Raw genomic sequence first — 902,202 nt, 5'->3', positions numbered from 1 at the left:
TGCCCCCAATTCTTCAGGCTCCTATGCCCGTGTGAGCAGCCGAGCTTCGCAAACCGGGCAGACTCACTTGTAGGCCTTGCTATCCGAGTCCGCCTGCGCCTTTGGTTCCTCTTGCGCCAAGTGGCGCTTGCAGTAAGCTACGACTTTACGCATGTGGGCGAGGTCTTCCTCGTCGTACTGGTCGACATCCTTCTCGGGACTCTTCTCCAAAATCGCGACTATTTTCCGCCCGCTCTCGTGCCCCACTGATTCCCCAGAACTACGAAAGGCGAGGTTAGCGAAGAGGGTTGCGATGGAAGAGATCGTAGTGGGGTAGCCATCGCCCTTGATCTGGCCGCATTGCGTTGACTCGTCGGTCTCAAGCCATTCCTTCAACTCATTCGGCGTCATGTTAACTAAAGAGTGGAACTCTCTGGGCATGGTCTTGTCACAATACATAGATTATGGGAGAGGATGCGCGCACTCGACGACTGAGGCATCGGACTTGCCCATGATGAAGGCGTGAAAGGTATTGAAGATGAGGGGCGGAATGAAAAACGTATAGCGCGACACCGCCACCCAGTCGTCCTTCTTTATAGGAGGGCATCGGGGAGTGACAGCATACCTGCCAAACAATGTGGCGTATCCGCTCTGAACTCGGTCATCAAGCAACTTTAGGGAAGCGATCGGATAGGCTCATTGTGGGATGAAATCCAACTGAAGGTGACTTCCGCGCTTGCTGCAGGGTCACAACAATGTTACTGCAATGAACACGTCGGTGAGGTATCTTCAAGCCAATCGACCGAGCCATAGTCGGTAAGATAGTGCATCCTGAAGTTCAACCGTGAATACACGTGATCGTGTCAAAAGCCTGCCCTCAAGTGACCCATCAAGCGAATAAAACGAGCTACCCGTTCAAAAATTTCCTTCATGGTTCGTAGCTCGACGCGTCTGCCACGATGTTACCTTGCTGATCTTCGCCCAGGCTTCACGAATCTCGATACGCAAGGAGGAGTGGGATAGGCGCTTACACGAAGTGCAGGTCACGAAAGAGTGAGTACTTCCTTCCAGCCACAATACCTCCCCCTCGACAAGATGAGAAAAATAAATGGGAATCTCGCTGAACAACGATGCTGAGACCAAAAATTGCATGTATTATCTGATCCATCTACCCATCAATCATGGCCATCTCGCGCTTGATACTGACATGTCATCCCCAGTGACCTGAACCGCCTCATCATGGACTACCTCGTCATTGAGGGTTACAAGTCCGCGGCGGTGGAGTTCAGCCAGGAGGCCAGCCTCGCTGCGCCAGTGGACTTCGACAGCATCGAGAACAGGATGAACATACGCGAGGCGCTGCAGCGCGGCGACGTGGAGGACGCGATCACGCGCGTCAATGACCTCAATCCTGATGTACGTACCATATCTGACTACGTTCAAAGGATTACAACCTTCATGCACCACGCTCAGACCCTTCGGGTCGGTGATGATACTCTTTACACCAAAACTTCAGTCTTCAATATGATCTTCTCATCCCCCTATGCTGTCTATGCTCTTCGATCACTAACCTCACCCCCAGATCTTAGATACGAATCCCGCCCTTTACTTCCACCTTCAACAGCAACGCCTGATTGAGCTCATCCGCGACAACCGCATTGACGAGGCGCTGCAGTTTGCGCAGAATGAGCTGGCGCCTCGCGGCGAGGAGAACCCTGAGTTCCTCGCCGACCTCGAGAAGACTATGACGTTACTGGCCTTCGAGTCGTCGCCGGCGGCACCTCCTGCCGTCTCGGAGTTGCTTTCCTCTGGCCAGCGTCAGAAGACTGCTGGTGAGGTGAATGCTGCCATCCTTGAGAGCTTGAGCCAAGGCAAGGAGGTTAAGCTTGTCGGCCTGCTCAAGCTGCTCAGCTGGGGCGAGTCGATGCTGGAGGAGAGGGCTGAGTTCCCGAAGGTACGTCCCTTCGTCTCTGGGGGATAGTTCGTGTGGCTGACCTAGCATACAGTTGAATCTTCAGGAGGGAACTGTCACGTCCGACGAGGACGATGGCAATGGCATGAAGATTTGAGTTTCGCATTTACTCTGTATCATAGCACCGCATCGCATTCATTGTAATGAACCATACCATCGTCGGAATATTATTGTTGGATATCCTATATGAAGAGAGATCTACTGTACAGCGATAGCTTGATGATACAAGGGCGAAGAGGAAAAGTAAGAGGTCAAGGGCGCGCCCTAATTGGGCGATACTGTGCCGTCGATCATGTATAGGATACCATTGGAACCCTGCATGCGCGTTGGTGAGATGCAAAAACAAGATAGCAGAAGACGCACCTGCTTCTTCTCGATGACCTTGACGTCGTCCTCCAGGGACACTCGCTGCCAGTCCTCATTCCCTGGCTGCTCGAGCTTCTCGAAGGTGATGGACTTGCCGGAGAGCATGGTCTCAACGGTCTTGCCAGGAGTGAGAGCAAGGTCGGCTGTCTGCAGGATGTCAGTCGCGTCAGGCAGGGATTCGTGCGACACTGACGGGTATGATATGGGCCTCAACCCAGCGCTCGATGTTGTGCTTTGAGCGGGTGTCGTACTCCTGCTCTGTGATCACTCCCTCTTTGATCTTGGGATCTTCGTGTCTATGAGGGCTCATTAGCATCCTAACCATCCAGCTGAGACGGAAGACGCACGGCTTCCGAGGCAGGCTCACGACAGCCTTGTTGGTAGGCGCAAAGAGGGTGAGTTGGCGAGACGGGTCCGCAAACATGGCGCTGAGCTGGAGCTCGCGCGCATAGGAGTAGAATATGGAGACGGATGGGGTGATGGTGAGAAGGTCGGCGAGAGAGGGACCGCCCTGGGCGAGCTGGGGAGTGTAGTCGTCGGTGGCCATGACTGCTGGGTCGTTCAGGGGGACTTGTTCGGTCTGAAAGGCGCTGATGAGGGGGAGCGCAGCAAGGAAGGCGAGCAGCTTCATCGTGGGGTGAGCGTGACGGGTGGGCGCCTGACGAGAGTGATGATGAGGGGTCCGGCCAGGCGCCGGTGTCGGTCCGGGTGTGATGTCGGCTTCCTCCAGCAAGCACTCAACACATACCAACACAGTCACGAACAGACTTGTCTTTTGACTGGATTCTGGGCGTCTTCCTCGGAATCCCTTGCTGGGCTTGCTCTTCTGATCACTTTCTGTACTCTCGACGCGTAGCTGGAGTCGCCAAACTGCGCCCCTTCTTGATTGCTTTCCATGTCACGGGAGTCTCGATCCTGGGAGAAGTATTGTCTACCATCAAGTCCCTAGAGCCCACCACCGGCCAAACAACTCATCTGCACCCACTGGACGCGTCAAACGTGCTCCTACTGCCCCTCCAGCACCGGACGCCACCAACGAACCACCCATCCCCTCTCGACGCGCTCCCACCAGCGGCTGTCACGCCGCGTTATGCCGTCATTCCCCCTGCCACAAGGCTCTAGTCGCGAGGCCGATCACATCTCCATCTACAGTGCAGATGCAGACGGGAGCGATGATAGTGAGGCGGACGCTGCCGGGGAGGATGACATCGACGAATGCGAGGAGGTGCGTGTCGGGGCGCGTCGATCATGCCGTGTCGCACTCTGATGGATCGGCGCCTATAGTTTCTCTTGTACCAATCCGCCCACAATAGCCCCGAAATACCTTTCCCAAGTGTACGTCGATGGAGATCGTCTCATGGTACCTGTAGCAGGCGACTCACAACCGCTTGCAGGCCTCAACATCCCGTGACATCTCCAATGACTCTACCCTTGTCAGTATGGGGCTTAACCATGTTTCCAAGAAGGTAGATAGCTATATGACCTCCTCTGATATTGCTTTACTGAGCGCTTCATAGCTGGCGCAGCATCCACCGTTCTCGTCGACACCCACGACGGACGACTGCGGCCCAGATGGCACAATAAACCCACCGTCAGTGCCGAAGGAGCGAGGACCACGCTCCGTCCACGATCTCTTTTCTATCTCATCTTCTGGGGAAACTACACCTCTGACAGTGGCTAGTAGCTCAAGATCGACCCCTGCGCCGCGTGAAGCCCCTTTAGTCCTCAACGGCAATATTTCGCCTGGAACTGTCGTAATCCACCGTGCGCCGCGAATACCTCTACCGTCCAAGCGCAAGCCTGCTGGCGGACTCGCAGAGGGACGCACTCGCAAGCGCGCTCGCATGACATTGGACTATGTCGCTGTTCCTTCCTTCCCAGCTGGCGTGTCGCGAGATGACTACGAGCCCTCCACCTCTTCAGGCTTGCGCCAGCGACCAGCACCATCACCAGAGGTAATCGATATCACGTCCTCGAGTAGCTCCTCGCGAGTAACGACGCCAACTCGCTCGCGCGCTGCTTCCGTATCTACTGCGAGGGAGAGCCATGACTCAATCTTCGACCTGATCATAGACACAGTCATGTCGCCGCCACCCGAGCGTATGCGCCTCTCTTCACCCGCTCCGCTTCGCGCGCCTCGTGCAGCGTCAACGCGCCGAACGTTCGACAGCCTCGCGGATGCACTCAACAACCTCAACGAAGATGTCAGCAGCTCTGACGATGAGGAGGAGGAGGAGGAAGGCATCGCCACCTTAGATCGACGCCGCCGTCCGTCGGGTTCCCGACCGACCAGGGCCGCTCGAAGTCCAGCCAAGCGGCCTCGCAAAAGACCTTCTGACGCCGACGCGTACAATCCACGCACAAGTGGTGTGAGGCGGAAGAAGACGGCAGATAAACGTGAACTCTCTTGCTCAACCCGACACCCGACACCCAAGCATACCCTTTCAAGTTTGAGCGCGACACCAAAGGATACCCCATCACCGCATCATTCCCTTTCCCCGGAGCGTCGGCCATCCGAGTGGTCAGAGCAGGTAGAAAGCCTTCTACCCTCGTCAAGCCCACCAGAAGATGTCGGACCTCCACCTCCCATCATCTTGCCTATCGCAACATCATCGCTTAGGTCGCGGGCAGCGGTACTATTGAACTCTCGTCATATTTCTTGGGATGACAGCGCCAGGCAAAGTCGGCACGCGCAAGCCTTACGGCAAGCATGGGAAGAGGAACCTATCGTATTCGATCTCACCGTCAGGCCACCTACATCCGACAAGCAATGGGTTAAGGTCGCGAAGGAGGAGCCGAATGGCGAGGAGATCCCACCCATACTTGAGCGTCAGAACCCTCAACATGTGAGGGAAACCTCAGACAGGGTCGAGGCAGAGTCGAGCGCCACGTCCTATACCGGTTTTCAGGGCATCATGCCTCCCCTCCAACCACCTGAGGATGACGGTGCACACTCTGAGCCGTTGGACGACCAGATGAATCCAGCGCTCACCTTGCTATATCCGGACGACTTCTCCATATCGCCAACGACGCAATCCAACGACCATTTCACGCCGCCGCCACTTCACTACTCCCAAATGCCCACATGCGCGACGCCAGCCGAGCTTCAAGATTTGAGCTTTCGGTTCACCGTGACTGCGCCTAGCATACACTCCTATGAAATCGCTGCAATAGCGCCATCCGACCCTCCACAGACTATCGCACCGCCTTCCCCACATGTCAGTGCTGCCGGGACGAGTACGACCGAATTACCGGTGGTCGACCCCCATGATGTCTTCAACACCGACTTCCTGTCCGTCACCGATGATCATCTCTCCGCCACGGGTACGCACGGCCGTCCGACGCGTGCTGCGTCTCCTGTCCCCTTCTCGACGGAACCATCTACCTACAATATCCTGCACATACCATTTGGCGGCACGGAAGAGGCTCCACTGTATGGTCTCGAAGATGATTTGCAGGGTCGGGTGGACAATTGGATGCATGGCGCTGGGCTCGCTGCGGAGCCGCCATCTCAGGACCTGCACGGGCTTGCCCCGTCCGCGCCTGCATCTACCAGCGCGGAGCCACAAAATGTTGCCGGCGCCCTGCTAGAAGTTCCCGCTGCCCCGTTCGCGCCGTCATGTTCCGCGCGGGGACGGTCTCGCTCTCCTGGATATTCCGTCGTGTCATCCCGTCCCAGCTCCCCTGCGTCCTCGCGTGCCGGCTCCTCGCGCGACCGCTCACCGTCGGTCCCTCTCGCTACCCAGTCTCGGAAGCGGAAGCGACGCGCGGGCGTGCACCCGCCTCCGGACATGGCTGGACCGGACGCGAAGGTCAACTACAAGACCTTCAAGTGGCCAATGAAGGCAGGGATCCCATACACAAAGTTGTGCCATCAGTGTCGACAGGCCGGGTCCACTTCAAGGCTGGCGATGGTGTGTGCATGCGGTAAGCATTATTGTAGCCGCTGCATCATCCTCCGGTGGGTGTCCTGGATATCAGCGTTTGTTGCTCTGTGCTCATTGTCATTTGTCAGGTATCATGGAGTCATTGACTTCGACCCGAAGGCCGATTTCACCTGTCCTCACTGCGAGAAATATTGCTCGTGCGACCTTTGCTGCAGGGACCGGGGTGAGGCCTTCATCTCCTTGAAGGACTTCATGGATAGCCGGGCGGTAGATGGCGCGTCCACGTCCGTGCTCCATGCTTCTCCACCGCCGGAAATGGACGCCACTATCGAGATGAATCATATGGACGGGCCCAGCCGTTCGTATTCCCCTGCACGCCGACGGGCCACCCGTCGCCCTTTTGTGGTTCAACGTCGTGGTGGACCTGTGACTTTCTGGGGAACAATGTACGACCTGGAGGGCGTACTCGTGGGCAAGGCTTACGGGCGGGAAGTGGCCGACGAGGACCCTGGAAATGCGGTCGTCTCGAGGCCGGATGCCCCGCAGGCTGCGCATGCGAGGCGCGCCACGGGGAGGCGCATGTTCATCGGCGCCGTGCAGAAGTCATGGGGGCGTATCGACAAGCGAAAGATCACATTTGCGGACGGACAGGGCGGCAGGGGCGACAGGGAGATCTCGACGGGGGCGCACCTGTATGTTGGGAATCGGACGAACCTGATGCGTCCGATTGTCCCTGCGGACGAGGAGGAAGCAGAGGACGATGCGCCGATTACGTCGATCCAATGGACGCGCGACTCGAGTGTGCCGCCGCCTGCGTGGGATAGCGAGGACATCGGGATCCGGGATGAACATGTAGTGGCTGCAAACGCCCTCCAGAACCTGCTCGATTTCGAATTGGGGGGTGGCGACTGGGAACCTTATTCTAGCATACCAGCCTAGCTATATTTCTAGCGTACGCGTAGCTATTGTCTTGGGCCCGTTTGTGGCGAGTTTGCTGCGTGGTTTGCGCAGAAAGGATGAGGAGCGAGCGGACCGAGCTTAGACCGCATTAGGTAATCTGGTTGGGCGTCGACTTTGAATCTGGGAAGTCAGAAGGCTCGTCTCCGGGCGAGCGTGGCGGGTGGGCCGTTGTCTCCAGTCGGCGCCGAGATCCTCGCAAAATCCGCGTGTTCTTCCTCGTCCCTTCTCCTCAACCCCCATCATCGTCGCCAACGGCGTCGCGCACGCCCTCTCCGCCATGGCAGACGACGTTCGTGCCTCGAAGGCTCGCAACAGGATTCTATACGTCGCCAACCGCGGCTCAGACTCAGAGAGCGATGACGACCAGCCCTATGGCCGACGCCTCCCCAGCACCAGCCATTATCAAGCTCAGTATTCGTACCAGCCACCGCCGCTTCCGCCGCAACCAAGCCCGCCGAACCCAAAGCCCCTCCCGCAGATCACGACCGCGATGATGCCGCCCAGCTCTGCGGCCTATCAAACCTCCCATCTATCCCTCTCCTCGCCCTCGAGCACTAGCTCGCACGCAGCGGACGAGTCCACTCCGCCACCAACCACCCCCAATGTCCTCCAGCCTCCATTTGATCTCAAGGGAGAGGGACAGTCCAATCTGGACCCTGTCGTGGTAGCGCATGCTGATCGAGTCGAACGTAACGATGGGCATCCGCAGAACTACTACAGGCCACATTATCCTGCGTACAATAGCACTCCCAGGTTGCCGTCGCAAGGCTCGTCGCAAAGGGATAGCATGGTGCGTGCTCAGTTTTCCGGCTTGCGCTCTCGTGCTCATGCGTTGCAGTCGCCTACAACGCCTGATTCATATGGTTCAAATTCGAGCTACGCGTCATCCAGCACCACGGTCGCTAGCAAGGTCTCCATCCTGGTTACCCTGGACTCCGAACGCTACGTGACGGTGGACATTAGCGGGGCGAAGGATGCGGCATTCATTAAGGAGTGCATCTTCACGAAGGTGCGTGTGCACGCCATTGAACGCGTGCTAAAAACTGATGATTGGCAGTTGAACATCTATGATGATAGCGAACAGCAACACTATGCCATCTATCGCACCGAGATTGGCGCGTACGCCCTTGGCGATGCTCTTCCGGATGATCAATTGTTCGACCTTTGTCGGAGAGAGGGCGACTCCAAGGGTGGCCTGAAGTTCTTCGTGAGCCACGCAAGTGCGCCAGTGCACGAACCTCCGACGCCACAGTCAGCAGTCTCACCTCCCGCAACTATCCCACCTCCCGTGCTACCTCAAGCGACTGTTCCCAGCTACGCGCCACTGCAGCCATTGCGTCGCTCGCGGTCTCGGCACGGCAGTGTCTCCTCCGCTAGCGAACATCCTCCAGAGGTTGCTGCAGGGTACGAGGCGGACGTTGATAACAACGAGTCTAACCACGACCGCCGCCCCGTACGCCCCTTGCCAACTTTATCCTCGTCTCTACCGGTGTCGAGTATTCTGTCCCCTCCGGCTGTAAACGGGCAGCGCTACGGTAACCCCTCAACATCCCCTCTGCCCTCGCGGCCTTCATCTCCGCCGCACGCGCGTCCCGAGGCACTCACTTCTCCGTCCACGACGATCGATCGATACGGCAAAGAGGTACCCATACCACCTCCGCCGCCACCGTTATCACCTCGAAAAACGTCTTTCGAAGTCTTGGACGAGGATAGCAATATCACACCCCCGGCGACGCGCATGCCTCACGTACGCTCTGCATCCGACGCGACCGCCCAGCTCGAGCAACTCATGTCGATGAACCCCACTCCACCCTCGCCCTCGCCGCATAATGGCGATGACGAAGGTCGCCATTCACGTAACAAGGCATCACAAGGGGGTCGGGCCCGGCACGATTGGAAAGAGAACAGTCCCATTCGCCGGATTAAACGGCACTTGCACGACAAGGAAGAGTCGAACAGGTCGGAATCGTGGGTACTCGTAGAGGCTTCGCAGTTTTCGGATCCAGCATCTCCGAAGCAGTCACCTTCATCCAGTCGCACAAGCCGCAATTACCTGCATCCGCAACGGTACAAGCCAACCTCGTATGCTAGCAGAGGATTGGGACTGAACCTTCCGCCGGCGCCGCGCGTCGCCGCACCCGTCCCCCCTTCCTCGGGTGATGTACGCACGTCGGCCTCGAGGCAGCACGTACCGGCGCAATGGCCAGTTACGTGGAAAGGCGAGGAGAAGGGTGGCCAGAAGCCGCTGCCTCCCTCGCAGCCGCAATGGAGCAGACTGACGAAGACTGCGAAGAGCATGGACAACTTGCGAAGCAGCTTTAACCACCCTGCAACGTTGCAGCCTGGCGCTAGACGGACCAATGGCCAGCTCCCCGTGAGCCGGCCGTCGAATCCGTCCACGCGCGACCTCGCTTTTGCGTCTTCTTCGCCGGGGCAGAACCCGACGGCGCATGCCTCGAGGCCGCCTATTCGGGCGCTGCCCAGTCAGGGGCGGCCCTTCCAGCACTCGACCAGCTACGAGCCGTCCCCGACGCGCTTGCCTGTCCAGTCCGGTGGTTTATCGTCCCCGCCGGAGCCTTTCCCCAGACCGTCATCCGCTACCGGCGACCATGTCATCTCGCCCACCTCTCGCCTCACGAACTCTTCCGCCTATGGTCGCTCCGAGTCTTCGGACTCAACACGCTCGCCGCGCGCAATGTCGCCCATCCGCCAGTTGCCTCTACCCGGAGGCACCAACGGCCGGCTATTCCAGCCAATGGAGGCCGTCGTCGCACCGCCGCGGACGCCGCTCCCGCAAAGCCCGCCCATGAGCCCGACGAGCCCGCGTAATTCTCATGGCGCAGACTTTGCGGAGGACTCTTCGACGTCCACTCTCATGCCGTCCTGCTTGCTGGACATGGTTAATCATGCCAGCGAGAGCACTGTGATGCCGCCGATGGCGCATAGCGCGTCGCACAACTCCAACGCATCGCAGCAGTCGAGTGCATCGCATAATTCAAATGCATCTCTCGCGTCGACGACGTCCTATAACTCGACGACATCCTTCAATTCGACGACGTCGTATAATTCGTCGGCGACGGTGCAGTCTTCGTCAGCTACGCTCATCTCCAGCGACGGGTACTCTGATGACGGTGCTTCGGAGTCGGGCACCTGCATGTCGATGTGGCAGAAGCCACCGTCCGGGAACCGGCCCAAGTCAGTCTCTCGCGGGCCCCCGCTGAAGGTGCAGATTGACGGGGGCGGCGAGGTCAGGCCGCTGCAGATACCCAGCGCAAGGTCGTCCACGCCGCCCTCGTCGCGCAGCGACCAGCCTCCGCCATCGCCACTATACCACGACTCGCATCGGCGACAGGCGCGGGGTAGCACCTTTACGGACATGCGGAAGGAGACATGGGCGCCGCGCCCGCCGCCCGAGATGATCAACGAGCGGCTCGAGGAGTTCTTCCCCGAGCACGACTTGGACAAGCCCGTCATCGAAGCGGTGTCGGGCGGGTCTTCGCCGACGGCCGAGATTACGGCGGCGCCGATTCCGCAAGCGCCGGCACCCCCGATGGTCTCTGACCATAGGCGTAAGAACAAGAAGTCGATTAGGAAGGTGGTTGAGGAGGGGAACAGGCGTGTGTCGGATGCGATTCAGAGGAAGAGGAGCACGAAATTGTGGGGGAGCAGGCTGGAGGAAGTGACTTCGAGCCAGGCGAGGATTAGCTTGCAACCTCCCTTGCCGGAGTCCCCGTCTGGAGCGGGTAAGTTGGTTTGCACGATTGTCCCGACCGTCGCTGACTGTATCTTTAGCGACCTTCAAGTGGGTGCGCGGCGAACTCATCGGTCGCGGGACGTATGGCCGTGTATATCTTGCCCTCAATGCCACGACGGGCGAGATGATTGCAGTCAAGCAGGTCGAGATTCCTCAGACTGCGAGCGACAAGAACGATTCGCGCCAGGTCACAGTCGTACAGGCGTTGAAGTCAGAGAGCGAGACGCTGAAGGACTTGGACCATCCGCATATCGTGCAGTACCTTGGCTTCGAGGAGACGCCTACGAATCTGAGCATGTACGTCGCCCGCGGCTGTCTGTGGATGCACCATCTGACATTGACTTCGCAGCTTCCTCGAATACGTCCCTGGTGGATCGATCGGGAGCTGCTTGCTCAAGCACGGCAAGTTCGACGAGGACGTTACCAAGTCCTTCACAGGCCAGATCCTCAGTGGCCTGGAATATCTTCACTCCAAGGGTATCCTCCATCGTGATCTGAAGGCGGACAATATCCTCGTGGAGACGACCGGCATCTGTAAGATATCCGACTTCGGCATCTCGAAGCGGACGGACAACGACCAGGCCGCGATGACCGCCATGCAGGGCACCGTCTTTTGGATGGCGCCGGAGGTTATCAACACGCAGAAGAAGGGGTACAACTTCAAGGTTGATATTTGGAGTGTCGGCTGCGTGGTGTTGGAGATGTGGGCCGGTTCGCGACCGTGGTTGGGTGATGAGGCGGTGGCGGTTATGTTCAAGGTACGCCCGTCTGCCCTGCGTACTGTACGGCCAACTGACTGTTTTGTAGCTTTACCAGAGCAAACAGCCGCCTCCTGTACCTGACGATGTACACCTTTCCGAACTTGCTGACGACTTTAGGCGGAAATGTTTCGCCATGTAAGCACCTTTCTCTGCTCTTTCATGATCGTCGACTCAAGCCCCGCGACAGAAATCCTGATGACAGACCTCCTGCGTCAGAGCTACGCAGGCATCCCTATTTGACCCTTCCTCCTGGTTGGGTTTTCAACGGCTTCAAGTAGACGGACGAAGCTAGATATCCAAACCCTACCATCGACTCATGGTTTCCCAATTTTCACTTCATCATCATTTAGTTACCCCCTTGCGTGCTGGTATGAACACCGCAGACTTTACCCTCATTAGTATCCTTGCATCTGCTGCTCCTCTTTGTCCCCTTGCATTTGTGCAGTAGCCACATTTCCATCTGTAGCCATCTAATGCATCTCTCAAGACCTGGTTCCCGTAGCCTACCGCAATGAACACTGTGACGTCATGACCTTTTTCTCCAAACTTAGCCGCCATAAGCGGACGGTTACAGCCTCTTCGGTCCTTGTCCTCACCCGTCGCTATGCGTGCCCAAGTCGAGGAGAAGCTGCCAGACGTACTGCATTCTGATGAAGACAAGCACCGGAATGAAGCCGCAGTGAAGATCCAGCGGCGGTGGCGCGCCAGCCAGCGCAATAGATTCGCGGCCGACGCGCTCAGCCCTGACGCGCGCTGGCAACAAGCTGCTGTGCACGCGAAGCTGAAGGTACGAAAGGAGTGTGAACGTGGTGATGCTGAAGGCTAACACGGTGGTAGCTGGGAAGAATGTCAGCTGACAAGGGCCATAACAGTCCAAAGGTAACGCTCTTTGGTACGTATCAGTAACGCGGTTGGACCTACACCTCTGCAGGAACGATGGCAGAGGACGGCCTTCTTTGCCTCGCGGTTGGCTGGAGATAGGGATGAGATCACGGGCGATGCAAACAAGCAGCCTGCGGATCCACAGCTGAAGAATCTGGAGGTTCGGCAGTGCGCTCGTACATAGCGCTATCTTCTGGTCTAAATACCGCTTTACAGACGCAACACTGGCTTGAACTGGTCGATGGAAAGCATCGTTACGGGTCCAACCGTAGGTCTTAGCTTGCTGCGTCCTACGTATGGCCACTCACTCCATGCTCAGTGAAGGTTAGTGGCGCGAGAACTCGCCCGCTGCGGAACTAATCTCGATGCTATCCAGTACTACTTCGCGAAATGGAAGCAATCGGTATGAAAGCCCTTCGCTTCGCAGACGCCTATCTAATACGAGATTGCAGGACACAAAGGACAACTTCTTCAAATGGTGGGTATCAATCCATCTGTAAACGCAGGAGTGCTCACGTCGCGTAGGTTGGACAAGGGAGAGGGCAAGGACCTCTCGTTACCTGAATGCTCCCGCGAGCAGCTCGAGAAAGAGGTGTGTGCGCTTTCTTCGCCTATCGCTATTGAACAGGGCTGACCAGTCGCAGAGGATCATGTGCGTAGAATCTGGACTCGACCGTCGAACACGAACTCACGAGCACTTCTAAAGATACCTGTCCGCCGAACAGCGTATGTTACTTTTCTCTTTCATCGCATGATGCCTCATCTGACTTTGTAGGCATGAACTACCTCGTCAAAATCGATGAGCAGGGGAAACTGAGATGGGCTCGAAACAACACCCTGGTCGACACCACCGCAGGTCGATGGAAGGACGCTGGCGGTGGCGCGGGCATCGTCCCTCTCGACGTCCCCGAGCGGCCCCCACTCAACGGCGGCAGAGGGAGCTTCTCTTCATCTCTATCGTCCTCGTCGGTGTCGTCTGATGAGGCCATTACGCACTATGTCGGGGAGGTGAAAGGTAGCAATCGATTTACGCGGTCGATTCGGAGGAAGTTTACGCCCAGGTGAGGAGTGACGTGTGATGTCTGTGGGTTTGACTGACGCTGCGGCGTAGCGGTTGGGTGCAGAAGCTACTTAGGAAGACAGGTATGTTTACGTCGTCGCGTCTCTACACTTGCCGCTGACCACCGTCTAGTTGCCCGAAACACGTGGGTTTACGTCGCGGATGCCCAATGTGCGTCGCCTCACTCTCCCTTTTGCGTCAGTAGCCTGACTATCCACAGGTAACATATTCATCGGGATCAAGAGTACGCCTTTCAGTCTCGGGCATGTTTCGCTTGCTCAAATTGTTGTAGCGACCGGAGAGTTCCAGCATAGCTCTCTCGTAGGCGGCGGACCTGTGATGTCTGCAGGTTTGATTAGCGTGGATCAAGGTCTTATCAAGACGCTCTCGCCTCTGAGTGGACATTATAGGTACGGCTCACGCTCGCGATGCTCGAGTATAAGCTGACATCGCGTATAGGACAAGAATCGGGGTACGACAGTGACATGTCTTGCCAATCCTTCAACTGACCGCACGATAGAGTTTCCACCATTTCCTTCACGAGCTAGAGAAGCGAGGCGTCAACATGAAGAAGGTCAAGGTCACTAAGGCAGAGGCTGCGCTCTGGGGGTACGATGCATCGCTCTCTTCCCCACCGCACGCGCACTGACCTCCGCTCTAGGATCGAACACCTCGGTAAATGGCAGAAGAAACAGAAGGGCCTGCAGAAGAAGGGCAAGGAGGAAGTGAAGGACGCCGCGACGAAGGTCAAGATGGCGGTCACTACGGATGACTCGTGGAAGAAGGAAGTTCTGGAGGGCAGGAAGAAGGAGGAGGAAGTGGCGGCGGCTCAGCAGAATGGGCATCCGCCGGGTTTTTGAGGAGAAGAACAAGACATCAGGCTCTGACGAGAAGGGCAAGCAGGCAGAAGCTGCGCCAGCGACGAAGAAAGGAAACTCCATTTCGGAGGAGCAGCCAGCGCAGCAGGAGAAATCGACGCCTCCGGCTGATTCGCCCACCGAGAACGCCAGTGGCGCGGAGTCTGCGAAGGAGCAGGAGCACACGAAGTCAGATGCGCCAGCCGCGGATTCGACCGGCGCTGCGTCCGAGGGCGAGGCGACAGACAATCGTACTCCTCGACCACAGCAGGGGTCCAAAGCGGATGCTGAACTTACTGAACAGCCGGAGAGTGGATAGGACGGACACGGACGTGCTAGATATATACCCAAATATCTGACTGCATATCTTTTTGTATTGACGGACTCGTTAACATCGTTGTATTGCTTGCGTACATGATGAAGTGCGAAAACTCAAGCGCGGCTCCATTTGCTGCCCAGCTCGGATATGCCTACAGGTTGGGAGGCCTGGGCAGACGTGAGCGAGGCTTTGACGAGCGTTGAAAAGGCTTACCTTCTCGTCGTAGTCCGTCCACTCTCCGTCGCTCAGGTCAACCTCGGAGAAGACGGTGCCGGAATCCACACCCTTGCATTTCCACGCGCCCTGAGCAAAGGGCAAATCAGTCACAAAATTCGCTACAGAAAGGGGTATGGCAAACCCTAGTCATGTCGAAGCCAACAAACTCCAGGCCACGGCACTCGATGGTCAGCAGAGGCCCAAACTGGCCATTCTCAGCGCTATATGGCTTCACACCATACGCCGTATCGAACTTGGCCGAGCTTTCTCGTTTGCCTGCGCGAAGTTTTTGTCAGGAACGCAGTGTGGTCAACAACACCAAGTATCCTCACACATCCCGCATCGCCAAACAAAGTTCGCAGTCGCGTTTTTGCCTCCGGAGACTTCGCGCTCGTCCTGAGAAGGTCATAAACAACAACTGATGCGGTGCAGATCACGGCCGCCGTACCTTCATGTTCATGCCGACAAACTTTGGATGCGTCTCGTGGCAGCTGTTGCATTGGACCTTTTTGTTGTGCTTGTGTTGGCAACACATTCGAGGCGCGTGTAGTGGCTGATCTCACCTGGAAGAAATACTCAAAGTCGTCCGAGGCAGGGGCGAGATCGGTGACATTCTCGAGCTCGGCCTTGATAGAAAGGAGGAGTTTCTGAGCGGCTCGAGTAAGCAGAAGCTTCGAGGGTATAGCATTTGCTGAGTACGTACAACCATGGTGGCGAGAACAAAGGTTGATGTTGTTTGTCGTTGTGTACGTCGAAGCAATTTGGGTAATTTAGGGACTTTTGTGGCACTCGTGGGCTGACTGAAGAGAAGAGCTACTACACATGGATTCTATGTCTGATCCTCTCCTACTCAATAGGATTTTGAGGCGAAGAATCATGAGCAGGATGGTCGTTAAGCATAGCCTGTTCGATATTGCTCAATATCCCATCCAGTGTCAACTTGTCAATCCTCCTTCGCCGCAAGAGATGATACAAGCCCACTTGCTTCGCCGGTATATCTTGGATGCTTCTTTCGTCTTCAAGTAGATCGAAGGCGTCTTCGGCGTGCATTTACTCCTCCCCGCCGCGGCGACGTAGTTGCGACGCACAAGCAAATACCTGGAAAGCTCTGTCATGGGGAACGGATGGGATAGCCCTATGCAAGGCTTGCAGAGGCGAGACGATTGGAATGCCCTTCAAGACTCCCTCGGCCTGGCGCAACATGGTGGTCGATTGCTGGGTTTCGCCACCGCGGTCCGATTGGCCCGAAGCGTGCCGGTCACGGTTGAACTTAGGAATTCAAACACGGCCAAGCCCCTGCGCTTCTTCTGACTCGTCTCCTTTCCTCATCATGTCCGTCGATAGCAAGCTCCTCCGCGCCTCGGTTGTTCAGACATGCTGCCAGGAGTACTCCCTTGACAAGACGCTTGACAAGCTCGAGGAGCTCGTACGCCTAGCCAAGGATAGAGACGGCTCGCAGTTGGCTGTCTTTCCAGAGGCATTGTAGGTTTCCCACAGAGATTGTGCTGCATCCGTACTGATCAGTGCTCCCAGTATCGGTGGTAGGCAGTTATTCGTTCGCTAAAGATCTTAACCTTCCTCCTGGTCGTTTAGGCTATCCCAAGCACTCCACCTTCGGTGCTGTAGTAGGCGAGCGCTCTCCCGAAGGCCGAGACGAATACGTGCGATACCACGCTGCAGCCATCGAAGTACCTGGGTTAGCTGTCACTCGCATCGAGAGTATCAGTCGAGAGACGGGTGTCTTTCTCGTCGTTGGGGTCATCGAACGCGACGGAGGGACGCTGTACTGCACTGCGATCTTCGTCGATCCTCAACAAGGATACTTGTCGAAGCACCGGAAGCTGGTTCCCACAGCTTGTGAGAGACTCATCTGGGGCCAAGGTGATGGCACGACCTTGCCCGTGGTCGAGAAGGCCTTCCCCAGCGGCGAGAAGGGCGAAGTTACCGCAAAGATATCGGCCACCATTTGCTGGTATGTTCTGTAGTCGTCGTACCCTGGCTTGCGCTGATCCAGAGAAGGGAGAACTACGTTCCCTTGCGTAAGTCGACCCTCCCTCGCCCTCACTAGGCCCTCGCTGAAAACCCCCTCAAGTCAGGCAGTATTACTACAATCAAGGCGTGTCTATCTACACCGCGCCCACCGTTGATGCAAGGCCCGTGTGGCAGAACACGATGGTCCACATTGCTCTAGAAGGGCGGTGCTTCGTCCTCTCCGCCAACCAGTTTGCTCAAGGTATGTCAAGGTTTGCAACGAGGCAAACGTGCTTGTAATGTGATATACGTTCCTTGTACCCCAGAGAGGCATTACCCGTCCGACCACGCTGTCCGCAATGCGGACCAGCGGCATGAGGACAATGTCATGATTGCGGGCGGTAGCATGATCGTCAACCCTCTGGGTGAAATTCTGGCTGGACCGCTGCGCGGCGAGGAGGGTGTATTGACCGCCACCCTTGACTTGAATGATTGTGTTCGGGGCAAATTCGACCTAGATGTGGCTGGTCACTATGCTAGGCCTGACGGTATGTTGTCCGTCCACGCCCTGGCACGTTTCTGATGAGTACCCTAGTCTTCAAGTTCACCGCCAACACGTCGGGATGAGGCGGCGGGGGAAGGCAACGGAGGCTCGGGCCTATCGCACACATGGCCAGGCATGTGTTGACACATGTCATGGAGCTGTGTTCGAATAGGCAGGCCATGTCCTCTTTACGGTTATGCCTTTGTACCCTTCGGAATTAACAAACATCTGTTCGCTTCAAAGAGACACAAAGCGGTTGCAAAGTTGGTTATATAGAAGCATGCGGTGCGGCGTGCCTCTAATCATCACTTTTCTCCCTCCCACTCACATACCCGCCACCGCCGCCGCAACCACCATGACTGAGTCCTCTGATGCCAATGCCGCATTCTTGGCTGTCCTCATGCGCGACCGTGGGCATCTTACGACTTACGACGATTTGCCGACGCCCACTGCTGGTCAGCCTGGGCCCTCGCGGCGCATAAAGCCCTCTTGTCACCGTCGATCGACGAGGGAGGTGACGGGGAAACAGGCTTTCGTCAAGGACCCATCCCCCCGCTCCGCAACTGGCGCTCGCGTGCGGCGGTCACCAGTGGTGAACCACGACACGGTATCAAGCTCCTCGAAAAAAGCATCCCGAGACGACATGGTACGTGTCGAACCCTCCGACTGTGGGGTGGTATCCTTATCTTTTCCGCAGACTCGCGGACGTAGAAGGGGGTCAGAAACGGCTTGCCACCACACCCATGACGAGTATCCACCTTCCTGGCTTTCTACCGCCACTCTTGCGCCGTGGGTGTCGGCAGAGTCATTGCGCAGCAGGCCAACGACCCCGTCGACTGCATCATCCCCTCAAATGCCTTTGCTGTCGCCTTCAGGATGGTCCACGGACACTGATACAGACAGTGATATTTTCTCGTTGGACGATTGGGGGTCCGACGATGTGGACGTCGTCGAAGTGCCCGCCGACGAAATAGAAAAGATGTTCAGCATGTACATCAACGCGGAGCTTTGCTTGAACGAGTAGACGATTCCTTGGTGGATCACATACATTATATGCCCCGCGGACCTTGCCTAATTTTACTGGATGATGTAGCCCTAGTTCTTGTCGTGTATTCTCTGCTCTATCGATGATAGATGAACGACCCGTGCCTCGCTGAGGCCTCATGTACGGCGCATATATATGGGTGGGGGAAGAATGGATGGCGCTTGAGAACAACCACAATGGAGAGACCAGAGAGCCCGAGATGGAAGCTTTTCCCTCTTGTAGGTCCGTCAGAGATGCGACCGGGTATCAACTCATGGGCGTCGCTTGCAAGACGTTGTTGACGCCACATCCGCGCCTAAGCATCTTCTCGACCGGAAGCCGGCCGGCAAGCCCGCCTGGAAGGCCGGCGACCACCGAATACTCTCACGCTACCGTGGAATTGCAAACAGACCACAGCGGTCGCTCTTCCACAACCTCGTCCTCTTTTCGGCCCACAGTAAGCGTTGTCGTCGCGTCCCACAGCGCATTTCACTCAGAATATACACCAGATGACGGACTCGTATGCTTCCTCGCGCAATGGCGACGTCCCCACGAACGGCACGCCCGATGGCGTCGCCAGCCCGGCCCCTGCTGTTATCCGCAAAAAGCTGACGGGCTACGTTGGATTCGCCAACCTGCCGAACCAGGTCCACAGGAAGAGCGTGCGGAAGGGCTTCCAGTTCACCGCCATGGTCGTCGGTGCGTACTTTGATGGTTACTGAATATCCACAAATTTACGCGTACATAGGCGAGTCGGGCTTGGGCAAGTCGACGTTGATCAACACCCTCTTCAACACGACCCTTTACCCTCCCAAGGAGCCTCTGCCGCCCGCGGCGGAGCGTCCCAAGACGGTTGCCATTGAGAGCATTGGTGCTGGTACGAGATACTTCCCAGTTGCCATCTGCGACGCGCTAATTTTCCCGCGCGTAGACATTGAAGAGAACGGTGTTCGCCTGCACCTCACGGTGGTTGACACGCCCGGGTTTGGCGACTTCGTGAACAACGACGAGAGGTGCGCGCCCCTGAAAACCGCGCGATCCCTCTGACTGTCGGTCTAGCTGGAGGCCTATCGTCGAAAACATCGAATCCCGGTTCGACTCGTACCTCGAGCAGGAGAACCGCGTCAACCGCCAGAAGATTGTTGATAACCGCGTACACGCGTGTCTTTACTTCATTCAGCCCACTGGACACTCGTAAGACGCGTCGCTTTGTCCCATAGGGCGCTTCTGAACCTCCTATAGGCTCAAACAACTCGACATCGAGTTCATGCGCCGGCTGCACACGAAGGTCAACCTAATTCCCGTCATTGCCAAGGCGGACACTATGACCGAGGAGGAAACCGCGGACTTCAAAGCTCGCGTACGTCTTTCGGCCTCGTGCTCGGTTGACGGTGTTTTCTGACTTGCTGCGCAGATTCTTTCGGACATTGCCTACCATAACATCCACATTTTCCAGGCGCCGACGTATGAGAACGAAGACGAGGAGACTATCATGGAGGCCGAGGAGATCGCCAGCAAGATCCCCTTCGCTGTCGTGGGCTCCGACCAGCTCGTCAAGACGCCTGATGGCCGCGAGGTCCGCGGTCGCGCCTACCCCTGGGGTGTCGTTGAGGTCGACAACGAGGAGCACTGCGACTTCGTGAAGCTGCGCCAAATGCTTGTGCGCACCTACATGGGAGGAGCTCCGCGAGTACACCAACGACGTGCTCTACGAGAACTGGCGCACGGAGAAGCTCTTGAGCATGGGTGTTGCTCAGGACTCTTCTGTGTTCAAGGAGGTCAAGTAAGTACACATGAGCTTTGCCGACACGATACAGATTGCTGACCCTTTCTCCAGCCCTGCTGCACGTCTCCAGGAGGAGCGTGTTCTTCACGAGGCCAAACTCGCCAAGATGGAGGCCGAGATGAAGATGGTGTTCCAGCAGAAGGTGCAGGAGAAGGAGGCGAAATTGAAGCAGTCCGAGGAGGAGCTCTACGCGCGCCACAAGGAGATGAAGGACGCCCTCGAGAGGCAGCGTGCCGATCTGGAGGAGAAGAAGCGCCGCATCGAGAGCGGTCGTCCTCTTACTCCCGAAAAGGGCTCCGTAAGCCATTCCGCTTTCCAGTCGCGAATTTTGCTGACCCTTATTCGCAGAGCAAGGTCCGCAAGGGCTTCTTGCGCGCATAAACATCCGGCTGCAGTGCAGCTTCGCCCCGCTTCTCTCTTGTTCGTCTGGATATCATATGTTGTTGACCCCCCACCGTATAGTGCTACCCTAGTCTTTCGTACTTTCTTCTGTACATCGTGTTCACCATGCCTGTCTCTTGCCTCGGGGTGCCTACCCCATCACACTCCCTTGAACTATCTTTCTTAGTTGCTCCTTTACCCTGATGATTATGTTTGGTCTCTACGGAGTGTCACGGCAATATACCAAGGCTATTCTGCTGGATAGTGTACAAAGAGATGTGCAGACGCATGCGCGATGTGAATGAGTCTATTGTTCTTCGTGTGGCTAGGCAAAGCGCCTTCCGTTTCGGGCAACGGAATTCTTTGCGCAACTTGAACCATACCCTCATGGCCGACCCTAACATCACGGCTCTCCTGGCTGCGCTCGACGTGTTCAGCCGCGCTCCAGACAAGGAACAGCTAGAACGCGCCAACGCATGGCTGCAAGACTTCCAACACTCAGTAATTGTCCTTTCGCCTGGCCAGTACGCGACCGACCTGACAGTGATCCCATCGACTGCCGTAGCCTGAAGCGTGGACCACTGCAAACACCCTCCTTCTCTCCCCAGACGCGCCAATTGCGGCGAAGCTGTTCGCGGCGCAGACATTTCGTACCAAGGTACGCGCCCATCTGTTACCATGCAAGTGATCGAGACTCATCGGAGATGGGCAGGTCACATACGATCTCAATCAGGTTGGAGCAGACCTCTCTCCCTTGAGAGATAGGCTGCTCGAGGCTATCACTCGATACAATGCTGGGCCACGGAACATCCTCACGCAGCTTTGCCTGGCGGTCTCCGGGCTCGCTCTGCAGATGCCGTCCTGGGAGAATCCCATCCAGTCAATGGCAGACATGTTCGGCGCCAACCCAGCCACCGTGCCCGCTCTCCTCCAGTTCTTGACCGTTCTGCCAGAGGAGTTGATGACCAATACACGCATCCCAGTGACGGTGCGTGTGCCCCTGCATGGCGCGCCTATTTACTGACACGAAGCCTAGGACGACGAGTATCGCGAACGATCGCGCAAGATCCTCACGGACAATTCGACGCGTGTGCTAGAGCTACTGTCGATGTACATCTCGGCCACTGGTGTGTCGCCTTACTCTCCTGAAGTCCTTTTACTGACTCATTGTCAGGGATCACTGCCGAGATCCAAAATGCAGTCTTCACCTGCCTTCGCAGTTGGCTGATGGCAGGCGAGATCTCCATCGAGGACTTCATCCTAACGCCTTTATTCCCCGCCGTGTTCGAGGCGCTGAACTCGGACCAGCTCTTCGACACGGCCGCCGACGCCATTTGCGAGATCATCCACGAGACGCAAGAAATCAACGACAACATGACTGCGATAGAGCAGATCGTGCCTCTCGTTATATCACTCAAGCCCATGCTCGCGAAGCACAGCGAGGACACGGACAGGATCCGTGGATACGCGCGCATATTCGCAGAGGCTGGCGAATGTTACCGCGCCCTCATACTTCAGCACCCCGAGACGTTCTTCCCCATCGTCGAGGCTCTCGGCGAGTGCTCTGCGTTCCCCGACCTCGACATCGTGCCTATTACCTTCCCATTCTGGATGCGTCTTGCCCAGGCCATTGGCAAGCGCTCGTCTGTCCCTCCTCCCTTCCTCGACGCCTACCGCTCGCTTATGACTGTCATCATCCGCCACCTCCACTTCCCTCCTGATTCAGCTCCCCTCAAAGGCCAGGAGGCTGATGACTTCCGGTCATTCCGCCATGTCATGGGCGACACGCTCAAGGATTGCTGCTACGTCTTGAAGGCGGAGACCTGTCTCATGGCCGCATACAACATGATCACCACCGCTCTTGCGCAGGGCTCCAATGTGGCATGGCAGGAGATCGAGGCGCCGCTGTTTGCTATGCGGTCTATGGGCGCCGAGATCGACCCCAACGACGACAACGCCGTCCCGAAGATCCTCGAGCTCATACCCTCTCTCCCCACTCACCCTCGAATTCGCTATGCCGCCTTGCTCATAATTGGTCGCTACTCCCAATGGACAAGCGAACACCCCACGTACCTGCCACCTCAGTTGCAGTACATTTCGGCGGGCTTCGAGGATCCTGACCTGGAGGTCTGCAGCGCCGCTGGTCATGCACTAAAGTATATTTGCTGCGACTGCAAGCAGGTATGTCACCAGTATTGCCGTTGATGTACGTGTCTAACCTACTGTACAGCACTTGGTCGACTTCCTTCCCACTCTTCATACTTTCGTCACTACCACTGGAAGCAGGCTTATGCAGGAAGATCGTTCGGAGGTGTACCGCGCCATCGCCTTCGTCATATCTGCGATGCCCATGGCAAGCGCGGGCGAGTCACTCCGGACGTTCTCCTTCGACATTCTGGCGAAGGTGCATGCGGTCACAGCTAAGCAGGCCGTCACGAAGGACGAGATGCAGGAAGTTTGCGGTTCGTGACATCTCCATCCTTCACCTTGACGCAAAACTGAAGATACTTTTCAGACGGTCTGGAAAACCTGGAGACTATGTTGTCCGTTGTCGGGAGCTTCGGTGAGGAGCTCCCGCCCGCTTGTCAGAAGGTGCCCGAAGAAGGCTGGTCTGTCCTCGACCCCTTCCTCGCCAAGTACGGCACGACGTACGACATCGCCGAGCGCGCAAACCGGGTCCTTCGGCACTGCATCACGTTTTTCGACCGTTCGGCGCTCCCTGTTATAGCGTCGGTCGTTGCACGTCTAACTCAGAGCTTCGATGCCGCTGGCTTTGCTAGCAATCTCTGGATCATTGGCAAGGTTGTGCACTCATATGGCGACAATGCGGATGCAACGATACTGGCGACTTTCCGGGACGCGTACGAACGCTCGACGACCAAGATTGGCGCTATGTTACAGGCTTCGTCTCCTGGGGCTCATCCGGATGGTGCGTCCTTCTGACCTCACAAACCTTCACATGGTTTAATCGGCCTTGGTAGTCCTCGAAGATTACTTGCACTTGGTGCTACCTCTACTCGACCGCACACCCGACGTCTTCTTCCGATCCAGTGCATTCCCGCTAGCTTTCCAGATATGCATGGCGAGTCTGACCGTCGTGCACACGGAGGTCCTGGTGGCAGCCCTAGAGGTTGTCAAGGACATTCTGTCCCACGACTGTTTGTCCACACGGCCCACAGCAGTCCCGACATCCGACTTCCCGGTATACGCTGCAGCGATCCAGGACGTCTTGGAGAAGAACGGGCAGGCTTTCGTGGCCTGCGTGCTCAGCGGCATGATCGGCGACTTCCCCGAGGACTGCTTGTCGAGTATCATTGTCATCTTCCGCATGCTAGCGTCCGTATCCCCTACGCAGATGTCCGCCTGGGTGCAGAACGTGGCACCAACGCTGCCACTGTCGGCAGGTCTTGTACCGGCAAGGCAGCAGTTCGTCACGGAAATCACGACGTGCGTGCTGTCCTGTGCCTCCTGACCATCTTTGCTGACTTGCGTTCGTCCAGTGCCATCAACAGCGGGCAGTACGACAAAGCGAAGTACGCGATCATCTCGTTCCACCGCGCGTCGCGCAAGGTACGGGATCGCCGCAGGGATTTCGAGTTGAAGTGAGGAGTCTTATAGTCTGATCTTCCCGAGTAGAGCATGTAGCCGCCAGCTTGTAGTAGTCATAGTCTATATCATAGGTACGTACCGCCGTATACTGTTTGTGATTGAACGGAAGACCTTGTAATGACGGGGCTTGGTCTTGTGAGCGGTCGTGGTTGAGAGTGCGAGCGGACCCCACTCAGATTTTCGTTCGGCAGGGCTGGTAGATGTCTGTGCCGTTGAGCGGACCTTCTGAGCGCGCCTCTTACATCTAGACCCGAGAACAGCGAGGCTGACGGCTACCCGCTGCTGGGGGCGGGTCGCCGCTGGCGGACGGCCAGCCGCGGTGAAGTTCGCTCGGAGGACCGGAACGACATCCGGACCGATCTCGCCCGCGACGTAAACACGCTCAAAGCCAGAGGTCGTGTCTCGAAGAGGCGCTCAGAACATTTTCGCCTTTACACTCCATCCATGTTCCCCCGCTCGCGTACGCTGCTCGGCCTCGGTAACGAAAATATTCTACGGTCCCCATGCATTTTCTGACGTGCACCAGCCGGACGCCGGGCGTTCTCCCAGTCCGCCTCTCGCCAGGGCTATGCGGACACGATCCACAACCTGAGGATCCACAAGGACACGAAGGTCCTCGTTCAGGGCGTCACTGGAAAGACGGTACGAGGAATGTATCTACCCGTAGGCTGTGATACTGAGCGACCACTATCCAGGCGACTTTCCATGCTGCTGAGGCCTTGAAGTATGGCACGAACATGGTTGGCGGTGTCTCCCCGAAGAAGGCTGGCCAGACCCATCTGGGTCTCCCTGTATTCGGCTCTGTCAAGGAGGTGCGATAGGGCACTCTGGCTACTGAGCGCTTCCTGACGCGCTCTCCATAGGCTGTTCGCGAGACGCACCCCGACGCGACTGTCCTCTATGTTCCCCCTCCCAGCGCTGCCGACGCGATCATTGACGCTATCGAGAACGAGATTGGCCTGATTGTCTGCATCACGGAGGGCATCCCCCAGCAGGACGAGATCCGCGTACGTGCTGCGCAACGCGCGATTGGTACTTCTCTGACCGCCGCTTCAGGTCGCGAACGCGCTCAAGAACCAGTCGAAGAGCCGTCTTGTCGGCCCCAACTGCCCTGGTATCATCAACCCTCTTGGCTGCAAGATGGGCATCCAGCCGGGCCACATCCACACACCCGGCAAAATCGGTGCGTGCACGTCAGCGCAGTGGCGCGAATGCCTATCTGACGAACGTGCCAGGTATCGTCTCGCGTTCGGGTACCCTCACGTACGAGGCTGTCGCGCAGACGACCGACGTCGGCCTTGGCCAGACGTTGTGTGTCGGCATTGGTGGTGACCCCTTCCCCGGCACTACCCACCTTGACGTCGTCAAGGTATTCCTCGAGGACCCGAACACTGAGGGTAAGTGAATTCGCGCGCTTCAGTGCGGCCATCGCTGAATCTCTGTACAGGTATCGTCATCATTGGCGAGATCGGTGGCTCCATGGAGGAGGACGCGGCTGAGTACCTCGAGAAATACAACAAGACGCGCGCAGTCCCTAAGCCGGTTGTTGGCTTCATTGCTGGCCGTACGGCTCCTCCGGGCCGTCGTATGGGCCACGCGGGTGCTATCATTGCTGGTGGCAAGGGTGCGTACTTCCCACTGAGCACTCCGACTCCGACTGTTTGCTAACGAATCTCAGGTGCTGCTTCTGACAAGGTCAAGGCCCTGGAGGCCGCTGGTGCCATCGTCACCGACAGCCCGGCCAAGATTGGTTCCGAGATGTTGAAGGTAGGCCAACCTTTTCGCTCTTGCGCGACGTACGCTGATTGTCTACTTAGGCCATGAAGGCGGCGGGCTTGGTCTGAGTACATATACCTGCTTTGATAGATGTGTGGATTTATCTGTCGAGGGAGCATATGGTCTCTCCGTACACTACTGCTCCTTAACGCCTCTGTAATCATACCACATCGAATCAATCGAGCGTACTAGAGCATATGATAAATCCTATACCTCTTGGCGAACAATGCTCCCTGGATATGTGCGCAAGGAATTCTTGCGATTAGACCGACGAGGACCTTGAAGTTGACACGTGCCCGCCTAAGCGGAGGACGTCAGGTAACAACTCAAAACCATTGTTCTCCATTTGTTCTCCATCCCTTTGCCTGCCATCATCTGGGGTCGCCGGGATGGCGACGACTCTGCAGGCCTCACAGATAGAGGTTTTGAATCACATATTCCAGGGACTGGTTAACAAGAATCCCGATGTGCGGCTACAATCTGCGCAGGAGCTACGGAACTATGTGCGTTCTGCTAAGCGCGCTAGGTCAGCGTGTACTCATCCGTATGAAGGTCGCAAGTACGGTAGCGGAGATGTCTTCGGATGCTGCAGCGAAGCTCTGGGACGAGAATCTGACGAAACGGCTCTTCGATCTCATCCACAGCACGAACATCGTCGACCAGACGGGGGGTTTGCTGGCTATAGGTGCGTGCACGCGTCCCCCCTCACATACTACGCCCTGACATGCGCAGATCACCTCCTCGACGTCGACAGAGAGGAAACCATTGAGTCCAAGAGGAATCTCTTCCGCTTCTACAACTACGTCAAGCACCTCCTTCCGCACCATGACTTCCACCTCATGCTCCAGGCGTCGAAAACCCTCGGCAAGATTGCTGAGATCGGCGGGTCCGCCTTCGGGGAGGGCTTCATGGAGAAGGAGGTGCCAGCGGCGGTGGACCTGATGCAGCCAGAGAAGCCAGAGGCCCCGCGGTACGCTGGCGTGCTTATCCTGAAGGAACTGGCGCGCAACTCCTCGAACTACTTTTATTCCCACATCGGCATGGTCTTTGACAACATCCTGGTGCCGCTAAGGGATCAGCGCCTCATCGTGCGCGAGGGGGCGGCGGAGCTTCTGGCTGCATGCCTCGAAATCATTACACAGCGCGAGCGGAACACGCGCAATAGCCCTTTCCTCCTCAAGATCCTCCAGGACGCGCAGATGGGGCTGAAGCAAGCCCAGCCTGAAGTGATCCACGGGTCTCTGCTCACCTATCGCGAGCTTTTGCTGCACGGTGGCATGGTGAATACTTTCCATCTTGAATATGTGCTGTATGTACTGATATGCGTGAACCACAGTTCATGCGAGAAACGTTCCTCGATTCGGCGGAGCAGATCCTTCGCTTCAAGTCGCATCGCGACGGGCTTATCCGCAAGACCGTCATCACCCTCGTCCCGTCTTTGGCGGCGTACGACACGACCACATTCACGGAACACTTCCTGCACAAGTCCATGGCACAGCTCCTCACGCAGCTCGAGAAGCCCGCGGATAGACCCTTCGGTACGTCTCTGTCTCGCTGACTTGCATATCCGCTCACGATCGACAGCTTTTGTTGCCATCGGGCATACCGCGGCGGCAGTGGGCAGCGACATGAAGCCGTTCTTGGAGCCCATAATGGGGCAGATCAAGGCGGGGCTGCAGGCGCGAGGAAGAAGGAATGCGCCACCCGAGGAACCGATGTTCCAATGCTTGGGCATGCTGGCGTCTGCCGTTGGGCCGAATCTGACGAAGTTGTTGCACGATCAGCTTGACCTGATCTTTGCGTGTGGGCTTAGTGAGCCGCTGCGTAACGCGCTGGTCGCTATTGCGAAGCATATCCCTCCCCTTCTCAAGACGATCCAAGGTAAGGCGTCTACCGACGATCAACCCGTTCTGTTCTCGGACTAACAAACCAATGTAGACCGTTTGCTTGATCTTCTGTCAATGATCCTGAGCGGTCAGCCATACAAGCCATTGGGCGCGCCTCCGGCATTGGAACGGGCGGACGCAAGCGCAATGTCGCGAGATATCAACACCTCTCAGGCGTCGATAGTTGGGGAGAAGACACCGGAGGTCATCACGCTTGCCTTGACAACCTTGGGTTCCTTTGACTTCAGCGGTACGTGCTCATGATTATAAAGTGGCAAAGATATTCAGCTTGGGCAGGGCATATTCTGAACGAATTCGTGCGGCAATGCGCCTTGCCATATCTCGAAGACGACCACCCGGAAGTGCGGCGTGCGGCGGCTACGACGTGTTGCAGGCTCTTCGTCCGCGACCCCATCTGCTATCAAGCTAGCAGCCACGCCATCGAGGTCATCAGCGACGTTCTGGATAAGCTGTTGACTGTCGGCATCGCAGATCCTGGTTAGTGACCCTCCCGTAGTACGAGAAGACGCATATTGATGAGCGGTAGATGCATCCATACGCCAAACGGTCTTATCGTCCCTGCACGAGCGCTTCGACAAGCATTTGGCTCAAGCGGAGAACGTGCGCTCCATCTTCATCGCGCTCAACGACGAGGTGTTCGACAATCGCGTCACCGCTGTGACTCTCATTGGACGTCTAGCCAAGCACAACCCCGCCTACGTAATGCCGTCTCTGCGCAAAGCTCTCATCCAGCTATTGACCGAGTTGGAATATTCGACCGTCGTCCGAAGCAGGGAAGAATGCACTCGGCTCCTGACTCTCCTCGTCGGGGCGACGCAGCGGCTCATCAAGCCGTACGCCTTGCCAATGCTTCGCGTGCTCATGGTCAAGGCTGACGATGTAAACCCGACCGTGTCGGCCAACGTCCTCATGTGCCTAGGAGAGCTTGCTTGTGTTGGCGGTGAAGACGCGATGGCGCATGTACCCGACCTTATGCAAGTGATCCTCAGGAAACTATCGGACCCCTCCTTCCTCCGGCGCGATGCTGCGTTGCATACTCTCGGCCAGATCTGCACGAGCACCGGCTACGTTATCAGCCCTCTGATCGACCACCCGCAATTGCTTCAGATTCTGGCGCGGATCCTCAAGACGGAAACCTCGCAGACCGTACGTCGTGAAGTCGTGAAGGTTCTTGGTATCATGGGCGCCATGAACCCGTACCGCCGAAAGGTATGGTTCTCCTCTTTCCTGAATACATTATGGCTCACTTTCCATCTTCAGAGTCGCCCAGATGACGACGCTACGGGCGAGAAGGCGATCACCGCCGTCAACCAGATGCCTCTTGCGACGCAGTCCATCGTGGCTGTGTCTGACGACTACTACCAGACAGTGGTCGTCAACGCGCTCCTTGCTATCTTGCGTGACCAATCGCTGAGCCCTCAGCATCACGCGGTCATAGAGGCAATTATGTCGATCTTCAAGACGCAGGGCCTCAAATGCGTGGCGTTTCTCCCTCAGGTCTGGCCTAGCGATGTCCCTTCCGCGTTGACGAAGACTAATCAAATGTTTAGATCATCCCTGCCTTCGCTGCTGTGACCAGGACGTCGATAGCGCGTTTGCAAGAATTTCACCTGCAACAACTCGCCATCTTGGTCGGGATCATCAAGCAGCATATCCGGAACTACATGCCGGACGTCTTTGCCCTCATCACGGATCTTTGGGAAAATACATCGCTGCAACTACCGATCGTCTCCCTCGTCGAGGCTTTGGGTCGTGCATTGGACGCCGAGTTCAAGCCTTTCCTCCCGAATATCATACCCTTGCTTCTCAAGGTCGTCGAGGGCGAGCTCACGGACAAGCGCATGAGCACGCAGATGAAGGTCTTCGACGCCTTGCAGACATTCGGTGCCAACATCGAGGAGTATCTCCACCTTGTCGTGCCCGTGATCGTCAAGACCTTCGAGAGACCAGATGCGAGCACGGCGTTGCGCAAGAAGGCCATGCAGACGATCGACGGACTGTCGAAGCGCATCAATTTCTCCGATAGGGCGTCTCGAATCATTCATCCCCTGGTTCGGGTGTTGGAGGGGTCGAACAACGAGCTGAGGATGGCGGTCATGGACACGCTATGCGCGCTGGTCATTCAACTATGGTCGGACTTCGCCATATTCGTGCCAACCATCAACAAGGTGTGCATAGTTTTGGCTCTCTGCGGTAATGCTTGACCATGTTGTAGGCCATGTTGCGCAACCGTGTAACGCATCCGAACTATGAGAGTCTCATCAGCAAGCTTCTCAACGGTCAACCCATCCCTCGAGGGTCTGGGCATCTCGAACCCTTGTACGTCCCCGTGTGTCGCACCATGCCTTCGACTGACTGTTCATCAGCCTCAGTGACACCAGTAAACCTCCCGAATTCTCGGCGCCAGCAGAGCCGCCCAACTTCACTGTCAACCAACAGCATTTGAAGTCGGCTTGGGATGTATCGCTCGTGTCAACCCGAGAGGACTGGGGTGAATGGATGCATCGCATGAGCGTCGAGTTCATGAAGGAGTCACCGTCGCACGCTCTGCGCGCTTGCATGACGCTGGTCGATACCCACCCTCCGCTTGCCAGGGAGCTTTTCAACGCCGCTTTCATGTCGTGTTGGGGCGAATTGTACGACCAGTACCAGGTTAGTCTGCGGCAATCGTGTCTTTATGCTCATGTCTGACATCGCTCTGCAGGAGGATTTGGTTCGTTCAATAGAGTTCGCTATCACCTCGACATCGGCACCGTCCGACTTGATCAACCGCCTTCTCAATCTGGCTGAATTCATGGAGCACGAAGAGAAGCCTCTGCCCATCGACAATCATACGTTGGGCGAGTACTCCATGAAGTACCTCGCGTACGCAAAGGCCCTCCATTACAAGGAGCTCGAGTTCTTCTCTCGGTCGTCGCCGTCAATCATCGAGGCCCTTATCTCTATCAACACTCGCTTGCAACAGCACGACGCCGCATGGGGTACCCTCCTTCGAGCGCGCGAACAATACGATGTCACCAAGCACGAAGAGTGGTACGAGAGGCTGGGCAGATGGCAGGAAGCCTTGACGGTGTACGACAACAAGGCTCTAACTCAGCCAAACGATCCTGAAGTGCAGCTTGGTCGGATGAAGTGTCTACATGCCCTTGGCGACTGGGACCAGCTGGCTATGCAAGTGCAAAAGTCCTGGATGAAGGCGGACATCGACCTGCGTCGTGCGATTGCGCCAATGGCAGCTGCGGCGGCCTGGTCCTTGAATGATTGGGATTCCATGGACGACTACATCACCACGATGCGTAACGATTCTCCAGATCGCTCCTTCTACAGAGCAATCCTCTGTGTGCATCGCAATCAGTTCCCCAAGGCCCTTGTCAACATTTCGCGCGCGCGAGATCTTTTGGATCCCGAGCTGCAGTCGTTCGTCGGCGAAGGCTATGGTCGGTCATACGGGTATGCTCACTCAAACTCTGACCCTGGTCTATCGCTGACACCCGTCAGGATCATGGTTCGGGCACAGATGCTCTCCGAGCTCGAAGAGATTATCATGTACAAGCAATACGCTGATCAGCCCGACCGTCAAACCACCATGAGGAAGACTTGGATGAAGAGGTGAGTGTCTTGCCAATTGACCCTCGTCCCTCGCTCACGGTCTTCTTAGGTTGCAGGGTTGTCAACCCGACGTCGAAGTGTGGCAGAGGATACTGCAAGTCCGTACACTCGTCTTGAATCCCGAGGACGACCCGGATATGTGGATCAAGTTCGCCAACCTATGCCGCAAGAGCGATCGCATGGCGCTTGCTGAGAAGACCATACGTTCGCTTCTCTCCCCTAGGGTGCGTCTTGTCCTCGATTGCCTCCTACCTCTTTCTGACCTTCAAGAATAGCATGGACATGGCTACGACATGCACCACATCAAGGCACCTCCGAATGTCGTTTACGCTCAGCTCAAGTATATGTGGGCGTGTGGAAACTACGACGAAAGCTTGCAGTTCCTTCGCGAGTTCTCTGCCAAGTTGGAGGCCGACGTCAAGGACCCACGTTCGACTGCGTCTGCAGACAAGCACGCCACCTCAGCCAAGCTGCTCGCGCGTTGCTACTTCAAGCAGGCATCATGGCAAGCGCAGCGCAATGAGGAATGGCATAACGACGAGGTAGGTCTCTTCGTGGCTGTGTTGCTCAATTTGCTGACACGTACCAGACTTTAAGGCAACAAATCATGTACGCCTACCTATTCGCGACGCAATGCGATCCGCAGTGGTACAAGGCGTGGCACACATGGGCTCTGGCGAACTTTGAAGTGGTGGGCCACATTGAGAGCCAAGCGGACACGCGATTGTCGGATATCCCAGGGGAAATTCTCGCCGGTCATGTCATGCAGGCCATCCGAGGTACGCGATCCAGCCTTACATCGTACGGACCCAACGATTAATAATCTTTCAGGCTTCTTCTGTTCGATCTCCTTGCGAAACGAGGAGTCCTTGCAGGACACTCTGCGGCTGCTTACCCTATGGTTCAAGTTTGGTGCTCACCAGAAGGTCAGCGAGCAGATGGCGGAGGGTTTCAGGACAGTCCCCATCGACACATGGCTGGACGTCATCCCGCAGGTCAGTTCGATGCCACTTGTTGTCCTCCCTTTGCTGACCGCCATGTCAGATCATTGCGCGCATCCAGACACCGCACATCAACATCCGGAGGGACATCACTCATCTTCTGACTGACATTGGAAAGGAGCACCCGCAGGCGTTGATCTACCCGCTCACTGTCGCTTCGTCGTCCTCAAGCGCTTCTCGTTCAAAGATCGCTAAGGACATCATGAAGAAGATGGAGTCGCACAGCATGGAGATCGTTCAACAGGCGAAGCTTGTCAGCAAGGAGCTCATCCGCGTCGCCATCCTTTGGCATGAGAGGTGGCACGAAGGTCTTGAGGAGGCTTCGCGACTATACTTCACGGAGAAGAACAACGAGGGCATGATCGCCTGCTTGGAGCCCTTGCACGAGATGGTTGAGAATGGCCCCGAGACCGCGAGGGAAACGTCGTTTGCCCAGACTTTCGGCCGCGATCTGCACGAAGCTCGGGAGGCATGCAACAGGTACAGGAGGACGGGCGACCCTACGGAGCTGGAGAAGGCATGGGATATCTACTACGCGGTCTTCAAGAAGATCGAGAAGCACTTGCCGACGTTGATCAAGCTCGACCTGCAATACGTCTCTCCGGCGTTGCTAGAAGCCCGCAATCTACAATTGTCCGTGCCAGGTCCGTCAATTTTTTCATAATCATGGCCAGCATTACTGACGTTCGTATAGGCGCATACCAAGCAGGCCGGCCGGTCATTACTATCGCCAAGTTCGCGCCGAAGCTGCAGGTCATCGCATCGAAGCAACGCCCGAGACGATTGTCCTTGACTGGCAGCGATGGACGAGACTACCAATACATCTTGAAGGGTAAGCATTCTCACCTTAGGTGCAAGCGCTAGGCTAATGCAACGTGCCCAGGCCACGAGGATCTCCGCCAAGACGAGCGCGTCATGCAACTGTTCACCCTCGTCAACACCCTCCTCTCCGTCGACACCAGCAGCTTCAAGCGCCGATTGCACATCCAACGCTACGCCGTCATCCCCCTTGCCCCCAACGCCGGTCTTATCGGCCATCTCCAAGAGAGCGACACGCTTCACGTCCTCGTCAAGGACTACCGCGACTCGCGCAAAGTCCTGCTCAACATCGAGTACCGCCTCATGCTGCAGATGGCGCCCGACTACGAGAACTTGACGCTCATCCAGAAGGTCGAGGTCTTCGAGTACGCGCTCGAGAACACGACCGGGCAGGATCTGTACCGCGTCCTCTGGCTGAAGAGCACGAACTCGGAGCACTGGCTGGAGCGAAGGGCATGCTACACGCGCTCGCTCGCGGTGAACAGCATGGTGGGGCATATACTGGGTCTGGGCGACCGGCATCCGTCGAATATCCTCCTCGAGCGGAGCACGGGCAAGATCGTGCACATCGATTTCGGTGACTGTTTCGAGGTTGCGATGCATCGCGAGAAGTTCCCGGAGAAAATTCCGTTCCGGTTGACGAGGATGTTGACGCAGGCGATGGAGGTGGGTTTATCTGTCCTTGGGCGAGGGAATAAAATACTGACGGCATTGTAGGTCAGCGGCATCGAGGGCAGCTTCCGCAATACGTGCGAGATCACGATGCAAGTGCTGCGCGACAACAAGGAGTCGCTCATGGCCGTCCTGGAGGCGTTCGTGTACGACCCGCTCATCAACTGGAGGTTGATGCAGACCGACGTCGAGGCACGGCGGACCGAAGGTAAGGTCGAATGCATCTCCCTCTTCATTCAACTAATCGAAAACCTCTCAGACCCCGACCGCGCCGTTGAGCTCGCGCGCGTCGCCGCGCACCCGCAGGGCCCGACGAGGAAGATGATGGCCGACGAGCGCGACATCTTCTCCGACGGTGTGCAGGAGACGCGCAACGAAAAGGCGCTCGTGGTGTACAACCGCGTCCAGCACAAGCTTACGGGCAGGGACTTCAACCCCTCGGTGACGCTGAACGTCCCGCAGCAGGTGGAGAAGCTGATCCAGCAGGCGACGTCGCTGGAGAACCTCTGCCAGTGCTTCTCGGGCTGGTGTGCGTTCTGGTGAAGGATGAGCGTTCGATGATTTTCCTATGGCGATGGTCATTACGATCTAGACATTGTTTTTGCTATGCATTTCCCTATAGCTACTGTTGGACTATCAGTCATGTATGTTATGACTCGTGTACTGTATCTTTTGCTTTGGAATATCGCTTTCACGTCTCACTTCCTTTGGATTTGCGCTCGACGATGTTCAACCGGCTCCTCACATGACCGTCTGCAACTCTGGACAATCACAAAGCCTGCCATATCCGGCAGCGCCTGCGTCCGATCGTCATCATGCCCTCCGCGAACTTCGAGGCCGCGGCCGCCTACCTCTCCAATGCACCCTCTTTAGCAAAAGTATCGACGGCTGTGAAGCTTGAGGTACCGTCAAGCCATCTCCTCTCAGGACGCGGCGCGCCTGACAACTTACGCACAGCTCTATGGCTTGTTCAAGTGCGCGACCGTCGGCGCGACACCGACCACGTCGCGCCCGTCCCTCTTCGACATGACAGGGCGCGCGAAGTGGGACGCGTGGGCGGAATGGGGGAAGAAGTACCCGACTACTGGAGTAGCAGAAGCAAGATACATAGAGCGCGCCAAGGAACTTGGGTGGGATGGGGCTGCGCCTCAGCCGACGCAGAAGAGCGAGAAGGCTAAGGGGAAGGAGGCGAGGAAGGACGAGGACAATATATGGGACGACAGCGACGATGAGGCGAGTGCTAAGAAGGGGGGAGGGCTGGGCGTGAACGTCAGTCGGATGGCAGCGCCGGAGGGGGAGGTGGAGGAGAATCTGCATGGCTATGCGGTGGCGAACGATGCGGGGAGGATAGCAGCGTATCTTGACGCGCATCCGGGGAAGGGGGTGGATGCGAAGGATGAGTATGTGAGTGAAGGGGTGTGAGGTGTGGAAGATGGGTCCGCTAACATGCGTGTAGGGGTTCACGCCACTACATCTGGCGACTGACCGGGGCAATGTGGAGGCGGTCAAGATGCTGTTAGCAAGAGGGGCGGATGCGCAGTGCAAGGTGTGTGCGACCCTGGATATACGTGGACTCGAGAGTGAACATCGACAGGACCCTGACGGCTTAACGGCGGTGGAGCTCGCTGAGGAGGCGGGACACGGAAACATCAGGGCACTCTTCACATCGACCTGAGGGAGTGGTGACATTACGGCGCAGCATTAGTGTATATAGGCGTCCAAACAGACTACTGTGCCTGCGGTAAATGTGTCGGATCGGAGGACGAGAGCTGCTCGAGGTTCTTCTCCCCTGCCTTGGGGATCTCCCGCACCTCTGGAATATCCTCCGGCGCACGCTGCGTCGCCTTCTCCGCGAGTTGTTGGCGCACGGCGTCGAGCGTGGGCGTCTTGCTCGTGAGCTCTGCTGCCTGCGCGGCGGCGTAGCGGTCGGCCGCTGTCCGCGCGAATTCCTCCTTCTGCGACTCGACGACCTTTCGCCGCTCCCTCTTCTCCGCGTGCGAGGCTGGGTGCCAGCGCGAGTTGGGCGGGATGATGTTGCCCTGCAGCACAAACACCGTCAGCGACCCCTTCCCGCACACTCCAGCACACCACGCACCGTCTCCAGCAGCTTCACCGCCGACTTGGTCGGCTGCGCTCCCACAGACAGCCAGTACCGAATGCGGTCCACCGCCCACTCGACCGTCTTGCGGCCCTGGTCGTTCAGGTGGGGGTCGTAGATGCCCAGGAGCTCCGTGGGGCGCGCGTTCCGCCGCTTGTCGGAGTTGATGGCGACGAGGTGGAAGATGCGGTGGTTGCGGTGGCCGTGCATCGCCAGCCGGATTTTCATCGTCATTTTGGTCGGTGGGGCGCCCGGCGGCGGAGGTGGATGCTCGCGGGTCGGGAGGGCGGGACGGAAGTCGAGGAAAAGGCGCACGTGGCGGGCGCGACGCGATCGAGGCGCCCAGCGCGCCAATTTCCGAGAACATCATGTTCACCGACATTCAGCCTTTACTCTGACAGGCCTACATGGCTCATGACATTCTATTGTGCATACTCAGAGACCTTTGGGAGTGACCTTGAGGCTCGTCTGGCAGGGATGCTCCGGTTGCGCTTCGTTCTGCACATGCTTTAACCCTTCTCTGGCTCTGAACTTTCCATGAAGCGCATAAGGACCTCAGTCACAAGAAGAAAGCATCAAGATAGATGTCCGAGAGGAGGTACAAGTACAGGGGGATGCCAGATCAATCCTCTGGACCAGCGCTTCCCGGAATCAACTGAAGATCCTTGCATGAGCACGCGCAAACACAATGAAGGGAAGGCGGGCTCACAATACAGATGTTATTCCCATTCAATAAGGTCTGTGCCAGCTGCGTCTTTTTCCTTCCAGCAGCAGTGGTCTCGCTGGGGGTGGCGTCAGTCATTCAGCATCGAAGGGACAAGGGGGGTGCGCACTATTCGGTCACATCCTCAAGGACCATGTCTACGAGTTATCCGTGTCAGAATACGTGCTCGTTTGTGTGTGGAATTTCCGTGTACGCACTGACGAAGTCGTCGAAGCCCAGGAGCGTCCCCGTAAACTCATGGTCGTTCTTCATGACGACCCATATCCGCGAGCCAATGCACCGATCGATCAGCTCTGGGAAGCAAGTGTCAAAAAGGTATCCCAGTCGAGGGGGGAGGTCATACCAAGGGGGAGGATTTGCGAAGCCATGGATCATGAAGGGGTTCAAGAGACGCGCTTGCCAAAGCGCGTCGTGATCATCTCATCAACATTTGTGGCGTCGGAGCGCATCTACTCATCCCCAACCTCCATGTCAATGTCACCAAATATATGGGAAACTTGAACGCCCATGATACAGCCAGGGGAGCTCATAACAGTTTTAGGTGGGAATGGGTCCTTCGAAAGTTGACATGTCGGCATTTGCAACGACCTTCACCTCCGAGTTCACTATCGCGATAAATCACCTCACCCTTCCGTTCCTGACCTCACCTCGTCTACTCCCACCATCATAAACACCCTACGGGCCGGCTGAGCAGAGACCAAGTGCTCGACCAGGCCATAGAGCGCGGTAGCGACAGCATCGCATGGTCCCCCACCTTCTATCATTCTATCACGAGGTATAGCCTACTAACAACCCTCCGACGACGGCCCGAGGGATGTCTGCATATATAGCGGCGGGCATCCTCCCCGCCTGGCTTCACGGGCTGCTTGAGGTCCGACTGTCGTACTTTTGGGACGTAGCGTCGACGATGCGGCACCCTATCAAGTCGCTCGCGCTCCTGCTTGGTGCGGCTGGTCTTGCTCGTAGTCAACTCGGTCTCGAGGATGGCACGCTCGACTTCAGCACGTCTGGATTCACTCTGTCCCTCGTGAAGGACTCCCAGACGCTCTATTCCCTCGTCAGCCCGGCTGGCTTCGACTTTATACCCGGCAACATCATGGGGAACCGCTCCGCTAACGGGCAGTACCACGTCGGAGACCTCACCTATCGTGCACGTCTGGAAGGAAGCAACGACTGGGTGGAGGGCGATACGGCTGCTTCGCGTGCGCCCGTCTCCGCGCTGGAGGCGGAGGGGGATACCCTCGCAGCAGCGAACTTAAGCCCGACACTGGGAAGGAACCCATTGTTGAATATTACGAGGCGTTGGGCGCAAGACGGGGACAGCGTGCAGCTGTTGTTTGACATCGTGAACAGCCAAGGCTCTGCGGTGGAGATCGGTGCATTAGTGAGAGACGACTTACTCCCGTATTGCTCATCCTGACCTTGTTGCAGGGCGCTCCTATGGAGTTCAACAGCGTACGTCCAGAACGTCGAGTACCTTTGCGCTCTTAAGATTGACGTATACACAGATCCTGACAGACAAAACCGCCGACGAAGTCAACACGAAGTGTGCATTCTTTGATCCTTACATTGGTCGGTAATGAGTTATACGATCGCACAAGGAGTTACTAACATTGCAATTCCTCTCAGGCGCGGACGCAGGATATGTCCAGGTCACGCCGCTTTCCGGAACCGATGCGCCACTGGTCGTCATCCCAGTAGACAGCTCTCCGCTCGAGGGCTGGCGTTTCTTGCAAGAGGACACTTCACCTTGGCCGTATTATCAGTCGCAGACCTTTGAAGGTACAACTGAATTTACTCTGCATGTCCGCCGGCAATCCTGACCTCTTCAACAGGCCTCTATGAATGGCAATTCCACACCCTCGCCTACGCCCAGAACGAATGGTCCTCCGTCGACCCCTGGAACGCACCCACCTCCATCACCCTGCAACCCGGCGAATCCCGCACCTACGGCCTCCGCTTCCTCGTCGCCGACAGCATCCGCACCATCAACGACGCCCTCGCCGCCGCCTCGCACCCCGTCCTCGAGGGCATCCCCGGGTACATCATCTCCGCCGACGCGACGGCGAAGCTGTTCGTGCGCTATGCGTCGCCGGTGGCGCAGATCAGCGTGGAGCCGGCGGGCGCGCTGAGCTGGAAGGAGAATGAGGACGCGACGGAGGAGGGCGTGGTGGGGTATGACTTGACGGTGGAGGGGTGGGGAAGGGCGAGGTTGGAGGTGACGTTTGAGGATGGGACGTTGGCGACGGTGTCGTATTGGTTGACGAAGAGCGCGGTGCAGACGATTGCGGATATGGGCGAGTTTGTGAGTGACGCTTTCTCTGCTCAATGCCTTGCCTTTCACTGACCTCGCAAATATGGCATAGTTGACGACGGATGCGTGGTTTACCGATACCTCGGATCCCTTCGGTCGTGCACCATCTATTATCACCTACGACTATGAGGCGAAAGACATCGTGTTGAACGACCCGCGGGTGTGGATTTCCGGTAAGCGAACTTCGCTCAGAGAAGCGAACCGAATGCTGACGCCGTGCAGGCCTCTCCGACGAGGGTGGTACTGTCTACCTCGCCGCTGCAATGAAACAATTCATGCAACCCAACGCCGATGAGGTGGCCAAGCTGGAGCAGGTATGTACCTCCTTCTCAACATCCTGTCGACCATCATAGCTGATGTTGGCTTCAGTTCATCGCCGAAACCGTCGTTGGCAACATTCAGAATGAGGATTTCTCTGTCAAGAAGGTAAGTGACTCTTTTAGTCCAGGTCAATCGCCTGCTGAACGTTCGTAGTCTGTGTTTTTCTACGAACCCGGTGCTGTCGACTACGACTACCCGAGCAATGTTGATTGGGGTGTATGGTGGTCTTGGAACAAAGGTACTTAGCGGCATTCATTAGGGATCTCGCAAGGGTTGACACCCCCCTCAGCCGACTCATACAATGTCCAGCGCGCGTACGACTATGTGCATGTAGCTGCGCTGCACTGGGCACTGTACCGGGTTGCAAGGAACTACCCCGACTTGGTCAGCGTACACACAGCAGACTGGTATGATAAGTCTCAATCAGTAGAATGTGCGGCACTAATATAGCTCATGAAGGTACCTCTCGCAAGCAGCGTCAACAGTCATCCGGATGTCAGCTGGCGATGTTGGCTACGTTGGTGAGTACGGATTCCTTGAGCAAGACTGCCGTACTCACCTCACGGTAGACGTTGGCCTTATGGGCGAGACCGTGTATCTCTACATCCTTGGAGACTTGAAGCGCGAAGGTCATGCAAATGCGACAGCGGTCGAGAATGGCATGCGGAGCCGTCAGGCGACCTGGGCGCGTCAGCGGTATCCGTACGTGCCAGTGTCCCGTCCTTATTACCAAGTTCAACTCACTGACATCGTCCAAAGGTTCGGCTCGGAGCAAGCCTGGGACTCTACCGGACAAGAGGGCGTCTACGTCTGGAGCAAATACTTCAACGACAGCACCACCGCCAGCAACACCATCGACTCCATCCTTGGCTACCAGCCCTCCGTCCCGCATTGGGGCTACAACGGGAATGCGCGGCGCTACTGGTGAGTACTCATCCCCGTCGCCCATGAGGAGCTCGCTGACGAGGCGCAGGGACAACATCTACGGCGGAAAGCTGCAGCGCTTCGAGCGACAGATCCACCACTACGGCAGCTCGCTGAACGCTCTGCCGTTGCTGTTCGCATACGAGTCTGACCCGAGCGACTACTGGTTGCTACGTACTGCCTTCGGAGGCCTGGTCAGTTCTACTCTCTTGCCATGCTTCCTCCCTTTCTCACACTATTCTCAGTCCGGCGCCCTTTCTAGCATCAACAACGCAGGCTTCCCCGCCGCATCTTTCCACTCTTTCCCAGACACGCTCAAATGGGACGGTTACACCGGCGACTACGGCCAGTCCTTCTCCGGACATGCAATGGGTATGGGCACCTACATCATGGAGCACCCTACGTACGGCTGGCAGGCATACGGCGGCGTCGTGACCTCGCGTGATGGTACCATTGAGGTCGACGTTCTCGATAGCTCGCGTCGCCGGGTGTTCGTTGCACCGCTGGGTGCACTGTTCACCGCCGACGCGGGCTCCTTCGCATCCGTCAGCTTCGACCCGCAGGCACTCTCGGTCACGCTGACGCTTGTTGACGCGGTCGGGAATGGCGCGTCTGCGCCCAATGCAAGAGTTGCGGTCACGCAGACTGCGTCCGTCAGTGGCGTTGGCACGCTTTCACCGACGACGAACGCGACGGAGGACGCAGGGGCATACATTGTTCAATTCTCCGGATCCACAGCATCCATAACCTTTGCCTAGTCGATTGTACGAACAAGGACCGGTATATCATACGATACCATACGCAAACACTTCACACTGCGAGGCCTGCCAGGGCTTCCACCGACTGAGCTATCAAGAGACACCGAGCATCAAAAGCTGAACTTCGGGTGTAGACATACAATGGTTGTACTATATGAGAATGAGAAGGAAGAGACGGGATATGAGTGTACGTTACAAAGACATCAGAGAGGGAAAACAATAAGAGATGGTAAGCAGTACAGCCAATTAGCGATAATTGAGCTACACCCCATAACCGACAGTCGTATGGATCCACATCTAACTCCCGAAGTTGAAGCCGCCCTGGGGGGCACTGACATCCGAATGGAACTGCAGAAAGGTGAGTATAGATTAGAGGGAAGGTCGGCCAAGACACGTACCGCGAACGCGCCCGTCGCATCAACGTTCGGCGCAGCAATGCCAGTGTCGACATCCTCCTCATCAGGGAAGTACTTGTCCATGATGTTGAACGCCTTCTTGTAGATGTCGAGGTTGTCGTGCTGCTGGAGGTTGTGGATGGTGACCATGCCGCCCGCCTCCTCGACGTAGAGCGCATATTGATTGACGGCACCCGGGCCAGCAGCCTGCTTGTCCATCTCGCCGACCTTCAGAATGTTATCCAAGCCGTCCAGCGCAACCTGGATGATCTTGTTGTCCATCATCGTGAGCAGGTCGCACAATGGCTTGATGCAGCCCTGCTGGACAAGGTAGCGGATCTGCGACGGCTCCTGAAGACCACCGGACGTGGCGTTGGAAATCGCCCAGCATGCCTCCTTGCGCGTCTTGAAGTCGGCGTTGGAGAGGATGTTGATGAGTGGTGGGATGATGTTGGCGTCAATGACAGCCTGGATTTGCGGGGGCGAGCCAGCGGTGATGTTGGAGATAGTCCAGCACGCCTCCTTCCGGATTCCGTCCTTGGTCGATGACAAGAGGGCAAGGAGTGCGGGGAGTGCGCCAGATGCGATGACAACCTGGGTCTGGAGGTCATCTCCGGTGACGATGTTGCCGACAGAGCGGAGAGCAGGGGTCTGCACGGAGGTTGAACTGTGCATGAGGAGGTCGACGAGCCGTCGGCAGACGCCGGACTCGATGACAGCCTGAATCTTGTCGTTCGACCCATCGGAGAGGTATGAAATCGCCCAGCAGGCGTCGATGAGGATCTCATCGTCGAGGGAGTAGATAAGCTTTGTAAGCACAGTCAAAGCCGGCGAGATCTATAAACAATGAAAGTCAATTTACTATTTAGATAGTAATGAGACACAACGCACCAGGTCCCAGTTCGGCTGCGGCGACTTGCCACGGCAGAAGTTGCTGAGGGTCCAGGTGGCATTGCGCAACATGCTGAGCTTGTGGTTCTCGCTCAAAAGCGTGAGCAGAGGGCGCAGAGCACCCTGTTCGAGGACGTAGTCGCGGCACTGCGGGCTGTCGCCGGCAATGTTGCCCAGAGCCCAAACAGCCTGCTCCCGGACATCAAGTACGGGCGATGAGAGCAGCTTGATGAACTCAGGGACTGCCTGAGCATTGATAACAACCTGGGTGTGCTCCGCGGTGCCAGATGCGATGTTAGTGAGGGCCCAGGCAGCTTCGAACTTTCCAGAGAAACGCGGTTAGTGAGTGTGTACACGACTGAGTCGCCCGATCAAACACACCTGAAGCATAGGCTGGCCAGTCTTGAGGAATTCAACAAAGCGCGCGACGACGCCGCACTCGATGACACGCTCGATGGGTGGGTTCTTCTCCTTGGAGAGCAGCTTCCGGAACTTGGTCGTTGCCTCAAGCTGGCGGTCGGGATCGTCGGAGAACACGCCCTGAATCATATCCTCCGCGAGCTAGGTGAACTATCAGCATAAATCGGGGCGCCATCGCGACTGTGCACGCACGGGAGTGTCCCAGTTGAGACCCGCGCCTCCCTCATCGTCGGAATCAGCGCCGGAGGAAGGCAGGAAGTTGCGACGCTTGGAGATGTTCTCTTCGCGCTTTTGTCTACGAATCTCAACCTGCTGCTCCTCGCGGCGACGCCTGAGATCATCGGCCTTGAGGGCGCCTTTGGGCTTGTAGGCTGAAAAAGACGCGTCAGACACGCGTTGTGGACAGATCGCGGCGGATTAGAGGCTTACCGTCCCTCCTGGCCTTCATCGTGCGAGATTCTGAGGGATCCATTGGTGAAGTTATGTGGCTCGGCTTTTGTTACTCGCACAAAGTGGAGGCAGAAAGACAAGATGGGCACTCACTTTTAACGCGGCTTTTCTTGTCACGTACCACACGTGATCGTTGTCACGGTGTGACTCACATCAACAACGGACCCGCAGCCTTTGCTTTAGCCCTTTGGACGAACAACCAGGTCCTATATTACATTGCATCCATACATTACAAAGCATCCAACACGTCTATCAAAAGCTCCATTGTCTGATCACTTCAGGACATTCCGAAGCTTGCCGTTCAGGAATGCCACAATATTCTCAACGGTTTCCCCAAAGAAGCCCTGCATGCCGTTAGTCAGCTATCGACAAACATTATTCCCTACTCACCTCATAGCTCGTATCGTTGACATAGCCATTGTGTGGGCTGAGGACAACGTTATCCAGCTTTCGCAGTGGGTGGTCCAACGGCAGAGGCTCGACATCGTACACATCCAACGCAGCGCTTCGGATTCCTCTTTTCGAAAGCACATCCACAAGCGCAGGTTCATCAACCAGCGGCCCTCTCGACGTGTTGACAAAGATCGCGGTAGCCTTCATCGACCAGAGATCCTCCGCCGTGATCAGTCCGCGCGTATCGTCCGAAAGGACCATATGCACGGACACGATGTCGCTCGAGCTGAACAGGTCGTGCTTTGTGTTTGCGAAGTCAACGCCGAGTTCGTGAGCGCGATCTTCCGTCAGATGTGGCGACCATGCCTGCACGCGCATGCCGAATACCCTGGCAATCTATTTAGGCTTTGTGTGAGCATGCAACGACACAAAAGTGCGAGAGGTTCTCACCTCTGCTACTCGTGATCCAAGCCGTCCCAGGCCCACCAGACCCAGCGTCTTCCCATACAGTCCAAAAGGGACCGTGGTCTGCCATTGAGGATTCGCCGAGCGTATGCTGTTGTGTTCCCTCGGGATCTCCCTGGCGGCCGAGAGAATGAGAGCCCAAATATGCTCGACCGTCGAAGCGCCCTTGTTGTTCGTGCCGGACACCACGATACCCTTCTCCGCAGCATACACAGTGTCGATGCCACGGTTCCTTGACCCCGTCGTGGCGATGAGTCTGCAAAGAATAGGTCAGTCAAAGCCCTAATCAGTCGCGATAAGATCTCGAAACGTCGAGTGTATCAACCATGAATAAGGACGTACTTCAGCTTCGGCAACCGGTCAATCAGAGACCTATTGAACTTCGTCCGCTCGCGCATGGCGCAGATAATCTCGTACTTGGCCAGCCGCTCAACCAGCGCGTCCTCGTCGTGGAGGGTATCATTGTATACGGTGATGTCTACCTTGCCATCGAGGAGTGACCAGTCTGCGAGGCTCAAAGCAACGTTCTGATAGTCGTCGAGGATGGCAACGGGTACGCGCTGCTGAGGTGCCGCCATCTTGGTCACAGTTTAGGTCAAGGTGAATCCCGAGATGGGTAAATCACTGATGACGCGATTCAGCACGATTGCTCGCGATATTTGAGTCAGGCTTACAGCCTGGAGAATGGGCGAATTCGTGGATGGCTGTTCCTCACGACTTGACTTTACCGGCATGCTCAGCAGGCCCGCTGCCCGAACACATAACTTGCGAAGAAAAAGTGAGATGTCTGGTCACGCATCACGGTTCGCTGACTTGAAGGTCTCTCCAGCAAGTCTGCAGGTGGCATAGCACTTCGAACTCACGCCAAAAAAGGAGTCGCTAGAGAACATTTGATTAAGTAAAGTTGCAATACAAGGTCCATCATCTACGTGTCGTTGTCGAAGGGATACTAGAGGCGATTGTCAGCCTACACCTTGCGTTGCAGTCGGGGAATCTCATACCTCAAATGGCGCAGGCGGCTCAGCCTCCGGCCCATCGTCCAACGCAATATGCCGACCCGCACCGTGCGTAGCTCCTGCTGCTGGCGCTTCCGGTGCTGCCTCCGTCGGCGGCCCCGCCAAGTTCACCGCCTCGAACTCGACGAATTCAGCAGGCTCCCCAGGTCGCCGGTCGTCCATGATAAGTATACCAGCGCCGCCGATGTAGGCCTCCGTCGTCAGCCCCATCGCCGCTGCCTGCGCCTTGCTCCGCGCATTTTTCGACGCGGGCGGTGGCGGGGGCTTGATCGACACTGGGCGGACGGGCTGGTAACGACCATCGGGCGGGAACTTGATGTAGGCGAGCTGCGCGGGGGTGACGCGAGAGAAGTTAGGCAACGATTCGGACGACGGTTCCTTGCGTTTTGGTGTCGAGGAAGTGGAGGGCTTGGCCTCTTCTTCTGGCTTCATCTCGACGTCGCCATCGCCCTCCTTCTTTTCGTCCTGAGTGTACTTGTTAGTGATTATTCTATTAGGAAGTGTCAACCACTAACCAAGTCCATGCCCTCGCCCTCAGCAGCCTTCTTCTTTTCCCTGGCCTTCGCCTTCGCCGTCGTCGACAAGACCGCGGTCGCAACTTTCGTGACAGTCTCCTTCTTGGGCGGCTTCGTTGCTGGCGGGTATGCGAAGAGGCTCGGGCGTGCGTCTGAGATGAACTCAAATTTAGGCACCTTCAATCGTTGAGCTTGCAGTATTCTCCGCAGAAAAATGATGAACATACCTTCAAGTCGCCATCCAGACCAATGATGCCGGTAGGCTCGAAAGCCAAGCAAGCGCAGTGTGCCAAAGGGTACCAGTACCAGAACTGGCAGAACAACACCATGCCAACGATGGCGCTGGTATTCCGCCCGCCCGCACGGCTTTGCAAGCTGATCGTGACGTTGCGGCCACCGGCGTCGACGAAGCCCTGCCCGATGGCGGCACCGAAGCGAGCCATCGGGTCCTCGTGCTTGTCGGAGACGACCTTGGTGTACAGAACGCGTGTCGAGGCCATTGATGGCGACGAGGCTTCCGACTGCTGCACGAGGATCATACCGAGAGCGATGAAAGCACCCTGGCGAACGAAGTCAACGCCATCCTTCGTCATGGGCTCGAGAATCTCGACAGCGTCCTAAGACAAAGGTCAAGGCAAAGTCAGAAACCTTTGTCAAGGAACGCGTACCTGAAGACCAGTACCAGCGCAAGCAAGGCCGAGGGCAAGAGTGGCACCACAACGGACGTGCGGGTTGTAGCTCTCGCTCAATAACTGCACGATGCGCGGCACCTGACCCGGGTTCTTGAACAGCAAGAACGCGAGCGCAGTGACCGCTGCTCTCCGGACGTCATCAGACGTGTCGGAGACGGCGATGTGCAGCAGTTGGCGAACGGCGCTGTTATTAGAGGTACCGGCGTAAGCAAGGGCAAGAGTGTAGACACCACCGTAACGGAGAAGGGGATCCTACGGATGTTCAGACAGATGTACAGAACGTCATAGGCGAGAGCCTTACCTTGTCCTTCAGCAGCGTCTTGACGGTCTCGTCCGCCTTCTCCTGCTGGCCGTAGTAGATGAAGGCAACACCGATAGCTAGTGAGCGGATGATCTTCTCATGCTGAGTCTCGCGAGCGTAGACCAACATCTCGTTGACCGGGTCTTCCGCGGCCGTACCAAGCATGACCAAGCCCATAGCAAAGCCGGCAGCCTCACCGGCGACAGCGGAGTCCATGAACAAAACGTTCTTCAGGTCCTCGAAAGCGTCCATGCTGTTAGATCCCATAGCCGCAACGCCAAGACCGAGTGCGGCACCGTGCTGGACGACCTCGCCTTGCGCAGCCTTGAGAGCGTCCCGTAGGTAGCCCACAACGCCGGAACCACACCCCGCGCTGATCAGGCCAAGAGCGTATAGGGAACCGCCCTCAGAGTAAGCGGCGCCCTGTATTGTGCTTTCGCCACCTTCTTGGGGAAGGTAAGGTCCGAGGATGGTCATGCCCTGCTCGAAGTAGCCCTTATGGATGACACCGAGGGCAGCGGTCGCAGTGAACTTGGCCCAGTTCGTCGCCACACCAAGCCACTCCAGGTTTTCGCGCAAGAAGATGTCGGATGTCGTGCCAGAGTGCATGAATGCGTTCTGGAAGGTGAGGGCGGTGTGGTAGACGGACGAGCGAGCTTCCAAGACTTCCTGAGGCAGTGTCAGCGATTGTTTTCGGCAGGGAAGTCATATACGTTACCTTGGTGTTCTTCAGGATGAGAAGGTCGACCTTGTTGTTCTTCTTCAGGAACTCGAGGTAGAGCTTCACGGACTCCTCCCCAGTCAGGATCATACGAAGCTTATCGTAGATGTCCTTCGTGGTCTAACGCGAGTCAGTACATGATCCACGGCAAGTAGTATGACATACCTCATCGCCTTCAGGAAGCTCTCGCCGGATAGCAGCCAAGAAGTCCTGCGCACCGCTCTCCACAAGGTCGAATGCGAACTGGTATGCAAGGAGCTTCTCGTTGGGAATAAGGGAGGTAAGGAAGTAGACCGTCAATGACGAGTTGCTGAGCGTGATGAGGAGACGCGTCAACGCGTGCGCGTAGGGAGAAGCCTCGCCAGACTTTGGTCGCGGGAATAGAGGGAAGAGGAAGTTGAGAACCTCGTCACGGTACGAGAGGGAGAAGGCCGTGTCAACAACGGCCTCCATGGCGTAGGAGAGGAGGGATGGGTCGTTGGTCTGATCATATATCTGGGAGACGATGTCCAGACGGTGCGCCTCAAGTGCGATTCCAATAGCCTGGGAAGTAGGTGAGATGATGCGTGAACGCGCGTATGCTGAGATCGGCGCACCTGCTTGTATTCCCCATCACGGATGCAGCGAGAGAAGATACCCTCAATGATGTTCTGTAGACGCGGGTCGATCTTGCTGCCAGTGTCCTCTGACCTCATCGAGATGTACTGGTCAATCGCCTTTGCTGTCGGCCTGTCAGACGCGATTTGTGGCACCTAAAGAATGTGCACTCACAGACGACGGTTTCCACGTATTCCTCCGAGCCGGGGACAGCAGTCTCCTGCTCGAACGCGTTGCCCGCGCCGAGTGCAAAGAAGAGCGCCTCCTCGTATTCCCCGAGGAAGTAGTAGACCTTGCTCGCGACTAATGCCGCCACATTCTTTGCACTTGCAGAGATCTCATCGCCTTCATAGAGGGACTCTCTAAAGGGGGTGTAAGTGTTCGTAAACGCGACACGACGCGTCAGCACGCACATTGTAGTGATCTGCTCTGATATTTCCGCCCAGAATTGCGGGACAAGCGTGTTGAGCACCTTGAGCGCATGCTCTTTGAAGACTGGGTCAGGCTCATTGAGCAGCGCGAGCGTGCCGGCCGCAGAGGACTGGGGGCGGGCGACCATAGCGGGAGTACAATACAAGGCAGACGCGGCCTGATGCGCACTCGAAGGACGCGTAACGCTGTGGCTGTGCCCCACGCGCGGGTCTCGGCCAACGCCGAACCCATTTCTGGTTTTCCGCACGTCCCCGAACTTGTAAACTGCACCCATGTCGCTCCTCGCGCGCAACGTCGCCCGCTCCTCCCTCCGCGCGGCGCGCCCGATGGGCCGCCGTGGCTACCTTACTCCCAACCCCGAAGCTGCCGAGCAGTTCGTTGCCCGCCAGAAGGCCGTCGAGCAGCACGCCGCCGGTACGAGATAATAGGATCGTTATATGCCCGCTTCCTTACACGCTCTACAGAGACGACCGACCTGTGGCGCAAGGTCAGGTGTGTGAACTCAACCATTCTTGTGGAACTACAGTGCTGATCATAAGCTAGCTTCTACGTCTGCATTCCTGCCAGTGAGTGAAGGCAAAGACGCCCCGCAATCCATCATAACCCCCTCGCCAGTGCTCGTCTGCGGCGCCTACGTCTACAAGAAGGAGACGGACCACCTAGCTCATCTTGAGCACCTCCGCCACGAGAACGACGGCGTCCTTCCCCAGCCTCCCGAGTACGAGTACCTTAACATGCGCCGCAAGCCCTACCCTTGGGGCAAGAACTCTCTTTTCTTCAACCCGGAGGCAAGCATACATATTTCAACCATCCATCCACTTCCTGACCCCGCCCCCAGGTGCAGAAGAACCTTGAGGAGGAGTAGACATTTTCATCTTGCAATCAACAAGTTTTGGTCGAGACATAGTCTGGACCGCGTCTGATGACCTTGCGGGGAGCCTACCCTTCCGACGTCTGCCGAGCATCAAAACATTAGAACGACCTGCCTGCAAGCTGCAAGGTATGTCTGCGTCCTAACACGCGTTGCAGCGTCATCTCTGGTGGCTGCCAATGAGCTCTTGCCCTTCGGTCGCTATCTATCGCCTCCGTGATTGGATCATCGGTCAGACTGGAGCAGTATGTCCTTCGCTTGCCCTCAGGTCATCTTCCCGGTTGCTCTTTATACAAGACGCGATGCCTTCCCCGTTCAAGTTCACAGGAGCTTCGCTTTTGCCCCCGTCGCTGATCTCTCGGCGTTGTATTTCTACTGAAGATTGAAGCTTTGAAGGCAGAGTCGTCCTGTGCATTGTCTGCGAGGATGTGGACGGGCTTGCGTGATATGGTTGCGCATTGTTCTTTCGATTGATACATACATGATTATACTTCCAGATCTCTGCATCGTCCCCAAACTCGTGGATCTACTTGGCGAACTGGGTCGCCTGGAAAGAGCAATGAGCGCGTGAATGTCCTTAGGAGGATGAGCTACGCACCAAGCTCAGGAGCTGGCCCAGGCCGCCCGAGTTGCTCCCACCAACGGTGGTCGAGCTTCCACCTCCACTGAGCTTGCTCTGCACGAGCAGCTTTACGACCGTCATGGCAGCGCCGTTGACGGCGTCCTGCTTGTCACCCGACGCCGACGCGCCCTTCTTGTCGAAGAGCTTGGCGGCCTCGCTCATGGCGGCGGCGATGAGCTCGGACTGGGAGCTCTTGCCGCCAGAGCTGGTGGTGCTCGCGCTCGAGCTCTTGCCTCCACCCACGAACTGCTTGAAGACCTGCGATGGAGTGAGCGCGCTGTCCGCTGCACGACAGAGAGGTACGATGTGCCATACCTGGAGGGCGGCAGCACTGCCCAGCGACTTCGCGTTGACACCGCTGGCATCGTCGTCGTCGTAGACCTTCTTGTGGGTCCTGGTGACATCCTCCTCATCGATGGGTTCTTCGTGCTTGCTCTTGATGACCAGTGAGGGCATATAGGCGCGGTTAGTGCGAGATACTCACCTTGTTGTTGTTGATGAAGCTCAGCGCGGTGCTGAAGAGGGAGCTCTCACCAGAGCTTTGGGTGCTAGCCTTGCGAACGACATCGTCATCATCAACTACGATGACGATCAGTGATAATCTCAGAGCGCACTGAACACACACGCACAGTCGTAGCCGCTGCTGCTATGGGTCCTGTTCTCGGACGTGGGTCGGTTCAGCTCCTGGCCGCCCGTCTTGCTCACATCGGCTGCACACGCCGCAGATCAGCACCGATCTCGCAAGACGGAAGGAAGACCCGCGCCACCCACACTGCGAGCGCTGGTACGCGTCAATGCCCTGCTTGGCGAGGTTCACAAAGTTGTCCTGAGGGGGGCGAGGGTGAGCACCTGAGCACGTCCGAGAATTCCAGAACGCTGACCATCGTCGAGTGCGTTGGTGTTCGGTGACAGGAGGGCGCCCGTGCCGGCGGCAGACGCGCGCCTGACGACGCGGCACGTGGGGGATAAGATACGGGAGTCCGGACCGTGCCTGCTGCGTGACTATTGTTTGCGTCCGAGTGCCTTGTCGTTTCCCTCCATGCCTCTCCTCGTTTGGCGACATGCGGCCAATGGGAGGCGTGCGCCGGGTGCCTTGCAATCCTCGAAGACCCTGGAGTGCATATCGTCAATGACTTATTCAGTATTCGCTCGCTACTACCGTGGTAAGATTTGTACCAGTCCAGTTCAGGCGGTCAGCAGAACTCGCTCTGCCGTCGGTGGTAAACTTTTCATTCTAATCCCCAGTATACCCTCGCATGTGTTCTGCGTGAGATCCCAGTGTGCCGCCTTGCCAGACGCTCGCGCCAAGTCGTACTCCTCGCAAGCAGCCGTCGATTGTTCCAAATACGGAGGATTTACCGTACTGTCATCTCGAAACGGCCTCACCATATGCCGTAAAGGTGCGGTCTCCATGCTATCAGCCTCGGCCGACTCTGCCAAGTTCGGCTGGATCTCTTGCCTATAGGGGTCTGCGAGCTCCCGCCGACATCAACTCTTATCAACGTTCATATACCATGGGGTCGAGTCCCACAGCGTGTGGCGGGTCCACTCCACCCGATAACCCCTGGGCGCCTATTCAACCCAGGCTCTTACAAGTACCGTCACCGTCGGGATGGCGCTCCCCCCTGCGACCTCTTCCCTCCCCGACTCCATGCCGGCGTTTTCCACCGACCAGGTGGTTGGCTTGGTCTTCATAACGGCTGGTGGATTCCTGTCTATAACCGCTGTGTCTTCGCTTCTCCTGTACGTTCTTGTGAGTACGACCTCCCATCTTGCGCGTCTACCACTCATACACGACACGTAGTACCTGGGTTTACGCCACCAATGGTCCATCTCCACCCTCATCCATTACTACTTCGTGAACTTGATGTTTGCGGAGCTCATTCAGGCGTTGGGTATGTTCAATGAGCCCTCTCATCTCGACGGCAACTCAAACGCTGTTGTAGGAGGCGTCATGACTGTCGAATGGATTGTTAGACGGGTGCGTGGCGATTTCTTCCTATTGAACCTGCGCTGACTCCCTTCCAGAGCGTAGAAGAAGGCGCCCTTTGTACGATGCAAGGGGCTTTCAAGCAGCTCGGGGATGTCTGTACGTCGCCCTCTTACCTGCGTTTCCATCTCATCCTGACGTATACCTCCTAGCTGTTGCGCTCACGTAAGCGACGTCTACGGCGCTCTGCTACGGGTTAACTGAAAGTCGTTCTTGACAGATCCATCGTACGTTGACAAGCAAGGAGCCGCGTCCAGAAGACTGACGCCCCATAGGCCATAGCCATCCATACATTCGCCGCCATCGTCTTCAAGATCATTACACCCCGCAGCCTTGCTGTCGCCACCATGGGCTTCATCTGGGTCTTCTCCATTCTCGTGGTGGCCGTACCCGCAGGACTGAATGCCGGGCGGTATTACGGGAACACGGGATACTGTAAGCGCCATGTCGCGCGTGCATGGTATTCATCTCCTAACGGCGCTTTCACAGGGTGCTGGATCCAACAAGACTTCGACCACCTGCGCATCCCGCTAGAATACATGTGGATGTGGGCGGCAGCGTTTATCAGTATTATCTGCTACGCGTGCGTGGCGTTCGTCCTACGAGGTTAGTGATCTTCCATATCGTTCGTTTGTTCTGTCTCATATGGTCCGAAGGCCACGATCTGGGTATGGCGAAGTTTGCGCAAGGGAGGCGATTCAGCATGTCCACGATGGACCGCGGCAGCCAGCGGAAAGCCAAGAACTTGGCCATGCAGATGCTCTTGTACGTCGGGCTTCTGCCGCTCCTCGTGTCGTCCTAAACTGACGATACTCCCAGTTATCCTGTAATATATTTCATCACTGTATTCCCTATCGCTGTTGTACGCTGGATGGCATTCTCGGGCTACGACATCCCGTTCGAGGCCACGGTGCGTGGGCGCGTCTCGCCAACAATTGAATAGTCCTAATCTAACTTCGTGACAGGCTTTTGCAGATACGCTATTCGCGCTATCGGGGCTATTCAATGTCCTCCTCTACGCCTGGACGCGACGATCCATCATCACCGGGAACAAGCCGACTACGGTCAGCGGCTCGCGGTCGGGCTCGACCTCTTACCACATGCATCATACGTCGATGGCTGCTGATTTGCGCTCGCCGACGACTGTGCATTTCAAGGATATGGCTTATCCCCCGAATTTGGTCACGCCTGCCGTGCCGAATGATATCCTTGACTCGCGCGATGCCCCCCAAGTCAAGGTCGTCTCGTACCCAGGGCATTTCTGGGAGGATAGTGCGTACCCAATTCTCGACACGGAAGTTAATGCGGTATACTAATACACCCCTCGTAGCCCCACCAAGCATGAAGCAAGCGGAGCTGGACTCGCAATGGCGTCGAGAATAGGCGGCGCATACCTTATGGCGCGCCGCCTGAAGGAGTAACTTATCATTAATGGGATGGAAGGAAAGCGACGTGCGTATCTACGTGTACTCTGTAATCTCTGTCGATTGTAGGTCCTAGGTCTTTGGGTGCTCGCGATTTCTTTGGGTGCTTGCGGTCTCGCCAACAGGAGAATGACGGGAGGACGGGATTAACCCTTGGCTTGACTTCGAGAGCTCGCACGCTTGTGGCACCCACACTGCTATCGCCGGCGGCTCGGGCTTCTCGAAGACCGTCTCGGGCTTCTTCAAGTAAAGATCGGCGCCGACATCAAGCCTCTATCAATCCCCCTTGCCTATACCCGCCCGTCAAACAGTTTCCAGGAGGCGCAGCCACCAACAATCATGCTGCATTCACCTTCGCGTGCTGCACTCGCCTTCGTTCCTTGATGACTATTTCTGTCGCCGATACGCTCTCGCGCGCCGTCACTAATACGCCCTTGAGCGCCGCAATTGTCGCCGATACGGCGACTCGGCGTTGCCTCTATAGCCCCGGTGGCGGTCCCTTTGGACGCGCGCGCCACGCCCTGCAACAACTGCGACGATGACAAGGGTTACAATCAGCTCGTTGCTACTGTTCCGTCTGCAAGGCGGATGTACGCAATCGCACGCGTAAACTTCCTCGCGTCGCCCCCCACTGCTCTTCACCGTACCGATGATCATCGTCTCGCGAAGCCCGAGGAGATGTAGCTGTCAGTTCGCACCGCATGCGCGCGCCGCCCTCCACTCCTTTGACTGGGCGCCGAATCCAGCAACATTTGTTTGTTCCCCAGTCGCTGCGTTTCAGCGCGTGTTCCGGCCCTGGCGGACTGCGCTGCGAGCTCGAGCGTGTATGAGCATGATGCGGCGCGCTCCAGCATAAAGAGGCACGCCCTCGCTTTGGAGCGTCGTGCATGCCAGTCCGTCCCTCCGCGCGACCTTCATTCCAATGGAATCGTCCGCTGCGAGTCCCGATTTCTCGTCCGGGGAGATTGCGGGTCTGGTGTTCGTAGTGATTGCGGGGACGCTTTCTGCTGTGTCTGTAGCGGCTGTTTTGGTTTACCTTCTCGTGGGTGGTCTTGCGAATCAGGCGGGGGAGAATCAGAATCACTGACGGGTCTATTCCAGTATTCGATGTCTCGGCAGGCATATTCACTCTCTGGTCACACTCATTATTATTTCCTCAACTTGATGGCGGCGGAATTCGTCCAAGCTCTAGGTGCGTCGTGATGGTCTCTGGGCCGCGAGGGCCGAGGAGGTTGACCATACATTCTCAAGGTGGCATGATGACAGCAGAATGGGTACGGGAACATGTGAGGGAAAGCACGTCGCACTAATAGGCTAACCCGCTGACGCACCCTTCAGAGGGTGCTTGAAGGAATGTCCTGCAATGTGCAGGGCGTGCTCAAGCAACTTGGCGACGTCGGTAGGTGGTACACCCTTATCGACTTTGATGGAAAGCTCATTTTTCATAGTCGTAGCCTTCACGTAAGTATTCTTTCCGCCATCTCTGCGCCTTAGCTCAGTACCAGCTTCGCCCGTCCACAGTTCTATGGTAAGCCGCGCTTCGGGATTCTAGCGATTCTTGTCCCTTACGCTCTTTTCAACAGGCCATCGCCATTCACACGTTCCTAAATATCGTCTGGAAATTCTCCTTCCCTCCGATAGTCGCACCCTTCGTCATCATATTCATGTGGACGCTTGCCATCCTGTTCATCGCAGTCCCCGCCAGCATCCATTCGGGACACTACTACGGCAATACGGGATACTGTGCGTGCCTCGCCCCCTTCTTGGACGGACAGACTGACACAGACTGATGACAGGGTGCTGGATCCGAGATGAGTACGACGCCCAGCGCGTAGGGCTCGAATACGTTTGGCTGTATATGGCCATGTTCGTCAGCCTGATGTGCTATGCATGCATTGCGGCGACGGTCAAGGGTACGCGCGCCCGTGACTCACGACGATACATATGCCTAACAGGATGACAGGCTACAACGTGAGATCGCTGTTCGGCGCCAGCAGAGATCCACCGGTGCAGAGGCTCTACCAGCAAGACCGCACAAACAGGCGGCGCATGAACCAGATGGCTCTGCAAATGATGTTGTGAGTCCCAAGAATCCATCGTCAGCACTGCTCGCTAACACTGCGAAGCTACCCTGCAGTGTATACGATCACGGTATTTCCTATAGCTATCGTGCGTTGGATATCTTTCGGGAAAATTGCAGTCCCCGCGGGCGCTACGATGTGAGTTTATGCTCTCAAGATTCTCGGGAGACCAATCGCTGACCCCCTCGTAGCTTCGCTTCCTTCCTCTTCTCGTTGTCCGGCTTCCTGAACGTCATTCTCTTCGGCTTCACAAGACGCGGAATCATCCCATATCCCTCGCATGTCATCAAGTCAAGATTAAGGACAAAGAGCTCTTTCGCCTCCCCTGGAATGACAAACAATCCCATGACCGACACCGTTGCCTCCGTATACTCGCAGACCGGCACCTACGGCGGTCGCTTCTCCCAGTTCCCGACGTCGGACTATCCGTTCCAGATGAAAGATGCTCCGCCATTACCTCCACTTCCAGAGCCTATTGCCATGCACGGGCAACAACGAAACCTGGATGACTTCTATGAAGTAACATTCGCGAAGCCTGATTGTGCGTTGATTCTTCTTGGGCGATGTGTACATGAAGCTGACAAGCCGCAGATCCGCCCAGTAGGGCAGATTCAAAGCGGTCGTCCTATTGGATATGATGCCACCATACGCCATGACCGCACTCACTCCGTTCCTTTGTATTTTGCGTAACTATCGGGCTCTAGAAGCGACACTGGCTGTAGCATAACGATGCCACCTCTGTTCCCTGTGCGATCTCTACCGTCCAGGCACTCCCTTGCTAATTACTGTACCACCTACTATATTTATCAGTTACTTAAGGCAGAAAACTGCTACACTTGCGAACCGAACGCAACGAAAACGACTGTATGAATCAATGGAATGGAGGGCCTATCGGGAATTAGCAAAACGTTGTGGGTTGCCTCCATTTAGAAGGTCATGAATGCCGTCGTCATGCCGGCACTCCGGACCGCAACACCCCTCTCTACACGCCACCATCGCACTTGAGCAGTTCATGCTCGAGGACAGGCGAGGATGGGCGGAAACCAATCTGTACCGAAGATAACAGCCCAGGATAAGGCTATACTTGAGTAAGCATGTCGCTGTGATGGCTCTGTTGCGCTCGCTTACACGAGACAAGTCTGAAGTTGCAGCGTGACAAGCTCAGGCAGTATCAGAAGAAGGCATGTTTTTGCCCATCCCCATAGATGGATGTATTGCTGAAGAGACTGTCAGGACAGATCCAAACCATTCTAGACCGCGAACATGCCATCGCGAAGACCCACCTGGCAAACGGCCAGAAGGACCGTGCCATCATTGCTCTCCGAAGACGGAAGTATCAGGAAAGCCTCCTCGTCAAGACGGACGGTCAGCTAGAGAATCTCGAGCAGCTGGTATGTACTCGCTTTGCGTTCAATTGACCCTCGGTGCAGTTAAGGTGCTGTACGTGCTAACTTACACGCTTGCGCGCCACAGGTATCGACCATCGAGTTCTCACTCGTCGAGGTTTCGGTGCTGCACGGGTTGAAGCAAGGAAATGAGGTCCTGAAGGAGATACACAAGGAGATGAACATTGAGAGCGTGGAGAAACTGCTCGACGAAACGGCGGAGGCGCGCGCGTATCAGCAGGTTCGTTTATCATTCCCTCAGGACGAATATGTATCTTTCGGGACGCCTCAACTCCTTCGCAACGAGCTCCCATCGCATCAGAGGCTGACACCCTTTCAGGAAATCAGCGACATGCTCGCTAATAATCTTACTGCCGAGGACGAGGACGCTGTACAGAACGAGCTCCGGGAGCTGCAGGAACAGGCAATTCGGGAAACGCAGCCTCAGAAGGAAGTCAGTCTTCCGTCTGCGCCTACAGAGGAGCCCGTGCACGCGCCCGAAGAGGTCGAAGGTGAGGTGTTTTGCCAGAGGTCAACGAGATTCGAGCTTATGCGAGTGTCGTAGCCGCCGAAGAGGAGCAGCAGCAGCAGCGGGCAAGGGTTGCTGTGCCTGGCTAGAGATGTTTCTCGCCCATTTTCTGTATTCATGACCGGACTCGGTATCGGTATACACGTCTGGACCATATCATCATCGTTCTCGTAGTGTCCAGTCTGAGGGTACGGACATCGTCTCCCCACACATCTACCACGCCTCGAAGTTCCCAAACCCAACCTTCCGCTTCTTCTTCGCGTCCTCATCTGCCGCTGCTGGCGCGGACCTCTTCGGCGCTCCACCGCCAGCCCCTGCTAGATTCAGATACTTCCCCACCCCACCCCCGCCACCACCGCTCCCTATCCCACCCTGCCCTGCGCCGACCTTCACGCCGAACCAGTTGATATCGTCGCCGGCCTCTTTGCGCTTCTGCGCGTCGGCACCGGCACCGGTGTTCTGTTGCTGCTCGCGCTTGGCGAGTTTGCGCGCGAGGCGGGTGCGGTATTCTTCGAAGGGGTCTTGGTAGCTAGAGAGGTGTCAGTAAGAAGAGTCGACGACGACGCAGAGGGCGAACGCACATGATAACCTCCTTAATATGAATACTTCGCGCTGGCCTATCCGTACCAGGCTTTACGGGCACCTTCTCGAGAGCGTCGAGCACATCCTCGCCACCGACGAGCTTGCCGAACACGGTGTGCTTGTGGTCGAGGTGTTGTGTGGCGCGGAAGGTGATATACCATTGGGAGCTGGAAGACGGGTCAGTGCGAGGAATATACGAGTCTACGAGAGGGGCTCACCCATTCGTGTCCTTCCCGCGGTTGGCCATAGCTAGGGTACCTCGGCTGTCATGCCGCGCGGCGCCCTTGAGGTCGTACTCGTCACGAAAGGGCGTTCCCCAATAGGACTCGCCACCACTGCCGGTTCCAGTTGGGTCACCAGTTTGGATCTGTCGGTATTGAGTCAGCCATTTACGACGCGTGTCGAGGCAAGACTTGCCATGAATCCGGGCACCAATCTGTGGAACAAGACATCATTGTATTTGCCAGCCTTCGCAAGTTGCAAGAAGTTGTAGCAAGTCTTCGGCGCCTGATGATCCTGGATCAACCTCATTACATAGCAGGAAAGCGCTGGATGTACCTTCTCACAATAAAGCTCCAAGTTCAGACTGCCACCACCCAAGCTCGTCACCACGCGCACATACGCGCGCCGCTTGCCAACGTCCTTCTCCTTACCCTTGCCCTTCGCCGAATTGTGGAAGTCCTCGAACATCAGCTCTTCCTCATCCCACAGCAATTTTGAAGATTGCGTTTGCGGGTCGACGGAGGTAGAGGTAAGGGACGCGCCAGGCGCGCCGCTGGAGTAAGGCGAAACGTTCCAAGGATCCTTCTCTTTTTTGAGCGCAGCTACGGGCCCAGAGGTCGCTGGCTTCGTGACAGCCTTCTCATCCTTGGTTTTGTCATCGGTCTTCGACGTCGACGCAGCTGTAGTGGGGACCGAAGCAGGAGGCAATCCATGAGGGTTCTGCAATGTGATAACGTCCTGCCTGGCAAGCTGTCAGCACGGAAGGTAGACAATAGATGGATGGGCCTACTTCTTGAACGGTACGTCGTTCACCAGATCCCTATTCCCCTTGATGCTGTCTGCCAGAAAGACATTGCCAGTGGTGGCAATTGCGACAATGTGCGAGTGCTCGCTGAAGGGCTTGTAGGATATGGGGTCGATAGTTTCGCCAGATGACTCCTTGTGCGCATAGTGCAAGGGAATGAGATCAGCGGGTGTGAGGGGTTCTTTAGTGATGGGGTGGGTGTTATTGTGCTGCCTACAGTGATGTCAACAAGTCGGCCTTGAACAGACGAATTGCGACGTACTTGAGCCATGGGATGATGTTGGTCAAATCAAAGACAGTCCCCGTCCCATCTGCATTCCTCGCGCATACGGGATGCGAGAAAGGTTGGAAGGAAAGCGCGCAACAGTCGAAGGGAGTGCGCGTCCCAGGGTGTGGTGCTTCGGACTTTCTGCATTTCGGTCAGCTTTGTCCACCATCTTCAGCAAGTCACGCACTTCTTGTATCCTGTCGAGGACGAGTGGTTGCCGAAGAAGCCCGCGTGCTCCTGGTGGGTGATGTAGAGCTTGTTCGAGTTTCCGTGACCCATGAGTGCGGAGGACAAGGCGCGGCTTCCGGCCCGGTCCCGATCGCCGACTTCATTCCATCCCGCTTGACCGAGCAGCTCATCTCATCCGCGCCCATGCTCCCGTGCTCGCGCGCCAGGGCCGCCGTCTCTCCCGCACACCTCGCGCGCCAGAAAAGCACCGTCGCAGCGTTTATTGCCCCGAGGACGCGCACGGGGCCGCCCCCCGCCCCGCCCGCCGAGCTCGCGTCTCCCTCGAGCAAGAACCTCTTCTCGCGCGTCCGCCAGAACATCGCAAGGTCACACGAAGTCACCCGCGATGCGACCCCCGCGAAGGCAAATGTCTTCAACGATGCACTCGCCAATATGCGCTCCGCGCTGAAGCAGTACGACTATGAGCGCGCCGAGCAGCACTGGCGGCAGCTGCAGGAGCATGACCTCGTTCATTACCTTGGTCCTTCACAGCTGCACCAACTGTCGAAGTACCTGGTCATGCACCAGACGAACATGACTGCCAAGCGCTTGCAACCACAACGACGGCACGACCTCTTCAAGGAGGTCGCTGTGATCGCCGCGGCGGGTGGCGCGCCGGACGCGCTCAGGGCCTACATGCAGTACGCCGTGCGCGACAACCAGCCGCAACTCATCCTAGAGGTTTACGAGCAGTATCTAGCGGCAACTGCAGCAAACAAACCTGTCGAGCAGCTGGAGGACGAAGGAGAGGAGTTGAAGGACCACAATGGAGTCGACCTTGCCGGTGTCTCCTTGGATCCCGCTACCTTCGATCGCGTTCAGTTCCTCCTCTTCGCCGTGACGGCGCACATCATGCTCGGCGACTTCCATGCTGCTCTCCGCCTCTACGTCAACTACCCCTCCTCCATCCCCCGCCAAAGTGTAAACACCTTCCTTCAAACTACTGTCGACAACTCCAGATCTGTCCAAATGCGCGAAGTCCTGCTCAATCTCGACGCTGCTCGCTTGATCAAGCATCCCCAAAACATGGCTGGACGGTTAATGAGCTTCACTAGGACGAAGGGCTACAAGCAGGTTCAGGCCCTATACGACAAGATCGTCGAGGGCATGTCGGGTCCGGACGCCTTCATCGCCAGCGACGAGAGCTTGATAAGCGAGCTCAGGCCAGTCGCTATGACAGAATATCTCTGGACCTCCTTCGTCACCACATTCCTTCGATGTGGCAGGAAGGATCTGGCGCAGGGTGTCTGGCAGAACATGCTTTCCCTCGGCATGCGCCCCGGGTTGTTCGTGTACACTGCGATGCTCGACACGTATGCGGACACAGGCGCGGTCGACGATCTCACGCAGCTCTGGAATACCATCGTCCAGGCCAAACTGCAGCCCGACGCGCTGGGGTATCGCGCACTCGTCGATGGGTTGATGAAGGCGGGGCGATTGCAGGAGGCCCTGGAGCGGTATGAGGAGTTCAAGCGCACCCAGCTGCCGAAAGCTCCCCCAGAACACGCCATTACCGTCTTCAACACGATGCTGCACGAGCTGCTGTTGTCGCGTTCGCCTAACGTAGCCAGCGACGTGTTCAAGGACATGGTTCAACTGGGTATCAAACCTGACCAGGTCACCTTCAACACATTCCTCGCGTACTATGCCCGGCGGGAAGACATGACGGGAGTGTCCAACACCATCCAGGCTATGAGGGGAGCGGGGCTCTACGGGGACGAGTTCACGTATACTTCGATCCTCACTGCCTTGACTCGCGTCGGGCGCAAAGACGCGGCGGACCTGGTGCATGGCATCATGACTTCGCTGAACCTGAAGCCGTCGGCACACATGTACACCAGCCTCATCACCCGACAGCTGAGGGAGGGCTCGGAGGCGAACTTGGAAGCCGCTTACAGGTTGCTGCACCTGATGGAGACGACGCCCGGCCTCGCGCCGAGCGTCGTCACGTATACGGCCATTTTGGCAGGGCTACATCGTGGCGACTGGTTGAACGAGGAGGAGCGGCAAAGACGACGGGACGACATCATGCACCGCATGGCCGCCCGCGGCCTGCAACTCACTCGCGTCACATACCACATCCTGATCAAAGCCTGCCTGGAGCAAGAGGAGAGCCTTTTGGATGCTGTCATGTATTTCCGCGAGATGCTCGCGCGCAAACTCGTTACGTCCGACGCATGGTATCTCATACTCTCCGGGGTCGCGCACTGGGAGCGGTGGGACGTTGGGGACGAGTTGATACGATATATGCAGGTGCAGCGCGTAGAGGTGCTGCCGTCTGTTCGGCAGGTGGTCAAAAGTATCCAGAGACGACAGCGCGTAGGTTTACCTGATGGTGTGGGGACACGGAAGGGGGACCGTTACGACATATAATATAATCTCTACTCCTCATGACGCGCCGAGAAGGAATGCCTTGCCCAAACCGAGCCGCTTGTAGCGGTCGAATGCTGGGGTTGTGTGAGTTGGGGGCGCGACGCGTAGGGAAACACGAGGCACGCACCCCAGAAACTCCATTTACGACCGAGATAGCGGCCGAGTAAGGGGAGGAAGACCATGCCGAAGATGTCACGGAGCTGGTCGAGGTTTTCCTCCCACTCGATGAGCGCCTGGAGGTAGCTGTCGTCCGAGCGCACAGACGACGTGTCCGAGAGATCGTCGAGGGAGTCCAGCTCTGAGGCCATTCTAGCGTTCGAAATTACACCCAAAAACCCAAGCAGAGGGTACAAGAGAAGCTGCACGCCGTGGACGTAAGCTGGCGCGGTGGCGGGGGAGAGCAAGAACCGGGTCAGCGGGCCGGGATTTGTTATGTGCCAAGGAGTTGCCGACGAGAGCTCCAAGGTCCCTGCTTTTGCCTCCCACCTCCATCACGGCCCCGCGAGTGAGATCCTCGCCGAGTAATGCATCATGGCGGACGACGTCCCGCAAGCCGCGCCGCCCAGCAAGTACCTCAAGCTCACAGGCCAACCGCTGCTCTATGCCATCTCCATCTTCGCCTCCCTCGGCGTCTTCCTGGTGCGTGCAACAATGACCGACTCCACGCGCCCCTACTCACTATCGCGCTTCCCATCGTCTGTGTCTGTAGTTTGGATATGACCAAGGGTACGTGTGCACCTACCCCGCCTTCACCCCGCGTCGCGCTCACAACCTCCCCCTGCAGCGTGATGAGCGGGATCATCACCCAGCCGCACTTCCGCAACTACTTCCAGACACCGACCGCCTTCCAGACGGGCACCATGGTCGCCGTCTTGGAGATTGGCGCGTTCAGTACGTCGCGCGCGTACCTCGTGCACTTACATCATCGCTCACCCCGTATCTAGTCACCTCACTTGCCGCCGGGCGCGTCGGCGACCTCATAGGACGCAAGGGCACGCTCTTCATCGGCGCCGTCGTCTTCACGGCTGGAGGCGCTGTTCAGACCTTTACGAATGGGTTCTCAGTCATGATCGTTGGTCGTGTAATCTCCGGCTTCGGTGTCGGGTTGCTCTCGTGCGTTGTTCTCTTGCATAGCCCCCTCGTCTGCTGCTCATCTCCTCTCCCCGCATCAGAACTATTGTGCCCATATACCAAAGTGAAATATCGCCGCCCGATCATGTATGTTACGCGGTGGCGTCTAAGACTGTCAGCTGACGTCCTTCAAGCGCGGCGCCCTCGCGTGTATGGAGTTCACCGGCAACATCATAGGATACTCGGTATCTGTGGTACGCACCCGTGATTACCTCTTATGAACAGGCTGGTGCTCACGGCTCGCCTTAGTGGGTGGGCTACTTCTGCTCCTTCATCAACTCCGACTTGTCCTGGCGCGTACCCCTCTTGTTGCAATGCGTCATAGGCACAATTCTTGCTTTGGGCTCACTCATCATGCCCGAGAGCCCTAGGTGCGTGCTTCGTAGCTTCGCACCCCGCACTTCCATCTGATCAGTTGCAGATGGCTGGTAGATACGGATAATGACGCCCAGGGCATGCGTGTGCTTGCGGACCTGCATGGTGGCGATCCGGAGGATGTCATTGCGATCGCTGAGTACAAGGAAATTAGAGAGAAGGTCGATGAGGAGGTGCGTATCTTCAACGGTAACGAAGGTGATGATTTTTACTTGTCTGCAGCGCAACTCTGGCGAGGGTCGCGGCTACGGGGTCATGTGGAAGAAGTACCGCCGGCGTGTCATTCTCGCCTGCTCCTCTCAGGCGTTTGCCCAGCTGAACGGAATTAATGGTCAGCCGCCTCCGTTTTGTGTACTCCCCTGATGCTGACCCCCTTCAGTCATCTCGTACTACGCCCGTAGGTCTCCTGCTCCTCACCTGTTGTCCAGATACCTAATCCTTGGCAGCTCGTGTCTTCGAGGAAGCTGGTTGGATTGGCCGTGAGGCCATCCTCATGACGGGTATCAACTCCTGCATCTACGTCTTGAGTACGCTTCCTCCGTGGGTTCTCGTCGACCGCTGGGGACGCCGTGCGATCCTGCTTTCTGGTGCCGTTATCGTACGTGGTGGTATTCATTATGTGCTGGCACAACTTACTCACTCGATCTTTAGATGGCCCTCGCTCTGGGTGCGACAGGCTGGTGGATGTACATAGACGTTCCCATGACCCCCAATGCCGTCGTTGCCTGCGTTATCATCTTCAACGCTGCTTTCGGCTACAGCTGGGGCCCCATTCCTTGGCTGTACCCGCCCGAGGTACGTCCAGCGGTTGTCGATCGCGAAGTGCACACACTGACATGCCAATGCAGATCATGCCTCTCACCTTCCGCGCCAAGGGTGTCTCGCTCTCGACGGCCTCGAACTGGTTCTTCAACTTTGTCGTTGGTGAAGCCACCCCTGTCCTGCAAGAGCTCATCGAATGGCGACTGTACCCGATGCACGGCTTCTTCTGTGTCTGCAGTTTCGTGCTGGTGTACTTCAGTACGTTTTTCTCTCATTTTCTCTTTTCCTCACATCTTTGACCTCCTTTCCAGTGTACCCCGAAACCAAGGGCGTCCCCCTCGAAGAGATGGACGCCGTGTTCGGCGAGGAAGAGTACGAGGAGATAATGGACAATGCGTCCGACTCCGACACGGACTCCCTGCTTACGCACGTCCCCGCGGGCTACGGCACCATCTACGGCCCCGGCTCGTCGCGCGGGCTCCTGACGCGCACGCTCAGCGCCAAGTCTGGCGTCCATCAAGTGCAGGACAATCACCCGCAAGGGCAGTCGCACGAGGCATAGCGGTGCCACTCGTAGGTACAGCGGCGGCCTCTTTTGCCCATGCCGCCTTAGCGCACTCGCGCAAACAACACAATGCGCACCGCGTAACGGTTGGACTCACCGAACCCTGGTGGGCCAGGACGCCGTGTCGCGGTACTCACTCTTTCGCTAGTGCCCCCAAGGTGCTGGTGGAGGAGCAGCTGTAACATATTTTGCATCTACGCTTTCTCATGACACACTACGAAGTCACAATACAATTCTACCTTTTGTTTGTACCCTTTCAGCTGTTTGAGTCTCGTAGACTGAACTTGAAAAAATGAGTCGCATTTTGACTTTGCCTCCGTGAAGCGCGCCGGCTGATCGGGCCGTAACACCAATTCGATCGCGTTGTTTCGCGACTTGTCTTCGACTTGGCACCGACGATGAGCCTGTCCACCCTCTCCCCGCGCGCACGCCCCACATCTCTCTCTTCTCGCTCGCCATGTCTCCTGCACATATGCGCGCGTCAGATGAGCCGCGCTGCGGAGGCCTACTACGAGCACAAGGCTCGCGAGACTGAGGAGTCTGACGAACGGGCGAAACGCCCAGGACGTAGACAGACCTTCACTAAGCCCAGCTCCAACCTTCTGCAACGTTACTCGGGCCTCTTAGACGACCGAACTGCGTCCATACGCGACTTGGAGTATGGGGCTCCTCTGGTTCACTTCGAAGTGCTGGGTCTGCACAAGCCCATAGTCGACGCGATGCATGCTGCCTTCCCTCATGTTACGCATCCCACGGAGATGCAGACGCGTCTGATACCTGCTATACTCAGTGGGAAGGATGTCATACTGAAGGATGACACAGGGACTGGGAAGTGAGTGCTGTATGAATCCTAGTAATACTTTCGAGCTGACCTGTTTGCACAGAACCTTCGGCGCTATGCTAGCCCTGCTGAGCAAACCTCGCACCAAGTACCGCGTTAGGAACGCTCAAGGAAGGACCATCGAGAAGGACACCGTCACCTCCCTCATGATTGTTCCCTACCGCGACCTCGCATACCAGATCCTCAACTGGATCGAGAGTATCGTCAAGAACTTTGGCGGCGCCTCTCCTCCAGAGCTATCTTCCATCGCTCAAGTTCTCGTACGCGACGGACAGATGCATCTCGGAGAGGGCCTTGAAACCTTGCGCGACGAGCCGCCCCATATTCTCATTGGCACACCACAAGCCCTCCTCGACGTCTATCGCGAGGACCCCAACGCCTTCTGCCGCAGTGCGCTTTCCACTGTCTTCGTCGATGAAGTCGACTACCTCGTCGAGACTGTACGCGACCTTGGCCCGGAGCAATCGAACAAGCGGCGCGCGTTGGAGCGTCGGATTCGCAAGCACCCAGGCCCGACGCGCGAACTTCTCGACATCATATACGAAGACCGCCTACGCAGAAATGCGGAGCTCCTCGAGAGCGAGTACGAACACGACGACGAGGCTGGCGTTGCATCGAAAAGGGAAACTATCGGGGGACCCCAGTTGGTGCTGGCGAGCGCGACACTGCCGGGCCACCTAAGCTCGTACGTCTTCGGGCAGAGTGGATGGTTTGCGAGGCATGATTATGTGCGTATAACGAAGAGCAAGGACGACAGTTCATCTGTGAGCAAGACTATGGGGCTTGGCGGCACTGGTGTCGAGCATTCCGTCATTCTTGTTGGGCCGAACAGTGCGACCAATATTCCTGGAGCAGAGCCGTCGACACAGGCAACCGAGCTTCCATCAGTCTTGTCAGAGGACGAGCAAGCGCTCGACGAGGATGCCTTGAGCAAAGAAGAGAAGCGAGGCGAGTAGCTTTCATTTCTGAAGACCCCAAAGTATACTGACCATTGCATGCAGGGTTTGCCGGCAAGCGGTCGCCCTACAATCCAGATGTCATGGAGGCCATTGCTACGGCATTCGCGTTAGACGTCCCTTCTGTGGCGCTCCTTGTGCTGCCTACATCGGCCAACGTGAAGCGCGCAGTGTACGATCTTCGCGAGCTCGGTGTCAATGCGCGACCGCTGGACCTTGCCCAGCAACGAGGTCTTTTGACAGGAACGCAAGAAGCGAGGAGCAATCCGATGATGCTGGTATCGACTTTCTCTGCTATCCGGGGGCTCGATTTACCCGACCTCACGCATGTTTTCATCCTTGGCGTCCTGGAGAGGGAGATTGTGCCCCGCGCCACTGACGCGTATGTTCACATTGCAGGACGCGTGGGTCGTTCAGGACGAGGGGGGAAGGTGGTCTCGTTTATCGAGACGACGGAGGCGGATGGTGCTGCGTACGACCCGGACGCTGCGCCTGAGGAAAAGGCGGCTGCGCGCCAGGGAGACCTGTGGCGACTGCAGCGGGTGTTGAAGCGGCTGTCGCTGAGACCGAGGGCGTTCCCGCACTTTGATGACGTAGAGTACGAGGAGGAAGTGTAGTTGTTCCTGTTGATGCCAGCACTGCGTTCAGCACGAGCATCTGCACACGGTCGCTCTGGGCCGCGTCCGCGCACCATCAACGCCCGTTGCGCATTGCATCAGCGCGCCGCACGCCCCTCTGCTCCTCCTTACACACACCCGGTTTCTAGCGCAGCGCAGACCGCGTACCGAGCAGGGCCCGCGCTTGCAGTCCCGTTCGCAGTCAGACTCCACGACCGGCAGAGCTAGAAGACTATTTGAAATCGTCACGACCGCATCTGCCTCCGACTTTAGCTGCCCGCGTGTCCGCTTTCTATCTTTCCTTCTTTCCTCTTCCTTCCACGAGCCCACCCCCGACGCTCTTCTGGCTCATGCCAGCGTGCGCAACGACGAATCAGCTGTAATCACCACGTCCGGCCTCATCACGCGACGGTTCCCCCGGTCCCCCGCTTGTTGACTTCACCCAACTTGATTTCGACCGCTCTCTCCCACCCGTCATGAGGTTCGCAGCGGTCGCCATCGCGGCCCTCGCCCTGCTCGCCGGCGTCGCCGCGCAGGACAATGACAATAACAGCGATTCTCAGTCTGGCACCCGCACGCGGTCCGCGGATGCGTCCAACACTTCCGGTGTCTCGCTGTCGCGGACTACCAGCGTAACTACGATCACCACCCGCACCCGCTCAGGCGACAATACCATTCAGACCACCTTCGTCTCCAGCTCTGTCTTCAGCGTCAGCGTTACTGCTACCTCTTCCTCTTCGTCGGCTAGCGCATCCGCGACCGAGGCGCCGTCCGCGGACAACACGTTCTTGGAAACAAAGATCGATCCCGCCTTTGGTGCACTCGGTGCTATTCTCATCATCACTGGCTTGCCGAGCACGTTCTGGGGACACAAGAACAGATGGTGCGTGCCCTATTCAGTGCCAGCGCAGCTCCACTGACGCGTCGATCGCAGGACGTCCTTCTTTATCACTGGTTTCTATACCCTCGCACTCGTCTGCTTCGTGCTCATCACGAAGTTCGGCATTCTCCCTGCCATTAACCCGCCTTCCAAGACCGTCCGCGGGATGTTCGTCCTAGCATGCGGCGTTGCTGGTATCGCCGGAGGCGGCGTTGCCATATTCTTCTGGAAGGCTTCCCGCTACGCCATTGGCGGCTGGGGCGGGTTCGCGCTCGGGCTATGGATCCAGTGTTTCCGTGATGGCGGCCTCATCTCAAACGTTGGCCTGCGGTGGATTCTCTACATCGGTGTGTTATCACCGTATCAGCGTGCGTGGCACATCACTAACAGGCTCTTAGGCGCTGGAGTGGTCGGTTTCGTCTTGTGCACGATTCCCAAGGTCCGCTTACTCCTCGCAATCGCTTATCCCCGCGCCCTAACGCTCTGTTCCTCAGATCCACTACCACGTTCTACTGGTTTCTACCGCATTCATTGGCGCATCCGCTACCATACTGGGCATCGACTGCTTCACGACCGCAAACTTGAAGGAGGTCAGTGCCTTGCCAACGTCGAGAAATCTGCGCTAACTCCTTGGTAGTTCTACGTGTGGAACCTCGGATTCGAAAGTCTGTTCCCGAAGTTCAAGAACAATGGCATCAAGTTCCCTGTCGGCCAAGTCATGCAAATCGAACTCGGTCTGATTGGTGCCATCGCACTGATGGGAATAGCTGTTCAGCTACGCATCCTCAGCACGCTACAAGTGAAGCTCAAGGAGATCCAAGAGGAGCAGCGCAAGCGCGAACGCCAAGCGGACCTGGATGGCGCGGATCGTTTTGCCATGATCGAACGCGAGCGTGAACAATGGGAGAGGGAGCACCCGACCTTCTCGAAGCACGACCGCGCCGAGAGTGGCCTTTCGACGGTGCCCCTCATGAAGTACCAAGATGGATCCTCGTCGCCGATGACAGAGCACTCGTTTGCGAACGAAGACCGCAAACGCCGACCATCCGGTCTGTCCGACCTTATGGCGTCTCCAGCTCCGGAAGAAGAGAAGGAACGAGCTGCTCGGAGCAAGCCCACCGTCGCGCTTCCCGCTCTCGACCTCGGGTTTGGTATCGAAGACGACGTACCCAAGGACTTCATTACCAAGGACCAGGGTCGGCCTCAGCCACCTCCGCAGGAAATGCAGAAGCGCGACGACTTGCTTGCCGAAATAGATAACCTCCGCCGCTCCATTGATGCTCTTCGCACGGAAACGCCTGACCTCTCTACCTCTCACCGTCCCTCCCTGACCTCTCGCCGTACGCTCAGTACAGATGCCGCCGCGGCTCTCCTTCCTGCTGCTCACTTGCGCCCACCACGAACCGGCGACCCTCGTGCGCGCACCCACTCCATGGAACTGTCAACGCTAGCTGGTCAGAATAGCTCAGCCGGCGAGTCTATTGGACGTCCGACGAGTGCACCACTCCGTGACGTGGACTGGGACCAGTACGTGGCCGAGCGCAAGCTATTGCAGCCGCCTGCAGGTATCACGCCGCCTATTCCGACGACCAGCCCGGGTCCCTTGAGTCCTACGCAACGCATCAGCATGGCGCCCGCTGTTGCCGAGGCGTTGCGCGAACGCAAGCTACGCGAAAGCGCACTGTACACCGGTCCGCGCAACATCTCCGAGGACGACGTCCCTCTCGCTCAGCAGCACGGGCGTAGTCGCTCTGCTGGTGGTAACATCCCCACCACGATCCTTCCGCCGAAGGCTGCCATCCATGCGCCGCAGCCGCAGCGACTGAGTTCAACACCGCGCACCGCGACCTTTGAGGAGCTGAACGAAAGACATCGCGAGCACTTGCATCAGTTGCAAGCTCCGATCACCCAAGCCCAGAAGGAACAGGCTGAGCTCGACGCTGCGAAGGCGCGGTGGGAGAAATCGAAGGCCGCCGAGCGCGATGCTGTCGCGAAGAGGCAGGCGGAGAAGGCCGCCCGTTTGAGGGAAGGTGGTCGCAGCGAGAGTCGCGATAACGGCGATCGCAGGCGACAACGCTCGCTCAGCGCCGATAAACTGAACGCGCTGGGCAACGGCTCCGGTCACTCCAAGCGCTTATCGACGATGAAGGTGGAGGATTGGCAGCAGCGCCAACAGGTGGGGGAGACCGGCTACAAGCACGAGCGCGGACCGAGCGGTAGCGGTGGTCGCACGCGCGACTCCCGTGCTGGTGTCCCCTTCCCGGACACGAAGCGTCCCCCGCGCGACGACCGCCGCGCACGCTAGGCGCCCCGCCGCCTCCTTCGTGTATACAAAAGCCATTGTAGTCTTGTGAGTGCATGGACTTCTTCGGTTGTGTGACGTTACGGCTGTACTGTATCTGCCGTCTTGACGGTCCCTTGTCATGTCCTGCCTGTCGCATGCTTCTTGTTGCATCTTTGTCTGTCAGACCGCCTTCTGGACGATCCGCCACATCCATGGACAGTCTCTGGATTGCATGTCAATGCCCTTCTCCCATCATCGTACATTACCCATCACTCCTTTTTTATCATGCCTTGGGACAATCTCGCATACACCTTGTGGTATATTAGAGCGCTATTAGTTATGTTCGCAGTTTCTTCACGAGTACATATGTCTTGCACAATCTTCATGCTGCGTCTGCCCTTCCTTCCGAGCGGGTGCGCGCGTCGTCTTCCGGAAGTGCTATTGCACACGCTGGGTGGCGCTGTAGGCGTATGTAGGTGTCTAGGCCGTGCTCGAACCGCGGTCACAAGACCTTCTGAATCTTGGGGGCTGCTCTGGCCTGGAAATCTTGGGGCGTTCTGGGGCTCCCGAGGCAGGAGCAACGGCGGGCACCGGGGGAGCATTACGCGGATGCGGGGCCCCTAGGACAGCTTGGTGCGCTTTATAGACGCGGACAGGAGGCCCTGCACACCTTCCCCACACCCATAACCGACCATCACATCGAAAATCATGTCGCTGAACATCCAGCGCTCCCAGTCCGCGCCGCATCCCCTTCAGGCGCTCAAAGCAAAAGCCCAAACACGCCCGGCGATTCATCTGCAGCGAACGGTGTCGAACATAGAGTTTGGCGCTGCTGATCGCCCGCAGAGGTCGCATCAGCACGTCTATCGACACTATACACCAAAGGTCGAGCGCGAGAATCCGTTCAATTGCGTCGATTTCTTTCCCCACCGGGCGGACGAGCACGAGGAGTGGAGTTGGCTTCAAGAGGAGGAGGAACTTCGGGAGGACAGGGAGGACGAGTCGTCCGCGGACGGCCGGGAAATGGACGAGAAGTCCATAAAGGACACGATAGCGATGGAGGATAAGCTGGGCATTCTCGCGCTGGGTGAGTGAGAACGCGGGACCACCGAACATTCTCTGATGATTTGGCTATAGGCGATATGCTGTTCAGCAGCAAAGCAAGACCCGAGCAGACCACTGCGCCGGAAGAATCGCGCCTGGTATCGCCATACAACGATGACGAGCCTGTGGACCACGAGGCGCTCTATCTGTCCCTGTGCGCGCGCCGCGAGGCACGAACGAAGATGTTCGCCGAGGATTCGGAAGATGGACCTACGTTCGGCACACTGTTCTTTGGAAAGGATTGAGCTGGGACTGCAGGGCATTCATGGGGTTCTACTTGGAGGATACTGGATTGTCAGATACCCTTGTTTCTATACGGGCATTTTAGGTTCGTGTAACGGAGACCGTGAGGACCATCGCACAACGGAAACGCTAGATGCAGAGGGTGGTACGGCAAGAAGCGAAGGTCTGCATTTGAAGAAGCGAACCGTGGGAAGAGGGCATGCGGGTTCGGTGATGGGAGTCTACCCCTGTCCCACGTGACGCTGAGCGCATTTTTCCTTTTTGTTCTTTCACTCCCACGACCACCTGTGCACCATGTCCGCTTCGCCATCTGCCGGGTTGCTTCTCGACCCCCAGCTGCAGGCAGAGATGTCGAGCCCACCCGCGCAGCAGGATCCCAAGCCTCCTCCTCCGGCTCCCCAGTACATCTTTGCGGGCACAACATACGAAACCAACGTCGACAAGGACGCTCCCGCGCCGCCTCCTGCGTCGGCGTTGGAATTCAGTGGTGTCGTGCCTACTTCCCTGCCGGTGCAGGCAGAGCAAGCGACCTCAGATGCGAACCATGGTGAGGCTCAGCCATCTGAGCCGCAGCAGGGGAGTGTCCCTCCACCACCCGTCGTGCGTTGTCCATCCGTGGGAACCACCAATATAGCTCACGTCCAGGTAGCTCGCAACTCGTAAGCGCAAGCTTGATGCCGCGGACATCGATGGAGAGGATGTGCACACCAAGATTCGACGCGTCGTACGCGACCACGTCTCGCACGATCCCGCGAGGGTCGTGCCGATGACTACCGTGATATGTTTACATGCCGCGGTCGCCCAGAAGTCGTACGGGACGGAGAAGCGCTTCCTATGCCCCCCTCCGATTGTGCACATCGAGGGACCTGTCTGGCACATGCGCTCGCAACAGCTGTCTATGGCCATCATCTCGGAGACGGGGGAACGTACCTTCGAACAGAGGGCCGCGCTCGATACCAACATGACTAGCAGCTTCAAGTTTCTGCACGTCACTAGTACTGCGAAGGCCAAGAGCTTCCAGCTTTCGCTCGACATCGCGGAGCCGCCCCCCTCCGCTGCTGGTAGTGACGCGACGGACGCGCCTCTGGGCCGCGTCTGGGCTTCATTTGACTCCGCGCCGGTCACGATCATCTCGAAGCCGTCGAAGAAGACCGCGAAGACGCGTAACATCGCGTCCTGCATCCTTGCTGGCGGTCCTGTGTCGCTCTTTAACCGCATTAACTCCCAAACCGTACGCACGAAATACATGACCATCGAACATGCACAGCTGTGCGCGAGCAACATCGCTTGGTCTGCCTTCAACGTGAACGTCGTCCGTCGCAGCACCGACACGCCCCCCGTGGGTAAGTAGTCATGTGATGTGAATATGGGTAGGACTTTGCTCACGCTCAAGGTGCAGCGGGACCTCAGGCCGTATCGTACGGAAGCGAAATTATCCTCTCCGATACTACTTCCGGTATCTCGACATCACCACTTGTCATTCGCAAGGTCGAGAAAGGCAAGGTTATCGCCGATGATGGTGGACCGGTCAGCCAGATGCAGAAGGTCGTTCTACAGCGCGTGAACCCCGATGGGTCGCGTCACTACCTGTCTGCAGCTGGCCCCGGCTCGGGCAGCCCGAGCGGCTCAGGATCTGCTTCACAGGCCGGCACGCATCCCCTCATTTTCCAGTCGCCGCGTGTTAGCGATGACAGCAACAAGGACAATCACAACGATGAGGTTGACGACTACCTTTGCTGGACAATTGTTGGGATATGTAAGCATTTCCCGTTACCTCGCAAACAATCTCTTTCTGACTTTTTCGTAGCCAAATTCCAGTATACGTTCTTCGATGCGTTTGGTGGCAACAACAAGATTCCCGAGCTACCCATCACCCCCTTCCCGACATTGTTCACCGCGCCGGTCTATCGTCAACAACACCATACTCTCGACTTGACTATCTCCAATCTCTTCTACGAGGATCCCAATACCGGCCGCCACAAGGCCTTGGAGGTTTACCTAGGCAATCTCGGGCCGCTCGCACATCGCATCTATCAGATGGGGCCTACTGGACCTCTCACCAATGTCGCACCGTTCGTCACCACTGTTGGCGATGCTAGCGGCATGCAAGAGCTGATTCCCAACATTTCTGGCAGCCCGTTCATGACGAATTCCGTGCACACCATCGTCACCGTTACCTTGCCCCCGATTAGCGATATCGTCAAGGCCCTCGAAGATGACGCGGCGAGCTCGAACGATCCCAGTCGAACTCACACACCAGTCGCCAGTCAGTCCAACACCACGCCGCCTCCTAGGGCACCTCCACCAGCGTCGATCGCCGGGCGTAGTTTGCCTCTGCTCTTCGTTCGGGCGTACGACGGCATAGGGTACCATTCCGGCAGGACGATTGCTGTCGACAACATGTTTCAGGGCATTGACTTGCATGCGCTGCCTCAGCATCCCACGGAGGGTATCGACACGAATTGGTTGGCGGCAGCGCACGCTGCTGCGATTACTGACGGTGGGTGGCAGTTGCGAGTGCTTTAGGGCTCTGCTACCAGTGGACGTTGCGTTGGAAGTTTGCGTTCAAGGACGCTATCTAATTACTATGTTCGTCTTCTCTCTCACCTTTTCGCAAATCTGGCTACGTCTAAATATCCCTTTCCCTGTTGTCGAAATTGCTGTCCGTCGAGAGCTGTATACCTTCCTGGTCTCCTCTACCTATCACCCTGGTTTATGTGCACACGTTCGCGATCGGGAACGTTCGCGGCGTCGGCCTTTATGTGTATCTACTTCTGGTCTCTTGTGTTATCCATGCTGTTCTCTCTGTTCTGTATGGGGCCTGGCCTTCTAAGGTCCCTAAAATGCGGCCAGCAGGGCGAAAGACTGGGTCCGGGTGGGCTTAGAGCGGGCGACGGGGTTGGAATGTGCGCGGATCGCCACCGACGCAAGACCGACGTATGGTGGCCCTGGGTCCCGCCCGCCGCCGCAGTCTGGGCGCGGCGGGTGACTGCAGCGCGCCACTGGCTGCTGATTGGGTGCCGCCGCGATCGTCTTGCCAGCGAGCGCGTTGACGGCGTTCTGAAGTGATTTTCGAGTTCTGCGTCGACAGGCAACAGGATGCGATAAGGGCCAGTAGCGAGCGGGCTTGCGCCAAGTCTGACAACGGGAAATTGGCCAAGTGGACCGTCGGCATGCGCTCTACGGCCGAGCAGTGCACCTTTTTTGGGGATTACATACTGGGCCCGAATCCGATCGTGGGCGCGGCCTATAAAACGGAAGACCCGAACGCGCTGATCTCTCGACAAACCCCTTCCCCTCCCTCCTCCATCTACATCCAACAAACATGTTCCTCGGCGGCGACAACGTGCGCACTCAGCTCGAGTGGAATGCGCTCTTGAGCACGGAGAACGCGCCGTCCCCGTCCGCGGAGACCAAGTTTTGGCGCAAGGTGTGTTGCGCGTCCCCTCCACCGCGATGTCGGGCTGATGAGCGTGCAGACGTCGATAATCGCGACCATTGGTGAGGCGAGAGGCAAGAGAAGGCTGAGCGATGGACTGATCGTTCGTTTTCAGGTCCGAAGACGAACAGCGTGCAGAAGCTCGGTGAGCTGCGCGCTGCTGGTGTCAACGTCGGTGCGTAGATCGATTTTCCATCGCGAGCATTGCCTGACAAGCGCGTCGCAGTCCGCATGAACTTCTCCCATGGGGCGTACGAGTATCACCAGAGCGTCATCGACAACACGCGCAAGATGGTGGCAGGTGAGCTTTGCGGCAGAGAGCGTGCGTGGTACACTCCTCACACCCAATGCGTAGAAAACCCCGAGGGTCGCCCCGTCGCCATTGCCCTTGACACGAAGGGGCCCGAAATTCGTACTGGTGTCATGAAGAACGGCGAGGACATTCCTATCAAGGCTGGCCATGAGTTCATCGTCAGCACCGACGACAAGTACTACGACCAGTGCGACGACAAGGTTCTTTACATGGACTACGTGTGTTACTTCCCCTGCATGTCGCCTAAACCGTTCTGATCTCGTCTTCAGAAAAACCTGCCCAAGGTCACCGCTCCGGGCAAGCTTATCTACGTCGACGACGGTATCCTCTCCCTTCTCGTCCTTGGCATCGAAGGCTCCGACGTTCGCGTCCGCGCCATCAACAACGGTGTGCTTTCCTCCCACAAGGGTGTCAACCTCCCGAAGACCGCTGTCGACCTCCCCGCTCTGTCCGAGAAGGATAAGAAGGACCTCCAGTTCGGTGTCAAGAACGGCGTCGACATGATCTTCGCCTCCTTCATCCGCCGCGCCGAGGATGTCCGCGACATTCGTGAGGTCCTCGGGCCTGACGGTGCCAACATCAAGATCATCTCGAAGATCGAGAACGAGCAGGGTGTCGCCAACTTCGACGCCATCCTGAAGGAGACAGATGGTGTCATGGTCGCCCGTGGTGATTTGGGTATTGAGATCCCTGCCAGCCAGGTGTTCCTCGCTCAGAAGATGATGATTGCCAAGTGCAACATCGCTGGCAAGCCCGTTATCGTCGCGACTCAGATGCTGGAGTCCATGACGGTACGATGTTTTCCAATGTGGTGCCACGCCTCCGCTCACACGCATTGCAGAACAACCCGCGCCCGACCCGTGCCGAGGTCAGCGATGTCGCGAACGCGGTCCTTGACGGCGCCGACTGTGTCATGTTGTCCGGTGAGACGGCGAAGGGCTCATACCCCATTGAGGCTGGTCAGTGTTACTTGCTTCACCCTGCGCCACATAAACTCACCGGATCGTAGTCCTCATGATGGCGGAGACCTGTCTCCTCGCTGAGCACGCTATCTGCTACCCGCCGGTCTTCGACGACCTCCGCTCATTGCAGCCTCGCCCGGTTCCCACTGCCGAGACTGTTGCCATTGCCACCGTCGCTGCTGCCTCGGAGAACGACGCTGGCGCCATCATCGTCCTCACCACGAGCGGCGAGACTGCCCGCCTCATCTCCAAGTACCGCCCGCGCGTGCCCATCATTACCGTCACCCGCAGCGAGCAGACCGCACGCCAGCTTCACCTGCACCGCGGCTGCTACCCTGTCTTCTACCCCGAGCCTCGTGGCATCCAGAGCCACCAGTGGCAGACGGATGTCGACAACCGTATCCGCCACGGCCTCCGCACCGCGCTCGACATCAACATCATCAAGCCGGGTGTCAAGGTCATCGCTGTGCAGGGCTGGAAGGGCGGCCTTGGCCACACCAATACCATGCGTATCCTGACCGTGCCCACCGACGCGGCGGACCTCACCCTCCAGGACCTCGACGGTTAAACGAACTTTCACGCTTTCATGACATAGACTGGGACGATCTTGGTGCTGTTGTATATTAACTTAGAAGTCTGGCGAATCCCAATGTACTGAATAATACTCGTCATCTGTGATGTTGGATTTACTACTTGTGTGGGTGCTGGAATTGTTGCCTGATTGGGAAACCTTGGCGCGATCAGCGAGGATAACAATGCCTTCCATAAGCGGGAAAATGAGGCGCGCCGCCACGCGGTTCGCAGGCGCGTCGAGAATTCGCCAAATTTGTCTCCCAAGACGCGACTTGCGTCCTCCCTTCTTGTTCCTTTTCTTCCTGCATTCTTTCACGAAAGTGAGTCGATCTCTTCAGACCTATAAGCGTTCTTCGCTCACGTACTTCTCGCAGTGCCTGTCGAGACGGAACTCTATGAATTGTTAGGCGTGTCGGTGGAGGCGGGGGAAGGTATGTAAAGTATAGTGGCGCAGCCGGCAGCCTATTTAGCATTGCACGCTAGCGGAGATCAAGAAGGCGTATCGCAAGAAGGTGTGTGTACAGTGTATCGTAGGCATACGGAACGCTGACAGATGGTATGCACAGGCCATGCAGCATCATCCGGTTAGTCGTCCCCACAGTCCCCTTCCCGCGATACTCATGCGGGCGACCTATCACTAGGACAAGGTGTGTGATTACACTCTTACTCTCCTGCTAGCCATACTGACCATCCCAACAGAACATAGACGACCCTGATGCTGCCCAAAAGTTCCAAGAGATCGCCGCTGCGTCCGTGCCCTCCCTCTAATCCCCACTCTGCCCACTCACCTCCCCCACCCTGCAGCTACGAAATCCTGATCGACCCCCAATCGCGCGCCGCCTATGATCGCAGCGGGATGGCCGGGCTGAACGGTGGGCCCGGCGGCCCTGCAGGCTTCGACGCGGCGGACCTCTTCGCCCAGTTCTTCGAAGGCTCGGGCATGTTCTTCGACTTCAACGGCGGCCCAGGGATGGGACGGCGGAAGGGCAAGGGCGAAGACTCGGTCATCCCGTACGACGTGACGCTAGAGGATCTGTACAATGGCAAGACCGTGCAGATGAATATCCAGAAAGAGGTACTGTGCGGGGTGTGCAAGGGGTGAGTGGTGGTGGGCTATTGGCCTGGTTGTACGGTTTGCTGATATTGCTTTAGGTCTGGCGCGCGAGGGAGTGCGAAGCCGAAGCCTTGCACCAAGTGTGAAGGAAAGGGCTGGTCCTTCGTGCATACCGCGGTCCGTTGCGATCTCTATCGAATTCTGAATACCAAACTAACCATCTCGATAGATATCACCGAACCAGTACGGCACCTCGCGTGCGCCGTGTTCTGACTGCAAGGGCTCCGGCGAGAAGTTACGTGAGAAGGATCGGTGAGTAGTCTGTGCTATTCCGCATTATCGCGCGATTCTTACAATTCGTAGCTGCAAAAAGTGCAAGGGCGAGAAAACGGTGAAGGAGAAGTCCCGGCAGGAGATCCACATCGAGAAGGGAATGACGGACCGGCAACGCATCGTCCTCGCAGGCGCCGGAGACCAAGAACCCGGCGTTCCCCCAGGCGACGTGATCTTCATCCTAAAAGCCGCGCCACACGACTCATTCGAGCGCTCCGGCAACGACCTCCTCACGCATGTCACCATCACACTCTCTGAGGCGCTCATGGGCTTCTCGCGCATACTTGTAACGCATCTAGATGGCCGGGGGATCCAGGTGTCGTCCCCTCCGGGCAAAATCATCAAGCCGGACGACACGATCGTGCTTCGTGGGGAGGGTATGCCTGTGCACAAACGGCCAGACACGAAGGGCGATCTGTACATCCTCTTCGACGTCGAGATGCCTGACGCGCAATGGCTCAAGACAGTCGACACCAACGTGCGTATCATTCATGATACCACTTCCACTGCGGATCGAACTGACCGTCCCCTGTCAGGCCCTCTCCGCCCTCCTCCCCCCCAAACGCTCGAACCCCGAGCCCGCGCCGGAGATCGTAGATGAGGCTCCCTACGAGGAGATCGACATCGACGACGTGCGTGGGCGCTCATTCCCTGCCGGGTCTGATTTCTTTGACGGCGCGCAGTTCGGCGAGGGCGAGGAGGACTGGGAGGACGACGAAGACGACGAACATGAGCCCGAGTGCAGGCCGCAATAGACGGATGCCATTCAACCCATGACGCGCTTCAGAGTCGTCCGCGGGACGGCAGTTCTTGCCCGTGGTGTGACAGCCCGGTGCAACAGCCCTCGCTCGCGTTGCAGTCGTCGCCCACGACGAACGAAGGCGCCCTTGATGATCTACTACTACCTACCTACTTTTACGACGTTGCTTTCGACCTACCGTATCGTATACCTGACCGCTCGTTTCATACCCGCCACACAAATCACATCTCATTCTGTACTCACCTATCGCACACTCTGATAATATCCTGTAGCACGCAGTCGACGTCGTAATAAACCCCTTCCCTGCTTTCCTCCAAATGTGACCGAGAGCCGGCAGTACTTTCGGATTCGATACTGGCACAACTGTGTATGACAAGCCAAGAAGGCATAACATTATTTGCTCTTCTGTACTTAAATACCACTTCCTACATAAGTACTTATCCACCGGGTATACAGGTCGCGGTCAAGCAAGTGTCAATGACTATAGGACGATGAAAGCGCCAAGGAGCGTGCTGCCGACCACCGTGATGGCACCGAGCGCGAGGCTGTTGGATGCAGCCATCGTGGATAGGGCGCCGTTGTTGTCGTCGTCGTTCGCCGCTGAGGAAGCGGCGGCAGAAGCCTCGCTAGCTGCAGAACCAGCGGCGCCGGTGGCAAGGGTGAAAACGGAGCCACCAATCGACGTCGCATCGCCGGCGCCCGAGGTCGCGAGCGTCCATGCCTCGCCGCCGACAGACGAGAGGATGGTGTACACGCCGTCAGCCTTGGCTAAGGGCGAGTCAGCCGGGAGGCAAACGGTAGTTAGGATGGGGACGTACAGGTGACAGTTTCAATCAGGCCGGAGCCAACGCTGATCGCGTCAGAGTAGCCCTCGCTCCACGCAGAGCCAGCGGCAGCAGTGGCCTCACTGATGTAGGAGCCAGCTGAGTGAATGGGTCAGTCTCCACGGGGAATGCGACGTGATTGGAGGAGACTGACCATCGCTAGCGCCTGCGGTTATGGCGGAGCCAGCAGCGCTGGTGATTGAGTCGATGGCGCTACCGACTGCAGAAAGTCAGCAACAGCAAGGATATGGGGGGACGACGCGACTTACTCTGGCGCTTCTCCTGCCCTGGGGCAGCGAGAGCAGTAGCGGCGAGGGCAGAGACAAGGACGGCCTTGGAGAACATGGCGACGATGATATAGATCCGGTATAAAACTGGGGAAACGAAGAACGAAGGTGGGGGAAGGAGACAAGTCGCGATGGCGTTTATATGCAAACCTGCCAAAAGCTGCGCAGGCCGGAGCGCCGGAGGCGGTGATGGCAGATCCGTGACGTGACGGCGCGCGGCAGGCTCGGCACGCCGGCACACCGGACCTCGCTGCCGAGGCGCGACCGACGTCACTGCCTCTGAGCGTTTTGTGACCTTGTCATTGACTGCCAGTACCGCCTCGATGCCGCGCGCGATTATCTCCCCCTCCGTCCTCGCCTCCGACTTTGGCCAGCTCACCGCTGAGTGCCAGCGGATGATCAAGGGCGGCGCAGAATGGCTGCATATGGGTGCGTCGGCTTATCGATCCAGAGACGAGCTCGAGCTCACCGGGTCGTTCCCCTCTGCGTACAGATGTGATGGACGGGTATGTGCTCCGCTTTTGTATTCGCCCCTCTTTAAATTGACACCGCCCCCCAGTCATTTCGTGCCCAACATCACCATGGGTCAGCGTTTCGCGATCTCGCGTCTGTAGTGCTTAACTCACACCGCGGTCCGCAGGCGCGCCAATTCTTGCTTGCGTCAAGAAGGGCATTCCTGACATCTTCATGGACTGCCACATGATGGTCTCAAACCCCGAGAAGGTGACCCTGTCCCGCCCTTTGCTTTAGTCAATTCCCTGACGCGTTCAAGTAAGTGGGTTGACGATATCGCCGACGCAGGAGGCGCGCTTTACTGCTTCCACCTTGAGGCTGCGCGTAAGCACCTTCTCTCTCACTGCCTCCCCTCCCTTTGAAACGCCTCGCAGCTGAGCCACTACCAATCATCGAGCACATCCACAAGCGTGGCATGAAGGCTGGCCTTGCCATCTCTCCCGATACCCCCGCCTCAGCGATCACAGACGAGATGGCGAACGCGGCAGATATGCTGCTCGTCATGACCGTATACCCAGGTCGCGGTGGCCAGAGCTTCATCGAGCGCTGCGTGCCCAAGGTCGAAGAGCTCCGAAAGCGGTATCCCAACAAAGATATCGAGGTCGATGGCGGTGTCGGGCCCAAGACGATCGATAAGTGCGCTCATGCAGGTTCGTGGAACTCAGTGGATCGTTCTCTCCGAGTTGTGCCCTTACATCCCACGCAGGAAGCAACGTCATCGTTGCTGGTACCGCCATTTTTGGCGCGCCTGACCCGGAGGGCGTTATTACCGTGCTCAAGGCCACCGTCAACGCTGCACAGGCCAAGATTGAGGCCGCTCGTGCTGCCCAATAAGTGGGACATGCCACCGAGTTGCGCATAAATTAATCGTAGGGTGCAAGAAATGTAGCGTAGAAGATGTAGCAATACCAATGTCACAGCGAGCTCCAAATAGGAGCGAAGTATCAGCGAGTATGCCCCTCCATTCAGCCCTCAGCCCGCGAATACTCTTTCGTACGTATCCGCGGCGGTTCTCCTAGGGCTGTACCCGAAGTCGAACATCTCGGTCCCGTGCGAACCCCGTGCCATCACGAGCTTCCCCGTCGTCAGCTGGGCACGCACGTGGACGACGCCAGGTTTCAACTCTGCTCTTCCCATCAGCTCCTCCTGGGTTAGCAGCACATCCCTCGCCCTTTAGGAGCGCTAAGGCGGTCACCGGTTGACCCGCTTAGTGACAAGACTGCATTACAAGGCGCACATAGCCCTTAACCTTCAGCTCTTGAAGTCGCTGACGCAGCATAACGCTGTTTCCGCCTCTGCCCTCCCCTGGCCTGACTGAGCTTTCTTGTTCCGCTCTCCTTGATAAAGTTCTTGGTTGTCCCCAAGCCCTGCACATCATTGTCTTCAACATGTTCTCCTCTACCCTTTTCACCCTCTCTTCTCTCTCCGGCCTCGCCCTTGTGTGACGCCTCGGCCTTAGCCGACGCCACGTGCTCTGCCTTCACCCCTCGCGGGGGTATTTCCTTTGGAGTTCCTTGAGGTTCTCCTGGTTTCTTATGACTCGTATATATACTCCGTGACTAGTTATGACTACTTACAGCTGTAGGTATAAAAGGGCCCTCCTCCAAGGGAGGAGGGCAAGGTTTTCAATCGAGACTTCGTTACAGAGTAACCTCGTGGGAATCTTCTTCATCATCTCCGTGAGCCGAGCCCGGCCCGCTCTCCGCGTCACCGTACTCGCCTCATATTTTTACTCTCTCGCTCGACGTCCTCGATAGAAACATCGACTTCGACTTCGACAACCAGCAACCAGCAAAGTTTTCACTACCTACCCCTATTCCCCCCGCTAAGGCAACGGACTTGATCAACCCGGCACCCTTCGCGGCTTAATTACCCTTTCTTCCTTGTCGACAATCTCAATGGCGCCAAAAGCTCAACCTCTGCGCGACTCCAGCGGACGTTTCCGCCCTCGCGCAGCGTCGGTTGACACCGGTGAGTCTCAGACCGCGTGGCGTGGTACTGACGACTCCTTCACTAGTGCACTCTCGGACAACGAGTCCGACTCGGGTACGGCGGGCGCTCAAGATGCGCCGCCTGCCACCGCCGATGACCAGGTCATCGAGCATGCGACGGTGCAACACGACGTTGTGCCGTCGTCGGGTGCTTCCGCCACGACGGTGGGGGTATCCCGCCAGGTGTCTGCTCTCGACGGAGCAGACCCTGGAGAGGGCGAGTGGTCGGCCGATGCCGCTGCTCAGTCCCCGACCCACGCGCATGCCGCCGACGGCCTCGTGCCTGAAGCTGGTGCTCAGCCGCGTGCACCGGGTGCTGTGGGCAGTCGCGCTATCGCGCCAGAGTCCACGGAAGTAGATAATACTACGAATAAAATTTTCCCTCAGTATGATGAGAACAGCGAGCACGGGGCTCGCGAGTCCGAAAGCGTGAACGTACCTGAGAGCTCTATCCCCGGAAACAGTAGGGACCGGATGGATAAGGGTAAAGGCCCGGATCTACGCAATTTCGGTAATCTCGACTTCGACGAGGTCGAACACGATCCCGAGATTCAGCGGGACATCCTGGATGCCGCAAATCGAGCTCGGGGATCGCGGGCTCAAGTGCCCAATCAGGGGCCAAGGGTGTCTTTGGCAAATCTGGAACCCCGCGCCGCCGAAAACAAGCAGATCGCCGATCTGTTCGATGCACTCCACCTCAAGACTGTTGAGGCCGCGGACTACGCCGCCCTCAATGCCAAACTGGCGAGGCAGGTCAGCCAGCTCAGTGAGAGGTACGACAATCTCGTCGAACTCCTCACGGATGGGTCTGGCGCCGCACGCTCGCGCGCTGCGAGCGTCGCACGTGAGCGATCGGTGCCGAACGAAGTTCAACCGACACGTGACCTGAGCGCAATCAAGCGCGAGACCGCGGAGGCCTCTGTGCCCCCCGCGGTGCATCGTGAACGTCCTTCGAAGGCTTCTAGTCCCGAAGACAAGCTTCGTCCGAGCTATGTAGCTGGGGGCGAGTCCTACTGGGACAAGTACATGGCTATGATCAGAAGCCGTGTAGTCGGCCTTCCGAGCTCAGACTCGGATGACGACGGACAGTTTGACAGCGCGGGTAAGGCCAGCCGCCTTAAGCCGCAGCCTCCCGAGTCCTACGACGGCCGGGAGGACGATGAGGCCTTCTGGACCTTCGTCATTGATTCTCTTCAGTATGTCACTGATGGTCGAGTGGCAGCCACTCGGCAGGCCGACGTTGTCTCGCGTTGGCTCACTGGCAAGGCCAGAAGGTTCTACAAGCAGAACTACATGCTTAGTGCTTCTCGAAGCGCAAATCTAGACGACTTTTTCAGAGATTTATTCGATCACTGTTTCAGTCTAAACTACAAAGACAAATGTCGTACTCGGTACAAGTCCTGTATCCAAGACAATCGCGATCTCCGCGACTACATGCACGATCTAGAGCGCTTCTGGGTGGTGCTGACTGAGGAGACCAGCCGAAACCGGGTCTTGAAGTTTTGGGAAGGCCTTGACTCCTGGCTCGTGAAGCGCCTGATGGAGGACGGCTTCAGCAAAGAAGTTGATGAGTTAGAGCCTACGTACCGACGTGCTCTGCAGCTCTGGCAGGCTAGCTACGCTGCCCGAGCCCAAGCGAAGGGCAGGCGCCCTGACGACCATGGTGGATCGCCCCCCAACCGCGGAAGCGGCACGGGTGGCGCATCTGCATCGTCCCGACGTTCTGGAGGCGGGAGCTCTTCTGCTCCCTCCTCTAGGCCGCCAGCGAACGCGTCTGCTGCCGCTGGAACGCGCACCTCGAGCTCTAATGAACGCTCGAGGACCACTGGAGGTAAATTCAGCGGACAGGCAAGGGGGTCACAACGTACCTCCGCGCCGAATGGAAGGAGCGCGAACGGTCGCGCCCCTCCTAACCGCAAGCCAGGAAAATCTCCTGAGCTCCTGAAGCGCCTCCGTGAAGAGGGGCGCTGCTTCCGCTGTGAGTCTAAGGACCATATAAGCCGAAACTGTCCCGAAGCGAACCACGTACCTTCGACGTCTTCTGGACCTCCTGGTCTCGCGATTCACTCGGTGGCAATCGAACAGGCACGTCTGCTCGACCAGAGACGTGCTGGCATCACTAACACGACTACATTGTCAGTCAATATGGTTCAGTTCGAACCCTCGCACGACTCACCTGGGTCTAACCCGGACAGTACACGCTGCACGACGTGCTCACCGCCGTGGGCAACACACGTCCTCGCGGACTGTCCGCTTGTCTGTGGCGACGTTCCCGGACGCCCCCACCTCTACGTGCAGCCGCTCTTCGACTACTACACGCGAATTGCGCTGCGCACGAGGCGCGAGCCTCCCAAGTTTTGCTCGGGCGACGACTTGCTCGCCCTCTGCGAGACACCCGAGTATGCCGATTTTATCGGTCGCGCCTGCGACCCTTCATACGTTGGCGACTTGGGGCAGTGGCGGGTGCGTGGTGCGTTCGCGCTGAACGCCGTGCGCGCTTGGCCTGGCGACGGCGAGAAGCTGCGCGATGCGATGTTCCACAACCTCGCGCCGCTCTCGTATCTTTGCGATGGCGCGCCCGTCCGTTTCCTGCCAGTCCAGACCCAGGACGATTGTGTCTCCCTCTTCGAGACTGTTGAGGCCGAAGCTGGGCGTCGCGAACTGGCTCCGCTTCGCATCCCGAATGCGTTCTTCATCCGCGAAGGCTTCTCGATGGAGGACTACGTTGCGCGTCAGATATGCGTCGACTTCGGGATGGACACCTCACAGGCTCGTCGCATGGCGTACCTCTACTCCACGGGCACTACCCTCGGGGATCTCGTGCCCGAGAGCGTCGCTTACGCCCTCAACTGGGCAGTCAGACGCGTAGTCGGCGAGGAGCAGCGTCGCGCTGACCTCTCCCGCTTCTACGCCTTCCGGCCGTACTCTGGGTCGCCGGTCATCCTCGTGTGCGACACGCTCCTGGGCGTGTCGTGGGGTCTTCGTCTCAAGGACATTGACGCCGGTATCAACGTCTGGTACTGGTACATGTATCAGCGCATGCGCTACTTCGTGGGTGGGCATCAGAACACGGCTCACCCGAAGCGCTATATGTCGCGCTGGTTCGAGTCGCCTGCTGATGCCGCAGCGCGTCGAAGCTTCGACGTCTTCACGCAGCCCGACGGCGCGTTCCCCGCGCGTTGGTTTCGCGAGCCCGCGGAGGACCTGATTGAGTCCGGCGTGTTCGCACAGGCGTGGGCAACGATGGTGCGCATGGCGTCCAACGTGCCGGTACGTTTCCCAGCTTCGCGTCTTCCATGGCGTCAGCTGACGGTCTTCGCAGTATCGAAGGGGCGCTCCGCGCCGTTGGCGTCCTCGTCCGCACGCGTTGCGCAACGGACAGCCGTCTTCCCGCGGGGGAGCGGCCGCCGCATCCCGAGGCCCATCGTCCTCGTCGTTCGTGTAAGCGGGCATCCCTGCAAGGCGTTAGTAGACTCTGGTTCGTCAGTAGATCTCGTGAGCTCGGCTCTCGCTACTCAACTGCGCCTTCCGCTCATTGAGCACGATGGCCAGGTGTCCATGACGATGGCAGTGAGCGGGTCGCGCTCGAAATGTAATTTTCATACGTCTGTAGATTTTGAATGGTCAGCTATACACGAGCAGCGCGTCTTTGACGTCTTGAACCTCGCGACTTACGACGTCGTCCTCGGGACTCCGTTCCTGTACCAGCATTCCATCTCGTTCTCCATCAACCCGCCGAAGATCCTCATTGGGAGCGTTGAGGCGCTGCCGCTTGAGGGGCCACACGTCGACGACTTGTTCATGGCGAACGTAGAGCCCGAGCCTGGCTCGGACGAGTTAGAAGCTATTCGGAAGCATCTAGTCGAAATGGCCTTACCTTTGTGCAAGACCATCGCGGAGACTGAGCTCCCGCCCTTGCGTGCGATTAATCACACGATTCCCATCATAGACCCCGACCGTCGGTACCCGTTCCGTCGCTCGAATTGCCCTGCAATCTTTCGTGAGCAATGGAATGAGAAACGCGACGCATATATGCGCTCGGGGCGGTGGGAATTCACCACCGCCACGAACACGGTGCCCATGCTTCTCATCGCGAAGAATCAGCGCGAGAAGACGAAGCTACGTACTGTTGTAGACCTGCGCGAGCGCAACGACAACACGCGCAAGTTGTCGTCCCCGCTCCCCGACCAGAACGCGATCTTGCGTCGCGTCGCCGCTGCGAAATATTGGTCAATTCTCGACGGGAAAGACCACTATGAGCAAATACGTGTCTTACCTGAGTACGAAGACGTTAACATCATGGCGACGCCTGATGGTAACGTGAAGAGCAAGGTTATGCTCCAGGGCGACTGCAATGCTGTCGCGACGTGTCAGGCAATAATGACGCATATTTTTCGCCCTTACCTAGGTGTCTTCATGGACGTGTACCTTGACGATATTGTCATATACACGGACACGCTCGAAGAGCATGTTCGCGCTGTCAAAACCGTGCTTGAGGTGCTGGCGCGCGAGAAGTTCTATCTGGGTGTTAATAAGCTGCACTTCCTCGAGCCTGAAGTGCGCGTACTTGGGCGAATCGTTGATGCGAACGGCATTCGTGTCGATCCTGCCCGCGTTGACGAGGTCGCGAAGTGGCCGGTGCCTACGAACAAGAAGTTAGTTCGCGCATTTTGTGGCGCGGTGGGCTGGCTCGCCGACAATGTCGCCGAGATCGCCGCGCCCCTGGGCATTTTGCACGATTTGTGCGGCGAAACTCACCGATGGGAGTGGGGATTCACGCAGCAGCGCGCGTTTGAGGATTGCAAGCGGCTGGTGAGCGCGAGCAAGCGCGTCTCACGCCGAGGCATCACCCTCGGGCCGGATGGCAAGCCCACTTCGCGCGTTTGGCTTCTGACCGACGGCTCTAAGTCGTCTTTGTCAGGAGTAGTCGTTGAAGGGGAGGATTGGCGTACCGGAACGGTAATCGCGCTCTTCTCCGCGAAGCTGAGCACGACTCAGCAGAATTATCCTGTACATGAGATTGAGATGTTAGCTGGCGTGGAATCAATGCAGCGACATCGCGACTTACTTCAGGGATTCCACTTTACGTGGGTGACTGACCATCGTGGTCTCGTCCATCTTCTGCGGCAGCCAAACCTTTCGGGGCGGCAAGCGCGCTGGCTTGAGAAGTTGGGCGAGTTTGACTTCGAAGTCGTGTACCTGCCGGGCGTGGATAACGTGTTAGCTGATGCACTATCACGCATATACGAGGGCGACGCACCTGGAACACTGCGCTCTCCCTCTGAATATACATCCTTTGATGAGGATGGCTCTGTCGATTACGACGGTATGGACATTACTCGGCCGCTTGTGACCGAGCTTGGCGCCCTGGCAATTGCGCCAGAAGGCGGGGACGACGCAGCTCCACGCCGTGGTCGCGGTCGTCCGAAAGGCTCGACGAAGGCCTTCAACGACTGGGTTCGCCGACTCGCTGCGAAGAAAGGATCCGTCCGCTTGATTGTGGGCGATCACGCGGCGGATGGCGATTCTGATAGACGCGCGACGCGTCTGGAGGGGGGAGACGACCCGGTCGAACCTTTTGCAAGTGACCCGAACGCGTTTGAAGACGAGATGAGTGAGAAGGAAGCAGCGCAGAACGCGCTGCCAGCTCATCACGCGTTTGCTTCCGATCAAGCCACGCGAGGTGATGTCAGCGGAACATCACATTCGGCATCTTCCGAGTACCCCTCGGGTACCCGAGAGAACGCGCACTCGCGCGCTGTCGAAGACAGCCCGTCGTCGCCCGACGTCGGCAGCCCAATCACAGAGGATGCGAATATAGACATACCTAGTGCTGTCCAGATGTCGGAATCCGAACCAGAACACCCGACAGGCGAGACACCAGCCTCAGCAGAGGAAACACGTGTCTCGACCTCGGTCGGCGCGGAAGGTGACGAAGATAATGATATCGCACCTCCTAGCCTCACGGAACCTATCTTGACGGCTATACCCAATCACACACGGGGTGTACGCATTGAAGATTTGATCCGGGATAAGTATCAGGACGATCCGTTCTTTGCCAAGATATTGGAAGAACCCAGTCACTTCCGAAACTTTGAGGTGGTTGACGGACTCATCTTCCTGAAGCAGGACTCTCGTCGTCTGCTGTGCATTCCGAACATCAAGGAAAGTGGTCGCTCCGTGCGAGGACTCATTATTCAGGAAGCACACACCTTACTCGCGCATCTCGGTGCCGCTAAGGTTATCCCCGTGCTCCGTGATCAGGTGTGGTGGAAGACGCTGGTGCCTGATGTGCAGAAGTTCATCGCATCATGCACCACGTGCGCTTGGAATAAGCCCAGCAATCACAAGCCGTACGGGCTATTGAATCCCCTGCCGGTGCCTGGCACGCCTTGGGAAGCTATCGGGATAGACTTCACGGGTCCCTTTCCCGAGAGCGAGAATCACAATGGGACCTTCAATTACCTTCTCGTCGTGATCTGCCTGCTGACCGGCATGGTACATCTTATTCCGACGCGTACTAATGTGACTGCCAAGACTCTGGCATACATTATCTTTGCGGAAGTCTATAAGCTACATGGGCTCCCCAAGTACATAGTCAGTGACCGGGATTCGCTCTTCACGAGCATATTCTGGACTCACCTGCACAAGTTGATCGGAACGGAGCTGCGCATGTCAACTGCATACCATCCGCAGACCGACGGATCAACTGAACGGGCCAATCGGACAGTTGTCCAGATGATACGCGAATGCGTCGAGCCCGCTCAATCGGACTGGGTCCTGAAATTGCCGGCGGTTGAGTTTGCGATCAACTCCGTGCGCTCGGAGAGCACGGGGTATGCACCGTTCTTCCTGAATACTGGTCGCATGCCCCGCGCCATGATCTGGGAGGACGCACCCACGACGGAATATCCCGGGGTGCGGACTTATGCGCGCCGCGTCAAGCAGGCCATCATGCAGGCTCATGACGCAGTGCTCGCCGCGCGTGTCAAGCAGACACGTGATGCCAATCGACGCCGCATCCGCGCGCCTTTTGCCGAGAACGATCTAGTATATGTCTCAACTGCCAACATGAACTTCCCGAAGGGCCGCGTTCGTAAGCTACTTCCCAAGTTCATTGGACCATACCGCATCCTGAAGGATCTAGGCAATGAGGCCTTCCTTCTTGATCTCCCGAAGGAGTTGAAGCAGCGGGGAATACACCCGCGCTTCCACGCGTCTCTATTGAGAATTCATATTCCCAATGATGATCGGCTATTTCCGGGCCGCCTTGAGACTCAGGTGGCCGACTTCGGTGCCTGGGAGAAAGAATGGGCAATTGAGGAGATTGTGGGACATCACGGCAAGGGTGCTGATGCAGTACTCAAGGTGAAGTGGAAGCCAGGCGACATGTCCTGGATCCCGATCAAGAATGTTGCCACCCTCGAGAAGGTCAAGCAGTACCTTGAGGCGCTTGGCGTTGACAAAGCGGGTGATCTCCCGGCTGGATCTGAACCAGACCCCGGGGATATCCAATTGTATGTAGGGAATCTCGAACTCACGATCGAGCCTCGTGTTCCCGATGGCGAGATTCACGACGAATCGGGTAATGGGCTTAGCTGGGATCCCCTTAAAAGGGATGGACAGTCAGTATGCCAAACCAACTCCATTTCCTCTTCCTCTCTCTACATACATACTATGGATACTTCTACCTTACCTCCGCTTCCCAACTCTCCTTCCCCTTCGCCCAACGTCAACCGTGTCGGTACCCGTTCCCACACCAAGGCCAAAACGGCGCCGGCGATCAAAAATGGCAACAAGGCGGACTCGGTCCAACCGATGGATGTCGACCCACCCAGTTCCGAGGCCGCCCCGCCGGCACCCGCGCCCAAGACGATGTCGTCCGTCCTCGACGCCGCCGGCTCTGCCGCCTCCACTCTCATCGACAGCGAGCCGCCTGTCGACACCGCCGCCGCGCTCCGCGCAAAGGAGGCCGCCCGCGCCAAGTACAATGCCGGTATCATCGCCGACCGCATCCGCCAGCAGGAAGCCGCGCGCTCCGACGTCATGAAGCAACCCATCCCGCGCGTCAACGCCGCCGCCGACGCTGGTGCGGATAAGACCGCGCCTCCGTCCGCCGCCGCTGAGACGACGCCCGCCAAGCGCGCCTCCGAGGACGACGGCTTCCTCCTCGGCCGCGCCAAGCCACGTGGCCCGGCCCAATTCGCCCACCGCCGCATCGTTCCCATGACGTGGGAGATCCGCGGACGCCGCCTCGTCATCCCTATCTACGCGCGCAACGACCCTGAAGAATACCTCTTCAGTTACCGCATCCCACTCACCATCCTCGTCGAGTACATGCGCTTCAGCGACGGCATCACTGCTACTGGAATCCGCCACGACGTTGTTGAGGTCCCGTCCGGCTATGCCGAGTTCGTGGAAATCCTCCAGCGCGCCGACTTCGGCAAGCACATGTGCCCGATCGACCTCGCGACCGGCAAAGTCCGACCCATCCCCGACGAGCAGCGCATTGATCGGACCTTCTGGGTGCGTCAGATCCTCGACATCAGCAGCGGAGCGGCCGCGCATCGCTACATGGACGAGGTGGAGGGCAAGGTGCCCGAGCCCACCAACGAGGAGCTCCTCCTTCGTGAGGTGACGGCCATCGAGGCGATGCAGGGGCGCTTGTCGAACGCCCGCCGCCAGCAGGCCTTCGAGGCGAACCGTGCCAAGCGGCGCGAGGGCAAGGGGAACCAGTAGTTACTTACTACTTACTAGAGATCATCAGAACAACGGCTCGAAAGTTACTTACAGAAAAGGTTCGAAATATATACAAAAACAAAGACTCGTTTCTATTCTATACATACGTGCTACTTACTGGTTGCTACTGTACTTACAGAGCGCCTTAGAAGGCGCTGGAGGGGGGTATGTGACGCCTCGGCCTTAGCCGACGCCACGTGCTCTGCCTTCACCCCTCGCGGGGGTATTTCCTTTGGAGTTCCTTGAGGTTCTCCTGGTTTCTTATGACTCGTATATATACTCCGTGACTAGTTATGACTACTTACAGCTGTAGGTATAAAAGGGCCCTCCTCCAAGGGAGGAGGGCAAGGTTTTCAATCGAGACTTCGTTACAGAGTAACCTCGTGGGAATCTTCTTCATCATCTCCGTGAGCCGAGCCCGGCCCGCTCTCCGCGTCACCGTACTCGCCTCACCTTGCCGCCAGCACCCCTCGCGTCCTCATCTACTCCGCAACGGAACAATTTCGCCACGACTCTATACCGACCGCCGTCCAAGCGCTTAAGGACGCTGGAAATTCTGCCTCTATTACCTTCGATGCTACGGAAGACAAGTCTCTGTTCACGGATGATAATCTTAAGCAGTACGATGCGCTGGTGTTTCTGTCGAATACGGGGGAAGGTGTGTGGACCTTTCTTTTGTTTTGACTGGGGGAGGGCGGTTAGGCGAGGAAGAGAAGCTGAAGAGCTGATGTGTTTACAGTCTTGGGTGACGATGGCATAGCCGCGTTCCAGAAGTACCTGAACCTCGGCGGCAACTTTATTGGCATCCACTCGGCCACGGATTGCTTGAACACCACGGAGTTTTATGGGCGGGAAATAGGTAAGCGGGCGGGCTGAGAAGTATGTATCCTTGTAGTCTAAGTTCATGCTCTTTTTCCAGGAGCATACTTCGACTACCACCCTGAGCTCACGAACGCAGTGAGTGATTCTGGCATACTCCAGACAGGAGTGTACCCATTGAACCCCTGGTAGACGGTCGATGTATTGGACCGCTCGCACCCAAGCACGTCGATGCTCTCTGAGCAGTGGCAGGTTCGGGACGAGATGTCAGTACGAAATACATGAATATGCAGGATTATGCTCACCCATCCCGTGCAGGTATAACTTTAAGTCCGACCCTAGGGATGTGGGTGCTGTGGTCCTTCTGTCTGCGGACGAGAGCACGTACGATGGTGAGAGCCAGCCTCAGGTGTATCTGTATGCGCTAATCGTGCGCTCGTAGATCCTGGTGAACGCAAATATAACCAGGGAACCCCGCATCCAACGGGTCAGTACTGCAGTCCCTGATCTGACTACTGGGGCTCATCAGACTTCTTACAGCCTGGTATCAGGAAAAGGGCGCCGGGGTCCAGGACGGCAATACCGCAGGACGTAGCTTTTACACGAGCTTGGGCCACCTTAGTGAGACATGGCACGACGACACCTTCATGGCTCACGTAATGGGAGGCATCAAGTGGGCGCTCGATGCTAATACGACGCTCGCGTTTAATTCGAGCGCGTCCGTTGGGAACGGGGAGGCTGGGAATGCTTCGTCGACTGCGTCAGATGGGGCTGCGCAGGCGACTCAATCGTGAGTGGGGTCGGTACAAGGAATTCGGACGTACGCTGAGTTGTTGCTCGCAGGTCGTCGGACGAAAATGGGAGTGCGACCATTGCTAACCACTTTTCGATTTCCGGAGGCTTGTTTCTGGCTGGGTTGCTCGCCTTGAGCGCATAAATAAGATTGACACTATGTCACCATTATCTTAAGCAATTTACCACCACGGCCATGTCGGCTCGGAGGACGGAACGATCAGGCAGAAGCGCTGCTTGAAACCTGGCGCCTCTGGTTCTTGAGCCCATGCCCGAAATTGAACTCTACGGATCTTGCCGAGGCGCGGGTGGCGCGAACAGCGCCCGCGATCGAAATGATGCAGCGCGCCTACTTGAACCTGCCCCCCACTGCTCGCCCTGACAATCTCCCCTCACACTCTGTGGCCTCTGGCATGTTTGCGCATAGCCGGCAGGACTCACGGCAGTGGAAGTCTTCCTCGTCCTGGGCGCAGCGCTTGTTCAGACGAGAGCCAGTTGTGCTGCAGTTGCCGGCCGTTCATCCGAGGCGCAATGCGCCGCGTCTGAGCAAGGCGCGTATGCTGTTGCTGGCGACTCTGGCGCTCTTGTGCATTGCAGTTATTGCGATACTCAAGACGGGGTATGAGTGGACGCGTGCGATCCCCTTCGTCTCGACAGGACCTTTGGTCGACTATACTCCCGAACAGCTGCGGGAACTATGGCAGTGGGAGGTCAATGCTGGTCACTATCCGAGCAGGAGACCAGGTGCGTGTGGGGGGCGAGCTTTTGTCTCCAAGCGACTACTGACGCCATGCCAGTACCGAAGGAGGTTGGGCTGAGCGCGCGCCCTCATAATCCCAGTATACCCTCGCGCAGCCGGATACCCAGCAAATACAAGGCCCTCACCGAGGAGTCACTTGGAACGCCAACAGAAGGCATCGGCAGCGAGCGCGTCTACCTCGATGCCTTCGCGCACAACGCGTCATGGCCCCCGCGGCCTCCAATGGGCGCGATCGCCGACCTCGACGCAGTGCTCGCCCACTGCGACTACAACGCAGGCAAAGTGCGCCCCATGCCTTCCCCCCTCCCGTTCCGCGCGCGTGCTTAGGACCTAGCCACACAGTACGTGCGCGACTGCCTCAAGGTGCTCCGGCGCGGCGCGGGCCTCGACGTCGGGCGGCGCGTGCGGCAGGGCGCGCTGGAAGAGTGGAAGTACGTGTATGTGGAGACGGGGAAGGCGGTGCTGAACCTGACGGGCGCGACGTATGCGGAGGCGCAGCGGAGTGCGGAGCTGGAGCATGAAGAGCTTAGGCGGCTGTCTGCGAAGCCGATCGTGCCTCCCATTGACCACCCGTCGCCCGTTCCGAGCTGCGACTCCGACCACCCGCGACTCTTTCACGTCTTCTGGGCACTTCCCTTCACGGACAAGCCCTACGTGCTGTTGTTGTCCTTTCTCTACACGCAGAACACGTCCCGCGAGGCTTGCCGACCACGACTGTGGGTTTGGGTCAACGCACCCAACATCTCCAATGAGGCGCAGCTGGAGGCCCATATACGCAACAGCCCGTGGGCAGCACCATTCCTGGACCCTCGCTTCCGAGACGTGATCCAATTCAAGCTATGGCAAACGGCTGAACAGCTGGACTCGTTGGACGAACTGAAGGACCGCTGGAGAGACGTTAGCGTCATCCGTTCGGAGGGCAAAGTAGTGGCGTCAGGCGACCACGCTACCCTCGAAGGCATGTCCGTGATTCTTTCGGACCTGGTGCGCTTCGTCGTCTGCCACCGCTTTGGTGGCGTGTACCTGGACGCGGACTCGGTGCTGCTGCGAGACTGGGAGGAACTGTGGGGATGGAAGGGCGCGTTTGCGTACCAATGGTCGCGGTTCCCGCGATATAACACGGCGGTAACGAAGCTTGGGCGGCAGACTCAGCTTGGTTCGTTCATCCTTCGGACAGCGCTGCGAAATGGGCTCGACTTCCACCCCATTACGATCAGCAAGTACATGAAGGAGGCCAACTTGGAGCCTCTGTACACGCGGCTGCCAGATGCCCTATTCGACTCTGCATGGCTGAACACGGATGGCTTCCAGAGGGATCGACCGCCACAACCGTACTTCGAGAGGTGGGTGTTCTCGAGGATGTTTTGCGCACTTCGCTCATGGTCTTATAGCTATAGCGAGTTCTTCGACACTACGATCGGCGAGTCAGAAGCACTTGGCTTCGAGGGATTCTTCCAGGGCGCTTTCTCCCACCACTATCATAATCAATGGTGACTATTAGGCCGGTGTGTCCGCGGCTCTGCTGACCCGCACATAGGCATAAGCCCTTCGACAAGGTCCGCAATTGGCCCGAGCTCGGGGCGCGGTTCTTCAAGGGAGAGAGGCAGTTGCGGCAGGCGGCTAGAATCTCGCCAGGACGTGAGCTGGATGGGGACGCGGCAGCAGATTTGAGTTGGTCAGCGGTCTTGAAGCGTACGTTCGAGTCGTATGTACGCGGCGAGAGACCCAATATGTATGGCGAATGGATTGTTTGGTGAACATGTAAACTACTAAACTGCGGACGTGTCCGCGCTAGTGCTGCGCAGTAAGAAACTCAAGTTGTGGGTCCAACGCTGATCGGATCGTCGTGCCGCGGCGTGTCGAAGTGCTAGAACTTGAACCTCACCACGACGGCGGACGGCGACGACGGCAGACTCGGTGACGGCGACGGCGCGATGCCCTCGTCCATCTACTACCCCGGCAATGGCCACGCAAAGCCCCGCGCACAGCTCCCGCTCTTCTCCTCCGCCCTCCCGGAAAAGCTCACCAAGCGCCGCACTCAGACCCCTCCGCCGTACATTCGCATACCGCTGCCCTTTCCCCGCAGAGTCCTCGTCATACCGAACCCCTTCCGGGCCCACCACTTCTTCGTTGTGCGCTTTGGACTCGTTCCGGGCACTATCCTCCTCTTCTTCGCCCTCGTATCGCTGCTCCTCACCGCATTCGCCTTCGGCAAGCGTTATGGCAGTAAGGAGAAGCAATGGCCGACGACGCGCATTCCTTTCATGGGTGACCCGCCCACGCTCGTCTACACGCGCAGCGACCTGCAGAAGATTTGGGAGTGGGAGGTAGCAAGCGGACACTATCCCAGCCGTCGTCCGAGTACGTGGCCTTCCGACGCCGATAGTCGCGTGTAGCTGACTTCCCCCTAGTACCAGAGCAGATCGGCTTCGCCAAACCTATCCGCAATCCTGGTGTCCCCCCGTACAAAACCAACAGGTTCAAGGCCCCTCCCGGTATCCGTCCCACCACCGACTCCGAGGGCGTTGGCGCGCAGCGCGTCTACCTTGACATCCAGAGCCGTCCGCCCAATGTCGCCTATCCCCCACGACCTGTCCCTGGCAGTGCCGCTGACCTTGACATCGTCATGGACAACTGCGATTTCTCAGAGAACAAGGTGCGCATCGCCCCAACCCCGTGACCGCGCCCTCTCATCCTTTATTTAGTACGTACGCGACTGTCTTGAAGTCCTTCGCGTAGGCGCAGGTCTAGACAATGGCCAGCGCTTGCGACGCGGTGAGATGGATGACTGGAAGTACATCTACATGGAGCAGCCCGACACCTACAACGTCTCCCGCTCAGATGCTGGCGGCTCGATAAGCCCAATCACCGCTCTCGCGAGCGAAGGCGATCCCAACAGTGGCCTGAACCGCCGCTGGGGTGTGGACTGGGAGCCATCACTCAAGCTTCGTCCACCAGTCGAGCAGCACCCGTACTCCGCCCTTCCGGAACCGTGCGACCCGGAGAACCCTCGTATATTCCACATGTTCTGGACCGGCCCCTTCACGGATAAACCGTACATGGCCCTCCTCTCCTTCCTCTTCACGCAAAACACCGGCCTGCACCTCGACAACTTCCCCTCTCGTTCGGCATGTCGCCCTCAGTTTTGGTTGTGGATCAACCCAGGACCAGCGGCGTCCGTACCTAACCCGAATGTCGTGCGCGAGATGTTCGACGGGTTGAAGGACAACCCCTGGGCGGCGCCTTTCTTGCACCCGCGCTTCAAGGACGTGATCCACTTCAAGATGTGGAACACGACGGAGCAGCTGGACGGCGTACCCGAGCTCAAGGATGAATGGCGCCATCTAGATTCGCTCTTCAACTCCGGCGGGCACGTCATGCAAGTGCCGAAGAAGCAGGAGGAGCAGAGCAGCTCATCTGCAGCGAAGAAAGACGACGACGACATGATGAACCGCCTGGGCTCCAAGTCTGCCTCGTCGTACGACCGTCTCAGTGTCATCTTGTCGGATATGGCCCGCTTCGTCCTCTGCCATCGCTTCGGCGGTATCTACCTCGACGCAGACACGATCTTCCTTCGCGATTGGGAGGAGCTGTGGGGCTGGAAGGGCGCGTTCGCTTACCGCTGGTCGCGTCTGCCGAAGTATAACACAGCGGTGCTGAAGCTGAACAAGCAAAGCGCCCTGGGCACGTTCCTCTTCCGCACCGCGCTGAAAAACAACATGGACTTCCACCCGATGACGGTCGCGCGATATACCAAGGATGCGTACCTTGAGCCGTTGTTGCTGCGCTTACCGGACGCGCTCTTCGACTCCGCGTGGTTGAACACGGAAGACTTCCAGCGCGATCGGCCGCCACAGCCCTATCTTACCGAGTGAGTGCGCTAGCGAAGATGAACGGACGTCGACTGACATATCGTGCAGCTTCTCCGAGTTCTTCGAGACGCCAGCCCAGTCGGGTGGTGCACCATTAGCACTGGGCTTCGATGGCTTCTACAAGGGCGCATACTCATACCACTTCCACAATTATTGGTGAGCGAGATACTTTGCGTACTGATAGACGGTGTTGACCTTTATAAGGTGGAAGCCATTTGACCCTGCACGGAACTGGCCGGACCTTGGCGAACGGTTCATCGCTGGCGAGCGGCAGGCGCGAGAGGCCCTGCGGGCGACTGGGGTGCCTGCACCGGTAGACGGCGCAGAACATACCGCAGACGACAAGCGCGACCTTGATTGGTCAACCGTGCTCAAGCGCACCTTCGAGTCGTACATCCGTGGCGAGCGGCCAAACATGTACGGCGAGTGGCTCAAGTGGTGATCGGGGCATCTGCAGGAGGGTATCAGGCATTCGGATGGTGGACGGTTCAGATTGTGGAGGGAAGTTCACAGGGGGATTACTGTAGAGCACGAGGTAGAGCAGGCGAGGCGAGGCGTGGTCGCCGCTGCATGGTAGCGATGCAGCCACCGCTACGATGTACATAGACAGACGACGCCGGGCGCTCGTACAGGTGGACGGAGTACCGCACCTGTTCATACCACCTTGTAATGCAGACGCTCATTGACTAGGTATCGATATTGTCGACTAATATCAGGTGCGCTGCTGTCGCAAATAGAGGTTCGAGGGACGAAGATGGTCGCAGTGCAAGAGTGGGGAAGAGCAGAAATGGACGGAGATTCTTGCAGAACTCCCTCGATTTGAACATCCGGCAAGTTCCGAATCCCCTCGGCGCTCGGACCTCTCCTGGTTTTTCCTCGTCTCTCGTCATCATGATGCCTGCGCACTCTGCATCTTAATCCCCGTTCTACCCTATCGTCTCTGTTGTCCTTAGCGATGTCCTGACCTCTTCCAGCAACGATGGCCCCTCAGCATGAATGGCGTGCTAATCCAGGATCTGGCGGCAACAGCAAAATATTATCTACGTTCTTTGCAGCGTATACAAGCTCTCGATAGCCTCCTCTGCCCTTCGAATGGAACCTCACCTCGCTGCTCTTGTCACAGGTATAGACAGTGCCTAATGGCCGAGCGCTGGACTCTTGGCTCTTCGCGCTTGCCGAACAGAATGAACCTTGGGCTTATAATAATGGCCCTCCTCGTGGTCATTGCTTGTGTTGCTTCCAGGCCTGTATCGGTAGACCTTGATGATGCGTGTTGGAATTACAACAGGTCCGCTGTCTTCAATATATATTGAGCCGAAAGTCCAGTAACCTCTACGACTTCATTGAGCGCCCACAGCGGCTCAGTTCTCAACAACCCTACAACGGCGTGTTGCATTTGGACGACATGCACGACCCCGCCGCGGTCTTTGATACACTCCAAATCCAGCGACGCTGTTTCTGGCGCCGCCTTGTATACCCGCCACGATGGACCGTATAGAGAGGGCGTGAGAGCCACCTCGAATAATGGTCTTGCGAAGAGTACGCTCTCTGTATACACAGGGTTTTTGATTGGCATGTCGGCTGTGGCACTTGAAGCTTCCCTCGGCGCCTTGCTCGTCACCTTATGAGCAGAACCACATCCTGCTCGTTCGCTCTTGCTTCATCACTCGAATGGAAAGCTTCTTTATGTCGGAATTCATCTGTCCCTTAGGCGAGAGTGACTTCATTCTTTCCCCTCAGTCTGCTAAACACTGTTCATACAGTATCTTCGTCGTCCGGAAGTACATGCCCCGGAAACGAGACTGCCTGCGCTTCATGCAGGCCTCTCGCGCCCATACGCGCGCAAATATGGGACCTATCTGTAGGATAATCGACGTGCTTGTATGGATCTTCGCCTCGTTTCTAAGGTGGTACTGGCCTGGAAATCCTCCGTTCACCCTCCGTTTCTGAGGGATGATTCTACTCAACGGACTTAGGGCACGCTCCGCCCGCTAACCTCATGCTGTTGGACACCTCGTGCTGCCGAACCTTTTCTGCGGTAATAGACCGACATTACCTTCTGCGTCCTCGCGGACGTCGGTCTGAATGTGCCACTTTGTGGGGCCAATGCGGGCTTTGACGCATCATCTGCAGCATTCGAGCCTAATGAAACTCACGGCACGTCAAGCTACAGCAGCTAACGTGGGGCGAGGCTCGCCTGATGACCAGCATCGTACTCGCAGCGCACGTCAAGTCTTCTTCGCTCGCCCTGACGGCGCCTACGCCATCGAGGGCGTCATCTGCCCCTCGCCCTGTATAAAAGCGCAGGTCCTCTGGCTGGCGTTATTTCTTCACCGAATACTCGACGACGTATCCCCCTCCTAACACCATGTACTTCAACACCAAGACCATCCTCGTCGCCGCCCTTGCCGCGACCGCTGTCGCTGCTGAAGAGGAGAAGCGCCAAGGTGTGTTGTCTGGCCCCCGCACACACCGCCTAGAACTCACGCTTCCGCAGTCAGCAGTGTCTTCAACTCGCTCACCAGCGCCGCGGCCTCTGGCGTAACAGGCGACCGTGAGCACCAATGAGTCTCCACCGCGGCCAACTCTGACCATCCTCCCAGTCTCTTCCTACTACAACTCGGCGACATCAAGAGCAGGAAGCGTCGTCAGCGGCGCGTCATCGACTGCCACCAGCGCTGCCTCCGATGCTGCTAGCTCGGCCAGCGACGCCGCGTCCTCTGCGGCGAGCGACGCGAGCAGCGTCGCTTCCAGCGCGAGTCAGTCGGCCTCCAGTATTAGCGCTTCCGCTAGCGCAGCCGCCTCGGCCGCTGGCAGCAACGGCGCCGTCTCTGCGCTTTCGGCCCCCGGGTCCCTGGTCTTTGGTCTCGCGACCGCCGCAGCGAGCGTCCTCCTCGGCGCTTACGTCGTGCTCTGATTTACCTACCATGAAAAACTCGCTGACGATGGGATGGAAAGAGTACAGACATTCACGGCGTGTTACCTACTGGTCGTGTTGTGCGACACAAATCGCTGTTGGCAGCCGTTAATTATGAGTGGGATATCTACGGCTGGATTGTGATTCCCATTCAGGTAATTATGTATAGGAAAAGAGAGGGTAAGTCGCTGTCGTAGGAGTAACGATGCATGGGTCGTTTGGGATCAGCGTCAGCTTGAAGAAGGGCCGGTGTACTTCAACCTGAAGCGCACGTGATTCAGACATTGCTGATTTGAGGAGATATTCCCAAAAAGGCAACTTCTACTCCCTTGCGCGAGCCTCGTGCCAGGTGGCCCCGCTTCCACCTCCAACCGCATAACCGCGTCTTGGTACTCGGATTCCTCGGAATAAAGTACTCGTCGAATGCAATATGCTCATCTGTCCCACCAGTTCCATCTCGGGAGCGTTGTGCGGTATTTCTCAGACGCCTTGCTGACCAGAAGGCTTACCTGGCTTACAAAATCACAAATCCTGACATAGGTCTTACTGAAGCTCGAGGCGCTTGATCCTTCTCACGCGCGGATGCGTCAAGGCTACATATAGGCTCTCCGCTCCATGCAGCGATGTCCGACATACTTCGCATCCTCCCTTGGCTTTATTGCAGAAAGGCGTTGCCCCTTGCAGAGCCTTGCACCTATACCTCATCCATCCGCAACCCTCCAAGTAACACACGTCGCCTTCCCCGTGTGTTTCTCGCACCTTCCACGCTTCGTCGAACGCACGTATTTAGTAGCGAGTAGGTGCCTGCTCCTGCTCTCACGATCCCATCTTATCGAATCCACCCACTCCCCATCAGCTAGCACCCATCGCTGAGCCCGCCATGTCCACCAAGACCTACGAGAACAAGGCCGCGCCCGGCGTGCCCTTCTTCACGCCCGCGCAGGAGCCCCCCGCGGGCACGGCGCTCAACCCGCAGCCCGATGGCAAGCCAATTCCGAAGTGCGTACGAGCGCTTAGGCGGGAGGGCGGAGCAGCGCGTACTGACGGAGTCCGCGCAGGCTATTCACTCCGATCAAGATTCGGGATCTGGAATTACAGAACCGCGTTTGGGTGAGTGACGTACCGCGTCTGCTCTCGACGCGTCGATGGCTGATCGTCCTTGCGCGTATAGCTCTCCCCGCTGTGCCAGTATTCGTCGATCAACGGGCACGCGCAGCCGGATGGCTGGCACTTGGCACATTGTAAGTCGTCTTTTACGTCTGCTATCGCGCTTGCCAGGGCGTGTTCCTGCTATCCGCCGCGCCACACTCGCGTACTTCTCTTGCTCACATATTCCCTAGTGGGTGGAATCATCAGCCGCGGACCAGGCCTCTCCATCATCGGTGAGTGACCATTGTAGACCTTTCCCAACAGTCCACTGATTAGCTCCTGCAGAGGCTGCTGCTATCTCTCCTGAAGGGCGTATCACCCCGCACGATGTTGGCATATGGGAGGACTCCCAGATCGAGCCCTTGAAGCGCCTCACTGCCTTTGCGCACGGCCAGAACCAGAAGATCGCCATCCAGGTGCGTAACGCAACTTGGATGACAGCTTCGCGACTTACACCCTCTAGATCGCTCATGCTGGTCGCAAGGCCTCCGCTGTGGCTCCCTGGCTTCACGCGAACGCTATCGCTACCAAGGAACAGGGCGGCTGGCCGGACGCCGTCATCGCCCCCTCCCCCATCCCCTTCGAGCCGGGCGTCAACCCCGTCCCGAACGAGCTCACCCTCGACGGCATCAAGACCATCGTCGCCCAGTCCGCCGCCGCCGCGCGCCGCGCGGTCAAGGCCGGCTTCGATGTGATCGAGATCCACAACGCGCACGGGTACCTCCTCATGTCCTTCCTCTCGCCCATCTCGAACAAGCGCACGGACGCGTACGGCGGCTCGTTCGAGAACCGCGTGCGCCTGACGCTCGAGGTCGTCGATGCCGTGCGCGCGGCGATCCCGGAGGGCATGCCGTTGTTCCTGCGCATATCCGCGAGCGACCGCGTCGAGGCGAAGAAGGACGAGTACCCGGAGAGCTGGACGAATGAGGATACGATCCGGCTTGCGGGCTTGCTGGCGGAGCGCGGGGTGGACCTGCTCGACGTTAGCAGCGGCGGCGTTGCGTTGAAGCAGGACCTGAGCGAGCAGGGCGCGCAGCAGCGGTTCGCGAAGGAGGTGAAGGCGGCGTTGGGCGACAAGATTCTTGTTGGCACCGTCGGCGGGATCGTCAATGGCAAGCAGGCCGAGGACATCCTCCACGACACGGGCGCGGACGTTGCGCTTGTGGGCAAGCACTTCCAGAAGGTGAGTAGAAGAATTTGGACGATCTGGCTGAAGGGGGTGCTCACGTTCAAATCACAGAACCCGGGTGCGGTATGGCAGTTCGCCGAGGATCTGGGGACGCAGATCTACGTCGCGCATCAGATTGAGTGGTGAGTGGAAGAGTCGTGCAGGGGGGCTCACAAGCAGCATCTGACAATCACCATCAGGGGCTTCTTTGGTCGTGGCACGTCGCGCAGGGACCTTTCCTCCAAGTAAAGGGTCGGACAGCCGCGCGGAGGTCCTTGTCGATGCAGGGGCTCCGCAGTGCCGTGGATCTGTAAAAATAACGAGAAATGGCAGAAGGACCATAGACACATGCTATGCTATAGAGCTCCCGTATCTGTGGTTGTAAAGTATGAATAAACCAGACTATTAACTCTTTCAGGTGGTGGTGGACGAGTTCATTTTAGGAAGTCATGATGATAGTCCGGATGGCGAGCTGGACAGTTCAGCTACAGGATCAGCGCACTTAGATTGAGCCTTAGTGCCGTGCACGGCAGACCTGAACCAGCGCGCTCACTGATGAGTAGCTCAAGGTTCGACCGATTCGGGTCAAGTGGCATAGAGATTGTGGTCCCGGTGCGGCATGATACCGAAGGGAAGGGCCCGTCTCGAATCCACAAAGGATAGATTGCCGTCGACAGGAGCAGATGGGAGGACCGGGGAAAATGCTCCCGAAGATGGAAGCTTAAGGCAGTTTATGGCCTGGGCTGACGCGGTGGGGGGTTTGTCAGTGTTATGGATCGGGGGTTGCCGAAATGAGATCAGTGGCGCGCACAACCGCGGACGAATTTCAGTGCGTTGCGGTCAGTGACGCGTCTTTTCCTCTGCTTTACGCGTCGCTGTTTTTCGTTGTTCATCCTTGCTGAACATCAGGTATATGCGCTGGGTTTCTATGCACCGGTATGCAGCAGACCAATGCATGTTTTGAGTATGCTAAATTCCAGTGCGATTCAGGCCGCGGCGCGCTGCATTACGACCTTCTCAATGGCCTGACCGTGTCAAGTGCACATAATCGATTCGACATCATTTCTCCACCAGGATTGTCTTGTAGTCGCGCATAGGGTGCCGCCGCCAATGCTGGGGTTTTGAAGCAACGTTGTCCCCGCGCGATGCAAACCAGCGGCGATCGCAGGGTATAGCAAGAAGGTCATGGTATGTGGGATATGCCTACGACGCAGGTGCTTGCGCTTGCTGCTGCTGAATTGCTGTCTGAATCTCGATAATCTATGCAGGTATTCAGCAATATTTTTGGCGGAGCGCAAGCCAGCCACGAACCTCAGCCTTCTTCTTTTCTTGTCTCTGTTGGATATCCTTCAGCTGCCCCTCTACGCGCTTTCTGTTCAGGATCGTCAGGGAACGGAACATGTATCAGCAAAACGTCGACGTACATCTCGGCTTGGATGAAGGACAGTCGCGTATCGACGTTGCTCTTTGCCTCCGCCTGGTCCTGCTTGATGAGAGCAGGGCCTATCTGTTTAAAGACGACATTGTCTGGTGTCAACTGCGCAAACTCCTGAACCATCGGCGGTCAGTTCGAGTCGCGATCGGCAGTGGGGAACGCGACGCACCTTCTTGACGAGCTCGTTCTCATTGAGCTGGGCGTCTAGCCGCTGGCGGGCCTCGACGGCATTTTGGAGCTCAAGCTGGATCTTCTGAAACTCGGTGGACGCGCTCTCGAGACGGACGGCGAGAGACATGGGAGCTCGGAAAGGCAAGCGGTGGCGTGCGGAGGGAGGGGCGGGTGGATCAGTGATCGAGCGCGGCGGGTGATTGTGATCGGAACCGGATTCGCTTCGAGCCAGTGCAATGTGGCGACGGTGAGTGCGCGCCCCCGTGAATGCCGCCGTCCGTAGGCATTGAACGGTATCTCAGACACCCCCGTGCCCCCTCCCCGCAATCATATACAACATGGCCGCGCCGGCTCATTTCTCAACTTGCCTCCTCCTTCTCCTCGTCCACCACGACTCCTATGGCCTCCCCCCGCATCGATTGGTCCAAGGTCGACTCCCCCAGCGAGCAGCTCTACGCCTTTTCGGGTAGACGCTCGGTCGTGTACGGCACCAAGGGTGTCGTCGCGTCCTCGCAGCCCCTTGCCACCGAAGTCGGCCTCGAGATCCTCAGGAAGGGCGGGAATGCAGGTATGCACTCGTGACAGGCGCCATCGAGGGGGCAAAAATGCTCAGACTTTTCCAGCGGATGCGGCAGTCGCGACGTCTGCTGCGCTGAACGTGACCGAGCCCAGCTGCTGTGGCATCGGTGGGGACGCGTTCTGCCTCTTCTACGACGCCAAGACCAAGAAAGTCAAGGCACTGAACGGGTCTGGACGCTCGCCTGAGAAGCTGTCCATCGACTATCTGCGCCAGCGTGGTGTCACTAGCAAGAAGATACACGTCACCGATATCAACGCGGTCACCGTCCCAGGTGAGTTCAGGCCGTCTACAAATTGTAAGATATTTACTGACTTTCGTAGGCGCCGCCGCCGCATGGGTTGACACAGTAGAACAACTGGGCAGCGGGAAGCTGTCAGTCGCTGACGTGCTCGCCCCGGCCATCCGTCTGGCAGAGGAAGGGTATGTGTCTGTCCACTCTGAGAACGGTACTGCGGACTTACGGGCGGAAGTGTTCCCGTGTCCGAGGTCCACGCCCATTCGGTAAGAAAGATCTACAAACTGTCCATGGCTTCTCTGATTTTCCTGTTTAGTGGAGGCGATCCGAGGTAGATATCTCGCACGAATGCCTATCTGGGTAATTTTCTGACTGCTCATTCTCGCGCAGGACTTGATCAAGAATGCATCGCCAAATTCTGCGGAAATGCTGCTCAATGGCCGTGCGCCGCGCTTCGGAGAGATCATGACGTTCCCTACGCTGGCGGCGACCTTCCGGGAGGTCGCGGAGAAGGGCAAGGATGGCTTTTACAAGGGCCGTGTGGCACAGGCAATCGTCGACTTGATCCAGAGTCAGGGAGGCGTCATGGAGCTCTCTGACTTGGCGAAGCACGAGTCCAACTTCGTTGAACCCATCAAGTACACGTACTTGAACGACGTGACCGTTCACGAGGTGCGCTCTATGTCTATTCCGCGGCTTCCGATCCGAGGCTCAATTTCCTTTGTAGTGCCCTCCAAATGGACAAGGTCAGTATGCCACCCGCAGCCGGCGGTATCTGCCGCCTACCATTTGGCTCACCCACGCTCGCGTACAGGAATAACTGCGCTCCTGGCCCTGGGAATAATTGAGCAGATGCAGAAGCAAGGGATCGTTCCCGACCTCCTTCAGATGGAGCATAATTCGCCTCTGTATCTACACACGCTCGTCGAGGCGCTACGGTACGTTCGCAGAATTGACTCGTCGTATGCATGCGGCCAATAATTGCTCTCCCTTACAGTCTAGCCTTCGCCGGTACGTACAACGCCGCCCATGTAGCGTCCCTCGGCGCCTGACGCACCCTTGCAGACAGCCAGTGGTATGTTACCGACCCCGACGTCGTACACGTCCCAGTGGCAGAGCTCCTTAGCGGAGTGCGTACATAATTCTGATCACTGCGCGCGCACTTCCTTTCCATGACCGTCGGTATCTCGCGGACTCTCATGCCTTCTTTTCACAGGAATATCTCGCCAAGCGCGCGAAGTTGTTCAACCCGAAGAATACCAATCCGGAGGTCGTTCATGTACGTGCCGCGCGAGCTCGCCCGCGGTCGCCTCAGTTGACCCACTTCGCCCGTAGGGTAACCCCGTCGCGTCCAGCGATACTGTCTACTTCTCGGTCACAGACCAGTGGGGGAATGCATGCAGGTGAGTGAATCCGGCGCTTACGGTCTCCTCATATTTACACGCATCGTCATCAGCTTCATTCAGTCCAATTACGCAGGTACGTCTAAACCAGGACGATGACCACCTTTGCCCTTAACCTTATCCCATCCTTAGGCTTCGGCACCGGCGCCATTCCCAAGGGCTGCGGCTTTACACTTCAGAACAGAGGCAGCGGCTTCATCCTCGATGAGAACCACCCGAATGCGCTGAAGGTAGGCTTTATGCCTTTCATCGATTTTGCCAGCGCTTAACGACTTAACATTATGACAGGGAGGCAAGCGCCCGTACCACACCATTATACCCGCGCTCGCCACTCGCGGCGATGAGCTTTTCATAAATTACGGTGTTATGGGCGGCTACATGCAGGTGCATATCCTCTTGGCAAATTTATCCCTTCACTTCCTCATCTAACGCATCATACAGCCGCAAGGCCACGTCCAAGTACTCCTTAACATGCTCCGCGGCTTCACGCCCCAATCCGCCCTCGACGCGCCCCGCTTCTGCATCTCCGCAGGCTCGCCCGACGCAGAGGCGGTCAAGAACTCGGAGACCGCCGCGGGCGACATAAACTCGACCGTCTTCTTCGAGGAGGGCATCTCGCCCGAGACGGTGCAGACGCTGCGTGGTATGTGCATATTCAGTACATGTGGTATCCTGCGTACATGCGAGTATGTGTACAAGTGCGGAAGTGTCTGTCTGTGTACAGAGTTGGAAGCGGATGTGCCCCTTCCCCTGTCCCTTCTCCCCCTCGATATCACCTTCCCCTCCCCTTACCCCTTTGACGGTCAATAATATGCTGACTCCCCTCCCCTCCCAGACATGGGCCACGATGCCAACCTCGTCACTGGCGTCGCACGCAACATGTTCGGCCGCGGGCAAGTCATCCAGAAGATCGTCGACGCCACCACCGGGAGGACCGTCTTCGCTGCCGGCTGCGACCCTCGCTCGGACGGGCACGCAGCGGCGCAGATATAAGCGCGATATAATAATGTTGCGCGCGTGTTGGTTGGGTTTGTTGGTTCGTGCGCGCCCCGAGGACCCGACGTGCGTGCTTCGAGGACACGACAATTATGAAGAACTGTAACGAAGGGTGGGCGGGGTCGACGTGTTGGCCGGCAAGCTTTGCATATTGGTCAACCAGCCTACATGCGGCGCATCCGCTCGCTCGAACCTGTACAATGTAAATGTTGGATTAGGACAGAGGAATACTAACGGGATGTATGCTGATCAATCACGTACCTGCCATCTGGTTGTATCGGTACTCGCGGAGCTCTTTGGTGTGGTCGGGCCCTTGGACCTTGTTCCAGCCGGCGAGTGGGAGGACGAGCGCGGTTGCGTTGTCGTCGCCGCCGAGGTCTTGGGCGAAGTCAAGCTGTGGATGATGAGTTAGGCAGTGAAAGGAGGTGGAGAAGAACAACACTTACAATCCGCTTGGCAGCGGTCTCGCTATTGCGCGCGTTCCGGGCAAGGTCGACAATCTCAGCATCGGACAGCATTGAAGTTATACCGTCGGAGACGCAGATCATGTACCCCCAGTCGCGACCTACGATGCATAGTTGTCAGCTGCAGGACATCATCAAGGATTAGAGGGTAGCACACCTCGAAGTAGCTTAGCCCGGATATCAGGCTCGACAGTAATGCCGAACTTCGCAAAGTTCAAGTCGCCAAAGCTGGGAAGGGTAAGCTTGCGCACGAGGACGCGTGTAGACCCAACTTACGCTCTCGTGCTTTGGAGTGCACCCATCCAGCTGACGATAATCCAGTTCAGTAGATCCAGGCAGACAGACGGTGTGAGCCTTACCGAGCTTCGCCATATGAGTCGGTGATGACGGCTGCCATTCGCTTGCGTAGGCGGGACGACTCGGCTGGCGAGTCTGGCCTGTGGTTCTCGGTCAAGGCGAGAGGCGTGCCGTCCTTGGCAGAGCATAAAAGTACGCGGGTGTCGCTAAGGGAGTTTTCAGTATAGTGGTACGAGCGAGGCAAAGGGAGAAACGCACCCGACATGTGCTACAGTAACCGCAAGCTTGTCGGCGGCGAAGAAGGGGGTCGCGGGCGCGTCGAGGGACTGCATGAGGACCACTGAAGCCGCTGCACCGCAATCGAATGCGACCTTGTCCATGGCCAGTTGCCGGTTCGCTTCAAAGAAGGCAGCGGTGGCGCGCGCTTCGAGGTCAAAAGGACCGTGCGCGAGTTCATCATCGTGCGTCCATGGCTCGAGGGGGCCGCCATTGTAGCGCTTGAAGTAGCCACCGATCTCGCGGATCCAGCGAAAGAGCTCGGGGACGATCGAGGGGTTGACATTCTCGAAGAGGGAGTGGAGCTCCTGGCGGAGGTACTGAGAGACAGCAGAGCCTCCGTGGCTGCAAGAGGGGGCAAGTTAGCGCCTGGGCGACGAGCAGTATGCATCACGCACCCATCGTAAATACCAACGAAAGCGACCTGGCGATTGAAATTGTCCCCTACTGCAGCAGGGTCCCAATCGTAGCCAAACTGCTTCTTGACGCTCAGCCTGAGCTCCTCAGGATCGAGGGAAAGCGCCGTAAACGCGTAGTAGTCCGCCTGATGACTGCACGGTGGGTCAGTGAGCGCGTCGCGTCGCGTCAAGCGGCATGCGGACCTTCTATTACCCCGGGACGTGGCGACCCCGAGGATGTTCTTCGAAGTCGTGAGCGGAATTCGGAGTGTGCCGCCTGGGGGGCGGGGGGATGAGAGTCAGCGCGAGGGTGCACACGGGGCGGGCGGCGCACCTGGGGTGGCGTAGCGAATATAATCATGGTAGAGGCGGTTGCGGGCGGCGTTGACGACGCGGGGCGCGCGCACGAGTCGGGCATACTGCAGCATAGGCGGGTCACATCCAGCGCGGCGATGAGCGCAGCGTCCAACAAGCACCCGCGCCCGGGAACGCTCGGGTCCGATCCACGCGCGGGCGCGCCACATCCGTTCATCCCCTCATCATCGTCTCGAACGACGCATTCGTCGTGAGAGGGCCCGTCGTCGACAAATCCCCGCATACGCAGGTCACCAGCTGCCCGCGACGCCCCGCCGAGCCCCGCGGCACCCCCGCATAGAACGCCCGAGACTGCCCCAGCGTGGAAGCCATCTAGCCCATCGACACAAGCGCCGGCCGTACGTCGAGCTAACCGTCTGCGATTGCACTTTATTCCATACATCCTACACTACTGTACACCACCAGCAATTTACTTTACGCCGTGTGCTCCTTCCACAGCACGTACATTGGAATCGGCTGGTCCTCGACGCCCTCTGCGCCGTCAAGAGGCACGGGCTTCTCAGCCTTAAGAACAAAGCCGGTGTCCTTGTAGAACTTCAACTGGTGGGCTGTTAGCAAGTCACAAGCCTCCCCGTAACATTCAACGTACTGCGCCCTCGGTTTCCGTCTCGACAGTGAGCGATTTGCCCTTCTCCTCTGCCTGCGGAATTCCATGAGCACCTGAAGAGATGAAGACAGCGCCACCATATGCATACCACCTGATCCACTGCCTTGATCAACGCTGTTGCCAGCCCCTTGCGCTGCGCACGAGGCTCCGTAGCGAGCAGCTGCAGGTGCCAGTTCGCCTTCTTGAAGCCCTCGCCAAAGGCCTCCGTGGTGGTGGCGCCGTAGAAGGGGAAGAACTGCAAGAATGCGTGTGAGCCCTGTTCAGATTCAACAGAAGGCAAACTAGACATACCTTCGACGTCCACCAGTTCCGAGTGCCTTCGGTGATGGAGCCCATGAACTCATTGAAGCCAGCCGCTCCCTGCTCAGGGCTGCACAGTACTTTCAGTATCCAGTCAGGGCCCTAGAGCCGAATGCTCACCTGTCTAGCAGCTCCTGGTCGGGCCCAAACCATACCGCCGCCGCCGAGATATCGTCAGGACCAAAGCCGGCGACGTAGACCTGCAGCGCGCACCGAAGGTGAGGCATCGATAAGCTCGCACGAGCAGAGATCGTACCTCGCCACCGATGAGGCCTGCCTTAATCTGCGCGCGCATGAGGAGGGGGAGGAGGGAGGTATTTCCGCCGACGAGGACGTGGTTGAAGGTGTCTGCAGCACATCCTAAGCCTACGAGAGCGCAGCAGGCTCTGGGAAGGACTCGTACCATCGGCGAACGCAGCGACGTTGACCGCAACGATGCACTCAATTTCCTCGTCTAATCACGTCCGTCAGCGCTATCCAACTCACCCTCCAGACTACTCACCAGTCGCGGTCTTCAGATGGCGGACGACGATCTCGGACATGGTGTTCACGGTGGTGAAAGTGGTTCGGAGAGTGGTCGAAGAGATATAGAAGGTGGAAGGAAAGGCGAATGTGGACGAAACTAGCGCTCATCCACCTCCAGGGCCATCTTATTCCCCTTACAGCCCCCCTTGTACCGGCGGCGTCTCGTGCCGGCGCGCAAATTGGGCAGCTCAGACAGAACACATCAGCCCCATCCTTCAGCATCATCTCGAGAAGTTGTCGGAGGGTCCTCAAAAGAGGCCCAAACGCGGGAGAAGAGGGCCTCAGCCGGGATGGTGGGAGGAGAGAACCTCGATGTTCAATTTGGGATCACGCGTGACGCGTCACGGTTGATGGCGGGGGCAAATCGACAATTGGAAGACGCCATCAACTTTTCATCGAACTCGAATGTTGAGCGACTTCAATGGCCTGACGCGTGTGCGCGAGCACTCCTGCGGATCTTTGGGGGATGTGAGCTCCATCATGGCCAACACAGCTCATTATATGGCTATACAGTGATGGGGCCTGCTCTGAGTCTCCCTCGATTTCCGCCCTTCGCGAGCGCCGGTAGAGCGCGCTTGACGCTCTCTCCTTACTCTATCTGCGCCCTCACATTCGACGGTCGAGATGGCAGGAAACGAATCTAAGAAGAGACCGCTGCCAGTCGACAAGCTTGCCCTCGCTTTGCTCGTCTCGCTCGCATTCTCTCTCGCGGTGCTTCTGCGCTATCATGAGCGAACGAAGGACCAGGACGATCCAGTATATAGTGAGTCTACCATTAATTATGAACTTCCAACACCTATTCTGATGACGATAAGCTTTCCGTGGGTGGGACTACCCCGAAACCTGGGACATCGGCCCGCTCGAAGAAGTACACATGCCGTACGAGAACACGGTCCACTACGCGCTCGACACGCCGGCTGGAATCGAACAATGGCAGACGCTGCTTCCTCCCGGTGGCGGGATGCTGTACCTCGGCCCAGACAAGCGGCCCTTCAGCATCAGCGTCTTCCACCAGCTGCGCTGCCTCGACATTCTGCGCGCTGAGCTTGTTGTGCAGTTTCAGCATGCTGACGAGCCACCGCCGGAGAGGCAGTCGCCGTTAGTGAACCACTGCATGAATTACATCAGGCAGACGGTTCTGTGCCGCGCGGACTTGACGATGGAGAGCATTCGCGGGCTTAATTACTCGACGTCGACGGTGTCGGACGTTACGCATGTTTGCCAGGATCATGCAGCTGTCTTCCGTGCGGCGGAGGATAATTGGCGAGAGTACCAGAGGTCCACCTGGTTGAAGGCATCGTGAGTTCGTATCTTGTATCTGCGGGAGGGGCACTTTTATCTGACATGGACATCGCAGTCGTGACTAGACATCTTGTGTATGTACGCCCCACAAGCAAAGAGTTCTCACTCAGTTATGCCTCCGACTCCGATGAGTTCTGCTCGACTGTCAGTCTGTATCGTTGTCAATATCAGCGCCGGACGCAAGAATCACCTTCGTGCGCGCCTCCCAATCGTCAAAGTTCTTGTCCAGGAAGTCGTATACTACCGAATGATCTCGACAGGTATGCGTCTCCCCTACCCAGTCCACGTCGAAGTCGCGCTGAGTGAAGTCGCCAGGCTCGAGCGTCAGGTCTGGGCGGCAGAGGATTGAGGTCCTGAGATAGCCAAGACAGTGACGGACGTGGTGGATGTGCGCCCAGGCGGGATTCGCGTGCCCAAAGGCCGAGCTGAGCATCCTCAGGCAGTGTAGCTGTGTTTCTGATGATCAGACGGCGGACGCCGGAACGCACCGTACGGACGTACGTCGTGGAACATCGAGGGCAGTAGCAACCGGTCATCTGGCCCAAAGCGAGCGTACCCGAAGCTCTTGCACGCGATGGTGGTCCATATCTCGTCTGAATCGTAGCCTAGGAGCGGGTAGACCGCGGACTCCTGCATTGTCATTTTGGCCTTCTGGCCGCGGTAAGCGGGCAGCTCTTGTGGGTAGTCGCTCCCGTGCCATGCTTGAATGCGTCAGATTCAGTCATTCACCATGGTATGGATACGTCTCACAGTAATATGCTCTCCCATGCTGATGATACAGCCGTAGCATGAACGTGACATTCACCAGAGAAACGAGGAGCAGCAGCACGCCCAAGATGGCGGAGGTCCTGCAAGAGGCCATGCGGCAAGGCGAAAACGCCCGTTCGTAGTCACTGTATAGCTCAAGATGCACGAGCGTATAAAGCCCGCCACCATCGAGAGCATCTGATCAGGTCGACCTGCTTTTAGCGCTCAAACGCCGTCGCTATATTGGGGTCTTGATGCTTTCTCAAGAAGCACGTCCTGCCGAGTCTTCTTCCGGTCCTGGTGCCCTCTGAATTTGTTGGGAACTTTCATGCATTCACAGGACTGCCCTCATCGCAGCTTCCATCGCTATTCATGCCCTTATCTCATTCTCGACATGTACAAGCTGTGCTCGTGAGTATTACGGCGTCCCTTGATCCTGATATGTCCTCCGTCCAGAAGATGGACGCCTCGCCAGGAGCAGCACTCAAAAGCGCAGGCTGACCGACAACCATCCCGGTGCCCCCTCATCCTGACCGTCCTCCGCCGCCATGTCGAACAACACGAACCCTTATGCGCCCTCGGATGAGCCGCCCGAGTTGATGTTGGCTGACCGTACCAACTTCATCGGCGCTATACTCTGCGGAAGCGCTTGGGGTAAGCATTGGTCGCTCTCACGGATCCTCGCCGATGAAGACTGATCCATGGCGCGTCATAGGTATTCTGCTCACCGTCGCTTTCATGACGGTGCAGGCGCTTTTGGCCTCCTTGCGCTCGAACCCGCATTGGAGCCGGACGGCGATGCCCCTGCTCGCCTTTGTAGTTATCATCGTGGCCTGCGGGACGCTCAACTTTGGTATGCTAATGCTTGTCCTGTGCATGACTAGCTCGTTGACGCATACTCAGCCGGGAACACCGACATTAGCCGCCGCATGTTCGTCGAGAACCGAATGTACCCGGGCGGGCCATCCATGTTCTTGAACGACCATTACGACGATCCCATGGATGTGCTCGGGAACGCGGGCTATATCATCGCGAACTTCTTCGCCGACGCACTTCTGGTACGTGTGCATCGCAATGTGTTTTCTTTCGTCACCTAAATGACTATTCGGAATAGCTCTACCGCTGCTACGTCGTATGGGCCAAGAAATGGTGGATCATCGTCATCCCCGGCTGTGTCTTCATAGCTTCTACGAGTGCGTCCTTTGGCGACGTTCTGGATGAGACAGGACTGATAATACACCTCCAGCGATGTCCATCTTCTTGTTGTACCAGGTTAGCCAGCCGACGGAGAGTCTGTGGTTGCACGTCGATGTCGGGCTTACATATTTCTCCCTCTCGCTGGCGGGTGCGTTGTGTGTTACCAACCTGAATCAAGAGTTGACCTCCAACGCAGTTAATTTATTACTGACCCTCCTCATCGTCGGTCGGCTTTTGTCCCTGAGCAACCAAGTGACGCGCATGCTCGGCTCTCAACATGCACGCACGTATACCAGCGTTGCCGCGCTGCTTGTGGAGAGCGCCGCGCCGTACGCAGTGGTGAATCTCATCTTCATCGTCACCTACGGCATCGGCAGTCCCGGGTCGAACGTGGTCTTGCCTGTTCTGTCGCAGATCATGTGCACGAGCTCGGTGCTCATCATCTTGCGCGTAGCAAACGGCCGCGCCTGGAGTCAGCAGACGACGGAGATCGCGCGCAATAGGGCGGGCATCTCGGGGGGCCGCTTCACAAACGGGAACGAGTCGGGCACCATGGTCTTGTCGGACGTGCATTTCAAGAGTGGGGTCTCGCGGGCTAGCGAGTCCGAGTCTAAGGCTTGAGCTTCTGATGTATAGTCTCTTGAGGATAGTTGTAGGTGCTGCGCTGGATTATTTATTCTAGTCCACTCCACGAAGGACCCTCACGCTCGGTGAAACGTCTGAGCAACAGATGCAGCTCTATTCAGCCACTATAGATCTCTCTGTGGGAGACTTCATTGGTGGGACACATACACGGATCATCTTCGCTTAATTTAAGTTTATCTCACCACTTACAAGTACAACCCGATACCCCATCAAGTCGCATTGACATCGATGGCAGTGACCTTTGCAAAGCAGCATCCGTTGCAGATAGAGGCATGCGTTTCAGAAACATAATGCCCCAAATCTGATATTCGCTTGATAGGACCTCAAAATGGCGCCGAACAGCACCTTGAAGCTTTGCACGTGCATGTTCAATTTGCGGCTCCGAGGTCACGTGCTCGTACGCTCGACTTTGCTTACAGCCAGCCCAAGCCTCATCTGCACACCAAAGGGCTTGTATCATACATGATATTCGAAAACATATTTGCTACACTGCTACTATACTCTCCGAGCAAGGGTATGCTCTACATACAGCACGGGAATCAAGGAAATAATAATCGTTGCGGAAGAATCCTTAGTGCGTCGCATCAGCGGCGGGAGAAAAAAATAATTCGGGCCCAATACTCACCTCAGAAGCAGCCGTAGATGTTGTGGTCGCGAGTGCCTTTGGTAGCTCCTTCGTAATATGCGGCAGGACACGATGTAATAGTAACTGTGCGGGTACTGGTGATAGTGATAATCACATCGTCTGCAGGGTAGCATCAGGGTCACGCATGGTATGAATAACAAGCGTCACCTACCTTGCAAGGTTGGGGTAGGTGGCTCCGTAATAGGAGCGGCGGTCGTAAGAGACAGGAGGTATAGGCTCGAGAGGGCGAAAGCGTAGAAGCGTTGCATGTCTGCGATGGTCACGATGCACTAGAGGACCAGGGTAAGGGCGGGATGGCTGTTTGCCCACCCTGAGATGCGCCTTTATAGGAAGCATGGGCACGAAAATGAGCTAGGGCAGGTCGCTGATTCCCATGAATTGCAGTGGGTCCATGGGGTTTCGCATTGCACGGTCCCTGTCTTATGTCCTCGCTAGTGATCGCTGTATGACAAGCTAGCTATGATGAGCCCTATTACAACTTTCAATTGATGCATCCATGAGACGCAGCTTGCGCAGATGACCGAACCTCATTCATCTGTGTACATACATTTCACGCCGTTGATCGGGCTGTAGGTCCGGTCCCGAATCCTTCATTCATTCTGCTGAACCATCTGATGGAAGACGAACACGGTGCACCCTTGGAGCTTCCATGTTCTTATCCACTGATTATGAGTCCGTCGTACGCGGCGCTCCCGTATATGCCTCATGCGCCTGACGATGTCTTGGTGGCTCTAGGCACGCTGAGGCGCCAGTCGGTCTTCTGGGCTCAGAAGCCAGTACCCGAGGAAAATACGAAGCAAGCTGCGAGGTGCACATGGCCAATTTTGGTCGATGGCTCCTTGCATATGACTGTCGGAATTTGCCGATGAAAGCTTGGGCGCAAACATGTTCGACTTCGCGAGCTCGACTTCCTTGAAACAGCTCGACGTTCACAAGTTAAGCAGAAGATGTAGGACACAAGATATTCGTAGACATAACATCACACAGTAAGGACTCAGGAGAGAACGATATGCACCTACTGCCAGTTCAGCAACCTCTTCATCTGGTAACGGATCGCACTTACCCTGTTGAAGTCGACCTCCTCAGAAGCAGGTAGGGATCCCGCGCCCTTCAATATTAACGTCTACTCCCCGCTTACTCGTGCAGCCTGGTATAATTGTGAGCTGACAATCAAAAGGCGCAATGAATGGCTGACCATCGACCTGGCCGGTCTCGGGAGGAGTCGCCAGAGGAGCGGCGTTCGCAGCAAGCGCGCCGAAGAGGAAGAACATGATGATAGAAGCATGCATGAGCGAAAGATGCAACGTATGGCAGTGGGAGGTCGCAAGATCTAGAGAATACGGCTCGAAGTTGAGCTTTTAAAGCAACTTGAGCCCGCTGTGGAGTGAATTGGGGTCGCATTTGCACATGGCGACGTTCAAAGGGTGACGATGGGATGTATGGCATGGAGAAGCCATACTAGAATGACCTATGCAGTGGGATGCAGGTACGACCTGTACCTCGCGCAGGCGGATCTTTGGGGCTGCATAGTTCCTTGGAAGGAATTGTTTCTTCATCCAGCTTCGTTGACTGCGTCCCGAGAACGCTTGTATGAGCCAAGACCAGGTTGACTTGCGTACCAAGTTATACTATCGAGCATCTGAGAGCGTCTCTGCGATGCACGCCATCCAAAGCTCCTCCGCCTCAGTGACGCCGCTTCGCCATCATTAGTCGGACGGGATGACCGCCATCGCCGTGTTCTCGCAGCGCGAGGCATTCATAGGGATCGAGGTCATGCCGCCCTTGACCATCAGCCCATCACCGTCCACATCGAAGATACCATCCAGATACGCACTAAGGCCGGTGTCCGTGTAGTCGATGAGGACTAGCCACCGCTCCTCGTGGAGCTTGCCGTAGACTCATCAGCTTCTCGTGCTCTAGCATCAAGCCCCTTGCCTCAACCTCGGAGTCTGGACGAGATGGAAGGGTTGCTTCTCAGATGTTGGGCGTCTGACCTGAAGTGCTGTCGCTTTTAGCATCGCATCGCACCATTGCGTATCCATTACGCTCCCATTACACACACCAAGCAGCTGTCGTTCCCGGTTTTCCTTTGCGCCCTCGCACATTGCCCCTCCCCCTTCGTCATGCCCGCCATCATCCCCACCACGGGCCTCGCGCCATACACCATCGGCGCGAGCACGTACGAGACGTACTACAAGATCTTCGGGGACCTCTCCTCCGACAAGCGCCCGCTTGTCGTCGCGCACGGCGGCCCATCGCTGTCGCACGACTACCTCCTGCCCATCAGCGACATAGCCGCCACCCACGACGTACCCATCGTCTTCTACGACCAGGTCGGCACCGGCCTGAGCACCCATATCCCCGAGAAGAAGGGCGACACCACATTCTGGACCATCGACCTCTTCATCGACGAGCTGTTCAATCTCCTGACGTACCTTCACATTGAGGAGTATGACTACCTCGGGCACTCGTGGGGCGGTATGCTTGGGCTGGAGGTCGTCCTCAGGAAACATCCGAGAGGGATGAAGAAGTTCGTCCTGGCGAACAGCCTGGCGGACGGCGCGTCGTGGGATAAATCCTTCGCGCAGCTGCTACAGGCGCCCGACGTCCCTGAGGACGCGAGGAAGACTATCATGGACGAGAATGCTGACCGAGCGGAGCGATACGCTGCGCTGAAGGTGTTCTATAAGGTGTACGGGTGCATGGTGGACCCCCTTCCGGAGGATTTCTTGCGGAGCATGGACTACACCAACGGTGAGAACGCAGATAGGACGACCGTCGATGCACTGTGAGTACCCACCTTCAGAAACGTCCATTCAGCTGAACTGACCGCACTATGTAGGAACGCCGGCGATCTGAGCGACTGGAATGTCCGCGACAAGCTGGGAGAGATCGACGTTCCTACGCTAGTCATCAACGGTGCGAGGGATTTTGCGCAGGATTGGGTGGTCGCGCCGTTCGTCGAGAAGATACTGGACGTGAAGTGGGTGAAGTTCGAGAACTCGAGCCACACGCCTTTCTGGGAGGAGCGCGACGAGTTCAATCGAGTTGTCGCCGAGTATCTAGGCTACTAAGCACGACGTAGTAGCTGCATACAGAACACAAACATACTCCTGTTATGGGATCAGCAAGATGTGCGACTGTCAGAGGACATGGAGAGCTTACGCCTCTTACTCGTCTTGTGAATGATTATTGGGCAGGTCGAATATCAAGGGACTCCAATGAATACTCCTTACAACCAAGATAATACAACAAGCGTCCCTATCTCGTCTTCTTGGTCTCCTCCTTCTCGCCTTCGCCCGCCTTCTCCCCCTCCTTCAATGCATCTACATCCTCCACCATCACCTGTCCGTACTCATTCACCCGCTTCGGGTCGATGCGGTAAATCCAGCGCTGGTAGAGGAAGATGAGGAAGACGACGTCGTCGCGGAAGCACGCGAGCCGGTGCAGGATGGGCATCTTGATGCAGAAGGCGAAGAAGTCGTCGACGACGGTGGAGAGGGTCTTGTAGACCATGGCCTTGATGGGCATGTGCGCGACGCTCTTGAGCTTGTAGTTGATGATGAGCTGCATTCGTGGGTCAGAAAGGGGGATCGACGATGAAGGAGAAGGAGAAAAGTACCTGCGGCACGAGCTGCGCGAAGCCGAACATGTACACGTAGGACGTGAGCGTGCTGATGATGAAGCTGTACCATCCCCGGTGGGTCTCGTAGATGAGGGAGTAGCTACATGCTCGTCAGTGATGGATCCTAGCACTGCTACCGATTGTACTCACATCGTGTACCCAATGAGCGTCGGAATCGCCACATACGAGACGTAGCGGAACGCCAGCTTATCGTACTCCTGCGTCTTCTTCTCATCCTCGCTAAGCACGTGCTTGTCCTTGAACTCGACCTTGTAAGGGATGGCCTTGCCAGGCGCAGGGCTGACGACAACGTCGACGGCTTTGGTGATCTTCCATGCCTCAATGACGATACCAATGCCAGAGGTAAACAGAATCATCCAACTCGTCTCCTCGTTGTTGTCGATGAGGTATAGTAGGATGATGATCTGGGTGACAACGTTGACGATGATTGTGCTGCGGCGTCATGAGTATTGTTCACCCCCGCTGAAGGCAGATACCACTCACCGGACGGAGACACCAACCATCTCCTGCTTGTTGCGCCAATGCGACACATCCGACGAAAATGCCAACATCTCAAACCTGTGGCTCAGTCAGTCTTGTTCTTATCAGTATTCTGTCTCACTCACAGCATATGCAGCACCGTGACGAAGGCTGTCAACGCGAGGAAGTACGGGTTCGTCTCCAACAACATCCGCTTAATCTCGTCAAACTCTGCGCCTCCGCCACCCTGCTTCTGTGCCGCCTCATTGAAGCTCGCCGTCATAGTCGTGAACATTTGGAACTTCATGTACGACATCGGCTGGAAGACGAGGTGGAGGGGGACAACGGGCGTGGTCGCGTTAAGCTCGTGATAGTGCGATTTGAGGTGCCAGAATTCGTTGAAGAAGGTGATGGGCTTGTACTTGACGGAGATGTGGCCTTCGGCGTCCTTGTACGGTGCCCAGGCGATGTCTGCAGCAGTGTAAGCCGTGTGATTGCAATATATGCATGCGTACGTACGCTGGGCAGCCGGAGGAGGAAGCTGAGCCGTGTTTATTGCAGGTGCGTCCGAAACGATTGCCAAAGTGTGATTTGCGTGCCAATGGGGGACGATGACCTCCGGCTCCTCCTCTTCCTCTTCTTCCTCCTTCAACGCGAGCAGGTTCTTCTCTTTCCGTACCCGATGCTTCGGCAGATATGGGGTCAGCGCTGCAGATCCTCATCAGCATCATTCCCCGCCTATCACTCCACAATACACTCACACTTCCGGACGTGATAGATATCCCCCAAATTGAATCCCTCCGCATCCGGATCGAGCCCCGCGCCGTTCCTCAAGAGGTACACGTCGGCGTACAGCGAGCCATTGCGGTGCGTTACGACCTCTGGCAGCCGAATATCAAGCTGAGCTTCCCTCGAGTCGCTCCAGTTTCCGTAGGTGATATTCTCCCAAACGATGCGCTGCAGCTGGTCCTCGTCCCCCTCCCCGCGATAGCTCTGCACGTACTTCTTCGAGAAGACCTCCGGCCGAGGCGCAGAAGTGAAGTACACATGTATATCGAGCGGCGTGCCGAGCTCCCAATCTGGGGTCGCGGAGGTGGGGGCGGACGTGGTCACTTTAGCGCCTGGGGGAGCGTTCACATTTGCGACAGGAGGGGCCGTGGTGGCAGGCTTCGGCATAAGGTATTTGGAGGCTGTAAGGCGTGCTGTAAGCGTGTACCGTTCTGCACGATACAAGGCGGCACGCACCAAGCTGGGAGAACGCGTAGACCATGACCATTTGCTGTGTCGTGTCAGTCAGCATGCTGCGTACGAGACTTTGGAAGTTTAAGCGCACCTTTACCATCCCCCATACTTTGTTCCCTCCCTCGTCCGCCTGGCCTGCAGCAGCAGGCGCGGCAGCTTCGCGTCCTGACATGATGGCGTGAAGAAAGCGAGTTGCGTCGATCGCCGGGGTATGGCGCGTACGCGATACCGCCGGCCCGCTTACCCGACGTGCCTCAATGGAGCCCAGCGCAGTACTCTCTTCATTCAGTCTTGCCTCTTCCATATCTCAGCCTCATCTCATTACACTCCTGCACTACGATCTAAAGAGTGGAGGTTCATCGTTGTAGGATACACAGCAAGGATAGCAACAAGGACAGTGTGTAGATAAATTATGGCTTGGGGTCCGACTCCTTGTACGCCGGCGACGGCGTTGGGATGTCGTTCTCCGGGAAGTTTGGCGGTGCGCTCGACTCCCCGCGGTTCTTCTCCAGCCACTTGTCCATGTCGTCTGCCCGGCCGACGAAGGGGCGCTTGCCGAGGAGCTCGATCATGTCCTCGCTGAAGGGGTGTAAGCAGATGTAGAGGATGGGGACGAAGCAATAAGCTTACCGGGTCAGGACCTCCTTCTCCAACAAGCGCTTGGCGACCTTCTCAACATCCTCGCGATGCTCGGTCAGAAGATTCTTGGTACGCTCGTAGCAGTCACTATTGATATAGTCAGTATTATACTTCCGCAGACTGTTAGAGGGCACATACACAATCATCTTCCGAACCTCCTCGTCCAAACGCTCCGCCGTCTTCTCACTAAACGGCTTGTTCCAGTGCTCCGTCGACCCACGCTCGCCACCGTAGCTGACCGGCCCGATGACATTGTTCATGCCGTAGTTCGCGCACGCCTCGAACGCCATCCGGGTGATCTTCTGCAAGTCGTCCTGCGCGCCGGTGGTGATGTTGTCCGCGCCGAAGAAGATCTCCTCGGACACGCGACCACCGAGCGTCATGCATATCCGGTCGCGCATTTGCGGTGTCGAGAAGAGGTAGCGGTCGGCGGGGAGGTACTGGGGGTTGTCAGACTTGATGTGATGTAAGGAGTGGACGAAGCCTTACCTGAGCGTAACCCAAAGCACCAGTGCCGCGAGGGATGATGGAGACCTTGAGCAGAGGGTCGGCGTGCTCGAGGAACCAGCCACAGATAGCATGTCCCGCTTCGTGGTAAGCGACCGTCTTCTTCTCATCCGGGCTCAAAACGCGGCTCTTCCGCTCGAGGCCGACGATCACACGCTCAATGGCGGTGTCAAAGTCGACGCTCTCGACGTACTCGGCACTGCGACGCGCCGCATGCAACGCAGCCTCATTGCACACGTTCGCGATGTCCGCGCCAGAGAAGCCGGGCGTCAGCACCGCGAGCTTGTGCGCAAAGTCCTCCTCGACCTTCTTGATGTCCTCGGCGAGGCGGAGCGGCTTCAAGTGCACCTGGAAGATGCCCTTGCGGCCAGACACGTCAGGGCGGTCGATGGCGATGTGGCGATCGAAACGGCCGGGACGCATGAGCGCAGGGTCGAGCACGTCGGGCCTGTTGGTACCAGCGAGGACGACAATGTGCTCGTCCGTGCCGAAGCCGTCCATCTCGACGAGGAGCTGGTTCAGCGTCGACTCGCGCTCGTCGTTGCCGCCCATGTTGCCCTTGCCACGCGCCTTGCCGATGGCGTCGATCTCATCGACGAAGATGATGCACGGCGCGTGCTTCTTCGCCGACGCGAAGAGGTCGCGGACACGTGCAGAACCGACACCGACGAACATCTCCACAAACTCGGAGCCGGAGACGGACAGGAACGGCACGGAGGCCTCGCCTGCGGTCGCCTTCGCGAGCAACGTCTTACCCGTACCAGGAGGGCCGGACAAGATGGCACCGCGTGGAATCTTCGCGCCGAGCTTCGTGAACCGTTGCGGCTCCTTGAGGAACTTGACGAACTCCATAATCTCCACCTTGGCCTCGTCCATGCCGGCGACATCCTTGAACTTGACCTTCACCTGATTGTCCTGGTTGAAGAGCTTTGCGCGACTCTTGCCCATGTTGAAGATGCCGCCGCCGCCTCCACCACCGCTTGCGCGGCGCGACATCCACCAGATACCGGCGATGAGGAGGAGGGTGGGAGCGAAGTTGAGGAGGGCGCCAGCAGTCGAGATCTCCTGGTGGTACTGCACAGGGATGCGTTCGTTGGAGGGGATGCCAAGCTCATTCTGTGCCTCGTCAAGCTTGCGCTCGAAGGCCTCGACAGATCCGATCGAGAAGGAGTACTGGCCGCCAGGAGATGCTTGCGGGTACATCCCAACCGCCGCATTGTTGTGTAGCTGCACCCGCACCTCGTGTCCATTCACGACAGTGAGTTTCTCGACGAGACCCTTGTCGAGGAAGGCGGAGCGGAACTCCTGCCAAGTGATCTCGCGGTTGGAGGTCGCGCCAGACGAGGACCAGAGGAGGTATGCGGCAGCGGCAGCGGTGATCAGACCCCACTGGGAATTGTTGTTGTTGTTATTCGGAGGGGGTGGGGGGCGTTGCTTGCGGTCGCCGTCACCTCCCGATGAGCCCTCCTCGCGCGGCTTATTGCGCGCCTGCTGCTCGAGCTGCTTGAAAAAGCCCTCAAGGGTCTTCGGAAAGTCGCTGAATCGCTCATCGTCCTTGCTCTTCGGCTCGTCCTTCTTCTCCTCGTCCGCCTTGACCTCCTTCTTGTCGCCTGCGGCGGGCTGCTCCTTGCCCTGCGGCGCCTTGTCGTCTACCTTCTCATTCTCGTTTTGTGGTGGGCGATTTGTTGGTGTCGAGTACGCCCGGAGTGCGGGATAGGCGATGCGGCGAGGAGCGTAGAGCCGCGCTGCTCGTAGCGAGCGGGGCAACATTGGTGAAGAAGAGAACCCGCAAGCGGCTCGCAGGGGTCTCTCATAGCACCCTCACGTGCGGCTCCCGCGCGCTTACGCACCGCCGGCCCGTGCCGATCGGCACAGATGACGCGTTGACCAAACACGGAAGTCGTGACTCATCGCCCATGTTCAACTTGTCCTCGACGTCCGTTCCAACATCGCATAGTAGAGCATAGCATTCTAAACGCATACATCTGTTTCTTCTGTTTCACTGGCTTCCTTCAATACCCGAGATACTCAGCTACGACCTGGTTGAACTTGTCCCGCTCCTCCCAGAATGGACAGTGACTCGAGTGCTCCAGCTTCACCCACTTCACGTTAGGTATCTTCTCGACAAAGGGCGCGACGACCCAGTCCTGGCAAAAGTCTCTCGCACCGTTGATAGCAAGCGAAGGCACGCCGATTTCTCCCAGCTTGTCTCGTACGTCCCATTCATTGAGGTCGCCAGCGTTCCTGTGTAGTGGTTCAGCAGACGATACAAGTCTGCCGCAGGACTACTCACATCGCATCGAGGGTTGTCGTGTCTGCGTCCTCGCCGAAGCGAGCATCCATGCTCCGCAGAAAGTCCTCCGGGAACGGCTGCACCATGCACCCATACTGCGCGTAAAACACCTGGAACGCCTCCCACTTCTCCTCCCGACCCGCGTCCTTGCTCATGATCGTCTTCTTCACATCCTCCGGAATGTCTGCCTTCTCCAGCAGCTGCTTGAACGACTGGCCCCACCACTCGCTCTTCGGCAGGCTGTTCGCCAGGATGAAGTGCTTCACCCCTTGCGGGTGCCGCCGCAGGACGACCTCCTGCCCGAGCATGCCGCCCCACGAGTGGCCGAGGTAGTCGTACTCCTCGACCTTGAGGTGGGAGAGGAGGTTGAGCAGCTCGTCGATAAAGAAGTCGATAGTCCAGAAGGTGGTGTCGCCCTTCTTCTCGCGGACGTGCGTGCTCAGCCCGGTGCCAACCTGGTCGTAGAAGACGACTGGTATGGCATGAGTGCTCGCGAGGTCCCCGATGGGCAGAAGGTAGTCGTGGGTGAAGGATGGGCCACCGTGGACAACGATGAGTGGGCGCTTGCCGGAGGAGAGGTCGCCGAAAACCTTGTAATAGGTCTCGTACGTGCGATCGCCGACCGTGTACGGGGCTTTGCCGTCGATGTACGGGGGATGGGAGGATGCCATGGTCAAGCTGGTACGTGCTGGGAAGTGGTGAAAGGTCAGTGCCCTCCACCCCCCGTTGACCGCGGCAGTGCTAACCGATCACAGGTGATGCAAGATGCTTCTGGGCGGCGTGTGTGGGTGGCAAGATAATCTCGGATGTGACGCCCTTCCCCTATGAATGCGTTCGCCGCTTTATAGACGAGCTGTGTTGATGCATCAACACGACGGTCTTCTCGGCGTTCTGTTCGAATGCTCGGGACGGCTCTACAACCGATTCGCTCCCGCTCGTCTGCATACCGCGCATCATCGAGGGCGCCCCCTCTGCGAAGCGACCATGCAGTCGTGCGACCCCACGTTCAAAGACGGGACGTGGCCACACCTCAAGTACATGCGAATCGGTGCCCGTACCCCACCAGTCGCGAACGGATAGCTGTACCTTACCTCAACTGAGAGCGCCAAGCGCCCTCGATAGGGAGAGTCGTTGACGGTTCGTGACCGGCCAGGGATCTCATGCGCAAAAGAACCGAGGCAAAGATGGGAGCCATTGAAGTGGGGCCCGAGTGCACTCACCTAGGCTTACCTTTTTGTTTATCGCCACAGATTCAGCACCTTCGCGCGCGCTTAGCGGTAACCACCATTTTCGGAGGGGCGAGTGTATAAAAGCGCTCATGCGAATTGAGCCAGTACCACCGCAGAGTTCCTACTTCACCGAACGTAGCTCTTCCAGGTCAGACAAATATGCGCTACACTGCTGTTCTGCTTCTCGCATTCGGTGCTCTCGCCGCATATGCCGCCCCCACTGGCCTGGAGACTGACAATATTAGTGAGTTACTGCCTTGCACATGCATACCTGCGGCTCACATTCCTCGTCCTTACAGACTGTGACGTGATCAAGCGTGACGCCAATGGTGTTGTGGCACGCGATATCACAAGCTGCTTCTAAGCGGCCCCAATGAATCGTCGGTCAGTGAGGTTTGTCTGACTGTACTCGTTCTTCCGAGTTATTGACAATATTTTCAGGAGGAGGTCGTAGTCTTCTGGGCTTGTAGCGTGCGCGTGAATCTTTGTAACGCTATACGTATAAGTTGAAGGCGTTACTTGTTCAATGGTATGCATATGGGATCGGTCTCGAGGTGGATTCGCCCAAGAAGCACGCGGCAACCACCGGGCTCTCTAGGACGAGTCCGCTACTACACTTGCGATCAAAATGATTGCAAGATTTCTAGAATGAACATTGATTTCTATTCGACCTCCTTGGGCTCTGGGCTCAGTCATACTGCATGCATGGTATGCTGGTGCAGCAGGCGTTACAGCGGTGGGGCGCCGTCTGGCATCCACGAAGCGCTGAGGGAATATCCTGATTTGGATGTCCGTCGATCTTGCAATCATTTTGATCGCAAGTGTACTATCCATCTGCTGTGCAATACCTTTATTTGCACGCTGCGTGTCAATGGCGTAATCTTGGCCCGTCCCGTCCTTGCATCGCTACTCAACAGAGCCTGGAAGCGGCACGCCCCCGTTCGCCGTTCGCTATTGGAGCAATCCCACGATTGAGCTGAGCGCGGCGACGTTTCTGCGATCAGGCGCTTACCAGCGATAGTCGACCGTTCAAGCGCCTACGAACGGCTGCACCCTTACGCTTAAGTATGGGGGTGGTCAATCGATAAGGGTGTGCATCCCGCGCTTGGGGGCCGTAGTGCGTATCTTACGCCTTCGTTCCAATACGCGCGGCAGGGCCAGTATCGCCAGAAAAGCAGAAGCTCGGGAGGTCGGGCCTGTACGTTCGTCCTAACTGGGAGCCTGCGTACCTGGCGCGCGGTCGGCGGAAGCTCCAAATTTGCGCAGACGAGGTATAAAGGCGAGCTAACCAAGGAATTATTGCCCTCCGGCCTGCCGTAAGACCGTAGGCGCCAACCGGAAACGAGATGCACTGGACCACACTCTTGTTGCTCGCATGGGGAGGCTCTCTCATACATGCCCTCCCTACTCAACAAGGTGTGTAGCTCGCATATGAGTGTAAGCTTGGGATAAAATCTCTGGTAGATGGCGTTTTAGAGCCGCGTAGCGCAGAAGAGTTTTGGGCGTGTAGTTCCAACATCGAGATGTGCTTCCGATGATCATCGTCAGTAGTTGAGTGCATTAATCCCTGCCACGGCTTGACTAAGGTCTGAAGGGTTTCAGCTTGACTTGACTTCGACGTGTGCCTTTCACAGCTGTAACGATTTATTTGCTTCGGGATATGTAGAGCACCTCGGATTGTGCCGAAAGTTCAACATACCCTCACGTGATGCTGGAAGTTCAATCACGGCGAATGCCGATTTGCCCCCGTCGAGCTGCTGGCGAACGTCTGGACCCCAACCTTGCCTCAAGCTCATCACGGCTCGTCGCCCCCTTATTGACGCTGCCGTTACGTGCAAGCTCGTCAGCGGCGCATCTACCACTGCGAGCACAAAGCAGCGCAAAGCCATCATGATCATGCTGCCTTCGATGTCAATGGGCATACGAGGGGCATCACTGAGGATCAATGACCTGTGTCCTGCATCGCAGATACGGACCCGTCTGGCCTCAACTGGTATCATGCGCTCCTCCTTGCCTGCACCTTCGCTCCGTCCGTGATGGCGGCTGACAACGAGGAAGAGCTTGCGCTGCTGAGCTCGACGAGCGGAAGTGACGAGCGCTCATTGACGTCGTTGAAGGCGAAGAGGAAGCCCCGTGAGCACAAAGCCTTCTACATGCTAGGCATCATTGACTTACAGGCTCCTCGAGCTTAGCGCGATCCTACGCCGACCATCTGCTCATTGGGGCCTGCATCTGCGCTACCGTCTCATCAGTGCTCACCCTCGCACTCTTCGTGCTCCAAACCCGCTCGTCTTCGTACACCGTTTCAAAGCCGAAGGTCCTCCGCCGAATCAGCCCCTATGTGAACCAGGAGCGACTGTCAGAGGTCATTCGCAAGCACAATATGACCTTCGACCCGATTGTCAACGTCTACGCCACGTCCTTCCAGATGCGAGCAGGCGACCCCACTCGCGCGCTCACTGAAGACACGAGCAGAGAGTGGGCGTCCTACGAGGGCCTTGTCTGGCCGTATCATAGGCGCTTCTGGGTCGACGGCCAGGTAAGTGTTTCTGCAAGTTACTCCTCGCCCTCTTCTCGTTCTTACTGGTCCCGCAGACTTCGACCGTGATGCAGTTTCGCAACCGCGACTTCGGCATGGAGCGCTGCGTACTGGTACTCTCCGTCCCGCAACAAACGCCAGACCTCATCCCCAACGTCCGCCTCGCGGAAGGCAGCCCTATATCCGTCTGGCTCCTCGACCCCGACGCCCCGGAGCTACACCCCTCGATATCGTGGGGCACCGCCCCGCGTCGCTACTGGAAGCTGGCTACGTTCGCTGTGTCGGCAGAGGGGAACCAGACCTCTGAGGAGTCCCTCTGCGCGGGGGACAAGTTCTCGACCTTCGAGTTCGAGTGCGCGGAGGTGGACGGTTGTGAAGTGGACTTTTGGCAGAATAAGGAGAAGCCATTCCAAGGTATGTGTAGGGGCAGGCGTGTCCGCTCAGAGATCTGATATTTCTGCAGGCGTGCGTATGATCCAGCACCAATCCATCTTGTAATGGTCGCACTCCATGTGCCAGGTTAACCGAGTCTCGGGCATTTGTCAGAGTTATCGCGGCTTTCATTGTAATTGCAGATATTTTATGGGTACATATAGGTTTACATCGGAGATATATCGACCACCAAGCAGAAGCAAAATTTCCAGTCATTACACCCCCAAACCCAGGTCCACATACAGAAAACAGCCAAGGCCTACGCCTCTCCGATGTCGATCTCTGAGCTCACACCCCTTTCGTGCGAGTCCGAGCTCTTGTAATGGATGCTCGACACCACCATCGTGCCCGACCTACCCTTGCTCGACGAAAGGTTGCTCATCAGATTTCCCCTCTCGTTGTACGCCAGGTCCGTCGTCTGCGCGCTCCACGCGCGGCCACTGGCGACGCGCAGGATAATGAGCACCGAGCTCGTGCACATGATCTGCGAGAGGATGGGGAGGATGACGTTGGAGCCGGGGCTGCCGATGCCGTAGGTGATGATGAAGACGAGGTTTGTGAGGGCGTAGGGCGTGGCGCTCTCAACGACGAGGGCGGCGATACTGGTGTAGGTGTGCGCGTGTTGCGCGCCGAGCATGTTCTTCACGCGATTGCTCATGGCGAGCAGGCGGCCGACGATGAGGAGCGTCAAGAGGAGGTTCACTGGAGGGCAAGTCAGAATTTGTGGCATAGGACGTTGAGACGACTCACCTGCTAGCGAGAGGGAAAAGTAGGCGAGTCCGACGTTAACCTGAAGCCACAGACTCTCCGTCGGCTGACTGGTCTGATACAATAGCAAGATTGACATCGCTGCGACAGCGTCAGTCTTTGCGAGACAGCTTATACACTGAAAACTCACTTGTGGATGCAATGTAGACGCAGGCGGGGATGATGACAATCCACCATCTTTTGGCCCAGACGACATAGCAGCGATAGAGCTTGGGGAATATCAGTCAATGTAAACAAGTAAACAAAAGCAAGGGCAAGAACGCGTACCAGGAGTGCATCGGCCAAGAAGTTTGCTACCACGTAACTAGCGTTGCCCAGTACGTTGATCTTATCGTCGTAATGTTCCATTAGGTATGCGGATGGGCCATCGGGGTACAGTCGGTTCTCGACGAACATGCGCCGACTGATGTCCGTGTTTGCGGCTGGGTGAAGGATAAGCAAGGACATCGACTTGAGCGCTACAGTTTACGCACCATAATTGATTGTTCCACAGGTGAAGATGAGGAAGACGAATGCGAGCAAGGGTAGAGCGAAGGAGCGGCTCGCTTGCGACTTTGACGACATGCAGGCGACGAGCGCCTGCACGGTTAGGAAGGACACGGTGAGGAGGACACCTGTGAGATGGATCAGATGAACTAAGGGCATAGATCGTGAGTGTAAACGATATACTCACCCCACGCTCCTCCACCGAGGACTGCCCCGATGAAGTTCGTTCGGTCCATCATCATCAACGTGGGGTCCTCGTCGATGGGCGTGTACGACTTCGCATTGTCGGCCATGGTGAGGGATGTGAAGGGTCGTCTGGACGCCCATTGCGCAAAGGCCGTCTTATGGGGCGGCCGTGGGGGTTAGGCGGACAGGCGGGAGATGTGCAGTCGATATGGAGGTGCCAAGATAGACGGGTGCGATCACGCTCCATGCGTTTGAGGTTGAGGTCCTCCTCGCACCTTCGAGGGCCGGCGTCTACAGAACAGGAAACAGGTAGTGCTCGCATTGTCCTGAGTGAATGATGTGGACGGTAAAACTTTAGAAGATGTTCGACGTAGCGATATGGATGAGCATTCGGGAGGGAATCAGGGACATACGTAAAATAGGGCAGACAGCACCGCACGAAATGACCCAGAAGCCGGTTATACACGTGAAAGACGGCAGAGGGTGGAGAGGCCTCAGGGTGGCACTGGCACCTATAATCGTCATCAGCGTACCAATCCAAGCTCCTGCGGATATCAGAACTCTGTCGCACAAGGCTTGCGGTCGAGCCTGGTGACCTCGCAAGCGTGACGTTCACGTCGCTCATAGAAGAGCCAAGCAAGAGGCATGCCTTGCGCCTGTCAAGCCGTAGTTGCAGCTCAGTATGACGAGCGATCCTCAAACTGATGTATTAGAGCTGTGGACGCAGGAGAAGGCGTGTGCGGAGCAGATTCGCAGAGGTGAAGATGGGTAAGGTCGGGGTCGCAGGACGACGGGTTTGGGTTTGATGAGACGAGTACGAAGAGGCTACTGACCGTGCTATGAGAACATACAAAGCGATGATGGTGGTTCGTGACAAGTAAATTGGTCAAACTTGGGCAAGCAAATCCAAACAGAGCGCAGACTTTGTTCCCAATTAGGAAACCTCATGTCGGATCACTAGTCCTCAAGTTGACTTTCCAGTCCGCGCTGAAAGTCAACAATCGAGTGACTCTACCCCCAAAGGAAAACCTTCAACGACCAACGTCTGTATTTTGGTTGACTAGTATGCCCCGGGGAGTAGTAAAATCTATCGGATCTATGGTACAGTAGTACTAGCTAGGGTGCGCGCGATTATAGGACATATATGCAGAGGGGACCATCCCACTCCAAAGTAGGGAGAATCCCCATCCAACAAAGGGAAATCCTAAACTAGAGAAGGAGGATCCCAAAACATCGTCGAAGATCGTAATGAAGAGTAAAAATCGTGAAGGGATGCGGGACTAATAAATCAAGATGCGTGCGTAGTAGGTGCAAGTCTGTATGTGTGCGGGAGCTAGTGTGCTGTAGAAACCCTAGTGTGTTGAGGGGACCCTAGTGCGGTGGTACCGGGACCCCGTCATGTGTTGGAGACATCCAAACCCAACCCAAGTCCAATGCGAGAGGCGAGAAATCCAAGATATCCTGCCGTTATACTGGCGAATCCTCCTTCTTCTCAGGCTCAACCGAATCCTGGGAGGGCTTCGGCGCGGGCGGCTTCGACGGCGCATACTTGGACTTCAGCCGCAGCGTCGGGCCGTACTTCATGAGGGCCAATGGGATGGGGATCATGGCCATGGCGATGAAGCCGATGAGCGAGGACGCCCACCGCGGGTTGAGAGCTTCGTACATCTGCGTGGCGAAGAGCTAAGGGAAGCGAGTCAGAAACGCTATGCCAGCACATGGGCAGAAAAGCAAACGTACCGGGAACACCGCACCAAACAACGACCGCACGACCGTGTTCGCCGCGAGCGCGGAGGCCGCAACAAACAGATACGCGTCGATGATGTAGTTGAACAAGCTCATGAACAACCAGCAGATGGAGAAACCCATCAGCCCGCCGGCCATCATCGGCGCCCAGAAGGAGATGGACGAGTACGACGTCCAGCCGAACCAGAAGAACGCGATCGTGAAGGTCGGCGCGGCGAGGACGGCCATCTCCAGACGGAACTCAGGGGGTACGGGATGCGGCGCGCACTTGGCCATTTGGCGCTCGTACCGGGGGTTAAAGATGAATAGGTTCTGGGAGCGATGTTAGTCGAGTGGGAGATAAAGGAGGCGAGGGGACGTACGCAGCACACAGCGACGACACCGCCGACGAGGATGGGCAAGAACATCAGACCAGAGATACCAGTGTTGAAGTGGTGCCCTTCCGAGAAAACGATGGGATACGCCTCGAAAAGCAGGTACACGCAGCCGTAAATAAACTGAAATGAACGTCAGTATCAATGATAGCGAATAATGTCAGGAGTACTCACGCTCATGTAGATCGTAACCGCTAACAGCATCGGCTCAGTGAACATGATGCGGAAGGGACGGGCGACAATGTGCTCGAGGCGCTTGGTGAAGGAGATCTTGTTCGTCTCAATCAAGGCGTAGTACCGGTCGTCGCCGGTCTCCTTCCGCAAACGCTCAGCCTTCCTCTTCAGAATGACCGGGGCGTAAGTCTCGGGGACCGTGAAGACGATCAGAATCAGGCAAACGCCAGCGAAGATTGTCAGGACCCAGAAGAGCCAGCGCCACGAAACGCCGGCGACGTTCATGAAGCCTGCGACCGTCGGGCCCAGTGAAGGACCGGCAAAAGGCGCGAGCGTGAACATGGCGAGAGCCTTGCCACGGGTGCGCGCATCCCAGATATCGGAGATGAGCGCGCCAGAGTTGGTGAGCGGCGCTGCTGCGAAGGTTCCGCCAAGGAAGCGGAATATGATGATGGACGCGGTGTTGGGCGACAGCGCGCAGCCTACTTGGAAGCAGGTGTACACGAAGAAGGCGACGATGAAGGGAATGCGACGGCCATAGGACTCGGAGAGCGGTCCCCAGAAGAGCGGGCCAACGCAGTATCCGGCGACGAAGAGGGCGATCGCTAATAGCGAGTTAGCGGTTATGAATGAATGATTGGCGGTAGGACGTACTCAATGTGGCAACCTCCCTGCTGAATGTGAACTCCTCCATCATCTGCACGATCACGCCTGATGCTGCAGAGCGGTGTCAGTAGGCGAATCTAGCCTCCTATCGCGTTGTACTCACGAGCAGAGCTGGCGAAAGTCGCGTTCAGGACGAGGACACCCCCGAACATTGTCAAGTACCACTTCTTGAGCCGTGACCAGTTCTGTCGATATGTCAGGAACCGCTAAGCGCTAAAGAAGGCTGATGACATACCTGCGGATTCTCGGGGTCATTGTCGTCGAAAAGGACGAGGAAGGAATCCGTCTTCTCAGTCTGGGAGCTGCGCTCGACATGGGACTGAATAGAGGGGTCGCGCTCCTCGATAATTGTGGGAGTGCGCGACTCCGTGCTGGTTCGGTGGGAGGACTGCTCCATGAGTGCTATGAACAGGGAAAGCGGGGAGAGTGGGGGCCATTGCCGCCGCACCGGTCTATATAATGTAGGGTTCGCAAAAGGTCTGATCAGTCATCCGCGGACGCTCCAAAAATTTATCCACCGGAACTCGTCCGTCCGCTCCGTCGCGGAAAGCCTCTCAACAGTCAACATGAACCATGCGTCATCATCACATTTGCCCCTTTTGGGCCTCCGCGGTTACTATCCGATTCAATCGCCCACCGCTGGCTCGCTCTCAAGCCTTCTGACTACGTTTGGTGGCGACTTCTCGACCTCCTTGGCTCGGGCGATGAAGGGCGACTCGTCCAATGGAAGGAACGCGCAAGCAGTGAGGTGCTGACCCAGGCCCCGTAACGTCACGAGGGCGGGTGACGGCTAGAGTGTTTGCACAGCCACGTGGGACGGGTCCCTGTCAACCGCTGGTTGCCGAGGTACGACTTGTGCTCGGCGTAGACCGGTAACACGGTCCCTCTTACCTCGCTTTCCTCGTCAGAGGGACCGGTAAAATCCTCGGAAAAGTTGGCGTGGATGAACGATGTCGTCATAATGGTCACGCTTTTCTTCCCGAAATGGCGAAGTTGCCTTTTCGAGCGGTTGAGCTTTTGCCCCTTCGTCGACGACTTGGCCTGTGTATTGCATCCATCTACATCGGAAAGCACTTCTCAGAGGGAATATATGACCCCTAGAACAGATTCCAGGTATTCCACGGCTGACAACACTTACACCTTCGCCTCCTAGGCGTGAGTTACCGCATGTCAGACTGCTGGTCACTGCTTTGGCACGCCGAAGGCGCTCTACAAGCCCGTACACTTGAGTTGGAGCACCATCAATACAAAGCGATGTGTACTCCATCATTCGGTTATGTCCCCGAGCTCTGCATACAAGAGATGCCCCAACTTTGGTGTCTTCGCTCAGAACTGAGGCAGTCGGTCGGGTGGTCGGAACTGGCGGACCGCCTTCCGAGAGCGCTGGAAAAGGAAACTCGCCTTTTGGGAACGGCAATGACGACATCGTTCATCCACGCCAACTTTTCCGAGGATTTTACCAGGCCCTCTGACGAGGAAAACGAGGCAAAGAGGGGCTGGTCACCAGGCTATGCTCGGCGCGTCTATCATGGACTTCACAGAGCTCTACAAGCACACGTCCTCGCTCGTTGCGTTCAGCCCCGGCGCGCACTTCATCATCACGGGCGTGCAGGACAGACTCGTCGTCCGACGCGCAGACTCGTTTCAGATCACCCGCAACTGGCAGATAGACGCGTCGCCCTCACCAACCGAGGTTGCCCTCGCGCCGAAAGCGGGCGCGTCGTCGGCGAAAGCCAAAACCAATACTCCTGGCAAGGACCCTTCACACTGGATCACGCACGTTGCCTGGTCCTGCGATTCTGAATTCGTACTTGCTGCCTGTGCAAAGGCGGGCGTCGTGCACGTCTTCAAGCTGCGTGATGAGGATTGGTCCGCCAGGATAGACGCGGGCGCCGAAGGTAGATGCGAACCGTGCCGACTTGCTACTCGTTGTCATCGCGTCTCGACAGGTCTCGTCAAGGCCGAGTGGGCGCCAGATGGCCGCAATATTCTTTGTTTCTCGGACTGGAATGTGGGTGGCACGACGCGCTTCGCGGTGGCGCGCTCACTAGAGCCTTCTGGAATAGCTCAGAGTAACCATTTGGTCTTTGGTGACGGGATCGTCAATTTACATCCAGTACCCCCTTCATCCTGAAAAAGGTTAGCCATTCGAGGCTTTCCCTTTGTGACGACATGTGATCGCGTTCTTAGGTTACGCCTTCCGCCGAGACGGCAGATATCTCGCCCTTGTCGAGCGACTGAAGTCTAAGGATACGCTAGGCCTCTACGATGCCTCTAACGCCTTCAAGTTGGTCCGTGTGAGTGAAGCGTATGTCCACTCTCGGTCCATATTCATGAGCAAACGAAGCACTTCCCCTTGCCCACCTCCTCCTTGTCGCTTATGGCCCTATCCCCACGGGGAACGCATGTAGCCATCTGTGAAGGGCCGCTCGAGGTGCGTCCACATATGCTGGCTCGTTTGCGACGCTCACTCATCCACGTATAGTACAAGCTCTACATCGTCTCGGTTGCCACAGGCGCGACACTTGCAACGTTCACGCCGGATACGGATCCGGGCTTAGGAATCCGTCACATAAAATGGCACCCAGACGGCTCTTTTCTTCTGGTTGGGGGCTGGGACGACCGAGTGAGTCATATCCCTACTCGCGTGCTTCGGTCTTACTCATCGTCCCGCCCGACAGATACACATCCTCGACGGTCTCAGCTTTTCGCCCATTGCGGCCCTCGACCTCTCCACCAGGATCCCATCTTCCGTCGTGAGTCGGGAATTATTAGCTTTGTAAGACTTACGAAGCGTGTTCTAATCTAAATAGGCAATATGGCGCGAGCCCTCGAGGTGGCTAGAGGCGACGGAGGGACGTGGGTTCCTGGCGTGTAATGTTTCCTCGTCTGTTTCACGACTCAATCTGACAGCCAGATCCGTAGATGAGCGCGTCCATAGCGCGCAATCTCTATCTGTGGCGCGGCCTGATCATGCGAAGCCTCCGCCCAAGAGCGGGCCTGTGCAGATCGAGTTCAACCAGAATGGATCGCTGTTGCTGCTACGATTCGGTCCGTACACTTCATTCCTTCTCAGTCAACACGCCACTGAACAGCCCTCGTCAGAAAACGTGCCGAACGTGATTTTCATCTACGACTTTCCCTCGGACGGCGCGCCGCTCCTGCAGCCGAAGCTGCAGACCGTTATCATGAACAGCAAGCCCATCCTACACGCGCGGTGGAATCCCATCCGTGCGGGCCGGCTCGCTTTCTGCACGGGCGAGCGCAGCATCTATCACTGGAGCGACGAATGGGTGGGCGACGATGCGCAGGCCGACTCGGAGGGAATGACCGAATGTGTCGGGGTGCCAGCGCGTAAGCGGCGCGAGCCTTGCCGTCGTCCGTCGTTACTGATGCGCGTTTTCTACAGAGAAATTTGAGACGCGCAACTTGTATTGGGCGCCTGATGGGAAAGGGCTTGTGTTACTTGATAAGGACACGTTCTGCTGTGCGTTTGAGGTTGAGGAAGAGAATGCTTGATGACGCTGTGGTCCCTGTGCATTGTATACTTTTTGTCATCTCGCTGGTATATGCTCTTTGTGTCGTCGTTGTTTTTGATAGACGTGTCAAGCCGTGGCCGTGAGGGCTCGCGACCCATCGTCCTTTGCTTGTAAATCACCTCCGTATCAGAGCTCGTTAAACTTGCGACTTAGAAGCCTCGGTAGCCTTCCGTAGGCGGAGTAGATGTGTCCTCTGCAGGTATAGTACACACACGGTGCATAATCTCTGCTTTCTGAAGGAGCGGATAACAGAGCGTCGGCAGAATTCCCTTAGTATTTGCCCTGGGAGACGAAGGCCGGCGGCACAACCTTACTGTCTACGTGTGACAAAGAGCTCTACAGGCTACTCGCTTTCTCAAAAAGAGTCCATTAGACGCCGCGCGTCGGTAGGTGAAGGCCGTAGATGAACTTATCATGTGATCGTGGCATCAGCCCGTGGCTGATCCGGCCATTGCCGGAGAGGCTATATAAGCACGGCCGCTCCGCTTTGATCAGTCACTTTTCGTTGTTCCGCACGCCCACCATCGCCGCGAATATCGCGTCGTTGTCCCTCTCGAATACGAGTGTCCCATACGCACTTCAGTTCCCTTAAGCGATTGAACGATGGCTTCCTACATATACGGTCAGCCCGCAGGTAGTGCACCCTTCCAGCACGTCGCGCAACGTGGCCCAGGCCACGTCAGCAAGCATCAGCGCCCTCCTGGCTTCGTCAATGGACCCGTTCGGAAACAGCAGAAGTTCCAGAAGCAGCAGCATCAGCAGAAGCATCCGAAGTCCAAGCACGGTGGCCGAGCCACTGGTTTGAACCCGTGGATGGTGCTGAACGAAATTGAGCATGCTATCCAGCAGACGCAAATTCACGCACAGTATAACCCATTCGATATTAAGGCTCAGAACGATTATCATGTCCTCTGTCAAGTATGTGTTCCCCGTTCCTCTCTACGTGATAGTGACTGACATTCTTGACAGCTACGCGCAGTCGTCCAAGCTGGCGTCGCTCCCGGTGATCTTCAGGCCATACACACTCAGCTTCGTACCCTTGTCGCCCCTCGCGTGCCCGCCCCACCCGTTTGGTCATCTCAGCCACCCCCATCCGCTCCTGTCCCTGTGCAGTATCCTCCTGTAGTTAACCAGCCTGTACCTGCCCCTCAATCATTGAGCCTTCAGAATGCCCTGCTCGGTCTTGTGAGATCCGGCGTGATCGGCACGTCCAATCAGCAGGGTAGTTCGAGTTCAGTGAAGCCTGAGTCGACGGGTACGCGCATGGACGTCGACGACGGTCCGGAGGTCAGCGAGTCAGGAAAGTATAGGCGCAAGATCATGCGTCAGAAGGTGTCGCTGCGAGATATAGGCCATTCAAGGTGTGTTTCGTCGTTGGCACTTGCGGGCTCAGCCTTACCCATGTTACGCAGCGGCTCACCGCGGAATGTGCTCGAAAGCCTCTTCTATGACAACCTACCAGTCCAGTGCCGACAGTGCGCTCAGCGGTTCCCGGACTCGACGGAAGGCAAGCAGGCGCATCAGAAGCATCTTGACATGCATTTCCGCCAGAATCGTCAGCATATGTCGAACGAGGGTCGCGGGTTCAGTCGGAGCCTGTATGTTGATCGTGAGGTATGTTTGCCTAATATTCCATGTTCTTTACCGTGACTGACCTTCACTCCTAGGATTGGGTAACGTCGGTTGACCCCAAAGGCAAACAACGCGCACTCGAGCAAGAGCGTGAATCAAAAGCGGAGGCAGCTCGTCGCAAGGAAGAGTTGCTGTCGCGCCATGTAATCATACCTATCGGAGATGAGACGAAGCCACTATCTTGCCCTGTATGCTTCGACCCCTTCAGGACGGAGTTCCTTGAAGATGAGGAGGAGTGGGTGTGGACGAATGCCGTGAAGGATGGAGAGACAGTGAGGATATCAGATACGTCCAACTACGCCGTGGTGCTAATCAATTCTTCTAGTTATACCATGCGACTTGCCACGCTGAATTGCATACGAAGACACGCGCTAGCTCGCGAAGCCGGTCTCGCACACCAGAGGCGTCGTCACGGAAGAGGAAGGCGGAGGACGGAGGGCATGATATTGCCCGGCCGTCGAAGAGGATATCCCTATAGACTTTTTTCCATTTCATCCTGTATCCGGGCATTGTACACGGTGTATACCCCCGCATCAAGTGTATCTTATTCAATATGTATACTTGAACCCGCTCCATCTGTCCCCCTTGTCCATCCTGGCTGCCTCGACTGACGCGTAGGTCCCGTTTCCTTCGTGAGCGTGCTTGTTCTCGACGCCATGGATGACCTCGTCGTGGTCGCCTCGCTCTTTGGAAGCGTTCGCGCGCTTGAGGCCGACGAGGAAGACGGCGGAAGATATGAATCCGATGGCGATGTAGGCGAGGACGATGCCGTGGCCGAGGGGGTACCATGGCGCGTCCGTTGCGCGCTGGATGTGGTAAGCAGCAGATCAGCGAGGACATGCCCGTAGTAGTACGCACGTAGACATTGGAAGTGACGGCGCCGTTGAGGTTGCCGAAGCCAATGGCCATTGCGAGCGTGACGCCGCGCTTGTAGACGCCTTCGACATTGCCTGCTACCCATGCTCTGTCAATCGGTCAGCAAGTGCCTTGGACTGCACAGGCTAGATGTTGCGCTTACACTGAGTTTGCTTGACGCGAGAAGGTAGGTTAGTAGGATGCTGAAAGCCCGCGACCACGAGCTTACGGATGGTAGGATAGATTGCTCTGCGATGAACGAGTTAGCTGATCTTTTTGAGGGTCGTCTGGCGGGTTCACTTACGCTGCAGCAAGATAGACGGCAAAGTAGCTAAGCGCCGCATTTCTTGAAGCGATGAGGATGACATATCCCACCAAACCTGCTTTCGATGTAAGAGGAGGCCCATGGCTTGTTTGAGGTGAAGCGTACCTGTACCAAACAAGCCACTACGATACTTATGTCAGACTTGCCATCGCTGGGCGAGTTCGTGACTCACAAATTGATGTACGCGCGGTGGCCGATGCGGTCTCCCAGAAACCCGATGGCCAAAGTGACCAGACACGCCCACACGTAGACGGGGACGGACAAGAGGTTGGCTATTGTCGCCGTGTAGCCAAGCTGGTAGGGAGAGGGAGCGTAAGCTGGAGTTCCTTAGTTTCGATGATATGACGAACCTGATTGATTATAGTCGGGGTGAAAAGAGAAAACGCGAAGAGAGGGCCGTCGCTGTTCGGAGGCGGATCAGGCTCAGTCGGGCCACACTCGAGGGGGAGCGCTCACAATCCAGCGTACATGCACACTATATCCAGGTAAAGAAATTGATCATCCGCGGTGAAGGAAGTACTCACTAGCCACCCATGTCTTCCAGTCCTTGAGGCTTTGCCAAATATATTTCGCGTCGAACTTCTCGCCTGACGCAGAAATCTTCTGGTCGCTCTGCAGCCTGCGTATGATGAAGGCGCCTGTAGTGAGGTCTTTAAGTTTCTGCATCACTGAGATGGAGCGAAGTTGAACGCACGCTCGTCCTCGTTCAGAAACTTCGCTGTCTCCGGGAAATCCTGGATCACCCATAGCGAAAGCACACCGACGATGACAGTGAAGAGACCCTCGAGGATGAAGATCCATGCCCAGCCTGGCTTGCCACCGATGCCGTGCATGTTCTGAATTCCGGACGCTAGCAAACCACCTGCCAACGCCGTTGAGCGGGTGCCCGGTGACTAAGTAGGGCAGCAACTGACTGAAAGCGCCTGCAACAGTCGCCGACGTGAAGAAGACGGCTACGCGAGATCCCAATTCGGTGCGTTTGTACCAGCTGGGGTGTACATCAGCACTCATACATTGCCTCTAATCAAACGTCGTCAATTGCTCACCTAGATATGTAGAAGACAATGCCTGGATACATGCCAGACTCGAAGAGTCCAAGTAGGACACGACATGCTGACATTCATTGAGTATTTATTCGCAGTCGAAGTAAAAGAACTCACTGACTAGACCTCCGTAGTCGTGTATGATTCCATGGAGCGTCTGGACGCCATGAATATGTGCCATGGAGAGACAGGCGATGTCATACCATGACGATGCCCCATGAGACGATCATGAACGACAGAAAGTAAGAAGGCTTGAGCCTACGTAAGAGCACATTTGTGGCGGGCTGAAAGGACTCAGTATCAGTGCGCAAATGAACGATACGATGCCCACCTCCAAGAGCGCATAAGGGAAAAAGAAGACCGTCAGGGCTATAAGGTATTGCCTATCAGTGATGCCCAGGTCCTTCTCCAGGCCGTACAGCTGCCCATTTTGTGAGTCTCAGCTAACAACCTAGGTGCAGTAAATTGGACCTACCTTCGCGTTGCCAACGTTCCCTCTGTCCAAGAAGTTGAGGAGGTAGAGAAGCGCTAGCCATGGGATAACATGCCAGTCTACCTTCCTCATGAGCTTCTTCTCGTCGATGCCAGACGCCTCCAGGCTCGCGTCCGCTCGATACGCATCCTTCTCGCTGAGAGGCTCGGCGGTCACAACGACGTCCTTCTCAGCCGACGTAGACTCGTGGTCGCTATCGCTCTTCATGTTGGTGCGCGGCCGATGCTAGTTGAGCTACACGCGACCTTCGGGAGCGTCGATAGCTCCGCAGGCGACATCACCTCTTTATACGCCTTTGGGCGCTTGATAAAGGACGTCAGATCCGCGTGATGATGATAGCACTCGACATGGCCGCGGGGCGTGAGAGCGCCGTCGGCCGCCAATGAGGAAGCTCTGGAGTAGCCTTCCATCGCTGTAAAATAGGGCCGCAGGCGTGCTGTAGATAACTACATCGCAGGTAGTGTACATATTGAAGCCCTGACCAGCTGGTGAGGACGGCTTCGTGCAGTCCAGCGGGTGGGCGACAGCAGGCAGATCACGACCATTGGGGCTGGTCATGGGGCCGACGAGGGTAACGTACGATTCGTCGACTGCACAGATAGGTTTCCGAGGATTCTGGATTTCGCATTGAGAGTAGCCTTCGCCACCGGGACAAAACTAGTCCTAGCATAGATCAGAATGCCCGAGTTGCGATTCGAATGACCTATTGCACGCACCAACTCAGTAACAGCCATTCCTGAGGGGTTCTTGCCGCTGCAGTCATGTAGAAACGTGCGATATGGTCATCATCAGACGAACGTCCTCTGGTAAACGTCTGGGCCCACAGCATTCTCCAACTTCCGGAGCGCGTCTTTCAGCCAATGCTTGACCCCCTCCGTTTCCTTCCCAGCCACTCGCACGACTGCTCCACGACCGGAGTCAACGAGGCTCAGCGACCAGAGCAGATCGTCTGGTGCCCCTCGCTTGAAGACAGTGATCTTCGCGTACTGCTCCTCTAGGTCCTTCACGACTTCCTGCGTTGCAGGGCCGAAGAGTAGGAGCATTGCGTAGCAGGAGTACGGTGCTAGGCGCTGTGCGAGCGTTCGCCTGGGCACGCGAGGGTCCTTGGGTTCCTCCTCGAGTAGCATCGCGTCCCGCGCTACCCGCCGGCCCTCCACGAAGATCTCGTTGATGCTGTAGTACCGCGCGAAGAGCCAGTCCTCGCCCAGCGACTTGCGTCCCGATGTAACCCAGTCGAGCACGATAAGCGACGCATCGCGGGCGAGGTGGAAAGTCTGAATCTGGTTGTAGGACGCGGCTCGAAAGCAAGTCACCGGGTCGGGCAGGAGGAACAGGCAACTGCGGTCGGCGACAGTGAAGGTGAAGTTCTGCACCGTTACTGGCGCCGTCGTGTCCGCGTGCACCTTCGCCAGACGTACTCCTGGCCGAACCTTGAACACTTTCGTCGATCCCTGTTCATCATAAGTCAACTATTGGAAAAGTCAAAGCACAGGGGGGTAGCTTACCTGTGACAATAGCACCAGAACTGCATCTCGTTCGACAGCGACGGTCAACGAGACGCGATCGCCGCCAACCAGACCGCCACCATAGCTCAGAATATAGACGACCGCAACATCAGGAGGCGTTGTTCGAGGCGACAAAAGCTTCAGAGGGTACGTCGCCGAGAGCTCAGAGAAGACAGCATTAGAGTCAAGAAGGGAGAGGCATATCCGGCCGGTGCCAGCCTCTAGTTTGGCCATAAGATGGCGGCGGGAAGCAAGTCCGCTGTCGATGCTCTGCGCCGATAAGCGCCGCCGCCATGATCGTCGTCGGAGTCAACTCATGCAGTCACTCATCACACCAAGTTCGAGAGTGAAAGAAGGGCGTGTCATATTTCTCCATAATGCTGGCTAGATGAGGGGGTACATAGTGAATGCGAAGACAGGTGGACATAGACCGAAAAATAAGAAACAAAGGAATGACCGAATAGCAAGAGGCCTATTGACAAGAAAGCAAACAGTACAGTAGCATCACACAAGAAGGGGGGTCGTCGGGCACAGCGCGATATGAACAACAGGATCCCAAATCCACCAAATAAAAGGCGCGTAGTGTAGTAGCCAGGGAGAGAAAGCCATCACGGTCGTCAATGAGTCCGTGTCGTGATCAATACTGTCGCGTAGCCAGTGCGCGGATTTCGTACAAGTAGCTGCGATCGGGGGCATCGAACACGTCCTGGCGTGCTAGCGCGCTCCTCCAGCTGCGCATCTCCTGCCGGTGCCGCTCCTCCGCTCGTCTTGTGTTCTCGACGAAGTTCTCGTCGACGTCGTAGACGAGCGATGCACGAGAGCCAAGCTCGTGCTCACTGCCAGACTCGGAGACCGTGCGCATGTGACTGCGCGAGGCGCTCCGTGGTGGCGAGTTGGTGGTCGCGGTGGACGCCGCCGATGCCTCGGACGTCGTGCTGCCCAACGACGCCCGGATCGTGCCGCCCTTCGTCTCCCATGCATCTTCGCTCTCGTCATCTGCGAGGTTGGCGAAGACGTCCGGCTCGTCGTCTTCTGGCGGTAATGTCGATATCCAGCACATGCGCTGGGGATCGAAAATCATGTTTCCCACTATCCTTGCGCCAGATGCGAACGAGCCAACGGGAGAGCCGACAGAGGAGCCAGTGAGGTGTGTGATGAGGGCGGGTCGTGTCGACGTGCCCATGGCGGCATCGAAGTCACGAAGGACCTGGTCGTTCCCCTCCCATCGAAGAGTGTGGGGGTTCCATTTCATGTCACCAACGACTGCATGACGTGAGTGCCGGGCGATACGACCACAGCACGACAACATACCCTTTGGCCCGCCGACACCGCCCAAATTGCGGATGAGGGTAGGTTTCCTCCGCGGTATACCACTCTTCGACGGAGAATTGCCATGGGACTTCTTCGACTTCTTCAGAGGGTTGTCGCTCGTCTTCGAACGCTTCGGCTGATTCGCGGACGCCTGATACGCAGCATTGAGGTTCTCTGCGAGAACATGAGTACAGATGCCAGAGCCTGATACGCGTAACAACGTACCGCTGCTGCTCGTCGTCGATCGGCCTTTTCTGCGAATCGTGCCCGTCTTGGACTGGTACGTGCCTCCTGGTACGCGATTGCCGAAGCCCTTCGGCTGGACGCGGAAGCGCCCTTCCTTGTCACGATCGGTAGGGAGATCTTCGAATGCGTCCAGCTCCGTGCCATCGCCAAACGTCCGTGGGCGCTTCGGTTTCCGCAATAACCGCGGCGCGGCGGGAGGTGCAGCGATCGGACGGGGTTGTTGTTTCGAGAGGCTGGAAGGAGGACGGGGAGCGGGGGAGTTGGTGCGGAACATGGGGGATTGGGGACCGGAGGTGGTGGGGCTGAACACCGAGGATATGGAAGGGCGCAGCTTGCCCGTTCTGCTCCCCTGTGTAGGCATGGTGAGCCGTAGCGCGGACGGGTTGGATGACGGCGTGGACGGTCGCGTGGGAGGTACTTTGAACTCAGCCCCACTTACTCGGGTGGTCGTCGAGTGCTTGTGTGTTTTCGCCCGCGAGGCTGCTGTGGGCTCTTCGTATCGTGCCTTCGCTGAGTTGTTGCTGGAAACCGAGCCAGAGCCTGACGCTTGACTGTTGGTATCCATGAGTGAGGATAGCGAGGCCTTCCGAGTGAGCCGCGATGTTGTTGCGGGCGGTGGCGACTTGAGCCCAGACGCAGACTTCTGACCACGAAGACTGCCGGGTTTGGGGGCGAGGAAGGGTGAGGGTGGAGGGTTGGCATTGCCCAAAGTCCCGAAGGTCTGTGAGCGGGTGGTATGTCGCAATGGAGGGGATGGTGAGAGCCGAATCTTCGAGAGCTGGCGCGTGGATGACGGAGGCGGATTTGCCGGGCTCTTTGCACGGTTCTCGGACCTTGTGCGCGAAGGAGGGCGGAGGGAGGATGGCTTCTGGAGGGGGAAGCTATTACTGCGACCGTAGGCGGTGCGGGTTTGTTGTTGCTGGACGAGCAGGCGGCTGGGGCTGAGCTCGACGTCGTCGTCAATGACAAGGCCGTTCTCGAAGTCTTCTTCGGGCGGACTCGCCACCTTGACACGTTCGACCCCGAACATCTCCTCTTTCTTGCGCTCGAGCAGCTTGGTCAGCCTCTTCGCGCCCGAGTCGAAGAGCTCTGTGGGGATGACGAGGCCGTCGAGGTCGTTCTCGCTGTCGTCCTCGTCGGTCTCCGTGTCAGGTAATGACAAGGAGCTGGCCGAGTTGGACGACGGCGAGGCGCCCGCCAAGCCGAGAGTCGAGTATGCATCGGAGGATTGCGAGGAAGATGTGTGATCTTTGTCGCCCCATTCCAAAGAGGACTTCGACGACCGGTGATTCAACGACAAAGGCACCAACGACAGCTGCGTCAGATCCGACGGCAGGGCAAAGGCGTCCTCAAAGTCCTCGTCGATCACCGTCGGCCTCTCCTGCGGCTTCGACGGTTGGCGCTGGATGGGCTTCGGGAGTGCGGTGACTTTGATAGTGGATACGCCTTCGTCGTCTTCGTCTTCGTCGAAGTCGGGCATGGAGGATATGGGCGGACGTATTGTCGTCATGCCCCGGATGGAGGAGGATGCGACGGGGCGGTGGACGATCCCGGCCGCGGCGGGGTTCGCCTTCGCGCCTCCGGTCTTGCCGAGGTCCATCTCGGCGTCCCAGTCCATATCGTCGTCATCCTCCTTGTCGGACATGGCGTGGAGGTGGTCGCCCTCCGGGAGATCAAAGTCGGCGTCCGGCCACTCCTCCTTGACGAGGGAGGGGGCGGGGATGGCGGACATAGTTATGCGAGTGTAGGGTACTGAGCAGTGCTGCTTGTCCGCGGCGGGGGCGGGTGGGGGAAGGAAGGGCGGGGGCTTGCGGAGTGCAGCGGAATAATTAAAGCGACGGTAGCGGTAATCGAGGGATAAGGGGATAAAAGCGGGATATTGGAGAACGAAATCAGTGGGGGGACCAGCTAAGCCGTGCGCTGGTTGTCGTCGTCGTCGTCGGCAATTTTCGCGCCCAGAGGCTGGAAAAACGTGGACGATGGTGCGGAGCGAAGTGTTGACGTGACGTCCAGTCACATAGTCACATCCTTCTATTTACGTATGTTTACACGCCGAGACAATAAATGAAGGGGTAAACACGAGGCACGGCACGGAACAATGAGTGGTCAGTAGGGCATCAGCCGTCGGTACTCGCGAGCCTGTTGTTCTAGCTCGCGATCTCCCCCGTCAGACTCGGACTCGCTGCTGCTGCTCTCCTCCGCGCCCACCACCTCAATCTCGTCCAGCCCTCGTCGCATCCTGATGTCCCGCTCCGCCATGAGATCCCCCAGCTCGGCTAGCTCCCTCGCACTAAACGCCGACCGGAGCGCGTCAAAGGCCATCATGTATAGCTCTAGATCGAAAAGCCAGAACATTAGCGGCGATGTTGGAATGTGGCGGCGCCTAGCCTCACCTTTAGCAAACGGGCATTCCCGTACGGCGCGATAAAGTAGGCGTTTCGCACTCTGGAAATCGCCAGAACGCAGCTCAAGCTCAATAAACAGGCGCCATAACATGGCACAGCCCTTCGTCCTGCAAGTAGTGAGCTGACATGTCAAGCGTATGACGAACAGAACCACGCACCGACTTCTCTCTACCGCCATCGTCAGTCCAGTGCGTGTCCGCTCGGCTTCGAGCTGCCACCTCCCATTCCAACCACCCACCCACACATCCATGACACGTCGAGTGACGTCCTTTGCTTGGTGGCCCTCGCCACGAAGGTCCCGCAAGTACCCTGCAATCGCCTGCCCCTTCTCCGCCTCGAGCACCATCGCGAGCACCACGCTGTTGCTCGGGAACTCGTCTAGCGCGGCACGCGCACGCTCCCGAAGAATCGCTGGCGGCGTGGGCGTCCGTAACACGATACTGTGTCGGTAGATCACCATGAGGGCGGCTACGGCCATGCTCTCTCGCGCGAGGCCGGAAGCGGGGGCGTGGGCGTCGAACACGGCGAGCGCGGCTGGGAGCGCCTTCGCAGACAGCAGTTCGAAGAGCGCCAGCATCTTGACCCACGCCTCGCGGTCTTTCCATCTGTCCGAAGAGGGTGCGGTCTTGATGGCTTCATCGAGATTGCGCCTCGCGCGAAGGATAGCGATGCCTCCCTGGCCTTCGACGTTGGCGGCCTTCATGATGATGTTGATTGCCTCCTCTGGCTTGCCGTCCAGCCATTCCATCTCTGCCCAGTCGGACCACAGCTGGGCCGCGCCTGGCTCGTTGTTGGCGGGTCGCGAGGCGATGAGGACGGTGTTGTACACCTTGCGCGCGTCGTCCAGCCGGCCTCGCAAGCGTTCCAGCTGGGCGTGCATACACCAGTGCGGCAGTGAATCTCGTGCCGATGAAAGGAAGGTGCGCGAGAGTCTCGTAGCACTGTAAATAGAGTCAATATATGTCTCTCGACAGTATTCATGAACAATATACCTCTTCCATTGCCCCAGCGCTACCTCAAAGCTTAGCGCCAATGCATCCCATTCCTCGTCCCCCTGCCCCTTCCTCATCTGCGCAAACACCGTCCTCACCACCTCTTCTCGTGCATCCTCCACATCTTCACTTCGCCAAAGCATCGCGCGCTCCTTCCCCTTCTCCCTCCTCACATTCACCTCCAATGCGCGTACGACATCTCGCCCGCCCCAACCTTTCACCGGACCAAACACGTCGCCGTACGCCAGCTCCCGTCCGATGAGCACGCCCGCCACAGCATCCGCGCTCACGCTCGTCTGCGTCGTGTACTGCTGGAAGATGCGCTTGACGTAGCTTGTGCGTCCGAGATGCGCACACGCCCATCGGTCGTCCCACTCTCCTCTTGCCTGGTTGCCCGGCACCCACAGGCCTAGTACTGAGAGCCACGCCTTCCTGAATGCATCCACTGCGACTTCATCCCGGATAGGACTCAACAGGGGCCGGATATCCGAGAACATGATCACCGCATACGGGTCTGCGTCCTCCGACTCGTCGAAGGAACGAGTGGGGAGACAAGCGTAGGTATCGGCGAGCTGTTCTGACTGCGCCCAGCGGGTGTAGGGGTCGCCAGTTGGTGGGCGAGGGAGGCGGGAGGAGGTCGATGCGGTAGGGGTATGATTGGGCGCGGGCTTTCCAGATGCGACCCATGAGGCCCAGCCGGAGGCGTTGGGTTCGCCGATGCGGGGGACTTCAGATTCCCAGAATTCTTCGAGTTCGTCGAGCTGTTGGGTGAAGGGGAGGTCTTTCAGAGTATGAGGTAGGTGCGTGATCCTACGCAATACGTCAGAAGATGGGGTGAATGCATACATCTGCACCCACCATTCTGCTTGAGCTTGGAACAGAGCATTAGCACGTTCGATGTAGCCTGACAAAACTGTCAGCAGTGAACGGAATCGATTATATGCGCACTCACCTGCGCTTTTGAGCAGTTCTGCCATCCTCCACAGAACCCTCACTCTTGTCATGTCGTCTTCCGTGTTCGCCAGCACGCGCCCAGCGTCTTCGACAATGCCAGCCAAAGCATCCTTCGCCTGCCCTATGCGCCATTCCAACCACTCCATCCACATATCAGGCCCACCGACCTTCAGCGCGGCTTCCCACTCAGCGCGCACCCGGCTCTCATGCCAGATCTCCTCGCCCGCCTTCACGTATTCCCTCCGCAGAATCAACGCTCGGGGGTTCAGTGTGAGAGCGCGCCCGAGTATAGCTGTGGTAATCTCTGCTCGAGCTTTTGAAGCATTCTTGGTGTCGGGTGGAACGTCAATGAGGGACTCTCGCAAGAGCTCGAGCCAGGCGTGCTCGTTTGCGGGTTCAGCGGTGACCTGGCGGTTGAGCTGCGCGAGTTTCTCTTGGTGGTATGACAGAGTGGGTCGGCCATCGTCCTCTTCCTCCTCGCTGGCGCCTTCATCTTCCTCCGACGAGGAGTCAGAGTCATCGCGGGCGCGGTCTGCGGCAGTGATGGCGCGGTAGGAGTCTTCTGGTTCGGCGGCAGCGCGTTGACGCCGGGGCACGACGATGACACCGTCAACCTCGGGATACTTGTTCGGGTTTGCAGTGATATGCTGAGTAGGGGGTTGTGCAAGCAGTGCGCGTGTACGAGCATCCGTCAACGCAGGCGCTTTGCGCGGCCCACGGAGGAACACCTCGACGCCGTGCCCCGTGCGATGTGCGACCCACGCAGAGTCGAGACCGAGTATCTTCCTACCGCCTACGCTTGGTTAGATGTCAAGAGACGAGGAAGTACCAAGACGCACGGTGGTAGATGTTGTACTTTGGAATGTCGCCAGAGTGAATGCGGCCATAGGTGATGTTCAGGGGATCTCCGCGGCGGTCGCTGTAGAAATAGCGCAAACCCGCATCGCGCTCATCTTTGCGGACGTCGTAGGCTTCCTCGTAGACTTTGTCGCGTTTGTCGTCCCGATGCCGATCCTTGTCTTTCTTCTTCTTTCCATCCTTATCCTTCTTCCTCTCCCTGTCCCTGTCCTTGTCCCGTTCACGGTCCCTACTCCTGCTCCTGCTCCTGTGCCGCTTCTTAGCCTTCTCCTTTGGCTTGTTCTTTGCTTTGGACTGACTGGGTTGCGGGTCAAGGTCGGGGAAGGAGGAGAAGGTGGGGGCCGTCGACATGCCTGATGACGAGGTGATCAAGACGCGTCGCCGCGTTCCCCGACGCGCAGGCCGGCGTTATTCGGGCCGGGCGCCGTCCGATCGGGGTGATCTCAAATCAATAGTCTATCATCGGAGGCCAGCTCGTCTCCCCACTCCTCCTCCGTCCACCATGCGCCCACTCACAGAGGACGAGTCCAAGGCAGTGTTCACAAAGCTCTCCAACTTCATCGTGGGTAGCAATCTCTGTCTCCTCGTCCTTGTACTGATCCTCACCTTTCCCCCTCCATCCACCGCGTTCCCCGCACTCTAGGGCAAAAATCTTATATCGCTCATTGACCGCAAAGATGAACCATACTGCTTCCGCCTGCACAAAGACCGCGTCTTCTACGTCCCAGAGTCCTCCATGAAGCTTGCTGTCTCCGTCGCCCGCCCAAATCTCGTCTCCCTTGGTACATGCTTCGGCAAGTTCAGCAAGGGCGGCACCTTCAAGCTCCACGTAACCGCCCTCGACCACCTTGCACAGTACGCCAAGTACAAGGTGCGTGCATCGTCCTTCCTTTCTTACTGTATCCTTGACGTGCTGACGATCCCCTTCGCCTTAGGTCTGGATAAAACCGAACGGCGAGATGCCTTTCCTCTATGGCAACCATGTGTTGAAAGCGCACCTTGGGCGGATAACGGAAGACACCCCAGAACACCAAGGGGTCGTCGTGTACAGCATGAGCGACGTGCCATTGGTACGTACTACCTCCCCGCGCGGACCACTCTTTCCCTTTGTGTACTGATCCTTGCTGCGCGTCCAGGGATTCGGCGTCACAGCGCGCTCAACGGTCGACACCCGCAAACTCGATCCCACCGCCATCATCGTCTTCCATCAATCGTATGTATCCTCCCCGCCACCGCCCGCTCACCTCCGCACGCTGCCACACTATGCTCACCACCCAATTATAGGGACGTCGGAGAGTACCTGCGGGACGAGGAGACCCTGTTCTAGCTACACCCTCAACAGCATGCTACTCTTTCCTTGTCACCAGGCGCTCCTCGCACTGTCTGGGACCGTTCGTTCGTCATCGCTTTCCTTCTGTGTCAAATGCTGTTCAGGTCTATCGTCGGTCGGTCGTGCTCTATCTTACAATCGTGGTATTTTCTCTGTACATGAAGAGTTTTTGCTAGGTGAAATGGACTGGCTGTCTTGCCTTCTTCAGTGGGCAATTATCATCCTCGTACGACTCCGGCCACCTCACTCAGCAACAGCATCCTCGCCGTCAACGCCGGACACTTCCAATTTTTCCTTGGGATCGCGCCGTACCAGCGGAAGCGAGCGACTGTCAGACCGCAGCACAATGAATTCATACAGGCATCAAGCCACGAGAACGGCGCGCTGTGTGGCACACAGCGACGCATGGTATACAACAGAAGATGGCTAACACAACGAAGCTACAGAGAAGATTTACGGAACACATGTGCCACTAATTCACAAGGGAAAGAAAGGAAGACGACCTCTGAACCCAATCAGTCGACCGTGTATGTGTTTTTCGGAACTGAGCGCTGGCCTGTTCCGGAGACCCTAGTGAGGCGAAGGCGATGAATTCCGACGGCGCCAAGGGGACCATCCAGCGCTGTGGTGATACGAGGCGCTCAGAACTGGCAGTACTCGTTCGACTCGTTGGAGGTGAGCTTCTCAGGCTCGTCTCCGTTGTCGTTGCCCTCGTACGTGTCGCAGATCGAGTCCACGTCGTCGATCTGGGAGGACGCGCTGCGGAAAGGGTTGTCAGTCATGGTGAGTTGAGTGGGTCGATGTGAAGGTTTAGTGCGCTGCGCCGAAGGAAGACAGTGATTTATGAACGGCGGGCGCAACCTCCGTGAACAGGGAAGCGGGGAAGGCAAGAGACAGTGAATGGAAGAGTCAAGGGAACGAGCGAGCGGCCGAGTGGATGAATTGGGAAGACAACGTTCACGGCGAAGTCCGAACATGAACATGCGGGCAAGAGCGACTTACACGTCAATCTTCGCAGTGTCGCCGTAGTTGCTGTTGATGCCGGCGAGCGAGGACCCGTCTGAGGCGATGATGTTGCTTATCTCGACGTGACGCTCGTACATGCTGAAAGAGATGTTAGTGTCATTTGAGGCGCGAGACTCTTCAAAGAGACGTACTCGTCGCAGTTCTGTCAACAAAAGTATAGCAAGTCAGTTTATTGGCTCGATGGACGAAGTAAACAATACGTACCCCGCACGACCGGTAGAGCTTGCCAAAGTCCTGGACGCAGAAGCTGTCGATGACGACCGTACCACCGCCGTTGTGCTGCACGACCTTGTCGTCCGCGCCCTTAGCACCACCGCCAGTGATGGTCGAGGTGCCGCTGTCCTGCTTGATGGTGATGGCCTAGTACTCCCTCATCAGTCACAATATCACTCGTCAAACTCGCCGCCCTACTCACGTCCTCACAAACCGCCTCAAACCACACATTCGTGAGGGTGCAGGAGCCCAAACAGTGCACGCCCTCCGCCTGGTCTGCGCCAATAACCACGTTCGATAGGCTCGCGCCCTCCTCGAGGAGGAACACCGCGTCACTGTCGCCGCCCTCGGCCTGCCCCGTGCACGACGTCCCGCGATCGAAGCGGACGTTGCCACCGTCAAAGTCACCCGTGACCGTCATGGGCTCGGAGAGCGAGCTCGTGGAGGGCGGGTCGGGGAAGGTGCAGGAGGCAGCGCGAGTGGTGGGCTTCGCAGCCGCGTTGAGCGCGGTGAGGGCGATGAAGACGGTGGAGGCGAGGATCATTATGAGAGGAGTGCGTGTGGGAGACTTGTTGGAGTGCAGAAGTGTTGGAGAACGAGCTGAGGATTGAGTAGGCGATGGAGAGCAGTCTTTATACGCGGTCTACCATCCGAGCCTGAAGCGTCGCAGCGCGAGTGGGTGGAGCCGCGGAGAAATAACATGCAGGATTGACTACCGCAGGCGACCATAGCTTGAGCAGGATACGGATACGGAAGAAGCACGTCTAGTAAATTCCATATCTCGAGTGCAGGTCACGGCGGCCCGCATCGTTGCCAAGCATGACTGCACAGCAGAAGAGGTATCGAAGATCCGGAATAGAGCTCGTGAGAAGAGTAATTGTCGACGGACATGGTCTTCATATACTCGCCCATGGTCCAGAAGTTGAGAGCGCATGTACGTGCAGAAATACCAGGAGCTTTGAGCTGCACAAAGCACCACTGCTATTCTCGTTGATCAGAGCGGATGTAAGCGCTAGACATTCATCCTTCATGCTGTACAAAAAGAGAAGAGCGAGGACTCGGATCGACGGTCGCAAGACTAAACCAGCGTGAGCGTTCAGATAACATGACCAGAACAGATGCACTCCGGTCCCCCAATGCGCATGGCTTGCGAGTCTGTTCCCCACGGGCCGACTAGGAACACGAGAGAGTCTCCCGTATAATGAAGTTCATGAAGAATACAGTTAGTGGTTGCTACCGGGCCGCCTGCGCATGGCAGTCTGATAGTTGCAGGCAACTTGCTGCGCGGCTTGACAGGTGGGCATCCGAGCAATATCCTGATTGACAGATCCTTTCTGGCTCGAGTAGAAGGAAGGATCACAAGTCCGCGATCCATTGAAGGCGCCCCCAAGGTTGAGATGAAGAGTGCACTTCCGCGTTCAGATTTATGCTGGTATGGGCTCCAAACCATACTATGGAGCCCAAGAAAGGGTTGAAGCAGCAGTCCGAGACCACAGACAGTTTTCCGAGAAATTGTGAAGGAGGATTTGCCTGGTCGACGACGTGAGCGACATGAAGGCGGGAAGCAAGTCGAACTTTGGTGTGAGTCACACCCACGTGCGAAATATCACCTCGGACACGACTGCCATGACGGAGCTCGACGCGGAGACACCAGCGAAGCGCTGGACCGCTCTCGCAGACGCGGACCTCACTGAAGACCTCATCCACGAGCTCCTTGATGTCATCCCCGACGACCTATGGGTCGCAACTGCTTGCGCGGACCGCGTCGTCGATGATATCGACGTGCAGCGCGTTCTTCTGGAGACCGGCCTCGCGCGCACTGAAGGCGCCGCTGAGCGTGTCAAGGGCCTTATGAGCAGGGGGGACGATGAAGGAAACCCAGCTGGAGAAGAGAATGCAGAGGCACTTGCAGCGTACTTCCGCGAGGAGCCGAATGACGTTCGCCTATGTGCTATACGCCGGTCCCTTCTCGAACGACAGGACAGACTACAGGACTACCTCGACATGTGTGCCGAAGAACCACAAGAGGAGTCCGAATCTGACGAGGAAGCTCTAGACGACTGGGAGGACGACCCTTGGGCGGCGGAGCAGGAAGCAGAGTCGTCCACCTCCGGCGCCAAGAACACCGATCTCACATCCTCCATCCCATTCCTTCCCCTCTCGACATTCCTCCTCAACGACCTCGAGCAATCAGCACTCCTCCTGGCGCTTCATTGTCGCTTTGGTGCATTGCGAATATTGAATGAATGGCACGCACAATACCTGTGGCCATACCGCTTCCTCATTCTTAATGCCATACCTGAACATATTCAACCTTCCGAATATCGACATCTTCTACCTGCGTTCAGCCTCTCGGACGAAGCAGAAACCCAGCCAGACGCGAAGACACGTCGATCAACCGTGGACGTCAGCGAACAACCCATTGTTCACAGTGCCGTCGACTTCATCGACTCCGCACCGTCTTCGTCCACTTCTATCACGAGTACACCCCTCGACTTATATCCACATTCCTCCGCCGAGCTTGCACAATGGTTCAGAGCACGCGTCGACAAGATCATGGTATCTACTGGCATGGTCGACATGGCTTTGTACCTCGTACAGCATGGCGCGTCGCAGGGTATAGCAGGCCTTGACGAGCTCGGCGAAGACCTCAGCCTCTTCTCCCGTCTTGTCTACGATGCACCACGTCCGGAGGACTGGACAGAGGAAGATGATTGGACGTTCGAGCAATGGCAGAAGATGCAACCTCCCGAGGTCATCTCTGCCTTCCTCAAGCACTCTATCCAGGAGACGGTCGCGCACGACATCTCCCATTTCGTCATGCCCTATCTCTACGTGCTTGAATCTCGCGCAGAGCGTGCAGGCCAGCCAGATCCCACCATACGGACGCGCCTGCTCTACGACCATGTGCTCGCCGCGCCGCTCGACGTCGCTGCTGCCATCTTCGAGGCATCGAAGCCGACATTGCCTACCCACCAGCGACTTGTCTCCAACGACGAGGACATCGTGCGACTCGCGCTGGCATGCCTGTACGGAAACAGCAGCATCGACCAGTGGTCCACGATGAGCAGGATATTCGAGTGCATGCCGGCATGGGACATCACGCGCGATACCGGTGGCGAGGACGAGGCTGACACGACGATCGCGTCCTTGGGGGCCTACGTGAAGCCCACGACGTCACACACCACTAGCACGCCTGCTGAGCTCTTCGTCTTCTTCAAGCCGCTGCCCGTCATCGCTTTATCACGAGCCCTCGACGTGCTTGACGTGCACTTGGAGGGCGGCGAGATCCTGTCCCGATGGAGTGTCGCAGCGCCATTGCAGTGGTTTTTGCTCAGCAACAGCGATGCCAATGAACAGCGCGCTTGGGCGAACCGGATGGCCCGACGGGCCGGCGGTGTCAACCCCATCTCTGGCGTCGACGATTGGGAGTGGCTGCTTACGGACATGCTGAAGCTGGCTGGGAAGGGTGAGAATGGCATTCGCGGTGCTTTCGGGCTCCTTCCTCGGGATGAAGTCAAGCGAATATTTTTGAGTGGGCTTCTTAGCTCGGGAGGTATGGGCAGCGCCGTTTAGTTGTGGGTTGTCTTTCTGACACTTCACAGAATTCGAGGTGGCAAAGACGCTCTTGTACAAGATGCACAGGCTGCGCTTGGATTCGAACACCGTCGAGGACGTTTGCTTGGCATGCTCCCAAGAGTTCTACGACAACGCCAACTCCGGAAACTACACCTACGGCGAGATGAAGATGGCATACGACTGGTACGTATCTGTCCATCCCCATTCGTCTCAATAGCATCTCACAGTCGACACAGCCTCTCCGTACCACCCATCTCCGACCGCATCCAAAAGGAGAAGGACTTTATCGAGGCGACTTCCCGGCTATCATCTTACAACATCATGTCCCGCCCCGGTATCCCCATCACGCCCATTGAGATTCGCCTGACAAAGGATCGCCTTTCGCTTGTCGCGCGCGTGCTTGCTACCAACGAGGATGCTTACAGGCATCCGGAGGTTATCACGGAGCTCGTGCGCAAGCTTGGCCTCGGTAATGATCCCGTCTCGGAGGTGAAGACCCTTGCGATGCTTGCGGATAGCGCGATGCAGACCGAGGACTTCACCCGCGCGACGGAGAATGCGGAGCGGATGGTGCGGTTGGTCCTCGACCTCCCGATCCCTGCAGCTGCGCCGGAAGCGCGCGAGGCCCGGGATGTCGCTTGGGCAGCGTGTTTCACACTCGGTCGGCAGCCCGAGTTCAATGACATCGGGAAGAAGGCGATGCTTCTCGGTCGTGCGCTGGAGCTTTGTCCACCCGACCGGCTGTACGACGTGCTCACAGCATGGCGAAAACTGGAGGCAGAGGACATCGCCGCGCGCGAGGAGCGCCTAGCGACTCGACGCTCCGGTACCGTGGCTAACATCCAGGAAGCCCGCAAGGCCCCCCTCGTCCTTGACCCCGTCGCCTCCCTCCGCTCTCGCCTCCACGACTTCCACATGCCCTCACCGCCACTCCTCAACACGCCCGACGCAGCAGCTCTCGCCAGTCGCACATTCAAGTCTGTCACCGCTAACTTCCCCTTCTCCGTCAGCAGCCGCGGGCGGTCGAACTCCTCCGTCGGCGGCGACCGCGAGGACAGCCGCAGCCGCGCAGGGACGGACGTGGGCGAGGTCAGAGAGCAGGCATCCCGTGCATTCCAGCGAGGCATCGGATGGTTGATTGGTGCGGACGAGGAGTAGTAGTTATAGCCTACATACCGGCCCCATGGACGTCCTACGTAGTGATGATTCCCGTATCAGCGTATGCATGCAGCAGTCCGCTCAGTTCCTCGAAATCACATCTGCACGAAGCGAGAAATCCATTTCAACGAAATGGCAGATGCGAGTGACAGATTGAGACAAAACGAATAAAATCGGCACATGAGTGCGCACACTAAAGTACATGTCGAAGGAGAGAAAGGGCGAGAAAAGAGAGGGTAAACAGCCGACATGCCACAATACAGAGAATGGAGCGAAACGGCGAGTGGTGGTAGAGAGAAGGCAGGGAAGGATGAACAAACAGACAAACAGGAAGGCGGTGGATGGAAGTAACGAGCAAACTACAACAATAGCGGTCCTATGGACCGAGTACTATGGACTATAACACATTAACGAAGTAAAGACGGACGAATCTAGCTAATAAGAAGGTGCAAACAGATTCGGGATAGACAGACTGAGCGTGGGTGGAAACGCGGAAGGCACGAAGGAATGAAACGAATGAGATGTGTGCGAGTGACTCGTTGGATGGGTAGGTAGGTATAGACGGGGTAACGATTTGGACAGAGCTAGTGTACATCCGTGCAGGTTGCTGGTGAGATGGGAAAGAGAGAGCGAGAGAGATGGAGAAGGAGAGTGGGTTGTGATGGCGAGTAGTCCGAGTCCGAGTCCGTGGGGCGGGTGAAGTGAGATTGGAGTATGAAGCAACACCTCAATCATAATCCGAGTGGCTGCCAAAGCGCGAGGCTGCGATGCCCGTGCGGGCCCGAGGGCGGTTGACCACGCCAGTCTTCACGTGGCTGGTGTCCTCCTTGGGCTTCCCGCGACCACAGGCTTCGCAATACTGCGCATCCGCCTCCGCGGCGCGCAGCTCCTCGACCTCTGCCTTGAGATCGCGAACCTGCCCTTCGAGCTCCCATACGTGCCGCTGCCACGCCTTCTTCGCGCCGATGATCTGCTCCTGCAGAGCCCGGATGACCGCCGACTGGTCGTCGCCCGCTACGGATGGTAGAGGGTCTTTGCCGCAAGAAAGGGGTGTGATGGGCGAGAGAATCGTATTCGGGCTGAGGCTGCCCGAGTCCGGCTCCTCGCCATCATGGCTGATGTGGTCGCCCAAGGCACTGAAGAGCGTCGACACCGGACGCAGCTTTAGCGGCGAAGGGAACTCATTCACATGCGCTGGTGCTGAAAGCGGCGACTCGTTCCGCATGGCGGGCGCAATGAAGCGGGGCTGGTCATGCACAGAGGGCGAGCGATGCGTATTGATCGACAGAAGTGGAGGCGACCGCTTCGTCGAGCCACGCCTCGGCGTCGTGGGCGCATTGCTCGACGCTGAATCGTTCGATAGCGTCGGCGACAGCTGCGGCACAGGCACTCGCGGAATCCGTTGCGCTGGCTTCGGCTGTTGCTGTTGCTGCATCGACTGCTGGGAATTGAAGGACGCGTAGCCTTCAGCGAGAGAAGGCACCGGAGGCGGCTTCTCGTCCTTCTCCCTTCCGCCATTGAAAATACGCATGAAGCCGCTCCTCTTGTGCTTCAGCTGCTTGCCTCCCGGCGGGGCATTTGACGGGTCCAATTCCCGCCCATCAGCCCTCGGCGGGGTCCCGACCACCATCGTGTGTAGCGCATGACGCGCACGGCCGCCTGCGCTCGTTGAACGCATCCGATTACGAGCGTTCGCAAAGTCGCCATTGAGCGAGCGAGTATCGTCGCTGTCTGGGAATGGCACTGGCGGGAAGGACGTGGTATCCAGGGCCGGTCCACCTGCAGAGCTCTGCACAGTATTGCTTCGAGTGCGCTGATTGGCCTGAGCCTCCTCGAGCGAAATCAAGCTAAACGCTGGGGCAGGAGTAGGCTCGGGCCAGGCAGAGGTGCTACCCTCAGTAGAGGTCGAGGGGTGCGAAGTCATAGGCATCAGCTTCGTGTCGAAGGTGTGATTGGGAAGCGGGGGTACTTCGCCGCGGGCTACAAGAACAGGCGAGGATATTTCCTTGCCCTGAAAGGTAGACGAGCGTGCGCGTCCAATAGCGGGTGACCGTGGCGTTGCTGGTGAGGCAGTCAGTGTTCGACTGCGCTCCGGCGGCATGACTTTGGTTTCAGTGACCACAGAGACTGCAGGGCGCTGCACGCTTGCTGGAGTAGTTGGAACGCCACGGGGAGGAGAGGGCTGTCGCTGAGCCGCCTCGTACTTCGGGACCACCGACGGGTGCGCGTATGGATGCGCATACGGGTGCTGGTCCTCCGAGAACGACTCGTACGAAGAGGCGCTGTCATTGGAGATAAAGGTATCCGGCCGAAGTTGCTGTGACGCCTGGGGTCGTGCACCATGGCGTTCGTAACTTCCTGCCTGATGATGCGCAGGCGTCGCAGGAGGAGAATTCGGGCGAGAGTCGATGGACGAAGGACTATTGGTACGCGAGATGGCAAACATGTTCCGTAAGCCACTAGGCCCCGACGTATTGTGCGTGGCAACTAGTGAGGTCGAGGACATGCTAGCTTGAGCCAAGGCGCTGTAAATTTATTAGCACTACGCCTGGCAAATTTTTGGTGACACGCACTGTAGTGCGCCTCGCTGATTCGAGGACGAACCAGACGAGGTCGAGTCGAACGACTTCTTGACTTTGCCCACTGAGCGCACAGAGTCAAGACTCGGTCGACGCTGTTCCTGGCGTCCCCCGCCAAAGAGCACCTTGCGATTAGGCGGCTCCTCCGGTTCCTCTTCTTGCTCCTCCAGTGTCTCACTCTCCATTTCCCATGGTGCGCGGGTATGGATGCGCATCTTGGGGCCAAGATAGCTCATGCGCGGGATAGGCTCGTCGCTATCATGCTCGGATACGGTCTTGTCGTCATCGTCATAAGTTACAGAGGAGTCGAGGGAAGAGCGGGGGTCGTCGTCGAGGTCGAGCATGCTCGCAGACGGGTCGTCGAAGCGTTCGCGGTGGGTGCGGGGAGTCTGAAGAGCGGGACTCGACACGCCTTGGTCGTTCGCGTTCGGTGAGAAGACTGCGCGGCTGTAGATTGATGGGGAATCTGAGAACTCGGAGACGGAATCCCAGCGGCCGTCGCGGTGCAGATCGGACCGCATGAAGCGCTGGTCGAGCAGATGGCGAACGTGCTCGTCGTTGAAGTCCCGGGGGGAAGTCATGGTCCTGCTCGTCGCGTGCGCCATTGAGCGAGGCGCGGTCAGACCGTCTCCTGGTGATCGCCGTGGACGGCGGGGACGACGAGGATGGGGGGAAGGGAAGGGAGCCGGGACAGGCCAAATACCAGTCAACCGCTATCACATCAATTTGCAAATCCCCGTCTACCGCCCACGCGAGGCCCACATTCCCACAAACGCTTGCCCTTTTCAGGCAGCCCCGAAAACACGTGTGTCAGCTGGCAGCACCAGGTGGTACTTCCCTCGCTTTGGCAGAGATTCCGAGGCCCCCACAGCCAGCCAGCGACTCACCCAAGCTACCCGAAAGGAACGGCGCAGACTTTCTCTTTGCTCGGACTTTTACGTCGTCAGCTGAGATCCCCGTCAGATGTCTGTTTCCCTCGCCCGCTAGAAGCCTGATGATGGGCACCGAATGCACCGGGGAAGGAAAGTGAAGTCCTCGAGACGCGTGAAAGTGCCTGCTTGTGTCGAAATGAGTGCCATTGTGTCACGAAGGGAGACATATGGCGCCCGTCATGAACGCGTCGCCTCGAAGGACGAGGAAGGACCCCGGAATATACGCACAAAGGCCGTCCTGGAAAATCCGGCTCTGGCGCCCATTTATCCACTTTTTTTTTGGGTCCCCGACCCCCAGATTTATCCGTTTTCTGGGACGGCCTCTCGGGACCCCCAGAATTTATCCGTTTTCTCGGGACGGCCTCAAAAATGGCAATAAAATCGGGAAAAATCTGATTTTTTTCTTCCAGGGTCCCTACGCGCTCTGCGCGTAGCGTCTGCAACAAAAGAAGGCTGAGAAGTACAAAAGAGAGAGCTTATTGCCTCCCATACCCATTCGAGGTGCTACCACACACCGCTGTCCTTCGAAATATCGAGCCTGCCAATGGTCTACTAGAAGGTGCCAATGGGCACAGGGAGGCTATCTAGGGTGCTACTGCCCGCTGTAAGAGAACGGCCACTTAGCTTACCGGTATCGCGTGCGTCTGGTCTGAGGGTAGGTCGGCGGTTCGAATCGACCGTCCGATATCCACTTTTTCGGCACGGCCTCCCTGTCTCCCCTGTGTATACCCGCGTTTTTGGACCGGCCTCCAAGCCCTCAGGCCCCCGATTTGACCGTTTTTTGGACCGGCCTACCGGCCGGAAGCCCCACGATTTATCCGCACCGCTGGACGGCCTATGTGCGTATATTCCGGGGTCCTGACGAGGACAACAAGTCGAACATGGGTGATGCCATCACGCTTTTGGTTGCCGGACCGAGCCCCGAACAGTATTTTGCAAGTCCATTGTTCGTTCGATCGCGCCTCCATCTCGCCTGTACACTGCGGACGACGCATCTCGCTATGGAACCTGCGCCATCCACAGAAGCGACACCAGTCGTCGAGCTGGCGTCTTCGTCTGGTGGCAGGGTCTCAGGGAAGGCCTGGAAGCCACAGAAGAAAGCGACGGTGTACGTGTTCTGCGCTTCCCCCTCGCTATGTTCTCAGGCTGATGGTGGCACCCCTAGTCGATCGCACATCCAGGAGGGCGTTCGCACCAAGAACTGGGAAGATCGCATGGAGAAGGAAAAGAAAGCGCAGGCTATCAAGAAGCTGCAGGCCGAGCTGAAGGAGGAGCAAGAGGCAGAGCGCAAAGCGTGCGCCCCATGCCGTCCCCTTGTTGATCCATCACTCACCTCCCCCATAGCCGGATAGACCGCATTAAGGAGCGAAGAGCCAAAGCAGAGGAGAGGGAACGGATAGAAATGGAAAAGGCGAAAGTGCGTGCCGCCTGACAATCATCCTTGGCAACCTTAGCTTACTTCCCCATCCTAGATGGGCGCCAGGAAAGCAGCGCGTCTACGCCGCCGACAGGGGCGCACCAAAAAGATCAATCACTGATTTTGGCCCGCGCCCCCTCCCCTTTCTCGTTATCTCCTGTCATCATCGGTGTCTGTATATTACGCACTAGCATCCTCTGCTGTCTGTTAACATGGTAAACATATGGGTTGGGTATCTATCCTACAACGCCCACGACGTGTCCAGCTCGCCCTCCTTGATGAAGCCCTTGTCGAGGCCGACGATGACGCTCTCGCAGAGGGGGCAGTTGCTTGCGAGGAGTTCCTCAAGCTCGGCGCGCGCCTTCTTCGCGTTCTCGTCAACCTTGTCTGCCCCGCTGCGCTTCTTCCCCGGTCCTCCCATCCCTGGTATCCAGCCTACCGGTGCGGTCACAGCCGCTGCGAGCGCGTCTGGTACGATCATGTCGCGCAGCTTGTCGCCGGCGTTGAGAATATTGCGCCCCAAGAGATTGGCTGCCCGAGCAGGGTTCGGTACGGCATTGGCGAAATTGGCTGACAGCAAAGTCCGTGGCGCGGTGTTCTGTCGCTCGCGCACTGCCCCGTTTGCTGTCGGATTCCCCTTCACGAGCTCGTTCTGCAGCGCCAGCATTCTCCTCAGCGCATGAGCCGGCAAGTACTCTTTCGCCTGCAAATCCTCTTAGCATCCCCCCTTACCCACTCATTCAACTCTCCCACTCACCAGCCCAATCAAACAATCCGCATGGAACGAATGGTGGCACGGGAACACATAGAATTGCCGCGTCAGCAGCAGCTGCCCGCACTGCGCGCACGCCTCCCCAGCCCCAATCGTCACGAACCGGTTCTTCAGGTTCGCGATGTCCTGCTTGATCGCGTCCGCCGTCTCCGTCGCGTCGTCCATCTCCTGCTTGAGCTGGTCGATGTGTGCGGAGTAGCCCTCGAGCGCGTGCGTGATCTCCTCCTTGAAGTCGTCGATGACGACGAAGTCGGGGAAGAAGGGGAGGATGTCCTCGATTTTGAGGATGTTCGTGGATTCGAGGAATTGGACGGCGCTGGGAGGGTGAGGTCGTGAAGGTATTCTTTGTAGGGGGAGGTCAAGCACTTACGTCTTGATATCCTTCTTATCCTGCACCACATACTGCGCGATCTTCAGCCACAGCTTCTTCCTCAACGGCTCGTCATCCTCCGGCATATCCGCATTGATCTTCGCCAGCTCGACGTCGCCCTTCTCTAGCGCTAGATCCACCGAGTTCTCCCACAACCCCATCTGGCTGTAGATATGCACGCACGGCTGCGTCCGCCCGCTCTGCTTGCACAACCGCAGCGCGTAGTCCAGGTCGTAATAGGGCTTTCCAGTCATGGGGTCCGTGGGCGCAGTGGAGAGGTAGCGCAACAAGGGACCGTCGTCCTCGGCGGACGGTGCGCTGGTGGAGGTAGACGCGGAGGAGGTGGGCGAGACGTAGAACGTGATGAGGAGGTTGTGGATGGTCGGGTTAGTGTTCTGCTCCTCGTATATGAGGTTAGTAAGGTAGCGGACGGCCTGGTTGGGGGTAAGGGGGTCTCTCGGGGCGTGTTGGACCTGGAGGAGGGCGGGAACGAGGCGGAGGGGGTCAAGGGCTGGTTGTTTGAGCCAGGAATCGACGGTCTCTTTGGGTGCGTTGCGCATGAGGACGGTGCTGAAGCGATAGTAGAGCTCCAGATTTGATTGTCGGCTGATAACATCGATTGCCCTTGACCACTCTTCCTCGAGCGTCCAGTGCTGGACGACGCGCTCGAAGTCGCCGATAGTCGTCGCGTAAAACAGGTACATATCTGTCCGACCATGGCCTTGAATGAGCTCGTATACGGTATGGGTATCGAGGTCGGTCTGAAGCGGGGTTGTCAGTTTTGCCACAATTAATTCTGGAATATGTCCCACCTTATACGTCTCGAAGAAATGCTTTAGATCGTCCTCCAATATTGTCCGCTCCGTCTTCAGGTTCTCGACATCTTGTGAGACCGACTCCGACGCGATGAGGTCATCCATCTCGTTCAGCTTGCTCAAATAGAACTCAACGAGCCAAGTTGAGAGCATCAATCTTTGAGTAAGATCCTACCAGTAGTCATTAGCAAACCCATACTCTATGGAAGATTTCGGGAGCCACTCACGCCTTTCCTCGTCCGCTCCAACCTTGAGATGAGGTAACTCCTCAGCGCATCGCGCTCATTAACGTCCAAGAATTTCAGTGCGACCTCTTCGAAGGACACCGAGCATTGTGCATAGCACTGAGCTGATTGGAAATACTTTCCCTCGGCGAAGTAGGCGGCTGCTTGGGCGGAGAGGACGTGGTCGCGTTGGCTGGCGGTCTGAGGTTGCCATCTTAGATAGACGGCATCTTGTTCGATCTTTCCAAAGACGCACCTTCACATACCGCAAAGCCACATCGAAGTGACCTTGCTTCATGAAGACCTTCCAGACGTCCCTGTCGTCGTTGCCGACGCCGAGCTCGAATAATGATTGATCGGTGTAGACCCAGTAGGTGCCGCGTACGGGGTCGGCGGCAAGGCCTTTGACCTCCTCTGTGGGTTTCTACCGTAGCGTCAGATCATCGCCTACCATTGCGGACTTTCCCGCTACTTACCACCGGCATCACTTCCTCATACGCCAACCTCTCATCCAAGCTACATATCGCCGCTATCCTATCCTTATAAAGCAGCACGAAGTGGAACTCTGTTACTGCCATAGAAAGCGGCACGTCGGTTTGGCCTGGAGGTGTGTCGGAGAAGATAGGGTAGGCGGGGAGCTTGACGCCGTCGACGAGGTCGTCGGTGTTGGAGTCGAAGTTGACGGAGCCGTGGAAGATGCCAGAACCTGGTTTATTGCTGAGGATGTGGATGGGAAAGAAAGTGGAAGTAAATTGTTACCGGTTAGCCATGCTATAGTCTTGGGTAGCGATTGCGCCTGTCCGGAATTGGGTGTGAAGAGGTGGAGTTCGGAGTGCTGGATGTTGCCAGGAAGTTCGCGTATATCTGTAACGACGAGGTGAGTTGGTAGATAACTACCTGAACGAGAGTTCTTACTCGGCGCGTTGTCCCGATAGGTGTTGAAGAGGGCGGCGAATGCGCGGCTGCCATCGTCTGAACGCCTATCCGGGGAGCCAATGAACTGGTACATTCGTGAGGGAGTCGTCACCACAATCCATGTTTTCCTGGGATCCTGCGGGGGAAACACATTGAAGTGTATCCCCGTAATGGGTCCAGGGACGGAGTACACCGACGCCAAATGACGTTCCAGCGAAGCGAACAGATTCTCCTCCGCGTCCAGTACTGCTTCATAGATAGTCCCGTTTCGCGCGCCGATGAGCATCTCCCGCGTCGTGGTAGCGTTCACCGAGGCCAGCAACGCCGCACGATTCCATGCAATGCTCTCGATGACCATCTTCCACTTGAGGGACTTGGGCTGCTTGGTCTTCTTCCATGCGCGGAAGTAGTACCAATTCTCGCCCTGGGTGGAGGAGACGATGATGTGCCTGCCGGAGGGGTCCATGAAGACCTTGTGTATTGTCATGTCCTGAGGCTTGCGCGGTATGGGGATTTGCACGACCTAGTGAGTGGGGGTGAGGGGTGCGGACCCTAGGGGGACGTGTGGTTACCTGTTCAGAGTGGGAGAGTTCAATGAGAACTAGGGTGTTGTTTGCCAGCGCCATGACGAGCATGTCGGAGGATACGGCGAAGGATACGAGGGGTGCAGGGAACGTGTACTGGACGCGACCGAGCTCGAAGATGGGTTCATTGACGGAGGCAGCATCCTGGGGATGGCTTGAGGTCTAGTTTGAGAGTAGAATTGGGTACGCACTTGAGCAGTCTCCTCGATCTCCGCGCGGTCATCATCTTCGGCATATGGGGAAGGCTCGAAGCCCTCATACTGCAGCGACGGTAGAGCACTCGCAGCCTGTGCCACCCCCGGCGGAGATGCCGCGTGCTCGACGACTAGAAGGAGATGAGCGCGGGAAGTAAGGAGCGCACCAGCACTCACAGTCGTCGAACATGGCCTGCAGGTCGAACGCGAGACGCGCAGAGTGCGAAGTCACACGCCTGCGTTCGCTTCGCCGGGCCGGCGACGCGGTGGTCCGATGACGACAGGGCGCGTTGCTCCTTCAGCTGAGCCCGAGCTGAGCCCGATCGGCGCGTTCCTTCTCCCGTTCCCTCCCATCCTCACACCGTCACCACGCTCTGCCAGTACACCATGATTTCCTCCGACGACCGCCCCATGCCCAGGCTCTTTCTAATTCGCCATGGTGAGCATCGCCTTGGCCAGTCTTCTTCAGCGCTTGCTGACTCGATCTATCTCGCCAGGCGAGACGGAATGGAGTCTGAATGGGTGCGTAGTTATCGTACACATCGACATAACAACCTGCTAACGTACCACCTCAGCCGCCATGTACGATAACATACCAGACGCTCATCGACCCATCCATTGACTGCGTTCAGACCGGACGTACCGATATCCCACTGACCGCCCGCGGTATTGAGCAGATAAAAGAGAAAGCGCAGATGCTTGTGGGCGAAGGAAGTGCGTCGTCACGCTGGTTTGTCTGCTATTCGAGACTTACTCGCACTTACAGAGGTCCTCGATGTCAAGAACCTCTGCACCGTGCTCGTATCTCCGCGCCAGCGCGCGCACAAGACCTTCCACCTGCTCTTCGAGCACGTCACCCCACCACCCCACATGGTCACTGAGACCGTGAGGGAATGGGATTATGGTAAACCTCTTCTATCTTCACTCACCCTCTTTACTGACCCCTGCGCCACAGGCGACTACGAGGGCCTCAAGCCCGCCGAGATCAAGCAGCGGAAACCCGACTTCAACATCTGGACCGACGGCTGCCCCGGCGGCGAGAGCGTCGAGCAGATGTGCGCGCGCGTCGACGACGTGATCAAGACCGTCCGTACCTACCACACCGAGTACTTCCACGAGGGCATGAACACCCGCGACGTCATGATCGTCGCGCACGGCCACTTCTCGCGCTGCTTGATCGCGCGCTGGCTGGGTATGCCGCTTGCGTTCGGTACGAAGCTGAACGTCGAGCCCGGAGGGATCGCTGTGCTGTCGTACAACCACCACCGTCTTGAGGAGGTATGTTGTCTCGATTTTGTGGACGAAAGATCATGGTGCTGACCGTTTCGTAGCCTTCAATCAACGCCCTCAATCTGTACGCCACTGTAATTTGAGACGACAGAAGTATAGAACCGTAGACAGTGAAGAGACGACCTTTACGAGAATTTTGCCTTGCCAGTCCGACTCGCCTATGTGCGCACCCCAGGTCCACAGCGCCACGCCAGTGGTTTCAAACACCAATAGATATGGTCATAAATAATGCTCATCGTATCCTCTTCCTCCTTATGACTTGTTGACAAGGCAGTTGATCTCCTTGACATCCCAGTCGAACTCCTCCGTAGCGACTGCGCGGAAATATGAGTCCTCTACCTTCACCTCTCCAAACAACATGGACACTGCACTCACCCTCCGCATCCTTCCCAATGTATCGCCTGGGGCCCGAGTTCAGGTAAACCTTCTCGCCCGCGACGTGAACGGTGGCGAGCGCGACGGTGCTGCCTTCGGAGTCGTTCGTGCTCCAATCGGTGCTCGGGATGCCAGTGCCGACGAAGTGGTCGTTGTGGGCCTGGATGGAGGGAGTTAGAGGGTAGGTTGGGAGTGAGAGGGGTGGTGATCGAATGGAGCGAGGAAGACGCAGGGGAAAGAGGGCAGTGACAAAAAGGAAGGCGGCGAGCACCAAATCACGCACCTCACATACCACCCATCCGTTTTCGAGGGTAGGGAAGTGGAAGCGGACGCCCTTATCGTCGCCGGTGGAAAGGTCCCTGGGTGATGTGAGTTCTACGTTCATAGCGCCCGATCGCATGAGGGTCGCAACTCACTCGTCGTGCTGTTGGATCTTCAGGACGCTGTCCGTAGAGTCGAGGTACTGGTTGCCGTCGCGGGAGAGGGTGTAGCACTGGGGACGAGATTGCCGGGTGAGATGAGATGCAGTCAAGGTGGTCAGGTGCGTCAACGCACCTTGCTCGCGTCCAGGGTAAGCGCAGAGGCCACGGAAGGAAGCGCAAGAGCAGCGAGTGCGGCCATGAATGCAACCATTGTTGTAGCGAGCGTTGCTGTTCAACGAGGGATGGGTGAAGGAAATGACGCGCTAGCAGGCGCCGAAAGATGAAGGAAGCAGAGAACAAGCAACCTCAGAATTCAGGATGATGACTGTCAACCGCAACCCGCAACGTGCTATTCAAGGGCACTGAACGTGCGGCCCACCCAGGTGGCAGATCAGGACGTGGGCACTCGGGCCCATCATGTCATGCAATCAAGCAATTGATGAAACGGGGCGGAGCGATTCGCACCAGCGACCATCTGGTGTCCGCTGTTCGCGAGAGGTTACAAGTAGCCTGCAACGAGCGGAGGCTCCACTAGAGGGTGCTGGGGGAGACTTGAAGGGTGTCGGGGAGACGGAGAGCGGGTATACAAGTTGTCATTCTTGGTTTGTCGAAGGCAGAACGAAGAATTTGGCGAAGTCCGCAAACTGAACAATAGCACCGGGATTGCGGTCCGGAAGCCGGGGCCCCCTTCGCGTCCTGCTCGTCATCGACCTTCGAGCGAACGTTCATCGTGAAGACATACTTTTGCAACCTGCCCACCGGGATATGTCCCCTGTGCTTTCTCAGCCCCCTTCTGCACAACGATCATGCAGAGCACGTTCGTTTGCGGGCGCACATGCGCCACTTTCGGATCGTTTCAACAGCCCTGAATGCACGAATTCATAACGCAGCCGTCATCTATCGACGCGGTTCTTCTATTGCGCTCATCTGACTGACGGGGTCGAGTAGCTCTCTTGCTTTCCTCCTTCATCTACGACCTCCCTCCCTTCACCACACCTTCCTCTCCTTCGCCAATCGTTGCTACCGATCATGTCGTCCAAGGCCGCTGTTGTGCTCGCGTCCCTCGCTGCTGGTGCCATCGCGGTGAAGCCTATTCACTCGCACAATGATTGTGAGCCCCTCAGATTGGAGCCTGCGAGCTGAGGTGGCCGACGCTGGACCCAGACACCCGCGACAAGCCGCTGTTCACTGCACTCGACAATGGGATCCAGAGTGTTGAAGCGGACATCTGGTGGAGGGACAACAAGCTACTTGTGAGCGTGGCCTTCTGTTGTGCGGGTATAGATAATGCTGACGCGACGGAGGTGGCCCACACTGTATTCGACATTGACAGCTCGAAGACTCTGGATTCGCTCTACATCCAGCCGATCTTAGCTATTGTCAATGGCTCGATGGAGTCCACGACGCCGTGAGTGATACGCAACATGACGGCTAGCCCTTACTTCACAGATATCTAGGCTCTCGAAGGACTCCCCGTTACAGCTGCTTATCGACTTCAAGACGGACGGTGACGAGTGAGTGATCCAGCTAGCGCCTGGAGATTCCGCTAAACTAGTTGACAGTACCTATCAGCCTCTTCTGGACGCGCTTGAGCCCTTGCGCTCAGGCGGTTACCTTACGACCTTCAAGGACGGTAGCCTGACCCAGGGCGCGGTCACTGTCGTTGGCACCGGCAACACGCCTCTGGAGTCTGTCGTGGCCGCAGAGCCGCGCGATTTCTTCTACGATGCCAACATCTTGACACTGTACAGCACCAAGCCTGCTGACGGTAAGGAGTGGGGTCCTGAAATTGCCCCCCTTGCAAGCTGCCAGTGGAGCAAGGTCGACGGGGTGCGCAAAAGCCCTCTTACTGCCTGTCTACGCGCCTGACCTTCATCTAGGACGACCAGATGCAGGAGCTCGTCAAGGGCGCTCACGATCTGAAGATCAAGACGCGCTTCTGGGACACGGACAGCAACGAGGAGACGTGGAACAAGTTCTGGGATGCTGGTTCGGACTGGGTGAACGCGGACGATTTGGAGGCGATCAGCAAGGCGTGGGAGGCGCGTAACGCCTGAGCCTTCTCTTCCTGTTGTTCCTTAGCGATAGCCGTATGTCACGAAGAAGATTAATTTATTCACGTCGACCTGGCGAGTATGCCTGAGTGGTGTGACGTGCGACGCCTATCGGGGCGTGAGATTCTGAGAAACGTGATCATCCACAATTTGGGTCGTGTTCGTGCTTCGCTTTCTCCCTTGTTGGCTGGACCAGTGCTATCTGGCCAAACCATCTGTCCTTCCTTTATACCACCACCATCACCACCTCCGTGATGTCAGACGCCGAGGCTGTCGCCGCCCCCGCAACGCACGAGAACGAGCACATCGACACGGACGTGGACGCCTCGACGCGCGCCGATAGCCCTCACGATACCGACCATGAGGCCGCCTCGGATGCACCGAAGTCCGAGACGTCAGAGCCAGCTGACCACGCCGAAGACGCGCACGAAGCAGCAGCAGCGGACGTAGATGGGACGCCCACGCAATCCGAAGCGGAGCCTGCCGCTTCAGAGGCGGACAAGGAATCGGTCGCGTCCGTCCCCGAATCTGCCCACGAACCCGAAGCAGAGACCACCAAGGAGAAGGCTGAGCCCAAGCCCGTTCCTGCCGTCAAGAAGCCCATGGCGTCCCCTACCAAGGCCCCCGCGAGGAAGCCTGGCGCGCCAGTGAGGAAGGTGCGTGACCACGAACTGGCGATACGTCCTGTATTTCTGACTCTGGACGCGTCAGGTGCTCGCATCTGGCAAGTTTGGCGCGGAGAAACCTGCTACGGCCAAACCGACGACAGCGGCAAAGCCAACTGCAACGTCTGCTGCGAAGGAGCCCGTGAAGCGCCCTACCCATGCAGCACGGCCATCTCTGTCCGGCAAGCCACCTGCCACTGCTCATCCTACCCCTGCTGCCCGTCGCGCGTCTGTAGCGCCTTCTGGGGCAAAGCCCGCCGTCACTGGACGCGTTGCTTCTGCCTCGAAAGCTACTACCGCCACATCACCCACCTCAGCCACGTCGCGTACTTCTCCCACCGCCACCAAGCCTGCAACTGCGACCGCGAGGCCTCGCCCCTCGGCCGCAGCCGCAGACCCGGCGAAGCGCACGTCGCTTGCCGGTCGTCCTAGCGTAGGATCCGCCACTCGTGCCACTACCGCCAAACCCTCCGTTTCCTCGACAACCGCCACAAGACATGCGCGTACCCCTACGTCAGTTTCCTCCGCTCCCAGTGGAGGTGACGCTAAGGCATTGGATGATGCCCGACATAAGGTGCGAACATCTCTCATGGTTGCGTCCCCAATATCCTGACACTGTGATTTCAGCTGAAAGAGAAGACCGATGCTGTTGCCGCTCTCGAGACTGAAGTTGAGACTCTGAAGTCAACGCTTGAAACGACGAAGACAGAGCTCGAAGAGAAGGAGAAGGCCCTGCAAGAACTTGAGGCAACCAAGACGTCCACTCTCGAGGCGGTCAAGGCTGAGGTATATGGCCCTTCCTTGATTGGCGTACAATCATTCACCTTTTGACCCTAGCTCGAAGCTGCGAGGGAAGCCTCAACTGCTCAGCAAGCGCTGGTTGCGACTTTACAGGACAACCTTGCCAAGCTGGAGGAGGAAGTTAACGCCGCTCGCACGAACCTCCAGGAGCTCCGCTCGACCAACGATGCCGCCTCTGGCGACGTCGCCGCTGCAGCTGCCGTAGATCGCGAAGCCCTCCTCGCCGCTCAGAAGAACCTTGCTGCTATTCAGGAGGAGGCCGAAGCTCTCAAAGCCGCCCAGGCCGAGCGCGAAGAGGTCCACGCCGCCAAGGTCAAGGAGCTGGAGGAGAAGGCCGCATCGGCCACCGAGCTCGAGCAGCAGCTGAAGGCGCTCAAAGAAGAGAAGCAGGAGACTGCGGACAAGATCTCCGAGCTTGAGATCGAGATTCTCGAGCTGAAGGAGGCGCAGGATGGCTTCGAGGATGAGCGCACGACGGCTGCGAACAAGCTGAAGGCGCTCGAGGCACAGCTAGAGGAGGCCAAGTCTGCACTGGAGAAGGCTGTCGAGGATGCGAAGGCGAAGGAGGAGGCGCTCAATGCTGCTGCTGAGGCTGCGAAGACCGAGCACTCGGGTGCGCTGGAAAGTAAGGCCGCTGAGTACGCGGCTCTCGTCGAGCAGCTCGAGAGTATCAAGGCCGAGCTTGAGGCTGCCACCAAGGCGAGCGAGGAGGCGAAGGCGGAGGCTGCTGCGGCTGCCGAAGCACACGCTCAGAAGCTTGCTGAGGCGGAGAAGACGCATCTCGAGAAGCAGCAGGAGATCGAGGCTGAGATGCAGCGTATCAAGACCGAGCTCGAGGTGAGTGCAATGAATGAGTACGGCGCAATGATGTTTACGCAGCGCAGAACCAAGAGGCGCACTACAACGCGAAGGTGGACGCCGTGAAGGAGGAGCATAAGAAGCTTTTGGAGGAGGCCTTTGAGCAGGCCAAGGTATGATAACCGGTAATAAGCGCTTCGGAGCTGTATTGACCCCGCTTACAGAAAGAAGCTGCTGCCGCGCACGGTGTTGACCTCCAGTCTCTGCGTTCCACCTCCGACGCCACCATTCAGCAGATCCAGGCTGCTAACGCGACTGCTCTTGAGTCCCTCAAGGCCGAGCACGCCGCTCAGATTGAGGAGCAGGTCGCTTCTCTCGAGAAGCAGGTCAACAAGCTCAATCTCGAGCTGAAGGCCACTCAAGATGACCTTGCGAAGGCCAAGGGCGCACTCGAGGCTGCGAAGGGTGAGGTATCATCCCTGACCACTCAGCTCGCGGCCGCCAAGGCCGCGAGTGATGCGCCGAACGAGCCGAACCCTGTCCTCATCGAGGAGCTCGAGCGTCTCACCAAGGAGGTCGCGATGTACAAGGACGACCTGGCCGCTGCCAACGAGATGCTCACTCTCACGAAGGCGTCCTTGCAGGAGATGTCCAGCAAGCACGCTATCGAGCTCGAGGAGAGCGCGAAGGCGCGTACCGAGGAGGTGGCACGTCTGCGCGCGACTCACGACGCAGAGATTGGCGGCCTCGCGACCAATAAGTCCGACTTGCTTCTGCAGATCTCTGACCTCGAGGGCGAGGTAGCGCAGCTCAGGGCCGCCGCCTCTGCAACCCCTTCGGCGCCCAAGACCAACGGCACCGCTCAGCCCGCATCCCCGGGCGTCACCCGCGAGGAGCTCGCGCGCTTGCACGAGGCGCACAACCTCAAGATGGGCGACCTCCAGGCGACGCACGAGAAGGCCATGAGGGCGATGCAGGAGGAGCTCGAGAAGGCACGGCAGAGCATCGCTACCCTCCAGGCCGACATCGACCGCAAGGACATGGAGATCAACGTGCTCGAGCAAGATCAGGAGGAGAGCACGGATATGATCACCCGGTACGTGCGATTCTTTGGGTTTCGGGCTTTCGTCGTCGGCGCGGGCGCGCTCCTCATTGTTTATGGCTTTTTCTGATATCCATCCCACTCTCCTTTGATTACCATCCATCACCTCATTCATTCACTTCTTCATCTGCTGGACTTCCCTTCTCGTTCGTGTTTATGCGTGCTTCACTGCTATCTTATTACCGTCTATCTCATTACTGCTACCTATCTTATTCGCCTGTATCGTATTATTATCATCGCTGTTGCCACACCTACTCTATATCGACTACTATCTATATGAACTGTCCCTCTAATGTATCCTACACTCATACTATCTTGCCCCCCGCGCCTGTTCCTGCCCGCTATACACGATTCTGACGCGTTTACAGATACAAATCCGACCTCGATAACCTCACGCAGGAGCTCCAGCAGCTCAAGGGCCAGGCGTGATGACCCTCATGTCGGCCTGCCAACCGACGCGCACTTCTCGCGCGCCGCAACGCTCCAGGATCGCCTCGGTGATCCCTCGAGCCTCGGCCTCAACCAGAACCTACAAGTACCGCCTCTTCGTTCCCAACTATACCATCGCCTGTTACCTACGGGCACAGCTCACTTTACCCTCCGCCATGTTTGCAGTTGCAGCTCGATGATGACGACTTACTCTACTACTATCGCAATAACTTGTGGATTACTACAATAACGGTCCTATATGCTACTCCATTTCGACTCATGTTGTGTCCGGGACGCATACCTCTCGCGTGTGATTGTGAAGGAGAGTGCCTCGCGCCGACGCGGTGAGCGACCCCGCACAGCTGACCGCGCCTCCGTCAGGCCCGGTGAGCTGATCGCGCGCAACCCCAAAAAGTTGGCATTACTTCCGGAAATGCAGGCTCGTGCGATAAATTATTTAGTCGAGCCCGCTTATTCGCTCCTTGCTTCCCTCCACCACCTCCCCTCGTCCTCCCCCTCCCTTCCTACACAACCCCCCGCGTCGTCACAATGGCCATCACAAAGGAGCCGGGCCAGAAGGGCGTCAACTTCTCCAACATTGCAGTCGGTGAGTATGCGTGCGTCGCAGCACTTCACGCGTGTCTGACGTAGCGCAGGTGCAATTATGAACATGGTGCGCGACCTGGACGCGTCTGCTGGACGTTACTGACCTTCGCGGTGTCCTCTGAATGTGTAGTTTGTGCGTGCTCGTTGCATTCGGCTACGTGGCAGGTATTGACTTTGGTTGTAGGAAGTAACGACGCTCGGCCAGCCCCTTGAGGTCCTCAAGACCCAGATGGCCGCCAACCGGTCGCAAACAATGTGGCAGGCGTGCAAGTCTGTCTGGTCGCGCGGTGGTGTCGTTGGCTTCTACCAGGGTCTCATTCCTTGGGTGTGTCCCCTGTCTGTTCCCGCCCCAGCACGCGTACTCACGCATCCCCAAGGCATGGATAGAAGCCTCAACGAAAGGCGCTGTCCTCATCTTCACCGCCTCTGAGGTGGAGAGCAAAACCCTCGACTTGGGAATCAACCCCGCCGCAGCGGGCCTCATCGGTGGTATGAGCGGCGGTATCATGCAGGCATACGCAACCATGGGTGCGCACTATCACGCGCAAATTCCCCCACACTTCCCCGTGTTTATTCCCTCCCCCTCCCCCAGGCTTCACGACATGCATGAAGACGGCTGAGATCACTCGCGCGAAGACTGCGGCCTCGGGCGTCAAGCCCCCCTCAACTTGGGCTGTCTTCGCCGACATCTACCGGCGTGAGGGTCTGGCCGGCGTGAACAAGGGTGTGAACGCCGTCGCGGTCCGCCAGTGCACGAACTGGGGTTCTCGGTACGCCGTGCCGCTTCATGTGATACTTATCGTTCTGGACTGACGCGCGATGGCAATCAGGATGGGCTTTGCGCGTCTCGCGGAGACGGCTATCCGGCGGTTACGGGGAGTGGGTGATAATGAGAAGCTCGGCGCCCTGGACAAGATTGCGGCGTCCACAGTCGGTGGTGCGCTCGCGACATGGAACCAGCCGATTGAGGTTATCCGTGTGGAGGTAGGTGTACTGCACATCTAAGTGGTCCTCGTACTCAACGCGTTCTCAGATGCAATCCTTGGCCAAGAAGCCCGACGCACCGGCGAAGCCAACGATCATGAACACTTTGGCATACATTTACAAGGAGAACGGCGTCAAGGGTCTCTACCGCGGTGTCACGCCACGCATCGGCTTGGGCATCTGGCAGACAGTCTGCATGGTGTCGTTCGCCGACTACGTCAAGGCTTGGTACGTTCTCTACTGTTACTGTTTCGGAGCACTGCTAACGAGTATCGCAGGGTCAAGGGCCCGTAGAGCCTGCACACGTTATAGACGATGCTCATTATTTACGTTTGCCACATACCATAGTACCTATACCTTCCGCATATTGATTTGGACGTCTTGGAATCCAGCCACGAGTCACGATAATATCTGCCCGACGTGTCTGAGCCAAGTCTGAGCCTTGGCCGAGTCCCGAGGTCGCGTGTTGCGCGAGCGAATGAATGACATGAACATCTGAGCATCCACCGGTTATAGGCCGGCTAATGGACCCGTCGCGCCTACCTCCAGCTTGACCCTGGTACATCATGTCGACGACGGCTGCACCGGTCGGAAAGCCCATAAACCCGCTGCTGGCGCGGTACTTGACGGCGCTGACGAAGAACCCGTTGCGCACGAAGGCGCTCACGACCGGTTCGTAGCCTGACCCGGTACTTTACCCCGCATTCCTCACAATGCATCCATAGCCACCCTTTGCTTCCTCCAGGAAGTTCTCGGCAGCGTACTCGCTGGTGTCCCACCCAAGAAGCAGTCCCCAGATACATCCCCCCTCGTGAAGACGCTTGCGCAGGCACATGTTGACGCCAAGGCGGTCAAGATGGCGCTCTACGGCTTCCTAGTGTCTGCCCCCCTCGGTCACTTCCTTGTCGGGCTCCTGCAGCGAGCTTTCCGAGGACGTACAGGGCTGGGCGCACGGGTTGGACAGATCCTAGCGAGCAACTTGCTAGTCGCGCCAATCCAGACGGCTGGTGCGTGATCATTCCAGCAGTCGAGAGTGCGGGGTCGCTGACGCGCATATAGCCTTCCTCGCCAGCATGGCTGTGATCAACGGCGCGAAGACGGTCGATGATGTCTTGAAGACGGTGAAGACGGGCTTCTTCTCAGTCATTCGGGTGCGCAGCGCACACCTTGCGTCTCGACTACGTACTGAAGTATACACCCCTCCAGATTACTTGGGTAGTCTCCCCCCTCAGCCTCTCCATCGCCCAGGGATTCATTCCCGTCGAGCTTTGGGTTCTCTTCTTCAATGCCGTCCAGTTCGTGCTAGGAGTACGTTCCCCTTCTGTCCTACCCCGCATCCCCTGACATCACCTTCAGACCTTCTTCAACATGCACATGAAGAAGCTTCGCGCCGCCGCCATCGCGAAGGAGAAGGAGCGCATCAAGCGCGAAATTGAAGAGGCCGAAGCGCGCAACCGCCGTCCGTCTTCCCCACCGAGTCCTCTCTCATGATGCGTGATGTCTCACTACAAACTCACGACAAGCATCCGGAAATGGCTCTTTAACGATGGTATATGCCCAGCACGCGGTATATATGGTACCCGTTGTAGTACACGCGACTATCTATCTACGCACAATATCACTGACGCTGATATACACGTCGTCTCCCGAGGCGGGAGTCTGCAGATATCGGTGGCGCACGGCGGGGGTACCGCCCGCGGTCTCTTGCTCGTACACCTCTGTTTCTGCTTTCCAGTTGCCCAAGCTGTAGGTGCCCGGTCGCGTGATCCATAAGCTGGGTGTTATGGTCGTGCTTTGACATGGTGCAAGGCGACCGCGAAATGTTAGACGACCAGAGTATGGTGGCGGTTGTATTTGCCTGCTAAAGGTGAGCGGGTGTAGGTATAACAGACAATATACTCACGCTGAAGGCGGATACACGCCCGTAGTGCTCGAGAACTTGAGAGCGAAGCCACAGATATGCGATTGCGAGAAGTTCCGCACCGCGAAGGGTACAGGTATTCGGAGAGGCCTGCGTTCAGACCATCAGCTCAGCCTGCGTCACGGATACACTCGCTTACCCTCTCGAGAAATCATGCTCTACCCTCGACCCGGCCAACGCACGCACCACCAGCGGATCCATCTCCATATTCCACTCACTCGCCCGGACAGCCGTGAGCACCTCCGCCCGCTCCCGCTGCGTCTCCGCATACATGCTCCGCTTCACCTTCGCGCTCTCCGCCGCCTCGACGATATCGCGAAGCGGCGCATGTGATGCGCCCATGCGCAGGCCCGAGACCAGGATATGACCTGACCGTTGCTGTGAGGGCATGGTCCAGAAGAGGACTGCATCGACGGAAGCGGGGTTGTAGAGGGGAAAGATGTATGGGTGCATCTGGGGCGGGATGTAGGGGAAGGTAAAGGCGTTGGTGCGTGTGATAAGGTTGCGCCGGCCAGCAAGGACAAAGTGGCGCAAGGCAGGAGATAGATGCGTTCGCTGGTGGTCGGACTGCGACTTGTTAGTATTCAGCACCTGTCGGTGTATAAACGAGCACTCACTAGCGGCGTGTGGCAGCAGAGGAGGTCGATTGGTGGTGGGGATGATTCATTGAGCTCCGTGCCATTGACAATCCCCTTCAGCTTTTGCTTCACGAACTCGCGGGTTTCCCGTGAACCAGATTGCGCATCCCATGGATCGGCAGCGAACATGAACCGCGTATTTTGCCGAGGCGCCATGAGAATGCTGTGGATTGTCAGCTCATGCCTCTACTACGCTCAAGGGCTGAATGGCTCACTTCATGTCCTGCACAACAGGCTGCAGCCGCCAGGTTGGGCTCAAGGTTGTCACTTGTGTGATTTGTACGGAACTGAGGGACTTGTTCTGTACGGCGACATCGACGACGAAGAGGTGATCCGAGGATAATGAAGGTCGTGCGCGCATGCTGGCCGCGAACGCTTGCCGAACATCGTAGAAGCGCGTCAGTCGGGTAGGGTAGAATGACTCAGAACCGTCCTGCAGAAAATATATTAGCGCTTGACAGAGTATCCTTGTGAATACACATACCTGACGGTAGACGAACAGCAGCGACAGCTCCCTCTCACCCACATTCGTGGCATGCAGAGTGATCGGCAGTTCTGTCGACTCCCCAGGCTGCAGCACTGATTCCCCTGCCGAATTTCGAAGCGGTATACGCATCGGCGGTGGCGGCAACAAGCTATTCTCTGAGCGGACGACCTCTTGCTCGCCTTCGACCTTCTCCGCCTCGTCAACCTCAACCTCGGCCCACCAGACGTCGTCCTCATCTCGCTCGCTAGGCACGATCCACAGCTCGCCCACTGGCCGCAAGCCGTCGTTCGATATACGCAGGGTGAGGTTCCGCGTCTCGCCCTCATTGAGCAGCAGCGTGTGGCCGTCGGTGTCGTCCACGAAGCGAGCTTGTAAGCGATGCGCGCGATCGCGCACGGCGGCCTTCAGCGGTACATCAGGCGCGTATGTCGCATTCTGTCGCTGGGCGGGCGTCGCGTGTAGTCGCGTGCCTCGATAAGTAAGCGGCTCCTTCGCAGGGAGAAGGGACAGGAAGGTGTAGGTCACGTATGCAAAGGTGAGAGAGGCTGGTCGATGCGCTGTGACGGCAATTGGTATCTAAAGTGCCATCAGAAATGGCGAGTGCGATGAACAGCGTAAGACATACCGTACGAGTCTCGCGAGGCCCAAGCTGGATATCGTCAAGAACTTCGATATCCACTCCGCCAACGTCTTCATCCGCGAGCTTGAGCGTCAAGTTATTCAGAAAGACATCAGCCTCCAGAGGATTTCGCAATGCCACGTCGACCCAGAAAGTTTCTGTTGACCCCGTCAGCTTCGCCTCGCTAAGCCGGGAACATACTTACCGGCCACAATCGGTGCGCTATCATCGCAGTCTACCAAGTAGCCTTTCGGTGTCGACAAACCCTGCTTCTTCGCAAAAGACTTCCAGACATCTTCCCTCGCCGCCCACGCATTGCTGACCGCCTTTCCGCCCAGCGTGTTCCCCGGTACGCGGACCTTCGTCTCTCGCGCTTGCGAGAACCGAAATGGTAGTTCAACCTTGACTTCGCTGTCATTCGGCGAGGAGAGGGTCGAAAGGTAGTGCTGTCAGAGTGTAAGCTGCAATTTGACAACGGCCAACACTGTAAGCACGTACCGAGTACGCGGTTCTGAAGTCGTCCAGGAATGGCTTGTCCTTGCCCTCAGGAGGAACAGATGCCTTCTCGCCATCGACAGCGCCGTTGGTCAATGCCGCATCGGCTGTCCTCCACGTTGGGGTGTTCAGGTTGACCTTGACGGTAAGCCGGAGCAAGGACAGGAATAGCTCAATGGCTGCGACAACGTCGCCGTTCGTATACAAGAGCCGTCCTATTCCAAATTTATCAGCATAATCATAGTCCAACACACATCGTTTCACATACCCAAGGGTTGCTCTATCCCCGTCATCATCTCTTCCCAGCCAGTCCTCTGATCGTCGCCCGTCTTCCCAGAGAGCGAAGGAGCAGGCACGTTCTCCGAGTCCCAAAAGGACGGTGACAGCGTGAGCGTATTCGCGTATGGCGGCGGCGCAGAAAATAGCTCGTGCGCCACGCGGAGGAAGTGGATGGTCAGAGGACGCTACAAGTTTGGCTCAGCGCGGCGAAGCATCACATACGACAACGCGAACTCACGATGCCGCACTTCTCCAGCCTCTTTGCGGCGGACACGTACCACAACCCTGCTCTCCGAAGCTTGGGTGCCCGCTTCCTGAATGCACTGAGGTGGGCCGCATGTGCCAGTAGCAATGACGACGGCGCTTCTTCTGCCTAGTCGATGGGACGTGAGCACCGATAGTCATATGCAGTGAACACACGTACATCGCCAGATGCCCATGCCAACCACCTCTCGCCTTCCAGCTCGTCGCTCAGGAAGTCTGCCTGGTCGATTCCTGCTGCCCACCGTACAGCATACACCAGCGACTTCACCTGGACGTGCGCTGGGATTTCTGATGGTGGATGCGGCACGTTCATCAGCGATGCGAGACTCGCAGACGCATACGCCGACAAAGTCGGTGATGGAGATAGCAGTAGCGGCAGAATATCCTGAGAGAACATAAGCCAACCACCAAGTCGTGCAGACACAAGCTCACCCAACCACCCTTCCCATCCTTCCTTATTGCCTCCCATACAGACACAGCGAGCTTGAAGTCTCCAAGGATTGTAGAGAACTCAGCCAGTCGACGTGGTTGTGGTGGCGGACCGACTGCGCCTGCTGCGTTCGACGAAGGCGCGGCGTAAGTGGATGAGCGGTGGGGTGTATAAGAGACGGATGAGGAGCCAGCGTGATGTTGTGGGGTCGCAGGAGCCGGTGACGCGGATGCGGATCCGAAAAGGCGCCGCGTAGAGGAGAACAGGCGGGATGGTAGCCGTCTGGCAGAGACGAACTTAGTGCAGGTTATTAGTAGGCAATACACACATCAAGCTCAGTCCCCTCACGTTCTCATTCCACTCCATCACGCGTTGCTCCATCCAGGGGATGAGGGACATAACCACAAATTCACGAGTGAACCGCGCAGTCGTCTGAATGTCGGCCTCACATAACCGCAGTGAGCTGAGCGGCGGTGTTTCTGGCGTGGATCCTTCGGCAGTCGGACGTGGTAATCTAGGCATGAGCGCAGGGACCGGCACGGGATCTGGTGGCGGAGAGGGGAATGTGAGGGAAAGCAGATAGCTGTGAAGTCCATATTGCTTCTTGACGGCGTTGTAGAGCGCTTGAGCCCTGATACAAGGTTATTCGAGGAGGCGAACAATAGCAGGATGTGCTTACTCGTCGTCAGATAGAGATGAGTTGGGAGTATGGAGGATAAGCGTGTACTTCAGGCATGCGGGGTCTACCCACTGCGGAAGGTCGATCGCGCGCGAGTGCAGCATTGAAATGGCCTGCAGAGGGTTCGCTGTGTTCGTAGACACGGCCAACATGACTGTAGGCTCGTCAGCAAGTGTCAAAGCATAGACGATCAAGCGTACGCACTCGCAGACGGGTGATTCCAACACTCGTTCTTGTCTGGCACATTGTCGCCCTCCGCACATCGCCTGAGCTCATCCCACCAGGGCTCCTTGGATCCAGGCGCGCTCTTCGTCGCTTCGTCCACCCATGCCTTGCACTTGGCATTTATACGGCCTCCGATCCAGTCTAATGTCCGCATGGCGCGGCGCTCCTCATCTTCCTTGCAGGCCTCTTCAATCTCCCGCAAGTCGGAGAATCGCAGAGCGAAGGACGCGTGGGGGACAGAAGTCAGAGTAGAAGTACGCGTCGTCACTGTTCTCCGTCAGCTTGCACGCTAACGCGCAGGGGAATATATGGACGCACCTTGGGGAAGCGGGGAGAAGGACTGGAGGATAGATGGCAGGTCCGGGAGACCGGAGGCCTCGAGGAGCTCTTCTAGGTCCTGCGATGGGAGGACGCATATATGTGGACTGAGCGACGAGAGTATCACCGGCGCCATCGTGCGCGATGGCAAGCGCCAAGTACGGTAAACCCACTGACGCGAACTTCGGCACGTGGACGCCCTTGCCTCTTCTCCTCACCCGAACCTCGCACTCGCTCGTAATCGGGCCGCAGCGCGTCCCCAGCGAGTTAGAACATCGTTGAGATGAGGGGATATATTTCATGACATGACACGACCCATTCTAGCAATAAGGTATTGCTTCAAAGCGTATCTTTCTTTCGCAACGCGATATCAGAGCTATTGATACAGTTGCGGCCTCGGTCCCAGTCCATAAATGTCAGTAGGTAAGTGTCTGCTTAGAACCCTCCTCCACCCCCACCACCAAAGTCACCACCACCAAACCCTCCGCCTCCGCCACCAAAGTCGCCACCTCCACCTCCTCCCCAATCGCCTCCCCCACCGCCGTAATCGCCCCCTCCGAAGTCGCCACCGTAATGATCAGGCCCATCGAGCATCTCACCCAACAGCAATCCGCCCGCCATACCGCCCATGAGAGGCATACCCATGCCTCCCATGCCACCTCCCATGCGACGTTGTGGGCGGCCCTGCTGCACAAACATAGGACCTCCTCCTCCCATTCCACCTCCTCCGAAGCCCTGGTGTCCATGATGACCCGGACCGTGGCCCATCCCCATCCCCATCCCCATCCCGGGGCCCCCACCGCCGAAGGGGGGACCTCCCATTCCGCCGTGCAGTGGTCGTCCGTAATGCGAGGACATGCCCTGGCTGGGTGGGTAGTACTGCTGTTGGTGGTGCCCCGACTTCGAGTGCATCACTTTCTTGATCAACTTCTCCACAAGGGCTGCCTTGCCATGCTTCGAGGGCTGGCCCATCGGTGGCTGGTAATTGTGGCTGCTGCCGAAGAGACCGCGGTCGCCCCCCGAGCTAGGCTCTGGCGATGCTGATGGCCTCCGTGCGCCTCCAGGCCGTACTCCAGGGTTCTCGCGCAGAAACTGCTCGTCCTCGTAGGGGTGTACCCATATCGAGCGCGGAGGGTTCGCTCTCGTATCAACCTGTTCATGTTCGTCAGCATGTGAGGAACAGGGGCGAACGGAAGATACGCACATAGAATGGGGTCCCCTCATGCATCTGCATCGTCCATCCTTCAGGTAAATCGTGTTCGTCGTAGCTCATGATGATTGTGAGTGTGAGAGCGGGAAAGTGACTTTTGCGGAAAGCCTTCCCGTCTTTTTGTACCGACTGCGCGCCACGGATGAGCAGTGCCCCCACGTCATGGCTTCATCGTCCGCGCACGTGAGATCGGCCCAACTCTTGACAGGCAGTGACGGCCTTTGGTCCCGCCACCGCCTCAAATCAACCGACCGTGCCTTTAACAGCAAGGCAACAATCGTATCTCACTGCCTGGTGTGCGTAGAACTGCGAAGGACTAGTACCAAGCCGTCGCTGGTCCCATCAAGTGCCCCACAAAGGCAAGTCCTAAAGGGGAAAGCGCTGGCCATAAAGCATTTGATTTATTTTTGAAGTGGCATCAGCAAGCAGCTCTTGTACAGTATAGATATCCGTTGGTGTTTAGTATGCTAAGTTATGTATGGTATGAAGGTCGTATCCAAAATCCTGAAGAGAGCCAGAGTGTGTGTGAAGACCAGATGAATAGAAGAATATGATACGTCCGAGTCAACGGACCCGTGAGCGCGGACAGCAAGCACAGCAAACTATGGTGCACAGCGCTCAGGCCTCGACCTCCTCAGTGAACCACCGCGGCTTGGGAGGAACCTTCTTCGACCCCTTCTCCCCTGGCACCGCCTTATCAGGTCGCGTGCGCTTGTTTCCCTGAGGTGCGCCCTTCTGAGGCTGTTGCTTGTTCTGGCGTTGTCCCTTCCCTTTCTTCTCCGCGCGAGCTCTTGCCTTCTCCTGGTCCTTCCCCCACTTGCCACTAAATCCGCCGCGCTTCTCTCTCCGCGCCCTGTCAGCTGCTTCCGGGTCGTAATCCGCCCAAAGATTATCTACGACTTCGTTCTCCTCCAGTTCCTTCCGCCGTTCCTCTGCCCAATCTGCCTTCCTGCGTTCATCCCAAGCATTGTCGCCCGCGCCTTCCCATTCCGGGGTGACGCCCCAGCCCTGAGCCTCGTCGTCGCCCCAATTATTCTCGGCTGGCTGGGCCGGCTGTGCCCACTCCGCCTCGCTGCCCGACGAGCCCCACTCTACAAGGTGACGCTTGACCTTCCGTACCTCCGCGCCAGGAAGTGTAGGGCCAACGACGACACCATAGTCGTCGACGTCCTCGTACTCAGGCGGGTCCTCCCAGCTCATTGCCTTCTCCCGGCGCGCGTCGAGGCTGCTGAAGAAATCCTCCCAGCGCAGGATTTCTCCGCGCTGCGCACCAGCCGAGCTGCGATTCCAGAACGCCACTTGGTAGTTGACATCGTCGGCGTAGCAGAAGGCGCTCGGCGAGCAATACGAGCCCAGACGCTTCAGGTGATCGGCAGTGAGGGCGTTGGGTGAGACGATGGGAGGGGGCGGTGGGGTGACAGGGCGCCCTTCGAGGCGCTTGCGGTGATTGACATCGGTACGTTCGTGCTCGAGGGCTTCAGCCGCGGTCATGTGGCGCGCCTTTCCCTGTCCGGGCGGGAAGCAGAGGGTGCAGTAGAATTTGTGGGAGACTCTGGACAGCCTGAAGACTGTAGTAGGTTAGCTACACATCGTGTTGCATACATCGAGACGCACGGTATGAATCCTGGAAGGCTGGCCAGCTGCCCGACGCTGCCATGATGACACGATCTAATTGCGGCTATTGTGCTGGCGTGCGCCTTTGTCTCTGACTACCTTCACAGCAACGTGAACTCAAGTATAAGAGATTGTGCGGGAGGAGCAACGAGTCAGAGTCAGAGTCAGAGCAGTGAATGAACAGGCCCAACAGCAGCTTTATAGCAGTGGGAAAGGATGGGAGTTCGCGTCAAGCTGCCTGATCGAGTCCCATGTTATTGATTGCCTCCGTTCATCAAACCACGTGATCGACACCAGCTCATAACCCATGCCAGTGCAATTAGGAAGGCAAGCCTCCCGAAGCGCTTCTTCCCCACCATATAAGTCGCGAAGGGCCGTTGCACGGCATGGCCCGCTACCATGCTGCAAAATCTGAGCATTAAGCAGTTGTATCCCTCCCAACTTGTCATCCGAAGTGGCAGCTAAACGTTGTTCGAACCGCGCCGTGGTCGGTCATACCCGTCTGAGATATATTTTTCTGTGTAATGAGAAAGCGCAGCGAGCTAGTTCTAGAGATGCTCTTTCCAATGATCTTTGGTTCTTAGATTGAGAGATCTGAAGATTGTAATATAGGCGCAAACACCCGGCAAAGAGGGAGCGTCGGTGGCGCATGTCACGATAAATCACAGAAACAACGACCGTCGACAAGATCTGTGTCGATGCGAGCGCGGACGATCTGCCCCAGCCGCAGAGGGCGAAGCAGCCTGGACAACATCTTCCGCTACAGTTGCCATGGATCGAGAGGTGTCGAGTGACGCAGGAATGAGAAGCCCAGAGAAGGCGACGAACATGGCTGACGATGCAAGCGAACGGGAGTTCGGAGAAGAGGAGAGAGCACGCCAGAGCTGCAACGTGTCCGCAACACGTGATGACATGTGACTCTTGCCAAAGATCGTCAGACGAGGCTGAGGCCTGTTTTTCGTTCCGTCCCTATAACCCACTACCATAAATGGTAGCGGGAATCTGCTATCGATGGGCAAGGGCCTCAACAGCGGCTCAGCATGACCACAACGGTATATAGTGCAACAATATAGGTTGTATACAGGCAGGAATAACCAACCATCCGAAGTCCATTGGGGAACAATCTCAGGCCCATTGGCCAACAGCACGCGCAGATAAATTAGTAAGAAGCCCCAGGCTCCGGGTCTACGAACGTTCCATTGGGGTAGAGCGTGGCCGCGTTCGTAAAGTCGCCCGTGGTCCCGCTCGAGGACAGCTGAGGGGAGGTGGGTGAGTGTCGCTTCAACTGGCGAATCGCGCGTAACACGTACCGCAAGGCGGAAGAAATGCGGCAGGCTTTGATTAAGCGCCGCGAGTGTGTAGTTGAGCGCGTCGCCCGCGTATCGTTCTACGTCGTCTACTAGCAATACGAAGCCATCCCAGTCGCTGTTGGGTAACGGGGCCCATTCTATGGTCTGATTGTCCCATGGGATGGAGGCATTATAGGTGCTCGAATTGGTAAGGAATGTCGGAAGATCAGAGCCGATGGTTGCGTCGTCACGAAGCTAGAAAGAGATGAGAAATGACCACAAGACGAATGTGCACGTTACTGACCTCTGCCGCGGTCTGCAATATCGAGTCAAACCCATACGCAGCTGCGCCATTCAGGAACAATCCCAGCAGGAATCCCTGGTAGACAGCAGATGGTCTCGTAGGCCATGCCGTTCCGGGCAACAACACCAGCGCCAGGAAGTAGTGGTGTATCCGCAGGTTCAATGTCGGTAGCAGCGCCAGAACCATCACGACCAGCCCGCCAATGATATACCATTTGACGTAGTGCGCCAGCCATCCCGTCTTTCTGATCACCCTCACCTGGTTTAGGGCGGCGAGGACAACGATGATGATGATAACGACGAGCGTCGCCACCGCACCGGAGCGCTTCGCCAAGTCTGGCGCGTATAGGCGCTGCAACGGCAGGCGGTCGGTCGTGTAGCCCGTCAGGATGCCCACCCAGAAGGGTCCCAAGTACCACACGGCACCCTCCAGTGGTGCACGCTCGAATGCAGGCATCACCCAGCGAAACGCGAGGCGCCAAAGCACGTAGCACATGAATAGGCAGGGTAAGAATGTCGCGAAGAGGTCCGAAAGCTCGGGTGGCTCCTTGTTGGGTTGCGAGAATAGCCCAACATGCCAAAACCCGATGCAGACGAGCGTCCAGAACCGTGCGATGGGGTGAGGTCGGAAGAGGGTGAAGACAAGGAAGGATATGACAACGTCGAAGGCGAGTACAGGCCAACGGATGTCGGTGCAGTGTGTAAGGGGTGTCGAGTCGGAGAAGCGGAAGGAGAGGGGAAAGACGGTGGGGAAGCCGATGGACTCAAGGGAGTGCGCAGTGGTACCGATGAAGTCTGTGAAGTTGCCAATGAGGGATAAACTTGCGCAACCACCTTTCGAGTCGTCGATTAGGCCGCTAACGAGGGATAAGCATGCGAATGGCCTATAAGCGAGTGCGATACGTACGCTTGTATAGCGGATGCGCATATGAAGGAATCACCTCGGTAGGTTTGGTTATCGTCGCCACCACCAACGATGAGAGGCTTGTACGCCATCTGCTCTGCGCCTATGGTTCGGGGGTTCTGCAAGATGGTACCCGCGCACGAAGCTGGACATCGGAAGTCATACGTCTGGTTGTCAAACGGCGCGCAGTCGGCCCCGTCCAGTCCGCAGCCGCTATTTGCGAGCCAGAACGTCGACGTGCACCCGACGAATGAGTCCTCAGGTGTGAGGTACCATTGTTCTCGAGTGAGGAAGGACAATCCGATGATGTAGGCGGCAACGAGAATGGCGAAGATGAAGGGGGAGGTGAAGGGACGAGTGAACCTGATCCATGTTGACTCGATGGGTACGTAGAGCCGGCGATTTCGATAGGTGATATCGATGTCAAGCCATGGCTTGGGATCTGTGTATTCATTCGAATCATTACTCTTGGGTATGCTCGAGGGATGCAGCGACATACCTGGCAAGATAGTAGGTGGTCGAGGGCCACGCAGATACAGCAACGCTATGCGCAATCGAGCGTAGGCGCGCGGATGACTTGACTCTATTGAGTTGAGTCTGCGCTCCAGATACAATTGTACGCGAGAGGGGGGACCCTCAGGAGGGACAGAAGGGTGACGGCCAGCATCGGAATTCAGGGCAGGCTCGAAGGCGCGCGAGCTTCCCTCGAGGGTCGCCTTGGATGAGCGCGGAGGGTAAAAGGTATCGCCATTCCGCTGAGTGAGGGAGGAGCCAGAGCTGCTGCTCTGTCGCAGGTGGGCGGCGTCCATAAGCGCCAGGTGGCGGCGGATAGAGTGATGAGAACGTCGAAGGCAACAGCATGGCTAAGCTCGGCGATCGGCCCGGCTGTGGCGAGTTCCGTTTTTGGCAGGCTTTCAACGCCTTTCTTTTGTTTTCCAAGGAATTTATAGGTCGGGCGACAGGTGAGTGAATTAGTCCCAGGAAAATGATTTCCCCTGATATGAGCATTGCGCAGGTGCATAGAGCTGGGCTTACAAGGAAGTACAGCCTGCCGACGCCTTTAGGCGCCATTGTTGCCTCCAAGTTCGCTCATTACGCCCTCCCGCGGACCCCTCGGCAGTCACGTGTGCCCGAGAAATCTCATCGCGATGATCTTGACTCGATTGCTGCCGCGATTGGTGTCCTCGTCCGCCCATTCGTACTCGAGCATCTCCGCGCCGCCCCTCAGCTACTTCTACCCGAGCTTCCTCCAGCTCTTCACTCCCAACTTCACCTCCACACCCGCCCCCGCACGCAAGATGCCCTTCCACGCAGTCGCCGACGCGCTGCAGTCCCCCCTCAAGGATCTCGTGCTCAAGGTCGACGCGCCGGACTATGCCGGACGTACCGAGAAGGACAAGGCCGAGGTTGCGCAGTGGGTCGAGAAAGTCGCCAAGGGTGAGGTCGGCAAAGAGGCTGACTTGAAGGTGCGCATCCTCGTCGATCGTGCAAACGCGTCTCTTACCCTTCTATAGGACCTCAACGCTACCCTCACCCCGCGCACATTCGCTGTCGCAAACACTCTTACTGCTGCAGACGTTGCTCTCTACGGCGCTCTCCACCCCGTCCTCTCCCAGCTCCAACCCGCCCAGTACTACGCTGTGCCCGCTGTTACGCGCCACTTCGATCACATCCAGCACCTCCCCCCTGTGCGCGCTGTCGCTGACCCCCTTGCACCTGCCTTTGCTGTTGTCCCCTTCGATATCGAGAACGCACCAAAACAGGAGCGCGTACAGGAGGCACCAAAGAAGAAAGAGAAGAAGCCCGCCGCTTCAGCTGCCTCAGCGTCCGAGGCTGCGCCAGCAGCAGCAGATAAGCCTGCAGCAGGCGAGAAGCAGGCGGCGAAGAAAGAGAAGAAGGAGAAGAAGCCCAAGGAGGGTAAGTGTTCTGCTCACTGTTCGTGTCTCTGCGAGAAAGCTGATGAGATTGACCAGGCCAGCCCACTGAGAAGAAGGTTAAGGAGAAGAAGGCTGCACCGGCACCTGAGGAGCCTGCCGAGCCTGCGCCTAGCATGATTGACCTCCGAGTAGGAAGGATCGTCGAGGGTATGTAAAGCATCCTATCTGGATCGACGCGACCTTACTGACGCATGCAACCTAGTTGAGAAGCACCCAGACGCGGATGGCTTGTATGTCGAGGTATAACACCCTTCCTTGCGTTTCTGTGCACGACTGACACGTTCGCAGAAAATTGACATTGGCGAGGAAACTGGACCGCGCACCGTCGTCTCTGGCCTCGTAAAATACATCCCAATCGAGCAGATGCGCGATAAGTGGCTTGTTGCTGTCGTGCGTTTCTCTTTCCCACTCCATCCTCCTTCCGTGTCCTTACCCACCACCCCCAGTGCAACCTCAAGCCCGCCACCATGCGCGGCGTCAAGAGCTTCGCCATGGTCCTCTGCGCCACGCACCCCGACGGCAAGGAAGCTGGCATCGAGATCGTCAACCCGCCCGAGGGCAGCAAGCCCGGCGACCGCATCTACTTCGAGGGCTTCGAGGACAAGCAGCCGCTCTCGCAGCTCAACCCGAAGAAGAAGATCTTCGAGACGATACAGCCCGACTTCACCACCCTCGAGTCCCGCGAGGCAGCGTGGGTGGACCCGAAGACGAAGTCGGTGCATAGGATCCGGACGGAGAAGGGTGTTTGTGCTGCGCCGACGTTTGTGGGGGCGAGCTTGTCGTAGACGAGGGTATGGTTGTGGGCGAAGATTGCAGTTGTGTACCATTAGCTGATCTTAGACTACTGTACGGTTTCGACCGTAGGTTCAGCGGATGTGACCTGTGACCGCGTGAACTTACCTTAGTTCAAGTTCACGGGTGAAAATCGGGTGTGACACTAGATAATTAAGTTCACACGCCTGAGTTCGCGGGTGGCGCGGCCCTCTGGGCCGAGTAAAATATTCATCGTCTGGTGGCGTACCCATGTCCATCGTATCCAACACCATGTCCGTTCAGCATCGACGTGCCGACTAACACCATCGTTGATTCTGTGATGTCGGAGGGCTCACAGATCCCACCAGGATAATGTCAGGAGGAGGGGAATCTCATGCGTGTAGAGGTCGCTGAAGACCTTGACGTCGATGTTGTCAGCCTTCATGAGACGCCGCAGCCCAAGGAAGGAGGGAGACACAGGCGGGGCCAGCGCACGTCGCGAGGGAGGATGTGGACATCGAAATGGGATGACATGGGATGGGTAGGTGACTAGAAAATATGTAGGAGTGTACGCAGTGGGCGAAAAAACCGCAAATTTAGGCTCAAAACGCGCTATTTCGGACTTACATGGTACGGAGTTCACCGACTGGTATGACCTGTGACACTTGCGCCGTAGGTTCAGTTCATGGGTCCCAGTGACATGTGACGTGAACCTATGGTCGAAACCGTACAGTACTCACATTGAAATCAGGCTGCCGAGAGGCTTTAGCTCATCGAATGCATTCGCGGCGTCTAGGAAGAGCAAGGCAAGCAACAGCAGTTCGATCCATCACAATAAAGATACGACTCGTCGATTCAGTTTCGTCCAGTTCAAAGGTTAGTAGAGGCGCCAGGACCTCAGACCGGGCCAGCTATATTTCCATCAGCTTCATTTCTTCCATAAGACACCCCCCACTCACTGTAATCATACACCAGCTTGATCTGCTCATCGTCCCCCTTCGGCGTCGTCAGCCTTACGTGCCGCACGTAGCGCCGCTCGCCATTGATCTCCTCCACGCCCCACGTCTGCACCGCCGTCCACTGCGTGCCGTTCTCCGGCGCGGTGTCGACGTAGGATTCGATGAGGCCCTGCTCGAGCGTGTCGGCGGTCCAGCCCTCGATGAGGTGGGGGCAGTCGATGCCGAGGTCTTCGGCTTTGACGCGGCGGGATTTGCCTACGACATGCCCGAAGAGGTTGTCCTCTTTCTTGCGCTCATTCCAGTCGAGGGCGCGTTCTTCCTGTGGGTAAGGTCAATAATTGAGGTGAGAGGGGGAGAAGGGTAAGTGATTGTGGCAGATATGAGAGAAGAATAGTAATGAGGCAGGGTGCAGAGTGCCGAAGAATATACCGTCTGTTCGTTCAGACCGCTAAGAGTCTGAGTCGCGTCGATGCGCTCGACACCGTTCTCGTCTCTCCAGTGGTTGATGGTCACATAGATGGTACCAGCACCGATGATCTTCCTGTTCATCGGGAGCGTTAGTGATGCATATTCATGCGAGAGACGCAGCGAGGAAGGGGAGTTGCTGGTTGTATAGCGAAAGCGACAACGTCCGGAACGGCACATTGACGAGTACAGATGGAGGGGGGCCGACGAACCTCTTCACCCAACTGATCCCCTGCAGCGTGAGGATCTTATCCGTGTTGCCAGAGAGGCCCTTGTTCTACATCGACCCACCGATCGTCAGATCAGCGCGTACGATGCTCGGCAAGTCACCTCACCATCACAAACTTGCCCGAGATATCCTGGACAGAGAAGCTCGCTGGGACTGCCATCGTTGTTCGCGACTGCTGTAGGTGGATGACAGTAGCTAAAGAGATGGGTGGGCGAAGAGCGCGATGAAGGTGTCGTCACGACTCGACGATATATATGCGGGGCAAATCACATGCGCGTGTCCCCTTACCCCCACCTGGACGTCGTATCGCTCGTGAATTCGGTAGCAAAAATGCCCACCTCGCTTCCTTCTGACTATCGGAAAGCACAAAAGCTATCTTATCCAGGCCAAAGCTATCCTCAACCTCGCTCGATGCACCGGAAGCGGGATAGGATTATTGCCAGGCGAGCGACTTACCTACGTCCCGAAAAACAAGTTCAACCTCGAAGGCAGGCGCCGGACGGATGCAAAACCGGACCCCGCACGGCCGTAGCTGCCCCGTGGGGCGGTCATTCGTGCTTGTCTCCGAAAAAGGCGCGGGATAACCACGCAGAGCCTCAAGTGCATTAATCCAACATTGCGGCATGTAAAGCTTGATCCAATTGCTCAAGGCTGGACAACCGTACTCTAGGAAGACCCTTCTGACTGCGACCCCAAGTCTGCAATCTTCGACCTGCGCCTGCGCAATGGTGTGGACGAGGACTCTGGCTCGTCCTTGATAGTGGTTATTGGAGCTTCATGCTTGACTTCTCTCTGCCGAACCGTCAGTAAGATGTCCCAAACGTCCGGGAAGAAATTTCGTACCGAAGTCCGGCGACTTAGTCTCCGTCTGGGAGAGGGGAAGTCGTCGTCGGAGCTTGAGTCTGTCTCTGAGTCCGGGAGCGCTTTTTGCGAAGGCGGCCTCGCAGGTGGCGAAGGCTTCGTTGGTGGCGACGGTGGCGCGATGTCGAGCGGACCCGAAAGTGCGACGGGTAGCAAGCATGCTGCAACTACGGCCATACAAGTCAAGAAAAACGCGCCTGCGGCTGCACAGGATAGAGCGAAGGGGAAGCGCGTCAGCAATCCACTGTGAACGCACATCAATAACCGAACAAGACAAGAGAAGGCAGCGACAAACCGAACTCCCTGGTGCACCACAGTGCCCTTCAGGGTCGCAGAGAGCACGCTGAGCTCACGTCCTTCCCCAGCACCGATGGATCGCCAGTTATCCTTTCGACCGATAGTGACGGACGCTATGAGGTCTGTCAAGCCTGGCGTGAAGGCAGCTAACAAGGGCACAGAGATCTCGGTCGTGAGTGAAGTTGGGAATAGAAAGAACGATCGAGGAGGTGTTGCTATAGCCTGGGCCATTTAATGAGCTGTGTAGTAGAGTAGATGAGCACGAAGCTTACCGGCCTCCGCACCGATAGCACGGTACCATTGCTTGGCGTAGTCAGAGCCAACTCCGTCATGAAGTTGCCTAGCGCAAGGTTCGATGGGGATGCAGGCACGACAAGTTGCAGAGATATATCGTAGGGTTGCGATGAGACGAGGGAGGGTATTTGGGCTTGAGCATACGGCTGAACACCATCACTGAACCGATTCTGATCATAAGAGGTTGTGCCGTTGCTACAACCCGTCACTCACCCGTACTGTAGATACAGAGGCACCTCCCAGCCGACGGCAAGGCTCTTCCATACCAAGAGACCCGAAGCCAGCGAAAAGAAGACAACGATGGGTATAAGGAGCGTGCAGATGAGGAGGGGAATTAGCTGAGGGGAGAACGGCCGGAGGGTCTCGAGCCCGGTCGAGACGAGGGATGAAGCGAGGGTCATTGGGAGCTGCACTACAGAGAGAGCACCATCGAGCAGGATATCTATCAGCCCCCTCCGACGTGGAGGTTGCTGAGGGCTGAAGGAGCTGTACCCGCTCTCCGTCTTCATGGTGGCGAGCGGCAAGACGCGTATGCACGTGTTTATCGCGGCGCGACGTTAGCGATCAAACGCGTCCTTGTTCTCGACCACCATCATCATGTCCTCCGAGCTCGACCTCAGAATGCTCATCGGCCACCATCCAGACTCTGACGCGCTCAAGGTCTTCTTGGGTGACCTACAGGCCAAAACGGGCGCATCGGTTTCCCCCGATGTCAAGGCTTACTCAGACGCGGTTTACTACAACCACTATGCTCTCGGGATCAGCCTAATGTTCGCACCCGAGAAGGGATACAATCCTGCTAAATCCTCCCCTATATCCCCTGAAAAGCTGTCCCTCGACTCAATCGACCTCTACAACGTGCCGAGCTCGTCGCAGCAAACCAACAAAGCGACCTCGTCGCGAACAGCTGAAGTCAAGTTCAGCACGTATCCCGTCAACCCCTTCACGCTCCATTTGACGCCGGCCTTGAAGGACAAGGAAGGAACAGAGCTCCAGAGGCCCGCGACTTTCCAAGTGTCGCCAGCCACTACGGGGAAAGGATTTGTTGCCGCATTCGGCGAGCCGGACAGGAAGGGCGGTGGGGCGGGACCTACGAATGGATCGATCGGCATCTGGTGCGAGTGGTCAAGGGACGGCGTGATGGTCGAGTTTGCTGGTAGTGAGGCCCGCGGTCCTCAGGCTTGGGAACGAGGAAAGGACGCACTCTGGCGCGTCATCACGATATTCGCACCCAAAACATGACTCAATGGCACTACAATTACGATGCTACCCTCGCATATTCAGTAGTCATAACCATCTATACGGTACCAACCACCGTAGTCACTGTCGTACTCGACATCATCGAAACAATTATGGTACGATGCTCTGTACCGGAACTGATCTCCATGGTCCCTCGAGAACCTGTACGTCTCAGGCTTCGCTGCATCAGCCTTGGTGATCAGACCATGATACTCCCCGCATGGTACGCGACCGAAGGGCAGGTCCTTGGAAAGCGGGCCAAGGTCGGAAATTGTGATCTGTACCTCTGGCCTATGGCGTAGATTTTGATGATAAAATTACCGCGGACGCGCTTTCACGCCGCGCAATCGCGCTTTGTCTGGGGGAGGTTCCGGGCGTCCCGTGGTGTATATTGAGCCTCTCCCTCACCCTTTGCACCCTTAGATGGCCATGGAAGTGATGGTGGAGGAAGAGAAAGCGTCGTCGACGCTGTTCGGCCATTGCCGACCAGGGCGGCAAGTCGGTCCGCGATCTCCGCCTCGACTGCCACCCATCCCTTCCTCTTCCTCTCATGGTCGTACACGACCCAGCAGTCGAACAGAGGTAGTACTTTATCAGTACAGCCCGTTTAGCGAATCCGTGAGTCTTTTTCAAATTGCCGCATGACCAATCAATCATGGTGCTTGTGCGACTCGACAAGGGTAGCTCTAGCTTCAGAAATTCGGTTCCTTCAGGAGTACGCAAGAGTAAATCAGTTACTAGAGCGCCAATTGATGGCTGAACATTGAGAATACAGTCGCCCGTGCCATGAATAGCCAGTCAAGGTAGTGCCTTGCATAGCGTGCATGAGTTGAAGTGAGTAAAGACATGACAGATCATGAACATCCAGTAATAATTCATCACATGGTTGATAAGTGGTTATGGTTGATTCACTGTCTTGCTGCACGATACGACGCAAGGAAGAAGGGGAAGATCAAGGGAAAGATGGCAGTTGAGGTGGAGATCGCGGACCGACTTGCCGCCCTGGTCGGCAATGGCCGAACAGCGTCGACGACGCTTTCTCTTCCTCCACCATCACTTCCATGGCCATCTAAGGGTGCAAAGGGTGAGGGAGAGGCTCAATATACACCACGGGACGCCCGGAACCTCCCCCAGACAAAGCGCGATTGCGCGGCGTGAAAGCGCGTCCGCGGTAATTTTATCATCAAAATCTACGCCATACTGGCCTCCTGGTCGCGAACTTGCAAAGGAACTGCAAAAAAAGTGGAAAACAACGCGTGCATGAGTTCAAGGACTTCTATGGAAGGACAAAACATACATCTTTAAGTTCGCTCTCAACGAGCTCCTGGTCTTCTTCATCTGAATCGTCTGTATCAGCGTTTGAGGTTGTGTCGATCCTGACGTGCAGAGTTTCCAGAATTGGCCACCAATGTTCTGTAATCAGCGGCAGCGGCATTGGGATGACCAAAATGAGGTGGCGAATGGCCGTGAGTGACGATAGAAAAGAGGAGTCCCGATAGCTGGAGGTTATTTGTAGGCGGAGTGTGTGAAGCGAGGGGAAGGGGCTCGAGGAGCCATCTTGGGCTGGGAAGAGGAGGCTCAAGCGGATCTCGTCGCCTTCTTCCTCGTAAAGCTCGAAGTATTCCAGGTTGGGCATGGAGAGACGGATAGTTGGCTCAGAACGGCGCCTGGGTTGGTATGGTACACTGGTGAATTGCGCTGCGAACCGCTTGATAGACGGCGCTACGATGATGGGCACCGGCTGCACCCTTGTGGCATTATATGGATTCTCCTTCCAACGCAGTTGGAACTTGGGAAGGACAAGCGTGTGCAAAGCCGGACAATCATGTATGATGCCTGCGAGCACAGTGGGATTGTCGCTAGAGAGGTTGGTGACATGGAGAGAGACAAGATTGACGAGTGGCGGGAGGCAGATAAGGCATACATGATTGGCTTTGAGATGTCGCAGAGATGGGAAATGGGGGGCGCCAGGATCAGAGGCAGGTTCATCGGCGGGACTATGCCGGTCGTGATTGACCAGGTCACCGCGCACAGGGGTTTGAGCGTACTCCAGACGCTGCAAGTTGGGGGCTTCGTCGAAGCATTCCAGAACTCTGCCAATGTACTCGCCCTGAGGGTCCGTCAAGATGAGCTCCCTGAGCCGTGGTGCGAGAAGCTTGAGTAAATCCACACCAGGAGGACCGAAGAAGATGGTACCGAACTCCTGGAAGTAGACATGGACCGTGACCGGTTGATCTCGCGACCTGTGAGCGTACTCATGGGCGCGCCGTCGCGAGGTCGCATTAGTGGGTCGGACGCAGATGACGGTCCAAAGCTCTGCAGCGTCAATGGTGATCGAGCGCCACAGCTTGCACACTTGGCTGACGGCGACCTCCAGAGGTTTGGACGCATAGAGGTACCATGTTGGATCAAATGATATGGGTATGCCAGTTTTGAAGATCGCGAGCAGAAGCTCGACCGGTAGATTCGATATAGGACTCGGCGATCTGTTCGATGAAAGACGGACGGGCTGGCCAGCCTTTTGTTTGTTTCGGCCGCCCTTCCCTTTGCGACGTGTCCTGCAAGGTGATTAGATGTGAGAGGATGCACACTTCGCGAGATCTTACATGACAGTGCTACGCTCGATTGGTGATCAATTCGCGATCGCCAGACACTTGCGTCAATCCGATGTTGGCTTTGGAATGACTCGTTAGATCTGGTTACAGTACTGTAGACGCATGAGCGTTAGGAGAGCTTCACACAGTAAAATATTCTCCTCGCCTGGATTGCGCCCGTGAAGGGAAGATGCAAGGAAGACGGCTGTGGGAAGGGACGCGGGCAAGGCGTGGCGAGAGAACAACCGCGCACGTGACTGGTTTCCACCACTCTTATCCCAGCGCGTCCTACAATTTGTGCAGTGCGCAAGCTTGTATCGTCCAATCCAAAATCCAGTCTCCATTATACACTTGCCCGCGTCCAAGGCAGAGTACAATTTGTAGATCTATGCCAGAAAGAAAGACGATGGTGAGGGCTGGCGGACGACAGGTATGTTATGGAGGCCAACGCGACCAGGTATACAGGCTATGAATGCGAAACTGGCCGCACGTACGCTGATAGTAGATTAAGTAGATCGCTTGATAAGTCCGATGCTTTCCACGGGCGGGTACGCCCCTGCTAAAGTGGTACTCCCCCCTATGCTGGGGAACTCGCCCTCCGATGCTCAACACCCCGGACACTCTCGACCGTGCGAGGCCCGGTGGTCGTACATAAATGACATAACGACTCGTGAGCAGCGCGTCCATTAGCACTCGTCCAAGAAGCTGTTCTTGGGGACGGTCTGCTTGTAGTCGTCGACCCATGTTGTCAAGTTGGGGTTCTGTCGAGACAGCTCAGTATTCGGCAATGGGGGCTGGCGCGACAAGACTTACGCTGTACGCCTCCGGGAACTGCGCAATGTACGCGGCAGTCGGGAACTCGGGCGGATCGCAGCCGATGCTGAAAGGCACGGTTAGAATGAGTGAAGGTGAGTACAGTAATTGAGGCTCACTTGACCGAGTCGGCCTTCTGGTACACGCGAATCCAGTCGATGGACATGACGGCCTAAGCACTGTGTCAGCTGTCATCGCGATCTCGAGACAAGGTACACATACTGGGAACGTCAAATGGTCCAAGTCGACATCACCGAAATTCCTACTCATACCCAAGTTGATAATGAGGTAGAGCGGTTCCTCGGGGATGGGACGCGGTCCGATCTCGACACGCGTGTCGGCGGCCATACCAGCAGCCTTCATGGTCCACGCCTTCTGGTTACTGGATAGTAATTGAGTAAAACAAAACACAGGTACGAAGGAGGGGCGTACTCGTTGAGCCAGGTGATGTACTGAAATCCTTGATCAATACGAGCATAGCAAAACAGGCAACGAGACTCACAGCATCATCAAAGCCAGGAACATACTCGAAACCGTAGACCGCGTAGCAGCCGGTCTCAAGCTGGTAGCACTCCTGGTCTGAAGAACGTTCAGACAGGGCGTAGTGATAAGATGCACGGCCCACTCACTGGTCAACGACACGGCGGAGGTGGCCTGCTGGTAGACACCACCCATGTACGAGTTCAGCTGGGTCATCTCGTCGTCGTAGATGATGAGGTTGTCGGACGTGTTGAACCACTGGTAGGCGTAGTTGTACGGCGCCCACTGGCAGGACTGCGAGACGTGACCACCCTCAGTCGGGGAGACCTGGGCTTCGAAGATATCGATCTCGGGAGCTGCACGGCCGACGTAGGTACCGTCCGAGTGCATGGGTCCGGGATGAATCTCGCCAGGGCAAGTGCAACGGGAAAGACGCTGTCCACCCTGGTACGCTGGAGGGGAGGTCGGTGATAGTACAATAGAAGAGGAAGGTAGTACGTACACAGGACATCGTCATACGACTTGTCTCCATCAATAGTAGCCGCCCTAGGAAGACCGTTCTTGGTCTGATTGGCCACAGTACCGACGTCGCAAGAGTCTGCATACAGATGTCAGGATCCGCATGGTTATTCTTATGAAAGAAATGGACGCACCGTAAGTGTACGGCCATGTTCCGTCTAAACTCGCACCGTAACCCGCGCGACCAAGGTTACCCATCGTCCACACGGCGGGCCACAAGCCGACGATGTTGTTCGCACCCGGGAGTTCAACCGCGACCTCGACTAGACCACCGGTGAAGCAGAACTTGTTCCAGGTCGACATCATACCGCCAGTGTAGTCGAGGTCGTGGTTCGGCTTAGCATCGAGCGTCACGCGGAGAGCGCCACCGGTGGTGTTGATGGCGCTTGGGTCGTACCACTCCATGTTGTTCGTCTGCGCGTTGTTGACCGTCAGTAAATACCAGAGAAAATGTTACGAGGCACGTACACCCCAGTAGTGCAGGTCAACGGCCTCCCAGTACGGGTCATCGCCAGGGTAGAAGGTACGACCGTCGACATTGAACTCGTCCGAGAAAACGAGAACCATGTCATCGCCGTTGGTCGGGCCCTTCTTCGTCTTGACTTCCTCCGGCGTGTCCAAGTCAATGGCACCCCAGTTTCCGTTCATTTCTGGGACCTGACCGGAGCCGTTGATACCACCAAGGTTGAAACCTGTAGTATATGTTAAATAGAGTCCAATGGGCCGGGTGCTGGACACCTTACCACCGTTGTTGGACTGAGTCTGCTTGGTGAAGAAACTCGCCAAAGGGTAGCCGGCACTAAGAAGAAAGTCAGTGGGTGAGGAAGATCTGAAAATTAGAACACATACAAGAGCCCAACCATGGCAAGTACGAGAAGCAGCAAAAAGCCAAGGTTGTAGAAACCACGGGCAGTGAAGATCGTGCCACCGCGGTCTCGCCTTCTGTCGCGCTTGGGATCGGGATTGTGAAGGTAATCGTCGGGTTCTTGTACATCGCGCGACAAGTTGGAAGCCCCCCACATCATGGGATCCGGTGGGAGGGAAAACTGGGCGATGCTTCTCAGAACGTGCGGTGGGTGAATGAGCTGGACGACGCACCTTATCTGAGATGGAGCCAGCAAGCGTGGACTTGCTATCAAAGCCGCTCGCAACCGAATATGGCGAGCCAGTCTGCGCGACGTTATGCGTGAGTTGGTGGGCGTGCGACGCGAAGTAATACGTACCGCATTCGGGCCTGATCTGGGAGCGCTGGTGGAATGAGGGAAAGAGTTTCCGCTGGGGAGGAGGCTGGTGCTGGACGCGGGGGAGTCGAACGGCTGGCGCCGCTGTGCGTTGGGCCCAAAGGGAGAAGGAGCGGACATGGTGGTCGTAGCCAAGAGCAGAAAAGGAAAGACGTGACGGCATCAGATGCGCAGCCCCCAAGCCCTTCAGCCTCCCCGGATCACCCGGCCGGCGGCGTGCGACGGTGGGTCCTTGGTGGCAACGACGACGAAGGGGCCAGAGGCCGTCGACGTCCTCGTCGTCGATGGGGGAGAGCTTCGAGGACCTGATAACAAGTGGACATTCGCGCTTAGCGTCCTGGTTCCTGCAGCGCTAGTCGCCGGTCACTGTTCTCCGTTCACGAGGCATCACGAGGCAGCAGGCCTAGCCAGCTTCACTTGATCGCCGATGTCCTTCAGAAGCCGTCTCCCATTCATTTCGAGCTTGCCTTGTCCTTCCATGGCGCCTTGTTCTGTCTACCTCTTGTTGGCCACAAAAGCGGATTGCGGGGCAGGCGGGGCACTCTGGCACAACCCTGCGGAGGGGTCTATTTCCCCGACGTTTTTGGCGGGATCCGCGCGGACCCACAACGCGTCCTCCCACGTGAAATCGAATTGGCGCCGGCGGTCGGACCGCTGCTTTCATGACCGGACAAGGCGGACGCATCTAACCATGCTCGGTCGTCGGCAAAGTTCGTCCCTTGACAGCAACTTCCATCTAATCACTGGCCTACCATGAGCTCCTTTGAATTGACGAATCTCTTCTCCGTGAAGGGGAAGGTCGTGTTAGTGACCGGTGGTAGCAGGGGCATTGGCAAGATGGTGTGGAAGCTCCCTCACCTACTCACTGCCGAAGCTCAAGCTTTTGAGTTCAGATAGCCACTGGGTTCGTGAGGAACGGAGCTAAGGCGCGTCTCTCAATATCTCTGCAGCGCGCCTGCTTACCCTCTGCTCACAGGTCTACGTTTCCTCGCGATCGGCGAAGGATTGCAACAAGACTGCGTCTGAGCTCACTGCTCTCGGCCCTGGCACCTGTATCTCCCTTCCCGCGAACCTTCAGAGCGTGCAGGAGATCCAGAGGCTTGTTTCCGAGCTTAAGTCTCGGGAACAGGTTCTGGACGTCTTGATCAACAATGCCGGTGCGGCGTGGGGGGAGAGCGTCGACACGCATTCTGTGAGCACTTTCCTTCGTCCGTGTTACGTTTCTGAACGCATGTACAGGATGATGGATTCACCAAAGTCATTACGCTGAACCTTCAGCGCGTCTTCACGCTCACCCAGGCCCTCCTTCCCTTGCTTCGTGCCTCCGCCGCGAAGTCCAAGGATGGCCGTACGCATAAGGACCCGGCACGTATCATCAACGTGAGTACATCCTTTGGTACGCTCCTTCATCCCTTACTCATGCTCACCCCTCAAGATTGGCTCCATTGAGGGACTCGGTGTGTACAGCGTGCGCTCACCTGCAAGCACGGACTTACCCCTTTCAGGCGTCCCCGACCACGAAACCTACGCCTACGCCGCTGCCAAAGCCGGTCTGCACCAATTGAGCCGTCACCTCGCCGGCCGCCTCGGGCGCGAGGGCATAACGTCCAACACCATCGCCTGCGGCCTCTTCATCACTAAGAGTGCGCTGAAAATCATCCAAAATTTTGTGGCACGCTGACCGATTTATTCAGTGACGGCTTACACCGCTCAGACGGAAGAAGGGAAGGGTTGGCTGGATAACATCCCCCTTCGCCGCTCTGGAACGCCCGAGGATGTCGCTGGTACGGCTATCTACCTCGCGAGCCCCGCGAGCGCGTACGTTAATGGGGCGACGCTTACCCTCGACGGCGGCAACCTCGTCAACATGCCTTCGCAGTCGAAGCTGTAGAGGATTCTTTTGTGGCGCATTTATACACAAATCCTTTTTCCCTCGCTGCGAAAATCCAAGACCATTCCGTTCCATTATCTACATATCCTCGTACTGGTATCATCCTCCTGTACCCACCCTGCTACTCTCTAGCTGGACCAATACCATCGTGAACTGGATTTTATCCAATTACTCCCGGTGCCCCAAATCCAACCCCGCCCTCGGCCTCTGCTCGACCGCGGGCTTCGGCGGCTCCGCAGATTTCTTCTTCTTTATTGTGAGCGCGGAAGGCTTCTTCACCGACAAGCCCGGAATACTCCTCATGGGCGACTTCGGTGAGCGAGGGTTCTCCTTCGGTGGGGGTGTGGTGGGGTTCGACGCGGCTGCGCGGGATGACGGAGAGGGCGTCCTTGGTGGCCGAGGGCTCCCCTTGACACTGAGGTTCTCGGAGGAGGCTTTCGTGGGGAGGGGCGGCAGGTCGAGCGAGTCGGTGGCGTCGGGAGAGGGGAGCGGGACGGCTTTCTTCTTCGGCGTAGCTAGCCTAGGGATACCCGACTTTCTCGACGAGGCGTCCGTGGATTTGGTAGACGGGGAGATGGGGGCAGACTTCTTCGTATCGGTGGAGGGCTTCGAAGTTGAAGCCTCCGGTGCTGCTTCAACCTTCGCGCTCGCCTCTTCCGCTGCGGCAGGCTTCTCCGATTTCTCGTCGTTGCCAACGTCGAGGATTTTCTGAGACGGCAAAGTCGCCTCCGCCAATGTCCCCTTCACTGTCGTGGCTGCTTCCCCAGCCACTGGCTTCTCGGCGGGCATGGCATCCTTCTTCGACGCTGCGTCTTCCGCTGGTGCTTCCGCTTTCGCAGGAGCCGCCTCTGCGGGTGTCGAGTCGCTCGGCAACGCAGCTTCCTTCGTAGAGGATGTCTCCGTTTTCGAAGGAGCAGCAGGCGCATCGCCCTCCCCTGGTGATGCTGCCTTCTCTGCATACTCGGTCGAAGATTTAGACGCTTCAGCGGGCTTCTCAGCCTCGGCAGCCTTGAGCTTTTCAACCTCAGCCGTCTTCGGCTTGTCCACCTCATCAGCTTTGGGCTTTGCCGCCTCTGCTTGCGAAGGCTTTCCACCCTCGTCCTCCTGCTCCTTCTCCTCCATGACCGCCTTCTCTTGCTCCTTCTCCGCTCCGACCACTTCGGCCTTCTCTACAGGCTTCGACGTCGTATCCTCCGCTTTCGACAACGCCGGTTTCTCTAACGATGCCGGAGCGGAGTCCTCCTTCGCCTTCGCCTTCTCCCCTTCCTTCGTATCTGTCGCTTTGGTGGTTGTCGGAGGCTTCGCCGCCGCTTTCGAGGTCGCTCCAGGCTTCGCTACTGACGCGGGCTTGTCGACTTTCGTAGTAGGCTTATCGAACGTCGCGGTGGGAAGCTCCTTCGCCGCACTGCTCGGAGGCTTCTTCTCTTCCTCGAGCTCGGCAGTCGTCGGTTTCTCCAACTTGAGTGCGGGGATTTTCCCTTTACTCGATACATCGTCGTCGCCTGAGAGGCCTTTGATGAGATCCCCAGCTTCGTCACCGTCCAAGCCCAGTTCGGCCACCAGGTCTGCGAGTTCGTTCTCGGATACCTACGAAATGGTCAAGACGAGCTCATTAGCATGGAAGTGGGATCCTGACCTTCTCTCCTTGCAAGCCGAACCCTGAGAACACCTCCCCGGCATCCAGCAACACCGTCTTGCGCTTGTTGACCGGTACAGGTTTCGGAGCGTCTGGGCCCAGTGGTGAGGGAGCGCGCTGTTGAATGATAGGTTTGAGGCGCTCGGGTGTCATCTCCAGCGGCGTCATGGCGCCCGGTACACCGATCGGCTGCTGGGGGAGCGTTGGTCTCTCTTCATCTTCGTGCCAGGTTTCGTCGAGGCGGAGGAAGGAGGATAGTTCGTCAAATTCGACGGCTTCTTCGCTGAGGATGTGTAAGGAGGTGCCGTAGGGAACGGGGAATGAGCTCACAATTCGGCAAAGCTCTGGATGGTATGTGATAGTTAGATAGGATCGAGACGAAGAGTAGACAACGCACCCCAGGGCAGGTCTCGCCGACTAGTATTCCAGGGAGTTGCTGCTTGTCTGCAGGGCCGTGTCAGCTCCTTCGAGTGATGTGTAGGTTGGTGGACCTCTGGCGGGACCCAAGGCTCGAGGGATGTAGGATTGATGCTCGCACCTGGTGGCGCCTTTCGCTTCCACAAGCGCTTTGCGTTCTCGTCGGAGGCAAGATCATATGAAGTGAACGGTATCTTCTTGACCTGCAAGATGCGGAGGATGTACTCTGTTCGGATTCAAGGTGGATGGAAGCAGACGCGATGAGGAACATGTTCAGGTTCAATAAGTGCGCAAGGGCAGTAGGCGCGCACCTTGGCGCTGCCGGAGCGCGGGCTGACTCGCTATGGTCGTAAGAAAGACTTGTATTGGCGGCGAAGGCATACTAGCGCGAAGTACGAGACAGAGAAGCGATGCGCCATCAATGTTCGCGCAGTTGACGCGGACGCAAAAGGAAACCCGCTTTCAACCATCTTGTCCTCGACCGCGTGCATCCCACCTCTTTCCTCCCTTCACGCCGCTGTGCGGTATAGAGACCCATGTCATCCTCATCTCAGCCTGAAGTTCGCGTTCTCGTCGTATGTTTAGGCAAGGGGGCCGTTCCCCGCGTCATCGTACGATCAACTGACCGATCGGGCGCTTACAGGCAACATCTGCAGGTCTCCGATGGGGGAGGCCGTCTTGAGGCATGTCGCAAAGCAGCGTGGCAATGAGGTCTACGTGGACAGCTGCGGAACTGGTGGCTACCATGTTGGAGACGAGCCAGATGACAGGTACATTGCATGCCCCTGCTGGCGTTCCGTGGCTGACATTGTGGCGCAGGACGCTCGCGACTCTGAAGAAAGTACGCGTCCAGTGTTCATTCTTGCAAGCGGTTCATACTGACGAACTTCCCAACAGCACGGTATTTCCCTCGATCGCGTTGCCCGACAGGTTTCCGAGGACGACTTCCGCACCTTCACGCACATCCTTGCCGCCGACAACTCGAATCTGGCTGCCCTTCAGCGTATGAGACCGCGCGATGCAAAGGCTAGTGTAGAGCTCTGGGGATCGTACCTCGATGGCAGGCCGATTGCAGACCCGTACTACGGTGGCGTCGTAAGCATCCTACCCATTCCATGTTCACAACTAGCATTAACCACTTGATGCGTCGCTTCTCCCCCATCTTAACCTCCACGCTTTCTTCGATGAGCAGAAAGGGTTTGAGCAAGTCTACAACCAGTGCACTGCCCTCTCGCACGCTTTCCTTGACAAGACGTTCGGCCCTCAGAAGAAGTAGCCGTTTTTACTAGACCTCAATCATGATCTGTAGAGTAACATCGTTGCATTTGTATAGACAGAAAGTTCACCATGTCCTGTAGAATGGTTAACACAATGAAAAAGCTTGCCGCCGCTTGCCTATTTCTACCGTTGAAGTCCATAAAGCCCGGCATCTTGTCGGCATCGGGAAGTAAACCCGGCTGTTCGGACCGATCCGTCCAATGACCGAAATGCGGGGAAGCGCGCAAGCGTCTCTTGCCTTCAACCATGTCTGCCGTAGCTCGTACGCATGCTTCCCGCGCGCTCTTGCGGCAGACGTCTCTGTCCGCACGCCTCTTTGCGACCTCGGCATCTCGCAGCGCATTGAGCGCTACCGCTCTGCCTCATGCCGAGAAGCTTTCCGCGGAGTGGAAGGGCACCAGCATGACGGGAGGGAAAACGAAGAACTTCATCGGGGGCGAGTTTGCAGAGAGCCAGGCCTCAGAATGGGTAGATGTGGTGGATCCGGTACGTGATTTGCCGCGGCATGTTGTATCGGCAACTGACTTGCCACGCCTCTCCCCAGTCTACCCAGACGCTGCTTTCGCGCGTCCCGCAAACTACCCAATCCGAGTTCGAGCAGGCTGTCGATGCTGCGTCAGAGGCTTTCAAGACCTGGAGCCGGACCAGCGTTCTCAAGCGGCAGAACTTTGTCCTCAGGTGTGTGAGGATTACATACGACATGATCATGCGACCGACACACCCTTCCCGACTTCCCCCAGGCTGCAGCAGCTTTTGAGGGAGAATGCGGATGCTATCGCGAATAGCATCGTACTCGAGCAAGGAAAGACCCTCCCTGATGCGCACGGAGACCTCCTTCGTGGGCTTCAAGTCGTCGAGACCGCGGCAGCAGCGACTACGACGCTGATGGGGAACATCTTGGAAGGTAGGCTTGCATCTTTATCCTGCTCTATATAGCATAACGACGACCATTCCAGTGAGCAAGGACATGGACACCTACGCTCGCAAGGTACCTCTCGGCGTCTGTGCCAGCATCGCACCCTTCAACTTCCCGGCCATGATTCCCCTTTGGACCATTCCTATGGCCGCAGTCACCGGCAACACCCTCGTTCTCAAGCCTTCAGAACGCGATCCGGGCGCTGCTATGATTATTGCAGAGCTCTGCCAGCGCGCAGGTGTGTATCACTTGAGGTCATGATTGTGGCAACTACTCACCTTCGAACGCAAGGCCTCCCACCCGGTGTTCTGAACATCGTTCACGGTGGTGTGCCGACCGTGAACGGCCTGTGCGATCACCCTGCTATTAAGGCCATCAGCTTTGTTGGCGGTGACAAAGCTGGTAAGCACATATACGACAGGTAAGCGACTTCGCATCTTCAATGCTAGCCCCTCTTTTATGCTTCGTCAGGGGAACTCAGAATGGCAAGCGCGTGCAGGTACACGAGGCCGTCATGATTGGAAGGACATTGCTCATGAGTATCTAGGCCAATCTCGGCGCGAAGAACCACGCTATCATCATGCCCGACGGTGAGCTACCGCGAATGTCGTGTGGATGTATGAACTGACATTGGGTTCAGCGAACCAGAACCTGGCGCTTGTGCGTTCCAGAGCCCTTGCTTCCCACCATACGTTCTCACACTTTACAGAACTCTGTCATCGGTGCTGCCTTCGGAGGTGCGAGTCGCTGCTTTCTGTCTTTCTGCCTTTGCTCATAATGGTCCAGCTGCTGGTCAGCGCTGCATGGCTGTCAGCGTCGGTATGCGCACTGCCATAGTAAAAGGTAAAAACCGGCCTGACCGCTTTCTTGGCAGCCATTTTGGTGGGCAAAGCAGCCGACTTCCTGCCGGAGCTTGTCGAACGCTCCAAGAAACTGAACGTCAGCGGTGGCTTCGAAAAGGGCGCTGACCTGTGAGTCCGTTCTTTGCGGCTGCACATATATTCGCTAAGCCATCCACCAGCGGTCCTCTCATCTCTACTGCTGCCAAAGAGCGCGTGACGGGTCTGATCACGTCTGCGGAGACGGAGGGTGGCGAGCTCCTTCTCGATGGCCGAACCATCTCCGTCAATGGGTATCCGGATGGCAACTTTGTCGGTCCGACAATCATTGAAGCGGGAACAGATATGACTTGCTATAAGTGGGTTGCCCTTTGCACTGCTCTCACGGAGTTAGATGTCGTTAACCGATTGATCACAGGCAGGAGATCTTCGGTCCTGTGCTCGTTGTGCTGCGTGCGGAGACTCTGGACGATGCCATCGACATCATCAACGCGAACCCGTACGGGAATGGCGGTACGTTCGGTTTGCCGTGCCGCTAGTAGGCCTCCAACGACCATGTTTTGCAGCCGCCATCTTCACTCAATCCGGCCCGACAGGGCGCAAGTTCGAGGCGGAGGTCAACGTGGGGCAGATCGGGATCAATGTGCCCATTCCCGTTCCACTGCCGATGTTCTCGTGGAGCGGAAACAAGGGCTCGTTCCTTGGAGATGTTGGCTTCTACGGGCCGAGGTGTGTCCACACAATCCTGCATCCGCTTCCCGAGCCTCTGTGTGCTAACTCGGTGTTTCGCAGTGGAATTAACTTCTATACGCAGAACAAGGTACGTGCTATTGTGGCCATATCAGGCAAGTCTTATACGAGCCTGTCCAGACCACGACTAGCCTGTGGCGGGCGGATGACGCTATCGGAAATCGCGCCTCTGTGGTTATGCCGACGCACGATTGAGTGGATAGCACATGCTAGTGCGCACACGCACTGCATCTCTTTACACTGTACAAATACTACTGCAAAAAATTGGCTGGGAGTGACTGTGGGTTCCTGTGGCGCTTCAAACGTCGTACTTTGCACAATGGCCATCGACCCGGTCAAGGCACCTTTCAGGTTGGGTTCCCCGCATGACGGCGCGACGCGAGAACGTGGGCGTGACGAATGGTAACGTTGGGTCACGGCGGTCGCGGTGTTCCTCTCTTGGAAAGTTTTTCGACGGTGCATTGGCCCTGCTCCTCACATCTTGTTCTTCAGCGCAGGGCGCGCCTTCAGCATGGACTTTCCTGGTCAGAAATTTGCCCTCAACGGCAGCCCTGTCAATGGCTTCGATCTTGATCCGTTCGGGAACGAGTTTGCGTCCTCCAGCTCGACTCCTTTCCCCGCCGCCGCCACTCCCGACCGGAATGTGCCACAGATGGGCAATGGTATGGGCAACCAGATGCAGATGCTCCGCATGCAGAACATGCAAGGGAACATGGGGCTGCCCAATCAACAGTGGGGGACTGGTCAGCCTATGCTCCCTCCGGGTAACCCAATGCATCCCCCATTTCGCCCTCAGCAGCACTCGCCACAGCAGCCACACATGCAAGGCTTTGGCATGCAGAACCAGTGGAACGATATGCGCGCTCGTCAACAGCCACCGCCAGCCATGCCCGGAATGAACAACTTCGGCGGTATGAACGGCTTCGGTATCTCGCAGCAAATCCTCAACAATGCCTACGCCATGTCCACACCTATCGATCGGAGTGAAGAAGGCATCATTATAGAGACTCTGATCCATGGTATACAGGCCGGTGTGTCGCACAAAGAGGCATTGAACAGCTTGCACGGGGTGCGTCTGCAGCAATTTCTCCATATTCATCATATTGATGGCTACAGAAACGCAACCACTCGGCGAGCCTGTGGAAGGACTACTACTTGGACCACAAGCAACGTATCGACCGAGAAATATCTGCCCGGGTCACCCCACGTCCATCGATGAGCGTCGAACCCAAGCCCGAACCTACTCCAGCGAAAAAGACCGTGAAAGCAGAACCTTCTCCCGGCCCTTCGTCTGTCTCTTCGAAACGAAGTCATGCGCGCGCGCGGGAATCCTCGAGACCCAGTCCTCGTCAATCCGTTCAGCCACCTGCGAAGAAGTCGCGTCGCACGTTCAATAGCATCACTGGACCTGAGGCTGTCTTCGACGATCGTCTTCCACCTCCGCATGCTGATCTGAAGACACCGGAGCCTCCCTCCCGCTCTCCTACGCCGCCTACCCTTGTAGTCTCAGCTGGCCGCGGGAACAAATTCACTCCGCAGGATCGCGACTTCTTCCTGAAGTTCATCTCCTGGCGATTGAAAGAGAATCCCACGCTTTCCAGAGGCGAACTCTGTGACGCGTTGGCAGCGAAGGTGCGTTCTCGACTTCAGGTCACCATACCGCGTCATCTCATGCTAGGAACGCCAATCAGGCGCCGCATCATAGCAGCCAGTCGTGGGCCTCATATTGGTCGAACCATCATGATCTTCCCGACAAGATCCTCGCCGCAGCCAAAGAAGGATTGTCCTCTGACGAAGACGAGGATGAGGATGCGTCGGGTGAAGAGGACGATGGCGCGACAGAGACGTCTGAGGAGGTGATCCCAAGGCCCACAGCTCGGCGGCAAAGAGCCGCAGCGCGTGCCGCGCGACGCGGTTCTTCAGATGAAGAGCCGGTCCCACGACGCCGCAGGGCAACCCGCCGTGCGCCAAGTTCAGAGTCACCCTTGTCGGAAGCGGAAGACTCCGAGCAGGACGGCGAAGGTGAGCCCGATGAGGATGTCGACGATGATGAGTCCATTGCAACGGACGACGTCGAGATCCGCGAGTGGAAGGAGAGTGACATGGGTGCGAGCGGTGGACCATTCACCGATGCGGACTACGGCATTGTCGCGACACACATAGCAACCTTTGCCAATTTTAAAGAGGTCTCACATGCCGAGAAGTGGGGCAGCTTCCATGAACGCGTAAGAAACATTGGCCTGCGCGCGTTTGCTTTCTAACCCGTGACCGCGACAGCATCCCATGCGTTCGGCGAAAGCCTGGGCTGAGTACTATCGGCGCAATGAGAAGGGTGAGCGTTCAGTTGCGTCAAAGCGCGGCGGAGAGCTGATAACGCCGTCACCCTGTGCAGGTCTTGATCGGCTGGCAAAAGCGATTCGTAGAAGGCAATCGAGTGCGAAGAATCCGGCGTCTCGGGAGGATAGTGCGAAGCGGCAGCATCCGTTGGACATGGACGACGAAGAGAAAGGTGCCCGTAAGCGTGGGAGGACAGACGAAGATTAGTGTGGTTGATATGTGAGTACTGTCACTGCTGCTGTGGCGTTGCGCTGATTTGGATTGTTGCAGTGCATGCTATGGATTGACATACGATTTTCGGATGTCTGATTGCTGTTACCCGTTTCCCTGATTGGTCTGGGACGTTGCTTTGCTACCTGTACTGCTCTGTGTAATGTCTTCTGGTTATTGTTATCGCACATTGCTGCTGCTTCTTGGTTCTGTTCAATGCAACATACAATTCTTCACTGGCTCCATTCAAAGCAGACAAGTGCGCCCTATCAAGGTTTCCCATGACTTGAAGTCGGGCAATTCGGAAAGTATTGTGTATTCCAAGATATATACCGCATAGCGAGCGGTTGTGGATATACCACCAAGATTACACCTACAGACACGAGAAGTACAGGACGAGCGTAGGCCCGATGCTGTAGCAGGTGCCACATACGGCACTATCGAGAAAACCCCTCTATCCACGCCTTCATATCCACTGGCGTTGTTCTTCGTTGCTCCATCCACGGTTGTGCCTAGCCGAGACCGTCAGTGCAAAATTCACGAGGGCTGAGTTCGAACTCACGAGCAGCTGTGCTGGCAGCTTCCGCCTCTCGATGTCCTTCTCGAGGCATCCATCAACAAACTCGCAGACGTCTGGTGAGAACTTGCCCTCCGGCAGTCTTGGACTATCACGGTGATTCAGTAGATATCCCACACAAAGAAAGAATGGTACTCACGGCGGCTCCTGCACAATCAAGTGCATCAGCTCCAGGATGGACAGCAACATCGTGCCACCATGCAACGAGACACCCTTGCTCTTCCGGCGGCTGTGGCGCGCGGAGTTGGGCGTCGAGGGCTGCAAGAGCTCCTTGTTCTGCCGATTAATCGACTTCGCCATGTCCTCCGGATGCTCGTCGTCCTCCGAGGACCATGGGAAGTGGCCGACGGCTAGCTCAATGAGCGTGATGCCCAATGACCATACATCAGATTTGACGGAATATTCGGCTCCCTGGATGCGCTCAGGCGACATGTAGGTCGAAGTCCCTGCGGGAACGGTCAGTGCGTGTGTGGTAATTTACGTGAAGGGCATTACCGACGAACGTATTCGCGATGGAGTTCTCCAGCTCGCCTGACACGCCGAAGTCGCACAGTTTGATGTCCCCGGCGGCGCTGAGAAGGATGTTGGAGGGCTTGATATCTGGGACCAAGCTTCAGTACATGAAAGGTACTATGAAGGTAAGCAGCGTACCTCGATGAATGATCTTGTGCGTGGTATAGAGGTATTTGAGACCTTCAAGCACAGCAAGCGCGACCATGCCGACAATGTCGATGGGTATGGGGCCGAGCTTCTTGTAGATGTTGTCAAAGGAGCCGTGTTCGCAGAATTCCATGCAGATGCAAAGATTGGGTGTCTTGATGTATGAGCCGTATACGGAGATGATGTATGGAGAGCGACATGCGTGCAGGATCTGGAGTTCGCGCAGTATTTGCTTGCGAACCGACGGCTTTGCATCGATCAAGACGATCTGTGAGCATACTTGAGCGCCAACACGCACGAGGAAAGAGGGCACGCACCTTCTTTGCCATGATAGTCCCGCTGACGTGCTGCACCTTCATAACGCTTCCCCCGTTCCCCGAGCCCAGCTCGTGCAGCTCCGTCAGGTCCTCGTCCTTGAGATCGAGCCGCTTCGAGTTCATGTCGAGGCTGGCGAGGGTGCTGGTGATCGTCGCGTGCATCGCGCTCTTTGACTCTGCGCTCTCGTCCTCGTACACTGGGGGCGGGCGCCTCCGGGGCGCGGGGCGTGCTGCAACCGGCCCACCGTTGTCGTTGGCCTCCTCCTTTCCCGGAAGCTGAAGGGCCTTGAAGTTCCGCTTCTTGCGAAGAGACATGGTAAGCGGTCAAGTCGAAGGAGGTATGGGACGAGGAGAGTTCAGGGAGCGACACGATCGCCAGGATAAGTGTCTGCCTTCGCGCTCCGACAACGCTGCGCGCGAAAGGGCTTGCTGAAACAGGAGCGGGACAGGAGCCTCGGATGAGATGGTAATCCGCGAGAACTTGCAGCTACTCAAGGAGGCCACGGCCAGGCTCCCCACACGAGCTGTAGTCCTATAGAAGTGGGATATGAAATCAGTTTATCTCCATCTACGGATTGCCCTCAAAGGAGGTCGTGCGAAAGGAAGACATCAGTGCGCACGAGCTCGAACACTGGGGCCTGTCGAAGTCTGCCATGAGCCTGCTCTCAATCTGAGTGGAAGTATGCACAGAACATGCGGCAATTCACAGGCCTTGAAATTGAATTCCGGGGTTCATGCGCACCAACCGTGCGGAAGCGGCAGTATCCGAATCTGGCTCCCTGCGAAGGCACAAGGTGCTTGGCAACCACAGAGACCTTCCGAAATTCGTCGAAGGCTTAGGCATATTCACAGCAATGAGGGGATGGCGTTCAGGAATTTGAAGACAACTGAGGAAAGCTGACCGCTAACCTTCGCAGCGACAGCCTCTGTATCGTCATTATTCAGATAACATGCGGCATGAAGAACATACAGCAGGTGTCGTAGAAATATTCCAAAGGGCATGGTATCCGGTCTCATGGCTCGTGAGGACATTCAGCGCTCGGAGGGTTGCCATTTGGACGCTGAAGGCTGTTGGTCCACCTTCGGCAACTTCCGAAGACACCTTGCTCCCAGCCGCCATCTCGTCTTCAAGGTCGACCGGTACCCTGAGCTGGATCTCGCTCTCGTTGCTACGCTCTCTGTCTGATATAGACGCTCAGTACTCCTCACGACAGGATGACATCCTCAGATAACGGAAAGCCCATCCACCTCAATCCCTTCAATCTTCCAAGGTTGGACTCTCGTGCAAGCGCCTACTCGCAAGCATCTGTATCTCAGGCTGAGGATCAAGAAGACGAAAAGAAGCTGAGCTACTTCGACGATGGAATCAACAATCCCGACGCTGGTCCACCCACCTCCCAGCAGCCTTCTCAACACGGGAACCCTGCCGCCGATCTTGCTCCGTACTCGCAAGCCGCTCAGCCAAAAGATTCGATCTCTAGCTACGCGTCCGAGAAGACTCTTATCGGCGAACGCAAAAAATCCGGCAGCAAAAGTGCTCTGAAGAACCTCCGGAGGGCGTCCTTCAGTGCCGTTAAGGCTACGACGAACACGCTCGGCACTGCTGCCGTCACGGTTGTCAAACCACTCTCTATGGTGCATGGTCCCCGGCGGGGGCGCTCATTTATCGTAGACAATGCCGAAGGTGCGTTGAGCACTCTGCTGCTTACTAGAAGCTCATTTGCCTGCAGAGGTCAACAACCGGCGGAAGTTCATCCTGATCCTGGCGAAGGCTCTGCTCACTTTCGGCGCTCCATCTCATCGAATTGAATCTCAGCTCTCTGCCGCGTCTGGTATCCTCGAAGCCGATGCTGGTGCGCTCGTCCCGCAAACACTCGAAATCGCTCTGACGTGCATCAGAATTCGTGCATATACCCAATATTATCATCGTCTCTATCAAGAACGCCGACGCGAAGAACACTAGAACTCACTTCGTCCGTGCCACTGGCCGCGTAGCTCTTACGTCTCTACATAAGGTCCACCTGATCTATCGCGACGTTCTCCACGACAAGGTCGGCGTTTCCGAAGGCGCCCAGGCGATCAAGGCTCTTCTTCGTCGCGGACCGATTTATCCTCTGGCTGTGCGCTGTATCTTCGCTTTCTGCTGCGCGACCATCATCTGTGGTCTTTCCTTCGGTGGCTCAATCCTCGACATGGTGGTCAGCGGCGCCTGCGCTTGCGCTCTACAGTATCTTGGACTTAATGCTGCAAACAAGAGCTCCTTGTATGCTAACGTCTACGAGTGAGTTTGGTCCTCAAGATAGTTCGTGAGGTTAAAGCGTCGATGCCAGAATATCTGTGTCAATCATCGTCGCTTTCGTTGCCCGCGGGTTGGGCAGCATTCCCGGCAATCCCTTCTGCTATAACGCCATATCGTCTGCCGGAGTCGTGCTCATTCTGCCCGGGTTTACAGTTCGTGAGTCATTTCTTATCACGGTCAGCGCGCCTCGCTGACGAGGCCCAAAGTCATCAGCTCGCTTGAGCTCATGTCTAGGAATCTCTTCTGCGGTTCTGTCAGAATTGTGTACGCGGTCATCTACACGCTCTTCCTGGTAAGTTTGCTATCGTCTTGTCACGTCGCATTGCTGATGATAACAGGGGTTCGGCTTGACCATCGGCTCTGACTTCTACCTCGTAGTCGACCGTCGCGCTCGCCGAAATTACTACGCCGGCTTCAGCAACAACCTCAACTACACGCACGGTCATTTCACAATGCTCAACGGCACGAATCCGTTCTCGGCTATCGGTGGAGTCCTCGCCACCGGCAGTACAGCCAGTTACCAACTTGAACATATAGTCAAGGGTAAGCGGTCGTTCGTACGAAGTACACTCCCCAGTCTGAGAATATTCCCCCGCCTTAGGTTGTTTCCGAGAGCCGAGCTGGCCGTGGTGGAAGCAGCCGCTCCCTTGGTGGGCGGCGTTCTTCCTCGTGCCGCTATACTCGACCCTCTCGTCATTGTCGAACCTCCAATCGTTCAGGAGCCTCCAACTGCCGGTCATGGTCATCTTCTCGTGTTCATCGTACACGGCGAATCGGCTGGCCGGTCTCGTATTACCTGGACGACCTGATCTTGTATCAGCCGCTGGTGCATTTACGATTGGGATTCTGGGTAACCTGTACTCTCGTGTCGCGCACGGGACAGCTTTCACGTCCATGGTGACTGGCGTGCTCTTCCTTGTCCCGGTACGCCAGTAACCTCCCTCTCTGGTTTATACTGACTGGCCTATCTTCGCTAGTCCGGTATCGCACAATCTGGTGGTGTCACGCCGAACTATCATAGCTCTGCGGAGCAGTATTCGAGCGGGTTTTCGCTGGCCTTGCGCATGATCTCTGTCGCGAGCGGTGTCACCATCGGGCTGTTGGTCAGTCAGGTTATTGGTACGTGTATTCGGCAAGCTTACTCTGGATCTACTGACCGACCGCATACAGTGTATTTGTTTGGGCACAGGAAGAACGCAGCACACTTTGCCTTCTAAGTACAATGTCCCCGGACTGCATCATCGTGTCGTATGCCAGCCCTTCTGTACCTACTAGTCTGTCACCTTGTAGAGCTGGTATACAAACTTGTCTTCCTAGATCTGGCTACGCAGGCATCCCTGTTGTTGGACGGCATTTTGCGACTGTTTTGCTACTGCAACTGCCTGTAGTCACGCGTCGACAGTTCAACTTCGAGACGGTCAGGTGATTAGGCGGTGATCGCGCCGGCGGCGGCGCGGGAATTGTGATTTGTCTCCTGCTCAACGCGTGCGTCGGCTACCTTCGTCGTTATCGTCGTTTTCGACTAGTCGCTGTAGGCCTTGCTCCTGCCTCTTTCCCAGCTACCTGACGTCCTCAACGAACCTCTAGCCTTTTCTTCAACTCTATTCACGCAATTCTCCTTCCCCTCCGGACCGTCACTTCATCACCGGCCGTTGATCGTGAGGCTCTTTGAACGTCGCTGTGAGTGTTGGAGTGCCCGCAGCAGTGCGCTCTTCCTGCGACATCGGGTTCATCTTGTGCGACGACGTTTCACGACTGCTAACGCGTCGCTTAGAGCGCTCTAACCCGTAAACCTATCGCTACTCGACCCACGAAGACCCTCTTTTCGCCCGACTCGACCTTTCCCTCTCAACCGTCCATTCGCTTGTAGCTCGTGTACGATCGGCTCTGTTTGTCGATTTGTGCCGAGTTGAACTGTGCGTACCTGAACCACTCTACCAAGCCTGTAACCTGACGAAGTGTAATAGAAACCCCATCTGCTTCCCCCTAACGACCTCCGCCCTTCACCGAGTCTCTTCCTCGCAAGGGCTCTATTCACCCACGGACATATCCCCTCACTCACGAATACATCCACGTACCATGTCTCTCGACGCAACGCCCGCCTCCGACGGTCGCCCGGTGATAATCGGCGTCGTCCTCGGCTGCTTCGCTGCCCTCTCGGTCGGCGCCATCCTGTTGTACACTCGCTTCCGTGCACGGAAGGAGCGCAAGGATATGGAGATCGCAGTGCGCGCGCACGGCCGGTCAGGCTCGGTGGTTTTGGACAAGTCGCATCCCGCGGCGAGGATTACGCCGTTCGGCGCGTCGAAGGGCGATGCGAGCACGGAGTTGCCACCGTTCCGTGCGTGGGATGTGGGCTGTTGAGATGGTACGGGGGCTGATGTTGTGGTATTTGCAGACCGTGAACCTGGCGCGAATATGCGCACAGCTGTCCGTATGGACAACGGCACTTGGGAGTTCTTCAACGTCGACCCGGATCCTTTCGCCCGTGGAGAGGGTGCAGCGACGCCGACACGCTCAGTCGCCGACCTGCGGATGTCACGCTCGCCATTCGCGTCTTCGTTCGACGAGCCACGACCTTCACCTTATGCTTCTTCCTTCGATACGCGACGCTCACCATCGCCGGCGCCGCTGCTGTCTCCTCTACCCTCTGCGCACGTATCCAGTAAGGATAAGGAGGCGCGGAAGTACTACCTGGCGTCGGACGATGGTCACGGCGAGTGGGAGGTGCCACCACCGGCGTATGGGCTGGAGACACCCACGTATACGGAGCAATTCTCGGCGACGGGACGGTAGCCGAGGAACCATGCCCAAGCCTGCCCACGCCGCGCAGCCGGTGTTCCCCCTTTGCGCGAGGGCATCTGTCAGCAGGGCCGACCAATGGCTCATGACGCGACGGCGCTCGGGGTGGGTAAGAACGGGCGTGTGTGGCTGCACCTCTTCACGACTTCTGGGCTTTTCTCGGGACGATTGGTACTGATATTCTGGACAGTCCGGGGACCACACTATGGACTCTTTGACAGTCCACACAATGTACATACTGACCCGTCTCTCCTGTCTTTCTTCTCGTGTTAGTATGTTATTGGCTTGACCCACGTTCTACTACGGCGCCTCCCTACGCATACTCACACCGACTGTACTCTGATAGGTAATAATTATTGACGTATCATACTCTGCTCGAGGCGGGGGACTGCGAGCCTGGGGCTGCAGGGCGGGGTAGGGCGGGCCCTCCGCTTGTTATGACAGTTACGGCGCTGGTACAGCTGGACGGCAATAGACAGCGCATAGACTGCCGAGGTCTTATTCTGGAGCTAGCGACCTTCGGGCTGACTGTAAGTGGCGGAAACTGTGAGGAGCCCGAGGCAGTGATTGCTGAATCAGACTTGTGCGTGCTGACGGTTTGTCGCGTTGGCTGACTTAGTCAGCAGGGCCATACTCGATCGGGAGCGTTGAACAATGTCCGCCATCTGCTCCTCCCATATCTCGTCCCGCTTGCGCCACAGCAGCCCCTTGCCCTCTTCCTCGACGTCCACCTCGACGCCCACATGGCCGCCTTCGCCACCGGTCGCGTCCAGGAGCCCTTCGCCGGCCCGTCGTTCCGCACATCGCGCTCCGATGCCAACACGATAGATCTCACCGGCGACGACGACGACAGCGACACCGAGCTGCGCCCCGCACCCAGCCCGACGAGGCGACAGGCGACAGATGGCGCGCCGCCCCCGGGCGCGTTCTCCCGCGGCCCCATGGCGGCCGGCGTGCAGCGGCAGAACAATGGACCGCAATCTTCGCAGTTCGCCATGTCGCCTTTCGCGTCTTCCTCTCATTTTGCCACTCCTCATGCGCCTGCGCCCATCATGCAGCAGTCCGCATTCGTCCCCAACGAACAACCCGCATACCACTCCCCGTATGCGCCTCAGTCATACCAGTCCCAGGCATCCTCGTCCTCCCTTCGCCCGATCGCCCCAGCATCACGCCCCAACGGCAACTCCATCATCGACCTCACCAGCTCGCCCTCTCCCCCGCCCCTTGCGCGTGCTGTCAACAACAAGCTGCCGGATTCTTTGCCACCAAAGACACCGGTTTGCATCGGCCAGCTAGCTGTGAAGGCGCTCATCCTGTACCCCACGCCATATACACAGCCGCAAGAAGGCGAACCGGAATGGGTTCCAGTGCGACTGCAGTACGAGCGAGCTCCCCACGCGGAACACAAGGAAACTATACACATCAAGGAGCCAGGTCATCGAACAGCTTCTGGGCAGACGACCGGAGGCACGGACTTTGGCTTGGTCGAGCAGAAGGTCGCGACGACGCTCGGTCCGATGCTTGGTAAAGGTCTCATTCGCCTTGACGCGCTCGTCAAAAGAATGAATACCCTCGTGAGCCCGCTCTCTTAGCCCGATTGCGACGCCATCTCACTGTCTCCAGGCCCCCATTCTTGATCTCCAGCTTCTGGTGCATACACCCAAGGGAAACATACCCGCGGTGGGAAACTACTTCAGCCAATGCAGCCTCTGGCTCAGTCACATGTCCGCCCCCTTCGACCTCTCGCGCCTCTCCGTCATGCACTATTACAACCCGCACGATAATCCCATGAACCCGAACTTCTATGCGCAACACGCGCAGCGTCCGTATAACGGTGGCGGCGGCGGTCGATGGAGTACTCCGGCTGTATCGGGAAAAAGCGTCGAGGTCCAGCGAAGCCAAGTGGATGAGCTCTTCAAAAGCTTACAGGGCGGAGATAATCTTCCCGAAACGGAGCCCGGTAAGTACCCGATCACTTACTCATCTGCAGTTATCGCTTATACAATGGTGCTCCTCCAGCCCAGGAGGTCGCGACTACCCTCTACCCTCACCAGAAGCAGGCACTTACTTTCCTTCTCCAACGCGAGCGCGAGATCAAATGCGAGGATGGGGGCTATTCGTCTTTGTGGCAAGTTCGCACCAACGTGCACACACTGCAGAAGAGCTGGTTCCATGCTGTCACGAACAAGGTCGTCAACGAGGAACCGATCGAGGCCAAGAGCGCCATTCTCGCCGATGATGTTCGTACTCAACTATCTATCCCGTACAATCGTCTGACAGAATTATCAGATGGGTCTTGGCAAGACGATTACCTGCGTCTCCCTCATCGCGAATACTCTGAAGTCTGCGCACGCTTTCGCGAATACTCCCCTCGAACGCGCACCTCCACCGCCAGGTAGCAATGGTGCAGACGACCACGACGGCTCGCAGTTTGCTGGCTCCGTTTGGGGCATGCCAACGCAGTACGGCGGCATATCCGCGAAGGAGAAGGCGAAACAACAGCGCCTGACCGAGCGACAGCAAGCCGACTACGCGAGGTGCTGTCGCATCAAGGCGAAGAGCCGCGCAACGTTGATTATCTGCCCTCTGTCGACCGTGTCTAACTGGGAGGACCAGTTCAAGGAGCATTGGCGGGGTGAGGTCCGCGTGACCGGAGGCGCGAGCGGGACTTGTGTGCCCATCGCCTTCTCGTCCATGTCCCTCCAGTCCGCGCCGGGTACACCGTCAGATCACTCCGTCTCTCCGTATCAGCCTGGCGGCCCGTTCAAGGTGTACGTGTACCATGGCAATGCGCGCCGTCCGGACCCCGCCTTCTTGGCCGACTTCGACGCAGTCATCACGACGTACGCGACCCTCGCTACGGAGTTCTCGAAGCAGTCGAAGAGCATCGCGAATCAGGAGGCCGAGTGCGACGAGGATAGCGACAATGACAGCGGCGGAGTTGAATACGACGAGCGCGGCAATCCTACCCTCAGACTGCCCAAGCAGAGGGCGGGCATGAAGCGTAAGAAGCCCTGCGGTACGGCGGAGCAGCCCAGCCCATTGCAGAGCATACACTGGTTCCGTGTCGTGCTTGATGAGGCGCAGTGAGTAAATTTAGTTGTATGCTTCTATTTCGCTTGCTCATAATTTTAGCTGCATCAAGGAGACCAGCACCGTCGCCAGCCGCGCCTGCTGCGACCTTATGGCGGACCGTCGGCTGTGCTTGACGGGGACGCCTGTGCAGAACAAGTTGGACGACGTGTATGCGCTCATCAAGTTCCTGCGACTCGAGCCTCTGGACGATAAGAATGTCTGGACGGACATGGTCGGCAGCCCCGTCAAGTTTGCGCAGCCCATCGGCATCGCTCGCCTGCAGACGATCATGAAGTGCATCACCCTGCGTCGTACTAAGGAGACAAAAGCCGACGACGGTCGCAAGATTCTCAACCTGCCGCCTCGCCGCGACGAACTGCGCTACCTCAAGTTCGACGAGCAGGAGCAGACCATCTACGACGAGTTCTTCCAGTCCTCGAAGGCCGAGTTTAACGAGATGTCGGACAACAACGAGGTCATGAAGAACTATGTCGGCATCCTGCAGAAGATCCTGCGTCTGCGCCAGATCTGCGACCATTTCGAGCTCGTGCAGGACAAGGAGGCCGCCGCGCAGATTTGCCCCGCGTCGTACGAGAACCTCGTCGCCGAGATCATGAAGGACGGTCTCACCTTCGACCGCGCGATGGCCGTCTTCACGCTCTTCCGCGAGGCGTCGACGACGCAGTGCGTCGAGTGCGGCTACGAACTCTGCAAGGCCGGTGAGAATACGGAGGGCTTCGACTGCGACAACCCGCCGCCTGCCAAGCGAGGTCGCAAGCCAAAGAATCCAGCCGGCAGCTCACGCGGCCCGACGCGCGCCAGCAGCCCCACGTCCGCGAGACCCATCGTCACCCGCTGTCAGCACCTTTTCTGCATCGAATGCTACAAGCACTCCGTGTGCCCCGGCTGGCCAAGCGTCCCGCCTGACACGCGGCGCGTGTGCTCGGTGTGCCAGACGAGTCTCTGTCCTGCAGACGCCGTCGAGGTGAAGGTGGAGTACGAGAATGCGGCCCTCGCGGCGGCGAAGAAGAAGACGGGCAGGCGCGAGCGAAGGCAGAAGGGCTCGAACCTGGCGAACTTCAGACCGTCGACGAAGGTGCGCGCGTTGATGGGCGACCTGATCATGTTCTCGCGGGCGAACCCGCACTCGGCGAACTATGACCCGGAGTCGATTGAGGTGCGGATGACGGACGGGCAGGGGAATGAGATCGATGAGGGTGTGACAAAGACGGTGGTCTTGTGAGTATCTTTACTGTCGCATTCGTGTAATGCTGACGGTCTCCGCAGCTCGCAGTGGACGACGATGCTTGACAAGATTGAAGAGGCGTTGGATGTCGCTGGTATCCGCTATGACCGCTTGGACGGTACGATGAAGCGCGACGACCGTACGCGCGCCATGGATGCGCTGAAGTACGACCCTGGCTGCGAGGTCCTGCTCGTCAGTCTCAAGGCTGGTGGTGTGGGTCTTAACCTTACCGCCGCTTCGCGCGTCTACCTCATGGACCCTTACTGGTGCGTATCGACCATCTATGTCCCCTCCGTTGCTGACGTCCGCGCAGGAATCCCGCCGTTGAGAACCAAGCCGTCGATCGTATTCATCGCCTTGGTCAGACCCGCCCCGTCACCACCGTCAAGCTCATCATCGAGAATACAATCGAGGCGCGCCTGCTGGAGGTGCAGAAGAAGAAGACTGCCCTCGCCAACATGACGCTCGACAGGCAGAGTTTCAGCAAGGCCGAGCTCATGCAGCGCCGCATGGAAGAGCTCCAGGACCTCTTCTCCTGAGACTCAAAGGACGCTTTCTTATCTATTCACCTTCGCTTTTTGTTCGTCGTTGTCGTATATCCTTTTTCTTGCCACTGTACTTTATCGACATTATCTTGTACGACCACTGCATATTCTTACTACTCTATGCTCGCTTACGTATACACCTGTGCCGGCACTGTAATAGGCAGACATTATAGAAACACGCGGACGAGCTCTCGACGCCAAAAGAATGTGGAGTTTGCCCTAGCTAGAGACCACCGTGTACATGTCTCTAATTGTCTATGAATTGTCCTCTGCCGAACATAGTGTATGTGCTCAGAAAGCGAAGTGCGCCGCATTCTTCCTACGCCCGAAGAGGTATACTGAGTAGCGAGGAGATCAGCAGCTCAATCTCACGCGTTCAGAAAAGGACGCGTACCAATAACCTGACTGACCAGCAGACCGATGGTGACCCCGCTAGAAACGCAACTCATGCGAACAGCGAGCGTGAAGCCGCTGTTGTACTGCTCGGCAGAACTATGATATGTCTGCGCGACCCCGCCAGACTGCGCAATGCCAGACTAACAAGGGCATATGAGCTCTCGTGGGCGAGGCGGTCATAGTAGCCCGCTACGTACCGGTACTAGAAAAAGGACCCCAGTCACCATCGACGTAAAGGCCGTCCCATGCGCGATGCGCGAGTAGAGGTTTCCCAGTATGCCTATCACGAAGGATCCGGTAGCAGCGACTAAGTCTGGTCGGCCCGGAAGGACGGTGGAAACTAGGCGGTTTGCCGTGTACGAACAGCAGGAGAAGATGACCATGATCGGTAGTTGTTTACTTCGATATGACTGCAGGTTGTTGAGGGACGAGCATGTGGAGTATAGCGGGACAAGGAAGAATGCCGTCCACCAAGGGAGCGGCTGCTTCCACCACGGCCAGTCTGGTTCTCGAAAGCAGCCTACAGAAGTTCAGCATGGAGTATAGAGAGAGGATATTCGCCTACCATGCGTAAGATGCTCAAGCTGATAGCTGGCCATACTGCCTGTAGATAGTACGCCACCGATGGGTATGAATGGCGCGGTCCCGTTCACCATGGTGAAGTGGCCGTGCGTATGGTTGAGCTTGTACATGAAGGTGGCGTAGTATTCCTTGCGAGCATGGCGATCAATGACCAAGAACATGTCAGACCCTATAGACAACCCAAAGCCCTTCCGGCCTCAGCCACACGACGAATGCGAGGGGTAAACCTACGTACCAGAAAGAGTGTGTATATGCCACCGTAAACGCTCCTGACTGACCCGCAAAATATATTTCTTGACATTAGTTCGAGGGAGCTCATCACTGGAATCTTTCATATCAGCGCTTCAAATGAAGATGATGCTTCCTTACAAACTGTAAATCCCGGAAGAACGAGGACGATCCCAGAGGAAGATATAGCATTGTAGCAAAATGGATGACCGGGAATGCTCCCCAGAGCCCGAGCGACGAAAGCGACGAGAATTGTCACCGAAATCCTACGTGCGTGATTAGTTGAGATACGTAACATCACCAAGACCTCTTACTCGTAGACGTTCGCGTACACGGAACTCTTATTGACCGCGCTGAGCCCAAGGTACTGGAGAGCGCACGCGCAGAGACCACTGATGATCATGTCGAGAATAGAACCACCGAAGGAAAGCCCACAGAGAATGGTCCCCATGCAGAAAGCCAAGACGCAGCGCACAAACAGTGGATAGATAGGCCCGGTTCGTAGAAGATCGTTGAGAGCATGAGTTGCCTCCGTGACGCCGACCTTGTCGCGTAAGACGCTACGGTAGATGAGGTGCACCTTGTGCAGAGCAGAGAGAGCTATGCGGCCAGAGACGCGGACGAAGCGAGTAGTCGTGTTCCTCTCGCCATCGTTCTTCATCGAGACGATAATAATGTTTGGTATATATATGAACTCTGTCGAGAAGTATTGTTGAGTGGCATAGCAAGCATGGAATGGGTGACTTACCCGCGTTGGCCTCTAAGATCCCTGAGGCGGCAGCCAGCTGAGAGTTGATTCGATGAGAAGGAGCGCCGAACGTGAGCAGAGCCTTCGCAAGTACGAGTATGAACTTCCGACGGTGGGCCATATCTACCGGAGGTAAGGTTCAGGTTGCCACAAATGCGTTCTCGCACGCACCTTCGACATGGTCGACGATATACGGCCTATAGCGAGCCGGCTTCTGCACCTTCGCAAGTGGCTTCGCGACCTGGATAGCAGCCGAGCCAATCGTGCTCGTCGTGGCCTTGACCAAGCTAAAGGAGGGCCGCCGAGGAAGCTTGAGGATCCCCCGCTTAAATGGAGATCTGCCGTCGCCAACGAGTGTCTTGTCGGAAGAGAAGCTAGACGTCGACTCGTGGCCAGTAGTGCCCTCCTGGACCCGCCTTGGATCGCCGCATTCGCTAGACCTCGCAGAGCCGCCGCATGCCGTCGAAGCCTGGCTGCTCGAAGCCCTAGAATGCCCAGTTCTGGTCGCGCCTCCAGCCAGACAGTCCTCAGAGGTCCCAGTCGAGTTTCTGTCATCGGAGCCATGTTCCTCGGCCAGCAACAGCGATTCGACCGAGCCCGCGCGCGAAGGAGTCCTGTTGCGAAGTCCGCCTGATTCTAAGTCGACAGTGCTCAGGAAGTTCGACGACGAGGCCATGTCCAGTGTCCAAGGATGCGAGCGCGCAGAGCAAGCCCCACTCCCGACGCGGGGGTCGATCCCGAGCTAGATGAGCGTTGGGGACAAGTTGACCCTGGGCTCGGGAGGGGCCGATCGCGGTGGCCATGAACGGCGGAGGTGAGATCGTCTGTGCGGAACCTTTCAGCATCAGATCACTCGGCTTGCTCGGGCTGCAACAAAGTGCGAACAACGCAAGCCAGAAAATAGATTATATGTTTATATACAAAGCGAAGGCGAAGGCAAGGCAAGGAGGCTGGCAATACGGACAAGGTTCTGGAGCCAATACACAGTTTCACAAGAAAAAGGAACAGGGCGTTATGAGAACCAAAGTTCGACCGCATCAAGCACGCGACGGCCTATATGCGATGTCAATCTTCTTACGACCAGCTTTTTCCCCTTCACCAGATCTGCGGCGCCGGCGGCATATACTCGTTCGGCAGCAGATACGCGTTCATGCCCTCCTGCGAGAACCTCTGCCCCCCAAGGGTCTGGTCCGAGATCCACACCGGCAACTGCTCGTTTGCAGTCCTCTGGTACCTGTCCAAAATGTGGTCCGCGTCCATCGGGTAGCGATAGTATCCCTGCTGCATCGCGGCTTGCATCTGCGCATCGGTCTGCTGCGGGCGGTTCTGGAAAGTTGGCGAGGAGCCCTCGGATGGCTGGCTGCTGGGCGGCATGAGGGCTGGGTCGATGAGAGGACGGGCCTCGCGCATGGAGGAGGGCGAGAGCGACTTGCGCTTGTCGCGCGACCTCTTGAGCATGAGCTGGAGGGTGAGCGCATAGCGCTTGGCGGGAACTGAGGGCTTCATCAGTATGACGAACCTGCGCCGGAAACAGTCACACTCACTCTGAGCCATGAGCTCAGCAAGACGCTCGACCTGGTGGAGGATAGACTCCGGGTCGCACTCGCTAGGGCTGCGTCGTAATCAGCAAGAGCCACAGCACACTTATTCGTGCGACTCACAAGAGACGCGCCAAGCGGAGGAGGAACGACCCAGCAAAGGTCGCTGTGACGTGCGTGTAGTGCACCGCATACCTCATCCCCTCCCTATACGACGGCGAATTGATCGTGATATCCAAAATCTGAATCGCGATGTTGATCGACCGCACAGCCAGCTCCCTCTGCAGCGGGTGCATATTCCGCACGTCCTCCGGCCCATCGATGCCACGCAGCGCCGTGGCGTTGTGGAACAGCTCCGCGTGGAGCTGCTGGATCTGCAGGCTTTGCCTGTAGAATGCTACTGGAAGATGAGCCTTCCCGTATTAGGGATGAGAGCGGCAACTCACCTGCATCTTCATACTTCTGGGAGAAGGCCTGGTCCCAGGTGGCGTACCAGGCGCGGAAGTCGAGGTCGGCCTTCCGGAGGGTCTCGAAGTCGTCCTCGCGGATGGGCGACTCGCTAGGGGAGAGCGCGTTGTGCACGCGCTCGCGGATGACCATGAGCTCGAGGGTCGAGACGAGGCGCATGTCATCCTCGATGGCGGACGGGTGCTGGAGCAATGCGCGTCCGTGGCGGATGCTGTCGTCCTCCTTCAGGACAGCAGGACGGCCTGTGCCGTACGACAACTGATGCTCGAACAGGTAGAGCGTAAACCAGGTACGCGTAGCCGTGACGAGGTCCTTGTCCTGAACGGGATCAACCTTGTTGGCGGTGATGCGCTTCAGAAGCTTCGGCCAGGCCTTGTGCATGGCTACGAGAGTGTTAGCATCGACAGATTTAGGCCGGGTGAATGGACTTACAGCATTCCATGGCCATCCTGACAGCGTGACCCCCGCTAAGCCATCCGTTCTCCGCCCAACCAGAGACCAAGACTAGGATGGGTCAGCAAAACGGTAGCTCAGGAGAGTCTGGTGCATACTCATGGACTGGACGGCCTCGAACCGAGTGACCGGCGAAAAGAGGGTCGCACACGAGATCGACTGAACCTCCTCCAAGCACCTGAGGTAAACCTCGCTGGGCTTGCCTCCGCCGTCCCTAACTCCTGCAGCGACCATACAGATCGCATCCACCGCAAAGGGGGAGCGACGGTGCAGTTCATCGAAGGTGTCAACGTGAGGGTCGAACACCGGCCTAAGGACGATGAGTACTTCATGATCACCGGAATAGAGTCGACTAAACGCACAGGAAAGTGGAGCAGCCGTGATAGAAACTGCATGGAGTGTGAGTACATTTCGTACACGGCTCGGACCTCGCGCTCACATCTGGAACAGCTCGCGCGCCTCTTCCTCGGTAATGATCTTCTTCGTAACCACTGACGCGAAGGTGAGGAAACATGTCGCGTAGAAGGACAACCAGAGCCTACCATCGGGGAACATGGGACCTTGCTTATGCCTCAGCTTGCGCTTCTTTGCGGGGCGACTCCCCTCTCCCGGCTTGCCTCCATTCTGCGGATCAGAGGCATCGCCATTCTCCTGAAGCTTCCGGGTCAGCCCCCGCCAATATGCGCACTAGTCGGGTCTCACGATGGCAGCGCGCTCAATGGCAACATCCGCTAGCCCGCGCAGGACCTCCCACGGGGCCACGAGCCCGGACGCGGGCAGCTCGTCACCCGCGTCGTCTTCCTGGTCGCTCGAGTCGGCGCTGACGGGCCTCTTTGTGCCCGCCTGGACAGGCCGATTGTCTGTCGTGGATTGTGCGGTCAGCACTTCGGCCGGCGAATTAAGAGCCAAAGTCAAACTCTAACCTTGAACACCCGCAGGCGGCGGGCCGTGCGCCGGACCTTGGGGCGGCGGCTGGGGACCGCTGAAGGCGTAGCCGACGGGCGTCTGAGGCGAGTACTCCGCCGGCGCCTGGGGCACCATAGGGTACTGCCCTGGACGGATGCCGGCAGGGGGCGGCCCCATCGTCGGAGGGACAGGCGGCATGTAACCAGGCGGCTGCGGATGACCTGCCGTCGGCGTCGAGAGCGTAGGGGACGGCTGGGGGTACGGCGCTTGCGGGTAAGGGGAACGCGCAATCTGCCCCCCGCCGCGCAGAAGCGCGACGAGCTCGTACATAGTGTCGCGCATGGCCATCTGGGTGCGGCTGAGGTCCGCGACATGAGCTTCGAGGCTGCGAATGCGTCTGCGACACCGCGTCAGTCAATGTACGGCTCGACGGTCCGGGTGGCTCGGTGGACTCACTCAAGTCCTGCCTCGCCCGTCAGGCTGGCCTCCTTGGACGGCTTCTCGAACAGGCATTCGAGGCCGGTGTTGCGGCAGCGACGACAAGGGGGATTATCGGCGCCTTCGCAGCGCATTTTCTGCTTCCTGCAAGCATTCTCGAGGGGAATAAGCGACTGGGGGTATATTCAAAGTATATAACAGCTCACGCAGGCACCTGGACAGTCAAACGGTAAGAAAAGGCTCCGAAGAGGGAAGAGGGGCACGTACGGGGAACTCGGTTCAACGTCTTCACAGCGGGCTTCGCCTCCTTGGCCCGTTCATCGACAAGCATTTCCTCCTGCTTCCTCAGGCGCGGGTCGAACGGATCGCCGTTGTTCATCATGAGGTCCAGGATGAGAAGTTACGGGGTGCAAACCGAGGGAACGAAGAAAGCGCGAATCGACCGTGGTGGAAGAGGACAAGATCGTTCGCAGGTCTGGCATGTGGCACATCAACGCTTTAATTCTTCCGGCCCCCAGAAGCGTCGTGTCTTAGTCAGCTCGCGTCCTCGTCGCCGTCGACAGCGAGCAGGTCCCTCGCTGCACGGTGGGCGCCCTCACGAGAGACCAGAGCAGCTGCTGAGGGTTTCGAAGTTACGACATTGCATGAAGTACGGTCCGTACACCGAACTCGATCGCCTCCACCGGGCCTCACTGCCGACCTCAAGGCTCGCAACGCCGGTGGAGGTCATCGTCCTGCTCTCCTCCACCATCGCTGGTCGTCGCCCTCAACGACGAAGCCCGACTTCTTCCGACGTATAGCCCCCTGCCAACCACACCACCCGCCTGACCCTATCGCGAAAATACAGCATTTCTAGGCCCTGATTCCCTCCATTCTGCCCCTCAAAACTGTCCCCGAGCCGCCGTGGCGCAAGACATTCTTCTCGAATCTCTCCTCTTCGTCTGACTTGTCCGAAGCGGCCCCTCGACACCGTCCTCGACGCCGCCCTACCACGCATTTCGCGCTTCCCCACGGCCCGATCGCTCCCGCGGCCCGAAATTTTCCATTCGTCGATGAAACGTGACCTTGTTGACAGACGTCAACAAGTCAAACAAATCCCAACAGATACATCCATTGTGTTTCCCTCTTAAGTCTTCTCAGCATTGATTGTCAAACTGCCTAGGCTATGTAGTAGAGTACAATGAATTCATGACCAGACATAGCTGTTGAAGCTGTCCATCATCATCAACCCTCAACTGCGTTTCTCCCTAAATCTTCTTGCAGACAATCTCCCCAAAGCAGCACCCGGGCGTCTGATGAATCCGCACAATCTGCCACCCCGCCGCCTCCGTCATCTCCTTCAACTCCCCAATCGTCCGCTCCTGCCCATTCGCCAGCACCGCCATCGTCAAGTCCATCAGATACACCTCCGAGAACGCCTGGCCCAGGTTCGGTAGGAGCGGCGCAGGCGGGTTCAGGCTGTTCATGCCCTCGAAGACGAGCGAAGAGGGTGCGGGGCACGCGTACGGCACGACCTGCTCCGCGAGGACGAGAAGCGTGTCGGGGGCGGCCGCGGCGTGCAGCTTCTTGAGGATCTTCAGATTTTCCTCGAGCGGCCAGTCGTGTGTGATGTAGCGCAGGTAGAAGACGGCGGCGTGTTGGGCGACGTGCGCGGGCTGGTCGTCGAAGAAGCTGTGCGCTGTTGAAGTGATGAGATGAGGAGAATGTTTATGCGGGTGAGGACAACCCTACCTTCCAGGCGAACTTGACCAGACTCGTACATCGGCTTCAGCGAGGGGTCCGCTTTCCATCTCTGAGAAGATGTCAGCGTGTGCAGTGACGCGAGTACGGAAGCAGGCATACTGGAATAGCAACCTCGTCAATGGTTTGTGCGCGATCCTGACCGATGACCTTGAGTTGAGGTCCCTTCCGCGCTATCCTCTCGGCCTCAGTGCCAACACCAGTGCCCACATCGACGACCAATGCGTCTTTCGGGAGGGCTGCCCAGTCAAAGCCTGTAGAACTCGTCAGATAGGACCGAAGTTTAAAGGGGGGGAGATCGCACCATGCATGTTCTTCTTGTGCGGGTACAAGCTGGTCCATCCCATCATGACCATCTGGATGCGCTGCAAGAAGCCCGGGTAGCGCTCCATCCACTTCCATATCTCATCGTCGGTCTGGAAGGCCGTCGACACGGGCGCCTTCTTGTAGTTGTCCGCGAGCACATTGTCGGCCATGTACGCCGCGCCCTTGTACATCTCGTCCGTGCTGCGACAACATCAGTCTCCGTCGCCTTCACTCCGTTCGAAAGGGACCAGATTCAAGGTAGCAATGATCAAAGGAGAAACACGCACTTGTGATCCAGCACCGCGAGGATCCCATTGGTATCCTCGTACCTCTCCCCATGCACGGCGGATACTCCGTGCGGGTAGGCATCAATCGTCTTCTTCTTCTCACTGTACGGCCAGTCAGTATCGCGAATTACTCGGCACCGATAGATGGACGAGATAACCTACATGGCGTGCTTCACGACGAGGTCGACGGGCTTCTGCGTGTCCACGACGGCCGACGGGCGATTGTGGGCGAATACATCCGGGGAAAGCTGGGAGGTTTGGTAGCCGGTCAACAGGGTGACGTCGAATGGATAGAACAAGACGAAGCGCACCTCCTTGAAGACATAGTTCGTGCAGAGGCAGCGAAGAGCGCGGCCTGAGATCGCGATGAGATGAAGAAGCGATGAGTAGGGATGGAGATATCGGACGTACTCAGGACCTTCACGTTCGTCCCCGTATACGCAGCGATGTCCTTTACGTGCAACCCCTGCGGGCCCGCCTCCCTCAGAATCTCCGGCACGCACGCCTCGGAGACAATACGCATCGCAGTAGACTGATAGTACTACAGAGGATGTCGCCATTCAGTACCCAGCGCCGCTGTCTCTGATGCATGGATGGATGCGTACCGCAGCAGCGCGCTCGTACGCCTGCAGCCCGCTTGGCTTCAAGGTTGCGGCGAGTTGCGAGGCGGCGGAGGTAGCGAGATAAGCGGCCTGCACGACCTCTGGGTCGGTGGTGAATTCGTCCTGCTTGGCGTCGGGGAGGTCGTCGAGGGAGGGGTACCCCTGGAGACCCTTCTTCTCTGCAAGGCCTTCGATCTTGTCGACCTGCTCGGTGAGGACTGCCAGCAGCTGGCGTAGGTAGGTGGGCGCCATCGTCGCGTCCGAGCGTCGGAGTAGAGGAGGTCAAGTGAGAAGAAGTAAGATGTCAGAGGTCTAGGGGAGTGAATATGTGGCTGCGCGAAAGACGGGAGAAGCGGAGATATCAGGGATGGAGGTCAAGCAACCGTTGAGCAAAGCAGTAGAGTCCAGAGTCTGCTTCTTATATAGTAGACGCCCGAGGAGGGGGCGTGGCGTCCTGGTGTTTGATGGGCATGTAAACGATAGATCCACGCAGATAATTGCGGCGTCTTCATTTGTGCGGTCCATGACGGAACGCAGCAGCATTGAAGAGGGTCTGGATTGGCGGGCCCATGTGAGCGTTCAGAAGTTCACGAACATCGGAGCGCACAAAGGAGATTGGCAATCAGGTGTGCTTCGCGCGCCTGGGGCGTGTCGTGGTATGACGCTGGTAGTCAGCTACATCGATAGAGCATGCCAAACGCAGGATATACAGGACCCTCGTATGGACGAATTTTCCCGCGTGGAAGCGATGAGGAGGAGCGACGAAGCGCGACCGCTCGTGCGCCGTAACGGCTAAGTTCAACATCAGTCGGCTGTCCAAGCGGCCCCGGCGTGATGATCGCGCCGGACGCCGGGGAGGCGCGTCAGGACAGCGTCAAGCCTCTAAACCTGTCCACGTCCGCTGCAGTGCAGCCTCTCTTCTCCCCTTCCCCTCTCTTCCTACAACTGCCACCATGTTGATGTCCCTGCTCTCCCATCTTCTCTGGTACGCATTTTGCTACTTATGCCACCCACAAAGCCTGACACGTCGCCCCCAGCGCCTGGTTCGCATTCCTCCTCCCCTGCTTCCGGACGTGGCGGGCGCTTAATCATCGCCCCCTCTCCGAGCAAGATGTCGCCCAGTACGCGCAGTACTGGGTAGTCATGGGGGCCTTCATGACGTTCGAGTACACCCTCGAGTCCTTCATCAGCTGGTAAGTCTCGCACACTAAGATGTCACGCGTCCCCCTCACTCAGCACGCAGGAGTCCATTCTACTGGGAGCTCAAAACCCTGTTCCTGCTCTTCCTTTCCCTCCCCCAACTCTCGGTGAGTACCTATCACCCGATACGCGGCAGAACAATCTCACTCGTGTGACCAGGGTTCGACTTGGGTGTACAACACCTACATCTCGCCCTACTTCACCAAGAATGAGGCCGACATCGACAAGAGCATCGCTGCCGTTCAGAGCAACACGGTAGCGTTCGTGACCGACAAGATTGGCGCCCTCTGGGGCTTGGTCCAGGGAGGCGTCACAAAAGCGAACCAGCAGGCCGCCGCCCAGCAGGGACAAACTCAGCCGGCAACTGCCACCTCCCCCGTGCAGACCGCGATGAACCTATGGAACTCATATGGCCCGGCTGTCATGGGGTACATGAACAAGAACAAGGCGGCCGAGCCGGTGGCCACAAACCCTGCTGCCGCGGCTTCCACGACGTCGTTCCAATCGCAGGCCAGCGTGGCGCAGCCCCGCACCCCTTACGCTGAGAACTTGCCCAACCCCCACGACTCGGGCGCCGCGCCGTCCTTCCCCCAGCCAGCCATTTAAACGCGTCAATTATCTAGCCATACGAGCCATGCATAGACGGTGCCTCGTACGGACATCCAACGGACTCCAGAACTCACATGTACATTGATACAGTTTGGTACTGCTTACACTTGGCTTGCGTACGTTCCCTTAGTCAATGCATCGCGTAGCGCAGAATAGAATCCAATCAAGACATAAAAATATCGACAGTCCAGTGAACGTGCGCCTTACAACCGGTGGCGGCGGAAGGCCGCCTCGACGTCTGCCGGGGTATAGTCGAGGGACACGCCGCTCTCCGCGTAGCATTGCGCGAGCCGCTTGTTGAAGAGCTCAGTGATGCGCAGCAGCTCCTCCTCGCACGCCTTCCATACACCGACCATGACAGTCCCTGGGGGAATGCCACCCGTCTCGGCCGCCATCGCCTTCTCGGACGCCTCGTCGAAGTGCTTCTCCACGCGCTTGAACAGGGCGTCGACGTGCTTGCGAATATCCTTGGCGTCGTACTCCTTCACGACCTTCTTGAGAGCCGATTTGCCGTAGCCAGGCATGTTAGATATCTGTGCCGGGGCGGTCGTCTTGAGATTGCGTTCCACGCCCTCGAAGAAGTCCTGGGAGAATTTAGTAAGGTAGCGTTATGTGCATTAGGCAAGACACCCACGATGATCTTCGCGAAAGGCCGCCGAAGGACAATCTTGACGTAGGCGTTCAGGTTCTCTTCGTACATGCCCTTCGCACGCTTGAGGAAGCTCGAAGCGGAACCAACAGAGATCTGCGATGTTTCCGCCACGAAGTGGTGCATATTCTCTGCAAAGAGATCAGAAAAATTCGTTTGTTCGTATGCACGAAATATTCACCGATGAGAACGACGTGGTAATTCAATTGCCCCTTATCTTCGTCCTCGCCGTCCATCTTCGCCATCGCCTTCAGAGCGTCGAACATGCCCTGCACGATGCGTTCGTACGCCGTGTCCACATTGACGCGAACTTCCGTCGACTCGGCCCCGACGAGCTGGCTCTCGATACGGCTGATGTATACAGGGAAGTACTTGACGAAGGGCGCGACGCCCTGCCGCTTCTTGGTCGTCATCTTCGTCTGGCTGATGTTCTTGATCTGCTCGTTCTGCGGGGAGGGCTTATCAGCTGCATGCGAAGCAGCTCTAGGTATTGTTCTACTTACGACGTGGCGGTCGAACAGGCCCTTCAATCTCTGCTGCTGCTTGCTCAAGATGCTGACCATGAATTGTTGTCCGCGCTCCTCGGCGTCGGCCACGAAGCGTTCGACGACAACCTGCATGCCGACGATTTGCCTACGACGATAGTTCAGCCGCGAACGTCACGACTCGAACAACGAGCACGTACGTGTTATCCTTCGCCAACGCCGCATCCAGCCACCCCTTCAACTCCATCGGCAAGAACCCAAAGATCAGATCCAACGCCCCCCTTACAAGCTTCATCGTCGTCTGGCTCAACCCTGCCTGCCTCGCCGCCTGCCTCCGGAAGTAGTTATCCATGCCCATATAGTCGGCGAAGGTCAGCCCCGCCTCGTTGATCTGCAGGAAGTCCGCGATGAACTCGCTCTCGCGTGTGACGATGGGCATAGTCTCTTCAAGGATGCGGGACAGGGCGTCGGCGGCAGCGGTGTCGCCGGATGAGGGCTTCTCCTTGTCTTTGCGGCCTTCGCGGAGGACGGTGCCTGCGCGTCGTAGGTTGGACTTGTTGATGCCGCTGGAGGGGTTAGGAGCGCCGAAGCCTTCGACGATCGGTCAGTTAGGAAAGGGTTGTCTGAAAGACGATACTTACCTTGATCCTGCTCATCCTCCGACGCCTTCTTGATGGTCGCAAGATAGCCATTCAGAAGTGCTCGGACCTGCGTCGAGTGCAGCTCGCTCGCAGCTGAGAAATAGGCCTGTAATATGCATAAGTCGGCGTCCCGACACCATACACCGCGGACGTACAGCGCAGAGCTTCGCATATATCGCCTCATCCATCTCCTTGAGGTAGAGCATTAGTCCAGCATATCTGCCAAGGTACTGCTCCATCTCAATATGCGGCACGATACTGAGGCGGCCATTATTCCTGAGCACGCCGTTGAAGTCGCCCAAGAGCATTTTGGACTACAAGCCTTGTCAACAGTCTACTCGTCTACACATGCATGAGAACGTACCTGAGCGGTGAACATGATTGTCAGATAGTCCAATATACGCTTGCAGAACTGCGAGTTGTGCGTATGATAGCTCTCGAGGCGCTCCATCGTCGCGGCCATGTCTGCGGACGGGTCAGTAAATCGATTGTGGCACGAGCCCAATCAAGCGCACCTCGGTCCTTCGCAGCTTGCAGTGCCTTGTACAGCTCCGCGGCAGCCTCTTCCAGGTTTTGTATCCCTGAGGGCTTCTCCAGCGACTCTTGTGTCAGCGCGACCAGGGTCTGCTGGCTGACTTGCACGGTTTGCTACGAGGACATGTGTGAACGAGAGTACATCGCGGCTATGACGAGACGCACCAAAAGGTTCTGCAGCTCGCCAAGGAGCGCATGTTGGTTCTGCGTCTGCACTTGCAAGCCACGATTCTGGCCTTGGATAAAGGATATGTCCTCGCTGACGGCCTGCGCAGTATTTGAGCGACGCTCAATGAAGATGTGATAGAGGAAGACGAACGTTGAGATGGATTTTGTACGATGTCACCATACTGTCCATGTTGTCGAGCTCGGCGAGAGCTTTGTCGACATAGTTCAGCACGGTGCCTATACGATCGTCCGACTCCAAGAACGAATGTATATTCGCCTGCTACGAGTGAGCGACAGCCCGAGATCGACGAAGCGAGCACGCACCTTATCCAATGCAGCCAGCTCTTCTAGCAATCGTGCTTGAATGAGATCTGCGGCCCCTCTTGAGGTTTTCCTGCCGATAACATCGTCCGTGGCGTACTCGTAACCCTCGATCATCTCCTCAACGTTCGCCAACGTGGCCTGAGCGCTCTCATCCTCGCCCTCGCCTTCCAGATCCTCGGCTCCTTCCGCCAGTAACCTGTCGACCGTCGCTTGGTTCGCGTGGTCAAAGAAGGAGATGCGGACTTTCTGGTCTCGTCGTTGGGGCGCAGCTTGCTGGATCTCCTTTTGTGGCGGAGGTAACCTGGGCTCAGCAGCTGGTGGAGGAGGAGGCTGTGTGTCGACCGCTGAGCGGCTAGACTGCTTTCGCGAACGAGTTTCTGGCGCGGGTGATGTCGCTCCTCCGCCCGGGCGTAAGGAAGAGGGGTAGCCGTTCGGAACGCTGTGCATCGACTGATCGTCGAACGAAGAAGCCTGGCTCACAGAGCGCTGCTGTGTGACGTCCGAGGTTCTCAAATTCGAAGAAGATGCGGGGTGAGTTGCGAAGGTGCTTCTGGTAGTTGAAGGTGGTGGCGGCATCATCGCTGCATTAGCAGACGAAGACGATACGGGCGGGGGACGCGCACGCGAGGGGCGCGAAGCTGTACTTGTCGTGGAGTGGGTGGGAGAGGGAGGTCGCATGCGTGAGACAGACTCGTCCCGTCTTCGCGAAGAAGCGGGAGGTCGACCATAACTTCGGCTCGATTGGGCAGGAGAAGCAGGTCGAGAGGTGGATGGACCGGCACGCGATTGGGAGCGAGGTGCGGGAGAGGGGATGCGTTGGCCCTGATCGTAATCGCGTTCCGATGTCTGTGGTCTTTGCTGACGTTCTGTGGGCGCACGCATTCTTCGAGATGGTGTTGGGGCCGGGACAGCATTGGGGGAGGGTGAGCGTGCCATGTAGTAGTCATTCTGGATCGGTTGTCGTCCGGCGACTGTGAAGGGTGAATATCAACGTGAAGAATGAGGAAGATAGAGGCGCACCTGGTTGTTCCGGCACAGCAATCCCCTCCACACGCAAAGGCGCCTGTCCATTGGTGACCGTGTGGAAGAGCCGTACAAGCGCCTCGACAAAGTTCCGCTGTTCGAGAGCATCTTCCGTCTCCCAGCGATACGTTCTGGACAGCGTGATGCTGAAGTTGGATGGCTACGGCCGTTCAGCATGTCTGTGGGGGATGATGAGGTTGCATACACACGTTAATGACATTGACGCCGCGCAGCTCGGGTAGTCTCCATGTCTTGCCCACAGAAAACGTCCCATTGTTGTTCATCTTCGACTTGTGGATGAACCCGCTCCCATTGTTCGATTCTGCATTCTGAGCTTCAGGCTGCGCGTCTCTCGCTCCATTTCACGTACGGGAAAGCAAGATGTATCGCGGTTTCCGTCCGCCACCCTCCGGTCCGGCGTCTTCCCAGACCTTGACATGGGCGATGTAGGTCTCTTCTAGGTTGCCTGCTGCGTTCCTTCGGTTGAAGACGGACTGGATGATGACGGATCGCACGTCCGACATGGCGAGGACGCGTCGAATCCAGGTTCAAGACAACCTCCGCGCCATTGACGTTCTCTCGTCACCCACGTGTTTCCCATCAGATCAATCAACTTCAACTTGCTCCCAACCTCCATCCACTTGCCAAATCAAGTAGAAGTGCCCGTCCATTCACTGCCTTTTCTGCGCTTCTATTCTTCTCTTCTAATGGCTTCTAGCAATCCTGATGCACTGCCCACTATTTGTGAAGGCCTTTACACTTGCGCCCACAGCAACCTCCTCGCATATATATAGGAAGGGCAAAGAGGCAGAGAAACCTAAGATTCCGTCGACTAGCTCCTCACTCCTCGCCACTCTACACCGTCTTCGTTGTCTCTCGGCGTTTTCAAGGACGCCTCTGTTGTGTCAACCCCCATTCTATCTTCCATGTCGACTGAGCCCGCTGTACGACACACACCTCTGGGTGCCTCCGTGTCGCTGTCCGGCACCACCAAGGAACATAACTCTTCCAGGGGCACATTGATCCGCTTTTCGCACCGCTCGACCATCACCGCTGCCAAAATGCGGCGCCAGCAGTTGGCTTATCGACGGCCCTGTACACGGCAGCAGCAGATGGAACTGCTAAACAGCTTGGGCCGCGCGGTGAATATGATTCCAGAAACTAAGGACAAAGGGCTTCGCCAATGCCCGGTGAATCTCAAGGTCATCGAGAGCATATTCTCCGGTTACACCCCATTCTTTGACCACGCTCACGTCGTGATCTTGGGCTTGGCCACCAACCAGTACGTGAGCTATACGATATACCTCGCCCATTTTGACTGAAACCTTTCAAAGGCCTTACCGAAAACTCTGGACATGGAAAGATAATAATCGAGAGTTTCGCACAATCAAGGGCAAGCAGCGCGTTACCGGGCTTGCACGGCCTTGGTTTCTGGAGCCTGGAAAGGCTATCCGTGTATATCCCGAGAAAGTTCGCGCTGTTGAGGAGATGACCCTCGAGCGGCTTATACAGCTTGTGGAAGCCGAGCGGGACCGTCAAACGATCCTCTTGGGTGTGGAAGGCTTTGTGCCGAATCACAAAGCCTCAAAGGAGGCCGCCGGCACCCTTGCACTCTGACGATATGCAAGCGGTCAACAGCTGTCTGCACTGCATGGAGCGCCTTGCGTATCGTCCTTAGGGCCTCCTTCACTTTCATATTACTGCTCAACATCTACTCTCGACTGGTCGTGGACATTTGATTGTGTCATTTCCTCATTTATCCTGCTCTCCTATTTACATATAGTTACACTATATCACTTACAATTTATAAGTCATTCGCTGATTCGAGCCATCTGACTGCTGTCGACACGCTTGTTCACGTCGCAATTTCGTCAACAAGTCGTCGAGTCGGAACGGCTCATGGCAGGCGACGATGGTCGCGGGACCGCGCTCGACATCTCAACCGTGCTGAACAGTAAGCGTATAGCGGCGCTGATCAGTGCGCGAATGATTGTTAAACCAAGGCCGTCTATTGTTAAGTGGCAAAGAGGCGAACTAGTGCAACTTACAATATATATGTCGCCGCCTTGGGTATATCGTTACTCCTCCGCGAAGCCTTGCGGGACTAAGATTGGTTCCAGGACGAAGGCGGCGATGATGCGGAGGGTGAATTCGTGCCAATACCCAGGGGGAAGAGGTTAGCCACAGGAGAATTTCCGTGCGCCACCCTCTGGTACGACGTCTTCCCAAACCTTGACATGAGCGGTGTAAGTCTTTTTGGGATGCTTCGTTTCTTCTACTGAATAAGAACTGGGTAATGATGGCTCACACGCCCGACGTGGCGAAGATGCGTCGAGTCCGGGTTCAAGTCGCTTTCGCGCCACTGGCGTTCACTCGTCGCCCACGTGTCTCCCATCACATCAGTCAATCAACTTCAAATTGTTCACGAACTTCATTCTCTTGCCAAATCAGGTAGAATTGTTCGTTCATGCACTGCCTTTTCTACGCTTCTATTCTTCTCTTCTAAAAGCGCCCACCATTGCTTCTATGCACTGCCCACAATTCAATGCGATGCGTGCAAAGGCCCTCATTACTGACGCCCACAGAAATTCTCTCGCGTATATATAGCCAGGTAAAGCGATCCTCAGAACTCAACACCCAGTTTCCTCCATACACGCCCCGCCACTACTTTAATCAAGGGTCTACCCCTTACCCCGCTCTCGACTGTACCTGCAGCGCTCGTCGTTAATCCTGCCCTACTCGCGGTCATCTCCCCACCTCTCACGATGTCGGACCAGGCAGTGCAGTATACGCCACTGGGCGCGAGTGTATCTCATGCAAAAGCTACCAAGGAAACTCCTCGTCACAGAGGCACCCTCTTCCCTTTCACACACCGAACACGATACACCCAGCCTTCCGCACAACAGCTGGCCCGTATACGCTCAGCGCGATTACGCAGGCGACCGGACGGCATCAGGGAGCAGCAGCAACGCCTCGGCGCTGCCTTAATCGCGGCAGCCACGAAGATCCCCAAAGAGAATCCCGTGGCCACCCAATTGCAAGTCAACGTCTGCGAGTGGGTGTTCTCCGGACTCACCCCCAAAACATGCTGGACTTACATGGCGGTCATTGCCGCCGCCACCGGCAGGTATGATGACTGGTCTTGCTACCCCTTGCTCGGAAGATGAAACATGTATACAGGAATCTCAAGCAGGTTGAAGTCTGGTTCAGCAACAATCGCGAGAATCGCACCAAGTATGGGAGGCAGCGTGTGACTCAGGACATCCAAACTCTCTTTCAGGAACGCACCCTTGGAGTATACCCTGACAAAGTCAAGAATGTCCAGGATATGTCGCTTGAGCGGTTTGTCCAAATGGTCGAGGCTGAGCGAGACCGGCAGACAATCCTCTTGGGATTGAAAGGTTTTGAATATGGGAATGCGGCTATAAAGGAGCAAGCCGGTACCCAGCCAACCAAAGACCATACCTAACTCGCGAACAATTATTGAGACTTCTTCCCTCCATTCCTATATACCCTTGTCGTTACAATATACCATGTACACTATATACTTCCTCCCGAGCGAAATTAGTGCATCTAACTGCCGTCGACACACTTGTGCACATCGTCGCATTTTTCGTCAACAATCGTCGAGTCGCACCGACTCACGGCAGGCGACGGTGGTCGCGGGATCGCGCTCGGCGTCCATATCGCGCTGAAGATCAGGTATAAGGCGGCGCCGACCAGCACGCCGACGGGCCAGACGCAAGAACTGACGGTCATGGTAAGCGACGGTAACAGGTGCGGCGAAGTGGCGAAGAGGTGAACAGGTGAACAGGCGAAGCGGCGCGACTCACAATATATACGTCGCCGCCTTGGGTATATTGTTGTGATGGTTCACTTTTTCGACGAAGCCTGGTAGGTTGGGTATCAAGGCCAGGGCGAAGGCAGCGATGGCGCGGAAGTTGAATCCGTGCCAGTACCTGAAGGGGTATTAGCGCCTGAGAAGCGAACATCATTAGATCTCTCTTACCAGTACGGCGCTGGCCCCTGGCGATAGAGAGCTGTCAGATTCATATATCGTCGTCTAAGGATGAACTGCATCGAGTGTGAGTACGATGAACGTAAGGAGAAGCGTAGTACGCACGTAGTCTGCGAGCATGATGCCACAAATTGGGCCCAAGAAAATTGAATAGCCACCGCTGCATGGATTATCAGCTTGAGTGATGCCCTGGATAGCGAGTCACTCACAGAAATGCCGTAAACGAAGTCGCCGAGTTCTGTATAGTCCACGGGCACGTCGCAACCGCCAGCACCGCGCAGATATACTGCCCGCGCCGTATGTTCACGTACTTCGGGAATAGGATCGCCAGATCGTTCCCCACCGCCGTCGAGTTCGCCGAGATGTTGGTGACGAGGACGGAGAGGGCCCAGCAGAAGCCGGCGAAGAATTGGGCGGGTCGGTTGTTCCACAGTTCGCAGACTTGGAGGGGGTTCCAGGTGCTGACGCCGTAAATTACTTGCGCGGCGGAGGTGACTACAACGCCGAGGATACTAGGAGGGCGTAAGCACGACGTAACGCGGTGAACTTCTTGTTGAACACATACACACAAAGTGTAACAGGCACGGTGAGCGCGAACACGTTCGTCAGCGCCGCCGTTCGTGACGACTTCGCGTAGCGAGTAAAGTCCTGAAGATCATCAAGTTAACGAATCGAAGGCGCCAGGGGGAAAGGCCTAGACTCACGCAGATATTGAGCGCCAAAGTCGCCTTCCCGGCTATGGCAGAGGTCATTGCGGAGAAGAACATCACTGCGGGAGGTATGCTTCCCGAAGCAGTTCCCTCGCTGAAGATGGGGCCAAAGCCGTGCGCGCGACCTACAGCCCAGCCAACTGACAAAAAAATCAGACGCGGGCGAGGAATTCGGACGGTGAGGACAACTCACATAGCGTGAGGCCAAATATTGGCTATAAACAGCTTTATCCCAACTCTTGAGCTATAGCAAAACCCTCATACGCACCATGATCATGACCTTGAAAAGGAAGAGGTATCGCAGTTTCGAGATGTGGATATAGAGGCACGGCAGCTGCATCAGATAGAATAGACTGCCGTTCCGGGGTCAGCAAAGCCTCGTCATGGGACGCTTATGATTCGTGCACACGTACAAGAAGCACAGCAGCTGCGATGAGGTGACATGTGCGCTCTCCGGCAGATGGTTAGGAAAGCGCTTGAATGAGGGCCATATGGCAGAGATCATGACCGCGACGCATTGTCCTCCTGCGAGCGGGGTAAGAGAGATGATTCGATGGGTGCGTCGAAGGAACCTCGTGTTTTCGCCCGTACCTTGATAGCTCTGGGTGCCAAACCAGACGATAGCGGAGACGGCTCTGCAGAGGACGGCGAGGGTGGTGCCGCGGATGCCAAAGGAGGCGCGCGCGAAGACGGGAAAATTGATGCCATATGTGGCGCCCACCCAGGCGTTGAGTGCGCATGCGATGGCTACGACGGATGAGTTCTGGCAGCAGATTCGATTGCGACGACTTACAGACGAGACCATGTCCAAGGAAGACTGCACCAATAGTAGCACCGGGGGAGAGGCCGCTTGCTACTGCGGTGGACGCGGTCTGATATTGACTGGAAATTGTTCAGAACAAAGGGAAACCCACGATGAGTCCGATGTCTCCTTACCTGATGCCTGTCAAGTTCCAGAGAGAAGGGGAACGTCAGCTTGACATGCACGAGACTTGATAAAAGCCATCGCACCAAAGCCTTCAGCAATCCAGTACCCAAGCAGGTGAAATGTGCCCCACTTGCGGGGTCCATCGGGAAGGGGGGCAACGGGAAGGAGATCCCGCTGGCATCGAATAACCTCCCCATCGCAGCCCGTCTCGAGCTGGGCATCCTCCGCCTCGATGCGCAACCGGGAGAGCTTCATGATCACAGGGGGATCGGCGGGCAGCAGCGCCACACGTTCTCGCAGGAGGGAGTCAGGGCCAACCTTTGATTCTGCAACGCAAAGGGCATTTGTCGAACTCCGAACCCCTCAGCTGGTTGCCCCCTGGATATGATGATCCTGCCGCCCGAGGCCGCGCTTGGATCAGCGGTGTGGCCGTCATCGTAGCGCGTCGCGGCGACGGAGAGCGTCCAAACTGTGGATCCCCGCGTCGTTTGTTGTGTCCTGTAAGCGCCTGCATCGACGTTGTGGGTGCTGCAGCGAGCGGCGGGCGCGCCGGGGCCGCGGCGAGTGTGCGGCGAGCCGACTCGACGATCGAGGCGCTTGCCCGAAAGGGGAAAGCGAGTGGGTCGGAATCCAGCGGCCCGCCTCTTGTCCTCGATAAGCGCCTCCTCGACGACTTTGAGAATGCCGACACCGCTGACCAGTGTCGCTGATAAGGCCAGAGGATGGAGAGCTCGAGACCAGCAGCACCTTGGTCCTCACCGTCATGGTTAGCGACAGCAAGTTTCACCAGAGCCTGAACGGTCTCGACGAGAATCCCCTGCGCAGGGCGTGGCGCGGAAACAAGGAGGGCACCATCGAGCTTGCGTCCGTGCCGAAATTCGACAGTCCCTACGATGAGCGCGAGTGGATCAAGGTATGTCACCACCCTCGAGCTTCAACGCAGGCAACTCACTTTACATGCTCAGGCTCATATGGCCGCTGCTTTCCGCTACTGGGGCAAGCTTGGATTCGGCGAAGGTGTCTCTGGTCATATCACGGTTCGCGACCCGGTTCTCCCTGATCATTATTGGATGAACCCCTTCGCGGTTCACTTTTCTGTTATCACCGTAAGTCCGCGGCATAAAGGTGCTCGGTAGCGTACCCTTACCTCTGTGCAGAAATCCCACCTCGTCCTCGTAGGACCCGACGGCTACGTCTCCCCTCATGGCGCTCAGCTTCCCATAAACACCTCTGGCTTCCACATCCGTACGTGCTAACTCACCTGTGTTCAAAGCAATGTTGACGGTCGCGTAGACAGCGCCATACACAAGGCGCGTCCAGACGTCAAGGCTGCTGCCCACTGCCACTCGGTCAATGGCAAGGCGTGGTCCGTCTTCGGGAAGCCCATCGATATCTTGACGCAGGACGCTTGCTTCTTCCACGACAACTTGGCCGTGTACAACAACTTTGGCGGCGTCGTCCTAGCGCAGGAAGAGGGAGAGAACATCGCGCAAGCGCTCGGGCCTAAGCGCAACACCTGCATCCTCCAGAACCACGGTCTCATGACGCGTAAGTACGCGAGATAACGAACGTTGTTGGCCGGCGCTGAACCGGGTTATCTAGTTGGCAAGACGGTGGATGAGTCTGTCTACCTGTTCGCCGCACTGGACCGGATGTGCAAGGTTCAGTTGATGGTCGAGGCGGCCGCGGCCAGCGGGCTCAAGAAGACGGTGATCGACCCTCAGGACGCGGAATTTTCTGCGAAGACGCTGCAGCATTGGGAGAACATGTATGTAAACGTAAGTGGTAATTTTACCGTCTTCATCGACGCAGAGGACTTATGCTTCGCTGTAGTTCCAGACAGAGTACGAGCTGTTGCTGCAGGAAACAAATGGCGCGTTCCTCAAGTAGACGTGCTGTCAGCGATGGCCCACGGTTCGTCGGATGTAATTCTGTAGCGGTATATTCTCTCTATCGTTGTATTTTCGTATGATGTTTCGGTTACTATATGGGTGGATGATCGGCTTTTTGTCTATACTCCTAGTTGAGCTGCCCTCGGAACGCTTGTGTAACCGCCAGTGCAGGATTCCTGGAAGTATGAGCACAAAAAGCCTGCCATTTGAGGCGTTCGCCGACCTTGGCCGGCGGCGAGCACGCCAGCCGCGCCGTGCCGCGGCCCCAATTTGGACTTCTCCGCCACCGCGCCGACGCGTGAACTCACGGCCTGCTTACTGGGCTTACAGGCCATCTTTCTCGTACCCAACTCTTCTCCCCCATGTCTTCCTAAATGTCCGACCTGCCAGTTGAAGGGTCTAAATGGGAGCTTGCGGTCTCCGTACTCTCCGTGGTAGGACTGGTTTGGTATGGCGCGCTATGGTTTTTGAGTGTCTTGGGATGCATGTCAGCGTGAGTGTCAGTTCTACAAGCCTTTTCACTATTCGCTGAGCTATACCAGTCGGAAGCGCTTCCGGATACGACCGCGTTCGCCTCTAGCATCCGCTCCCACCTCGTCCGTCCCCGGAGTCTCCATCCTTCGTCCCCTCAAGGGACTGGACACAAACCTCTACGAAAACCTCGAGTCTACCTTCACGCAAGACTACCCGAAGTTTGAGCTGCTGCTCTGCGTCGACAATGAGCACGATCAAGCGCTGACAGTCGTGCGCGACTTGCTCTCTAAGTATCCTCATGTAAATGCCAGAATCCTTGTCGGTGCGCCTGTCGTTTCCCTCTCTTTCTCTCGCTCATGATTTGCCAGGCTCTAGCGATGATGAAGTAGGCATCAACCCGAAGGTCAACAACCTCATGCAGGGCTACCGCGAGGCCGCGTACGATATCCTGTGGGTCATAGACTCAGGTGTTATGGCCGATCCTGGCACCCTTGCGCGAGCTGTCGATATCCTGGAACCTCCCCCTTCCAAGGTCCCAAAACGTCGCATAGGCGTAGTCCATCACGTCCCCTACGCCGTCTCCTCCGAATCATGCGTTGGCTCGCGCATCGAGGAAGCATTCCTCAACACCAACCATGCCAAAATGTACATCGCAATCAACACAGTCGCAGTAGACTCCTGCGTCGTTGGAAAGTCCTGCTTGTACCGTCGGTCCGACCTGGAACGCGTCAACGGCTCGCTGCGTCCGATCCCGAACGCAGACACGGATTCCAGTGCGCGTCAGCAAGGCCTATGCGGACTAGCAGCCTTCGGCAGGTTCCTCGCCGAGGACAACATGATCGCGAGCGCGCTTTGGCACGAGCTGGGGCTGCGCCACGACATGTCGTGCGACGTGGCGAAGAACGTGGTCGGCAACATGTCCCTCGCGGACTACATCTGGCGGCGCGTACGCTGGATACGTGTTCGAAAGCACATGGTCTTCGCCGCGACGCTCATCGAACCAATAACGGAGTCGCTCATGCTCTGTCTTATTGGATGCCTCACCCTGCGTCGCTTATTGGGCATACATCCCTTCTTCACGTTCTTCTTCCATTATGTGCCATGGCTATACATCGATCTCGATGTCTACGCATCACTAGCGGGGCACCCGCTGCCGCCTTCGTTGCGGTGGGAATTCCTCGCTGGATGGGTAGCGAGGGAGGCGCTCGCCTTCCCCATATACCTCCTCGCGATCTTCGGCAGCGAGGTGGAATGGAGAGGACGCAGGTACCAAATCATCAAGAACGGCGAGGCCCGGAAGGTCACCAGCGAGCGCCGCCACAAATCGTGGTGGCGGCCATGGCAGGACACCCGTCATTACGAACGACTGGAGATGGATCCTAACTAGCACGGTATGTTTGCTGTACACCACTTGCATATGTTGTACAATAGCAAGGAAGTAGAATTCGCAGGCCTACAGGCCTTGCAAGTCGAAGACCTTGATGGTGTTTTGCCAGACCTGCTCGCTGAGCTCCTGCATGGTCACATTGTGCAGCTGGCATAGCACCCAAGCGACCGCGCCGATGGCGGTTGGTTCGTTCCTCCCTTTCACTGGCTTGCCAGCTTGGAATTTCTCCGGCTTGGTAGCAGCGGGTAGGTATAGGTCGCGTAGGTCAGTCGGAAGAGTGTCCAGAAGCCCTTTCGAGGCGTGACTGGATGTGCAACTGCACCAAGGGGCATCTAGTGGTGACAATTTTGTCTTAGCAAGGTATCCATATTTGATGCTCCAGACTTACCTGTCTCCAGCATGAGCTTATCGAGTGGTACAGATTTTGCGACCTTCAGGTTTGCCTCGGTCTTCAGCGAGCAGCCATTGATACTACCGCACTGTCAGTCAGAACGCACAGGCAGTCGCCACAAATGTGCCGCACCCGATGTGAAATCCCATATCCATCTGCAGAACTCCCGTATAAGGTCGCTACTCTGACTTAATCTCAGGGGCACTCACCAACTCTTTCGCCTCTTGCTCGGTGCCGGTAAAGCTGTGGACCACGCCTCCTCTGGCGCCCGCTGCAATTCCGCCATCCTCGCCAAACCCTTCATCGCGAAGAATCCGAACGAAATCGGCGTGCGCAGCCCTCGAGTGCAAGAACAGCGGCAGCTCGTGCTTCTTGGCGAGGGACAGCTGGGATCCTGCACGGTGACGAACTAGTTAGGAAAAAGCATCGAACGATGCCAAGATATCATTCACGGAAATGCTTCTGCTGAACTTCCTGGGACGCGAAGTGCAGGCGGTCGTAGTCTACGTCAGGTGACGTTCAGCGGACGGGAATCTTGACATGGGGGTGGGCACCACCCGCCACCGGATCCGGCATATTTGTACATGTTGTGGTCACGCTTTGGCGCCCGTTCCGCAGTGTTTCCGTATCTCCTCCGTCAGTTCTCTGACTCTCGCTTCCGGATAAGGTGCGTCGGCAAGCGGCGAATCACAGCTACAATCCCACGTCGAATTTTAGTATTTCATTGGGAGGAAGCCTAGATTCTCAATTTTGTGGCTTCTGGAAGTGCTATTGTTGGAATCCGACGACAGAATGTAGATATTTTATGTAGCTTCCGAACGCGCTATTTTGCGAGCCAGGGGACGAAGAAATGACGGAGGAGATAGAGAAATGCGATCAGTCACGCATGGGCCAAAAAGCACTGTGACATGTGTGACACGACCGCCTATTCCTCGACCTCGACGGTCCAGCGGCGCGTGCATCAGATATAAAGGTCTTCTCACCCGGTGCGCGTAAACAGGCATCACAAGGACCCCACGAAGGTGTTTGCTGCTCATAACCTCTCATCCTCGGCTGCTGTTGTCGTGTTCTATATTGCTATAGACTCTCCCTTCTCTGGGTTCCCCGTGAGTGAGTCTGCTTCGCGTCAGTGGGTAAAGTATCAGAACTGCTTCAAAATATCACAATCTTGGAACATGGACTTTTTTAAGGCGGTCCGACGCGCACTTTGACTATGAACTGCTGAGAGAAGACAAGAACGAGTCTGACCTATTTTGTCGAGTAATTGCATGCTGTCTCTAATGAACTGAGCGTAGTTCAAGTAAATTACAGCGTAGATCATACAATTCTGAACAACTTTGCCATACAAAGGTAAGCGATATGACCCCTCCATTGTGCACCTGCCGGACGACGATTCGGGGACACCCGAAGTCCACTTGTTGGCGCGGCATAAACATGTACAAATATGCCGGATCCGGTGGCGGGTGGTGCCCACCCCCACAAGTTGACAACAAAGAATGCACTTGCCCAAACCACATTCTCCTACGGCGACAGCAGGACCTTTACCCTTAGTATTCTGTGACAGAACCTCGTCGAGCGCCTTCAGGTAGCCCTCGGGACCGGCCTTATATTTATCGAACTCTGCCGACCGTGTCGGGTGACAGCCCACGGTGGCATGCAAGCCTGTATTGATCAGGGGGAATCATTTGTAAGGATAATTGGACAATAAACAATACTGACCATGCGCTCGCGCGAGATCCAAGGCTTCCTGCGATTCGTGCAAACTGCCGCCGGTGATGATCAAACCTCGAACACCAGCTGCTCGAGCTCGCTCGAGCATGGACGAGAAGTCATCTACATAGTTGATAGTCTGCGTTGGAGCTTCGTCTTCGTCGAATTGGCTCACCGTCATGCTTGCGCTTGCCATGGTATCGTCCACGAAAGACCGGGTCGGTCAAGTTTACTGTAGCACGAAAACAATGAGGGCCGAAGACGGTATATTTGAGCGATCTGAAGTGTACCTCCAATGTCTAGTGCAATATCAGGATAAGCATTGGGTGCGCTCATCACAGAGGCGCCGGGATTGGCTGACCTATGAAGTTGAATTGCGAGCTCATGGTCCTGACTGCAGAAAAGCCTTGCTTTGTGGGGATACGGCTTCGAGCACTAAGGAGACTGCGAGCGACCTGTCGGATGGGTTTCAATGATGTAAGTACGCGCAGACTCATACCACAATGAGAGTTGAAGAGAAGAGCGGTACCGTGCGTCACGCTCGTCACACGGTTCGTCTAAGTTGGAATCTCGTCCATCGCCACGAATGATCAAGGGCTAATAGGCATAATTCCAAGATTGCAATGGAGATACGATGTACTATAGTGACTAGCTTGTGCAGGAAAGCATCGACAAGAGATACAGATATGCGTAGGATATGTGACCTCAGGATGCGAGGATACGATACGGGTAACTCGAAACGGGAACGTCCTTCATCTACACTCAGGTCCAAGAACACGGATGCCAACTTGTACACCCCCTCGTACTTCTCTGATGATTCGACGCATGGCTGCCATCCCCTTACAGAGTGACGAGCACATACACGTTGGCGATGACCACGACGAGCCAGACCAGCGTGCCGAAGACCTTCGCGATGATGCCGTTGCTGAAGTCCACCACGCGGAATCCACCCTCCGCGTCTGTCACCGTAGCAGGCTCGGAAGGTAAAACGGGCTCGCGAATGGACATGATAGCCTTCGACGAGGTGAGGTAGAGGAGCGGTAGGGAGATGAACGGGAGGCAGACGGAGAGGACGACTTGGCTGGCGACCAGCAGATCGTCAACACCATCCCGGCCAAGCGAGACGGCGACAATCATAGAGGGGATAACGGCGATGAGCCGTGTCAAGAGCCGACGTACGACGGCCTATGGACGTGATCGTCAGTCTTACTCTCGATCACCGAGGATGGAAGAACTTACTGAGACCCGCCAACGAAGGAAACCTTCTGAGACGGCTTGACCTGCGACGGTGGCGATGATTGAGGAGCTCTGCACAGCTTTTGTGAATATGAGGGAGCTTGATAAGGATGCGATCCACTGACCTGACCAGCCGCAAGAAGGGCTATCGCGAACAAAGTGGCGGCAGGCTTGCCCACAAGATCGCGAATCAGGTCGTACGCGTCGAAGAGACCAGCAGGGTCCTTGTTGCCCGTCGCGTCTCTCCCTGAACCGTAGAAGAAAACAGCGCTTGCGAGAACGAGAATACTATCCAAACGTTAGCATCGTCATTCAGTCAGGTAAACCGTCAAGACTTACAGAGAATTTATCAATACAGCGAAGCCCAAAAGGCTACCAATGATGTCGGCGGTACCATGATACAGGTGTGCTTTGATGAAAGGGAGAGAATGATTTTCGTGATCAGCATGACATTTGGCGTTGGACGATGATGCGTTCGGAGGTGGCGCGCGGAAAGACGCTACAATCCATTGTTGCGATTTCTTGTATAGGCTTCGTAATGTAGATGGGCGTTGAGAAGGAGGCGTGACGGAGTCAATGTCATCGAGCGATTCCGTACTGAGTGTTGGCTTCGGCGGCGATACACGGTCTTGGGTTGCGAGTGCAGACCCCAGGAAAAGGCTATGAGGCATGACTGTTGCGCCGAGAATACCGACAGCTAGGACGGGCATAAGATTGCGCACCTAGGAAGCGAGGAAACTAACTCACAAGTGTATAAAGCGCCATTCTGAATGACATACTTGGACGGGATGAAGCCTTTGAAGGCGGTCCCCCAGTTTATCTCGACCGATGCGATGACGATCAGAAGGCATATAAGAACAGCAAGCACCTGAGTCGAGTCAGTAGATTGAAGGGGATCAGTGATTGCGCCATACCAAGGCTGCTATGAGAAGCTCGAAGGGCCGAACAGGTTTGGCACCCAGGGGGTCCTTCAAGGCGAGAAGGATGATTACGTCGAAGGCAGTTATGAGTACGCCATGCCAAAGCTCGAGCTTTGGGAACAGAAGGCAGAGGGCTATAGCTGATCCGAGCAGCTCTGCAAGGTCGGTAGCGATGATGGCGACCTCTGAGATGACGTAGAGAGGGTAGAGCGTCAACCATCGCACAAGGCGCGGTCGCTTCGTGCGTTTGTACAGCAGGAGGCGGCAGTGCGCGGCCAGGTCTAGGGGTTGGGTGAGCGAGTGCGCCGAGGGTGATGAAACAATACGCATACCGAGGCCAGTGACGCATCCTAACCTACTTCCGAGAACCTGGAAACTGCTCAGTATGATGGAGATACGCAATTGGAGGACTACACACCTGCAGGAACACCGCGAATATCCCGGCGAGAAGGATGACGAATAGCAGCCTGTAGCCATACTTGCTGCCTGCTTCAAGATCAACGCCCCAATTGCCCCTGAATTCAGTTAGCTACATCCCTCGAGCTGTACGACGGTCAGACCACGCACGGATCGAAGTAGGCTACCGCGCAGACTGTCCCAACGCCGACGTGCTTCTTGACGTGGACGCGCACAAAACCCGCGGCAGTTTTCAGTCTCCGGGTCAACGCTGACTGCTGTGGGCGCGATTCCTGGTCGGGAGAGGAAGCACGGGCTTCTGGGTCGACAGAGGCCATGGCGGTCGGGAGCAAGGGGTGCTATGCGCTGGCGGTACCAAGCATCTGGTGAGGGACGATGTGAGCGAGAGGAACCCAGAAGAGCGGGCGTGTTTATTCGCAGCAAGGTTTCCCTCATGAATTGTGGCGCTCCGGGGTCCGACCTCCGTTCCGCTGCCTCGGATCGGCCCACTTCCGCCTCCGAGCCATAATGAATCCCGCCTAGATGTCTCTCGTCGTCCGGAGTGCTGCTCGTCGTCGGAAAACGCGACGCCAGCCCCCTCCGCTTGCTGCATGATGGTCGGCGTATGAGCGGGCACGAATGCGCAGTCTGACCCAAGCACCAGGTAGTTGGGTCGCCCTTCATCGATATGACCGGTCAGTCGGCCTCCCCCGTATGTCACTCGGCCCCGTCGGGCGTCCGCGGGCCACAGCGGTGACGTCTGCAGGGACAGTCCAATGTTCAGCGCCGTCCAGAAATGTTTGAGGACAATGGCGACGATTCCGAGCAGCCGCTTCAACGACGACGACGGACCTGCAGAGAAACGCATCGGCTTGGCCGTTTGGCGTGCCTTCCACGTCCCATTCCTTCGTCCCTCGCATCATACCGGGAGCGTCTACCATCGTGACCATTGCGCACAGCGGTGCACTGGTTCTCCCACTCTCCAGCCGGACGCGTCCGGGGCAACCCACGTGACGGAGCTCATGTTCTCCTTCAAAGCCAGAAGTAGGGCGGTTGACAAGGGCAGAGGAGGAATTGATGACGTAGTTACCGTGCTGAGATGTAGCAGATTGAGCTTGGCTTGCCGCGAAGACCATGAAAAACATTGTTTTCAAGTTGAAGTTGAAGTTGTGATCAGCACGTGCATGGCATTGAACGCGTCCCGAGCTGCAACTTGGACTTGAACTTCGGTCTGCAGATGGGTCCGCAAGCTCACCGATACTTCCCCCCTACAACAATGAACGTGGACAACAACGCGCGCGCAGGTGGCCGTCGATAACATGGTCACCTGAACACTGAATGATCGCCCATTCCCAAACACCGGCTTCCTTCACAAGCGGACCGGAGCTACTTAGCTTCGCGCGCGATTACCTACGCCTCTCACAACCTCTCTGAGACCGCCATGGAACGCGTCAAGCAATTTGCAGCTCAGCTTGGGGTGGGCTCTGGTGTGACGGCACTCGAGCGCAAGAGCGCCGACGATATCTGCATCACGATGGCCATTCGGTCACCATTATGCAAGGCCAGGAAGGGGGGCTTCAAGGACGCGCGGTATGTGCCCAGGATATGGCTCGCATTCCTTGTGCTAACCGTGCAACAGGACAGACGAGCTTATGCTTGAGATCTTCAAGGTGCGCGGGCCCATTCCCCGTGGGGAGGGCTGCACTCACTTTACTCCCCAAGGCATCCATTGCTCAATCTGGCATCGACCCTGCTCTCATAGGCGACATCTCTGTCGGCACTGTCCTCACTCAAGATGCTCTGTACCAGGCGCGTTCCGCCGCACTGGCTGCAGGCATTCCCAACACTGTCCCCATCTCGCACGTCAACCGCTTCTGCTCCAGCGGTCTCATGTCAGTCACGGCCATTGCGAACCAAATTCGTGCAGGCCAGATTGACATAGGGCTTGCTGTGGGCGTTGAGTCCATGACCGACAACCCCGACAAGGGCGGTCCGCCGCAGAGCGAGCTCATTTCGCAGAACACAGAGGCCGCGGACTGCCCGAAGCCCATGGGCTGGACGAGCGAGAACGTCGCCGCGGAGTTCAACATAACTCGAGATGAGCAAGATGAGTTCGCCGCGCTGTCCTTTCAGCGTGCGGAGCATGCCCAGAAGGCTGGGTACTTTGCCAAGGAGATCGTGCCCTTCACGGTGTTCAGCAAGGACTCGGCGACAGGGGCACGCGTGCAGAAGGTCGTCTCGCAGGATGACGGGATTCGGTATGGCACAACGAAGGAGAACCTTGCCAAGATCAGGTCTGCGTTCCCTCAGTGGGGGAACGGCGCTACGACGGGTGGCAATGGTATGCGTTGTGTCACGAATGGTTTTTCCCACTTGTCCTCATACCTACTTCTTCTAGCAAGCCAAATTACTGATGGCGCCGCCGCTGTGCTCCTCATGACAAGGCGCAAGGCCGAGGAGTTGGGGCTGAAGATCATCGCGAAGCACATTTCGACCAGCGTGGCCGGCGTTCCCCCGCGCATCATGGGCATTGGCCCCGTGTTTGCCATTCCGATGGTTCTCGAGAAGGCGGGCATCACCCTGAACGATGTCGACTTGTTCGAGGTGAATCGTTTCGCATGAGGTTTGGCCTTGAGCTGACGTGTCGCAGGTGAACGAGGCGTTCGCTTCGCAGTGCGTATACGTTCAGAAGAAGTTGGGTATCCCGCTTGACAAACTGAACGTCAATGGGGGCGCTATCGCCCTCGGGCATCCGCTCGGCTGCACAGGCGCGCGGCAAATCGCGACCGGGCTGAACGAGCTTGACCGCAGGGGACAGCGGGTGTTGGTGACATCGATGTGCATTGGGACGGGGATGGGTGCGGCGGCGGTCTTTGTGAGGGAGGCGTAGCCAGTCTAGCTGTACGGGGGACAATAGCTGAAGTGAATGAGACTCATCGTTGCTCGTTGCGCTTGATGTCGAGGCGTCGCAATCAATAATCGGACACCGCTGGCCGCGCCTGGAGGCTGGAGCAGGCGGCTGCTAAACATAGGGTGTGAATATAATTGGCGCGCGTGACGACGGGTTGTCACGACAGCGCGGGCGAAAACAATCCCTTCCCCAACGCCCATCTTCGTCCGCCGCCGCTGCTTGTGCAGCGCCCGCCTTGTACACTTTTTCTCTCTCGCTCCGATCCGTCACCGCCCTTCGTTTAGTTCTTCTTCGTCTCTTCGCCCGCCATGCCGGCGAATTACGACTCCATCCACAGCGGTGGTCAAGGCGCTTCGCCCTATGGCTCCGGAGACCCCTACTACAACGAATCGACCGGCTATATCACCCCCCACAACGCCCCCAGCAAGAAGGGCACCAGCAAATGGGTCAAGATTGGCATACCCGTCGCCGTCATCATCATTGTCGCCGCCGTCCTCGGTGGTGTTCTCGGCAGTCGTGCGTCCAACAAGGACAGCGAAGCCGCCAGCAGCGATAGCTCCGCCGCTGCGAGCGCCGCCGTCTCTGCGAAGAACGATGTCGGCATCTTCGCTACTGCGACGAACAGCGAGTACATGATGCCGGTGTACCCATCGACGGTACGACATGCCCACTGCGCATGCCAAGTGGCTATGCTGATGTCTCATCGTTTTGCAGACCAATGACGCCGCCTTCACCACTCCCACCTTCCAGGCGTCCAGCAAGTTGAAATGGCCGGAGGACTCCTGGAAGCCTTCCAGCCCCTCTGTCACTACCGTCCGCGATGATCGCCCGCGCCTCATCGCCCCCAAGTACATGATCGATGCGCTCCCGGATCTCATTCAGCAGGATGTATATCTGAAGTCTTGGAACGATACCATCTTCGGGAATGCCTCGGACTACTATGACGCCCCACCCGTCAAGTACTACCTCGACGGTGACAGCGGTGCGCTCGATGTTAACCGTGAGGTGAAGATGAGGGTTAAGGCCTTTGCCTACGCCTACCACATGTCTGGCGACAGCAAGTGGGTTGACCGCACCTATTCTGAGCTGGAGGTATGCACATCACAGGACCTTGTTAGATAAGAGCTGACTTGCGCCCCAGAACGCCGCATCCGACACCTGGGGTGAGGGCAACAACTCCAGCAAGTGGAATCCCTCCCATTTCCTCGACACGGCCGAGATGTCCGCCGCCTTCGGTATCGCTTACGACTGGATGTACGACATGTGGACGGACGACCAGAAGTCTCAGATCCGGGACTGGTTGATCACGTACGGGCTGCAGCCTGGTCTGGACACGTACACGGACTCAAGCAACTACTACGGCTGGTGGCAGAAGAACACGGAGGGCAACTGGAACTGTGTCTGTAACGGTGGTCTTACGCTTGGTTCCCTCGCCATCCTTGGTGATGACACTACTGGTACCGCCGAGGCCCTGCTCGGTCACACGGTCGACAACGCCAAACAGAACTGCGTGAACGCCCCCTCCAGCGATGGCACATGGGCGGAGACCGCCAACTATTGGTACTTCGGTAACACCGGCCACGCCGAGATGACCGCTGCCCTCATCTCCGCCACGGGTGATGACTACGGTATGCTCGACACGAACCCCGACTACTACAAGACCGGTCTCTTCCACATGTACGTGACCGGTGCCACGTCGCTGTTCAACTACGGCGATCACGGTCCGAACAAGTTCACGGCGACCGCGAATGCCCTGCACTTCTACGCTCAGAAGTACCAGCAACCCGTCTACTCCCTCTTCCAGCGCGACCAGCACGATACGGCCGAGCCGTGGAGCATGTTCTGGTATGACCCGAGCATCTCGGGTGCGTTCTGGAACGACCTTGCGCTCGACATGTTCTTCGACAACGAGCTGGATCAGTGGGCGTCGATGCGCAGCAGCTGGACGGATTCCAATGCGCTGTATGTCGCCATGAAGGCCGGCAAGAACCAGGGTCACCAGACGCACAACGACCTTGACGTCGGTGACTTCGTCGTCGATGCATTGGGCACGCGCTGGTTCGGCGAGCTCGGGTCCGGCGACTACCTGTCTCCGAACTACTTCTCCAACGACGAGCAGGATAGCGACCGCTGGAAGTACTACCGCAAGATGACGGAGGGTCAGAACACCATGCTCATTGGTGCCGCGAACCAGCTTGTCACCGCTTCGCCGACCATCAAGTACGACACGTCCGGCACGAAGCAGGGTTCCAGCACCGTCCTCGAGCTCGACGACGACTCAACGGCGTACTTCACCATGGACATGACCTCGGCTTACAACGACGTGTGAGTGTTCTTCCTGGAATTTCCTGTATATCTGCTCACTCGGTCGCAGGACGACGATGAAGCGCGGTATCCGCCTCTTGAACAAGCGTCGCCAGGTGCTTATCCGTGATGAGATTGATGCCTCTGGCTCCGTCATGTGGAGGGCGCACACGAACGCCACCGTCAATATCGACAGCGATGGCACGTCCGCGACCTTGGAGCTCGACGGAAAGACGATGAAGATCTCTATGCTCAACCCGCCATCCGGTGCGAAGTTCACGACGATGGAGGCCAAGCGTCTCGACTCGGACCCGACCCCTCCTGCTCCCGACCAGGAGAACCCGGGTGTCACTGTGCTTTGCGTCGAGCTTGACGCCGGTCAGTACACGCTGGAGATGCTCATGAACCCGCAGTGGGACGGGATGTCGGATAGTGACTTTGTGACGCCGAGTAGCGTGAACTTGGACGACTGGTCTCTAGACAGTCACAAGTAACCCCCACATACCTACTATAGTACTACTGGCGCAGGGCTGACACTTTGACTGTGACCCCACGGACTATTCTTGTTTCTTACGACTAGTAGTACTCTATTCACGTTTACAACCTGGATTTGCGCGCCTGTAGTGTCTGTACAACTATACGAGCCGCTCGACACCGGCAGAATGGGTCTTGGCCCGAACTTGGCTGCTGCGCGCCCGCCCTGCTCCAGGGGATGTTGATTGATGGCAGCGAGAATGAATTTGGAAAAGAGGGTGGCAGCTCGGCGTGGGAATCAATCTTGTTGTCAAGTTGCACTCTGACCAGCGCCCAGATCATCATCCGCAGGTTTTCCTCGTCGCCGTCTCCTCTGCCGCTTAGATTTCCCCGTCGGCGCCTCTTCTGGACGCATAAAGCCAGTGAGTGCGACAGCGAGAGGGAGGGGACATCCCACTGACCGTCTACCCCAGACCTGCTCATTTGAGGCCGGCATCCAAGCCAACTGCGCGTTCTCTGGACCCGACACCCAAATCCATAATGTTGATCACAAAGCCCAACAAAGTCTCCCTCACGCTCCTTCTTATCCTCACTCTCTTCCTCGCCTTCAACCCGGCCGAAGCCAACTCGGGCGTCGCGCACCGCAGGGACCATGAGAACCTAAACCGGGTCCTCAGGAAGCGCTCCCCTCAGCTCCTCGGGGCTGGGGAGGACCCCACTAAGGCGGCTGTCTCGACCGCAGCAGCGACGACTTCGGAGGCGGACGAGGAGGCGACCACGAAAGCTGCCACGACCACCAGCGCGACATCTACGTCGAAGACCTCGACTAGTACGTCTACCTCTACCAGCGCTACTTCCACGGTACGTTCAAATCTGCGCATATTCGTGACTTCTGAACTAACTTGAGCTGTAGTCCACGAGCAGCTCATCCACGTCCGCTTCCACGACCAGCACTTCGGCTTCGACTTCTTCATCCGCGACCTCCTCCTCTTCCTCATCCTCCTCGTCGTCATCTTCGTCTTCCTCCTCTTCGCCTTCTACGACTTCTTCCTCTACCACGTCTTCGTCTTCGACTACGGAAGCCCCTCAAACGACCGATGCGACGAGCGATGAGGTCGTCATCATCACGGACACGGCCAACTCGAGCAAGAAGACTGTCACGCAGACTGCTACCTCCTCTGCCTCGGAAGAGACCGCCTCCGTCCCGCTCGAGCAGTCCGGTAACACGGCTAAGAAGAGCACCGCAGTCACGGTCATGATCATTATCGCTGCGTCCGTCGGTGGTGTCTTCATCATCTGGACCGTCTTCCGCAAGTGGAAGTTCGGCCGCTCCAAGCAGTTCGACCAGCGCATGCAGCCCATCGACTGGCAGCCGATGAACGACGATAGCTCGAGCGCCGGTCTCCAGCGCGCCGCCTCCTCTGCGTCGTCCTTCCACTCTGGCATGGACCACGGCGACATGGCCGACCACGGCCGCGCGGGCCTGCAGCCCGTACCGAATCACGACTTCACGGCAGGTGCGGCGCACCTCGCGCCCGTAGGCGGCTACGCAGATCTCGCTCGCGGCCCGAGCCCGTCACCGAGCATGCAGGAGGCGTTGCACCGTGGCCCGAGCTTCAACCGCGGCTACGACGCGAACGTGCCGCTGCACCACCAGACCGCCTACGACTACAATGCCGGGAGCAGGTTTTAGAGATGTTGAGATGTGTAATTAAGGGCGATACGGACGGCTTTACTTGTTGGTTACTTTACTGATCGGGTCCATTCGCGCACCCAGTCGCGGGGGTCCTCATTCCTTGGTCTCACATTCGTTTGGAAGTCGACTTACCTACGTCGCTGGACGCTCAGCTGTCGATCTCAGTTACCATACTTACTCTTTCGTCTACGCGAGGCACCTTTCGTGCTTGCTTGCCATACGGGTTCTACTACTCGCAAATAGCGGCCTTGCCCACGTCGTAAATACCCTTTCGCATACTTCCTAGTGTTGATTGAACCGAGGTCGTGTCGTCCATGTTCATGAGCTGGCTTTGTGAACATGACACCATGTTATTTGTGCTCTTGGTGAGGTGGCATATGAGAAGGAAAGCCTCATCGGCTGCATGATTAGGTGGGTATACAAGAGAGTATGGCGGCATGGTAGCTGTACAACTGATAGCGATAAGAGGGGCATAGTGCTGCAAGCGATGCACTGGTGCTCATAATTCTGGTGGGTGAGCTTGTGGGTCGCAGCGCGGACAGCGCGTCCGGAATGTATTCTGTATCCTGTTGCGCACAGTGTACGCCTTGGGCGGGGAAAATTGAGATAATCTGGTATTTCTAGGCGCTGGAGGTCCTCACCTCCGTACACCCACAATCCAGTACGTTCTTGTGCTTGTGGTTGGCGCTCCGCAAGCACGTCTCTGAGCCGCAATCGGTTACATTACCTGTCGGATGGCGCGGGTGAAAGTGCTAAACAGATGGTGTCCATGAGCACCATTCCCTAGCGCAATATGAGCGGCGACCTACATGACAATGCTGTGCCGTGTAATAGTCTCCCATCCTGCATTAGCGAGATACGTGAGGTCGGAACCATGTATTCCAAGCGCGGACGCCCTTACCATTCGTGTTCGCACATCGCTTGCGGTTTGCCAGAAGGGTCTGCGAGTGGGAGAAGGAAGAAGAACCTGAAAGTGTGGCGGGACCGAGGCATACAGATTATATATACTTCGCCATTGGTGGAGTCATCCATCGATGGTATGATTCAGCGCGCGTTCTGCAGATGTTGAAGTTCGGCTGGGTAAACGGCAAAGGCAAGAGGGTTCTGGACTAGGGGGTATCAGAGCTTGAAGCATTGTTCCGACGCGTCAGCTGCCCAGGAAGACGCGAGCAAGGTAGGGCAATGTATACGATATGACGGGGCCGTGCGAATGAGGCGTAAGACGGGGGCGAGTAAGCCTTCAGAGAGGTACACACGGTCATGTCGATCTGTCGTCGGTCGGTGCAGCTGCCAAGAACGCTGCTGAGCGAGGCGGACGGGAGGTTGTACGGCGTCGGAAGAGTCTCTTCCGTCTAGACGAGGGGCAGATTGCATGGGAGAAGCGCGGCGGCCGATTCCCCCGCGAGAAGTAGGCACGCAGAGCCACCTTGGACAACAGGCGAGAGCGTCTTGCATCCACGCAAAAGCCACGAGTCTAGTCAAGAGGATAGGTTAGGCGGAGGGGCATGGTTGCCATTCCATGACTTTCCCCGATCTTCTTTGCTTCTTCGACAGTCTGAAACCTGGCGAACAGCAGACTCTGGACGATAAGCATTCTCCCAGAGGAGCAGTGTCGTCCTCATGTACGCTCTTGAAAATCGTCGCGAGTCCAGTACAATATCAAAAATGGCAAGATCAAGAGCAAGTAGACCATGGATACTCGGCACAAGGGTTTTTTTGGCAGGGTAGATGCGTAGACGGGGTTCCTCTGAGCGGCACGAAATCAGTCGCGAGGGCTCACCTGACGAGGGCTCGGGCCTTCGATGAACCAACGGCAGGCGCTGACCTTCCGGGCAGGCAGAAAGGTATAACTCAGGAGCATCATCATGTAGAGTGCAGCGGAAGAAGCGCCGCAAGGATTAGCCAGCGCGATGGGGGAGGCGATGAATGGGATGTTGTGATAGAGGGGAAAAGGAAGTTGAACATCGGCGTGACTTCGGCATGACTGCAGCCTCGGCAAATCCCGATGGCGCTTCATTCATTGATCGCTGTGTTTTGGCCGGCTTGCTTCTGCCCACGTTGCCCCACCTACCTACCGTGCCCATCTGTGCTGCCTTTCGCCTCATCTACACTTGACTCTCTATGCATGCATGCGTGAAGGCACGCCACGAGCTCTTCCCCAAGCTTCTACTATGCATTCCCTTACCAAGGCGCTCTTCACTGAAGTGCATCTTCCAAGTCTCGGCCCCGCCGTGTCCTCAGCTTGAGGATCGCAATTCCTCCGACAACACTCCATCAGCTGCTGGCTACACTTAGACGATCTATACTCGTCTCTGCTTTCGAAGTTCTATCTCTGTCCGTCCTTGCTTCTATTGAGCACTATCTATATCGAGAACAACGTCGCCGTGCGTCGAAGCACCTCTTCATGCAGGTCCGTAGCCTTGCAGTGATCCGTTTGCACGCGGTCACCCTACGTCCGCCCTTCTACCGCTTCTCTACCACAAGTGACCTGTTGGCGAGGCTTGATTTGAGGCTGAAGTTTCCTGACAAGCATGGTAGGCAGGAGCTTGAGCGATACGGGAAAGCTTACAGGCTGCCATCAAGCCCCAGATACCCCTCGGTCAACTCGGTATGAATCCGCATCGTCTTAGTCAAGACACCACGTAGAGGCGCGGGGTCGGATACTCTCCGCTAGTTCACAACGCCCTGCCCGCTATCGGTTTCGACCGACTGCTCTCCGATTCAAGTGGTCGGCTCCAAAACTTGCTGCGCTCATCGTAACGAAGGTGTTCTTTCTCTGACGGTCGCGCGATGCACGCGCCGGACGACTGCGACCCCGAAGATGACTAGGGTCACTAACAACACGCCTTCACCCTCAACAGCCAGTTTATCATCGATCGAGATATTTCTGGTGTTCGTTCCGTGCGGCTAAGCTGGCGCTCAGCATGGTCGGTCCAGACAAGCGATAACCGCGCTGGCGAAGGCGCTATGTTTTACAGGCTATATGGATCCCACCCTATTCCAGTTTGCGGCTCTTTCAAGGTGCGAACGCAAACACAAATACGCGACTTGACCATGATGTGCGCCCTGTCGCGGTCCCCACGTAAGGTGAGTGCGAGCTTCGCCGCCTCGCTCAAGGGGATAGCGCATGCGACGTTCCTTACGGAAGCCCGACACGGACATTGGTATCTAGCGCCGCTCAGCGCGCAAGAACATACGCGAAATTGTGGTAGCAGGTGTGAAGTATCCGTTGTTCATTTGGGTCGCGGGAAAGGTATGGATTGACGCCGGAATGGAGGTCGTTGGCGAGATGTGCTACACAGAGGGTCTGTATGTAGCATATCCAGATAAACCAGTCACGAAATACAGACCCTTTTTTGCGGATTTACGACGCCAGCTCCTTTGTCAACGGATCATCTGCTCGACCGGCTCTCCGACGCAACGCCATCTCCTCAGCTCTTCCAAGCAGCAAGGGTCAGCCTGGAGACGCAGTTCGCCGACGTCCTGACCTAGAAGACCTGAACATTGGTAGAATGGGGAGCTTGGCAGACCTCAAGAGCATGCCATATGATGTAGGGTGGTTGCGAGTCAAGAAAGGCCGCCCACATTAGAGTGTGCGAGCACACGGGGAGCTGGAGCGGGGGTCAGCGTTCCTGGCCAGTGGCAAGTCACTTGATCGTTTTCGGAGCAGGTATTGTGGCCTATATTTAGAACACGGGTTAAAAACCGCGCTAAGCCAATTAAGAAACCGCTATTTTGCAGGTTAGCTTCCCAGATGCCTTTCAATGTGGGTGGCGTCGTCCGCTATATAAGCACGGCCTGAGAGGCTGCCAGCCGTCTCTCTGCAATAAGTCCTTCCATAAGTGGACTCTACGTGCGGGGTGGGTACGCTATACTCGAAGCCCATCCCTTCTGGCTTGGCGTCGCACATCCCAAGATGAGTCCTTCGCAGTAGGATTTTCTGAGCGGAAAGAAATCATCATGGCGATGGGAAGAAGAGCTCAACAGCGCCTTGGCATGGCCTACAGTTGCCCATGGCCACCAGACACCGATGAATGCGAGGAGTGCACGGATCTGGCAGGCATACAACCGCGTTGAAAGGACGCGGCGCGTTGCGGGGTATGGTTGATGCCAAGGACAGATATTTGGTTTCCCCACGGGCAACCACTCGCTCACGGGACCTATGTTGAATTTCCCCAACTTTTCCCCTGGGCGCTTGCTCGCGGTTTGTCTCCAGATGCCGCCCGAGCCGGCAGACGGGAGCAGTTTTCTCTATCGTTTAGGCCGATAACATCTCCTTGTTTCGCCGCTTAACCATGTCCCTATGTCCGCCTCGGGACGTCGTATTTTTGGCGCGCAGTTCCATTGCGGGAGCGGGGCGCCCCCGATGAGGTATTGGTATATCTTCGCCCGCCGCACACGGTTGCGATTACTGAATTGCCAGATTGATCGTGATGTGGGGTAGGAAGCACAGTTCTGCTCAAATGTCATCGCGAGCTCACCCACGAAAATACGACCAATCCATTTCGAGACTCCGAAGGTATAAATATCCTCGTTCATCTGGAGGTGCCGTGATAGCGCCCGTCCTGCTGTCTGCCTCCCCACCATGGCACCGTACTTCCTGAGGAACCTCGTCCCCCGTCGGGAAAAGCGCGAATCGCAGCGCCCGCTCCTTCAGGTGCTCTCGGAGCTCACTGCCATCCAATGGGCCATGTTCTTCTCGGGGTGCGTCTGCTCGTCGTCGAGATCGTCCGAGTCATTGACTCTTGCCCATCAGTTGGTTAGCATGGACATGCGACGCTATTGGTTAGTCGCTCCCCCCCTCGCGCGATTGCCATCGGACTCACTGTGTTCTCTAGATTTCTTCTCCGTATCACTCTCGGTCAAGCCGCTGTCCGAGCTTTTCGAACGCGACACGGAGGATATCGTGCGTACCTTCCCCCTCCCCTCCGCCCAGAATTTTCCTGACCGCCATCGATTTTCCAGACACAAGCGATAACCCTGACGTTGCTCCTGCGAAGCGTCGGCGCCGTCTTGTTCGGTATCATCTCTGACCGTTTCGGTCGCAAGTGGCCGCTCGTCATCAACCTCATCGTCGTCGCCGTGCTCGAGCTGGGCGCCGGGTTCGTCAACTCCTACGAGGCCTTCCTCGGTGTCCGGTCCCTCTTCGGTATCGGCATGGGTGGCATCTGGGGTTTGGCAGCATCCACCGCCCTCGAGAACCTTCCTGTCGAGGCGCGTGGTCTTGGGTCGGGTATCCTGCAGCAGGGCTACGCTGTCGGTTATCTGCTCGCCGCTTGTATCAACCTCGGCCTCGTCCCTGACGTTCCCGCGGGCTGGCGCGCCCTCTTCTGGACGGCGTCCGGCATCTCGTTCTTCGCCGCCGCCGTCCGTGCCCTTCTCCCGGAGAGTGCCGTCTTTCTGCGCGCGAAGGAGGTCGAGCGGGCGAAGGGCAAGACGACGACGAACAAGACGAAGGTCTTCCTGCACGAGACATGGGAGATGCTGAAGACTCACTGGCTCCTCTGCATCTACGCCGTCTTGCTCATGACTGGTGAGTTCACTACGACAATATAACCGGACATTCGCTGACGACTGCCTCAGGCTTCAACTTCCTCTCGCACGGCTCTCAGGACTTGTACCCGACGTACCTCGAGGACTCTAAGGGCTTCACCACCCACCAAGCTACCGTCGCCACCATTATCGGCAACTGCGGTGCCATCGCAGGTGCGTATTGTGCGGTAGACAAAGCATGAGACCATACTGACTTGACCATTGCAGGTGGCGCTCTAGCTGGATATGTCTCTCAGTACATTGGACGCCGGCTGACCATTGTCATCTTCGTCCTCATGATCGGAGGTACGCCACTCTCGCCTGCGGCGTGAACGCAGCTGACTCGGACCCTCTAGCCTTCATTCCCGTCTGGATTCTGCCTGACAACTTCTCCGGGCTTGCCGCTGGCGCGTTCTGCATGCAGTGTAAGTCCATCCGTAGCGGTCTACATCGGTTCAAGGGCTTACATATTGTTCACAGTCGGTGTGCAGGGTGCATGGGGTGTCATCCCGATCCAGCTCTCGGAGATGTCGCCGCCTGCGTTCCGTGCTACCTTCCCCGGTGTTGCCTACCAGCTCGGTAACGTGCGTACCTTTATATATCTCGTTCAACAAGCATGCTGACTGTTGTTACAGATGGTTTCATCTGCGAGCTCGCAGATCGAGGCGACTGGTGGCAAGAACATGAGGACAACGCTCTTGGTGGATGGCGAATGGAAGGACATCCCCGACTACGCGACCGTGCAGGGCATCTTCATCGGCTGCGTCGCCGCGTTCGTGCTCTTCATCACCATCATTGGCCCCGAAAACCACGGATCGCACTTCGAGCAGCACAAGCCTGCCTTTGAGGAGGGTGCCGGTCGCGACGACGCGATGCTCGCCGACGATGTGCCGCCGCGGCCGCAGGACCCGGCGACGAGGAGCAACGAGAAGGGCAGCGTGCAGGAAGAGGAGGTGGTCATCGGCGAGAAGGCCTGATGACGCTAGACGAGAGACGACGACTGCATTACTGGATACGAGCTGTGTACGACGCTTTGTACGTTAACGACGCCATTGTACTTGTACCTATACGCTTGCTTTGCACTGACCTACGCTTCCTACACAACATTTTGCATGCTTCATGGATAGTGTGACGCGCAGTCTTGAACCCATATCGCCCGAGGTCCGAGGTCCGTCGTCGCGCGCGACCGCGTTGTTTGGTATTGATCAGAGTCGAACATCGATGGCGGCTCCATGCAGACTCCATCGGTGCGGACTCTGCGGAGGCGGGGAAGTACGAGCTGAGCCGGCGGCCAACCAGCGGCTGCAATCAGTCGCAATCTGAGTTGGTCACGACAAGATGATCCAGATGCGATCATCTCTGAGGTTGCAGCGGTCGCGCAAGCGTAAGCTCGACGTCATGTCCATGCGCTGCCCGTCGCCCGAGGCAGTCGAAGAGCTACCAGTTGGCTACCAGAATCCTCGTCAATGGCGCCGCCTGCGTCGTCTGCCCGTCGGAAGGGAAAATGGGTGCGAAAGGGGTAAGGAAGCGCAGCTCAGAACACGTGTTGCGTCGTGCGGCCAATGCCCGCCATCATGTCCGCGGTCCAGCTGACACTGGTGTGATCGAGGCGTCCTGCTAGCCGACTTCACTCGATGGCTTCGTGCACAGAGTCCATATACGACTGCCCTACATCTGTTATGCTAGTACAGCAACAGCCCCCTCGGCTGCGCCTGGCCGTCGATGGGCAGTGGATGAAGAAGATAGGCAAAAGTAGAGCACATTGACGGGCGCGGCCGTATGGAGTTGACGCCAGAGGTTCCCCGTTCACCACGTTGCCGAGGAACCTCTTCATGAAGGGCTTCGTAAGCACCCTGTCAGGGCGGAGGGGGGAGGGATCGTCCCTGTCAATCCGACGTTCGCCGCCAGAGTCAATCGCCAGAGGGCCGCTGACGAGGGGACTACTGTGTGTGAGGGCGACGTCGACGCGTAGATAGTGAGCTGAGAAGTGGTGCCCGCAGGGCTGTCTTCAAGTTGTGGTGATTGCAGTATAGGGCTATAGAGGTTGTGAGGGAGAACATGAGTGTCGATCCGAGATGACGCCGCCATGACCTCTGTATGGCTGCGCAAGTGAAGGAGAGCCGGCCGAGAGAGAGATGCGAGCGCCGGGCGCTGATGGAGGAAGCAGTTGGAGGTGGAGAAGACCGGGCTGGCGGGGGGAAGCCCGTGGAGGGCACGTTGAGGCATGGGTACTTCTTGCTATCGGTGCGGGAGGCTCATCCGATCTTGCATAGAGGACACATACGCACGACTGTGGGTCCGCGTGTAAGGCACGGAAGCGGGCTGGAAGAACGCGGGCCTCTGCTGGCTGGGGGCGGGACCGAGGAGGCGTCGGGAACGTGGCGAACGTCGGCGGGGAAGATGCTGGTGGACTTCTGTGGATTTTCTCGCGGATGGGGCGCCGGGCCGTAGATAGCTTCTGGGCGGGCAGTATGGAAGAGCTGACAGCAGGAGATGATCGCCCTGGGGCGGAGAGGCGAGGATAGCGGTGGGAACGCGGACGAGAGACATGTGAAGATGGACGGCGAGCGGATTTCATCTCTCGCCACACCTCCGCCGAACCTTCCGCTGATCGTCCTCCGTTGTCAACCCGGCACGCGTCCCTCGCCCCCGGCTGTTTCACTCCTTGTCTCCTCCACCGACGCCGCCGCCGACGTCGAACATCTCTGCGGCTGCCCCCGCCGCTCCCGCCCCCCATCCACAATGTCTAACAAACGCATATCCATCAACGACCTTCTATGCAGCGATCCCCCCGCCGAGGACATACCCAAGCCACCGAAGGAGCCCGTCGTCCCAGAACCAGTCATCCTCGCGCCCCACCTGCGCAAGACCCACAACTTCCCCTCCGATGCCGCCGCCATCCGTCCCTCCTCGTCGAGCTCGACGTCCAGCACCCATCCGTACGCCACGCGCTCTCCCGAGATAGCCACCCGCCCGCCGTTGTCGCGTCCAATGTCCTCTAGCTCTTCGTCCCAACATTCCCAGCGACAGAGCCCCGTCTTCATGCGCCCGCCGCAGAGTGGCCCAACATCGCCCTCCGTCATGATGGCTCAGGGCCAGGCATTCGGTCTGGACGCCCTTGTTGCCGCGTCCGAGGAGCGGAGAAGGATGGATACGTCGGATTTTGGCCCGCACGGGCAACGAAGGCGTACTTCTGGGGAGGGGGCCTCACGCTCGCATCATTTGCACGCCCTTGCCGATCACGTCTCGAGCGAGGAGCGACGCCAAGAGCAGGCCATCTTCCGGCATCATCAGCAGCGCGAACTCAACAGCCGCGCACGCTCGTCCAGCTCATCGACATCGTATGCGCAATCGCCGCCCTCGCGTTCCCCGACCGACGTCTTCCCACGCGACGCCTACGCGAACAGCATGAACGCCTCTATATCGCCGCGGACGATGACCGTCCCCCTTGGCCCACCGCCCTACCCCATGACCACCAACGGCTCAGACCCAATACATGCCGGTCAGCCTTATCGCGTAGGCGACCCCGAGATGCAGCTATCCCCCCTAAGCGTGCCCCAGAAGCGTCGCCATTCGCAATCCGTGTCTTCGCATGGCTCCCATGGCTCACCCCCTCTCCCACCGCCTATCACGGTTGGCCCCGGCCGTGGGCTTGATCTGCTCATGCACGATCGGGAACATGAACAAGAGCGGATTCAGCGGGAAGCGGAACGCAGGGGAATGGAGAGACGCCGCATGGATGAGGAAAGGAGACGAGAGAAGGAGCTAGCTGCCTACGCTATGCAGCAGGCCCATCATCGTCTTCCACAGGAGTTGGCGGCCAGTAAGCATGGCGATAAGGTGTGTGCCTGATGTATTCTAGGTGGTATATGTCACTGATCGAAGAGCAGGTCATTACCCTCGACGCGCTCGCCAGCCGCGAATCGTCCTCCAGACAGCATCGACGAGATCAGCCCTTCGAGTTCGACATGCGTCAGCAGCCCCCTCCAATGCAAATTCAACGCCAGATCATGAACCCTTCTCTCGGTCATCCCCATGCCAATTCCGAGGCGCCACCGACGATCCAGCGCATGCCTGAGCTGCATCATCAAAGCCGCCTCTCCCTGTCCCCCACAAACTCGCGCCAGCTTCCGGCGTCCAGAGGCTTGGCATACGATCAAGGCGAGCTTGAACGAGGACGTCTGGAAAGGCAAATGATGGAACGAGAGCGAGTCCGAGCAATGGAACGAGATAGGGAGAGGATCGTGCAGGAGCAAGTACTGATGAAGGAGCGCGAATTGGCCGCACGCGAGGCGCGAGTCAAGGAACAAGAGATGAGGTTGCGTGCAATGGAGGAGCAAAGAGTTCGGGAAGCGCGCATGTCCACCAGCGAGGTACCGCCACAATCCGGCAACGCAGAGGCGAACCTAAAGGCGGAGGGTGTGCGGCCGACATCTCACGGTCGACACACGCATGATCGACATATTGACTCCCTGTCTCCCGCCGCCCCTCGTGTCGTCCCTCAAACTTCTTCATCAACGCCGCGTCCCCTCGAAGAGCACGGACACCGTCGTCTTTCCTCCGGGCAAGAGCCACACGCTGTCCAAAATCATTCATCTTCCAGCGTGCAGGGTCCCAATCAACCACATGCGCGCCATCATTCGCGTCAGCACCCGCCCCAGTCTGAACCGTCGTCGACTTCCGACAGTCATCAGCACAACCACCACCACGCTCACGACCACCCTCGTCCGGTCCAGCTCACGACCGCGTCGCGCCCGCCCCCCGGAAGCAAAGCAGGTCGCGCGATTGCCAACGCCCGACGCGACAGCGGTGGGAGCGAGGGCACCGACGCCGCTGACATGCCGCCCCGACGCGGCGCTGTGAAACACGAAGATGTATCAATGGACGTGGACCTCCCTCCCCCGACCCTTTCACGAGTCACCGCATCCGCAACACCCAACCCGTCACCCATCCCCGTCGACACGCGCCGCGCGCCGCCGAGCTCGAAGCCACCCGTTGCGCAAGCGAGGATGATCTCTCCGCCGTCGGCGACGCATTCCCACGGTCATGATGCTATGCGCCGCTCCATCTCGCAAGGCACACCACCGACGATGTCTGCTCCGCGTCTCATCTCGTCTGGACGCTCGCGCTCGTCGCACACGCAAATGAGCACCGAGCACCGATCGGTCTCGCGCGACGTCGGTTCGACCGGCCCGTCCCCCGACGACGCCGACGAGTGGTTGCTGGAGCAGGCGGAGGAGACGACAGGCCACCAGCGCTCCCTCAGCCCACCAGCCAAGAGGATGAAGTTTTCCCCGCCGGAAGACGATAAGCCCTCGCGGTCAGCGAAGCGAGCATCGTCAACTGCCGGCAAGCGCAGCAAGAGCAAGCGCGCAGAGTCCGTCCGATCGCGTACCGCTGACGACGAAGAGGATGCGCTTCTTGATCTCGAGAGGGAGCTCGATAGCGTACCAACTCCGGTTCATATTGCAGACGCCATGGACGTGGACAAGGAGTTGGAGGACCTTGTCGCGCCCGACCCTACGCCCGAGAACGACGTTGACGACGAGCTGATGAGCTTGGTCGAGGACAAGGACGTCGCCAAGCCTTCTCACCATGCGCGAGCACCGTCGACGCAACCATCTCACGGAAAGCGGTCTCACTCCCCTGCACCACGCCCGCCGGCCTTGCCGCGAGTCGTGTCCCTGCCTTCGACGGCGAAGGAGGAAGAGGATCGGGCATCGATGCCGCCCCCGCCGGTCAAGAAGGCGACGGGTGGGAAGAAGCCTGCAGAGTCGACGGCGTCAAAGTCACGCAGTAAGAAGGTGCGTATCCTGCTACCTGCCGTGCGATACCAGTGCTCATCTCTTCTAGGGCTCTTCGTCGAGGTCCAAGGCTGCGGGAGAAGCCTCGCAATCCCATAAAGCCAAAGCAAAGTCTGGCTCCAAGTCCAAAGCTCGCAAGGTCGATGATGGGCCTCGGTCTTCCGAGCCCCCCGCGGGCACGCCTCCTCCTCCCCCTCCTAAGAAAAGTCACAAGAAGGGTGCAGGTGCTGCAGCTGCCGCTGCTGCTGCAGCGGTGGCCGCGCATTCACGATCGGCCTCTGCGACGCCTGCGGAAAAGGAGAAGAAGGCCGACGACGCCAAGGATCGTCGCAAGGAAGAAGAGCACAAGGAGGAGGACGATGACCGCCTGTACTGTATCTGTCGGACGACGTACGACGAGACCTTGAATATGATAGCGTGTGACAGGTGCGTGAAGCGTGTCTACAGCAAGTGTCAAACTGAATCTAATTCCCCAGATGTGACGACTGGTACCATACCATGTGTGTGGACCTGTCAGACCAGGAAGTCGAGTTGATCGACCAATTCATCTGCCCGCTCTGTATCAAAAGTGAGTGCTTGACGCATTCAGCGAGGCGAGGCGACTAATCTATTTCAAGAGCACCCTAAACTCAACCTGCGTACCACGTACAAGCAACGATGCCTCAACGGTCTTCGACATCCCCATCCGAACTCACCATCCGCATGCCACAAGCCTGCTCGCGGCGCCTTTTCGAAATACTGTTCCGATGAATGCGGTGTCCAGTGCATGAGGGCGCGCATCGAGAACTGGGAGCGTAGCGGCGGGAATGCTGGCAAGCTCTGGGACAGTCTGAAGCACGCCGATCGCAGCGAGGGAGTTGTCATGCGGGTGGAGCAGGTGCAGGAGAAGCCTACCGAGCCGCCTCTATGCAAGACGGAGGTCATCAAGCCCGTCGTTCCGAAGGCCGAGCGCGACATTCAACACCTCACCAAAGCTCTCGACGAGATTGCCAACCTTCGCGAGAATCTAGAGCGCGGCATGGAGGTGGTCCGGTACCGGGAGAAGCTCCTGGACTTGGCCATCGGGCGGCAAAGTCGACTGCAGAGTGAGCACAAGCATATCTGCGGCTGGGACATGCGGATGTGCTTCGGAGATGATGACTGGATGGCCATGGCCGACGATGTCTGGGACAGTTATGAGGACGACGAGGAAGGGGACCAGCAACAGCAGGATTGGTGGTGCGACATCCAGAAGTGCACCCGCCATGCTGGGTACGTATATTTTTGTGGACACCATGCGTCGTTTGCTGAGCAGTTGTAGCTGGGCCGACACGCGCGAGACGGAGCTGCTCATCGAGAAGAACAGCAAGCGCGCCGCATTGTCGAACCTTGCAACGCGCGAGCGAGCTCTGCGTCAGCGCCTGGAAGACCTACTCGAGGCCCAGCACTCACCGAACGGCACGGACGGACGCGACGTGTCGAGGCTATCTAGCGAATGCCCCTCTAGCGGTGCGGCGCGCAGCCGCTCCACCAAGAAGAAAGCATCGGTTGCCTAGTTTGTGGACACTCCATACTTTTATCCGTTACTTTTAGACGTCTTGTTGATACCGTACACGACTGCCTGTCGATACATAATTTCCTCTGCGCTTTCTTGCCTCTTGTAACTGTACATCAGCTTGCACAGCACTAGTGAATAGTAATGCTCTCCGTCGTCTCAACAATCTCTTGTGGACTTTTCGGAAGGGACCCAGACAATCACCCATTCATGTTAGCGTGGGAACGTCCAGTCATTGTTCTCTTGTCCTACCGTCATCATGGTCGACAAGATCTACATAGTCCGACATGGTCAGTATCATGTTTTTACGACCATATTCTGTGGCTGAAGTGTGCACAAGGGTTCAGATTGAGTTGGATCACTAACAACTGGTCAGTATGCTATTTCGTCTTATTGAATGGGCCGTATACGACTGACTGAACAGGAAGAGTGAGACTGGCCTCCCGAGAGATACCCCTCTGGCAGCGTACGGTGTGGTATGCTTGCCTTGTACGTCATTAACCGAAACGTTTGTCTGACCGACGTATTTTAGACCCAGGCAGAAGAGACCGCAAGGTACTTCGCCAGCCTCCCCGAGGACGAGCGACCAACTCTCATTTTCTCGTCCCCGTATTGTAAGTCTCAAGGGCATTCAATAGTGAACATCGTCTGAATACTTGCTGTCGCCAGATCGCTGCCTGCAGACCGTACAGCCCATCGCGAAAGCACTCGGTCTGCCTATTTATGTAGAACACGGTACGTCTCTTTGTGACGACGCTTGGATTACGAAGACGGATACTGAGAAAGCAGATCAACAGGCTTGGCTGAATGGTATTCCCCCGCTAGGCCGGGCTCGGGATTGCACCCTCGCCCCGGCTCCGCAGAGTCGTTGAAGGCGCATTTCCCTGAGATCGACCCAGAAGGCTGGGAGACAATATGGTACCCCTCGCGCAAGGGCGAAAGCCTTTCCGAAGTGCACGACCGTTGTGGTGGCTTCTTGAATGCGCTCCTACCAGAGGTAGACCGTCGCTGGAAAAACAAGCACCAGAGGATTCTCCTCGTCAGCCACGCCGCGACTATAATCGCGCTCATTCACGAGCTGGAGGGCGACCGCACCAAGGAGTTCCGCGTTGGCTGCTGCACGCTGTCCGAGCTGGAGAGGAAGCCTGGAGAAGACACTAGCCAGGGTGCGGTCGGAAAATTCAAGGCGACGAAGCGGGCGGATGGCGCTCACATGGAGAAGGGTGCCGACCGTGAGTGGGGTTTCCAGGATGTGGAAGTGCGCGATGGCATGGTGAGATTCGGTCTCTCACTACAGACACGCCCGACCATTGCTGACCCTTTTTAAGACGATCGACCAAGGGATACCCGGCACCGAAAACGATGCCGATTTCCCTGTCGGTTGTCAGCTAGACAAGGCATCTCAGTCGAGTAATCTGTAAACAGCCTAGATCTAGAAATACACGTATAGATGTACATTTGTGGATAACAGCATTCTATCTCTTTCCCTCAAAATGTAGCCCATGCGCTAGCATAGCTAACGCTCGAGTCCCGTATGGTTTCGCACTCGCTGCTATGCTCGTATCGGACCCATTTGACCGTGGCTTCCGTCCCTTGGGTCTCCTCAAGTTTAGCAATGGCGCCAAAGAGCACACCGATGGGATGGCGGCCACAAATGGTGTTCTTGGTTCGCGAGAGGTACCGTGCAAATTCTGGGTGCGCTGTGGATGCTTTCCCAGGAGGGATGGTGAGAATGTCCATCGCCTCGCGATCGAGACGAGTGATTGACTCGTGAATCGGATGGTCCTGAGAGGGTGGTTCGCTGCGCGAGAGCCTCAAGCCCGACTCAGCGGTAGGAGAAGGGTAGTAGAACGTGTACTGGAAGCGAGTGCCCCTAGGTGTTTCTGAGCGACGGCGGGAGATACGGTAGTATCATACCTACCAGTGGCAGAAATCACTGGATACGACACAGAATGTGTCTGGCTGCGCGAGGTACGGCGCGAGAAGGGCGCCGAACTCCTTCTCTGTGCGCTCATTGATGGCGCCGACCATAATAGGTACGATGCGGATGTCCCTAAACCTCCTCAGTACCTATAACGACAAGGGAAATCAATCTCACCCTTGGAAAATCTTGCGAACGTAGGGGAGGTGCATCTCAAGACTATGTTCCGCCTCGTCATCGTTGATATCTAGATACTCGAATTTTCCTGTATTCCCCAATTCTTTGATAGCTTCGCCAGCCTGTCAGACAATGTGTGCGACGAGCGGCGCCTACTTACCATCCAAATCAAGCGGAAGATTCCCGATGGGTGTCGCATACTCCTTGCACCTGGATAATGCGCATCCATCCAGGTAGATATGGTGCGATGGCCCAAGTACGAAGACCCTCTTGCTGTCATGTAAAGCGTCAGACCACTCGACGAACGCCACGAATACGGACACAGACATTCCAGTCGTGTCAATGCTCTTGTACGCCCAAGCTGCTGCTGGGCCTGAGTAGGAGTATCCAGCATGACTTCGATACCATTAATCATGCATAGTATACGCAGAGAAGCAGGGTAAGGCGTACGGTGCGATGACGGCCTTGGAACCCTTGATAGGATACGCGTCCTCCGTTGGTTCTACTGCGGCTAGCCATGCATCGAGCCGCTCATTCAGCTCATCGCCTTGTACACGTCAGTAGTCGAACGTGACTCGGGCGCTTGCACGAGATTCTACCATCGTTCGTATACCATGATCCAGCATGGCTTGCCGCCCGAATATCCTTCTGTCTGTCACGGATAAGTTCATGCCAGCATTGTCAGTGTGACTGAACGCACCGAGATCTGGACCAAGACATATTGAGGCACTGGATGCAAGCGCTGAAGACGATGGTGACTGGTAGAAATAGACGACCACAAGCTCAGTGACGCTGGGGCAGTCACATTTCTGAGTCACTGATTGTCTGCCGTAATCATCGAGCTGCCAGCGCGTCTGCGAGAGTTGGCCCATCGATAGGGCCACAATGATGCTCAGAGATGGTACTATACGCGACACCCTGATGTCTATTCTATCTCTCATGGGCTACCCCACGAAGGACCACCTCATAATTAAACACGCTTGAAACTCGCGGTCAATGGGGGGTTTGTGAACATGAAGATCCAGTGGGCCACACAGCGTTCATGCTAAAAGATGCGGATGGTGGCATAGTCGCATGGGTGGATTGCTCCGGCATATGCAATACATGATGATATATGAGAGGAAAGCGCGGCAGAAATACGAGCATGCGACGATTTTACTCCTCTGACCGGAGGCGGGCAGCCGAGTTGGTGACCTTGACGCCGAGCACCTTCGCGCTATCGATCAATTGAGCAGTGATACATACATGGAAGTGAAGGCAACATACCGCTCGAGGATCGCAGTCCGGTTGCGGGAAGAGACGTTGTGGGCGATCTCGGCCGCGTAGCTCTGGTTGTGCATCAAGAGCAGGTCCACCTCCCGGGTGTTGCTGACCAGGAACTTCTTCAGGCCGTTCGGGAGCACATGCCGGGTCTACAGAAAGAGGGTGAGGGTGTGCGAGGAAGGGACAAAGCAGCTGTGAAGTACCTTCTTGTTGCTGCCGTAACCGATCTGAGGGTAAGGTCAGGATTGATCAGACGCGAACGCAGCATGCAACGCACCTTGGGCATGGCCGTCTGGCCCTTGAAGCGGCGCCGGACCCTGTTGTCGATACCCTTAGGCTTCCTCCATGCCTCCTTCACCGAGTGGTAGCGATCCGACTGGTGGCGCCTATTTGAGTATGGTCAGCGAAAGCGCTTCTCAAGGCATTATCCATACGCACTTGAACTTGTTCGTGCGCTTCTTGACGATGGGGATCTTGACGGCCATGGCGGAGGCTGGAGAGAAGAGACGATCAGAAAATGATTCCTGGGTAACTTTTGGGGGCAATCGTCATCCTGGCTCCGTCAAGTCCATCCAACGCATTCCTGGGCCAAATACGCCGAAAAGACATGGATTCGGACAGTAGGACGACGCGGGAGCAGCGCTACGGCGTACATACAGCGGAGGGGCGTGCGTACTCACCGTTTTCTTGAGGGCGGACGACTGTCGCGTACTTGCGGTGCGGTCCTCCATAGATGTCACTAGTCACAGGTCACGGGATGTGACAAAAGTTGAACTTCGACCGACACCCGAATATCTTGTCCTGAAGCTCAGAAAACATACATACTCGAGAGGTCTGCGCAGGGGAGTGCATGGGACCTCACACCCTCTTCACTAGAAGCACACTGCAATCGGCTCGCAAATGTACAACCCCTTATGCCGATAAAGTATAGCGGGTCGATGAGGCGATTATGGACATACGCCTGCTTCTGAATCTGCGTCGCGCCGTCGTGAACATGTCTTCAGCGACACGACACAGCACGAGGCTTGATTCATGATACAAGGGCGAACAGCATAACGAAGGCACAACGGAGGTATGCGGCAGTGGCCGGGTTGGCTATAACGTCTACAACCTACAGTTGCTCTTGCGACGGCGCTATCGCATGCCGATATGCTCATCGAGGACTGACCGCAGAGCGACCCTACATCCTCACGGGGCCAAGCATATTCCCTCGATGCCGCTAGAGTACGTGAATTTACTGCCTGCGTCCGGCCAGCTCGCGATATAAATGCACGCTTGGCGCGCGTTGTTGAGCGGCCCGTCGGCCGGACTATGTGCACAGCCTCGACTTGACGTACTTGACGAGGCGGGTTTTGCGGGTGCCTTGAATTGCAGGCGGCGGGTCAAATGAGCGGGCGTAGAAATTGGAATGTGCTAGAGCCACGTGGACCAGGACCAGAACAAAGCGAGCCTATATGATGGTATCTTGCGCTGTCGATTACAGCACCTCGCGCCAGCAAAAATCCATGACGGTGCTAAACAAACGGCAAGAATGCAGGTCGGAACCAGGAAACCCCAAGGAGCGCGGACGCGAGCGGAAGAGAGAAACAGAGTCCATCACACGTGCTTGTGATGTCGGCTTAGATTACCAAAAGACGGTCTTTGCTCCACTCAGCTCTTCTGAGTCTCAACCACCATCTACTCGACGCCGGCACTCTGTTTGGACATCCTGTGCCACCTGCCTTGTCAGAGATCTTCGCCTCAATTTTCGTATGCTCTCGACGTCGTCCGCCTTCGACCTCACTTTCGACGATTCGGATGATTGGAAGTCGCCCACCTACGGCAGGCTCTATCGCGCTTCGAGCGTTGGCAGCTACAAGGTCACCTCTATAGGCCGAGGCTTCGACTGGGACGAAAACGAGGATGGCGACGAAAGGGCGGCGGCCCCGGCACGAGCTCCCGAGGCCAAGCTCAAAATCGCTGAGCCCTCGCCACAGAAGCTGACTGGTGCGTAGCGTACTCCAATGCATGCCATAGCTGTCGCCCATGTTTCCCCCAGATCCTTCAAAGGTCATGCGCTCTGTAACCAACACGTCCTCTTCACCTACCACCATATCTTTGTCGCCGATGGCGCTTTCGTCGGAGCCACAAAGCTATTTCTCCTCGCCAGCTCACTCCCGCTCTGCATCGCCATTGGCCATCGCCATGCCCCAACCTTCTCGACCGCCCTTATCTCGCACCCCGACTACGCCACGTCCCAACAGTCGACGGAATTCTCAGCAGCGGGTCTCCTTGATCGCCGGGCGCGTGTCGATCGCACCCATCGAACCGCCGCCATCTCCGCCGCCAAGTCTTCCCCCGAGTCTACGCCGTACAGACAGTCAGTCCAGTCGGCTCAGTGCAGCGTCCACTCGCGCACCATCTCCAACGGACGAGCAGGTCTCGCCCGGCAACCGCACTATCGATGAGTTCCACATCGAAGGCGAGATAGGGCGTGGAGCGTACGGTCTGGTAAAGCGAGCAAGGGAGATTTTGCCTGATGGTTCACTTGGTGTACGTACAACGCACTCCGTTTCTTATCCGCGCTGACCCCAGGTGCAGCCCCCCATTGTCATCAAGCAGGTGATCAAGTCGCGCATCCTTGCCGACTGCTGGAAGAGGCACCCGAAGTACGGCACCATCCCCATCGAAATCTATGTCATGTCCGCCATCTCCCACACATCTTACACTCTTCCCCCTCGTCGTCCATGGCATCCCGGGAGATTGGACCCAGAAGCCCTCGATGACGACTGGATTGCTGGGAAAGTTGTGAAGGGGCATCCGAACATATGTCCTCTCCTCGACTACTTCGAGGACAGCCACTACTACTACCTTTTGCTACCTTCGTCGACCCCGGCGGTCAAACCAGGAGAGCCACACCCACCGTCTGATCTTTTCGACCTCGTGGAGAGCTACCCGCAGGGTCTCCCTCCAAGTTCTGTAAGGACTTACTTGGGTCAAATTGCGGACGCCCTCTCATTTCTTCACTCGCACGGGATAGGTACGAGCACGGCCAAACCATTTGCACGGATTTCTGACCAAGCTTACGCGTAGTTCACCGTGATGTGAAGGACGAGAACGTCGTTCTTGGTCCTCATGGACGGTGCATCCTCATCGACTTTGGAAGCTCTGGCTTGGTGAAGAAGAGCGGATGGGACACTTTCAGTGGAACGTGAGTCCCGCACGCTCTGTCAGATGCATGCGAATTGACTCAACTTTAGTCTGGATTATGCTGGCCCCGAGATTCTTCGCGGCGAGCGATATTTCGGAAAAGAACAAGACGTGTGGGCGTTCGGCGTCGTCGCGTACGTTCTGCTTGTTGGAGAATGCCCGTTCGAAAATGCGGCTGAGGCGCAGGAGGGGCTCCGGTCGCCGTTCGCAAAGGCGTCTATCGCGCTTGAGGATAGATGCGGCGACGACAACGCCAAGGAGGGGCTGGAGCCGGATGGTGGAGGCGCACTTGGAGATGCAGCTGCTCTCGTCCGCGAGTGCCTACAGGTGGAAGTAGGCGCACGACCAACTTTTGAGCGAATCCTGCAAAGCCGCTTTCTAAGCGGCGGCTCCGGCTGGGGCGCCTAACGCATCACGGTTTCTTCCTTACCTCCGTTTCTTCCTTCGATCTCATCTCCGCATCGCCACTGTAAGCCGCAGACGGGCACGCTTCCAACCCCCATCGATGGGCGCTCGATGTCCATCTCATCGGCGACTCATCATTGTATCTCGCGCAGTCCCATCCCTCGCTGCTCGCCTGTAGTTTATGCTATTTATCTTTGCACCAGTCGTTGTATCATTCCCTCGTCGTGTAGAAAGTACCAGATAAAATGCATGTAATCCTAATGAAATTTGCGCGACACGAAGATCCGGCAGGGTTGTGGGCAAGGGGCAGCGGGAACGAATGGATGGCGGGGTACAGCGAGTACCCGGCAGTGCCACAGTCAGTGTCACGGACGTGACTGATTGTCCATTAGCGTGACCGATAACATCGATCAAAAATTTTATTTCAGAGGACGATAAATAAGGGCCGACGGTGCGCGTCCGTCTTTCTCTCAACCCTCATCTTCCTCTCGTCTCTCACTCTTCCCCCTCCACCACTACCAAGTAAGTTCAAACTTCCTCTCATCGCCTTTGCACACATCGCCTACGCCCCATCTCTCATCATCTGCCTCGCGAACGGCGCCCTCATCGTCGCTTCCCCGCGCGAGATCTTGTGCGATCTAGTTTACTGACAATCTCACTTAGAAAACACTCAAAATGGGAAAGGAGAAGCTCCACGTTAACGTCGTCGGTGCGTACCATCGTCTCCATCTCCTCACCACTCGCGCTCACGATCATCGCAGTCATCGGTCACGTCGACTCCGGCAAGTCGACCACCACCGGCCATCTCATCTACAAGTGCGGTGGTATCGACAAGCGTACGATCGAGAAGTTCGAGAAGGAGGCCGCTGAGCTCGGCAAGGGTTCCTTCAAGTATGGTACGTCCCGATTTACCCCATCATCGATGCCCATCGCTGACTTTTTCCTCAGCGTGGGTGCTTGACAAGCTCAAGGCTGAGCGTGAGCGTGGTATCACCATTGATATCGCCCTCTGGAAGTTCGAGACCCCGAAGTACATGGTCACCGTACGTCGCCTTTTCCTCATCGATCGCTCACAGAAAACTAACCGATCGCTAGGTTATCGACGCCCCGGGTCACCGTGACTTCATCAAGAACATGATCACCGGTACCTCCCAGGCTGACTGCGCTATCCTCATCATCGCCGGTGGCACTGGTGAATTCGAGGCCGGTATCTCCAAGGATGGCCAGACCCGCGAGCACGCTCTCCTTGCCTTCACCCTCGGTGTCCGTCAGCTCATCGTCGCCGTCAACAAGATGGACACGACCAAGGTAAGCATACGACAGCAAATACCCCGTCATCGACTCAGGCTTATATGCTCTACAGTGGAGCGAGGACCGTTTCAACGAAATCGTCAAGGAGACCTCGACCTTCATCAAGAAGGTCGGCTACAACCCGAAGACCGTCGCTTTCGTCCCGATCTCTGGCTGGCACGGCGACAACATGCTGGAGGAGTCCACCAAGTACGTCCCGATGCCACTTTTCCCCCGCATGTCGCTTACCTTTCCTTCAGCATGCCGTGGTACAAGGGCTGGACCAAGGAGACCAAGGCTGGTGTCGTCAAGGGCAAGACCCTCCTCGATGCCATCGACGCCATCGAGCCCCCCGTTCGTCCCTCCGACAAGCCCCTCCGTCTCCCCCTCCAGGATGTCTACAAGATCGGTGGTATTGGGACGGTGCCCGTCGGCCGTGTCGAGACCGGTATTATCAAGGCCGGCATGGTCGTCACCTTCGCCCCCTCCAACGTCACCACTGAGGTCAAGTCCGTCGAGATGCACCACGAGCAGCTCGCTGAGGGCAAGCCGGGTGACAACGTCGGGTTCAACGTCAAGTGCGTTTTCCTCTACTCTGGACCATCGTTGTGTCTGACCATCATCTCAGGAACGTCTCCGTCAAGGACATCCGCCGTGGCAACGTCGCGTCTGACTCCAAGAACGACCCCGCGAAGGAGGCGGCGTCCTTCAACGCCCAGGTCATCGTTCTCAACCACCCCGGTCAGATCGGCGCTGGCTACGCACCCGTTCTCGATTGCCACACCGCGCACATTGCCTGCAAGTTCGCCGAGCTGCTCGAGAAGATCGATCGCCGGACGGGTAAGTCGCTCGAGGCGAGCCCCAAGTTCGTCAAGTCCGGCGACGCCTGCATCGTCAAGCTCGTCCCGAGCAAGCCGATGGTATGTGATTTCGCTATCTGACTGTCCGTCATGCCTCTGACCTTGGTCCTCAGTGTGTTGAGTCCTACAACGAGTACCCGCCCCTTGGTCGTTTCGCTGTCCGCGACATGAGGCAGACGGTTGCCGTCGGCATCATCAAGTCGGTCGACAAGACTGACAAGTCCGGTGGCAAGGTCACCAAGTCCGCCGAGAAGGCCGCCAAGAAGAAGTAAATGTAGATGTACATATGTATTTTCTCATTCCGTTTCCTTCCTCTTGTTGTTGTTTCACTGGTCCTCTCGTGCTCGCTCGCATCGCATACAGCCATTGTTGTCACCACTATAACTTCACGCATTCTGTATTTCATGCCAGGCGACGGGGTCTTGTCCTGCCAGGCCTGCTGTCGTCTGTTGTAACGCTAATGAAAAGTCACGAGTAGTGGACGAACGACGATGTATTTCTATGTGCTGTAGCGATTATCCTTTTCGAGTTCGCCATCGAGCTCTCCTCAAACATAGGTGGGACGTTGTGCATGCAGTCGCAAGTGCAAAGTAGCGCAGACTCGTCAATTGGAAGACATCTTCAAGCTACGTCACAGAGGCAGATGCTACTGCAGCCTTGCTTGCCAGAGCTCATATTGACTTCCTTTCCGGTGTCCCTGAAGTTCGAACGCAAACTTCGCGGTGGCAATGCGGTACATATCCATAAAATGCGAACAAAGCGATAAAACACGAGAAGAACCTGACCGGTGATAACTACGAGGGTGTACAGTAATACATACGAGGTCGATGCAACGCAGGAGATATGGCCGCAAGACCTATGTGTCAATAACGCGACAGGGCGGCCAGAAGTAAGCGAAGCTGAGCAAGTGGCGCGGCAGCTGTCGACGTCGAGGCGGTGTCTGGTGCGTAGAGACAGGCGACGACACAGCGCATCAGAACGCCAACCTACTTCGTCGCGGCCGCTATCTGCGAGTACGCGCGGTTTTTCGGCATGAAGAGGCAGGCCATCTTGTTCGCCTTCTTGAAGCGCTTCGCGGGCGGGGGCATCGCGTCTGGCGAGGACGGGCGAGGGGCCGATGTCGCAGCGTTGGCGGGTCTCTGCAACGGGTCGACGGCCGCGTACGGCGGTGGAGGGTCTAATGGTGTGGGCTTCGGCGTAGGCGCCGCCGGTGCTGTAGCAGTTCGAATCATGGGTAGCGCTTTGGGTGTGCACGCATTCGAAGGCACTGCATTATAGCATGATGTGGTGGCCGGTAGGGATGGGCGGGAGGTGGCGTGCGTTGCAAGTGGACACCTGCGCTCGGCTGCTCGGGAAGGCGTCGACTGAGGTAGCCGCGCAATGGGCCGTGACGGGGATGATACAGGGTGATACTTGATGGGCGAACCTGCGTACCGGGCTTTGGGGCCAACGGAAGACGAGCTGGATGCGCGAGACGAAGATGAGGATGCTGTAGAGGAAGACGCCGTTTGCCGTTGATGCAGGACGGTGGAGACGGAAACGTGATTGGTGGTACTCGAAGATGGACTGGGAAGAATATCATGCTTCTTGCTGACACGAGGGGCAAGATCCAACGCACTTAGGTCCAAGTGCGTTGAACGCAATAGGCGAGGAACTTGGTGACGCAAGCCAGGTTTTGGCCAGTAGCAATGCTAGTAGCAATCTAACCGAACCTCGCCCAAAGCGCAAGGGCCGGCGCTTCGCCGGCGCTCATCCACGTGAACGGAAATGTCCGAAAGTGTGACATGACATGAACCTGAAGTGTGACTGGTGTTGATCGCGATAATTCGTTCCTCCTCTGATAATCGTGATGAGGTCCAACAAAGTGATCTGTGTGTGCGCTGCGTGCAGTACTCGGACTATCGACGTTTATGGAGAAGTCATGAATGGCTCCCTTGTTGATCGCAATACTCGGAGCAACCATCAGAAGCGTGCCGCTAAAGTCGCTGCTCGAGCCGCCGCACACCAGGATGATCTAGACGACGAAAGCGACGAAGAAGAGGACGAGAATATCTCAGTGGACACTGAATATGCTCATCAAGCTGTCCCCGGACCCAGTTCAGCAGGTGGACAAGGCACCTCAGGCGGTGCCCGAAGTCGTCCGAAACCCATCAGTGTGTAGCTCTCAATCATTACAGCGACTCGGTTTCTGATGTGGACCATTGTTTGACCAGGAATTTCACTCCCTAATAATGCTCCTATCGAACGCCTGGTCTGCATTCTCGCTGTCTGGCTGCATACAAAAGCCGGAGTCAGCCGAAAAAACACTAATACGACACTTCGCGCGATCCAGTCTATTGTGACGACCCTCCTCGATCTGCTTTCTACCGCTCTACGCACCTCTGGAATCTCTGTCGAGCTTCCGTCTGTCAGGATCCCTCGCGATGTTCGGACGGCAGCTCGAGCCGTCCATGGGGTCGAGCCCGAAATCGACCAGACTGTCTGCTGTCCAAAGTGCTTCTACCTTCACCCACGGCCTGTGCCTTGGACGTGTTCGTGGAGGGAGTCTGCGCGATCCCGCCCCTGCGGGGAGCACTTGTGGACCGAGCGGAAAACTCGGCATGGCCCCAAATGGGTTCCTCGCCGCCTCTACCATACGCAGAACTTTGACACCTGGGTCCCTATGTTCCTCTCGCGGAAGGTGATTACAGACAGCTTGGTTGAAACTCAGCAATATTGTGCCAAGCGATGGGCACCTGGATCGAACCATGACGACTGGATGCGTGATGTGCACGATAGTCCCGCGTGGCGAGAATTGTACGGCTCGAGCTATCCTTCGCCGTACAATCTTGTTTTTGGAATATACGTTGACTGGTTCAATCCATTCACAAACAAGATAGCTGGTGAGTATGTTTTCCTTAAATTCGGGCATATATCTGATCGAGATCTGTAGGCAAAGTCGCATCTTGCGGCGTCATTATCCTCTTCTGCTTAAATCTCGCACCTCATCTCCGCTATCGTCCCGAGAACACTTTCATTGTCGGGATCACGCCCCCTCCAAATGCCCCTAGCGCTGTTACCATCTCACATATCCTCCACCCATTTGTCGCCTGCATCCGCAAGTACGACAGTGCTGTGGGTTCTGCTGTCCTCACCTCCAAACACCCAGAAGGTGTATACATCCGTGTCAAGCTCGCCCCTCTCATGGCCGACCTTCTGGCAAGCAAAAAGTTTGGCGGCTTTGGCTCACCAGCGCATAGATACTTATGCTCTCACTGTCTCTGCCCTGCCGATGAGATCGAGATCACCAACATTGCTGCTTGGCCAAAACGTGACGGCGCTGTAGTGCGTGGTCAGGCGGAAGCGTGGTTGAAGGAGGCCACGAAGTCTGGCCGTGACGCTCTGTTCAAGAGTACTGGTGTACGCTGGACGCCTCTTCACATGCTCAAGTCGTATGACCCTGTCAAGCATGTGATGCTCGGCTTCATGCATAACACGCTTGAGGGTCTTCTCCAGACTCATCTTCGCTCTCGTTGGAAACTCGGCGAGCAGAGCTCAGACAAGGCCCGCACAAGCGACTTGGTGGACGAGGACGAGCGTTGGACAGAGGATGCCAGCCAGGAGTCAGCCGCAGAGCTTGAAGATCTCTTCGATGGTTCAGAACCACCAGGCTCTCTATCCCCTACGTCGACACATCACTCACTTGCGAGTGACTCAGACTCTGTAATGGATACACGATCAACAACCCCAACCCCGTGTAAGATCTCGCTCCTGTTATTCCATTGTTCGCTTGCTTATCTCCTCTACTAGCCGTAAACCCTACCGCTCGTGCTGCCCTTCCAGAGATGCAAATCCCCCGGACAGAAGAAGCTGTTACGCACAAATTTGCCCATCCCTACCTCTTCGACTACGATGATGATGACGATGATGACGACGATACAGATTACATTCCTCCTGCAGCATCTGCTTTTCGCTTCACGGATCCCCAGATACAACAGATCCGGGATGCCATACGCGATATCTCACTTCCATCCTGCGTAGAGCGCCCACCTCTGAACTTGGGGGAGCCGAGCCATGGCAAACTCAAAGCCGAGTACGAGCTCACACTCTTCACATTAATCTTCCCCCTTTTCCTACCAGAATTTTGGCTTCGTGCGGGCAGCACTGACCATGACCAATTGCTCCTGTCGAACTTCTACCATCTTGTCGCTGCAACAAATATCGTCTCCAGCTTCTCTACGACTGCATCGGCTGCCGACGAGTACACGTACCATTATACTCAGTACCGCATCTCATCGACGACACTATTCCCGGACAGCACCTCAAAGCCGAATCACCACTACGCCATGCACAACGCTGATCTTCTCAGATACTGGGGCCCACTCCCAGTATTGAGTGAATTTGCGGGCGAAAGGATGAATGGTATGCTTCAGAAGGTGAAGACGAATCATCACATGGGTAAGAGAGCACCAATTTAATCATTCTTGTGATACTTATATAAGTTCCAGCGGACCTAAGCTTGACCATGATGAAGCAATCTAGCCGCAGTTCTCGTCTGGAGGCCCTCTTGCAGGATAATTCAGCAGATAGCGCAGTGATTCGTGAATTCGGATCTATCCTCCAGTCTACCGACATCACGAACGCACCAATCGAACCAGCAAAGCTATCGCGGTTTACGGAAGAAGAATATGCCGCCCTGCTCAGCTACCTACGCGGGACTGGGCGACCTTACCGAGCCTTTGAGCAGTTCCCCCACCCCAAAGATGCCCTGGTTCTTGCGCCTTGGAAACAAGATATACAGACGCACGGACAAGACAAATATTTGTATAGCTGTCAACGATCAAACCTATCCAATAGCGCGGTCTACTTCTATAACCCTTCAACAGGAACATGCGAGACTGGCCTCATACAGGATATATGGCAAGTTGAGCTTGGGGACAGCGCCAAGTCGGATGCCATCTTCTTGTCCATTGGCCTCCACAGCTCCCTCTCTGCAGCGGACGACGCCCGCGGTGGATACATTCACCGTCCTGGCTTCCTCACACGGCTCGTCAGCACCACGCTCTCTGCGAAGGTCATAGTCGAGCCACAGCACCTGCGTACACAACTCACCATGTTGAAGCGTCCTCGTGGCGCATATGGGATCGACAAGGAGTTCTACACGGTCTGTTGGGCACTGAACCGAGGTCGACGATGAGGTAAGCACCATGTCTGTACTGACAATAATATGGACTTACAGCATGCAACACAGGGATAAGCAGAATGCGCGCAGCACGCGCGGGCATTGCCAGCGTGTCCGCAAGGTGCATGCGGATGGGGCACCCACCGAGCGCAAGGGTGCAGTGGTGCGGGAGCGTGATGAGCAGGTAGGAGCCAAGGAGGAGGACGGGGGGATGGAGGGCGGGGAAGTAGAGCACGAGGGATGACCACTCCGGCGAGCATGCGGAGCGTGATGCTTGTAAGCAAGCTTAGCGCCCCCGGTGTGTCTGGCGTCTGGCGCAGGCGGCTTCACCAGCAGCGACCCCACCAATCCGAACAAGATATGATGCAGCGTCACCGCGCGCACCCTCGCCAGGTTCACCACGCGCTGGCTGCACAGCAGAAAGGAGCGCCACTCGGGAGAATACATCGTGTCCACGGTGCAGATCTTGAACTCCTCGAGCAGCGGGGCATCCCCTGCGCAGCGCAAACCGCTGAGCACGTGTAGAGGCGGCAGCAAGGGGACACTCACCAGAAATGCTCTGGGGAGCATCCATGGAGGGGAAGTGGCGGTCGAAGCGGAGGACGAAGCGCTGCCATGCTCTGGATGAGGTAGTGCGCGACGATGTGTGCACAGTGGATTATTGCCGGTTGGCTTGAAGGGGTAGGTGTGGGTTGCGCGGCTATCCAGCCCCCGTGCGAGGGGACCAGATGTTGGGAGTGGGAAGGGGGACGTTGGTAGTAGATAACACAATGTATATCTCGATGTTGAGGAGGTTGGCGCGCTCGAGCCACGGTCGCACAATGTCCGGGGAGGCAAGCTAGGTGGTAGAGAAGTGAATCTGCACGGGATTGAGCATCCTCCTTCACTTAGAAGCCTTGGGCACGCACCTTGGACCACAACCTCGGCATTCCGCGCGCTATGGCGCACCACAACTGGCAAACTGTGCTCAGATCCCACGCCATCCTTGAGTCCTCCTCGTCAATCCAGAAGAATATCTCGTGCACCATCTCGGCAGGTAGTATGTTGTTCGCAGTGTTCAACCCAGGTGATGGTAGGAGACAAGGACGTATGGGCTGATCAACGATCATTCAGTCCATTGTCGTTTAAGGTGTAATCCCCCATGAGATTCAAAACAAAACTAATTTTTGAGGTATCGTACAGAATAGAGGAGCGTACTTCACCTTGAACATCAGTGCTACTAACCTTAGGTGAAGAGCCCCAGCGTTGACCACGACCATTGTTCTTCCATATATGGAAAGTTCCATTGACAGCACCCTCGACCAAGGCACCGGCGTATTCTTGTGAGCCAACACAGTCAAGAAGACCAGCCAACAAAATAATATACTTTGATACATAGCCACGCCTGCGTAGTATACTTTAGGAGAAGGAAACAGAGGGAAAAGTACAATATAAACGATGCAATTGAGTCCATATACCACCGGTCAGCCACTGTCGCCTAGGGTTTACAAAGCATTGAGTAGCAGCAAGGGGCCTGTGGTGGAGAGCTTACCTAGTCCGATACTTCGCCTTCCTCATCCTCTCCTTCGCTGGATGTATCCCAAGGATCGGCAGCAAACTTGTTCTTAAGGTTCTCGCGGTCCTGCGCAGTTGGTATCCTGTAATCCTGCAGTACAGCTGCGCTGTACTGCTTCTGGAACTTCCTGTTCGGCATCTTCATCCAGTCAGTGTCACGCAGCTGGCTCCAGGTCTTGTTCTGAATGTGAGCGATGCTAGGCAGCGCAACGCGCACCCCTTGCGCAGTGTATTCCGCCCGCTCACGCAAAGTCAGCGTGTTGTTGAAGTACCCGGGATCGAAGTAGTCGATAGGTATGTCCTTCCGTGGCAGCACCTCGATGTCAGCCTGCGCGAGAGGAGCAGGGGGATGCTCGCGGGTACGGAATGTCGCTCCCTTCCTAGAACAATATCAGAACGAGCAGATAGACGAGAAGATTACAGAACTCACGGCGACCTCCCTGTTGTGCGGCGTGGCTTAGCAACGTGTCCCTCGTCCAGTGCACGCAAGAAGTGCCTGAGCTTCTCGGAGCGCGCCTCCTTGGGCAGGATATAGTACTTCTTCGTGTTGTTGTCGTACTCGTCGTCCGACTGAAGATCAGCACGCTCGAGGAACTTCACAATGCGAGGATGAGCGCCCTCATCAGCCACCAGCCCAGCGCGTACCATGGCCAGCTAGAAAGCAGTTAAGGAGATGTTATAGATCAAATCAAAGCGTACTTACAGACTTGCGCCGCCGGTACCGATTGTTGTTCTCGATTGACTTCTTGATGCTCCCCGCCTCCTTAAGCTCGATCTTCAGAAGATTGCCTAGGCGCGAATATACGAAGCTGCGGTACAAGGCGCGGAGAACGCGGGCACCATTCTCGAGATCCTTAAGGATCACGTCCTTCCGGATGCCCATGTAGTTATAGGCCTTTCCTCTGACGACCTGCTCGAACGTCTCGATGGCGACGTCCTCGTGGATCTGATTATACCTGCTCCCAGCACTGCCAAGGAAGTCCGGCCTCCACGACGGCAGACCAAGCGCAAGGCAGGCGCCCGCAATCATAGACAGCACCTGCGATGGGACTTGACGGATGACGGGGGCAAGATCGCCATCAACGCAGGACTGACTGCTGTCATACAGCCTTCTGTAGAACGTGTTGTCTTCGTCTACAGTCAGGTTGTGATGCTTGAGCAGCTCATCCTTCACCGAGGACCGCTCCGGCACCTTGAGACTAGCAAGGACCTTATCGGCGTCCACCTTCTTGACGACTTCCGGAACGGAGACTTGGTTCGGTAGGCAAGCAGCGACACGGATATGAATCTGCAATGCGAACTGCGAAGGGAGTACATGAGCATGTACACAGATACAAGGAACAAAACACGCACCTTCGCCGTCTTGAACTCATCCGGAACCTCATCCTTCGTCAAGTGGTGACTGCTTGGCCCGACCGGCTTCGACGCCGTCCTAGTGTTCGCCTTCACACGCATGACCTTGACCTTGACGGCCTGTTGTTGGCCGCCTGTCTGCTCCGGTCCTTCGATTCTCTGTCGCTTCTGGCCACGGGCGCCACCGGCACTGCCACCACCTCCACGGCTCGTACTGGGGCCATAGGATCCCATCTCATAATCAGCCATGTCACGGTGTTGCGAGCGCGTCAGCGGAGGGCGAAGGGGACGGTGGATGTTGATGAAGGGAAGACAAAGGCGGCGTACCTCGTGTTCATATATGTGTTTGCATGCATGGCTGCTGACTGGTTCGCGCACGCATTCCGCAAGATATGATTACTTGATAGTAAGTGGGCCACTGTCGGTGGCAAGAGAGAACTGGACACTGAAAGGCTACGTCTGAGTTAATCAATAGAGGTGCTGTATACTTTAGGAGAATCATGAGCAAGAAGCTCGTGATATACACACACTTCTAGAATACATCCGATGGATGTATCTCATGGGGATGGTCAGCTCAAGCCACCGTAGCGGGATGTACAATGGGCGAGTCGGCGCGACCTGTCACTCCCGTCACAGTTCCTTGAGGGACGACGCGGTGCGATGACCGGGCCGAGCTTGAGGCAACGCTGATGTCATCTGAATCGTCCGTCGCTTTTCGGGCATTCGGATCACGAGCCGAGATCCGGTCACTGAGTCTGGCTTATCACGACGTCGTCAACGGTGCGATAAGCCGGACTCGACGAAGAGAGCTGGATTTTGGGTGCTCTGTCACGTGGAGCACCCAAGATTCATCCCTCTACACTATTCGATGGGGTATTGGACACCCTGAGCGATGAGTAACCTTCACCTTGCTGAGAAACACCAACATAAGGATTATGACGTAGGAAGAACGTAGAATTCATTGGGAATGTACGATGTAGGTTGCAGACAAGGTGGCAGGCTGGGTGTGCCGCAAACTATAGCCCACGACGGACGCTCGCTTGCGTAAGAAAAAGCAATGTGCGTACCAGGCTCCCGAGATCTGTGCGTTGTTGCGGAATATGTGGTGGGCCCGTCAGGCGGCATGGAAGTAGCAGGTACTGGAATCATAGTGGTCGAGAGTAAGATGATAAAAAACGATCGGCGATACACGCGTTGCACGGCCTTGGAGCACGTGCAGAACTGATGAGTTACGTCACGATCTTTCGCGCCATTTGCGTTCAACGCACTTGAACCTCAAGTGCGTTGAATCTTGCCCCTCGTGTGAGGGATGCGTAGGATTTGGGGGTAAAGGCGGGAGGTGCGGTACGAGCAAAGGTAGCTTGTTGTTGCCTAGACGCTTTTGTGTAGGTCTTCTGCAGAGCGGTCTTGGGTGCCCAAGATTGGCCATCTGCGCAAATTAGCACCGGTGAAGGTACTATATATTGGCGAGGCTTACATTTGCGTTGCTTCGGCGGTGGTAGCTTAGCGTCCACCTTCGTCATGCGTAGCTGCTTGCGCTGGTCTTCGTCCGCACGCGCGTTGCGTAGTTTGTTCACTGCCTCTTCGAATCTGCGGGTCTCTTGTTCCTTGAACATCTAGGAAGCATAGTCAGTACCACCGATCATAGACAGCGTCGAGGCTGCGTACCGTGAAGCATTCACTCCATGATTCTGGGTCCTTATTCTCTGCCTCCAGCTGCTGCCACTCCTTGGGGAACCTCTTCCGAAGGACATTCTTCCAGACGGCTGTGAACCGAGCATCAGCACATGTCTCCGGATCGGAGAGCAAAGCACGTACGTCTCGTAAGCTCTGCGATTTCCTGGACCAAGGCGAGGAGGCATAAGCGCCTGCTGGTGGTTGACACTAATAGATTGTACGCACCGGCCAGTCTTCCTCCCACCGTACCAAGTCTTCGGCCTGCGCTTGCGCTAAGATCGGGGGCAAGAACTCTACGGGCAAGCTACCGCGTAGGGACAATATACCTAGAGCGAGGATCAGTAAGCGCGCGGTCGTGTCCTCCCCCTCGCAAACACGTACAGTCCGCATTATACGCCGCCACTACAATAGCCATCAGTGCCCGTTTCGGTATACAGCTTCGGGCCCGTGCGCACCTCGCTGGCACATGCTGACCAGGCTCGGAATTTCTTTGGCATAATTGCCAGCCTCTACTGGATCATACAACATGTTGTGGGGTCGGCGAGGGAGGAAGGGAAGGAGGTCAGAGAGGTCGGCGGGCAAGCGATGATGATTGTGGCGGAAGGACCGATACTTAAGCACCGCTGTCACAGTCACGCGTCACGATCAGCGGCCCGGAAGATTGCCTCCTCCGCTCAGCGACATTGGGTGCGCGCCGCAAGTCAGCGACCCGGCGGCACCGTTCGACAGCACGGGCGGGTCTGGCCCGACAGTGGGGACACAGTAGTACAAGGCAAATTTCCGTAGCGGAGAGTAATCAATACGCAGACAGTGACACTGGCTAGGCGGACGTATATCGGCAACCCGCCGGACCCTATACCTTCTTCCCCTTCTTCCCCCTTTGCTCCAATATCTCTTTGTTCTTCTTCCCGACTACCGTCACCCCCTTCCCGCTCTTCACCACGCTCCTCAACGCCTCCTCCTTCTGCTTGCGCGTGCCCTTCGCACCCTTCATGCGCGCGAACTTGTCGACGCTCTTCTCGAGCGTGTCGCGCATCTTGCGCTTCGCCTTGCGTTCCTTGTTGTGCAGGGCGCGCTTCTCGGCAGGCGTGAGCTCGGTGCGGGCGCGGAGGTCGGACGGTTTGGGGGCGTGGATTTCTTGCGGGGCGAGCATGGAGGTGGTCGAGACGGCAGTGGGGAGGGCGGATTCGAGGGAGGCGGTGGGCATGTTGGAGATGGTGGATATTGAGGCCTTGGGCTGAAGGGTAGATCAGTATATAGTCAGCTTGTACGAGCAGATGCCGATACGAACCTGCTTCGGCGTGAAGTGCGCGTTCGAGAGGGCGTCGAGCTTGTAGCAGATACCCTCCCACATCTTGTCGAGCTCGTCGTGCTCCTTCTTGAGCTTGCCGTCGCGATCGTCCGTGCCGACACCGCTCTGCGCTGCCAAATACTCGTCCTCGTAGATCTCTGCGAGACCCTGCTCCGACTTCTTGTCCCTGAGCTCGAAGAACCTTGAGGGCAAGAACGGCTTGTCGTCAACCGGCCGTATCCGCACGACGTCGTCGAAGTCGTTCGCGAGGATGCGCGCCTTGATGCGCTCCTCGAGCGACTTGATGACTTCCTCGGTCTCCACAGGGATGGCCTTCGAGAGGCGCTCGAACTCGAGGTCCTCCTCGAGAAGGGAGTTCTGGGGGCGTTTGCGCGAGTCGACTTCGCCCATGAGGACCCAGTCCTTTTCGCCGACGTTCTCCTGTTCGAGCTCGGCGATCTGCTCGCGGAGGGCGGCCATGCGTCGTTCGTGGGCGGTCATGTCGGCGGCTGGGGGTCCGTCAGCTAGGTCTCCAGATGTTTTGGGTATACACATACCTTCCTCCTGATCCTCCTCATCAGCGAATAGGTCGTCCTTCAAGCGGTCGATGGTCTCTTTGCCACGAAGGCCGTCGAGTGATGATTCGGCGTCTGACTCATTCTCTTCCATGTCCTCATCGTCGTCGGAGGCATCATCATCATCCTCGTCCTCCTCCTCTTCATCATCCTCGCTGTCATCAGGTACATCTCCCTCCTCGTCGTACTCGTCATCCTCGTCCTCATCCTCGTCGCCTACGGGATCGTAGTTGACGGGCAGGCCTTTGCCCCGCTTCTTGATGTTCTTCACCCGCACTTCGTCGTGGAAGCGCACGCCGCCGGCTTTCTTTGGTGAAGCGCCCTTTCCCTTCCCCTTCGTCGGTGATTTCTTCGGTGGCTCGAAGAAGTCCTTGTAGTAAGGCTCTGCAGAGCAACTTGAGCGCCATTGTAGACAAAGGGGGACATGACCACTTACCGGTCTGCTCATCGTCGGATTCCTCCAGCGCTTGCTCATCGTCCACCGGTGCGAAAAGGTCGACAGAGATGTTATCATCGTCGTCCGAGTCGTCTTCGTTAAGGTGACCCCGCGAGACCTGGCGTGACTCCGCCTCCTCCGTCTCAGCGTTGAAAGCAGCGAGATCGAAGAAGCCGTCGTCCAGCTCCGAGTGCCCGCGTTTCCGGCGGGTTGGTATACGCGATGGTCGCTTGTCCATGCGCTCGAGTAGGGATAGGGCGTCGGGCTCATCCTCCTCGCCATCGGAGGCGTCGCGGAGGTCTTGTATCCGCTCGGTCTGTGACGCCACAGAGGATGAGTCTTCGACATCTTCATCTTCGTCTGCGTCCTCATCTTCTTGGCCGTCAAAGCTCTCGTCCTCTTCGTCGAATCCCTCGAGCCCGTCAAGTTCCTCGTCCCCATCCACTTCCATGCCGTCCTCCTCGTCAGGTTCATCACCCTCAAGCTCGGAGTCCGGCAGTTCGCCCTCAAGCACAAAGTCCAGCATGTCGCAGAGCTGCTTGCTCCTCAGATCGAGTTGACTCCACACTTGATCATCGTCCATGCCATCCGTGTAGAGCGCCGCGAGGGGGGTGGTCTGGAAAGTGGGAATAGGCGCCGGGCTGGGGCTACGCTTGCGCTTGCGCGCCTGCGAGCGGGTCTCTGGTGCATTCGCCGGTCCTAGTGTCGCCAGCAGCTTGTCAATATGCGGCTTTGCCTGTGGCTCGCTCTTCATGGCTACGGACGCGTCAGTGAGCACAGTACACGGTACTTCACGGGACCACATACCGAGATCAAAGACGCATTTCGCCGCTTTGAGAGCGGCGTCACGAATGGCATTGTTCCCCGTCGCGAGGGTGTGCAAGTTTCCATCAAGGCTGGCAGTGAGCGCGGAGAGCTCTGGTGGGATGGGGGGTCCGGTGTGGGCTTCGGGTGTGTCCATGGCGGAAGGTGACTGAGCGCGCGCCTCACAAAAAGTTCGATCAGTCGTCCTGATCTCCGCGTCCTCCGCGCCACGTGCGGCACCGCCGCCCTTTCGCGCCTCTCTTCCTGCACGGTCACTTCCACGCAAATCAATGGGTTTGTCCCCTGCTACAGGTCATTGCCACTCTGTATCCGGTCCCAAAGACTCAAACCCTCGTACGACCCGGTCTCAATTCCCTTTTTGTCTGCATTTTCCTTTTGTGTGACAATGGTCCTGCCAGCATGCCCGCATGCCCGGGGTCTTGTACGTGTGCGACAGCGTCCATTTCCCCGAAGCAGGCCCAGCAACGTACACCCTGCAACCGCATTTCTCGATCGAACCCCGGAAGAGGCGAACAATGAGTCCACCGCCACCGGTCCGCCCGTGCATCAAGCTCATTGTTCCCCTCCGAGCTGCCATCACCGATCAGCCACGCCCGTCGCGGTATATAATGCACGCAGACCCAGCCTACACTCCTCAGTTTCATTCTCGCCCTCTTCCTGCCCAGTGCAGCTTACGACCCAGTCTCTTACCCTTCAGCACACGACACTCGACAGCCCGCTAGCCGCGCTGCTCCTACTACTCTTTACTTCACGCACATTCACTCAACTCTAGACGAGACCATTCATTCACGATGATCGCCGGACTCTCGAAGGCCATCACCCTCTACCTTGCCCCCGTGCTCATGCTCACGTCTATTCTGCTCTCCCTCTTCGCCTACCTGGCGCCCGTTCTCATGCTGCAGACCCGCGTCTCGCTCATGTCGGTTGTCCCGTCTACCAAGCTCACCGACGGTGACGGGTCGGACGTGGACGGTCCCAGTGTCTTCATGGGTGCACTGGGCTCATGCTCACGCACGAACAATGACGCCGCGGTCAACTGCACCATCCCTGTCTTCGAGCCGCGCTACGGTACGTCCCGTTATGCATACCTCTTTTGCATAGCTCACACATCACTCAGATGTCTCGGTCCTACCGAATAACGCGCCCACCGTGCTGCTCTCCGCCCCCGCAGCGACGACACCCGTCTTCATCGGCCTCTCCATTGCCTTCTCCATCGTATTCTTCTTCACCTTCACCCTCATCTCCTTCCAACACAAGATGGGCAAGGCCGGGGGCATGTTCGCGAAGCCCTTAATTCAGCGCTTGTCCGCCTGGATTGGTTTCTTCGGCTTCATGATGGGTACGCACCTTGTCTCGCTAGGTCGACCTTGTTCTAACTGTTCCTCGCAGGTATCACTGCTTTCGTCGTCGTTCGCATGTGGTTCGGCAAGACCATTAGCGACTTCAACACCATCATCCGCAACATGGACGGCAACGACGCACCCGAGCTGAAGGCCGTCGAGGGCAACGGCTTCACCAGTACGTTTACCTCGTCCTTCTCTGTCCCCTTTGTCCTAACAGATATTTCAGTGGTGTGGGTCGCATACGCCTTCTACGCCGTCCCCCTCATCCTCTCCTTGTCGAAGCTGAATGTCGCGAAGGAGTAAATCATGACCTTCACGCGCGGAATGCGGACTCTGTCTTGTTGTACGGCTGTACACGGACTTCACGCCTCTTCGTCTCCTACTGTAGCATAGCACGGGCTTACATGCCACCACTAGAACGCTGACTGGGTCAACGGATGTATCGTATACCTCTGCAACTAATATCACTGGGCTGAGTGGTTATCTGGCTTGGACTTGCGTGACGGCTCTTGATGTGAACTTGAACTGCGTTCAGCTTGCGCTGAAAGGGATGAAGAAACCGGCGTCCAGATTGCAGAAGTATTTGTTACATTCATGCGAGTAATAATGCAGGCAATAAGGGTAGGAAGGGTACAATCACGCGTGCCAGACCTTGGCGATGAGCTCCGTAAGGCCTGCGAAGGATGATAAGCACGTTATCTAGCGAAGGGAAACGGCATACTCACCAATGTCATTCGTGTTGAACTGGTATACGCCCACAAGCACACCGGCCGTCGCGGCGCGCAGACCCCACGTCACGATCGGTCCCAGAGTAGGGAACTTGCGCGGGTGGAGGTAGTCCACGCGGCAAGAATCGAACTGGGCAAGACACGTTCAGCATATACGAACTTCGCCAAAATTCTACGTGAGACTCACCCCGATGTGCGAGTGAATGACGAGCGTCAGGCCGAGGAGGCCGTCGATAACGCTGCCGTTGACGACGAAGGCCCCAGCGGTGAGCGGGATGAGGGCCGCGGAGAGCAGGCGCTCGAATGCCCAGTGGTAGGAGCCGTGTACGCGCGATGGCGGCGGGAATTCGACCGGGTCGTTCACCGTGCCGATGTAGATCGCTGTGAGGGTGATCAGGGTCCATATACACTTCAGTATATGCGCGAACAGCGCACCATTGTCCGGCGTGTAGAGCTCCTTGCTGCTCTTCTCGCGCACAGAGGTAGACGCCGTCGCCGCGGTCCGGCGCGCGAGACGGGTCACTGCTGCATGTCACATCAGCTATCACCTCACTACCCACCCCCACACATACACGCACCCTGCTGAGAGCGCACAGCACGCAGGGAACGCTGAACGAGCTGGGAGGAGGCCATCGCGGAGCGCAGCGGGGAGAGGTGGAGGAAGGAGAGTGACGATGGGGGCGCGGCCAATCACATGTGCCGGGTTCGCTCGGTCGGGGGCGCACGGCCCGGGGTCAGATGGCTGCCGGCGCGCGCCGTTTCGCACGGTTCGTCTTTTTACTTCCACTGCGGCGATGGTGATGTTGCCGTTCCGGCCGCTTGTTCGTCCGGCTTTTGCGGAGGCGTTGGGCTTGAGGGCGAGCAGGACAAGGTCCTTGGGTTCTCGCAATGCTTCAAAATGGGCGTCCATGAAGCCTCCGCCGCCGTTGAACTCGAAGACGAAGCCACGGGAAAGTAGCCCTGCTCTGTCTGAGCAACGCTTTCGGGAGAAGCCAAGACCTCGGCCGCTTCGCTTCAACATCAAGGATACTATCCTGTATCATGACAATGGCGTCGCCGTTGTCAACAAGCCCGCTGGGCTCGTCACGCAGTCGTACACCAAGAGAAACGAGGTATGAAAGTTCACCAGTTCATGGCGTGTCTGATTTTGAGGCGCATGTGTAGGCTGACAAGCAATTAGTCAAGAACGACGTCTTCACGCAGTACTTAAAGAGTATGCATCTGCTACTATTCGATAGCTTACTCTCTGACAAGTACGTTGCAGAGGTTGGACGACGTCTCAACCACAATGGCAACCTATACCCTGTTCACCGACTTGACATGGTAAGCTAGTAGGCTACGTATCGTGAACATTCGTCAGTCTGACCTTCTTGCCCAGGATACCACTGGTGCCCTGCTTCTTGGTCTGACCGAAGCGCGTACGCGCGACCTCAGTGCCCAGTTCCGCAATCGGACCGTTAAGAAGACGTACCTCGCCCTCGTTCACGGCGGCATCGACGCTTTCTCCTCAATCTCTGGGCAGATACGCGAGCCAATATTCCTGCGTGATGGCCAGCCAGTGCATCACTCACGGGCGAACGCTCGGTGCGAGATGAAGGAGGCGGCGACCGACTGGGAACTGCTAGGTTCATCTGTAAGTGCGGTTTTGTGAGGTAGGAAGGACGACTGAGCAGACCACTCAGAGTATAGCACCGCTGTCTGTCCTGAAGCTCAAGCTCCTGACGGGCTATAAGCATCAACTGCGCGTGCATCTTGCGCATAGGCTGAAGAGTACGTTCAGGCAATTTTGTCGTTGCCAGGACTGGCGTGCTCATCTTCCTAACAGCGCCCATCTTCGGCGATGCCTTGTACTCGCCCAAGACCGGGTCTGTAGAGCTCGCACGGGTCGTCACCCACAGCCCAGAGCGCATGTTTTTGCATTCCGCAGAGTTGGGCATCCACGTACGTACATCATCTGCTTGACCCTCAGCGTGTGCTTACTCGTCTTCTTCCAGCGCTACCGCAGTGAAGGGCCCACCAAGGGCAAACGCTACGAGCTGAATGTCTGCGCGCCTCTGCCTTCCGACTTCCTGCAGGTATGCCGGCAGGCGCAGATAGTTGTTCCCGAACACTTCCTGGTCGGTGGGACGTTCGAAGACGGAAAGAGGGTAGAGCCGGAGCCTAACCCTTTCACGACTGAAGAGACTCCAAGAGAGAGTGTAGTCGGTCGGTCGCAGTAGGCTGTAGTGCCTACATCGCTTATGATGATTCCACTGTCTGCCTTGGAAGTCAACGCCTGCATCACCAAGTAGGGGTAGTTTTAGTGAGCTACTTTGGTTGCAAATGACAGAGGTCTCGTGCCGTTGTAGAAATGAGGAAGAACACGCATGAACACCTCGCGTTGGCGGATCTTTCGAATCCCATACATTGACATGCGATGCATTGACAGCAATACATGAACTACATGCTACATATGGGTAAGCTGAACACAGGTAAACCATCCAATGTTGGACGTTATACAACATTTGAGGCTGGAGATCTGGAGGAAAGTCAGTATATGTTAAGATGAGGAGGTATCTCGAAAGGGGTCAGAAAGTCATTCATGTCAGTTGGACCAACGAGGACGCGCAAGCGCGCCCAACGAAGGGACAAGGTCGACTAAGAGGTGCCAATGGTTGAACAACAACGCTCATCTTCTAAAAAAATCACGGGAGGAAGTCTCACCTGAAGATATAGACAGACGAAGCGAATGAGGAGAGTGGGAGACGCAGTCGAGACGCGGCCGAGGGGAAATGGGAAAACCACACGTGGGCGCTTTTTGCAGCCACATGATCGATTCCGTTTCGGCGATCGCCGATCGACTGTACAGTTGACGGACGTGTGGTGACTGACAGCGTACGCGATCGCCCACAGCGACGGACAAGCCAGGCAAGAGGTAAAGCGCTCTCGCCGTCGTCGCTCAGGACATCGCTCAGACCCATCCCCTAGCTCTCTAAAACCAAAATGGCCGCCCAGATTTCCAAGAAGAGAAAGTTCGTGGCTGACGGTGTCTTCCGCGCCGAGCTCAACGACTTCTTCACCCGCGAGCTGGCCGAGGAGGGCTACTCTGGCTGCGATGTCCGCGTTACCCACGCGCGCACTGAGGTGTGTGGATTGCGCTCAGAACGAGTATGAGATGCTCATATGTACATCTCAGATCATCATCCGCGCCACCCACACCCAGGAAGTTCTGGGCGAGAAGGGCCGCCGCATCCGCGAGCTCACTTCGCTCGTTCAGAAGCGTTTCAAGTTCCCTGAAAACTCCCTTGAGCTCTACGCCGAGAAGGTCCAGTACCGTGGTCTCTCTGCTATCGCCCAGTGCGAGAGCTTGAGATACAAGCTCCTCGGTGGTCTCGCTGTCCGCCGGTGCGTATCGCTACTCATCGGAATCATGTATCGCATATTGATATCTTACTCACCCAGTGCTTGCTACGGTGTCCTCCGTTTCGTCATGGAGTCCGGCGCGAAGGGTTGCGAGGTTGTCGTCTCTGGCAAGCTTCGCGCCGCGCGTGCGAAGTCCATGAAGTTCACCGACGGCTTCATGATCCACTCCGGTCAGCCCGTCCGTGACTTCGTTGACTTTGCCGTCCGCCACGTCCTGCTCAGGCAGGGTGTCCTCGGTATCAAGGTCAAGATGTAAGTTCGGTCCTTGTCGTGAGATAACCAAGTACTCACCTATCCTTAGCATGAAGGGCTGGGACCCGGAGGGCCTCGTCGGCCCGAAGAAGCCTCTTCCCGACAATGTCACCATCCTCGAGCCGCCCGTCGACAAGGTCGTTGGCGAGCCCTCGTCCGAGCAGCGGGAGCCGGTCTCCGTCCCTGCCGCGGCACCTCCCGCCGACGAGGCGACCTACGCGCCGCCCCAGGATGCCGCGTACCAGCCGGAGCAGACCTTCCAGGAGGCTGCGCCCCCCGTGTTCTGATCTCGTTATGCTCATATGTAGTATGTCCTTGTATGATCATCTGGTGGAAGCACCGTTTATGGCATTTACTCGCAAGCCTCTGTTCCGTGAAATACCGCGAACCGCCGTGCACGGATGGGTACGGTGAAGGCAAAAATACAACGGGCCCTCCGAGGGTAGGCAGGGTAGGCGGTTACACCTTTTGTGGCGTCTTTGACCGTTGTGCTCCTACCGATCAGCACCGACTCTCAAGTCTCTCCTACGTTCCGCCACGAAGACGGAAAGCCGTCGCTATTCTTTCACGCTCTTCTACCCGTCGCCATCCGGTTTACTCAGCGAGCGCCTCCTGCCTACCTCCGATGGGATGGAGCTCAACTACGTGACCCGACCATGAGATCATTTCTCCGTTGACGCGCCTGGTATAAAAACCTTGACTCGAGCTCCTAACCACATCCCAACCACCTACAACATGTCTGATCCTCGCAACCCGAATATCAACAACAGGACCACGCCCCAGTACGCGCTGTACCAGCGGGACAACCTGCTGAAGGGTCGTGAAGGCGATGTTCCCATTTTCAACACCGGTGGGTGCCCCTGTCTCGCGGTCACGAGATGATGCTGAGTTGGACCCACAGACCCCGCCAAGTTGGAGGAACTCGCCAAGGAGAAGCTCACTCAAGCGGGATGGTAAACCTATCGCCCTTGACGAACGCACCATCGCTAATTACCTGCAGGTACTACGCGTCCTCCAACGCGGGCATGTCGTATACCCACCTGGCGAACCGGCAGGCCTTCTACCGCCACCGCATAATCCCTCGGATGCTGGTCGACACGAACACGCGCGATACGGCTACGACTATCTTTGGCCACAAAGTCGCCGCGCCCATCGGCTTTGCTCCCATTGGCATAAACGTCATCTACCACCCTCTCGGAGAGCTCCCTGTCGCCAAGGTCGCCGAGGAGCTGAACCTGCCTTACTGTCTCTCGACCGCAGGAAGCAACTCCATCGAGAGCGTCGGTGCTGCTAACGGCAACGGGCCGCGCTTCTACCAGCTCTATATGCCGCACGACGACGAGCTGACACTCAGTCTCCTCAAGCGCGCGTACGACAGCGGCTTCACTGCGTGCATGATCACTGTCGACACCTGGCAGCTGGGCTGGCGCCACGACGACGTCGCGACCTCCAACTATGCCTTCTACCGCGGTGTCGGCGCGGATCTGGGTCTCACTGATCCTGTCTTCCAGCGCCGCCTCAAGGAGGCGGGTGTCGATCCCAAGACCCAGCCACAGATCGCTGGCCAGATGTGGATCGACTCCGTCTGGCATGGGCGCGCCTGGACGTGGGACAAGGTCGAGTGGGTGATGAAGGAGTGGAAGAAGATATCGGGAGGCAAGCCCTTCGCGGTGAAGGGTATTCAGAGCGTCGCTGATGCGCAGAAGTGCGTCGAGCTGGGTATCGACGGCATTGTGGTGAGCAACCACGCCGGCCGTCAGGTCGACGGTGCAATCGCGAGCTTGGATGCACTGGAGAAGATCGTCCCGGGTAAGCGACCCGTTCCAAATATTTTATGGCAACGTCGCTCATTCAGTCTATGCAGCTGTGGGCGACAAGATCTACATCATGTACGACTCCGGCATCCGTGGCGCAGCCGACGTCTTCAAGGCGCTCGCCTTGGGTGCGAAGTTCGTCTTTGTCGGTCGCCTCTGGGTGTTCGGTCTGTCGATCATGGGCGAGCACGGTGTGCGCCACGTCATGAAGAGCCTGCTAGCTGACTTCGATATCCTCATGAATGTCGGAGGCTTCCAGAGTATCGACCAGATTACGCGCGATGCCCTGGACACTTTGCCGAACACGAGCACCTTAATCTCAACGACGAGCAAGCTGTAGTCTACCAGCACACCGGCGAAGGGAATGAAGAATGTATCAAGAAGGGTGTGTAATATAGTTTGTATGAGCGTGGCCAAGAAATGCATGTCGTTTGTGTCTTGTGCTACCTTCCAGTCTCAGATACCAGGCCGAGCGTGGGTCCACCTTCCGCTTGATCCCAATCAAGTAATTTATGTGCCCGGCATTGGCCGAAGTCGTCCATGGCGCGATCGCTCTTCAAGTACCTCATGAACAAACTCGACCAAACCTTTCTCTATCCTCTGCACCCATCCGACAATGACAAAGAATTATGCGCTCTCGATGACTGCCAAGGCTAGAGGCTGTACCATACTAATCTCGCCGCAACGGCGCGGCACCGTCGCAGAATTGTAAATTCAGCGGCCTCCGAATGGGCGAGCTGCGCCGCCTGCGCGGCGGGCGAGGGGTCCAATGCTGACGCTGCTGTGTTCCGGGACCTCGCACAGGCTGACGGCTAAATCTTGGTTTGTCCGCAATCGCCATCTCTCGTCTGACTGTTAGTCTGCACTCGTAGAAGCGGCGAGTTAGCACGAAGATGCAGCCCCGGAGTTGTCTCTTGCTATCCCTCGCGCCATTGCACTTACATCTTCTCGCTCGAGCAGCCATAACTGGCGCGTACACCGCGAGCAAAGAATACGACGATGGCGCATATGGCCTTGCCCCAGCGCAGAGCTACGATGCGTCGAGCTACACTCCGTACGTCCACCAAATTGATAACTCGCACCTCGCAGTAGGTATCGATCTCATGCAGCGCTATGTGGAACTTCGAGGTCGGCTTCAACGACACCTCCGCTGCCCTCGCATCCAACGGCCTGATTTTCTTTGCGCCCCGAGGTATGTCTTTGAGAGAATGGAGATCATTAGACTGACCGGTCCGGCAGGTACGGATGCCAAGCAGGCTGGTCCCCTCATCTTCAACCAGCAGGGTCAGCTCGTCTGGTCTGGGGTCGAGTATGGCACGACGATGCAGTTTACCGTCGTCAGCTACGAGGGTCAGGATCATATCATGCTCTACACGGGACCAATCGAGTCTGGTGGCTACGGAAACGGCTTTTATCTCCTTCTGAACAATCGCTATGAGGTCGTGGCCAACATGTAAGTGTGGCAGCTCGCCTTTATTTCACAATGCTCACAGCTTTGCACAGCTCCACGAGCGGTCTGGGTGATGCGTATGCGGATATCCATGAGGTATGATGTATTCCAGAGGGGCAAAGTTTGGAGATTGACTTTCCCGCAGGGCCAGATAACATCGAACAATACGGCGTTGATGACATCCTATGTCACGCAACCCTATAATCTCACGGACTGGGGATACCCAGACGGATACGTGCTAGACGGAGTGTTCCAGGTGGGCAGACTCATACGATACAACGGGGCGCTTTCTGATGATCTCAGGAAATAAATGTCACGACAGGTATGCCACCTTCGAAAGTCACTGCTAGCTGATCATGATTGGCTGCAGGCGAAGAGATATTTACATGGCGCTCGCATGAGCACGTCGATGCGCACGACTGCTACTGGGATTCCCAAGGTGCCGGCGGTACCTTTGACGAGCCCTGGGACTACTTCCATATCAATAGCATCATGAAGGACGACTATGGGCACTACCTCATCTCCTCTCGCCATTGCCATACACTATACTACATTGACGGCGGCGGGGATATTCTATGGTCAATTGGCGGCAACAAATCAAGCTTCGAGATGGGCGAAGGCACCAATTTCTATTGGCAACACGACGCGAGGTGGCTGGATAATCACCACATATCGTGAGTGCATCCTACGATGAGACGCTTGACATCGCTGACCTGGTCATCACAGCGTTTTCGACAATGGTGGCACCAACCGAGGCGACAACGAAACGTCGGCCCGGGGCATCGTCCTCGAGCTTGATTATCAGAATATGAAGGTCACGCTCGACAAAGAGTTTTTGCCTTACAACAGCACTGTATCGCAGTCGCAGGGTAACGTGCAGATGCTGGCGAACGGGAACGCTCTCGTCGGGTATGTACCGGTACTTGTGTGACCGTCAAAAGCTGACGCAGAGCAGATGGGGGCAAGTCCCGTATATATCAGAATACACCTCCGAAGGGGACATGATATGGGCCGCCCGATTTGGGCTGTTAGACGATGGGTCAATCTCTAGCTGTGCGTCTTTTCACTTATTTTATGAACTTGAGATACTGAACTGCTTCACTCAGATCGAGCATTTCGCTTCAACTGGACCGGTCGACCTACGGAACTTCCTTCCATCAATGTCACCACGTCCCCTTCGACGACCGTATACGCCAGCTGGAACGGCGCAACGGAGGTGAACTACTGGCAGCTTTTCGGGTCGACAAGTGAAGCGCCGCAGGACGTCATCTCGTTGCAGAATACCACCCGCTCCGATTTCGAAACGGCTATTACTTGGGAGAAAGGCGGCGATTGGGCATGGTTTCAGTTGGCAGCGATGAACTCGGCTAACGAGTATCTGTCGTATTCAAACTTTACTGCGGCGGACGGGTCTGGCGAGCGGATGCCTCTGGCGGACAAACAGACGGTCACGGCGTCTGACCCGGTAACAAGTGGCAACACCTTCACGTCCTCAGTTAGTATCGGCTGGACTGAGGGCATGGACGAAGCGGGCGATGAAGAGTCAGAAAACTCCAATGGCGCTTTCGCACCAGTGGGATGGCCTTCACCCTGCTTGATTGCACTAGTTACTATCCGTCACTTGCTCATGTAATCTCGTAGATGAACGAGCTTAAGCGACGAGCAATGTTCAACCGTGAGGTCCATAAGGACACATATTTGCACGTGTTTCGTAACGTCATCCGCGTGTTCCTGTTGTTGTCCGCGACCGTCAAGGCCATGGACGGCGCGACGCAGAAGCTTGTTGAATCGACTGTTCACCGCGTTCTGCACGCGAACTCGTTCTCTAGAGCCTCCTCCAATGCGACCCATATCCTCGCAGATATCTTTGCGCGCTACTATCTCGTCCTCGCGCAGACTTGCGCCCAGTACGCCCAGCATGCCGGTCGCTCGTCCATCAACGTACACGATGCCCTACACGCCATAGAAGACCTGGGATTCAGCTTGGAGGAACTCCAGGACTACGTGCAAGGAGAAGCGGTTGATATGGCGCGTGCGGGATACACCCCGAGAATGTCGACCTCGACTCGGCGCATGGAAGAACTGGCGGAAATGCATGGTGCGTGGCCCCCCTTCGCCCACGACAACGTTTTTGACCCATCCACCCAGCTCATCTTGCAGATGGCCTGAAGCAGGACCACGATGACACGATCCCGCTGGTTTACGCGCCACTAGATCCGGACGCGGAATATCCAACTTCCGACTCAGAGAGCGAAGAGGAAGAGATCCCCGCTCAGAGATCTGAAGTTGAGCCAATGGATGCGACCCAGGGCTCTGAGCGCGAAGAGGGCCAACCGCCCGCCCTCGACCCGCAGCACAGAGTACCGTCGCCACGTTTGCAGCTCCCCACACCACCATCCCCCCATCCACACAAACGACATAAAAAGAACGGTTGGAACGCGCCCGACTATGTTCCCTCTTTTCTACCGCCCTTCCCCAAACCCGCGAACGACGAGGACGTCGACCCGCTGGAACTAGAAAGCGCTCTGCCTTCCCGCGCGCAATCCACGCAACCGGAACTTGCCCCGACGGTGAAAGTCGAGAACTTGCCTCTCCCTTTACCCCCTCCGACTGCTGCCATGTCCAGCAGCACGGATTATACCGAGCTCAACCCGATACCCTACTCGCAATCATCCCTTGGTTCCCTTCAAGAGTGGCATCTGCCTTCTGCGGTTCGTATATCAGTAGTATCTCACGCCATTAATTCATCTACCTTTTGCAGCCCCCCGATCCCGACGCCGACTTGTCGTCTGCAGTGGATGGTCGCCCCTCAAACAGGTCGAAGCTGCTTGGTCACCCGCATTTCTTGACGATGAAGGCATCTGCCTACGTCATCAACAACAAGCGCGACGTACAACTGCCAGACACCACCGTGCAAACGTCGTCCTCAGGCGTGCATACGATACCCATGTCTACCCAGGGTCGTCATGCAGTTCTGCTAACATTGCAATCCGCTCTGAACAATGCGCCCTCGACCAGCATGCGGCATTTCGACGTTCCCGACACACTCTACGGCGCGGTGCAGCCAGATACGCGGGGCTCAGCCGTCGGTCGTGTGGGTGGCGGGTACCCTATTCCGGTTGGTACTCTGAAGGCTGGTGGCATGAGCGCTCCCGCGAAGCGTGAAGGGCACCATAGTAAGGGGCATAACGACAAGAACAAACCGCAACCTCCGAAGTGGCCAATCATCATGAATCGTTCCACTTTACCTCCAGACCGAGGCGTCGCGGAGATGTCGACTAGCCTGGAGGGGAAGTTGGACAACATCGCCAGCGATGTCTTGAGCGTACGTCTGCTCATATGCTCTCCTTTGCTGATTCGCTCACTTTCTTGCGCAGTCGAATGTGCACAAACGTATCACGCATTTGGCACACCCAAATGTGTTGACGAGGGCGAACGGCAACCCCGCGATCTTCGGGCCCGGCTTTCTAGCACCGTGGTCGTCTGCGCCTTCGAAGGACGACGACAAGTCTGAAAAACAGGAGGATAAGGAACGCATTGCGCCCGACGCCCGGTTGTACACGACATGGGAGTACGAGATCAAGAAGCCATCGAGCTCACTGCCACCTAGCATCACCCGTTCGGGCGCGCACGTCAACGGTCGGACACCCCGGATAGGACCACCTGGCGGGAACAGCTCCAAGCTCGGCGCCCCGCTCGGTCGCAAGACTAAGCCTGGAGTGCCGACGCTCAAGCTGAACTTGGCTGGCCCTCGCACTGGCGCGCCCAGTAAAGCGGCGCGGTAGCGATGCTTGCTTCAGTGGCGTGAAGGCCCTCTCACGGACAGATGATTTGCACTGCTTGTTGTTCTGCTGCTCCATCACTTGTATCATAGTACATTACCATTTACCACTACTTCACCGTACTGCATGCATTGACGACGAGCTCAGAATGCGCATTCTGCAGGCCCGCCTTCTGAGCGGCATGCGGATCGTAGGACAGTGATCTTCGTGGGACTTGCAAATAGATGGTTCGTGCTCTATTGTCGAGAAATGTGAACAAAATACTCATAGGTGCAGCTTTGCTGGCATGGAAGTCCGGGCGCACTAGACATTTACGCCGACGTCGAAGTCATTTGAGCAAAGACCATGCGAGGGATGAGGGGGTTCAATCTCCTCCTGTGCATTTATCCAGCAGCGCCTGAACGCATCGGTTCAAGAGTGATGTGGTCGTGAACTAACGAGGGAGGAGATGCAAGTATGGGCAGGGGAATCTACGCTCGTGATGTCAACATGCTATGCGGCCGACGTTTCCCTCCCCAGCCTTCGGAAAGGTCCAATGACTACGTCGCGCAGGGCACCGGGGCGGCGGCAGCTGGGTGTGGGACTAAGTTAAGTATCCCGAGGTGTATGCTTGGACATACCAGTTACTAGGAACTATGCCGCCTTCACGGGCGTCAAATCATGACAGGTCGGGCATGTCCCCATGTCTGTGGAACTTGCCCTTCCAGAGCTTGGACAAGAAGCCATAGCACTTTCCGCACAGATGGTGCGCAAGCTTTGGTGACCCGCATCCAGGGCAAGATACGATGTCTAGAGGTGTAGTATGAGGAAAGCCATCCATAGGACACACGTCTGGATACGCACTCTGCTTGTCCTTTAGACCCTTCCCAGCCGCGCGCATACGCTTCTTCGAGTGCGAAGTCTTCTTCTTTGGCACCGCGAGCACAATTCCCGGAAGCAGCTCAAGCAGTGATTGGAGGCGGGCGCGAATGTCCCAAGTCGGAGAAGGAGCGGATTGTGTGCGCCACGGGGCCAGCGCCGCCGCAGGGGCCAGTCCCCAGGACGCAAAGAGTGGTCTCCAGAGCGGCGCGCGGAAGACGGGAAGCTGGAGCGCGGGCCGCGCGAGTGAGAGGGCGGCCATGGTGGACGACGAGCGGAGCAAAGACGCGGGCAATTTTGATCGCGCCGTCGTTGTTTACGGAACAAACACCCGCGTCTCCGCAAACCGCCATGGCCTTCCGCCTCACGCGCCCCCTCGCCCAGGCGCTCCGGCCCACCGCGCGCGTATTCCAGGCAACACCGACAGCGACGCCGCTGAAGGCGACCACTGGCCAGACAGGGCTTGAAGTCCACCGCAATGCCATCCCCGCGCTCAAGTACTACTATAACGAGACGCTCTCGGTAGTCAACAACATGCCGGAGAGCTCGGTCTACCGTCAGGCCGTCGAGGCGCTCACTCAGAAGAAGCTCGGCATCCTGAACGCCGCGAACGGGGACATCGCGACGGCGGAGAGCCAGCTCGAGGAGGGCGTGATCGAGGAGAGCATCAAGGTTGCGCAGGACGAGCTCAGCCTAGCGAAGAAGATCTTGGAGTGGAAGGCGTGAGTGACATGCACAGAGCCTCGGATCTATTCTGACGTCGTTCTAGATGGGAGCCTCTGGAGGAGAAGCCCGAACCCGGTCAATGGGAGTACTTCGGCCAGCAATAGACTTTGTACTGCCTTTAATGCCAGTGTGCGCTTGAGAGCGGTTCGGTCATCGCACCATCGTCGTGAACTTCGAATCTACTGCGAACGCATCTTCCTTGACCGTACCGACACTGTCAAAGCTAAATGAATCAAGACTGTATCGAATTTGCACGAGGGCAAGCCTCAAGACACCGTGGTCGTTGAGGCGATTTCCTACTCCCGGCTTCAGGGCATATCGAGCACATCCCTCAGTACGTCTCAATGGATAACGACTCGGTGTCTCTCCCCTTTTGATCAAGGCAGAACGGTACGCATACCTTCCGCTTTGCGGACGAGGTCTCTGCCTTTTGAGGGTATTGTGCCGACGTCAACGCGCTCATGCCAGCGTCTGAGGTATCGCAGATGCCCATCTGGGTGGCGTTGAGGCACAGGGAGGCTTGCGTGGCAAGTCCTTTTGTGCGTAAGGAAGTAACCTTCACTTACAAGTTCAACGAAGTTGATATCAAACTCGCTGCTGTTTGATCTGCTTCACTTTGAGTACCGCGAGGAGTATAGCGAAATGCAGGCATCTAACTGGCGTCGCTCCCGAGAAAAGCTAACTAGGGAGGCCATAAGGATTGTGGGTGCTCTGGCCTAGCGTCACGTGTAGAGAAGGCACTGCACGGGCAGTGGCACGCAGTGCGCCTGACCCGCCTGACCGGGCCAGACCAATCACCAGAAGTTGTCCCGGGCCTGCATCATGTCCTTCCTCCGAAAGAAAAACCCCAACAAGCCTCTCATTCCTCCCGTGGAGGAGCCCGCGCGCAGGACGTCTCCGGCCCCAGGTGGCAAGTCTGGCGGCGCCTCGCCCCAGCCCGCTTATCGACCATCCAACGCACGCACCTACGTCGCCAGCCGCGATGGTGATCCCTACGGGAGCAGCTACGGCGACAGGAGCAACAGCGCAGGGAGCGGTCGTCCGGGGTACGGCGACCCCAACTACAACAACATGAGCGGCACCACGCTTAACGACCAGGCGTCGTCTGCCATGTCGTACCGGGACAAGTATGCACGCAATGCCAGCGTGGGCGATGCGTACAGCCGTGGCGGCGGTGTCGCTGGGGATGCTGACCGCGATCGTGCGGAGCTATTCTCCGGCCTCAATCCCGCGAAGACGGGGTCTGGGCGTTTCTTCGACGGTCCTCAGATTCGTGAGCCCAACCCCGGCGAGGAGAACGACGAGGATGTGGAGGGAATCAAGCAGCAGACCCGCTTCGTCAAGCAGGAATCTGTGAACTCTACCCGCAACGCCTTGCGCATGGCCCGCGAGGCGGAGGAGACCGCACGCAACACCCTCGGTCGCTTGGGCGATCAGTCAGGTGCGTCCTAACAACGCTTGCCTTATCACAGTTTTCTGATCTTGTCTTCCTCCGCAGAGAAACTCGCCAACACCGAGCGCCACCTCGATGTTTCCAAGGGTCACTCCCAGACAGCCGCTGACCGCACGGACGAGCTCAAGCAGCTGAACCGCTCCATCTTCCGCCCGGTCATCACCTTCAACAAGGATGCTAAGCGTGCTGCGAAGCAGGCTGAGATCCAGCGTCGCTACGAAGACGAACGCTCCGAGCGCGAGCGCGGCATGATGGACATCCGTGAGACGCAGAACCGCCTCGGGCGCGCGGCGACCTATGGCCGCGGGTACGAGGACGAGGACGACATCACGAGCGGTGGCGTCGGCGGCGGCAGCGGCCGCTACAAGACGGAGGCGCAGCTCGCCGCGCGCAAGGAGCAGCGCAAGCGCTACCAGTTTGAGGCCACCGCGTCCGACGATGAGATGGAGGACGAGCTCGACGACAACCTGGATGAGATTAGCGAGATGACGAAGAGGCTGAAGGCGCTTGGCTCGGCCATGGGACAGGAGCTTGACACGCAGAACTCGCGCATTGACCGCATCGAGGGCAAGACGGTCAACCTCGACCAGAAGATATTCACCAACACCGAGCGTGTAAGTTATTCTGACCTTGCCCATTGTGTGATAATCGATACTTACAATCCCTCAGCTCAAGCGCATCAAGTAAGCTCGGGAATAGTAAGCTCGGGGCCTCTGGCCAACAGACCCATGCATGGTACCGCCCGAACCCTCACCGACATCGACATTACCCTCACTCTCGGCTCGCTCTTTACTCAGACGGATTGGACTCATCTTCCCTGTGTATTTATTCCCTGAATATCACGAAAACGCATATCGGAAAACGCACTTGTCGATCTCTTCTCTCGCTCCTTCCTTACTCAGACATGACCACACGTAGTAGAGGTTCCGCAGGGTAATGGTACAGATTATTGCACAATGGCTATTACAAGGCGAGCCAAGTGTCCGCATAAATAAGGCTACGTCTCGTGCAAGACCCCTACTCGTCGATGTAGTGGCGAGCAAAGAGGTCGTTCTGTATCCAGAGGATCTTGTTGATCGCACCGACGGCGTCAATCTTCTCCTTCATAGACAGCTTGTCTTCTGGAAGCTGCAACGTCGCTGTCTGGAGGACAGTGCCGACCCAGCCAAGCGTAAGCGCGCAATCGCGATCTGTGAGGTCATAAGCAAGTTACTTCGATTAGAACAAGCGCCCAAGACGCACAGGGGACGTGAAGCGGCGAAACATGGGTCCGGTGCTTGAAGGACTTGACGCCAGTGTGCATGACGCCGACCTTGTCCATCCAGGTGAAGGTCTTGGGCGAGGAGAAGTCGGAGGAGAGCAAGCGGCGGCACCAGTTTTTCATGAATACCTGCGGCGGACGGTGAGCGATGAGAACGGGCGCGGAAGGCGGTAATGAAGGGCGGACGGGCATGAACGGGAGGAGGGAGGGTCGGAGTGTCGAGGATTCGCGCCCAGGAGGTCCTTGAACGCACCTTACGGTAAACAAGCTGTGCGCTGTCCAGCGTGAGGTCATCAAGCTTCGTCGGGATCGGTCCGTCGAAGCCGTCATTCCGCTGCATAAAGACCTGCGAAGTGATTAGCCTCGGGGCCTACGGGAGGAGGCGCCGAACATACCTGCTTCGTGATGTCGAACTCGAAGAGTTTCGAGTAGAGCGCGTCGACGACCTCGGGGATAAGGTCATTGATGAGCGGGCCTACGTGCCGGATGGCGTCCTCGTCGTGGCGTGTAAAGTTCACGAAGTCCTTGAGATAGACCATCCGTGCATTGATGTCCTTCCGTAGCGCCTCCTCGTCTACTTCCTGTAGGTTTTCCGGCGATCCGACGGAAGCGAAGGGGCATGTCTTCCCGCTAGAGGTAAGACCGGTGACTGGGCATGTGACGCCCTCCGCCTGAGGGGTGCGCTGGCCATCCTCGAGGTGCTTGTCGTTGAGGTCGACCGCGGCGAGTTTGGCGTCGATGGACATGGTTGTAAGGGTGATCTGTGCAGCTCCAGAGCGCCCCCTCTCCGCTCTTAAAGGCGGGGTACGTGTGTTACCGGATCGCAGGCATTGCAGTCAGCAAATCGCTCGAGAGCCATTCGAGGCCTGGTCGACGTTCTCGACCGAGGTCAGGGGCCGTCACGCGTCGCGATCGTCTGCTGGTGTCACGCGTGACTGGACGCGTCGTTGCCGCGACGCGACCTGTTTGGTTCCGCCATCACAGCAGCGCGTGCACGTTCGAGATGCCGTCCGCATATGAGAAGCAGAAGGCTGCGAACATTGAGAGGGTAGGCCAACGAAGTTCTCCCCTCTGGCTCAAATCCCTAACCCAAGCTCAGAACAAAGCCCTCCTCGCCTCTCTCGGAGTAGACGCTGCGACAACCCAAGTCTTCAAGGACAAACCTAAACCTGCTCCCAAGCCTAAACCCAAGAAGGCTGCGCCGAAGAAGCGCAAGGAGCCCCCTGCCCGCGAGGAGAACGAAGAGCCTGACACCAAGACCCAGCGCGTCGAGGCAGCTGACGCACCTAGCGGCGTGCGTCGCAGTGCACGCAATGCCGGCAAGTCGGTCGATTACAATGCCGAGCACAACAAGGCCTTGAAGACGATTGTCTCCTTCGACACCGGTCGTACGTCAAAGAACACTGGCAAGCTGGGTAGTGAGGACGGCAAGCCCAAGTACCCGTGCGTGCTACAGTCTACATTTCCATGCCTGAAGCTAAACCTGCTCCAGAAAGCGGTATGGAGCGATTCCTGGTATAGAAGTGGGAACCTGGTGGCAGGGCCGCATAGGTTGCCATGCGGACTCGGTTCACGCGCCCCTCGTTGCTGGTATATCTGGCAATGCCGAGACAGGTGCCTACAGCATCGCACTCAGTGGCGGCTACGAGGACGACGTGGACGTGGGAGAGGCTTTCACATACACCGGTTCAGGCGAGTTTCTTTTATGTCGCGATGTCTGGATACCTGACGTCGGATTAGGTGGCAGGGACTTGAAGGGCACGAAAGACAAGCCAAAGAACGTGCGTCGCCCTCGTGTCATCACTGCTTGCATAATTCTTACATATCAGTTCAGCTGCGTACTGCTCCGCAATCCTCTGACCAGGACTTCGACAACTATGTACGTCTCTTTTCATTTGGCTGCGCTTCGCGTACTGACGCCTTTCCAGTACAATGCCTCGCTGAAGGTCAGGTTTGACTGCAGGGGCCTTGCGACTGGCGCTGATGCCAGAACCTGCTCCCAGAAATCTTGCGAGACCAAGAGACCTGTGCGCGTCATCCGCGGCTTCAAGTTGCGCTCAGAGTACGCTCCGGCCGAGGGCTATCGCTACGATGGCCTGTACATCGTCGAAAAGGTGCGCCCTCGTCCTCCCTAGGTCCACGAACACGGGGTGACTCATCTTGACCCCCGCAGGCCTGGAGGGAAAGGGGACTGCAGGGCTTCCTCGTCTGCAAGTTCGCTTTGAAGCGGCTGCCTGGTCAACCGCCTCTACCTCGCTCAGACGTGGACGGCAAGTCGGGCAAGGATGAGGACGAGATCAAGGACGACGAAGAGACTAAAGACGAGGAGGACGACACGCCAGAGCCGGGGGATGACGAAGAGAAGGAGAACGACGAGGACGAGGCTTGAGCTCATCTCGACTTCGCGAGGACGCATCTATACCCATCTATTTCTTGGATCTATGCTGTCATACTGGTGACTGAGGATACTAACCCGCATCAATCCATAGTATCTTCACTAATGTACATATTGCTTGCATATATCGATGTCATTTGTTTATCTGCAGCGCGCCAAATCCGGGCTCGACGTCAACTCGCCAGCAGTCACGCCCGCCGTGACGGTTCGCGTTTCTGGCAACTGTAACGCCATCATTGGCCTGGGCTCTGGACTCAAATGGCTGTCTCCTGAGTGGACGACGCCCATGTTACAGGATGTGGGCCCCGAGCGCGGCGGTCCTGTCGCGATGAGCGTGGTCGGTGCCACGCACAGGTCAGATGAGTGCTTATCTGATCCGATTGCTCAGCCTTACGCTCTTCCGCTTGTGCCAGCGGAAGAAACAAGGACGAGGCACTAACAGGCTTGGCTAAGGAACGTAGAGCGGAATCGATGTCGGCGCAGCTGAGTTGCGCGATGCTCTTCTAGGTTTGAGGCAAGTGGAGCTTCTGAGCTTCTCCGGTCGTCTGCTCATCATTATATCGGTCTCAAAATCTTCTCTGTTCGTAGTATAGCGGACATAACCGCCGACCAGATGTATAGGTCGCTCGTGAAAGGAAGAGAGGCTTCTATGGCTCTACTCAATTGCAGATGTCCTTCGATTTCTGCGGCGCTCGCGCCTTGCTCTTGCCTGCAGGGTCGTTTCATTTCTGTACTGGAGACTAGCCCGGCAGGATCAATATCAAGTACTGACATGTACTATGAGGGGATGGAGTCTGTCGGTGCACAGGCCATCAGCCTTCGCAAAAGTCAACTTGGTGCCTCGGCAAAGACCGAACTCCTGAGATTAGGTTCCGCATTCGACGGAGATATTGAGTTGCTCCATTTGGAACAAAGTCGAATTTCCCTCGGGACTAGATCCTCCCAAGCTTCGCGCAGAGCTCTGTCGCGCGAAAGGGACTCGGTCATAGTCCTAAAGTCCAACGTAGTACACAAGATAATTGAAGATACTTCTTGTATAACTGGGCAGGCATCCAACACATCCCTTGTATATTTACCGTCTTTCCGAACGCATGATCTCTTTTTGCTATTCACGGACATCCTTTACCTCAATCTGCACTAGCTGCAGGCAGTGCTATCCTTCACTCTCGGAAGCTACGTAAGAAGCCTATATGCTCGGTCGCGGAGGGGAAATTGTGAAAACCCGACTGCTCTGTGCGCGCAGCGCTTGTTCTAGGCAAAATCCAGTCGAACCATTTAACTTTACACGTAAATCACGAATGTGATACAAACGTCAATGTATTGTGATGACCGTAGAGCCGCGAAGTCCGCGATGGTCTGAATCTCCGCTGAGATGAACCTGCCGTATGACCAACCACGACGCAATTACGCAGACGCATCAGCCGCCCTTGAGGCGCCTCAAGCCATCGTACATTGAGCTTGGAGGAAGCCTCGCCTTTATGCTGTGGAATAGTAACAATAGCCTGGACGCGTCGTAGCGATCCCGAATCTGGGGTAGGGCAGTGTGCCAGGGCCTGAGACCCATTCTGTACGCGTCTCGCGCTGGCGCCATCCGACAAGGTTGGAGATGAAGCAGATAGAGCATGTCGCTCCGTGACGGAGGCGCGGCGGCGGGTGGTGGCGCCGTCTCTTTGTCGAAGCCTCTCAGCGGTGCCGAGACGGCGCGGCTGTAGAATGAGATAGAAACACAACCAGTGCGTGGCGGAGAGTTCGTTGCCCCTAGAGTGGGGTGTCGAGGACCATTCGGACCATTCAACAATGGCAACAGCGTCGGGAGAGAAAAACAAGAGGGCGGCTCGTGCATTCCACGTGTGATCTTCCTTCGGCCCGTTGTTCCCGTTGATCATTCGCGCTCTCACACGGACACGCGGTTGCATCTTCTTTCCAACGCTCTTGTTCTACAGCGCTCGACTTGCTCAAGACACTCTCCGCTTTCCCCAGAATCTACAGCAGTGAAGCCGGCATTCGTCGGTGTGCCAAATAGGACCTTGTGGCACGCCGCATCATCGCCTTTGTTGTCTAGAATTGGAAAGCGCAATGCGGCCCACCTCAACTGCCTGTGTTGCCCTGCGTCATATTTTTTCCTCGGATGTGTTCTCCGATATGCGATGCTTGAACGCCGGGAGAGAATGAATACGACAGCGGCGGATGAGCGCAATCGATCCTCGAGGCCGAGCATAGTGCTGCAGACGTGGTATTTTGGATGCACGCGCGCGACCTTGTTCAGCCTTCGCTGTGTGTGGGCTCGGCCCATATCGTCTGTTTCATGGGTCCGCGCCGTTGGAGTCGCCCCCGCTATGAACCCCTCTGGCGACTTGTATGTTGCGCCACAATGGACCTCTGGACCGTGACATTTGGTAAGGGTGTTAAGCGCGCAGGACTGAGCCGCTTCAGAGTCATCATCCTTTCTTCTCGCTATACCAAGCGCCCCGCACTGCAAGCGTCATGGCGGACAAGAGATATATAAGCTACACCACGCTCTATCCACTGTACTGGCCAATTCCCTTGCGCACAGATGAGTTCCACGACCGCCTCCAAAGCCAAGTCTTGCTATAGCTGCCGGTCAGTCAACTCTACCAGATCTGACCTCGCGCGTCTGAGCTAATTGAGAACCTCCAGCCGCCGCAAAGTCGTAAGTCAAGGTCCTAACCTCACAAATCGGCCACTCATCATTCCACGCAGAAATGCGACGGTGGTCGGCCAATTTGTGGCCACTGCCTCAAGACGCCGTCGGGACACGATGATTGTCAGTACCCCGATGACGGTCCGTCCCAGGCGGATATGCTCGAGGCACAAGTTGCTGTGCTTGAAGACCGCCTCGCCAAGCTGCAAGGCCCCGGAGAGCCGGTAACTCTGCACAATCCCCACCACCGTAGCGCGCAACACGCTACCTCAACCCGTGAAGCGAGAGCTGCGACTATTATAAGCGTGCGTATAGTGGACAATTCACGTCTTTTCCATACTGACCACAGACGACGCTCAGGAGCCCCCGCCTCAGACAGCGCGCGTACTGTAGGTCCCTGAGAATTACCATTCGAGGCAACGGTTTTGACACTCTTCTCCATATAGGCTAAACGCATTCGTGCCTTACTCAAACCAGCTTGGGTTCTTCATGGACAGACAACGCTTCTTAGCGCGGATCTCGAACCCCATGGGGCACCCTGATAGACCGACGGCGTCCCTGCTTCACGCGATCCATCTATGGGGCGCAAGGTTCAGCCGCGGTGGTGTGGACGGGTACGAGGAGCGACATTTCCTTGCGGCGGCTCTCCACCACCTTCCGAAGGACCTAGCAAACAAGCGCGCCCTGCTCGACATCATTCAGGCGGAGGTTCTCATCTCCTTCTATTTTCTCGACATCGGAAAGTCTGTGGATGGGCCTTATCACAGCAACAGTGCCGTCTCGCTCTGTCTTGGGGCGCGCCTCAATCTCGTGCACTCCCCGGACGTCAATGCGGCTTCGGCTGTCGATCCCGGAACGGACGCGGAGCGCATTCGCGCATTCTGGACCTGCCTCGTCCTTGACAACTATTGGTCAATTGCCCATGGCTCCCCGTCGGCTCTTGAGAGCATCAAGGTCGACACGCCCTGGCCGGAGGAGGCTTTCATGGTGTTGTCGAGCAAATCTCCTTGGTAAACCACATTGCTGACATCGCTATAGCAAGCCCGGCATAGCCGAGATACCGTCACTTCTTGGCTGAGAGGCTCGAGCCCCGGCGGGACGTCCGTTCTGTCTTTGAACGCCAAGGCGACCATCCTAATGCAGAGGAGCTCCGCGGTGATTACCCGTAACCGCATTGGTTCGTATCTGCTTCACATGCTGAGGGCACTTCTGACAATTGAGCACAGAACCGAATTCGCGCCCCTCTAATCCTACGGTCGCCGCAGAGCTACAGACCCTGGATCATGCTCTGCAAGCAACGAAGGCTCAGCTCCTGCAGATCGACCGAAGCCGCCGCGATGCGCTATTCATCGTGACCGATGGTCAGCGCGTACGCCTTCTCTTCGCTATAATTACTGACTTTCCTGTCAGCGCTAATCTGTGCTGGTCACGCGCGCCTTCACGCGCCCTGGATCAAGTCGGCGAAGGTGTCGAGCATGAAGTGCGCCGCTGCTGTCGACAGTGTTGCGAAGGCAGCTCACAATTTCCGGCCGCACGATGGCGCCTGGATCTCTCCTATCATGGCGGTGAGTGTAATTTTTCCATGCAAAAAACTCGGTTTTCTCATGCCGGCCCTAAGACACTTTGGCCCCTGATAGCCGAACTATCTCTCAAGTTCCCTGAGGCTACTCCGGATGGGCCGTTCACTGATCGAAGCGGCGCGAAGGCCATACTGAACGCCATGGCAGCCCATGCTTCCAAGGAGGGCGCAATGCGTGAGTGCTCGGTTCGAACCTGGATGCCAAGACCCTAATCAAACACCTTGTTTGCAGTGGTCAACTACAAGCGCCTGAAGGCCTCACTCCCCGCGTAGATGGACGACAGATGGCTGCATCTGAAAGCGACTCGTCGCCATTGTCAGGACTAAGACGACAGCTCTTCCTTTCATGCACAACATACCTTACGCTAGACGTACTACAATGATCATGAGCGCCCCAATATATCTATTTGCGATAGTTTGTTCGGATTCGTAAGCCTGATGCGCCTCTTCTCACGGTGACCTTGCCCCCAACCATCACTGTGACTGTGTTCAAATCTGAGCCAAATCATGACACTATACTATTTCTCCCACACTCTGCGGTGCACCTCTCTTTGGTAACAGTGAGCAGGCACATTTGTGGCGACACAAACTGCTGGGACGGCGTTTCGTCCGGTGCTGTTATACCTCGATGTGGCGACTCCTACTGGCTTCTCATGCTTACGCGCTACATATCTGATTCGGACCTTAGGGAGTTTCATGACCTTACCCACTCTCGGCTCCAGTTCAAGATAGATGTACGGCGCCGACGGCTGCATCTCTTGATCGCCGGAAGAGATGAAGGACAAGCGAGCAGTATCACTGCAGTCACTACCTTTACAGGTCACAGCAAGCTCGATATACCTGCATAGACTATTATGCGAAAGGCGCAACTGCATAACCCAAGGTCAGGACAGCTCTACAGCCCTCGTGGGTATTGCCTTGCTTTTAAGTCGTCGAGCAGAGCACAACTCGATACATATCGAACCTTCTGTCTTCGTCCCTGAGCGTCGAAGAAATCGAGAAAAGGCCCAGCAGCGCACCGCGCCGACATCATGAGCCTTGTGAGTGAACACTTTTGATTAGAGTCGGACGCGGCGTTGATTTCCCGTGTCCAGACCGACCCTCCTATGCAGGAGGTCCAAACCCTGCTGCAGGCTTTGCAGCCGCACGCCGAGGAATTTGGTTTCTTCTTACACTGGGGCCGCTTCTGCCAGCACATTGCAGGAGTTTCACCTCCAGCACCGGTCCTCCGCATGAGCGTCTACGTATGGGGTGCCCACCTTCGGGGTCCCAGCTCTTCCACTCTTCACGAAGCGGACTTTCTGCAAAGAGCGCTTTCATACACGACATTGCCTCCGGAAGAGCATCTCAACGAAGTCGTCGAGGTCGCGCAAGCGCACGTCCTCCTCAGCACATACTTCTTCCGCCAAGACCGGGTCACAGAGGGTCATTACCATCTGGGAATCGCCGTCTCCCTCGTCATGGCCGTCCGCATGCATAAGGTCGGTCCTGTCAGTGTCGGTGGCGTCTCAACGGGCTCTACGCAGCCCGTGGGCCAAGTAGACGAAGGAGAGCGCATCCGTGCGTTTTGGACGGTCTTCTTCCTCAGCACTTGCTGGTCGGCGTCTTCGAACCTGGGCTCTGCAATTACCTCGGATAATGGCGCTCAGGTCGACGCACCGTGGCCTCTGGAGATGTCCCAATACGGACGCGTGAGTCCTTTCCTTGTGTCGCTTTTAGCAGTCGCTCACAATCATTCAGGGTATCGTCCCGCCAGCCATGCACAGCGGAAGGACCCTCCAAGCATTCTGCAGCTCGCTTGCCCAGAGAGGCCTACAGCAGTGCTCTTCTCTTGCGCTTCTCTGTCAGGCCTCCTTCCTGTACGAGCGCGTCGTAGTTCTCGCCGCGCAATATCGGCCTAGTCCGTCTCTGCATAAGCCCATTTCGTCGATGACTAACCTTCACCTAGACGCCGGCCAAGCGGAGCTGAACCGCTTTCACCACGACTTTGCCTCATATGATAATCTTCTCGAGCGATTCCGTACGGGTCTGCCAAGGATCGAGAATATACAGGCTCGCACACCGTCGTTGCTACGCACGCACATCATGGTGCGCTGTCTTAATTATATCGGTCAGTCAGCTCGACGGGCCCGCAGTATATGTATCGACTGAATGCGCTCACCAGCGATTGTTTGCCTCCATTCGACATTTGTGACAACGTCGGTGGACTCCTGGCACAAGACCACCTTGGCCGCTCGGTCCTTCGTCAAGCTCTTCGACCTGGTTGACATAGATGATATTGGGCCTATCAATACCATCATTGGCGTGCGTATCCGCCGGCTCGCCATCGTTCAGGCTCACAGATACATCGCAGACGCTGTGGCCCATTATCTGCCAGGCCCTATTCTCTAGTACCAGTCAATTGCGCGCTATGCAGGGCGTACCCAACGCACTTGGAATCAGTATAGCAGACACCGAAGCCCTGATCGAACAAGCATTTGCGTTCATGTGAGTGTAATTGATGCTTCTAAGCTCGACCAACTTTGACCTTCTCGACGGCAAATACAGGGCGTTGCTATCCTTCGATGACTTGTATATGAGTACGTGCACACTTCCAGTCGTACCGCGGAGTCTGACTGCGTGGAATTAGACCATCGTCTGCGCGAGGTGCAGAATGTGTACAATAGTCATCAATAAGCGGTTCGGGTCACTGGACGCGGTAAGGAAAGAATACTTATACGTATTGGTGGTCACAAATGCTGAGAGCGAGTATCGTATAGCACGGTTAGCCACAAACAGAAAGCAGGTACAGCGATTAACTCAATTCCGACAAATATTCATCGAGGTTAAGCCACTCCTTCTCTCGGAGCTCTCTCCAGGCCGATCTCCTGTCATCTGCGCACTTCTGGCAGAATCCATGTTTCTCCCAGTCGATATCAATCAAAGCCTTGAACCCGCAGATGGCGTCGTTCATATATTGCTCGATGATCTTCGCCTCTCGGATGACCTCGCAGTACTTGCTATCGCCCAGCCTGGTGCTTTCCACACAGTTGAGATATCCATGCCGACCGTCGCTGGGTCTCGGCACCTTCGGCGCCATGATTCCCGAGTTCATGACCCAGGCGAAGGTGAGCTTCTCGCGTGCCCGCACCAGCGCGCGGTGCTCTGTGTCGGTGAGCTTCTCCTCGCCGGCCTCGCTCTGCCCGAAGCCCTCGGTGCGCACGAGCTCGTACATCGCACGCTTCCGAACGGCTGGCAGCTGTCCGTCGCGCGTGATGACGATGGTGCCGATGGCGTTGTGGATGCGGGTGGGCGTGACGTCGTCGAGGCCGGCGGGCCAGAGCTTCTCGAGCTGGTCGCGCGCGAATGCTTCGTAGTCGAGGAAGTGGAGAGCCATGGAGGCGCGCAGGACGCTCACGATGGTGGCGAAAGGCGCGGGTTCTTTGGCGAATTGGCTGTATATGCGTCAATGAGGGAGGGACTTCCGCAGTTGCACTATGACTCACATCGCGTTCTCCCATGTCCGGAGGAGTACTTCGAAGTCGCTGGCTCGTAGACCGGTCTTGTCGAGGCAGTAGATGGGCATGCCACCGACGTCCTCCCCGTCAGGAGCCTCCTCAAACAAGACGCTCATCCACGCAGATTGCTTAGCGAGGGAGCTACGGTGCAGCTTGAACTGATAGTCCTCGACTTGCAGGATGACGCTGCCATCGAGTGCCCAGAAATCCTCGTGTTTCTTGAACTTCCGGGGGCGCTTCGGAGAGGCGGACGCGTTCCCAGAGACAGATGCGGACGAGAGCCTGCGCTTCAAACTGGAGTGGCTAGTGACGCGAGCAGATGCGGGCTTAGGTCTGATCTGAGGGGATTGGGATGCTGATGGCTGCGTGGCGCTGGAGAACCTCGGTTTCTGACGCTTCGAGGATGGGGGAGGCTGGGTTGCTGGGTACCGAGACATGGGACTGGGTTCGCGGGAAGAGACGTAGATGATATTATCATCTGGGGCTTCCTCCTTCACGGCAGCTCTACTTGTTGGTGGCGATGATTCGTCCTTTACGGTGTGGCTCTGGCTGCTTCGTTCCGGATGCATCTGATCGACGAGCTCGTCGAGGGCGGGGAATTCGTCGGAGTCGTCTGATAGGTCGTCTTCGACGGTCTCAGGTTCCGGCAGAAGTTCAATCTTTGGCGTAGGTGGGGAGAGGGGGAATGGCTGAGGCTGCGTAGAGCGAGGGGGTGATGCGCGAACAGCGGTATGCGACGCGTCGCTTTCGTCCTCGGAATCTTTGTCTGATGAGCGTGAGTACGTGTAAAGTATATCATACAGCCGATACCACTCACCCGCGTTCTGCGCGGCCTCTGCTGACTGTCCCTCGGACGGTGCGATCTGGTTGCTCGAGCTGGCTCCCGAATTGTCAAGTTGTTGCGACGGCAGCGACGCGTGCACTGGTTGCTCTCCGTCTGAGTGCGCAGCCTGTTTCTCAGAGTTCTCTTCAGCTGGCATCGACTGAGCGGGATGAAGGGCGCGGTAAGGATAGGAAATGCAGCGGGCAAGAGCGCTGATCATGACGCGTACACGTGATCGCGCAACAAGCCACCCACAGCTCGGACTCGATGGACATAGCTCAGCGTAACGCATTGAGAACAAGGGGACCAGGCAGACATGCAAACGAATCAATTGAATCATGATGAGTGTATGTGTCAAGTAGACTAGCGTATACGGACAATCCCACGCCGACGTGCGCGCATGAGAACCATCTCACGCCGTCGCGATTGCATCGCTGACCACAGCAGTGAACGCGAGACGTGCGAGATCGTCGCTACCCTTCACCGTCATACCCCGCTTCAGCTTCCAGAGCTTATACAGACCCTTGATGCTGTCCTTCAAAGCCTCCGTCTCTTCGTCGAACACGGCGATGCTTGCGACGACGCTTTCATCCTTGTCTCCACCTGCCTTCGGAGAGGGTGCGGCGGATAGGTCCCCAAGCGTGCCAGTAGACGCTGAGTCGCCCTCCTCCTCGGCATCCTCCCCAAAGCGACGCGCCTCGAGCTCATGATCGTCCGCCATCATGATGGGGGAGTTTGAGCGAGGCGAGATATTCTCCAGCCTGTTGTTGAGATCGACAGGGCATGGTGGGTCGGATGGGAGGCGAGGGCGCATGGAGGCGAACCCGGCAGCGAGGACGCTCTCGTCGTCGGCATGCTCGAAGTAGTGTGTACGGCGCTTCTGAGCAGGCAGAGGGGAGGGGATCGTCGAATCGGCCGTGCCTGTCGAAAATAGTAGAGATTAGCGTATGATGGAGCACCATCTGAGTCTATCACGCACCATGAATGGCAGAATACTGAGCCCAGTAGGCGTCTTCGGATCCGTCCTGGTGCTGGTGCGCGGTATGGTGCGACGGCTCCTCGTCACCGTCATCATCCTGCCCGTACGCATTCCAGTAGTCGTCATCGTCGTGATACACAGGCTCCGGAGCCTGCGCATGCCCCGACGATGGGCCCGGCGTCCCCTCCTTCAGCGCATCCTCCAGCGACGTGTGGCTATTCGCCGGAAACGGCATCAGGCCAACGTTGTGGTACTTCCACTGCGCGTCCTCCGCGTCCCAGTTGAAGACGACGCGCACTTCATCGGCGGCGTTAGAACGGACGTGTACGTGCGCGAAAACAGACTCGGGATCAGCGGTGTACTGGATGGGATAGAAGTCGTAGTCGGAGACCTGGAGAACGCGCAGTGCGCCCATGATCCGAGCGTTGTCATCGGACGGCCAGAGCAGGTAGGCCTCCGCGTCCTGCTCGGGAGAGAGATCGAGTAATGCGTGCCGCTTCGCGAGCAGAGGGGACACGAAGTGCTCTGGGATCGAAGGGCTCGGCGCGCAGAGGCTGCTGAGAACGAGCTTGACAGTGTGCTGCTCGAGAGGGATGTCGGACATGGCAGCGAGAGATGGGAGTACAAGGTCAAGGAGGATGGGTATTGGCTTGGGGATTCTTCGCTCCTCTCTCAAATACCCCGCTACACAGTTCAGCTGACCCCGGGGTAGTGGCGGCGGGATGGACGGTTCGAGGCGGAGCTCCGGGCGGCATGCGGGGCAGCGGTGATGGCGTGGCGCCTCACATGCCCTATCCCCTTTGAGCCAGTGAACTTCAACGACGGGTGGTGTCGAATCGGCAGCCAGCGATTATACGTCTAGCTGCTCGATGCTCAGATCCGCAGCGGCTTCAAGACAGGACGGGGTAGATGGGTTTACCGTTCGGCGGATGGTTGAATGTGCTTAGATAGAAGGCGCAGACGGTGTATGACGAAGACTCGCGCTCGGAAGAAAGGAAGGCTGGCTCGGCGCACACACGTTCGATTGGGGATCACTGTAATCTACTATAGATGGTCTATGCCTGACGCAAGACACAAGCTCGAGGTTGCTGGTCATCAAACCAGCGTTGTTGTTCTGTTTTCTTGAGCGTTGTTTACGCCCTGACAGTGATACGACCCTCACGCATACCGATGAGTAACTGCGAAAACACTTAGAAAAGTTCAGCGGACGAGCTTGATATCTCTCACCTGTATTGTGCGTTTCATCCATGCTTTCTGTTCGTCATAAAGTCGAGGGAGACCCAGTGAATTCCTATACAGCATGATCGCCTCATGGAGCTTCCGCGAGTACTCGTTGAAAAGGATTTGCGGGTCGGAACGTGGATCATACGAGCCCACTGAATTTCGCCTGCTGCCGGAACGCGCCTGTTCCCGGTCCAGTGCTTCGCGCCATATACGACCGGCAACCCAAGCGTCATCGAGAGCCTCCCTGACGTCGTTTGCGAGTGCATGTAGAAACATAGCGCGAGCGACTTCTTCGGGAGTGTCGGTGCAGTCGAGGCAGCCAATGCGATCAGAGTCGCATTGCATCAGGTAGTCTGAGTCGGTGTGGCAAAGTTGATAGTCGGAGGGGTCGTACTCTTCGCGCAGGCCAAATTGAGCGAAGTATTCGTTGAGATCGTCGATCAAGTCCGAAGTGTCGTGTGGTTGCGAGCCGGCAGGAGAGCATCCAGACGATGGGCCTGCAAGATCGTCGGGGAAGCGAGATAGCACTTGACCTCCGTTGTAGCTGGAAATCATCTTGCTAGGTGTAGGACGCTTTGGAATCTTTGCGGCAGGGAGGGTGATCGCAAGGGCCGCAACATACATGCAGTTTATATACCCGCAGCCGCAGGTCATAAACCCGATATAAGCATGGTGGCTATGGCCGCTGCTGTGACCTTCGTCTGAGAACAATAGAAAACGATAGGCGGATCTCAAGATAGACATGCATGCTTTGTGTTCTTGGCAATCTTGCTCATCCAGAGTCATCCTAGGCCTCGCGAAGGCGGCATGGGGGCCTTGAGCTTGTGTGAGTGTGGCAAGCAGTGGCAATGAGCTCGTCGAGGTCCTGACGCCCTCGATAGTAGCAAATCCGTGGCTCGAAGAGATGAAGCCGGCTTACACAGGAGGTCGCAGTATAAGACGAGCGGAGAAAGTGACCTTGCATAGCATGGTGGTGGCGGTAGGAGGACAACGACAGTTGCGCCAAATTTGGAAAGGATCCGGCTCGTTCCACGTGGGAAGCTTCTTGTCATCGCGTACTCGTCAGACCGCTTGCGGAACGCGCTCTTGCCCACAGACCGTCAGCCCATCTCCGTCGAGCACCCTCTCAAGCTCTCTAAGAAATGCGTCTCTCACTCGTCCTCCTGTCTCTTCTCCCTGCCCTCGCGATCGCACAGGTGCGAAGCCCGTTGCTCCCTGCTTGCGCCTCTTTCTGACGGAAGCAGAGTTCGGGAAACAACGACGACAATGCGCAGGTCACTACCATATCCAGTGAGATTGAGTCGAATGGACAGTGCGTATCCGTTTTGTCTTCTCCTGGCGTGTACTGAGATCGCCGTAGGAAGTCTACCCAGGTGATCACTTCAACCATCACCTCTGCCCCGAGCCAGTCGTCCGGCAACAACGATGACAACAACTCGAACTCCGGGGACAACAACAGCGGCTCGGGCTCAAACTCGCAGAGCGGAAAGTCAGGCTCTGGTTCCGGGTCCGGCGGCGGTCACTCGTCGACCGTGAAGTCGTCCTCAACTCCCAGCAATTTGCCCACAGCCGACGCCTCCGATCTGAATGGTGGCGGTTCGGACAGTGCGCCCGCACCCACGGCCGGTGGTCTCAGCCCGGACGATAGCTACCACACGGACGCCGCCATGTCGCTCACCGTCAACGGCTTGACCGTAGCGGGAGGTGCCATGGCATTCGGCATGGCATGGCTAGCGCTGTAGGTGGGGGAGGAGTATCGCTGGATTTTTGGGACTTTACGGACTCTGTATGAGCTTTCATGATTTATGTTCTCCTGGACTTTGCATCGACATACTACTCAGCATAATACGTTCTGGTGTATAATGGACCATTCTTTCACGCTTGTAGTCGGATGGACTTTGAGCGGCAGACTTCGAGTGTGTGATCGATCGCACGAGTTCCCCATGCTCAGGTTTCTCTTCAGACGCCACCACTGTCCCTCTCCTCGCACACTTCGCCCCTTTCTCTTCCCAAGCGGACTCAGAACTATGTCGTCCGAAATTCCCGCCTTGAAAAAGCAGAAGCTGGACACGAAGGCAAGCCCTCGCTCCGATCGCCTCTGCACTCGATGTTGAGTTTCTCGTCCAGGTCATTGGCACCCATAATGGCACCTTCCACTGCGATGAGGCCCTCGCTGTCTACATGCTCCGCCAGACTGCGACATACAAGGACGCCAGTACGCACACAATTTCTCGCAAATCCGCATGTCCTGATTGGATCCACACAGACCTTAAGCGCTCGCGCGATCCTGCTGTTCTTGACACATGCGACATTGTTGTCGATGTCGGAGGCATCTACGATGAGGCGAAGCAGCGCTTCGACCATCACCAGCGCGGGTTCACCGAGGTCTTTGGCCACGGCTTCAGCACGAAGCTGTCTTCGGCCGGTCTCGTCTATAAGTGCGTTCAAGGCGTGTGTATGAGCATCACAAGTACGAAATAACCCTGCAGGCATTTCGGCAAGGAGATTATCGCGTCGCGCACACAACTCTCCATCGACGACCCCAAGGTCCATACCTTGTGGCTGAAGCTCTACGAGGTGAGCTATGCCCGGGTCGTCGTTTCCCCCGCTTGTGTTGAAGATACTCTAGGGCTTCATCGAGAGCATTGATGCTATTGACAACGGCATCTCCCAGTACGACACCGACGTCAAGCCTCGGTACAAGATTCGCACCGACCTCAGCAGCCGTGTTGGCAGCGTCAACCCGTCGTGGAACGAGTCGGTCGACCCTGTGCACGTCGATGTCAGTGAATTGTCAATCATTATACTTGTTTCTAGGAACTAAAGACTTGCAGGCTCTCTTCGAGAAGGCGTCAGCCATGACTGGTGTCGACTTCTCCGACAAGCTTAGGGGATATGCCAACTCGTGGCTTCCTGCGCGCGACATCGTCGTCGAGTCGGTGAAGAAGAGCAAGGCTGAGGTTGATCCTACCGGGCGCATCATCGTTCTGTCCCAGTTCGCTCCTTGGAAGGTACTGTCTGCACAAATGCACTACGTCTTTCTTGCTCACGGCCGTTCAGGAGCACCTCTTCGAGCTCGAGGCTGAGCAGGGGACGACTGGTATCTCGCTTTACGTGCTCTACGAGGATGACACGTCCCACGATTGGCGCATCTCTGCCGTTCCTGTCTCGCTCGACCGCTTCGGTGATCGCAAGTCCCTCCCTGAGGCGTGGCGTGGCGTACGCGACCAAGAGCTCAGCAAGATCTCCGGCATTGGCGGCTGCATCTTCGTTCATGCGTCCGGCTTTACTGGCGGCAACAAGACGTACGACGGTGCCCTTGCGATGGCCAAGGCGGCCCTGGAGATTTAGACGGGCATGCGGGTCCATGAGAAAGTACAATGATCAGCGTTCGTAGGCTTCCTACACATCAGGATTGATGTGTATGCTTCACGTCGAAGCATATACCACCAAAGGTGGTATTGCAGGGCATGACCCCTGCCCGAAGTTGCTCAAAGCAACCTGACAGTCCGTCGGACTGTACAGCCCGATGAACTAGCTGTGGCTTCGGTGTGTTGTATTCTGGTAGTAGTGCTGTACATCGCCATCTTGAATATGAAAAATTACTGAAGGAAATAAATGATTGTTGTCGGTTGAAGAGCCTCAAGTGACAATTGGCTCCGCTGTGACGCCGTCGCCTTCACGGATCCCCGGCCCGGCGTACTAACGCGCCTCTCCTGAACCATCATGAGCTTCCTTCATAGCGCCCTCACTTTGCCAACTTATGGCGAAGCTTTCAAGGCATCGAAGACGGCATCCGTGGTGGACAATGCCAATGATGGGTCGGCATCTCCTCCTCACAAGAGAATTCGACTGGACCCCGACTCTGATGATGCTCCTTCTAGGACACGCACAACGACGAGCGGTCCTGTCAAATTGCAGCTCGTAGGGGCGCCTCCAGGTAGGGACACAATCAAAACCATCTTGATATAGGTGACGAAGCTATTAGTTGCGGACAAGGGACTCCAGCATGGTCAGCTGCAATCTAAGGAGGTCGCTGCATGGGTTCGGGGCCTCTTGCTCCCAGAGCCCGACATTCGCGCTACCAACGAGCAGATATACTCGCAATGCCGCTACGTCGTCCAGGTCTGCGGGCTCGGCGAGGATCTGTACGGGCGCATCAAGGATGAGATACAGCGATCCGTCACCGATTCAGCGAAGCAATTGCGGGTCCAGGGCGATGTGGACCTCGATTGGGTAGCAAAGCTCGTGGAACACTGCGCAAGGTTCGAGAAGAACATGGTATGAATGAAACTGTTCTCCGCGCCCGAAGAACTGCCTGACCGCCGTTCAGAGGCTCGTTCAGTCGTTGCTCACTTACCTGAATCAATCGTATGCCAGAACACATGGCAAAGAGTCCACTCAGTATGTGATCATCAATATGACAAGTCCTACAGGACTCTGACAGCGTTGACACTCTCAGGGATTTCGGCCTCCGATACTTCAGGCAGTATCTTATGCTTGATTCGTCCATACAGCGCGCTCTCTCTGCCTCGATAAAGCGCTGGATAGCCGAAGAGAGGGGCACCAAGGACAAGTACGTCTCACGCGGTCCGGCACCATTGCCGTTGCTCATTTTCCAACAGTGTCCCCCATGCTCAACGTCCTGTATTTGTTGCGCTCTTCAAGCATCTCCAAGCGCACGGACTATACCCTGACTATGAAGAGGAGTACTGCGCACTCACTCGCGAATACTACACTGCGGAGTCGGAGCGGCTCGCTAAGGAACTAGACGCGCGTGCTTTCCTTGAGCATGTCTTGCACCGTATTGAGGTCGAGGTGGACCGTGCTCGAGCCGTGTTGTCTGTTGGAAGTTGGGCCATTGTTAGAAGAGCCACTGAGGAATCACTCTGCAAGGGTCGACTGCAATGGATTGCCGCGTATGGTGAGTTCGTGGTTTCCGTATGACATTCACAGTGACTGACGGGCTGTCGTAGCTTTGGGAGTGCTGGTGGACCGCGACGAGAAGGACAAGCTCAAAGAGGTTTACGAGCTGTTTTCGCGGGTCGACGGATTGCCGAAGCTTAATGAAGTTTGGAAAGACTACGTCAAGGTGTATTGAACTGCCGTAGTATCAGGTTACTCCTTGCTTATGCCCTTCTAGGACAAGGTCACCGCCATCGTTACTGACGTAGCAAACGACGACAAGATGGTCGACCGCCTCCTGCAATTCAAGAACCACGCGAATCGCATCGTAGAGGAATGCTTCCTCACGCCGTATCCCGAAGACAAGCTCGTGCCAGAAGCGAATCCAGAAGACGAACACGAGGCATCTGACAAGGAGGACGAGGCCTCATCATCTGTTATACCGGCTCGCGCACCGAACCAGAGCTTCGTATACGCTCTGACGGATGCTTTTGGCAAAGGCTTCCAAGCCAGAAAGATCAAGGTGCGTGGCCGCTCTGGGCATTGGCGCGATCCTTCTCACATCATCATCAATAGCCGGCCGAGATGATAGCACGGTATCTGGACTCTACACTACGGAAGGGTCAGAAGGGGAAAAGTGACAAGGAATTCGAAGCCGGCCTTGACGCTGCTTTGAGCCTATACAAGTAAGCCAAGTTTGTCGGCTGGATCAAGGTGCCATTCTGAACCCTTTCTCAGGTATACGGATGACAAGGATGTTTTCCGTACCTTCTATCACCGCGCATTGGCGAAGCGCTTGCTGCTGCAGAAGAGCGCCAGCGATGACTTCGAAATCGCCATGCTGAAGAAGCTGAAGGAGCGTAAGTGCGCCGATGCATCGTTGTGTCGCAGGGTTTGACGCTATCTAGACTATGATCCCGAGTTCGGCATGGGCGAGGAAATGTTCAAGGACCTTGCCTTGTCGCGCGACATGATGCTCGACTTTCACGACAAGTTGCCCGCGAACGATCTCGCTCGCCGTCTTACCGTGATGGTGTTGCAGCGTAGCGCCTGGCCGTTCACGGTGTCGAAGAGTACCATTGACCTGCCGCCGAAGGTATGCCTGGCAGTAGGCAGCTAGTGTCCTCGCGCTGACGAGAGCTTCTAGATGCAAGACGCGCTGTCCGAGTTCACGAAGTACTACAAGGGCAAGCATCAAGGTCGTGTACTTGACTGGGATCACGCGCTGGGGACTGCGACCTTGACTGCGAGATTTGACGCTGGGGAAAAGGAGCTGAGCGTCAGCCTGTATCAGGCGGTCGTTCTCCTAATGTTCGTTGACGTACCCAAGCGAACCTTCGCGGAGGTCAAGGAGCTGGCGGGCAAGCTAGGTATGTGTTCGTCGCCCTATGCGGACCAATCGGTTAGACACCATTACAGACGATGGGGACCTTCGACGAACGCTTCAGAGCCTTGCCTGCGGGAAGAAGCGTGTTCTACTCAAGGTCCCTCCAGGCAAGGACGTCCACAACGGCGACGTCTTCCAATTCAACGCAGAATTCACGGACAGCCAGCGTAGAGTGCATATCAACTCCATTCAGGCGAAGGTTTCTGTGCGTAGAACCATGCTACTCAGCGACAGACTTACTGACTCATGTTTGTAGGCGGAGGAATCACAGAAGACGCAGTACACCATTGAAGGAGAGCGCAAGCACATCCTGGACGCGGCAATCGTGCGCATCATGAAGGGCAAGAAGGAGGTCGGTGTACGGCGTTGCCTCAATAGTCCTCCCTTTATTGACTTCTGCCCTTCTTCAGTTGACTCTGCAGGAGCTGCAAAGTTCGGTTATCGCCGCGGTCGCCAAGCACTTCATACCGGATGTCAAGAAGGTGAAAGGGCGCATTGAGGCCATGGTCGAACAGGAGTACATCGAGCGCGTTCCGGAAAAGCAGAACACCTTCAGGTATGTTGCCTGAGAGCAAGTGTATGTCGACGAGTACCACGATACAGACGAATGGATACACGAGTTTGTGTTCAAACTTAGCGCGTAAGGGCGAAAGGGATTCGTGCAATGAATTGAGGGACTTCTCGTGAAGACCTCCGGCGAATAAGCTATGCATTGAGAGACGGTATCCCCTGATATGAATACTACTGTACTGTCACTGCTGCTGGGGAAGACAGCCCAGTGATTCATAATAGATCAGTCCCACTGTATGAATGGTTAAAGGTGAGGGTAAGTAGGAAGTACGATGACGCACCACTAAACGCTCCTCCTGACGCGGCTCGGGAGTAACCTTGGCGGGCTTATTGGCTTGGGCAGCTAACTTGCCAGCGTTCGGATTACTGTGACTTGTGTTCAACCGGTGCGTACGGCAGCTGGAAGAGGATGACTTACTTCCGGTTTACCCCACGTTGCTCTGCCTGTGTGATGAGTTGTGGGAGGGAATCAATGTACGGGGTACACGAGGTACTTACTGCCTTCGCCCGGGCTTCGGCAGCGGCCAGAGCAGCTGCACGGGGATCTGAGGGCTTCGCAGCGCCTCCACCCGTCGTGGAACCCAACACTTGGTGCTCGCCAGTCGTATGGCTAGATTTGGAACATATTGAGCCCATCGACGATGATGGTTCAGGTCAAGGAGCAGATGCCAAGCCTCTGCAGCTCAGTCCTTGCCGAACGCGCACCCCCCCGTTGCAGACGCATGATTGAGTACTGTCACATGCACTTTAACTTCACAAGTTTCCCCGATGATGCATTCCAAGGTCTACGTATGTACACATTTCGATAAATTATGGCGCCTCGTAAGTATGCGGCGTAGACTAATCTCTGTCGTGCACGGGAAGGTAGTTTCCATCCCCTCTCCGAGATGGACTGGGAGACAAGGAGAAGCGGTTGAGATGGATGTCATCCCGCTGCGCCTGGGGCAGGGGGTTCCAAGCCTGGCATAGATAATGATGAGTGTCGAACGGTCATCTTGTGGCGCGCACTCACTTCCCACCACCGCCTGCCAGAATTCCAGGGCATGGTGACATCAATCCCCGCCTTCTGCATGCGGCCCTTGATCCCTGCACCAAGCAACAGTCCGAACACGGTCAGGAGGAAGAGAGTGACGACGAGCTGGTCTCGAGGAGAGTCACGTTCTGAAGCATCATCAGCTTCCAACGCTCGAACATAACAAAGTTCAGAACACGCACGAAAACATCTTGCTTCGACGTCTCCCTCCTTCCCAGTTGCCGTGTCGGGGTCGGTATCGCCTAGTGACGCGCCGGCGCATATTGGGAGGTTCTGGTTCAAACACCATTGCTTCGTACATGACAAGCACGGTTGGGCTGGATTATCCGGTATGTCGAGATGCAATATCGTGTAATTGGATCCAAAGCAGATACCTGAGCGTGTCAGACGCGTGCACTTGGTTAAGCGCTTGGCAGTCGCGTACATTTGCAGAAGTTAGTCGCCTCCCACTTGTTCAGGATGGCGAATGCGGGAGACTGGAGGGGGCATAAGATAGAGTTAACCAGCAGTGTTTACGGGCGCACAGAGAGCCAACCAAGGAAAAGGAAGAGAGCCAGCAAGCGCGCCATGATGATGGGAAGAGCTGAGAGCGCCGAGTCCGCATTTGGCATCACGCCCTCTTTGTCCTTACTTCCATGTCCGCCGAGTTCGACGACGTCCTTACGAACCAACCTGTTGTCATTGACAATGTAACATCATTGACCGTGCGCGCGAACCTGGGCTTAACCTCCTTCAGGGCTCCGGGACGATAAAGGCAGGTTTCGCGGGTCAGGATCATCCGAAATGCTTCTTCCCATCTTTGTGCGTACGTCGGCGCGCTCCCCGAACACGCGTGAAATACTGAGCGAACGTGCAGTGTAGGACGGCCAAAGCATGTTCGCGTCATGGCGGGCGCGCTCGAAGGGGATGTGTTCATCGGAAAGCGCGCACAAGAGTTCCGAGGCCTGCTGAAGATCAAGTACCCCATGGAACACGGTATCGTCACGGACTGGGACGACATGGAACGGATATGGAGTTGGGTCTATGCGGAGGAACTGGGGACGCTATCGGAGGAGGTATGTGCTAGCGCGTAACTCGTGCAACGGCCTCTAACGACGCGTCAGCATCCGGTCTTGTTGACGGAAGCACCCTTGAACCCGCGAAGTAATCGAGATATTGCCGCTCAGATATTCTTCGACACTTTCAACGTGCCCGCAATGTTCACCTCCGTGCAAGCCGTGCTATCATTGTACGCCCAATATCTCTTCGCTACGTTACTCAACTTATGCGCTTGACAGATACTCTTCTGGTCGTACAACAGGCATTGTGCTCGACTCTGGCGATGGCGTAACACATGCAGTCCCGGTGTTCGAGGGTTTCTCTATGCCACATGCTATTCGTCGAGTAGACGTTGCAGGACGCGACGTAACCGACCACCTCCAACTTCTGCTGCGTAAGGCTGGCCATCACCTACATACCTCAGCGGAGCGCGAGGTAGTCAGGACGATCAAGGAGAAGTGTTGCTATATTCCTATCAGTCCAGCGAAGGAGGAGAAGGATACCAACGGACGGACAGAGGACTTCAGATTACCGGATGGCAACGTCGTACAGGCAAGCATTCGTCATTGACTATTCATGCATTGCAACTAATCTGGCAAACAGCTGGGCCCTGAACGCTTCCGCGCGCCTGAGATCTTGTTCAACCCAGAAATCATTGGCCAAGAATATGCGGGCGTCCATCAGGTTATCGTCGATGCGATTACACGCGTCGACCTTGACCTACGGAAGAGCCTGTACTCGAACATCGTTCTGAGCGGAGGGAGTACCTTGACAAAAGGTAGGTTATCCGAGCTATCTGCGTCGCGGTTGACTTACTGGCTCCTTAGGCTTCGGTGATCGTCTACTTAACGAGGTCAAGAAGTTGGCATTGAAGGACATCAAGATCAAGATCTACGCGCCACCCGAGCGGAAGTACTCAACATGGATAGGTGGATCTATTCTTGCCGGTTTGAGTACTTTCAAAAAGGTCAGTGGTCGCGGTGTCTCTCCGCTCACACTCCCTAACGAACTTCGACAGATGTGGGTATCAGCAGAAGAATACCAAGAGGACCCGGATATCATCCACAAGAAGACGGGCTTCTGATGCACGTCTCTGGTGCTGGGGACTTGAACTATGGGGGCACGTGTTATACCGCACTTTCATTGCTTTGTACGCTGTTCATTCGCTCATCCTCTATGATATACCCTCTGTACTTATTCTCCTAGGTCCTTAGAGTCATGCCATAATGAAACATCTTATTCTAAGGTCTTCGAGGACGTCGACGGCCTCGGAGCCATGACAACTGCGAAACATATGAACTACCAGATGCAGGAACCGTACGTTCTGCGTTGCGCGATTGGTACGATGCGTTGCGACGCAGTACTACACCAGCGGTCGACCTTGATTATACCCACCCACATCGGGCAAGCGGTTTCACGAAAATCTTACGGGGAAGCTTGTGCGCTGCCAAGTTCCGGTGGTTCGGAGTCGTGGCATGAAGAAACTGGAACATTTGCAGTGGCATTTGTGTTGCGTCAAGTCTACATGAGCGCCTTTGAGCAGGGCGTTCGGCGTCGAAGGTGGTCAGGACAATGTACCATCGTTCATCGGCATTTGCCGAAACCTATGCAGTTCGACTTGCAGCCACCTTTCTCTCTTTTTCACGTGACTGTGACTGGCCCATCCGATCAGGAAATAGCGGGAGCTAGGCCTACATCCTCAAGCTCGTCGCCAACGTCGCCGACGACCTCAAGACAAAATGGGCGCCTACAATACGTCTTTTCCCTCCCCCTGACCGACCGCCAAAGTTAACTTCATGATCACAGTACATCGGCGAGCTGTACAAAAAGAAGCAGTCGGATGTCCTCCGTTTCCTGCTCCGCGTGCGGTGCGTTCGCTGCGTTTTGTGCAAGGGATGTTTTACTGATAGAATGCTTGTGCGATTCAGGTGCTGGGAGTACCGTCAGCTTAACGTGATCCACCGCGCGTCGCGCCCCTCCCGTCCGGACAAGGCGCGCCGTCTTGGCTACAAGGCCAAGCAGGGCTACGTTATCTACCGTGTTCGCGTCCGCCGTGGTAACCGCAAGAAGCCCGTCCCCAAGGGTGTGTGCCATTCCAGCAGTCGCAAAACCCCTCATATCTCTACTTCGCATCTACTTGCAAATCACTCGTATCTCTTCTCGATCGTGGTGCTCACGAAGCATCCCAGGTGCCACCTACGGCAAGCCCGTTCGCCAGGGTGTCAACCACCTCAAGCCCCAGCGCGGTCTCCGTAGCGTTGCTGAGGAGCGTGTTGGTCGTCGCTGCGGCAACCTCCGTGTCCTCAACTCGTACTGGATTAACCAGGATGGTGTGTACAAGTACTACGAGGTCATCCTCGTCGACCCGAACCACAAGGCGGTGCGTAAAGTATCATCTTGTCTCTTTCTACCGAAGCTGACTTTATTCGCAGATCCGCCGCGACCCCCGCATCAACTGGATTGTCAACCCGGTTCACACTCGTCGCGAGGCGCGCGGCTTGACCAGCATTGGCAAGCAGAACCGTGGTCTCGGCAAGGGCTCCCGCCACAATCACACCCCGAGCCGCTCTACCTGGAAGAGGCACAACACCCTCAGCCTGCCCCGCTACCGCTGAGCGTATCGCCCCTGTATTTCCCTTACGCTGTTTTGTACTCCCACTATGTTCCGCTGCTGTATGCGCCCATGCTATGCATTGTATGCAATCGAGAAACTTTCACGAGACCTTGAGCGAGAAGACAATGAGCAGATGCATCGGGAAGTAGCACAGTCGAGGCACGGCTTTGGTACTTGAACACGAGGCTACCATGCGATTATCGTATCGTGCACGGTCGTTTATAGCGTGGGGGACACAAGGCCTCGAGGATCGCTGCGAGATGAGAGGCTGTACGAGCCAGCTTTATAAGAGGCCTGCTGCGCCAAGATTTGAGGGCGCTCCACAGTTGAACTTGACCCGAACCCGCCTCGTGTACGCATCCCCCTTGACTCTTGACGCTCACGAATGCTTCACGACCTCTCCCCCCGCCTCCTCGCCCTCCTCGCGCTCTGTTCGCGGCTCGCAGATGCGTTCCAAATCATGGACATGCCGCACGATCTGCGGTCCATAAGAAACTATTCGGGCGGCTCAGGTCCGATACCTCCGCGGCAGCAGAACGCGATCGAGCGGAGGTTTGACGCGCAGCAACTCGACGTGAACGCGAACGGCTCGACGTTCCTCTGGCTGCTGGAGGACGACTTCAGCGGGGACGACTTCTTCAAGTACGCGACTGGGCTGCTGGACGAGCGGACGTAGGCTGACTGCTTCTAGCAACTTCGGCTTCTTTACCGGTGAAGACCCTACACAGTGCGCCACCCACCTCTCTCCCCCTACTGCTTGACTGACTGCTTTACAGTGGTCACGTCGAGTGAGCGCACCAGTGTACTTGCTATGTACTAGCGCTAATCCTTGCAGCTATGTCGACGCGAACACCGCGTTCGGCAGCGGGCTGTCGTACGTCCAGGATGATGGCATTGTCGTCATGAAGGGCGACAATACATCCTGGCTTGGGGATGGGGAATACCGGAAGAGGTACGTCCGCATTTGCAGTACTTTTAGCACACTCACTCACGCACCCCTTAGTGTCCGCATATCCTCGTACAAGCAGTACAATACCGGTCTCTTCATCCTTGATCTGAACAAGGCACCCTGGGGATGTGGTACGCCTGCTGAGCCAGCTATACTACCCCCTACATCGTGTTTACGCATGCGCAGCTGTTTGGCCCGCCTTCTGGACTCTTGGCAGCGGTACTTGGCCTCAGGTAAGTCAAGAAGGAGCATGCCTTTGGACTGTACTGACGTCCCCCAGACCGGTGAAATCGATATCATCGAGGGCGTCCACGACAATGAGCACAACCAAGTCGCCTGGCACACCGCGTCTGGCTGCTACCTCGATCCTACTGCCAGCTTCACTGGCACTGTCGTCGTACGTCACGTCCTGTACCCTGAATACGGCTCAGCCATTGACTTTTAATCAGCAAACCAATGGAGAGAACAACACCAACTGCGATGGCTCGGTCAACTCCAACGCAGGGTGTGCCATCGCAGAGTGGAGTCGCGCGTCCTACGGACCCTACTTCGACGCGCAGGGCGGCGGCGTCTTCGCGATGAAGTGGGACGAGAACGGAATCGCTGTCTGTAAGTCATCATCGCCTCCAACTCTGCGCACATCGACCTCACTCATGGAATCTTTTGCCAGACTCCTTCTACCGTGCCGCCATCCCCGACGACATCAACGCTGGCTCGCCGAACCCCTCCGGTTGGGGCAAGCCCGTCGCATTCCTTTCGCCAGACTCCTGCGACCCCATCAAGTACTTCACGAACCACTCTATCATCTTCGGTACGTTCAGCCTCTGGCCATATACTGACGACGGCGTCGCTGACATACATCACCATCGCCAGACATCACCTTCTGCGGCGACTGGGCCGGTAACTCGTACGCGACGTCCGGCTGCCCGGGCGAGTGCTCCGACCGGCTGAAGGACCCGGCGAACTTCGTTGTAAGTTTTCGCTATGTCGGTGAGGTAGCAAAGCAGCCCGCTGACTTGCCACACAGAACGCGTCCTGGAGCATCAACTCCCTCAAGGTGTACAGCAAGCAGCCATTGAACGGCCACCTGAACGGCGCGCCGCCGCGGTACTCTGAGCACGTCGCTCCGACACTCCTCGCCTTCGGGCTTGCTGTGCTATCGTGGCACCTCTGGTAGAGATGATGTGTGAATGTGCGCTGGCGCTTGGTTCGCCGCGCGACGGACGATGCTCGCTCAGGAGGGATGGTGTATCGGACACGACTAGAGACGACGCCTGTATCATATTTGCCTAGATAGTTACGCCCTACTAACGTATGTACCCTCAAGCGAAAATGAACGAATGTATCGTGCGTGCACGTACATATTTGATTGCGAACTGTATATTTGCTAGCGCTTGCTGAATCTACAAGACTGTACATATTTGTTGGGCGCGAGAAGACCGCCTTCGCCTTTCCCACTTTCACTGGTCCCGACGCTTTGCCGTCTACAACTTCCACTTGCGATCCTCCAGAGCCAATCTGCCATTCCCCACAGGCTCTGCAAACGCAGCATGCAGAGGAGTGACGCTCGCGTAGCCCTTGTGGATTGCCCAGGCGTCCGTGCCCTCGGGGACCGTTGCGAGGTCAGGGCGAACGATGCCCTCCATAACTGGGCTCCACTTGAAGGCTAGAGGGGACGCAATTGAAGTAACGAGATCCTTCGCCTCGCCCTTGGGATCCGCCTCAGGCGCGTCGGGACCTGCAGCGGGTACGTCGCGCGCCGTAGGCTGCGCATTTGCAGTGGGTTCGGGAGGCGGGATGGCTTTGAACAGCGCGCTGTACGAGTTGCGCCAGAGGGTAGTCCAGTACACGGGCAGGCCGTTCCCAGCGAGCAGCTCAGAGATGAGCGGGATGTTGATATTGTAGAGGCTGTTTCCATGCGTCGCTTTATTGGGGAGACGCGTGTCCCACCCGTCGATGAGCTCCTTGATGATTTGCATGGCGAGCTGGTGCGCCGGCTCAAGCCATTCCTCTGGCGTCGGGTGCACGACGGTGCCGTAGGAGAGCGCGAGGGCGCGCGCACCCGTCAAAGCACCTGATAACGCTGCTCCGATGGTGCCAGAGGACATGGCGAAGGCCGCAGATGAATTGCGTCCGAGGTTTGGACCACTGATCTAGACATGCAAAAAGACGATAGAAGAGAGGAAGGAGGGAGAGGAGTAGGTTGGAGGGTGAGCACGAGGAGCGACGAGATGCTACGAGAAGGGCCAGGGTACGTACCACATAATCAATCTCGCCACGGTAGAGGTTGTAGAGGCCAACGTTTGCGCAGGTCTACAAGTATGTAAGAAGACGCAGTGAAGACCAAAATTATTCTGCCTACCGCCGGTGTCTGTAAACTATTAGAGATAACTCCCTGAGGAACAGCAGACAAGACTGACACCGTTCAACAATATCCATTCAGCCTGTTGCACAATTAGCTCTTGTCTTCTTGCACGAGGACAAGAAGACGTCGACCGTACCACTTCACCTTCCTTCAGCGGACGCGAGACTTCGGAGGTTTCTCCGTAGCCATCTGTACGAGAGATTAGCGTGATACTAGTGTGTGGTCCAGAAGGTTGAATACATGGTTCTGTGGGGTAATAGTATTGGCCCGTCACGATCTCCTTGATGTGGAAGGCTTTCCCTGTGAGAGAGGATGAGATGCGGGTGCTTCGAGAGGAGAGAGATGTATACCTATCCAGGATTTCTGGGAGCTGGGGAGTACTACTTTGACATTGAAGCCTGGGGAGGGTGAGGGGGATAGACAGAGATTGCATGGGTTGCATACCCAAGTCATTCGTAAGATGTTTGTAGAGGCCAAAGACGTATGGCGATTCGTGCGAGCTGGGGGGCCCGTCGTCGTTCTGGGTAGCTATGAGAGGGTGCGTAGTGGGGTGAGAGGCTGCTTGCCGTAAGGAGGATGGTGGGAGGCATTGTTGTTGCCGAAAGCGTGTTGGTTGCTTGTTGTCGACCAGATCCAGCCGGCCCCCCGTCTTTTCTCACTGATGCGATCCGCCGCCTGCGTGTAATTTTCTGCTCCTCAGCCTCGCGCCGCCGTCGTCGCTCCCGTCGTCGACCGTCGTCTGTCTGCCGTTCTTTACTGCCCGCGTTGCTGCCGGTAGCGACGGCGGGAATCCCCATATCGCGTCGTCGACCCCGACGAGCTCCCATCATCAGCCTCCGCCATGGCCCAGCAGTCGCCCCGCAAGCTTTCGGCTGCGGTCCCGCTCATGACGTCCCGCACGGCGGACACCGGCGCTCCCTCGCCCGCGCTCTCCGTCACGTCCCGCGACTCGTACACGACCGCCCAGTCCACCTTTGACGGCGCACCAGTCGCTTCCTCCTCCTCCTCAACCGCGGGACTCCGCAAGTCCGTCTCCGTTGACTCCTTCGTTGGACGCACCTCGCCCACCAGCCGACGTTCCCCGCGCCCCGACTACGATCTCGTTCACCACTTGCCACCAGTCGATGATAGGCAACCGCTGTCTGCCGGCCGCATCCGCGGTCAAAGCATCAGCTCCACGCGCAACCTTCAGCTGGCGAACGACTCTGATGTCGAGTTCTCCGACAGTGTCCCGCCATCCGCCGCTGAGCGCTATCGCAGCACGTCCCTCAAAGGCCATGGTCGCCCCGTCCGGCCCGGCGATCTCCCCCTTCCATCGCGTACACCCACACTCAGCACCGCGTCCAGCATGACCACGAATTCGTCACTATCATCGTCCACACAAGGGGAAGCGCCCTCGCGCGAGAAGTTCGCACGCGAACCGGGCGCACCGCGTTTGCAGTCGTCAACCTCCCTGCAATCCATCCCCCAAAAGATCGCCCCGCCAATATCGCTCAGCGGACGGACGCGTAGCGGCAGCGTCGGAGTACCCCCCACGACACGCAAGCTTTTGGTGACGCCACAAGTACGCTTGTATGCCGTTCCAATGAATTATGCTCACTCCCTGTACAGCAGCGAGAGCAGATGAAGCAGAACTCCCCTGTCAATGTCGTTGTCCTTGGCACTTCGGGATGCGGCAAGTCATCGGTCATCCGAAGAGGCCTGAAAGGCTTCAGTCTTTCGGATCCGTCGTCATATGTTCCCTCATCACCACTCCCCGGGGTTTCGCGAAGCGCACGATGTATGCAAGGCTCGGAAGCGTTCCATACTCGTCTCTGACCTTGCGCAGGTACACGACGAACTGGCCGCATAACGGACAGCGATCTCGGTCCAGAATGCCCGCTCTATGTCGTCGAGGCCGACGTATCCCCCTCCGACTCCTTTGCTCCCATTGCACCTTCTCAATCTCGGCTGGACGGCATCTGTATATGTTACGATGCTTCTGACGAGGAAACCTTCGAAGTTGTTGAAGACCTCTTACGTGCGTTCGGACGCCATCCTTCTGCATGCGGGTGCTAACCTTGCGCACACAGGATGTTACCAAAACTTGAAGATACCTACCATCGTCATGGCCTGCAAGTCCGATCTCACCAAGAAGGTTCATCCTGGTGTCGCCACGAAAATACTCGAGCGGTATCATAGCGGGCTCATCGAGTTGACATGCGTCGATGATGTCGGCAAGGAGAAAGTACGACGGACGTTCGAGTTCCTCATCAAGACCATCATCAAGCAACGACGTGAGTTGCGATGCCATTTATGTCAGCCGTAGAATGACACTTCATAGGTCTCGGCTTCGATCCTGATACTCGGAATCCCGCGTCGCCGGATGTGTTCAGCTCGGGCTTCAACTGGGATACTTCAAGAACGTCGACTCCAACGGGCATGGGTGACGGTTCCAACCCGCCAAGTCGCCGACCGTCCGAGCCATCGTTGTCATCGCTGACGACGACGAGTCAGCTGCGACCGAAGCTCACGATCCCGACCACGAAACAGTCCTCTTCGTCTTCCTCTTCCATGCCACGTTCAGCAGAGCCACCATCTGATACGGAGAAGGCGCCGGCACACCTGCCATCGTCGACGGGCCTCACGAGCCAGCAGAACGACAGCGGCAACTCGCTGCAGGTTGCATCCGGCACGGAGGATGCGGTCCAGGCGACCCCTTCATCTGAGGGCCCACAGCAACCTAAGAAGGAGAAGAAGGAAAAAGATCAGTGCGTATCAGCGCTCCATCGATATGCATGAAGTTCACCATGCTCTGTAGACGACCTGCCCAGTGGGCAACCATCGACGAGCTCTTGGACAAACTCCTCTTCCTCTCCGTCAGCGGCGACGACCCTGTTTTCGTGACCCACTTCCTTCTCACGTATCGGCGCTTCAGTACTCCGCGGAAGCTCTTGCTTGCAATGCAGAAGCGTATGCGCGACCTCGACAAACCCAGCGGCGATCCAATGTTTGCGTGCTTCGCGCAGATGCGGATATGTCATCTACTCGAGACCTGGATTCACGACTACCCCCACGACTTCGCGGTGAAGGGTTCGTATGGTGCGCTTAACGCGCTCGTGCGCTCGATCGTCTCCAAGACGTACCTGCTGCACTACGGATCCGACTTCCTCCCCTTCGTCGAGCAAGCCTTGACCTACCAGGACACGGACTCGCAATGGGCTAAGCCAGTGGACGACTTTGACGACACGGAGGACGAGATGAGCATCCTGGAGGACGAGGAGGAGATCGCGACGAAGAGTGTGACGCCGTCGGTGGATGAGCCAAGCGAACCTGCCCGTAGCACGGGTAGCGTCGAGCTAACGAGAGGGGCAGCGGCATCTACCTCGCGAACATCACCTGCGTCGCGAGAGCGGAAACAAAGCCTACCTCTCACTCGATCTCTGATGATGAACTCCTCGTCCGCGGGCGGTCAGCCGGATGAAGAGGTCCCAAAGCACCAAATCAAGGAGCTCTTAAAGATCTCGCAACAGCTGGCTCTTATCGACTCGACTGAGATCGCGCAGGAGATCACTCGTATAGAAGCAAAGGCGTTTCTGGAGATCGAGGTCAGTCCTATGCATGGCCGCGGCGAATGCGTACTAACACGCGCCCGCCAGCCACGCCACTGGCTGCGATACACCTTCGTCTCGGGGCGCAAAGACCCCAAGGTGGATAGCATCGCTCGCTTTAACGCCATCTCCGAACGGCTAGCAGACTGGTATGCCCTATCGCGCCACTGAGGAACCCGCGCGGGCGCTGACCGATGCCGTAGGGTGGTGTCCCTCATCCTCTGCCACGACCGTGCCAAGGCGCGGGCAAAGCAGATCGAGAAGTTTGTGGACATCGCGCAGAAGCTACGTGCCCTTAATAACTACTCCGCGCTGCGCGCCTTCGTGGCGGGGATCAACAATTCGACCTTCCCCGGTGACCAGACGATGGAACAGTTCAAGTCGAAGTCGCCGGAGCAGGCGAAGAACCTGCAGTCATGGGACGTGTTGCTGCAACACATCCGGTCGCATCGCGCGTATCGGCTGGCGCTGAGGAACACGAAGGGGCCTTGCATACCGGCGCTGTAAGTGCATCTTATAGGCCCGTGGAACGCGCGCTAACAAGCTGTGGTAGGGAAGTGCACATCTCGGATCTCATTCGCGCAAACGAGGGCAACCCAGATTACTTCCAGTCGGATCCTAGTAAGATTCACTGGGGCAAGTTCAACATGATGGGTCGCTTCGTCAGCCAGACTACCCAGTACCGGACGCAGTGCCAAAGCTCCGCCGACTATAACTTCCCGAGACGAGAACACATTGAGCAGCTTCTGAATACGCCCTTCTTGATGAATGTGGATGTACGTGCATTCTCTCGCTCCCAAAATCAATTTCTAATAACAATCACAGATGCAAAAGTCGCGTATCGCCCCGCCGGACGCTGACTTTGACGACGCACCGATGATGTCCCGGACACAGTCTGGGCAGCCCAAGGACGTTGCCGTGCTTCGCAAGCTCTTTTTCTGGTAAATATCCTTGACCTCTACGCAACTTACTTATTAGATCATGGTTTATTATACGGTCTTGCGTACCTCCTGACACGATAGTACTACCTACTGCTCCGCTCTGCTCACGTCCTACATCGCTGCATTTCCCCTTTCCCTCTCAACTTCAATTGTGACATACCCTTGCCCTTCCTGCATTACTAGTACGCCCCTCGTCTGCGTCCCTCCAGTGCTGGATATCGCTCTATATGTGTTTTTGCATAATCGCAGCTTCGCTGGCTCTGTAGCTACCTAATCAACTTCCCCGGTCATCTCATGTTCTATGAAAGCCGCTCACTATATGAATCGGTCGGCGGGCGAGGGTGTTCGACGCATGTGCCCACATGCGTTCATCTGCACAAGGTTTAGGTTCAAAGCTTTTCTGGATAGGCATTCTACCGACGAGCATGGTAGAGACTCGGGACAGGGTTATCTGCGAGCGGTCCTTCGACTTCCCTGCGATAATTACGCCTGGGAGTGATCCCCGGATGAGCCAAGTTGAGCTTCCTTTTGCGGATAACGATGCATTTGTCCCGGAATCCGGTCCCGACTTGATGTGATCGACATTTTCCAAGCCTTGTCTCGATCACCGTTGCGCGCGCCGCCCCGCGCATTGTCTTCTCGAGGGCCAACTGGTCCCCCTGCTTTCGCCGCCATGTCGGACTACTTGATGACGATTGACTCGGACACCGAGGATGCGGTGGTCCCGCAGAAGTCCTCGAAGCCCGAGGCGGAGGGACCGCAGCTGGACGCGGGGTTCACATTCGACCTGACGGGGGATTCCTATGCGGATATGCTCAGTCAGGCCGCGGAATTCCAGGATGTGGTGAAGGAGGGCTCGAAACCGGTGCGTGCGCTAGCTGATGTATCGCGCATAGAGACATGCTCACTCCAACGCAGGCGCCTATATCAGTTGACGACATCATTGCTCGCCGCAAGCTGAAGCGCAAACGCGAGGCGGCTGCAGATAGCGACATTGAAGACGACTCGGAGGAGGACGAGGATGATGATGAAGAGGCCGACCTCGAGGACGGAGAAGAATCTGAGGAAGATCCCCTCGCGACATCAGACGAAGAGGATGGCTCAGGGGATGAAGAGACAGACGGGGAAGACGAGGAAGATGAGGAAGAGGAGGGGGACGCATCCGACGACTCATCCGACGACTCTGACGAGGAGACGCAAGCAGAGAAGGACCGCAAAGCAGCCTACTTTGACTCGGAGTCTGGTGCACCAGCAGAACACTCGTCCTTCCTTACTATGAACCTCTCGCGCCCCATTCTGAAGGCACTTACTACCCTTGGCTTCACCAAACCTACCCCTATTCAAGCTGCCACCATCCCTGTTGCGCTGCTCGGCAAGGACGTCGTCGGTAACGCCGTCACTGGTTCCGGAAAGACCGCCGCGTTCACGATACCCATGCTCGAACGTCTATTGTACCGCGAAAAGGGCAAGAAGGCTGCTGCGACGCGGTGTCTGGTCCTCGTACCTACTCGTGAGCTGGCTGTGCAGTGCTACGAAGTCGGCAAGAAGCTGGCTGCCCACACGGATATCGAGGTCGCGCTCATCGTCGGTATGTTACTTCTCCCGCGATACGTCGTCTTTTTGCTAAAGTTGAACAGGTGGTCTATCCTTGAAGTCACAAGAAGCCACGCTACGTGCGCGTCCGGATATTGTAATCGCTACGCCGGGTCGTCTCATCGACCATATCCACAATTCCCCGTCCTTCACCCTCGATAATCTCGACGTTCTGGTGCTCGATGAAGCCGACCGCATGCTCTCGGATGGTTTTGCGGACGAGCTAACGGAGATCATCAAGGCGTGCCCCAAGTCTCGGCAAACGATGCTGTTCTCCGCGACGATGACAGACTCCGTCGACGAGCTGGTCAGGATGTCACTCGACAAGCCCGTCCGTCTCTTCGTGGACCCCAAACGAAGCACCGCGAAAGGCCTGATCCAGGAGTTCGTCCGCGTGCGTGCCGGTCGCGAGAAGGAGCGGTCGCCGCTGCTTGTCGCCCTTTGTACGCGGACGTTCAAGACCCGCGTCATCATCTTCGTGAGGAGCAAGAAGCTGGCGCATCAGCTCCGCATCGTCTTCGGCCTGGTTGGCCTGAAGTGCGGCGAGCTTCACGGTGACCTTTCGCAGGAGCAGGTGCGCTTTTCATTTAGGTGGATGTATACACGTTGATTAACCACCTATCAGCGCTTGAATGCCCTGCAGCAGTTCCGCGACGGAACCGTCGATTACTTGATGGCCACCGACCTCGCTTCTCGCGGTCTGGATATCAAGGGCGTCGAGACCGTTATTAACTACGACATGCCGGGCCAGCTGGCGCAATACCTCCATCGCGTTGGTCGTACGGCGCGTGCCGGGAAGAAGGGTCGCTCTGTGACCCTCGTCGGCGAGGGCGATCGCAAGATGCTGAAAGCTGCCATTAAGCATAGCACCGGCCAAGATCAGATCCGCCACCGAACTGTGCCTCCGGAGGTAGTCGCGAAGTGGACGGAAAAATTGGAGGGCCTCAAGGACGAAATCTCGGAGATCCTGAAGGAGGAGAAGGAGGAGAAGCAGGTAATTGCCGCCGGCTACGGTATCCTCCGCGTCGGACGGTTCTCACCAGTGACCACAGATTCAGCAAGCGGAGATGGAGCTCCGCAAAGGACAGAACATGATCGAGCACGAGAAGGAGATATTCTCGCGCCCAGCGCGAACTTGGTTCCAGACCGGAAAGGAGAAGGCGTCAGCGGAAGGTGCGTCGTCGGCGACACGGAGGTGGATGCGGCTTTTGACGGTACATCTCTAGCCGTTAGCAAGGAGCAGTACGAGAATGGGCTTGACATGGCCAAGGCGCCGAAGTCCAAGAAGGGCGCGGACGAACCAAAGGTCCGTTCTCTGATTCTCACCGCCGATAGCCGACTGATGACGGGCGCCACAGCCCAAGAGAGATAAGTTTTCAGGTCTCTCCCGTAAAGCCAAGCGGAGAAAGCTTGCGAACGAGGAGGATGAGGCAGACACAAAGGCGGTGGCTGCCGCTATCCGCTCCGCAAAGAAGGCCAGTCGACCTACGAAGATCGGTCTTCCGGAGGCTCGCACGGCAAAGTCCGGGAAGAGCAAGAAGATGGGGAAACCTGTCAAGGTCACGGGCAAGCGCGCAGGTGGAACTTTCGACCGCGATCTGGGGCAGAAGGGGGCGAAGAGCTCAAGTAGTGAGGGCATACGCGCGAAGAAGAGCGACGCCGTCGGCCGCGTCGGCAAGAAGCCTGGCAAGAGAAAGGGGAAGGGGAAGTAAACGATCTTCTGTTGTATCTTTTCATCTCCGTGTATGACGCGCGTGAACGCGCATTCGTCTGATTGAGCTGTGATTGCGATGTTCGTGAAGAGGCTCGTCGTGAGAGTGTTGAACAATCAAAGCCAGTCAACCGTGGGATGTTCCTAGAGGGGCTGCGGCAGAAGCCGGTGTCATGTGACTGATTTACGCACGGCGCGTCCCACGCGATCACTCAGGTTCACTCCCGCCGCGTCGCGTCGACCGCCACCGAGCTGACAATGAACGGCGACGCGTTCTCATCGCTGGCGCTGATCCAGCTGCCGTCTCCGTCACGAATACTAGACGCATCATGCTGTCCGGACAAGGATCTCGTCATACTCATATCCCGAATCGGTGGCCAGGATCGCATGAGCCTCTGGAAAGTCCAGGGACAAAAGAAATGGGATGTAAATGTAGGGGCGGAGGCCTCCGACAGCGAGCATATCGTCGGTATAGCCTGGAGTCCGGACGGTATGTTGACTTCCATCATCTATCCAGTGCGTTGAATTGTGAAGGTCTTTGAACAGGCCAGAGTATCGCGGTTGCGCATGATCCACCGCGTATCACGTTACACTCCATCCAGGACGGACGTGAACAGTCTTCCTTTCCCGTGGAATGCGATACTCGCCTCACGTCACTATGGTGGTTCAAGGACGAGCGACCGCAGAAGAAGGCCATCATTCCGGATATCTTCAAGCGTAACGGGGTCATCGTGCGTACTCCGAGAGCGACACTGCGTTGCGGCTAACAGACGCGCGAAGACAGGATCCTCTTTGTATACGTTGCGAACCCTTCCTTTGCTAGACCACCTCGCGGAAGAGTCGCAGAGCTTGACGTGAGCACATTGGTGGCGCAAGCAAACTTGCGATTTTGACGCTCGTCCCATAGCGCGACCGATCTCTTCGCCTTCCAGGGCAGCGCAACCAAGGCAAAACCAAAGAAGACTGTCCACGACGCGCTCGTGAACTGGCCGACCTTGGCGCATGATCCTGCCTTGACCTCAATCGCGGCCAGTCCACAGGCTAAAACTCCGGGGGCGGAAATCGATGATGTCGACACTGACAATCTCGACAGCATCCTTGCCGCCGCGGACGAGGCGGGGCACATCTACACTCTACTCGATGGCTGCTTTCCGATGGGTGCTGCCTCATACGCTTCTCCCGCGCCGTTTACCACCCTTTTCATGCACAAGGATCCACTCGAGCCGCTATTGTTCCTCCATCCGATGATAGTGCTGGACTCACGGCCATGCACGGACGTGCTACCTACCACGCTAGACATCCGACTACTCCGAGAGCGGCACGTGCGGGACTTTGCAAGGCTATCCTCCGCGGCGCGAGAGCTCGTGCATTATATGACGCGGTTGACGAAGGACATGCGCGACGTATGGTATGGAGGGGAATCCCACACAGGCGCGCGATTACTGGGCCCCAAGTTCCTCTCTGAGTTTGAGAAGAAGCAACAGGAGTTCCGCCGTGAGCTGTGGCGTGCGTTCTCTCACGAGCTCATACTGATGGTTTCTAGAATACCAAGCTGCCGGCATGCTGGACTTGACGCACCTGCTGGTGACGGGCAAGTGTACCGAGTCGCTATTGGACTTCTTGGCGAGCAGTGAGCACACGAGCGACCGTGTAGGTACATGACCTGTTTCGTGGCGTATATTGCTGACAGGACGAACGTTGCAGGCACTACAGCGCTGGGATTCTGCTGTGACGGAAGCACTCACGAAATTGCGAGACACTAGCGAGAGGCGTATCGCCCCGGCATGCCAAAGGCTTCATCTCATAATGGAGGAAGTGCTAGGATGGTCTCACCTGTAAGCTATCACCGCGGATTCTGGTACGCAGCTGACGGTAATTGCAGGCCTCAATATGCGCTCTTCAACCTCGATCGCATCGAGGTTCAGAGGTGTTTGGATATGATCGGCCGAGGCCTAATCGTCTTCAACTGGCTCGCGACTGCAGCGCGGGAGGAGCTTATGAGGTTTAGGGAGTTCATCTCCTGGGTACGACATGGTAAGGGTCCCGGGTTCTTTTGTATTATCGGCTTACAGTACTGCAGAAACTGCGCGCGCACGGAACCCAGCAGCTACCGAACTTCCTCCCCCAACACACGACCTCCTCGAGGTCAACAACTTCATGGAACATAGCCTGGCAGGAAGCGTCATTGACGGATGGTTTATCGGCGGTGCACCGAGTTTTCCGCCTTTCGAGATCGGGATGCCAGCACAGTCGTCACTAACCTCGGTGCTGGCGCGCGCTCGCAAGGCGGCAAGCGACCCCAACTTCGTCGCGATCGGTTTGGTGAGTGGTGCCGGCGGCGCGATGGTAGTGGCCACCCTAATCTTGTCGCAGCACATCGAGCGCCTGGACCATCGCAAGATGGAGCGCAACGTGAGCGTGCTCGTGGACGACATCGCGGCGAGCTGCTCCAAAATTTTCGCCACTGGGGCAGGGGCCGCCTCGCGCTCAAGCGTGGCCGTGCGCGGACAGCAGGACGCCGGAGAGGCGCAGCCGACTCCGGCGCTGTCCGGGCATATGAGACACGCGTTCACGAAGGAGCGGGTGATCAGGCGGGAAGAAGATCAGGTTAGAGGGTCGCCATATCTCTTGCCTCGCGTGCGCGTGCCTGATGGTATTCCTTCTTGTCGCAGGGCGGGGGGCAGGTGCAGTATCTGGCCATGGGTCTCTGTGCTGAGGACCGGTCCGCGCGTATGTGGCGTGCCCATCGGACGTGTTCTGGCCTGACGGGCTGACTTTGATCACAGTATGCGTGGTGCGGCAGCCGTACGCGGCGGGGAGCGCTGCGCCCCCATACAACTTCGATGTCGCGGTGCTGTCATGCACCACGGCAGACGGTCCTGCATACGAGTTACTCGAGGGGGACTTTTTCGACGACCAGGACATGTTGATCGTTGTGCGCACACCAGGTGCGTTCGCGTTTTGAATCGCGCCATGACGCAGGCTCATGTATGATCTTGATCGGGGGAAGCAGAAGCTGTCTATTTAGCGAGTGTCGGCTACCATGACTTAGGTTATCAAACGCTAGCGATACACGGGGCTACGAGCCGCGAAAATCTGGCGCTGGAGGTGATGGGACGCTGCGAGGCAGGAGAGGTGCGTGGGCGCGTGAGCTAGGGCGAGGGATGACGCGGGCTGAGGTTGTGCTTGCGCAGATGGCCGCGGTGGAGATGCCGATCAAGAAGAGTCGGCGGCTGGTAGGATGTCGATCTGGCGCGGTATCGCTTGCGGTGAACGGAAGACCAAACCGGAGAGTTGCGTGTGTTCTAGACGGGGCAGGGACGAAGATGGAGTGCATTGATGTGGAGGGTGACGAGGATGAAGAAGATGAAGAAGGCGAAGAGGAGGCAGAGGGGCAGGGGGAGGAGGAGGGGTCCAGCTCGATGATGGAGGGGGATGAGACATGATCTTTCGTTCATCTCGGGGTCGGGCCGATCGGTGTAGTCGGTAGATATCGCGGACCTCACGGCGTCGAGTACGATAAAATGTGGGGTCATGCAATTTGGGTCCGCGGACCTTTTGGCTGGTTTGGGACGTCCGAAAGTGGCAGGACGGTTGTGGACTTGCGGGGAGGTTTGTGCGGGTTGGAAATTGGGGGCAAACCTTGTCTGTGTGGAGGGGCGCACGCGGGCGGCTGGCGTGCTATGATAGAGCGGAGATGTGAGCCATCCGGGGCAGGAGGCGTGGCGGCGGGAGGCGGCTTGCGGCGAGGCAGGGCTGGTCGTGGGCAGCTTCCAAAATGGGTGCCCGGCCCCTTCTCCATTCAGCCCAATCTATAAATCAAACTTCCCGCAGAACGCCCTTGCTCTCCGCCATCGCCCGCCCCCGCCACCTACCATGCCCCCGAACGCCCAGGCTCAGGCGAAGCCCGCCCAGAACGACGACGACGCGCGCAAGGCTGACATCGCCCTCCGAAAGAAGAAAAATGCGGACGCTCAGGCCGCATTCAGACAGCGGCGCGCTAATTACATCGCTACTCTCGAGGAAACAGGTAACGTCGCCTCCGGCCCGCGCCCTCTTCGCCTCTCATTATGTACTCAATTACCTCGCCAGTCACTTCCCTCGAGCAGGTCGTCCTTCAACTACAGGATTCGTGTCGCGAGGCCCAGCAGCAGGCCCACGAGTACAAACAGCAGAACTCCCGCCTCCGCCACGAGCTCAAGGACCGCGATCGCATCTGGCGCTCGCTCCTTGACGCCCGCAAGGGCCCCCACGACCCCCACGATGACCTCCCATTGCCACCGAACCTCTCGCCCATCCAGATGTCTGCCTCCACACCATACGCCCAGGATCCAGCCGTCTGCGCACCCTACCAGAGCTCCGATCCCTCCTACCCCAATTCGTACGCGCCCTCCGACTCCAGCACCGCGTCAGTGGCGGCATCCATGCCCCGCGTACCCAAGTACTCGTACGACTATCAAGGTCTGCTCCCCAAAGAAATCGTGTCCTTCTCCGGCTGACCTTTCGCCCCAGACATTCAATCCACCGCATCCCCCACGTTCACCGAGTCCCCCTCACTCACGTCGCCTACAATCACCTCCCAAGATCTCTCCTACGCACCTCGCTACCCAGGCGACGACTCAAAAGCAGCCCTCGCAGCCCTCGACTCCGCCGCGCCATACGTCTTCTCCAACAGCCGCTCCATCTCCCCTTCCTCCACCCCACCTTCTTCCTCCGCATCCCTCGCTGCCTCATACCAATTCTACCCCGACGCGAATGGCGTCGCCGACCACGATTACTACCGCCGCTACCCCCATCCCACCAGCGCTGCCGATCTCGCCCTCCATGGTGGTGATGCCTCCCTCGGTGGTCCCGCCAGCGATGCGCTCCGCATGCGCTTTGGCAACAACGGTACCGCGCCGGCGCCCGCTCGCCGTGACTCGGCACCGAACGGCCTCCCAGCGCCGTTCGGCGGCAGCGATCACAGCTCGGGATCACCGCGTAGCGACGGCGACCCCGCACCGAATCCGCGCAAGCGTCCTGCCCCCGACAACCCCGACTCGGCGCGTCAGTCGCTTTCGCCGTCGCCTGGTCCGGGCCCCATGTCCGGGACGCTGGCCGTGATCAAGGCGCAGGCATTCGGTGCGCTCCGCCGGACGCGCACGCGCAAAAAGACGTCCGAAAGCGCGGCGCGCGTCGCGATGGACGTCCTCGAGGCGAGGGGAATCGGTATGGGCGTGCCCAAGGGTGCGAAGCGACAACGGGTGGACGATGATGACGGGGAGGCGTAGCCTGAGCGGGCGGGGACTACTCCCCAAGCCCGGATTTGCTACGCTTCCTCTCCTCTTCCATCGCCCACAAGGATAATTAACGGACGCGCCTGCGAACTCATGCACGACAAAGCTCTCCCTGCAATTGCAACGCTCCCTTCGTCTCGGACCACCTGCTAGACCGATATCCGCGGATCGTATCGTCTCCCAGCTTGCTTGCGTCCGTGCTTTCTTGTGTATCCTGTATGTATGTATCATATGCTGTAACATAACCTGCCAAGTCTCTTCAAGCTTGCTTCCCTTCCATGATTATCAGGTGAGCATGCCTTCTACACTGGGTAAAGGCCGCGAATGCTTACGACGTTCCTATCACAGACTGGCTATCAAATTTCTTCTTCACTTATCCATGGTCGTCGTCCAAGAACACCTCATGCTACTGCTATCCGACGTATGAACTATTGAACTCCTTTTCCACTCTCCTTCCGTGCAACAGTTATAACCTTATCCTTCCATGTTATATCTCTCCTTTCTCCCTATGTGCATAGATAGCTACCTATGTGACGATTCCCTTCATGTTCCTTCTTGATTTATCGTTGTCCAGTCATTTTTCTCACTCACGTACGCTAGCCTGGCACAGAATACAATATTTTTGAATCCTCTCTCGGTTGCGTGAGACAGCGAGCGTTCCCGGCCCTCTGCTGCTTTGACCCAGGGCGGCAGAAGGCCCATTGACCTTACCGGGGTAACAGCTTCTAACGAACTTTGCGCCGGGATTTTTCAGGCTACAAGTGCACTCTATTGCGATGCCTGTCTACGCTCGTGACAGCCTTCTATACAGCAAGTCTCCGCTGTGCCGGCTTGCAGGCTTCGCGCTCCCTTCCCGGGTCTATGTACGGACCTACGGATGGGTCACCTGGCCTGCAACTCAGGCGCCTTGGAGTTGCAGGCGGGCGTGCAGTGGCAGATAACCCACCCTCCGGCTCCGTCGGCGCGCTCGTCAGACAGGTGTATCGCCTACAGCTGCGCGTCTGGCTTGGACATACGCCGAAGGCAAGCGCACATATGCACGCCCCTCTGGGAAGACTGCATGCGCCCCTAGAGACGCACGCAGGCCTCCCGGACAGACGCTGCCACCTCGGGAAGGCGTGCGCCCACCTCGCACATGAGCCACCCATCCACCCTTAATTTGAGCACACGCTCGCAGAGGAATTCGTCGGTCCCGCAGGCGAATTCGTCGTCGGGCCATCCTGGATACGAGACCTACCTTACCGCACGGCAGACTTTTGACCGGATGCGGAAGGCGCGAGGCAACCGTGGAAGATCGAGCGCCAGGCTATTGGTGGCAACGAGGCTCCCCAAGGTACCTCGAGGCGCGGCTGCAGGGCGCACTTCCGAGACCTGGCCTGGCTGATACCTGTGACGAAGATTGTGATGCTCGTGGTGGTGTGCATGAGCTGATTATTGATCCTGGGCGTGCCGCTGAATTTCTGCTGTCTTCGCCGCCTGTCGCGTCGCTCCTCATCCGTTCTTCCGCGTGTCAGCGCCCGCGATATTGAGCAGTAGAGTCGCCTAGCGAGGGATACAAGCATCTCATCTCCGTCCAGGCGGCGTCCTCGCGCGCTTCTGGCAGTCGACGCTCCCTACTTCCGGCACATCTGTCACAGTCCTGACGGCCCCGGCAGCCTTCTCCTCTTCTCGGCGTCCGACACGGTCTTCTGCAACCCAAATCGCCCTTCTGGCATGCTCGTGGCCTGCCCATCTCAGGGCGGATCTCGCTGACGCAGGATAGGAAGGCCGGCTGGCAAGCGGGATCAGGCGACGGGGTTTGTCGGCAGTATCTTATCGCCAAGTGGCCCCAAATGGCGCGCCTGCGAGTGGCGCACCCATCGGAGGGAGCGGGAATCCGAGCCCCCCGTGGAGGACACGACGATCAGCACGACTGAGGCCACGGTCATAGTTTCAGGTCGATTGGCAGGCAGCCGGACCCTGAACGGTGCGAGAATTGGTGGCGCACCGAAGAGAACGAGTGGGCAGGTTGTAGGGCTTGGGCGGAGGGCAGAAGGAGTGGGAACGGTCTGTGTGGGACCCAGACCCAGACGGCACGATGCTGGTGTTGTAGATAATTCTTCGGGATGATCGGGACGGCCTCGAGGTTTGGGGCCATATACTACTTGACTTTGGGCACCGCGACGTCCCATTGTCCGCGGATTTCGCTGTACAAAGGTCTTCATTAACGCGGGGCCGTGGTCGAGATGTACGAGTACTACGGATGGGGTAAAGAACGTACTTCTTGTACTGCTGAGCCCAGACAAGCATAGCTGGTGCCGCAAATGTGACAAAAGTGAAGATCGCGGCATAGAGCCACGGTGCTGTTGCGGAGACACGGGCACTGAGGGAAAGCGCGAGAAGCACAAGCGCCACCGTGAGGCCAGCCTGCACGGGAGCAGGAGTCGTCTGAAACAAAATAAACAAACGTGAGCAAAGTGGCAGAATGAACGTGAGCAGCGAACCCCACCTGAAGCCGGCGGCGCAGCATCGGAAACAGGGCGAAGACCTCCACCGCGAAGAGCGTGAGCGCGAACACGGCCAGATCGTGCGCCAGGCGTGAGGCGAGGACAACGGAGGACGAGATGGCGGCATTAGTTGACAGAACCGACGTCAGGCTGGAGGCGTGGGCGTGTCAGCGCAGGGGTAGGGACAAGCGGCGGGACAGACATTAACCGCTGGAGAAAGGGGGACGCACCGTTCGCGAGCGTGGCCGGGCATGGGGGTGTAGTCCGCGAGGAGCGCGTTCAGAATGAAGAGCGCAGCCGCCATGGCCCAGAGGGAGTCGGAAGACGTAGCAGCGGTGAGCGTGCGGAGCACTGGCGCGAGGCACATGAGCGCGAGGAAGAGCAGAATGGAGGCCTTGACCGCACGCATGCCTGGGTCCGCACTTTCCGTTAGCAGCGACCCTCGTAGCGACGGCATTTCCTGGGCGACTCACGGTCCTCCCGCCGCCTTTCGCGGTCGGATATTGCGCGCACCAACACCTCCCAAACGAAATGTCCCAAGAAAAAGCCAGCTATGGACAGCCAAAGCAGCACACGCGGGTCGAGGACATGATCCTTGAGCATCGTGAACGCGGAGACAAAGATGGCGATGCTTGCTAGGTGCTGGGTTATCGCGAACGACAGGAAGACGAGCTGCCAGTAGGTATACGGCCGGAAGTTCGCTATGCCATGGTCAGCCTCCGTTGCCACACGCGATATATTCCACTCACGATTTCTTCGCAGAGACGACAGGAATAGGCCCTCCGGAATGTAGTTATCCGGGTATGGCTGCTTCTTCCACAGCACCTTCTCCCATGGTTCGTCCGCCATCGACGCTAGCAACGTGCAGGCCGTCCACCGCTACTTCGCGCGACGAGCTCGACGTGGCGGAACGTGGGAGGCCTCCGGGCCCGATCATGTGATCGAGAACCCGCCGCTGATTGCCGCTTACGGACTGGACCCACACCCGCAACGTGTGAGCCGCGACACTCCTTCGCATCTGGATTATCACTCGTCGAGTAATCGGAGGCTATATCTTACTATCACCAGGTTTTATCCCACTATCACCGTGTCCCTTGCGAAGGCATATCCCAAAAGGATATGCGCGGACCCTAAACTCTATCCGCTTCGCCCACCATCGTTTATAACCCGTATCTCGACCATCACCCGTATCGATCAGCCAAGCGAGATGGTATAGACGCAGCCTATCAGGTATACTATGCACAGAGACGTAAACTTCACCTGCGATACAACGCACGATCTGGGTAGGTGACTAATAGATAGATACAGTTCATTTCACCTTCGGCCTTCATTCATCTCTGGATCCCCTTTCCTGGTACGTCCTTCAAGCCCATCCGAAAGTACGCCGTCCCCATAAACAGCACCCAGCAAGAAACGACGAGGCAGCCACAGATCGAGGCGAAGATTCGACCTCGGGCCGTCTCCGCTCGCAGGCGCGCCTCCCCGCGTAGTTTGGCTCGGGTGATGGACGCATAGCCAGCGCCCGAGTCGCCTTCTGAAGGTGGAAGCAGAAGCTGCGAGGCGCGCGCGTCCTCTGATGAGGGCGACCTGCGTCCATCCGGAGACGCGCTCGAGTGGCTATCGACCACCGTGCATGAAGATCGGCTATCATGGGTGTGCACGTGAGCAGTCGTCCGCCGTTTCTGCAGCCATGCCAGGGTGACGATGGCTGCCAGCTGGAAGATGTTGAGTACGAGGAAGATGTTTAGCAGCCGTTGCAGCGATGTCGGATTGGTCGAAGGGCCCGCCTTGCTCTTGTGAATATCGAGAGCGAGGCCGGCAATGGTCTGGAAAATCGTCGAGCCGCAATTCTCAAGCTGGAAAACGAGTTAAATTTCCCGTCATTCTAGAATGCAGGCAAGTAGCTTACGCTCTTATGTACACCGAGCGCGGTGGAAACAAATTTGAGAGGCACGATCTTGGGCACCAACACGACGAGTAGTACTAGTATATCGTGAGTGGAGAATTCGCTGCAAAAAATGAGTACTTACAAGGTGAAAAGCCATGACCAATGGCGAAGGCCAAAATCCCGGGTATTGGTGTATTCGTCGAAAGCGCCAGCCACGCGTAGCAGAAGAGCGTCAAGGTGGACGAGCACACAAGTAGCTGGATAACGATGGGTCGATGCTTGAACCTATCGACCAGGAAGCCACACTGGGGAGGTAAGCGTGCGGCCATAGCAGCGCACAACAAAGGCTCACCAAGGGGTACATTATAAGACTGCCTGCAAGGAGGTACGAAGCCTGACTCGCCGCGGAAGCCTCTGGCAGAGAGTATCGTGTCTCGATTATATTTCTATGACCTCGTCAGACTGGGTTTGTGCAATGCTTCAGCCCGAGACTTACGCAGCAAGATGGACGAAGGGCGACCAGATGGAACCACATAGCACATTCAAGAAAACATATCTGAATCCAGAGACCATTGAGCATGAAAGTCGAACAGCATGGCAAGAGTACTCACGCCCAGAATACATCCCCCAGCTTTACCACGGAGCGCAGACGTACGCGCTTCTTCGCCGCGACCTTCTCCAACGCCTGAGCTTCCGTGATATCTATCGACCACCTCCGCTTCGCCTCCTCCTCCACATCCGCCGCCTCCAAATCCGCGCACGCCCCGTCCACCAGCCACCTCGAAGCAGCGACATACAGCAGGTTCACCACGAAGGAGAACGTCGCCAGCCCCGCGGCGACGAAGAACGGTGCGTTGGGGCCAAAGTGCGCGCTCAGAGGGTATGCCGTACGCGCCGATAAGAAGGAAGCGCCTTTGCCAGCGAGAAGGCCGAGCGCCAGGGAAACGCCGAGACCGTGCGAGCGGAAGAAGCGGACGATTATGGTCTCTTGTACGACGGCGAGGGGGCTGACTGCGATACCAAAGATAAACATGCCGAGGGCCATGAGTCGTATGCTGCCAATTGTATGGCCGAGCAAGAGGATAAGTTGGCCTGGAGAGCATTCAATGATTAGAGCTTCTAGAGGCAGAGGGGAGAGAATAGAGGATGGTGTAAACGTACCGACGAGGATGATTCCCGTAGCAATGATGCTGGTCGCGGTCGTCCCTATCTTGCTAGCAAGAGCGCCTCCGACAAGGCTGGTCCAGGTGCTATTCAAGCTATACGCAGAGAAGAGAAGGCTGAACTCGGTGTGGCTGGCTCCGAGCTCGCGTGCCAAGCGACTCTTCAGTGGTCCTAGGACGTACGATGCACTGTCAGTTATTTGTTTAGGTGTCGCTGTTATCTGATACGGATAGTATCGACGTACTAATGAGAGCCAACACTAAGGCTGCATGCGCAGAGGAGAGCAAGCCCCCGAATGAAGGTGGCACGTCGCTTCTGGGCAGCGAGGATCTCTTCGCGCGAGCGAGCAGAGAGCTCATGGCTTGGGCTTCTACATCTGCCGAGTATGTCGTCTGAGTCTGCAGGGGACCCAGGCTCTACTTCCGACTCGTCGGTAGTGTCTTCGTGGGCAGTATAGGACTCGAGCATCGAGTTGCACGACTGGCGACGGTGGTCGTGCGCGGAGGACGGGTCTTCAGAAGAGTGAGAGGACATGGTGGCCTCTGATAAGGAGACGCGTTAGTGCAGCAGCTCAGGTCCCAGGTTCGGCTCAGGTGCATGGCTAGAGAGAAGACGTGCGGGTTATCAGATAGCCCATCCATCACTGACGTCAGTCATCAGCGGAAGCAAATCGTGCGTGCCCGATCCCAGCTCACACCGCCATGCACGCAACTTGGACTTGGACTTCATTAAGTTACACAGCGCTGCGAGCGAATAGATATCGTGCTCTTATCTCGTCAGACCGGCATCTCAAGCACCTCGTCCAGTCTTCTCTTCCACCGCGACTCCTGCATCCAAGCGATCGTCGACAGCATCGTGAGTGCGGATAACGAGAATTGCGCCCAGCCCAGTCCTTCTATCGTCAGCGTCTCCCGGCATCTGTGAGTGTCATAATCAGCCTTTGCGAAGACGGCGACGAGGTTCACTAACTCAGAAATTGCCGGTTGTCCCGTACAATCCCCTCCCGTTCGTGTATTGTGCCACAGGCCCGCTGCAGCACCCTGTACCACGCCGATCAGCCTATTCACCCTCACTTTGCCACAAGCACGTACCCAAAGCGTCGTTGTCATTATGAGCCATATCACGGAGCTTGCAATGTCCGCCAGGAGACGCCGGCCGCCCTCCAGGCAATATAACAAGTAGGCGCTCGAGAAAAATATCGTCCACGCCGCGTCGAAGAGGAAGAGGATTAGCCTGCGTAGAGGTAGTTAGCCTTCCATCCCCAATAGCCAGATAGTGATTGACTCACAGCGCCCTGTATCGCGAGCTCGGCCAGTACTCGTGCTCGTATCCCGTCACGATCAGAAATACCCCCAGCCCCAATTCCGCCATCGCGCACAGCATGAGCAAGAGAAAGAGGAAGGGATGGTACTGCGTCGAGAGCTTGGTGGACATCCTTCGCCTAGGTCGTCGTCCGAATGTGGTGGTGGCTTGCTTCGCCGGTCTCACAGATGCCCTCGATTGCGATCTCCTCGAGCGCAGGTCGCCGCTGGTGCTTCGCCACCCGCCTAGATAGGTGCGTAGCTTCTCGAGCTGGATAAGCGCACCGTGGGGTCTGTGGTCGAAGGTGTCGGTGTACCCTGATACACCGGACATCGCGAGGGCGCCGCCTCGCGATTTGGGGCGCATATGTAAGACGAAGTCCTCGAGGCCGGTGCGTGCTCGTCGCTACCGCGGCGCGTGTATCTCATTCGCCTATCTCATCTCTTCCATTATGTCCCAGCGAGGCCGCGTACCCTTCTCATCTCACCGCCTGGCCTACCTCCGGCTATTGTTCTCGGCCACGCGGGGGGACACGATGTGTTACGCCACAATAGAACAATAGATATGGCCATGAGGGCAATATACATGCAGAGGGTACACATTATTCCAGGCTCCTACAGTCGGGGACAGCCAAAGTCGACAATCCGTGTCGGAGCACAAAATAATTTATCCGACGGGAATCTGAGCTCAGAAATGAACTCAGAAGGGCTCAAAAGCCCCAAAAACGATTTTTCCGCGATTTTAGGACCACTTTTCGGGGGTGGCCAATTTTTGGGCCAGTTTCAACGGTGTTCGGCAAGTGCCGACAGCGCTAAAAGTAAGAAAAGCTCGTAGATATGGAGCGTGGACTATACCCATGCCGCGCCAGCTTGCTGAAGTTAGCTCGCGAGCAAGGTGCGGACCATCGCCAGCCACCATCACTGTAACGATGGTGTGACAGACATGCATAACGTCACGCATTTTTATTATTTTGAGCGCTTTTCGGCATTGCTCCAGTGACTTTACGACCGAATAAACGGGCGGACATGGGCGAAAGGCGTTCAAAAACCATTTTTCCTTGAATTTAGGGGCAGAAATGAGGGGTGGCCAATATTTTGGGCCCCCTCGACCAATAAATCGCGATTTGTGGGCCAACGGCAGAGCCGTTCGGTCTGAGATTTATTTAGGTTACTCCTCTCATCGAAAGGCATCGTTTGCCGCAAAGTCCGAAGTTTTCCGGCAGAGTACCCGAAATTGTCGACTTTGGCTGTCCCCGACTGTACGATAAATGAGCGACATGTACAACAGATGGTGGAATCAGTGTCTGCTTATGCCAGTGTATGATCCGTTCCCCGCCTACTCTATGAGTCCCATTAACGCCATACCCGCAACACCCGCTAATAAGGACACGACGGCGATTACTTGTTTGCGCACGCCGCCGTCCAATACGTCGGGATCGTCTGTGCCGTCTAGGTGCTCATGCGCATGGGGGTGCCCGCCATGCCCCGGTCCATGCGTGCCACTCATATTCCCGAACACGAAATCGCCTGCCAGCATCTCCACCGTCGCCGCGTAGATGAGCATTCCCGCGGAAATGGCGGACATGACGCCTTGAATGAGGTCCATGCGTGCTGCAGAGAAGGTGTTCGTCAACTATCTTCTAAACCGAGTCCCAAGAATTCAGAAGCTCACCAGTCTCGGAATGGCTCCCACCGCGGAAGGCGGCAATGCCGACCGCCATACCGGCCGGTGTCGTGATCGCGAATAGGACATACAAGACGAGCTTAAGCCAATTCTGCGCAAGGCGCTGGAGCACTGTCCGGTGTTCGTGCTTGTCGTGGTTGCGCTGTGGCGAACCGTGATCATGGTCATGGTGAGGCGACGTAGGTAGCGCTGATATCCGGATACCCAACGATAGGCCCTCGAACATCTGGTGGAATATAATAGCGGTCACAAGAGATGCTGCACGCATAGTCAGCAGACGTCTGGAAGCACAGCAAAGGACGTACTGAAATCGGAGCCCGACGTGATAGACAACGTCAGGCCGATGACAGTCGAGTGGATCATGATGCCTGCTTGGAGGACCTGTATTGTCCGTGAGTTGAGGTATATTTTGGACCGCAGAGCGCACGCACAAGAATCCCGATGACTTGCCGCCTCCTCCCCAGCGGTACTACTGGTTCGTCCTCAGCGTCCGTCACAGTCTCCGTCTCCGCTTCCGCCTCAACACATATGCATTCGGCTGGTCTCGAATCTCCGCCCTCGCTGATACTGCGTTGGGAGCCGTCGACATTCACGCGACATATGCAGTCTAGCGGCGTGCGCTGACCATAGTACACGTTATGTGACGATCGGCGGACCCATGCGCTCAGGCGAGGGGAGTTCAGCGTCGCGCTGATGAAGCCGGGGCGCACAGGCATTGAGGAGTGATGAGAATGCGAGTCGGAATGCGATAGCAGGGGGGAGTGTTCATCTGGATGCAGCGGCGCTGGCTCCGATGTAAGTTTTCCACCATGCCCGTGAGGTAGTGTGGTGACGAGGATGGGGCCGTTTGTGTGTGGCGGCGATGGCTCTTCTGAGGGAGTTGGAGAGGGCGGAGTGTTCTGCAAATAGTCGACGTATGCCGTCGATATATCTGCGACGCGCTATCAACACACTGCAACGATTCAGAAGAGCACACGCACATTCGACGAGGAATATGAGTATGAGCGAGCCAAGACTATTGCCCACACGGTGAGCGATCGGTTAGTATGCGAGATACGAGGGACGCACATTATAAGGCCCGTCCACCGTCCTACATTATTGTATCGCTTCTGCACATCAGGCTTCGTCAAGCTCTCGAACGCGTCCTGCAGGAGATGACAGAAGGCGGTGGATAGTATGACGCCTAAGATAGAATAAGAAGTATGACAAGAGAACACAATATGAAGACTCGCCCGTTCCGAAGTGCTTTCCTATAAAGAATGCTAGCCCAGGTATCCTCAAGAAGGGGAGCTGTTTTGAGACCCCTGGGAAGGTCACCGCTGAGGACATGACGTCGTCAGCGGCGCGATCGCAAGCTCTGAGTTTGCAGGCGTACCAACAAGAGAAAGTGAGAGTATTAGGAAGATGACAAAGATGCGCTCCTGCAAAGGTGTCTCGGGGATGTGTACGAACATCGACCTGAGGTCGTCGGTGGTGATGGGGAGAGAGGGCGCCATGATGTGATGCGCAGACGCTGTTCTCGTCGGTAACGTTGAGCCCGAGCCTTATAGTCGTAAGCGCGCGCGCTTTCGCTGGCCGGAGAAAGCCAGGGGGCGATGGAAGAGAGAAGCAAGCCCACGGAGGCTGGGCGGCGATGAGGGCAGTATTCAAGTGGTGCTCGGAGCTTCGGTCCGCATAGGCATCACCGGAGCGGTCCTCAATTCGCGGCCGGCCAATCAATACGAACACATATTGCCCGCTTTCGTACCCTTCAGACAACGCAAAGCGCGCACTTTCTCGTATAGCTCACAGTCCGAGGAAGCTAAACAGTCGCATCACGTATCGTACACCCTTCCATAGCTTCTGCTCCATACCTCGAAAGTCGATATCAGCACCTCCCCAGTTACACTAGGCTTACAGCTCACTCTCGTCCCGCCCGGTCGCGTTCTCCCCGCGCCCCTGTGGCTGCTCTGACATCTCGAAGACAATGGTAGCACCGCCAGCGACCCAAGGGTGCTTGATGGTGAATTCACCACCGGTGAGGTCAAGCGCCCTCCGAGGAACTGCTTCGCCATCCACGAGGATGGATTTGACATAGGGCTTGTCCGCAGCGCCCTCGGCCACAACCACGAGCGTCCTGTTTGAGGCGGGCTCGGACGCTGAGGGCAGACGAATCGTAACCTTGTCGAAAAAGGGTCTGCCGGGTATCAGGTCAAGAATGCCCCTCTGTCGAGAACAGGTGCCACACTCACGAGCCGACGACGTATTCGGCCGAAACGGGGTCGACAGGGTAGAAGCCCAGGGCGCTAAAGATGTACCACGCGCTCATCTGCCCGCAATCTTCGTTCTGAGGTGAGCAGTCAGCATGGGGTGCACAGCAAAGTCGATTCAGAACTTCGCTCACCCCGCTGAGACCGCGGTCCGTGTTGTTGTAGTTCTCCCGCGCGACCAGGCGTACTCGCTCCTGCGATTTGTACGCGTATTCCGGTCCCGCGAGCGCGTATAGGTAAGGTACGTGATGGGCGGGCTGGGGAATTTCGTCAGCGAGAGTCTTCAATCATCCGAGCGGTCCGCGGACCTCGTTACCAAAATCAGCATGCCCACTGTCCCAGAACTCATCCAGGCTTTTCACGAAGGCAGCCTTGCCTCCTCGCTTCTCGATGAGGCCAGGTATGTTATGTGCGACGTCGAAACTAAGTCCGCATCAGTCCTCGACCGGTTTGCGAAGGGGTCAATCCCCGCGGCTCACCTGTACACCCATTTATCGCCCTCGGTCCACCCATTCTCTTCGCCGGCCCAGGTGCCATCCGCATTCTTGGCTTCCATATAGCTTGTTTCGTCATTGAAGAGCACGAGCGATGAGCTGATCGCCCGGTTATAGAAGAAGTCAGTCGTGTTCTCCGGTTTGCCCAACGCTTTTGCGAGGATGTAGATGGCGTAATCGTCGTCTACGGGGTAGGTTAGAGGGCGGCCACAGGCAGTCTTGGGAAACCCACAAGCATAGCCTAGCGTGCGTGATGCGCTCTCCGAGTGTATGTCATCGGCGACCCATCCTTTGTCTGCGTAGACAGTCGACAGTCCGGCACGCACTTCATAGTCAACATTCTGAAGGGGAATAGTCAGGCCGCAGACGAGGACACCTGCATGAGTCTACGTACTTCCTGACGATCATCATATCTGCAAGGGCATCAGTGTCGCGCATTGTTACTCCACAAAGTATGCTCACTTTGTATTGTAGTCGTTCACTGGTGGGACTGTCCCGTCCTTCAGCACCGCTTCCCATGCCAGATCCAGATCAAAGTCCTTCACGCCTTTCGCAACTGCTTCCGCAACCATAGAGTCCGCGTGAGTGGCGATCTGCACACTATTAGCCGGGCTTGCCAGACGCGAAGGGCCAGTGCCACAAATTCACCATGATGTTCGTTTCTGCAAAGATCAGCATCTCGCAGCGCGAAAAGACTCAGACAGCCTACCAACTATGTTCTTCCACATTGGGAGCCAGCCACCCTGCGTGCATGATAAGCGAGATGTGCGGACTCCAATTGTCCCTGCTTACTTCGCGGTAGTCCTGGAGCATGCTGGTGATCATGCCCGGTACACGCTCCGGAGCCATAAGGATGAGCCATGCCCATTGAGCGCGATACATGTCCTAACTGCAAGTCAGTGATTGACCGGAGCAAACATGCAAGACCTACCCAAATAGAGTAGCCATCGTACGAGACGCCCTCATGCACGCTATTGTCGTAACCAGAGTAGTACTTGCCGTCCTCGTCTTGCTCGTATGGATACTATTGACCACAATGTTGGTGACCGCGCACAAAAGTCACGTGCGACGGACCTGCAGAGCATGGAATGCCGCCGTGTAGAAGACGGCCAGATCATCATCGCTCTTCGCCCCCTCCACGTCGATCCTTCCCAGCTTCTCAGCCCAAGCAGACCGCGTCTTGCGCGCAGTATCTTCCAGAGTCGTACCGTCTGGGATCTCGTTGTCGACATTCTTGCATGCCTGCTCCGTCGAGATGAATGACACGCCGACGCGGACATTCACTGTCAGGCTGCCATTGTCGCTATCCTCCGGCGCAAAGCGCGCGTATGCGGAGACGAGAGGTCCTTGGACCTGCACGGTGTCCGCCGGTAGCGTAGTACCGTTCTGCAACAGACCGTAGGAGGCGAAGTCGCGATCGAAGCGCGCGCAGAAGTAGCCCTTGAATCCGCTAGCGGCCTCGTGAATAGAAACCGGGTCGATAATCCAGTCCTGGCGCTCAGCATTGTAGCCTGTAATCTGGCGACGCGAAGCATCGACTTGCGCCTGACCCTCTGGGTAGGTCACATTCGTGGGTGTGGAGGTGATGATGGACGGACGCGACGCCTCGATGAGGACGTATGGATCTCGCGCAGTCTTGCTGTCGAGAGTGAATCGTAGATGACCGACACGCGAGGCTGGGAAAGACGATTGATGTTAGCTTGCGAGAACGCGGTCTCTGGCAATGGTACTTACTTGCGCTTTGTTCCGCCTTCAATGTCCCCCCATTCAAGTCCAGATCAGCGGCGTAATAGCTCGGACTGAGCACTTCTCGTGCTTCCCGCTCGATGAACTCCATTCCACGATCCTTGAATTGAGACTTCACATCCCCCGAGCCCGGCACAACGACCACATTCCCGCTCTCGCCCATCCAGATGGCAGGCTGATGCGTACCCTGGAACCCATGAATCGAGCTGTCCGTTGAGTTGTACGGGGTCATAGACACGTAGTTCTCGCGCGTCTGAGCGACCCAGCGCGTCATGGCGAAGGGTGGCGCGGTAGAAGGAATCATGCCGCCTGAGCCATTCGGCGTGTCGCCACCATTCCCTATGAGAGGGTTGACATGATCAACTTGGAGAGACGGAGGGTCTGCGAATTCAGGAGGGAGTGTGGCCGCATGGATGAAGGGTAAAAGTAACAAGAAAACCCGCAACCTGAACGACATGAACCAATGCGGGGAAGGACTGGAGAACCTGTCTTCGGCCCGGACCGACCGAAGCTTGTGCGACGGCAAGCGCCGGAGGGCTCGCACGGTTCAACTTCTTGACTACGACCACCGTTCACGCCCTTCCGCAAGCCCGATGTACATACTCTTACTAAACCTCCGCCCTCTGCTTGTGGACGCTACGACTATGGATTTGCATCTGGCTACCCTGTGCTATGCGGGACTTCCATCGCCGTGCTCCCAGCCTGCGCCGCATCTAACGGAGGCGCACGATTGTTTCCGGCCTCTGAGGTGTATAGGCCCGCGATCTACCACAGCTCGTGCTCTGGTATATCCTGGGAACGACAGGAGAGGATGGTCCACCGGCTCAGCGCATCTAATCTGATATGACAGATGAACTAAGCCTCTCCTACGTGATTCCCTCTGCCGAACCACGGCCGAACTTGCTTCACTTTGGTCGGTGGCAAGACCGCGGAAAAGCCCCAATAATTCTCGCTCGACGTCCCACTATATAAACCTCTACCTATGCTGCCTATCATCCTCATCCCCTCTTCGAGTCTTACAACTCAGCAGTCTCAGCTCAACCATGTCTTCAACCGACGTTCTTGTTGTGCGCGTTCCTCATTTGTGGCAAAGACACGATTTCTGACCTCCGCCGCACCTAGGTTGGCGGAGGTCCCTCTGGCCTCGTCACCGCCCTCTGCTTGGCGCAGAACGGTCTTCGTGTCCGCGTCATTGACAAGCTCACCACCCCACGCCGCGGGCAGAAGGGTTCTGGCATCCAGGTAGGCCGCACGGATTTACTGCCTTGAGACATCGCTGAACGCGCTGTAGCCTCGTACACTCGAGCTCTACAAGGAGCTCGGGCTGCTGGATGACCTCGAGAAGCGGTCGGGCTTTCCGCAGCCCATAGTTCACTACAAGTTGCCGGGTGGCACCGAAGTCCTTCGAGAGTTCATCATGATACCTTATGTCGAGCCTACGCCTGACACTCCATACGTATGTCTTCATCCTCTCGTCCTTGACCGCTCTGACATATTGTTCCACTGCAGTCCAACATCCTCATGCTCGGTCAGGACCGTCACGAAGAGTTGCTGCGCGAGCACCTCGAGCGCTACGGCATCAAAGTCGAGATGAGCACCGAACTCCTCGACTTCAAGCAGGACAAGGACGCGGTTCACGCTCGTATCGCCAATGATGGTGCCGTTGAAGAACTCAATGTTGCCTTTGTCGTCGGAGCGGACGGCGGTCGCAGCAGCGTGCGAAAGCTTCTCGGTCTCAACTTCGAGGGCGAGACGCGCGAACTGGATAGGATTGTGACCGGTGACATGGTCGTGAAGCCCGGTCTCGCACTTGACGTGAGCATCATTTCCCCGTCCTTCGCCATTGCCATCTTCCGACATACACTTCTATAGAAATGGCATAGCTGGGGTGACGCGAAGAGCAAAATGTAAGTCTATACCTCTACCTCAATGCGGCATTGAAGCCTGGATGCTAACGGAGTACAGGATCCTGTTGCGCCCGTGCGAAGGCGTCGATTCGGACAAGGTGGCAGTCATAGCGAGCGGGCCTGATCTCGATTACGACAAGGTCGCCTCCAGTGGGGAGGAACTCGCTAAGACTTTCTACAATATTTCCGGGCGTACCGATGTTCTGTTCGGGGAAGTCATATCGTTGTCTGTCTTCAGGTGAGCTTGCGTAAATTTTGCAACGCTCGTCCCAAGCTCATCACCACTATCCGAGGCCAAACATCCGTATGGTGAGCAAGTTCGGTGAGGGACGCGTCTTCCTGGTGGGAGGTCAGTCATGACAGTGGGGCGCCTCCAAAAACGCATGGTGATGTCGTTGCAGATGCGGCGCACACCCACAGCCCCACTGGCGGTCAAGGCATGAACTCGTCCGTACTGGACGCGGTCAGTCGATTGTCTATGCTACTTTCCTTGCATATACTCATACGTACACAGGCCAACCTCTCCTGGAAGATGGCTCTCGTCTTCAAAGGCATCGCTCCCCTCTCTCTCCTGGCAACCTACAGCGATGAGCGTGTGCCCGTCATCCGCGAGATGCTCGGGCGAACGACGCGCCTCCTCGACCGCACGATGCGCCCTGGCGAGAACCCCGACGAGGGCTGGTTCCGCGGCGGCCCGCTCTTCATGCTCGGTATACACTACCGCTGGAGCTCCCTCGCCATCGACGAGCGCCGCGAGCCTCCCGTCATAGACGAGCGGGAGAGCGCGTACGTTGGGGCTCATGGCGTGTGCGCCGGTGATCGCACTCCTGACGCGCCCGTGGATGGGGATGTCGTCCAGCTGTTCGACGTCTTCAAGATCACGCACCACACCGTGCTCGTCTTCTCCAAGGACTCGCCGTTCGTCGATGCAGTCACAGCTGTGGTCGAGCATTATCCGAAGGGCCTCGTTGACGTTGTAGCGATAACGCCTCGCGGTTCCGCGAAGGGGACCACGATGAAAGCGACCCACACGGTAACGGACAAGGATGGCGTAGCCTACAAGGCATACGAGGTCGCCGATGATCCAACCATCGTCGTCGTGAGACCTGATGAATTCATTGGGGCCATCGTGAAGAACGTCGACGGCATGAAGAAGTATTTCAAGCGTGTCTTCGTCTAAGGCCTAGTGGGGTTGCTTGCTATGATACCAACCTGATGTACCCTGATAGTGGCCGTAGTATTGCTTGTGCATTCTCGCATGGATGATGTTCGCCATAAGATTGAAACGCACGTGCAATTCGAGATGGCGTAACATTCGATGGGCGCACTCCCGAGAGGCGCCGTTCGCAGGCTGTGGGTTTGGGCGTTGTCAATGACATCTCAGTGGCAGCGATAGCAGTATGTCGCCCTGTGATGCTTCCCGAAGCGCATTCTTCTCGAGTGGGAACGTACTTGAAGACGGCTGCGATGGTCAAAGGATAGATGCATTGATGATAAGACAATACATGAAGCAGAATGCAAACGGTAAAGTTGGCTCATTCTTCCGCTAGCCATTGCTCGGCGAGCACCCCTATATAGGGTAACTGGAATCGAACAAGCCCATTCTGTGATGCGTCGGTGAAAGCTCTGTATCTGTCGAAGGATGAGCGAAACTGAAGAACGAAGTCAGGTCGCTGGACGTACGCCATGAAAAGTTCCGAGCCGAAAATACATAGGGTCAATAATGTCCGCAAGAATCCCCAGAAATGCAAGAGGGAGAATAATATGCGCAGTAGTATGAGGGGGGCTGTCAGAAGTGCTGACTGGTATGCTGAAGGTTGGTGTCAGAAGAAGGGCGAGAGTATAGTGATGTAGACGCACCATGAAACCGAACGAAATCGTTCTCCGTCTCAATGATCAGTAGTACTAGGGCTACGGTCACGATTAGCGGCTGGATATACGACAAATAGGAAGAGGACGCACCCGAGACCGGCCCCAGTATATATGCAAATGCTGCCAAGATATCGACGCGCATTCCATATCGCGTCTTCCATTGGTTCTGCTGGCTCTCTGCATCCTCTACAGCACCCATGCCGCCTGACGCGCTGTCACCAAAGGTAGGAATGCCGCCGGATTGATATGATGTGGTTCCATATACAGGAGAGACGACATTGGTGTCGGTGTTGGAGGAAGTGTGACTGGGAAACCATGGTCGAGAAGCTCGGGACGTTGATGCGCGTGCAGCAGGGTCATCGGGTGGCGGGGTCTGGGTAAGTAGCTCAGCATTGTACTGGCAGAGCATGTAGCTAGTCACTCACATATGCCGCGAACGACGCGAATTCAGATGACATGACCACCGATAACAAGCGCCTAACCGCTGGACCTGACAAGGAGGAGAACAAGGACACTTGCTGACTCAGCAGTATATTGCAATGACGTTTAGACACCTCGGGCCGACTGGCCGACAAGGCACAAATAGCTGAGGCTCACTCGGGTTTCGCTCTGACCTCTGAATACGATTCTGATTCGGCTTGCTTTCGTTCACTCTCCCTTCAAGGGGTACTTGTCATAGGTCAACATCGGCAACGAGTTGTTCGTGCGAGGGAAACCACATGCATAGTGATGTGGCGCTCGATGAACAGGGAGATCATTGCACGGCCATATGCCTACCCGTCGGAAGGGCCGACGTAGAAGACAACCATAGTCAGTAGCCACAGATGTTCGGGACATTCAGCATCCAGTATGTTTTCTCAAAGCATCGATGGAGACCATGAATTTGGAGTCCAAGAGATTGATGGAAGGCACAGCGTTTAGACAGCAAGGTACTATAGGTATGGCATAGCTGACCGTTCCGACAGAGAGCTGGTGCATTTGCGAGGCTTCAAACGCAGATGAAGGCGCAGGGAGGAGGGCGCATCGGCAGATGCCGAGTACTGTGCAGTTCGAGTGGCAGCCACCGATCACGTCAAGAAGAGTCACGTGGTATGCCCGGATTTGCCGTCGATTAGCTGTCCCGCCGCCCGAGCCTCAAGACCCACTGGACGACAGGTAAGCGCTGCCGGTTGGTCGTCTGAATCTGTTCTGATCGCTGTGTACAGCAGCGCGGAACACTCAGCTGCCCAAAATGGTGAGTTATAGCCGGAGATATGCCCTTTGGACTGCCTTGTCGAGATGATAGAGGGATCAGTGGCGGGCGACTCACGCAGCCAAGCACACGATACGTACTGGCAGAAATAACTGACGACGTTCTATAGGCCGACAACAACGCCCCCGTCACCCTGCGCACGCGCAAATTCATCACCAACCGTCTTCTCGCTCGCCGTCAATTCGTCGTTGACGTTCTCCACCCTTCCCGCGCCAACGTCTCCAAGGAGGAGCTCTCCGAGCGCCTTGCTGCCGTCTACAAGACAGACAAGAAGCGCGTCGTGACGTTCGGCTTGAGGACACACTTCGGTGGCGGTCGCAGCACGGGCTTTGCTCTCATCTACGACGATGAGGCATCGCAGAAAAAGTTTGAGCCCCGCTACCGGTTAGTGCGGGTGCGTACATTCCCCCTTCGCTCGCTTGCACATCCTGATCTATCATCACAGTCTGGTTTGGCTGAGAAGATCGAGAAGCCGTCGCGTAAGCTGCGCAAGGAGCGTAAGAACCGTGCGAAGAAGGTGCGTACCACGACATTGCTTACAGCCATGCTTTTCTCACCTTCTCTCAGTTGCGCGGCACGAAGAAGAGCAAGGCCGCGGAGCCGCCCAAGAAGGGCAAGTAATGGTTGCGCGAGTGTACCATCTTGTACGGGCGTGCTGTGTTGTACATTACCCCCCGGCATACTTCTCGTATCCGCGCCGCTATGCATATGCTGTCGTTCACAACCGCTGTTGCAGCACTCTCGTCCCCATGTCCCGTATGTCCTACCATACATGATCTTATGCATATGTTCAGCGAAAGGATTTGCTCAGTCGTCAGTCGATCGAACGACAGAATGCGTCGGTATGTTTGTCAGAATTTACAGATTCATTGATCCAGCAACCTCCATCGGGCTCAGCACGGTACTGCGCATGCACATGGCAATCGGAGCCAAGCCATGTACCCGACATCGAAGTGCGCTAGCCGTGGTGAACAGAAGGGCCGCTGGCAGCTTGCCAGATCCTTCTTCGCCAACCTCTGCGCGGCTATAGGCGAATGCGATTGACGACTTGATTCGGTTTCCCATCGATCGAAGTTCGCCCGCCTTCGCTCACGTTATAGGCGAACCGTCGACCAATCGCCTTGTCGCTCCCATTACAAACAGCGGGCGACACGGCTTGTCGTCCGTCGCATCCCTAGGGCCTGGACTCCGTGCAATGGACCCATGTCAATATTCAGTGGTATATAGTAGCGCGGGGAGCGCAGGTCATCCGCTACCTGCCCATTCACTTCCATCTGAAGCTGCGCAATACTCGCAATGGTACGTCCCCCTTCTAGATATGCAAGTGCTTGAAAAAGAGGATACTAATCTTTTCGTAGAATAACAACACAGACCTGAAGGGCAAGACTGTTATGGTCACGAATGTCGCGAGCAGCTCAGGCAGGAGAGTGGCAATGCTGTTCTCACAAGCCGGCGCGAAAGTCGTAGCAGTTGACCCAGACGATATATCGGGTCAGAAGGTCGCCAACAGCATTCGCGCTGCCGGTGGTGAAGTAATGTTCGCAAGTAAGTCCTACCACTTTCGAAGAATTCCGAGGCGTCAGACTGACCGTTCCTTGGTTAGAGTGTAATATGACGGAAGAGAATGAAGGGGAGGCTACTGTGAGTTCCATTTCGTGATAGCTTGTCTCACAAGAGATTGACGTCGTGTAAGGCTGAGGCGGTCGCGAGCTTTGGGTCTCTTGATTCAGCCGTAAACATCGTTTCCTGGGGCTCACATTGGCACGGCGAACTGCTGGACCAGCGTGTGGATAGCGATGCTTTCCTGGAGACCTGTCTACGAGGTCTAAGAAATTGCCTGGATACGCAGACGGCGTACATGAGGAAGCATACGAAGGGCGGCTCTATCACTTTTGTGTAAGCTCGTTGTTTGACCGGGCGCGTCTAGCACTGACATATCATCGATACGTATAGCCGTCAATCCAACACTATGGCGGACTTGCCGCAGTTTGACCAGTAAGCAAGACGTACGTGTATTCTCTGAGTGTACTCAATGTGTTGGCTAGGGCCCTCATCGATCTCGTACGAAAGGCATCGAGAGTTCATAAGCAAGCCAATATTCGGTAAGATCTCTGCATTGTTCTGAAGTGAACCCTTACCTGGCTCTTCGCAGCATAAATGTGGTTCTGGAGCCCTGGAGAGCGCCGATACTGACCAGCCACACGTCTACGGACTCATCCCTCGCGCTTCACTTGGACGCTCTCCACGATCCAGCGAAGAGTTGTCTTTGGCTGGCGTCCGAGGCAGCTTCCTTTGTAAATGGCTCCGTAATCAGTTCAGAGTCTGGCTATGCGTACGCTTCCTGAACGCCTATCTGATTTATACCCCTAAACAATCTCCCTACTATCAACAATGGAAGTCGTCAGCGGAGCTCTGCCGTAGGTCGGACGATAACGAGGCGTTGCACTGACGATGCACAGAAAGATGTGTGCTACTGCGCACGCGACGGAAAGTCCGTCGCCTCAAGCCAACTCCTCGTCCGCAAATATGGCCACCTTCGGTACTCCGTCTTCCCCGATGACGCCACGATACATCCCCTCACAGTTCATCGGCATGGCCCCTGAAAAGAGTGTCATTGGAAGGGACATCAGGTCGCCAGATGTCGAAGACTCACAATTTCCCTCTGAATCCAGGGCTATCACACCACCGTCACCGCCGTCCCTTCGCAAGCTCTGCATAGCCTTGACGCATGCGTCCTTGAGAGAGAGGCCGGCATAACGAACGAGGTGCGAAATGGTCGCGCCGGTACTTTGACGAATGAAGTACTGCGAGGCATGTCAGCTTTTGTGCACCGGTTGAGGAACACGCACTCACATCGCCGTCACCAGTACCGGAGAGTCCCATAGCGTACGTTCTTGCTAATTTTCCGGTGATCTTGCGCACGAACGACGTCCAGAACCCCCCGCCCGCTTGCCACTGCTCCGCCCAGAACCCAGCACCCATGATTGGGGTATCTCCAATGCGACCAGGAAGCTTGTTCGTTCGGCCACCTGTCGAGGTGCAGGACGCGATGCAGCCATTGATATCGAGCGCGACGGCACCGACCGTCCCTTTCGGGAGTTCTTCGAGTGGCGCAAGGTCGCCTTCAGCCTCCGACCTCTTCTTCTGAGCAGGCGGAACTTCTTCAGGGAGCCCGAGCCCCCGCCGGTGTTCCTTCCAACGTTTCTCTGTCCAGAAATAATCTTCGTCCACGGTTTCGATCCCTAGTACCTCGCCCAGAGTCTCTGCCGCCGGTGCAGACAAGAACGTATGTGGCGCGAGCGAAGGGTTCAGGTACAGTGCTCGTACAAGCTGACACGGATTCTTGATGTGGGTAAGGAGAGTGGCACCTATGCCGCGACGCCCAATCGGGATGTCTGGATGTGCAGCTGGTGGTTTTGATAGGGTGATGGACGCTTCAAGTTCGTTCTTCAGCGATTGTCAGCATCGCCCTTTCAGAGGTTCGGATCCGTCCCTCGAGCCACACTCACCCTGCCATCCGTATTGAAAACAGCTCCCTTTCCTGCGTTGAAAAGGGGGCAATCTAAAGGAACTTAGCATGCAGTCTCGACTCGGTCAAGCAATGGTGAAGCTGACCCTCGAGAACCGTTACAGAGGCCACGACCGCGTCCATTGCCTCTCCTCCCGCGCTCAATACCTAGTCATCGTCAATGCATGCCATTCACGATCGCGTCCTCGCGGACAAACCTCGTGACCGGCTTGCAATGCACGACGTAAAGTGCTTTTGTATGCTGCACGCTGCTCGGGCGTAGAACCAGCCTTGGTCATTGTTCCGGCGCCGCCATGGACGACGAGGAGGTAGCGGGGAGACATGGTGGACGAAGTCAGGGAGCAAGCTGCCTTATCGTTGCGTCGTGCGCATGGCCATGCTTCAGTGGGCCGCGGCGCGCGAATCCCGACATACATCCCGCGCCATGTTTCTTATCACGAAGGGCCGCCATTTCCAGCACAACATCGATGCATAGAATTCGAAAACAATGCATGCCTACAGTCCGATAGAGTGTGAGTGGTATAGTACAATGCAGCCAAGTAAGTCTAGTATGTAGTGCAGACGTGAAATTAGTTCGTGTTGCCAGTCTGGGTGACCAGCGTGGCGGAAGCCTCTGGTTCTCGTCTCTACATGCACACGCCCAATACCGAAATGCCGTTGGGGCAGTCCGGTGCGCCGACGAACATCGGCAGCAGCGACCGCATAAGGGGGTCAAGGGCGTTGATGAGGGCGTCAGTGAGGTTCTCGATCGCGTCCAGCGTGAGCTCGAGAAGGCACTTGATCTGGTAGACAACTGGGACATATTTCAGAGACCGGTAGCAACAATTTGGAATATATACTCACTAGGGCCAAGGATGGGACCAAGGATAGGGAGATTGTCGACCAGAATGGTCGTCGCCTTGAGGACATCCTTGTGAAGGTTGACCACATTCTTCATCAGCGTCTCAATGTCGTTGGTACGATCGTAGAAGGCGAGGCCCCTGTCAGCGCCTGCGGTCTGCAGTATCTCCTTGATGCCGAGCACATCGAGCTGGAAGTCGTTGAGGGCAGTCGCGCACTTCTGCTGGAAGTCTGCGTCCTGGGCAGCGCTAGGCGAGTACGATTGCGCGGAGAGACGCTCTGTAGATCCCGTCAGATGGAAGATCCTGGAGAGCAAACGATGTATGCGCACTGTACGTAGCCGCGTTCTTGCGAGCGCTTTGGTAGCGCTGGGCCAACAGCGTGTACTGATCAGCGCGAGGCTGGAGAGAGGATCCCGAAGCAGCGCTAGTAGCCTGAGCCGCGGCAGAGCGAGATGAGGCGTAGCGAGAGAGCTCAGACGATTCGTGGTGCTTGACGCGCATGCTCTTGCCTGGGGTAGATGCCGGGCCGACGTTGTGCGAGTAGTCAGCGACAGGAAAGCTGGGCTGAGCGATAGGAGCTGCCATGACCATGGATGTCGTTCCAGACGAATCGTAGCGGCCGGCAAGGCCGAGAACGGCGAGCGCGAAGAGAATTGAGCGAGCGGCAGACGGCATTGCGAGGCGATGTGGTGGGCGAGGACGAGTTTGGCGGGGAAATAGGACCAGAGGCGACACGGAAACCGACCTTGATGCAGATGGCGGAGGGACGGAACCCACGGAATAGCCTATTAGGCATCTTATACTTCGCCCTCTGTTGCCCAATGTTTGTCTCGTCCTGATTGGCCAATCGTAAGGTCACGGGACCGCGTCACAGACAAACATGGCACGCGCGGCCTCTTGCCCAAGGCGTACTACCGCCTGCTGGGCACCATGAAAGGACGCGTTACTACTAGGCCGACAAATCAGCAGGCGAAGAGATGCTGGAGAGGATGCCGCTGACCTTGTAAGCATTACCGGTATTCGCGACCGGCTTCGTTCGGCAACGCCAAGGTGAAATGTGATTGCCAAAGGCCGTCCTGCATATTGTACAACAGCAAGGAATGCGCTTAAACCATGCGAGAACCGGCATAGATTCTAGCGGAGCCCGTAACACCGTGGCTACAGATGCTATCAACAGGGGGTGCAACGTAGAGCACAACGGCACGAATAGACATACAGCCCACGACACAAAAGGTACCAATAAACTAGCCTAACATACGTACAGGCGTCAGAAGTCCAGTCAAGCCAACCAATTTGGCGATTGTCGGGAGAGAAAGATAGACAGAAGGATAGTAATCGGCCTTCATAGATGGTCCATGGGATTGGGTATCATCCCGCTTAAAGGGCAACACAGCTCGTGCCGTCCAGCGAACGGGTGTAGCCAGCCGTGCAAGTGAGGACTGCATTGTTATCAGAAACTGATGCGAAAGGATATACATGTGGACCGCACCTTCGCACGCGCCGGCAGAGCATTGAACGTTCCAGGCACCCTCGATAGCCGTGCAGTCCTGACCCTCTCCCTGGGAGGGGCAACCACCACAAGCGGTGAGGTCCGTCGTGATGTCCGTGCAGTCGAAGTCGTCGCTAGTCAGGCCAGCGATGCGGCACGCAGTGAGACCCTTGGGGCAGCTGGAGACCTCACGGTTGGCGAGAGAGCGCCTGCCGCGGTGGTGACCGTTGCCGTGGCCGTGGTTGAATCCACCCGACGGGGTAAGGGTAGTGGTAGTGGGCGGCGTCGTGGACGTAGTAGTCGTAGGGGGGACACAGTAGCCGTGGTCGTTGCTCCACTTGCAGCCGCTGCCGTGGCTGGTGTGCGTGCAATCAGGCTCCTGGTCGTGGTCCTGCGTGGGGACGCAGGATCCGATGCTGTTGTGCCAGTACCACTGGCGCGGGCACTCGTTACCGCGGGGCGGGATGCCATGGTTGTGGCTGTCGCCGCCGCGAGTCACGCAGCAGCTCTTGCGCGAGAACCTAGTGAGGAGATCAGCACCGTAGGACATCCACAATACAAGCGAGCGCACCAGAACTCGTGCGAGGCACAGTTGCTGGCGTTGCCGTTTCCGGAGTGGGCAAGCACAGCCGGGAGGGCAGCGGCAACGAACAGGATAGATGTGGCGATGCGAGCGAGGACGGCCATTGTTCTATATGTACGATCTAGTGTTCAAGGAGTGACAGTCGCGGGCGAGCGCGGTGGTGGGTTGGGGGCAAGAAAGCACGGGAAAAACTGACCAGACGGCCTCGGCCACGTATTTATATAGGGCGGCAGCCCTGGGAATGGTCGAATATCGAGATGGAACATGTGTAGATTGATCTCCTGATGGGCACCTCGATGCAACTTAACAAATGCCGAGGGAGGACAAAGGGATGGCGATGCTGCGTGACTGTCTTCCTCGAGATGGCATTCCGTTGTAGTGAGAGAGCGCCAGAGATGCAACGCTTGCAAAGCCGCATAGTTTCTATCCTGTACACCTTCCGGGACGCAGGATAGTGTGCTATACGCCTGCAGGATCAGATGCGTCCTGAACTCAACCATGCACATGACCGGGTAACCACGCACCGACGGGGATAGAACGAGGCACCATCAAGTCCAACGATTCAATGGCCCTCGAGGTCCTCGGCGGCCGGCTTATAATTTCGTCGTCGAGGGTATACCAGCCTCGTCTCCTCAGCGCAGTCCCAGCTGTACGTATCGTCAGAGTACTTCTCAGAATGCGAAAGGAAGGTGCATTACTGAAGTCCCAGGGGTTTGTGATTCTTCACTGCTCGAAGTCAGTCGCCAGGGGCATCTCGTGGCGCTGGCAACAACCGGTGTTCTCTGTCCCTTTCAGTAGAGAGCTGTAGGAGATCTCAACCCCCCTAATCCACTTAGAGGTCTAGAGGGCCAACCTCAGCAAGAGCAAGCGATGATTGACGATGCTTCCCTGCTGTATCTCCGGTTCGATGTGCGGCCAGCGATGATGTCGAGCCACATCGGACGCAGGTATTCGGCATGACACGACGAAAGGTGATCGCATATACGTGACGAGAAAAGGCCGCCTCCCTCCGTGAACATCGTCGCATGGACCGGCGCCCAACGGTTTGCAGGCGGGCGCATCCAGCGCAACGTCAGGAGAGCCGCGGCCGTCCCCCGCGCGCTTAAGTACGCTACCGCTTCACTGATGGAAATGTAGAAGGACCCACTTCGCCAGCGGGCGTCGACCCCTGGGCATGACCTTCAGTCAGTCAACCAATGATAAGGCGATCAAGACAATACCTGAGGTCACCAACGCGGCTGAGACGGATCCCGTCGTGCATTGGGCCGCATTGTATGGTTGCCTCTGAGCGCTTGATGCTCCAATTTTGATAAAAGAGACTGCAGCAAGCGCGTCGAACTCGCGAGGTAGAAAGATCCGATACAAAGAAATTACTTCGACATGATACAGCAGAGCCATTATCTTGTATTCGACTATAAAACATGGGAAGGCGACCTTGTCAGCGTCCGTGGTAAAGACAATATAACCTGTGTGGAATTTAGGCAAGCATTATTGAAGGCAACGAGGTCGACGAACCTCTCAAATGCTAGACAACGCCTTCTGCAAAGCCCGCGACGCAAAGTATCTCACATCCGCATCCTGATCATTCCGCATCTGCTCCAACACCGGGATAATGCGCTGTTGGATGAGCGTCTTGCCTTCCGGATCGCTACCGTACGTCGCGGCCAGGACCTCTAAGCTTTTGGCGACATTGAAACGGATGTTCGGGATGTCGTCTGTGGCGCGCTGCAGCAGTGGATCAATGATATCGGAACGGATGATGTCGATGCTGAGGGACGGTGCAATGGTCTATTGAATTGTTAAATAGGCGAAGGAATTGCTGGAGAGATCCCTCACGGTTATCGCCTGCACAGTGGTCATACGGAAGAGATAATTGGGGTGTTGGCCCATGGACATGATCTTGGGAACGATTGACGTGCGGGCCCATTCGACGCCGAAAACGTCCGTCAATTTCTTCAGGTTAAGCGTGGCGGACTCGCGAATGCTGTACACCGTGTCGCCGAGCCAGGACATACAGAGGTTGCCGAGTTGCTCGTCGAAGAACGCTTTGCCTAGCTGCTTTGCTAGAAGAGGGATGTATTCGATGATCGCCTGCCGGACGCGCCACGACTTGTCTTCGGCAAGTTCGATGATGGCGGGCAGGAGGTTTTCGGAGAGTAACTCGATGCCGATGACTGGCGAAGGGGAAGGTCAATACAGAAGATTTCAAAGAGATTGGTAAGAACGTACCGGAATCGACTACCTCGAGCTTGCTGATGATGTTCAAGCGCACCTCCGGGAAGTCATCCTTGAGCAGAGTGAGGAATAGAGGAAGCAGGAACTCTATGGTCGACTCTCTGCCCAGCAGAGGAGCCAACCCGGTGATCTCTTTCGCCAGAGCTGAGCGGACGTGCTGAGATGTATCCTGGGCAAGTGCTTGTACGCAGGGTATGATGCGCGAGACGATACTGTCCTTGTCAAGCAGCTTCGAGAAGCCTGGACTCGAGTCAGCTTGATGTATGGCACTGATTCTCCCTCATACCTGGAATCTGGCTGGAGGCGGCGCTGCGCACTTCGGCCTCGTTGTCTTTCAGCAGCGCGACATATTGGTTGAGGAGCTCGGAGCGGACGAGGTCGGTGCCAACCGCTTCTGCTAGCTGTTGGGTACGTCAAGAGTCAGTGACAGCGCATACATACAAGCTGATATGTGGCATGACGCACCTCGTTGAAATGACTGGCCGCCATGTACCTCACGCGCCAGCTCTTGTCGGTGATGCTGCTCGAGATCTGCTTCAGCAGCTGGTCCTTCACGTCTGCCGGAGACATGCGTCCAGCGAGAACGATAAGATCTTCGACGGTCAGCAGGCGCACGGAGTCCTGATCGTCAGACTGAAGTCGCCGGTAGATAGGCAGAGCATCAGAGACAACGTGCTGCGCAGAAAAGCGCTTGACAAGTGGCTGTGGACTGCGTCAGTGTCGATAGTGGCGGTCGGGAGGTTAACGCGCTTACACCAAGCCATTTTGCGGCGGCGCGGCGAACCATCGGCGTGTCGTCCGAGCCCAGGGCCGCGTACGATTTCCTGAGCTCATCCTGCAATGGAGCCGAGACTTTGTCGTATACAGGAGGATAAAGAGCAGCCGAAGTCGTCCGCGACGTAAACCACTCTCCAGAGGACAGGCGCTTCAGCAAGGGGATGTAGTGTTCCTCTATCTGTGCCGGGGACATAACGTCTGCGATGTGGGTTATGGACTCAGCGGCCTAAGAGACAGTTCAGAGATATTCCAAGGACAGGAGCAGACTACGCACCTTGTCCCGGACGAGCGTTTCTTCGGTTGAGGACAGCGTCTCGAGCGGCACGAGGAGGAGATGCGCATAATCCTTCCCGCCAATGTATTCCTCAAACCCACGCCCCAGCTCCTCCGCCAGAGCAAGGAGTACTTCGTCCTCGTCGTCCATCGACTCTTGCAGGAATGGAATGAGCTCATCGCGAGCGCGATCGGGGCCAAGGGCAAGCGCTATCGTGGGGATGCTGTGGATGGCGTTGAGGCGCAGCTGCACGTCGTCCGAGCGCAGCTCATCCATGAGAATCGCAATCGGCGCGATCTGAGGACGTGGGCGAGGTGCTCGTCAGCATGCAGCGTGAAGCCGCGGTAGCGTCGCGCACCTCTTCGGCGCTCATGCCTTGATCCATGACTCAATCGTGGTTCTTGGTCACTGGTTAATGGGATGCAAGCCACAGAAAGTCTCTGCGGGCAGGATACGATGGGGCACGAGAGCACTTGAGACTAGAAAGGGCGTTTTGACAGAACGGGATGAACGTCGGTCACAAAATACGGGTTGTTTACTCGACACGTGCACGAGCTTGCCTTCTACGGACAGTTGCGCACTTGGTCATACATGTCCCCTAGCAGCTCACAAACGCGCCTTCATACCGGATGCATCATGCAGCAGTAAAAGAGAGTGTCACTGAACACAAGCAACTGGATATGCGCTACAAGAACACAGAGAGCAGCCGCGTATAATACATTTGGCCTAACTTCGATTTGATGATTGCATGGCCATCTACAGCTTCGGTTCGAGGACTTGCTGACCCACCCAAGTCTTCTCACCGTCGAGCTGAACGAAGCCACGGACATGGCCCGGCTCGACGCAGACGTATCGCTTCCTGCATGGATAGTGTTAGACCGAAGCCTTCAGGAACGACTTCGAAGGCATACCATCCTCCATCCTCCATATCGGACATGCTGCTGCCCGTCTCCTGTGGGTTCCAGACAACCACATCCTTGAGGTTCGTTGTACGGATCTAAGCGCAATGCACATGCTTGGTGAATAGACGACACCAACAATTGATGAGTACTCACGTCCAATCCACCGCCAGGCCATGCCAGCTTGTACTTTCCAGGAGCAGCCTCGTACACCGAGTCGGTTGTCTGAAATGAAGTTCAGAGACCTGTTCGCGACCAATCCCTCCGGAGACCAACCTTTTTCACGTCGACCTCGTAACGCTGCTCCACTTTCGGCGTTTTCCTGGCCTCCTCCGAGGACTCTGTCTTGTCGTAGTATGACAAGGCACTGAGAGGAGAGATCGTGACTTCATCTGCAGGAGCGCGTATATAGTTGTGGAAAAGTGCTTGGAATTCCCAAGGCTCTGGAATTGCGGTTAGCTTCTTCCGAGAACGCCAGTCAGAAGACTCACGGGTCGACGTGTTTGTAACGTGCAAGTCGGTGCTGAGTTGGTGTTCTGCCAAAGTAACGACATAAGCCAGGGAGAAGGGCTTGTCAAACACCCGCTTTATCTCTGGAGTCGGGTCAAGGCCTGATAGGTCAATTAGCGCGCCTGCTTAATGTTGCGACCGTCCGGGCTTACGAAGTCTCACGGAGACCCCGGCATCGTTGTCCATGACAATGTGGTCGAAGGTCCACTTCGAGGACCGCGCGAATCCATGCTGGGGGAGGCGCAGGTGGTCGGGGTGACTTGGTGGCCCGAAGCAGGGGAAGACGACAGGTATCCCACCACGAACAGCCTGTGTGGAGTAAGCACTGGAGGAAGCGGCAAGACCCATAGTAGCACGCACTTTGGACCCATCGAGAGCAGCCTTGGCTGAAAGGAACAAACGCTCCTCGCCGCCGACCTTGTATGAGATAACGGATGCACCGTACAGCAGAATCTCGACGCTAGCACCCTGAACAACGAAGTCGTCAATATCCGGACCCTCGCAGAGTGGACGAAGAGCCCACCTTAGGGTGCTTCAGAACTACTCTATCGTTCGTTTGTTCGACCGGCATTTATGATGTTCTGTTCGAGCAGAAAGAGTAAGCGAGCGCGAGCGCATATCGATATGGCGCGCATATAAGGGAGATGCACATGACGTCATCAATTCTCGGGCCGGTTCTCGTGCTTGACCATTATTCGACTTCGCCGCACTGCTACCAACATTGAGCCATCCTGGAGCTTACCCTGTGCCGAAAATCTCTGTCCATCGTCACGGGCGGTGTCATTACTGACCGATTGAAAGACAGAGCCACCTACCCGGTTCTCTATGGACCTCGAATGCGTCATAAAACGCATCAACACCCTGCAGTCATACGCCGACGAGCTGTCCGGACGTATCCTTGGTCTGAATGCTCGGCAGGCAACAAAAGAGTGAATACAGTTGGTGAAGGGACACGCGTACAGAAACGGTATGGGCTGACTGCCGTTCGTACAAGACGCAGTAGCTCAGGCCGACTTCGAGCCACCCGGACTCGAAGAAGTACCGGCTAGATTGAGGCCTTCAGAATAGCTCCAAAATTCGGTCTGATCCATAATGCTCTCCAAATTCATAGACAGTCTCGGCAAGATGCCTACCATTGCGAGAAGGTCGAGGAAGCGAGCTTTTGTGTCCGGATATACGAAAAGTTGCAGAACGTCGAGGATCTGAATGTGCGCGTATCAGTATGAGGTAGGCGGAGGCAACGCAAAACTCACATGTTCGTCCAACACAGCTCTCACATACTCTAAGGGTACATCGCCGGGCTCGACGACATCCGAATTCACTTGGCCTGATCTCGCAGGACCCGGCCTGGAAATGCCAGACGAAGACCGAGTCGGTTGCCTTGCAACAGCATTGCCTCGTAGAGGCTTCGCCGGTTGCGACTGTCCTAGCCATTTCCTCCACACCTCAAGTATGCGCCCATCCCGCTTGAGACGATGCATAGCAGCACGGCAGCGCACCCAGTCGCTCTCCGGATCGCCGACGAATACAGGATTGCCATCCATGATGCGAATCGAACCGGATACGGTACCCATGGCAGACGGTGGCTCAAGGGATGGCGCAACCGAGCGTTGATAATTCCTGCCTGTGCGGTCGTCCCATGTCCCCGCCCATGAGCGATGGTCTGACGATCCGTTTCTGACGGACTCGGAGGATCCCTCTTCGCTCTCGTCGTCGTACATGCTGGTATCGCCGACGACTGCTGCCAAGTTGGCGCTCAGTAGATCCGGTATCAACGGGGATTCATCTGGAGTAGCTTGACCCTCGTCGACGCCTAATCCCTCAGCACGAAGGCGAGCCTTTGCCGGCCGGTACATCAGCCTGATCCAGCGTCGGCGTCGTACGAAGCCACCAGCGGACAGTCTGCCTGCCTGAGTGCGCCAGTGGTGGCTGCGAAACACCCAGTTGTATTCGAAACCGTCATACTGGACCTGTGGAGTTCGTGAACAAGGCGTCTAAACGGCGACGAAGCGAAAGCTTATTACCTGCCTATCCGTATCACTGCTCATGTCAACCATCCATTTCTTCGACAGCCAGCGCCACGTTCCATCCGGCAGAGGGAATTCATTGAAGGACAATGCTCCTTGTGACCTGACACGGCCTCGCTTTGGTGCGGTGTTGACAGGAGCGCTGCTCGACGGTACAGTCGCCGGGAATTGAGGTGCAGTGAAGGGTGCAGGGTCGAAGGGCAGCAGGCCCATGGAGGAGTAATAGGGTATCGAGAAAAATGTAAAGCTGCAACGAGCGCTCGTCAATACACCCTTCCATGCACGTACGCCGCACTCACCCTCGTTGATTCTCATACAGCACTGCCCACTGGAATTTGTCCCGGTACTCATCCTCTCCGCCATCTAGATGCCGATCGTCGAGCGAAATCCCTTCTCGAACATCCTGCTTTGCCTTCGTACGTCCAGGCGGCTTTAGCAGTCTGCGGGTGCTAGCCGAGAGATCGCGACGCAGTCCCCTCGTGCGGGGTGCATCGCCAGCGAGCTCCGGTGTTTCTGACAGGAAAGAGACGCTCGCGTCGCTTTCTGCACCACTCCGCGCGCGCGTGGCCTCATGTTCTCGCGAGCGTTGTCGTAGGAAGTTCGGCAAGCTGGGGAAGTGCGATCGCTTCGCAAACCGCTGGCGAGCTGCGTCAGCCGCGTGAGGGTCGTCCTGCGTAAGGGTAGCCGGGAGAGGTGTAGATTCAGAAGAGAGGGCTGCATTGGAAGTGGAGGCCATGGAAGTAAGCGGCGGGGCAGAGGCGAGGGGCGGATGGTCACCACGCGATTCACCGCTTGGTGTCATCGAAAAGCATGTTCAATTGTGAGATCTGACGCTGGCAAAGGGATGCGTGTTCAAGGACTAGGCGGTGATTAGACTGTGGCGAAAGTAAAGGGAAAGAGTGGAAGGCCACCAAGGCTCGGAAGGACAAGGCGCGAAGTAAGCACGGAGACGCCCAAGCGAGACCGCGTGGTAGTGATCATCAAACAACGTGGTTTCTCTTCTAACTGGATCAAGAAGGAGCTCCATTTAGACAACCCTTTGTTTACGCCACTCTCAGTTCGGAAGCACTTTATGCATTTGGCCAGTTGCAGTGCTCAGGTTCTGACATAGGCAGGACAACAATCCAACGAGGTAGTACATTGTTGTTTGTTATGTGGAAGGTGATTCTGCTCCTCCATCCATCGCTCTGGATAGAGGCGTTCTCGGCAATGGCGTAGTAGATGGTGAAGTATTCACCTCCCGTCTGCGCTTCCAGAAACCAGCGTAGGGTCCGTTCAGCATGAAGGCGAGTGCCCATCTCGATAACCCGCGGAGGGAGTCAGGATGATGTACACCCGCCGTAAGGAGGCCCGCCATGGACAGAATCAAGGCGGCTCTGCAGAAGCTGAGCACGTATGTACCAGACAGCATGAACGAGAAAGACTTACCCCTCGGTGAGAGTCACACTCCGGCCACCCCTGCGAAGCCATCGATGTGGTAGCGATGCTCGAAGGGCTCTGGGAAGCACGTATAGCGCCATTTCACCCCGTCGCTTCCCTTGCTCGATCCAAATGCTGCTGCCGCACATCAAGCAGCCCATAAGGATGTCACCGTAGGGGCCATCCCAGTAATCAAAGCTGATAAAAGGTAATGCGCGGGCAAGAACAAGCGTGCGGGTAAAGCATACAGAGTAGAAGAACAGAGAAACGAAGGATGAGAGAAAGAGCGAGCTGCGCATAGCACCCAAGATGGCCCGTAGTACGAGCTGGGGGCGCAAAAGCGTCTTGGGTCGCGTAAGCAGTATGGGAGCAAAGTGGACGGGGATGTACATGGCCACAGCGGCAGCAAAGGCATGCATCAGGCGGACTGCTGCGTTGCCGTGACAGCTGCCGCCGACACCGACATCGCCGTGCACCAGCTCGCACGGCAGGCCACCGATCCCAGAGCGACCTTCAACCCCAATCTTGCTCCAAACGCGATCTGCAGTCGGTCCACCGAACGCTGGAAGTATGTGTGGGTCGCCCCACGATGCGGGAAGGCCCAGGTCGCTCGCATACGAGGTTAGGATGTTTTGGTCTGTACCACGCAGGTACGACCACTCCCCGGTCCCCAGAAGTTTGAGGGCATCGAGAAGGCGCTGGTCGACGTTCGCCAACTTGCTGATCCAGTGCACGTACGCGCCAGGAAGTCTGAGGAGATATGTCAGAAACACAGACCGCCAGGTGTGAAAGAATGGACGAGCCTATGAGGCGCGTAGAAGAAGCACCACATAATCCTGCAAATCGTCAGCTCATTCTGCCAGGTGCAAGGTGACATACTCACCTTGCGCTACACGCCCAGAATACCAGAGCGTCTATCCTTGTAGTCAGGCGTCTCCTTTTGACTGCAGTCGCTCTCTCTTTTTCCTTGATCAGACGTTCCGTCAGATCATCACCCACCCAGTCTCTCGACCCCTTCCGCTCGAGTTCTGCCTTGACATGGGCGCTGCCGGATCGGTGAAACACCACATTCTGGACCAGAGCATCCATTGCGCGCACGAGCAGCAGCAAGGTGAGATCCAGAGTGGGCGAAGGATCGCGTTCCTGCGTGCATCTTCGATCAGTACTTAGCCAACTGGCATGGGCTAGCACGCACCTGAGCCTGGGGCACCGTCATCGGAAGAAGGCTGTCCTTCGCCGTCCTCTTCTTCAGATGGATGTTCCTATTCCTGCCTGACCTTAGGAGCGCGTATCCTACAGCAGATGCCAGCGCATTGGATATGAAGGCCCGTTGGATAAGCGTGCAGCGCGTGAGCAACGTTCTGAGGGCGCCAGTCGCGTCCCATTTTGCGTCGGACTCCGCTTTTAATGCGTATGTTCCCCATAGTTGGTTCAGGGCTGCGCCCCCCGCGACGGCGAGGGTCATGGAGAACGCGAACCCGTCGTGGCGGAATTCGCGTACCAGAACGCGTCGAAGGCTCGCAAACGCTCTTGACCGTTGGACTGCATCCTTGGCACGGACTACGGCAATGATTGTCGGCACCAGGGAAGGTGTGAGAGACAGGAACTGGGCGAGTGCGTATGTTCTGAGCGCGATGTGCGAAGGTCGCGTGGGATCATCGGAGAGAGAAGGCAAGTACCGGATGACGCGCTGCAGCCAGGTCGAGAGCTGTCCGGATGAATAGGACGCGTCGACGTCGTCCTCCTCTTCTCTGGCCGGCTCTACGATAGCTGGCAAGCTCATCGTGGAAAGCAGGCTTGTACGGATTTCATGTTGCACTCGACATGCTCAAGGTATCAGATGACACGTGAAAATCGGGCGACTGCAGGACACCCGACCGCAGATCAAGATCTCTGTCACGACTACCGACTGTTGTCATCCACGACTTGATTGTATGTCTATCTGCTGAAGAATTTCTGGACGAAGTAGCATTGCTCATGCGCGCCACAGGTGTAGAGTGTGGTCGTAGAACGAGCAGCTAGCAACGATGGTTTCGTCCACTGCCGTGCTGTACGACCAATCCACACCATACGCCAGAGACTGATGCTCGTCGAAGCGCTTGATAATCAGGCTCTCAGAGAAGCCGGCTTCGTACCTCAAGACCTGGGATACAAACTTGAGCAAGCCGCCCTTGGAGAAACAGTACGCCCTACCTTGAAACCATCGTGCATGCACGCTACGGCCAGGTCCATTGATCTCGAAGGAGAGGGATTCCATTTGGTTCGCCAAGCGCCACCACCGACGTCTGACTGTGAGAGGGCGGTTCGCATATTTCTTGCGTCGAAGATACGGACGGAGTTGTCGTAGCTGAGGTGTCAATTGAGAACAAAAGCAGTTTGAGTATGAGCAGAACCAATAGATCCTGACCTGCCTACTGCAACGATATGTTCGATGTGCGGGTTCGTCTGTATCGTCGTAATGCCGGAGTCAAACCTAGGTTGCGCTTATTGAAGCGTAGTGCCAGATGAAGCAAAAAGGGTCGGCTCACCTTCTATTGACGAGGGTGGGCTGTGTGAAGCCTTGCCTGCAGTCCCATACTTTGAGTGTCAAATCGTCGCCGCCTACATGCGTAGTTCAGTCAAGCTCGCGGCGCATTCCATGAGAACAGACCTGAGAAGATCGTATCCGAATTCCAATAATTCCAGGCGGCAATCCAGGGCTCATAGTCGTGGCCGTGCCAAGTTTCGGTGATGGTCAGCTCAGACTCTCCCGGACGCAGCAGGACCAGAGAGCCATTGGAAAGGGAGACAACCAATGATCCCAGGCTTCAAATGTCAGCCACAGTACATATTCTATATAAGGATGGATGTACCTTCCAGGGAAGCGACGATTCGACCAATCAAGGGAGAGACAGAGCGTGTCCTTGGACGCGCAAGGTATCGACTGCTCTTGGTGTAGCCTTCCCTAAGAGAACAGTCAGTCGACGATCAGTGCACAAAATCCAAAGAAGGCCCTACGTCTGTGGCATCATAGCGGTGGATAGTGACATGCCCCTCAGAGTCGGCAATTGCAAGCATGCAAGAAGGAGACGAGTTACACCTTCCTAAGTTAAATTATAGCCCGGAAGGCATGGGCAATCAAGGGCACATACCACTTCATGTCGAGCACCGCTGGGAGATCAATCTCTTGGACAGGCTGCCTGGAAAAAAGGTTCGAGAAAAATGACTGTATGAATTGATGAGTACATACAGTTGAGATGCATCGGTAGATCCAACTTCAAAGAGAAGGCATTTCCCTCGCCTGACTTGGGGCTTGTTGAGGGCCGTTTCTTCCTCGGTCTGCTTCTCGAGGTTATAGGTGCCGCAAACAAAGACATCGTTGGAGTTTCCGCCTGGGCAAAACTCGACACTATCCGCTGGCCATACGGTGTCGTAGCCAGGGCGAGGATCAGTAGGCATGATGGTGGAAAAGAACAAAGATCTCCAAATGGAGCCAGCCGGCCCATGCACGTGGACCATTGGCGCGAGAGCTGACGCAACGTGTCGAACTGGACCTCCTTCGTTCCCCAGTTTATTGAAGAGTACTATCGCGCCCAACATGGACTTCGTGCAAGGACTGGACCCCTCGAAACTCGTTCTGGCAGAGACCGTATGCACATATCGCGTATAGACCCGGTCGGAACCGCCTGACGGTTGCTGCAGGCGCTGTCGTTCCTGCTCAGCCCCTTCGCCGCGCCGCCGTACAATCTCCCGATCTTCCTGTTCGGAGCATACGCGCAAGAGAATGCCGAGGCAGCGCAGTCTCTGCAGACTGTACGTACGCACCCTTACGCTTCATCGCGGTGTACTTGACGCGTTCGCAGTTCACTGGCATGCTGGGCGTGTCCGCCATCTTCGATATCGTCTGGATGGGTGCGCACTCCTCCAATGTATCGAGAAATCCACATTGAAACGCGATTTAGCCCGTCATGAGCAGAATGGCTTCATCAAGTTCCTTACTGTGATCCTGCTCCTTCTCAAGGTGCGTTGGTCTTCCATGTTCCCCAAACCCACTCAAATTCGTGAAGATCCCTACGTTCGCTGCCTTTGGCTTGGCCATGCGCCAGCGCGGCTCAGGCCTTAACCTGCGTGGAAGCGATATCACTGGCCCGACCGGTGCGTTCTGAAAGTATGTAGCAGTGTGCACGCGCTCATCGTCCCAAAGTATGGTCGATGCCCGGTGGTTTCACGAGCAGTGCCAGGGAGGGATACCAGACAGTAGACGATGATCAGCCCCCTCCGCCCCCCGCTCGCTCAGCGCCCCAGCAACCTCCCGCACCCGTTCAGCCGCTGGGAGCGAATCCTCCTCAAGCGCCTGGGGGCTATCAGAACGTGTGAAGGGGTGGAATGGAATGAGGCGGCCTCAAAGGTCGCACTGTAGAAAAAGAAAGTGGTATTACAGCCGATAAATTATGTTATCCGAATTATACAGTGATTGTAGGTGACTACCAGTCGATCCTGGAATCAAAGTCGTCTAGGTCATCCTTGTCCTCTTGAACAGCGTTCAGGGCATGCCTCAATGCAGCCAAAAATTCGGCTTTCCCATCGGCTCGCTTCCTCGCGTACATCCAGGGGCAGTCCAGCGATTCACAAGCAATGGATTCGGCTTGAGGGGTCTTGCTACACGACGCACAAATGGTTTGTATCTGCATCGACCGTAGTTCGTGGGTGCGGATGGTCGTCAACAAGTCCGCGGCTGTTGTCTGCGGAACGGTGCGGCAGTCGTCGCAAACTCCTGACCGCTCCAGTCAATGGGTGCAACACAAGTCAGTGCGCGGACTAAACTGACCGTCGTATGCGAGTTCACCGCAGCGTAGGCAGCTGTAGTCTTGGAAATGCTCCTCGATGTTCACGAGGGTGTCGAGCAGCCCCATAGTCGGCTGCTCCCCCTTTCTAGGGGACCATTTCCTCGGCGACCCTTGCGTCGGGTCCTTGACCTTAGGCATCTGATCATACCATTGTTGGATATCCGCGCCGACCAAGTTGAATATTCTCTCTAATGGCGGCATAAGCACACGCGTGATATAATAGACCGCGTCCAGTCGCAATTGGCTTGCATATTTGTGTCAGTGCCGCATGTTATATGGGAGAGAAAACGCACCTATTGTTTAGGAATTCCAGAGGGTCAAAAGCGCGTTCTACGAGTCTACTCCCTGGAAGCCCACGGGCGATGACATAGCGCACTCGTTCGGCGTACTGGGGTTCGGCGTTGGGATCTGCTGCTTGCTTCCGCGCAGCGACTGTGACACCCGGGGGTGGAGGGCCCTTGTCGCTGAAGAGTCGTCAGCCTATAGCGCACCTAGGCTCATACACGCAGACGTACCTGTAAGTGCCCATCCTCACCTCCTTCGCGAAGACGAAATCCTGGACCGAAGCACGATTCTCCATAAGCTTGGTCCAGGAGCGTAGACAGTAGTCCTTGACTTGGCTGAGATCTTGCGTTCGGAATAGGATCCTGACGTAATGATTAGACTCATATATCGACGACGCACTATGCGCACTTCAAGCAGTTCTCAGTCATTTTCTGCTGGGCTGGGACTCCATCTCGACGAACAGTCTCGATGCCCTTGGCGTCAAAGCCTGGTTCCGCATCATCCACGCATTCGTACTTGAAGCCAACGTAGCGCTTCTTCGCAAGGAGGACGCAGGGCAAGTAGACCTACCTTTTGATCAGCATGGTACGCAGTACAGTCAGCCGATTTATACCTTCTCAAACTTCAGCTTGATGGGCTTCGGGTTCAGCGCCGTGATGGTGTCTGCCATATCGTAGCCTATTCGGAAGGCCTGTTCTTTGGTCTTGCCGATGAGATAGACGAAGACGCTGTCAGTATCTCCGTATACGACCTGTGCGAGTTAACGGTGTCTCGAGAGCCGCAAAGAGCAGCCTGCTTACCTGAGCGCCCCACTTCGGGTGGGAGTTGATGAGGTCGATGGCCTGATCCCATCGTCAGTCCAGGTGAGAAGACAAGCATTGCCGTGCTGTGATGACCTTCTCCAGCGTTTCACGTCCAGTCTGCACGATGCTGTCCGCGATCTCAACCGCTGGCATGCGTCCAGAATACGTCGCGCTGGTATAACCATACGTTACGTTGCTGATGTACTTCAAGCCGAGTTGGCGGGCTGACAATGGCGTCAGAGATCGAAGCGCCTCTTCCGAAGGTGACACCCACCATTCAAAATTCTTTGCAGCGCCTACTCCATCCTGCGACTTCAATTTACGTGCATTTACCAAGTGATATTGGCCGACCTTGTCTGGCACGCCCTTCATGGCTTGCTTGACCATCACGCGCGTATCCAGAAGCTCCGTGAGCATCCGTCCGAGGAGGCCGCGCCGGATGCGTTGTTTGACGTAGGCAATCCCATTTGGTGATACTGCACTCGATTATCATCCATCTGGAAACGAGCAGGCGGTGTGACGAGCTCACTGTTGATATCGTCTTGCAGTAGTTCGTATGTACCCTTGGGAATATTGAGATCCGTGACGCCAAACTTGTATCGTCCTTGAAAGGGTGTAATCCTCCCAAGACATGTGTCGTAAGAATAGTTGTAGGCAATCATAACGCTCGGATACAGACTCTGAACAGACGTATGAGTGACCGCAGGCATTGTATTCAGGACGGACTGACCTGAAAGTCCAGAACGAGCAGCGGGCTTGAGTAGAACGCGGAAGTGGGCTCCATGATGAGTGGCATGCATTCCGCCGCGTTTTGTTTCCCCACCTGAGATCGCCCGTATTAGAGGAGCAAGGAAGGGTTCCATCCGCGAGTACCCACATCAATCTTGCTTGGCGACAGCAGGACATAGCTCTCCGGCTTCGCAAGACGGAACATGAAAGACTCGACTTTGAACTGCGATCCTCGCGTGAGGACAGAGTAGAAGTCGACGCCAAAGACTCTGGCGAATTCTCTGGATATAGTCTCAGCGTCGAACCCGTGCAAACCAGAGAACATTGACTGACGCGTTCTTCGTCACGACCTCCGACCCCTCAAGGATCTCCAGGTCCATGAGCGTACGGTTCGCCAGGTAGTGCAGAGCCTGGGTGGTATGGTGGGGTACATCGCTGTTGAACCACCTTGTGAGGGTCGCATGGTTATATGCGGGCACTCTACGACAGGGTCAGAGAGCGCTCAGAGGTTTACTGAGGGCAAACGAACCGGCGACGCAAGACGTGGAACGCCACATTCTCGAAGCTGTAGACGCTCAGAGTGAGCTCCGTGCGCATAAGCCGCCAGATATTCAAGACATGTCGCCCGGGAACTTTGATGGTCGTTCCCTTCCGCAGACCCCACCGATCCAAGCCTTGCGCACTTGCAGCACGCCGAGGAGGGGCTCGTCCCATCAAGTCGGCGATATCGAGCCCTATGGCGAATGCTCGTGAACGAGTTGAGTGACTCTCTTTATTCATGACGCACCGTAGTCGTTGCCTCGAGCGACAAGGTAGCCCCAGGATTGCGTCTGCGCCTCCCAGCCAGCGATGATGTCGGGGTCCAGGTCAACAACAGTGTCGACGACCATGTTGAGCAGGTCGAGCTCAGTGTCTACGCATTGTATCTTGAGATCACGCAGGCGCTCAGGCCGCAGCTGAGGCCCATCCACAGCAATGATCTGGACCGGTAGGAGCTGACCGTCTGCTTGTTGATGGCAGTAGAACACCGCCGCTATGATATCCTCGGAAGGATCGGGCAGGAGGTGCCCTCTTGTAGGTACGAGCAGTTCGAGAGAGAACTTTGTCATCGTCTGCCGCTCGCGGTAAGCGCCTGCGTCGCCCGGGGACGCCTTCAGTCCATAGATATCGGCCTGGGTTGGCCCTTCGATCTGTGAGCGGGATTTCTTGGCCTTCGCAGCGTCCGCGTCTGACTTGCTGGGTTGCGACCGGAGCCAGTGCTTACAGGTCCGAGGAGACGGCGGTGAGCCTGCATACTCCCATCCCCAGATATCGTCTCTAATGAGCCGGCTCGGTTTGGTCGAGGAAGCGCGCATACTGTGCTTGCCCGGAGGCCCGGTATCCCACTCATCTAGCGTTCCAAGCCCGTCACCGCCCTTGAGGTAGTACATCAGACCTGCGAATTCGCGAGGACGTTCAGGCGCGTCTGACGGATTGGAGTAGTATGGCGATCGGTAGACCTTCGTGGGTATATGAAAGTCGTCAACTGTCTCGAGGAGGTCCTTGGTCGTGGGCGGAGGGATGGCATAGACGAATCGGCGGGTTCGCTGTGGTGTCGCTCTGAAAGACAGCGAGCGCGAGATGGTCCGTGGTAAAGTGCGAGGGAGGCTGGTGCTTGATGGGATGTCGAAACTTTGGTCGCTGGCAGGTTCCGGGATTATTTGGGTGACGTCGTTCATCCTTACGCGTCGACGTTTGTTGGGTCTGGGATTGTCGTCGTCGGAAGCCCTATCAGAAGATGAGTCAGAGCAGCCTTGACACATGGACAAAGTCTCACTCTGGCGACTCCTCCTCGGGCGGAGGAGATAGTTTTGGTAGGGCGAACTCTTCGGTGTGTTCTTCATCGTCTTTTCCATCCGCAAAGAAAGCATTCATGTCCCTGCGCGCATTGTCAGTTTTACGAAGAAGACCAGCTGTTGGACGTACTCTTCGGTAGGTTGAGCCCCAGATTCGTCCTGGATGTCGTCGGCATCAAAATCTTCGAGGATATTGTCGTCCTTCTCGTCTTCCTCTGCTTGTGGCTCCTGGGCTCCAGTCCAACCGTCCGCGTCTTTGTCAGCCTCGTCGTCATCGAAGCGCAGCATCCCTTGGGTCAAGAACACGGACATGTCCACGTCAATCTCGTCGTCGTTTGAGACAGGTGGTCTCCCCGCCGCATCATCTTGTTCGTACGCGCGAGATGGCCTCCCTTGAACTGTTCTGTCGGGCTTCCACACCCGCCATTCCTCGTCCCAGAGTGCTTCTATACTCTCGAATGTTGTCATAGCGTACTTCTCCCAAGCTTTGGCCTTCGGGTCTGCTGGTGGCGGTGGATCTGCGCGGTCTTGTTCGATCCTCCTCCTCATCACCTCCCAGAATTGCGCTTCGGAAACCCAATCGCCACCAGGGCCTCGCGACGAGTCACTGGGGTCCACGGGCATTTCAGGTGATGGGTCAAGCCCACGCGCCTGCCGCCGTTGTCGCTCGTCTTCCCACAGCTCACGAACACTGGGTACCTGAGGTTCGGGAGGGAAGGGTGGTTCCGGTATTTGGTGGTGGATATTGCGCGCCGTCAGACGATGTCGGTTCAGGATCTGGTGGGCGACGACGTCCACCTCTAGAGCCATCCGACTTTGGCGGAAGTAGCTCGAGGGCTTGAATGTCGGCGCGGTGAGCGCAAGTTCGTCGCCTTCTTTGCCGCGCTCGAAGACTTCAGCCATGTCCATCCAGCCGCAGCCGTAGAGACCGAAGTCGGATAAGAACTGGAGGTAGTAGCTGAGGTGGCTCTCATATACGCGGAACTGGGTGCTCATGATAGAGGGGGACTGCAGGATGGTGACGGCGCGACGGACGATGTTGGGGTCGATCATCAGAACCTTGAGGAAGGGCGAATAGGTCGAGTGATATCCGTAGAAGTGGATGCCCTTGACGAGTACGATGGCACGAACATATTGGGCCTTGTTAGAGGCAGGATCGCGTTTCAAGGAGACTGCAATCGCATGGTCGAGGGAATGCTAGGCCTTGGGTCAGATTTGGGGAGGGGAAAGGGGGTGTGGCGCGCACCGTAAGCTTGGCGATATATTGCTTGACTGGTACGATCAGCAGAGGACTGCATGATATAGTATGTACTCACCGCATTTGGGGTCCAAGTCACCCTTGTACTCGATGAAGAAGTAGGGGTACACTTGATGGACATGGACACAGGCCTTGCGTCCGGTAATGGAAGACGCGCCATAGATGCGGATTATAGGCGCCCAAGGCTTGGTGGACTTGTCGAGCGGTCCGGGAGGGATCATGATGTGGTCAATTTGGTTGATGCGCACCCGCAGCGTTGTCCGCGGGTCCTGCGAGCCCGAGGCGGATGGGGCGGACGGGGCGGACATGGTGGACGCGTCGGTCAAGCTCCGAAGGACAAGAGTCGATCAGACTGATTCGTCGCGTGACGTCACTTCCCTCCGACCGCCATGTCCAGACTTGTGCGCATCTGCAGACTGCCCCTTGCTTCTAACACCGTGGTTCGCAGCTCTACACCACGGCTTCTTCCTACGCTTGTCACTGCGCCTGCCTACGCCGGAAGATGCCTACCGTCTAGCTTCCGTGCTGTCCACAATCCTCCATCGCGGCTGCCATGCCCATCATGCGGGGAACCTTTACCGACCTCCCTGCAAGCTTGCACAAAGTGCTGGACGATATTCCCCGTCTCGCATGACATTCCATATCACGATCTGTTTGGGCTCCCGTACGAACCGAACCCCTTCGTGGTCGATACGAAGACTCTACGCCAGCGCTTCCGCGAGGCTCAAACGAACTGTCACCCAGATACGTGGGCGTCTAAAGCAGCGGTGCGTGTGGATAACACACAGGCTTACTAGTACTGACATGTATCTACGCTTCTAGGACAAGAAGGACATGGCGCAGACGGTGTCGGCCCAGATTAACAAGGCTTACCAAACACTGCTGAATCCGCTCTCTCGCGCTGAGTACATCCTCGAAAGGAACGGCATGCAAGTCGATGAGCACGACCATGTCGATGACATGGAGTTCATTGGGCAGATTATGATGGCTCGCGAGAGCATTGAGGACGCTCAAGGCGTGGAGGAGGTGAACACGGCTGCTGAGGAAGCAGCAGGTGAGTGAGGTGGCTCTGCCGAGCGGCAGGCATGCTGACGATTGCCAGAACAAATCAGCGAGTGCTTGAAGAATATCGAAATCCAAAGTGCAGCGCAGGATTGGGCGGGTATGAAGGATAGTACTGTTCGACTGAAGTACTGGGAGGGGATCCAGAGAGCAGCAGAGCAGTGGAAGGAGAATCATACGTAGAATAGACTTGTCAAGTTGAAGTCGAATTGACTTGTGAGCGTCGGGCCGTAGCGGCAAATGCCGAGAGACGCAGGGGCAATTTTTGGCTCGCATCAGACGCAGACGACTGTTGTGCGGTCATCTCAAGGTCAGGTCAGAAGGACGCTGAGAGCGACGACGGGGAAAGTGCGTCGGCACTGGTGCGTGCGGCGGACGGACGGCTGAGCGCAGACCGGGCAACTGACCGATCCCGATCCAGATTTGTCGGCATTCCCCTCCTTATGAGCTTAGCTCGACTCTGTCACGCTCATCTCAGGCGCCGCCTCCTCATGCAATCATCCCTCGCGCAGAAGGCCACTGTAAACGCTGCTGCCGGTTCCTCTGCTTCTTCCTCCCTCAAACGCCCCTACGCGCACGCAGCCCAGGCAGACGAGTCTGCTCCAAAGCACCGTCGCACCTCCGCCCCCAAAGACTCCGCCAGCAAAAAGCACATGCCTCCCTCCAACTCCCACTACGACAGGTCCTTTGGCGGCTACAACGCACGCCATCGCCGAGGAGGAGGAGGTGGTGGAGGCGGCGGTGGGGGCCGTCGGGGGCAGCGGGGACCGCAGCAGAACATCCAGAGCTGGCCCGTGTACAACCGCGAGTACATCGAGAAGCATCACAAGACGAGGGACCTCCCTCCCAAGTACTACGACAACCCCAAAAGTCATCTTGGCAATCGCTTCAAGAACTTGCGCTACGAGACGATCGAATGGGTGCCCGCGGACAGCCCGAACACCAAGCTTTTCAGGTCAGTGGCGCCACCGGTATGTATGCGCATACTGCTTACACATTACCAGATCTCGCGTAGCACTGCCCACCGAGCATGAAATTGTTGGTGTCGGCGACGCCCCGACAAAGCTTGAGTCTCACAATAATGCGGCGCTGTGTGCCGCATATCAGGCTGACGGTCTTGGGGAGGTGTGTAACTCGACTGCGCTTTGCCCAGTCCATCTGTAACCATGAGTTGCAGCTTTTCGTGGAGGATATCACTCAGATCACACTTTCCGACGGAAGCGTTGTCGATGTCGAGAAGGCGCGCAGCTTCATCGACTACTACTGCCGCCGCTACAACTTCGACAAGCCCGAGATCGTCGAGGAGCAAGGCACGAAGGGCGGCATGGTGTGCTGGGATGCCATGATGCTCATCAACGGTAGCAAAGTCGGCATAGGCCATGGCACCAACCGGAAGGCAGCCACCATCGCTTGCTACCTCGACGTCACCGCATATCTCGAGAAGTGCGATCCCGAGCTCTGGAAAACCTACGTGCAGGCGGCGAAGACGGGCGCTGACCTCGGCTTAGCACCCAAGGTCTACTTCACCATGAGCAACGCACTCGACAACGACCTGCGCGATTTGTGTCATGACATCAAGAAGAGCAATTTGTACCGTAATCGACCTTCCGTCGCTGCCGTCACCGCGCCCGCTGCACCCCCCGCTTGGTCCGCGTCGCGCACAGCATCAGATGCGACCATACAGTCCAAGAGCAAGCTCTTGTCGGAGAGACGACAAGCCTATCTCGAGAACCCCAAGCTCGACAAGATGCGCAAGACCCGCGCAGCGCTGCCCGTCTACACGAAGGCGGAGGACCTCATCAAGCACATCGAAGAGAACGACGTAACTATCTGTATGGCTGCCACTGGTTCCGGAAAGACGACGCAAATCCCTCAACTCATCCTCGACCATCACATCGACAAGGGCGAGGGCGCACGCTGCAACATCATCTGTACGCAGCCACGTCGTCTTGCCGCTATCAGCGTCGCCGACCGTGTCGCGAAGGAGCGCGGCGAGACTGTCGGTCAATCTGTCGGATACACCGTCCGCTTCGAGTCTCGTGCACCTGAACCCAACGGCTCCATCACTTTCTGCACCATCGGTGTATTTCTGAAGAAGTTGCAGTCGGGGCTGGTGGGGAACTCGGCGGGCTCGGAGTGGTTGGACACCGTGCAGTACATCATCGTTGATGAAGTGCACGAGCGCGACGTCGACACGGATCTCATGCTCGTCGTGCTCAAGCGCATCCTCGCTGACCGTCGCGCTCGCGGCAAGCCCATGAAGGTCATCCTCATGAGCGCAACCATCGACCCGACGCTCTTCCAGACGTACCTCCCCGATCAGACAGGACAGCCAGCGAAGGTCATTGAGATCCCCGGACGCTCCTTCCCCGTGCAGCAGACTTTCATCGACGAGTTCGGACCCAAGCTCGCGAGTGATCCGCGCCTACGCTGGGTATTCCAGGATGACCAGGTGCAGAAGTTCCTTGTGCACGAATTTGGTCCGGATCGCGCTCGCGCAATGTTCAGCGTGTCGTTGAACAAGCCGTCTAACATCAAGGAGGACGACTTGGACGTGCCAATACCAGTTGTATGCGCGACCATACAACACGTACTGGAGAAGTCGGATGACGGTCACGTCCTTGTCTTCCTCCCTGGTTGGGACGAGATCCAGAGCGTCACCCGGATGCTGACCAACCCTCGCAACGGCTCCTGGCGCTTACCTTTTGGCAACTCGAGCAAGTACACCATCCACGCACTACACTCCAGTGTTCCCTTGGCCGAGCAACAGGTCATCTTCGAGCCGCCCCCAGAGGGCGTGCGTCGCATCATCCTCTCTACCAACATTGCCGAAACTTCCGTCACCATCCCCGATGTCGTCTACGTCGTCGACAGTGGCCGGCATAGGGAAAACCGTTATGATCCTGATCGCCACATGAGCCGCCTGGTCAATGCCTGGGTCGGTCTCTCCAACCTGAACCAACGAGCTGGTCGTGCAGGTCGCCACCGTCCCGGAGAATACTACGGTATTCTCAGCGAGGCGCACAAGAGCAGACTCGCGACCCACCAGACCGTCGAGATGAAGCGTGTTGACCTGTCGAACGTCGTCATGCACATCAAGGCTCTCCACTTCCCTGATATGACGACGGAAGAGGTGCTGGAGCGCACTATCGAGCCGCCTCCTGCGGATCGGGTTGCTGCCGCTATGGACGACCTTCGTCTAGTTGGCGCACTCGATGAGAAGAAGGACCTAACGGCGCTCGGTCGTGTACTTCTGCAGATCCCTTGCGACGTCCAAATAGGTCGGCTCCTGCTGTACGGCAGCTTCTTCCGTTGCCTAGACCAGGCCCTCACCCTCGCTGCCATCATGTCCAATCGCGATCCGTTCGTCGCCCCCATGCATCTGAAGGAGGAAGCACGGCAGGCCAAGGACAGCTGGGCTGATCGCGAGTTCCGCTCGGATGTGCTCGCCGCTCTCAAGGCTTACAACGCCTGGTGGGACATCCAGAAGAACGGCGAGTACGTGCGCGCCAACAGGTTCTGCGTCGACAACTTCCTATCGAAACCCACCTTGGTGCAGATGCAGAAAGAGAAGACGCATCTGTACGACTCCATGAGGCGCGCAGGTGTCCTCGATGTTTCCGCGGGTGGTTCGGCCTCGTTCACTCGCCACGGCGATGTTCCCTCGGAGCTGAATGTGAACGGTGGCTCAATGCCGCTATTGACGGCTCTGATCACACTAGCCTGTCAGCCAAAGTACGCGCTCCGCATCAAGGACAAGATCTACCGCACAGCTATGGAGAAGGTGCGTCGTCTTCTACGCATCCCTTGCTCTCATAAACCTTGCATCCCAGAACGTCCTGATGCACCCGTCCAGCGTCAACGATCGTAAGAGGTTGACGGACCATGAGACCCACGAGCGCATGCTCTACGCTTTCATCGAGAAGCGTATGGGTACCGGAGGGAACCAGATGTCCATCGTCAACACCACTCGCATCGACCTCCTGACATACATCCTCTTCGGCGCCAGCAAGACGGAGCTTACGCCTCGCGGCCTCGAGTGTGATGGATGGCTTCCCATCGTTGGCAATCTTGATGCACTCGAAGACACCCAACGACTGAAGGAGCTCTTCATGGGTTGTATGTTGAGGGTGTATCAGGGCATCCTCATGCGTCGCCGGGTGAACCGCAAGCTCATTGCTAAGCAAGAGGCTGCGCGGCACTACGATGACATCGACCGCGAGTCTGACGATGATGACGAGGACGAGGACGCGGACAAGAACTACGCGTTGACGCCGCTGGAGGTGCAGGAGTTGGATCTTCTCACCCGCGATGTCGTGCGTCTCCTCAACGACTTCGCGGGCGAGCGTATCGGGGTGCAGTCCGTACCGAACTCCGTACCTGGTACTCCGGCAATGTCCCCTCGCAGCTTTGGTGGTCGTAGACCTCTGCCAGGAGAGACACGATCAGGGTACGCAACCCCCAACTCCTTCTCGCGGCCCAGCACGCCGAGTCGCTTGTCACGCAGACTGTTCTAGGATGGGTAGACTCACTAGTAGAATAGCCTTTTGTTACTTTAGTACTTACCGCATAGCACTAGCACCCCACTTCGTCTTCTCCTTGCAACCACTCGCGGACTGCATACGTCCGTTTACTCTACTCCATAGTCACTAATTCGGGTAAAATCAAAATAGCACGGGTTTCTGTTCCCCGAACGCATCTCGTAACGCGCTTTGACATCATCAAGGCCTCGCTCTGCCCTCGACGTCCACCGTGCTGCGAAGTTGTCAGTAGGCGGAGCCTCAGCTGCCCACCATGGCGACGAATATGAGGGGTCTCACTCAGGTCGCGTAGGCTGTCTGCTGCTACTGAACAAGTCTCTGAACGCCGTGCAGTTCATTGCGGACATTCGCGGCGCGCGTGTCCGCGAACTGGAGGAGAAACGCATCAACAAGGAGATGGCCAACATCCGGAAGAAGTTCAAAGGTTTGTAGACTATTGATAGTCAAGTAGCCGCTCACCCATTGTGCTTCAGACGGCAACTTGGATGGGTACCAGAAGAAGAAGTGCGTTTCCTCTAGGATCAGCCCTCATTCCCCCCACGATTGAGACGCATTCCCCAGATATGTTGCCAAGATCATCTTCACGTACATCCTGGGTTACAAGGTCGACGTGGGACATATGGAGGCGGTCAACCTCATCTCGAGCTCCAAGTACAGCGAGAAGCAGATCGTGCGTTGCCTGTACCCTGCGCCGTAGCTGTATCTCACATCCCCGACCACAGGGCTACCTGGCTGTCACCTTGCTCATGCACGAGAATTCGGACTTCCTCCGCCTTGTTGTTAACTCCATCCGAAAAGACCTCGATTCCAACAACGAAGTCGACAATTGCTTAGCACTTCACGCGATCGCCAACGTCGGAGGAAGCGAGATGGCGGAAGCGCTGGTTGAGGATGTGCACCGCCTACTGATATCCCCGTATGCACCTCGTCATTCATGCCAAACACGGTACTGACGATGCAACAGAACCTCGCCACCCTTTGTAAAGAAGAAGGCCGCTCTGACGCTACTACGATTATATCGCAAACACCCAGACGTCGTACCCGTGGCAGAATGGGCCCTGCGAATAGTGTCCATCATGGATGACCCAAACTTGGTGCGGACATTGCTGAACGGCGTTGGACTTGACTAAGATGTGCGTAGGGTGTCGTTGTGTCTGTGACCAGTCTTGTCATGGCCCTTGCGCAAGATCACCCTGATGCACTCGCCGTTTGCTACACCAAAGCGGTGGATCGATTACATCGGGTGAGTGGTCATGAAAGACTTGTCCTAAGGTATACTAAGCCATTCCAGCTCGTGATAGAGCACGAGTACTCAGCTGCCTATTCGTACTATAAAGTACCCTCCCCTTGGCTGCAGGTGAAGCTTCTTCGTCTGCTACAGTATTATCCACCTTCAGGTCCGTCGCTACGCATCGTCGCCTGCTCTCCTTACTCATTCCCCTCTAGAGGACCCAGCTATCCAAAGTGTGCTGCACAAAGTCCTGGAAACGATCATGAACAACAGCGGCGAACCAACAAGAAACGTGCAACACAACAATGCTCAGCATGCTGTCCTCTTCGAGGCCATCTCTCTTGCTATCCACCTCGATACGCGTTCTCCCCTCGTCAGCATCTCCGCTCACCTACTTGCTCGCTTCATCTCATCCAAGGAGACCAATGTTCGATACCTTGGACTCGACTCCATGGCTCATCTGGCCGCGCGCGCCGAATCTCTCGATCCAATAAAGAAGCACCAGCGAACGATCATTATGTCGTTGCGTGACAAGGATATTTCAGTTCGGCGACGCGCCCTCGATTTGCTGTACAGCATGTGCGACGTCGACAACTCGGATGTCATCGTCGGCGAACTACTGCGATATCTCCGGGTTGCAGACTACGCGCTTCGTGAAGAGATGGTGCTCAAGATCGCTATTCTTACGGAGAAGTACGCCAACTCGTATAAGTGGTATGTCGACACCATCCTGCAGTTGATCAGCACTGCCGGCGACCACGTCGGAGACGAGGTCTGGTATCGTGTCGTGCAAATTGTCACCAACACCGAGGACCTGCAATCTTACGCCGCCAAAGTTGTCTTCGAGCATCTCAAGGCGCCCTCAACCCACGAGAGTTTGGTCAAGGTCGGAGGTGAGGAGGACGTTGGCTTTCGCGGTGACGTATATTTACATCCTGTTGTAGGCTACATACTTGGCGAATATGGACATCTCATTGCCAACGAGGAGGGATACAGCCCGGTCGATCAGTTCCAGCTACTGCACATGAAGTCACAATTCTGCATGGCGCCAACCCGGTCGCTGCTGCTGTCGACATACATCAAGTGGGTAAATGTCTTCCCGGAGATCAAGCCCCAGCTCGTCACTATATTCGAGCGCTATCGGCACGTACTGGACTCTGAGTTGCAGCAGCGGGCGTGCGAATACTTCGCGCTCGCGCAGCGGCCAGAGGAGGACGAGATACTGCAGAATGTGTGCGAGGAGATGCCCCCCTTCCCACCTCGTGTCAGCGCGTTGTTCGGCCGCTTGAACAAGAAGCTCAACGCGACCGAGGACAAGCGGACATGGGTACACGGTGGACGGGAGCTCAACCTCGATCGCGAGGCGGCGGAGAAGAAGGAGAAGGAGACCAACGGCCAGCTACAGCAGGACGTGCAGGACGTGCTGGGCTCGCTCGCTGGCCTCGACCTCACCTCACCGCATGCGAAGCGGGAGGGTCCGCAAGAAGGCAAGCCAGTGCTCACCGTCGGCCCCGCCATCGAGCGCTGGTTCGAGAAGCTCACGTACTCTGGCGAGGGCGTCCTCTACGAGGACATCCAAATCCAGATCGGCATCAAGAGCCGCTTCCAGGGCCACGTCGGCCAGCTCGCGGTGTACATGGGCAACAAGGTCACTGCGCCGCTCACCTCCTTCACGACGACTGTGCACGTCGCCGACCCGAGCGCGCTCTCCGTCACATTCGCGAAGATCCCGCCGAGCACGATCGCGCCGAAGACGCAGGTGCAGCAGCTCCTGCACATCGAGTGCAAGAAGATGTTCGCGGAGCCGCCGATCCTGCAGGTGTCGTTCCTCGCCGGGTCGATGCAGTCCATCGCGATCCGCTTGCCCATCGTCATTAGCAAGTTCCTTGAGCCGGTCACGCTCGGTCAGGCCGACTTCTTTGAGCGGTGGAAGCTCATCGGCGGTCCGCCGCGGGAGGCGCAGCAGGTGTTCCCCATCGACCTGACAGCTGGAGGGCAGTTGGACTTGGCGAAGAACCGGATGGTGGTCGGAGGGAACCACTTCCAGCTGCTAGACGAGATCGACCCCAACAAGAACAACCTCGTCGGCGCTGCAGTCCTTCACACCGCAGAGGAGGGCAAGGTCGGCTGTCTCCTTCGCTTGGAACCGAATCGCGATGCCAAGGTGAGGCCGCCTGACTGCCTGGCGCGCGCCATCACTGACTTTCCCCATTCGCCAGTTGTGTCGCTTGACGATCCGCAGTACATCGGAGGAGGCAGCGAAGGAGCTGCAAGCGCTGGTCTCGAAACCGCTCAAGGCTGGCGCTCCCGCGGCTTGATCAATGGACACTGCTCTTGTATACCACACCTATATTACAAGGCCTGTACACTTATAATCATACTATGCGCGACAATGGTTGTGAAGGACATTACGGTGGGGGCGATCCCCCACTCGGCTTCGACGACCGAGACTCGGTAATAAACAAACGGCGAATGCGGCGAAGGACAGACGCATCTGATTGTGCAGAGGTCCTCTGCGTCTTCTTGAAGTCCATCGACGCCGAACGCCCGACGTCACCCGGCCCGCTGACACTGAGATTGCCACCCTGCGTAGCGCCATGGTCGACCCTACCCGACGCCGCCGGTGCTGACTGCCCAGCGCTTCCCCAAGGACGACGCATGACGCCAAACTCGTTGACCGAGCGGCTCTTCTTCATGCTGTCCGAGAACCACTGGCTCTTATGCTCAACGCTCGCCTGGTCCACCGCAGGCTTCCCCTTCTTTCCCTCCCACCTCCACCTGGACTTCTTCTCCATGGTTCGGGTTTTCGCGTTCTGGCTTGCCGGGTCTCGCAGGCGCCGACCGCGCACCGCGTACCAGTCCTTGCAAGCTGACCACTGCGGAGCACACAGGTCGCAGGGTTCCGTTTTGAGGGGCACGACAGAGCTCGCGGCGCTATTGAAGGAGGCGATGGACGATGAAGACGCGTAGAGACGATTGCCGGGACCGGCGAGGTTGCTGCGAGAGGACGAGCGTTTGACGTCGAGAGAGGTGCGAGAGCGATTGACTGAGGCTGAGGACATGTCGGCGAGAGCGAGAGAGTATCCGAAGCCGAAGCCGCAGTATGTACAGCGAGGAGGAGACGGAGGGGCAGAGGATGGAGACAGGAGATGGCGAGAGCCTGGAGAATCGTTCGGTGCATGTCGATGGATCAAGTCGCTGACGATTTCCTCCAGCAGGGAATCTTGAGGGCTGATCCGCCCTGAAACATTAAGAGGCGAGGGCGGCGAGATATTCTGGGAAATGCTTTGTTGCGGAGAAAGGTTTGCTGTTTCGTCTCGACATTCAGAGTGGACGGAGTTGCCGTGAGCGAGGGAATGCTTGTCATCGAGAGCAAGTGCCTGTGAGTCGGGACGGATGTCATCTTCGTAAGGGAGCCTGAAGGGAAGCTGAGGTGCCAGAATAGGTGAGTGCGGTAATTCTGGCGTCGGAAAGGTCAAGAGAAGGGCTGGGATGCTAGGGTCTTCGTGCAAGAGGTCTTCGTCCTGTGATTCCGGGCTATCATTGGCACCTATAGTTCGGGTCGTCGTTGAAGATATTGACACAGAAAAAGAGATGCCTACGAGGTGTGACGCGGCGCAGGCCAGACTTGGGCGGAACTGCGGGCTGAGGCTAGGGTCAGAGAGCAGTCAGCCAAGGTCAATCTAGAATCGACCACTGCAGAACTTGCCACTCACAATTGCCATTAACGGCGGAAACAATGCAATATCTTCGATAATCGGGGAAAGATCTACTGAGAAGGGGCTATCCTGGCCAGCCTACAATGTGGTGTTGAGCACATAGAGAACGTTCGTTTGAGAAGATACGTACCTGTGAAGGCGAATGGGCTATGGTCTTGCGTTTTCTGCCGAAGGAGTCCACGGACCGGAGGTCGGGCATTTCTTCCACGATCTGGACATTATCTAGTGCCGCGAGCGGTTCACTGACCTGACTCGCATACCTCTGTGTGCAGATTTCTGGAGGCTTTGCCGGCAGACTTGCTGGTCTATCGGAGATGAGATGGTTGACAATTGAGATAGAGCCTTCGTTTACGGGGATAGCTGTAGACTTTCGGGACGACGGAAAGCTGCGACGCCGACGAGTCTGTAATGAAACATTCATGCGCAGCTGAAGCAGAAGTTCGTCCGAAGCTCACAGACGGAAGACTGCTACTGCTGCGTATAGCGTTCGGCTTTGTCTGCTCGCTGTTGGCGTCGTAACATCGTTGGACTCGCTGCACAGTGTGATTGGCGATGCGTGGTAAGAATCGGGTGCTAGTACTAGAGCACTCACACTTGAGCTCGAGCTGCTCATCCCAAAAGCGTGGTTCTGCGCCAGGATCATGTATACGGGGCACTCGATAATCGACGTCTCCGGTGCCACTCACCTCCGAACGCGACTCGCCTAACGGGCGCGTATAGCTTTTGGGTCGGAGCGTTGCAGGTCGAGATCCTACGAGTGTTCGCGAGCCGACGGTGCTGACAACTGCCCCACCTCGTCTATGATCGGGCAATGATTTTGAGGACGCCAGTATGTCGTTCTCTGCAGCGAAGGATGAGCCGTGCATATATGCGCATTTGATTCCGTACTTGCCTTTGGTCGATCGAGAGCTCCGATAACGCGGACGGGAATGCTCTGGAAGTGAGAGGGGAACATCGAAAGACTACACAATCTATGAGCCAGCGAAAACCACGGTTCAAGAAATGCCCACTGACAGGCTTGGGATAAACAACGGTTTTGAGTGCGGATGTGAAGCTGAGACCCAGCGGCCGGATCGGCCTTTTCTGGCCCTGCACCATCCCCAGCTCGTACAAGGACAGGGTACGAAGGCACAGTGATGATGGGAAGAGACAAAGGGAAGCTCAAAGAGGGAACCGAGGAGGAGCCGCCACCGCGTGCACGTGAACTAGAGCGGGAAGACCAGCATAGAGAGCCGCGCCGTTGAGGTCTGTTGTAGGTAACGCGTACTGACGAAGAAAACATGCGAGAGACAACGAGAATTGCCAAGTCGCATTCTGAATTACTAGGGTCCGTCGCAGGGAGACCAAAGGGAGAGAGTCCAAGGTACGGACTTTGTGGCACACGTGGGAATAATTTCTGACGGATCAGAGTCGCGCGCCTACCGAGCAGGAAGCCGCGGGGCGCGGTGCTAGAGCGACCTCCAACAAGCAGGCTGCCGGCTGGCTGCACATCTGCTCTCCTCCGCGTGTTCTCCGCATCCCTCGCGCCCTTATCCGTCCTACCCTCTCCCGTCATACTCCCGTCGCCGTCCCGCTCGATGTTCTAGAATACGCGACAGATCGCCTGCCTATCGCGACAGTCGCGCGCTGTGCCTTTACAAGTCAGAACCAAGTGCGTATCGCGCTCTCGCTCTTTGCCTTCTCTGATAATCTTGCGCCTTGCAGCTACTGTTGAGATCCTCCATCATCTCCGGCCCCACACCCAACCCACACCCCGCGTCAGCCAGAATCACGCTGCTCTCCCATCACATTCGCCCTACGACGCTGTATGTCATACACGCCCATCTCGGATTCGTCGACCATGTCCTCGTCGACACTCTATACTACACCAGACCCCAAGGACGTGTCGCCACCAGCTATGGCCAACCTACAACCGCATGCCTTCGCTCTCCCGCGGCGGCGTCGGCAGGTTTTCAACCTATCGAGCTCGGGTTCCGAATCGTCCAGGGCATCTGGTCCCTCCTCCCACTCTTCGCGTCCCTTGACGAAGGATGTCACCGACGCAGGACACACGCCTATCCTCGTTCACCGCGTCCCTCAGCCTACGCAGCGCGTCCCGCAGCAATCTACGCGCGGCTATCTTCAGCCGCACGTTAGTCATCTCCCTAGACGTCCTCGACGCGTCGCTAGGGCCGCTAGTGCCGTGTCGTCTTCGTCGTCGTCCTGCGCTCCGCCTCCCGAACAGTTGCAGCCACCGGCGAACCTCACTACGCCACAGAAGCCCAAGGATAAGGCCGCATTGCAATGCATCCACACGCCGCAGCTACACGCGCATCAGAGAGACCAGGTCTACGTCGCGTTTTGTGGTGATGGTGCAGAGGAGGTCATATTGGCCGATTGGGATCGCATCCTGCACATCCATGTCGCCGACGGCGCGAACGTCACCGAGAGTCATGAGCAGCCTCCCAAGTCCAAGGTCCTGAGCATCTCTCCGTCATCGTGCAACGATGACGGCGTCCCCAATCTCTCCTGCGAGCAGATTATAGAAGCTTGCGCATTCCTGACTGGTTCGTCATCAATCTTATCTGTGTACTCGCTGTATTGACCTTCACCTAGGTTCAGATGATAGAGACAATGACGCACGACGGCGCAAACTGCTCGTCACAGCGCCGGACGCAGCTCATGCGGTCGATGCGATGGCGGTAGCTGTCGCTGTGCGATTTCTGGACTTTGTCGGCGCGCGGACTCCTCCCAGAGACGCGGAAGGCGAGGCAGACACACCTCGAGAGCACCGACGCGAGCCCGCTACGCATACGTCATCAGACCGGTCTCCATCCCCAAACCCCCCGACGCAGCGCCCAACGCCCTCCTTTCCTTTGTCTACTGCCCTCTCGCCCTTCCAGCGCTACGAGAAGTCGCCTCAAGCAGAGCTAGACCTCAACATAGAAGACCACCATTCTCCGATCCATGCCATCGTCCTCGCCATGCAAGACCTCCCTCCCTTCGCTCTTCCTGAGGATGATGACGCGGACGACAACTACTTTGCGTCCCCCTCACCCGCCCCTGGCATGGCTTCAATGCGCGCGCATGCGGCCTCGAACGCCCAGCGAGGACGGCCGAAAGGGCCCGTCTCCCTCAACCGGAGCATCAGCCAGGTCGCGGGCGTACCTGGCGTCGAGGTGCCAGACACGCAACAGCGAGTAGAATTCGTGCACCAAGACGCGGGCAAAGGCGTCGAGCCTGCGAAGAACCTAGGTCTTGGGCTCGGAGTGGAGATCAACATGAACAGGAGTAGGATCGTTTCCGCTGGCGAGTCGGAGCGGATGGCGCACCTGAAGGCTGTTGCGGAGGAGAGCGCGCTGAACGATGCTGGATCCGAGAGCGAGGGTAGCTCCGCGCGAGCCGTGGTCGTGGATGGCGGTCAGAGCTCGGGTGCGTCTTCGAGGTCCTCCGCGCCAGCCGCCGCGCCGCCTGCGCTCTCCGTGCAGGAAGTCGGCACGCCTTCGCGCGACAGCGCCTCGTTCGCGAGCATGACGCTCAAGGACCAGTGGCGTGGCGTGCTGTCGAAGGAGGGCGTGGACTATGTATGGGCGTGCGTGTCCTCTGCGCACGTCGTATAGATGTGCACGTTGTGTAGATGCCTCCGGTTGTTGTATCGCTACTATAGATCGCGCACCATCTTGTACACACATTTGAACTAGATGTATAACATATAGACAGCAGAAGTACATAAATAAACACCCAAGCATCGTCCACAATCCACAACCCGTCCTCCGGCGTCAAGGAGACACAAGTAACTATCCGAAGCGTTCAATTCGATGGACCAGACGAGTATGCGAGCACCCGCCGAATGTACAGGGTGGTGATACAACATGGGAACAGCCGCAACCAAGCAGGCCAGAGGTCATTCAAAATAAAGGTCGACGAAGAGGAAAGGGTATCGAAATCAGAGGCGTAGAATACCCCGCCAGAGACCCCTCCTTGGCTTCAGCTCATCTGCATAGTCCATTCTGGACGGCGAGCCAGCTCCGTCGTGAGATGCTTTGGACGGGATGGAGTCTGTCGAGGTGGCCCTGATGTGCGGCGGGCGGCGATGTGTGCTCTCCGTCGTAGGGCGTGCGTGCACCTCGCTAGACGGAGAATACCTACGCACTGGGGAGGGTGGCAAGGGATCGCAAAACATGCGTCGTCTGGGGGAGTCCTCAGTGTCCGGAGATGACGGCGCGGTTGATGGACGCTGCATCTTTCGCTGCTTGCTCTTGCTCCTGAGGCTTGCCGGCGGGCTGTCGTTGGAGGACGAGGTGCTCATGACAGTCGATGCGCTGGGCATCGCGACGTGCGTCCGCGCTTGGCTGTGTTGCTCGACGGATACGCGGCTGACCAGCTGGCTGACACGCTGGAGGGCGGTCTCCTCCACCTGCAAACAGCATGCACAGAGTTCGTCCAGCGGAGCACGTTCTCCGTCTTTGCCATGGGCAGCAGCTTCGCGGAACTCGCGTGAGTGGCGAACAACCGAAGAGGCGATGATGGCGAGATGGCGAGGGATGTCGAGGAGGTGCGGTAGGATAGGGATGGCCTCACGCTGGAGGACCGACATATGGGCACCACGGGTTCGCAGACAATGCATGATGTTGAGTCTGGCGTGTCGCTCCGGTGAGGACGTTGAGGGACCGTAGGATTCGTCCGGTGCGGCGGAAACAACGAGGAGGTAGTCGATCATGGCAGGTCGACTGTCTGACAGGAAGTCCTTCACGCCGCGCATAAACTCTTCCTTCTGCACCGTCTGCCGAAAGCATGATTAGTTATTTGCCCCACCTCGTCCACTGAACTCATACCGCGTTGAGGTTTGCCAAACTCTGAATGACCTTTGCTATCAAGGTGAGGCTTCTCTGTACAGGAGGGGGAGGAAGCCCTTCGAAGCATGAGCACTGTGTAAGCCTGAAAAGCAACTGATCATACCGGCGTAAAGGCCGAACAGATGTGGGTGAAGTATAGCGGGGACGATGAACCGCAAGAAGCAGAAGGCCGAGACGCTTTGCCAAGGTAGTTCTCGGTTCTGCTCGCTTTGGCTGGCGTTGACGCGATATCGCTGGTCCACAAGCTTCCGAATTGTCTCAAAAAGTCTGCGCATCTCTCTATTCAAGTGAGCGATGGATGGAAGACGCGGGGGTAAAAGGTTCACGGACCTGGGACACTCGTCTCGTACGGAGTATATCTGGTTCCAGAACTCTTGACACCAGTAGATGAGCGTCTCCACGTTCCGCTCGATGTCCTTGGGTCCCTTCCCGCTGCGGACGGGGTCGACTTCAATAGCAACTTTCTCAGTGCAAAGCCGGCGCAACGGTGCACCGATACTGGAGTCCAAGAACGCCTTCCCGTACCACGCCATGCAGAGTTCCATGACCTTCGTGAGTGTAGTGTTGCCACGGAAGAGCGTCGAATGAGCTAGCGAACTCAGCGCAGATTCGTACGCAGTAAAAGAAGTAACACACAGTGTGGTGTTCCGTCGACTGTTCTGGATGCGAGTTCTTGCACCTGCTCCAGAAAGACATCCTTGGCGATGGCGACCGACATGAGCTGGGAAGCGACCGCCTTGAGTTTGAGCTTCGCCTCACAATCGGCCATCCAGTCGAGAAAGTTGCGAGAGTTTAATGTCTTGTCTGATATGAGCCTCGCAGAGATACACAGGCATGTTATGTGTACTCACCGTTAGAAGGCCCGAGTAGCAGGAATAAGGCAGTATGATCTCCCTAGTTATCCTCAGTCGAAGGAAAATTAGAAGCAACACCGAACATACTCATCCACACGTAGCTTCAACCTGAGGTCGCCAACCTGAGTATCCCCACCGACAGGACCGGTAGCCAAGACAGGGAACCAACCTTCCACCATCTCTCCTCGCTTAAAGTTGCTGAGGGTGACGTGTACGCTGCCCAGAATGGTCGGCTTGAAAAGCTTCTTCTCGCGCCAGACGACGATACGTAACGTTTCGAAGGGAGGTAGGTCCGATAACAAGAAGGTCTCGTGCCAGTCAGGAGAAACAGCGCCCTTCTTGACGGTGGTACGCCCACAGAGCATGTCATTGATATGGATGTCGCAGGTTACGTCGATCTCTTGGGTGTCAGCCTCAGGTGGACAATCGACACTGTTTCGGGCGTCGGATCCAGCCCCATTATAAAGCTTGGAGCACCCGAGATTGCGGCCTTGCATGACGGTCATGTCGACCTGTCGCCACATACGGTATGCACCACCATCTTGAGGGAACAGATGCCTGCCATAGACTTCCGCAACAGCGTAAGAGCGCAGTAGTACGAGCCAAGCATTGCACAGTTCGGTGGCGAAGAACTTGAGGTAAAGCGGCTCCGGCTGCGCAGTGCCCGGCCTTCCTCTGATTGTAGGTGAGTGACATAGCTGCGAGAGGGCAGTGCAACGCACGGAGGGAGGGATATCACAATGACATCCTTGCGAAAGAACAGCGAGCTATCAGCCAAGCGTATGTCGGTATGATGGAGCTGGTTGACGGCGGTGGAATGGTAGAGTATAGATTCCTGGAAGGCGGGGGAACTGTTGAGCACACGATCATGACAACCGGAGTGAAGCACGCACATCGACGTATACCTTCAGCTGACATAGAGCACCGTCTTCTGTGAGTCTACACTTCGCCTGCCGCCAATGTCCAGAGGTCGCGACCCCTCGCGGTGCGCCCAACCAGCTTGACTTCTCTAAGCCGGCGTCAATGTTGAGACTCATCCAGGCTCAAGAGCGTATACGCACCTTTCAGTTTCCTAGGATCATCGTTCCCGGAAGCAGTCCAATCGCGACTCTCTGATTTCTTTCGCGGGGGCTGATACCGTCGTTGTGAGCGCAAAGCGCGATTAGCAGGACAACCCAGCGATCACCTTAGCGCGTAACGTGGCCCCGGGCGGAATGTACGTCTCGACAGAAACGGTGAACTCCCGTCCTGGCGAAGCTGACCTCCGACGATGAGGCGACCTGGCGGGCGCGGCCATGGGTGAGGAGAAGGGATTGAGTCCCAAGTGGACGATCAGCGGTGCTGGCTAACAGTGCTCTATCGGCGCACCCGCCGCGCCTCGGCGATCACTTCACACGATTTCTTATTTCTGAACAATAGCCAGCCGGTCGAGAATCGACATCTCAACTCATAAGGGCATCCTGGATTGGTATACTGATCATCACAAGCTACGAGCATCTCCGGACCCTCGCCAGGTGGTATTGTATTATGAAAGGTGATGAGCCTGTAATATGCGGGTACCAAAAGGAGTGTGAGTGCATGACTTTTCGCCGCAGTTGCCGACCCCGCCGCATCTCCATAGTCGTCAGCCGCTTCGTATTACTGCGCCTTACTGGAACACTCGATGTAAGTTTAGGCGCAAAGGTGGCGAAGGAAGAACTCACCCGTTGGCAGTACCGTTCGCCTTGCCGTTGGCAGCAGCCTTGCCCTTCTGCTGTTGGGACTTCTTGTACGTCCGGAAGTAGAAGTCGATGAAGAGGAAGAGGTAGCTTGTAAGCAACCCACAACCGAAAAGTGCCGCAGACTCCGCCCCAGCACAGTTACCCATATTAGGCAAGTTCGGCCAGTAAGAGTAGGTGAAATGCGAATACGCTGTACGCGCCCGTAAGTTCAAAGCGGACACATTCAAGACCCACACTCACTCCCGAAGTACACAAAGTGCAAGTCGATGATAAATTGAACGATTTGCATGGTGGTGAGATGCTTCTTCCACTGAGAAACGTGTCAGCCTCAAGGACGTACGGTGGAATATTCGCATGCACTCACCCAGATCTTGGCGCCGCCCGCCGAAGCCCAGTAGTAGTAGTCTGAAGCTACGTGAGTGGAATCGCGTGACAAAGGAAGATTAAGCATACACATAAGGACATGAACCGCGAGGTTAAGTGAGATGACAACCCATGACTGACGGGATGTTAGATATGTACAAGAAAATGCTCGCGGAACAACATACGATACTGGTCTTCCCTTCCAGCTGCGAGTAGGTGAGGAGAGCGGTGGCGGAGTGATGGAAGACGTGCAGGAATTCTAAGTGAAGGCCTGCGTGAGTAAATGTGATACCAGTGCGAAGGGAACAACGTACGCAGAGGCTTCTTCTTGAGCGCCAGGAATACCGTGTCGAGCAACTCGATGTATTTAAAGTAGTAGTTGATCATATAGTAGAATTCAAGACGCTGCAAAGACGTTAGCACATATACATCTACGCAGCTTAGGCACTCACCGGCGTCCAAGCACCCTCGTTACAAATACTGTAGAAGAGTCCGTGCTTCCACACGATGGGCGCAACTTCCTCAACCATGAGCACCAACAGCAACAAGCTCCCCGAGCTGAGGAAGACATTGTGGATGCGGAAGAGCGTATTGAGCTTGAGAGGCTGCTGATTTTTCATAACGGCCTGAATTCCGAAGATAATGGCGAGATACGAGGTCAGCGCCGCGACGACCGCGGGCGTCGTCGACATGGGGGTCTTTGCATGGACATAAGACGTGAGATGCTCGGGGATGCCGGCGGGGACATAGGCAAGAAGGATGTCGGCGAGCGCCATAGTGGACGAGAGTGAGGGGACCGGATGGAGGAGGAGGGTACGAGTCGGCGCAAAAAATCACCCTCACGACGTGTCACGTCGCGTGACCGGATGGGTTCCAAGACATGTGATTGTATCAGCTCATGCCGGCGGCTAAGCGCGCGTCGCGCGTTGCGCGACACGTCCTCAGCGCCTGTCGACCTGCGCGACATCCCCTAAGCACCTCTCATTGTAGACTCCCGGCATACAATGGGAGCTTCGCGCTCATCAACTCATGTGAGACTCACCCTATTCACTGCTGATAGATCGCACGAAAGAATGACCGTATTCGCATGACATTGACAAGGGCTACGCTCACTGGAAAATGTCTGCGAAGGAGGATGGGTGGAAGTGCGTAAGTGAACCGTGGTGCGAGCCTATCTATATGGGAAGGTGCTCTTGAGCTTGCGCCGACGGGTATTAATTGGTTCGAATCGAAATAGCGATTAAGCAGGAGGCAGAAGATGAAAATTCCATAGTAAGTCTCGGATGCATGCACGAAGTCCCAAAAGTTATAACGATACAGTGAATGGTATATACGACGATAGATTTGGGGCGATGACGGCGGAAAGCGGCTAGTGGATGATGAGGCAGGGACCCTTCTCAAGGTCGGCCAGGATAACGTGGGTGCTGTCATCGACGTTAGTGCATCCACGAGTAGCAGCGCAAACCAGCGAACCTCTTGTTGGATAATTCAAGCTTTTCAATGGCAGCGGGAGTCGACTCGGCGTAGGGGGAGCCGCAGTCGCCATAGGGCAACGCAGATATCATGCAGTACGAGGAAGCATTGAACGGGACGAGGGAATACACAGCATATACCTGCAATCGAGTCAGTGATCGGTCGATAGATGAGACCTTGGCAGGACGTACACCAGACGAGCGAAGAGATTGCAGAAGGTCATGAATGAAGACCAGGAAGCGAGTGCGAAGCTTATGAAGGTCGTGAAGGTCGAAGCCTGAGCACCGATGTCAGCCGTAGCGTTGAGCATTAAGGACGTGGTACATACAGCTCTCAGTAGATCCGCACCACGAGGGCAGCATGCATTGCAGGCGAACCGACGAATACCCAGAGCGAAGGATACGCCTGGGGCGTCTCATCAGCATCTTCGTACATCCTTGGAAAAGATACGACATACTGAGTGAACGGTACCAAGGCCTCTTCCAAACGGTCCATCTGACAAGGGCGGGAATGAGCAACTGCGTCTCCATGAGTGCGACGGGCGTACCTCGTTGACAGTCGTCGAGGGCGACGACGCGGACAACGACGTCTCCGGTAGAGTCTGGGGCAAGCCGGGCGCGAGAACAGACATCATCGTATGTGGTAGTCGAAAGTCGTGTAGGGTGGGTGCGCCAGCTTGCTTGAAGCTCGATGGATGCGGAAGAGAGCAGGTCGCGCAGCAATCCTTTATATGGCAGCGTGGTTACATATATCGCAACGCGGTCGGATGAGGTCGGAGAAGCAGCGCGGCACCAATGCGGCACGGCGTGATCGGGGGCGTTTATACATCAAGCGGAGGGGCAGACGATTGGGGTCCGTCTGGGGGAGGGTGCTTTCAACTTGGCCTCGAGTTGGTCTATACGAGGAGAAGACCGTCTGGACCCCCTACGTTTACGACGTGGGATGACCTAGGTCTCCCCCCGCAAAGCCAAGCCGGTCAATCTCCCCCGCCCCCGCCCTCACGCCGGGAAATGGGGCGTGGGGAAGACCAATTGCCCCGATAATAGCAATCTATTGGAGGTTTGTCCCGTCGCGGACGGTCACCGTGTAGGCATGAGTCTTGTATAGCTTCTATCTCTGTGGCGAGACCAATCTATATCAGTCTGCCTGCCAAAGGGCACTACTCCAGCATGTCGCATAGTTCCAAATAGCCGATTGATGAAAATGTGCACGACTAGCGCCCTCAAGCTCGTTATCCCCGTCAACTTCAGATGGATGTTTGCTTCACAGCCGATGTCCCAGCAGGACGCCTTCGTTCACGTTCTGGGCTTCGGCGGCCACAGCTGACTGCGCGAGAACCTAGCCGGTCCGCACCAGCATAGAAAGTCGCACATGACGCTACACCTCCAAATTAGCGAATACATGGCACCTGCTTTGCGTTCGGCTCCCCTTGTCATTCCGAGATTTCTCGAGGCCCTTTCTAGCCATGAGCGATGGACCCAGAGGTAGCATCAGCCGACTACATTCCGGAATGAAGGTGAGGTCGTGCTTACTATGCGGCGTAAGACGCGCAGCGAAGCTCGCGAAGCGCGTGCCAGCGGCAAAGGAAGAGCTGCGAACGACGCGGGTCAGCAAAGTGAATCGTCGATAGCAAGGGTGACAAGTAGCGTGCAAATACGCAAGCCGACGTCGGTTAGGCGGGGCATGACAGCCGCAAGTATGGGCGAGGAGGATCGTATCGACCGGTGGCGTCAAGATCGTCTATGAAGTCGACGGATGTTCGCCTTATAGGGGGGTGAGCTAAAGGGAAGGACGTGGAGGCGCTGGAAAGTTAGACTAGCCTTCCAGGTCATGAAAAATATTCCAGACTTTAGGGCGCTCGCTTGGTACTTCGGAAGGAAGATCGTACTGGACAGGAGCTGTGACTGCGTGGCACTTTTGAGTGTAGAACAAGACATGATTGTGCGCGTCCTTCTTCACGCCGTTCATTCATCGGTAGCACTTCATTCGGGCGCAAGAGGTGCATGAGGCGGTCAGAATATCTATGTTTGTCTGCGAGGTGGTGGATCTGTATGGCCGAAGGGAAGAGAAGGGCTAGAAGAGAGTGATTCGGAGAGGGCTCTGCGTAATAGAGGACGATGGGGGGCGCGCGTGAGTCAAGGTGAACCCGTCGCGCTGTGACGGTAGTAGCAGCGTTCAAGTGGTTCGGCCTCCAAGGCTCGGAGAATCCCGAAGCCCAAGGAAGGTCATCAGTGATGTCATCAGCATGTGACGCAGCACATCCGCCGTCGCGATATCCCATCTTGTACTTCCCATTGTTCTCAAGTTGGCCTTGTACTTCTATCCCTTGTACTTCGTCGTCCGCCGACAACCGTAACGGATAACGCGCCATGTGGTGGCTAGATCCGGGGAAGGAGGTCCTGAACGTCGTACGTCGCCTGCATAAAGATCCGTAGGCGCTCGCTAATATGACATGCGCGCAGCTGTTCAACAGGATCCTTGCGCCCTATGTCGAAAACCTTGATATGAACCAAGTGGGATATGGTATCGGACAAGGTGCGTGCGTGAGCAGGCTGTCCTCGAACGCGTGCTGAACAGCGGATCCAGGCCAGTTGACGTTAAGAAACTTGCACCTCAGGAAGGGAGCACTGGACAAGTTCAGACTGCCCGTGGATGTCCAGGAAGGTGCGTGTGCACGCCAGAACGCAATTTTCTCTCTGACGTACCCTCATTAAGGTCATCTTGGCAAGTTCACGCTCTCCCTCCATTGGATGAACCTCGGCAACCAACCTGTCGAAATACTGGTCGAGGACGTGTATCTTTTGGTCGTTCCAACGAACGCCGACATCGATCCTAAAGAAGAAGAAGCTCGCGCACAGGCGGCGAAAGCTGAGCGGCTCGAGAATGCGGAGCTATTGCACATGAGGGGGCAGAGCGATGGATCCTCTGGTATACGGCACCGTATCCAAATCATAGCATGTATTCAATACATTTCAGCAGACTCGCCCCAGCAACAGGGGCTTATAGCGTCCCTCATTGCGAAGATCATTAACAACGTCCAGGTGACCGTGAAGAACATTCACATACGGTACGAGGACAAGATCAGCATGCCAGGGGTACGCGTTCATCCTGCCAGCGTAAATTCGTACTCACTAGCCTCGTAGCGCCCTTTCGCTGCGGGCCTGACTCTTGCCGGTTTCACTGCCGTGTCTGTGAACGGAAACTGGGAACCTGCGTTCATCGAGAGCACCGCAGGTGCGATTCACAAGGTAAGTGCCACATAGGGACCATCCCCTATCCATCGTTGACGAAGCACCAATAGCTCGCTCAACTTCAGTCTCTGGCTGTTTATTTCGATACAAACTCCGAGAGCATCGCGGGCCTGCCCCTGGAAGAGTCTACGCGCACTTTCAGCAAGATGGTTGATATCGGTTGCCCGTCCGTCCTTTGTCATAAGCTGACGATCCCGAAGATTGCTACTGGCACGCACATTCCTGAGCATCAGTTCGTGCTGAAGCCCGTCTCCGGTGAAGGGCATATCACCATGAACCACCAAATCACCAAGGAAACCCCGCACTTCGACGTTCAGCTGCTTTTCGACGAACTGGGCATCGTCCTCGACGATGACCAGTATCGGGATGCTATCTCGCTCGTGGATATGTACCACGTCTATTTGAGGCAGCGCCAGGTTCGTCCCATAATCGTACTTGTCGATCACTACTGACATGCCTTACAGTATCGGAAGTTCCGACCCTCTGCTGAGGATTTCGCTCGAAACCCCACACGCGCTCGCCTACGTTTTGCGGCTGCTGCTATACTCGAAGAAGTTCGCGAACGCAAGCGCAAATGGTCGTGGGCGTACTTCGCCGAGCGCCGAGATGACCGAAACAGGTACATCGAGCTCTTCCAGCGCAAGCTACTCAACGCACTGACCGCGGATAAGGTGAAGATCACTCCCAAGCTTACGTATCGGTCGCTGATACTTGTGCGCTCGTATAGGGACTCGAGGAATTCCAGGCCTTGGAACGGAAGCTTTCGTACGAAGACCTGCGCTTCTACCGGTCTGTAGCGCGCTCTCGGATGAAGAAGGACGAAAACTTGCGCAAGAGGCTAGAGGCCGAGAAGGCGAAAGAGCAGCCGCAGAAACAGTCCTGGAGCTCATGGATCTGGGGCTCTTCTGAGCAATCGACGAGTCAATCGGACGAAGATGCTGCCTTCGGTGGCACCATGACAGAGCAGCAGAAGAAAGAGCTCTACGACGTGCTCGACTACGACGAGAAGGCCGCTCTCACGGAGTCCCTGCAGATGCCGCGCGACTCGCTCAAGCTCCGTGTCGCCGCCATGCTGAAGAAGGGCTCCTTGGGTTTGAGGTCAGATCCTCACGGCAAGAACAAGGAGATCATCTCCGTGGTCTTTAACGTACTTCAAGCGACTGTGCTGCAACGCCCGGACAACTTCGAGGCATCCATTGCGCTTGGGAATATGGCCGTCTTCGACGGCACGACGGAAGGCACTCTTTATCCCCAGATAGTCCAGGTCAAACACGCGGCGCTAGAGAGCTCCGAGATGCTGAGCACTCAGGTCGAGGGCAAACCGTTGGACAATTTGTTCGAGCAAGATCCCTTCTTTTTCGTCAAGTTCGAGGCCAGCCCGCTGGACGAGCGTGCAGACAGTGCCGTGACCATGCGTATGCGCCATATGGAGATCATCTACCACAGAGGCTACGTCGAGGCGATCTACAAGTTCTTCAAGCCGCCTGCTAGTCAGCTTGAGTCCGTCGAAGCCCTCTTGGTAAGTCGTGCATTCTCGTACATCGTAGATGGCGTACTGACGTCATCAAGAGCGTTGCCTCACAAACTCTGGAGGGTCTTCGCAAAGATACGAGAGCGGGTCTCGAATATGCCCTACAGAACCACAAGACGGTCGACATCCAGATGGACATGAATGCCCCGATTATCATCATACCTGAGAGGTGCGCCTACGATCGCGATGTTCTTGGTCTTTACTCACCCCTGCTCAGCGTTGCGACGCATGAGTGTACACATCTCCTGATCGATGCAGGCCACATTGCCATCCATAGCGAGCTGGCAGACAAGGACGCCAAAAGGGAGATACACGCGAAGCGCAAGCAGCAATACACGGACGAGGACTACAAGCGATTGGAGTCGCTTATGTACGACAAGATCATGCTTCGTCTCGAGGCTGCACAGGTCCGTTTGGCGCAGTTCTGATCGCATGCACACACTCAGAATGTCCTCCGCTAGTTCATCATCGGCAACGACTTGGAGTCCTGCAAGAAGGCGCTTACCGCGGAGCACGACACGCTACATTTCCTAGAACGCATCAACGTCAATCTCCAGGCGCAAAACTCCATCGCACCGACCGCCCTCAACCTGGCGCGCTTCAAGCTTGGCGGAACCCTCCCGCACTTGAAGTTGAACTTCTCCGATAGCAAGTACAAGGCACTGATGCGTCTCATCGACGTCTGCATACCGCATCTCGACGACGACAACGACAACGAAGGAGCTCCAGCTCCACCGACGCTTCCCTCGATGAATCGCAGCGCGTCAGGGGGTCTAGCCCTGTTTGGATCTCATCCGGAGTACGACTTCGACGACAACGAATCCGAAGACGAGCAAAACGATGATCAGGACGAATTCTTTGAGGCGCACGAGCCCGACATACCACAACCCGAGTTGCATCAGAAGGTCTTCCAGCTCGAATTCAGCGTCGACAACCTGCAGGCGGTCGTATCGAAGGTTTCTCCTGACGGTTCCGAACGGCGCATCGGAGAGGTCACATTCGACCGTTTTGCCCTGCAGTTCGGTATGGCCAAGTACGACATGAAAGTGCACGTTCGCCTACGGTAAGTACCATTCGTGTGTGTCAACTACCGAAACTCATCATTGCGCAGCTCCGTCGCAATGGACGTCTTCCAAGCTGGTGCGAACCCAATCCGATTTATGTCGTCTGTCGACAGCAAGAGCATTATGGCCGACGATCTGCTCACGGTGGATTACACCCGAGCGCAGAAGGCATCACCTGAATTCCTCACCGTCTATGAGGGTATCGACCAGAATATCGACGTCAAGATCTCCACCTTCGTCTTCAAAGCCGCGCCTGAAGCGGTTCTGATGCTCTACGACTTCATCATGACGACCTTCGTGCCGGACACGGGCAACAATGACGAGCAGCAGGATTCGACCGTCAAGATCGGCCAGGAATCAGAGCAGCCCGTGCAGGCTCCGGCGGAAGATCAGAAGATTCGTGTTCTGGTCAAGCTTGCCAGTATCCAAGGTAATTCATCCTGCGATGCTGGTTACGGTGCGTTGACGAACAACACGCAGTTGCCTTCAGCAATGGCGGCATTAGCCTTGCGACGTTGTCCCTCTCCACTGCCGATGTCTTTGTTTTGGTCCGGCCGCAGACTTTGCATGTCGGTGGACGATTGGGCAGCCTCTCACTCAGCAATGACTCGTCGTTTGTCGTTCGGCCAGAGTACAGCCAGATCCTGTCCATTGAGGGCGAAGACTTCGCCGACTTTCAATACCAGACGTTCGATCCGACCGATGCGTCGTACCAAGGCATCAAGTCCCTGGTGACTCTGAATACGGCGTCCGTCAAGTTCCAATTCCTGGAGGGACCTCTGCACGGCATCTACATGTTCTTCGTCAAGCTCGCCAAATTGAAAGGTCTCTACGACGCAGCGACACAAGCTGCAGTACAATCTGCACCGGACGTCGAGCGCATGCAGTTCAAGATATCGATCAAGTCTCCCATTGTCGTTTTCCCGACAGATCCCGAGCATTCCCGAGACAATCTGGTGATGCGCCTCGGTGAGATATCTGCGAGCAACAAGTCCGAGCAGGCCAAGACGACCGTGTCTGCTAGTCTCCGCGGGCTTCAGCTGGTTTCCAACATGTACCGCGACGACGACACGTCGACTCTCAAGATCATCGACGATATCGCAGTAACGGCAACTGTGGTTCAGTCTGAGGGTATCGACCGCTCTCGGGACAGTGCGCATCCCGACACTCAGGTGAGGCATAACGGTGCCGGTGCCCCTCTCAAACTGACATGCACACCAGGTTGCGGTGGACATATCCGACGTGCGACTGCATCTTACTCAAACGCAATATGCCGTTCTACTTTCTCTTGCTCAAGCCATTCCTAAGGTCTTTGAGACCTCTTCCGATCTAGTTGACGTTGGATCCCTGCCAGCAACTCCTGTCCGCGCATCGCCCCTCAGCCTGCCGTCCCCTGCTGAGCCTTCGGCTTCGCTTGAACCCGAACTCAAAGCAGATGCGCCAACCAGTCATACGACAATAGAGCTGACCGTCGACGTCGAGACAGTCAAACTGCATCTGTATGACAGTGGCGCTTTCGCCGAGCAAGACCTGAAGGGCCACGGCATCGCTCGCTTCGCGCTGAATGGTAGCAATCTGCGTATGAAGCAACTGTCGAACGGCGCCGGCGAAGCCCAGGTCGTATTGAAGTCTTTCACCGTGAGCAATACGCGGCCGGGGAGCACAAAATTCCGAGACTTCATTCCAGCCGCTCAGCACGAAAGGAATCAGTTCATGCTTCTGTACACGACTTCCGGTGGTTCCAACAACAACGCCCTCGCCGTCCTGACGATCGACGCGCCTCAAATCATCTTCGCTATTGACCCTGTCTTCGCCTTGGCTGAGTTCTTCACGTCAGGACTACCGAAGTCCGATGAAGCCGCGGTCGTAACACAGCCCGAAGCGTCAACACGGGATTCACATACGGTGACCCAGCAAGGCTCGTCCACTGATTTCCGCCTCGATCTCCATGAAGTCTCCATTGTGGTACTTGAAGACGACACGGACTCCGAGTCACAGGCGATCAAGTTAGGCATCGACCAGATACAGGTGTCGCAGCAGGTCGGCGAAGTCCCCCCTTGATTAAATCTAGTTGCTCAGTAGTTTCAGGGCATCCTCGCTTTGTCGGTCAGCAAGCTTGGCATGTCGCTTCTTAGGATGGGCAAACCGTCTGAAAGCGTGCGATTCTTGGACGAGTTCGACGCGACATTGACGATGGATACTCGACCAACGACAGCGCAGCAGATGACCAACTTGGAGATTGCCTGCAAACCCATCGTCTTCCGAGCTTCTCATCGCGACATCAACCTCATCTCCTCGATAGTCAACAAAGCTATTTCACTATACAATGCCTCTCAGCCCCCACCATCTCTCGGAGACAAAGATGTCATGCAGACGAGAGAAAGCCATGGCACCTCTGGCAGGAACAGCAAAGTCACGAGAAGCAGGAACTCGGGACAGCCGCTCGGGAAGGCCCATCTGCTCACTTCGAAAGAGCAGGTATGCTTGGTCGTCCTCACGCGCGCTATAATAATTCGAACATCATTCAGTTCACAGGGTCATTCGACGGCTTCCGATTGGTGCTCATTGGTGACATGCACGAGCAACCTATGCTTCATTTGAGGGTGAAGCCGTTCAACGTGAACGTTCGTGATTGGACGGGCGAGGTCGGTATTGTTCTCGACGCTCTCGAACCACACTCACGTTGAACAGCTAAAGGCGCAAACAACGATCGCCCTGCAGATAGGCTACTGGAATCTTACAAACTCGCATTGGGAGCCTCGTACGCAGCATCTATCAACCTTGGGATGCATCTAACACAAGTTGCAGTGATCGACCCCTGGACATTCACAGCATCCGTGCGTGGCTCGCTCTTATCTTTGTTCACGCGACTGATGTTTCGAAGGTCTCGCGAGAGGATCCACTACAGAATGGTGGTCTGCATGCCAGCTTGGCCTCGCGCGAACGATTGGACATCAACTTAAGTGCTACCTTTGCTGAGCTTGCTCTCTCGTCCTTGAACACCTGGAATGCGGAGGGGGAGAACATGATGCGTCGTGGTCGCGGAAGCTACGCGCCATATCGTATCCGCAATCGCAGCGGATCGCCGATCTTCATCTGGGCCGACAACGACTCCAACGCTGACACCAAGGACGTTGCCGCCGTACGGATACAGAACGATGAGACTGTCGACTGGAGGTTTGACGATTGGAAAACTATGCGTGAAGTAATTATTGGACTTCTTTCGCCTTGATTGCGAGCTAACCCACGCCAAAAGCACGTTTCAAACTCGTCGCAACATAGCATTGGTGTGCAATTTATCGGCAAAGGTTGGGAGCAGGTCAGAACCGTGCCCGTCGATCGCGAAGGGGAATTCGTCTTCTCTCTTCGTCCGCGAACAGACAGGTTCCCCAATCGCGTCCTATGCGAGGTCAAAGTAGTCGACAACGTCAAGGTCGTCACCATTCGGTCCACCTACAAGATCGAGAATCGCACTCTATATCCGTTGGAGATCACGCTGGTCAACGCGTCTGGGCATCCTGCTTATCCATTAGAGAAAATCGCTCCCGGAGAGGACTACGCCCTTCCCATTGAAGCGGTGATGCAGACGCGAGTTCGCATTCAGCCGGATCGTGAGTTCGAGGGTGTTCCCACTGCATACATCGCTAACGTCTGTGCAGAGGGCTTTGGCTACAAGTGGTGTTCTGCCATCCGCTGGGAAGACCTTGTGGCCCGGCAAAGCTTTTCGATCAAATGCGCACACTCTGACCCACATGAAGCCGCATTCCGCTTCCAAGCATCGGTGCAGACCGACGCTCGAGATACTGCGGCTCGACGGTACCCCAAGATTACGCTGCGACTCTGCGCACCCATCGAACTCGAGAATTTGCTGCCGTACAACATTCAGTATCGCGTCTACGACAAGAATGCAGATCAGAACTGGCGCAGTTACCTGCGAAAGGGTGGTGTCATGCCCGTGCATTCGGTAGACCTTGGACACCTGGTACTGCTCAATATCGACGTGCAGGACACGGGTAAGTATAGGCCTCACACACCGCAGGATAGTTCTGATGCTTCAGGCAGACTTCAAGCCATCCGAATTCTCCATCGTGAATACCGACGCGCACTCAGATTTCGAGATCGAAGACCACTTGACTCTACGAGACTTGCAAGATCGCAAACTGCAGTTGAGACTGAACTACATGTGTGTGCAATCGGTTATGCTGTCATACGGCGTCTCATATCACCCAAGTCGCTATCCCGAGTCGGGTGGTGCTTTCAAGGTACAGATATACGCACCGTATCTACTGGTCAACAAGACCTCCATGCCTTTCGTGGTCAAGTCCGTTCGCGCCAACAGAGCCTTGGGTGCGCAAGAAATGGCGGGCGACTACTCTCCTGGTAAATCACTAACCTCAGGCGCCCGAGTAAACTCTCATTTGCCTCTGCAGCGAAATCCTCTCAACGCACTGCATTCCGTAAGTTATCGGGCCGTTGTCGGTTTTTCGACTAATCACATTCACGTTGCAGTGCTGTCACACGGTGGCGAGAGCGATCATGAATTCGCCTTCAAGTTTGGGGAGTCTGAGTGGTCAAAGGTGCGCAAGTAGACACCCAGAGGATCACGCTCACAGTCCTGTGCAGCCGCTCAGCTTCAAAGCACCCGCGGCCGAGAGTGTGCTCGTTATACCGTCCCAGAAGCGGAAAGGAGAAGAGGTTCAGACGGGCATCACATGGACGGAAGGCTCAGGCAAATACAAGCTCACCAAGGTCATCACTGTGGCGCCCCGTTTCATCGTGAAGAACAACCTTTCGCATCCTCTGGCGGTACGGGAGCATGGGGTCGGGCTGAGCGACAAGTCTATCCTTGAGCCGGGCAAGCGCTTGCCTCTGCTTAGCGTGCGTAAGGGACCGTCTAAGCTTCTGACGGTCGCTTATCCAGGAGTTAACGCGAAATGGTAAGCCGTCTGTCTCTTTCATTTTGGCAGACCAATAATGTTCGACACAGGTCCCCGCCGCTGAACATTGGCGATATCGGGTCGGTGTATCTACGACTGACTGAGCCTGAACAATCATCAGGAGGCATCCTGATTCGCGCCAACGTCGATGTCAGTGGGTCGACTATCTTCGTCACCTTCAATTCGGCAGAGGAAGGGTATCCCATCGTCATCGACAACAGGAGCGACTATGCGTTCACTTTCCGTCAGATCGTAAGTTGGAGCCTCAAGATCTTCACTGCCAATTATGCTGAACGTCATGTCCAGGCGTCGCATCCAGAGGACCGCATACCGCAGGCCGAAGTGTACGAGCTAGCGCCGCACTCTCAGAAGCCCTATGTCTGGGACTATCCTGCAGCCAAGGACAAGAAGATCGTACTAGTTCATCAAGGTCGTGAGCGAGTTGTAGATGTAATGGAGATAGGCGATCTAGTGCCCTGGAATCTAGTGAGCGTTACCTGGTTTCTGAGCATAGTGTTCGTTCATTCACGAGCTTCAGAACCTTCCGAGTCGCCGCAACGATCGTGTCGTGTCTCTCGACGTGCGCGCGGATGGGCCGCGACAGATACTCGAGATCAGCAACTACGTCGAAGAGCTCAGTGTGTACAAGCCACGGCCCCGCAGTAATTCGACCGCTACCAGGCAAGACAGTCTATCTAGCACCGAGGCGTTCGAGGCGGTCAGCGACGAGGTCAAGCCAAACCTGACTTTCGATATCGACTTCGAGGGCATCGGTATATCGCTCATCAACAAGAAGCTGACCGAGGTTGTTTACATGACGCTCACGCAACTCAAATTCGAGTACAGCGACAGCCCTGTTGCGCAGGCTGTCAACCTGACCTGCGGAAGTGTACAACTGGATAACCAGCTTCACGACGCAATATACCCTGTCATCTTGCAACCTACACCGATACCAAAGGAGGCCAACGGTGTGGCCGGGTTGCCGACGATCCAGAGTTCGCTCATGTGGCTCAAAGACCAAGGTATGTCTTGCGGCATATCAGACTGTCTGTCATCCTCACATGGTGTACCAGAGCATGGCGTTGTCTTCATCAAGTACTGCTCCGTGCTGCTGCAGGCGCTTACTATCGAAGCCGACGAGGACCTACTGTTCTCCATATACGATTTGACACAGATCAATGGCGCTTGGTGGGAAGAGAATGCACAGGAGTAAGTTGCAGGCAATTATTTGCCACCATCACTTAACGGCCTCCTAGTGTCCTTATCGACAACTTGGACGACGTCGCAGAGCCAACAAAGGTCGCCGAAGGGACAAACTTGTATTTCGAGGTGCTGGAGCTGCAGCCCATCAAGTTGTACCTCTCGTTCATGCGAACAGAGCGAGTTAGCAGCGATCAAAAGTGAGGAAAATGTTGTCGCTTCCGCGAACTGTGATCAATGATCCTCCTTATAGGCTCAGTCTTCGTAATCCTTTGGCCGTCGTTATCAATGCAATCACAATGGCGGTCGGCAATATCAACGACGCCCCACTCGAGATGAACGCTCTAGCCATCAAGGATATGCGCCTGACGCCACCCGAGTTGACTTCGCGCATCTTGTATCATTATCGTCAGGACGTACTCCGCCAGCTCTATCGTATCCTGGGCTCCGCTGATTTCATCGGCAATCCTGTTGGATTGTTCACGAATGTGAGCTCTGGCGTCGCGGACATATTCTATGAGCCTTTCAACGGGGTGGTCATGCACGGCAACTCCGAATTGGGCATTGGAATCGCCAAGGTAAGGTTGGGCAAAACTTTTGGACACTCGCTAATTTTGATAGGGAGCTGCAAGTTTCGTCAAGAAGACGGTCTTTGGAGTCAGCGATAGCTTCACGAAGTTCACCAGCAGTGTGGGGAAAGGTTCGCATACATTGTTCGCAAGAGAAGCATGACTGATTTGTGGGTAGGTTTATCCGTCGCGACATTCGATTCGGAGTATCAGGCTCGGCGGAGGTTGAACCAGAGGCGCAACAAGCCGCGACATGCCATGTAGGCGTCGTCACTGCCCCTTGCTTCCTCATACTGACATCGATCAGCTATGGTGTTACCGCAGGTGGAGAAGCACTGGCCAATAGTGTCGCTAGCGCGATGGAGGGTGTTGTGGTACGTTCAACCCAGTCGTCATATCTCTCGTTGACCGTATTTTGCAGATGAAACCGATAGAAGGTGCTGAAAGCGAGGGCGCATTGGGCTTTTTCAAAGGTGTGGGGAAGGGCATAGTCGGGTAAGTATAGCGTAACTTCGATGTTCGCCTTGACTCTGATTCCAGTAGCGCCGTCACCAAGCCTGTCGTAGGTGTCTTCGATCTGGCTTCGAACGTTTCCGAAGGTGAATACATCCTTCCGCAGAGATATGACGACTGAGTTATGCCAGGAATACGCAACACAACCACGGTCTTCGACAATCCCGAGAGGGATAGAGCACGCCTAGTACGTCTCGGCCACTGTCCTTCACAATATCATATACTCAGTGCTACTCAGCCTCGCCATATCCCACCCGATGGTGTACTACGTGTGAGTACTCAGATACGTATATTGAGTAGCGCTGATCAAGCGACCAGCCATACTCCGCGCGCGAAGCCATGGGTCAGTATTGGCTGAGGGATCTTGAGAATGGCATGTTCCGGAACGAATCCTATGTCGCGCATATCGGTGAGTTGACCTCATAGTCGTGAGACATATCCTCATGCTTTACAGTGTCTCCCGGAGGCGAGACCATCATCCTACTCACCACGAACAAAGTGCTATCCGTCGCCGCCAAGAGATTACGCCTCGACTGGGAATTGCCATTCGCCCAAGTCGCCGGTGTCACGGTCGAGGACAACGGGATCCGCTTTCAGCACAAAGCTGGCAAAGAGCAAGACAAGTTCGTGTACATCCCAGACAAGTCCTCGCAGTCTTGGTTCTTCGGCGAGATAGCTTCCGTGGTGAAAGCGCACAACGCTCGACGTCGTATGGACGGTTAGTGGTATCGGACCTTCGTGTATGATTTGTACTTGACCTGTTGGATATCTTTGCTCGCCGTACCGTTGTTGCTTTCATGGGTTCGAGTGTAGCCGTCGATGCAGCCAATGGCAAATACGCATATCCAAGATTATAGATGTACTTTCACTACCGAGGATGGCTGGTGAGGATGAAGGTGAATGAGTGGGTGTCGGCAGCGCCTTAGAAGTATCTACGACGAAACGTAGAGAATATACACACGAACAGCATCAAGCAAGATGGTACCTAGCAAGGAGCGGGCGACGAAGACGACGAAACTAAAAAGCGACCGCGTACGGCTAACGGCTTCGGGCATTCTACGCGGAACGAAAACAAGAAGTACCTAGCAGCGGCGGTGGATGGATGCGTACACAGACCCTCGAATTGCGGAAGAAGTAACCTTCTTAAACTTCCGTGAGCCCATTGGCGTGATTTACCATCGTCTCGTCCGCCGCGCCGCCATCATCATCGAGACTGGCGTAGCTGCCGCGGGGACTACCGGAATATGCACTCTGGAAGTCGTCAGACTCATCCGTAGTCCGGGTTCCAGACAATGGGCGGGGAGCTTGACGCGAAGCCGCGCGACGAGGGATCGGCGGGGGAGGCGAAGGGGGTCGCATAGCGCTGATGGACGCTCCGGAGGCGATTTTCCGGATGGTGGGCATGGTCGCAGAGGTGGGCGTCGGGGTGTCGACGTCTTCGCGCGCCTTGTCTTCCTGGGAGCCCTCCATGAAGGTGTCCGCAGAAGCCCTGCTGTCCAAAGTCGCGGTCGTGTTGGCCGTGGAGGTGGTCATGTTTGACGAAGCCGTGCCGCTGCGCGGTGGTATGGTGACGGAGGACACCGTGCCGCTTCTGCTGCGCCTTGTTTTCGTCGTACGCCGAGCCTCATGGGTTGACCCTTCATCTTCCTCGCTAGTGCTCGATCGAGTTCTGTCGGTGACAGTAGTCCTGCGCTTGCGACGTTGAGGCTCGTTCGTAAGCGCAGTCTCCAACTGCACGAATGGTCAACGACAAGTCACGCGTGCGAAAGTAAGCTGTACGGACCTTCTGCTGAATCTCGAGCACCTTCTTCGCAATGCCTTCGCTCTTGAGGGCAATGCCTTCATCGACAGCCTGCATGCCGAGCTCGTCCTTCGTCAACGAGAAGCGTTTGGCCTTCTCGCGCGCTGCTTGTGCGTTGGCCTCTTCCTCGTCCTCGCCGTCCTCCCGGATGGGCGACACGCTGTTACGCATGTCGGACGCGCTCTCGCCGTAGTGTTCTGCGAGGGTCGACTCCGTCGGGAACGAGCGCAGGTGCCGGCCACTGCTGCGAGGGCTGAGGGGACTCTGCGCCCGGCTACTGAGCCGGCTTCCGGGGCGGCTGGATAGGCGGCTGAGAGGGCGCTCTGAACCGTAGTCTGAATCGTCGATATCCACAGCCATGCTCGCCAACGCACGCTCGATCTGTGCCTCAACTTCGGCGACCATCTCCGCGCGCTCGAGCTCCATGCGCTCCATGGTTTCCCGCATTTCCTCCAGCTCGGCCATCGCCTTCTTGTGCTCGGCCTCCGTGTCGCGTAGCTCTGCGTGACATTCTCGTGAGCTGCAGCCTCTAGCCAGAGATGAGATAACATACGAGACTGCAGACGACCCTTTTCTTGGGCCGTAAGGCTGACCAACCCACTGAGCCGCTTCGTTTCGCGCTGCTCCTTGTTGATTTTCGCCCGAAGCTGATTGGCCTCCGCACTGAGCTTCTCCGCGTATTGCTCGAACGTCACGAACTTGTCGCGCCAAAGGTCGCTCTCCGTCATGAGGAAGTTCAGCCGACGTGACAGACGGCCGATCTTCGTCTCGAGGTCGTCGCGAGCATCGACAAAGGCGGTCGCGCGCTTGCGGATGGACAGCTGGATATGCTGCTCGGCAGCGGTGAGTTGGGGCGGACGCTTGACGGAGTTGAACATCGAAAGACGCTTGAGCAGCGACGGCTTCTTGTACTACGATGGTTTGTCAGCGTGTATCGTAGCGCAATTCTATACGACTCACTCGATCTTGAAGCACGGCGTCAAAGGCCTGTATGATCCTGGTCGAGTGCCACCAGTCGGGGGGTTTGATTTGCTCCGCCACCGCAGATGAAGACGCGCCTCGCTTGGCCTGTATCTTGCATACCGGGCGGAAACGGCCTGCGGGGAACGCCTCCTTGAACTCGCTCGGGACGCAGTGGTCGGGGTGGTAGCTGTACTGCCCCGAGCCATCCTGGAATGCGGCGAGGAGCCTCTGTCTGTACTTCTCCCGCTGTTGCTTGCTCGACACGGAGTTGGGTGGCGGCGAGGCGCAGTTCAGATAGTTGATGTCCAGGTCACACACACAAACCTCCGGGGATGGACGGACGCTGTAGCGGGCTTCCGTGGCGAGACCCATAATCCATGGGCCGGGGTCGTCGATGTAGATCTTGGCGTCGCGGGCGTGGACAGCGGGCAACGCGATGCCGTTCCATCCTCTCAGCTCAACGAGATACTTAATCGTGTTCACGGCAATGCCGAGCATAGCAGGATGCCGAGAGAAGAACAGGATGCGACCAGTCGGGGAAAGAGCAATCTACGGAGGGATCAGCACCGCGTTTGCTGGCCGCATGCAAACAAGCTTACCTCGCAGATAGTGAGGATGTTGTCTATGTTGAGACACTTGAACAGAGGCCACATCGTGAAGTTGATGTCCACCAGTCCTTTGCCGAAGTCCAGGCCTCCTGGGAAGCGCGCGATGACTTCAAGGGAGCCATCGCCGTCGGTGCCGCCTCGAGGGCTTGCGTCTAGCTTGATCAGCTCGCCAGCGCGAGGAGCAGGGTGCGCCAAAATCTTGCTGATCTGGAGCGTGTGCGACTGGACATCCTTACTGAAGCGCGCCCACGACAACGTCAGGTAATCCCGCATCAAGTCGTAGACTGGGTGGCGGGACACCAGTGTCAAAGCATACGGCAGCCAGAAAACGGTGTCACCGGGGAGGAATAATGTGCTCTCGCCCGGCCCATGGCCATTGACCGTCGACGCAACCTCGAAGTCGGACTCGCTCACAGCGCCATCCGCGTCGGTTTCGGCGTCGGTCTCCGCGTCTCCCCACGGACCGCGAGAGCCCTTTCGCTGAGTCCGCCTCGCCTGAAGGCGGGGGTCCGCCCCGTCTTGCGTGATGTCGGCACGTAAGTTCTTGAGACGCGAGGAGAGGGCAGACTCTTTGCGAGAGCGCCCCGCCTCGAGCGTGCGACGGATAGCATTCGACCGCTCAGCGTCGGCGTGGGACCACACAGTCAGGCATACACCGTGGTATGTGACTGTGGGCGAAGCCGTTGCCTCCGTGGGAAGAGGGCCGTGGGCCGAGGTGGACGCGGCGCGGCCTAGCAGGGACGGTGGGCCGAGATAAGCTGACGAGGGGCGCGCGAATGGGTCGTCAGAGTATGGATACGCATGCGTGAGCATGGAGGACCGGTTGTCGCCGGACGAGAGAACTGAGGCGCGCAGGAGGTCTCCTGAGGGTGTGGGTGCGAGAGGGGTAGACGGTGCAGGGAGAGTGAACGTGAACGTGTGGACCGTAGAAGCTGGCTGCAGCGTTGACGCTATGACCTCAACCTCGCGGGTGAATGAAAGCTGCGGTGCTATGAGCAAGGCGTGCAGGCGGACGAAGCGGTAACCATACCTTCAGGGCTTTCGACAACATCTTCGCGACTTCCTGCTTGGAAAGCACACCGGCACCCTTCAATAGTTCCTCATTCTTGACGCGCTTCTTCTTCTTCCCAGTGCTGCCCCCCGCACCGGGGCTGACGGTGCTTCCGAGCACTTCAGGGCGCCACCAGCGGTTGACCGCCCCCTCGCTGTGGTGCAGGCCTAGTACGGAGTCGGGGTCGGCGAGCGTCCATGTGTGAGGGCTCTTCGGCAGTCCGGACACGACATAGAGCGATGTCAAAGGAGAGGAGGCCTGGAAGGAAGGAATGGATGGCTGGTCGCGCACACTACGCGTGGAGACCAGCGACGTGCGCGTCGACGCGGGTATGGGCTCCATGGACTTTCTATGTCTAATTCCGAGCACTCTCGATGCCTTGTCCGCGCGCGAATCTAGGCTCGCATAGTCCACGTCGTCGTCGAGCTCGAGGTCGGCGCCTTCGCGGACGGTGTCGGGGGCGAAGCAATGGGAGACGTGGATGTTCGGAGAAGAGGGGGTGTTAGCGCTGTCTGAAAGCGGTCCCTGGTTGATGGAGTCCTTTCGCGCGCCACGAAGGCTGCCCATCGTTCCTCTCGAACGCTTTGGCTTGACTTTGTCTCGGAGCGACTGGTCGCTGAAGCGCGAGCGCAACGGCGACGGCGGTCCGCTCGACTGGGACGGGGTGCGCTGGGTACTCATCGAGTGTAGTGCAAAGGAGTGGCTGCGACCCGCCCTTGAACGATTCGATGGCGCACGACAAGGCCCGCCGAGCTGCTGTGGGAGAGCAATTGGAAAGGGCGGGTTCCACGAGCGCGGTCGCCCTGCGCCGACCTCAGGGTCATCAATTTCAGCCGAGCACACCACAGGATCTGCCATCATCAAATTCTTATCACCAAGGAACTACAGAGTGAATAGACGATGCCAAGCTTCCAGCACTAGAAGCTCGTCATGTTCTCCAGTCGTGGGGAAGGCGTACGCGCTTGTCGCCGTACAATGCCCTCTCGCCGTCGTGTCCTGGTCGCGTCGTTGAACTCGCTCGTCCTCTCGCGGGTGCAGAGCGGAAGTACAACTCCGGCCGCCCGACGCCAGTGGCAGCGATCGGTGATCGCCATAGACGTCGGCGATCATCCTGCCAGCGGAACCAACTCACCGTCGGTACCGAGGTTCAACTTGACCTGCTACTTTGCGAACAAGGTTTCTTTGCCCGAGACCGCATTCACATGAGTATCTTACAGCGCTCGAGACAGCCTCCATCATACTCTGGTGCCCAACTCACAGCGATCCTACCAGTACACTTGAAGCAAGAACGCTCGAACTGGAATTGGTGGTGGGCATCCGAAGGATGCCGGCCGGTCAGTGATCGGACCGGTAACTTGATAGTAACCGGTGCAAAGGCGGTCTGTCTGCTATGAGTGGGCGAGGGTCCTGAATTCTCCAAGTATAGCGGTGAATCGATGTATTCAACCATTTTGAGCATGTCTGTGACTTTTGGCCAGATTCTGAGGCGAGGAAATGAATGCAGAGCCCAATCATTGTGCAGGCCAAGTAGGGCAGCTCCTTATATGGGAGCGGACATCTTGCCAATACTTGAGATGACTTATCTACGGTCTATAGACACTTTATGTGAGTAAAGCAGCTCATTGGAGCTTCTACTCGGCGAGAAATGCGCACGACCAAAGCCGAGTCACGGTTCAACACGTGATACATTCGTGTGACACCTGCCTGATCAGGCAGGTAGCGAGCCAACCTTCTCGAGTTAGCCCCGTTCTTCGGGGTGCCTCCGACGGCTTGCAGCTTTCAGGCATCTAGTTTTAGCCCACTTTGAACCCTTTGACGAGAGCGATAGTGGATATCTCATCTACATCTTGTGTTATTGACTCTAAGTCGAGCCAGAGAACGTATTTTCACAAACCCTCTCGTCGAGAGTGAGATCTCATGATCAGACCTACATCCCGTCGCATCCGAGAAGCCAAAATGACCGACATCCGACGCCGCTAAGCTGACCATGGAATTCGAGCTTTGATGGAAAACAAATAAAGCCAAACTGACCGGCTCGGAAGCCGCGGATGCCCACCACCACTGGAATAGGAGGTCCCGGCGCGCATGAAATGCGAACATGCCTGCCTTCTAATCCGACGTTCCGCCCCACCACAGCGCGGTGCCACCATCAGCCCAATGGTCGTCGTGACCTGAGTCGACTGAGCCAGTATGAGGGCGGACTCCTATGAACCAGCGCGAATAATGTACAACAATGGAATCGCACCGCGTCAAAGGGTCAATAGGACCTCGCCCTTCGCGACTCCATCTTCTATTGTAGTGGCTTCAGCCACCTCGTCCTATCAGGCCCTATCAAGCGCGCAAACAGCTCCTCTCGACCACCGACCCAAGGGAATTTCTCTTCCTTGACTTGTGACCCATCGCTGTACCGTAATGTCAGCCCTTTGAGGAGCCCAGTCTTCTTGACACCGCGCAGGTCTTTCATTGCAATTGAAAGCTTCGGCGTGGTCGACAGGAACGGTGTAAACTGCAGCACAACGGGCGAGATGGTCAATAAACCAGGCCCCGTCGAGTGATGTGCCGGGTACGCTGGAGGACTGTGAGTTAAGATACGCGTATATCGATGGACACTTACCATGCGACTCCAGCTCCGCCTCAGGTTGAGCAACTGCTAACGGCGGTCCTGGAACGACAGCCGGTGAAGGCGGCCAGCCCAGACCTCCCGCCTTCTTAGCGAAAAGACGCTTAGGATCCTCTGCCCATGCCTTGCCAATAGCGGCACGCTGTCCCCACTTCTGCCAGTCCACCCCCGACGCCTTTTGCTCCTTGTCATGGCTCGGATCCGGCGAGCCGCGCGAGCGCGGGGACGTAGACGCGAGGGAAACCTCTGACCGTGAGTAAGCTGGGTGTTTCGCTTTCTTCGCCTTATGATGGCTTCTCCTCAGGTCTTGACCGGCAGCCACGCGCTTCGAGATGAGCTCCATGGCAAAGTCAGCGTCTGTGGGAATGTCGGCGAGGATAGGTGGCATCCTAGTAGGTTGATCAGATGTTATGACTTAGTGACATAGGTCGCGAGCTTACCGCTGTCTATCCCGGATTGACATGGCGTCGATGACAGGGATGACATGCCAAAACAGGAATCCCAGGCAGGCGTAGACACCTTTGACGATGTACTTCGTAGGCACGACCAAGGTGAACACGAAGAGGAGCACTAACAGCTGGAGACGTTCAAGTTAACATGGCGCAAAATTGCAGAAAACCTCCGTACTCACCACGCCGTATCTGTATGAGGCTTCGGGCCTGCGCCAAATAAAGAGGCTGTGCGGACGTTCAGTTGACCAGGAACGCAGACGGTATCATGCTGCACGTACTTCTTAACCCGTTCGTGCAAGTCCGCAATGTCGCTGAGAATGTGCAAGCCCAAACGCTTCAGATCCTGTTCCTCCGGCGTCTCGTCAGCCACCATCTCATTCTCATCGGCCATATCCGCTTGCTCGACCTCTTCAGGAGCAGCGCCACCAGATGTCCGGCCGCTGACTTCGCCCAGTAAATCGGTAACACTTCGACTCTTCCCATGCTCTCGCTCCTTTCCCTCCCCGCTGTGTCCCGAAGATGATCTCGACTTCAAGAGCTCCTTCCGCGTTTTGTTGTATACGCGGAATAGCCTCCAGACCTCCTTCACGCCAGATCTGGACGACGCGGTCAAAGACTTCGATACCTCGGCGCTGAAGATGTCGGCGCGCTGGACTTCTTGCCGGCGCTCGCGTAGCTCGTCGAGGGTCGGGTACGGGAAGATACGACGCCGCACAAGCGCGTATAGGATACGCAGGATAAGAGCGGGCAAGAGCAAATCCTGTAACCACAGAAACCAGAAGAGCTAGTCGCGAAGATCAGTCCTCCGAGACGTACGTTCAAGGGCTTCACGTACCAGACAAAAGGCAAGACTTCGACCAGGATCTTTCCACGTAGCTAGGCGGTACAATTTTGTCAAGAATGGCAGATATATAGGGCGAACCGCAAGGAACAGGCGCTGCACAGTCAATCGGAACCGGCCGAGAGTAAAGGCAGGCGGTACGACGGGTTCCTCAGGCAAGAGAGGCACAATATATCGCTTGAGAGTATTTGAGTGATGCGTTGTCTTTGAGATGTAGATTCACTTACGTTCGCAATGAATTCTGATAGAGAAACACTTTGGTAGTATACTTCCGCCAATGAGTCAGCTCGCTTGGGGCGGCGGGGAGGCAGTGGCGGCGGTACATCATTGCGAATGTCCACCCACTCTCCGCCCTCAGTAGTACTAGCAGACCCCAAGGAGGATGAAGTAGCTTGTCGGTTGGCCTCACTCAGGGCTTCCGTTGGCGGCGCAGTCAAGCGTACTTCGGTCACGTACTGCAAGCAACAGTTACTATTGAGGCGCCTGCACACGGAGAATGCTGACACTTACGGTTGAGAACAGATGCAGGAATCTTTCCACTTCCTCGTCATCGTATATACGACGGAGCTCCTCCTCGGGGAGATTCTCCTCGGTGTCCTCATCGCCGGCGGGATCGTCCGGGTATAGCAGGTCCTCCTCTGAGTACGCAGCTGGTATGCCCAGACTGACGGTAGAGGGATTGCTGGCCGAGTAGACATGTAGATCTGGTGCTGTCGTGGTCATCGTCGCGCGTGCAAAGGTGGGAGATGCGCGCCAGGCTGCAACTCGATGTCATCACACCAACATCGCACTGACGGCGCCTGCCCCGGCGCCTCGCACCGAACGCCGGTCCATAATGGGTAAGCCGACGTGCCTGTTCGAACCCCGGATTTGCCCCACATCGAGTGCACACTGCAAGTTCGCTCTGCACCAGATTATACACTAGATTATACTGTATCTTAGGGACCAAGGCCACGACATCGCTCGAGCTCGACTTGAAGCCCAGTTAAGAGCGCAAGTGTACCTCTGAAGACATATTTTACCGGACGCAGACTTGTCTTCGTGCGCGCAACTGCGCGCCAGTAAATAGTGAAGCACTGTCACTGTGTCAGGGACATCGACGACGTTCCTATATTCTTATCCGCATGCTATTCAAGTACAACCGATGGGGTGCGCCTACGAGCTGAAGGCAAACGGGATGGAGGCTTTGAGCGCGGAAAGGAAGTGTGGCGAGTGGTGGCCAGGTTTAGCCAAACACCGGTAGCCTAAAGAGGTCAAAGTAAGATGGTGGGCGAGGTCGAGAAAGTTGTTCATCATGCGCAGAGGAACAGAAGGGATGACAGACTGCGTGGATACAATCAGGAGTAGAGGGAGGTATATGCATAGGTCGGAGCGCACGTAGAGCAACAGTCGATAAATGAGCGCGAGCGGGGTAAAGTGGGGAAGTTATAGAGAAGACAAGGTAGCGACCATGGCACTGCACATGTGAGAACCCTTATCAGGGCTACCCATGCCTAGCGCTGCAGATATTCGTGTCGATTTCGTACTTGACGCTGAAAGTGCCAGACGCGGCGCCGGGCGCGCGGTAGCCGACGTGAGGCAAAACCGTTGCATGTTCAGTAGCGTCGATGCGAAGGTGGTGAATTTGACTGAGCAGAGAGAGCCGATGATGGTCCTGACCATGGGAACAGTGTGCAAGGACCGTCTTTGTTTGTATGTGTTTACTGCGGCCCGAAATGGACAGAGCGGAGGCCGGACCTATTTTATCAACTTGACCAGCGCCTTCACTCTCTCACTGTGGCTTTCGGCTATCACGCTCCCTCGCCATACCTATGAGCTCAGGCTCATCGACATCGTCTTCCCCTGTAGTCATGGCCGCACAGGCGTCATCCTTACCCCCCAACGCACCCCACATCCCGAATCGTTATGCTACGCACGAAGATGTTATAGAAGATCTATCGAGGTAGGGCGTCGTCTGCCACCGCCTTTCCGGATCGCTGATATCCCTGTAGTCGCTTTATTCTCAACTTGCCGCCAGATGAGCTGGAGTCCTTGGAACGGGTATCCTTTCAAGTGGAGCAAGCGTGCGTCCTGGCCATTGCAGCTATCGCCACCTTTCTGACCATTGACAGTCATTGGTACTATGAGGACTTCATCCGCGAACAGAACCCCTCTCTTCCCTCGCTTCATCTGAAGAAGTTCTCTCATATGCTCTTCCACGAATGCGAGGCTCTGCAACAATGGAGTGGCCAACATGAGGAGGCGTACAAGAAGTTTCTGGCGTACAAGACACAAGTCCCCGTCTGTGGCGCTATCATGCTCAACAGCAGCATGGACAAAGTACGTCGTTTGGCTAACGTGCGTTACCAAGCCTCACATTCATCCCCCCAGTGCGTATTGGTGAAAGGGTGGAAGCAGAACTCGGCTTGGAGTTATCCCAAAGGCAAGATCAACGAAACGGAGCCCACCCTGGACTGTGCAATACGCGAGGTGAGCCACGCTGCTGTCCGACTCCTGCAGCGACTAAAGGACGATCAAGGTTCTCGAAGAGACGGGCTACGACATAACGTCAGAGGTGGATAAACATTCTTGTTGCGAGATCAACGTCCGCGGTCAGCAAGTCGCATTGTTCGTGGTGCCTGGTGTGCCAGAGGACTTTCCGTTCGAGACAAGAACAAGGAAGGAGATTGGGGTATGATCCAGGTTATCGCATAACCTCCGATCATGCTAATGACGCGTATAGGATATCAAGTGGTTTAGACTTACAGACCTCCCTGGGTGGAGAAAGAACTCGCCTGCGAATCCGAAGAAGTTCTACTTGACGCAGCAGTTCAACTCGTGCGTGTATCCGCTCTTTGTGCCTCTCATGTGCTGATAATCCGCCAGTCACTTAAAGAGGTACATCAATGCTCAACCTCGGTCAAGGAAAGCTGCACGACCCATCGTTCAACCCAGTCCACATTATCCCTATGCCACTGCTGCTGGCCTTCAGAAAGAGGTATCTCCCGAATCAAGCTCGCAAGACTCGGGAGGTGAATACGTCGATCCACAAACCCCTCCTCAACAGCCACCGCCCGCTGAACCGCGGATTGCCAACACCGACCAGTCGAATGACCTTAACCGTCTTCTACAAGGTCTCATGCTCGGGAATGGCAGCCCCAAGGCAGCTCCCGCGTTGCCCGCAAATGGCCAGACTACGGCAGACGATAGGAAAGCCGGAATCATCGCGGCCGTGCTTGGGTCTGCGGAGAACAAGACGCAAGCCTTGTCGACGTCTTCCGCCACACCTTCGCCTCGCATCGCAGAGTCACACACTGCACGGACTTCGCCCGAGCCGTCTTCTGGACGCTCAGAGACATTGCCAGTGTCCGCACCCACCCCAGTACCTCAGCGCCCTGCGCAGCCTGCGTCTCCTGCCGTCAGCACATCCGCGACAACAGTGTCTGCGAACCCTCGTCGGACGAACAATCTCGCGGACATATCTCCGTATCTCAGTCGGGCTTCAGCGACTGAAGTCGTGACTGCCAAACGGCTCAAGCAATTGGCATTGCTGGAAAGCGTGGCCGACGAATCCGCTCGCATGGTCGCCGCTCGCATGACGCCAGCACCGCCACCTCTCTCGACTTCAGTTCCGGCGCAGGCCCCACTGCATGGTCCTTCGATGCAATCGTCCATGACTGGGATGGGCGCCGCGAGCTCACTGCTCTACTCGTCAGCCGCCGGCCCGACAGCTACCCCAGCGCCACATCACTCGCCTTATATGGCCCACGCCCAGGCGCATCCTTATGCTTTATCTCAAGCCCAGCGATCGGCTTCGCCCTACGTTTCCACCGTTCAGCCTCAGCCGCGTCACCCAATCGATATGAGCATGGATCTCGCGCAAGTACGCGCGCAGACGAGCCAGTCGTTCCGTCATGGAGCGCCCAATGCTGCTCTCCACCCTGCTGGCACGCAGAGCATGAGCCAGAGCCAGCTCCTGTCGATCATGAACGGCACAAGCGGGGGGCTTCCTCCCTCTCGTGCAGAATCATTGGCGACACCGTACTTGTCGCGACAGCCGCCGTATCTCGGACATCGTCCTTCGTACCCGCCCACGGCATCGATGCAGCAAGGAGGCCATCCCCTCGCGCAGCCTTATGTGTTCCCGCCTCCCCCTGCGTCCCATGCTTCGTCGACCTCCACGCTTCCTTCGCCCATGGCAATGAGCTACGCGGCAGGTAGCGTGGTCTCACCCGCTCCGAGCACGGCGAACCCTCTGCTGTCGATCCTGAACGGTGGTCCTGCACCTTCGGTCAGCAGGATGCTCTGAGGCTCAGCGGTATTCAGCATAGCGATCTAGCAAAGATCGATGAACTTGCCGCTTGTGTTCATCCCGTCGGTGAGGTCGAGCCGAGCATGTCGACATGGACGTTGTTCAGGCGGTGCGGACTGTGAACGCACTCGTCACCATTCACCTATCCCCTTCACGATCGTCTCAGCCGGCATCAGGCCACCGTCGTCGCTCGCTCGTTGGCATATCATCTGCATAGTCGCATTCTCTTCCCCGTCAGTTATCATTATCGCACCTCTACCATCTCTGTGTTATAAGCCATCGCTGTCGAAGTCGGTATATATTACGCATCCTCCTGTTGGCCATGCCAAGACCTCTGCGGCAGCATGCGTCTACGTGCTTGTTCAGTCCGCTATCTACGTCGGGTGCTATATCTTTCTACTCTTGGCCTCACTACGTACAATATCTCAGCATCGCTCTTTCCGTTGATTGTGTCGTTCTGTACATAGTGTCTCCTATGGACGCTGCATATCCTTGACATACGGTATCTTTCCATGAAGACTCGAACATTGACTGTATGAGTTGCGAATACTCAATAAATACATGCGGCCGGCTCAAGAGGCGCGACCATGTCCTAGCCTCATATGAAGACGTGCTATGTTGTTCCCCCGTTGCCAGAGGTGACCGTCCCTTTTGGCCGCGATGCACCACACCTGGGATTCGATATTCCCCTGCGCTTACTGCACGTTCATCGAGGGAATATTCTGAATCAGCTTTCGATAGAGACCGCGGGTCGATTGAAAGGGCATATCGAGGCCCAGCCAATCGGAGGCCGTACCGATCAATATGCCACCCGTAAGACCACGATCCACGCGTCGCCTTTATGCTTCGCTTATACAAAATTGGCTTACGATATTCCTGCAGTATGCGCCAGGGAATATTGAGACCCAGGTGTGGTGATGGTGCACCCTGTGGCGCGAATGAGCAGGATCGTACCAGCCGCACGGGAGTTCGGCTTCGCCCAGTGGCGTAGTCGATCGTGTCGAGCGAGCAACGTATCCTTCCTTGTGGCCTGCCTCATGTCCACCGGAAGACGTGGCTAACCACGGACACGCAAATCATCGCCTTGCGTCTTGCAAAATAGCGTCACAGTCTATACAGAAGTACATGATCGGGTCTTGTATATTTAGCGTGGTAGGCTTGGTCGTATCATGGTGGCACTAAGCGAAGCAAAAGTGCACAATTACACACGGTCATACATCTCTACAACTGCATACCTGCATGGCAATGAGCATCATGAAGCAAAACAATTTCAACAGAGAGAGAAGAAAATTGCATATGGGGTTTGCTCACCTCCCGTCTGTACGCCATTTGATACCTTCAGCCTTGTCGAGCCGGGCGGCTACGTCCTCAGGAAGACCGACTATTACATCCGCCTTGTTGGTGCGCAAAGCGGCCACAGGAATAGTACCGGCCAAGGGTCCTAACGCTCGTTTAGCATTCTGAAGCCTCTTTAACGCAGAGGGCTGCACGTGCCAAGGGCGGTCTCGAACGGCGTGGAAGCTGGCCATTTCACGTCTCCAGTAAGCTTGCGGTAGCTGAGAGGTGAAGGTAAGGATAGTCACGCAGGCCAAGTGCCAGGTGGAAACGTACTTGAGGTCACCCTGAAGTCACGTAAGAAGATCATAAATATGCGCAGGAATCAAGCTACGGACCTTGAAGAAGACCATTCCACTCTCCTCGTGCAGCTCCCGCCAAAGTGCAGGCGCCTCTGACACCATATTCCAGTATGGGTGAGGCGAAGTCCAAAATTCGGCCTTGCTCCCCTTCTCGCCGCCTCCCCCTAGGGGTGTGTCCAAAGGGACGCTTAGCGAGAATGTACCGTCCGCCAGATACTTCTTCCAGCGTGAAACGACCTGCTGTACAGCTCCGACCTCGCTAGCTTGCGACGAGGGGAAGAAGTCCGCTCGGGTCAGCGCCTCGATAGCCGCATTGAAGTCAGGGGGCGTCACGTCAGAGACGAACCAAGGGATCAGTTTAGGGCTGCAACGCTCGAGTAAGAAGAAAGTCGGTGACGAATGGATGTAGACTGTATGCACTGGAAGACCACCTTGTTCACGTAAGGGGTGTATGTGACGAGGAAGTCCGCGAAAACCAGGTCAGTGAAGACCTGACGACGCGCAAACAGTTATTAGGACCGGTGCTGCCAGACCTGACCTCACTCACCTCGAAACCAGCTGTCATCACGACGAGGTCAGCAGCACGGTGATCAGGAAGTACTACAGCACATACCATTATCCAAGACAAAGTCAATGCGTTTTTTGTCACCCATGTTCTGGAGTCGACGCCAGATCGCGCGCTGATCGTCGCGCAAGATGAACTGGGAGCGCTTCTCTTGCTCCTCACGCCCCACAGACTGAAGACGCGAGATGTCCTCGACCGTGAGGTGGGTCAGAAGGGAAAGGTCGGTCGCGTTGCCCCAAAGACACATTTGTATCATTTCTTTGAAGAGAACCTCAAGACCGGCTGAATCCGTCGTAGGAGAAGACTCGAGAGTGTGAAGCGTTGAGGTGAGCTCTGAGAGAGATGTGAGGGTCCACGGCCAAGTCCGACCTTCCAATAGACTTACGCAGGATGGCAACTGAGCTCTTAGCGAATGTATCTATCTTCTGCTTGAAGAACGGGTCATAGTCACGCAATCCCGAAGTGACGAAGTAGTTGCGAAGAAAACGATATCTGCAAGAGCGTCGATCAGCTGTATGATCATAGGCCAATCATTGGACGAACAGGTAGCACTCTGCAAAGAGCCACGGTGCCGTGTACCAGGTGTGCTTTCCCTCCTGCCTGAGCGCTTCTAGTTGCGCATTGTATAGCCCAACATGAGGTTCTCCATCCTCGGAAAGGAGTCTGTTATTATATGAGCGAAGATATATTGAGCATATGTGACCAGTACTGAACGTACTCAAGCTCCTTGTCGCGGGCCATCTCGTACTTCAACTTGCTGATCTTCTCGATGACGGACTTTCCCTGACTGATCCTTTCTTTTGCCTGCTTCGCGACATCCTCGCTCGTGTTCGCAGCAGAGGCTTGTACGTGCAGCTCGTGGTTGACATTACACAGCGTGTCGATGATGCCCGTCAGGATAACCGGCCATCGGGTATTCACAGTCTTGTAAGAGAAGCTGATCAACTCAGCAAGAGAACGGACAAGAGCGATGTTTATTCCCACCCGTTCTTGTCCGTGGGGTCGTAAGGAGGCGGAGGAGTGAAAGCCATTGTATGCTCAGAGAACAATGGCAGTGGGATCACATCACCGACTATCGGCATTGGCCACCGCTATCGTGGGAGGAAGTCGCCACAAATTTTTGATTATCGCCGCCTGTGGCTCTGTCGCTGTCTACCTCAGGCTCTTCATTCCATCCGCTTTCCATGGACCTACCCTAGTACTCTTCTATACACCTCACACCATCCCATCCTACTCTTCTTGCTGTATACCTCACCAACATGCTGAACGGCGGCGGAATCAAGATATTCTCTGGTTAGCCCACCTCATACTGCCGCATACTCGGTCCTCTGAGCGCCTCTCGCAGGTACCAGTCATCCAGAGCTAGCGGGAATCATTGCACGACGGTGCGTCTATGTTCGTCGTGTCTACACAGTGCACTGACGAAGATCCATTAGCCTCGGTTTGCCCCTCTCTACAGCAGAGATCACACGCAGCGGCATCGGCGAAACCGAAGTGCACATTGGCGAGTCCGTGCGTGAAGACGATGTCTATATCATCAACACCGGCTGCGGCGCCGTCAATACTGCGCTCATGGAAATGTGTATCATGATCCATGCATGCAAGATTGCCAGCGCGAAGCGCATCACCGCCGTCCTCCCCCTCTTCCCTTACGCTCGACAAGACAAGAAGGACAAGAGTCGCGCCCCGATCACAGCGAAACTGGTGGCTAATATGCTCCAGAGAGCGGGCTGCGATCACGTCGTCGTGCGTATCCATATTCTCAGTAGGCTTGCTGATCTTACATTCCCTCCAGACCATGGATTTGCATGCGTCCCAAATACAGGGTTTCTTCGATGTCCCGGTAGACAAGTGAGTGCTGCGTGCACGGCTTCAGCCGCTCTCTGACATACTCCGTCGCAGTGTAAGTTGCCAGCATCTTCACGTATTGAGATAACACCAACATGCTTCGAGCTCTACGCGGAGCCGTCCGCTATCCTCTACATCCGCTCCAACTTCAACCTCGATGACATTGTAATTGTCTCCCCGGATGCGGGAGGTGCCAAGCGGTACATCCAGTCGGATAAGTCTGAAGGTCTCCTACTCAATCAACTTGCAGAGCTACGTCAATCGCGGATCGACTTGGAGTCGAATTTGCGCTCTTCCATAAAGAACGCAAGAAGGCGAATGAAGTTTCGCGCATGGTGCTCGTAGGTCATGTGCGCGACAAGACAGCCATCCTGGTGGACGACATGGCGGACACTTGTGGAACCTTGTGTCTGGCGGCGCAGCATCTTGCCGAAGCGGGAGCAGCGAAGTGCTATGCGATTGTTACGCACGGAATCCTCAGCGGCAACGCTTTGCAGACGATCCAAGACAGTACGCTCGAGAAGTTAATCGTCACGAACACGCTTCCACAGGCGGAGAACAAGGCAAAATGCTCCAAAATCGAAGTCATCGACATCGGTATCGTGCTGGGGGAGGTGATCAGGAGGAGTCACTACGGCGAGAGTGTCTCGAAGTTGTTCCACGAAGTACCGTATTAGACTCGGACGTGAATGTAGTATGTACGTGTACTTGTTCGCTGTTGTACCTCTGCACAACCGCTTCCGTCGTACCAGCCATACCGGTCGTTCAATGGTCTCTGTCGGGCATGTAGCCTGAACCCAGGCTGGAGACTTCTTTGTCCGACGCGCGGTTCTAGCGTGGATCGGTTCGACGGCCGGCTCGCAGCGGATTCATCCATCTGAGGTCGGTGGCCGAAAAGAAGGGCGATGAATGAAGGATTTGATGCTGGGTCTCGTTTGAGCCACCCGCATCAAGCTTCGAAGCTATCGTTCATCAGTCCAGGCAGGCGAGAGGCTTGCGAGCCCGGCAATGGTTGTGATGGGAGGCAGAGCGCCCGCTGGACCGGAGCGTGCGGGCGGCCTACTGGGAGTCGACGTCTCCCGTGAAATGCTGCTTGGGCGCTAGAGTATTCCTCAGTCGGCGCGGTGTGGACACGGGGGCGGTTTCAGAACGAGCATGCCGCCGCGGGCTAAATTGATAGGGTAGCCGATTACGATGCGTGCGTTCTGGATGGCACCGGCGTAAGAGAAGCGCTTTTGTTCTTGCGAACAAGTTGCGTTGCGCGAGCTGGTTTACAGCCGGAAGAAGAAGCCGGTCTGCCACGTGCTCCTCGAATTCGCCGCGATCTGTCCCCTCTGCATCCGACGCTTTCGCTCGTCGACCAAGTCGTTGTCGCTGCTGCTCTGCTCACCGCGTCGCCCGACGCCCCCGCCCCGGCCGTCGAGCTCATTTGCTGCCTCGCTCCCGCTCCTTGCCCCCTGCTGCCGCCCTTATTATCTTATGTTCACCCTCTAGCCTCCGGTCCACCCAGTCGAGTTGTAAAATTCCGCTAACCCAGTATTCCTGGTCCTGGGCAATGCCAGGCGTATCATGTACGCTACCTCAACTCATGTCCAACAAGGCCATAATCACTATGACCCTCGCGTCGTCCCCAATGGCACCTACGCACTGCCCAATGGCCATCACGCCCAGCAGCAGCAGCAGCAGCCGAGTCACCAGCATCCCCATCCCCAGCATCAGCAGCAGCACCCGCCGCAAACACACCAGCAACGTCCGTCGCAGGCGAATGCGGCTCCCAAGCAACCCGTCAAAGTCGTCGGCGTCCCCTCGGTCCACATTGAGAACGACCGCCTTGTCGTCGGCTCCTCCCAATCAAGTATGGCATTGGCCTGGTTGTTGACTAAACCATTGCTGAAGCAGATTTCAGGCTCTATACGGACGTACACACCGCTCAAAGTTCTGGGAGACGGATCCTTTGGTACGGTCTGGTTGTGTGATTGGCATGGGACGCTACCCCCGAATACGCCGTTATCCCCCATGCAGGCTGGAGGAGCCAGACCGGAGTGGAATGGCAAGCGCTTGGTAGCTGTGAAGAGAATGAAGAAGCGCTGGGAGGGAGGCTGGGACGAATGCCAGAGACTGAAGGAGTTGCAGGTGCGTTCCGTCTACAAGGCGATTATGGCGCGCCTAACCTTACCCTTAGTCCTTGCGCGCTATACCTTTTCACCCGAACATCATACCCCTCTACGACTTCTTCCTCATGCCCGACACAAAGGAGCTCTACTTCGTGTTCGAGTCCATGGAGGGCAATCTCTATCATCTCATCAAGGCCAGGAAGGGGCGGGCACTTGCTGGCGGGCTCGTATCCTCCATCTTCAGGCAAATATGCGCCGGACTGCACCACATCCATGCAGCGGGATACTTCCACCGCGACATGAAGCCGGAGAATGTCCTCGTGACGACGACAGGACTCTTCGACTACAACACGCTCTCACCCGTAGCGCCGCCGAATGCACCCCCGGAGAAGGACGTTGTTGCCATCATCAAGTTGGCTGATTTCGGTTTGGCGAGAGAAACCAACAGCAAACCCCCGTACACGGAATACGTATCCACTAGATGGTACCGTGCGCCGGAGGTGCTGTTGATGAGCAGGGATTACTCCAATCCGGTCGACATGTGGGCCCTGGGGACCATCATGACAGAACTAGTCAACCTACGTCCGCTCTTCCCTGGCGCGGACCAGGTCGATCAGGTGGCTAGGATATGCGAGATACTCGGCGATCCCAGCGACTCGTACGGCGTCGATAACGCGGGGAACCTCATCGGAGGCGGCGCGTGGCCGCGCGGCATCAAGATGGCGAAGGCCGTGGGCTTCATGTTTCCTAAGGTGCGTCCATACCTCACGCAGCCATGGCTCGCTCTGACGCAAGTTTGCAGATACAACCTAGAGACATCCGCCAGTTGTTCGACAAGTCCGTGCCCACGTCGCTCGTTGATTGCATCCGGGACCTCTTGAGATACGACCCAGATCGTCGCCTGACCAGCTACCAGTGCCTTACACACCCATACCTCCTCGAGACAACGCCACGAAACAACATCCCCTTCCCGCCAGGCTTGCAAGTACTGACGCCGCTTCCTGTTACCAACGGCGCTTACTCTCACCCCGCTACCCGCATACACCCCTCCCGCATTCCCGACGCAACGACTTCCCATCGTTCTGCGTTCTACCCATCTTCGACATCGCTATCATCATCGAGCAAAGCCTCCGACTATACACAGGATGGACGGATGTATCAACAGCCCTCGAACTCCTCCGATATCATTCGAGAGGAAGTCCGCGGCAGGCCTGCCGCTGCTTCTTCCGTCTGGAGTGGCGAGCGCATACACCCTCCAGGAATCTCCGACTACAACATGGACGTTACACCGCAGGCGGAGTACGCTCAGCCTATGGAGATTCTCAGCTCTCCTGTCGCGCCAGAGTTCCCTGCCCGAGGCTCTGCGGAACAGGAGATACCGGTTCAGGACGTCTCTCAGCCCGCGAACAAGCTCGGCAAGTTCGGCTCATTGGGATTCGGTGGCAAGCGCTCGAAGTGGGGTCTCGGCATGTTTGGCAGCGACAAGCACCATCAGCATGCGCTACCACCAGTCGATGAAGGCATCGCGTCGATGTCCACACCATCGCTCAAGCGCACGCAGTCGTCTAGCTCGGACAGCCGCTCTCTGCGCGAGCCGTCGCCCGTACGCGAGGCCTCCCTTCATCCCGCTGATGTCAAGAAGATCAACAAGAAGGAGGCGGAGCGCTTGCAGAAGGAAGCTGATCGTCAACGTCGGCTCCTGGCTGAGAAGATGCAGAGGGAGCAGGCTCGCGCGGTCATGCAGAAGCGAAACCAGGCGCTCCAGCAGAAGCCCGGTGCCGATATTGATTGGCAGCCTGGCGCGTACGGGAATATAGCGGACAAGAACCGTCAGGGCGCAGGGCCGGTACGCAAGAAGACCCCCGGCGAGTCGAAGGCACCTAGCACAGTGAACGCTGCGGCAGGTCGCTTCGAGAAGGTCCAAATTCCCGAGTGGCGGCGGGAGACGGAGAGACATTTCAAGGCTCGCCGCCGCGAATTCGACATCGACGATCAGCATTCGATGTCTTCATCCGACGTCCACAGCATCGGTTGCGTATCTGCGATATCGTTTGCCTCGGTGGGCAGCGACCCGGGACCCTCGCAGCTGCGCAATCGACCTAGCCTGTTCGAAATCCGGCAGATGACCCAGTCTACTGCCTCTTCTGTCCGGACGTCGGACGACTTCCCTCAATCGGCAAGGTCATCCCATTCACTATCGTTGGAAGGTCAACTTGCGAACGATTTTCGCACGCAAGCGTCCATGGCGACACTTCCTGGAACGGTATCCCCTCCCCCCATGCAGATGCTCTCATTGTCGCCTTCGCTATCGCCTTCGCCGTCTCGCGCGTCTTGGGTCCAGCAACCACAGGACGGCCTGTCGCTGCGGCGAGATCATGCACCATCTTTCATATCCCTCCCTGCAGATTTTACACACCTCCACCCGAACGGACAATACAGCCCTTACGAGTACCACGGGCATATGAACGAGGCACCCAAATCCGCGATCAATCCCATCTTCAAAGTTGTGAGTACGCCTGCCAATCGTGAGTGCATGTTAGCTGACGAAAGTGACAACGCAGTCGCCTTTGCCTGACCAACGCATGTCCGCATCACCACAACCCCTGCCGCCATTCTCGCATCTAGAAGCTGTCGCCGGTGGAGATGCGCCGCCCTCTCCAATGTCGCTCTCATCGCCACACGGCAACTCTTGATTGCTGTTGACCTATGTCAATGCGTGGACTAGTCGCTTATACACACATTCGTTTGGCTTTCTCGTTCTGTCTTCTCAAGCATCGCACATTCATTCCCTTATTTCCCATATTACCCATCGCATGCATATTACGGTCATCCTTTGCCTCGGACCCAGGTGGTAGCATCGAGTCAATGCCCAAGTTACTCGTAATGATGTTCTTGTGCGCTCGCATTCCAAGTCGCATATTTTGTCCTTTCCTCTTTCTTTGTTCTTACTTTACTTCGCTTTAGTTGTCGATAGTTCACTGTCCTGTCGGGAGCGGACGTAGGTGTAGACAGACTAAATGTATTTTTACGCTTACCGACTTGTACAGGAGCTGGATCTTAGGATACATAAGGCATTCAAAGGACTTTGGACGGACTACCGAGCGCTTCAGCTCGAGGATGACCTCGTCCGGGAGGATACCGTGAGAAAAACGTCCCGATTGTGGAACACGACGGCGGACGCCTGCGTGACAAGCGACCTTCAAGTTCCAACCACATTCGCGATGCTGGCCCGCCGCGCCCTGTCGCGCATTCCCAAGCCCTTTGGCGCACGCCTGAACTCCACGACGGCGCCCCCGGCCAAGGCGAATGTCCAGGAAGCTCGTCTTGCTTCATCGCACCCTCCTCAGGCCCCGAACTATGTCGCTACCTGGTCGACCAGTCAGGCCCCTCGTCCCAAGCCAGCCTCGAGCCCTCGCTTTGAGCAGATCGTTATGGAAACACAGCCAGCACCTCTGAGCGCTATGCAGTTGATCGCGGAGGAGCCCATTCGACTGGTACAGGGCAGGAAGGCCGTTTGCGACGGTGGTGCGTAATTAGGACATCTGAAGACGCTCCCCATACTGATCAATGTACAGGCTCTGGCCCACTTGGTCATCCCAAGATTTTCATCAACTTGGTATGTCGCTCACCTTTGGCGCTATGCTACCTTCTAACACGTTAACTCAGGATCAACCTGGTCCAAGAGCATGCGGGTATGTTTGTTGCTTCGAGTCTCGACGTTTGGAATATTGCTCATCGTCGTCAATTTTCCATTCTCTTCACAGATACTGGTACGTCTATCATTGTCTATGTCTATTCGCTTTGCTAATGGACTACGCAGCGGCATCCGTTTCCAGCAGGACCCGGACCACCACCACCATCACTGAGGCAGCCGGCCGTGGACGTGGAGGACCTCGCTCCGTGTAGAGCTATTATCATCTCGAGAACCTCAATGACCAAGCGACAGTCCACTGTGCATGCAACCCTTGCTATGGTCTGCCTCTCATCGTGTATGGTCATGTCCTGCTGCGCCGGCAGGAAGCCTACATGTTCATAAGATGTGCGAATTCAGCGCTTCCAAGCCTACTTCCGCCGTATTTTGCAGAATAGCAGCGAGGCATGTTCCAATAATTGGTTGTTCGCCTGAGTCTGTCCACCCCTTCATTGCAGTCGTTGCAGTTAGCGTGCATCTAGGTCCCACTCGTCTATCCTACGCTCGTCGCGATTGTTCGTGAATGCTTTCCAGCTGACCCTCAGGGGGCTGCCCTGTCCTGTTTCCGGTTCTTTCCCGACCACTCTCGTCGGCGCTTGGAAATACCAGAACGTTCGGAGAACCGACCCGGTTGTTCCGGTAGGCAATTACCTTTGTGACGTCACGGCCAAAGGGCTCGAGCTTCATGCCATCCTAAGAAATGTCGCGAAAGTTCGAGGGAGGCTGCTCGTATAAAACCCCGCGGGAAACGAGACAGCCTCTCATAGACTTTCTCCCTTACGAACCGTCATGACTTCCAACTTCGAATTCACCGACAAGACCCAGGAGACCCTGGCAGCTGCTATCCAGCTTGCCAAGGACTATGCTAACGCTCAAGGTACGAAGGAAGCCCCTCACTTGTCGTACGTCGCTAACACCGATTACAGTCCACCCAGCGCATATCGCGTTCGCGTTGCTGAACGAAGGCGCTGGTGAAGGCAACACTGGCAATCATTCTCTGTTCACGTCAATCATCGAGAAGGCCGGAGGCGATCCGGTGAGTAGGATGCATGTCTCATCGATGTCTTCTTGTTCTGACGCATTCCTTTCAGACGACCTTCAAGCGCTCCGTTCAGAAGCTCATCGTGCGGTTACCCACGCAAAGCCCACCGCCCGATGAGACGACGTTGAGCTCCGCTGCTCTCAAGGTCCTTCGCGAAGCACAGTCGTTGCAGAAGACCATGCACGACTCGTACATCGCCCAGGACCATCTCATTCTCGCCCTCGTCAAGGACCCGTCATTCGCACAGCTGCTCAAGGATAACGGTATCACCGAAGCCACCATCAAGACCGCTGTCGAGCAGACGCGCGGTAACAGGCGCGTTGACTCGAAGACGGCCGAGCAGGGCTTCGACGCTCTCCAGAAGTACGCTGTTGACCTCACCGCGCTCGCGGAGGAGGGCAAGATTGACCCGGTCATCGGTCGTGACAACGAGATTCGTCGCGTCATTCGCATCCTTTGCCGAAGGTATGTCTCCTGTACTGGGTCTGGTAGCCGTATTCTAATTGCATTATAGGACGAAGAACAACCCAGTCTTAATCGGCGAACCCGGTGTCGGCAAGACGTCCATTGCTGAAGGTCTTGCTCAGCGTATCGTCAAGCGCGACGTACCTGCTAGCCTGTTCGCTCGGTTATGGTCACTGGACATGGGTGCTCTGATGGCCGGCGCCAAGTACAAGGGCGAGTACGAGGAGCGCATCAAGTCCGTCCTCGACGAGGTCGAGAAGGCTGCGGAGAACGGTGGCCAGGGCGTCATCCTCTTCATCGACGAGTTGCACCTCATCATGGCTGGCCGTGGCAGCGAGGGTGGTGGAATGGATGCTGGCAACCTCTTCAAGCCTCTTCTCGCCCGTGGCAAGCTGCGCTGCATCGGGGCGACCACTCTCGCGGAGTACCGCAAGTACATCGAGACGGACGCTGCCCTGGAACGTCGCTTCGCTCAGGTCATCGTCAACGAACCTAGCGTCTCCGAGACCATCAACATCCTTCGAGGCATCCGCGAGAAGTATGAGGTCCACCACGGTGTCCGCATCATGGATGGCGCTCTCATCTCCGCGGCTACTTTGGCGCACCGATACTTAACATCACGACGTCTACCGGATGCTGCTATCGACCTAGTCGATGAGGCTTGCGCGAGGTAAGCCCTCAACTGCTTATGTGTCACTGAGTTTGCTTGCTGACCAACGCCATCAGCGTGCGTGTAACGCGCGAGACGGAACCCGAAGCTATCGACCTACTCCAGCGTCGGAAGCTCGAGCTCGAGGTTGAGATCCACGCTCTCGAGCGTGAGAAGGATGCCGAGAGCAAAGAGCGCCTCCTGGCTGCGCGCAAGGCTATCGCCGACGTCGACGAACAACTCCAGCCTCTGAAGGCCCAGTTCGAGAACGAGAAGAAGCGTGGCGAGGAGATCAACAACGTTCGCCGGCGCATCGACGAGCTTAAGGCCAAGGTCGAGGATGCTGAGCGAAGGTGAGTATCTGTATCCGTTCTCAATATCGTCAATACTGACCATGTTTATCAGATATGATCTTGCGACTGCGTCCGACATCAAGTACTACGCTCTTCCTGATCTGCAGAAGAGGCTCGAGGCTCTTGAGGCCAAGAAGGCTGAGGAAGACGCCGCCGCCGGCGTCGGTCACGACGTCGTCACCCCCGAGCAGATTGCGGAGATTGTCGCGCGTTGGACCAGCATCCCCGTCACCCGGCTCATGTCGAGCGAGAAGGAGAAGCTCCTTCGTATGGAGAGAATACTCGCGAAGGAAGTTGTCGGACAGGCTGACGCCGTTAAGGCGGTTGCGAACGCCATTCGCCTGTCGAGGAGCGGTTTGGCCAACCAGAACCGTCCCATTGCCAGCTTCTTGTTCGCAGGTCCCAGCGGGACGGGCAAGACCCTGATGGCGAAGACGGTAAGTTCGCTCTCTGCACAAGTCTAGAACGATGCCTGACTCGTCTTGACAGCTCGCTCAAATCCTGTTTGACTCGTCGGATGCTATGATTCGAGTCGATGGGTCGGAGTACTCTGAGAAGCATTCGATCTCTCGTCTCATCGGTGCTCCGCCAGGCTACGTCGGTCACGACTCTGGAGGGCAGCTCACTGAATACATCCGTCGTAAGCCTTACTCAATCATCCTCATCGACGAGATCGAGAAGGCCTGCCGGGAGTTCGTGACGCTGTTCCTTCAAGTACTCGACGACGGTCGTCTCACCGACGGCCAAGGCCGCGTCGTTGACTTTAAGAATACCGTCATCATCATGACATCCAACCTCGGTGCCGCCTACCTCAACGACGTTGGTGAGGGTCCAGTGAACCCGGCCGTCCGTGAGCTCGTCATGGGCGCCATATCCGGTCACTTCCCGCCCGAGTTCATCAACCGTATCGACGAAATAGTCATCTTCGTGAGTACAATTCTCTCATTTCCGTTCGAGCTTAGCACTGACCTTTACGCAGCGTGCTCTCGCTCGCAAGCACATCCTCAAGATTGTCGACTTGCGCATTGCGGAAGTCGAGCAACGCCTCGCGGATCGCAAGATCAAGCTCGACATCGCCGACGACGCCAAGCAGTACCTCATGTCTGTCGGGTACTCGCCACAATACGGCGCTCGGCCGCTCAACCGCGCCATACAGAGCGAGTTGCTCAACCCGCTGTCGGTCATGCTCCTGTCGGAGCAGGTTCGGGACGGCGAGACGGTGCAGGTCCGCTTCGACGGGCCTCACAACAGGCTCGTCATCGTGCCGAACCATGCAGCGAGCAACGTCGACGCAGATGGTATGGATGTGGACGACTGGGAGGATGACCTTGAGATTGAGGAAATGGATTAGGCGGATGCAACTTGCAAATGGACTCGCACGAAGTAATGTAATTTATTGGGCAATATCATCAAGCATTCGGTGTAATTGTACTGTACTGTAAAATAGGAATGCATTATTCGAGCATAAGTCAAGGGTGAGAGGAACTCGAGGAGCGTGTAAAGTGCGAGCAACCATATCCTTGGTCCTGTGATTCAGACAGCCGGCGCCGCAATGTGCTGGCCACGTGTGACCCGATCGCGTACACCCTGTCGAGAACAAGCTTGGTCTTGAACTCAGACCAACCCGAGTGGAACGACCGATGTCAACATGAGGCCAGGCGTCTTTCATGCTGCACAATTATCCTTAGCCAACTCAATGCTCACTCTCTCCGTGGGTGCAACCGCCTTTTCCGACCAACACGACTGGGACAGCATGAACCTTCCCTCTGGCAACGATGATCTTTATTCCGCCACCGATGCGCACGTATCTATCCCCCTCGGCATCTTCATCGGTCTTCTGGCGTCATTCGTGCAGTCGCTGGGCCTCACCATACAACGGAAGAGCCATGTCATCAATGAAGGGCTACCTGAAGGCGAGCGCAAGGTGGAACATCGGAGGCCGTACGTTGCGCCGTCTCAAAATCATCCGTCGTCGGCGCTGACAGACATGATAGGATGTGGATTGTAGGCTTCCTAATCTTCATATCCTCCAACATTCTCGGCTCCCTAGTGCAAATCGCGTCGCTCCCTGTCGTCATCCTCGCCCCTCTCGGTGCAGTCTCACTCCTTTGGAATGCATTCTTCGCAAGGCTCATCCTTGGCGATGTCTTCTCGCCCTGGATGGTGCTGGGTACAGTTCTCATAGCAGGAGGTGCCGTCCTCATAGCTATATTCGGCATAGTGCCAGAGCAGACACGATCGCTCGAAGACCTACTGGAGCTATTCAGACGACCAGGTTTCGTCGCTTACTTTAGCGTCCTGGGCGTTGTAGTGGCTATCGCTCTGATTTTGGTGCGTCAATCAGCTACCTCTCCCAAGCCCAGCCCTCATACCTTTCGTAGACACACGCCCTTGAGTTTACTGTCTCGCGACGACTCAAACGTGAAGCCGCGAACGCGCCAGAATCCCTCAGCGACCCTGAGAATCCCCCACCTACTGTGCTCACCACCGGACTCTCGGTCAATGTTGCGCACGAGGCTGTAGACGAACGAACCCCGCTTATAGACCCAAAGGCGTCGTCTGCATCCTCTTACGCCGAATCTATCTCCTCTCATCAATCTGTCGAGGTGGACCAGAAGACTCGCCGCATGCGCGTACTTCTCGCCATATCCTACGCATCCATCTCGGGAATATTATCTGGGATGTGCCTGCTGTTCGCGAAGAGCGGCGTCGAATTGCTTATGCTCACCATACAAGGCGACAACCAATTCTGGCGTTGGCAGGCATGGATCCTGGTTTTGGCGCTTGGCGTGTTCGCTCTCTTGCAGCTTTGGTACCTTCATAAGGGCTTGATTCTCGCCGACCCAACACTTGTGTGCCCATGTAAGAGCTTTCATCACACGATTCACTGGACGTCGCTTACTGCCCCTTTCAGCGGCTTTTTGCTTCTATAACCTATCTTCCATCGTGAACGGCCTTGTTTATTACGACCAGTTCGCGCTCATCGCTCCGTGGCACCTCGCCCTTGTCGCAGTGGGGATGGTCATACTCTTGGGCGGCGTCTGGGTTGTCAGCATCCAGACCGACGACAAAGGCGAGGTCGACGAGATATGGAGCGGCTCCGAGAGCGACGAGGACGAAGAGCCGCTGATTGACCTCAACGATGAGGATGAACAAGGAGTCGATGGCGGTACCAGCATTCGCCTGGAACATACAGGAAGTCCACACACGCTCGTCGATACTTCCATCCCCGGCGAAGCGAACGAAAGCTCCACACACGCAGCGGACACGTCGCCCAGCTCATCCGCTCCGTTCTCTTCCCGCCGCTCGGTTGGCCTCAAATTGTCCATTCCTGGGCGCAAGCAAAGGTCCAGCTTGTCTTCGGCGCCGCCTCCTTCTGCCCCACCCCATGTCTCTACGCACGATCCCTCTCCCTTATCTCCACCTCTCGAACGCCCCTCGCGCTCAAGACATCGAACCTCTCTGGATTATGGTGGTCTCGGAAGCCCGCCATTCCGACCTTCTCGCGAAGGTCGCGTGTCCTCGCATAGTCGGGCCCTATCTCCTCCGCCCATAGTGCCCGGGTTCCAGATTGGTCTCTCTGCCATGAGCCCGGGCTTCTCCGTTGTTCCCAAACAGAGCGCGCACGAACGCACCCATACGCATACAGGGAAGCGGCGGCGACAAACAGAGTTGGGTGGGGGAACTGCGGGCATGATGAGCCAGAGCGTCAGCATGGGCCTACCTGGTGATACTGCAGACCCTAGCAAGCAACCCCGGCGGCGGACTGTTAGCGAAGGCGATGTGCAGGGCCAGCTGAATCAGCTTGCACGAGGGGGAGGCGCTGTGGATGCTGCGCATGATGCGGCACCTCCTGCTGACGACGCTCCAGAGGACCGGATGAAGGACAAGGGAAAGCAGCGAGGCGGACAAGGCAGTCCCAGTAACGTTAGCGGGTCATGGCTCAACAAGTTGCTTAGGCGATAGATTTGGTGTGTAGACCAATGGCTTTCGGCTTTCCTTGTATATCTCAGGAGGACATGGCATACCCAATAGCACGTATAGCATGTATCTATTCTATCACTCGTCCGGCGGACTCTAATGACATGGACTGTCTTGTCATCAAAGCTCGCGAAGCCTCCTCCGCACTTCTTCGATGTCATCCACGTTCCACTGGCCGCGCCAGCTCTGCTTCTTCCTACTGATGTCGGCGTTGTCCGCGGTGGCAGGGCGAACAGCAAGATGCCTTCGCTTGGAGCGCGGCTTGGTGGGCGCGTCCACTCTCGACGAAGTGCGAGGACGAGGTTGGAGGCCCTCACGATGAGGCATGGGAAGAGTGCGATGTTGTGGGGGAGGAAGAGGGGGAAGGTCATCGTCTTCGACCACTTCGCGCTCGTGGACGGTCGAGTGGGACTTCTTGTGACGTATCTCTGGCCTAAGCCGCGCCTGTGGGGGCGGACCGACAGGGAGACTTGGCCGCGGACCATCCCTCCCGGCTGAGCTCGGTCTGTCGCCATTGGGGCCCGACTGAAGCCTACCATTGCTGGAGCCAGGGCGAGCAGTGGTTGCTGGTCTCACGAAGAGGAGTGGAGATGGCTCGCTCGCAGCAGGTGCATGTGCGTTGGAGGAGGGTGGCAGATATGGCGGTGGGGCTTTGCGTGGGATATTACGAGGCGCAGTAGTCGGCGCCTGCACCGCCCCGAGGTTGGGTGTAGACTTCGCAAGCTGGATCGGCTTTGCCGAGAGTGAAGGTGGAGCGCGGTTGGGAGGGTACACGCCTGGATCAAGGTGCCTGGCATCCTTGGTTCCGGGACGGGAATCGAACGAATGACGTGGTACATCGTAGGGAACGTGGGGCGACGAGGACAAGCCTGGAGGTACAGGACGTCGGTGGCTGCTGGATGGCCGCCCGTACGTTGGAATGGAAGAATCTGGACTGTAAAATCCTGCGTTGAGCGGTACTAGAGTACATTAAGCTGATGTTCGCATGCTGACAATCGCACAACGTACCTTGCTCTGCGCGGCCAGCGCGAGACGCAATCGTCGCGGGTGCCTTGTGCAGCTGTTGGGGCACGCGGGCGGATGGCTCGGCGCCTGACCCTGCTCGAACTCTCCCCCCATAGTCGGCTGTGGACCCGCTTGACTCTGAGGATGAGGTGGGAGAGCGCCCATGCTTGGGGGAGCTTGACTTCCTCGATGGGGACGAGCTTTTCGACGGAAGTACCCATGAAGAGAATAAAGCCATCATGAGACGCGGGCCCCGCCCGCGGGAGCGCTCATCCGTCTTGTGAGAAGGTGAAACGGAGGGCATGGTGAGGGCAATGTACAGGTGGGCGGGGGTTATGAGGAAGAGAGGAAGAGCTGGCTTTTGATTAAATATGATGGTCAGGCAACCAGCATGATGAGCCTGCGGGCATATGAAATGGCCCGTTTGAGCTGAATGGGCATAAACCAAAGGTCCCGACTGCCGTCATCGCAGCGAAGCGGGCGGGGGACCCCGACGCGCTGATCGGGAGTCGCAAGCATGCGCTGGATAAGCTGCTGGACGCTTCTCCATGTCCGCGTTGGTGTGGAGGCGTCTGCCTGGTAACGGAGGTCGAGGTGAGCACGCCCACAAAATCATTCGCGACACGGACTAGCAGAAGGTCCGGGGCGGTCCAGCAATCAGAGTTACGGGCGCCCATCGCATCAGCCGCAGCCTCCGCGTCGTAAACGCGTCGCAGCCTTCCCTCGGTAGGAAGCAGCGAGTGAAGATCGCATGGGAACAATGGCCACGGTGCCGAGCCAGACGGGCAAACGGAACAACCTGTCGGAATACCCCGAATTGTCAACCGTGACATCCACCGGCAACTGCCGACGAGCATCTTCGACGTTGGACAGCGCTGTCCAGCCCCGCTTCTTTCCTCGCTTCCCCCTTCTCTTTTTACCCCCATGTTCCATCGTATTTACTGACTGCTTCTCACCTTGACCCTCCTCCTCGCTCTCTGTATCCCTCTGCTGTCATGTTTTTCACTCAGGAACTTCTTTCCAAGCGCGATAGCGGCTTTGGTCTGCTATGGTGAGCTGCACACATCTTGATCGTCCGAAGGTGCTGACAGCGTTATAGGCTCGCTGCTACTCTAGGCTCGAGATCTGCTTTCAAGAAATTACCCAAGCGCTCTGTTCTTAATGCTGATATTGCTCAACTCTGTGACTTGATTGCTGAACCTATGGAACCCCTTGCTCTGCGTCTCTCAAGTAATTTAATGGTGGGCGTAGCCCGGTAAGCCTGCATAAACATGGGTAGCTCGTTCATCCTAAAGTTGTGGCAGCGTCTACAAAGGTTGAGTGCCAAGTCTTCTACTTTGCCATATCTGACGTCGTACTCCCTTAGTGAAGCAAGAAATGCTATACACCGATATTACGAACTGCGTCACATCGCTGAAGAAAGTCGTCGTCGAGCTGAGATCCCTAAACGACGATCAGCTGCAGATGGCTCAGCCGACAGTCAGGTGAATGTCGCGAAGCATATACTCTCTGTCCGCCACTCACATACTGGTCAGAGCTGGCGCCGTCACCTTGACCCTCGACCCCGCCAACACGTATGCGGTAGACTTCGACACGCTCGTAGCCGTGCGTTCTGAATTCGAAGTGTGTTATGCCACTGGCTAATTTTTGAACAGGATTGGGACGATTTCTTGAACATTAGTGAGTGCATACATCGCGCCTGACGGTACGTATACTGACCAAGAACCATAGATCGCGGCAGCGATGACCGCATGGAACTGGACGATGATTACGATCCGAAGGCGGGAAGGAAGGGGAGGGCCAAGGGAGGACCGGCTGTACTGGAAGACGAGGTCGTCCGCGGAGACAAGTACACCCTGCGAGAGCACCACGACCACCTACTGTCGGCCTCATACGACTTGACATTCAGCGGGGCGGACCCTTCCTCATCCCAGGTCGACCACAGCTTCATCCTCCAGGACGACATTTTTGACGTACCGGATGCCTTCGATCTTGGCGGGCTGGGTGATGAGCTCGCGCGCGAGCTGGGCGAAGGATGGGGGGCTAGCCCTACTCGAGCGCGTGCGACGTACGTATCGACGCGCATGTATCCCACCTAATGGTACACTGACTGGTGTTTCAGTGAGCCTGGCGAGTTCGACGATGAGTTCCGCATGGATGTGGACATGTCGCAGCCCTTCAGCATGCCAGATCTTGTTGGCGAGTTCGGACCCATCACAGTGCCGGAGACGCCGCGTAAAAAGCGGGTATGTACATCGTAAGGTCTTTTTCGCGTCGCTATAGCAGCTAACATTTCGTCAGAGCGCTTCAGCTCGAGCCAAGGGTGAGCAGGAAGACGAATTGCCCGCCGTAGTGTTACTCACCATCACCAGAAAATCAGCCACCATCGTCCGCACGCCGCAGTCGTCCGCCTTCCCGGGCGCTGACGCCGCGCGGCGTGAGCCCTGCGACCTCCTTCTCGCGTCAGTTTCTGTCGCAGGAGGAAGGAGCGGACCCTTTGCTAGAGACGACTCGCAAGAATGACGAGCAGGTCATTGGGCAGGCGCCGAAGAAGCTAAAGAGGGGCCGGCTTCTCCTTGATGCGAGAACAGAATTGTCCGACGAGGAACTGCGGGTAAGTGGGTGTGCTCAGGGTCCAAATACGTTGCTCAGAGACGTCACAGATGGCTCGTGAGCAGTACGTCGCGGGCCAAGCCAAGTTGAAGAAGGAGCAGGCCCAGAAGCAGGCGGAGAAGGCGAGCGAGAAGATGATTGAAGAACTCGTGTGGGGCGCTCCCAATATCGGTCGGAGAACATTCTTTCGCTCGGGGTCCCGGTCTGACCGAACACAGTGCAAGCCCCGGCTCTCGCAGACTTCTGGCAGGAGGCCTTCCGAGTACAGGTTGAAGCGAAGTCCGGGGAGAGTGAGGATGCAGGCGGTGAGTAGAACGAACCCCTGCTTATGTTGGGATACCTGATGGTTGTGCAGGTCGTTCTAGGAAGCGGCGGCGTACAGGTCTATCGCCCGTACACGAGGAGGACGAGGACCGTCGGTCTCCGGGCGCCTTCGCGGACATGGATGCTATGCAAGGTGAGTCGATAGACGATGTGAAGGTCGCCGTTGCTGACCTTCTCGAAGGTGCATACGAGGAAGACCAGCCATTCTTCGGCAGGGGTGTCTCTGAACGGCATTCGTCTGAGGTCAGCGAGCCGCTACTCTGAGATAGCGAAGTACTGACTGGCATGATTTCAGGACCCAGGCCAAGCGCGTCGGATGTCGTCCAGGCCGGGCTCGCAGCTCGACTTCCTCGGGGCGCAAGCCGAGTTCAACATCTCTTCGCAACGCAGCTCGCTCTTTCCATGGGACCATGCCGGCTTCATGAGCTCTTCGGGAGCTCCTATGCTCCCCGGAGAAGGCAGCGACAGGATTAGCGTCGACCAGGTTTCCATCCGACTTCCCGGCGGAAGGAACAGCTCTATCGGGCCTCGCGATGGCTCACTTGGCGGCAGCCTTCCTCCCAGCGTTGCCGGTGGACCTGGCGGCAGTGCAATAGCTTTTAGTCCCGGCCCCGTCGGCGAGGATTTTCGTTTTGAGGGTAAGAACTGCGACTTTGTCGGGGAGGATGTGACTGATACGAATCGTCCCACAGTCGACGCAGTGCAGAAAGAGGCCTTCGAGTCGCAGTTGACGGACGCCAACTTGATAACGCTGGAGAGGAACTCCTTTAACTTCCTGGAGTGCGTTGCGTCGGCCTGCTCGACGATGCCACCATACTGACGGGCCATTCAGATACGCGAGGATGCAAAGCTTGACGCTTGGAGGGGGGAAGAGCCTCACCTTCGATACTGTGGTTCCGAAGGATACGAGTACGAGGCACGTCGCTGCTGCTGGATTTTATCATTGCTTGGGTGCGTCAGACTTGCCCATGGTGGAACGATAGTGATACTGATTGATCTACAGTGCTGGGTACGAAGAACTTGCTGCGCATAGATCAACAAGAGGCGTACGGATCGATACGACTTGAAGTCATTTAGCTTGTACTTGCTATAGATGTTAGGAATGCGTCACTTGAAGACACTTGTAGGCATAGAAGCCATATTATAGAAACCTTGTAATGGTATATCACTGTGATCCTAGTGCAATAGTGAGCTTTTTGTCGTCATAACATCGGTAACTCATAAAAGGCTGACGTTGAGTGGAAGAAGGACGGTGGGTGCGTCGGACCGAGCGACCTCTGAATCCGACGCCACAAAAATCGTTCGACTTCGTCCCCCGCCGCCTTGCGGTGAGTTCGGCTTGCTCTGTAGCCCGATCACAATCTGTATCGCTTTCTCTCACAGTTAAAGGCGCCGTGTGCTCGCGCCCGGCCCTCCTCCCTCTTCCTCCGTACCTCTACCTTTTCCCGGACCCATAGACTGCCGATCCGCACGATGAGCTCCCCCGCCGTTCTCGCCGCCAAGGCAGCTCTTGCGAGCATAGATCTCTCCAGCTACGATGCGGAGCAGAGCCGACTGATGGACGAGCGCTGCATCCTCGTCGACGAGGAGGATAACGCGATCGGTGCCATGGACAAGAAGACATGTGCGTGCGCCGATCCATCGACCACCGCATGATTGACCAATGCACTACAGGCCATCTCATGGAGAACATCAACAAGGGCCTTCTGCACCGCGCGTTCTCCGCGTTCGTCTTCCGGCCGAGCGATGGCAAGCTTCTCCTGCAGCAGCGCGCGACGGAGAAGATCACGTTCCCGGACATGTGGACAAACACCTGCTGCTCGCACCCACTGGACGACTTCGCGGAAGAGAAGGACGAGAAGGAGCACCGTGGCGTGCGCGTTGCTGCGAGCAGGAAGCTCGAGCACGAGTTGGGGATCCCCCAGAGTCAGACGCCAGTGGACGAGTTCCAGTACTTGACGCGGATCCACTACCTCGCACCGTCCGATGGGACGTGGGGGGAACACGAAGGTGCGCCTGGTGCCATTAGCCGTTACGGTCGGAGCTGACTACGAACAGTGGACTACATTCTATTCTTGACGGCGGACGTTGACGTGACCCCGAACGCCAATGAGATCCGCGACCACAAATATGTTAGCAAGGCCGAGCTGCAGGCCATGTTCGAGGACCCAGGTGCGTGTTCCCTGACGAGGCTAGTAGAATACGCTAACATCCCTTGAAGCGAACTCCTTCACACCCTGGTTCAAGCTCATCGCCCGCGACTTCCTCTTTGGATGGTGGGATGAGTTGCTTGCTCGAAAAGACGCTTCGGGCAAGGTTGTCGCGAAGAGCCTCGCAGGCCTTGTCGATGGCAGCAAAGTCGTCAAGATGGTTTAGGTCTGAGACGCTCGTCATTTACGCGGGATCGAAGCAAGCACACATCTCGAGAGGACCGTTAATGTCATCGCACGATCTTTTGTCTACGAATATAGTACAGTATGGTACGGAGGTATCGAAGGAGGAGCCCTTTAATGGTACATGTATGATACAAGAAGCGAACATCGTCCAGTGAACAGGTATGTACCGGAGCACTCAAGCCACTGTCCAAGCACACGCAAGCTAAGCGAAAGCGGGATCGACAACATTTGGAAGTACTGTACGTGTCCGTGCCCGTGGCAGAAGTAACCAGAAGGAACCCATAGCTATGAACGCACACCAGAAAACCAGCCTCAACGACAGTTGGACGGCCTAGAAGGCTCGACAACTCGCAAACCCAGAAACCTACTAGTTGGTAGTAGTCAGCGCGACCGCCGGTGGTGCTTTTCCTTCGGTGGCGGCGCGACGAAAGCTGCAGCGTCCTGCATCTGCGCTTGTTGGTGAATGCCAGCCATATTGGCGGCGGTTTCGTGATCGTAACGGAAGACCAATATCTCCTTTTTGTGGTTCGGATGGTGGAGGCGATCGTCTCGTAGTGGAATTGTCGCGTCCAGATTATAGAAGATCTCGTTAAGCGCCGAAAGGACGTGCATCATGAAGAGGCAAGGCTCGACTGGCCTGCTCGCTGTTCACATAGTCAGTAATGCGAGAAGTACGCGCGTATGGAGAAAGGATACTGACAGTTTCTATTCAGCTCGATTATTCGGAGCGTCTCATTTTGTTCTTGGTCACTGGCGATGGCACCCTTCTCCAGTCGCTCTTTCAATCGCCGACCAAGAAACTTGTCAACAGCCTGTGGCGGTCGTACTAGCGTGAATTGGGTCTGCTTCTTGGAAAAGAAACCGATGAAGAATATCGGGTTCTCGATGACGGGGGCGATTTGGAAGACTAGACGAGGAGCCTGTGGAAGGCGTAAGCATCATGACACTGACGAGCCAGCGAACATGCGTACAGCACTTGAGAGGTCTAGCGTCTGTAGGCATAGGTAGCCCTGGTGAAGCGTGAGTACGGATACATACGAGATTGCAAGAGCGCCCACCCTTCGGGCAAACAGACTGAATAGATCGACGATAAGCTTTGCACAGCTACAGTGGCGTGTCAGTAACGTCCCGGTACACATGTCAATGTCACCGACTTCACGATGGCGTTTTTGCGGACGCGGAACGGCTGATTGCGAAGCTTGGCTCGCCAGGTATAGTCCGATGGCATGTCCGAGTACTCGATGCCATCCAACCACATCCTAGGCAGGACGCTTGAGATCTCCTTGAGTGCGGGGTCCGGCACGTTTTCGAGGCGTAAGATGTCGTAATCGCTGAAGGAGACGAACATGTAGTCTGCGCCAGAAATTAGGTACATGTGTGCGACGATGACGGTGCACGTACAAGCTGGCGTGTCGCCCGATGATCCCTGCGCGTACGGCTGACCCAAATCCACGGGCTTGTTCGGATTGGAGTGCGTGCGCTGCCGGTGCAAGGTGTTGGTCGTCCCCTCCGGCGTGCTATGATGACGATGCAGGTTCCCGTTCGCCCCCTCCTGCGGTGTGTGACCGCCGGCGTGCGCAAATGAGGGAAATGGCTCCTTCCCTGCATCGGGAACAGGGATCGCGGCAGTAGCTGTCGCTGAACGCTTCATCGCAGACTTGGGCGCAGACGAGTTCTTGCGATGCCGCGGTTCGAACTTCTTGGGACGCGAGTCTAGGTCAGGCGGGTTCAAGCTGTCCTGTATAGGCACATGATGTCCATAGTTCGGTGTCGCCTGGCCTTGTCCGTAGGAGTAGTACCCGTTCGTGGCACCCCCAGCGCCCGCCGTACGCTGAGGGTAAGCTCGGGGGATGAAGGGCGGGGGATTGTTCTGAGGCTGGGCGTAGGGAGGGACCTGGTAGCTGTTCCCCTGGTAGGGAGTGTACTGCTGCCAGGGGGCGGGGCCGATGTTCGTAGGATAGCTCATGAGCGGCGAAGATTATGAGCGTCTAAGGGAAAGGAAGCAGATCAGGCGAAAACGAACATGAGGCGTAAGACCTCGTGGCTGATAGAGCGCGCTTTGAGCGGCGGGCGCCTAGGGCAGGGGGTGCGCGGGCTGAGCCGGGGTCGTCGTGCGTGGGCCGTGAGGGCGCGAAGGAGGCGCTGGTGGCCGCGCGGGGCAGCCCTCTCGATCAGTCTACGCGCCCGACGCGCCACGCGCGAGGGGCCGACGCGCACGTGGCCTGATCGCCCGAATTTACCGAGGATGACAGCCGTAAGCCGTTACGCTCCTTGCTCCTGCCCCCACCTTCCCCTCACTCTCCACAATGGCCAGCACGTTTGTCAACTGGTTGAAGTCCCCTGCCGCGCGGGAATACTTCTTTAGTGAGTGCTGCTTGAGCTCGTGCATTAATCTGGACTGACTCTGGGGAAAGGCACGCACTTCTGGGGCCCTGTCGGTGCTTGTCTGGCCAATGACTGTGCGGGGGATTGACCATATCGCGTCGGTTCATAGGTTGCCAACTGGGGGCTGCCTCTCGCCGCGCTCGCGGACCTTCGCAAGGATGAGGAAGTCATTTCGGGCACTATGACCACTGCGCTCATGACCTACTCGTGCGTGATCCATCGCGCTTCATGATATCCTGCTGACAGCTGCTGCCTCAGCATGGTCTTCATGCGCTTTGGTGCGTATCAGTGCACATTCCATCCTTCGCCCAGCTGACAACCTTCTCCAGCATGGCGCGTGCAGCCACGGAATTATCTGCTCTTCGCCTGCCATGCTACCAACGCTACTGCCCAGTCCATCCAGGAAGCGCGCTTCGTGAAGTACTGGTATGGGGGCGGTCGCGAGGAGAAGCTCGGAACATCTGGCAAGATAGCAGATGCCGCGGAGGAGGCGAAGGGCAAGGTTACTCAGGCCGTTGAGGAAGTGAAGAACGCTGCGCAAAAGTGATCGCTCACAACCCTCTTCCTAGATATTCCATTATACTATATATCCCATGCTGCACCAGTTACCACGACGCGAGATGCTCTACCAGAAGTCATCAACCACCTTGCCCTTCTTGCCACCCCCTTGCGCAAGCGCTTGTCGCTCGTACATCTCCGCGACCTGCGGACGAAGTCAATATCGCGCCACTGGGATGTCGCGCAACACCCTTACCTGCTCACAGCCCGTCGCATTGTCGGCGTTCTTGTCATCGCGTATCCGAATGAACCGCGGAAAGCGCAACGATATGCCGCGCTCGTCAACCTGCGTGTGTCAGCGGCTGCACACTGCAAAGGACGTAGCACTTACCAATCCCATCGCTGCCGTGTACACTGGACTCAGACTCAAGTCCGCCGTCAGGACCTCCCAGACGACCTTGGGCTCGAACCAGATATCTGGCTTCGCGCCTCCGACCTTGATGTCCCCGCGCGGCTTCTCCATCTCGAGGGGCTTCAGTACATTGTAGTGCGATTGTAGCGCCTCTTCGCTGAATCCGGTACCGATTTTGCATATCGTTTGGTACTCCTCGGAGTCGGCGTCGTAGCAGGCGAGCAAGAAGGCGCCATAGACATTCGTGCGCTTGCCCTTGCCGTAGTAGCCGCCGACGACAACAAGGTCGAGTGAATCGCCGACACCGGCGAGGTAGTCCTTCTTGAGCTACTCAGAGTCAGGTTTATGTTTTAGGGCATCGAGCAGTACGCGCACCTTCAGCCAGTTGATACTGCGTCGACTTGGCTCGTAGTAGCTGGCGTCTGACTCAAGCATCTTGACCATCAAGCCCTCGCAGCCATCCTTCACACTTTCTTCGAGGAACGTCTGAATCTCCTCGACCGTTTCGCTATCCGTCGACTTGGCGAACTGAAATTCGCTCTCGACAATCTGGAAGGACTCGCGCAAGAGCACGCGGCGCTCTGCCAACGATTTTTGCAGCAAAGGCTGCGAAAAGGTGTCAGGAGTGAAAACATGCAATGAAGGGTGAGATTACCTCGCCGTTGAGGTACAACAAGTCGAACGCGAACAAGCAGACTTTGACCTGGATGTCCTCGACCTTGACATCCTTCCGCTTGCGCTTGCTGAGCTCTTGGAAGGGCATGAGCTTGCCAGTCGTGCGGTCGATGGCGACAGCTTCGGCATCCAAGACGAAGGACTTGGTGCTGTCTTTGATACACTACGCGAGCGTCAGGATCCTAAGTATCGTCCACGTTCAACGTTCGCACTCACCCGCGGAATCTGCTCCATTAAATCAGGATACTTCTTGCTCATGTCCTCCGAGTTGCGACTGAACACCGCGATCTTACCGTCTTCCATGAGGTGCACCTATTTGTGCAATCAGTGAAGTTTGTTCGGCATAGACTTAACATGTGACAAACCTGCGCACGCTCCCCGTCGTACTTGTACTCGCAAGTGAAGCGCTTGTTCTCGAACCGATCGAGCACCTCGCCTATAGCCTTCGTCGGCTTGGCCAACATAGGCTTGAGGGGTACGCCCGGGGAAAGCTTGCAGTGCTCTCGCAAGCCGTCGATGCCGTGGTCGAGCAGTGCAGGTATGACCTTGTCGTATGAGGGCAGCTCACTGACAGCGCGGTCAGTCGCGCGAGCAGCAGAAGAGGAAATCACAGCGTACCTGTATACAGCCTTGACTATATTCGTGCTCTCTTCCAAGCGAGCAGCGAGCTTTTCGCCATGTAGTTTGCGATCTCCTGTGGGAGGAACATTCAAAATGTGAGACCATCACTTGCTCGCGCGACTTACGCTTTGCATTCTCGGCCAAAACTGCAGCATGCGCTAGGGCGACAAGTACAGATCTCTCCGCATTCCCAATGCGCAGCTTGCCCTCTAGACTACGCACGATGTACTTTGCCTCAAAGTCCTGACATGCAGCAAGCAGCTTCGTAATGATGGATACTTTCTTGGTTTGCGACTGACGAGGAGTAAGCCATCAGAGCGCCTTAATCTAGGACAAGCACGTACGGAATGACCAGAAGAGAGCGCGATCTCCTTGAGGTTCGAGAAGACGAAAGGTAGCGTCAGAGGCTTCGGCTTGAACAGCGTCCGCTGACTGTTCTTCGAGTTCATGGCGACGAGCCCGAGGTCACCCTCCTTCTTTAGGTCAGCCTTGATGAGGCCCGCGTTTCGTCCAGTCGACTCGCTGATCGCCTTGATGAGCAGACTCTCGCCGATACCCAGCTCGATGCCGATGTAATCTGGACTGAGCTGTGTAGGGTATGAGGATACGCGTGGAACGTTGCACAACACATACCCTGTTGATGCACAAGTAGACGGCTTGAAGCAACGAGTTGTGGTCGTTTGGCGCGCTGCGTTGTATGACGAGGGTCAGGAATGCTGTGAGGAAGGCATTCTTCTCCAGTCGCTTCGTTGTGGACTCGATGTGAGAGAAAGTCTTCGTGAGCGCGGCATACGGTACTCTGAGGGAAATGGCGGTCAGCTCGGCGGTGAATAGATGGCTACTTCACTCACGGGTCTCCGACTTTCCAGCCACCTTTGATGTCAACATCTGAAGTGCGTGCTAATGCGGCTTCAGCGCTACAGAAGGTCAGTGCTTGATTGATGGTCATAATAGTCAATGCTTACGCTTTCGCTGCAACCGCGCGAGTAGCAGCCCCCTCGCCTTCCTCATCTTCAAGCAGAGCCTCATCGTCTTCATCCTCCTCTTCCTCTGCCGCTTCAACATCACTGCTCGGGGGTACACTGGCTTCGGCGTCTGGTTCAGCGTCCGACGTCGCTGGTGCAGCCTTCTCCGACGCTTTCTTGGGTCGGCGACGACCTTCAGATTTGGAGTCTGCTGCAGTAGCCTTATCTTTCTTGGTCTTGGTCTGCTTTAAAGAGGTCTTCTTCGAAGTTGCCTTCTGCGAGGAAGTGGGCGCTTCTTCATCGTCGGACTCGATCCTGGGCTTGCGCGACTTGCGTACGGCCTTGGGAGCAGCCTCTTCGTCGCTTTCTGGATCGACATCCATGGCATCAGGTTTAGGTGTTGCATTAGATGAAGGGGTGGGAGGTGCTGGGGTCGACGGAGATGAACGACTGGCAGTGCGAGCGGACTTTGAGGGACCAGGAGCGTCGCTTGATTCATCGTCAGAGTCGGCGTCTCTTCTGCGCTTGCTTCCGATAGTTCCGTCTGTGGTATGTCAGCACTGCTACAGTGCTAGATCGTGGATCGCCATACCGGACGCTTTGGCCGTCTTCTCGCCTGTGCTGGTTTCAGGGCGAAGTTCATCTTCTGTATAGGCACACGCACCGCTGGCTGGCTTGGAAGGCTTCACTTCGGAATTGGCGGAATCTGACGCGTCTTTGGCGGACTTGGCGCTCGTAGATGCCTTCTTCTTGCCCCACATTTCCTTGAGGCTGGCCTGCTGAGGGGGAGTCGCCTTGGCAGATTTAGGCATCGCGAAGAATGTTCCTGAGCCTTGGATGAGAGCGAGCTCCCCTCAGACGCTGAGCACGCACCGAGAGTTTGTTGTCTGCCCATGAACAGGAAGCGCGCTCTCGTGTAAAGTGAGACGCGCGACGCAAACATGCCACAACGCGTCCATGATGTGACGTTACGCGTTCTGGCGGAACCGGGCCGGATTTCCGACGCGTCTCATGACAGTCACGCCAGGGCGGTCAGGAACGCCTGACGCCAATCAAGCGTGTCTCTTACGCCCAAAGCCAGCTCTGTCGCGATGAATGCAGTCAGCTCACCTCTAAGCGCCCGTCGTTGCATTGCGATTGCATGATAGCAAGCATGGGCGCTCTCTGAACATAGTTGCCGCAGCACATCGATTCTCACAACAGGCCAACGGGCGAGGTGTGAGAGTGATCAATCGTGATACTCCAGGTTGCAATTGTCAGAAACAGAAATGCCGCCCTGGCCCTACTCTTGTTTCTTGCGCTCACGCGCCCAGGGCTCGTTGACGAGCCTCACATATCACGTCCGATTGCCTGTTTTTCCCGTTCTTTCTACTCACGACCTTACCCTCGCTTCATCTCGAACGACGCGCCGAGGACAAGATGCCTGCCCCGTATATAGAATTCGTGCGCGCTGCTTCCTCTTCTTGATTCTACTGAGAGTTGACAAGGCAGCGCGCAGGCGTACCCCATCACCAAGCCGTTCAGGACCAAGTGGAGATACATCGACTGGATATTGATAGCGTTTGGTGCCACCGCGCTCGGCCTGCTCATCCTCTTCAATGTTTACTATGTCGGTGCGTGGCGGTACGAGCATACGCGGCCCAGGTCTCTGACCACCTCTGCAGGATACGACGTGGTCTCTGTCACGATGACGGACTTCAACGCCACCCAGAACATGCCGTGGTACTTGAGGTGGAAGCAGTCGGGCCAGACATGCCAAGAACACACGTTTTATCTCGGCGACAACTTCCGCACCAACATCTCCACCTTCTCCTACGAGATCTTCGGATTGTCTATCGTCCAAGGGAACTCGCATGACTCGCAATCCGGCATAGTATACGCGAACAATGTGCTGGATGGGTGCAATGTCGCGTACTTCCAGTTCGTGACGCAGGTCGCGGACCGCACGATCAACCTCGACGTGAGCCAAAGCTACATGACGCAGTAGTACCGATTTGATACCCTTCCTAGGTTGAAGTCGATTGTCCTCCACCCATGAACTTCCAGGCAAGGACGAGCTGGAGCTACACGAACCACAAGGTCATCGGAGCTCTGCAATCCAATTTCTTTGCCCCCAACAGCACGCCGCGCGCTATCGTCGAGGCGTTGAACTACTTTGGAGGTACGGGTGCTCCTTGTGTGGTCGCACACGACAATCTGACCCTTCTGTAGACGCAAACTACTTCGCGATCTGGAATAACAACTACACGTACAACGACGACAGGCTAGGGAAGTTCATCATGACCGGCCAGCCGAGGTGCGACGGTAACGACGGATGCCGCCAAGTACGGCCCAACGTTGGCGTTACTTTCTTCAACGGTATCCGCTACAGCGACATGGGCATCGTCTTCGATTCGAACGGGAACCCTGCCGACCTTGGGTGGAACATCGACCTCGTTTACGACATGGTCCAGGTCTTCATCGCCGCCATACAGCTCGACGTGGGTCACTACATGTCTAACAACGTGAGTATTCACCACGATGCTCTCCGCCTCACTCACGCAACCTCACCCAGCTCTTCGTCAACGGCACCGCCTTCAAAACCTCGCTCAACCCCTCCTATCTCAACACGGACTTCAACAATCCAGCCATGAACGCCTTCGTGGAAGCTGCAGGCGAGAACGGCGCCGCGTACGTCAATGGCACGCTGTCTGGCGACGGGACTGCCTCGCATTCTGCCATCATCCGGATCCCGTATACGTGCATCACCAGTCAGAGGAAGAAGGCGGGAACCTTCTTCTTCAGCGTCGCGTCGTCGACGTTGTCTCTGTTCTTGAGTGTGTGGGGCATTACGGTCTTAGGCCTCGGAACGTGGGCGCGGTCGTCGAGCGCAGAAGGTGGGTTCTATGTTATCACATACGGCGAAGTAGCTCACCGCTCTGTAGCGAATGCGTGCTGCATGGGACAGCCAATTCCTCTGAAGCGCAGCAAAGGTTCCAGTGACACGTCTGAAGGGCTGCTTGAAACTCGTAAGTAGCTTCGAGGCGCCGGCTTGTTTATGCCCAGCATTCATTGATTTGCAGCCTACCTCAACCGTTCTGCATCCTACACCGGCATACCGGTCTCGCCACCACATCACCAGCACCACCAACTAGAGGCATGAAGAGGGGAGAGGGGGCTTGGGTACACGTCGTCGAGATACACGGACATGGTCAATAATAAATTATATGTGTACAACATCCGTAAATTAACGTGCTATCGGACTTCTTTGGGGCCATACCTGGTAGCGAATCTACTGCTGAGCGCTGAGGCCCGAGGACGCAGATTTCTTCACGCAAGGTATCAATGTGACGATGATTCCCTTGAACATAGTGCATAAGTATATAGGTACATATTTTTTGCTCGCCGGCATATTGGACGCCTATTCCTCAGTCCAGCTTCAGACCTTCCTTGGCCGGGATAGGACGCTCGGCCTGCGGTGTGATGCGGCAGCCGTGACGGCGCTGCTTGCCGTCCTTGAAGTCCACGATGGCGGACTGGGAAGAACGGTTAGTAAAGCGTTGGTTGGAATTGCTGCTGGAAGACTTACGTGCGCGGTGACGCGGTTGTCCCAGAGTGCGACCGTGTACGGTGACCATTTGAGGCGCGCCTGGTTGTCGCCGCTCTTGTCGATATGGTCGTAGAGCAAGCGAAGGATGGCCTCTGTTTGAAATTAGAACGTGAAGGTCACCGCATGCGGACTAGAAACGTACCGCTTTCTTCGCGCTTGAGGTTGACGATGCGACGAGTGAATTGGCGGTTGACGTAGAGCGCCTCCTCGCCGGTGACGGGGTGTCTATACACGATCGCGTCCATGAGAAATTAGAAAAGATAATCAGACGTTCGACTTACCTGCGGATGAGGGGGTGAACGTGCTCGACCGGGTCACGACGTACGATCCCACCGCGGTTACCCGCACGAGAGTAGTCGGCTTGCTCGAAGCCAGAGTGGACTGCTTTCAGTCCGCGAAGGAACTCGACGAACTCCGGGGACAACCGCTTGAGTGCGGCGACCTGGCTGGTGAAGAGCGTGTCACCGCCAGAGAATGACTCCTCGAGGCCCTCGCCACGAGCATGCGGCTGCGCGATGAGGAAGAAAGTCGTCAGGCCAGGAGGCTGGAGCTCATAAGAGACGTCGCTGTGCCAGGATAGCGTGGATATGCTGCCGGGCATATTGTCAGTACTGGTAGCTCAGAGTTGAAAAATCATGACGAACCTGTCCTCACGCTCAAAGTTGAAGGTAGAGTTCTCGTCGCGGTAGACAAGATGAATCTCGGGATGACCCTCGGGGTGACCGGATGTGGGGTGGATATGCAACCGTCCGAAGTACCGTCCCCATTCCTTGTACGCCTCGGGCGAGGAGTCAATGAACTCCTGCTGGTTCCGGAAGATGACCAGACCCCGGCGAGCAACAAGTAAAGCAAGGTCGTCCCGTGCCGCATCATCGATTTGCGAGAGGCTGACACCTGATACTTCCACTCCAAGGTTGGGAGTGATCTCAGAAAGCGTAACGTTGGGAGAGCGAAGGAAGGCCGGAAGAGGTGTAGATCCCTCCGCTATAGTCCCATTGGCGATGGCCTCGCGCTCCCTCGCCAGTGCACGGTGTCCAGGGTCAACATGCTCGAAGGGCTCAAGGGGCGGGTAATGGTCTTGCGAGAAGTGAGGAAGGAGGTGACTGTAGCGGTACGGCTGGGCTGCTGGCGAAGAAGAGGTCTGCTCATTGGCAGCGGTAGAGTTGAGCTTGAGCACTGGGCTCGGCGCCGGGGCGGCTTCAGTGACAGTAGCGGTGGTGGACATTGAGGGGGATCTGGATGCGATAACGGCGCCTATGTAGTACCACAGTCTCTTATAAGCCGGGAACGGAATAGGTCTGTGCATCTTGCCAGCTCTCAATGTCGCCATCCCACATAGATTTGGCGTCAAGGTGGCAGATGACTTCGGCAGTTTCCTGGACGGTGACGCGATCTGCGAATGGAAGTCATTGTCATCTGCAAAGGGTGCTATCTGCTTGTCGTTGGCGCAATCGCGCCTTCAAATGGGCACAACGTTCGCACAGTACCTGATCACCATTTAAGAGCCAATTGCACGCGACTTGTAGCGGATCATTATGCCGACCCCGCTATCTTTGCCGCGGGTACACTGAGTTGAGTGTATAGGCTTTGCATAGGCCTGAGTGAACCCTCAGTAAGTCCTCGACGGCGTTGTGGGCGGACGAAGCAACCGCACATCCGTCAGCATATGGTGGTACGCCAAGATATATACTGTGATAAAGTGGTAACCCGACGAAGAGCGCTATGCTTGAATGAGCTCACATTGACCATGACCTTGGCTATACGCGCTCACCGTCGTCTAGACAAAGGAGGCCAAGTCTAGATTACACTGTTTGCTTGATAATATCAACCGCGTCCTCCGCACAGCCCCAGCAACTCTGCCAGCCTGCTCCCGAATGTCCATAATTGTGCACAACAGGGATCCTCCTCCCCTGCGGCCCGTACGTGATGTCCTCTCCGCGCTCCAGCCTTGTACCTCCTGTCCTCGCAGGGCGGAAACCTACGACGACTCGTAGGACGATGTCATCAAGATCAGCTGGGACGGCATCTTTCCCGAGGATACGACGATTCTCGGGTACCAGCTCAGGGTAGAGAATCAGCGCACGGCGCTTGATGTCTTCCGTTGTTTCCGGACGAGGTTCTACGAGCCTGAAGCGTGTTGTCAATACCCAAGTAGATAACGTGTATGGTGGTGTACTCGCCAATCATTCGCTTCCCGTGTACCACCGATGACAACCTGCCCACTCCGACGCGGTATTATATACGTACGCTCGCCTCCCTCGCCTCCATCCGCTGAGAGCGCTCCGACCTGCAGAGTGCGTCCCTCTGCCCGACACCAGGGGGCGTTGAGCACGACTACCTGCCCACGAAGTGGATGCACGCCAGGATCTTTCACATCTGCAAGCAAGGCAGAGCCAAGTGCAGTGCAATTGATGACGGCAGACACCTGGTCACAGATAATTGTAGCGTCGGCAAGCGATGCTAATGTCGCGCGTCGTAGAGAGCCACCAAGGCTCTCCAAACGGCGAACGAGTTTGGCAAGGTATGGACCGGTGTCCATGGTGAGCGACGTGAACGATACGGCATGCACCGCAAAGGGCGGCAGCTCATTCTTGTCGTGTATGCGGAACTGACGTGCGTGAATATCAGTGCTTTGGAAGGGGTCGCACAAAAATCGACGTACGTCTGGTAGCTGCTCGAAGAACTTGATGTGTGTCTGTCCTTCCGTCGCATAGTATTCCACTTGGCGAAGCCTCAGTATCGCACTGGCATCTCCCTCCGCAATCTCTTCTGCCATCATGACATCGAATGTGCGCTGGTCCCAGGCCTGTTGCCTGAGATCTTCATCGTCAGCGAAAGAGAGATGGTGAGCGCCGGCGGCAGACGAGGCGTAGGTAGGATGGAGTGGATCTCCAGGCAAGTCTTTTGCGATGACAGTGACTTGATAACCGGCCTCCAGTAGACGAATAGCTGTGGTCAACCCTATTATGCCGCTACCGCAAACGACAACATGAGGAGGGGAGACAGACATTCTGGAAAAGAGAGAAACAGGAAGAGAAAACCTTTGCGTGTTATCAGTAGTGAAGAGCCCGAACGAATACCGCCTCTGGCCATGGCGTACGTTCAATCAGGTCTGGTTCAGACCATGTAGGTCAAGTTCGATCTTGTAAGGCGCGGACAGTAATCTCGCAATCGGCTGGAAGGAGAAGGACACTGTATTTTGCATATTCAGGCTGTAAGTTGCGGCTCCAAGGTATAGTGGAGGATTTACGGTGTGGGAAGCCGCAAAGGCAATCGCGGGCTGGCGACCAATCAGCAGCGCTCGGAAATAGCCGAGTCACTGTACAGCTGATCTTAAGTCAGATCACGTGCCATACCGGGACAGCAAACAGTGTGCAATAGTGGCCAAAGTTTCCGATTCATCGCCGTCGCCGCCGTCCTCAAGTCCAACATGGCCGAGCAAGTACGTGCAGGAGGGCCAACGCAGATGGAGTAACTCACAACCCTTTCCCTCGCCAGATCGAAAAGGCTTTCCAGAAGCAGCCTCTGTTCCAGAACGCTAAGGCCAAGGGTGCGTGCCTATGATCACTCTGCGAACTTATCCTGACGCGTTATATCACACAGGCAACAAGAAGGTCAGCGGGAAGAACAAGCGGTGGTACAAGGATGTTGGGCTTGGCTTCAAGACGCCTACCGAGGCGATTAACGGGTCATACATTGGTGCGTCGCGTACTTTGCATTGCCGATGGACACTGATCAACGTCTGTAATAGACAAGAAGTGCCCCTTCACTGGTCTCGTCTCGATCCGTGGTCGTATCTTGACCGGCAAGGTCGTTTCCACCAAAATGACGCGGACTATCATCATCCGTCGCGACTACCTCCACTATATCCCCAAATACAGTGCGTCCCTACGTTCTCAAGATGCACTTCCCTGCTCATCGCGTAAACCCAGACCGTTACGAGAAGAGGCACAAGAACCTCGCCGCCCACTTGTCCCCGGCCTTCCGTGTCGAGGTTGGCGATGTGGTGACCGTCGGTACGTATCTTACTTCCAGCGAGATTGACGTGCTCATATAGCGTCAGGTCAATGCCGGCCACTGTCCAAGACGGTCCGTTTCAACGTCTTGCGGGTAACGAAGAACAAGGCAGCAGCCAAGGCTTTCCAGAAGTTCTAGGTTCTTCGTACTTGTACTGCTATGTCCCCATATGCCACCGCCCACCATGACATGCACATATGCTTGATCTGCATACTTTGTCCCGTCTGACTCTGATATATGGACCCACGCGAAGGGATGAATTACCGAGTGAACTCGACACTGCATGAGGAATAAACGTGAATATCTCGTCCGGCTTAGGCTTGCGTCTTAAATGCAAACACGACCAAAGCCAAGCGTGTGGAGGAGTCGCTTGCTGGCTTCTCCACTTTGACTTGCTCATACACCCTCGCCTGACTTCTCCCGTCCTGCACCTCCTGGGTTCGTCTTGCCATCCTCATCCCCGCTAACCCGGTGTCTCCGCTCGTCTTTCCAAGCTGGCGCCAACACTTCTATCCGTCTTCTCGAAGCGGTCCAAGTCAAGAGCCCAGTCGCCGCAACCGCCAGGCTCGCAGGGCTCACAAATGGGTCAGCAGCCGTCCAAGAAGTCGAAGAAGAGTGGAAAGGAGCGGGCAACCGAGGGCCACGGCGACAGTGCCTCTCCTGAATCTGACGACATCGCGAGCGAAGCCACGCCGCAGAGTTCGCTCTCGCGCGCTACAGGGACGTCCTCGCAGTCCAATGGGCATTCAGCAGTCGGTACCAACCAAGGTGGAGACCAACAGTCGCAGACAGATCGAGCAGCAGGCGGAGGGGATCTCAAAGCCGCCTCGGATACGCGCACCCCAGGATCACCGTATCCCAAAGGCATCCCAACGGACCAGCCGCCTTCACCCGCTGCTGCGACATCTACCTCCCCACAACCCTCACCTAAATCACCAGCACCCGTTGACATTCCCTCCAACGCGAATGCGAGCGCCAACACCATCCTCGCTAGCTCCGGCCCATTCAGCCCTGGGTCCACGAACAGCGGTAGTCAAGGCCCAGAGTCGCTCAAGGCGAACGGACATCTGGCGGCGAACGGGCTGAAGCAGCTCGATGTTGATGACATGATATCACGGCTGCTCGATGTTGGCTATACGGGCAAGGTGTCGAAGTCGCTGTGTCTCAAGAACAACGAGATTAGCGCGATCTGCTTCGCTGCACGCGACGTGCTGCTCGCGCAGCCTACGCTTGTGGAACTCTCACCACCAGTCAAGATCGTTGGCGACGTGCACGGACAGTATTCGGACCTCATCCGACTGTTCGAAATGTGCGGCTTTCCCCCAGCATCCAACTACTTGTTCCTGGGCGACTATGTCGACCGTGGCAAGCAGAGCCTCGAGACCATCCTCCTGCTACTATGTTACAAGATCAAGTATCCGGAGAACTTCTTCCTACTGCGGGGCAATCACGAATGCGCCAACGTCACACGAGGTGAGTCGGCAACCGACGCGTGACAACAGGCGTACTCATAACGTATCAGTCTACGGCTTCTACGACGAATGCAAAAGGCGCTGTAATATCAAGACGTGGAAGACCTTCATCGACGTTTTCAACGCGTTGCCAATAGCCGCCATCGTCGCGTCCAAGATATTCTGTGTACATGGCGGTCTCTCACCTTCGTTGCATTCCATGGACGACATCAAGCGCATTCAGCGCCCTACGGACGTGCCGGACTTCGGGCTCTTGAACGATCTGCTGTGGTCCGACCCTTCCGACACTGCGTTGGACTGGGAAGACAACGAGCGCGGGGTCAGCTACTGCTTCGGCAAGGCGATCATCAATGAGTTCCTGGTCAGACACGATATGGACCTCATTTGTCGCGCGCATATGGTGGTTGAGGACGGGTACGAGTTCTGGAATGACAGGACATTGGTGACGGTGTTCAGTGCACCGAACTATTGCGGAGGTACGTCGTCAAGTATAGGACCCTTCATCTGCTCACGATAACCATAGAGTTCGATAACTATGGGGCGTGCATGAGGTAAGCAGTTGCATATCCGTAGCTTGTTACTCCGCTCATCTGTCTTGCTAGCGTGTCCGAGGACTTGCTGTGCGCTTTCGAACTGCTCAAGCCGCTGGACGGGGCTGCGCTTCGCAAGGAGATGACGAAGGCGAAGAGGAAAAGGTAGGTGGCGTGTACAAAATAGCCGATTCATCACTGACGCATGTCATTACAGCGTCATGGCCACTGCGACATAGTGACTATGGACGAAGTGCCTCCTTCGGGGTGCTCTGTATGATGGAGGCAATGCCTCTCGCGGATGGACGCATACGATACCGGCGCTGTGCTTCGTCATACATATCATCGTGCTCTGCTGCGTAGTACGACGATACTGGTCCGACTCACGCCTTTCCTTTCTTATCTTCTTGTGGATAGCCTCATACGCTAAGTGGTCTTTTAAACGGTTTTTTAGTCGCCGCGCCTCCCTCACATACCTTGCGCCTCTCATTACATCTTTACGCACGCTGTTTAACTGTAGTATATTGTCTGGCGTCCACCTCGATCTGGTCAACTGCCTCCCTCTCGCTATCTATATTGGCGCCCATTGATATTGTCGACAGTGTTTGTGCTCTAGTCATGACAGGCGTATGCGGCTCTTTACAAACAATCTGAACTCAATGCGCACGCGCTTTTAACCCTCTTGATTGCTTGACTGTGGGCGAAGACGGACGATTGGAACGTTCAAGGGACGCAGAGGACATGGTAGCCATTAAATTAATCGTGAACATGAGAAGTCGTGCTTGGTGCATATGACTTCTGGTATACGTCGTATGCGAGCATCCCGAAGGCGGCAACGATGATTGTTGACCCGCAGATGCTCCAGAAAGTCAACGCTTCCAGACCTGCTCCCCAGAGAGCATCCGAAATAACGACCAGTACTATGGTCAGCAAGCTTCCGACGCTTGCGATGACGGGACCCCATACTCCAAGCAAAATCTGTCAGGCTCACACATGAGCTGTCTGACCCTTCACATGGAGTATATATGAGAAACTCACCATGAAGCCGGAGTTGAACACGACGCCACTCAAAGCGATACCAGCAATCCCGAAAGCAACGCGCGAGTTGGGAGGTAGCTTGAAGGGCTCCATGTCTAGGTAGTCGAGGATTGGGAATGCGATCCATAGGACAGTGCCTGTTGCGAGACCAACGAGGGATGTCAAGAAGGTTGGGTGCAAACCGAAGGGCGGAGGATGCACGATATCGTCATCGGGCACAGGTATAATTCTGCTCGTCTCGGACCGTGTGTCAGGGTCCTCTTCGGAGAGGCGCTCGTAGTCTTCGTCCTCCTGCAGTTCCGGGTCATTGGGAAGAGCGGCATAGCGCTTGTACATGACCTGATATAGCCCCTGTACTAAGGCGGCCAGCAGCGTTAGGACGTCACCAACGAGGGCACGCGATGGACGCGGCGAGCGCGCTGTTACTCCGCTGCCGTCCTCCGTCTTCATGCCGCCATAGACGACTACCATAACGCCTGCTGTCGCAAGGACGACGCCGACGAGTCTGCGAGATTCCCAGCGTAGTCCATAGAGCTTAACGGTGAGGATGTAGGCGAAGAAAGGGTTCGTGTTCCAGATAGCTGAAATGAAAGGCTTCGACTTGAGAACTCCGTAGCGTTCAGAAGACGTGTCACTCACCGGTCACGTCGCTGAGTCTATGTAGAACCGTCACCAAGCTGAAGTGAAGAATACAGCGATATATACTCACGGAGCTAGAGATACTGCAGCGAACCATAGGAGTCCAGGGAGGGTCATCCCCAGAGTCAAGGTTAACACAAGCGTGATGAACTTGCGGTACGGGAACGAAGTGCCAGTATAGGGTTGTACCCCTTTAGGTGCTAGATGGTCGGTGATCGCCAACTTGAGACCGCTGAGCAGGCCGCTCAGGGTGTACTTTGTTGTCGTCCGGAGGTAGAGTACATGTAAGGGGAAGCTGATGGCGAATGACGAATGGACGACATAGCTGACGCGAAGGTGAGTTCCTGAGCACTTCTCAATAGAGTTGAGGGCTCACAAGATGAAGAAGGGCTGCCTAAACTCCAGCGTCGTTTGCACATACTGCGGGGAAGTCAGGAGAAGCCATCTTGTATGGGTAGAAGACACTGACTTGCGCGAGCTCGCTCTCAACGACGAAGGCAGCGAGAACGATGGCGAAGAGGATAACCGCGGTGACGCCTCCAAGATGGGGCAGGGAGGGCGGCCGATGAGGCATGAGTGTCCGGGAAGTAATTGGACACGAATTAGCCCCACCAGCGGGCTCAGCCCCGCGACGGACGGTGGATCCGCCACAGGCTCGGATGTCGGGCCGCTGAGAGCCGGCGTCCACCGATCACGCGTTGAAGCCGAGGCTGCTTCATTCCAACCTTCGCAGTCTCTGCTGTTGCACTTCGTCGCGGGCTCATACTCGCCATGCTGCGCTCACTTATGACGGCCGCCAGGCCAATGCTGTCTCAGCTGCGCTTCATGAAGCTGGCACCGTCTTCGGTCCCGGCACACCGCGCGACAGCAGTTCTAACCCGCACACCCGACCTCACTCGCGGCATGAAAGTGCGCTCTTCAGTCAAGCCCATGTGCGACGGCTGCAACGTCGTGAGGCGGAAGGGCAGAGTCTATGTAATTTGCAAGAAGAACCCGCGGCACAAGCAGGTGCGTCACTCGCCATCCCCCTCCGTTTTTGTCTTCTCATAATTCATTCACAGAGGCAAGGTTGAACGGCTCTTCAGAGATGCAGCTTCCCAGCTGTATGTCCTCTTGGAGATGGCGGGATGGTGGCATATGAGTCGAACACGGGCAGGACATGGGGCTCGCATTCACGGCTACCGCACCCACATCTGGAATTCATACATGACACCCTTTTCCTCCTGTACGCCTCGCGGCACGTCGAATCCCAACCACCCTTCAAGCTCATCGTGGGTCGCCTGCCTCCACGCACTGTCTGCTGTGAAGTCGGGAAAGAACGCGTCGCACGCATCGAATGCCGGGTCCAGAACGCGCGTTATGATAATGCGATCGACGAAGGGTTCGGTCTCCGACGGTGTGAGTGCCAAGGATTCCTTGTATAGGGTCGCTCCGCCTATGACATACGTGCGGTGGGCTTGTCCTGAGGCCGCTGTATCGATGGCTGCACTCAGGCTTGGGAAGACATCGGCTCCAGCCCTGTCGGTCTGCGTGAGACGCCAATAAATCACTTGAATTGTGTGGACGCACTGTTTGAACTCTGCCCGACGGCTGAGTACAACGTTCAGTCGGTCGCGCAAGGGTCTGAACTTCGCCGGAATGCTCTCCCAGGTTTTCCTGCCCATGATGACTCGATTCTGCTTGCCTTCTGGCGCATTGGAGGTTACTTTAGCGAAGTACGACATCTCCTTGGGCAATCGCCAGGGTAGGCTGCCATTCTGGCCGATGCCGTTTGCCTTCGTGGCGGCGACTATGAGAGTTAAACGAGACATGGTCGTGCGGCTCCAGAACGGATTCCGCTTTGGCACTCGGAACGACATACGGTTGGCGAACGATTTCCTTTGTTTGATACAGACAGGCAGAGCAAGCACGACTATGAGAACAATAGAGCAAACGATAGATCGACATGATATACAGCCCGCATGAGGCGATCAGCCCCAGCGCTTCCACTCCGAGCCCTGAGGCGGCTTCACTTCCACCTTGCCCTTTCCGACCTCCTCCCAATTCGTGCTGAGCGTCGTACCCCCGGACTCCTGGTAGCTCTTGAGCATAGCGCGCTGGGTATCCGGATCGGCGTCTTTGAAGATCTTCTGGAAGAACGAGTTCAAGGTGGCATCGCCGCCGACGTTAGGATCCTCCTCCGTCGACTTCTCCTTCTCCGCAGCGAGCGCCTCCGCACTGAGCTTCTCCCAGTTCTTGCGCTCCTTCTTACGTGCGACTTCGGCGGTAGGCTGGGGTGCGGAAGGGAAAGCGGCAAGGGCTGCGCGATGGCGATCAGTAAGTCATTCGTGCAGCAAGCGCCGAGGACGCACGATCAGGACTGTCGCCAGTGAGGGCTCCCCACCGGCCGATGGCGACCTTGTGAAGCCGAATCTCGACCTTAACCTTCCCGACGGTGTAGCTGCTTTGCGCAGGATCTATCTGGCCCTTTAAGGGTTGCAGCTCCAGCACCTTGTCGCCGTGCTTGTACGTGAGCTACGAGGATTGTGCAGTTGAGCATGGGCCGAGTGCGTAAGGCATGAATGCGCACCTTTCGTGGCTCAAACTCCACAGAAACCTCATCCGGGTTGGCGCCCTTGTCAAAGACGGAGAGTGTCAACCTCTCGTCGGACTCGTAGAACTCGTGTCTGCAATGCTGATGAGTGATCGATGAGGACTTGGACGACGGTGGCGACGCGCCTCGGCGTGGTCATGATGAAGAGATACTGGATGTGTTGTGTAAGAAAGAGAGAGTGGTTGATGCTTTGTGGCGAAGCGACGCGCTATTGTACTCTTTCGGATCAAGCTCTAGCACTTTCCATATTTCTAGCGCGATCACGTGACTCACCGCTACGCGTACGCCGGTCGAACCACGAACAAGGGTCGTCTGAGTAGACAAAGAAGATCGCAACGTGTTTCGATGAGTTCACAATTCGGTGTTATGTTATACAGAGGTAATAAGAAAATTGAGTTCTTCTGAATGATCAGGAAGGCCTGCCTGTCCCTGACTCAGGCTGACACGCGTTCACTGGTCGACTCTCGTGCCGTTCTGGTCAATGCACCACTCTAGAATGGAGCACGGGGGCTGAAGACCCGCTGGTTCATCACCGGCGTCTTTCAAAAGTAGAGCAACAACGCCATGCGCGGGTACGTTCGTGACGGTTAGGTTGCGCACGGCCGTGCCGTTGTCCGTGTGCGACCAGAGGTCCTAGCAAGACAAGTCAGATCCAGGATTCACTTGTCAGTAATCAGAAAACGCACCCGAACCGAGTACTGGCGACCAGCCTGAGAAGTACGGCGTCAGCGACAAGTCCACTGTGAGCACCCTCCCACTTACCCTGATCCAAGGCGACTCCGCGAGGGTGAAGAACATGTCGGCCGGTTCGTTCTCAACATTGAGCTGCATGTTCGATCAGTTGCGCCCTCTCTTCGTCTTGTGCTTGACATACCAGCATGACGACCGTGCCATTCTCACTCTCGCCACTCCAGTATTGCGCCGGATACGTGTAGTCATTCGTCCAGTCAGGCTGGGGCAATCACATCAGCATCGACAAGCAAGTGGCTAAGCGTATAATGCGTACGTTCTTACCCCAGCGGAAGGGTGTGATGGCCGTGCCGACCTTGGAATCCTGGTTAATGCCGATGATCTCCGTATTCGTCAAGATAGTGAGCGACTCCTTGGTGATCTTGGATAGCTAGACGCGGAGATGAGTGATAATCAAACAGGCGAGCAGCGCAGTCGTACATCCGTCCCCTGAAGTCGAAGGTCAATGAAGAGTTCGAGAAGATAGCTATGACACGCACGATGAGCAGAGGACTCTTCATCAGAGCCCAAGCGGTGAAGTGAGACTTGGCCTCCTCGAATGTGAGGTCTCCGTTCCCACTGAGGAGCCCTTGTCAGTACATGATCGAGGTTGCAGCAACAACGAGCATACACTTCGAGCTGGAAAGCGGGTTAGCTCGTAGTCAGCTACCAGCGACAAGAACTCTTACGATGTCCATATCGCCGTGCCCATAGAAGTCAGAGCTCCAAGTGTAGAAGCTGTTCTGGTTGATAATACTCGAGATGGCGTCCCAGTGCGGGCCTGTACGGCGTTCCACGATCAGATAGTAGGCTCGAACACGAGACCGAAGCCTTACCGATGTCGTCTGTCGTCTTAGGATCGTTGGTGAGACTAAATCCGCCGGTTTGGAGAGAATCAGCTTACCCGCCACGATTGACCAAGGCGCTTCGCCCAAAGCCATGGCTGCTCCTGCATAACGATGAGCCTGGAAGGCGGACACGCTGATGGACGGTGACTTACCCTTCCCCACTGACATAGGGAGAAGAGGATAGGATCCTTGCCTGATGACTTCGCCTGGGCGGCAATAGCATCCGCCATGCGGGTGAATTTACCAACCATGCCTTCACGAATGATTTCGTCGAAGGGAACTGCATAAATCAGTGTCGTTCAGTCACTGAGGCGTCGACAACTGACCGGCGCAATTGTCGTATCTGCAATGTCGTCAGACAGGTTCGAGAGAAGCAGCAGAACGCATGCTTACTTTAGCAAATCGAAGTTCCACGTCTCACGGAAGAGCTTGATATCACTGGAATGTAATCAACACATATAGTTGAGTGCATCGCGAGTGCGACTGACCGCTCTTCATTCTGGAAGGAACCGGGGTATAACTGACAGGTGAACCAACCAGAATCGCTGTATATCCCAGTCTTTCTTCACCAAGAGTCAGGTTTGCGTACAGATAGAATTGCTGCGCCACTTACAGCCCGAGGTCGTGGATGTAATCCGTCAAGTTACGCATCCCAGAAGGGAAGCGCTCGGCACCTGCATGAATATAAGCAACGCATGCGGCGGGTTCAGAAGCCTCTAGTCACTCACTCTCGACGATGTCGCCGTCCTCCGTGCGGTTCTTTTCAGCATAACAGTCATCGATGTTCATGTAGTTGTAGCCGAGGTCCTGTGATACAATACGTCTGGCGTGGCTACTTCCAAAGAGGCACTGGGACGGACCTTCAATCCCAGTGAGACGAGGAGGTCCGCAGACTCGCGAATGACGGTCTCGTTGATGTCGCACTAGCATGCGACAAGTCAGGTCAGTCATCACAGGGAGATATAGTCATGCCTACCACATAGGCGTTCCAAGCTACGGTCGAAGTCAGATCTAGTTAGGTGGTGATGGACGAGCGCATATACTCACTATTATACCCCATAACTGTGAAGAAGCTCAGCCAGGGGTCGTACACTGTATAGTAAACACTCACAGGGGAGCCGTCCGACACCATTATCCAGGGCGCTGGTAGGCTCAGGTCTCGCCAGCAGGTTGATGTAGGCGAACAAAGCGGCCAAAGTGAACGACAGCATCGCCATCCCAACGTGCGCCGGGGTAAGGGTGACTTGGAAGACCGGTCGCTGAACTGCAAGATGTTCAGCTTATGTAGGAAGCGAAGGCACAGAGGTTATTCTCGTAATAGCAGGATTCTGGGCATCCTTGGTCGTGAGGGTATTCGTGAGGCGTGTACGTACGCCATGATCCAGGAGACGAGACACGAGGAGTGCTCGAACCTGAGCAAGCCACGAGTACGTGAGTGGACGGATTCGAAGACTTCAGAGAGGATACTACGCACCATAAGCTACCTCCTTCTCCCGGTCTCCGTGATCCATCGAGAACGGTTCTAGGGGATAAATGCCCTCAGTCATTGTGGATCGATGAATCGCGCTGCCCATTACGGTAGGCCGAACGCGTACTGACCCTTGCTGTCGCGCATGGCACCGTCGCAGAACAGTGTGCTCGGAAGACGGGAGTCTCAATGCTGGACGCGCGTGACGAGATAGGCGTGAATGACTAGAAGGTGCTGCAGAACCTCGGAGGGAGGACAAGAGATGTGCAGGACCGGGAGGGCGTCGCCTGGGGGTCAGATGACGCAGTACTCGGCGTGGGGCTCCGCGGTTGCCGCAGGGTACTCGGTCTCCATGGTCAGTGTCAACACCTGCTTCTCGAATGTCATGGCGCCGGCAGTGAGCAAAGCAGAGGCTTCTATTCGTTCGACAAGCACAGAACATCAGAATCGGTGAGGGTGCTGAACCCTTCAACGTACATGCTCGGGAGCGTTGCACGTCTTACATCCTGGACGTGCTACATACACGATCACCTTTGGCGCCGTAATCCAAGTTGGGGCGTGAGAAGAATAAGATCATCGGATACCGGGCCGGTCTTTTGTTCTCTTCCATCACTCTCATTCGCCGGCGCTGGGTTCGCCAGCACCCAAAATGCCTCCTAAGCGAGGTATAGTAAAATCAGGAAATGCCGGGAACTCTTCCAAGTCAAGCTCCATTGGAAGGGTCGGCCCCGGAGGGAAGGCGGATGCCACCCCCATAGGAACTCCTGTGGCGGGGAAGTCTGCAGCCGAGGCCAAGTCTCTCTTTCCTCCGGGGTCGAAATTTCCACTTAGCTTATTGAACGAAAGGTACTCCCATAGATTAAAAGTGCTATCATACAATCTAACGCTATGCGTAGATGCCAAAAGAACGGTCAGCTCTTATTTAAAAAGCCTTCCTCGAAACACTCACTTTCGCAGGTTGGGACAAGCCTATCGTCGATACGTTCCAGCGTGAGGGCGGTTGGGCCTTCTCTGTCAAGCTCTCGCGCTACAACAAGAAGACATCGCAGAAGGATGTTGTCAAACTGGAACCTCATCCGCCTTACATCTGCCCGAGTGCACTTGAAGCCCGCCATTGGGGCGCGACGTACGCTTTATACCGGGTCTGTCACTACTCAACAATTTGCCTCGAATGTACGTATGTTTATGCTCTCTGCAGTTTTGCAATGGAATACAGCTTAACCGCGTGTTGCCTCCTGGTCCGCGGGATTACTGGAACGCTCTTGTTGCTGAACACAAGGCCGCACCTGAGCATCAGCAATGGATGTACTCAGATGATCCTTTCAAAGCCAAGAAAGAGGTCGAGGAACGGCAAGCCAAGGCTACCGAGAAGCGAGCCGCCGCCGCCGCCGCCGCCAACCCGGCCGACGATGCTGGGAACTCTCGGCACGGTGGTTCGTCCGCCATCGACGATAACCGTATACCAGAAGTGGTCATGGTCGCCTCTCTTCGTGAACTTGTTGAAGATGCAATCAAGAAGGGGTTCGCTCTGCACCCGGAACTACAGACCGTCGCAGAAGAGGGCCTTTCTGACGATAGTCAAGCGATTGTACGCAAACAACTCTCTGATATTGGCTTCAAGAAGCATCAAATAGAGCGAGCACTCGCATACATCGAGAAGCCAGATCTTGCCATGTCTTCTCCGGACAATCCTCTACATTCCGCGATCGAATACTTGCTTCTCGTAAGCCCCGAATGCGATCTACCGAAGCGCTTCCAACACGGCAACGCATCGTCTGCGCCCTTCGTTACGTCGACTCACTCTGCATCCTCCGACCTACGTTCGAGATGGATACAGGACAAAGCTGTCAAGGAGGCCGGATTTCCGGACTATCTGGTCAGCGCATGTCTCTCTGCTGATCCCTCGTTGGGCAACGACTGGACGCGACTCTTAGTAACTCTAGGCAATCGCCTCGTTGGTACGACGGTTGACCCGCTGGATGACCTAGACGCTCTTGTGGTAGACGAAGAAGAAGCAATAGCTCTGGGCGCCGAAGTCGTGGACGCAACGGACGAGCCCCATAAAGAAATCGTCTTGCCTCTCTTCAGTGACCCGGGCACAAAGGTTCATATTGTCGCTCAAGAAACCTCCGATTGCCCGCGCACGAACTTCGTCCCCGCATACATCGCATCTCCCAATCTAGCGCCCTACGTGCGACTACAGTTCCTCTCCGTCCTCTTACGCTTTTTACGCTCCGCCGAATCTCGAGAGAGCGGGCTTTATATGGGTGCCATCCAGGCCGTCGATGCGGAATGGGTTCGCGTGCAACAGGAAGGCCCACCTCCAATCGGCGACGTGCTGAAGCACATACAACCCGGGCCCGCGCCGAGTCTCTTGAAGGACATGGATTTCCAAGAGTTTAGTGCCAGGAAGCAACGCAAGTCAGGGCCGCGGCGCAAGCGAACGAACGAACAAGTACTCGCTGACTTCGAGCGGATGCGACAAAGCGACAAGGTGTGTGGCTAGCCTGGGATTCAGCGTGTGTCTGATGTATTCCCCAGTTTAAGAAGTTGCTGAGCACCCGCGAGCGGCTGCCTGCTTTCAAAGCGAAGGACGCATTCTTAGACCTTGTTGACAAGAATCGCGTCGTTGTTGTCGTCGGAGAGACTGGCAGTGGCAAGACGACCCAGCGTTCGTAATTTCAGCCCCTGTGCGTCTTCATTGCTAACTTCAATCAGTACCCCAATTCATCCTCGACTCCCTGATCATGACCAATCAAGGGCAAGACGCCTCTATCGTCATCACGCAGCCTCGAAGGCTATCCGCTATATCAGTCGCTCAGCGCGTTTCTGCAGAGCGAGTCAACGATGGGAGTGTCGGCTATTCAATCCGCGGAGAGTCGACCAGCACACCAGAAACCAAACTGCTCTTCTGCACCACCGGTGTCATCCTGCGACGCATGGCCTCACAAGAGGGTCTACGCGGCGTCACGCATGTCGTAGTGGACGAGGTAGATTTGTCTGCTGCACGGGCGTTTCTGACTTTCCTTGATTAATCTCATTTCAGGTCCACGAACGATCAATTGACAGCGACTTCCTCCTACGAGAGCTCAAGGACATCCTCGCGCAACAAGGGAATATCAAAGTCATCCTTATGTCCGCTACGGTCGACCATGAACGCTTTGTTCAATACTTTAATGGCGCACCGTTGCTCTCTATATCGGGTCTAGCTCATCCCGTTAAAGACCTGTGAGTCTGTTGCAACGCTCTAGACAATGTCTGACAATCAACGTCACGCCACCATAGCTACCTAGAAGATATCATTCCTCAAGTACATTACCGTCCGCCTGCGCCGCCACCGTCGAAGTCAAATGTGGAGAATGCACGGCAGCAAGAGCGAGACAAGTGGAAGCAACGCGGTCTTGCTGACGTGGACGCTCTCGCTATACAAGTGATATCTGAAAACGAGCGGATCGACTACATGGTAAGACCGCATATTTATTCATCTGTGCTACGGCTGATTTGATAATTTTCCAGCTCGTAGCGTCTGTCGTCAAACATATTGTTCGCCAACGCGACGAACAGCCGAGCGGGATACTCATATTCTTGCCCGGCGTGCAAGAGATCAAGCAATGCATCGAAGCCGTACAGCGTGAGGTATCCTCTCAGGAAGCCGACGTCCTTCCACTACACGCAAACCTCACCAACGACGAGCAATCGCGCGTTTTCGCTCAGACCAATAAGTGGAAAGTCATCGCGGCTACCAACGTCGCTGAGGTAGGTTCATACGTCTTCCACCTCCACTTCACCTGACGATTCTCAGACTTCTATCACCATTGACGATGTTGTCTACGTCGTTGACAGCGGCCGAGTGAAGGAGACAGGCTACGACCCAGCGACGGACATGACACGGCTTCAGGAGACATGGGTCACTCGCGCGGCTGCGCGGCAGAGGAGGGGACGAGCCGGTCGTACGCGTCCAGGATTCTGCTACAAGCTCTTCACGCGCGATCGCGAGGCGCGCATGGCTCCTTTCCCAACACCGGAGATTCAACGGGTACCGCTCGAGAGTGTCTGTCTGGCTGTGAAGGCGGCCCGAGAGCATCAGGATCCCAGGGTAGCTATCTCTATCCTTATAGATGTCCAAACATTCACCAGTTTCAGGATTTCCTGGCGGGTATGATCAGTCCTCCTGACGTGGCCACGATGGACAGAGCATTGGCAACACTGGAGGAATTGGGAGCCTTGAGCAGGGACGGCGCTCTCACTGCCTTAGGACGAAATATGGTATGCGTTGTGTCATATCACTATGCTTCGAAGACTGACTTTTCCAGGCTATTCTTCCCGTCGATGTGCGCCTTGCAAAGGTGAGAAGACGTACTCCTTCCCCTCAATTCTTTCTGACTCGTCGTAGATGCTCATTCTCGCTGCGCTCTTCCGGTGCTTGGGGCCTGTCTTGACAATCGCGGCGGTCTTGTCATCGAAGCCGATCTTTCTCAGTCCTCCGGATCAGAGAAACGAAGCCGACGAGTGAGGATTGGCCACATCGCAGGGACATGGCTAACATAGGCGTTTAGAGCACGTCAACGCTTCGCTCTGTACGGCAGCGACCTTCTGGCGTCGGTTCTGGCGTACGACGAGTGCATGCGCCTCCGCGCCGAAGGCAGGTCTCAGCGAGAGATCGTCGATTTCTGCAAACAGGTGTGTTCGACGAGCATCGCGAGCCCTGCCTTACGCTAACGTCTCGTTCAGAACTTCATCTCGCCCACAACAGTGCGCGACATTACGACCCTTCGCCTCGAATTCCATTCTGCACTGGGCAGCATGGGATTTATTTCGCCGTCCCTTCCGCCGTCCGCCCCAGCGCTCAACGCCTACAGCACGCATACGAACTTGCTGAAAGCCATCATCCTTTCTGGACTCTATCCTCGCGTCGCCCGTGTTCGTGCCCCGCGCGCGAAGTTCGATGCCGTGGCGGCGGGCACGGTCCAGCGCGAAGCCGCAGCCCGCGAGTTCGCCTTCTTCGACATGCACGACTCCCGCGTCTGGATCCACCCATCAAGCATCCTCTTCGGCGAGGCAAGATGGGGCGCGCCGTTCGCGGCGTACTTCGGGCGGCAGCAGACCAGTAAGGTTTACGTGCGGGATGTGACGGAGGTGAGTGCGGTTAGATGATTAGGAGATGACGAAGGCAAGGCGGCTTACCTCGACCCGTGGACAGGCGCCGACATACGCGCTATTGTTGTTTGGCGGGAGCGTGTCCGTGGATGCCGTTCGCGGAACACTTACTGTGGGCGAGAGGGACCGAGAAGGCTTCATCCGCCTCAAGGCTTGGGCACGGATCGGCGCGCTAGTGAACCAGCTTCGGTACGTCCCGAGTGCATTTGCAACCATCGAACATGGGTATTTACTGGCATTTTCAGGCGCCTACTGGACGCTCGTCTGCTGCTATGCGTAGAGGATACGTCACAGATGCAGGCCGGACCCGACGACGCCGTACCGAACGCCATACTCTCGCTGCTGGCGAACGATGGGAGAGATCCAAAAGACGCAAGACCCTTTGGAGTGCAGCATTTGCCCCCTGCCGCAAGTAATAATGGAGGCGCAGGCGCGCGTAGAGGTTAGAGTTATCAGAACATTCACGTAGGCCTCTGAAAGAAGACCATCAGTTGGCCATAAAATCACGTCGGGGGAAACAAACGTGGCTCTGCGAGGTGGAAACCTGACTGACCCTACATCGCCTTGCGAGTGCTTTGTGAGCCTACAGCGTGTAAGGACTGCTCAAGCTACAACAACCAGGCAACAGCGAGTGGATGCGATCTGTCATCGCCCATGTTATCAATCGGACCACGGTGGCAACTCGTGACCGTTTGACAGTTCATTCCGTGTTGCTCAGCCTGACGCAAGGCTCGCGAACAAAAGTCCAGCAGCGGTATCAACGCGCCGCGCCTCTTGGCTGTGGTGCTCGAAAACGTAGAAACACGCCACGACCTGGACACGGGTACAGCGCTAGCCCTGCACCAAGATCCGGAAAAGCCTGCACTTTTGGTCACGGCACGAAAGATAAACGGCTCTTAGATGGTTCCATTCAATAGGAAAGGATCACAGAGCAGCAATGTTAGCAATGACAACGACAGAGCGTGTAGACTAGGTACAATAAGGAAGCGCTGAGCGCGACGATTACAAATAAGTATAATACAGAACGTAGGGTAATGGCAATGGTGCAGGCGATTACAATATTAAGCAAGGGATACGCGCCGCCACAACGGGCTCATATCATCGAAAGGGTCCTCTGTCACGGTATCAGCTTTGTCGCCGATGGACTGGACAAGAAGCGGCTCACCAAAGTCCTCAGTGACTCGTAACCGGACCCCACGCGGGAGTAGCGCAGCAAACTTGTCGTTGACGTGGTGTGTGACTTGTGCGAGGGCGCCCTCATCCGCGTCGTCGTCAGCGCTTGAGAGCTGGAAATCCACCTTCCGAAGGGCTGGGAAGCGCTCGCGGGCGAGCAGACCGCATATGCGTGCCCATATGTCGTGCATGATGACATCCGTGTAGTCGAGCTCCTGGTCTTCGAGACGCAGGATGACGGTAAGCGTCTCAAGCGCAGCCACTGGGGCAAGTGCGAATGTTTGCAGCAATGTGTCCATCCAAGCAAGGGGTGCAAGGGGGCCCAGCGGGTGGAACTTGCCATCATCGGGCTCTTCCTCTTCTGTGATGGGAAGGGAGAGAACGAGATGGCGAAGATGGGGCAAGCGGGAGAGATTAAGAATATTCTGGGTGTAGCCGAACGAACCTGAGGCTATTTGTCAGTCAAGGGCCCGGGTAGGAGCCATCAGGACGTACGGAGATCGCTGGTGTCAAGAGCAAGGTATTCCAGCGAAGGCGAAACGGCGTCAAGCAGCCGCTGCGCAAGCACGAAATCCACTGTGCCCCACATCTGAAGGGAGAAGCGCTTGACAGTAGACAGGTCGAAGGGGGCTTGCGGATGCGTAAGCCATGAGACGAGGACGTCGAAGCAGGAATATGTGGTCCATGAACAGGTGCCAACGCATAGCGCCAAGCTCTCGAGGCGTGCTGGGCGTCCTCGGGGTCGCGGGGAGAGGCCAGAGGTGCGATCAAACGCTATACTGCCCATGCCAGACAGTCGCAGATCGCGGAGGGCCTCGCAGCGATCGAACAGCTCCACAGGGATATCTCGTACGCCTGCCAAGTGGATGACAGTCAGGGAGGTGGAGGAGAATAGGGAGGCAAGGGGTGTGACGAGATGGGCGGGGAATGGAAGGGAGCGGGATGTGAGGACGAATGCGCGTGCGGCGGGGACGCAATGAAGGACATATGCGAGGGCGGGCTCGTCGACGACCCAGCGCCGACCGATGATTGCATCCCCCTCGGGGACGTCGTCAATGTGTATTGAGCGCACGTATGCGTTGACGCGGGGGCACGGCCAGAGGAGGCTGGCGAGACGGCGGCACGCAGCGGCGGCGTCTTTACCGAGTCGAACGTCTGCAAAGAGGTGCTTGCGCGCTAGGGGAAGCATGCCGCGACAGACGAGGGCGCAGGCGCGCAATGCAGGGATGTCATCGGCGAGCTCGGCGACGATCGCGTCGTAGAGCTCGAGGGGCATGTAGAGCGCCATGAGTTGCGGTGGCGCTCCCGATGGTGGGGGAGGGAGAGATGAATAGGGCCCGTTCCGGCGTGGCTGGTATTATAACGCGAGTGCGACATGGCATTGCGCAGGCTATTCCGGGGATAGACTCAGGTCCCATCCCCGACCCTGAATAACCTACAAATCCCGCCATCCCGATCACCGCGGTGTTTGCCGGCCTCCCCTCTTGTCCCCGCTCCCCGCTCCTCGTCCGCCCATCGCCAGCTCGGGTGGCGATCGCATCCCTGCCGTCCGTCTCCATGACATGCTGCCCGCTGCGATGATTTATTGCACCCAGCCTAGCACAGCACCGCGTACGCCCCCCTTACATATCCTTCCAGCCGCCTGCTGATGTGTAGTACTCGAGGTAGCCCCGTACTCCTGCGCTCCCCATCTGGCCGCGCCCTATCCCCGGCGTCCTACTCTGTCTGCCGGTGACACGGCTACTAGGCACCCATCACGTCTCCCGGCGTCTCAGCCCGCGCGTCTGTCCTGTTCGCTTCACGGTGCACATCGCAGGCGCACGCCGGTCTGCATGCAGGTCGGCCTACCCGTCTCTGACGTATCTCCGCCTCGTGCGCCCTACCTCCCGCCGCGGGTCCGCGCCTCATGCTCGCCAACTTTGTCAACTTCTCGCCCACTCCAAGACCAACTTTGGCGCTACCCCCGGCCTCCTTCTCGCGCATCACCCTCGCCCCACGCCAGTCAGCTGCATGATCTCTCTCTTCATCGCTTCAACCGAACATGTTTCCCCCGTACAGTCCCAATAGGCCGCTCCCGCCCACGCCAACCCACTTAGCGGCCATGCACGTCAAACTCAAACTTACGCCCTTTGAATGCAACAAGCGCCCAAGATGCCGCTGCTCCCAACAAAGAAATCACGAATTGGCTGCCTCATCCATCACGTTCTCTGTCTATATCAAGGCCTCCCTGCTGAAGCACACACACTGAATCGCCACCGAGTATAATTCGTAGATCGATACAGATCCCCTGCAGCGCGAACAGGAAAATCCCGCTGCGTACCCGGGGTCGACCCGCGCCATCCGGGCAGCTTACGCATCGAGGCGTTTTGTGCAACGGCATCGCGTCTCGACCTCGGGCCCGGGGGCCTCCTTGTACTCGTGCCCGGAGTTTGGTCGCAACAAGGCGTCCGGTGCAGCTGCTTCGAGCGAGGGCGCGTCGACGCTCTATGAACCGAGGCATAAACAACAAGTCGCGCTCCGTCGGGTTTCAACGCTTCTGTCTTTTTATGGTAGACCATTGACGCGCGCGTCACGGGTCCTATTCACCCTCTCGCGCAACTATCGCGTCGTTCGGTGCTTTCCGACAAGCGGTTCGACATGATAGTGGCACGCCACTCTGCCCACGCCGACCTCCGGCCTGACATGCCACGCTGGCCTTCGACGGACGCGCCATGAGGTCTTCGGTGCAGCCGCGCTGCTCTTCTCTGCCCCCGCGCCCTCTTCGATGCCATACTCCTGCCCTTCGCTGCCCCACCGCGGCCCTTCCATGCCATTCTGCCGTGGTTGACGCCACACTGGACAGCCGCCCTCTCAGCGCCTTGCCTTGTGTCGCCCCTCCTTATCGACGGCGCTTGCCGAGGAGCTGAATGTTGGCCCCCACCGAGACGAGGAAGATTCCCGGGTCCTCTGCGTGGGTCAGAAATTCGGATATCGGAGGAAACGCGGTGGCGGGATGCGCGTCCCATCCGTCTGAGAGCAGGGATCTCATCTCTGCTGTGCTTCAGTCATCACCAAGTACAGCCTCACAAACCACAAGACACAAATACACTCGCCCGAAAGCAGCACTATGATGGTGGCACCTCCCTCGCTCGCAGCCTCTTCAACACCTCGGAGGATCACAGCCGGCGACGTGTGCGATTATCCGCTACCCGGGAACCACCTACATAACCCGGCCCCGGGTCTTATGGGCGCGTACGCCACCACGAATGATCCTGCGTCGACGACGAATGCGCTTGCTTCCACCACGAATTCTGAACGTGCTTCTACGACCCCGGGTGCGACGCCGAGGTCTGCAACAATTTGTGGCCACGCCGCCGCGGCTATTTCGCGACTGACGCGCGCTCGTTGAGATGGTGCGTAACCCTCGCCTTGCGAAGCTGCGTGACCCTCTCTATGCGAAGCTATGGTCGGCTGATGGGTGCTGTTGGATACCTGAGTACAAGCGGGTCGCTTACCGGGTGTTGGCAAGGTCCGAAGATAAGAGTGCTGACGCTGTAGGACACCGCGTAACTCAAGGGACGAGGGCGCCTACGCAAGGGAGCAGAGCGTCTACGCATCCAGTTGGCGTCTACGCATCCGGTAGCCTCAAGAGTGATTCATTTAGAGACGTACGCCCCTAAATGTGGTAGCCAGATCCTCAATAAAATCATTCGGCTATGACACAGCGTGCTATACGACGGCTTCTGCAACTTTACCATTAATTTGGAACTTTACCATAAACTTGCAAGCTACCGACTCCCTCTAATTGTCTACAGTATTCAGGCCGCCGCCGCGACCAAAGGTGCGGCCTTCTCTGTCGTCTGGGTTTCCTCCGATGTCTTCTCCGAGTCCTCAGTCTGCACCTTGTCCTCCGCATTCTGCCCCTGCGTAGCCTTGTAGTACTTGCGCATCGCGCTGAGGATGTACTCCTGCGCGGTCATGGGCGCGTACTTGCGCGTCGGGCCCTGGATGATGACCTGCGGGCGGGGCTGGGTGAAGTATCTGTGAAGACGACGGTGAGTGTGAAGAGAGAGAAGAGGAGCATGATGGAAAAAGATGAGCAGGACGAGAAGAAAGGGAATCGTCGGGTTGTGTACGCAGAGGAAGGGTGGCGGTGGAGGGGGAGAGGAGATGCCAGACAACGCCCACTCACGCCATGCTATTCCTCGCCTTGCCACTCTCCTCAGGCGTCGGCATGCGCACGCGATGAATGAGGCTCTTGAACCGGTCGTCGCTCCACGACATGAGCATGTCGCCGATGTTGACTGTGATCTCGCCCGTTTGCGCGGGGACGGGCGTCCATTCGGCGTCCTTGCCTGCAATTTTGCGCGTCAGAAACAACAACGCTGAGGGACGTGCAACGAAGTGCTTCAGGACGAGCAGCCAGGTGCCTCAGGACGAGCACACAAGTGCCTCAGGACGAGCAAACAAGTGCCTCAGCACCCGCACGTACTCCCACTCCCGCACGTACCTTCACTCCCACTCCCACCCCCGCCCATCGCACTGTGCAGCGTGTCGAACGTGCCGTGCGCCTCGCGCCCGGGGAGGACCTCGAGGCCGTCGCCGCCGGTCTGCTGGAACAGCAGCGTGAGGACGTCGAAGTCGGCATGCGCCCCCGCGCGCATCGGCGGTGGGCCCGTCGTCGGTGTTGTCTTGGATGCACCTACGCCGTCCTTCGAGGATGCACCCGCACCGTCCTTCGCCTCCCCCTGCGCATGATACCTCAACAACCTCAACGTCGACAGCGCGTCCCCGTAATCCAAATCGTGCGCCTCCCGGAAGTACCCCTCCGGCCAGCCCAGCGCGCCGGCGAAGAAGCCCAGGATCTGCATGCTCAGCTCGTGCACCTGGGCGTGGAACCGCGCGACGCGCGCCTCGAAGTCGGGGAGGGTGGGCAGGGCGTGCGGCCAGTAGGTGGTCCGGCGGAACCATTGGAGCTGGAGGGATTCTTTGGGGTCTGGGGAGGGGGTTAGGAGGGGTTATGGGGGTAAGAGGTGAGGGAGGGGGGTGAGGGTAGGGGGTAAGAGGGGTGAGGGTAGGTGGAAAGGGGGTGAGGGAGGTGTGAGTGTGAGTGTAGGAGTGTGGGACTTCAAATAGGTAGATGAGGTTCAATGAAGCTTACCTGCCACACCCGTCGATGGCCGGACCTGCGCGTCGCGCTCCCAGCCGGTGTTATTCTCCCGGATGAAGGGCCATTGACCTTTGATCTCGTCCGGTAGAGCGAAGAATTTGGTTCTGCTCGATGTGTTAGTTGTTGACTTTTCTCTGCCAACGACTCTCTCGACTGCCAACGACTCTCTCGACTGTCAGCGGCTCTCAACTGCCGACCACGGTCCACCGCCAGCCATCACAAACAACCCCAACACTCACGACAACTCAAACATCTCCTCAATATCCCCCCTACTCGGGCTCTCCTGCTCGACGAGGATGAAGAAGCCGACGTTTTCGGCCGCGTCGAGGATTTGCGCGCCGATCTCGGCGCGCCGGGCGGCGAAGTCGCGCAGGGAGATCTTGGGGATGGGGCGGGGCATGGGGGTGGTGAGGGGAGGGGGAGGTGGGTGGGGGGTGAGGGTGGTGGGTGAGGGTGGTGGGTGAGGGGGGGGGGGGGGGGGGGAGGAGAAGGCGTGAATGGTGGGGTGGGGTGGGGGAGAGTGGTGAAGGGTGGTGTAGTCGACCAGTTCACCGATCGCGAGGTCGCGCAATGGGGTAGTTATATGTGCGCCACACCACGGTATCTTTCATCCCGAAGCAGGTCTTGGGTCCTGGTATCTTATCCCGACCCTCCCTCCTCGCCGTCGCGATAAGCGGCATCGGCACCGTCACGGGGCTCTGGACCGTTGTGCAAGCAATGCATTGCATTCTGAGGGATAGGATGGGTAGGCGGTGAGCCTGCTGGGACGAAAGCGAGACTGAGGGGAGGGAGAAGGACGACATGAAGGTCACGGTGAAGAAGAGCGTCGCTGGCGTCAGTCCCCAAACCCGGGCCGGAACACCGTCACTCTCGCGGTCAACAAATCGAGCCCCGCTCGAGTGCATTGTGTAGTGGGTGAGGCCGCCGTCGTAGGAGACGTGAAAGTTCTCCTGGCAAGCTCTTCTCCATGTCGCCCATTGTGTGACGCAGCAGGAAGAGTCGTGAAATCATGGTTGCAACCAAGAAAATGAGTACCGATGTGCGCCCCTCTCCCCTCCCCTCCCCCTCCCCCCTTTCCACCCCCTCCCCCTTTCCCCTCCCGCCCCTCCCCTTACACCCTCACTTCGCACACCCCACCTCCCGCGGCAGCCTAAAGCTCAAACAGTACATATCCTTGTTCGGCGCGACCGAGCGCACGAGGTGCAGCGCCGCGTCCGCGGGCGGGCGCGCGCCGAGGCGGGCGGTGGCGCGCTGTTGGGGCGAGGTGGGTTAGTTGGTTTGGAATATTAGGGGGGTATTAGTTGGGGTGGGGGAAGGTGGGGGAGAAGGGTAGTGGTGGGGAGGTGTGGGGGTTGAAGAAAAATGGGGAGGAGGGGGAAGGGTAGTGGTGGGGGGAGAGGGGGGAGGGGGGGTTGGTTTTTATTGGGGAGGTGGGGGAGGGAGGGAGGGGGGTGGGAAGGAAGGAAGGGGAAGAGCGAAAGGGCGGAAGGGGTGGACGAGAGGGGGAAGGGGGAGAAGAGGTCGAGGGATGAGGGGTGAATGAGAGGGCGACGTACCTCCATAATATCCTCCCTCGCGCCCTCCTCTGGCTCGCGCGTGAAGCAGTGGACGTGGATCATGGGCATGGGCAGTGCCTCTGTCTTTCTTCCTGCCGAATCGGCGTCGGGCTTGTCCGTCTGGGACGAGTCCCCTGTCCCGTCTTCACGCAGCGCATACCGTGAATCGTCGGCGTATAATCCACGGAAGGCGTCGAGGAACTCGATCGCGCTCTCCGGCAGGTTCATCACGAAGTGGTCGATGTGGGAGCGGGGGGGAGGTGCTGGCGCTGTCTCCTCTACCGTCCTCGCTGGTGCTGTCGTTGCTGGTGCACAATCCGTCGACAGCGGTGCGTTCTCCGCCACCGCCGCCTCCGCCACATTCGCCCTCCCCTTCCCTTCCTCCTTATCTTGACCAAGCGGTGTCGCGCTACCCTCCCCCCTCCGCCTCCGCTCCGCCTTCGCCCTCGTCCTCGACACCGGCGGCGCGTACCCCGGAAACGGCTCCTCCCGCGCGCGGCGCACCGCATTCCTGATAAACTCCCGCCCATCCTCGCAGGAGGGGCGGACGAGGGGGGTGACCTGGGGGTGGGGGATTAGTTTGTGTTTTCTTTAGTTTATGTTTATTAGGGGGGTTTGGTGTGGGGGAAGTGAAAGGGGTGTGAGTGGTGAAAGAGGGGTTAAGGGGGAAGGGAGGGAGGGAGGGAGAGTGAGTGAGTGAGGGGGAATGGGGGAGGGGAGGAAGGGGATAGGGCAGGAAGGGGGAGGGAGAGGGGGTCAGAACAGACGTAGAACGAAAGCGGCGCGCGTAACGTGCCCGCGCGCGGCTTGTACAAGCGCAACGCCCGCGCGTGCTCCCCACGAACCAAAATCCATGCGCGGCTTTTATCAGAGATGCGAAGCACCCCTCCCCCCCCTACCACAAAACCCACCACCCAAAAAACTCACCCCATTCGCCCCCACATTCCCCCCCAACCAACTATATGAATCCGGATTCAGATCATTCGCGAGCACCGCGCAGCCCTTCCTGGCGGCCGGGATCGCGAAGGGGCCGACGCCGGCGAAGACGTCGGCAATGAGGGATGTGGGGTGGAAGAGGGATACGAGGCGTTCGTGTTCTGTTGTAGGCGTAAGTTTTGCGTACAATGGGGGGAGGGGGTTAGTTGTTGGGGTAGGGGGAGTTGGACGGAAGGGATAGGGAGGGGGAGGGGGGAGGAGGAGAGGAGAGGGGAAAGGGGGGAGGGAGTGGTGGAGGGAGAAAGGGGTGGAGGTGGAGCGATGGGGGGAGGGTTAGGCGGCGAGTCATAGTCGCTTGACCAAAATACAATCCCCTCTCGTCAGACATTCATACCCACTCACCCGTATGCAACCGCGAATTCCAATACACCTTCCTAAAGTCGAATCGAAACACACACCCCGCCTCGTGGTGCGCGACCTCGAAGTCGGGGGCGCCGGCGAGGAGCTCCATGTCGAAGAAGCGGAACTGGGCGTTGATGGTGGAGAGCTTGTTGACGACGGTGCGGATGGAGCGGTTTTTCTGGGGGGAATTGGTCAGGGGTGGTGAAGGGGGAAAAGGGAGGGGCGGAGGTGATTGGAGGGGAGAGGGTGGAGGTGGTGAGGGATGTTGTGATGAAGGGGGCGAGGGGTGAGGGGGTTGAGAAAAGGGCAAGATAGAGGGGTGGAGGGACGCACGTCAAGTATGACCTCGCCAATGAGGTACTTGTATGGTAGGTACTCGTCGATGAGGTTGAGGTGGGCGATGTGTCCGGTGATGGCGAATGAGCTAGGCACTTCGTCGAAGCCGGCGTCGGGAGGGAAAATGGCGTAGAGGATTTCGGCTGGACACGTATTAGTCGAGTGCGCATAGCGAAGGCAGACGGCACGCACGAGCATTCCAGTACTCATACCCAAGCTCGAGGTTGTACGTCTCGAGCGTCGCATTCTCGCGCTTGAGCAGGTCGCGTGCGATATCAGGAAGGTCGTATTCGCTGTTGCCACGCAGGAGTACGAGCCGGTCACCGCCCTCGTCAGTCGCCGACGCGTCTGCATCCTTCCTCGGCGCGTGCACGACTGAACGTTTGCGAGGGATGTCTGCGACCACGCCGCGGAGTTCGGGCGCGCGCAGGACGGCGCCGGTGCGTGAAGCGGGCACGCGCGCGGCTAGTAGTGGTATTGTGCGCTTGAAGAGGGAGCGGTCAAGCTTGTCGCGCGGGCCCGTGTACCGCGGTGGAGACGCATCGATAGCAGGCAGCCGGGTGGCGTTCGAGTGGGAGGTAGTGGGCACCGGACCGGGTGCAGCAGTCGTGGCCGCCTTGAACGGTGGTGGCACTGCAGCCGACGAGGAAGACGTAGCTGGTGCAGCCATAGTCAGCAACCTGCGCGGGACGTACACACGGGAGAGGCGAGTGAGGCGAAGGCGTCTAGCTTGACGGAGCATGGCCGCAAATAGACGCCCTGCTTCCCGATCCAGCCGTGATCGATGTCAGTCGGCCCGTGCTCCCGGCGCCTATTGTTCGTCCCAATGCGGTGCCGTCATACACCATGCGGGTCACAAAGGTCCATGCACACAACACTGCCGCGCCATAAATCCCCACGCCTCCTTGTCCTTATAAGCCGACTCTGCTCTCACCACCACCACCACCACCACCACAACATCCTACCCAAGCACATCCACACCATGTCGCTCGCGCCCATGCCCCCATTCCCCACCGACGTAGAGATCGCGACCCACATCGTCGACGTCCACGCCCACCCCACCGACTCCCTAATCCCCCACGCCCTCCTCGACGACCCCGGCCACACCATCTGCGCCATGGCCACGCGCCGCAACGACCAGGCCCGCGTCGCCGCCCTCGCCCGCGCCCACCCCAAGCGCGTCGTCCCCGGCTTCGGCTACCACCCCTGGTTCACCCATCTCATCTACGTGCCAGAGGGCGTCGACCCTGCGCACCTTGGCGAGCGCGCGGGCCTGGTCCAGGACCCGACGCCGAAGAAGGAGGAGAAGCCGCCGAAGTGGGTCAAGCTCGCGGGGAAGAAGGTGCTCATGGGCGCTGAGGCGTCTGACGCTGGCGGTCCGGATGCCACAAGCGCTGACCCTGATGCCACAAACGCGAACACCTCCAACCTTGACCCCTCCACCGACCCCGCTCCCGACCCCGCTCCCGACCCCACCTTCCTCCCCACCACCTCCCCCAACCCCGCTCCCCCCACCTACCCCCCACCCGACAAATCCACCCACTACCGCGCCCTCTTCAACCCCAAGCCGCACCAGGAGGCCATCTTCCAGGACCTGCTCGCGCGCTTGCCCGACCCCGTCTGCCTCACGGACGTGCTGGATGAGCTGAGGAGGAATATCAAGGCGTTTCCGGGTGCGATACTGGGGGAGGTGGGCTTGGACCGGGCGTTTAGGGTGCCGATGGCGGGGAAGTATGCGGGGGAGGGGGAGGGGGAGCGTGATGCCACGAACGATTTGACTACCTCCTCCGCCGACCCTTCCACCGACAAGCCTGATGCCACAAACAAGACCGATGCCACAACCAAGTCCGACTCCGAAGGTGATGGTGCTACGAAAGCAGACGCCAATGCCAACCCCACCAACCCCACTGCCTCTATTTCTCCCACCACCCCCACCCTCTCCCCCTTCACCGTCCCCATCGCCCACCAGCTCGCCATCCTCGAAGCGCAGGTCGCCCTCGCCATAACGCTGCGCGCCATGGGCGAGAGCGTGCACGCGAGGAGGGATATTGTGAGGACGATCTGGATGGGGATGTGTAAGAGGGGGGAGGTGGGGGAGGAGGAGATGAAGGAGGGGGAGGCGGAGGGGGAGGCGAGCGAGGATGGGGAGGAGGGGGAGGAGCAGGAGGAGGGGGAGGGGGAGGATGAACAAGCTGAGACCAGCAAGAAGGGTACTACCGACGACGTGGATATGCAGGGCGGGGAAGAGGGCAACTCGAAGGGTAAGGAGGCTGCTACTAGCGGCGAGAAGGACGGCTCCACCTCCACCTCCCCCACCCCCTCCACCGCCGCCCTCCCCTTCACCCTCCCGCGCGCCCTCCGGCGCCTGATCCCCCCCGCCCTCCTCCTCGGCGACGAGGACGACCCCTTCCGGCGGCGCACCGTCCTGAACGGCACCCCGCCCCTGCCCGCGGTCATGGGTATTTCTCTGCATTCTGTGAAGGCGCCGAAACATACGGTAGATTTCATGGCGCGGATGAAGGAAAGGTACGGCGATCGATGGAGGGCGATCAGCGTGGATTTGCATAGCTGTGGGCTGAGTGCGGAGGTGTGGAGGAGTGTGGAGGTGGGTGTGATGATTCTTTGTCTTCAGTCTCCTCCCTTTCTCGTTGATTCATTCTATCATCATACTACGATCCGAGCGCTGACTACCTATCCTAGGCCGCCCACCCGAACGCCTTCCTCTCCTTGTCTACCGGCATTAACATGCGTCAACCGCACGGTAGTGCACCCGCCGATCCTAACGCACCACCCCCCATCCCCAAATCCCTCTCCACCCTCATCCTCTCCGCGCACCCGTCGCGGCTTCTGGCCGAGAGCGACTGGCACAGCGCGGACGAGTCGGGCCAGCGCACGTGGGAGATGCTGAACATCATCGCAAGGGTGAAGGGGTGGGACGTGGAGGGCGTGAGTGGGCGGGGGGCGCGGAACGTCCAGAAAGCTTCTCTCAAGGACGCGAAGGTGCAGAAAGGCAAGGACGCGAAGGAAGAGAAGGAGACAAAGGAGGGCAAGGAGGAGAAGAACACCGACTCTACGGAGGGAACGACCGGGGAGAAGGACGCCACCACCACCACCCACGACCGCTCCACCTCCCGCGGCCGGAAGCGCTCCGCCGAGGAGGCGGCGGAGGGAGGGGATGATTCACCAGCTGCGTCGAGCCCGGCGCCGTCAAAGCGCTCGCGGGGCAGCCCCTCGGCGTCGGAGGGCTCGCGGGGCAGTTCCTCGGCGTCGGGGAGCCCGACGCCGCCGCCGGGAACAGAGGCCGAGCCATCTAGCGGGGAGGAGGGCGCATCTGCTTCGGAGGGGGCTTCTGCTTCGGATGACGACCACGCATCGTCCTCCGGTTCTGCGTCGGACGGCCCGAGCGTCTCCCGCGGCAGGAAGCGCAGCGCAGAGGACGACGAGCCCAGCGCGTCCCGCCCGTCCCCGCCCAAGCGCTCGCGCAGCTCTCCGACGCCGGAGGCCGATGCCCCGTCTGCCGCTGCTGCCGCCTCCGCCCCCACTTCGTCCTCCGCCTCCACCTCCACCACCGCTGCCGCCGCCTCGGGGTCCACCTCAGTGAGCCACGGCACCAGCACCCCGGCCTCCTCTCTCTCCACTGCCGGCCCCTTCCCCACTGCCAGCCCCCTCCCCAAGAAGACCAAAAAGACCCGACCCCCGGGGAACCCCTACGCCGCCGGCGCGCACCGCATCGCGGACCCGCACCGGCAGGGCCGCGTCCCGCAGGACACGCACGAGGTGCCACGGGCGGTGCGCGGGCCCGGGGGTGCGATGGTGAATGTTGGGAGTGGTGAGTGTTTTTCTTTTTGGATGGGATGCGTCGTCTCTCAAGGATCATTTAACATCGACGTTGGTGACTGACACAGCCTCCACAGGTGCCCTCCACGCGCCCTCCCTCTCCTCGTCCTCTTCCACCTCCAACCCCCACACCCACGGCACCACCCCCCTCACCGGCCTCGCCACCGTCCCGCACGTACCCTCCGCGTCCACCCCCGGCTACGCCGCGCCCAACATCCACGTCGTCCGCCGGCTGCACGAGAACTGGGTACGGTTCAAGAAGGGCAACCACGGCGTGCCGCCGCCGGTGTCGAGGAAGCAGCGGCGGATGGCGCGGCATGCGCGGTATGATGAGTGGGAGGAGGAGGAGAGGGCGAGGGGGGCGGAGGATTAGGGCGAAAGGGCGAAGGGGGAGGAGGACTTGAAGCAAGTAGAACAGAAGAACAGAGAGAATCAAAGGACGGAAAGGATACTCGAGACTCATCAAAAGATTGGATACATAGAGAAGTTCGGATTGAAAGGATTCCTCATTAACTTGTACACTATCATACACTGCTTCATCTACAATTTACTCGACCGCCTGCGGGTCGTTGGTCTTCCTCTCTTCTAACAGCGTGCATACAAGCTCACTTCTTGCCGACAACAGCGTCGGTGAGCGACGCGGTGATGCGCTTGCGCTGCTCGTTGAGCATGCCTGAGGTTGTGTCAACATATGAGAACGAGAAGGAGGGGGGAATATGTAAGTAGGAACGTAAGAGGGCGCAGCTGAGATGAGCAAGGTAGTGGATATAGTACCCACCAAGGAAACCATCCTCGCTCGTAGACGTGCCCTCGTGGTTCCAGTTCTCGTAGTGACGGGTGACGCGGTGGGAGTTGTCAGTCTCGATGGTAAGAAGCGAATTCATGGTCTGAAGGTCTGTTGTGAGCATGGATGCGGTGACGACGATGCCCGACACCCAGCCGGGGATGTGGCGCGCGCACCTAAAGGGCGCTGTAGTACACTTACCTTGGTCGGGCTGTCAGCCTTGTCATCACGATAGTACGCCACATCCTGATCGATGAGGATGGTGCTCTTGGGCACCGACTCCGGGTTCTCGAGCACACGGAACTTGGGGATGTCCGCGCGGGCGAAGATCTGCGCAAAAAGATGAGTGGGCTTGCTACGAGAATACGACCGGGCAGCATACCTTCGCAAGTCCAACAAACTGGGCACGAATGCTCTGCACACCCTCCGCAATGCCAACAGGGTCGTGGAAGATAGCTTCGGATGCATAGATATCAAAGGTCGTCTGCAGGGGTTAGCTCAGCAAGACGCATACACCCACCCATCCATCCCACTCACCTCCTTCGGATTGCACGAGTACATCTCCTTAATCGCCTGCAGAATCTTCTCCTCATGCGGCTGCGGCGCGCGCTCGGGCAGCTTGCGCGAGTCCTCGGGAGCGAGGCCGGCGGAGTTCAGCGCCTTAGACATGCTGTTGGCGGTCGTGGTGTGTATATACTTGAACGGCGACTGGATCTGGAGGGCTTGCGCGCGCGGGGCACCGACGCTGGCAGACGCGGCGAGGAGGGAGAAGCAAAGGGTGCGGGTGAGCAACATGGGCGGCTGGCTGAGCCTGTCAAGCCTTTATAGAGTATGGGGCTGAGAGAGACCAACTGACGGCGGGTCATCGTCATCGAGGCTGCTAGACAATCGCGGCGGGTGCTGGGATCGAGCGCGAGGATCGAAGACAAGCGCTAGCGGGCTCGGGAGGTCGGCCCGATGTGCCGCTGGCTGCGCGGGGCGACGCGTGCGACAACAGTGCCTGGCGCTTACGACCACGACAGCGACCACAGCCATAGCTATACCCACCACCGGAGCCTACTAGTCACGCTGCTCTGCCCACGATGTCCTCTTACGACGCCCTCCATCGCCAGTGCCGAACGCTGGAGAACCTCTTCGATGCGAAGCTCACGTCCTACGCGCAACTCGCGTCTGCTATCGGGCGCCCGGGGCACGATGTAGAGGCGGACGGTGCGCCGTCGCGCTGTGCAGATCTTGAAATGGAGCTGGAAGAACTCCTGGAGAAGGTGAGCCCCCATGGTACCTACATACTTCCATATTACCCCATTGTACTTCCGTCTACCCACTCGCATACTGTCCACCCTCACCACCCTCAAATCCATCCTTCGCTGACTCTACTCGTCTCAGCTTGAAGATAACAATGCCCAACTCGCCACCCTCGCCGCCACCCCCGACGCCCTCTCTCCCTCTATGCAGCGCGCCGTCCAGCGCCACCAGGAACTCTGCCGCGACTACGCCCGTGACCTCCGACGGACTCGCGCCAATGTACAGGCTGCGCGAGATCAGGCGAACTTGCTATCTGGGGTGAGGAATGATATACAGTGAGCGTGAATTGGGGTTTGGGGACGTTGAGGAAGCTAACGGGATGTGCAGAGCATACAAATCCTCCGCGGCAGACTCTTTGTTGGAGGAGCGAGGGCGCATTGATAGCTCGCATCGAATGACGGACGACTTGATTGCGTGCGTGTACTTCGACTTGTTCTGCAAAGCACGTCACTAACGATCTATCTTCCCCTACGTTGGTTTCCCAACCCCGGTCATACTGCTGCACCCTTACGCCCTCACATCCGACAGTCAAGCCTACGAAACCCGTGCCGACTTCTCTCGCCAGCGCGCATCACTGGTGGGCATCAGCTCGCGTATGCAAGGCGTCATATGTGAGTACTCGTCTTCATCCTGCATTTCCTCCTCATCCATCCATCCTTTCCTTCAATCCTAATTCCCGTACCTGCTATCCTCCTTCCCCAAACCTTGTGCTGACTATTTCCCCCAGCCCAAATGCCGGGCATCAACCAGGTCATTGGCATGATCAAGTCCCGCCGACGACGCGACGCCATCATCCTCGGGGTCGTGATTGGGTTGTGCTTCATCGGGCTGGTTAGCTATGTGTGGAGTTGGTGAGCTATGACCGGTCGGTGAGGTGTGCTTGAGGTTGATGAGCAAAGCAGAGGTGGATGGGATCTACTTGTCATGGTGGATGGGATCTGCTCGTCATGGAGGATGGAATCTGCCCGTCATGGTTGATGAGGCACCCGAAGGAGACGGGGGCAAGGGAGGCTCAGGACGTTGTCGATACCCCGCACGGGCTTCCCTTGTAGTGTATATTATTCACTTATGTCGTATGCGAATATTTGGACATCCTGGGGGCGAATGAGAATCTGAGCAACGTACGAAGTTCGTAACTGGTACGCGAAGTCCAAGCGCGGGATTGCTTGGCGGCGGCGCGCTCACCGTGGCCAACGATGACGAGGCCCCAATTTCATGTCGGCGGCCCGCCGGTCATCCAAGGACTCACCGGTCATACAAGGACTCTCAACCTGCACTCATGGCATCCGACGCGAAGCAAGCTGTGCCCTCTGGATCCGCACCCTCAGGCTCCGGCGAGCAATCCACCCCTTCAGGCGACCAATCCACCCCCTCCCGCGCCGAGTACCTAAAGGCCGAGGGCAACACGTTCTTCCTGCGCAAGGACTACGCGCTCGCGGCGCTCAAGTACACCGAGGCGCTCGAGGTGGACGAGGGGAATGCGGTGCTGTGGGCGAATCGGGCGGCGTGTCGGTTGCAGTTGAAGGAGTGAGTGGTTTTTTCTGATTGGGGTACTTTCTGTGGGGGTTTTGGGTGGGGGTTTTGAGACGACTTCGGAAGGTGGTTCAAGAGACTATTCTGGAGGTCGGGTGGAAAGGACTCGAGCTGACTTTTGCGGTTTAGGTACATGGACGCGGTCGCGGACGCGCAAAAGGTCTGCCTAATTTCTCTGACTAAAAGTAGACAGTAAGAGCGCGCCACTAACGCTCGTACAGGCAATCGACCTCGACCCCAACTACGGCAAGGCATGGTCGCGGCTTGCCACCGCGGAAGATGTGAGTACAGTTCCATTTCATTTGGTCACACATGCCATCCATTTCCTCCATCTCAGTCGCATCCTTCATTCGCTCGTCCTATCCTCCTCGTACCCCAAACTAACCCAACACTTCTTCTCCACAATCCCTTCACCCACTAACATAATCAATTCCACACCGACTGACCCCACCCCCAGCTCCTCCACCACCCCCTCGCCAGCGTCCCCGCCTGGCGGCGCGCCCTCGAGTGCCTGCCGACCACCAACCTCACGCCCACGCAGGAGAAACAGAAAGTAGAATGGAGCAAAGGGCTGCACGCGGCAGAAGCAGCGCTGGCGAAACCGGTGGATGTTACGGCCAACGGGGCGCGCGACATCACGAACGAGCGCGATGAGATGCCGTGGGTCGTCGCGGAGAAGATCTTGGGAGAGATGCAGCGCGCGGGGAGCGGGACGTGGAGGTCGAGTGTGAGTTCGAATGGGGAATGGTACTGGCGGTGCGGGAAGCTGACGATTGGGCAGGCCTGGCTGGTCAACCTAGCGCATGTGGTGCGTATGGGGAATGGGTGAGCAGTTGCCCCGAACTGACAGGACCATCTGTTGTTAGCAATTCAAGATGGGCTCCGATGAGCTGAAGCAGCAGACGCAGACTCGCGATCCGAAGTCCGGGCAGATGCTCCTCGGCACGAAAGGCGGGGTACGCTTGCATCGTCGATCTAATGTGCCCGTCTGACGAAATATGCACAGATCCTAGAGCTGCTCACGAACGCGATTACCACCGATCCGCGTGTCGTCGCATTGGATCAGGAATGGCTGCAGCGGAGTCAGATGCAGTGTCGGTGAAGTTCACACAATCTATCTGTTCGTGCTGACGATGAATGACAGTACAATGGGAGGTACAGATGTCGGAGGCGTGGCCGAATGCGGGCCCTGATGAGCTCATGCGCGAGTTCCCTGCGCGCCTCTCTCAGGTGGGCTGGCAGCGTGCGCGGCTCGCGTTCTCCACCACCGTCAGGTGCGCACCGCGCGTTGCTCGTGCTCACGAATGAACGAAAATACTCACTGGTTTCAACAGGAGGTGGATCCTCAACGCATGCCTTGACTCGGGTTTGCGAGGCAAATACGACAACGCGCGCTTGTGGCTTTCGAATGCCGTCCAGGTCCTGGTCTGGGGCAGCGAAACATACAAGAGCGTCCCCGCTAGCGACAAAGGACCTGTCTTCGACCCCACGTTCATTCTGGGCGTTAGGAGATACCTGCTCGACGTGCTGAAAGCGGTGAGCGTCGTGCTCTGATCTTCGATGTGCCGGCCGCGAGACTGAAGCGGACACCTACAGGCGTATTCGCAGAGCCAGGATCAGAAGGTTCTTGAAGAGATATACGATGCGGCGCAAGAGACAATGAAAGAGGTCGAGAAGCTTCCTCCAGTCGCTAACTCAGTCCCCGACCCAGCATTCCACCTGGCCTTCAATGTGTATCCGAAAGCTGAGGCAACAGCGTGCGTTGTCTTTTTTACTCCTTAGAGCAGGCGTCGTTGATGGCATGGGCTACAGAGCACTTGGTTTCTACCACTCCGCTCTCGCCAATCTGCAAGACACATCGCCCCAAGACGCCGCAGACCACCTCACCAAAGCCGCCTCGTCCTACATCGACGCGGCCGAGACCCTGCCCGACGACGATGAGCTGCACCCGCGTATGTCCACTCTCTCTTCCGGTCCCGTACCCTGAGAGCTCACAGACACCCAGTATACACCGCCACCGCCTTCGACCAGATGCGCCCATTCCCGGTCCCAGTGCGCACAGCCCTCACGTTGCTCACGAGCATCAAGCAGAGCGTGCCGCGTGCGGAGCGTATCTGGAAGGCATCGAGTACGTGGAAGGGAGGTGTGGGGCAGCGCTTTGCGAAGCTGCTGGAGGCGGAGCGGGAATTGCGACAAGGGCTCGACGCGGGGAAGTGGACGATGGACACGTCCGTCGAGGAGACGGGGGTGAAAATTTCGTGAGCCTCTGTTCAGTCAAGCGGTGTTATGGGAGGACAGATAGATTGATCGAAGCTTGCATACGAGTCATGTATTGTACAAAGTAACATAGCGAGATCTTGAATAGTGCTACAGACGGATCCAGTTTGTGAACGTCTTCCCCTCGGCGTGTTATGCCCTTTACGACGACGATGAGAAATTGAACCATCCCTTCGCTGTTTGCTGAGTGGCGAGGCGCTTCGCCTAGTAAATCATATATCAGCGTCGTCCTCTCACAAACCTCTCTTGACTGACCTGGGCCACCATACTACGACTTCCCTCCTCGAGGGCGTTGAAGTGTTGTTCAAGCTCGCTCAAGGCTTGTCCGCGCTCGTTGAGGGCGGCGCCCAGCCTGTCCGCCAGCCCAGCGCGTGCTCCTTCTGCTGCGTCGGCTACGCCTGCCGCGCTCACGCCGGTACCGAAGGCACCTGCGAGACCCGGACTGCGTGGCGGTTGTGCGCGCGGCCGAGGAGGAGGACGATCTGGACCAGCCACTGTGGATTCAATGTCAGTCAGTACACGTAGAAGTAGAAGTATTCAACGCTTACGCATTGCATCGATCTGCTCGCCTGTCATCGTCCCGCGCCCCGTCAAGCCTCCTAGCCAGGCGGACCATGTCTCGGGACCTGCGCTGACAGGCTGAGGCTGCGGAACCTGTGGTCCCTAGAATACATTGTGAGTGAACTGGCAGATCGAGCAGGAATTTGAGCAACTTACTCTTACATACTCGACGTCCGGTAAGCCTGCGTGGGGCCGTCTTCCAGCAAACAAAGTGGCGTATGAAGCATGTCGCATTACCCCTGCTGTAGCGTGCCGAGCCCAGGCCACGTAGTCGCCGGTAGTATCAGGAGAAGGAGGGCTGCAGGCCACGGGTGATATTGCCTGGTTAGCGATCATCAGACCAAAGGGGCTGCATCACTCACATCGTCGAAGGCGCGGTCAGTTGGTGCGTATGCATAAGCTCTAGACGCGGCAGGGAATATGCTGCCGACTCTCCGGTAGCGTTGAACACGAGAAGTGCGTGCGAACCCAATTTTTCTACCACCGCAGCGCTAGTTGCCGGTCCAATACTCCAGTCGATCTTGCCGATGCGCTCGCCCGTGATGTCGACGTTGCATCGTGCGCCTCGCGCGCCGACGCTAACGAGCAGAGGCTTCGACCCTGGACGCTCGCCGCCGCGCCACGTACCTCCCGTCTTGCTGTCGACAACGAATATCCCGTTGTTGAGTACTTCAGATGCGCCCTCAAATGCGAGAGGTGCTGCTTTTGCTGATCCAGCTCCACCATCGCGATCTATGGTGTATATGCGACCAGTGCCCGAGCTCCGAAGAGCAAGGAGCCGCAGGCTTGTGGTGGGCTCTATGGGAGTCGATCATTCAATGTGTATTGTCAGCGTGGATCTAGATATACACACCCTCCGCGAGCGGGCTTACCACCCAGAGCAGGGCGCTGATTGCGTCCGCGCTTGAGTCTTCCCGTCGATGCAGTCCAAGAGCACTTTGTCTGCGACTGTCCGGACGCATACGCTGGACAACAGCGTTGCGACGTATGTTCGCAATGACCAATGAGCCATCAGCGTAAGCCACGGCAGCAAAACCTGAAGGTGATGTGAGTTGCGGCTGCAAAAGAACATGTTAAGCTTCACCTTCTCTGGTCAAAGCGCATGCGGTAGAAGGGGCTCTGCCCACGATCACCAAATAAGGCGCAAACAGATTATCTTCCAAAACTCTGGGCTGTACGGTCACGAGTTCTTGATCTGTTTGGGGAGGAAGAATGCGAGATGCTTGTTGTGCATGGCGCGTTCGGAAGAGCACAACTTCGCCACTTGACATCGTAATGGCCGCCTCTGTATCCTCCCCAACAGAAACGAAGTTGACATTTGCCACTGCTGCCTCCCCACGCAAAAAAGCGTCAGACGCTCTGCCAGCAAGTGCAGGGTCAGTGGTGACGTGAGAGGTGCTCAGCGTGAGGTGCGACAGCGCGGCGGGATAATCTGACTCCAGAGCATTCGGTCGCTGTGCAATGAGTAACTGTGCACTGACGTCGAAGAAGCGCACAGTCGCATCGCGCTGATTATAGGTAACAAGCAAGCGATGAGGCTCGTACTGTACGATCATCAACAAAGAATGTATCTGAAAGTAGATAAATGTACTACTCACCTTTGCAAGTCGTAGCTCGCTGACATCGAGTTCGTCACACCAAGCGCGACCTCCTTTCAGGGTGAGGGTGGGCGTTCGTAATCCTTTCCAGTCGACTAGTCGCTGATACACATGGGTATCAAGCCGCAGAAGTTGTCCGCCGCTCACGCCCGCGCTCCCGCATTCGAGAGCAGGTGGCAACAGCAGGCGAACCGGCTCATCGCTGACCTTCATATCCGCTAGCGTCTTGGCAAGGTCCTCTTCCACATCGAGATCAGCTCCTGCGTCGGCCTTCTCTTCCTTGCCACGAGAGAGGAAGGCTTGAGGAGGATATTCATACGCTTCAGTCACCCGAGAACCCCCAGGTCCTTCCAATATGAAAACGATGGAATCAGGGTCGAAGGCGCCGGACAGGTGGGGGGTACGCGTCGGTGTCAGATAGAAATCTTGTACGACCCCACGCGTTTCGTAGAAGTATGCATCGACCGGATTAGTGCTGGAGCGCATCGCCTCGCGCAGGGCAGGTGGTATACCCACGGCGCCTGGTCCTGCAGCTGGAGCGTCTGGATTGAAAGCAGGAAGCCATTCGACAGTGAGGCCGGGAGCGTCGCCTACGGGAGTACCGCCTAAGATAGCCAGTGCCGTTTCTCCACCGCGAGGATCTGTCGAGTTACTGAACCCACACCACGCGAGCTTGAAGATAGACTCGCGAAGTACAGAGGGTGGCGGAGAGTCCAGATGCTGCTCCAGGACAGCGGCATCGACAATATTGACGTCGCTTGAGTCCAAGGTCCTTACGGCTAATGGCTGATCCTCGTCTTCGACGGCCCAAAAAGCAATACTGCCGTCCAAGTGACCCACGGCGAAGAAATGGCCGGCAGGATGGATGGCAATGGCAGTTACAGGAACACGTCTATGCAGTAGCAGATCCTGATAGGCGTCAGCCTTCCCAGTAAAGGAACATAATTGGACCCTGACCTTGCTGCCATATCCCTCCCCTCCTGGAGCACCCGGACGTAGAACAAGCTCGTACGTACGTATCGTTGCTTGCTCTTTCTGTCGTTTCACGGGGACCGTAAGGTCATGCTCATGTCTATGACGCTCACTTACCAGATCACATAGGATAATCCCACCTAGACGACAGCCATCGTTAGGATAAGTCGATACCATTGAGGTCATGAACCTACCTTCATACGCAATGAATAGTAAATTGAGGTCCCTCGGGTGTACAGCGATATCGATGGGAAGCCGCCTATGCATCGGTACAATGTGAGTTGATGTTTTCGCTCATGCAGATGGCAACTCACGATTCTGGTGAGGCCTGATGGGCTATCCCTGTTTGCCGCAGTTTTTCCTCGTATAGATCCCATAGGTTCGGTATCTTGTATGGCGACACCCTGCAGCATTCGACATCGTACGCACGGACTTCCCCAGATGCAAGTGTTACGAAAGCCTGTGAGTAGAAGAATGAGCCCGTCCGAATTAATAGAAATTCCGCGAGCACAAACTGACATGACTATGTGATGGCGACAGCGCAAGGCAGCTGTTGAGATATGAGCGTCGGAGGTTGAATATGGGGTGGTCCCCCATACCTAACGGCATCGTGGAAACGTTGACTGGTCAGTAACTTTGGGCGACCATAGACAGCGAGATCCCAGGCATGCAGGCAGTTGTTACCGTCTGTGATTATTTCAGTCGTCGTAGAATTTGACCAGAATATACATGTGCCAACCAATGCATAATATCGTGAATGTAAGTTGTGAGAAGCTCAGGAACTTCACGGAGACCGGCTCTGGCAGGGTGAGTTTCGATTCAACTCCCGCGCCGCCGAAAATATGGATGGTGCCGCTGGATGTGCCTATGCATGTTTATAGAGCCACAGCTGGATGTGAGGTTCTGCGAATGACCAACCTGCGGCTAGAATTCGGCTGGTCGGGTCAAAGGCAAGCGCTGTTATGTTGAGGAGATACTCGAAGGTGCGCAAAGTCCCGGGCACCCAGCTGATCTCATCGCGAAGCTCGATGGACAAATCTGGAAAGTCATCATTGTTATGACGCTTCAAGAACATGTCTTAAGGAGCGCAGCGATGAAAACAAAGGTGCAGCTTGTCACCCTATTGCTGGATGAAGCCAAGATGTTAGCTGTCACGTGAAGCCATTGCTTGTGACATGTTCGTTGTCCCAATTTAGTAAAAACTCGAGACTGGAGCAAAACCGAACTTGAACTAAATCCCATGTGTGTTGTGCCACGGCTTTACATATCATTGCGACGAAGGAAGGAAAGCGATCACTAGTGAGATACACAGATAGCAGTACGAGCGTGGTAAGCATGTCAATAAAAAGATATGAAGTTCATCACGTTCATAACGCATCGTAGGGACGCCGAGTCGCTGGTGTCGTGCCTCGCATCTTGCCTAACCATCCCCTCTTCACCGGCCTCTCTGTAGTCTCGAAGGTCGGTTGGGCGGGCGCCGTCACATTCCGCGCACGACGATTCGGACTGGTATTCGTGACATCCGCAATATAGGCGCCGAGTTTCTCTGCGGTCTTCTTGGGGGACAGCGTTATCATCGGCCGCGAGCTTTGGTGCCGCACGGGGGTGAAGCTATTCTGGCTCGGTATACGACGAATTGGACGTTCTTCCGAGACGTTCGTCATGGCTGCCCCCTCAGCGACGACTGCCCTCGGAACGTGCGACTCGTGGCTCTCGAAGTCATCGGGCACACCACGTTTCTTTGCATGCGATGTCGATACTGGAACTGAGTCCGGAAGCGGTCGTGGCTCTGGCGTTCGAGCTTGTGTGCGGAAGACAGTCGCGCGGTGCTCGGGGGTCTTGGGTCGGGAGTAGACTGGCGGCTGAGATGTAGCCCTCGACGTCTGGGCTCGGACCGTAGGTAATGTATCCGGAGACGTGCTCGTGGAAGTGCGGGAACGGGAGACAGCTGGGGGTGGAGGATGCGTTGTGCCAGCGATCGTTCCTGAGAGCGGTCGATGCGTCAGGCTCGAAGAAGATGACGAGTTTAGGGAGCGTGGTAGTGGCGCTGTTGGATGAGGCGAGATGGACGATGAGCGTGACGATGCGGGCGGCGCAGCTGGAGCAGAGGGAGCATCTGATGCTACTTCTGTGGCTTGCTTGACGGCCTTCGCAGCCGCCAGCTTAGCCTGTAGATTCTGAACCTTGCGCGACAGGGATTCGACCTTTGCTGTCAACTTCTTGTTCTCTTTCATCATCCTAGTAAGGAAGATGAGCATGTTTGGAACAGACTGAAATGCAGACACGTACTCAAGAACACGATCGTCGTTATTCTCGATCTCTGCGCACTTCTGTCGCAACATCTCCTCCATCTCGGTATTGCGCTCCTCCAATTCGGCGAGGGCAGTCTCCATATCCGGCTTGGACCGCAAGACATCCACCTCCGCTTTCAAGCTGGCAACCTCGCGCTGGTAACCGGCGCGCTCCAGGTTCAAATCGATGTTGACTTTGCTGAGCTCACTCGTCTTCTCGGCAAGAGCAGCTCGCACTGAGTCAAGCTCACGTCGGTGGCTATCAAGCTTGCGGTCACTACAGCGGGTAAGCTTCAATTCATTGAACAGTGGCGAATTCACTTACTGGTCCGTCATTTGTCCCTCGAGATACCTGTTCAGAGATATCGATCGCTGCACCTCGGCCTCCAAGTCGGACATGGAGAACTCGAGCTCCTCCTTCGACTGCTGCAAAGCCAAAATTTCCTGGCGCGAAGTCGCAAGCTCAGTCCTAACTTGCGTAAGCTCGTCCGCGAGTTCCTTTTGCTCGCGTGCTGACTGCTCCTGTTCGACCTTCCACTGCTCCGTGTCATCGGCTAGTTGCCGTCGAAGGCTCTCAACGGTCTCCTCCGCCTGCGTTCGCCTGTCGCATTCCTCGGACAGCAATTGCCGTGCGTCATCCGTGTCTCGGAGGGCAGCCTGCAAGCTCTGTTCAAGCTGCATGCGCACCTGCGCAACGGCACGTTCTTGCTGCTCTACCGTCTCTCGGTGATCGTTACGAGTCCGGACGAGTTCGTTCTCCAGGTTCTCGACGATTTGCTGGGCAGCCTGCGCAGCTTCGTCTGCTGCACGGAACTTGCGCTCCAGGTCGACGAGACCTTCCTTCGCTGCGTCGTATTGAGCCCGGAGTTCTCTTTCGTGGCCAGAGAGGTCTCGCCAACGTTCCTCTGCCTCCCGCTGGGCCTGCTCGGCCTCGGTAGCACGCCGTTCCGCCGAGTCGACACGAGCAAGGGCTTCCTCGCGGGCGCTCGACTCTTCCACGACCTTGGCGTTAAGTTGTCCCACCTCCTCGATATGCTTCATCTTGAGTTGGACAAGCTGGCCCTGCAGATCATCGCTAGCAGACGCCGAAGCTCGGAGCTCATCCACTTGACGGCGTAGAGTAGCCTCAGACTGTTGCAGGGTCGCTATCGTAGCAGCATGTGAGGTTGTCAAATGCGCTACCGTTTGTTCCAGCGTAGCCACCTGCGCCTGCAGTTCTAAAGTCTGCGCGGAGCTTGACGCATCAGCGGTATCAGAGGTTTCCTGGAGGTGCTGCAGCTCGGCCGACTTCCCCTCCAGCGCCTGTTCGAGGTCATCGACCTTGAGGTGCAGGAGCTCGATATCGGAGTAGAGCCGGCGAAGAACGCTGGACTGTTGACGGAAGGAGGTCTGAGAGATGGCGAGAGCGACGGTCGTTCCACGGGCGGCCTCCAGTGCGTCATACGTGACCGTCAGAGTGCCTCGGGAGGGGGGTGCAGATTGCATACGGCGGAGATGGCTGATGCCTTGCACGATGAGACCAACGAGAACTACGGCCTCGGCCTCGCGGGAAACGAGTTGCTCCTCCAGAGACTCCATATCGCATTCGAGCTGCTCCGCACGCGCGATAGCTTCGTCGCGCTGTTCACGCGCGTCAGCGCAATCCTCCACCATAGCATTCTTCTGCGCCTCCATAGTTTCCAGCTCTGCCAGGACGTCTGCCATCCGCTCCTCCTGAAGGGTCAAGTTGGTCTCCAGCTTGCGAATGTCGTGCTGCTGGATACCGATTTGCTCCGTGCGACGCATAACCCGACCTTCGAGCTCCTGGATCTGGTTGCGTAGAGCGAGGGTAGCTTCATTCTGCGTCATGTCGGACAGCTGGTGAAACTGGAGCTCGCTATAGCGGTTCTCTGCGGCAGAAAGCTCTTGTTGCGCCTCCTCCACTTCGGCCGTGAGGTTGGTGACCTGGACGCTGAGGGATGACCGCTCTGACTCCACGGATTCTAACGCCTTGGATAGCTCGTGCACCTCTTGCTCCAGACGCGAAATCTCCTCGCGCGCCTCCCGAACCTCCTCTGACGGCGAAGAACCGTGGCGGTCGGCGTGCTCGACGACCGCCAGCTCGGTCATGAGCTCGGACACCCGGGATGAGAGCGTCGCGCATTCGTCCTCAGTCGATTGGAGAATCCGCTCGAGGTCCGCTTTTTCGCCAGTGACCTGAGATATACGCTCCTGCGCATCCTTCAGCTGTCCAGAGACATCGGACAGGTTCTCCAACTCCACGATCAAGTTGTCCCTATAACCTGCCGTTTCTTCGAGTGACTGCTGCGTGAGCTCGTACTGCATCTCCAGGCGGGCATAGGCATCCTCGCGGTCCTGCAGTCGGGTATGCAGAGCTTCGAGCTCGGATGTCGAGGCGCTGGCATCGGCGGACAGGTTGGCTATGACGACGGCGAAGGCCGCGGCCGCGGTGCGAAGGCGCCTAACGTCCTCGTGGAGCGGTCCATGATCAGGAGTATCTTCTTGACTCTGCAATCGAGCCTCCAGAGCCTCGATAGTGAACCGTGTCTCCGTCTCGAGAAAGTTGAGGTCCCGCCGCAAATTGTCTCGCTCGTTACGCAGCCGTTCTATCGCGTGAAGCATTCGCTCGACAGTCGCGGCAGTCTCGTCAGAGAGCCGAGATGCGGCACTGGAGGAGAGACTCTGTCGAGTCTTACGTGCTTGTCTAATGGAGCGCGTGAGATTGAAAACGAAGCGTAGTGAGGAAGAACATACTGCAACATCGCTAGTTGTGAGTCTTTGTCCTTGATGGTCGCCTCCAGCGAAGCAATACGGTCTTTAACGTCATCGAGCTCGTCCAGGGCCTCCTCTTTCTCCCGGACGAGCTCGATATTACGACCCTCGCAGTCCATGTTGCGTTCCTCCTCGGCGCGGAGTTTGCGCTCCAAAATCTTGAGCTGGTCTCTCAGCCTCGGAATCTCGTGAGCATCGCCGGCGAGCAGTTGGAGGGTAGCTATCTTCGCGTCGTCCTCGTCAATGCGCTTCAGCAGCTCTTCTTCCCGACCGCCGTCGCCCTGCTGCGATCGAAGGAAGTCAAGCTCGTCTTGTTGATCGTCCAACTTGCTTTGAAGCTCTGCGACTTCCTGTTGAAGCCGCTGCGAAATAGCGATGCGCTCGTTGCCCGACCTTATGAGGTCGGCTTCCGCCTTGGCGAGTTTGTTGGTTAAGACACGCAGGTCCGCGTCTTGCGTTTCGAGCGTGCTCTTGGCTTCTTGGAGCTCTTGCTCCAGAGTTGTGATACGAAAGTTGGTGAGGGAGGAGGAGCGGGGACGAGCAGCCTTGCGTCCGGGCGTGACGGGAGGTGGCGGCGCCGAGCTCAGGTGCCGAAGATCCGCTTCCAACGCCTTAATACGGGCCTGAGCAGCCTTCAGTTCGCTCTCGAGGTTGGAGCTTCGGGCGCTATGAACGTCGGATCGGCAGGAGAGTGTGTCGAGAGCAGACTGCAATTCGCGTGCTTCGTTCGACTTGGACTTGATGTCCTCGTGCGCATGAGCGAGCGCCACCTGAGCATTCTCGCGCGCTAAGCGTTCCCTGGCGAGTTCCCCCGTTCGTTGATCCAGTGCAGATTCGAGGTTCACTGTCCTGGCGGACTGCCTCCCAAGCTGCGTCGAACGATTAGATCAATAGTGTGGCAGGATCTAGTAGACGCACGTTCTGCAATGCCTCGTCCAGCCTGCGTTGTAAATCGCTCATTCGTTCATTTTGCTTCAGTAGTTGTGTGTCTTGTGCAGCTATGCGGCTCTCTAGAAGCATTATTAGTTGCCCGAAGACATTCCTAAAACCGACTTTACACACCTTTGCTAGCCAGCTGGTCTTTCAAGGACTGCATGGCGGGAGACACATCGTGCATCCCCAGTGTGTGTATAGACATGGCAGAGGCCAAGCTTCGGCAACAGCCGCCGAGCGATTGAGAAGCGCGTCGCGAATCGAAGAGGTTGTGTCGAAGTGACGATGAGGTCAATGGGAAACGGCATCAACGCGCGCACGTGATCGCGTGTTGAATTCTCGCCCCTGTCACGCGCCGACAGTGCTCGGCACTGATTCACACAATCTTGCAGAGTGCCGCTGATGATCTGCTCGCGACAACGCGCTGGCGCACTTTCAAGTCTGTAAATTTTGACTATGATCTATCCGAGTCAAAGGTACAAGTACAAGGAGTGGTTCAAAAGAGGCTTCAGGCCATGGCATAGTCGATTACCCCGCGCCCATTGTCCATTACTGAGCGGTTATCCGCGCACGGGCCATCCCGTTGACCAAGTTATCCATGACACCCTCGATAGCGGTGAACCTTCTGGCGCCACAGCTCCCGCTCTCGACATGCTGAAAGAGAGCACTGACGGTCGCAGAGCGATGGCTACAACCCTTCATAGGGCACTTGTACACCTTATCGGAATGGTAGGAACTCGATAGATGCTGGTTGAGTCCACGCAGGGTCGAGTACATCCTGTTGCACAGGTAGCACTCGTAAGCATAGCCATTCCACGACCGTTCCGTCGCGATATTCCGAACGATCCTTTCCTGTTCTCCTCCGGTGATCATCCGCGAGGGATCCGTGATGTAGTTGTTGCGATCGATGGTGCGTACGAGGCGGTCGACAGTGCGGCGATCAACACCAGATGGGCAGCGACCAGACTCGCAGTGGAGCGCCAGGGCAGAGAGGGAGACGAAGCCTTGGCCACAGCCTCGAAACGGGCATATGACGTTCCTTGGACGGTGTATGGACGAGTTTAGATGCTGCAAGTCGCGAGAATCAGTGGCGAGCTACGAAGCATGTGCGAATTGACGATAGCTCACCGATTCCAAGTTACTTTCGGACTGGAAGTCTCGCTGGCAGGAGACGCAGTAATGATGAGCGTCGGACTGGCGATAATGCTCCTGCAAGCCGCGGTCGTTGATGAAGACGCGACGGCACTTTTGGCAGTAGAAGTGGTCTTCGATATAGTGATCCTCGAGGTCATAGCGATCCTGGAAGTGCTCGTCGCAGTACTGGCAGTAGGCGTGCTTCCGGCTCTGCACGTAGTGCTCTTTCAGACCTAACCAAGTCGGAAAGTCCACGTTGCAATCATCGCAGATGTTATGGTGAGGTGAGTCCTCCTCATGTTGGTCTAAAGCACGATTGCTGGCGAAGAATCGGTCGCATCGTTCACAGTAGGCCATGGCGCAATGAATTGTGAGTACTTGAGGACAGTGATGAGCTGCCGATGAGATAATAGAGACGGACTATGGACGGGATGGGTCGGCACTCTGTAAGACTGCACCAATCGAGGGTCGACACACGCACCGATGCTGACCACGGCCCACCAAGTGCGCTGGGAAGATGGATGGCGAAGCCAGCAATCGACGTCGTCAGCACTGCGACTGGACTGCGGTGGCCGGCGTTGATGAGGAACCGAGTCAAGAAGTAGATGCCGTGCTTCGGCGAGTACGCGACGCGACGCGTACCGGAACATCGGACCGAGGGTAGCCATCACTATGGCTCCTGAACCCCGCTGTCCACGACAGGAAGACAAGGCGAAGTAGCGTCATACGCCACCGGCCAAGTCCGATATAAGCGTCGTGTCGTCCTCTTGTCCTTCTTGACTCGAACCACCACCACCACCTACCATTCAGACTTGTCTCGACTCGATAGCGCCATGTTCGCCGCTGTGTCCCGCGCTGCTACCCTCTCGACCGTCGCCCTGCAGAAGAGCAACGAGACCGAGACCTACTCTTCCTCTACGCTTCCCGAGGTCGAGGCGCTGCGCGACATGCGCGCGTATGAGCATGCCCGACAGAGGGTCAAGCGCGCGGAGGAGATTGCCCGCCGGAAAGCACTCAAGGAGCGGTCCGTCAGCGGTGGCAACGCGTACCATTCGTCCGTGACAGGTCCAGGCGCGAAGGCGAAGGCGGCGTCTGGCTCCAGCACAGACGACACCAGTTCCGGCGCTGAGCCTTGGGCTCACTCGCGCTTGGACGATTGGGAGCGCACGCCTATGCCCTCTGTCGGCCAGAGTCCCCCGATGCTGAGGCTCGAGGACATCGTCGCCAAGCCTGCGAAGTCGAGGAAGAGCAAACGTGCGTTCTTGCTTTCGTCCTAACAGAATGTCTCTTCTGACGATACGAACAGGTAAGGACGCCGAGTACGAGATGGTATCCCCGCTTCCTCCGGTCATCGCCCTCGACGACGCCAACTTTCGTGACATCACCATAGATGAACCTTGGGAGTACATACCCCGTCCAGACGAAGTTCCCAAGGCCTCCTACGCGGCCGTTCTGCGAGCGTAATCTGGTGCATTCCTCCACTGTCCAATATCCATACCCATCCTTTCTAATCCCCTTACACTACCCGCATCCTACTATCGACCGCGACCTTTACAACTCATAAACGCCTACACGTTCACTTGACGTGCTCATTAATGACGCGACGCTATCATGTCTAGCATAAGCTTCTGCCTAATACCATGACACTGGACCACGACGAGAAAATGGTGAGATAAGTATTCGTCAGACCGGGAGAGCAAGCAATACGAAAGTGAAGGTAAACTGGAGTTTAGTAGTTCCTGTTTACGACAGCTGCTCCCTCCGCACATCAGTGCTGAGCGACCACTTTCCTGAATCCAGACCCTCGCGCAATTTCTTCTCGTAGCCAAGCACTTGCTGATAATGTTGCGGTACACCGCCTCTCGAGAAAGAGGACATGCGCCAGATCGCCTCTGTCTTGGGAATACTGGACCTGAGGCGTTCGTACATCTTGAGTTTTGTGGCTAAGGGGGTCGTGACTTTGTCCATGTACTCGAGTGCAACATTGAGGAACCCTGAGGGTATTGTCAGTCACCCTATCCAGCGCACGTAAGTTCCTCGTACGTACAAGCATGCTGCTCGTCGTCCTCAGGCAGGATGTCGGCCGCTTCGGTATAGGCGGCGATGGATTTTCTCCAGTACTCCTCCGCCTCCGCCTGGTTCGTTCGGGAACGAAGCGCAAGCTTTGCGTGGTAGAAACCGAGAGCACTATGCATGGTGTAAGCGATGGACGAGGACAAAGAATGAGTAAGACGTACGCTTGAGCATCAGCCTTGGGATATCGGTGAAAGCCCAAGAAGAATCCCGGGCTTATACCGTCCGCAGGGGTGGGGGGCTTGAGCGCGGCAGCCTCTTTCAGTACCTGCGTGGCTTCTTCGTACAGATCTTCGAGAATTTGCGGATCGGACTTTTCGCTATAGGCCTTTGCATCGCGTCAGTAAAGCTGCCGTTGCATCGGCAAGGGGACCGCTTACGCCTATCAGCGCCTCAAGGAGATGCCTACGGACGCCTATAATGAACGTGTCCGAAAAGATGGCACCTCGCTCGCTCTTGGGGACGTTCTTGTAGGTCTCACGCCCCCACGCCAGAAGCTGTACCGCTCGAGTAGTGAATTCAACAGCGACATCATGGCGACGCTGCATGCCGGAGTCGAAGTGAGCGCGCAGAATCCAGGCCCTGGTCCGTGTCAGAACCTTTGTATCTGACAGTGACGTGCATGCAGACCTGATGGTAACGGATAGTGCGGGTCGAACACCTTTCCAGCCTTCGCTAGCCAGCCGACTCGGTACTTCTCGCATGATTTCTTCGGGGCCGGTCTTCGTCCAGGCGTTCACAGTTCGGCACTCCGATTCGACTGCAACACGATCAATCAGCGCGCTAATGGCGGGAAGAACAACGGTACATACCTTGCTTCTTGTAAAGTTCGAAGAAATTGCCTTCGGCGTGGAACACACGCTTATCCAGAATAATGGCGTTGACGAGAACTTCAAGAGCCTGCAGGCATTCAGATGGCATACACTTGGTGCGCGTTGGGCTGGGGACTTACACCGAACCTAGCTTGAATCAGCGTCTGACCCGAGCGAGGATCTTTCCACTGCTTCATGGCCTTCATAAGGTCCACGCCCTCCTTGAAATCCTATTCCGCGCGACGTCAGTCCTGCGCATGAAGCGCGAAGCGCCGCAGTGACCACTCACATTGTAGGCCTCGTTGATGAGCCACGCCTGTCTCAGAGATCAAAAATACGCCCACAAAGTGCGCAATGAAGTCTTACGCTCGAGTTGAAGAATCCTGTATGTTGATACTGTTCGACAAGACGACGGCCTGCAACCCATGGATGGTCGTCTGTGTTGCTCATGTAGAGTACGGGAGCAGGTTGCAAAGGCTTGTTGGCAATGGCCTCGGCAGCCTTGAGACCAGCTGCGTACTGCTCCTTCTGCTTCTGTTCACTCGCGTTGAGATAATCTTTTGGCAGACTGTCCAACGCAGCTCGCCAAGCTTTGGCGCTGTACTTGTAGTCGTGCAAGGCCTGATAGCAAAGGGCAGGAGCGTGTATAAGAAAAGACAGATTAGGACCCACATCGTGTGCTGTAGCGAGACGTGCCCATGCTTTGGCATAACCGGGATCGAGCTTGGTCGCCTGTGCTCCAGTCAGAATCGGAGAACGAGACTGACGGTGAATAACACCTTTTCAGAGTCCGAAGCAGCATCCATAAATCTCACCATTGGTGAGCTAGAGTGACAAAGACGAGCTGCTCGACACTCACTGCCGCGTGTTGAGTCGACAGGCCGCCCGATTTGCCCACAAAACGGCATTTTCTTCGTCAATCTCGATAGCTTCCGTGTATTTCAGTGCTGCAAGCCCATACTGCTTCTTGGCGAAAAGCGCGTTCCCTTCCTCCTTGAGTTTGTCTGCGGACATGGCACGATGGTGAGGGGCAAAACCAGTCAGGATGAGCTCACGGCATAGATAACCTCAAGGCAACGGGGGAAGCCGCCCACGCTGAGGCGGCGCGCCGTCTCGGCCGATGCGGAATACGCCGGCTTGCTTGTCCACACTCGGGCGTCGACGGACGATGCAAAGGATTATAGGATACTATTTGGCATACAGTGTGCGCAACAGTGGTGATGTCGACAAGGACATCATATACAGTACTCAGTTCGACCTCTGCTGACGACACCTGTATCAGTTTGAAGCTGCGTCAGCCGAAGAGCAAAGTCCGCTAACGCCATGGCCTTCGCCAGAGCAGCTCGAAGCCGTTAGAATGTAGTACAGGAGCCTCACTGCGGCGTTTGCGCTGTGTCCGCGTCGGCCTCAACTGCGGCGTTGCGATTGTTGAGCCCGCTCCTGTCGTCCACGAGCGGTATTCAAAGGACAATTGAAGGTATGTCAAAGGTATGGAGACATCCCGCGAGTCATAGAGGGTAGCAAGCGTCTCGCTCGTGGCCTGGCAGAACCGTCGCGGGAGGATGTGAGGGTAGAGTCAGTGGGGAAGGCAAGCCATGGAGCTCCTGATTGTAAAGTCGAGCTGATCGGTTGTCGGCCGCGCGGTCCGACGGAAATCCACATGGGACGCTTTCCCCGCGGAGGCAAGCGACGACCCCGCGATTTAACCATCCGTCCCTGTTCCCCCTCGACTCTTCCTCTCCCCCGCTCGCGTCCGCTGAAGCGAAAACACGACCGCAGTCTGCACTGTTGGCGTTGTTTGCAACTGTCTCTGATCGGCCTCTCGTCCTGAGAACCAGCACTTGCTCCATCAAGCATGTCCCGAGATCTTCCGACCGCCGCTGCCGACATGGGTGTGTCCGCGCACCTGCTGGCCGTACCAGAGACAGAGTTGAAGCGTTGGAGGCGCATATTCGACGCTCACGCAAAGACGGTCGATGGCGTCAAGTGCGTGTCCCCGCAGACTGTTCGAGTGTGTCTTCTGACCAGGTTCAATACAGGTATTTGGACACGGAAAGCTTCGTGAAGGCCATTGCACCTCAGGGAGATCTTGCGGGGACGAAGCTCGGGAGTGCACAGTATGCACTTCTATTTCGCGTAGCGGATTCGAACCGGCGCGGCCTTGTATCATGGGAGGACTTCACGGTGTTCGAGACCTTGCTGAAGCGACCTGATGCGGACTACTGGATTGCCTTCCAATACTTTGACGTGTACGTTCTCGCGCACCTTCCCCCCTTCACATTAGTAATGCCTTAGCAGCGACCAGTCCGGTACCATCTCCTTCGACGAGTTCAAGAACGTCTTCAGCGCGAACATTGGACGTGACGCGATACCCTTCGATTTCAATTCGTACGCGATCCTGCTTGCACGTGGGCGGCCACTCTGACACCTTTCCAGGGACTGGGTCAGGCTTTACCTTGGCAAGCGCAACAACCAGCACGTCCTTGGATGTGAGATTAGCGTGCTTGGGTCTTGCCCGATACTCACCGCCTTTAGACGATGAATTCTCGCAGTTGATGAAGGGTCTCCAGAAAGAGCGTGTGCGGCAAGCGTTCCGCTACCTCGACTCGGACCAGGATGGGTTCATCAGCCCAGAAGAGTTCAAGAAAATCATCCTGGTGAGGCGCGACGCTCATGATTCCTTGGCCATGATCCTAACGATGATTCTAGGAAGTATCAGGTCATAAATTATCGGATTCGGTCATAGAACGTTTGCCTACTCTCTGCACGTTGACTCCCGGTCAGCGAGTATCATACGCTCAGGTCGTCGCATTCCACAACGTCATTCGGGAGATGGACATGGTAGAAAGGTATGCCGTCTCCGTCGTCCTCACATAATCGCGATTGACCTTGTTCAGGATCATTCGGGAATCGACACAGGAGAGTAAGGATGGCCGGATATCCCAGTCCGACTTCCTCGACTACGCGGCAAGACACTCGCGCTATTCACTCTTTACGCCCATGGAAGCATCTATCATCTTCCACTTTGCGAGCCGGGGCAACCAGGACTCGCGGCTCGCGCTTTTGGATTTCGCACAGCTTCTTGATCCAAGGTGGACTCCGCCACATGAGCCGCAGCATGACGAGAAACGGAGCAAAGTCCAGACGATCTTGCACGATACTCTCCACTCCGCCTATAACTTCGTCCTCGGGGGTATTGCGGGAGGCTTCGGTGCAACTATTGTGTATCCTATAGATTTGGGTAAGTTCCCCAGTCCTGCGGTGGGTATACATGCTGACGACGTTGATAGTCAAGGTACGTTGAGAAACATGCACATCTTTGTATGGTTACCGATGACGGTCGGTCTTCGTCTAGACTAGGTAAGGCTGGCGACTCATTCGACTATGGTCCCGATCTGAACATAGTATAGAATGCAGAACCAACGGACGACTGTTGTCGGCCAGATACTCTACAACAACAGTATAGATTGCGTCAAGAAAATTCTGAAGAACGAGGGTTTCCTTGGCTTTTACCGTGGTCTTGCACCTCAGCTTGTTGTACGTGCGGTGGTGACAAGTACTCGAACATACACTTCACGCTCACATCTCACGTCTAGGGAGTTGCGCCGGAGAAAGCGATCAAGCTCACCGTGAACGATCTCGTTCGCGGCAAGGCTATGGATCCTGAGACTGGCCGTATCAAGCTTGGTTGGGAGCTTGTCGCCGGTGGTATGGCCGGTGGATGCCAGGTCGTCTTCACGAACCCCTTGGAAATTGTGTAAGTTACGAGTCTTGTCGCCACTGCACTACGACTGAGATCCTCCTCAAGCAAGATTCGCCTACAGATACAGGGCGAGCATGCCAAGGTCCACGGCGCTACACCGAAGGGTGCTGGGCTGATCATCCGCGAACTTGGTCTGCTCGGCTTGTACAAAGGCGCGAGCGCATGCCTACTGCGCGACATTCCGTTCTCGGCTATCTACTTCCCTGCGTACGCCCATTTGAAGAAGGACGTCTTCCACGAGGGCTACAACGGCAAGCAGCTATCCTTCCTGGAAACCTTGTCAGCGGCGGCTATCGCGTCAGTGATTCCCGCCATCCGTGACGTTCGCACTTCATTGACGTGAAATCTAGCGGTATGCCTGCGGCCTACTTCACGACACCGGCCGGTAAGTACATAGCGCGTTCTATGCACGACTCGCGGGCTGATCGTCATGAATAGACGTCGTTAAGACCCGTCTGCAGGCTGAGGCTAAGAAGGGTGACACTCATTACAAGGGCATGAAGGACGCCTTCTCCAAGATCTGTAAGTTCTCGCAAATCTGTCCTAGTCTCCGCACTGACAATGAATATAGATAAGGAGGAGGGATTCCGAGCCTTCTTCAAGGGTGGTCCCGCTCGTGTCCTCCGCAGTAGCCCTCAATTCGGCTTCACGTTGCTGGGTGCGTCACACCTACGTCAGTACCTATAACACTTGCTGACTGCAACCCCTCCAGCCTACGAGACCCTTGGCAAACACTTCCCGGTACGCTTCGCTGAACTTATGCTATCGTCTTCATACTCACGCTATGAACAGTACCCTTGGGCAAACAAGCCGGCGACGGTGGAGACGGCGCTCACGTCGCATGGCCTCGACGACATGTCCCAGATTCGCGCCAGGTGTGCTTGGTGCTTGTATGGTAGACAGCTATTGACCCTTCGTGCAGGTCCGCTCTTAGGATTCTCTTGGATGTACATGGAGATTTCGGGCGCAAAGCGTCGGGCTCTGGTTCGGCATAGGTGCTACATACCACCCTTGATGCGGCGCCGCGGGAGAGGATCGTACTTGTATACGCAACATGTATGGCTCTGTTCTCATAGGCAGAGTATTCCCGTTGCGCGTGTTGTTTTATATACCAATGCTCATAGGCGTTTCGCGGACTACGACGGCCCATTCGTTACAAAAATACAGATGTTCGGCAAGCATGTTTTTGACGTCGTCTGTTCGACCCGCCGCTCATGGCCAGAAGATCGCCGAGAGCCAGCGGGCCCACCAACTCAGGTCTGAAGCAACGTGAAATATTTGACGGCTTGGTTCGAGCCAATGCACATTCATGCATGGCACGACAGGTGTAAGCGAGTACATACGTCCTTTTCAGTTCACATTGATTAGCTTACTAAGACTTCTTCGTGGTAGGGTATAATCTCAACGCCTCTCTTCAGTTTGCGGTCGATGCTCTCCTTCCAGTCGCCCTTGTTCTCGCGGGCCTCGCCTCCAAAATCGCATCAATCACGTACCCTCGACCTCAGAACCAACTCACCCAAATGTTGCTGGCCGTGGTCGCCCGTCGCGGAGCCGACGACTGGGTCTTTCTTGCCAATGACACAGTCAACGGCTCCCTGCATGTAGCCCTGTGCACGTGAAGCGTTGTACTCTCCCTGGCCCTCGTAGCGCTAGGCCTGGTCGCTGCTGTGTGTGCCACCGAGCCCGGACGCGTCACTTGCCGACCTTTAGCGAGGGTCTATCAGTCTCTCTGAGATAAATGGTATGCCACTGGGAGTACTCACAGATCCCTTGATGCCGCCCTTCTGCTCGTGGTACTGACCGGAAGCCTTCGAGATGATAGTGGTATTGGGTGGCTGGTGCTACGGTAGTTGGATGAGTCGTTGAGGGGCATATATCTGACAAGACGGATTTTGGATGTCCTTCTTCGACCTCCTATAGATGGGCCATGCTCATTGACAACGTTCGCAACATGACGGACCTATGAGCAGGCTGCTCCAGCACTGCGCTAAGCTCATCGTCAAATCCAGTCGTTGATTGCCATGCACCAAGACGGTAGGGAGTGGAAACATGGAATCAATGGGCTGCACGCCCATCTAGCCGGATTCCACACCGCTCGAACCACTAGCACTGTTGGCGACGCCTGAAAGAAGTAGAAAGGGGTCTAGCTGAAGTGGAACGTCATGATCTAGCTGCATTGGGTGAATGCGAAATGCACGCGCAAATCTGAAAGCGAAAACAATGAACCCTTGGCGCAGTGGTAGCGCGTATGATTCCAGTTCACTGGAACTTCCATAAGGTCGTCCGTTCGATCCGGGCAGGGTTCATGTTTTGTCGCATCCTCGTAAGTGCGAGGCCAACAATGTTTTTCTTCAGGACCATGGTGACTGCACGGGTAAATGACAACTCTAGACAACTCCCTAAGATGTTACACAAGTTTGGTATATGCTAGTACATGGGGGTATATCCCTTCACATCGAGAAACCTTCAGATACGTATCGCCACCAAGTTCGCCCCAGATTAAGCCCAGCCGACGAGGTCTGGTTCTGTACTACAACATCTCCTGCGGGTCATGTCCTTCAAGGGTGTAGAACGCGGAAGTTGTCGCGCCGGCGTCGGTCCCAAGCGCTTAGAGTGCCGCGCGAACTCTTCCGCCTCTTCCTTGGCCATCGGTACTATCGTCGTTGGCCGCTGTTGCCCCGCGACAGAGGCATGCAGAGCGACAGGGAGGGACGACCTTCTGTCCTGATGAGTTCGAGGTCCGCCACTCGGGGTAGCGTGACGTCGGGGTTCCTCAGCCTCGCCAGGAACGTCTTCATCGTCGTTGAGCGTATCATCGTCATCATCGAACGTCCCTGGCATGCGTCTCGAAGGCGACTCGTTGGCCAGAGCGAACGCTGACCTGAGCGCTCCGTCGGCTCTGCCGCCTAGCAAGATGCGTCTCATTGTTCGCCTCTCGTCCTCGTTCATGTTGCCCTCGGCGATGATTTCTAGGACGCGGTCAACGAACTCTGCGCGCGTGTCATCGGAGAGTTCGTCTAGGGAGCCCCCGCGCTGTAGTATTGCGCATGCATCGGGATGCAACGCTCGCAAAGGGCGTAATTTAGCTCGAAATAGGTCGTTGGCTACAGGTTATGCATGAGTACCTCAAAGTGAAGACGTATCATGTGCACGTACCCAGGAGGTTGTTTTCGATGGTAAGGCGCTGAGATTCTTCCATGAAGCTTTCACTTTCGGGATGCATCGTATGCCAGGCGCGCCCAGCGATCACGGCGGCCCCAAGGACGATGACGAAGACATTATGTAGAAGACTGACGCATTGGAAGATGAGGATGTTGGGGAAGAGCCGGCGTAGGTAAACGAGGACGCGAAAGGGCCGAGGTAGCTCAGACTCGGCATACGTGTTGGAGATGCCCGCAGGCGCCGGCGTGCACAGCAGCAAGACACCTTCAATAGCGATTGTGCCGAAGAATATCAGCCATTGGGTCTGTAAGTAACATGAGTAACGGATATCAACGTGAGGAGATCGACTCACAAAGAGGAATTGTGGAGAGAAGCCAACAAGCGAGGTTACGAGGAGGGCCACAAAAGTGATGATGTACAGTGGGCCTGACGTGAACAGGGTGAGCTCGTAAATGTAGTCCGTAACAGTGTTGCAGTGATGGCAATGGTTCATGAAAGGTCCGAAGCTGATGTACGTTCAGTGGGATGCCCATAATAGCAAGCAGAACGACGCACCGATCGTAAACGAACCGCATTTGTGGCTGAGATATAGCCTCATACGTATTTCGTATCGCCATAAAGACCGCGTGCGAGTCGTACCCAGCCTTGTCAGGGTGGTGCTGCCTAGCGTAGCCTTTGAAGGCCTTTCTGATCTCGTCGAGCGGCGCAGAAGGCGCGACGCCGAGGTCTTCGTAGATCGTACGCTGCGCCATAGCGCTGTACAGATAGTACAGACCAAGGCCAACGACATAGATTATTAGGGTGAGCTTGTATACATTCGCGAGAAGGCGCCTGTACGCCGGAGTGTCTTTGTGGGGAGGGCGCTTCCCAATCGCAGGGTAAACATGGAAGAGGATGAGGTCAGAGACGGGTATGAGAAGCGTGTCCATGAATAGGAGCAGCGCCAGATGTCGCGCGTAGTATCTTGTGAGTTTGTCGTCAGACACCAGGGAGACATAGCCTATAGGAAGTGTGAGCACATTGCAAACGCTTGGTGTATTTGTGACGCACCGAGAAAGAGCAACACTCCCGATGCAATCCAATGCCTGAGCTCGGCCATGTCGTCTCAATCCAGTCCCAGTGCTTCAGCGAGTCGACTACCGTCTTTCGAGAGAACAAAGGCACTTGTCAAGTTTAGTGGCGGGGTTCAGGAAGGAGGCGCTTGTTCCGCATTTAGGACACAAGCCGTACCATCACGTGCCAAGACGCGATCGAAATGCGGAGGTCCGGTCCGAACGCGCGCTTCGCGTCCTGCATCTGCCTACCATGTCACCACAGTCTAACGTTGAAACGCTCGCCCGCATCATAACAGCTCTGGGGGATGACACGAGCAGACCAGAAGATATAGAGTGGGCTAATGAGATGCCTTCTGGGCGTGACATGCTAGCTTGGATTGCCAGTCAACTGAGCGCGCCCGAAGACGCGGTCCATGATGATGATATATTGGCCTCCCTGACTGCGATCGCACTCGACGATGCTGAGCTCAAGTTGTCAGGATAAAAATGCTATGTACATGCATAACGGCTCTAACACTTCTTCAGGGCAAACGATCTCTCGGACGGCGACGAATCACTTAGCCAAGAACACCTCGACCGATATATATCACTAATAAGACTCGAGTAAGTCTACAATAAAATTACCACCGCTTACAGACTCTGACAAACTCAGGGCACAAAGTCGCTATAAGAACACCGAGGCGGAGCTCCTGGAGGCGGAAATGGACGTCCTGAAATGCCGAATACAGCAAACGAGGTAGGCGGGACATGAGACCGCATAAACAACAGCTTATGTCCTGGAAGGGTAGCCAACAAAAAGGCTACTGCTCTCATTGGACAGCGCAAGGAGAATATCATTACAACAGACAAGAGTCTTGCTACCATTCACGAACGTTTGACCGATATCTCCAGTCAAGTAAGTGCCATCTCAGTGCTCGACTGAGTTCGTCTAATAATCGCCCTCGTAGACCGACGGCAGACTGCTCGCGGCCAAGGAGTCCGCCGCAATCCTCATCGATGCTCTTGCGGACAGCTGCCGCGTGGACTACACATCCGACTTGGCGAGGCTTACTCGCCGGCGTACAGCCATCGTCAAGCGGTTTCAGCAGATCGTGACCACTGGGAACAGGCAGTCCGTACATACAGCGGACGACCTACATGAAGAGGCTGCCAGGTTGGACGACGTGCTACAGACCCTCAGCAAGCAGATCACGCACACGTATGAGATCAAGGTCGACAAAGTACATGTACGGCGTGAGCTCTCTCAGGCTTGGAATCTGGATCAGCTTGAGACGTTGCGAGCTCACGAGGGAGCACTTGACTCGGTACGCGGCAATCTCTTACGCTTCGAATGGGGTCATCTTACATCTGTCAGGCAGTGAACGCTCTCGAAGCTGAGGTTCTCAATCCGCTATCTGACATTCAGGATGAGCTAGTCGCCAAAAGCACCCTCATAGCGGATGCAGAGGCCGTCATTGGCGCTCTTGCCGAAGAGCTGGAAGAGGCCGTGGAGGACTGCGAGGAGGCAAAACAGGCGGTCGCATGTATGACTCGCGCCTCGGACCTACGACATGCAAACGATCTTGAGTCGCGACTGAAAGCGACTCTCAAGAGCTCTGAAGGTGCGTTGAAGAGTCTACGCTCCTGGATCTCAATCATCATGCAGATTGCAGGCAATCGCCCCGCTGGAAGTCCACCCATGATCTTGCTCAATCAGCAAGATATTTTCGAAGAAATCCAACGTCGGTTTAAGGCCTCCACCGACTCGGCACAGCAAGAACTAGCAAAGGCGAATACCCTTGCAGCAGAGCTTCGGAGCTTGTGGGTCGTTCGTCAATGTCAGCCGAAGTTGTACTTACCAAAACTTCAGCCGCTCGTCGCACAATACATTGCTGAAAGCTGTGTACGCCAACTCACCGGTCAACACTTCTCCGCCTTTCCCTGCTTCCGCGGCAAGTTCTGCGGCCGAGCAGTCTGGTCGCGGCAAGAAAGAGAGATTAGCAGAAGGGGCCAAACATCTATCCACGGTACGTGGTGTTCCAGCAACCCGCACCTCCAGCTCACGCTGCGAAGGAACTGGCCGGAATCGATTCGGACAGAACTCAACGACATTTGGATGCTTTCATCAAGAAAACCATGCAATGACATTGGTTCTGTGAAGAGATCTAAACACGTGTAACATTCTCAACATGGTCTGCCCGTGTATACAATAGGGCAACAGGTACAAGACTCCTAATCGTCATCGTGCATCATCTGCGCGCGCCTCGCGAGCTAGGATGGTGGTCAGATGTGGTACAAGACAGAAAACAGCAAGATAACTCACCGCTGCGGCCAGGTCCATCTGCCCACCAGGAGCTGCAGGCTTCGCAACAGGCGCTGGCTTCGCGGCGCCTCCGCCTGGCTTCGGACGCGGCGCTGAGGGCACTGGAGGCTTACCCCCGCCAGGCTTCGCGCCAACGGGAGGAGGCGCAGGCTTCGGCTTAGCAGCCACAGGAGGCGGCGCTTTGTTGAGGGAGCTAGACGGACGCGACGACGCGGGAGACGTCTCGCTCGACGTCGCCGGTGTCTTCTTCCATGGCGCAGCGCTGCCATTCGCGGGTGCCATCCCAGGGAACACCGACACCGGCTTCGCCTGCGCATTGGCGCTAACCGCCTTGATCGCTGCCGCCGCTGGCGTGATCTTCGACGCTGTAGGCGATGGAGCAGCGGTCGACGTTGGTCGTGGCCTTGACGGAGGTGGCGGGGGCGCAGCAGGGGCGGACGGTTGCACGAGCTCCAAGTAGTTGTGCGGCGCCCAGCCTTCGGCACCATCCTTTTTGACAAGCCACCAACCGTTGTCGTCCTTCTCCACAAGCTCAACCACATCATCTTTCTTCAGGGACATCTCGCCCTCCTGCCCGTCGAAGTTGTATTTGGCGCGGTACGTCGGCACCTCGGGCTCTGCAGGAGGCGGCGGAGGCGGAGGCGGCGCAGCTTGCCGCGGGGGAGCAGGGGGAAGGCGTGATCCACCTCCCGAAGGGGGTGCAACTTTGGGTGTAACGGCAGGTGCTTGCTTCGCGACCGGCGCCGGCGGAGCTGGGGGAGGGGCCACCGCAGATTTGCCGGGCAACGGCTGAGCTTGGGGCTTGGGACGAGAGGATGATGTAGGTTTCTGGTTCAGTTCGTCAACACGAGTCAAGAGTAGATTCATGAAAACGTACCGACGGCCCACCCGCTTTGAGCAACTTGCCTTGTGTAATCGGTCGCACGACACCGGCCTTCCGCTTGGCGGCAGGGAATGACTGGCTGTTAGGCGGCTCGCCGGATTTGACATGGATGGCATGGCTCTTGTAAACGTCGTCTCGTGGGATAGTCTCGTCCTTGACTGCCTTGATCTCGGCCATCTTTTCCTTCTTCTTCGCATAGGAAATGCTACGGAAATTGAGCACTACAGCTGACCTGTAACGTATGGTGCGCACCTTGGACCGATGTTGATAGAGACGCTGCCAGATGTGAGTTGCGTTAGATGGGTGATGAACTCCGTCTTGAACCAGCAGCTGATCACTGGGTCGCCCTCTTCGCAAGCATTCACGTTCAGAGCCTGTGAACCATTGTTGAGCAGGCGTTCCAGATAGGGAACGCACTACTCACCATCCAATCGTCACGTAGATTGGTCATAGAAACGGACTTGATGGTCACGAGAGGCACCTTGCGATCCAGTGTCATGCCCTCCTTGGCGCTGTTGACCACGATGTATACCGCCTTCGCAGTCTAAACCGAGTGAGCCATGGAATGTTAGGCGTCACATAGGCGACCCACCAAGAGCAGGAAACGAGGACTAGGTTTGCTGGACCTTCCGAGCTTCGAAACGAGAACCTCGACCCGCATACTGAAGACAACGTTCTCCGCTGAAAAAGCTGCATAAGCAAGCAGATCACGCGACGAGAAAGAAAAGGCTGACATCCTATTCCAGCCGCATTTGCGAGGTCTTCCCCCAAGGGGCTCTTGCCGTTGACGTCCAGATAGTCCCCCATGAACCGACGATAACTGAGAAGGCTCATACGCCGACGCTCCTTCCGCCCACCCAGAAGCTGGTGACCCTGATCGCGAATCTGAGCGTAGGCCAGCGCCTCTTTGTTATTCTTCCAGAATCGTTGAATGCGACGAGCGCATTCATGCTTGTACCGCATGTAGTTCCGGAATGCCCGCTGGATCCGACCCGCCATGTTGTGCCAGTAGCGATCGCGCATCGTCTCGAGCGCAAAGAGCTGAAGGGGCATCAGCATAGCCGCCCATTGGATGCCCTAGTAAATGTACCGTTTCGGGATTCTTGATGAAGGCCTTCGTTACACCCATCTGCCACTCGTCCCTTGCAATGCCCGTGTCCTTGAGAATCTGCTCGCAGCCAGACTTCGAGTCTCCCGTCCAAGTGTACTCGCCAGCGTACGACGTGTTGGGGGACAGCAAGTAGAAACGCTCTACCATCTTCTCGAAGGTATTACGATATGCGAAGCCTGCACGACGAACGCGGATATTCTCCTGCAGACCCAGATACTTGATCTGATGTAGAATGGCTTTCTCGTCGTACTCCGTAGCACTTCTATTCTGGTTGGGCTTGATAGTGCGGATATACGAGGGCTGAGCCTTCATGAGATTGTCTACAAGCGCGTTGGCGGAAGCCTTGATCCTGTCGCCAGCCGTGGGCGGACGCTTCTTGCTATTAGGATCCGGCCGGTCAGGGAAGAGACCTTGCAAGAACTGGTCACTGCTGCTCGTGACGAGCTCAAGCAGATCCTTGATGAGCGAGTCCTTGTTCTTGTCGGTCATGCCTTGGATGTTGTACATCACGTCTCCGGCGTAGTGACGAACGAGGAACTGTGCTCCACGCGCTTCGAAGTGAGGGTTGTTGGATAAAGCTGACGTGCGCTGCATGAAACTATTGTCTGCGGCGGCGGGGTCAGCATGCGCAGTGGCGCAAGCGTCATTGAGAGCAGCGAAGATGCCTGGCGGGCGCCTCTCCTCGATGAGATCGCAGACAATCTTATTGTTGAAGTACTTGATAGGCGTCCACTTGATCTGCTCGCGGACGTACTCCTCCTGCTCCGTCTTGAGAGTGAGCTCGATGAAGATCTGCTGTAGTTTCTCGTTGACGTAGTTGATGCACAGTTGCTCGAAAGAATTATCTTCGAAGATTTCGAACCCAAAGATGTCCTGCACGATTGGTTGGTGACGGGGTGAGGGGTCTGAAATGCTTGACAAACATACCAGAATACCGATGACCTGCGCACTCGCATAGCGAGGCTTCATAGACATGTTGATGCGCGAGACGATCCATTCGAAGAGGTTGTTGTATATAGCTTTCGCCAAGGCATCGCGTCCAGCGGTTGCCTGAGCAGGGTTCAACGGGACGTCGTATACGGATCCTCTCCGACCCCCTCGCTGTGTCTCCATGACTCTTTGTGTCAGGGCTTTCTGCGTGAGTGCCGGGTCGACCTCTAGTAGATAAGCCACGAAATCCGACACGCTGGTATCAGCGATCGCTGAGTTCCCGCTGTCGTCCTCGACGAACTGCACGTTGCCGATCCACAGGATCGCCGCGAGCATCTTAAAGATCTCGCCTTGCTCTTCATCCGTAAGACCGATGACTTGCATGGCGTTCTACGGGAAGCATGAATAACTGAGTGAATGTATAAAGTGCGATCGTACCAATGTGCCATTGAAATCGTCTCGATCGTCGATACTGTCAACGTCGAGACAATTGCTCAGGCTGGTATACGCATATGCATCCGGCCCTTGCAGACCATACGCCTCTGCGAAGGGCTCAGACCCTGTGTAGTACCGCTTCGTGCAACGTACCTCGTTGAGCGTCGGAGGCAGCTTTGGTAAATTGATAGAAGATGTGGAAATTGCGCTCGTTGTCCACTTGTCCGACCACTCGACCTTTCTCCAGCAAGTAGTTCGTGATCTGCGCGCCAATTGGCTCGCCGCGGTCGTTGAACATGATCTCCAAGTACTTTCCCTATAGCACGCGTCAGTAAGCACTTCGCGTTGTAGTTGTAGTGCGCACATGGCGACTTGAATTGTTATTCCTGAGTGTCTTCGCACACCCGAAACTCTCCAGGAGCGGGTTCGTCGCGAGCACCATATCCTTGATCTCTTGAATACTGCTGTCCTGGCCGCCTGAGACTGCCGCGATGTATTGCATGATGCGCTTCGCAGCCTCCGTCTTTCCTGCTCCGGACTCGCCAGAGATGATGACGCATTGGTTCTCGTGGTAGGCATTCATGTTGTAGTACGCGCTCTCTGCGATTCCAAAGACGTGCGGGGGAACCTCGAGCCTGTTCTTGCCACGGTATTTGTCCAGCACCTCATCCGTGTAGATGCCCAGATCTTCGTACGTGTGATGTCAGGGACGAACTCTGGTCGCTTGGGGAGCACGCACCTCGGAAGGGGTTCACGGAGATGAGCACGGCACCGATGTAGGTGTAGATCTCGCCATTGGTCCATCTCTTCTTCAGGTTGTCGTTGATAGCCTCGTTGCTGATCGTCGTGAGCAGGGTCATGTCCGACACGCCGACCTGCTTCTTCTTGAAGCCTTCCTTCCAATCCGCCTGGCAGACCGTCAGACGCGACGAGAACTATGCGCATTGCATACGCACCTTTGCAACCTTTCCAGCACCCTGCGCCTTCTTGGGCGCAGCGGACACCTTCTTGCCCGCCTTTTTGGAGGGCGCCTGTGCGTAAATCGTCATGAAGCAGACCATCCACTGCGTAGTAGTTAAGGCTCACCATTATGGTATCGTGTACGAGTATCTATAGAAGGGATGCGGTATGAGGGTCCAAGAAGGTGTGAAGATCTGGGTCAAGCTGCCGCGGCGGTGTTGTGCACCCTCAACCTGCGCGTTGTACGTCGTTGTCGGAGGAACCATCGGATGCGGTAAGAGAGGCGAATCCTTATCCGGCTTTCCCGGTCCGGCGGGGGTCCGCTGGGACCGACAACCGCGTAGAAGTAACCATGGTTCGAGCATCTCATGTGTATTCTATTTCGCAGTCATGAGAGTTCAGGCGGTATGTCTAGTACTTAAACAGTCATACTAGGTACTGTTATCGTTTATACATTTAATCGCCTCTGCCAAAGGCCGGACAAGCGCCGGGTTGGGATTCCGGCTCTGTGCTTTCAACAGCTGGACGAGCGCCAAGTGCAGGTTAACCGCCTTCACCTGCTGAACCATGGCCTTCCGAAGCTCGGCGCTGCCCGCATGCACTAGCAAGTTTCGGACTATTACTACTCCCCTGTGTACCAAGCCAGGGTCCGTCTCCTCTGGTGCAGGACTTTCCATATCATCGACAACGGAGGGTTCCAAAGACGATGGGTCGATAAGTCGTGCCAATATTCTCGCAACGTTATGCTTCTCCTGCTGCAGCTGTGCAAGAGCGATACATGCACCCTGCGAGGCAGTCAGCGTCGCGAGCGCGCCCGCAGACGCAAGTCGCGTAGCGAGATCCTCCACATCCGACAACGCCAACAGGACATGCAGTCTCGATTTTGTCTGATAGCGCTCGTACACCGCATCTGAGCCGGCGATGAGGTTGCATAGCAGCTCTACAGCGGCGCGCCTGACGAGAACATGATCCTGCAAGAGCAACATCTCCAGCTTGTTCAGCAGGCCGTCCGCATTCGCCACGCGGGACGCGATGTCAGGGCTCTGCGATGCAAGATTTGTGAGAGCCATGAGCGCCTCGAAGCATTGGAGAAGATTTGCGCTATCGTGCTGGAGGAGTGCAGACAGAGGGCGAATCGCGTCGGCCATTGTACCCTCGTTGGGACCGAAGACCTGTACCGGCGACGCGGTTATTGCAAGCTTCGCGAGCGCTTGTATCGCATCCAGATCGACCGGGTCGACTTCCGTGACTTTGCGTGCCTTTCCGTCCTCCGTGCTTAGCGCGTGCTTGATGATGGTCATAAGCACCTTCCCGCCCCCGCTCTGCAGCACCTTTCCCCGATTCTCCGCGTCCTCGATAATGCAAAGGAGCGCGCGTGAGATGTTCACTTGCATACCCCGAGTACTCGAAAGTGCAAGGGCCGCTGGAAACACGTCCAGCACACCCGCGGCGACGAGTCGGCGCACGCGCGCCTTGACTTCGGGGTCCTCCTCTAGCGAGGCATTGTCGTCCCGCTTCTTGCCCTGTTTCTCCTGTGCCATCTTCCGCAACTTTTCCATCTGCGCCTGCTCCTCTGTAAGTCGCGGCTTGTATGCGCACAGCTGTCCGACGATGGCCACGACACCGAATATGATCGTCGTGTCGGCCTCGGGTGTGCGTAGCTTCTTGCGCTGGGGCACAAGAGCGAACAGCTTCTTCAAGAACTTCTCGTCGCGCGAGAGCATGTCCTTGACGGCTGGGTTGGAGCTGAGATAGGCTAAGACCTCGACCTCGTCCGCGAGCGCCGTCGATTTGTCCCCATCCTTCAGCATCATGCCACTCATCGCCGCTGCAAGCGCTTCCTCGTCGACGAGCTCGGGTTCCGCACCCGCGTTGAGCCCAGCCCCAGGAGCGTCCGCGGCATCCGCCGCGCCGCCCTTCGCGAGCTTGATCAGCGCAACGGCCGTCGCAGCCTTCAGACCCGAGTCTTGGCTGAGTCGGAACTGGCTCTCCAGCCATTCGAGGCACGAGCCCGCCATCTGCGCGCGGCATTGCTTGTCCCCAGCTGCTTGCGCCAGCAGATGCGCGACCGCGATGGCGGTCTCCGAAGAGGAATTCACATCCACGGCGTCCATAGTCAGCTCCATGATGCCATCTTCCAAGAAGATAGTGGCAGCTGCAGCGGCATCGACGGCGAAGAAAGCGGTGAGGAAGTTGAGCGCGGTGAGCACAGGAGATGGATCCGTCTCCTGCAGCCGAGATCTAACTTCGGGGGTGAAGGTATCGGCGAGGGTGTTTGTTGCCGGATCTGGCTGTTTGCCAGTGACTTTTTGTTGTTTTCGGATTGCCTGGCAGTACGCGGAGAGTGCAAGGTAGCCACGAGATCGCGTCTCGGGAGGTTGAGTCGACGCGAAGGAGAGGACGATTGAGTGAATCTCGTCCGGAAGGAGAGACGTATCCGAGGCCAGCTTCTTGAGAACTGCGTCCAACGCCTTTTCCATAGTATCTTCCGGAGGGCTACTGATGAAGCTGGGGGTGCTAGTACAGTGAGTGCAGTTGATCAGAACAAGTTGGGATGAAGCCGTTGATTGCACATGACATCATGACATCCATTCGATCACATAGTTTGTGGCAAGCGTCAGTTCAAAGTTTTGGCTGTAGATATGAGAGCATTCGACCACAGCAATCTGATAGAATGAAGTGGATGGTCGTAGATGATTCTAGTATCATATATTACAACCAGTCGAATGGCAGCACTCCGATCCCACGGATTCGTCATCCAAGGGGCCTGTCATGGTCGTCTGGTCGTCGGCCTCAGGAAGGATTGGTACTCGGGCGAGGTCTCTAAACAGGAACATCCCTTTCCGCCCTACGTATCCAAGGGGCAGCGGAGCTGTGCGGCGGAGCACTGTGTAGCTGATCGCTGTGTACGAACTGCGCTTGCAGTCAACTCACGAGTTTGGCGACACAGAACGACGAAAACCGAGATAACTTGAATGCAAGGTGCGCAATGATCCTCCCTTGGGCGCGACTGCTACTCCCGCAGACCCCAGCAGCGCTCAGCTAGCCCTTCCACCACCTCTTTCGTCAGATGGTATCTCCATCCAGGTTCTTGAAGTCCGAGAAGGCTAACGTCTCTTCACGACTATCCAGCGCGACTACCTGGAAGTAGTCGTATTGCCCACGCGTGTAGGTGATGGACGTCTCGAAATTGGTGGCGCGTCGAACGTCGAGACTAGTAGCCTCCACTGCTTCGCCTCGGTAGTCCCATTCCATGATGCGTACACTGTGTCATTGACACTGTCCGGCGACCGCGATGGGATTGGGGGGGGGGGTCCGAGGACGCCCAATCCATTCGAATCCGTATGCGCGGTAGTATTGCACATCTCCGACACCGAACCGAGCGGCCCAAAGAGGTCGACATTGGAGTCGTACTCCTGAAAACACGACTGATGGCCCCATCTGCGCGCATGCATGAGTGATCAACCCAGAAACGGACGTGAGGCCCTACGTACCCGATGATAGGGTTGCCATTCTCCAGGATTTGATGGTTTCCTTGCAATGTAGAGACCGTCTTGTTCCAAGGTAGCCATTCTTCCTCGAGGTCCACTGTCATTGCCTCCGTATCGACCTCGAGCATTATGCCTCGTACGTATTCCGCGTCACGCTGCCAGTCGTTGGCAGCATTGCCGAATAGGCTGAGGCTACGCTTCAGCGTCTCCAGCCTTCAGAAGGCCTGGCGACATGACTTACGAGATCTTGTTGTCGCCTCTCCATCTATTATCGTGTTGTCACGAGAAGCTCGTGTTCGCTCCCATCGTAAAGCTTGAGTTCTTCCCGCCAAGCCGCCAGATGACGTCGCCAGATGTGTGGCCGTTATCAAAGAGGGCGTGACAGTGTCGAGAAGAGACCAGGTAATTTTCCAGGCCGTCCTTGTCGATGGCGAAAATATGCTCCTTGCGATCATGGTCAGCCCAAGGATCAACTCGGCACCCTTCTCTACGCACGAAGTAGTCCCAAGGGCTGACAGAGCTGGCGCCAGGTCCGGTACAGCAGTCGTGCGGGTCGACGTGGTCAATGGAAATCCAAGACGACTTCGTCTGGATTGAAGATGCGATGAGAACTGCCTTTCGGAAGAGAACGCACTGGTGTTCAAGTCGATCTCTTGTATGACTCCGGAAGGAACATATCCATCGCTGAAGCCGCTGTAGTCGCTAAGATCTCGCTGTCGCTGTCATGGTTGCTGCATCTCCTTCCCATCTTTGTGCCTGTCGATGTATGAGCTCATGATGATCTATACAGTCACTTGCAGAAAAAGTTGGCAGGCCCGCGCATCGCGTTTTCGCTGCCACGAGGCGCCCGCGGCCAATCGCAGGCGTCGTCGCAGAAGACTGCGCTGGCGACGGCATTGGTCGACGCGCCCCACGTGCAGCAAAATGTGCGGGCGCGGGCCTGCCAACTTTTCTGCAAGTGACTGTAGCTTCGGCGAGACCTTCAGGCGCACATCGTGGAAATCGGCAAGGGTGACATTCGACTGGCAGCTGGCTTCACATCCGAACCTGTTCACCATGTTCAGGGAAAACAAGCAACCAGTTGCAATAAAGATCGACCTCGAAGAGCTATGAAGAGGTCGCCATCAGATAGCCTGTCGTGACTAGGTTCGATGGCAACGAGCTGAAAGTCGAGCTGTACACTGTAGCATAATCAGCATGACGTCCCAAGAGGAGAACGCAAACCGGTACGCACGCCTCAAAGTCCAACCCATGAGAGCCCTACGTTGAACTGGGACCGAGGGCACCGGCATACTCATATCAGTCATGGCAGGCCTTCCCGCAGACGTATGATTCGTCAGCAATGGCGAGACCAGTGCGAGCCAACGAACAGAAGCAAGCAACACGACGGGAGAAGCAGCGGACCTGACATACTATCCTGCAGGGTTTTGACGCCTATTCTTTTCAGAATTGCAGGCTATGCTCGAGCTGCAAATTGATCGCCGCAGTCATGACAGGCGAATTCGTGTGACAGGCGGATTCAGGCAGCGATGAGGCGGATTCTAGCTTGTGGCGCTTCGAGGTTTTAGCAGTTCTCCTCTTAAGCAGAAGTATATCAAGGACGCGGATTCTTTGCATTGGGAGAGGTCGCGAAGTGAAGGGACAAGGGACAATGGTGTTCGCAGCGTAATCAAGAAGGTCATCACGTTCAAGAACAACCGTGACTTCCACCTTGCAGCAGAGAAACAATGTCAAACAACACGTGACGAGGAGGGGCGATGGGCCAGGCTTACACAGACGTCCATCGACACCCATAGCGAACTCAACCTATCCTCCGTACGCTGTGCTCACGCGCCATTCCGCCCTGCTTATCTCGCTGTAGACGACCATTTGACATCAAGAAAGGCCTCCTGCGAGTAAAAAGCCAGCACGTCCTGTTGGCATTCCATAGTCAGCAATCCCTGCTACCCCCATGCGCCACTTGGATACTTAACGAGTATATACCCAGATTCGTCGGCGCTGAAAGCTCACAATGGAGTCCGAACCCCTCGATCTCTCCGCCAGCGAGAGAGCACAGACTACCCCTCAGCCATCCCCTCCATCGGAACAACCTGCTACGGCAACCTCTGCTCCTGCTCCCGAGCCAGTCCAGGATCCCTCGCAGCCTCAGCAAACGGGATCACAGGTCCAGGAGTCCGCGGATGCATCCATGGCGCAGCTGCCTTCAGCCCCTTCGCAACCCCTGCAATCATTGTCCCCCGTACCCGCGATGTCGGCGCCCCCTCCATCTGGGCCTTCGGGCCCGCCCCCTCATCTTGGACCTCCTTCGGGGGTCCCTCAACAAATGCCACCCCCACCGCTGCCGCAGCTGTTTGGACCCCCCGGCGCACCAGGGCCTACCCATTTCACTCAGATGCCGTATCCCATGCCACAGGCTCTGCCACAGACGGCAAATCCTAGCCCGCCTGTCGCGCCTATAACCACAACTCGCTACCGGGAAGGAGCGGGTCCCGTCGATCATCAACCTCACCCTGACTGTCCTGACACGCTCGCTTGCCTGCCCGACACGGATGGACGGCCTCAGCATACTCTACCAGTGATCCTGCGCTGCGCAATCTTGGGCAGTCCTCAAAAGCGTCTAACGATTCGTGGTATCTACGCGGCAATGGAGGAAAAGTATGTATACTTCCAGACCGCTGGTCAAACGTGGAAGGTTAGTACGCCTCACCACATCTGGAGGGTTCAGGCAATTAATCGAACGCAGCAATCGGTCCGGCACCATCTCTCCCTCAACCGACTATTCGAGCGTGTTCCCCGTGCTCCAAACGACCCAGGCTTTGGCTCGTACTGGACAGTGAATCTGGCTGCGCCTCCCGGAACCAAGCGGCCACGCAAGCGCGGGAAGCCAGGCGCTGCTAAGGCGAAGGGCAAGTCCACCGAGACCGACATGGACACTGAGATGGGTGGCAGCGCAGACGGCACGGCAAAAAACGGGGACAGTGCAGATGCCGACGGCGACGGTGATGGCGACGCAATTGGTGAGAAGGACGAAGAACACCCTGGTGATCCCGACTTCGAGAGCGAAGAAGACACGCGCAAGGACGCGAAAGAAGACGCTGCGGACGACAAAAAGACCAACGGTGGCCCGGCGCGCCGTACGCGAACGCGAACGCGCCAGAGTGCACGACAGCCATATCCGAATGGGACCAAAGCCGCTGCTGCGGTCTCGGCCCCACCGGCTCCCTCCACGACAGAAGGCGGAGAACCGGTCGATGGCACCGTCGTCGATAGGCTCCAGATTGAACTCGCTGCTCTGCGACGTCAGTCGGCGGAGACGATTACCCGCCTTTCCGAACAGCTCACGCAGGCGCAGGCCGATGCCACTCGCACTCGGGATGCTTTGAATTCGACACAAGCGGCGCTAGAGGAGGAGTCGCGCAAAAGGAAGGATGCCGAGCGTGTGGTCGAAGGGCTGCGTCGCGCAGGACTGTTGCAGGGCTTTCAACCAGTAAACGCACCACTGAACTTGGGCCCTGTGCCGCCACCGCACTCCCTCCCACACATGCCAGGCGGTCCGATGCCCATGCCTCCCATGTCAGGTCCTCCCATGTCCGGACCGCCTCCTCAAGGACCTCCGCGATTCCAATGATCTCTGTACTTATCTTAGTTCTTGATGTATGTAAACCGATACCTAGCACCCACTACTGTCGCCTATAGCCAGCATATAATGCGCTTGTAATTGCGAGCTCTATCAGTACCCGCAGCTTAACACACAAATGGACCGGACGCTCGTGCGAGATCCTCATGTCGTCTCGAAAGGCAAAACCGTCTATATTGCTCGTGCAGAAAGTCTTTAGGGCCCGTTATGTATGGCTTTCTTGTACAGTCCCAGTATGATGTCGTTTGCGGTGAGCGTAACGATTCTGTACGACGTGTCAGAACCAAACGAGCGAATCCAGCTTGAGAACGTACGTGTGAGGTGCTATACGGAAGAAGTGCGCAGTGGAACCTGGCAAAGCGATGTGTAAGTGCGGATCATCGGTAACCAGGAACTTGAACTTACCCTTATACCAGCCCTTCAGGCCCTCAGCCTTGAAAGTCTTCCACAAGCAGTCTATGGGATTTTTGTACAGTGCGCCGACTGATCTGCCGTTGGGTAGCTTCACGGTCGGTTGGTTGTAGACTCGTGTGAGAGCCTGAGGGGGGCATGAACTGACGACTGACTGACAGAGTCAACGGTGCACTTACAGTGTCGGCAGGTTGCATGACGATGCACTGAAGTCGATGTGAGACGGCGTTTTCAGCAGCGTTGCGAGGGACGTACGACACAGATCCCAGAGACCGTACTACTCGCCAAAAAGGTCCAGGTGCTATCTGCTGGCAACAATCCATGCTTCACCAACTGCGTCTTCGTGAAGTTGTAACTTGGTAGCTGGACGGACGAGCCCATGGATGTCCGTAGAATGGCAGCGTCGATGCCGCGCGCAAGTCCGCGAACACCGTCCTTGCGTACTATGGTAGATAGCGCGTCGAAAGAATTCTTGTAGTGATGTTGCGTGCCGACTGGAAGCGAGGGAGAATAGGCCTGCCAGCATGTCAGCGTCCAGCGTCAGCGTACTACGTTTGCACCCACACACCTGCATGCGGGCCTTGACAAGATATAATGAGTTGCCCAATGTTGCTGTACAGAGTCTTTAGCCAGACGCCAGCTAATATATGAATGTGACGCACCGCCGACAGCACCGCTAGAAGCGCCAGCGATGACTGATGTTATGGGGATTTGTTCAGAGGCGTCACGGCCGATGAGCTTGTTCAGGTTATGCCTAAACGGCTCGTAGAAGCCTACGCATGATTAATGGCTGAGGGGGGACAGTGAACCAGGATTTGACGCACCAAGTCGCGAGCCATTGAGCAGTATCTTGGTGAAGGATGAATAAGCACAGGTGTTATCAGTTGCGAGTATGCACTCACTTGATAGACATACTAGGAGGTCGCATTAATAACAGACGAGAAGGAAGAGCATTCGTTACTCACTGCAGGACCAAGCCCTCGCTGTAATCCGCGGATACCCTCGTTCCGCCATGTCTTGGTGAACACATCGAAGACGTTATTGTACACGCGCTGTGAGGCACCGAGCTCGCCTTGCAACTGCAGGCCTGGTTTTCGATGAGCGACAGAAGAGGGAGTGAATGCGAAGGAACATACGAGTCTTGGCGACTTCGGCTGGGTTGGAAATAGTGACCTATGTAGACGTGCTTCTGATCAGGCATGTACAAGCGCTGGCATGTGTATTCTTACCGCCACGCAGGCAGCTATTCCGCCACAGATGAAGCTCTCCGCCGTCGTCAGCTTGCGGGGGGCCGTTGGGGAAGACATGGTGGACGGCGGGGAGGAGGGCGGCAAGGGCCTGACAATTGTGGACTGGCGGATTCGGCGCAGTGGCCCGAAGCGCGCGTTACGTCGGGCGTCGGGCGTTGGGCATCGGCCCGAGGCCCGCACCTTGTTCTCGTCGCCCATGCGCGGCGTCGGGCGGTCATGAACATCGGCGTCCCCAACGTGCTCGCGCTCGGCTTCGTACTGCTCGCGGGCACCTATCTCTTCCGCTTTGTTTGGAACCCCGTCACTTTACTCGCAATTCTCCCTCTCATCCTTCTCTCTGGCACACTCTCCTCCATCGGCGGAGCTTTATACTTCGCTCACGTCCTCGATGCGAAGCGACGAAATACCCGCAATGCCTTACGGGCTGCGGCACGACCCTTCACGTTCTCTACACCTGCCGCATGGCAGGCTGTCCTTACCCGATCGCAATGGTCGCAATCCACATCGCAGGCGCTTCCACCTCTCATACCCGACTCGCCTGAGGTGTCCGCAGCCATAAACGAACTCATCGACTTCATACTGAGGGACTTCGTCGAGTCATGGTACCAAAGCATATCGTCCTCAACCTCCTTCCCCGCGGCCGTCGCCAACATCATCCACGACTCGTTAGACAAGCTGCTGGCTAGAGCTAGTCAGATCGACCTGGCCGCGCTCATCATCAAGCGCATATTACCCAAGATCACCACCCATATCGAACAGTTCCGTCAATCCGAGGTCGCACTTCGGGGGGCTGGATTAGAGCGCAAGCTTACCCAGTCCGAGGAGCTCGATCTCATGTTGGCCGGTCGCTATGGGTCCGATGGAAAGGAGGCCCTGCATCCAGCTATCAGTAACTTGTCGACTGGATACACCAAGCAGACGGAGGAGCAGCACCTCAGGGTACTTGTCGAGCGTGCACTACCCTTCATACTTCCGGAGACGGAAGCGGAAAGCCATGCCCTCGTTATTGTTGTTCGCGAAATCGCATCTTGTGCCGTATTATGTCCCGTCATGGAAATGCTTGCCGATCCTGATTTTTGGAACCGAATCATTGACCAAGTCGTGCGTAGCCCGTGATAATCGTGGTCCAACGAGTATTCACAATTCATCAGGCTGGAGCTGTAATTCAGCAACAGTACGTTGCCGTACCCCACGTTGTCACCGGTGAACTGAGAAATGGGTAGGCGTCTTGTTAACAAAGTACGAAACGTTTTGGAGGCCCAATCCCCGCAACGTCCTGTCCATCCTTCTGAAGAGTCGGTAGTCGCGCCTACGGAGGTCATCACGATCCATACCGACCCGCGTCATTTCGAGTCTTTCCTTCGCAGCATAAATCGATGCTCGTCACTCTTGGACGCGCGTCGATTGAAAAATGATATTTTGGGTGAAATACGTCGCACCAGAATGCTACTAGGTGAGAATGTGCCGCACTCTCGCAGGTCTTCACTTATGTCGGTCTAGCCAATCACGAGAAGGAAGACTGGATCGATGGTCAGAAGACTGAAGATGTCGTCGCTTTCCTGGACCGGTTATATACTGCTAAACGGAAGGTGGAACACCGCATCGTCGTGCTCGGTGGCAAGGATGATTCCGTGAGTACATCTCTACAGCATCCCACTTAGCCTGACTTTGTCGCAGAAGATTCCCTCCTATCAAGAAGCTGGACCAAAGTCGGGCATCACTCTTCGTGACGTTCTACGCAACCCCAACTCGCTCTCATACTTCATGGAGTTCATGGATCGGCGCCAGCGTTCTCTCCTAGTCCAATTCTGGCTCACTGTTGAGAGCTTCAAGAACCCCCTTGAGGATGTCGATTCGGGCTCGGATGACGATGAGGAGCGCGTCGAGGACGTGGGCATTTCTCAGACTGTCAAGGAGGATATCTCGATGATACACGACCTCTACTTCTCCGGACCCTCCCCTCATCCAGCCTTGATCTCGATATCTCGCAAGTATGTAGACGATATCCGGGAGTTTGCCCGTGACGAGGGTCTCCCATCTGCCAAAAGCCAGCGTCGCGTTCGGCGCAGCGTGATGCTCGCGCAGCGACAGGTGGAGATGGACATGGAGCAAGACTTCGAGGATTTCGAGCGCTCCGAGCTGTGGTTCAGAGCCACCACCGACATGGACCAAGGCTCGAAGAAGATCGACGCGAGTCCAAACATCAAGGATCGGCATCCTGAGCGCGTCCTCACCTCTCCGATGCCCACCAAGGCGAAGCACCACCACACTACGGCGCCCATTCCTCGATCCGAATCGACGCCCATTCCGCCCGTTGTAGCACCTCCTATGGTCCGCTCAAACTCCAGTCAGTCGACCAAGTCGGTCCCGTCGTTGCGGAAGGGCATAAACCCTGCAATGGATGACCTTCTGGGAACCCCCGAATCTGGCTCGTCGAGAGCACCACTCTTTGACGACCCGGAGGATGAGGAGCAGCGTAATGAGGAAGAACGGATGGATGCTATACAGGCCGCCCTTACGGACATACTGGCCTTCGAGCAGGAGCCTATCGAGAAGGTCTCCAGCGAGGAGGACGTGGCTGTCGAGCGCGAGGTCCTGTACCCTGTCGTCTCTCGCTCGTCCGGCACCCGCAAGCATCGCGTGCTTTTCGAGGACGAAGTCATGATGGACGAACCCGAAGATCCCGACCCAAAGATTGAGGATGGCGAAGCGGAGGGTGAGAACGAGGGCGAACCACCCCACGTCGTACACGTCGGGCCCGGTGATCTCCAGCTATCCTACGAGATCTCTCGATTGACTAGCCACATGGAGAAGCTGGAAGCACAGGACAAGATGCTCGATGCGTTCATCAAGAAAGCGGAGCTCACGGGCGACATGCGTGAGCTACGCATCCTCACGCAGTCCAAGACGACGGTCAACCGTGAACTGGCGGAGCTACGGTTCAAGAAGCACCAATATGAGCAACAAGAGAGCGCGAACCGGTTGTTCGCAGGGCGGACAAAGGTGTCCATCGTCAACCAGACCGTGGGGGAGGAGGACGGGAAGTCAGTCGTGCGCTACTTGATCGAGGTGCAGCAGTTGGCGCTCGATGGCAGCTTTGCGTCGGGGTGGGTCGTTGCGCGGAGGTACAACGAATTCCTGAGCATGCACAACAAGGTCAGGGAGAAGTATCCACAGACGAAATCGCTGGACTTCCCCGGGAAGCGACTGGTCACGGCACTATCGGCAAACTTCCTGGAGTCAAGACGACTCGCGCTGGAGAAGTACCTTCAGGTGAGGTTTCGCCCTCCTCTTCCCCTGGGCGATCCCTGTACTCATCATTACACTCAGGGTTTGATTGCGATCCCTGCTGTCTGCGAAGGCGAGGAGCTGCGTATTTTCCTATCTCGCGACTCGCCCTTCGTCGCGTCTGCACCGCCCGTTGTTGGCAAAGACAAGTTCTCAGGCTCGGACCTGGTGCGAAACGTCTATCGCTCCGTCGCTACCAGCATCGACGACATGATCTTCGGACCTTCGATGCTCGATGTACTCATACAACGCCTGACGCGTCAGGCGGCTGAGTTCGCCGGCCTCGCGGGTATGGGAATGACTGATGAGGAGGCCGTCGCACGAGCGTTGCGCGCGTCCGGCAGGAGCGACGCTGCGTTACTGCAGCTCACAGGCGCGGAGGGCGAGGCTGGTTCTGCGGCATTTGCAGCGCCCATCTGTGATCTCATACTGGCGGTGTTTGAGCTGAAGCGGGAGAACAATGTGAACTGGCTTAGGCGGCAGGCCATAGTGATCATTCTGCAGCAGGTGCTAGGAGGGACCGTTGAGCGGTATGTGCGGTGCTTGCACTATAGTCCGTGTCGTTCTGATCAACTGGACATCCTGCAGGAAAACGCGGGACATCGTCAAGGGGTTGCTAGAGGAGAGTCGCGTCATGTCCTACATCAACATCTTTCGCGATAGTTTGTGGCCCGGCGGCAAGCTCAAGTCCCCGTCCATACCTCGCACGACCGAAGAGAAGATGCGTACGCGCGATGAGGCTAACAAGAAGCTATCGTCTGTCGTTCCTGGTATGCCCTCCCCAGCGGTTATAGATTGCAAGCTCATCATCGCCCACAGACTTCGCTGCTAATATGATTGGTCGCTCAAATGCGCGGCGAGGTGCACGTCGCATCTTCGCAGTGCTACAGAATCGTCGATTGAATCAGCACATCGTTTATACCATCGTCGACGAAGTGTTCGCTGCGCTCTTCCCGGAGGCTCAGCATGAGCCGCGACAGACTTAGCCTGTAACCAGACCTCAAGAGACCCGGGCGTGTACGGATTCGAGTACTAGAATATAAAGGAAATGATTACATGGTACCGTATCTGTAGGGACGGAATGCGTGTGGTAGGTATCATAAAAACATACTGAAGTTGGTCCGTGCAGTTGTAGAGAGCTAGGATGCTCAACTTCTCCAAGGCCAAAACCAAAAGACGTTGGGCTGCAAAAGCTGGATCATCAAGGGTCATCGTACAGTGTCCATATATACGAGTCAAGTCTGTCCGTAAAGTCTTTAGTTGCCACCGTAGCCTTGCTGGGGCGCAGCGGCACCAGGCGGCAAGTACGCTACGGAGCCGCGCGAATAGCGGTTCTGCGGCGCCTGCGAAGACGGTCGGCGGCCCTGTGGGCGAGAGACACGACGTACACCTTCCGGACCCGGCACCGGTCCACCATCCGTCAACCGTACACCCCGTCCTCCAGGCCGCTGACTTGCATTCATCTCCTCTGGCTCCGTTGTGTAGTTCGACTCCTCGTAGCTAGTCGGCGATGTTGTGACGGAGCGGAAAGGGTCCGCCGAGTTCGTACGCTGCCGTGACGCAGAGCGCGGAGGCGTGTCGTAACGCCCAGGCGACTGGTGCCTTTGGCCTGGGGAAGGCGAATCGTACTCGCTGTATTGCTCGGCCGACGGGGAACTGGGGATGAGCCGTAAGTTGGAGGAGGTGGCGTCAGAATAGTAGTGGTCGTCGCTTGACCTTGACATTCCCACTGTCGAAGACGACGACATGGGTTGCCGGTTCGCGGCTAGGGGTGCTGGGAGGACAAGCAAGTTATTGCTGTCGAGGCGTGGCCGAGGAGACGTGCTATACGGGCCGGACTCCATCGTGCTGGAATCGAAACCACCGGACGGGGGATGGAATGTATCCGAATTGGACGCCATCGAATAGCGGTTCGAGTCCGTCCTGAGGGTACCATAGTTAGCGACAGCCTGTTAACAAAAGGAAATGACATACTTCCGGTCGTACAACATAGAATCTCTGGACTGAGTACCGCTCTTCCACCGCCTATCGCGCTCGAATTCTGCCCAACGCTTCATGACGATATGACTCGAATCAAACTCGCCCTCCTTGTCGCCATGATTTCCACCCTTGTCTCCGGCGATTTGACGAGTTTGGCCCCAGGAGAAGTCATCGAAGTGCCAGAACGCGTACGCAGGAAGAACACCGTTCCAGATGGGTAAGGAGATGAGGTATACCAACATCCAACCGACGTATGCGATCTTCCGGGACGTGATGACGATGAGCACACCCGGAAGACCGAGGACGATGGCGAGCAGGATGAGCGGGATGGTGGTATTGGTGCCTCCTGGGATGATGGACACGATGATGAGGTAAAGGGTGAAAGCAATGGCAGCCGGAAGGACGAGCGTTCCCGCGAGTTCCATGGCGACCACGAACTGCATAGAGAAACAGAACGTTCCACACAGGTCGCGGACGAAGACGAGCTCAAAGAGATTGTGAATGGTCGAGTTGATCCACCGGCGACGCTGGGAAAGCAGAACGGAGAACGTGTCTGGCACAACCGTCTTGCAAATGGCTTGCGGGCAGAACACGTTCTTGCGCTTCGGGAACGTCTTCAAGAGTAGCGTGGTGAGGTACCGATCCTCGCCGAGGAGCAAGAGGTTCTTCTTGTGCAATGTATCGACGACGTTCTCCGAGTAGTGCTCAACGATGTCGGGGTTTGCCAAGATAGGTACCCAGTAGCCGGTGTCGCCTTTCGGTGCCTTGATGCGATACATACTGAAGCAGCCGGGCAAACAAGTTACACCACCGAACATGGACTCAAAGGCCTTCGTCATGTGGTGGGAGATGTAGTACTCGAACACTAAGCAATCAACTGTCAGTACGAAGTCTACAAACGTCGGCAATACTCACCTTGCATCATGGTCACAAATGAGTCCGCCTTGTTCGCGATCTTCGTTTCGCCGCAGAGCCCCATGATCTCCTCGTCGTGCACCATGCAGGAAGTCATGCGCGTCAAGGAATCGGGGAAGACCTTGGTGTCGGCGTCGACACAAAGCACCAGTTCGTAGCGGTCGGGGCTGACACCCGACACCCTCCAAATAGAGTTGAAGAACTCGTACTCAAAGGTGGTCATCCGCTCATCAAACATGACCTTCTGCAAGAAACCCATGAGGACGATTTGACTGTCGCGCTTGCCACGGTTGCCGGGCTTCGCGTCGTTGGCCTCCAGCGGATTCCCGCACTTCGCGACGAGGACGACGGGAACTCTCTGCTGCTTAGAGCGCTCGACCGTGGCATCGTCGTAGTCGTAGAAGCCAGCGTAGACCTTCGCCATATTGTGACGCTTATGACCATCTGCGATGGCAACGTAGGAATGTGGCTCGACCTCGTTGGCCGGGATGATCAGTTCCTTCATCATGGACAAGCAGATCTCCGGCGTCGTCATGTCGTTCCCGGACCCCTTCACCATGCCGTCGGCGATGATGAGGATGAGCTTGTGGCTGTTCGGATAGTCCGTCGTCGCGAGCGAGTCCAAGGTTGTCCGTAGACCTTCGACAGACTCCGAGTAGGCCGTAACGAGGGAGATCGTGTGCACGAGCGGGAAGTTGAACGGCTCGTAATCGGGTGGTGGTTGCGGAACGACGTTGTGCAGCGGGAACGGGCATGGGCTGTCCGAGAACGCCCCTCGGTGAGACATGGCATCGTTGAAGACCTTCGACTGCCGAAGGGGGGAGTCGGGAGGCGTTCCCTTCCCATACTTCGTACTGGGTGCGTAGACGGACTTGGTGTAGTTCGAGGAACTATCCAGCATGCCATACGCGGTCGTAGGTCGTCCCCCGAGGGCATTCTCGGCTGGCGTAAAGCGCGAGGTGCTCGGGAGGAAAGTCCTGGTTCCAACCTTCGCCTTCAATCCGTTCTTCGACATCGTTGGGCGATACTCGCTGGGAGCGGGACGATAGATGTCGTTACTCCAGTTCTCGATCTGGCGGGAACGTTGCATCCGCTCCTCGTACGTCTCCTTCGGGAAGTTGCCGAGTTTCCAAGAGAAGAACCACTGGAACATGACGGCCATAGCAAAACGAATGGCGACGACGCCGATGATGAAGATGAGGGACACGTAGAGGACGATCTGGGAAGCGACACAACCGATGGTATTGGTGTCGATGAAGCCAATGGAGATGATGTCCTGCAAGCAATGACCCATTTGCTCCATGTGGTTGCGCTTGAAGTACATCGTAAGGTCCTTCTTGTTGTACGTGCCGTCCGCGTACTTCATCTCGTCCCAGATCGACGGATACTGGACTTGCGCGCCGCTGAGCCATTGAAGGAGGTTCAGGTCAAGGACGTTGCTGCGTACGAATGTTAGGGGTGTGTTCATAAAGAATATAAGGGGTGCTTACGACTCGTATACAGCTAGGTTGCGACTGTCACTCTCAACGTCCTCCCAGGTGAAGTAGACCTGTCCCTGCGGTTGGAGCTGGCTGAATTGATCTTTCGCGGTGGAAGAAGTATGGCAGTTGGTATCGTCCTCATAACCAGTCATGTTGACGCCAGAAGTCCCATCCTGGTTGAAGACGTTGCAAGGGAAGTACCAGTCGAGGAAGTCGCCATCGCCAGTGATGCTCGACGACGCAGCCTTGGTGATCATGCCATAGCAGTGCTCGTTGACCTTCTGGAACAGGAATGTGGCGTCGTTTCCGCCCAGGTTCCAGCCACCCGTCAGAACAGGGTTTGTGGTGCCATCGAACATGTCGCCGGCCTGAGGGTGTTTGAAGTCATTCATGTCGTAGTCGTAGCCATGGATGGTGATGGAGCTGGTGCCGATGTAGCTCTCGCCAACAGCGCCGCCGTGGAAGCGGTCAGCAGGCGTCCCACACACCGCTTCTGTGAACCCGAAGGTGATGAAGCCGACGCCCGCCATGAGGATCATGATGATGCTGACGAGGCCCATCTTTTCTCTCCAGGCGCGACGCTGCTCGGGAGTCTTCAGACCTACGCAGAATTGTTAGCTTCGGTGTATTCCTGTGAGCGACTGATGTGCGCACCGAAAAGACTGAACAAAAAAGGAGGGATACAGCAAGTCAATATGTAGCAATAATACATCCAGCAGTCCCGCGGGCCTGGGGTGTCGCCTAGCAAGCCACCAGGTTTCTTCTCGAGGGGTGGGAGGGGGACTGCAGCGGCAGGCCGTTTTCGTCGGAGGGTAGCGCCACGCTTGAACAACGCGAGGCCGGATTCGTGAACGTCTTCTTCGCGACCGAGCAGCGATTTCCCCCGACGCAGGCCCTGGGGTATATTTCCAGTAGCTGAAAGCATCTCAGCGATCATCCTTCAATGTTAGGGTTGGAATTGACGCACTAGAGGGCATGACGCCAACACGGGCATTCCCTTCCTCCTCTGCCTGCTGGACGTGGTTCCGGTAGTGCCACTGCCTATGGCCAGGCGCGATCTTCTCTCGATCGGGGCGCACCAAACTCTTCTTGCGCCCGACCCTGCCCTGGTCGAACGGCATGCCAGTTTCTGGGTCAACATCAGGGGGAAGTTGGTGCTGGTATGCAGATGGCATGTTGCGTTGTCGAGGCTGGTCAAGCTGGCCGTGGCGGTCGCCACGCTCAGTGTTCTGGAAGGAGACGTTGCCTTTTGAGCCATCCGTGTGCGGAAACGCAGGGCGGCTGCTGAAGAACGGCTGGTCTGTCTCCTGCTGTTGCGTTTGTTGTTGGGGCGGACGGGCGGCCCTAGGCGGGCGCAGGTCGCCACGGTAATCCATCCTCGACGGTGAGGAGGGCTGACGGCTATGAAATGAGGAGACAACGACCGGCGCAGCGAGCGAGCGAGCGGAAGGCGGCGCGCCTGCAAAGCCTCGGGCTCTGCTCAGCAGCTGATGGGGTTGAGAGGAAGACTGCAAGCGGGCTCGCTTCCGGCCGGCGTGCCGCAGGCCCAACACGCCGAATCCCGACCGTCCGGTTCGATCTCGGCTTTCGCCGGTGGAATTCGAACCAGAGCCGTCCAAAATAGGCGCTGTGCTTCTCGCTGCAAACACACACCCGAGCTTCGAGAATATACCCAAGGGCACCTCGCTGTCGAAAGCTCGGTCAACCGCCCTCAAGCTCCCCGACGATTCCTTGTCCGCGTCGGCCTTTGTCAAATCACCCTTGTGTCGCGTCCTGCTATGACGCAACGCGTACAGTTCGTTGCAACGCCCTCGGGACGGACTCCAGTGGTGCGTGGCATGCACACGCCGCAGTACCGCTCAACGATGACGTTCCGCATCCCGGCCCAGGGCTCTGGTCGGCTTCAGGGACTGTAGATACAGCCGTATATGTGACTGGAATCAGAGCAGAAACTACTGCAGCTCGACGTCTATCATAAGAGCCCCGCGTATTTCGAGGCTTCATCCATCTCCATCCTCTTTTTCACATACCGGAAAGCATTTCGGATATCTGAATATGCGAACACTGGCAGAAGGACGACCATGACTGGTATGGCCACTATCCAGAATCTGTGCGAGTGGCGTTCTAGCTGAGGTCGGCGGTTATGAGATAGAGACACTCACAGGGACATAGACTGCAAGTCGGCGATGTCGGCGAAGTTCATTCCCTGAGAAAACGGTCAGAATGGCCTCCGTAAAACACAAGCGATGAGCGCGCACAAAGTAGCCGGTGAGCAAGGTGAGAGGCAGGAAAATAGTTGCGGCAACGTTCAATCGGCGCCTGGTGGATCTGTTCAGCAAGTAGTTTATTGTAGGATGAGCACCACCTACATAGAGTTGTTCATGTCGTAGGATGCGCTCTGGATGGTTCATATGAACACCATTGTAGGGAGGAAAGAGGCATATCTTACGTTGAAAGCGAAGTTGATCAAGTTTTCGGTCGTCCCGTCGAACATCTCGACGCTGGTGAGGGCAAAATTGATCTGCTGATGCTCAGTAAGCTCCTCTGACTCGCAAATGGGCGACTCACATGGTCGTATACGTCTGCCTGTTGAAAGGGTCAGCATGCAATATACTGACGTACAGTACGACACTTACAAGATAGATTTTCGACTTGTAGCTCATGTAGCCCTTCACCTTGGGTTGTCTCTCGCCCGTGTGCGCTGGCGAGAGCGGCCGAATGATGGGTCCCGGTGAGGTGACCTCTGTATGACCATTGGGCACGCTTAGGGAAGGATACGCCGAATGGCCGTCGCCTGCTTCGGCATCGTGCGCGGCGTCCATGTTGGCGATAGCCAGGCAGCGCTCGAGATCGTATCTTCGCAACCCATATATGAGATTCTTGATGGGCTCTAGCGTGCGCTTATGCATCGCCAGATCCCCAGACAGTATATGAACTGGACGAGTATCAGCGCACGATCCTGTACAACAGTCATTCGCTGGATACTTACGGCTTCGCACCGTCGACATGCCATTGGCGCGGAGCAAGACATCTTGCTCAAGGCGGTGAATTTTGTCCTGATAGCTGTCCATCAACTCGAGGATTCTGTCGACGACTGCCGCCAGCAAGATTGTAAGAAAATGGGACGGCGAGGACCCTGAAGATCAGCTTACCGAGATCGATAATGCTCTCCACGAGCATGGAAGGGTCCTCAGAAGTGCGCAAAACAGAATCCGGCTGTCGCATTCGTTCCATCAGAGGCCGGGTAAAGTGTAACTTTCGGGTCGGGTTGATAGAGATTACGGTACCTATGTGAAGTGCGTTAGAGCAAACGGAATAATGGGAACCGCAGCAAGGATGAGAACGTACCATCGCGCGTCAGGAAGACAAACAGCGGTTCGCGTCTTACGTTTACGCGCTCTCCCTTCGTTAGGGCCTGCAAGCGCAAAACCTGCTTCTCCCTTTCCTGGGCATCGTAAGTACCACAGGAGTGCATCTGACGACTTTTCCTTACATGATTTCTGTAACCGCTGAGGAGGCCCAGGCGCCTCTTAATACCGCGGCGTGCTCTTCCCGCGAGACTGTGTGCATAGGGCGAGGTCGTTGGATCTCTCTCGACGTCTGCAGAAGAAGACTGCCTGTGTAAATTAGCCTTGCCTAGTGGTCGTCACCCTATATCTTACCTGGTTCATCCACCACCTTGAGTGCTCGAGCTCGTCATCCGGAGCCAACGTATGAGCGAGGACCCGCAGGTGCAGATGATGATTGTAGTAGTCTGCCTTCGAGTGCGTGAATCCTTGCTCTTGGAGAACGTCTTCGAGGGCAAGGGCGTGCAGATCTGCTGGTGTCAATACAGCGCAACTATTCACTGCAAGCCATCGTACCGTATCTCAGCGCGAGGGAGCTCAGTACGTTCCAGTCGATACCTGTGATGCTGATCCAACGGAATGGTGCCGAGCCCTTCTTGTCTGTCCAATGTGACGGCGGACTGTCGCGCTTCTGAGTCGCCGTGTCGTACATCAGCTCTACGAACTCAGAGTTGTGCATGCGTTGGAATGTCGCATCTTTCGCCGAATAGTCGATGATGTCTATAGCGCAGTCCTCCTCGAAATGACTGTACTTTTCGTTGGCCGAGGATAGACGAGGGTCGATGCCCGGTTCGGCGCCTGCGTCCGAACTGCCGCCCTGGATGGTCGATGTTGGCGAAAGGGAAGGTTCCATAGCGTTCTTTCTGGTCAGGCCGGTTGGGAGTGACCAGAAGGCACTTGTCGGTTTCAAGGTCAGGCCCGCTGGTAGCAAGATGCGTAGGCACCCAGGACGCCGAGCGCTTGTTTTCAGGGAGTGGGTTGAAATGGCCGTAAGACAATGCTTTGGACGTCACTGACTTCGTCATCGCGCAGTGTTTGGTCCCGATCTGACGGCGAGCAGGTGACGATTACACGTGGTAGCGATGGATACTGTTGGCGTACATGCGGACGACGTCCATGAGGGTTCATGACGATCAGCGCGCAGGAGAGAAACGGGTCAGCGTGTAGGGCTCATAGCAAGAGCAGACATCGTCCTGAACCAGGCTCTACACAGGTAGCATCCAGCTTGAAATTGCCGGGCGGTACATGGGCACGCCCCGAAGCATTCATGAAGATGGTGGACTATGGAGATCCGACAGGGGGATTGAAGCGATGCTTCACTTGAATGCAAGCACCGTCGGCGATGGGACGTTGAGAGAGCGTGGCAGTCGTGCTGCTTCCTGCTACCCCGCGCATCCATGTAGCAAGGAAACGCGAGAGATGACGATTTGTACATCACAAGGCTTGCGAACTCAACGGCTTGGCTATGGGGACAGGTACGATTAGAAGCGTGTGGCGGCGAAGGTCGGCGAACAAGTTGAAGTAGGAGGCGCACGTGGGGGTCATTGGCATTGTTTGGTCTAGGCCCAAGAGTGCATTCTGTACGCACGGCCGTGGTTGAATTCACCCGCCGTCATCTGTCTCGAAACTGGCGAGCCTGGTCTGCTCTGCGGCGGCCTGCACGACCTTCTCTTGCGCACTCCCTCCCTCGCTCATCTCGCCAACCGTCGTCCATGCCTTTCGGCTTATTCTCCAAGAAGTCCAAGGCGCCCTCCAACAGCGGACATGAGGTCGCGCGTGTTGCGACCCGCAGCAGCATAGAAGCCGATCTCGTCTCCGTGTCGACTACCTTGGAATACGTGCACGCGGAGAAGGGTCTACCCTCTAGCCCGAATGGCAGGACCGGCCTCAGGCAAAGCCCTGCCCAGTCGAGCGTGTACCCGAACGCTGTCGCGTCCTCGAGCAAGCTCAAGCTGCCGTTCTCGCGAAAAAAAGCGTCCAGCACCGCTGCTTCCACCTCTACCACATCGCTCGCGACGACGAATGGCGGGCTAAGCCCACCGACACGCCCACCCGCCGGCCGCAAGAGTTTCAGCGCAGGTACCGACGTAAGCCAGCTTGACTCTCAGCGGCTGGGGCCCCCGCCCTCCCGTTCTGCCATATTCGCTGCCTACGCAGACCCGAACAGCGCGAACTCCACACGCTCCTTACCCAACGACACCTCCCCACCGCACTCTGACGGACAGTCGCAATCCGCCGCGCCGAAGAAGCATGGCCTGTTCCACTGGTCCAAGTCGACGCCCAATACGCGGCAGAAACGCCCACCAGAGCATCAGGCGGAAACGTCCAACGCTCCCGAAGATGGCGCGTTCAACCTCAAGGCGTTCCGGCACGTCGGTCCATCCCCCTCGCCATCACAAGCACAACCCTCTCCTTCGCCTACTCAATCCACCTCGTCTCTGGTGCCTCCCGTGCGTCCGCGCATCAGGAATAACAGCGGGGCATCCGATTCATCGCAGAGGATCTCGGTCGCCGCCTTCCGCGAAGCTCAGGCTCGCCGTAGTTTAGCCGGGTCACCCATACCTTCTATGCGCTCCCCAAGCCCGGGACCCATGCTTCCTACCCATAGACCAATGAACACTCCCAGCCCGGTGCATACACGAAGCCCTCCCCTTCCGTTACCGCAGACAGGGCGCGGGGGATTCGTTAACCGATCAGCGATCTCGCCCTCAAATCCTGCATTTGGTCGCAAGTCTACCGCGTACTCGACTACGACGGACTCTGATGAGTCATCGTCTGAGGAATCCTCTGGAGAAGATGTTGGACTCCGTCGCGGGGGTACAGTCACTCAGCGTGGCCCTGCGGACAGCAAGCAGAGCAGTTCAGCATCTCCTAGTCCAGTTGCGCCCGTTATATCCTCGAAGGCATCATCTCCTCCTACGCGAGGTACGTAACTCTATACTGCCCGACGGCGTCAACTCACATGTTGTGTGTAGCTTCTCATCGTCCGACTCCGTCGCCCGTGACCCGTAGAACTCTGAGAACGAACGACTCAGAGACGGACTCCTCCGATGATGAGCCTCTTGCTGCCCTGGTACCCCCGCGCAGGCCGGCAAGCTCAGCATCGGGCGCTAGCTCTAGAAGCGGCGGAGGACGTCCCCGCCCTCTCTTGGAAATCAACGAAATCACGTCACGTCCCCCGATGGTCGGGCGGAAGACGTCTGACACCGACGATGCCTTCACCCAAGGAAGGACACTTCTGTCTACAAAGCCTGCCGTCTCCCGATCACCACCAGTGCGCTCGCCACTGACGCCGGTGACATCCAGCGAGCCTCCTGCTCCGTTCGTTTCCCCACCACCGTCCCCTGTGAAGCCTTCGCACACACCGCTCAAGGACGCCCCTCTTCCGCCACCTCCGAACGAGTCTTTTCAGCGCATGTCGCCTATGCGACGCTCGACCGCCGAGACAGCGCCATCGTCGTCGCCTGTCAGTGAAAAGCCCAGAGATGCACTTGCAGAGAGGTTGCACCGTATGGTCATCCAGGATGCCGTTCGTTCATCATCTCCAGAAAGTCTATCGTCCGCCTCGTCCTCGCCTCGCGCTGGAGACGTGGCGGCGGGAAACCCTGGGCAGCATGGCACCGGGCGAGCGGAGATCAAACGAGAGAGCACTGGAACCATCACGCCGGCCAACCATCTTCGTCGTGGATCATCTGGTGCTGTGCCTACTACGTCGCCAGCTGCAGCACAAGGTGGCGACCTCGACGCAGATCTAATCAACCTCCTGGGCGGGGGTATACGGCTTATATCGAAGGAGGGTGAAGACGTAGACGTCCCAGCACCCACTCTTGATACGATTGCCGCACCCATTGCGCAGCCCGCTCCAGCGCGAGCGACGCGAGCCTTTGGGGTCGCGGCAGGTAAAAGGCGCGTAATACCGGATGAAGACTCGGACGAGGAGACCTCATCGTCGGAGAGCGACGATGACGACGACAAGGATTCTGATTCCGACGCGCGAAGGCCAGCCCCCATCCCCATCGCTCGTCGTACGCCTCCTCCCGCGTTCAGGGTCACCTCGCGACCACATGCTCAGGAGCAATCGCAGATCGCGCAACGTCCACGGAGCAGCACTTTGCACGAGACGCCCTCTCCGATCGTCCTGGACTCGCCGGGGAAACCGAATATGCCGCTGCCTCGCAAACAACAGACTGCCAACGGCGGTCCTGTTCGTGTGCGCCCGCGTAGCACCAGTCTAAACCCGTCGACGGCGATGCTGTCCAGTGCTCCGCCCGTTGCGTTCCCTCCACGCAAGCCGTTCGCTAGTTCCAGTCGCACAGAGAGTCCCGCGAGTTCCACTGGGGACTCCAGCAGCGGTATCGCTCCCTTGACACCTCAGGACGGCAGCGATGTTAGCAGCGGAATTGCTCCAGCCGCCGGTCGGCCCAGTCAGGGTTGGGGCAGTGGGGTCAGCGGTCTGGGCATGGGTGCCGCGAAGGGCAAACACAAAAAATCGCGCAGCGTCAGCTTCGAGAGCGACATCCAGGATCGTAACGAGCTTCAGCAAAGCACTCAGACCGACGATTTCCGTCGTAACGAGAGGAGGAGGAATGAGGCGAAGGCGGCCATTGAGGTACGTCTTCGACGTATATGCTGATCCTGCAATGTCTGACTTCAATACGCGTAGCTGGGCAATGTCATGAACGGTCGCGGACCTGTTCTGCCGGACGAGGAGACACCTCAGGCGGCGAACTTCGATCCGCGGATGAGTATGATGAACCCGATGATGATGAACATGCCGATGCAGTTCCCGACACCCGCTGGCGGCTCATGGAACATGTGGCAGAACGGTCAGATGCTCAACCCTCAGCAGTTTATGGTCCCCCTCCCTTCGGATCCCGCCATGTACGCCGCTCACCAGCGAGCCATGATGTATGCGAAGCAGGCCTACCAGATGGCGGCGGCGCAGCAGGCCATGGCGGCAGCGGCGGAGGAGTGGGAGCGCAGCTCAAACGCGTCGGCCTTCGGGTCGGGCGGAAGCGTGATCGGGGGGGTGGGTGGCATGAATTCCATGCGCTCGAGTATGATGATGCAGAACTGGAATGCCGGTGGGATGATGTTTCCTGGCGCGCCACGCTCGATGTACTTCGGCAGTGCGCAGAGCGAGTTCGGCGGGGGGAGCATGGGAGTTGGCGGATTCAGCTCCGCCCAGAGTGTGTATGGGGAGTCGTTTGGACCAGCGAAGGGCAGGAACAGCGGTGTAGGTCGCTCCGGCGGTGCTGCTCGCGACTCGCAGCAGTTCCCGGCCCCTCCTCCGATACCGCAGAGTGGCAGCAGCCGCTCGTTGCAGCAGCAACAGCAACAACGACAACGGACTTCGAGCCAACCCGCAAACCCTAGGCCGGGCGCTGGCGTACGCAGGGCTCCACCTCCTTCGAGTTGGAAGCCCAGTCATTGAACGTTGACACTCCCTTGTGCAGAACACTCGTATTTACTATTTTATCTCGGGCTTGGACCTCAGTAATCTCTTCCATTGTACCAGTAGCCATATGGATACCTTTACCCACATTGTTCGCTCTTTTTTTTCTTCATGCTTGTAACGGAGGGTAATGACACTATTTACCGCATATTGGCGCTGCAACGGACCAACAGCTGGCTCGCGCTGCGCTGAATCAGAGTAGTGACCAGGCAAACCTGCGACGAAATGCGAAGCCGCTTGGCGCGTGCACAGGACCGGCGTCTGGTCTCGCGATGCGTGCGCGATGGACGAGAAGAGACTTAGATAGTGCAAGACAACAATACGACGGCGATACAACAGGGCATACTGAAGTCAGATACATAGACACCTTAATCGCTTGCCAACGCAGGGTGGGGCAATAGCACGCGCTACGCAGAGACAGCGACCTGAGCAGGTTGAGTCATTGTTGCATCCTCGACAAGATCTGCCGTAGACGTAGCCTCTGACGGCGCTCTGCGGAAGGTGGGCGTAAGGACAATCGATGCAGTAGATGAAGGCATGTTACTGACGGCACGGCAGTGGTCTCAACTCGGGCATCCTTGACCGTATCAGAGGGTAACGTAGAGGGTTGCAAATCATCTGGTAAGCGCGATCCTGCGTGAACGTGAGCTATCGAAGGGATGGTCATCAGGTAGGCGTACCATCAGGCGCTATACGACAAGCCCTGAAACCCATGAGTTCGTATCAAGATTCGCAAAGCATAAAGCGACGTACTCGACGATTTGCGCCCAAAAGCTTTCAAAATCGAACTCATAGTGATGCTCGCCACCGAATTGGGCGTCTAGTTGGTCTGGAGCTATAAAGTCGAGGAGATTGGGGTTAAATCGCATCTGAACAACGTTAAGTAGGGCTAAGGTTAAGACTACGAGGGACACTTACCTTGTCGCGCGTGACGGGATCCAGGAATGGCGAGATACCCTTGTAAAAGAAGTTGAGCAGCATGGGTAGGTTGACCACCATGGCGCGACCTAGTCATTGATGAGTATGGATCAAGAACCAGTGAGGAGGGTAGACACGCCTAACGTCTCGACATAGTGCTGTTGTAGGATGTGCAGGACCTGATGTCTTTCAGTACATTTTCGGACGACGCGACGGGATGATTACCTTGATGGCTATTGACACCGAGGGGTTATTCCGGATAGTGGTGCTCTTGTAGTCGACGATGATTACAAGAGACTCTTGGCCTGGCGGCATAAGGTCTTTGCCACGTTCCCTACCACCTCGTCAGTCGAGAACTCGAGGAGCGAGGCGGTTGGATTTACAGCCACCACACAAGATTCCTGAGCTGACGATTACTGCGCTCGGTGTTCTCATAACCAGGGCGCATGTATATGATGGGTCGTCCATCCCTGTCGAACCCGTTGATCGTGCTTTAGTTCATCAGCGACTCGTGCATTCGCTGCAAGTAAAGGTACACACATCTTCCCCGTCTCGTTCTCAACCTTGACTTCATCGGGGGGTATAAGATCAGGCTTGAAGTCACGTCGCCATTCTAGGGTGCTCTTGAGCCGCTTCTGTGCGTCTTGGTAGTTCCACTTCGCAGCACGGCAGTAACGAGGAATGGTGTCGGGCTTGTTCAGCCAGCGCAGCTCCCATGGCGCATATGAATCAGTGTCCGGCAGACGAAGAGTCTCGGCGTACTAGCAGTGGGTCAATACGAGCACCGCGAGGAACAACGAGGGGCTCACCTCCCGGAGATCCTTCATCATCTTCCTCTGGTCTTCATCGTACTCATGTATGGGCGCGATGACTGTCCCCGGAGGCAGAGTCGTGAGGACCTTATGCGTTTTCTGGGGAAAAGCGGGTGCGGCCATGGTGATATACGGGAGGAAAAGCGCTCTGACACGGGAAGGGGTTTTCAATCGGGAGGCATTGCCATTTGAACGCCTGAATCAAGCGCGCTGACTCCCGCGGACTTACGTTGGACGCGGTCACGTGAACTAATGCCTGCTTCTTGGCGGCGGTTCGGCCCGAGCTTGACTCCGATGAAGGGCATAATGAAAAACGTGGTATTTATGCCTGTTGGAGTCAGCGTGAACAATAGTCGACGTCCACTTATCATCCCAGTCCCGGTCAGACGACGACCAGAGACATAACGTATTGGTATGGGTACGGGGGGACTCAATTATCGACCTCATCTATACACCCCTCAACTCGAAGTCAACCAATCTACCAGAAAGGCCTATAGAACGGTGGGGGTATTGAGTCGACTTCTTGAGCGAAGCCTCACGAAAGGTGTACAGGTGTCTGGTAGCGCAGGAACCGCTGCGCGTCTATTCTGGAGCCGTCCTACAATAGCTGGTACATGATACAGAGCGCAGAAGGCATCCGATCGCGCCTATTGTACATGCTGCGCACATCGGCGAAGCGTGAGCGACGCGGTAGGTTCCTCGTACGGCGAATCGTCGCAGCAATGGTGTCCCCAAAAAATCAAGACCATGTCGAATGGTGTTTGTTGAAGCTACGAGCTTGAAGGCGGTCTGATCATCTACAAGGGCTTGGCTGGGAGCTGGGTGGGCAGTACACCGAAGCGTTTCTTGATAGTGACACGGTGGCGCGAGAACTTGTCGTCAGGAGAGAAGCGCGCTGACAGAAAAAAACGAATGAGCACGACGAGATCACACCTGCAGTACGAGACAAGTACCAGGGTGTGCGGACTTAGTAATCCTTCCCGCATCCGTGACCTTCTACAAAGTTTGTCAGTCAAATGTCTGAGAGCGAAAGTCCCCTACGCACTTTGAGAGTATACACTCGGTTTCCAGCCTCGTCCAGCGTGTACATGAGATGCATGATGATCGTTCGGCGCAAATGTGTCGCCCAAGAAGGAAAAATGAAAATTAAATTCCGAGCTCGAGGCACGTGAGCGATCGCGGATGACCAAGCGGGCGGGGACATCATCAATCGCGCAATCATCGCGGGCATATAAAGGTCTCCGCTTCAATCGATTGTGCCAGCAGATCCATTCCACTTTACCTGTACTTCCGCAACACATACATCATGGTCAAGAGCATCGAGTCCTACGACGAGTTCAAGCAGATCGTATGCACATCGCTCGCGACGTAGTGACTAGACTACTGATGCCGAGATGGCAGATTAACAACGGCAAGGTCGTTGTCATTGACTTCTGGGCGACATGGTGTGGCCCGTGCAAGGTCATCTCGCCAATCTTCGAGAAGCTCGGCCAGAAGGAGGAGTTCTCTTCCATTGAGTACTACAAGGTCGACGTCGACGCGCAGGAGCAGATCGCGCAGGAAGTCGCCGTTCGCGCGGTACGTGACAACGCATGCCAACGTATATACACCCTCATATTTCATGTAGATGCCCACCTTCATCGCGTTCAAGAATGGCGAGAAGATCGGCTCCACCGTGGGTGCTAACCCGGGCGGTCTGGAGGTGCGTCGCATCATGCAGTCCTGACTCTTTCATTGACCTTGCCCTAGAAATTCCTCAAGGAGGTTGTTACTGCGTGAGCTACCCGTCAGTACACAGCTAGAAGAAAATGTATGAATAGCCATTACTTTATTGTTGTATTTTGCCGCATTTCGGATGTTGACCAGCCTCGAATACTCTCCGACGTTCTACCAGCTGTCAATGTCTCCCCTTCACGAAGAATGACATCGGTGTGTGTTTTATTTTGGTCTGTAGTTCAATTCGCATGCCTGTATTACATCGTTGCTTCAGGTTTGCTTGTGAACTAACACAACTTAGAGATGTCAGCCACTTTAAGTATACATCTCGCACTGGCAGTAGGTGTCAATGCACGATGTAACGGATGCTGAAGTTGACTGCGATGACATTGAAACCTGTGAGCTGGGCACGATCTCGGTGACGTGTTGTGCTGACAGGTATACAGCGCGGTAAGAAGCAGCCCTGGAGACTGAGGGAGCTCTGTATTAGAGTGCATTGTCAGCCCATCCTATCCTATACAGTCTGTACCCAACCTCGTCCGCGCGCCCGACACCATCCCGCCGCATGACGTGCTCCTCCTCGAGGACGACCAGCCCAGGACCACCCTGCGCGAACACCTCCTCCACCGTACGGTACATGCCCTCATGCCGACCGGTAGCGCGGACGGGTATCATGAGCCAGAAGACTCCACCTGGACGCATAGTCTTCTCGACGCAGCCCTTGAGCCAGCGAGCATGTTCGGGATGATAGATGACATCCGCCGCCAGCACGATGTCGAACGGCATGGTTAGTTCATCATCGTATTCCGGGTATTGCCAGTCCAGCCGCTTCACGGCAACGGGTGCGGAGCCAGATGCATTCGTCCGGATATTCGCCTGGCAATTGGCGAGGACATCGGGGTGGTAATCCGTGGCAACAACGGTCGACGTCCGCGACAGCTTCGCCGCAACGATGCTGAGGAGGCCCGTGCCCGCGCCAAGCTCGAGTATACGCGACGATGTTCCCAAACCAAAGCGCGATGGACTGGTACACATACGCTCGGCTAGGACGATGGAGCTCGCCCAGCTCTGGAGGCCGACAGAGGTGTGGTCGTTGGTAGATAGCGGCGCGTCGTTGAGCTGGACGCTGACCGAAGCACCACTCTTGGATCGGAACGCCAGCTCGCGTGTCACGGCAACCTCGGCCTCCTCTTCCGTCCCAGTGAATGCCGACAATATCGAAGAAGCTTCGTCTATTGCCTCGAGTCGACCTTCTTCGTCTATTGTGTCCGTCCAGGCATCTCCACGTGCGATTAGGCCCGTCAGCCACCTGAGCACGAACGAGCGCTCGAAAGTATCGGCCCGCAGTGCCTCGAGAGCATCGTCGTCCTCGTCGAGCAGCACTTCGTCCTCCAATCGACCTTCATCCTCATTGCCGGATGCGTAACCGGAATCGGGCACGGTCGTGTCGTGTATCAACGTGGAGATATGGCGAACGGGGATCGTGAAGTGAGGCGGAAGAGGAGCTTTGCAGCATGTCTCTGGCCAGTAGAGCTGCCGGATGTGCTCGAGAGCCGAGGCTATGTCTTCCGTCGAGGTTGCACGCAGACGCGCGAGCGGCGGAAGGAAAGTCGAAGGCGGGGTAGAGTCGAGGACGTGCGTCGAAGACATCGGGTTGGTCTACGAGTATTCTCTATAGTCTAGTTTTTCTAAGCAGGATGAGACGACGGGTATACGCCCGTCGTCACTGCACAAGAACCGGCATGGCGCTGCAGAAGATGGGAGAGCGGAAAGAGCGAAACCCGCCTCCCCGCTTCCTGCCCAAAACCCGATCGCGGGCCGGATCATCCGGGGACCGATCAGAACAAGTGCGATCCCTGAGGGTGTCGGGCCATGCGGGGAGGGAAGGTAAAGCTCACTGCACCCACTGGACAAATACTTACAATCATAAGGAGTAGATCTTGAGACATGGTCAATTACCTTGAAGCATACCGTACCGTAGTCAGACTCGGATGGAGCGAAAGGAACATGAGCAGGAGTATATGCATTGACAGTCGTCTAGTTCGTCGAACGAAGGTCGACACCCCGGGGCCTCTCACGAACGACCAGCTTGTTGCTGTTCTTCGGACCCTTGGGACCAGGCTTCCTGGTTCGGGTACCCTTCGTGCCCCAGCCCCAGATAGACCGCGGATGCTTGTTAGACTTCGACTTTCCACGTCCACCACCGTGAGGATGGTCGCAACTGCGTGAAGTATAAGTGAATTTTGAAGCGTTTGGGGCAATAATGTCACGTACGCATTCATAGCTACGCCACGCACTTCCGGGCGCAGACCGAGCCAGCGGGCACGACCAGCTTTGCCGATCTGCCTGTTCTTCCATACGGCATTGCTGACCTTGCCGATGGTTGCGGAGCACTCGCGCAGGATTTTGCGCACTTCACCGCTCTGCAGCTTGACTTGGACGTACTTACTGCCCTCCTCGTGCGCCACGAGCTGACCCCAGGAGCCAGCAGACCGTACGAGACGTGCGGGTCCGTTGGGGTCGAGGGAGATGTTGTTGATGACGGTGCCGGGAGGGATGAGGCGGAGAGGGAGGACGTTGCCTGGTCGGAGAGTCATTGTACGCAGGATACCCATAGCGAGGGTCTCGGCGCTTGACTCCGCAGCGGCAGAAGCGTCAGGGGACGACGCGTTAGCGGCAGCTTTTTCCAACTCCTTCGCGCGCAGCTCGTCGAAGCCTGGAATGAATCCCTCGGGGATGCCCTTCCGGAAGCTCTGCACTTCATCTCCAGCGCGCATGCCCTCCGTCGCGATGACATAGCTCCATTTCTGCGTGCCCACCGCGTTCGGGTCACGGTTCATGAGCAGAGCGATGTGGGCTGAGCGGCCGGGGTCGTATTCGATACGGACGACGTCGTGAGGACCCGGGGTCGTGCGCATGAAGTCGATGGTGCGTATGCGCTGCTTGTGACCACCACCACGGTGACGGACGGTTATGCGGCCTGTGATGTTGCGACCACCGGTTTTCCGCTTCGGTATGGTCAGGGCGCGAACGGGACGGCCCTCCCAAAGATGTGGATGGAGGGGTCGTCTGAGATGACGCAGACCCGGCGAGACTGGCTTGTAGCGCTTGAAGATCTCTTCGGAGCGCGTGAACGCCTGCTGGACCTGGTTCTCCACCTTGCGGACGCTCGCGTACGTCCGCTGCGAGTTCGAGGGAAGGGCTGAGGCACGGCTAGCCGAGGCTACAGAGAGCAGAGAGCGCCTCCAAGCGCGTACGCATCCCTGGGCGGGGGTGCGTAGCATGACGCGCGTGCTGAAGGTCGGCGGGTCGAAGTGAACGGGCGGAAAAAGCAGGTGCGCGCGGGCCACCGTCCCGATCTCTTGTTTGCCCACGCGTCTTGAACCCCAACCTCGATCAACCATGGTCAGCTCCCTCGTCGTCCCTTTGTGCGCGCATGACTGACGTGTACGTAGGCCATGCAGATCAACACAGGGGCCTCAGAGCTCAGGGACATTACCAAAATGGAGCGCATAGGTGTGTACATACGCGTAGTTCGCGCGAGGGTACTCAGTAGATCATCCACTCCTCCTAGGCGCCCACTCTCATATCCGTGGTCTCGGTCTTGATGACCGGTTGGAACCTCGGGGGAATGCCCAAGGCATGGTTGGACAGGCCAAAGCCCGCAAGGCAGCCGGCATGATACTCAAGATGGTTCAAGAGGGGCGCATTGCCGGTCGCGCCATGCTCTTTGCTGGCCCCCCTTCCACAGGCAAGACAGCCATCGCATTAGGTGATTATACATGCTTTAGCCTTATACAGCTTCTTAACCTTGACCAGGCATGGCTCAGACGCTTGGCTCGGATGTTCCGTTCACAATGATCGCTGCGAGCGAGGTCTTCTCCCTATCCATGTCCAAGACGGAGGCCCTTACTCAAGCCTTTCGTCGGAGCATTGGCATCAGAATCAAGGAAGAGACAGAGATTATCGAAGGAGAGGTCGTCGACATCCAAATTGACCGAAGTCTTACTGGAGTACGTCTTCTGGTCAACGACGTCGTATATGCACACTGACAATGACTGACAGGCTACCAAAACCGGCAAACTTACGATGAAAACGACGGACATGGAGACCATATACGACCTCGGCACGAAAATGATTGACGCACTTTCCAAGGAGAAGGTTCTTGCTGGCGACGTCGTGTGCATAGACAAAAGCTCCGGCAAAATCTCCAAAATTGGTCGCTCCTACGCACGCTCTCGGGATTACGACGCAATGGGCGCAGATGTCAGTGATCTTCGACTTGATAATGTCCTTGACTTTGACCTTTATATGCAGACCAAATTCGTCCAATGCCCGGAGGGCGAGATACAAAAGCGCCGCGAGGTCGTACACACAGTGTCGCTTCATGAGATCGATGTCATCAACAGTAGGACACAAGGCTTCCTGGCTCTCTTTGCCGGCGACACGGGCGAGATCAAGCCAGAGTTGCGCAAGCAGATCGACACGAAGGTAGCCGAATGGAGGGAAGAAGGCAAGGCTGAGATCGTCCCAGGGGTTCGCCGCTTTCACCATCCGCAAGCCGACGAGCTGATCTAATTCTAGGTCCTCTTCATTGACGAAGTACATATGCTGGATATCGAATGCTTCTCCTTCCTGAACCGCGCGCTCGAGCAAGAGTTGTCGCCTCTCGTCATCATGGCCTCTAATCGTGGAATGGCTCGCATCCGCGGTACTAAGTTTCAAAGTCCTCATGGACTCCCGGTCGATCTCTTGGACCGAGTGCTCATCGTCAGCACGAAACCTTACTCTGACGAAGACATTGAACAAATCATCCAGATTCGGTACGTTCCGTCGCTCGTGCGCCTGCTTCCATGAATAACGCAGCATGCGCCAGGTGTCAAGAAGAGGACGTCAAGCTCTCGAAAGACGCCCTGCAGGTCCTCATCCAGACAGCAATCGAAACGACGCTACGTTACGCACTCAATCTGATCTCATGTGCGCAAGTAGTGGCGCGCAAGCGCAAAGCAGAGATTGTTGATACACAGGACGTGCGAAGGGCTTATGACTACTTCATGGACGAGAAACGAAGCGTGCAGTGGCTGAAGGATCAGCAGGGCGCGCTGATGTTTGAGGAGACTAGGGACAACACGACTGAAATCATGTAGACGATGCTTGCCGGTCATGTGTCGTAGTAGTGGTGTACTCGACGAGGGAGATCATCATTATGTTGTGTATTTTACTGTCCTCTTGTATACTAAGAGCTTTCTTCGTCTGTAAACGCGTTCGTTGGTGCGATGCATGAGCCAATGCATTCTGAGTGCTTCCAGCCACAACATTGCCTGCTGTTACATAATGTATCTCGTCTTGTGCGCCGCTGCCCTTCCTAAGTTCCTTTAGCGCCTCCGAACGTGAGTACAAGCAATCCGATGTTGGTCCTCACCGGCAATTTTCTCTGCGATTGACATTAGAGCGTATTAGTTAGCATAATTATCAAGTTCTTTACTTAAAATATGCAGCTCCACTTCATGCAGTGGGTAATGCAGAACTTGAAAAGGCTAATGAATATCTTCGTGGTGCAGGCCGAAAACCGAGGAGCATCAATGGTATTCGAACTCTGGCGTGCCCATGTGATGACCTCGTGCGCGCTCAGGAGAAGGGCGGTCTCTTCGATATCCTTGCCGTTCTAACCTACATCAAGGCATGTGTATAGGACGTTCGAAGGAGATTGTGCAGGAGTGCACGCATGAGGGATATAATCAGCAGGATCCTGGAATGCGCGTTGGCGTAGAATGCCGCGGGAGGCTCATCGATTTGAGAACCCTCTGCCTCTTTACATTTTGTCGTCTCGATCTTTCACTTGAAGTACGCTTTTTGATGATTTTTCATTTGTGCTTTCGTTGAGGAATTCTCTGATAATTATCGAAACTAATACGCTCTATTGCGCCCTTATGCGGTCCATCCGGTATGTGACAGGACGAGTTGCCACCACCGAAAAGTAGCCGCAGTGCGTTGGTGACAAGCGTCGACAGACGTAGCGATCACGATGTGGATTGCATTGCGGCAGGGCTTAGGCACGCGCGAGTCAACGAAATCAGAAGCGTAAATGGGTTGCCAACAGTGTTCGAGCACTAGGCCAGGACAAGTAGGTATAGCAAACGTGGATAGTGTAGCGAGTGCAGTCGCAGGAAGTGACCAGGCCTTAGCATCTGAGCAGCGTCCTCCACGACTAGGTCAAGAGGCGACGTACAGTGTGCTCTGGCAAGAACGGCGAAATCGGCAGTGCGGCACATGACAACGGTCACGGCGCCAGGAAACTGAACAGCGGGCGTATGCATCACAACGAGATCGCTGCGAAGACCCAGGGATCTTCCTCTCCTCGTTCTGGACTTCCGTCAGCTCGTACATTTCGCCTGGCGAGCCTGACGGTCAAGTCATATGCGAACGATGCGATCGATTGTTCGAAGAAGGGTAGTAGTTTACATGGGAGTCCCTTGTGAGTTGTTGAAGGCCGATAGGCTTGGGAGGATACAATCGCTAGCGCAACCTCAGGTGATTGATGCCGAGGGGTCTTGCGAGGCGGAAGGGAAGAAAGAACTAGTCCTGGCGCGAGTGCTCAACGAGCAGATAACGAGGAATGGAAAGGCATGAGTCTCTGGCCCCGTAAGTCGTCCCCTGCTTCGCTCGCGCGTAGGTCGATCGCCATGCCAACATCGGTACGTATGAACTCGCGGGCTTGTCGTCGTTTGTCCTCAGAAGATCGCATAGATTGAAAGGTGTCCCATCGGGGTCGAGATAGTATGGAGATGTCTGAGATTGAGGGGAACATGTCAACAGATCGAATATGTGAGAAGAATTGGAGCACGTGCGCTCGTGCGCTCGTCGCGGAAGTTGCCCCAGTCGTCATCGAGAGCTATTCACTCTTTCTGTCCGTCCACCATCACCCCAAAATTTTCGACATGAACTACCACGACACAGACGACGGTTCTGAAGAAGACACCGGTCAGGATCAACTGACCGGCAACCGTAAGCGATCAAGTAGAGGTACGGGGAGTGCAATGGGTCCGTGTGCGTCTCTGAAACCCACTGGCAGCCTGCGACCAGTGCAGAAAGACGAAAGTGAGTTGGTTGTGCTCCCTGCCCCCACGCTGTCGCTCATTGTCGCTTGCGTAGTCGAAGTGCGAACGGGGCCCTACGGATGCTCAGTGCAAAAGTTGTGCGCTCGCGGGTACAGGTGCGAGATCTTTGAAGCAGCGTTTGATCCGTCGCCTGACCTCGAGTCCCTTGACCCATCAGCATGCACCTTTCTAGGTAGGACACTTATCTTGCTCTCTCAGGCGAAGGTTGCTCATCGGGCTCAATAGGACCAAGTTACAAACGGGGCCCCCCGAAGGGCTACATACATGCCATCGAACAGCGATGGCACCAAGTCGAGTCACTCCTTGGCGCGCTCATTCAATGTCGGGATCCCAAGGTCCAGGACCTGGTACAGACAATGCGGCAAGACGAACTTGCGCGCGAGATCATCGACAGAGTGGACATGGGCCCTTACGTGCGTCCCTACACACTCCCTAATGCCGCTTACTCACCGATCTGCAGGGCCCTTCTGGTAGACAGACGGACGGTGCAACGAAGGAGGACATCTTTTCCTCTATCCTTAGAAGCAATGAATCCACGCTGGGCAGCCGTGACTCTTCGCGATCTCGACGGCAGTCCCGCGTGTCCCGCGAAATCGTTTCTTCCAGCAAAGGTGCTGAAGTTTTCCTCTGTCCCTCGTGTACCTACTAAGGTTTTGCAGATCGCGGCCTCTCTGTCGTTCCTACTAAGGAATGGCAGGACCGGCTCGCAGATCGACTTGCAGCAATCTCAGCGCGCACCTCAATGACAGGCTACGGGGCATCGTCCAGCGGTGGTCCGGGGTATCACTCGAGTTCGCCGTTCGAAAGCTCCGGCGTTAGGCTGGCACAAAGGCGACGATTGGGCGACTCTCCTGTATCTCCCGGCGTTCCTCAGCCTCCGAACTGGAGTGAGATGTATACTTTCGACTCAGGTGTGTAGATCTTTCCCCGCACCCCCTTTACAGAGAGTTCTGACGTCTTGCAGACGTCAGGGATCGAGACAACATCGAACCGAGCACGGAAGCGATGGGGGAATTGTCGCTGGACGAGCATCAGGAGGTACGCGGCCTGTAACGGATAAGGTTCTGGAGCTGATGATGCGTCGCAGGTGCGATTTCATGGCAAAACTAGCGGTCTTCACCTTCTTCGGCGGAACGATCGCACGGATGATCGGATAGAGGGGGGCATATGGTACGTCTCAGAAGTGCTGAACGTGTAGGCGACGAGACTGATAAAGGTACAGGAAGCTGCCCATGGCTCGCGTGTGGCCGCAGGCGAAGAATCAAGTCGTCGCCTCACCTAGTGCACAAGAAGATGATGTTGAAGTCACTATGCCCCCGCAAGACGTACAAGATGAGTTGTTGGAGCTGTTCTTCAGCTATATCCACCCTATCTTTCCTACTATCCACAAAGACCGCTTTCTTTCCGAGTATAACTTGCGGTACGTCGTCATCCCGCTCCTTGTGACGTGTATGCTCATCTGATACCAGGAAGAGCGGCGCCTCAAGCAAAGGTAGCCCTTCGGAGAATTCGACTGGTACGCCCAAGCCGGAGTCGTCGCAAAAGGTCAACAACCTTCTCTTGCTGTCGATCTTCGCCATCACTGCGCGGTTCCGCGACGACGCTCCAGCTCCGTCGAGTCTGAATGGCAAAATGTGGGAAGCAGGATGCGAGTATTGCGACGATGCCCTGAAGATACTCAGTGAGTCTTCCAACCGTACCGAGTTTCAGATTTTAACGAAGGTAGCAGCACGTACCTTCCACCGTTCTCAACCATCAACGGTCCAGTCGCTTCTTCTCCTCGGTTATCGCGAATTCGGGATCGGTAGTATGGAGCACGGTTGGCTGTACATTGGTGCGTTGCTCATCATGTGTGATAGTGTGCCGCCTATACTAAAGCTTCGTATAGGGATGGCGATACGCATGGTATGCACCCTGTTCTTGGTTGGTTTACGGAGGTTTACTGACGCGAACAGGCCATCGACCTGGGACTCAACTGCGACCCGGGTTCTTGGAAGATACACGGACATATGCTCTTCGCCCCGGAAGAGATACAAACGCGTCGACAGATCTGGTGGACTTGTATGCTCGCAGACAGGTGGGAACCGACCTGAATCGCTATGCCTCTGCTTACACCATCACAGATATGCATCGATGTACATGGGTTAGTCTCGCAATAGGTCTAATGTCGTGGTGAATGTTAACGTCAGTACAGGCCGTCCCATCATGATCAGGGACTCGGACCACGACACACACCTGCCTGAGCTCGACTCAGTGAGTTAAACTCGAAAATATGCAATCGCATCCTCACAGATGTCACAGGATGAAGAACAACCCTGGCAACCAAGCCCGCCGTTGAACGTGTCTTATCCGCCTATGCCCTCGCGAAGCATGGCCGCTTTCCGTGCGCAGTGTCGCCTTTGTATGCTTCAGCATCTGTCTTGTTCTTGCACCTGCTCATCTACACCAGGTCTGATCGTTGGCAGTATCGTCACCGATATATACCCCGTCCGCGAACCCCCGAGTGCGACTAAGCGCGCGTGTTTAGAGGAATTGGAGAACGCTCTCCATCGGTGGTATCTCGACATGCCGGACAATCTTCAGTTCGACCTCGCGAGCTCGACCCGGCCAATTCCTCCTCCGCATGTCCTGATATTGCATGTGCGCTATTGGGGTGCTGTCCTGTTATTGCATCGCGCATTGTAAGTGTGATCTCCGGTTGTATGGTTCCGCCTTTACTGATAATACCTCACAGCATTCCGAACTGGAAAGAGTAGGCAAACCCAATCCCTTTGGCGCTTTACACATTAACCGTCGAGTAGAGTGACGGAGCATGGTCAGTCCACGATCGGTGGCAAGGCCTTCGATCTCGCGCAAGGAGCTGCGAGTCATGTCAGCGCTATCAGTAAGCTGTCTTCCTGCTCATCAAATGCGCCTTCGTTTACCCTTTTTCCAGTTAACCTCATCCGCGAACGTTACTCGTTACGGAGAACGTCGCCCTTCCTAACGGCTTACTTGCTAGCGTCTGGGTAAGTAACCTCTGTGGTCGAGTCTTGTCGAGTTGCTCACCCTGGCAACAGCATCATGCACATCTTGACGCGTCAGTACCTTCCATTGCGATGTGATCTAAATGCTCACATTTACCAGTGACTGTAAGACCTTCAAACCTTCAAGCATCTCTCGGTCTACGACAGTGTTTGACGGCTTTGAACGAGATGCAGGTCTGTCGTAGCTTTACACTCACGGTGTCATTCTCTCACGTCAGCTGCAGGTCGTTTGGCCGAGTGCGTCTCGTGCGTGGGATCTGCTCGACGGTGTCAAGCTTGGATACGAGAAGGCCGTGTCCATCCCGCACACCCGAGGCGAGGGTACGGAACGCAAGCGTGACCTCGAGAACGCGTTTGGCCCCGAGGATCAGAAGAACTCCGACTACCTGCAGCGGGAAGCGTTCGGCACCTACGGAAACACTCGTCAAGAACCCTCCCCTCAGAATGGGATGCGCGACCTTAGTCAAAGGATCATGGCGCACATGTTGGGCCTCGACATACCCGGGATCGAGCCATCGACGTCCTTCTATCCGGGTTACGAGTGGTGGCCGCGTGGGATGCAAGAACCCACGGGCGACGTCTTCGGTCAGCCAGCTCAGCTGCAGCAGATGCCTGCGTCGGCGCGGCCTAACGGGGTGGCCGCTGGACCTGCAGGGGGAGAGCAGTTCAGCAACTCTCAGTTGGGATGGATCCAGCAGGGCGGTACGAATCCGGAGGTGTTCTCGGGCTATGGTTACGACTTTCCCAACGCAAACCAGTACGGTATATGATCGATGACTAGGGTCTTTGTGCAGGCATCTCAGCTTCTCTTGTCTTCCGTCCGACTCCCCTATCCTTAAACCATATATGTTGTACACTATCGCCTTCTACAGTATAAACCCAGAGTAATGTAGCCATTGTTGGCCATTCTAGTAGACAGCTGTTCTTGTTTCCCATGTAGCTTGGTACCTACGATGCCTCTCCAATGATAGACGCTTTTAGGCATGTGCTTGAGGCAACTGAACTTAGGCTCTAGAGCCTGCGGCGCGTGCACGTGGCATAAGTCCATTGTGTTCTCGATCAGCAGCATCACAGTCCATTGTACTCTTGATCGGCGATGCTTGAGACCCGCGAGTCCACGATCCAGTCCGGCAACACTGTCCTACTCAGGGTTCCCAACGGTGACATTCGCGGCATTAAGATTGAGCAGAACACGTACGAGCGTGTCGTCTTCTAGTGGCCTAACTTCACACCGTTTCCCCAGGACCATATCCCTCGGTCGCTTCGGGTCTTTCCATGCCAATGAGCTGCTGGGCGAGCCGTATGGCCTCACCTACGAGATTAAGGAGAAGAAATTGACCGTCATACCTCCGAAGAGCTTCGAAGAGATCGGTGCGTGTACTGTGCTCCTTACAACACGTCCCTGATCGTATTACCCCAGAGGACACCGAGGCCACGAATGAACTCATCAACGACGGACAATTTGTACAGCCTCTGACTGCACAAGAGATACATGCTCTTAGGCAGTCTGGCGTGCATGCGTCTGTGCGTTCTCTGTCCAGTGCATTCGCGATCATCGCGCTGAGCGTCAGTAGGAGATCATCAAGAAGCAGATTGAGCAGCACGCCAACTATGCTCTCAAGACGGAGTACTCGAAGGAGAAGTACAAGAAACGCAAGGAGGCCAAGTAAGCAGTCCTTTATCACCCCTCGCGCTGCCGGATGAACAACATAGGTTCTCCAAGGCGTTCACCACTGTTGAGCCGACTTTATTCAACGTATGCAATTACTGGTTCAACAAGGACCAAAATCGCATCCGCGACCTACGCCCAGACTCTTTGGCGCAGATCCTTACGCATGCGAATGTGCGACCTGGAGGTCGCTATATCGCAGTCGACGACGCGTCGGGGATGCTCGTTGCAGGCATTCTCGAGCGAATGGGAGGTGCGCCTGCTATATTACCGATGATGAAGCCGAATTCACGGTACTTCAGGGGAGGGTCGATTGATCACTATATGCGATGTGGACTCGCCACCCGCCTACCCCGTCATTGTGAATATGAACTTCAAACCTGGCGTCACATCTGTGCTATCTTCCCTCAATTGGGCCACTGCGGACGAGGATTACTCGCCTTGTGAGCTCTCTCCCTGCCAACACGCCGCGCTATTTCTTATATCGAAGTGATTGCATCTGCGGATGCGGATGAGGACGCCGAAGCACGGTCGGAACGGCAGAAGGCCCGCCTCAACAAACGCAAAGCTACAGGAGAAGGATTGTTGAACCTCCGGGAAGAGCTCTTCACGGGCGAGTTTGATGCGTGAGTCATTCAGCTGCTGGAGTTTGGTTTCTTGCTAAAGGAGCCATACAGTCTCATCGTTGCAAGTGCCTACGAACCGTGGTCCATATTGGAGAAATTGTATCCCTACTTGGCGGGTTCGGCACCTATCGTATTCCACAGCCCGTACCACCAGGTGCGGCGCCCCCTTTTCCCTTTGTTGCCGCTTGTGCTGAATGTCGACAACCTTCAGGTCATCGTCGACCTAGCCGCTCGCGTGCGTGGCAGGTCTGGCTACCTTGCGCCCACCGTCGTCGAGCCATGGTTGCGGCAATACCAGGTGTTGCCCGGGCGAACTCATCCAACTATGAACACCTCCGGTACTGGAGGCTACTTCTTTCATGCTCTCAAGGTGTACGACGACCCAAATGCATCCGCCGCTGTTGTACTGCGACAGCGCAAGGTCAAGAAGGCGCGGACGGATGAACCCGCACGCCCTCGAGTAGGCGTGATAAGGGAGGATCCCTCGGTATCGGCGTCTACAACGCCAGGGCCTTCAGTAGAAGAAGGCAGGGGTACATATCCCTCGACCTCGACACCAGCACCTACATCGCAAACTACGCTGCCTGAACGAAATACAAAGGAGGCGGAGGTGAAGGCAGAAGACGCGGATTCAACCATGGCAGACTCCAGTCATACATTATAGCATTCGTATCATACGCTCGCATTGGAAATCTCGCCATATCTGTGCAATACTAGAGTACAGGCAAACCACAAGGCTGTCGATAACTATGCATACAATCAGGGGTGGAAAGAGCGGCTCGTTGCGCCACACTTGAGAAGAACCAAAAAGGATAATTGTTCCCACGGAGACCTGGCGAGGAATGAGGCGCAGACTCATCACGCCTATTGTCTCTCTGTACCTTCAGGCCTGTGAGGCGATGGCGACCAGCTCATCCCCAATCACGCAGGTCTCGCAGAATGCGCCCTCTCCTACTGCCGGACTGCAACAGCCGTCGCTCCTGACGCGTCTGTTCCTCGACCTGCGCGGTCGTCGCTTCGAGGTCGAGCGAGAGACGATTATGAGCTTGCCCGAGTCGGTGCTGCTCGGCCTCTTCCCTAATGGGCTGGTTCTCAGTCGACAAAGTGTTGCTCTCGCCGACGGGCAAGAGGGCGAGGACGAGGAGGATGTATACCCCGTCGACGTGCGTTATATATTTCAACCTCCTCGCTCATCGCTCTGAAGATTGTCAGTTCGACCCAGATTGCTTCCAGTATGTCCTCAACTTCTTCAGGAATGCTGCAGAGCAGTTCTATGGTGTGGGCGATCAGCCAGGCCTTCTCGCTGCGCAACAACATCTTTTGGAAGGATCCCCCACCTCCGACTTCAGTGGCCAGAACCCTCTGCTATCCAAGCAAGCCATCATCGTACTGCGAGAAGAGCTTGAGTACTTCTCCATTCCCCCGAAGGACGTTGGCGCTGCGACTGACGCGAACGGTCTGGCCAACGAGGCGCTCCTCAACATCAAGCGCAAATGCGGCGAACACCTAATCGACAAGCGTAAGATTTTCACTGCATTACAGCGCAACGTCAACAAGGAGAACAATGTTGCGGAGCAGCATCTCATCGACATGCTTTGCATGAGGTCAGTCATGTTCTTTCATGATTGAGGCGATTAACCAATATTCGCGCGTGCAGTGGTTTTGACAGAAACGACGAGTGGGGCTTCCGCGCCCTCGAGCCCTCTCGCTGCTGCATATCATCCGTTGCCCTCGTCTTGCTCCAGACGGGTATCAAACATCACGAGGACAAGCCCGCCGATATCGACTACCAGCAGATGATAACAGCGCAGAAGCTGTTGCTTTTCTGGCGCAAGCCCGCTGTGAGGCCTTTTCACTCTCATTAATGTTCGTGATCTGACCTTCGATATAGCGTAAATGTTGGTGGGACGGCCTAGAGGTGGACTTGAGAGACTCCTCAAACGAGAAGGCGCCTCCGAACATCGTCAAGTTATGGGCCCGACGCGTCTGGACGTTGGAACTGAGCTTGGTCAGTGGTCTTCCCGACACTGTTCGCCCGGTCATTGATGATCTCCCTTCTAGATATGAGCATGAACGGGCCTTTCGCGCGCTCTGTTTGGCCCTCTTACGGACGACTGCGCTTCATGTATACCCCTCTAATGCTTCACGGATCTGGAGAATACCTCATGAGGCCCCTCTATCTTCCTTTAGTCGTAGTCTACGCCCCTACCGGGTAGTGTCTTCCTGTGCTCACCGCCATCGTACATTCGCTGCATCGAACTTCATTATCAAGTGTCATTGCTGTCTTCAAGCCCTGAAGCAGTCACCTCGTGGAGGCAGGGTGTCTTGCTGCTGAACAGAGTCTATTCGTCTGTTGCCTCCTCCGTCGAAATCAGCTTTAGGGATGAACAAGACCGGGCATAAAATGGTACAAGCCTCATCGACATACGCTTGACGCCGGCAAATGCCGTGCCATCGAGGGGCGTATCTCCGACTAGGCTCTTCGGAGTTAACGACTTCGCTTTGCTCATCTGGAATGTGCCCAGGATGCACCAGCGCTCTTCAACACCTTCCTTCCCCCACCCAGTCGCTCAATAACGCCCGCCGAAACGGAAGCGACCCATGTCGGTCCGAGGGGTGGAGCAGAGAGCCCACGTCTCTGCGACCAGGTATAAAGGGCAACAACTTCAGGGGGCGCTACATCATTAGGCTCTCTGACCGCGAACAAACATGGACAGCAAGAAGACAGTTGCAATTGCAGGAGCAGGAGATGTCGCCAAGTAGGGCATCCCTTGCATACACATTGGGTCGTTTGCTGATCTTCGTAAACAGGTTTCTAGTCGAAGAACTCGAGCGCGCCAAAGACTACAACATCGTTGTCCTAACGCGCGGACATCGTCCTTGGTTCGCCGAACGTGCGGGCATCACTGTCCGCCTGACAGACTACAGCGCGGATTCGGTGCGCACCATCCTCGACGACGTCGGCGCAGTGGTCCTCTTCTCCTTCATCCACGACAACTCGCCCTTTTACAACACGACTCACGAGGCCTTCCTCGCCGCCTGCCGTACCTCGCGCACCTGCAAGCGCTTTGTTCCCTCTGAATGCGGCGGGGACCTCGACGCTCACCCGGACAAGCCGCGTTTCTATATCCCCACGCACGGCGCATTCCGCGAGGTGCTGAAGGCGCAGAGCGAGGTTGAATGGACGCTGCTCAATAACGGGTGGTTCATGGACTACGTCCTGCCGCCCGAGATGTCGTACATGAAGTCCATCGTGCCGGTCTGGCCGTTGGACCTCAAGACAGGGCGGGTCTTGGTGCCCGGCACGGGGGAAGAACCCATAGGGCTGACTGCCGCGCGGGATGTTGCGCGGGCGGCAGTCAAGCTTGTAGATGCGTCTGCCTGGGTACCAATTTCCCCTGTCGCACAGCGATCATACATGCTCACAAGACACCTATAGGATCCTATCACCTACGTTTGCGGAGAGAATACGACATGGAACAAACTCATTCGCGATGTGGAGGAATTCTACAGTAAGTGACTTCGGTTGATGACCATTCGTCAGGCTTACCCGGCGCCGCAGAGCGCAAATTTGACGTTTCCTACCTTTCCATCGACGAGATCAAGACCGCACTCGAAGTACACAAGAATGACGAAGACCCAAGCGCGCTCTGGAAGGCATACATGGACGAATGGAACTACACAGGGGCCTCTGCTTTACCTTGGGATAAGGTGGAGTCTCAGCGCCGTAGGTTTTTCCGCGATATCAAGTTCAGGACTGTGCGCGAGCTGCTGGAGGATGCGCATGCAGATGGCTTCGCATAAGGCTTGAGTAGTAGTTCACGATTCGGAAATGAAGCAAAACAATACAAGTGTATTCAAAGAAGAACATACAAAGATACGTAGCGCACGCGCTGGAAAGATCAGCTGTCTAGCAGCTTGGTCACCCGTTTCCTGCTACGGATGACAGGGATAGTAAGAGACTGGTTATGGCGAAAACATGCAACCGTCGTGAGTATATGGAACGTATCATGAGCAGCTTCCGTTACAGGCCATAAGATCCTTGGGATAGCTCGCGGCGTAGGGCGTGACGTTTGTGGCTGCGCTGGCGTTTGCGGATGCTGGAGCAAGTCTTGGTAGACGATGCAGCCGAGGACGTCGAAGCCGCCAGGTCCACATTGCCGGCCGACGTATCTGCATCGGTGGCACTGGAGGCGGCGCCGGTAGCAGCGGGCACTATCACTGCGCCGGTAGCGGTAGCGGCACCGCTGGTGACGACGGATGCAGCTAAGATAGCTGGGGTAGCACTCGCGTTTGACATGTCGACTTTGCCAGCGAAGCCGACGATGGCGTTGTTTCCCGGAAGAGCGGTCAAGGTTCCCAGAGCTGAATTTCTTTGTCAGGCTTGGGTGCAATAATGGATCGCAGTAACTTACCGTCTTCGTCGACCTGCTTGGTGAGCTTGCAGGTCTTGTCCTTCGTTAACGTGAAAAGCCCTTGGTTTGCGCAGCAATCAGTGCCACCCGAGGGGTCGCAGTGGCAGTTGTCGACGACATTCTGCAAGACGCCGCTGTCCCAGCCATAGATGTAATCTGAATGCGCAGTTGAGTAAGATGCGAGTCTAGATCCCCAGTCACTCGTACCAGCGTGGTAGCTGTAGCCCGTCGAGTCGCCGTTGGAAAGACTGAATGCAAGTCAGCAGTCGTTCGGAAAATATGAAGACTGTTGGCACTGACACGAAGGGCTGGGACGTGTTGGCCGCTTGGTCCCAGTAATCGTCGAAAGGGGTGGTATCCCAGTAGACCTGAGGAGCGTGTTCGTGACCAAGGACACGTAGACGTATTGGTCGGAAACAAACCTCCATGAATATGCGAGGCAGCGTGACGGGGTATTCGGAGTCTGTGCACGAGCCACCGTCTGGTCCATCTGGAGCGAATGCTACGTGCGATTGATGATCCTCTGAGTCCGCGTCCTATAGTGCCGAACTCAGTACTGATCAGTGTACCGACATTCTTGTGCACCGACCACGCCATTCCAGCACATGGGGAAATTCTGAGGATTTAGTAAGTACTGCCCAGTCCGCCGTCCATAGGATGACGCTTACGATCTGCGATCGGAAACCCGACTTGCACTTGGTGGTTGGGAAGTCGTAGGTCTTGGTAGTTTCTCCGGTATCGAAATCAAGGCAAAGGTAGCTGTAGAAGGGGCTGAGTACGCGACCTTTGCAGATGATGAGCATGTGCGTACGTGATAGCCTTCTGAGCGACGCTGTTTTCGTCGAAGGTACGCAAAGAAGGATTGCCTGCGAGCGCAACACTGTTAGTAGGATAAGATTTTTTGGTGATTTGAACCGCACCAGAGATCATCTGGAACTATGTCGATGTGTCAGCTCATGTGCGGGAGGACGTAGCCTATCGTCACAACTTACACCGTCCGGGAACGCCGTCGTTTTTCCTGATTCGTCCGAGAACAGATAATCTACAGCATCGCGATGAGAGCGCGTTGGCGGACGAATTACTTGACTCACAGCTGTGTGAAGATCAAGAAAAGCTCAGAACAAGCGAAAGAAAGCAGATATCGAGTTGACACGCACATGACATTACCGCCGGACACACTGGACATGGATCCGTTGGCCCAACTGAGACGGATCAGCGCGTCTTCACGAATGAACTCAAGGCGCAAACTCACTGGAACCAAAGGTTCTATGAGCCAATCAGCAGAGAGTCAAGAGAAGAAGACGAATGTACATACAGCCGTCCAATACGCAGATTTGTCCTCGTCGATAGGCACCGAAGTGCACTCGCTCTCTCGCAGATAGCTCGTGTTCGTGTTCATTCCGAAATTGCTGCCACCGAGGACTGAATTCCGTTCAGAAAAAAAGGGAATGGAAATTCCGCTGGGCTACCCACCGCGGTGCGCATGCGGAGACACTTCATCTTTGTTGACGATCTGAGCAGTTTAACATGAATACCAGTGGAGAACAATATTCGATGCAATTTACGGGGTCGATGCGTTCCGACTCCAGAAGGAAATCTGCAGTCTGTCAGTGGCGACTTCATGAATCATGAATGAAAGCACTCGCCGGAACCCATGAGGAAGTATGCCTTTGTCACACTGGCCAGCGCGGCGGCCACAAAAATTGAACGTGCCCTGAGCGTCATGATACCAAGTAGAGGGAAGTAAGGACAGTATCGGGAGAAAGAGAGACGGGGCCTTCTGAGCGCGAAGGATTCGGCGGAGACCCTGCGGTTCGAGGGAGGTCGCTAAGAAGGAGGGAAGATGACAGAAGGAAACAAGCCGTTCTGTCGGCTACCGTGAGCATGTTATCGTCAATTGGCGCAGCGTGCGAAGCGCCGGAGCGGTGCTATATATAGTAAGTTCAATCTCCGCCAGTGATGTCGCTCAGTTGCCAGCTCACCGACACTCAGTTGACAATGCAAGCGGAGCTCGAAGTCAAAGACTGTGCCTGTATACTGCTACCTACATGGGACTACGGAAGGCGCACTGATGCGGTCATGCATGTTACGAACGTGCAGCGCGGCCTTGGCGCCACCAACGCAGTCGAGGTCCACAGCAAGGGCATCTGAACAGAATTCATACGGGAAGCATACTCCAGAGATGCGAGAGAGCGCGTAGATTACCCGAACTTGGCCGCCATCTGCTTGAACATGTCCATCGTGGCCTTCTCCTTCTCCTTCATTTGTCCGGCCTTTTCCCTAAGCTCCTGGTCTCTCATCTCCCTTGCTCGAGAGTATCGCTCCGTGGCCGCCTTTCGTTTGGCGAGCCTAGCCAGCGATTGAGGTTCAAGGCCAGACGAACGAGGTGACGAAACTTACACAGATTGAAAATCGTCCCCTCCGCCCATCAGGGTGCTCTCGTCAGCTTCCAATCCTTCGTCTCCGCGTTCGCGATAGGCCCGGTCTTCCTCGCGTCGGGCACGCTTCTTCTCAAGCATCCCTTCTCGCCCAACTTCCTTGGGGCCGACCATGTTCTCAATGCGGTCGCGCGTCTCCAACTTGTCACGTTTCCGCTTGTATCTGCGTTCAGTCTCGCGCATGTCTTCTTCAGTCTCACGCGCGAGCTGAAGGTCGGTACTCGAAGGCAGAGTGGGTCCCACTTGCTTCCCTCGGGTCGATGTCGATGGCTCAGAGCTGGACCCATTTTTGGCATACGTCGCGGCAGCAATCTCTTCGCACACAGATCGTAGAGCTTCATGGTCGGTCCGAGACCCCTTCGAGGCGAATGTCCATTTATAGGAAGTTTGGGAAGAGGCAGAGGTCGCAGAAGGATCAACCCCCGCGTATATCTCTCCTGCAAAATGTCAATCCTACGCGACAGGGGCTACGGGTCCTTGACGCACGCGAGAGCTTGCCACGATTCCAGGCCTTCAAGAGCAAAGCTTCAGATGTGTAGTTCATCATATTGAGAAAGGGAGGACGATGCAGACCTTCACAAACTTGCGAAAGTAACTGAGGGGCGGGATCGCATTAGCGCATTCGCGCAGGTAATCATAACCTGGGCGCACCTTCGGGCCTTGTCCCCGGACAGTTCATCAAAGTACTAGATAACATGGCGAATGAGAGGCTTGGAGCATGGGCAGACGCACCAGGCTCACCTTGCGCTTCTCATCCTTGAGCCATAACCTGAACTCATCACTCTTCAGGAAGTAGTCACGATCAGAGATGGGCTGTGCGTTGTAAGGCAACGTTATCCTCCTTCCAGGAGAGCGAGAGCGAGAACGAGAGTATGAACGCGAGCGAGATCGGCGTGACATTGGCAAGGCAAGCAGGAAGGTGGTCGGAGACAAGGTTGGAAAGCAAGACGGTCCGACAGGCCGGTCGCGCAAGGGCTCATTTGACCGCAATTGTTCAAGCGCTCACCACTTGCTCGCCAGTGACTTGGTCTCCCGAGGCATACGTTCGCCAACACAGCAAGAGGGCACATTTCCAGATAAATATATGTAAAGGCTACCAACGAACGGAGGACACGATCAACAAGATGTCAAAACTGAGATATAAAGAGCGTGATAGGGAGGGGGATCCCGCAAGATGATACTTTCCGTCATGTAACTAATCGTCCTCGGATGACACTTCGTCGTAGAGCACAACGTATTCCGTACCCTCCGCAGGTGCTTGCGCGCGACTGTCTTCCCACAGCTCATCATCCGAGTCGCCGCTAATGATGGACATAGACGAGCTATCGAACCCGCTTTCGCTCGAGGGCTTCGACGGTGCGGTCACTGGCGAGCTGATGCTGTCCGCGCTCGCCGTGCGCTCGTGAGCAGGCGCAGCTTGCGGCATTACGACGATGGAGGACGAGGTCAGTCCTTCGTTGTCTTCACGCATACCGCTTGCCTCTTGTACGACGACCCTTCGCAGACGTGAGGACAGACACGCAACTTAGAAGATGTTCACTCACTCGATCCAAAATGTCGCTCCGAATACATGTTCCTTGTCATCCTTCAACCTCCAGTAACCAAGGTAGCGACCAGGAGCATCAGGAGCCTGCGTAGCAATTAGACAAGGGCCTCCCATGAACGACCTGAACTGACCTTGAGCTCGTCCGTCGCAAGTTCCACCTCCGAACCTGCGGCTACAGAACCAACAGGTATGGCCTTCTTCGCTCCTCCCAGCGGTGACCCCGCAACGAAAGCGAGAGAGGTGGACGATGGCCAGTCAGCGTCTCCACTGTTACGCACACGCCACACCTTCACGAATTCGGCGCCTGGCGGAAAGACTTGACCATCGGGAACAGTAACGTCGGCCACGAAGTCGGCCTGAAGCATTGCCTCCGTCATGGAGGGCCTCTTCACGTCCACTACAGACGATTCCGCGGAAGTGTATCCATGCAGCAAAGCAGCCAGCGACTCGTTAGGGGTCCGTTTGTCTGGCGCTCCACCGCTGCGGTCAGTCGAGGAATGCGCGCCGCTCAATGGTAGCTGTGGCGAGACATTGACGGGGGTCGTACTCGCAGGCCGCGAGGGCAGATCCACTTGAATTGTTGCATTAGTTTCTTCGCCAACGCGGAGGTTCGCCATGAGATGCTCCGCCGTAGCGAGGGCGGAAACAGATTGCTCCAGGCTTATGAGAGGTGGGGCGAGTTCCGGGGCTGCAAATGCGGGGAAATAGTCGGTGTCGTAACCTCCAGGGACCTGCATGGGTGGGGACGTCTGAGCGTCAGCCAACGCTTGCCATGGCGCCGCCGGCGACGGCGGAGCAGGCTCAGCATGACTGTCGTCGAGGGAAGGCGAAGGGACACGAGAATCGAAGGGGTTGAAGATGTAGCCAGCGTTGAAAGCTTCAATCTCCCGGTCGACGGTGGCCTGAGATGTCGCGTCTGTGGCCGACGCTTGCTGTTCCAACCTGTGCACTCGAGGGATGGAGACGCTCGGGGACTTGATCTTAAGCATCGGGTGATTATCTGGGTGTACCGCGATTGGCAGCGCTTCACAGTTCGCGCACAAGTCGAAGTCGGCGCAGTCCGCATGCATGCACTTGTAGCGTACGCCACGGATAGGCTTGTTGCAACAATCGCAGGTCGCCATATGGTTCGCGAACGAGCCGATACTCTTGCGATTCTGCGAGAAGGATGTCAGAGACCGAAGTATGACTATATAGCCACAGCGTACGATGTGATCCTCCGGCCTGGCGACCTTGACGAAGGCATGACCAGGATGCTGCTCGGAAGTGATCTCAAAGCATGCCGCGCAGGTATCGAAATCGGGGCAATTGACGCATTTCTGAAGGAATGAGTCAGTGAGTCTGCCAGTCGACGGGCTGAGTGACTTACGAAGCGGTCTCCGCGAATCTTGGAGTCGCAGAGATCGCAAGTCGCCTGGTGTACGGCCTAGCAAGGTGTTATAGCAAATGCCGTAGGCTATTTGAAAACGAACTTACTATGGCATCCCCGGGACCTACAAGTTTGGCGAAGGCGTGGCCTGGATGCTCCGCCTTGGTCTTGCTATAGCAAGATGAACAAGTGTCGAAATCCGGGCAAGTGATACATTTCTGCGGAGCATGAGCCAGCTGTACTTTGCGCGCGAACGTACTCACGTAGCGATCGCCGTGGATCCTGGAAGAGCAGATATCGCAGAACGCGTTATGAACATGCATCATGGGCGAGCCTGACACTACGCTCTGGGCGCCTGTGGTCGAGCGAGAGGGCGCGTCCGGCCCGCTGAAGACCTGATGTACAATGACACGCCCAGGGACCTCGATGTCGAAGAACTCGTGGAAAGGATTGTGTTCCTCGGCAGCTCCACTGGTCATGCAAGCAGTGCACAGGTCATAATCTGAGAGATTGTTTAGCCTGATATGTAAGAGGAAAGAAGGTTGGTGAATACCTGGGCAGTCCAGACACTTGCGACGGACTCCTTCGATAGTCTTATTGCACTTGTCGCAGATAACACCATCGTGCACCACGGGCGGATGGACATCGACTCGGGGAGTATCCAGAGGCGGAGGGACAGGAAGGCTGGTGGCATCGAGGAAGCCGTGATGGCTCATCTCATGACCTTCGACGCTGAGCATGCAGAACGTGTGGTCAGGTTTCGCGCTGCAGGCCGAGCACTGCGAAGGATCAGTGGGTGGACCGCCATAACAATTGCGTGGCGTACTTTGATGATCTGACAACGCTTGCAAACAGCGTAAGGCCCCTGACATATGGAGGTACAGGCCGAGCAGTATACGGGATGCTGCGGATTATTACCACTCGGCTTCACCGTATCACGTTCTACTGGCCCTTCTCCACCGAAGGAGGTGGCTACTATGCGGTCGAGATCGAGACGGAATCTTTGAAGCATTTCCTTGACCTCGGCTTTGCCCTGCGAAACCGAGCAGCAGGCCGATGGTGGGACCGTGCCATGCGGCGAAGCAGAATGGGCAAACGGCGAGGGGTGACTCCATAGCTGGTCGAAGGACGCAAATCCTGCTTGCGGTGTCGAGTAGATGATGGGAGGGGGTGGAATAGCCGCGCATGATATAGGATTGTGGGGCATGTCCATGGCAGGGACACCCGAGTATAGTCGTGGACTCTGCGTCGTCGACGGCCGATCAACAGACATGTCGTACTCGCTAGAGCTCACAGCACTGAAGGCCGGCGCAGCTGGGAGCTTGCGCAGCCGGTCCTCCGTGACGTTGAACGTCAGCATAGAGCTCGACCCTACGTGCGCCCTGTGCGGCGCGATGGCGTTCATGTACTCGCTCTCCGTCGAAACCTCCTTCGCAAGCATGATACGAGAGGGCTGAGCGGAGTCTGGAACGAAGAGTAACCTATCGAGGTGGAAAGTACTGGAGAGCGGGAAGAGACGGTAAAGCTGCAATCCAGATAAGCGCCAGCGCCAAACTGAAGACAAGGCAGCCACGCACCTCATGACAGACCTGCTCGTAGGCAGGAAAGGCCGTTTCCGGGAACGAGACCCTGCGCGTCTCGCCTTTGAAAGTGGCCTTCACAGTGAAAGGCATGGTGGTGGTATGGATGTAAGCAGGCACCAGCGGCGCCACAGCCAACAGTAGATACGCGTCACGTGCCAAACGTCACGTCTGATGAAGTTCGAATTTGGACCAACGCAAGCACCTGTTAGCCCCGCTCAACAGCGTATTCCATGGCAGAGGCCGCCCATCCACGAAAGAGCTTTCCGGCAATATCTGTGCTTAATAGGAAAGGGTAGGCACTTGACTCGAGGGGGAAAAGTTCAAGAATAAGTCACTGAGAACAAAGGTTTCGGAGGAACAGTCCTCGAAGGGCCGGCCATCCGGAATAATTGGGCTGGTGCCCAGACGTGCACAGTCTAGCAAGCACCGAGCAAGCTAATTCTACATGTAGTGAACATTTACTTTGCAGCCAGGGGTGAGCAGAGTAAGCCTTACGACGAGCACCCGCAATCCATACGGACGATGCAGTCTGGAAACTCCTACGCTCCAACTACCTTTCCAAAGCGACACCCATGGACCCCGTTTGTGAGCATTACCCACTCCCCTTCCCGGACATCGTCCTTCTTGATACGAGAGGTAGCCTCGCGAATCCTCCCTTGCTCTAGAAGCCATGCGCGCAGTACACCCGGTAGGCATCCTGTGGATGATGGCGGCGTGACCCAATAGGACTCGCGGAAGAAAGCGACGTTCGATATAGACGCCTCTGTCATTTCCCCGTTTTCGTTGTAGAGCAGTACCTCCTTCAAGTCTCCGGGCAAGATGCCTGCCCTCTGGCGAGCGGCATCATAGACAGAGCGCTGAGTTGTTTTCGTTTTTGTGAATATAGAAGACGGCGTCGGTTGCGAGTCAATCTCTAGTTTGTAAGAGGGCTCGAGGAGAGCAGGATCATCGGTCGGCTGGAAGTACGCCCCCCAATGTTGGGTCCCGATGGAATGGTGCCACGGGAGAAGTAGTCACCGAGAGCACGCCGCTCGAGGAAAGGGTTATTCGAAGCTAGCCCATGGAAGACTTTAGTAACACGATGCGGGGCGAATGCACGTCTACACACCTTCATGGCAGCTGAAGGGTCCGCAAGGCCCTCTGCTGCTTCCGCTACGACAGCCTTGCATCTCGACTTGAGTTCATCATATGTGAAGCTGGGTATATACCAGCCGTGGCGTCCGATCGCGTCCTGCAAACGACCAAAGTGCTGTGGAAGGAGGAAGAGGGCAGAAGGGCCGTCCCGATCATAGTTCCATCGCAAGGATCGGAGGAAGGGATCGTATCGAGTCGACGTCAACAACTCGTATGGCTCGAGTTGCTCCTCGCCAATGACGTCCCCCACACTCGACATGGCAGGACAGTGAAAAGTTATCAGCAGAGCAAGACATGATCATCTCACGAGAATCACGACCAGCGAGATGATGACATACTCATCTAAGCCTTTCAATTATAGTGATACATCCCGCCAAATTGGCGGTGAGAACAAACACAGAGAGGCGGGATCACATGAACCCTTGGCGCAGTGGTAGCGCGTATGATTCCAGTTTACTGGAACGTCCATAAGGTCGTCCGTTCGATCCGGGCAGGGTTCATTTTTTGGTGATATTTGAGCAGGCAGGTAGGTGGGGAATGGTGACTTGCTCTCTTTCCAACAGGTTTGTTAGTCCGACACAGCTGTCTTCATGTACTTCACAGGCGGACATTACATGTTAGTGCCTACGAGAGACCTGGCGTGTCTGCCCGCTGAACTTAAAACCTGTATCCTGTCAGGCGTACCAAGCCATACGCAAGCGCTCTGGTCTCTGGTAAACGGGGGATGCAGCAATCTCCACTGTCGAGGGCCGCTAAGCCAAGTCAGCGGCAGAGGAGGAAAGTAACCGCAGACAGACGCACCATCCGCCTTCCTCCGGGAAAGCGTCTCGAAGGGCCGGACGCGTCCTGGCGGCTGATGTGAACGATATCCTAATCGCCCAGCGTCGGGGCTTTTAAAGACTGATTTCCACGCCAGCAGACGACTTGTCAATGCTGTTGACGCTCCAAATGGGGCCTTGAGGTACTTTCGCAGGTGCACTCTCCATGTCCTCTGAAGGACTATCCGCGCCATCAGGAGTGCCCTCGGTAGACGCGGCACGCAAACTGGGTCGGACGCCCAGGGTGGCGCAAAGTGCTTTGTACCGGGAGCGTATCTGTCGGAACAGTTTTGGGATGTCCACCTGAGACGGGCTGTCTGAAATCGATGGGTTGACACGAGGGAAATGCGAGATGAGATTGAGCAGATGTTTGATGTGGTTCATCGCGCGGCTGGTGAAGACATCGGTCAGGAAAGGATTGTCTATTTCTCTTCGAGAGGAACGTACTCATCGGTGCGACCCTGATGTGTATATACGGCCTGCCACATCAAAGCAAAGCCCTCGTAGAAACCTAGCTCCTCCCACATCTCAAAGCCCTTTTCACGGCCCAGCGCGCGTCCCTCGATGAGGCCATGTATCCGACCATGATCGAAACCATCCTTGAAGCCGGAGTCGTAGAAGCTGAGCTGAGTTCAGTGATTACGCCTGCTGTAGAGCATTTGATGAGGACTGACTCCTGTTCGACGTGCACGAGGGCCTCAAGATCGAATGCGTCGGCCATGATGACTGTTTTGGACAAGAACAAAGGGAATTCCGAGATCACAGTGCGGCCCGAGGAGCCGATATTGCCGCTGCTCAGCGAACCACGTTCTGTATCATATCGGGGAAGAAGTCTGGCATAACGTACAGTAGCGTACAACAGTTGGATGTGTGTTGATACAAGTGTTCGAAGTATATCTAGCAATGGCAGGCGGCGTTACCATTCGAAAAAGCAGAGACGCTGTGAGTGTCCTTCGCGGCGGGGACGTCCATGCTGGGGTTCTTCGCAAAGAACGACTGCGGCTTGAAGGTGACGTTGAGATGGTCCACAGGCATACTGTGGCATAGTCAGAGTATCTGCATCGCGCGACTCTTCGTGGACTTACACAGGCCAATCCTCAGGGCGCGGGATGTGGGTAGTCCCTAATTAGAAGTCAGCGACGCGCGGGTGAAGGGTGTACAGTGGACTGCCGCTTACCGATTGTCACGTAGACCACAATGTCTTCGTCTTCGACGCTCTGTCCTCCTTTGGACCACTTCTCCAGAGAGTCTTCCGGTGTCGTCCTAGTCTGCGGCACATACTTGCCAGACGGCCACATCCTGGATCCCTTCGGTCCCTCCACATCCCGCACAACCCAGAGCGGGGCTTTGACGAAGCCGGCGCGAGACGCGCACCATCCGTCATCACGTACAAAGGATGGGACGACGCCGCCCTTCATGCCGATACTGTACCCAACGTTCGCGTTGCTGCTGTAATGTTTCCGGCCGGAGTTGACGATCCTCCAACGACGGTCCGCGGCGAGATCGTACTGGCGGGAGCCCTCCTGCTTGATAAGAGACTCTTTCGTCGTGAATGAGTTGCCAGCGAAGTTCTGCGCGGACCCAGTCGGTGCGTCGGACATAACGACGTCCGTCTCCACTACGGAGTTCTGCAGGCCGTCCACCATGGGATCGACGCGGACAGAAAACATGTGTTGGTGATAGTGCGCGTTGACATTCGGGGCGACCCAGGTGCCGTGAGGACTCGGCTCGCCGTCTGCGCCGACATAGACTTGCAGAATACCGGTGAGTCGAACCTCGAGTTCGATGCTACCATCCTGGTAGAAATGGTAATTCCAGATGTACTCTGCCCAAGCGTTAGTGAGGGACAAGCGCGTCCCGCGGTACGCGTACCGTAATTTGCCTGAGCAACGTTCGTTGAGTGTGTATTTGACTAAAGGTGAATGATCACATACCAATGTGCAGACCATGCTGACGACAAGGCGCCGGCGTCGGGCAGTATGCGACCGGCCGTTGGGTCTGTAATCGCTGTGCTTCCAGAGCACGCCATTGTCCTCTTCGTGGATGCATATCACGTTCTTGATGATGATTGCGCTGCCGTCGTTCGCCACGAACGAACCGGGCTAGTAACAGGTCAGACGGAGATTAAAATCGAACCAGAAGAGACGTACAAGGTAATGAATCTGTCCGAGGCAATCGCAGCCAAGAGAAAGTTCGTTGGCCATGGTACCCATCCCATATTCGCCCCTATTATCACGTTTTATGTAAGGTTGTACGGACGCTTGCGAGGTTCACGTACGAGTCAAAAGCGAACTTGCGCGAATGAGGGAACTCCGGCGCGCCATAGGGCACAACCATCTCGGCGAGAGAAAGGCGATAGAAAATGGGACGGATCTCTCCATTGTCATTGTATGTGATGGTCGATAGAGCAATGCCTTCGCGGTGGGTGAACGCTAAGCGACAACCAAGGTGAGCGATGGACATGCTGCACTCGGCGGGAACTTACATATGTGCATCTTCCAATTCTGCCACTCTAGTTCGTGTCCGTTCACTTTGAAGCTGACGCCCTCAGGCTGGAGGACGTGTAGCTGGAGATGAACGATACACCGATGAGTGTAAGCCGGTAATGAAGAGTTACTGCGTACTTACCGGCTTCAAACCCTCGCGTGGCTTGAAGTCGGGCTCTGACTTCTCCATTAGGTCTGGCAGGAAGTCGAAGGCCTTCTTGGGAGGAGGGATGCGTTCCCGCTTGGCGGCCGCAAGGCCTGCGCTCGCGTCGCCCAGTTCGCCCGGCGCAGTCGTGGGTACCGAAAGTGTAGGACCATTGGCGGAAGCTGTATAACGCGGTGGGAAATCGATATGAAGGACCTTCTCCGCGTTGGAATCTAGAACAGGTATGAAGTCCTTATCGGCATTGTCAGTCATGAGATAAACTTCGGGACTCCGCGAGCTCACCATCGGATGCGCGTAAAGATTCTCGTGCTCCCCAAATCTGGCGAATACGAGAGCTTGCTGCACGCGCTCCTGCTGAGGGAAACGAGGATCGTAACCAATGGACCAGCCATCGCAGACTATCTGGTCAGGTTCGATGCCTGAGGCGTCGTTGAGCCGTCAAACACGTCTGAGAAGGGAATCTGGACCGACCAACTTCCTTCGCCAACTGCTGGACCCTCTTGTCTGCCTTAACCGTCTTCTCAGCTGCTACAAGTTCCTGAACGGAAATCTGTGGCTGTGTCCCCTCAGGCAGGCGATCAAGCGCATCGACGCTCCATTGACCCTCGCCGAGCGACAATACCACGTTGTAAGCGGTTCCCGCAGCGAGTTCCAGGAAGTCGACTTCAGCCCGGCGGATGATAGGGGTGGCCGGTTCAGGTTTACCGCCAGGGGTCAGCGGAATGCCCAGGTGAGCAAGGACCTGGCGCTTCGGCGGAGGAAGAAGAGAGCAAGTAATGAACTTCAAGGCATTGATGTCCGGGATATTGGCCGTATGATGGCGAACGACCAGGCAGACAGCCGCGATCTATCTTCTTCATCAGTGCCAGCTTCGGACAATAGAGCAGCGAAAGTACCTCCTCTGGCGTCAGCGGATCCAGCGGGTGCTTAGGTGCGTGAGTGGAGTCCTTCGTCGAGTTCTCGATTCCAGAGGCAGTACCGGGGACGACTGTGGCAGACATGGCAGACAGAGATGCGAAAGCAATGGACTGAACGTCTGTCCGCTACGGTACTCTGCTCCCTTATATATGCATCTCCTATACCTCTATCAGGTGAGATAGCACATGACGGCGGGCATTACGGCTCGCCCGTGGCCAGTGCGCCTTCGGATAAGAGGGAGGGAGGAACTATAAACGTAGCCGGCGCCTACATGGCGATCGTTATCTCTCTAACAGCGGTGCGCAGTCGAGACAGAATGCCAGACCAGAGTACAATCACTATTGAGGTCGAAGCTCTGAGGGAACAACATTAGGTCGATATAGCATTACACCTTGCATAGTTTACAATACATACACCCCCCGATGATCATGACGAATAAACAGTTGGCGAGAATGGGCTAGTGCGTCTGTCCGTTATTAGCAGATGTATGTGACAAGGGCAAAGCCTCTAGAGAGGAATGCCACCGTATGGATGTGCATAAGGATACGTGGATGAAAGCGGCCGTAGGGGAGTTTGAGGAGTGTTGTAAGTCGAAATGAAGGGCGACCCGGCCGACAGCGAGCTCCCTGTGCTGTAAGGGCTATAGTTCGGGATGACTGGGGCAGGCGTCGAGCCGCGCGAATGGGAGACATTGAGAGGTACAACCGGCGGTGACGCATATGACGCCGGATATGACGGCGGTATCCGACCTGTGAGCTCGAGGAGTTGGGGCATAGGAACGACCGGTGGATAGTCGTCGTCGGAAGACTCTCCTTCATCGGTACTGTCGTCGCCCGGCTGCTCGAGCGGGACTTCGTATCGCCGACGACTAGATCCGTAAGGCAGCGTTGAGCTACGAGCTAATGGCCCATTCCACGGGGACTCTCGGACCGCATTCCTGGTCTGAGGGCTCCGCGTGGACGCACGCCGGTCCAGACTACATCAAGGTCTCAGTGAGAAGTCCTTTGTAGTGCACTGAACTCACCCATGCCATGTCGCAGTATTTTCGTCGACCAACACGATGAGTAACTCTTCGCTGCCATTCTCGGGTTTATCGCTTGAGGTGCGCCGCAAAGTCGCGCCCTCGTTGCGCGCCGCGCTGTGCGATCTGTCTTGCTTTCAGTGACATTGACAAGCCAAGGGACTGAGACATACAATGGTGCGGGGCTCTCACTGTTATACCGTCGACGATGGCCATCCTTACCGCGCCCAGATGAGTGAGAGTGCGCTGAGGATGAGCGTCAGGAACGTGAGGCAGGCTGCAACTTGATCAAGCCGTACCAGACCCGGAGTGCCTGCGATGGCAATGTAGAGATTAATGCATGTGCCTGTAGAGGTACGGATACACGCACTTAGACGAGCTGTCGGGATTCACAATCCTCAATTTGGCTAAGAGATCGATTGTTAATGGATGAACTCAGTTTCACTGGATGTACATACGTTGATGGCTCAGAGGTACGTTGGGCATCATATTAAGGAGGGGCAGGGAGGCGACAGATGAGTTGGTCTTTCCGAAACTGAAAAGGCCTCAGTAACGTGGACGATTGGCGTGGCGAAGGGTTCATACGAGGAGAGTGGCTTGGAAGGGGGCTGCGCTGGAGAAGTGTCGCCTTTATCTGAATCTGGATGAGAAACGCTTTATCTATGAACGAGAATTGACACATGCCTGACGATTCCTGGCCCCGATGCGAACGAGAGGACGGTACATCGGAGCGACCGGATCGAGATGTCCTGTCCGAGCGGTTGGACTTGCGCGAGTTCGTACGTGCCAGCGCTTCCTCAGTGACAGGCACTTCCAGCGTGATCCTATGCAAAGTTACAGCGACGATCGACAGCGGAGACAAGGCCAACTCACGACTGTCGTTTGTACTCCCTTTCCAGCGTCTTTATGGCCTTGTCGAAAGCCTTGTCCAGTTTATCCGACTTGTCGAACTCATCGCCTATCAGGTCACCAGTGCCTAGAAAGATCTAAGAAGATATGATGATGTGTCGGAGGCGTGGCGAACCTTGCTTGCGATGAGTCTGTGGGGGTAAATGGTTAACAAAGAAAGTACGAGCGACGCGATAGACACACCTTAACGTCGCCCTTCCACGACCTCCACATATCCACCACCTTTCTTCCTGCTTCTACGGGACGAGGCAAGGCAAGAACAACCGGCTGTTGATGAGGCTTTCTGAGGCCAGAACCTTTGCGGCTGCGAGGTGCTTGTTAGCAATGGGCACATCGTCGCCGGCGTAAGACGCACTTTAAAAAGTTCTGGGCCAACTCAGTCGCCTCTGGTCCTGTAACAATCCTGAACTTTCCGTCGCGCGCATTATCGTACGTCGGAGGCATTCCCTGCTTAGCAAGGTCTTGCAAGAAGGAGGGGCCAAAGTGTGAGGCTCGAATATGTTGGGTGGCTGCGGCAGCCAGGCGCTTTGAGGTGGACAGTTTGCGCTCTCTGGGCCTTGCAGGCGGCTGGGCTGGAGGACTGTCGACGAGGGTCATGCTTTGGGTGCTGGAGGATGAACGTGAGGAGGTGGAGGGGGTAGACATGATGGACATGGAGGGGGTCAAGGTCAACTGGTGAAAGATCGCCTGGGTGGAGAGCGGTATAATAAGGGTGACTAGATCAAACTGCTGATCGTTGCCCTCGAGGCGTCCTCGAGGCTGACGGAGCAGCGTGTATGTTGGTTCCGGTTTGAAGAGAAAGGAGAACGATGAGCAGAAGTCGTCGCTGGGGCCTGCCCGTGCAGTACGGTCTGGTCTGGGCGTGAAGTTGCGGGAAAGAAGGGAAGAAGAGGCGTCTGTAAAAGAACGCATTCAGGCCCGACGTTACATCACACGGACTCGCCGAACTTGCGTTCCCGAATCTCCATTAGGTTCATTCTAGGCACCCTTCGCTCTCCCAGCCCACGCATTGATTACGATGCTGCCGCGTCCATGCCACCTGCAGTGGAGCACCGGCGCAGACCATGCGAGACTGCGGGGGACGAGCTATAGAGTCCTCATCCATCGCTTTCACGGTCTTCCGACGCAGCAACAGCAAATTGTAGTCGACTACGTGATCACAAACGAGCATGCGATAGTAACAGTGGGCACACTTGTAGCACGGTGTATCCTCCTCAGACGTTCCTTGATCCTTGCTTTCCCGCCCCGGCTGCCTTCCTTTCGTGTCTTTCTGCCTTGAGAATGGCGAACGCGCACGAATGGCTCTTGATACAGGATCACTTCAGCGGACTGAAGGGCAGAGGGGTCAGAATGTACGAATCCATCGACTTGGCCAGCTCGGCGGTCTGCGGAAAGGCTCAGTGATCGCTTCGACGTCCTTATATCCTTGTAAACAAACCTTGGACACCGTCTCCGCCCATCCGTCGACTTTCCACGCGTTCTCGCGCATCTCCTTCCTCTGCTCCATGCTCCTGCGCGACTAGGTCAGTCTCTCCTCCAGTTCGTACCCTCGGCACTCACTGATATTGCCATAGATGATGCACCTCGTGAAGATGTCCAACCTATCGATTGTCAGCGCAATTCAATATGAGAGGTTCACGCCTGACCTGCGAATACCAAGCCCCGACCGGCGCCACGAACTTGCGTCGCGCCTCGATACCTCGCCGCCTGACATGTCGTGAGTCTTCATATCGCAACGCATTTTGAGCCCACGCACCATGTGTTCTCCCACTCGAGAAGTCTCCCGGGCTTCAGCTGGTACGAGCGCAATTCGAAGATACCACCGTGAATGTGCGGAGGTGCAGTCGGCACCATTGCAAACTCGGAAGCCAGTTGAAGGGTACGAGAGGTCAAGTAGGGTCGCATCGCGTTGTTGGCCGAGACATGCTACTCGGGACATCAGTAACGACATCGCACGAAGACGGAGGACCAACGAACGTGGGGCTCGCGCCTGACGAGGTCCATGGTCTTGTCGTATCCTCCGTAGTGCTCATACTCAAGGATGTGGATGAACGTGTCTTGCTCGCCGACGATGACTTCCCAGCTAGCTTGGAGATCAGGCTCTCGCCGTAGGACGACACAGTTGAACTCACTTTCCCGAGAGCTTCACATGCAGCTTGGAATCATCTTTCACGCCCGAGTAGTACGTCTCGCTGCAAGCCGTCAGTACGATCAAGCAAGTGAGAGCAAGTCCACGCACGCGGCCTTCTTGTACTCCTCTACCTTATCCGGTTTGACCTTGTGAACCTCGAAGCCATGAATATATTTGCCGCGTCCGACGAGCTTTCCGTGTTGTTGGACAAGCTCCTCTCCCTCCTTCTTAGCCTCGGGAGATCCATGGAGGATGTTCTTTGACGATAATGAGCTTCATTGATGTGCTGCTACGTGACGCGTACTGACCTGGACAGATATGGCGCGTCTCCCGGACGCGCAGGCCGCTCCCTGGCGGACAAAGCGTTGCAATAGTCTGGGAATCATTCGTAGAGGTATGTGGAAGAGCAAGCCAGGTGAGAGTGAGAACAGAAGGGAGGAGAACGAGGAAGACCGCGGTGATGCGGCGTGCGCCCAGTCGAACGCGTGATCACCTGACGTCAGCGGGGATAATGCGGGGTAATTCGCATTTTGTTTCCGCTGATTTACTCATGGCCAAGCGCAAATGGCGGCCGACTTCAATAAAAGATCAGTTCACTGAAGACGAAGACGCGCGATGGACAGATACTAGAGCACGGTTGCTATTTGCGAGATATACTCTGGTTGCCAGCCAGCATCTGAGGCGAAGCGGTGGCGAAGTAAGGGTGGCAACGTAGTGGCAAGACGAGGATGTGTGAGAGGACGAGGTGATGGCGGCGCATATGAGAGTATGTTATCTCAAGTAGGGAGCGACCTACGCAAGATTCAAGGTGTTGATATCCAGGATTTACAGGTGTCCAATCTATCCGCCTCTCGTGAAATCCCCGCTGCGTCCGCCCGACTTCTTCGTCACCTTGATGTCCGTGATCTCCATCTCCTTCCCAGCGACCGCTTTAAGCATATCCCACACCGTCAGCAGTCCGACCGACACCGCAGTCAGCGCTTCCATCTCCACCCCCGTCTTGCCCTCGCACTTCACCGTAGCTTCGCATCGTATGCTGTAACGAGGTCCGGCGGACGCGGATGCCGTATGCCCCTGTGGGGTCAGCCTGACATCGACTTTAGTCAATGGAAGGGGGTGACAGAGGGGGATGAGGTCGGAGGTCTTCTTGCTGGCCATGATCGCGGCCAGCTGAGCGACGGTGAGAGCATCGCCCTTGCGCCGGGCCTTCGCCTGAGAGGCCACAACATCGTCTGTCAGTGCAGAACCGGATGGATAATCGCCAGTGACCAGTTCGTAGGCCGAGGATGGAATGATGATGCGACCAGTGGCGGTCGCGGACCGCGATGAAGGGGCTTTGTCTCCGACGTCGACCATCGATGCACGCCCATGCTGATCTAAATGGGTCAAGGAGATGGGTATCGATGCACCGGATCTTGACGAGCTGTAGGACGACGCATAGCGAGCATGCTGCACGTTGAGTAAAGAATTCAATGTCGGGCGATAGAGCGTCGATACTGGCTTGAACGGTTTCAAGGGCGCATGCTGAGCTCTGCGCGGTCCTGGAAGCTATATGAGATATGCACAAGTATACGGGCCTAATGAACTACGAGAGGAAGTCGTACTCAACCACCTATCAATATCATCGGGCGATTCGTCTTCACGTCAATATCTTGCATGTCAGAATGTTTCTCCTGCTTCCCTAGGACCGCAATTCGAATGAGGTCGAGGAGTTCAGCATCGGACGCGCCTGCGCGCATGCGATCTCGCAAGGAGATTTCTTTGGCGTCGAATAGGCAGACCTGACAAGTGCTTTAGTAATGTTTACTTGCAACTGGCCGAAGGCGAATGATCAACCTTGATGTTCCCATCGGCTGTAATTCGCAGGCGATTACACGAAGCGCAGAAATGGTCTGACATGCTGCTGATGAAGCCAAAGGATCCTTTGTATCCTGGTAGCGCCCATGACCGCGCCGTGTCATTGGCCTCGTCCGTAACGCGGACAATGTCCGGATGCCTTCGCGATATTCGCTCAAGTAGCTCGGACGACGAGAGCATTTTCTGTTGGTCCCACTTGTTACCTGCATGTTTTCAATTTGGCAATGCTGTACGATGGGATAACTTACCGGTAAAGGGCATGAACTCAATGAAGCGCACAGATAGAGGACGATCCTTCGTCAATTCGATGAAGTCGAAGACTTCAGCGTCGTTGAGCCCCTTGATGACGACGATGTTCAACTTGACTTGTCGCAGGCCGGGATTATTCAGGGCCTCATCGAGCGTTCGTAGTACTGCTTCGTGCCCTCGGCGCCTCGTCATTATCATGAACTTGTCAGGGTCCAGCGTATCGAGACTAGCCGACATGTATAAGCAATCCAGGTATGCATGCATGATGAAGCAGCGAACCTTAAATTCAGATGCGTAAGTCCATTGTCGACCATGCATGGGAGCTTGCGATGCAGCGCGATGCCGTTGCTTGTCATCGCAAGGGACTTCAACCCAAGCTTACGCAAAGTGTGGAGGCGAGCTGAGGTACTTTAATCACTCCACGTTACCTGATGGCTTCGGTCACAGACCTATTATATCGGTTATCCCTTTGCGGACGGTTGGTTCTCCGCCCGTCAGCCGAATCTTCGTCACGCCCGTCCGGACGAATAGCTCTGCTAGCCGCACGACCTCGTCGTCCGTGAGCAGTTTCCCGGTCGGTGATAACTCGACACCTTCTTCTGGCATGCAGTAGAAGCCTGGATATGCATCAGCAAAGCAGCAGAACTGGCGACAGAAGAGATGAATTACAGCGTAGGTTACATCTCTCGGTGAGTGATATCCGCAGATAATCGTGTCGTCGATTGAACGAGTCAACGAGAGTAGGGACATGTCGTGTTGATGCATCTAAGTCGGCGATACGAGCCTGCTTATGTGTGAGATTAAATTGAGAAGTAGCTCCATCCACGACGTACCTTTGCCTTCGCCCGCACCCCCGCTGCTGTGGAAGTACGACGCGCGAGGAAGACACTCCCCTCAAGCTGCGCATGCAAGCGTAGATGGCTCACACTAGATGTTGCTGGGCGTATCATGTCTGGACTTACGAGGAAGCCCGTGAGTCAAGGGGATGGGCGCAAGATGCAGCCTCATTTGTGGCGTCGCGCCGACCGGTGACGCTCATTTGTCACGCACCGCACGCGTCGCCCATCTGACACGTCCGACCTCAAGCCTCAGGCTTCACTCTCATTTGCTGCTGCGTGAATCTCTGCCCAGAACGGTGTGAACATGTCCCTCATGCACAAATACGGACACCGTCTAGTCTGTCGTAGATTTAAATGGTGGCCAGTATGTCGTAGGCATGGTGAGGAAGTATTGTGTAGCCTCCGATCTACGACTGAGAACCAGGCTCAGGGAGTGACCTCTTACTTTTCTTGTCGTGATGCATATTCCATCCAAGTCACTGCCAATCTTGAGCGGAAATACCTCTTTGTGACCACATCCCAAATCATCATGAAGGCCGTCGATTGCGATGCGTACTACGGCTGGGAATGCATAGTCCCATGTCATGTACGTTTTCTACGCTCATGCTCAGTGACTAAACCTCTCTTCAGAACGCAAGCTCAGGTTGTAACTCGCGGATTGAAGGTCACGATGGATTAGATACCTGTACACTATCGTCTGCAAGTAGTTTGCAACACTCGTCGACATGGTGGGAATAAGCCTTGGCCATGCGCGTCGCGCGTCGCGCATGGTGATGCCGATGGCTGCACGCAAACGGGGTTTCTTCGTGCTATCATGGCGCGCCTACGCGTCGCAGCTGCCTTGACATCCATTCTCGTCGCCGTACTTGCAGCAGTCCTGTGGAAGTCAGGAGAGCAGCATCAGATCTTCGATGTCCCGTCGGGATTGGGATTCGCGAAATTCAGCTGGACGTCTTTTCGGCAAAGTAAACCGGACACGACTGCTGTGGTACTAAACTGGTCTCGACTTCCTAATGTCGTCCGCATCGCGTCGCTATTGTGCGAACACTCCCTCGACGATGCCATTGCATCCGTAGTCGTCTGGAACAATAACCCTAAGGCGCTGACTTACGAAGTTCGAACGCTCTACGCACTCTTGACATCTTGCTGAGCGCATTGAACAGGACTTTGCCTTCACGGGATGCCCTACTACGAAATTGAAGATTCATAATTCGCCTGAGAATCTCTATTTCCAGGCGCGGTTCCTGGCTTGTGCTCAGGTCGGTCTGCGAGGAGATGCTGTCCCAAATACTTACTTCTCTCGTGGTGCGCACAGTCAACGACCGAGTTCTGTTTCATACAGGTATGTAGCCTTCCTGATGCCGTTCGTCCCTTATGCGTGTTGCAGGACGACGACTACATCGTATGGCCATCGGTTATCCAGTCGCTACACGCTCGCATAGCCAACTCAGATGTTCGTGGCGTTCACTTGCTCCCTCCTCACGAACATCTGTCGTCCACGCTACAAACCGTTGTCGCGCCGCCAAACATTCACACCGACTTCGCTTGGCTGGGACACGGGGCCATAATCAGGAGGTCTGTGTGTACGGAGTTCCTGTCGCTTCTCGAGCACCTGAAAATGGACGACGAGCAACGGAAGATGGCCGATAACTACTATACGATCCTCAGCAATACATTCACAGAGAAGGTGAGCTCGATCTGCAATTGCTCTGGTCGTGCGCTGATGGACGTGCGGCCAGTGGTTTGATCAAGGGTACGAACTCGGTGGTGGGCAACCCTTCACGGTTGGTACGGAAGGCGATCTGCGCAATCAGAGACACATCGTAAGCGAACCCAGGTCTCCAATCATTCCCAATGCTTACCGTATGCGATCTCCTAGGCTAGTGCTACCCAGATGCTCGATCAACTCTTCGCGGGAGAGACGAGCCCGTGTGCGCGAGGTGTCCCCTACGTCGATTGTTCGAACGATGTTCAAGCCCCAAAGCTGAGCCACGCACCGTGTAAGGACACGGCTTGCCTATTCCAGACCAATATTCAGCTCCTTCCGGCGATCTCTGCGCAAGCTTCTCGTGCGGCGGAGCTGGCCAAGGTTGCACAAGACAGCGACGCTGCTCTAGGTACCCCAATCTCCTCCGAGCCCACTCCATGATGCTCATGTCCGCTTATCAGGCGCCGAAGTAAAAGAGCATTACCTCGGTTTCGCGCCCTCGTTCGCTGTGGACGGTGACCCCAGAAGCGCTTTCCAGAGTCTTTGCGGTACGCTCCCCCATTCTCTTGGACTCTCGAACGGCCTTTAAGGTCAAACCAGATGCCAGAGCTGGGGACTTTGTCGCCTTAGGGTGGCACAATATCTCTAGCTCTACAGAAGTGATCTTCGTGGTCGATCAGACCACAGAGGCCTTGCTCACACAAGCTCACTTCACGACGAAAGTCGGGTCTACATCTGTGGTATGCCCGATGCTGTCTCTTCGTCAGACTTGGCTAACTTGGGAGAAGGACAAGCATAACGCACTTGAACGACGAATTGACCCAGCGTTGCGCTGCCGAGACTATGCGTCTACCTCTTCTACTCCGCTCAGAGAGTGTTCGGCGAAGGCGAGCGGCCCTGCGCAGCTGCTCAAGGTCGAGTTGCCAGAATTTTTCGTGGGAAGCGCAGGGAAGTGGACCATATATGAAGTTCAATTGCGAGCGGTGTAGGCGCTTATAGCCTGATTACGACCGGTCAATGTACGGACCGTCGGAGTACCTTTGCAAACTCCTACAAGGCCACAAACCATTGGCACGAGCTGGAAGATTAGGCAGATTCATGAATTTCGATTGTCTATCTTCCTCAGCGGTACTATACATCCTCCTGACCTTATGTATCCTATTAGGCTTGTATGTGCAGATAGACGCAGATAACAAGGCATGCAGTGTAGAGACGAGATGTGGGAACATGTGATGAAGCAGACCATAGTAGTAGGAAAGCGGGTAGTGGGTGATGGTATATACTGCATAAAAAAGCTTGGTATCATTCATGATAGGAGGAAAGGTGCAATGGGGAGTAGGCAAATAATAGGAAAGCAAAAGGAGGGTGGCGAGCGCCAGGCTCGAAACGAATGAATGAAGGTGAGTATGATGTTGGGTCGTGACGGGCAGAGAGGTCGTAAGGTGCCGCAGGGGCACACAGCACTTATGCTGGCGGGGCGCGAGGCTCTAGGGGACCGAAGTCATGTATGACAGACATCTGGCATACTCGTTATAGTGGCGGGGTCGTCACGAGTATCGGTGGACGGGTGTCAGGCGTCACGCTTCTGGACGGCGCGGTCATGGCCTCGACTTCGTCCTCCGACATCGTTGTGATGCTGTCGTTCGCCAGGCTCTCGTTGGCCACCGAGAAGGAGTCGTCTGCGAACGAGTCGTCGGGCCCCGGTCCATCTTCATCGCCATGGGCGACTCGCCAGCTCTGCACCTCCTCTGCGCTGAGCACTTTCGTCGTCTTGTGCTCCACCTCCGGCTTGGACTCCAGGGCACGTTTGCCCGAGTCTATGAGCCCGTCTATCGCGGCTCGTAAGCGCATGAACGCCTCGTCCTTGTTCGCTTCTTCCTCCAGTTCCTCCTCTTCTTCGTCGTCTTCTTCCTCCTCGTCCTCCTTCTCGTCGGCGGCTTCATCCTTCGAGACAGCACGGTACGCGCGTGGCGGGAGGATAAGACGCGACTCGCGGAGCTTGCGCCTCAGGTCACGTATCTCCTTCGCCTGACGATTCTTCGTCTTCTCCAACGAGGCGTTGATTGCGAGCAGGGACTTGTTCGTAATCTCAAGGTCTGCAATCTGCGAGACGTAAGTGACTGAACATGGGAGGACGTGATGAACTGTATCGACGCACCTTCCGATTGGACTTCGCCTCTCTGCGCTCCTGGCGTTCCGATTCATCAGACTCATGCCCATGGCCGCTATCACCCGAACTTCGCGACTTAGTCCCGTCGTGGCGCGTAGATGCACTGCTTGCACTGTCATCCGAGTCCGTTCGCATTGAAAGCGAGGAGCGCGAGATAGATGACCTGGACGAGAATGACACGGCCGACGTCGGTGGTGAGTGGGGTGGGAGAGGGATAGTCGTAGGGTCAACCTTTGCATTGAGGTTCGCAATCTGCGATGGGTCAACCCTTGCGCTGATCCTGCGGTTATGATTCACTGTCGACGAGGACTCATCATGAGGTCGCGAGAATGATTGGTAGCTGTGACGGTAGTCGGATGCCGATGCCCTGCTCCACGACCCATACCTGTGCGGATTGGCCGCGGGGGCTGAGGTAGTGATGGGGTATAATGATGGGGCATCGGGCCGAGACGAGGACGCGACGGCGGACGCGGCTGACTGGGAGGCCACGGTCGACTGCGACGTGTTCGACGATATCGAGTGCACGCGCCGACGACCGATCGCAGATGCTGATGACGGCGAGACGGAGAGGCCTTCTGGCTGCACCTTGGCACTGTTCGTGAGCTTCGCCTTGATGCGCATGACGCCGCTCGCGGGTGCAGGTGCGGGCTGATAGTCCACGTCCGAGCCCGCCCTCTCCTCCGGCAGTTCACCGGTTCGGAAGGAGATACTCTGGTGATGTGCTCTATGGTGGTTGTTGTTGGGATCGGGAGACAGCGTCGGCCTGAGAGTTGGCGTTGACGGCACGGATTGCGGCTGGGAGCGCGTGAATCCGGGAGCGCGCGACGCCGGGCCCAGCCTGGGAGAGAGGGCGCTCCGTGCAGGTGAAGAGGAGCGGCTGATAGGAGGCCTGTCATGGGCAGGGGTTGCTGAACGGACAATTGGGGATGCGAGGCTGCTCGTTCCGCTGACGGTCTTGCGCATGGGCGTGGCGCTGGTGTTCACCTTCGCTCGGGGTCGTATCGGTTGTGTCGTGGCTGGAGATGAGTTGTAGCTCTTGAGTGGCGACGGTGCGCGAGGGATATTGGGCGACGACGCGAGGGTCGAACGCGCCCGGTTCATGTCGTTGTATGATACCTTCGCGGTAACCTAGACGGGCGCGTTCATCAGCCCTGGTCGCCGGCAGTGACGAGAAGGAGCAGGCAGACCTTCCGCTTCACCGGCGCCTCCATAGCTGACGACGTCTGAGATGGTTGAGGTCAAGTAGTAGTTCGCGGATCCGGCGAATGCCGCGGCGTAGCTCACCATGTTCCCGCACGGCACGATCCTCCTCGTCAACATCCCGTTATGCGATGCTTGCAGGAGCTCAAATGTCCGACAGTGGTAGAGACAGAGAGAGCTATCCGTACCACTCCGAACGACGGTCCCCGTCCATCGACCTCAAGCATCAGGCCCAGATGCCAATCTAGGACTGTCGAGCCAACGTTTTTCATTGTCCCCCGCAAACAAGCAGATGACTATGGGGCCCCGAACGTCTATGATACAATTGTATACTGCATGCGGTACCTGCTACGCTATCCCCTTCTTCGCCAGCACGTCCGATACAACCTTCTCGATCAGGGATCTGAAGCCCTCAGTGCCGCCTCCACCTAGTGCCGCCACAACGCTCTTCTCCACGTACTTGCCAACCATATCGACCTCGATGTTGACCTTCGCACCTATAGGCTTCTTGCTAAGGGTGATCTTCTCCTGAGTATGCTGGATAAGCATGATGCTGAACCGGCGCGTCGCGTCGTCTACGCCAGTGATGGTGAGGGAAGCGCCATCAATAGTGACATAGCCTTTCGGGATGAGATATGGTAGAAGCGATGGGCGTGTGGCAGTCGGTTCTGGCAATTCAAAGGTGAGGCGTTGCGAGTCCCCGTCTGAAGTACGCTCAACAAGCGTAGCCGTTGTATCGACATGAGCCTGAACAGCATTTGGTCAGACATCCCAGAAGTTCGCGACTGGGTACACACCTGGACGAAGTGTCCACCAAAGCGTACATGAGCACCCATGGCTCGCTCGAGGTTAACCTGATCGCCGACTATCCGCTCACCTGCCCAGATGATGAGCAAGCAGCCGCGAGCCGACTAAGCACGTTCTCACCAAGATCGGTCCTCTGCAGAGTTTCGTTTGCAAGCCATACCTTGAACCATCCCCCTACCTTCTCAGTGTCGAATTCGGTGACGGTGAGGCAGGCGCCGTTCACGGCGATCGAGTCGCCGACATGGCAGTCGCCCAGTATCGGTGCGGAGTCACTGATAACGAGGGTGCAGCCCGTGTCATCCTGGTCGATGGAGGAGACGGTCCCCAGATGTTCGATCTGAGCGCATGGTAAATTCCAGAGCTTCAGGCGTCTGCGGTCTCATACTAAGCCTGTGAACATGACTGGAAGAGGGAAGGATGGCAGGATCACGGATATCGGACCGAGGGCGCCGCGTCTCATCATCACTGTCTGGACACCCCTTACGCAGCTCTTACGCCCACTCTACGCCCTCACCAGCTTGCAGGCAGGCCGCTTGTCCTGCCCTTGTCCACACATACGGACCTCTGCAGCAAGCAGACAGAATGGCACCTGTTCAATCAGATCGCCAGAAGCTCAAGACGTACGGCGAGCGTCTAGCAGAGAGGACGACTGTCTCCGAACGCTCCCTTCTCCAGTCTTGGCTTGGTGCGCACTGGTATCTATCATGCTGGGACAGGCTCTGAACATACTGCAGTCCTCTCTCCGACAACTCGTCTCAAATTCTCTCTTGCTGTCTGCGGTTTCGCCGCCGCAGGCCTTGTCCTTGCCGACTACGTTGACCGGAGGTTCCCCGTTGACAAACAAAAAGAACAATCGTCCACCGGCCAGAAGCCTACATAGGATGACAGATAGCGAAGGATACAGTGTGTGCGTGTGGTAATGTACAGTGTGCCTTGGTCAATAGTTATGCTGAGTATCGATGTTGTGCTAGTGCAGTGTGAGCAGGGATAACAATGTGAATGCAATCGTGTTGTGCTGGCCAATCGTTCATAGGAGAGCTGTGTTCGGGTTCATCATCACGGCGCGCGGCGTCGACGGCGCCTGCCCTTGCCCTCGCAGGCTCGGTCGGCGGAAGAAAGGCGACAGTGGGTGCTCCGAGTCCTCGAATCCGTGGTGCAGTGGCACAGGCAGCCCGCCCGCGGGCGCCGGCTGTCCCTTCTCCCCCGCCGCCTCGCCATACCCCGCCTTCTCCCTCGCCTTCTCGATCTCCTCCAGGCTGCCCAACGTTGGGTAGCGGTGCCCATCCTCGCCCGCGATGCGCGCTTCCCAAGCCTTGTTGCCCTCCGGCTCGAGCTGCTCCGCCCAGTCGTTGCCGCGCTTGCGCCCGCAGCAGAAGATCTGGCGGATCACGACGCGGTACTTGTCCCAGTAGTACACGCCGAGGACGATGACCGCGACGACCGCGAGCGAGAGCACGGCGACGCCAATCGCCTTCCACTGCTGGGCTTCCGCGCGCGTCTCGGACGCCGTGGCCATCGAGCCGGCGTCCTTCGTGGGCGTCGGGGTGTACGACGGAGCACTGAAGGTGAATGTGAGCGAGGGCGCCCGAAGTGAGTGGGATCGGTACGATGTGTGGTAATCGGTGTATGTGTGCGTCGTGCCGCCGCGATCGACAGTAATAGCGGTCGTAACTGGAGCTGTCTCCGACTTCGTCGTCGACTGGTCTTTGTCTGTCGTGCCTTTCGCCGAGGCGGATGCGCTGTGCAAGCTGCCCGACGCGCTGATAGTAGCAGATGCAGATGCAGACCCCGAACGCGCTGATGCTATAACTGCAGACACTGCTGTCGTCGGTAGGTGCCCTCCGACTGCAGATGCGCTCGCCTGTTCTCCGTCTAGTATCCCGTCGAATGGGTCATATATGGGTGAAGCATAGGCGGTCCAGCTGGTGAAGAGCAACAAGAAAACCCAGGAAGAGCGGAACAACATGGCCGGAATCCAAAAGAGTGTACGCGTATGCGGAGAGAGAGAGATGTGTCAGGAGTCCAATTTACCTCGTCCATCGTTCTGCAGCTGTCAATTAGTCTGGTCAGATAGCCCGCGCTGGTCAACGGAAGCAAACGCGATCACCTGATCAGACCCGTTCGCAAAAGCCCATCCATTACGCGCATCATGCTCTCGTGGGTAGGGTTTTATAGGGTGCCGTATGCGGCTACTATACACGTACTTATATTACAAACACAAACACCAATGCTACAGACGGCTGGTTTTACAGGATGTACTTCGACGGATGCTGCCCAAGCCACGACGGCTATAGGGATCTCGCATATAGTACAAACGATCTACCTACGCGAAGCGAACCTTCTCCCCTGGACGTCCTTCCGAAAGCAAGACAACGGCCTGAAAATAGTTAGATACACATGCTGCGTGTAGAAGTCGTCTTCAGAACTCACATATTTGCCGCTGATCTTCCAACCTGGCTCCTCCTTATCCAACTTCTCCGCGAGCTCGTCACCTTGCTCACCGAGACCGACGACAACATCGCTCTTGATGGTGCGTAAGCTAGCGATCTTGGGTGCGCCCGCAGAGTTCGCCATTGGGCCGATAGCAACGTCGAAGGGAGTGCTTGCAGGAGCAGCGCAATCGTAGGTGAGCTTGCGGTGGTTGAGATCACCCTAATTCGACGTTAGTATTCTCGCAAGTACGAGCGATCGAAGGTCAAGCAAACCTTGAAGATCACCAGGTCACTCTTGCTGAGGTGCAGGAACAGATCGGGCGCCTCCGAGTGCAGGTCCCAGTACGTGTACCCAGTGCACCAGAAGGGGTGCTGCTCGTACACCCACTTGCCACTCTTCTCGTACTCCCTCCAGCGGTGCCCGAGCTTGCGAAGACTGCCAAGCTCCGCTTCGGTAGCCTTAGGGAAGAGTTGACCGTAGACCATGATGTTGAGCAGCCACTCCCAGTCCTTGCGCGTAACGTCCGAGACGAACCACGGGTAGCGCTTGCCATGGAAGCGTACTTGCGAAGCAAGGCCGCTCTGGATGAGGAAATCGGCGTACACACAGTCGCAGTAGAGCTCGAAGCCGGCGTTGTCGAGCACGAAGTCGACGCGGCCACCCGTCTTGCCGCGCAGCTCCTTCACGGTCTCCCACAGCTCGCCTAGATGGTTTCCGAGGATGTTCTTCTCGGTAGCAGCAAGATGCTCGCCGCCAGTTGCCTGCAAAGACTTGATTTGCTCCTCGGTCATGTTGACGAGAAGAGATAGATCCGTAGAGTTGCCCCACAAGCACACTAAGCGAGATGTGAGCGGACGAAGACAAGCTGTGAACGGACAGTACCTTGAGTGAGCTCGAGGAACATCAAGCGCTCCGCTTCCAGCTTTTCGGCGTCAGACAAGTTATCGGAAATCTTGAAGGGCTCGGCGAAACGCGTGGATAGTTCGAAGACGGCCTCATTCGAGCGAGAGAACGTATCGCACTGGGTAGCATGAGATGAAGATGTACGCAGAGTCAATGAAGTTTCCTCACCTTCTGACGGAAGAACACGTCGTAATCTTTCCAGTACTTGCTGACGCTGAAGCACTCCCGCAAGCGGCGGTACTTGTACGCCTCGGCGAAGAGCCATGGCGCATTCATGAAGTCCTTTCCTATGGTGCGATGAATATGGCGTGGTCGACGGTATCATGCGAAGGCGCACCTTGGAAGTACTTCGCAATCTCCTTATTCCACAGAGGGACATCACCCTCGTTGTCGTCGACAATGGGTCGCAGCTTTGCGTTCCCGCTCAGGTCGTGCATGAGCTCGTCCATGCGCTCTATGCAGTGAACGAGGTCGACGATGATCTCCTCGGAGCTCTGCTGGTTGAGCGTAACCGTGACATCGTCGATCGCCTTGCCGAGAATGGTCGGAAGACGAGACTGCATTGTGGCATGAGCGAAACTGTATTCATGGTAGCCACGGTACGCTCTAGTGGGATTGTGAGGTACGTCCTTGGTATGGGAGCTGGGAAGGCTTACGGCCAAGGCGGGTTGTTGGGGTCAATCTGAGATGCGTCAGTACCTCTTTGCACCAGGAACAAAGCAGCCGTACCCTCGTAGGCGTCCTGGGCCATGGTGCTTTGATGTTGGTGTTCTTGGAAGGCAAATGGCCGAGGTGAAGGGCGACTATATGCGTACATGAGATACGGCACAGGTTTTGCAACTCCATTACGCACCTTTCGTGGGCTGTTCAGTCATGGCGATATCTGAGGACGAATTAGAGCAATGCGGCAGGGACAAGGGCTCGGCGTACGCGTCGCGAGTCTAAGATAGCGGTCCTGGTGAATGCAGGGAACAAGAAGGAGGCGGGCGACAGCTTGTCATGAGACTCCGTTCTGCTGTCTTTTATACGCGCGGGTTCCGATGTCGGCTGATACATGGGCTATGACGGAAACGCGAGGAGAAGCGACTGGGGGCGCCCAATCAGGAAGTCATTCTCCCCGCTTCCCTGTGACGTCACGCGTCTGGACGCGTCCTGCTCGCGCCCCTCGTCTTCATTTCTCCCGTCTTCGTCCCGAAGGCGGCCCGAGACCAGGCGGGCCGCATGATCCAGTGCGATTCGTGCGCATGCTATCAAGCCGTCAATCTTGCTGCTCCTGCTCGACCCGCACACCTACTATCTTGCGCTGTGCGCGTTCATGCTCTCCCTCCCAGAAAGGATGAATGCACTACGGTATCTGTGGGTCCACATACTATTCAGTACCGCTCCATCGTCCAAGGGACTAGCCTGATATGGAGATCGGACCCATCAGCTATGTTATGCAGCCTAGATTTGACCGGACTGCCTAGTGGCGATACTTTCTGTGGCAGTATTCTGACGGTTCGCTGCACTTCGTGCTGAAGCTCCACCCACGGATATTGCACTTCCTTAGTCTATTGAATTGCTCTATTTTGCTGTGGGACTTGTGTATAGCGCACAATTCGATCGCATCTACGACCGGACCTAATCACTCGCTCGTACCGGTCTTCCCGCGCTCCTTCTCTATGACGCCGGCGAAGAGTGGCCAATCGTGGCTCTTCTTGCACATCTCCCTGAAAAGGCCCCCGCTCTTCTTCAGGAGCTCCCGCGGCGTGTCAAACTCCACGATTTTGCCGTCATCTAGAACGAGGATGCGGTCGTAGTCGATTATAGTCTTCAGCCGGTGGGCGATGGTGATCACCACGGAGCTTGCCAACTCCGTCCGGATGGTCTCCTGTATCTAGGGGAGTTCATGTGTGAGCTACTTGAGGTCCATGTCTACGAATTCAGACTTACTTGGTCGTCTAGGTTTTGATCGATTTGGGACGTTGCTTCGTCCATAATGATGATGTTGGTCCTGCGAAGGACCGCGCGTGCGAGGGCCAGGAGTTGTCGCTCTCCTCCGCTTAAGGATCCTTGAGACACTGGCATAGCCAGCGGGTCCTTCACCCCCGCCTGGTTTGTATGCTGTAGAAGAGAGGCCAGGTGGCAGCGTTGGAGCACGTCCATACACCCCTCGTCGGAATGCTCATTCATCGGATCGAGGTTGCTTCTAATGGTTCCAGAAAACAGCGAGACGTCTTGACTGACTATCGTCTGGAGGAGCCCGGGATGGTAAGCTTCGGTAGCAAACGGTGATACGCGGCGACATACAATTCGTGTACGTAGGTCTTCAAGCCCAATCTGCGAGATGTCGATGCCGTCGATTCTGGGAGCTCGTCAGTGATCGAGTAGGTCTTGATGCGACGGTCGACGTACATGATGCAGCCCTCACTGGCCTCCACCATGCGCAGCAATGAAAGAGCCAGGGTGGACTTCCCTGATCCGGTGCGTCCTACCTGAGAAGTGCAGCGCGGGTGAGACCGAAGCTCCCTCGAAGTGAATTGTACGACGTACCACTCCGATCTTCTCTGAAGGATGCACTTCGAACGAAATGTTTTTGAGCACAGGCGGTAGATGAGGTGCGTATCTGAGAACCAGGTTGTCCACAACCACGCTCCCATTTGACGAGGGCCAATACGCAGGAGGTCGCTTGTCGTCGATGATCGCAGGCGCCTCTTGGGGCACATCCAAGTACTCCACAACACGCTCAACGCTATTGAAGTCGAGCTCGAGTTGCGCAGCAACGCTACAAAGCCCATGAACTTCGGACCTTCAGAGGAGAAATGACGGCCTACCGAACGAGCTGCCGATTCGCTTCCGCGAAGACAGTCGCTTGCACGATTATGATCGCAGTCGACCCATCGTTCACGCCCGCCCAAAGTGCGAATAGCGTAGTCGCGAAGACTACAACGGAGCCCAGGCAGTCGTAGCGCCAGCTCAGCCAGATACTGACCAGCCACTACACGACACGTCAATACGATGCTCGAACCAATGAACGAATTGCAACGCACATAGACGTGATCAAACGCCTGGAACTTGTCCACCTTCTTGTAGAACGCCTCTTGGTAGCGCCTCTCCATACCGAACGCCCGCACATGCGTGATCCCGCGCATAAGCTCGTCAAAGCCCGCAAACGCAGGGGACAGACTCACGCTCTCCAACCTCCGCAAATCGCGCGACGCGCGTATATACCTCGGCGCCAGCCGCACGTACAGCCACGCGATGAACAGCGCGAACGGCGCGAAGCTCGGCACGATGATGAGGATGGTGAGGAAGGAGGCGAGGAAGTTGAGCACGCCGGTGAGGCAGAAGCGTGCGGAGTTGTAGACGGCGCCGTCGATGGTGTTGATGTCCGTGGTGAAGCGGTTGAGGATGCGGCCGACGGGGGTGGTGTCGAAGAAGCGGCCGGGCGCACGGGTGAGGCGGAGGAGGAGGGCGCGGAAGAGGGCGCGGGAGGCTTGGAGGCCGGCGTAGTAGCCGAGGGCGATGTAGATGAGGACGGAGAAGGCGCCGATGAGGGAGATGTAGAGGTAGATCATGAGCCAGGGTTTGACATCTTCCGCTGGTGGGGGAAGGCCTTCCCATGGATATCGCAGTTTGGCGAAGGCGCGTAATGCAGGGTGATTGGTTTCGTACGCTTCACCCCAAGCGGCCAAGAAGAACTATGAAATGATCAGAGACGACATTAACGAAGACGTGGACTCAAGGCACATACCTGGTTCAAAATCGTAACGAATCGGATGAAGAGCATCAAGAATATGACGGCGAACCACGCCCCGTACCCCGCCGCCTTCACATAGGTAAGGTAGGTTTTGAGCGTGACACGACCCTCTGCCCGTCTCTCTTCCTCAACGAGCTTGCCGTCCGTCCTGGCGGGTTCTTCCGGAGTGACCTTTCCGTTGACGATGTCGTCGGCTTCATTGATTTCTGGCTTCTGCTCAACCTCTTCCTCGACGAAAGCCTCTTCCTCCGTCTCGATGACCTCGTCTAAGATGCCCCTCTGACGCAGCTCGTCCACGGTACCGTGATGCAGGACCTGACCCCGGGATAGCTCAACCAAACACGCAGTGATTGGCAGGCAAACGCCGATGTGGTGCGTGACAAGGATGATCGTGCGGCCTTGTGCGAGTTCGCCAGACAGGCAGTTCTTGACTATATGCTGCGCGGTGTGCATGTCGACGGCAGCAAGACTGATTCTCGATCAGGAGAGCACAGGCGGGAAGGCATGATACAACGTACGGGTCGTCAAGTAAGATGTACTGCGCTTGCGAGTACATCGCCCGAGCCAAGGCAATGCGCGCTCGTTGACCGCCGCTGGCTGTTACGCCCTTCTCGCCAATTTCTGCATATGATGTGAGCAATTCATTCTCGGGCGCACTCAGGGGGCGACAAACCTGTCATATCTCCAGCAGGGAAGACTTCAAGATCACGGACAAGCGCGCATGCCTCGATGACCTTTTGGTATCGGGCCTCGTCGAATCCGAATGCAGAGCCAAAGATGATGTTGTCGCGGATGGTGGCATGCTCCAGCCCTGAAAGGAGCTGAGCATTCGGGCTCATGGGTTATATCGGAAACGGCACTTACAAGGATGCTGCGCGCAATACGCTACCTTGTGATTGCTTTTGTCCATTAGCACTTCCCCCGAGATGCAGTGCATCTCTGCAATGTTATGTTAGATTTGGAGCTGTAGTGACGCAGGCGAACCTACCGCCAAGAAGTGCAGCGAGCAATGCACTTTTGCCAGATCCTTGCAGCTGGTCAGTACGACGCCCGAGTCGATGCTTAGATACACACCAGTGGCGCCAGCTATCAGAGTTAGCTGCCCCTTGGGGAAGCGCAAGTCCAGCGGACCCAGTCGGAAGGGGACGTTCCCAGACGTCTGGGTCGAAGGGGTATACCACTCGAATGTGGCATTCATAAACCCTATATCGTCCACTGCCTTCGGTTCGGCAGATGTAGCGAAGCTTGACGCCCAGTCCGGCACTTCGTCTTCCCGGAGGAAGCTCTCGATACGTTGCATAGACACGTATGCGTGCAGAAGTGCGAAGACTTGGCCGGGTAGCGCGGTCATGGGTTCCTGCACTGCGGGGAAGGGATAAGCACCGGGAGAAGAACGACGATCGTGAGGCTTACGTTGTGAAAACAGCATGATTGCTGTGAAGGCTTTTGAGACGGTGAGAGGTTGTCCGGCGATGAGAGTGTAGGACATGAACGCGGCGAGGGCAGTCGCGGAAGGGATCCATGTCCTGTTGCATGCATGAACACGACGCTTTGATAGGACGCGTGCGCTGAACGCACCATATGAAGGTAATCAGAACGTCGACAGTATTCTCCTCGACACGCCATGATAGTTCCTTCTCTCGCGCGTCGAGCGATAACTTGGCCCAGAAGCTCTCTGGAAATGATAGAAGTCAGCGATAGCGAGAGCTTTAAATGGATCACGTACCCCAACCATAGAACTTCAAGAACCTGATATTTTGCAGCATCTCATTGACTGTCTTCATGCGCTTATCCTTTGCCTTCCACGAATTCCTCGTCACCTGCCAAGCGTGAGTAAATGATGGAGGTAGCGAGGCGAGGTGGCTTACATAGATGTTGTACTTGGCGAGTGGGTAGTTCAGGACATAAGCCAGTAACACGACACCGACGCCAAAGAATGCCGACCAGCCTAGAATACTGATAGGCTTTCATCAGCAGGCAATCCCGTTGCTAGAAAAGGTTGCTCACTTGTGCAAGAACACCAGAGCGATGATGAGTCGGATGGGCGATGCAAAGATCCCGTTGAACTCCCAGAAGCGTTGCGCAACCGCGTACGAGTCTCCTTGCATCAAATTCACGATCTTCCCCAGGTCAGCGCTATCCTGCTCGTCTCCGGGTTCTCCAGCCTTGCCAACGACGTCCTGACGCTTGAGCGACTTGTAGTGCAGGGCGCAGAAGAGCTGACCCCGGGTGCGCTCGTAGCAGCGTCGCTGATGCCAACGCTGTATGAGGTCCTTCTGGGCAAAAGACAGGTGCGCGAGGAAAACCACGAGGGCCCAGTTGTATGCCGTTGTACGTGCTCCGGGTGCACCACTCTCTAGGGCTTTCAGAATCTCCTGAAGGGCATACGGCGGCACAAAGCCTGGACGAAGGGTTAGCAAGATTTGGCATATTTCAGTGGCAATATCACCCACCGACGAAAACGGTCCAAGAGGATAGCAAGAGGTCAAGAATGAGGTCTAGAGAGTTGGAAACAAGGAGAAAGCGCAGAAGCGTATGGTTCGGATGGCTAATGAATCTTCAGTACTCGTCAGGGAAGTGTTCTCAACACTTACGCCGTTCTGTACTCCAGGTATTTGTTGAAGAGATTTCTGTGCTGAAAGTACGGTGATAGGTTCCAAACATCTGTGGCTTGAAGCGTGCGCTTATCGGAGATGCCGAAGATGGGCTCGACGAAGGAGAATGTGAACCATTGCCAGAGGGTGACATCGTCTTCTGGTACGGTCTGAGATGATGTTGGCGTGTCATGGGGCTTTGCGACATATCTGTTGGGGCGAACAGTCGTTACGGGCAGTGTACCGCCCACCCAGATGAATAACACAGGGACGATCATCCCCAAGACGTCCTTGACCGCGCGGGAGGGAAGTCGGACATCGTAGCCCAAGTTCACTACCGCAGACAGGACGTGAACGAACGCGAAGGTAAGGAAAATGTAGGGAGGCCTGGTTGGTGGCTTCACAGCTGATCTGAGGGACACATACGCCTGAATTTTATGATTGAATGATATTGCATTACAGACCATGACATTTTCCGTACCCAACATATACACATCACCAAAGAAGCGATAAAGGGCCGAGCGTCGCCGACGAGGTATGCGTGCATGAAGACAGCGGCGGCCGCCGCGGTTTGTACGGCAGCAAGGGCAATTAGAGCTCGCCCTTTCCAAGCAGCTGGGACTGTTGGGATAGGATCGGCATCATGAAGGTCCTCGACATGTAAGAAATTGTCGAAAGGACTGCAAAGGGTACGCCAGGCCGACCGAACGCCTTGTGGGAATGGGAGCAGCCGCAAGATGTCGAGGACAAGACCAACGGCAACAATTGCGGCAGGAGCAATAGTCGTCAGGATAAGAGGGCCGTCCAAGTCCACCTCAGGCGATACACGGGACACGACCATCGCTCTGAGCGACGCTGAAAAGTTGTGTCAGTAAAAGGCGATCAAGGGAGCGCGGCGATAGATGCATGCAACTCAGTATAACCCGACTTTGATCTCACGCAGAGCACTCGTATAATAGGGAACACAGGCATTCATCATAACAAGCCGAGGAAGGGCACTCACCGTCGCTGAAAATGCGTCGACGCGGTCGTGGTCGGGGACAAGGGCAGTCGACAGCGGAGCCCGGATCATAAGGCCCGGATCACCGAGCGCCACGTGATATCTCCGCGCCGCTTCCTGCGCCGACGCCGTCACCGGCCTGGTCACTCACCCTCTCCCGTCTTACCTCCATCTACAGCTTCCCACAAACCATCATGTCGAGCAGGGAACCTATGTGGTACTGTCATGAGGCTCGTCTCATCTTGTCTACCAGCGAGGTTGGCGCTAATACGTGCTGGACAGTGCCATGCCGAGATGCGCCCCCAGATGGTACGCACGCCTCAATCGTCAACGAAGGCGCACCATTGATGAACGGAATCCAAGGTGCCACATCCTGTTTGCGCATCCTGCAACAGCAGTTTCGTAGAAAAGGTGCGCTCCTTCATTAGCACCATCGCTCGGCGCTTAGCAAGCATCACAGATGGACAATCCGACCGACGATCCTCGGGAGTTCACGAATGATGAGGACGAAGTCCCAGGTATCACTCAACTTTACTACCGTGTTGTGCTCAGTCTGATTAACTTACGCAGTCACATTGCTGGATCTACTCGCCGGCTTGGCCCCTCCGCGCTCGCCCCAAGATGGTCCGACCACTAGGTCTAATGACCGCACAAGAGTAAACCTCCATGCCCCTTCAACATCTGCGTCAACTCATCTCGAGAATAGAGCTTCAACTTCAGATCAGGAAACGGCAACATATCCCTATCTTTTGGCGGTGGCATAGGATCGCGAGACGCTCCGCCAGTCCCCACTTTAGCGGAGTGCGTCGATTGATCAATTAAACTTCAGTCATCCTCACCTCAACAGCTTCCTCGCCGCTGCACCGGCTCCTGAACAAAGACGCGATCGTGGCGATGCGCCCGGTATTGCTGGACCACTATTCGCCCAGTATCTTATGGCTTTACTTGGAGGGAGAGCGGGTCCCGGACTCGGTGATCTTGGTGGCATGCCGGGCCAGATGGGGGACTACGTGTACAACCAAGAAGGTGCGTCGTTTTGTATATCCCATGAACACGACTGTTACTGATTTCCTCTCAGCGCTCGACAACATCATCACACAACTTATGGAGAACTCTAATGCCCATCGCCCCGTCCCGGCCTCGGAGGAAATCATGGACAAGCTTCCACGCGAGGTCTTGGAGGATGGTTGTGAGTTGGCGGTCATTCGAGCCGCATCAATTGCTAATGACCTTCAGCGCCGTTGCTGGATAAGGATTGCGCTGTGTGCAAGGATCAGTTCACCACAAATGTTGAAGAATGCGAAGACCAGATTGTGGTCACCTTGCCGTGCAAACATGCCTTCCATGAGCAATGCATAATCCCCTGGCTCAAGTCCAGCGGTACCTGTCCTGTATGCAGGTGTGTCCTTCGTGTACTTGACGGGCATCGGTGCAGGGTATTGATGGGTTTACAGATACCAATTAGTGCCGCAACCCGAACAGCACGGTCCAGGATCGCCCCCGCCTAGTGGCAGTGGAAGTCCGCCGCAGGGGCAAGGGGGCGGCTGGCGCAATTTGGTCTCCTCGCTCATCGGTGGTCAACAGACACCTCAGGCCTCAGGGTCTGGTTCGTCCAGTGGTCAGTCGCAAGCTCGCGATAACGCACAAGATTGCGAACCTCGACCTCCCGGCGCTTGGGACTGATCGACTCCTTCTCGTTGGCATCCTTCATACGTGTTCGCTGGACTTGGATTCACGTGTAACGGCATGTAACCATAGACATCGTCTCCTCGCTATCGTTGTTGGAATCGGTAAGAATACGATCCATATAATCGCTGCCATGGACATTACACCTGTCCTGAGTCGGTGGTGACCATGACAGGTGCATTGATCCTTTGTTCGATTCTGGTTATCCGAAGATATCCGGTGCGATGAGGAGACTATTGCTGACAATCGGCGCATTTCTGCTTCGAACGGCAGATGGCAGGAGACGCGGGCCCACCTTGGAAGCTTTCGCCGGTTGCCGCAATTGAGGCCTTCGCGCAGGCGCCAAGGTTTGGGTGCTTGCACGTAAATGTGGAGGCATAATACGCTGCCAAGCCGTATAGTTCATGTACCAGAGTTGCGCTCAGGCCCAGGGCCCTTGGCTATAATGACAGGACACGCGCGAAAACCGTGCTGAACCTGAGTTGCGCCGGAAGTGCCGAATGTTCGGATCGTCACAGTAACCGCGTCACGGCAGCGCCGGCAGCGGTCGCCATTCGTCGTGAATTCTCTCGCGAGGCGGAGGTGCAGAGGTTGTGCTTGCGAGTTGACCTCGTCCAGTTCGTGTTGGCGCCACTCGTTGAGTTGCAGTGATGTCTCTGTCTCCGAAGCCGCTTCCGTCGCCGGGCAGTGACAAGCTTCCGGCCCTGCCGCCGAGCGACTTGGACTCTTCTCCTCCTCCTCCACCCAAGCCTCGCAGTGACTATGGGACTCCCCCGATCTCGCCCGTCCCTCCGCAAATAGGGAAGCTGCAGTCCTTTGGTTCACCATCGCTTGGCCCGATAGATTCTCGTGCGTCGCGTTGATCTCGCGAACCGGTCCGCGCTAAGTCCGAATACGCAGGGCTCGACATGACATCCCAGCCCGCATCTCCCATCTCTCCCAACGCCAGCATGGATGCAGGCGACCAGCCGAAGCCAAAGAAGGTCAATCCTCTCACGGACCTCATTGACACGGAAAAGGCCTATGTAGAGCAGCTCACGGGGATAATACGGGTCCGTCCTTGCCGCCTAGCCGCTCAGCACTTCCTCACATACCCACCAGAAAGTCGCAGCTGCATGGTCGCGCTCGAACCTCCCGCCGCCAGAGCTGGACTCGATGTTCCGGTGCATCGAGTCTATCTACAAGACGAACCGCTCACTGCACACGGTGCGAACGTATGTTACCCTACCCACATGCATCGCTGATTACCTTCGCAGCGCTTGAAGGAAATTGGTTCCAATCCCTCCTCCCCAAAAGCCCTTGGTGACCTTTTGATGCGCTGGGTGCGTCGTCATTCATCCCTTCGCGCCTATCTAACCTGGATTTCTCAGATCGACGACCTGGACGCGCCGTATACCAATTACACCAACAAGTACACCTGCGGCTTTGACGACTGGGATCCTGTCCGAAACAACACGCGCCTACCTACTGTCCTCGCCACGTTCTCCAACTCACATCCCCCTCCGTCAGGCGACCTTTGGACGCTTGATGCTCTATTCCTGCTGCCGAAGGGTCGCTTGAAGTACTACCGGCGGCTCTATGGTCGCCTACTGAAAAGCACAGCGCCTGGCCGGAGCGATCACAAGCTTCTGGTAGCAGCATTGGACAAGCTGGATGGACTCCTGCAAACGTTGGACGAACGCGATGTCTACAAAGTAGGGCAGCCTGCTCCGCCGCCTCCGCCACCCCCTCCCGCAGAACATGAAGACGACGTGGTGATCGACTTGCGCACACAAAGCGTCATTGCTGCCACGCACAAGCCTGAAGGCGGATGGAACGAAGAGGGTCAGCCGGGTAGCGAGAGCAGCTCCGCTCGGGGCAGCAACACGTTCTCGAGGTACGTTATCCTGTCACTTGTTACGCAACCATATTTTGAGTGTCATAGTGAGCGTTCCTCCAGGGAAACTGGCGAGACTTCGGTCAGCCGCGCATCGGGCAACTCCATGACCATGCCTATCGCGGACCTGGAAAGACGACTGTCCGCCGGGCGCTGCTTGGACTTGTTCACGATGCAGCCGAAAGTATGTGCCATTTCACAATCAATCTTCCAGCCCTAACAGTGCTCTATAGGGTGTCAGGTTGCAGATGAATCCCCCGCACCTCACCTTCACGCGTGAATTGCGATTGTCTATGGATGTTGTAGTCCGTTTCACACCTCGAAGCACGGGCGAAGAGGTTGTTCATCACCGAGGGCACATATTCTTGTTGTCCGACCTATTCCTCTGCTGCGAGAGGATGACGCGAGAAGAGCAAAGCGAATTTGACGGGGCAGACATGTGGTTATGTTACCCTCCTCTAGCAGGCAAGGTCCTGCGCGTCTCAGATGTGCCCGAGCAAGGTGAGTAAAGTCTGCCGCGACTTCAGGGTCCGACTGAGTCGTCGAAAAGAGAATGCGCTGCAGGTTGCGATCATGCGGAAGGAGCACTTCATCATCGAATGCGAGTCGCCGTCCGCTCGCGATGCCCTTATGGCAGAGCTCAAGGATTGCATAGAGTTTGCGGCCTCCCGTAAGCACTCGGTGACCTGCCGCGAAGCCTCAGAAATAACATCTTTGCAGTGCCTCCGCCATCGAAGGTCCCTCCACCACCAGTGCCTCCCATCAACCCCGCCGTGATGGGTCAAGGATTACCATCCAATCCCGCAGGACCGGCACCTCAGCGCTATCCTTCTGTCGCGTCAAACCACAGTAACTTCACCTCACCCTCGAGCGACAGTCACGGTTTACCACCGATTCCGCCACCACCGCAGCCTGCGCAATACCAGAACGGAGCCGATGACCTTTCGCGTGGCATGGGGAACATGAGGATGTCAGAAGAACGGCAGTTTGGTGGTCCACCGCCCCAAGCGCGCCAGTTCACGAGCCCGCCTCCCGTATCTTTCAAGCCAGGCGAGATCATACCCATGAACCGCAACCCAAGCTTGACCGGCCCTCATGGCGGACCTGGTCCGTACCAGCAGCCACCCTTCCCTCCTCAGCGGCAGATGAGCCAAGGTGGCTATGGTCCTCAACGACCACCGTCAGAGCCGGGCTATGGTCCTGGTCCCGGTGCAGACCTCCACAAAGCCCCGTCATCTCGCTCGCTCCGTGCCGGCTTCGATCAGTACCAAGCCATGCCACAGTCTGCCCCGCCAATGCCCGGTCCTCAGTCTGGCTTCCCTCAGGGCGTGTCACCACAGCACACTGGACAGAGCTGGTCATCGAATGGACATGCGCCGCCACCGCCGCTTCACAATGGGTATCCTGGTGGTCCCCCGATGCACATGCAGGGCGGCCCAATGGGAGGTCCTATGGGAGGCCCCATGGGTCCAGGACCGCGTAACTTCGCTGCGCCCCAGCCGCGCATGGCTCCGCCTGCATTGGACCCGCGCGCGTTGTCGATGGTCGAGGCGTCTTTCGCGGAGCCAAGCCCGCCAAACTCGCCCGTCGAAGAGACACCCGCGTATACAGGACCGACCACGACGACCGTCTCGGCGCAGATGAAGTGCAAAGTGTTCCTCAAGCAGCAGCACCAGCAGTGGAAGGCACTCGGTGCGGCGAAGCTGAAGCTCTACCACGAGGACCCGACGAACAAGAAGCAGCTCGTCGTCGAGGCGGAGGACAAGCACCACTCGGTCATGATTTCGACCATCGTGCTGACGGACGGCGTTGAGCGGGTGGGCAAGACGGGCGTCGCCATCGAGCTGAGCGACAACGGACGGCGGACGGGGATCGTGTACATGATCCAGCTGAGGAACGAGAACTCGGCGCGTGGCCTATACGATAGCCTATTGGCGGGCTCCGACCGGAGGGGGATGTGATCAGAACTTTTGACGATGGTGGGAGGCTGAACTTTATGCTACATAGTACAGTATCAATCTTTTGGGTTTAGAGGTGGTAATCGGGGACATGTATCCCTTTTTTCTCCAACGACAGACAAGGACTGTTCGACAAGCGCTTTCCGAGTACACGTTCCTTACTTTCTAGGTGTTCATTCTTCTTCTACCTCTTTGTCTAGGTGTTCATTCTTCTTCTACCTCTTCCAAGACCAACGGGGCCTTTCTTTCACCTAACGCTCTGGACTACTACTGTCATCGTCTACCATGAACATACCCAACCTCAACGATATCTCTACATTACCATCTCTTCAATACGTGTTTGTGCTGTCTATGGGGAGACTGGTGCATGTATGCTAAGGGTGTGCTAATCACTAGGTAGCGGGCGCTGCTACCGGCCAAGCAATTTCGGCGCAGAGGGAGACGTGGTCGCTGGAGCACTTCCCTAGGCGAGGGATGCTGGGCTCGAGGTCGGCCGTGGTGGGCGTTGACAATAGACCAGTGATCTGCGATGTACGGTTGGAAGGATCTACGATGAAGATGTAGTCTGTTTGCAGTGAACGTTGTCAGAGATGTGGGGCAAAACAGCCTCGAAAAAGGGAGCGTACCGAGGACGAGATGCCAAAAGTGCGCGTAGCTGGTCCACTCGGGCTCATGCGCACCTCGACGGCCTTCGAGGGCGACACGATCTCCATAAGTGCGAATAGACGCGCCGTCAGGCCTGGCCTTATAGCTTGCGAGTCCAATGTCGTAGGCACTCTTGAGCGGAGTGCCGCTCTTGCTATAGAACACGCGAAGAGCCTCTGGGGACAAGAGCCCGTCTGAGCCGTCTGGTTTGGCTGGCCTGGCGCTCTTGATAGGGATGCGGTCCGGGGCAGTGGCGGCCGCGCCTTCCCCCTCTTCGTCGTCCTCCCCTTCGGCGGCCTCTTCTTCCTCGGTCTTCGCCCCCTCGACGACCTTCGGCGGGTCTGCAGGGACTGATGGGTCTATGGTGCGATGCACTACCATAGAATCCACGAGGGCTTCCTCTTGCGTGGGGAGCACGGCGTCGCCTACCAGAAGGGAGTATGCGGGGTCGTCAGGTTGGAAGTTGAAATCTACGATGGCGACAACGTCAATAAGATTGACGCTTGTCAGCAAACAACAATCTTTACCTCCACTAATGATACAAGGCCAGTCTTTTCCGAGGTCAGATCTTAGGCGAAGGACTTCGCGGACAAGGATAGCAGATTGTCTGTCCTGCTTTCAATGACTGCTACCCTTGAGACGAAAGCGAATCACTCACCTGGTTCGCTCATAGGTATACCGAGGATGCCAGAATAGATGCGTTGTGGCTACGATAACACCATCGTCGCCAATTTTGTCCTTTAGAGCGACGATGGGTGCGGTATTATTTGTACGGAAACTCTTGCCTATGCGCGCGTTCTCGGAAAGGTCTTCGTTCTCATTGACGACCTGATTGTCGTAGAGAACTTGCCGTTCATCCACGAGAGAAAAGCGGTCCTTCTTGTACGCGATCATGCAGCCGTGGAGTTTGCGCACGCCCGCTCTATAGTGAGTTTCGTATCCAGCCTTCTCAAGCAGAGGTACGAGCTTGTCTAGTCGATCTGTTTCCTGAGAGAATGCTTATTAGGTGATTATTCCAGGGAGGACAGTCTTACCTGTAAACACATTATGTCGGCATTTTGGCAAAGCAGTTCATTGTACCACATCTGTTCTCGCTGCGCCGCCTTCAGACAGTCGCTAGTCGGGAATAGCTTGCGGCCTTCGCACGGCCTCCATCAAATGGTGAAGCACCGAAAGACAGAATCTGCTCACGAACGAGACATTGAGCGAGTAGCTAGATACACGACGCGTGAGTTTCGTTGAGTATCACGATTAACGAGGCACCGACGTTCCACGAGAGGATCTTGATCGTTTGTGAACCAGCAGCTGGCTCGCTCAAGTTCAGCCAGTGACGATTAAGGATCTTGGACCGCACAGGATCCAGAGCAGCATCAGTGGGTAGCTTGGGATTCGCCTTTGCTTCCTCTTCAGCCTTTTGCTTCTTTGCTCTCCTAGCTTCGCGCAGCTCCTCGATTTGCTCGGGAGTCAGCTGATTTTTAGATGGTCTTTTCGTAGACATGGTGCAGATTCTGATAAGGGGAGGAGATAGGCGAGAGTACGCCGTGCGACGGAGAGCGCAAGATAGAATCGTCGTGGGTGCTGAGGTGATGGCGGTGGCCCGGCGGATGCCGGACGGTGGTTTTGTTCGAAACAAGCGCCCGAGCTTCTCACGTGCTTCGCCGCGTCACTCCCCCTAGGCAGATTCGGGCTGGAATTTTATTCGTGAATGCTGCGATTTGGACTTCTGCGCCGACAGTGTGGACCGCTCACAGGTCTTTCTCGTCGAGCTCAGCCTTTGTTCCGTCCAGATCGAACGACTCCCAGCCCGATTCTCGCTCGATCGGCCTACGCGACCAGTGCACCCACTATGGCCACCAGCGAGAGCTTTGGCAACTTTGACCTCGTCAAGCGCGTCAAGCTCGACTATACCGCGGTCGAGGTCTCGAAATGGAGGAGTAGGGACTCGGGGCTTAGCATCGTGCACATTGACTACGAGGGTGTGTGTCATTTCAGTCCATCCAGCACAACAAGCTTACCCATCAACAGCACCTATTGTCAAGGGCTACTTTGTGGTAGCGACAGAGAGTATGGCCTATCTGGAGGGCTATCAGGATAAAAGCTCACCAGTAACTCAGTTTTTGACGACTCTGGATGTCCGCACACCTTGGAACAGTGCGTCGCATTCCCCCACCCAACAGCGCCCGCTGTAATGCCATTACAGCTTGGTTTTCATGGGCTCCGAGAAGTACCCTTACAAGGGCATCATCGACCACTTTGCCAACCGCGGATTCTCCAATGGCACAAACGCCTGGACGGACGACGATCACACCGCCTACACCGCGTCCACTGCTGGCGCACAGGGCTTCCTTCAATTACTCCCTATCTACGTCGACCACATTCTGTACCCCACTCTCACCAAATCAGGGTGCGTCCCCTTCCCATGTGCCTACTAACGCCGACTAACCTCTCGTCAAGGTTTGTTACGGAAGTACGCAAACTCAAGGCCCATACATATGGGCGCTCCATTGACGTGTGTTCATCAGGTGCACCACATTGATCCACAGGGCAAGGATAGCGGTGTAGGTCGAGCTTCCCCGTAAGAAATCTGAGTACTCACCAGCTACAGGTCGTTTACAGCGAAATGCAAGGCCGCGAAAACACTTCTGGCGACTTGATGGCTCTACGGTACACCTTACATTACCTTCTGGACATTCGCATGCTCAATCATGTTGGTTATAGACTGAATCAACTCTCCGAACCAGAGGGTAGCGCGTATCGCAGCGAAACGGGTGGTCTTATGGCAGCTCTGCGCAAACTGACGGTCGAGAAGAGTGCGTACTGGCCCTGTCTGATCGACGAGCGTACTTATAATCCACCAGTCCGGGATTACCACCACAAGTACTACGTCCCGCATAACTTGTCGCTCATTGTGGCGGGCAAGCTCACCGGCGGTACTGAGTCTCTGCTTCGCGTCGCTCAGGAGCAGATCGAACCTAGTATCGTCGCACATGGTCAGAACAAGGGTATCAAGCCCACCGGTTGGAAGCGTCCCTTCTTGGAGACGCCCAGTGCACCTCGGCCTCCTTTCGAGAAGACGATTAAGGACACTATTGAATTCCCGGAGAAAGATGAAAGTCAGTAGAATGGACTCGGCCGTAGCCCGTATACTGAGCTTCCCATAGGCGTTGGTGAACTCGTTATCAACTTTCTAGGGCCTCCTCCCAATGAGTTTGTGGAAAGGAAGGTTAGTGGTTGCTCAAGTCGTACGCAGCCTCTTGCTAAACGGTATACAGGCGCTGGACATCTTGGGAACCTACCTCACGTCGTCGACCGTGGCCCCTTTGAATAAGGAGTACATCGAGATCGAGTCCCCCATGTGGTACGTCGACCTGCTTTTCTCCTTGCGAGTCAATCTCACCCGGACCCAGCACGTACATTTACATGGGCCAGGACACCCGCGCTACCAAGATCTTCTTGCCCGTCTACATCGGCTCTGTCCCCACCGAACTTCTCGATACCTTTGACGAGAAGCTCAAAGCGAGCTTCCAGAACATCGTCAAGACCGGTATCGACATGGACAGGATGCGCATGGTCATCGATCGCGACGAACGGCAGTTCCGGAGCAAGCTGGAGAGCTCCAAGGGCGATGCGTTCTCGGACTCCCTCATCACGGACTTCCTCTACGGCGCTGAGGACGGCTCGGACATCAAGCGGACGCTCGAGGAAGACACTTGGTACGCGCAGCTCAGGGCCTGGGACAGCAAGCAATGGACGGATCTGTTGTCGAAGTACTACATCGATCAGCACTCGATCGTCCTCCGTGGCAAGCCTTCTGCGTCCCTCGTTGACAAGCTCGAGAAGGACGAAAAGGAGCGCATTGCGAAGCAGGTCGAAGCTCTCGGACCTGAAGGCCTGAAGAAGGCCGAGCAGGAATTGAACGAGGCGAAGGCCGAGCATGACAAGCCCATCCCAACGGAGGTCCTCAACACCTTCCCGGTGCCCGACGTCAAGAGCATTGCATGGATTCCGGTACAAAGTGTTGTTCAAAAAGGCAAGGGCCGACAAAGCCCTGCTCCTGCACAGAACGCCGCAGCGTTGTCGACACATATCAATGCGGATGGCTCGGAATTGCCGTTCTTCGTCGAATACGACCACGTCGAGTCCGACTTCGTCACGATCCATGCGTTCTTCGACCTCAAGAAGCTTCCTGACCACCTTCGCCCGTAAGTTTTGCCTGCAATCGTTGGAATTCGCATCTGACATATTTTAATCAGATATGCCACCTTGTATGCTTCCGCCTTCTTCTCCCTGCCCATCAAGCGCGCTTCTGGAGAAACCCTCACCCACGAAGAGGTCGTTAACCGCCTCGATGACGAGACAGTTTCCTACGAGGTCTCTCAAGGCGTTTCCAGCGGCTTTGCCGAGTCCTTCCGCCTCTCCATCAAAGCCGAGACAGCGCAGTACGAGACTGCAATTGCATGGATGCATGACCTTCTCTACGGTCCAATCTACGACCGCGAGCGGCTACAGGTCACTATCGCAAAGGTACAAAGCGCGCTCCCCGAACTCAAGCGCGACGGAAGCACAGTGTTGAGCGCAGTTTGGAGCGACGCGATGTACAGCGAGCGGTCGACTGCGCGCGCAGGTACCGTCTTGCAGCAGACCGAGTTCATTCCCAAGGTCGCGGAGCAGTTGCAGCAGCAGCCGGACGAAGTCGCGAAGATCATGGCGGAAGTGCGCGACACCGTGGCTCAACCGAGCGGTGTCAGGTTCTCGGTCACTGGCAACATCCTTGCCCTGAGCAAGCCGAGGAGTACGTTCGAGAAGCACTTCGGGACGAAGCTCCCCTCGGTTGAGTTGGAACCTGTCACTTTCACCAGCGACGTCCTCAGCGACCTCGGCAGGAATCCCGCCAAGAAGGTGAGGGTCTCAGTTTCACGCAAACTGATGACTGGACTGACCTATCATCCAGGCCATCGTCATGAGCTTGCCGACCATTGAGAGCTCCTTTGTGACTCATACGTCCAGGGGCATTCAGGGCTTCGGTGACGCAGAGTACCCGGCCATGCGCGTGGCACTTGAGGTCATGAACGCGACAGAGAGCTACTTGTGGCGCTACATTCGTGGTTCCGGCCTCGCCTACGGCGCGTACATGTCCATCGACCTGGAAGCCGGCCTTACAAGCTTCTCCTTGTATCGGGTATGTGTATTCCGCATTTCTCTGATTGCATCTTTGTACTGACGAAATGACATGCAGAGCTCGAACAGCGTTGGGGCTTTTGAACAGGCAAAGAAGGTCGTCGAAGGCCTTTGCGACGGCACGGTATGTTGGCAGCGATCTAAGGACCTCCGCATATCTGATTGTACACTCAGATACCGCTTGACACTACGACCATGGACGCCGCGAAGAGCAGCATCGTTTACGGCGTGACAAAGACCGTTTCTACCGCATCCCGCGCTGTACGTCTCTTGTTGATTTTGAGAAACCTATTCGCTCATACGATGTTCGACACAGGCTTTGACGTCCTTCGTTAACCAGTCCTTGAAGGGTGTTTCGCAGAATTACCAGTCTGAGATCCTCGCGAAGACCCAGACAGTTACCATCGACGACGTCCTCCAATCCATCCGCAAATACTTCCTACCCCTCTTCGACGCCAAGCAGTCGATGGTTGTTGCCGTTACCGCACCGGGCAAGGCCGATGAAGTTGCTGCGGGCCTCGCGAAGGAGGGCTTCGAGGTCGAGCGCCGCTCCATGCACATCGACGAGAGCGAGATGGAGGGCTCAGAATCAGAATCGGGCAGCGACGATAGCGACGAGAGCCAGTAGAGCTGGACTGGCTGATTACCCCTACTTACATTCGACGAGCATGTACACTACGAGAACCACATAATGCGGATGAACGCGACTAGGGCTATGCACCTGTCTGCGTGTCCTCGACCACCTTGATCTTCCGATTTTCCTCCTCACCGGGAGATAACTCAACGCCGTCGAAGAAGTCGTTGTCCACAATGAAGCGGATGGCTTGAGAAAGGTTCGATGTTGTAACTGCGACCTCCTTGTCCAATAGCTAGCGGCATGGTGGGATTAGGCGGAAGTCTTTGGGCGGTCTGCATAAAACACACCTTGCGCAACAGTGAACCGCGTTTGCTGACATCGAATGGATTTGGAGGCGGTTTTCTAGGCTGGGGGGCCGGTTTCCGACGCACTGGTGCAGGATTGAATTTGGGCGGAAGTTGTTTCTCTTGTGGCGGGTCAGGGAGGGGTGCCTCCACTGCTGGCACCTTTGACGATGCCTCCTCTGGCGCGTCATCGTCATCCGAGTCCTCTGCTGATGAAGACGCATCTGAGTCCTTCGCCGGTGATGCAGCCTTCGCAGTTGCAGGAGGGGGAAGGGTGCTAGGTTTCGCAGGTAGGGCGTGGAATACGGTAGGAGCAGGCGCAGAGAACCCTCCTCTGCCCCTGCCTCTTCCTCTTCCGCGCCCTCTGCCGCGGTCAGTGCCCCTCATGTTCCCGCCGTCTGTGCGCTGTTTCTTCACGTTGACCTCGAAGCCAATCTCGCCACGCGCTGCAGCCTCTTCACGCTGCCGCTTCTTCTCCGCAACACGGTCTGCCGTAGGATACCGCCGCTTGCGCTCAGCAATCCATTCGGCAAGCACCTTTGGGTCATCGAGATTGACTGACGTGCCCATGATTGTAATTTTCTTCCTGAGGGGTGAAAGCACGATGAGCGGTCTGTCTGAAGTCGTAAGTCGTGAACGCACCCTTTGAGACTAGGATCAGCATCCCAGCCGCCCTTCTCTTTCTTGTGTCCAGGGGGATATATCAAGTGACGATCCATCATGTGTATCTCGACACTCTTCGCGGAGCCAGTGAACGAGCAGCCTGGCTGCCTGCAGCGGTCGGAGCCTGGACGGTACCAGGAGCCATGAGAGGCGGGCGTGCTTTGCCTTGGTAGAGCATGCTGGGGAGAGGTATGCGAAGAAGATGAAGACAAGTTGGTGTATCCAAGTCCTTGAGCGTTCATGGTGTTGTATGCATTCGCATAGTGGGAAGAAAAGTATACGCCTTGCTGAAAGTTTCCGGTTGAAGGGCCGCCGTTCTGCTGGGTCGCATACGGGTTCGAGAGGGTCCCTGCGAGAGCATTCTGGAGACCATAGCCGTAGTTGTAGTTGTAAGCCCCGCCATTGAAGTTGTTCATGGCGGGACGGAGGAAAGTGAGATCACCGATCGGCTTTCCTTTTCAAGAAAACAATAGACGCGTCAACTAGCTGCCCTCAACACTCATCTCGAGTTCCAGCATGCCAGCAACTTTAGGTCGACACAGCAATGACATGTTAGAATACAGTGGCTGCTTACAAGAGAGGACACCAAGTATGTGTGTTTAGCAATATAGGCATACTTTTACTTATATCGTGAGTACGGTTGGTGGTGGGCAGTCCAAACATGAAAGCAGTACGATAAGCGATAAGAGGGCTTCAGGCAAGCTGAAGGACAGACCATCATATGTACTAACCCGAGGAATCGGTCAATAAAAGGCTATAAGATTCTTCAAAACGGAGGAGAGGGGAGGATGAGGGGTCCCGAAGCCAAGGCGACTGATGACTGACTGTACGATCGGGTACGGAAGGGAGGGATGGTAGCAAGACAAGAGGTCGTGGACAAGAGGGCCTCTACTGATCGTCATCCGTCTGCATAGCCACGTTCTGGCTCTGTTCGCGTCCAACGCGACGCTCCTTCTCACTCTCTAGCTGGTTGTAGAGCAAGTACAGCGCCTTCTCGTTCGCCTCCGGAGAGCCCACGATGGTGAACATGCGCTCGCCGGTCTCATCGTGCGGGGCCTTCGCAATAGAGATCTTGGATCCAGAAAGGCGCCTGATCTCGGTGATCTTCGTGCCGCCGCGCCCGATTATGCAGCCGACCATGTCCGACGGGATAGATATGTTCTGCGTGCGGATGAGCGCATTCGGTGTCGACTGCGATCCTGCAGATGGCGTTGGGGAGATCGCACGACGGCGGGCACCAGGGGAGAAGCCATTGGTGCTGGGACGACGTGCAGCCGCTCCAGATGCCTCTGCAGCCTGGGGATGGTACAACACGGTCCCAGTGTTGCGCTCCCAATCCTCCAGCAAGCTTTTCGAGATCTCGTATATAGCGCGCCCGATTTCGTCGGGCACGCCGTGCACCTCAACGACGCGCTCCGTTGACTGCGGTAGCATGTCTTTTTGTGCTACGAGACGTGCACCCGAGGCATCCTGGATGGCCTTGATCTTGAGGCCTCCGCGACCGATGATGGTGCCCATGAGGTTGTGCGACACCAGCAGGCGGATCATGGTGTGCGGGTTGGTCGCGACGACGCTGGCGTCGAGCTCCGGGCTGCCGGCGCTGGCCGAAACGAGCTGGGCGATGATGTGCTGGTACGCCTGCGCTCGAGTGTCAGTACGTAACGCATACGGCATATGCGCTGTCGTAGCTTGCGCACCTTTGCAATGCCCTCGGGAGACCCATTGATAGTGAGGACACGCTCGTGAACGCCGGGGACGACCTTGCTGACGCCGGCTTTGACGCCGGTGACCTCGCGCAGTTCAGCCACGTTCTTCCCGCCCTTGCCGATGATGACGCCAGCGTCCTTGGTGCTGACGAGGGCACGGAGCTGCAGCGCGCCGTCGAGAGGGGGAGACTGCGGCTCGGGGGAGTGGGACGCAGAGCGTGGCGGGGAAGCTGTGCAGGCGCGCGTATGCGGTGAGCTGAGAAAGACGCGTCAAAAGGATGGGACATACGGGAACCGTGTTGTGTGTCGGCCATGGCAAGGGACGGAGGGGAGGGGCGGGGAGGGAAAAAGGAAAGAAGAGGCGGGGCGGGAGGCGGAGGGCGGGGGACGGAGGGGCTGGGGTGATGATGGTGGGAGGTAAAAGGTGAGGCTAATTCGGCAAGTAATTTTTTGGACCGTGACGCGCACGCGACGCGCTGACAGCCATCGCTGACACGGACGCCCGACGCGTCCCATTTTATTACGTTGCTCAACGAGCTCCGCGGCGGGGACGGACTTCAAACAGATGCACGCAAGCACAGGACGCAGCACGGAGGGGGCAGCGTACGCCGGACCGCGCGCCACCCTACTCACCGAATGTCGCTATGTCACATTCTCACCATTTCCTTCAACATCTCGACTGACTCGGGCCGGCACACACAAGCTTAGAAATACAGAATCGGTAAACTCTCTCATGCATGGCATAGACGTCGACTCGATAGTCAAGGTTACATATAGGCAGTATAGCATATCGGACCTGGCGGCGGCGGTTTCATATGGCGTGGGGGTGGTGGGCGAAACGGAGCGGCGACTGCGACTGCGACTAGTAACCGAGCGAGGTGAGCTGCTCGAACGACCCTGAGGTCGATGCGACCGCCTTCTGGCGCAGCTTGAGGGCGGCGACCTGGTAGATGACCGTCAATATAGATCCCAATGGCAGTAAACGGTTTCCCGCACCTTCCGCTCGTGGAAGGCCTGCGCCTTGATCTTGCGCTTCTCCTCCAACCGGTCAACGACATCCTTGTAGCCCCAGCCAACCTCGTGCGACAGGCGCTTCACGGTGCAGTACTTGCGACCGGGCTTGAGCCTGAGCACCCGGAGAGCGTCCGGAACAACCATCTTCTTCTTGCGGTCGTAGGGCGGGGGCACACCCTCGAACAGCTTCAGGCGCTCGAGAGCGGCGGCGCCTCGTGCCGTCTTGTGGGGGATCATGCCGCGGATGGAGCGGTAGAGGATCTTGGACGGGGCGCGGAAGTGGAAGGGACCGTTCTTTTTCGGGTTCACGAGGTGCTTTTTGTGAAGGAAGTTGTGGTAGCGCAGCTATAGAGAGGGTGAAGTCAGTTGCTTGCTTTATGCGGGAGATATTCACGACGCACCTTGTTTCTAAAGAAGCTGCCAGAGATGTTGATCTCCTCGCAACGGACCACCACAATCTTCTGGCCGGAGAGAATCTGCTTGGCGATGATGGACGCCAGCCGACCCAGAAGGTGCCCCTTGCCATCGATGACAATGGGGGTGGCGGAGAAGGTCGACATCTTGAGGGTCTGAGAAGCATGTCTTTCAGTCTGGAGTTCCGCAATTCGCGCTATACACGGTGCAAAAGCAACACAAACCTGGGGGTAAAGAGGGTGATCAGTGACGAGAGCAGCGACGGGCGGCTATGTTCTCACCTTGAGGATTGAGCGACTTGGGATTGTTCACGGCGCCGCCGCGGTAGGTCCTACGGATCACATGGAACACATGGCCGAATCAGGTAACTGTGGCTGGCTGTATAGTGACTCGGCATCTGCCGCAAACCTCAGCTCTTGGAAGCACGTGCGTCTTCTGTCAGTGCCAGCCAAGCTCGTCGCGTAGCAGAAGGCAGTCTTCAGGCCGCCTCTGATGTCGCGCGAGTCTCTCATACGCGCTCTACTGACTACGGTGCTTAGTAGCTCCTGAAAATATACTCGTCGCCCAATCTTGAGCAGGACTTGCTGATAGTCCCATTCCAGTGTGCAATTCCCAAGCTTGAGGAGAATATGCTCAGCTTTTTCGGAGTCGGCTATCTATTGGCTTCAACATCTCTTATCGTGAGCTTCGTCGTCAACGGAGCTTTGATAGCCTGGCGCTGTCGTTTCCTTCCCATGACACGAGGATCTCTCGCATGTTTATCCAGTATGCCAACCTCATGACGCTCTTCCGGGCCCTTTCTCGACTTACCAAAAGAACGCCCGAGGCCGATGTGCCTCGTCAAATGAAGGATAATCCTCGCTGGCTCCCATGAACCTGCATGTCAACCACTTCGAGTCCCTGGCAACGTGCTCCGTACCCGATGGTCCCCTCGGGACCCGCCTACCATCCATTGCCCTGGCTCGAAGGACGACGGTGCTTTGCAGAGGTGCTGCGCATTTTGCGAGGTCGCAACTTTCGCTGCATTCGCGAAGATGGAATTAAGAGGCGCTTGCGTGCACGTGCCAGTCCAAACAAAGTGGGTGACGCATCCCAGTCTTCCACTCGAGTCCACACCCCGAAGATAGGTTCACCCCTCGCCGCATGGATTTCTCGGCCCCTTGCATGTCTGGCTCTTGGCACGGGCTTGGCACCACCTGCTCATTCTCCGTCGAGGCTCAATGCCGGTATAAAAGCTCGTCTCCAAAGGCGGGAAAAAACCACTCGTCTTTGACGCTCCCCTAATCGCTCTCCCACTCCTTCCTCCCCTCTTTTTTTCCCACACAATGTTCTTCCTCACCGCAGCTCTCATCTCCTCCCTTGCTGGGTATGCAGTCGCATGCGATGCCTACAACAAGGTAAACAATAATGATTGACTCGCTGGACTACTGTATGCTGAACATGTATGGTAGGGCCTCCCTACGCCGACAGACCATGTCACTAGCAGCAAGGTCATCGAAGTCAAGGCCGGCGAGGTCTACGATGGTAAAGTTGGAATGGTGGTTATGCCTCACCTTGCGATTCACACGTCCTAGGTGGCTGGAAAAAGTTCGACCGTGGCTCCGGCGCGTGCAATGGTCAGAAGGAGGGTGACTGGGAAGATGCAGGTCAGTGAAAAATACTCCTGTTGAAGGCACACATTCACTGGATATGTTGCAGTCTTCTACCTCCACGAGGGCGCTACCTTGAAGAACGTTATCATTGGCGCTAATCAGGCCGAGGGTGTCCACTGCACAGGACGTAAGTCTCTGACGCTATCGTTCCGAACGTCCATTAATCCTCTGTTCTCAGACTGCACCCTTGAGTTCGTTTGGTTCGAGGACGTCTGCGAGGACGCTATCACGATCAAGAACGACAGTCAGTACCCTGCTCAGTAACTTCGCACCTTCCGCACTCATCAATTTCACAGAGGCCGGCTCGGATACTTGGATCGTCGGTGGTGGCGCATACCACGCCGAGGACAAGATCGTCCAGCACAATGGCTGCGGCACCGTCAACATCATCAACTTCTACGCCAAGTACGTCTTTCCCCCCGTTCTGTCCCTTCCCTCTCTGCAGTTCCGCCCCTGACTGGCCCTCTCATCGATCCTCAGGGACTACGGCAAGCTCTACCGCTCGTGCGGCAACTGCAGCAAGCAATGCAAGCGCACCGTCAACATCCAGGGCGTCGAGGCGCGCGACGGCGGCGAGCTCGCGGGCATCAACAAGAAGTACGGCGACAAGGCCACGATCACGGATGTCTGCACGGACGCGAAGCATGCGTGTGTGCTGTACAATGGCTGCGCGGGCGAGTGAGTACATTCAATCTTCTTGACCTGGACGATGTGCTGATGCATCTTCTGCAGCTGCGAGCCATCGAAGGTCGGCTACTGCTGAACGACCAGCTTTCATCCGTACTTCGAATGGTAATCGGGCGCACCCACGAAGGTGCATGGGAATAGTTTGGACTGATCATTGGGCGATATACCATAGTAATGTGAGATATCCCGAGAATTACAGCGCATTTCTGGTCATAAAAGCGTCTTTCCTCCTCTCCGCTCGACAGCAGCTTCACTCAGCTACACAATGGCGCCAAGAACGCGACAGCCTTGTCGACGGACCCGTCGGTGGGGTAGGCTCGATGCGCGTCTACATCGAGGCCGCCGTCGCAGAAGATATCGTTCTTGTTGCAGAACCTGCGCGACCGAAGGTCGAGATGAGGGAAAACACAGCAGTTTCAGAGGTACGCACTCTATGACATTGCCCCCGACGACAGGATCCTGAATTGGCCAATCTTTGGATATCTTAGCCTCTGTATAGACATTGCAGACGTACAGCATCTCACCATCGTCTAGGCCAAGAAGACCGAGTATGCCGTCCTCATCGTATGGATCCTATATGATCGTGAGTGTGTCTTAATTTCGCAAGAACATCTGCCTGGCGCACCCCAAAGACTGATACGCCGCAGACCTTGCCTTTCTCTTCGTCGGACAGGTCGAGGCTGGTCACTGAAGACATCGTTGAATGTTCAGTGTGTAATGCGGAACCTTCGCGGCTGAGGACGCCACTCACGATGCACTACCATCGCCCCCCTACAAAGTTCGTTAACCTCTTGCGTAATGATTAAGGGAAGAAAAGGTACGCACTTTGAGTACCCGCTCAGTATGAAGCGCTGATCAGGACATGCGACAGCTTGAGTCTCCTGCGATGCCTTGTGAGTAATCCAAGGAAATGTCGATTTGAGATGCACATGCCAGGGTGTCCGCGAGGAGGCTTGCCCCTTGAGCTGGCGTGACCAGATATTCGGCAGATGCTGGGCGCGTCGTCACGTTGAGCGGCGAAGACGGAGCGGTGCCTCCCAGATTCACTCACTATTATCTGGCGGTGGATCGACGAGGGTCAGAAAGTAATCCCGGGGTTCGCAGGTATCAGCACGTACAAGGCAAACCCAGCGAGGTCAGCCTTCGAAGGTAACGTCAGGATCATCGGTAGAAAAGGTCAGGCAAAAGTCACTCACCCAGGGATCTCTCTAGCGAGCCCCGCTGCCAACGGCTCCCCAACAGAATCGAGCCCTTGCTGACTCGTCCCCGGAGCATGGATCAGCATCACAGGAGCGCATGCCGCCCTAGGATCGACAGGGATCGCGAGCGCCGCAGCACCAGCGCAGAGCTGGGCTACTGTTAGTGGGATATGCAGACTAGCGCGTCGAGTGGGCGTACAACGAGGAGGGCAGCGAGGAGAAGCATGAGGGGAGGACCGGTCAGCGGGTTGGGGAACTCAGGACGGAGATGGACGTTTATAGGGCCGATTGGCCGTGCATGCCCGGCGCCAAGACGGGGGTAACGGGGTGCGCAATGCGGTGCGTGAATGCAAGGATGAAAGTTCGAGGGTAAGTCGAACACGTGAAGCGCACTTGACCGCGTATTCAGCTGCTTTTCATGTCCGATGACCGCGACTGCCAGGGTCAAGGCGGCGATGCAGACGATAAACTCTTGCTATTGTGTAGCTTACGAGTGCCGTCGTGAATGGAGAAGTCCGTCGAGGTCTACCTCGAGCGCGCATCGATACGATGTGAGAGGATCCGAACCGGATACCCGGCCATAAGATGGACATTGTGGACGAAAAAGGTAAGTGACTTACCCATCTGGGATACAATGTGCCTTGTCGGACCTCGGTCCTATCGGCCCGCCGAAACAACTCGACTCAACCAGGCGGCGATCAAGCGGCATTCCTCGTCCTCCCCACCCCCACCGACCTTCTCTAGGATCCGTCTCTGCAATAATGTCCGCTCCGGCCTCTGAGCTGGCTGCCGCTCACTCTTCTCCAGCGGACCGCTCGCAGAGCCAGACTCCCACTTTGGAGAAGCTGCACCTAATCTCGCATGAGGCTGCCCAAGCGCCCGTTATCGCCGTCGATCTCGACGACGTGCTGGCACAGACGAATCGCTCGGTAGCTGAATGGCACAACGAGGTTTACGGCACGGACATGACCGTAGATGACTTTCTCTGTGCGTGAATACCTCGTATTCAATCCTAGACGCAGCTAAAGGTGACGATAAGACTATTACTACTGGAAGGTACGTCAGCTACGCGCTTTGTTGGCAGATATGCGTATCTTGAAAGGGAGTAGAACAAGTACTGGGGTTCCCCCAAAGAGACAGCGGAGAAGGTGGCAGACTACTACAAGTCGAAGAGAATATTCCGCACAGAGGTTGTACCTGGCGCGGTCGAGGGCACTCGGGCGCTAAAGGACATGGGCTTCCGGTGAGGTTGTCACCGCACGCACCATGTTCTCAACTGAATGGAACGTAGGCTGCTCATCGTGACAGCTCGTAATCCTGACCAGGCCGACGAGAGCTGGCAATGGGTGGAAGAGCATTTCCCGGGTGGGCTGACTCGGTCATACTGCCACCCGCGAGGTAGCTAACTCGATAGGTAGGGATTTTTGAGAGCATCATCTGCACCGGTATGCCCGAAGTCCGTGGTCGTCGAGGCACTACTCGCTTACAGCGGACCTGCCTCCTACTAGGCCAGTTCAAGAACGCCACGAAGAACGAACATGAAGTTGTCACAAAGCTAAGCAAGGCGGAGGTAAGTGTAGTTGGTCCGCCCGTTGCGCGTGAATCTCGTGTTGAAGCAAAGCCACAGGTTTGCGCCGGTCTGAAGGCCAAGGTGCTCATCGATGACTCGTCGGAGAACGCGCTCCAGGTCGCCACCGCGACCCACCTGTCGCACAAGATACACGTCCTGCTATTTGGGGAGTACGAGTGGAACAAGCGCACATCGAGTTCAGACGACGCCAAACCGGAGATGGTCTACGAGGAGCGCTTGAAGCGGGAAAACGGTCGCGAGTTTTGGAAGGACGAGCATCTGGAGGATCGTCTCCCTCCCGACGCGCCATTGACGCGCGTGAAGAGCTGGGAGGAGGTGGTCGCGTGGGTACGCGCGCACCCGGAATTATTGACGCGTACGTAGGCGTGACCGCGACGTCGCAGTCGCGTGGTGGCGGCGCGCTGAGCGCGTCCTGCACTGCACCGATAGACGACATCTATGACCGCCTTTTCCTCCGAGAGGGCGGTTGCCGCATGATGCCCTGAGCACGACGAGGTGGAGCATTAACGGCGACCGTACGCACCCTCGAATACAGTGAATCGCCTGATATGCCGCTGCAGTGTTCATGAAGGCCGTGCATCGTGGCCACGTTCACGCGGGATTCCCTCACTCTAGCCTGCCGCGGCTTCAGCCTGAAGCGCAGAGGACACGGTCCCCCCGTGGGCGACTCGGTATATTGGACAGGCCGCTTGGCGGGTGAGAAGATCAGCAGGAGGCTCGGCGGAAGCAGAAATGCGGGGAAGATCGTCGTGATCTCAGGATCGATCACTTCACGTGCCGATGCTAACTTGACCGCTGCCTGTCCCCCGTCCCCCGAGCAGCGCTGACGGTGATTGCAGCTGACCGTCCGTACACGCGGGGTCGTGCGCGCGCCAAGCACCGAAGTGCGCTTTTACGACTGTGCGATGGAGGCGTACGCGCGAGGACCAGGGCACCGGAGCGGCAGCTGATTTGCTGGTGGTGACGGACCCAACGGTTGCAAGCGCAGCGGCGGCGTGACAAGATTAGGTTGTATGGCGTAACACGCCACTCGAGGCAACAGGCTACGGAAGATGTGAGCACATAAGAACAAGTCCCGCTCCATCAATCCTATATAAGCCTGGCGCCCGGCATCCTTCCTTCTCCACCGCCATGGCTCTCCTTCGCACCGTGCTCGCTTTGGCGCTCCTCGCCCAGTCCCTCGCCATCTCCCCCGGCTTCAACTATGGGGGTACCAAAGTGCGCGGTGTGAACCTTGGCGGCTGGCTCGTGCTCGAGGTGCGTCGTCGTCCTGCCCCGACGCCTCGCGTTGTGCTCATGCCGCATAGCCATGGATCACGCCTTCGCTCTTTGACGCGACCGGTAACGACGCGATCGTCGACGAGTACACCTTCTGCGCCTACCAGAGCCGCGACGTCGCCGCGTCTGCGCTCTATAATCACTGGAACACGTTCATCACCGAGGACGATTTCGCGCAAATAGCTGCGGCGGGGTAAGCACCTACCATAAGCGGATCGACCGAGCGCTCACATTCCCCCAGCCTCAATCATGTTCGCTTGCCAATCGGTTATTGGGCATTCGACGTCCGCGACGAACCCTACATCCAGGGCCAAGTCGAGCACCTCAATAACGCGGTGACGTGGGCATCCAATCATGGCCTCAAAGTTATCGTTGACCTACACGGTGAGTGGTTCCTGACGCGTGTCTAGCGTGCGCTGACCGTCCTGTAGGCGTACCAGGGAGCCAGAACGGGTACGGTCTCTCTTCTGGAGCTTCGCGCATACATTCAATTGACGCTGGACTTACAGCTTCGATAACTCCGGACAGCGAATGGACTACCCGACATGGCATACCCAGCAGTCGAATATCGATCGATCCAACGCTATCATTAAGACGCTGGAGAACATGTTCAAGGACCGCACAGACACTGTCACTGTCATCGCGCCGTTGAACGAGTGAGTTGACATGAGCGTATCTGATCGGAGGCTTAGCGCTGACCGATATAGACCCGCTGGCTTCCACGGTAGCGATGTCCTCGCGGCCACGCGGCAGGTAGGCGTGACCCAGCTGGCATCGGTTCTTGCTTGACACCGTCCTCCAGTTCTGGTTGGACAGCTACGGCAACATTCGCTATCCCTTCGGGAGCTCCCGCAAGAGCAACACCGTCGAGCTCATCCACGATGCTTTCCAGGACCTAAGCTACTGGAATGGCTTCATGACATCTGGCTTCGAAGGTGTCGCGATTGATACCCATATCTACACCATCTTCTCCAACGCCGTACGTGCCATTCAACCTCTCAATAACTTCTCTGGGGTTCTCATCGTTGACTGCAGGAGGCTGCCATGAGCTTCAACCAACACGTGTCCACCGTCTGCAACAAGCAAGGCGCGCTGTCGTCCTTCGACCTTTGGACCATTGTCGGCGAGTGGACGCCCGCATACACCGATTGCGCGCGGTATCTCAACGGCCGTGGCATTGGCGCGCGCTACGATGGGAGCTACCCTGGCAGTTCGCGCATCGGCAGCTGCAGCTCGAAGACTGGCACCGGCGATACGTTCAGCAATGAATACAAGAGCCGCTTGCGGTCGTTCTGGGAGGCCCAGGTCATCTCGTACGAGAAGGGCGCGGGGTGGATTATGTGGACGTGGAAGGCGGAGGAGGCACACGAGTGGTCGTACCAGGCGGGCCTTGACTTCGGTTGGATCCCCTGGAACCCCACCGACATCCAAAACCGCCGTATCTGCGGTTGAGCGACTATCTGTCTGGGCGGCACACCTGGGATAGGCTCATGATAGGAAGGAAGGACTTCATTCACTACCCATACCCTCATTGCACACACGCGATGCCCTGCAACGACACCCACGACGACTCTCTCGAATTGTATCATTCATTGTTCTCCGATTAGCAGCTGTTTGTTTGGACCCTTCGTGTTAGCGACATAATTGACTCTGTTGTGACTCTGGACCATTATTTGTGTGCGCCTTGGCGGGCTGCTTGCATACCTATCTTATTCACTCCCTGTCGCTGTTTGCCCTATACCATTGTTCTGCTTCTATACCATACGTTTTGTAGGTATCGCGTTGAATGGGCTTCTCTTGTGGTTTTCTGTCGATGTCCGCGTGCAAGCATTCAGTGTAAATCTGAAGGCCAGGTAAGGCTGCTATGTGTCGCTCGAGCGTGCTGCATAGCCATGAACACCAATGAACGACAGGCAAAATCAATTAAAGATAGAGCTAGTAATGAGGATGCGACTGTCCCTTCTATGAATGCGCAGGAGAATGTGATGGCCATCTTGGGCAAATATAGCAGCGTCTTCTAGGACCATGCCACTCATCGACCGCCTCACCGAATGTCCTGAATGCTAGCAAGTAGCCTATCCTCAGCAGTCGGCGAGTAGGAGGAGATGACATGGCGCACGATCGCTCAACCGCTTTTAGTGCCGTAGGATACCCATTTATATCAGGCGCTGAGCGAGTATGGGCGAAGTACTACGCGCGCAAGTTCCCCTCTCTCGCCGTCAAGGAGACGCCCAAGTAAATCCATTGTCCATTAATATAGCCCAAGTCCATCCATTACGATTACCCATGCATCCTTCGCGTCAATCTTCTAGCATGTAGCGACACCCTCAGTGCTGTCGAAGACGATGTACCACTGAGTGTCGAAGTGGTGCTCCGCCGTGTCGTTGAGCCACGACAGCTGAGGAAAGTGAGCGTCCCGCCACGGCGCAAAGGGAGCAGAAGGCACGTACGAAGTAGCCCTCGTCGTTGCCGACCTTGAGCGCGGTGTACATGCCCTGCCCTATCTGTCGCCGGATGTATGTGAGTGATTTTGTATTGAGAGCTTCCAAGAGGGCACTGACCAGCGTGTTCTCGACCTTGGTGTAGCTGTCATTGCTGAGGCCGGAGCGGTCAGCGGACAGTGCCCAGCCGCCGACAATGGCCTCCGCCGGCAGCGCCTCCGCCGACTCGACGAATTGGACGTGGTACGCCGCCGGGTCCTGCACAGGGTCCGTGGGGATGAGGGCAGCGATGTACCCGGCCTTTGGGCACTCCATGACGAGGTTGCCCGCGTCGTCGAGGTCTGCTCGGATGGTGGTCTGGACGGGGTTGCGCCCGGAGAGCGCGACGCCGTAAGTCGTGTTGAAGGGCTCAAGGTTGAGCGACGACTGGCCGTAGGGCGAGGTCGTCGAGGCGCGCAGGGTCTTGGCGCTAGCGGCGGCCGCGAGAGCGAGGGGGATGAAAGCGGAGAGCATTATGAGAGAGTGAGTGGATGAGTAGGATGCTGTGAGGCTCTTGGTCGGAGATGAAGGGCGGGTGTAGGTTGAGTGGACGAGACTCCCTGACCTTTTATAATGGATCGCTACGCGGAGTAACGACGCCGCCGGCCATGCGCCCCGATGTAAGTGCCTGAGGAGGTCCTCACAAACGGTGCGCAAAGGCAGGCGAGGACGTCTGAGCAACTCGGGATCTCGGGTCGACTGGGTCGGCCCCTGGTAAAGTACCTGTTACAGGCGCCCGAGGCCGCGTCCTCGACGACAGGCGACACTCCGCAACGACGATCCGCGTGAGAACACATCCATCGGGTTGATAGTGGGAGGTCAGCCCGGCGGAAGGTCCAAGTAGGCAGCCATAAGGTGGACCTTTGACCTTGAAAGTCAGAGCCGGTACGCACGTATATCATCTGTCAGAACGTTCAGAAACCACGCATCAGGAACGTCCGTTGTCCATGCTGAGGCAAAGTTCCCGCTACCATTTATGGTAGTGGGTCTTAGGGATGAAGCGCAAAATCGCAAACGCCCCGTCTCGCGAACTTTGGTAACACCTCACGTGCTGTCACATGACTGGGTCTTTTGCGGTCTCGACTCGTCGGCGTCGGCCGAATGCACATTAGCCCTTGTCTTCATCTACTTTTCGTCGTGCTCTCGCGGAAAGCGAACACAACACACGCCTCTCAGGCCGTGAAGAGATCCCGACCAACCTCAAATCAAGAGAAGGAACCTCTTCCACAAAGACTGGGAGGTGGCTCAGTTTGCCTTTCTTCCGACTTCGCCATTTCCTGAATTTCTCCGCTTCTCTGCGACATCCTACGCTTCGCGTCCTGTTCTGTTTTCTCTGCACGCTCTTACCACAGTATAGGCAAGTCCATGCTTCCCCCTGTCTGACTTTCTCGGATGACGTGCATCGCGTTGAGCAGGATGGCGTTGAGGACGATCACTATTGGCGGGCGTCCGAAGCACCGGGAAGGAAGGTGATGGCAAAACCACGAGGGAGTAGGGGTCCACTAAACGACGTCTTGAAAGCGCGCCCGTGCAGGGGGCGGAGGTGGGAATCCGCGCTGGGACTCGCCGAATGCAACGCCACACCTTGAAAATGGGCTTCGGCGGCGGGCGATGCCTCATCCTCGTGACGGGCATGGTTAACAGTGACATGTATCTCATAAGAACCATAGAGTGAATAAACAGCGCTGCTGGCGATATATCAATATGATTCCCGCTACCATTTATGGTAGTGGGTTATAGGGATGGAACGAAAAACAGGCCTCAGCCTCGTCTGACGATCTTTGGCAAGAGTCACATGCCATCACGTGTTGCGGACACGTTGCAGCTCTGGCGTGCTCTCTCCTCTTCTCCGAACTCCCGTTCGCTTGCATCGTCAGCTATGTTCGTCGCCTTCTCTGGGCTTCTCATTCCTGCGTCACTCGACACCTCTCGATCCATGACAACTGTAGCCGAAGATGTTGTCCAGGCTGCTTCGCCTCTGCGGCTGGGGCAGATCGTCCGCGCTCGCATCGACACAGATCTTGTCAACGGTCGTTGTTTCTGTATTTTATCGTGGCATGCGCCACCGACGCTCCCTCTTTGCCGGGTGTTTGCGCCTATATTACAATCTTCAGATCTCTCAATTTTAGAACCAAAGATCATTGGAAAGAGCAGCTCCAGAACTAGCTCGCTGCGCTTTCTCATTACACAGAAAAATATATCTCAGACAGGTATGACCGACCGCGGCGCGGTTCGAACAACGTTTGGCTGCCGCTTCGGATGACAAGTCGGGAGGGATACAACTGCTTAATGCTCAAATTTTGCAGCATGGTAGCGGGCCATGCCGTGCAACGGCCCTTCGCGACTTATACAGGAATGATCGGGTACGAGAGGCGCGCAAGTCGCTCGGTCCAAAGTTGGCTGAGTCCAAAGTTGGCTGGGTCCAAGTAGTAGGCTACATGTTTTATGGTAGCGGGCCTTGCCGTGAAACGGCCCTTCAGAGTTATTCCTTGAGTTTTGCGGCCTTGCCTACGAGTTGGCCCAGGACACCCACTGCAGACCGAAAGCCGTGATTTTCACGTGGCCAGGTTGAACTTCCCGACCACGCATGTGACATGGTTTTGCCTTTGTTCCGCGCTCGAGGCTTGACGAAAACTGACGGACGCATCCTTAGGGATATTTGATTATGATACAAGATTCGCTACATCTTGACTAAGGCGACTCGACTACACAACACGCAAAATCTGTGAATTCTCGGTCACCAACGCGCTCTTCGTGTGAAAGACATGAGAGGCTTACCTTCCCTGATTTGACGTCGTATATCCAGCCGGTTACCGGCGTATCCTTGAGGATCAACGGATGACTCTTCAAGAAGTCGACGTCCTCCCGCACAGAGCCCTCCAAGTCCTTGAAGTCGAGGAACGAGTCGAACTTGTCGACTGCCGAGGCCACTGCAGAGTCTCCAGGCGAGGCGTCCTTCACGATCTGCTTGAGCTGATCCGTCGTGAAGGTCAACATTCCGCAGTCTGTGTGGTGGAAGACGATGATTTCTCGTGTTCCCAGCAAGCGTTGAGATATGATCAAGTTGCGGATGGCATCCTGCCTGCGCGAAGCATGTCAGCGTATCTCGCAGACTAGACAAGACACGCTTACGCTCGGCCGCCTGCGTTGCGAATGACATGCGCATCGCCCAAGTTGATGCCTAGCTGCGACGCAGGCCTATGGGCTGTCGTCAGCCACTTTTGCGGCAAGGGTTCAAAAGCTCTGGACGCACTCGACGCGTGCATCCATGCACGTCACTGAATTCGACCCGGTCAGCTTATGAGGGATCGTGAAGATGTCGAACATACCTATCGCAACATGCTTCGCAGGTGGCATGGGCAGCGAGCCCTTGTCGAACGCCGCAGCATACTTCTCATTGTTCTGGGCGTAAAGCTCGTGGACAGACATTGCGCAAGAAGCAGGCGGAAGAAGTGAGAGTGGAGAAGATAAAACCCCTCACCTGTCGATTTATACGCTTCCCGGGCATGTAATCGGTGGTAAGCGCCCGATGGCGCAAAATATCGCCATCCATAGAAACGGTGTGCCCACGAGATTACAGGTGTTCAGCTGAGCATTTCTGACCTCACCCGGTTATACAATGCAGCTATCGCACGCACTTGGCACGCGCTGCTAGCGAGTTCATTGACAGGAGGTGACGTCGAGATATACAACCGTAGATTACTGCAAAGCGTTCGCGACAAGCTCCAAGACATCCTTCGTAGTCTTGCCTCTATTCTTGTCGTCCTTCGATATGGATTGCCAGACGGGCCCATGGTGCGGGTCGGCCTGTACGCACTTGACTCTGACAGCTTCGCGGTGCTCCTACGGATAGACGTCAGTAAGATGTCGAGACTGAGTGTCAGAGGAGCGCCCTACCTCGGTCCCATGCTCGCGCTCGAACTTCAACCACCAGCCCCAAATATCACCGTAATCGTGCTCGTCACGCGCAACCGCACGGCCGAACCACTCTCGCGCCTTCTCGACCTTGCGCTCGCTCCAAAACAGGCGTGCAATGGCGCAGAGGACGAGTGAGTCGTCGTTGGTCTTCTTCACCGCGTCGACCGATCGTGCTTTGCGCTGAGGGCGCGCCTCGGCCCATATAGCCATCGACCACAGAAGACCAGAGCTCGGGCACTCCTGCAGCGCACGCGCGAGCATGGCCTTCGCTTGACCGGCGCCACCTGCACGCTCTTCCACGCCAACAGCCTCCGCCCAGAGCGTGTCGACACCAGGGTTGACCATGCGCGCCTTCTCGAGGAGTGCGCGAGCCTTGATGCTCTTATTATCCGCCTCCTCCAATCGGCTGGCAAGGATCCACAACGTCGGCTCCTTTGGCACAGCCTTGAGACCAGCGGCGTATGCCTGACGAGCGGCGGGATATCGTCTTTGCGAGGCATGAATCTGGCCTTGAATCATGTACAGCTTGGCGAACTTCGGGAACTTCTTTAGTGCTTGGGAAACGGTCTCCAAAGCAGCGTCGAGTTGTCCCTGTTGCCTTTCGAAAACGGCCGACTTCATCCAGATCTGAAGGACATCAGCGAATGGTCGACAGTCGGAGGACATTTTACTCACTCGTTGCGTGCCAGCGACGTCGCGCGCACGAATAAGCAATTGCTTCGCAACGTCGAGCTCCCCGTTCTCTGCCTCCAACTTGACGGCGGCCAGCCAAATCTGCTCGCTCTCCGGGTTCGCGATGAAGGCGCGCTCGAGGACCTCGCGCGCGGCAGGAACGTCGCCGGCAAGCCACTTTTCCTTCGCCCCCATCAACCACAGCACCTCGGTCTGCGGGCAGTGCTCCACAGCACGGCTCAAGATGTCGTCCAGGCTCTCCCGCGAACCGTGCGCTTTCTCGAGCTCTGCGGCGCGGATCCAAAGGTCTTTGATGTTCGGATACACCTTGAGAGCGTAGGCCAAGATCGCGCGCGCCGTGCCGACCCGTCCACGGGCCTCGGCGCCATCGATGTCGGCCTCCCAAGTATCGAGCTGGTCCTCCTCCTCGACGTCCATGGCAATAGTTGCCTTGACAATGGCCTCGCACGTCCGCACGCCACCCTCGCTCTCGCACTTCTCGGCCTCCTTCAGCCACTGCTCGCGAGTGAGAAGAACTTGATTCTGACGCAGTGCTTTCACACCGGCGCTGATCGTCTTATCCACCAACTCGTACTGAGCAAGCCTCTCTGGTTCAGGCTTGGTGGCTGCTTCTTGTTCCAAGAGGCGACCTGCGGCTATCCAGATTTCGTGGCTCGTCGGTATAGCTTTGCGAGCCTTGTTGAGAACGGCCTTCGCGCGTTCTGCGGGTTCCAAGCGGGCGAGCGCAAGCCACAACTCGACGGACATGGGGATAACCTCGACGGCACGGGCCAAGAGGATGCGAGCGTCGGCCGCGGAAGTCTCGAGGCTGACGGTCTCCTTCCACAGACGGACCGAGTTCGGTATATGTTCAAGAGCTAGGGGGTAATCAGCATGCGTCATGCCAGGATGATTCTGCTATGCGCACCTTTGCGCAGAACTCGCTTCTTGGCCTTCACATCATGCTCCAGGTCAGCAGCCGCCAACCAAATCTTGACGCTCTGGCCGACGTGTTGTACTGCATTCGCGAGCACAACCTTGGCGTCTTCGTTGTTCTAAAGACAAGATCAATAAGTGTGAGTGCGGCTGGGGCACAGAGAATAGGGGGCGTACATGCAACCGCGCGGCTTCAAGCCAGACATCCTCACTCTTGGGGCACATCTCGCACCCTTGTTTAATGAGCTTGCGAGCCGCCACCATTCGTCCAGCATGCTCCTCCAGACATGCCGCTGCTATCCACCCGGGGGCATGCTTGGGATTGGACTTCACCAGGGAGTCGAATAGCATGCGAGCCCTCTTGATGTCGCCGATTTCTGCATCGGATTTGATGACGACGCTGTCAAGTGAAGTAAGGTAGCCCTTCGGATCCACCGAGGTAGCTGAACCGGATGTCGTTGCAGTGCCAGATATCTATAACATGACTGTGAGTCAACACGACACTGTCTCGCAGTATTCTAACTCACTTGATCCAACTTCAATGACAGGATCTTGTCACGGGCTTGTCCAATCTCGACAAAGTTGGTCATGGCTCCAGGATCGGCGGCCGTGTCAAAGCCTCCAGTCTGTAGGATACATATTAGCCACAATGGAGTGACTGAAGAAGGATGCCAACACGCACCTCATTCTGCATGGGGTCGAGTGCGTTCTCGTATTGATTCTTGGTCCTGTCGCCGACAATGACACTGTCCGGTACGACGTACGACCGTTCTTCCCTACGCCTCTTCTTTCGTGTGAGGTTGCCAACCTCAGGCAGGTTCTCCCACTCGGAATCAGTGACTGCAGAAAGGCCGCGCTTCAAGTCCGCGAATTGCTGCTGAATCTTCGGTCGCTCGGCGCGCTGCTTCGCAAGCTCTGCCTGTTCCTGCGCCTCCCTGTGATGAAGAGCATAAGAGTTGCATGAGTATCGGGTAAAAGAACTAACCAGTACGCACACACCTGCGTGCCCGCCGCCGTGCGTCCATCGCCTCGTCAACCTTCTCGTAGATCCTATCCGCCTCCTCATCGTCGGCTTCGTATGTTGTCCCAGCAAAGAGACCAAATTCGTTGTCTGGATCCTGGAATTGTTCGGGATCTACGTCAGGCTCTTCACCGCGACGCGCTTGCGCCTCCCTGTACTGCTGTCAGGACATAGCAAGCAGCCACACATGACCCCACTCACGCTATGACTTCGGCAGACGGTCCTTCTCGTGCGGGACCGATATCAGATCGCGTTGTGAAGCCAGACGCTCTGCAAGGCTTTCGTTAGTTACTACACTGCGTCGACGCGTGCAGGACGCACCCTCGACCAAGACCGGCGACATATGACGCCGGCGCCGGCATGGACAAGAAAGCCAGCTTGTTGGGCTTATTCGACGCCATCTTTCAGCCCCTTGCTTCGAGGAAAGTAGGGAAGTATGGGGGTAAAGGGTGGGGGAACAATGGGCGTTCCAATCAAGGTGCTGACTGATCGGGATGCATACGAGTGCCATCAAAATAACGCCACAAATGATGCTGTGGACCCACAACGTTGGACTTGGAAACTTGACGCTCAGCCACTTCACAGATTGACTAAGCCAGCACAAGGGTTGGACAACGTTCGTTCTGTTATAGCGTAGCCCTGAGTCAACTCGACATACACACTGATGAGAATACATACGCCGCTGGCCGCTCCTTCGGGGCAGCCGGGCACATAGCGCGCTCGCCGACTTGCGCGGGTCCTGTCGAGTGCGTTCAATGCAAGTGGGCGCCCTGTCTTGCATTGCAGGGTCGTCGCCGGTCTTGCTACCTATAGTAACCATTTCGCAGCGTATCTCGGACCGCGATGCTATCTCTTCACCAATGAGGTATCGTGACCCGCTTGACAGCGTAAACGGCATTTAGGAGGCTATCAAGTTGGCGACAGCGACACGTATATAAGCTTGAACCTCGACCACGACCACACAACCCAGTCTCACCTCCTCCCCGCTCGTTCATCATGGCGCCCAAGGTCGCGATCATCATCTACACCATGTACGGCCACATCGGAAAGAGTGAGCAACGCTGGTTGTCTAAGGCTGTTCCTGACCAGGCTTCATTCCATCCAGTGGCTGAAGCGGTCAAGGCGGGCGTCGCTGCTGCCGGAGGTAACGCGACTATCTATCAGTGAGCAGTCAACGAGCGTATAGAGAACTCGTACTCACCACCGCTCTTTGCCAGAATCCCCGAAACACTGCCGCAGGAAGTCCTGACCAAAATGCATGCACCAAGCAAACCTGAATTCCCCATCATCGATGCGAAGACCATGGCTACCTTCGACGGTCTCATCTTTGGCATCCCCACACGCTACGGTAATTTCCCTGGGCAATGGAAGGTGAGCTGCATATCGGTAAGCTAACCTTCCAACCGCTAACACTCGCGCATAGGCCTTCTGGGACACGACAGGTGGACTGTGGGCATCTGGCGGCCTATCCAAGAAGTTCTGCAGCGTGTTCGTGTCGACCGGGACACCTGGTGGCGGACAAGAGATGACTGTCGCGAACGCGATGTCAACGTTCGTCCACCACGGTATGATCTTCGTCCCGCTCGGGTACGCGAAGACTTTTGCGCAACTGAGCAACCTCAACGAGGTCCGGGGCGGTACGTGTCTTGACAGGTGCTATTGAGTTGCTCGCTAACGAGCGCAGGCTCGCCTTGGGGTGCTGGAACCTTCGCAGGAGGAGACGGCTCACGCCAGCCTTCGCCGCTGGAGCTGGAGGTCGCGGAGATTCAAGGAAAGCAGTTCTGGGAGATCGTCAGCAAGTACCAATTCTAGATGCACGTACTCGGTCATCCATGTAGTCTCGCTAGCCCCAATGTCGCTTGCAAAGGTCAAATGTGAAGCATTGTCATCGACAAACATGATGGATTCGTAAGAGTCAGTACATTAGAAGTATTGTTGTGCAACAACAGGGTTAGTAGTAAAATAACCGCCCGTTACGAGCAGCACAAGCATATATGGACAAGAATATAAGGCGGACATGCGGAGGACGACGCACGCCCTCGCTGGAGTTGAGTCCCGATCATGGCCCCGAGTGCCACAGCCGTTGTCGCGCCACGTTGAAAGAGAGGATAACCAAGACTGATGCTCGGAGAAGCGTCCGTCTCGAGGGCAAAGTTACTGTAGACCACAGCCCGTCGGCGCAGAGCAGAGGCGAGAGCGTCCTTAGATACCGTCCGCGCGCGCCCGGTCATGTGTTCGCATCCGAGGGTCGCGTCGCTGATCGTCGATACTGCCTAGCCTTTCGCGGAACTTTCTTCTCTACGGAGGGAGGCAGGATAGACAGTTGCTCGGGGAGTGGACCTTTGTGAACCTTTGGACCGGTGAGCAACGCTAAGGGTTGCGTGAGGAGCACTTACGTGGATACGATGATAGCGTAGACCGCTGGCATGACTATAAACCTTACCGCAGTCGGGTTCTAGACAGCGATAAGTTCTGCGACCATTGTCTTCAGGCTGCGTGGGCGCCTCCGAAACGCCTGACGTCGCAGTAATGACCTTCGCCTTGGACATCATGGCCTTCTTGTAGTGGGCTTCCGCACTTCAAAGTCGTGAGCATGATGCCGGACCGGCGCGCTAGAATGCACACTCACACTTGGAGATGATACTGCAGACCGTTGAGGTTCTTCCAGGCCTTCCCACAGCCACTCAAACCACAACGATAGGGCTTCTCCACGTCGTCGGACGCTTGACCAGCATGACTGCGCCGCATATGCTCGGCTAGCTCCCTCGCGGTGTCGTATCGAGACTCAGAGACCGGGCTCGAGGCAGGCCAGCACGAAGCACGCCCACAAACGTACGGAAGAAGGCCAGGCCTATCATTCGTTAAGCGATTGCAGGCAATTCATTTCTTTAAACTTACTGCATCACCCGGCCTTGGTCCATACGCATCTCTGTCGCTCTGCGTTTAACCGTGCGCTCGTCGCTTGCTGACTGTCGGCGCTTCCTGCTGTCGGCTGGACCGGAGATTGCTTCCGATGGGAGGTTCTGCTCAGCCGAGGCGACCACTCCATCAGGCAATGCGTCGACGCCAATGAGCCCGGTCGTTGGATGGTCTGCGATAACCTCTTCGTGCTCGCCGACGACTTGAACGTGAGGGAGATCGACTGACGCTGTTTGCGGCGTAGGCAATAGCGGTGTCAGAGGGCATGGGTTTGACACGGGCGAGCCCCACAACATGTCACAGGTGGGCAGGTCGACGGTGGCATTGCTCTCGGGTGATAAGCTGGGTAATACGGTCTCATGATATGACGACGGCGATGCTAGCGTGCTGGCAGTGAAAGTTGGAGAGCGCTCCGGGAGTGCAGCTGAAGGACTCGTTTCGCACGTGTCTTCCAGCGACATAGGTTCTGCGGCAAGGTCGGTAACAGCAGCTGGATGAGGTGTAGACGGAATAGAATTATCGGCCGCATCAAGCGGCAGCGTCGACGTAGGCTGGTGTGGCACGGGAGGGTAGATGTGATCTGCAGCGCACGAGGTCCAATATGCGTGGTAAGGTGAGGTTCCAGGTATGCCGTCAAACGACGGGGTGCCATAGTGAGAGGGTTGCTCGGAAGAAGGAGTTTGATCGAGCTGTATTGCCGAAGCGTCGTTGACGGAGCCGTGAGCACCCGAGGGCTGAGTGGAAATGGATCCTTCGGGGCTGGCCCAAGTCCATGAGCCGAGGAAAGGATCTGGCTGCACAGGATAATGACTGGTTTGCTCCTGATGATATGCCATGAGAGAATCGCATGCATCATACGTGGCCTGCCCGTGAACGTCAGGCTGTACCCATGTCGCTTCGTAGCGCCCCTCCGATGATGACGAGGTAGCGGGAGCGCTAAAGTCCGGGATTTCGTACTTGGAGAGTTGGGCCAGACGGCGCTGTTTGCGCTCGAATAATCTCCACCTAGAGGCTCATCAGCACCGAATGATGACGATAAAGATATACAAGCACCTGTTACGACAAGCAAGACTTCCCCTGCAGAGGGCAGCACCGATGAGGCGCCACTGGCCTGAGAGCTGAGCATGCAGATCACGAAGCCTATTGTCGTCTTCGTCTGTCCACTCGTCCTTACGCAGGTTGGGATCGAGCGCTTCACGGTAGCGCTTCGAGCAAGCGTCGTCTGTTCGTCCCTCAATCTCGCGCGCGATCACCGACCACTTGTCCCCGTGCTTCTCGTGTAGATCGAGGAGCAGCTTGTCTTCCTCGGCCGTCCATGCTGTCTTCTTGACGCCTGGGCTAAGGGAGTGGCGCCACCGCTGGGTGATCGTTCACACCACGGCTCTAGCACAGATCCAAGACCGCCCACCTTTCTGCACGCCTTGTTCGTGCGACCGGGAACCATCTCTGCGACCGTCTTCCAATTGTCGTTCTCGCCATGAAGAGCGACCGCTGCGCGCAATTGCGCATCCTCCTCCGGCGTCCAGGGCCGCCCCGCAGCTATTCGTGTGGACGTGCTCATGATCTGGGTATCGGGGGAGTTTACTGCATGATGAAGGAGAAAAAATGGATGTCAGGGGTTGGAGGAAACAAGAGCGCAAGCAGTGAGTCGGACGATGGAGGCGGCGCCTATCGGTCCGAAGTTTGCCATCGGCATTTGCGGCGTATCGCCACGTGCCAGCGTGAACACACTTGGCTGCTGCGATCATGTCGACGCTTGTTCAGGGCTATTCATCCGGCGAGGAGGACGAGTCGACGGTCGCTGCCGACGCTTTCGGTCTCTCTGCCATCCATGCCACGAAAAAGCAGCGCACAGAGAGCCCCTCGAGGGATAAGCCTACTGTTGAGGCTGCCCCACATGTTTTGTCAGAGGTGCGTACGCGTCTGCGCATTCACAACGTCGTGTGCTAACTAGCGAGCAGGATCCCCTCAAGATGACATCTTTGGTGACCCGACCAACGGACACCCAGATGAACGTGAACATCCCCTTCAGCGACATGACCCTCCCCATCCAGGGCCCGGAGAACCCATTCGGCCCACGCGACCGCTTCCTCAATCAGAACGCACTTGCTGGGCATGTCGAAGAGCAGGTCATGAGCGACGATGCCTTCAAGGCGCAGCACCTCACGCATGCTATCCTTGGCTACTCTGCGAACCCTTCTATCGACCCAAATGCGCCTTCGATGGTCGGTTCTTTGGAAAAGGCTCGGGAGAATGGCTTTACAACCATCGATGCCATGCGCGCCACGCGGAATGAGCGAAAAGAGCTCAAGCGCAAGCGCAAGGATAAGGGTGACCTCGAAGTCGTTGAAGGGGAAGGCGCCTACGTCGGCCCATGGGCCTCGTGGGAGGGCGACGAGCCGGAGAGTACTTTCCTGCACGGTCTTTCCGCAGAGGGGGCGGAGGAAGAGGAGGAGCCAGAGGAAGACGAGCCAGAGTACGTGCCGAAGAAGGCGAAGCCAAAACGCGGCGCGGTTGGCCAGGAGTCGTCAGTCTTCCACGGGAAGTCCATGACAGACTACCAAGGGCGCACGTACATGCACCCGCCGTATTCAGAAGCGCCGAACCTTCTACAGGAGGCGGGCTCGCAGGACTGCTTCATCCCGAAGGTCTGTGTGCATACATGGACTGGGCATACGCAGGGCGTCTCCGTCATTCGGCTGTTCCCTCAGACTGGACACCTCATGGCGAGTGGTTCAATGGACACGAAGATCAAGGTACGCATCCCTCTAACACTTCGTCGCGTACCCCAGTTGACCGCTTGTATAGCTTTGGGATGTCTATACGCATGGCAACTGCCTACGGACCTTCCATGGTCACGTCAAGATGGTCAAGGACATCTGCTTCTCCAACGACGGCCGAAGGTTCCTATCGTGTAGCTACGACAGGCAGATGAAGCTCTGGGACACGGAAACGGGCCAGTGTATCAAGCGATTCAGTAATGGCAAGATCCCGTACACCGTCAAGTTCCATCCCGATGAAGACAAACAAAACATATTCCTCGCCGGTATGTCGGACAAGAAGATTATACAGGTAAGCCCTTTTGCTCCTCAGGGCGTATGTATTGAGCCTAAAACCTTTATAGTACGACATCAATTCCGGCGAGATCACGCAGGAATACGACCAGCATTTGGGGCCCGTTAACACCATTACCTTCGTCGACGAGAACCGCCGGTTTGTGACCACCTCAGACGACAAGACGATCAGGGCTTGGGACTTCGACATCCCGGTGGTCATCAAGTACATCGCTGAGCCGCACATGCACTCCATGCCCGCGGTAACTCTTCACCCATCGAGTAAGTCTTCTCCACTCGGGAGGTTCGCGCGTGCTCATGCCCTATGCCCAACAGACCGCTATTTCGCCGCACAGTCTCTCGACAATCAAATCCTTGTCTACAGTACGGACAATTTCCGCCAGAACCGCAAGAAGCGCTTTGCGGGGCACTCTGTCGCGGGGTACGCCTGCCAGGTGGGCTTCTCGCCCGACGGCAAGTGGCTCAGCAGCGGTGACGCCGAGGGGAACATGGTGTTTTGGGACTGGAAGACTTGCCGGATAAAGACGAAGCTCAAGGCACATTCCAAGGTCGTCATTGCGCACGAGTGGCTGCCGCACGAGACTGTGAGTGCTGCTGTCGTCATCTAAATATTTGACTGACAGGTCTGTAGTCCAAGGTCGTCACAGCATCGTGGGATGGTCTCATCAAGCTATGGGTACGTCGGTTGATAACGCCTTACGAGAACATCGATCTGACATGCGTGCGCTTTCCTGCAGGATTAGGGCCCTACATCTTGGACTTCGTACCCAGCCTGTCTACGCAACAGGGATACTTCTACGTGTACAATACAGCTTGTCGATGCACATCCGAAGCCCATGTCGACCGACCTCTCGTAAGCGACTGGACTCACCGCTGGCTCAAGGATCATGTCGTCAGACCATAGCTCGTCCGGAGCTCGCGGGTAGAGGGTGTATCACCCGAGGTCGTATTCAATATCGTCGATGGTACTCCGCCCATCCTCGAGAGTGATCCGGTACGAGGGTGTGGAACCCATCATGCGTTGACCTGCGTCAACCAGGTCCGACTCTATACTGATCGAGGGAGGCCAACTGCGCATCGCTGTGCTCATCCTTGCTGCACTTTCGTAGGGCCTTGCCCGGAAGATGCGGGCGTGCCAAGTCGTCAAAGTGGACTCCACCTTGAAGCAGAAGCGAGGCGTCAGAGGTGTTGCCGAGCGACCTACTTCTCGGATACTGGAGGAAGTGTGTGAAGGTCGGTCAGTCGAGCTGGGGTCGAGCTGGAGTCCAGCTCTCCCTCGCCCGGTCGTTATCCTCGCTGCAATCAGCTGACGGAAGAAGAACGCCCAGCCATCGGTCGGTCGGACCGGGTCCGAATTCGGTAACAAAGGCATTATCTCACGTGCGTCACGCTAATTCAACCGGCTTTTGCGGGTGCGCCATCGGCCCTGGAAATCTCCCACTGGTGCATATTTCAGGCGGAAGTGCCTTGGCCAGCTCCGTCTTTCCGACGACCAGAACCCCGTCCGACAGCCTTCATCAGCCAGACATCGGTCTAACAGCGAGTGAAAGACCTGTGGATCGAAACGCTGAAGACGAGCCGTCACGTCACGCTACGGGGTACAAACGTTCCCGCAGGTCGCAAAAGCCGCAGACCGGAATTTGAATCAGAGGAGAAACGGCACTCAAGTCAGGCACGGGAAACGCCACAGCGTGACAGGCACTGTCTCTCCAGGCCCTCATCGTCGCTTTCCCCTCCTCCTCTATGTTGTCGGTGTACTCGAGAAAGCCGGTGAATAGAGGCAACGTCTAGTGCTAGCCGTACAAGTACATCTGCCAAGCGAAGTTGACCAGAACTGACTGCAAGCGAGAAGGAGGGACGAGATACCGGTGACGATCTCGGGGGGGATGCGTCACTGGTGTGACAGCTGAGAACGATCCGCGTGGGTTGCGACGGTGCGCAGTGGCGTCTGCCCTTTCTCGGCATGCGCATGATTTAAAAGCTCTCGGCCGCGAAGGTCAGGCACTTTTCGCTGTTTGTCGTCGTTCCCCCCCACCTACCCACTATGCACTTCACTCGTGCTATCGCTGCCGCCGCTCTGCTGCTCGCAGCCACCGTCGCCGCCGCACCTGTGCCCGTACGTCGTCCTCCCCCGTAGCCGTCGACCCCTGCTGACTCCGTTCAGGGCGACGAGCTACCAGAATTGAAACGTGCAGACGCGGGCGTCGTGTCGTCTGACTGGAAGCGGGAAGCTGGTGTCCCTACGTCCGACTGGAAGCGTGAAGCTGGTGTCCCGACCTCCGACTGGCGACGCGATGTCCCTACATCCGACTGGAGACGCGGTGTGCCTACGTCCGACTGGAGGAAACGCCAGGGCATCCGCAACTCGGACTGGTAGCAAGACGTCCTCCGACTCGGTGTTGCCCATTGCTGTGGGTGAGTGTCCCCTCCCCCATGATCTCATGCCCACCCCTAATCGCGCCACAGAACTTATTGACTGCACGAATATCCTCTTCCCCTCCCGGACCTTTCGCACTCGTTTACTTCCCCGCCGGTTGTACTGTCGCCTTGTATTCTATACTTGGGCTTGCATTTAGCGCTCAGATCTAGTCTGCTGAATTAATTCTCGATCATACCTCGACCACCTCAGTCGTATGTGTGAATGCGTACCCCCCTGCCCTGACGCGCTCCACAACAGACGACCAGGGGACGGCCGCCCTGGACACGACCTCGCCGCGTATGCGCACATGCTCCTCAACACTCCGCATCGCAGGCTGTCCGCGCATGATAACCCCTTTGCACCCTGGACCGAGTTATTGAAGTCGAGGTAGGATGAAAGTGTCCTACCGGGTCTATCTCGCCACTTGCATCAAGCCTTCCAGTGATCAGCCCACCACCGGCGTTCTTCGCTGAATGGCAAACATACGACATCACTGTCGCCGGATCTTCTTGTGCCGCGGCACTTGCCTCTCCAAGGGGTGGACTGTCCAATGCCTATACACCTTTATCTCGTCCAATCTTGTCGTCCGGTCCCTCATCGGTGAGCAGGCCGGAGTCTGTTTGCGTCTATTAACATGCTATCCGCCATATCGAGACGATATTCAGACCAGATCTCGCTCTTCGATGCTCAGCTGACGCGCTACTCTTATCTAGCCCGTCTACCCCTCTATCGGAGTCTACTTACTGTCCGTTGTCGGTCCATACTGTCCCCCATAACGACTTGCGTATGGCATCCGTCCTCGCTTCCGCCACAGCTCAGCTGCACGTCTCTTCTGGCATGGTGAAGGCATCCCTATGTGAAGGTCTTCCATCAGAAGCTTGAGCCTGAAGTGCCCTCCTTCTGAGCGACCGACACTCGAGGTTTCTTCACGCTACTCCTACAGGTGTTCCTGTAGCCTCCTCGACGACGATGCCGTCATGCAGAATCAGACGCTATCCATCAACGCACCATCGCCGCTTCCCCATCAAGCTTGCAAGTGCTGCTCCGAGTGGCGCGCACTTCAAGACGCTCGCTCACCTCACTTGTACGAAAGCTATGAAGTCTTCTCCTTCTCGTCGACCTCAATACTTACCCGGCAATGCTACCCCGAGCGCTGTTGACGAAGGTCTTCTCGCTCTGAAACAAGGCCTCCTTACGGCGCGGCTTTTACCTGGAGTGAAAGGCCGACGACAGCAGTGGCTTCCCTATTTGTTCGCCCTGCCGAGGCATGTGGCGCGCGATACGCATTCGTCGACGATCAGCGACGATGCCGCAGGAGGGGTCACTTATCGTAGTTCCTTAGGCCTCAGGAGCTGTGGTGCAAGTCCACTGTTGTACCTGTCAAAATGATGCCACCGCCTTCTTCTAACCGTCGACGACGGTTTGTATCGATACCCAATGGGCATCCTCGAACCCATCCGTTCCTCTTGCGCCTTCACTTTGCCCCTCGGAGGAGCTGTGAGGACGTGTTGAACGTTCGCGCTTAGCACATTCAGGCGTTCATATCCAAGGCTTCACAACTCTCTCAGAGCGTCTTGGTCTTCATTCCTGCGGCCCCCTAGTTCTGCACGTACCACTGATATTTGACATGTCCAGAAGCAAGACTGTCGTCCAAAGGCTCGCCAAGGGTATGAATCTGAGCAGTAGACGCCTCATGGTCATGGTCGCAGACGTGCTAGTATGCAGCAGATATGAGCCCTACATAGTTGACAATTGCAAACCTACAGAGTGCATGCTGATCATACCGTACCCATGTATCTCTCAAGCTTGGAAGTCCTCCCTCCGTCTGAGCACCCTTCCTACCTCGTCCCGGTCCATCTCTCCGAGCCCCACAGCATGCACAACAGCCTCGCGCCACTGAACGTCGTCCGTCGGCCCGAACGTAGCTGCTACGACCTCCGCCCACGTTGGGCCCTCTGCCGCAATAAGTCGCCCGCCTTGCAGCAATCTGAGCCACGGCGCCTCCACTCGCGTACGAGGAAGCGCCCCGCCAAGCGCGCCCAAACAGGTCTCGAGCCATAGTCCATTCTCCGCGGCGCAGCGGCGTCCCTCTTGCAAGCTAAGCCGGCCACGATACAGGATGGCGCGCTGCAGGACGTGCTCGGCAATCGAGGACGCGATGCGCCGGTAGATAGCCGCCACGGAGGCGGTTGGGAGTGTCGTACGTAGGAAGGTTAGGTGGGCGCTGAGCAGGGCTATTGCGGGAAGCAAAGTTTGCGAGACGGCGATCTCATCCTCGTCCTGCTGCGCGCTTTCGGGGCTACGTGGTGGGTCAGCTTAACGGCGGAGAAGGGTAGAAGGCAGGGAAGCGCACGAGTTCAGCCACTGCATATGGGGTTTGAGGGCGTTTTGGACTTCGTTGGAGACTTGTAGCACGATCATGTCGTCTGCGCGCTCCACTAGCTTGCGGTATACGTCGATGAGCGCATCGAATATGGTGTTCTCTGGAGTAGAATCTTCGCTTGACGTTGGCTCAGGGAGCAGCGTGCTGGCCTTGACGCGAGCCTTCAGTCCAGGGTTACGGTTTATCTCAGCCCAGAGCTCTAAGAAAAACTACGCAAAGTCAGCTTCTCCTCCCAAACTCTGGCGGCAGGCACATACCAAGTCCTCGCCCCAGCCCTGCAGGGCAGCCTCGAGGTAACGCGCACTAAGCCACGCTTTCGCCAGCTTCTTCACGCCCTCGACCCCGGCTGTGAGCCGTTGCGTGTCGACGTTCATACCACCATCTTCTCTGCCGCCGAAGCTGAGGGCCCCCGGAACCGCACGCAGAAGCGCAGAGGAGAGAGTCTCAAAAGCATCCAGTGAGGAAGATATCCGACCCTGGAAGTGGTCCAATATGGGAAGCTGCACCGTAGTTAGGAAGCGGGTCTTCCGTGCTGCGTTGGGAAGCGGCGAGTAGCGGTCTGCACGGAATCAGAAACGGGATCGGGGAGCCAAGGAGCACCGCGTACCGGTAATCTGCTCAACGAGAGCCTTCACCCGGCGCGCCGCGTTCGTTCCCTTGTGCTCCCGCGGACCTTCCTCACCATCGTCATCCGCAATCTGCCATGCATCGGCCGCGCTGATGATGTCGTGATACTGGTCTTCCGCGACTGCAAGGATACGTGAGAACCTGTCTTCACTCATGCAAGTCCCGCGAGACATACAGCGCTTCTCGCCTTCCATCCAGGCGTCGAACCACTCCTTGGTGCCGAGCACCGTCTCGCTCACGCCCTCCCACTGGTCCGGGTCTTCGACAGTAGACGCGCCCGACGTCCCGAGGAGGGAGAATCCCTGCTCGACAAGTGTGGCATCGAAGCTGAGTGTTTGATAGATGGTATGTGCGAGTAAGGAAGGCCGCTGCAGCAGTAAGGGTATAGTGCGCTTCAGCTTCCGCTGCGCTAGCGGCAGAAGGCAGTAGGTAAATTCGCGCTATAGCCGGTAAGAAAGCGGGTATACAAGGTCTGAAGGCAGGTCTCACCGAAGCGATGATGTCCCGATGCTCGGACGCATTCAAAAGGGTTTGGATGACCGTGTCCATGAAGACCCGATGCTCGTGCGCAACGTTGGCAACATGTGTGAGGTACCATTCGGGCTGGCCAGTAATCAGTCCTTGTCCTGAGTTGGGGCCGGGCAAGTACACACCTTGTCAAGTCGATTTGTTGGCCGGGTACCCTCGAAATGGTACTTGAAGCGTAGTGCGACCGGTCGTACGAGCGCCTGCAACGGATAAAGGCCGGCCTTTTCCGCTCCAAGTGAAGACCGCATCTTCAACCCTCTGTCGGTTGTCAAAGACGAACACGAATCGCTGGAAAGCCAACACTCACATGTCCTGAAGCCGAAGCAGATTGTAGAACGCGTGTTCGAACTTCTTTCTGGTTTCTTTGTCGGCCGAAACGTAGTCCACCGCCATCGGCCACTTCAGCTGCTCCGCGATGTCCAACAACGCGCTGTATTTTGTTAGGGAATGAAGCAAAACATATGGGTCAACGCACGTAGACATGGTTTGCTTGATGTCGGACCAAGTTTTCTCGCGCACCTCCTCCAGAAAGGTCACAAGATGGAGCTTCTGCTGGCCGGAAGCGTCCTCGACGGAAGAGCAGTATTCATCGACCTGCGCGACATAGTTCTGTAGGGTGCTATACTTCTCGAGAGACGCTGGTGTGATGACCTCGGAAGGCTTGAGGGAGGTGATCTGCGATATCGCTGCCTCACTGACAAGTAAGGTAAGCATGCATGCCAGACTACAAACCAGAACACACCTCAAACTCAAAGCCCTTTCCAGGATCTGCATGTATCCCTTCACATTGCCGAGGTCCTTCAGGTTTCGATGCTGAGTCTCAATATCCTCCAGCAACGTTGTCTCTCCGGGCCCCGCAGACATGGAGGATAGCAGCTCATCAGAGAGCTGAGATAACTCGTCGGTGAGGGAATGCCGTAGGAGGGAAAGCTCCTGCGCCGTATGCGCGCGCTCAGAGATCTTCGTTCGGGCATCCAGCAGCAATGCACTCGTGCTCGCCTGAGAGGCAGCTAGCTATACTAGGGCGTCTCAGCAACTATGCAGACGAAGTGAAGGGTCACGCACATCGCGCTGGAGCTGATCATGCCGAAGGGCCGCCTGGTGGAAGTCGTCATCGAGGCCGTCGAGGTCGTCGATGGAGCGGAAGCGGGAGTTGAGGGAGGTAAGGACGGCTTGCTGAGACTTTGTCTTGTCGGGAGGGGCGAGGAGAGTCTTGAGCTGGGCGGAAGTCATGGTAGGCGCGTCCAAGTCGCGTTCACCCCCGCCGTCGCCGGCCCGTGTTGTCCGGAGCGGCTCGCCTCGACGTCACTGATGCTCTTCCACTCACCATGGTGCACTCGGGCGAGTCGACGCGTACTGCTTGCGTCGCGTCGCGTTCGCACGCATTCGTCGACCGCGGTAGACCTCAGCTACACAAAGACTGCTCCGCCAAAAGCAGATGAGACTGACCGACCACTCGTTCTCTTGCATGGCTTATTGTCAGTCGCTGCGAGGACCTCTCGAATTCCCCTTGCTTATTCATGCTCGCATATAACAGTGGGTCTAAACGAAACTGGACGTCTCACTCGAGAGCGCTCTCTACTGAGCTCGTTCGAACGGTCTATGCTCTGGTAGGACAACCAGCACCTGAACTTCTGCCTCGGTAGTGACCGCTTTGGGAAAAAAGTAACCTAACTTTCAACCTGTACCAGGTTGTACTCCATCCTAGGGTAGGATAATCGTAAGCGCTGTAGGTTGAATGTTAACCTAAGGTGCACGGGTTCTTGTTAGGTTGTTTTTCACGCGAAAACGGCCAACTTCAACCTACGCGCCGCCGGTGGTCCTACAGTTCATTTTCGACTAGGTATAGGTTGTTTTCCTTACAATGTATGGATCGCTCTCGCTACGCTTCTTGGTCTCGTGTGATTGAACCTCAATGGAAAGGCCAACAAATGCACGGAAGCAACTGATATTATACGAGCACGAGCCAGATATCGTGAACGTAGGAAGTACGACGTCAATAATAAGTAATGGGTATGCAGGCATGCATGTATGCGCGCGAGCGCGGTACACGTACAGTGCTATCGATGCCAGCACCAGTACCACAAGTACTAGTAACGGTAGGGGAAATAGTCCATAAGACCATGAGAAAGAAGATTAAGGGCCTGTTCGGGAAAAAGAAACACGTCATAGTTAGCTGACGTACCTGCCTTGTAAGGCAGGTCAACGAAGTTCGTCGAAATTTCTTCCCACGTCACGAACTTCCTGTAAGTCGGCTGTTCGGAATCCCACCGCGTAGTTATAACGAAACGAGTCGTCCGTGGCCAGCCAGAGCCGCGGTGCTTGCCACCCCTCCCACCACTGTCTCTACTTCTTCCTTTTCTTCATTCATGACTTCTGCTCGATCTCGTCAAACGGGTGCCCGCCGTTCACGCGGCCAGTGGTGCGCGGCGGCAGAGGCGATCATGCTCGAAGAGCTTCGCGGCGCGCGTGCCAATGCACAGAATGGGGACAACAACTTCCAGCCCGAGGTGTACAACAACGTCGCTGCTAAGCTGCAGGCTGCCGGATTCAACCTCGATGCAGATCAAGTCCGGAACCGCTGGAATAGGGTGCGTGGCGGCTTCTCGTATAAGTCCTCCAACTGACACGTCGTGCAGTATAAGTCGGCTTACCGTATCGTCAATTTCTTGCGTGGCCTGTCGGGCTTTGGCTGGGATGATGCTCGGAAGGTCGTCACGGCGTCCGAGGAGGTTTGGGAGGGCTTGCTGTTCGACGAGGTGCGTAGCCACCTGCTTCTCCTCTGTTCCTACCCTTACATGTCCTGCAGAATGGCAACAAGCGGAAGAACTACAACGCCTACAACTACTTCAGAACCCATCCCTTCCCGGAATACGACGAGATCGGTGACCTGATCGGCGGGAACGCGGCCACGGGTGAGCATGCGTTCTCGTCGTCAGCTGGCGCAGACGCTGCACCCCCGGCTCCCACCAGTTCTCAAGCTCCAGCACCCCAAGCGGAGCAGCCATCGGGCGATTTAGAAGGGACGCAGGCTGTTGATCTCCCAGTCGAGGAGGAGGTACCGGTGCGTGGTACTTGCTCTGGATATTGATATCTCTCACTAACCTCACCGTATAGATAGACACGGACTCGCCGAATGCACAGGAGTTCCAGGCTGCTGCGCCTCCTGCTCCCGCACCTGCTCCGTCCCCCGTGGCAGCTCCTGCACCTGCACCATCCCCCGTTCCCGCTCCTCCGGCTCCGGCTCCCAAGCACGCTGCCCCTGCCGCTGGGACAGTGCTTGCATCCGCACCCTCGTCCCTCAAGCGCAAGCGTTCACTCAAGGATGACATCCAGGAGCTCAGCACGGGCGCAAAAGCGCTTATGCAATCCCTGATCGAGCCCACCACACCTACGTCGTCATCACCAGCCTCATCCTCGATCTCCCCCCTTCGTCGGAAGTGCTGGGAGAAGCTTCGGCAGGAAGGGCTTTCACCGTGCTCGAATGCACGTGCTCGTCGTGTCTTCCGTGCACCCGAGGCTGTGAAGGAGTATCTCAGCTTTGGGGATACTGACGAGGAGGCGGAGGCACGCGCGTTCTGGCTTGCGGAGGAGATGGATAATTTGTATGCTGCTAAATTCAAGTGATCCTGGCCTTTGTCTTCCATACCTCTTGTTCAGCATAGAAAGTACCTATATCACTCCTTTTAATACTGAATAAATGGTTCAATTTATTGTTGCTATTCTAGTGCAAGTGAGCAGCCTGCCGACGAAGCCGACGTTCCTCGAGGACACCCTGGTACTGAGTCCACATGGCCTCTGCAATCTGGTTTCGCAGCGAGGCTGCTCTCTCGTCTTCGGTCTCTGGGATTCGGGTCGTGGAGGCAGGCTGTGTGTCACCATGGGGATCGGATGCATGCTCGTACTCGCCGTCGAGACTGACACGGTCACGACGCTGTCGCTCGGGATCATGGGCACGGAGGAAGTTGTGCAATATGCCGAGTCCAAGAGGGATACGGCACTTAGTCTGGATGGGGTAGTCGCACGCCTCGGCTGCCATCCTGAATTCTCGCTTGAGAACACCGAAGATGCGTTCGATCACGTTCCGCAGCTGAGCGTGTCGCAAGTTGTACAGCTCCTCCTTCGTCTCAGGTCTGTTCTCTGATGAGCTCGTGCACCTTTGTGAGGATGTAGGATACACACCGTCGTTTACCGGCCTCCCACTCCCGCAAATGATAACGCGTGCTTCGGTATGGGACAAGGAGCGTGTCACACGCCGGAAATCCCGCATCTGCAATCCAGTATTTGCCTTGCGGGAGCTTCAGCCCTCCTCGATGTGTGGCATGCGTGTACACAGTGCTGTCTGCAGCACTCCCCTCCCAACCAACAAGTATATAGAGAAAAAACATGTCGAAGTCGCAGACAGCGAGGACGTTCTGCGTGAGGTTGCCTTCGCGATCGCGCCAGCGCCCACGTGTCATAGCGGGTGGGTGGACAAAGAAATGGCTGCCATCTATAGCGCCAAGGCAGTCTTTGAAGAAGGGGTACAGCTTCGGGTCATGTAGGATACGTGGGGGTGTGTCCGTGCTCTCTGGCAGCTTCATGTATGTGTTCCGAAAGCCGTCCGATGTGAGAGCATTGAGGACGAGATGAAAGCACCTGTACAAACTTGATCAGAAGGAAATCGAAGCGGACAGATAGCCACACACCTCGAGACTGTCTCGTTGCTCCGCTGAAAGCGCTCGGCCGTGTGCCGAACACTGTTGTTTGTCACTGCCTGGTACAGGAAGATGGCGACCATTTCCATCGTGTCGACGTATCGGCGTGCACGCAGTCCTCCTCGTCGGATTAATTCCCGCTCGAGTGCTCGGAAGACGAAAGGGCGAGTCCCGATGTTGTCTGACATTCGATTACGGTGGCCATGCAGAAGCTCTTGGATCCAGAGGCGACCAGTGAGGACGGACGTGTGATACGGCTCGGGTTCGAATCGACGCCATTCGTGGTCGACGGCAGCGAGGGCGGATGCGATCGTCAGGATGATGGTGACAGCTGCGACGGCGCATCGACGGCGGTCTCGGCGGAGGTGAGTCGACGCAGGGATAACGCCGCCGGTGCTCTGAGGGAAGGCGCGCACCATGGTGGTCGACGCGTGCAGGGTCTAACTTACGGCCTGACTTGGGCCTGACTTCAACTTCGCGCCGTTGTTTTTCACATGACTTTGTCACCCTACGTCAGCTAACTATGACGTGTTTCTTTTTCCCGAACAGGCCCTAAAAGAGTGAATGAGTGCACGTGGGCGTGCGTACGTAGATGATGTTCACTATTACTCGCGTCCGTTCAGGCCTCTTCCTCGACATCCATGGCACTCTCGGGGGGAGCGCGACTCTTGCTGACCTTGCGCGCCTTCTTTGCCGCGGTCGCCGCCTTCTTGGTCTTTGCCCGCTTCGCCGCCTCCGCATTGACGAGCGCCTTTTTGCGACGCGATCCGTCACGGTCACGTTTAGCGGCGTTGGCCTTCAGGTGGGCGTACTTGGTAGGTCGCGCGAGCTCTCCGGTACGGTAAAGATGCTGACGCTTGTTCTTGAGGTACCGCTTCGCAATCTCCTCCGTGGCCCAATCGTTGACGAAGCGCTGGAGAAAAGGGATGTCCGTGCGAGCCTGCGGCGAGGCGTGGGTAAGTTGACAGCGCATCGCGCGAACTCGAACACTCACCACACGATAGAGCTTTCCCTTGTCCTCCGGCGCGATTTGGCGCCACTCCTTCTCAACGTTGAGCTGTGCTGCGATGACGTAGTCCCGGATGCGCCGCTGCGAAGCGAAGGATAGCATCAGTAGGCAGTCAGGTCGGTCAAAGCAAAGAACGCACCACGATGGACAGGTAAGTCTGATGTTTCTTCGAGCCTTTGACCCCCGCGAGACCCATCTCCTCTTGAATGGAGTAGTCGTTGCCCGCAGTTCCATCCGGGCGAGCAACGAGCTGCACATCCCCACCCATCTCGACATCCTCGCCCTCACCAGCTTTGTCCTCGTTGGCATTGAGCATAGAGCTGACATTGGTCCCAGGGCGGAGGAGCGTCATCTCCTCATCCGACTCGTCGTCGGATGACTCTGCCGTCATCGAGTGATGGATGCGCGATGCGCCGGGCTGGTCCGGGGCCCCCATCTCGACGTCGTCCTCGATCGGACCGTCGTTGGCTCCGGGCGCGTTGACTCTGGACGCGTTGGTCTTGATGCCGCTGTTGGCATTGGCTGACACCTCTTGGACCGCATCAAGAGGCTGTACCGTGACATTCACTAGGGAGAGGTGAGCTGTGGTCGAGGGAAGGCAGGCTGACATCTTGAATTGACGTACATCCAGCAGCGGCTAGGCGGCGAACCAGCTCCTCCACCTCGCCAGCATCCAAACTGGAGGTCTTGTCGGATGCGGCCACGCCTCCGCCTTCGGTGAAAACTCGCCCACGACTGCCAGCAGCGGTCTTCCCGTGCTTAGAGGCTGCCGAGGAAGTGTCGTCGGTCGCGTTCACGATGGCTGTGTGGCCCTCCTTTGCCTTCGACGGCTTGGGCTTGCCTGCCGTTGCCCTCGCCCTTTGTGCGGCAGGGGACTTCGCTCCTCCCGCAGCGGCAGCAACCGGAGCACGGTTACGACCGCCTAGGGAGGGCGCAGGAGGCATCGCGTTTGTTGTAGGTGAGGTGGTTTTTGAAGAAGAACGTGTGCTACGAGGGCTCATGGAAAATAAAGATCGCGCCGGCGCAGTGGTGGTGGGTGTAGAGACAGACAGATGTGAGAGGCGTATGTGGTCGCGAAATTTGTAAGTCCTCTGAGCCTTTCCGATTCGCTCTTACTGACTTGTCACGTGTACAGCTCCAATCTCGATCCCGATCCTTACCTGCTCGCCCGTTCGACATCGACCTCCACCCGCATCGACCTCCCTTTTCCCCTCAGTCCAAGATGGCCCGCGAAGGATACGTCTGGTGCACCCACTGTCACCAGTCACTGCCACGCAAGCGCGAACGGGAGCACCGTCGCCTCAACATCCAGCCCTATCCCCCACCGCAGCCCTCTCCCTCGCGACGTCGCAGGATCATCGAGATCGAGTCGGAAGATGAAGAGTTCGAGGATTATGAAGGAGATGAAGGGTCCGACGACGAGGAAGATGGCCACTCCACCAGAGCGAGATCGGACGGTGGATCGGCTGCTCGGGCAAGCACTCCCGCGTATACGGAATGCGGCGCGTATTCTCCCTCGCCGGCTGTTGATAACGATGGACCTGAAGCGTCACACGATGTTGACGAGGAGCTCGAGGCTCTGGACGTGACATGGGAACTCCATCCGCTGCGTGAAGGGCTGGCTGCTGCACAGGAGGAGATTGCAGTTGAAGAAGATCGGGCACAGGTGGAGGGATGGGCATCAACGGAAGGGGAGGAGCTTGACGTTGCGGCCGAAGCGGAGGACTCCGACGACGAGGACGATTACTTCGACTGGGATGCCTTCAAGGCTCGAGCGGAGGCTACGTCCGCTTTTGACGACCTCCGGGCTAATTACGAGCGCATGGCAGCTCAAGGTGTGTACTTCCCACCTCATTCTGGGTTCTGTTGGCTAAAGGGATGGTCTAGCTCGTACACTGGATGCGTATGACCGCGCGATCTGCCGCGCGTTTTCGTTCAAACTACAGAGTCAGACGTCGGACCGCGCGTTTGCACAGATTCCATATGCTTTCCCCCAGCAACCTGAACTCCCCTCCCTGCACGAGATTCGACGCCGCGTGTCCATGCTTGCCGAGTTTCAACCTCAGACCTACGACTGCTGTGTCAATTCATGCTGCTGTTATGTTGGCCCCCACGCTCACTTGCAATCCTGTCCCTACTGTGACGAGCCGCGTTATCGATCCAACGGAAAGCCTCGCAAGCGCTTCACGTACATCCCAGTGAAGCCGCGTCTCCGTGCCTTTGTGCAAAACCAGCGCATGGCTGAACTCATGCGCTACCGTGGCCATGAGCATCCGAACGCGCGCGAGGCAGGGAAGATGACGGACGTCTTCGACGGCAGGCACTACCGCATGCTGCGGGAGCGTCACGTCAAGCTGCGTGGTCGCGAGCAGGAGCACAAATACTTCGACGACACACGCGACGTCGCATTGGGCTTGTCGACGGATGGCTTCGCCCCTTTCAAGCGCCGTAAGCACACTGCATGGTGATGGGATCGTACGCTTCAGAGAAGTAGCGCGCCTAAGGTGGCAAGAGATCGCTCAACAGTCGCCAAACGACCACACAAACAACCCAAAGACGAGACAGTTACTTCGTTAGAAGCGCAGCGAGTCCGTGTTTTTGTATTGCTAGGGAATATATAGTGCCAACAAATAGACGAGTTTTGGAAGTTCGCGAAGTAGCGCTAGTTCCTCGACCGCGGCAGCTCGTCAGGCTTTTCACAAGTGTTTCTCAGAAGTAATCACGCAAGGAGATGGTCTTTTCAAGGGATTTCTCAAAGATTTCTCAAGGTTTTTCTGGTCTGATTGTTCTGGTATTGTATGCAAAGTGTGGGCTCTGCAAGGGCTCTGCTCCTGATGTGGGCGAAAGTCCCCGAACTGTAGGTACGTTTCGGTATATATACGGTAGGTAGGGCGGCGCACGGCCGATGCAAAATGACTCGAGTTGGTGAAAACTTCCCGATCTCGGATAATTCCCGCGAGGCGCATCAGCAGCTTCTCGCAATTCCTGTCCTTCCTCCCCTCAACTGGCCTGCCGCGTTCCGTCGTTCCGAGGCCGTCGCACGTTCTCCGGTGAGGCCGATGGCGGATAGCGCTGCGTGTTGAAATTCCGAGTCATATTGGTCCGGGTCCGCCTAAGCTTCGACGCCTTTCTGGTATAGATAGGTTCGGCAGTCGTTGCCTGCCGCCAAGACAGCTGTGTTCGCTTGTATCGTGCCCGAAGCCGAGTGGAAGACCGCGCGGTGAGGCGCGGTACTTCGCACAATTGTTCGGTCGGCGAAGTCCGAAGCACGTGAGTGTTCGAGTTGACACGGTCATGTGACTCGTGCGCGTCCCGGCGATGGGGTGAGGACCGCGGCTGCGGTCCTATGAGGTCCTCGCACCTTGCTACCTCATAGATACAACTGTCCAGTAGCCCAAATTGACAAGCGATAAGACCGAGCGAGGATGGTGTTCGACATGGGTGAGCAGCACGCTAGGTACGCCTACTGCCCGGATGATTCCCCTTCTAAGAGCCAATAGATGTCATCCCCGTCGCACATCCCAGGGTAGGAAAGGCTAAGGGAGCTCTAAGTGGTCCTCGAAGTGTCTTCTGGGTATATTCTCGGTCAGATGCCTCCCAAATGGCCCTTTTAAACAGTGTTTCTCTGATAATAGCTCGGTAAAATACCTACGACGCGCCCGTTGTACAGTCACGACGTCGTAAGGTATATACGAGTCCTTATGGTCAAGCCAGTTAAAGACGCCATATCGCTCTGATATTGGGCACAAAAATGCGTTTTTCAGCGCCAGGCGCATCATCTCCCCCACACCAAGATCTTGACCGTCCCCGGTCATTCTCTCTTAGCAGTGGAGATGAATCGGCGTTGTTACCCTACGGCATACGCCGTAGAGTCGACTGCGACGACAGTCTCTTCTCTCTCGGTTGGTGTGTTTCTGGTTTTCGGTGATTCCCGTAGTTTAAGCTTGCTCGATCGGATCGACGGCGCCGGCGATGCTTATATGTCGACTTCCCGCGCCTCGTGCCTTCTACATCTTGCTCTCGACGTTCACGGTACGTCGTACGTGCCTCCGCGACGCCACGCGCCCCTACTGATGCAGACAGCAGCCATGGCGCCCACCGACACGCTGGCGCATCGCTCGGCGCGTAAAAGCCATCAAGCATACGGCTCCAAGCTGGACTCCATCAACTGGGAGTTCCACTCGGCGGCGGGGCTCAACAACCGCGCCCCCACGACTGAGAATATCGTGTGGGCGTTGGGGCGCAAGGGTTCCCGCCAAAAATTCGTTCTGAAGAAGCTGGTAGGTGATTCTGTTCTCTCTTATTCTCTTAGGCGCTCACGCGGCGTGGTAGCACGCACTGGCCGCCATTCTTGTCGCTGGCGAGTCCGAGGCCGACGACCCCGATTTCGCGCCGGATCCGGTGGTTGCCGCATGCCTGTACTTCTTGTACGATTGCATTCGCGCGACCGACCCGGCCGCTAAGTACTACGGCGCGGCCAGCGTTCCTCGCCCCGAGTAAGTACCCCGCATTTCTCGCTATTGTTCCTGCTGACAGTTTTCTAGTTTCCTTCTGAATCCCGTCGCGCTGACGTTCCAACACGCGGACGAGAAGCTTCGAGGAGAGGCGAAAATCGCCGCCGCTCGTCGAAGCAACCAGGACATGGTAAGTCCTCTAGTTTTTCGCTGTTTTCCATTGTTAACGCCTTCGACCCAGTTCGAGAAGCTGCGCAACGCGCCTCGGCTGCCTGCGGACCACGTAGCGGTAGTCGCAGAGCGCCTAGGGTACGGCGAGCTGACGCTGGGGGAGTGCGGTCCCGCCAGCGAGGCTGAGCGCGGCTTCGCCGGGCGTCGGTCGCAAGCTCGTCGACGCGGCGCGGAGACGCCGCCGCCTTCGACGTCGCGTCGCAAGGTGAGTTTTCCATCTACATTCGCGCTTGTGGTACTGATTTTTCGCTAGGGTATCTCGGCGAGGGCGGCAAGGGCTCAGCGTCGTCGTAAGTCGCCTACGCCTACCGCCAGCATCGACAAGGCGGACGTCGAGAGCGAGGACGAGCAGGACGACGCTCCAGTCCCCTCTCACGCCGACGCAGAGAGCGAGTCGGAGGAAGACAGCGTCTTCGGCACGCCCTTGCCGCCGCGCAAGCGTGCTCGCATGCGCATTATCTCTCCTCCTGACTCTCCGGGTTCCCCTCCGGTTTCCGCGACCCTCCCCGAGGTCGGTTCCGCGTCGCCGTTCTCGGCTACCTCGGTGGCGCCCCAGTGGTCGCCCCTCAACAGGCCGGAACTGCTGCTGGAGGCGCTGCAAGCGCTCCCGGCGAACACGTCTCGCCTGTTCTCCCTCTCGCCCGAGGCGTCTGGGAACGAGGCTTCCGGCCCTGCGCCTGAGGCGTTGGATCATGCGGACAGCGGACCTTCGGACGCGTTGCCTGTCCGGCTGCGTCGTCTTCCGCTCGACGCGCTCGACGTTCCGGAGCAGTCGCTTCCGGCGCCATCGCCGGAGAGCTCCTCCATGCTCTTTGGTATGCTCTTTCTCTATTTTCCACGGCTCTTCTTGATTTTCTGACGCTTTCTTTTACAGGTCGTCCTACTCCTGCCCAGGTTTGGCATTCGCGGAACACCCGCCCTCCTACGCCTCCTTGGGATAAGGGGCTTTACTGAAGGGGAAAGCGCTTTGAGGCGCCGGCTTGATTTTTCTTGACGTTATAGCTATCTCTTTTAAATTTCTTGCTTTATCTCTTGTTTCTACTCTAGAGTAGTTTATTTCTTGGAATAAGGACCCAATTTCCGTACTGAAAGCGCGAAAAATGAAGCCCCGCTTCTCATGAATTGCTCTTACTTCGTCGCTGGTTCATCTTCCGAGCTCGCGTGGCGTGAACGTGACTGCCGGCTATTGCCGAAGTTCAACTTGCTTCCGCGGCTCTTAGCCGTGTAGCGCAGCGCGAAAAAAGTTTTCTCTCTGTCCGACCGATTGACAATGCTCTAGACCACCGGGCATCTCCCCCACACCAAAGAAATCGGCGCCCTCGCCGATGCGCGGGTGAGACCAGCAGCGGTCACGGAGTCTCAGGCTGACATATGGTCAGGGAAATTTTCCTGTCGGCGATCTCTCATTTTTCTCGCTTTTTCATTTATAAGGGGACGGGACAGCAGCGGACGACAACGAAGTGCCCACCATGGCCCTCCCGTTCACTCGTCAGAACGTCAACAAGCAGATGTCGAAGCTCTCCTTCACCGCCGGCCCCACGATGCGTCCTCGCCTCTTGGCGCTCTTCGGCTGCGATCGCGAGGTTCTCTCGTCCCAGCAGAAGATGCTGCAGGCCATGTCGTATGACATGAACGATGTCAACGTCGCTGCGTCGTACCCCATGCACAAGGCTGCCTGCGCGGCAATACTGGACGATATCGGAGTGCGTATGCAGCTGTCTTGTCTCTTTCGCTCAATTGACATCGTTGTCAGGTCATCACTACGTCTCCGCTCTGTCTGGCCCAGTATAACGTGGTGTCAACGGCCATGAACATCGTTATCATCGCCAAGCGGAGTGTGGGTCCGCACGAGACGACCGACCAATACTATCATGGTCTCGACGCGATGTTGACGACCCTGCAGAACGCCATGACGCAGGTGCGTGGTGTTCTTACGCTTATATTCTCGTTTTGCTCATGTATCTCTTAGATCAAGGCGACTCAGGCAGGTTCGAGGCCATCCGGTAGCGCCATGACCGGGGTCGAAGCGACTACGGCACCGGCTGCCAGCATGGCTGCCCCCGCCGATCCCGCTGTCGCCGCCACGGACTTCGTAGATCCCGCCTTGGCGACTTCCGCGGCCGCTCAACCTTCTTCGACTGCCGCTGCTGCCGCGTCTGCGACAGCTGCAAAGGCGAAGCGAGGCAAGAAAAAGGAGAAGGTGTCCGCTGACGACCCCTCCACCCCCTCTGTCCCTTCGAAGCGCTCGGCTGAGTCCAGCACAGACGCACCTCCCTCGAAGGTATGTATCTCAAGCAGTTCCTGCGCCGAACTGTCTCACTGACTCGTCCGCGCAGGTGCAGATTTTCGACGTCTCCGACACCGGCGTCGCGCACTTCGGGCGCACCGGCCTTGCTTTCGAGGGCGTCAACGGTTCTCGCTTGATCGAGCAGACGTTGGGCATCGGCGCGCAGCGCTCCTTTGATACGTCGAAGGAGATCTGGGCGCGCGCTCAGGTGGTTTCCACCGACCAGTACGGCAACGGCGACCTCCACCAGGACAGCCTGTACCACGCCCTTCGGGAGGTCACAGACCATCTGAACACCAGCTCCGCCTTCATCGGGTGCTTACTCGCCTCGCACGAGAAGCTCGACAGCGCCCGCCAGGACCTTCAGAGTCTGCTTCGGAAGGCGATTCGCCGGGATGAGCACCTCCGTCGGGATCCGGTGAGCGCGCTTTTATCTCAATGTCTTCTCTATTGCTCATAATTCTCACTAGTCTGAGGAGGCTGACGTGCCGGGTTCCCGCCGTCAGGGGATGGACGAAGGTCCATACCAAGCCGACTACGACCGCGTCCGCGACATCCGCGGCGCTTCTCCCGAGTCCCGCCACATCTTGGAGACCGTGGAGCGGGAGCGCTTCTTGGCCGACAAGAAGCCCGGTTCTGCGAACGCGGAGGCGTCGAGCTCTGCTGTCCCGGTCGAGCCTACCGCCGGCGACGCTCCCGTCGCGATGGAGGTCGATGTCCCCGCGGTTGAGGTCCCCGCGTCCCGCTCTGCTAGCCGCGCTCGCAAGAGCCGCTCGACGCGCACCTCTGCCAAGGAGGCTGAGGAGTAGACCTTCCGCTGTTATCGCCTCAAAGTGGCGTAGCTTCTTCTCTCTTGTTTCTCTTCTCCCGCTTCCTGACTCTTTTATTACTTCCGGCACACTAGAGTGCCTTCTGTGTTTTAGTTTAAGTCTATCCGTGTTTTCACGGCGCGCGGGTTGTCTGGCTGTGTGGCAATTACCGTACTCGGACCTTTAGATACCGATTAGCGTACGCGTAATTACCGAGTTCTCGTTGTTTCGTAGAAAAGGCGCGTAGCTTCGGTTACGCGACCAATGTCATGTTTGTTTTGCATGGCAAGCGATCGCTCCCCTTGAAGTCTACGAACCAGTTGCGCGTATGAACAACAACGCTCCGGTCCGCGAGTAGGAGACCAGCAAAGCTCCCCTCTACTTCAGGCGCTTCATGATCGCTTCTCTTCCACCTTTTTCTCTCATCTCTGCGCCAGGGCGAGCCTTCCGGCTTGACCGCCTCGGTGCGCCAGCTTCAGGCTCAGGCGACATCTCCTTGTCAGGCTCCTCCGGAAGGGCCTCCTTAAAGGGGTTACCATCATTATGGCCATCGGCCGTTGCCGAGTCCCCGTCAACAGAGGACGAGTCTCCAGGTTCAACTGTCCCGAGCGGGTCGCCCTCTGGCCGGACGCGTTCTTCTGGGAAGGACACATCCCGGTCTATTCTCTCAGGCATTCTCTCTGTGATTTCAGCCAATACATCGTCATCCATCCCTGCCAACTCCTCCGGGCCAACTTCGGCAGCTTCGGCGTCTACTGGCTCTTGCGAGCGCAGAAGATCGTCCAGCTCAGCCGGAGACAGGTCAATGAGGTCGTGTATGTTCTCGGGCAGGACGATCGACGTTCTCGAGCGATAGGGAAGCACCCTGAAAGCTCCAACTTTATTTTGGAATACTGTCCCGTTCAACTCAGCCAGGATGTACGATCCCCCGGTGGTGCGTCTTATGACTACCATGGGGCCGTGGTATCGAGGCGCAAGTTTATCGCTGTGTGATTTCTCGATTTTGGTGTTACGGACCAGCACCAAGCTCCCGGGCTTAAAGTCCAGTAGCTTGATGACGTTTCCATACTCTCTTTCATATTTTCTTAGTCGCTCTAGCTTCTCCTTGTCAATGCGCGAGCGCACGGCATCAATATCAGCGTGATGCTTTGCCAGCGCCTTCGCTCGCAAGCCAATAAGCTCTTCCAGCGACAAGGCACGACCGGGGTAATCAACCAGCCAGGTCGACTCGACTAGGTCGAGCGGAAGGATGGGGTGCGCACCCGTTACTAAGAAATAAGGCGACACCCCCAAACGCTTCCGGATAGTCACTCTGTCCGCCCACCATACAAAATGGAGGTAATGGAACCACTTGTTCAACTGTCCCCCGCACGCCTTCGCGAGCGACTGACGGATGTCCCAGTGTACCTGCTCCACCTTGCCGTTGGCTTGTGAATTGTAGGCTGAGATCCGGACGTGCTTTACACCGTACTCCCTCGAAATCCACCGCATGGCAGACTTCATAAGCGAAGCGTTGTCGGTAACCAGCTCCTCCGGACAGCCCCATCGACATATTATCTCTTCGAGTATGAACTTAGCGACACTGACCGCGTTTTCGACGCGCAAAGCACGCCCTTCGACCCAGTTCGTAAGACTATCTCTAGCATGAATAATATACTTGAAACCGCGCGAAGCCGGCGTCATATGCATAGTATCCACATGTATAACTTGGAACAGAGACGGCGTGAAGGTTATTACCGGTGGAATTCGTGCTAGCGCCTTAAGGCGCTCTTGACAAGGTTGACAAGTCTGCACAAACCACTCGGCATCGTCCTCGAGACCGGGCCAGTAGAACCTGAGGTCTAATAGACGCTGAGTGGCGTATACCCCTCGATGCCCCAAGCTGTCATGGGCTTGGTGCAGCATCTCCATCCTCTGATCCTTAGGCACGTACAACTGAGGCACGCCTATCTTGTTTTCTCTATATAGTTTCCGTCCGGAGGCGAAGAATTTATCCTTCAAGCGCTCCGCGATGGGTACCGCTTTCTCATAGGCTTTCTCGTTGGTGCGCAGGTCCGGGTTGCGGATCCATTCAAGCCAGTTCGCTAAGTCCCGGTCCAAGCCCTCCTTCTTGGGATCGCGTTTGGGAGGCGTAGCCTCAACCACGCGGTCTTCAAAAGAGGACAGAGGGTCCGGAGTGTGTATAAACATGGCGTAGGTCTCGCTCGATTCTTCTACACCCGAGTCCTTCAATTGCTTGGCACGCAACTCGTTGAACTCGTGCGTTTCCCGCAGCGCATTCTCGATTTCGTACGTGAAATCACGCGTATCGCGAGCTGCCCCATTAGGCAAGGGTTTCTCCACGGCCCAAGCCGGCAATTCCTGAGTCATTCCCCAGGGGAAAGACTCAGAATTGTTTAGCTCAATTGCCTCGGGTATTGCGGCGGGCCTCCTGGCTCGTTCAGCCATGTCGGCGACCACTAAAGCGGCCACCCGCTTTGCATCCGCCGGCTGTATATCATATTTCTCTTTTAATTCGCGCTCCAAATGGTGTCTCCCAGCCACGACGACCGCGTCGGTGTCGTTATTCAGAGACACGGAGAGGACCCCGTTGCTGAGGTACAGCTGCGTTGGCAGGTTCTCAGGTCTTGGCGCCTTTCCCCCGCAGGTATCACAGGTCTCCAAGTAATTCTTGATATCCTCTTCCATACCCGGCCACCACATGCGCTGGGATAGGAGGGAATGTAGCTCTTCAAAACCCTTGTGCAAGCCAGCTGCGTGGGCCGCGTCCATAACGAACCATCGGTCGCGCGGCCAGATCAGCAAGGCAGTCTCGCCATGTGCCAACTTCCTGTATATACGACCGGTTTTGGTCATGCGGTAGTCGGCGGCTAAGACAGCTAGCTCGTCCCAGAGGATAGGATTAATATCGACTGCGTTCCAGTTGAAATAGTCGAGTAATTCCCATAGTTTTTCATCTAGCTCAATATGCTCGTCGGAGCGCGGCAATTCTCGGTACTTTGCCAGCGTCTCCTCGTCATTCAAGTTCTCGAGAGGGTCGGGAATCTGAGCGCGGGTGCGCGCTTTCCTTCCCAGTAAGGTTTGGTTGAAGACGAAGACGCCAGGGGACGTCTGATCGATCGTGGGGTTGAGCCAGTCTTCCTTAAATTCGAGGAAGAGCTGCTTCGCCAGCTGCTGCCTCGGGAAGAGGTCCTTCGCAGCTGTCCCGACGTACTCGGAGTATATGTATCCTCCTCGCGTATCGATCTGGTCCTTGAACTCCTCGAAAGGGAGGGTGTCATCGACACCACCATCCTTCACTTCGAAGCCTTCAAGTCCCTGCGGCTCATCGTCATCTTCTTCGCTCTTTTCTTGCGGTGGGTCCCCGGGAAACCCTGGCCGGCGCGACAAGGCGTCTGCGATGGCATGGGATCGTCCCGGAACGTGTCTCAATTTAAAGTGAAAGAAAAGGACCTGCTCAATCCATCGGTTCACGGTCGCATTGGGACCGCTTCCCGGGTTACTGAGCATTCCTTTGATGAACTTCGCATCAGTCTCCACTGTCAGTCGGCGGCATCCTGCTAGCCAGTAGTACGCGCTCTGTAAAGCACGCATCACACCGAATAACTCACGCTTCGGCTGCGAAAATCGCGCCTGACGTTCGTCTAATAGCAAGGACCCAAAGCGACAGTAGTAGAATTCTTTCTCGTTCTCTGGGTTTGTCTGTTGTATAAACCACCCCACGGCCATATAAGAGGTGTCGACGCCAAGTATGGTGTCCCATTCCATCTTATAGTCAACTGGCCGTAGCGGCGGGCTTTCGAGAAGCGCCTTCTTGAGCGCTTCTTGCGCAAAAGACTGCGGCAACTCCCAGACAAAAGGTACATCTTTTCTCGTAAGTCTCACTAAGGGGTCCGCGATCGTAGCGTAGTCGCGTATGAACATACGGTACACTCCGGTCAAGCCAGTAAAGCTCCGGACCTGCGAGAGGTCTTTGCACGGCCCCCAATTCTGTATCACATCTACGCGCTTGTCTTCGGGACGCCTGCCTTCATAAGTACAGCGGTGGCCGACCACTACTGTCTCCGGGCTTATGATCCAGGACTTAGTTCCCGAGAAGGTTCCACCTGAATATTCCATATGTTGAATCACTCGGTTCGCGTTGTTGAGGTGTTCCCACACAAAACGCCTTATTCCAGGATTCTCAGGTATGGTTTCGTATCCCCCATCTGGGAGCTCGTACCGCGTCCGGGGGCCGCGAATCGGCACATCATCGATGTAAGGGATCGTGATGTCCGGTATCAGCGGTTGTAAGATCGTGGTTACGTCGTCATGGAATATGGGGACGGCGTTAGTCCAGCCCATGGGCAAGGTCCTGAGCCGGTACGCTCCAAATGGGGTTTGAAATGTCGTGAGGTCGCGCGAGTCCTCAGCGAGGAGGCGCTCGTCGTACCCGACAAATAAATCTAATATTCCACCGCACGCGCGCCCCGCAAACCAATTGGCAAGGCCATCGGTCGCCGGCGGCACGCCTGAATGCGCGATAGTCACTGCGTTAAGCGGTTCAAGACTGTGTACAAGTCGGAGACTCGTCCCATCCTTCTTTACTACGCAAAACCATTTCGAGCGATAGGAAGAATTCGAAGGCTCGTAAACTCCGGCCTTAATCTTCTTCAGAATGATATCACAAATTTGCTCGTACAAGCCAGGAGGGATGGGGATATTACGCTCCACCCAAGGCTTGTGGGGAATCACAGGAATGTCTACTGGCGGAAAGAAATCCTCCCGAAAGCACCCCCGCTCTTCGTCCGTCCAAGCGAAAGCTTTATCGTGTATCATGTATATATAATGAACCAGCTTCAATTCTTCTTCGGTCAAGAAGCCGTCCTCATACATTTTGTCAACCGCTGCCTTCCGCTCCGCTGTGTACCTCCCGGTAGGAGTAAAATCCGGCGGATGAGTAGGTAGCGGCGGCATGTCCTTTTCAGGATCGCCCACGATTTTTCTGATTATTCTAAATTTCTGGGGCAGTGTCTCATATACCGGTCGCACCTTGAGCGCGACGGGTTTGTATTTCGCAGCCAGCACTGACGCGGGCGGCAGGGAATCCGCTGCGTTCTTTAGCGCTTGATCGTACTGAAAGGTGGTACTGGCTGGTTTCTCTGAGCTCGTTTTCTCTGTAGTCTGATTATTCAGGACGTCTTCGTGCTCCGCCTTTTCGGCGTCGCCGGGCGATTCGACGTGTAGGAAGCTCCTCAGCGTGTCCCACTCTTCGCCTTCGCCACCATGCCCAGCCTCCAATGCAGCCAGCAAGAAAGCCGTCTGTAGCGCTGTTCTATCATATGTTTTTGAATTTTCTGGGTAGTGTACGCTCGTTATCGCTATTTCGCCGTTCTCGTCCATCTCGATCTGTAGTGCCGCTTCTCCCTGATCCTCGAGACTAGGAATCAGTTCGCAGAAGCGCTCGGAAAACCCGGCTCGGCGCGTACATGCTCGGGTACAGTGCCCCTTGGATATGTATGCATAGTAACTTTATTGCCCGTGTTCGGACAAGTAATCGTCACTTCTTGGTTGCCAAACCGGTCGTTCGAGACCACCGACTCGCACAGCATATCAAAAGGTCGCCCTAATAATATTCTGAACGCATTGGTGTCCGAAATGTGGCACTGAAGGTATATCGTGATGCCCGAGAAATCAAACGGGATATTGCGCGCTAGGCCCAACGTCGAGTTGATCTGGTTATTGGCACTCTGCATCCGGATAGTTACGGTAGGATCGTATGAAGCACCCTTGTCGCGCGCGCAGTCTTTCGACATTGACACGATTTGGGAGCCACTATCCAGTATGCCTTCGTCTGAACCATTTTTATTCACATTGGGCCACACTGTCCTCAACGAGCCAGTTGAGTCTCCCGCAAAGGTTACCCCCGCTTTCTCGCGCTCAGTGAGGCTTTGGTAGACCTCCAAGGTAGCGTCGACTTGCACGAAGGAACCGATAGGGACTTTCTCGGCATGATGCGAGGGCAGCTCCACAGTGGTGGTAATTAGCTCGTTTCTCAAGGCCTTCCAATCCACCGGCACAACTGGCTCACTTGAGTCAGACGCTGCGTCAAGGTTCGGTCGGATGCCGTTCGAATAATCCAGCTGTTTTGTCTGATAGGCTTCTCTGATTAGGTTCTTGTAAAACAATTGCCCAAAGTTCTCCACTACCTCGGTACGGCGCGTAAGAGCCTTCCGAAGCAGGTCCTGCAGCATAGGGCTGACCCCCAAAATATCGCGCAGCGAAATTCCGGAGGTATGGCTCTGAGTGTCAAGTAGTTTATTGAGTACGTTCTCGGGGTCCGTCGCTCGCTGTACCGGAGCCTGCGGCTTCGCGGCCGCGGCCGCCTTCTGATTATCCTTGCTGGCTCCTTGCGGAGGTGAGCTCGGTTTCACCGGAAGCGCTGCAGGTCTTTGATCTCGTGGTACAAAGCGTACGTCGGCTATATCTCTAAAAGGGTGCGCCTTCCCGTCCTGACGAGGCGGGGCAGGCCGCGAGTTCGAGCTTTTATCCGGCACACCTTGCGGTGCGCTGTTTGCTAAAGAATTGTTCATATTTTGTATCATAACGGGCGCTGATTGCTGTGGGTTCTCATCGCGCCCCCAGCGCTGGTAGGGATGCTGGGCGCGAATCCCTGAACTCCTCAAAAACCCTGCTGAGGCTGATCCGACGAGCCAGCAACATTGTACTGCTCAGGCGGACGGTGCGCTTGCGACGTCGGGTAGTAGGGCTCGCTCTGCTCGTAAGGGGCATAAGACGCGCTTCCCGTATACCCGCTGTCCAGCACGAACTCCGGGTTCGCAACTCCAGCGTTCCAGTTTGTATCGTCAGCAGCTAGTCCAGCATTCTGTATATACGACGCGGTAGCGTACGTATTAGTAGACTGCGACTTGATCTGCTGCCATTTCTCTCTCATATGGCTATCCAACGGACCAGTGCGGCGAGGAATTACTTCCCCCGACTTAGCGCGTATCGTACCTGTCTCGTCGGCTACAACTTCGCCCGACTTGACAAGGTTCTGATAGTCATAGCAGTTGCTCATAATGTGTCCAGGCAGTCCGCACCAATTGCAAGTGAGGGCCGGCCGTTGATAATTACGACCGCCCCCGCCAAACTGGTTTAACGGCCTGTTCATGGAACCGGGATAGTTGGGACGAGCATTCCCAAAATTCGGTGGAGCTCCAGCCGCCGCCGGTCCAGGAGCGCTAACCCCTTGGTTGGACAGCGCGAGCTGGTTGGTCAGACGTTGTATGGTCTGTTGTATCATATCGAACGTGCGGTCGCTCTTCTGCATGCCTTGCGAAATTTCGGCCTTCACTTCGGTCTGAAGACTACGAAGTTCTGCCTTAGTCTCGCGACCTTGCTTTGTTGTGCGATCGGACAGTTCATGTAGCTCTTGCTCTAGTTTCACAATTCTCGAGTTGGAATCCGGGGACTCGACGATTCGGCTGTCACCCTTAGAAGGGTACAAGCCTCCGAGCCCATGGGCGGACGCGGTATACGCGCGCTTCCAAATTTCTCTCATGCACAAGGCCACGTCCTGCCAGCGGTAGCCACCCTCCACGATGGACGTGTTAATGGGGCGTTCCACCGGGACAGCCGCCTCGCCCTCCTCCGCTTCCACATTCGCGGCACCCGGGACCAGCAACCGGCTGGCTCTCCCAGTGAGGATGGTGTCGAGCGTGTTCAGAAGCTCAGAGCTGCAAACGGACGCGAGTCTCGAACACAGCTCAAAGTTCGTGATATTATGAGTCCCTCTAATCAACAGCATAGCCGTTGGCTCAAAGCGACGGAGGAAAGCATTTCCACGCGCCCCATCTTCGGCAGTCAGGCCTCGGTATTGCGCGCAGATCTTGTGCAGTTCCGCGAGCGTACCTGTCTGGCCGCCTGCTATCTCGGGGTAGCGAGCAAGTATCTCTGTTTCTAGCTCTTCCCAGTTGGTAATCTCCGGCGCAGCGCCGAGTTGTTCCCAAAGGGCGCGTACATGGCGATCTTTGGCGTGCAGGGCTATCTTAGCACGCTGCTGCTCGAAGGTCGTGAGACCATGATCTTTCATGTACGCGAGAAGGTCTCGCAGGATGGTCGGGAGGTTGAGCACGTCCCGCTCCTCTTCGAAGCGGGGCGCGTCGCTCGCCGTGTGGGAGTAGTGACGAGTCATAGTATCTATAGTAGAGTGTTCGGTAGCTGGATTCGGGACAGTAACGGTACGGAGAGAAGTTTCGGGTTCGACGGTCGGTTCAGTAGTTATATCGGGAGAGTGGTTGGAAGAAACAGATAGAGGACGCGAAGGAATCAATTCAGATAGACTAGGAACTGGAGAGGCTGGCACAGAGTGCGCAGGAGAAGTTGTAAGAGGAGTAAGAGACGAAGCGGTAGAAGTAGTGCGATTTGCACCGAGTGTATGAGGATCTGGAGTGGTTGAAGTACCACGAGTGGGAGTTGTGATAGGTGTAGGAGGATGAGTAACAGGAGAATGATGAGGTGGGGATTCTGGGAACGCGCCAGGTAAGGGCAGCGAGGTTGAGGCAGTCTGAGAGGACTGTGTCTCTAGTTGTCTAGCTTGAGCGCGCTTTGATTGCTTCGCGGCGTCGACTGCGGCTAAACGGGCTCTTTCTCTAGCTTTTCGCTGCGACCGGCCAGTTAAGGTACTGTCCCAGTCAGGCTGTTCGGCTTCGAGGTTGGATTTTCGTCCAGGAGCCGTTTTTGTAGTTCTCTACTAAGACTTTGTCTCGATGGTGGTACTCGAAAGTACACAGGATACTTCGCTAGAAGTCACCCCAACGGTCTGTCACTCGACTACACGTCAAGCACAAATATATTCCCTCGCGGTGGGCTCCAGATGATGGGATCGTACGCTTCAGAGAAGTAGCGCGCCTAAGGTGGCAAGAGATCGCTCAACAGTCGCCAAACGACCACACAAACAACCCAAAGACGAGACAGTTACTTCGTTAGAAGCGCAGCGAGTCCGTGTTTTTGTATTGCTAGGGAATATATAGTGCCAACAAATAGACGAGTTTTGGAAGTTCGCGAAGTAGCGCTAGTTCCTCGACCGCGGCAGCTCGTCAGGCTTTTCACAAGTGTTTCTCAGAAGTAATCACGCAAGGAGATGGTCTTTTCAAGGGATTTCTCAAAGATTTCTCAAGGTTTTTCTGGTCTGATTGTTCTGGTATTGTATGCAAAGTGTGGGCTCTGCAAGGGCTCTGCTCCTGATGTGGGCGAAAGTCCCCGAACTGTAGGTACGTTTCGGTATATATACGGTAGGTAGGGCGGCGCACGGCCGATGCAAAATGACTCGAGTTGGTGAAAACTTCCCGATCTCGGATAATTCCCGCGAGGCGCATCAGCAGCTTCTCGCAATTCCTGTCCTTCCTCCCCTCAACTGGCCTGCCGCGTTCCGTCGTTCCGAGGCCGTCGCACGTTCTCCGGTGAGGCCGATGGCGGATAGCGCTGCGTGTTGAAATTCCGAGTCATATTGGTCCGGGTCCGCCTAAGCTTCGACGCCTTTCTGGTATAGATAGGTTCGGCAGTCGTTGCCTGCCGCCAAGACAGCTGTGTTCGCTTGTATCGTGCCCGAAGCCGAGTGGAAGACCGCGCGGTGAGGCGCGGTACTTCGCACAATTGTTCGGTCGGCGAAGTCCGAAGCACGTGAGTGTTCGAGTTGACACGGTCATGTGACTCGTGCGCGTCCCGGCGATGGGGTGAGGACCGCGGCTGCGGTCCTATGAGGTCCTCGCACCTTGCTACCTCATAGATACAACTGTCCAGTAGCCCAAATTGACAAGCGATAAGACCGAGCGAGGATGGTGTTCGACATGGGTGAGCAGCACGCTAGGTACGCCTACTGCCCGGATGATTCCCCTTCTAAGAGCCAATAGATGTCATCCCCGTCGCACATCCCAGGGTAGGAAAGGCTAAGGGAGCTCTAAGTGGTCCTCGAAGTGTCTTCTGGGTATATTCTCGGTCAGATGCCTCCCAAATGGCCCTTTTAAACAGTGTTTCTCTGATAATAGCTCGGTAAAATACCTACGACGCGCCCGTTGTACAGTCACGACGTCGTAAGGTATATACGAGTCCTTATGGTCAAGCCAGTTAAAGACGCCATATCGCTCTGATATTGGGCACAAAAATGCGTTTTTCAGCGCCAGGCGCATCAATGGCCTCTCATCGCCGTCAACTACAATCTTCCTCCCGAGCTGCGGAACCACGATGATATGCTCCTCAGCCTGGGTGTCGTTCCGGGGCCGAAGAAGCCCCACGACATGGACTCGTTCTTGTGGCCATTCATTCAGGAGATGATGGAGCTCGCCGCAGGAGTGAGCGCATTCGATGTACTGGCCAAGGAGATGTTCATCCTCCGAGCCTACCTCATCCTCGTCTTCGGCGATATTCCTGCCGTTTCCCTCGTTCTCCGCATGAAGGGGCACAATGGCTACAGTCCATGTCGTATGTGCCATATAACAGGAGTCCCCAGTCTCGAGGACAAGTCCCGTGTCCTCTACGTCCCACTGGACCGATCGTCGCATCCCAAGGTCCTCGAGACTCCTGACGACCATGTTGCTGCTTACGACCCGCTGGATCTTCCCCTCCGTACGCATACGGATTTCATGGCGCAGGCGAAGGAGGTTCAGGCTGCTACAACAAACGCAGAAGCAGAGGCACTATCCCGCGAGTATGGCATCAAAGGCATCCCCGCTCTCTCCCACCTCCCCTCCCTGACTCTACCCGATTGTGCTCCTTACGATCTCATGCACCTCATCTTCGAGAACCTCCTCCCTAACCTTATCAAGCATTGGACAGGCGAGTTCAAGGGCCTCGACGATGGGAAGGAGGCGTACCAGTTCACGCAGGCGATCTGGGAAGCTATCGGTCTCGATACTGCCAATGCAGGCCAGTACTATCCCTCCGCCTATGGTCCTCGGGTGCCCAACATCGCTCTGGACCGGTCGAACTTCTCGGCGGAGATGGCTTCGTTCTGGATGTCGTACATCGGCCCTGTGGTCCTCAAGCGCCGCTTTTCGAAGCCCAAATACTACAAGCACTTTGTCGACCTTGTCTGCCTCATCAACAAGTGCCTGCAGTTCGAAATCACCACAGATGAGATTCACGAAGTACGAGAAGGCTTCAAGGAGTGGGTCGTAGCCTACGAGCGGTTCGTTGTCTCATTCTCCAGCCCTATGCAAACTGATGAGCATCTGCAGTATCTACTACCAGCATGACCCGCGTCGCTTGTCAGCGTGCCCCCTTACGATCCACGCGCTGCTCCACATCGCCGACAGCATCGAGAATATGGGTCCCGCCTGGTGCTACTGGGCCTTCCCTATGGAGCGCTATTGTGGTGCTCTTCAACCTGCGATTAAGAGCCGTCGCTTCCCCTACGCCTCCCTCGACCGCTTCGTCGTTGAATGCGCCCAACTTGAGCAGATCAACGCGATCTACGGTACTGCAGACGAGATGGCACTACGTGCTCCTCGAAACAAGATTCCGCAAGGCGCGTATGCGCCAGCTGCCTGTACGTTATGACTTGTACATCCTTCGGGTCAATACTAGTTAAGTGGCCCCCGGGGCGATATACGAGACCTGCCTTGTTGAGACAAGCCATCCACTATCTGAGGCCGTGAGGTGCTGCGCCGCCGCCCGCGCGTGGCGACCACAGCACGGGCATAGGAGGGACGGGCAGACGACGTGGGTGACGTAGTGGTGTTGAGGACGAGACACGTACTGTGGGTGCGCTGGATGGCCGGACCAGCAGAGCGGCCCGCCTCAGAGTGGTCTCTGGAAGGAGCGGATAGAGGTGGAGGAGGAGGATCAAGACCCGCAAGACTACGGAGAACAATGAGTAGAGCGAAGAAAAGGCCCACTCGGGCTCCTGCTACTTGCACAGTGCGCAGGAGCGCAAGTGGATGGTGAGGAACGGGATGAGAAGCCGCCCAAGCTTCGTGCACCCATTCGCGTCCAAGGACGCGTCCGCGGTCGTCACGTAGCAAGGTGGGGGGAGGGAGGGGGAGGGGTGTTGCTCTGCGCTCCCGCAAACGCGAAAGGCGCAAAGCACATGAGGTCGAGGGCATCACCTGAAGGTGAAAGGCAGCGGCACCCATTGGGGTGGCACGAGGATCGCGGTGAGTACGCGCTCGCCCGCCACCTAGGGCCCTGGACCTCCCCGCCGCATCCGCGCGTTGCCAAGGCATGGATACGATCGCGTGAGCAGCCTCCCCAGCCCCTCAGCTCATCCCCGGCGACAGCCTGGGAAAGGAGGCGGGTGCGCGGAACGCGCTGCGAGTGCTGAGCAAGCTGTGGGTCGGCCCCGCGCCCGATACGCTGAGCAGTACGCTCGGTCGCACCGAGTGCATCCTGCGCGACGCGGCGAATCCCAGCAGAGGCGGTTGTCCACGACCGCAGGGAGGGGTGGGGAAGGATGAGCGCTGCCCGCCACCCGCGCTGATCGCTATTAGCAGGGGCGTGGGTCGACGCGCGACAGCCAAAGGGCTATTGAGGGCTAGCCTATGACGCATAGCGCGCCATACGCAGGACCCTCGCGCCCTCAGACGGCATCTGAGGGCGAGAATAACGGGAACGCGGCGCAATGTTAGCCCCGCTTCCTCCGTCCCGTCCTGCTCTCGCTCGTCCCCCTCTCCCCTCTCCGCGTCACGATAAAGAAGTGATTAGTAATAGAATCGAGCACGGGAGGCGTTCACGCACCCGGAACCCCCCCCTCCTCGTCCGGATCGTGTGTCATCGTTCTATGGGACGCAATCGTGGCCGAGCGCGTCGGAAGCGGCCTCTTCGAGATGTTTGTGAGAGGGGGGAGTGCGGAGGGTCACCTGCGATGGATGGGGAGACGAGCCAGGGGGCATTGTGGTAGTTGGGACACAGTTGGACGTCGCGGGACGAGACCAAGCAGAAATCGACGAGGAAGATCGGCCCGAGAAAGCCGTGCCATCTGTGAGACAGAGCACGTTCATCAACGTCAATCACAACAAAATCGAGACGAGATACCTAGAGATACACTAGCTATGCTCTAGAGTATTTTGAAGGATTTGAGCCAATGAAGAGACAACGAAACACTCGCCTGTCGAATGTTGTGGCTGTGCGTCGAGTGATGGGGCTGTGCTGACGGACATTGCCGGGGCCGCACGTGTGCAGACGTTTTCCGAAGCTTCACATCGAACGCGAATTAGAGCTTGTTACTCGAATGAACGAGAGGGTATGAGCCAAGGACTATGTCAGATTTTTTCGGAAGGAAATGAACGAAGCTGAATGAAGAATTTGAACAACTAAACAGTCGACATCCGGAGTTAACTTTTGATCGACCGCTTGGACGTCTGATCTTGCTACAGGTCCACCGGTGTAAGACGAGCCTGGCAAGCAGGTCTCGTAACTTTTAGCTGAACATACCCGTAGATCCTTCTTGTATTCTCCTCCCTCCAAAAGACGACAGAACTGCAATCCCAGTCGGCATACGAACTGGTATCACGTCTGCCCTGGCCACGCGAGCTGATCTGCGCCCTCGAGATGTGACCCCGCATCTTCGCAATGCGCAAATCGTGCGGTACGGCAAGCTGCGACGGGTTGACTCGGACGCGGGGGATACGATATCTGCCAGTGAGCTCGGAGCCACGCGCGACGACTCGCGCGATGCGTCTTTTGTTCGTGTGAGTTACTCTTCGCGCCTACATGATAGCTTGAAGGCTTATATGATTTCAGTATCAGGCATATTTTGATGTCGATGAACACGCACGTCGCAAGCCCGTCGAACTCGAATCCGGCACATTCTATGGCCAGCTCAGGTGTCTCTACCTCGTCAAGTTCCCGAGCGATGCTGCCGCCGCTGCGGTCGGGGTTGATAGCGGCAACGAGGTCGTCATTGCCGCAATACGCCGCTGTAAGGTTGAGACAGCTCATGCACGACTCGACATACAGTACTACAAGCGGGAGGGCGAGCTTGACTTCGTTGATGTCAAGACCGTGCAAGCGTTGGTAGGACGTATCTACGACATCGACCGCTGGGCCATCATCGACCGCAGTGGAGATCTCGCGCGTGCTGTATTCGCAGAGGAGGTTCCGACCTAATACATTCATTTTTACTTGACTCAAGGAGACTTGTGATGGTGAATATGACGAATCTCTTCTCAATGGCAATCAACCTAAAAAGGGCTGAAGGACAGGTTGTATATCATGCTCTGTACAGTAGACGCGCGCAGGTTGATTGCTAGGTTGACGTATCAACCTAGCAATCAACCTACCACAGGTTGGAGGCACCGCTCGACGAAACTCAACCTAGAGTAGGATGTTTTTCATCCTGGTCTATTCTCACAGTGTGCACTCGCGAACGGCCCACAGGATCTTCGCAACCATGGTGCATCCCCTCATAAAGCACCCATGACCTACAGTGCAATGGCAGAGGATGTTCTGCATTTTCTCCGGAAGCATCAGCTGAAGAACGTGTCTCTACTGGGGCACTCGATGTGAGTGCATAAGGATGAGGCGTGGGATCGCTTTTCTGAACGCTTCCAGGGGCGGCAAGGTCGCCATGACTGTCGCGCTCAATTACAACCTTCCGGACGGCTTACTGGAGAATCTCATCGTCGAGGATACTGCTCCGGCTGCGGGGGCTCAACTGACCGAATTTCCTGGATATATCAAGGGCATGAGGGCAGTCAACGCTGCCGAAGTGACCACCCGTAAGGAAGCTACCGACATACTTGCCAAGGGGGAGAAGGTGTAGTCCTCCGACATGCTGAGGGTAATAATTGAGCTAACCCCGGCTCAGGACCCCGCCATTCTACAGTTCTTACTGACCAATCTGGAATTGCCACCTCGGGTCGAGCATGCGCAATTCAAGATCCCCCTGGACATCCTGGAAGGATATACAAACAGCATGGGCGACTTCCCATACGCGCCTGGCGAGCGGCAATGGTCTGGAAGAACCCTCTTTATCAGAGGCACAAAGAGCAAGTGAGTTACAGTGCGCCTCGGCATCGCTGATCGCTGAAATAGCCAGGTATATGAACGAGCGCAACATACAGGTTGTACAGAAGATGTTTCCGAGTATGCAATTGACGGAACTTCCGGCGGGTCATTGGGGTAAGTATGTCTCCATATCGTCAAGTTACCTTTCTTGAGCTGGCGCTGGATCGGCAGTACACTCGGAAAGGTGAGGGAGCCTCGCGCATAACACAAGTTTCCATGCTATAATTCTTTGCGCAGGCCTCAAGACTTCAGGAAGGTGGTCTCGCAGTTCATTGGTCCAATGGAACCGCTCTCGGGCTCCTAGACTGCTCGACTGACCTTCAACGTGATTTCGTAGGTAGTTACGCTTTTTACGAGTAGTATTTCCACCGCGTAGCCGTCTACTAGGCGAGCGTCGATATCTTTAGGTAGTCTGAATTTGTGGCACAAAACAAGTACACGGTTCCCGAAAATCAAACTTGGCCGTCATCTCAGGCAGAAATGAGGCACATTCCAAGCTTGGCCTCTCCTGTCGATACAGGCCATCCAGCACATACAGTAGAGGCGGGCTCTTTGGTCGGGTGGCATTGATGGCTGGCGCGTGGCGCGGTAGTGGCCGGACCGGGTGAATTGATCGACGTCATCCATGCTCTTCCCTTCACTGTCACGGTCCTGTGCGTCCCGACGCGTCTTGCTCGCGTCGTCGCGCCGCCTCCACGCGTCCGCCTCGGCCGTCGTCGAGCTCGACTACTCGAAGAATGTGCCCCCATCCGGCAACGAGACAGACAAGCCGCTCGTCATTCTCCATGGATTATTGTGCGTTGAGCACATTTATCGTGAGGGTCTAGCTCATCTTGCTGCAGCGGATCCAAGCGGAACTGGATGTCGCTGTCGAAAGCGTTCGCGCATGAGCTGCATAGGCCGGTCTATGCCTTGGTGAGTATGAGTTCCGCACCCAGACGGCACGCTCATCGTGCGCAGGATCTCCGCAACCAGGGAACCTCTCCCCATAAGGAGCCGATGACCTATAGCGCAATGGCGGGCGACGTCTTGCACTTCCTGCGCACACACAATCTCAACAACGTCTCCCTGCTCGGGCACTCTATGTACGCGTGCCCATACTCCCCCACGTAAAGTGCTCACCATCCCCAGGGGCGGCAAGGTAGCCATGAGCGTTGCTCTGGACCCGGAGCTGCCGGAGGGTCTGCTCGAGAACCTCATCGTTGAAGATATCGCACCCTCCAAGGGTGCATTATCCCCTGAATTTCAAGGCTACATCCAGGGTATGAAGGCAGTTGATGCCGCGAAGGTGAAGAGTCGCAAGGAAGCCAGGGATATTCTGTCGAAATGGGAGAAGGTGCTTGTTCTGCTATCACGCCCCGAATTCTGCTGATTCGTGTTAGGACCCCTCCGTTTTGCAATTCCTGCTCACTAATCTGGAAGTACCACCGCTGGTCGAGCACGGGCACTTCAAGATCCCCTTGCATATTCTGGAGGAATATATCGACTCGTTGGGCGACTTCCCGTACGATTCCGCCAAACGGCAATACCAAGGGAGGACCCTCTTTATCAAGGGAAGCAAAAGCAAGTACGCACTACATTCTTGTCGTACTTGCGCTATCGGCTTACTCGATTGTCGAAGGTACATCAACAAGAACAACCTGCCAGAAGCACAGAAGTTTTTCCCGAATATGGAGCTAGTAGAGTTGCCTACGAGTCATTGGGGTGAGCTCGAATGACCTTTGCCGCAGAGTGCACTGTTTGCTAAGTTGGTCCAACAGTGCATGCGGAGAAGTGGGAGGTTATCTATCACGCTACCGCCTTTGCTAACAACCTACCTTCACAGGCCGAACGAGTTCAAGAAGGTGGTTTCGCATTTCATCGGTGCACTTCATTCGCCAGAGTAGATGGTTCCATAGATGGTCGAATGAAAATCTTGTATCACAAACAGAGGCCTGAGTAAGCTCCGGAATACATGAATATAGATGGAAGATGAGTGCAAGTACAACAACATGGTATGCAATAGGTGGTAGACACGACGAACAAGACGAGGGACGCGCTTAAGCCCGCTTCCTCTTTTTGTTCGCCTTCTCCGCCCGCTTCTTCGCCCGCAGCTCCTTCTTCCCCCTCGCGTCCACCATCTGGTACCTCCCCTTCACCCCCTTCGGCCGGCCCTTCACCCCCTTCTGCGCGCCCTTCGCAAACACGACCTTCACCTCCGTCTTTGGCTTCCCCTTGCTCGCGCCCTTGCGCATCAGCTTCTCGATCTGCGCCGCCTTCTCGCGCTCGCTCAGGTCGCTCGTCTCGTTCACGCCCTCCGCCTTCTTCATCGCCTTCTCCAGGCGCTGCGCGGCCTTGAGCTTCTTGCGCGCCTTCGCCTCGGCGATCTTCTTGATCGGGCGCGCGTCGAGGGCGCGTTGGCGGGCGCGGAGGGCGGCGATGGCCTCTTTGGTGACGGGGAGGTTGGGCTTGTAGTGCTGCTGCTCGTCGTCGAGGAACCAGGAGGGGAGGTCGTCTTTGGAGTTGAGGGAGTAGCGGGAGAAGCCGTCGTTGATGAGGTGAGTTTTGGTGGTGTTGCGGTTGACGAGGGCTTGAGCGAGGGTGACGGTTTCGCCGGTGGTGAGGCCATATTCTATGATAAAAGTCAGTGAGAGTAGGGCTGAGCGAGGGAGAATGGCGCACTTCGTATCTTCTCTGCGTTGACAGCATCCTCATTGTCATCCTCGACGTCCCACATATCTTCGTCATCGCTGTCCTTTTGTAATGGGACAATCTCAAAGTCATCGTCGTCTTCTGGAGTAACGGGGCCCTGGGGCGCGTGTAAGTAGGCTGCACCATCGACGTTGACGGAGAAGCACAAACCTCGTCCTCCCCTTCCTCCATGTCAACATCCTCATCCTCGTCCTCATCCACCGCGCTCTCCTCCTCATCGTCCTCCACATCATCGTCGATACCGGCAAAGACATCCTGGCTGAACCAAATCTTGGCTGCTTGACTCTCCGGCATCTTTGGGCCCTCCAACGACTGGACAAGCTTGCCCTTGCCAACCCGCTGCGCGCCGTTCTCCGTCCGTCTCCGCTTCGACGATGGCTCGTCGTCGTCATCGATGTCGCTCTCGTCCGACGAATCCTCGGCATCCGCGAATTTACGCTGCTCCCTCGCGGCCCAGCCCGCGCCCTCGGCGTCACTGTCGTCCTCCTCATCACTGGCGACCTCCTTGATACCCTGCCACGTTTCCTCGCGATCCGGGTTGTTCATCCTGGCCTCCTTCGCCTTGAACTTCGCGTCCCGCTCGCGCAGCCGCTGCCGATACGCCGTATACATCCCGTCCATATCATTCTCCAGCGCGCGCGTCCTCCGCTCGCGCTCCTCCTCCGAGTCCACGAGCTCTTCCTCCTCCTCTTCCTCCTCCGGCGCTTCATCCGAGTCCGCGTCCTCGTCGTCCATGGAGGCCTTGGCGAGGCGGCGCGCGCCCTTGCGGCTGCGTTCGACCTCGTCGAGGTCGAAGAAGTCGTCCTGGCCACCGAGGGAGGCGTCGGCCTGCTCCATGCCGATGTCGAGGGGCGCGGTCATTTGGAGCTGCATGCGCTGGATGGTCTTGGTCTTGACCTCGTTGGCGCGGCGGCGCTGGCGCTTGGTGCGGGCGGCGGCTTCGGCGTTGAGGCGCTCGAGCTCTTGTTGAATTTGGGTATCCTCGTCGACTTCTTCGGTGACTTCGACGGTTTCGGTCAATTCTTGGGCCTCTTTCGACTTATTGTCCAAGCCAAGCTGCAGATGGATTTAGTTAGATGTAAGTAGTATAGTAGCCTCGACGCACGTCCTCCCGCAATGTGGTCCTCCACTTGAGGACCGCCTTGAAGTCACCCTTGCCTAGGACCTTGAGATCATCGCAGTTGGCCTTGATCTCCGGCTTCGTGATCTCCAGCTTCAACCATCTATGAATTGGTCAGATACAATTTGCCAGTCAAGTTAAAGCTTTACGCACTCCTTCTCCTCATCTGTAGTGAAGGTGATCTGATTGACCGAACCAAGGATGGCAATGGGATCCGGACCACGAATGAGGTCGCTGGCAGTTGCCGTGCGGAAAAGGGTGTAGTCGCCGTCGGCGTAACCGTCACGCTTGCGGCGCTTCTTCTCGGGCTGGAAGACATTGGCCTGAACGTTGTTAGAGTTGGAACCCTTGTCGTCAGCAGGGATAGAGGCGGCGAGATCCTTGAAGACGTGCTTCGGGTCGAGAAACTTGGGGTCAATGTGCTTGGGGGCATGGAAGTCGCGGCAGACGACGAAGATTTCAGCGGAGACGTTACGAGACGAGGGCGGCTTGGTCGCCTCGACCTTCCCGAAGAGCTGGCTGAACACCCAGATGAGGTTGTTGTAGTCCGTGCTACGAAAGACCTTGGTGACGAAGGTACCGCCCTTGACGAGAAATTCGACTGCGAGCTTGAGGGACATGAGCACGAGCTCAGACTGGGTGTAGGCATCCTGGATCCAGGCCGTTCCGACGTTGGGAGCACCATCGTGAAGTACGACGTCCGCCTTCCAGTCCTTGAGTTCGCCGCGCAGAAGGTTCCGACAGTGCGTGGTAGTGATATCGGCGGCAAAGGTCACGACACGGGGGATAGGTTTGATTGGGACCAAGTCGACACCTGCTGAAGTGTGAGGAGCCGTCGCATAGCACGGGTGGGGGAACACGCACCGACGATGACACTGTTGTTAGGCATGTGCTTGCTAGCAACCTGAAGCCAGCCACCGGGTGCAGCACAAAGATCGATGCAGCATCGTGCAGTCTCGAGGAAGTTGTACTTCTTGTTAAGCTGAATGAGCTTGAAGGCAGATCGAGCGCGGTAGCCCTGCTCTCTGTCGTTTTGTCAGACTTCGCGATACACGGGAGATAAGTCGAGCACGCACTTCGCAAGCTTGTAGTACTTGTCGAGACGACCCTTTCCTGTCTTCTTCTGAGCCTTCCCCATGTTGAGTGACCGCGACGAGCAGGAGGGGACCGTTCAGCGGTGATCGAGATCTACGAAATGGGAAATTTTGCCACGCGAGCGGTGAAGCGGTCCGAGGCATTCAGACGGAAGTGGACTTGTCTTTAGTTTCCATCTCACTGCCCACCCTGAACAATGACTGTACACTCAGTGCTGTCTTGCAATGTTTTCTCAGAACCTTTACGAGAGGGTCGACGCTATTGGGCAGGCCATCAAGCCTACTAATACACTGTCAAAGCAATGACATCAGCAAGACCAATATAACGCGCAAGGCATCGAAGATTCCTCTCGTTAACGCAAACCAGACTTGCACTTGCACACCATGACGCCCCGAGTCGCAGTCGTGATATACACCATGTACGGTCATGTTGGCAAGCGTGCGTATCACCACACTCATACTGAGAACCTGCAAGCTGACGTGCGTCCGTAGTCGCCGAAGCCGTGAAGTCCGGTGTTCATGCTGCTGGAGGCACCACGAGCATCTACCAGTCCGTGTCAAGGCTACATGTATCATTCGAGTACCTAATGCGACGTCAGAGTGCCCGAGACCCTGCCCAAAGAAGTCCTCGATAGAATGCACGCACCTCCCAAGCCCGACTATCCCATCGCCAGTGCAGACACATTGCGCAACTACGATGGGTTCCTCTTCGGCATACCCACTCGCTACGGCAACTTCCCAGGCCAGTGGAAGGTACGTTTGCCTGATGGTGCGTCCGGGTACGTATCGCTGAACATCGTTCGCAGGCCTTCTGGGACACCACGGGCCAGCTTTGGTCTCAAGGCGCACTGTCAGGGAAGTTCTGCAGCGCCTTTGTCTCCACTTCTTCCCAGGGAGGCGGTCAAGAGATGACGGTAGCGAACGCTATGTCGACGTTCGTCCATCACGGCATGATCTTCGTGCCGCTTGGGTACTCCAGGGTGTTCAAGCAATTGGGCAACAACGAAGAGGTTCATGGAGGTATGCTCGGTTTTAGCATCCTCCCGAACTCTAAGGGGGCTAACCCTTGATTTCAGGATCGGCTTGGGGCGCAGGTACCTTTGCTGGAGGCGATGGCTCGCGCCAGCCTACGCCACTTGAACTCGAAGTCGCTAAGATTCAGGGTCAGCAATTCTGGGAGACGCTCGCCAAGCACTCCTTCAAGTAGAGAGCGTTACAACTACCGTATATATCACTGCAGACAGTCCCTGCGCCCTTGCCCTGCGCTCATATGAAGTGCGGGGAAGAAGTTATCATCATTCACCCCATCCTCGACATCAGTCCCTTCCTTATTACTTCCGGTATAGTCAGTAAAATACCTATTCCTCGCAATCCATACAGCACTCTTTCGTTGTCCAAGAAGTACGGTGCGGGAGATCGGCAAGTCCAGAATGGAGAAGTCCTTATGGTCTGCGGGGTGAAGCATTCGCCTGGTGCCGAGTAGACGCGTCTTGACGCCGCCGACCATTGTCCGATCCCCACCAATGCGCAACCCCTTCACTGAGCTCACTCCCCTCATCTCGCGCAGCATGCTGAATCAAGGCTCCTCGATGCTCTGGCGCGCTGGCGCTGCCTTTGGTCAGTGAGCCGGGTGATCACAGGGAATGCGAGTTGCTAATCGGGTACAGTGGCGACTGGAGTCGTTACGGGTGCTTTCGGAGGTGCGGGGACGTGCTGAACTGGGTGAAAGCATGAGATCTGACTGGGAGCTATATGTGCAGCCCATGGCCTCAAGAAGCAGCCCAATGTTACGCCGGATACGGTGCATGCATGGGAGACGGCGGCTCACTACGCTGTATGTTCCTTCCCCTACCCACTATTCAGCACCGATGTCCCCTTCACGATACACTCACCTCCCATTCGATATGCATTCGTTCATCTGCATCCCTGCTCACCATCTACACCACATGCACCGTGCTGAACGCGTCCTTCCAATCAGGTCGTCAACGGCGTAGCCCTCCTCGCCGTGTCCATGCACCCTCGCTTCTCCCGCCACGCCTTCGCGGGTCCCGCCATTATCGCTGGCACGGCCATGTTCTCCGGCAGCATTTTCGCGCTCACGGTCGCGAAGATGAAGGGTCTCGGGGACAAGTGCGTACAACTATACCTCTATAAACCCCGTACTGCTTTGTGTTGACAGTCATACCGTAGAGTCAGGATTCTGGGTCCCATTACGCCTCTGGGCGGCTCCATCTTGATTGCTGGGTGAGTGTCTTCATGATGTCTTGGTGAGTTCGAGCTGACAAGCGCCAGATATCTTGCTTTGTTGTTCTGAGTAGATCACGACCGCCCGAATCCTATTGTATGCATACAATGATTGAATGTGGATCTCCCCTCTCCTGCAAACTGGCTCGACGAGTATACCTCTATAGTTGCGCTGGCGCTTGTCATATCATGCAGCAACCTAAAGTCTTGAGCAACCCCCTGCTCGTACACAACTGTACGACATCGTATACGTCTCAATGCGCCAGAGTGCGGTTTCAAGCCGACCACGTACCTGGTCGAGGTGAGCGATATTCCAAGGTTTCTGCAGCGCTTAACACCATTCAAGTCAACTTGCACGTGACAACCTACATGGTAGTGCATTGCTTGTGAGGAGATTGGTGCCCTGGTTCACTCGAAGAGGGGACGCCTCCATGGCCGCTTCTTCTGGCGCACCTCAAGACAACCCAACAGATACAACGAAGACAGCCCGATGGACTGGTGAGCCACTCGCACTGCCACTCGAATAGCTCTACTGAATTGAGCAGCGCCCAACGCAAGCGGCTCGTAGTCGTTTGCGGCCCGTTTCGCAATCAAACCGGGCGGCGTCCGTCGCCAAGAGGCGAGCTGGTGATGATGTTTGAGGAATGTCGGTATCGTAATGAGCACGTTTGCGCGACGTGCAGCCTTTCTTTTCTTCTTCGCCGTCATCCTGCCGCTCTCCAGACGGCGTGCGCCCCCGATAGTCAACCTCTAGCGCCGAGCTCACGCTGCTGAATGTCCGGGTCCTCACAGAATAAAGTCCTACTCGACGACCAGAGCATCAATGTCACGTACACAGGGAGCTGGCGTGTCGGGGGCACGCCCGACGAGGAGTACGCGGGTACGGTGAGCAGCAGCACGCATGACGGCGATTATTTCGAGGTGGAATTTAGCGGTGCGGAATGACTTCTTCTCGCTTTGTTCCGTCGCTAAAATTACATGTCAGGATGGCTAATCGCCGTGTACGGGGTAAGTCGTCCGTTCGATCTGCAAACGGCTACTGAACTGCAGGCAGACGTTCGATTATTCCTCAGACTGGGTAAAGACCAGCTATGCCACCGACGGCGGGGACGCAACCACCGTCACCTCACATTCGGGTACTGGCGACACCTACAAACAACTGTTCTGGAAGTCGGACGACCTCGTGCAGGGTGATCAGTACGCGTCGATCTTCGTCTCGTCCCATCAACTAACTGACGAGCGAGCGCTCTGTAGCACCCTCAAAGTGACCATGGAGCATGTCAACACCGGCTACGAAGACGGCGAGGGCACTATCTGGTTTGACTTCTTCGAGATATACGGCGGCGACAATGGCACTTCGTCTGCGACAGGGAGCAGCAGCGAGCCAACCTCTCAGCGACATCGACGGCACCCCAATGTCGGCGTCATTGTCGGAGGCGTTGTCGGAGGGGTCCTGCTTGCGTGTCTGGCCCTCATTCTTGGAGTCCTGTATGCACGAAAGCGAAAGGCACGCAAACGAACCAAGGAGGAAGCCCATAATTCCATTGGTGCGTGCTTAGTCAATCTGCCTGGTATGCTGCTCAGCCAGTACTCTCTCATTTGCAGACTATATGTACCCGTCGCTTGCCGCCGAGATAGTGCCCTTCGTCTCGTCTACCTCGCAATCTTCAGGCCCTCGGAAGGTACAACACGCCTCGTCAGATCATGAACCTTGGCCCGCTGCATCATACCCGGATACCAGTCAAACTTTTGACGCCCCTAGTACACGGAATCGCCACGACATTTATCGCGGCCGCAAGGGTGGGCAAGAAACTCAGCTCCGTCATAACGATGGTCAGGAAGATTCGACGGCACTCCCGGCCGTTGATGTCGTCCGACATACGGACAGTGGCATACGGGGGCTCGAGTTGCCGCCTGTATACACGGCGGACTGACATCAAGGAACGCGCACTCTTGTGATGGCAGCAGTGATGGTGAGCGACGGCTGAAGACGCGGGAGGCCGTCGACTGGACTTATAGCTTGCAGGACTTACTTAGTATTAGCTCTGAATCTGCCTATTGATGTGTATACCCTTCGACGACATCTTGGTTCGTGTCGTCAGGCTACTACGCCGCATACCTAATCGGAGTTTTCGACTTTCCTGCGTGCACTCATAATCGGCCTGTCCTCTTGCCAAGGTGAGGATATGTGCAGGTGCGCCCCTCCTCTCATTCGACGAGCGCTTGCCTTGTCAGCAAGACGCTGCGGTCGTTCATTGAGGTGATAGCTATCCCTTCGCACACCGTCTGTGCCGAAAAGACTGATGATCTGCGAACTCGGATAGCTGGGCCCACTGACTCATATAGCTGAACCTACACCCACGCCCCGGTCCCGGCATAGACGATGTGCAAGCGGGCATCGCAAGCGCTCCACCTTGCATGCCCAAGGATCTGGTCAGCACGGCTATACAATCCCAATGAACTAGATCAAAACCGTCAATCTACGATTCGAACGGACTGCAGCAAAGCATTCATGAACTCATTCTTGTCGTAAATCACCTTCGCCCGCGTCCTGATTGTTCTCTAACACTTCGGACTCGGGGTTGCCTCTGTCTGCTTGCAACCGCAGACAGGCGCCTAGCTATCTGGATGGCAAGAGCAGTAGTAAACATGACAGGTACGTTACTAGCGTCGCTGTCAAGGGGGTGGTAATAAATGCTGTGCTTGTAGATCCCGTCCATCGTACAGAGAGGTCAGCGGCCTTCATCACTGGCCGATGCTATGCTGGTGACGTTGACGCTGTAAAGGTCCATGCATGAAGACGAGGAACGAGCGCTAGCGCGGTGACTCCTGTTGCCACGTCGCTTCCTCCCGGCCTTCATCTCGTTCAACTCCGCAGACCAATCTCCACGTAGGGCGCACTTTGACGAATCTGACTCGTCTTCGGGCCTGTATATGTCCAACACGGGGAACAGCAAGGCTCTGATCGACGACCAGAGCAGCAATGTTACCTTCCACGGACAGTGGGAAGTAGGAGGAGCGCCGAACGAGTACAATGAGACGGTATCGAGCACGCGAACTGCAGGCGACAGTTTCGAAGTGAGGTTCAACGGTACGCCTTCGTCGATACAAGCCTGCATCGATCGTTGATTACCCCCCACAGGTTGGTTGATAGCCGTGTATGGGGTGAGCTTGACGTTCGGCCTTCAGCAATCCTCATAAACGCCAAGTGACCATCCCAGACGTTAGATTACTCGTCCGACGGCGTGCGCACCAACTACTCCATTGACAATGGCGAAGCGACAACTGTCACGTCCCGGGCAGGCGCCGGCGATACATACAAACAAATATTCTTCACGTCGGATGGCTTCGATGTGGCGGCTGATCAGTGCGTCACGCTCTGCCCTTCAGCTGGCGGCTTGCTGACATCCAATGTAGCACCCTTACTGTTACCATGGACTACGTAAACACCACCTACGAGGAAGGCGAGGGCACCATCTGGTTCGACTACTTCGAGATATACGGTAATCTCGGCGACGCCATCAACAGCGCGGAAATGCCGACTGGGACAGATGCAGGCAGCACTCCAGCTTCCTCCACGTCTGTTCCACCTACTAGCTCACACGCAGTGAATACTGGCGCCATCATCGGCGGCACTATTGGAGGCGTCTTCCTCCTTTCTCTTGGGATTGTCTGCGTCCTAGTCTATTATGCCCGACGAGGACAAAGGGAGCCGACTAGGGATACCGCTTCAGCCCAGGAGAAGTTCCATCCCGGTAAGCATCGCTGTGCATCCCTGTCCAGGTTGATCTAACACTTGCACAGACTACTTATATTTACCCCGTAATGCGGTGATCCAGCCGTTCATAATGTCATCTACAGAGTCGCCCGGCCCACGGAAGAAAACCATTGTTGCAGAAACTGAGCCATCGGCGCTCGTAACACCACAGAACCCGGTACCTTCGACCGGTGACTCGACCGATATACAAGGCGTCGTGGTAGGGACGGCTCTCACTGCCGTTGTAGAACATGAGCCAGATCCAGAGCTGCAAATGATTGACGTTATAAGACACACTGACAGTGGCTTGCGAGGCATCGAGATACCGCCTGAATACACTGCGGAGTGACACCTGTACTTACATTACCTATAGGCTGCACGCTTTGTGACTGCTATGTAATGCACCAGGCGCACAACTCTGATCATACCGAGGATGGCTCAGGCGGGAGTCATTCTCAAGCGATCCCACGACCATCTGACTTACCCTGCTGTCAGAGCTCTATATCCTTATTGGCCTTGCGCCCTTTCGAGGGTTGAAGTGCTCGTGTAGGTCACGATGGTGTCGCGTGCAGGTCGCGCGTGTCTGGAACGATCACGTGGAGACGCGCGAAACGCGTCCTGCATGTGACGTACAGAAATTCAAACTCCGACCCATGAGGCCGTCAACGACATCATTTCGTCGCTCTTGCCTCCCGCACCCCCGACCGCCGCTGCCAGACAGCCTCAAGCGCGCACATCTGCCTCAATCGACTCGTTTTTCCGCGTCCCCCGGCAGTCCCTCGGTCGACTGTATCAATACAGGGAGCTCACAGACCTCGAGTGAGTCCCAAATCAGTGACTCCGGCATCGCGCCAATTGACACGTCCCCCAGCTATACACGTCTATACTACCCATCGCGGTCATTATGGCCGACCGCAAACCCCCTCTCCTATCTGCAGCATCCTTCGTCGCGCCAGCACTTCCATCGCGGCCACCCAAGCGCCGGTTTTCCTCCCAGCCGGATCTTACATTTTTCACACCGGCGGATAGCGCCTTCAATCCCAGCCCCTACCATCCCCGCGGCGAGAAATCGAACGCTAGCAAGAACACCAATCGCTCGACGCGTGCGTCGCGCGGGCAGGATCCTACCGTCGCGCAGATCCCCGTCGAGCCACAGCCTGACGAGCCCGGCGTCCTCTTCATCCGTGCCCCCTGGACCGATTTCCCTGGTGCAGATAGTCACCCTGACGGCCTCACATACTCAATCCTCGCGGAGCATCCGGAGTGGTTCCTCGACGCCAGGGACTTTCTCTCCGAGACCAACGACGACCCCAAAGCTATCGCGTACCCCGTGGTCCTTGAGCCCCCTCGTGGCTGGTGCCCTGCAAAGAAGAAGGATGTCAAGGCGAAGTCGCAGAACGGTGGCAACCCCGATGAGCCCAAATTGCGCTGCACCTTCTGCCGTCGGACGTACTTGGGCGTCAATGCTAAGAGCATGTGGCGGAGGCACGTATACGAGAAGCACAAGATTGCTATGGCCAATAGAAGGGACACCACCCGCGCGCGTCCTACGTCGAACAGTCAGTGTGATCATCACTATACGCGTACTTTGCTGACCTATCACAACAGAGGAGAACAAGGCCAGGAAGCGTGGCCCGCCGCCCCCCAAACCCAAGCCCATTGTGCACGGCAATGTAGTCGAGATCGACGTCAGTCTCTCCTCGCCGCAGCCGTCCACAACCTACCAGAACACGTTCTCCGCCATCGAGGAGCATGGCAATGATGATGGCACCGAATTGGCGTCGGACGAGGAACGTGATGGGACCCCATCGCCGTCTCAGCCGCCCGGTGGCCCTGTCTTGTCACAATCGATGACACCCTCTGATGAGGAAGACGTTATGCTGAACATTCCACCTTCGCCGCTCTACGACCCCTCTGCCACCCCAGACTTCCGCCACTCCTCTCCTCCTGTCCACCGGCCTTGGCGCTATATGGACCCCGAGCATCCCATGCACCGCTCTCGGGACGTATCATTGCTGCAGCTCGCGCTGAGTAGCCCTTCCGCGGCTGCCAGCCCGCAGGTCTTGGGCAACCGCACGCCTTTCGGGACGCTGTCACGGAACGTCTTCCAGACACCCACTCGTCGGACCATGCAGGCTCCTCTCCCTGTCGCTAACCGCATCGCCCGTACCAGTAGCACGCCCTTAAGCGCGTCCACGACTGGTGACGACATGTGGCAGAATCCCGGACTGGTACCCTCTCCTTTGACGAAGTGCGACATGGACTATATCCTGGAGGGGTCCTGGATGCCGTCGTCGGGCACGTCCTCTATGATGCCGAGCCCTGGTATGGCCAGCCCTGTCCTGCGCCGGACGCAGTCGATGCCCTACGAGGATCTCTTCAGCTCTGGCTCATCGTCCAGCAGCGGATCTAAGATTCCTGCGATGGGACGCGACATAGGATTCCTGAGCTGGGAGGACGTCTTCACTGCGACGGACGAGCAGCGGCCGTCGCCGCCGAAGAAGCGCAAGGTGGTCGAGTGATGCGTTGTCGGCTGTATGTTTTATCCCTCTTTCTTGCGCGCTATCGTAAGTATCTTGTCGTGCTTTCCATCGCTATGCTCCCGCTCTTGCTGCCTTTTCTGTACTTGTACTACGCCCGTCACCTCACTTACGGTTACGCTCATCTAAAGTCCGTATCTTCTCGTCGTCTATGTTTCCCATCTAGTTACTCTGATATCGTGGACTTGTCGGGTGGCTTTGCGTACAGGCCAGATCTTGTGTATTCTTGTGTATATCTATCTCCAGCCGATAGCGGGTTTGGGGATGCGAATGTCCATTATCCCTTGTTCTAAAGACAAGGCAAAGTGCTGAGTTGTCGGCGAGACGGTAGAGCGGTCACCAAGCGGCGTGGGAAAGCAGGCCATCTGGAGACGCTCTTGCGGGTTTGATCCTGCGAATTTCTGTGAGTGACACCCGGCCCTTCGACCGTTCTGCTGCTCGCCTTGTTCTTCCATTGTCCATCCCCTTGCCCGTGCTCCCGCGGTCGCTGAACGTACCCAAGGTACTGCTGCTCTCCCTTCCCTGCCCCCGTATCGCTAGATTTCCAATCGGCAAGGACGAGCAGCCTTCTGAACACGCCGTTTCCAGGTCGCCGACGACCACATTATCGCCCGTCCTTCCCCAGCTTACGCCTGCAGCCCTCGCCTCCCCGTCGCGTCGTCTGCCTTCTTCCCCTCGGTTTCCGATAGTCGCTCCGTTGCCCAGTCCCCAGTATGCAGGCCATCAAGTGTGCGTGTTGCGGTCGTGCCGGCGTGGCAACAGCAGCTGATGCTCGCTCTAGGTGTTGTCGTAGGAGATGGTGCGGTCGGAAAGGTGCGCTAGCGCGTCGGTGGCTGCGAGCTGCCCGAACTGACAGGCGCACAACAGACCTGCCTGCTAATCTCGTATACCACGAACGCGTTCCCGGTGCGTGTTTGTCCGTCGTACGATGACCTCGCCGTTCTGACGCATACGCCCTAGGGAGAATATATCCCGACCGGTACGAAGAGCTCATTGGCGACGACTCGATGCACTCATACCTCACTCAGTGTTCGATAACTACTCCGCCAATGTCATGGTCGACGGCAAGACTATCTCCCTCGGGCTTTGGGATACCGCTGGTCAAGAAGATTACGACCGTCTCCGCCCGCTCTCCTACCCTCAGACGGATGTCTTCTTGATTTGTTTCTCGCTCGTCAGCCCGCCAAGTTTCGAGAACGTCCGGACCAAGGTAGACATCGCCCGCACTCGCTCGCCAGTTCCCTCTTAACACCTTTTCCAGTGGTACCCTGAAATATCGCATCACGCACCGCAGACGCCCGTCGTGCTCGTGGGCACCAAGCTGGATTTGCGAGAGGACCCTGCGACGATAGAGAAACTGCGTGACCGGTGAGTTTTGCGCAACACTGAATGAACAACGTCTGATCCAGGACCCAGCCGCATGTCCCCCATCCAGTACTCGCAGGGTGTCGCGATGATGAAGGACATCGGTGCTGTGAAGTACCTAGAGTGTTCCGCGCTGACGCAAAAGGGGCTCAAGACCGTGTTTGACGAGGCGATCCGTGTTGTCTGTGCGTTGTAACTTCCATTCCCGCCGCCTTCCGCTCTGATCGCCCGCCTTAGTGTACCCGTCCGCGCGGTCCGACAACAAACGCAGCAAGGGCCGCTCATGCATTGTCGCATAAGTGGACTCCAGCGCCGCTGTATGGGTGGACGAACCACAGGAAGTGTTGTGCGCACTGTATCATCACGCGGCGCGCGGCGCTCCCTGCACTATATCACGCCATTTATGTCTTTCTTCTAGTACTATCTCCTTTTTCGCGCCAGCTGCTGATATCCGCACGGTTTCCTGCCAACACATACCAGTGGAACTCGAGGATCCTGACCATTTTGCTACTCGTCACGACCACCCTTGCCTCACACCCCCTTTCTCTTGACTCTCAGGTTCTCTAATTCGACGACCTGCTCTTCGAATTTCGCTCCCCTTTGCCCACATAGTACATATAGTATCACCGTGACGAACTGTATCCTCCTTGACGATCTTTGCTCGTGCATACACGTCTGCACCACGGACCCCCAGGCACTTGCGGCAAGAAGGATCTGCGCCGGCGGAATGCGGCTAAGGGGGCACCGCGACCAGGTGGACCTTTCCACGTGCGGTATCCTTGTCCTTGTAGCCACCGGGACTAGAAGTCCCTGAGTTGATGCACAATCTGCCAATGGACGGTTCTCTGATCCCCTGATCATCACTCTATCGGGCGCCGGCAGTAGGCAGTCTCCTCTCTTTCCCATGCCCGAGGGTTCCTCTTCCGCTCCCACATCCAAGCCCTAGCCATTCTTTCCTTGCCGTCTTACTTGGCAGTCCACTCATTTCTTGTTATTACTGTGGGATATGTATATGTGCGACCCCTAGCCTGTTCTGTGAGTACAGAAGCGCATTCCCCCTGACGAATGGTCACTCACGCATTCGCAGTCGTTCTCCGCTTCGCAACCCAGCCTTCATGTCTACTCCTACTTCCTGGAAGGACCCCAGCCGCCCCACTCACAAGGCCAGCACCTCTATCGAGACCTCTGCGTCAGGACTCGCCGAGAGTACCATAAGCTTCTCTGGCTTGAACAACTTCCCCCTCCCCCCTCCCAGCGTCCCTACCACTCCCACAGATGCGTACCGCACGTCATCACCCGTCAGGGGTAAGCGCGCCAGAGCCAACTCTCGAGCAACTGCGGGCCCCTCTGCGTTGACAGTCCAGCCATCACCGCTGAAGACTTACCCTGCTTCCCCCTTCACTCCTACCTACCCCGACTCTCCAGACAGGCCGCTACTTCCGCGCACGGCTTCCAGGACCACAGACAAAGACAAGCGCTTGACGAACGATGCCTACTATGCCGAGCTGACAGCGGCGGGAGCGGTCCCTGGCGGTACCCCCCACGACTGGGACGACGGGATGTCAAGCACGGAGGTCAATGCCGCTGAGGACAACCTGCTCTCGACGTCCTTCATCACATCCCTTCTTAGAGAGGTGACGCCCGCGTCCCCGAAGTTCAGGGATAGCAGGAGCACGAGCAACGGGTCGCGGCAGAGCGGGCTCTCCGAAATGACCTATCCGCCTGGCTCTCGCAGCACCCGCACATCGCGCGACGCCATCCCGCCCGTGCCGACGTCGCCCCTGGTCACCGCGCGGCCGTCAAAACAGCCGCCGGCTCTCCTGAAGATTCCCGCGTCCGAGGGCGGTCCTTCCTCGGATAACGACTCGGACATCCAATCCTCTCTCGGGCACCCTCCCGTCATCAAACAGGCAAGCTTCACGAAGCCGCCCGGGGTGTCTGAAAGGAGGGTGGTCGGGATAGCCTCTGCGACATTGCTGTCGAGCCCTAGTCAGCTATCCTCGGGCCTATCGTCGAATGCCGTACGGGACTCGGGGGTTCTTCTCCCTCAGGACGTGACCGAGGATGAGGCGGACGCGTTTGGGCCTCATTCATCGACGTCAGTCCTGAATGAACAGGCTGCTGCTCCTCGGGCTGTCTCTCCAGGTCATCACCCGCCACTCGCCTATCAGCAGTCCAAGACGCATCGCCGAGGGGCTTCGGTGGCGTCGACGAAGAGCTATGTGACCTCTATCATATCGGGCTTGACTCGACGGTCCACGAAATCCGCTCGCAGGCTTTACGCTTATCTCGCGAACAAGCCGTTACCACCGCTACCCGGCCAGTTCCAGTTACACGATACGGATAGTACGCACCGCAAGGAAGCGACCATGGCGCTCCCACAGCTGATCAACCGCGCGGGGACGCTGAGCGGCATGCTGGAGAAGGGCCGTCTCGCCCACTACAGCTACGATACCACGCGTACGAGGAAGCAGGACCTAGTCACATCGCCTACATCTCCGGAGATGCGCTCTTTCGAGCCCCATGCCGACTATCAGTCGCATTACTTCGATTCGACTGCGGTCAATCCCTGGCAAACGTCAGGGAACTGGCGTTCACAGCCCGGTGACCATCGAGGACCTGGGAATGATGTGGACCAGCTCCCAAGCCCAAGCAAGGAGGTCCGCTCGCCGATGCTCGCGCTGACAGCACCCAGAAGGCGGCGGATGTACATTATCGGGGGAATCATCCTGCTTGTAGCATTGGCTTTGGGACTCGGACTGGGCCTAGGCCTACGGAAGCATGGGGAGGCGCTACCCGATTGTGGTAATGCGAACGTTACCGGCGTAGCGTGTAATTTGGGTAAGCTTTCCCTTGATCGAAATGCATGTAGATGCTAACTCCGCGACCAGATGCGACATGCGAATGTACCGCGACGTCTGGCTGCAATGGGCTCGCGAAGGAAATCGTCAAGTTGACGCCGTTGGTGAACGATGCTTTCCAGACGGACTTCACCCCTGCTACCGTCTTCAACTCGTTCTGGGTCGCCCTCGGCAAGTCTTCTTCGGAGTCCTGCGCCATCCAGGCCATTGTTGTCGACGTCGCGAACGGACTTGACCCAGTAACGGCATCCAATCGCACATCATGGGCGCAGATGGCCATATTGTGGAATCTGGTACAATCGCAGGACGCCTCTGCTGCTCAGGAGATGAAGGACTTCGTGAACGGTGCCGATTGGAACTCGCTCTCTGACGCGGATGGTCCGTTAAGGGACTCGGATTACGCCACGTTCTCGACAACGGTCTCCGGCTTTACGTTCAACTTTGCGCGGCAAGAGGTGACGGAACCCAGTGTGTCGTTTGTGAGCAACGCACAGCCGACCACGCAGCAGGCGAGCAAGGCGAACGATGACGCGAAGGCAACGTTGGACCGCATGTACAGCTACGCTTTGGGTAAGAACTTGAGTCGAATTTGTCGCATTACTAATACCTATGTAGCATCTGCAACCCAGCAAGCAGCCGCCTTGAAGACGTACTGGACGAATATCTTGCAGTTGGCAGCAGACGACCTTCCGACATTCATCTCGCTCTTCCTCAGCGCAGATATCCTATTGCCGTTTGACGCCGAATCAGACATCGTGTCACAGCTGAACAACACGGACTCGTCCACCCCCTTCCCTCCACCTCTTGCATGCTATCCTAGCCTCGATAGCGACGCCGTCAACCGCGTCAACTCCTTCGAAAGCTCTGCTTTCGGTCTATCCACCGTTTCGGCTGCGACCTCTGTCGATACGTCCTGCTACCCAGCTCGACCGATATATGGCGTTCTCAACATCCTTCGTTTGCGGCTGCCCTTCGTGGACTCACGAACTGGCGCGCCGAAGCAAGCGATGAAGGTGAATCGCAACGTCGGCGCACGCGCGATTATCTACACTGGCGAGGCCATGAGCGCCATGCCTGGGGCAAACACATCGGATCTGTCGACTACGCAGTTGAACCCACGGCAGTTTGGTACCCTCAACCACTACGACCACGTCATCCTCCAGTTCCTGCAGTCGATACCTGACGTTGACGTGGCCACCGACTTTGTGCGGTTTCTGCTCACAGCGCCCGGCGTCCCTCCGACCAACACGTCGTCCTTGTTCTCGACATTGGACAAAATCCCAACCGTGGAGGTGGCTGTTTTCGGGACCGTCGACGCGTCGGACGTGGACAACGTGGATTCATCCTTCACCACCGCCGATGGAGGGCTGTTCTTCGGTAGTGATCATGGGCAAGTCCTTCGTAACTGGGCCACGACGATCGCCGTGAAGCCTATCAAGTGGACGGAGTCGTCCTCCGCGGACCGAGTCGCTGATGATGCCGGAGACGACACAACGTTCAACGAGGTCTGGGCCGCCGCGACGACGGCCGTGGAGGAGAACGTGGAGGGAGTGGGGGTAGACGACGTCGTGGCTTCGCTGCAGTCGACGGGCAAGTTCTCTGCGGGCTAAAGCCTTCCAGGATCCTGGACGCCTTCCCCGTGCTGGCATTGACTTATTTCTTCTTTATTCGACCCTTTGCTTGGTGTTATCTTGCGCATCACATTTTGGATCTCATTGGATACTGTATTTCGTAGTCTGCTACATACTCATATACTTCTCACCCCGGCGACGCCTTGCTTTACTTCGGACTCCTTTGCCTGCGTCGTCTATGCGCGTTCACCCTATCATCTGTCACATACTCACCACAAGTCATGTTCCATGCTGCATCCCATCCTCCTTTTGACTCGAACGTCGTGAAGAACGCAACGGAGTCAGTGGAGGACTTGTACGCAGGGTCGGATTTAGTGGCCGATCCTTGATCATCGCGCTGACTGATCATCACACCGCGCGGACGCCGCGGGACGCGCCTGAGTGCGACATTCGTTTCGTCTGAGCGCATCCTGCTTGCTTCTTACCATCGTGGACGGACTCGGACCAACGCGATGCCCAAGGCGTCCCCCTCCAATGGCTCGGCCTCCGGCTCCTCCTCGTCCATGTACAAGTCCACTATACCGGGACAGAACCCAAATATGCTCAAGAGGAATCAGGTGTGCAGTCAATGGTCTCCGGTGCTGGTGCAGCACTCAACAAATTCTATCTAGGCCTGTCATCAGGTATATAACCTGCCTATCAACCCCTATGCTCTGCTGACAATGGCGGGATCAGTGTCGGCGCAGGAAGCTGGTGCGTTAGCAATATACATACTGCTGTTCCCCTCTGACTCGCCACCCAGAAATGGTACGCATACACGCCTACGCGTAGGGATTGAAGGCAGGCTGAGTCGTACCTTCAGTGACGCGAAGCGTCCCTGCTCTACATGCGTTCGATCCCATGCACATGCCGTCTCGCATGCGCCACCCAATTCAGGACTCCCCAGCGAGCCCGTGTGCACATACGATGAACGTAAGCGTGTACGTTTTTGTGTGTTCTTCTGATTTCTAATGTTTTTCATCAGTCCCAGACACCCAGGTAGTGAGTGAGGGGCACAAGAGTCGTTATGAGCGCCTAGAGAATAGAATCAGTGCGTCCTCAACACGCGTCCCAACTAGACTGTTGACACCTCTCTTTGTAGATGAGCTTGAGGCTTTGCTACGGCAGAAGGAGGAAGCAGAGAAAGCCGCACAGTCGAGTCCAAATGGGAACCCCCTACTACCGACATCCAATTCATATCCTTCACCCTCATCCTCTACCTCCCCACAAGGATCCAATCCCCAGGACGCGCCGGTCCCTAGACCCCTGGGACTTCTTGAAATGGGAGACTATGGGTCCCGCACGGACGTTGTGTGGACAAACTGGCCTGAGGGGATGCCGCGACCAGAGCTTCTTCGCCATCTGTATGTCGCCCCTTACCCGCCCTACTTGACTATCCTTAACCCTTTCATCAGAGTCGAGATGTTCTTCATGTTCCACCCACACGCTCAGCGGCTCTTCCACTTCCCCACGTTCATGACCTGTCTATCATTGGGGGCTACGCACCCCAAGTTCCCCCCTCCGTGTCTCCTTCACGCGATATGTGCCATAGGTAAGTTTTCAACAATCAATTTGAGCCCCCTAGTTATCGTCATGTAGCAAGCTTCTACACGGCTGCAGTATCCTCCCCTCCGCTGCCGGACCTCACGAAAATGGCACCTGGTATGTCTGCCTGATTGTACTGAAGGCGCTGTGTAGCTCATTGTACCCCTTTCTACAAGACGAAATCTTTGACGATTTTCATCGGGAGCCAAGGCCCGACTCTTTTGCCGAGGAGCAGGCAAAGCTTGCCAACCTTGCCATCGAGCGGTCACGCCAACGCGGAGAGAACCTGTTTCAGGGATTACAAGGTGATAATCGTCTAATCCGACGCTGTGCGCAACTGACATGGTAAAGCTTCCTTGATCATGTGCTGGTATTATTGGGCTCATTCGCAGTGAGTACGCCGTCTCCGCTCTCCCTCATGCGCCTGACCCCTTCTATAGATGGGTAAAGGTACGCTAGGCAGGGTATTCTATGGCGCCTCCTTCCTGATTTCCGCCAGGTCTTCGTTGAATGCGGTCAGACGATGCGCATGGCCGTCCCACTGGGCATGAATATGTGCTCACCGTTCCGGTCAATATCGACCGCCGTGAGGCCGCCATCCCTTATTCCCCCACCACGAAACGTCATCGAAGACGAGACCCGACGAAATACGTTTTGGCTCATTTACTGCGCGGAACGTCTTCACGGGCTCGGCAATGGTTGGGCTATGAGTGTCGACGACGATGACATTTCCCAGATGATGCCGGTGCTCTCTGAGCAGTTCGAACACAGTGTAAGCCGTTCGATCCTTTGAATGAGAAGACCCTCGCTCATTGTCGTGCAGATCCTAGTGAGCCCGGCGGATAGGCAATGGGCACATACTCGCGGCGTCCTGCTTCAGAATCCGCCAGCCGTCACGGACTCGTTCACTTTGTATATCAAGGGCGCCATTCTACTCTGTACGCCATACGTCGGCCTCTCTAGCTCTGACTATACTAACGTTCGGGCGGTAGCTTATGTCAAGCGGTTCAATCTGCGGTTTCGAAGCCAGCACTTCGCTGGCAATCCGGAAATGTCTGCAAATCCGGCCATGCCAGTCGGTACCTCGCCTTACATGCAGAGCACGCAGGACGAAAACTTTGTGGACCCGCGAACGGCGCCGGCCTTCATCGAGCTCGAGCGGATCGCGAGGACATTCCGAGACTCGTTCCCGTCACATCTTCGATATCCAATCCAAAATAACCTGGTCGACAATCACCTCTACATCGCGCATATGATGCCCTATGTGTGAGTAGAACATATCGGCGAAGGAAGGCGTACTTAGTGACTTTCAGGTCGCTTATCGTCCTGCACGATCCGCACGCGGACGTGCGCACGTCTGGGTGTATATCGGCGCTACAGATATTGACGGCTGCGCGTGCACTGTTGGACCTGATTTACATGGTTTTGTCAACGAGCTACGACATTACGCTGCTGGATACTTTTGCTGCTGTGAGTCCACGAGACGGTTCTCTCCGAACGGTCACTTATGACTCCGATAGTTCGCTTGGCTCACCGCAGGGCGGGTACTTGTCCGCTTCTTGCACGCCGCGGTCGACACGCGTAGTGAGGAGCAGATACAGACGCTCCGCCACGAGCTTGACTTCATCTAGTGAGTGACTTGATACCTCTTCAACGACAACGACTTATAGAGATCCGGCTAGCTCGGCCCTGATGAAGATGGGCGACCGTATTCCCCTCGCATTTCGCTTCGGCAAGATGCTCGGTGAACTGATCATCTCGCGATGTGGCCCGTCAATGGCGCCCCAGGCCGACGTCTTCAACTACCACAGACAGGATGATACTGCATATCTCAGCTTGATCGAAGCGACGCAACTCGCTTCGAGCAGATATGCGGGGATGGAGGATTTCGACTTCAACGACAACGTAGACGACCCGCTGTCTTTCCTCGGATTCAATGCCTTTTAGGTGTAATGGACCCTTACTTAACTCGTCGTAATGTATTTGTACTTGGGCCTCCAATGGCTGTAATCTAGTAGATTAACGTATGTAGCACAAAAAAGGAGAATTCGTAGCATTCACTGGAGCAGTGCAGTCTGCGTCAAGCGACAAGATCGGACTTATCGGCCGCTATTATTACCCAACGCAACTGCTGCCATCCACCTCTCGTCCTACGCTCATGAACGCAGCTACACCAACAGTCGCCTACCTTGGACCCTCCGGTACCTACTCGCATCAGGTATAACTTCGAAGCAGACAAGGTTTGCGTATGCTCATGCTTCCAAGGCGGCCTATGAGAGATTCGGCCCTAATGTGGCGTATGTTGAACAGAGAACCATAGCCGGTCCGTCTCTCCCTTCTGCTCTCCGGTTCGACTCACGGAGAAGACTAGCCAGATGTATTCAATGCGGTCGCTTCTACGGGTGCGATCGGTGTTGTGCCACAAGAAAATACGATCTTCGGGGCTGTCGTTGAGACGTATGATGCGCTCGCAGCTCGAGCGGACCGGGTTTTCGTGCGGGGTACCGTAACGCTAGCCGTACAGCACTGTCTACTCGCGAAAACTGGTACGCAGCTCGAGGATATCGACACCGTTGTCAGCCACGAACAGGTGAGTACAGGCTCTGAGAATTCCTCATCGTCGTCGAACCTCACTGCATAGGCACTTGGCCAATGTCGAGAGTTTTTGCGAACACATCTCCCGAAAGCACGGCTCGTTGGCGCTCCTTCGACAGCAGCTGCGGCTCGCGATGTTCTCGCAGGCCCGTCAACCTCCGCCGCTATCGGCTCGAAGTTATGTGCAATAACTTTTCCGGGACTTTCTGTATTGCGCCAAAGCATACAGGCCGAATCGAGTAAGTTCTCCTCAGTTCCCTATATGTTCTCGTCACTTATATCGGCCCCCAGATAATTTCACGCGGTTTTATACTATCACAAAAGAGCCAGATACACCATTACCAGACGGCCAACGAGAACAGCACGACGGCAGCTATGCACTCATGACAATCACGCCTGGGCCAGGGCAGAGGATATCGTCGGTCCTTCATGCCCTCTCCCTGGATGTTATCCGCATGGACAGGCGACCCGCACCCAATGCGCTACCTTTCCAGGACACATACCTTCTTGAAGTCGTGGGTGCTGGACCGGCTGAGTGGAGAACACACTTGGATCAAGCTTTGGATCGTGTGCGGACGTCGGGGGCGACTGCGAGCCTCATGGGCATATGGTGACCAAAACCAAAGTCACAAGTAATTCACTGCATGGATCACGTAGAGCATTCACCATACATATATTCTCGTGAAACATTGTCAACTCTCGTCCGCTGTACTCCTGATCAGAGCTTCAACGACCGCTGATCGCGGGACTATGTCGCAAGGAAACGGCAACGGATGCCTGAAATTGAATCAGTTCATGGTCAGCGACCGTTGTTAAAGCACTTACGATAGCAAAGTAGACTCGTATACGACCTGCGGTTCGATGACCTTCCCCTGCTTATCGACGGCCTTGTGGATATCATATACAGCTAGCGTCGATGCGACGAAGATCCACAGGGTGTCGAAGGCGAGATAGCGACCCGGACATATCCTATTTCGTTCATCAGCTCAAGCCCTTGATCAGGCGCCCCGAGATTTTCTGACCTTCGCCCGAAGCCAAAAGCCATCTCCGGGAGCTCGTTTTGACCTACGTCCTTCTTGCTCTTCCCTTCGAAGCGCTCTGGCTTGAACGCCATGGGATCAGGGTAGCGTTCTTCGTCATGTAGGATGGACCAGACGTTGGGGATGATCTGATCGCTGTTAGCGATGTTCTAGACAAGGACAGCAGAGTACCTACCGTTGCACCCTTGGGTATACGATATCCTCTGTACTCGTCTTCGTGTTCGATAACGCGCGCCAGGCCAAGCGGCGTCACTGGTTGCCAGCGAAGAAGCTACGAGCGGGTCAGGGACTGAGATCCATTGGGCGTCCGATGGCGAACCTCGTAACAGACGCAGTCCTGATAGCGCTCAATTAGCCACCGAAATAAAGGAGGTAAAAAGGTTCTGCAACGCACGATATATGGCAGCTCTGTCCTATCTGAGAACAAGGGCAATCGCCCAGTACAGACGCTGTCAAGGTCGCTTTGCGCTTTCTTCTGGACATCCGGGTGCAAAGCCATCGCCAGGAAAAAGGAGCGCATAGCCGACACCACCGTATCTGAGCCACCTGGGCAGGTGTGAGCAGTGAGCTCCAGGTTCTACACAACACCGACCAGCATATGTCGTCGCCGCGACGTTCTTGATGATACGCTCGTCTTCCCGCTCGGAAGCGCCATTCTTCGCCTGATAGTCGAGCTCCTGGGTGACGAGACAAGGCGTCGCGGTGCCTTCGTTCTAACGCCGCGCGAACCAAATGAGATTGAACGCCAAGAGGGATCTGGACGACGTACCAGACGCTGAAGTAACTTTTCGTACGGATATCTGACCATCTCTTGCGACTTCGACCGCCACCGCTGCGCTTTACGCTGCCACGATGCCCCAGGGAACCACGCAGGGACGTACTTCAGCCATGGAAGATAGTCCTGGTATTGTGATCGCGTCAGATTCTGGTGCGCTATTGGACGCTCATCCAGACTCACGACAAAGAAGGACCCGAAGATACCAGCCTGCGATACGCCCTGAAGAGCGTCGTCCGCCAGGCCAACGTAATGGTCGCCCGTCTCTGCGACTTCTTGTCCGTATCTGCAGTGGTGTCGGCTTTGTTGCAACGCGAGAAAGTGGTACACACGTAATCTCCAGGATAATGGCCGTCGCAGTCCTGTGGGTAGGCGATTCAGTATGCCGCACAGAGACCAACTGAGTGAACTACCTGCGAACTTGATAATAGAAATCCTCTGGCCGATAAAGCATATTTCGAAGGAAGACGTGTGTCTGACGAAGCTGGAGAGCTTGATACTCCTCATTAACGCCGGTAGTGGGGAAATGCCTTTGGAACATATTTCTATGGCGCTACAGTTCGGCTGTGAACGCAATCCTGGTGTTACAAAGCGGTGGCACAACTTACCTTGTGGTAATTCCCGTATTTCATGGAAGAAAAGAGCCAATCGAAGCCGCATCTTCGCTTGGGGTCAGAATAAAGGCCAAAAAAAATTGCGGGTCGTATTAGGGACGTACAGCTGCATCATGGTTCTGGTAGGGCGGCTAGAATAGCTTCCGCTCCTCTTCTCAAATAGGTCGCGGATAGCATCTAGCGAATTGAGAATAATGATCGGGTTGGCGAGCTTGTTGATGTAGATGACATCGCCTAGGTCCACATAAATACAGGTGTTGTCGATCCCGTGGCGAGTACGCACCATACGTCTTCCTCCACTGATGGTATGTGATCCACGGATAGGCTCGAGGTAGGCCAATGCTTCCTGTCCAAGACGAGGGCGGACCAGGAGGTAAAGGTAGCCGCCGGAGGGGCGACAGACGGCGAAGACGGCTAAGCCGTAGTAGCACGCTAGTAGCTGCGACTACGAGGCAGGCACAGATGCCGTAGAAAGAGAGCATGAAGGGCGCCCATTTTTGTGCAAGCTTGGTGGTTATAAGCAAGCCGTGTTACCTCAGCACCCACGCTTCGCTCGCTCCCACTGTGAGATTGCCGCTCTGTGGCCGTATGAAGCAGGTTCCCATAATTGCCTCCGTTGAATCGCATGGGTTCTCGGAAATTGCCATCCGACTTCCATCTTCGGACAATGAAAATCAATTGCGAGGGGGACAAGCGCGTGCTTGGACCGCGGCGTCTTGTCTGCAATCATCATGTCCGTCGCCGACCCCCTCGCAGGGCCTTCGCCTTTGCGCGATATCGTCGCGCCCCAGTTCCACCAAAACAACTTTGTCGTCGAGGACTTCATAAAGACCAATTTGGGTGTCAAACTCGACAAAGGCGCGTGGAGATCCGTGCGGCTATCTTCGCTCGCGGCTGATAGACACCCTCAGATGACCAGATCTGCCGCCTCGCTCTCACAGCGGCAGGCTGCCCCTTAGGACCTCTACACTGCAACTTACGGCATACAAACCCTTCAATGCAAAACTTCCAGCCCCCAAAGCAGCTTCCTACACACCCGCGTGAGCGTGAGCGACTGTCCACCGTATGTAAGCACTGGCTTCGTGGCCTTTGCAAGAAGGGGGACGCATGCGAGTTTCTTCATGAATACAACCTCCGGCGCATGCCCGAGTGCTGGTGGTACGCAAAGTACGGCTACTGCTCGGCCGGCGATGAGTGCCTGTACGCGCACCCTAAGGAGCGCAAGGTAGAGTGTCCAGACTACAAGCGAGGCTTCTGTAAATTGGGTGAGTCTCACGTCGCATGCGTCCTGGGGGTCTAAGCTAATGTGTCCGTGACATTCGCAGGTCCTTCGTGCCCTCGGAAGCACATCCGCAGAATAGCCTGCCAACTGTACTTGACCGGCTTCTGTCCCATGGGACCAGACTGCCCCCGTGGCCAGTGAGTGGAAGCCTTCAGCCATTCTATCGCGCCGTTTGACCGACTGCCTATCGCAGCCCGAAGCCGGGGCTCCCGCCTCCCGAGGCGTACGAGCTGCCACCTCCACCAGCACGAGACTTAGGCCCGCCGCCGCCAGGCTATGGGAGATACACAGACTTCGACCGCTCGTATCAGAACAATCAGAACAACGCTGCCGCCGCGGCAGGAGCACCGCGAAGGAATCTTGACGAAGTTCTGTGCTTCAAGGTGAGGGTTCTCGTTGTGCTGGTCCTATATCCGTCCACGAAGCTCATGATCCTTCACAGTGTGGTGAGAAGGGTCATTATGCGAACCACTGTCGCAATCGGAATGTGCCGGGCAACCGTGGGGGTCAAGATCGTTCGATGAGGCGTTACGATGAATAGATAGCCTTCACGGGCTTGTAGAACTAGTAGACCTGGATGATAGTGCGCGAGCCGGCCTTTGGATGGACATCGCGTCGCGATCAGTCGATCGGTCTGACGTCAGTGTGAGCACTTCCCCTCGAACACCCATCATCATCGTCTACAATCAATGGGTTGGCAAAAGACCTTCTCACTCTCCAGGCGCTCGAAGGGCTGCCATCTAGTTACTAGCGAAGTACAAGCACAAATCAAAGATGGTCTCAAGGACGTCAAGGTCAGTACACATACCCTGGCAAGCGCGCGAGCTGAAGGGTGTCCTCATATAGGTCGGCATGTTGTACTTGTTCATGTAAATAGGACTCTTCCTTCTAGACCTGCGCCGCTCACATATTGGCTTTATTAAGCAAGCATACGTCGTGTGGTAAGTCGTTTCTCTACTCCGTATATACGCGCCTTGACGCGGTGAATGATTTTAGGCCTGACATTGAATGAGAACTACGATCCCGGTAAGTAGCGATATAGTATACAAGGCTTGCTTGGGTACTGAGCTCGCCTTCAGATGTCAGGACAGGTATGTGGCGCTCTCTTGGCTATGGCCTGGCGAGGTCGAAGTGAACGCAATCGACAGACATGGACATGGCTCTCGACCATGTCGTCCCTGAATCTCTCAACTGGGTGCACACAGATGAAGGCCCCGAGTGAGTATCATACCTCTGAGCGTCCTGCCACATACTGACTCTATATATAAGTGACTCGTAAGCTCAGCTTGTGCCTTCATAGTAAGGTCCGCCGCTGAATACTTGTTGCGCCGTGCCAGCGTTTCGCACACCAAGTCCGCGTTGATTGGGACTACCGTCACGTAAGAAAATACCTAGCTGGGCGTGTTCACATCGGAGCTTGCTCATCCTCGCTCCAGCGTACCAATCACGGACGGGCGCCTCAACCTTGGTACTTGGCAGGGTGAGTGGGCGAGCTTCTTGGCCCATCCCTGGCGTTTGGTCAGCATATTACAGGCATTTATTTGTGCGAATTCCGCCACATGCCACAGTAAGCTCTGAGCTCCTTTTCCTCTTCTCAAATTTACATTTTGCGTCAGTACGAGAACCGTTGTGGCGACTATTTTGTAAGCGCGCATTCGAGCCTCCTGTCGAGAATTTGGACATCTAACTGAGAGGCGAGCTCAGGTCGTGAGGCGGGAGAATCTCTGCCAATTCTTCCAGGAGGGCACGGAAGGCAGGATCGGCGGGATAATGACGCTGAAGAAGCAAATGCATGTAATGTGGGGGAGACAGGCGAATGGCCGGGGCGGAAGGCGGTGTATTTCGAGGCGGCGTATGCAATTATTGGCTTTTCCATGAGTGCCTACATCGGAGGGATATCAACTCCGCGCTTCCTAGGCTAGGCTAGCCTTCCTATCCGCTGTTTAACATGCACCCATCGCGAGTCCGAAGTCGAACATTTGCCACGTGAGCGGTACTTTGCCCCGGGCCGATATGCGCGTGCCGCAGATCCGTCAAGGCCACTTCCGATCAGAATTAGATAGACCTGATCCCCCACGGGAACAAGGAAGTTCGCCGTCGCCATTATTTCCTGAACCAGCACGCCCACCGCGCACAGCTCACTTCTCCCCGCCTCTTGCTCCCGACCGCCATCTCACATGCCCAAGGCTGCCCCCGGGCCCTCCCAGTCGTCCACCCGCGCCGCGCTGCGTCGCAATCAGGTGGGTCTTAAGCGCCCGTCCAAGTACCAGCTCACCGTTCGTATCCAGGCATGTCGCTCGTGCCGGAAGCGCAAACTAGTACGCATATCGTCTGAAGGGAGCGCACGCAGTTGATCATGCGTCTTTCAGAAATGCGACGCTGCTCGGCCACACTGTGGCACTTGCGTGAGGTGTGTGGTAACGCCCCCGCTATGTGAATGGCGCGCTGACAGCTCATGTGCAGGCAATGGAAAGTCACCATTAGCGTACCTGCTCCCGTTGGCTACGCGTACGTCGTGGCGTCTTAGCTGTCCTTCCCCAGAACCTCATGGGTCGCGCAGGCATCCTACTGAGCCCCAGTGCTGTTACGATCCTGTCGAAGGACTGACACCCACGCCTACTACTCCCGGCAAGGATCCATATGACAAGATCAAAGAATTAGAAGAACAGATTGGTGAGCTGCCACCTCGCATATGCCGCCGCAACTCGTCTAACAGGGCCCCCCTTCCCCAGCTCAGCTCAAGCGACAAGTGCAAGAACAGCCATCGGCTGAGTCCAGCTCTGGCTCCTCATCACATAAACCTTCACCCTTGAACGCTTCTACTTCTTCTCCGGGTAATACAGCAAGCATTCCCCCGGCCGCCAATGGTTCCCACCTTCCGAGCAGGCCTACTACGCACGAAATTGGCGCACATGTCTTCAACGCACATACCCCCACTACCACAACCGCCTCTGCAAGTCCCAAAGACGATACAACCTTGATAAGCCCCAACTCAGGAACTGCCGTATCCATCGCTAGACATGAATCGCCCGACCCGGATCCCTTCATGGAGCTGTTATATTCTGGTTGGGATCCCCAACTACCGGACAGAAGATCGCTCAATCACTAGTACGTCATCCATCTCGTGTCCCGCGGGCCGTACTCAGGATTCCGTCCTCAGCGTCGACATATACTTCAAGCGAGACCCTTGCGCTCAGCGCGTGCTGCATCGTCCGTCTTTCCTCGCTTCTCTTCATCTCTCACCCCGAGACCCTGGATTTCCTCACTCTGCACTACTTCATGCAATAGTTGAGCGCCTCATCTGCTCGCGCTGCTCAAGCTGACTCGTTGCAGTGCGCATCTGCGTCTCGCTGGACGTCGCAAGATGTGACTACCCTTCCTGACGGCTCGCGCCGCGACAGCTTCGCCGAATATCACGCTTCCAAAACCCGACAATACATCGACAAGACGATGGCAAGTGGCGAAGACATCTTTGCCGTCATGCAAGCCTGCATCATCCTTTCGTGGTACTTCTACCAGGAGGGCCGCTGGGTGGAAGTTTGGATCTTTGCGGCCTTCCAGACTCGCGTCGCCGTTCCGTTACGCCTCAACTACCCCGGTACCTTTTGCACGCATAGCAACAACTCACCCGGCGCCTACCTTGCTCCTCCGAAGGACTTCCGCGACCTGGAATCACGGAGACGGACGTGGTGGATGACCATATGTGAGTCGCCTTGGCGCATATCGTCATATTTCTCATTGAACTCCTCTTTGCAGTATTCGACCGTATAGCCAGCGTAGGAGGATGGCTACACGCTATCGACGAAAGGGACCTGGGAACGGAGTTTCCTCTGCGTTCCCAGGACTTCGAGGAAGAGGTTTGTCGCCCGTTGATTTTCGCCGATATTCGACTGAATAAACCACAGAACCCGGTACCCAGCAACCCGCAGGACCTCGCTACCCCAGACATCTTCACTCGACACCCGCCAATGTACACCGACTCGTTCTTGCTATTCATGAAGGCCATCATGCTCTTCGGCCGGGTCACCGATTTCAACGTCCGGGGCAACCTCCGCAACCCAACAGGCCCTACACGACACCAGAACCCCTTCCTCATTCCAGGATTCACCGAGCTCGACAACTTAGTCGCACACGACTTCCTGCATAACCTACCTCAGATATACCGTCACTGCGGCGTCAGCGACGCGCCGGACGGCAGCACCATAGACACGGATCTGTATATGGTGCATATCGTCCCGCACGCGTGAGTGGTGTTGGCCGGAGTTTTCTGTGCTGCGCTAAATGGCTTTGTAGAGCGACGATTACGCTGCATAACCCGTATGTTGACTTCGACGATCGGTCGTGCGTCTCCACGTCGCGATGCATACATGCTGCGCGGGCCATTCTTTCGGCATACTACAAGCTCTCGGCGACATCTCTGGACATCACCCGCCTTCACCCGTTCGCAACGGTACGTATCATTCCGCCTACTGTTTAATTGATTACTTATAGGCTCCGACAGATATGCTGGTATCTCGCGGCTGTGGTCGAAGTTCAACTTTGCAAGTACTTCATTGAGATAGGCGACCTGGACAGCGAGCAAAATGTCTGGGGAGAGATCAACGTCTTACGGTGCGTTCGTCCATTCAGGTCACTCGTTTCTGCCGCTCATCACTTCTCTCAGCTTCGCGATGCTGGAGTACGGGCGACGATCACCTATCGGCAGTAAGATCCATCTTTTGACCTGCATATACTCCTGCTCACAGTTCCTCCAGCCCGCCAAGAGCGCCTCCTCCAAGGCCTCATGCGCGAGATCATTCGAATGACCACACAGAAGCAGCCCCTCGAGGTCGGCTTCCCCCTATACCCCTTTTCGCACTCTACTGCCTTCGCCAAGGATGCGGTCTCTCAGCCCCTGGCGAACGAGCCATTGCCTGCACCTCTGCCCATGAGCATCAGCACGGCGGACCTCTCCCCGTACGCGGGGATGGGTGGGATGGGGGCCAATACTGCGGGAATGGGCGGCCATACCGCCAGCATGGGTGGTAATACCGCTAGCATGGGAGGCAATACCGCTGGCGATATTGCGTCGCTATGGATGGGGAACGGAACGGGACTTTGAACCTCTGGAAGCTATGATACCTGTACATTACGATCTTGGCTAAACACGTTGGGACGACCTCATACTTAATGCACTTATAATTTGCCTCGCTTGAAAGCATGTCTGTACATATAGCTATCGAGTTATCTGCGATCGAACGCTTGTCTCCCTTCGCGTACCGGGGTGTTCATGGGCAATTGAGAATGTTGAACGGGATGAATTCACTATTAGTTTGAACTCTACGATAAGTACTAGTACTTGAAAGACTTCTCTCTTCCTCTCCTCAAGATACATTCACTTCCAGCTCAGAACTACGCGCTACTGCAAGAACACCCCCCTCTTCGCTCCTCTGAAGCGACCCGCAAAGTCAACCTTGAAGAGGTGGCCCGAGTCTGGGAACTGGTATTGCATGTTGGCGTTTCCACCCTCTGCAGCGCAGTGTGCGGTGGTGATGTACAGCTGGTCCAGGTTCGGGCCTAGGGTAGGTGATATGAGTAAGGCGAGTACTGAAGCCAGTGCAGATGGCGAATCCCATACTCACCTCCGAAGCAGCACGACGTTACGCGCAACACTTTCGGGAAGGACAAGTCGATATCCACGACTCCATCCTTGAACCTGTACAGGTGCGAGCCGTTCCACCTGAGCATAACGCGCGTCAGCACTGAGTTGTTCATAGACCGTTCTACCACCCGACGTACATCGCCGACCATACACATCCCTCGTCGTCTATGCACAGGCCATCGAAGATGCCCGGCAGGTTCAGCGCTGCGCCGTCCAGGTAGGGTCGGCGGTTGGAGATGGAACCTGTCTCGACGTCGTAGTCGTAGGCATAGATAAGCCTTTTCCAGGAGTCGGTGAAGTAACTGATATTCGGAGGTAGGATCAGCGTCGAAGGTCGACTCGGTGAAGAGGCTGGCAACTTACAACGTTCGCTCGTCCGGGGACCAGCCGAGTCCGTTCGAATCCTGCCAATAATTTCGTTTGGAAGGGCAGAGCATAAGACGCGTGTCCTGCTCACAGTGAAAGGCCCATCGTCGACGACCACACAAGCCTCCTCCGTACCCCGCTTCGCAGGGTCGTACCGGTAAAGCTTGCCCACAACCTCCTCCCGCGCCTTGTTGAAGACGCTGCCGGCAAAGTAGCGCCCCCGACTGTCGCACGCTCCGTCGTTGAAGCGGGTGTAAGGCAAAAGGGCGGGCGGTAATGGCTCGGCGAAGTATTCCAGTTGCGGGCGGTTGGACTGAAGCTCGGAGGCTGAATGGATGAGAGCGAAACCTCGTTGCGTTGTGCACGCTAGCTGTGACTGGTGTCGGTCGACGAGACGAATGTATTCATTCTACTACGTACGCTGCCTTTATGACCCGCACGTAGTGCGATAGAGGTAATCTTCTCGTCGAATTCGTCCACTCGGTATTCGAGGGTATTGACGTCTAGGTGGTATACCTATCGGTCGATAAGCGCTAAGCCCTTGTAGGTCTGGTAGATAGCGCGGAGCGCACTCACCTTCGCCGCTGATATATCCACGAAATGCAACGTCTGCGTCTCCGCCTCCCACACCGGACCTACAGCACTTGACGATGAGCCCAAGTTGAACTTCACAAACCCGTCGGCGATTGCCGACTAGAGTTACTTCCGCACCTTCACCCAGAATGCAACCCACGCGAGCGAGAGGCTCGTCTACGATGATTGTTTCTACCATGACAGAGGTGTAGCAAGGTGAGGTGATGTTGGGATGAGGTGAGAGGGCAAGATATCGATGGCAGGAGAGCAGGAGAGCTGAGGCAGTGAAGGAATGATCATGTGCGATATGAAGGAATGACGCAGTCGGGCCGGAGCAGGGCAGCCACCAGATACTGAGGAGAGGAGGATGCTTAAGGTAGAGGTGAACGAGGTCCTGCAACCACGGAGTACGCTCACATGACGGGACGCTGCCAACAACCGCTGACACTCGCGTCAGCGAGACGAGGCGTCCGAGAGTCACGAGTATCGTTGGTGACCGCGAAGGTACAGCTCACAATGCGAGTCTGGCGAAACGCGCACCGATATACTGCTCAGAGCAAAGGTGGTGGCGCGAGGGAGGGAGTGGAGTGCATGCAGCCGGACGTGCTATATTGCTGTTTACGTAGGTACGCGCTTGAACTACTGTCGGCAGGTATGCCACCTCCCAGACCACTTTTTCAGCGTGAGGGATTCAAGACTCTGAAGACGAATGAGGACGGGGGACATGCCAAGGTATAGCTGAACGTACCGTAGGGGACTCATAGACGCGTCATGACGTTCATGCAGCTACAAAACATGTCAGTCATGAGTATATGCCACAACCGGCACTATGCATACCCTCAGGCGTCTTGGCAATGTAGTCAATTGCTATAGACCTCGTAAGTTACGTGCTAGAAGTCTTTCATGCGAGAACGTACCTTGGCCGACAGTGGTAATGGCGTCAGCCTCCGCGTCAGGGATTTCGATACCGAACTCCTGCGAGCAAAATCAGCGGTGAGGCCCAAAGTGTACTGCATGAACTGACCTCTTCAATAGACATGACGACCTCGACAGCGTCCAGGCTGTCCAGCCCGAGGTCGTTTGCGAAAGAGGCAGTCGGCGTCAACTGACATTCGCGTTAGTCCGGGAAGTGGAGCAAGACTTTCTTGCTCACCTTTGCCGGGTCGACCTTCTCGAAGCTCTTGAGCACGTCGAGAACACGCGACTGGATGGTGTCCTTGGTGAGGCTACCGCCGGACGAGTACGGCGCGATGCGGAAGACGGGGAAGCGGGGCATCTGGCGCGCCCGGGGGACGGCCGCGGCAGTCCACGGACGGCGGGCAGCAACGGTGGAGGCGGAGCGAACGGCGGCGCGGACGAAGGACATGGTTGGCAGAGGTCAAGACGGGCTGAGCAAGACGTGAGCCAGTCGGGAACGCGAAATTCCAGGCGCGACACTGCTTAGTCAGCACGATCAGCCCCGGCTGTTCCGCCCCGCCAGCCCGCCCGTGCGGAATTTGCAGAGTCGCTCCCGCCGCCATGAAGCATGGCGTCGCGTTCAGAAAGTTCTCGCGCACGTCGTCCCACAGGGACCTCATGCTGAGGTGCGAGCGACGAAGTGAGCTCGGGCGTGTAACTTACTTTCTACAGGAACTTGGTCACCTCCCTCTTCGAGCATGAACAGATCAAGACGACACTCCCCAAGGCCAGGGATACGGCGCGTCTGGCGGAGAAGGTGCGCTACATGTCCCGGTGCTACTCCAGTAGCTTATGCCGCTGCCCAGATAATCACCATGGGCAAGAAGGGCACCCGACCAGCATTCGATCGCGCCTCCGCCTTCCTGCTCAAGCCCTCCGCTCTTTCCAACCTCTTCGAGAAGTACGCGCCGCGCTATGCTGAGCGTGCGGGAGGCTACACTCGCATTGTCAAGGCTGGAAACCGTCAGGGCGACAATGCTTCTGTGGCCATCCTCGAACTCGTCGACAACCCGCGCGACCTCAAGTATGAGATGACGGCACGCGCGATCGGCTTCGAGCTCGTCAGGACTCGTCTGCAGCGCTCCAACAACCTGGAGCACATCGTCAACGAGCCTGCCAAGGGAACAGAGGAGATGTTGGAAAAGGAGGCTCAGCTCGAATACGGCCAGTCGGGCAAGCTGCGACCAAAGACGCGCTGGAATCTACAGAAGGCGCTTAAGTTCCGCGGTCCCGAAGCCGTGAAGGACCTTTCCCAGAAGGTTGCTCAGTATTCGGTAAGTTCCGTCAGTAATGTCAGTATATCCAGCAGCTGACCTCGCGCGCAGACACAATTGCTGGCTACGCCCGTTCTTGCGCGTGCGACATGGGAATCCAAGGTGGAGAAGAACCAACACTACAAAGACCCCGCACCCCGCCCTGGCCAGCAATACCCTGGTGATACGCGCAGTGCGCTGCAGCTCGCAAGGGGCAAGCTTGGCCGGCAGGTCCCTCCACCCGCAAATCCGACACTCACCGTGGACTTGTACAAGAAGGCATGGAAGAAGGCCTCGGCATCGAGCTCATCACCTGCGTCTGCTTAGTACCGCATTGTCCCTCCGTTTGCTATCGTACATTGTCTTATTCAGGAACTCCCGCTTCTCCCGATACGTGTGAAGGGTCGGCCTTGAGGTTTCCATGAGGTCGCACAGGTAACGTCAACCTGTACAGAGTATCCCATTGTTCGTTGGTCACCAGCGTAGCGGGCACTGACTTGCAACGTCGTGCCTACTAATGCCGCAACAACCTCCGGAGACAGACAAGTGCGTTGGATTGATGTGCAATGGAGAGATTGGTTACACTGATTGCTTTGCAGCCCCCGCCGCCGTCGCCCGCGATCCGCCCATAATGCCCCCCAAAATCAAGCAAGGGTCCGACAAGAAGTAGCTGACCGCCCGGTAATTAACGCCACAACATATGGTGCGGCAGGCTTGTTTACAGTGATATGCTCAGTAGTAAGTCCGTGGAATGGAGGCATTTACGTGGGCCTGGGGAAGGACGTGACAATGCAATATGCAGGGTATGTTGTGCACGCGCTGGCCGACGTGGCCAGCGGCGGATGGTATACGGGGAGCGGTCTAGGGCTCATCGACTCCTGCAGGGCGTCTGGGAGGACGACGTCAGCTTGCGCACGCTGCAGGGGAGCGCGACACCGACCTGTGGCTATGGCGCACTGGTGCCGCCTATGCGCGCGTTGTACACGGAGCAGCGGTAGTCTCGCCATAGACGTGTCACTACCACGCCGTTGGACGGCGGCGAGGGCGTTGCTCTGTTCTCCGGCAGTACGCTTGCAAATACGCTGGACACCGCGAGGCGCATGTCCCTCCACCCTCGAGCACTGCCGCGAAGCGTCAGCAAAATCATCGGGCCGATTGGGAGGGGACGTACGTGACATTCGCGACGCGCGTTTGCGTCTTCAGCGCATAGCGGTACACGGACCCGGATTCGAGGACGAGGGAGAGCGATTCGGCGGGGCGGACGAGGGCTACGGCAGAGCCAGACACGCCGTAGTCGCGCTCGAGCTGGACGGTCACATTGTCTTGCGTATCGTTCACGACATCAAGCAGAATATCGAACGACTGCACGGGCGCGGGCATGGCGGGGTGCTTGAGAGGGAACGTCCAGCGACAGGAGACGATGCGGATTGGCGCGCGATGTACTTCCTGCCCGTCAAGGGCAGAGGCAGAGCACGCGTGTTATGGGAAAGACGAGGCGAGAGGGGAGCCTGAGGTGCACTGCGGAGGGAGAGAGGTGCCGGTGGCAGGGCGCGCGGCGTATATATGTATGCAGATCAACGGAGAGAAGATCACGACCACAACAATGAAAGGGACCGGCGCGTGGTTGGGATGGGCCCGTGGCCTGGAGATACACGGTCCGTCGCCAGGTGCGTTCCATTGCATTGCACCGCAATGGGACGGGTTGCGCTTTTGTTGCATTGTGCGATCACCCAGCCTGCCTATTGTTGCGAATCGGGAAGCCCGGTCACGCGCGGGTGCGTGGGCAGCTCTGGGAGAGTTCAGCGCTTCTCGCGCAGCGACGAAGACAGCGAGCGGGGGGAGGGGCCTGCATCCCTGAAGCTGCGCGGCATCGATAGGGCGTGGGCTGTGACACTGAGAGGAGGCGTGGCCGAGCGGAATTCGTGGCGCCGGCGATCATCCCGGGCGAAATGATGAACTGGGTGATGTCCAAATCGGGAAAGCATTGTTCTTCGTCCTCTCCACATCCGCTCCGCTCGGTCAAAGATGGCACCGCCCTTCTTGGAGCTTCCTCTGGAGATACGCCTTGCTGTGTACGAGACCTATCTTGCTGACCATAGGGTTGTCGCTCGGGCCCAGCAGCCTGACAATACGCACTTGCGCCTACTGCGAGTTTGTAAGCAGATGGCGGCAGAATGCGAGGTGGTAGGATTCAAGCAGTATGCGTCCCTATCGCACGAGGATCAGATCCTGAGCTTCCTCAAATGCTCGGATTCCCGTCTGCACTCGAGAATCACCTGGCTTGATGCTGCAAACGATGCCCGTGTAGTTGGCTCATCTTCAGCTCAGGTTAGCTCAATGCAAACATGGGTCTGAATATATTCTGACCAGAAAATATACAGTATCATGTCTCGTGGCTGCACAGATGCATCACCGAACTCGCCAATCTACAAACTCTGCGTGTCTTCGACTGTCATCGCGCGGTTGCGCTTCATCGTCGCAGCGGCTTAGCGCACATTCTGGGATCTCGCGTGCAATGGGCCTTCGAGCGTGCACTGTTTGAACCAGGTCCACCACCTCCTCAGCTTTCTGCCTACCAGCTCTTTATCACATCCCTCCAGCCTGCCAGTATCTTCCAACTCGCTGAGACTGAGGCCGTACAATTCCTGCGTCTCTCGGGAAATGTTTCCCTGTGTACGACTGATCTCCCGACACTTCGACACCTATCACTCGTGGAGGTCACTAGTACATTCTTCGAGCGCAAGGTGGAGGGAGTCTTTCGCAGGAGCCCGCTTGAGTCGTTCGTGTACGACTATGGCCAGTCGCGCGCGCCTGCATTCGAGATGCATGACGACTTCCTCAAGGAAGTGATCCAGCCTCACGGCGTCACACTCAGACAGATCGTCCTTCTAAACTGCAACAAAGTCACCACTGCTGCTCTACGCGACTGCCTTGCCGATTTGCCACGCCTCAAGTACTTCGCCCTATCCTTCGTCACGACAAGGGAACTCGATAGTGCATTCATTCGCGTACTTCCGCCATCCCTGGAGGTCTTCAAGATAGCTATCAGGACAGGCAAATTCCAGATCCCATTGGAGGCGGAGGAGAGCTCATTATGCGACGCCGTCAAAGTCAACCTGCTCGTGCGCGTACCACCACCGCGTAGCATCTCTATTGATCTGCGAGACGCGGTGGTGGGAGAGCGCATTTCGAGTTGGTTTGCCACGGCTCGCCAGCGACGTGTCCACTTGCACTTCGGACCATGGAAAGTGATATCGGACGAACTGGGAAGACCATGCGATTGAAGATGAGGCACTAGTCATTCCCGCGCGAGGCGGTCGATCTAGGTAGGGTACATACTAGTCTGTAAAGTCCAAGGAATACAACTGATTAGTCCGTGTAGATCGAAGTGCGATATGCGTAAAGAGGTGGACCGTCAGAGCGACATCGCTACCGTAAATTACCGGAGACGATGGGCATTAGACGGTCGCGTAGCGAGGAGGAAGGTCGTCATCAGTACCCGCCAGCTGCATGCTGTCGCGATGCGCCTGGCTGGTCGTCATTATGGTATGGGTCCGGGAAGCGCGGTGCTGCGCTCTGATCGTAGGCGCTGGTGCGCTTCGACAGGACGCTGGCGCGGCGGGGCGCGTGCTCGTCCGTGTCATACTTCGGCTCCTCCCCTAGGCGCACGGAATCCACCGACGCGCGCGCATCCCACGGGTCGTTGCGACGATCCATCGGGATGTCGGTCAAGGGGTTCATGGAGTCACGCAGGGCGTTGTACTTGCCATGGAACTCGTTCAAGGAGGAGACGTAGGAGTTGAGCACGACAAAGTAGTATGCCTGGATGCGAATAATGAGCAGCTGCCAGGAAACTGTACCCGAGAATCCGACTTACGTGCGAAATGGCTAGGACAACCCAAAGGCCGCCCATGATGCCCACATCCGCCCAGGTAAAGATGTCGCAAAGGGTATCGGCTTCTGTATCGAGCGTCTCATTTGTGAAGTACTTGTCGATGCATTTGGTCTTCGCCGTGCTATGCTTGGTGGCGGAGATGATGATCCAAGCGGCGGAGATCGCCAGCAAAGCAACAAGGCCGATGCTGTGCAGATTTCGATACTGGCGAAACATGCCCGTCTTCTCCTGGAGAGATGTGAGCAGCTGGTACTAGCGATGTGAAGCCATGCAACGTACTGTCCGGACCGCAATGAAGCCAAGCACTTGAACACCGCACACGACGAAGGCTACGATGCCCAGAAGTATGGAAGCGAACGATGGACTGGCATCTCCGACGACTAGACGTGGGGTCAGTATGAAGCCAGCAAGAGACACAGATATGGTACTCACTTTCAGGTGTCCCGACTGAGAGAATTCCCACCAGCAGTGCGGCGACAAACTGCTCGACCAGGAGCGTATAGATCCCCGCATTCACAAGAGGGATCGCGCAGCAGCAGTAGTCTCTGGGCTTCATGACAAGAGACAAGACCTACGAGAGGAGCTGACGAGGACGATGGGCAAGGAGAGAGGGAGATGCGGCCTGGTCGTGTGGTGGCCGTTACGGCTTGTGCTTGGCTAAAGCGGTGCCCCGCAGCTACCGTCATAGTCACGGTCACACAAACGCAGCGGACGCGTGCGAGAGTTCGGCCTCCCCTTTCCGCATTGCGTCGCGCTAAGGATGGAAACAAGAGGGTGACACAGAGGGTCCAGAAACGAAGTTTTGCAGGACCACAATTGTCTGAATCTTCCCCACAACGCGGGAGGAAATGAGCATTAATTGCAATGATGTCACGCCAGGAGGCACCAGTGACCGACTTGGACGTATTTGGAGTGGGGGCAGCAGCAGGCTATTCGCGTCTCTCATCGAACCGCCACCATGCGTCTTTCTTTGCTTTCTCTCGTTGCAAGCTCCCTTGCGCTCCTGGGCGCCGCCTCATCCGTTGACTCTGAGCAAGTCCGGATCCAGGATGGCGACGTACGCACCATGGAGAGCTGGGCTTACATTGATTGCGGTGCGTCATCAAGCGCTTCTCAGACTTGAATAGCAGGACTTATGCCAGCCTAGGCGTGCCCACCGACGCCATCCAGCTCAAGTCCATCGAAGTCTCGCCGGACCCCCCGAAGCCTGGCGAGCAGCTCACGGTCACTGTGAATGCGGAGGTGCAGGAGCAGATTGAGGTGTGCTGGTTTCATGGTCGAGCGCCGAGCCCCCTCTGACCCCGCTACAGGAGGGCGCGTACGCCGACGTTGTAGTCAAGCTCGGTCGCATCATTCTCCTCAAGAAGACGTTCGACATCTGCGAGGAGGCGTGAGTCATGCCGCTCGCTCTCGCACCAATCACACATGTTGATCTCCCATAGTCGCAAAGCAGAGGCTGATGTACAGTGCCCGGTGGAGAAAGGCCCCTACACTGTCGTGCAGACGGTCGACTTGCCAAAGGAGATACCCAAAGGTGTGTTACCGCAGCGTGCGCCCTTATCATGCGCAACTAATTCGACGCTGTCAGCCAAGTTCACGGTCAGTGTGCGCGGTTACACGCACGAGGACGACGATATGGCGTGCGTCGACCTGCAGGTCGACTTCACCAGCAAGCCGTTCTTCGGCTTCGGCTGGTGACCTGCCAACTTGGTCCTTTTCATCCCTGCAACCGGGACCTTCACGAGCTGTTACGACTCTTGACTTGTATATCTAGTGGACGCAATATCATCTGTTATCTAGCTGAGAAGCGAGTGGAAAGCTTCATACATACCCAGTGCGGAAGCTTGATGCGAAATAAACAGGCGAGTGCTTAGCGGTCTCATACGGCGAGCTGATATACACAGGAGCCCTGGTAGCGTATACGATCCTTTCGGTCCCGCACAGCTGCAGGGGCTATATTGCCCCCAATTGTTCTCGTCCATCGAAACACGGGAATGCGCTGATCAGAACCACAGTTGATCCGCCTCCGCTATGGCTTCCGCAAAGCCTTCGGTGCATACCACGCAATATATGCATTGACAACCAATTTACGCCAGGCCAAATGTCTTTCGTGCAAGCGTTCGAGCTGACCCGACGAATGTCTTGCGCACATCCCTCAAGCAGGCCACGCACCCCAATACGCCCATCTCGAAATGTATGAGCGACTGATCACTGCGACGGTCGTGTATGCGCGCGGGCGTGACTCGGTGAGCGCGCTCCCGCCTCCCCGCCCCTAGCGATCGCACTTTCCCCATTTGGACGACAATGGATCCCGCCCCGGTGCCGCTACACCCGCAGCGGCGCTCAGAACAACTCATAATATGCGCGTTTCCATGCTCACGACACGCGCATAGGGCGCGTATATAAGGAGGATGGCAAGAATAGGTGCGACAACCTGGACCAGGTTCCCTCGTCATTGTTGTCTCCCTCTTCACGACCCCTCCTCGCCTTACGAACCTCTTCCCCCTGCTCACGACCCCTCCTCTCGCATACGTCAAACGTGCAGCTTGCACACATCACGCCTCACGACCTCTTGTCCACTCTGTCTTCCCCAAGAAACGACAACATCATGCCCGCCAGCACGAAGACTTACGACTGCTTATTCGAGTTCACGAACGACATGGCACAGCCAACAATACTCCATCTGACGCGGTGCTCGACGGGCGGTGTGGAGCTATGGGAGGGGGAGAGTGTTACCCTCATCCTCGAGTCGGGCTCGACGTACTACTACACGGTCAAGCAGGGCGCTAAGGAGGCGCGCATTTCGTACGTTGTATCTTTGACTACTCTAGCGTTCGTTAGCTAAAGGTGACTTTCAGTGTACGATCGTGGCAGAGCTTACGCTGCACGGCGAGCGCTATTGTATCAGGCCGACCACCGTCAGGACAGGGCGTGACCGTGCTGAGTTACCTCTGACTTATCCCTGCTCTCCTTCGCCTCTCAAAGTGAGTGACCTCTATCTCTCGCAGAGTTAGCACCGACTCACTCTCTGAGAGAGCTCACTGCCTTGGCACTTTCGACCTTCTCGCCACATACCCTTCGACTTCTCGCCGCATAGTACCCTTCTCACACTACATAATTATCCGCACCTTTCGCCGCCGTGCTTTTCGCCTCTTCCGGGCTTTAGCCCAGCACGAGCGTTGCACTTTCTGCGCTGTAATATCCCTCTTCGCATGCACTAGCCTATACGTACTACAACCTTCAGATGGAGGTACTTTGATGGAAATAATCATAGCATTGAGATCGGATTGTCTAGTGTCGACCTTGAAGTTCACTTGGATGACAATGGAGGTAAAGGAAGCCCTCAAGGGAGAGACACTTAGTATCTTGAGTATCTCCGGAGGGACAATTATCAATGATGAAGGATCGAGCGTCCTGGAAGGAAGGCGGGTTCAATGGGTTGATGATGGCATGAAGAGTGTGATCGGGACCGTGATCGAGCGCCGATTGCCCTCTTCGTCGACCTCTACTCCCGCAACCATGCCGAAAGCAACGAAGAGGAAAAAGGAGAAGGCAGCGGACTTCTCAGTGCGTAGCAAACACTTTAAGACGCGTCATATATCTAATGCAGGTATCAGAAAGCCAAGCTCAAGCTTGGAAAGGGGAAACAGGCTCCGACCAATGCGGTAGACACGTCCTTCAAGGCGCGCTGTAAGTGGTACTGCTTCCCCCTTGTCCTTAATGCTGACTTGATGCGTAACAGCGATTGCACTACCAAACCAGAGTATTGCGGTGGAGAAAGATGGAGACGCACCGACGACGAAGCGCAGACATACCCTCGACGATCTCCTCGCCCATCTGAAGCACTACAATGCTGGGACTAGGCGAGGCGAGTGATCTGCACCGTACAATAAGCTGCTTCTGACATCGAGGGGGAGACAGATGCGCTTATGGGTCTGAGAGAACTTCTGAATGAGCATTCGGAACTCATAGTACCCTCCCTCACGAGCTTGGTGAACGCATGTGTTAGGGTTATTGCAGATGAGGTAGGCATAACTGCTTTGTTGCTGAAATGCGTGCTGATGGTCCCCTCAGGACGCAAGCGTCCGCAAAGCATTGCTCTCCTTCATGTCCTGGCTTATACCCCTCATCCCCGTCGTACGTCCATCGCATACAAGATCTACGAACTCCATCTCATACTGCAATACAGGACTTACTCGCACCTCATGCGTCTGTCCTCATTCTGTTTGCCTCATCCGCACAAACACACATCTTCCCCGAAATACGCGTCGATGCCGTCCGGTTCATCAATCTCTTCTTGGAGTACGTCCCCGATGCTATGGTGACGGGTTGGAACCAGGGGACGTCGCAGCCTGGCGGACGGGTGCTAGAGGGATACCTTGGTATCCTGAGTGCCGGCACGAAATTCGGAGACAACGAGGGTAGGCTTGAGTTCGACTGCATTCGTAATGGATTGCTGAAGTTACTGCAGGACCTATGCAGGCAACGTCGACTGCGAGCGTGGTCCTGACGCCAGGAGTGAGAGTTCCTTCATTCAAGCCGTATTCGCTATGCTGATTGGTGTACCAGTCTCGCTTGATCATCCTTCAGTCCCTCTCGCTGTTCCTCAAGAGGGCTCTCTCTCTAGGAGCATCTAGTGACCCCGATGCGCCTGGCGCACCCTTCCCGACCTGGTATCTCGCAAGCTCCTTCCGCGATGAGGACGCACACCACAAGTTTGACGCCGCTCTGGCGCCCGGGCTCGACGCATCTGGTCAGTCATGCAAAAAGAGGTCGTGGATCCCAGAAGCGGACAAGGAATATGAGACCTTCGTACACGAATATCCTCTTCTGGACGCATCTTCCGCGCAAGGATGGTCGATACAAGATCTTGATGAGGCTCTCAAATCCGTCAAGAAGCTTTCCGAAGAGGCATCATCTACCATAGATGTGTCTTTCGTGACGGTGAGCTTTTTCTACCTTGATATTCGCAACTTAGACTGATATCTGTCGCAGAGACTGGCCAGAACGCTGCATGCTACCCTCGTCGCAACCTATCTGGACTACGCTCCCGCCGTCTTCGGGCCTACTGGCACACCGTCGGAGACCGAATTGCAGCTGGTCATGACAGTTGTCGATATCACCAGGACTCTGTACGGTGCCATCTTCCAGAGCGAGTCAGCAGTAGGTTACTATTCTTCTAATGCCCAGCATCCTCTAATCGGCATGTTCTAGTCAACTAGTCGGCACGAAGCGTCCGCCAATGAGCTCAAGACGCTTCTCAACTACATGTCGCCGTACTTCCCTTTCACCCCTGCGTCAAGCAAAGATCTCAAGGTGATCCGCTACGCACATTCCTCGCATCCATGGAACTAATACAAGGTTCCCTCCAGCTTCAGAAGGCCTTTCAAGACTTGAATTTATACTACTGCGAACTCGCCTCCCTCATCGCCCTCGCTACTGGTCCCGACGCCTCCTCCCAAACCCGACGGTCTAAAAAGAAAGACACGCTCACCGCCCAAACCGAGCGCGTCCGCACCTACATCATCCAGCTCTTACACGGCGAACCCGTCGCCGGTCAACAACTCGCCCGGGCACTCTCCCCCTCCGCTTACACCGCCCTCCTCCCCACCGTCTGGTCCCTACTCAACGCCCCTGAGGCGGACGACGTCCTCGCCGCCCTCCTCGACCACGCGATCAGCGTCCCTTCCAAGACGCCGCTCAAGTTGTCGACGGTCGCTTTCGTGGGCCGCCTCGTCTTGGTGCGCCCCCTTGCTTGGCGGTCCGGGGTTCCTGGATCTCCTAACTTTTCTTCTCTACAGCTCGATTATGAACACGGACCCACCCGAGTCCGCGGGTTAGAGCAACAGGCGAACGACTGGATTGAAGCGCTGCCGAGGGTGCTATGGGAGGTCGGCGGCAGCAATCCAACGCTGTCCGAGGTTAGTATGTGAGGCTTGCTCGCTTATTCTCGCTAACATGCATGCATACAGATCATCGCTCGCATTTTACTGCGCCTCGCACAGCGCCGGCCGTGGGCGCGCTCGGAGGTGCGCTCATCGGCCTCGCTAGCCCGCGCGTTCCTTCTGACTTTTCGCACAGGCACTCCTGCAGTCCCTCCGCAGCAAGCTCGCGCCCTTCTTCATCATCGCGCATCCGGCAAAGGGCAAGCTGCCCGGCCCATACGCGAAATTGCCAGCGACGCACAGGCATCTGGTGCTCGAAGCCGTCGCCGCTTTAGCCGCAAGCAATGGTAACGCGAAGGCGAAAGGCCGGCCGGTGCAGGCTGCCCCTCTGACTGCGGACGCCTTGGCGTTGCTAGCAGCTGTGGATGAGGCATCCGCGGGAGCGGACGATGCTATTTATTGGGCGCACTTGAAGGTTGGCCTCAAATTAGGCCAGTGACGGAGTGTTGTACGCTGGAATGCACGATGCTGTTCGTAGATTTCACTGCTCAAGCGGCATGCAGTAAACATCCCCTGCACTTCGGTCATTCAGCAACTGAGACGGCGGCGTACATCGTCCGCGCAGGCGCTATGAATGCTTCGCCGCAGCCTTCGCCAACCCTCGAGGCTACCTTCACCCTGTCTTCGCTGACATCGGAAGTTGATGCAATCGCAGTCTCTTCATGAACTGAAGGAGCTTCTAGCTGTCGAAGCAGACCCCACGCCACCTTTAATCACCGCGCCAGCTCAGACCGACCAGAAAGGGATGCAAAGGATATTACACTAGAGGTTGAAGGAGTGTATCTTCGACCGGAAGTACAGACCGAGTGGTACAGACAACCAAGCGGTAACCACTGAGGTATCCCTTACAACCGTAGGCAAAGCCGTCCATCTCTCAATGAAGTACTAGTGCGACCTTATAAACTACCGAGTGTCCACACTACACGAAGCGACAGACAACGCTGTTGACATGGGGCGAGGTAAAAAGGAGCAAAGAAAAAGCGTAAGAAGCAGAAAATTGATGAAGCGTAGGGCTGCGGCTGGCGGCCTAAGTCTACAAGCCCGCTGCGAGGGGCAAGCGGCGCCGTAGGACAGCAGGGAATAAAGATGGGTGAACGCCAACCATATCAGGTGAGGGCCGATGAATAGAAGGATGGGATATAATGTCATCATGCGTTGACTTTCGTCGTCGCAAAGTGTAGTAGTTGACCGCGGTGCTGGGTATCACGCCATTTACGACACCCACTTCCAGCTGACGGGGACACGACCCTCATCGAGGCTACCGAGCGCCTGGAAGGCAGACGGGGAGAGGTCGACGTCAGTCGGGCCGCAAGCCTCGCAGCTGTCGACGACGGTGACAGTGATGCTCTTGCCGCCACCTGTCAAGGGCGTCAGTACGAAACTAAGACCTAGTTCGAGCAGGACGTACGGCTGATCTCGAGGGTGTGGCCGCAAACACCGTTACCGTTGTTGGCGCCCTCAGAACCACTGGAGGATGGATATCAGTACCCTGGGAAAATGATGACTGGCGGAAAAAACTCACGGCCAGCTGTAGAACAGAGTGAAGGACATCGCAGCAATGTAGTCCGAGTCAGTGCTCTGCCAGCCACACGCGCCAAGGCCAGCTGGAAAGGTCGTTAGACGCGTCCTAGAAAGGCGGGGGATTAAATCTGCGTACTAGCGTAGTAGGTGATCTGGCCCTGGTTCGTGCCAGCGTAGTAGTAGCTGATGGGGTTGCTGGAATCGCCACCGCTCGAGCCGCCGGAGCCCTGGGTAGGCTGAGCCTGCTCCGTCGAGGAAGACGAAGAGGTCGGCCAAGTCCACCACTGGTCCTCAGAGGAGGAGGACGAGGTCGTCGGTTGGGCCTCCTGGGTGGAGGTGGGGGTGTCGGAGGTCGTCGGCTCGGCAGAGCTGGACGTGCTGGTGGGCGGCGCGACGGTGTTGGTGCGCGTGCGGCACTGACGCTTGTTCAGGTTGGCGCGACGAGCGAGCGAGCCGTTGCTCTCCATGCGGGCAGCGAGGGCATCGTGGGCGTGCGGGCCGCGGGAAACGCTGAGCGCAGCGGCGGCGGCGACGACGGAAAGGAGGACAGCGAAGGGCTTCATGACGATAAACGAGTGGAGGAGTGTGAAGGAATGGGACGCGGTCTCGACGAAGAGAGATGGAACACGAAGGTTTTGGACAACGGCCTGACCTGGCAACTCTCACGCCCTTATGTCGGTTTTGATCTTTTTCTTTTTTTCCGGCGCGTTCTCCTGTCCGTTGCCATCCATATCACCACGCGGTCCGCCGCCGGCGCTCCACCCGCATGAAATCTTGATGCCGCCAAGTCATCCCCATCGCACACTCGTTGCACGGGCGACGATGTCCGTCCCCCACAAATACAGTGGAATACAAGCAAATATACAACTGTACATCCCCTCCTCAGGCGCTCGCGCTGTTCGCCTTTGCGCCGTACATCTTCACCAACCCGGTCCGCGATGTCCCACCAAGGCTGTTCCCGTAAGAGTCCAACTGCCCGAGCAACAGCATGCTGTCCAACCTGCTTGGCTCCTGCGGGATCTTGAATATCCGCGACACGTCCTCCTCGGGCAAGGGAGGCAACCCTTGGGCCACCCTCGTTGCGTTCTCCTCCTTGCGCTTCGCAACGTAGGAGTCCGCCTTGGCCTTTTCCCTTGCGATTTGCCGCGACATGTACGCGAGGTTACCCTCTTCGGTACGGTAGGCATCGACGGTATCGATGATCTGCTCCAGGTTGCGCGTCAGGCCAGTTGGGCCCAAATCGAGTGCTCTGAACGATGGCGGCAATGCGCACGACGCAGAGGTCTCGGGCGAGGCATCGGCGCTGGTGGATGGTGTTGACTTGGAAAGCGAGTTGACAAACGCGCTCAGCAGCGGGTTCGTGCGGATTTTGAGAGGGATCTCTTCGAGTATGGTAGAGAAGGTAAGGCGACGGGTAGCGAGCCTAGTAGAGACGCGTTAGGAAACCAAAACATTCTCTGCAGGACAATTATCGTACCCTGATGAGCTGAAGTTAGAGCTCTTGTACGCGTCCAAAAACGCTGGGGTAAGACGGAAGGCACGGAAGGCGGCCACACCGCGAGCTGCCTGGGTGAGATCTGCGAGGAGGTCAGCATGCACTGGAGAATACGCTTTGAGGAGATGCTGACCGTGAACGACAACAACGCCACCATGACGAAGTCGCTCTTGGTTGGCGACTTGTGTTTCGATGAGGGTCTGATTGAAGAATGCACCCATTGTAGTAGCCTGGTAGAAGCCGACGACACCATCGTCGCCTTGCACCTCCTTCAAGGAGCGAATCATGGATGCCTGATAGCGTGCTGCGTCGCATGAGCGAAGTCGATGTGGCATGTGAGATGTACGTACCCATCGACTTGTTCGCCTTGTCATCTTCGTCGGCAAGGTGTGCGGGGAGCGCGAAAGAGTTCGAGACTTCAAGGGTGCCGTCAAGATCGAGGCCAAGAAGTAGGCCGTTCGCGTTGGGAGTGGTAGATTCGGCAGCGTGCTTCATGATTTTGCTAACTACCTGGTGAAGAAGATAGAGTTAAGCGAGTGACTGAGAGATCGGGGGATATACACGCACCATACCGTCCAGCTGGACCTCTGTCAAGGGTATTTCGGCCTCGACGTCAATGAGCTTGCTCATCGATGCAGGGATCGCCTCGTAAGTGGGCGCGACTGGCTGAGGTGCAGCAGGCGCGGTCGGCAGAGTCGCCGCCAGCGCAGCAGCCATAGAAGTCGCCATTTTTGTTTTATTAAGCCGAGGAGGGAGGAAGTGGACGCGTGAACAGCGGGGACGGCGACTTGGGGGACGCGAACAGCGATGAGCTCGAAAAAGGTCCAAGCGGCGATCGGAGGGCCGACCGAGGCCGAGACCGCGTTATCTGCCGAGTTATCTTATCGTGCCACCGCCAATATTGTCCAAGCGTCATTCATTATTCGACAGACGCCGATCAGAAGTCTCTTGCTCCCGACTCCCATCTGCTCCCGAGATGGGTCTTTCTCGCCCAGCGCGCATCATCCTCCTTCTCACTATTGACGTCGTCTTCTTTTTCGTCGAGCTCATCGTCGGTGCGCAGCCACAAAAATCACTCAGGAGCTTCATTGATTGTTCGGCAGGATATGCGGTTGGCTCGTTGGCGCTCGTCGCAGATTCCTTTCATATGCTCAAGTACGCGCTTTGTCCCCGTTCGTACGCCCACTCTAACCTCCTTCCCCAGCGATGTGCTCTCCCTCGTCGTCGCCCTCTATGCGATCAAGGTCAGTTATGTCGTCATTATGGTGCTTCCTCGCTAACCATCCATTTTGCTCGCCTCCAGCTTTCCTCCGCCAAAGAGAGCGACTCGCGATATTCATACGGGTGGCATCGTGCTGAAATTCTGGCGGCGTTGATCAACGGCGTCTTCCTTCTCGCTCTTTGCTTGTCCATCTTTCTCGAAGCCATCGAGCGGTTCTTCAGCACCCCAGGTGCGTGACCATCGAGTTTAAATCCCTTTGAAGCTTACCGTATTCTTAGAAATCTCGAACGCGAAGCTTGTGGTCATCGTCGGCTCACTCGGCCTCGCGTCGAACATCGTTGGCTTGTTCCTGTTCCATGGTCAGATCACCAGCCACAATCTTGACACCCTTTACTGACTTCAGTGCAGAGCATGGCCACAGTCACTCTCATGCCCACTCGCACGATAGCGCTAATCCTAGCGTACCTGGGTCGAGCACGCCGAGCGTGAACACTATCAACGACTCCGGGAATATCACGCCGACGCCCAAGAAACCGACTGAAAACCGCCGTTCGCGTTCACGGACGCGTAACTCGGAGGGAATGCGCTCGAGGACCACATCAATCAGCTCGATGTACGGCCATCCGGCCGCTACTCGCGCGACTCTCATTCAGACGGCCCAAGATCTCGCTACCGCAGCCCGCTCACCCTCTCCTTCTGGCCGACGGCGGTCACGGTCAAGGCCTGTCATCCACGATCATCATCACGATAGTCATGAGTCTGAGAACGAGTCGGGCGGGGAGACTGTCGCAGACCCTACTGAGAGATCGCCTCTTCTCGGCCGGGCTACCGAGGACGACAGCGACTCTGCGCAGGGTCATGTGCACAGTCACGGACATGCGCACGGCTCGATGAACATGCACGCTCTGCTTTTGCATGTCCTCGGTGACGCGCTTGGCAACGTTGGCGTCATTGCGACTGGTCTGATTATCTGGTTGACCGAGTGGCACTTCAAGTACTACTTTGATCCCATAATCAGTCTGGTCATCACGGTCATCATCTTCTCGTCCGCTTTGCCCTTGGGTACGTTACGCTTTCTGTCAACCCTTTTAGTAGTACTTATACACCCGACAGTCCGCAGCACGTCCTTCATTCTCCTACAGGGTGTACCGGCGACGGTGTCCCTGGAGGAGGTACGCGCTGCGATTCTTGATGTTGACGGCGTACTCTCCTTGCACGAACTTCACGTCTGGCAGCTGTCGGAGACCAAGCTGGTGGCATCCGTCCACGTCACGGCCTCCCGTAACCGTGACTTCATGCCCATCGCGGCGCAGATTCGGGCGGCCTTACACGAGCGGGGCATTCACTCGAGCACCATCCAGCCCGAGTACTACAACCCCAGGACGGCACCGCCCGAGGATTACCTGAAGGTCAGCCGAGGCCAATCGGGTGTATGGCTCATGCTGACGAGAGTTCAGACCCATGAAGAGACTTCGTGTCTCATTATGTGCCCCCAGGACCAGGGTTGTGATCCTCACGAAAATGCTTGCTGCCGTACGTCTCCCCAGTTTCCGGGGTGTACCCCGCCCGCTGACCTCCTGCCCAGCGCCGCCCACCTCCTCGGCGTAGGCCAACGCTCGCGCACCGTTATGACTTTTTGCTTGAATATAATCAGTCCATCGAAGGTTCTCTACATTATTGTGGTAAGAAATCTTGTTTAATTTGCTGCATCGTGCACAGTAGCTGTACCCTACCCGTACCTCCATCACCCCATGTATATAGCTAGGCATTCATTCATACCTCAGTCACCGACCATCATCGGGAAATTTGTTCTGAAGGCCTGCGAGGCGCACAAGCGCTTCAGCACCGCGGCGCGGGACGCGCTGTTCTTGTGCCTGCGCAATTCGGCCGCGAGGCTGCGCGCCATCGCCGAGCTCGACTGCCCGAGGACGATGGGGTGCGCGCCCTTTGAGACGGTCTGAAACGCCCACTCGACGTGCATGGCCGCGGTGAGCGCGGAGGACAGAATGACGGAGAGCAGCTCGACGAGGATGATATGCTCGGCGGGTACCTGCACGTGGTCGATGCGCGACAGTAAGGGCGGCACAAAGGAGTGTAGGAAAATCGGCAGCAAGGGCGGCGTGCCCGGGCACGGCGGGCTGGCGAGCACGAAGACGGCGATGCGCCGAGAGCCTTCGGAAACGGACGAGATGTGAGCCTCGAGGTGATTGAGCGCGTCCCAGAGGACCTCGAGGAAGGCGAGGGGAGAGGTGGCAATCAGGCAGCGCTCGATGTCGAGGACGGGTGCTTTGCCCTCGCCCGCGCGCTTCAAGGCGCGGTGCAGTGCCTCCATGGGCTGCAGCGGCTTCTGGGATGGTATGATTTTGGCGGCTGGCAGGCGGGTAAGTTGCAGGTTCAGAGTCTGTATGTAGACCGAACATACCCGGAAGCCGCCCATTGCTCGCCTGTACGACCTTATGCTGCAAATCAGCCAGGCGGTAGTGCGTGTAAATCGGGGGCTGGTTGGGTAAGGAGGAGCTTCTCGCGAGGAAGCTTGTCATGGACAACAAGCCCGGCCCGCACATGCGTAGGATGGCGCGGGGGCACGTATCCTTGAGGATAATGGAGCTGACGACGTGGAGGTGCGTTTTTAACATGTTGCTGGAAGTGTTGTCAGGGGCGTACTGCAAAGGATGATTCGTCCAACTTACATTTTACCCATCAACTCGCGCAGAATAGTCTGCATGACACCAACAAGGGTCCAGTTTAGAAGCGGGCCGACGAAGTAGGAGATGCCGTTGTCGAGGGCATCGATGGTCAGTTCGCTGGTGCTGTGCATCTGCATCGCGATGTAGAATAGTGTCGGCGTGATACGAAGCAAAGTCTTCGGTGGTGTGGCTCTATCGTTGCATATGTCATCTCACTCTCGATTATTATATGCAGCAAGGCTCACCGCAATATTTGATCGTCGATGCCCTCATCTCCGCCGCGGAACATTGGCTGCAGCCATGCGTCGTAGGCTTTTCTGTCTGCCTCCGAAAGCTTGTCCAGGGGATAGACCGTGCTGACGGTTCGCAAGAAGTCCGCGTTCACGGTACGAGTGCCAATGGTCCAAGGTCCCGTCCCAAGCTATATTGGTTATGAGCAGCACTTCGTGATCAAGGGACGGATGCACCTACGTGGAATCTCGCAATAGTTTCTTGAATGAAGAGGATGACCTTCCCTAGATGCCCGTACGCAGTCTGCGGGTCGCCGACCGTCTCGACATCGTAGTCGTCCACGAATAGGACAGTTTGAGCAACCAGGTCGGACACCCTCCTATGAAGCGCGAAGATGTCCAAGAGGGCGTCTTGCGAGCTGCATATCTCGCATAACCGGCTGATCAAGTCGAGCTGGTCGGCCTCGGGTGACTGAGAAGACGTAGCGGTGGCGAAGCGCTGGGAAAGATATTGTGAATGTTGATCTCTTTGCTACGTCCATTCACTCACCTTTGCCAACGCATCCGCGAATGCTCGGTGGAGCCCTGGGTCTCTCCATAGCCTTGCGGACCATAGCTCCAAGTCAGCCAGGTCGATGTTCTCCAGCTTGGCAGTCATATACGCCTAAACACACTTAGCCCTTCCTTTCAAGCAAATTGGTGTTGCGTCTTTACCTCCACATCTCCTCCCGAATCCCTGACCTCTACCCGCAACGGCGTACTCGGCTCATTTGTGAGATGATGGTCGATAGACAATGCCGTCGACTTGTCGAGCAAACCGTTCACTGCTGCCTCCTGAACAAAGTCGCGGAGGATGGACGAAGGGATAGCAGTAGGTGAACTGTCGTTCGGGAGGTCGTGGCCGGCAAGGTGGACGTCGCAACTGGTTACGCTGGCTAATTGCTTGAGGTATACGGCGGCGGCGTGCATGGCCGATTTCTGTGGGGGTATACGTGGTCAGTCATTGTTGAGGGTGTTCAGTGGTGTTCAAACCCACCCAGTCGATGGCGACGCCTTCTGCGGATACTTCCTTCTCAAACGACGTTAGGATGACGGGGAGCTAAAACGGTGTGAGTGCTAGGGGAATGAAAGCTCTCTGGAAAAGACGCACACGTCCAACGAAGAACGCCTTCCAGACCAAGATGGACTTTCCGCTTTCCTCAGCCATGCAGCTGATGCAAGCGTGCAGAAGCTGTCTGTAGAAGACTATGGAGCATTTAGCAGAAGGAACTGGCGCGTGGGACATCGAAAGGACTCACGCACCAGTCGGCGACCACGATGTCCACCGATACATTGCGGCAAGCAGAGCTACTGGGTCCATACCACTTCCGGCGCCGAAGCGGTCCAAACCTCGCAAGCGGACCTGATCGTCGAGACGTCAATCGAGCACGACACAAAGCTGATGATAGAGCGCACCATGCGCTGCAGAAGCAAGCTCAAGGACACGATGTCCATTTCTGAGCTTTGCCCAAGCATGTCCCCCTTTCCCGTCGCCGCCTGCGCCGAGTGCATCAACTCCTCCATCGCCTTCTCATTGTCGTTCAGCATTCCATGCAAATTAAAGATCCACTGGTCAAGCAGCGTCTTGAACTCGTTCGTTAGCGCGTCAGCGCAGTGTATCACCAGGTCGTGCGCGTTCATCACTTGGCTGCGCGCCGTGGACGCCGTGAGCTGCTTCACGTCGCCGACGCAGACAAGAACGAGCGTCGCCAGCTCCTCCGCGGATCGTGTGAGTTGGTGGAAGTGCGTTAGGGGCAGGCTGTGTGCGATGGCCACTAGGTTGAGCGCGTCGGTGAGGATATCGAGGTGGTCATTTATGGACACGTTGAAGTCGATGACAGAGCCGAGTGGGGGGATACCGTTGAGGTAGTGCGCATCGAGCGCGACGCGGCAGAGGGTGTCAAGCGTGGCGGCATTCCGGAAGTCGGGGGACCTGGCAGCTTTGAGGAAGGTCGAGACGAAGACGGGGAGGTCAATCATCTGGTCTTGGATAGCTTGTTTGAGATACTCGGTGAGGTCGGGATCACCGGGGTACGATGGGTACAGGCAAAGGACAGAATCTGGGTGATATCAGCAAGAGGTATCGTGCGTAGAAGGGGAGACGTACTGCTGAGCGTAACCTGATTTTCTCCCATAAGCTCGTTGTTCTTGAGGAAGAGCTTGCAAGCGTTCAACCACTGACATCCTCGTGAGCGCTTAATTCGCCGCATTACCTAGGCACATACTTTTCGTGGGGGCAGGCCACTTTGGAAGCAGTTGCGCGTCAGGGTCTGGAGGGACATGCCCGTTCGAGTGATAGACGCGTCCAGTCGCGATCGGTGATCACAACGCCTGCATCAAACGCGCCTTGGAGCGCGCCATCATACTCACGACCTTCATGCACGCTCACTAGCAACTTCTCTGCTTGGCTCTGACCCTCACAGTACTACGCCACGATACAAGTGAGTCTCATCGGTCTCCATCAAGGCTGCTTGAAGCGATTGAACATGTGAGCAGTGTCTACCCCCGTCCCCGACCATGAATTTAGCAATCCAGACACCGCCACTCTCTACGAGGCGACTGACCAGCTTTACCACATCCTCCGTCCTCAGAACAAGGATCGTGCTAAAGGTACTCCTCAGGAATCCCACCTACGACACCGCATAGATGACATCTTGAAGAGAAAGCATCCGTTTACCGAGCTCATCCCCACGCCTCCTTCCAGAGGGGACTACACCTCTATCAGCCCCCAAGAACGAGCGATCATCATCCGAAGCATCCGAACCTATGCTGCCATAGTTGACTCGAAGTACAACCGCTCGCGTATCGTCTGGCAAACCGTCGAAAAGTACTGGCAGCATGTCTGGTCATGGATCGACTTCCTGCACCGCCGCCCAAATCCAGACTCAATACGCGTTGTCATTGCCATCTTCGATGGTTTAACGCAGAACACAGAGCATCCCCCTGTTCGTGGACTTCTGCTCTCCCAGCCCAACGCCATCGCGATCCTGGTAGACTGCTGGTTCCGCTTGCCCAGGCAGGCCGACATACTGAACATCAAGCCCTGGATGGCCCTCATCCCTCTCACGCAGGCGATATCAGCCATCTACTGTGACCTCGATGACGAGGCCATGGACTTCATCATTGAGCGCGAATTGTACCGCGGCGCACGAGGATCCGGGCGCCGCCTCTTCCGGCACATCGCTACGATAATCCGCACCCTCATCGACCTCCCTCTCGAGCAAGAGCATGGTGCGCTCGTCACCGTTGTCGAGCTTGCGTCCGCCCTCTTCGCCGAGGGCAACAACCCGTACCTCCAGCCCCAGCCTATGCCGCGGAGCATGGTTCGCGCGGCAGTCCAGCTCGTCAGGAAGGACGCTGGGTCAAAGTTCGAGATATTGGCCCAAGCTGCGTGCTTCTTCCTCCACATGACTTGGGAGGAGATGGACTTGCGGCCAATGCTGTGGTCGCTGAAAGAAGGACTCCTGCCACACATCCTGCGTATGAAGGACCCCGAACTAAGGAAAGATCAGCCGGCGGAATTGCTAAAACTCATACATATTGGCCTCGCGCATCGAAGAGTACTCCGCATGTTTTGGAAGGTCTACGAGCGTGACAGGAAGGAGATCGAGAACGCGCCGTGGAAGCCTAAGCAGTTCACCGAGATGCTGAAGCGCGCAGAGAGGAATCGAGAGACCTACGAGGAGCTCCTGCCTACTTGGCGCGGCACCGAGGGTTACTGCCACAACCCAGAGGTGCGTGGCACGCGCCACATTATGGCAAATTTCGTGCTCATTTCCTTTCCTATCAAGTGCCCCTTCCCGCTCCAGACTCTGTACCAATGCCCATGCAAGACGAGCTACTATTGCTCCATAGAATGTCAGCGCGCGGACTGGGACATACACAAAGACGACTGCCACATGTGGCAGTGGTACAAGTTCGAAGAAACGGAGCATCCCCGTCCCTCGCGTGCGTTTGCCTCCACCGTCAATTCCCTTCACGTACTCATGACCACTCCCCAGCCATGTTCAACCAGCGCGACATGGAGTACATCCAAGCCATATCAAGAGAGTACATCGACGCCCTAGACGACGTCACCGAGAAAGCCGAGGAAGTCGAGCCCGGTCTCGACCGTACGGTCCGTCTGGCCGTTTCCTGGTGCCATGGCGAGCCGTCGCACCATGTGTTGAAGACGACGATACCGAAGAGGAAGACGGTGATCCTGACGGCGGCGGTGATGATGGGGCAGGAGCTGGTGCTGGTGACGCTGCCGACGTTGACTATTAGGTTGCGGGATGAAGGGGATCCGTCGGATAGTGAGGCGTGGTCGGATGCGATGTGGTATGAGGATGATGGCGAAGACGACGACGAGGGTATGAGTGGAGAAGACGGGTAGAAATGGACGGAAGAATAAATCGGTAACAGGCGGATATTCTGATATAGTTTACCCAATGGAAGTTTACGAACTAGATATCTGCATACCAGTTTATGAGTGGGTGAGAAGACGTGAAGAGGGCCAAAGGGATGGTGGTGAACAAAAGGGAAGCAACCTTTTGTGGCATGGAATATAGCGTGCACGTGGGAAATGATGGTTCGGGGGGTCGGGCCGAGGTTGGTGCACTGCGCGTCACCCGTGCAGGCGGGCGTTGAACGGGGCGGACAAAGATGTTCAGCCAGCTGCGGCATGCGGTCGAAAATCTTGGGCCGCTACGCCACGACGATGGCACGGACGCGAATCACACACGAACCGCTTCCACAGACTCCCAGTCGCCCCGCGCTCCCGCCTTCCTCACCCAGCTCGTCATGCCCGCCAGCCCGCCCCCGGGCCAGACGCCCACGCCACCGCCAGCCAGCCGCTCCGCGCGCAAGCTGAACCTCGAAGAGCGCCTGCGCGCGTCGTTCGCGATCGGCGAGCTCTCGAACCAGACGTCCCCCGATCCGTCGGCGCGAGCGTCACCAGCACCGCCGCAACAGCAGCAGCAACCGCCTGAGCGCGTCATGTCCCCGGCGTCGACGCCCCTACCAGACTCGCCCGCATTGTCACCAGCGCTGGACCATCCGCAGCCGCAACATCTCAATCTTGACCCGTTGCACGTCCTGTCCCCCTCCCCATCGCATCCCCTCGCCGAAGAGGTTACCCCGCCGGCCGAATCTGCTGTAGATGCCCTGCCAGAATCATCCGAACCCATCTCACCACCAAAGGCTGCCGAAGATACCCCTTCGGAAGAGCAACCGGCGGAAAGCCCTCCGCAAGAGGAAGAAGCACCTGCTGAGCATCCGTTACCAGAACCGCCAGCAGACCCTCTAACTGTCGATGAGGCCGACGAGAGTTCTGAGCCGGAGGATACTACGAAGCCAACGAACGTGGATGCACTGCAAGAGCGTCTCAAGAAGGTCGAACAGAGGTTCTCTGGTGCGTATGCAGCAGCGCTCTCGAATCCATATTCAGGGCGCATATAGACGTATCCGCCTCCTTCAAGCGCTTGCAAGCTGAGAAGGCTGCCGCCGATGCGGTCCTGCGCGACATCACGCCTCTCGAGTCCATCAGTGATGCAGAGGCTTTCCGCGCCCACCTCAAGAACCTGTCTTTCAAGGCAGAAGTACGAATAAACTATCTATGAGGCGGCCTGAAGCTGATAGCAACTAGGTCGCTCAGGACGAGATTAAGCGCCTCAGCACAAAGCTGCAAAGTGCGCATATACTTGATTGCTGCATACTGCCATCTAACGAGTCTCTGTAGCCCAGGAGGAGCGAATAGAGGAGCTTCGTGACACTCACCGCCTCGAGTCCTCGTCACAATCTGAGCAAATTGACCGGCTCAAGCGCCAGTTAGAAGAGGCCGAAGCCCTTGTCAAAGCCTCCCAGTCCTCCATCTCACAGGGCGAATCCACCGTCGCCGCGCACAAGGCCGAGATCGACAAGCTCAAAGCTGACGTCGCAAAGGCGAACGGTCTGGTGAAGGAAGAGGAGGAGAAACGCGTCAAGGCCATTTCTCTACTGAAATCCGTGCGCCAGAAGCTCGTCAAGGCGGAAAAGGACCGCGAGGAGGCCGCCGCGCAGACGCAGAAAGAGGCCGCCGAGCGATCGCGGTTGCAAAAGGAGCTCGAGGCCGCCAACACCGAGCGCGAGAAGGCCGTCGCGGGCCTCAAGGCACAATTCGACAAGGAGACCGCCGCCCTGCGCGAGCGCTTCGAGCGCGACACCGCCGCCCTCCGCTCCCAATTCGAGCTCGACGCGATCAACGCCCAGGCCGGTCACAACGCCGAGCTCGCAGCCAAGAACGGGCAGATCGCCGCGCTCGAGGGGTCGGTGCAGGCGCTGAGCCGGGACAAGAACGCGTTCTTCGAGCAGGCTGAGCTAAGGCAGGCGGAGCTGGAGTCGTCGCAGACCGCGCTCGAGGCGCTGCGGTCGCAGAACACGGAGCTCGAGTACCAGATCCGCGAGCTGCAGGACAGGCTGGCGCTCGCGGCGGAGGAGGTTGCGTCGTCGCCGGGGCCGACGATTCCGACGATCGCTGTCGCGCCGTTGGCGTCGCTGCCGCCGGCGTCGGATCTGTCGGTGAGGCTGGAGGCGAAGGTGACGGATCTGACGAGGGCGGTGGAGATGCTGGAAAGGGAACGGAGTGAGAGCGAGGCGCAGTGGAGTAGGAAGTTGCGCGAGAAGACAGCGGAGGTTGAGTCGCTTCGGGGCACGCTGGGCGGCGCGGCGGAGGTCAAGGCGCGCGGGGAGGCGGAGGCGGCGGAGCTGCGTGCTGTCGTGGAGAAGTTGAAGGAGGAGGGCAAGGCGCTGAGGGCGCAGGTCAAGGACTTGCAGGAGGTGATTGCAAAGAGGGATGAGCTGGAGGGTGCGTCCAGGGCGCAGGAAGAGGAGGTAGCGGCGAGGATATCGTTCTTGGAGCGGACAGTGGAGGAGGGCAAGGCGAGAGAGGCGCAGCTGAGGGCGAACAACAAGGTATGCACTTCCATCCTCGGGACCCCCAACCCGTCACTTATGCAACACCTTGCAGACCTTACGAGAAGAACTTCGCAAGGTGCAGTCCTCTGCCGCACTACTCGAGAAGCAGCGGAATCCCGGCGTCGGGTACTGGCAACGGTCATCCGAGAACGGCTCGCGCACATCCATGTCCTCCGAGAACGGCTCCCGACCAGCATCGCCAGCGCCGACAGCGAAGCAATCCTCGTCATCGGATGAAGAGGTCAATTTGGAGTACTTGCGGAATGTGATCTTGCAGTTCCTCGAGCACAAGGAGATGCGGGTAAGCTCTATAGTGATGCCGGCTTTGAGGTCGGTCGCTCATATCCTTCCGCGCAGCCTCATCTCGTAAAGGTGCTCTCCATCATTTTGCACTTCACGCCGCAGGAAACGAGGCGGCTCATGGCCAAGGTCTAGCGGCTTTCCTTCTCTCTTCTGTTCTTGGGATCTTCGTGTATACTAGCCCTCTAATTATTGACGCACCGCACTCTACCTGGATGATAATAGAACTCCTTTCAACCTCCGGCAAGACGACTCTTCGGTTCGGGCAGCATGCAACCGCTGCAATACTCGTACAGTATAAGGTTACAATCATCTACACTGTGCTTTGTTTGTTACATTTCTCCGTCCCACTCATCTAGCAGACGTGCTCAGCAGCAGGGATCTCGCCCTCCCTCGGCCCAAGGTCCCTGCCGACGGTGCGCTCGAAGACCTCCATCATCACGCCGAACAGCGCCTTCGTGAGCGCCGCGTCCCAGCGGCCCTTCGACGCCGAGTCGCGGATGAAGGCGTGCTGGGCCTGAACCTCGATGAAGGATGCCGTGACGTCGGAGTCCTCGAGCGTCTTGCGGATGAGGTCGCGGCCCTCGCGCGGGACGTGGGTGTCCTATGGGCATATGTGGTCAGTCGAGTGAAGGGACTTTGGTAGGTGCTAGAGCGAGCGCTTGGGGGCATACTGACCTGCTTTCCGAAGACCAAGACGACTTCGCCCTTGACCTCCTTGTTGCGCACGCGCTCAAGGGTGTTGTCCTTCTTGCCCTTACCGAGCGTCGCGCTGTGGATGTCGGTCGCGAACCAGCAGAAGCTGGCGAGGACGCGGGGGTCGAAGGCGGCGCGGAAGGACTGTTGGGTGAGTGGTCAGTCAATGTTATAGTATTCACAACTGATGAACGGGGAGCGTACCAAATGACCGCCGAGGCACATGCCGGTAGCTGGAAGAAGTGGCGAGCCCAGTGAGCCCACTTCGGGTGTGAGATTCAAGGTCGCTCACATGCGATCCGGCCATTGCAGTTGGGCAAGGAGGTCAACAAATCGATGGCAAGAGTAGCATCCTCGTCGTAGGCAGCCAGCTCTTTTTCGATCTATAGATCCTGGTGTTAGTTCACCGGAAGATGGGTACTGATTGGAGTCCATACCTTGTATTTGTTGCCGCGGTCAGTACCTGTACGAGAGATAGTATACTGAGTCAGGACAGTTTACATATCGATGAGAACGACTGACCGTCATTGTCGTAGGGGAGTGCCTCCGGGCCCTCGAATTCGTGGTACGTTGACGGGCAGGCTGAGAGCGAACTCAATAAATCGTTTGTTGATGCATGATGGAGTTACTCACCTACAACATATCCATGGCTAGCGATCTGACCCGCGAAGCGCTCAACCGGGCCAGTCACTTGGTAGATCTCACTGATCGTAGGTCAGCACGCGTCTGGTGAGAGAGGGGCAGGTAGTCGGAAGCATAGATGCTTCAATCGGCTGTCTCTGCATCGTTCTCACCTGAACACGACGACACCAGGAAACTTGGCCTTGGGATACCCAGGGACGTTGGGCGAGAACACGAAGATGCGCATCTGGTGGGGACGCGCCGAGTTCTTCGAGGACGGAATGTCCACATCCTGGTAGCTTGAGTTGATCAACATGGTGGTCGCGGTCAGAGAGGGATGAGGGCACAAGACAAGATCGATTGGGGCTGCTTTGAAGGGCACGGGTGGGAACGCTCTGCGCCCCTCTACAAATGTGGCTACAAATTGTAGTACAAATGTTCAACTTCTTGGTCACGGCCAGGTGCGCGCGATGTCAGGAGATGCCGCGTGACATCACACGGTGTCCCTCAGCGTGTGCCACCGAAGGGCTTCGGTCTCTCATCACCACCGCCAAAGCAACCTGCTATCAATCTGTCGCTTCAAGCTCGGCGCTCTCGTCGGACTGAGCCTCCGTGCCCTCGTCGTCGCCGTCGCTGTCCTCCTTCTCGTCCTCGGCCTCCTCATCCTCGTCGTCCACCTCATCCTCCGAATCGTTCAATTCCAACGTCGCCCCCGGCAGCGTCACCAACGTGAACTCGCTCCCCATATTCAGCCCCGTCTGCAAGACCACCATCTTCGGCTGTATAAAATACCGCGCGACGCCAACCCAGTACTTCGGCTCGCCGCGCCCCCAGCCCACAGTCAGGTTGAACGTCTTCATCAGGGTCGGGTCGAGTTTCTTCGCTTCCTCGAAGACCTCGTTCAGGTGGTCGTCCATGAAGGCCTTGCTGATCTGGGTTAGGAAGTCGATGTCCCGCGAGTTGTAAAGGGCTGAGAAGGCGTTGAGTGGATAGACGTCGTCGAGACAATGAAAGCACCGTACGGTGGGGGAGAGGCACCTTGGTCTCTTCGATTAGGTCCCAGCGGAAGAAATGGCACTTGGTTCGGTGGTCGTCCTTCCAGTTCTGGCGCTGACACTCCCTTGAGCAGTAGTACGCTGTTTTACAGGGGCATTGGTAGATGTCTAGTGCTGGAAGGGGACACTGGAGGTTGCTATCAGCCATGGTGGTCATTATGCATGCATAACTTACATCTGGATTATGGCAATGTGTCGTGGTGGCGTCCCATTCCTTCTGCAGCTTCTCGAAGATCGCCCAGTGCTTCTCCGCGCGCTCGATGAGGTCGTCCAGAATCTTGGGATGCCATGGTGCCTTCTCAATGGACAGCTTGTCGCGCTGATACGCATGCCAGAACGTCCTCAGGACCCTCCTGTGAGACAAGGCGGGTTGCAGCTGTTTAAGCAGCACCATGGGGTCGCCCTTCCTCAGCTTCGGCTGCTTCATGCACAATATATTCGGGAGGAGGCCCTCTTGTAGCGACCATATGATGGGTCGTAGATCTGCCGTGAGGGTCCACGCCTGCTCGAGGAAGAAGCATGCAGCCTGAGCGACGACCTCGTACGGCTGCCCCGCGTGCCGACGGACGAGAGCCACGCACACATTGATCATGTCGCGCGGCAGGACGCTGGGATGCAAGCTGTGCGTGCGGTCTACCAGCAGTTGGGACGACAGCTCCAGTGACGCGAGGACGCCACCATCCTCTTCTTTGTCCGAAAGCGTCAAGAGGATGCGTAGGAGGCGCGCGACGTGCCGGAAGAGACGGTGGCCGCTGCCCTGCACTCGACGGGACAACTCGCGTTCGACGATGGCCCGTATCTCAACGCTGTCGGACTCGCAATATACTGCAGCCACGGCCTTGGCCAGCGGGACGAGCGCTAGATTTCCCCGGATTTGGAACATGTACTCCGGGATTCGGAACCAAACGTCGATGAGCAAGACGATGCTGTTGGGTTCCGCGTGTAAGAGGTCGACAACCTCGGCGCGACGGTTCTCTATATTCTCGGACAGAGACATAAAGAGATGGATAACGAGCCGCACCGAGTCGACATTAGGACGATGGTGAAGATAGTCGACCCAAGCCCAAGCATGCGTCCAGTATTTCTCGATGGTCTGCCACACCCGGCGTGAACGAGAGACGAGCGAGGGGTCGGAGAGGGCGCTGTAAGTTCGGAGAGAGCGGACGACAACAGCCCACTTCCGAGGGTGTAAAGGAGTGTAGGCACCCTGGTGATTTGTGGGCACGGGTTCCAGCAATTCGGCGAGGGGCTTTTTCTTCAGGATGTCATCGATGCGTTGACGAAGTTTGGTCTCTGCAGAGGTATTGCGCGGACCGTTGCTCTTCCTTGCTTTGATTAGTTGTATTAGACTGTCAGTAGCCTCGCACAACGACGCGGTATCGGGATTAGTGAATTCGTGTTCGGGGACTGCCACTTTTTATGTTGTGCGGGTAATTAGCAAGTTTTGCAGCGATAGACGTTATAGAATCTCACTGGTGTAGTATGTTTCCAAAAATTAGAGGGTGAAAAGGAGGGTATGAAAGAGTGAATTAGGCCTGGAGTGCAGGAGTTGTGGTCGAGGAACGCGCAGGAGGCGCGGATCAGGCATCACAAACGCGTGACATCACAGATCGGCACGGCGGTCCGGATATGTTTCCCTCCGCCATCTCTGCACGAACGTGTGTCCTCGATCGCCGACGTCCGTCCCTTGTGCTTGACAGACAGAAAAGATGGCTACATTCGGATCTTGGAAGAGGACACCATGTCGGGCGAACTACCCACTGCGCGGATACGACCCTACTATGGCGCGGACTCGAACGAGCGCAAGACCATGATGCGCCTCATCGCGAAGCATGAGATGGAGGCGCTCGCGACAGCGAATCGTAGAGGTGCTTACTGCACCCCTCTTCCCATTGCGTCCCCTGACAGCTAGTTTCTCTACAGCCTACTGTAACCCTGCGCTCGTGTTGCTCTGGCTTGCCGCATCCTCCGCCTTCGTGGAGTTCATGCACTGGTGGCCAAGTCAGCAACCTGCAGGACTCGGTGGGCTCTGGCCTTGGTTCAGCCCGGTCCGCGGCTATGCGCCATTCCTTGTCGTGTTCCTAGTCGCTGTGGATTGGTGAGCGACATCCCTTTTGTTCGTCTTCGAGTCTAATGATCACCTTAGGTTCAATCGTCCCTATTTCGAGGAGCGAATGCAGGCGTCGCTACGCTCAGAGGACAGACGCGATGGCTCCTCCTTCTGGCTGCTCGAATACGACGGCGAGATCATTGGACTGGCGGCAATCAAGACTCGGGAGGCCAAGGCAACCCAAGCGACTTCTGTCGTCGCTGACCTGACGCACTTTACCGTCATCGAACCGTATCGTCCCGCGAACATCCAGCGCGACCTACTTCAGCATACAATCCGAAAGGCTTTTGAGGCCAACGACAAACTCGCTCTGATCCACGCCGAGGACGACGCGCTGCATCCATATATTCAGCAGGCTCTACACGACGAAGGTTTTCGCGTCATTGACGGCGAAGTCACACGGACCATGGGCATCATGCGATGGAAAATACGCGACAGCACTTTGATAAGGAGCGAATGGGAGCGAAGGCAGGCAGACACTACCAAGGGATCAGCAGGTTGATTCGCCTGTCTCTTGGGCGCTTGAGGTGAGTCTCGTCCCCCTCTTCCACGTCTACCTTCTCGTAACCCTGCCGCAAACAACGAGCTAACGATAATCAGAACCCGTCACTATTGTACAGCATTACAGATTCAAGGACTGCGCCGTCGATAAGCTACTTCCTGTATACGTTCCCATTGGGCGCGGTGTACGTCGAAGAGCCTCGCCTGTTGTTGGTGTAAGTCGAGTTATCGGGGTTCTTGTAATGATAACTCCCGTCCCTGCGTCGTGGGGTTGGCCATTGCATCGCTGGCGAAGTGCGCGAGAACGTACTTGTTCGAATAGTGGTACGTGTTGTCACCATACCCGTAGTCGCGCTTGTCCCACTTGTTTCCCTGGACGGTGGTGGGCAATCAGAGAAGCTCGACGACGACACCTTCAAAGCACGCACCTGGCTGTTCGTACCGGAGGACGTCGTCTGCCACGGACCGTACCTGCTGCTGTCGCTGGGCATCTTGTAGTTGTGTGGGTGCTCGGACGTGCGAGAGGGTCAATGTAGAGGGCAAGGTGCGTCTTCTCGCATCAAGGCGCCCATCGCTCATTATATAGGCCCAGTCATGTGCGCTCACCTGCTATTGGCAAGCAAAGACAAGCAGGCTACCTCCTTCCAGGTGCAGAACAGGAGCGATCCTGCTTCAGCAGCATGAAGCGTACGCGACCTCATCTCGCGTGACCCTGGAATACTCGCGGGTCCTGCCGACGTCCTGGGGACTCTCTTCAAGGCGTCTGTTGGTCACCTTCTGACTGTATGTACTATCCTTCCTCACGTACGCGAAGACCGTCTCCTCCCCGCCCAGGACGTCGCCGACGGATAGCCGACCTCCACACGCGCGGGAACGTTCGTGGAAAAGCCGATTCTGAGCGCGGAGGCAAAGCACTCGATCGGGGAGACTCGCAGGCTGACTCGGAGGGCGATTGCGCACCGAAGATGTGAGCTTCCCCCCCCCCCTCTTCCACCCGCTCTTCCACGTTCTCGAGCCGCCGCCGCTTTCTCCTTCGTCGCCGTCGAGCACGACGCTAATGATATACACGGCAGTTACATCGGTCACTATTGTACATCTTCGTTGAAATTCAGGTTCGCACACCCTCTGGCTAGTACCACCTGTACACCTGGCCCGACGGCGACGTGTAGGTAATTGTGCCCCTCCCGTTGTTGTGGTAACTCGACCCGTCGGGGTTCTTGTAATAATAACTGCCGTCGCTGTCAATGTGCCGAAATGTCAGCTCAAGTCCTCTTTCCATGGGAACAACTCGTCGCACCGGTTCGAGTAATGGTACCCCCACTCCCCATACGAGAAGTAAAACTTCCTGGCGTACTTGTTGCCCTGCGCAACGTTGAGCGTCGTTGGGGCGAAGGAGGCAGGTCAGATACTCACCTGGCTGTTCGTGCCGCGGTGGGTGGTCACAAAATCACCGTGCTGGCTGGCGACCATCTTTGTACTCTTGTAGGATGTGGTGGTGGTGGTAGTTGGGGAACAAGAGCTGTTGAATTGAAATACAGAAAAAGTCTCGAGAAAATGCCCCGGTCAGGTGCATTGATTGCCTTGCCACCCACAATTGATTACATCCCCATTGGGAATAAAGTCTTTCCTTTTGCGGAAAAGCCATGTTGTGGCACATCCAGAGACGTGTAATATCGCCTTCCTTGGGAAATTAGTACACCATAATACTCCTCATACGGTAATGTCTCGTTTTTGAAAGTTTTAGCTTCCCGGAGGCCCTACAAGAGGATCTGTAAGAGAAGACGAATCAACGTCAGTTCTACCTGATTCGGACGCCTGAGTACGCCGTTTTCGACCTGGTTCTCCCACGAATTCCTCACCGATAGAGATTTAGTTATGTCTCTCGTCTACACAATAATCCTCATGGGCATGGATAGCGGCACGGAATTTTGGTAAGACGAACAGCTGGCGAGGCGCGTCATAGGGCCAGCCTCATGATAAGGTGCCAGTCAGTCCTTCGCGATGCTAATCAGCTTCCATCTTAGACATTGCTTGTCATTCTTCGAAACTTTGCCGTAAACAAACGTGAATCAGGGTACTGTACAACGCGGACCGCGGTTCCTTATCTCGCCAACCTGCATTCCATCGCGGCCCCATGACTCCGAAGCGCTCTTCGCTTACTTGGAGGACGACTTGTAGACGTTGCCGCTAGGCGACGTGTACGTAGACGACCCAGTGCTGCTGCTGTGGTAGGTGGACCCGTTGGGGTTGGAGTAATAGTAGCTTCCATCGCTGCATACAGTAGGTCAGCCGATGCTCATGTCGTCAAAGACGTCGAGCACGCACGAGTTAGAGTAGTGGTACGAGTTGCTCCCGTTACCGTAGTCACGGCTGCAGTAGTGGTTGCCCTACACGACGACGACAAGTATGAGCAATGAACAAAGGGGACGTTGATAAAGGCGCGACGCACCTGGCTGTTGGTCCCACTCGAGGTGTGGTTGTACGAGCCGTACGACGAGTTGGGCATCGCGGATGAGCGTGTGAGACGTACGAGAGCGGTGTTCGAGATGAAAGGGAGAGGTCAAGAGCCTCTCTGGGGTGCCCCGGGCGCGCGACCCCGTATTATAGTCGCGATCACGTGTTGATGGCCCCGCCAAATGTATGCAATCACGGCGGTTACCCCGGTTGGACGAAAGGCCTTCCTTATCCGGCCTCGATCACATCATGGCTTCGCTCTTGCTTCCAACCATCCTCGCGCCTGGGAAAAGTCAACCTCCGCTGATACTTCTGCAATCTACTCCGCATGCGTCCGCACTGCCTCTCCTGCGCGCCATCCTACGGCCTGCCCAGAGCAAGGGCTCGTTGAAGTCGTCCGCGAAGCGCAAGACGATAGTGTTCTGCTTGCTGCACTCTCCTTCCGCGCTTCTCAGTGATGCAAGCATGGATGAAGACATCGAAATGCACGATCTACTGGACAATATTCCCGGCTACGGCGACTACAAAGACGCAAGAGAGGCGATCAAGGCGGCGTTGCATGATACCCGTCCCACTACACTTGTCATCGATTCCATCGAAACGCTGCTGGGTGATAACGGAAGTGTGTCCTCGACTAGCAGCTTCTTGATGGAGCTGGTAAAGAAGTCTGCCCTGTCGAACGGAGGTAAGCCTGCAGATGGAATTTCGGGCGCATGCACTGACGCTGCAGCAGAGCTGACTCTGGTCTTACATACCACGGAGTCTAGCGCCTCACCATTGATATCATCTCTCTTACACATGTCTCTCCCTCATCTCAAGAACGTTGTGCACGTATTGGCGCATTCTCCGGGACTCGTTGCTCACATCGCCGCTGAGTACGGCACGCCGCCACCTCCTGTCGGTGGCGAGGAACGCTTCTGGGGCGTATGGCTACCAGTAAGCGCAAGGCAATCTACAATAGGTGCGTTCATAGCATGCCTTTATCTCATGACTCGCTTCTAACGCCGCGTGCAAGACCTCGCAACAGAGGTGGACGATATTGCTGAGGACGAGATTATCGTCGAGATCTTATCTCGCAGCGCCGCCCGGAGAAGAGTTGTGGAGCGACGCCTTGAGGGCTGGAGTGAGGGCGCGCCGCGCGAGTTGGTCCAGCTGCGCAGTCTCAGGAGGATACTCCGTGGGAAGAGCAAGGCGCCCGAAGAAGTAAGAGGAGCCTCTTGGCCGCCATACACTGAAGCTGATCAGTAATTAGGCGCCGACAAGTGGACTCCCACCGGACATGGACGTCTCCTTCAACCTTGCCCTCTCAGAAGCTCATCAGCAGGCGCGTGCGCAAGTGCCCTTGCCCTACGCCCATGAAGGTATGACCGTTATCCTCGATCTTACGTGACTTGTCCTGATCGCCATGAATAGGCCAACTGCAAACGTCGAGCACGGGTGCCATCCTATACGACCCAGACTCGGCGGACGACATAGATGATGATGATCCTGATGAGGACCTGGATATATGACAGGCGGCTGGATCTGTAAGCGCTGCACATATAATCGACTTGACTCCTTCAGGAAATACAGTACTGCGGCGTACTCACATCGAGAATGCTGGTCACTGCCACTTGAATTTCTGCCTGAGTGCTCCTCAGTCCGTCATCACCCTAAGCATTGCTTTGTTTTACCACCCAAGCTGTGGTCGCCGATGGGATCATGAGAAGGATCGGAGCTTTGGTACCGCATGGCCTCTTTGTCCACATTCAGTCTGCTGTATATGGCGCGAGATGTTCAGCTTGACTTGCGCGCCCACACTTCCTAAGTTTCAAAGTCTGTATTCGCGGAGCCATCCGAGGCGTGTGCGTAGTGAGTGGCTTATACATACGATATATACGATACAGCCCTCAGCTTCGACCTGTAGAGACACCGTTGAGCTCGCCACACAGCAAGAAGCGCCAGCAGGACACCGAGAAGATTCACTCGAGTCATGATTCCCCGAGGACGCCCTAGCGTCTGGCAGGCGTCACAGCAGCATGGCGCTTGGCACTCTGGTCCCAGCTGGCCAGCTGCGGGTCCGTCGAGTAGCGTGAGGATAATTCCGCCTCCCCCAGGCGCCCATTATATCGACGAGCACGACGATGGCGAACCGGCGACTGCCGAAGTGACCACGCCGATTCCAAGTCCACGACGGTGCGTGATGAGATCTGTGATGAGTTGTGATTAGATGGGCCACGATGCGATGCGCCCTCAGGGCGGCTGCGCTACTCCTTATCCACGCTTAACTTCATCTTTCATACTTCCTCGACTACTTCAGCGCTCTCGTTGACTACACGCGACGCGACGCGCTCATCACCTTGCTTTCTCTAGTTTCTCTCCGCGTCGCCATCGGCGCGCAACATCCATGCCCCGCCATCTCAACACGCCAGCCCCCGGACCTTCCAACGCCTACGTGGACATGCCGCCGTGGGCGTCTCCCGGAGCCGCGAGCGACTGGTCACCCGCAGGGGCCGGAGCCTATGGTGCAGGAGGTGCAGGAGGCGGAGGCTGGGGTGCTCCCGACGAAGGCGGCGCTCCTGGCGGCTGGGAAGATTGGAACGCGACCACCGGTGCAGGGAATAATGACCCATGGGCGACAGGTCCGGCAAGCCCACCAAACGCTCCTCCAGGAGGCTTTGGTGGCTGGAACGCTCCTCAAGCCCCAGGACCCGACATGGATCCCATGCCCGACTCCTACTTCGCTCCCCGGAACGCGCCGCCTCCTTCCTCCCCATGGCACCCAAGCGCTGGTCAAACGCCTGGCCCGACATGGGGCAACCTCCCCGGGACGGGCTCGCCTTACCCTAGCTGGTCCTCCTCGCAGACGCCGCCCTCGCGTGGGCTAACCACTCCACAAACCCCGGCTAGTGCCCTCGACCAGCCTACGTTAGGCCGTTCGTTCTTCGGTGGCCTAGGTCGCTCAGCCTCGCAAACCCAGCCCAAACCACGTCATAACAAGCGAAGTAACTCGATTGACGTACACCGTAGCGTGTCCGACGCGCTCCCGCATTACCGGAATGGGTGGAAGCCCACAGAGGGCTATGGCCCTCTTGAACCCGCGCGACGTCCGCGCGAATGGCGCCCCGAATACACTGTGCGACCCAGCTTCGCCTCGTATATACCTCGGGGCCGCCGGGATACTGTTGTCGACGGTGCGCACTCCTTGCAGTCAGACGCGCACTGATCGGCTGACATGGCTCTCTCACGACTTTATAGACTTTACCGATCCCGTGCGGCGCAAGCTTTCGTACCTCCTCGCATACGCGTCCCCTCCACCCGTCTTCTGGGACATCCGCTACGACCCCGAATACGTCAACTGCCTGAACTTCCCTTGCTTGAGACGACAACACAACGAAATCGACTTCTTTCAAATTGCCTCCGAACCTCCCGTTGAGCGCATGCGCCTCGTCCATCACCGCCTCCCTTGGTACATCGAGATTCTGCAGAGCCAGCCTAACGGTATCACTGTGGGCGATATCATCACTCAGATGTACGCCCAGTTGTCCATGAGCATACTGGCGAAGGACTATTGGAACGAGGAGATGACCGAAGCCGACCGGGAGAAGATCACGGTCGCATATCGGAAACGATGTAAGGACGACGAGCAAGAACTCGGGAAGGGGGTGAAGAGGGTCGACTACCTCGGAGAGCGGGTCATCTTCGAGGGTCTGCACAAGAAAGGCGGAATTTGGGAGATCAAGTTGAAGAAGAAGCACGAATGAACCCCTTCTGCGCCGAAGGTATGTGTCGGATAAATCACGGCTTGTCGTCTATCCTCACTGAGTTTCAGACCGGCCAATCGACTCTGCTCCATGGACCTCTTGGACGTCTCCTTATGCTGAACATACTTTATACCAGCCGCAAACCAAATACTGTATTACCATCTTTCCCTTGTCACACTCACCGCTGCTCTCTTTCAAAGTCAAGATAACCTGTGTGCTGTAAACATATTCTTGGTGAGTCCTCCGCGTAGCCTGCCTTCGTCTACGCTGGTCTGACACGTCAACATAGTAGAACCGTCACGAATATCACGTCGTGCAATAACCTGTATGTATGATTATATCATCTGTATCTGGATCATGCTTTGTTCCCCTGTCTTACGTCGAATTCTGCGCGTGCTGGGTGCAACGCTTTGGCAACGCTTACGACTGGCATGAACCACATCGTCGCCTAGTGGCGGATCCTTGACACGCGTCTATACCGAATGGAAGGCCTGAGCCCATTCAATTGTATTCTGGGGGTCCTTGAATGGTCATCAAGGTACGCTAAGTACGGCAGCGAGAGATAGCGAGGGTTCCCTGCTTTTGAGGTCGCGACGATACTGTTATTTGAGTGGATCACGTGGTCCTTCAAGCTTGCACCCTACCGCCATGCCGCTTCCATGGCCTCTCGTCCTGACGCGTACGGTCTCCTCTACTACCCCGATCAACGCGCCTACCGACGCTGTCATTCAATATTTGCATGACCCCGACCGTATGGTCAGCGGTGGTTCCCTGGTTATCGACCGCAAGGTCGACCCGTCCAATCCTCTGAAGTACACAATAACCGATAAGCTGGACGTACTGGGGCTATGGTCTAGCACAACGACGTACGACGCGCTCTTTGAACCAAAGGATGAAGGCACAGACGTGACGGTCAACGCGCCGATGGGCACTCGCTTGCAGCAGCGGTGGCGCGTGCGGGGGAAGGACGAGGGAAGCGCGGAAATGACGGAGGATGTCGAGGTTCAGGTGCATTTTCCTCTCTTTCTACCTCATTTATCCGCTTACAAACTCGCTGAACAGGCGCTCTTCTTCTTCATGCCATACATTTTGAGGACGATGATCAAGTCCCACCGTGAGGGGAACGAGCGGATCAGGGCCCAACTTGAGGGGAAGCACGGTATGCTTGCGTCTTCTTGACAAACTGTATGCCCATCTCTGAAGGTCAGGCAGCCGCCGCGTCCTCTTAGTCGACGAGTCTACCAAGCAGTCAAACGTGCATACGTCTGGCCTTGCAATTCTCGTCCTCGTCCTTTCCGGCCTTGTTTATACCTCTCATCATCTGATCGCGCTCTCAATCTTGGGAGTTGCTCTGAAGAGGCTGAGCTCGCGCGGCGACGACCCATACGGTCTCTTTCATCTGGCCTTAAATAGACGCATGGGTGATCCCATAAACGTCGATCCCAAGACTGAATGGCTGAACATGGGCTACTGGAAAAACACGAGCGATTTACCCACTGCCTGTGAAGGTATGCGCAGCTCCGGATGCTCGCGGTATATGCTCTGACGCTACGTGTATCAAGCTCTTGCCCTTCGTATGGTGCAGGCAGCACGACCACGGCCGAATGGGAGGGTCTTAGGTACGCTCCTACATCATCAAGGAAGGGTCTGATTGACATGACGATCAGACGTCGGACATGGGACAGGGGAATCCCTCTTACTTCTGCTGCGACATCCAGACGTACCTGTCCCCGCGCATTTGGTCGGGATCACCAGCCTGCCTGCGCATGCTCGTCGTTCGACGCGGCGAGTTGAACGATTCGTGCAGGCGCTGCCAGAGACCGCAAGGCCGCAGTCAGTCACCCTGTACTGCGCCGATGCTGTCCGCAGACCAGAACATGTCAAGCATCCCTTCAACCCTGCGGACGACCTGCGTTTCGACACTATCCTCGCGCTCGACTGCGCCTATCACTTCCAAACGCGCAAAGCTTTCCTCCAGCAGGCACTGAGCAACCTCGCAGTCGGAGGACGTATCGCACTTGCGGACATCGCATTCGACGATCTTACTCTGGATACGCATCGTTCCAAGCTGATCCGCGCGGCCTTGAGGATGATGCCTTCCGACAACGTATGGACCAAGACGACGTACGTCAAGAACATGGAACAAATAGGCTATGTCGACGTTACGCTTGAGGACATCACGGACGAGGTCTTTCCAGGTTTCGTGCGCTTTCTCAAGAGCAGGGGGAGGGGGTGGTGGGCGTTTGGGGCTTTGATGGAGGTATACTTCAGCGCAGGTGCGCGGTTCGTTATTGTATCCGGTCAACGAGGGAATGCATGATGCTGAGGTACTCAGCCACGTACTCAGACTATCGTGCATAGCTGTTTGCGGCGTCAACACGAACGAACGGATTTCCATATCAAGCAGCGCTTTCGGTAATACGTCCTTATGGTTGGCCGCCGCCTGTGTTCATTCACGCTCGCGCAATCGAGCGGCGCAATGCAGCGTCAGCCTGCAGCAGTCGGTTTGTACTGTTGACATCGTTCTAGAAGGCGCAAGTGAGCTCACGGCGAGGGAAGCCGTACGCGTCAGCAGCCGCAGACTCGGGGTGGCGGCCTTCTTGCTCAATTGATGCCTTTTTAAGCTGTTGCACAATGCTGTTTCCCAATTTATCAATACCGCAATCAGCGCTCAATCGATGCGGTGAGCGATCACGAGGCCCATTCATCTAACTCAACGACAAGGAGCATCATCAACCTGAACCCCCTGGATGTACAGTTACACGGTAAGTCCTGTGGATCTGTTACGGCATTTGGGACGCTCCGTACTCGACTCAACTTAGGTGCCAAGGTCCGCGATGGGAGAATTCTTGCAGCTCTGCTCGAGAGGCGGCAGCTCTCTAATGACTAGCTTTGAGTAGCTCTGCAACCGGGAGCCGATATGGGCGCTTAACGACCGTGGGTGCCAGGAATCGAGTCATTGACTAGCTTTTAGGTGCTTGCGCAGACCTAGCTACGCAGCGTCGGCTTCTATCGTACAGCCTCGGGCGCCAATCTACGTGCACAGCGTGGGCCTTTCTCAACGCGCCAACATTGATCACAGCAGTCCCGGGAATGCCTTAAATACGGCGCTTGCGATGCTGTAGGTGAGTCAACTTGCTGTTCTTCCACAACCATGTCGCATCGAGGGAATCGCGCCTACGACTACACTCTACAGCCTGAGTGCGTTGCCTGTCGTGTTCGCGAAGTTGCAGACGCTGATCTCTCCGTCGGAACAGGCTGAACCTAAACTCTCTACAGCAGTACGGCTATGCCTATGACGCGGGGGCGCAGAGCGACACCAGCAGCCCCTACAGCACATACGCACCCCTCGAACCTCATCATCCGGTGGCAAGCACGAGCTCGTCCCCAGTACACGGCTACGGTGTCACTCGCTCGCCACCCAGAGCGCGTCAATACATCCCACGACCCCTCGATTGGCGGCCGGACTTCATCGCCCATGCAGGAGCGACAACGTCGCAGAAGGGGAGGAACATAACGATCAGTACGTGTGCAGGACTCTACCGCATTTGCCATCTCACCTCCCTTTCGCCGAAGCCCACGACCCGACGCCTAGGGATCTACTAGACATTCTTGCCCACAAGTTACCCCATCCGCCCATCTGTCATGATCTGCGTTTCCCTCCCATGCACGCCCGATGCATACAGCTGTCTCGACCTACGCAGCTGGGTCCATTGACGCCTAGCGACCTGATGCGATCCGCGACTCAGCCACCAGTGGCACATATGCGCCTCTACCACTATCGTTTGCCGTGGTATATCGACATCGTCGGGGCGGCGGGCAGAGCTGTCACCGTCCATGATGTTCTGACTCAGTTACACACTCATCTGAGTGTTGCATTGCGTGTGGAAGATGTAGACAACGAAGAGCTATGCGACGACGACCGAGATGATATTCGCAGGGCTTGCTGGCGTCGTTGCGGCGCAATGCAGCCAGACAAGTTGCGGCGTGTGGACTTTCTTTGCGAGCTCACCGTATTCGAGGGCCTCATGCGGAACGTTGAGGACGGGACTTGGGAAATGGTTCTCCGGAGCCAGTAGGGTATGATCTGTAACTTAGGGAACTAGGAACTATTTATTCACTGTATTCTTCACGTTGATTGCATGACGTACACATTCCAATGCCAATGCCATGCACGAACAATGAGATCGCCAAAAGAGGCAAGGCGCGGCTTGACCATGACCGCCATCCAGGCCGTGCACATTCGCAGCTACGAGGAGCGGCTCGACCCCAAGGCGCACATCGTCTACCGCATTGAGGTCCAGGCGAACGTCCGCGCCTGGCAGATATGGCGCCGCTACTCTGAATTCGCCGACCTGCACGCCGACCTGGCGCGCGATACAGGCGCTCCGCCGCCTGCGGAACTGCCGCCCAAACACGCGTTCTCCGTCTCCCTCTTCCGCTCGAAGAAGGACCAGGCTATGCTGGAAGAGCGCAAAGCTGGATTGGAGCAGTACCTTCGCGCGATCATCTCTGCACGCGACGATCGCTGGCGCGACAGCTTGGTGTTCAAGCAGTTCCTCGGAGTCCCCGTCAGCCGCGCGGCGAATCATGCTCCGACGACTTTCAGTGCCTCTTCCTGGATCGACGCACACACTGAGCTCGAGAACGATCTCCGCGACGTGCGCGCGGACGTCAATAAGCGCGACGCGCTGACCGATCGCGGCGACGTCCCTGCAGCGCACAAAGCAAATGTCGGCGCGAAGACCAAGCTTGCAAAGATCATCCCTCGCATAGGCACACTCGCGCGCGGCCTGCAGGAACTGGGGATGGGAGGCATGAGCGAGGGGGAGCTCCAGCGGCGAACAGATATGGTCGGGCGACTGCAGGACGAGTGCGAGAAGCTGGGCAAGATGCTCACTGTCGCGCGCTGGTCCTCCACCTCACCACAGAGCCGAGGAGGATACGCAGCGCAGCCCGCACCCGACTCTGATAGGGAGGCGCTGCTGGGAGGTGCGGGATCTGCGAAGCCGTTCGCGCGTGTCTTCGGGCAGAAGGCAAAGCCCCAGGAGACGGAGGAGACGCGACCACTTGACAACGTCGGTGTCTTCGGTCTGCAGCAAGTGCAGATGCAACGACAAGACGATCAGCTCAGCCAGCTGACCACCATCCTTGCCCGTCAACGACAAATGGGCGAGGCTATCGGTAGCGAAATCGCTTACCAGAACACCTTGCTCGACGAACTCACCGAGGACGTCGACAAGGTGGGCGGCAAGCTCACGAAGGCGGGGCGGCAGATGGCTAGACTAGGATAACGGTTGTTCCTTCACTTACGACGCTCACGACCTGCATCTTACACACGATATACATGCATGATACAGTACTAGGTTCCGCGCGGATGGGTGTATAGTAAATAATATGATAGTGCCATATAATCCTATGATGCTGACAGTGAAATCCGATGCTCCTCCACCCGTACACGGTCGCCTCTACTCAGGCCTTGCCAACGCTTTGCCAATCCCCTATGATTCACCATGAGTAACGTGCGATTATCAGATAACCGTGACTGTACTCACTTCGAAGCATGCAATCATGATACCGCACGCCGGAGCAATTTTGGCCATTCGAGGTGCGAGGCCTGCGAAAAGCGCCGACGTCCCCTCCGTCCGTATGATGTTGGACATGACTGCCACGGTGGATAGGCCTCTTGGTGCGGTCTCGGACATGACGATGGCCTGACGGCGTGTCTTCAAGACGTCGAAGGGCGAAGTCAAGAGGGCGGCCGTCATTCCACTCGTCGCGCCACAGAAGAAGGCGAGGGTGGCGCCTTCGTGTCCTCTGCGCATCATCCGCTTCTTGAGGCCCTCGTAGGTTGCCCAGTATATTCCCGAGAAGGGTACATCTCGCCACAAGCTTGGCACAAGGCCTCTCCAGAGCGAATGGACACCTTGCGAAGTCACTAGCCGGCTTAATGACGTTGTGACGGAGCGAAGGGTGTGAGGGTTGGCAGCGGAGACAGGGGTGGACTGAAGGTTTGTGCGGAGGAGCTCTAATGGTGATACGATCGCCGTAATGGATGACCGTGCAATAACGCCAGCGAAGAGGGGAACGATTGATGCGGGTAGGAGCGGGGGTAGTGTTACGCGGAGCAAATGGTCGTACGTGAGCATGTACGCGGTTGCTGAAGGCATTCCGATAGCACTGCACGACGTCAGCGGGTCAGCATCTTAGTTAGCATACCGATGGGTAGCGGACGCACAGTGAAGTTCCGGCACCCTTCCACAGCCCCCGTATGCCTTCGGCTCGCCATACGTGTCGTGCAGCATCGAAGAAGCCCGTGACGCGTTCCCGCTGCATCGTCCCGTCGTGCCATACACACACTCCCAGCTCTTGCGTGACCGGTCGTGCCAAGGAGGATAGGCTGCGAGATGTATTCATCCTGGTCGTCTTGCCATTGTTACTAGTGTTAACGCATGGCTGCCCTGCAGGCTGACAGCAAGTGTCTGGCGGGGGATTGGGGAAGAGGGGTTCGCGGGGGACTGGCGCCTGTGTCTGCAGTCGGGTCTTGACGACATCGAAGGGAGTCACTGGAGCCGGTGAGTACAAAGTCTTACTGCTCGACAACGCACGTACTGGTCAGGGCGGTGACCATGGAGCCCGTCGCAGCAGCGATGAGCTTTGCATTGAAGGGATCCATGCGAGGCGACTGGGAAGGTGGAGGACGGGAGCAAGAGACCTGCGCGGATCCTCGGCGGCGTCAGAAATACGTCGCGCCGAGCGGCCGAAGCTGATCGGCGCTTATCGCCGGCAACGGACCGACACCGGACCGTGATCTTATCTCTCGCGAGCGTCTTAGTCAGCCTGCCTTTCTCGAGTTGGCGAAAAAGCGGGCGAATTCCAAAGCTGCTTCCAACAACCATCTCGTCTCGTCCGATCGCAACAATACCCGCGTCCGACCGCACATAGAGTATTTCCACATCTCCTGCGCACATCAACAGTCTTCGATATCGCACAAGTCCCCCAGATGGCGTCCTCCCTCCCTCCCCCCGCCGCACAGGCCTCGAAAGCTGCGCTCTCGGCCGCGTTGGCAGATAAACCAGACTCTGAGGCCGCTCCTGGTGAGCAGAGCTCTGAGTCCCAGGAGCCTGGTGAGCTCCCAGAGGTCGACATGCAGGCACAGGCCGAGAACATCAGAACCGTCTTCACCGATCCTACCAACTTCAACGTAAAGGTGCGTGCTGCATTTCGTGATCTTGATGAAAGGTTACTGATCTGCATCCCTCCCCACAGCACCCCCTCTACTCCCCTTGGACCCTATGGTTTGACTCCCCTGCCACCAAGGGGCGCAACCTCCCTCAGACGCCTATGTCGGCGTTCCCTCCAACCCCCGCTCCTTCTACACCTGGTCCCGCGGCTGCTCAAGGCTGGATGGAGGATATCAAGCGTGTAATCAGTTTTGACAGCGTGGAGGAGTTCTGGGGGTGAGTTTCAACGAAATGAAGTCGGAACATACGTTAACAGAACACGCGCAGGCTGTATAACAACATAATACCGCCCTCTCAATTGCCTCAAAAGGCAAATTACTACCTCTTCAAGGTACGTCTCTGTTCTTTATCTCGCGATCCATCTCATTTTTGGTGCAGGAGGGGATTATCCCTGCTTGGGAGGACGATGCCAACAAGAACGGTGGGAAGTGGAGCATCCAGCTTCCCAAGGAGAAGCACCGGAGTGTTGTTGACAGAATGTGGCTCTACACAGTGAGTATATTCGCTCTCTGCTTCTTGCGCCATCTAACGCCGTGGCAAGATGTTGGCCGCAATCGGCGAGACGTTTGATCCCACTTTGGTCAGGGAGAGCCCCGACAGCCCCGCGCCAGAGTCTCTTATTACGGGTGTCATCGTCTCTACACGACCGCAGTTCTATCGTATCTCGATATGGACGCGGCTCGCACCGTCCTCGCCAGAGGATCAGCTCAAGACTCGGATTGAGCAGATCGGCAAGCACTTCAAAACGTCGGTCCTTGGCTACGCGGACGGTGCCAAGCTTGGTGGTCCTCTCGCGACGGAGGTCGAGTTCTTGTCACACAAGGACTCGGAGAAGAAGGGAAAGAGTGCGAAGAAGCTAATCGCGTAAATCTAATGCTTTAGTGGATGTCATCCCTTTGGAACCTCGCGCTAATGACACAAATGTACTTACCCCTCACTTGCGCCCTCGAGAGCTGGTAGCTGTGGTTGTACATCTTCATCTAGGATAGCCTATGTGCGTACGTCTCGCGCCGACCTTAGGTCTGGCTCGTTGCTTATCATCTCTTTCTTCACGCTGGTCCCTAGGACCGAGCTGCGTTTGTCCTGTACGCTTACGATGTTTCTTCTTACATTACTGTTTTATTGAGGCTGTCCTGCAGCGCTCAGGGCATAATCAGGCTTATTTCTCTTGAAAAGGGCATGATTTAGAGACTCCGTCGCGTTGGCTGCGCATGATGTACGAAAGCTGTGAGGTCATCGCCTTTGATCTGCCCTTATAACCTTGGCATCGTCGCTGCTCGTGTTCCTTACTCTCAACCACCATGCCCGTCCCAGGATTCCTATCTTCCATCGCCGACAAGGCCCAGTCTGCAATTAGCGCTGCTGGTGTCCACGCTGGGCGTCCTACCAGCCCCGAGGCGGCTCAGACTGAGACCGCCGCCACAGGCCATAGCACTGGCCACAGGAACTTCGCCCTCGAATCGATTCACAATCAGCTCAGGACGTTTGGTCAGCAGTACGCGTGAGTACAATTCTTGGTGTTTGCGGTGCTGGTGCTGACTTCAGGAGCTTCAGATCGACTTCCCCAGTTCAGAAGATTATCACCGTCGAGAAGGGCATCGCGCTCGATTTCGAGTCTCTCTCGCGGGATGCGAAAGCCCAGAGCAAGGAGCTCTACACTTGGGGACAGAACGAGGACGAGGATCTTAAGGATGGTGAGTGACGACGTCGCGACCGTCCGCGCCACCGTGTTGCTGACTGACATCATATGCTAGTAACCGATCGTCTTGCATACCTCAACTTCATCCAGGGCTCCCTCTCCACCACGCTCTCTGCGAAGCTCGTGGCTGCTCGTGCGCCCCTCAAGGCTCTCCGCGATGCGGAGACGGCGCTCGCTCCGAAGCGGCAGCTCCGTACCACCCTCGAGAACCAAATTGGACGCCTTGAGACCGAGAAGAGCCGCGGGTACGAACAGAAGCTTGCTGGTCTGCGCGAGCAGTTGCAGAGGGTAGAGGTCGAGAGCGATGCTGGCGAGAAGGAGGTCGAGCTCCTCAAGCGCAAGGCAGTGCGCGAAAGTGAGCTATTGAAGTGGGAGGCGCTGCGTGAGTACGGCGAGAAGCTCGTCATTCTCTCCCAGGCTGCGCCTCGCATCATCGATGCCCTCCCCTCGGTCCCTCCTACGCCGAACCAGCCATACACCGGTCAGAAGATCACCGGTGCTGCTCGTGCCGCCCTTCAGCGCGCCCTCGATGATTACAAGACCGGTCAGGTCGAGCTTCCGATTCACGGCCAGGGCGACCTCTCCCGCCACGATACCATCAGCTTTGGTGAGAGCCACGCCAGCGAGCTGTCTAGCATCGATACCTCCAACATGGACCCGCACCCCAGTGGACAGTATACGCCGCCCCCTGGCCCGCCTCCCGGTGTGGCAGGATCCCCGAAGGCTGCCGCGCCCGTCCCGATACCCTCCACCAAGCCTGTCGTTGACATCCCTTCCCCGCGTATCGACACGAGCAAGGCACAGTCGCCGCCTCTCGATCCGGCTTCTCTGAACCAGTCGCCCGCGCCCATTCCCGCGGGACCTGCCCGCGGGCACGTCCCATCCATGTCCTCGGGTTCCCCGCCGCCTATCGTCTCGTCGGAGAACGGTCAACTGCCGCCGGTGACCCCGACCGTCGCTGAGACGGGCATGCCCGTGTCTGCTGGGACGGGCGGTCCCTCGAGCGGCTCCTTGAAGGACCTGAAGTCCCCGTCGCCTGCGGTGAAGCCCTCCATCCCAACGCCTGTGGCCGAGGAGGCGCCGCCCGCATTGGGAGCAGCTGGGCACTTTGAGAGCGCAGAGGCTGAGAAGCGTCGTCTGGCGGAGCAGTACTCGCAGGCTGCCAGCGAGACCCCCGAGCAGGCGCGTAAGCGTTTGGAGCACGAGCAGGAGCTCGCTCGCCAGCCGAGCACTTCGCGCAAGCCCGGTGACGGCGACGATGAGCTCCCGCCGTACCAGGACATGTAAAGGACTGATCTTGCCACCGTTGGACTTTAATGTACTACCACCAGGTTGATCTACCGTCTAACTATCTCAAGTACCAAGGACTCTAATGACTGTACCTTGTTTCGATGTCTTTGTCTAGCAACCATGTACTTCGCCTATCTTGCCTGCAAGGACTACCAATGCTCTGAATGAGTGGAACAACATCACGCGTGTATGTGTGGCCAGCAGAACATGCACAGCAACCGTCCACGGCGCCAAGATTATATACGTACAACCGAAGGAGGGGAGGTCGCAGGGAGTCGGAGGGAGGGGGAGGAGCCACAACCCTATGTCTAAACCGGTACCTAGAGTCCGCATCCATGACAAAACACGACAGCTGAGGACAGGAATCATACGAGATGGCTGTTCAGCAGGTTTTTTCGGACAAGCAGGTCCTTGACTGAGTTCGCGGATCAGCATTTAGTGCAGGCCATAAACACATGAGAGTTGACGTACCATTGCCAAGGATAGCGTGTGTGGATTTGGTGTCCTGTGACAAGGATTGATATCGAGGAGAAGAAGAAGGGAGCATCACTGACGGTAACGCTGGTCATATGGCAGTAGAATGGTCGCTGTTGCGGCGAGTGGGACTTGTGTACTTGACCTGCAAGGAGAAGCAATGTCAGTTATTGAGACGCATCAAGCGAGGTATTCGCGACGCACCGAACTTGCGCTTCAGGTCTGCGGTTGTGCGAATCGGACGCACGGTCAGTATGCACACGGTAGCATAGCCGAGAGATCCACATACAGTTCGCGCATCCCTCAAAGTCGTCATCGCGGCCTTTGTACGAGACGACGTGTTGTGAGAACGGGACGACGCGAAGCTTCTCCTTCATCACGTCGCACTTGTTGAGGAACAAGATCAGGTCGGTGTTCTTCAAAAGTGGGTTCTCGCATATCGTTCGCCACAGCTTCATCGAGTCTTCCTGTGCGTTTGATCAGCGATCGCTGCGGCGGGTATGGCCTCGACGGAGGCCACGGCGTGGGCCGGAAATATGATGAGGGCATTTCCGAGATAGCACGTACCAGGCGGTTGACCGTGGGATCCTCCTCGAGCACTTCGTCGTAGCAGCTAATGGGGGCGAGGAAGATTATGGCATCCTGGATAAATGCGGGCGGGTCAATAGTGGTAGCCAGGGGCAATGCGCCATACGTACGATGTCGTCGAAGTACGGCGCCCAAGCGGCTGCAGGGAGGCATTAGTGCCGTGCGCATCAGTGCTAACAGCGGCGATAGACGTACCCCGCTATAGGAAGCAGTTAATCAGCACATCAGCAGTGCACTAGAATGGGTGGCATACCATGCTTCGTGCGCCGCCGACATCGAATACACGCCACTCGGAGGTGGTCAGGTTGCCCATGGGGCCTATAGGGCGTTTTGAAACTTGATCACTATGCATTGCCCAAAACCTTCTCGGCGATCAGGCTTACCCGTCTTCAGGCGGAAGCGATGCTCAGAGACTCCCATGGTCTTTATGCGAGCGCGGAGGATGTCGTCTGAGGGATCGGTCAGTCGTATGCAAGGCAAAGGATAGAGACGGGACAAACCATCAGTTGGGACGTAGGCAGGGTCGGTGACAGTTTCCAGCTTGTTCATGAAGCTAAGAAATCCAGCCAGTCAGCCAAGAACGTCTGCAGTAGATAGATGCATCGTGAAACTCACTAGCCCCCTCGGTCAATGTCTCCGACCTTGAGATCGCGCACGCGCATCAGTTTCTTCACTGTAGGATGGGACCAAAGCGCGACCATGTCGGACGCCATCATATGGAGGACGTGTGCCGGGTCATCGTTAGATCTTCGCGGTTGCGCAACAGCCTGCGCATCGCCCGCCGCATCGTCGCCTGTGTGGTCGACGACATCACGGTCGCCGTCGATGCTCTCCCGGATGTTGCCTCCTCCCCACAAGCGGGACAGACCGAACTTTTCGGAGTTGACGTTGATATTGAACACGTTATCGCGCAATTTAGACCGAGACTTCTCGCCCTGTCAACGGTGAGCCCGAGGCGTGTGGCAGGGCAGGGTCTCGACGTACCCTGAAACCGGGGCTCAGGAGTGCCGCGAAGGACTCTTCCAGTGAGTAGAGGGGTGCGAGCCGCTGCTTGAGCATGAGCAGATCGGGAGTGAGCTCGACTCGCTTCGAGTCCTCCTCCTCCGAGTCGGCACCGGCCTGAAGCTGGTTCAGGATGTCCAGGATCAACAGCATAGCCTTGACGACATTGAGCCGGATGACATTGCCCCATGTCGGACGCTCCCTCTGGAACGCCTTCGAGGAGTTGATCAACTGGAAGTCTGAAGCGGAGTGAGGAACAGCACATATGGGTGATGCGTGCAGACGCACTCTTAAGCGTCGTGGACTTGCCCGACTCGCTCTGCCCTGCACGCTTACTTGTCAGTGGGTCGTGTAACACGTTTGATGGCGATGGAACGCACCTAGGAGCAGGACGCGGACTGCCGGCGCCTTCTTTTTCTCGCGCTCGCGCTCCCTGTTGAGCTGCGCGTCGATCTCGTCGCTGACGCGCTTGGCCTCTACTTCGGCGGCGATGCGCTTCTCTCTCTCCTCCGGGGTCTCGTTGGGGGGCGGGGCGAGGACGGCATCGAGGGGGTCTCGGTCGGTGAAGGAATGGCGGGGCATGGTGGAGGGAGGAGGTGAGGGTGGGTTGGAAGAAGCAATCGGCCGCAGGCCGGCCCTATGAACGAAAGCGTATCAACGGAGCGTGAGAGTGAGATGGGTCAATTGAAGGTTGAGTAAACTTACCATCAGATCTTATATGCATGACCCTGCCCGCGGTCGCCTGATTAGTGAGGCGGGCAGACACCCTTGTTCTCGTCCGCCGCTGCCTCTTTGGCTCTTCCCCTTGCCCCTAGCTTCTGCATATGAGACTATGAAGCGCCTTCTCAGGAGTTCGTCTGCCCAACATAGTCAAAGAAGCAAGGCGAATGTGAGAGACTTCCTAGGAAGGGTAGCGAGGACCCCGGAATATACGCACAAAGGCCGTCCTGGAAAATCCGGCTCTGGCGCCCATTTATCCACTTTTTTTTTGGGTCCCCGACCCCCAGATTTATCCGTTTTCTGGGACGGCCTCTCGGGACCCCCAGAATTTATCCGTTTTCTCGGGACGGCCTCAAAAATGGCAATAAAATCGGGAAAAATCTGATTTTTTTCTTCCAGGGTCCCTACGCGCTCTGCGCGTAGCGTCTGCAACAAAAGAAGGCTGAGAAGTACAAAAGAGAGAGCTTATTGCCTCCCATACCCATTCGAGGTGCTACCACACACCGCTGTCCTTCGAAATATCGAGCCTGCCAATGGTCTACTAGAAGGTGCCAATGGGCACAGGGAGGCTATCTAGGGTGCTACTGCCCGCTGTAAGAGAACGGCCACTTAGCTTACCGGTATCGCGTGCGTCTGGTCTGAGGGTAGGTCGGCGGTTCGAATCGACCGTCCGATATCCACTTTTTCGGCACGGCCTCCCTGTCTCCCCTGTGTATACCCGCGTTTTTGGACCGGCCTCCAAGCCCTCAGGCCCCCGATTTGACCGTTTTTTGGACCGGCCTACCGGCCGGAAGCCCCACGATTTATCCGCACCGCTGGACGGCCTATGTGCGTATATTCCGGGGTCCTGGGTAGCGTGCCCATGCATCGAACTCCGCGTCGATCCGGCAGCTTCTCTGCCATGCGTTGACTCTGACAAGGTCTCCGGGCAACATAACGGATATTCCGTCCCCGGGTCCGGCGAGCACGCGTGCGCTTTACTCGCATCCATCGTCTGCGCAAAGATGCGAGTTTCCAGGGAGCCGCGCGAGCGGCGCAGGCTTCGGTGGGTCGAGACAAGGGCGGAGGAAGAGATGAAATTACACGGCCGCGTCCAACAGGACCCATCACTCAAAACAAATCACAACAAACGGCGGGGAGGTGGGCGTACTTCCTTCGATGTTTGCAGTAAGAGCATGCGAGTTGGACATTTAATTCCTGTATGAGATTGAAATATACTGAGAAGGTCTTTACCCATGCGCAGGCCTTCACCCAGTCTCCCTTTTTCAAGTCAATCGATCACGAGCGAATTGACCTTCCTGCTCCCTGTCAGAGTAGTACAATACAAGCCATATAACGGCCTTGGCACTAACCTAAACTAGCTCTGGGCGCGGTGGCGCGCACTCAGATTGCTGCCACTTGTCGTTCCCCAAACGGAAGTAAGCGGAACGTGATTCTGCACGTGCGATCAGCGGATTCAAAACATACGTTCTTGTCTCTCACGTTCAAGGCTGCCCTGACTCTCGTCGCCCGGTCCATCCGGAAGGCTGCAGCGCCTATATTCGTCGCGGACCGCGGTCGCCAGCTGCCGCCATAACTATCCGATAGAGGCCGCAGTGTCATGCCCTGCGCATTCAGACTATCCGTCATCGTTGGTCCCCATTTGCCCAATTTCGGCAGGGAGGGCTACGCGCCTACCGACCTAGACTGGATCCACAAAGACGTTGATCGCGATGCAGACGTCTACCTCCGCGTCTTCCGCGCAACCGAGGGCGGGCCCTCTGGGAATCACTGGTCTGCAGACTGGCGGGTGGGCGCGATGGCGGACGGGCCTATGCTCGCAGGCCTCTCTGCGATCCGGAAGCTGGAGGTCCAGCAAGATCCTGGACACACACACCTCACGAACTGGGGCCCGCGCACAGGCATGGTAGACATGATGACTGCAGCGGCCCAAGATGCCTTCTTCCTCGGGCGCCTCAGCCTCCCGCAGCGAAAGCACCTCGAGCGCATCGCAGCATGGGAACCCGTCAGGGTGCCGGATGGCATCTGGAACTGCCAGCACTGGCTGAAAAGCGTGCTGAAGAAGGCGGTGGAGGCTGGCCTCCTCGAGGCAGAGACGGTGGCGCGCGCCGTAACCGCTGCAGCCATGGTGCCCAATCGCAAGGTCACACAGGCAGAGCGCGACTTGGGGAAGAACAGATACATATTGTGATGATCATGAGATGGATCGATATATCGCGAAAAGTACATAGCAGCCCACCCTGTACCTTAGATTCACTTTTTAGACCCATCCCCAGGGCTTTCTAGTACTACCGCACCTCCAGCATCCTGTAGCAACGTACCACTATTGTCCTGCTCAACGATATCCTTCGCATCTACGGCGTCCGGTGCGTCAGCACACCTGCTCGACGACCAATCTTCCCCTTTCACAGCTGCTATGCCAAGGCTCCCCAGGGATGACCCAAGCGGTTCGCCCATATGTGTCACTTTACTCGCGGTTGCAATGCCGAAGTGCCGCTCGTACTCGTGTAGGGCGCGAGGCTCAAGCTCCTGGCTGTACACAGCATCGCGGCGCTCGATGAACTGCGACGGTAATCAGCAATTGTACGTATCGGGAAACGAGCCCAACAAACCTTCTGTTCCTCATTCTCGGTGCGAAGGGAGAGCTTGCCCACGCCGTTACGCATGTGGACGAGGAGAGTCTTCTCAAGCAGTCAGCGAACGTCTCAAAAGGAAGATCGATTGGACTTACGCGGATAGAGCGACTGCTCAGTCCTCGGTAAGTGGAGACCCTCTCCAAAGGCACGGGGTCCGTCCCGACGAGCTTGAGCTGCTCGTGGAGGTACATCACGTACTGCTCGAGCGACTCGAGGTAGTAACGCTTCTTTTCGTGCGACGAGAGCGCCTCACTGTCCAAAAATCAATGACAATCCAATCATCAGCGAGGCAGGACTCACGGATTCGAGGGCGCAAGACCGACATTCAGCGCTTGAGTGGCATCGCGACGCGCCTTCCTCTGCGCCTTGCGCTCCGCGGCGGTTCCAGCACTGCCAGACATCGACAACGAGGGCGACGAGAAGGTAGCCGATGTCGGAGAAGACGAAGTCGAGGAGGACGGCGAAGATAGCGTGCCACTCCCCCGACGGAGAAGCTGGGGTGGCGACGCGCCGTCCCGACGGCTGCCAAAAATCTCAGAAGACTTCGAGTGCATGGGTCGCGAGGGAGAGGGTAAGGCGCTGGTGGGCGACCCCGACGGCGCATAGGAGTGAGCAAGGGGAGGCGCTGGAATCGCTATAGGCGCGACCTGCCGGCGACCCTCGGAAGTATAGGCCATCTGCGCGGCACCGACGCTCGACGAAGGCGCAGAAATCCTGGGAACACCCGCGGTGGTCATACAAGTAGGAGACGACACCATCCGATGCGCCGGCGAGCGCCTGGGGTACGCGTATGTGTCACCGCCGACGGACTCCCTGGGGACACCCCCGGCGAAGACACGTCCGGAATGGGGCATGGCACCGTCCCGAATCGTAGCTTCGGACGCCGACAGACCCCCAAACGCCGCGCTACCGTAATTGCAGGAATTCCACGCCTGCGACGTGGGCGTTGCGACAGAAGCAAAGGAATTTTTGTGGAAAATCGCGGAGGGATCGACAGGGGCGAATGGCGAGTCGAACGTCGAGTCGTGGAGGCCCCATTGACCGAGGGGCGTGTTCGCCAGCGGCGGGGCACCGGCGTTGAGCATCGCATTGCCCAGGCTGAACGAGTGAGCTGGGTGAGACGAGCTATCGTCGAGCGAGCGGTTGGATGCGAAGCTGGGGGGTCCTATATATCCAGGTCTCGCGCCGTAGCCAGTGGACGATAGCGTGCCATATGACGAAGAGCTGTCCTTCTGCTGATCGTCCGCGTAGAATGCGACGTCGCCGCAAGTAGGCGCCCCAAGCTGCATCCACGAAGAGTGGAAGGACGAAGCGGCTGTACCGGACATAAAAGCATGTGTTGGAGTCGATGTTGCGCGCGTGTTAAGTGCCGAAGCAGCGCCGTAGGTGTCTTGCTCTGCAGAAAAATCTGGGAGGTCGGTGCGGGCCTCAAAACTCTCCTGCGAACCTTGTCAGTGGAACAAGGACGAGGAGAAAAAACAAGGAGAGCGTACTCCGAAACTGGACATGGTGCTTCAGGAAGGCGAATCAAGGGCGACAGGATGAAAGATGCGACAGAGCAAGGGCGGAGATATAAAGGGCACTGAGCTGAGCAAACGCGATGCCCGTGACTTGCATGATCAGAAGCACGATGTCATGGTCGAATCTTCCCCGGCCATAGAAGGTAACGTGTGCTAAGCGCTGAACTTGAAAATGCCGGACGGACCCTCTTCCGTCGAGGCAAAAAGGCGGCGAAAGGCCTCCGGACAGTATTCCTAGCCCCGCATAAGCAAATGGCCACATACGCATCAGGTATGAGAAGCCGAGTTGCGGGCATAGGTCCTGCCCGAAGAACGGCCACTTGGAGGAATAGCGGATGTGAGAGCGATCCTGAGGCGGTGGGGACGCCAAAAGAGGTAACAGGAGATACGAGCGTCGTGTGTATCTGTCGCAAACAGTGTGCCTATGCCGGGAGACCTTGCTGTATCGGACACAACCGGTGAATGAATTGAGAGGGACGCGAGGGAGATGCGAAGAAGGCGCGAAGGCGGTCGTCGATCAGACGTTCATGTCAGATCGACGCTGTCCGTTTGGCGTTTACGTGTAAGTATACACAGCTCAGCAAACTGACGCGGTCCCTTGCACGGAATTCGATGACTCGCAAAGGAAGGAAGTATCCGCATGAGCGTCAGGAAGAAGCCGCGATATTTGTTTGCAGCTATTTGTCCCTGGTGCTTCACCGTTACCGGAACCCTCTTTTCACTTAATCATGTCTAGGCGGGAAGGAGGAACGGGAGAGAAACGGCGCTCTGCCGCCGCCACCGCTCGCCAGCACCCGCGATGAACTTTTTGCCAGGAAGAGTCGCATGCAATTCTCCTGCGTACCTTCGACACCAAGCGCGTATGTTTATGAACACCGGAGAAGAAAATCTCTCCTACTTTACCGATTACGGGACAACCTTTGCGGCCATGATCCAGACACCAGTCTCGACAAGATTGGGTTCGCTGAAACCGATACGCGTTCGATGACGATCTGCCAGTGCCATTCTGCCAGATGCCTGCCGCTGCGGCGCCCGACCTCTCCCGCCGCTCCGCCAGCTTCCCCACTCGGCCGAGATCTCTCCCAACGCTGGGTGAGACCTTCCGCTCGCGGTGTATTGATTTTTTCCGCCTTTCATCGTGTCTCAGGACTTTATTCGTACCTTCACCGACCGCCCACCGTTCGGTACCCCGCCGCTTGCTTCTATTATTGAGCCCTAATATAGACGTTATAAAGCGGCGTCGTTCGCACCTGGATCTCGAGCACCTTGCGTCCTTCTGCATCCTCAGCATGTCCAACTTCGCCTTCAACGTGCCTTCGCCCAACTCCTCGGCGTCCGACGGTGGCTCATCGCCGACGAGCTCATCGACTGATGCGCACTGCTCCCCATCGTCCTCGTGCACGAGTGCGAGTACGAGTAGTCGACCTCCCATGTCAGCATCCTCCGCTGCACCGAGTGCGCGTAAGGCCCGTCGCCTCGCCCTGGTTCATCCTTATGCCCGCCTTGCTGCAAAGCAGGAGAGGAGCTCGAGGAAGATATGGAATCATGCGCTCGAGAAGCACTTGTTCTCGACGTACGAGCTGTGAGTCTCAGCACTCTTTTGCGTCCGCGGACATGACCAACCTTCGCCTTCAGAGGTACGCTCGGGGCGCCACACCGGCGGACGATCTACATCGCCAGTCTCGAGGCCCATGTAGAGCGCTTGCACGCACAGCTGCTAAGGTCAGTACACCAATACGTCATTTCTTTGGTAATTCTGACGCTCTGCAGCATCGGGTTCTGGCCTGTCGCTTTCGAGGAGCTGGACGTGTTCCGTGGCTTGAATGGCAAAGTCGCCAAGGTATACCTTCACTGTGCGCCCACTGCAGAAACCTGACGCGCCTTCGCAGAGCATGATAGCTGGACTACAGCACGACGCTGTGATGGAGAAGATGAAGGTCATGGAATTGGAACGCGCTGTAAGTGTATCTCGTCCCTTGCAGCGCTACCATTCGCTGACTGCTTGCCGCAGAATGAAAGTCTACGCAAGATTCTCGAGACCGCTGCAGAGAATTCAGACGGCACGCCCACGCAACAAGACCATTAGACGCTCACCGTACTAGCTACTTGGCCATTTTTTGTCTCTCAAAGGATTCTCACTGCTGCTGAGGCGACCTCTCATACGATATTGATCGACCATATAATTTCCGTACCTTACCTGCAATATAGTATACTGTACCAGTTATCTGCACATGCCTTGCAATAATTTCCACTGTTTTTCCACGGACCCGCCACGTCAGCTGCAATATAATCTGACGACGCACCTGCAGCCCTCAGGGAGTTCGACCACCCCATCATGACAAGGATCCAAGCGACAGGCGCCACCGACGTTCCCGCGAACCACACGATCGCAGCTTTCTCCTTCTAGCGCCTCCAAGCGCATGTCTTCTGGCGGACACCCGACGGCGACCCTGAACCGATGGTGTCCCATATCAAGAAGCCCATGTCAATCTTCTTGCAGTGACATGGCCTTCTTGTAGCAGCCTGACGACTCCCGAGACCCATTCACTTCGCATGCCCTCATCGAGTTCGTATGCCGACATTGACATCGACCTCGCGTCCCTATGCCCTCATGAGCCCTGTCCCTCGCGGAGAAGCAAGACGCCGGCTCACCAGAAAGCGAACAATAGGGAGGAAGGCACCGCAGTAGGTCCACTAGGCACCGTCTTGGGGCCGACGGGCCTTCTGCGAATGGAGCACGAACAGCCGCCTTCACAGCGCTGTCTCTCCGGGCCCGCTCGATAGCACGCGCATGCCCAGAAGAGGAAATACTGCTGTGGCACCAATTTTGTGGCACAGCCTGGGCGTGCGATGTATAGATGTCTGCCCCATGAATCAGCCAAAAACGACACCGTGGCGCGGCTCACGACCCGCTCATCGACCAGTCAACAAACGAGGGTCGGTGTCGAGTAGGATGTCAAAGTCGAGACCGGCCAGTTCGAGGGGAGGACCGAGGCGAAGAGAAGACGGAGGGGGCGGCCATACTATGTCCCTCCGACTCGCCACACTGACAGACGGAGAAGTGTTGACTCCGCCGCTTGAATGGGGTATATCATTTCTGGGGTATTCAGGCGCTCTATGTGCGCCCTGGAAAGGGACGTGGAGGTCATTGGACGGCTTGCGATATATTTGTTATCCTCTCAGATGAATACGAGATTGATGACGAGCGTACGAACATTCGCCGTAGGGGGGAAGTGCGCGGTGGAATCTCTCAGGCGATGATGACCATAGGGGCAGGTGCAAGGTCGGTGGGCATCTCCCGAAAAGCCAAAGCCCTCGGTGCGAGGTGCATTCTGTATAACGACTCGATGATTAGCGACGGGAACTGGCAAAAGCGACATGAGAATACTCTGCATTGCCAATGTTGCGACGCAGGATGGGATGGGGGTCAGCCAAGGCTCAAACACGCATTTATGGATGGAACGATACCGATGTATGGCTTGTGTGGGTCCGACGGGGCAAGTGACGGGTGGTCTGCAGCTGCGCAAGAGATATTCGATACAATTAAGACTATGTAGGTGGGCAGAGGAATGACGAGGACTTCACATATGCATGACCGTCCAGGTCCACAATCTTGTATGCTTGCGGCATAAACAGGTGCGGCGGATGACTACGGAACTCGATGAGCTAGAGTGTGGCGAGGATGATGCGCAACCTGGACGCACCTCACTCTTCGTCCCGGACCTCGAACTTATGCTTGCCAGGCATATGAACCGTTGTCATACCCTTCCCGCTCCCCGTCACACCCACTGCAACCAAGTCAGTACGATGATATAGACAGCCCACGGCTTGGAACGACACGCACCGCGACCCATAGGATTATCAGGCGTCTTGAAGATACTGGTCCCCGACACGCCCGCAATGTTGACGCCCTTCTTCTCCGCCTTCTTCGTGAACTTCTGCCAGGTAGCCTGCTTCGCGACCTGCTCCTTGGCCTTCTGTGCGCGCACCTCCAATTTCTTCTCGTTCTTCTTCTTCTTCCGCTCGCGCTCCTCCTCCTCCGTCTTTGACAGCTTGCGCTTTCCTGTTATAGGTGCGCTCTGGTGGTTTGCGGGGAGGGGCTTAATCTCCGCCGCCTTGACGAGCTCGGTGGTGTTGTAGCCCTTGAAGACGATGGAGTACACGCGGTTCGACTCGGAGCCACCGACGGAGGTGATGCGCGCGGGATACCACTGGCCGTCACCAGAGTACTTTGCTAAGCACTCGTCGCCGGCGGACCAGGAATGTGAAGGGGTGGCGGATGCGGATTTGCGTGATGTTTCCGCGGCTTTGGAGGATGAGGCTTGCGCGAGTGCCTGCTCTGTCAGGTCGATGAGCTGCTTTAGCTCATTGCGGAGTTCTGACAGTTCTGTGTTGGAGGGGTCGGCCTCGAGGGCGGTCTCAACCTGGGAGAGCTGGAGCTGGTACTGTTCGAGGTCGGCTTTGTCCATGATGAAGGGGAAGAGCAAGAGGCGTCGTGGGAAAATACTCAGGGGGATGCGTCACTGAACTTGGACATACTGCCGGTCGTCTGCAGTCGCGTTTCCTCCACAAAAGTGCATCTAACGGCGCAGGTAATATACAGCGAGAACAAGGAGATGTAGGGATACAACAATGGAGCGATACACACAAGCAACGGACGACGGATTACGGGCGCCACATAAGCTCAATCCCAACCACCCCCGTAATCCATCTTTACCCGCGTATCCTGCTTTGCCTTGCTCCCCTTCGGCCGCCCCGCCCTCCTCGTACTCGGCTTCGAGTGATACTTGCGATGCTGCCGCTCCCTCTGTCGCTTGACCTCCGCTGCGGCGATGTCCTTCACGTCCATCTGCTCCATGCGCGCGGTCATCTTGTCGATAGCGTCCGGCGACAGGGAACGAGAGCGCGGCGGAGATCGTGACAGGTTGCGGGGAACGGGCGACTGAGGCGACGTCGGCGACAGCTCTGACGAGCGTACTTCTCGCCCGCGCTCTCGCCGTTCGACATCGATGTCGACGGGCATGCTTGACGAGGCGATGGATTCGGGTGATGTTGGTTTTGAGTCGTCCTCGGCGGGCAACGAATCATCATCGTGTTGCTCCTCATCTGCGGTCTCCTCCTCTGCTTCTTCCTCGCTCGATTCACCCTCTTCTTCACTGCCCATATCCTCGTCATCATCGTCGGGACCTTCTACTCCCTGGACCTCGTTCATGTACTGTTGGCTATCAGCAGATGTACAGTTGTGGGTATTGAAGTAGGCCGTACCTCCTCAAGCACTTTCATCTCTCTCCGACCGAAGCCACTAGCCGCAACCTCAACGTCAAGCTGGAAGCCTGGACCTTCTCCATCCTTCGCCACTGTAGTCTTGAAGCGAGGGTACAGGGCACTCTCATATCGGAAACGGCGACGGAAGAAGGTCCTTATACACTCCACGTCGCGATTGAAGTAGCTGTGATTAAGAAGATCAGACCGACGTGCGATGGAAAAGCCAACCAAACGTACTATTCAGCGTTCTCGTGCGCTGTGCTGACCATTTGGGGGAAATCGATCACGATGGGCTCGCCAGATTCCTTCCGTATGAGAATGTTGAACTCGTTAAAGTCACCGTGGATCAGGCCTGCTTGAGCGAAGCGCACGATGAGGTCCATGAGAGTCGAGTATAGCTTTCCTGGGTTCGGTACTTCGGAAACCTGTCGTCTGCGGGCGCTTGAGTATACCAACGCCGAACGACGAGAGATGGACGTACAATGGGTAGGCGTCAATTTTCTCCATCAGGATGCAATGTCTCGCTTGGTCGATGGGCTTGGGTACTGGGAAGTCGTGCTCATGGAGGACCTTCGAGCACTGTCAGGGAGCCCGAAGTCAGCGCCGTCAATCGACCGACCTTCATGAAAGCCCATTCCTTCTGGGCAGCAAGACGAGACATATACATCCATGACGCAGACTTCCTCTTGCCCATGTAGTCTCGCTTGGTCTTTATGGCGCGAAAGGATATGCGACCTAGCCTTCAGCATTGATATTAGCTGTGGTGCTTGAGCGTGCTCTCGGAGACTGACCGGTGTAGCTTGAGAACCATCTCATTTCCATCCTGGTCGGCGACCACGTAGATGTCTGCGAGCTTTTGAGTACGGAACTAGGCGCAGAACGTGCGCACTGGGAGGAACGAACCTGATTCCTTGCCTACACCGATTTGGTTCCCCACGGAGTGCATAGAGTCCCTCTTGGAGAGCGCGCGCATAGCGAGATAGTCGTAGCCACCGTAGGTCAAGCGGTAACCGTCGTCTGAGCGCAGCATCAACATGCATGCAGGGGGACGCCACTGCTGAACAGGACGCACACTTCGCGTTTTGCACCTTCGACACGAGGTTACGTTTCGCAAGAGATCCTATGCATTTGTTTGTCCCTCCGCTCCTCAAGCCGGAGATCTGTGCGATGAGGTTCGTTGGCACGACTTCGTGATTCTTCGAGCCCATCTCGACCTGCGAGGACGGATAATCAGGCAAGGACGAGTACGAGCAAAAACGCGGCACGCACTGCCGTCAGCACTCTGAACTCCTCTGTGGTCACATATCTCAAGTCTGTCGCGTCGAGCTTCATGGCAGGCGAGCGTGCAAAATGGTTGATGGGGGATTGGAGCTGAGGCGAACGGCAAGCGCCCAAGGCTGATCGAGATCGGGATCCCGTCCGCAAGAGGCAAGTGTCTTGCCTTTTTCGACGTCTCTTTATGCGCTCATCTCAAGCGCGCGCCACATGCCAGTAAGCTGCTAAACTGCTCGTGAAGATCGAAGCCGTCAGAAATCGAGAGAGATGCCACGCTTGTCGAAGAATATTCGCATTGCGAATAAGGTTGCTACTCTGATCTGCGATGTATAGAGTGTCTCTCTCATGCGCTACGCAGGCAACTGAAGATGAGCTGAGCTCTCTGTTAGCCCCGCCTTCTGGTTTACAGTAAGTTCTCAGGTCGAAAATACTTGCGAGCTTACCGATGCTAGATACCAGCTGGCAGTCGCTTATGCATCGAACCTCACAGAGGCTGAGCGGAATCGGTGCTGGGATCTCCTTGAGCAAAACATGAAGGATATGTGCGTATTCGATCTGGCCACTCCCCCGTTGTCATTCGTCACTGAGATCACCCAGGTATATGAACTCGTCCTGGGGATGGCACCCAGAACAAAAACTCGACGAGTTATTTCATCCGGACGCGCGCTTCATTCTGGTCCGACGCCTGCGTGATGAAGGTTTGAGCGAGGTCGTCGCGTACTTATCCTTCCGATTCGATATGGAGGAAGGGGAGGAGGTGGCATATTTGTGAGTCCTCCTTGTAATCCCGGATCCCTTTTCAGTGACGGCAGCAGGTATGAAGTGCATGTCTGCAGCTCCTGCCGAAGGCAAAGCCTCGGTCGCATCTTGACGGACCAGATACGCAGGGTAGCCTCGCACTACAAGATGAGCTCAGTCATGTTAACTGTCTTCGAAGGTGCGACGCTCTGTAATGGTCTTCAAGACGACCTTTGACGAGAACGATACAGCCAATACTCCTGCGCTCAAGCTCTACGAGAGCTTAGGGTACGTCTGTGTACTTGTGCCTGTCCCCTCCAATGATTGACATCGTTCCAAGTTTTGTTCTCCATCCGACCTCTCCTGGATACGTCGACGAGAGTAGTGAATCCGACGAGGAGTGGGTGGATGAGGACGAGGAGGCAGATGACTATCGCATATTATACTGTCCGTGTGCGTAGAGCTATCAGAAGTATGCGAATTTATGGCAGCATATTCTGAGTACTTACCGATGCGCGCAAGTCCAGCCGCGCCACAATGATGTGGGTCCATGTGGGTGACCGCCTAAAATTGCTTGCGCATGTTTACCCCACCCTTCCGTATTCCGTTCCGCCGACCAAGTCGCGAAGCCCGCCAGAACCGTCATGCTCCAGTCGACCTCTATACGCTCGTTGCGAGCGGTCTCCCGTCTCAATGGCCGGCGACTCGCCTCTCACGGCCCCGTCCACAACGAGCCCTCCGGCTTCCTCTTCGGCGAGAAGGTCAGTCCTCGGCATCTTCCTACCCTACCCAACCCGTGACGCTCGACGACCGACGCCCTCTCCCGCAGCCCCCCGCACCCGGTCAGAAGCGACAGAAGGAGAACTGGGAGAATATCTGGTATATTGGCATGTACGGGTCCATGATCGTCGCCGCGATTGGTCTCTACTACAAGCCGGACACCAGGTGCGCTGGCCGAGTTGCGATCGCTTGCAACAGTAGTCTCATCCCATACCCTTTATGCAGCATACAAACATGGGCCCTCGCAGAGGCGAAGCGCCGGATGGAGGAGCGCGGCGAGCAGTACAAGTACGAGCCTGGCGTTCGGCCACCGCAGTAGATGCGAGCAACTGCTATGTCCTTATATCCTCCCTGTCTTTCCCGGTCTCTCACGCGGCCAATGCAATCGCGGAACTGTAATGCAACATCCTCTAAAGTCCGCCCAAGTGATTCTACAGGCGGTACGGTACGGTACGACTGGCGTTGAAGCCACAACAGACAACTATTGTCTACCAACTCCCTACTCCTCCGACTCGACGTGCTTCTTGTACTGCTCCTCAGACAAGAGTTTCTCCAGCTGCGAGTGCGCAACGTCATTAATGCGTCGCCGATCAGGAAGGTGCACATACCTCGGAGGGGTCAGAGAGCTTGATCTTGCACAACCAACCTGTGCACGATGGTCAGTCTCGAGTCATTGTCGTACAATGATCTGCCATACCCTTGTCCTCAGGGGACTTGTTCAACAAGCTGGGCTGAGAGTCGAGCTCGCCGTTGACAGCCTCGATAGTACCCGAGATGGGTGCGTACTGCACATGGCATGAGATAGGCGTCAGGGCATTGGATGGAATGCACTTGCAATGTCGGAGGCTGCCTTCACACTCTCTACGGCACCAATCTGATCTGCAAATGTAGTCAGTGAATGTCCTGACCATAGCATAAGTTAACCACGTACCTCCCAGCTTCACGTCCGATCCCTCCGAGGGCAGTTCGACGAACACGACGTCCCCAAGAGCCTCCTGCGCGTGGTTCGTGATACCCACAATCCCCACACCCGTCTCATCGTCGAAGCGGACGATCTCATGCTCCGCGGTGTACTTCGTAGCTAAAGAGCACCGAAGGAAAACCACGCGTCAGCACGCCGCCACATGGTGCTATAGGCGCGCGCGGGGTCACTCACTCACGAGCGTCCGCACGAACTGCGGGCGAGCAAAGCGCGGCGCGACCGGGCGCGCAGCGACGAGGGAAGCGCGCGCAAAACGGGGAGCACTGCGGAAGACGGCCTGCATCGTGTGTCGTGGAAGGGGAAGGGGACGGAGGGAAGGGAAGAAAATGGTATTCACCGAGCCAGGCCGCCCTCGATAGTGATACTGCCCACATCCCCTTTTGGTCGTTTTGTATTTGAGACCGGCAGGCAGACAAAACTTTTACGGCGTCGGGGTCGCGGACTCCGCCTGCGGGTTGCCGCGACCTGGGTGCAGAACATCACACGTGTAATCCATGAACGACGGTTGGTTTCCAATACGATGAGTCTACGTTAGGTGTTTGTCTACCACGGAAGCTCCTATGCGCCCGATGCGCCAGCTCACTGAGGCCCCGGAACACTGAATAGATGCGTGCAGAGTGGGGAGGCCTTCGTTAGTCAGCTATGGTACAATGTATGCTAGATCGTCCGCGTATGAAAGCTAAGGAACTCGGGAAAAACTGCGCGAAGGCAGAGAGCATCCGAAATCCGCTTAAGCAGTCTCCAAAACCTTGGTGACGATACCGGTACCAACTGAAGACTGGTTAGCGAGTGTCGACGCGGACGGTCGGAAGCGACTTACTAGTCTTGCCACCCTCACGAAGCGTGAAGCGGGTGCCAACATCAGCAGCGCAGTCGAAGAGGAGCTCGCAAACCATCTCGACGTTGTCACCGGGCATGACCATGCGGGACTCGGCGTCCTCGGTACCCTCAGGCCACGAAAGCTTCACGCTGATGTCCGCAGTGCGCAGGAAAATCTGCGGCTTGTAGTTGGCAGTGAAAGGAGTGTAACGGCCACCCTCATCCTTGGTGAGAATCTGCAAGGCCGTCAGATTCGTAACGGGGCGCAGTGCAACGAAATACTAACGTAGAGGGAAGCGATGAACTTCTTGACGCTCTGCATGGAGCCGGGGGCAGCGATGACCTGGCCGCGCTTGACCTGCTCGCGCTTCAAGCCACGGAGGAGAGCACCCATATTGTCACCAGCCTCAGCACGCTCGAGCTCCTTGTGGAACATCTCTGCGGGCAAGTCAGAGAGGGCGGGATAGGAAGGCAGAGGTAACGCACCAATGCCAGTGAGGACAGTCTTGAGCTTGCTGCCGAAACCGAGGATCTCAACTTCGGAACCCTTGTTCGCAACACCACGCTCAACGCGACCGGTAGCAACGGTACCACGACCAGAGATAGTGAAGACATCTTCGACGGCCATCAAGAAGGGCTTCTCAAGGTCACCTATAAGCGAAGGTCAGCGGACGCAGTAGATAGATCACAGTAAACGCACGGGGAGGGATCTCGAGCCATTCGTCGCAAGCCTTGACCAGTGCCTTGATACGTTCAGCGCCAATCTCCGGGGTCTTGCCTTCGAGTGCCGCCAAAGCTGAGCCCATGATGATCGGGGTGTTCTCGCCGTCGTAGTTGTAGGTGGAGAGCAAGTCGCGCATTTCCATCTCGACGAGCTCAAGCATTTCCGGATCCTCAATCATGTCGATCTTGTTGATGAAAACGACCAGCTTCTTGACACCGACCTGACGCGCGAGCAGCAGGTGCTCACGGGTCTGGGGCATTTGACCGTCCGTAGCCGAGACAACGATGATAGCACCGTCCATTTGAGCCGCACCAGTAATCATGTTCTTGATGTCTGCGCGGCGTTAAGCAGGTGGGGAGGAAGAAGAGGTCGGCACTCACAATCCGCGTGTCCCGGGCAGTCGATGTGGCCATAGTGACGGTTGTCCGACTCGTACTCAACGTGAGCAGAGTTGATGGTGATACCACGAGCCTTCTCTTCGGGAGCCTTGTCGATAGCAGAGTAGTCGGTGAAGCTGGCGTAGCCCTGCTCAGCCTGAACCTTGGTAATGGCAGCAGTCAACGTCGTCTTGCCGTGATCGACGTGGCCTGAGGACTTGTGAGGACGCGTGTAGTGTGGGAATGCATGGTTACACACCAACAGTGCCAATGTTCATGTGAGGCTTCTTGCGGCTGAACACCTCGGCGTACCCGCGCCTTGCCACTACCATGCACGTTAGCAACCTATCTCAGTTGCTCAGAAGAAGTACGCACTGGCAGCGCACGGTGAAGAAACAGCCGGCGCGCGCCATGCTCCCGCCCACTGGCAAGAGTTGGCCGCAACTCGCCCTGTTGACACGTCAGCAACGGCGTCGAGCAGCATGACACGGGTAACGCGTACGCCTAGCGACGGAAAGGGTGCGCGAGAGGGCGCCCGCGAGGTTGTTCATCGTGGTGAGGTGCAAGACGAAGAGCGTCAAATTTGCGCGGTTTATGTCCCGGGCGACTGGGCCGGCCTGATCCGGCCGCACGCGATCGCGCCACACCCCCGACCCCCGCAGACCGTCGGTCGCTGGTCCGTGATTCCGGCAGACGCGATCCCCGTGCGCCGTACGTCCCTCTCCTCCTGCCGCCATGTCTGCCCCTCCAAGGACAGATCTCATCCAGAATGCAGTCTCTTTCTTGGCCGACCCGAAGGTACTTCCTGCCATCGACACGTTTAGCGCCCATTCACCTCGCTTCAGACACAGAGCTCGTCCTTGACGCAGCGCATACAATTCCTGGAGGCGAAGGGACTGACTCCGGCCGAGATTGACATTGCTATGCGTCAAGCGAACTCGACTGCTGCTGGCCCCTCATACCAACCTTCCTTTGTGCCCGCCGGATTCGGCGCATATCCCCCGCCACGACAATGGGACTGGAGGGACTACTTTGTACGTCGTGCTCGCGCCCGATAATATCTCTGACTAACCGCTATAGATTACTGCAGTAGCCTCTGGTACCGTCATGTACGGTGCTATCTCATTATTCAAGGTCAGCTCTACCTAAAGTGCATTCCCCCACACGCTGACCCAACCCCAGAAATACGTCTCCCCTCACCTGCAACCTCCTGACAACACCGCATACGAAGAGGACAAGGATGCTTTGACTGCGCAATTTGATGCTGCAGAGGCGCTCTTAAAAGAGATTCAAGCGGAAACTGCCGCTGTGCGCCAGGCGGTCGACGAGCAGAAGGAGAAGGTGGACAGAACAACGCAAGAGGTCGACGCTGCAGTCAAGGACATGCGCGCAGCTGAACAACGGAATCGCGACGAGATGCGCGAAGTACGGGACGAAATCAGCACGATACGCGACATGCTACCGAAGGTAAGCGCGACATGTTGGCTCGAAGTAGCTTATGCTTACACGTTTGCATAGATGATTGAGAAGAACAAGGAGAGCCAGAACGCGTCGCTGGCCGAGTTGCAGCAGGAGTTGAAGTCTCTGAAGGCCTTATTGATGAGCCGAGGACCGACTATACCGAGCGCAGCGCCGTCCCCTCTCCCTGCGCTAGGAAGGCCGTCTATACCCGCCTGGCAGCTAGGGCCATCGGCATCGTTTTCCCCTGCGTCCTCGACCCCTCCATTGCCAAATGGAAAGGGGAAAGAGCCAGAGGGTGCTTCGTCTTCGGAGTCAACGTAGTCTAACTTGCGTTGTGGTCACTATCTGTATACTTGCGCTCCACGTGTACTTCTTGCATATCTGGCATGGAACACATTCTCACAACACAAGCGCGATGAGTGGCGGGCGTGACTATCCCAATGCGTCGTCGTATTACTATTGTGAGTGTCTAGGTTAGTCAATAGATAAGCTACTGGTAGGGCAACCTGCGAAGCCCACAAATCACTTTCCGCCACTCTTCAACCAGTTCAACCCGTAGCGGACGGATTCGACCATGCTTGGGAGCTGGAAGCCCTTGCCGAGGGGCTCGAGGCCGAGACGACGACGGATGCGGGGGAGGCGAAGGAGGGTGCTCTGAAGGGTCATGAACAAACTCTGGGTGACGAGCGAGACGAGGACACCCTGCACACATGATCAGTATCCACGCCAACATGGAAGACGAGGATACATACGATGTGCAACTTGGCGAGCAGAGGGATGGTGACGATGGAGAACAGGCGCATGATGTTCATGACGTGGGGCATGGCCGGAGAAGTCGTGAGGTCGATGCTACCATCGGCGGCAGAGGCCTATAGTTATGTCGTCAGCACAGGCAGACGAGCGACAGAAATACACGTACCCGAATCTGAAGCTGAATCAACAGGACAGAGAACATGGGCAGAATCCAGTACGGGTCCGTGACAGTCAAGTCTGGGAGCAGCGAGAAACCGCTAACAGCCAACTGGGGAACCTCCTCACACAACCGCTTGACACCAAAGAACAGACCGAGCGTAAACGGCAGGTTGATGAAGCCCGGCGCCATAAGCTTCAACGGGTTCACATCGTACTTCGCGTTCAGCTGCTGCATCTTCATGATCCCGCGCTGCAGCGCGAGCACGTCCTGCGTCTTCTTCGCCTCGTTGATCTCGTCGCGGATCTTCTGCATCTCCGGGTTGACCTTGCGCATCTTCTGCCCGTTGCGGATGGACTGCAGGTGGAAGGGGAACATAGAGACGCGCCAGAGGAGCGTGCCGACGACGATCGTCCAGAACCAGGGGAGGCCGAGCGTGACGTTGAAGACCTGGAGCGTCCAGCGGACGAGGCCGGCGGGGGTGTACCAGGCGGTGAGGCCCATTGCGGTGAGGTCGCCCCATTTGAGGGGGGAGAGCGTGGAGGCGGTGGTCGCGACGTCGAGGGCTTGGGAGGCGGCGGAGGATGCGGTGTCGGAGACGGCGGAGGGGTCGAAAGGAGTGGCGTAGACGATCTCGGGGTCCTGTGCGGACTGCGTGACGGTCGCGTTCGCGGCGGCGTCCGCTGGTGTCGCCGAGGTGGGAGGGAGCGCGTCGGGTGTCTGCGCATCTGCTGGTGTGTTTGGTAGCGCAGGTTCTGGCGCCTCTGCGGCTGCCTCTTCAGGCTTTGGTGCTGGCTTGGACGAGCCCCAGAGCGACAGGTTGCGCGCTTGGTACGCGGGCGGTAAACGGCTTGCAACGAGCCATGTTGGCCGTTGTGACTAGACATAGGTCAGCCTTTACTCTGGACCACGAGCTCAACCACATACGTTGAACGCCGTCGAAAAGCACCGCGGGCCGGCACTAGCGAATGCTCTGCGGCGAAGTCAGCCTTCTTCCTCTTTGCACCTTACACTACGCGCACTCACCCGCGCCCCGTAGCCCTCAGACACGCCGAGTTGGCAGCCAGCAGTCTGCCAAAGTTCATCTTGTCCTCAACGCGTCGTGGAGAGAGGCAACGCGCACGAGCCGGTGCTGGTGTCGAGGACGGAGCGGACGCGGCCGAGAAAAGTGATCGGACCGCCGGCAACGTGGGCCGCGGATCCCCTCGGACATTGCCCCTGCGAACTTGGCAACTTGCCCTCCGCGACGATGAGCGTCAGGAGCGACGAGAAGGGGTCGACGCCGCGACATCATCATACGTACCGGTATGTACTCTAGTATGCACTGGATGGAGTGGTTGTTCATGTATTGTTCATGTATGCGCGTAGGGGCCACCGCTCTTACTCTTTCACCGCCTCCGACGTCAATGAGCTCGTCGAACTCCGCGCCCGCCAGCGCACCTTCCACGGTGCCTATAGTCGGAGCGCTCTCTCAGCCCTAGGATACTCGCTAACAATCCTTCGCCTCTTTGATCACCGTTTCTACAAGAGTGAGCCTTCTTCCCCTTCCTCGTCTCACCCCAGCATAATCCAGACTGAACCAATTCCTCCAGTCGGTATCCTATTCGCCGTCTTCGGCGTCCTCATGTTTTTTCTCTCTTTCTACCGCTCCAAGCACTCCAAACACGACTTTGCCGACCACGACTATACACGCTACGAAGGCCGCATGATAGAGACGAAGGGGCAGCACGGCAAGCGGGTCTTCGGCAGGCCTTTTGTCACCGCCGGTCGTGTCGTCGTCCTTGTGACTGCACTCGTCCTGGCGCTGGAGGTTACGCTCATGGTCCTCGTTCTCCAAGTGTAAAGAACACATAGTTGCTATCGATGTCTGTATCACCCTATCCCGATACCATACTGTACAGCATAATAATGCAGGGGATGTCCTTACTATTGCGTGACTGTCCAGCTCGCCTCCTGCTGCCCGCCACTGCGTCGAAGGACGAGGGCTTGAGCGTACAGGAGGGTCGCCTAGAGTTGTTGCCTAAAGTAGTCGCCGAGACTAGTCGTCCGGAGTAGTCGCCAGAACTAAGCCAAGAACGAGAATCAATGAACAGGCCTCAGAGCGAAATGGTCGGGCTGTCGTAGTCGTCGCCAAGGTTTTCCAGAGCGGAGTGAAGCGCACAGCGGTAGACAGCTTAGACCAGCACAAAGAAGCGCAGATTGCTATAGCGTAGACCAGAGCAGAGCGAGCGATTGGTACGGAAAACGTCGAATCTTGAGGCAGCGTCGTAGAGCCTGAGTCAGAGCGCATCCTGAGGAGAAGAGCGTAGCCAGCATCGATGGAGTGAGTCAGAGCGCATCCTGACGAGGAGAGCGTAGCGTCGAGGGATTCGCGAGCGGGTCTTGACGCGAAGCACAGAAAGCGTAGATTGCAGGTCGTGGTGGACGTTGGTCTCGAGGGTAATTGAGGATTCGACGGCGGAGGCAGAGAACGACGGATCGGATAGCGAGGAACAGAGGGTAGAAGCAATCGAAAACAAGCGGAGGCTTGCCTGTTAGGTACTTTCAGTCGAATATTCGTAGGCCGGGGACGTTGGTCTCGGGGGCGAGCGAGTAATCGACGACAGAAACTTGTAACTGGACAGTTGAAGACAAGTGCAGTGCAGTACGTTGGTCTCGAAAGCGAGCGCGACGAGGAGGATGGACGAAGTTGCGTAGACCTTTGAGGACCCGATACTGAAAAGTGGCGGACAGACACGGCGGGGGACGTTGGTCTCGAAGTTGGTGGCCGAGGGCATGCAGCATCGACAAGTCAGGGCGTCGACATATACTAGACTCGCAGACAGTCGAGGTAAGGCCATCGTTAGATGCAAGGACGTTGGTCTCGGAAGGCGGTTGCGGGCGCGGAGACGGAACGACGAGCGATCTTCAGGTAGCCAAAGTAATCGAAGGGAGGGCGGTAATTGCCATCGGTGCACTTACGAACAGAGAACAGGCGCGACGGGGGACGTTGGTCTCGAAAGCACGTGGTTGATCCATGGAGGGTGGCTGGGGCGTGTGGGCGGTCTTGAGGCAGTCGAAGATGTTGCAGCGTCGGAGGAGAACAGGCTCACAGACATCGAGGTTCAGCAATCGTAGATATATACAAGTGGAAGTTGATCTCGAAAAGCGCGATGACGGAGGACGGTATCGAGTGACATGCAGCTTTAAGGTGGCCGAACTGATCGAAGTGGTGGGGAAACTTGAGTCTTGACCGTTGAGGACTGGCAGCCGAGGCGAGAGGGTGACGAGTGAACGCAGTGGTGGACGTTGGTCTCGAAGAAGCGGATGATCGGCGGACGATGGTTGAGTGGCGTGCTGGCTTGAAGAGGTCGAGGTCATTCCAGGTTCGGATACCGTTTGCAGGGGCAGTGGCAGAGAGCAATCTTGGAAGTGGGCGGGCAGCGGTGGCAGACGATGTCGAGCCGCGTGTGGCCTAGAGGTGGCCGAAGTGATCGCAGATCGGGAGAGAACTCACAGAAACTGGCAGTCGTAGCCGCGGAGAGCAGACGTTGAGATCCTGGACGGCGGCGGAGGGCGAGGAAAGGCGGGTGGCTTGGGGGTGCAGATGAAGGCAGGGAACAAGTGCAGTGGCAGTCAACGCGTGGGCCTTTTATAGACGCGGGGACCGGGGTTAGCCCCATCAGTCTGAGTGATCGACGCGCGTCATTGTATGTGACAGAACATAAGCACCCCGGCTTTGACCAGCCTTTGAGGGTCTTCCATGCGGTCCAGTGCGGTCGAAGCTTTCGGATGGTTCACGATAAGCTCATGTTTGTCTTGGAAGATGCCTGAAGCTCATGCTTTGTGGCTGCAGCAACCACCTTCGGCCTATAGGGTATGTTTATGGGACAGGCAATGATAGCGTGACGTGACAGCACGCGTTTTAGGCACGGCGCTTCGGAGTTCACCGCAGCACGCGCGCTTCATTTTGGCCATTTGGGTCGCCGCTTCGCCGTCATCTTGCCATCCGCATATCATGACAACCCCTTCGCCATATCTGCAGACCCTTCAGGCCCTGAAGGGCAAAAGAGATAGACTCGTCAAGAAACTGCACTCGGACAACGCGACGGATGACGATGACAAGCGCTTGCTCAAAGTCCTCATGGACGTCTGCGAGAATGTGCGCGCGGCGTCCAAAGATCCCGGCGCAGCAGACGGGATGCCAGCTCTCCTCGATCAGACGAGCAAGATGCTGGATACCACAATTATGATGGCATACGACAGTGATGCCTTCGACTTTCTGTCCTCTTACGCGCACACCGAGGATGGCACTGCCCCTCTGATCAAAGATCCTACGCAGCAGGCTAATCTCATCGGCCAGCTTGGTGATCGCACACTCTCTATGCTCTTGCTAGATGCTAATCGTTGGCAGGTGACCCCCTCATCGAGCTCATGCAGCGCGTACTTGGATTGCCCCCGCAGAGAGGCGGATCCTTGCCCGGCAGTCTTCCGCGTCACGTCACATTCGACTCGACGCCCAAGCCTCACGTAAACACTAGCCCCCTTGCGCGCTTTCGAGACAACTCCGTCCCCGAGATCCCCTCGTCTGCCCCGACCGCGCAAGCCGTGTACTATGGCGCCTGTTCGATCAGCAGCGACGACGTCCCCCCTCTACCTGACCAGATCATTACGCATCCCAACGCCGATGTCCTCGTCATGACGGGCTGCAGCGGCTGGAAGCAACGCGATCCATTCCTAGCTTATTTCAAGATCACTGATATTGGTAACAAATGGGAGGGCGCGCCCGAAGTCGAGGTCATGGAGTGCGGTCTTTTGGATATTGCGCGCCACATCGCTCTTGACCCAAACCGCAAGCTCATCTGGGCGGCGGATGACAAGCGGGCGAAAAGCTACACCTACGATGGTAGCGGCTACCTCCCCGTGCACACGCTTAGCTGCCAGCGTTCCGGACCGCTCGCTGTAGTCGACAACGGCACGCGCGTCCTTCGCGCAGGCGCAAAGGGCGTGGACGTCTGGAACCTTGACGGCCTGCCTACGCACGGGCCCGAAGGCGACAAGCATATTGGGAAGGGCAAAATCAACATCTCGAACACCTCGCGCGACCCCGATGACCTGGAGGATACCATTGAACGCTCTCCGGGCGTGAAGCGCACGTCCAGCATCGACTTCGATGGCTCAATTGAAAAGTGGCATCTGCCGTCCTGGTGGAACACGGGCGGGTCGCTGAAGGCTATCTCCTCAGGCTTCATGGCCCGATCGACTGTCGTGGCGCGAGACCTACAAGACCAAGGAAAAATTACGCAGAGGTACATTGGCCATGGCGGCGACGTGCACTCCATCACGTCGAGCGACGCAGATGTTAGCGCGTTCTTGACTTCGGCGAGCGATGGCATCGTGCGCCTCTTCGACATTCGCCAGCCGCTCCCGCAGTTGTCCATCGACTCTGGAGAGGGCTCTGAGCGGACATACTCGTCTCTGTATGTTCACGTCGATGGCATCCCTGGTGAGTATACTCCGCCATCAGCCGCCGAGATCATCTTCTGACCTCGCCCCAGTCATCTTCACCGGCGGCACACACAAAACCCAGAGCATCAAAGTCTGGGACCCGCGCGCCAAAAAGCTCGTCTACGAGCTCGCAACCGGAAACAACGCAGTCCACAGCCTCGCCTGGGACGCCCCACGCGCGACGCTCTATGCCGCGACGGAGTGCGACGCCATGGATCGTATGGGCTACAGGCACGACTATCGCCAGGCGCGCGTTCGTGACTTCAAGATTCACGATAGGCGCGGGCAGCCGCCTGCACCCGAGGCTGACAAGGAGGGCAAGGGTAATGAGATGGAAGTGGATGGCGAGGATGAGGATGAGGACGAGGAAGACTACGGTCACGACCGTGGCTGGCCCGACCGCTCGTCGCATAATGAAGATTACTTTGGCTACCCTTGGGACTGCGGGTATCATACTTTGAGTGCGTGTTGTCTCCTCTCCTACTAATCCCTTCGACGGACTGATTATCCTTCTACAGTCCGCTACAAGTTTGGCCTCGATGCTGATCCTAAGGTCGTGCCCGCGTACGGCGATGTTCCGCCTGGTGGGGACAGCGACTGGTGAAAGACTATCTCAAGATCACTGTTGTGACCCAGGAGGTACGACGGTCACAGAAGAATTTACTTACCATCTAATGTATGATATACACTCACGTCTTGCGTCTCTGAATGGCTGGGCTCTGTGCGCCTCATTGCATACAAGAGAGCGACAAAGCAAAAGAGAAGCACTGGATCGTGACGTGACTTCAACATTCTAATCAGCAGCCTTCGCACACAGATCCCGCGCGCCTTTCAGCTCACGAACTACTATCTCGTCTGCCCCGCAAGATGACTACGAAGTATCTGGACGCACTCAAAGACCTCGACAAACAGAGAGGCAGCCTATACAGCCGGCTGAGGGAGGGCGACTCACCTGACGGCGCAGACAAAGAACTACTCGCGCTCATGTCCGCCGTCTGCAATAATCTACGCGATGCGTCTATCGATCCTACTGCGAACGACGCTATGCCAGAGCTCGCCGCAGCCACTCACATAGCACTGGCCAAGATGGTCGATATGGCGTACTCGAGTTCCTGCGGCGACCTCTTCGACTCGCTGCCTTCGTATACGGGCGACGCGGCGCCTTTGATCAGAGATCCTGATCATGAAGCGAATCTTGTGAGCTCTATGGGAACGTTCGGTAAGGTGCAGGTTATTGTGGTGATGATACAGTCAATCTGACACTGTATGTAGGCGACATGTGCCTCCGTCTCATGTCTCGCGCGCTCGGCCTTCCCGCGGATGTGGACAGGGCCGCTCGAGAGGCACTTCCAAGGCCCGCTGCTTTTGACGAGACGCCGAAGCCACACAATAACACAAGCCCGCTAGCACGATTCAGAGATGCGGATGCTGTCCCTGACATCCCCTCCTCCGCACCCATCGCGCAAGCCGTATACTATGGCAGCTGCTCCATCAGCAGCCATCGACTGGGACCCCGGCCGTGCCTAATCGCCAACGCGCCGAACTCGGACGTTATGGCCATCGCTGCGTACGACGGGGACAGGCAGATGGACCCCTTCACCTGCTTCTACGACCTGGCTAGCGTCGAGGGTTGGGCGGGCACGCCAAAGATGCACTACATCAATAACGGTCTTCTGGACGTCTGCTACGACATCGTTGTCGATCCGACACGCAAGCTCATCTGGGCGGTGGATGATCAACGTGCGAAGAGCTTTCGGTATAGTGAGGACGGCGAGACGCTTGCAGTGCACACTCTCAAGTGCGGCAAGCGTTCCGGTCCTATCGCGCTCATCAACGACGGCTCTCGCATCCTTCGCGGGGGCAAGGGCGGCGTGGACGTGTGGAAAGTCGACGACCTGCCAACGCACGGCCCGAAGGGCAACCAGCGCATCGGCAAGGGGAAGATCTCTCTCGCAAACACCTGGCGCGATCTCGAGTACGACTACGTCGAGCGGTCTACGGGTGCCCCGCGCGCGTCGTCAATCGACTTTGACGGCTCCATCGAGACGTGGCATATTCCCTCGTGGTGGCGCGAGGGCGGAACTCTGAAGGCGCTGACGGCGGGCAACGAAGCTAGGACCACGGTTATGGCAAGGGACTTGGAGGACCATGGAAAGGTCACGGCGTACTATACGGGCCATGGGGGTTTCTTCAACACGATCACTTCTAGCGATGGCGACCCGAATGCGTTCGTCACTGCCACAACCGACAGCCTCGTCAGGCTTTTTGATGTGCGGCAGCCCCTCCCTCAGCTAACGTTTGATTGCGGAGAGTCGTCTATTTCCAAGATAGTCGCCCATTACATGCATGTCGATGGCCTACCAGGTCCGCTTGTTGTGTTTCCTTTTCCTATTCCACAAATGCTCAAGCCGTTTACAGTCGTTGTCACCGGTGGCGAGAACCAGGGAATCAAGGTCTGGGACCCTCGGGCTCGAGAGCTCGTCTACGAGCTCGCCACGGGCAACAACTCTGTGGTCAGCTTTGTGTGGGACGCGCCCCGGTCGACGCTGTATGCGGCCACCCGCTGCGAGGGCTATAACGATCGCACAGGAAGGCGCGAACGCTATCGTGAGGCACGGGCTCGTGCAGGTATCCACGACCACCGTGGTCTGCAGCCGCCGCCACCGCTCCAGCCTGTTGGCGAGGACAACTATCTCTACGATAAAGCCTGGCCGATGCAGTGTGCGCATGACGAGAAGTACTTTGGGTACGCATGGGATTGTGGGGAGCATCGGTTGAGTGCGTGATGAATTCTTCGATTGCGATTATAACCGCACACTAATCATCTTCAAACCAGTCCGCTACAAGTTCGGTCTTGACGCAGAGGCGACTGTTGTCCCCGAGTATGGTGATGCGTATCCTTCAAGAGGCGGAGGCTACTCTGATTGGTGAAAGTATCCGTCTCTGCTGAAAACAACAAAGGTATTAGTGTGAAAGTGTATCGATGTGATGAATATGTGTATCTGCTTTATAAGGAGGGCAGAGCACTAGAGAGTCGCTTGAGCAAGCAGCTAAAGCGTGAAAACAGGAGTTGGCATACCGTGTGGCAGAAGAGGACAAGTGCATTAGGCGCTGGCGGGGCCTTTTGTGGCACCGTGATGCCATCAAGTTCGTCACAGTCATGCTGGCTTCCCGCCTCTTTCCTCCTTCCCTCGTGCGGCCATTGCTGTCTGTGATGACCACAGCACGCTCTACACCCAGTCTCTCGGATGTCAGACCGACATTATGATTATGCAAAGGCAAGGGAGTCCTCTAAGGGAATTATTTGTGACGTGACTGCACGCGCTTTGGAGCCCAATTACGCGCGTCTAGATTGCCAATCTCGATCCCTGTCCCCAACCTCCACCGTGTCAAGATGACTTCTCCCTATCTGACCGCGCTCAGAGATCTGGAAACGCGATACGAGACGCTCGTAGCCAAGCTGGAGCGCGTCAACAAGAAGTACTCCGACTCACACGAAGACGACAGCAAGGAACTACTGGCGATCATGTCCGCCGCCTGCAAGAATGCTCGGGACGCGGCCAAGCATCCCAACGCGTTGGACACTCTTCAGAATCTCTTGCAGGGAACCAACGCTCTGCTTGACAAGGCGGTCGACACAGCGTACGATTCAGATGGGAATTCTTCGACTTCATGCCCTCGTATGCCCACGCCGACGATGGCTCGGCCCCGTTGATCGAGGATCCTGCGCGCAAAGAAAACCTCTTTAACTCAATTGGCTAGTCGTTTCCTCCGGCAAAGACACCTACATGCTGATTCATCGCAGGCGATGAATTTCTTGAGATAATGAAGGCCGACATCATGCGTAGGCTACCGCCCGGTGCAGCCCCACCAGTTCTCAATGTCCCGAGACCGGCTGAGTTTCACACGACACCTAAGCCCCATAGCAACACCAGCCCGCTTGCTCGCTTCAGGTCTGACGATGCCATCCCGGCAATTCCCTCGTCCGCCTCAGTGGCGCAAGCCGTATACTACGGCTGCTGCTCCATCAGTAGCGAAGAGCGCATGCCCCCTCCCGGCCGCATTATTACAGCGCCCAACTCGGACGTTCTCTTGATGACCGGCAGTACCGGTTACAAGGAGCGCGACCCCTTTGTCGACTATTATGACCTGTCTACCGCGCCGTCCGGCAAGGGCATGCCCAAGGACAAGGTCCTCAAGAAGATTGGTCTTCTCGACATCGCGCATAATATCGCAATCGACACGAACCGTAAGCTTTTGTGGGCAGCGGACGAGGACCGCGCCAAAAGCTTCAGTTACGACCCCAATAACCTCCTTCTACCCGTACACACACTTGACTGCGAGCGCTCCGGCCCGCTGGCTATAGTTGATGGCGGAGCGCGCATCCTGCGCGGGGGAGAAGGTGGCATCGACGTCTGGAATATCGACCAGCTGCCCACGCACGGGCCGGACGGCTCCAGTCGCATCGGCAAGGGGAAGATCTCGTTAGGGGATACGTGGCGCGACATCGAGGACACCGACTACGTCGAGCGCTCAACCGGCACGCCTCGAACGTCCTCCATCGACTTCTCCGGCTCGATCGACCAGTGGCATCTACCCTCGTGGTGGAATACGGGCGGTACACTGAAAGCATTGACCGCCGCCGAGAAGGATCAGTCGACGGTGCTGGCGCGCGACTTGCGGGATGGGGCGAAGATCACGATGCGCCATCTAGGACACGGCGGGTCGATCAATAGCGTCACTTCCAGCGACGAGGACCCGAACTCGTTCCTCACAGCAGCGAACGATGGCTTCGTCAGGATGTTCGACGTGCGCGAGCCCACCCCGAAGTTGACCATCGATGCCGGCGAACGTTCCGAATTCATTTTCTCGGCTCTCTACGTCCATGTCAATGGTATACCAGGTACGGAACTTCTCACAGCGTAGTACTGCATGCTTATAACTCCCCAGTCATTTTCACCGGCGGCGCGTACAAGACCCAATGTATCCGGGTCTGGGACCCGCGTGCGAAGAAAACCGTTTACGAGCTCGCCACTGGCAATAACTTCGTACAGAGCCTCGCCTGGGATGCGCCGCGCTCCACGCTGTACGCGGCCACCGAGTGCGACGCTCTCGACCGCGCTGGCACTCGACATGGGTATCGCATTGCGCGCATCCCAGTCGACGACGATGGCATTCATGACGAGCGGGGCAAGCCGGCCGAGGAGCCTCCAAAGAAGAGAGCGAGGATGGATGTGGGAGATGGGGACGACTCCGACGACTCGTTCGCGAGCGAGGATGAGTACGACGAGGAGAGGGGCTGGCCAAAACGGTCTTACCACGATGAGAAGTACTTTGGGTATGCTTGGGATTGTGGGGACCATCGGTTAAGTATGTGATCTCTCCCTTGCTGTCGCGACTACGACTGACAATCTTGTAGTTCGCTACAGATTTGGCCTTGATGCTGACCCAACCATCGTTCCTGAGTACGGTGATGCATATCCAGGAGAAGAGAACAACAACTGGTAGATGTCCTACTACTGTTTATTGCATCCTCCGCATCGACACCGTTCTCCGTACGGAGGCCAAATCACATCGTAAGATATATACTACAGAATTGTCCCCAACTCGGCGTTCGGACAGGTGCAATTCGAAGCAACTGTAAGTGTACTATACGGGAATCACGATGAGGGGAAAGGACAAGGCCTTGAGGCGCGAACGGGGCCTTTTATCCCTGCGGGGGCCCGTGATGGCGGCATCAAAAACCATGATTGCACCTGAGCGCGTTCATCACAGTCACGATTTTGGCTTTCCGCCTCGTCAAACTTTCCCTCATGCAGTCATCGCAGGCTGCTCCAATAATGCCTTCTACAGCCATCGCCTCAGGGGCTGCAACTTGGAACTTGGCTTTGATGAGCTTCCAAGAGGCCGGCAGCTTGTTTGTAGCCAGAAACGGACATTTGTGACGTGATTACACGCGCTTTGGAGTCCAAGGGCAATTACGCGCCTGTATTGTCGATATCTCAGTCTGTCCCCAACGACCATGACCTCTCGCTATCTGACCGCGCTCAGACGTTTAGAGACACGCTATGAGACCCTCATAGCCAAGCTGGAGCGTCTCAACAAGAGATACTCCGACTCACACGAAGAGGACAGCAAGGAACTACTGGGCATAATGTCCGCCGCCTGCAAGAATGCTCGGGACGCAGCCAGAGACCCTGGCGCGTCGGGCATCCTTCAGGATCTATTACAAAGAACTAACGCGCTGCTCGACGAGGCGATCGACACGGCGTACGACTTCAGATGGGACTTCTTCGACTTCCTGCCTTCGTACGCCCACACCGATGATGGCTCGGCTCCTTTGGTCGAGGACCCTGCGCACGATGAGAACCTCTTCATGTCGATCGGTGAGTAACCTCTCTGTGCCAATATGACTGCACGCTGACCCTTCGTAGGCGACTCATTCTTCAAAATCTACAAAGCCCATGTCATGCTCAGGCAGCCACCAGGTGCGCCTCCTCCCGTAGACGACTTCCCCAGGCCTGCAGCCTTCAACAAGACACCCAAGCCGCACAACAACACCAGCCCGCTTGCGCGCTTCAGATCGGACAATGTTATCCCTCCGATCCCCTCATCCGCCGCGGTGGCGCAAGCTGTGTACTACGGATGCTGCTCCATTAGCAGCGAAGATAGATTGCCTCCTCCAGTTGGCATCATTACTGCCCCGAATTCGGACGTCCTCTTGATGTCTGGTCACACTGGCTATAAAGAGGCTGAGGCCTTCGTCGACTACTACGACCTGTCCACCGCGCCGGACGGGAAGGGTATGCCAGAGGGCAAATTCATCAAGAAGATTGGTCTGAACGACATTGCTTACCACACCGCGATTGACACGGAGCACAAGCTCTTGTGGGCGGCGGACAGGGATCGCGTGAAGAGCTTCAGCTACGACGCTCACAACCTACTTCTACCCGTCCATACCCTTCGCTGCGAGCGCTCAGGCCCCCTCGCGGTGCTCAATGGCGGAGCACGTGTCTTACGGGGCGGCAAAGACGGTGTCGACGTATGGAATATCGAGCAATTGCCGACGCATGGCCCAGATGGCTCGAATCGCATTGGGGAGGGTAAGGAGACGTTGCACGACATCTGGCGCGATATAGACGGTACGGCCTACATCGAACCCTCGACTGGTGCACCTCGGACGTCCTCGATCGACTTTACTGGTACGATTGACCAGTGGCACCTTCCTTCGTGGAGCACGGGCGGCACGCTCAAAGCGCTGATTGCTGCCGAGAGTAACCAGTCGACGGTACTGGCGCGCGACTTGCGTGATGGAGGGAAAATTACGATGCGCTACCTGGGTCACGGCGGGACAATCAATAACATAACATCCAGCGACGACGACCCCAACTCGTTCCTCACCGCTGCGAACGACGGCTTCGTTCGGCTGTTCGACGTGCGCGAGCCTACGCCACAGATGACCGTCGACGCTGGCGAGCGCTCTGAGCATTGCTTCTCTGCTCTATATGTCCATGTAAACGGTATTCCTGGTATGTGCCAACCCCCCTCCTACGCATGGAGCATCCGTATGCTGAACCGTCATTTAATCCCCAGTCATCTTCACCGGCGGCGCCAACAAGACTCAATGCATCCGAGTCTGGGACCCGCGCGCTAAGAAGCTCGTCTACGAACTCGCTACGGGAAACAACTCCGTCCAGAGCCTCGCCTGGGACGCGCCGCGCTCCACGCTTTACGCAGCAACGGAATGCAACGCTCTCGACCGCGCGGGCATCCGACATGGCTACGGCAGATTGCGCATGCCTGACGGCGATGACAGCATCCACGACGAGCGAGGCAAGCCGGCTGAGGAGCCTCCAAAGAAGAGGGCGAGGATAGATGCGGGCGGTGGGGAGGACGAGTACGACGAGGAAAGGGGGTGGCCCAAAGGGGCTTACCACGATGAGAAGTATTTTGGGTATGCTTGGGATTGTGGGGATCATCGGCTGGGTACGTGGTTGTCTTGGCTTTCGCTGTTGAGAGTATAACTGATGATCTTACAGTTCGCTACAAGTTCGGCCTTGACGCTGACTCGACCGTCGTTCCCGAGTACGGCGATGCCCGTCCGGGAGAGGGAAAACGCTGGTAGACTCACCGCTACTGCCTGTATCGTCTCAGAGCTGAACCTCATCCTTGACATCTGATCTCTATACATGAGGCTCGGAAGAGCGACAGGTCATATTGGCCAAAGAGGTTGCAGTGAGCGAGCCGAGGGCAATGTGGCCACGGAAGCAAAAGCGGAAGTTACGCGTGTTTGTGCACATTGACCGCAGTGTTCGATCTTCGCCGACGCGCCCGCCTCAGCCACCGCCGCCTAGTCTCGTAAACCATCCTCCAGTAAACTGGACCGCCGCCGCCGCGTCCATAGGGATCTGTTCTGCCACGCGCCCCACGGAACCTTGATTATAGGGCGAGGAAGAACACGGGGGAGAGATCTTGTCCCGAACGCTCTTGGTTGTCGGTGTCGTCGTCGCCGCTTCAGCCTGACTGTCTCCCCCTTCGACCGTGCAATGACTAAAATGTTATCTACAAGCAGAGGGAACGGTTATGAGCGCCGCAATTGGCAGGAAAGAAAGGCGGGCGAGCTAATCGTTGACGACGGTGCGCGTCTGTTTGTCTTTGTTTTGCCCGACCACTTAGCTTGTTTACTGCACAGCTCTGCGGAAAGTCAACACAGCCACCGCCAATGGTATATATACGACCACCGCCAATGGTATATATACGACCGAACCGTTCCCTCAATCCCCATCCTCTTCTCCTCCTTCCTTTCCCTCCCAGGTGAGTGCTTGCATCCGACGCTTGTTTTGTACTAACACACTTCCTCAGTGGACGCTGGCCTTCGACTTCGGCATTCCAGCGAGCGACATACGGGGTTCAGGCCCACTCGTGCCAGAGGCGCCCTGGTCCGCACCTAACCGTGACTGATCAGCCGGGGAAAGCGCTGGCGTTGGTGAATCACCTGCTCCGCTCGGTCTCGCTTGCTGGACGACGGCCCCGGCGGCTTGCGACTGCGACTTCGACATCGGCATAGCCCGCGAGCGTCGTCCGGGTTCAGGACCACAGCGATAATGTCCTCCCCGGTCCGCATGTCTTCGATGTGTTGGTCAGCCGGGATGAGCACTGCGCTGTGGAGTCAACCTGCTCGCACGGACGCCTCGTGGACTCGACGACAACGACTTCAATGGCGACCACGGCTGCGACTATGACTTTGGCATCGTCCGCAAGCGTTGTCCGGGTTCAGGACCACAGCGACAATATCCTCCCCGGTCCGCACGATGTGTTGGTCAGCCGGGATGAGCACTGCGCTGTGGAGTCATCCTGCTCGCACGGACACCTTGTGGACTCGACCTGGACGCGGCCGACTTCGACCCACCTCTGTACTTTTTTCTTTCCCATCCCGGCACGGTGGCTCAGTCGGGAGCCCTTGCGCGTTCGAATCGCGGCCCTGCCCTTTTTTCTGGCTTCGCATATCGTGCAACAGGTGTGGAGAGGCAGAGGGGTGGCGAGGGCAGCGCCAACATTGAGACCCGAGATGTTGTCTATACGATCATAGTGGACTGCATATCTTGTAACATTGACAAATCTATGTCATGGACTCTATCTCCAAACAGGCGTGAAAAAGCAACTTCCAATGTGATACAAGAACAACATGATACTATATTACCTAGGTAGATGGTCGTTGATACATTCGGAGCACTCTGAATTTACCAATACGGCCCACTGCCCACCATGGCCATCCCGTACGCGGGCACGTCCTTCGGGTTGGCGTCGAGCCCGAACTTGTAGCGCACTACAATACGCGTCAGAAGAGCGATTGATCGAGGTCCACAAAGAAACCCCTGATATGGAAGAGAACTCACAAAGACGGTGATCCCCAGAGTCGAAAGTGTACCCGAAGTAGTTCTCGGGGTGGTATGCTCGCTTTGGCCATGCCTTTTCTGGGTCCGTCGTGAACTGCTCTTCCTCCTCTTCTTCTTCATCTTCGTCCTCCTCATCTTCGTCCTCCTCTCCCTCGTCTTCCTCGTCATCCCCTTCCCCGTCCCCATCCCGATGCATCTCCTGCCGCTCATTCACCTTCCTATCCCACGGCTTTACCTTCTGCGTCAGCCTCCCCTTCCCCACCTCCCTCCGGTCCTGCACCTCCGGCCCAGTCGGTATCTGCGCGCGCTTGTACTCGTTCGTGTAGCCCATGCGGTCCATGTACGTGCACTCCGTCGCCGCGTAAAGAGTGTTACGTGGGGCGTCCCATACTAGGCCCTGGACTGCGTTGTTGCCGGTTGCGAGCTCGTAGACGAGCTTTTGGCCGCGGGGGTCCCAGACTTGGATGACCTGCGAGCGCGTGCCGCCGGTGAAGATTACTGCGGAGTGTGAGTGGAGGGTGTATAACGTGAATGTAACAGAACGAACCAGGTATCCCGTCAACGTGCACATACAGCGCAGAGTGCGCCACGTCCATCTCGGGGCTCTTGAAGGAGATCTGGGGAAGCGGACTGCGGATATCGAACAGGCGGACGACGCCGTCGTCGCCAGCCGTGATGAAGGTGTTTGCATCGCCCTCGCTCGAGGAGATGTCCTCGATGTCGCCCGTGTGCCCCAGATAGCGCGTCACGATCTTGCCGTTATCTCGCAGGTCGAGCGCCATGACAGAGGAGTAGGTGTCCTTCAGATGCGCGATGGCCTTGAGCTGGCCGCTCGTGGACCAGAACGTCGGAATATGCCACCGGTCAACCTCCATGTCCGGGTCGCCGAAGTCGATAGAGGACGTGCGAGGGGCACCGGTGGACGTCTCCACTTTCGCTACGCCGCCCTCGTCTCGCCACGTCTCTTCCGTGTTGATTGCGCCCTCGCCGATGCGCTGCTTGCCACTGTCACCGTGCGTGGGCAGCGAGTCAATATCCCAAACGTCGATGCCACCTTTCCCTGCGCGGAATAGGCGGGCTCCATTGTCGACCACGGCCAGAGGTCCGCCGCGCGTAGACTTCAGAGTGTGCTTCGGCAGATACTCGTTCCCACTGTACGCGAAGCTCTTCACCCGCTCCTCGTCCGCCGCGAAGATGAGCTTGTTCACCGGATCGATGGTCATCTGCTCGATATACCCCAGCAAGCCACTGCGAATCGTCTTGCGCTCCGGCATGAGGTCCAAGTCGCTGATCTCGTCCATGCGGTAGTAGCGAAGGAAGGGATTGCGCTGCTTCCACCCCGACCGCGCAGACAGGAGGAGGATGTCCGAGCCGGGGACCGTCGCGATTTCCTGGGGTATGGGGATCCCCTCGTCGTTCGTTATCGAGCAGCAGCCGTAGTAAACCGCCTGAGCTGCGGAAGCCGTGTCTGGGATGTCAGGCGCTGCGCCATGTCTGTAGCGCGCAAGAGGGCTCGTGTTGGCGCGAGGCTTTGGGGTCTTGTGGAAGTTCTCTGGCTTTGGCAGTTTCTTCTTGGGCATTTGACCTCCGGATAGCAGCATGACCAGATCCATGAATTCTGGGCCTATCTTCAGGTCAGTGCGACGCGTAGGAATTCTTGAGAGTCGATAACTCACTCATCAGCGACTGCACCATGTTCTCCATCGTCTCCGGATCGCTGACCACGGGGGTATTCACGTTCTCCGTATATGGCTGGATGAATGACATCTCCCCGTCGATGGTGAGCCCTAGGATGAATTCCAACGTATCGTATGCCGCATCTACGATCGCTGGCATATCGTCCACGACCTGGGCGTCCCCAGACGCAATGCGCACGACGTCGCCAGTGTCGTTCAGCAGTTCCTGCAATTTCGGCTTGATATCATCATCCTCGAGGTGGTCCTCCAGAGCTTCGGCCGCCTTCTTCTTGCGCTGAAGGGTGCTGATGTAGGATGCGGCCATTTTCTGGTCGAGTCTTGGGCTATGTGCTGCCTTGCGTGAGCGCTGCGGACAACAGGTGGTTATGAAGGCAATATGCAATTTCTTCGCGCCGTGGACGTTCGCGACAACAGTCGACGCGTGACGTCACCGTTGCCTTCCGCACATCGCGAACGTGTGTGACACCCAGAAATCATTGCTGCAACCTGCGATACAATTACAAAGAGGAGCTGGACGTTCAACGTGCAAGAAACCGAAGTGGACAGCGTCCGAAGCCTAGAAAATAGGAACAGAGTTCCGTCTGCGCTTCCCCCGCCTCATCCAACCTTCCACCCCACTAACCTGACGCGTCCGATTGAAGTCCTCCAGACCCGGAGGGCTCAGAAGCCTCTCCCTATCATCGGAGGCCTCCCCGTTCTCGTCCATCACGCGCACGATGTCCTCGATGGGCACATCCGGCATGAACTGATCCATCTCCCTGGCCGTCGAGTTGCGAAGGCTACCGTTGACCCGTGCTCTTGGCTCAGCCACAGGCTGAGGGACCGATCGCGGAGACTCGCCACCAGGCGGGAAGACGAGCGCCATCGAGTGAGGCCGACGCCCGGGGGCGACGCGCAAGGGACTAGAAGGAGTGCGCGCCTGTCTGTGCTGGATATTGGTGGGTGACGAAGGCGTCCTTGACTGTGTTTGGGAGGACATGCCGAAGACCGAGAGCGAGAACCGGCGTCGAGATTTCGAGAGTGGCATCATAATCGTTGGCGCCATACGAGGGGGCGAAGCTGGGGCAGCCTGAGCGCGAAAAGCCTGAGTAGCCGGTGGCGTAGGCGGCAAAGAGGTGACAAGCGGTGTAGAGTGGCCAACGCTGCTAACATTTGACGCGGGTTCGGAGGGACGAGGAGGTGCCCCCGGCCTCGAGCGATTTGCGCGGTTTGAGCGCTGCTGCATTCATCAGCGAACGGCTGCCTCAAAGTTCGCCCGAGACTTACCTCGCGCTCTGGAGGGCTAGGTGGCCTCCTTGGAGCTAGGTAATCCGCTTCCCGACGTGCAGGGCTATGGTAACTTCGCCGACGGATCGTCTGTGTCATAAGCACATCCAGCTTGTGCGACGAACCCTTATCCTTGAGTAGCATAGTGCGCATGCGAGAGCCCAGTTGCTTGATCTTCGAAAGCATGCCAGGGTTGACAAGCTCTGGCGTGGTGCTGACTCGCCGCAAATATTGGTGTCGTGCGGCTGCCGCTGACGGAGACACTGCGCCAGTTTGTACGCTGGAGACGACCGGAGAGTGCGGCGTAGTCTGCCGCTCGCGAGAACGAGACAGGATACCATTCGATGGCAGAGCACCCTCCTCGGAGTCTTCAAAGGTAGAGTTGAGGTACGTAGCAGCGAACTGAGCGACACTAGAGTCCAAGAACGCGCGTGTAGTGTCGCCAACACCATCCATGCTCGTCTCCACATTCGCTAAGGATTGATCCGCCCTCGCTGGAGACGCGGGATTAGGCGAGGTCGTCGAGGGCGACGGGAAGACGACATGGTGACCGTCGTCATCCTTGTCGAGCCCAAGCCTGACGCGCAGCGACGAGGACGGCGAAAGCGCAAGTGACTGTGGTAGCGACAACGCGGGCGAAGGTTCGGAGAGGGCGTCCATCGACAGCGTCCACGGTGTCTCGTTCGGCGTCACGGCTTCGCTAGTACTCGTAGGCACCGCCATAAGCATGTGCGAATCGATGCTCAACGGAGTGAGATCCATGCTCGTGCTGAAGTCGGGACTGCCTGGCAGAGAGAGGGTCGTAAGCATACGGGTGGAGTAGATGCTGTCGTCTTCAATTTCGAGTGATGATTGTTGATTGCTGTACGGTCCTTGTGCTGAGCCAAAGCTGAAGTAATCGGCGTGAAGAAAAGAATCGTTCGAAGGTCGTGGTCGACGAGGAGAGGGACTGGGTGTGCCTGGAGAGTGCCTAACAGCGCGCAAAGGTGACAGGTTTTCTTTGCCGGGCGTTGTGTTGCGATGATTGGACGGCAGCAAACTAGGTCCGAGGCGATTGGCTCCATGGTGCAGCCTATCCGTCGACGTGGGAGAGGATTCATCGTGGAGTCGTGGGTCATTCAGGCGGTCAATAGCATTGCGACTGCGCTGGGAGGCAGGCGAAGAAAACATGATAGGCGAGAGCGTGAGAGGCGAGTTGGAAGAAGTCATCGGAGACGAAGAAAACGAAGAGGCGGAGGGGTGCCCAACTGATAGAGAAGGGCGCGAGTGCGTGGTTGCTGAAGGAGAGTTGCCGGAAAAATTGCCGTGACCAGAGAAGAAAGGCGAAGAATTGAGCGTGCTGATGCTGGTCGCTGTGCGTACGCGAGAAGCTGGGCTGCCGCGCATGGATAGACGAGAGGAGCGTACAGGCGATCTAGGTGGAGAGTCTTCGAGTCTTTTGTATGCGTGCCGAGCCGGCGACATGGGAGGACTATAAGCAGTACCAGACGAATCCTGGACTGTGTTAACCACGCATATATGCACTTGCAAGGGCGAAAGCGTACCGATAGACCTCGACTACCGGCGTGCTGATGATAGTACGTGTCAGATTAAATGGTTCAGAGGCAAATAGTACTCACCTTGTTGAGCTTCGTCAGATCTGAGCCCTGCGACTGGAAGGGCGAGCTCGACCCCGATCCGCCGGCCTCAAGGTCCTCCCTCGGGTGCGCAGCGAAGGGTCGAAAGACGCTTGGCACGAAGCTCTGCAACTTCTGAGCAGCAGTGTTGGACTGAAGAGACTGTGACAGCCGGTGCTGGAAGTCCACGACATGGTCAAGGTGCAGCTGGGATTCGTGGGTTGACGCGGTGCCCGATTTTGTGGCCTGAACGACGGGAGCGGGAAGGGTGGACGACCTCCTGCGCATCGACGCGTTCTTGTCGAATTCTTCATGCCAGGCGCCGGGAACCATTGGTGATGGGCTCCTCGCCGTGTGCGTGCGCGAGTCCGCCATTTCCGTCCGTCAGTCGCGTCCGCTTGAGCGTCCCGTCCTTGTCGTCCTTCTCGACACGCCCGAAGAGGCAGCTGCCTGAACCCGCGATCCTCGACGTCACGCAACCAGCCAGACGAGATGATGGTTGAAAGCAAGATGCAATGTGATTGACGATCGTAACATGCTCGTCCGCCCGTCCGAAACCACGTGTCGTACAAAGCTACTGTAACAAGATAGTTCTACAGCCGCCGTCACTGGCGTCCCATTTTTGCGACTCAGAGGTCGCCACGGACGGCCTTGTTGACGCTCTCCGCGAAGTAGTCGATGTTGTGGCTGTTCAGGCCAGCCATCGAGATGCGGCCATCAGCCGTCATGTAGATGTGGGCCTTCTCGGCGAGGGCCTTCGTCATAGGCTGGGTCAAGCCGGTGAAGCTGAAAATTTCTCTTTAGCCAAATTTCGTTGGGCATTGGCGAAGGCGCATATACCTGAACATGCCGATCTGGCTCTTGATGTGACCCCACTCGCCGGGCGTCTTGAGGTCGTGAGTGAGCGAGTTGTAGAGCTTCTCGCGCATGCCAATGATGCGGTCGGCCATGCCCTTGACCTCCGTCTCCCACTCCGAGTACAGCTCCTTGTCAGACAAGATCGCGTTCGCAATGCGAGCACCGTGCAGAGGGGGGTTCGAGTACATCGGGCGGATGACGATCTTCAGCTGGCTGTCCACGCGCGCCTTCTCCTCGGGGTCCGCGCAGACCAGCGAGAACGCGCCAACACGCTCGCCGTAGAGGCCCATGTTCTTAGCGAACGACTGGGCGAGGGCGATCTGGTGACCCTGGGAGACGAAGTAGCGCGGGGCGAAGGCGTCGCGCGCAATGTTGCCGGACGCGAAGCCCTGGTACGCCATGTCGAAGAAGGGGAACAGCTTCTTCTCCTTGACGATGTCGGAAATCTCCTTCCACTGCTCCGGCGTAGGATCGATACCAGTAGGGTTGTGCGCGCAGGCGTGGAGGAGAACAATGGATTGCTCGGGCGCTGCCTAAAGAAAGTGTCAAATTAAGCTCATGCAACTGAAAGGAACTCATACCCTGATGTCCGCCTTCATGCCCTCGAAGTCGAGGCCGACAGTGCTCTTGTCGAAGTACTTGTACTGACGGACCTCGAGCCCAGAGTCGCGGAAGATGGGGGTGTGGTTGCCCCAGGAAGGAGTGGGAAGGTACACAACTTTGGCATTGGGGTAGTGCTTGCCGAGGAACGCACCACCAATCCGAAGGGCACCAGTGCCCGAGATGGACTGGGTCACAGCGATCTGAAGGGGGCGCGTGAGCAAAGATCATACCGACTGGAAGGGGACCTGATTTACCGAGCCCTGCTGGAGGGGAGTGGAGTCGGGGCCGTACGCTAGGAGGGCAGCGTTCTTGGTGAAGTCGGCGAGACCGGTGATCGGGAGGTACTCCTTGTCAGGCTCAGCAGCCTCGATCGCCTTCTCTGCCTACGACTAGAGTGAGTCAAGCGGTCCAGATGACTGTGAGTCACCACATACCAGCTTTACACTCCTGAGGACGTAAGGCTTGCCGTTCTCATCGCGGTACGCGCCAACACCAAGGTTAATCTTGCGCGGGTCCTTGTCTGCCTTGAACGCCTCAGAAACACCTAGTTTAACGCGTCAGCACATCAGTAGATCGTGGGGGAACTACGTGTCGACCCACCGAGGATGGGGTCAGGGGGACCAGCGGGCACGTTCGCCCAGACAGACACAGAACGAACTGCGCTGGAGCGCAGCTGCGTTGACGCAGAACGACGGGCAGCAGCGGCGGCGGAGAGCATGATGAACGTCGAGGAAGAAAGGTGATAAGCGTCTACAGTTGGAGGCGCGTAAATACGCGTGCAGTGAGCGAGGGTCTAGACAGCGGAGTGGTTGCAAGGTTGGGGTTCCGGTTTGTTCCCCGCATCATGACGATGCAATCATGCGCATCTATATTTTCCTTTTCGGTCAAGAGGTGGCGTCCTGTGCCTCTTGGAGAGCACCACCAACGGCGACGACGGGCACCCGTTTTGCTCGCTAGTGCCTGCACTGCCGTCGTGTCGGAAGGAGCACATCACTGCGCGCGGTGGAGGAAGGATGGCTTCAAGGATCACGAACGTCATGACTTCCTACCAGCTTCACTCAATACCGTACATCTAAACGAAGCCTTCGATTGGACAGTGACTGTGAATATGTCGAGGCCATCTGACAGTCAACGATGCCCAGGTATAGAAAGCCTGGGCTACCCACGGCCATTCAACGCACTGAGTGCGTCGCACACCGTTGAAAGGCCGAGAAGGTGGTCCGGGGCCCCGGGCCGATCGATGGTCAGTGACTCGACCTTGTCCCCCTTGACTTGTTCCAGCCGACGTCCACGTCTATAAGAGCGGACGTCACCCAACGAGAACGTATAGAACCGTCAAATAATGTCGGACCCCCAGCAGCCAGCAGCCGAGCAGACTCAGCCACCCGCGGCGGCTCCGTCAGTAGCCTTCAAGCCACCGGAGATCTTGACTGACTAAATTATGTAGCGCCGAAGGGGAGACTGGCCCATCCAAGAACGAGCTCAAGAAACGCGCCAAGCAGGCTGAGAAGGAGAAGAAGGCAGCTGAGAAGGCAGCTCGTCAGGCGGAGCTCGCCGCGCAGCAGGCTGCCAGCCAGGGTGTACGTCCCGAACTGATGAACCGATCGTGCGTCCCTAACTTCCGATTATCAGGATTTCTCGAAGGAGAACTACGGCCCCCTTCCCCTCAACAAGTCCCAATCGCGTCCGAGGCAACCCCGCTTCCAGATCTCTACGCTCGAGGAACACGTCGGCGAGACCGTGATCCTCCGCGCTCGCGTGCATACCTCTCGCGGCAAGGGCAATGTCGTCTTCCTTGTTCTTCGTCAGAGGATCGACACTATTCAAGCTGTCTTGACTGCCAAGCCGGAGAAGGTCTCAAAGCCGATGGTGAAGTGGGCAAGCGGTCTCAGCGACGAGAGCATCGTCCTAGTCGAGGGTGTCGTGACAGCAGTACCTACCCCAATTCAGAGCACCACCATCCACAACGCGGAAATCCAGATCTCCAAGGCTTGTCCTTTCTGCACTTAAAGGAGTATGTCTACTCACTGGCCGCCAGATTCACCTCATTGCGGGTCTTTCCGCGACCTTGCCATTCACTATCGACGACGCATCGCGCTCGGAAGCGGAGTTGCAGGCCGCCGACACCCAGTACAACAAGGTCCTCCTTGACACTCGCCTCAACAACCGTATTGTCGATCTTCGGGTACGCCTGTCTGCCAAATTGTCGTGTAATATGTCGACTAAGACTGTCATTAGACGCAAACGAATCAAGCTATCTTCAAGCTGCAGGCCGCTATTGGCAGCCTGTTCCGTGACTATCTGTCTGCCCGAGGCTTCACCGAGATCCACAGTCCGAAACTGCAAGGCCAGGCCACCGAGTCGGGTGCCTCCGTTTTCAAAGTCAGCTACTTCAAAGGTATTTACCCACTATTGACGTGCGATTCAGGCATCTGACTGTGATATTCAGGCAATGCTTTCCTCGCCCAGTCTCCCCAACTTGCGAAGCAGATGTGCATTGCGGCTGACTTTGAGCGGGTCTACGAGATTGGTCCCGTCTTCCGTGCTGAGGATTCCAACACTCATCGCCATCTAACGGAGTTCATGGGCCTCGATCTGGAAATGACCATTGAGGAGCACTACCACGAAGTCATGGAATTGCTCGACGGGCTTTTCAAGAGCATCTTCGCTGGTCTGAAGGAGCAATATAAGACGGAGATTGATGCTGTCTACCGCCAATTCCCTGCCGAGGAGTTCAAGTGGAGGGAGGAGACCCTTGTCCTTTCGTTCAAGGAGGCCACGGACATGCTGGTTGAGGATGGTGTCCCCCGCGAGGACCTCGATGACATTAAGTGCGTATAAATATTATCACGGTGCAGTCCCTTATGCTAATCCTGTATCGGCAGCACTGAGAACGAGAAGAGGCTTGGACGTCTCGTGAAGGCAAAATACGACACCGACTACTACATCATCGATAAGTTCCCCATGGCTCTTCGGCCATTCTACACCATGCCTGACCCGAATGACCCCGTAAGTGGTTCTCACCGTGCGAAGATGCCAGCTAATATGTCTTCCGTAGACGCTGTCGAACTCATATGACTTCTTCATGCGTGGCGAGGAGATCCTCTCCGGCGCGCAGCGTATTCACGACCCGAACCTGCTGATCGAGAGCATGCGCGCGAAGGGCGTCAACCCGGACGACATGAAGGACTACATCAACTCCTTCCGGCTCGGATGCCCGCCGCATGGCGGAGGAGGCATCGGTCTCGAGCGCGTGTTGATGCTTTTCCTCAAGCTCAACAACATTCGTCGGGCGTCGTTGTTCCCTCGCGACCCCAAGCGCCTCGAGCCGTGAGCGGATGCTGCGCCCTTCCCAAAGCGAATTACCGACATCTCCGCGCGAGGAGACGGTTGTACACGTTTCTGTTGTGTATGCATATGCTAGATAGAATTCCACCCGCCGAAACCCGGTGCGAACATCGAAGTGATCATACCGATGCGAAGCAACGAGAAGCTCCACCTTCCGAATAAGAGCGCGATGTGGACTGGAGCCAATTCGTGACACACGCGCCGCGCTAGCGCTCTTCTCATCGCAACCCCTACATTCAGCCCGTGCTGCTGCGCGAGGCAGGCGAGCGAGCAGCGTCCTTTTCCTCGTCCGCCATGGTCCTCGTCGTCGTCGCCCGCAGCATTCGCGACCACGTGCTGCGCACATTCACGCGCCGCGACACCTGCCCACCAAACGCGCACACCTGCGAGTCGGATGGTGTGGCCCCCTCCAATGACCCGTCGACGGGGAAGGGGGAACCTTCCGACGATGGCAGCCATGAACTCGGCGCAGACATGAAGGGCTACATCGGCGTCGCCGTTGTCTGCGGCCTCATCGTGATCGGGCTGGTCCTCTGGCTGACTCTGGCCAAGTATCCAAGACGAAAACTGCGACAATGGATGGACAGGGCTCGTGGGGAGACCTTTGTAGAAGAAGGGAGTGTGGCCGAGCTGGACTTGAAGGTCAAGGGGAAGAGGAGTCGGGAGGGGACAACAACACCATCAGACAGCGATCGACGGCTGTCCGCGGCGTCCCCTCTCCACGCGCTTGTAACAACAGGACGGAGAGCAAAAGAGGGGGGCAAGGAGGATGTAAAGGACAAGGACGAGCTGCCCGTGCGCGCCGTCGACACCGTCCACAAAGTACGGCAGGCCTACTACTTATGACGACACGGGGGACGTCCACATACCCCCGCAGCCCATTCCCCCACGGACTCGTATCATCAACACTGCCCCATTCGCTATCTTGAACAGTTTATACCGCTCGTGTTTTGTGTTTACCCACCTAGTACGATGTACTTCATCGTCTTATATGCTCTTACCCCGCTGCGAGCGCGGCTACTTGTGTACGATACAGTAGAAGTGTAAATTACAGGCTCTTCGAAGCGCTAGTCATGAACTCCGTGGACTATTCAGAAACCTGACTGCGTGGCGAAAGAAAGGTGTCCGTGGAACTTGCGAGGTCTAGTAGGTAGGATAGGAAGCAATATGGATTACAACATACTGATACTGATAATGCGCCTCCAAGGATTATAGTAGCGTCTGTACGACGACCTGCAAAGCTGGTAAGCCAGCGAATAGAATGCATCTGAGGGAGACATGCATACCATCCACCAGATATAACACAGATCTAACGTCGACGGCTACGCCCCGAATGCCTCGACCGCCCTTGCGCAACGGGGGGCGATGAGCTGCCCTCGAGCGCAGCAGAAATGACCTCCGCAGGCAAATCGATCTGAACACCATCGGCATACCGGACAGCGTCCAGCGGAGAGTACGCAGGCGGCTGACCAGGCGGCGTTCTCCGTGAGAGAGCAGGCTCAGGACTGAATCTCTCGGTCCCAGAGTCCTCGCCGCTCTCTTCACTGTCATCCGCATCCTCAGTGCCCTCCCGGTTCGTCCGCCGTTGAGGAAGCGACTGCAGACCAATGTCAAGCATATTCGGCGTTGGCGGATTCGGAGGGCTCAACGGCGACTCCGGCGGAGGAGGATGTACCTGGACAACAAGTTCCGCTGCATTCTCTGCAGGTTCATTGTCGACACGAGTACGGCGTTCGGGAGAGGCGGATAGGGATGCGGCGAAAGACGAGATAGAATGTTGATTATTATGACGCCGCGGGGTGATGAAGGGGTTCGGCGCACCTTCGAGGGACGGGGAGCGCGAACGGGCAGTGGGAGAAGACGGGGACGCTGGAGACTCCATATCAATCTCTGAGCGTGCACCTGCAGGTGGTGATGCCGGGATGTTGGCATTTGGAGGTGCGTGGAATGGCAAATCCGTAGGGGATATGTATCGCCGATTCGAAGGACCCGCACCTGTCTCGATCTCCTCGATTATGGGCGTGATTGGCGGCGGGGGTGTCATAGGCGTATCATCGAATCCTGAAGGTCGCAGAGGTGACGAGGGGTTGGGTATACCGCTCGGCTTTGGACGGCGAGAGCGGTGCGATCGCCGCGACGGCGTCGGCGACGAAGCGCCGGGCGTGCTACCTGGCGTCACGCTGCCATCTGGACGAGGGCGACCGCCGACATCAAGCAGTATGCTGCCGCGCTCACTGCCGTACGCCGGAGGTGGTGCAAGAGTGCCAACGCTTGGAGCCAATCCCCACTTCTTCACGTTTGCCTCGATGAAGACAAATCCTGCTTGCCCCAGGTTGACGTGTACGCTGCATGGCCCATCCGCTCCAATACTCGGGAAGAGGTTCCACCTGCTAAGGCCGATGAACGCGTCGTCCATCTTTCGCCCGTTCCGTGTGAAGAAGACGGTGCCCGACCGAGGTCTATAGCCAACGCCAAGCACATCGCCTTCCTTGAGTCCGGGTCCGAAGGACGACGCGGTGAAGGGGTAGTTATATGATATGTCACCGTTGGAGTGGTATGCGACAGAGTAGCGGTTCATGCCGGGCAAGCTGAACTGAGGGTATGGCTTGGTGGCGAGGCCGACGCTGACGTTGGTAGTGATGGGTAGGTCGAACATCTTAACTTCCCAGTAGTAGACCTCGTTGAGTTTCGGAAGGGGGAGGTTGCTTTGAACGCAGGAAGCCGACGCCGGGTCGGGAAGGAATGTTATCTCCGTGCGCGCTTGCACAAGAAGGTTGTTGACCGTCTCGAAGTCGGGCTCAAAGCACCAGGCCGACACGCCCTTCTCCTGAATAGATAGAAACTGCGAGAGAGTGATATCTGTCGGGAAGGAATTGGGCGGGTACTGCAGCTGGTACTCTGGAAATATATGGTCACCAGACGCCGACTTGAGTTGATAGTGGCACGTACCTTTCGCCCGCCTGTAATCTCGCTGTACGTGCTCGGGCACGGTCTCCAGCCAGCGGGACTCTACGCCCTCAAAGCCGCCTTCCCCATCGATGAGCTCCTCGCGACTCATGTCCACGGGACCATCGGAGTCTCGCAGGGCTATGCCTCTGCGACGGCGGACGAGCAGTACACATATGAGGAATACAAGGAGTAGGAAGAGGAAGGTTGAGAGCACGATGAGCAGAGGGAGTAGGATCATGAGTGCGTCCTGCTGCGGTGGTGACGGATGCGGGCTATCGCCAGCTGTAGCGTTGAACGTCGGCCAAGTGGCGTCGTCCGGGGGGATGAACACGTCCTGCGAGAGCCCTCTGGCTTTGAGCGCCCTTGCCATGAGAGTAGGAGCAGAGATTGCAGCAGAGGCGGGCCAACCGTCTTCCGTGTCGACCTCTGACGCTGGTGTGTCGGGATGGATGTTCGGCGCGGCTCGACGCGGCTGAGGTAATCCGGCAGTAAACCCGTGGGAACTCGCTCGGCCGCCAAGGCACCCCACATGACGCTGGGGGCCATGATCAACACCGATCAACAGGTGCCTCTCTTGTTCTACCGCCATGGCCTCCTCCCTATCCCCCATGACCGCCTCCCCGAGATCCAAGCGTCGCGGCTCTGTTAGGAAGCGGGCGGGCTCGCACTCGGCCCCAGCGCAAAAGGAGAATCACGACCAGAGTCTCCTGGCAATTCGAAAGTTCCTCAAAAGTAGCGCGTCTTCCCCCGCACCCCGGATCTACTCCTGATCACTTTCACAAAGGCAGAACCGTCTACGACGTTTTCCCTATCTCCTTCAGGCTCATCGTTCTTGATGTCGAGCTCAACGTGAAGAAGGCTTTGCAATGCCTCCTGCTCAATGGCGCGTGCGTTCCTCCCTATACTTGGTCCAACTCTAATGGCCATCTCAGGCGTCGTATCTGCGCCCCTGTGGGACAGCGAGAAGGGAGAGTTCGCAGGAATGCTTACCGTTCTCGACATCATCCACCTAATGCAGTACTATTGGCGCAATACATCGACCTACGACGATGCTGCAGAAGATGTAGAGACTTTCAAGTTGGACCAATTGAGAGGTGCGCTCGAGAGTATAGTCAATTACAAGCGCTAAACGTGCTGCAGATATCGAGCGGGAGCTCGGCGTCGCGCAGCCCCCTTTGTTACGAGAACACCCCACGAGCACCCTATATGCGGCAGCGACCCTTCTCATCCAAACTCATGCACGTCGCGTCCCGCTCCTCGATAATGACACAGAAACCGGGCAGGAAGTCATCGTGTCAGTTTTGACGCAATACCGACTGCTAAAGTTCATCTCCATAAATGTGCGTACGTCCAACTATGTCACAGCCATCGCTTACACACCCATCCCAGTGCATGAAGGAAATACAGCACCTACAACTGCCCCTCCGTGCTTTGGGCATCGGAACATACGTTACAAACCCGACAGCGGAAAACCCCTTTCACCCCATCTCTGTTGCACATATGGATACCAGCGTCTTTGACGTTGTTCACATGTTCTCGGAGAAGTCCATTTCTGCCGTGCCAATCGTCGATGCCGATGGTATCGTCGTTAACCTGTACGAGACGGTGGACGTCATCGTACGTGGCTTCCAAGCTAGCTAGATGCGCGACTTACGCCTAGCAGACGCTCGTCCGCCTCGGCGCCTTCCAGGGCCTCAGCTTGACGGTTCGTGAGGCCCTCAATCAGCGCGCGAAGGACTTCCCGGGCGTCGTTATCTGCACAGCCTCCGACTCTTTGGACAAGTTACTGCAGCTCATCAAGCGTCGACGTGTACATCGTTTGGTGGTTGTCGAGGGCGAGGAAGAGGAGCGCCGAGGAGGCAAGAAGGGCCGCTTGCTGGGTATTATTACTCTCAGCGACGTACTGCGCTACATCGTCGGCGTACCGAACATCGGCGCGACTGAGCCGACGACGCCGTCAGCCTCGACATCGTTCTCGACTTTGGGCAGGGAGCGGCACTCATCAGGTGACGATGCGTGGTCGGAACGCAGTCGTGACGGATCTTTCGACGAGCGCCCACATTTCACGCCACCATCACAGCCTCCTCCGATAGTGGAGCATCCGTCAGGAGAGGTCGAGACCGTAGAGCTGCCTCCCGCTTCTGAGGAGGAAGCTGCTGAGTCTGAACCCGCTGCAGAGGCCCCCAAGGTCGAGGTAGTGGAAGTTCCTGCTGAAGAGGACGCACAGGAGCCCGAACCTGAACCGTAGTAGTCTCGCAGAACTTTTCTCCGTCACGACCATTTGCATTCACAGTGTACCTATAGTCTCAAGTTGTTCAGTCATGCGTGTACGCAATGCAACCCTATATCTCAGACCCATCTTGTATATATTCACTGCTGTATACTACACTGCACTATATTGGAACGGATCTCCCAACCTCTTGGCTGGATTGAACGGACTCGATGTGCGGCTGCTAACGTTCAGAGACTGCGCCTGCTAGGGATGTGATCTTGAGATCTCGAATGAGGTGAACGAGACTGAATGGTCAGTGAACGTCACCGAGGCCTCTGTGGTCAATATATCTGTTTTCCTATGTCATCCTACAGCCGTTCACTGCTCTACATACCTTATCTTACACTGAGGCACTCGTCAACATGGCGCAGCGCTCTCCGAGAGCATCCTGTTGCATATCAAACCAGAGGCACGATGGCCGAGTGGTTAAGGCGTGAGACTTGAATTTTCAATATCTCATCCCGTTTCGGGACGTAGGTTCGAACCCTGCTCGTGTCGAATTTTTGGTGAGGTCTCTAGTAAGTAGCTGAATGCACTTTTGTGGCCTCAAATCGTGGTTCGTGTTGAGGCCGACACAATTAGGTTCAACACCTTTGTAGCGACCCTTTTCCACGGAATTCTAACTTTGAAGCTAGAGAGGCTGGCGTGCGCTACAGTATACACCGAGATGTTCACCTTCACGGGGGGCTAAGTACCTGGCCCGTTCGAACGAAGTGAAGGGAGTAATCCCCGTAAAACTCGGATACAGACCGGAGGGCGATAGCCGATCGAAGTGCACTCGCGATTCGTCACGTATTGACGTGACGATCCTTGCTTCACGCTTACCACCATCATCTACGTTGTACTCGATCTCGAGCATGGACTCGCTAATACCCTTCACGACCTCTGGCGCTCTTGTGGACAGCGTAGACAGTACGTCTACACGCGCAAGCGCCGATCGCGCACCACTGACGGGCGAACCACAAGCAAGGGAAGATGTTGGTCGTTCTGCGGGACGGCCGCAAACTCGTTGGCGTCTTGCGCTCGTATGACCAGTTCGGTGAATAACAACCCGCCCATCTGTTTCGAGGCAGGCTTACCCGGCCCTCCCTCAAGCGAACCTTGTCTTAGAGGACACCTGGGAGAAGATATATCACTCCAACCTCTGGGCGGAGAAGCACGTTGGCCTCTTTTTGATACGCGGCGAGAACGTCGTGCTGATGGGCGAGATCGTGCGTATCCTGGGTCTTGTCGTGTGCGCAATGAGATCTGACGCGTCGAATAGGACCTTGATCGCGAAGACGATGTGCCGTTGCGGCAAGTGCCATACACAGCGCTCGAGCCGTACCATCACAAGGAGCTAGAGGAGAAGAAGAAGCAAGAAGAGATCAAGGAGAAAGTCCTGTTCGAGCAGCAGGGCTTTTCGCGAGAAGGAGGCGAGGGCGATAGCTACTGAGTCTAGTGCCGACTTCTCATTGTTGGAACTTCCTTTTCTTCATCTGTACATGTCGTTATAGCAGCGCTGCATCTATGTATAGTGTACGAGTACGAGGCGTCGACTAGATTCTGACGAGCCATAGCTTTGACCGATGAGCAGCATTGCAATTGGCATTCGACCATCACACCTCAGACGCGGAGAATTCGGGCTCGTTTGTGTCATTCAGATCGTGTAGACATCCCGAACACCAAGCAAGAAGCGGGCAGCAGGAGCGGGCGCGAGTAGAGTAGAAGGAAATGATAAGTTTATATATGAACACAACACACAACACCGTGCGTATCAGTACACTGGTAAAGACATAGTAGCGGGTACACAGCGTACAACGCGTCCATGGTAAGCAGTACAGATGATGCGGTTTATTTCACTGCTAGCGACCCCTGAAGGACGCTGCCCCTTTACGACAGGGAGGGGAAGGCGGTCTCGTCGTCGACGCTGAACGAGGGCGCCTCTGCGCCGTTCGCGCGGCCACCGCGGCCACGACCAGCGCCACGGCCACGGCCGCGACCTTCGCCACGACCCTCACCGCGACCGCGGTTCTCGAAGCCGCCACGGCCACGACCGCCGCGCGACGGGCGCTCGAAGCGCGCGTCGATCTCGATGAAGACCTTCTCCTTCTTCTCGGCGCGCGACTTGGGCGCAGAGGACTTGTTCTACGAGGGATGTCAAACAAAGCTGAAGAGGGGGATATTGTAAGACGCACCTTGCCCACGAAGTAGGCGTCCTCCTCGGGCTTCTGGAGAGGGACGGCACCCTCCCAGATGTTGTTGTCAGCGCCCTCGTTGGCCTGACGGACACCCTCCAGCTTGGGGACGGCGGCGGCCTCCTTCTCCTTCTTCTGAGCAAGGTACTGATCGAGGGTCAGGGTGTTGTCGTCCTCCTCGGGCTCACGCTCGCGGCGCGGGCGGCCCTCGGCCTTCTCGCCACCGGGCGTTGCCGGGGTTGCCTCGCCATCGGCCTCGGGGGCAGCCTCAGCAGTAGCATCGGCCTCGCCGGTTTCCTCAGCCTTGAGCTCGGAGGTGGCCTCGTCGCCTCCCCAGCCCTGGTGGATCTTCTTCTCAGAGTCCCTACGATATCAATCGATCAGCAACCATGAGCAACCGCATATGATGATGGGACGTACGTCTTGCCGGTCTGGCTGTGACGGTCGTACTGGCGGCCACGCCCACGGGGGCCACCTCGGCCACGGCCACGTCCGCGGCCTTCACGGTTGTCGACTACATTGAAGGGGAGACACGTTCAGCGCGGCGCGGGGGATCGCGATCAGCTGATCTCACACTTGGCGCGCTCCTGGGGCGCGTCGTCCCCGGCGGTCTCGCCGGCGCCGCCGGATGTTGCGGCGCGACCACCACCACGCGGGTAGTACTTGCCGCCACGAGACGCGGGGCCACCGCGCGTCTTTTGCGAGCCGCGATTAGCGGGCGCGGCGGGGGCAGCGGGTGCGGCGGGCTTGGGCGCCGGTGCGGGGGACGGGGACGAGTCCGCGTCCTCAGCTGAAGATCGGATGAGCGCCTGGGACGCGGGGGGATTTGGTCAGATCAACGCACCAAGCAGCGCAAAGGCGTTCCTTGAGGCCATCTCTTTTTTGCGTTCGGCTCCCGGCAACTGGCGGGGCCCTGTTTTGTTATCTACTCAGCGTGCGACTGAGCGGACGGCGTGCGAAGGGGGTTTGTCGATGCAGCTAACGGCGACGACGATATCCTCGATAAGATTCCCACGCCCGGGCCCTCGAATCTGTGTTTGGGGGCCCAGGCGCTGCGAATGGGGGCCTTCAGCCACCCAGGCGTCACGTGCATCGACTGCATAGTATATAGCCGGCCCGTCCGCGTGCTTCCTTTCCTTAACGCAAACTCACAGCCTGTCAAAAGCAGTTCGAATAGCCTGCGCTGCCTTCGGGATGTGTGCGGGTCGAGGACCTCGAGCCCGTCATTATGGCTGGAGAGCGATCTTCGATGGGACTTGGGTGCGGTTGGTTCGTCTGCAGCCTACCCTTCGCGGAGCTGTGTGGATTCAGTCGCAATGTCTCGTTGTACATCCTCCCTCTTCCATAGTCAATTTAGATTTTTCATCTGCAATTGCGCTTGCGAACGACCTTCAAAGAGAGCACACGTCGGAAGCACAAAGTCTGGCTGCCGTAAAATTTACTTCGATCGAACGCGCCCCAGTGACCTCGACGCGTCTGGGAGACGCCTTCTGCGGCGCGATTGTTCCCTGGCCCTTCTGCCCTTCCGGATCCGCTGTGTGTAGATACGCCATAGAAGTGAGGGGGTATCGGCTTGTTCAAACGTTATAGTACCGTCTCGCCACACACACTATCCTCTTCATCTACAGCAAGTCCCCGACCTCCTCCAAAAACGCCTTGTAATCATCGCCCTGCCCCTCTCTCTTCGCCGCCTCCACTTTCCTCTTTTTCTCCACTGGTGCCCCCTCAGTCGTCTTAGGCCCCACATGCACCCCAGCATTCTTCAGCGCGTCCATCAAGTCCGCTCTCGGAGCAGCTGGTGCGCTTCCGCTGCCTTCCGCTTCGCCTCCTTCCCCACCTTCTGCCTCTGGCGCTGCATTCACCTTCGCGACCGTTCCAGCGGGTCGCTTGCGCTTCAAGCTCGCCGGCACGAACGCGGTCGCTTCTTTCTTGAGGTCGCGCAATTCGGGTGCCGCGACGATGGTCGCGGCGGCGCGTGCAGCGGCGACGTCTTTTGGCGCTGGTGCTGCAGTTGGCTTCGCGGGTAGTCCGGGCTTGGCCGGTAGTCCAGGCGGCGGTGGTGGTAGAGAAGTTTTGGCCGTGGAAGCCGGCGGAGGCGCGCCCGGTCCTTTCCTTGCCTGGTATGTCGTATGTGGCACTGCGCTGAGCGGGTCTTGCAAGGAGCCCACATTGGCGTGTCGAGGGAAGAATCCAGGCGGTGGGCGCGGGGCACCTGGATGAGGCGCTGCGTGCATTCCGGGAGGAAAGGGCGGCGGTGGAGGCGTGGGTGCACCAGGGTAGCCGGTGTACGTAGGCGGGAAGGGTGGTGCGGACGCGCCTGGGTATGTGGGAGGGAAGGGCGGGAAGCCCATGGGTGGGGGAGGCGGAGGTGGAGGTACCTTCCCAGGTAAAGGCGCTGCGCCTGCTGGGAGTGGTGGCGGACCTGGCGGGAGAGGCGGGATGCCTCCTGGAAGAGGAGGCAGGCCCGGCGGGAGTGGTGGTGCACCCGCGGGCAGCGGAGGCACACCTGCCGGGAGTGGCGGCAAGCCCTTTGGCAGAGGTGGTGGGCCAATTGGCAGAGGAGGCAAGCCGGGAGGTAATGGGGGAAGGCTTGGCCGCGCTAGCGCGGAGGTATCTTCTGGTGGCGGGTCGTCTGGCATGGGGATCTCGTCGTCGCTCCCGACAAGTTCCTCGCCCGGTGCAGGACCTTCGGGCATGGGTATGTCATCATCTGTGGAGAGTCAGTGAATGGTTCGAAGCCGTCGCTTCATACACGCACCATCCTCTGCTTCGCTATCGACCTCTCCTGCTTTCAGCGCTGGACGTGATATTCAGCAAGCTACACATTTGCCGCTGTAAAGCACACGCACGTCGCTCTTGGTACGGCAGCCCCGGTGGCGGGACGCCATAGGGATTCATGACAGGGTCATAGTAGATACTACGCTCCGGATGGCGCGGCAGGCCGTGCTTGTTGAAGAGGTTCCTCTTCTGCGGGGGAAGGGGTGCGTCCTGTGGCTTGCTACTCTCGCCTTCTTGACGCTTGCCGCGGTAGACAAGCTTGCGTTGCTCCGGGTGTTCCTTGACATATTCCTCCTTCTTTTTGTTTATAGCTTCGAGCTCGGTCTTGAGCTCAGCTACGCGCCGCTTGTCCGCGTCCTTGTTGGAGGCTTCGAGGTTGGCTATCTCCTCCTCGATTTCTGGCGAAGGGGGTCAGGAAGTAGATGAGGGGGACTGGGCGGCGCACACCTGTCGTATCCTTCTTTACAAGGGCAAAGTCGCGCGCCTTGGAGCGAGAGTCCTTGTTCTAGTTGTAAACGAGATGAGCATGAAAGGCCAGGCAGACGTACGGGAGGCTCGCCTTCTTGAGCTCCTTTTTGCGCTGCGCCTTACGGAACGCGTCCGCTGGATTTAAGCTCTTTCCCTTGGCCATGACCGTGTTTGAATGAACGTCAGAGGGAAGCAGCAATAGAACACGGCGGGCTCGGCCCGGAACGCACGTGCGCGCGCCGACTCAGATTGAGTGTGACGGAGAGGAGGATGTCAGCCAGCGACAGCGACGTCGGTCGTTGTCTGTGCCCCCGCCTGCCCGCCCGCTGTCTATGAGCAACGCAGTCTCGCACGCCACATCCCCCAACAACAAGCGGTCTAGCAAGACGGCGCCCACAACCTCTATCAATCATCTTCTCAACTTTTCGCTTCCGCCCAGGCAGACACATCCCACCGCCCTCCCGCGCCGCAGCCGCAAGACCGCCCAGCATGGCGCTGCCTATAACAAAGAGCGTGCGTATGGTCTGCTGGGAGGAAGAGCTCGTACTCATCCGTTGCAGGCTTTGTTAATGCGCAATATCGCTTCCTGATGAACCCTACCGGTGATTACACTGTCCACTTTGCGGACCCCGACATGTATGCCCCTCCTCCCTTCCGTTACTCCTAGGCTGACACTTCCAGCTTCTTCCAATGGCAGGACATACTCCAGGTCATCATACCTCGCTCGTCGGCCATCGCCTCCAGCGGTGATAGGGACGAAGGCCATACTTCCTGCCCTATCTGCCTATCGACCCCTACTGCGCCCCGGATGACCCGATGTGGACATGCAAGTGCACTTCCCTCCCAACTTGCTCAAAAGCTAACGCCCCTTCAGGTCTTCTGTTACCCATGCATCCTCCACTATCTGAACACATCCGATAACCGCAAATGGGTCCACTGCCCGCTGTGCACCGACACCTTCAATGAGCGCCAGCTCAAGGCTGTCAAGTGGTTCGACGAGTTCTCACTGCTGCCCGAGGAGGATGCGCAGGATGCACCTGCTGATTCGGCTGCTTCCGCGTCCTCGTCCTCCGCGCTTCGCCTGGAGAGCACCCCGAACCCGGGCACGACGATGCGTTTCCGCCTCATGCAGCGGCCAAGTATCACTACGCTCGCTCTCCCGCGCTCAACGACGTGGCCCTCCGACGTGCTTCCGCTACACCAGGCCCCCTTCCACTTCCTCCCCGACGTCTTCACCTACGCCAAGTTCATGCTCGCTACGCCGGACCAGCTCATCGCGGATCTAGCGCACGACCTTGATGCACTGGAAGGCGAGAAGCGCATGATGGCGGGCGACGACCTTGGCATAAGCTTCATTGAGGCCGCGGAAACGAAGGTGCGGCAGCAGATTGAGAAGGCGCGAGCGTTGGAGTCGCCACCTCTGATGGAAGCTATCGAGCGTACGAAGCGTGAGCAGCAAGAGTTGGAGAGACGCGCCGCTGCTCGGAAGGCGCAACAGTATCAACGATCTGCGCCTGCGCCCGCCGACGAGGTTCCCACCGAGTTGCTCGCGGTGAAGGGCACGCCATCCAACGTTGCTCCTTCATCCCCCGCACCTCGGCAGCGTCGCAACCTCAACCCTCCTCCACCAAGCACGTCCACCTACTACTTCTATCAAGCCGCCAACGGTCTCCCCATCTTCCTCCACCCGCTCGACATCAAGATTCTGCACCAGCACTTCGCGCGGACCTCGCCACCCGACGTGTCCGGCTATGCAGCCTTACCCGACAGCCTTCGCCTCACTATCGCGCATGCCACGCCGACGACGCTCGACCCCGACCTCCGCAAGCGCTGCAAGTACCTCTCGCACGTCCCCGAAGGCGCTGATGTCGTTTTCGTCGAGGTTGAGGAGGCGAGTCTGGCTGGTGTCGTTGGCCGCGAGGGCTTGCGTGCCTTCGAGGGCGCGTTGAAGACACGCAATACGCGCAGGCGGGAGAAGGAGAGGCGCGAGGAAAGGGACCTGCGCGGTAGGAGGGAGCGTGCAGCGCAGCAACAGCAGCACGAGCAAGCGACGTCGTGGCTTCCGCCACCGCCCGCGTCATATACCCCTCCGCGGTCGGTCTCGCCCGGTGCGACGTCAGAGGACGTCGAGCCTTCGCCTGCTGTCGTTGCTCAGGCTGCGTCGGGCGCTTGGGGTCAGCGCAGCTTTGCGTCGACGCTGTCGACTGCTGCGAGCTCGCAAACACCACGCCGGTCTCGCACGTTGGCGCAGGAGATGCAGGATGAGTACGATTTCGATGTGGCTTGGCATGAGATGGAGCAGCGAGGCGCGTCAGTGGGAAGCAGTGGACGGAAGAAGAAGAACAACAAGATGGTGGTGCTCGGTGGTGGGGGTGGCAGGAGGCGTTGAGGGAGGGATGTCGAGACCCAAGAATGGAAGGCTGTCTGATTTGTGGCAACGCTGCGGAATCGGAGGACGTCGCACTACGACTTGTTAGATGTCTAAGATTATTTTGCAGTGTACAGTAGTGATCACAATAGCAGAATACACATGGCAGTTTCTTCGAAAGATGCAGTCTGAAGTTCAACAGCCAAAGTACTTGAGTATTGTCCATTTCGAGGGTACATAGACACCTCGGGCAATTTTCTGCTGAATTAGGTGCCGTATGGTGACTGGCATTGACAGCGTATGATACATAGAGCAAATCTGGGGATACCTCAGCCATAGGAAACGGCAAAGAACGCAGGACATACCTACAAATACAACACATAAACCCCATACGCTGAGAGCCTCAGCCGACGAAGCGGAACGAGTCTGCACAGACGTAGTATTTTGCCATCTCTCCGGGCTTGGAGGGAGGTGCAGTTGGGTCCACAACGAGCATGAAGGTCTGGCAGAAGACACGCGGATGCCCTTCCGGGTCCTTCGGATTGCTGCCTTTTGGGTTGGCGGTGGGGCCTGCACCGTGCGTTACGTTCCCCGAGACGGTGATAAGGAGCTGAGGGGGTGATGTGCCTATGTATAATGTCAGCGCCGCACGGCTGCACCGGCGCTGTCCACATACCGGGTACCGGATGGCAATCGAACGACTGCATTTCGTGTTGTGTCGGCGGCATGCCCTGCAGTAGCTGGTGCATGCCCTCAGCACCCTGTAGTGCGGTGCCATTCCATGTCAAGGTCGAGTCCTGGCGATAGAACTTGGGCACGTCGGTCGCGCGGGTGTCCGAGTCGTACGCCGAATAGTAGACGCGCACGAATCCATCTGCGGCGCGGTTCGCGATTTCGATGCTGCGGGAGGTCGGTCGGTTCGGTGCTTGCGGGGCGACTACCTGCGCTGGGAGACGCACTCGCTCCTGGAGAAGGGCCCGCTTGGTGGGAGGGGGGCGGACATGGTGCTGTTGGGCGCTTGTGCTGTGATGATCGGGGAGGACAAGAGCAGCGCGGGCACGTGGGCGCGCGCCTCCACCTTGTGCTTGTGCAGAGATGTCGGACTCTGACCGCCAGCTGCGCGTGTTCTCGCTCAACTGCTGGGGGCTCAAGTTCGTGAGCAAGGATAGGAGGGAGCGCGTCGATGCGATTGCTGCAGCGCTCGCGAATGCCGAGTACGACGTCATATGCCTGCAAGAGATCTGGGTGTTCTCCGACTATGAGCGCGTACGGGATGCCGCAGCGGCTCGTCTGCCACATTCCAAGTTCTACTATAGGTGCGTGTGCTGCTAAGTACTGGTACTTCAAAGGCTGACGGAAGGTAGTGGCGCACTCGGAGCGGGCCTTGCGATCCTCTCGAGGTACCCGATCGTTGCAACTGCAGTGCACCCATACTCGTTGAACGGCGCGCCGATCGATGTGGGGGCGGGTGACTGGTTCGTAGGCAAGGCGGCTGCAAGCGCAACACTGCTTCACCCTCGCCTTGGACTTGTTCAGGTCTTCAACACACATGTGCGTTCATCACGCCGCGAGTGCGCGCCACCGGCTGACACAGGCTCCTCCAGCTGTTCGCCAAGGGTGGTGAGGATGGTCCAGAGTACAACCGTGCACATCGCCTTGTCAATGCTTGGGAGATTGCCAAACTCGCCCGCCAGTCTGCCGAACTCGGCCGCTATGTCATCGCCGTATGTCCCCATACTCCCCTCACCAGTCTACCTACTCATACTAGCCTTGCCCAGGCCGGCGACTTCAACAGCATCCCCACCACCCTTCCCATGGAGGTCATCCGCGATCACGCCGCTCTCACCGACGCCTGGGCCATCACACATGCCAACCCCGGCGCCGGCGCCGCCTCCCCCCTCGAGGCCCTCTCCCGCTTCGGAGTCACCGCCGACTCGCCCCTCAACACCTACTCCGCCGGCAAGCCCCTCGACTCGCACGCCCGCGCGCACTGGGGGAAGCGCCTGGACTACGTGCTCTACCGCCAGCCCGTGCGCGCGGGGCCGCACCCGCGGCTGAAGGCAACGCAGTGCCGGGTGGTGCTGACGGATCTCGTGCCCGGGCGGGCGTTCTCGTATTCGGACCACTTTGGGGTGGAGACGACGTTCGAGATTGGCGACCCAGAGGAGCTTCCTGCGCCTTTGCCGACCGAGTTGTCGGAGCAAGCCGTCACCGGAGTTCTGCAAGCTCTCGCTGCTTGCTACCGCTTTGCTAAGGCGCGCGCACGGCAAGAGCTGATGGTCTTTGCCTTATGTCTGCTTCTGTTGGTCGCACTCGCCATCGGCTCATCCTGGTTGCCACATTCCTGGATCAACCCCATCTTCATTATATTCACCGTCTTCCTCTCTTGGACGGGCACGACTATGCTCTACGAAGGCTTCCTATATGGTCAATGGGAGTGCAATGCATTGATGAACGTCATCGAGGAGCTGGAGATCTACAAGAAGGGACTCGAACTGCAGAGGGCGCATGCTGTGACCCAGGCATCGACCGCAGCGTAGACCATACTTCCTCGACCAGACGGACAACTTTCGGATGTATCCATAGCCTCGCCCACAATGGACTACACTATTCTTTGCCTGGCACCATTTCCTTCTCGTATGCTACTTCCTGGATAGAGTATTACACCGACTACTACAGGATACACCGTGATGGTATTGGTATGTACGTGTGCCAGAATGCATGCGTGCGTGCTACAGATATTACAAAGTATGCATGTGTGCAGAAGTCCGTGCTTGAGGAGAATACATTGAAGCATTACACGTACAGATAGGTTGTGCGTTGTCCTTTATCCTCTTTTCCTTCCAGATCCTCATTCTTCGCTCTCACCTGCCCATCGGCTGGAACATGAGCGTCTCGTTCGCTGGCCCGTCATGTCTCCAGCTGTTTACCAGTGACGCGATATCTGGGTGGCTCGCAGACATCGAATTCGCCTTCTTCCGCCGTATAGAAGGTGAAGGCATGGTTGGCGAAGACGTCGGCGAAGCATTCGATAACCGCGATGAAGGTCGCGAGATGTGATGCGCTTCCGTGCGCTCGTGGTCTGCGACCGTAAATGCAGGCATCCCAGGTCGCTTGGGCAGCGCCGAGTACGATGACTTGACTCTCGAGAAGCACGGCCGAGCAGGCGGTGGCGAGTTGTGTTGAGGGAACATATGTGCGAAGGCACCCTGCAGCCGGCGCAGATGACCATTGGACAGCGTCTCCGCCCGACGACGACGAGGCGGGGTCGTCGGTGTCCTTTCCTCCTCGGGCGAGATCTCCCGGGTCTCCTCCACCCATTCGTTCTTCGCCTTGTCCTTGCCCTTGTCCTTTCGGGAGATGTGTACGACCGGTGGCTCCTCCTCACCCTCCTCATCACTCTCCGGTGCCGCCAACCACCGCGTATCGCTCCTCCTCCAGCTGCTCCTATCATCCTCGCTTTCACTGGGCACCACCGCTTCCTCGGCCTCCAACCCAGCCACACCCCTCGTCTCCTCCACTCCATCCCCACTAACTACCGCCGTTTCCTTCGTCTCCATCTCGCGCTCCAGCTCCCTCTCGGCGCTTTCCGCAATAGTGCCCTTCTCGCTGTCGGGCGCTGCGTTGCGGACGAACTCACGCATGGAGAGGAAGGCGCGGTGGGCGGATTCGAGGAAGGGATAGGTCTGGAAGATATGGACGGCGTCCTCGTAAAGCTCGTGCCGAACCTTGACGCCGGCGAGGGTAGCTTTGTGCGCGAGGAGGGTGATCTCATCGCGGAGGACCTCTGAATCGCCAGCTTGGATGAGAAGCTAGGGGAAGGGGGGTCAGCATCCAGGTATACACACGCTGTACAGCGGGACTGACCGGTGGTATGCCATGAAAGTCGCCGAATAGCGGACTGGCATACGGATGAGTGACATAACGCTCAATGTTCTCGCCGAGGTACAAAGCGACGGGGTGCATGTGCGATTCGCGATCGGGCATCGGTACAACGTCGTATACAGCATTCGTTTCCCATGATTCACAGCTCATCGTCAAGTCTTAAAGCAGAAATCAGTACATTGCCACAAATGATTAACTACCACCAGCAAAATACACTCACCGACCCAAGGCGACATGAGGATAGCGCCAGAAGGAAGAGGGTAGTCATTGTCACGCAAGTAGAGCAGAAGTGCCGTCGTAAGGCCGCCACCGGCGCTGTCTCCAGCGATGACAATATTGGCTGCAGGGATTTGTAGGTCCTCGACCAATCGCAAGTACGCGGAGACAACGTCATGAAGGGGGCCAGGAAACTTGGTTTCTGGTGCTAGCCTGTAGTCGATGGCTGAATGTACATTAGACTGATGTTCGGCATGCAGCTGGAAGGGCACTGACCGAACACCCGACAATCGGTATACTTCGAAAGGGGTATGGAGATTAGGCGCTGCCCAGCAGCGCTAGAGAGATAGTATGCACCTGATATGGCTGTCAGCAAGCACGCCGAAGAAGTATGCTCGCAATGGACACACCTCCGTGGATATACAGTATTACAGTCTCTTTCTTCTGCTTCGAGGGTGCTGCGCCACCCGCTTTCTCGGATGTCCGTGCAGCGTGCCATTCGGTCTGCAATCGTTGCCATGTTCGCCGTCCGACGACCCATTCTCCGTACAATGTACGGGAGCCGTCCTCGAGGACGTCGAACTCGGCGAGCATTCCACGGAGGCCTCGCCGCCTGACGCGGAAGCTGACAGGCGTCACGATCGCGTCGGACGGTATTGGGACCATCCCAGCGAGGCTCAAGACCATACGGATAGCGCCCTACAGGATACATTGTCAGCTCTTCGATGTAAGGTCAATGATCGGCCACGCACGATGTCCACCAGCGCACTATGTTGCGCCGCGCCCCGCATAAGCGCGTTGATGAGCGTCATCTCGATGCCCCACGACGGCTTGCGCGGCCCCCACAGCGTATAGTGCACCATCTCCTGCGCCAACTCGGTAGCTGTTGCCCTCGTATGAGTGGGTTGTGGGTCTCGTCAAACATAGGTGACGCACTCTTGTACGCCACTAGGGCTGGGTACCTCCACCACTGCCATATGCTGAGGCGGGGGCGCTCCAGCTCTCGAAGGCCATGATCGACGCGCGCAGAGGGAGGTGCAACGCCTGGCGTCTTGTAATGCACAAGCGACTTCGGATCCTGCGTGAGCTGCGGCTGGGCTGGTACTTTCTCGGTCGCTGCTGGCAAGCCACAGAGGGCTCGGCCTGCGTTCCACGGCAGCCAGACCATTATGTTCGAAATCGCGAAACACTCAAGATCGCCAGAGTGCCGTCGTGGTAAGAGCCAAGAAGCGCGGAGGCCGCCATGAAAGTCACCATGGGGCGCTGCAGCCACTAATCTTAGCACAAGGGCCGGGCCCAAATGCGGTAATCGGCGTTATTGCCCCACATTCAGCTATCACGTGTGCCGTTGTTCGACTATCAAATCGCGGGCCATCTGTTGGTCCATGGGCATCTGACGTTCTGTCCCCGCGCCGAAGCCACTCGAAGACAGCGGTCTCGGGCGGGGAAGTACGACGAAGGCGCTTAGAAGGTCGGTCTGCGTGGGAGAGCTCGTGCGTCCGAGCCTCGTGTAATAGGCGTAGAGTGGTGTACAGACGGGGTTCTACCTCGGCCTCAGTAATCGTCGCCTCTGCTGACCACCTCCTTCACAGTCGGCCGCAAAAGGATCGTGTGCTCCTGCGGAGGGATCAGAATCGATATGTGCGTCGATCTCACGCAGGACGTACAAATTGCGCTGTCATGGACCCCTGCTGATCGTACAAGGGCGGATAATCCTCCACAATGCCTTGCTGGACCAAGTGGTTGAGCTGCTCACAGGATCAGCGTTTACGACAGATCCGGGTAGCCAAGCCTGCTCACCGCCAGCAGGTATTTAGACTCGCCGATGCGATCCAGATAGCGCCTGCAGAAAGGAATTGTCCCGAAGTTCTTGTTGATCGACTTCAGTAGCGACTTCGCCGTTGTAAGCCTTGGATCTCTATTCAGCAGGACGATGGCACGAGGAATTTCAGTGGGCATACCTCAATGGCACATGGGGAGCATCTACTTTGCGCGCGTAGTGGGAGCATTCGCCCTGAGATGGAAGTGAGTGACGTTACGGCCCGTCAGCTGAGCAAGACTTACGCCGTCCACAACGCGCCCGCGACCAGTAGACCCGAAGGTTTCGATGGCGAAGTACTCCCCCTCCTCCATCTTGGTCTGATCGTCGTTCTTCACCAAGCAGACTGACTTCCCAGCATGGATGGTGTACCGGTCGATTGAGTGACCACTGAGGTTAGCGATGGGCTTCACTGATTCAGGCATGAGCTTGGGGCATGCACCCGGAATGAGAGGAAGCTAACCTGGAATTAGCTTGCCGTTGACTTCGACCTCGTAGGACTCCATCGTCTCCTGAATGGCACCCGCGATCTCACCCAACCGCGCATCGATGCCCGCTTCCTAAAAACCCTGTCAGTTGGAGGACCCCCGCAGGAGTCAGCGCGCATACCCGGATGCCAGTGTTAGTCGCCGCCCTGACTGCCTCAAGCAGCTTGTCGTACGTCGGCTCGAAGGTCATGGTGAAGGCCGAGTCCACAATCCTTCCCTTAACTTGCACGCCGATATCGACCTTCATCACGTCGCCCTGCTGAAGGACTGAACCCGATTCAGCCAACCAAACTATGAATGCCATGCGCTACTCACCGATTGTATCTCCAGCGTTAGGTGTGTAATGCGCAGCGCAGTTGTTCAGGCTGAGGCCGGTGGGGAATCCGATGCCGGCCTCGAGCCCATTCTCCTCAACGAGCGCACGCGTGCCGTCTTCAATGAGGTTCGCAATTTCCGTCATGGTCATTCCGGGCTTGATGGTTCGCTGAGCGTACTGGCGGACCTGGCGATGTACCTCCGCGCCCTTGCGGATGTTCTGGTACGTCTCGTCGGGATCCTCGCAAGTAATGCGCTCAAGGTAACGCTTCTCCTCGGAGGTCGTGCGGTAGGCATTACTGATAGCATGTCAGCACACAAGGGCATCGCATGGCAATGGCTACGCACTCGTCCTTGTACGGCTGGATCTCGCCTTCGGGGTAGATGCCATTGGGGAAAAGCTTTGAGAGGCCAACACGCGGAGGCTCGGATTGCTCTGCAGCCTTTTTCTTCTTCTTAGGCTTCTTCTTTTTCTTCTTCTTCTTCGTCGCCTCGCCTGCAATCGTCTCAGATTATGCACCACCTCACGACAAGTACACGACATGCATACCGCCAGCAGCAGAGGCTTCCGGTGCGCTCTCGTCCCCGGAATCTTCGTCTTCCACCTCAGGGGGCACTTTCTTCGCCTCTTCAGGCTTTGCGTCTATAACGTCCGTCATGGCGACAGCACGCGGGGTGTGGGGGCACGGTGGCGGAAGGCAGGCGCTTACAGAAATTGGCCGCACGCGATTATCACTTTCGATCGCTTCTCGGTCCGTTAGGCCGCGGATCAAAAGCGGACTCAGCGACCTGGCCTCTCCGTTCATCGTCACCGCTCACTCAGGCAGATACCCGAATTCGAGCCCACCTTCGCGCCTTTAGCGATCCTTGACTCGATGCTGCTTATGGCTCGTGCTTTGCGATGGCCGAGCACTAGGCGACCGATAGCGGCACAGGACAACTTGACTCGACTAATCAAGGTTCACCGACGTCTACATATCTTGTCTGGCGGCTCGGCGCTCAGATTCACGGTCTGCGACTCTGATTAGTCTCATTCTTCAACCCTGTCTGGTATGGGTCTCGTAAAACGTCGAGCTGCTCGCATGGCGATCTCGGCCAATGGTCGGCGACTGAGACCAAAACTGCGAACGACGCTAGCCTCACAGCTTTTCAGAGCACTATAAAAGCAGCGCTCCTTCGCCATTGCTCGGTTCCTCACTCTTCCTTCCGACGCTCATGTGGTCCTCATTGCTGCGTGGGCTTCGTCGACGGATGTGCTTCGCCATCGTCCGCGCCGCGTGTAAGGGCGGACGGTGGGCGTGTGGTCCCTTGGCCCTCAGTATCGCCCTGTGCGAGAACTGGAACGCGGGGACCCGGGGAGCGACGTGCTTAGCCTGTGTCGTCGCTATAGGACCATGTCCGCCCCTGTCAACACCTACTGCAATCAGTGGTGCTGGACACGCGGTGCTTCACTAGCTGGTAGGCAGCCTTCCGCCACTGGCGCTGGTCGGGACTGCTCTAGTGGCGCCACTCTCGGAGATAGGGTTGAGTTCCGGCGAGCTCTAGTATCTGGCAGGACGAGGAGGTACTTGTATACCTTGTCCTCGCCCAGCTCTACTGCAGCTTCGCCGTCCCGGGTAGCGTTCCTCCCTGCTGGTCCAGGGGAACACGTTGTAATCCCCGGCTCGCCCGCCCGTCCTGCTCGTCGTGGTCTCTGACCCTTCGGTCTACAGGGCGTGGCGCCTGCCCGATTTTGTACGGTCTTACCACCGGTCGGATGGCGCCACTCCGGCCAAAATGTCGACGCGCGGAACCGGCTTCTTGCAAAAGCCAGGTGTTCTTCGGACCGTCGTCAACATCGTTGAGTTTGCGCGAGCAAGCTTGGACAGCTTTGTGTTTATGCTCATTTCAAGGCTCTCCTCCGGTCCAGTTGCGTAAGCGACGGCCCTGGCAGCGATTGCGGGACTCGCTCTTTGCGAGTCCCGCTTTTTTGGCGAACGGAGAATGCTCTAACCCTAACCTTACAAGGATATGGCGACTTCTGCTCGCATCGAAGGTGGACGCGCGCTTCGTCGTGGCTTCGACAGAGAGCATCAGCTTTTGCTGTCCGCGTTACCTCTTCGGTCGTAGGCCCTCCAAGCTCTCTATCTACTCTGCTATGCCTTGATATATGTTTCGTCCTCAACACAATTCAGGTGAACGACATATATTGGCGTCCGCCTTCGCGAGCACGCAAGATGTCGTTTGTGCGCGTACCTCAACATTCGCAGAATCCACGGCGGCACAGGTACTTCTCTCACAACTTTTCGTTATTCGTACACGAGATGGAGAGCGTTACATGATCTCGCGGAGCGAGACGTGTATTCGTACAATGAGGTAAAGAAACAATGGTAGGGGAAACAACAGCTACTGAAACAACAAAATGTCAAGCGCGGCACAGTACATGATACCCTTCGTACACGGAGAAATGAGCGAGCAGGGCCTTTACAGCTTGTCGTAGTAGGTGTCGAGCGAAGGAATATCGGGCTAAAGAGGATAGTTAGCAAACGTTGGACGATTGACAAGACGGGGGGGGGGGCATACCTTGAGACCCTTGCGCGTACGGATCTGGCGGACGAGCTCCTCCATCTTGCTGCCCTTCTCGAGCGGGCTGCCGTTCATCAACTCCCAGTGGTCGAAGACGGCCTGGGGGAAGGCCTGGCCGGCGGTGTGTGACCGGAGCTCGCCGTTGAAGCCGAAGGACTCCGAGACGGGCAGGTACGCCTTGACGGTGAACATGGGCGTGCCGACACGCTGCTCCTCGGAGAAGACCTGGCCACGACGCTTGTTCAAGCACGAGTAGATACCGCCGATGGCGTTCTCCGGGCACTGAATCTCGACGAGGTAGACCGGCTCCTGGAGAGAGGGCGTGGCGAGCAAGCAGGCGGCGTAGCAGACACGACGGCAAGTGGGGATGATCTGCCCACCACCACGGTGAATGGCATCGGCGTGCAACTAGAAGAGGCGTCAGAGGTGCGATGGCGACGAGGAAGGATCATGCTTACCGTAACATCGAGGACGTTGAAGCGGATACCACGCATGTTCTCCTCAGCGCAGACACCCTCCTTCGTTGCCCACTGGAAGGCAGCGACGCAGGAGTCCTTGATCTCGTTGAGGTACTGCACACCCTTCGTGACATCGACGAGCAAGTTCGGGCCGGTCGTGTCGGGACCGAAGCACCAGATCTTACGGGCGTCCGTGACATCCCAGCCGAACTCGTCCGCGAGAATGCGAGCACGAGCCTTGAAATCGTCGCGGGCGTTGACCTTGCCGGACTCGATGGCGAGCGAGAGCTCCTCCTCGATGGGCATGGCCTTGACGTAGAGACGGTTGTGCTTGTTTTGCGACTTCGACAAGGCGACCATCGAGGACTCGGCCTTGACGGTCTCACGGTACGGGACGACGGGGTCGGAGATCTTGAGGGGAACACCGGCGTGGTCCTCTTGGAGATCCTGCGCGACGTCAGATGATGCAACAGATACGAGGCGAATGGGCTAACCTTCAAGCAAATCTCCAAGTGGAGCTCACCAGCACCAGCGACGATGTGCTCACCGGTCTCGTTGATCCATGCCTGAACACACGGGTCGGACTTCGAGAGACGCTTGAGACCCTCGACAAGCTTGGGAAGATCCGCAGCGTTCTTGACCTCGACGGCGACCTGGACGACGGGGGAGACGGAGAAGCGCATGACCTTCATGTTGTGGGCAGTCTCGGAGGTGGTGAGGGTACCGCTCTTCAGCAAGAACTGGTCAATGCCGACGAGACCAACGATGTTACCGGCCGGGCAGTCCTCAATGGGCTCGATGTAGCGACCCATCATGAGGACGGTACGCTGAACGGACTTAATGAACAAGTCGTCCTTCTTGCCCGGGGTGTAGTTCGGGCCCTGGATGCGGATCTTGGGGCCAGCACGGACGGTACCGGAGAAGACACGACCGAAGGCGTAGAAGCGACCCTTATCGGAGGTCGGCACCATCTTGGAAACGTAGAGGACAAGCGGGGCCTTCGGGTCACACTCGCGGATACCGATGGCGGACTCATCGTCGAGGGGGCCCTCGTACAAAGTCTCGACACGGTAGCGCTGAGCGGTCGCGGGCGAGGGGAGGTTGATGACAATCATCTCCAAGAGGGAGTCACCGGCGGGCAAGAACTTGCGCATGACGACCTTGAGTAGCTGCTTGCCCTCGAGGTCGCGCTCGTCCTGGGCGAGCTTAACGTCAAGCTTGTCGAGCATGGGGCCGATGGCGTCCTTCTTGAAGTTCATGACGGCATCGAAGATGCGGAAGATGGGGTCGAGGACGAAGAGGTTGAAGGCACGCTCGAGCTGCTTGCCGTCGGAAGTGGTGCCGTTAGTGGTCCACTTCTTGGTCGCCGGGTTGAAGTAGTTGTCCCCCCAGAGACGACCCATCATCTTCTCCTTGTCGACACCGAACTTCTTCGCGTAGCGGGTGGCGAACTGGCGGAGAGTGAAGGCCCAGCCGTGAAGACCAGAACCGAACGCGACAGTACCCTTCTCCGGGTAGACCTGGACATCACCGAGGGCCTCGTCGTGGTACGTCGAGATGATGACGTTGGTGGACTCGACCGTGCGCTGGAAAGACTGGTAGAGGTCCTCCTTGCTGACCTGGAGCTCGAGAAGAGCACGGTCAACCTTGTTGATGACAACGACGGGCTTGATACGCTCAGTAAGCGCCTGACGGAGCACAGTCTCGGTCTGCACGCAGACACCCTCAACGCAGTCGACGACGACAAGAGCACCATCGGTGACACGGAGAGCAGCAGTGACCTCAGACGAGAAGTCAACGTGTCCCGGGGAGTCGATAAGGTTGATCAAGAACTCGTTGCCTTTGAGCTAGTTAGATTGCGGACAGAGATGGGTACAAAGCTACGCACCGACGGTCTTCTGCTTAATGGCGGATACATCGTCCTTCTCAACCTCGAAGTACATGGAGATGGCGGTGGACTTGATCGTGATACCACGCTCCTTCTCGTCTTCTCTTGTGTCGGTGAAGCGCATGTCACCAGCCTTGGCGGAGGCGATGATACCGGCCTTGGAAACCAACGAATCCGTGAGGGTGGACTTTCCGTGATCGACTGTGTACAGTCAGCATAAGGGGTGGGGAGATGGGCGCGCTTAACTCACCATGGGCAATGACACTCATGTTACGGATGTTGGTGGGCTTGTCCATGAGCCCACGGATCTGGTCTGTGAAGATCGGAGATTTGCATGTCGTTCCTCAGCGCGAAACGCGTTTACTAACCTACGGTGAAGTTGCTGCATCGTCGATCAGCTGGGTGCGGGCGATGGGAAGAACGCAGAATACTCACACCATGGTGACTGTCTTTTCGGGGGAGCGACTTCAGCAAAGGTTTTGGGGAGAGAGCGACAGTCTCTGATGACTGTCGGGGACAAGTCAAGGGAATGGTCGAGGTTGCGTCGCAAATTTTGTACGGCCCTTATCGATCTCGGTCAGCCTCCCGGCTCCACACGTGAGCCGCCGAAAAACATCACCGAATCCGGATAGGATCCGGCGCCTCAAGGCCTGCTCGCCGCAACGAAGTCAGGCTGACTAGGCCCTGCGAGCTGCCCAGACCCATATTCAAGTCCTCGACGAGGCCTTTGACGTCTGCTCCAATGAAAAGGACTCAAAAAGCGCGGGCTTGACTTCAACTGAAGCTACTTCGGCAACAGCCGAAGTGGACCCACACCGTCTGATTCTTCGTGACCCAGGTTGAGTCTGACGGAAATATAATCCTGACAGCTGAGAGTCAGGCCTTCGAGAGACCACTGTCATTGTGATCTGTCTTCGATGGGTTGTCTGAATTTCTCTATCAACGGGTACGACAATTCACAACTCGTCAGAGATCTGACGTTCGCTCGCGTAGGGATATCCGCCCTCCGGTACGACAGGCGCCATCATCATCGAGAGGAAATCGTGAACAATGTCTGCCGCCGCAATTCCGGTGATCTCGGCTGTGGAACTTGAGTCAGGATGCTTCGGGGAGACAGCGGAAGACTGGCTGACCGTGGTCGTAAGCGGGGGAAACCTCGACGACGTCGGCGCCGCTGTGAAAAGTGAGCAATCGAGACAAGAGAGAGGAATTGGTAACATACACGAAGTTGAGCCCAGCAAGGCCACGAATGATACGTTTGACCTCGCGGGTCGTCCAGCCCCCGGCCTCTGGCGTACCAGCTACCACAGTATAAGCAGCTGAATAACGGTGAGTGAAATGAAGAAAGAACGCACTTGCAGGAGCAAGTCCAGGGTCGATAACGTCGATGTCAAGGCTGCATGCAGCTGGTGAGCTATGTACCTAGTCCGGTCTATGTTCGACCTACCTCAGATACACAGGCGAGTCCCCAACACGCTCGCGTATACGCTTGATTACCTCAGGGATACCTAAGTCATCAATATCGTCGGCGGAGACCAGCTTGAAGCCAACAGAAGCGTCGTTCTCCAAGTCCTCAATTCCCTGATGGTTTCGTCAATTTAACCAGCCTCTTGCACATACACGCGGGACTCACATTCATCTTGCACCGGATACCGGCGTGGATGCTAGTGTTTGACATCAAGCCTTCCTCCTGTGCGAGGTAGAAGAATGTGCCGTGGGTGACGCGCGACTGAGGCGAAGTCGTGCCAGCATAGGCTGGCCAAGTGTCCTGCGTCAGATCAGCAACCAGTCAATGTCGGACGAAGCAGTGATTTACTGACCAGATGAGCGTCGAAGTGGATGACGGAGATTGGTCCGTACGTCCTGTACAAGGATCGCAAGATGGGGAGTACCTAGCAGCGGCCATTGAGTAGGACGTCCACTGTAATAGGAAATCTTCAGACGACTTACGATCGTGTGGTCGCCACCCAAGCTGCATTGCACCTATTAGCAGATACGCGGCAAGGAAATCCTGCCACTCACCTGACAATTCGCGGATGCTCCGCGCCATCCTTGCCGAGCGGTTGCGCACCAGTGAGATGCGTGGTCTTCCGCCCTACCAAAGTGTTATAGGCGACCTCCAGCTGGTCCACAGCAAGTGCATTGTCGAATGGAGAAACCGGGACCTGTATGATTGAGCTCGCATTGGCATTCTGGCTGAGAAACATGAGGTCGCGTACGTCTCCGCAATCAATAATCTTCAATCCTGACTCGTACGGGTTCAGACCCCATGCCATGGAATAGCCTTCTGAAGCGGTCAGTTACGCGTGAGCTTCGATGCTGCCATCGGCGCTTACCCCGCGAGGCGCGCTGCCTGCGGCTGCCCGAGCGGATAGCATATGGCCCAAAGCGGGCTCTACAAAATGAATGGTTCAGTCAAAAGGCTGCGGAAGCACAATTCAGAAGGACGAACCCATTTCTGTAGGTGACGCCTGCAAGCTTCGTTAGGAGGTGGAGGTGGTCATCATATTGGAGTCGTACTGACCAGTGTCGAAAGGCATGCCAATGATGGCAATATCGTAGTCCAGCGCCTCTTGCTCGAGGCAAGTATGGTAAGGCAGGTGCGAGAACGACAAAGGGCCGCTGAAGGGCTGATCGTACTGAGGACCATACTTCTCTAGCCAGCGAGACGGCCTCTTGGCATCCTCGCCGACGACATTGGCAAGAAGGCCACCCTCAGTCTTGAGCTTGACCAGCTCGTCGAGCTCGATACCGAGGCGTTCTTGTTCATGAAGGTGCGCAAGAGCCCCTGCAGTGGAGAGCGCGAGCACCGAGAGCTTCGTAGCTAGACGCATGGCCGGAAAATGGTCGCCTAGATGATAGCAGGAAGCAAGGACGATAGACGAAGTCTGAGCTGCATATCGGCGCGGCGCGTTCAGGTGATCGCCGCGGGGAAGGCGCGACTGCACGCGTTGTCACACGAAGTTCAACAGTGACACTGGTGACTGCATACTGACATACGGAGATCAGAGCGAGAAAGGCCAGTCGCCAGACACTGTTATAGCACGTAGCTTGTACACGATATTGTTACTCCAGATACATTTTCTGCACCCGTATATCCACAACTTCAGCAGGCTTTACTAGTATGGCCGTCAGAGCCTCAAATTGGCCCCGTTCTCCTATCCGCGTTCCTCAGCTGGATAATCTCCCACCGCCTGCGATTGCGCGCCGCGCTTCCGACCGTGTTCTGCGTGGCCTTATCGAGGCGCAACATCCGCAAATCCCTATCTTTGTCCGTCGAGTCGTCCGCTTCCTCCGTCTCCGCGCGCTCCTCCTCGATCACCTCGTTCTCCCTCAAGTCGATGTCGACCTGCGCCACGGCCTCTGGTGTAGCATTGCTGATGCGCGGAGCACCGAAGATGGTTGAGATGGGCGAGGCGACGTTCATGGTGAGGAATTCGGAGGCGTCGTCCAGGAAATTGCGGGGGCGGCGCTTAGGGACGGAGGTGAGGAGGTAGACCTTGTCTTGCCAAGCGCTGTGCGGGGCAGGGGGAGGCAGGTAGGCGGGGTCGCAGGAGAACTCAACGGTGATCTGGCCCGACTCGGGGGAGTACTTGAAGCGGGGAAGGGGGTGGGAGTATGAATTGGGGTAGGGGAGGGAGACAGGGCGCCTGTGGCGTAAGACGACGCGGTTTCCTGTGGTCTATGATCAGCAATTGTGCAGGCAAACAAGGATGAGTGGCGCACCCTCGATGTCTAGCGCATGGCCAGAGGACCTCGAGCACAGCGCTCCTGACGTGTCCACGTAGAAGACCTGAGCTAAACGTAAGCGCCCACCCCCTGCAATCTGCGCGACCTTACCTGATTGTTCGCATCTGGGTTGCGTCGTGCTACATGATCACTCCCCTTCAGCGTAGCTCAAAGGAATGAAGCATATACACACATTCCACCAACGAGGGCTCCTTCTCGGGATGGAGGATCACATCCGTGCCGTCCTCAACGCTGTCCCCCGAGACATCCCAATTCCTATTGCACGCAATAGAACGAATCACAAAGTAGCCCGGCGGGAAACCATTCGAGTCGGGCACGGGCACTTCAGGAGCTTCGATCAAGGCAGTCATGGTTGAAAACAAGGCGATGTATTCGCTCGCGGACGGCCATGGTGAATGTACCGAGGCGGTGTTGAGACTAGGCGCCGCCAAGCGCCGACCCGGGAAACCCGGCCAGGGCGCTCGGAATTTACCGAGCAGCACTCGCAACTGGCCAAGTCGAAGGACGAAGGCACTGCGTTCAGATGTCGTCCGGAAAGAGCATGCATTGCAACGAGACATATGGTACAGGATGGAAGATACAGCTTGGAGAAATCGTGATGAAAGAAAAACGTAATTCCACAAAGCAAAAGCCTACTCGACCTCCTCCTCGCTATACTCGCTGAAGCCGTCTTGATCAGGGCCCGACATCTCCGCGTCCTCTTCGTCCTCGTCGTCAACATCAACATAAATCCAAGGGTTTTGGCGTCGGTGCGGTCTTTCGGAACGCTCCGCACGCTCAGCCCGTTCGCGCTCGGTCCAGTCCTCGAGGTTGTACCTCATCTTCGCCAGGCCTTTCCAGTGATGCTGCGCCACCGTGCTGCCGCTGCTACGACTCTCCCAAGCGGCGCTCATCAGGATGGGCTCCTGACTGTGCCAGCTTACATCGCGGACGATGCACGGCGATCTGCAAAAACTGTAAGACATGGTATACCAGCGATTATGGGAGAGCACGAACCTGTGGGTGCGCGGTGGTTCACGCTCGGATGGATCGTAAGACATAGGCAGAGTCAGTCCGCGATCAAGGATCTGTACTATCTGACCGTCCAGCGACCAGATCTGTGGATGCTACATCAGAACTGGGATGAAAGAGGGAGGGTGAGCATACGTGGATCCTGCCATCGGCGGAGCCTGAGTAGATGTACTGCTGTCCGGTCGTCTCTGCGGGACTGAAGTAACACCGGATGAGTGTCCGAACGACAGAGTGTCCGTGGAAAGTCATGACACTGCAGTCTCTCGGATGCTTGAGGTACTTCGGTCGTGGATATTGCGCATATCTACGAAAATATATAAGCGTATGAGGAGGTGTACGCCCAACAGATACACTTGCCGGTAATCCCATCCCGTCGAGTAGTTCTTGTGCTTGAAGGTGTCAAACTCGTCGCTGGTATGCATTTTTCGCAGATCCCAGAGACGCAATGCCTGGTCTTTGCCGTTGGATATGATATACCGACCGTCACCCTTCGCAGAAACTGTGCAAACATGAGCGCAACTTCCGTAGCAACGGAGCAGTGCTCACCATTCGTGATTCCTTCGGTATGTCCTACGAGTACACCAGACGGTTTAGACGACAAGCCGAGAGAACGTCTGTCCCTGGGACAGAATGAGATGGATCAAACCCGTATGGACACTTTGTAACTTACCAGACTTTGATGAAGGAGTCGTCCGAGCCAGAGATCAAGACGTTACCAGACGCCGTGTCTGCCCAGCAGCAACTGTTCACGTCGTCTTCATGCGCACGAATCTTGACCGTTCGACGGTCGGCAAGAAGGTCATAAACTTTGTGACTGTCAGTGATGATCACTGACGCCGAGAGGAATGAGCGCACCGAAGATGTCCCCGTCGCCCCCAGCGATGACCTCGTTTCCGTCTGCAGAGAACTTACAGCTGTATATCCCTCGAGGCGAGTCGTAATGACGGCGAGTGGTATGCTGGTCGCGGAAGGATATTTGCTTCTGCTCTGGATCGGGTTCGCGTGTCTTCGTCATATAAACATCGGCACACTAGAGAACCGTCAGTAAAGTGTCTGACTAGGATCTGCGAGCTTACGATGGACGAGTATATTATCCTGCGGTGCTGGTGAGGGACTGACGATGATTTTCGAATGAGCTGGCTTACCTCTCGTTGTCAGGGGATACGTTTGCGTCCGTAATCGTCCAGCCGCCGTATTGGCCTTGTATTGCTTGCTTAATAGGCATACGTGTCGTGACGTTGTCTCTCCCCCCTCCCCTGTACGACCTACGGTCGGAAGAATTATGTTGTGCACGAGGTTCCAGGGGTTGGGTGGTGTCGTAGATGTGTAGCTCAAAATCTGGCGGTCACGCTTAAGTGGCGAGCGACGATGAAGCAGTAGTAATCGACATACCTTGCGAGCATGTGTAGTAAAACGATGAGTCTATTGATCTACGTGAGAACAACGCGCATGCGGGGACACAAAAGGGTGACCTTGCGAGTACTGTCCGGTGTAAACGTTGGCGGCGTATTCCGCCACCGTAGTCCCATTCGTGTTCGGTATGATGCTCTATTGTTGAGTAATCAATGATTGAGATCAGGTATATCACTGGTGAGGCGTACGTTGACATAGTCCTCCTTGAAAACAACGGGACGTTGGGCAGTAGCCTGCTTGGTGATGGCCGTAGGGAGATCAAAGCGGTTCTGCCTTGCCCGCATCTTGTTTCCGACCCTTCCAAATTCTCCGCTCATGAGGAGCTTGACTCCTTCTTCCTTGGGCTCGGTGACAGGAGGGAAAAGAGGGGTATCTCTGGACTGGCGAGGGGATATACTGTATTCCTCGTCTCGTCCGTCCGGCGTGTAGTCGTCGTCGTCATCATCATCGTTCTCTCCATCAAGTATGTCCGCCAGAGTAGCAATATCAAAGGCCTGGGATCCACTACCTGCCCTGCTACGAGCGAGGAGACCTTGCACTTAGCGATAAGCCCATTGTTCGTCAGCGACTGATGAGATCAGGGCTCACGGACGAGTGTCTCCCAGTTCACAAGCCGTGCCTGCCCCTCCAGGCGCACCTCATCGTCAAATGAGCCGCCCTGTCCGTTGTCCGCCATGTCGAGGGCGTCGCTGTCGATGTCGGGAGCGGGGGTACCAGTGGGTGTGTAATGAGCGTCCTCGGCCCGGATCCGCCGGTATGCGCGGCGCGTCACCGTGATCGTGATGTGGCGCGCACGTGCCCGTTCGGACTTGTCCTCAAACTTCAGCGCTGCGCCAACGAGGCCCTGCTGCCACCGCCATGGGGAGCGCCAACAGACCGATTTCCATCACCTCCGACGAGATAAACGCCCTCATATATGCGTACCTTCAAGACTCCGGTGCGTATCTCGGTTACCAAGTGGCAGCGCCTCTCAATTGTGGCTTCGCTGCGCTGCTATGACTTTAGGGTTATCGCACACGGCGTTTTGTCTGCGCACCGAGTCCAAACTCGATGAATCGCCGTGCTTCTCTACTCATATACCCAGGGGCGAGCTTATAGAGCTCCTCAGCAAGGCCTTGCTCTACATTGAGGTTGAGCATCATTGGAAACGCACACCGGAGACGAGAAGTTGCAAGAACACCTTTCGGCTCCTCGAGCGTCACGTCTGTGCTCCAAGCTCGCGCAAACAGAAGCTGGCGGCGGAGGAGGCCAAGAAACTCGAGAAGCCTGCGCCGATGGACGTTGACATTCCCCAGCCACCGAGGGCGCCCTTACCCACCAAGGAAGTCCTGAAGCAGCCTGACACAACCAACAACAAGCGAAAAGCTGAGACACCTTCGGAAGGATCTGTGGATGAGGCGAAGCGACAGAAGAAGGACAATGTAGCAAGCCTGACTGCCTCACCCCCAGTAGCGGAGTCTGCCGAAGACAGTGAGTCACGGTCACATGGCGGAGGGAATGCATCCTTTGAGGCTGCCTCACCAGAGAACGTGTCTTCGGCGTCTGCTATCACCAACATCATGGCGAATTTTGCAGAGAAGATCAGGTCGGAGACCCAAATGGGTCCAGTTGACGACGTGACCGACAAGAGGGTCGCGGTGCTGCTGTCTGGGCACACTGCAGAAGTAAGTCATGGCGCATGTACATCGGACCATGATGTCTAACATAAACGTCTCCAAGGTCTTCGTATGCGCCTTCAATCCTCAAGACAGGAATATCGTAGCATCTGGGTAGGTTGTAGCGGTATAGCGCGTACGCACTATCTAACATTCGTCTTTCTCATCAGATCAAAGGACGGTCATATCAATATATGGCGACTCAACGACCCTCCTGCCGACGGCTTTTCAACGCCGCCTCCACCACCTATCCGCTTCAACGCGGAGTCGATTATACCAGACAAAGACCTGACTTCCATGTCGTGGAGTCCTGACGGCAAGCTACTTGCGGTCGGTTCGTACGACAGGGTCTTCCGCATTCTTACTGTGGAAGGAAAACTGTACTTCCAACACTCCCTGCACAAGGTTGGGACGTTCGTTATTAGGTGGCTACACGGTCCTCAATATGCTGCAGGGGGCTATCTTCGTCGTTCGGTACTCGCCGAATGGAAAGTACATCTTGACCGCAAGTCTGGACGGTACTGCTGGCTTGTGGAACCCCGCGAACAAATCCCTTGTTCGACAATATCAGGCGCATACAGGTGACGTGCTCGCAATTCGGTGTTGCGTAGCCAGAGGGCTAACTCGATTGCAGATTGCTGTCTAGACGTATGCTGGATAACGGACGAACTATTCGCGAGCTGCGGTGCCGACGCGCGTGCCAACATCCTGAGCGTGAACCAACGGGAACCGCTGAAGACGTTGTCGTACGTTCCAGGTACTGAGATAATCGCTGTGAGAGGTAGCTCATCGTACGCAGAGGACACCGTACGGAGATTAATCAGATTAAAGCCAATCGCGACGGCACGAAGCTAGCTACGTGCTCGGACGACCGCACTGCTCGCGTGTGGGATATCTCGCGAATTAGGGCATCTTCACCGGCGGGCGAAGATTTCCCGGGCTTGGGAAGTACAGACATGAGGTCCGTAGTACTGGAGGGTCATGAAAAGGGCGTCAGCACGATCACATGGCAGCCCGCTCTGGTGGACGGGTGCCCAGAACTCGTGGCTACGTATGTTGCTTGCGCTTTCATCGTCGATACCTTCTGATTCACGACTATGCAGCTCCTCCTTTGACGGTACTGCACGCTTGTGGGTCGCCAGAACGGGACGAAGCTACGCTGTCTTCCGGGACAACAAACGCGCCGTGTACGCCATCAGCTTCAGGCCCGACGGTAAATTCTTGGCCACCGGAAGCGGTGACGGATTTGTGCATATATACAACGTCAAGGTATGGGACGCAGCCTCGGGCGTGATGTTCACTCATGTCTCGCATAGTCGAAAAAGCGCGTATGGTCTTGGTACTCTGGTCCTGTGAAGCAGGGCATCTTCGAGATCGAGTGGCAGGTGCTGGGTACGAAGATCAATCGTATGGCGCTGGCTCTCGAAAACAAGGCAGTCGCCGTCATCGACATCAGCAAAGTTCCTGCCATGCAAGCCGTGTAGACTCCCTGGTGGCGTAGATACACGGTGTACTTCTTCCCTTTCCTTTGGGTCTGCGAAATAGCGGAATTGAACTTTTGGATCCGTTCGGGCCTCGGACCGAGGAGATGATCGCGCCTGGAAAGTCGATCAATCACTTCACGCGCATTGTTCTCCTCGTACTCAACTCTCGCAATGGGTAAATCACAGAAGAAGCGGTCGATGCGCCGGCACAACCCCGTGCGCGTCCCGGACTCGCATCTGCCTAAAGGACTGGCCTCCGCGTCGTCCTCGTCGTCCAAGACCGAGGCAATTTTACCGATCATACAGAAGGTGTGTGTGCCCCCCCTCCCCCGCACATTCCCCTACTCATAGATCTTGCGCAATGGGTAGATGGAGAGCGTTGATGGTGCTGAGCGCAAGTGGGCTTGCGTTGCGGTATCAAACTTGATACAAAACGACCCCTCGACGCGGCGACTGTTGCAGGGGAAGAACGTCGTCGGCGCGCTGATCACGAGATTGACGGACGCGGAGGAGGAAGTTGTCGTGGAGGCCATGGGTTCGCTGCGGTATGTCATCATATACGTATTCTTGCTGGACGCTGGCTCATCGGCGATATAGTAATCTCTGCATCGACGGTGGCTACGATATCTGCGCCGAGATGTACAACAAGAATATCCTTACACCCCTCAAGACGTTCGTCCCTAAAGCAAGTATTGCAGGACCTGTATGCTATATTCATTCTTATTCTCTGCAGATCTCCACTACGCTCTCGCAATATCTGTCAGGCGACAAGGCAACGCCGGAGAATGCACGTAAACTGGTCTACGAATTCGCAGACAGTGTCATCACGACTCTATGGTGTTTATCGTACGTCTTACTAGCTACTCATATGGTTTCCAATTCTTACACCCATCAGAGAAACCAACAACAAGGCGCTTAACGCCATCAACGAGATCAACCTCGTCCCCTTCCTTATGTCCTTCCTAGGCGCGAGGGATAAGCTTCCCATTGGAACTGTAACCTCTGCGGGTATATTCAACATTTGTCAATGAGTCTACATATACTGATGATCCAACAGCGCAATGCCTATACGTCCTTACCGACGACAACTTTCCCGCGATCCTCGAGACCAGGTCAAATCCGGACTATGTTACCTGCCTGCTTGAGATCGCCAAGTCAGGGAGCTCTGGAAATGGAAAAGACAAGGAGGAGACAGACACTAGGCCAACAACGCTCCGCGTACTCGCTGCAGGTAGGAAAAATTCTCGAAACAACGCAGGATAGTGGTTGATTGTCCCATAGGCATCCTCCGCAACTTGGCACCTCTGCCACCACCGACGGCAGCCTCCTTCGTAGATATCGACAAGGAGATCGTGCTTCCATTGTTGCAGCCCGTTGTTGCGGCTGTCGATCTTCAGGAGGTCGCTGCTGTCGCCCAGCGGTGTATAGCGCAGATCGTCAGTCAATCCATATCATCAAGGGCATTGAGTTGCTAACCGTATGTATACAGGAAGCCGAACCACCAAAGGAGGGCGAAATGAAGCACGGGCCTAAATCCGATCACCAATCGGCTGCAGAGGTCGAGCTCGGCCAGCTTGAGGCGAAGTTGCGCACGCTGCAGCTCGCTCTGGAGATCTTGACCGGCACCTGCGCGACGCTACCCGATCCTGAGCCTGAAGAGCACCCTACAGGCGACGAAGAGGATGAGGAGGATGAGGACGGCGACGTCGAGGTCGATGATGCTGCCGACACTGCGCCGGTCTCTTCCGACGTCGGTGCCACCCGTAGCTTCCTTCCCGCTCTGGTTCCTTCCTTACTAGCGCTCGCGCAACCAACTGCACTTTCCTTCCCGCCCCTAGCTGCTCCTGCCGCGCATCCGCCTACAACATCTGCGCTCAGCGCAATCCACATCTCCGCGCTCGAGTGTCTGAACAATATCTTCCTTGGTCTTGCTGCCTCGCCTAGCGCACAGGTCAGCAGTGATCTGGATGCGGGAAGGCGGGTGTGGACCGGCTTGTGGTCCGCCCTCGGCGCCGTAGGCACAGAATTTGGCGGCCTCGGTCAGGAGAGGCGGCGCGAGATGTGGGACATTTGCGTAGGTGTGCTATGGGGCGCGGCAATCGTGTGGAAGGGTACACTAGTGAGTGTATTTTTTTTGTCTTTTGTGGCACCGGCTAATGTGCCGCCCAGGTTCCCGGAGAGCAGCACGTCCAGGTGCTTACGCAGTACTGCGACTCCGCCGCGGATGAGCGTACGCGCGTCAAGTGCATTGGCGCTTTGGAATGCCTCGCTCAGTGCCCCGAGGCCGTCGACGCGAACCGCGTCATCGCCGAATACCTCCTCACCGCTCTCCCATCCGGCGGATCTCCCCCGCGCCTCGGAACAGAGCCCGCGCTACAGGCCGCCTCGGCCCTCATCGACATCTACTCCGACGAGAACATGCCGTACGACGTGAACTTCAGGCAAGGCGGATACCTTGCGCGGCTGGTCGATTCCGTGGAGGGTATGCGCAAGTTGGTGAAGGCAATTGATAGGAAGAAGGAGCGCGATTTGCGGAGGCATGGGGAGGAGGTTCGGGACAATCTAGTTGCGTTCATCGAGTATAGGCGAGAGCTTGGGTTGTAGATATATTTGTCATGCTTGTATAGTTATGTGTATCCCTCGAGACTCCCTCAGTCGGCTGTATTGCGGGTATCCTTCCGTGCCACAAAGTGCGCGATCATAAGGCTTCCCCAATACGGTAGGTGAAAGCCTGCAGATACAAACGAGGACCCACCTCACCTCGGCGCGAGCCTCGATAGGTGGTACCGTCCTTACCGAGGTGTTGCCACTGACAAGCACAGCACTCGATCTTTCGTGAGATGGTATAACCATAAGGCATGTGTAGTGATCAATTCCTCCCTGGATATACAGTGCATACGACCAGATGTGAGAGTATAATACAGTTGAGTGGACAAAGCCCTTCGATAAGTACGATCAGGGAGTATACCAGGCGACAGGCGGGTATTAGGTAGATATAGGTAGATATACACGATCGTGGCAGCGCAGAGCAGTTGGTCTAGGGGTATGCGCGCTCGCCCATCTATTCGAGAAAGGACAGTGGGGGTTATCAACAAGTAGTGGGAGATGTTGGAGATATAGGGTGGGGGATATAGTTAGCGACTCTATTATTCGCCGCAAATGAATAGATAGCGATCCAAATGAGTGTCTGGTTTGTATGCGGGAACGTGAAGGACGCGATGGGGGGATAGATGCCAATAATGATAACACAGATGAGCCATGACCAGAGATGGGGACGGGAGATGAAGACAAGATGAGAGGCGACGCGCGGCCCAGGCACCGGCGCGGCGTGCTGACGCTCACGACGAGACGCTCGGGTCGGCGCTCCGTGGGCGGCGCGCAAGGTCATTCGGCGACGCAGCGGTCTTGCTCCGCGGAAGCGGGGGCACGGGTGTCTGCGCGAAATAAGGCGCCTCGTAGGGCAGTGTACGCTTCCGCTGCTGGGGCTTGCGGCCGCTGAATGGGGACTTGCTTCGACGCTCTGCGGTGGTCGGGCTGTCGAGTGCGGCCTGCTCCGAGGGAGAATCTGCACAGTACGCGTCAGCCACGGCAAAGGAGTATGTGGCGGGTGCCGGCGCGGCAGTCCGATTAGGCAAGAGCGAGAAATAGACACATACCGGGCGACATGGTCATCGAGCGCGTCAAAGCCTCCTTCTTGTTGTCCGGGCACGATTTCCGTCTCGGGATCTGTGCCGGCTCACCGACGAACGTAGCTGCCCGCGGCACATGCGGCGTCGAGGCCGTACGCGCAAAGTTGGGCTTTTGAGGCCCCTTCTCCCCGCCCAGTGCCCGACGAATGTTCAAAGTGAAACTGCGCGTCTGCTGCACCTCCACCACGAGGCTCTCATCGAAACCGAATGGTGAGGAGGGCGCTCCGAGGTTTGGCGTCAGGGTCGCCGCGCGCGACGGTGGCGTGGGCGGCGTGAGCTCAAACGGAGACGTTAGCTCCTCCACGGGCGTCGTAGGCACCGATCGGCATGTCTGCATTGCCTTTGGCGAGCAAGGTCCCTTGCGCCGACGGCGCACGAGAATCTTGCTTGACAGAGGGATTTTGGAAGGGGAAGACGCCGAGGCCGGGGACAGAGAGCCATCTGCAGAGACGATCCGTACTTGAGGTGCCGGTCCATCTGGAGGGGTGAAGGGAACGGCAGTGGAAGAACCGCTCGAGCCAGACTTGACCGACGGGGTACGAGGAGTCTGTGATTGCCTCTTTCGGCGACGAAGGGTCTGAGGGAGGGCAGGGGGAGGAACTGGTAGCTGCATCGGTGAGATGTGGCCGAGGATCGCGTTGAGCAGCGCAGAAAGTACGCTCTGCAGAGCGCGTCAGTAGGTTGCATAGTACGCGCCGATCACGGGACATACCAGGAGGAAGCCCGTGCTAGCGAGGATCATCCTAGCCACGCCAATTATTGGCGCAGGAAGAGACGCGTCCATTGCGATATAGAGCGATGAACTGGTGATGACTGCAAGAGACAAGTGTGAAGCCGTTCACAAAGACACGGTGATGCAGCAGAGATCGCTCGGAAGTCGGCGAATGACGGTTCGAAGGACACGTAATGAGCGGCGGATGACTGCAAAGACACTGGGAAATGGGCGCTTCCCGGGCGCCTTTGCTGGCTGTCAAGCAGATGCGACGTGAAAGAGGGGAAAATGGGAGCGCGCCCGAGGCAGCGCAGCGTTTTCTTTGCCCACGGCGGTTGCCGTGCATCTTGATGGGCATGCGCCTTGGCGGGCGTTGCCATGGCCGGTGTCCTCGGTCCTCGATTATCATGTTCTTCGCGCACAAGAGTTGTGCGAGGCCCGAGTGGTAAACGAACTATCTGACGAATAGGAAAACACGGACCTGACAACCTCGGTCCTCGGTCCCAATCTTATCTTGCCCCATCGGGGAGGCTTTGTACATCCTTACCAAATGCAGTATCTCACATGTCAAAGGACCCCGGAATATACGCACAAAGGCCGTCCTGGAAAATCCGGCTCTGGCGCCCATTTATCCACTTTTTTTTCGGGTCCCCGACCCCCAGATTTATCCGTTTTCTGGAACGGCCTCTCGGGACCCCCAGAATTTATCCGTTTTCTCGGGACGGCCTCAAAAATGGCAATAAAATCGGGAAAAATCTGATTTTTTTTCTTCCAGGGTCCCTACGCGCTCTGCGCGTAGCGTCTGCAACAAAAGAAGGTTGAGAAGTACAAAAGAGAGAGCTAATTGCCTCCCATACCCATTCGAGGTGCTACTACGCACCGCTGTCCTTCGAAATATCGAGCCTGCCAATGGTAGAAGGTGCCAATGGGCACAGGGAGGCTATCTAGGGTGCTACTGCACGCTGTAACAAAGTGGTCACTTAGCTTACCGGTATCGCGTGCGTCTGGTCTGAGGGTAGGTCGGCGGTTCGAATCGACCGCCCGATATCCACTTTTTCGGAACGGCCTCCCTGTCTCCCCTGTGTATACCCGCGTTTTTGGACCGGCCTCCAAGCCCTCAGGCCCCCAATTTGACCGTTTTTTGGACCGGCCTACCGGCCGGAAGCCCCACGATTATCCGCACCGCTGGACGGCCTATGTGCGTATATTCCGGGGTCCTCATGTCAAGTACCAGTGATAGTGGGATTCCAAAGCCTCGGGCTTCTGTTGGTCGAAATACTAAGCAGCCTTATTCCTGAACGTTGTTTGGTTCACACATCCAATGTAACTCGGTCGATGTGCTGTCTTCTTGTTGACCGCCCTGTGAGGCACAGAGTACTGGTGTTACTGTCAAATATCTCCATGACTGATCTTGAAGCTCGTAGGCGACCTCACTGATTCTGTTCGTATGCTCGCCAATTGCGAGGACAGTCAGTCCAGCTTATTCGGTAGCACCTGTACAGTGGCGACACCTTCTCGGTCTCTCTCTCGGCCAATGCGTGGTGTGAAATCGCGTAGGTGTCACAATTCCCGACATTCCAGAGGTCAGAAGCGAGGAAGAGAAGGGAAGAGAACAAGGACGGGATGACGTTGAGTTGAACTCTTGACGGGGAAGGCGTACCGGCAGTTGCCGGTCTGACGGATCAGGGAGTGACGCAATACAATTGCCGGATGGACGCGCTGCCGTTCCGTGCTAGAAATTTCCCGTCAAGTGCGCACCGCAAGCAGCACTCTTTCCTTCCTTCCTACCACCACCATGTTCCGCGTCGGCTTTGCGTCCGTTCACCCCTTCGCGTCTGCGCGCGCCTTCACGGCGCCGACGAGCGCCCTTCGCTCGCAGGCGACTCGTCAGCTCGCTTTACAGCGGTCATTTGGCACCTTCAAGCGCCCTCAGAATGTTAACCAGAAGGCCACGGAGCTGAAGGACCGCTTCTCGACCGCGTTCAGCGCTGCATTCCGGAGAACGTACTACCGCGAGCCGCCTGTCGTGCAGAGGGCTCAGCCCTTCGACTGGAAGCGGTTTGGGATGACTGCCGTGCGTAATAGTAGTAGTATCCGCCCCCAAGTTGCTGACACACGGTGCAGGGAGCTGTCGCTGGTGCCACTGTACTCCTCGATGCTCTGATCAACGGTCAAGCTGGCAACAGCCTCTCCGCCGTCGAGAGGGACTACTTGAAGGAGACCTTCATCTACACAGGGGGAGGGCTCACCCTCACTGCCATGGCTGCACGCGCTCTCTTCACCTCAGGAGCTGCGTTCCGCATCATGGCAGCCAACCCATGTACGTTTTGCGCTGCTCAGAACTGATCCCAAGACTGACGCTTCGATAGGGTTGGTCATGGGTGTTTCGCTCGTCGGCAGCATCGGGACCATGATGGGGGTGTACTACACCGACCCATCTAACTCGGCTGTCAAGCACTTATGCTGGCTTGTGCGTGTATCTTTAGCCGATCCTCGCCGACGATAGACTTACCTTGTGATAGGGCTTCAACGGGTTCCAAGCAGCGACTCTTAGCCCGCTGTACTTCATGAACCCCGCCATTCTTTCGCGCGCCGCCCTCTACACCGTGGGTCTGGTCGGTGGTCTTTCGTACGTCGGTGCGACGGCGAAGTAAGCAATCCATCCTACACTCTTTTCGAACTATCTACTAACGGACTGTAGGAACGACACCTTCCTTTACCTCGGTGGTCCTCTGCTCGGCGGCCTTTGCATCGTCGCTCTTAGCAGCCTCGCACCCATGATCCTTCCTCTTGGTGTGCGCGGACTCGCTGTCACTGAGGCCGTCTCCCTTTATGGTGGTCTCGCTGTCTTCGGTGGCATGGTCCTCTACGAGTAAGCAGCATCTATTCCTCTGATGAGCTTATATTGATCCCTTGTAGCACGCAGAAGATCCGCCAGCACGCCAAGATGGCTGAGGCGGGTGTCATGAAGAGGGATCGTACGTGCATTTTCTGTCTTTCCGATATCTATATGCTGATCGTCCTTCTACAGCCCTCCGCGAGAGCATTGCACTCGAGCTCGACATGATCAACATCTTGTACGTCAATGAGGACTCCTGTTATCCCATACCCTCAACTGACATCCCCTGCAGCATCCGTTTGGTCCAGATCCTGGCGAACAACCAGAACAATCGCCGTTAAGCGGCTTTTAGCACCCTCCCCGCTCTGTATAGTAAAGTAACGGTATTCATGGATGTACTAATGATCAATGCGATCTCTTATGGACAGTTGTCTAGTGATCAATGGTCAGTGGTTTAGCGACCCCGCTAGGCTCGGGGGGAGGAGACCGCCGTGACTGAAATCAGTCGTCTCAGCGGTTCCTAAATCTGACGAAGCGGTACCGGCGCATGTTTCGTAAAGTTCCCTTTTCTCTTCCCAACTCCATCGTCTTCGCCTTTCACGATGTCCACACCGGTACCGCTGAAGATCAACATCGTGGGCGCGGGTCTCGTGGGGCTGTCAGCTGCGCTCGCCTTGAGACAACAGGGGCATGACGTGCAGGTGCGCCGAAGTCATTTTATGGCCGTCGAGTGCTATTGCAGTTCGCGTTCGTTGTTCTGGCTTGGAGTAACCTTCGGGCTTTGAGTGACGCTCGGGCTTTGAGTGACCCTCGAGGTTTGACTGACCCTCGGGCTTCGAACGACACTCTGGCGTCGAATGACACTCTGGCGTTGAGTGACCCTCAGACATTGAGTAACCGACTGACCGGCGTCATCGATAAGGTCTTCGAAGCCGCCGCACGGCTCGCGCCGCTAGGCGCCGTCATCATCATCCCGCCCAACGCGACGCGCGTGTTCGAGCGCTTGGGCTTCGACGTCGAGGAAGCGTGTCGGCCGTTGAGGTATGAGGGGGTGAGTGCGTCGTGTTAAATGCGTCGAAGGCAGACAGGAATCGTTCGGACCTGTTACTGAACAATGATTTTGTGTAGAGCGTGGCGTACAAGAGCACTGGGGAGAAGTTGGGGGAGTTCAATTCAAAGTATGAGAGGGTGAGTTAGGTGCACTCGGCGACCCCATCAAGTGCGCTTTGGCACGGAGGGGACGAACAAAGCTGACGCTATACATATAGCCATCATGGAGCGTCCATAGGCATGATTTGCACACCGCACTGTACGAACGTGCTGTGAGTGCGAAGGGGCCGGGGAGACCCGTGACCGTACACCTCGGTGCGCGCGTCACGACGTGCGATCCAGAGGCCGGTTCGCTAGTCACGGAGGACGGGACGACGCACACGGCGGACCTGCTCATTGGTGCTGACGGTATAAAGGTCAGTATATCACTCTTTGGTCGCTTCACTAGGAGAGCAGAGCTGAAGATATGGTCGCGATTCGCAGTCCTCTATACGCACCCACGTCCTCGGGTACCCTCTAGGGGCACCCGCCAGCAAGCGCGCTGCGTTCCGTGCACTGATACCGACAGACGGGATCAAGGACGAGCTGGATTGGCTCTTCGCGGATGGCCCGCGGGGGATGCGCGCGGCTTTTGGCCCGGAGCGGCGCACGCTTCTCTTCACGCCCGTTCGGAACGAGGAACTTGTGAGCGTGTACGGTGTGCACGGGGACGAGCGCGATCAGGATGCTGTTGGTGCGTATGGCGGTCTACGATGACGATACAAACTCATCTTCATGAATTAGGCTGGAACGTCCCATCAAGCAAGGAAGCTTTGCTTGAGAAATACGCAAACTTCGACGCGAAGTTCAAGAAGCTGTTGACGCGTGCGGACGAGGTCAAGCTGTGGCAGATGCGCGCGCTCCCGTGGCATATCGAGACCTGGATCCGGGGGCGCACATGCATAGCGGGAGACGCCGCGCAGTGAGTCGGCGGTGGAGAAAGAGTCCGAGAAGCATACGCTGACTCCTTTGTCCCAGTGCCACTCTTGCTAGTGAGTCAGCCGTATAGCCCCTTTCGTACCATCCTCAGAAGGCTTGAAGCTCTCGGCCAGGGTTTCGCCATTGGTCTGGAAGACGTAGGGGCGCTAGCCTTCCTCCTTCCGGCAGGAACTCGCCCGGAGGACGTGGAGGGCCGGCTTCGGGTTTTCCAAGACGTTAGGAAGGCGCGCGCCGAATTTGTGGCACGCGAGTCGATTGAGCAGGCGAGCATCCCGGAGAAACAGGGCCTCTTTATGCGCTGTGGGTGATGTTTCTTCGGTAGATGGGAAGGCCTTCTGACCAGCTGGACAGCGGAGGAGATGCGCGCGCAGGTGTGGGGGTACGACGCTTGCAGTGTGGCAGAGGCGCGGTCGAAAGAGATTCTGGAAGGGGCTTCTTGAATGGTGGTTTGTAATTCTACTGACCGGGACCCTCCATACGTTCTGATGCTTGCATGATGAGCAAAGGCAAGAACAGAAGAGAAAGAACGGTGGGGCGGAAGGAATGGAAGTTTGTCGTTGGGACGTTGTAGAACGTCCTCCGAGCCGCCGACGCTCCTCTTCGCCAAGACGATGGTGGCGCGTAGCTGCGCGACGAGCACAAGACGCAGGCCGATGGATGTGGCGCATTTGTAGACGTGAACGCATGACGGAGGGCATATGGTAGAGACGCTACAAATATCTACAAATCTTGCTACAAATGCGCCGCTTCTGTTGGTAGCAAGCCCTGATCAAATGCTATCGCGTCGAGGATGGACTGGTCGCGACCGCTGTGTGCCTTTACACGTGCGGCGTTTGTTCCGTCAGGCGTTTTGCGCGCCCGAGGGCCTCCGTTGCCAGGCGCGCATGTCTCGGAGGCGGCAGTTGCGCTGTCGGTTGCACCCGCCCGGGTCCGACAAAACAAGGTTGGGCCGCCGCTGCCAGTGCGCCTGTCAATTGTCGATCATCAGGGCGCGCGTCACCGCTGCGTAGTACGCGATGCCCCGTCATCGAACGTGTCCAGCTCTTCAGCATCGAGCGAGGAGGCGATAGCGACCACATAGATAGCGGTATATATACACGATCAAGGCCAGGATCGAGGTTGGTATCGTAGTAGGATGGGGGTGGGCGTAATAATACAAGCCATGAATGAGCGAAGTAGGTGAAGCGCGACCGCGGATTATGTACGATGTCGTCGTGGTATGGGTAGGTCTATGTCGCGCGTGCGCGCCGTGAGGGTGTTAAATATGTACACAGATGTACGTGAGATGTGCGGTCGAAAGCAAACAGCGGTGAGGTCAGTGGTGAACGTGAGGGGGAACAGTATGGCGGCAAGCGCGGATACGAGTACATCGAACAGCGGCGGACGGTCGTGTGTGGCAAAAGATCAAGAAGATTGCATGAAGGGGTAGCAGGTGAATGTGGTGGGCGCCGTCGTCGGCGTGGATGGCTTGCCAGGCACGTTCGTGACATGCTGGAAGGGTGCGCGCGCAGCGGAGTAGGGTGCGCTGCGTGGCGAAGGTCGTTCGTGGGTGCGGGTGAGTGCAGCTGGGAGACGTCAGAAGAAGGCTAGAACGGACATCGGGTCATCGAGGACTCACACGCGCTGCATCTGTTCCCGGAATGTGCGCGCGCCGCGCGTGATGGGGTGTGTCGGTCGGCTAACTCGACTGGGAGCCTGAGGACGACGACGAAGACGAAGAGGACTCGCTGGAGTCGTCTGGGGTCTTGAGAGGGGAGCTGCTCCGCGAGATCCTGTCTGCCTCCTCGCGTGCCTGCGCCTTGGCCACCCGACGGCAGTGATCACACCAGAGCCGGAGCGTGTATTGGTGCAGCTGCTGGGAGTAGAGAGCGAATGGGTCGGGCTGGGGGTGCGCGCTGGACATCGGGGACAGGAGCATGAGCTGTGGCAGAGAGCAGGGAACAGTGAGGAAAGACGCAGATCGCGGAAAGAAATACGGGCGGGCAAGAGGGTGGAGCAGGCGGATGGCGCGGGATTTTATATCCACGCCCTCAGCCTCGGATCAGACCTCCGCCGACTCCACAGAAAAAGAGCTGCTGCCTCGACATACGCTCAGACTCATTCAAGCGTCAAGGCATCGCGATTAGGTGTATGTTTTGCGCGACATGAAGTCTCCGCCAGCGCTATGAAAGGCCTAACGGCAGGGAGGACAAGGCGGTGGCGGGACACGCACCATCAGCTTTCCCCATTTGGGGCTGCAGATGGTATCAACCGCCAGTCGCGTCGTTAGGCTTTGATTCATCTCTGATCCACGCGCTCGAGAATCGAACGGCCAGAATGCAAATATCCCATCGCCATCGTCATTGCACCGTCGCCCGCCGCCGTCACGCGCTTTGGGGGCCACTTAGTGCGCGCAGGAAGAGCGCGAGATGTCGCCCGCCTTCCACAGTTCGCTCAAATGCCACCGTCCGGCGGTACGCCAGCGGAGGCATCCAGCGCGTAACCCCTGCTCCACATTCGCATCGATAATGGCGGACGCCGTCGCATGCGCACGAGGAGCACCGCTCACATGCCCATTGTCCATCGTAAACCTGCCATATTCGGAAGTCCTGCAGCTCGCCAGTCCGTATACACACCACAATACATCCAAGCCGGTAGGTACCTTCGTAAGTATAGCACATTCAGAAAGTCTGTTCGGTCCATTCAGTGGCCATGCGCGGACGATGACGACCGCTTCGACGCGTCGCGCTTCGTCCGCACGTCGAGCGTCACGCGCAGGTCGTGGTACTTCTGCAGGTCGACCGCCTCCGAGCGCGCAACGCCCGCCGCGTCGTTCGGGAGCCATATAATCGGCGGAGGCGCAATAAGCTCGGGGGGATACAGGATGCCCGCCATCTCCTCGGCGTGGTCAGCGAACGGCAGGGGCGGCAGATGCGGCGGCGCGTCCGGGTGGGTGCGTGCCGCGCGCTCCGTCGCCGTCAGGTCGTCCAGTGTCTCCGTCTCTGTCATGCGCTGATGAGCTTCCGTGTCGGTAAAGGCGCCGTTGTACGACACTCACTCAGTGGGACCGGCCCGCGTACTTCCGCCGACGAGGGCATCACCGCGAGCGTCAAGCTCATCATCTCGAGAACAGATGCCAGCGAGCCACGGGTGCGCTGGCCGAGCCGGCTACCGCTAACCAGGCTCGTGCTTTCCTCGTCGACGTTGCGGCGGCCCTTCGGCCGAGCGATCTCGACGAACCGGTCGAGCGAGTCTTGCGTGACATGGCTGAGAGACTTGCGCCCCGGAAGACGTGTTTTCCAGGATGCATAGCCCTCCATGAAGAGGATGACTGCTCCGCCGACACCGCAAAGGATACCGCCTTCGATCCATAGCTCCCGGCTGAGGTAAATGAGACCGAGGAGAATGGGCTGGAAGGCGACAACAGTCCCGAACCGGCGTAGGAGCCAGATCTGGAGCAAGCCGCCCGTTTGTGAATGCGTCCGACCGTATACGTAGCCGACAAGAAAGCGGTGCGCTACGAAGATGTCAGCGATGCTCCATTGTCAACCTAACCTGACTCACCGACAAGAGTCAGCAAAAGCAAGAGGGTAACAGCCGGCGCAATAAGTGGGAAGATTAGGGAGAAAGTAGAAGCAAATACAATAGCCAATACACATGCGCCAGTCGCGAATGAAGGGTTGTAAGTACGAGGGTAAACAGCTGCAAAGGGTGTTAGTTGCAGACGCACAGAACTCTGGAGCTACACGTACCTCGGAATCGCTGGCGGGGCGTCACCGCCTGCTTTTCCGCGCGAAGGACACGCCAGAGTCTAGTAGGCTGTAGCAAGAGCAGGCCGGGTATAATGATAGCAAGGTTGATGATGAGTGCCAAGCAGAGCACCATGATGTAGATTGAGCCGTTGGCGACGGACGACGCCACGCCCGAGCCTTCGCTGAACGCATGCAATGCGAAGATGAGCGCGCCGACTGTGATGAGGAAGAGACCGGCGACCACGGTCAAGGCGAAGAAGGTGATCTTGAAGGTCAGTAGTTGGCCGCCGGATATTGAGACGGAGCCCTGGACTTTCGCGGCGTCTGCGAACGAATATAAGAAAGGCAATGTCATCCCAGAAATTAGTAGCTCACAGTGCATGGCCCATAGCGCAAAGGAGATGAACGCGATAGCGGCAATAGCCGGAGTAAGCACGGTAGCAATACCTGCTGAGAGCCGGTTTGCGTTGAGGATGGGCTGCAGGAAAGGAAGGTAATGCGCCACGTCAGGTGCCGTCGAAAGGGCCAAACCGGCGGTGGCAGTCACTGGATGACCGTGGTGGGCATGAGGAAGCAATTGCATAGGGCGAACACTCACGCGCAACAGCCAAGGTCACCGCCATCATCGTTACCACCACCCACAGCACTATCGTGTCCAGCGTCGACCGCTCATCCTGCAAAATATCCCACCTCACATCCTCCTTCGCGCGCCCCTCAATCTGCTGCATCCCCGGAATGAACCTCAGCCCCTTCCCCACGATTAGCCAACCCTTGATGCGCACGCCCTCCGCGATGTCGTTGTAGCACGACGTCTGCGCCTCCGCGATCTCGGTGTTGATCGCCTTGAGCTGCGAGCGGTAGCGCTTGATCTCGTTGTACACCTCGCCAAGGCCCTCGTAGTCGACGCCTTCGAGGGGCCGGACGAAGGGCTGGGAGGGCTGCAGGCGGAGGTGGGGCGGCATGACGGCCTCGGGGTCGGAGACGCTGCGGCTGCGGAGGGGGAAGGTCTCGCGGCGGGCTGGTGAAGGGGTTTCTTCCTGGCGAGGAGGCCGCGGACGCGCACGGCGAGGGAAGCGGGACGACGTGCCAGAGAACCGCGGCGTCTGACCACGCTCAGTGGCCCCGTTCATGCTGCTCTCGTATTCGCCTGGTCGCTCCCTTTCCAGGTCGACCCACTCCTGGAGCTCAGCGATGTCGTCGAGCCGCTCGTCGGGGTCGTAATCCTGAGATCCGCGCAGCTGACCGAACTCCTCCATGGAGTGGTTGGGGCCGAAGTATCGTGGGTCGGGTATATCGTCGTACGAGCTGCTTGACAGAGGGCCCAGCTCGCCCGTGTTGCAGTCGACCCCGACATGGGAGCCGAGTGGCAGGGCATGGTAGTCAGGCGAATGAGGTTGGATTTCGTGGAACTGGCTCCCAATGACGCGAGAGTGAACAGCATCGCTGAATGACCGGCGACCTTCAGGCGAATCGGTGAAGCGGCCACCGCTGATGCCAGATAGTTTCCGAAGGCGGTAGTACTGGGATGGAGCGACGAAAGACGTCGGCGCAAGAGAGGAAGATGCGAGAGCCTTGTTGGACGTGGTCCGCCGACGAGCGCCTCGATATCGTTGGCTTCCCCTGAGCGGCAACGGCCGAGAGATGTACGGACGACCTTCTGGCTCAGGTGGCTGCGGCTGCAAGTCCACAATTGATGGATCCGGCGTCGATATCCTGAACGACTTGATATACCGCGTCTCAGCGATCTCTAGGTTCTCGAGGATCTCATCGCGCTCCTCAATCAAGAGGGCCAATTGGTGCGTGTCCCTAAAGTGAAATTGTCATTATGGCCGATGTAGTGACAGTAGATACAAGCAACATACACTATCGAGAAGAGGCTCTTGATGTCGACCTCCATGTTGGTATTCTCTGCATCAGCATCCCACCGGCGCTTTTCTGACTGGTGTCGTCCCGAGCGACCTCCACGGATGCGGTTGGCGCTTTCGGGCGAGTCGTCGTTGCGGCGGCCAGCAGAGGTGCGATCCAGTGTAGAGCTGAGGCCACACTTGATGATGAAGTCCTTGATCTGCTTCTCTCCCCAGCCGATGAAGCCAGGTGCGTCGCGTACGCTTAGCCAAGCAAGCTCTTCGTTGTCGCATTTGACATTCAGCCATCGTTGCCGGTAGGCCACGAGCGCGTTGAACTCCTTGATGATCTTCCACAGGGCAGGGAGGAGTGCAAGCACGATAACAAGGACCGTGAGCACGATGATCCTGGGTCGAACGTTGTACCGATCGTCGGAGTCGTCCGCTCGCGTAACGAGAAGGTTCTTGATGCTCACGTCCCCCTGATCCAGCATGCGCAAGAGCCGCATGAGACTGAGATCCTGCAGCGTAGAGTACGCGCCACCATATTGCGCCTGTGAGTAGTCGGCTAGGCACGGGGTGCTAGCGAGGTATAGTGGCAGGCAACCAGCGAGCGCCAGAATCGACCATCCCAGGACGATGAGAAAGCTGATCCAGATCACGCGCTGGGAGAGTTGCTCGTCAGAGGGGAAGAGTTCGGCGTCTGTTTTGAGCGATTTCCCAGCGTCGTCGACGTTTGCCGGTACGTCCGGGACAAGGGGGACTGGTGGGTGGAGGAACGCAAAGAAGCCTGAGCCGAGGGATTTTGGTCGTAGGCTGCGGGCATGTTAGAGGGTGGGTGAGTATAGTGTTTGCGCCACGCACTCTTGGGAAAGGAACCATTCCCTCAAACCATAAACCTGGCGGAAGCGTGGACGGAGGATCGCGAACAAGAGCTGTCAAATAATTTAGTTCCGCGTTTTCCATCGAACGTAGCACGCACCCAGATCAACAAGCCCACCGCACTAGAAAACACTACGGAAGCCAAAATACCGTCCGACGACGCGTCCAAGCCGTCCCCCGCACACACGGGTATCGAGTTCGCAGAATTCAACCGACCGGTAGGGTTGGATGCGCCGCTGGAGGACGTGAAGGAGGGGGATATCGTGTTGGAGATGTAGGAAGACACCACAGAGTCAGAGAAGGACGTCAGCGTCGTGCTAGATTGTGTGATGGTGGATATAGGTATCGAGCTCGTGAACGTCGTGAGTGTGCCGCTGCCGCCCGCGCCCGTAGAGGAGTCGGTGGGATCTGAGGTATAGGCACTCGAGGTGGAGGTCCCGTCCGTCGACGTCGCAGGCTCCTCCGACCCCGAGGGCAGGAAGGTGGAGCCGCCCGACGTCGTCCACCAGTGCAGGTTCGAGGACTCTGTCCAGGTGCCGGTGTGCCGCGGGAAGAGCGCGTCTACATGTTGGGTCGTCATGGAGGTAGCCGGGGCCGTCGCTGTCGTCGTCGTGGGGGTCGTGAGAGGCGCCGTGGGAGGCGCGCGCGCCGTCGTGAGTGTTCTCGTCAACCGGTTCTGGATCAATCCAAAGAAGGAAGGGTTTGTCTGATAACCGGTACGTAACGGATAATGCCGAGGACAATCAGCGATCGGCGGCGCGGATGGGGGACGCGACGGGCAGGGCGACTTGGGCTGTCTAGGACGAGGAGGAGGATAAGGACAAAAGACAATGAACATTGGGCCCCCCACCAAAACTTATCATAGTGACGACACCCGGACCAGACTCGTTTCCCAGGAGACAACCCGAGGACCAGCCGAGAGCAACAACCATAATTACTTCCGCGAGGCCTTTTCAGAAAGCCTCCGCGGGCATGCAAACATCCGCCTGTAGCCATTCACAAGCCGAAACACCATCGCATTCCTCTATCCAAGTCCAAAAAGAAGCTAAGGAAATCGCTGGCACCTCAAACTCACGACGTCTCCTTCCCCAGCGCCTCCAATATCCTCACGAAGCCCGTCGGGTCGACGATCTCCGTTCCCCCGTACGTTACGCGCTTCCCAGTGCGCGTCGCCCACTCCTCGAGGTTGCCGTACTCGACGTAGCCTGCGCCTCCGACGACGAAGACCATGCTTTCGGCGAACGCCATTCTCCTGCCACGGGCGGCAGGTGCGGCGTGCTTAGGCGCGCGGGGATCGAGGAAGAGGTACTCGTCAGTCTCTTGAAGAGACTGATTCGACGCGGCAGAAGAGTCCATGAGTGCTTCTACGAGGCGGGTAGCGGGCATAAGCTTGTTGGTGGGCAGAAAGTTTTTGACGCCAGAGATCAGGTTCTCCAGGCCACCGGTACCGAGGCGGTCCGTAAACTGCAGCAAAGATGTAAAAAGAGGATGGCAGATTCGACCGCAAAACACGCACCCTGTTGCTAAGTGCACCAAAGCCCAAGCCCTTAAAGAGCTCACCGCCAGGCGCGCCAGCATCGGACTGCACGGATGCAGACCCGAAGCCACCACCGCTCGTCATCTGCAGGATTTCTCTTGTCCTCCGAACGTAGTCGAGTGCGGCAGTGTTGGCACCTGCTGAGCTGAGTTCCTTTTCGAGCTGCGCAAGGTCATCTTTGGAAAGGGCGTTGTCGGGGGATGACAAGTAGAAGACGAGGACTAGTCGAAGCTTGTCCTCAGCGGTGAAGTTGCCGTCTGGTCTTTGACTGCGAAGGGTTTCCAAGATGGTGTTCAAGGTCTGTCAGAGTGAAGTCAATTAGCAAAAGTCATTCTCTGGGGGTACGGCCAGCTATACCTGCTTGTTGATAGCCTCCTCCGTGCTGAACAACTCGTCCAAGCCTCGCACTTTGATTTGCTCTAGCAACGACGTCGCGATATTCATGTGGGTATCCAGCGTCGCTTTCCTTGCCGTCAACTCCGGCAATTGGGTGATCGCGGCCTTCAAATGCGCCGCATTCGACGACGGGTCCCTATACCGCCAATCAGCTCTCCATCCTCCCCAAAGCACATCTCCTTCCACTTACAGTTGCGAGATATCGTTCATATCGCTCACTCCCGTCGTCCTCGTGATCTCCGCCGCGTCCTGCTTGTATTTGTTCAGCTCCGCATCGATGTCCTCCGCCACCTGCGGGAACGGATTCGCCGCGTTGCGCTTCCAGAAGAAGTCCTTGCTGTCGAGGTCGTACGAGCGCTTGGTTGGCTGCGCGGGCGGGGCGGGGGGCACGGTGACGCGATTGAGCTTGAACTCGAGGCAGTCGGAGACGAGGGCTTGGTAGGTCCAGCCGTGCGAGAGCATGGAGACGAGGTCGACGTTGCGGTCGAGGATGAGCAGGACTGGGTGGGGGATGGGTCAGTTGGAGGTGAGGAGCAAGGAGAAGGAGCGTACGTGGTCGTTGAAGGTTGGCGAGACCGCTAGTCTCTTGAGAGAAGAGGGTGGAGGTGGAGGTGCCGTGCGAGCGAGATGCGGTTAGCAAGGCGTCTCTGATTTTCGTCTCGAGCTTCTTCGCCACCATCTCGGCCGCATTCCCCTTGGGAGAGCGTATGTACGGGACCTGACCTGGCCCGGGTGTCAGCACAAACAAATGAGCGGCGTTAGGCAGCCTACCCATCGTCGCGACCGCGCTGAAGAGGCCATTTGCTATACGTTCGATTTCCTCCTCAATCTGCTGTTCGGTCGATGCAGGCGAGTTAAGGATCGCATACGTGGATGGAGGGACGGATGAAGTGGACGGAGCGGGTTGCTGTTGAGAAGGTGCAGGAGGGGTGGGAGGAAGTAGCGAGAATAGTGAAGGAGAGGGGCAGATGAACGACAGGTACTGGTCAATGACCTGCAATTTCATGGTAAGTATACATCTGACCATCGAATGAGCAATACCACAGCACCTGTTCAACCAGATCTCCCGTGCCTGTCCGCGCTACCTCGGCGGCCAGCTCCTCCAACAAGGCGCGGGGCAGAGGCTCAACAAAGTTAAGATGGAAAGACTCGTAAAGCGACTTGTCCAGGTCCTCTGCTATGCGCTTGATGTTGGCGAGGGTCGGCGATACGAAGTATACAGCAGGTACGTCTGGTAGTGCAGGCCGCGCTGAGTGTAATTGCCTATGCAAGATCAGACGCGTCTATAGAGATAAACGCGAGACGTACACATGGAGCGTTACGCCCGCGTCGCGTAGATCGGTGACGCGCAGGACGGTTGCGAGTACGTCCTGGGTGTGCTGATCGAGGACGAGGATCTTCCATACCGGGGGGCCAGTAGAGGGTGTAATTGTCCCCTTTGACGCGCTGCCTGGGGTGGACTGAGTGGGCTCGGGCGGGTTGTTGAGATTGAGCAAAGTGAGCAGGGCCTGGGTCTGTGCCTCCTGTAGCGTTGTAGACGCCTATGTATCTTGTGAGCATGGGTCATTCATCGGGTTCGGTCGCTCCCACCGTCTTCACTGCCGTGCTCGCCATGATTAACGACGTCGAGGACAATGGCGGGGCGGAACACGTCCGTCAAATGGCAGGTGTGGACGCCGACGGGCCACGTGTCCGGGCTATCTGCCGGCGCCACAAACGCACGCCATGTCGTGAGAACGGGCCGGTCCTCCGGGTTTTCGAGCCTGGCTGGTTGTCTGCTTGTCGTTCGCCATGGACCCCGTCGACGCAGAGCAGATACAAGCACAGCTTGCCCAGCGCAAGCCTGTCGCCGACTTTGGGCCCGGCTTTCCCCCGTTGCCGTCTTCCAGAATGCATACGCGCCCCGATTCCCCGCCCAAGCAGACGCCCTCCACCCGTCGCGATCCCACCCCGCTCGCTCAGCCCAGCGCTCATACTGCCCCGGGCACGCCAAATATGATGCGCCCCGCGTCAAAGCCACCAACTCCCCGGTCCAGGACCGCCGACACAGCGCCAACAAACGCCCCACCCCCCGCGCCCGCCACCCCAGCGGCAGTCACCGCAGTGGCGGGCGGCGAGCGCGCTCTCAACGTCACCGACGCCCTCGGCTATCTCGACGCGGTCAAGAACCAGTTCCACGACAAGCCGGAGGTGTACAACAAGTTCCTGGACATTATGAAGGACTTCAAGAGCTCAGTGTGCGTGCCTTGTTATTCGCGCCCCGATTAACATTTCTGATCATTCCCGTTACAGTATCGACACCCCCGGCGTGATTCAGCGCGTGTCCGAACTCTTCTACGGCCACCCCAACCTGATTACCGGCTTCAACACCTTTCTCCCCTACGGCTACCGGATCGACCCTTCGTCGGACCCCCGCGATCCCAATCTCATCACGGTCACAACACCTTCGGGTGTAACAACGCACAGCGCTTTTCCAGGACGCACTCATCGCATTCAGTCCCGCGAACAACCTGGCATGCCCGCGCCCCCTATGTCCGGTCTCGTCTCATCAGGGTTCGCTCCCATGCGCAATTCCGTCAATGGCGGGCCCAGCTCGCGCTCAATGACCCCGCACGGCTTCCCTGGAGGTGCGCCCCCGGGGGGCCTCCCCGTCGACCCCGCCATGTTTTCTCCCGGCATTGCCGCCGCGGCGTCCCAGCAGACCAACGCTGCAGCTACCATGCTCGGAAACTTGGGCAACGGCGCCCAACCGCAGATGCCCAAGGAAGAATTTCAGCGCGCCATTGACTTCTTGAACAAGATCAAAATGCGCTACGAGGGGGACCATCACTACAAACTCTTCTTGGACGTTCTACAGGCGTGTCAGAAGCAGCGGTATATGCAGCAAGAGGTGTGTGGCGCACATGTCGCATAAGCGCCTAGCTGATTTCACTTTCAGGTACTACAACAAGTGCACGACCTTTTCCACGACGCGCCCGAGCTTTTGCATGAGTTCAACGACTTTCTCCCCACGGGCCTCCCCGGTGTACCAGGCGGCGGTCAAACAGGCCTCGTGAATGACGACCCCGCGTGGACGAACCCCGAATCACTCTCCGCCATTGCAGACAAACCTCAACAGAAGAAGCAGGCGCCCAAACGCAAGAAACGCCCTGTAGAAAAAGAAGCATCCCCGGGCCCGGCACCAGCGAAGGCTCCGCCCGCCAAGGTGCGTGCGCAGTGCCCCTCAAAGACTTGTTACTTACCATGTATAGGCGAACAAGAAACCTAAACATCGCCATGTGCCCGATCCCGCGTCTCCTACCTTCTCCTACGCCACTGTACCATCTCCTCCTCCGTCTCAGGCCCAGCCCTCAACGTCTCAGCCGGCTTACGCCATGCAAAACCTGCAGCAAACCATCCTCCTACAAGACGGTCGGACGCCCGAGGGCAAGCTTATGTTCTTCGATCACGCGAAGAAGGCCCTCGAGAGTCGCGAGATGTACGAGGACTTCTTGAAGACCCTCACGCTTTTCTCCAAGGACATCTTCGGCGTCAAAGACCTCATTGACAGGGCGAAGGTGTTCCTCGGCGACGGCGATCTCCTGGCAGAGTTCAAGGAGCTTCTTGGCTATGATGAACGGCGCGAGAGCATCGAATACGGACCTCCAGGCAGCCTTCGCATGGGTCCTCCCGAGGCGTTATTGGCGCAACCCACAGATGATGGACAGGGTCCGAGCTACAGGCGCCTTCCTGACAGCGTATGTCACGGTCATTCATGCTCTATTGCCCACGTGCTGACCTCCGCGTTAGGAAATATACCTTGCATGTTCGGGACGCGACGAACACTGTCGATCCCTGCTAAACGATGAATGGGTGTCCCACCCCACATGGGCATCCGAGGAGGCGGGCTTCGTCGCGCACAAGAAGAACTCGTTCGAGGAGGCGCTGCACAAGAGCGAGGAAGAGCGCCACGAATACCATGTCCACATCGAGGCCCTCCGTCGGACCATCGCCGTCCTCGACCCCCTCAATGCGCGCATTGAGGACATGACACACGAGGAGCGCGCCAACTTCAAGCTCGATGCCGACTTTGGAGGCCCGAGCAAGAGCATCTACCAGCGCATCATCAAGAAGGTGTACGGTCGGGACAGCGGGCAGGAGATCCTCGTGTCCATGCAGGAGTCGCCGGCAGTCGCCATCCCGGTCGTTCTCGCACGATTGAAGCAGAAGGACGAAGAGTGGCGGCGTTTGCAGCGGGAATACGCACGGACGTGGAAGGCCGTAGACTCCGCCAACTTTTATCGCTCGATCGACCATATGGGCCCGGCGTTCAAGAACAACGACAAGAAGAATATCACGCAGAAGCACTTTGTCGGGGAGATCATCGACGCGCGGAAGGCTCAGGTTAAGCAGTTGGAGGAGCAGATCGGCAAGGGCAAGGAGAAGGCGGTGCCCGTGTGCTCGCGTGGGTCCATCGGGGTCCAGCTCGAGTACCAGTTCGAGGACACCGCGGTCTTGCAAGATTCCCTTAAGCTCGTCTACTCGTTCCTGGACCATAGCCCAGGCCAGTATAACCTCCACGAGCGGCGCGCCATCGAGAAGTTCCTCCGCGCCTTTATCCCCGTGCTCTGCGGCTTTAACGCACAAGAGTTCAACGCGGCATGTGGGCCGTTCGACGCCTACGAGGACGAGCACGAGATGAACGGCCATGGCGAGCACCACGGTCGCAGTGGTCGCCGCTCGACCGGAAGCCATACCTCGCACCAGGGGGTGCCACCGGGCGACCTACGGCGGCGGTTAATACGGGCGGCGCAAGAACGCGAGGAGGAGATGAACGGCGCCGCGGCTTCACCCAGCCACTCTCGTGCGTCTTCACCAGCGCCGAGTGCCTCAAAAGCGGCTGGCCAGGAAGATGAAGTCCGCCTGCCGGATGTCTGGATCAGAGACCCGACGACAATGAATCCCGTGGACAACATCGCGTACGGCGCTGACGTTGACCGGCCCTTCTTCGCCAACACGACGTTCTATCTGCTCCTTCGCTTGCTGCAGGTCCGTTATTATCGATTGACTAGAAGAGGGGCAGGAAAATCTGATCCACCATCACCTTTAGGAGCTGTACGCCCGGCTGTTGACGAGCAAGCAGACGAGTCGGCGGCATGCGGCGGAGAACTTTAAGTCCCTTCTGGCAAATCCCGTTGCTGTTCAGCTGGGATTGGACGAGCCCAACGGCCCTCCCGCTTTGCTGGCGCAGACTCGTGAGGCGCTGGCCGAGCGTGGCATCAGCGACGAGCGCGACATGATGTACATGTACTTGCTCGACGCCGCCGAGAAGTCTTTCTCCAACGACAAGAGGACGCAGGACAAGGATAGCCTGGATAACGCGACATTCGAGGAACACATGCGTTGGTTCTTTGGTTTCAAGGTGCGCCTAGTAAAGCTATAGTTGACCTTTACGTCCTAAGAACGGAACTTGCAGGCGTATCAGCTGTTCACCCTCGACAAGCTCATCGCAGCGCTAATCAAGCAGGCGAGTGTGGCCGAACCTAGATATAGTTAATGTGGGCTGACGCCTGCCCAATTTTAGGTGCAGACGGTCGTCCAGGATCATCGCTGTCAAGAGCTCTGGTCACTGCTGCAGAGCGTCCAGAGCTCGGAGAGGATATCGATCCAGGACACGATTCGCTACCGGAGAGAAGCGGAGTTGCATGTCAGCCAGGACGACCACCTATACCGCATTCGCTGGGTGAGTAACTCCTAAGATTAGCGGACATTGGTAATGATGGACGACCGCGATAGGTACGCGCTACGCAGACACTGCAAGTCCAGCTCATGGGCTCGGATGACGCGAGCGTAGACGGGAACGGTGGCACGAGCCGGTGGCGGGAGTACGTGAACTCGTATGTGCTGAGGCACCGCACCGAGTACGCCCCGCGGGAGAGCGAGGGGGCCCCCCGCGTATTTCTAAAAAGGTGTGAAATTTCCCCAAATATACGGCCGGAAAATGGAACGCACGGACGGCTGCTGATCATTATCATCGGCAGGTCACTGCACGAGGAGGAGGCGGGGCGGGTGTACGCTGAGACGGACATGGCGATTCGGGTTACGCTGCCGTCGTACAAGCTGCTGTACATAACAGGCACTGAGGACGTGCTGGCGCGGCGGCGGACGGCGGCGGACGCAGGGCCGCTCTGGGAGCGTGCAGCAGCACGGCAGGAGGAGCGACGACGGTGTCGGCTGCTGGTCTGAGACCCGGGAGGTCCGGGTGGTCCGACGGGGGCAGGGTCTGAGTGTACAATTATAGCGTTGGGACTGTAATTATAGGGCCGAGAGAACAAACAGATCGCAACAGTTTCAGGGCGTGCACTCGTTGGCGCAAGTTGCCTTGTTGAGTCTTCCAGGACCGGTTCCTCCTTCGCTTCGGCGCCTCTTTCCTCGAACGCTGACCTCGACCCCCCCCCCCCCCCCCTCCAACATTCCACCCCGTCCCGTCTTGGCGCGCGACACTCTTGTATTCGCTCCGTCATCACACGTCCCGTGCTTGATCGACCTGCTCGTGGGCCAAGCAAATCCTGAGCCCAGCCTGAGCCAGCGCCCAGCTTTATTATGCCCGACGAGGGTTTCTCCTCACCGACCGCTTCTCGCAGAGGGCGACGCCGCACCAGGCGGCCATTATCGGCAAATACACCATCGCGCCTGCCCGCACCATCCACGGGGCTACTATCGTTGCTAGCCGCCGTCGCCTCCGCAAACGGCGCACACGGAAGCCCGACTCCCCCCTCCTTCCTCTGCCCCGGGTTGGGCACAGACGAGTGCGCGACCAGCAGCACCGCACCCATCACACCCCACCGCAAGCGCAGCAGCAGCAGCAAGCGAAAAGTCGACCGCAAGATCCCAGACAAGTACGAGGAGGGCGAAGACGGGGTGTGGAGAAAGGTCGATTACTCGCTTCACGGCGGAGGGGTGCGTCCGCGCGCTCGCTATCGTCATGCGCTAGAAAAGTCTTACACGCCCCGCAGAGCTGTTCTTCGGCTACCAGCACATATCTCGACGACGACACGAAGTTTTCCGTATCACCCACATCGTCCTCCACAGCATCTGCCACGTCCTCAGCAGTATCATCGGCCGACATGGCAGAGGCATCAACCCATCTGCTGGACACCCTACCGAATGGCTGGAAGCCAACCGCACGCGCGTCATCGAGCAGGACGACCCTCATCCTCGCACTATCCCTTGCTCTTGCCATCTGTGTCTGCGTCTTCATGATAGGATGCATATTCTGGCGACGGGGGAGCAGGCGAAAGGGGCGAGAAAAGGACATGGAGATGAAGCTTCGACGGCGACGGCGTGATCCAGAGGAGGAAGAAGCACTCGCTGCACGCCAGGAAGCTGAAGTCAAGCAACGGACTATAACACGGCTCATATCTCGCTGGAAAGCCAACGCACGGTCCTCAGCTCGATATCGACGTAGCCGGAAGGTGCTCAGGGCCCTGCACGCTAATTCCGCCACGGCACATTCTACCCCCTCGGACGACGAGGCGCCACGATCGCGTTCGCAATCGCCGTCTTCCCTCCGCACCTCAACGACATCTTCCAGATCTTCAGCTATACAATCGGACGGCAACTCCGTGGTAGCTGAAGCCCAGACTACTGCTGTAGACCTGCAGCCTCCTCCCCCTCTTCCTTCCCATCAACCTGATGCGCTCGCACTGCCCCCTGCATACCGTCGCCGCACCCCGCCTCCCTCAATCTCCACTACGTCCGATGAATTTGACAGCGGCCCTTCCGACGTCAAATCGCCGGTCTTGTCGCAGGATCATGCCTACACTCATGAACCGTCCAACCTTGCGCCACCGAGCCCTTTCGGCGAGTCCAGCTCGCACTATAACCCCCTGCATGCGGCCCACGTCGCTACGGACGACAAGGCGCTCCTAGCGCAGCTCGCCCGTCAGGCCAGCGCGCCTCCCGCGACAGCCCAGCGGGCCGAGCCGTCCCCGTACAGCGCGCCACTCTGGGTAGACGAAGAACTCGAGAACCTCGCAGACGTCATGGAACCCGCGGGAGGGCGTGATAGCCCAGATTCGTACAGGGCTGCCGAGGGATCAGGGGGCGCTTTCCCCGACCCGCCATCGAAGGGGCAGATGGCGGCGCTCATGGACTCCCAGGACTATGAGTATCACGACGTCTTCCTGGACGCGATGCCGGCACCCGGGCCCAGCGCGCCGCCGTTTGACTTTGGGGCTGAGCTTCCGGATGCGCGGGAGGGTCCCTCGGTACTTCCCAGCGCGCCACCTCTGTTCGAGGATGTGGGCGAGGAAGGCGAGGTGCTTATAGGGCCAGAAGCATCGCTGCGGCCTTCCGCGCCACCCCTGGATGACAGCGAGGTACCGCCTACAGAGTTGGCAGAGGCGACCGCACCGGTGGGGGTCGACGAAGAGGAGCTGGAGTATGGGGAGTCGGACGGGGAGGGGAAAGGGCCGGACGTTGGCGGTACGGACGCGGGAGAAGCAGCGGGAGATGGGGGGCAGGGCCACGACAGGCAAACCACCTCAGTGACAGGGGAAGACCAACCGTCAGGTCAGCATCATGGATAGTTCATTCGCTTTCCCTCGCTATGCATGTATGTATCGGAGCAGTTCTTGCAGTGTATCATACGCCCTTATGTTCTACGATTAGCGTAGTCCTGGCGGTTCGCCCGCCTTTCGTACTCACTTTCTATACACTAGGTAACCACTTTCGTGTCGCTTTGACACTTGCTTTCGTCGACGTTGGAGTGTGTCGTTGGTGTGCCGTCAAAGGTGAGACGACCTCGCTTTGAAGTCTGCTCTTTTGCCCGGTTTCCGACTAGAGGAAGCTCCGGCTACGCCGGTTCTCGACCTTGCTTGCGGCTCTAGCACTGGGCATTCGGTCATTTATTGAGCGCTATTGACCTTTTGATTGTGCCTGCAAAAAATCAGGCTTCAATAAGGACGGGGAGAGACCTTGCAAGCAAGGTAATTCGTGTCCTGCGCCGGCCCGGCAAGGCAACGACGCAAGGACGTCCATCGGGTCGGTGGCGTAGTTGGTTATCGCATCTGTCTAACACACAGAAGGTCCTCAGTTCGAACCTGGGCCGACTCATTTTTAATGCTTTGAACGGCGATGTTCTCTAATTTTTTTTGTTTGTCTAATTTGCTTGCTAATTTATCTACCGTCGACAACGGCCGTGTATTGAGCTGAATCCAGCATTCGAGCTACAGCAGGCCAAGGACGACCAGCGTCGGTGTGGACGCTGGTCGCATCTGACCGGGATGCGGGCCGCCGATCGCGATCGGGATTTTGTGCAGGTTGTTCTAAACGCGATGGACGCGTCGATAGGGGACCCCTTCGTGCTCGCCACCTACGCCTCACAGCAAAAGCCATCCAAGGGAAAGCAACGGCAGGCTCTCCCCCATGTCTACGCAACGTACACTCCCGGCCCGCGCGACGGATACGTGACCGCGACAGGACAGGGGGATGGGATTCATACACTTGATGTGCGTACTCACCGAGGGCGACTTGTTCGTATACTCAGTCCTCGCAGGTATCAGAGATACATCCAGTGACATCACATACCTTCGGGCCCTCTACGCTCTTTGCTGGACCTTCTGTCGCGCGATGTGCAGAGGGGACGTGCTCGACATACACTGTGGTAGCTGCCTCTAGCGACATATCCGCGGATGAAGGCGGGCGCACGATATGGAAATGGGAAGACGACCTGTCTGGCTCCATCCCTGATGCATCCTCCTCCAGCACGAAGCTATCTGCTACGGTGAGTCCCACAATCTTTGAACCACCAATCGCTCATCCGCTCACATGCAAGCCTTCAGGTGCCGCATCTCGTCTCTACCCTCCACGTCATCGAGGAGTGCCCCTCGACACTCTTTGCATGGTCACCTAGCGGTCATCTCTCGCTCCTCGACAATGACTTGAAGATCAGAACAACGCGGAATCCACCAAGTCAGCGTCGGACGCTGGTGCAGGCTTCCCTCTTCCCCTCGAAGTCGTGTGGCTTTGTCCCATCTCAGGTCAGGCATGAGAACGATGCCATCGCGGTGTGCTTGGAGGGAGACGGTGCTGCGACGCGCGCCCGTATTCTTGCAGTCCGCAATGACGGGGACATCGCAGATGTCGCCGACTTAGAAGTATCCGTAGCGCCTGCAGTAAGTTGCTCTTTCGTCGCTATCTTGTCGATCTAATCCTTCGTAGAATATTGCATCATGCTCTATTGGCCCGACTGGTTTCTTGACAATACTAGGTGAGTGGGTTGAAGGTCTTCGCAATGACTGAGCTGACTTTTTTTCGAGCTCGAGACGGAACCTGGCACGCATACCAGATCTCCTGTTCCTCGGAACCCTGCCTGAAGTCTCTCGACACCCTCAAACTCCGCGCCCTCTCCTTCATCGGCGCCACCATTTCAAAGTCGTCCCAAGACCGCGAAATCTCCCTCGTTGCCCTCAGCTCCTCACACGTCCTCCTTGCCGCCACCTCACAACCATCGCGAGAGGTCGTGCTTCACATTTGGGACCTCTCGTTCTCGGTGCTGCTGGCTTCGCAGACGATCTCGTTGCCCTCGGCGCTCGCCGATGAGAAGAAGATCAATGTGTCGCTATCACCGGCTGGCGCTTCGCAGGCCGTCCTGGTGCTCTCGCCCTCGGCAGTGTCGACGTCCTCGCGCTCGACGGTGTACGTTGTCCCGTACACATGCCCGCCGACGTCGACCATTGCGCACGCTATGGGCCGTGCGGAGGCCAGCCGTGCATGGCTGGCTTTGGCAGATGCTACGTCTACCGGTGTCCCCATCCACGACGCCAAGCGCGCGAAGTTGCTGAAGACCATCGAAAGCTCGCTCGCGGGCAACAGGCCACAGGCTGCCGATGAGGCCTTCAGGAAGTGGTACGAGGCGGAGAAGGATGGTGACCTCCCGCCGGCGCTCGGTCATGCCTTCGTGCGCGATGTGCTGAACCGCGTTTTGCGTCCGGAGGCTCAGGGTAATGTATCCTACTCGCCGGAGATTGTGAAGCGCCTCATAGAGGCAGGCGCGGTGAGCGCAGGCATGGTGGAAGGGTCCGCACTGTTGACAGCTCTGAGGAAGCGGAATGACTGGGTAAGGAATATCGCTCCTTGATAGTAATGCTGGGTACTGACGCCCACATAGGCCTCTATCCAACTCGCCCTCGAAAATGTCCGGGTCCGCGACATCCCCGAGACCGAGCTCATCGAGGCCCTTGCCCACGTCATAGCCCTCAAGCCCGCCGCCCCCGACGCCAACGCCATGCAGGTCGACACCCCCACCACCACCACCCCCGACACCCCCACCCTTCCCACCTTCCTCGCCCTCTGCGTCGCCTACACCTCTTCCCAATCCGCCCTCCGCGTCGCCATCCGCCGCGCCCTCGCCGACGCACCCGCCGTCCTCGCCACACTCGACGTTCTGCAGGGCTGGCTCGCCCGCCACGCCGGCATGCGCTCCGCCGGCCTCGCCCCCGCGCCCAGCAAGGCCAAGCGCAAGCAAAAATCCGCACTCACCTCCACCTCTGCCACCCTCCTCCCCGACCTCCCCTCGCTCCTCCGCTTCCTCACCGCGCTGCTCGACGCGACGTACGTGCCCGTCCTCTTGCAGCACGCGCCCGCGGGGAAGGCGCTGCGCAAGTTGGCAGCCCAGGTTGCACCCGAGATCGAGTTTCTGGACGAGGTGGGCGCGTTGAGGGGCCCGCTGGAGCCGTTTGTAAGGGCGCAGGAGGCGAAGGAAAGGGAGAAGGAGAGACTGGTGAAGGGGAAGGGGCAGAAGGAGCCGCAGGGCGATTGGCGGCAGAGGAGGCGCGCGGCGCATGAGGCGGCGTCGGCGGGCGTGGGGCTGTATAGGTTAGAGGAGTTGACGCTGTAGTGAAGTGGGTAGTGAACCTGTATGGCGCGAGAGTGTCCAAAAAATCGAGAGCAATTTCTTGCTGCCTTTTTTCTTTCTCGCTAGTCCATGGTTGATCACAGAAGCCAATTGATTCGCGTCGTGCCTACGTACAGACACTGGTCGTCACATTCGGTCAGGAAGAGATGGCTGTATGTACTACGTCTGCAGTCCGCAAGTCATAAATAGGCAGCGATATCGATATGGTACGCGGGTCTGTCGTTATACAAGGACGAGAGGGCTCTGTCTTCATACAGACGAGGGCAGGAGTCGAAGGTGTACAAGCAAACGGGTCGTCGTATCGCTATATAGGTTATGGAAGAGAAAAGTCTGTGAAGCAAGAGAACGAAGGACGAGTGTGGTCATACATTACTACCATTCCCCACTGAGGCCTAGCGCTTGGTATTCCACTGCCCCGCCGGCTGCGCAGGCCCCTGGTCGTACCCGGGTGGCGCATCCTCGTACGACAATGGGCGCCCCGCGTTGCCTTCAGAGGGGTTCATCACGGAGTACCCCATGTGCGGCTGCATCGGCGCGGGCGGCGGCGAGCGCGACGTCGAGGGCATCTGGATGGGCGATGCAGGCGGCGACGTGTGCTGCGGGCCGCCGTAGCCGCCAATGAAGGCCTGGTTCATGCTGTCCGGCAGTGGCGGGACGCTGTTGGCGCCGTAGCCGGTGGGAGAGGGCGTCGATGCGTAGGCGTTGGTGTTGTAGGCAGCGTTGTTGTTGTAGGTGTTGGAGGCGCCATAACTGTCACCACCTAGGGTGTAGCTGCGCTCAGGCTGGTGCTGGGCAACGTAAGGGTTGGCTTGTGGTTGCTCGTAGGGGCTGGATTGCTGCTGGACGTAAGGGTTGGCCTGTGGTTGGCCGTACGATTGTTGCTGCTGACCATAGGGGTCTGCTTGCTGCTGCCCGTATGGGTCATTGTAGGAGTACGCGGATGCGTACTGTTGATGCGAAGCCGTGGAGTGGTCTATTGATTCTGTAAGTTTAAGAAGCCAGAGGTTGATGACGAAAACTCACACGTCGTGCCACCTGCGGCGTGACCGTATTCCTGACCCGGGTGGGCGCCGTACTGGTCGTGTGAGTACTGCGATCCCTGATACTGGCTGCGCGAGCCAGATGACGGCGCGGCGTTGTACGCAGCCACCGCTGCAGCAGCATTACCTGGCATCGGCGGCGGCGACGTAGTCATCGGTGCGCCGGTGGTGTAGCCTGATGAGGTGGCATAGGTGCTAGCGCTGCCCTGCCGGCGAGGCTGCTTCTGGGGCGGGTACTGGTTCACAGCGGGCTGGTTGTAGTAATCATCAACAGCGCGCGTTCCATGAGCGCCCTGCACGTATCCAGACGCGTAGCTGCCGCCGGTCTTGTGCGCTTCAGTAGGCGAGTCGTCGTCGACATACACCTGATCACCATCCACACGAGCGGTCAGAGGCTGCGTTTCGTGGAACGCAGGGAGGCCGCTTTCCTTCTGCGCCGCCTTACGGTCCGCCTCCGCCTTGACAGCATCGAGGCGGTGCTGCTCCTCGGGGTCATTCCGGTTCGAGGGCTTGTCCCACTTGTCGCGCGGGCGGCGCTTGGAGATGCAGCAGCGTCCGATGGAGTAGAAGCAGCCGCTGAAGAAGAGGAGGACCCAGGCCGCGAGTGTGAGCCATATAGCGTTCCCCATCTCGGCCTTGCCTACGTCGTTAATGCGCGACTTGGCAACGAAGAAGAGGACGAGGTCAAAGATGAAGGCGAGGAGGGCAATGGTGGCTGCGAAACCGGAGACGCAGGTGCTGCAGCACGTCATGGACATCTCGCGGACGTGGGCGAGGAGGCCGAACAGGGCGCTGCCCGCTGCTAGGGCGAGCGCGACGATATGGAGAACGAGCGCGTATGTGATCCACTTGACCACAACTGTGGGGATCTCGATGGGGAGCTTATTACCGACAAGGGAGTTGATGTCTAGGTAGTGTAAATTGTCGCTTGCGGACGAATGCCGACGCTGCACTCACCGATCTCGTAGCCGACTGACGGCTTCGAACATGATGTGCCATTCGACAGTTCCAGGCAGTAACCAAGCGTGCCAAACGTGATGCTCCCACTATAGTTGTCGACGGTCATGGAGGCCTTCAAAAAGTACACGGATTTGAAGTAGGGGACACAGAAGGAGACGATCGCGAGCAGGATCGTGGCGACGAGCGTGACGATGAAGCCCGGCGTCGCTGGGCGAAGAATGGCCATGGTGGGGGAATATATAAGTTATGGGGGCGGGAGGAGGCTGCTAGATGTTGTCCTCGTCCTCGTCGTGGTCGCCGTTGTGGCGAAACCAGGTTGTGAGAATTCGTCCTTCTCCGGTCTCCCAACACCGCTTCGGCTCCCCGGTCCGGGCACAGCCGTCGGCGCTCTTCCAGCTCCCCTCGTAGCTGGAGGCTATTATTTCTCCGACAGCGTCTGAGGCCTAGGGCTGGGCAGAGCACCGCTACCCGTCGGATACACTGCACGAGTTATGGGCGAGGGTGTCCCACTGCTTCCCAAGCACTGGACGCCCTCTAAATCCCCCTGTTCATGATCAGACTATGTACTCACTCATCATGCACGATTTTTGTTGTACGTTGGGGCTGTCCCAAGTACTAGTAGTGATGATGGCATATCCAGGAAATATGCAGGATATGGAATCCATGGAATGCACGCTCATGACGAGAATGGCAATCTTTTCTAGCTCGACGGTGTTATTTGTGGCAACACGTTCTCTCTGCCGCATTCATCTCTTCAGTTTCAGCCCAAGACTGTGATTCAACGCTCCCCAGTGATACATACTCTACACCAGTATACAGTGTACATAGTTCGTAAAGTCATGAAATCATTTACGACAGCGCAGGGTTGTTCTCCGCGAAGTACTCGTGGCTGTCGGCGTTCTGGACAGCCTGGCTCGGGCTGCTCTTCGCGAGCGACTTGGCAGAGCTCTGGCCGTAGACGATGTCGTCGGTACCACCGTTCTGAGGTAGACATAAGCGCCTGCACAAGTTTCTGCGGCAAGGGAACATACCTTGGTGAAGTGAGTGGACTCGTGAATGAGCGTGCCGCCCTGCGAGTCCGTGCCAGTCGTGCTGACCTGCCAGAAGACCGGGCAGAGATGGATGGTGCCGTAGTCATCCGCGTAGACGAACGCGTACGTGTCCGCCTTCGTGCACGTGCAGTCGTACGTGAAGCTGCTGTAGTCGCCCTCGTGCAGGTGCTGGAAGTGCGAGAGCACGGTGCTATGGCGGCTCGACGAGTACGTGCCGAACCAGGTCGTGTAGCGCGTCGTCGCGCTCGTGTGCGAGGAGAGGTAGCTGTACGCGTTGGCGGCGTACGTCGTCGCGGCGGAGATCGCGCTCTGGATCTGCGACTGCTGCGAGGAGGAGCAACCCTTGTAGCTGGCGCGCTTGGAGATCGTGTTGCGGGGGAGGACGAGCTTGCCGGCGAGCTTTGCGGTGTGTGCCTCCGCCTCGGCCTCGATGGGGACGATGGAGCCATCGTCGGCGAGGTGGAAGAAGGACTTGGAGGCCTCGAAGGTGTAGGCATCCTCGCCCGAGAGGGTGAAGTTGTACGCAGCGGCCACTGGAAATGTCGATGAGCTGATTGGTATTCACCAAGGTGCGATATATACTTACAGTCGTGAACCTTCTCAACGGACTCGCCTGGAGCAAGGACGGTGAAGTCACTGATGTTCTTCGCAACGACAGTGTCCATCGAGTACTTGGCCTTAATGCCAGTGAACTGCGGGACCGCGCCAGCGGAGTTGCTGATGGCGAAGGTGTTCGCCGGCATCGTGCTCAACGCGGAGTTGGGGTCGTTGAAGAGCTTGAGCGTCTCATCGCCCGTGTTCGTGATCGTGGTCGTGACCTTGAGGTTCTCGACGTCGGTGACGTCCGAGGGGCCTGCAGCAAGTCAGCCAAGAGAAAGGCACGCGACGCGTCAAAGTAAGACTTACCAGCGACCTTGAGCGACACAGACTGGGTCGCAGATACAGCAAGCGCCGAAAGGACGACGGACGCGAGCGCAGCCTTGGTAGAAGCGGAGAACATCCTTGCTAGTGCGACCGGTGAGAGGGCTCAAGAGCTGGAGACAACGGAACGCTTGGCTTGGCTTTTATACGCGGATGTAGTGATGCCGTGCTTCGAGCCCGAGGCCGTTCAGCAGCCTGATACGACCGGAGTATGCCCCATGTCGTGATATGGCCCTTCGATACACGATAGGTCCTATCAGAGTGTTTCCATGCTATAGAGCACATGAGCGCGTCGAGTCCACGCGCAAAGAGACTTGCCACGCGCCTCGGGCGAGGAAGCGGCGTAGGTTCGGAGGTAAACGAGGGCCGACGGAGGATGGGTGGTAGGCAAGTGAGTTAGCAACTGGGATGGTCGGGCGGCTGCTGGAGACGGGAGGGAGATGAATCATAGATCTCCAGGAAGTCGGACCGCTCCGTACAAGGGAAGCGTGTAGCTGTCGAGCAAGGTGATACAGCTGTTTCTGACTTTGCGGATCACCGAGGGGTGGACCCGCGTTGGCGCTCGTCCGGGCGTATGGTAGATCATGCGGGAAACACGCGAAGCAGGGGACCCAAGGATTAGACGCGGGAGCAAGGATCGCATGGACTGCACGAACCATCGAACTTCTCGTACCTTATTTTATGGCGAGCGGAAATGAAGCACGCCACCAAAGTCTGATAATATGAGCGCTCAAAGGCGAGTACATCGGCTGTATGCAGCGATGTATTCATCTCAGAGGCGTCCACAGATGGAAGAGAGTCTTCAAACGACGCATAGAAGTCCAAGTTCGAGGAGACCGTGTCCAAGTGATGGTCGAAGTCCAACATGATGATATCCCCGATCGGTATTGACGCGCTTGTCTCCTTCGCTGATGACGCATTCTGGGCCTCTCCCTCCCGAACTCTGGCTCGAGATCTTTGAATGGTGTTTCTCGTCCCCCACATGCCAGGATGTATCCTCGGATGAATACACCCCATTCCAAGCCCTCCACGATGATCGCATGCACGTTCGTACCAAGGCCGCGGTCAGCCTCGTCTGTCGACAGTGGCGCGCACTTACAATCGCCATCCTCTATCGTGATGTGCACATACTTCCCTCGAGTGCGCATGCTCTGAGGGACGCGCTGTGCGAGAGTCCTTGCGGAGGCCCTGAAGGGTATGGTCAATGGGTACGCCAACACAGTATACTGTCGATCACCATATGGTTCACTAACCATCGAACAGGTCCGACGCGTCGTCCTCCCATACACCTCGACAATCACGCGTAGCTCGGCGCCTCTGCAGGCGGTAGAGATACTCAGGCGCTGCCCCCGTGTCGAGGTCCTCGTCCGCCCGCGGTACGCCACCTCCGGGCCCATCGGTTTCGAATTCGAAGCAGATATGGTGCCGTTCCATACGCTCCGCCGATTAGACTGGTGGGGGAATAGCGAGGCGGAGAGATCCGGTGGCCTCAACTCGCTGGGCAATGTGCTCTCGCATGCCCCCGGCCTACGGTGTGTAGCACCCGCTTGCCCTCGTGCTTTTAAGCCCAGCTTATCTCTACCGCAAGGTATCTGTTCATCGGTGGCATTATGGGGCTCAGTCCGGCTGGAATGCAGCCGCCTGAGCTCGTCCTACCTCACCTGGTGACGCTGCGATTGAACGTCATCAATGGGCTCCTCATGAACAAGCTTTGCACGCGATGGTCACTACCCCAGCTCCGTCACATCGTCTTGGATTCACCTCTTGTTGGTGCAGATGTGCGCGCTCTTTGGGACACCTTCGGACAACAGCTCACTACGGTCGAGTTCGGCGCGCACGCCCGCTTCGTCATGACCGACATGGTGACACCCTGCCTTCGCGCGTGCCCAAATATTCGAGAATTCAATTACCATGTCTTCTTCACGACTCCTCCTGACCCAGACCTTCGCCATGACGCCTTGGAGGTGGTGGGGCTTCACGGCGCCGCGGACCAGCTCATTGGTGAAGGGCAAATGGTTTGGACCCACTTCCGCTTGCACTTAGGCATCTTCACCAAGGAGAATTTTCCATCGCTACGGAGGATCGTCCTCGCAGGTGACGAATGGCGTACGTTGTCCAAAAAGCCGGGGTTCCTTGTCATGCTGCGCGACCTCTCGAGGGGGAACAGCGCCATTCGAGATTTACTTGTATATTAGCGATGTATCGATAGCAATGTGTACAACAGCGACGGCGGGTCTACGCAGGTGTGATAGGGCACCATCTATTGAATATGTTTTCGGGGTCGTACTTTTTCTTTATATGCTGCAACTTCGGGTACTTCGCCCCAAATGTCGCTCTCGCCTTGTCGTCTGGCTGCCCCCTCTCCCCTCTTTCATCGGGCTCAGCCAGGTATGAATGAGATTTCTGGACGATCGTCGCTATGTCGCGGACAATAGCTTGACCTTTGTTGAAGTTCTCCGCCGTAAGCTCGTCCCAGAATGCGTATATCCCGACGATGCTCGTATCCCGGCGGAGGCACGAAGTTTCGTCGTTCGGGTCAGAGGCGAGGATCCTTTGAAGCGGGAAGTACTCGCAGACGACAAGGGGGGACGGGCCACCGGGATGGGATGCATCGGCAAGACGATCTATGACCTCGAGGGTGGAGTTGACATCTGGCCGACGCTGAGGGATGCCCTTTTGGTAGACCCCACGCCCTGGAGGGAAGAGGAAATTCTGAAGGTCATCGTAACCTGTGCAACACGGCCCACAAGAATAAGTCATGAGCGCACGTACCATCATCTCCCCTGTCTTTGCGTACGGAATATCCGCCGTGTCATCCGTTATTGGGCCTATGTAGGTTAGAAGTGAGCTATCCAAGTCACGAACATGATTACGCACCAATTTCGAGTAGTCGCCGGAAGTGATGTCGACCTTCAGCTTCCGACCCGTTGTAATAAAGGAAACAGAGAATCTTTGGCTGCACGGATGAAGTCAGACGCCTGCCAATGCAGCAAGAGATTGGCAAAACCTTACCTTTCCTTCAGAGTCCGGTTTGAAAACCTGGATCATCGATGCGTTCGGGTCTTCCTCCCCGGTTCGCCAGTCCACGGTAAGCTCCAGGACAGCTTTGGCCGCATCTCTAGCGAAGACGAGCTTCCCAGCGTATACTGTTCGACGTTGAGGGTAAAGCCTGAACGTCAGCTGAGTGACGACGCCGAAGTTCGAACCACCACCGCGAATGGCGTAGAAGAGATCCGGATTTGTTGACTTGCTGGCGCGTAGTATAGAGCCATCTGCAACGACGACAGTCGCCTAGAGGAGTGAGGTTAGGGACATATGAGGAAGCAGATATAGTCATACCTCTTCTAGACTGTCGAGAGCCAAGCCGTGAAGTCCTGATAGATAGCCGTATCCCCCAACCAGAGTCAACCTGCATACTGTGTGAGATCAACGGCGGCTGGAGCCATGAAATAGATGCAGGATTACCCTGCTACACCAATCTACGCGTGTCTGAGCATAATTCACTGCAGATGGCACGGATACAAAGGCCTTGCGCACCTTGTCGATGGTCTGACAAGCGAATCAGGCGCCTGAAAGGCCAAACTATCGTAGACTTACCCCTCCGACTGTCGCGAGGCCGTGAGCCATCGTCGCTTTGTTCACAGTTTCCCACGTAGTTCCGCCTCCGACACGCACAGTACTTCCCACAGAGTCGACATCTGCGTAATCAAGGTACCTCGAGCAGTCGATGACAAGGCCCTTCTCAGCCGACGAGGCGCCTGAAACGCTGTACCCCCCATCGCGAATGGCAATGGGATATTCATGGTCTTTTGCATATTTGATCGCGAGAGAGACGTCGCCTGCGTCTTTCACGAAGACGACAACCTCAGCCTGCCGTTCTGCGGTTGCAGCCCAGCGAGTGATAGCGGCACGGTACTCCGACGACTCGCGCGTGATCAGGTCGCCCTTCAACCCACGGATTGTATGTGACATATTGAAAATGTCAGATGTAAAGCGGGTGCGCCGACGATGAAGAGCGCGCGCTACAGACGAGCCAGAGGAATAAAAGATGACAGCGGAGAGAAGATATCAGGGTCACGCGTAACGGTTGAACTTTCCTGAATCTATCGACGCCACAAATCTGGCAATTGCCGAGATTGAGCCATGGCGCACCTTTCACTCGCCTTTCATTGTACCCAGCTTTGTATACTTTCTAGTCGCGTCAGACACATCTCTTTTGCCTACGGCAATCCTCTGAAGGGGTGTATACGGCACTCAAGGGCTTTCCTAACCCCCTTCTTCCGACGGCGGGATCCAGATAGATTGGTCTATCCTCATTCGTGTGTTGATCAAGAGGCCTGAATGGCTGCAGCGATCAAAGACGTTCTTCGGTCAATGAGCTGTCTTGAGCCGCTTGACTCATCCATAGTCACGTTACAGCTCGCACGGCCATGACCCACGCTCGAGTGTAGCAATGCATCATCGCCGCAGCTCTCTTTTGACCGCCATCATGGCCAGCGATCCAGCTCTCGACAAGATTGGGAGGGATATTCTTGACCTCATCTTTGAGCTGGTAAGCATGCTGCACTGTCTGGATCGCTGCCGTACACTCGCTAAGAATGGTTCGCTGGTTCAATAGGTGCACAATTGCTCACCACGCACTGTCCACGCCATCTGTCTGTGCAATTCCGTTCTCTACGAGGCAGCTCGACCGTTCACTATCCGAGACTGCACATTGAACCTGAACTCCGACAGTCTACAGACCACTCAGCACCGTATCACGGCCTGGCTGGAGGATGCACGCTTGTCGTGGATCCACACGGCTATACGATCTATCACCATTCGCGCAGAGCCTGCTTTCCCCTTCGTTCTGAGGAAGAAATCGAACAAAGGGGAGCTCGAAAAAGAGACCACTTGGACTCCCCTGCTCGCTCTTCTGTCTAAACTCACCAGGCTTGCGGACGTGACCTACGACTGTCCAATCCCCATTCCACTCTTACTCCTTGCGTCCCTGCAGGAATTCCACCCACACGTCCATCTGCATATCCGTCACTGGACGAGAACCACACCAGGGACATTGGATGATGACCCGTCGGAGATGGCCCTTGCAGAGTCACCATTGCTTCGCACCTTGCATGCCAGCGTTGGCCACGGGATGTGGGGATGGGACTTCCAATGGCCAGCCTTCAAACGCATCGTCGCTCGCTCGCCGGAACTACGCTCTTTCAGGTACACCAGTCGCAGTGTTGGCGGCTGTTGCATCTACACCTTAACCCAAGAAGAGCGAGAGAAAGAGCAGCGTCTTCGCGCGCGATTTGACGTAGAACCAATACGGAAAGCAATTGAAGACGTGGAGATCAGTAATATGAGTCCGGAGACTGTCACAACTCTGGCGCCCATCGTTGACTGGACTCGCGTCGAGACGCTGCGCGGGCTATGCATTCCGGACGATCTCCAGACCCTTCCTTGGGATGCCGGCATGTTCGCCTCACTCTCGACCGTCCAGCTGGCCTTCGACCGACTCACGGAAACGGATCTGCCATCGGCAGAGCGCGAGCGCACTATCGACAGTGTCAGAGCTTTCCTCATCGCTCTCCCCTCCCTTCAGTCGCTGTCTGTGCTTAATCTGCATGACTTGCGACCGCTGGAAGGTGTCCTGCGACATCAGGGTCATCAGATACGAGCGCTGGACATTCATGAAGTGGAATATCCTTCATACTACACTAGTGTCGTCCTTCGACATGCCTTGACCATTGACGAGATCGTCGCCATCGACGCATCGTGTCCCTATCTCGCCGACTTCACCTTCGACCTCGATGGATGGCCGACTGACGAGGATGGGATATGCTTGGCGCTTGCGCAATTCCCCGCCCTGCGCACGCTCACCCTGAACATCCCTCTCGCCTTCACGGATCTCCATGTATACGTTCGGGAGGACTTGAAGGATTATACCAGACGGAACTGCCAGCTAGCGAGGACGCTGTGGTACAGTCTAAAGAAGCTGAAGAAGGGGAGCCCATTGGAGAAACTGGTGATCTGCGTGGGCGAACAGGACCGCGAGATCGGGAAGGGCAGACAAGCGTCGTGGGTAGGGGAGGAGGTGCAATATCGGCGACGCTTCGTGCTCAGGCCGCACGAACGCGATGACATGTCGGATGAAGTTGTTCTACATGTCGATCCGCGAGACGATTGAGGAAGTATGTACGTCGCAGGAGGAGAACGATGTGACACTAGCGTCATGCTTTCAGAGGCATCATCTTGAACGGTGCGCGCAAGCAGGCGCGAAGACCAACCTACTGTATGCAGTCCTCACGGTGACAAGCCCCAGCTTCACACGAGGCGGATAACAGCGAATAGACACGGGCGCAAAGGCAGCCAAAACTTGATTATGGTACACAGGTTCGACTTGGCTACTAGTACATTGTATTCCGTAGTGAAGAGAAAGAAAAATGCGAGAAGCGGATTAGCATAATGATAAAGATAGAGCGGTCTAAGAGAGATGCAGGAGATCCACGAAAAGAGCAACTATTTGAAAGCAAATCGAAAGCAAGATAGCAATGCGCAAGTGAAAAAATGAAGAGATGATCTTGGCGGGTGTCGGAGAGGACACCTGGCAAGGCAATAACGGCGCGATCGACGAGGGTGGGTCTGCGACCAAGCAGCGGCAGAGTGGGTGGTGAGATGATTGAGAGGGTTGCCGACGAGAGCTTTACAGAGGTTAGCCATGCTTAGGACAAAAGATACGAGAAACGTACTGAGAGCGACGGGCGGCGAGGCAGGTATCAAGGTGGGAGGCGGGTGATGAGATTTGTGCGGATGATAAGGCGCCGTGCTTTGCTGCACTCATTCGATGCGAAAGTATCTGCGGAAGGGTGAGCGCTTATACTGACGAGAATACTCAGCAGGAACGTACCATGTGCTTCGCACGAAGAGGCCAAAAAGGGGGAGGTGGGTGTTGTGGTGGAAGCGGTTGATGAGATGGGCTTGGTTCATACGGCGACGGCCGTACCGCCGAGGAGGTTGTTCCCAAAGCCAGCGAAGCCATCGTCGCAGGCGCCCAGCCCAAAGGTCCAGTCGTTCATGTTGAACGGCGTGCCGAGGCTGTCGGAGCCGCCGAGCTCGCATGCATATGTGCTGCCGAGGATGTTGATCTGGGATGGGGTGGATGTAGGAGCGGTGTAAGAAAGGTCGGACATTTGGGTATCGCCCAAAAGATTGTGACTGAGAAGCCAGTCAAGCCCGGTGTTCGACTCATCGCCGAACAAACCTGGCGATGCAGAGTTCTGTGCATCAAGCCCAAAGCCTGTCCAGTTCATGTCGTCAACGCTTTGCTGACTGGTATAGGCGTTGCCCAGGTCGGGCATGTTGACGTCCGCAGTCATGTCGCTGAGGGCGCCACCAGCAGTGCTGGTGAAAGTGAGCATGTCCGGGCTGAATTCTTCGTATTGCATCTGGCCGAGTGCAGCAGCGCCATCCTCATCCTCGCCGAACAGCTGGGCCGCGAGGTCCGGGGTCATCGTGACGTCTTCGTCGCCTGCGAAGTTGAAGTCGGCGGTCGCCATGATCGGCAGGTCTTGCTCTGGACGCGGGGTACCAGGCATAGACATACCGGAGGAGCGGCGAGAAGAAGTGGAGGAGAGGGAAGGCGTGCGAACGGACGACGCGACCGACGTCGCGCGAGAGGACGCGGCAGACTCTCCCTTGGACTTCCTGGACTTTTTCGATGACTTTCGCGCGGGCAGCGAGCTGGTAGAGGCAACGGATGATGCCCTGCTCTGGACATCCGCATCCATAGAGGGTGAATCGCGTTGCGACCTAGAGGCTTTCTGGCGCTCTTTCCTGTCCTTCTTCGCCTGCTTCTCCTCCAGCGCCTTCCTCTGCTTCCGTTCTTTGCGGCGTGCACGCCGCTCGGCCCGAGCGATGAAGGGAGCAAATGCATCTGGCTGCACAACAGGCTGGGCGAGAACCATTGGTCGGACCTGCTTGAGCTGAAGAGCACGCGCGAGGTTGTGCACGACGCAATCCAAGGGAGCAGATGGAGGCACGTAAGTGATCGCGCGACGAGCGGCGTAAGAGTCGACGTGAGTCTGCACTCCTGATGCCTCTCCCGTGGTCAGGCCCTCTGTACGGAGGCCCGCCAGTTTGCCACTTTCGGAGGTCGATAAGGATATGCTCCGCGAGGAGACGCTCTGCTGCAATCACGTCAGATACAGACAACTGCAAGTCGAAGATTAGACGTACCTCAACGCATAGTAAGCGGAGGCCGGCAAACTTGGAAATGAGGTAGTCGATGAGGGTACACGCAGCAGGTACTGTTGCCTTCCTCGGTGTCCTTTCCGCAAACCCGAAGGAACGGTTGTCGGTGGCGAAGGCGAATTGGGTAGATGAAGCAACAGAGAACGTCAACGGGACGGCGGCTGCGTTATACGGAGCTGGGAAAGCGTATGGGGGCCGCATGGCGTTGAGGCGGGACGAAACACGGTGAGGAGGTACGGTTGAGGACGTTGACTGAAGCGACGTATGAGCAAGACGACCTAGAAAGGATGACCTCGGGACGCTCACATTCGAGGATGGCCTTCCCTTCCCCAGCTGGCCGAAATCTTTGCGAGGAGAATCGGATGATGGTTTCTGCTGCTTCAGACACATGAGATATTGCATGCGCCCATGCAAACAAGACTTACCGCAGAGGGTTTGCGCGAGTGAACGTAGGCGTATTGCGATGGGGAAGGGTACGCCGCCTGAGCGAAAGCAAGTTCGGCCCTGGAGTCGAATGCACGAGGGGACTTCTTCGCCTTCTTCATGGCTTTCCTCGATGCTTTGTCGGCGCGCTCGACATCCATCGGCACGTCGAAAGGCTGACCAGCAGCGCGCGGGAGCTTCTTCATCTTGCGACGCTTCTCCTTCGTCGCTGTCGCGTCGCGCATCTCGACGTCGCACACTACGTTCTGCTGGGAGGCCTTCTCCTTCTTGGCCTTCTTCGACTTCTTCTTGGAGACGCTGTCATTATGCATAACCCTCGCCAGCATAGCGCCCAATGACGACGGGCCTGCCTCCGCATTCTCTGAGGGCTTGCGTGGGACTTGTTGAGCCTTCTCCAATTCGGAGAGTCGTTTCGCGTTCTTCGAGGACTTCCCTGCGCTCTGCCTGGAGGCGGCAGCAAGGGACTTGTTCTCATTACCGGGTGCGAAGCGTCGTAGAGTTGGCGGCAAGAGGACCGGCACAATCTTGCGAGCTAAGTTCTCGAGCTGACGCTCAAACTCCTCCATCGGAATCTGACAGACGTGTCAATGTCAGCATCTATTGACGGTGTCGCAGACGTACCTTGGCGGTGGGGGACATGCGAGGCAGGGGGCCTTTGGCCCGTCGGCGATGATTCTGGAACTACACGACGTTAGACGTTGACGACACTATCGAAGAAATGCGACACCAACCCAGACAGTGATTTGCCTGGTCAACATCCCGGTCTTCTCTGCAAGAATGCGCCGGTCGGCGTACGTGGGATAGGCGTTGAAGTGGAAGTACAGCTCAAGGACAGGAGTATACTCCTGAGAGACGGATGAGCAATGTACCTGCAACACTATTCCATAACACATACCGAATGGAATTTGGGTCGCGAGCGCTTGCCGGGGCCCGTGGTCTTGTCAGGGCCCATAGTCGCGTTGATGTGCGCGCGCTGCTTCTCCATCTCCGCCTTCCACCTCTCGGGAACTTGAAGCACCTCGTATAGCCATTTCTGGACCTGCTCGACGTATAGCCGAGTGCGTAATTGGGCAAGTCGCTGGAAGTTGTGGGGGGAGATGGAGTGTGCTGTGCGGTCGAACGCCTCTTCAAGATCATGCTTCCAGCGCGCGCAGGCAGATTCGTAGGCAGAAAGGGTCCCTTTGATGGCTTTGGGAGGGAGGCGAGCCTCCTGTAGACGAGTGCGCACGAAGTCGAGATTGGGGGGAAGCAGCTCGTCGAAATGTGGAAGAGTGGTGGGAGTAGGACGAGAGCCAGTGGCGCCTCTGGAGCGGGCAAGAGCCATCATGTCCTTCGCATGAGCAGATATGCTCTGCAGGCAGGCGAGCAGCTCTGCCATCGCGGTCGATAGGGGTGAGGGATCCGTGAGGGCGTTTGTGTGGGCACTATGCCTAAGTAGACGCGTTGACCGTTGTTTGTCCCCATTGTCGCTTAGTCAGACAACGGCCACGAGTTTTGGCCACGTTTTGGCCACAGTCTGGCCACCGATGACATAAACAATGGTTGCTATCGGCGGAATTTGAAACTCAGACGGGCCGAGCCCCGGAGAGCAAACGCATAACACCCCGCGTCACAGGTGCCCGCTGGCCCATTTCCCTCCCACATACCCGATGTCCCTCTACTCTGCAGAGGACATCCTAGAATGGTTGCATCACGCTCAAGCCGAATTTCTAACGGCTCTGGCTGAGGGCGACGACGCCCTCGCTCAATTTCAAGCGCAGTGGGATCGCGTCCGCGCCTGTGTTGACTGCGACCCAACCCTTCCTTCCTCCACTCTTGCACTATCCCACGCCGTCGGCATCAGCATTGCGCAAATTGCAGAAGTCATGCTCGACCAGGAGGCTACTAACCATACGATCGAGGACGAGCTGACCAAGGATCTGCTCGCTGGTTTGGAACGCCACGACGCGTCGTCCGCGCTGGCAGACGAGAAGACCGGCGCAGAACTTAGGTGCGTATGTACTCGACCTCCCTCTTTCCGAGACCTGACGTACGCACAGCGCTACGCCCCTGCCACCATACATCGAGCCCTGCTATCGCTGGTTAGTCAATCACCTCGACAACCCATATCCCACAAAAGCTATCAAGGAGGAACTCTTGGATCAAGCCCGACAGCGTACTTCCCCTGATGTCGCACAGCACCTCGCTCTTGGTGACATCGACAACTGGTTCATTGCTGCCCGTGCACGGATGGGTTGGGGTGACATTAGACGTCGCCTATTCGGCGGCAGCAGGTCGCTCATGCTTCAATCTACGCGCCTTATGTGGGGAACCGAAGAGACCTCCAGGGATTTCACGGACGGGTGCATCGCAAAGCGTAAAGTACGTTCTGAATCGACTAATATAAGACTGAACACTGACATCTGTTCAGGGGGCGCAACCGAAGCGCGAAGAAGTACAACCACACCTGCGTTCGTCACATGACGTCGTAGCGTTCAAGATCCCTCCCAAGGCATCCCGTACGGCTCATGTTCCTCGCGTACTTCCTCATTACTGACTCATCAACAGCTGCCTGCGAGGAGCCGTTACACCCTCAGTCGTTTGCCGCCCTTCAGCCCGACGTCGAATTCGCCCTCGCTCACCTTGAAGTGAACGCGAAGGAGATGTATGGGCTTGAACCAACCGAACTCGCCGACTCCTTGAACTCCTCCGCTGTTGATAGGCAATTCGCAACCCAGGATCTCGTCGCGTTCAGGGCGGCTCTTGAGGCGGCGACTGCTGCGAAGCAGCGGCAGGCGCGTCGCGAGCAACGTCGTGCCCAGAAGGACAGAATGGACGCTCAGCGAAGAGCAGAGGATCGCAAGTGCTACCCCAGCCCCGAGCCACTTTCAGCCGACGAATTGTCTGGCACCGAGTCGGATGAAGATCTCGATGACTTCTATGCGTCAGACGACGCTTCGGACGATGAAGACGACGACGGAGAGGACCTCGACACCCGCCCGTCCGACCTCATGGCGCAGATGTGTCCGCAGCTGGTAGCCACGGCCTTTTCAAAAGATGGATCCGCAACGGAGGACGAGGACTCGAATAGCGATGACACTGACGAGTCCACGGATGACGAGGACGAAGACTCAGACAGTGAGAACGATAGCGACAGCGAGGACGAGGAGGAAGAGGACGAGGAAGAAGAGGAGCCGGTGAAGATCGCCGGCGCCAAGCGCGGTCGCAACGATGACGAAGAAGTCTCGCCTCTAGCTAAGAAGCCTCGGTATGTGGACCATCTTCGTGCGCATAAAGCTTGCTCACGCACCTATAGGATCTTCTCGCCGCCAGTACGCCCGCGTCCGCAGGCCATCCGTGTCTCTTTACCCTCCCCCGCCCCATCATCGAGAGGCTCGACGCCTACATCGCCAGTTAGCCCATCGCCCAAGGCTAAACGACCTGCTCAGGCGACGTCGCTTCTCGCGTCTCATCCTATGAAGAAACGCGAGAAGCTTCAGGAGGAGTTACGCAAGGCTGGGGTGAGGATCCTTTTCAGTGAGCGTGCTTTCCTTGCTAATGTGATCTATAGTTGGCTCCGCCTTCAGCTCCTGTACTTATGGGTCCGGATGGTGTCCCTCTTGGGACTGTACGCTCGCGTTCGTCGCCAAGTGTTAGCTCCCCCCCTTCGGTGTCGGTGTCTTTGCCCTTGCCTTCTCGCGGTGTTCCCAGCGGTGGCATTAAGGTTACCGGTGACCCAACTCCGTGGGTCAACTGGGATTTGGAGGCACATGTGAGTATCTGGCTGGTCCAATGCTATCGATTGCAACTGACACTTGATGCAGACTCAAGCCCCCCGCGACCTCACCGCGGCTACAAAATCTTCAGCGGGTTGTTCTGTCGACGCTGTTCCGTTGCCAGGCAAGTCGCGCTCGCTCACACGCTCGCCGTCCATCAGCTCTATATCCTCCGCTTGCTCGACTTCGTCGTCGGGCTCGGATACGGATTCTTTGTTCTCAGTCACGTCCGACGCGACTGATATCACCGAACCGGACGAGGCGACCACTGCAGACGAAACAACGACACAGTCGACAAGCGCAAGCTCTTCGCGTGACACGACGTCTCAGCAGAAACGAATGCCCCCGCTATCTATCGACCCTCGCTTCGACCCCGCGCTCTGGAGCAAGTACGATCTATCCCCTCCCGCGGACGGACGGCTCCATCCTAGCGACGGCCTGAGGCCGAGCGCCTTTGTGCCCACGAAGCTGGACGTGCGCGTAGCCAATCTTGCGCAGAACCCGGCTCGCCACTGGAGTGCTTCGAAGCGCTCTCCGACCCGCGCCAGCCACGCCGCTGCTCCCATAGTGTCGTATCACCACGCTACGGGCTCAATAGCATCCCCAGCTCAGGTCGCGTTCGGCGAAGGACAGCTTACCTCTGTACTCGCCACGGGGCAGAAGGCAGGGAACGCGCGTCGCAGGACCACACCCGTCCAGAGGCGTGTTACGCCGAAGGCGCAGGAGACGTCGGAGCCCTCCAGTCTAGTCGATGGCATTCTGAGCAGCGGCCTGGCCGACGTCTGTAGAGAGGCCCCGAAGCCTGCGAAGGCGCCGAAAAACGATCGCCGCTATCTTGAGCGTCGCGAGCGACGCCTCTCGAAGTCCAGTCCAGTCGACTCTGCTGATACCGTACGCACCCGCCTCGCTGAGATCGAGCAAGAAGCTGCTCGTCTCGAGGCGGAGCGCCAATCCCTGCAACGCCTGGCCTCCGTCGGTGGCTAAGCGGTGAGTTTCAAAGCCTTCCTTGCGAGCCACCTTCCTGACGGCAGTCGTAGCGCCACGCCAAACTTCGTTCATCCCCCTTAACCCTTTGCAGAAAATGCACCGGTTAGCTTCTTGCAGGACGAGCGTCCAATTGGACCCTCTTGTCGTAGCTGCAACGACCTAGCCCTCCGCGACTCGGTCGACGCTCGCGCATACCCCCTTCGCGGCCTTGCGCTGCCTTATACCCCGCGTCGTCGCATCGAGCTCGCACAGGACCTGCCGGCCACGCCGGCTGCGCGCCTGTTATACCCACCAGATACCCCCTTTTGATACCCTACCCAGACGTACAAGAAGGTCTGCTACGCAGTCCTTGCCGCCGTCGCCCCAATACCCCCCACTCTATGCCACATATGCTGCCACCCCTATGCCCAGTATGCACTTCCTGTCTATGCCTTGTCTTCAGTAGATAGTCTTTTCAGTAGGTAGCCCCTTCGGTAGATAGTCCTTCAGTAGATAGTCTTCTTTTATAGCTCTCGTCGCTGTCCATTTGCCTTTTGCTTTTTTGCTTTCTTCGTTCTGCAACCTCACTTATTTGCTTTCTTGCACTTCTCTGTACAACATGTACATCCACCTCTTCAATGACATTCATCATCCAAGGCAACCACTCTTTGAACAAATTGACGCTGGCCAGCTCGAAGTTGCTGATAAAGCCCGATGGGGGATGCATGTATTGCGACTGGTAGAGGCGATGAGGGTGGGCTACAGATGCATTGCGGATTATGCGTACAGTAGTTAGTGTGCCGATGTGAGCGTCAGTATCGTAGTATAGTCTAGTGCCTGCCAGGCAACCCAACCTCATCCTCAATCTTCCACCGCCCGACAGTCGCCATCGCCTCCGCATCTCCACTAGCCAACTCCGGCGCCTTCAGCAACGCGCTGACCATCTCCCATGGGTCTTTGCCACCACCGTATCGCAGCACCTCCTGCTTGTACCGCTCACCCGTTTCCCGACTCAACGGCGAGGAGCTGAAAACGTCCTTCCACACCCTCGACGCGATCGCGCGGTCAAACAGGTACGAGTAGTACGTCGCCCCATACCCGAACAAGTGCCCGAACTGCGTCTGGAAGCTCGTCCCGGGCACGTACGGAATCAGCCCCTTCTCATCATGCAACCTCGCCAGCTCGCGCGTCGAGTCGAACCCGGGCTCGAGCGCGGCGGGCGAGTGGTAGATCTGGTCGAGGGCGGCGAGCATGATCTGCGCGTAGGTGTCGATGGAGTGGCATGGGTCTTCGTGCTGATTGCCGATGGGCTGGGAAGAAGAAGAGGTGGAGTCGGCGTGGAAGAGGGAGAGGACCTGGCGCGAGTTGAGGAAGTGCTCCATGAGGATAGAGGGAAGCTCGACGAAGTCGGTGGGGCAGCGAGTACCGGAGACGTTCTGGTACTCGGTGCGGCCGATCATGGCTAGAGGCGAGAGTTTAGCGTACGGAAAGAAGGAGTGAGCAGTGTAGGCTTACAATGCATGGCATGGCCCATCTCATGGAAGAGGGTCATGACTTCGTGCCATTCGAGGACCGCCGCACCAAGCGAAGGGCGCGCAAACTCGCAGAGCAAGACGACCAAGGGCTGCTGGTACGTCCCCGGCAGTCCAGGTATCGGTCCCCGACCGACCGCCTCGAATTCCTCCGACTGCTTGATTAGATCAGGGTACATCCGCGTCAACTCGTCATTGTCGCCCTGCACATCGTCGTCGTCTGTTCGCCGCGAGCACCGCACTGTGTAGTGTGCTGCGCCGCTCGCTTTCCCTCGGCGCGCAAAGACGTCCGCGTAGATGAGGCCAATGACACCCTTCTCCTCGTCCACCACTTCCAGCTTGTGAACGTCGGAGTGCCAGACCTCGCCAGCGATGGGCTTCACGGGGCGCAAGTGGATGCCATATAAGTGACGGAATAGGCGGGATAGTCCCATCAGGACGGTGCCGAAGGTGAGTCTAGGAAGGGGAATGGGAGGTGCTGGTGGTTCAGGGGGACAGTAGTAATCTCGGTCCCAGGCTTGGATTGTGGGGAATGGCGGGGTATGGAGATGCTCTTGCTTGCGCATGCTAAGGTTCCTCAACGCGCGACGGGCGTAAGGTCGTGAACGATCCATAAGGGAGTCGAGGAAGCGAGCGACATTGGCTAGATAGTTGTCATTGTACGAAGATTTGGTGGGCTTTAGAAGGACTCACTGGGATTCTTAGCCATCTTGTCATCGAGGGCCATAGCCGCGAAGCTCTCTCGGCCGACCAGTCGGGCGAGCCTCGCGCGTGTGGAGAGCATGCGCTCCAAAAGCTCTATCTGCTCTGGCGTGCTGGAATGTGACGCGATATAGACACGCCTTCGCGCCTCTTCCGCCGGGGCCGACCGCATAATCATTTGTGCTTGCAATGACCCAGGGTAGACATGCAAATCGCGCTGCGTGAATTGCGCCTGCAGCTGCAGACGCACGCCCATACCCTTGTCCTTCAACCCAGCCAGGTCTGAAGGGGGAATTTTGGCAGGGGGACGTGCGGCGGTGGTCTCCTCTAGGAACATGCGCCCGAGGGATATGATTTCGGAGGAGAGTGCGACGAACTCTTCGCGTTCCTTCGCAGGGAGGTTGATTGCCGACTTCTCGAAGTCATTCCAAAAGATCATCGCGGTGCGGTAAGCCTCTGGGCTTAAGGACTTGACGATCTCAGGGTCGGACAGCACAATCTTCAGAACCTATGGATACAGCATGGCTATGAGTACAGGGGTATAAGAGTAGCGTGTCACACACATCGTAGAGCCCCACATGGGTGTTCAGCTCGTTCATGGTCTGGCAAAGTCCCTCGTACGCGTCGTTGGCTGCCTCAACCCAGGCGCGATCGGGGTGCGAGTTGCGAACGAGTTCGCAGAGGTCGATGACACTGCAGAGCATGTCGCTGAGCCTGTCCAGGTTCTTGACGACCTTGAAGAGCTCCTCCCGGGACTCCTTCGCACGAAGAATGCGGTTCGTCAGGACATGCGCGCGTATGAGTGTCCCCTGAGCGATCGAGTTCAGCGCGCGAGGGTGCGTGAGCATGGAATGGTTGAAGAGGCCCGTCGTCGCGAAGCCGGATAGTTTCGCATTGCTCCGAGGCGAGTCGAAGACCGAGACGAGCGTCTTGTCATCCGTTGTGGCGGGAAGTATGGCTACCTGGCCGGCCCGGGATGTCGAGGTGTGATACGGCTCATGACGGGCGGCGAGGCAACCTCTGAAGCGAAACTGCTTCTTCGTCGCGGAGGAGAGCACATCTCTGGCGGGGCGGGCAATCATACAGAGGGTGCAGGATGCCGTGGCGGTGGGAGGAGAGACGCATCCGCTTGCGCGATCTAGACTCTCGGAGCTCCTTCACATCAAAAATACTCCGGAATTTTCATTATCTTATCTCGTAAACCCGGCGTCTACCATTGGTCACCGAGAGGGTCTCCATTCACGCATCCTTTGTCTGAGCGCCTGCAACGAATTAGCAAGTGTAGCACCACCGACGAGGTTCCTACACTGTAGGCATATTACTCTTGGATCTACCACGAAGGTTCGACGCCATTGAGCTGGCAAGGAAGCTCCCGTGCGACGCAGCTGTACTCAAACAGCTATATTCAAGCCGTGGTAAATTAGCCATGGCTCAGTAGGTGTAGGGCAAGATACAGGGAGATGCAGCAAGACGACAGGACAAACAAAACCGGAATCAAGAAATAGACCGACGCGCAGAACCTCTGAGCAACCCTACGGCGTAAGGGGAGACACACTTCGCCGCCTCACGTCCACGTCCATGCCATCTGACGCGGTAGAATTCCCGTTCGTCTCCGGCGGGACTGAGCTTGTCGCCTCCTCGCTCTTCAGGTCACCTCCTTGATCCCTGCCGTTTCCGTTTTCTTGCTGCTCATCAGCAGGTTCAACGGCGTACACCCAGAACCGCGACTTCTTCTTGCCAGGAAGTACCTCCACCGCCTGCTCGTTCGCCCGCAATGCTGCGGCGCCAGTGGCCTTGAGTTTGATCGGCCCACCGTTCGTTTGCGGTGTCCCACCCTGGTCCTCGGATGTCGCCTCGCTTTCTGCAGTTCGTGCACGCTTGGTGGGAGGGAAGTTGAACTCCGCGGCGATGTCGGCCGGCGCGCCCAGCCGACGAGAGCGTCGCTCGCCTCGCCACTGCGTCCAGTCGGGCGACGCTGTCCTTTTGCCGTTCGAATTTGCCTTGCCGTTGCCATTGACCGTGGTACGCGCGGATCGACGCCGCCCTGCTGCTGACGACTCGGCCACGGCTCGTCTGCCTGAGCGGCGTCCGCCTGTCTCTTCCTCTTCGTCGCCGAAGTCGTCGTCGTCGGCAACCTCGTCTTCTCGGTCGACGTAGTCATCCTCATCATCCTGCTGGATCTAAATGAGTGACAACGTTCAAGAATGAACAAAAGCATCATTGTTACGCACATCACTATCCACCTCAGCGTACGTATACCTCTGCTTGACTTGACGCCGTGTGCGCGTCTCCCGCAGCTCGGCCTGGGCGTACAACGCTTGCCTCTGCTCGAGTTTGCGCCGTACTCTTGCGACCCGCTGGAATGACGCGTCAGAACGCGTCGGATCAACCGCGAGCACAAATTGATTCTCACCGCCAGCTCGTTATCAATCGCAGGGATCCTGCTCTCTAGCGCAGCAATGAGCGCCATGTGCGCCTGAGCCTGCTTAGTGGGTTTGGCGTTGGGCTTAGAGGGGGGAGGGGGTTGATTGTTTTTGAGCGTCTCGATCGTTGCAATGTATTCCTCGCGGGTTGACGACACCGTTTGGAAGCTGGCAGTCACCCGCCAGGGGTTAGACGACATGTATATCCTTGGGGAGTCTGCGAGGGAGGCCGATGGTCAGTACTGTCGCATTGAAGAGGCGTAAGGTGTCCGTCCAACGGCGGAACATTGGGGCACGGTAACGGAGATGCGGCGCCTATCATGGATCGCAGGGGAAGAAACGCAAAGCATCGAGCATTGAGCGAGCGGTACGCACCATCCGCGACCCAGTACCGCATGCGTTGCGCATCCTGACCGATGGGCGCCAACTGCAAGTTCTCCTGGCTATGCGGGTCGTCCGGCCCCGGCAGTGGCTCCTTCTCGTTCTTCTTCTTGTGCTTGCTCGCCGACACGCCCCACGCCCTGTCTATGATCGCCTTGATCTCCGAGTTGGGCGCGGAGAGCTGCATCTCGACGAGCTGGCGCAGGATCTTCAGCTGGCGGGGTCATGTGGCGTCAACGTCCGAGTATCATTATGGGTCGCAAGCGCGAGTGCGCACCTTGAAGTCCCAGTCCTGCGTGAAGATGCCGCCGTCGATGGAGAGGAAGGGGTCGATGTTCTTGCGCTTGCTCTCGTCCCAGAAGTTGCTGCGCTCGCCGGTCTTGAAGTACTCGCCCATGACGCTGGCGACTGTGCTCGATATTTGATCGGGGCTGCGCGTCGCGGGCGTGTTAACAATTCTGTACAACAGTGGGAGGGTCGTGATGAGCTATGCACCTCAGATTACGCGTCTGGGGACGGAGATTGAGGATGAAGCGGGTGAGGATGCCTGTCAAGATGGTGTTGGGCTCCTTGTCTAACAGCGCGTTCTCAAAGCTATGTAGCAATTGAAACATGTCATTAAGAGCGTACAGCACAAGCAACACGATACGCACTCCATGGGCGTCTCCAATCCCTCGACTTTCCCCCTCAAGTTCGTGAACTTGCAGATGAAGGAATACACGAACAAAGATTCCCAGCGGTCGGAGGGATGCTTTGCATTGGACGGCGGGCACACATGTCCCTTTTTCTCGCCCGTTTGAGTCGTAGACATGAAGGGGAGAGGGGGAACGGGAACGCAACAAGGATGGTTGATGTCGAGAGCCAAAGGACCAACAACGTTTTGGCACGCTACCAGTCGTGGGGAGTCACTCGATTGTCACGGTTCCACACATTCATACACAAACTTGCGCCTATAAGACTACACAGATATGATCATTGAACCAGCGTACGATACTACAGGACCAGTCTTGAGCGGGAGCCGCCCAAGAATGTGCGCAAGATGGGTCGACAGGTACGCTACACGAAGATAGGTGACGTACACAGCTGTGGTCGAACTTCCGCGGGTGTCGCACGAGGAGAGACGCGGAATAGTGTGCTAAAAAGGCCGTAAGTTGATGTTCGACCAGCGGGAAGCAGAAATTACGGACCTGCAAGCAGTAAATGCCTTCCTACAAGCACGGAGGGCAGCACGGTTGCCCAAACT

General features: G+C 56.8%; 421 protein-coding genes and 4 non-coding genes across 425 annotated transcripts in view; 218 read left to right on the top strand and 207 right to left on the bottom strand.

The window, feature by feature from the left end:
- SCHCODRAFT_02612164 (uncharacterized protein) overlaps positions 1–20 on the top strand; it is an 890-nt gene extending 870 nt beyond the window's left edge. Inside the window, exon 3 of the mRNA XM_003037152.2 lies at positions 1–20. This exon is cut by the window's left edge and continues 120 nt beyond it. The gene's annotated coding sequence lies outside the window, so the exon portion shown is untranslated.
- The window catches only part of SCHCODRAFT_01166694 (uncharacterized protein), a gene marked incomplete at both ends in the record, with an annotated part of 409 nt that extends 19 nt beyond the window's left edge, over positions 1–390 (bottom strand). The window contains 2 exons of the mRNA XM_003038498.2: positions 1–21; positions 68–390. The exon at positions 1–21 is cut by the window's left edge and continues 19 nt beyond it. Of these exons, the coding sequence (XP_003038544.1) occupies positions 1–21; positions 68–390 (344 nt within the window). The remainder of the gene's footprint in view (positions 22–67) is intronic.
- A 515-nt stretch (positions 391–905) lies between these two features.
- SCHCODRAFT_02165614 (uncharacterized protein) lies at positions 906–2,504 on the top strand. The gene is made up of 6 exons (XM_050341961.1): positions 906–1,032; positions 1,200–1,395; positions 1,453–1,461; positions 1,562–1,933; positions 1,986–2,165; positions 2,351–2,504. The coding sequence occupies exons 2-5, from the start codon at positions 1,219–1,221 to the stop codon at positions 2,046–2,048; spliced, it is 621 nt and encodes a 206-aa protein (XP_050202359.1). The 5' UTR covers positions 906–1,032; positions 1,200–1,218; the 3' UTR covers positions 2,049–2,165; positions 2,351–2,504.
- SCHCODRAFT_084117 (uncharacterized protein) lies at positions 2,121–2,908 on the bottom strand. Its single transcript, XM_003038499.1, has 4 exons — positions 2,665–2,908; positions 2,511–2,613; positions 2,315–2,464; positions 2,121–2,266 (listed from the first exon to the last, which is right to left on the bottom strand). Exons 1-4 carry the CDS (start codon positions 2,862–2,864, stop codon positions 2,216–2,218), a joined length of 504 nt encoding a protein of 167 aa, XP_003038545.1. The 5' UTR covers positions 2,865–2,908; the 3' UTR covers positions 2,121–2,215.
- Positions 2,909–3,057: 149 nt separating this feature from the next.
- SCHCODRAFT_02612150 (uncharacterized protein) lies at positions 3,058–7,290 on the top strand. The gene is made up of 5 exons (XM_003037154.3): positions 3,058–3,542; positions 3,602–3,652; positions 3,712–3,783; positions 3,835–6,278; positions 6,333–7,290. Exons 1-5 carry the CDS (start codon positions 3,408–3,410, stop codon positions 7,141–7,143), a joined length of 3,513 nt encoding a protein of 1,170 aa, XP_003037200.1. The 5' UTR covers positions 3,058–3,407; the 3' UTR covers positions 7,144–7,290.
- Positions 7,291–7,441: 151 nt separating this feature from the next.
- SCHCODRAFT_02449794 (uncharacterized protein) lies at positions 7,442–9,892 on the top strand (the record flags this gene model as incomplete). Its single annotated transcript, XM_050342552.1, has 3 exons — positions 7,442–7,954; positions 8,003–8,173; positions 8,222–9,892. Coding segments are annotated over 3 exons (2,355 nt in total), but the record flags the coding sequence as incomplete, so codon positions are not given.
- Positions 9,893–10,540: 648 nt separating this feature from the next.
- Positions 10,541–11,957, top strand: SCHCODRAFT_02488103 (kinase-like protein; the record flags this gene model as incomplete). Its single annotated transcript, XM_003037155.2, has 5 exons — positions 10,541–10,907; positions 10,957–11,215; positions 11,268–11,676; positions 11,726–11,814; positions 11,867–11,957. 5 exons carry the CDS (start codon positions 10,541–10,543, stop codon positions 11,955–11,957), a joined length of 1,215 nt encoding a protein of 404 aa, XP_003037201.1.
- Positions 11,958–12,516: 559 nt separating this feature from the next.
- Positions 12,517–12,840, top strand: SCHCODRAFT_02489398 (uncharacterized protein; the record flags this gene model as incomplete). Its single annotated transcript, XM_050342908.1, has 3 exons — positions 12,517–12,558; positions 12,611–12,721; positions 12,778–12,840. Coding segments are annotated over 3 exons (216 nt in total), but the record flags the coding sequence as incomplete, so codon positions are not given.
- Positions 12,841–13,338: 498 nt separating this feature from the next.
- On the top strand, positions 13,339–13,913 carry SCHCODRAFT_01166699 (uncharacterized protein; the record flags this gene model as incomplete). The annotated part of the gene is made up of 4 exons (XM_050341151.1): positions 13,339–13,622; positions 13,673–13,704; positions 13,754–13,794; positions 13,842–13,913. 4 exons carry the CDS (start codon positions 13,339–13,341, stop codon positions 13,911–13,913), a joined length of 429 nt encoding a protein of 142 aa, XP_050202356.1.
- On the top strand, positions 13,870–14,689 carry SCHCODRAFT_02722240 (uncharacterized protein). Its single transcript, XM_050347088.1, has 4 exons — positions 13,870–14,031; positions 14,081–14,093; positions 14,142–14,230; positions 14,283–14,689. Exons 1-4 carry the CDS (start codon positions 13,961–13,963, stop codon positions 14,479–14,481), a joined length of 372 nt encoding a protein of 123 aa, XP_050202355.1. The 5' UTR covers positions 13,870–13,960; the 3' UTR covers positions 14,482–14,689.
- A 135-nt stretch (positions 14,690–14,824) lies between these two features.
- SCHCODRAFT_02612147 (DUF866-domain-containing protein) lies at positions 14,825–15,776 on the bottom strand. The gene is made up of 7 exons (XM_003038500.2): positions 15,717–15,776; positions 15,577–15,660; positions 15,462–15,518; positions 15,346–15,409; positions 15,156–15,289; positions 15,011–15,100; positions 14,825–14,964 (listed from the first exon to the last, which is right to left on the bottom strand). The coding sequence occupies exons 1-7, from the start codon at positions 15,720–15,722 to the stop codon at positions 14,911–14,913; spliced, it is 489 nt and encodes a 162-aa protein (XP_003038546.1). The 5' UTR covers positions 15,723–15,776; the 3' UTR covers positions 14,825–14,910.
- A 546-nt stretch (positions 15,777–16,322) lies between these two features.
- On the top strand, positions 16,323–17,784 carry SCHCODRAFT_02612141 (carbon-nitrogen hydrolase). The gene is made up of 7 exons (XM_003037156.2): positions 16,323–16,495; positions 16,547–16,554; positions 16,607–16,985; positions 17,033–17,052; positions 17,106–17,246; positions 17,311–17,532; positions 17,580–17,784. The coding sequence occupies exons 1-7, from the start codon at positions 16,344–16,346 to the stop codon at positions 17,609–17,611; spliced, it is 954 nt and encodes a 317-aa protein (XP_003037202.1). The 5' UTR covers positions 16,323–16,343; the 3' UTR covers positions 17,612–17,784.
- A 99-nt stretch (positions 17,785–17,883) lies between these two features.
- SCHCODRAFT_02663345 (uncharacterized protein) lies at positions 17,884–18,552 on the top strand (the record flags this gene model as incomplete). Its single annotated transcript, XM_003037157.1, has 2 exons — positions 17,884–18,174; positions 18,226–18,552. 2 exons carry the CDS (start codon positions 17,884–17,886, stop codon positions 18,550–18,552), a joined length of 618 nt encoding a protein of 205 aa, XP_003037203.1.
- Positions 18,553–19,061: 509 nt separating this feature from the next.
- SCHCODRAFT_02663344 (Septin) lies at positions 19,062–20,719 on the top strand (the record flags this gene model as incomplete). Its single annotated transcript, XM_050346525.1, is given in 9 exon segments — positions 19,062–19,251; positions 19,301–19,429; positions 19,484–19,565; positions 19,612–19,746; positions 19,795–19,912; positions 19,967–20,212; positions 20,232–20,335; positions 20,390–20,636; positions 20,687–20,719. 9 exon segments carry the CDS (start codon positions 19,062–19,064, stop codon positions 20,717–20,719), a joined length of 1,284 nt encoding a protein of 427 aa, XP_050202354.1.
- A 355-nt stretch (positions 20,720–21,074) lies between these two features.
- SCHCODRAFT_02566756 (ARM repeat-containing protein) lies at positions 21,075–24,488 on the top strand. Its single transcript, XM_003037159.2, has 9 exons — positions 21,075–21,220; positions 21,285–21,377; positions 21,432–21,707; positions 21,756–21,846; positions 21,894–22,900; positions 22,950–23,181; positions 23,235–23,648; positions 23,701–24,166; positions 24,220–24,488. Exons 1-9 carry the CDS (start codon positions 21,107–21,109, stop codon positions 24,323–24,325), a joined length of 2,799 nt encoding a protein of 932 aa, XP_003037205.1. The 5' UTR covers positions 21,075–21,106; the 3' UTR covers positions 24,326–24,488.
- Positions 24,489–24,751: 263 nt separating this feature from the next.
- Positions 24,752–26,331, top strand: SCHCODRAFT_02612130 (alpha subunit of succinyl-CoA ligase). The gene is made up of 9 exons (XM_050344517.1): positions 24,752–24,806; positions 24,855–24,970; positions 25,024–25,140; positions 25,192–25,335; positions 25,385–25,511; positions 25,564–25,725; positions 25,776–25,952; positions 26,007–26,095; positions 26,146–26,331. Exons 1-9 carry the CDS (start codon positions 24,773–24,775, stop codon positions 26,170–26,172), a joined length of 993 nt encoding a protein of 330 aa, XP_050202353.1. The 5' UTR covers positions 24,752–24,772; the 3' UTR covers positions 26,173–26,331.
- A 132-nt stretch (positions 26,332–26,463) lies between these two features.
- On the top strand, positions 26,464–34,818 carry SCHCODRAFT_02612125 (FAT-domain-containing protein). The gene is made up of 23 exons (XM_050344516.1): positions 26,464–26,607; positions 26,657–26,789; positions 26,837–27,384; positions 27,441–27,642; positions 27,689–27,985; positions 28,043–28,240; positions 28,288–28,488; positions 28,538–29,220; positions 29,272–29,508; positions 29,562–30,179; positions 30,227–30,330; positions 30,378–30,663; positions 30,716–31,461; positions 31,510–31,620; positions 31,670–31,844; positions 31,896–32,162; positions 32,210–32,399; positions 32,452–32,615; positions 32,665–33,265; positions 33,316–33,453; positions 33,505–34,106; positions 34,158–34,320; positions 34,372–34,818. The coding sequence occupies exons 1-23, from the start codon at positions 26,494–26,496 to the stop codon at positions 34,653–34,655; spliced, it is 7,062 nt and encodes a 2,353-aa protein (XP_050202352.1). The 5' UTR covers positions 26,464–26,493; the 3' UTR covers positions 34,656–34,818.
- A 109-nt stretch (positions 34,819–34,927) lies between these two features.
- On the top strand, positions 34,928–35,787 carry SCHCODRAFT_02489219 (ankyrin; the record flags this gene model as incomplete). Its single annotated transcript, XM_003037162.1, has 4 exons — positions 34,928–35,014; positions 35,070–35,516; positions 35,569–35,658; positions 35,707–35,787. The coding sequence occupies 4 exons, from the start codon at positions 34,928–34,930 to the stop codon at positions 35,785–35,787; spliced, it is 705 nt and encodes a 234-aa protein (XP_003037208.1).
- Positions 35,788–36,115: 328 nt separating this feature from the next.
- On the bottom strand, positions 36,116–36,444 carry SCHCODRAFT_034614 (ribosomal protein S16; the record flags this gene model as incomplete). Its single annotated transcript, XM_003038501.1, has 2 exons — positions 36,116–36,151; positions 36,208–36,444. Coding segments are annotated over 2 exons (273 nt in total), but the record flags the coding sequence as incomplete, so codon positions are not given.
- A 145-nt stretch (positions 36,445–36,589) lies between these two features.
- On the bottom strand, positions 36,590–37,333 carry SCHCODRAFT_02612117 (Sm-like ribonucleoprotein). Its single transcript, XM_003038502.2, has 5 exons — positions 37,278–37,333; positions 37,132–37,227; positions 37,044–37,071; positions 36,920–36,992; positions 36,590–36,865 (listed from the first exon to the last, which is right to left on the bottom strand). The coding sequence occupies exons 1-5, from the start codon at positions 37,300–37,302 to the stop codon at positions 36,833–36,835; spliced, it is 255 nt and encodes an 84-aa protein (XP_003038548.1). The 5' UTR covers positions 37,303–37,333; the 3' UTR covers positions 36,590–36,832.
- Positions 37,334–37,841: 508 nt separating this feature from the next.
- Positions 37,842–41,251, top strand: SCHCODRAFT_02487644 (uncharacterized protein; the record flags this gene model as incomplete). The annotated part of the gene is made up of 14 exons (XM_003037163.2): positions 37,842–38,318; positions 38,366–38,389; positions 38,443–38,506; positions 38,564–38,716; positions 38,770–39,239; positions 39,301–39,421; positions 39,471–39,562; positions 39,618–39,674; positions 39,723–39,807; positions 39,859–39,976; positions 40,029–40,271; positions 40,329–40,493; positions 40,543–40,687; positions 40,739–41,251. 14 exons carry the CDS (start codon positions 37,842–37,844, stop codon positions 41,249–41,251), a joined length of 2,727 nt encoding a protein of 908 aa, XP_003037209.2.
- Positions 41,252–41,548: 297 nt separating this feature from the next.
- SCHCODRAFT_01195803 (ARM repeat-containing protein) lies at positions 41,549–43,429 on the bottom strand (the record flags this gene model as incomplete). Its single annotated transcript, XM_003038503.2, has 6 exons — positions 41,549–41,599; positions 41,650–42,483; positions 42,538–42,858; positions 42,919–43,098; positions 43,150–43,328; positions 43,387–43,429. 6 exons carry the CDS (start codon positions 43,427–43,429, stop codon positions 41,549–41,551), a joined length of 1,608 nt encoding a protein of 535 aa, XP_003038549.1.
- Positions 43,430–43,579: 150 nt separating this feature from the next.
- On the bottom strand, positions 43,580–44,968 carry SCHCODRAFT_02612110 (uncharacterized protein). Its single transcript, XM_003038504.2, has 5 exons — positions 44,940–44,968; positions 44,608–44,889; positions 44,251–44,521; positions 43,798–44,196; positions 43,580–43,751 (listed from the first exon to the last, which is right to left on the bottom strand). The coding sequence occupies exons 2-5, from the start codon at positions 44,841–44,843 to the stop codon at positions 43,680–43,682; spliced, it is 978 nt and encodes a 325-aa protein (XP_003038550.2). The 5' UTR covers positions 44,844–44,889; positions 44,940–44,968; the 3' UTR covers positions 43,580–43,679.
- An 82-nt stretch (positions 44,969–45,050) lies between these two features.
- On the bottom strand, positions 45,051–48,705 carry SCHCODRAFT_02612105 (26S proteasome regulatory complex, non-ATPase subcomplex, Rpn2/Psmd1 subunit). The gene is made up of 11 exons (XM_003038505.2): positions 48,521–48,705; positions 48,282–48,469; positions 48,107–48,231; positions 47,676–48,053; positions 47,508–47,630; positions 46,790–47,458; positions 46,465–46,740; positions 46,024–46,413; positions 45,797–45,973; positions 45,267–45,746; positions 45,051–45,214 (listed from the first exon to the last, which is right to left on the bottom strand). The coding sequence occupies exons 1-11, from the start codon at positions 48,664–48,666 to the stop codon at positions 45,191–45,193; spliced, it is 2,976 nt and encodes a 991-aa protein (XP_003038551.1). The 5' UTR covers positions 48,667–48,705; the 3' UTR covers positions 45,051–45,190.
- Positions 48,706–48,788: 83 nt separating this feature from the next.
- Positions 48,789–49,521, top strand: SCHCODRAFT_02612102 (mitochondrial cytochrome c oxidase subunit VIa). The gene is made up of 5 exons (XM_003037164.2): positions 48,789–48,953; positions 49,004–49,031; positions 49,083–49,105; positions 49,155–49,327; positions 49,378–49,521. Exons 1-5 carry the CDS (start codon positions 48,812–48,814, stop codon positions 49,402–49,404), a joined length of 393 nt encoding a protein of 130 aa, XP_003037210.2. The 5' UTR covers positions 48,789–48,811; the 3' UTR covers positions 49,405–49,521.
- A 96-nt stretch (positions 49,522–49,617) lies between these two features.
- On the bottom strand, positions 49,618–50,960 carry SCHCODRAFT_02612100 (uncharacterized protein). Its single transcript, XM_003038506.2, has 7 exons — positions 50,914–50,960; positions 50,804–50,858; positions 50,662–50,742; positions 50,517–50,611; positions 50,348–50,467; positions 50,009–50,290; positions 49,618–49,957 (listed from the first exon to the last, which is right to left on the bottom strand). Exons 1-7 carry the CDS (start codon positions 50,914–50,916, stop codon positions 49,937–49,939), a joined length of 657 nt encoding a protein of 218 aa, XP_003038552.1. The 5' UTR covers positions 50,917–50,960; the 3' UTR covers positions 49,618–49,936.
- A 723-nt stretch (positions 50,961–51,683) lies between these two features.
- SCHCODRAFT_01143104 (uncharacterized protein) lies at positions 51,684–53,405 on the top strand (the record flags this gene model as incomplete). Its single annotated transcript, XM_050341098.1, has 11 exons — positions 51,684–51,785; positions 51,837–51,927; positions 51,979–52,013; positions 52,061–52,121; positions 52,230–52,249; positions 52,298–52,457; positions 52,512–52,628; positions 52,679–52,787; positions 52,842–52,932; positions 52,988–53,294; positions 53,353–53,405. 11 exons carry the CDS (start codon positions 51,684–51,686, stop codon positions 53,403–53,405), a joined length of 1,146 nt encoding a protein of 381 aa, XP_050202351.1.
- An 831-nt stretch (positions 53,406–54,236) lies between these two features.
- SCHCODRAFT_02165095 (uncharacterized protein) lies at positions 54,237–56,416 on the top strand. Its single transcript, XM_050341960.1, has 12 exons — positions 54,237–54,488; positions 54,548–54,638; positions 54,698–54,732; positions 54,785–54,845; positions 54,895–54,907; positions 54,968–54,974; positions 55,030–55,189; positions 55,243–55,359; positions 55,410–55,524; positions 55,573–55,665; positions 55,719–56,068; positions 56,119–56,416. Exons 1-12 carry the CDS (start codon positions 54,369–54,371, stop codon positions 56,163–56,165), a joined length of 1,209 nt encoding a protein of 402 aa, XP_050202350.1. The 5' UTR covers positions 54,237–54,368; the 3' UTR covers positions 56,166–56,416.
- Positions 56,417–56,496: 80 nt separating this feature from the next.
- SCHCODRAFT_02612094 (uncharacterized protein) lies at positions 56,497–57,791 on the top strand. The gene is made up of 6 exons (XM_050344515.1): positions 56,497–56,615; positions 56,666–56,708; positions 56,766–56,918; positions 57,001–57,153; positions 57,253–57,424; positions 57,478–57,791. Exons 1-6 carry the CDS (start codon positions 56,560–56,562, stop codon positions 57,528–57,530), a joined length of 630 nt encoding a protein of 209 aa, XP_050202349.1. The 5' UTR covers positions 56,497–56,559; the 3' UTR covers positions 57,531–57,791.
- SCHCODRAFT_02596928 (cyclophilin-like protein) lies at positions 57,655–59,597 on the bottom strand (the record flags this gene model as incomplete). Its single annotated transcript, XM_003038507.1, has 8 exons — positions 57,655–57,970; positions 58,023–58,190; positions 58,242–58,390; positions 58,417–58,539; positions 58,582–58,987; positions 59,036–59,263; positions 59,313–59,459; positions 59,506–59,597. 8 exons carry the CDS (start codon positions 59,595–59,597, stop codon positions 57,655–57,657), a joined length of 1,629 nt encoding a protein of 542 aa, XP_003038553.1.
- Positions 59,598–59,657: 60 nt separating this feature from the next.
- Positions 59,658–62,331, top strand: SCHCODRAFT_02612087 (uncharacterized protein). The gene is made up of 3 exons (XM_050344514.1): positions 59,658–61,824; positions 61,876–61,993; positions 62,047–62,331. The coding sequence occupies exons 1-2, from the start codon at positions 59,691–59,693 to the stop codon at positions 61,917–61,919; spliced, it is 2,178 nt and encodes a 725-aa protein (XP_050202348.1). The 5' UTR covers positions 59,658–59,690; the 3' UTR covers positions 61,920–61,993; positions 62,047–62,331.
- On the bottom strand, positions 61,944–62,209 carry SCHCODRAFT_02457105 (uncharacterized protein; the record flags this gene model as incomplete). The annotated part of the gene is made up of 2 exons (XM_003038508.3): positions 61,944–61,993; positions 62,047–62,209. Coding segments are annotated over 2 exons (213 nt in total), but the record flags the coding sequence as incomplete, so codon positions are not given.
- Positions 62,332–62,393: 62 nt separating the features above from the next.
- Positions 62,394–65,053, top strand: SCHCODRAFT_02612084 (general substrate transporter). The gene is made up of 14 exons (XM_003037168.2): positions 62,394–62,558; positions 62,629–62,645; positions 62,704–62,810; positions 62,864–63,032; positions 63,092–63,137; positions 63,185–63,244; positions 63,300–63,421; positions 63,472–63,598; positions 63,648–63,756; positions 63,805–63,822; positions 63,872–64,023; positions 64,077–64,220; positions 64,274–64,445; positions 64,499–65,053. Exons 1-14 carry the CDS (start codon positions 62,451–62,453, stop codon positions 64,747–64,749), a joined length of 1,602 nt encoding a protein of 533 aa, XP_003037214.1. The 5' UTR covers positions 62,394–62,450; the 3' UTR covers positions 64,750–65,053.
- A 184-nt stretch (positions 65,054–65,237) lies between these two features.
- SCHCODRAFT_02486911 (P-loop containing nucleoside triphosphate hydrolase protein) lies at positions 65,238–67,166 on the top strand (the record flags this gene model as incomplete). Its single annotated transcript, XM_003037169.2, is given in 4 exon segments — positions 65,238–65,584; positions 65,637–66,545; positions 66,565–66,572; positions 66,595–67,166. The coding sequence occupies 4 exon segments, from the start codon at positions 65,238–65,240 to the stop codon at positions 67,164–67,166; spliced, it is 1,836 nt and encodes a 611-aa protein (XP_003037215.1).
- A 476-nt stretch (positions 67,167–67,642) lies between these two features.
- On the top strand, positions 67,643–70,351 carry SCHCODRAFT_02696980 (uncharacterized protein; the record flags this gene model as incomplete). The annotated part of the gene is made up of 5 exons (XM_003037170.2): positions 67,643–68,049; positions 68,101–68,393; positions 68,445–68,485; positions 68,541–68,636; positions 68,684–70,351. 5 exons carry the CDS (start codon positions 67,643–67,645, stop codon positions 70,349–70,351), a joined length of 2,505 nt encoding a protein of 834 aa, XP_003037216.1.
- Positions 70,352–70,884: 533 nt separating this feature from the next.
- Positions 70,885–71,834, top strand: SCHCODRAFT_02612073 (uncharacterized protein). The gene is made up of 2 exons (XM_003037171.2): positions 70,885–71,417; positions 71,468–71,834. Exons 1-2 carry the CDS (start codon positions 71,039–71,041, stop codon positions 71,677–71,679), a joined length of 591 nt encoding a protein of 196 aa, XP_003037217.1. The 5' UTR covers positions 70,885–71,038; the 3' UTR covers positions 71,680–71,834.
- Positions 71,835–71,944: 110 nt separating this feature from the next.
- SCHCODRAFT_02612072 (uncharacterized protein) lies at positions 71,945–74,487 on the top strand. Its single transcript, XM_050344513.1, has 5 exons — positions 71,945–72,277; positions 72,327–73,020; positions 73,077–73,433; positions 73,485–73,749; positions 73,813–74,487. Exons 1-5 carry the CDS (start codon positions 71,972–71,974, stop codon positions 74,201–74,203), a joined length of 2,013 nt encoding a protein of 670 aa, XP_050202347.1. The 5' UTR covers positions 71,945–71,971; the 3' UTR covers positions 74,204–74,487.
- Positions 74,488–74,582: 95 nt separating this feature from the next.
- SCHCODRAFT_02612068 (pyruvate kinase) lies at positions 74,583–77,120 on the top strand. The gene is made up of 8 exons (XM_003037173.2): positions 74,583–75,107; positions 75,157–75,178; positions 75,232–75,291; positions 75,343–75,417; positions 75,472–75,647; positions 75,699–76,220; positions 76,271–76,388; positions 76,439–77,120. Exons 1-8 carry the CDS (start codon positions 75,003–75,005, stop codon positions 76,957–76,959), a joined length of 1,599 nt encoding a protein of 532 aa, XP_003037219.1. The 5' UTR covers positions 74,583–75,002; the 3' UTR covers positions 76,960–77,120.
- Positions 77,121–77,256: 136 nt separating this feature from the next.
- On the top strand, positions 77,257–79,326 carry SCHCODRAFT_02612066 (DnaJ-domain-containing protein). Its single transcript, XM_050344512.1, is given in 11 exon segments — positions 77,257–77,284; positions 77,339–77,395; positions 77,448–77,476; positions 77,531–77,549; positions 77,562–77,564; positions 77,662–77,713; positions 77,769–78,062; positions 78,117–78,195; positions 78,248–78,330; positions 78,382–78,829; positions 78,888–79,326. Coding segments are annotated over 11 exon segments (1,284 nt in total). The 5' UTR covers positions 77,257–77,283; the 3' UTR covers positions 79,107–79,326.
- Positions 79,327–79,592: 266 nt separating this feature from the next.
- SCHCODRAFT_02596924 (uncharacterized protein) lies at positions 79,593–80,280 on the bottom strand (the record flags this gene model as incomplete). Its single annotated transcript, XM_003038509.2, has 4 exons — positions 79,593–79,879; positions 79,930–80,034; positions 80,090–80,155; positions 80,205–80,280. 4 exons carry the CDS (start codon positions 80,278–80,280, stop codon positions 79,593–79,595), a joined length of 534 nt encoding a protein of 177 aa, XP_003038555.1.
- A 260-nt stretch (positions 80,281–80,540) lies between these two features.
- On the top strand, positions 80,541–81,684 carry SCHCODRAFT_02612062 (Ribulose-phosphate 3-epimerase). The gene is made up of 7 exons (XM_050344511.1): positions 80,541–80,651; positions 80,716–80,728; positions 80,782–80,807; positions 80,863–80,945; positions 80,999–81,059; positions 81,110–81,385; positions 81,442–81,684. The coding sequence occupies exons 1-7, from the start codon at positions 80,546–80,548 to the stop codon at positions 81,567–81,569; spliced, it is 693 nt and encodes a 230-aa protein (XP_050202345.1). The 5' UTR covers positions 80,541–80,545; the 3' UTR covers positions 81,570–81,684.
- Positions 81,685–91,300: 9,616 nt separating this feature from the next.
- Positions 91,301–93,293, top strand: SCHCODRAFT_01208728 (class I glutamine amidotransferase-like protein; the record flags this gene model as incomplete). Its single annotated transcript, XM_050341242.1, has 9 exons — positions 91,301–91,461; positions 91,930–92,123; positions 92,205–92,324; positions 92,385–92,422; positions 92,477–92,550; positions 92,603–92,676; positions 92,727–92,771; positions 92,825–93,074; positions 93,128–93,293. 9 exons carry the CDS (start codon positions 91,301–91,303, stop codon positions 93,219–93,221), a joined length of 1,050 nt encoding a protein of 349 aa, XP_050202344.1. The 3' UTR covers positions 93,222–93,293.
- Positions 93,294–93,489: 196 nt separating this feature from the next.
- Positions 93,490–95,593, top strand: SCHCODRAFT_02663317 (uncharacterized protein; the record flags this gene model as incomplete). Its single annotated transcript, XM_050346524.1, has 5 exons — positions 93,490–93,820; positions 93,874–94,118; positions 94,179–95,179; positions 95,228–95,326; positions 95,374–95,593. 5 exons carry the CDS (start codon positions 93,490–93,492, stop codon positions 95,591–95,593), a joined length of 1,896 nt encoding a protein of 631 aa, XP_050202343.1.
- A 136-nt stretch (positions 95,594–95,729) lies between these two features.
- On the top strand, positions 95,730–98,442 carry SCHCODRAFT_02612047 (uncharacterized protein). Its single transcript, XM_003037178.2, has 5 exons — positions 95,730–96,197; positions 96,248–96,492; positions 96,542–97,707; positions 97,757–97,864; positions 97,913–98,442. Exons 1-5 carry the CDS (start codon positions 95,771–95,773, stop codon positions 98,148–98,150), a joined length of 2,184 nt encoding a protein of 727 aa, XP_003037224.1. The 5' UTR covers positions 95,730–95,770; the 3' UTR covers positions 98,151–98,442.
- A 179-nt stretch (positions 98,443–98,621) lies between these two features.
- On the top strand, positions 98,622–99,242 carry SCHCODRAFT_02612045 (uncharacterized protein). The gene has a single exon (XM_050344510.1). It carries the CDS (start codon positions 98,848–98,850, stop codon positions 99,019–99,021), a length of 174 nt encoding a protein of 57 aa, XP_050202342.1. The 5' UTR covers positions 98,622–98,847; the 3' UTR covers positions 99,022–99,242.
- Positions 99,243–100,061: 819 nt separating this feature from the next.
- SCHCODRAFT_02612041 (uncharacterized protein) lies at positions 100,062–100,637 on the top strand. The gene is made up of 3 exons (XM_003037179.2): positions 100,062–100,155; positions 100,206–100,262; positions 100,312–100,637. Exons 1-3 carry the CDS (start codon positions 100,077–100,079, stop codon positions 100,623–100,625), a joined length of 450 nt encoding a protein of 149 aa, XP_003037225.1. The 5' UTR covers positions 100,062–100,076; the 3' UTR covers positions 100,626–100,637.
- Positions 100,638–101,505: 868 nt separating this feature from the next.
- On the top strand, positions 101,506–103,191 carry SCHCODRAFT_02487597 (NADH:flavin oxidoreductase 1; the record flags this gene model as incomplete). The annotated part of the gene is made up of 8 exons (XM_003037180.2): positions 101,506–101,624; positions 101,684–101,735; positions 101,797–101,866; positions 101,966–102,007; positions 102,060–102,190; positions 102,238–102,957; positions 103,015–103,085; positions 103,143–103,191. The coding sequence occupies 8 exons, from the start codon at positions 101,506–101,508 to the stop codon at positions 103,189–103,191; spliced, it is 1,254 nt and encodes a 417-aa protein (XP_003037226.2).
- Positions 103,192–103,881: 690 nt separating this feature from the next.
- On the bottom strand, positions 103,882–104,901 carry SCHCODRAFT_02612029 (Prefoldin beta-like protein). The gene is made up of 4 exons (XM_003038511.2): positions 104,547–104,901; positions 104,367–104,491; positions 104,254–104,314; positions 103,882–104,202 (listed from the first exon to the last, which is right to left on the bottom strand). Exons 1-4 carry the CDS (start codon positions 104,673–104,675, stop codon positions 104,146–104,148), a joined length of 372 nt encoding a protein of 123 aa, XP_003038557.2. The 5' UTR covers positions 104,676–104,901; the 3' UTR covers positions 103,882–104,145.
- SCHCODRAFT_02612027 (gamma-glutamyltranspeptidase) lies at positions 104,743–107,770 on the top strand. Its single transcript, XM_050344509.1, has 18 exons — positions 104,743–104,795; positions 104,851–105,116; positions 105,172–105,399; positions 105,449–105,548; positions 105,599–105,629; positions 105,680–105,694; positions 105,754–106,035; positions 106,091–106,109; positions 106,178–106,301; positions 106,361–106,374; positions 106,429–106,493; positions 106,580–106,642; positions 106,699–106,766; positions 106,820–106,842; positions 106,899–106,996; positions 107,055–107,150; positions 107,208–107,409; positions 107,602–107,770. The coding sequence occupies exons 2-18, from the start codon at positions 104,948–104,950 to the stop codon at positions 107,757–107,759; spliced, it is 1,755 nt and encodes a 584-aa protein (XP_050202341.1). The 5' UTR covers positions 104,743–104,795; positions 104,851–104,947; the 3' UTR covers positions 107,760–107,770.
- Positions 107,771–107,922: 152 nt separating this feature from the next.
- On the bottom strand, positions 107,923–109,812 carry SCHCODRAFT_02612020 (protein serine/threonine phosphatase 2C). The gene is made up of 10 exons (XM_003038512.2): positions 109,532–109,812; positions 109,402–109,474; positions 109,198–109,350; positions 108,782–109,144; positions 108,586–108,729; positions 108,503–108,532; positions 108,384–108,454; positions 108,209–108,327; positions 108,024–108,156; positions 107,923–107,955 (listed from the first exon to the last, which is right to left on the bottom strand). The coding sequence occupies exons 1-10, from the start codon at positions 109,719–109,721 to the stop codon at positions 107,927–107,929; spliced, it is 1,305 nt and encodes a 434-aa protein (XP_003038558.2). The 5' UTR covers positions 109,722–109,812; the 3' UTR covers positions 107,923–107,926.
- A 141-nt stretch (positions 109,813–109,953) lies between these two features.
- On the bottom strand, positions 109,954–111,036 carry SCHCODRAFT_02612018 (uncharacterized protein). Its single transcript, XM_003038513.2, has 8 exons — positions 110,982–111,036; positions 110,883–110,933; positions 110,736–110,827; positions 110,600–110,679; positions 110,471–110,549; positions 110,268–110,414; positions 110,162–110,212; positions 109,954–110,112 (listed from the first exon to the last, which is right to left on the bottom strand). The coding sequence occupies exons 1-8, from the start codon at positions 111,019–111,021 to the stop codon at positions 109,987–109,989; spliced, it is 666 nt and encodes a 221-aa protein (XP_003038559.1). The 5' UTR covers positions 111,022–111,036; the 3' UTR covers positions 109,954–109,986.
- Positions 111,037–111,442: 406 nt separating this feature from the next.
- On the top strand, positions 111,443–112,575 carry SCHCODRAFT_02612010 (uncharacterized protein). The gene is made up of 3 exons (XM_003037182.2): positions 111,443–111,767; positions 111,820–112,307; positions 112,362–112,575. Exons 1-2 carry the CDS (start codon positions 111,629–111,631, stop codon positions 112,305–112,307), a joined length of 627 nt encoding a protein of 208 aa, XP_003037228.1. The 5' UTR covers positions 111,443–111,628; the 3' UTR covers positions 112,362–112,575.
- Positions 112,405–113,223, bottom strand: SCHCODRAFT_02612005 (uncharacterized protein). Its single transcript, XM_003038514.2, has 3 exons — positions 113,057–113,223; positions 112,808–113,007; positions 112,405–112,754 (listed from the first exon to the last, which is right to left on the bottom strand). The coding sequence occupies exons 1-3, from the start codon at positions 113,166–113,168 to the stop codon at positions 112,452–112,454; spliced, it is 615 nt and encodes a 204-aa protein (XP_003038560.2). The 5' UTR covers positions 113,169–113,223; the 3' UTR covers positions 112,405–112,451.
- Positions 113,224–113,336: 113 nt separating this feature from the next.
- Positions 113,337–114,998, top strand: SCHCODRAFT_02612001 (uncharacterized protein). The gene is made up of 6 exons (XM_003037183.2): positions 113,337–113,707; positions 113,769–113,906; positions 113,957–114,111; positions 114,168–114,246; positions 114,300–114,398; positions 114,447–114,998. Exons 1-6 carry the CDS (start codon positions 113,602–113,604, stop codon positions 114,869–114,871), a joined length of 1,002 nt encoding a protein of 333 aa, XP_003037229.1. The 5' UTR covers positions 113,337–113,601; the 3' UTR covers positions 114,872–114,998.
- Positions 114,999–115,521: 523 nt separating this feature from the next.
- On the bottom strand, positions 115,522–115,789 carry SCHCODRAFT_01080019 (uncharacterized protein; the record flags this gene model as incomplete). Its single annotated transcript, XM_003038515.2, has 2 exons — positions 115,522–115,640; positions 115,693–115,789. 2 exons carry the CDS (start codon positions 115,787–115,789, stop codon positions 115,522–115,524), a joined length of 216 nt encoding a protein of 71 aa, XP_003038561.1.
- A 1,620-nt stretch (positions 115,790–117,409) lies between these two features.
- On the top strand, positions 117,410–118,680 carry SCHCODRAFT_02611989 (proline-specific peptidase). The gene is made up of 2 exons (XM_003037184.2): positions 117,410–118,329; positions 118,384–118,680. The coding sequence occupies exons 1-2, from the start codon at positions 117,665–117,667 to the stop codon at positions 118,613–118,615; spliced, it is 897 nt and encodes a 298-aa protein (XP_003037230.1). The 5' UTR covers positions 117,410–117,664; the 3' UTR covers positions 118,616–118,680.
- Positions 118,681–118,716: 36 nt separating this feature from the next.
- SCHCODRAFT_02611987 (cleft lip and palate transmembrane 1) lies at positions 118,717–121,070 on the bottom strand. Its single transcript, XM_003038516.2, has 9 exons — positions 120,980–121,070; positions 120,892–120,925; positions 120,408–120,836; positions 120,166–120,354; positions 119,793–120,117; positions 119,671–119,745; positions 119,317–119,619; positions 119,164–119,266; positions 118,717–119,108 (listed from the first exon to the last, which is right to left on the bottom strand). The coding sequence occupies exons 1-9, from the start codon at positions 121,058–121,060 to the stop codon at positions 118,803–118,805; spliced, it is 1,845 nt and encodes a 614-aa protein (XP_003038562.1). The 5' UTR covers positions 121,061–121,070; the 3' UTR covers positions 118,717–118,802.
- A 228-nt stretch (positions 121,071–121,298) lies between these two features.
- Positions 121,299–123,237, bottom strand: SCHCODRAFT_02663303 (ATP-dependent metallopeptidase Hfl; the record flags this gene model as incomplete). The annotated part of the gene is made up of 4 exons (XM_003038517.2): positions 121,299–121,467; positions 121,519–121,614; positions 121,666–121,967; positions 122,017–123,237. The coding sequence occupies 4 exons, from the start codon at positions 123,235–123,237 to the stop codon at positions 121,299–121,301; spliced, it is 1,788 nt and encodes a 595-aa protein (XP_003038563.1).
- A 734-nt stretch (positions 123,238–123,971) lies between these two features.
- On the bottom strand, positions 123,972–125,180 carry SCHCODRAFT_02611979 (proline-specific peptidase). Its single transcript, XM_003038518.2, has 3 exons — positions 125,081–125,180; positions 124,328–125,030; positions 123,972–124,278 (listed from the first exon to the last, which is right to left on the bottom strand). The coding sequence occupies exons 2-3, from the start codon at positions 124,996–124,998 to the stop codon at positions 124,047–124,049; spliced, it is 903 nt and encodes a 300-aa protein (XP_003038564.1). The 5' UTR covers positions 124,999–125,030; positions 125,081–125,180; the 3' UTR covers positions 123,972–124,046.
- Positions 125,181–125,460: 280 nt separating this feature from the next.
- On the top strand, positions 125,461–126,050 carry SCHCODRAFT_02611974 (uncharacterized protein). Its single transcript, XM_050344508.1, has 4 exons — positions 125,461–125,604; positions 125,662–125,800; positions 125,856–125,940; positions 125,998–126,050. The coding sequence occupies exons 1-3, from the start codon at positions 125,512–125,514 to the stop codon at positions 125,918–125,920; spliced, it is 297 nt and encodes a 98-aa protein (XP_050202340.1). The 5' UTR covers positions 125,461–125,511; the 3' UTR covers positions 125,921–125,940; positions 125,998–126,050.
- A 1,185-nt stretch (positions 126,051–127,235) lies between these two features.
- SCHCODRAFT_02164288 (uncharacterized protein) lies at positions 127,236–128,721 on the top strand. Its single transcript, XM_003037185.3, has 4 exons — positions 127,236–127,689; positions 127,749–128,095; positions 128,152–128,509; positions 128,559–128,721. The coding sequence occupies exons 1-4, from the start codon at positions 127,593–127,595 to the stop codon at positions 128,591–128,593; spliced, it is 837 nt and encodes a 278-aa protein (XP_003037231.2). The 5' UTR covers positions 127,236–127,592; the 3' UTR covers positions 128,594–128,721.
- Positions 128,722–128,786: 65 nt separating this feature from the next.
- Positions 128,787–129,643, bottom strand: SCHCODRAFT_01082954 (uncharacterized protein; the record flags this gene model as incomplete). The annotated part of the gene is made up of 4 exons (XM_003038519.2): positions 128,787–129,229; positions 129,278–129,376; positions 129,426–129,504; positions 129,563–129,643. 4 exons carry the CDS (start codon positions 129,641–129,643, stop codon positions 128,787–128,789), a joined length of 702 nt encoding a protein of 233 aa, XP_003038565.1.
- A 5-nt stretch (positions 129,644–129,648) lies between these two features.
- Positions 129,649–130,258, bottom strand: SCHCODRAFT_02611970 (uncharacterized protein). Its single transcript, XM_050344507.1, has 2 exons — positions 129,969–130,258; positions 129,649–129,909 (listed from the first exon to the last, which is right to left on the bottom strand). Exons 1-2 carry the CDS (start codon positions 130,072–130,074, stop codon positions 129,761–129,763), a joined length of 255 nt encoding a protein of 84 aa, XP_050202339.1. The 5' UTR covers positions 130,075–130,258; the 3' UTR covers positions 129,649–129,760.
- A 1,176-nt stretch (positions 130,259–131,434) lies between these two features.
- On the bottom strand, positions 131,435–133,079 carry SCHCODRAFT_02488479 (MFS general substrate transporter; the record flags this gene model as incomplete). The annotated part of the gene is made up of 6 exons (XM_003038520.2): positions 131,435–131,650; positions 131,708–132,025; positions 132,076–132,210; positions 132,262–132,866; positions 132,916–132,978; positions 133,031–133,079. The coding sequence occupies 6 exons, from the start codon at positions 133,077–133,079 to the stop codon at positions 131,435–131,437; spliced, it is 1,386 nt and encodes a 461-aa protein (XP_003038566.1).
- Positions 133,080–134,345: 1,266 nt separating this feature from the next.
- SCHCODRAFT_02611960 (YVTN repeat-like/Quino protein amine dehydrogenase) lies at positions 134,346–136,614 on the top strand. The gene is made up of 11 exons (XM_003037186.2): positions 134,346–134,825; positions 134,877–134,938; positions 134,994–135,066; positions 135,118–135,224; positions 135,275–135,361; positions 135,413–135,553; positions 135,609–135,683; positions 135,741–135,801; positions 135,853–135,978; positions 136,033–136,281; positions 136,337–136,614. The coding sequence occupies exons 1-11, from the start codon at positions 134,456–134,458 to the stop codon at positions 136,444–136,446; spliced, it is 1,461 nt and encodes a 486-aa protein (XP_003037232.1). The 5' UTR covers positions 134,346–134,455; the 3' UTR covers positions 136,447–136,614.
- A 348-nt stretch (positions 136,615–136,962) lies between these two features.
- On the top strand, positions 136,963–138,895 carry SCHCODRAFT_02566622 (uncharacterized protein). Its single transcript, XM_050343806.1, has 5 exons — positions 136,963–137,384; positions 137,436–137,827; positions 137,879–138,080; positions 138,134–138,370; positions 138,424–138,895. The coding sequence occupies exons 1-5, from the start codon at positions 137,070–137,072 to the stop codon at positions 138,574–138,576; spliced, it is 1,299 nt and encodes a 432-aa protein (XP_050202338.1). The 5' UTR covers positions 136,963–137,069; the 3' UTR covers positions 138,577–138,895.
- Positions 138,647–140,886, bottom strand: SCHCODRAFT_02487072 (MFS general substrate transporter; the record flags this gene model as incomplete). The annotated part of the gene is made up of 14 exons (XM_050342869.1): positions 138,647–138,904; positions 138,957–139,062; positions 139,258–139,336; positions 139,384–139,400; positions 139,451–139,572; positions 139,629–139,680; positions 139,799–139,916; positions 139,973–140,140; positions 140,193–140,266; positions 140,325–140,391; positions 140,439–140,478; positions 140,525–140,605; positions 140,653–140,742; positions 140,797–140,886. The coding sequence occupies 14 exons, from the start codon at positions 140,884–140,886 to the stop codon at positions 138,647–138,649; spliced, it is 1,362 nt and encodes a 453-aa protein (XP_050202337.1).
- A 314-nt stretch (positions 140,887–141,200) lies between these two features.
- On the bottom strand, positions 141,201–142,578 carry SCHCODRAFT_02611955 (UreD-domain-containing protein). The gene is made up of 3 exons (XM_003038522.2): positions 142,320–142,578; positions 141,531–142,265; positions 141,201–141,477 (listed from the first exon to the last, which is right to left on the bottom strand). The coding sequence occupies exons 1-2, from the start codon at positions 142,551–142,553 to the stop codon at positions 141,603–141,605; spliced, it is 897 nt and encodes a 298-aa protein (XP_003038568.1). The 5' UTR covers positions 142,554–142,578; the 3' UTR covers positions 141,201–141,477; positions 141,531–141,602.
- A 60-nt stretch (positions 142,579–142,638) lies between these two features.
- Positions 142,639–145,875, bottom strand: SCHCODRAFT_02164133 (uncharacterized protein). Its single transcript, XM_003038523.2, has 2 exons — positions 143,856–145,875; positions 142,639–143,804 (listed from the first exon to the last, which is right to left on the bottom strand). The coding sequence occupies exons 1-2, from the start codon at positions 145,606–145,608 to the stop codon at positions 142,957–142,959; spliced, it is 2,601 nt and encodes an 866-aa protein (XP_003038569.2). The 5' UTR covers positions 145,609–145,875; the 3' UTR covers positions 142,639–142,956.
- SCHCODRAFT_02611948 (DUF1740-domain-containing protein) lies at positions 145,873–149,927 on the bottom strand. Its single transcript, XM_003038524.2, has 8 exons — positions 149,730–149,927; positions 149,067–149,648; positions 148,226–149,020; positions 148,132–148,177; positions 147,274–148,083; positions 146,440–147,222; positions 146,270–146,388; positions 145,873–146,209 (listed from the first exon to the last, which is right to left on the bottom strand). The coding sequence occupies exons 2-8, from the start codon at positions 149,434–149,436 to the stop codon at positions 145,983–145,985; spliced, it is 3,150 nt and encodes a 1,049-aa protein (XP_003038570.2). The 5' UTR covers positions 149,437–149,648; positions 149,730–149,927; the 3' UTR covers positions 145,873–145,982.
- SCHCODRAFT_02611945 (ribosome biogenesis protein NIP7) lies at positions 149,515–150,730 on the top strand. Its single transcript, XM_003037188.2, has 5 exons — positions 149,515–149,647; positions 149,729–149,956; positions 150,021–150,155; positions 150,222–150,298; positions 150,370–150,730. The coding sequence occupies exons 1-5, from the start codon at positions 149,588–149,590 to the stop codon at positions 150,410–150,412; spliced, it is 543 nt and encodes a 180-aa protein (XP_003037234.1). The 5' UTR covers positions 149,515–149,587; the 3' UTR covers positions 150,413–150,730.
- Positions 150,398–150,951, top strand: SCHCODRAFT_02163999 (uncharacterized protein). Its single transcript, XM_050341959.1, has 2 exons — positions 150,398–150,430; positions 150,508–150,951. The coding sequence occupies exon 2, from the start codon at positions 150,597–150,599 to the stop codon at positions 150,843–150,845; it is 249 nt and encodes an 82-aa protein (XP_050202336.1). The 5' UTR covers positions 150,398–150,430; positions 150,508–150,596; the 3' UTR covers positions 150,846–150,951.
- SCHCODRAFT_02611941 (polysaccharide lyase family 3 protein) lies at positions 150,819–152,555 on the bottom strand. The gene is made up of 5 exons (XM_050344506.1): positions 151,857–152,555; positions 151,646–151,801; positions 151,573–151,583; positions 151,418–151,519; positions 150,819–151,174 (listed from the first exon to the last, which is right to left on the bottom strand). The coding sequence occupies exons 1-5, from the start codon at positions 152,196–152,198 to the stop codon at positions 151,057–151,059; spliced, it is 729 nt and encodes a 242-aa protein (XP_050202335.1). The 5' UTR covers positions 152,199–152,555; the 3' UTR covers positions 150,819–151,056.
- Positions 152,556–153,263: 708 nt separating this feature from the next.
- Positions 153,264–156,605, top strand: SCHCODRAFT_02611938 (uncharacterized protein). The gene is made up of 3 exons (XM_003037189.2): positions 153,264–155,210; positions 155,260–155,416; positions 155,470–156,605. Exons 1-3 carry the CDS (start codon positions 153,281–153,283, stop codon positions 156,389–156,391), a joined length of 3,009 nt encoding a protein of 1,002 aa, XP_003037235.2. The 5' UTR covers positions 153,264–153,280; the 3' UTR covers positions 156,392–156,605.
- Positions 156,606–156,956: 351 nt separating this feature from the next.
- On the bottom strand, positions 156,957–159,677 carry SCHCODRAFT_02163971 (uncharacterized protein). Its single transcript, XM_003038526.3, has 2 exons — positions 158,965–159,677; positions 156,957–158,916 (listed from the first exon to the last, which is right to left on the bottom strand). The coding sequence occupies exons 1-2, from the start codon at positions 159,573–159,575 to the stop codon at positions 157,119–157,121; spliced, it is 2,409 nt and encodes an 802-aa protein (XP_003038572.1). The 5' UTR covers positions 159,576–159,677; the 3' UTR covers positions 156,957–157,118.
- A 719-nt stretch (positions 159,678–160,396) lies between these two features.
- SCHCODRAFT_02611930 (uncharacterized protein) lies at positions 160,397–160,764 on the top strand (the record flags this gene model as incomplete). The annotated part of the gene is made up of 1 exon (XM_050344505.1): positions 160,397–160,764. The coding sequence occupies exon 1, from the start codon at positions 160,468–160,470 to the stop codon at positions 160,762–160,764; it is 297 nt and encodes a 98-aa protein (XP_050202334.1). The 5' UTR covers positions 160,397–160,467.
- On the top strand, positions 160,713–161,308 carry SCHCODRAFT_02675672 (uncharacterized protein). Its single transcript, XM_050346705.1, has 2 exons — positions 160,713–161,010; positions 161,068–161,308. The coding sequence occupies exons 1-2, from the start codon at positions 160,784–160,786 to the stop codon at positions 161,252–161,254; spliced, it is 414 nt and encodes a 137-aa protein (XP_050202333.1). The 5' UTR covers positions 160,713–160,783; the 3' UTR covers positions 161,255–161,308.
- On the bottom strand, positions 161,133–165,433 carry SCHCODRAFT_02684596 (uncharacterized protein). The gene is made up of 13 exons (XM_003038527.2): positions 165,371–165,433; positions 165,191–165,324; positions 164,988–165,143; positions 164,416–164,938; positions 164,260–164,364; positions 163,977–164,206; positions 163,757–163,924; positions 163,504–163,701; positions 163,274–163,447; positions 162,462–163,222; positions 162,077–162,407; positions 161,375–162,022; positions 161,133–161,319 (listed from the first exon to the last, which is right to left on the bottom strand). Exons 1-12 carry the CDS (start codon positions 165,381–165,383, stop codon positions 161,561–161,563), a joined length of 3,255 nt encoding a protein of 1,084 aa, XP_003038573.1. The 5' UTR covers positions 165,384–165,433; the 3' UTR covers positions 161,133–161,319; positions 161,375–161,560.
- A 117-nt stretch (positions 165,434–165,550) lies between these two features.
- Positions 165,551–166,738, top strand: SCHCODRAFT_073047 (phosphoglycerate mutase-like protein). The gene is made up of 7 exons (XM_050347293.1): positions 165,551–165,632; positions 165,691–165,715; positions 165,769–165,775; positions 165,826–165,907; positions 165,960–166,097; positions 166,149–166,471; positions 166,525–166,738. Exons 1-7 carry the CDS (start codon positions 165,581–165,583, stop codon positions 166,564–166,566), a joined length of 669 nt encoding a protein of 222 aa, XP_050202332.1. The 5' UTR covers positions 165,551–165,580; the 3' UTR covers positions 166,567–166,738.
- SCHCODRAFT_02744626 (uncharacterized protein) lies at positions 166,573–167,873 on the bottom strand. Its single transcript, XM_003038528.2, has 5 exons — positions 167,414–167,873; positions 167,275–167,351; positions 167,151–167,217; positions 166,859–167,018; positions 166,573–166,797 (listed from the first exon to the last, which is right to left on the bottom strand). The coding sequence occupies exons 1-5, from the start codon at positions 167,489–167,491 to the stop codon at positions 166,736–166,738; spliced, it is 444 nt and encodes a 147-aa protein (XP_003038574.1). The 5' UTR covers positions 167,492–167,873; the 3' UTR covers positions 166,573–166,735.
- A 137-nt stretch (positions 167,874–168,010) lies between these two features.
- SCHCODRAFT_02611921 (uncharacterized protein) lies at positions 168,011–169,434 on the top strand. Its single transcript, XM_050344504.1, has 6 exons — positions 168,011–168,391; positions 168,445–168,533; positions 168,585–168,688; positions 168,738–168,794; positions 168,843–169,110; positions 169,161–169,434. Exons 1-6 carry the CDS (start codon positions 168,310–168,312, stop codon positions 169,335–169,337), a joined length of 777 nt encoding a protein of 258 aa, XP_050202331.1. The 5' UTR covers positions 168,011–168,309; the 3' UTR covers positions 169,338–169,434.
- A 70-nt stretch (positions 169,435–169,504) lies between these two features.
- Positions 169,505–173,423, top strand: SCHCODRAFT_02611919 (uncharacterized protein). The gene is made up of 7 exons (XM_003037193.3): positions 169,505–169,990; positions 170,046–170,573; positions 170,627–170,785; positions 170,837–171,637; positions 171,685–171,771; positions 171,823–172,694; positions 173,069–173,423. Exons 1-7 carry the CDS (start codon positions 169,589–169,591, stop codon positions 173,127–173,129), a joined length of 2,910 nt encoding a protein of 969 aa, XP_003037239.1. The 5' UTR covers positions 169,505–169,588; the 3' UTR covers positions 173,130–173,423.
- Positions 173,424–173,574: 151 nt separating this feature from the next.
- On the top strand, positions 173,575–175,138 carry SCHCODRAFT_02611914 (mitochondrial carrier). Its single transcript, XM_003037194.2, has 8 exons — positions 173,575–173,736; positions 173,786–173,802; positions 173,920–174,060; positions 174,113–174,263; positions 174,328–174,505; positions 174,566–174,719; positions 174,769–174,947; positions 174,998–175,138. Exons 1-8 carry the CDS (start codon positions 173,679–173,681, stop codon positions 175,011–175,013), a joined length of 894 nt encoding a protein of 297 aa, XP_003037240.1. The 5' UTR covers positions 173,575–173,678; the 3' UTR covers positions 175,014–175,138.
- Positions 175,139–175,235: 97 nt separating this feature from the next.
- SCHCODRAFT_02566574 (uncharacterized protein) lies at positions 175,236–176,210 on the top strand (the record flags this gene model as incomplete). Its single annotated transcript, XM_003037195.2, has 5 exons — positions 175,236–175,391; positions 175,445–175,726; positions 175,779–175,870; positions 175,926–176,027; positions 176,076–176,210. The coding sequence occupies exons 1-5, from the start codon at positions 175,286–175,288 to the stop codon at positions 176,208–176,210; spliced, it is 717 nt and encodes a 238-aa protein (XP_003037241.2). The 5' UTR covers positions 175,236–175,285.
- SCHCODRAFT_02684589 (uncharacterized protein) lies at positions 175,964–181,239 on the bottom strand. The gene is made up of 17 exons (XM_050346770.1): positions 181,075–181,239; positions 180,736–181,023; positions 180,532–180,685; positions 180,201–180,483; positions 179,855–180,148; positions 179,583–179,807; positions 179,397–179,531; positions 179,148–179,343; positions 178,883–179,094; positions 178,590–178,830; positions 178,391–178,542; positions 177,763–178,341; positions 177,494–177,711; positions 177,258–177,441; positions 176,780–177,207; positions 176,623–176,730; positions 175,964–176,577 (listed from the first exon to the last, which is right to left on the bottom strand). Exons 1-17 carry the CDS (start codon positions 181,208–181,210, stop codon positions 176,322–176,324), a joined length of 4,089 nt encoding a protein of 1,362 aa, XP_050202330.1. The 5' UTR covers positions 181,211–181,239; the 3' UTR covers positions 175,964–176,321.
- A 111-nt stretch (positions 181,240–181,350) lies between these two features.
- Positions 181,351–182,426, bottom strand: SCHCODRAFT_02684588 (uncharacterized protein). The gene is made up of 2 exons (XM_003038530.3): positions 182,279–182,426; positions 181,351–182,226 (listed from the first exon to the last, which is right to left on the bottom strand). Exons 1-2 carry the CDS (start codon positions 182,345–182,347, stop codon positions 181,510–181,512), a joined length of 786 nt encoding a protein of 261 aa, XP_003038576.1. The 5' UTR covers positions 182,348–182,426; the 3' UTR covers positions 181,351–181,509.
- Positions 182,427–182,659: 233 nt separating this feature from the next.
- On the bottom strand, positions 182,660–184,125 carry SCHCODRAFT_02611907 (uncharacterized protein). The gene is made up of 2 exons (XM_003038531.2): positions 183,899–184,125; positions 182,660–183,852 (listed from the first exon to the last, which is right to left on the bottom strand). Exons 1-2 carry the CDS (start codon positions 183,939–183,941, stop codon positions 182,903–182,905), a joined length of 993 nt encoding a protein of 330 aa, XP_003038577.1. The 5' UTR covers positions 183,942–184,125; the 3' UTR covers positions 182,660–182,902.
- A 255-nt stretch (positions 184,126–184,380) lies between these two features.
- Positions 184,381–184,743, bottom strand: SCHCODRAFT_02611904 (uncharacterized protein). The gene has a single exon (XM_050344503.1). The coding sequence runs from the start codon at positions 184,726–184,728 to the stop codon at positions 184,561–184,563; it is 168 nt and encodes a 55-aa protein (XP_050202329.1). The 5' UTR covers positions 184,729–184,743; the 3' UTR covers positions 184,381–184,560.
- Positions 184,744–184,851: 108 nt separating this feature from the next.
- SCHCODRAFT_02684585 (uncharacterized protein) lies at positions 184,852–191,073 on the bottom strand. The gene is made up of 8 exons (XM_003038532.2): positions 190,844–191,073; positions 190,721–190,785; positions 190,473–190,584; positions 190,044–190,362; positions 186,398–186,836; positions 185,492–186,347; positions 185,209–185,442; positions 184,852–185,153 (listed from the first exon to the last, which is right to left on the bottom strand). Exons 1-8 carry the CDS (start codon positions 190,895–190,897, stop codon positions 185,058–185,060), a joined length of 2,175 nt encoding a protein of 724 aa, XP_003038578.1. The 5' UTR covers positions 190,898–191,073; the 3' UTR covers positions 184,852–185,057.
- A 284-nt stretch (positions 191,074–191,357) lies between these two features.
- On the bottom strand, positions 191,358–192,710 carry SCHCODRAFT_02611892 (uncharacterized protein). Its single transcript, XM_003038533.2, has 5 exons — positions 192,403–192,710; positions 192,168–192,348; positions 191,894–192,117; positions 191,581–191,842; positions 191,358–191,529 (listed from the first exon to the last, which is right to left on the bottom strand). Exons 1-5 carry the CDS (start codon positions 192,588–192,590, stop codon positions 191,404–191,406), a joined length of 981 nt encoding a protein of 326 aa, XP_003038579.1. The 5' UTR covers positions 192,591–192,710; the 3' UTR covers positions 191,358–191,403.
- A 58-nt stretch (positions 192,711–192,768) lies between these two features.
- On the top strand, positions 192,769–193,607 carry SCHCODRAFT_02611888 (uncharacterized protein). The gene has a single exon (XM_003037196.2). It carries the CDS (start codon positions 192,787–192,789, stop codon positions 193,429–193,431), a length of 645 nt encoding a protein of 214 aa, XP_003037242.1. The 5' UTR covers positions 192,769–192,786; the 3' UTR covers positions 193,432–193,607.
- Position 193,608: 1 nt separating this feature from the next.
- On the bottom strand, positions 193,609–193,956 carry SCHCODRAFT_01230336 (uncharacterized protein). Its single transcript, XM_050341290.1, has one exon. The coding sequence runs from the start codon at positions 193,906–193,908 to the stop codon at positions 193,720–193,722; it is 189 nt and encodes a 62-aa protein (XP_050202328.1). The 5' UTR covers positions 193,909–193,956; the 3' UTR covers positions 193,609–193,719.
- A 275-nt stretch (positions 193,957–194,231) lies between these two features.
- Positions 194,232–196,219, bottom strand: SCHCODRAFT_02611885 (uncharacterized protein). Its single transcript, XM_050344502.1, has 4 exons — positions 196,189–196,219; positions 196,035–196,135; positions 194,726–195,986; positions 194,232–194,659 (listed from the first exon to the last, which is right to left on the bottom strand). Coding segments are annotated over exons 2-4 (1,311 nt in total). The 5' UTR covers positions 196,037–196,135; positions 196,189–196,219; the 3' UTR covers positions 194,232–194,611.
- A 123-nt stretch (positions 196,220–196,342) lies between these two features.
- On the bottom strand, positions 196,343–199,393 carry SCHCODRAFT_02611879 (glycoside hydrolase family 16 protein). The gene is made up of 14 exons (XM_003038534.2): positions 199,058–199,393; positions 198,933–199,004; positions 198,684–198,880; positions 198,578–198,633; positions 198,303–198,526; positions 197,969–198,248; positions 197,818–197,913; positions 197,465–197,767; positions 197,338–197,414; positions 197,268–197,287; positions 197,058–197,217; positions 196,955–197,007; positions 196,836–196,902; positions 196,343–196,783 (listed from the first exon to the last, which is right to left on the bottom strand). Exons 1-14 carry the CDS (start codon positions 199,193–199,195, stop codon positions 196,709–196,711), a joined length of 1,818 nt encoding a protein of 605 aa, XP_003038580.2. The 5' UTR covers positions 199,196–199,393; the 3' UTR covers positions 196,343–196,708.
- Positions 199,394–199,828: 435 nt separating this feature from the next.
- On the top strand, positions 199,829–200,966 carry SCHCODRAFT_048375 (NAD(P)-binding protein; the record flags this gene model as incomplete). Its single annotated transcript, XM_003037197.1, has 7 exons — positions 199,829–199,915; positions 199,969–200,005; positions 200,026–200,267; positions 200,315–200,455; positions 200,511–200,532; positions 200,581–200,744; positions 200,790–200,966. The coding sequence occupies 7 exons, from the start codon at positions 199,829–199,831 to the stop codon at positions 200,964–200,966; spliced, it is 870 nt and encodes a 289-aa protein (XP_003037243.1).
- Positions 200,831–203,412, bottom strand: SCHCODRAFT_02529973 (uncharacterized protein). Its single transcript, XM_003038535.2, has 6 exons — positions 203,331–203,412; positions 203,141–203,245; positions 203,000–203,046; positions 202,933–202,946; positions 202,603–202,885; positions 200,831–202,553 (listed from the first exon to the last, which is right to left on the bottom strand). Exons 1-6 carry the CDS (start codon positions 203,398–203,400, stop codon positions 201,135–201,137), a joined length of 1,938 nt encoding a protein of 645 aa, XP_003038581.2. The 5' UTR covers positions 203,401–203,412; the 3' UTR covers positions 200,831–201,134.
- A 126-nt stretch (positions 203,413–203,538) lies between these two features.
- On the top strand, positions 203,539–204,415 carry SCHCODRAFT_02611874 (phosphotyrosine protein phosphatases I). The gene is made up of 4 exons (XM_003037198.2): positions 203,539–203,789; positions 203,839–203,860; positions 203,917–204,114; positions 204,212–204,415. Exons 1-4 carry the CDS (start codon positions 203,683–203,685, stop codon positions 204,293–204,295), a joined length of 411 nt encoding a protein of 136 aa, XP_003037244.1. The 5' UTR covers positions 203,539–203,682; the 3' UTR covers positions 204,296–204,415.
- A 112-nt stretch (positions 204,416–204,527) lies between these two features.
- Positions 204,528–207,147, top strand: SCHCODRAFT_02611868 (Methylmalonate-semialdehyde dehydrogenase). Its single transcript, XM_003037199.2, has 16 exons — positions 204,528–204,783; positions 204,842–204,975; positions 205,038–205,201; positions 205,254–205,451; positions 205,505–205,634; positions 205,685–205,712; positions 205,761–205,803; positions 205,854–205,873; positions 205,923–205,950; positions 206,000–206,032; positions 206,088–206,184; positions 206,235–206,411; positions 206,471–206,565; positions 206,619–206,781; positions 206,845–206,872; positions 206,923–207,147. The coding sequence occupies exons 1-16, from the start codon at positions 204,544–204,546 to the stop codon at positions 206,995–206,997; spliced, it is 1,653 nt and encodes a 550-aa protein (XP_003037245.1). The 5' UTR covers positions 204,528–204,543; the 3' UTR covers positions 206,998–207,147.
- Positions 207,148–207,253: 106 nt separating this feature from the next.
- Positions 207,254–209,592, top strand: SCHCODRAFT_02611867 (uncharacterized protein). The gene is made up of 6 exons (XM_003037200.3): positions 207,254–207,871; positions 207,919–208,434; positions 208,494–209,027; positions 209,080–209,134; positions 209,195–209,358; positions 209,410–209,592. The coding sequence occupies exons 1-5, from the start codon at positions 207,314–207,316 to the stop codon at positions 209,344–209,346; spliced, it is 1,815 nt and encodes a 604-aa protein (XP_003037246.1). The 5' UTR covers positions 207,254–207,313; the 3' UTR covers positions 209,347–209,358; positions 209,410–209,592.
- A 223-nt stretch (positions 209,593–209,815) lies between these two features.
- Positions 209,816–211,218, bottom strand: SCHCODRAFT_02488207 (kinase-like protein; the record flags this gene model as incomplete). Its single annotated transcript, XM_003038536.1, has 5 exons — positions 209,816–210,014; positions 210,066–210,372; positions 210,422–210,526; positions 210,578–210,854; positions 210,904–211,218. 5 exons carry the CDS (start codon positions 211,216–211,218, stop codon positions 209,816–209,818), a joined length of 1,203 nt encoding a protein of 400 aa, XP_003038582.1.
- A 617-nt stretch (positions 211,219–211,835) lies between these two features.
- On the top strand, positions 211,836–214,561 carry SCHCODRAFT_02611860 (DUF1212-domain-containing protein). Its single transcript, XM_003037201.2, has 9 exons — positions 211,836–212,587; positions 212,634–212,756; positions 212,803–213,184; positions 213,234–213,358; positions 213,409–213,494; positions 213,541–213,745; positions 213,804–214,126; positions 214,180–214,321; positions 214,373–214,561. Exons 1-9 carry the CDS (start codon positions 212,119–212,121, stop codon positions 214,417–214,419), a joined length of 1,902 nt encoding a protein of 633 aa, XP_003037247.2. The 5' UTR covers positions 211,836–212,118; the 3' UTR covers positions 214,420–214,561.
- Positions 214,562–215,281: 720 nt separating this feature from the next.
- SCHCODRAFT_01166774 (uncharacterized protein) lies at positions 215,282–215,998 on the top strand (the record flags this gene model as incomplete). Its single annotated transcript, XM_003037202.2, has 2 exons — positions 215,282–215,543; positions 215,601–215,998. The coding sequence occupies 2 exons, from the start codon at positions 215,282–215,284 to the stop codon at positions 215,996–215,998; spliced, it is 660 nt and encodes a 219-aa protein (XP_003037248.1).
- Positions 215,999–216,945: 947 nt separating this feature from the next.
- Positions 216,946–220,864, top strand: SCHCODRAFT_02487300 (uncharacterized protein; the record flags this gene model as incomplete). Its single annotated transcript, XM_003037203.2, has 7 exons — positions 216,946–217,578; positions 217,628–217,964; positions 218,024–218,244; positions 218,294–219,090; positions 219,140–220,318; positions 220,367–220,591; positions 220,639–220,864. 7 exons carry the CDS (start codon positions 216,946–216,948, stop codon positions 220,862–220,864), a joined length of 3,618 nt encoding a protein of 1,205 aa, XP_003037249.1.
- Positions 220,865–221,161: 297 nt separating this feature from the next.
- SCHCODRAFT_02566519 (DUF1212-domain-containing protein) lies at positions 221,162–222,945 on the bottom strand (the record flags this gene model as incomplete). The annotated part of the gene is made up of 8 exons (XM_003038537.1): positions 221,162–221,208; positions 221,265–221,406; positions 221,464–221,786; positions 221,832–222,036; positions 222,084–222,169; positions 222,218–222,342; positions 222,391–222,772; positions 222,825–222,945. The coding sequence occupies 8 exons, from the start codon at positions 222,943–222,945 to the stop codon at positions 221,162–221,164; spliced, it is 1,431 nt and encodes a 476-aa protein (XP_003038583.1).
- Positions 222,946–223,689: 744 nt separating this feature from the next.
- SCHCODRAFT_02611855 (uncharacterized protein) lies at positions 223,690–227,226 on the bottom strand. The gene is made up of 13 exons (XM_050344501.1): positions 226,887–227,226; positions 226,646–226,782; positions 226,207–226,586; positions 225,986–226,143; positions 225,826–225,934; positions 225,723–225,774; positions 225,646–225,672; positions 225,382–225,593; positions 225,263–225,334; positions 224,809–225,213; positions 224,486–224,759; positions 224,369–224,436; positions 223,690–224,317 (listed from the first exon to the last, which is right to left on the bottom strand). Exons 1-13 carry the CDS (start codon positions 227,004–227,006, stop codon positions 223,920–223,922), a joined length of 2,412 nt encoding a protein of 803 aa, XP_050202326.1. The 5' UTR covers positions 227,007–227,226; the 3' UTR covers positions 223,690–223,919.
- Positions 227,227–227,745: 519 nt separating this feature from the next.
- Positions 227,746–230,114, bottom strand: SCHCODRAFT_02611853 (S-adenosyl-L-methionine-dependent methyltransferase). Its single transcript, XM_050344500.1, has 9 exons — positions 229,566–230,114; positions 229,372–229,501; positions 229,272–229,315; positions 229,123–229,208; positions 228,961–229,062; positions 228,672–228,874; positions 228,470–228,621; positions 228,359–228,419; positions 227,746–228,305 (listed from the first exon to the last, which is right to left on the bottom strand). Exons 1-9 carry the CDS (start codon positions 229,812–229,814, stop codon positions 227,875–227,877), a joined length of 1,458 nt encoding a protein of 485 aa, XP_050202325.1. The 5' UTR covers positions 229,815–230,114; the 3' UTR covers positions 227,746–227,874.
- A 362-nt stretch (positions 230,115–230,476) lies between these two features.
- Positions 230,477–231,368, top strand: SCHCODRAFT_02744600 (uncharacterized protein; the record flags this gene model as incomplete). Its single annotated transcript, XM_003037204.2, has 4 exons — positions 230,477–230,547; positions 230,600–230,755; positions 230,806–230,869; positions 230,922–231,368. The coding sequence occupies exons 1-4, from the start codon at positions 230,516–230,518 to the stop codon at positions 231,366–231,368; spliced, it is 699 nt and encodes a 232-aa protein (XP_003037250.1). The 5' UTR covers positions 230,477–230,515.
- Positions 231,298–235,741, bottom strand: SCHCODRAFT_01230453 (uncharacterized protein). The gene is made up of 15 exons (XM_050341291.1): positions 235,566–235,741; positions 235,405–235,517; positions 235,193–235,355; positions 234,173–235,143; positions 234,000–234,125; positions 233,846–233,947; positions 233,662–233,794; positions 233,511–233,611; positions 233,302–233,460; positions 233,147–233,252; positions 232,706–233,096; positions 232,524–232,653; positions 232,202–232,466; positions 232,006–232,151; positions 231,298–231,955 (listed from the first exon to the last, which is right to left on the bottom strand). The coding sequence occupies exons 1-15, from the start codon at positions 235,717–235,719 to the stop codon at positions 231,575–231,577; spliced, it is 3,441 nt and encodes a 1,146-aa protein (XP_050202324.1). The 5' UTR covers positions 235,720–235,741; the 3' UTR covers positions 231,298–231,574.
- An 84-nt stretch (positions 235,742–235,825) lies between these two features.
- SCHCODRAFT_02675647 (uncharacterized protein) lies at positions 235,826–236,812 on the top strand (the record flags this gene model as incomplete). The annotated part of the gene is made up of 2 exons (XM_003037205.2): positions 235,826–236,477; positions 236,530–236,812. The coding sequence occupies exons 1-2, from the start codon at positions 236,122–236,124 to the stop codon at positions 236,810–236,812; spliced, it is 639 nt and encodes a 212-aa protein (XP_003037251.1). The 5' UTR covers positions 235,826–236,121.
- Positions 236,813–237,751: 939 nt separating this feature from the next.
- On the bottom strand, positions 237,752–241,106 carry SCHCODRAFT_02675646 (NCS1 nucleoside transporter family; the record flags this gene model as incomplete). Its single annotated transcript, XM_003038541.2, has 19 exons — positions 237,752–237,904; positions 237,960–237,990; positions 238,069–238,244; positions 238,294–238,346; positions 238,484–238,700; positions 238,841–238,943; positions 239,029–239,154; positions 239,205–239,269; positions 239,319–239,373; positions 239,423–239,725; positions 239,779–239,861; positions 239,918–240,063; positions 240,117–240,138; positions 240,192–240,276; positions 240,337–240,448; positions 240,515–240,670; positions 240,717–240,805; positions 240,860–240,866; positions 240,935–241,106. The coding sequence occupies 19 exons, from the start codon at positions 241,104–241,106 to the stop codon at positions 237,884–237,886; spliced, it is 2,022 nt and encodes a 673-aa protein (XP_003038587.1). The 3' UTR covers positions 237,752–237,883.
- Positions 241,107–241,614: 508 nt separating this feature from the next.
- Positions 241,615–242,684, top strand: SCHCODRAFT_013425 (arad-like aldolase/epimerase; the record flags this gene model as incomplete). Its single annotated transcript, XM_003037206.1, has 6 exons — positions 241,615–241,764; positions 241,817–241,957; positions 242,009–242,096; positions 242,145–242,399; positions 242,454–242,629; positions 242,664–242,684. The coding sequence occupies 6 exons, from the start codon at positions 241,615–241,617 to the stop codon at positions 242,682–242,684; spliced, it is 831 nt and encodes a 276-aa protein (XP_003037252.1).
- Positions 242,685–243,032: 348 nt separating this feature from the next.
- On the top strand, positions 243,033–244,838 carry SCHCODRAFT_02684563 (uncharacterized protein). The gene is made up of 3 exons (XM_003037207.2): positions 243,033–243,236; positions 243,286–243,539; positions 243,586–244,838. The coding sequence occupies exons 1-3, from the start codon at positions 243,118–243,120 to the stop codon at positions 244,602–244,604; spliced, it is 1,392 nt and encodes a 463-aa protein (XP_003037253.2). The 5' UTR covers positions 243,033–243,117; the 3' UTR covers positions 244,605–244,838.
- SCHCODRAFT_02663253 (Mg-dependent DNase) lies at positions 244,671–247,091 on the bottom strand (the record flags this gene model as incomplete). The annotated part of the gene is made up of 9 exons (XM_003038542.1): positions 244,671–244,936; positions 244,993–245,075; positions 245,128–245,150; positions 245,205–245,389; positions 245,448–245,498; positions 246,502–246,657; positions 246,715–246,828; positions 246,881–246,937; positions 247,067–247,091. The coding sequence occupies 9 exons, from the start codon at positions 247,089–247,091 to the stop codon at positions 244,671–244,673; spliced, it is 960 nt and encodes a 319-aa protein (XP_003038588.1).
- A 161-nt stretch (positions 247,092–247,252) lies between these two features.
- On the bottom strand, positions 247,253–249,814 carry SCHCODRAFT_02162840 (Nramp-domain-containing protein). Its single transcript, XM_003038543.2, has 9 exons — positions 249,429–249,814; positions 249,280–249,376; positions 249,194–249,230; positions 248,856–249,142; positions 248,689–248,809; positions 248,281–248,638; positions 248,067–248,229; positions 247,945–248,013; positions 247,253–247,890 (listed from the first exon to the last, which is right to left on the bottom strand). The coding sequence occupies exons 1-9, from the start codon at positions 249,593–249,595 to the stop codon at positions 247,546–247,548; spliced, it is 1,644 nt and encodes a 547-aa protein (XP_003038589.1). The 5' UTR covers positions 249,596–249,814; the 3' UTR covers positions 247,253–247,545.
- An 854-nt stretch (positions 249,815–250,668) lies between these two features.
- SCHCODRAFT_02611836 (thiolase) lies at positions 250,669–252,205 on the top strand. Its single transcript, XM_003037208.2, has 5 exons — positions 250,669–250,847; positions 250,897–250,927; positions 250,980–251,598; positions 251,656–251,861; positions 251,908–252,205. The coding sequence occupies exons 1-5, from the start codon at positions 250,699–250,701 to the stop codon at positions 252,145–252,147; spliced, it is 1,245 nt and encodes a 414-aa protein (XP_003037254.1). The 5' UTR covers positions 250,669–250,698; the 3' UTR covers positions 252,148–252,205.
- Positions 252,206–252,355: 150 nt separating this feature from the next.
- Positions 252,356–255,364, top strand: SCHCODRAFT_02611831 (uncharacterized protein). Its single transcript, XM_003037209.2, has 5 exons — positions 252,356–252,824; positions 252,883–253,260; positions 253,310–254,493; positions 254,543–255,237; positions 255,284–255,364. The coding sequence occupies exons 1-4, from the start codon at positions 252,477–252,479 to the stop codon at positions 254,964–254,966; spliced, it is 2,334 nt and encodes a 777-aa protein (XP_003037255.1). The 5' UTR covers positions 252,356–252,476; the 3' UTR covers positions 254,967–255,237; positions 255,284–255,364.
- On the top strand, positions 255,261–257,004 carry SCHCODRAFT_02611830 (uncharacterized protein). Its single transcript, XM_003037210.2, has 3 exons — positions 255,261–255,368; positions 255,420–255,807; positions 255,860–257,004. The coding sequence occupies exons 2-3, from the start codon at positions 255,487–255,489 to the stop codon at positions 256,637–256,639; spliced, it is 1,101 nt and encodes a 366-aa protein (XP_003037256.1). The 5' UTR covers positions 255,261–255,368; positions 255,420–255,486; the 3' UTR covers positions 256,640–257,004.
- Positions 257,005–257,054: 50 nt separating this feature from the next.
- On the bottom strand, positions 257,055–257,731 carry SCHCODRAFT_02611828 (uncharacterized protein). The gene is made up of 4 exons (XM_050344499.1): positions 257,544–257,731; positions 257,452–257,485; positions 257,284–257,394; positions 257,055–257,228 (listed from the first exon to the last, which is right to left on the bottom strand). Exons 1-4 carry the CDS (start codon positions 257,633–257,635, stop codon positions 257,142–257,144), a joined length of 324 nt encoding a protein of 107 aa, XP_050202323.1. The 5' UTR covers positions 257,636–257,731; the 3' UTR covers positions 257,055–257,141.
- Positions 257,732–260,251: 2,520 nt separating this feature from the next.
- On the bottom strand, positions 260,252–260,791 carry SCHCODRAFT_02611822 (uncharacterized protein). Its single transcript, XM_050344498.1, has one exon. The coding sequence runs from the start codon at positions 260,550–260,552 to the stop codon at positions 260,385–260,387; it is 168 nt and encodes a 55-aa protein (XP_050202322.1). The 5' UTR covers positions 260,553–260,791; the 3' UTR covers positions 260,252–260,384.
- Positions 260,792–261,205: 414 nt separating this feature from the next.
- SCHCODRAFT_02611816 (MFS general substrate transporter) lies at positions 261,206–263,294 on the top strand. Its single transcript, XM_003037211.2, has 9 exons — positions 261,206–261,346; positions 261,399–261,427; positions 261,481–261,548; positions 261,608–262,175; positions 262,226–262,348; positions 262,403–262,480; positions 262,531–262,599; positions 262,655–262,758; positions 262,810–263,294. The coding sequence occupies exons 1-9, from the start codon at positions 261,228–261,230 to the stop codon at positions 263,149–263,151; spliced, it is 1,500 nt and encodes a 499-aa protein (XP_003037257.1). The 5' UTR covers positions 261,206–261,227; the 3' UTR covers positions 263,152–263,294.
- Positions 263,295–263,506: 212 nt separating this feature from the next.
- SCHCODRAFT_02611809 (uncharacterized protein) lies at positions 263,507–264,902 on the bottom strand. The gene is made up of 2 exons (XM_050344497.1): positions 264,448–264,902; positions 263,507–264,396 (listed from the first exon to the last, which is right to left on the bottom strand). The coding sequence occupies exons 1-2, from the start codon at positions 264,722–264,724 to the stop codon at positions 264,005–264,007; spliced, it is 669 nt and encodes a 222-aa protein (XP_050202321.1). The 5' UTR covers positions 264,725–264,902; the 3' UTR covers positions 263,507–264,004.
- SCHCODRAFT_02611804 (uncharacterized protein) lies at positions 264,570–269,738 on the top strand. The gene is made up of 6 exons (XM_003037212.3): positions 264,570–266,014; positions 266,065–267,978; positions 268,028–268,404; positions 268,455–268,546; positions 268,596–269,229; positions 269,279–269,738. The coding sequence occupies exons 1-6, from the start codon at positions 264,731–264,733 to the stop codon at positions 269,511–269,513; spliced, it is 4,536 nt and encodes a 1,511-aa protein (XP_003037258.2). The 5' UTR covers positions 264,570–264,730; the 3' UTR covers positions 269,514–269,738.
- A 16-nt stretch (positions 269,739–269,754) lies between these two features.
- On the top strand, positions 269,755–271,100 carry SCHCODRAFT_02611803 (PGAM-domain-containing protein). The gene is made up of 7 exons (XM_003037213.2): positions 269,755–269,802; positions 269,853–269,883; positions 269,937–269,988; positions 270,045–270,126; positions 270,182–270,247; positions 270,310–270,785; positions 270,841–271,100. The coding sequence occupies exons 1-7, from the start codon at positions 269,772–269,774 to the stop codon at positions 270,931–270,933; spliced, it is 831 nt and encodes a 276-aa protein (XP_003037259.1). The 5' UTR covers positions 269,755–269,771; the 3' UTR covers positions 270,934–271,100.
- SCHCODRAFT_02696900 (UPF0103-domain-containing protein) lies at positions 271,001–272,330 on the bottom strand (the record flags this gene model as incomplete). Its single annotated transcript, XM_050346902.1, has 8 exons — positions 271,001–271,385; positions 271,434–271,565; positions 271,611–271,722; positions 271,771–271,883; positions 271,938–272,006; positions 272,061–272,157; positions 272,210–272,262; positions 272,311–272,330. 8 exons carry the CDS (start codon positions 272,328–272,330, stop codon positions 271,001–271,003), a joined length of 981 nt encoding a protein of 326 aa, XP_050202320.1.
- A 136-nt stretch (positions 272,331–272,466) lies between these two features.
- On the bottom strand, positions 272,467–273,572 carry SCHCODRAFT_02611794 (60S ribosomal protein L32). The gene is made up of 6 exons (XM_003038545.2): positions 273,554–273,572; positions 273,312–273,366; positions 273,151–273,259; positions 273,077–273,100; positions 272,877–273,022; positions 272,467–272,826 (listed from the first exon to the last, which is right to left on the bottom strand). Exons 2-6 carry the CDS (start codon positions 273,356–273,358, stop codon positions 272,766–272,768), a joined length of 387 nt encoding a protein of 128 aa, XP_003038591.1. The 5' UTR covers positions 273,359–273,366; positions 273,554–273,572; the 3' UTR covers positions 272,467–272,765.
- A 775-nt stretch (positions 273,573–274,347) lies between these two features.
- SCHCODRAFT_02611791 (kinase-like protein) lies at positions 274,348–276,766 on the top strand. Its single transcript, XM_003037214.2, has 5 exons — positions 274,348–274,859; positions 274,912–275,405; positions 275,454–275,892; positions 275,946–276,063; positions 276,113–276,766. Exons 1-5 carry the CDS (start codon positions 274,625–274,627, stop codon positions 276,468–276,470), a joined length of 1,644 nt encoding a protein of 547 aa, XP_003037260.1. The 5' UTR covers positions 274,348–274,624; the 3' UTR covers positions 276,471–276,766.
- A 173-nt stretch (positions 276,767–276,939) lies between these two features.
- Positions 276,940–279,169, top strand: SCHCODRAFT_02611788 (translation elongation factor 1a). The gene is made up of 9 exons (XM_003037215.2): positions 276,940–276,989; positions 277,131–277,176; positions 277,229–277,363; positions 277,416–277,510; positions 277,563–277,775; positions 277,831–277,967; positions 278,018–278,335; positions 278,386–278,677; positions 278,731–279,169. The coding sequence occupies exons 2-9, from the start codon at positions 277,143–277,145 to the stop codon at positions 278,887–278,889; spliced, it is 1,383 nt and encodes a 460-aa protein (XP_003037261.1). The 5' UTR covers positions 276,940–276,989; positions 277,131–277,142; the 3' UTR covers positions 278,890–279,169.
- A 144-nt stretch (positions 279,170–279,313) lies between these two features.
- Positions 279,314–280,311, bottom strand: SCHCODRAFT_02611785 (uncharacterized protein). Its single transcript, XM_050344496.1, has 2 exons — positions 280,236–280,311; positions 279,314–280,183 (listed from the first exon to the last, which is right to left on the bottom strand). Exon 2 carries the CDS (start codon positions 279,847–279,849, stop codon positions 279,604–279,606), a length of 246 nt encoding a protein of 81 aa, XP_050202319.1. The 5' UTR covers positions 279,850–280,183; positions 280,236–280,311; the 3' UTR covers positions 279,314–279,603.
- On the bottom strand, positions 279,362–280,291 carry SCHCODRAFT_02566455 (uncharacterized protein). The gene has a single exon (XM_050343805.1). The coding sequence runs from the start codon at positions 280,197–280,199 to the stop codon at positions 279,846–279,848; it is 354 nt and encodes a 117-aa protein (XP_050202318.1). The 5' UTR covers positions 280,200–280,291; the 3' UTR covers positions 279,362–279,845.
- A 151-nt stretch (positions 280,312–280,462) lies between the features above and the next one.
- Positions 280,463–283,933, top strand: SCHCODRAFT_02611784 (uncharacterized protein). The gene is made up of 6 exons (XM_050344495.1): positions 280,463–280,770; positions 280,831–281,499; positions 281,550–282,353; positions 282,407–283,054; positions 283,105–283,794; positions 283,848–283,933. The coding sequence occupies exons 1-5, from the start codon at positions 280,539–280,541 to the stop codon at positions 283,791–283,793; spliced, it is 3,042 nt and encodes a 1,013-aa protein (XP_050202317.1). The 5' UTR covers positions 280,463–280,538; the 3' UTR covers position 283,794; positions 283,848–283,933.
- Positions 283,934–284,478: 545 nt separating this feature from the next.
- SCHCODRAFT_01208795 (uncharacterized protein) lies at positions 284,479–284,825 on the bottom strand (the record flags this gene model as incomplete). Its single annotated transcript, XM_050341243.1, has 2 exons — positions 284,687–284,825; positions 284,479–284,616 (listed from the first exon to the last, which is right to left on the bottom strand). The coding sequence occupies exons 1-2, from the start codon at positions 284,804–284,806 to the stop codon at positions 284,479–284,481; spliced, it is 258 nt and encodes an 85-aa protein (XP_050202316.1). The 5' UTR covers positions 284,807–284,825.
- Positions 284,826–285,225: 400 nt separating this feature from the next.
- SCHCODRAFT_02529878 (uncharacterized protein) lies at positions 285,226–287,192 on the bottom strand. The gene is made up of 5 exons (XM_003038547.3): positions 286,686–287,192; positions 286,036–286,632; positions 285,763–285,986; positions 285,310–285,712; positions 285,226–285,255 (listed from the first exon to the last, which is right to left on the bottom strand). Exons 1-4 carry the CDS (start codon positions 286,932–286,934, stop codon positions 285,310–285,312), a joined length of 1,473 nt encoding a protein of 490 aa, XP_003038593.1. The 5' UTR covers positions 286,935–287,192; the 3' UTR covers positions 285,226–285,255.
- Positions 287,193–287,475: 283 nt separating this feature from the next.
- On the bottom strand, positions 287,476–288,983 carry SCHCODRAFT_02611776 (uncharacterized protein). Its single transcript, XM_003038548.2, has 7 exons — positions 288,818–288,983; positions 288,744–288,764; positions 288,588–288,688; positions 288,504–288,525; positions 288,354–288,451; positions 288,163–288,301; positions 287,476–288,114 (listed from the first exon to the last, which is right to left on the bottom strand). The coding sequence occupies exons 1-7, from the start codon at positions 288,888–288,890 to the stop codon at positions 287,945–287,947; spliced, it is 624 nt and encodes a 207-aa protein (XP_003038594.1). The 5' UTR covers positions 288,891–288,983; the 3' UTR covers positions 287,476–287,944.
- Positions 288,984–289,113: 130 nt separating this feature from the next.
- SCHCODRAFT_02611775 (Mpp10 protein) lies at positions 289,114–291,648 on the bottom strand. The gene is made up of 5 exons (XM_050344494.1): positions 291,472–291,648; positions 290,665–291,420; positions 290,211–290,612; positions 289,654–290,162; positions 289,114–289,599 (listed from the first exon to the last, which is right to left on the bottom strand). Exons 1-5 carry the CDS (start codon positions 291,623–291,625, stop codon positions 289,216–289,218), a joined length of 2,205 nt encoding a protein of 734 aa, XP_050202315.1. The 5' UTR covers positions 291,626–291,648; the 3' UTR covers positions 289,114–289,215.
- A 66-nt stretch (positions 291,649–291,714) lies between these two features.
- SCHCODRAFT_02162022 (uncharacterized protein) lies at positions 291,715–292,312 on the top strand. Its single transcript, XM_050341958.1, has one exon. The coding sequence runs from the start codon at positions 291,875–291,877 to the stop codon at positions 292,259–292,261; it is 387 nt and encodes a 128-aa protein (XP_050202314.1). The 5' UTR covers positions 291,715–291,874; the 3' UTR covers positions 292,262–292,312.
- On the top strand, positions 292,281–293,135 carry SCHCODRAFT_02489963 (uncharacterized protein; the record flags this gene model as incomplete). The annotated part of the gene is made up of 4 exons (XM_003037217.2): positions 292,281–292,557; positions 292,607–292,828; positions 292,879–293,007; positions 293,059–293,135. The coding sequence occupies 4 exons, from the start codon at positions 292,281–292,283 to the stop codon at positions 293,133–293,135; spliced, it is 705 nt and encodes a 234-aa protein (XP_003037263.1).
- A 245-nt stretch (positions 293,136–293,380) lies between these two features.
- Positions 293,381–294,234, bottom strand: SCHCODRAFT_02611771 (uncharacterized protein). The gene is made up of 5 exons (XM_003038550.2): positions 294,139–294,234; positions 293,996–294,085; positions 293,748–293,941; positions 293,558–293,690; positions 293,381–293,506 (listed from the first exon to the last, which is right to left on the bottom strand). The coding sequence occupies exons 1-5, from the start codon at positions 294,191–294,193 to the stop codon at positions 293,469–293,471; spliced, it is 510 nt and encodes a 169-aa protein (XP_003038596.1). The 5' UTR covers positions 294,194–294,234; the 3' UTR covers positions 293,381–293,468.
- A 541-nt stretch (positions 294,235–294,775) lies between these two features.
- On the top strand, positions 294,776–295,779 carry SCHCODRAFT_02488368 (pseudouridine synthase; the record flags this gene model as incomplete). Its single annotated transcript, XM_003037218.1, has 5 exons — positions 294,776–294,883; positions 294,939–295,193; positions 295,243–295,330; positions 295,386–295,501; positions 295,555–295,779. The coding sequence occupies 5 exons, from the start codon at positions 294,776–294,778 to the stop codon at positions 295,777–295,779; spliced, it is 792 nt and encodes a 263-aa protein (XP_003037264.1).
- A 707-nt stretch (positions 295,780–296,486) lies between these two features.
- SCHCODRAFT_02611765 (40S ribosomal protein S3) lies at positions 296,487–297,581 on the top strand. The gene is made up of 4 exons (XM_003037219.2): positions 296,487–296,683; positions 296,736–296,944; positions 297,002–297,214; positions 297,264–297,581. The coding sequence occupies exons 1-4, from the start codon at positions 296,543–296,545 to the stop codon at positions 297,499–297,501; spliced, it is 801 nt and encodes a 266-aa protein (XP_003037265.1). The 5' UTR covers positions 296,487–296,542; the 3' UTR covers positions 297,502–297,581.
- A 171-nt stretch (positions 297,582–297,752) lies between these two features.
- Positions 297,753–299,471, top strand: SCHCODRAFT_02611761 (FMN-dependent alpha-hydroxy acid dehydrogenase). Its single transcript, XM_003037220.2, has 4 exons — positions 297,753–298,064; positions 298,116–298,167; positions 298,215–299,023; positions 299,079–299,471. Exons 1-4 carry the CDS (start codon positions 297,950–297,952, stop codon positions 299,366–299,368), a joined length of 1,266 nt encoding a protein of 421 aa, XP_003037266.1. The 5' UTR covers positions 297,753–297,949; the 3' UTR covers positions 299,369–299,471.
- A 450-nt stretch (positions 299,472–299,921) lies between these two features.
- SCHCODRAFT_01143345 (uncharacterized protein) lies at positions 299,922–304,441 on the top strand (the record flags this gene model as incomplete). Its single annotated transcript, XM_003037221.2, has 14 exons — positions 299,922–300,082; positions 300,138–300,220; positions 300,268–300,481; positions 300,532–300,574; positions 300,624–300,734; positions 300,782–300,800; positions 300,849–301,152; positions 301,205–301,387; positions 301,434–301,531; positions 301,585–301,973; positions 302,120–302,576; positions 302,627–303,189; positions 303,240–303,803; positions 303,856–304,441. The coding sequence occupies 14 exons, from the start codon at positions 299,922–299,924 to the stop codon at positions 304,261–304,263; spliced, it is 3,597 nt and encodes a 1,198-aa protein (XP_003037267.1). The 3' UTR covers positions 304,264–304,441.
- Positions 304,442–304,470: 29 nt separating this feature from the next.
- Positions 304,471–305,409, bottom strand: SCHCODRAFT_02566425 (uncharacterized protein). Its single transcript, XM_003038551.2, has 3 exons — positions 305,104–305,409; positions 304,881–305,049; positions 304,471–304,831 (listed from the first exon to the last, which is right to left on the bottom strand). Exons 1-2 carry the CDS (start codon positions 305,378–305,380, stop codon positions 304,919–304,921), a joined length of 408 nt encoding a protein of 135 aa, XP_003038597.1. The 5' UTR covers positions 305,381–305,409; the 3' UTR covers positions 304,471–304,831; positions 304,881–304,918.
- A 36-nt stretch (positions 305,410–305,445) lies between these two features.
- On the top strand, positions 305,446–306,092 carry SCHCODRAFT_02611753 (uncharacterized protein). Its single transcript, XM_003037222.2, has 2 exons — positions 305,446–305,840; positions 305,888–306,092. Exons 1-2 carry the CDS (start codon positions 305,470–305,472, stop codon positions 305,946–305,948), a joined length of 432 nt encoding a protein of 143 aa, XP_003037268.1. The 5' UTR covers positions 305,446–305,469; the 3' UTR covers positions 305,949–306,092.
- A 535-nt stretch (positions 306,093–306,627) lies between these two features.
- On the top strand, positions 306,628–308,379 carry SCHCODRAFT_02611750 (uncharacterized protein). Its single transcript, XM_003037223.2, has 3 exons — positions 306,628–307,285; positions 307,343–307,911; positions 307,967–308,379. The coding sequence occupies exons 1-3, from the start codon at positions 306,667–306,669 to the stop codon at positions 307,982–307,984; spliced, it is 1,206 nt and encodes a 401-aa protein (XP_003037269.2). The 5' UTR covers positions 306,628–306,666; the 3' UTR covers positions 307,985–308,379.
- SCHCODRAFT_02489526 (uncharacterized protein) lies at positions 308,315–309,304 on the bottom strand (the record flags this gene model as incomplete). Its single annotated transcript, XM_003038552.1, has 4 exons — positions 308,315–308,487; positions 308,540–308,687; positions 308,812–308,904; positions 308,954–309,304. The coding sequence occupies 4 exons, from the start codon at positions 309,302–309,304 to the stop codon at positions 308,315–308,317; spliced, it is 765 nt and encodes a 254-aa protein (XP_003038598.1).
- A 233-nt stretch (positions 309,305–309,537) lies between these two features.
- SCHCODRAFT_02611745 (uncharacterized protein) lies at positions 309,538–311,086 on the top strand. Its single transcript, XM_050344493.1, has 8 exons — positions 309,538–309,606; positions 309,658–310,001; positions 310,051–310,250; positions 310,299–310,339; positions 310,393–310,437; positions 310,487–310,504; positions 310,562–310,672; positions 310,732–311,086. Exons 1-8 carry the CDS (start codon positions 309,562–309,564, stop codon positions 310,945–310,947), a joined length of 1,020 nt encoding a protein of 339 aa, XP_050202313.1. The 5' UTR covers positions 309,538–309,561; the 3' UTR covers positions 310,948–311,086.
- A 2,421-nt stretch (positions 311,087–313,507) lies between these two features.
- Positions 313,508–315,467, top strand: SCHCODRAFT_01078873 (uncharacterized protein; the record flags this gene model as incomplete). Its single annotated transcript, XM_003037225.2, has 10 exons — positions 313,508–313,554; positions 313,612–313,624; positions 313,675–313,920; positions 313,976–314,004; positions 314,062–314,625; positions 314,668–314,792; positions 314,842–314,976; positions 315,026–315,180; positions 315,234–315,369; positions 315,427–315,467. 10 exons carry the CDS (start codon positions 313,508–313,510, stop codon positions 315,465–315,467), a joined length of 1,491 nt encoding a protein of 496 aa, XP_003037271.1.
- A 758-nt stretch (positions 315,468–316,225) lies between these two features.
- Positions 316,226–317,163, top strand: SCHCODRAFT_02596857 (uncharacterized protein; the record flags this gene model as incomplete). Its single annotated transcript, XM_003037226.1, has 3 exons — positions 316,226–316,234; positions 316,289–316,885; positions 317,143–317,163. The coding sequence occupies 3 exons, from the start codon at positions 316,226–316,228 to the stop codon at positions 317,161–317,163; spliced, it is 627 nt and encodes a 208-aa protein (XP_003037272.1).
- Positions 317,164–317,988: 825 nt separating this feature from the next.
- Positions 317,989–318,408, bottom strand: SCHCODRAFT_02684533 (uncharacterized protein; the record flags this gene model as incomplete). The annotated part of the gene is made up of 1 exon (XM_003038553.2): positions 317,989–318,408. The coding sequence occupies one exon, from the start codon at positions 318,406–318,408 to the stop codon at positions 317,989–317,991; it is 420 nt and encodes a 139-aa protein (XP_003038599.1).
- A 267-nt stretch (positions 318,409–318,675) lies between these two features.
- Positions 318,676–319,671, bottom strand: SCHCODRAFT_02488647 (uncharacterized protein; the record flags this gene model as incomplete). The annotated part of the gene is made up of 2 exons (XM_003038554.2): positions 318,676–319,457; positions 319,509–319,671. 2 exons carry the CDS (start codon positions 319,669–319,671, stop codon positions 318,676–318,678), a joined length of 945 nt encoding a protein of 314 aa, XP_003038600.2.
- A 156-nt stretch (positions 319,672–319,827) lies between these two features.
- Positions 319,828–321,412, bottom strand: SCHCODRAFT_02611728 (uncharacterized protein). Its single transcript, XM_003038555.2, has 2 exons — positions 320,494–321,412; positions 319,828–320,435 (listed from the first exon to the last, which is right to left on the bottom strand). The coding sequence occupies exons 1-2, from the start codon at positions 321,095–321,097 to the stop codon at positions 319,927–319,929; spliced, it is 1,113 nt and encodes a 370-aa protein (XP_003038601.2). The 5' UTR covers positions 321,098–321,412; the 3' UTR covers positions 319,828–319,926.
- Positions 321,413–321,626: 214 nt separating this feature from the next.
- Positions 321,627–322,272, bottom strand: SCHCODRAFT_02596855 (uncharacterized protein; the record flags this gene model as incomplete). The annotated part of the gene is made up of 2 exons (XM_003038556.2): positions 321,627–321,671; positions 321,721–322,272. 2 exons carry the CDS (start codon positions 322,270–322,272, stop codon positions 321,627–321,629), a joined length of 597 nt encoding a protein of 198 aa, XP_003038602.2.
- A 533-nt stretch (positions 322,273–322,805) lies between these two features.
- On the top strand, positions 322,806–323,596 carry SCHCODRAFT_084149 (uncharacterized protein). The gene is made up of 3 exons (XM_003037227.1): positions 322,806–322,913; positions 322,962–323,029; positions 323,078–323,596. Exons 1-3 carry the CDS (start codon positions 322,860–322,862, stop codon positions 323,457–323,459), a joined length of 504 nt encoding a protein of 167 aa, XP_003037273.1. The 5' UTR covers positions 322,806–322,859; the 3' UTR covers positions 323,460–323,596.
- An 85-nt stretch (positions 323,597–323,681) lies between these two features.
- On the top strand, positions 323,682–325,329 carry SCHCODRAFT_064424 (metal-dependent protein hydrolase). Its single transcript, XM_003037228.1, has 7 exons — positions 323,682–323,792; positions 323,845–323,932; positions 323,984–324,155; positions 324,207–324,294; positions 324,347–324,499; positions 324,552–324,728; positions 324,778–325,329. The coding sequence occupies exons 1-7, from the start codon at positions 323,745–323,747 to the stop codon at positions 325,066–325,068; spliced, it is 1,017 nt and encodes a 338-aa protein (XP_003037274.1). The 5' UTR covers positions 323,682–323,744; the 3' UTR covers positions 325,069–325,329.
- Positions 325,330–325,823: 494 nt separating this feature from the next.
- SCHCODRAFT_02487874 (Cullin-domain-containing protein) lies at positions 325,824–328,578 on the top strand (the record flags this gene model as incomplete). The annotated part of the gene is made up of 13 exons (XM_050342885.1): positions 325,824–325,865; positions 326,051–326,121; positions 326,180–326,293; positions 326,343–326,641; positions 326,694–326,809; positions 326,861–327,145; positions 327,199–327,308; positions 327,361–327,482; positions 327,531–327,718; positions 327,770–327,992; positions 328,042–328,214; positions 328,266–328,361; positions 328,420–328,578. The coding sequence occupies 13 exons, from the start codon at positions 325,824–325,826 to the stop codon at positions 328,576–328,578; spliced, it is 1,998 nt and encodes a 665-aa protein (XP_050202312.1).
- Positions 328,579–328,702: 124 nt separating this feature from the next.
- Positions 328,703–329,215, bottom strand: SCHCODRAFT_02529813 (uncharacterized protein; the record flags this gene model as incomplete). Its single annotated transcript, XM_003038557.3, has 4 exons — positions 328,703–328,811; positions 328,861–328,945; positions 328,998–329,023; positions 329,078–329,215. The coding sequence occupies 4 exons, from the start codon at positions 329,213–329,215 to the stop codon at positions 328,803–328,805; spliced, it is 258 nt and encodes an 85-aa protein (XP_003038603.1). The 3' UTR covers positions 328,703–328,802.
- A 110-nt stretch (positions 329,216–329,325) lies between these two features.
- Positions 329,326–330,207, bottom strand: SCHCODRAFT_02611714 (uncharacterized protein). The gene is made up of 5 exons (XM_003038558.2): positions 330,137–330,207; positions 330,037–330,088; positions 329,795–329,986; positions 329,592–329,740; positions 329,326–329,539 (listed from the first exon to the last, which is right to left on the bottom strand). Exons 1-5 carry the CDS (start codon positions 330,179–330,181, stop codon positions 329,420–329,422), a joined length of 558 nt encoding a protein of 185 aa, XP_003038604.2. The 5' UTR covers positions 330,182–330,207; the 3' UTR covers positions 329,326–329,419.
- A 19-nt stretch (positions 330,208–330,226) lies between these two features.
- SCHCODRAFT_02684526 (Actin/actin-like protein) lies at positions 330,227–332,094 on the top strand. Its single transcript, XM_003037230.2, has 8 exons — positions 330,227–330,301; positions 330,349–330,413; positions 330,469–330,667; positions 330,716–330,840; positions 330,890–331,202; positions 331,254–331,428; positions 331,478–331,617; positions 331,669–332,094. Exons 1-8 carry the CDS (start codon positions 330,248–330,250, stop codon positions 331,732–331,734), a joined length of 1,137 nt encoding a protein of 378 aa, XP_003037276.1. The 5' UTR covers positions 330,227–330,247; the 3' UTR covers positions 331,735–332,094.
- A 221-nt stretch (positions 332,095–332,315) lies between these two features.
- SCHCODRAFT_02611710 (60S ribosomal protein L15) lies at positions 332,316–333,300 on the top strand. The gene is made up of 5 exons (XM_003037231.2): positions 332,316–332,402; positions 332,455–332,518; positions 332,579–332,733; positions 332,840–333,030; positions 333,083–333,300. The coding sequence occupies exons 1-5, from the start codon at positions 332,390–332,392 to the stop codon at positions 333,263–333,265; spliced, it is 606 nt and encodes a 201-aa protein (XP_003037277.1). The 5' UTR covers positions 332,316–332,389; the 3' UTR covers positions 333,266–333,300.
- A 430-nt stretch (positions 333,301–333,730) lies between these two features.
- SCHCODRAFT_02721926 (glycoside hydrolase family 16 protein) lies at positions 333,731–335,740 on the top strand (the record flags this gene model as incomplete). Its single annotated transcript, XM_003037232.2, has 10 exons — positions 333,731–333,906; positions 333,956–333,991; positions 334,100–334,216; positions 334,268–334,344; positions 334,400–334,446; positions 334,494–334,614; positions 334,676–334,822; positions 334,884–335,024; positions 335,087–335,184; positions 335,241–335,740. The coding sequence occupies 10 exons, from the start codon at positions 333,731–333,733 to the stop codon at positions 335,388–335,390; spliced, it is 1,110 nt and encodes a 369-aa protein (XP_003037278.1). The 3' UTR covers positions 335,391–335,740.
- On the bottom strand, positions 335,698–337,375 carry SCHCODRAFT_02490054 (sure-like protein; the record flags this gene model as incomplete). The annotated part of the gene is made up of 8 exons (XM_050342922.1): positions 335,698–336,366; positions 336,473–336,526; positions 336,625–336,657; positions 336,715–336,767; positions 336,819–336,878; positions 336,929–336,976; positions 337,023–337,106; positions 337,336–337,375. The coding sequence occupies 8 exons, from the start codon at positions 337,373–337,375 to the stop codon at positions 335,698–335,700; spliced, it is 1,041 nt and encodes a 346-aa protein (XP_050202311.1).
- On the top strand, positions 337,233–341,433 carry SCHCODRAFT_02611704 (ras GEF). The gene is made up of 10 exons (XM_003037233.2): positions 337,233–338,142; positions 338,190–338,358; positions 338,407–338,598; positions 338,651–338,854; positions 338,902–339,328; positions 339,379–340,165; positions 340,217–340,317; positions 340,372–340,671; positions 340,722–340,944; positions 340,994–341,433. Exons 1-10 carry the CDS (start codon positions 337,420–337,422, stop codon positions 341,111–341,113), a joined length of 3,246 nt encoding a protein of 1,081 aa, XP_003037279.1. The 5' UTR covers positions 337,233–337,419; the 3' UTR covers positions 341,114–341,433.
- Positions 341,434–341,707: 274 nt separating this feature from the next.
- SCHCODRAFT_02611700 (DEAD-domain-containing protein) lies at positions 341,708–344,493 on the top strand. Its single transcript, XM_003037234.2, has 7 exons — positions 341,708–341,974; positions 342,028–342,697; positions 342,747–343,276; positions 343,328–343,696; positions 343,755–343,875; positions 343,929–344,008; positions 344,061–344,493. Exons 1-7 carry the CDS (start codon positions 341,783–341,785, stop codon positions 344,412–344,414), a joined length of 2,316 nt encoding a protein of 771 aa, XP_003037280.1. The 5' UTR covers positions 341,708–341,782; the 3' UTR covers positions 344,415–344,493.
- Positions 344,494–344,646: 153 nt separating this feature from the next.
- On the top strand, positions 344,647–348,030 carry SCHCODRAFT_02611695 (uncharacterized protein). Its single transcript, XM_050344492.1, has 13 exons — positions 344,647–344,903; positions 344,960–345,144; positions 345,194–345,267; positions 345,321–345,907; positions 345,957–346,063; positions 346,118–346,248; positions 346,296–346,447; positions 346,494–346,735; positions 346,787–347,020; positions 347,086–347,143; positions 347,200–347,361; positions 347,427–347,548; positions 347,608–348,030. The coding sequence occupies exons 1-13, from the start codon at positions 344,672–344,674 to the stop codon at positions 347,857–347,859; spliced, it is 2,538 nt and encodes an 845-aa protein (XP_050202310.1). The 5' UTR covers positions 344,647–344,671; the 3' UTR covers positions 347,860–348,030.
- SCHCODRAFT_02566359 (uncharacterized protein) lies at positions 347,946–348,585 on the bottom strand (the record flags this gene model as incomplete). The annotated part of the gene is made up of 1 exon (XM_003038560.2): positions 347,946–348,585. Exon 1 carries the CDS (start codon positions 348,213–348,215, stop codon positions 347,946–347,948), a length of 270 nt encoding a protein of 89 aa, XP_003038606.1. The 5' UTR covers positions 348,216–348,585.
- SCHCODRAFT_02611694 (uncharacterized protein) lies at positions 348,377–349,800 on the top strand. Its single transcript, XM_050344491.1, has 2 exons — positions 348,377–348,874; positions 348,926–349,800. Exons 1-2 carry the CDS (start codon positions 348,484–348,486, stop codon positions 349,681–349,683), a joined length of 1,149 nt encoding a protein of 382 aa, XP_050202309.1. The 5' UTR covers positions 348,377–348,483; the 3' UTR covers positions 349,684–349,800.
- Positions 349,801–350,429: 629 nt separating this feature from the next.
- On the bottom strand, positions 350,430–351,018 carry SCHCODRAFT_02161486 (uncharacterized protein). Its single transcript, XM_050341957.1, has one exon. The coding sequence runs from the start codon at positions 350,835–350,837 to the stop codon at positions 350,493–350,495; it is 345 nt and encodes a 114-aa protein (XP_050202308.1). The 5' UTR covers positions 350,838–351,018; the 3' UTR covers positions 350,430–350,492.
- An 811-nt stretch (positions 351,019–351,829) lies between these two features.
- On the bottom strand, positions 351,830–353,024 carry SCHCODRAFT_02489498 (phosphatidylinositol N-acetylglucosaminyltransferase; the record flags this gene model as incomplete). Its single annotated transcript, XM_003038561.1, has 6 exons — positions 351,830–351,875; positions 351,950–352,095; positions 352,160–352,325; positions 352,406–352,586; positions 352,649–352,876; positions 352,925–353,024. The coding sequence occupies 6 exons, from the start codon at positions 353,022–353,024 to the stop codon at positions 351,830–351,832; spliced, it is 867 nt and encodes a 288-aa protein (XP_003038607.1).
- Positions 353,025–353,332: 308 nt separating this feature from the next.
- Positions 353,333–355,821, bottom strand: SCHCODRAFT_02611686 (MFS general substrate transporter). The gene is made up of 8 exons (XM_050344490.1): positions 355,472–355,821; positions 355,225–355,415; positions 354,675–355,155; positions 354,560–354,619; positions 354,416–354,509; positions 354,206–354,368; positions 354,085–354,158; positions 353,333–354,031 (listed from the first exon to the last, which is right to left on the bottom strand). The coding sequence occupies exons 1-8, from the start codon at positions 355,759–355,761 to the stop codon at positions 353,507–353,509; spliced, it is 1,878 nt and encodes a 625-aa protein (XP_050202307.1). The 5' UTR covers positions 355,762–355,821; the 3' UTR covers positions 353,333–353,506.
- A 109-nt stretch (positions 355,822–355,930) lies between these two features.
- On the bottom strand, positions 355,931–356,637 carry SCHCODRAFT_01116386 (uncharacterized protein). The gene is made up of 4 exons (XM_003038563.2): positions 356,516–356,637; positions 356,319–356,460; positions 356,197–356,267; positions 355,931–356,145 (listed from the first exon to the last, which is right to left on the bottom strand). The coding sequence occupies exons 1-4, from the start codon at positions 356,608–356,610 to the stop codon at positions 356,004–356,006; spliced, it is 450 nt and encodes a 149-aa protein (XP_003038609.2). The 5' UTR covers positions 356,611–356,637; the 3' UTR covers positions 355,931–356,003.
- A 1,227-nt stretch (positions 356,638–357,864) lies between these two features.
- SCHCODRAFT_01079512 (Zip-domain-containing protein) lies at positions 357,865–358,928 on the bottom strand (the record flags this gene model as incomplete). Its single annotated transcript, XM_003038564.2, has 4 exons — positions 357,865–358,139; positions 358,201–358,470; positions 358,518–358,593; positions 358,644–358,928. 4 exons carry the CDS (start codon positions 358,926–358,928, stop codon positions 357,865–357,867), a joined length of 906 nt encoding a protein of 301 aa, XP_003038610.1.
- A 246-nt stretch (positions 358,929–359,174) lies between these two features.
- SCHCODRAFT_02488262 (uncharacterized protein) lies at positions 359,175–359,541 on the bottom strand (the record flags this gene model as incomplete). The annotated part of the gene is made up of 2 exons (XM_050342894.1): positions 359,175–359,395; positions 359,430–359,541. 2 exons carry the CDS (start codon positions 359,539–359,541, stop codon positions 359,175–359,177), a joined length of 333 nt encoding a protein of 110 aa, XP_050202306.1.
- Positions 359,542–359,897: 356 nt separating this feature from the next.
- SCHCODRAFT_02611674 (glycoside hydrolase family 92 protein) lies at positions 359,898–363,170 on the bottom strand. Its single transcript, XM_050344489.1, has 14 exons — positions 362,690–363,170; positions 362,030–362,631; positions 361,887–361,979; positions 361,748–361,840; positions 361,665–361,698; positions 361,604–361,617; positions 361,418–361,548; positions 361,350–361,368; positions 361,188–361,296; positions 360,941–361,139; positions 360,770–360,884; positions 360,596–360,718; positions 360,444–360,538; positions 359,898–360,388 (listed from the first exon to the last, which is right to left on the bottom strand). Exons 1-14 carry the CDS (start codon positions 363,156–363,158, stop codon positions 360,106–360,108), a joined length of 2,379 nt encoding a protein of 792 aa, XP_050202305.1. The 5' UTR covers positions 363,159–363,170; the 3' UTR covers positions 359,898–360,105.
- A 311-nt stretch (positions 363,171–363,481) lies between these two features.
- Positions 363,482–365,857, top strand: SCHCODRAFT_02611672 (uncharacterized protein). The gene is made up of 9 exons (XM_003037236.2): positions 363,482–363,768; positions 363,824–363,943; positions 363,993–364,157; positions 364,211–364,516; positions 364,574–364,608; positions 364,667–364,846; positions 364,902–364,957; positions 365,010–365,071; positions 365,123–365,857. Exons 1-9 carry the CDS (start codon positions 363,745–363,747, stop codon positions 365,786–365,788), a joined length of 1,614 nt encoding a protein of 537 aa, XP_003037282.2. The 5' UTR covers positions 363,482–363,744; the 3' UTR covers positions 365,789–365,857.
- Positions 365,858–366,070: 213 nt separating this feature from the next.
- SCHCODRAFT_02566332 (uncharacterized protein) lies at positions 366,071–366,989 on the bottom strand. Its single transcript, XM_003038566.3, has 5 exons — positions 366,906–366,989; positions 366,571–366,853; positions 366,469–366,519; positions 366,292–366,418; positions 366,071–366,240 (listed from the first exon to the last, which is right to left on the bottom strand). Exons 1-5 carry the CDS (start codon positions 366,936–366,938, stop codon positions 366,144–366,146), a joined length of 591 nt encoding a protein of 196 aa, XP_003038612.1. The 5' UTR covers positions 366,939–366,989; the 3' UTR covers positions 366,071–366,143.
- A 612-nt stretch (positions 366,990–367,601) lies between these two features.
- SCHCODRAFT_02611665 (uncharacterized protein) lies at positions 367,602–368,534 on the top strand. The gene is made up of 5 exons (XM_050344488.1): positions 367,602–367,639; positions 367,689–367,714; positions 367,842–368,126; positions 368,178–368,249; positions 368,300–368,534. Exons 2-5 carry the CDS (start codon positions 367,712–367,714, stop codon positions 368,351–368,353), a joined length of 414 nt encoding a protein of 137 aa, XP_050202304.1. The 5' UTR covers positions 367,602–367,639; positions 367,689–367,711; the 3' UTR covers positions 368,354–368,534.
- A 264-nt stretch (positions 368,535–368,798) lies between these two features.
- On the top strand, positions 368,799–370,369 carry SCHCODRAFT_02161304 (NAD(P)-binding protein). Its single transcript, XM_003037238.3, has 7 exons — positions 368,799–369,031; positions 369,091–369,277; positions 369,336–369,373; positions 369,426–369,628; positions 369,686–369,727; positions 369,778–369,834; positions 369,885–370,369. Exons 1-7 carry the CDS (start codon positions 369,029–369,031, stop codon positions 370,075–370,077), a joined length of 723 nt encoding a protein of 240 aa, XP_003037284.1. The 5' UTR covers positions 368,799–369,028; the 3' UTR covers positions 370,078–370,369.
- Positions 369,884–371,677, bottom strand: SCHCODRAFT_02566323 (N-terminal nucleophile aminohydrolase; the record flags this gene model as incomplete). Its single annotated transcript, XM_003038567.2, has 6 exons — positions 369,884–370,331; positions 370,386–370,536; positions 370,586–371,179; positions 371,242–371,294; positions 371,348–371,408; positions 371,459–371,677. The coding sequence occupies 6 exons, from the start codon at positions 371,675–371,677 to the stop codon at positions 370,234–370,236; spliced, it is 1,176 nt and encodes a 391-aa protein (XP_003038613.1). The 3' UTR covers positions 369,884–370,233.
- A 210-nt stretch (positions 371,678–371,887) lies between these two features.
- On the bottom strand, positions 371,888–372,778 carry SCHCODRAFT_02486494 (uncharacterized protein; the record flags this gene model as incomplete). The annotated part of the gene is made up of 3 exons (XM_003038568.2): positions 371,888–372,054; positions 372,105–372,380; positions 372,433–372,778. 3 exons carry the CDS (start codon positions 372,776–372,778, stop codon positions 371,888–371,890), a joined length of 789 nt encoding a protein of 262 aa, XP_003038614.1.
- Positions 372,779–373,051: 273 nt separating this feature from the next.
- On the bottom strand, positions 373,052–374,406 carry SCHCODRAFT_02611654 (uncharacterized protein). Its single transcript, XM_050344487.1, has 3 exons — positions 374,164–374,406; positions 373,593–374,113; positions 373,052–373,542 (listed from the first exon to the last, which is right to left on the bottom strand). Exons 1-3 carry the CDS (start codon positions 374,277–374,279, stop codon positions 373,481–373,483), a joined length of 699 nt encoding a protein of 232 aa, XP_050202303.1. The 5' UTR covers positions 374,280–374,406; the 3' UTR covers positions 373,052–373,480.
- On the bottom strand, positions 374,161–374,825 carry SCHCODRAFT_02161288 (uncharacterized protein). The gene has a single exon (XM_050341956.1). The coding sequence runs from the start codon at positions 374,679–374,681 to the stop codon at positions 374,304–374,306; it is 378 nt and encodes a 125-aa protein (XP_050202302.1). The 5' UTR covers positions 374,682–374,825; the 3' UTR covers positions 374,161–374,303.
- A 669-nt stretch (positions 374,826–375,494) lies between these two features.
- On the bottom strand, positions 375,495–377,989 carry SCHCODRAFT_02611649 (ARM repeat-containing protein). Its single transcript, XM_003038570.2, has 9 exons — positions 377,820–377,989; positions 377,462–377,758; positions 377,165–377,413; positions 376,876–377,112; positions 376,697–376,811; positions 376,405–376,650; positions 376,012–376,349; positions 375,691–375,963; positions 375,495–375,641 (listed from the first exon to the last, which is right to left on the bottom strand). The coding sequence occupies exons 1-8, from the start codon at positions 377,844–377,846 to the stop codon at positions 375,694–375,696; spliced, it is 1,779 nt and encodes a 592-aa protein (XP_003038616.1). The 5' UTR covers positions 377,847–377,989; the 3' UTR covers positions 375,495–375,641; positions 375,691–375,693.
- Positions 377,990–378,111: 122 nt separating this feature from the next.
- SCHCODRAFT_02611646 (galactose mutarotase-like protein) lies at positions 378,112–379,495 on the bottom strand. The gene is made up of 8 exons (XM_003038571.2): positions 379,394–379,495; positions 379,231–379,338; positions 379,023–379,179; positions 378,852–378,971; positions 378,637–378,803; positions 378,517–378,585; positions 378,373–378,458; positions 378,112–378,320 (listed from the first exon to the last, which is right to left on the bottom strand). Exons 1-8 carry the CDS (start codon positions 379,439–379,441, stop codon positions 378,218–378,220), a joined length of 858 nt encoding a protein of 285 aa, XP_003038617.1. The 5' UTR covers positions 379,442–379,495; the 3' UTR covers positions 378,112–378,217.
- A 288-nt stretch (positions 379,496–379,783) lies between these two features.
- On the bottom strand, positions 379,784–380,726 carry SCHCODRAFT_01037142 (uncharacterized protein; the record flags this gene model as incomplete). Its single annotated transcript, XM_003038572.2, has 2 exons — positions 379,784–380,072; positions 380,124–380,726. 2 exons carry the CDS (start codon positions 380,724–380,726, stop codon positions 379,875–379,877), a joined length of 801 nt encoding a protein of 266 aa, XP_003038618.1. The 3' UTR covers positions 379,784–379,874.
- Positions 380,727–380,864: 138 nt separating this feature from the next.
- On the bottom strand, positions 380,865–381,699 carry SCHCODRAFT_01080071 (uncharacterized protein; the record flags this gene model as incomplete). The annotated part of the gene is made up of 2 exons (XM_050340985.1): positions 380,865–381,144; positions 381,197–381,699. The coding sequence occupies 2 exons, from the start codon at positions 381,697–381,699 to the stop codon at positions 380,865–380,867; spliced, it is 783 nt and encodes a 260-aa protein (XP_050202301.1).
- Positions 381,700–382,047: 348 nt separating this feature from the next.
- SCHCODRAFT_02487171 (uncharacterized protein) lies at positions 382,048–383,532 on the bottom strand (the record flags this gene model as incomplete). The annotated part of the gene is made up of 5 exons (XM_050342871.1): positions 382,048–382,273; positions 382,326–383,066; positions 383,090–383,152; positions 383,200–383,459; positions 383,512–383,532. The coding sequence occupies 5 exons, from the start codon at positions 383,530–383,532 to the stop codon at positions 382,048–382,050; spliced, it is 1,311 nt and encodes a 436-aa protein (XP_050202300.1).
- A 696-nt stretch (positions 383,533–384,228) lies between these two features.
- On the bottom strand, positions 384,229–385,761 carry SCHCODRAFT_02611636 (WD40 repeat-like protein). Its single transcript, XM_050344486.1, has 9 exons — positions 385,546–385,761; positions 385,448–385,495; positions 385,314–385,395; positions 385,169–385,260; positions 384,967–385,121; positions 384,845–384,917; positions 384,724–384,789; positions 384,510–384,663; positions 384,229–384,459 (listed from the first exon to the last, which is right to left on the bottom strand). The coding sequence occupies exons 1-9, from the start codon at positions 385,752–385,754 to the stop codon at positions 384,292–384,294; spliced, it is 1,047 nt and encodes a 348-aa protein (XP_050202299.1). The 5' UTR covers positions 385,755–385,761; the 3' UTR covers positions 384,229–384,291.
- Positions 385,762–385,893: 132 nt separating this feature from the next.
- Positions 385,894–386,461, top strand: SCHCODRAFT_02490368 (uncharacterized protein; the record flags this gene model as incomplete). The annotated part of the gene is made up of 5 exons (XM_003037239.1): positions 385,894–385,944; positions 385,998–386,108; positions 386,159–386,207; positions 386,258–386,316; positions 386,363–386,461. 5 exons carry the CDS (start codon positions 385,894–385,896, stop codon positions 386,459–386,461), a joined length of 369 nt encoding a protein of 122 aa, XP_003037285.1.
- Positions 386,462–386,715: 254 nt separating this feature from the next.
- On the bottom strand, positions 386,716–392,360 carry SCHCODRAFT_02744535 (uncharacterized protein; the record flags this gene model as incomplete). Its single annotated transcript, XM_003038576.2, has 20 exons — positions 386,716–387,069; positions 387,124–387,386; positions 387,436–387,606; positions 387,658–387,789; positions 387,836–387,993; positions 388,041–388,178; positions 388,228–388,269; positions 388,324–388,454; positions 388,505–388,526; positions 388,582–388,706; positions 388,760–388,910; positions 388,961–389,053; positions 389,108–389,240; positions 389,293–389,439; positions 389,489–389,693; positions 389,747–390,726; positions 390,776–390,877; positions 390,925–391,991; positions 392,041–392,066; positions 392,111–392,360. The coding sequence occupies 20 exons, from the start codon at positions 392,358–392,360 to the stop codon at positions 386,780–386,782; spliced, it is 4,626 nt and encodes a 1,541-aa protein (XP_003038622.1). The 3' UTR covers positions 386,716–386,779.
- Positions 392,361–392,421: 61 nt separating this feature from the next.
- SCHCODRAFT_02611632 (Co-chaperone Hsc20) lies at positions 392,422–393,339 on the top strand. Its single transcript, XM_050344485.1, has 3 exons — positions 392,422–392,819; positions 392,875–393,106; positions 393,155–393,339. The coding sequence occupies exons 1-3, from the start codon at positions 392,442–392,444 to the stop codon at positions 393,295–393,297; spliced, it is 753 nt and encodes a 250-aa protein (XP_050202298.1). The 5' UTR covers positions 392,422–392,441; the 3' UTR covers positions 393,298–393,339.
- A 67-nt stretch (positions 393,340–393,406) lies between these two features.
- Positions 393,407–397,825, top strand: SCHCODRAFT_02611626 (P-loop containing nucleoside triphosphate hydrolase protein). The gene is made up of 5 exons (XM_050344484.1): positions 393,407–393,476; positions 393,536–394,069; positions 394,119–394,239; positions 394,292–396,898; positions 396,948–397,825. Exons 2-5 carry the CDS (start codon positions 393,558–393,560, stop codon positions 397,629–397,631), a joined length of 3,924 nt encoding a protein of 1,307 aa, XP_050202297.1. The 5' UTR covers positions 393,407–393,476; positions 393,536–393,557; the 3' UTR covers positions 397,632–397,825.
- Positions 397,826–397,841: 16 nt separating this feature from the next.
- On the top strand, positions 397,842–401,207 carry SCHCODRAFT_02611625 (Adaptor protein complex AP-2 alpha subunit; the record flags this gene model as incomplete). Its single annotated transcript, XM_003037241.2, has 11 exons — positions 397,842–397,938; positions 397,989–398,079; positions 398,129–398,159; positions 398,217–398,325; positions 398,378–398,571; positions 398,620–398,749; positions 398,797–398,898; positions 398,947–399,052; positions 399,102–399,779; positions 399,831–401,050; positions 401,106–401,207. The coding sequence occupies exons 1-11, from the start codon at positions 397,909–397,911 to the stop codon at positions 401,202–401,204; spliced, it is 2,790 nt and encodes a 929-aa protein (XP_003037287.1). The 5' UTR covers positions 397,842–397,908.
- An 87-nt stretch (positions 401,208–401,294) lies between these two features.
- SCHCODRAFT_01166848 (uncharacterized protein) lies at positions 401,295–403,026 on the bottom strand (the record flags this gene model as incomplete). Its single annotated transcript, XM_003038577.2, has 4 exons — positions 401,295–402,436; positions 402,489–402,537; positions 402,603–402,683; positions 402,736–403,026. 4 exons carry the CDS (start codon positions 403,024–403,026, stop codon positions 401,295–401,297), a joined length of 1,563 nt encoding a protein of 520 aa, XP_003038623.1.
- A 1,065-nt stretch (positions 403,027–404,091) lies between these two features.
- Positions 404,092–406,204, top strand: SCHCODRAFT_02566280 (uncharacterized protein; the record flags this gene model as incomplete). Its single annotated transcript, XM_003037242.2, has 3 exons — positions 404,092–404,256; positions 404,310–405,151; positions 405,201–406,204. The coding sequence occupies exons 2-3, from the start codon at positions 404,413–404,415 to the stop codon at positions 406,202–406,204; spliced, it is 1,743 nt and encodes a 580-aa protein (XP_003037288.2). The 5' UTR covers positions 404,092–404,256; positions 404,310–404,412.
- A 326-nt stretch (positions 406,205–406,530) lies between these two features.
- Positions 406,531–409,591, bottom strand: SCHCODRAFT_02696844 (Rho GTPase activation protein; the record flags this gene model as incomplete). Its single annotated transcript, XM_050346901.1, has 11 exons — positions 406,531–407,367; positions 407,420–407,496; positions 407,544–407,719; positions 407,771–408,029; positions 408,077–408,239; positions 408,292–408,334; positions 408,382–408,969; positions 409,017–409,129; positions 409,188–409,303; positions 409,356–409,425; positions 409,481–409,591. 11 exons carry the CDS (start codon positions 409,589–409,591, stop codon positions 406,531–406,533), a joined length of 2,553 nt encoding a protein of 850 aa, XP_050202296.1.
- Positions 409,592–409,711: 120 nt separating this feature from the next.
- SCHCODRAFT_02611612 (GNS1/SUR4 membrane protein) lies at positions 409,712–411,267 on the bottom strand. Its single transcript, XM_003038579.2, has 8 exons — positions 410,831–411,267; positions 410,693–410,783; positions 410,564–410,637; positions 410,469–410,514; positions 410,380–410,420; positions 410,256–410,325; positions 409,998–410,205; positions 409,712–409,945 (listed from the first exon to the last, which is right to left on the bottom strand). The coding sequence occupies exons 1-8, from the start codon at positions 411,152–411,154 to the stop codon at positions 409,933–409,935; spliced, it is 867 nt and encodes a 288-aa protein (XP_003038625.1). The 5' UTR covers positions 411,155–411,267; the 3' UTR covers positions 409,712–409,932.
- Positions 411,268–411,452: 185 nt separating this feature from the next.
- On the bottom strand, positions 411,453–412,633 carry SCHCODRAFT_02611610 (uncharacterized protein). The gene is made up of 6 exons (XM_003038580.2): positions 412,399–412,633; positions 412,309–412,346; positions 412,180–412,256; positions 412,043–412,128; positions 411,852–411,991; positions 411,453–411,802 (listed from the first exon to the last, which is right to left on the bottom strand). The coding sequence occupies exons 1-6, from the start codon at positions 412,480–412,482 to the stop codon at positions 411,748–411,750; spliced, it is 480 nt and encodes a 159-aa protein (XP_003038626.2). The 5' UTR covers positions 412,483–412,633; the 3' UTR covers positions 411,453–411,747.
- Positions 412,634–412,931: 298 nt separating this feature from the next.
- SCHCODRAFT_02611606 (uncharacterized protein) lies at positions 412,932–414,000 on the top strand. Its single transcript, XM_050344483.1, has 3 exons — positions 412,932–413,329; positions 413,384–413,614; positions 413,672–414,000. Exons 1-2 carry the CDS (start codon positions 413,223–413,225, stop codon positions 413,595–413,597), a joined length of 321 nt encoding a protein of 106 aa, XP_050202295.1. The 5' UTR covers positions 412,932–413,222; the 3' UTR covers positions 413,598–413,614; positions 413,672–414,000.
- A 220-nt stretch (positions 414,001–414,220) lies between these two features.
- Positions 414,221–425,865, top strand: SCHCODRAFT_02721824 (DUF1162-domain-containing protein; the record flags this gene model as incomplete). The annotated part of the gene is made up of 41 exons (XM_003037243.2): positions 414,221–414,259; positions 414,287–414,386; positions 414,429–414,515; positions 414,567–414,779; positions 414,828–414,946; positions 414,995–415,099; positions 415,153–415,251; positions 415,303–415,518; positions 415,567–415,773; positions 415,830–416,621; positions 416,672–416,802; positions 416,851–417,040; positions 417,095–417,696; positions 417,745–418,127; positions 418,178–418,869; positions 418,919–419,737; positions 419,786–420,175; positions 420,226–420,342; positions 420,389–420,458; positions 420,506–420,534; positions 420,606–420,902; positions 420,954–421,308; positions 421,357–421,710; positions 421,760–421,880; positions 421,929–422,077; positions 422,128–422,154; positions 422,207–422,274; positions 422,321–422,634; positions 422,685–423,120; positions 423,173–423,656; positions 423,708–423,843; positions 423,891–424,034; positions 424,088–424,412; positions 424,456–424,534; positions 424,582–424,663; positions 424,711–424,777; positions 424,825–424,898; positions 424,944–425,002; positions 425,048–425,187; positions 425,235–425,325; positions 425,371–425,865. 41 exons carry the CDS (start codon positions 414,221–414,223, stop codon positions 425,637–425,639), a joined length of 9,471 nt encoding a protein of 3,156 aa, XP_003037289.1. The 3' UTR covers positions 425,640–425,865.
- A 702-nt stretch (positions 425,866–426,567) lies between these two features.
- SCHCODRAFT_02663183 (uncharacterized protein) lies at positions 426,568–429,906 on the bottom strand (the record flags this gene model as incomplete). The annotated part of the gene is made up of 5 exons (XM_003038581.1): positions 426,568–427,217; positions 427,271–427,628; positions 427,678–428,229; positions 428,280–429,269; positions 429,319–429,906. 5 exons carry the CDS (start codon positions 429,904–429,906, stop codon positions 426,568–426,570), a joined length of 3,138 nt encoding a protein of 1,045 aa, XP_003038627.1.
- A 1,306-nt stretch (positions 429,907–431,212) lies between these two features.
- Positions 431,213–434,015, bottom strand: SCHCODRAFT_02684490 (uncharacterized protein). The gene is made up of 8 exons (XM_050346769.1): positions 433,763–434,015; positions 433,480–433,707; positions 433,247–433,429; positions 432,690–433,195; positions 432,591–432,636; positions 432,400–432,536; positions 431,954–432,348; positions 431,213–431,907 (listed from the first exon to the last, which is right to left on the bottom strand). Exons 1-8 carry the CDS (start codon positions 433,973–433,975, stop codon positions 431,630–431,632), a joined length of 1,986 nt encoding a protein of 661 aa, XP_050202294.1. The 5' UTR covers positions 433,976–434,015; the 3' UTR covers positions 431,213–431,629.
- A 323-nt stretch (positions 434,016–434,338) lies between these two features.
- SCHCODRAFT_02611594 (uncharacterized protein) lies at positions 434,339–434,928 on the bottom strand. Its single transcript, XM_050344482.1, has one exon. The coding sequence runs from the start codon at positions 434,912–434,914 to the stop codon at positions 434,678–434,680; it is 237 nt and encodes a 78-aa protein (XP_050202293.1). The 5' UTR covers positions 434,915–434,928; the 3' UTR covers positions 434,339–434,677.
- A 135-nt stretch (positions 434,929–435,063) lies between these two features.
- Positions 435,064–436,106, top strand: SCHCODRAFT_02663181 (DCP2-domain-containing protein; the record flags this gene model as incomplete). The annotated part of the gene is made up of 6 exons (XM_003037244.2): positions 435,064–435,194; positions 435,244–435,315; positions 435,364–435,571; positions 435,623–435,721; positions 435,771–435,923; positions 435,975–436,106. 6 exons carry the CDS (start codon positions 435,064–435,066, stop codon positions 436,104–436,106), a joined length of 795 nt encoding a protein of 264 aa, XP_003037290.2.
- A 633-nt stretch (positions 436,107–436,739) lies between these two features.
- On the top strand, positions 436,740–437,806 carry SCHCODRAFT_02611593 (uncharacterized protein). The gene is given in 2 exon segments (XM_050344481.1): positions 436,740–437,594; positions 437,606–437,806. 1 exon segment carries the CDS (start codon positions 436,812–436,814, stop codon positions 437,538–437,540), a length of 729 nt encoding a protein of 242 aa, XP_050202292.1. The 5' UTR covers positions 436,740–436,811; the 3' UTR covers positions 437,541–437,594; positions 437,606–437,806.
- A 790-nt stretch (positions 437,807–438,596) lies between these two features.
- On the bottom strand, positions 438,597–440,781 carry SCHCODRAFT_02611587 (DUF89-domain-containing protein). Its single transcript, XM_050344480.1, has 12 exons — positions 440,730–440,781; positions 440,464–440,682; positions 440,289–440,408; positions 440,131–440,237; positions 439,794–440,078; positions 439,728–439,738; positions 439,601–439,671; positions 439,216–439,544; positions 439,166–439,175; positions 439,038–439,099; positions 438,855–438,984; positions 438,597–438,778 (listed from the first exon to the last, which is right to left on the bottom strand). Exons 1-12 carry the CDS (start codon positions 440,774–440,776, stop codon positions 438,745–438,747), a joined length of 1,425 nt encoding a protein of 474 aa, XP_050202291.1. The 5' UTR covers positions 440,777–440,781; the 3' UTR covers positions 438,597–438,744.
- Positions 440,782–440,904: 123 nt separating this feature from the next.
- SCHCODRAFT_02611581 (phosphoribosyl pyrophosphokinase) lies at positions 440,905–442,581 on the top strand. Its single transcript, XM_050344479.1, has 6 exons — positions 440,905–441,038; positions 441,091–441,130; positions 441,182–441,491; positions 441,541–441,596; positions 441,698–441,793; positions 441,844–442,581. Exons 1-6 carry the CDS (start codon positions 441,005–441,007, stop codon positions 442,268–442,270), a joined length of 963 nt encoding a protein of 320 aa, XP_050202290.1. The 5' UTR covers positions 440,905–441,004; the 3' UTR covers positions 442,271–442,581.
- A 624-nt stretch (positions 442,582–443,205) lies between these two features.
- Positions 443,206–446,400, top strand: SCHCODRAFT_02489629 (Pkinase-domain-containing protein; the record flags this gene model as incomplete). Its single annotated transcript, XM_050342912.1, has 6 exons — positions 443,206–443,343; positions 443,373–443,448; positions 443,500–443,726; positions 443,776–444,459; positions 444,510–446,213; positions 446,269–446,400. 6 exons carry the CDS (start codon positions 443,206–443,208, stop codon positions 446,398–446,400), a joined length of 2,961 nt encoding a protein of 986 aa, XP_050202289.1.
- Positions 446,401–446,886: 486 nt separating this feature from the next.
- SCHCODRAFT_02611577 (uncharacterized protein) lies at positions 446,887–447,869 on the top strand. Its single transcript, XM_003037247.2, has 4 exons — positions 446,887–447,232; positions 447,283–447,323; positions 447,374–447,413; positions 447,527–447,869. The coding sequence occupies exons 1-4, from the start codon at positions 446,929–446,931 to the stop codon at positions 447,571–447,573; spliced, it is 432 nt and encodes a 143-aa protein (XP_003037293.2). The 5' UTR covers positions 446,887–446,928; the 3' UTR covers positions 447,574–447,869.
- Positions 447,870–448,093: 224 nt separating this feature from the next.
- Positions 448,094–451,390, top strand: SCHCODRAFT_02529670 (uncharacterized protein). Its single transcript, XM_003037248.2, has 8 exons — positions 448,094–448,275; positions 448,325–448,434; positions 448,490–448,905; positions 448,955–449,575; positions 449,632–449,907; positions 449,960–450,344; positions 450,397–450,834; positions 450,887–451,390. The coding sequence occupies exons 1-8, from the start codon at positions 448,188–448,190 to the stop codon at positions 451,256–451,258; spliced, it is 2,706 nt and encodes a 901-aa protein (XP_003037294.1). The 5' UTR covers positions 448,094–448,187; the 3' UTR covers positions 451,259–451,390.
- Positions 451,391–451,660: 270 nt separating this feature from the next.
- On the top strand, positions 451,661–453,873 carry SCHCODRAFT_02487147 (uncharacterized protein; the record flags this gene model as incomplete). Its single annotated transcript, XM_003037249.1, has 4 exons — positions 451,661–451,848; positions 451,902–452,238; positions 452,289–452,769; positions 452,822–453,873. 4 exons carry the CDS (start codon positions 451,661–451,663, stop codon positions 453,871–453,873), a joined length of 2,058 nt encoding a protein of 685 aa, XP_003037295.1.
- Positions 453,831–455,378, bottom strand: SCHCODRAFT_01231325 (uncharacterized protein). Its single transcript, XM_003038584.2, has 2 exons — positions 454,897–455,378; positions 453,831–454,847 (listed from the first exon to the last, which is right to left on the bottom strand). The coding sequence occupies exons 1-2, from the start codon at positions 455,195–455,197 to the stop codon at positions 454,009–454,011; spliced, it is 1,140 nt and encodes a 379-aa protein (XP_003038630.1). The 5' UTR covers positions 455,198–455,378; the 3' UTR covers positions 453,831–454,008.
- Positions 455,379–455,795: 417 nt separating this feature from the next.
- On the top strand, positions 455,796–458,982 carry SCHCODRAFT_01116478 (uncharacterized protein). Its single transcript, XM_050341049.1, has 17 exons — positions 455,796–455,944; positions 455,993–456,148; positions 456,198–456,208; positions 456,260–456,377; positions 456,429–456,498; positions 456,549–456,573; positions 456,625–456,961; positions 457,016–457,139; positions 457,195–457,216; positions 457,266–457,507; positions 457,557–457,677; positions 457,725–457,811; positions 457,862–457,963; positions 458,012–458,073; positions 458,126–458,610; positions 458,663–458,781; positions 458,834–458,982. The coding sequence occupies exons 1-17, from the start codon at positions 455,889–455,891 to the stop codon at positions 458,905–458,907; spliced, it is 2,211 nt and encodes a 736-aa protein (XP_050202288.1). The 5' UTR covers positions 455,796–455,888; the 3' UTR covers positions 458,908–458,982.
- Positions 458,983–459,135: 153 nt separating this feature from the next.
- On the top strand, positions 459,136–460,532 carry SCHCODRAFT_02611550 (Isopentenyldiphosphate isomerase). Its single transcript, XM_003037250.2, has 4 exons — positions 459,136–459,454; positions 459,505–459,840; positions 459,889–460,002; positions 460,052–460,532. The coding sequence occupies exons 1-4, from the start codon at positions 459,304–459,306 to the stop codon at positions 460,204–460,206; spliced, it is 756 nt and encodes a 251-aa protein (XP_003037296.1). The 5' UTR covers positions 459,136–459,303; the 3' UTR covers positions 460,207–460,532.
- On the bottom strand, positions 460,271–460,792 carry SCHCODRAFT_02488158 (uncharacterized protein; the record flags this gene model as incomplete). Its single annotated transcript, XM_050342893.1, has 1 exon — positions 460,271–460,792. A coding segment is annotated over one exon (522 nt), but the record flags the coding sequence as incomplete, so codon positions are not given.
- Positions 460,678–462,370, bottom strand: SCHCODRAFT_02160300 (uncharacterized protein). The gene is made up of 6 exons (XM_003038585.2): positions 461,628–462,370; positions 461,381–461,579; positions 461,302–461,330; positions 461,198–461,236; positions 460,927–461,146; positions 460,678–460,870 (listed from the first exon to the last, which is right to left on the bottom strand). Exons 1-5 carry the CDS (start codon positions 462,190–462,192, stop codon positions 461,031–461,033), a joined length of 948 nt encoding a protein of 315 aa, XP_003038631.2. The 5' UTR covers positions 462,193–462,370; the 3' UTR covers positions 460,678–460,870; positions 460,927–461,030.
- SCHCODRAFT_02721749 (UPF0041-domain-containing protein) lies at positions 462,328–463,158 on the top strand (the record flags this gene model as incomplete). The annotated part of the gene is made up of 5 exons (XM_003037251.2): positions 462,328–462,590; positions 462,641–462,660; positions 462,721–462,818; positions 462,870–462,889; positions 462,941–463,158. Exons 1-5 carry the CDS (start codon positions 462,533–462,535, stop codon positions 463,156–463,158), a joined length of 414 nt encoding a protein of 137 aa, XP_003037297.1. The 5' UTR covers positions 462,328–462,532.
- On the bottom strand, positions 463,017–466,723 carry SCHCODRAFT_02160311 (ATP-dependent DNA ligase). The gene is made up of 15 exons (XM_050341955.1): positions 466,656–466,723; positions 466,375–466,608; positions 465,783–466,326; positions 465,669–465,734; positions 465,451–465,616; positions 465,162–465,404; positions 464,943–465,111; positions 464,815–464,890; positions 464,562–464,763; positions 464,413–464,508; positions 464,177–464,359; positions 463,897–464,127; positions 463,501–463,848; positions 463,366–463,455; positions 463,017–463,314 (listed from the first exon to the last, which is right to left on the bottom strand). The coding sequence occupies exons 1-15, from the start codon at positions 466,675–466,677 to the stop codon at positions 463,237–463,239; spliced, it is 2,748 nt and encodes a 915-aa protein (XP_050202286.1). The 5' UTR covers positions 466,678–466,723; the 3' UTR covers positions 463,017–463,236.
- A 176-nt stretch (positions 466,724–466,899) lies between these two features.
- On the top strand, positions 466,900–469,046 carry SCHCODRAFT_02566225 (uncharacterized protein). Its single transcript, XM_050343804.1, has 7 exons — positions 466,900–467,225; positions 467,281–467,395; positions 467,447–467,742; positions 467,793–467,943; positions 467,994–468,286; positions 468,337–468,790; positions 468,845–469,046. Exons 1-7 carry the CDS (start codon positions 467,202–467,204, stop codon positions 468,922–468,924), a joined length of 1,413 nt encoding a protein of 470 aa, XP_050202285.1. The 5' UTR covers positions 466,900–467,201; the 3' UTR covers positions 468,925–469,046.
- Positions 469,047–469,189: 143 nt separating this feature from the next.
- On the bottom strand, positions 469,190–470,596 carry SCHCODRAFT_02490518 (TauD-domain-containing protein; the record flags this gene model as incomplete). The annotated part of the gene is made up of 5 exons (XM_003038587.2): positions 469,190–469,297; positions 469,351–469,463; positions 469,514–469,596; positions 469,653–469,961; positions 470,016–470,596. 5 exons carry the CDS (start codon positions 470,594–470,596, stop codon positions 469,190–469,192), a joined length of 1,194 nt encoding a protein of 397 aa, XP_003038633.2.
- Positions 470,597–471,054: 458 nt separating this feature from the next.
- On the bottom strand, positions 471,055–472,511 carry SCHCODRAFT_02611538 (nucleotide-binding domain-containing protein). Its single transcript, XM_050344478.1, has 3 exons — positions 472,034–472,511; positions 471,552–471,979; positions 471,055–471,498 (listed from the first exon to the last, which is right to left on the bottom strand). Exons 1-3 carry the CDS (start codon positions 472,379–472,381, stop codon positions 471,174–471,176), a joined length of 1,101 nt encoding a protein of 366 aa, XP_050202284.1. The 5' UTR covers positions 472,382–472,511; the 3' UTR covers positions 471,055–471,173.
- A 257-nt stretch (positions 472,512–472,768) lies between these two features.
- Positions 472,769–473,702, top strand: SCHCODRAFT_02611530 (40S ribosomal protein S11). Its single transcript, XM_003037253.2, has 6 exons — positions 472,769–472,813; positions 472,870–472,921; positions 472,975–473,070; positions 473,123–473,251; positions 473,304–473,387; positions 473,435–473,702. The coding sequence occupies exons 1-6, from the start codon at positions 472,802–472,804 to the stop codon at positions 473,524–473,526; spliced, it is 465 nt and encodes a 154-aa protein (XP_003037299.1). The 5' UTR covers positions 472,769–472,801; the 3' UTR covers positions 473,527–473,702.
- Positions 473,703–473,763: 61 nt separating this feature from the next.
- SCHCODRAFT_02611527 (phosphoprotein phosphatase PPZ) lies at positions 473,764–476,072 on the top strand. Its single transcript, XM_003037254.2, has 5 exons — positions 473,764–474,861; positions 474,911–475,336; positions 475,384–475,411; positions 475,463–475,555; positions 475,608–476,072. The coding sequence occupies exons 1-5, from the start codon at positions 473,970–473,972 to the stop codon at positions 475,627–475,629; spliced, it is 1,461 nt and encodes a 486-aa protein (XP_003037300.1). The 5' UTR covers positions 473,764–473,969; the 3' UTR covers positions 475,630–476,072.
- Positions 476,073–476,100: 28 nt separating this feature from the next.
- Positions 476,101–477,709, bottom strand: SCHCODRAFT_02744507 (uncharacterized protein). Its single transcript, XM_003038589.2, has 6 exons — positions 477,537–477,709; positions 477,444–477,487; positions 477,138–477,392; positions 477,068–477,084; positions 476,429–477,009; positions 476,101–476,368 (listed from the first exon to the last, which is right to left on the bottom strand). The coding sequence occupies exons 1-6, from the start codon at positions 477,639–477,641 to the stop codon at positions 476,147–476,149; spliced, it is 1,224 nt and encodes a 407-aa protein (XP_003038635.1). The 5' UTR covers positions 477,642–477,709; the 3' UTR covers positions 476,101–476,146.
- A 183-nt stretch (positions 477,710–477,892) lies between these two features.
- On the top strand, positions 477,893–478,117 carry SCHCODRAFT_02489554 (putative mitochondrial 54S ribosomal protein RTC6; the record flags this gene model as incomplete). The annotated part of the gene is made up of 1 exon (XM_003037255.1): positions 477,893–478,117. One exon carries the CDS (start codon positions 477,893–477,895, stop codon positions 478,115–478,117), a length of 225 nt encoding a protein of 74 aa, XP_003037301.1.
- Positions 478,118–478,245: 128 nt separating this feature from the next.
- Positions 478,246–478,878, bottom strand: SCHCODRAFT_02684470 (uncharacterized protein; the record flags this gene model as incomplete). The annotated part of the gene is made up of 1 exon (XM_003038590.1): positions 478,246–478,878. One exon carries the CDS (start codon positions 478,876–478,878, stop codon positions 478,246–478,248), a length of 633 nt encoding a protein of 210 aa, XP_003038636.1.
- A 39-nt stretch (positions 478,879–478,917) lies between these two features.
- Positions 478,918–479,865, bottom strand: SCHCODRAFT_02611516 (SGS-domain-containing protein). The gene is made up of 4 exons (XM_003038591.2): positions 479,786–479,865; positions 479,637–479,733; positions 479,419–479,581; positions 478,918–479,366 (listed from the first exon to the last, which is right to left on the bottom strand). Exons 1-4 carry the CDS (start codon positions 479,797–479,799, stop codon positions 479,038–479,040), a joined length of 603 nt encoding a protein of 200 aa, XP_003038637.2. The 5' UTR covers positions 479,800–479,865; the 3' UTR covers positions 478,918–479,037.
- A 111-nt stretch (positions 479,866–479,976) lies between these two features.
- SCHCODRAFT_02611511 (glycoside hydrolase family 27 protein) lies at positions 479,977–482,980 on the bottom strand. Its single transcript, XM_003038592.2, has 24 exons — positions 482,837–482,980; positions 482,712–482,759; positions 482,611–482,649; positions 482,349–482,501; positions 482,285–482,299; positions 482,214–482,230; positions 482,098–482,160; positions 481,966–482,044; positions 481,851–481,911; positions 481,726–481,800; positions 481,631–481,675; positions 481,564–481,580; positions 481,390–481,517; positions 481,294–481,338; positions 481,226–481,241; positions 481,079–481,170; positions 481,021–481,028; positions 480,890–480,968; positions 480,831–480,839; positions 480,667–480,780; positions 480,535–480,612; positions 480,423–480,485; positions 480,347–480,370; positions 479,977–480,293 (listed from the first exon to the last, which is right to left on the bottom strand). Exons 1-24 carry the CDS (start codon positions 482,850–482,852, stop codon positions 480,111–480,113), a joined length of 1,467 nt encoding a protein of 488 aa, XP_003038638.1. The 5' UTR covers positions 482,853–482,980; the 3' UTR covers positions 479,977–480,110.
- A 323-nt stretch (positions 482,981–483,303) lies between these two features.
- On the top strand, positions 483,304–488,485 carry SCHCODRAFT_02566195 (P-loop containing nucleoside triphosphate hydrolase protein). The gene is made up of 17 exons (XM_003037256.2): positions 483,304–483,551; positions 483,602–483,615; positions 483,663–483,847; positions 483,904–485,199; positions 485,247–485,376; positions 485,424–485,695; positions 485,752–485,933; positions 485,991–486,168; positions 486,222–486,461; positions 486,508–486,801; positions 486,849–486,971; positions 487,019–487,051; positions 487,099–487,214; positions 487,262–487,385; positions 487,437–487,841; positions 487,906–488,051; positions 488,108–488,485. Exons 1-17 carry the CDS (start codon positions 483,355–483,357, stop codon positions 488,307–488,309), a joined length of 4,137 nt encoding a protein of 1,378 aa, XP_003037302.1. The 5' UTR covers positions 483,304–483,354; the 3' UTR covers positions 488,310–488,485.
- A 438-nt stretch (positions 488,486–488,923) lies between these two features.
- SCHCODRAFT_02596816 (uncharacterized protein) lies at positions 488,924–491,843 on the bottom strand (the record flags this gene model as incomplete). Its single annotated transcript, XM_003038593.1, has 8 exons — positions 488,924–489,480; positions 489,531–490,386; positions 490,475–490,607; positions 490,662–490,756; positions 490,884–491,041; positions 491,279–491,322; positions 491,389–491,519; positions 491,742–491,843. 8 exons carry the CDS (start codon positions 491,841–491,843, stop codon positions 488,924–488,926), a joined length of 2,076 nt encoding a protein of 691 aa, XP_003038639.1.
- An 859-nt stretch (positions 491,844–492,702) lies between these two features.
- SCHCODRAFT_02611497 (Clavaminate synthase-like protein) lies at positions 492,703–494,591 on the bottom strand. Its single transcript, XM_050344477.1, has 5 exons — positions 494,424–494,591; positions 494,176–494,288; positions 493,525–494,010; positions 493,207–493,369; positions 492,703–493,055 (listed from the first exon to the last, which is right to left on the bottom strand). The coding sequence occupies exons 1-5, from the start codon at positions 494,582–494,584 to the stop codon at positions 492,833–492,835; spliced, it is 1,146 nt and encodes a 381-aa protein (XP_050202283.1). The 5' UTR covers positions 494,585–494,591; the 3' UTR covers positions 492,703–492,832.
- A 141-nt stretch (positions 494,592–494,732) lies between these two features.
- SCHCODRAFT_02489380 (uncharacterized protein) lies at positions 494,733–498,156 on the bottom strand (the record flags this gene model as incomplete). The annotated part of the gene is made up of 4 exons (XM_003038595.3): positions 494,733–495,134; positions 495,741–496,301; positions 497,412–497,557; positions 497,607–498,156. 4 exons carry the CDS (start codon positions 498,154–498,156, stop codon positions 494,733–494,735), a joined length of 1,659 nt encoding a protein of 552 aa, XP_003038641.1.
- Positions 498,157–498,248: 92 nt separating this feature from the next.
- Positions 498,249–500,190, top strand: SCHCODRAFT_02529608 (uncharacterized protein; the record flags this gene model as incomplete). The annotated part of the gene is made up of 2 exons (XM_050343537.1): positions 498,249–500,019; positions 500,115–500,190. Coding segments are annotated over exons 1-2 (1,815 nt in total), but the record flags the coding sequence as incomplete, so codon positions are not given.
- Positions 500,191–501,677: 1,487 nt separating this feature from the next.
- Positions 501,678–502,929, bottom strand: SCHCODRAFT_02611490 (uncharacterized protein). The gene is made up of 5 exons (XM_003038596.2): positions 502,573–502,929; positions 502,418–502,519; positions 502,237–502,365; positions 502,030–502,138; positions 501,678–501,924 (listed from the first exon to the last, which is right to left on the bottom strand). Exons 1-5 carry the CDS (start codon positions 502,828–502,830, stop codon positions 501,857–501,859), a joined length of 666 nt encoding a protein of 221 aa, XP_003038642.1. The 5' UTR covers positions 502,831–502,929; the 3' UTR covers positions 501,678–501,856.
- A 106-nt stretch (positions 502,930–503,035) lies between these two features.
- SCHCODRAFT_02611483 (V-snare-domain-containing protein) lies at positions 503,036–504,274 on the top strand. The gene is made up of 5 exons (XM_003037258.2): positions 503,036–503,300; positions 503,422–503,615; positions 503,668–503,754; positions 503,869–503,951; positions 504,068–504,274. Exons 1-5 carry the CDS (start codon positions 503,118–503,120, stop codon positions 504,193–504,195), a joined length of 675 nt encoding a protein of 224 aa, XP_003037304.1. The 5' UTR covers positions 503,036–503,117; the 3' UTR covers positions 504,196–504,274.
- A 732-nt stretch (positions 504,275–505,006) lies between these two features.
- On the top strand, positions 505,007–507,135 carry SCHCODRAFT_02487957 (uncharacterized protein; the record flags this gene model as incomplete). Its single annotated transcript, XM_050342888.1, has 11 exons — positions 505,007–505,033; positions 505,095–505,154; positions 505,331–505,600; positions 505,655–505,681; positions 505,740–505,829; positions 505,880–505,967; positions 506,018–506,147; positions 506,208–506,409; positions 506,470–506,630; positions 506,686–506,825; positions 506,879–507,135. The coding sequence occupies 11 exons, from the start codon at positions 505,007–505,009 to the stop codon at positions 507,133–507,135; spliced, it is 1,452 nt and encodes a 483-aa protein (XP_050202281.1).
- Positions 507,136–507,291: 156 nt separating this feature from the next.
- On the bottom strand, positions 507,292–511,418 carry SCHCODRAFT_02566174 (uncharacterized protein; the record flags this gene model as incomplete). The annotated part of the gene is made up of 16 exons (XM_003038597.2): positions 511,200–511,418; positions 511,021–511,146; positions 510,881–510,968; positions 510,801–510,831; positions 510,596–510,741; positions 510,476–510,540; positions 510,399–510,421; positions 510,267–510,344; positions 509,310–510,218; positions 508,796–509,255; positions 508,565–508,747; positions 508,074–508,509; positions 507,868–508,009; positions 507,699–507,813; positions 507,406–507,644; positions 507,292–507,354 (listed from the first exon to the last, which is right to left on the bottom strand). The coding sequence occupies exons 1-16, from the start codon at positions 511,354–511,356 to the stop codon at positions 507,292–507,294; spliced, it is 3,261 nt and encodes a 1,086-aa protein (XP_003038643.1). The 5' UTR covers positions 511,357–511,418.
- A 70-nt stretch (positions 511,419–511,488) lies between these two features.
- SCHCODRAFT_02566171 (uncharacterized protein) lies at positions 511,489–516,535 on the bottom strand. The gene is made up of 6 exons (XM_003038598.3): positions 516,407–516,535; positions 516,263–516,354; positions 515,327–516,213; positions 512,898–515,276; positions 512,571–512,849; positions 511,489–512,519 (listed from the first exon to the last, which is right to left on the bottom strand). The coding sequence occupies exons 1-6, from the start codon at positions 516,480–516,482 to the stop codon at positions 511,649–511,651; spliced, it is 4,584 nt and encodes a 1,527-aa protein (XP_003038644.2). The 5' UTR covers positions 516,483–516,535; the 3' UTR covers positions 511,489–511,648.
- Positions 516,536–516,691: 156 nt separating this feature from the next.
- SCHCODRAFT_02611471 (uncharacterized protein) lies at positions 516,692–518,003 on the bottom strand. The gene is made up of 3 exons (XM_003038599.2): positions 517,893–518,003; positions 517,406–517,831; positions 516,692–517,345 (listed from the first exon to the last, which is right to left on the bottom strand). The coding sequence occupies exons 2-3, from the start codon at positions 517,766–517,768 to the stop codon at positions 516,827–516,829; spliced, it is 882 nt and encodes a 293-aa protein (XP_003038645.1). The 5' UTR covers positions 517,769–517,831; positions 517,893–518,003; the 3' UTR covers positions 516,692–516,826.
- A 186-nt stretch (positions 518,004–518,189) lies between these two features.
- Positions 518,190–519,071, top strand: SCHCODRAFT_02611466 (uncharacterized protein). Its single transcript, XM_003037259.2, has 2 exons — positions 518,190–518,665; positions 518,718–519,071. The coding sequence occupies exons 1-2, from the start codon at positions 518,245–518,247 to the stop codon at positions 518,873–518,875; spliced, it is 579 nt and encodes a 192-aa protein (XP_003037305.1). The 5' UTR covers positions 518,190–518,244; the 3' UTR covers positions 518,876–519,071.
- Positions 519,072–519,154: 83 nt separating this feature from the next.
- Positions 519,155–521,310, bottom strand: SCHCODRAFT_02488491 (uncharacterized protein; the record flags this gene model as incomplete). Its single annotated transcript, XM_003038600.1, has 12 exons — positions 519,155–519,405; positions 519,459–519,598; positions 519,649–519,812; positions 519,865–520,066; positions 520,115–520,244; positions 520,297–520,384; positions 520,437–520,526; positions 520,586–520,612; positions 520,663–520,917; positions 520,969–521,028; positions 521,064–521,106; positions 521,156–521,310. 12 exons carry the CDS (start codon positions 521,308–521,310, stop codon positions 519,155–519,157), a joined length of 1,605 nt encoding a protein of 534 aa, XP_003038646.1.
- Positions 521,311–521,823: 513 nt separating this feature from the next.
- SCHCODRAFT_02611460 (mitochondrial carrier) lies at positions 521,824–525,239 on the top strand. Its single transcript, XM_050344476.1, has 15 exons — positions 521,824–522,282; positions 522,336–522,545; positions 522,595–522,684; positions 522,733–522,785; positions 522,832–522,953; positions 523,006–523,145; positions 523,194–523,541; positions 523,707–523,833; positions 523,893–524,053; positions 524,105–524,356; positions 524,410–524,444; positions 524,498–524,581; positions 524,631–524,732; positions 524,772–524,934; positions 524,982–525,239. The coding sequence occupies exons 1-15, from the start codon at positions 522,152–522,154 to the stop codon at positions 525,052–525,054; spliced, it is 2,091 nt and encodes a 696-aa protein (XP_050202280.1). The 5' UTR covers positions 521,824–522,151; the 3' UTR covers positions 525,055–525,239.
- A 158-nt stretch (positions 525,240–525,397) lies between these two features.
- SCHCODRAFT_02611457 (uncharacterized protein) lies at positions 525,398–526,108 on the bottom strand. Its single transcript, XM_003038601.2, has 4 exons — positions 526,020–526,108; positions 525,823–525,900; positions 525,576–525,763; positions 525,398–525,527 (listed from the first exon to the last, which is right to left on the bottom strand). The coding sequence occupies exons 3-4, from the start codon at positions 525,658–525,660 to the stop codon at positions 525,424–525,426; spliced, it is 189 nt and encodes a 62-aa protein (XP_003038647.2). The 5' UTR covers positions 525,661–525,763; positions 525,823–525,900; positions 526,020–526,108; the 3' UTR covers positions 525,398–525,423.
- Positions 526,109–526,281: 173 nt separating this feature from the next.
- On the top strand, positions 526,282–526,365 carry SCHCODRAFT_t38. The gene has a single exon. It is a non-coding gene; the product is annotated as a tRNA-Trp (tRNA).
- A 26-nt stretch (positions 526,366–526,391) lies between these two features.
- On the bottom strand, positions 526,392–528,404 carry SCHCODRAFT_02675577 (uncharacterized protein). The gene is made up of 5 exons (XM_003038602.2): positions 528,272–528,404; positions 527,777–528,221; positions 527,574–527,727; positions 527,216–527,525; positions 526,392–527,163 (listed from the first exon to the last, which is right to left on the bottom strand). Exons 1-5 carry the CDS (start codon positions 528,318–528,320, stop codon positions 526,559–526,561), a joined length of 1,563 nt encoding a protein of 520 aa, XP_003038648.1. The 5' UTR covers positions 528,321–528,404; the 3' UTR covers positions 526,392–526,558.
- Positions 528,405–528,517: 113 nt separating this feature from the next.
- SCHCODRAFT_02684450 (uncharacterized protein) lies at positions 528,518–530,660 on the top strand. Its single transcript, XM_003037261.3, has 8 exons — positions 528,518–528,750; positions 528,802–528,879; positions 528,929–529,012; positions 529,060–529,171; positions 529,224–529,580; positions 529,631–530,076; positions 530,126–530,282; positions 530,329–530,660. The coding sequence occupies exons 1-8, from the start codon at positions 528,527–528,529 to the stop codon at positions 530,398–530,400; spliced, it is 1,530 nt and encodes a 509-aa protein (XP_003037307.1). The 5' UTR covers positions 528,518–528,526; the 3' UTR covers positions 530,401–530,660.
- SCHCODRAFT_02611447 (uncharacterized protein) lies at positions 530,367–535,150 on the bottom strand. Its single transcript, XM_050344475.1, has 15 exons — positions 535,024–535,150; positions 534,894–534,968; positions 534,677–534,845; positions 534,302–534,624; positions 534,091–534,253; positions 533,941–534,044; positions 533,500–533,892; positions 532,552–533,445; positions 532,196–532,502; positions 532,054–532,142; positions 531,886–532,005; positions 531,714–531,835; positions 531,456–531,666; positions 530,579–531,406; positions 530,367–530,526 (listed from the first exon to the last, which is right to left on the bottom strand). The coding sequence occupies exons 1-15, from the start codon at positions 535,024–535,026 to the stop codon at positions 530,488–530,490; spliced, it is 3,840 nt and encodes a 1,279-aa protein (XP_050202279.1). The 5' UTR covers positions 535,027–535,150; the 3' UTR covers positions 530,367–530,487.
- Positions 535,151–535,271: 121 nt separating this feature from the next.
- Positions 535,272–537,449, bottom strand: SCHCODRAFT_02611444 (ARM repeat-containing protein). Its single transcript, XM_050344474.1, has one exon. It carries the CDS (start codon positions 537,375–537,377, stop codon positions 535,329–535,331), a length of 2,049 nt encoding a protein of 682 aa, XP_050202278.1. The 5' UTR covers positions 537,378–537,449; the 3' UTR covers positions 535,272–535,328.
- A 585-nt stretch (positions 537,450–538,034) lies between these two features.
- SCHCODRAFT_02696800 (uncharacterized protein) lies at positions 538,035–538,516 on the bottom strand (the record flags this gene model as incomplete). The annotated part of the gene is made up of 2 exons (XM_050346900.1): positions 538,035–538,338; positions 538,392–538,516. 2 exons carry the CDS (start codon positions 538,514–538,516, stop codon positions 538,035–538,037), a joined length of 429 nt encoding a protein of 142 aa, XP_050202277.1.
- A 1,668-nt stretch (positions 538,517–540,184) lies between these two features.
- Positions 540,185–542,016, top strand: SCHCODRAFT_02529565 (uncharacterized protein; the record flags this gene model as incomplete). Its single annotated transcript, XM_050343536.1, has 3 exons — positions 540,185–540,317; positions 540,376–541,080; positions 541,132–542,016. The coding sequence occupies exons 2-3, from the start codon at positions 540,400–540,402 to the stop codon at positions 542,014–542,016; spliced, it is 1,566 nt and encodes a 521-aa protein (XP_050202276.1). The 5' UTR covers positions 540,185–540,317; positions 540,376–540,399.
- A 204-nt stretch (positions 542,017–542,220) lies between these two features.
- SCHCODRAFT_02490525 (mitochondrial carrier) lies at positions 542,221–543,743 on the bottom strand (the record flags this gene model as incomplete). The annotated part of the gene is made up of 12 exons (XM_003038605.1): positions 542,221–542,290; positions 542,340–542,376; positions 542,431–542,563; positions 542,616–542,642; positions 542,692–542,952; positions 543,005–543,048; positions 543,099–543,209; positions 543,261–543,285; positions 543,339–543,350; positions 543,402–543,523; positions 543,573–543,609; positions 543,666–543,743. 12 exons carry the CDS (start codon positions 543,741–543,743, stop codon positions 542,221–542,223), a joined length of 957 nt encoding a protein of 318 aa, XP_003038651.1.
- Positions 543,744–543,902: 159 nt separating this feature from the next.
- SCHCODRAFT_02696797 (uncharacterized protein) lies at positions 543,903–547,960 on the top strand (the record flags this gene model as incomplete). The annotated part of the gene is made up of 8 exons (XM_003037263.1): positions 543,903–544,787; positions 544,838–544,860; positions 544,910–545,139; positions 545,187–545,317; positions 545,364–546,959; positions 547,017–547,504; positions 547,563–547,744; positions 547,794–547,960. 8 exons carry the CDS (start codon positions 543,903–543,905, stop codon positions 547,958–547,960), a joined length of 3,702 nt encoding a protein of 1,233 aa, XP_003037309.1.
- A 191-nt stretch (positions 547,961–548,151) lies between these two features.
- SCHCODRAFT_02684445 (glycosyltransferase family 2 protein) lies at positions 548,152–552,869 on the bottom strand. The gene is made up of 6 exons (XM_003038606.2): positions 552,318–552,869; positions 552,005–552,265; positions 551,360–551,951; positions 549,870–551,308; positions 548,949–549,819; positions 548,152–548,897 (listed from the first exon to the last, which is right to left on the bottom strand). Exons 1-6 carry the CDS (start codon positions 552,724–552,726, stop codon positions 548,231–548,233), a joined length of 4,239 nt encoding a protein of 1,412 aa, XP_003038652.1. The 5' UTR covers positions 552,727–552,869; the 3' UTR covers positions 548,152–548,230.
- Positions 552,870–553,322: 453 nt separating this feature from the next.
- Positions 553,323–555,550, bottom strand: SCHCODRAFT_02486662 (uncharacterized protein; the record flags this gene model as incomplete). The annotated part of the gene is made up of 12 exons (XM_050342861.1): positions 553,323–553,458; positions 553,513–553,556; positions 553,609–553,669; positions 553,720–553,748; positions 553,800–553,871; positions 553,919–553,936; positions 553,987–554,285; positions 554,340–554,444; positions 554,503–554,637; positions 554,699–554,981; positions 555,013–555,170; positions 555,214–555,550. 12 exons carry the CDS (start codon positions 555,548–555,550, stop codon positions 553,323–553,325), a joined length of 1,677 nt encoding a protein of 558 aa, XP_050202275.1.
- Positions 555,551–556,409: 859 nt separating this feature from the next.
- Positions 556,410–560,073, top strand: SCHCODRAFT_02596801 (uncharacterized protein; the record flags this gene model as incomplete). The annotated part of the gene is made up of 4 exons (XM_050344024.1): positions 556,410–557,622; positions 557,973–559,306; positions 559,361–559,886; positions 559,970–560,073. The coding sequence occupies 4 exons, from the start codon at positions 556,410–556,412 to the stop codon at positions 560,071–560,073; spliced, it is 3,177 nt and encodes a 1,058-aa protein (XP_050202274.1).
- A 352-nt stretch (positions 560,074–560,425) lies between these two features.
- Positions 560,426–562,069, bottom strand: SCHCODRAFT_02611418 (CRAL/TRIO domain-containing protein). The gene is made up of 10 exons (XM_003038608.2): positions 561,880–562,069; positions 561,611–561,831; positions 561,454–561,561; positions 561,296–561,404; positions 561,210–561,249; positions 561,071–561,159; positions 560,906–561,021; positions 560,833–560,855; positions 560,701–560,785; positions 560,426–560,644 (listed from the first exon to the last, which is right to left on the bottom strand). Exons 1-10 carry the CDS (start codon positions 562,003–562,005, stop codon positions 560,560–560,562), a joined length of 1,002 nt encoding a protein of 333 aa, XP_003038654.1. The 5' UTR covers positions 562,006–562,069; the 3' UTR covers positions 560,426–560,559.
- A 209-nt stretch (positions 562,070–562,278) lies between these two features.
- SCHCODRAFT_02611415 (Nop10p-domain-containing protein) lies at positions 562,279–563,006 on the bottom strand. The gene is made up of 3 exons (XM_003038609.2): positions 562,928–563,006; positions 562,836–562,878; positions 562,279–562,777 (listed from the first exon to the last, which is right to left on the bottom strand). Exons 1-3 carry the CDS (start codon positions 562,979–562,981, stop codon positions 562,680–562,682), a joined length of 195 nt encoding a protein of 64 aa, XP_003038655.1. The 5' UTR covers positions 562,982–563,006; the 3' UTR covers positions 562,279–562,679.
- A 137-nt stretch (positions 563,007–563,143) lies between these two features.
- On the top strand, positions 563,144–563,882 carry SCHCODRAFT_02611411 (thioredoxin). Its single transcript, XM_003037265.2, has 4 exons — positions 563,144–563,230; positions 563,284–563,460; positions 563,510–563,584; positions 563,632–563,882. The coding sequence occupies exons 1-4, from the start codon at positions 563,189–563,191 to the stop codon at positions 563,659–563,661; spliced, it is 324 nt and encodes a 107-aa protein (XP_003037311.1). The 5' UTR covers positions 563,144–563,188; the 3' UTR covers positions 563,662–563,882.
- Positions 563,883–564,074: 192 nt separating this feature from the next.
- SCHCODRAFT_02611410 (S-adenosyl-L-methionine-dependent methyltransferase) lies at positions 564,075–565,360 on the bottom strand. Its single transcript, XM_003038610.2, has one exon. It carries the CDS (start codon positions 565,246–565,248, stop codon positions 564,085–564,087), a length of 1,164 nt encoding a protein of 387 aa, XP_003038656.1. The 5' UTR covers positions 565,249–565,360; the 3' UTR covers positions 564,075–564,084.
- Positions 565,361–565,635: 275 nt separating this feature from the next.
- Positions 565,636–566,882, bottom strand: SCHCODRAFT_02663129 (ribosomal protein L2; the record flags this gene model as incomplete). Its single annotated transcript, XM_050346523.1, has 2 exons — positions 565,636–565,819; positions 565,873–566,882. 2 exons carry the CDS (start codon positions 566,880–566,882, stop codon positions 565,636–565,638), a joined length of 1,194 nt encoding a protein of 397 aa, XP_050202273.1.
- Positions 566,883–566,977: 95 nt separating this feature from the next.
- Positions 566,978–568,911, top strand: SCHCODRAFT_02611402 (TIP49-domain-containing protein). Its single transcript, XM_003037266.2, has 8 exons — positions 566,978–567,003; positions 567,054–567,114; positions 567,173–567,370; positions 567,418–567,611; positions 567,664–567,864; positions 567,916–568,134; positions 568,183–568,421; positions 568,475–568,911. The coding sequence occupies exons 1-8, from the start codon at positions 567,001–567,003 to the stop codon at positions 568,743–568,745; spliced, it is 1,386 nt and encodes a 461-aa protein (XP_003037312.1). The 5' UTR covers positions 566,978–567,000; the 3' UTR covers positions 568,746–568,911.
- Positions 568,912–570,485: 1,574 nt separating this feature from the next.
- SCHCODRAFT_02611397 (uncharacterized protein) lies at positions 570,486–574,728 on the top strand. The gene is made up of 24 exons (XM_050344473.1): positions 570,486–570,621; positions 570,671–570,696; positions 570,751–570,811; positions 570,874–570,888; positions 570,942–571,129; positions 571,177–571,327; positions 571,376–571,627; positions 571,681–571,754; positions 571,804–571,886; positions 571,939–572,136; positions 572,186–572,397; positions 572,446–572,550; positions 572,605–572,621; positions 572,672–572,793; positions 572,840–572,859; positions 572,911–572,969; positions 573,018–573,117; positions 573,166–573,397; positions 573,451–573,468; positions 573,518–573,600; positions 573,652–573,724; positions 573,776–573,795; positions 573,843–573,916; positions 573,967–574,728. Exons 1-24 carry the CDS (start codon positions 570,537–570,539, stop codon positions 574,510–574,512), a joined length of 2,814 nt encoding a protein of 937 aa, XP_050202272.1. The 5' UTR covers positions 570,486–570,536; the 3' UTR covers positions 574,513–574,728.
- Positions 574,729–574,838: 110 nt separating this feature from the next.
- SCHCODRAFT_02529524 (Gcd10p-domain-containing protein) lies at positions 574,839–576,801 on the top strand (the record flags this gene model as incomplete). Its single annotated transcript, XM_003037268.2, has 9 exons — positions 574,839–574,936; positions 574,986–575,113; positions 575,163–575,266; positions 575,317–575,408; positions 575,456–575,664; positions 575,714–575,854; positions 575,902–576,037; positions 576,089–576,191; positions 576,249–576,801. 9 exons carry the CDS (start codon positions 574,839–574,841, stop codon positions 576,699–576,701), a joined length of 1,464 nt encoding a protein of 487 aa, XP_003037314.1. The 3' UTR covers positions 576,702–576,801.
- Positions 576,802–576,908: 107 nt separating this feature from the next.
- SCHCODRAFT_02611392 (uncharacterized protein) lies at positions 576,909–578,418 on the top strand. The gene is made up of 5 exons (XM_003037269.2): positions 576,909–577,200; positions 577,250–577,641; positions 577,695–577,878; positions 577,929–578,045; positions 578,099–578,418. The coding sequence occupies exons 1-5, from the start codon at positions 576,937–576,939 to the stop codon at positions 578,102–578,104; spliced, it is 963 nt and encodes a 320-aa protein (XP_003037315.2). The 5' UTR covers positions 576,909–576,936; the 3' UTR covers positions 578,105–578,418.
- Positions 578,419–578,558: 140 nt separating this feature from the next.
- Positions 578,559–579,934, top strand: SCHCODRAFT_02611391 (NAD(P)-binding protein). Its single transcript, XM_050344472.1, has 4 exons — positions 578,559–578,796; positions 578,849–579,422; positions 579,477–579,549; positions 579,600–579,934. The coding sequence occupies exons 1-4, from the start codon at positions 578,747–578,749 to the stop codon at positions 579,839–579,841; spliced, it is 939 nt and encodes a 312-aa protein (XP_050202271.1). The 5' UTR covers positions 578,559–578,746; the 3' UTR covers positions 579,842–579,934.
- On the bottom strand, positions 579,806–582,287 carry SCHCODRAFT_02611389 (uncharacterized protein). The gene is given in 17 exon segments (XM_050344471.1): positions 579,806–580,402; positions 580,453–580,608; positions 580,660–580,700; positions 580,753–580,820; positions 580,875–580,988; positions 581,042–581,068; positions 581,121–581,211; positions 581,264–581,318; positions 581,373–581,388; positions 581,445–581,494; positions 581,597–581,598; positions 581,610–581,654; positions 581,705–581,718; positions 581,768–581,874; positions 581,926–581,965; positions 582,018–582,049; positions 582,099–582,287. 17 exon segments carry the CDS (start codon positions 582,175–582,177, stop codon positions 580,062–580,064), a joined length of 1,278 nt encoding a protein of 425 aa, XP_050202270.1. The 5' UTR covers positions 582,178–582,287; the 3' UTR covers positions 579,806–580,061.
- Positions 582,288–582,468: 181 nt separating this feature from the next.
- Positions 582,469–583,816, bottom strand: SCHCODRAFT_02611384 (uncharacterized protein). Its single transcript, XM_003038613.2, has 6 exons — positions 583,632–583,816; positions 583,542–583,576; positions 583,464–583,485; positions 583,377–583,401; positions 582,853–583,327; positions 582,469–582,801 (listed from the first exon to the last, which is right to left on the bottom strand). The coding sequence occupies exons 1-6, from the start codon at positions 583,788–583,790 to the stop codon at positions 582,654–582,656; spliced, it is 864 nt and encodes a 287-aa protein (XP_003038659.1). The 5' UTR covers positions 583,791–583,816; the 3' UTR covers positions 582,469–582,653.
- A 106-nt stretch (positions 583,817–583,922) lies between these two features.
- Positions 583,923–587,485, bottom strand: SCHCODRAFT_02611380 (uncharacterized protein). Its single transcript, XM_003038614.3, has 10 exons — positions 587,383–587,485; positions 586,632–587,330; positions 586,359–586,584; positions 586,069–586,307; positions 585,913–586,023; positions 585,806–585,862; positions 585,645–585,755; positions 584,568–585,593; positions 584,435–584,520; positions 583,923–584,386 (listed from the first exon to the last, which is right to left on the bottom strand). The coding sequence occupies exons 1-10, from the start codon at positions 587,476–587,478 to the stop codon at positions 584,086–584,088; spliced, it is 2,952 nt and encodes a 983-aa protein (XP_003038660.1). The 5' UTR covers positions 587,479–587,485; the 3' UTR covers positions 583,923–584,085.
- Positions 587,486–587,880: 395 nt separating this feature from the next.
- Positions 587,881–588,521, bottom strand: SCHCODRAFT_02611377 (D-aminoacid aminotransferase-like PLP-dependent enzyme). Its single transcript, XM_050344470.1, has 3 exons — positions 588,497–588,521; positions 588,355–588,441; positions 587,881–588,317 (listed from the first exon to the last, which is right to left on the bottom strand). Exons 1-3 carry the CDS (start codon positions 588,500–588,502, stop codon positions 587,928–587,930), a joined length of 483 nt encoding a protein of 160 aa, XP_050202269.1. The 5' UTR covers positions 588,503–588,521; the 3' UTR covers positions 587,881–587,927.
- A 417-nt stretch (positions 588,522–588,938) lies between these two features.
- On the top strand, positions 588,939–589,022 carry SCHCODRAFT_t39. The gene has a single exon. It is a non-coding gene; the product is annotated as a tRNA-Trp (tRNA).
- Positions 589,023–589,090: 68 nt separating this feature from the next.
- On the bottom strand, positions 589,091–593,023 carry SCHCODRAFT_01143627 (uncharacterized protein). Its single transcript, XM_050341099.1, has 16 exons — positions 592,889–593,023; positions 592,464–592,839; positions 592,275–592,411; positions 591,969–592,223; positions 591,826–591,907; positions 591,619–591,772; positions 591,491–591,566; positions 591,275–591,442; positions 591,213–591,222; positions 590,518–591,165; positions 590,426–590,462; positions 590,261–590,376; positions 590,015–590,150; positions 589,788–589,961; positions 589,324–589,731; positions 589,091–589,274 (listed from the first exon to the last, which is right to left on the bottom strand). Exons 1-15 carry the CDS (start codon positions 592,991–592,993, stop codon positions 589,416–589,418), a joined length of 2,790 nt encoding a protein of 929 aa, XP_050202268.1. The 5' UTR covers positions 592,994–593,023; the 3' UTR covers positions 589,091–589,274; positions 589,324–589,415.
- SCHCODRAFT_02158708 (uncharacterized protein) lies at positions 592,864–593,335 on the top strand. The gene has a single exon (XM_050341953.1). The coding sequence runs from the start codon at positions 593,005–593,007 to the stop codon at positions 593,281–593,283; it is 279 nt and encodes a 92-aa protein (XP_050202267.1). The 5' UTR covers positions 592,864–593,004; the 3' UTR covers positions 593,284–593,335.
- SCHCODRAFT_02158713 (uncharacterized protein) lies at positions 593,111–594,779 on the bottom strand. The gene is made up of 7 exons (XM_050341954.1): positions 594,616–594,779; positions 594,390–594,565; positions 594,302–594,338; positions 594,231–594,244; positions 594,105–594,177; positions 593,935–594,057; positions 593,111–593,886 (listed from the first exon to the last, which is right to left on the bottom strand). The coding sequence occupies exons 2-7, from the start codon at positions 594,418–594,420 to the stop codon at positions 593,418–593,420; spliced, it is 747 nt and encodes a 248-aa protein (XP_050202266.1). The 5' UTR covers positions 594,421–594,565; positions 594,616–594,779; the 3' UTR covers positions 593,111–593,417.
- A 138-nt stretch (positions 594,780–594,917) lies between these two features.
- Positions 594,918–595,494, bottom strand: SCHCODRAFT_02663118 (uncharacterized protein; the record flags this gene model as incomplete). Its single annotated transcript, XM_050346522.1, has 3 exons — positions 594,918–594,971; positions 595,024–595,144; positions 595,196–595,494. The coding sequence occupies 3 exons, from the start codon at positions 595,492–595,494 to the stop codon at positions 594,918–594,920; spliced, it is 474 nt and encodes a 157-aa protein (XP_050202265.1).
- Positions 595,495–595,958: 464 nt separating this feature from the next.
- SCHCODRAFT_02611357 (NIPSNAP-domain-containing protein) lies at positions 595,959–597,388 on the bottom strand. The gene is made up of 9 exons (XM_003038617.2): positions 597,280–597,388; positions 597,080–597,228; positions 596,973–597,032; positions 596,818–596,923; positions 596,597–596,766; positions 596,487–596,547; positions 596,401–596,441; positions 596,279–596,351; positions 595,959–596,225 (listed from the first exon to the last, which is right to left on the bottom strand). The coding sequence occupies exons 1-9, from the start codon at positions 597,355–597,357 to the stop codon at positions 596,157–596,159; spliced, it is 807 nt and encodes a 268-aa protein (XP_003038663.1). The 5' UTR covers positions 597,358–597,388; the 3' UTR covers positions 595,959–596,156.
- Positions 597,389–597,811: 423 nt separating this feature from the next.
- SCHCODRAFT_02663116 (molybdenum cofactor biosynthesis prote) lies at positions 597,812–600,085 on the bottom strand (the record flags this gene model as incomplete). The annotated part of the gene is made up of 8 exons (XM_003038618.1): positions 597,812–598,347; positions 598,584–598,752; positions 598,808–599,031; positions 599,077–599,303; positions 599,357–599,477; positions 599,527–599,694; positions 599,747–599,842; positions 600,040–600,085. The coding sequence occupies 8 exons, from the start codon at positions 600,083–600,085 to the stop codon at positions 597,812–597,814; spliced, it is 1,587 nt and encodes a 528-aa protein (XP_003038664.1).
- A 74-nt stretch (positions 600,086–600,159) lies between these two features.
- SCHCODRAFT_02611349 (uncharacterized protein) lies at positions 600,160–600,635 on the bottom strand. Its single transcript, XM_050344469.1, has 2 exons — positions 600,347–600,635; positions 600,160–600,296 (listed from the first exon to the last, which is right to left on the bottom strand). Exons 1-2 carry the CDS (start codon positions 600,500–600,502, stop codon positions 600,267–600,269), a joined length of 186 nt encoding a protein of 61 aa, XP_050202264.1. The 5' UTR covers positions 600,503–600,635; the 3' UTR covers positions 600,160–600,266.
- A 95-nt stretch (positions 600,636–600,730) lies between these two features.
- On the top strand, positions 600,731–602,065 carry SCHCODRAFT_02486599 (uncharacterized protein; the record flags this gene model as incomplete). The annotated part of the gene is made up of 6 exons (XM_003037271.1): positions 600,731–600,988; positions 601,080–601,175; positions 601,232–601,258; positions 601,304–601,603; positions 601,656–601,739; positions 601,796–602,065. 6 exons carry the CDS (start codon positions 600,731–600,733, stop codon positions 602,063–602,065), a joined length of 1,035 nt encoding a protein of 344 aa, XP_003037317.1.
- A 1,089-nt stretch (positions 602,066–603,154) lies between these two features.
- On the bottom strand, positions 603,155–605,005 carry SCHCODRAFT_02663114 (uncharacterized protein; the record flags this gene model as incomplete). Its single annotated transcript, XM_050346521.1, has 3 exons — positions 603,155–603,727; positions 603,783–604,922; positions 604,982–605,005. The coding sequence occupies 3 exons, from the start codon at positions 605,003–605,005 to the stop codon at positions 603,155–603,157; spliced, it is 1,737 nt and encodes a 578-aa protein (XP_050202263.1).
- Positions 605,006–605,219: 214 nt separating this feature from the next.
- On the bottom strand, positions 605,220–606,235 carry SCHCODRAFT_02744461 (Lumazine-binding protein). Its single transcript, XM_003038620.2, has 4 exons — positions 606,187–606,235; positions 605,922–606,138; positions 605,792–605,871; positions 605,220–605,741 (listed from the first exon to the last, which is right to left on the bottom strand). The coding sequence occupies exons 1-4, from the start codon at positions 606,199–606,201 to the stop codon at positions 605,343–605,345; spliced, it is 711 nt and encodes a 236-aa protein (XP_003038666.1). The 5' UTR covers positions 606,202–606,235; the 3' UTR covers positions 605,220–605,342.
- Positions 606,236–606,295: 60 nt separating this feature from the next.
- Positions 606,296–606,852, top strand: SCHCODRAFT_02611341 (uncharacterized protein). Its single transcript, XM_003037272.3, has 3 exons — positions 606,296–606,486; positions 606,536–606,708; positions 606,773–606,852. The coding sequence occupies exons 1-2, from the start codon at positions 606,384–606,386 to the stop codon at positions 606,679–606,681; spliced, it is 249 nt and encodes an 82-aa protein (XP_003037318.1). The 5' UTR covers positions 606,296–606,383; the 3' UTR covers positions 606,682–606,708; positions 606,773–606,852.
- Positions 606,585–607,811, bottom strand: SCHCODRAFT_02529484 (uncharacterized protein). The gene has a single exon (XM_003038621.3). It carries the CDS (start codon positions 607,765–607,767, stop codon positions 606,829–606,831), a length of 939 nt encoding a protein of 312 aa, XP_003038667.1. The 5' UTR covers positions 607,768–607,811; the 3' UTR covers positions 606,585–606,828.
- Positions 607,812–607,963: 152 nt separating this feature from the next.
- Positions 607,964–610,189, bottom strand: SCHCODRAFT_02611332 (DUF89-domain-containing protein). The gene is made up of 10 exons (XM_003038622.2): positions 610,068–610,189; positions 609,991–610,020; positions 609,867–609,940; positions 609,794–609,819; positions 609,475–609,743; positions 609,306–609,424; positions 609,117–609,255; positions 608,507–609,069; positions 608,232–608,453; positions 607,964–608,178 (listed from the first exon to the last, which is right to left on the bottom strand). The coding sequence occupies exons 2-10, from the start codon at positions 610,010–610,012 to the stop codon at positions 608,125–608,127; spliced, it is 1,488 nt and encodes a 495-aa protein (XP_003038668.1). The 5' UTR covers positions 610,013–610,020; positions 610,068–610,189; the 3' UTR covers positions 607,964–608,124.
- Positions 610,190–610,761: 572 nt separating this feature from the next.
- On the bottom strand, positions 610,762–616,017 carry SCHCODRAFT_01166919 (P-loop containing nucleoside triphosphate hydrolase protein; the record flags this gene model as incomplete). Its single annotated transcript, XM_003038623.2, has 21 exons — positions 610,762–611,013; positions 611,070–611,369; positions 611,427–611,481; positions 611,532–611,611; positions 611,670–611,901; positions 611,951–612,114; positions 612,167–612,817; positions 612,871–613,345; positions 613,395–613,497; positions 613,550–613,687; positions 613,741–613,815; positions 613,865–613,903; positions 613,951–614,238; positions 614,290–614,402; positions 614,455–614,551; positions 614,603–614,696; positions 614,745–614,832; positions 614,884–615,277; positions 615,330–615,424; positions 615,471–615,898; positions 615,952–616,017. The coding sequence occupies 21 exons, from the start codon at positions 616,015–616,017 to the stop codon at positions 610,762–610,764; spliced, it is 4,227 nt and encodes a 1,408-aa protein (XP_003038669.1).
- Positions 616,018–616,622: 605 nt separating this feature from the next.
- SCHCODRAFT_02611325 (uncharacterized protein) lies at positions 616,623–618,358 on the top strand. The gene is made up of 10 exons (XM_003037273.3): positions 616,623–616,700; positions 616,753–616,779; positions 616,834–616,881; positions 616,931–616,988; positions 617,041–617,126; positions 617,177–617,271; positions 617,318–617,496; positions 617,549–617,659; positions 617,707–617,869; positions 617,925–618,358. Exons 1-10 carry the CDS (start codon positions 616,665–616,667, stop codon positions 618,151–618,153), a joined length of 1,032 nt encoding a protein of 343 aa, XP_003037319.2. The 5' UTR covers positions 616,623–616,664; the 3' UTR covers positions 618,154–618,358.
- Positions 618,359–619,106: 748 nt separating this feature from the next.
- Positions 619,107–621,993, top strand: SCHCODRAFT_02486634 (uncharacterized protein; the record flags this gene model as incomplete). Its single annotated transcript, XM_003037274.2, has 8 exons — positions 619,107–619,208; positions 619,258–619,362; positions 619,413–619,478; positions 619,527–620,032; positions 620,096–620,216; positions 620,266–620,533; positions 620,583–620,702; positions 620,753–621,993. The coding sequence occupies 8 exons, from the start codon at positions 619,107–619,109 to the stop codon at positions 621,991–621,993; spliced, it is 2,529 nt and encodes an 842-aa protein (XP_003037320.2).
- Positions 621,994–622,187: 194 nt separating this feature from the next.
- On the bottom strand, positions 622,188–624,260 carry SCHCODRAFT_02158181 (Endonuclease/exonuclease/phosphatase). The gene is made up of 7 exons (XM_050341952.1): positions 623,903–624,260; positions 623,827–623,848; positions 623,670–623,773; positions 623,294–623,622; positions 623,163–623,242; positions 622,617–623,105; positions 622,188–622,555 (listed from the first exon to the last, which is right to left on the bottom strand). The coding sequence occupies exons 1-7, from the start codon at positions 624,131–624,133 to the stop codon at positions 622,383–622,385; spliced, it is 1,428 nt and encodes a 475-aa protein (XP_050202262.1). The 5' UTR covers positions 624,134–624,260; the 3' UTR covers positions 622,188–622,382.
- Positions 624,261–624,294: 34 nt separating this feature from the next.
- SCHCODRAFT_02611317 (uncharacterized protein) lies at positions 624,295–628,587 on the top strand. The gene is made up of 17 exons (XM_003037275.2): positions 624,295–624,611; positions 624,661–624,699; positions 624,750–624,786; positions 624,836–625,039; positions 625,090–625,102; positions 625,158–625,193; positions 625,241–625,299; positions 625,354–625,445; positions 625,494–625,748; positions 625,797–625,858; positions 625,908–625,993; positions 626,043–626,837; positions 626,889–627,534; positions 627,587–627,814; positions 627,872–627,937; positions 627,988–628,074; positions 628,130–628,587. The coding sequence occupies exons 1-17, from the start codon at positions 624,482–624,484 to the stop codon at positions 628,439–628,441; spliced, it is 3,147 nt and encodes a 1,048-aa protein (XP_003037321.1). The 5' UTR covers positions 624,295–624,481; the 3' UTR covers positions 628,442–628,587.
- SCHCODRAFT_02566040 (uncharacterized protein) lies at positions 628,527–629,813 on the bottom strand (the record flags this gene model as incomplete). The annotated part of the gene is made up of 3 exons (XM_003038624.2): positions 628,527–628,682; positions 628,738–629,320; positions 629,377–629,813. The coding sequence occupies 3 exons, from the start codon at positions 629,811–629,813 to the stop codon at positions 628,527–628,529; spliced, it is 1,176 nt and encodes a 391-aa protein (XP_003038670.1).
- Positions 629,814–629,885: 72 nt separating this feature from the next.
- SCHCODRAFT_02566039 (uncharacterized protein) lies at positions 629,886–631,543 on the bottom strand. The gene is made up of 3 exons (XM_050343803.1): positions 631,393–631,543; positions 631,095–631,333; positions 629,886–631,035 (listed from the first exon to the last, which is right to left on the bottom strand). The coding sequence occupies exons 1-3, from the start codon at positions 631,415–631,417 to the stop codon at positions 630,286–630,288; spliced, it is 1,014 nt and encodes a 337-aa protein (XP_050202261.1). The 5' UTR covers positions 631,418–631,543; the 3' UTR covers positions 629,886–630,285.
- A 297-nt stretch (positions 631,544–631,840) lies between these two features.
- SCHCODRAFT_02611314 (60S ribosomal protein L16) lies at positions 631,841–632,687 on the bottom strand. Its single transcript, XM_003038626.2, has 3 exons — positions 632,519–632,687; positions 632,100–632,462; positions 631,841–632,046 (listed from the first exon to the last, which is right to left on the bottom strand). Exons 1-3 carry the CDS (start codon positions 632,675–632,677, stop codon positions 631,966–631,968), a joined length of 603 nt encoding a protein of 200 aa, XP_003038672.1. The 5' UTR covers positions 632,678–632,687; the 3' UTR covers positions 631,841–631,965.
- Positions 632,688–633,856: 1,169 nt separating this feature from the next.
- SCHCODRAFT_02486596 (polysaccharide lyase family 3 protein) lies at positions 633,857–634,946 on the top strand (the record flags this gene model as incomplete). The annotated part of the gene is made up of 8 exons (XM_003037276.1): positions 633,857–633,928; positions 633,983–634,055; positions 634,106–634,177; positions 634,230–634,310; positions 634,362–634,427; positions 634,480–634,588; positions 634,664–634,861; positions 634,916–634,946. The coding sequence occupies 8 exons, from the start codon at positions 633,857–633,859 to the stop codon at positions 634,944–634,946; spliced, it is 702 nt and encodes a 233-aa protein (XP_003037322.1).
- A 58-nt stretch (positions 634,947–635,004) lies between these two features.
- On the bottom strand, positions 635,005–636,320 carry SCHCODRAFT_02157919 (uncharacterized protein). Its single transcript, XM_050341951.1, has 10 exons — positions 636,067–636,320; positions 635,989–636,011; positions 635,922–635,927; positions 635,804–635,862; positions 635,696–635,751; positions 635,622–635,641; positions 635,496–635,557; positions 635,395–635,443; positions 635,301–635,343; positions 635,005–635,245 (listed from the first exon to the last, which is right to left on the bottom strand). The coding sequence occupies exons 1-10, from the start codon at positions 636,153–636,155 to the stop codon at positions 635,125–635,127; spliced, it is 528 nt and encodes a 175-aa protein (XP_050202260.1). The 5' UTR covers positions 636,156–636,320; the 3' UTR covers positions 635,005–635,124.
- A 463-nt stretch (positions 636,321–636,783) lies between these two features.
- Positions 636,784–638,320, top strand: SCHCODRAFT_02611304 (uncharacterized protein). Its single transcript, XM_003037277.2, has 7 exons — positions 636,784–637,056; positions 637,109–637,125; positions 637,179–637,312; positions 637,361–637,434; positions 637,488–637,514; positions 637,578–637,639; positions 637,697–638,320. Exons 1-7 carry the CDS (start codon positions 636,831–636,833, stop codon positions 638,021–638,023), a joined length of 867 nt encoding a protein of 288 aa, XP_003037323.1. The 5' UTR covers positions 636,784–636,830; the 3' UTR covers positions 638,024–638,320.
- Positions 638,321–638,785: 465 nt separating this feature from the next.
- Positions 638,786–640,750, top strand: SCHCODRAFT_073246 (glycoside hydrolase family 5 protein). The gene is made up of 8 exons (XM_003037278.1): positions 638,786–638,917; positions 638,968–639,131; positions 639,180–639,322; positions 639,370–639,391; positions 639,448–639,594; positions 639,646–639,691; positions 639,741–639,917; positions 639,974–640,750. The coding sequence occupies exons 1-8, from the start codon at positions 638,792–638,794 to the stop codon at positions 640,388–640,390; spliced, it is 1,242 nt and encodes a 413-aa protein (XP_003037324.1). The 5' UTR covers positions 638,786–638,791; the 3' UTR covers positions 640,391–640,750.
- Positions 640,751–640,908: 158 nt separating this feature from the next.
- SCHCODRAFT_02611300 (uncharacterized protein) lies at positions 640,909–642,062 on the bottom strand. The gene is made up of 3 exons (XM_003038628.2): positions 641,500–642,062; positions 641,389–641,442; positions 640,909–641,336 (listed from the first exon to the last, which is right to left on the bottom strand). Exons 1-3 carry the CDS (start codon positions 641,890–641,892, stop codon positions 641,247–641,249), a joined length of 537 nt encoding a protein of 178 aa, XP_003038674.1. The 5' UTR covers positions 641,893–642,062; the 3' UTR covers positions 640,909–641,246.
- A 1,220-nt stretch (positions 642,063–643,282) lies between these two features.
- SCHCODRAFT_02611294 (uncharacterized protein) lies at positions 643,283–643,644 on the top strand (the record flags this gene model as incomplete). The annotated part of the gene is made up of 1 exon (XM_050344468.1): positions 643,283–643,644. A coding segment is annotated over exon 1 (164 nt), but the record flags the coding sequence as incomplete, so codon positions are not given.
- A 271-nt stretch (positions 643,645–643,915) lies between these two features.
- On the bottom strand, positions 643,916–644,878 carry SCHCODRAFT_02611292 (carbonic anhydrase). Its single transcript, XM_003038629.2, has 5 exons — positions 644,748–644,878; positions 644,672–644,696; positions 644,551–644,616; positions 644,197–644,500; positions 643,916–644,141 (listed from the first exon to the last, which is right to left on the bottom strand). The coding sequence occupies exons 1-5, from the start codon at positions 644,845–644,847 to the stop codon at positions 644,124–644,126; spliced, it is 513 nt and encodes a 170-aa protein (XP_003038675.1). The 5' UTR covers positions 644,848–644,878; the 3' UTR covers positions 643,916–644,123.
- A 155-nt stretch (positions 644,879–645,033) lies between these two features.
- Positions 645,034–648,423, bottom strand: SCHCODRAFT_02611290 (uncharacterized protein). The gene is made up of 10 exons (XM_050344467.1): positions 648,287–648,423; positions 648,167–648,235; positions 647,944–648,117; positions 647,627–647,879; positions 647,472–647,570; positions 647,122–647,418; positions 646,937–647,063; positions 646,012–646,886; positions 645,316–645,963; positions 645,034–645,261 (listed from the first exon to the last, which is right to left on the bottom strand). The coding sequence occupies exons 1-10, from the start codon at positions 648,364–648,366 to the stop codon at positions 645,118–645,120; spliced, it is 2,766 nt and encodes a 921-aa protein (XP_050202258.1). The 5' UTR covers positions 648,367–648,423; the 3' UTR covers positions 645,034–645,117.
- Positions 648,424–648,581: 158 nt separating this feature from the next.
- Positions 648,582–649,861, top strand: SCHCODRAFT_02611287 (flavoprotein WrbA). The gene is made up of 6 exons (XM_003037279.2): positions 648,582–648,711; positions 648,793–649,016; positions 649,071–649,128; positions 649,183–649,336; positions 649,389–649,602; positions 649,650–649,861. The coding sequence occupies exons 2-6, from the start codon at positions 648,962–648,964 to the stop codon at positions 649,775–649,777; spliced, it is 609 nt and encodes a 202-aa protein (XP_003037325.1). The 5' UTR covers positions 648,582–648,711; positions 648,793–648,961; the 3' UTR covers positions 649,778–649,861.
- A 331-nt stretch (positions 649,862–650,192) lies between these two features.
- On the bottom strand, positions 650,193–652,445 carry SCHCODRAFT_02489323 (uncharacterized protein; the record flags this gene model as incomplete). Its single annotated transcript, XM_003038631.2, has 6 exons — positions 650,193–650,315; positions 650,362–650,542; positions 650,595–650,816; positions 650,864–651,889; positions 651,938–652,242; positions 652,293–652,445. 6 exons carry the CDS (start codon positions 652,443–652,445, stop codon positions 650,193–650,195), a joined length of 2,010 nt encoding a protein of 669 aa, XP_003038677.1.
- A 412-nt stretch (positions 652,446–652,857) lies between these two features.
- On the top strand, positions 652,858–654,701 carry SCHCODRAFT_01166934 (WD40 repeat-like protein; the record flags this gene model as incomplete). Its single annotated transcript, XM_003037280.2, has 6 exons — positions 652,858–653,640; positions 653,693–653,956; positions 654,009–654,219; positions 654,274–654,542; positions 654,590–654,634; positions 654,696–654,701. The coding sequence occupies 6 exons, from the start codon at positions 652,858–652,860 to the stop codon at positions 654,699–654,701; spliced, it is 1,578 nt and encodes a 525-aa protein (XP_003037326.1).
- Positions 654,702–655,910: 1,209 nt separating this feature from the next.
- Positions 655,911–656,542, top strand: SCHCODRAFT_02611276 (uncharacterized protein). The gene is made up of 3 exons (XM_003037281.3): positions 655,911–656,074; positions 656,123–656,373; positions 656,425–656,542. Exons 1-2 carry the CDS (start codon positions 656,003–656,005, stop codon positions 656,333–656,335), a joined length of 285 nt encoding a protein of 94 aa, XP_003037327.1. The 5' UTR covers positions 655,911–656,002; the 3' UTR covers positions 656,336–656,373; positions 656,425–656,542.
- A 1,635-nt stretch (positions 656,543–658,177) lies between these two features.
- On the bottom strand, positions 658,178–660,779 carry SCHCODRAFT_02489358 (uncharacterized protein; the record flags this gene model as incomplete). Its single annotated transcript, XM_003038632.2, is given in 10 exon segments — positions 658,178–658,676; positions 658,731–658,969; positions 659,018–659,319; positions 659,338–659,508; positions 659,563–659,827; positions 659,877–659,990; positions 660,041–660,173; positions 660,223–660,345; positions 660,391–660,609; positions 660,658–660,779. The coding sequence occupies 10 exon segments, from the start codon at positions 660,777–660,779 to the stop codon at positions 658,178–658,180; spliced, it is 2,187 nt and encodes a 728-aa protein (XP_003038678.1).
- A 3,566-nt stretch (positions 660,780–664,345) lies between these two features.
- Positions 664,346–664,653, bottom strand: SCHCODRAFT_02473599 (uncharacterized protein; the record flags this gene model as incomplete). The annotated part of the gene is made up of 2 exons (XM_050342722.1): positions 664,346–664,553; positions 664,604–664,653. Coding segments are annotated over 2 exons (258 nt in total), but the record flags the coding sequence as incomplete, so codon positions are not given.
- A 69-nt stretch (positions 664,654–664,722) lies between these two features.
- SCHCODRAFT_02473277 (uncharacterized protein) lies at positions 664,723–664,875 on the bottom strand (the record flags this gene model as incomplete). Its single annotated transcript, XM_050342717.1, has 1 exon — positions 664,723–664,875. A coding segment is annotated over one exon (153 nt), but the record flags the coding sequence as incomplete, so codon positions are not given.
- Positions 664,876–665,231: 356 nt separating this feature from the next.
- SCHCODRAFT_02696751 (uncharacterized protein) lies at positions 665,232–666,565 on the bottom strand (the record flags this gene model as incomplete). The annotated part of the gene is made up of 4 exons (XM_003038633.2): positions 665,232–665,552; positions 665,607–665,702; positions 665,761–666,188; positions 666,247–666,565. 4 exons carry the CDS (start codon positions 666,563–666,565, stop codon positions 665,232–665,234), a joined length of 1,164 nt encoding a protein of 387 aa, XP_003038679.1.
- Positions 666,566–666,843: 278 nt separating this feature from the next.
- SCHCODRAFT_02596771 (uncharacterized protein) lies at positions 666,844–668,089 on the top strand (the record flags this gene model as incomplete). The annotated part of the gene is made up of 2 exons (XM_003037282.2): positions 666,844–667,456; positions 667,509–668,089. 2 exons carry the CDS (start codon positions 666,844–666,846, stop codon positions 668,087–668,089), a joined length of 1,194 nt encoding a protein of 397 aa, XP_003037328.1.
- A 444-nt stretch (positions 668,090–668,533) lies between these two features.
- On the top strand, positions 668,534–671,260 carry SCHCODRAFT_01082539 (uncharacterized protein; the record flags this gene model as incomplete). The annotated part of the gene is made up of 10 exons (XM_003037283.3): positions 668,534–668,671; positions 668,796–668,891; positions 669,015–669,062; positions 669,386–669,653; positions 669,708–669,901; positions 669,954–670,117; positions 670,166–670,265; positions 670,317–670,511; positions 670,560–671,121; positions 671,181–671,260. The coding sequence occupies 10 exons, from the start codon at positions 668,534–668,536 to the stop codon at positions 671,258–671,260; spliced, it is 1,845 nt and encodes a 614-aa protein (XP_003037329.2).
- Positions 671,261–671,775: 515 nt separating this feature from the next.
- On the top strand, positions 671,776–673,402 carry SCHCODRAFT_02486287 (uncharacterized protein; the record flags this gene model as incomplete). Its single annotated transcript, XM_003037284.1, has 5 exons — positions 671,776–672,009; positions 672,060–672,224; positions 672,276–672,587; positions 672,643–673,011; positions 673,064–673,402. The coding sequence occupies 5 exons, from the start codon at positions 671,776–671,778 to the stop codon at positions 673,400–673,402; spliced, it is 1,419 nt and encodes a 472-aa protein (XP_003037330.1).
- Positions 673,403–682,152: 8,750 nt separating this feature from the next.
- On the top strand, positions 682,153–685,192 carry SCHCODRAFT_02684399 (uncharacterized protein; the record flags this gene model as incomplete). The annotated part of the gene is made up of 3 exons (XM_050346768.1): positions 682,153–682,168; positions 683,780–684,569; positions 684,619–685,192. 3 exons carry the CDS (start codon positions 682,153–682,155, stop codon positions 684,938–684,940), a joined length of 1,128 nt encoding a protein of 375 aa, XP_050202255.1. The 3' UTR covers positions 684,941–685,192.
- A 201-nt stretch (positions 685,193–685,393) lies between these two features.
- On the bottom strand, positions 685,394–685,642 carry SCHCODRAFT_02489760 (uncharacterized protein; the record flags this gene model as incomplete). The annotated part of the gene is made up of 1 exon (XM_050342913.1): positions 685,394–685,642. A coding segment is annotated over one exon (249 nt), but the record flags the coding sequence as incomplete, so codon positions are not given.
- Positions 685,553–686,236, bottom strand: SCHCODRAFT_02611267 (uncharacterized protein). The gene has a single exon (XM_050344466.1). It carries the CDS (start codon positions 685,927–685,929, stop codon positions 685,639–685,641), a length of 291 nt encoding a protein of 96 aa, XP_050202253.1. The 5' UTR covers positions 685,930–686,236; the 3' UTR covers positions 685,553–685,638.
- A 731-nt stretch (positions 686,237–686,967) lies between these two features.
- Positions 686,968–687,487, top strand: SCHCODRAFT_02490010 (uncharacterized protein; the record flags this gene model as incomplete). Its single annotated transcript, XM_050342918.1, has 2 exons — positions 686,968–687,069; positions 687,122–687,487. Coding segments are annotated over 2 exons (468 nt in total), but the record flags the coding sequence as incomplete, so codon positions are not given.
- Positions 687,488–687,796: 309 nt separating this feature from the next.
- Positions 687,797–688,691, top strand: SCHCODRAFT_02529413 (alpha/beta-hydrolase; the record flags this gene model as incomplete). The annotated part of the gene is made up of 6 exons (XM_003037286.2): positions 687,797–687,882; positions 687,932–688,136; positions 688,188–688,372; positions 688,419–688,501; positions 688,559–688,571; positions 688,625–688,691. The coding sequence occupies 6 exons, from the start codon at positions 687,797–687,799 to the stop codon at positions 688,689–688,691; spliced, it is 639 nt and encodes a 212-aa protein (XP_003037332.1).
- A 321-nt stretch (positions 688,692–689,012) lies between these two features.
- Positions 689,013–690,530, top strand: SCHCODRAFT_01143694 (alpha/beta-hydrolase; the record flags this gene model as incomplete). The annotated part of the gene is made up of 8 exons (XM_003037287.3): positions 689,013–689,182; positions 689,230–689,302; positions 689,348–689,472; positions 689,519–689,723; positions 689,770–689,954; positions 690,009–690,091; positions 690,148–690,160; positions 690,213–690,530. The coding sequence occupies 8 exons, from the start codon at positions 689,013–689,015 to the stop codon at positions 690,271–690,273; spliced, it is 915 nt and encodes a 304-aa protein (XP_003037333.1). The 3' UTR covers positions 690,274–690,530.
- Positions 690,427–693,336, bottom strand: SCHCODRAFT_02596766 (FtsJ-domain-containing protein; the record flags this gene model as incomplete). The annotated part of the gene is made up of 7 exons (XM_050344023.1): positions 690,427–690,998; positions 691,049–691,175; positions 691,229–692,134; positions 692,184–692,301; positions 692,352–693,012; positions 693,063–693,223; positions 693,275–693,336. 7 exons carry the CDS (start codon positions 693,334–693,336, stop codon positions 690,427–690,429), a joined length of 2,607 nt encoding a protein of 868 aa, XP_050202251.1.
- Positions 693,337–693,480: 144 nt separating this feature from the next.
- Positions 693,481–694,891, top strand: SCHCODRAFT_02611263 (flavoprotein WrbA). Its single transcript, XM_003037288.2, has 5 exons — positions 693,481–693,731; positions 693,785–693,842; positions 693,892–694,045; positions 694,099–694,312; positions 694,369–694,891. Exons 1-5 carry the CDS (start codon positions 693,677–693,679, stop codon positions 694,497–694,499), a joined length of 612 nt encoding a protein of 203 aa, XP_003037334.1. The 5' UTR covers positions 693,481–693,676; the 3' UTR covers positions 694,500–694,891.
- Positions 694,658–695,754, top strand: SCHCODRAFT_02611260 (DUF423-domain-containing protein). Its single transcript, XM_050344465.1, has 6 exons — positions 694,658–694,909; positions 694,960–694,992; positions 695,053–695,126; positions 695,271–695,422; positions 695,483–695,536; positions 695,585–695,754. The coding sequence occupies exons 1-6, from the start codon at positions 694,816–694,818 to the stop codon at positions 695,604–695,606; spliced, it is 429 nt and encodes a 142-aa protein (XP_050202250.1). The 5' UTR covers positions 694,658–694,815; the 3' UTR covers positions 695,607–695,754.
- A 478-nt stretch (positions 695,755–696,232) lies between these two features.
- On the top strand, positions 696,233–697,685 carry SCHCODRAFT_02611256 (uncharacterized protein). The gene is made up of 5 exons (XM_003037290.3): positions 696,233–696,470; positions 696,522–696,544; positions 696,591–696,733; positions 696,791–697,083; positions 697,142–697,685. Exons 1-5 carry the CDS (start codon positions 696,311–696,313, stop codon positions 697,468–697,470), a joined length of 948 nt encoding a protein of 315 aa, XP_003037336.1. The 5' UTR covers positions 696,233–696,310; the 3' UTR covers positions 697,471–697,685.
- A 427-nt stretch (positions 697,686–698,112) lies between these two features.
- SCHCODRAFT_02611254 (uncharacterized protein) lies at positions 698,113–699,699 on the top strand. The gene is made up of 7 exons (XM_003037291.3): positions 698,113–698,192; positions 698,246–698,267; positions 698,323–698,627; positions 698,679–698,701; positions 698,758–698,903; positions 698,954–699,291; positions 699,341–699,699. The coding sequence occupies exons 3-7, from the start codon at positions 698,471–698,473 to the stop codon at positions 699,640–699,642; spliced, it is 966 nt and encodes a 321-aa protein (XP_003037337.1). The 5' UTR covers positions 698,113–698,192; positions 698,246–698,267; positions 698,323–698,470; the 3' UTR covers positions 699,643–699,699.
- A 738-nt stretch (positions 699,700–700,437) lies between these two features.
- Positions 700,438–700,824, top strand: SCHCODRAFT_01041862 (uncharacterized protein; the record flags this gene model as incomplete). Its single annotated transcript, XM_050340916.1, has 1 exon — positions 700,438–700,824. A coding segment is annotated over one exon (387 nt), but the record flags the coding sequence as incomplete, so codon positions are not given.
- Positions 700,825–701,189: 365 nt separating this feature from the next.
- SCHCODRAFT_02611248 (uncharacterized protein) lies at positions 701,190–702,125 on the top strand. The gene has a single exon (XM_003037292.2). It carries the CDS (start codon positions 701,282–701,284, stop codon positions 701,813–701,815), a length of 534 nt encoding a protein of 177 aa, XP_003037338.2. The 5' UTR covers positions 701,190–701,281; the 3' UTR covers positions 701,816–702,125.
- Positions 702,126–702,238: 113 nt separating this feature from the next.
- SCHCODRAFT_02611241 (small GTPase rac1p) lies at positions 702,239–703,948 on the top strand. Its single transcript, XM_003037293.2, has 9 exons — positions 702,239–702,335; positions 702,422–702,562; positions 702,615–702,646; positions 702,701–702,739; positions 702,794–702,812; positions 702,862–703,043; positions 703,095–703,201; positions 703,250–703,383; positions 703,436–703,948. Exons 2-9 carry the CDS (start codon positions 702,547–702,549, stop codon positions 703,495–703,497), a joined length of 591 nt encoding a protein of 196 aa, XP_003037339.1. The 5' UTR covers positions 702,239–702,335; positions 702,422–702,546; the 3' UTR covers positions 703,498–703,948.
- Positions 703,949–704,313: 365 nt separating this feature from the next.
- Positions 704,314–707,669, top strand: SCHCODRAFT_02663075 (uncharacterized protein; the record flags this gene model as incomplete). The annotated part of the gene is made up of 3 exons (XM_050346520.1): positions 704,314–706,039; positions 706,090–706,629; positions 706,675–707,669. The coding sequence occupies 3 exons, from the start codon at positions 704,314–704,316 to the stop codon at positions 707,667–707,669; spliced, it is 3,261 nt and encodes a 1,086-aa protein (XP_050202248.1).
- A 430-nt stretch (positions 707,670–708,099) lies between these two features.
- SCHCODRAFT_02611236 (uncharacterized protein) lies at positions 708,100–711,284 on the top strand. The gene is made up of 16 exons (XM_050344464.1): positions 708,100–708,247; positions 708,366–708,387; positions 708,471–708,602; positions 708,655–708,720; positions 708,772–709,033; positions 709,085–709,221; positions 709,269–709,331; positions 709,391–709,519; positions 709,566–709,605; positions 709,655–709,658; positions 709,714–709,986; positions 710,038–710,152; positions 710,207–710,480; positions 710,528–710,684; positions 710,735–710,844; positions 710,897–711,284. Exons 1-16 carry the CDS (start codon positions 708,143–708,145, stop codon positions 711,159–711,161), a joined length of 2,154 nt encoding a protein of 717 aa, XP_050202247.1. The 5' UTR covers positions 708,100–708,142; the 3' UTR covers positions 711,162–711,284.
- Positions 711,285–711,372: 88 nt separating this feature from the next.
- On the top strand, positions 711,373–712,423 carry SCHCODRAFT_02565954 (PDT-domain-containing protein; the record flags this gene model as incomplete). Its single annotated transcript, XM_003037296.1, has 5 exons — positions 711,373–711,432; positions 711,480–711,537; positions 711,590–711,804; positions 711,856–712,048; positions 712,101–712,423. The coding sequence occupies 5 exons, from the start codon at positions 711,373–711,375 to the stop codon at positions 712,421–712,423; spliced, it is 849 nt and encodes a 282-aa protein (XP_003037342.1).
- SCHCODRAFT_02611234 (cytochrome P450) lies at positions 712,421–714,790 on the bottom strand. Its single transcript, XM_003038636.2, has 14 exons — positions 714,522–714,790; positions 714,343–714,472; positions 714,233–714,284; positions 714,038–714,177; positions 713,957–713,986; positions 713,808–713,910; positions 713,619–713,750; positions 713,442–713,562; positions 713,244–713,395; positions 713,169–713,186; positions 713,025–713,120; positions 712,832–712,977; positions 712,635–712,778; positions 712,421–712,586 (listed from the first exon to the last, which is right to left on the bottom strand). The coding sequence occupies exons 1-14, from the start codon at positions 714,718–714,720 to the stop codon at positions 712,502–712,504; spliced, it is 1,548 nt and encodes a 515-aa protein (XP_003038682.1). The 5' UTR covers positions 714,721–714,790; the 3' UTR covers positions 712,421–712,501.
- A 179-nt stretch (positions 714,791–714,969) lies between these two features.
- SCHCODRAFT_02663071 (uncharacterized protein) lies at positions 714,970–716,061 on the top strand (the record flags this gene model as incomplete). The annotated part of the gene is made up of 5 exons (XM_003037297.1): positions 714,970–715,096; positions 715,150–715,503; positions 715,564–715,657; positions 715,714–715,903; positions 715,963–716,061. The coding sequence occupies 5 exons, from the start codon at positions 714,970–714,972 to the stop codon at positions 716,059–716,061; spliced, it is 864 nt and encodes a 287-aa protein (XP_003037343.1).
- Positions 716,062–716,165: 104 nt separating this feature from the next.
- SCHCODRAFT_02611220 (uncharacterized protein) lies at positions 716,166–717,405 on the top strand. The gene is made up of 12 exons (XM_050344463.1): positions 716,166–716,314; positions 716,367–716,389; positions 716,445–716,461; positions 716,517–716,546; positions 716,600–716,611; positions 716,669–716,738; positions 716,774–716,779; positions 716,858–716,899; positions 716,957–717,000; positions 717,054–717,087; positions 717,137–717,163; positions 717,225–717,405. Exons 1-12 carry the CDS (start codon positions 716,210–716,212, stop codon positions 717,229–717,231), a joined length of 417 nt encoding a protein of 138 aa, XP_050202246.1. The 5' UTR covers positions 716,166–716,209; the 3' UTR covers positions 717,232–717,405.
- Positions 717,406–717,593: 188 nt separating this feature from the next.
- On the top strand, positions 717,594–720,707 carry SCHCODRAFT_02529370 (uncharacterized protein). The gene is made up of 14 exons (XM_003037299.2): positions 717,594–717,760; positions 717,809–717,838; positions 717,890–717,930; positions 717,984–718,028; positions 718,081–718,193; positions 718,253–718,628; positions 718,681–718,807; positions 718,854–719,223; positions 719,277–719,377; positions 719,426–719,763; positions 719,814–719,970; positions 720,022–720,131; positions 720,184–720,224; positions 720,275–720,707. Exons 1-14 carry the CDS (start codon positions 717,698–717,700, stop codon positions 720,619–720,621), a joined length of 2,259 nt encoding a protein of 752 aa, XP_003037345.1. The 5' UTR covers positions 717,594–717,697; the 3' UTR covers positions 720,622–720,707.
- Positions 720,708–720,769: 62 nt separating this feature from the next.
- SCHCODRAFT_02156799 (uncharacterized protein) lies at positions 720,770–722,408 on the bottom strand. The gene is made up of 8 exons (XM_003038637.2): positions 722,239–722,408; positions 722,104–722,162; positions 721,948–722,043; positions 721,619–721,897; positions 721,525–721,565; positions 721,299–721,463; positions 721,142–721,239; positions 720,770–721,076 (listed from the first exon to the last, which is right to left on the bottom strand). The coding sequence occupies exons 1-8, from the start codon at positions 722,297–722,299 to the stop codon at positions 720,919–720,921; spliced, it is 957 nt and encodes a 318-aa protein (XP_003038683.1). The 5' UTR covers positions 722,300–722,408; the 3' UTR covers positions 720,770–720,918.
- A 275-nt stretch (positions 722,409–722,683) lies between these two features.
- SCHCODRAFT_02611212 (acyl carrier protein) lies at positions 722,684–723,639 on the bottom strand. The gene is made up of 6 exons (XM_003038638.2): positions 723,254–723,639; positions 723,125–723,205; positions 723,018–723,075; positions 722,938–722,967; positions 722,849–722,886; positions 722,684–722,799 (listed from the first exon to the last, which is right to left on the bottom strand). The coding sequence occupies exons 1-5, from the start codon at positions 723,464–723,466 to the stop codon at positions 722,879–722,881; spliced, it is 390 nt and encodes a 129-aa protein (XP_003038684.1). The 5' UTR covers positions 723,467–723,639; the 3' UTR covers positions 722,684–722,799; positions 722,849–722,878.
- SCHCODRAFT_02611210 (mitochondrial 54S ribosomal protein YmL8) lies at positions 723,413–724,701 on the top strand. The gene is made up of 4 exons (XM_003037300.2): positions 723,413–723,683; positions 723,730–723,814; positions 723,864–724,331; positions 724,383–724,701. The coding sequence occupies exons 1-4, from the start codon at positions 723,619–723,621 to the stop codon at positions 724,635–724,637; spliced, it is 873 nt and encodes a 290-aa protein (XP_003037346.1). The 5' UTR covers positions 723,413–723,618; the 3' UTR covers positions 724,638–724,701.
- Positions 724,702–724,782: 81 nt separating this feature from the next.
- Positions 724,783–725,936, bottom strand: SCHCODRAFT_02611204 (uncharacterized protein). Its single transcript, XM_003038639.2, has 4 exons — positions 725,482–725,936; positions 725,195–725,431; positions 724,910–725,113; positions 724,783–724,856 (listed from the first exon to the last, which is right to left on the bottom strand). The coding sequence occupies exons 1-2, from the start codon at positions 725,688–725,690 to the stop codon at positions 725,257–725,259; spliced, it is 384 nt and encodes a 127-aa protein (XP_003038685.1). The 5' UTR covers positions 725,691–725,936; the 3' UTR covers positions 724,783–724,856; positions 724,910–725,113; positions 725,195–725,256.
- Positions 725,587–726,251, top strand: SCHCODRAFT_02156951 (uncharacterized protein). Its single transcript, XM_050341950.1, has one exon. The coding sequence runs from the start codon at positions 725,689–725,691 to the stop codon at positions 726,166–726,168; it is 480 nt and encodes a 159-aa protein (XP_050202245.1). The 5' UTR covers positions 725,587–725,688; the 3' UTR covers positions 726,169–726,251.
- Positions 726,252–726,335: 84 nt separating this feature from the next.
- On the top strand, positions 726,336–727,594 carry SCHCODRAFT_02490504 (uncharacterized protein; the record flags this gene model as incomplete). Its single annotated transcript, XM_003037301.2, has 2 exons — positions 726,336–726,638; positions 726,692–727,594. 2 exons carry the CDS (start codon positions 726,336–726,338, stop codon positions 727,592–727,594), a joined length of 1,206 nt encoding a protein of 401 aa, XP_003037347.1.
- A 104-nt stretch (positions 727,595–727,698) lies between these two features.
- Positions 727,699–728,934, bottom strand: SCHCODRAFT_02156865 (uncharacterized protein). Its single transcript, XM_003038640.2, has 4 exons — positions 728,638–728,934; positions 728,485–728,585; positions 728,188–728,433; positions 727,699–728,132 (listed from the first exon to the last, which is right to left on the bottom strand). The coding sequence occupies exons 1-4, from the start codon at positions 728,759–728,761 to the stop codon at positions 727,803–727,805; spliced, it is 801 nt and encodes a 266-aa protein (XP_003038686.1). The 5' UTR covers positions 728,762–728,934; the 3' UTR covers positions 727,699–727,802.
- Positions 728,935–728,965: 31 nt separating this feature from the next.
- Positions 728,966–730,034, top strand: SCHCODRAFT_02611192 (uncharacterized protein). Its single transcript, XM_003037302.2, has 5 exons — positions 728,966–729,299; positions 729,353–729,465; positions 729,516–729,595; positions 729,648–729,739; positions 729,794–730,034. Exons 1-5 carry the CDS (start codon positions 729,164–729,166, stop codon positions 729,901–729,903), a joined length of 531 nt encoding a protein of 176 aa, XP_003037348.2. The 5' UTR covers positions 728,966–729,163; the 3' UTR covers positions 729,904–730,034.
- Positions 730,035–730,813: 779 nt separating this feature from the next.
- SCHCODRAFT_01081828 (uncharacterized protein) lies at positions 730,814–731,050 on the top strand (the record flags this gene model as incomplete). Its single annotated transcript, XM_003037303.1, has 1 exon — positions 730,814–731,050. One exon carries the CDS (start codon positions 730,814–730,816, stop codon positions 731,048–731,050), a length of 237 nt encoding a protein of 78 aa, XP_003037349.1.
- Positions 731,051–731,708: 658 nt separating this feature from the next.
- Positions 731,709–734,719, top strand: SCHCODRAFT_02744418 (uncharacterized protein). Its single transcript, XM_050347184.1, has 13 exons — positions 731,709–731,772; positions 731,823–731,895; positions 731,948–732,073; positions 732,127–732,230; positions 732,280–732,342; positions 732,395–732,626; positions 732,677–732,723; positions 732,775–733,149; positions 733,201–733,368; positions 733,420–733,521; positions 733,578–734,126; positions 734,178–734,234; positions 734,287–734,719. Exons 1-13 carry the CDS (start codon positions 731,725–731,727, stop codon positions 734,587–734,589), a joined length of 2,247 nt encoding a protein of 748 aa, XP_050202244.1. The 5' UTR covers positions 731,709–731,724; the 3' UTR covers positions 734,590–734,719.
- Positions 734,720–734,813: 94 nt separating this feature from the next.
- Positions 734,814–736,325, bottom strand: SCHCODRAFT_02611184 (uncharacterized protein). Its single transcript, XM_003038641.2, has 4 exons — positions 735,808–736,325; positions 735,673–735,754; positions 735,559–735,617; positions 734,814–735,508 (listed from the first exon to the last, which is right to left on the bottom strand). The coding sequence occupies exons 1-4, from the start codon at positions 736,232–736,234 to the stop codon at positions 735,363–735,365; spliced, it is 714 nt and encodes a 237-aa protein (XP_003038687.2). The 5' UTR covers positions 736,235–736,325; the 3' UTR covers positions 734,814–735,362.
- Positions 736,326–736,553: 228 nt separating this feature from the next.
- On the bottom strand, positions 736,554–737,883 carry SCHCODRAFT_02487722 (uncharacterized protein; the record flags this gene model as incomplete). The annotated part of the gene is made up of 5 exons (XM_003038642.2): positions 736,554–737,094; positions 737,149–737,248; positions 737,300–737,470; positions 737,517–737,676; positions 737,734–737,883. 5 exons carry the CDS (start codon positions 737,881–737,883, stop codon positions 736,554–736,556), a joined length of 1,122 nt encoding a protein of 373 aa, XP_003038688.1.
- A 233-nt stretch (positions 737,884–738,116) lies between these two features.
- On the top strand, positions 738,117–740,428 carry SCHCODRAFT_02611180 (cation efflux protein). Its single transcript, XM_003037305.3, has 9 exons — positions 738,117–738,221; positions 738,270–738,321; positions 738,371–738,410; positions 738,470–738,617; positions 738,667–738,747; positions 738,797–739,450; positions 739,502–739,797; positions 739,846–739,921; positions 739,974–740,428. Exons 1-9 carry the CDS (start codon positions 738,143–738,145, stop codon positions 739,994–739,996), a joined length of 1,449 nt encoding a protein of 482 aa, XP_003037351.1. The 5' UTR covers positions 738,117–738,142; the 3' UTR covers positions 739,997–740,428.
- SCHCODRAFT_02663056 (uncharacterized protein) lies at positions 740,169–741,364 on the bottom strand (the record flags this gene model as incomplete). The annotated part of the gene is made up of 4 exons (XM_050346519.1): positions 740,169–740,758; positions 740,811–741,028; positions 741,079–741,267; positions 741,321–741,364. The coding sequence occupies 4 exons, from the start codon at positions 741,362–741,364 to the stop codon at positions 740,169–740,171; spliced, it is 1,041 nt and encodes a 346-aa protein (XP_050202243.1).
- Positions 741,365–741,837: 473 nt separating this feature from the next.
- On the bottom strand, positions 741,838–743,626 carry SCHCODRAFT_02663055 (uncharacterized protein; the record flags this gene model as incomplete). Its single annotated transcript, XM_003038643.2, has 8 exons — positions 741,838–741,969; positions 742,020–742,283; positions 742,342–742,404; positions 742,456–742,550; positions 742,608–742,707; positions 742,791–743,404; positions 743,452–743,521; positions 743,570–743,626. The coding sequence occupies 8 exons, from the start codon at positions 743,624–743,626 to the stop codon at positions 741,838–741,840; spliced, it is 1,395 nt and encodes a 464-aa protein (XP_003038689.2).
- Positions 743,627–743,861: 235 nt separating this feature from the next.
- On the top strand, positions 743,862–745,719 carry SCHCODRAFT_02487422 (uncharacterized protein; the record flags this gene model as incomplete). The annotated part of the gene is made up of 4 exons (XM_050342876.1): positions 743,862–743,954; positions 744,005–745,078; positions 745,136–745,292; positions 745,346–745,719. The coding sequence occupies 4 exons, from the start codon at positions 743,862–743,864 to the stop codon at positions 745,717–745,719; spliced, it is 1,698 nt and encodes a 565-aa protein (XP_050202242.1).
- A 698-nt stretch (positions 745,720–746,417) lies between these two features.
- On the top strand, positions 746,418–748,864 carry SCHCODRAFT_02156430 (uncharacterized protein). Its single transcript, XM_003037307.2, has 6 exons — positions 746,418–746,736; positions 746,784–746,923; positions 746,971–747,013; positions 747,069–748,274; positions 748,330–748,578; positions 748,635–748,864. The coding sequence occupies exons 1-6, from the start codon at positions 746,638–746,640 to the stop codon at positions 748,710–748,712; spliced, it is 1,815 nt and encodes a 604-aa protein (XP_003037353.2). The 5' UTR covers positions 746,418–746,637; the 3' UTR covers positions 748,713–748,864.
- A 68-nt stretch (positions 748,865–748,932) lies between these two features.
- Positions 748,933–750,210, bottom strand: SCHCODRAFT_02663052 (alpha/beta-hydrolase; the record flags this gene model as incomplete). The annotated part of the gene is made up of 8 exons (XM_003038644.1): positions 748,933–749,181; positions 749,256–749,417; positions 749,478–749,506; positions 749,566–749,656; positions 749,711–749,736; positions 749,796–749,855; positions 749,907–749,977; positions 750,068–750,210. The coding sequence occupies 8 exons, from the start codon at positions 750,208–750,210 to the stop codon at positions 748,933–748,935; spliced, it is 831 nt and encodes a 276-aa protein (XP_003038690.1).
- Positions 750,211–750,391: 181 nt separating this feature from the next.
- On the bottom strand, positions 750,392–752,520 carry SCHCODRAFT_02156424 (uncharacterized protein). Its single transcript, XM_050341949.1, has 3 exons — positions 752,423–752,520; positions 751,125–752,362; positions 750,392–751,076 (listed from the first exon to the last, which is right to left on the bottom strand). Coding segments are annotated over exons 1-3 (1,743 nt in total). The 5' UTR covers positions 752,424–752,520; the 3' UTR covers positions 750,392–750,572.
- A 170-nt stretch (positions 752,521–752,690) lies between these two features.
- SCHCODRAFT_02487950 (uncharacterized protein) lies at positions 752,691–753,561 on the top strand (the record flags this gene model as incomplete). Its single annotated transcript, XM_003037308.1, has 3 exons — positions 752,691–752,817; positions 752,873–753,047; positions 753,096–753,561. 3 exons carry the CDS (start codon positions 752,691–752,693, stop codon positions 753,559–753,561), a joined length of 768 nt encoding a protein of 255 aa, XP_003037354.1.
- Positions 753,537–754,107, bottom strand: SCHCODRAFT_02611161 (uncharacterized protein). Its single transcript, XM_003038646.3, has 4 exons — positions 753,989–754,107; positions 753,871–753,932; positions 753,660–753,818; positions 753,537–753,586 (listed from the first exon to the last, which is right to left on the bottom strand). The coding sequence occupies exons 1-3, from the start codon at positions 754,049–754,051 to the stop codon at positions 753,713–753,715; spliced, it is 231 nt and encodes a 76-aa protein (XP_003038692.1). The 5' UTR covers positions 754,052–754,107; the 3' UTR covers positions 753,537–753,586; positions 753,660–753,712.
- Positions 754,108–754,689: 582 nt separating this feature from the next.
- SCHCODRAFT_01208959 (uncharacterized protein) lies at positions 754,690–755,054 on the bottom strand (the record flags this gene model as incomplete). Its single annotated transcript, XM_003038647.3, has 3 exons — positions 754,974–755,054; positions 754,858–754,922; positions 754,690–754,798 (listed from the first exon to the last, which is right to left on the bottom strand). The coding sequence occupies exons 1-3, from the start codon at positions 755,028–755,030 to the stop codon at positions 754,690–754,692; spliced, it is 231 nt and encodes a 76-aa protein (XP_003038693.1). The 5' UTR covers positions 755,031–755,054.
- A 487-nt stretch (positions 755,055–755,541) lies between these two features.
- Positions 755,542–756,134, bottom strand: SCHCODRAFT_02529309 (uncharacterized protein). Its single transcript, XM_003038648.2, has 3 exons — positions 756,010–756,134; positions 755,886–755,947; positions 755,542–755,831 (listed from the first exon to the last, which is right to left on the bottom strand). The coding sequence occupies exons 1-3, from the start codon at positions 756,064–756,066 to the stop codon at positions 755,717–755,719; spliced, it is 234 nt and encodes a 77-aa protein (XP_003038694.1). The 5' UTR covers positions 756,067–756,134; the 3' UTR covers positions 755,542–755,716.
- A 112-nt stretch (positions 756,135–756,246) lies between these two features.
- Positions 756,247–757,650, top strand: SCHCODRAFT_02611154 (uncharacterized protein). Its single transcript, XM_050344462.1, has 5 exons — positions 756,247–756,699; positions 756,748–756,975; positions 757,030–757,217; positions 757,267–757,375; positions 757,428–757,650. The coding sequence occupies exons 1-5, from the start codon at positions 756,264–756,266 to the stop codon at positions 757,523–757,525; spliced, it is 1,059 nt and encodes a 352-aa protein (XP_050202240.1). The 5' UTR covers positions 756,247–756,263; the 3' UTR covers positions 757,526–757,650.
- Positions 757,651–758,400: 750 nt separating this feature from the next.
- On the top strand, positions 758,401–759,757 carry SCHCODRAFT_02696710 (uncharacterized protein; the record flags this gene model as incomplete). Its single annotated transcript, XM_003037310.2, has 2 exons — positions 758,401–759,187; positions 759,252–759,757. 2 exons carry the CDS (start codon positions 758,401–758,403, stop codon positions 759,755–759,757), a joined length of 1,293 nt encoding a protein of 430 aa, XP_003037356.2.
- A 642-nt stretch (positions 759,758–760,399) lies between these two features.
- Positions 760,400–762,196, top strand: SCHCODRAFT_02611150 (S-adenosyl-L-methionine-dependent methyltransferase). Its single transcript, XM_050344461.1, has 5 exons — positions 760,400–760,765; positions 760,820–760,916; positions 760,966–761,265; positions 761,320–761,376; positions 761,425–762,196. Exons 1-5 carry the CDS (start codon positions 760,406–760,408, stop codon positions 762,075–762,077), a joined length of 1,467 nt encoding a protein of 488 aa, XP_050202239.1. The 5' UTR covers positions 760,400–760,405; the 3' UTR covers positions 762,078–762,196.
- Positions 762,197–762,728: 532 nt separating this feature from the next.
- SCHCODRAFT_02721494 (uncharacterized protein) lies at positions 762,729–763,836 on the top strand (the record flags this gene model as incomplete). The annotated part of the gene is made up of 3 exons (XM_003037312.3): positions 762,729–762,958; positions 763,015–763,280; positions 763,334–763,836. Exons 1-3 carry the CDS (start codon positions 762,912–762,914, stop codon positions 763,834–763,836), a joined length of 816 nt encoding a protein of 271 aa, XP_003037358.1. The 5' UTR covers positions 762,729–762,911.
- Positions 763,837–763,974: 138 nt separating this feature from the next.
- On the top strand, positions 763,975–765,051 carry SCHCODRAFT_02488527 (Phox-like protein; the record flags this gene model as incomplete). Its single annotated transcript, XM_003037313.1, has 1 exon — positions 763,975–765,051. One exon carries the CDS (start codon positions 763,975–763,977, stop codon positions 765,049–765,051), a length of 1,077 nt encoding a protein of 358 aa, XP_003037359.1.
- Positions 765,052–765,225: 174 nt separating this feature from the next.
- On the bottom strand, positions 765,226–766,433 carry SCHCODRAFT_02488542 (mitochondrial carrier; the record flags this gene model as incomplete). The annotated part of the gene is made up of 4 exons (XM_003038649.2): positions 765,226–765,258; positions 765,313–765,937; positions 765,996–766,323; positions 766,370–766,433. 4 exons carry the CDS (start codon positions 766,431–766,433, stop codon positions 765,226–765,228), a joined length of 1,050 nt encoding a protein of 349 aa, XP_003038695.2.
- A 731-nt stretch (positions 766,434–767,164) lies between these two features.
- On the top strand, positions 767,165–767,869 carry SCHCODRAFT_01081219 (translation initiation factor eIF4e; the record flags this gene model as incomplete). The annotated part of the gene is made up of 4 exons (XM_003037314.1): positions 767,165–767,217; positions 767,269–767,332; positions 767,380–767,493; positions 767,543–767,869. 4 exons carry the CDS (start codon positions 767,165–767,167, stop codon positions 767,867–767,869), a joined length of 558 nt encoding a protein of 185 aa, XP_003037360.1.
- A 347-nt stretch (positions 767,870–768,216) lies between these two features.
- SCHCODRAFT_02156187 (uncharacterized protein) lies at positions 768,217–770,044 on the top strand. The gene is made up of 3 exons (XM_050341948.1): positions 768,217–768,502; positions 768,550–768,695; positions 768,756–770,044. The coding sequence occupies exons 1-3, from the start codon at positions 768,303–768,305 to the stop codon at positions 769,985–769,987; spliced, it is 1,578 nt and encodes a 525-aa protein (XP_050202238.1). The 5' UTR covers positions 768,217–768,302; the 3' UTR covers positions 769,988–770,044.
- Positions 770,045–770,171: 127 nt separating this feature from the next.
- SCHCODRAFT_02156116 (guanine nucleotide binding protein, alpha subunit) lies at positions 770,172–772,740 on the bottom strand. The gene is made up of 15 exons (XM_003038650.2): positions 772,435–772,740; positions 772,343–772,378; positions 772,037–772,293; positions 771,668–771,987; positions 771,553–771,605; positions 771,436–771,501; positions 771,306–771,370; positions 771,248–771,251; positions 771,163–771,191; positions 771,032–771,106; positions 770,754–770,931; positions 770,669–770,686; positions 770,545–770,609; positions 770,462–770,495; positions 770,172–770,405 (listed from the first exon to the last, which is right to left on the bottom strand). The coding sequence occupies exons 1-15, from the start codon at positions 772,634–772,636 to the stop codon at positions 770,356–770,358; spliced, it is 1,452 nt and encodes a 483-aa protein (XP_003038696.1). The 5' UTR covers positions 772,637–772,740; the 3' UTR covers positions 770,172–770,355.
- A 517-nt stretch (positions 772,741–773,257) lies between these two features.
- Positions 773,258–773,623, top strand: SCHCODRAFT_02611134 (uncharacterized protein; the record flags this gene model as incomplete). The annotated part of the gene is made up of 1 exon (XM_050344460.1): positions 773,258–773,623. A coding segment is annotated over exon 1 (294 nt), but the record flags the coding sequence as incomplete, so codon positions are not given.
- Positions 773,624–774,267: 644 nt separating this feature from the next.
- Positions 774,268–775,427, top strand: SCHCODRAFT_02611130 (uncharacterized protein). Its single transcript, XM_003037315.2, has 2 exons — positions 774,268–775,336; positions 775,387–775,427. The coding sequence occupies exon 1, from the start codon at positions 774,375–774,377 to the stop codon at positions 774,963–774,965; it is 591 nt and encodes a 196-aa protein (XP_003037361.1). The 5' UTR covers positions 774,268–774,374; the 3' UTR covers positions 774,966–775,336; positions 775,387–775,427.
- On the bottom strand, positions 775,268–775,601 carry SCHCODRAFT_02468104 (uncharacterized protein; the record flags this gene model as incomplete). The annotated part of the gene is made up of 3 exons (XM_050342669.1): positions 775,268–775,336; positions 775,387–775,455; positions 775,506–775,601. Coding segments are annotated over 3 exons (234 nt in total), but the record flags the coding sequence as incomplete, so codon positions are not given.
- A 20-nt stretch (positions 775,602–775,621) lies between these two features.
- Positions 775,622–777,186, bottom strand: SCHCODRAFT_02156093 (uncharacterized protein). Its single transcript, XM_050341947.1, has 2 exons — positions 776,904–777,186; positions 775,622–776,849 (listed from the first exon to the last, which is right to left on the bottom strand). Exons 1-2 carry the CDS (start codon positions 776,916–776,918, stop codon positions 775,707–775,709), a joined length of 1,158 nt encoding a protein of 385 aa, XP_050202235.1. The 5' UTR covers positions 776,919–777,186; the 3' UTR covers positions 775,622–775,706.
- A 1,174-nt stretch (positions 777,187–778,360) lies between these two features.
- SCHCODRAFT_01082776 (uncharacterized protein) lies at positions 778,361–779,032 on the top strand (the record flags this gene model as incomplete). The annotated part of the gene is made up of 4 exons (XM_003037316.2): positions 778,361–778,512; positions 778,566–778,652; positions 778,701–778,770; positions 778,820–779,032. The coding sequence occupies 4 exons, from the start codon at positions 778,361–778,363 to the stop codon at positions 779,030–779,032; spliced, it is 522 nt and encodes a 173-aa protein (XP_003037362.2).
- A 1,371-nt stretch (positions 779,033–780,403) lies between these two features.
- On the bottom strand, positions 780,404–781,427 carry SCHCODRAFT_02611116 (uncharacterized protein). Its single transcript, XM_003038651.2, has 3 exons — positions 780,775–781,427; positions 780,635–780,718; positions 780,404–780,579 (listed from the first exon to the last, which is right to left on the bottom strand). Exons 1-2 carry the CDS (start codon positions 781,397–781,399, stop codon positions 780,636–780,638), a joined length of 708 nt encoding a protein of 235 aa, XP_003038697.1. The 5' UTR covers positions 781,400–781,427; the 3' UTR covers positions 780,404–780,579; position 780,635.
- Positions 781,428–781,458: 31 nt separating this feature from the next.
- SCHCODRAFT_02611113 (RIO1-domain-containing protein) lies at positions 781,459–783,581 on the bottom strand. The gene is made up of 9 exons (XM_003038652.2): positions 783,465–783,581; positions 783,268–783,409; positions 783,099–783,212; positions 782,987–783,041; positions 782,815–782,935; positions 782,677–782,765; positions 782,433–782,627; positions 782,196–782,379; positions 781,459–782,145 (listed from the first exon to the last, which is right to left on the bottom strand). Exons 1-9 carry the CDS (start codon positions 783,525–783,527, stop codon positions 781,615–781,617), a joined length of 1,494 nt encoding a protein of 497 aa, XP_003038698.1. The 5' UTR covers positions 783,528–783,581; the 3' UTR covers positions 781,459–781,614.
- An 87-nt stretch (positions 783,582–783,668) lies between these two features.
- SCHCODRAFT_02611109 (acyl-CoA N-acyltransferase) lies at positions 783,669–784,700 on the top strand. The gene is made up of 7 exons (XM_003037317.2): positions 783,669–783,776; positions 783,829–783,878; positions 783,930–784,012; positions 784,068–784,238; positions 784,286–784,407; positions 784,460–784,496; positions 784,549–784,700. The coding sequence occupies exons 3-7, from the start codon at positions 784,002–784,004 to the stop codon at positions 784,667–784,669; spliced, it is 462 nt and encodes a 153-aa protein (XP_003037363.2). The 5' UTR covers positions 783,669–783,776; positions 783,829–783,878; positions 783,930–784,001; the 3' UTR covers positions 784,670–784,700.
- Positions 784,701–784,840: 140 nt separating this feature from the next.
- SCHCODRAFT_02565841 (uncharacterized protein) lies at positions 784,841–785,307 on the top strand (the record flags this gene model as incomplete). Its single annotated transcript, XM_003037318.2, has 3 exons — positions 784,841–784,969; positions 785,038–785,153; positions 785,214–785,307. The coding sequence occupies exons 1-3, from the start codon at positions 784,853–784,855 to the stop codon at positions 785,305–785,307; spliced, it is 327 nt and encodes a 108-aa protein (XP_003037364.1). The 5' UTR covers positions 784,841–784,852.
- Positions 785,308–785,487: 180 nt separating this feature from the next.
- SCHCODRAFT_01166989 (glycine cleavage system H protein) lies at positions 785,488–786,253 on the bottom strand (the record flags this gene model as incomplete). The annotated part of the gene is made up of 6 exons (XM_003038653.2): positions 785,488–785,544; positions 785,597–785,634; positions 785,686–785,773; positions 785,845–785,867; positions 785,920–786,069; positions 786,145–786,253. 6 exons carry the CDS (start codon positions 786,251–786,253, stop codon positions 785,488–785,490), a joined length of 465 nt encoding a protein of 154 aa, XP_003038699.1.
- Positions 786,254–786,461: 208 nt separating this feature from the next.
- Positions 786,462–788,413, bottom strand: SCHCODRAFT_02611100 (translation elongation factor Tu). The gene is made up of 9 exons (XM_003038654.2): positions 788,393–788,413; positions 788,266–788,340; positions 788,150–788,215; positions 787,894–788,100; positions 787,490–787,846; positions 787,276–787,440; positions 787,076–787,227; positions 786,791–787,025; positions 786,462–786,741 (listed from the first exon to the last, which is right to left on the bottom strand). Coding segments are annotated over exons 2-9 (1,224 nt in total). The 5' UTR covers positions 788,267–788,340; positions 788,393–788,413; the 3' UTR covers positions 786,462–786,700.
- A 177-nt stretch (positions 788,414–788,590) lies between these two features.
- Positions 788,591–789,756, top strand: SCHCODRAFT_02611097 (uncharacterized protein). The gene is made up of 5 exons (XM_003037319.2): positions 788,591–788,688; positions 788,736–788,924; positions 788,971–789,024; positions 789,073–789,357; positions 789,409–789,756. Exons 1-5 carry the CDS (start codon positions 788,626–788,628, stop codon positions 789,670–789,672), a joined length of 855 nt encoding a protein of 284 aa, XP_003037365.1. The 5' UTR covers positions 788,591–788,625; the 3' UTR covers positions 789,673–789,756.
- A 9-nt stretch (positions 789,757–789,765) lies between these two features.
- Positions 789,766–791,412, bottom strand: SCHCODRAFT_02529252 (uncharacterized protein). Its single transcript, XM_003038655.2, has 5 exons — positions 791,288–791,412; positions 791,189–791,234; positions 790,271–791,140; positions 790,104–790,220; positions 789,766–790,053 (listed from the first exon to the last, which is right to left on the bottom strand). The coding sequence occupies exons 1-5, from the start codon at positions 791,344–791,346 to the stop codon at positions 789,874–789,876; spliced, it is 1,272 nt and encodes a 423-aa protein (XP_003038701.1). The 5' UTR covers positions 791,347–791,412; the 3' UTR covers positions 789,766–789,873.
- A 91-nt stretch (positions 791,413–791,503) lies between these two features.
- Positions 791,504–792,188, top strand: SCHCODRAFT_02611089 (uncharacterized protein). Its single transcript, XM_003037320.2, has 3 exons — positions 791,504–791,566; positions 791,630–791,790; positions 791,854–792,188. Exons 1-3 carry the CDS (start codon positions 791,511–791,513, stop codon positions 792,102–792,104), a joined length of 468 nt encoding a protein of 155 aa, XP_003037366.2. The 5' UTR covers positions 791,504–791,510; the 3' UTR covers positions 792,105–792,188.
- A 617-nt stretch (positions 792,189–792,805) lies between these two features.
- Positions 792,806–794,005, bottom strand: SCHCODRAFT_02565825 (uncharacterized protein; the record flags this gene model as incomplete). The annotated part of the gene is made up of 5 exons (XM_003038656.2): positions 792,806–793,166; positions 793,223–793,288; positions 793,354–793,715; positions 793,758–793,889; positions 793,973–794,005. 5 exons carry the CDS (start codon positions 794,003–794,005, stop codon positions 792,806–792,808), a joined length of 954 nt encoding a protein of 317 aa, XP_003038702.1.
- Positions 794,006–794,258: 253 nt separating this feature from the next.
- SCHCODRAFT_02663025 (uncharacterized protein) lies at positions 794,259–796,352 on the top strand (the record flags this gene model as incomplete). Its single annotated transcript, XM_003037321.2, has 4 exons — positions 794,259–794,607; positions 794,655–795,746; positions 795,799–796,209; positions 796,267–796,352. The coding sequence occupies 4 exons, from the start codon at positions 794,259–794,261 to the stop codon at positions 796,350–796,352; spliced, it is 1,938 nt and encodes a 645-aa protein (XP_003037367.1).
- Positions 796,353–796,615: 263 nt separating this feature from the next.
- SCHCODRAFT_02487754 (uncharacterized protein) lies at positions 796,616–798,679 on the top strand (the record flags this gene model as incomplete). Its single annotated transcript, XM_050342883.1, has 4 exons — positions 796,616–796,967; positions 797,021–798,112; positions 798,167–798,526; positions 798,585–798,679. The coding sequence occupies 4 exons, from the start codon at positions 796,616–796,618 to the stop codon at positions 798,677–798,679; spliced, it is 1,899 nt and encodes a 632-aa protein (XP_050202234.1).
- A 358-nt stretch (positions 798,680–799,037) lies between these two features.
- Positions 799,038–801,420, top strand: SCHCODRAFT_02565817 (uncharacterized protein). Its single transcript, XM_003037323.3, has 4 exons — positions 799,038–799,428; positions 799,554–800,651; positions 800,699–801,118; positions 801,168–801,420. The coding sequence occupies exons 1-4, from the start codon at positions 799,143–799,145 to the stop codon at positions 801,254–801,256; spliced, it is 1,893 nt and encodes a 630-aa protein (XP_003037369.1). The 5' UTR covers positions 799,038–799,142; the 3' UTR covers positions 801,257–801,420.
- A 126-nt stretch (positions 801,421–801,546) lies between these two features.
- SCHCODRAFT_02744383 (uncharacterized protein) lies at positions 801,547–803,971 on the top strand. The gene is made up of 4 exons (XM_003037324.3): positions 801,547–802,134; positions 802,183–803,277; positions 803,342–803,734; positions 803,788–803,971. Exons 1-4 carry the CDS (start codon positions 801,771–801,773, stop codon positions 803,871–803,873), a joined length of 1,938 nt encoding a protein of 645 aa, XP_003037370.1. The 5' UTR covers positions 801,547–801,770; the 3' UTR covers positions 803,874–803,971.
- Positions 803,972–804,450: 479 nt separating this feature from the next.
- Positions 804,451–804,851, bottom strand: SCHCODRAFT_02611076 (uncharacterized protein; the record flags this gene model as incomplete). The annotated part of the gene is made up of 2 exons (XM_050344459.1): positions 804,451–804,562; positions 804,611–804,851. Coding segments are annotated over 2 exons (225 nt in total), but the record flags the coding sequence as incomplete, so codon positions are not given.
- Positions 804,830–805,067, top strand: SCHCODRAFT_02611073 (uncharacterized protein; the record flags this gene model as incomplete). The annotated part of the gene is made up of 2 exons (XM_050344458.1): positions 804,830–804,872; positions 804,893–805,067. Coding segments are annotated over exons 1-2 (195 nt in total), but the record flags the coding sequence as incomplete, so codon positions are not given.
- Positions 805,068–805,330: 263 nt separating this feature from the next.
- SCHCODRAFT_02684336 (uncharacterized protein) lies at positions 805,331–810,732 on the bottom strand. The gene is made up of 8 exons (XM_003038657.3): positions 810,227–810,732; positions 810,152–810,175; positions 808,608–810,101; positions 807,964–808,557; positions 807,321–807,687; positions 806,192–807,268; positions 805,645–806,142; positions 805,331–805,574 (listed from the first exon to the last, which is right to left on the bottom strand). Exons 1-8 carry the CDS (start codon positions 810,596–810,598, stop codon positions 805,489–805,491), a joined length of 4,512 nt encoding a protein of 1,503 aa, XP_003038703.1. The 5' UTR covers positions 810,599–810,732; the 3' UTR covers positions 805,331–805,488.
- On the bottom strand, positions 810,717–812,605 carry SCHCODRAFT_02611066 (uncharacterized protein). Its single transcript, XM_003038658.3, has 6 exons — positions 812,285–812,605; positions 812,119–812,228; positions 811,939–812,067; positions 811,663–811,884; positions 811,064–811,614; positions 810,717–811,009 (listed from the first exon to the last, which is right to left on the bottom strand). Exons 1-6 carry the CDS (start codon positions 812,400–812,402, stop codon positions 810,853–810,855), a joined length of 1,287 nt encoding a protein of 428 aa, XP_003038704.2. The 5' UTR covers positions 812,403–812,605; the 3' UTR covers positions 810,717–810,852.
- Positions 812,606–812,906: 301 nt separating this feature from the next.
- Positions 812,907–815,153, top strand: SCHCODRAFT_02611062 (aspartyl-tRNA synthetase). The gene is made up of 8 exons (XM_003037325.2): positions 812,907–813,082; positions 813,132–813,264; positions 813,317–813,673; positions 813,723–813,869; positions 813,923–814,082; positions 814,134–814,515; positions 814,570–814,693; positions 814,743–815,153. Exons 1-8 carry the CDS (start codon positions 813,027–813,029, stop codon positions 815,016–815,018), a joined length of 1,635 nt encoding a protein of 544 aa, XP_003037371.1. The 5' UTR covers positions 812,907–813,026; the 3' UTR covers positions 815,019–815,153.
- A 173-nt stretch (positions 815,154–815,326) lies between these two features.
- SCHCODRAFT_02488556 (uncharacterized protein) lies at positions 815,327–815,878 on the top strand (the record flags this gene model as incomplete). The annotated part of the gene is made up of 1 exon (XM_003037326.2): positions 815,327–815,878. One exon carries the CDS (start codon positions 815,327–815,329, stop codon positions 815,876–815,878), a length of 552 nt encoding a protein of 183 aa, XP_003037372.1.
- Positions 815,879–816,341: 463 nt separating this feature from the next.
- SCHCODRAFT_02696684 (SPRY-domain-containing protein) lies at positions 816,342–818,351 on the bottom strand (the record flags this gene model as incomplete). The annotated part of the gene is made up of 2 exons (XM_003038659.2): positions 816,342–817,930; positions 817,982–818,351. The coding sequence occupies 2 exons, from the start codon at positions 818,349–818,351 to the stop codon at positions 816,342–816,344; spliced, it is 1,959 nt and encodes a 652-aa protein (XP_003038705.1).
- Positions 818,352–818,589: 238 nt separating this feature from the next.
- On the top strand, positions 818,590–820,229 carry SCHCODRAFT_02486554 (CBS-domain-containing protein; the record flags this gene model as incomplete). Its single annotated transcript, XM_003037327.2, has 6 exons — positions 818,590–818,713; positions 818,766–818,889; positions 818,942–819,075; positions 819,122–819,321; positions 819,371–819,598; positions 819,645–820,229. 6 exons carry the CDS (start codon positions 818,590–818,592, stop codon positions 820,227–820,229), a joined length of 1,395 nt encoding a protein of 464 aa, XP_003037373.1.
- A 432-nt stretch (positions 820,230–820,661) lies between these two features.
- Positions 820,662–820,751, top strand: SCHCODRAFT_t40. The gene has a single exon. It is a non-coding gene; the product is annotated as a tRNA-Ser (tRNA).
- A 329-nt stretch (positions 820,752–821,080) lies between these two features.
- SCHCODRAFT_02611046 (Sm-like ribonucleoprotein) lies at positions 821,081–821,858 on the top strand. Its single transcript, XM_003037328.2, has 4 exons — positions 821,081–821,165; positions 821,224–821,292; positions 821,349–821,464; positions 821,518–821,858. The coding sequence occupies exons 1-4, from the start codon at positions 821,111–821,113 to the stop codon at positions 821,686–821,688; spliced, it is 411 nt and encodes a 136-aa protein (XP_003037374.1). The 5' UTR covers positions 821,081–821,110; the 3' UTR covers positions 821,689–821,858.
- A 6-nt stretch (positions 821,859–821,864) lies between these two features.
- SCHCODRAFT_02611041 (uncharacterized protein) lies at positions 821,865–823,444 on the bottom strand. Its single transcript, XM_003038660.2, has 5 exons — positions 823,275–823,444; positions 823,005–823,220; positions 822,851–822,944; positions 822,431–822,794; positions 821,865–822,380 (listed from the first exon to the last, which is right to left on the bottom strand). The coding sequence occupies exons 1-5, from the start codon at positions 823,303–823,305 to the stop codon at positions 822,126–822,128; spliced, it is 960 nt and encodes a 319-aa protein (XP_003038706.1). The 5' UTR covers positions 823,306–823,444; the 3' UTR covers positions 821,865–822,125.
- A 410-nt stretch (positions 823,445–823,854) lies between these two features.
- Positions 823,855–825,858, bottom strand: SCHCODRAFT_02611039 (uncharacterized protein). The gene is made up of 5 exons (XM_050344457.1): positions 825,768–825,858; positions 825,656–825,713; positions 825,280–825,606; positions 825,189–825,227; positions 823,855–825,140 (listed from the first exon to the last, which is right to left on the bottom strand). The coding sequence occupies exons 1-5, from the start codon at positions 825,837–825,839 to the stop codon at positions 824,053–824,055; spliced, it is 1,584 nt and encodes a 527-aa protein (XP_050202231.1). The 5' UTR covers positions 825,840–825,858; the 3' UTR covers positions 823,855–824,052.
- A 90-nt stretch (positions 825,859–825,948) lies between these two features.
- SCHCODRAFT_02675506 (uncharacterized protein) lies at positions 825,949–828,223 on the top strand. The gene is made up of 4 exons (XM_003037329.2): positions 825,949–826,189; positions 826,237–826,312; positions 826,358–826,502; positions 826,551–828,223. Exons 1-4 carry the CDS (start codon positions 826,009–826,011, stop codon positions 828,063–828,065), a joined length of 1,917 nt encoding a protein of 638 aa, XP_003037375.1. The 5' UTR covers positions 825,949–826,008; the 3' UTR covers positions 828,066–828,223.
- SCHCODRAFT_02611036 (NTF2-like protein) lies at positions 828,041–829,054 on the bottom strand. Its single transcript, XM_003038662.2, has 4 exons — positions 829,004–829,054; positions 828,721–828,944; positions 828,410–828,671; positions 828,041–828,362 (listed from the first exon to the last, which is right to left on the bottom strand). The coding sequence occupies exons 1-3, from the start codon at positions 829,045–829,047 to the stop codon at positions 828,448–828,450; spliced, it is 492 nt and encodes a 163-aa protein (XP_003038708.1). The 5' UTR covers positions 829,048–829,054; the 3' UTR covers positions 828,041–828,362; positions 828,410–828,447.
- An 85-nt stretch (positions 829,055–829,139) lies between these two features.
- SCHCODRAFT_02489944 (DNase I-like protein) lies at positions 829,140–830,584 on the top strand (the record flags this gene model as incomplete). Its single annotated transcript, XM_003037330.1, has 4 exons — positions 829,140–829,360; positions 829,409–829,595; positions 829,649–829,768; positions 829,823–830,584. The coding sequence occupies 4 exons, from the start codon at positions 829,140–829,142 to the stop codon at positions 830,582–830,584; spliced, it is 1,290 nt and encodes a 429-aa protein (XP_003037376.1).
- A 324-nt stretch (positions 830,585–830,908) lies between these two features.
- On the bottom strand, positions 830,909–833,313 carry SCHCODRAFT_02696676 (alpha/beta-hydrolase; the record flags this gene model as incomplete). Its single annotated transcript, XM_003038663.2, has 7 exons — positions 830,909–831,856; positions 831,912–832,087; positions 832,150–832,371; positions 832,422–832,502; positions 832,556–832,844; positions 832,898–833,028; positions 833,082–833,313. 7 exons carry the CDS (start codon positions 833,311–833,313, stop codon positions 830,909–830,911), a joined length of 2,079 nt encoding a protein of 692 aa, XP_003038709.1.
- Positions 833,314–833,627: 314 nt separating this feature from the next.
- SCHCODRAFT_02611030 (methionine aminopeptidase 2-like protein) lies at positions 833,628–835,462 on the bottom strand. Its single transcript, XM_003038664.2, has 10 exons — positions 835,318–835,462; positions 835,116–835,263; positions 834,768–835,066; positions 834,574–834,719; positions 834,428–834,524; positions 834,210–834,376; positions 834,107–834,159; positions 833,946–834,054; positions 833,813–833,893; positions 833,628–833,762 (listed from the first exon to the last, which is right to left on the bottom strand). The coding sequence occupies exons 1-10, from the start codon at positions 835,424–835,426 to the stop codon at positions 833,700–833,702; spliced, it is 1,272 nt and encodes a 423-aa protein (XP_003038710.1). The 5' UTR covers positions 835,427–835,462; the 3' UTR covers positions 833,628–833,699.
- Positions 835,463–836,995: 1,533 nt separating this feature from the next.
- SCHCODRAFT_02684323 (P-loop containing nucleoside triphosphate hydrolase protein) lies at positions 836,996–840,235 on the bottom strand. The gene is made up of 8 exons (XM_003038665.2): positions 840,114–840,235; positions 840,047–840,060; positions 839,929–839,991; positions 839,679–839,879; positions 838,285–839,630; positions 837,791–838,237; positions 837,330–837,740; positions 836,996–837,272 (listed from the first exon to the last, which is right to left on the bottom strand). The coding sequence occupies exons 1-8, from the start codon at positions 840,116–840,118 to the stop codon at positions 837,231–837,233; spliced, it is 2,529 nt and encodes an 842-aa protein (XP_003038711.1). The 5' UTR covers positions 840,119–840,235; the 3' UTR covers positions 836,996–837,230.
- Positions 840,236–840,634: 399 nt separating this feature from the next.
- Positions 840,635–842,512, bottom strand: SCHCODRAFT_02663006 (Arginase/deacetylase; the record flags this gene model as incomplete). Its single annotated transcript, XM_003038666.2, has 13 exons — positions 840,635–840,759; positions 840,812–840,852; positions 840,901–840,979; positions 841,034–841,074; positions 841,126–841,259; positions 841,312–841,446; positions 841,499–841,570; positions 841,629–841,650; positions 841,701–841,843; positions 841,898–841,965; positions 842,015–842,073; positions 842,131–842,149; positions 842,203–842,512. The coding sequence occupies 13 exons, from the start codon at positions 842,510–842,512 to the stop codon at positions 840,635–840,637; spliced, it is 1,248 nt and encodes a 415-aa protein (XP_003038712.1).
- Positions 842,513–842,657: 145 nt separating this feature from the next.
- SCHCODRAFT_02684321 (uncharacterized protein) lies at positions 842,658–843,824 on the bottom strand. The gene is made up of 4 exons (XM_003038667.2): positions 843,601–843,824; positions 843,519–843,547; positions 843,405–843,471; positions 842,658–843,353 (listed from the first exon to the last, which is right to left on the bottom strand). Exons 1-4 carry the CDS (start codon positions 843,776–843,778, stop codon positions 842,818–842,820), a joined length of 810 nt encoding a protein of 269 aa, XP_003038713.1. The 5' UTR covers positions 843,779–843,824; the 3' UTR covers positions 842,658–842,817.
- A 124-nt stretch (positions 843,825–843,948) lies between these two features.
- SCHCODRAFT_02611018 (WD40 repeat-like protein) lies at positions 843,949–846,787 on the bottom strand. The gene is made up of 13 exons (XM_050344456.1): positions 846,441–846,787; positions 846,041–846,384; positions 845,912–845,987; positions 845,832–845,861; positions 845,585–845,777; positions 845,516–845,534; positions 845,295–845,469; positions 845,110–845,245; positions 844,986–845,059; positions 844,797–844,938; positions 844,575–844,743; positions 844,425–844,525; positions 843,949–844,373 (listed from the first exon to the last, which is right to left on the bottom strand). Exons 1-13 carry the CDS (start codon positions 846,526–846,528, stop codon positions 844,061–844,063), a joined length of 1,860 nt encoding a protein of 619 aa, XP_050202230.1. The 5' UTR covers positions 846,529–846,787; the 3' UTR covers positions 843,949–844,060.
- Positions 846,669–849,071, top strand: SCHCODRAFT_02611016 (WD40 repeat-like protein). The gene is made up of 10 exons (XM_050344455.1): positions 846,669–846,789; positions 846,858–847,322; positions 847,377–847,516; positions 847,572–847,621; positions 847,678–847,912; positions 847,962–848,088; positions 848,142–848,288; positions 848,339–848,558; positions 848,611–848,776; positions 848,824–849,071. The coding sequence occupies exons 1-10, from the start codon at positions 846,711–846,713 to the stop codon at positions 848,989–848,991; spliced, it is 1,797 nt and encodes a 598-aa protein (XP_050202229.1). The 5' UTR covers positions 846,669–846,710; the 3' UTR covers positions 848,992–849,071.
- A 54-nt stretch (positions 849,072–849,125) lies between these two features.
- SCHCODRAFT_02684318 (ARM repeat-containing protein) lies at positions 849,126–851,678 on the top strand. Its single transcript, XM_003037332.2, has 9 exons — positions 849,126–849,300; positions 849,361–849,536; positions 849,589–849,676; positions 849,725–849,837; positions 849,887–849,999; positions 850,049–850,222; positions 850,273–850,427; positions 850,481–851,110; positions 851,161–851,678. Exons 1-9 carry the CDS (start codon positions 849,163–849,165, stop codon positions 851,593–851,595), a joined length of 2,022 nt encoding a protein of 673 aa, XP_003037378.1. The 5' UTR covers positions 849,126–849,162; the 3' UTR covers positions 851,596–851,678.
- A 651-nt stretch (positions 851,679–852,329) lies between these two features.
- Positions 852,330–853,464, bottom strand: SCHCODRAFT_01080223 (uncharacterized protein; the record flags this gene model as incomplete). Its single annotated transcript, XM_003038669.2, has 3 exons — positions 852,330–852,556; positions 852,648–853,341; positions 853,393–853,464. 3 exons carry the CDS (start codon positions 853,462–853,464, stop codon positions 852,330–852,332), a joined length of 993 nt encoding a protein of 330 aa, XP_003038715.1.
- A 787-nt stretch (positions 853,465–854,251) lies between these two features.
- SCHCODRAFT_02611006 (uncharacterized protein) lies at positions 854,252–854,611 on the top strand (the record flags this gene model as incomplete). Its single annotated transcript, XM_050344454.1, has 1 exon — positions 854,252–854,611. A coding segment is annotated over exon 1 (293 nt), but the record flags the coding sequence as incomplete, so codon positions are not given.
- A 576-nt stretch (positions 854,612–855,187) lies between these two features.
- On the top strand, positions 855,188–856,572 carry SCHCODRAFT_01080583 (uncharacterized protein; the record flags this gene model as incomplete). The annotated part of the gene is made up of 8 exons (XM_050340986.1): positions 855,188–855,470; positions 855,521–855,712; positions 855,762–855,862; positions 855,915–856,042; positions 856,094–856,264; positions 856,312–856,370; positions 856,424–856,469; positions 856,524–856,572. 8 exons carry the CDS (start codon positions 855,188–855,190, stop codon positions 856,570–856,572), a joined length of 1,029 nt encoding a protein of 342 aa, XP_050202227.1.
- A 226-nt stretch (positions 856,573–856,798) lies between these two features.
- On the top strand, positions 856,799–859,112 carry SCHCODRAFT_02611001 (FAD/NAD(P)-binding domain-containing protein). Its single transcript, XM_050344453.1, has 9 exons — positions 856,799–856,932; positions 857,154–857,282; positions 857,360–857,419; positions 857,500–857,697; positions 857,765–858,014; positions 858,065–858,242; positions 858,299–858,312; positions 858,362–858,559; positions 858,611–859,112. The coding sequence occupies exons 1-9, from the start codon at positions 856,834–856,836 to the stop codon at positions 858,697–858,699; spliced, it is 1,215 nt and encodes a 404-aa protein (XP_050202226.1). The 5' UTR covers positions 856,799–856,833; the 3' UTR covers positions 858,700–859,112.
- A 592-nt stretch (positions 859,113–859,704) lies between these two features.
- Positions 859,705–860,450, bottom strand: SCHCODRAFT_02610996 (uncharacterized protein). Its single transcript, XM_050344452.1, has 2 exons — positions 859,878–860,450; positions 859,705–859,824 (listed from the first exon to the last, which is right to left on the bottom strand). The coding sequence occupies exon 1, from the start codon at positions 860,160–860,162 to the stop codon at positions 859,938–859,940; it is 225 nt and encodes a 74-aa protein (XP_050202225.1). The 5' UTR covers positions 860,163–860,450; the 3' UTR covers positions 859,705–859,824; positions 859,878–859,937.
- A 192-nt stretch (positions 860,451–860,642) lies between these two features.
- On the bottom strand, positions 860,643–865,296 carry SCHCODRAFT_080873 (uncharacterized protein; the record flags this gene model as incomplete). Its single annotated transcript, XM_003038671.1, has 11 exons — positions 860,643–860,900; positions 860,999–861,240; positions 861,297–861,755; positions 861,803–861,940; positions 861,991–862,314; positions 862,366–862,440; positions 862,589–863,796; positions 863,853–863,949; positions 864,010–864,650; positions 864,699–864,769; positions 864,817–865,296. 11 exons carry the CDS (start codon positions 865,294–865,296, stop codon positions 860,643–860,645), a joined length of 3,993 nt encoding a protein of 1,330 aa, XP_003038717.1.
- A 415-nt stretch (positions 865,297–865,711) lies between these two features.
- On the bottom strand, positions 865,712–868,439 carry SCHCODRAFT_02684312 (Sec1-like protein). The gene is made up of 9 exons (XM_003038672.2): positions 868,240–868,439; positions 867,958–868,190; positions 867,699–867,912; positions 867,421–867,643; positions 867,202–867,372; positions 866,840–867,149; positions 866,611–866,785; positions 866,233–866,553; positions 865,712–866,180 (listed from the first exon to the last, which is right to left on the bottom strand). The coding sequence occupies exons 1-9, from the start codon at positions 868,261–868,263 to the stop codon at positions 865,788–865,790; spliced, it is 2,064 nt and encodes a 687-aa protein (XP_003038718.1). The 5' UTR covers positions 868,264–868,439; the 3' UTR covers positions 865,712–865,787.
- On the top strand, positions 868,411–872,976 carry SCHCODRAFT_02610992 (uncharacterized protein). Its single transcript, XM_003037335.2, has 10 exons — positions 868,411–868,886; positions 868,942–869,539; positions 869,588–869,854; positions 869,901–870,386; positions 870,439–871,677; positions 871,739–872,050; positions 872,105–872,155; positions 872,213–872,371; positions 872,425–872,597; positions 872,670–872,976. The coding sequence occupies exons 1-10, from the start codon at positions 868,441–868,443 to the stop codon at positions 872,872–872,874; spliced, it is 3,936 nt and encodes a 1,311-aa protein (XP_003037381.2). The 5' UTR covers positions 868,411–868,440; the 3' UTR covers positions 872,875–872,976.
- Positions 872,977–873,088: 112 nt separating this feature from the next.
- Positions 873,089–875,335, top strand: SCHCODRAFT_02610990 (uncharacterized protein). Its single transcript, XM_050344451.1, has 2 exons — positions 873,089–873,588; positions 873,645–875,335. The coding sequence occupies exons 1-2, from the start codon at positions 873,232–873,234 to the stop codon at positions 875,217–875,219; spliced, it is 1,932 nt and encodes a 643-aa protein (XP_050202224.1). The 5' UTR covers positions 873,089–873,231; the 3' UTR covers positions 875,220–875,335.
- A 336-nt stretch (positions 875,336–875,671) lies between these two features.
- Positions 875,672–875,745, top strand: SCHCODRAFT_t41. Its single transcript has one exon. It is a non-coding gene; the product is annotated as a tRNA-Val (tRNA).
- A 216-nt stretch (positions 875,746–875,961) lies between these two features.
- SCHCODRAFT_02610985 (uncharacterized protein) lies at positions 875,962–878,596 on the top strand. The gene is made up of 6 exons (XM_050344450.1): positions 875,962–876,140; positions 876,188–876,415; positions 876,474–876,806; positions 876,853–876,901; positions 876,951–877,750; positions 877,802–878,596. Exons 1-6 carry the CDS (start codon positions 875,967–875,969, stop codon positions 878,528–878,530), a joined length of 2,313 nt encoding a protein of 770 aa, XP_050202223.1. The 5' UTR covers positions 875,962–875,966; the 3' UTR covers positions 878,531–878,596.
- A 23-nt stretch (positions 878,597–878,619) lies between these two features.
- On the bottom strand, positions 878,620–880,859 carry SCHCODRAFT_02684308 (pali-domain-containing protein). Its single transcript, XM_003038673.2, has 3 exons — positions 880,546–880,859; positions 879,572–880,495; positions 878,620–879,521 (listed from the first exon to the last, which is right to left on the bottom strand). The coding sequence occupies exons 1-3, from the start codon at positions 880,772–880,774 to the stop codon at positions 878,941–878,943; spliced, it is 1,734 nt and encodes a 577-aa protein (XP_003038719.1). The 5' UTR covers positions 880,775–880,859; the 3' UTR covers positions 878,620–878,940.
- Positions 880,860–881,397: 538 nt separating this feature from the next.
- SCHCODRAFT_02662991 (zincin) lies at positions 881,398–882,600 on the bottom strand (the record flags this gene model as incomplete). The annotated part of the gene is made up of 4 exons (XM_003038674.1): positions 881,398–881,529; positions 881,580–882,133; positions 882,187–882,453; positions 882,507–882,600. 4 exons carry the CDS (start codon positions 882,598–882,600, stop codon positions 881,398–881,400), a joined length of 1,047 nt encoding a protein of 348 aa, XP_003038720.1.
- An 813-nt stretch (positions 882,601–883,413) lies between these two features.
- Positions 883,414–884,974, top strand: SCHCODRAFT_02610979 (uncharacterized protein). The gene is made up of 3 exons (XM_003037336.2): positions 883,414–883,729; positions 883,785–884,053; positions 884,110–884,974. Exons 1-3 carry the CDS (start codon positions 883,433–883,435, stop codon positions 884,714–884,716), a joined length of 1,173 nt encoding a protein of 390 aa, XP_003037382.1. The 5' UTR covers positions 883,414–883,432; the 3' UTR covers positions 884,717–884,974.
- On the bottom strand, positions 884,495–886,569 carry SCHCODRAFT_02610976 (FAD-binding domain-containing protein). The gene is made up of 8 exons (XM_003038675.3): positions 886,119–886,569; positions 886,059–886,070; positions 885,987–886,000; positions 885,861–885,930; positions 885,534–885,812; positions 885,399–885,477; positions 885,294–885,349; positions 884,495–885,233 (listed from the first exon to the last, which is right to left on the bottom strand). The coding sequence occupies exons 1-8, from the start codon at positions 886,491–886,493 to the stop codon at positions 884,757–884,759; spliced, it is 1,362 nt and encodes a 453-aa protein (XP_003038721.1). The 5' UTR covers positions 886,494–886,569; the 3' UTR covers positions 884,495–884,756.
- A 441-nt stretch (positions 886,570–887,010) lies between these two features.
- On the top strand, positions 887,011–888,693 carry SCHCODRAFT_02565727 (uncharacterized protein; the record flags this gene model as incomplete). The annotated part of the gene is made up of 2 exons (XM_003037337.2): positions 887,011–887,073; positions 887,140–888,693. The coding sequence occupies 2 exons, from the start codon at positions 887,011–887,013 to the stop codon at positions 888,691–888,693; spliced, it is 1,617 nt and encodes a 538-aa protein (XP_003037383.1).
- A 796-nt stretch (positions 888,694–889,489) lies between these two features.
- On the bottom strand, positions 889,490–892,578 carry SCHCODRAFT_02596714 (mating-type protein A-alpha Y4; the record flags this gene model as incomplete). The annotated part of the gene is made up of 7 exons (XM_003038676.1): positions 889,490–890,692; positions 890,742–891,008; positions 891,063–891,134; positions 891,182–891,772; positions 891,822–891,881; positions 891,932–892,045; positions 892,096–892,578. 7 exons carry the CDS (start codon positions 892,576–892,578, stop codon positions 889,490–889,492), a joined length of 2,790 nt encoding a protein of 929 aa, XP_003038722.1.
- A 271-nt stretch (positions 892,579–892,849) lies between these two features.
- Positions 892,850–895,939, top strand: SCHCODRAFT_02696654 (mating-type protein A-alpha Z4; the record flags this gene model as incomplete). Its single annotated transcript, XM_003037338.2, has 7 exons — positions 892,850–893,190; positions 893,240–893,561; positions 893,611–893,698; positions 893,748–894,447; positions 894,496–894,700; positions 894,751–894,951; positions 895,004–895,939. The coding sequence occupies 7 exons, from the start codon at positions 892,850–892,852 to the stop codon at positions 895,937–895,939; spliced, it is 2,793 nt and encodes a 930-aa protein (XP_003037384.1).
- A 643-nt stretch (positions 895,940–896,582) lies between these two features.
- On the bottom strand, positions 896,583–899,291 carry SCHCODRAFT_02684301 (mitochondrial intermediate peptidase mitochondrial precursor). The gene is made up of 4 exons (XM_003038677.2): positions 898,719–899,291; positions 898,147–898,663; positions 897,437–898,096; positions 896,583–897,383 (listed from the first exon to the last, which is right to left on the bottom strand). The coding sequence occupies exons 1-4, from the start codon at positions 899,235–899,237 to the stop codon at positions 896,752–896,754; spliced, it is 2,328 nt and encodes a 775-aa protein (XP_003038723.1). The 5' UTR covers positions 899,238–899,291; the 3' UTR covers positions 896,583–896,751.
- A 247-nt stretch (positions 899,292–899,538) lies between these two features.
- On the bottom strand, positions 899,539–901,818 carry SCHCODRAFT_02610964 (uncharacterized protein). The gene is made up of 7 exons (XM_050344449.1): positions 901,613–901,818; positions 901,455–901,553; positions 901,237–901,390; positions 900,954–901,173; positions 900,569–900,795; positions 900,387–900,512; positions 899,539–900,329 (listed from the first exon to the last, which is right to left on the bottom strand). Exons 1-7 carry the CDS (start codon positions 901,768–901,770, stop codon positions 899,688–899,690), a joined length of 1,626 nt encoding a protein of 541 aa, XP_050202222.1. The 5' UTR covers positions 901,771–901,818; the 3' UTR covers positions 899,539–899,687.
- A 91-nt stretch (positions 901,819–901,909) lies between these two features.
- The window catches only part of SCHCODRAFT_02610957 (DUF1754-domain-containing protein), a 1,051-nt gene continuing 758 nt past the window's right edge, over positions 901,910–902,202 (bottom strand). Inside the window, exons 4-5 of the mRNA XM_003038679.2 lie at positions 902,147–902,202; positions 901,910–902,094 (exon numbers count right to left, since the gene is read on the bottom strand). The exon at positions 902,147–902,202 is cut by the window's right edge and continues 62 nt beyond it. The gene's annotated coding sequence lies outside the window, so the exon portion shown is untranslated. The remainder of the gene's footprint in view (positions 902,095–902,146) is intronic.

The sequence above is a fragment of the Schizophyllum commune genome (assembly GCF_000143185.2).
Source record: "Schizophyllum commune H4-8 unplaced genomic scaffold SCHCOscaffold_2, whole genome shotgun sequence".
Lineage (NCBI taxonomy): Eukaryota > Fungi > Basidiomycota > Agaricomycetes > Agaricales > Schizophyllaceae > Schizophyllum > Schizophyllum commune.
This window is presented reverse-complemented; position numbering and strand designations above follow the sequence as displayed.

Excerpts from the sequence above, each read along its gene's own strand:
- SCHCODRAFT_02165614 (XM_050341961.1), top strand. The coding sequence starts at position 1,219 with ATGGACTACCTCGTCATTGAGGGTTACAAGTCCGCGGCGGTGGAGTTC. Across the intron at positions 1,934-1,985 it reads AGAGGGCTGAGTTCCCGAAG|TTGAATCTTCAGGAGGGAAC; the intron begins GTACGTCCCTTC and ends CCTAGCATACAG.
- SCHCODRAFT_084117 (XM_003038499.1), bottom strand. The coding sequence starts at position 2,864 with ATGGCCACCGACGACTACACTCCCCAGCTCGCCCAGGGCGGTCCCTCT. Across the intron at positions 2,614-2,664 it reads GTGAGCCTGCCTCGGAAGCC|ACACGAAGATCCCAAGATCA; the intron begins GTGCGTCTTCCG and ends GAGCCCTCATAG. Across the intron at positions 2,465-2,510 it reads TTGAGGCCCATATCATACCC|ACAGCCGACCTTGCTCTCAC; the intron begins GTCAGTGTCGCA and ends GACATCCTGCAG.
- SCHCODRAFT_02612150 (XM_003037154.3), top strand. The coding sequence starts at position 3,408 with ATGCCGTCATTCCCCCTGCCACAAGGCTCTAGTCGCGAGGCCGATCAC. Across the intron at positions 3,784-3,834 it reads TTAACCATGTTTCCAAGAAG|CTGGCGCAGCATCCACCGTT; the intron begins GTAGATAGCTAT and ends AGCGCTTCATAG. Across the intron at positions 6,279-6,332 it reads AGCCGCTGCATCATCCTCCG|GTATCATGGAGTCATTGACT; the intron begins GTGGGTGTCCTG and ends GTCATTTGTCAG.
- SCHCODRAFT_02722240 (XM_050347088.1), top strand. The coding sequence starts at position 13,961 with ATGTCTGCAGGTTTGATTAGCGTGGATCAAGGTCTTATCAAGACGCTC. Across the intron at positions 14,231-14,282 it reads GCAGAGGCTGCGCTCTGGGG|GATCGAACACCTCGGTAAAT; the intron begins GTACGATGCATC and ends CCTCCGCTCTAG.
- SCHCODRAFT_02612147 (XM_003038500.2), bottom strand. Across the intron at positions 15,410-15,461 it reads TTGTCGGCATGAACATGAAG|GACGAGCGCGAAGTCTCCGG; the intron begins GTACGGCGGCCG and ends TGACCTTCTCAG. Across the intron at positions 14,965-15,010 it reads GGACGGACTACGACGAGAAG|GCCTCCCAACCTGTAGGCAT; the intron begins GTAAGCCTTTTC and ends ACGTCTGCCCAG.
- SCHCODRAFT_02612141 (XM_003037156.2), top strand. The coding sequence starts at position 16,344 with ATGTCCGTCGATAGCAAGCTCCTCCGCGCCTCGGTTGTTCAGACATGC. Across the intron at positions 17,247-17,310 it reads CGCCAACCAGTTTGCTCAAG|AGAGGCATTACCCGTCCGAC; the intron begins GTATGTCAAGGT and ends CTTGTACCCCAG. Across the intron at positions 17,533-17,579 it reads TCACTATGCTAGGCCTGACG|TCTTCAAGTTCACCGCCAAC; the intron begins GTATGTTGTCCG and ends TGAGTACCCTAG.
- SCHCODRAFT_02566756 (XM_003037159.2), top strand. The coding sequence starts at position 21,107 with ATGGCCGACCCTAACATCACGGCTCTCCTGGCTGCGCTCGACGTGTTC. Across the intron at positions 23,182-23,234 it reads CGAGATGCAGGAAGTTTGCG|ACGGTCTGGAAAACCTGGAG; the intron begins GTTCGTGACATC and ends GATACTTTTCAG. Across the intron at positions 24,167-24,219 it reads TTCGTCACGGAAATCACGAC|TGCCATCAACAGCGGGCAGT; the intron begins GTGCGTGCTGTC and ends GCGTTCGTCCAG.
- SCHCODRAFT_02612130 (XM_050344517.1), top strand. The coding sequence starts at position 24,773 with ATGTTCCCCCGCTCGCGTACGCTGCTCGGCCTCG. Across the intron at positions 25,336-25,384 it reads CCCAGCAGGACGAGATCCGC|GTCGCGAACGCGCTCAAGAA; the intron begins GTACGTGCTGCG and ends CCGCCGCTTCAG. Across the intron at positions 26,096-26,145 it reads TTGGTTCCGAGATGTTGAAG|GCCATGAAGGCGGCGGGCTT; the intron begins GTAGGCCAACCT and ends TTGTCTACTTAG.
- SCHCODRAFT_02612125 (XM_050344516.1), top strand. The coding sequence starts at position 26,494 with ATGGCGACGACTCTGCAGGCCTCACAGATAGAGGTTTTGAATCACATA. Across the intron at positions 31,462-31,509 it reads GGCTATGGTCGGTCATACGG|GATCATGGTTCGGGCACAGA; the intron begins GTATGCTCACTC and ends GACACCCGTCAG. Across the intron at positions 33,266-33,315 it reads TCTACAATTGTCCGTGCCAG|GCGCATACCAAGCAGGCCGG; the intron begins GTCCGTCAATTT and ends ACGTTCGTATAG.
- SCHCODRAFT_02612117 (XM_003038502.2), bottom strand. The coding sequence starts at position 37,302 with ATGGCTTCGCAAATCCTCCCCCTTG. Across the intron at positions 37,228-37,277 it reads TTCGCAAATCCTCCCCCTTG|AGCTGATCGATCGGTGCATT; the intron begins GTATGACCTCCC and ends CTTGCTTCCCAG. Across the intron at positions 36,866-36,919 it reads ATGGGAATAACATCTGTATT|TTGATTCCGGGAAGCGCTGG; the intron begins GTGAGCCCGCCT and ends AAGGATCTTCAG.
- SCHCODRAFT_02612110 (XM_003038504.2), bottom strand. The coding sequence starts at position 44,843 with ATGGCGGCACCTCAGCAGCGCGTACCCGTTGCCATCCTCGACGACTAT. Across the intron at positions 44,522-44,607 it reads GACCGGTTGCCGAAGCTGAA|ACTCATCGCCACGACGGGGT; the intron begins GTACGTCCTTAT and ends TATTCTTTGCAG. Across the intron at positions 44,197-44,250 it reads TTGGATCACGAGTAGCAGAG|ATTGCCAGGGTATTCGGCAT; the intron begins GTGAGAACCTCT and ends AAGCCTAAATAG.
- SCHCODRAFT_02612105 (XM_003038505.2), bottom strand. The coding sequence starts at position 48,666 with ATGGTCGCCCGCCCCCAGTCCTCTGCGGCCGGCACGCTCGCGCTGCTC. Across the intron at positions 46,741-46,789 it reads AGACGCTGCTGAAGGACAAG|GATCCCCTTCTCCGTTACGG; the intron begins GTAAGGCTCTCG and ends GAACATCCGTAG. Across the intron at positions 46,414-46,464 it reads GCGCTGGTACTGGTCTTCAG|GACGCTGTCGAGATTCTCGA; the intron begins GTACGCGTTCCT and ends CCTTTGTCTTAG.
- SCHCODRAFT_02612102 (XM_003037164.2), top strand. The coding sequence starts at position 48,812 with ATGTCGCTCCTCGCGCGCAACGTCGCCCGCTCCTCCCTCCGCGCGGCG. Across the intron at positions 49,032-49,082 it reads GACCTGTGGCGCAAGGTCAG|CTTCTACGTCTGCATTCCTG; the intron begins GTGTGTGAACTC and ends ATCATAAGCTAG. Across the intron at positions 49,106-49,154 it reads CTACGTCTGCATTCCTGCCA|TGCTCGTCTGCGGCGCCTAC; the intron begins GTGAGTGAAGGC and ends CCCCCTCGCCAG.
- SCHCODRAFT_02612100 (XM_003038506.2), bottom strand. Across the intron at positions 50,612-50,661 it reads TAGCAGCAGCGGCTACGACT|TTGATGATGACGATGTCGTT; the intron begins GTGCGTGTGTGT and ends TCGTCATCGTAG. Across the intron at positions 49,958-50,008 it reads TGGGCCAGCTCCTGAGCTTG|GCGACCCAGTTCGCCAAGTA; the intron begins GTGCGTAGCTCA and ends TGCTCTTTCCAG.
- SCHCODRAFT_02165095 (XM_050341960.1), top strand. The coding sequence starts at position 54,369 with ATGGAATCGTCCGCTGCGAGTCCCGATTTCTCGTCCGGGGAGATTGCG. Across the intron at positions 54,639-54,697 it reads GGAATTCGTCCAAGCTCTAG|GTGGCATGATGACAGCAGAA; the intron begins GTGCGTCGTGAT and ends TACATTCTCAAG. Across the intron at positions 56,069-56,118 it reads AACATTCGCGAAGCCTGATT|ATCCGCCCAGTAGGGCAGAT; the intron begins GTGCGTTGATTC and ends GACAAGCCGCAG.
- SCHCODRAFT_02612094 (XM_050344515.1), top strand. The coding sequence starts at position 56,560 with ATGGGCGGAAACCAATCTGTACCGAAGATAACAGCCCAGGATAAGGCT. Across the intron at positions 56,709-56,765 it reads TCAGGCAGTATCAGAAGAAG|ATCCAAACCATTCTAGACCG; the intron begins GCATGTTTTTGC and ends CTGTCAGGACAG. Across the intron at positions 57,425-57,477 it reads CGCGCCCGAAGAGGTCGAAG|CCGCCGAAGAGGAGCAGCAG; the intron begins GTGAGGTGTTTT and ends CGAGTGTCGTAG.
- SCHCODRAFT_02612087 (XM_050344514.1), top strand. The coding sequence starts at position 59,691 with ATGCTCCCGTGCTCGCGCGCCAGGGCCGCCGTCTCTCCCGCACACCTC. Across the intron at positions 61,825-61,875 it reads GCGCGTAGAGGTGCTGCCGT|CTGATGGTGTGGGGACACGG; the intron begins CTGTTCGGCAGG and ends GCGTAGGTTTAC.
- SCHCODRAFT_02612084 (XM_003037168.2), top strand. The coding sequence starts at position 62,451 with ATGGCGGACGACGTCCCGCAAGCCGCGCCGCCCAGCAAGTACCTCAAG. Across the intron at positions 63,245-63,299 it reads TAGGATACTCGGTATCTGTG|TGGGTGGGCTACTTCTGCTC; the intron begins GTACGCACCCGT and ends GGCTCGCCTTAG. Across the intron at positions 64,221-64,273 it reads CTTGGCTGTACCCGCCCGAG|ATCATGCCTCTCACCTTCCG; the intron begins GTACGTCCAGCG and ends ATGCCAATGCAG.
- SCHCODRAFT_02612073 (XM_003037171.2), top strand. The coding sequence starts at position 71,039 with ATGTCGCTGAACATCCAGCGCTCCCAGTCCGCGCCGCATCCCCTTCAG. Across the intron at positions 71,418-71,467 it reads GCTGGGCATTCTCGCGCTGG|GCGATATGCTGTTCAGCAGC; the intron begins GTGAGTGAGAAC and ends ATTTGGCTATAG.
- SCHCODRAFT_02612072 (XM_050344513.1), top strand. The coding sequence starts at position 71,972 with ATGTCCGCTTCGCCATCTGCCGGGTTGCTTCTCGACCCCCAGCTGCAG. Across the intron at positions 72,278-72,326 it reads GTGTCCCTCCACCACCCGTC|CTCGCAACTCGTAAGCGCAA; the intron begins GTGCGTTGTCCA and ends ACGTCCAGGTAG. Across the intron at positions 73,434-73,484 it reads CTGGACAATTGTTGGGATAT|CCAAATTCCAGTATACGTTC; the intron begins GTAAGCATTTCC and ends ACTTTTTCGTAG.
- SCHCODRAFT_02612068 (XM_003037173.2), top strand. The coding sequence starts at position 75,003 with ATGTTCCTCGGCGGCGACAACGTGCGCACTCAGCTCGAGTGGAATGCG. Across the intron at positions 75,108-75,156 it reads AGACCAAGTTTTGGCGCAAG|ACGTCGATAATCGCGACCAT; the intron begins GTGTGTTGCGCG and ends ATGAGCGTGCAG. Across the intron at positions 75,292-75,342 it reads CGCTGCTGGTGTCAACGTCG|TCCGCATGAACTTCTCCCAT; the intron begins GTGCGTAGATCG and ends AGCGCGTCGCAG.
- SCHCODRAFT_02612066 (XM_050344512.1), top strand. Across the intron at positions 77,714-77,768 it reads TTCCAAGAGATCGCCGCTGC|CTACGAAATCCTGATCGACC; the intron begins GTCCGTGCCCTC and ends CCCACCCTGCAG. Across the intron at positions 78,830-78,887 it reads TCAAGACAGTCGACACCAAC|GCCCTCTCCGCCCTCCTCCC; the intron begins GTGCGTATCATT and ends GTCCCCTGTCAG.
- SCHCODRAFT_02612062 (XM_050344511.1), top strand. The coding sequence starts at position 80,546 with ATGCCGCGCGCGATTATCTCCCCCTCCGTCCTCGCCTCCGACTTTGGC. Across the intron at positions 81,060-81,109 it reads CTTCCACCTTGAGGCTGCGC|CTGAGCCACTACCAATCATC; the intron begins GTAAGCACCTTC and ends AACGCCTCGCAG. Across the intron at positions 81,386-81,441 it reads CGATAAGTGCGCTCATGCAG|GAAGCAACGTCATCGTTGCT; the intron begins GTTCGTGGAACT and ends CATCCCACGCAG.
- SCHCODRAFT_02612047 (XM_003037178.2), top strand. The coding sequence starts at position 95,771 with ATGCCCTCGTCCATCTACTACCCCGGCAATGGCCACGCAAAGCCCCGC. Across the intron at positions 96,493-96,541 it reads GCGATTTCTCAGAGAACAAG|TACGTACGCGACTGTCTTGA; the intron begins GTGCGCATCGCC and ends TCCTTTATTTAG. Across the intron at positions 97,865-97,912 it reads TACCACTTCCACAATTATTG|GTGGAAGCCATTTGACCCTG; the intron begins GTGAGCGAGATA and ends GACCTTTATAAG.
- SCHCODRAFT_02612045 (XM_050344510.1), top strand. The coding sequence starts at position 98,848 with ATGGCCGAGCGCTGGACTCTTGGCTCTTCGCGCTTGCCGAACAGAATG.
- SCHCODRAFT_02612041 (XM_003037179.2), top strand. The coding sequence starts at position 100,077 with ATGTACTTCAACACCAAGACCATCCTCGTCGCCGCCCTTGCCGCGACC. Across the intron at positions 100,156-100,205 it reads TGAAGAGGAGAAGCGCCAAG|TCAGCAGTGTCTTCAACTCG; the intron begins GTGTGTTGTCTG and ends ACGCTTCCGCAG. Across the intron at positions 100,263-100,311 it reads CTCTGGCGTAACAGGCGACC|TCTCTTCCTACTACAACTCG; the intron begins GTGAGCACCAAT and ends CCATCCTCCCAG.
- SCHCODRAFT_02612029 (XM_003038511.2), bottom strand. The coding sequence starts at position 104,675 with ATGTCTCTCGCCGTCCGTCTCGAGAGCGCGTCCACCGAGTTTCAGAAG. Across the intron at positions 104,492-104,546 it reads AGAACGAGCTCGTCAAGAAG|GAGTTTGCGCAGTTGACACC; the intron begins GTGCGTCGCGTT and ends CCGATGGTTCAG. Across the intron at positions 104,203-104,253 it reads AAGAAAAGAAGAAGGCTGAG|ATTATCGAGATTCAGACAGC; the intron begins GTTCGTGGCTGG and ends ATACCTGCATAG.
- SCHCODRAFT_02612027 (XM_050344509.1), top strand. The coding sequence starts at position 104,948 with ATGGCCTCCCCCCGCATCGATTGGTCCAAGGTCGACTCCCCCAGCGAG. Across the intron at positions 106,767-106,819 it reads CAGTGGGGGAATGCATGCAG|CTTCATTCAGTCCAATTACG; the intron begins GTGAGTGAATCC and ends CATCGTCATCAG. Across the intron at positions 107,151-107,207 it reads TTATGGGCGGCTACATGCAG|CCGCAAGGCCACGTCCAAGT; the intron begins GTGCATATCCTC and ends CGCATCATACAG.
- SCHCODRAFT_02612020 (XM_003038512.2), bottom strand. The coding sequence starts at position 109,721 with ATGTGGCGCGCCCGCGCGTGGATCGGACCCGAGCGTTCCCGGGCGCGG. Across the intron at positions 109,475-109,531 it reads TATTCGCTACGCCACCCCAG|GCGGCACACTCCGAATTCCG; the intron begins GTGCGCCGCCCG and ends CCCGCCCCCCAG. Across the intron at positions 108,533-108,585 it reads GACTCATATGGCGAAGCTCG|CTGGATGGGTGCACTCCAAA; the intron begins GTAAGGCTCACA and ends GATTATCGTCAG.
- SCHCODRAFT_02612018 (XM_003038513.2), bottom strand. The coding sequence starts at position 111,021 with ATGTCCGAGATCGTCGTCCGCCATCTGAAGACCGCGACTG. Across the intron at positions 110,828-110,882 it reads CGTCGCTGCGTTCGCCGATG|ACACCTTCAACCACGTCCTC; the intron begins GTACGAGTCCTT and ends GATGTGCTGCAG. Across the intron at positions 110,113-110,161 it reads AGACGGAAACCGAGGGCGCA|TTGAAGTTCTACAAGGACAC; the intron begins GTACGTTGAATG and ends ACAGCCCACCAG.
- SCHCODRAFT_02612010 (XM_003037182.2), top strand. The coding sequence starts at position 111,629 with ATGGCAGGAAACGAATCTAAGAAGAGACCGCTGCCAGTCGACAAGCTT. Across the intron at positions 111,768-111,819 it reads CCAGGACGATCCAGTATATA|CTTTCCGTGGGTGGGACTAC; the intron begins GTGAGTCTACCA and ends GATGACGATAAG.
- SCHCODRAFT_02612005 (XM_003038514.2), bottom strand. The coding sequence starts at position 113,168 with ATGGCCTCTTGCAGGACCTCCGCCATCTTGGGCGTGCTGCTGCTCCTC. Across the intron at positions 113,008-113,056 it reads GCATGGGAGAGCATATTACT|CATGGCACGGGAGCGACTAC; the intron begins GTGAGACGTATC and ends GACGCATTCAAG. Across the intron at positions 112,755-112,807 it reads TGCCCTCGATGTTCCACGAC|CTACACTGCCTGAGGATGCT; the intron begins GTACGTCCGTAC and ends TCAGAAACACAG.
- SCHCODRAFT_02612001 (XM_003037183.2), top strand. The coding sequence starts at position 113,602 with ATGTCGAACAACACGAACCCTTATGCGCCCTCGGATGAGCCGCCCGAG. Across the intron at positions 114,112-114,167 it reads TCTTCGCCGACGCACTTCTG|CTCTACCGCTGCTACGTCGT; the intron begins GTACGTGTGCAT and ends TATTCGGAATAG. Across the intron at positions 114,247-114,299 it reads TGTCTTCATAGCTTCTACGA|CGATGTCCATCTTCTTGTTG; the intron begins GTGCGTCCTTTG and ends ATACACCTCCAG.
- SCHCODRAFT_02611989 (XM_003037184.2), top strand. The coding sequence starts at position 117,665 with ATGCCCGCCATCATCCCCACCACGGGCCTCGCGCCATACACCATCGGC. Across the intron at positions 118,330-118,383 it reads AGGACGACCGTCGATGCACT|GAACGCCGGCGATCTGAGCG; the intron begins GTGAGTACCCAC and ends CGCACTATGTAG.
- SCHCODRAFT_02611987 (XM_003038516.2), bottom strand. The coding sequence starts at position 121,060 with ATGTCAGGACGCGAAGCTGCCGCGCCTGCTGCTGCAGGCCAGGCGGAC. Across the intron at positions 120,837-120,891 it reads CTACGCGTTCTCCCAGCTTG|CCTCCAAATACCTTATGCCG; the intron begins GTGCGTGCCGCC and ends CACGCCTTACAG. Across the intron at positions 119,746-119,792 it reads GTCACGGTGCTGCATATGCT|GTTTGAGATGTTGGCATTTT; the intron begins GTGAGTGAGACA and ends ACTGAGCCACAG.
- SCHCODRAFT_02611979 (XM_003038518.2), bottom strand. The coding sequence starts at position 124,998 with ATGGCATCCTCCCATCCCCCGTACATCGACGGCAAAGCCCCGTACACG. Across the intron at positions 124,279-124,327 it reads ACGACAACCCTCGATGCGAT|GAACGCTGGCGACCTCAATG; the intron begins GTGAGTAGTCCT and ends ACCACTACACAG.
- SCHCODRAFT_02611974 (XM_050344508.1), top strand. The coding sequence starts at position 125,512 with ATGGGAGCCATTGAAGTGGGGCCCGAGTGCACTCACCTAGGCTTACCT. Across the intron at positions 125,605-125,661 it reads ACCTTCGCGCGCGCTTAGCG|TACCACCGCAGAGTTCCTAC; the intron begins GTAACCACCATT and ends GAATTGAGCCAG. Across the intron at positions 125,801-125,855 it reads CCTGGAGACTGACAATATTA|ACTGTGACGTGATCAAGCGT; the intron begins GTGAGTTACTGC and ends TCGTCCTTACAG.
- SCHCODRAFT_02164288 (XM_003037185.3), top strand. The coding sequence starts at position 127,593 with ATGGCGGCTGACAACGAGGAAGAGCTTGCGCTGCTGAGCTCGACGAGC. Across the intron at positions 127,690-127,748 it reads GAAGGCGAAGAGGAAGCCCC|CGCGATCCTACGCCGACCAT; the intron begins GTGAGCACAAAG and ends CCTCGAGCTTAG. Across the intron at positions 128,096-128,151 it reads GCTTCTGGGTCGACGGCCAG|ACTTCGACCGTGATGCAGTT; the intron begins GTAAGTGTTTCT and ends CTGGTCCCGCAG.
- SCHCODRAFT_02611970 (XM_050344507.1), bottom strand. The coding sequence starts at position 130,074 with ATGGCCGACAATGCGAAGTCGTACACGCCCATCGACGAGGACCCCACG. Across the intron at positions 129,910-129,968 it reads CCTCGGTGGAGGAGCGTGGG|GTGTCCTCCTCACCGTGTCC; the intron begins GTGAGTATATCG and ends TCCATCTCACAG.
- SCHCODRAFT_02611960 (XM_003037186.2), top strand. The coding sequence starts at position 134,456 with ATGGACTTCACAGAGCTCTACAAGCACACGTCCTCGCTCGTTGCGTTC. Across the intron at positions 135,067-135,117 it reads CCCCCTTCATCCTGAAAAAG|GTTACGCCTTCCGCCGAGAC; the intron begins GTTAGCCATTCG and ends TCGCGTTCTTAG. Across the intron at positions 135,225-135,274 it reads ACGCCTTCAAGTTGGTCCGT|CACTTCCCCTTGCCCACCTC; the intron begins GTGAGTGAAGCG and ends GAGCAAACGAAG.
- SCHCODRAFT_02566622 (XM_050343806.1), top strand. The coding sequence starts at position 137,070 with ATGGCTTCCTACATATACGGTCAGCCCGCAGGTAGTGCACCCTTCCAG. Across the intron at positions 137,385-137,435 it reads ATTATCATGTCCTCTGTCAA|CTACGCGCAGTCGTCCAAGC; the intron begins GTATGTGTTCCC and ends CATTCTTGACAG. Across the intron at positions 138,371-138,423 it reads CCGTGAAGGATGGAGAGACA|TTATACCATGCGACTTGCCA; the intron begins GTGAGGATATCA and ends CAATTCTTCTAG.
- SCHCODRAFT_02611955 (XM_003038522.2), bottom strand. The coding sequence starts at position 142,553 with ATGGCCAAACTAGAGGCTGGCACCGGCCGGATATGCCTCTCCCTTCTT. Across the intron at positions 142,266-142,319 it reads TTCTGGTGCTATTGTCACAG|GGATCGACGAAAGTGTTCAA; the intron begins GTAAGCTACCCC and ends TATGATGAACAG.
- SCHCODRAFT_02164133 (XM_003038523.2), bottom strand. The coding sequence starts at position 145,608 with ATGTCCGCCATCCCCGCCCCCTCCCTCGTCAAGGAGGAGTGGCCGGAC. Across the intron at positions 143,805-143,855 it reads ATCGACGACGAGCAGCAGCG|AGAACCTCAATGCTGCGTAT; the intron begins GTACGTTGTTAC and ends ATGTTCTCGCAG.
- SCHCODRAFT_02611948 (XM_003038524.2), bottom strand. The coding sequence starts at position 149,436 with ATGTCGACGGCCCCCACCTTCTCCTCCTTCCCCGACCTTGACCCGCAA. Across the intron at positions 148,178-148,225 it reads AGAACTGCTCAAAAGCGCAG|GCTACATCGAACGTGCTAAT; the intron begins GTGAGTGCGCAT and ends CAGTTTTGTCAG. Across the intron at positions 146,389-146,439 it reads ATGGCGGTAGAGAGAAGTCG|GACGAAGGGCTGTGCCATGT; the intron begins GTGCGTGGTTCT and ends CACTACTTGCAG.
- SCHCODRAFT_02611945 (XM_003037188.2), top strand. The coding sequence starts at position 149,588 with ATGCGCCCACTCACAGAGGACGAGTCCAAGGCAGTGTTCACAAAGCTC. Across the intron at positions 149,957-150,020 it reads CACAGTACGCCAAGTACAAG|GTCTGGATAAAACCGAACGG; the intron begins GTGCGTGCATCG and ends CCTTCGCCTTAG. Across the intron at positions 150,156-150,221 it reads GCATGAGCGACGTGCCATTG|GGATTCGGCGTCACAGCGCG; the intron begins GTACGTACTACC and ends CTGCGCGTCCAG.
- SCHCODRAFT_02163999 (XM_050341959.1), top strand. The coding sequence starts at position 150,597 with ATGGACTGGCTGTCTTGCCTTCTTCAGTGGGCAATTATCATCCTCGTA.
- SCHCODRAFT_02611941 (XM_050344506.1), bottom strand. The coding sequence starts at position 152,198 with ATGATCCTCGCCTCCACCGTCTTCATCGCCCTCACCGCGCTCAACGCG. Across the intron at positions 151,802-151,856 it reads TTGAGGCGGTTTGTGAGGAC|GCCATCACCATCAAGCAGGA; the intron begins GTGAGTAGGGCG and ends AGGGAGTACTAG. Across the intron at positions 151,175-151,417 it reads GACACTGCGAAGATTGACGT|CGCGTCCTCCCAGATCGACG; the intron begins GTAAGTCGCTCT and ends CCCTTTCCGCAG.
- SCHCODRAFT_02611938 (XM_003037189.2), top strand. The coding sequence starts at position 153,281 with ATGACGGAGCTCGACGCGGAGACACCAGCGAAGCGCTGGACCGCTCTC. Across the intron at positions 155,211-155,259 it reads TGGGCTTCTTAGCTCGGGAG|AATTCGAGGTGGCAAAGACG; the intron begins GTATGGGCAGCG and ends GACACTTCACAG. Across the intron at positions 155,417-155,469 it reads ATGAAGATGGCATACGACTG|CCTCTCCGTACCACCCATCT; the intron begins GTACGTATCTGT and ends CAGTCGACACAG.
- SCHCODRAFT_02163971 (XM_003038526.3), bottom strand. The coding sequence starts at position 159,575 with ATGGCGCACGCGACGAGCAGGACCATGACTTCCCCCCGGGACTTCAAC. Across the intron at positions 158,917-158,964 it reads AATCAGCGAGGCGCACTACA|CGCCTTGGCTCAAGCTAGCA; the intron begins GTGCGTGTCACC and ends ATAAATTTACAG.
- SCHCODRAFT_02675672 (XM_050346705.1), top strand. The coding sequence starts at position 160,784 with ATGGGTGATGCCATCACGCTTTTGGTTGCCGGACCGAGCCCCGAACAG. Across the intron at positions 161,011-161,067 it reads CCACAGAAGAAAGCGACGGT|TCGATCGCACATCCAGGAGG; the intron begins GTACGTGTTCTG and ends TGGCACCCCTAG.
- SCHCODRAFT_02684596 (XM_003038527.2), bottom strand. Across the intron at positions 164,207-164,259 it reads GACTATAGCATGGCTAACCG|GTTCTGGCATCTTCCACGGC; the intron begins GTAACAATTTAC and ends GCAATAAACCAG. Across the intron at positions 163,448-163,503 it reads TGGAGCGGACGAGGAAAGGC|GATCTTACTCAAAGATTGAT; the intron begins GTGAGTGGCTCC and ends GACTACTGGTAG.
- SCHCODRAFT_073047 (XM_050347293.1), top strand. The coding sequence starts at position 165,581 with ATGATTTCCTCCGACGACCGCCCCATGCCCAGGCTCTTTCTAATTCGC. Across the intron at positions 165,633-165,690 it reads GCTCTTTCTAATTCGCCATG|GCGAGACGGAATGGAGTCTG; the intron begins GTGAGCATCGCC and ends CTATCTCGCCAG. Across the intron at positions 166,472-166,524 it reads ACCACCACCGTCTTGAGGAG|CCTTCAATCAACGCCCTCAA; the intron begins GTATGTTGTCTC and ends ACCGTTTCGTAG.
- SCHCODRAFT_02744626 (XM_003038528.2), bottom strand. The coding sequence starts at position 167,491 with ATGGTTGCATTCATGGCCGCACTCGCTGCTCTTGCGCTTCCTTCCGTG. Across the intron at positions 167,218-167,274 it reads AAGATCCAACAGCACGACGA|GGACCTTTCCACCGGCGACG; the intron begins GTGAGTTGCGAC and ends CACATCACCCAG. Across the intron at positions 166,798-166,858 it reads CATTGGGAAGGATGCGGAGG|TCGCTACGGAGGAGTTCGAC; the intron begins GTGAGTGCAGTG and ends ATTTCCGCGCAG.
- SCHCODRAFT_02611921 (XM_050344504.1), top strand. The coding sequence starts at position 168,310 with ATGTCGTCCAAGGCCGCTGTTGTGCTCGCGTCCCTCGCTGCTGGTGCC. Across the intron at positions 168,392-168,444 it reads TATTCACTCGCACAATGATT|ACACCCGCGACAAGCCGCTG; the intron begins GTGAGCCCCTCA and ends CGCTGGACCCAG. Across the intron at positions 168,534-168,584 it reads GGAGGGACAACAAGCTACTT|GTGGCCCACACTGTATTCGA; the intron begins GTGAGCGTGGCC and ends GACGCGACGGAG.
- SCHCODRAFT_02611919 (XM_003037193.3), top strand. The coding sequence starts at position 169,589 with ATGTCAGACGCCGAGGCTGTCGCCGCCCCCGCAACGCACGAGAACGAG. Across the intron at positions 170,786-170,836 it reads TCGAGGCGGTCAAGGCTGAG|CTCGAAGCTGCGAGGGAAGC; the intron begins GTATATGGCCCT and ends TTTTGACCCTAG. Across the intron at positions 172,695-173,068 it reads AGCACGGATATGATCACCCG|ATACAAATCCGACCTCGATA; the intron begins GTACGTGCGATT and ends ACGCGTTTACAG.
- SCHCODRAFT_02611914 (XM_003037194.2), top strand. The coding sequence starts at position 173,679 with ATGGCCATCACAAAGGAGCCGGGCCAGAAGGGCGTCAACTTCTCCAAC. Across the intron at positions 174,264-174,327 it reads GCAGGCATACGCAACCATGG|GCTTCACGACATGCATGAAG; the intron begins GTGCGCACTATC and ends CCCCTCCCCCAG. Across the intron at positions 174,506-174,565 it reads TGCACGAACTGGGGTTCTCG|GATGGGCTTTGCGCGTCTCG; the intron begins GTACGCCGTGCC and ends GATGGCAATCAG.
- SCHCODRAFT_02684589 (XM_050346770.1), bottom strand. The coding sequence starts at position 181,210 with ATGGCGCCGGTGATACTCTCGTCGCTCAGTCCACATATATGCGTCCTC. Across the intron at positions 180,686-180,735 it reads TTGGAATCACCCGTCTGCGA|TCATGTTGGCCGTGTCTACG; the intron begins GTGCGTACGCTT and ends ACGAGCCTACAG. Across the intron at positions 177,442-177,493 it reads CCTGTTGTGCAGGACATGAA|CATTCTCATGGCGCCTCGGC; the intron begins GTGAGCCATTCA and ends GACAATCCACAG.
- SCHCODRAFT_02684588 (XM_003038530.3), bottom strand. The coding sequence starts at position 182,347 with ATGAGCTACGACGAACACGATTTACCTGAAGGATGGACGATGCAGATG. Across the intron at positions 182,227-182,278 it reads ATGAGGGGACCCCATTCTAT|GTTGATACGAGAGCGAACCC; the intron begins GTGCGTATCTTC and ends GAACATGAACAG.
- SCHCODRAFT_02611907 (XM_003038531.2), bottom strand. The coding sequence starts at position 183,941 with ATGGCAGCGTCGGGCAGCTGGCCAGCCTTCCAGGATTCATACC. Across the intron at positions 183,853-183,898 it reads AGCCTTCCAGGATTCATACC|TCTTCAGGCTGTCCAGAGTC; the intron begins GTGCGTCTCGAT and ends AACCTACTACAG.
- SCHCODRAFT_02611904 (XM_050344503.1), bottom strand. The coding sequence starts at position 184,728 with ATGTTCGTCGCCTTCTCTGGGCTTCTCATTCCTGCGTCACTCGACACC.
- SCHCODRAFT_02684585 (XM_003038532.2), bottom strand. The coding sequence starts at position 190,897 with ATGGCAGTCCCAGCGAGCTTCTCTGTCCAGGATATCTCGGGCAAGTTT. Across the intron at positions 190,786-190,843 it reads TCTCGGGCAAGTTTGTGATG|AACAAGGGCCTCTCTGGCAA; the intron begins GTGAGGTGACTT and ends GGGTCGATGTAG. Across the intron at positions 186,348-186,397 it reads TGCGCATCCGCTATACAAGC|CGGCCTAATCGACGACTCGA; the intron begins GTACGTATCGCA and ends ATCCCTCGTTAG.
- SCHCODRAFT_02611892 (XM_003038533.2), bottom strand. The coding sequence starts at position 192,590 with ATGACCCTCGCTTCATCCCTCGTCTCGACCGGGCTCGAGACCCTCCGG. Across the intron at positions 192,118-192,167 it reads TGCTATCGGTGCGGAGGCCG|GCTATAGCAACACCTCCTCG; the intron begins GTAAGCTTCGTG and ends TAAATGGCCCAG. Across the intron at positions 191,530-191,580 it reads GACTAAGTCGCCGGACTTCG|AGAGAAGTCAAGCATGAAGC; the intron begins GTACGAAATTTC and ends ACGGTTCGGCAG.
- SCHCODRAFT_02611888 (XM_003037196.2), top strand. The coding sequence starts at position 192,787 with ATGTCCTCCGAGCTCGACCTCAGAATGCTCATCGGCCACCATCCAGAC.
- SCHCODRAFT_01230336 (XM_050341290.1), bottom strand. The coding sequence starts at position 193,908 with ATGGCCGAACAGCGTCGACGACGCTTTCTCTTCCTCCACCATCACTTC.
- SCHCODRAFT_02611885 (XM_050344502.1), bottom strand. Across the intron at positions 194,660-194,725 it reads TTGAGAGCGAACTTAAAGAT|TTCCTTTGCAAGTTCGCGAC; the intron begins GTATGTTTTGTC and ends CTTTTTTTGCAG.
- SCHCODRAFT_02611879 (XM_003038534.2), bottom strand. The coding sequence starts at position 199,195 with ATGTCCGCTCCTTCTCCCTTTGGGCCCAACGCACAGCGGCGCCAGCCG. Across the intron at positions 198,249-198,302 it reads TTGACCTGCACTACTGGGGT|ACGAACAACATGGAGTGGTA; the intron begins GTACGTGCCTCG and ends AACAACGCGCAG. Across the intron at positions 197,768-197,817 it reads GTCGTATGACGATGTCCTGT|CGTACCAGGGTGGACAGCGT; the intron begins GTACGTACTACC and ends CCTCCCCTCCAG.
- SCHCODRAFT_02529973 (XM_003038535.2), bottom strand. The coding sequence starts at position 203,400 with ATGCCTTCGCCGCCAATACAAGTCTTTCTTACGACCATAGCGAGTCAG. Across the intron at positions 203,047-203,140 it reads GAAGCGAAAGGCGCCACCAG|ACAAGCAGCAACTCCCTGGA; the intron begins GTGCGAGCATCA and ends ACGGCCCTGCAG. Across the intron at positions 202,554-202,602 it reads TCGGCTTGCAAGGAGAGAAG|GTATCCGAGAACGAACTCGC; the intron begins GTCAGGATCCCA and ends ACCATTTCGTAG.
- SCHCODRAFT_02611874 (XM_003037198.2), top strand. The coding sequence starts at position 203,683 with ATGGGGGAGGCCGTCTTGAGGCATGTCGCAAAGCAGCGTGGCAATGAG. Across the intron at positions 203,790-203,838 it reads GGAGACGAGCCAGATGACAG|GACGCTCGCGACTCTGAAGA; the intron begins GTACATTGCATG and ends ATTGTGGCGCAG. Across the intron at positions 204,115-204,211 it reads ACCCGTACTACGGTGGCGTC|AAAGGGTTTGAGCAAGTCTA; the intron begins GTAAGCATCCTA and ends TTCGATGAGCAG.
- SCHCODRAFT_02611868 (XM_003037199.2), top strand. The coding sequence starts at position 204,544 with ATGTCTGCCGTAGCTCGTACGCATGCTTCCCGCGCGCTCTTGCGGCAG. Across the intron at positions 205,635-205,684 it reads GGTAAGCACATATACGACAG|GGGAACTCAGAATGGCAAGC; the intron begins GTAAGCGACTTC and ends ATGCTTCGTCAG. Across the intron at positions 205,951-205,999 it reads CATCGGTGCTGCCTTCGGAG|CTGCTGGTCAGCGCTGCATG; the intron begins GTGCGAGTCGCT and ends ATAATGGTCCAG.
- SCHCODRAFT_02611867 (XM_003037200.3), top strand. The coding sequence starts at position 207,314 with ATGGACTTTCCTGGTCAGAAATTTGCCCTCAACGGCAGCCCTGTCAAT. Across the intron at positions 207,872-207,918 it reads CATTGAACAGCTTGCACGGG|AAACGCAACCACTCGGCGAG; the intron begins GTGCGTCTGCAG and ends TGATGGCTACAG. Across the intron at positions 208,435-208,493 it reads GTGACGCGTTGGCAGCGAAG|GCGCCGCATCATAGCAGCCA; the intron begins GTGCGTTCTCGA and ends AACGCCAATCAG.
- SCHCODRAFT_02611860 (XM_003037201.2), top strand. The coding sequence starts at position 212,119 with ATGACATCCTCAGATAACGGAAAGCCCATCCACCTCAATCCCTTCAAT. Across the intron at positions 212,588-212,633 it reads TATCGTAGACAATGCCGAAG|AGGTCAACAACCGGCGGAAG; the intron begins GTGCGTTGAGCA and ends ATTTGCCTGCAG. Across the intron at positions 213,746-213,803 it reads ACTTGAACATATAGTCAAGG|GTTGTTTCCGAGAGCCGAGC; the intron begins GTAAGCGGTCGT and ends CCCCCGCCTTAG.
- SCHCODRAFT_02611855 (XM_050344501.1), bottom strand. The coding sequence starts at position 227,006 with ATGAACAACGGCGATCCGTTCGACCCGCGCCTGAGGAAGCAGGAGGAA. Across the intron at positions 225,335-225,381 it reads CGAGGCCGTCCAGTCCATGA|TCTTGGTCTCTGGTTGGGCG; the intron begins GTATGCACCAGA and ends GACCCATCCTAG. Across the intron at positions 224,760-224,808 it reads CCAGAAGTATGAAGATGCAG|CATTCTACAGGCAAAGCCTG; the intron begins GTGAGTTGCCGC and ends ATCTTCCAGTAG.
- SCHCODRAFT_02611853 (XM_050344500.1), bottom strand. The coding sequence starts at position 229,814 with ATGGCGCCCACCTACCTACGCCAGCTGCTGGCAGTCCTCACCGAGCAG. Across the intron at positions 228,875-228,960 it reads CTCGCGGTGCTGGATCACAA|CACGGACGAGATGTACAAGG; the intron begins GTGCGTGTTTCT and ends ATGTTGTCGCAG. Across the intron at positions 228,306-228,358 it reads TGGTCAAGTTCGCCTGGAAG|CGCACAGCTTCTTCGACGAC; the intron begins GTAGGGTTGTCC and ends TCACTTCAACAG.
- SCHCODRAFT_01230453 (XM_050341291.1), bottom strand. The coding sequence starts at position 235,719 with ATGTCGGACGTGCGATCCGTCATCATCCAGTCCGTCTTCAACCGAAGG. Across the intron at positions 235,356-235,404 it reads GCGGCGTCAATGTCATTAAC|CCATCCAACTTCAGCATCAC; the intron begins GTGTGTATGCAA and ends GAACGGCCGTAG. Across the intron at positions 235,144-235,192 it reads TGCTGTGCCGGAACAACCAG|TCGCCGGACGACAACCGATC; the intron begins GTGCGCCTCTAT and ends CACCCTTCACAG.
- SCHCODRAFT_02684563 (XM_003037207.2), top strand. The coding sequence starts at position 243,118 with ATGTCCGACCTGCCAGTTGAAGGGTCTAAATGGGAGCTTGCGGTCTCC. Across the intron at positions 243,237-243,285 it reads GTCTTGGGATGCATGTCAGC|TCGGAAGCGCTTCCGGATAC; the intron begins GTGAGTGTCAGT and ends GAGCTATACCAG. Across the intron at positions 243,540-243,585 it reads AAATGCCAGAATCCTTGTCG|GCTCTAGCGATGATGAAGTA; the intron begins GTGCGCCTGTCG and ends ATGATTTGCCAG.
- SCHCODRAFT_02162840 (XM_003038543.2), bottom strand. The coding sequence starts at position 249,595 with ATGGCCTCTGTCGACCCAGAAGCCCGTGCTTCCTCTCCCGACCAGGAA. Across the intron at positions 249,377-249,428 it reads GCGGTAGCCTACTTCGATCC|GGGCAATTGGGGCGTTGATC; the intron begins GTGCGTGGTCTG and ends AACTGAATTCAG. Across the intron at positions 248,639-248,688 it reads GAATGGCGCTTTATACACTT|CTGTCGGTATTCTCGGCGCA; the intron begins GTGAGTTAGTTT and ends TGCCCGTCCTAG.
- SCHCODRAFT_02611836 (XM_003037208.2), top strand. The coding sequence starts at position 250,699 with ATGGAACGCGTCAAGCAATTTGCAGCTCAGCTTGGGGTGGGCTCTGGT. Across the intron at positions 250,848-250,896 it reads GGGGGCTTCAAGGACGCGCG|GACAGACGAGCTTATGCTTG; the intron begins GTATGTGCCCAG and ends ACCGTGCAACAG. Across the intron at positions 251,599-251,655 it reads CGCTACGACGGGTGGCAATG|CAAGCCAAATTACTGATGGC; the intron begins GTATGCGTTGTG and ends TACTTCTTCTAG.
- SCHCODRAFT_02611831 (XM_003037209.2), top strand. The coding sequence starts at position 252,477 with ATGCCGGCGAATTACGACTCCATCCACAGCGGTGGTCAAGGCGCTTCG. Across the intron at positions 252,825-252,882 it reads TGCCGGTGTACCCATCGACG|ACCAATGACGCCGCCTTCAC; the intron begins GTACGACATGCC and ends ATCGTTTTGCAG. Across the intron at positions 254,494-254,542 it reads ACCTCGGCTTACAACGACGT|GACGACGATGAAGCGCGGTA; the intron begins GTGAGTGTTCTT and ends ACTCGGTCGCAG.
- SCHCODRAFT_02611830 (XM_003037210.2), top strand. The coding sequence starts at position 255,487 with ATGTTGATCACAAAGCCCAACAAAGTCTCCCTCACGCTCCTTCTTATC. Across the intron at positions 255,808-255,859 it reads CTACCAGCGCTACTTCCACG|TCCACGAGCAGCTCATCCAC; the intron begins GTACGTTCAAAT and ends CTTGAGCTGTAG.
- SCHCODRAFT_02611828 (XM_050344499.1), bottom strand. The coding sequence starts at position 257,635 with ATGCCTCGGTCCCGCCACACTTTCAGGTTCTTCTTCCTTCTCCCACTC. Across the intron at positions 257,486-257,543 it reads GCGATGTGCGAACACGAATG|GATGGGAGACTATTACACGG; the intron begins GTAAGGGCGTCC and ends TCGCTAATGCAG. Across the intron at positions 257,229-257,283 it reads TGGATTGTGGGTGTACGGAG|GCGTACACTGTGCGCAACAG; the intron begins GTGAGGACCTCC and ends TCCCCGCCCAAG.
- SCHCODRAFT_02611822 (XM_050344498.1), bottom strand. The coding sequence starts at position 260,552 with ATGTGCGACGCCAAGCCAGAAGGGATGGGCTTCGAGTATAGCGTACCC.
- SCHCODRAFT_02611816 (XM_003037211.2), top strand. The coding sequence starts at position 261,228 with ATGGCACCGTACTTCCTGAGGAACCTCGTCCCCCGTCGGGAAAAGCGC. Across the intron at positions 261,549-261,607 it reads AACGCGACACGGAGGATATC|ACACAAGCGATAACCCTGAC; the intron begins GTGCGTACCTTC and ends TCGATTTTCCAG. Across the intron at positions 262,481-262,530 it reads CTTCGTCCTCATGATCGGAG|CCTTCATTCCCGTCTGGATT; the intron begins GTACGCCACTCT and ends CGGACCCTCTAG.
- SCHCODRAFT_02611809 (XM_050344497.1), bottom strand. The coding sequence starts at position 264,724 with ATGTCTCTCGTCCGCGTTCCCACCGCTATCCTCGCCTCTCCGCCCCAG. Across the intron at positions 264,397-264,447 it reads CAGTCGTGCGTATGTGTCCT|CTCAACGTGCCCTCCACGGG; the intron begins CTATGCAAGATC and ends AAGTACCCATGC.
- SCHCODRAFT_02611804 (XM_003037212.3), top strand. The coding sequence starts at position 264,731 with ATGGACGGCGAGCGGATTTCATCTCTCGCCACACCTCCGCCGAACCTT. Across the intron at positions 266,015-266,064 it reads CCAGTAAGCATGGCGATAAG|GTCATTACCCTCGACGCGCT; the intron begins GTGTGTGCCTGA and ends ATCGAAGAGCAG. Across the intron at positions 268,405-268,454 it reads AATATGATAGCGTGTGACAG|ATGTGACGACTGGTACCATA; the intron begins GTGCGTGAAGCG and ends CTAATTCCCCAG.
- SCHCODRAFT_02611803 (XM_003037213.2), top strand. The coding sequence starts at position 269,772 with ATGGTCGACAAGATCTACATAGTCCGACATG. Across the intron at positions 270,248-270,309 it reads GCCTATTTATGTAGAACACG|GCTTGGCTGAATGGTATTCC; the intron begins GTACGTCTCTTT and ends GCAGATCAACAG. Across the intron at positions 270,786-270,840 it reads TGGAAGTGCGCGATGGCATG|ACGATCGACCAAGGGATACC; the intron begins GTGAGATTCGGT and ends ACCCTTTTTAAG.
- SCHCODRAFT_02611794 (XM_003038545.2), bottom strand. The coding sequence starts at position 273,358 with ATGGCCGTCAAGATCCCCATCGTCAAGAAGCGCACGAACAAGTTCAA. Across the intron at positions 273,101-273,150 it reads GCCAGACGGCCATGCCCAAG|ATCGGTTACGGCAGCAACAA; the intron begins GTGCGTTGCATG and ends CCTTACCCTCAG. Across the intron at positions 273,023-273,076 it reads GTTACGGCAGCAACAAGAAG|ACCCGGCATGTGCTCCCGAA; the intron begins GTACTTCACAGC and ends CTCTTTCTGTAG.
- SCHCODRAFT_02611791 (XM_003037214.2), top strand. The coding sequence starts at position 274,625 with ATGCTCTCGACGTCGTCCGCCTTCGACCTCACTTTCGACGATTCGGAT. Across the intron at positions 274,860-274,911 it reads CTCGCCACAGAAGCTGACTG|ATCCTTCAAAGGTCATGCGC; the intron begins GTGCGTAGCGTA and ends TGTTTCCCCCAG. Across the intron at positions 275,406-275,453 it reads TGCCTGATGGTTCACTTGGT|CCCCCCATTGTCATCAAGCA; the intron begins GTACGTACAACG and ends CCCCAGGTGCAG.
- SCHCODRAFT_02611788 (XM_003037215.2), top strand. The coding sequence starts at position 277,143 with ATGGGAAAGGAGAAGCTCCACGTTAACGTCGTCG. Across the intron at positions 277,364-277,415 it reads CAAGGGTTCCTTCAAGTATG|CGTGGGTGCTTGACAAGCTC; the intron begins GTACGTCCCGAT and ends CTTTTTCCTCAG. Across the intron at positions 278,336-278,385 it reads AACGTCGGGTTCAACGTCAA|GAACGTCTCCGTCAAGGACA; the intron begins GTGCGTTTTCCT and ends CCATCATCTCAG.
- SCHCODRAFT_02611785 (XM_050344496.1), bottom strand. The coding sequence starts at position 279,849 with ATGATTCGAACTGCTACAGCACCGGCGGCGCCTACGCCGAAGCCCACA.
- SCHCODRAFT_02566455 (XM_050343805.1), bottom strand. The coding sequence starts at position 280,199 with ATGATATTCTTCCCAGTCCATCTTCGAGTACCACCAATCACGTTTCCG.
- SCHCODRAFT_02611784 (XM_050344495.1), top strand. The coding sequence starts at position 280,539 with ATGAATGGCTCCCTTGTTGATCGCAATACTCGGAGCAACCATCAGAAG. Across the intron at positions 280,771-280,830 it reads AAGTCGTCCGAAACCCATCA|GAATTTCACTCCCTAATAAT; the intron begins GTGTGTAGCTCT and ends TTGTTTGACCAG. Across the intron at positions 283,055-283,104 it reads GAAGACGAATCATCACATGG|CGGACCTAAGCTTGACCATG; the intron begins GTAAGAGAGCAC and ends TATAAGTTCCAG.
- SCHCODRAFT_02529878 (XM_003038547.3), bottom strand. The coding sequence starts at position 286,934 with ATGGCTGATTATGAGATGGGATCCTATGGCCCCAGTACGAGCCGTGGA. Across the intron at positions 286,633-286,685 it reads ATGAGTTCAAGACGGCGAAG|TTCGCATTGCAGATTCATAT; the intron begins GTGCGTGTTTTG and ends CTCCCTTCGCAG. Across the intron at positions 285,987-286,035 it reads GGTACCGGCGGCGCAAGTCT|CTGGCCATGGTACGCGCTGG; the intron begins GTAAGTACGCTT and ends ACTGCTTTCTAG.
- SCHCODRAFT_02611776 (XM_003038548.2), bottom strand. The coding sequence starts at position 288,890 with ATGTTGTATGATCCAGTAGAGGCTGGCAATTATGCCAAAGAAATTCCG. Across the intron at positions 288,765-288,817 it reads GGTCAGCATGTGCCAGCGAG|TGGCGGCGTATAATGCGGAC; the intron begins GTGCGCACGGGC and ends TGGCTATTGTAG. Across the intron at positions 288,115-288,162 it reads ACCGCCGAAGCAACGCAAAT|ATGGCCAATCTTGGGCACCC; the intron begins GTAAGCCTCGCC and ends TAATTTGCGCAG.
- SCHCODRAFT_02611775 (XM_050344494.1), bottom strand. The coding sequence starts at position 291,625 with ATGGACACACCCGAAGCCCACACCGGACCCCCCATCCCACCAGAGCTC. Across the intron at positions 290,613-290,664 it reads ATCCGACGATGAGCAGACCG|AGCCTTACTACAAGGACTTC; the intron begins GTAAGTGGTCAT and ends GTTGCTCTGCAG. Across the intron at positions 290,163-290,210 it reads TGAGGAGGATCAGGAGGAAG|CCGCCGACATGACCGCCCAC; the intron begins GTATGTGTATAC and ends ACGGACCCCCAG.
- SCHCODRAFT_02162022 (XM_050341958.1), top strand. The coding sequence starts at position 291,875 with ATGGTCCTGCCAGCATGCCCGCATGCCCGGGGTCTTGTACGTGTGCGA.
- SCHCODRAFT_02611771 (XM_003038550.2), bottom strand. The coding sequence starts at position 294,193 with ATGGCCTCCTCCCAGCTCGTTCAGCGTTCCCTGCGTGCTGTGCGCTCT. Across the intron at positions 294,086-294,138 it reads TGCTGTGCGCTCTCAGCAGG|CAGTGACCCGTCTCGCGCGC; the intron begins GTGCGTGTATGT and ends TGTGACATGCAG. Across the intron at positions 293,942-293,995 it reads GCTCTACACGCCGGACAATG|CGATCTACATCGGCACGGTG; the intron begins GTGCGCTGTTCG and ends TCACCCTCACAG.
- SCHCODRAFT_02611765 (XM_003037219.2), top strand. The coding sequence starts at position 296,543 with ATGGCCGCCCAGATTTCCAAGAAGAGAAAGTTCGTGGCTGACGGTGTC. Across the intron at positions 296,684-296,735 it reads TTACCCACGCGCGCACTGAG|ATCATCATCCGCGCCACCCA; the intron begins GTGTGTGGATTG and ends TGTACATCTCAG. Across the intron at positions 296,945-297,001 it reads GGTGGTCTCGCTGTCCGCCG|TGCTTGCTACGGTGTCCTCC; the intron begins GTGCGTATCGCT and ends TTACTCACCCAG.
- SCHCODRAFT_02611761 (XM_003037220.2), top strand. The coding sequence starts at position 297,950 with ATGTCTGATCCTCGCAACCCGAATATCAACAACAGGACCACGCCCCAG. Across the intron at positions 298,065-298,115 it reads TGTTCCCATTTTCAACACCG|ACCCCGCCAAGTTGGAGGAA; the intron begins GTGGGTGCCCCT and ends TTGGACCCACAG. Across the intron at positions 298,168-298,214 it reads AAGCTCACTCAAGCGGGATG|GTACTACGCGTCCTCCAACG; the intron begins GTAAACCTATCG and ends AATTACCTGCAG.
- SCHCODRAFT_02566425 (XM_003038551.2), bottom strand. The coding sequence starts at position 305,380 with ATGGCCGCCCTCTCACTCGCGCGGCCCGCGCTCCAGCTTCCCGTCTTC. Across the intron at positions 305,050-305,103 it reads GGGTCTAAAGGACAAGCAGA|ACATCGTATCTTGCCCTGGA; the intron begins GTGCGTATCCAG and ends CTACACCTCTAG.
- SCHCODRAFT_02611753 (XM_003037222.2), top strand. The coding sequence starts at position 305,470 with ATGGCCTTCCGCCTCACGCGCCCCCTCGCCCAGGCGCTCCGGCCCACC. Across the intron at positions 305,841-305,887 it reads AAGATCTTGGAGTGGAAGGC|ATGGGAGCCTCTGGAGGAGA; the intron begins GTGAGTGACATG and ends ACGTCGTTCTAG.
- SCHCODRAFT_02611750 (XM_003037223.2), top strand. The coding sequence starts at position 306,667 with ATGTCCTTCCTCCGAAAGAAAAACCCCAACAAGCCTCTCATTCCTCCC. Across the intron at positions 307,286-307,342 it reads TCGCTTGGGCGATCAGTCAG|AGAAACTCGCCAACACCGAG; the intron begins GTGCGTCCTAAC and ends CTTCCTCCGCAG.
- SCHCODRAFT_02611745 (XM_050344493.1), top strand. The coding sequence starts at position 309,562 with ATGCCGTCCGCATATGAGAAGCAGAAGGCTGCGAACATTGAGAGG. Across the intron at positions 310,002-310,050 it reads GACGGCAAGCCCAAGTACCC|AAAGCGGTATGGAGCGATTC; the intron begins GTGCGTGCTACA and ends AACCTGCTCCAG. Across the intron at positions 310,251-310,298 it reads TTTCACATACACCGGTTCAG|GTGGCAGGGACTTGAAGGGC; the intron begins GCGAGTTTCTTT and ends ACGTCGGATTAG.
- SCHCODRAFT_02611728 (XM_003038555.2), bottom strand. The coding sequence starts at position 321,097 with ATGTCCGACATCCCTCTCGAGCAGCACACTGTCAAGCTCGTTCTCAGC. Across the intron at positions 320,436-320,493 it reads TCAGTATTCTGCCATTCATG|GCACGGCCGATTCGACGATC; the intron begins GTGCGTGATAGA and ends TATTTTCGACAG.
- SCHCODRAFT_084149 (XM_003037227.1), top strand. The coding sequence starts at position 322,860 with ATGCGTCTCTCACTCGTCCTCCTGTCTCTTCTCCCTGCCCTCGCGATC. Across the intron at positions 322,914-322,961 it reads CTGCCCTCGCGATCGCACAG|AGTTCGGGAAACAACGACGA; the intron begins GTGCGAAGCCCG and ends TGACGGAAGCAG. Across the intron at positions 323,030-323,077 it reads GAGATTGAGTCGAATGGACA|GAAGTCTACCCAGGTGATCA; the intron begins GTGCGTATCCGT and ends AGATCGCCGTAG.
- SCHCODRAFT_064424 (XM_003037228.1), top strand. The coding sequence starts at position 323,745 with ATGTCGTCCGAAATTCCCGCCTTGAAAAAGCAGAAGCTGGACACGAAG. Across the intron at positions 324,295-324,346 it reads TGTGGCTGAAGCTCTACGAG|GGCTTCATCGAGAGCATTGA; the intron begins GTGAGCTATGCC and ends AAGATACTCTAG. Across the intron at positions 324,729-324,777 it reads CCCAGTTCGCTCCTTGGAAG|GAGCACCTCTTCGAGCTCGA; the intron begins GTACTGTCTGCA and ends ACGGCCGTTCAG.
- SCHCODRAFT_02611714 (XM_003038558.2), bottom strand. The coding sequence starts at position 330,181 with ATGGCGCGCTTGCTGGCTCTCTTCCTTTTCCTTGGTTGGCTCTCT. Across the intron at positions 329,741-329,794 it reads CGTCGAAGCAAGATGTTTTC|AACGTGACTCTCCTCGAGAC; the intron begins GTGCGTGTTCTG and ends ATGATGCTTCAG. Across the intron at positions 329,540-329,591 it reads CTGGCAGGCGGTGGTGGGAA|GCTTGGAACCCCCTGCCCCA; the intron begins GTGAGTGCGCGC and ends TATCTATGCCAG.
- SCHCODRAFT_02684526 (XM_003037230.2), top strand. The coding sequence starts at position 330,248 with ATGTCCGCCGAGTTCGACGACGTCCTTACGAACCAACCTGTTGTCATT. Across the intron at positions 330,668-330,715 it reads TGGGGACGCTATCGGAGGAG|CATCCGGTCTTGTTGACGGA; the intron begins GTATGTGCTAGC and ends ACGACGCGTCAG. Across the intron at positions 331,203-331,253 it reads CGGATGGCAACGTCGTACAG|CTGGGCCCTGAACGCTTCCG; the intron begins GCAAGCATTCGT and ends TCTGGCAAACAG.
- SCHCODRAFT_02611710 (XM_003037231.2), top strand. Across the intron at positions 332,519-332,578 it reads CGTTTCCTGCTCCGCGTGCG|GTGCTGGGAGTACCGTCAGC; the intron begins GTGCGTTCGCTG and ends TGTGCGATTCAG. Across the intron at positions 332,734-332,839 it reads CAAGAAGCCCGTCCCCAAGG|GTGCCACCTACGGCAAGCCC; the intron begins GTGTGTGCCATT and ends GAAGCATCCCAG.
- SCHCODRAFT_02611704 (XM_003037233.2), top strand. The coding sequence starts at position 337,420 with ATGGCCCAGCAGTCGCCCCGCAAGCTTTCGGCTGCGGTCCCGCTCATG. Across the intron at positions 338,143-338,189 it reads AGCTTTTGGTGACGCCACAA|CAGCGAGAGCAGATGAAGCA; the intron begins GTACGCTTGTAT and ends CTCCCTGTACAG. Across the intron at positions 339,329-339,378 it reads GAGAAGAAGGAAAAAGATCA|ACGACCTGCCCAGTGGGCAA; the intron begins GTGCGTATCAGC and ends CATGCTCTGTAG.
- SCHCODRAFT_02611700 (XM_003037234.2), top strand. The coding sequence starts at position 341,783 with ATGTCGGACTACTTGATGACGATTGACTCGGACACCGAGGATGCGGTG. Across the intron at positions 343,277-343,327 it reads GTGACCTTTCGCAGGAGCAG|CGCTTGAATGCCCTGCAGCA; the intron begins GTGCGCTTTTCA and ends ACCACCTATCAG. Across the intron at positions 343,876-343,928 it reads GGAGAAGGCGTCAGCGGAAG|CCGTTAGCAAGGAGCAGTAC; the intron begins GTGCGTCGTCGG and ends GTACATCTCTAG.
- SCHCODRAFT_02611695 (XM_050344492.1), top strand. The coding sequence starts at position 344,672 with ATGAACGGCGACGCGTTCTCATCGCTGGCGCTGATCCAGCTGCCGTCT. Across the intron at positions 345,145-345,193 it reads TCAAGCGTAACGGGGTCATC|ACAGGATCCTCTTTGTATAC; the intron begins GTGCGTACTCCG and ends AGACGCGCGAAG. Across the intron at positions 345,908-345,956 it reads GAAGCAACAGGAGTTCCGCC|AATACCAAGCTGCCGGCATG; the intron begins GTGAGCTGTGGC and ends GATGGTTTCTAG.
- SCHCODRAFT_02611694 (XM_050344491.1), top strand. The coding sequence starts at position 348,484 with ATGTACTCAATTACCTCGCCAGTCACTTCCCTCGAGCAGGTCGTCCTT. Across the intron at positions 348,875-348,925 it reads GTACTCGTACGACTATCAAG|ACATTCAATCCACCGCATCC; the intron begins GTCTGCTCCCCA and ends CTTTCGCCCCAG.
- SCHCODRAFT_02161486 (XM_050341957.1), bottom strand. The coding sequence starts at position 350,837 with ATGGGTGGCTCATGTGCGAGGTGGGCGCACGCCTTCCCGAGGTGGCAG.
- SCHCODRAFT_02611686 (XM_050344490.1), bottom strand. The coding sequence starts at position 355,761 with ATGTCCTCTCACTCTTCTGAAGACCCGTCCTCCGCGCACGACCACCGT. Across the intron at positions 354,620-354,674 it reads CTGGGGGATGTATTCTGGGC|ATATGTTTTCTTGAATGTGC; the intron begins GTGAGTACTCTT and ends CTCTGGATTCAG. Across the intron at positions 354,369-354,415 it reads GTCTTATAATGTACCCCTTG|TGTGGCTTCCTGGTCGATAG; the intron begins GTGAGCCTTTGT and ends TTACCTCCCCAG.
- SCHCODRAFT_01116386 (XM_003038563.2), bottom strand. The coding sequence starts at position 356,610 with ATGCTGTGCGCGATGGCGGAATTGGGGCTGGGGGTATTTCTGATCGTG. Across the intron at positions 356,461-356,515 it reads AGCTCGCGATACAGGGCGCT|GCTAATCCTCTTCCTCTTCG; the intron begins GTGAGTCAATCA and ends ACCTCTACGCAG. Across the intron at positions 356,146-356,196 it reads GGACAACCGGCAATTTCTGA|ATGCCGGGAGACGCTGACGA; the intron begins GTTAGTGAACCT and ends TGACACTCACAG.
- SCHCODRAFT_02611674 (XM_050344489.1), bottom strand. The coding sequence starts at position 363,158 with ATGTCGTTCAGGTTGCGGGTTTTCTTGTTACTTTTACCCTTCATCCAT. Across the intron at positions 361,699-361,747 it reads TGCTCCAGGACTACCGCGAA|GGTGGCTGGCTCCCAATGTG; the intron begins GTAAGCAGGGAC and ends TCATGCACGCAG. Across the intron at positions 361,140-361,187 it reads ACGCACGCTAGGCTATGCTT|ACGACGATTACGCCATCTAC; the intron begins GTGGGTTTCCCA and ends CCTACCCCGTAG.
- SCHCODRAFT_02611672 (XM_003037236.2), top strand. The coding sequence starts at position 363,745 with ATGTCTTCAACCGACGTTCTTGTT. Across the intron at positions 363,769-363,823 it reads CTTCAACCGACGTTCTTGTT|GTTGGCGGAGGTCCCTCTGG; the intron begins GTGCGCGTTCCT and ends CGCCGCACCTAG. Across the intron at positions 364,847-364,901 it reads ATATCGTTGTCTGTCTTCAG|GCCAAACATCCGTATGGTGA; the intron begins GTGAGCTTGCGT and ends CCACTATCCGAG.
- SCHCODRAFT_02566332 (XM_003038566.3), bottom strand. The coding sequence starts at position 366,938 with ATGTCATCTGAATTCGCGTCGTTCGCGGCATAT. Across the intron at positions 366,854-366,905 it reads TCGCGTCGTTCGCGGCATAT|ACCCCGCCACCCGATGACCC; the intron begins GTGAGTGACTAG and ends CTACTTACCCAG. Across the intron at positions 366,241-366,291 it reads GGCTCGGAACTTTTCATGGC|ATACAGAGCTTTCACCGACG; the intron begins GTACGTCCAGCG and ends ATCCTTCGACAG.
- SCHCODRAFT_02611665 (XM_050344488.1), top strand. Across the intron at positions 368,127-368,177 it reads CCCGCTACCGGTTAGTGCGG|TCTGGTTTGGCTGAGAAGAT; the intron begins GTGCGTACATTC and ends CTATCATCACAG. Across the intron at positions 368,250-368,299 it reads GTAAGAACCGTGCGAAGAAG|TTGCGCGGCACGAAGAAGAG; the intron begins GTGCGTACCACG and ends ACCTTCTCTCAG.
- SCHCODRAFT_02161304 (XM_003037238.3), top strand. Across the intron at positions 369,629-369,685 it reads GGCGGCTCTATCACTTTTGT|CCGTCAATCCAACACTATGG; the intron begins GTAAGCTCGTTG and ends CGATACGTATAG. Across the intron at positions 369,728-369,777 it reads GACTTGCCGCAGTTTGACCA|GGCCCTCATCGATCTCGTAC; the intron begins GTAAGCAAGACG and ends TGTGTTGGCTAG.
- SCHCODRAFT_02611654 (XM_050344487.1), bottom strand. The coding sequence starts at position 374,279 with ATGGCCGTCCTCGCTCGCATCGCCACATCTATCCTGTTCGTTGCCGCT. Across the intron at positions 374,114-374,163 it reads TGTGCCTCGCACGAGTTCTG|GTTCTCGCGCAAGAGCTGCT; the intron begins GTGCGCTCGCTT and ends TCTCCTCACTAG. Across the intron at positions 373,543-373,592 it reads CTCTGCCGGCGCGTGCGAAG|TCCTCACTTGCACGGCTGGC; the intron begins GTGCGGTCCACA and ends ATAACAATGCAG.
- SCHCODRAFT_02161288 (XM_050341956.1), bottom strand. The coding sequence starts at position 374,681 with ATGTGCATGGTTGAGTTCAGGACGCATCTGATCCTGCAGGCGTATAGC.
- SCHCODRAFT_02611649 (XM_003038570.2), bottom strand. The coding sequence starts at position 377,846 with ATGGATCAAGGCATGAGCGCCGAAGAG. Across the intron at positions 377,113-377,164 it reads CCGCCGCAAAATGGCTTGGT|CCACTTGTCAAGCGCTTTTC; the intron begins GTAAGCGCGTTA and ends CGCAGTCCACAG. Across the intron at positions 376,350-376,404 it reads GCTCGAGGTAGTCGATTCCG|TCATCGGCATCGAGTTACTC; the intron begins GTACGTTCTTAC and ends CCCCTTCGCCAG.
- SCHCODRAFT_02611646 (XM_003038571.2), bottom strand. The coding sequence starts at position 379,441 with ATGCCGGTCGAACAAACGAACGATAGAGTAGTTCTGAAGCACCCTAAG. Across the intron at positions 379,180-379,230 it reads CTGCTCTCGATGGGTCCAAA|GCTGTTCGTGGTGGGATACC; the intron begins GTGCGTGCTACT and ends TACTCCACACAG. Across the intron at positions 378,459-378,516 it reads GGCCTGGCGGTGGATTGGAC|ATCCGTACAACGAACCTCAA; the intron begins GTGAGTACTCAT and ends CATTGCGCTTAG.
- SCHCODRAFT_02611636 (XM_050344486.1), bottom strand. The coding sequence starts at position 385,754 with ATGCCTACTGATCCTCGCCCTGGCTACGACACCGTATGGCCAGCGGAT. Across the intron at positions 385,396-385,447 it reads GCGGTGCTCGACATGAAGTG|GTGTAACTCGTCTCCTTCTT; the intron begins GTATGTGCCCTT and ends TAACTTAGGAAG. Across the intron at positions 384,790-384,844 it reads CCCACCCTCGTCAATAGAAG|GTTTGACTCCGGCATTACGA; the intron begins GTGAGCCGACCC and ends AGCGCAACCTAG.
- SCHCODRAFT_02611632 (XM_050344485.1), top strand. The coding sequence starts at position 392,442 with ATGTCCAGACTTGTGCGCATCTGCAGACTGCCCCTTGCTTCTAACACC. Across the intron at positions 392,820-392,874 it reads CGTGGGCGTCTAAAGCAGCG|GACAAGAAGGACATGGCGCA; the intron begins GTGCGTGTGGAT and ends CTACGCTTCTAG. Across the intron at positions 393,107-393,154 it reads GGCTGCTGAGGAAGCAGCAG|AACAAATCAGCGAGTGCTTG; the intron begins GTGAGTGAGGTG and ends GACGATTGCCAG.
- SCHCODRAFT_02611626 (XM_050344484.1), top strand. The coding sequence starts at position 393,558 with ATGAGCTTAGCTCGACTCTGTCACGCTCATCTCAGGCGCCGCCTCCTC. Across the intron at positions 394,070-394,118 it reads CCGAACACCAAGCTTTTCAG|ATCTCGCGTAGCACTGCCCA; the intron begins GTCAGTGGCGCC and ends ACACATTACCAG. Across the intron at positions 394,240-394,291 it reads AGGCTGACGGTCTTGGGGAG|CTTTTCGTGGAGGATATCAC; the intron begins GTGTGTAACTCG and ends CATGAGTTGCAG.
- SCHCODRAFT_02611612 (XM_003038579.2), bottom strand. The coding sequence starts at position 411,154 with ATGGCGCTCGCCGACATCCTTCTTGCCTATGTCCCCGCCGGCATCCCC. Across the intron at positions 410,638-410,692 it reads GCTCAAGAAGAAGCCTCTGC|AATTCCTGCACGTCTTCCAT; the intron begins GTACGTTGTTCC and ends GCCTTCACTTAG. Across the intron at positions 410,206-410,255 it reads GCACTTTGTGTACTTCGGGA|CGTATTCGCATTTCACCTAC; the intron begins GTGAGTGTGGGT and ends GGGCGCGTACAG.
- SCHCODRAFT_02611610 (XM_003038580.2), bottom strand. The coding sequence starts at position 412,482 with ATGTCTGTTCTCGCGCCCGGCTTGCCCCAGACTCTACCGGAGACGTCG. Across the intron at positions 412,257-412,308 it reads GCCTTGGTACCGTTCACTCA|GCGTATCCTTCGCTCTGGGT; the intron begins GTATGTCGTATC and ends GAGACGCCCCAG. Across the intron at positions 412,129-412,179 it reads GTGCGGATCTACTGAGAGCT|GCTTCGACCTTCACGACCTT; the intron begins GTATGTACCACG and ends ATCGGTGCTCAG.
- SCHCODRAFT_02611606 (XM_050344483.1), top strand. The coding sequence starts at position 413,223 with ATGACGCTACACCTCCAAATTAGCGAATACATGGCACCTGCTTTGCGT. Across the intron at positions 413,330-413,383 it reads TCTAGCCATGAGCGATGGAC|TATGCGGCGTAAGACGCGCA; the intron begins CCAGAGGTAGCA and ends GGTCGTGCTTAC.
- SCHCODRAFT_02684490 (XM_050346769.1), bottom strand. The coding sequence starts at position 433,975 with ATGACCACGACAGCACCAGATCTACATGTCTACTCGGCCAGCAATCCC. Across the intron at positions 433,430-433,479 it reads TATCAGAATTCATTGCGAAC|CGATATATTGTGCCTCTCTT; the intron begins GTAAGTGAATCT and ends AATACTCTCAAG. Across the intron at positions 432,349-432,399 it reads TCAATCCGGGATAGACAGCG|GATGCCACCTATCCTCGCCG; the intron begins GTAAGCTCGCGA and ends TCAACCTACTAG.
- SCHCODRAFT_02611594 (XM_050344482.1), bottom strand. The coding sequence starts at position 434,914 with ATGGTCAGGACCATCATCGGCTCTCTCTGCTCAGTCAAATTCACCACC.
- SCHCODRAFT_02611593 (XM_050344481.1), top strand. The coding sequence starts at position 436,812 with ATGGTCGCCGCTCGCATGACGCCAGCACCGCCACCTCTCTCGACTTCA.
- SCHCODRAFT_02611587 (XM_050344480.1), bottom strand. The coding sequence starts at position 440,776 with ATGGCTTTCACTCCTCCGCCTCCTTACGACCCCACGGACAAGAACGG. Across the intron at positions 438,985-439,037 it reads GCCGTTCGAGACCGCCCTTG|GACCCTTGGCCGGTACTATT; the intron begins GCACGTGCAGCC and ends AACGAGCGTTAG. Across the intron at positions 438,779-438,854 it reads AAATGGCGTACAGACGGGAG|GTATGCAGTTGTAGAGATGT; the intron begins GTGAGCAAACCC and ends ATTGCCATGCAG.
- SCHCODRAFT_02611581 (XM_050344479.1), top strand. The coding sequence starts at position 441,005 with ATGCTGAACGGCGGCGGAATCAAGATATTCTCTG. Across the intron at positions 441,597-441,697 it reads TTCGATGTCCCGGTAGACAA|GCTCTACGCGGAGCCGTCCG; the intron begins GTGAGTGCTGCG and ends AACATGCTTCGA. Across the intron at positions 441,794-441,843 it reads GATGCGGGAGGTGCCAAGCG|AGCTACGTCAATCGCGGATC; the intron begins GTACATCCAGTC and ends ATCAACTTGCAG.
- SCHCODRAFT_02611577 (XM_003037247.2), top strand. The coding sequence starts at position 446,929 with ATGCTGGCCCGCCGCGCCCTGTCGCGCATTCCCAAGCCCTTTGGCGCA. Across the intron at positions 447,324-447,373 it reads CCAAGATTTTCATCAACTTG|GATCAACCTGGTCCAAGAGC; the intron begins GTATGTCGCTCA and ends ACGTTAACTCAG. Across the intron at positions 447,414-447,526 it reads ATGCGGGTATGTTTGTTGCT|GCGGCATCCGTTTCCAGCAG; the intron begins TCGAGTCTCGAC and ends ATGGACTACGCA.
- SCHCODRAFT_02529670 (XM_003037248.2), top strand. The coding sequence starts at position 448,188 with ATGACTTCCAACTTCGAATTCACCGACAAGACCCAGGAGACCCTGGCA. Across the intron at positions 448,435-448,489 it reads AGAAGGCCGGAGGCGATCCG|ACGACCTTCAAGCGCTCCGT; the intron begins GTGAGTAGGATG and ends CATTCCTTTCAG. Across the intron at positions 448,906-448,954 it reads ATTCGCATCCTTTGCCGAAG|GACGAAGAACAACCCAGTCT; the intron begins GTATGTCTCCTG and ends ATTGCATTATAG.
- SCHCODRAFT_01231325 (XM_003038584.2), bottom strand. The coding sequence starts at position 455,197 with ATGCCCTCCGTTTCACCTTCTCACAAGACGGATGAGCGCTCCCGCGGG. Across the intron at positions 454,848-454,896 it reads CGCTGGCCGCGCAGAGCAAG|TACCGCTCAACGCAGGATTT; the intron begins GTACGTTGTGCG and ends AATGTACTCTAG.
- SCHCODRAFT_01116478 (XM_050341049.1), top strand. The coding sequence starts at position 455,889 with ATGTTTTTCACTCAGGAACTTCTTTCCAAGCGCGATAGCGGCTTTGGT. Across the intron at positions 456,378-456,428 it reads ATGGCTCAGCCGACAGTCAG|AGCTGGCGCCGTCACCTTGA; the intron begins GTGAATGTCGCG and ends CATACTGGTCAG. Across the intron at positions 458,611-458,662 it reads AACTCCTTTAACTTCCTGGA|ATACGCGAGGATGCAAAGCT; the intron begins GTGCGTTGCGTC and ends CGGGCCATTCAG.
- SCHCODRAFT_02611550 (XM_003037250.2), top strand. The coding sequence starts at position 459,304 with ATGAGCTCCCCCGCCGTTCTCGCCGCCAAGGCAGCTCTTGCGAGCATA. Across the intron at positions 459,455-459,504 it reads TGCCATGGACAAGAAGACAT|GCCATCTCATGGAGAACATC; the intron begins GTGCGTGCGCCG and ends AATGCACTACAG. Across the intron at positions 459,841-459,888 it reads GACGTGGGGGGAACACGAAG|TGGACTACATTCTATTCTTG; the intron begins GTGCGCCTGGTG and ends GACTACGAACAG.
- SCHCODRAFT_02160300 (XM_003038585.2), bottom strand. The coding sequence starts at position 462,192 with ATGAGCTATCCTACGAACATCGGCCCCGCCCCCTGGCAGCAGTACACT. Across the intron at positions 461,331-461,380 it reads CGCAAAAACGCCATCGTGAA|CTGTGCAAAGCTTATCGTCG; the intron begins GTCGGTGACATT and ends ACGCCACTGTAG. Across the intron at positions 461,237-461,301 it reads GCTTATCGTCGATCTATTCA|GGCTACCTATGCCTACAGAC; the intron begins GTCTGTTTGCCC and ends ACGCTTCACCAG.
- SCHCODRAFT_02160311 (XM_050341955.1), bottom strand. The coding sequence starts at position 466,677 with ATGGGCAGACAACAAACTCTCG. Across the intron at positions 464,764-464,814 it reads ATAGTCAAGGCTGTATACAG|TGAGCTGCCCTCATACGACA; the intron begins GTACGCTGTGAT and ends CCGCGCTGTCAG. Across the intron at positions 463,456-463,500 it reads ACACGGCAGCGATGGGATTG|GTTGACGAGCGCGGCATATC; the intron begins GTAAGTGCTACG and ends TGACACACGCAG.
- SCHCODRAFT_02566225 (XM_050343804.1), top strand. The coding sequence starts at position 467,202 with ATGCCTGCCCCGTATATAGAATTC. Across the intron at positions 467,396-467,446 it reads CTTCAATGTTTACTATGTCG|GATACGACGTGGTCTCTGTC; the intron begins GTGCGTGGCGGT and ends CCACCTCTGCAG. Across the intron at positions 468,791-468,844 it reads TGAAGGGCTGCTTGAAACTC|CCTACCTCAACCGTTCTGCA; the intron begins GTAAGTAGCTTC and ends ATTGATTTGCAG.
- SCHCODRAFT_02611538 (XM_050344478.1), bottom strand. The coding sequence starts at position 472,381 with ATGTCTGTCTCCCCTCCTCATGTTGTCGTTTGCGGTAGCGGCATAATA. Across the intron at positions 471,980-472,033 it reads TCTTCGAGCAGCTACCAGAC|TTCCGCATACACGACAAGAA; the intron begins GTACGTCGATTT and ends CACGCACGTCAG. Across the intron at positions 471,499-471,551 it reads ACACGGGAAGCGAATGATTG|GCTCGTAGAACCTCGTCCGG; the intron begins GCGAGTACACCA and ends AACACGCTTCAG.
- SCHCODRAFT_02611530 (XM_003037253.2), top strand. Across the intron at positions 473,071-473,122 it reads GATTAACGGGTCATACATTG|ACAAGAAGTGCCCCTTCACT; the intron begins GTGCGTCGCGTA and ends CGTCTGTAATAG. Across the intron at positions 473,252-473,303 it reads CCACTATATCCCCAAATACA|ACCGTTACGAGAAGAGGCAC; the intron begins GTGCGTCCCTAC and ends GCGTAAACCCAG.
- SCHCODRAFT_02611527 (XM_003037254.2), top strand. The coding sequence starts at position 473,970 with ATGGGTCAGCAGCCGTCCAAGAAGTCGAAGAAGAGTGGAAAGGAGCGG. Across the intron at positions 474,862-474,910 it reads ATGCGCCAACGTCACACGAG|TCTACGGCTTCTACGACGAA; the intron begins GTGAGTCGGCAA and ends ATAACGTATCAG. Across the intron at positions 475,412-475,462 it reads AACTATGGGGCGTGCATGAG|CGTGTCCGAGGACTTGCTGT; the intron begins GTAAGCAGTTGC and ends CTGTCTTGCTAG.
- SCHCODRAFT_02744507 (XM_003038589.2), bottom strand. The coding sequence starts at position 477,641 with ATGCCTCATCGGCCGCCCTCCCTGCCCCATCTTGGAGGCGTCACCGCG. Across the intron at positions 477,488-477,536 it reads TTGAGAGCGAGCTCGCGCAA|TATGTGCAAACGACGCTGGA; the intron begins GTCAGTGTCTTC and ends ACTTCCCCGCAG. Across the intron at positions 476,369-476,428 it reads TGTTCAACTCCGGCTTCATG|ATTTTGCTTGGAGTATGGGG; the intron begins GTGAGTTTCTCA and ends TGAGCCTGACAG.
- SCHCODRAFT_02611516 (XM_003038591.2), bottom strand. Across the intron at positions 479,582-479,636 it reads TGGAGTTTGAGCCACGAAAG|CTCACGTACAAGCACGGCGA; the intron begins GTGCGCATTCAT and ends CAATCCTCGTAG. Across the intron at positions 479,367-479,418 it reads CACTGGCGACAGTCCTGATC|CCCTTGCCGCTTTCCCTTCC; the intron begins GTGCGTCCTCGG and ends GCCATCGCGCAG.
- SCHCODRAFT_02611511 (XM_003038592.2), bottom strand. Across the intron at positions 481,912-481,965 it reads GGACGGCGACATCGTCGAGA|GTGCCGAGCGCTTCCCTTCT; the intron begins GTGAGTGACTAG and ends ATATTCATGCAG. Across the intron at positions 480,486-480,534 it reads ATGGCACGGTCGTCATGCTG|CTCAATGTTGAGAACGAACC; the intron begins GTATGTCAAGCA and ends TCGAACATGCAG.
- SCHCODRAFT_02566195 (XM_003037256.2), top strand. The coding sequence starts at position 483,355 with ATGCCTCCTAAGCGAGGTATAGTAAAATCAGGAAATGCCGGGAACTCT. Across the intron at positions 483,848-483,903 it reads CGACGTACGCTTTATACCGG|TTTTGCAATGGAATACAGCT; the intron begins GTCTGTCACTAC and ends TGCTCTCTGCAG. Across the intron at positions 487,052-487,098 it reads TCGATGTGCGCCTTGCAAAG|ATGCTCATTCTCGCTGCGCT; the intron begins GTGAGAAGACGT and ends GACTCGTCGTAG.
- SCHCODRAFT_02611497 (XM_050344477.1), bottom strand. The coding sequence starts at position 494,584 with ATGCCCCGCCCCATCCCCAAGATCTCCCTGCGCGACTTCGCCGCCCGG. Across the intron at positions 493,370-493,524 it reads GGGTGGGAGTGGGAGTGAAG|GCAAGGACGCCGAATGGACG; the intron begins GTACGTGCGGGA and ends GCAAAATTGCAG. Across the intron at positions 493,056-493,206 it reads AAGGCGAGGAATAGCATGGC|ATACTTCACCCAGCCCCGCC; the intron begins GTGAGTGGGCGT and ends TCGTCTTCACAG.
- SCHCODRAFT_02611490 (XM_003038596.2), bottom strand. The coding sequence starts at position 502,830 with ATGTTGCTCACCCGCACCCTTTGCTTCTCCCTCCTCGCCGCGTCTGCC. Across the intron at positions 502,520-502,572 it reads ACTCGTGCAATCCGAAGGAG|ACGACCTTTGATATCTATGC; the intron begins GTGAGTGGGATG and ends TAACCCCTGCAG. Across the intron at positions 502,366-502,417 it reads AGTTTGTTGGACTTGCGAAG|ATCTTCGCCCGCGCGGACAT; the intron begins GTATGCTGCCCG and ends CTTTTTGCGCAG.
- SCHCODRAFT_02611483 (XM_003037258.2), top strand. The coding sequence starts at position 503,118 with ATGTCCTCTTACGACGCCCTCCATCGCCAGTGCCGAACGCTGGAGAAC. Across the intron at positions 503,301-503,421 it reads TGGAAGAACTCCTGGAGAAG|CTTGAAGATAACAATGCCCA; the intron begins GTGAGCCCCCAT and ends TACTCGTCTCAG. Across the intron at positions 503,616-503,667 it reads GGGGTGAGGAATGATATACA|AGCATACAAATCCTCCGCGG; the intron begins GTGAGCGTGAAT and ends CGGGATGTGCAG.
- SCHCODRAFT_02566171 (XM_003038598.3), bottom strand. The coding sequence starts at position 516,482 with ATGTCTATACACACACTGGGGATGCACGATGTGTCTCCCGCCATGCAG. Across the intron at positions 516,355-516,406 it reads AGACCAGCTGGCTAGCAAAG|AGAGCCGCATAGCTGCACAA; the intron begins GTGTGTAAAGTC and ends TAATGCTTCTAG. Across the intron at positions 512,520-512,570 it reads AACGACGATCGTGTTCTTGA|GATGATGAAAGAGAACAAGA; the intron begins GTACGTGTCTGC and ends CTTCCTTACTAG.
- SCHCODRAFT_02611471 (XM_003038599.2), bottom strand. The coding sequence starts at position 517,768 with ATGGCCTACTGTGAACGATGCGACCGATTCTTCGCCAGCAATCGTGCT. Across the intron at positions 517,346-517,405 it reads CCGAAAGTAACTTGGAATCG|CATCTAAACTCGTCCATACA; the intron begins GTGAGCTATCGT and ends CGCGACTTGCAG.
- SCHCODRAFT_02611466 (XM_003037259.2), top strand. The coding sequence starts at position 518,245 with ATGTTCGCCGCTGTGTCCCGCGCTGCTACCCTCTCGACCGTCGCCCTG. Across the intron at positions 518,666-518,717 it reads GAAGTCGAGGAAGAGCAAAC|GTAAGGACGCCGAGTACGAG; the intron begins GTGCGTTCTTGC and ends CGATACGAACAG.
- SCHCODRAFT_02611460 (XM_050344476.1), top strand. The coding sequence starts at position 522,152 with ATGTCCCGAGATCTTCCGACCGCCGCTGCCGACATGGGTGTGTCCGCG. Across the intron at positions 524,357-524,409 it reads TTGTCAGCGGCGGCTATCGC|CGGTATGCCTGCGGCCTACT; the intron begins GTCAGTGATTCC and ends CGTGAAATCTAG. Across the intron at positions 524,445-524,497 it reads CTACTTCACGACACCGGCCG|ACGTCGTTAAGACCCGTCTG; the intron begins GTAAGTACATAG and ends CGTCATGAATAG.
- SCHCODRAFT_02611457 (XM_003038601.2), bottom strand. The coding sequence starts at position 525,660 with ATGCAGGGAGCCGTTGACTGTGTCATTGGCAAGAAAGACCCAGTCGTC. Across the intron at positions 525,528-525,575 it reads CCACGGCCAGCAACATTTGG|GCGAGGCCCGCGAGAACAAG; the intron begins GTGAGTTGGTTC and ends GCGATTTTGGAG.
- SCHCODRAFT_02675577 (XM_003038602.2), bottom strand. The coding sequence starts at position 528,320 with ATGGCCGAGCTCAGGCATTGGATTGCATCGGGAGTGTTGCTCTTTCTC. Across the intron at positions 527,526-527,573 it reads TCTCTCCACAATTCCTCTTT|ACCCAATGGCTGATATTCTT; the intron begins GTGAGTCGATCT and ends TGTTACTTACAG. Across the intron at positions 527,164-527,215 it reads CATCGAAAACAACCTCCTGG|CCAACGACCTATTTCGAGCT; the intron begins GTACGTGCACAT and ends CATAACCTGTAG.
- SCHCODRAFT_02684450 (XM_003037261.3), top strand. The coding sequence starts at position 528,527 with ATGTCACCACAGTCTAACGTTGAAACGCTCGCCCGCATCATAACAGCT. Across the intron at positions 529,581-529,630 it reads ACGAGGGAGCACTTGACTCG|GCAGTGAACGCTCTCGAAGC; the intron begins GTACGCGGCAAT and ends TACATCTGTCAG. Across the intron at positions 530,077-530,125 it reads GCAGCAGAGCTTCGGAGCTT|CCGCTCGTCGCACAATACAT; the intron begins GTGGGTCGTTCG and ends CCAAAACTTCAG.
- SCHCODRAFT_02611447 (XM_050344475.1), bottom strand. Across the intron at positions 534,254-534,301 it reads ATAACAATTCAAGTCGCCAT|GGAAAGTACTTGGAGATCAT; the intron begins GTGCGCACTACA and ends CGCGTGCTATAG. Across the intron at positions 532,503-532,551 it reads TCATCAAGAATCCCGAAACG|CTCTTTGCGCTCGAGACGAT; the intron begins GTACATTTACTA and ends ATGCCCCTTCAG.
- SCHCODRAFT_02611444 (XM_050344474.1), bottom strand. The coding sequence starts at position 537,377 with ATGGAAAAGGCGTTGGACGCAGTTCTCAAGAAGCTGGCCTCGGATACG.
- SCHCODRAFT_02684445 (XM_003038606.2), bottom strand. The coding sequence starts at position 552,726 with ATGGATTACCGTGGCGACCTGCGCCCGCCTAGGGCCGCCCGTCCGCCC. Across the intron at positions 552,266-552,317 it reads TGTTGGCGTCATGCCCTCTA|CTACTGGAAATATACCCCAG; the intron begins GTGCGTCAATTC and ends AGATGCTTTCAG. Across the intron at positions 548,898-548,948 it reads TCTATGTTGTACGACCGGAA|GACGGACTCGAACCGCTATT; the intron begins GTATGTCATTTC and ends TGGTACCCTCAG.
- SCHCODRAFT_02611418 (XM_003038608.2), bottom strand. The coding sequence starts at position 562,005 with ATGGCCGCACCCGCTTTTCCCCAGAAAACGCATAAGGTCCTCACGACT. Across the intron at positions 561,832-561,879 it reads TGATGAAGGATCTCCGGGAG|TACGCCGAGACTCTTCGTCT; the intron begins GTGAGCCCCTCG and ends ACCCACTGCTAG. Across the intron at positions 561,250-561,295 it reads CGGTGTCAATAGCCATCAAG|GTCCTGCACATCCTACAACA; the intron begins GTAATCATCCCG and ends GAAAGACATCAG.
- SCHCODRAFT_02611415 (XM_003038609.2), bottom strand. The coding sequence starts at position 562,981 with ATGCATCTCATGTACACGCTGGACGAGGCTGGAAACCGAGTGTATACT. Across the intron at positions 562,879-562,927 it reads ACCGAGTGTATACTCTCAAA|AAGGTCACGGATGCGGGAAG; the intron begins GTGCGTAGGGGA and ends CAAACTTTGTAG. Across the intron at positions 562,778-562,835 it reads TACTAAGTCCGCACACCCTG|CGCGCTTCTCTCCTGACGAC; the intron begins GTACTTGTCTCG and ends TTTTTCTGTCAG.
- SCHCODRAFT_02611411 (XM_003037265.2), top strand. The coding sequence starts at position 563,189 with ATGGTCAAGAGCATCGAGTCCTACGACGAGTTCAAGCAGATC. Across the intron at positions 563,231-563,283 it reads ACGACGAGTTCAAGCAGATC|ATTAACAACGGCAAGGTCGT; the intron begins GTATGCACATCG and ends CCGAGATGGCAG. Across the intron at positions 563,585-563,631 it reads CTAACCCGGGCGGTCTGGAG|AAATTCCTCAAGGAGGTTGT; the intron begins GTGCGTCGCATC and ends ACCTTGCCCTAG.
- SCHCODRAFT_02611410 (XM_003038610.2), bottom strand. The coding sequence starts at position 565,248 with ATGTCTTCGACGCACGTCCTCGACTCTACCCCGCCTTCGACTTTCCTT.
- SCHCODRAFT_02611402 (XM_003037266.2), top strand. Across the intron at positions 567,371-567,417 it reads CAAGACAGCCATCGCATTAG|GCATGGCTCAGACGCTTGGC; the intron begins GTGATTATACAT and ends AACCTTGACCAG. Across the intron at positions 568,422-568,474 it reads GAACAAATCATCCAGATTCG|GTGTCAAGAAGAGGACGTCA; the intron begins GTACGTTCCGTC and ends AGCATGCGCCAG.
- SCHCODRAFT_02611397 (XM_050344473.1), top strand. The coding sequence starts at position 570,537 with ATGAACTACCACGACACAGACGACGGTTCTGAAGAAGACACCGGTCAG. Across the intron at positions 571,328-571,375 it reads AATCGTTTCTTCCAGCAAAG|ATCGCGGCCTCTCTGTCGTT; the intron begins GTGCTGAAGTTT and ends AAGGTTTTGCAG. Across the intron at positions 571,887-571,938 it reads CGGATAGAGGGGGGCATATG|GAAGCTGCCCATGGCTCGCG; the intron begins GTACGTCTCAGA and ends ATAAAGGTACAG.
- SCHCODRAFT_02611392 (XM_003037269.2), top strand. The coding sequence starts at position 576,937 with ATGGCGACCAGCTCATCCCCAATCACGCAGGTCTCGCAGAATGCGCCC. Across the intron at positions 577,201-577,249 it reads AGGATGTATACCCCGTCGAC|TTCGACCCAGATTGCTTCCA; the intron begins GTGCGTTATATA and ends GAAGATTGTCAG. Across the intron at positions 577,642-577,694 it reads ATCGACATGCTTTGCATGAG|TGGTTTTGACAGAAACGACG; the intron begins GTCAGTCATGTT and ends TCGCGCGTGCAG.
- SCHCODRAFT_02611391 (XM_050344472.1), top strand. The coding sequence starts at position 578,747 with ATGGACAGCAAGAAGACAGTTGCAATTGCAGGAGCAGGAGATGTCGCC. Across the intron at positions 578,797-578,848 it reads GGAGCAGGAGATGTCGCCAA|GTTTCTAGTCGAAGAACTCG; the intron begins GTAGGGCATCCC and ends CTTCGTAAACAG. Across the intron at positions 579,423-579,476 it reads TTGTAGATGCGTCTGCCTGG|GATCCTATCACCTACGTTTG; the intron begins GTACCAATTTCC and ends AGACACCTATAG.
- SCHCODRAFT_02611389 (XM_050344471.1), bottom strand. The coding sequence starts at position 582,177 with ATGACGCTCAGGGCACGTTCAATTTTTGTGGCCGCCGCGCTGGCCAGT. Across the intron at positions 582,050-582,098 it reads ATACTTCCTCATGGGTTCCG|ATTTCCTTCTGGAGTCGGAA; the intron begins GCGAGTGCTTTC and ends GACAGACTGCAG. Across the intron at positions 580,403-580,452 it reads CAAGCAGGTCGACGAAGACG|CTCTGGGAACCTTGACCGCT; the intron begins GTAAGTTACTGC and ends AAAGAAATTCAG.
- SCHCODRAFT_02611384 (XM_003038613.2), bottom strand. The coding sequence starts at position 583,790 with ATGTCACGCCGATCTCGCTCGCGTTCATACTCTCGTTCTCGCTCTCGC. Across the intron at positions 583,402-583,463 it reads ACTTTCGCAAGTTTGTGAAG|GCCTGGAATCGTGGCAAGCT; the intron begins GTCTGCATCGTC and ends TTGCTCTTGAAG. Across the intron at positions 582,802-582,852 it reads GGGGACGATTTTCAATCTGT|GCTCGCCAAACGAAAGGCGG; the intron begins GTAAGTTTCGTC and ends ATCGCTGGCTAG.
- SCHCODRAFT_02611380 (XM_003038614.3), bottom strand. The coding sequence starts at position 587,478 with ATGCCTTTCACTGTGAAGGCCACTTTCAAAGGCGAGACGCGCAGGGTC. Across the intron at positions 585,863-585,912 it reads TAGGTCCCGGGGATGCCATA|GCCGTACACCAGGCGACTTG; the intron begins GTAAGTTCGTTT and ends ACACCTTGCTAG. Across the intron at positions 584,521-584,567 it reads TTGCGACGGACGAGCTCAAG|GCTCCTGATGCTCCTGGTCG; the intron begins GTCAGTTCAGGT and ends ATTGCTACGCAG.
- SCHCODRAFT_02611377 (XM_050344470.1), bottom strand. Across the intron at positions 588,318-588,354 it reads GGGACCCAACATTGGGGGGC|CCCTCTTACAAACTAGAGAT; the intron begins GTACTTCCAGCC and ends GCTCTCCTCGAG.
- SCHCODRAFT_01143627 (XM_050341099.1), bottom strand. The coding sequence starts at position 592,993 with ATGTCTGCCACAGTCGTCCCCGGTACTGCCTCTGGAATCGAGAACTCG. Across the intron at positions 592,224-592,274 it reads ATCTTTACGCGCATCCGATG|GACTTCATACCTGTTCTAGA; the intron begins GTGAGCTCGCGG and ends AATGCCGATAAG. Across the intron at positions 591,773-591,825 it reads GAATTGGAAGATGCACATAT|CGTTCACCCACCGCGAAGGC; the intron begins GTAAGTTCCCGC and ends GTTGTCGCTTAG.
- SCHCODRAFT_02158708 (XM_050341953.1), top strand. The coding sequence starts at position 593,005 with ATGCGAAAGCAATGGACTGAACGTCTGTCCGCTACGGTACTCTGCTCC.
- SCHCODRAFT_02158713 (XM_050341954.1), bottom strand. The coding sequence starts at position 594,420 with ATGATGCCCAACGTACCTCTGAGCCATCAAC. Across the intron at positions 594,339-594,389 it reads CGTACCTCTGAGCCATCAAC|CCAAATTGAGGATTGTGAAT; the intron begins GTATGTACATCC and ends TCGATCTCTTAG. Across the intron at positions 594,058-594,104 it reads AGTGAGAGCCCCGCACCATT|ATCGCACAGCGCGGCGCGCA; the intron begins GTATGTCTCAGT and ends AAAGCAAGACAG.
- SCHCODRAFT_02611357 (XM_003038617.2), bottom strand. The coding sequence starts at position 597,357 with ATGATTCCCAGACTATTGCAACGCTTTGTCCGCCAGGGAGCGGCCTGC. Across the intron at positions 597,033-597,079 it reads GAGGAGTACAAGAAGGCCGC|CGAGACGTACTACTCGGGCG; the intron begins GTGCGTGGACTT and ends GACGGCTTGCAG. Across the intron at positions 596,767-596,817 it reads TCGTCAGGCGCGAGCCCCAC|CATGTCTCGGCCAACAACGC; the intron begins GTTCGTTGGTCC and ends TGTCCCGAGTAG.
- SCHCODRAFT_02611349 (XM_050344469.1), bottom strand. The coding sequence starts at position 600,502 with ATGACATGGGACTATGCATTCCCAGCCGTAGTACGCATCGCAATCGAC. Across the intron at positions 600,297-600,346 it reads GAAAAGTAAGAGGTCACTCC|CATGCCTACGACATACTGGC; the intron begins CTGAGCCTGGTT and ends ATACTTCCTCAC.
- SCHCODRAFT_02744461 (XM_003038620.2), bottom strand. Across the intron at positions 605,872-605,921 it reads TCTGCAGAGGACCGATCTTG|GTGAGCGGATAGTCGGCGAT; the intron begins GTGAGAACGTGC and ends TCATCTGGGCAG. Across the intron at positions 605,742-605,791 it reads TTGGTGGACACTTCGTCCAG|GCTCATGTCGATACAACGGC; the intron begins GTGTGTACCCAG and ends AATGCTGTTCAG.
- SCHCODRAFT_02611341 (XM_003037272.3), top strand. The coding sequence starts at position 606,384 with ATGGCACCTGTTCAATCAGATCGCCAGAAGCTCAAGACGTACGGCGAG. Across the intron at positions 606,487-606,535 it reads CCTTCTCCAGTCTTGGCTTG|TCCTCTCTCCGACAACTCGT; the intron begins GTGCGCACTGGT and ends AACATACTGCAG.
- SCHCODRAFT_02529484 (XM_003038621.3), bottom strand. The coding sequence starts at position 607,767 with ATGTTGTTCCGCTCTTCCTGGGTTTTCTTGTTGCTCTTCACCAGCTGG.
- SCHCODRAFT_02611332 (XM_003038622.2), bottom strand. The coding sequence starts at position 610,012 with ATGACTGAACAGCCCACGAAAG. Across the intron at positions 609,941-609,990 it reads GACTGAACAGCCCACGAAAG|TCGCCCTTCACCTCGGCCAT; the intron begins GTGCGTAATGGA and ends GTACGCATATAG. Across the intron at positions 609,820-609,866 it reads GGCCCAGGACGCCTACGAGG|ATTGACCCCAACAACCCGCC; the intron begins GTACGGCTGCTT and ends GACGCATCTCAG.
- SCHCODRAFT_02611325 (XM_003037273.3), top strand. The coding sequence starts at position 616,665 with ATGTCGAGCAGGGAACCTATGTGGTACTGTCATGAG. Across the intron at positions 616,882-616,930 it reads ACAGCAGTTTCGTAGAAAAG|ATGGACAATCCGACCGACGA; the intron begins GTGCGCTCCTTC and ends CAAGCATCACAG. Across the intron at positions 617,272-617,317 it reads CCAGTCCCCACTTTAGCGGA|CTTCCTCGCCGCTGCACCGG; the intron begins GTGCGTCGATTG and ends TCACCTCAACAG.
- SCHCODRAFT_02158181 (XM_050341952.1), bottom strand. The coding sequence starts at position 624,133 with ATGTCTACGAAAAGACCATCTAAAAATCAGCTGACTCCCGAGCAAATC. Across the intron at positions 623,774-623,826 it reads ACTCGCTCAATGTCTCGTTC|GCCGCAAGCTATTCCCGACT; the intron begins GTGAGCAGATTC and ends GGCCGTGCGAAG. Across the intron at positions 623,243-623,293 it reads TATACCTATGAGCGAACCAG|ACAATCTGCTATCCTTGTCC; the intron begins GTGAGTGATTCG and ends AAAGCAGGACAG.
- SCHCODRAFT_02611317 (XM_003037275.2), top strand. The coding sequence starts at position 624,482 with ATGGCCACCAGCGAGAGCTTTGGCAACTTTGACCTCGTCAAGCGCGTC. Across the intron at positions 625,300-625,353 it reads GGCGACTTGATGGCTCTACG|ACTGAATCAACTCTCCGAAC; the intron begins GTACACCTTACA and ends TGTTGGTTATAG. Across the intron at positions 627,535-627,586 it reads GCAGGAATCCCGCCAAGAAG|GCCATCGTCATGAGCTTGCC; the intron begins GTGAGGGTCTCA and ends CCTATCATCCAG.
- SCHCODRAFT_02566039 (XM_050343803.1), bottom strand. The coding sequence starts at position 631,417 with ATGGCCGACACACAACACGGTTCCC. Across the intron at positions 631,334-631,392 it reads CGACACACAACACGGTTCCC|CTTCCCCGCCACGCTCTGCG; the intron begins GTATGTCCCATC and ends GCGCCTGCACAG. Across the intron at positions 631,036-631,094 it reads CTCCCGAGGGCATTGCAAAG|GCGTACCAGCACATCATCGC; the intron begins GTGCGCAAGCTA and ends ACTCGAGCGCAG.
- SCHCODRAFT_02611314 (XM_003038626.2), bottom strand. The coding sequence starts at position 632,677 with ATGTCGACCTTCTCCGCCACCCCCATTGTCATCGATGGCAAGGGGCAC. Across the intron at positions 632,463-632,518 it reads GCAGCTTCTTTAGAAACAAG|CTGCGCTACCACAACTTCCT; the intron begins GTGCGTCGTGAA and ends CCCTCTCTATAG. Across the intron at positions 632,047-632,099 it reads AGGCCTTCCACGAGCGGAAG|GTCGCCGCCCTCAAGCTGCG; the intron begins GTGCGGGAAACC and ends GTCATCTACCAG.
- SCHCODRAFT_02157919 (XM_050341951.1), bottom strand. The coding sequence starts at position 636,155 with ATGCTGATCCATGCTCCGGGGACGAGTCAGCAAGGGCTCGATTCTGTT. Across the intron at positions 636,012-636,066 it reads CTCGCTAGAGAGATCCCTGG|GCTGACCTCGCTGGGTTTGC; the intron begins GTGAGTGACTTT and ends TTACCTTCGAAG. Across the intron at positions 635,558-635,621 it reads GGGGGCGATGGTAGTGCATC|TGACCAGCCTCGACCTGTCC; the intron begins GTGAGTGGCGTC and ends CGATGTCTTCAG.
- SCHCODRAFT_02611304 (XM_003037277.2), top strand. The coding sequence starts at position 636,831 with ATGTCCGCTCCGGCCTCTGAGCTGGCTGCCGCTCACTCTTCTCCAGCG. Across the intron at positions 637,435-637,487 it reads GGTGGAAGAGCATTTCCCGG|GGATTTTTGAGAGCATCATC; the intron begins GTGGGCTGACTC and ends CTCGATAGGTAG. Across the intron at positions 637,515-637,577 it reads TGAGAGCATCATCTGCACCG|GCCAGTTCAAGAACGCCACG; the intron begins GTATGCCCGAAG and ends GCCTCCTACTAG.
- SCHCODRAFT_073246 (XM_003037278.1), top strand. The coding sequence starts at position 638,792 with ATGGCTCTCCTTCGCACCGTGCTCGCTTTGGCGCTCCTCGCCCAGTCC. Across the intron at positions 639,392-639,447 it reads GTACCAGGGAGCCAGAACGG|CTTCGATAACTCCGGACAGC; the intron begins GTACGGTCTCTC and ends CTGGACTTACAG. Across the intron at positions 639,692-639,740 it reads TCCTCGCGGCCACGCGGCAG|TTCTGGTTGGACAGCTACGG; the intron begins GTAGGCGTGACC and ends ACCGTCCTCCAG.
- SCHCODRAFT_02611300 (XM_003038628.2), bottom strand. The coding sequence starts at position 641,892 with ATGCTCTCCGCTTTCATCCCCCTCGCTCTCGCGGCCGCCGCTAGCGCC. Across the intron at positions 641,443-641,499 it reads CCAAGGTCGAGAACACGCTG|ATAGGGCAGGGCATGTACAC; the intron begins GTCAGTGCCCTC and ends ATCCGGCGACAG. Across the intron at positions 641,337-641,388 it reads GCAACGACGAGGGCTACTTC|CTGTCGTGGCTCAACGACAC; the intron begins GTACGTGCCTTC and ends CACTTTCCTCAG.
- SCHCODRAFT_02611292 (XM_003038629.2), bottom strand. The coding sequence starts at position 644,847 with ATGTCTGTCCACGAGCTTTACGCCCAGAACAATGAGAAGTATGCTGCG. Across the intron at positions 644,617-644,671 it reads TGCATGGATGCACGCGTCGA|GCCTGCGTCGCAGCTAGGCA; the intron begins GTGCGTCCAGAG and ends GACAGCCCATAG. Across the intron at positions 644,501-644,550 it reads CGCAACGCAGGCGGCCGAGC|GCAGGATGCCATCCGCAACT; the intron begins GTAAGCGTGTCT and ends TGCTTCGCGCAG.
- SCHCODRAFT_02611290 (XM_050344467.1), bottom strand. The coding sequence starts at position 648,366 with ATGGCGTCGAATAAGCCCAACAAGCTGGCTTTCTTGTCCATGCCGGCG. Across the intron at positions 648,236-648,286 it reads GTCGCCGGTCTTGGTCGAGG|AGCGTCTGGCTTCACAACGC; the intron begins GTGCGTCCTGCA and ends AAAGCCTTGCAG. Across the intron at positions 647,064-647,121 it reads TTGAAGCCGCGCGGTTGCAT|AACAACGAAGACGCCAAGGT; the intron begins GTACGCCCCCTA and ends TCTTGTCTTTAG.
- SCHCODRAFT_02611287 (XM_003037279.2), top strand. The coding sequence starts at position 648,962 with ATGGCGCCCAAGGTCGCGATCATCATCTACACCATGTACGGCCACATC. Across the intron at positions 649,017-649,070 it reads GTACGGCCACATCGGAAAGA|TGGCTGAAGCGGTCAAGGCG; the intron begins GTGAGCAACGCT and ends CATTCCATCCAG. Across the intron at positions 649,603-649,649 it reads CCTCAACGAGGTCCGGGGCG|GCTCGCCTTGGGGTGCTGGA; the intron begins GTACGTGTCTTG and ends TAACGAGCGCAG.
- SCHCODRAFT_02611276 (XM_003037281.3), top strand. The coding sequence starts at position 656,003 with ATGCACTTCACTCGTGCTATCGCTGCCGCCGCTCTGCTGCTCGCAGCC. Across the intron at positions 656,075-656,122 it reads TCGCCGCCGCACCTGTGCCC|GGCGACGAGCTACCAGAATT; the intron begins GTACGTCGTCCT and ends GACTCCGTTCAG.
- SCHCODRAFT_02611267 (XM_050344466.1), bottom strand. The coding sequence starts at position 685,929 with ATGCGTCATAGGCTAGCCCTCAATAGCCCTTTGGCTGTCGCGCGTCGA.
- SCHCODRAFT_02611263 (XM_003037288.2), top strand. The coding sequence starts at position 693,677 with ATGACGCCCCGAGTCGCAGTCGTGATATACACCATGTACGGTCATGTT. Across the intron at positions 693,732-693,784 it reads GTACGGTCATGTTGGCAAGC|TCGCCGAAGCCGTGAAGTCC; the intron begins GTGCGTATCACC and ends GTGCGTCCGTAG. Across the intron at positions 694,313-694,368 it reads CAACGAAGAGGTTCATGGAG|GATCGGCTTGGGGCGCAGGT; the intron begins GTATGCTCGGTT and ends CCTTGATTTCAG.
- SCHCODRAFT_02611260 (XM_050344465.1), top strand. The coding sequence starts at position 694,816 with ATGCGCAACCCCTTCACTGAGCTCACTCCCCTCATCTCGCGCAGCATG. Across the intron at positions 695,423-695,482 it reads ATGAAGGGTCTCGGGGACAA|AGTCAGGATTCTGGGTCCCA; the intron begins GTGCGTACAACT and ends GTCATACCGTAG. Across the intron at positions 695,537-695,584 it reads GGCTCCATCTTGATTGCTGG|ATATCTTGCTTTGTTGTTCT; the intron begins GTGAGTGTCTTC and ends GACAAGCGCCAG.
- SCHCODRAFT_02611256 (XM_003037290.3), top strand. The coding sequence starts at position 696,311 with ATGTCCGGGTCCTCACAGAATAAAGTCCTACTCGACGACCAGAGCATC. Across the intron at positions 696,545-696,590 it reads GGCTAATCGCCGTGTACGGG|ACGTTCGATTATTCCTCAGA; the intron begins GTAAGTCGTCCG and ends AACTGCAGGCAG. Across the intron at positions 697,084-697,141 it reads GGAAGCCCATAATTCCATTG|ACTATATGTACCCGTCGCTT; the intron begins GTGCGTGCTTAG and ends TCTCATTTGCAG.
- SCHCODRAFT_02611254 (XM_003037291.3), top strand. The coding sequence starts at position 698,471 with ATGTCCAACACGGGGAACAGCAAGGCTCTGATCGACGACCAGAGCAGC. Across the intron at positions 698,628-698,678 it reads TTTCGAAGTGAGGTTCAACG|GTTGGTTGATAGCCGTGTAT; the intron begins GTACGCCTTCGT and ends TACCCCCCACAG. Across the intron at positions 698,702-698,757 it reads GGTTGATAGCCGTGTATGGG|ACGTTAGATTACTCGTCCGA; the intron begins GTGAGCTTGACG and ends TGACCATCCCAG.
- SCHCODRAFT_02611248 (XM_003037292.2), top strand. The coding sequence starts at position 701,282 with ATGCACCGCTCTCGGGACGTATCATTGCTGCAGCTCGCGCTGAGTAGC.
- SCHCODRAFT_02611241 (XM_003037293.2), top strand. Across the intron at positions 703,044-703,094 it reads TCGAGAACGTCCGGACCAAG|TGGTACCCTGAAATATCGCA; the intron begins GTAGACATCGCC and ends CACCTTTTCCAG. Across the intron at positions 703,202-703,249 it reads ATAGAGAAACTGCGTGACCG|CCGCATGTCCCCCATCCAGT; the intron begins GTGAGTTTTGCG and ends TCCAGGACCCAG.
- SCHCODRAFT_02611236 (XM_050344464.1), top strand. The coding sequence starts at position 708,143 with ATGCCCAAGGCGTCCCCCTCCAATGGCTCGGCCTCCGGCTCCTCCTCG. Across the intron at positions 709,332-709,390 it reads CCTCACGAAAATGGCACCTG|ACGAAATCTTTGACGATTTT; the intron begins GTATGTCTGCCT and ends CCTTTCTACAAG. Across the intron at positions 710,685-710,734 it reads TGCTGGATACTTTTGCTGCT|TTCGCTTGGCTCACCGCAGG; the intron begins GTGAGTCCACGA and ends TGACTCCGATAG.
- SCHCODRAFT_02611234 (XM_003038636.2), bottom strand. The coding sequence starts at position 714,720 with ATGCTCTCTTTCTACGGCATCTGTGCCTGCCTCGTAGTCGCAGCTACT. Across the intron at positions 713,987-714,037 it reads TTCTATTATCAAGTTCGCAG|GACTGCGACGGCCATTATCC; the intron begins GTAGTTCACTCA and ends GCCTACCCACAG. Across the intron at positions 713,911-713,956 it reads GCCATTATCCTGGAGATTAC|ATACGGACAAGAAGTCGCAG; the intron begins GTGTGTACCACT and ends ACACCACTGCAG.
- SCHCODRAFT_02611220 (XM_050344463.1), top strand. The coding sequence starts at position 716,210 with ATGGGTTGGCAAAAGACCTTCTCACTCTCCAGGCGCTCGAAGGGCTGC. Across the intron at positions 716,315-716,366 it reads ATGGTCTCAAGGACGTCAAG|GTCGGCATGTTGTACTTGTT; the intron begins GTCAGTACACAT and ends GTCCTCATATAG. Across the intron at positions 717,001-717,053 it reads CAACCTTGGTACTTGGCAGG|GCATTTATTTGTGCGAATTC; the intron begins GTGAGTGGGCGA and ends AGCATATTACAG.
- SCHCODRAFT_02529370 (XM_003037299.2), top strand. The coding sequence starts at position 717,698 with ATGCCCAAGGCTGCCCCCGGGCCCTCCCAGTCGTCCACCCGCGCCGCG. Across the intron at positions 717,761-717,808 it reads CCGCGCTGCGTCGCAATCAG|GCATGTCGCTCGTGCCGGAA; the intron begins GTGGGTCTTAAG and ends GTTCGTATCCAG. Across the intron at positions 720,132-720,183 it reads GGAGAGATCAACGTCTTACG|CTTCGCGATGCTGGAGTACG; the intron begins GTGCGTTCGTCC and ends CACTTCTCTCAG.
- SCHCODRAFT_02156799 (XM_003038637.2), bottom strand. The coding sequence starts at position 722,299 with ATGGTAGAAACAATCATCGTAGACGAGCCTCTCGCTCGCGTGGGTTGC. Across the intron at positions 721,898-721,947 it reads GTGCGGGTCATAAAGGCAGC|CTAGCGTGCACAACGCAACG; the intron begins GTACGTAGTAGA and ends CACCAGTCACAG. Across the intron at positions 721,240-721,298 it reads GGATGTGTATGGTCGGCGAT|GTGGAACGGCTCGCACCTGT; the intron begins GTACGTCGGGTG and ends CGTTATGCTCAG.
- SCHCODRAFT_02611212 (XM_003038638.2), bottom strand. The coding sequence starts at position 723,466 with ATGTCCTTCGTCCGCGCCGCCGTTCGCTCCGCCTCCACCGTTGCTGCC. Across the intron at positions 723,206-723,253 it reads AGAAGGTCGACCCGGCAAAG|TTGACGCCGACTGCCTCTTT; the intron begins GTGAGCAAGAAA and ends CGCGAATGTCAG. Across the intron at positions 723,076-723,124 it reads TCGTCATGTCTATTGAAGAG|GAGTTCGGTATCGAAATCCC; the intron begins GTCAGTTCATGC and ends TTTTGCTCGCAG.
- SCHCODRAFT_02611210 (XM_003037300.2), top strand. The coding sequence starts at position 723,619 with ATGAAGCATGGCGTCGCGTTCAGAAAGTTCTCGCGCACGTCGTCCCAC. Across the intron at positions 723,684-723,729 it reads CACAGGGACCTCATGCTGAG|GAACTTGGTCACCTCCCTCT; the intron begins GTGCGAGCGACG and ends TACTTTCTACAG. Across the intron at positions 723,815-723,863 it reads CGGCGCGTCTGGCGGAGAAG|ATAATCACCATGGGCAAGAA; the intron begins GTGCGCTACATG and ends GCCGCTGCCCAG.
- SCHCODRAFT_02156951 (XM_050341950.1), top strand. The coding sequence starts at position 725,689 with ATGGCGGGGTGCTTGAGAGGGAACGTCCAGCGACAGGAGACGATGCGG.
- SCHCODRAFT_02611204 (XM_003038639.2), bottom strand. The coding sequence starts at position 725,690 with ATGCCCGCGCCCGTGCAGTCGTTCGATATTCTGCTTGATGTCGTGAAC. Across the intron at positions 725,432-725,481 it reads ACGCGCGTCGCGAATGTCAC|TGCTCGAGGGTGGAGGGACA; the intron begins GTACGTCCCCTC and ends GCTTCGCGGCAG.
- SCHCODRAFT_02156865 (XM_003038640.2), bottom strand. The coding sequence starts at position 728,761 with ATGAAGCCCAGAGACTACTGCTGCTGCGCGATCCCTCTTGTGAATGCG. Across the intron at positions 728,586-728,637 it reads CTCAGTCGGGACACCTGAAA|TCGTCGGAGATGCCAGTCCA; the intron begins GTGAGTACCATA and ends CCCCACGTCTAG. Across the intron at positions 728,133-728,187 it reads TTGTCCTAGCCATTTCGCAC|GCATACTACTTTGTCGTGCT; the intron begins GTAAGTCGGATT and ends ATTCGCATCCAG.
- SCHCODRAFT_02611192 (XM_003037302.2), top strand. The coding sequence starts at position 729,164 with ATGCGTCTTTCTTTGCTTTCTCTCGTTGCAAGCTCCCTTGCGCTCCTG. Across the intron at positions 729,466-729,515 it reads AGGTGCAGGAGCAGATTGAG|GAGGGCGCGTACGCCGACGT; the intron begins GTGTGCTGGTTT and ends ACCCCGCTACAG. Across the intron at positions 729,740-729,793 it reads GCCAAAGGAGATACCCAAAG|CCAAGTTCACGGTCAGTGTG; the intron begins GTGTGTTACCGC and ends CGACGCTGTCAG.
- SCHCODRAFT_02744418 (XM_050347184.1), top strand. The coding sequence starts at position 731,725 with ATGCCGAAAGCAACGAAGAGGAAAAAGGAGAAGGCAGCGGACTTCTCA. Across the intron at positions 732,343-732,394 it reads TTATACCCCTCATCCCCGTC|GACTTACTCGCACCTCATGC; the intron begins GTACGTCCATCG and ends ACTGCAATACAG. Across the intron at positions 733,150-733,200 it reads TAGATGTGTCTTTCGTGACG|AGACTGGCCAGAACGCTGCA; the intron begins GTGAGCTTTTTC and ends TATCTGTCGCAG.
- SCHCODRAFT_02611184 (XM_003038641.2), bottom strand. The coding sequence starts at position 736,234 with ATGAAGCCCTTCGCTGTCCTCCTTTCCGTCGTCGCCGCCGCCGCTGCG. Across the intron at positions 735,755-735,807 it reads CCAGATCACCTACTACGCTA|CTGGCCTTGGCGCGTGTGGC; the intron begins GTACGCAGATTT and ends CGACCTTTCCAG. Across the intron at positions 735,509-735,558 it reads CCACACCCTCGAGATCAGCC|GTGGCGGCAAGAGCATCACT; the intron begins GTACGTCCTGCT and ends CGCCCTTGACAG.
- SCHCODRAFT_02611180 (XM_003037305.3), top strand. The coding sequence starts at position 738,143 with ATGGGTCTTTCTCGCCCAGCGCGCATCATCCTCCTTCTCACTATTGAC. Across the intron at positions 738,411-738,469 it reads TCGCCCTCTATGCGATCAAG|CTTTCCTCCGCCAAAGAGAG; the intron begins GTCAGTTATGTC and ends GCTCGCCTCCAG. Across the intron at positions 738,618-738,666 it reads GCGGTTCTTCAGCACCCCAG|AAATCTCGAACGCGAAGCTT; the intron begins GTGCGTGACCAT and ends CCGTATTCTTAG.
- SCHCODRAFT_02156430 (XM_003037307.2), top strand. The coding sequence starts at position 746,638 with ATGAGGCCGACGAGAGTTCTGAGCCGGAGGATACTACGAAGCCAACGA. Across the intron at positions 746,737-746,783 it reads GGTCGAACAGAGGTTCTCTG|ACGTATCCGCCTCCTTCAAG; the intron begins GTGCGTATGCAG and ends GGGCGCATATAG. Across the intron at positions 748,275-748,329 it reads AGCTGAGGGCGAACAACAAG|ACCTTACGAGAAGAACTTCG; the intron begins GTATGCACTTCC and ends AACACCTTGCAG.
- SCHCODRAFT_02156424 (XM_050341949.1), bottom strand. Across the intron at positions 751,077-751,124 it reads CACATTGCCATAATCCAGAT|TGTCCCCTTCCAGCACTAGA; the intron begins GTAAGTTATGCA and ends AGCAACCTCCAG.
- SCHCODRAFT_02611161 (XM_003038646.3), bottom strand. The coding sequence starts at position 754,051 with ATGCCCAGCGACAGCAGCAGGTACGGTCCGTGGCAGACGACGTCCTCC. Across the intron at positions 753,933-753,988 it reads CCTCCGGTACGAACAGCCAG|GGAAACAAGTGGGACAAGCG; the intron begins GTGCGTGCTTTG and ends ACCACCGTCCAG. Across the intron at positions 753,819-753,870 it reads ACGTACCACTATTCGAACAA|GGACGGGAGTTATCATTACA; the intron begins GTACGTTCTCGC and ends CCCACGACGCAG.
- SCHCODRAFT_02529309 (XM_003038648.2), bottom strand. The coding sequence starts at position 756,066 with ATGCCCAACTCGTCGTACGGCTCGTACAACCACACCTCGAGTGGGACC. Across the intron at positions 755,948-756,009 it reads CGAGTGGGACCAACAGCCAG|GGCAACCACTACTGCAGCCG; the intron begins GTGCGTCGCGCC and ends GTCGTCGTGTAG. Across the intron at positions 755,832-755,885 it reads TCGTACCACTACTCTAACTC|CGATGGAAGCTACTATTACT; the intron begins GTGCGTGCTCGA and ends TACTGTATGCAG.
- SCHCODRAFT_02611154 (XM_050344462.1), top strand. The coding sequence starts at position 756,264 with ATGGCTTCGCTCTTGCTTCCAACCATCCTCGCGCCTGGGAAAAGTCAA. Across the intron at positions 756,976-757,029 it reads CGCAAGGCAATCTACAATAG|ACCTCGCAACAGAGGTGGAC; the intron begins GTGCGTTCATAG and ends GCCGCGTGCAAG. Across the intron at positions 757,376-757,427 it reads CTTGCCCTACGCCCATGAAG|GCCAACTGCAAACGTCGAGC; the intron begins GTATGACCGTTA and ends CGCCATGAATAG.
- SCHCODRAFT_02611150 (XM_050344461.1), top strand. The coding sequence starts at position 760,406 with ATGCCGCTTCCATGGCCTCTCGTCCTGACGCGTACGGTCTCCTCTACT. Across the intron at positions 760,917-760,965 it reads CCAACTTGAGGGGAAGCACG|GCAGCCGCCGCGTCCTCTTA; the intron begins GTATGCTTGCGT and ends TCTGAAGGTCAG. Across the intron at positions 761,266-761,319 it reads TTTACCCACTGCCTGTGAAG|CTCTTGCCCTTCGTATGGTG; the intron begins GTATGCGCAGCT and ends ACGTGTATCAAG.
- SCHCODRAFT_02156187 (XM_050341948.1), top strand. The coding sequence starts at position 768,303 with ATGCCCGTCCCAGGATTCCTATCTTCCATCGCCGACAAGGCCCAGTCT. Across the intron at positions 768,503-768,549 it reads ACGTTTGGTCAGCAGTACGC|CTTCAGATCGACTTCCCCAG; the intron begins GTGAGTACAATT and ends TGACTTCAGGAG. Across the intron at positions 768,696-768,755 it reads GGACGAGGATCTTAAGGATG|TAACCGATCGTCTTGCATAC; the intron begins GTGAGTGACGAC and ends ATCATATGCTAG.
- SCHCODRAFT_02156116 (XM_003038650.2), bottom strand. The coding sequence starts at position 772,636 with ATGCCCCGCCATTCCTTCACCGACCGAGACCCCCTCGATGCCGTCCTC. Across the intron at positions 771,606-771,667 it reads GACATTGACCGAGGGGGCTA|CTTCATGAACAAGCTGGAAA; the intron begins GTGAGTTTCACG and ends TGGATTTCTTAG. Across the intron at positions 770,932-771,031 it reads ATCCCACGGTCAACCGCCTG|GAAGACTCGATGAAGCTGTG; the intron begins GTACGTGCTATC and ends TCAAACGCACAG.
- SCHCODRAFT_02611130 (XM_003037315.2), top strand. The coding sequence starts at position 774,375 with ATGCCCTGCGCATTCAGACTATCCGTCATCGTTGGTCCCCATTTGCCC.
- SCHCODRAFT_02611116 (XM_003038651.2), bottom strand. The coding sequence starts at position 781,399 with ATGGACAAAGCCGACCTCGAACAGTACCAGCTCCAGCTCTCCCAGGTT. Across the intron at positions 780,719-780,774 it reads TGATAATCCTATGGGTCGCG|TGGGTGTGACGGGGAGCGGG; the intron begins GTGCGTGTCGTT and ends ACTTGGTTGCAG.
- SCHCODRAFT_02611113 (XM_003038652.2), bottom strand. The coding sequence starts at position 783,527 with ATGAAGCTCGACGCGACAGACTTGAGATATGTGACCACAGAGGAGTTC. Across the intron at positions 782,936-782,986 it reads ATGGTTCTCAAGCTACACCG|GCTAGGTCGCATATCCTTTC; the intron begins GTCAGTCTCCGA and ends TCAATGCTGAAG. Across the intron at positions 782,380-782,432 it reads GCGCACGAGAACGCTGAATA|CTACTTCAATCGCGACGTGG; the intron begins GTACGTTTGGTT and ends TCTTAATCACAG.
- SCHCODRAFT_02611109 (XM_003037317.2), top strand. Across the intron at positions 784,239-784,285 it reads GGGGAGGAGGTGGCATATTT|GTATGAAGTGCATGTCTGCA; the intron begins GTGAGTCCTCCT and ends TGACGGCAGCAG. Across the intron at positions 784,408-784,459 it reads CATGTTAACTGTCTTCGAAG|CCAATACTCCTGCGCTCAAG; the intron begins GTGCGACGCTCT and ends AGAACGATACAG.
- SCHCODRAFT_02611100 (XM_003038654.2), bottom strand. Across the intron at positions 788,101-788,149 it reads CATGAACATTGGCACTGTTG|GCCACGTCGATCACGGCAAG; the intron begins GTGTGTAACCAT and ends ACAAGTCCTCAG. Across the intron at positions 787,847-787,893 it reads CTGCCCGGGACACGCGGATT|ACATCAAGAACATGATTACT; the intron begins GTGAGTGCCGAC and ends AACGCCGCGCAG.
- SCHCODRAFT_02611097 (XM_003037319.2), top strand. The coding sequence starts at position 788,626 with ATGTCTGCCCCTCCAAGGACAGATCTCATCCAGAATGCAGTCTCTTTC. Across the intron at positions 788,925-788,970 it reads GGGACTGGAGGGACTACTTT|ATTACTGCAGTAGCCTCTGG; the intron begins GTACGTCGTGCT and ends TAACCGCTATAG. Across the intron at positions 789,025-789,072 it reads GTGCTATCTCATTATTCAAG|AAATACGTCTCCCCTCACCT; the intron begins GTCAGCTCTACC and ends ACCCAACCCCAG.
- SCHCODRAFT_02529252 (XM_003038655.2), bottom strand. The coding sequence starts at position 791,346 with ATGAACTTTGGCAGACTGCTGGCTGCCAACTCGGCGTGTCTGAGGGCT. Across the intron at positions 791,235-791,287 it reads CTGAGGGCTACGGGGCGCGG|AGCATTCGCTAGTGCCGGCC; the intron begins GTGAGTGCGCGT and ends ACTTCGCCGCAG. Across the intron at positions 790,221-790,270 it reads TGATTCAGCTTCAGATTCGG|GCCTCTGCCGCCGATGGTAG; the intron begins GTACGTGTATTT and ends ACATAACTATAG.
- SCHCODRAFT_02611089 (XM_003037320.2), top strand. The coding sequence starts at position 791,511 with ATGAGCGTCAGGAGCGACGAGAAGGGGTCGACGCCGCGACATCATCAT. Across the intron at positions 791,567-791,629 it reads CGACATCATCATACGTACCG|GGGCCACCGCTCTTACTCTT; the intron begins GTATGTACTCTA and ends GTATGCGCGTAG. Across the intron at positions 791,791-791,853 it reads TGATCACCGTTTCTACAAGA|TCGGTATCCTATTCGCCGTC; the intron begins GTGAGCCTTCTT and ends CAATTCCTCCAG.
- SCHCODRAFT_02565817 (XM_003037323.3), top strand. The coding sequence starts at position 799,143 with ATGACTTCTCCCTATCTGACCGCGCTCAGAGATCTGGAAACGCGATAC. Across the intron at positions 800,652-800,698 it reads CCATGTCAATGGTATACCAG|TCATTTTCACCGGCGGCGCG; the intron begins GTACGGAACTTC and ends ATAACTCCCCAG. Across the intron at positions 801,119-801,167 it reads TTGTGGGGACCATCGGTTAA|TTCGCTACAGATTTGGCCTT; the intron begins GTATGTGATCTC and ends ACAATCTTGTAG.
- SCHCODRAFT_02744383 (XM_003037324.3), top strand. The coding sequence starts at position 801,771 with ATGACCTCTCGCTATCTGACCGCGCTCAGACGTTTAGAGACACGCTAT. Across the intron at positions 802,135-802,182 it reads GAACCTCTTCATGTCGATCG|GCGACTCATTCTTCAAAATC; the intron begins GTGAGTAACCTC and ends GACCCTTCGTAG. Across the intron at positions 803,278-803,341 it reads CCATGTAAACGGTATTCCTG|TCATCTTCACCGGCGGCGCC; the intron begins GTATGTGCCAAC and ends TTTAATCCCCAG.
- SCHCODRAFT_02684336 (XM_003038657.3), bottom strand. The coding sequence starts at position 810,598 with ATGGCGGACTCGCGCACGCACACGGCGAGGAGCCCATCACCAATGGTT. Across the intron at positions 808,558-808,607 it reads CTAGCCCTCCAGAGCGCGAG|CGCTCAAACCGCGCAAATCG; the intron begins GTAAGTCTCGGG and ends TGAATGCAGCAG. Across the intron at positions 807,269-807,320 it reads CATGGTGCAGTCGCTGATGA|GCCCAGAATTCATGGATCTG; the intron begins GTGAGTTATCGA and ends ACCTGAAGATAG.
- SCHCODRAFT_02611066 (XM_003038658.3), bottom strand. The coding sequence starts at position 812,402 with ATGCTCTCCGCCGCCGCTGCTGCCCGTCGTTCTGCGTCAACGCAGCTG. Across the intron at positions 812,229-812,284 it reads TCCCCCTGACCCCATCCTCG|GTGTTTCTGAGGCGTTCAAG; the intron begins GTGGGTCGACAC and ends GCGTTAAACTAG. Across the intron at positions 811,615-811,662 it reads GCATGAAGGCGGACATCAGG|GCAGCGCCCGAGCAATCCAT; the intron begins GTATGAGTTCCT and ends CACTTTCTTTAG.
- SCHCODRAFT_02611062 (XM_003037325.2), top strand. The coding sequence starts at position 813,027 with ATGTCGGACCCCCAGCAGCCAGCAGCCGAGCAGACTCAGCCACCCGCG. Across the intron at positions 813,083-813,131 it reads CAGCCACCCGCGGCGGCTCC|CGCCGAAGGGGAGACTGGCC; the intron begins GTCAGTAGCCTT and ends TAAATTATGTAG. Across the intron at positions 813,674-813,722 it reads CGGAAATCCAGATCTCCAAG|ATTCACCTCATTGCGGGTCT; the intron begins GCTTGTCCTTTC and ends ACTGGCCGCCAG.
- SCHCODRAFT_02611046 (XM_003037328.2), top strand. The coding sequence starts at position 821,111 with ATGGACTCGCTAATACCCTTCACGACCTCTGGCGCTCTTGTGGACAGC. Across the intron at positions 821,166-821,223 it reads TCTTGTGGACAGCGTAGACA|GGAAGATGTTGGTCGTTCTG; the intron begins GTACGTCTACAC and ends ACCACAAGCAAG. Across the intron at positions 821,293-821,348 it reads GCGCTCGTATGACCAGTTCG|CGAACCTTGTCTTAGAGGAC; the intron begins GTGAATAACAAC and ends CCCTCCCTCAAG.
- SCHCODRAFT_02611041 (XM_003038660.2), bottom strand. The coding sequence starts at position 823,305 with ATGGCCTCAAGGAACGCCTTTGCGCTGCTTG. Across the intron at positions 822,945-823,004 it reads GCCCCAGGAGCGCGCCAAGT|TCGACAACCGTGAAGGCCGC; the intron begins GTGAGATCAGCT and ends CCTTCAATGTAG. Across the intron at positions 822,795-822,850 it reads CACAGCCAGACCGGCAAGAC|GGACTCTGAGAAGAAGATCC; the intron begins GTACGTCCCATC and ends TTGATATCGTAG.
- SCHCODRAFT_02611039 (XM_050344457.1), bottom strand. The coding sequence starts at position 825,839 with ATGGCCAAGGGAAAGAGCTTAAATCCAGCGGACGCGTTCCGTAAGGCG. Across the intron at positions 825,714-825,767 it reads GCAAAAAGGAGCTCAAGAAG|AACAAGGACTCTCGCTCCAA; the intron begins GCGAGCCTCCCG and ends GTTTACAACTAG. Across the intron at positions 825,607-825,655 it reads TGTAAAGAAGGATACGACAG|AAATCGAGGAGGAGATAGCC; the intron begins GTGTGCGCCGCC and ends CCCCTTCGCCAG.
- SCHCODRAFT_02675506 (XM_003037329.2), top strand. The coding sequence starts at position 826,009 with ATGAGCAACGCAGTCTCGCACGCCACATCCCCCAACAACAAGCGGTCT. Across the intron at positions 826,190-826,236 it reads CGCTGCCTATAACAAAGAGC|GCTTTGTTAATGCGCAATAT; the intron begins GTGCGTATGGTC and ends CATCCGTTGCAG. Across the intron at positions 826,503-826,550 it reads GGATGACCCGATGTGGACAT|GTCTTCTGTTACCCATGCAT; the intron begins GCAAGTGCACTT and ends ACGCCCCTTCAG.
- SCHCODRAFT_02611036 (XM_003038662.2), bottom strand. The coding sequence starts at position 829,047 with ATGTCCGCCCCCCTCCCACCAAGCGGGCCCTTCTCCAGGAGCGA. Across the intron at positions 828,945-829,003 it reads GGGCCCTTCTCCAGGAGCGA|CATCGAAATCGCGAACCGCG; the intron begins GTGCGTCTCCCA and ends GACCTCCCGCAG. Across the intron at positions 828,672-828,720 it reads CGATTGCCATCCGGTACCCG|GCACATCACCCCCTCAGCTC; the intron begins GTATGTGGACAG and ends CATTATACATAG.
- SCHCODRAFT_02611030 (XM_003038664.2), bottom strand. The coding sequence starts at position 835,426 with ATGACGGACGTTATAGACGCAAAGCCTGAAGAGGCGAAGAAAGTGCCC. Across the intron at positions 834,525-834,573 it reads CGACTAACACTGGCATCCGG|GAAGCGGGCATCGATGCGCG; the intron begins GTATGCGCGCTG and ends CAGGGTTTTTAG. Across the intron at positions 834,377-834,427 it reads CAACGGCAAGCTAATTCCAG|TGAAGCCCATCGCTAACCTC; the intron begins GTTAGCTTCCTC and ends TGCCTGAATCAG.
- SCHCODRAFT_02684323 (XM_003038665.2), bottom strand. Across the intron at positions 839,880-839,928 it reads CATGAGTGTCATTGCCCATG|TCGATCACGGAAAGTCCACC; the intron begins GTGAGTTAAGCG and ends GACTGTACACAG. Across the intron at positions 837,741-837,790 it reads TCAACGTCCTCGATGTTACG|TTGCACGCCGATGCCATTCA; the intron begins GTAAGCATGATC and ends CGCCTCTTCTAG.
- SCHCODRAFT_02684321 (XM_003038667.2), bottom strand. The coding sequence starts at position 843,778 with ATGACTGCCTTGATCGAAGCTCCTGAAGTGCCCGTGCCCGACTCGAAT. Across the intron at positions 843,472-843,518 it reads ACCCAGATGCGAACAATCAG|GTCTTCTACGTGGACACGTC; the intron begins GTAAGGTCGCGC and ends CGTTTAGCTCAG. Across the intron at positions 843,354-843,404 it reads CCATGCGCTAGACATCGAGG|GAAACCGCGTCGTCTTACGC; the intron begins GTGCGCCACTCA and ends CATAGACCACAG.
- SCHCODRAFT_02611018 (XM_050344456.1), bottom strand. The coding sequence starts at position 846,528 with ATGGCGGACAACGGACAGGGCGGCTCATTTGACGATGAGGTGCGCCTG. Across the intron at positions 846,385-846,440 it reads GAACTGGGAGACACTCGTCC|GTCTCCTCGCTCGTAGCAGG; the intron begins GTGAGCCCTGAT and ends GCTAAGTGCAAG. Across the intron at positions 845,246-845,294 it reads GGGCGACGGGGACATCTTCG|TTTATGACCTTCTTGCCGAC; the intron begins GTGCGCTCATTC and ends ACAGTCACAAAG.
- SCHCODRAFT_02611016 (XM_050344455.1), top strand. The coding sequence starts at position 846,711 with ATGGGGAGCGCCAACAGACCGATTTCCATCACCTCCGACGAGATAAAC. Across the intron at positions 847,913-847,961 it reads TCCAACACTCCCTGCACAAG|GGGGCTATCTTCGTCGTTCG; the intron begins GTTGGGACGTTC and ends AATATGCTGCAG. Across the intron at positions 848,289-848,338 it reads TGAGATAATCGCTGTGAGAG|CCAATCGCGACGGCACGAAG; the intron begins GTAGCTCATCGT and ends ATCAGATTAAAG.
- SCHCODRAFT_02684318 (XM_003037332.2), top strand. The coding sequence starts at position 849,163 with ATGGGTAAATCACAGAAGAAGCGGTCGATGCGCCGGCACAACCCCGTG. Across the intron at positions 850,000-850,048 it reads TGGAACTGTAACCTCTGCGG|CGCAATGCCTATACGTCCTT; the intron begins GTATATTCAACA and ends ATGATCCAACAG. Across the intron at positions 850,428-850,480 it reads AGCGGTGTATAGCGCAGATC|GAAGCCGAACCACCAAAGGA; the intron begins GTCAGTCAATCC and ends GTATGTATACAG.
- SCHCODRAFT_02611001 (XM_050344453.1), top strand. The coding sequence starts at position 856,834 with ATGTCCACACCGGTACCGCTGAAGATCAACATCGTGGGCGCGGGTCTC. Across the intron at positions 856,933-857,153 it reads AACAGGGGCATGACGTGCAG|GTCTTCGAAGCCGCCGCACG; the intron begins GTGCGCCGAAGT and ends GTCATCGATAAG. Across the intron at positions 857,283-857,359 it reads GGCCGTTGAGGTATGAGGGG|AGCGTGGCGTACAAGAGCAC; the intron begins GTGAGTGCGTCG and ends GATTTTGTGTAG.
- SCHCODRAFT_02610996 (XM_050344452.1), bottom strand. The coding sequence starts at position 860,162 with ATGTCCAGCGCGCACCCCCAGCCCGACCCATTCGCTCTCTACTCCCAG.
- SCHCODRAFT_02684312 (XM_003038672.2), bottom strand. The coding sequence starts at position 868,263 with ATGGCGAGCACGGCAGTGAAGACG. Across the intron at positions 867,913-867,957 it reads GCGGGCGTAACGCTCCATGT|GCAATTACACTCAGCGCGGC; the intron begins GTACGTCTCGCG and ends GATCTTGCATAG. Across the intron at positions 866,181-866,232 it reads TTGGTGCACTTAGCAACAGG|TTTACGGACCGCCTCGGTAC; the intron begins GTGCGTGTTTTG and ends TCTTTGCTGCAG.
- SCHCODRAFT_02610992 (XM_003037335.2), top strand. The coding sequence starts at position 868,441 with ATGGACCCCGTCGACGCAGAGCAGATACAAGCACAGCTTGCCCAGCGC. Across the intron at positions 868,887-868,941 it reads AAGGACTTCAAGAGCTCAGT|TATCGACACCCCCGGCGTGA; the intron begins GTGCGTGCCTTG and ends TTCCCGTTACAG. Across the intron at positions 872,372-872,424 it reads ACCTATACCGCATTCGCTGG|GTACGCGCTACGCAGACACT; the intron begins GTGAGTAACTCC and ends CGACCGCGATAG.
- SCHCODRAFT_02610990 (XM_050344451.1), top strand. The coding sequence starts at position 873,232 with ATGCCCGACGAGGGTTTCTCCTCACCGACCGCTTCTCGCAGAGGGCGA. Across the intron at positions 873,589-873,644 it reads ACTCGCTTCACGGCGGAGGG|AGCTGTTCTTCGGCTACCAG; the intron begins GTGCGTCCGCGC and ends CACGCCCCGCAG.
- SCHCODRAFT_02610985 (XM_050344450.1), top strand. The coding sequence starts at position 875,967 with ATGGACGCGTCGATAGGGGACCCCTTCGTGCTCGCCACCTACGCCTCA. Across the intron at positions 876,902-876,950 it reads TGGTTTCTTGACAATACTAG|CTCGAGACGGAACCTGGCAC; the intron begins GTGAGTGGGTTG and ends CTTTTTTTCGAG. Across the intron at positions 877,751-877,801 it reads TGAGGAAGCGGAATGACTGG|GCCTCTATCCAACTCGCCCT; the intron begins GTAAGGAATATC and ends ACGCCCACATAG.
- SCHCODRAFT_02684308 (XM_003038673.2), bottom strand. The coding sequence starts at position 880,774 with ATGGCCATTCTTCGCCCAGCGACGCCGGGCTTCATCGTCACGCTCGTC. Across the intron at positions 880,496-880,545 it reads GTCAGTCGGCTACGAGATCG|ACATCAACTCCCTTGTCGGT; the intron begins GTGAGTGCAGCG and ends TACACTACCTAG. Across the intron at positions 879,522-879,571 it reads CGCCGCAGGTGGCACGACGT|ACCACTCCACGGCTTCGCAT; the intron begins GTGAGTTTTCGT and ends CAGAATCAATAG.
- SCHCODRAFT_02610979 (XM_003037336.2), top strand. The coding sequence starts at position 883,433 with ATGACGCATTCTGGGCCTCTCCCTCCCGAACTCTGGCTCGAGATCTTT. Across the intron at positions 883,730-883,784 it reads CTGAAGGGTATGGTCAATGG|GTCCGACGCGTCGTCCTCCC; the intron begins GTACGCCAACAC and ends ACCATCGAACAG. Across the intron at positions 884,054-884,109 it reads TCGCATGCCCCCGGCCTACG|GTATCTGTTCATCGGTGGCA; the intron begins GTGTGTAGCACC and ends CTCTACCGCAAG.
- SCHCODRAFT_02610976 (XM_003038675.3), bottom strand. The coding sequence starts at position 886,493 with ATGTCACATACAATCCGTGGGTTGAAGGGCGACCTGATCACGCGCGAG. Across the intron at positions 885,478-885,533 it reads AACCGGACTCTGAAGGAAAG|CCAAAGATTCTCTGTTTCCT; the intron begins GTAAGGTTTTGC and ends TCATCCGTGCAG. Across the intron at positions 885,234-885,293 it reads CAAAGACAGGGGAGATGATG|AATTTCCTCTTCCCTCCAGG; the intron begins GTACGTGCGCTC and ends GATGACCTTCAG.
- SCHCODRAFT_02684301 (XM_003038677.2), bottom strand. The coding sequence starts at position 899,237 with ATGATTGCCCGCCCCGCCAGAGATGTGCTCTCCTCCGCGACGAAGAAG. Across the intron at positions 898,664-898,718 it reads CCCATGTGGGGCTCTACGAT|GTTCTGAAGATTGTGCTGTC; the intron begins GTGTGTGACACG and ends CTGTATCCATAG. Across the intron at positions 897,384-897,436 it reads GATGGGCCATGCCATGCATT|CCATGATCGGCCGCACCGAG; the intron begins GTAAGCCTACAC and ends TCTCGCCTCTAG.
- SCHCODRAFT_02610964 (XM_050344449.1), bottom strand. The coding sequence starts at position 901,770 with ATGTCTACGACTCAAACGGGCGAGAAAAAGGGACATGTGTGCCCGCCG. Across the intron at positions 901,391-901,454 it reads CCCCAGACGCGTAATCTGAG|CCCCGATCAAATATCGAGCA; the intron begins GTGCATAGCTCA and ends CGCGACGCGCAG. Across the intron at positions 900,513-900,568 it reads CGATTGATAACGAGCTGGCG|CGGGTCGCAAGAGTACGGCG; the intron begins GTGAGAATCAAT and ends GCGTCATTCCAG.